The sequence below is a fragment of the Colletes latitarsis genome, chromosome 5, assembly GCF_051014445.1.
Source record: "Colletes latitarsis isolate SP2378_abdomen chromosome 5, iyColLati1, whole genome shotgun sequence".
Lineage (NCBI taxonomy): Eukaryota > Metazoa > Arthropoda > Insecta > Hymenoptera > Colletidae > Colletes > Colletes latitarsis.
This window is the reverse complement of record NC_135138.1, coordinates 30,404,988-31,275,932: the sequence shown is the minus strand read 5'-3', so window position 1 is coordinate 31,275,932 and position 870,945 is coordinate 30,404,988. Positions and strand designations below refer to the sequence as shown.

The following is an 870,945-nucleotide window of genomic DNA, read 5'->3' as shown; positions in this document are numbered from 1 at the left end:
TGCGCAATTATATCATCGATAGCTTCATGATGATCAGGACGTAGCAGTGAGTCGTATCACCTCTAATAAAGTTAGCTGCAGTGCCATCGAAATGCACTTTCGGGAGAACGTGGCACACATTCAGAAGCCTCGAACAATACCGACAGTAATTGATTAATAAGAAAATTGCATATCATTCGGATCGATGATTTTCCATCGAGACAGAATAGATGTTTCCCAGATATTCTGCTTGTTTTCCTTTTTACGCGTCACCTTTTCGTCGACAGTTCTGTGATTTAACGCATACTATATAACGCTATCAGACCGTGAACAATTGGTCGCCGGGATACGTATTTGTTTCCGTGAAATTCTCTGCTGATCGCGGACAAGCAGCGGCGACAAAGCGATTCTCGGGACTCGCTGGTAATAAATGGATGCCGTACGTTCTCGTAACGTAATATGAACGTCGGTGTGTAGCTCGTAAGTCCTCCTGGAACACAACGGGAGGGGTCCAAAAGAGGGGATAGAGAAGATCGCAGACGAGGGTTATCTCCCCCGAGTGCACGACAAAGTACAACACGCGATGTGCTTGTTCCGCTAAACGCGCACTTCTTTCGAAAATTTCTTAGAGCATATTCCCCACGGGAACCGCGCGAATCCTTGCTGAGACAAAGTGCTACATACGAAAGCTCCGTAGCGGATAAATGATAAACTGACAATGGGAAAGGGAGACTTTCCGCCAATTGATTTCGAATCTCAACGAGAGAACGACAATTTTTAAAGCGGGGATTAATAAGAAATATTTTTAATTACGTCAACAGGATCTGATCTATCGTCTAATTTGAAAAACGATGCTTTCGTCGTCCATTTTTTAACATTCCCGTTCGTTTGTTAAACTATAACTTACACTCGAGACTGTGCAAAACTCGTGTGCCCTACTGAGGCTTTCTAAACTAGCTTCAATCCTCTTCGATCATTCGAAGTAATTCGAAACGTGCCAATGACTAAATCGATAAGAAACGTGGGAGGGCGAGGGAACAGATTGAATATCCATCGTTAAACACATTGCCGGATAAACCGTGTACATACAGCGGCGTTTCGCTGGTAAATCTTTTAAGCACGCCTCGAGCAAAGGCAACGACATCGAACGGCGCACGGGTGGCGTGGGTGTGAGAGCAAGAAACAGGGACGTAAAAGGAAGAAACACACGTTCAGGCGACGAAGGAAAGAGGAAGAGGGAACGGAGGAACAAAGAGGAGGAGGACGAAGGAGGAGAATGAGCAGGCTCACCTTCTCTGCCTATCTCTCCTTTCAATAAGATTCCGCGTGAACGGTGGCTCATGCCAGACGCGAAGTCATGCTGGCATATTGAGAATTCGAACTGGCTTCTCTACTCCCCTTCTTCCTTCCCCCCCTGGCTCCTCCTATATACCCTTCACGAGAGGGATGGCATTCGGATCCCCCGCGATTTGCCAAAACGGCACATCTGGTCTACCATTTTCGTCCTCCGTGACGAAGGACTCGCGTATCAGCGTCTTGCTTGCGAACCGATCCCTTTTACAGTGATTTATCGCGTTGCCGCGAACATTTCTCGCGCCTCCGATGCGACCAGTTTGTGGATGCCGTATTTTTGTCGACGAGGAGCGGCAATATCCTCGCGCGATATCAAAACGCGAAGAACTACGACGACCGTCGGCTCTTTTCTATCCTTATTTCGACAGGAATAACCAGAGCCTGACACCGTGGAAATGAATATTTACAATTGTCTTATTTTTGTTCGAACGTCGATTTTAACGAATTCTGAGTCTAACTAAAGTTTCTGGAATTGTAGTAGAAATTCATTTTTCAAGTTGCCTTCTCATACAACCTTGCAAACTTTGAAATCAATTTTCCTAAAGTTCGGTTCCGCCCGACTTGGCACGTTCATCCACTTTTGACTAACGATACGTCTGAAGGTTTCCTTTCAATTCTATTATTAATTCTTCACGAATTATTTCATTCGAAACTCTGTATGGAGCAAATAACTACGCCATGTGTGATCGAAAAGACGGAGAAGCATAGATTTTTGAAAATTTATAAGATCATACTTAATAATATTCACTCACTAACTGTTTAAGATGTTTGGAGTGTAATGAATGGAGATTATATTTGCTTTCCGATTTGTAAGGAACTGCATGCACACAGCAAATAGTCACAACTTTAGCTCTCGTCAAAGTATTATTACTACAGAACTCTTATATACGCTGTACTGTTCTTTGTGAGACTAATGAATAAATTTCTATTAGCTATCAAGTCAATTGACGCTCGATGAAGCTAACTTTACCGTCATTAATACGCCCAGATCAACTTCGACCAACGCACCGTACAAACTCAACGCACAGTCCCAACAGTCATCTATCGGGGGCGAATTTTGGGCATCTAGCGCAGCACTACTGTGCTTGGAAGTGAATTACAACTCGCTACCAGAAACAACGCTCCCACATCCATCGTCTGACAAACAAAGTTGTCTCGAAGACGAGTGGCGCGAATCGCGTGCCCCGTTGAAACAAAAACAATATACGCGGCGCTTTTGCATGCCGATAACCCTCGTCGCGGTTAGAAGTTCGCCGCCGATGTAGCCAGAAATATTTCCCGTAGAAATAAGCAGACGACAGGCACGCGCGGTTTGCCATTTGATGGATTGAACGTGCTTGAAGATATTGAATTTTCGCGGCCCAGACAGCCGAAAGGACTGAGAAATGGCTGACGGTGACACGTGTTTACAGACGAATTTGCAACAGAATTTCATTCGTCGCGCTATTGTAAGCTGCCAATGTAACACAAGTGCGCGCACGCGTACTCGGTGATAGATGCGAGCTATTCAGCGGCGATCACACGCATGGAACGAGCCGATCGCATTCAAACCACCCACGTACGCATAATAGAACCCTTATCGTGCGCGGAATGCATTCACACGTAAGACAAGCACGTGGCTGTAGTTAGCGGAACAATTAAATCCCGTCTTTGGGATACTTCGATCGAGACGATTATTCTTCACGCTGAGAAGGATTAGACTTCGTAATATCGCAGCACGGCTTGATGATGTTTCGCATTGTTCTGTGAGCGCACGCACGAGCGCGGTCTCGTGCACTTGCTTTGTGCCTTCTGAAAGGAGATTATCGGCAAAGGATAAATAGCGTAGGTAGAACAATTAAACGGGAATCCCGGTTCACGGTGATTCCGATTCAATGCGGGACTCACTTTCTATAGGTGCTTTTAGAAATTTGTACATGATATGTATGGAAGAATGGCTTTTGTTTGATGTCTTTTTTTTCTCGCGTGAAACAAATTTTTCGGATGCATTCGCCGGGGACAGGTTCGACAAATCAACGCGACTCGATTTATCAGCGATACCGAGACTACCTTTTAGGGACACAAGATTGTTTATTTACAAAACTATTTTCTGTTAATGGCGAATCGTCTTAGCAATCGAACGGTAGACTACAGGTCCATTTTGAAACGGTGGAACTGGCCCACATATTTGTGGAGCACGTATTTCCAATTTATCCGGAAAATACAGGGTGTTCGGCCACCCCTGGGAAAAATTTTAATGGGAGATTCTAGAGGCCAAAATAAGACGAAAATCAAGAATACCAATTTGTTGATGGTGGCTTCGTTAAGAAGTTATTAACGTTTAAAGTTCCGTCAATACTGAATTTTTTTCTCGAAAGTGGGTAAGATTTCGGGAGTATGTCTGTTGACCAAAAATAATTGCAATTAACCCCCACAACCAAAAATAATTTTTTTAGTAGGATTTAAAATTTTTTAATTTTGTTGAAAAATTTCACACCTCGAATTTTTTTCTCGAAGGAGGGTAGGATTTCGAGGATATGTGTATTCATAAAAAATGATTGTAATTGACCCCCGCAACCGAACATAATTTTTCCAAAACGATTTGAAATTTTTTAATTTAATTGTTAATGACTTTTTAACGAAGCCTCCATCAACAAATTGGTATTCTTGATTTTCGTTTTATTTTGGCCTCTAGAATCTTCCATTAAAATTTTTCCCAGGGGTGGCCGAATACCCTGTATAAGAAGTATTCGGTACAAATGCAACTACACAGCAAATAAAAGTTATACATCAATTTTTATGAGTTCGTTGTAAAGAGAAAACTTCCCTCTATAGACGAGCTTTAAAACGAATGGGAATAAAAATTTATTAAGGTCCGTGGAATCGCTTAAACTTGTAAAACTTTTTCGAAAAAAGATTACCTTTAGTTTCCTACCCAGTTGTGTAATATAAAAAAAATCTTTGAGAAAACTCGGTTCAAGAGAATAAAAGCAGAGACTTCAAGCTTCAGATCAAACCCAAGTGGACTATTGCAAGATATTTTCCCGTATAATGTTACAGCAATTCATATATTGACAATTTTTTGATCGTATAATTTTACTCGTGTTTATATTATGAACACAGAAACTAAAGAAAATTTTGAACACTATTGTACGATGTCTTTTCACAAAGTTAGAGCAGTTTAAAGATTAACAATTTCTCGATTGAAAGGACAATGTTAAAAATCGTAAGAGTAAAAGTGAAAACGATTCAATTTAAGTAGTTCGTTCGAGTTTGAATTCTAATAGAATTGCTGTAGACATTGCGATGAATGAGAGTGTATTGTGGGTCAGCTTTTGCAAGCCACTAGACTCGCAATAGCTACAGTCGTCCGTGGTAAGCGTGCTGCGAAGAGATAATGTCAAGGAAATTAGCTATCGGTACACCTGACCGATCCTTTATGTCGCGCAGGATCACCGTAATTCAGCTAAATCCCTCTAGAACACGTCAACAGACAAGGCAACCGTGCCCTGAAAGTTAGATAAGAACGTGAGCGATTACCGAATACACACCCGTGGCCATAACTTTTACATTGTTCTCAAAATCTCGTCCTTGATAATAATTGACATATTGCGTTGTTGTACAGAGCGAGCTTGTTAGGTATCTATCGAACGGAGGCAATACATTCCGCGAACCAGCAAAGTAAAAAGGGAAACATCATGGACTCGAATAACATTGATGGAAAATTTGAGACAGCAAGCGAAAGAAAGATGTTTGAATATTTGAATACGATTCGAATACTGTGTTCGAACAGAAAAATGGAAAAATTGGTTCGGTCACATCGATCCACAGGTGGAAGTATTATGACTTCAAACGACAAACTATGTTTATATTGAGCTACGTAACATCCAACCAACGACGTACACGTTACAAATTTTTTCGAACCTTTACATTTTGATTCGTTAGTTTTATTATTAATATTTATTTTGTATAACTTATCATTTACTGTTTCATATTGTCATACTTCGCGTATCGTTATAACGATGCAGAGTATTATACATAATTGCAACACCAACATAACTATTATACAAGGTGTTCGGCCACCCCTGGATAAAATTTTAATGGGAAATTCTAGAGGCCAAAATAAGACGAAAATCAAGAATACTAATTTGTTGATTGAGGCTTCGTTAAAAAGTTATTAACGTTTAAAGTTCCACCTGTAGGTTTTCACATTACAAAATTTTATGGTGTTTTTCTAACTTGATGGGGTTAAGAAACAACTTTTTCAATATTGTTAAAATTTCTACATATTCTAGACCAAAATACGCGTTGTTTGCCTTTCGAAAAATTAAAATCGTCCAATCCGTTCAGAAGTTATGATATTTCAAACATATGCATGAAATTTCAGTGAAACATATCAATGGTATGGTCAGACATTATATTTTTGGTAAGGAATTTTTTTCTCGAAAGTGCGTAAGAATTCGTGAGTATGTCTATTGACCAAAACTGATAGTAATTGGCCCTCGCAACTAAAAATAATTTCTCCAAAATGATTTGAAATCTTTTAATAACTTTTTAACGAAGCCTCAATCAAGAAATCGATATTTTTGATTTTTGTCTTATTTTAGCCGCTAGAATTTCCTATTAAAATTTTTCCCAGGGGTGGCCGTACACGCTGTATATTGCATTTTGTTTTTTATATTCGTTTCAATGTACGATGCGTTATTAAAGTTTCTACGTTTCTCATAGTAACATTAGGTAATGTGCAAGCAATTTCTGCAGAGGAATGAAATAATTATAGAATTGCATTCTGTTCGTTATATAACTTTCGCATTGTACGTTACTACGTATCATGTTTCTCTCGTAGCAGCAAAAATACGTACACTCAAATACGCATACATCAAGCATTTCGCTGAAAGTTTACCTTGAATAATTAAAACAGCACAGTGTAATATTACAATATGTTCTTTTTTAATTAATTCGTATTGCAAAGTGTACTTCCTCGCGGTAATGGAGTATCCGATGCGTGGTATATTTATTTAAACTTCTCATGAATATTCTACAGGGGCGCGATGTTAAGTGCTTCGCAGGGAAACTGTTATTCAACTTAATCCTTTTGTTGCATAATTTGTAATTTCACGGCGAGTAAGCTGAAAAGTTCTCTGGGTTGCGGTAACGCTTACGTCAAAAGTAGAAAAAATTCACCAGCCACTGTTAATTCCCTGCTTTCGAAAGGAACGACAACTTCTTCGCAAAGTTATGAACCCTCTGCACTGTTGGATTGTCGGTCCAAACCAAATTTTAAGCGCGAACTTTAAATCGAATCTTCTCGTTATTCCTTGGAAGATAAATGTCCTGTTTCTCTTGGTTCGTATCCCATAATTCTACTCAACTTCTGTCGCTCATACTTCGTGATTGTAACGCGACAGCAAAGCAAAGTTCAAAGGTCAAAGTTGGTGTTCGCGTGATTTACAAATTTATCTCGAGATTCTATAATTGCATCCTTTGTAGGTATATGTTATTTCAGTTTCTCTCGTAGTCTACCATAGTCGAATAGAAATCCAGTGATTGGTTGAAGTTACTACGAGGTTATTTCCTCCTTCACATCCGAAGGATTGAATCGCACTTATACGAAAGACGTTCGACGACGAATTAGATCGACCACGTAAATGCTAGAGTAAGAACATAAAGGCGACAGCATTCGCTATACCAATGTCCAGCTTTGTTTTGTTCGGCTTAGAGGAACATAAAGGATTCACGAAATGCAGTTAACTGCTTGGAAACCGACGTTATACCGACTCGTTAAGCGGCTTTGCGCAACAAAGCAGCTTTCCATTTCGTGGCCGGGTTGGAAAATGTATTGTTTTTCCCGGATGAGATTTCCGTGCTTCTGGAAATCCGTCTAATAGGTTCCTGAACGATTCCTCTGCATGGAAGGAATCTGACGGGCCTATATCGTTATCAAGCTTTCGCAATCGTGAAATCCGATTGGACGAAGCACCTATTCTGCGCATCGATTTGCACTGTCTGCTTTCTCGCGAGGAAAATAGAATTCCTCGTTATACAGGCTGATCCACACAACTTGTGCACCTCTATAACATCCAAAGTATGCGTTACTCAAAAAAGTTGCATGGATTGAAAGGGTACACTATGTAGTGAGTTTCTTTTTTATCAAATTCTGAATAAAAAAAACGTTGATTTGTACTAACTCTAAAGTTTATAGTTAACGAGTAATTTCACTTTATTTCAAGTTGAATCTTCGATCTTACCACAAATCAGAGCAGCATAAATTTTCAAGAAATAAAATGAAATTACTCGTTCGCTGTGTACTAAGAAACTCGTAAAATTCGCGTAGCTCTGCCCTCGATACTGCGGCTTTGTCGACGAACCTGTAGGTTGGTGCACGATAAATTTAAATAATCCTCGAGCTCTACGATTTCATGGAGTCCGCTCGACGTGGAGAGCCCAGTGCCAGGATTCACGATGTGACACTTGCAAATGTATACTATGGTGCCAGTGTTTCGTTGTTTACCATTATCTAAACACGTGCAGCATCTATTGCTGCGGTCGTTCGCAAATAGCAAAGCAAATGACTGGTACCGAGTGTACAGCGCAATTCGCGGTAATTAAATCGGGACTGTTGTCTGAGTAATTCTTTCGATTCGTTGAAAGAAAAAAGAAAATGCAACCGGTGATCACGGTTATAAACAGCGAATCGCCAAAAAGAGTATACATATTTTGGATATAAAACAAATACGTTAGACACGAGGTCCTTTTTCATATATTTTCAAACTCGTTAATGTTTTCTTAAAGGCTGTTTCTCTTTAAAATATTTCATTCCTACTTTCAGTACACTCAACTTTTTGACTATGTGATATTGTTCGGTTCAGAAATCAAAATTATCTGCGTGCACTAGCCAAATAAACTGGATATTGATCGCGAAACCGCTAACCTGGGAAGGGACGTTTATCGGGTTGAACACTTGTTTAGCATATACCACGCGGTCCGTCATTATCATAATGTATTCGAGCTGCCCCCCCCCCTCACAATGATCCATCCGCTTCTGTATTGTACATGCATATAAATAGTCATCACGGATACCAAATGCACGGCCACGTTAATCGTTAATGTAACGAACAGCGTGCCGACAATCTCATAATTTTAGTTATTCGTCATCTCGTACGCTGTATTTACCTATCGCACATTCACAATCAGATGCCGACCGAACGTATCATGTACCGTCATAATCAAGTTTCTAGTCGCACTTGCTTCTACTCACGGACACTGTCGCGTACGCGTATTAGAAAATGATTTTTACTCCGATAATGTTTGAACGTGTACGTCACAACGTCGAACCTTACGTGACTAGTTGTAATTTTGGATAGAGTGAACAATTTTGGTTGCACGAGTTCGTATAAATAGTTTATTTTAAACAGAATAGTCAAACCAGCTTCTAACGGAATACAAAGTGAATATTGAATAGAAAACCTCTGTCAGACTCGCGTTTGACAACTTTAGGGTTTTTCCTAACTTGCGTTCGGTATCTGGGCTACTCGAATATTTATTAAAAATATGAATATCCAGGCTATCTGAAGAACGATATCCACCGGTAACGATGTGGGTGTGCCAATATTCCGGCACCAAAGCAGCTGTGTCGCAGCTCATCGAGGGGCTGCTTTTTATCGCTCGCGGTTTATTGCACTGTTTATTGTGTCGCTTGAAAAGCCTGTTTGCCGCACCAGCAATAATTGAAAACTCCTTTTTCTGTTGTTTTGACAGTGAGCAGAGTTTAAAACTTCTAACATGCCAGACTACGCTATTGATAAATCAGAACTCCGTGTCTCGATTATCTTGGAATGCGACGTGATATTTAATTAATGTTGCAGCTTCATGTTAGGGAAGTTTCCTGTATGAAATTTTGTTGGACACCACTTTTGTTTCGAGACGAGAACAAAGCAATACCATCATCTATGTTCGGTGCTGTTTGTTTCGAAGCTTGTGTTCGTGTATACTTCCGTCCATGTCAGCGGCAGTTTTCCAGTTTTAATAATGTTTCCTATGCCGCGATATTAAATTGCGAATCAACTCTTAGCTTGTTATAACGGCATGTCTCGATGTTACGTTCTGCGATATGCCATTCTATTCTGTATTATTTTGTAATTCGTTTTCATTTCTTTGAAATTGCCAGCCCTGTCTCAGACATATTGTGTTTCGTTGAATAGCGAATTTTTAACTCTGCTTACGATACAAACTCTTGACGATTGTATTTCTGCATCAAAACATTTTATTTTAATTTAAATTTATTCTACGATAGTTGAACGATCCCATAATTATTTTCAAGAGTTTGAAAATATACTTTACAAGATACAAGTTCAGAGACTCGCAAGAGGATAAAAAAAAAGGAATTTCAAACACGGTTCTGGAATAAAATGCATCTTTCGTCGCGACTATAGTTTGTAGCACTGTTTTGCTTTTAAAACGTTGCTCCCTATATGTTTTGAATTTTTGCTCATCGATAACAGCCGACAACTTCGTTCCCATCGATCATTTAAGACGAGAACAGCATGAGAATGACATTTCTGTGATAAATGATTCAGCAGCTTTCACATAGGAAGAGCGAAATAAAAGATTGCGTAAACCGCAGTGTTGGATTGTCTTTTTCTTACAAAGTATAGACAATTAATAACGAGAAGTAACATTTTTCATCCGTGAAAAATAAAATTATAAAGAATCAACGAAAAGAATTTCCTAAACAATAGCGAAACATTATTTTCGATGTATTATACACAGAAATTAAGTACGTTCCTTTGATATTATATTTTAATTTAATATCTACGTAATATTGTTTAGCCCTGTGTCTAAATAGTCTTGTTATTAACTATATTATTACAATGTCATTTATAATCTAATATTTCTAAATTATTAAATACTACATATTCAATGTTTACAATTTCTACGTACACATTTTGTTTGAAATTTTAATCGCTATTAAAATTCAACAATACAATAACTGAACAAAACAATATAAATTTGTAATGAACAATTGTTGCGGTGTTCGATGTGGTAGCGCATTTAAACCGTTAAATATTTGTTAATTTCGTCTATTTTTAAAATCGATCGTGTTGCCACTAGTATTAATTACAATTTAACCGTACTATTTCCAAAATGTTAATTCGTATTTCAGCTTATTGTAAGTGATACTGCAAATTTAATTCCAACGCGTTATGTACGTCATGCGTGTGCATCGGTTAACCCTGATATAATCGCGCAATAATACGCGCTAATTTGAATTTACTGTTAATTAACGTTGGGGTAACGGTTCGAGTTTACTATTGGTTCCAGATCAAACGTTTATCGATCATTAATTATGCGTTACCACGATCGCGGACAGTCTAGATATTTTGTAATTGTGCCAGGATTTCGAATACATCACACATTTGGCATTATATGTTATTTCTGTTATAAGATTCCAATCGCGCCACGTATTTCGTTCGTACATTCCAGCAATGACCTATTTGTACAGGTACAACTCTGTTTCAAACTTTAGTATAGGATCATTCGTCAAATTTATTTATTAAGAAATCTATCATTTGTATTTGTACTTTACATACTTTATTTACATTTGCATTGAATGGATCTTGTCGTTTCTCGACTGGGAATTTCAAATATCGATTAACGCGATTCGAACACGCGTTTCGCCGGCAACGTGCGAATTTAGAAGGCCATCGGAAGACAGCTCGTAACGACGAGTTTTCAGCGGAAATGTTCGATCCTCGTTACTAGCGGCCTCGTTCGAGAATAAGGGAGGCACAAATGGAAACGATCTCGGCTGAGAATCTCCGTTCCGAGGGCAAACTCACACTTTATCCCCGTTTTAGAAGTGTTCTTACACGAGCTCCGGCTACATCCGGGGAACGTAGGCTGCATTTCAATGCGCTGGTAATTCTAAATGCTCGCCGCTGGTTGATTACATATTCGCGCGTCCGAATTGCAGAAGTATTGCCCATTCCTAGGCTCCTCCCGCCTAATGGCGGCATTTATGGCCCGTTCGGCGTATGTATATTATCAATCGATGTCGCATTCCGTAAGCCCTACCGAATGCTTTATCGCTGTCCAGTTATTAGATCGTCGCATAATTTATGACCCAATAACGCCTGGATGTACCACATCAAAGCGACGATTATCTTTATAGATCGATCGATAATCGTTAAAGTTGACGACTTGCTGTATGGAGGAAGCGAATGAGCGAAATAACAATTGGAAAGAGAAGGGAATAAGAGAGCTTGCTAGTGGACTCATCAATCGAAGAATATATACAGAGTGTTCGGCCACCCCTGGAAAAAATTTTAATGGGAAATTCTAGAGGCCAAAATAAGTCGAAAATCAAGAATACTAATTTGTTGATCGAGGCTTCGTTAGAAAGTTATTAACGTTTAAAGTTTCACCTGTAGGTTCTCACATTACAAAATTTTATGGTGTTTTTCTAATTTGATGGGGTTAAGAAACAACTTTTTCAATATTGTTAAAATTTCTACATATTCTAGACTAAAATACGCGTTGTTTGCCGTTTGAAAAATTAAAATCGTCCAATCCGTTCAGAAGTTATGATATTTCAAACATACGCATGAAATTTCAGTAGAACATATTAACGATATGGTCAGACATGATATTTTCGGTAAGGAATTTTTTTCTCGAAAGTGCGTAGGAATTCGTGGGTATGTCTATTGACCAAAAATGATAGTAATTGACCCCTGCAACCGAAAATAATTTTTTCAGAACGATTTGAAAAAATTTTTTTTCGCCGAAAAAGTTAGGGACCTTAAAAAAATCTTACAACACAACAAATACTTTGTGAAATTGTGAAAATTGTAAGCATACCGGCTACTGAAAGACATAATCCATATTTTATGTGAACACAGGTATTCATAGAGTAAATATCAGATTTTCAATGTAAATTTCGCGCGTATTATTTAAAATTCAATTATTACCGAAATACACTTCATTAATTTTCCGTCAATCTTGAGCTCGAAGCGTCGGTTGAAGCCATCTTCGATCCATTCCGGTGACATGTGCACAAGCGTTGCGTTATTAAGGAATTTTCGCGCGGAATGGCTTCGGCAATTTCGTGGTTTCGTTGCTGCTTCAATCATTCTCACGTTATACGAAATTGCGTTAGGGTGACGTCGAATTCGCGAACGAAATTTCCGCGCTTACTCAGGCGCAATGCTCGAGGAAAATCGTCTGATAACAATTGTACGTCGACTGTTACGTGTTAAAGATGTAAAGGGTTTCCTAGGTTAGTTTAACTGAAATTACCATTTGCATTAATTATACGCGATATACAGAAATGGATAACAACAATGAAACAAAAGTATTTCTTTGCAGACAAATTTCTTTTATCAACGAAGAATTGTTGGGAATCTTGTTTTTCTGTCAATATAATTGTACTTTTGTGAACGTTTTCTAGAGTATTTGTTTTCAAATATTAAATGCAAGAATATTGTTGCGAACATGACTTTTAACCATTCTTCCGCGCAATAGACACAAGCTTTGCAGTCTGAACAAACAATGCTTGAATAATATGTTTGCATAATATTACAGGAATGTATTTTCACAGTAAATACTAAGGAAAAGCAATTCCAGCATGCGATTCGATACATCGGTTATTATTTTAGAAACTGTTTGTGACAAACGATCAAAGCGAGTGCTGTACGAGAAAATACGTTCGACGCGTTTGACATATTTTTTCTTTCTCTTTGCCAACGCGGAATTCTAGACACAAGCTTTTAATAAATTCGTTTAAACCGCCTGTTTACGTAAACTTCCCTATTCTGTTAATACGAACGACGTGTGCGTAAAACGTAGCTCGTTGAAATCCAAACAACCTGTAATAACGTGGACTGAAACTAATTTGTTGCGCGTCGAGTATTACTTTAGCCGATTCGTTGTATCGTTACGAACGATAAATCACTGAAAAGCGAAAGAGCGGAAAAAGGAATCGTCGATGAAAGGATTTGTTACGACGAGACACCCAGCCCTTTCAGGGCCGTAAAGTTGCTTATCTGCTGAAGCCACGCGGTCAGTAAATGACGTTTTAATTAGCGACCGATAATAATTGGGCCGCGATACGCGATAGCAGACCGGCAGAACTCGTCGCCACCCACGATTCTTTCGCCCGGTTATTAATAATATTTTCACTGATCGTAAAGCCTTTGCCCGCAGTTTTCAAATTGTGCGCGATCTCGTTCGACGAGGAATTTAGGATCTCTTAGCAGACATCAAAGTCACGGAAGGGACTGTGATTAGTCGTACTATGCTATTAGGCATTCAAGAAATGTGTGCAGGTTCGATTACACGATGCCTAGAATCCTCTCATGATTGTATCTATCACGGTATAGTCGTATCAAACAGCGATATTGAGGTTCAGTAGCCATTGTTTATTCGAGAACGTTATCGAGATGTGGATACAAAAGGATGTGGTTTCAAACAGGAAACTTTGTCTTGGAGTATAACATCGATGCTGCACCATTCGCGTACTTCGACGGTAATAGATACAAAAATGGATATTCGAAGGGTGCCCTTCAGTACGGAATGTCGTTGACCGATCCTCGTTTGGAGGAGAACGTTTAATGGCGATGGAAAAATTTTACATGTATTTGTTCCTTCGAGGCGGTCTGTAATCCCAGCGAATGTTATTTTAGTACTCCGGTTTGGCTCTAATACCGATAGAGTCAAGAGGTATTACTAAAAGAATCGTCAGATCCAATTTTGAAAGGAAATATAAAATGTCAGGAAGGAAAAGATGACCAGAGGCAAAGGAATTAGCATTCAGGATAAAAGTGCTATCGTTACTTTACACAAAGAAAGGTATTTAAAGCTATCGTGCAGTGTAAAGTAATTTGGAACGATACCGCGATACTGGCTCTTTAAAGACTAGAAAATGCTCTGGACGTTCAAAAGCGACCAGTGAAATAAAGGACAGAAGATTAACAGTCCCGGAAATTCCACGTGAATTGAATGAAACCAGGAATCTGTATCTGCAAAATCTGTAAAACAGCAGATGACAGAAGTGGGATTAAAGGGCAGAATAGCAGCTCGAATACCATTTTTGAAATCACGAAATGAAAAGAAAGGTTTAAAATGGACAAAGCAGTATGCAAAACAAAACACTCGATATATGAAAAAGTGTTCATATACACCGATTGGTCCACGGACACATGATACCAGAGTGTGTTGCGCCAACGATAAAGCATGGTGGAGGAACAGTGTTTGTTTGGGGATGTTTTTCATGCAAAGTATACGTGGTGATTAGTATTATTCACAGTCCGTAGCCAATAGCTTGAGTGTCTAGTTCCACAAAACGACTATATCTTTCTGCGATTCGTGAGTAACACAATGTCAGTCGCCAGACGAATTCGATGCAACGAACGAAATCGTTAAGGAAGACTGCTTAAGAGGCAGAATAGAATCGATTCGGCTCAATCAACGACGAACGAGCGCGTCGTTAATCGATTCCAGCTGCGTAGACGAGGTTTGTATGTAAATCCGTTTGTCAACACGAACGAATTTGAATATTGGTTTCGTCGTTTGACGATTGACTCGATCGACGCGAAACTAATGCGATTTGTACCCGAGGCGTTTTGTAGCATGCGCCGCCGCGTTATTTGCACAACAATGTCGCGCCAATTAGAGCCCACCTAGAATCGGCGATGCCTGGACTCCGACTCTGATCTCCGCAACGATTGTCAAGTTATTGTTTGCCAAAGAATATTTGGTTTGCTCGCTACGCCGCACGAGTCTTTCGAGTAACTTCGCGAACAAACAGTGTGCACTTATGCGAGTTCTCTACGAACGACGGTACGCGTATTTTGTACTCGAAAAGGGGAATGCAAAGGAAATGAAAGAAACAACTCGTCGGCGTACGTTCGTTTGTCTTTGTTCGCCAAAGTCAAAAGAATCTGTCAAGAATGTTCGCGAAATCGTGTCGCACCGGTAGAAACAGCTCGCGAAATTTAAACGTATTTTGAGCATTGTTTGTTAGTAACAGCGAAAACTGTGGCTCGCGTAATGATACACTCGTTCGAGAAATTTAATACTACATTGAAATCCGGTAAATTCATCAATTAAGCATGCTCCAGTTGGGAACAACCCATCGGGGATAAATTAATGAAAATTTGATGAACAGTCGGGTCTTTTAGGAATCGATTTGTTCGTTTCTTTTTGAAAATTGAATTCACGAATGATCATTACGAGTAACGATACCGTGTTTTAAAATTAAATATTTATTCGTCAAACGAGAAATTTTCTTTTCAGAATGCAACGCTCGAAACGTTATTTTTCTTCGTATTAGGGAGCGGCACAAAATTAATTTGCAATTTGTCATTTAATTTAATCTGCATCGTAATAGCAGTGGATTAATTTTCACTGCAATTCTACTGGAATTCTGGTGATCAGTCGAATAAAATCGCTACCGTTAATAATTATACCGATGTACAAAATATCGTAGCGTCGATTCATAAATACTTTGTATTCAAGTTTAAGCATTAAAATAATATTGGAAAAGCAAGCTTTCGACCACTTATCGGTTTACTTCAAATTTCCGATAAGGTTGATGAACAAAAAAGTAATATTTCACTATGCTCACCATTCTAAATTCCGCTGTACGTACTCCCGTAGAATTTATATCTTCTCATGCATTATGGATAATTCTGAGATAAGTGGCGAAAAAATTGAAGCAGTGCAAATTGTATTTTTACGCCTATTTATAATAACTTATGTCTGTCCATGTTCAATATATCCTGGACAAATCATCGCGGATTAATCCTGGTTTCCGGTTACCGACGTTGCGATGAAACCGGATAATCCGAACCCGGAATATAAATTGTCGGCTGCTCATGTGCCAGAAACGCAACAGCCAAAGTTGGACGTAAATCTCCGACATCGCACTTTAATGGACTGTTTAACAAAGTTGCTTTCACGCGGAAAGAGCAAACGCAGTCGAAAAGGTGGTTCGCCGTTTACCTATTTCACGTTGCGCGCATTCACACACGCGGCCACACACTTTCGACTTTAGCCGGAAATTTCGTCCGTCGTACGTATCGACGTACACGGAATCCATTCCCGAAAACTCTCGATGCGATATTTAAAGCGTACAAAGTTAACGAGCAGAAAGGACGGAAAAATGCCACGAACTGAAATACTTCTTCGGGAAAGTTAAATTCACGTAAAAGTGAAACTTATCTATATTAACAGCATCTATATTGTACTTTGTTATCGTTTTGATTCATTGTAATAGTTACCACTGAACAAAAATTATTTCAACAATATCGTTTGGTTATTTTTCTTAAATGGATGAACACAGTGGTGTATTTCACCTTCCAAATGACTGCATACTTGACGTCTGACCACAAACGATTTTAATCCACTTGCTCCGTCAGAGGTGGCAACGTAACGCACGATCGATTAATTAGAATTCCATCCAGGTTATCTTGCAAGCTACATTCTTTTTCCGCTGATTTGGCTAGAAACATTCATATTGGCTGATCCGAAGTCTTCGTGTTCTTTTCGATTGGTTAGGAGCATCTATGTTCCTCTTGCATGACCAGGGACATTCAGATTCCATTTGTTCGACCAGGAATGTTCATATTCTCCTTGTCGCGCCAGAAACGGTCGTACTCCACATGTCTAGACAGGAACATTCTCGTTCCACTAGTGTAGTCAGAAACGTTCATATTCTCCTTGCTTGGTTAAGAGTGGTCATGTTCTCGTTGCCTGGCCAGCAGCGATCGTATTCTACTCGCCAGACTTATTGTTAATATCTTATATATTACTGGTCGAAAGTACAAGTTCAGTGAATTTTTGAGTTATTTATTGCCATGCTTGGAACTACTGTCTTTTATTTTTATTTTTATTTTATACTGACTCACTTTCTTCAAAAAGAAGTCGATATAATATATCCAATTCTACAAAAAGAATTATAAAACATACAAAAAAATCTTAATGTAAGTAGTTCCTATTTCATTCATACTACCAGCATCGAATAATCTAATTGTATTCACTAATAACCCAACAGGTGGTTGTGACCTTAAACTTAAAAACAAAAGTTTTGTGAAAAGAAGTCGTAGAATAATTATCCTGAGGACACTTCAAAGGTTGAACTCTCTACTTTTACTTTAAATGGTTTTTCTTCAAAAGTTCATTTACACTAAAAAATGAATGAGAAAGTGAAGTTTCGCCGAAGTTAAAAAATTTGTTTACGCATCTAAACCATCAAGGAATTTTAAGATTAAAGCATCTTTTTACAGTGACCTTCTTAAAAATTCAGAAATGCATGTCTTCGGTATTAACACAGACTAACGCTTCGACCAAGCGTCTTAATACTTATGTGTGACATTGAAAGACGGTGGATTTTAGCGTCGAACGAACCAATACAAAACTCTCGATAATCGTAGCAGCGAAATAGTAATTCTAACACGTGTATCGACGCACTACTTGTTCGGGTCTACGTCCACACACGGTCGAAGTGTTCATCGATCTCGCGACGTTCGTTTGAAATTTCGTTAAGATCCATTCGTGGGCCAATGGTGAACCCCAGCTCGCGTTATTAGGTTAGGAAAACTTCCGGTAACTTCGTTCGGTCGGAACAGGTCACGTTCTAGCTGGGCCGAGACACGATTGAGCCAATCACGCTCCCTCCAGATCCACCTTGATTTTTCGCCTCGGCAGAGCCGCCGAAATGCTTCCGGTTGCAGATCTCCTCTCCCATGTTCAGTGACACGATTTCGCTCGAGGGGAATTCACCTTGCCGCTCGCAGAAAAATCCTCGAGTAGCTTGTACACGCTTTACTAACCGTAAAGCTCTGCGAGCACGCTTTATTCGAACGCTGAACGCTATTTATCAGCGCGTCATGATCATTCTTTCTCCGCCTTTCCATTGGTGATTCCCCGACGCTCATCGACGAAGGCGTTTTCCTTTAATTCGCGTTGAAAGAATCAAAACCATTCCTCCAATTCGATGACCAATAAATTTCTTGAAAGATCCACAGGATTCTCTAGATTTTCACCCGAACCTCTTTTCTCCTAATTACCGTGTAATTAAGACTGTTGCTGTGGCCTAGATTTATTCTTCTTAATAGTATACTGAATTATTTACTGTACTAAATACTAAAATGTCAGAATAATTTTGTGTCAGTGAGATTTGAACGTTGACATTTCTATATGTACATAGGTCCTCGCTTTTCCGGTCGCCTATTTTCGTAGCCAAACATCTGCTACTTAACCTTATCTTCCGTATTTACTTTCTCATAAAAAGAAACTGCCGAAAAGTTTCCATTCCCGAATAACAGTTTCTCTGAATTCCGGTGCAATCTTACTCTTTCCCCGGAGAGCGTATTATGAAAAAGTTCCTCGTGAAATAACTCGGTGCGAACGAACCACGGGAAGAAAAGCCCCGGCGAAATAATAAAGAAAGAATGCGCGGACGGTTCGAAGAGCGTTTGAGAAGAATATGGACCGGAAGCATGCTTAAATAGAAATAGACAGAACTGTTGGCGTTGAGATTGAAACGAGTGGGTCATTCCTTTTCTTGGTGCGCGATGTATACGAGCGTACAAAACAAAAATGTGCGAACGATAGATGCGAGGGAAGCTTTTATGATAGGAACGCGAGTACTCCAGATCCATTGCCAGTGTAACATATGTGAGTAGTGTCTATTTAAATTTTCACTACTCTATACATCCAATCACGCGAAGCCTTGCTTCTCTCCCGTGTCTAACTTTGCTCGTCATTTATTTTATTAAAAAATCTACTTGATTAATGAATTTCAATTTGCCGAATTGATATCACGGTATAATCTGGTTTTATCGAACCAGCCTAGACCCGATTATCCCTGGTACTCTCCCTTTATTCGACAGTTTCCCTTTGTTTTAATTAATGTGCCGCACTTGAATAGTCAAGAGCGACGTTGTAATTCCGGTTTTGAAAGGAACGTCGCGAAAGCTTGTTTCGCGTAATTTGTATTTGAAACGTTACTCGCGCCCCCTTTCTTTCGTTTTATCGCGAAAGTGGTTGATGCAGAATTGTGGGCGAATGGCGCCGGCGTGGTACGAACGGATTTTCGAAATATTTCTACGAGAATTTATCGGTTCGCGACGAAAGGCATTGTGTTCCCGCGTTGGTGCTTGACGTTCGTTTAAACGCTGCTTTTTACGTGCATTAATTAGTGTGGCTGACACAGCGTTTCAGAAGGCCCAAGTAATTGTAATTTGCGCAGGAAGAAAGGGTAATAAAAACCCGTAGAACGTAGTTTACGCCTCAATCAATGCCTACTTCTCTCAAATATAGCTGAAAAGATGGCTGAAAGCATAACGCTGTCAAGCTAAAAACCGCCTCTTTAATTACACAGCATGACGGGTCGATTGAAATAGAAATATGTATTGAAATATAATTTAATTATATTAATGTATTGATTTATTCTGAGATGAATATTGATGAAATTTCATTTATAATTTGTGTTAACTATACGATCGACCTATTATGCAAATGGTGTAATTTTCGTGATTCGTATTATAACATATTACGTTTTAGTATTATTTAGTATTTACTCAGGAAAGCCTCGTTTCTTTGAACAATCTGTGGCTTCGTCGGAAACACCGAAGAGCCTTTTGTCGCCCTAACTTTTCTAAGTAGTTTAATAATCTCATTAATAGCGAAGAGATAATCATTTCTTCCGCGACAACTCATTCTAACGAACCAAAGTTTCGTCTTTCATCGCGTATATTAGCAGTGTCGCGAATAACAGAGCGCCGGATGAAACAGTTTTGCATAAAGTAATGGCACGCTGGACCAAAATTTATCGGGAAACTTTTCGAATCCATGGGAAAACGATCACCTGCGAAAATTTCGTTCCCGAACAAATATGAACTGGTCGCAATGCACGTTATTCGGTAACAAATTGTTCAATGAGTTTCATGTGTGGAATTGTTGATAATTATTACAACTGTCGTCACTTTTGAACGCAAAAAAGTGTTTTTCAAACCTGTTCCACAAAAGATGAGTACACGTTTTAACAATTTGTATGTCATGAAAGCGTAAAATGCAAATAACTCTGGTACATGTTTCAAAAGCTTAATTATAATTTAAAATATAACGCAAATTCGTAACGATTACCTCTATAGCACCGAATCGCTTTCATAACTTCCTTTCAATGGAAGTTATTATTTTAAAAGAGTGAAAGAGAATATTTTAAATTCATTATTCGAAAATGTAGTTCAACGATAGTTGTTTTCAATGATGCAAATTTCATTCTATTTTTCTTCTAGTTTTCGTAATCTATAATATATGCAATGAATATTAGATATTAAATATTTTGCGTTTATGCTGTAGCGATAAATTGCAAGCTTCTAAATTATTACTATTTTCGCTAATATCTATCTAAATATTAAGTCACAGCATTAATTTCCCGTTCTACATCATTTAAAATTTATTATTTAAATATTTATAATAGACACTATGCAAATAAAACATTATGAAAATAACTATTCTATTTAATCAAGAGTTATTTTCATATACTTGTATTCATACATACTCGTACATGCAGGTAGTACTTAGTTGAAATATTTTTTTAATTTTCTGATTCAAATAATTGCTGTCCAGTGTGATAAATTATTCTATAATGTGCGACGACGTAATTGATTTTTAATGTAACGTTTTATACTTCTCAAAGTAGAGCGTACCTTTCAAAGTCGTTTGCGAACAGTAATCGATCTCACGAATGTTCGAAAATTCTCGTAAATATCAGAACTTTGTCGACTGATCCGTTGATCGACAAATCAGGACTAACTTCATTCAAGTTTGACTACAAGGAATTTCGAAGCGTAGACATACATTGCAGATAGCAGCGTCGTAATCGCGGCCAAGCTGATGAACTTAATGAGAGTGCTGTTTGTCTCCAGCATGAGTTGCAGCCTTTGTAACGTTAGTTCCCGGGAAATGTAATTACAGGACGACGAAAATAATTAAGTTACATGCAACTTATCCGATGAAATATTTTGGATAGTTCACAGATTAAACAGTAATGCAGCGCGATTGTGCAGTATGTGCATATTGTATAGGTTCCATGAGTTTCATTGTAATAATTTTTCCAATTATTAAACAATGCGTATTATTAATAAATTTCAAGCTTATACTGCGATATATTATGATATAGAAGATTCGTTTATATTATCTCTACAAATTTAATTAATGACAATCAATTATTGCAAAATGATGGTATGACGGTTCCGCATAGTGAAATGTAAAAATTTTACTCTCTTTTATTTGTCTGACTAAGGGTGATCCTCATTGTTGGGTGATTTAAATTAGCAATATTTAAATGTAATTGTAATTTCTGCAGAATGGTAAGTAAAAGTTAAATAAAATTACGACTGCCTTAAAAAATACATTCTTTGAGCGCAGCATTTCCATAATGTTAATAGCATTATAAAATACAATTTAGTCACCGTCGGTGAATATAATTCGCCGCCTCTTTTTCAGAATAAATTACCGCCCCACGTAAATTCCATTGCTTAACTAGGACCGGTCAAATTACGGTATCCGTGCAGCGAATTTTGTTTCTTAAACGAACTACATCGATCGGGATACATCACTGTTCATTCTCGAACGTTCCTGAGATAAATTTCCCTTTATATGAGGCAATTTCCAAGGAAGGTGGTTTTGCGTCGACCTCGAACCACCGCCACGGTATCTAGCACAATATTTTTCTTATCTTGAAAACGTACGGTTGAAACACATTACTATCTCATCTACCTCCAATAAAGATGTTTGTTTATTTACCTGTATCTTTGCTCTTCATGTTCTTTCTCGCCCGTTTTTCGACGTAAATCGTCTCTGTTCGTTTAACCCGCACGATTCACCTATTCCTCCGCGCAGTTCTATTGTCTCTCAAGAATTCAACAACTAAACATTGCCTGGATAATTATTGGCGAAGATTTTTCAAACAAAGTTGCATTATATGCAAAGGATAAGAAATGATTTCAATGTATTCGGTAATTTCAATTATATCTTATTTGAGTAAATCTCGAGTCGCTTTTCTTTCTTTTTGTTTCTCCGTTCGTATTGTCGTACCGAGTTCGAGGACTACTTTTCTCTTGCATTTTTATCGTTTGCGCAGGATTTACTGCCTGTGAAACTTTTTCCGCGAGACCATTACTATGAGACTTGTTCCTGGAGGGCAATTAGAGGAGGAAAGCAGCGTTCTCCGTGACTATTAAACGTTTCCACGACCAAATACGAATGAATTTAATTAAGCCCCGAAAATGTATGTTTCCCCTTTGAATTTCCGTACAAGTTCATTCGTCTTTCCTTTTTATTTGTTGGTGAGTCATATAATCAGCATTTATAGCACCATATTTTACTTTCCAAATAAGGAAATCTAAATTTCACGATGGTCATAAACATTGAAAGAATCGCGAATTACTTACAAAAACTTAGTTGAAGAATCACAGGAATATTTAATTTTATTTTCTGTTACGAAATGATTACAAAAGATGTCAGACACATTTTGTTACCGGATTCTATATGGTTCTCAAGTCATAAAATGGTCATTTCCTTGATGGTAGTAAACGAGTTGAAAAGAGGAGGATTATTGGTGGCGAAAGCCACTAGCGGAGAGAACCGTCTGGGAAGAAATTTCCGTGGAGGGCACGTCGTAAGGTAATGCTGAAGTTCCATCGCGGGTTTTATCACTGTTCTTATAGTAGTGTCATAAATAATGTCACCCACTAAAAAAAAAGTTTAAAACTCGAACGGTTTTTATCCGTAACAGATAAAACGCCCGTGAAACGGAGTGAAAAGAGAAAAAATAAATATTCCATATTAAATTATTTCTAATAAAATGCTTCTAGTTATTTCGTGGTTCACCCTACATAACTTTCTTCTACTGACTTTCTTTTCTGAATAATCCGCTGTTTGTTTTGGCACCTTCCTTTCCTTCTCATTTTTCACGTTCACCTTCTAGTGCATTGCTGTTTTTCTGCGTTCGCTTTTTCTCTCAAATTTTTGTCCTCTACCGCAGTTGGCATTATTTCGTCGTTTTATCGTTCCAACGTTGTGTCCTTAACATGCTGTGGACAGTTAGTGAAATGGAACGCGACAACAGACGCGGGAAGGAATTGCATTCTTCGGCGAGAAGGTTCGTCTTGGCGAAAGAAAAGTTGCACGTCCCGGGTCGCGGTTTTGTAAATTGCTTCGACGATAGCGCAGCGGGCCTCGGGTTCGTCGCACGGCTGAAATTCCAACCCTCGTTACAGTCCCGTGCAATTATAATTTATGCAAGGCCAGATGTTCGTCCGATCCGTATGGTATTTTAACGACGAGATTACACGCTGTACTGCGGTTAAGGGATTCGAAAACGTTTAACCTATTTTCATACTTCACTTTAAAAAATACTATTAACGAAGAATGAGATCGGTAAAACTCTCCTAAGCATACAAATACCAACTTCGTTTGTAAAATTTATTCGAGTAATATAGCGTGAAAGCGGTATGAGCAGCCGACCGTAGCAGCCCAGCGTGTTACTCGGTTACCTAAAACGGCCCACAATGCGGTTTTTAACACCTCATTATGATGTGAATAATCATACACCGGCTCTAGAAATAACCTCACTTTGTAAAGGGAGTTTCACGACACACGGTCAAATTTTCTTAGATCTCCCCAAACGAATGTTGACTTGAAATTTCAATAATAAAGCTTAGGTTATTTTAACTAAGATGGAATGTCAGAATGAATTTAAACTAAATGCACTTTTAAAAGGACTTCATAAACCACACAGAAATTGCAATTGCTCCTCGAATAAATTTGAAACCAGCAATATGATGACATAAATAACCCGTAATTTTGTATGTATACCTTATGATATTTTAATTTTAACGAAATTTGCGTCGACAGCGGAATGCGATCGATTTGCCGCTAAACTAACCGAGAACGGAATATCGTGGCGCGGAACGAAACGAAATTATTCGTTGTCCGAAGCGTGGCAGGTCTGTCACGGGCGCGCGACTTTTATCGTTGCCTGTCGAGTTGTCGTACACGCGCGATGAAAATTTATACACGCCGCGTTAAGTTCTCTAATGACCCGTCGGGAACCTAACGACGACGACGACGACGACGACGACGACGTTCTCGCCCAATGACTTTTTTCGTCCGTCTTGGCGTCCCACGACTCGCGACTTCTTGTAAATCTTAATTCGCGCCAGGTGGGAAACGATCTCGTCCTTAATTGCGTCGGTCGCACTTTCTTGCGGTTTCCGTAATTCCTGATAATTTCGCCGCGATCGCGCAATCGCGAGAACGAGTGGTGCGCGAGCCTCACGATAATTGCGATCGTTCCATTCGATCGTTACAACGGTTTCTTGAAATTCGTGGTAAGTTTCCGTTCTGCAATTTTTGTTACTAATTATAGTACTAATTAAACGATACAATATCGTACCCGTGAATCGATTAAAATGATAATAATTATAGTTATAATAACGAATGACCAATAAACCTACATGACATGTTTTCATTTGTAAAAAATAAGAGATCAAAGAAATTAAGTGTTCGAGTTATGGCAATAACTGGACAGGCAGCGCTACATATTTTTTATAAAGGTGATTGAAAAGTTATTTTCTACTCCCATTACTTCACCTTCTCTGGAGTAGATAAATTTAAATAAACGGTGGTACATTGCGATGAAAACTTTATTTGACTGCGCATCTATGTATCTTTAAAGATACTTTCAGCTCAATGAAAACGATGCAATCAAGGAATCTGAATTTCCATTGCACGAATCTGCGGTTTATCAAATTTTTATTTTCGATCCTAACCGAGAGACGAAAGCGGATTTAATGTCACCGTTCTCGTATATCGTCGGAGCTATTATTTCTCGCTCGTATTGCACATTCCCGGATAAGTTCATCGACGCGAAACATTTCGTTCGCGTAAAACTTCGAATACACTGCTTTTATTCTGAATTGCGATACAATCAGTAAGCGTTGTTGTACAATTTTTTGCGTTCTCTTAATGTTTAAAATTCAGTCAGAATTTAAGTACGAAAAATGGTAAAAATTGTACACCAGGCACACGCGAGATGGGATGTCGCTTGAGAATGTCTACGATTCGGCTGACAATAACCTATCGAAAGATTAAAATTGAAATGTCTAAAATATTTGAAATTATTTATCGATTTTTAATTTAACAAATTATACACGATTTCATTCAACAATAGTGCAACTGCACTCTCCACATGTACTGTTGCGCGTAATAAACAAGCATTTAGATAACTAGACAACAGAATGATATTTAATTCGATGCCAAATATATTTTTCATTTCTATTCGAGGTACAGACATTGAATCCTTAGAATATTTACAATGTTTAATATAAAGAATAAATCGCGCCACTGGACAAGAATATTATCCCATTTACTTTTTGTAAAAGTTTGTTAATAATTTATCATTAACAGAGCAGGGAACTAAAATCCCAATAGTCAATTTTGATCGATTAGCTTTCGTGTAATTTTCGTGTGAAATTTGAGTGTCTGCCTCCATTGTAAATTTAGAAGTTAATCCTGAAGTTGAGACGGATCAAACTAGAGTAATTAGAAGAGATGAAATGAGCCTTTGGAAGAAGCATCTCAACGAATGTAAGTTATACTAATTAAACTTGTGCTCTTTCGCGTTATTAATTGGTAGTGAAACCAAGAGCAACGTAGCCCCGTTGAGGAACTTCAAACGACTCGCGGAACTGCTCAAGAAGGTTTTCGTGAACGCAATGCAATCAAACTTTCGCATCATTTTACAAAAGTAAATACAGAGTATGTAATGAGAATCGGATAGCCGTACAAATATAATTTGTTCGTGCCTGATCGTGATGATGACGCATCAATAACAGTAATTTGGTTGAACTTCGCCTATTACGAATCAAAATTGCTTAGAGTACTTGTCCCTAAACGTACTTGTACACGTGTTACATAAATTTACTTTGATAAAAACCAACTAAATAATACAAGAATAACGCAACATTCCAATTAAAAATCGCTTTCTTTCTCCGAACGATTCCCCAATAAATTTCTTGCGCGTGTTCAGATCAGCCCTCCTGAACCATTTAATTAAAAGATAAATGAAATTGATATCTTTATTGGTTTCTGAGAAAAGAGCTCGTAACACTTTGTTTGGGCCACATATTATTTACGTGGAACCTAGGAAGCTTGTAACAAGCTTCCGGGTATTATACGAATCGTATAAATCAAGATGGTAATTTCGATTTCCAAGTTGCTACGACATTTTAGTCCACCGATATAATTCAAACATATCAAATCGTAATGGATCCTCGCAACAGCCTTTTTACTTGAAACACAGTTACTCTCGCTACCAAAATACAATTAAATATTTTGTTTACGTATTATTGGATTAAAAGAAAGCCAAGCTTGTTGGTATTATTGGAATCGACAATCTACTTAATTTTGAAATAAATAAAATCTATATAGACTATTTTTGTCTCCTCGTGAAGTCTGTTGATTAGTGATGTATTTTCCTAAGCAAGTTTTATTAAAAATATTTCCTTTGCAAGCCCTTTGCAAGACGAGGGATCGTCGAAACCTATTTTCCTCGTCCAACGTCGGATACCCGAGCCACATCGATATAGACAATTTGTCGTGTCTGGTTAGCACGAAGAATGACGACAATATGACGCGGTTATTATTAATTAGTCGTGGCCAGCGGCCGACAAACGTTTTGTGGATCGGCGGACGATTAATGGTGAAAGTTCCTGGTCCGAGGAAAGCGGATGCTCTTGCGCTGCGATTCCGCCACCGGTCTCATAATAATGTTAGTCAAACGGCATGGCCGCGAATATTTATGTCTTCCGCGCGCAGACGCGCTGTTTTCGCACGCTGTGCCACGGAATCGGCGAAGTTACGCGCGGAAGAGGAAATAGCGATTCCGCGCCGCGTCCGGAGTACGCTCGGAGTTTTCGTGAGGCCTGGAGGGACGTTCGAGAGCTTCGCGAAAGTTCAGAGCACGTGTTCGGAAACGAACGGGGAGCCAACAAGTTTGCGCACTTTGTTATGAAAATTACTCCCGGCAATCGGTCCACCTTTGGTGAATCTCAATCGCGTTCGGACCATTGTTCGTTACAGTTTGTGGATTTAGTCCTGACGCGCATCGAAGAGAAAGTAATGGGTACACGTAAAAAAGAAATATTCTACGACGTCGATACTTATTAGCAGCACTGTATATAGATACTTATAGTGAAGTATATTTGTCCACTTTTTGCAAAGTCCGAAAGATCAACCACGGATATCGAATCGATAATAAATACGAGTAGTCATCCATATTGTTCGCGATTGAATGTACATACATATTGTATGTGCACAGTTATTGATCGAAAACCATGCTTGCAAAGATATTAATACACAAATTTATATCTGTACGCGATTGGACAACTTTGATTGCCCGAAATTATAAATGATTGAAGTCTATCGATAATACATTTTCGAGTATATTCCGATGTATCAGCAAGCATGATGTAGTGTATGTATTTACATAATTTATGTTGTTAAGAGTGCTATTGTATTAAGAGCAAAATTTCTCAGTAAAAATACAAATTTCCGAGGGAAACAGATTTAGTTAGATTCGCAATAACGATAATTAACGTTACATATTCTTATATTTTGGTGTCCCCTTACTAAAAGCACTCCGATTGAACGAGCTGTTTCGTGATATGTGCATCCACATATTAAACGGTATAGCGACGTGCATGCAGTACGAATAAATTTCGATAACGCTGATATAACCATTCTGACTACCTCACGTGGACAAATTCGTTTGATAATCAACAAGGGTGTAGCGCGTAATCAGCGAGCGTATTTAACCCGTATCAGCGAAAACGTGCTCTCTCTTGATCCCACTTGCACCGAGCGTATGCCTTGAATAATCGTATACAGGAATATTTTATAATTTGAAATGAAACGTCGGCAAAGAGATCGTATTAAAACCCGAGAAACGGTAAATTGATGCAATTCGTACGATTAATTAATCAAACGGGCTCACCGACGACATGGGAAGAGTGAATCCTGGAACAGCAGAAACTGCTTGGTTATTTCGTCAAATTGAATATTTCTCTGATTCGTGTTATCCAATTATTTGTCAAGAGGACGGAAAATCATATTATCTGGTGAACAACGTTGTTTATACAAATTACAACTGTGTTGAATAACAGACGGTATATGGTTTTTTCGTTCGGTAAAAAATTTAAACAATCCACGATATAAAATAAATAACGCGTAAAATTTAGAACATATAATCCTAGTTTCTTCCCACGCATAGAGATAGTTTGAACAATCGTGAACGTAACTCGAACTAGCAATTCGCAGGTACTGATCTGATCGCAAATTACCTCGTCCTGTATTCGCGTGAACAATATCCCTTTAACAAGTTCCACTAACAATAGCGCTTAATCTCTCACCGACGATAGCGGATTAAACTCTTTTTAATCCCTTTAAACCCTTCCCGGCCCCGTCGTTCTAGCCAAATTTGCATGCGCACGGGTCGGTGCACGGTCTGAGAGTGTCTGAGAATTGTAATTCTCGTTTTATTTTCATTTGCTTACTTACGTCGATGAAACTCCTTTATCCGTTACCTTTCATCTATATTTCGACAGACTCATTCACACATCAGACTCTCTCTTCCTATTAGGGCGACACCTTTTCGAACTCAGTCAGGCCATTAAGCTCAATCAACCGTATGGGCAAAGGGAAATTTGAAGAGGATAAGGAGAAAGTTCAAAGTCCGTTTACTCGAACCTTCGCCATGGAAGCCGACTAGCAACGAGTATTTCGATTTTATTTACGAAGATACATACACGTATGAGAGTTCGAATGCAGCGACTATGTAAATTAGCACATATTCCAAATGAAAAGTAAACATCTACGTCTTCGATTTCTTTAAACCTTCAGATCCACTTTTCATAACGTCAGGTAGAAAACATTTACTAGCTTAGACGATGATAGACATAGCAAAACGTTAATATAACATTTTTTTTTTTAACTCGATATAAGTTAAAGTAATAAATATTGCACGACAATGAAGGTAAGATTTTATTTAACACGAACTGAAAAGATTTTGTGATATTATTTAATATCAGATATTCATATTCACTTTTTTTTATAATCTATCTGGTGGTGGTGTACTCCCTTAAAAAATTATCGATCAGAAAAAACCTACTAAAAATGCGTTGAAATGTCATGTCTAAAAATAGTGATGGAGGCACGGTTTTATAGGGATGCGAGGCAAATTCGCAGAAGGCTCGTCGTACATGAGTTGGGTTCATCGCTTGAATCGGTGCGGACGAATAACTTCTCATACATGAGCCGAGCTTGACCCCTCGGGAAGATTAAGAGGGACGATAGTCGTGAAAGCGCATTGGGAATGCTACCTGTACGACCTCCGTCGCCTCTGGCTCCCTCGGCGCCGATGCCGCGAGTGTTTTACACGACGGCGTGTAAACTTTCGACGGTTTGTCGCAATTAACTATCGCCCTTTTTGGCGACATAAAGGAAGGACTACGTCTGTCACGTTGGTCCACCTATCAAAACGATAATCGAGCTGTTACAATCATCTTGCTAGTCAGAAATCTTAACATCATGCATAAACTCAACAAGTTCTATGCTACACAATTTTCTGATAAACGTCACTCTTCCTGTCACATGTTCGAAAGAATAATTAAAACGAATAACGAGATAAATATACGTGCTGTATTAGCGTCAAATTCTCGTCAAATGAGCAAGCAGATAATTGTAACAAATTCTTTGCAAATTATCATTTATTCTAATGGGAAACAAACGAACAAATTTTCGTGCTGAATAATATTCAGTTTTCTGTAATACGAACAGTTTAACTTTGGGTAACTCGCACGGTATAAGGTGTCAAGGATTTTGAAATTCGTAATTAACAAGACAGAATTTCAAACTCACGCTCAACTACGAAGTTCTTGTATCCATGATTCGCCGCATATTCGCAAAGGCCGATCAGAATGAGCGTGTGTATCTATCTACATCGCGAACACGTCCGTCGCAAACACGTAAAAGCAATACTGTGGGATCTCGATTAACAGAGTTTGAGTTGCCAGGGTTCTCGATTATCCGCCCGTCTATTATCCGCGGCTTCAATTATCTTCTGCATTAAGAGAAAGGTATAATGTCATTCTGACAATACGCGACCCGCTTTTCGCGCTTCCATTGTCGCGCGCTCTAGAGCCGTTCTAGAAACTCGTCGTTTGAATCTCGAGCGGAGCAAAAGATTTGTCACGGATCCGAACCAGGTACTCGATTGTTCGAGAAATACGCGATGACAATAGAATAAGTAGAATATATCGGATGATGAACGTACGTACGCTATACGGATATATAATACGTTACCAGATCGGTAGAACGTGATTATTTATTGTCAAATATATAATATACAACGTGGCAATGCTTAATCAGGCAAACAGACTCTATTGCAAACAAGTAGATAGGGATCACGTATGGCCAGACAAGTAGAGCAGCGTTTTTCGCCTTCAAACGAATGGGTAGTGAATAAGTAGAATGGTGCCTGTTTCTGACAAGTCAGATGGAATACGATTGGGCGTGGTTGGACAAGTAGAATGAGATAGGACAAGTAGAATAGGATAGTGCGAACCACATAAACTTTGAAGAATAATTTCGTTCTTTAAATAGAAGTTTTATAATTCTGCAATATTTTTTTGAAAGCATCACCGTGTATTATATACTCTTTAACTATTAATACCGTCATCTCACGCTTTTCCTACCTTCATTGACATATTCAATTATCTGTTGAAATATAATTTTGCCGTAAATCCCGTATCCTATATTCACCATCAACGAAGTTTTCTGTCAATGTTCGTTTACGCGTTACCTAAGCCTCGGTTACCCAATGGATCTCAATTTAATCGGTTTAGTCCGATCCTGATTAGCCGGCTTAATCGAGGCTCTCTGCCGTATCATGAAGAGTTTCCCTAGGAAAACACTGCACCCATCGACTTCCAGGTGACAAACGACGATTCCTTTCCGTTGTCACCATTCAACGAATCGGAATTCTATCAGGATTTTTCTTCAACTTCCAGCTATTTGCTTAGTCACCGACTAAATCATTGTCTGTTCTTAGCGGCAGACGAAGTATTCTAAATTGCAATTTAAACTGTATTTCACAGGATTGTCACTTTACTTGATTCAATGGAAAAAAATAGTATTCTTTTTGTAAATTAAAAACGAAAAATAATTTCGTCAAATAAATTATTCGCTTTTACCGGTGAATTTTGAAACACGGATCGCACCTCTCAAAAGTTCGACAAAGTTGAAAGCTTAAAATATTCGCTAATACGTTGCAAGCGGAAAGGATAAACCTGGGATGCGTTATTGCACATTATAAACTCATCTTCGCCGCATGATCGACTAACCGAGTGTATCGACTATGGCGGAATAAATTCGTAAAAATTCGGGAATTACCGTGCGCGTTGTCGGGTTCAACGCGTACAGGAAGATTATTGATCCTTTTGGCGTTATCGAAGTTTTCTCAGCGAGTTTCTATCGGTAATGAAAGGCTAAAAATAGTCGTATCCTTTAAAAATATATCGAAAATGATATAGAACGAGAAGCGTGGTGAAATAGAGTACTGCGTTACTCTACGTGCAAAAATAAATTATTATTTTGTTATACCAAATCTCATTTTCGAGAATATCGATTTTGAATTTACGTAGCATACGCGCACGCATGCATCGACTCAAAATCGTTTTTACTGAGAACGAACATCCGTAGGAAGAAATTTTATGGCAATATTTTGATTCAGTGTTGCACATAAAAACAATTACTCCGTATAAAAATAACAGTTATTTATAAAAACGTATTATTAACGAAACGAAATCTTATTATTTTTCGATAGTCAACAACTAGTACAGACTTTTTTATTGTCCGTACAGTAGCGAGTACGAAAACAAGCATTCGCGCAACAACTGTTTGAATTTCTTATACGGTATCCTTTAAAGTGAAATCTCGTTGACAACGAGAGCACGAACTTGGAAACAAATTTTACCCGCATTTTTGTAGCACGCGGCGTGCACGCTCCTGTTTGTCGCCTGGCTCTTGAATTTTCGACGAAGTTTTCAGCATATTCTTGGCGCGTGCTCTCTTGGCAACCAGGGGGCCGGCGTATTTACGAAAGCTTGCGCGAAAGCTACCTGCTGAACGACACGCTCCCCGCGCGGCGTAGCTTTGTTGGAGAACAAGATTACGCTAGTGGTGTGGAATTTATGCGCGACTTGGAGGATGGATGAGGACGGGAAAGTAAACGTTGACGCGGACACCGATGCTTCTTACGACGGAGTGTTGGAAAGATCTTGTATTAGACACGAAGGCAAGCTAGAAAAGTCGTAAATATTGAGCGTTATCGATTTTCGCGAACCTTCGAATTAATGCGTGGATCGTCAGGAATTTTAAAGGCAAATTCTCCGAGATAAAGGGGAATAGCGTAGCTCCCGATATACTTTTCGTTGGAAGTTGATAGTTTTACTGGTTTTGGAGATATAAAAGCTGAGGTTCGAGGATAGTACATTGACCGACCAAGCTCATCGAAAAGATGTCCTCGACTCTTTACAGTATGGCGGCTTGTTATATGAAGGACATTTTTCTTCTCCCTCTTGTTTTCTTTTTAAAGTATGGAACGAACTTATTTTCTCAGTACCTGTTTGCAAGTTTAACAAATTATTTTCATTATATTCAGAGTAAATAATTTCTAATATGATTCGTTTAAAATAATTCATTTCAAAATCCAATTTCCGAACGCTTTTCAAATCATATTCTATTTGCTTTTGTTACGATGTTGTTTGATTACTGTTGATCAGCGACATTGCGCTGGCGTTCATTTAGTCTGATACCCAGTTTCGGATTAGTCTGGCGAATATAGTTTGATTTACAATTTTGACAACCAATTTGATACGTTATTTACAAACATAAAATTATTGAGTGTTTATTTTTAATATTAAACGCTCAAACGTAATTAACTTCTTTAACTGGTTCACAAGTAGTCCTTGAGCAAAATTTGCCAAAAAGAATTTACATTTTTGTACGAGACGGGTACATTTTACACAGGAAATTGCTATGTAGTTGTTTTGGTTTTTTGGGGAGAGTTCAATATTTTGATTTCTATTACTTGTGGAAGGATGGGTTTGCGATGAAGTCGATTTTTTTGAAATATATTTGCTAACGATGTAAATTGGTAACTCATTCTTCATCAACGTATTTATGCCTTTCTCATGGGTGCACTAACCGAGTCACACTCTCTATCAGAGTGTGTAGTATACCAATGCATTGTGTTAGCAGTTGATTGGAGCAAACACTCAGATTCGAGTTAGATCACGTTCGATTCGCATTACGTTTCAGTTAGGATTGGTTATCTCTAGTTAACGTGTTCATTGCTATGTTAACCAGCACCTACCACGCCACTCTAAGAAGAATCCTTCAATTTGGAAGAAATAGAAGTGTTCAATTTACGAATCGCGTCTGGGACTTTTTTTAAGAATCGTTACTCCAGATGACACAGGAATCACCGCGTTAATTCTGAGAAGTTAGAATTTTGATTCAACTGTAATTCACTTCTGCATTCATCGTGCTTCCCTCGATTGACTGCTAGATATTTATTACCGTTGGAAATTAATTGCCAGGATCGGTAAACAAGAACGTCAATATTCGAGCGTTAATGAACGTGCTGTCAGTCGATGGTCGACAAGCATAATCGTGATCGCGAGTAAACATTACTTGCATCGTTCGCCGGTGTGTTAGCGCGCATGAGCTGGCGCGCGAGTTAGGGCCGATAGCGTGAGTGAACGTCGCGACGTATCGCGTTCGCACGCGTGTAAACGCGACTTTTTCCCCCCATTTTCTCCGCTCGGCGGCGTTAATCTTCCCTGAGAAAAAGTTAACAATGATTTAACGGCGCGCGCCCGAGCCAAAGAAAAGAAAAAGAATGGCGGAACGGTGGGGGCCGCGATAAGGGAAGCTCAGGTGCGAATAGCTGGGGCAGAAAGGATATCGGACAGCTTTTTTTCCAGTCGTCGATTTTAGTATTACGGGGACGCCGCGGTCCGTTTATTGCCGTTTTTGCAACGCGCTTTGCCAATGAAAATTTTTTTAAACTATTATTACCGTGGCGAGGAGAAATCGAAGCACCGAGATTCTTGCGTAGCTGTGTCGCAAAGAAAGTGGTAAAGCGATAAAGTATCAGTGTTATTGTCCTTCTTGCACGTACGAATTTTGAACAATTGTAACGTATTAAATGCACGACTATTATATTATACTATATTACGTAAAGAGTCCGGGGGAAAAATGGGGAATGTCAATTTTAAATATTTTTTTGAGTTTTATGACAAAGTTTTACAGGAAAAGAATTCTAAGCTTTACCATAATGCGTAAGATATTTGGAAGAATAGACATATTTATCAAGAAAATACATGAGAAAATTGATACAATAAAATCGAACATTTCTTGTTACCATTTAATATTTTTCTTTTAGAGTGATCCGATTATACATGGCGATATATAATTTGGCGATTTCGTTCTTCTATTAAAGAATTATTAATATCATTATTAATATACTATAGTGTAGTGCCGATAATTAGCCCGACTCGTCGAGTAATTGGACTCTCAGCGGCTGATTTAAATATAACCGAATCAATCAAAGAGCCTAATTTAACAGACGCGATATTTAATCTTGCATTCGTACGGGTCCGTTTGCTGGCTTCAACAATTATCTTTTTGTGCAAGGATTTGAAACAGAATTCCCCTAAATTCACAATGACGTTCAAAGCTGGTACATGAGAAATAAAGACGAAATTCTCAATTAAAGAATGAACATGAAATCAAAGAGGACATCGTAGACGACGAAGAGAGGCGATCGAAAACACGATAGACACGTGTACACCAAGGCGGTGTAATTTTCAAACACTTGTAAGCAATTCAAGGAATTAATTTCGCAAGGTAGAAAAGGCTCTTTCAATCTCCCATTTCTTATTCTTCGTTTATCTTCTTCGCCATTTATCAAGGCGACGTCCTCTTTCATCTACCTCATTCTGCAATTTTCCTATTTCGCAGCGTCTGATATCCGCAAAAAGAAGTTGAAACGATCGAGTCGTTGGAATATACGACCCCCACCCAGGGATTCTTTGAATATTTAATACCACAAATCTTTTGATACGGCGTTCAATCCCAAGTTCGATCCGTTCTCCTATTTATCAATACAACGAGCAAACAGCCGCCAAAGACGCCGCAGCGCTCTGCAGATATCTTTTATCAGCTTCCTCCGGCAAAGGAAGTCCCCGGTCTATGAAAATCCACCGCCAGGATGCTTTTGTTCTAATCAGTCTGTCGCTAATTTCGCAAGATGAAATAATTAACTTTAAAACAGAAACTACGCAAGAATGGTTAACGGGGTGGAAATTGGAAACTCGTGACAGAGGGATATTTATATTCCTGAAAAACGTCAAATCTACAACTGGAGAATGAATGGTTTACACCAGGAAGATGGATGATACATACTCTTATAAGTTATGGGCCCATAAATGAAACACTGCAAAAACGCTATAGCATCACCGATGTGTCTCATATGATAAAATCAAAAATGAAAATCTTAATCACTTGTTCTTTCAGTGTGAATGGTTCATATAAGAAACGAACACTTAAAATTATAGATAGTTTGTAACGTACGATAACAAAAAGTACTCAAAACAGAAATAAACAGAAACTAATAGGAACTGAAAAGATAAACAATAGGGAGTAGAAAAGAAGAAATGTTATATAAAAAATGAGAAGAACGAATAGATAAAAGAGTAGTAAAGAAATAAAACAATGCACACTTATCTTAGAAAATATAAGAGTCCGCCTCTCTATGTATAGGGGTGAGTCAAGATCGGTTTATCTTGGCGGTTAAACGATCCTAAGGTAAATAAAAGAACAAAGAAGATAAGAGAGCAAAGGAAGAGTATAATCCTCCAAAGAAATAGAAAACTGATAACAAGCTAGCAGAAAGAAGTTCAAAGCAACAACGAGTGGATGCTCGAGCTTCAACAGAGATTGTAAACAAATGTTTTTCAATGTCATTAACTGCGCGTTCTCTGACACTGGAAAACCATTAGTTTGGCATCGATATCATCATATACGTAATTGACGATGAAGTTGAATACGAATACGGAATCAGAATTTTTCGACAATGGACGAAATGTAACAAAAACAGATCCAACGATTCCTGGCTTCGACACATTTTCTCGACGGTCCTTTATTTCCGTTCGAAACGCTCTGAGAATCTTCCTCTCGATTGAGTTTCAATATCCGCGAAATTAGGTTCGCGCGAGTCGTTCTGATGAAGTACGATGGCCGTCGCGAGATCTCGTCGTGCCCCCTATTAGACAGCGATTTTCATTGTGGATTCGCCACTATAAAATACTGTTTTATTTATTTCAAAAAAGATAAAGTAAGGTTATAGGATAATAATTATTTACTCAACTAAAATGCTTTTAGCTACGAATAATTGTTACAAGCGATACAAAATTATTTTCGTAAAATATATTTATAAAAGAATAGTTTATTTCTAAAATACAGTTACTTTAAAATCCTATGTGCTTCTTATAAGTTCAGTATATCGAAATAATTTAAAAAATTTACTTTTAACACGAGGGTTAAATTAAATTTGATGAAATAATTTTTAAAATGTTTTCAACGATTCGGATAAGTATATTTATTCCTAAAGCCGTATCGGATACACTTTCTCACTCTGTACATTGATTCTCACGATACTTCCGAGTTCCCTCCCACCAATACGAACAACTTCTAAGATACTGTTAAAGCTTTTCCCATATCCGAGTAGTAGCGTACTTCTTGGACAGAGATTACACAGTTCCAACACGCTGTGCCCATTACCTAAGACCCATTTTAATTTGAATTCCCGCCACGACTCTCCAGAAATTTCGATTCTTACGTCGAACGATAAAAGCTCGCTAGGATAGCGGTATGTTCGTGCGAGTGTTAAGAGATAACACTCGTTACTGCCGAACGTCTTTCCGGACGCTTCTTCGCGGTGAATTTGCTTGGATAGGCGTGGACCTTTGTCGAAACATTAACTTTACGTTATTCGAGATTCAAATGTATGATAATATAATATACTGCAAACGCTGGCGTACAGTCTATTTTAGTACAAAAAGGTTTGTAGCGGTAGTAAATTCTAAAGAATAGAAATATGTATTATACGAGAATTATTATATTACGGCAAGAAGAACTACACTCACGTACACATACACACACCGCGTATAAAACAAGATTTATAGAATAGTTTATCTGTTTGTGGAAAGCGTATTACGAGGACATCCAATCCATTGGGCAGACCACAACAAAATAAATTATTCTAAATACTGTAATGCATGCGAGCCAATTGTGCAAAATAGCGACTGTGGTAAATTCATTTACAGAGTATCTCAGTTAGAACCCATCTAAATATCTACTTTGTTTTCAATGACATGAAAAACGTTTATGGCACACGATTTGAATGGTAATAATCTCATAAATATAAATTCCATTTATATTGCTGTTGAGTTTGGGAATTAATAAGTCAACGTATTGTGAATTGAGAGAACAAAATTGAAGAACTCTGAGAAGAAAACATTCAATCGCAGATTCCACGACAAACGTTCATGGAATCTTAATGGGAATTATTAAAGCATTCCGATCGAAGAACGACCTTCATAAGAGTGGGTCGCTTTATCGGAGCTTGTTTTCATAAATTGGATGAATATCGACTTGCCAGTGACACGCAACCGACGATAACTATTTTCCGACGGAGAAAAGCGAATAAAGGATTTAGGACAAGAAGAACGGAATAATTAATATTGACAATTTCTTGTACAATCGTCATACAATTTCCAACAATTATAGACTTGACATTCATAACTGTATAAATGGGTAAAACGGGGTCGGAAAAATGTATTTATTATAATTAGTTCGTCATTATTACTATGATATAATGTAATCGATATTCCAAGTTAATAATTGTTTCTTTATAAATGTAGAGAATTAACTTCTTTTAAGTGAATTTTCTCACAACTGATTCGTTTTCAATATAAATAATTTGAAATATACAATCGTCGACGCAAAAAATAACGTAATTCGCTTATTTATTATTATCGTTTCCCGGTTTATGGATTCTTACGCGAAAACGGTGATTCTCTTTTAAATAAAATTTATCGAAGCGACGTTCCTGCGACCATTCCTCTTCCTTTAAATTCCTATCCCAAATTCGAGGACAGATTCCTCTTTGCAATACGACTGCGCCATTTTCCTCGCGTTATTTGTCCCCATTGCCGCGACAAATTTTCATTAAATTGTTCAAGATCGTGAAAATTGAGACGTGTACCTCGCAGCGAAATTATTTTCGGAATTCAAATAGTTTGCTCGCTTTGAATTTTGCAGTAATTTGGGTAATAGAAAATTACGTATAACGACAACCTGCGCATGCCATTTCTCTAACGACGTATTATTATTCATATTTTCAAGCGCAGAATACTTGCCCGTATACGAAATAAATCAAAAGCCTCTAGCTCGAATTCCGAAGTTTCCTTTCTTTCAACTAATGACGATAATTTAGTTTCAGCAATAATAAAGAAACTTTCAACTTAGAAGAATAATATGCAAATATATTCTACGTGAGTTATGAAGCTGTAGAAACTTTTTTGTATTGTTGATTTTCCTTTAAAGGGAGGATCCAAACTGTATCACTTCGATCTTAATATCATAAAGCCGTAAATACTTGATAATTTCAGTGACATAGCTAATCAAAGTTACGTAACTAGTGGTGTACTATGAATGTAGGTGTCTGATCGTTGAGCCGGTGACGACGACATGACACGTTGCTTGGCTTGTCGATCAGAAGTTCAACGATCGAACATCGGTTAAATATTGCTGAACTTCTAATTTACAAGCCCCGCAGCATGTCACTTCGTCGTCGTGGCTTTCATGATCAGACACTTACATATTCGTAGTACGTTACTAAATTTATAACATTAATTAACTAATTAACTTTAATTAACATATAGCTCTCTGGTGGCGAGTACAGAAGGTGTCACCACACATATAATATAATTCCTTGATATTTATATAACTGAATTATAAACACTCTTTTGTTTCTAAATCGTTCAGAAGCTCTAAATCTTACATGAAAGATGATGCGGTTCCCCAGATGATGCCAGGTCTGACGATACTTAAGCCCGAGAAGAAAGTTTCGAGGGCAAGGAGTGATGGAAGAAAGTTCGACTTTCACGAGAGAATTTTAAAGTTCACGCCCGCGAGAATATGAATGTTTAATGCCAACGGCGGCGCGCAGTGAAAGAAACGCGAGGAGAACTCCGCGGAAACGTGAGAGCAATTTGATTTTTCCTGTAACGGGGCTTATGAATGTAACTCGGCCGCTCGTCAGATTTGCATAATCTGAACTAGGAAATGTTCGAGTCTGTCCGCGGATTTCGACGCGCCGGAACATCTCGATCCTTTTTTTTCACTATCAATTTGAGACCTTGAAATACCATCATTTAAAACAGTATTTTGCAGATCCATTAAGTCGTTAGAATCCAAGCTCTGCTACATTCCACGTCCGTTGAAAATACTTAATCGGGACGCCTGAGCGAAACTTCGATCGGCTCGAAGAATTTACGGAAAAGGGATTAACGGGGAATGAATTTATTCGGCGTAAAATTAATTAGGGTCATGATAGAATTTTTTTAGTATTCATCTATTCTCTTCTGATACCCTTGACAAATTTAAAGGATGGAAATATTTTTTAAGAACCACAATCTCTCTCTCTCTCTCTCTCTATTAAATACACATTTTGAATGAGTGTTGTAAGAAGTACGGTTATTACGAATATTGATAAGAATGTTATTAAAAATGATACAGAGCAGCATAAGATTACCTATTGTTCAAATTTAAACACATTTCTTGCTACAACAAAGATTTCAAATTAATCTAAGTATTGTTGGCTTCAACACTTTTCATCAACGTGATGAAAAATACTTCAATATTGTGAGGAAACGAAGGATAATAATTTTTGCATCATAATAACTCGCGGGGAAATTCATAATTATATTTTCACAAAATATTTTCCATAATTAAAAATTTAATTAGGATTCTCGAACCAATTTCTTCGTCAGACATTAATTAGCGTACATGTTCATACGCACATTTACGTACTATTTCATTGTAAATATGCTAGTAATTTGTTCGTTTTCTAATTCGTAAATAATCATCTTATACAGGTTGTTCGGCCACCCCTCGGAAAAATTTTAATAGGAGATTGTAGAGGCCAAAATAAGACGAAAATCAAGAATACTAATTTGTTGATTGAGGCTTCGTTAAAAAGTTATAGAAACATTTCCGACCACACAGTATATCTTTGGTAAAGAATTTTTTCTCGAAAGTGCGTAGGATTTCGAGGGTATGTCTATTAACCAAAAATGATTGTAATTGACCTCCGCAAACAAAAATAATTTTTTCAGAACGGTTTTAAATTTTTTAATTTCGTAGAAAAATTTAGACACCTACCCTCTACCGATTTTCTTTAAAAATTCGTTGATTTTTAATAAATTTATTTGAAGCTGTACGAAAAAGTTGTTTAATACTTTTTTGTAGGTATCCTTAAGTTCTACTTCCAGACTAAATTTCAATGAAATCCATTGACTATTGTAGGAGTTATGGACGTTTGAAAATTGGACCGCTTTTATGGGGTTTTTCTAATGTTACGGTGTTAAGAAACAGCTTTTCGAATATTTTTGGAATTTCTACATATTCTTAATTAAAATATGCGTTGTCTGCATTTTGAAAAATTAAAATCCTCCAATCCGTTCAGAAGTTATGATGTTTTAAACATACGCCTGAAATTTCAGTGAAACATATCAATGGATAGTCAGACATTACATTTTCGGTAAGGAATTTTTTTCTCAAAAGTGCGTAGGAATTCGGGGGTATGTTTATTCACCAAAAACACTTGTAATTGAGCCCCGCAACTGAAAATAATTTTTTTTAAACGATTTAAAATTTTTTAATTTTGTTGACAAACAAACCTATTCGAATATTTTTCTCAAAAGTGGGTAGAATTTCGGGGGTATGTCTATTCACCAAAAATGATTTTAATTAACTCCCTCAACCGAAAATTATTTTTCCGTGAATGATTTGAAAATTTTAATTTAATTTTTTAATAACTTTTTAACGAAGCCTCAATCAACAAACTGATATTCTGGATTTACGTCTTATTTTGGTCTGTGGAATTTTCCATTAAAATTTTTCCCAGGGGTGGTCGAACACCCCGTATAGTGTCTTACGTCGTCAAACATGATCACGAAACTCAACTCTTTACGTTCGATTTCTGCAAACGTATCACAGTAATTTCTTAGAAAAACAAGAAATGTTAACAAGTATCGCTGATAGAAAGATCTAGCGAAGATCGAAACGGTTGAAAGATATCGACCAAGACTATGTTTTCTATGGAAAGAGTTTTCTATTGCGTTAAATTTTAAACAAGCAAAGAATTTAAAAGTGCTTTCTCTATGGAGGGAAGAAAATGTTTATCGAAACTCTGAAAGTCTTTGCTACCGTATACTTTAATTCCATCGTACCATCATCGATAATTTAGTCTCTATTTTACGAACTCCTGAAAAAGTCAACCAAGTTTCACCACCGGGCATAGAGAGACCTTGTTGACAAGACTAGCTGTTTTTCTTCGAAGTCAGTAGCAATCAGTAATTGCTAATGTTTAAAAAAATAAAAAAATTGCGTGATACATATTTATATATGCTCTACATATACCCGGAGTTTCAGATGTTTTGAATTTCCAAGTTGGAGATCATCTTTGTGAGATTGGATGAAGATTACATACTTTACTTGGAGAGATCACAAAAATTATACTATGAAAATTATGCTTCTGTAAAATCATCTTTTTTTCTGCGTAAGAGGATTTCTCTTGTTTCGCTTTGCATCCGCGAATTTTCCGCATTTAGGGAATTGCGTTAGAATGGAAATTGTAAGAAACGCGAAGATGGATTACAGTGGTTTCCTGCGGAAACGAATGTTGCGAGAATGGATTCGCTCGGGGGCATGCAAGCTTATTGTTAGGAAGACCGTGACCGTGTAATCGTCAGGATTTTTATACTCGAAACTGTCGTCACATTCCGTGTATTTGACAAATATTGACTATCCGCACCATCAGTGTCATTTTCGAACAAAAATATTGTACGCGTGTCGTCGAGAAATATTGACGACAAACCATCCAACGGATTCCAAACTTCTTCCAAAACGATACTTTTCACGATTTTAAAGTTATTCGATGTTCTTCTTCTTTATTAAAATTACCAAGTTTATTTTGATAATTAGGGGTTAATGAAACAGTACTTAAGTTTCGAGGATCGAACGTAATTTACATTGTCGTACTTCAAGGACTCGTTTATGCTAGATTTTAGGTGGTTCTATTTCGAACGTAACAGTATTTGTTCCGTATGTGTACTCTTTGCGAATATTTACCGAAGTTAACTCTCTGGAGGACGGTATCTAGCTCGAGTGCCCACCTCGCAAATGTCCATTCAAGGACCCTAGTTAACGTCAATTACCGCTTTTCCTACCACTTTGGAAAAACATCACGTTTTCGTGGTAGTTATCCTACCAAAGTTATTCTTGTTAACCACTATTTTTATTGAAAAATAATTTTTTTCATCTTTCCTACACGGAGTGAGGCAATTAAAAAAGGCCACCTGAATAATTTGCCTACTTTTGGCGAAAGAAAGAGAACGCATTAAACCAAGTTGCTTGATTCCAAGGAACAGATATTATGATACACAAAAACTTTACATTCTGTATACGAAAGGTCTAAAAATTACTTACGTTGTATATTACTTTCAACGCGTACCTACTATATACCTTGCTCAAACTAAACGTATATTTAATTCGTCGAGAAGGAATGGTCCTCAAAATTTGGCGGACTGTTAACCGCGTTAATTAACGCGATCTAACATAATTGGGGACTCGTGTCCAGTTCATTTTGGCCAGTCACCTTGAAAGCTTTTCCCTCTTCGAGTAAGTAGTTCCGCTGACATCCGTTATACAATGCCCCGGGTATCATAATCGAGATCGCGGGATATACATTCTCGCGGAGCTCTATTTCGACGCGTGGAATATACACACGTATTCGCGCCTGTTGGAGACAATGGAGGTTCGCGAAATGGCGACCGAGGTTAGCGAACGAGTGAAACGCATAGCCTCTCCTTTCAATTTCGACGAGCACACGTGGGTGAATCCGAAATATTCGTTCGTGTTTTCCTTCGCGTGAAAGCTTTGAAGCCTAAGAGTCTTCCAAAATTTCATTTTCGTCGCGGCAAAATAGTTTAGCGAATTTTATCTTCGCGAAATAATATTATTTCCACGATGTGCATCGATGCACTTGCATTGTGCAGCGTTACTTCGAAGCGCGACTCACCCTGTATATGAAGCCTAGAAATATGATAGCGACGACGAAGAAAAGCGAGGATGACAAAACACGACCGATGTAAAACATAGCAAAAGTGCGCAGGGGAAATGCATATTCTCCCTCTCGATATGTACCTTCTTTTCTGTCCGTTTACTTTTCCCTTTCTTTTATTCCTTTTTTCTTATCTTTTATCCGCGGCGTTTCTTTTCCCCCTTCTTCTTCCCCTGATTGAAGGACGCGTTGAAATTTTTAAAAAGACGAAACGTTGAATATCGACTTTACGGAGTCGAGAGTCTTTTTAACGAAATATTTCATATATGTATTAGCTTATAGCGGAATGGAGTTCAGTATGTACTCAGAAATTTCAGTCAATTCAATGGTTTAGGTCCTTATTTCGGTGCAGTGAAGTAATACAGGAATGAACGTATCGTTCGATATGTTCGCGAAGAACGATGTATCGAAATCTGGATTGTTTACATGTACCTTATTTTGTGATAAGAATAACTCAATCAAGAAGGAATAGTGTTTCCCTATTTTAACTCGTCTACTTTTACTATAATTTTCTTTTTTCTCTTTTTCTCTTCATCGGTATATACCGTAGAGTTCCTTTCGCTTTTATGTTGTTTTTTCGCGCTGGTTTCTGAAACTTCGTTCTTCAGAATCGCTGGTCTACTTTCCCTCAATGTTTTTTCAGTTTTATTTTTCCACTATTCTGTTTACGATCTCGCCGTATCTGTTCAAAACAGTTCCTTTCCCGCTAATATCTACTTTTTCTTGATTCTTATTTCCTGAATGCTACGTAAGTACTACATATCGGATTCTAATTTTAGATTATCATGCAATTGCGAGATACTACGTTCGAGTACATGCTACTGTTTTTTCTTGTTTATATCAAAAAGACCACCGATGCGATGGTTTTACCCTCAACACCAGTCTACATTTCCGTTGCAAAAGAAATTTTCTTCTTACTTTATGCTTATATTTTCCTGTTTCTCCCTGACAATATTAGCAAAATATTTTAATCATATAGGAAACTTTAATACTACTTTCGTAAAAATTTAGAATGTTTTCTAAGAAAAGAAAATTTTCTTCCTGAACACAGAATTTTTTCGTTAATCACTAATTATTTTTAAATTCGAGAAGAATATATTGAATAAATTTATTTGAAAAAATAACCTTCTCAGCACACTGATAGTACGTTTATTGCACAATGAGGTTTCTTTTTTATTTCGAACTCGAATTGTTCACACGAAAGTTATCTGACTATAGAGTAAATAAAAAATTCTTACTCTACTCTAGACTGTTATTTCAAAAATCTCGTTTATATTTCTTCGTGAAATTTTTTCTCACTCACCGGCGAAATAGAATCGAGATCAATAAAAAAAAATCAATTCTCATCGGAGTACCGAGTCGAAACTTTTCAATCTTTTTCAATCCAGAAACCGAAGAATTTTTCAGGGAGCCCGGATACGTACAATTTCCAGACCGCTATAAATACAGAAACTTCACATACAGTTGTCAGATTGATTCGCATTATGCGAATGTTAAACTACCAGCACGAGAAGTAATCGAATTTTCTCGTACCCTCGATAAATTGAAACCGACAGTCTTCGTAAATGGAATTAAATTATTTTGAAACAAATTCCACTCTTCTAGAGCTCCTCTAGATTGAATACGATTATATTGCGTGATTTTCTTCGTTCCTCCGCGATTTCAAGAATAGCTCTTCCAATAAATTTAGCCTTATTCGAGATAGTTTAATTTTCTACTTCAATAATCTTACACTTAAAAGGTGGCAAAGATTTACTCAGTGATTCGAATCTTTCCACGTTCACTCTGAATAATAAAAATGCATCACTCGGTTTTTAAAATTTGATCTACACGAAATTGTAAACTTTAAGTAATAAATTGGTAAAGAAAAAAACAATTTTTCTTCAACAGAAGAAGAAAAAGAAAAAGCTCTGATAAAACAATTTTAGTCGCAAAATGCTTCGAGCAGTACTTTAACTTTTCAAACATCTGTACAAGGTTTTCTGACATTCGAATGTATTCTGTTATGCTAATAGCAGATTTCATCGTATGAAACTTCGACCATGCGATAGAAATTCTAATGATATTCTGTTCCAACGGTTCGAAACCAAGAGATGGTTCTCGAAGCGAGACACGAACGAAGTTTCACGCCCCGATAGGAGCGAAAGGAAGCTAAGGAGCCTTCGTTTGCGAAACACAGATATATTCGAAATGATCGGAAGCCGTAATTTCTTTCCCGTTGCGTTCCAACAGTGGCATCCAGCGGATCGATGACTAAAGGGACAAAGGATAAAACGCGCAGCAAAGGGACAAGAAAGGAGTTGGAAAGAAACGAGAGGAATTCTCGAGCCTCGAGCTAAAGGTGCGCAGATATCTCGAAATCTCGACCCCGTTTACGTCGAACCGTAACGACAGACGCGACGGCGCACAGTGGGCCATTGATATCCAATACGCGAAAAAAACTATTTTCTGACGAATATCGTGTATCATGTACGTCTTATTTTATATTTAAAACATGCATTTCGGCTCTTACAGGTACATGGTTATCTATAGAATTCCTTTGGCTTAGTTTTATTCAGAGATAAATTATGCATAAACTGATTATCATTTTATTAAAACAAAAAAACAGCAATAATTTATTATATTATATCTACCTGTTTGAAAGATCCACGTTGCATTGTTCTCTCGAAAACGAATGGAAAAAAACCATGCTAGTTTATAGCTCGAATGTTCAAATAAATATTGGCGTACAATTTTTTCATGTTAGAGTTTCTTTCTCGTGAAGGACTTTTTCCGCACTTTGAGTATCAATGTCCCGCTGTGCGGCGTTCGTGACAGTCTCGAGGAATACTTTCGGACACGACTCGAACTTCTCGATGCCAAATTTAAGGGTCAAAGGGAATGCAAAACACGTTACCTCGACAACGCCGCGAACTGCTTCTCTCTCTGGCGTCTGGTGCGCCCAATATCGTCGCGTGTTTGGTCGTTTTCCAGGTTATGCATATTGATGATTTCTGACGTTTTGCATGCTCCGCGTCTACCCGAAGTTTCAGACGGACGTTTTGCGAGTACAAATGCATAGATTTAGGGGTTATCGTGCATCGGGGCCGTCAAGTGATTTCGTGTAATCCCAAATCACGCGCTGAACCTCGTTATCGGGGAAGAAGCGCCGTCCGATGGGTTAAAAGTACCGCCGGAAGTACTTGCGAAATGTGTGCAAACTGTTTACCGGGTATTCGCGCCAGTATGCAGTTCTCGATAAATTTGAAAAAAGGATACGGACAAATAGGAATTCTGTTTCTCTATACAGGGCATTCGGCCAACCCTGGGAAAAACTTTAACGGGAGATTCTAGGAATTCGGGGGTATGTCAAATGACAAAAAATGTTTGTAATTAACGTCTGCAACCAAAAATAATTTTTTTAGAACCATTTAAAATTTTTTAATTTCACCGAAAAATTTCTACGCATATTCAAATTTTTTTCTCGAAAGTGCGTAGGATTTCGAGAGTATGTGTATTCACCAAAAATGATTGTAATTGATCCCCGCAACCGAAAATAATTTTTTCAGAATCAATTAAAATTTTTTTTTTTCGCTGAAAAATTTAGTCACCTACCCCTGTCGATTTTTCTTAAAAATTCCTTTTTCATTTTTAGTAATTTTGTTTGACGCCCTACAGAAAAGTTGTCTAATACTTTCTTGTAGGTACCTATGGGCTCTACTTCAGAAAAAAGTTTCATTGAAATATATTCACAATTGTAGGAGTTATGGCTGTTCGAAGATTGGACCAATTTTATGGGGTTTTTCTCATTTTGCGGGGTCAAGGACCAACTTTTCGAATATTTTTGCAATTTGTACATATTCTACACTAAAATACGCGTAGTTTGCTTTTTTAAACATTAAAATCGTCCAATCCGTTCAGAAGTTATGACGTTTTAAAGATTCACATGAAAATTCGGGCAGACATTTCTGGCCAAAAATTATATTTTCGGTAAGGAATTTTTTTCTCGAAAATGCGTAAGATTTCGGGGGTATGTGTAATGACCAAAAATGATTGTAATCGAGCCCTGCAACCGAAAATAATTTTTCCGTAAAGGATTTGAAATTTTTTAATTTAATTTTTTAATAATTTTTTAACGAAGCCTCAATCAAGAAATTGGTATTCTCAATTTTCGCCTTATTTTTCCCTCTAGAATCTCCCATTAAAGTTTTTCCCAGGGATGGCCGAACACCCTGTATAAAATAAGATAATTGCAACAATATTTTATATTCGGGGATAGAGACTGCCGAAATAAATTCAACGACCTATAGTGAGACTCAACGAATAGAAAAGGCTAAAACGAAAAGAACATTTGAAAAGTTCTTAATGCTATGTATTTAAAATCTTATAAGTTCTTCTATCAAAGAAGTTTGCAGAATATGCTCGATACAATTTCTAAATCATTGCCAAGACGTGATTCGTAAGTTGAACATTTCTATCCCTTCCAACTGAGGGGACAGTTAACGACATTTGAAAAACAATACGAGCTGGAATGCAGGCGGCGATTTGTATAAAAGCCAATGCTTTTTTCTCATTTGCTTTCACCCGTTGTTCTTTTCTTCGGTTGTCAACTACAGCCGTCGGCAAAAGATAAAGGCGACTCTGAGACTCAACGATATCGCTGTGTACAAATATATGCTAGTGTCGAATTTCGCCTCCGTTTATCTAAAGAGTCATTATCGCGTAGACTGTGTTTACAATTTTACATTCTGTCATTATTATAAGTACTGGCGAGTAGCTCGTGAATTTAACGTAGAGTATAACATCGAAAAATGATACACCACGTACCGTTTCAAAACCAATACATACTATACGCGACTCGGAAACAGTTGAAACAAATACGCCAGTGCAAATGCTCATTATAACTCTAGAACAAACTTCAAAATGAAACGTCCACGAACTGCGTACGTACGTGAGACTGATTATCATGTTCGCGAATAACTCTGCCAGCACAGAGCTCTCTTACCAAAAAATTGAAGATCAATTTACACCCGGAACGAACCAAAAAGGAAGTTACGACAGATGATACCAAAAAACCTTGTCCAAATACCGTTGCCGTTTTTCATCTTCTATTTTCACAGTTAGATATCATCTGCCCCGACTACTGGATACGTAATCACGCCGGAATGAAATTATTGAGCAAACGATTTTAAAGTGGAACCGAGGAGCCAGATAAGAGAATCGCGTGATTAATGAGGAGTACCCTTGAGGAAAGTGTGGCTAAAATCCACGTAAGGGCGTCGATGTAATTACCGGTGGACTGTCATCCGTGGATAAATGTATTTCGGGATTATCGTCGGCTAAAAATGGCGCTATTTATGCGCTCCGATCGCGTGCTCGTTCGTTCTAGATTGTACAATTTCCGTCGGAGAAAACAGTTTCTCTTGCCTCGGGCAGAATATTGAATATCGATTCCTCTGTCCTTTTATTTATTTATGGACGCGGAAACCCTTTATATACTCGAGAGTAATTACATGTTGAATTTAAGTAAATGTGGAATGCGTGATCGGATTTGTACATAATAGCGTACTGTTTTATGTACATATGTGCAGCGACGCAGTCTTGGACCACTTTTTAAATACACAAATTTCGACAAATATTGTAATGTTGAATTTGGATATCGATTATCAATCTAAAAAGGACAAAGTAATATATAATTTTGGTGTTTACTGTATCAATAACATTATTATTATGAAATTACACATTGGAGAAATCACTGTCAACGTTTAGTAATGTAATTTTAGTTATTGAATTGAAATATAGTAATAACGAATATTATGGACATATAGGTTTATGATTGAGTGTAGGTGGAAAACAAAACAGAAACAAAATACAGGTTAATGATGCTTAATCGAGCATTAATATCAATAGTACACATCGTGAAAAGGATTAAATTAATAATGTCCTGAATGCAACGTGGAATTCTGAATATTGTTCCGAAATGTATCGTACGAAAGAAAAATAGATTTAAATGATACCAAAATAAAGGCTAGAATACTGTAATTTTTAATAAGTTCTTTGTAATATGTAATCCTAATCGTCATTTCTACTCTAATATATATCTGATATAAACGAATCACTGATCTCACATACTGTTTCATTTAAAAAAATTTTTGTAATATTCTTGATAAAAAAAAAACCTTTATATAGAAATAAAAAAAATTGATTGGAGGAACGTGACATGCCACCACACAAGTCATGTTACATTTTCCCAGCATACAGTCACGGTGTTAAATATGAATGCTTTAAAGTACCAATTTAATCGCGGCCGAAAGTGCAGAAATCGCGCGGCACATGGTTCACCCCCGAAGCAGACTGCTGGACGAGTTCAATGGTCCGCGATAGGAAAATGGTAAAGCGGACGAGTAACGATCTCTCGAATCCGTTCTCGTTACAGCGTGAAACGAGGCTGACATGTCGTCAGAGAGGAACGTTCTCGGTGGTCCGGGAAGATACGTTCCTCCGGGAGGGGCTATTTCGATTGAGCCAATCGCCCTGTCTTCCTTGCGTAAAGGTTGACGACCCATAACACAATCTTTCAAGCACGACTGGATGGCGTCCTAGGCTCCCATACTGGTCAAAAACGAACGACTCGAGAATACTGGTCCTTCGCATACCTGAGAGATCAAAAGACACCGTGGACATCGTGTCGTACCGAACGCGACGCGGTCTCGTCGTTGTTCCTGTTTGTCACCAGCCGACTACTATAGGAAGTTAAGATCATGGCAATCGGTAGGACGATCTAACACACTAATTCTCTTTATTGGAGAATTCCGCTAACTTAAGACATGTGAACAACGCGTGACAAAATGTCCTTCGGGTTTCACTGGCTCTAAAAGCGATCTCCTCAGTTGGAAGGAATAGAAATGTTCAACAAGCACTGATTTAGAGCATCAAACTACTATCAAACCAGTTTACGGTACTTTTAGCTTTTCATGATTATACAGATTAAGAAAAAAAACTAAAAAATAGAGAAAATAAGGGAAACGGATAGTTGATTCTCCTTGCTACTCGTGTCGTTTAAATTGGTGGTAGTGACTCGACATATCAACTCCCAATAGTAGATACCCGGGCATCAAAGTGCGTAACCTATTCCACGACTGTCGTTCCACTTTTACGACCTGTATAAATGCATTCTTATCGCGTTATTCCCCAACGTCGTCGTTCGCGTGTTTTACAAACCCCGGTCCCCATCGCCCATTCGATGGTTTACGGCTAAGCCACAGTCGCGATTTCGTCACCAGCTATGCGGAGTTAAATGTATGCAAGAAAGAAACATAAAAAGTTAGTGCTTGTACGATGTAACGACGGATAGTTTTAGTTCTGAGATCCTTAGAATCTAACGGTAACGAGTAACGAGATCTCGTTAACGTAGAAACAGAATTAAACTCCTTAACGTACACATTTTTGTCGATTATATCAGCGAACTTACGACCATTTATTTCTGCCGAGATATAAATACATTTGCATGTACGATAAGTAAATATTCGAATACTATCGGCCAAATACTGTTTTGTAACCACAATTTCACTTTGAATTAATCGCCAAACCTAGTCACAATTCGTCCCACTCGAGAGACATTCCGTGCTGGATAAAAATAATCAATAATTAGCTGATTGCAAAGCAACTGGAGGCAATTTGCATGCACCTTGTCGACAAATTTTGTGGAACGCGTCCAAACACGAAGACAACGCCCGCGACCAACATGTGCAATTATAAATTACGTCCGTAAATTATTCATACACGATGACAGGAGCTCGTGAGTGTTGATAACAGTTACTCATCGCCATAGACGAAACTGTAATTTGAGTAATTAATCGTACGAAGCCATGATTTGGGGCGAAGGGGATAGATATAGGATGAAAACAAGTCAGCTTGTTGGGAATGGGACACAAGGGAATCGACGTCGGATATCTGTTCGCAAAGGAAGCTAAGGAAGAAAACGAAGAAGAAATTTCGTCGGAGCGAGTTTACGGGCAACACAGGAGGAAGTTAAGTCGAAGTATCATTAACCCGGCAGATGTTTTGGTTGTTTCGGTTAATGAGATACACCTGCGCTCAATTGAACATCTAAGCTTTTTCTTATTGGTTTCAGAATCAGTGGAATTGTTTTCTTGTAACGTTGATAGATGCACGTCTTGCGCGAAATTGAATTCTTTTTACGTATTTTCGTTGGAGAAAATGTACGATAGATAGAAAAATCGAACGTGAGGCTCCAGAAAAAAGCTTGCGATACATTAAGGGATGAGAGACGACGAGAGTGACATTTTATCCTCTTAGATTGTATAACCAAATTATGAAGGATGACTCAAAATGTGTCGACCCTCCTCAACAATTAATTATCCGGTAATTATCAAGGAAATATCCTCGAAGAGAAATTTTTATTTTACTTTAATTCGCATAAATGTGTGAAGCGTTGAAAGAAATTAGACACGCATTTTTTTATATCTAATTACTGCTTTAATCTTAAAGCATTCATCGAATTTAAAAATGTGTTGTAGACAAATTAAGCAGTTTTAAATGTAAAACACGCTGAAGCAGAGCAATTTTGTTGTCAACAATTTTTTTAAACTCTGATGGAATGAAGTGGTATATTATGGTATATTAAATGATGTTGTGGCGACAGCGCCTGTACTCGCCACCAAATGATGCTACAGCTTATGCAGCTACTTCAACTACTTCGTGATTCCTGAATATTACCCTGAAAAGCAAACGCGAAAAAATAATCGCAACACTAAAAACAATCGCTACCAACTCATACTATTTACAACTTGCAACGCGACTACTATTAGAAATTCGCAACGCTACTGCAAACCGAAACTAATGTTTATGCGCAACTCTTACCTGAAAAAGCAACCGCGAAAAATTCTTATCGTTCGCAACTCTAAATGAAATGATACAATTAAAGCAAACTATTAGCAACTTTAACTAGAGAAAGAAACAAACCGCTACCAATTCCTATTCGTAACACTACTCTAAAAGAAAACGCGAAAAATATTCATCGTTCGCAACTCTAACTGTTATGATATCCAAGAAGCAAACGCGATTAATATTTATATTTCGAGATACTAACAAAATCGCGTATTAAATAATGCGCAACGCTAATTTTGCTAATATTTACAGCCGTTCTAAGCTATTCGTGATGCTGGAGAAGGAATTATCTGAAAAGCTACAAGTACTACAACTACAGGCGAATATAATGACACAATAGTAAAAAGGAATGACTCTCCATCCTCATCCGAAGATGAAGATGCAAAGCCATTTGTTGCAGCCCACTCTTGAGACAGTTTGTCAGGGCCTCTTCGGCACATGGCCTTTTCTTTCTTCGGACGGTCCTGCCCAAGCCTGAAACTTAATACTAGGCTCAAGGTTCCGCGCAATACTCAGTCCTCAAACAATGCTACGAATTGTTATCGGAACACGTGCGTAGAACCTCGAGCGGGACGAGCGTTTCGGGGAACCTACCGCGGGCGACCACGACCGCGAAGAGCGACTGTAAAGTCGCGCGATTCCACGAATCGAAACTAAAACCAAAACAAACGGTACAATCCGTTTGGATCGGCTAACGTTTCGACTCTTCAAATCGATCTACAGGTACAGGGCTTATAATAGGCCTCCCCTGACCCTACCTACTTATATCTAACACGCATACCAGAAAGTAAGTTACCTACCTACCTAACGCTATATTTAAAAAATTGCAAAACTCATTCTCGCAAACATACGCTCCACGATTCTCACACATAATGTCCGGGCGCAAAAGCCTACACTAGAGAGGATTCCCCGGGGTTCCTCCGACACCCGAACATTCCACACAACATTCACACTCTAATGTTTACGTACCAATGCCTGAAATCAACTGACAAGGGCAAGGGACCATTGCGTATCTTTATTTTATATATTATCTTATTTTAATGTAATAAAATCTTTGAGAAAATATATTATTCTATAAATTAAACAAATTATTGTATTATTGTCTAAATGATCGCAATCGAATTTCTTCAATTTGTTGTTCAAAATCAGACGTTAATTGTCGTTTACAGTTTATCAAATATTCCGTACTAGGATTTGCGTGTAAGCAAAAAAATATGTGCAAAATGAAATAGAATTGTATTTATAAATTATACCGAACTTTTAAAACGACCCAATTCCACAGCCTAACCACACACACACACACATGTGGAAATTGTGTCGCGCACGATACACTAGCGCAATGTCAGTTGCAGATAGATATTATTAGGAATTTATTAAACTAAATCATCGTGCTCATTGCCTTCGCTCACACAGGTAGCACCTGGGCACCTGGGCACCTGGGCGAGTTCACGCAAAGAACACGGAATGGTATCCTGCAAATCCTGAGCTAGAAAGGGTGGTTAATGAATAATAGAGACGGCATTTTTCAATTCATTTCCAATTAAAATAACTCAACTTTTTGTTTGAATGTATTAAAAGTAAAACACGTTAATATTAAAATATGGAAAATGTTATTATTAAAGAAAATTATTGTATTTAAAATTTAATTATGTAAAAGTTTTTTATTTATTTAGTATTTGTTTAAATAATTTTATTGAACTATCAATTCAAATATTCAATTAGTCTCGGTCGATTCTGTCGTCAAAGTAAATTAAAAGAAACACGAAAATAGTATACAATGCTTGTTACTTTGACTCAAAAATCTACCAATCGCGAATTGTCTTCTTGTACATGAAATACATCATATTTTGTAGTAATTAAGGAAACAGTTAATATCGAACAATATATATTCCATATATTTACAGTATTATTAGAATCGTCATTTTAAAATAAAAGTAAAAAATGAGTGAAGAAAATATTTAATATATTTTCATTTATAAATGTTCTTAACAAAAACCATTTATTATTCTGTAAAATATTTATTCATGAAATCTAAAAAACACAGAGTACAAGAAGACCCTAACCTGAACTACAAATTAAAATAATGTACATATATTTCTATTCACGGGTATAAAAAATACCCGCGGTCATTATATTCGCCAAACATACTACGTATACAACCGGTCACACGTGTTGATTCGGACCTTTCGTCCTACAACATGATTGGGGACCAGAGGAACAAAAACACATGCGACTCACCGACCGTTGACTATGATGTACCTCTATGTAGACCCCTGCGATGCTGCTTCCCAGTGTAGTCATCAACGAAATCGTCTGCATGGTCCTGCTGCTTGCCAGGATGTTGGAATAAAATCTAGAAACTGTAAAGAATAAAGAAACAATTATAATCTACTGTAAAAATTAAAAACAATTCGTAATTTAATATAATAGTATCTACATGCCCAGAACTGAGCAATACTTACATTTTTTATTCGTGGAGCATCGCCCAAAACTCCTCTTCAGTGATGCACTGATTCTAATACCGGTAACGAGTTACTCTGCTTTTCAAAGGAATAATGGAAACAAATATTAAAGAAAATGGTAAACTAACGCGACCGAAAATCAAAGTCGGCGAGCAAGAGACTCTACTGTCGCAATTTCGAAAGCTAAGAGCCACGATGCTCTGGAAAAAACATACAAATACGCAATATACACTGAGTCGACCTTCGCGTTTGACTAAAGAATGAACGAAACTCTACTCGAAGCAACTGTGCTTCGAAAAACAATCAACTAATCTACGCAACAAACACTGATACTACCGGCCGCATTGCGCGCGGTCATCAAAATTTCTGGAAAAAAAGCCTGAAATTAGAAATGAGAAATAATTAAGTAATCACTCAGATCTGTCTATTTATAGATTTAGTATTAAATTTAACCGATAAAATGACAAAAACACGTAAACATATATAGGTATATACTCACTCGTTATAATGAAGTTGATTTTCCCAATATTCCATTTTCAATTCCTTCCATTTGCCATTTCCAAACATGGCGTCGATTGCGTGCCGGTAGCGTCCCTTCCAGTCGAACTCGAACAATCAGAATCTGTAACAGCAATAAAACACATATTACGATCCAACGCGTTAAAATAAATGTACCTATAACTTAATTAAACATCGACTGAACCCGAAATATGGTCCATAAATTGTTAATTACATTTACAGACAACATAATTGACAACGATTATATATGGGAAATGCACGTACGACGCAGATCAAACATTTTTCGCGATTTCGATTGACTTGAACGTCAGAAACGTATCAATATTAAAGGAAAGCACTAATAGACAATAAAGGAAAGTACTACGAGCGATTTGGAACATTAGCATGACAATAATTAAAAATTACATACCTCATTAAACGCGAAGCCTGTCACTGCATCTCATCATACAAGTTTCCAGAGGACGAATGGCGAACAAGAACGAACGCGACTACCGCCAGGGGTAACGGGTGGGGAGCGGGCCGCGGTTGTCACGTAGTCCATCTCGATTCTCGATCCGTATTTCAGAAGAATAGGTTAAACCTTATATCTTGAATAACTGGAAATAAGTAAAGTAAATACATCAAATAAATACAAAAAGATATCAGACTAACAATTAATTAATGATTTATTATTTTTATATTCTTGTGACGTCACAATAAGTAACAGCCAATCACAGGCGATGTTTGAACATCGAATATCGATCTGGTATTCGATACATACGTAACTAGATCGATCGTGATAGGTACTTAATAATTTGTAAAAATATTAATTTCTAATTGAAATTTTAATCAATGCTTTTGATATAAATATAAGGAAACAAGTAAGAAATATGTATGGAATACATGATGACATTAATTTATATAAATAGAAATGTTAGAAATACTGTTCGTGTATTACACGTCAGTACCTATTTCTTATGGTTTCTGTAATATTTCTTAAAGTAATTTTATTCTTACCGTTGCTGGCATTCGTAAGCCAGGGTCAGTTATTTGATACGTTTGTTGTTTTAGCAACGCTCGGTTAGATTCTGTTTATATTCTCGGCCGCTGGCATCTCGACTTCACCTTGGAGCTGAGCTCGCAAATTCCTTGTCCGTGTAACACGAAAGACTGTTTTATACATCTCCAGTATGCATTGTCTGTGCCCTAAATCCGAGTGTTACGAAAAAATACTGTGGTGACATCTCTTTCACACATTGTCTATGCCTGGACTTCTTACCAACTCAAGCTCGATATTATCGACATTCAATCTAGGTAGATTATTATAGAAGTCTAGTGAGAATTAAAATAAAGTACTTTAGAAAATATACTATACAGAAAAGGAACATTTATTTGAGAAACTAATTGCAATTTAGATGTAAAATTAATATTTATACATTATGTATTTCTACATTTACAATTAATATATTTCAATCGATCTAGTTATTTATGCGTTGCACACTAGATCGATGTTCGATGTCCAAGCAGCGCCAACGATTGGAAAATTCGCATCGTAACCTCACAAAAGTATAAAGATAATAAATCATTAAGTAATTAATTGTTTGTTTGCTATCTTCTTATATTTATTTAATTTATTTTCTGTATATAATTATATAATATAATTCTGTATATAATTTTCGAAAATTTACTATACACAAGAGAAACTGATTGCAATTTAGATTAAAGTTAATATTTAGATATCATATGTTTCTATGGTTATAATTAATATATTTAATCGATCTAGTTACGTATGTATCGAATACCAGATCGATATTCGATGTTCAAACATCGCCTGTGATTGGCTGTTACTTATTGTGACGTCACAAGAATATAAAAATAATAAATCATTAATTAATTGTTAGTCTGATATCTTTTTGTATTTATTTGATGTATTTACTTTACTTATTTCCAGTTATTCAAGATATAAGGTTTAACCTATTCTTCTGAAATACGGATCGAGAATCGAGATGGACTACGTGACAACCGCGGCCCGCTCCCCACCCGTTACCCCTGGCGGTAGTCGCGTTCGTTCTTGTTCGCCATTCGTCCTCTGGAAACTTGTATGATGAGATGCAGTGACAGGCTTCGCGTTTAATGAGGTATGTAATTTTTAATTATTGTCATGCTAATGTTCCAAATCGCTCGTAGTACTTTCCTTTATTGTCTATTAGTGCTTTCCTTTAATATTGATACGTTTCTGACGTTCAAGTCAATCGAAATCGCGAAAAATGTTTGATCTGCGTCGTACGTGCATTTCCCATATATAATCGTTGTCAATTATGTTGTCTGTAAATGTAATTAACAATTTATGGACCATATTTCGGGTTCAGTCGATGTTTAATTAAGTTATAGGTACATTTATTTTAACGCGTTGGATCGTAATATGTGTTTTATTGCTGTTACAGATTCTGATTGTTCGAGTTCGACTGGAAGGGACGCTACCGGCACGCAATCGACGCCATGTTTGGAAATGGCAAATGGAAGGAATTGAAAATGGAATATTGGGAAAATCAACTTCATTATAATGAGTGAGTATGTACCTATATATGTTTACGTGTTTTTGTCATTTTATCGGTTAAATTTAATACTAAATCTATAAATAGACAGATCTGAGTGATTACTTAATTATTTCTCATTTCTAATTTCAGGCTTTTTTTTCCAGAAATTTTGATGACCGCGCGCAATGCGGCCGGTAGTATCAGTGTTTGTTGCGTAGATTAGTTGATTGTTTTTCGAAGCACAGTTGCTTCGAGTAGAGTTTCGTTCATTCTTTAGTCAAACGCGAAGGTCGACTCAGTGTATATTGCGTATTTGTATGTTTTTTCCAGAGCATCGTGGCTCTTAGCTTTCGAAATTGCGACAGTAGAGTCTCTTGCTCGCCGACTTTGATTTTCGGTCGCGTTAGTTTACCATTTTCTTTAATATTTGTTTCCATTATTCCTTTGAAAAGCAGAGTAACTCGTTACCGGTATTAGAATCAGTGCATCACTGAAGAGGAGTTTTGGGCGATGCTCCACGAATAAAAAATGTAAGTATTGCTCAGTTCTGGGCATGTAGATACTTTTATATTAAATTACGAATTGTTTTTAATTTTTACAGTAGATTATAATTGTTTCTTTATTCTTTACAGTTTCTAGATTTTATGCAGACGATTTCGTTGATGACTACACTGGGAAGCAGCATCGCAGAGGTCTACATAGAGGTACATCATAGTCAACGGTCGGTGAGTCGCATGTGTTTTTGTTCCTCTGGTCCCCAATCATGTTGTAGGACGAAAGGTCCGAATCAACACGTGTGACCGGTTGTATACTTAGTATGTTTGGCGAATATAATGACCGCGGGTATTTTTTATACCCGTGAATAGAAATATATGTACATTATTTTAATTTGTAGTTCAGGTTAGGGTCTTCTTGTACTCTGTGTTTTTTAGATCTCATGAATAAATATTTTACAGAATAATAAATGGTTTTTGTTAAGAACATTTATAAATGAAAATATATTAAATATTTTCTTCACTCATTTTTTACTTTTATTTTAAAATGACGATTCTAATAATACTGTAAATATATGGAATATATATTGTTCGATATTAACTGTTTCCTTAATTACTACAAAATATGATGTATTTCACGTACAAGAAGACAATTCGCGATTGGTAGATTTTTGAGTCAAAGTAACAAGCATTGTATACTATTTTCGTGTTTCTTTTAATTTACTTTGACGACAGAATCGACCGAGACTAATTGAATATTTGAATTGATAGTTCAATAAAATTATTTAAACAAATACTAAATAAATAAAAAACTTTTACATAATTAAATTTTAAATACAATAATTTTCTTTAATAATAACATTTTCCATATTTTAATATTAACGTGTTTTATTTTTAATACATTCAAACAAAAAGTTGAGTTATTTTAACTGGAAATGAATTGAAAAATGCCGTCTCTATTATTCATTAACCACCCTTTCTAGCTCAGGATTTGCAGGATACCATTCCGTGTTCTTTGCGTGAACTCGTCCAGGTGCCCAGGTGCTACCTGTGTGAGCGAAGGCAATGAGCACGATGATTTAGTTTAATAAATTCCTAATAATATCTATCTGCAACTGACATTGCGCTAGTGTATCGTGCGCGACACAATTTCCACATGTGTGTGTGTGTGGTTAGGCTGTGGAATTGGGTCGTTTTAAAAGTTCGGTATAATTTATAAATACAATTCTATTTCATTTTGCACATATTTTTTTGCTTACACGCAGATCCTAGTACGGAATATTTGATAAACTGTAAACGACAATTAACGTCTGATTTTGAACAACAAATTGAAGAAATTCGATTGCGATCATTTAGACAATAATACAATAGTTTGTTTAATTTATAGAATAATATATTTTCTCAAAGATTTTATTACATTAAAATAAGATAATATATAAAATAAAGATACGCAATGGTCCCTTGCCCTTATCAGTTGATTTCAGGCATTGGTACGTAAACATTAGAGTGTGAATGTTGTGTGGAATGTTCGGGTGTCGGAGGAACCCCGGGGAATCCTCTCTAGTGTAGGCTTTTGCGCCCGGACATTATGTGTGAGAATCGTGGAGCGTATGTTTGCGAGAATGAGTTTTGCAATTTTTTAAATATAGCGTTAGGTAGGTAGGTAACTTACTTTCTGGTATGCGTGTTAGATATAAGTAGGTAGGGTCAGGGGAGGGCTATTATAAGCCCTGTACCTGTAGATCGATTTGAAGAGTCGAAACGTTAGCCGATCCAAACGGATTGTACCGTTTGTTTTGGTTTTAGTTTCGATTCGTGGAATCGCGCGACTTTACAGTCGCTCTTCGCGGTCGTGGTCGCCCGCGGTAGGTTCCCCGAAACGCTCGTCCCGCTCGAGGTTCTACGCACGTGTTCCGATAACAATTCGTAGCATTGTTTGAGGACTGTGTATTGCGCGGAACCTTGAGCCTAGTATTAAGTTTCAGGCTTGGGCAGGACCGTCCGAAGAAAGAAAAGGCCATGTGCCGAAGAGGCCCTGACAAACTGTCTCAAGAGTGGGCTGCAACAAATGGCTTTGCATCTTCATCTTCGGATGAGGATGGAGAGTCATTCCTTTTTACTATTGTGTCATTATATTCGCCTGTAGTTGTAGTACTTGTAGCTTTTCAGATAATTCCTTCTCCAGCATCACGAATAGCCTAGAACGGCTGTAAATATTAGTAAAATTAGCGTTGCGCATTATTTAATACGCGATTTTATTAGTGTCTCGAAATATAAATATTAATCGCGTTTGCTTCTTGGATATCATAACAGTTAGAGTTGCGAACGATGAATATTTTTCGCGTTTTCTTTCAGAGTAGTGTTACGAATAAGAATTGGTAGCAGTTTGTTTTTAGCTTTACGAAGTACTAATTATTCGCGTTTCTTTCTCTAGTTAAAGTTGCTAATAATTTGCTTTAATTGTATAATGCCTTATAATTTAAATTACATGGGCGGAAATTGTTTCAGAGTAACATTGTGACGTCAACTAATTCAGCCTTTGACGGTACGTTTTCATTTTATGATCAAAACGTTGAGTATAATTATTCTTTCTTGACATTTACGAAAGACCATTATTTAATGATACTCGTAATAGATTCGAGACGAAGCATTGTAGCCAAAGTAGAATTGAACAATGGCTGTGCAAAAGCGAAAAAGCTTATTTATGATTGCGTGATCGCGAGTTTGTTTTGTGACACGAAAATTCATTTTTCACTGTGTCTTTTCGTTGTATTTCGTAAATGTATTACCAAACCCGTTTCCAGGCAATTTAACAGACTTTCAGGAAGTATAAGTGATTTAGGTGTTCTCTTTAGAATTAAGCGGATATTTTCTGGTTCGTGCACCCGGATCGGATTAGCAATTTTGTCGGATACTTCGTTTTACCGTAATCGGGTTGAGTTAACACGGTATAGAGTTATGCTCAGTTAATAATACTTCGTGTTTAACGACTACGCCGTGTACAGTGATTTATGGCACGATTCCGGCGCGTTAGAGACGAGATCCGAAACGCGAAGGAAATTTCTTGCAAAACCAAGACGATGTTTATCCAAACGAGGGAGTCTAGCTAGATGCTAATGATTGTATTTTGAATGTGTAAACAGCAGCTGCATTATCAGATTGAATATTAAAATGTTTGCATTTCAAACTGAATGTGAACAATTAATTATGCAACACAAATAAAGATGTCTAGAATTGTTTGGCAGAAGTAGCATTCAAAACGTTCCAGTTTTTTATCTTTATGTTTATCAAATTTGATAGTTTATTTTTCGAAACAATGTTTTTGCTTCTTTTTTTAATAATTTCATTACTGCACTCTTGAACTTGTAAACATATCTTTGCACAATATTTGCAAGTTAACAATTTTGCATTTTGGTATTCTTTTATAATTACTTCAAAACCGTTTGTAAAGAAATTGTCAGCCAACGAAACCCGTTTAGGAGATTCTAAATTCCAGGCCAAACAAGACAAATACGTATTTAATTTAATTGAAAAAATTACGATCACTGACGTACCTTTAGTTTTCATCGTGAAAATATTATATGAAACATAATAAAATCGACGTTTTCGTTATTTAACCCAAAATACGGAGCAGTGAGATAATCCAACAGAGTTTGAGTGGTAATTGGTAAATGCAATCGCTAATAAATCGCATGCACACTGGCATTACAAATACAAGCGAAAATGATATCGTTTCCATCTCGTTGCTGAATGTATATCATGTCATTTTTAACCGTTTTAATTATTAGAGTATCGAATTAACTGTTGAAACGGACCGTGGTTCTAGAAATGTTCGATTGTTAAAAAAATCCAGTGTAGAACCTTCCGTTAAAAATATTTTATGCAAAGATTTACAATAACGGAAATTGATCCTGCTGAGTCTCGTGTACAGAATATTAATATTCTTGAATGAAATATAATAAAAGGAAATTCTAATTTTATACTTTTTCTCGTGTGCACGGATCGACTAAAAAAAAACAATGTGCAGGTATAAACAGATGAAGCAGCGTTGTCGTTAACTCGCGTCAGACTCAAGTATTTCCACGTCATTCAGGTGTTTAGTTTTCAACGAGTTCGTGATGAATCAGTCGGGGCGTAGTGGAATAGAAATCTACGGAAAGCAATTAACGAAGTTTGGTAATGATTCGCTAGGGTTTCGTCTCTTTCTCGGAGCAACAAGTGCCTTTTTTAAGCCGTCTCGTAAAATTGTTGCGCGAGGTCGATCGTTATCTAGAAAATTAATCAACCGTCTAGCGTGGCGGAGGGGTTCGCCACTCGGTAACGTTAGAATGTAACGAGGCGAAACTTCATTAGCTTTAAAGTGCCAAGGTCGAGATTCGCGTTATCCAGTTTATGTTCTTCTTTTGCCCCGTAATAACGATACCGCCTCGTTAAATGCGCCGGTGAGTAGTTGCCGAAAGTGCCGAAATACTGTCGTTCAATCAGCAATCTGTGAGTTCAATGTGACAATGATGTCACAAATTTGAGAGGATCTTACGCTTAGAGAAAACAGTGCCATTTAACATGGAATGTATTAGGTAGTTGTTAAATTCTCGGTGTCTTTTGCGGACCATTCTACGTTAAATCGGTCGTTTTTGTACTTTGAAGTCAGATATTTTGACGATATTAAAATAGAATACAGCAATGATTCTTAAAATGAGCCCCAAACGTGATTCGTAGACTAAAAGTTTCTATCCCATGAACTATCGCAGACTGAAAATGATCATCGACTTGATGATAAATATACATATATGTTGTTGCTTCGTTATTCTTAAATTCGACGGGACGTTTTCAATTTATTTCCTACTCGGAAAAGGTTCACTTCCATTATTTGCTAGAAACGGATTTCACAGGCTTTGCTCGAATCCCTCTTGGAATTTAATCCTCAGTTGCTATTTTGTGGCCACAGCCGAGTAAATTCGTGCAAACAACGCGCTACAAGTTAATGGAAATACTTTGGAGTAATTACATCTTCATAATCGATTTCGTAGCGACGGGTTTAATCGATCGAAGGCATGCAACTCACGATTGCACAGCCTAATGAGCCGAAACTTCGTTAAACCTGCAGCACCGTGGCGCAGGACCAAACAACGCGGGCTCTTGGGTTTCCTCCAATTTCGCGAAACGTCTTAGCGATGACGAACCAACAACACAGAATTACCGTATCTGCGCGGACTCTAGGTATTTTTACAAATTAGGAAGTAAATGCCACGACAACAGGAACCTTCTGTACTTGTTCAGAAAATAACTGGTAGCTTTAATATCGATACAATTTGTCGCTTGACTAGTTTAATAATTACCATAATTCTTTCCATTCGTTTCCTTCCTGAAAGTGTAACTGAAACATCAAAGTTCAATGTTCGAAAAGAGACGCGAATAATTATGACAAAAATATTGCTTTAGCGTTGGCTGCATTTATATCGGGTTTTTCCAGAACGAAATTGATCGAGAATCACTCGTTCGTGCTTAAAGTGTCGGCAAGTGTAAGCACAGTGGCGATAACCGAAGTCTCGCGTTAACAAACGATGCAAATTGAAGACTCACTTCAAAGAAACGCCGCGTTTGACTTACTCTAGAACTCGGTGCTCCAGCTAAAGGGATTAATCACACACTTAAAGGTTAGTGTGTATCAGCAGCCTGTGCGGTATCAGTAATATGTGTACATACTACCATGCATATATGTCACTGTATATACAGGTCATGTATATGCAGGTGTCCCTTGCACGCAAATTATTAGACCCCACTTTGACGAGCCTCTAAAGTGGAAAGGGCTAAGGATACACGTTGTTACAAAAGGAATTTCATTAAAATACATAGTACAAGTATTGATAGGTATAAATTTCTACGCGAAATATTCACCAGCATCGTGTTCAAAAAGTTAATCGAACGCCCGTGACATAGAATGTGTTTGAAATCTGTGCGATGCACGATCTCCTATCGATCTTCGACAGTTTCAACGATGCTTACGCGGAGCTCGACACCTCGTATCGCGACCAATCCGTGTAGAAAGGCCATTAAACAAAATTCAGGCTATCAAATCCCCCGTAGTCCGTTGTAGGGACCTTAATTGCCGCCTTAATAAATTTAAGTGAAAGCGACGCGACGTAAATCCGCGTAATGGCCAGAAGTTCCAGCAATACGTTTTCCAGCTGGCAGGTATACATAAATACGTTCCGCGAGTGCGTACGTTACCACCGGGCCACCCGATAAAGGAAAAAACGCGGGTATTCAGATGTAAAACTATCCCATAGATGCAAATGCCGGTCATATATTTTACCTCAGAAGCGTTCGTCGTTGCGCCACACTTTCGCGCGTAACGTAGGTACAAATTGCACGCGCGCATCCCGTTGCACATATGTCCGCGTACTCGCATATTTTCTACATCTGTGGTACACCCGAATACGACCATACATAAAATTACTTCGCTAGCACAAACAGAAGTTCCATATTCATGCTCGATAGCGCTCGGTATTGCATGTACCGATATTGCAAATACGAATTACATACTACTCTTCGGGTTCCTGTAAATTTCGTATACTTCCAACGAACGTACGGATTAAAGCTTGAGAAATACAGTTTGCCACACGCTCGAACGCGAAGGTCTGCACGCTCGAGTCGCGTCGCTTTCATCCTCCAATCGAGCGAAAGCAAAATAGAGACAGAGATCTGCTACAGAAGACAAATTAGATACGTTCCGAACGATCGATACGCTCAAATTACAGAATACGACTGTACGGGTCCGTGGATATCAAAGGGTAGGTGAAAAATGCCCTTAAACCGAATCGAACTTGCAATACACCAATTAGTAGTAAACCCTCTATCTTTACTGTAGGATTAGTAACAGGGCGAAACGTGATTTTCAATTTATTTTTTATAACTTTGGTTCTAGGGTATGGAAAATTATGTAAAAAATCGGAGATATTTTAGGTGTTGGGATACATATTAGAGAATTATTATTTATTTTTTTGGATCGCCAAAGGTATGATTTTTCAAAGGAGTTTTTAGTTCTTCCGGTCTTTGGTGGCGAATGGACGTGTCATAAATCTAAGAGCTACCGAAGGGCAAGATAGAAATTAGTTTAACGGTTGTTGGGAACCGATGTGTCTGAACGAAGGATTTGGAGCCTGGAGGAAATTCCGTGTCGTTACCAAAGTTCCGTATAACCGCCAAGTATAGAACAGGTATCCGTGAAACTCTCTCTGTAGGAAAAGCGCGCTAAGGCCTTAATAGAGGAAGGTCGCGCGATGCCTTCGGATAAACTTGCTCGTCACTTAGTTACTTCGTTATCCATCAGCACAGGGGCTTCCGGCATTCAGTTCACAGTTAGTTTGGAAACAATCAGGCTTCTATCCGTCGGTACAGTCGGTTAACATCTCAAACACTCAGGCTTCAAAGCTTCAATCGGCATTCCGTTCCATCAGACCCGATTAACGAAGTTTCCGGACGTCCAACGACATTTATTTATTTGTTGGAGGGCAACGATACCTGAATGAGTGAATGTTTTGCCGTCACATAGTATGAAAACGTAAAAGGTTGTAAGAATAGAGAACCAGTAGATGTTAATTAGTTGCAACATTGACAAGAACAATTGCTAGTTTGTAAAATCAAACAAAACTTTTATTTCCTCAAGATATAGAGATCGCCTTGGCGTCTCTGATAAAATTCTGAAACTTTGTCCACTAATTCCTTTTCGTTGTTGACATCGGTTCTTTGCATTGTGACATTCTGTGACCATTACCGTTCTACGTCCTGGGATCAATATTCGCTTCTACCGCGGATGTCTCTTGCGAATCCCGATGAAGTTGTACGCAGCCAAACAGATGCACGTTACCATTCGATGAGGCAGGTTCTGCTTCCATTTATCAGATTGTCGCGTCTGACAGGGGTGGGGAATGCTTCGCGTATGATTTCGCGCGCATGCACGTGGTACAATTACTGCTTCCAAACGAACACGTTGAAACTGCAACTGTTGTAGACCCCGATAGGCTGTGCACGCAAAGGTATGGCTGTGCGCGATTTACACGCTCATAATCTAAGTTTGTGTGTACCGAGCACTTCAAAACGCATACGCTTATCGATCCGCAATTAGCGTACGGCTCTTGTAATTAGTTCGCCACTTCGGAGAATTGATAGCGATTACGATATTTTACTAATGGGCGCGTCGATTGTTTATCCCGACGGATTTCTACGGTCGCGTCGAACATACTCTGCCGAAGACATCAACGCGGATCGGATTTACAATAGGGGCTTTCCATTCCCGATGCCGAGTCCTCAATTTTATTTCTTCGTAGTTAGCATCACTGAACTCTAATTAAAATTTGAAGAACACGGAGTTCTTCACTGTCTCTCGAAGTTTCGCGATTGAAAAAACAAAATTATAATTAAAACTTGGAGAACACGAAGCTCCTTCCTACTCGTCATCATGGTACTAGAAATAATTTAAGGATTCTGTGCGTAAAATTGTATTAGCTATCGACTTTGATACACAGTATATATAACGATAGAAAAGATTTTTTTCTCGAGACCATTTATTAATGATATTTTTCGGTCTTCATTTTGAATGCACTCCACTTATTTCGTTCTCGATACTTGGTTCATTAGATATGTCACTTTATCAAATTTCGTTCAAATCGAAGAGAGAAATGTCTGACATCTCTCTTGTAAGTCGAAGGATTTCAGTGTGTTCTAAAGTCACTAGATTCGTTCCATCGTGTCAGAAGATTTCAAAATACATTACACGACTAAAACTCGTTCTTACGACAAGATAATAACTGCAGACAGTTTTTAGTTGTGCAATATATAATACTTTGAATACAAAATCCAATTAACTTTGACAACGATAATTTTTCTTTGTCAATCAAATAGGTCTGTGGTGAGCAAAGAATAAAATGCAGAAATAACGATGGAAAATTTGCTCTGTAGTCAAGTCCAACGATACTGTCAGCGAAAATATGTGAACGAGAAATACCTTCGAAATCAAATTCTTTTCATGAGAACGAGCAGGAATGTGGAATGCGATTCAGTAGCAAATATACGACGCGCAAAGTACGTACGTTCTTTGAAACAGCACAAGTTACTTTGTTACGTTCCTCAGTTGTAGAGTATTTTTTTTCCGTCTGTGTATGGAAGTCACTCAAAGGACCTTCGAAACCACAAAAATTCCGATTCTTTTTGTAAACTTTGGAGGTTTGTAGGGGACCTCGAAAGAAATATCGGGCAATCCTTTAATTTTTTTTTGGTTTTACAGAATGAACATGCCCCTTAAACGTAAATACGTTCTTTTCTATTTCTTTACAACGGTTTTTTATATTGTGTAAAATTATACAACGAAAATATTAAAAATTTATAATTCAAATATGAAACATATTCCTCGCCACTCCTTATTTTACAAAATTAAAATTTGCCAAGTAAAGAAATATATAGAATCTTGTAATATAATACGCAGATATCCATCAAATAATACAGTGGTTTAATAATTTGAAATAATGAATTATTTTGCACTCTTGCCTGCGGTAAAAAATAAGTACAATGGAAATAATGTTTAATGGTTAGGTGCGCCAGGCAATTCAATTCGTATTCAATCGTACACGTATGGGATTTTTCAAATTCAATTATCTCGAAAATGAAACCTTTAACGAAAATATGTTATTTCTTTTTCTCGATTTATTTTTAAACATGAAATCATCCCCTGCTCGGTTCTACCACCGGAATACGTTCTGTATATGACAGTGTGTTCTGTTTGGAAGGTAACGAAGTGATCGTTCTGTGGATTCGTCTAAAAATCTCGAAATACGGACAAATTCCCCCTTCCCTGACACCCTTAACACGATTTCTCTGGACAAGGGGAAATAAACGTATATTTGTTTTAGTGGCGACAAGTTCAGCGCCACAACGGCGTGTGAAATTTCTTCGAGGCTCCCGCATTGCAACCAATTGTGCTTTCATGTTTGAACTCTGTTCTAAATATTTAGCCATCGAAAACCGAACAAAATCAATTTGTTTAGGCCCGTCTAAGGACCCTCTTTGTCCTCAGCTGGCAACACCGATTCACACGTAATCTTTATTGTTTTTTTTTTTTTTAAATCGAATACGTATTTTTGAAAATTGTTTGCACAAGTACATTCTTTGTTGGATAAATGATTTACATTTTTTTTTGTACCCAATAGTTTCCGAGATATTAGTTTGTTAAATATCTTCTCCATTTCTAAGTTTACGGTTTTCAACTTTTTAAGATGGAAACAAGACGATGAAAAAAATATGTACAAAATATTTTTGGCCACTCTATAGACTTACAATGTTTTATCAAAATCAAAACATAAGTTACATCAGAAAATATAAATTCACGTTCTGTATATTGCTTCGTGTACATGGCATGATAGTTAAAGGGCGCTCAGAGAATTTAAGGGGAATATCTGTATCTATAGATTATGTTCTCTCAGGAGAACTCTGTCGCATCGCGACAACCGTAGTGAAATCACGTTCACACGGTGGAAAACGATAGCTGTCTCAGGGAATATATGCACAGTTCGTATATGACTAAGATTGCGAGTTCGCAACGGGATTCAAATTCACGACAAAAGACGCAAAACCGCATTTGTTGCAAAGACGTAAATATGTATATTACATATCGGTGGATTATAATACACGTATACACGTTTATTTTTAATGTTTCAGAGACAAATAGGTTTAGTTTATCCTTTTTTTAATATAACCATGACTTGAGATATTTAATTACGTAATTGAAATATTTAATTACGTAATACGGTAAAAATACGTTGAAAGCGAACGTACTGTATTGGATAACATGGTACAGAAAGTAGTAAAATAAAAAATTAACTAAAAATATTCTTAATTTAATTAATATTACGTAGCAGGCGTATGGAGATTCATATTTTAATATTCGGAAAGCATAGTACCCTCGTACATTATTACTTCGTATATAATTTTAATATAGACTTAGCAAATTAATGCATTTTCTTCTGCTGTTGAAATACGCCCTTAAATCAAAAAATGTCTCAGAAGATAATTTCGTTAGGACCCTACAAAGAATTCCAGGTCGCTTCAAATAGTGTATTGATAGCAATTGAGGTTACTTCGGAAACTAATTAAATAAAATCTGTTTAAATGTAAAATTAATCTCTACGCGTGACCGTGCGCACAAAAAAGGATCCTTTATTTTAATGAGCGAAAGCTGCCTAAAACTTTTGAGTAATAGTGTACGTATCGCTGCGTGAGGCCGCAGTTACGCAGCCGCGACGCGAATTCAAACGGCGCGTAGGGACTTAAAGCAGTACACGTAAAACATGAGTCGTAACGGGCGGAGTTCGCTGCTAGAAGACTCGCTGAGATTTAGAGGCGCGCGCGTGACACTATCGGGCGCGGATGAACGCGCTCATTTACATAGCGAACGTGTAGAATGACTTCATGAATTGCTATGAGATAATCTTCCTGTGGATCGACGAATTTTTTATACATTTAGAAAACTGAGTAATCTTTTCGCAGGAAACGTAATTTGCTTCCTAATGCCTTTTGAATCAGATTGCATTCAGTGTTCAAATACTTATGCACGGTAGTGTACATTCAGGAATCATTAAGAATCCATTATCGATAAAAGAGCATAGAAGCATTGGTCATTAACATTCTGTCAGTCAAGATCATCAGAAGTACCTAAGTTTTCAGTCAGCAATGGTCAGTGTAGGCTCTAGAGGTGTTTAAGCTTCGAATTTAAGCACATAATCAGATTAAGTTTTAGTTAAATAAATGATAAGTCTAGCCAATAATTTGACTCGAATTGAACAATCGATCGGATTAAATTTTAGTCATTACCATTGCAATAAATCGTTCTAAAATTAATTCAGAATTTTCATTTACGAGGGCTGGCTGAAAAGTGATGCACACTTAGATCAGTACGACCAAACGGTACATAGACGCGTAGTTTTATTCATTCTTAATTCTTTGGAAGCTCTTGTACGAAACGCATTAGCTATCGTAAAACGGAACGTTCAATAAAGACCAGACACCGTAACAAACTCGACTAAAAGTTTTTTAACGGAGTTCCTATACAGTTGGTTGTTACGATAAATCTTGAGTTACTAACTGCATCAACGTTTTCATTCTAAACATATCCTTGTCTCGACGGCGTGGTCTCGAAAGCAAAACAACTGTTAGAGTTTGTAACTTCTGGCCAAAATACGCACACGTGACTGTAATTAAACATTCGCTCGAAACTAGTGCAGTTCCCTATGAATTGTCGCTACTCTAAATTATTATGCGCATATATATCTACTACCGTTCAAGTTACTGCTTCGAAACGAATCTTACTACTAGTTTACATTCTTCGAGTCAGCTGTTTGTTATCTATCGTTCTCTGAACTTCATTTCACAGTCATAATTTTAGTTTTTCTATCTCGTACAATTGCAGATAAGTCATGGAATAGAAGTCGAGACCTCTAGTCTTCCAAGTTAGTTTAAACAGCAAGTACTGTGATGAGTTTGATGCCATACATGTGAGATATTATGATTGAAATAAGTCTTTTGGAATTGTTTCCAGGTTTTAATAGCGTTATAATTTCTGCACATTTCCATGCTTGGGGTGAAGTAACCTATTCGAAAGAGAATAAAAACAAATGTTGATACAATAAATAGTAACCTTGCGTATTGACTATTTTAGTATGAAATCTGATTTACGAATGCGTGTGGAATGCGTATTGAAAAAAAGAAAAAATCTAATACAGGACACTGGTATTTAAAATTCGTTTTACTGGTTTTGCAATTTCACCCACATCCCATGCAAATTCTAAACTTATTCCATATTTTTTCGACGGATTCCACATTTATTCCATACGTTCTTCGTGTAAATCTAATCGGGTACCATTAATATATACATAAATCAGATTTTATACCAAAAGAGATAATACATGGGATTTGCTTTAAATCCAGATAACTCTGAGAGAAAAATTGTAGCCTCGTTGAAAAAAAGGACAGGATTAAAACGTTAAGTCTAAAATTTAATATTCCACCGATAAAGGTTGAATTAAATATTTTTTTAATCATACATTTTAAGAATACACGATTAACCTGGATCAATGTAGTAGTCGAAAATTACAACGCTTTTAAATCTATCTATATATCTTGTACCTTCTAAAATAACTACAACAATAAATTTTAGATTATGATGTATTAATTCCTTTAATTTAACTTAAATATTCAAAATGTACAGTAAAAAAGAATCATAATATACATGTTTTTTTTGTCTTAAACGCATTTAAAAGAATAGTAAAAAGCTCAGACGATAGGCAGACGTGTGTTGAAGATTCTCATTAAATCTTTTACCAGTCGGTCCACTACAACTTGAGATATTGTGGCAATCATTTCGAAAAATATGGTTTCGAGAAAATTGTGTTTAATAAGGATTATGCATCAACTCATGTTTACTGTTTGGATTACTTATTATTTACAGGTAATAAATAACGATTAACATAAAATTTAAGCGCGTCGATTCGGTCGTGCTGCTTACTATAAATTCTACCATTACGCGCTCCTTAATTACGTTAGCAATTCCACGGGTTACAGCTGTTCGCCGCGATGCGCGATAATCACACAGGCAAAGTTTTACGCGGAGTCGTCTGGCCAAGTTTCTCCCAATGACTTTGCTGCGTGCTGGTAACGTAGTCCGTCGCTTCGTTACTCTTTGTGAATCAGCAACGCGTGTCCGTTCGCGCCCCACCCACACCGCCGGCGCGGTCGCAGCCCTTCCTTTGCCGGCAATGTACATTCCTCAGCCGTCAGTGTCTAGCGCGTGAGCCGCTGGCACACGGGATCCCGTGTGTACACGCGAGCATAACCCGTGGCGGCGAGTTTACGGACGGACGGACGTCGGATCGATCCGTGGTCGTGGAAGAGGGGTGGAGGCGAACGGGGGTTGAACGTAGAAGAGGGAGGGAAAGCCGTATTTCTGAAGAAGGACGGAGATCCTTGCGCCCGGTGCGCCGTCGCAACGCAGGACCGACGTCGGGATCAGCCGAACGCTCCTCGGTAGGGGGATGAATTTTCCGTCTCTTTCCTGCCTGACAAACCCCCTCTAACCGCTTCCCTTGTTCACCGTCCTTGCTCACCGTCGTGTCGTACTCTACTGTCAGTTCATTCTTTCCCGTGTTTTCCACCCCCCCTCCCTCCCCCGCCTCTTGCAGCTCACTCTTCTCGCTCATCGTCCTGGTCCCTCGCGTTTTCGCTCTCTCCATCGGACTCTCCTTTCTCGCTACCCCTCTACTCGCCATTTTCCCCACCTCCCTTTGACCCCTTCAACCCCTTTTCTCGTATCGCTCTCCATCTCGTCCGCCGGCGTCTAGGTTCGTCCCTGTTACTCCCTGCGCGCCGATCTCGGTTCGATTCGCGTGTCTCTTGCCTCTCTCGCTTCCACCCCGGGCCAACCCCTCTCGCTTGCCGTGGCTGCTCTCGCTCTTTCCTAGCGGCCCTGCAAAAACAAGCATACGCCGATCCCCAGTAGCACCCTGGTACACAGACCAGGCCAGAACGTCACATCGGGTGGCTCTGGTACCAGGTGTACCGTGGTTCTTCTCGTCGTCGCGACGTCACACACGGACGTCGTGTCACGTGCTACCTGCGCGTGACGCGCTACGTCACGATCTGACCTCCAATTTTGTCAGCTTCGAGCAGCCCGGAAATCGACTGTGTCCAATCGTTCGAGAATTTCGAGGTTAGGCCGACGATCGACACTGTTCGCGAGAACCGATCGGACCCAACGAGCAGCAAGATGTCTTCGAGGTCTAGGATTTTCTAGGACTTCCTCGTTCGATTAATCGGTGTTCAGTGCAATATACGGGTGATTAACCGTTCCGAGTAAACTGGACGTTTGATATGCCCAGTGATGATTCGTCGTTAAGGCGCTTCTAATGACCGAACGCGGTAGAATCAGGCGGACTGTGCTAAACTGGTGCGTCGAATTAAGGAAAGGGTGACGATAGCAGGTTTGCTTCGAGTGCAGTGCAAAGATGGGCGACAGTTCGAGCCCCAAAGTGTCCAGAAACAACGTAACAAATCAGCTGCACGACTGCACGAAGGCAATTAATTTTGAAATACTCGAACGATAGAGGAGTCTTGTCTTTCACTGATCGATTGTGCACCGATAACGAGAATATCGGACGTCTTGGCTCAGCTGATGGGAACAAAAAGTTCTTGAACTTTAGAGTTACTTCGAGTTCTTCTAATTGAACAATTTCTTCGGAAGCTCGAAACATCGCGAAGGAAAAATAACGAACGAACGAACGATAAGAAACCTCTTGACTTTATAAACGATTCTGTTCTTCAAATTCTCGGTTACCTTTTTACACGTGGCGACAAGGACGCGGACGTCGAATTTCACGGTTACTTATTATCACGATATAAACAGTGGACGTAAATAATTTTGAAACTTATCCTAGTTAATTGGTCGCGTCGAACGATTCGCCGGCAAAGGATCATTATATATTATAATACGATATAGACAGACGCGGTTTTCTGAGATAAGAAACGACCGCGTGACGTAGCTCGTTTAGTTGGTCTGTGGACATCGTCGCGTACGCATCTCGAGGAATCGCGTGACAGCGTGTCCTGTTGTTTGGTGTGTCTGTGCATATTGTAACGACTTGTTTACTCGGATTAGTGGTAACGAGAAGCACCGAAGCTTGTCGCGTTTTCGGAAATGAATCGGGCGCACCGTGTTTGGGGCTACAAATTATTTCGAGCACGAAGATAGGATACGATGAGCAAGATTCAGAGACGAAGTTAAGGAGTTGCGTTTCGCCGTTCGCCGGTAAGCGGATGCTTCATAAATATTTTTACGATGCTCGATGCAAAGAGACCTTCGGAATACTGTTCCATTAATAAAGTTATGTACTTTGTTACGAGTTATGGGACAGAAAATCGATCCACGATACGCTGTGCTCGGAATAATTGCAAAATAATCTGAAAATATTACCAAATATGTTTCGTTTATTTGTTTTATTCTTTGTTAAATATCTAGTTCTTGTTTTAATTATCCAGTAACGCGATGCTTCTAATTATTTCGTGCTGAAATATTATTATTCTGATGTTTGTATTTTTCGTTCGTACCGATATTTAAAATATTGATAAATATTGTATAAACTATAATATGATCCTTTTCAAGTTTTCGGTCAGCACCATCGAGAGGTAAACCCTTCTATGACTCTGTCGTTCACTCGACTTTTCGCTTCGAGTTTACTCCGTGGTCGTACAGCATTCGGTCCGCTTGTTGTTTGTTTTAAAGAGAGAGAGAGCACAAGCAAGCAGTGCACCGTCTCTATCTACCAAACGAAGTGTCTTTCAAAAAAACGTATCGATGACTGTAAATGCAGATAACTTTCATTGCGAGTGAAAAGCCAGTCAAAGGTTGATGTACACTTGTACTAGTCGAAACGTATTTCATCCACACAAAAACTCCGTGACCAACTGAGGTAGGAAAACCGTTAAATAAAATACTCTTTGTCGACGAAAAAGTATTGGTCTATATTCGTGAAAACAATTCGTCGTAAATATTTTTAAACGTGCACAAATTTGATTTCTTTTCGTTGCAGAACCAAATATTATTCTAACTACACGATTTAAATGTACATTTCAGGTCTAGAATTGTTTTAACAGTTTATTTGTCAATTTTGCAAATAAATTTAGGAAGAAACTGGTATAACTTCTATCGAAAACAACAAATTCAAAACGCGTGGATTAATAAAATTATCGATTTGTGAACAGCCTCAAGTCAGTGGTTTTCTCGTGTTCTCTTATTTTGTTGTGGTCTTCCTTTTGCCGCGTATTCGCGAGATAAGAAGCGTCGTTGTTTCTCGGATGAAAATGGAACGGCAATCTTGTTTACCAGTCGGGATGCATTCTGTCGTGTGCCTACGTCTTTTCCAATATCGGAAATACTTTTCGACTGTCTTCAATTTTCCCCTCCATTTCCATTGGCCTTCCCAAAGTTTCTTGGTCGCGCGACTCGTTTCGCGATTGATCGAGGGAAGTGCTTTTTACTTTCGCGACAATAAAGAAACTCATATTCTTCTATTATTCTTTCAACTTTCCGATGCGAGATGAGGATTCGAAGACATCTGAAACTGCGCTAACACGAATAGAACCCTCAGTTGTCATGACAAATACAACATGATTTGAAAGAATTGTGTTATCGAAAATTTGAAAATCAATACTATCTTAACGATATATTATGACTTGCTCTTGTAATTATTTCAAATTATTTTATTTCGTTGTCTTATTGTTCTGTCTTTTGGCTGTTGCAACGAGTCTTTGTTTATATCTCTGTCAGTTATCGTCTTACTACTTCTTCTGAGTAGCGATTGCCACATTGTAAACTTAAGGGTGATCAGGATCAGTAGTGCTAGTTGTGCAATCCTCTGGGCCTGAATTTTCCATTCCCCTTCACACCAAATTTTGGCACTTCCACACGCGAGTGAGTGGGCGTGCGCTGTGACCTTCGAGTCACTCTAATTCGCACACAAGGTCGCCACTTTCCGCGTGCAATCTTATATTTAAGTTAACACAGACGCGTGAAAACAGACTCTTAAAGGACCCACACAAACAAATCAGGCTCTCAAACTCGGACAAATTAAAAATCAAAGAGAAATTTTCACTTTTCCGTGCAATATATTAATAATCAATTCATAAATTTCAAGGTACAGCAACGCGATTATCGTGCATCAAAATTGTCAGTTTCTACTTTGAAAAAGAAAATTTTATTCTGTTTAGACTATTACTCTGCCATATACAAATTCGTAAATTCGTTGTTTGAAAAAAATTCCATATACAGGAGATACTTAATTGATTAATCGATTGGGAATAAGAAAAAGAAATACTATTCTTGAACTAATAATTCAAACGCAAATAGAGCTGTGTCGAACTTCAAATGTAAATTAAACTTTAGAAGTCAAACTTGGAATGTAACTTCAAGCTGTTGATATTCCTGCGCCATCTTTTACATACTCTAGTTTCGCTCGAGGTTGAGGTACGATGACGAGGAATAATATAAGAGAATTGTACTCGAAAGAATCTTCGGTTTTACTTTATTACAAATAAAACGATAGCAGCTGTAAAAACGATCAATCTTCTCAAATCCTTTACTTTTATTTTCATACGTAACGCAGAGCTCTTTCACAAAATTTTTAAAACAATGATGCTGCGGTCCGTGCTTTATCTACATACTTTCACGCGTTAGTTTTGAATTAATCGTCCTATCGCTGTTAATTCCAAGGCCCGGCGGCGTGTCGTTGAAAATATGGCGTAACAGCAGCGTGAAACGTTTCAGACAGTCTGGATATACACTCTGTTGCATCGCGCTTTGCATATCTAGACATTGTATATATCAAGTTACCCTTTGTACATCACGTCTGACGGGGAACTGGCTTAATTTAACTTGTTCCCCCTTTACATACGGAAGTGCACATGTGCACTCCGATCATCCTCTCTCTCTGTCCCTCTCTGTCCCTCTTGTATTCTCTTTCTCGTGATTTTTCAACCGGACGATCCTTCACCGTTGGCACTTTGATTACGTTTCTACGTTCCCTGAATACCAGCGGCGGTTATATGCATAACGGAGTACTCTCTCTCACTCAAACCGGAGAATTGCGAGCGTGAAATCGAGAATGTTGCCGCGAGATTTTTCGCCGCCTTTCTCCTGGCATTTTTCACGATCGATTTTCGACCGCGACGGCGAAAAATGTTCGACGGATCCTTTTGTGCTCGGCTGCGAACGGTGAAACGTACCCTTCGATCGCGGTCATGTGCTCTCCCACTCCCTTTCTTCGACTGGAATAGTTTCTTTCACGGGTTCCACGTAATTCTTATAACATACTTGAGGTATTAGCAACATGAAATTTTGATCGAACTGTTCGGTAATTAAAAAATATTTACGAAAAATGTGTAGGTTTAGGCATGTAGGATAGGTCACCTAGATAACTTGTTCAAGAATTTGCGTTATTATTTCCCATGCTGGGTTTGATATGGGTCTTATTGCATTTCGAATTTTTAAACAAACTTTCTTGTCCTTTTTTTCGGGCACGCGTTTCGACTCGATTGCTAATTTAGAACTTTCGAAAGCAAATTGTATTCGCTGGTTGCGACCGATTCTATTGATTCTATAGACACGCCGATGACTTGCGGAACCAACGGGGTCGAAAAACGTTGGCTCCGCAGGAACGGAGACTCGAAACAGCTATCGCTTAAAGCAAAGGAAACTGCTTTCCTTGACGGAAACTGGAATTTCCCAACAGTGCGAGAAAATTCCGGGCAAACAAGCCCGTCGCGCGCGGCCATGTGTGCGCTCACGGGTGACTTTGCCTCCAAATTGAACGTCGGATAATTCACACGGAAGTAATCGAACGACCGCGGAAAAAGGCGTGCTCGTCGTTACTCGAAAGCATACTCCGCGACCATGGGAAGCAACTCCGCCGCGATGTTTGCTCAAAGGAAATTTATTCTTCGGAATCCAAAAGGCTTCTTTCATACGATGACGCACCGCGACACTCATATTTACACCGCACACCAATCGTGTTCGACTCGCGCTACGCGGAAAACACGCGACGAAGCCTTTCATCCTCAAACACGTTGAATAGCGAATACGCTACCGCTCAGTGGTATTAGACTGGTTTAATTAGGGACACACTCGATTCCTTAATCGACTGGTTGACGCTGCGCCGCGTTAATGAAAAGCCAACTCCTTGCTCACGGTTATCGAAACTGTTTGAATCCCGGCTCCCTCGCAATGACAGATTCGCGAGAAAATTGTTTTCGAATGGTTCACGTTACTAGTAAATTCGGGTGTGTTCAATTTTTACTGTTTTAATTATAAGAAAGAAAAGTGTAATTGAAAAAAATAACAAAACAAATTCTTTTACGAAAGAGTTTTGAGATATAAATATTTTCGATAGTATGTTAAAACGTGGCTTTTAGAATTAGCTGTCAAGATTTTAAAAATTGTAAGGATCTTATTAGCATCGAATTTGAGACTCGGTGACTTATTTCGACTGCGTGTCTTGCCAAATCCAGCTCGCGACGTAACAGGTCTCTTTCGCGTCGAATCAATTTGAGTTCACGATTCACTACACTGTTTCTCCCTGCAGCTTCTTCGTTCGCGTCGATTTCTTGTGCAGCTTTGTTCGCTCCCTGCGGAATATCGTCATTGTTGCTTTCCCATACAGCGATGTATAAGTTATTCCAAACTTCTGAATCTGCTTCTTCGAGTCTCGCTACTAATTCTGCTTTTTCCCTCGACGTTGGTAGTCCGCGTGTATTAATTCCACGATTGTCTAAGTTGATACACGAAAGACCGAGCAACGTGTTTATAAAAATGCTTTTAACTCTGGTAGTCGATAATCGGTAGGATTTCTCACCTTCGGTATCACACTGTTGCGCGTCTCATTTGGACAAAGTGATAAAGCACTCAGCTCGATTCACTATTCCTATTGCACACGGTAACAGTATCGAGTTGATGAAACATACAATTGCTCATACGATCCGCGTTAATGCTTTGCACACAGCAAAACGATTCGTTAGACGCACAACTGACCACGCGATACCAATCTCGAATTCGACTCTCACTTCTGAAACTGCGAGAGATCGTACAATGGAACATACGATTAACCCTTTTGTAATTTATTTAAAAACTATACGTCCGAGTCAAAATTGCCAAAGAAAATTAACGATTACACAAAAGGTCACGCGTTTGGAAGGGTCAAACGCGGATGGTAACAAATATTCAAACGTCACGACCCTCGTTTTCGGGGAAATACATCTAAGCCATGCCAAATGGTATTCGGGTTGGGTTAGCTTCCCTTCGGAATCACTAGTTCATTACGTTCGCCAGCCATGAAACGTCTACGCGAAGAGAAATTCATTGGGTGTCGTCGAGGGAAAAAGCGAGCGTTGTATTCTTGGTGTTCCTTGACACGATCAAAATGGATTGAGACGCGCGATGGAAAAACGTCGCTGAGACACTTGGCCCATTCGTATCGGGAAACATCAGGTGGTCCTTGCGGGTTAGGATTCCTCGCGGAGTTTATGCGAGATAATTTCCAGCGGGCGGGCATTCGTCAGTGTCATCCGTCGGGGAAAGAAGCTCGGTAATACGCAGAAAAAGTCACCGGTCGCTTGGACAACCGACGACCCGTTGCTCCCGCTCGATTCGATGTTTTTTCTGACAAGTTTCTTCTTCCCTCTTCGCGGTTCGCTACCCTGAAGCGCGTGGAGACGGATTGTTAGCGACGACAGCGATTTAATTTTTCATTCCTGTCGCGATCTCGGTATTCGTCATGTTCCCCGGAACGGATCTTCTCAATATTCTCGGTTCCCCATTGACGTTAACTAGAAGAGTTGAGTCCAGGATGCTAATCGACCTTCTTGCTATTCTTTTAGAATCACGATTGAGCAAAGGAGGTACCCTATATTTGGATTACCAATAAAATTGCATTGTTATTTTTGCTTCTTTAGACAATCATCGTTTCTGTTATTGTTATCGTTGCTATGATATCACAAAAAATTTTTTTATACAATTTTCTGTATTCTGGCTAAAATACTTACATAAAAATACCTGAACTACTTGTACACCATTAATAGTGCATACAATATGTTACAATATCTACCGAATATGAATTTATGCAAAATTGTACATTTTACGCAGTAAATTTGAAAAGTATCTGAGCGTTAAGGGGTTAATCGATTTTGCATTTAAGGGCGTGGCAATAGAAAAATATATGTATACAGTTCAGTTAATCTCTTGCATGTGTTTATAATAAAATGTCTCTATAATATGCCACATTAATTGATTACTATATTGCCTAGTCTTCCTAACTCATCAAGTATAATAAATAACATACTACTCATGTTATGGGTCATTGCAATCATATTTATTAAAAATTCCTCTGAAAAATTGATTAAAACTTTTCATGAAATGAAATAAAAACAATATATTCTTGTTAGAGCGTAGAGAGTGGATGTTTTAGTACGACCATTGAATTCTGAATTTAAAATAAAATGCAAATCCACCATAAAAACTTTTAGAGCATGTCCATTAAATCTTAATATGTTTTTTAAAGTTATTCTAAATCATATCTGTAATAATTTTAATTTCCATACTACAGTCGATGTAAAAAGGAAAATTATCGCTTATTGAATTCTTGAATTGTATTTCTGTTTTATCGTTGATTGCGATCTCGTTAAATTGCATAAACTGCTAGAATTCTTGCCGCGTTGAAACACGTACTAAATATAAAAGACAATGATATTTTTATGCGACAGTAACTTGGTTGCTCTTGAACAAGATAGAAAAATGGGAATCACAAATTGCAGCGATCTCTGGCGATGGAGATTGGTCACGTTTTGAGAAATGGAAGGGAAATTGATTTTTTATCGTTGAGCGAATAGCCGCGTTTCAAAACTATAGTGGTGTTGTCGGTTTCGTGAAACACAGAATAGGCACTGTTGCTTTTTGTTTTTGGCAGCGCAGAGGAAATAGCTTTGGAGGATATTTTAGCGTTTCGGAATCTATTAAGTGGAAGCTGTTAAAACAAAATATTTATGGCCTCTAGCTTTGTTGGTTTAATGCACAACTACTGGCTGATTTTTAATTTTGTATGTAAGAAAAACTCGCTAAAAATTAATAAAGATTTCAATATGAAACAGACTTTGACGCGCTTTTTCTCTTGTCATGATAATTAAATTCCCAGACCTCTCAAATTATTCACGTGTCACGTCCTAGTGGGTAAAATAAAAGAGTTCATGGGAAGAAAGAACATATTCCCGGGTCCTATAATTGAAGGAAATAAATTGAAGCGTATTTAGACCGGGGAAAATCCCTTGGAAAAATTCTGCTTCGATAAATATCCCGCGGCGTTAGAGGGACTGGTCGAAATCGGCGTCTCGACAAGCGCAACTCTTGGTCGCTCATTAAATGAATTTTTTGTGTCTTTTCGTGGTTCCAATTAAGGTTTCAGTTCCACGCGATAGCTGTGCTTAATCTCCCCTTCGTTTCGCGTTTCTTCGATCGTTCCGAGATTAGCAAGGGAACCATGGGGAAACTCGGTGAGACTGAATCGAGGGGATACGTTCGACCGCAGGGGTTTGAAATTTTTCCAGAAAGGCGGTAGTTTAACAATGTGACCTGACCGGTTTTTATGGAAGTATTTTCTATACCCTGTTCAATGAGAATTGGCAGGAAATATAAACAGCTGCACCAGAGGCGAAACATAATAGCAAGATTCCTAAATAATAGGAAAGAAACTAATATGATATTATAAATATCATTAATATTATTACGTAATAATGTAAATAAGGAGAGAAATGAAAATGTAAATTATGGTATAGAAAACTATATTTCGACATTCAATTTATCTATTTATTACTATCAACAACTTATGTTGATTCTGTGGTTGAACTGTCAAACTATTATCGAGACAATATTTAGAAGTTAATTGTATATTAAAACTTTTATCAGAAATATTCAGCCTGTCTTTTAGAGAGAATATATTTAAAATTTAACCCAAGTTCATACTTTTTTAATTCGATTGTGTAAAGACGGCTACTTGTGGAGAAAATACTTGGAAAATTTATCCCGAGATCAAATTGTTAGAAAATAAATTCTTGTTAGTTTTAATTCGCTGGAGATTTATATAGCGAACGGTCTACGAAGTTCGAAACGGCGCGCAAGTATTTTATAATGACAACGTTAGGTTGCGTGTTGTAATATTCAAGCCGCAATTTCTGTAAGAGCACCACGCGATATCGCATTACTTTGAGAACGACAATCGCGTTGCCTGAAGATTTTACAACACCGCCTACGCCAAGATGGTGTTTCATTACCAAGCGTCGAATAAAGTGATATTTCAACGATATTATGATCATAAATTAGAACTTATTTCCTTCGTACTCTGAAATGTTCCCCGTACTTTCTTAAAGGATGTGTCGAGAGTAGTAGAAAGCAGGATTAAAAGTCGAAATATTGAACATTATTTTCCACTCACAGTACACGTAATTCGTATATTAGTTATTTTTTTTTTTTTTGGTAGAACGTGTAATAGGTGCGTCGGTTCGATGTTTAACATTCGTAACAATTCGCGAGCGAACAATATTCAACAACTTTATTTGGTAATCAGAAACATCGCGAAAATTCAGCAGTAGTTAGTTGCTTGTTACAGAAAAGGTAATAAACGGCTCGAGAGTTCATCTGAGTCAGTGACTCGAGAATCGTTAAAAACTGTCTTCCAGTCGAGAATTAATCCGTTGGGAACAGAGGCAACCCGGTCCATTCACGTTAGCTTCCCGCTATCAACAAATATGAAGTTAACCGTTGCAGGGGCGTAAGATGTCTCGTTGTACGGTGCGAAATCAGAACCCCCGGGGCGTTCTTCGTTCTCTTTCATTTCTGCCATCCTGTTCATCGACCTACTCTGCGCTCTGTCGTCGCGGCGAAAAAGGAAGGAAGCATCCCGACGGCGGCACAGAGACAACTTTGACTCTCGAGACCCTTCCTTCTCTATTTCTCTCGCTCTCTCTTTGAGATCTTATACTTGACGGCTATCCCGGCCTTATTAATAAATCATTATCGTCGTCGAGGTTGCACTCGCCTTTTTCGAGCGACATCGTTTTCGTCCCCCGTTCAAAGGGACGTCGGCGTCGGTGTCGGCGTCGGTTTCGTCATCCCTTTGCCGGCGCTGCGCGAGAAACCTTTTACGCGCCGTTCAATTATATTCTTCTCGTCGCCGATGCTATCTTTGTAACTCGGTAAGGATCTTGCACGCGCTTGGCTCGTTTCTATTCGAAGGTGTCCAGTAACGAGGCACCGCTCCGTGCACAGAATCCATTAAAATAATTTAATATTAAATAGCCTCGAATTTTTTGAGCTCCCTACGATTCAGTCTCACGGTATTTTCACGCGAATTCTTACGAATTTTTAATGTCAAATCTTCGTAGTGAATGACGCATTTTTCCTTCGTAGTTCGGTGGTTTGTTTTACAAGAAAACATAGGAATAAAATTAAAACATAAATGCTTTGTTAAAAATTATCGATCGACGATTCGCTGTTTGTCCGTGATGGACACACAAATTTCGTTATACTCGGTGTTCAAGATGATACCAACGGGAATATTGTACTTCAAGAGTTGAGATGGCTTCACGAGTTCGTTTTACTTCGCTTTCTACTCATCTTCCAACTTACACGTAGAGTCGATTTAGTTTCAAATCGAACAACTTCTTCGATCGATTCCACTTCGAACGAGTGTGGAGAATGGGAAGTGACGGTGACTCGAAGTAATTTTACGAAATTGTTAAACTTTTGAAAGATCGAATGTGCAAGAAAAAGTTTTGAGTTCTTTTTCTATAAACGCTGAATGAACATTGTACGATAGGTTGTTCATACAAATGATAAACTTTCGCTCATTTCATTTGGGGATAGCGTTAGTCGTACTTGGAGGAGAGACAATCACGAATTATATAGTTTTGCATATGTTTGAAACGTATCTGACTAAACACTTGCAAATACTTAGACGTGTGAAATAAAATATTGACTATAGTGTACAAAAATGCTACAAAACAATTAAATAAACAGAATCTTTGTATAAACATTGAATTTACATTGTTTTGCTTATTTGAAATATTTCTACGCTTTGAGAAAACCTCACCGAAGCCAAGGAAATCTTGAAAGGAGACTATGTATTAATTATAATTTTTCCACGCATTTAAACTAAACTAGACCGATTATAGTCGCAAAAGTTCGTACTCGCGTTTGGAAGTTTGTCTTTACGAGACGTACATGCTAGGAAGTAATAGAAAATTAACAAATTTGCCAGGGAAATTATGAACTTTCAACTTTTTTTCGAGTTAAATAAAAAATTTGTCTGTTTAATAATGAATGTTACCGTAATATGCGGCCGCAGAAATGTACGTGGAAGAAAATAAAAATGCAGGGTTGCTTGCAAAACCAGAAAGTAATTAACAAAAATACACCGTGAATATGCGCTACGGTCTGGAATATCAAATGAACGGTGCTGTGGGATGACAATAACATTGCTGCCCGGAACGCAATTAAATTATGCACATAGAAAATAAATTTAACGATTCATATTACGAATGGGACGCAATTAAATGTATCCGCAATGAAAAAAGTAATTAATGTTTCCTAACGTAACGTGATTTGCTATTTTCAACACAATTTAAAGTTTTTACATTGAAAATTTCGGTGCTTAAATTTTTCGGCGAAAAAAAAAATTTCAAATTGTTCTGGAAAAATCATTTTTGGTTGCAGGGGTCAAATATAATCATTTTTGGTCATTAAACATACCCCAGAAATCCTACTCACTTTCGAGAAAAAAATTCCTTACCGAAAATATAATGTCTGACCATACCATTGATATGTTTCACTGAAATTTCATGCGCATCTTTAAAACATCATAACTTCTGAACGGATTGGACGATTTTAATGTTTCAAAAAGCAAACGATGCGTATTTTGATGGAGAATATGTATAAATTCCAAAAATATTCGAAAAATTGTTTCTTAACCCCGTAAAATTAGAAAACCCGTATAAAACTGGTCCAATTTTCAAACGTCCATAACTTGTACAATAGTGAACGTATCGCAATGAAACTTAGTATGGCAGTAGAGCTCAGGGGTACCTACAAGAAAGTACTAGACAAAATTTCCGTAGGACGTCAGACAAATTTACTGAAATTCAAGAACGAATTTTTCAGCGAAAAAAAAATTTTTCAAATCATTCTAAAAAAATTATTTTCGGTTGCACGGGGCAATTACAATAATTTTTGGTGAATACACATATCTCCGAAATCCTACGTACTTTCGAGAAAAAAATTCTTTATCGAAAATATACTGTGTGGCCAGAAATATTTCTACAACTTTTTAACGAAGCCTCAATCAACAAATTGGTATTCTTGATGTTCATCTTACTTTGGCGTCTAGAATCTGCCATTAAAAATTTTCCCAAGGGTGGATCGAACATCATTAACATAGTTTAATCGTTTGGGCATTGTTGGCATGATTGTCTTTTCCAATCACAAAATCTATTACATGAAATATTCGTAAATTCATCGATAATTACTAGCATTAGTGGTAACAGGGGATAACGAAAATGAAAATTAGGTATTAATACGAACAATAACAAGGTATCAATTATAAAGGACCGAGGTTCGGTTCAAGAGAAAATATTGCTCGAATATGGCAGAGAGTGGATACTCGAATTAATAGGAGCATCATGGTAATAATTTCTCGCATGATGTATACCGGCATGCTTTTCACTGTTAATGCGCGTCGATGTTTCTGTTGCTCGGGATTCTCGACATAAATTAATTCCATTTATTTGATATCCTCGTGGCTTGTTAATCCTGCAGAACTAATATATTAATGGCTCAGAAAATATTATATATTTAAGTCATTTAGTTTTCTGTTTATTTTTGAATGGTCTATCGAATTGAAGCACACGCGTTAATACATCATTAACAAAAAATTTTTGTGCCGATTAACACAGTGGAAAATATTCTAAAGCCTCAAAGACGCTTATAGAATCCAGCTACGTTTACTCGACGACGACGAAACCGAAAAGCAGGCAACCTGAGCACGAAAACGAATCTCGCACCAGGTCGCGAGAAGCACGCGACCAGGGCCTGGCTCTTTCCAGGAGAGTACCACTCGGAAAATTAATTACCATAATAAATTAACCTGCGAATAAAAGCTGGCGTGCGCGTTCGGAGAAGCGTGGCCAACGATGTCACTCCCGTGATTAGGATAACAAAGGAGGATGGGACGAGAGGGTCACGAAAGGCTTATTCGAGCGTTCGGGGAGCGAAACATCAATTAGTGTTAAGTCGACGAAGGGGAGGTTGTGTTGGGCAGGTCGAGGAGTCAGAGACCTCGAAACCCGTGCCACGTCCCGCCTTTTTACGGCTGTTCGTTACCCGTTGCTGGAACAGCGACTTGTGTCGACTCGAGAGCTCGAGCATTTTCGAGGAAAACAGGTCGGAATTAGCTCAACTTCATTCTCCTCGTTCGCTTTGATGAACGGTGCTGGTTATGTTTATACTCGAAACTGGGTCGCCTAGATGCTGTTTAGAGAAGCGACCGTTCAGAGCGAACTTTTATACGGTCGCAAAGTTTCACGACACAGGAACTACGGTTCAGGGTCATGGTGTGACATTAAATCCTTTCGAAGGTTTTCTCCAGCAGCTGATAGGGAATCGATAGTTTTTGATCGGTCGTCTGCTTGAAATTTTCTGAGCAATCGAGTAGTCGATCAATTTGTGGAGACTTCTCTTAACAGGTGTCTTAATTTGTTATTAGTCGGCCGCGATTTCGAGGGCGCAGGTATCTGGGCCTAAAGTACCCCTGGAAACTAGTTAACGAGTTCATGTCGCGTAATGGCTTTATTATATGTCAATTTGTATTGTCGTGCAATTAAGTGATTCGGAGGGTCTTAAGCCCTCGTATTATTAACGGTCGAAAAATAAAGAACGCGTCTTAAAGGTGTCCTACAATAAACCATGTTGGGATTCCATATTATTTGTTATTAGCATTTCCACTGTATTTAATTCTAAATAAAATATTGAGAAATGGGAAAGGGTGAATGCACGGGGCAAGTATCCTCGTCTGAAACACGCGAAATAAAAAGAAACGAGCGATGGTCGTGGCGGCTGTCCTGTGTTTAAGTGAAAACTTCAAGATACGAAGCGTGGGAGGGGCGTGCGGTGGGGTAAAGTTGCAAGGTAGCACTTGGAACACGCGCACAATTTCCTGAAGAATGTAGCCGCGTCGTGATTTCGAGACAGCGAAACTGGTGCACGGTGAACAATACAAAAGACAGAAATTACGCTCGGAAGAAATTACGGAGATACATATATCACTTCGCCTTGGCACTTTCGATGAAATATCGCTAGAATTACGTTGATCGATACGTCTGAAACGCGTCAAAATTGCCTTCCATACTGCAGTTGCTTCATAATGTCATTTCACTTTTCAACCTGGGTTGTTGGCAAAGACCGAACGGAACTTTAAACTTTAATAAATAGAAATTATTCAGTAAACTTTTAACATTTGCTTCATTTTTTACCTGTTTAACTTTGTCGTAATTTGAAATAATTTTTACGTTCGTTATATTCATTACAGAATCACATTATATTAAAAAAACATGCGAAGAAGGTTCAGAAGTGGAGGCGTTAAATCTGCTGCCTTTTTTTCTGTCCATTTGCCGCATCAAATAGAATATAGAAGTTGCGTCTGAATCGTTACAGGTCGATCTCGTATTTCTTTTTTAGCAAGCGGGGTCAGTTCCGAAGCATTCTCGCGAGGGCATTTATCTTCAAGAAGGGTAGCCACCACCACCGCAGCGTTATTTCGTAATAAAATAATTTCAATTGCAAATACGACCGCGGCGTATGAAATTTAAATGGAACAATTAGCTGGCGTCGCGTCCCGCGTAATTCTTTTTCAGAACGAAACGCTTCTTCTCGCCCCGGGAACACATCCTCGAATCTAGCTGCTGTCCGTGGCGCCCGCTCTGCATTAATTATTCATATCAGTTGCATGCCCGAGAATGATGCATTTTTTCTACCTCTTGTTTCGTTCCCTTACGAAGCACCTGCATTCCATTGCTCCTACGTCAGTATTTGTTTAGAAGTTCCGTTTATTTTATCCTAAAGATGCAGCTTTAACGCGAATGAATTCTGGCCGCAACGTACCATTTATAATTACGAACGATTCAAGTGTATAATTGAACCAAACAAATTGTTCTTTAAACACTTTTGCGTTTTAGTGACAGAGTTACTGACACACCGTGTGCAGTATATTGAAAAAAAAACAATTTTGATCATGTTTCAATTCCGTACTTCGATACAAAGTGTATTAAAAGGTACAAATAGATTTTTTTACTAAAAAAACTATGTTGTAAAAAAACGAAAAAATAAAATATACGTTACAAAATACCGGTTTTATATTGAAAGTGTCGTGGAACTAGATTTATATTTTTATAGAAACTAGGGACACGATATTGTTGCTATTATGCACAGTTATTATTTTTAGATCTTTTGGTTTGGTAAGTAGTAGTTCAAGATATTAGAATTCCGATATTAAGTTTACGAAAGATCCATGCACGAACCCGAATAACCGCTTTAATGAAAAGTATAAAACGCGCTGTTGGGAACTTTGAAAAGAACGCGACCATTCATCAGCTTCTAATTGCGCTGTTCAAGGGCTCTCTTTCTAATTTCGAACTACTTACGTCTTAGGAACTCACCGTAGGGAGCCAATAAGGAGCTTATATGTCCAAGATCAACAGTTACAAAAGCCATATAGTAAAAAAGAATGAGTAAATTCAATCCATTATGATCGTGTAGTAATTTGAAAATTTCTTGAAAGCCTCTTATCTACTGGATTCGCGTGTAACTCGTGTAATTTATTATTTCATGTTTTTTAAATTTAATATAAAATTATTCTAGTATAAAAAATAGATTTAGAACATCCATGTATTAAAAACAATATGTTTTCGTTTGGAAAACGTTTACTTTTGCAACACCGTTTAGGGAGAAACAACCGATAATCATATTATATCATCCCCAAAACCATTCGACTGTTGTCCGGAAACGTGTTTCAATATCACTAGGAGTTTGGAGGACGTTTCCGTGAATCGATTTAGACAGGGCAGCCTGTATTCGTTCGGTTCTCGGTTCGGAGCAGGTGTCCCGATGAATTCGAAGCTAAAGTTGGCTCGCCTCGAAGGGTGTGAACGGTAGCTTTGATGGCGGAAAGTTGCTCCTGTTTTCTCGTTTCTTATCGCGTCCGCGTTCACCTCGGGCTGAACTCTTCCAGCTCGTTTGGAGGATCGTTTCTTAGCTCGTTCGACGGTTGGCGCCCGGTCCTTTAAACCGGCCAATGAGATGGGAGGCGCGCTCCGTTGCGAAAGAAAGGTATCCTGCCCTCTTTGGCCTCCTCTCCTCTGTTCCTTCGTTCCGCGCTTTTCTTCTCTCTGGCCGAAAGATATTTTTCTCCCTTGAAATAGGCTGGCCTAAAACCGGCCGTCGCCCTCGGCTGCTTTTCGCGGCCTCCCCTCTAATTGACCCAGTTCGCAAGATAAGTATCTGGCCGTACAGTCGACATGGGAAGTTATCTGTGAGATCTTCCGGCCTTTATCGCAGTCGCTTGCTAGGGAGATGAGTTTCCTCGATCGCGAGGATCGTTCGATATTCTTTCCATCCAGACGAGACCGATCCAACGACGCACCGTCGCTCGGTACAACATTTAGAATTTTGCCCAATTATTTCATAGTATTTCAGAAAACTGACTGAAAGCTCTTAACAAATTGCATTTATATGATTCCTACATAATAATTCGACACAATATTTGTTTCAAATTTTTATGAATCGTTGATGTTGGTGTGTTTAAAATTTCAGAAATCCCCTGAACTGATAAATTTTGTTCGTCTTCTTATTATTTTAATTTTTAAAATGTGTACTTTAAAGAAGCAAAGCGAAAAATTCTGCTTACTCCGAATTCTCAATAATTGAAGCCAGTTTGGATCTCGTTTACCTCGAATTATCGAGACTCCGCTGCATTAGGTTGAACGATAAGTTAATGTACATACGTTTTTGGATATTTGAAGACGTTGCTTATTTAAAAATTGAATTCTCGTTAATTTACCTGTCACTTTCGTCAAAGTGTTTCAGTACATTCGCGATTCGAAGTTTCGATTTCGTATAGTACCGTTTCTATATCAATTACAGCATTTTTATTACCAACTTCGTGCAAAGACTTAGTATCCCTGTCAAACTTTGAGAATGATTCATGGCTATGGGCGAGATCGTTTCATAATTTATTGCCGGGAATTTCTAACTACATTGGGAGCATCTCGATGATTAATTGTTGTTGAGCATTAGGATCGCAAGAACGGGAGGACCTACCCAAGTCTGGTGACTTGAGAATTGCTATTGATCATAAATTCATCTGTTGATGCGTGTCGCGAGTTACGGTTTCCGAGTCTATATCCGAATTCCAAAACTTATTCGAACGGTTGCAGCTTCACGTCAAGTTTATACCAGCCGTGATCTATGCACTGTGATACGGTCGTCGATGTCGTCGTTTTAAGCGTCTCAGACCAAGCTAAATTACAGCAGAGATAATTACATTATAATAAAGATAACATTCAGAAATAAATATCAAGCGTTGTACACTACAACTTTATTCGTTATTAACCAAATAAAAGTACAGAAAAGTAAAATATACGAAATTTATAAAGAAGAAATAATTTTTAACATCGTTGATAGTATTAATATTCGGTCAACGTAATTGTTTGCCCCTATTCATTTGTAGTTCCTTTCTCTCGCATGATCGCCTCGATCCTCGATCAGTTCTCGATCGTTCGTCCAATGAAATTGAAATTCCAGTTACACCTTGCTCACTTGACACGATTTGGTGAGTCGGTAACCAATCGATGCTCGAAGGTGAGTGCCATTCCGCGACGATCTGCAGATTACTCGACGGGGACACGCGACGGTTAATAAAGGGCCAATTTCGCGTTTCGAATCGTGGTACCCCCAATTAGAATTTCGTTGGCGTAGTGCAATGGATGGACCTAGCGCATTGTGTGTCGAGTAGAGCGACGAAACTGTAGAGAAAATGAAGACGAATAGGGAGATATACGTCTCCAGGCGTAAAACTGGAGACTCGAAGATAAACGATAAGTAATAAGTGCATTCTTATTACGAAAGAAAATACACGATTTATCCGTCCATCCCAGAATCACTCCTTTTCTTTCTTTAAGTTACGCGTCAAGCATACGTTAATGCTCGATAATTGATCTTTCGTCGTATCGCGTCGGTTTAAACTTAGAATAATCTCAACAAAAAGTGTTACGTTTGCAGAGATTAGTTTCTTTAGTTTGTCCTTTTACGAACGTCACGGATACTTCGACGCGAATGTTAACGTAAAAATTGTTCAGATCGAAGAGTCAGGCGCAGAAAATGGCGCGAAAGGGTAACGCGTAGAATAAGAGCGAGAGTGGAAATACACAGAAAATCGAGGCATTGGCGTGCGGTGGAATTGGAGAAAAAACGCGGCGGAAGAGTCGGGAGGCGTTGGAAAAAAGGAGAGAAAATCGCGGCAGTCCCTCGGTGAATGATTGATCGAATATTCCGGACTCGTCGCGCGAAATATCTGAATTAATGTTCGAACGTCCCTTCGTGCAGTCCTTCCGTTTCATAGCCAGTTTCCTGGCTCTCTCGTGTTGGGATGACAAAGGCTCGCACGTCGGTCGTCGTTCTTCTCTTGCAGCCCAGCTTTCAATTACCCGGCAATTCCCGACGTCGTCCGTTTAATTTCTCCTCTCGGCCGCGTCTACTTTCTCGCCGTTTCGTCGCTATTTCTCTGTCCTGCTATTCGCGGCGGCTGTGAGCCACCGGTTTGTCCTCCAACCCCACACGACATAATGTTGAACGATAAATTTTCAAACATCAGCCCCAAGCCTCTTGTTCCTCATTATTCGTTTCTCGCGGAATTTTTGCGTGTATTTTTTCGTTCTCGTTTCGGTGCTTCGATGGCTGTTCCGACAGCCTCCCGACAGCAATTACTGACGCAGAAGTTTTTAATTCGAAAATATTGGAGTGTAACTATTAATTCGTCCCATATGTTCGTGCCGAGTTTTTTTCTACAACTTAAAGCAATATTTTTATGGAATTTTATGAAAAACGGTAAACTTCTTCTCGTTCGACCCTCCCCTTCTTCTGGCAAAGTCATTGTATCGTCGCTACTTCCTTGATTTTGTATTAAAATTGCCCATAAATTGATCGTCAAGGTTTAATATCAATTTGAATGTTTGATTATTTCGTACGACATAATTTTCCCTTGAAGAGGTTGAAGAATATTGATATACGATGGTCATACCGTAAAGTCGCGAGGTCTTCTGCACAACTAATGCGTAGTGTGCAAGCAGTAGTAACGAAACGCGTATAACCAGACTGCAAAGTTTCAGAACGCGGGTCAAATTGATAATGCATGGAGCACACGCTGACCTTATGACGTCTGGCAGCGAAATATCAATCTAAAGTTTCCCAATAAATGTCAATTTACATGCCGCTGGCTGTTTGAAATTTGTTCGAAAATAAATTTATACGCGTACCTCGCGTTTATCTTGCGCGATATTGTACGCCCGCTCGGAGTAAAACACAAATAAATAGAAAATTGAATTTATCGTTGAAATTAAATTTAGCAAGTCACTTTGGACGATCAATTATTAAGGCATTAATCAAATATTATTCTCCTAATTCGAAACATAATGCAATAATGAAATCCTTAATATATTCTTTTCTCAAGATACACGATGTACGCAATTAATATTTCGATCGCGTTGTAAACGTTCCCATCGACGGCGCTTTGCAACGGTACGCGTCGCGATATTGCGCTTTATATTTTCTCGGGAAGAAAATACGAGTTCCAAGTCGATCAACCAGCCTCGAAAAACGACAGTATCATCGATGGATATCAAAGGTTGTCGGGTGAAACGATACGGGTGCAAATTCATGGAAGGAGTCGTTTTCGAGCCTCGCGGCGATTCGTCGCGGACGACTGCGGCCGCGAATCAAGGACGGGAGTTCAGAGCGGGGAAAAAACGGAGAATATCGACGCTAGTCAAAGAGCAAAACACAGGTCCGCTTTTGGCACAGTTTCAGTGATCTTCGCCGAAACAAATGGAACGGCAAAACGAGCGAAGACGCAAAGAACGAAGTCGACAGAACGGTTCGCGCAAAGGTTCGAACGGTTGCAAAAGTGAAGTCAGTTTTTAATCGACAAATTTTATCCTCGTCAATTTGAGAATGTCGAACAACGTAACATAAATCATTGATTCCGATCAGGGCATTCCGACGACGTACGGGCCCATGAAAAACGACAAAACGACTCTCTTGGAGCCTCTTAATGGGTATTTGCATCGCGCCTTACAGCATTAGAGACCTCTTTCGTGCCGAAAACAGGCTACGTTTCTTTGTACAACGTCTTAATGGGTTTTTGCGGCTGCACGTTGCAGCAGTGGGATGGCACTGGTTATCGGCAGAGACGAAAGAACTGGGTTCCAAGCAAACAAAACAGCGCAGACAAGAGGCTCTGAAGAAAATGGCGGCCGTGCTGAATACGGCCAACCAGAGATCCGAAACGAAAAAACTATCTCTACCTCCGACCATCCTCATCGTTTTCTCCTTCTTCGGCAGCGTAGACGCGCCGACATTTCCACCGACACTCCGGAGCATCATTGCACCACGACAAATTCAACTGGCTAACATTTATCTGGGCTCTATTACGCGTTGGCGGGAGTGTCGAGGTAACTGCCGTTTCCTGAATTTGGCCCCGAAAAAAGCGCACCGCAATTCGCTCGAGCAAGAACCGGTGCACGGCTGCACCGAGGGAAAATCGGTTGGTCGGCGGTCGTTACGGATTTCGGTATGCGCGCGCGGAAGGAAATATTTATGGGCACCGTTACTGCGGAGCCGCGTTAAACCTCTGCGCTTCCCTCTCGCGTATCGTCCTCCTATCTGTGAATTATTTCTGGTACACGCTCGGAGACGAGGCCATTTTATAGCGCGTCTCTGCAGACGTTGTTTTTGTTCGCGACGTTAAAACCGAAGCGTCGCTTTGCTACGCAGACGCGGCTGTTTAACTATTTTTGCCAATATTTCGGTCGAATTTCATAAGACGCGAGCTTGATACAAAAATCAAACTCAAACTCCGTGGGTCCTAAGAGCTAAGAATTTATTTGGAACTCGGATAAGAGTTGGTCGAACTTAGAAATCAGCTTAACTTCATCTGGTAAAAATAAATAAAATACTGTAAAATACGTAAGAAGCTTTGTGAATTTTAATACGACTTGGCAAACGCATCTGACCACTTCTCGTTCTTTCTACTTAAAACGGTGTTTGTGGCTGCTATAGAACATCGTTTATTAGGAGCCCGTCGACGAATGTGAATTAATTCTGTTTGTGTCATCAAACTTGCAAGTCAGCTTGTCAAGTACTATGTACACAAATCTTACAAATATGCAATAAATATTATAGTAGTGGTTATCACACGAAGGCATACATTTGGTCATTGGATCGGGATCAATGTTGTATGTGGCTGAAGGATTATTTGTTCTGAAGAGATTGATGATATACGTTTAAAAAGGTTCGCGAGTGTCCTTGAGAATGGGTTATTAATCTTGCAACATTGTTGCAAGTTATATAAGCGACTGTCGACTCTCTAGGACAACCTTTCGCTAGAGAGATTGCGATCTCCTTTGCATAGCGCTAATAGTTGTCAAGGAAGCTCTCTCGGGTCTTGAGGTGCCTATCTAAATACTCTAGTTCCCGAGAAAGTTCGCGCTCAGTCCCGGATCTCCAAGAACATTGTGCATAGAGATTAAAATTTATACGCTGAACTAGATCGGTTAAAAGAATCGGAGGTACTACGAGCCCCGAATTCTTTCGAGTTTCCAGCATCTCTGGACTCGGAAAATTCGATCTTCTTAACACAGAAGTTTGGTAACTCTGCTTCTACGAACTCCGAATCTCAACGAAACTCGTTCACGACTTCGTGGAACTTTTGAACGTTGATAACACCCTACGTCAACATTGCACAAATACTCAGATGCCACGCGGACGTCAAATTCGTCGCGTTCGATCGTTCTGGCAAGGGAAAGCCCAAGATGTGGAAATCGTTTTTGGAACGAGAGTAGTACATGCATGTTGTATAAATCTAGTGCTAGAAACCCTTAAAAGTATTTGTCAAAATGGGGCCTAGTTTTTGAGAAATTCGAGTTTAAAAATGCCAGTGAAGGCCACCTTTGTATTTCGATAAACGCTTTTAGGATTTTGCAACTTGCATCAAGTTTCGTTTTGAAAGCGATTTCCACGTTCTGGCTTTCTTGTGAGTCTCGTAGATGCCTTCTTGTCGGCGCGAAAGTGTCTGAAACTTGCCCGAGTTCAGCTTTCGTCGCACGAAATGAACGCATCCACGTAAACTATAATTCATGGGAGTTGCTACGGCGCGAAGAGCGTAACGAGTTTGTAATTAACGTTCTTTTGCATTGCCGGAGCCAGGGTTTCCTGCTGCCATGCATATGAAGGCTACTGTCAACAGCGCGGGTGAGAAATTTGATTATCTTGAAGAACGGTGACGCGTGGAATTTACAATCTCAGAAATTGTACACCATTTTCGAAATAATACATCCCTGGAAAATTTAATCGCCGCGAGCATTCAAACAGACCCGCCATTACATTTCTGACATTTTCTTGCATGGTTCTGCGCGACAGTTTCACTTTACCTCGCTACATTTACTTTGCCCAAGTTAACTCAAGTAATAATAATAATAATGTTACTCCAGAAGTCAGAATAGTAAGAAATTTTTTAAATTTGGTCTTTCACGCTTCGCTAGCTCCGAAGGGGATTCCTTAAGTTGGGAGGGATAAAAAAAATTCAATTTACGAATCACGTCTGGGGTTCATTTTAGGAATCAGTACCTTTGCAACGTAAGACTCGGTTCGGCGCATTCTAACGAAGATCAATCAGTGAATAGAACGCATACGTTGCAACGTTTATTCGAAGCATGGCTATCAAAATCGTTAACCGTATTTTCTGCGAGTGTGGCGAGCAGAGAAGTTCCGTTTTCAGTAGTCGCTCTTTGAATCACTTAAAGTACAATTACACGCCATCAAGATTCAATTGAGAGCAACTCTGCCGTGACCACGCCGGATCTCTCCAAAGCGGCGAAGAACTTGCCGGCGAAGGGACAATATCGTTAATGTGTTTGCGGTTTCAGCGTGTGTTACGCAACCGCGTGCATTTGTGTACGGTTTGTTTGAAGAATCTTTCTATGATCAAAGCACTGCCGGCTGTGGACGACTTTTTTTTTATTCCCTCGGTTCTTTGTTACCTTCCATCCATGCCTCGTGTCCCTCTGCTCCGTAAATTGGTCCGACGACGCTGAGAAATTCACTTTAGTTGGTCGCCGTTAACAAATTTTATTTAAGAACGAATTAAATTAATCCTCTGCCGTCCTATTCGAATCCTTATGTACCAGTAGCTTGAAATTACGAACGTTCAAAAGTGTTTTAATCGGGTAAACCTTGTTACGCGAATGAGAAATTGGATTTAATTGCATTTAGATTTTCAGAGTTTTTATTTGCTCATTAAACTCATGAAATTCAGCTTATTCTGTATTAGAAAATTTCTTTATATATGTATATTTGTAAATTTTGTGAGTATATGGAGAAATGTTTTCGACACATAAATCGTCTAAAATGAAAATAGATAAAGATTATTATTAATTGTTTAAGAATATAAGCAGAATTGCCTTTGAATATTAAAATAACATTAACCATGATTTCTCAATCGATTCCTACAATCTACCTAAAAGGCAAACGTATGATTCCATTAAAAAGGAAAAATTAAATTGCAATTTTCAAATGCATTCTTGCAGAAAAATAAGAGCAACCAAGACTTTTGCGTATTAAAGTTGTTTGCGTGGTTACAAACACAGTTAAGCATTTGCGAAGTAAAAGTTTTCACGTTGAAGGGGATTCCTATCGTATCAATCTCGCGGTGCGTAATTCAATTTATGAATTATGATGCCAAGCGGACGTAGAATATCAATCAACTTGTATGCATAAAAAGTTACTTTTTAAAATCAAATTTCGCAACGACCGCTCGCCGTTGATTTACGAGGTATTTTATATTCGATTGAATTTAATTTCCGACCGAATGTGGGGAGCGTCAACGGAAAACAAGAAATAATTCAATCAGTCGTCCCTCCGGCGTTGACAATTTTGATACGCGTCCGCGATATTTTATTATTAGCTTCGCGCGATGCATTACTCTGTTTCCAAATGCATGTAAACGATTTATAACGGCGTAGATGCGCCTTTTTATCAGAGAAGCGATCGAATCGTGGATTCATTGCAGGATGAACGAACGCTGTAAAACAAAGTCAGACCGTGTTCAACGGTCATTAGAAATACGTTGTTTAATCACAGCCGATAATACCGAAGGAAATCCAATTTTTCATGCTCGGCGTTAAAGCAATGCAAAACAAACGTCCCAATAACTTATCGGGAGGGGAAAGAGTAATGAGAAACGCATTTTTCTAAAGTCAACTCGCGAGCAATAAATAACCGAGTTTCGCTCTCTCGCAGTATTGCCGCGTTGCGAAATATGAGTCTCGATAATGCATTTAAAAACAACGCCGAAAGGATATATTTCGTCGAAGCGCATCGATAGAAAGAGGAAAATTGTCGAAACTGTTGAAAAACTGACGTACTATTACTATTGTTACTTATTAGTGAGTGCAAGATATTATCGTAAACTTTTATTTGGTTTGATACGATTGGATTGTGTATAGTATAGTAGCGGAAAATTAGTAAAGGAAAATTTAGTTCATACATTACACACACATACATACACATAAATTTCCATTCAAGTATTTAATAATTTCTTTTGTTGTGTTTGTTCACGTTTTGAGTAGTATTTTAGTAAAAATAATCGTTCGGAGTTTCTTGAAAGATGCTACGAGCGTTTCAAATGTTATTATGCTTAGCTGAATAGTATAAGATAAGCGTGCGTTTTACGCTTGATCTGAGATAAATGTTTATACGAACTCCTTTTGTGTTCCCATTCTGAATCCTGCTCTAAGGAAACGTCCACATCCTACGACACGTTCTGCATAAAACAGGAAGCCTGATTATGGCACACCACTTCAACTGCATTGCTTTTACTTATCTATGACAAGATCCACAACAGGCTGCAAGTAACAGCCTCAGAAGGATGGGGTGTATCGCTCTAGCTACTCACTGAGGAAGACTTTTACTAAAGTTCACGACATCCGTGGTACAAAAATCCGTTTTAAACAGTTTTTTTAATGATCTTTCTTATCTCCGGTTCGCATACCGGAATGGAATTTAAAGTTCAATTCATAAATACAATTACAATCGTTTTGCGTTTTTTTTATTTAGTTACTTGTATAGTAAAGATACTAGCTGTTTGCGGACTCTCGTGACCCATTGTACATCGTGATTAATATTCTTAGCTAGTAAAAAGTACCAAAACCTCATTAATGCTAAGCATACTTTTAATAGAACGGTAGTCAATACTGAAAGATAAAAGTTTTGTAGGTCTGTGGACGGAAGGGGACGATCAGCACCAAGGAAAGTTTCTCTTGATCGATGAGACTCATTTTCTATCGAAGTGGGTAAATTCCTTTCCTTCCCAATTACCGCGGCTGACGATGGCTCGGATCCCCTTACGGAGCTGTAACGCGAAGATAATCATTGTTCCCGACGTAGTGAATGGCCTTTTAGTTTCACTGCTGTAACAACGTTCATCGGAAAATCGATGTCTGCGATCCCGGGATCGATCGGCTCGCGTCGATAACCATGGCAACCGAAAAGAGAATATCTGTTTCCAATGTGGCGCACACGTAGGCAGAATCAGCGTAACTTCGAACGTAGAGGTGCAGTATTAAGTGACAGCTTAGAATTAGATCCTCTGACGGGAACTGTAACCGTAGGCCAAATTAGATTCGGCTTTTAATGGTTTTTGGTAACCCAAGTAACCAGGTTACTCTTACATGACGACACATTGTAACTCGGATAAGTATACTCCCAAAGCGACTTGCCGGATTCTGCTAGAATTTGAAATTCATTTGTTCCGTTTTATTTTCTCATATCTGCAACAATTCCTTGCAAATACAAGCTATTTGCCCATAAGGTGAAAAACTAAAAAACGATAGGAAGTAGTCATGATTTATTTATCGTTTTTTTTTCACAAAATCTAAATAAACTTTAAGAAACACAATCGTGATAAATAACGTACCCACATGGGTATATAGTGCGTCCGGCCACCCTTGAGAGAGGTTTTGGTGGGAGATTTATGGGTTTTTTTTCACTTTACGGGGTTAAGGAACAATTTTTCGAATATTTTTGGAATTTATACATATTCTCCATCAAAATACGCGTCGTTTGCTTTTTGAAACATTAAAATCGTCCAATCCGTTCAAAAGTTATGATGTTTTAAAAATACGCATGAAATTTCAGTGAAACATATCAATGGTATAGTCAGACATTATATTTTCGGTAAGGAATTTTTTTCTCGAAAGTGAGTAGGATTTCTAGGGTATGTCCAATGACCAAAAATGATTGTAATTGACCCCTGCAACCGAAAATAATTTTTCCAGAACGATTTGAAACTTTTCATTTTTGCTGAAAAATTTAGGCACCTACCCCCTGTCGATTTTTCTTAAAAATTAGTTTTTCATTTTTGATAATTTTATTTGACGCCCTACAGAAAAGTTGTCTAATACTTTTTTGTAGGTACCCATGAGCTCTACTTCAGAAAAAAGTTTCATTGAAATATATTCATTATTGTAGGAGTTATGGCTGTTTGAAAATTGGACCATTTTTATGGGGTTTTTCTCATTTTGCGGAGTCAAGGACCAACTTTTTGAATATTTTTGCAATTTGTACATATTCTCCACCAAAATACGCGTAGATTGCTTTTTTAAACATTAAAATCGTCCAATCCGTTCAGGAGTTATGACGTTTTAAAGATTTGCATGAAAATTCGGGCAGACATTTCTGGCCAGAAATTATATTTTCGGTAAAGAATTTTTTTCTCGAAACTGAGTAGGATTTCGGGGGTATGTCTATTGACCAAAAATGCTCGTAATTGACTCCCGAAATTGAAAATAATTTGTTTAGAAGGATTTGAAATTTTTTAATTTTGTCGAAAAATTTCACACCTACTCGAATTTTTTTCTCGAAAAGGGGTAGGATTTCGGGGGTATGTCTATTAACCAAAAATGATTGTAATTACCCCTCGCAACTAAACATAATTTTTCCAGAACGATTTGAAATTTTTTAATTTAATTTTTTACTAACTTTTTAATGAAGCCTGAATCAACAAATTGATACTCTTGATTTTCGTCATATTTTGGCCTCTAGAATCTCCCATTAAAATTTTTCCTGGAGGTAGCCGAATACCCTATATAGGTACGTAAACATATACAAGTCATGTTTTTGTTTTCTTAATTTTGTTTTGATTTCCCTAAAAATGTTAACCCGAAATTTGTCTCGATTTTAATATATCCTTTTATGGGGCGGAGAGCAGAAAAACTTCAAACGAAAATATTTGCAAACAGTAGGTAAACACCCTCTATAGTAGACGCTCTTGTTTTTTCAGTAAAAAATTTACAAAAACCGATTAATTGGCTGCATTGAATTAAATGTTAAGTATATTTCGACTCGACTAAAAAGGATTGAAATAACTACTCGAAGCTCTACGCATTTGTGGTTCATTTTAATACAAGCCTCGGGGTTTGTCGTTTTTTTTCAGCCTCTCTAAATTTATTTGTTACATACTGTGAAATTAAAACGTGAAACGATTCATATAATTATTCCTACGCGCATTTAATAATTTATAGCTTCAGCGATCGCGATGAAGGCTCGGAATCATTTATTTCAATATATGTTTTAATATTTACGGGTTATTCGCTACCTGTGCTTTAAATATTGATAAATCTGAATGTATGACCGATAATTAAAACGTTCATTGTTGAATATATTTAGGAATCAATATTTGTTACGATAATTTAATGACTTGTCTACTCCGTTCAATGGCGGAGCTAGATATTAACGCGCGTGATATACAACGTCAGATATCATTACACAAAGTATCCTATTTAAATTCAATCTGACGATTGAAATCCCCAGGGAGAAATTCTAAATGAAATTTAAAAAATGGTCTTTTGACCAATTGTGGTGGGTTTAGAATTAAATGTCGTCTTTCACACTTCACTGGCTCCAAGGAAAATCCCCACAGTTAAAGGGGACTAGAAATGTTCGACTTACGAATCACGTCTGGGGTCCATTTTAAGAATCATTATTGTATAACATAGCGTTGGAATAAAGTGAAATATCGAATGTTAACGAGAAAGACTGCAACCCAAATGTTTCGCGTAACATATCGAGTTACCTGATCGATAAGTAATTATCACAGCTAATTGAGCTTAAACTTCTGCTCGAGTAAATCTTCTTTCAGTAGATCAGACGAACCCAGAGATAACAGTGACGTGCAAAGAGATGGCCCCTCTCATCCCCACGGGAGTGTTTCCGTTTCGATTGAGTTTAACCGGGACTTCCACGTCACAGCGAGTGATCCTCACCCGATTCCTGTATCTATTTGCATTGTAAAACTTTCATGATTGGAACCATTAATTTATTTCAAGCGATTCGTCTAATTAGTTATACGGTTAATTCGTTCGGTTGCCTCGCGGCTGCTAAAACGTGGGAAAACGTGGAAAAACGTGGAAAAACGTGGAAAAACGTGCGTCATCAACCGATTCGACTCTGCTCCAATTGTTAAATTCTCCTAACGGCGTCAAATATTAGAGGGAAGAAAGAATGGCGGGAAGTTGGAAAGTGGGCAAAAAACGCGCGAAAGAAAATGCGCGAATAACAGGGGAGGAAAGGCGCGACGTGAACGGGAAATTGAAATCCAAAGAAACGTAGAAAAAACGGACAAGGTACACGCGGGTAGGCGACACGGTGAAATGAAAGAAAAACGAGGATAGGAAAAAAAAGGGGGAACGCAGATGAGTGAAAAAGAAGACATGTTTCAACGATTCCCGTCGCTTGACACGTTCGCGTTGAAAGAGCTAGTTCGCGGAAGCAAGGCGCTGCCACGGAGAAGCTTCGCCGATGGCAACGTAGCAAGAAATTACGTTTCCACAGCTGGCACCGCAGACATTCCTCCGAGTCGTTTCTCGCCTCGTCTTTTGCTATCGTTGGAACGGTGGCCACAAGAATCCGGAACCCAAACGCCCGTAGCGTTGTCCCATTTTCCAAATCTTTCGTCTCGCATTCTCGATTCGTAGCTGCGGTTCTATTCTGCGTGCGCTTCCTGCACGCCGTTCTACGGATTCGTTTCCTGGTTGTTATTCGTTTCGTTGGTAACGTACAGTCGCGTTAATTTCATGAAGCAAGACTTCCCACCTCCGTTCAGTCGTACTCGTTTTTTCGTGCAATCACCACCGTTTTCTACGCGATGGAAAAGAAACATTGAAATAGACACCAACGCTCGCGAAGGATCGTGTTAGATAATTGGATGTAGGTTCGTGGCGATTTCAACGAGTTCTGCTAACGGATCGACGTAAACTGACAGGCTTTTTTTCGATTTCTCTACTACAATTTCCCGACTTCGACTTTTGAACATCAGATAGCTATCCGGAATGTATCAATAGCAATTGACATTTTATGTAACGTGTTATTTACAAAGAAAAAGTACTCATTCTGTTTGAACAATTTATTGTTGACTTTCGTGTCTGAACGAAAAAGTAAAGTAACAAAAAATCTTCTATAGTAAATATTATAATTGGGGGGAAATTTTCACTTGATTTGAAAATATTAAAAAGGAAGTTATTAAATAAATGTCAACGACGTGACTTCTAGAACGCGAACGTTTCAGCGACGGTATGCAAAGTATTCGAAGAATTTAGACCCATGACTCGTGCAAATAGGAGGTCATCGTAAAGGAAATGTCAGCAGCTAGCACGTTTTCTTAAAATATGTATATGTAGTGAATAACGATCATACTGAGCATTTTTCTGCGTTCTGCAGAGCTATACTTTCTCCTGTTTTTTTCGTTCCAATTATTCGTTGCAATATATTAGGTGATTAGTTGCTTCGCCGTGAAAACCGTAGTCCGACGCAGAACGAAACGTAGAAAAATAAAGTGTTCGATTTTATATACGATATTAATGGCCCATCAAGATCGACAAAAATATAAACTAGAACGTGACTCGCATTTTAAAAAAGATACTACGGACGTGTCTCATGAAAATTCTACGGAACACTCAGTACTGAAATGGATAGAACTCAATTTTTATTGTACTTTATATATCATATTATTTTTATTATTACCAGCATATCACGTACACCAGCGTACCGTATATGGTTCAGGATAACGTAATTTTCTTCGTTATAAATAAACATAGACATTTATAAAAAATTGTTTTCACAAGTTTAAGAAATGATTTATACATTATAAACAGGTAACTTCGACTGAATGCACACGTTTAAAAATAGGTATACATAAATTATATATAGGTTCAGTGTTCAGCTTCCTTGAAACGTTGTGCTGTGGTAATTTTAAATGTGACATTAGCAGAGATAATGAAATATGAAGATGTAGAACTGCAATTTTTCTAAGGAACGCGAAGATGCTTTCTACCGCAGAAAATTCTTGTAGTTGTACTGATTAATCGTGTTTCACTGACAAACCGATATATCTGTTACCTCGCGCTCGCAACCACGACCACCGCCTAGCGTAGGTATCGATCAATCGCTCGAAAGCTTTCGTAAGCGCGAAATACATCAATGCTCTTCAAGCCACGGATCACGAATGTCCATTTCATCTCTAACGCGCGAGGTATTGCTCGTTGAATTTTTTGAAAATATCGTTCAGCTTCTACCTATAAAATACAAAACAAAGAAAGGCATAAACTTCTCTTACGTTTAATGAAAGTTTAGAATCCACCAATTGTCTTCTTTGTCTCTTTTCCTATATTCAGGTTAAAGTTGTATTGTTTGAGAAGGCATATGTAAGTATTACAATTAATATTTGTAATATTTGCATTCGTTGAAAGCCAAAAGTCACAACGATGTCATGAAAGAGGCGGTATTTGGCAAAGTGGCCTTAAACGGCCAAAACATTTGGCGCCAACCTCGGTGAGATTAATATCTCGATGCCCCGATAATAGGTTAATTGTAGACGCGTGAGGTATGGTCTGATTACGACGATAAGCTAAATTAGGATCAGAGATTATCACGAAACAACGTTGCATATACGAATTGACCCAAATTGTCTAAAAACTGAACTCGTTACACTATGTGTTGAGATATTTACAATATCGTGAATGAAATATGGTGAGAATATTTAGAAGTTAATTTCGTTAACTTAGCAAGAAACTAAGGCCTCAGAAGATAATTCATTCCCTTAAAAACACAATAGTTCTAACCACGGCACTAAACGAATCAAAAATAAATTGAACTTATAATTTTGACCAGCAGTTTATATTACTGTTGACCACGTCCACCCGTAGATGCTAATTACTTTGCCCTCAATAGCGATTAATGCTATCCTATCGTGAACCCATGCCCCGGTGATTACACTTGGTGATCTTGTCAGGTGTGTAACATGTTAAACCTAATTTTCCCATGCTCCAGTATATCTCGATCTGACATCCTCCAAGCAACAGAGTATATAGATATTAGAACATTATAAATAACTGCTTATTATACATGTAGTAGATATTTTTACAAGATTCGATGGTTAAGTTATTGGTGAGACATTATTTTTAACATTAGTTCTAGAGTCACTGTTTAATCTTTTTTGGACATTCTATCGTATACTCTGTTCGTGTTAAAAAATTGAACTCGATCGAACGGATAGCGTTATTATAAAAATTCGTAAATGTTCGTCTTGTCGTCGTCAAGGCGACGCAACCCCTTAATCAGTGTTCCTGGGAACGTGGTTCCCGCCGTGGGGCCACTTTATTCCTCTCGCCTCGGAAAAATTGCAACCGCCACAATTTGTCTCTCGACTCTCGCGTCTGCCCGGCGCGAGCTTCTAAATTGCTTCGAGATATTTCTTGGGGGAACGACCGCCGCCCGGATGAATTTGTCCCAACGAAGAGGCAGAACGTTATCAATTTACAGCGGTGCTACCGCTTTCTGCTGCGTTCACGATCTTGGCCACGACGCGTAGCAGGCCAAATAGCCATTCTGGCTGGTAAAATGTCGAAAATTGAAGGATCTCATCGACGAACTTCAGCTTTACGCGAATTTCAAACAGTATTCGGCGGGTTAAAGACACCGGAATTCATCTTAAATTTGAAAAATAAGGCCTTCCCTTTACAGTAATATCATGAAAGTTGACATACGAAGTTGCCTCTGTTGAATAGGATTTATGACAAGCTAGAATCGCTGTTTTGGCCCACAATGCGACGGAAGGAGCTATAAGGCTGCGGCATTCTCGGCGATTATGACGATCAAAAATCCCACCGCAGTCGTCCGGCATTTTAATTAAGTTTTAATTCGGCACACATCCTGACCGTGTTGCCGCGCCGCGATTCGTGAATTTACAGATGCGTGGCTAATTTCGTCGGCACCGCGATGCACCGATGCGTTTGCTCTGCAAACAATGTGGCCGTTGATCGATATAGCGGGTGCTCATAAATTTCGATAGGTTAATGGTTAAAATTATCAGCGGCCGCAGAAGAAAGACAAACTTTCTTCTATTATTGGCCGTTCGATTATTGATTTACTTGAAAGGAGCATCGGCAAACCGTTCCCCTACGATTTACACGAAACTTTGAGGCTCTCGGAGCGGTTAAAAACAGAAGATAAAAATCTTTTTCGCCGCGATAAGTCGAGGCGAAGAAGCTAAGGTATTCTTCGACGTTCCAACTTTTCGATGTTATCTTCGCAACTGTTGAATGCGGCGGAAAGTCGTTCAAGGGGACCATCGATTCCCGTGGCGATGTTTGAAATTAATTTATGGAAAAACTGTTATATATAGAAGTAACTTTCTGTATATAACTTTTTCTGGTGTCGTGAGGTGTATATCTTTTTCGTTGTTTATTATTTAGAAAGTTAACTATCGATTCTAGATTAAAAACATTCAAAAATCAAGGAAAATAGTTATTATTCCACGATCTGTTTCGATTTCTCGGTTCCAATCATGTTCGCCTAACGTTTCCAATTAAACTTGTTCAGAGACGTGTTTCTCGAAAGCTTTTGATGTATTTTGCATCGAAAAATCATTTCTTTACATGCTTTTGGACGCAATAAAGTATTTCTCTGTACTTTGCTGTTGCCATAGTCCATGAGAGTGCCTCGATACCTGTACAATCTCATGCGATTAACGGGAACGCTTCAAAAGAAAATCACCGGTTGGTTGACGGTTCGCCGTGCTTGACGTAAACCTCTCTCAACTACGTTCAACAAATTCCTCAATAAGCAGTTTCCTGCAAAGGTGATTTGACAAGCCGGCTAATGGCAATAATCACCCGGCTGCCACTGAAGCTGCGAGCGGGTCTGTAAAGCTTGAAGGGCTCGAAAGGGAGAAGGATATTATCGGGAAAGAGCTTCGCCGCTTTATTACGCGTTGTCGACGGAAGCACGGTAAACGTTTATGGCGTACGTTCAAATATTTTGCCATGGAACCGCTCTTCGAACCCCCTCCAGCGATCGGTTGTCTCTCTTTGCTCCCCTCCTCCTCTTTGTTGCTGTCTCTTACGCGACCTCGATTGTCTCTTTAACCCCGGAGTGCTGGTAACGGGCCTAGTTACCGCGCATAATGCGGCCACGTGTATTTTCAGCTACGATTCGAAACGAGTGGTCCTGATTGTTTCTGTAAGCCCGCGCGCACCCCCAGAAAAATTTGCATCGCGACACGGTCGAGCTGCTCGTTTACTTCCCCCCTGCGCGCCCTCCTGCAAAGCGAAATTGGGTCAGCTGATACCGCGATCCAGATTTTTCTATTTTCTCTTTTTGAACCGCGCACAAATTGATGTGAATAGGAACATCGAGGATTCAGGGGCAACATCGACTTCGAAGGAAACATAAACATTCGAAATATACGAGATAAAGTATCTAAAATTGTCGCCCCAAATATTTCTGTTGCCTTTCACGTCACCGATGAACGTGTGTTTACGAGAAGCATCCACATAGCTGAAAGTAATTTGAGGATTTGGGGCAACGACAATGAACTAAATATCGGATTTTACTTTCTCGGTTCGAAGCGTTCTTGACATTTCTAATTAGAAGCAACGAATGTGGCAGCGAAATTGTGCGTCGTACATTCTCTAAAGAAGCGATTCAAACAGTCGACTTTATGTGTAACCAGCGTCGAGTTAAAAAAATAACAAGAAAGAAATACGATCGAAAGTTTTGATAAACGGAAACCGAGCTGAAACACGCGTGAAAAGACCGCTGCCACTTCTGTAACGTTTCATATTTCGAAAGTGGAGCTCTCGCACAATAGAAACTCTCTTGGACAATAGAAACTTTTCTCCGAGCATTTCTCTCTCAGCGAGGTATCGAGACGAAACTGTGTCGAGTATGTCAACTCGCGAAACTAACAAAAATACTAAAAAATACCAAGTATTTTCCACTTTTACGGCCCGCCGCCGCACGTTTTAATAAAAAGCTTCGATCACAATAGAGCATTTACGTTCTTCGGCGAGTTTTTCTTAATTGTTCCGAAACTTTCAGTTCTTTTGCTGGGAACGGTACCGTCGCTATGTCGTACAACGGTTCAAAGACCCGGAAAAGCAGGCAAAATTCATTTTTCAGTCCGTATGTATTAAATATTGCGATTGCTGAACCCCTAGATAACTACGGTATTAGCCGTCGTTGAGGGATTAATTAGGATTTGTATCTGATGAACTTACGATTACAATCCTAATAGATCATTTAGTAAATTTGTTTCTACCACCCTTGGTATTCGTCAACAAGTGCATGTAAAGGCGCGTATCCTCGTATCGTATCGTCGTTGCGTATCACCCTTTCGTATCGTCGTTGCATATCACCCTATCGTATCGTCGTTGACTCGTCGTGTATCGTCGTTACGTATCATCGTTGCATGCGTACTTCTACCAAACGACCTATCGCGAGAAATAATTACAGTTACCAAAGGAAATCACCGCGTTGATGAGTGTCATAAACGTATAAAAATAAAAAAATATACAGCGGACTTCAAATAATTTAATAATTCAGATTCCGTAAAGAGAGTCCAGTTTATTTTTTACACCACCTCGTACGTGGTCCAAATCTCACTCGTAGCTCGTGTGTCCAAATTAAACAGTTGTTAGGTAAATAAACGAATGGGATAAATAGAAAACTAAATATTATGGTTGTTTCGCATGAAAAAGTGGTACGCGGCCCGGTTACGATGCATAATGTACCCACGCGCTCGCATACACGCGCAACGGAACTTGGAAAGAGTACTACGACCCTTGTAATCTCCGTCGGAAGGGGAGAAGGGAAATTTCCATCGCGAGACAATAGCACCGCTAGAAGTTCCCGGTGTACTTTGCGTTCCGTTTGCGTTCACGTTAGCTGGCCAAAAAGTAGGCCGGCCCGCAAAAATGAATAGTTCTTTTGTCATTTAAATGTAATCGTTTCCCAGTCCCCGCTTTTCGGGCTTGTCTGTAGCCGAAGGAAACTGCGCGGCGGCAAGAAATTCTGTGAAACGGTGAACAATCCCGCGAAGTAATTCCCGTCAAACGACGAGTTATCGAAATGTTTTAAAATTTCTAAAAAAAATATGCGTATTTTCAAACCTACGTAAATGTGAAGTAAACGTAAAATATCCAGGTCGCTGTACAATGTTGTAGAGTTTACAGAAATTTTGGACTTCCACGTAGTAATTTAAAAGGTTGGGCTCCCACTTCGTCGTAATTAAAATTATACTTTTTGTTTTACGCGGTCAGTTCTAGGAAACGGACTTTCTAATTAGTTTAAAATGTTTCGTATACGTTTTGTTCAGGGGGAAATGTTAGTCTTCCTACAGAATTTCAAAGAGCTACAAGCATACTTCGAAAACCAGTAAATTATCGTCATCAAACTCGCGAGACGATGCATAGAGACGATAATTTTAATATTTGACAAAGCGAAATATAAGAAAACGATGCTAGTCCCGCTCCAATCAGGGACGTGCTGGCCCAAGGGAACGCTCTGATTGTCTCGGGCCAAGTTAGGTTATATCAGTTACCGAAATGAGATTACATATTTTGGAGCCACTTCGTATATTGGTCAAATGCAATTAATCGTATGCAGTGAACTGTTTTGTTCGGAAGATTAGCCAATTTATCCCAACCAATTGTTCGCAAAATTTACGCAATTCCGCCTACTCGAGCACAAAGTCCACCATTACCGCTACCTTATTTTTCTGATATCAAATTGTGCCACTGTTTAGCTTTGCAAATGTACTTTGTAAATAAAAGACACTATAGTATTAATGACTGAACACAATACGTAATTGAATGAATATACAGAAACTGAAAGAAAGTATGTATAAATGAAGAAATTATTGGAGGCTACTGGAAAATACGTCACGATTATCTTCCGTGTCAGGTAGGTCACAGGTCACGGAACGTACGCGACGTATCCTCCGGGTAAATTTACGTTTATCACGGTTACGGGAAATTAAATGTCGATGGGAATACCGATTTAGTCGAAGGGAACGGTGCCGCGACTGCGCATCAGGAGATAACTAAAATTCAACGTTTATTCGGGCATCGTGCTTCGATTCGAAATCTTTCGACATGGATTTCGATTACTCATCCCTGAAGGAGCTCGCAAACGACGAGGAGGAACGGTTTCGCATACCCGAACACGCGTCAACATCAAAATATTTTCGTTCCAGTTCCGCGTAGAATTTAATAACGCGTTCGATTTTCACAATCGCGATCAAAAATTCAAGAAGGTGCACAACATTTGCGTTCAATGTTGTTTCCTTTCATTTTATTTAACAGACACATTGATGAATTACCTCGAGCATATAAAACACCGTGGAAGGTGCAACGAGCTTTGTTTGTTGCATCTAAATTTTATTGCACAGCGATAAATCACAATATCGATGGGGACACGCAACTCGATCGTAACCAATTCAATACGACATTCCGAAAGAGGCACAGCGTTTACATTTTTATCTTACATTGCCAATAGAGGATTAACCCGTGAAGCGTGCCACGGGTGCAGCCGTATCTCACAAACGAACGCATTGAAACGATTTTCGATACGTTGTTTTCCGGAGATACCACGGTTACGAGCGTCAGAGGCTCGCCCTCGCGTTTCTGAAGCGATTCGTTATCGCGCGATTAACAGGAGCATGCTAGCTTAATTTGAGCTAAGCTCGAGGAAAAGTTCGTTGGGCTAATGAAGACCGATTGCCCGGGACAGGAAGTAGGGCGCGAGCTTTTATCGTCCCTCTAATTGGATTAGAGAAAATAATTCCTGCTTCCGTACCATTGCTCGCGATAACGCGTCTCACAGAAGCGTATGCTAATTTTTGCTAATGGACTCGAGGTCGGTCCAGCCGCTAAATCAGCGCTTCTTTAATTCACTCGCCGTCGCCTTTGGGGTGCCATGAATGGCCAGATGACTCGCTACTCTTTGACTCTACGCTCAATTCTTTGCCCAGAATGCGTCTCGTTGTACGTCGTACACAATGACGAATCAAGCATCGTTCTAATGGAATAATTTCTAAATAATCCGAAAAATTACCAGAAATTATCGCTGCGATTTTAACGATCTTTCGTTGGATGATAGAATACATATTTCTAATAATATATTCGAGTCGAGTATCAGTCGTACTTGATAGATTTAAAGATATAATTAATTAAAGTTACAAACCAGGTAATGTACTGCCAACATAGGTATCTGGTCGTAAAAGCTACGAAAGCGAAGTGACATGCTGCGTGGCTTGTAAATTGGAATTCCAGTGCCATTTAAACGGGTCTCGATCGCTGAACTTACAAGCCACGCAACATGGCACTTCGGCGTGTCGTAGCTTCTAAATACAAACACCTATGTTCATGGAACATCGCTAGATATCTAACATTAGTTAATTATATCTCCAAAACTATGTACTCTCTAACATATGTTCGTGATCAGTTGAGTAGAGGAAACACTTTGGATCAGATGATTAGATTCCACGTTTGAGCAGGCCAGTAAAATAAAGATCGTAATTCGTTGGGCGAGTTGAATTAAGTCCAAGCCTGACGAAAGTAGTTGGATAATGATTATCTCAGACAAGTTAATTAAGAATCTCTTTTAGCCAGGACGGTCAAATAAGGAATTCACATTGGATAAGTGGAATAAGAATCTCAATGGTTAGACAAGACCTGTCTTGAGAAATATTGCATCTAGACAGCAAGACAGGGTGAAAATCTTCTCTGCTTTAACAAATAGAATAACCATCTGGTTAGATAAGATATTGCTCGAAGAATGAAGGCGAGGGCAGAACCACCTCAAGCTCTCTCTTCCGTTTTAAAGGAACAGATCGTTTAACGTGACGTTCTCGAAACCCCAGTCGCTCAACGTTTCAAACCCTTAATGAAAGGCTGATTCTATTCAGTTCTCGACACTGGGGATCCCTAATCGAGAACTATGAGCGAACCACAACCTCGGCTCTTTCTTTGATGAGACTGCAATTCGGCTGCAATGGATCGGGGCTATCAAAGGCAGCACGTGTTCGCTCGGTGCGCGTTCTCGTAAACGTAACGTTAGACTTGGTTCCTGTGTCCCAGCTTTTGAACAAGACTCAAAGTCGGACAATGATCAGTTCTCGTCTTCTCGAGGCAAAACGAAACCTATTACAATAATGATTCTTCACACATTAGTGTTTTTTACTACCAAATGACGCGAAAATATGTCATTGAGATTTTGACGTGTATATCTTAAAATTTAAAAAAACTATAAACGGGTTTTACTTTATTTTGTACCATCCGGATTCTCGCGAATCATAAAATTCTAAACTCATTTTGCGACACAGACAGACTTGTTTACCCGGCGCGTCGCGTCTCGTTTCCAAAGAGTCCAACGAGTTTACGCATTCCAAGCCGCGCGGCAGCGAATAAATTACTGGCGACGCGTCCATCCGCGACGATAAATCAGTTCCTAAACGGGCATGAAATCTCGGCAGGGCTCGCGACAAAATAACGAACGAGAGGGCAGAAGAATATCACGGGGACGGAAGAAGGGTCGGAAAAGGTCGCCGCTGGAAATGGCGAATCCTTTTCAACCGCACCATCGCGTTTAATGCGACTATTTATTCCCGTGGCCGCCGACGAATTTCTTTCTCTCGCTCGGCTACATTCTAAAAACCGTGGCGACTCTTGTCAGAAAGAGGTTGAAGGGGGAGGTATGGAGAGCAGTTGAAGCGGAGTCGAATAGGCGAATGGGGGTTTGGAAACGAAAGAGGGAATTCCAAGCACGACCAGAGTCGTCCTACGAAGGCAGGACCTTCCACCGCTCGGTCGGGATGCACGTAATTTCATAAAGTAGTTAGTCTCGACGGCTGTCGCGACTATTTTCTCGAAAGTGAGCGCATGCGCGCGGAAACTCAGTTTTTCGTTTCGTGCGACTTCCTACCGACGACCGATAAAACAAGACGACCAACGAACTCGTAAGTAAACCGCCGGAGCCCGTCTCGAAAATGCAAATGCAATTAAGTCGTGACAACACCCCTTTGCCACCCCTGTCCTCGGCAACAACCTCGTAAAAGTCGCGACGACTTTTTTTCGTTCCCTTTTAGTGATTCTCTTTCCTCGGTCTTCTTGCAGAGAGGCTCTCGTGGATTCAGGACACTAGTCTTGGACTTGTTGAATCGGCGAAGAAACGAAGCACGACTCGGACGTTGAATTCACGGGGTAATTCGTTTTGCAATCGAAGCGTCGGACAGGGCCACGAACGTTGGGTGAGTTTTAACAACATTAGTTTTGGGATGCAGATTTGAACGTCTTTTGGTGCAGGGTTCGACGATCGATTTAGGTTTTCTATATATTTTTTAACAAATTCTACTCGTTTGCTACGATTTGCCTTATATATGACTTTCTTCGTGCTGTACAACCATTAAATCTTGCGTTTCTTAATCTTCTGCGACATGTTTTCGCATGTACTTCCTTATCGAAGCACCTATAAATAACTGCTGCGAGTTGTAGACCGCTTATTCTTGGTTTTTTTTTAATTATTCGCCGTTAGTTTTCTTGAAACTCCAATTCGTCATTTGTTTATCACAGTGCCATTAGACTTTATCCGTGTAATGATGTCTCGAACTGTTGATTTGCTTTTATTCATTAAATTCGTGACATCAAATCAGCAGCGATTTGTTTAGATTTATTATTTCTATTCATTAGTTTTTCTGGAATTTCTTGGCACAGCATGCACGGTTCAGAATTTTTTGCATCGTTGAGAAATCGATTAGTTTAACGAGTCTGCACTACAATTTATTCGCCCAACTTGACAAAATCGATTCTTCGAACGTTGTAGACGTAATTTAGTCGCGACATCCTGCACTGTTTACTGCTTGGATAACTACTTGCTAACTGTTCGGATGTTTTTATTGTTTTCAATAAAAACTGCTTCGTCTAGAAGTTCGGGCGACGTTGGCCATTAATTTATAACAGCGTCATGAATTCTTACGGTACTTGCGATCCTCTCGTAAAATTCGTATTGTAGCCTTAAAAATTACGAAGCGTTTTAACGAGCTGAGCGAAAAAAGTCGTAAATGACACTTTACAAAAGCACTTTGTGTTTAAATTTAATTACTTGTATATTATGGCGAGATCGTGCGATTCCTGTTTGAAAAAGTTGTATCTAAAACAAAAAACGTAGAAAAATATGTAACTTTTTATGCGGAAGTGAGATTTATGATTTCCATCTGCCATGTATTCATCATTACGAAATAAATAACTAAACGATTCTCAACGTGACATCAGTTTCGTTGTTTCCCGAACGCTCAAATACAATTTCTATGAAAAGTCTAGAACGTCGAGTAACTTGACTCTTCGTCGCAAAACCAATCATCGATCGAATTGCCTGAGAATTCTAGTATCGCTTCGAACAGTTTCACAATTCGAAGAAGGTCTTTTGGAATTCTCCAGTGCATTGGGAAAAATTTCGTTACAAAGCGATGGACCGCAAGGGTGAGACGTCGACCATCCATCCTATTTTTCACGAAGGTCGCGGGACGTCGCGTTCTTTCAAGGAGGCGAGTCCATGTCTGCATTTTAAGCGTGGATTTCAATTACAATGCTTCTGCTTCGTGACATAATCTTGGCGGTCACGAGCGACAAGTCGGCCTCGATGCACTCCTCGTGGAAAAAAGCTCGCCATCGCTTACTGTCGTGCTCCCACGACGATTCCGCATCCTGAATACTTAAACGGAGTCGCGAACCTCCTTTGAATTGTAAAGCGAACCAAAGCGATACTACCGAACTGCTTTCCATCCCTCTGTCGCGGAGTTTCTTCCTTGGCCGAGCGTTCGCCCTGAAACGAAATCTCGGCTTGGATTTTAATGGTCCTCGAACGCTATCCGGCACCGGACGAAACCTTTCTCCCCACAAACTAGAGAATATCCCACGTATTAAGAAAACGGTGGTCGTACCGGACAATTTAGATAATGACAACAAATTTGTTTTGTCGTTAAGACATTCGAAACCATAGATCCCCATTTTACGTGTATCTAAAATATAGGCGTACGCATATAGTTAATATATTCGTGTTGAAATCCATGTATTGTTTAATAAGTGGGTATCGAAATATATAAAATCAATTTTTTCGTTATTTTTAATTTGTTCTTTGAATTACTCGTTATTCGTAAATATAGAGGGTAAGACTAACATCAAGAATATCAATTTGTTGATTGAAGCTTCGTTAAAAAGTTATTAAAAAATTGCAAATCGTTCTGGAAAAATTATTTTCGATTGTGGGAGTTAATTACAATCATTTTTGGTGAATACACATACCCCCGAAATCTTAGCTATTTTCGAGAAAAAAATTCCTTACCGAAAATGTAGTGTCTGACCATACACGACATGTTTCCCTGAAATTTTAGGGTGAAAAAAAAATTTTTCAAATCGTTCTGAAAAAATTATTTTCGTTTGCGGGGGTCAATTACAATCATTTTTGGTGAATACACATACCCCCGAAATCCTACGCACTTTCGAGAAAAAAATTCCTTACCGAAAATGTAGTGTCTGACCATACACGACATGTTTCCCTGAAATTTTAGGGTGAAAAAAAAATTTTTCAAATCGTTCTGAAAAAATTATTTTCGTTTACGGGGGTCAATTACAATCTTTTTTGGTGAATACACATACCCCCGAAATCCTACGCACTTTCGAGAAAAAAATTCTTTACCGAAGATATACTGTGTGGCCGGTATTGTTTCTATAACTTTTTAACGAAGCCTCAATCAACAAATTGGTATTCTTAATGTTCATCTTATTTTGACCTTTTTTTAGATTTTAGAATCTCTCATTAAAATTTTTCCCAGGGGTAGCCGAACACCCTGTATACGGTTATGTACTTCAAGCTTCATAAACTAACACAAACTGAATTAACGACTTTTTACCAATTTATCATTAACATTTCCAATTTTTAGAAATAGCACCGTAAAATTTCCTCGACGTTACCAGTTACTTATAATAAAGAAAATTCTTGAAGCGCAAAGGGTTAATTCTACGTTTTCGATAGACCGGAATAGAGATGGAAATATATCGGAGAAACGTCAGCGTGCATATCGATGTAAATTAGTCGCGGAGTGTGCCAATTCAAGACGTTGCTTTCCGTTTAAAAATACGCGTTCGGAAAAGGAAATCGATACCGCGACGAACGTGTTCTACGAACTCTTATCTTCTTTGTCACGCGTTGCCTACTGGTCTGAAGTTAGACCAGCTAATGGAAGGATTTGTTAGATCGACTGATCGACTGCCATCGTCTCATCTCCCTATAGTAGTCGTCGGTGTTTCGATATTACGATCGGGAACGACTGTTTCTCGTGCTTTTTATTATCCCAATAGCATCGAGGCGAAGCGACTGGGGACGTCGCGCACAATACGGTCCGTTTCGTTCGACCTAGAGAAAGATCGATCGAGCAAGAAACGCGGTCGACCGCCTGGTTTCCGCATGCGTCGATCGGCGAACTTCATAATCTATGAGAACTCTCTCGTCTCCCGTTTTGGCAACGCGGATAATTCTGGAAGTTCCAATCGACGGCTTATCGATCCTCCAGCAAGAAATATCGCGATAACCGCGCTGCGGTTGCAAAACAATGAAACGAAACCATTAACTCCGGTCGTCGACAGAGTTTTTAGCATGGTCGCGAGTTTTTCAGTCTCTTTCGGGACAGAAGTCGAGTTAAGAATATTTTAATAAAGCGAGGGGTGCTTAATATAAATTTTCAAAGATAACAATACCTAGGAAATACCTTATAATTTAACCACACTAAGAGAAAAGAATCCATCGTCAAGTCGTCGTTAATGGCGATTTGTTTCGTCGCAGTTTCTCAACTTTCGTTAGCCAAAGACGCAACAACTGCATAAATTCGCGGCGTGTAGTTTTCTATCTTGACACGCGCGCGCGACGAAACCGTGACAAAATGAGAAAGACCGGCATTAACGGAAATTTCAATTTAATACGTAGTACACGGACGGCGGCGGAAAGCGAGCTGGACGGATGGAAGGCCGGTTACCCTCGTAATTTCAATTTAACTTTTTAATTGTAAGTTGACACGGGAGATAGGACGTCCGTAGCTTATACGTTTCGTTGCCCCTCGGCGAATTTGAGAGCCGACTGGGCGCCCTGTAATTTACCGCAAACCAAATTTAATACTGGAAAGCCATCTGTTTGTGACTTCAGCGCCCTTCGAGTCGAGCATCCAACCGGTGCCGTTCTACCGTCATTATTCCCGCGAAATACTGCTCGCCGCTAGGAAATTTGAAAAATTTTAATCTTCTAGCCTTGGAAACCGACTCCCTTCTCCTTATTACGTCGGTTGCGCGAACGACAAATCCATCGGGTTAAACGTTTCGTTTCAATCGCCCCACGATTCATTTTGTAAATGCGTAGGATTTCACACTAAGGTACTTGCGATTCTATTGAAATTTTAAGATACGATCTCCGTCCATCCAATTTAGACGATCATATCTAAGCGGTTTTATCAATTATTTATTCGAACATACTCGAAGGTCTCGTTGCTAGAGGCAGAGCCGAGCAAATACAATTTGAAACGAAAATAGCAAACGACTGTTTGAAAAAACGTTTCAGCGTTTTATTCTCCGCAACGTAGTTTGGAAATATCCACAACATCGATCTATCGATATCAATACGTATTTTAATTAATGAAATTATTTTATTATTTTATATGACAAGTAATTAATATAAATTTTGTAGCAACGGTGTTATCGATCTATACTTGGTTGCAATAATTGCATTTTAATTAAATTGTTATCATTTCATTATTTTAACAATACAGACAAATTTATAATTTCAATCAGTTAAATATTTCGGAATACTCCATTTCCAAAACTTATCTGGAAATATTTTAATATTTTATTAAGCTAAATATCAAAGTTACATGATATAACAATGTAACGTAATTTTATTGCAGGTATGGAATTATCGTGAAATGAAGTAGTATGTATATTAGCTTGTTTCTGTAATTACTTTATTTTAATAATAACAGAATGTCATTACGTAACTTTAAGGGTGTCAAGAATATTATCTGATTATTATTACAGAAAATGCTCGTACAAACTGGTAAATAAAATTTAATTTCTACAAAATTGTAAGTACTTTATAAGTACTTGGTATTAAAATGGTTAAACTGAATAATTTCAACTTCCCATTTAGTTACTATTCAGAAGCAAACTTGTAACGTGAATAAAATCAAACGATAGCAGTTAACATTATAAAATTCTATGAATATTAAATTTTTACGGAGAAAAACTTGTCAGAAAATAATAAAATAAAAACAATTGTTGTTGCCAAGTCTTAATTTAAAATTTCAAAACTACAAAGTTCCACGCTGCAATATATTTCGACTGCAATGTTTATTTACTAAGGCTGTATCACGAAATTTTTATCAAACGATAACAGCCGATCGATTGTACTCTTCGGGGGAAAATATTTATTCGAATCTGAAGATTTCTTCAATTTTAATGAATGCAAAACTTTAAAAGAGGCTGTCGAACTTTCCCAATTATGAAGTTACCGTTCCACTGGAAAAATTCGCACGGAAATTACGATTAATGCAAATTCACGAGACGCGAAACGGAAGTCGGGCAAAATTTGTATTCTGTTATCGCTTTAGCAGGTCTTGCCGCGTATCAGCGAAGGTAACGCTACTCGAAAAAAAAATACACGCTAGAGAAAGAGCCGACGCGACGCAACGCGGTTGCGAAAAAGCAATATTTTTGCGAGGACAAGGAACACGAGTGTTACCGTGTAACATTATCTCGAGAGCATTGTTTCGTGCGTGTTTCGTCGACTCTAGGAAAGCGTCGCAATTATGAAATTGTAACCTCTTTGTGCAGGAAACATTTTTTATTCATAATGCTGGTTTCCTTTTCATCGCGCTGGTCGGAGCAAAGAACATGTTTCTTCTGGGAACGCGCGTGCTTTTAATTAATTTTTACGGACCCTCCGTCCCTTTGCACTTTGATTAATGAAAACAAATTGTTCGTAATATTGAAAACTGACCGAGTAAAATAATGCCACGAGCGGCCTCGAATAAATATACAACTAGAAATTGTTGCTTAGCATTCTCCATTCTCTTTTCCTATCTTTGAATCTTACCGACTACTCACAGAAGCTCAGCTTGCACTCAACGCACTTCCCACTGTAACGCAACTTCATACGCATTAACGTGCCACATCCCGAAGATTAACTCGCCAAGTTTGAAACTGCAATTCGCTTCCTTTATGTAAGACCTGGATAAGCTCAGAGTCAGGTTCCTATGTCTTGACGTGAATTTCTTATAACGTTTACCTTGAAACGTATCAAAAACTATAAACTACTTTAGAAGCTGCGTGAAATTAGTATCCAAATTACATCCCTCGGAAATCTAAAGGGCAGTATTCAACGTTGAACAAGATGAATGTTTATTTAACATGCATCTACACATAACACAATAATAAATTATTCTCGGTCCTCCAACATTGTGGGTTGCAATCGAAACAGTTGTAGTTCAAATACATTATACATTAGTATTTTAATTGCATCGTACTTCAATTAAACCTATATATATAAATTACGTAATTGGAGAGACATTTAATGTCGGTTTTAACAGCGAATAGAAATGTTTGTGTTTATAAAAGAATTATATACATCATTGTCCACTGTCATCACAGTTAAGGATCGAGTAATTGGTTTCTCCTATAGAATGATACGCTGATTAACGGAAAGGGGATACACAAATTCGTCGGTGCAATCCAATAAGAGAGAAACGTATTCTGCTCGAAATTTTCATGGAGACAGAAAACTCGTCCGAATTTGGACTGTAAAATTTAATATGGCGAACACGGTGTCGGATTATCACAAAAAATGCATTAGCTTTCACATTTTTCACAACGAATTTGAATTTTCTTGCCGAGTAATCGTGTTACGTTTGCATATTCGCGTGAGATTACACGTGCATCCTTCGGCGCGCATATGCATATCCGGAGATATGCATAACAAGCGCGTGTACCTACATCGTGCTTACGTCTGTGCACGAAAATCTAGAGATTACAATACGCTTGCCCATGTCCACATCGATGACGTCACCGGGTAAACGTGCTCAAGTATTCTTAAACATTATTCTGACTACCTTTGCGTGCAAAATTTTGATACTCTTTCAAGCTCCTCTTATCAAATTTACGAGCTACCGAGTATGATTAATTACAGCTTTTTGGGCCGCAATTTCTCATCGGGAAAGAATGGAACGCAACGCAAATGGCGTTTTAAAAAGAAAAGACCATAGTTATTCAACGAGTCGAGTCACCAGAAATAAACAAATACACGTGGCGTCGTTTTGACAAAACAGGGCCATGTTCCTCGAACATCGTAACATTTTCCGTGTGAGATCTTGAGTTTTGTTATATTTTTATATTTACTGCTACACAAGAAAAACATTACGTCCATCAGTTTCATCGTTGTTTGTAAAAATTATTAAGAAGAAAGGAACAAGAAAAGCCGAAAGAAAGATGATTTCGTGGAGAACGAAAACACGTAACGCAAATGGAATTTCGACTCGATTGTCCTGGGCGCTGATGGGTCAGATAAGTTAGAAGGTTCGCGATTTATTTTCCGTGCACCGCAAAAAGAACACGAATTAGGTATTCGGGGACGGTGACTCGCGAAACGAGCTTATTGTACATTCTTCTTTGAGGCACGAGAAACTTGACGAGCATCGTTCGCGCTCGTAAAGCATGTCGCCTAGGCAAGATTTATTGTGTAAGGAAAGTTTGTCTACGGGGGTTTTACTTCGTTGTTTTCTGCGCGACGCAGGGCGCTGTGGGTGCTTATCGTTGATGAACGGAGGGGGCAAAAAATTCCGAACGACTGCCGAGGAATGGGCTGCTTTTCTAGCCGTAGCAACGAACAAAGCGAGAAGTTGACTCTAAAAAAGAGCATTCATATTAATCGAGCAGAAAAACGCGAAGTTGACTATGAAAAAGAACGTTTGTGTTAATCAGCGCGTTGGGTGGGTGTATCGTGTTGCATCGTAGCGTGCTGCTGGCCACTTCTTGCATCCTGCGTGTTAGGGTAATAGGAAACACGAAGCGCCAACTGGAGTGGTTTTTAATCTAGAAGCAAATAAATTGGATAAACTTAGGTCTTATATCAGAAAATTGGTCCCTCTATTAACCATTGGATCGTGGACACTGGGTCACTCAAAATCCAGCATTTACGATTGTTAAAGTCGAGTCTATGATCTTCGAGTCACAATATATACTAGTCCCTCGATATTGTTCGCGAAGACGTCAAATATTTTGTCAAAAATTGTGATCTGCATAGATTTCATAAACTCCAACGCGTGATGCCGAAGGGACGTCACTCGTAAACAACTCCGCCCACGAAAAATGTTTCGCCTATGCTCGTCCAAACTTTCCGCGATTACATCGTCTTCGTTAATGTTCTACGCGACAGACTTCCCGCTCCAGATATCATTCCTGATGGTTCTTTTCGCGCTCCTTTTTTCTACTATAAGGAAATTTGAAGAATACCGTCGGATATACGCGAAAGTTTATAACCTTTATCTCGACTAGCGTCCCAATACTTCCGACTGTTTAAAAATCTTCTCGCGCGAACGACGAAAAGAATCCAAGAAACTTTGCGACAAGATTCCAGTTCTTGGAAGCCAATTACTTGGGTGTCCGGTTAAAACCGTGGAAGGTTTCTTTTTTTCCAAGAATTTGCAACCACGAGTCAAGTAACTTTTCCACCGGCGATCCCGCGCGAAGAAGTATGCACAGTTGCGTGAATTTGCTGTTTTTTTTTCTGTTTTCTTAAACTACTTCAGTTTTTAGCGAGTAGAAACGAATTCATCGTTGGGTGAAAGAAGATCACGGATGTCAGATTTACTCATTTATTAATCCCCGAATAATACATATAAACATCGTTCTTACACTTAAAATCTAAAAAGAAAGTTTTTTGAGAAAGATTAAATATAATATCAAAAGAATTACATTACCTTCCGAGTCATCTAAATCAATGAAAATTAAAATAAATTATAGTACTATACTAGTATTTTATACTAATTTGTATTGTTTTTTATACTGCAGAGTGTTATTTAATGATATCCTAACTCATCTGAACCATAGTGTATCTCATAAAGTTAGATTTTGGCTCACTGTGCGATATGTCGCGACGCAACGTCGAAAATTGTTTGTAGGAAAACAGAATAGTGCTTTCAATTGTTCCGGTGCCAATGCATCTGACGCAAAATGCAGTCGCACGCGTCTGACGCGTATAGAAAATCCCGCCTTAATACACTAGCCTGGTTTGACTCGCATTCTCGGATTTAAACACTGCCGAAACTTTTGCTTCGTCTGCGTGGTCCAGTGTTTGCCACTCACTGAAACTAAGCCGTAACCGAAGTTATAAATTGAAGACGAGAAAGCTGGGAAACAACAAACCGTGAGTGCTTCCAATTCAACCGCTGCTCGTAGTTTCTTGCACGCAAGCAAATAATTATTATTGGAATTCGCAGACAGAATCGTACGATGCGATCAAGTATTGAATGGAATATAATATACCGCATACAATTATTTCGCGAAAAATCCGGGTGTCTTTTTTGTCAGATTTGAAATTAAAACGTCGAAAAGAGAAGATTTTTTTGGTACGTTTTGTGCAAAAACCCATTAACTTTTTTCGTCCGTGGTTCTGCTCAAATTATTTAGTGATACGTTCCCTTTCCGTACTTCAACGAATCTAACTCGTGATGAGGATTTTGGCCCAAACATGAATATCACGAGCCAGGCTCGCGGACAGCAAATCACGATCGTGATGGAGTTTTAGTTCCTATCGGTACTCCACAAGAGTTGGTCACGATTCTTATAACCTCTGTAACAAAGCAATTTAGCATCAGTCTGGTCTGTTTACCACGCGATGCCTACGAATAGTATCGTGTATAGTATCGTATATCTAAAGAATAGTATCGTATGCATTATCATGCAATTAATCAATAAAATTGGCAATAGTTGGAGGAATCCGTATTCTAAGAACACTAGAAACTATACTATTTTATATCGTGAGTTACTGTATTTTGATTTTCGGTGTAGTTTAGCTGGCATAATATCGGTTTAAAAATCACGAGTACGAAAGTCATAATATTGGTATGAAAGTTTCTACTTAAGAGCAACCTCGACCGTTCAAGATGACTTTACGCGGTTCCATAAACCAACAAACTTTCGTGGAAGCTTAGAAAATTAATTCCTTTTCTCTGTTTTCTCATTATATACCACGAGCCGTGGACTATCGGGTACGTTCTCTCATATAAACAGCACGATTTGTGAACCAATGTTGGGATCTGGCGTCTGATACCCACGGGTAGACAAAGAAGCTCGGTTCGCAGACAACGGGACGGAAATGGAAATGAGGAATTCGATGGAGATCAGCTTTCGGGCTTATTGGGAATTGAATCGGTCGACACCTCCAGTTCGAAGAAGCGACGAACCCCGTACGAAGCATCTCGAAAATTCGCACTCTTTGTAGACACGCAGTGGAAACGTGGAAATTATTCACTCGCTCGGCGCAGCACCATCGCTTGCCCCTCCTCGCGTTTTTCTCTTTTTACTTCTCGCCTCTGGCCACTGTCGATATTGACATTTCATCGTGCCCGTCGCGTTTCTTTTTCATCCGCCGGTCACGGTGATCCGCACAATCGATCGGATACGAACGAGAAACTCCTGCAAATGCACTAATTTCACACGCCTTTTTGCGTTTCGAACGTTCAATTCCCGATCCGATCGGTCGGCGAAGCAGGAAACGACGATTCATCCCACGTCGGAACGCACTTTGAAACAAAGGACAGTAATATTTGAACTTTTCGAGCAACTTTTTCCCTACATCTGTTCATAGTTGCTTTGTAATGTTCTCTACATTGTTCAGACGATACAGTGATCTTTTGTTCCTCGTCAGAGCATTATTTAACTTCACTTCTTTTTTGTAACCCTTCCTATTAACTTCTTGTACCTCATTATGCAAATATTTCCTTCGAGCGTACGTAATTTGTACAAACGCATTCACTTTTTTATACATTCCTGTTTACATCGTACCACGTCGTTATTTTAGGTAAATCTTGTATACTGTCTGGCAAACTTAGGCAGAAACTTTGTTTACTTTATATTGATTTATGTACGTCGGATAAAGACGTTGGATAATGAAATAAAATTTCTGCGCAAAGAATACGCCAGAGGGTCGAATAAATGGAATTCAGGCGCAATATCTGAGTCTTGGTAAAACATTTTAATCCGCAGGACGTTTCCCTCGATTCAGCCGTATCGTTCGCCTAATGAAACTCTGTACAACGGCACGCCGCGATCACGACCGACTGATTTTCAAGGGTCCAGACTTCGTCTCGAATTTCCATATTCCATTTTAATGGCGCTCCTGCGAGCTCGACAGCTGTGGGCGTGTATACACGCACCCGGGTTCTGGATTTAAATCCGGCTCAATCTCGAAAATACATTTCTGCCGACTCTCGGGAGGATTGACCCATCCGTTCGGTAAGAATGGCCCAGGACGTGTCTACTGGGATTCTTAAAAACGATTGAACCCCATGAAACTGCCCTCTCGTCGCGCCAATCTCCGGTATAGATTGAAATGGAATTCGTCGTCCATGATCAACCCGAAGCATTGGATCCAAAACGATACATTCGAGTCACAGTGATCGTCGTCATGATCTTACTTTGAGGTAATTTAGAAAAGAATTTTCAGAGTGCTTTCTTTGGTCAGGAGAATAGAGAGAATTGTGCCAGTCAGAGCCAGCATGCAACTGATTACATTATTTTTTGAACTGCAAATCGTTTTTGCTTTTTAGTCGTTCGTTTATTTACGTTCGTATCTTTAGTATAAATAGGGCTTTGATTTCTTCTTTCGTACTTGATAAAAATGCATTATAAAAAATAATAATTCAGGCCCTTGAATTTTTCAAAAGCATACATAACCCCGGCGTGAGAATTTTTTCGATTAATTTTGCTGGACGCAAGGTATAACATTTAATGGCAATAAAACCTACGGTACGCAAAGTTATCGCGGACGATAATCGATATCAGAGATCGAGCTATTACCTTTTCGAAATGGATAAAGTTTCTAGTGCTATCGAAGGGTACGGTAATTGCAGTAGCGTAACTTTCGGATATGATCTAATTTGAATTGCTCCGCCCTCGAACATTAGCACGTGACTAAGAAATAAAGAAGCTATTATTACATGGTATCTTGAAATGCCAGCCTCCAGAAAGTTTTGCTCTTACATTTTTCAAATTTTTTTTTTTCTTTCCCCACCTTTTTTTTCTGCGGCGAGAATAGCGCAGCAGGAATATTTCACCGACGTAAAAGCGAATACTGGAAAACGAACTATTCACAGTTCGGTTTTCCGATTCAATCCATTTGCTTCTATTGTTCCACGCACAAAACATGAAATATTTAAAAAAGATTCGATCTCTTTATCGTCTGTTAATCTAATTTTCCCAACTGTGAAGCGCGACCGGTGGTGTAAATTAAATAATTCAAACGTACATCGAAAGATACGTGAATATTTAAACAATTTGTTCGTTAAAATCCACGCGTTACGTACTTCCTCGCAACCGACGCCCATTCAATCTTTTAGCATCAGTCATTCAATCTCGAAGATATACATACGCGTTCCGCTCGAATAGATTTTGAATTGCTTCTTTCGAGCCTACTACACTGCACGATGTGTGATTACTTTGCAATTGTAAAGCACTTTGGAACTACAATTACGATAGTTTATTCAACTATTAATCGCATGCTTGTAATTGTGTTTCGATAGGTTCTGAACATATTCGGTTATTTCACAAATAAGATCGTTGACCATCGTTAGGATCGTGGCGACGTCTCCTGTACTCGCCGCCAGAGGGCTAAGCTTTTATCTCTCTCACAAGCGCTCATCCTTCCATTCCTATATGTACATACCATTCTACGAAACAAGTAGAACAAGTTTAGTACACGGTCGAACAAGTGAAAACATTGGGCAATCGAAAAACTCGATGTTGCCAATGTTTTCGACTTAATCTCCTGTTCGCAGGCGTTCGAGAATCGGTGTGTTCGCGTCTCGGTGATCAGAGGTCGACTATCTCTTTGTAAGATAAGCCGGTGCCGGAGAGGGATGCAACTTCACACCTGGACCCCCGCAATCCTCCGTATACTTTGACCCTCGTTATACGTATTAGGTGAGCACGTAGCGGAGTTTGGCTTGCAAGGACACGTTCGTATGCGGCTCACGTGCCCGGATGGATTTTGCATGTTTGACCTACGCTTATACCGGGGCGAGGCAGAGCGTCCTTTGCTTCGAAGCTGCGCGGTGCAGGTGGTCGGATCCGTTCTCGGGCTTCTCCGAGTTTGACTTTCGCATTCCTCGGGGATCGCGCGATGACGCTTTGCAGACACGCCACGGAAGGGATTCGGCATTAGCGAGGGATTTTCTCGGTAATTTCGCTAATGTGTGTATGGAAAACGGTGGACAAGTAAGTTTCTGAGCACGGCTTCTAACTGGCGAACTGAATACTGAGCGGATAGAGGGTGTGTTCCGTGAAATCTAATACGCAGGACGGATGACGTTGAAACTATGTTGCTCTCAAGAACAGAATCAACGTAACATGTTACGGGGACATTTTACGTTTCGCGCTGCCGAAACATCGATACGTTTTCGTTGGATTTCTATATCAATTATAACGCTTTTGAATGTTCTCGGAAAATTGACGAAGTTACGAAAATTTTGCGCTCGAGAGTCACGATCGCATTGTGTGCTGATCTCATTTCAAACTTTAAAGCTGCTTTTCTCGAAACTACGTTTGTCAAATTTCTAGATACCGTGCATGTAATTAAATGAAGATACGTAGTATTTCTCTTGAGGAGAGCCTAAACGTCGAAATTATTAGATGAAACCATAGTACATATTTGGAATTTGACCCTGTACGATCGCGCAAATTCCATCCTAAACTTCTCGGATCAACCGTGCGCATTGTTCTTCCATTTCGAACGCGGAAACTGTTTAACCCAGTCAGTGCAGGATGTAGATAAAACACGAGTGCACTTAGGCACTCCGCTGAGCTGCTATTTACTCAGCAGCCAGTCGCGGTGGTCGGCGCGGTGTGTCAAATATTGAAACAGTGACCGCTTCAGCGTGTTGCGAACATGAGCCTCGAGAGTAGCGAGCGAACAACGGATTGTTTCGCATCTTATCACTATTCCCGATCCCTATCTCCGCCAACGATGCTGCGACGAGCCCACGCTCGCGACCCATAAAACGTTAACACGTTATTGGTCCCTTGTTACGACAAGATCCGTCGTCCGGAAACCCATAAAACCGTGAATCCGTTTGCTGGAAACATGTCCAAATTCTACTCTGTCGTTTTGCGTTGTTTCTCCTAAAGGGCCCTTCTGCCATTTAAAATGGTAAAAGAATCGGTGTTTTTATTTCTACAAATTCTTGATAGTAACAATTCACAAATTAAATGAAAGGATTTTACTACAGGTACTGTATTTTAGATGGTAAATTGAATGACGGGATTAATGTCAGCGAGATGCTTATCAATTTTCTGGATTGATAGATTTCTATCGTTCCAAATGTTATTGCTAAAAGCGATATATATATTAAAGTAAGTGCCAGTCGAGATATAAGTGGTTTCAGAGGGTGTGTGAATTTAAATTCGGTGTTTGAAAGTGTTGCCCATTTTTCATTTCTCGTTTGTTTTAAAGGGTCGAAACGATCGAATGAAACGTATTTCGAGACTCGTTTGATAATCTTGCATTCGCTTAATTTTTCCACATTCGAAAAGTCGTTGAATCGTTCATTTGGCGCATCGATTTTTGTACCCCTATGTCCTGCTATGTCTCGCGGAAAAATCACTAATTTTACCTTTCTATTATACAAACAGTCTGTTTATCAAACAAAAATGTTTTCGTTGAAACTGCATATTGAAGAACGTAACACACATATAGTATTGGATTAGCGTACTTTGACCGAATAGCTTTTTCATAACGCCCTTTATTGTTTTCTCTTTGCATACGTTGTACTGTGTGCTGTTCTGCTCAAAACATTTCCTACGCGAGTTCCAATAAAAATAAAATTTGTAAATTGTGATGTTAACGAATGACGCAGCATGTGCGAAATTTATTACAAAATATTTCTTTCGACTAAATCCACTTATCAGTTCGATTTCAGTTTTTTTAAAATTTCGTTATTATCATGTTTATATAAACCATTCATATTTTAAACTTGTATTTAAAATCGAGTAAAGTTCTTCCTGGAACATATGAATTTTTGAAACTGGAATTTCCAGGTTTTCCCTAATTTAAAAATTCTCTTCCAGAATTCGTTTGTCTCGGTAAAATTTATGTCCAAGCATGTTAACATTTTCACTAGCCCTCTGCTGGCAAATGGAAGGAAAATGGGAAAGTATCGACGACCCAAACATTACAAGTGCAGCGAAATACAACCGAACGGGAGAAAGAATTAAACATCGCGTCACCCGGTAATGCGTTTTCTACGTGAATTATACTTTGCGGGCATCGCTAGGGGAAGTTTTCCATTTTCGTGATCCCGTTAACGATATTACTTACGAAGTAATAACTCGTAATTAGTTGTCGCGCGTACGATACCCTACCGCGCATCGAGATAAATTATTTGTCCGTCTGTCTGACTATTAAAAAGTTTCGCGCCGGTCGGGCAAGTAAAGAAAAAAAGCTTTCCCGATCTATCTGGTGTTCGTACGAGTTACGTCCACCGACAGCTACATTTTATTCCGACGTAAATATTCATCGTGCACTGATGTGATTCAGGGTCCGTTATAACAACAACTTCGAATATACGACGTAAATTTAATATTGTACGGTATTTCGCGGCATGCAATCATCAATGCGCACTTGCACGTGATCATAATCAGAATTAAAAGCAAATTTCGCGTACGAGTACATTCTATTTTACACCTGCGACGTCAAATATTATTGAAATTTCTATGGGTATATTATCGAAGCGTGAATTTACTAGATCGAAGATCGTGGCTGCGACATATTCGAAAACAAGAGCTTGTCAGGGAGGACTATCAAATATGTAGCGTGTTAAATTCGTTCGGTAGCTAAGAAAAATTTCGCATATGGTTGAAATTTAACGCAGTTGCCTGGTGGCGAGAGAGACTCGAATGGCAGCGACAACGCGAACGTGTTAAGCATATGGCGTCGATCGATTGCAACGATTCGAACGCGTTCTACCATGATTGATTCTGCTATTAGTTTATAGTCACACGCGTTTCGTAATTATCTAAGCAAATCACAGCCTCGGGGCGAAGTAAAGCGGTTAGGGCCCTATCAAAGAACGTTGAAATGCGAAATATTGCTCCAATAGCGGAGTGGGTAATAGGAAATTTGCGCTATTATATCAACGGTATCCGGGGAATGTTAATGGCAGTGTAAATACCGGTGCTGCGCGGAGAGAGAAAACGAGTAGACAGCCTACTCTACTTGTGACACTATAATATAGTCGACTTTGCCATGTAAATCTCTTATTGCCGTACTAGTCACATTTTAATGTGTCGGGGCTTAATTCTGTTCGTCGCTCTTGACGCTTTAAATTACGCTTCCACGACGTGGCATCGCGCGCGCCAGATGCAAACGTGTGGGTGCGTGTGTGTGCAGGCATTCTGCCAGAATGCTGGTAGATTTTAACCTTTTAGAGCTCTTTGATCGCGTACGTCGAAGGCTTCCCCTTTTTTTTACTTTTTCTTTTATTTGGGTGGAAATAGACCTTCTTTGAACTAGCCTCGATATAATTATTGAAAGGGTTCGTGGAACTCAGGGAACTTTTATGGACTCTCCAATGTCCTGCGATTTCGAATGGCCTACGGATAGTTAAATGAAGCTGTGGGTCGCGGTTTGCTGTACGGAGGAAGTGAGTGAGCGACATAGCAGGAGGAAAGAAAAGAAAAGGGGAGAGGAGACGCCGGGACATTCAGTGGTCGGTCGAGGAGCGTGCACAGGGTGTTCGGTCACCCTCGGGAAAAATTTTAATGGGAGATTCTAGAGGCCAAAATAAGACGAAAATCAAGAATATCAATTTCTCGATTGAGGCTTTGTTAAAAAGTTATTAAAAAATTAAATTAAAAAATTTAATTTCAAATTCTTCGGGGGTCAATTACAATCAATTTTGGTGAATGGACATACACCCGAAATTCTACTCACTTTCGAGAAAAAAATTCGAGTAGGTTTTAGCCTCTAGAATCTCTCATTAAAACTTTTCCCAAGGTTGGCTGAACACCCTGTATATATTGGAATAGATGGTCGATCGAGTACTTGTGGGAGTGAAAGGTTCAGCGTGACCCTCTGCTGGCGAGCACGAGAGGTATCGCCACAAAGCAAACGTATGCAATAGTGCATTGAATCCTAAGTTTGGAGCGCGTAAGATTAAGTGCTGTCGGTTGTAGAAGGGAATTGAAGTTGTTGGAACACAAAATCTAAGGGATGTTCAAAGTCTGGCTTCTGTTGATTCGAAGTAGAACAATTGGTTATTAGTAATAACTTAGTAGTAGTATTCAGAGTCTTCTGTTTACTAACTACATATTAAATATTTCAAAAAGTATTATAATAACAAATGAATTTTCGAAAGGATTGCTGGGCCAAAACTAGAACATTATACACGATTATTTTGTTATTAGTGGTCAGATTTTTGTGCCTCGCGTTGTACAGACACGAGAGAATAATCAGTTTATAGGTTGTAATCATGTAGAACGTAATGGATGTTTAATTACATTTAGGAAACAGTTCGAAACGAATAACCTCACCAGCCAGCAGAATTAAATAACATTTAACACGCTATTGAAAACTACTGGAGGTCGTATAATAAACGGCCAACGAGTTTAATACAGATTTAATTGGAACTTGAAATAATGAATTGCAAGTATTCGATAGGACACTAATTAAGACATGGAATATTTTCTGTGTAACTTAATTAGTGCGGGCAATAAAATACCCATTTGGTCATCGTTGTATTCCTCTGTGGATCACGCGCAGATCGCGTCGCCGCGATAGTATTTCATATATTTAGTGTATTTAATTTGTTAGGAATTAATTAATCCTGATTTGATGAAGAGAATCTATGAAATACTCTATATTAATGAAAATTTAATTAATATTATTGCGGAACTGGTTCACCGTAAAATGAAAAAAAAATCATATTTTAAATTAATGAAATTTGTCGAACGTGTGTGTCTTATCTTGGAGTTTTATTCTTTTGAAAATGTCTTAAAAATATAAAGAAATAAAGTGAAGAAAATTTTCAGGTAAAAGTTGCGTAATCTTTAACTTAAAAATGCAATCAAAACTTTGTTAACAGGAGAGTGTACATAGCAGGAAAAAAAAATAGTAGAACAAAACTGGAAAGAAAAATTTCATTACCCTCAATTTTTAAGTAACTTGGCGGAATGGGAGATAATAAATTACTATTACCGTAAATACGGTACTTACAAGAACGTAATAGGTGTATTTTTAATATAAAACGTTATAGTTAGAAATTAGTTAAAAGTTAAAAAAGTATGCAGCATTATTAAATTATATTTCGTTGTATAACTGAGTTTAATTAGAAGTATGAAGTATGAACTCAAAATACATTGAACCTAACTATTTTCTATTATAGTTTTAGCCTACAGAAACGTATAAAAAGTCGTAATCGCGAACATTTTTATTTGTTTTCGACGTTTTTATTTTCTCTTATCATCAGAAATTAAAGGGTTGCATTTTCACAGAAAATTACAACGTTTCGCACAGCGATCGTGGCTCTGAAAACGGTCTGGGTTTCAGGTTACGCATCTGTTACAGCCGAGCGGAGGTATAACCATAATCTAGGACAATTTGTAATTCAAATTGACGCGATACGAGATAAATTACCGACATATCTGCTATCGTCCCGACCAGTGTGTCTCCTTCCACGCTCCTTACCGGAAGATCCACCCCCCCACTGGGCGCATAAACCTCTCTGGCAATCCCCCTGCGATCCTGTTGAGTTAATTTCTCAATTTCGTGGACGAAACTTTTGAAGGATCGTGACGGAACTCCCGCCGCCGCCGCGTATCGATTACCCGACGCTTCCTCGGATCGAACGAGACGGTGTGGTGATTAACCAATCTTCGGGGCGAGGGGCTCGAGGCGAGGAAAACATTTTGCGACACAGAAACAGAGATATGTAATTACCGGCGAGATACAACTTCCTCAGTTAATAGGCACAATAGAACGCACGGAAAGCAATTAATTATGCGAAAATTATATTATACTAATTAATTACATGCTGTACGATTCTGTTCCAGAATTGAGTACATTCGTCGCAGTCGGGAAGTTATTGACGTAAATATTGTCCACGCGAACGGATAGCGAACAACGTAAATTTGACAAACGAAGCAAACGTCAATTTAATAGAAATAATTGAAATTTTGAATAATGGCGCAGTGAATTTAGAATTTGGAAGGAACTTCGAATTTTAATTTTAAGGCGACAAGCGATCGATAAAATTTCACTTCGTGCCGGAAACTTGTAAAAATATATAACGCAAATTTTATTTTCTTATAAAATGTTTTATTTGATTGAAAATATTCCACGAGCTGGACTTCAGTTTAAAAATAGATGTCGTGTGAAATCAATAGTTTGTGCCGAGATAAGAAATTTCAAAATTAAGTCATTTTCGGAGTCTACTGTAAGTTCCAATAACAACTAATTTGCTTTCTTCGTTTTCGCGATTATTTTATGCAAATGCTCTTTTAACGGTTACGACGATGGACAATCGTCTTTTGATGGCATCGTTATCGCCATTATTGGCTACACTTCGGTCGTTAAGCCTTTCCAGTCGTAAAGCAGATTGAATCAGAGCCAGTATTTTGACGCTTTGACATTGTCTCGAAAAGGCAAGTATTATACATGCTGTAATTGCTATCCAGCGAAATTTCGATAGAAACGTTCATTTTCGTTAAACGTCGACCCTCTTGAATTTCACCGTACGTCAGATCCTCGTACGATCTAAGAACAGCCGATCATCTCCGACGAATTTCTTATTGTACCGGCGAAATCCTCGCTGTAATATATTAAGTCGAGTATTATACTGCAAAGCCGCATAAATCCCGCCGGAATACATTACGTTGAATGGTACGCGATGGAACAGAAATAACACGATTTGCATGGGATCATTCCCAGCAATGGCCACTGCTTGGAATTTATTTTTATTAGAGAGATCTCGCGGTCGGAAGACACCGTTCTTGATTCGCGAGCTAATTTTCTAAAAGCTCTGAAAGCAAATGCTTTGATACATTGTACTTGGAATGAAAATATAAAGTTTATGAACGATAGGCTGAAGAAGTTTCCTGGATCTTTTTCCACAGAATTGGGTTTAGTGTATTACAAATACAGACGTCGATGAGAATTTTCTAACTTCCATCGTACTGAATATTGTCTCGTTTTCGATTTAGTTTTTCGTGAAATATACGCTCGATTTTCGGAGCAATTATAATGTAATTATCGCGGCAACTACACAGCTGCACACAACAGTACAATAAATTTCGGTAATTCGTATTACTTTCGGTACATTAATCAGAGGTAATTGTCCAGCTGCTACGTAATTAATTTTTTAAATCAACGTCGTAATAATCGCACGCGCGTATCTATATCGAATAGAGTAACATTATCGAGACAGCGAAATATTAACTGTATTCCTAATGGATTCGCGTACGATTAATCCGTATTTTAAAATGTATTTACTTGATTAAACGAGTTTCAACGCCTGCCACAAACATATCCATTGCAAAGTCACTTTCCTGATTTTATAAATTACTTCAAAATTATGAAATGAAACCAAGAACCAAGAAACTTTACTTAAAAACAAACCGAGACGAATAATTAGTTTGCTGGCGTATGTACATTAAAATTTCTCGTGTCTTTTCGCGAGTTTCTTTCGCTGGTTGAATCCTGAAATGGTTTCGAAACTCTCTCTCTGTTGAATAACGGAATTTAAAAAGCAGAAAGACAACAATTGCAGTTCAAAAGGAAATGTAAAGAGGAATATAAACACGGTTGAGAAAGGACCGTCAGACGGCCTCAGCCAGTTGAAATCGTCGTGGCGTAAAGGACGTAAACGATTGTATTTGGCCCGGAAATCACTCGAAATCGGGGAATCCGTTCGAGCGAAAAGGAAATTCGATTTGAATTTGGCTGAGTTCAGATTTGCCCGGCCTAACCGGCGATAACGAGGTCGTCGAATCTGGAAGGTATACCGAACAGACTATAGTTTCGATGGAAAATCGATATGCTTGCGAAAGACCCGGCCGGAAGATTCTCGAGTTCCCAGCACAGCTCGTTTTGAAACCGAAGGTTCAAATGTAACAGGTCCTTCGTCAAAAAATGGTGACGTCTCTGTTTGCAATTACTATCTGTTATGCTCCTTGGGGAAAACAAATACAGAAAATGTGAAATTATTATTCCAACGGGAACACGATTGAATTCAAACTCGTCGAATTCCCAGTTCCCAGTTTCAATAAATAAACTCAAGATATTTACAAGCAAATGTAGCTGAAGTTTAAAAAAAGTAAATAAACTGTATGGAACGTATTCATATCGTGTTGTAAAATAAAATGACGAACATGGAGAATAGAAACTGCAACGGTATTATTAATACGCGACTAATTTCGCGAATGTAGTATATGGCCACAATTGAAGAGACAGTTTATCAAGAGAGAAGATGAGCAATGATACCGTTTGAAGCGAAGGTTTATTTTCATTGATAACATCATTGACAGCGTCTACAAACGTTTGGAAATTAGATTGGTTTCAGGATCCAGGACGGTCTTAATTCATTATTGGAAATACGCATAGTCGTATCGGATTAGCATATTACGCTGGATCAATTAAATCCTACTGAAGAGGAACCGATTTGCATGTAAGCCACGAGTTCTGTATAATGACACGCAGCTAAAACTGGAACGTATCTGTGTAGTGTACCGGCTGTCTCGGATTCACTTCAAATTTCGTGGCGCCGTTCGAATTAGGGGAAGGACTGTCACTGCACAAACTGATTTATTGAAAATTTGAACAACCAACGAAGCTAAGCGACGAGTTCCCCTCGATTTGTCTCGATAAACGTTCGAATAGATACCTACTAATTTCGGACGACATTTCTTTAATTACAAATAAATCGAATTACAGCAACACTCGAATAACTGCGAGTCATTTTCGATCGGATAAGTGAACGATAGTCATCCTTACTACTGTAAGAGTGGTCTCCTTATTTACGTATTTCGATGAAGGAAAATAAATTCTTTTAAAGTATGTGGAAAATAATCTAGACTGCGTTTGAAATAAAAATCGTAACAAATGGAAATACAATTAATTTATCAAAGACTTCGTAAAGGTTGCTCCAATAATTTATATCGCATCGTAATGCTAAAATTTCGTAATATAGTTGAATAAATAAACTCATGCATGTCAGTAAAAATGTATATATAAACTCTATCGATTCGTGCAGTACTTTTACGTATAAATAAATTTGCATTTCTACATATATTAATTTAACCATGCTTTTATGCACGAATGAACAATTCCTTTGATCATGAAACGCATTAATAACAATGGGGGCACCTGCTTCTTTGTACACCTAAAGATTGCATGAAAACGTGTACTGCGAAAGCAAATAATGGAGAAATATATATATTGGATATCGTCCTCTCGAATTGTACTGAATTACGTTTACGTATATTTTAATAAATTTACTATACGTAAATTTAATTAAATTTTCCATTCGCGTGAATTTTAGTAAATTTTATTTGTGCGAATTTTATTGAATTTTATTGAGTCTGGATCAGAGAGCACCTTTTAATAAAGCAATGAAGAACTGGAAATGTTATAAGTTGAAATATTACTAAAAATTATGGTTTCGAGAGCTTAGCGAAAAAAATAAAACATTCACGTATTTTTAAAAAATGACGCGATCAATAACCGATCCTTCGGTTTGTTATTTAGTTGATCGAAGAACGTCGCGAGATTTCATTACCGTTGGCAGTGGTTTAACGATGAAAGACGACACATTCAGGAACCAGGAGTCTTTTCCAACGAAAGACGCCGGTCCTGATTTAGTGTCGCGCATAATTTCGTCCTGACATTAAATTAATATTTCCAGGTCTTTGTTCGCCCGTTTCGTGCAACTAAAAAAGAAAAAAAACTTGATGAATGTAGTTCCTTTTACGAATTCAACTAAAATATACACCTTTGGGCATTCTTAGTCTGACCGTGAAGCAAGATTTGAGAATGTAAGCGGGTAATTTAAAAATACAGTTGCTTTGTACGATTCAAAGCTGAAAAAAATAATATTTAAATCGGAGTCGTAAATGCGATCTTACGAAGCAGTATGTAAATATATTTCGCTTGTAATATCGAAAATATCGTGACCAAATTTATTGCGGAGCACAAGCCCCTAAGAGAAACGTCGTAACCAGATCGAATCACCGTTCACTTCCGTAGAAAACTAAATTTCAACGGCATTACTCGGCCGGAGACGAACGTCTTTCCCTTGAAAATCTCTGTTACAGATTCCATCTTCAGAGCAAACACGGTAATTAAAATTGAATCTCGAGAATTTTGCTTCAGAATGCCGTTGGCACCCGACATCTTCAATTACGTTTTCAAGAAAATTCTTAGAGAAACAATCTGTAAATGTAAAGGGATCAACGAAATATTCAAGAACAGTCAGGAAACTTGTGGAATCCTTAAGCGACGAATTTCCAAGAAAATAACACGATAGTGGTAAACGCAAGTAGAATTTAAAAAAATCTATTTATTATTCTGCGGTAGACGTCCTTGTTGGTTTATCCTTATTACTTCGTAAAAACGAAGTTGTACCAGAAATTATTCGATGTCTCGGGACTTTAACAACGTACATACATACAGCAAGTCTTAAAATTATTGGCACCAGTACATAGTTACAAAAGAATACATCAATGTGCTTTGCAAAAATATTTTTAATACATGCTAATTGATTTAAACGTAATCAGACATACAATTATTTCGTGATGAATAACGAGTTAATTAATCATGTCTGATTATTACGTTCCACCTCATTACTCTTGCTACTCATTGGTCATAATTATTGATTATTCGAAAATCATAATCAATCACTACTGACTCAATTCCACGGTACTCGTAATGGCTAATCGTTAATCAAATTATATTGTGCACAATACTGATATACAAAATGTCTTTGAACAAATCGGACGATATAAAAAGGGATAAATTTATTATAAATGTAAAAATAAAGCGAAAATGTAAAACACAAAACGGGGATAGTAGTAGTTTCCAACAAATATGATAAATTTAATTGTTATGAATTCTCTATTAACAGATTTAATTTTATATTATTAAAGGTTTTAATTAGATCCTTAATTTGATGCATATATTTAAAGTATATTTCACAGATTAATATTTCATTTTGCATTAATGCATTCACTCTACAGACCCTTTGCATATGCTTATCATACTTGCGTATGTCATAAATACACAAAATTCACAATCTAATGATAACAAAGTAGAATCAGAACCTAATAGATGTGTACTTTAAAACAAAACAAAAACTTTTCGATCAACTTAACTTTAAACTAACGTACCGATATTTAGAATATTTCTGCAGAAATTGATAAACAGAGAAAACAAAGCTTTATCTAAAAATTTAGCTTTATTATAATATGACATCAATACTTACAATATTAAAAAAAATATTTCAAATCATTCTAAAAAAAATATTTTTGATTGCGGGAGTCAATTACAAACATGTTTGGTGAATACACATAGCCCCGAAATTCTACGCAGTTTCGAGAAAAAAATTCCTTACCGAAAATGTAATGTCTGACCATACTTTGATATGTTTCACTGAAATTTCATGCATATCTTTAAAACATCATAACTTCTGAACGGATTGGAGGATTTTAAAGTTTCAAAAGGCAAACAACGCATATTTTGGTCAAGAATATGTGGAAATACCAAAAATATTTGAAAAGTTGTTCCTTAACCTCGAAAAATGAGAAAAACTCCATAAAAATGGTTTTTTTCGGCGGAAAAAAATTTTTTCAAATCGTTCTGAAAAAATTATTTTCGGTTACGGGGGTCAATTACAATGATTTTTGGTGAATACACATACCCCCGAAATCCTACGCATTTTCGAGAAAAAAATTCCTTATGGAATATACATATGTTTTAAACATACCCATGGATTAACCAACTGATTAATTCAAGAATTATTAAATATTACGTCGAGTTGAATGTTTGAATAGTAGAAATTCAATTCTGGCCACCTGAGCGAAGGTCGATGCATGAAATGTCACGAACACGGTTGCACTCGAGCGTATTTCGTTCAGTTTTTAATTTATTTAGGAAAAGTACGCCAGCCGAATAATATTTGCTCTTCAGGCACAGCGAGACCTTTTCTCAGGGACGGAACCGGTCGCGTCTGGTCTCGTTATTTCCTCACAAAGAGTGCACATTCCGTTTCTCATTCACTTCCGAAGCATAATTTAAATCCCGTCGCAATAAAATGTAGCCAAACCCCTACAACTCGACATTCAGGCTCAGTCCTTGGCTGGAATGCGCTTTTCAATTCAACCAGGACAAAAGGACACTGTATTTATATATTTTCCGTGCGACATACGGCACGCGTCGCGAAACGGACTTTATGTTTCGAGATGGACACGTTCGAATGATTTCGTAATTGAATTTCGTCTACAATAGCAATCGCGTGTATTAAGTTGCATGAATTTCAATTATGTATTATTTATTATTATAATTTTCCAATAGATGAAATAGATGAATCATATCATAAAAACTGGCACGTTGAAATGTTGATTCTGCAAGACGAATCGCATCATGTATCCACCTCTATTATTTCTGTCCGTGGACCGAACAATATATTTATTCATTTTGGTTGGCATCGTTCAGAAAGTCTGAAGGCATTCGTAGTTCTACAGGTCACCATTTTACGCTTTAACGTTTAAATTAATGTTTTACTGAACGAATCGTCGACGAAGTCGTCGTCCTAAGCGTTCTCTTTCACGGCGTTGTCTCGACGAAAGGTCGCAAAGGAAATACGATCGCGAACGCGGCTGGAAAATGTTATCGAGTTCCGGCAAGAATGCCGGCCTTCTTTTCCGGGGAAAATAATGTCAGAGAATCAGACTAGCGATCGTTTCGGCCTATCTTCGGGCGTTTCTTATTGGCCCATTCAGCACGACTTTAACGATTTCTTTCGACAGTGAGCATCTGCTTAAAAAATTTAGAGTTGCAGATGAACAAATGTATCGTGTCATAGGAAAAGATAAACGTGTCGTATCGCGATTGTCAACCACATGAAAATTTGTGTAATTTGAGCTTAGCAAATATTTTCATTGTCTGTGAAATAAATTCGACGAAGATTATCAATTTATTTTCGCTAATATTGCTTGCGAAGCAAAGAACATACTTAATATGTATTAATTTTACAAGAATATAATTACGAAACGCAATCATCGTAGAAAGTTTTGTCTGTACATATGTTTATGTACCTCCAAAGCTTATACTGTGGATCGCTGGCACCTTCTAAGTTTAATTAGAGTATAGGTCTTGGCGCAACTGATGTCATTTTCTCTCAAAACTTATGCACTTCCACAACTCGATAATTACATAAGTTTCGACATTCATTATGCAACTTCTAGCGTGCAGGTTTGTGTTTCATCGTTGTATCAAACTTATCATCAGTGATTTAATTGTATGGTATCTACTACAGTAACAAAACTTTGATATAGTTCTAACGTTTAAACGATGTATAGATATAGAGAATTTATATAAGTAACGTAACTCGAATCGAATTAAATTTTATATTTTATTTTGTGTGTTATTTTTAATTGTATTGCAGACATTGTCATAAATTGCAATTAATGTAAAATTAATAGCGTTTAATATTCCATTTAAACTATGAAAGGTCACCATCGTATCTCGAAAAATATTGCAAACATAAGAAACAGATACATGTTACTATGTTGTGTATAAAGAACAGTAAAAATTTTCTCCTTTCAATTTTTTCGTACACTTATACGTTTATGAAAAGAACCACTGACTAGCGATTACGCGAACACTTTGTGATAGACACAGATAGGTATAATCAACGTAGCATTATCGAAGCAAATTGCGAGAAGGATTTGCGAGCAGTGTGCTCTCGAACGGAAATCTAACCACAGTACTCGACAATTATTACAGTATTCTAGCTCGTTGGGGGAGATCGTGTATTCTCGTGTCGCGAAAATACCGTATGACTGGCGAGAGTCGTATTTCCATAATGTGCACAGCGACAGGTCGGCCCAACGAACGAACGATTAATCATATCACGCAGCTGGAAAATGTCGGATAGCTTTGATCCCCTTTTGCGTGTGTCTGATTTACCGCATCGAAGATACGCACCGATACATTCCTCTCTGGTTTTATCAGTTTACCATCGTACATCATCCATAACCGGATACGGTAAACATTTCCACGGAACGCAATGTGATGTAACAATTTCGTTACGAATATTCTCGCTCGTATCCATGGTACGATTGCGCAATTTTCGAAGATATTATCCTGTATTGGAAACAAGTTGTATAACTGTATTAGGTTGGTTCATAAGTTCGTACGGTTTTCACTTTATATTGAATATATCTCGCAATATTTGCCTGTCGACTATTAGGTACAGTAAGGAGCAGAACTGAACAAATACATACGACATTTTAACAAAAATTATTTTTTATTCAATACTTAGTATTATCTACAATTTTTTTTCGCGTATTTTATTGAGCAACGCATACTGCGGAAGTATGCCATAATACTTAGAAATAGAGTCTTGTCGTTGATATGTTGTTGTTAAATTATATACTCGATCAGAAAGATGACCCAAGAGAAAGCGTCCTTACTTGCAATGGCACTCGAAGTCAAGATAGAGTCGTTCAAGTACCCTTCCTCAGTGGTATGAAAAAGCGTTAGGAGGGCTGATAATTATAGGTTATGGCCCCTGGTGTGGAACGACCAGAGGGTAGATTTCCTGCTTGTTGAGACATGATACTATAGACAAACCAGCCCCAGGTACACCGTAGCGTCGAAACGCGAAGCAACGCTAACCACCACTATTTCAAGACCAATTACGTCTTTTGCGATATGGCATGAAAGACACAGGAAAAGCGGAAAAAAGAAAATAAATATTTTTACATCGTGCATCGAGGTTATTTATGACATCCAAACGAGATTTAATTAATATTTATGACTTCGGCGAACCAGGGCAAAGAAACTTCATCGCGAATAACTGGATATCTTTCCTGTTGTACTATATTTGGCCAAGAAACGAACTCGCGGAACGAGTTATTAAACCGAAGAGAAATGGAAAGTTTACCAAGATTAAAAATTAAGTTTTGTATTCTTTTGTCATTTTTGTACCAGAGATCTTTGTTCGAAGATTGCAGAAAAATAGCGGGAACATTTTTTGTTAGTAGACATAATTCGAATCATATTTGCGTATTCAAGGAGCGACAATAAATAATAATAATAATAGGTACGTATCGTCCAAATTATATCGTGCTTAGTTTCATTTTAATCAGAAAAATTTCAGAAGCTCAGAGCTTTGTAGCGTATCAAAGATAACTACCGTTCATTTATCCAATAAAAACTGACTCTCAGTTATCCGAGCATTTCTGTAGCAGACACGCGTCACGATTGTTTCAAGCGATCTATCAAACATCGCCCGTCCAACGCGTATCTCCCAGACATGTTCATCGTAAAGTTTCCGTACAAGATCACCGCGTCAGTTCGCGTCGTTGCATTACGCTCCGCACGAAACCGATTTACCATGGGAAAAGAAACAAAACTGCGTGATTTACAATGCGAATATCACGTTTTGATTCGACGCCACGTAACCCTGCGAAACGTGCGCTTCGATCCACAGCTGTGGCCCATCTCCCCCGTTCAGCGCAGCGATGAAAACGTCGTCGAAACGATTCCTTCGCTGGGAATCCAGAAACAATGGTTTCGACGCCCTACGTACAACTCGATTATCGAGCGATAAAAGTGTCGGTCGACCGGTGGAAAAGGTTCGCGTTCGCTGCGACGTAGAAGCGCCATTAAGAAGCTGTCGTACTTAACAGCGGTAATCCGTTTTTAACCGCGGTCGTCTCGCAATCGTCTCGCGTAGACTTCTTTCTACGGGTTTCCGGCCTCCTTTCAATTCAACGCCGACGCCGTGTTGCTAACCAGCCAGCGGAACTGCTTCTCTCGAGAAGTCTGCCGCGCGCTCGCCTTTTTCACTCGCCGCGACTCAACTAACCCTGCGCAATCCGCGCTCGGGTCATTCCACACCAGATCGATCACTGTTTTCCTTCCCCGATGTCAGGGATTTCCTTCGAATCGAAACACGTTACAATCCACGTGACCAGGTGGAAATTATAACTTGTCGTTGTCGATGTTTTCGAAATTGTTCAGAAAATACAGGACTTGGCACTTTTCACCGTCCGAGCAAAGAAACTTTTCTCTCCTTCGATTTTTGTAATATATTTTTCAGTAAATTAATTTTTACTGTAAATTCAACCTCGGCAAAAGTATTTGTTTCGTTAATAGAAAACGATCACATAATTTAGATATCTTCGTTTCTCCCTATTATATCTTCAAACCTTTATCGCCGCGTTTGTACCAATCCTATATTCCAACTCATATTGACGACGATGAATGAGGGGACGGAGTATGGACTTAAGAATTTTCCCCTTGTGAATTGAATTTGCAGAGCAACCACAAAAGGAACAAACCTACATCAATTATATTGAAATTGGCATCTCTTGCTATTGATATTCCCCTTGCAAATTCAATTTGTTCATGAATTACCTACGAAGATCGTAGGTACAATATCACCCGAATAAATCCCTAAAACTCTTGAGAGAAGAGGGGTAAAAACTTGAGAAATTAGGTACATATTCCACGTCCACAGAAATTGCAGAAAAATTCTTGTTGTACGATATAGTATGAATTCCAAGCGACGATTCCAATTAATTCGGTCGATTCCAGATTACGGGAATTCTCAGACGCGATCTGTAATTGAACAGAGTCCAATGCATGTCATCTGGATACTGAAAATTTTCAGATGTCCAGCTAATTCAATTGCGAATCGATGTCTCGAGACGTATTCGATGCATTTCAGACACTCCTACATGCTTGCCAGTAACAGATTGACTGTGTTCTCCAAATAGTTGCGTTTAGTTTAGGATTATTTAGATTCAGGATCGAACGCCGATCGATTTAACCATATTAGTCCTACTGTTTCGTCCACAAATAAATATACAAATTAAGATGTCTTGTTTGGTTCTAAAAAATTATACAAGGTATTTTACTTCGATGTTAGGTTTATTCGATAAAAACACAATAATATACATAACTTTATCACCATGACAAATTAAAATTTCTACATGTTACCATTTAATTATAAAATTGAATTTCGACTTGCCAATTAACTAAATAAGGAACAAAATATATACAAATTCTCAAAAAGAGATACGTTCAAATTATTCAGCGCCGGAATTTACTCGGTAAAAAATTTATATTTCGCGGAATATGCTTGATTCAATTTTCAGACTTCAATTTATTATTTCCCTTCTCGATTCAGTAAAAAATTGAGTTAAAATTCATCGGATTAATACAAATGAGAATAACGAAGAAATGAATTCTCTGAAATAAACGCACGATCCTGGTACCATGAAAATAAATTATTACATCATTCGCGAACCAGAAAGATTTCACTCCATTTTGTGAACATTCTTGTGCAAAGTGTGTGCTCCAGAACGATAGAACAACGCCAAGAACATACGTACGAAACATAAAACCACCCGAACGCGACGTATAAAGTGCACTCTAAACTCTAAACACTGCGGGTCATCATTCCGCTTTTGTTTTTGAATATTCCCCAACATCGTACCGCTCGCGAAAAATACACAACTCGCAGGACGAAATTCGTACAGCGTGATAATGTTTAGCAGCGTTGACAATCTGTCATCTTTCATCCGCGAAGCTGTAAAGACGAAGGTAACGTAACTGTTCGCGGAATTAAACGCGGCTAAGATTATTCAAACGACCGGTGCCCCGTAAAATCGCTCGCATTTACGAAGTACATTTGACACATCACCACCAGGCCATTCTATAGGAGTATGCATATTTAACGTCAAGATTATCGTGACACATTCAGCCTGGTAGTAAGATTTCTCCAAAAGGGGTGCTCTGAAAGCGACGCGTTTCCACGTCGCGTACGTGCGCGCCTGAAAGCAGCGCTTTTCGTTGGCATGGAAAAGTTACAAAGAGCCCCTCGACTCGACGTTCGACTTTTGAATTCTTTTCTGGGCCGTTTTACAAGCGTCTCGCTGGCTAAGAAACGAGCTCGATCGATGTTTATTGCGCTCGCGATCCCGGAAAAAATTGGCTGAATTTATGCGAAACGTGTGCTTTCGATTTAACGCGTACATTTTCCCGTGCGCTTGAAATTTTCAATGCGAACGCGTTGCAACAATTCCGCGTGGCTCGCGCGTCGTAAAACTCCCAGCGTTCGTGAAAAATCGCGCTCGTTTTACGTACTCCGTTTCCGAACGAATTAACGGGCCTCTCGTTACGGGCTCGCTTCACGCTTCCGGCGAGATGGTTGCTTTATTCGACGCTCCGAGGAATTGCTTGCAAAATAGTAATCGAATGTTCGACGTACCTTTTTGCATTTTTATTCCCTCCAGAATCGATAAGACGAATCAAACCTGAATTTTGTTACGTTCTCCGCGTAATTATTTAACGCGTTCGCGGACGTGAATGCTATATAGTTTTTATTCTTTGAAATTATTATCCACTTTAATGGGATGACATCCTTCGTATTTTTCCGAAAGTGAAAAGTAATGGTGGATCTACAATTTTTCCTTGCGATTCTTCTACCTGAGGGTCATTAGGGTCGCGGCACAGCTGTCAAGGCGACCGTGCTTTTGTCAACCAGATTTATGATAATGATAATTTATGATCATGTATTTTCAAGTAACTAACAATGAGTAATTATTTCTGAGTTTTATTTTGAAGTTTTCAAATCTTTAAATCGTCAAATGCGTCGTAAAAGTAGACAATACGTGAAAGGCCTAATAACGAGCATCCGAATACAGTTTCTTGAAAACAATGAACAAACGACCTTTCTACGGTTCTTGTGCATTTGAAACATGGGGTCGCGTATTTCGATGCTATTGTGCCCGGCATCTATTATATCCAGTGTCACTAATAGACCGTGCCAAAGTATTCTGGCAGCATTGAAAGATCAACACAGTCGAATTATGGAGTCTTTACAGCCTACTCGTACGAGTCTATGCTATTGGCTGGCCCGGGCAACCTTAGCTTTCTATGACGCCAGTCACCTCTCCTCGTAACATGACTTTTGCAATTCCCAGATCGAACAATACAATGCACACGGAGGCATAAAGCTTTTCGTTGAATTCCACGGTTGCAAGTGAATTGGATTTCGAGGGAAATTGTGGCGTATCGTACTATTCACGATAGTCGGAGTAATTATTTGAACTGTATGGAAATTCGAGTAACGGGAACCGTGAAATTAATTTGTTGTTACACGCTGTGAATGAAATCAAAACCAAAACGTCAATTTGTTTCGATTGTTTTGTAGAGATTTTTGTTTCGTTTGTCTCTCGACGTTCGTAGCGTCGATCCGATAACAATTAAAAAACCTAAATTTTAAGCAAAATGCTGTATTTACTTACGATCGAAAAATCAAGGGTTTAAATTCCAAGCTTTTCTCTCTCTTTATGAGTTTATGTAAAATATGTCAAATTTCAAATATCTGTACAAGAACGTTTAAATGCTAATATAGTTGGAAAGTTCTGAAGCTCTACAATCTTCCGATTCAAGACATGTTCCAAGATATGCTGGGGACAGAAGAAGTACCACTCAATTTAGGGTGGTTTCCAAATTGTGCATGATACCATCGTCCTGCATAAAGGGTTCGCAAGAACGTTGCATAAGAGACCTTATCTGGAAGAAACTCGCCCGTATTTTATCACTCTTTTTCCGTTACGTCGGGGTTTACGATGCGTCAATGGCCATTGAAGGCGATACAGCTAATATTTTTTCACGTGAAAGTTAGCGGATTCTTTCGAGTCATATTTACATTCTTAAGAGAGTATACTAGTCTAGAATACCATTTTTTAAATCTTTTTAGGGATTTTTTTACACAAGAAAATATAAGTTTCTTAATTTCGACATTTTGTACGAGTTTTCAACGCATTTAAATATCCATTATTACATAGGAGAACAAAGAAATTCAAGTAGATTCTCGATCGCGGAGATTTAATCCTGTGTGTTGTTCCTGGATCAGCAAATCATTGCGGGGAAACGTAGGATAGAGCGCAAATACACGAAGCTTTACCGAGCCAGCCCATAGTTGGTCGGACGATTGGAAATCCCGGCCAGGTACGCGGTGCCGACTGTCTACGAACTATTAGGTGCTCACCTACCTGAATCGTGCACACGCGATTTAGCCGGACATTGCAGATAAATTCTCCGTCCGCTTCCGGAACCGGTAATCCTCCGATTACACGACGAAATCGGCGACGAAATAAAAAATTAAGAGAGTAATGACTCGTCGAAGCATTTGTACCAACAGCACAACTTTCGCCTAACTTGAAATTACTTTATAACATCTTGAACGAAGCGTCCACAAGAATACTTCTAGAGGAAACATGAACGAAAGTAGAACGATTTATATTTTTTTTTGAAAAAAAAAACCGGAAAAAAATTTAATATCAAATTCTGATTAGCTTCCGATGTAAACAGGAAATAAATAGCAAAAATGAAAGGAGAGAATCCTCAGTTTCCACTGCTTAGAACAGCCTAAGAACGCGTATTAAAAATAGTTAAACTTTAGAGGCGTGCAGTTTCGAACCTACTAGTGTTTTATTCATTATTGAGTCATTGTTAGAAGCGGCAAACCTTCCTTTTTAAAACGGTTTTTGGTTTTTGTCGATTGGACTTTCCGTTTTCGAGATATCGTAATTTATGTAAAGAGGTACTTTCTTAATTTCCACTATCTCTGTCTCCGTCTGACGCGTCGTGTCGGGCCTCTCTCTCGCGCGTGAGTCGAGACAGCGCGTGACCAGGAAGTCGTAGTATTTCCAAGAATTTACTACGCGGTCACAGACCTCGCATCAATGAAAGGTAAACAAAGCTTCGAACCCTTATACATATATCTTCGGAACTAGCCACCGCATCGACTTGAAACTAAAATCGCTATATCTCCGGAACTCTGACTATACGAACTGCTATAATTTATGCTATCTTCTGTTGAAATTAACTTTGACACTATGCACCAGTTAATTTGAAATTAACTTTGACACTATGCACTCAAAGAAGTTTCAGCAATTCCTACTCATTATACGACTGGTGTGCGATAAATCTGGGTTATAAATTATTTATTTAATTGAAAATGAATCTAAATTTGTAGACAGGATGTTTGCGTAATTGCTATGCCAGCATATTTTCGTAAATAATAGTTTTCCCTGGAATTAACCACGGCATCGACTTGAAACAAATTTCTATGTTCTAAAAATAATAATAAAGAGCAGAATGGAACTCGTGGTCGACGTTAGTGTTTATTACGGTGTATTCGCCGAGGAACCAGCGAATCGCGAAACGTCAACGCAGACTATCATGACGAAAAAAGACGGCTGGGAGTGCATGCGATTACCAAAAGCGCAAAAGTCACTTGCGTCCGGTTGCTCGACGACCGTTGCGATAAATCCGGCTTCCGGTGCGCGTAAACGTTACCGAATCGTCTCGAGCGGGATTAGACGAGGCACAATGTGTCGTAGGGAGCGTTTAATAAAATCCACGGCGCGACCGGGAAAACGCGATTACGGGAACGCTGGCCGAAGTAAATTGTCGGGGACGCTTGGTCGTAATCGCGTGTCATAAATAAAATTGCATCACGCGTAATATCTACTCATACAGATCACCAGCGTGACTAATGTGTTGCCTCGTTAGATATAAGCAGGGTCGTTTGCAGATTACTGCCGTCTTTTGTTGGCACCGGCGCGAGATACGAGGGGAAAAAGGAGAAGAAACGAGGGCTGCGGCAGAGAGAATAGAGAGCCGCGAAAGAAGAACCGTCGTGAAAAGAAGACCAAGGAAACTGTAGATTCCGCGGGCGGAAGGGAACACTCCGTTAAGCTAAGTCCACATCCTTCACGGGGACCATAAAGACGGCTGGGCGCGTTACGGCCCGCCCCACCGCTGTGAATGCTCCTTTACATACTAACAGACCGCAATCCACCGCTTGATTCCCAGTTGCAATGCCTCCTGAAAGCTGCTCGTTGCAGTCTACCGTGCCAGAACACGACCCGCCGGGCTTAGAGTACGTACAAACTGTCGGAATAACGGAACGGATCTCGATAGACCTCTTAATACGTGTATTTCTTGGCTCGCCTCTTACGTTACCAACGCTGTCTGTTGTCTCCGGGTCTTTGGAATATGAACCCAGCCGCTTTCAGCGAAAGAGGATTCGCTCCATGACGCTCAAGTGCGACACTGTGGCAACCTGCTTCCTTCTTAGGCAAAATAATTTCTACCCGTCTTATAGGGCCATACCCGCGCGTCTCAAACGTTACCGTCTTGTAGCACTGTTTATCAGACTTGGATATTACAAACATTACAGCGCGCGTCGAAACAGTTCACACAACAACGGTTAGAAAACAGGCTTTTCCAACGCAAACAGTCCCGCGGGCCACTTTCTACGACGAGAAATTTGTTAAAAGCTGGAAAAAAGAGTAATTAGTCAAATTCGAAGAGATCTTTTCAGAAGATTTATTAATATTAATGAGACTATATTTTATAAATAAAATATAGTTAAAATCAAAGACTACCGAGACTGTCGAGATTTTTCGATTTCCAATTATATTAGAAACGATTCGAATCTCTCCCCTCTTGCCCTATTCAAATTCGTAGCAATTCAAAGCGAGGTTGTTGCCATTAATATATATCTATTGACGCAAATCAGTTTCTGAAATCCAACGAAGCGGCTCGAACGTATTCGTCGTTAACGCGCTCACCCAGGGCTTACGCTACTAATTGCAGTACTCGTTTCACTGTCGACTTGTGTACAAATTTTAGCAGCGTCAATAGAAGATCGGTAACGGACATTATCGAACGATCTGGGCGTATTTCCCCGAGGGTGTCCTACGTTCCTGCGATAGAAGACACCCGAGTACCGGGGACCGTTGGTTAACAAAGCCACGTGGATTCAGTCGCGACTACGTGACTAAACGTGGAATACGGAGTTTCTCCCGAAGAGAGGCTCTCTGTCGGTCCAATTCCCCTTTGGTTTACGGCAGAAGTTCCGGACTCGTCATCGCTTCGGGCTGAATCTCGGGGTGAGAAACGGGATGGGACAAGCGGTAGGAAACGGATGCAGAAATAGAACCGGGCGGCGACCCTCGTAAACTGCTTCCCCGTAGGCGATATTACGCGAGAACCTCACCGACGAATTTATGCCCGCGTGCTCAATGGTGTTGTTACGTCATTGCTGCGCACATCGAAGACAAGATCGTTGACTGTACGTACAGCGACGAGCAAACACGCTTTTCACATTTTAAAACACATATGAATTATCGATAGAAAGATAATATATCGAGTTCGATTCCGAAAGTGAAATATGATACAAAGAAAATAATTAAAATATTTTTATTCGTAGAAAAAAAAATAAAGTCTACGTTTTGATTGGTTTTTGAACAAAAAACTGCGACGCTTTGTTCGAGAATGAAGCAAACGAACGAACTACATTTTGCTTTCAACGGTCCAACGTACCGTTTAATTTGCAAGTTTCTAATTTTCGGGTGCAGTTGAAAATTGATTAAAATTTCGGAGCAGTTTGTCTCCAATCTCGTCTTCTTTCGTGGAATTAATTCACGAATGGAGGGGTGTTGAACGCGCGCCCGAAGGAAGTTTCTTCCTGTAGTCTGGGTGGTGCGTAGACGATATTAGGGAGAAACTTCCTTGACGAATTTATCCCTGCGCGCTCCGCCAGTGACATTCCATGGCGACAGGGACGTTAGACAAGATTGTGAGAGGACTCTTGACAAATTGCATCTTGCCCGCGGCGGCGTACGGCTGAAAATGAAAATTGGACGTTCCCGTTCGTTTCCCAACGATCGGATATCTGAAAATGTCACGTAACACGTTTTTTACGTCGCGCTGCAGAATCCTCGGGGACAGGAAACTGCGTGGAGGGAAAATATTAGGACGCAAATAAGAATGTTCGAAACTCAGATCCATCAAAATAAGAATTATTTGGAAAATGAATGTTTTCCATCTCTATTCGCCAGACATAGGTATCAAGTATATTGGTGGATATCGTTATTTAATTTTATCATTTATTAGAACGCGTTAATTTAAATTTTATTGACCTCTTTATTCAATAAATATTCGAGGCATCTATACAAATGAAAATAGTTTTGCCGAAATTCCTGGTATGTTCGCTTTATGGAAAATCTAATATGGAATATTTGTTACATATACGTGGTTAAAATTCGAAATAATTTGAAGAATGTTACACGAGTTAGAAACAATAATAAATTAATTTTGTTCAAGGCTCCTTTATGATTTGTATATTTTTGTTTTAAATATATTAAAAAGTCCAGAGAAACGTTGATAGCATTATTTATGATAACAAACCGAAATGCGGTCTGACTTTAATATTTTTGATGGGACTGGTGATTGACAAGAAATGCCATTAGTAACGTTGGATTTTCTGGGATGCGTTTCAATCCGCCCGCCTTTTCCAGCTGTCTATTATTCCAGATTGAAGGAACCGTTCAGCGGTAAATTGACGGTACAAGACTCGATCGAAAGGGAATTTCACGGTGAAAAGTAGCTCCGCGTCTAAAAACCGACTTGTCTTAGACGATATCGAAAACAAGCTTTCAAGGATTTCTGTGCTCCGCGTCGAAATTATTTTGACGTTTTGCTGTTCTTTGAAATTTACTATATTGCCAATATGGAAGAAAGAATTACGTTTGAAAGTAGTCATTTTCTTAAATTTTCTTTTTCAACGATTATCAACAATAGCCGTTTTTGAACATTAGAGTTACAGAGTCTGAACGCCACAATTTGGCTACCATCGGCGTTTCCCAGCTCGGGTTACTAATTTCTTGATTGCCCGGGGGTTTCAATCGTTTAAACTTACACGCTTAGAAACGTATCGAGAAACTCTGGTAGAATATATCCATTTCACGGTACGTAATTATCAACGTTCCCCTGGCTCGAGAACACTTTCAATTTCGAGCGTTGTTCGTATTTTCCAAAGATCCGCGCTGCAACACAAATATTGAATATCAGGTCTGGTTAATAGCAAGCAGAAACTGGATGCTTCCGCATGAACTGCAACACTAAGGGCTGTATTAACTGCAAGCTTCCGATAACTTGATACTTGTGTGCATACTAACAACATTACATCGTGGATGAGCAACGAAGACTCGATCAAAAGAGATAACCGCCATAGACCTCGCGCCCGATCCCGAGCCTCGTCGAAGATTTTGTCGTTACGATAAACGGCTGATGCAGCCAACTCGTGTATATGTAACTAACACCGCGCACAGGTTGTCCCATTTTAGCCTAGAAATAGGTATAGTTCGCTGCTCGGAAGCGTACGATGAACATGCTGAGAAGAGACAAAACTTGTGCCTCGTAAATGCGAGCCAGCGTTTCTCCCGTTCGTTCATTGAATAGAAAATATGTGTCTGGCCAGAAACGGTTTTATTTTGCCCGTCCAAACCGGGGGATGCTTGTATTTCTGCTTGTCTAATCGTGAACGGTGTTTTCATTCTACTATTCTTCTGGTCAGAGGCGGATCCGTTCTACTAACAAAGAACATGAATTTTTTAGTTTACCTGTCAGACTTCCTCTTTTTATTTTAAACGTTGTAGAAAGGTTCTTCTAAAAATCCTTTTAATAGGATCAACTGACAGCGTTTTGTATAGAGTTATTTTTTAGTTTAAAAGCGGAACCGTCGAATTTTTAAATAACGAGACAACCTGGTAAGAATTTAAGAACGATCGCATAGAAATAGAAAGGTCGTACTGTGAACGACAAAATAAGGAAACATTTTTGCGCAACCATGGACGCTTCGTAACGGACAGGAATTTCGATCTGAATTATACTCTTCGCTACGTCGCGTCGCCGCAATCTCCGAAGCATCTGGTGAAATTAATCCCACGATTTTCATGGAAATCGTGAGCTCGGAAGGTAAACAATTTCCATTCATCGTATTCTTCCGGATCTGATAAACTCCGGAGAAATTGGTTCGATAAAGTTCAGATTCTGGATCCAATTTCATTGGTCCTTCATTTTTACCTTCCAACCTATAAGGAAAGTAAATTGTGTAATAGGGGAAAAATTCGAAAACCCCTTTTACGGAAAAACACGTTTTAAGCCCTTCTAATCACATTTTGGCGTAAATTGATAATCAAACATTTTCTCTATCTTTATAAAATTAAAGTTCCTTGCAGGTCGAGTTGTTGGGACAGAAACAGGGACAGAAAGATTGAACGCAATTGTGGGATTTAATTTACCATGCAATTTGTCGTTGTTCGTCAGAGTGGTAGCACGGTTCTTCCCGAGCGCTTAGTCCGATTATTATTGCTCGATGTAGAGCTTTCGATACCGAGTGAGAGTGCAGGAACGTAACAACGGAACTGGCAGAATACCGTATAAACGAGCGTGCTTTCGTAAATTGCTTCCTTTTATGGGGTATTAGACAAAAGCTTCCGGCGAATTTCGGGGAATCCCGTTGAACAGAATCTTGATTGCGTTCTCCGTTCGCTGCTTCGATCATTTCACCAACGCGGAACACTTTAGCAGCACTGGAGCTAGTTACTTTCGAATCAAAATAGCGAGACAACTTGAAATCATACTTTCGACTTTACAAACTATTGTCGTTCCGAGACAGAATATTCAAAGTTTGATCCATACAAAGTTTGTAAAACGCGCGATGGTTTTAACAATTAATCGAAACTTTTCATTGTGTAATTCAATAGTGAATTTTATGTTTAATTTACATAAAATACTGATAGAACAAAAATTATACATTTCATGAATTTAAATCTCATTTCCATAAATTCATTACACAAGAATGTCATCCTTTCATGATCAATGCAAAGCTTGAAAGGACATTATTCTAGTCTAGAGTTTCGTGTTATTGGTCTTTTTTTTATGAAAACTGTGAAAAGGATTAAAAACGTTTCCGTAAAAATAATCAGCGCCGTTTCTTTAAAGCGCGAACCGTAAAAATTTATAAGCGTCGTGTCGTTCGAACGATAAAGTCGACAGACAGTGGAAGCAGCAGCGACGCGACGTTCCGTGGAAAACAAAAATCACGCTCGTCACTCGTCGCGTTCAGGCTGTCGAGTGAATTTACGCGAGGGTTCCACTTAATACCACGCCCACGCGGAAGAAGTTCACGGAAGGCCGCTTTAAAGCCGCGTTTCCGCGTCGTCCCGACAGGGCGGAACGCGAATAAAAAGAGGGTGAGACGTTGCATTCTGGATTTTAGCTTTGCTCGTGCAATTGGCCGACCAGAGTGAAACTTTATCACACTTTCTCTTTTAACGCGTCGCCGAGGTCGGTACGAAGCGTGTACGCGTTTGAAGCTACGTCTAAAAGTGTACCTTTTGCTCGAATTCTGCGCAATTTACCAGGCAAAAGCATCGAAAGCTCGGCGTGAAAGCGTTAACGTCCGTACCGCGCCGTGACTTTATTCGAATCTGATTTTTATTTACTTCTCGTCTTAACTCCGTCATCCTGAAACTTTGATCGATCTTATTTACGTAACATGCAGCCGTTTTATTTCGTCGCGTCGAATCCTAAACGTGTTCCACGACGCTCTTCTGAAATTAAATTCACTGGAGAAAAATCGATTTATTTATTCAAATTATAATATATTGCCTAGAATGTTATGAAGTGAAAAGTACCCAGTTTCATTAAAAGATATAACAATGACTCTTATCTCAAAGATATTTTATAGAATTAGAAGGCTTGGTTATCGATCGATCCTCGTATATTCGTCCTCGAAAATATGATGACACGTAGAAAATTGTTTCACCGAGTAGTTGCACAATACCCTGAATTGGACAAGCATAAATTCACCGGAAACCTCCGCTTAATATCAGCCAGCGGTGCGAAATAGCTTATGAGAACGCGAAGCTGCCCTTTATCGTCCAGTATCGTCGTCATTGTGCGGTGATAAACGCGCGAAGAAGTTTTCCTCTGTAAAGATAAACGCGAACAGGGGAAAATCATTGACAAAGAGGGAAGACAATGGAGACCGGGCGAACCAAGGCAGGCACTATGGCAACTGAGGAGAAAAGTACGATGAATCACGCGTTACGGGGAGCCGAGAAGAGAGTTCGAGTAAACCAAGTGTTACGGGAATTGAGGCGGGAAGTAGTGCAGCTAGGAGTGCTCGGTAAATTAGTTTTTAATTAGAAGTTCGTAACGATAGTGGAAAGTGTTAAGTATCGTTAACTTCGTTCGTTAGGGAGCATGGTCGATTGTCACAGATTTCTATATATATGTATATCGGGTAGGATAAGTTTGGTGTGTTGGATATAAGAGCAATATTGTGTCGCAAAATCTGTCAAAATCGATTATTCGTTTTTAGACGAAACAATTTATCATTTGTCAATTACAAATTGTAGCGGGGAACTTATTATTAATTCATAAACGTGTTTCGTAAACAAGTCGATGGAACTTTAAAGTTAAAATAACGTAAAATGCTTCTGTATACTATTTTCAAAGAAATTGGAATGCATCGGTGTGTTAACATCGAACGATCGAGCGATCGATTTATTGATACCACCCTCTGACGTTCAGTTCGACGACGTAACTTTGTTAGTACGAGCGTGTCAATTTATCGGAACCAGCCGCTTAATAATGGTAACGGCGAAACGATTTACGGAAACGCACAGTTCCATCCATAAAGTTCCTTTTCGACGTTCAATTTGGCCCCGCATTGTTCGCTGCTGCTTTTGTATCAACCAAGTACAACGTTGCGTTAAACGCGCGTGCGCTTATACCAGTATTGAAGTTGCTACAGTGATATAAAAAGGCTCGATACAAAATTGTTATATTCAATATTTCGCGTTATTTTATTATGAATCACTGTTTAATTCATTAGCATTAATAAACTCTTTGCTCAAAGGTGATATTAAGCGGAAACTTTGCTCCTCAATTCACGCTGGCGTGTTTAATGCGCTAGTTACGTTGCGTTGCAATAATAGGGACGTGACTGCGACGGGACGTTAGGTGCAAACGATTACAATATTTCGTACGCAGAGCTCCGCGTTGTGTACACATAATTACCCGCAAGACAAAACGTCGACATTTACGCGTGTCGACTTCGTTGTCTCTTACTTGCGTCTAATCTCGCGCCTTTTGTCTTGTCGTGTTCCTTATATCAAGGACTAACGATTAAGAACTTCGTAGAAGTTAACGAGTAATGTGTCTGAAAATACGAAGAAAAGGTGCAATTTTCCTGACAAATTTTCAGTTCGTAATGACTCTGTAAAATTCAGTTTAACGCACTTACATGCAAAACAAGTTGGGTATTTTGTATTGTTCTAGTTTGTCTTACATAGTTACAGAGAAATTGTTGCATAAATTTGCGTAGAATGAATGAGAAAGGTACGAGATTTTAATATTATTACTCGTTCTAAAAGTTAAGAATTAACATTGTAAGTAACGGGCATATCGAGTAGAGATTAATTTCGGTCGAGGGCTCATAAAATTTTTCCAACCGCCTTTTAATTGGAGCCACTTTGAAAATCAAGGAACATCTAGTTATCCGTGACAAGTAGCGTAAAACTCGGTCCCATTTTAGAGAGACAGCGATCTTTGAACAATTTAATACGAAAGTTCGAGAGAGGCGATCGTTTCTCGAGCTCGACGAGTTTTCTAGAGCGCTTGCAAGATTTTCGATACCGTGGCGAGTGCACTTCAGTTTCCAAGGAAACGACGATTTTCCTCTCGATTCCCTCGCAAACCTATAATGTTGACCGCTCGCAGTTAAAGGCGGAAGCGCGATTGGAAATTGGAATCCGTGAAAAGGTGTACATTGCAAGATCGTCGGATCGAGAAAAATTCAGATACACAAGACGAACTTCGAGAAAACACTTTGAGAAAGTTTCCGACCATCGTCATTCGTCGAAATTTCTATTCGTTCAGTGAGTTATTTATTCGATTCATTCATTAAATTACAGATTATTTTTATTCGTCGTTTTATTAGTTTTTGAATGCGTAAAGGATATTGTATTTTGTTTTCTCTTAAGAAAACTCAACAATTATTCGACATGAATATTTTTGTACGGTACTCGAAAGCAACGCTATGTAACAACGGCCGCGGAACGAAAAGCCAGTTTTTTTTTCGAAAAGCCCCTCGTGGAGGACAGAATTATTAACTGGCGCGGAATATTGATGCGTCCATATGTTATTTTGCTCCGGGAAGTGCGATTTGCGTTTCGAAAAACTAATTTCGCGCTGAACGCAAACAGTGATGAACAGCAAGGACTTCATTCAAGGTAATAAATTCAGTGGAAACGAAACGCCGCGCCGTGCGTGACGTTATGGTTTTCCGTTTCTGGTCATCGTTCTCCTAGAAACTCTTACAAACTAAATGATCCAAACGAAATACCGATACCTCAACATTTTTCGAAACTCCGATATTTGTATAATTTATTATTATCATAACGTGAAATTAACAAAAATTATTTTCTCATTTACTAACACGTTCTCTATTTATATTTCTTTTCATTTGCAATTTTCCCTTAATTTCGAAGATGTTAATTTTAAACATTGAACATCATTTTCGTCTCTTTTTAAATAAACAAATCTGCTTCATTTTGTTCGTACTGTTGATAAATTCTACTTTCATAATAAACGTTAACACCGTGCTAATTACAAGTTTAATAATAAACTTTAACACGATGATAATTAATTTTTCAAAAATAAATGTTAGCAAACAGTTTTGGAAATATGCTTCACGTTCAATTAATTATTTCTGTTTCTTTATACTTTCCGTGTCCCGCGACGATGCATCGCGAAGATACAAATCACGATTAGTCGAAACAATAGGTGGAACACGAGAACATAATTAGCGCATAAATTATTACAACGTCGGGGTTCCTCGATGTTCCTGGGCAATCTGTTAACTAACGAGAGCTTAATTTAATGGATGCCAGTGCCATCATAGTTCGCACGCTTGATGTTTCCTAACGAGCTGACACTGAATACGTTCAGTGCTTCTGATACACGTGTGGTCAAAGTCTAGAACGATTTGAATAACGTTGGGAACTATTTTGTCCGAAGTATGCACGCTCGGGGCGAAATTTCACGACGCACCCGGCGTGAAACTGCTTTTAAAGTTTCGCGAGGACAATATTAACGGCTTTCCAACCTCCATTCGAACGCGAATTAACCGAAATTTTCACGAATTATAGGTGCAAACGTTTTTTTTTTTTTTGTGTTTACACAAAAGATAATTTATTTTTAATTTCTGCGAGGAAAACATTTTTATTCGCGGTATACGTATTCATCTGACATAGAATTAATTGTTCCTGTTCAGAGTAACAATATTACGTTCAATGTAAAATGACAAACTGAAGATGAACATAACAAAGAGGATAGGAAGTTTACAGAACTTCGTAAACCAGTCTCCGTTTACCAGATCTATCTTCCGGTAGTAGTTTGTTTCCCGAAATAGTTGGCGTTCAGTTGCTCTACTAAGCGTGGTAAAGTCCTGTTAGTTTTCCTGCATTTTGCTGTCAGTTTAAACGAGAATCATCCAAGGAACGCTGTTAACTATCTGGCTCATAATTTACCTACTGTTGTGTTTTGCGTTCCTTCGCAAACTTATGAATATACTTGGGTTAATTGTAAGAGAATTTATGATGCAACCAAATACTATACCTAAGGTAAAAATAAGCAAAGATATACGTAAACAAAAATATACATAAAAGGATTTTGATGAATTATTTAAAAATTAGATCTAGAGTTAAGTCTAAGTTAAAATTTGAGATTTTCCTCTTTTTAGTAGTGTAGTTAATTGTAACATTTGTGTTTTTTTAAAAATATTATATAAATTTTAACAAAAGACGAACACTCATATTAAAAATTTACCTAATATTACCAAATCTCAGTTAAATACAAGACACGATAATATTGAATGTATATCTGAATAAATCGCAGGAACTGACTACATAAAAGTGAGGATGAGCCGAGGGATTCGAATGGCTCAGGAGTGTTTTGATCGTTTCAAACAGCTTCAACATGTTCCAAGCTGTTTGAGATAGTCGAATAAATCGGACAGCGGTTTTCGTAAATGCGAACGATTTTTCAAAATCACTGCTGAACTTTCGATGGCAGTTTATACAGCGGCGACTTCTGAGCGATTCGTTCGGTTGCATTCGTGTTCACGATTGTGGAAACCATAGCTTCGAACAACTACCATTTCACAGGCCCATACGTTGAGAAACGCTGTTATAGCCGACATTGAAGTGAGTCGAGCAACTTATACGTCCTGACTTTTGGAAACACAGTGTCAAGGTAGACGCGTTCAAACTTGTTGAATAGTACGCTCCAGTATTATGACACTCTCAAAAATAATACATAACTCTGTCAGCCTTTGAGTTCCAAAATAAAACTGTGGGAATGCATTCTTAAATGGCTGAACTTTAGAAATCTGAAAAGGACTTTCAGTCATTTCCGTTAAGGGACAATGACCGGTTGAAACTCTTTTTTATGAAAACTGACTTTTAAGTGTACCGTTTCGAGTATTTTAAATTCGTCAATTCAATAATTATTATTTTATTAAGAACCTCGTTCAAATTCAGCGAAATTCATATTTCTCTATGTAACTTTATTGCAAATTAAATTATCTCGATAATAAAGCCTCGAATGAACAAATTCCATTCTTTATTTTCGATTTGTTTTTTCATAGAATCATCCCCTCGGAGATCCTCTATATTAAAATCAACACATTCCTCGTTCCTTGTACGAACAAACTTAAACGACATTAAATACTATACGTTCGAGAAGTTATTTGAAATGAAATCGTACGTCAAAGGGTTGATCGCAGAGCACACGTTCCCTGAATTGAAACGCGAGGTCTGTCCGACGACCGATGCGTATCGTCCGATTCACCGAAAACAGACAAACCGGTTCGAAGGAGCCCACGAACGGAGAATAAATAGAAGAAAAGGCCCGGAGGGTGGTTTCGAGAACTTCGTAAACCGCTTTCCGAGCGAGGGATATTAACGGAACGGCTGGCGGACGGGAGAATTTATGGCGCCAAAGCAGTTGGCCCTGCAGGCCTCTGTACCAAAACCCGTTTATACCAAAGACAAACTCGCGCAGAAGCTCACGTTCCAGGATGCTCAGAGAGTGCGGCCGGTTTCCACGATAGTTCGTCGTCCTGGGGTCAACTTGGCTCATATTTACACGACGCATCCAGCCAAGAACCGGGCCTACGAGAGTTGGATCGAATTGAAATTTATCGGGACGAGGTGGAGTGGAGGTCGGTTCAGTCGTTAAGGTGAAATTCCCGTTAACGACTGAAGAGCGACTGAAGTTCCTGAATGACCTCCCATCCGTTTATCGAAACCCGGTCATTGTGGTCGATCGATGCTACCAAGAGGTCGGGGGGGGGGGGGGGGGATTTTTCAGCGAGACCTCGATCCACAAAAGATTCACGAAACCCGCGTCGCGAGCTGCATTGAAAAGTTCGAGTATGCGCGGAAAATTGTGCAAACTGTCGCGAGCCAACGGCGCCGATTTTCTTTTCAGACCCTCTCGAGTTCGAGAGGCCATCGATTAATCTTCGCGACGCGCTACAAATTAACCCTTCTGACTATCCGTGGAGCGACAAAGTACGTAACGTAGCATTTTCTTCTTTCACAAAAAGTATACGTATCCTAGCCAACTTAAATATTGCACTTGTCTTTTATAATAGAAAAATATTCTTTATTTCGAAGGGACAATATTTCCTCAGAATCATATTGTTTTTAAACTTCGAGGTCGTGGGCATTAGTTTTAGTTGATAACTATAACATTGATCCATTGAGTGATCGCTAAAATCATATAAAAATCGTATAAATAAAGTACTATTCTATATTCCATAATGAAAACTCAGTAATTGTTGACGTCGAGATTAAAAAACGGAATATCAGGTAATAAGCGTCGTTGTAGGGGTTCGTCCGTTTCGCGAAAAATTCGAGTCTCTTTTAGCGTGCGTCAGTCTGGCTCGATGAACTGGAAGTTACGGTTTAATTTCGAGTGGGAGGTGTAAAACGCCGAACTTCCGGTTGCAGGAAGTTTAGGGGCTTCGCGGTAATCCCTGGTACTCGTGTTGGATTTAATGTCAGGAGTAGTTGAATTGCGATTCAGCCTCTCTGCAGAACCTTTTAATGAAATCACTGTAGCAAAATACGGGCATCGTCACTGTCGATTAAATTCGTAAGAATTGGGAAAACGAAGTTTTCAATATTATACGTCATCGACGTTGTATTTGGTTGGCAACCAAAGCTTAGCAAGAAATATTACGAAAAAAGTCGAATCGCAGATGCGACTATTTTCTAACGTGGTTTCAACGCTGCAACGGTGACAAGCAATTACGCGGAGGAGGGTCGTATGGTTTTTGTTTCAACGCGTTTGTTAATGCAAGAACATCGAACAAGAGGTAATTGGAACAGAGGGATGAAAGAAAACGAAACAAATTAACAAGTTTTCCTTTCGTCCGGTTTTTTAACGAAAGGTACTATTAAAATTAGTAAATTGATATTTAAAAAAGAATAAATCGATACGTACGTTTGACGTTATTATAATAATGTTACGTTATGTTCTCAAATTTCTCCAGTCACCGTAACGTGTATCGATCGAAAAGTGTCCTCTTGTAGCTTTACCATTTGCTTTATAATCCCATTAATTATAGAATATCCGGTTTCCAACGTTGCTCTTATAATTAAATTTCGCGCGTTATTAGCCCGAAGAGAGATTTGCTCGTTAATATCGCGAAAAAAATCAGCGGTGTTTGATTATTTATTTTAGCATGCAGCTCTGATAAATTAATCGTATCGAGGATCTGGCGAAAGCTACCCATAAAACTCGTATCTTTCCCGATCGGGGATTCCGTCCGCCGAAATTCGGTCGGCATTATTTTATTTGGACGAATTAATTATTCTAGTCGGCATTTATTATGCGCAATCCGCGGCTCGCCAGGAACGTTTATTTACACCGCTGTAAAAGTCGGGTTTGTTCGTTCGTTCTGACGACATTCGTCCATTATGCGGCAGCAATCAGGAATTGGAAATCTGCGCTCCAGATTCGCGGCTGTAACCGGTCCGATCTCGCGATCGGCATGATTTCGTTTTAACCGATTGAATATTTTAGAAGTAAACCCGGACCGGGTCGACAATCGCATTACGACTAATGGGCGAATCGCTAATTGATCGACGAACATCATTGAAAACCGAGCCGCGTTTGTTTTCGCTCGAACGCGAGAAGCTTCTGGGCGCGCGATCAATTGCGTCGAGACAGTCGAAACTAACAGCCATAAATTTCCCGTCTTCGGATTGTTTTGTCGTTATGTACTCCGCGTTATTTGCATCCGAGTACCTGCATGTATAAATTGTTGAATCAATACGGCAGAAGCGAATATCAAACGGAGACCTAACGACAAATAGAACGTCGCGTGTACCTCTGCAAATAAGTGAAACGTCTAGTGTTTGTGGTCTGACAGATGGAAATAGGATCTATCAAACCAGACGAGTTTCTATTAAACGTCGCAAACTCGTTGACGTTAACCAAAAGAATCTGAGACGAATCAGAACTAAAGAAGTAAAATCGAACACGAATCCAAACCAAAATTGAGATGGACAATCACTAGAGGATCGTAAGAAAAATAGAAGATTTATACTTGCGACCACTCAAAAGTAGTGACTAAAGTTAGCAATAGTTATTATTGTGATCCTGGTTTTAATTAAAATTTATCACATCGTGTTAACAAACGTACGTTTCACTCGCTGCGTCGATCGATTGTCTTTATGCAACGTTACAGTGTCGGCTATTTCAATGATAAATTTATCTCGCAGCAACCATCATCGAGCCACTGCGATTCCGTAATTAGTCGAGAGCTCGTACGGAAACAGCCGGACCGAAGTACAGTCAAATACGTTAAAACGCGGACACATCGACCGGCCGAGCTAATTAAAGGCGTCATGAAAAATGTACGGAACGATAAATCATCGATATCCCGGATCCTGACTAATGGAAATTAAAATATTCCGATTTCGACGCATTGCCCGGTCGTTTTTCCCATAAACGTCAATTTTGCAGTTAGAGCACGACGGCGGCATTAAATAAATACGCAATATCTATCGTGTGTTTAATTGAATGCAAACGACGGAACATATTAAAAGGGGAGACGATTCGGTTGGTAAACTGTTGTATTTCTTTTGTAAAATTTAAAAACAATCGAAAGTCTTAAAGGCTTGAAAAAATCTGAGGGGAAACGTATTAAATATTGAAAGGCAGACATATTTCTCCGGTTATTTGTCATTCGTCTGACGTTTTTCGAGGGGAACGGTAACCCATCTATAAACCAACGAATCATTAATAATTCCTTGGGCCATCAGCGACACTTTAAGCTGTTTAATCGTGCAGTACTTCTGCGCAGTCTTCTGAGATAAATTAATTAAGACAACGGCCAACTGCATAATAATTAAAATCTCCCTGCGAAAACTGCTAACAAGGGTGGTGATAAAGGACGGGATGTCGAGTCGAGGGGATAAGACAGCGCCAAAGGGGATGCTGGCAGGTCGAAGTGGAACGTCTGGGTACTATTCATCCTTCATTGCATAAAAATAATAGCACGCGTACAACTTTCATCGTTCCAAAGATAGACGTGTACAGGGAAACTTTTATACACCGTCTCGCTTTATGTACCAACAGTACGCCTTGAGAATTTGCTTTGAAACAAGATTATAAATAAAGAAAATTGTATTAAATTGTTACCACTACATCGTACAATAACAGAGAAATAAAATACTATGATCCCTCGCTAATGGCCACCGTTAAAATCATTTTCTGGATGTTAAGTTCCATCTAAATTCTCAAAAGAGAATTTCATTAACTATTATTGTACAAATTCTACAAGTACTTATTTTTACCTTGTGAATTTACGTTGTTATCTTTGTCGCTTGATTAAAATCCTCATTTCCATAAATCGAGCCGAAGAAATAGCAGCTCTTTGACCCTCGAAATGCCTTTGACTAATCATAGTTGTCGGTTTTCCACGGCCACGATTGTAATTGTTAATCAGAGCAGAAAGTTTGCGAGGCTTCTTTCCAGCCAACTTGCGTCGCTCCAATCGATTGGTGAAATCTAATTGCAATTAATTTGTCTGGGGCGTTTTGTGACGCCCGAGCCCGTTCGAGCGTGCATAGCCCAAATGACGTACTATTCGAAGAAATTTCTTGCTCCTCCATTCCATTAAATTGCTGTAATTATCTTTATTAAACTCCACTCGTGTTGCATCTTCAAAGGATATCTCGGTACACGCGCCGCGCGACGTATTAGTACGTAATTGTACGCGTTTCTATTTTACGAGCTATATTCGATAATGCTTCAAAACATATCCCGTCTTTGAAACTAATTTTCAGGATAAGGATGCCCCTTAAGCGTGCGCTCTTTAAATAAAATTCTTTTCGTTATTTAAATGAAGGGGTCATTTTTAAAGTTTCACTCTTCGTCTTATAAAAACCTATCAACGCGTACTAAAAATAGTTAAACTTTAAACACGTGCAGTTCCGAACCTACTAATATTTTATCAATAATTGTTCATCGTTAGAAGCGGTAAACCTTCCTTTTTGAAATGGTCTTTGGTTTTTGTCGATCCGACTTTCCGTTTTGGAGATATCGTAATTTAAATAAAGAGGTAATTCTTAAAGTTCCACTCTCCGTCTTATAAAAGCCTATTAACGCGTATTAAAAATACTAAAAGTTTAGACGCGTGCAATTCCGAAACTATTAGTGTTTTATTAATTATTAAGACATTGTTAGCGGCGGCAAAGCTTCTTCTTTGAAATGGTTTTTGGTTTTTGTCGATCCGACTTTCCGTTTTCGAGATATCGTAATTTATGTAAAAGGTAATTTTTTTTAATCCGACTCTCTCACTGTCCGGCTCGCGTATAATAGCCTATTCACGCGTATTAAAAATATTAAAACTTTAGACGCGTGCAGTTCCGAAACTATTACTGATTTATTAATTATTAAGGCATTGTTAGCGGCGGCAAAGCTTCCTCTTTGAAATGGTTTTTGGTTTTTGACGATCGGACTTTTCGTTTTCGAGATATCGTAATTTATGTAAAACGGTATTTTTCTTAATTTGACTATCTCTGTCTGCGTCTGACGCGTCGCGCCGGACCTCTCTTTCTCGTACGTGACTCGTGACCGAGTGACCTAGTTTCGGGGCGTAGTATTTCCAAGAATTTACTACGCACTGTTTACTATTGTCACGCGCGCGAGTTCATTCATCTCAATGAACGTGAGCAAACGCTTCGGACCTTTGTATCTCCGAAACTAGCCACCGCATCGACTTGAAACTAAAATCGCTATATCTCCGGAACTAATAAAGCTATCGACTCGTACAAACGCTCGTTTTAAAGGGCTTTTCATCCCCTATCTTATGAATGTAAAAACTATTATTATTTATACTATCTTCCATGTTTATTTTGACATTTACTTTGACGCTCGACTTGAAACAAAAATTGTCATATCTCCGGAACTAATTGTGCTATCAACTTGTTCGAACGCTCGTTTTAAAGGGCCTTTCATCCCCTATCCATTGACTATACCAACTACTATAATTTGTGCAGTCTTCTACGTTTATTTTGATATTTACTCTACTCTATACATCCAAAGAAGTTTCAGCAATTCCTACTGTTGCAATGAAAGCAAAACAATATTCTACTTTCGGTCATTTTGTTCTACAGTAAAAACAATGTTTTTGCAATATCAATTACGTAGACTTTTTATTAACGTTCTTAAATTACGCTTTTAAATTAGTTTGTTAAAACAGATAGGCGTACAATGATCGTTCATTCACCGATAGCATAAATCTCACCTATTTTTAAACAATCTCGTCTTACTCGCCCCACAGAGTAGCCTCCTCGTACCGACTCCATTTCAAAGCAAAAAGTTCATCGATCGGAGATCCATATCGGCGTAAACGTAATTGATATCGATAAACGGACGGTATTAATTAACCGTTCGACGGTATTAATAAAACTCTCATCTAAACATCCGACACACAGCTATGTTCCCTCGCTTACGTCCCTCTCCGCCATCCCTGAATAAATACAGATCCTGTTATAACGCATCGTCGCGTGGATAGCACGCAGATTACGTGAACAAGATTTTAATTGCATCCCCAATGCAATCGGCGCGGATCTAATTACGACAATTAACGCGTGTACAGAGGCCGGATTGCTTTGAGCCTCGTTCGCTCTCAAAAATACTGTGTTATTTAAATTATACTCGGTCATTGGCTAACTACGACCGATCAATAAGCGATTTCACTGCCCGATCTCGTCGCTCGTTTACACGACCATTTCATTGCAACGATGGTAAAAAACGTCGATCAAGATAGAGACCGCTGATCAACGACACCCATAGATCTTTTTTGGTCTTATCCGTTAAAGTGTTTCTCAAAGTGTGGGTCATATCATTTTAATTACATTTCTTTGAACAAACCTAACCTCGACTTTTTAATGTCGATTGATTCGAAAATGAAACTTCGTGCAAAAAGTACTGTTTTATTGTTGTCTTTGTTATATACCCACAAAAATGTCCATTTTATTGTCTATTATCGCAAACGTATGATGACCAAGTGCAAATATAGAACATCATTTCATAATTTTCGATTTATGTTTTGAAAGTTAATTTTTCTGAGTTTGAAACGCGTGTTTTGAACAAAACTGTATATCCGTATATAGGAGATAGGTTAGACGTAGTCTCCCTGTAATCGATTTTCATGCATATTTCTCATTTCGCCTTTCCACGGTATTTTCGTTTGGTCTGTTCGCTAATTGATGCGCATATTTTCGAAGATTTAGGTTGCCACGGACAAAAACCTCGAGATGGAAAAACTCGTTAGATTTCGTAACAATGTTGCCTCGAGTAGCGACGATGTCGGTGTACCAGTTTCGACGGTGCGACGATTACGCTCGACTCGTTGATTAAATTCTTCCGCGACTAAATAAAATATCAGGCTCCTTCTTGGTCGACTGGCTACGGGAAATGCAGACTGAGTGCGCCTGGTATTGGAAAATAAATAACCGATTCGTTTATCCGGTAAACTATAGCACGCTGAAAAAACCTCGTTGGTTGCTTGCATAAATTATATGACGAAGAATGACATGCGGGGGAACATCAATTATCGGAACGTTGATTAATTGGGGAAGAAAATCTATCGCGAAGTTTAAATTGCAAAGTTGCGCGTATATTATGATTATAACGTAAACAGTAATACTACCTTAAAAATAATAAATCAAACACATAATATTAATTTCACTGTTAGAATCGTTAATAAAATTAGATTGCAGCTAAAATGCAAACTTCAAAAAATTCTTATTGATTGTATCTTATAGACAAATCGATGAAGGTTTCTACAATTTTTTGAATCTGATACGAAATGGAGATGGTAGCTTGTTTTTATTTAGTGTACAGTTTTTGGAGTCTGTTAGTGAATATCTCTCGTCGGTGGTCAGAGGCGTGTAAAAGTGATGTCGTAGGAACGCGTTAATAAAATTAAATTGCAGCTAAAATGCAAACTTTAAAAAATTCTTATTGATTGTATCTCATAGATAAATCGATGAAGGTTTCTAGAATTCTTTGAGTCTGATACGAAACGGGGATGGTAGCTTGTTTTTATTTAGTGTACAGTTTTTGGAGTCTGTTAGTGAATACCTCTCGTCGGTGGTTAGAGGCGTGTAAAAGTGGTATCGTAGGAGCGATCGCAAAGACAAATGGGATTCGACGTGACGCTAAAATGAGCCACGACCCTGAAAATCGGTGGGGTTTTCGGTGTCGCTTCCGGTTGTATCACCGCAACTGAGCGCCACTCCCTCGGGATTACACGAACTGCCGGCAGTGGCAGATTGCTTGGCAAATAGGATTGTGCAGCCAAACAACTACTAGCAGTTACGAGAGATCGGTATCGCGAAACGATAGCGGCGCATGTCGTCCAGAGGGTGGCAAAGGGTGGCGAATCGACTCAAGTTTTTCCATATTTGCATCCCCCTCGAACTCCCGCCAAGTATATACCAGTGAAAGTGCCCGCGAGCTGTCGGAAGTGCGAATAACTTGCGACGGGTGAATATCCTTCGCGGTATTGTCTCTACTTCCGGCTAACCTTGCACGAAACGACACGGAAACGAATGCTGTTTCCCCGGTAGCTTAAAAATGCGAAACGATCTTCGTGCTTCTCGTTGAGCGTTTTAAAGCGATACGAAAGTAGACGATTTTTTCCCTACGTAGCTCGTATAATATCTAACGTTGAAACAAGTTTCTCTTGCACCGAAAGTTTTTAATCAACTTTTTATGGGTAAATCAGAGCGAACGTCGACGATATTTTATGTTTTCAACGAAATTGAATTCGACGTTTTTCACCCAAGCTTACGCTATGCTTCATCGTTCTATTGTTATTTCAGTAATTTCTATGGAATGAACCGTTCGTGTACAGATAACAAAATATTGCGGACCGAAATTACTTCCTACGATTTTAGCATGGAACGAAAAGATTAATTATTCCACGAATATTCCCCCGTTATCTAGAGAATTGTCACGGAGATAAAGCTGCGTGGCGTAATAATCAGCCAAGAAACAATGACATCTCATTCTTTGCGTCTGACATTCGATTTTTCGCCTGCAGGAACAAGGAATTGTAATTGTTCCAGCAGAAGTGCTCGTTAAAAGCATCGGGTGGTTGATATATTTTTAAAATTTTTCACAATTCCAATTTTTCTGGACGAATCACTTCCACGAATTCTCCTCTTATTTCATAGTATTTTCACTATATTCGCGAATTTATTACCGCAATTTATTTAATTTTATTATTCATAAAAACCGTCCATTGAAAGTATACGTATATTTCACAATACGTCTTCGTTCAATCTTTATTACTATTTCACCAAATATTTTATCGTCAAAATCTCCACTGTGACAGCTGTAGGGTCCCCTTGTCAGATCAAGAGCCGCAATAATTTAGTTGTACGGGCTGCATGCGACACGCGAGCCACAAGTTGCTTGCCATTGTACTATACGATCAGAAATTAAATTTCTACTTCTTAAACTGTGAATATAGAACAGTTCATAAATATAATCGCGCCTGTTATAAATCAGTACAATGTTAACAGTGTGAAATATTGTAGAACAAATTAAAATAATCGAGCACGATAAGTATTTACAGAACGTGTTGTTTAAACGTTTCGTGTGTCGATTACGGATAAACTGATGGTTTCAGAAAATCAGGTCCATTTAAATTGTTTATAATATTAATTTCCGTGTCTCGAGAGTAGAATAGAGGATCGGTTTGTCCAGAGGGAACTTGTGCATTTGCCTAAGCGACAGCGCGATTCCGGTTCCGTGAAATCCAAGTGTCCGACTTCGGCGGAGGCCGCATTTCACACGGTACATCCGCATCGGCCACGTTCGGAAGCATCGTCCGGGACACCGGAAGTAAGTGGGTACGGAATCGATCGATAGTTCCTTCCGGGCTTGGCACGGTCAGCCCGGTAACATTCGGGTACACGCGACTGCATCGTCGGACACTGACGTCTCTCTGTGCCGACAATCGCATGCATTATGGCCATCCGTGGATCACGAAGGCTTCGTTGGCGTCGCGACTTCGACTGACTGATCGAATTTACGACGCGAATGCGTTCGTAAATCTCTTACCGCGATGACGATAATCCCGCTGCTCAACAGGCTACGAGTTCAGACCGACCATGCGTGTCAAATAATCGCGTTTACCCCACCCTCGGATTTTTAGCTCCTCAAAATTCGGGAATTATACAATTTGACGGTTATTCGGAACCACGACCGCCTCATCGATTCGGGCGATATCGAAATATGTTGTTAGAGGCACGCAGTGAACAACTCGTGGAATGAAATTTGTACGAGGCTTCCTTTTTCGGATAATTGAATTTGTAAATTTGCGATCGAGTAAATATTATTTGCATGGCGCGTCTGTCCATTTCTTGCCATTTCCACTCGTGTTGATGTCCAATCGTATTCTATTGCATGCATACCCGATGAATTTTCAAAGTCAATTTTCTCGAAAACAAAACATCGTATGAACAAATTTCATTCTACGCTTTTGATCAATATTGTACTCTACATCACATGTTATATAACAATATATTATTGTTACTATCTGCATGAATTAACTCTTTACAAAATTATAATTGTAAATACTCGTTGCGGTAGTTAACCTTAATTTAGGTGATCGTATACTTCGTAATTTATTACTCTGATTTCACTGTGAATAAAAATCACATGGGTGTCGAAATACGAGAGAAAAAACCTTCTTCCCTGCATCTGTCCAGAAAGTGTCGAACTAATAATAGTAGCGTGAACATTGGTAGAAATCCTTTTGAAGTTGTAAATCCCAGAGTTAACAGCGCCAATACTCTTCGAAACTGGTTTAAATTTCCCACCACGTTCGTTTGTACGTATTACAGTCGGATCTAACTCAATTTACCGCTCAACATCACTTTCTGTTTCACAGTGCAGATTTATACGACAGAACAAAAGAGGAAATGGTGGAAATAGTGAAATTAGTACAGTCAAATAATTTTTATGCCACTCTAGTTACTTCGTCACAAATTTCCTAGGTCCTCGAACGTGTTTCACAATCTTCGCAATAAAGTAAATATAAAATTTGGGGGACACGTGTTACCAATGCGACTAACATCGAGTCAATAGATATTAAATGACGATCCGTTGGTTAACGAGCCTTTAGTGCGACTTTAGAGAATTTCGAAATTCGGTCGTGATCAGAAACGGTGGGAGTTCAGAAAGGAGATCCGTGTCAATGGCTTCCTCGTCTCTCTATTCACAGTTGGTATCTGATCACCGGTTCCGATGTTCAGTGACGCGAAGATCAACGTTTATAGACGCCATACGATGGCTTGTTACAAGACATGAATATACTCGTAATGAGAGCTAACATTCTTATTAGTCGACGTTTCGTGAGTAGACTGTTAATATCCCTGAGATGTAGCGTCGGAAGGGAATATTCTGATGCTGGAGATATACTGTAGGAAATAATTTATTTCTGATTTCCTCTCTCGGGACTTACAATTTTAAATACAACGCGAAAGTACCGTCTCATCGCTCGTTTCCTCTTTTCAAAGACGCTTTTCCTTCCATTTAAAGAAAATCAGCACTCGCTCGAACGAAAGCGTAAATAAGTACGGTAGTTACTTAACCACAGGGCGATATACTCGTAATAACGGCTGTCGTGAGCGCGAGTGTATTGCTTAGATAAATTGTATGGCTCGAGGAACCGCAGTCGTAATTCTGAAATGACCACGATAGACGTCAGTTATGTGTCCGGGTAACTGCAAATTGCGGAGAGTGCGTTTATTTTCGCGTTATTGGCCAAGAGAATCCAGAAGCGTACACAAGTACGATGCCGAGGATATCCGTTCTGGGTCATGGAAGCAATTTTGACATCGTTTTCCACGTCCGTTCTAATTCCCTTCAAGGCACTCGCAAAAACTTCTCAGGCCACATCCCTTTACGACGCCTCGTAACGGCAGAGTATTTCGTTGCCACTCTCCATCCTCGAGACAACCGTTTTCCCAAGTCTTCTATCAGCTATCGTCTGCCTTGTCTAAGAAGACGTACTTAAAGAACGTAGTATACTTCGATTAACAATTATTCGAACGTAATTCGGTTCACTCGGTAAGAATTTTCGCATGATTTCTTTTGCGTTTCGTCCTGAGCCTGCTAGTGGACTCATCAGTCGAGGAGTGTATATAGAAATAGGTCGAATACTTGCGAGACAGTATTATATTTAAAGCGTTGACGAGGACACAACGTATACCTGAATTTATCCCAAATATTCCGAACACGATATCCAGTATCGGAAATATTTTTCCATACAAAATTACGTCCCCTGTCAAAATATTCATTGGAACCAGAACTACGCCCCCTGTTCCAAATATTCATCATAATCCATTTACCCAAAAACGTCATCCAGTGCAACGATCGTTTTTCGCCTATCAATCTCCGTACGAAACGTTAAGCTTTTAAACATGTAGCGAGCAATCGAGCCGAAGATACACAGCTATCGAATTCGCGACAACTGTTATCGTCAAATCTGTTACGTCATTAAATATACAGCCCGCTCGCGGAAGTCTCCGTCGGTTTGACTGGAAAAGCCCCCGGAACGTGAAAGCCTCGAGGACCTCGACATCGATTTCCACTTTCCCATTTTTCTTCCGCCGTGAGGAACGAGGTTTTGTAGCCTGCTGTTGTGCCTTCCACTCGTAAAGTGAAAGAAAAGCTTTCCATGTAATTCGATAATTCGCAGCGACGTGGGAATTATGGCCGCAACCCAGCCGTGTACGCAATTTTAATGCCTTCGGTATGCATCGTTGCATGGCATAACAAACTATCCTCCCCCTATCCTCCCTCCCCCGTCATAGCTCCTTTACTCTTACCCGTCGTCGTGGCGATGCGACGAAAAGCTCCGCACGAAAGTTCGCTCTGGCGTCGACGACAAAGGAGCCGGCCACTCGCCAGAATCGGAACGCGCTTATAATGGGAATTCGGAAACAATGCCGCCCGCTATCGAACCGGCCCCATTCATGCACCGGGTGCTAGAAAGGTAACCGCAAGGTTTAGTATTCTGCACGAGCCTCCAGTCCATTCTTTCGCTCGAAATAGATTATCATTAATCTTAGAAAGACTAAGGAGGCGGGCACTTCGAACCCGGAATTTAGAAAATTTCTTAAACAAGCGTGAGATCGTAGATTCCCAAACTACTGAACAAAAATAATAAGTAACATATATGCATAACTGTTAGTCAGTAATCCAAAGGGGTCGTGAGTTCGAATCCCCCTACCTCCTCTTCTTCTTCTTTCTCAATTCCACATAAGTTCCTTATTCCACTTTAAGATTACAGTTACGAATTTGTCTTATAAAATATCACAATCTAGTCTTATCACCACAATTTAGTATTTTATTTCTGCATGGCTGAACTTGTCTTGATGTACCCTTTTACGCGAAAACACGTTCCTCGAATAATATTAAAAATATAGAAAATTGAGATACACCGTCACATTGCCAGTATAATATACAACTTTCTCCTCTTTCGATTTTCTTCTAATATTTACGAAAAAAACGTATCATTGCCTCGAACGTAATTCGACGAGGACGAAAGCCCTATGTATCGCGATCACTCGTTAGCCCCTTAATTCTATCCCTTCGAATACTCGTGCGAACTACGCTCGCTGAACTTCATCGTAACTCTTGCAGAACTTGGTGCATCAATAATTTGCCGGTTGCACGAGAAGTTGGTCACGCATATCTGTACGTTTCCACGGTCGGTCCGTTCGAGTTCTCGCGAGGACCATAAAGGCAGCTTACGCGGCACGAAACTTCCCGACGACGACCGATATCAATTTCGTTAACGATAGGGGTAGTTCGCGACTCGAAATAACGGAAGAGACCCGACAACCTTACGATGGACGAGAGAATTGCTGCGTATGCTCGTACATGCCAGTCAGCTCTACGTACAGCACGTATGGGTTGCGGTTCGTTCTTTCTGCTTCGCTCGATTTATTAACCGCAACGACTCTCTTACCGTAACGACGCTCTGCATCCCCGTGGTAAGCTACGCGTAAGGCAGCAACATTTGAATTAGCGGTAAAGTCTCTTTACGTTGGTACTTCTGCCAAATAAAAATATAGCACGAGCCTATTATCTTTAATTTCCACGTTATAATCGAGTCAATTTTTCCCGTCAATGTTTGGGATTTTATTTAAAATTAAATACGACGTAGAGTGGAAAATCGCATCGAAAAATTGATAAAATAATAGAGAGAAATTTTAATACTGTAGGAAATACTGTGCCTGGAGGACAGACGCGAACGAATGGATTTGTGCTCGCCTCGGTATTCGCGCTATCCGATATTTTATCATTTTTCGTTTTATTCGTGCGGCCGATTTCGAACTTACGCGCCTAGAAGCTAGGAATATCGGAGAGATATCTGATACACGACTGTCGCGTAAATGCGTGCTGAGCGATAAACTTTTATGGTACACGGAACTAGTCACGTAACTGCGACGAAGAATATTTTCCTCGTGATCGAAGGCGGAGAAGAGGAGCAAAGAAAAACGTTCTATGGTTTAATGGGTTCTAATTTCGCGCAGCGCGTTCCCTGAAGCGCGACGACGGCGCCGAGAAATTGCAATTTCATTCTCTTTTAAATGCAATTTTTTCCAAGAAGCTTGAGCACGCCAAGGCAAATAGAAAATATTGCCCGGCCAGGGAAGGTTTCAGACTACGACCCTTGCTTATGGTTCAGTTTTTGCACAGTGGTAGACAGTGAAACGAAAAATTAATAATTAATCAAAAATTATTTGTCACTGTTCACATTCTACCGTGGTATCACGCTCCCCTTGACCCAAGATTGATTTTATTTTCACTCGGTGATATTCGAGATATCCTAGAATAATAAAAATAGTATCGATTTAACGATAATCAAATTTAACGGCCCGTTACAGAACACCCAGTATACATACTCAATTGCACGGAAACACTGTATACACTTTCACGGATAGAGTTGTGTAACGACACGGACTCACACGCACAACCGCAAGCGTAATTCATGCATACACGCATTTGCATGGACATGCCGTAACCACATGATTTATCGTCTTAGGTGCCCGGACGAAACCTCGGTCCACTTGTATCATCGGTTTCTCTCGATCGCAACCACCCACCCTTTTTGGTTCCCTCCACGATAACGCGGCCGGAAGACACGACTGATTTCCAACTTCCTGAAATTTTTCTTGGCTCGCCACCGGAAGGACGCCGCGAAACATTCTTCTTGTAAAAATAGATCCTGCATTTTATCATCGATTAATTCATGTCGTGCTTTTAACATGTCGAGAGTATAGTTCGAAATGTGGAAAAGACAATCTCTCAAACGAAAGTAACTTTCTTACGAATTCTTCGATACTGTCTTTAGACGCGATGCGACATTTAAAAGAGGCTACAAATGCATGAAACTAATTGACTTAAGGATTGAAAACAAAAAAAATGAAACGCCGAACTAGAATATCCACTTAAGAGTACCTACTGATATACAGGGTGCTCGGCCACCTCTGGGAAAAATTTGAATGGGAGATTCTAGAGGCCAAAATAAGACGAAAATCAAGAATACCAATTTGTTGATTGAGGCTTCGTTAAAAAGTTATTATCGTTTAAAGTTCCTTACTGATCGGAAAATTTTTCGTCGAAAATAAAAAATTTCAAAACCTTCTAAAAAAATTATTTTTGGTTGCGGGGGTCAATTACAATCATTTTTGGTCAATACATATATCCCCGAAATCCTACGCGTTTTCGAGAAAAAAATTCATTACCGAAAATGTAATGTCTGACCATACCGTTGATATGTTTCACTGAAATTTCATGCGTATCTTTAAAACGTCATAACTCCTGAATGGATGGGACGATTTTAACGTTTAAAAGAGCAATCGACGCATATTTTAGTGTAGAATATGTAGAAATTCTAACAATATTCGAAAAGTTGTTCCTTGACCCCCTAAAATGAGAAAAACCCTATACAAATGGTCCAATTTTCAAACAGCCATAACTCCTACAATAATGAACATATTTCAATGAAACTGTTTTCTGAAGTAGAGCTCATGGGTACCTACAAAAAAGTATTAGACAACTTTTCTGTAGGGCGTCAAATAAAATTATCAAAAATGAAAAACGAATTCTTAAGAAAAATCGACAGGGGGTAGGTGCCTAATTTTCCGAGGAAAAAAAAAAATTTTTAATCGTTCTGAAAAAATTATTTTCGTTTGCAGGGGTCAATTTCAATCATTTTTGGTGAATACACATACCCCCGAAATTTTACACAGTTTCGAGAAAAAAATTCATGTCGGTAAACAAATTTTATTAATAATTTATGACAATAATTTTGTTAATAACTTTTTAACGAAACCTCAATCAACAAATTGGTATTCTTGATTTTCGTCTTATTTTGGCCTCCAAAATCTCTCATTAAAATTTTTCTCAGGGGGTGGCCGAACACCCTGTATAATAGTTTTGTTGTAGTTGGAAGTATATATTTCTACCTTCCCAATAGAACATTTTAAAACGCTTAAAGAGATATTGATCAGGTACAGAAATACCAAGCTAACCGACAGCAATTATATTTTTGAGATAATTATTTTCAGTTAGCTTTCTGTTCCTTTGTCCAACTAAAACCTTTTGACAGGGGATTGTAACTTTTTGAAAGAACAATCTGTAAATCGTCGTGTTAGCAATGATTAACGTCAATACAGGATAGGAACAGTTCCGTTCGTACAAAAACGTTGCAGAGAAACTCGTTCACACACGGGGCACATTCGCAGCGCGCAATAAAGAAAAGCAATACAAGAACAGTGAAATACATAGACGTGGCCGAGTTGGTAGTTTCAGTTGTTATCAATAGAAAAGTTCCTTGTCGAGAAAAGTACTATTTTCTGTATGCATTGCGTGTGGCGCAGTATAGAAGAAATATATAGGTGTTACCGCGAAGTTTCGAATTCGTGACGGGAAAGTCGGTCTCCCGGGATAATGGTTCACATGCAGGGTGATGAATAATAGAGAAAAAAGATTTCTCAACATCATTCATAGAAAATTCCAACTTCAGAGAATTTGTATACAACCTCTCCATGTTTAGATTCGCCAAGTTGCATCATAATTCTTCGTGCTTCTTTGTTTAAATAAATTTCATTTTTAAAACCTGTGCACGTATATGGAATATATCGTTAACGTCGCGGTGAAAATAGAAATTTTAAGAAATATAAGAAATACTTAAAGTAAGATAGGAATTATTATATTTAAAGGTTGAGACAACCCTTTACAAAGCTCCGATTTCATTAATTCTATTGAGAAAAATATGAGTCCAGTTACAAGCTTCTTTTGTACAATGATCGAATATCCACGATGCTGATATTGTAGAGCTGGTAACGATTGGGGGATTTGTACAGCGATCAGGTTTCAATTAGAGCCTTTTCGGAAAAAAGAGAGTAAAAGTAAAACATCGGGTGCCATTTACTTTTTTATTCAGTCACGTCAATCCATCGTGATTCACATCCGTATCGCTTTGTCTCGTGACGTTCCCATGGCAACCTATTTTTGAGCGAGCTTTTCTCAAAAATACACGTCTCTTCGGTAGCTTCATTCGCGCCGAACGTCGAATAAACCCGCAGATTCGGTGAAGTATTTCAGGAATATTTTTTCTCCCTTTAACCGTGGTGGCCGAGGAACCCGTGAATCAACCGAGGGATTCTGTCCACGTTTTACAGCTTCGCTTTTACACCGTCCCTTCTTTTCCATCTTTCTCCCGGTCCTTTTTTCCTTTCCTTTCCTCTTCGTCTTCGCGACCTGAAAGTCCAAAGTCCTGCTCGCGCTGCCTTTTCATTTAGAATTTAATGTTTCAGCTGTTCACTCGGAGCTCTCCTTGTTCACCGTCGCGTCGGTACGAGCTCTTCGAGGAAACGAGGTCGTAGTATAAAAGATATTGTAGAAGAACAAAGGGAGAGAGAAGACGTGAAGTAGAATGCAGGATGGAAAAGAGTCGTTGAGAAAGTTTTTATCGAGAGGAGAGGGGGCACGAAGACGAGGCTTGTGATCGATTTTCAAGATCGACAATGTGGTCCCGGAGCCCTTTCGTGGTCGTTGTTGCGTTTGGTGTAACCGCAGAGAATTCGTCGACTCAGGTTGCGTTATTAAAACTCACTGAGAAGCGATGTTCATCTTAAAAATCATTACTGGTAGCTGCGAAAGTAACTGACCAGCAAAAACGACGTCGCAAAAGACGCTGTTCTAATAGTTAGAATCTAACTGATATTTGGTCGAAGCTACTAAAACATCGATTGGTAATTTGTTCGTCTGGGAAAGGGGATAGGAGAAGTATATAATTATGTCGATTGCAGTCGATTCCCGGTGCGCTAGGGAAGAGGCATTCGAACACGATTAAATGCTGAATCGATACGACAATAATTGGCACTGCGCACCTGTAATAGAATTGCTGACGTACTTCAAAATATATAGAAATTTAAAACGTTGATCTATAATAAGTGATGCAAACATTTAATTTTTCTGTGAAACATTTTTCAGTATTGTCAACAGTTTTGAAGTTATTTGAATGCATCAACTCTTGAAAGATTGTGATTAAATTATTTACAAGAGTTTAATAGTATATAGCACTAGAAAAAACTACAGAAAAAATGTTTACGTTGAGTCTCTGAAAGAACCTTACGCATAATGTTATATAAGACGGTTTTTAATGTAATATTCTGTTGTTCGCGCGATTTATCGAGAAATCGCCAATCGCTGTTCGTTTTTCTACCTTCCGAGTGCACCTATAGTACTTTACGCCTTTACTGGCCGTCGTAAACTACGCTTAACCTGACACTTTCTCCAATATCCGATATAAGGCAAGGAGAATACGTCGGATGAATTGTAGCTTGATCCAACATCAATATTGATTAAGTACACAGGGAGGGAAAAATATAAGTTTGCTCTCGAGGTGACGCGTTACGATATCCGACACATCGTATTCGGATTTTTGAAGTGTCTTTGCTTTAACCGATGAAATTGGCACGAAGAGTCGCGCGAGTAATTATTTTTCGATTCGATCGAATTTCAGAAAAAAAGTGAAATACGTCCCATCGTCTAGATTTAAATAGAACAAAAGAATATTTTAACCGGTAATATTAACAGCTTTAATTATTCATTGTTAAAATCGTTCTGATTACAAATCACTATTACTTTCTCATTTTCTCGAATAACCAATTCATTTCTTTCATTTACAGGTGTAGAAACCTTCGAACCGAGGCTAAGCTGTTGTAGATCCTGAAAGGACACTTAATTCTCAACGGAGGGGAAAGTACCAAGAAGATCGAAGTAAAATCCACGGATTATTTCTCATGTCTGGCACGTCTAACGGCGCGTAATGGACATTTGGAAAGCTTTATGAATCGCGCATGACGCCGGTAAGCGAAGCGTTTATTTCTGTTTTAATCGCTCTGTTTGTCTCGGTGATAAACTACGAGAGCCACGTCTTTCCCCACAAGCTTACATCGTTCCCAAACAAGTGTCCATTTATTCCGTGGACCGAAATGAATCCAGCAGTAAATTTCGCCGTTCCCAAGTCTTCCGAGCAATTCACCGCTTCCTTCGTTGGGTTTGGCCGCCGGCAGGAATGTCGAACGACCATAGAAAATTACGTTCCTTGCTCAGATCTTTACGACAAACGTTCGAACGCATAGTTACATCGAATATTTCACAGAACGTTTTACACGATTTCAATCTCTGTAATCGTAAGGTGGAGACAGAACAGCCCGAACCACGAGTTTGCATGTCTTTCAAACATTCTTCTTGAAAAAAAAAAGTAAATGAAATTTTTCTTTGCACGCATGCTCTCTCGAACGACGCTTAACGATCTTTAGCGACGAGTAAACTTATTTGGAGTAACGGTCAGTTCTGTTCGCGTCCAACTTATGCAATACGTTTCTACTTGCAACGTTCTACAGTTATCTCTTGTCACTGGCATTGTGGAAACACATTTAAACCGCTGCATTATCTGTAGCTCGAAGTTTTCGTTATTTATGTCTTTCACTACGAGCGAAGTTTACAACCGATGCAGTTAACGGGTATAGTTTACACCCACGACTGACTTATTTGGTGCAATGCTACTACCGTGCTTGAAACTATCTGCTTCACTCTACAGAAATTCAGAAGCGACTAACAATAAGCTGAAGTCAAGGCTCGAATTTGGCTCACGACCATACAAATACTGTTATTTAATTTACTATGGAAAAATACTCTAGGTATTTCAGTTTTGGAATCTCGAAATTCTTCGAATAAATGCGAAACGAGAAAAATAATTCTATTACGAAATTTCGATGTATATTTTTGTCATTAAATTGTAATTATGTTCTATTAGTTGTCAAAGAGAATACGTTTGCATCGTTCGAGCAATAGATTTTCATAGAATCATCGAAGAATATTTAAAATGGTGGCTCAGAACCGCTAAAATCGCAATCCAAACGAATGCTATCAGAGCTCGGTGCGTCCTCTTTTGTTCCATTCAACTAAATCTGCATAAATTGAAAGTTCTTTTCAACTTTTCATATTTAATGTCCCTATCTATTACTATTCTATTCCGACTTTTCTGATAGCGGCGTAAGAAAGCACTCGGAATTACCGATAACGAATGCGAGATTCACAATTTCGCGAGGGAAAATGATAAGGAAAGTTTAAAGGAAAAGCTCTGCGTTACTTCATAAAGCTCCGACTGTTTCTCCACTTTTCACTCAATGGCATAAAGGCAACGGGAATGGGGGACTAGATTCTCCAGTAAACGAAAGATTATATTCTTCTTCCTTGATAAACCGCAAGCTTGCAATGGAACTCGTTGCGTTTATTGAAACGAAGTTAAATCCCGTAAGGGTAGCAGGCGGAATCGAAAACAACCGGATAATAAATTTACGTTATCTCCTCATCTTCCCGAAAATCCCCATCTCTGGCCCTGGTGAGGGGTGGAGTCTCCCAGAGTTTACGGAGGAAAACGTAGAGAGGAAATTACGTCTGTAATATTACAAGTTACAGACTATTGGCCCTTATTCCGGTCTGAATGATAACTTCGATCAATCGCCAATATTAATCGTCGTGAAAACGAGTTTCGTCTTTCATAGACAATTTTTGTTAATTGTTTCTGATCGTGTCTTTCAAGTTTTAAATACTTTTTTTCATACGAGGATAATGGAATCGTGTAACTGTCACCAAACACGTTTCGAAGACGGTCTTTTTTTAAGTATCGTGACAAGTCAATACTCTATATTACTATTGTAATATAAAATCCAGTAAAATGTCCATAATTAAAGAAATTAACATTCTCGATAAAGAATTGTCCTGCTCGATAATTTCACAAGCGCGATCAATTTTAGTAAGTCGCTGTCAACCTTCGAGCAAGAAAATGTTTAAAATCCAATATATTTTCATACTTTCGCGCTTCGTCCCGTGTCTCATTTTTTCAAGCAAAAAGCTGCTTTCAATTTATCATCGCGACGGAAGATTTTCCCGGCTTCCGAGAGAAAACCAACAGCGCGTTAATTTTCCGTTGATCCGACGTATCGTGGCCGTCTCGGTGATCCCAGCGAAGTAAATAATGAAAATTACCAAAGATGGAGCAACGAAAACGAAAACGAAAATGTCAGAAGTCTCCTCGGCGTAATCTAATTCGCTGATACGACAAAGAAAGGAGAGGGGGGATAAATTGTCGAGAACGGAGATCGATCTATGTCGGAAAATTGGGAATACGTTCGTCCAATTCGAAATGAAACCGCTTTGCGGCGAATCAAGATAAGGGTCACGGGCTTTTCATTCGTCTTATCTTTTTTCTCAGAAATAGAGATCGCGACGTCAATGGTTAGGATAGTCGAGAGGATCTCTTAACATTTTTCGAATTGTCGCGGTAAATCCATCCACTGCGCGTTGAAGGAGCTGAAGAATAGGTTTGTTCCTTTGTTCCTAATACTTCGAAACAGGTTCAATGGTCGAAATATATTTTTTAAATTGACCCATAAACTCAGAAGAAAAGTAATGCGAGAGTACTACTGTAACTTAAGGGAAACGTATTTCAAATGGTAATTTTAAAAGAAATTATGAAAATCGATGAATTTATATTTGTTTATTTCTCGACTTGTCGCGGAAAATAGCATGAACGTGCTAAAAAAAAATTACAAGATTGCGTTAGAGGATTTCCACACGGTTCGTATTTCTTCCACGTAGATTCATGTTTTCCATGGGACCATAAGGTGTATTAATATTTAACAATAGAAAAGAAGTAAAGCCTGGATAAGATACGCGTCTCGAGATGCATGCATATTGAACGTGTATATATGCGGAAAAGGAAAAGAAACATGCAAATAGAAGAACGTGACAGAGGAGCTGAAAATATGAACATTTTACCTGGGCGAACAGCATACGAGATCGAAATATATCTGCTTGAATTACTTACGCGTACTGTCTTCGAGAAGAACAGGGATTTCGAGGTTGCAGAAATTACGAGAAATTGGCTGAAGAAACAAGACTTGTAAATAATATTTGACAATTATTTTTAATACGGCATTTAATGCAGCAATTGGTCGACTTCGCAATATATCGATTAACATATCAATTCCTAACTAATCGGTATATTATTGTACCAATTAGTGTATCGAATGACGCTGCTTCGATCGACCAACGTGCGAACAGACGCGAATCGCTGCATCGAACGTTAAACGTTATCATAAATTCATGGTGGCTCTGAAAGCAACAAGGAGAAGCGAAGAAAGGGTCAGGGGGCAGCGAAAGTGAGAGAGGTACGCGGTCCGTGCCTCTCGCGGACTCACAATCAATCTCTTCCCACTTCTTTTCTTCTTTTTATCCCGGCTCTTCTGGACGAAAAGCACGAGAGCTCGGGAAAGTTCGCGAGTGGACAATACTCGTCGTTGCAGTGGAGAGAGAGGGAGGGGGAAAAAAGAAGAAAAATGAGAGAAGAAAGGGTTGGAAATAAAAGAAACTCGAAGGACTCGTCCTACGTCGCCGCCCTCCGCGCCCGTATCCTTTAGCTTGTGTCACGGCCGTTGATGAGCCTCGTGTCGCCCGCCAACTTTTCCTTCGGTCAAACAAGCCGGTGTTTACTAGGATCGACAAAGGAGATGGCCCTGGAACAGAGATGGGGATGTAAGTAGTTTCGAGACGACGGCCTACGTTTACACTGGGAACACGGTGTAACTTTAACTGCGATCGGCGCGTCGCGTCGCCCGGTATAATCGATGCTCTGTCTCTTTCTGCTTCCACGACGGAAGGGAAATTCGAAACTAAATGAGATTCCTCCCGATCCCAGTCTTGCTTGGGACACTTTCGCGGAGGCAAATAGGTTCTCGTTCTGGCAAGGATCGACTTGGAGGGCTGAGGAGAGATGCACGCGAGCAACGAGTTTGGTCGAAACGTATCGCGTGCACGGTCGCGTTAGATTCTTCGAGATACCGCACGAGGTACTTACAATTAAAGCTACCCTCTGGCTTCCGAGCAGAAAAACGTGTCCTTTTAGATAGGGATCCGGACGTTTTGTTAAGACTGTCGCTTAAGCTTTTTTAAAAGTATCGTGCACATATGTACTGTCGTTAGGTCTTCAGGAATCAATTCAGAATTCTTTGAGCTCGATAAGTGGAATATAAACAGCATCTTGTATGGGTACTATGTAAGAAAACAATAACAAAAATTCATATAAACATGCGACCTATTGCGTAGTATCTGTTCAAGTTGTTCTAATTATTAATTAGAAAATGAAATATACAACGTTGAGAGTTTTATGTCTTTGAAGAATAATATTAATAAACGAGGACATAACGATAATGTGAGGATTCCACTCGTTTTAAAAAGAGACGAACTAATTAACAGAAAACGCAATTAATTCTATCAAGTATTCTTTGTTCTCTCCCTCTTCTCTTTGTTGTACTCAATTATACTTTCATTGACACAGAAGACTCCGACAAAGCGTTCAGAAATGTTCCCCTGTTGGATTGTAATTAAAAGTAGTAAAAATATTGATATAGTCGGAGAGATTTTTCAAATTTTCGACGTGCACATTTCGAATTTGACGTTAAAACAGCGATCTTGTCCTCGACTATAAAATCAACCACGAAACATTCTGTATGAATCTGTATGACTCTGCTGGAGATTGCGAGAGTACGAACTTTTCCTCTTCCCGTGACGTACGGAGTTAATTAACGATACCTTCGTGTTCCTCGTTCTTTGTTCAACGCCCGGGAGCAAGAAAAAAAAACTCGTACTGAGATTTTAATAAGACTACTGAATTTTACCTGGCGTCGAAACTTAAATCCTTAACCCTTGTTTCGTGCTTCTAATAGTCGAGATAAATGAGTAAATTGGGGGTCGATTCTTCAAAGACACTCTCTTGATAACTATAGACGATATTAATAAACTCTGTTACACAATACTGAACTGCAATAGGAACAAGTAATAGATACAACGTTAGTTCAGATATTTCTGCAAACAAATAATAGGCAAAAAAAAATTTTTTTATTAATTATTGCATAAAAAACAGTTGTATTTTCGAAGAATACTCAAGTTATTTCGTGATATCGTGTGTTACTCCGTGATAGGTACGTTTAACCAATTAACTGCGTTCGACGTGTATTCGCGTCAATCCAAATCCCAATCGCTCTATTGACGATGCAATTGACGTGTATACTCGTTGTATAAAATAAAAAATTGCGATTTTTTTAGCCAAAAACACGAAATTTCAATAAGATGTAACAAAAATGTCATTTGATGGTATGTTTTCCTTATATTACTAATAAAACTGCTGTGTATTTTATACAAGAAAAATTGATTATTCTCTCTAGTATATTGAATATTGCCCGTACAGTGTATTGCTTTTTGCAAACTAAGTTGATTATTTTCTTTTGAGTAAAAAAATTATACAGCGATAAACGAAGTTCAGTTACGTTTACTGAAAATATTACTGTACAAATTTTTACTCATATTTTCGAATAGAATAATTTCCAGTTATCAGATACTTCGTAAAAAACATTTATGCTGCTGAAAAACCATATTGCATTCATTGGGAATGAAGGGAAAATATATATTAACGAGATATGACTCATTTTTAATTTTATATTTGACAATTATGAAATATGCTGTGCGAAAGTTCTAGACCCCTCCACCCTCACGCTCGAGGCAGTTATTTAGAAATCGAACGACAGATATTAGCGACGCGACATCTCGAACTCCTTTCTTTGGTCGAATGAAACGTTATTAATGTCGCGTTACATTCGAAGCCGCCTTGAAAGCTTTCACGGCACGGCTTGAAATGGAAAGTCTCTTCTCGAATACAACCGTGCGTCGTCCGATATTAAAAAGCATTATTTCCTTGAAATTATTGAAAACAGAGAGAGAGAGAGAGAGAACTAAAGGCATAGATTCACGATCAAAGAATCGAAATTACAATTCCCGATCGAGAATAAATTCGATTCTGTTGTACGCGATATTAAAATTACGAAAAACGATTGCTTTGTTGAAAATAATTTATAAAGTTTTTATTAAAACGTGAGTACGATTGCACATATGATCAAAATTATTTTCTTCGTAATAAACTACAAAAAGAGTCGATATCTGGTTTTTCGTATAGTATGTTAAAAGGTACACGTTGAGTTTTAATGAAAAATCTGAAAGGAAAGGTACGCATTTTGCCTAATTTTGGATATTTAATTTTGCCAAGAGCTTGGAAAATGCGGAACATTTTATCGAGATATTTATTATTTTATATTTTAAGCAGCTTCAGCACCGAAGAGGTTGATTCGAGTCAATGCACTAATAAGAGGTAGCTACTAAAATGTGTCCGCTGAAGGTGTACGGAATTAATAAAAGACAAACATGAATAGCGAATCATAACAATAACCGTTTTTGAACGCTGATTGCGGCTCCATTTAGAAAGGTACATTCGTTTTACTTAGAGAACAAACACAGTCGGAATACCAAAACATATTGCAGAATTGATTAATCGCATCACCGCTCTCGAACTGAAAAGAAAGTATGCTGAATGCCGATAACTTATTCCCTGAAAAAAGTTTTCCATGAAAATATTATTAAGACCGATGTGTAATATAACATTCATAATTGTCAATGTTGCATTTGCAGAATAAACACTGCAAATTACCAGAGTATTATTTTTTGAAAAATTAAAGAAACGTGAAACATTTGTAAGCGGTTACTGTCGAATATTAAAAAACTTGAACGCAAAATTATTTCAAATTTTCGATGCGTGGAATTCGATCCATTCTCATTATGTTGAACAAATTGATTCTACCGTTCGTACTCGAAAAACTTTTCGAGCATTTCTCGTATAATATTGGTAACGAGAACTGATTGGACCTCTATTATATAATGTGCCCGATTAAATATACAATGAAATCAATCCTCCGTATTAAGTTAATTCAGAAAATGTTGCAGAATTTGCGCGTGATATTTTCGTATGGATAACTAATGACTCTATAAAGTCTTTTCCCAAAATCAGACGGCATTTATAAATACTTATTTCACAGTTTTAGTTATTAAATAAACCTCGTTAAATTTGTTTTTGCTTAAAAATATCAAGCTACCTTTCCTATCTCTCGTTTCATAAAACTTTTCATAGAAAGCGAGATTTCATAAAAATGACCGTAGAACGAACATTTATCACGATGAAGTATGAAGTATTTATCAAGGAGCAGTTGATTTCACGCTTAATTTTTTTTTTTTACACGTGTGTTCTCGGCCTTATCAAAAGCTGCAAGATCTCTGCGGTTCGCCTAGGCGCGCGGCAATGATTCGTAACTAAATGCAAATGCGTGTGGGCACCGCAGTAAATGCAAATGCAAAGAGACGTCGCCGTCGTCGTCTCAACTTTAAGCTGAGCTAATGCATTCAAGTGCAACGAAAGCAACGCGGTTCGTCGACCTTACGCGCGCTGTAAGCTACAACCTTCGTGCAAAGTCCCGGCTACGTCACTCCATTTAATTACCGCCGTTTCCGAGTGCCTCTGATAGTGCGTTCACGGGGTGAATTTTCTCCTGGTACTTCGACGAAGATCACGGAAACCTGTTACGACGCGTTGATCGCACGAAACATCTTTGTCGTCTCTTTTCAGGACGAAATTGTTCTATCCAAAACGAGCACTTCGCTACATACATACGTAAATTAATTTAATACGGCTATCTAAAGTGACGTGTAACTTGAGGAATTTGTCTAGTTTAGAGATAAAAAGAGTTCATTCTATTCTTTTAACCCCCTGACATACAATTTAATTCCGAATAATTTTTTAAACTTATACTATTTAATTTTGATTGTTCGTGGATAGAATGGCCACGAAAAAGAAAAGATTTGTTTTACGAATACCTCGTGAATGTAAAAATGATTGTGTAGCTTGTTATGAAACGAGTCAGAGTCGTTATTGTATGGCAAGGGGTTAACGTTCTCCCAAACCTTTGAAAAAATCGAAAACTTCTCGTTTCTTTTATATTATTTTAATCGATGAAAATAATAAGAAATTTTAAACAGCTTTTTAGTATTGAAATCGAACTGTAACAAACGGTCCACAATTATATGCACGAATTCAAGGTTCAAAGAAAAACAGAATTTGTTTTCCATAAAGAAAAATATCGAGCGAACTGATAAATCGAAGTATCAATAGAATACTGATGGTTATTAGCAAATTTACTGCAAGCTAGATCCCACCACAATTCCCATGTTTAACGTGGATCTACACATTATTCGGGCGTAGGTAATTTGTCGGCGTTTACATACATGCAAATACACACGGTCGTACATGGCCAGCTGGAGCTGCATTTATCTAAAGTTCGATTATCTGGCAGCGTACCTGTAATAACTAACCTGGCCTGGATGGAATTTCCACTAATCGACCGTGACGGTAATGGAAATAAATGAATCCTTCCAACGTTGCAACCTTTATTAGATTCAACTTGGATGCTGTGATAAAAAATACCGCGTAAATATTTTGTTTCTCATCGTACATCCTACATTCTATTGTGAAACTCAGTGCAGGTGAGATCGGGGCAAATGATATGCTTTTCCGTTTTCAACTTTAAATATACTTTTTATCCTTTATCCGTAACCACCGTAGGAATTGAACGAAACTGAATTAAAATATAAAAATATTTTACTGACGAAGTCACAACGTATCAGTTTTATTTCAACAACATTTTCCTTCTATTCTTAATCTTCCAGGATTACGAATTGCCAGAAATACTGTCCCTGTATCCCTATAAATATTTTGTTTTTCCTTAACCGTCAGATTATTGATGAGATCTAAAGCTTGTACCAGTTTCTGAAATTACCCTGTACGCACACGAAATATTGAATTCTTCATACATAGGGTGGCCTCTGAGATCTGGTGTTCGATGACCTCGAACGCTGAGAAGTTTTTGGAAATGGCGTCGTTCGGAAGCGTCTATTCGTTACGACGCCGTCGGAAATGATTATCTGCTCGTATAATTTGCAATATTGCCATGCCCGATGGGCGTCGTTGCGTCGTATTTATCTGCATAACGCGCGTCGGAACGTCGACAATCAACGGATTGACATTACCGCGTTCCGCGTGTTGTGCGCTCGACCTCTTTGCTGCGTATTTGCATACGCGCGTACGCCAGCACCGCGATACTCGAATGCATTAACCCACCCGAGCTTAACGTCGAAGGGACATCGTCGTCTCCAAACTACCCTCTATTTGCATTTCCCAATGTCCGTGGTTCTGCTGCCTCGAGAAAGCGAGGCAAATGCCGCGAGTGCTGCGGATCGGTTTCGTCGTGTTTTGAAAAATCCAATTGCGACGTGAAATTCTGTACGGTTCTCGAGTCGAATTTATTCTGGTCGAAACGATTAAAGGGCACTTTTTTACGACACACAAGCTGTCACAGTATAATACAACCGAGGAAAAGGTGATTCTATGTGAAAAAATAATAGCAATTATATTTAAAAATATCAGAACTATTGAAAAGGAATGGCTATGGTATAATGGAGGTACATTTAATACCAACTTCATATAATATTCTGAAATAATTAAATATCTCTTAAAATATTGAGTTTCCGTTGACCTTTCCATTCCTTTTCCTACGTAGATTCATGAAACAAAATATCGGATAGTTCCATTTTTAAAACAATTTCTTCTCTTCCAATAATTACAATTTCTGCATATCCTGGTCTAGATACTAGAATCGCCTCGTACAACTCTCATTACTTGCATCTCTAAAACAATCGAGTCATTGCACCCACTACTTTGTACATAGCAACAAGAGCGTGTAATTTACCATTCTACAAAAGTAGATTAAAATCGACAGCGGAGAAGTTAAGTGCTTCTCTGGTTAGCACACATTGCTCGACGCTGTTTCGAATCCCCTTAACCGCGGATTGATCTTTCTTACCCCGTACAATGCCTGTTTGCACACTCTTGCTCGCCGCTGTATCTACAAAACCACTTATCGCCTAACGATGACACATGCCACGTGAAAATCGTCTTATCGGGGATCGGTTAAAAACAGTTTGGCTCGCTGGAAAATTTCCTACGATTCACAGAGGAAAATCTGCCCTAGCGCGTTCTGGTTGAGTTTGGTCCGACATGCCAGTCGAGAAATACATCGATTTGCAATTTAACTTTTCGATCCTGTCGTAGAAACGATATTATGGTGTGAAGCCCCATTTCAAAAATAGTTTTACACACAACGTCGTGGTATTTACGTTCCACGAAGGAAAAAGAACGCAGCGCAGTTGTACGAAGTTAGAACGATACCGGAAAGTTCAATTCTCTTCTTTTAATAAGGGGAGTCTTTACAGTATTCCTGACTTCTGTTCGAAGCCGCTTTCCTCTACGGTTTACCATTACTGCGGCTTATTGAAATGCTAACAGATACGATAACAAACGAAACAATATTTCCGTTCAAGCCCTTCATTTGAATCTCATGTTAGTTTAATAATGTTTTTTAAGGATCGTTCACGTGCAATTTTACTGGAGAAAATAACACATTTTCAGGTTTCAATCTTCGTATCGGTCCATTATTTTGTTCAAATTTAGATTAAACTTCACTTAATGCTTCTTAAATTAGAGTCCGCCAAGATACAACTCACCCTCGTTCGACCTAACACAAATTTAATCTACCACAAACCAAACACAAACTTAACAAATACCTAATTAGAATTTCATTTGTCTTAGATTGTACTAACAGGAATTTAATTAGAATTGAGATTATACTCATATTACTCAAGTGGACTAAGAGTTAAATTCAATTTATACATCTATTAATTCTAGCCAAACTTAACGCTATTATACTCATTATAGTAAACAGACTATTTATTTAGAATTAATTTCACAGAAAATTTTATGCATTTGGCCCAACAGTCAACGGTAAATACAGGGTGTTCGGCCACCCCTGGGAAAAATTTTAATGCAAGATTCTAGAGGTCAAAGTAAGACGAAAATCAAGAATACTAATTTGTTGATGGAGGCTTCGTTAAAAAGTTAATAACGTTTGAAGTTCCGCCCGTACTGAATTTTTTTCTCGAAAGTGAATAGGATTTCGAGGGTAGGTCTATTCACCAAAAATTATTGTAATTGACCCCAGAACCTAGAAATAATTTTTTTAGAACGATTTGAAAAATTTTTTTTTCGTCGAAAAATTTAGGCACCTACTCGAATTTGTTTCTCGAAAAGGGGTAGGATTTGGGGGGTATGTCTAATGACCAAAAATGATTGCAATTGACCCCCGCAACCGAAAATAATTTTTCCAGAACGATTTGAAATTTTTTACTTTTGTCGAAAAATTTCACACCTACTCGAATTTGTTTCTCGAAAAGGGGTAGGATTTGGGGGGTATGTCTAATGACCAAAAATGATTGCAATTGACCCCCGCAACCGAAAATAATTTTTCCAGAACGATTTGGAATTTTCGAATTTATTTGTTAATAACTTTTTAACGAAGCCTCCATCAACAAATTGATACACTTAATTTTCGTCTTATTTTAGCCTCTAGAATCTCCTATTAAAATTTTTCCCGGGGATGACCGAACACCCTGTATACGAATTGAAAAATTCACCCAACTTTGAAGACTTAATCTAGGTGGCGAGCAATTGCACGATAAAACTTTCCACGATCTTCCAAAATTTTCCAAACTCCCTGAATTAAGCACTTCGATCGTAAGAGGCGCGTTCGTGATTATTCTGTTCGACTGCGGTTCGCGGAGAAAAACGTATCGCTTCGGGAAGCATCGATCTCTTAAGAGGATAGCGGGACAACTAGTCTCGTAACGCCGCCTCGGAGGATGTAATTTGCAATCAGACGTCGAAGTCAGGGAACGAAAACAAGGAAGCCCGATTGGCCCGAAGCCAGTGACGGATCCCGCGGTCTTCCCGAAGAGGTGGCGTTTTGTCACTCTTGTCGCTCCTCGAAACCAGACACGCGACCCTCTATCGTGGAAGCTTAACACCCATCTCACGAATTCGGTTTTTCTTCGAAGATAAATCAAGGGACCGTGTCGACTGGTGGCCTCGCCTTTCCCTAAATGACTCTGGTAAACTCTACTTTCTCCCGGAATATCCCCTGATTTGGAATCTCGTTTGAAGGAAAAGCTCCACTCGCTCTTCTCGCATTTTTTTCGCGATCGAAACCGCAAGTTGAGTTATGATAATACACGAATCAAGAACTTTTTCCAGTGTTGGAGAAAGGACAGGGCCAAATAAATCTTTCTGTAATCCAGGAAATTAGGGAGTCCGTTTTCTTTCGGCGATATTTTTCCAAGCACTTCCAAGGCGATCTCGTTCCTCTGTAAGCCACCGCGACGAAAGGGCGGGTTTTTCGGGGTAACGGCTGTAATTCAGAATTCTCGCAGCAAGAGCAAAACTGCACGCGGCCCGCATTTTCTCCGATTTTACACGCCCAAGCACGCATACATAAATTCCTTTCATTCTGCGGCTGGTAACCGCGTTTCAGGTCGCTGTTTGAAACTTAAACGTATACGTTTATTTATCGTGGCCGCCGCAGCGCATTTAGCAAACGAAACGTGTTCCTCAAGAACACATCCCTGTAAAACGTACACGTCGCTTAATTCACGCCCTGTCTGACTCTTTGATATTCTCCGCTGTCCCAGTTTGTTTAATTTTCCTTTAAACCGAACTTGGCTGAAACGAATCAAAAGAATCCGTTAACCTTTGACATTTCCGATTCGCGATATTTTGAACTAAAAATTTTAATAGATTCGCGTTTCGATACATCGTGATGTTATTTGCAAACCAAATCCATATCCAGTAAATTTTATACAATGAGAAAGAAAACGAAACTATTATACATCCAGCGAATGTAGTAAATTTTTATTAAATTAATATTTTGTCGGTTCTCCTTTCGTGGCTAAAACTATTTTTAGTTTTTTAATACTTTAATTAATGCACTGTTCTAATAAAAGAGAAGGACAGGTTCCATTGTCTTCGCAGCGCGATGCAGTAATACAAAAACAAATAAACGGGCAGCAGCTGACAAAGTTTTGACAGTTTCAGATCTGTAAAACATGACCACGCGTCACGTACGATACGCAAACGTATGCACGGTGTACACTTCCGCCCAGAAGGGAATAACTTTCGAGATTCATAACGGAGTATTTCTACGATGTAACTTGACGCTAACACTTTGTACACAAGGAACATAAACTCGAGTTGAATTACGAACGGCAAACTCCGGAACATATTTCCGCAAGTATGTACACCAGGCAGTCCTGGAAGTTGTTTCGGGTTTTACGACTCATATTTCTGTAATTCAATGAAGCCCGGGAATTAGCTAGATCGTTTGACGCGGCTATGCGCGATTCACCCACGCCTAAGTAGAATTTAGACCGAAATTAATATGCTCCGGTTCATTTCACAACGTCGTCATATTTATTAATTTGAATTCCTGCAAAAGCCATTATTCAGTTAAAGGAACGTTACGGTGCCAAACCTTTGTGGGAATTGCCCCATTTAATTGCTTATTTGATTAAACGGCTAAATTGTTCGTATTCGAAGTTAAATTCCGGTTGGGTTTAGATTAAATTGCGAGTGCCTCGAAAATGACTCGAAGTTATCAAACCACTGTAGAAAATTATTCTCCAAGTTTGGAAATATAACAAATGAAATGAGTAGCGACCAACAAACAATATCAACTATTATCTACAATCAGAAACAGTATCACTCTTTTCATTTCTCTATTAAACAAGTTTCTCGGCCATATTGAGGAAAAAACATATAAATTCAAATACGTACGAACGAAACATAAGCAGCAGAGAAAGAAAATGGTAGAATTCAATGGATCACTATTGTATAATTAAATCAGCGTCCATCAGCACGAACGTCCTCGAACAATACAGGGTGTTCGGCCACCCCTGGGAAAAATTTTAATGGGGTATTCTAGAGGCCAAAATAAGACGAAAATCAAGAATACCAATTTGTTGATGGAGGCTTCGTTAAAAAGTTATTAACAATTAAATTCAAAAATTTCAAATCGTTTTAGAAACATTATTTTCGGTTGAAGAGCTGAATTTCAATCATTTTTGGTGAATACACATACCCCTGAAATCCTACCCACTTTCGAGAAAAAAATTCGAGAAGGTGTAAAATTTTTCGACAAAATTAAAAAATTTGAAACCGTTCTGAAAAAATTATTTTCGGTTCCGGGGTTCAATTACAATAATTTTTGGTGAATAGACCTACCCGCGAAATTCTATTCACTTTCGAGGAAAAAATTCAGTACGGGCGGAACTTTAAACGTTAATAACTTTTTAACGAAGCCTCCATTAACAAATTAGTATACTTGATTTTCGTCTTATTTTGACCTCTAGAATCTCTCATTAAAATTTTTCCCAGGGGTGGTCAAACACCCTGTATAAACCAATATCAGTAATCTGAACGATCTGAAATTTTTAAAAGCCCCAGGGCCGCGTGGAAGCCCAAAATGTCTATAAAATTTTTGACACGCTCGCAATTCGAGTACGACGACCACCAAATCCCCGCCTCGACGCGGGAGACGAAAAACTTTAGATACATTTCTCCCCGCGTATATACTTTAAGTCACATTTTTATTCGAGCCGCCCTCGCGTCCCTGGACGTACGTATCCAGTCGAGTTGACAGCCACTATATATTTCACGACAAAGTTTTAATATCCTGCGACAGAGACGGCGAGACGTCTCCCGTGGATTTCGCAACAGGATCTCGGCTGCAACTTTTTAAATCGACCTCTCGGCAAAATTTCACGAAATCTTACACGACACGACGCCCAATCGAAACTGGTGCCGCTCAGAACAAGAACCGCAAGGAATTGTCGAATTACTTGCATGCATCCCCATTACGTGCTCCTCGACCACCCTTTTCGAGTCAGATTTCCACCACGCAGCGATAAATTTGCTTTTTCTATCAGCAGAACACGACGAAAAGAAGGCAATTCTGCGAAATTAACTTGCGCGAGTAATCAAGGGGGAAATGTTAATTCCAGGGATCGCAAATTTAAACGAGTATTTGTTTTCGATTTTTAAGAAATCTACCATTATTGATAACAGCAAGTTAGTAAATATTAATGATATTAATAAGCTTTAGTCTAACACGAAGAATATAAAGTCCACTTAAACGACCTTAACGCGATTTCGTAATAAAAAAATCTATTTTAGACCAACAATTTGAAACCTTTAACGAATTTCGGATTAAGGTTTGCCTTAACACGCTGTTCAAAGCCACCGTACCAGCAACGTACAAAGGAAGCAATCACGTCTGATAACATTAATTTAAATACAGTCTCGTGCACGCTCCCCCGGTAAATTAGTTTTGATTTTGTTGATCACGACGGCTAAAGGAAAATATTGAACTATTTCTCTGGAAACCAGAAGCATCGCTACAAAGAAAGTATAGTGAAATTTATAGCGCGCATCCATCAATAGCTCCACGCCACGATAAAGGCTACCAACTATAAATTACCCTTCCCGGTAATAAAGAATCTTCTCCCTGTATATAAATATAGATTTTCAAGCATCTCCGTGCGATATCCGATAACCTGAAAATTGTTCTTGGGCGCAAGAAACTTTCAGAGGATACGTTGACCTTTTTTGATCAGATCTCAGCCCCGAAGGCTGCCAATGTACACGTATAAACGGAAATTTTGGATAAATGCATTATCGTAAATACCAGCCGACGTAGTAGCCGCAGCCGTGAATTGATACACATAAATTCCAGAAGCATCGCGAGAGAGAAAAGGAGAAAAAGGAAACAGTTGACGGTTTTAGAATATTTATTATATTTATCGAGAATTATGTTAGGGTGAACAGCCTGACGCCGGTGAATTTACTCAGATTTTGAAGACACATAGCGCCGTCGTAAATCATCGAACGCGAACGTATTTATCGAAAACGTAAATCGAACAAATTTTATTTTAAACGACATAGAACGTATTATATCGAATACTCTGCGCACCGATGGCCGCAAAGGCATCCGTTTACACTTACGTTTTGTTTATAAATTATTTTTTTTATGTGCAGTCATAAAAATCTGCCATGACTTTAATTACACTCTCTCGTGTGCACACCGTTCGCGAGTTTTCGAAATCGTTTTTCCTGCAAAACAATTTTTCCTACAAAAAATTGTATTTTACGTTACACTCCCAATTTACCATCGACTAATATACAGCAAATCCTGTTGCATATCGCAAATAAAAGCATGACTGATTTTCAATTCCCAGAAAGGCACAAGCCGTGCTACGGCTTACGAGGGATAAATAACAGAATGTGAAATTTATTTATTTTTTGTTAATGGGACCTTTACTAATATATACGACTCGCAGTTATCCAGACACTGCTGTTTCGTATTACGTTTATCGTTATTTTCGCAGGCTCGTGTTCGTTTAAAAACGTTAACGTTAAAAATGGCATAATTAATGAAACTGCCGTCCCCTAATTTGCACATGTAAGATCATAAAAGTACAATTCCCGCGAGCACGATAAACGAAGCGGGACTTGTAAAATTATTCCAAAGTGTTTTATCTGTAACTACCATACCAGCGACTGTTTCTTCCGACCATGTTTCGTTATCTGCCCTCAGCCGCGTATCTAATTTGTAATGCGCTAACACGTACGAAACTAGTTTCGCGTTGTGGCCACGGCGACCGAAATATAAATAGGGGGGGAAAAATACGGTGGAAAAAAAAACAGGACACCGGATAAATATAAAGAATCCGCCTCTTTTCCCGGTATGAATGAGAATAGGCTATTCTGGTCAGGGCGTCCGACGATCCCCCTTTCTCATCATTTTCCGATACGCTTGCACGTTCTTCGGTCGATGCGTTTCGCTCGGGGGTTCGAAATTCCTTGCAGGACCACAAATTTCCATAAAATTATTGCGGGCTGGTGTGGCGCCTCGAAAATTTGCATACCGTGACCGTGTCGCAGCCGCGCGTATAAAAAAACGTCGTAGCATTTCGATCTAAACAGGTTTTCCCGTTGCTCGGTCTATTTCTCGCGGTTCAACCTTCGCCTTCTAGAATATTTACCGTCTTTCCGGGACGAACGCCTCTCGACAAACCGGGGATGCAACGTCTACGATATCAATCTTCGCGAAAGTCGTCGAAGAATTTGCAATAATTCTCTTTCGCGCGTTCTTTCGAAGAGCTTTTTTTTGAACCTATGGTACGATCAAACTGAATTCGCCGTTGAAAGCCACTTCCTCGATCTAATTTCACGGTTAGCGTGACTTCTACTTTCATATCGTGCCAGCTTGTAATTGAAGAACCAGAGGGCATACGCCTACAAGTTTTAGTAAAACGCGGGTCAGCGAAGCTAATAATATTAAACTGTAACGACGAGGTGCGAGTGTACGTACGTAACATGTAAATAATGCTAAGTTTTTTATTGCATGCAAATAAAATGCATGGAACTCTGGTTCCGTTAAGTTTAATTTCTTCCTGACGGATTTGAATTAGGCGAGGTAACTGAAATTAAGCACCAGTTCGTTGAATCTCAGAGTTTGATTAATTCAGAATTAAGTAGAGTACGAGTAGTTCGATAAGTTCAATTACGAAATTCAAACAGTTCGAATAGAAGTTCCACTAGAGTCAAAGTTCATGAGTTTAATTGCCGTTATTCGAAGTTCATCTGCTTGAAGAAATAGACGTGCTATTCCGGAATTTTAATCTCTCCATCAAAATATTTTTGAATGCAATTTTGGGTTATTTTTATATTTGGAATTTTGATACGCATGGGATATGTATACATGGGATAAATAATGAAGAAGACATATTATTTCAGTTAAAAATTTAATACACCTGTTTCGAATCTTACTTTACTAATACATTGATATACAATAGTAATAGTATTATGTCTATTGTCATACTGATATACAATAAATCTGATGTAATACTATTAGAGCTTAAATTAATACAATCAACATCTATTAATTTGTTAACAATTCCATGAAAGTGTTGAGATATAATGGTTTTCAATATATTTACAACTTTTCATATCGAAATAATGTTTAGCGAACAATATAATAACCCCTGTATATAGAAAATACTAGTCATACTATAATAAGAGGAAAGTGGCATCAATGAAACATATTTAATGATTTAAGTACTCTGTATTTTCACACGATTTGTGATCATGTGAGAGAAAATAACAAAATTCTCTAAAAATATTATTTCGATTTATACATATGAAATATTGTAGAGTATTATAACTATGAAATATTGAAATTATTCGGTAAAACAAGCACCAATATCGAGAAATCATTACTCAATATTGGGAATACTAATTACTATTTTTTATACTCTATACATCTCGATCTTCATATTGATCACAATTAGTTGTTACAAAAGCTATAATGGTAGATTTAAAAATTCGGAAGCATACTAAGCATAGCAAACCGACTAGCTTCCACTTTTATATTATTTACGAAAACGTGAATCATTTAAAACGGACCTTTCTTTACCAAAAATTTACTCACATTTAGTTTGTCCTTAACTGATAGTCCCCATTCTGTGTAATATACCGTACCCACGGCAAAGCCTGATAGCCGCTCTTTTCAATGATTTTTAAGTAGCGGACTTGTATGCCCGACGTAGTAAAGTACGGGATTTCAAATTTGACTTGAATCGGTGGTTTACCTTCTAAATCTTCTCCAATAACGGATGGTAAACCAAAATGTGCCCTCATCAAATATTCTTTTCCTCCGGGAAATGACTTAATAAACCAAGTTATAGCGCTCTGTTCCGGAGAATATTTGACGCTACCAATAGTAGTTTTGAATTTAGGTGAATCTGCATCGTTTGGTACTGGAATTACTATTTCTACATTGTTGGCCGTAGAACGCCTCTTAAACTGCGATCGTGCTTTTATCATATATTCTACTCTACTGTGAGCGTGCCGTTCGATTACAGATTCTATCCATATCAATGGTTTTACGTGCGTGTTCAATCTGTAAGACATTAGCTCAAACTCGCCATCAGGAGGAATGAAAGAAATTGTTCTATCATTTTCAAATCGAGACAATCTGACGCACTGATGAAATTTAACATCTTCCAATTCTACCGATTTGGACTTTCCGCGTCCCGTGGACTCAAACAAAACTTTATCATTAAGCCCGAGCCTCAATTCTGGCATTCCTGACAAATAAACTCTCATTTTTATGGCACCCACGATTTCAGAACTCAAAACGTTTCCATTAGCATTTGCCAGAAGATTTACAGACTCTATTACATCAAGGAACACCTCATTCTTACGATACTTAATACCTTCAGACCTCCAAGATACAGCATTAGTCACAGCCATAGGAATGCGTGGTTGTATTTCAAGTTTATGCCCCTCTTGGGTGATATACTCTTGTAAAATCTTACTATCCGTAGTTTGCGGATAACCAAAATCTATTAATTCATCCAAGAGCTCGTAAATAACAACAAAATTGTCTCTTATACTCTCTTCTTCCAGTTCTTTAAAATATTCTTGCATAACTTGGACCAATTTATGCAAGAATACAAATACTAATGAAATGTTTGCATTCTTTTTCGTAGTGGAAACAATATAAAGATTATTATATTTTATGTACGCGTATGTACATTCAGGAGTTTGAATTATCGGAGTTAAATTGCCCTCCTCTTCGCGTTCCATTACAAGAGGCATGAATTTTTCTATTACCCCAGTTTCTATGTCTCCACGATAGTTTCGTGAGATCAATACCTTGCCCTTCACATCTAAAATATATATTGCAGATGTCGACATCTTGAGAATGTATCAAACTGCAACGAATATAAAACCCATTTTGTACCATTACTTAAAATGTAGGATCAAATTTGTCAAATTGTGATTTCATATAACAAAATTCGCGTACTAGAATTGGAACTGCAGTATCGTTCACCAGAATAATCTCTAAGAATCGATAACGTCTAATAGAGGTTAGGTTACTGAACAGAGAATATAAGCGTTAAAACTGAAGTGAACAAACGAAAATATAACTTGATATCGTAAAAACAGCTTAGAGAAACGTAAAACAAACGTGAGAAACAGAAAATTCGCAGAAGATACAATGTGACAGTCGAATGTATGTCAATTAAATTTCGAAAGAAAATGTGTTACGTATTTAAGTACTTACATGCCCTTCCAATTCCTCGAGGAACGATGTTTTTCAGTTATTTACATTGAAGAAAATTTCTTTTTGAGAAAAAATAGAGTAGAGATTTTATTGACAAAAAGGCCCTCCCCACCCAACTCTCCGACTGCCACCATGGACCGTACTGAAGTTGCATCGCAGCGAGCGCTATCGAAGCGCATGCGTTGCCAACTTCGCGCTGAATATCGACCGCTTTTCTTCGCGTCATTCGAACGGTTTATAGGTGACAATATTTAGTAGCAGACATTTTTTAAAATATTATAACCGGATATTATCCTGGCTTTGTTATTCCAATAAAAAATATAATTTAATAGTCAGATTCCGGAAGGAAATAACGTAGCTGTACACAGCTGAATTGGTGAATTGTAAAATTCATTATACTATACTCTAAGTGAAACGAATCCTGGAATTTATTGTTACTTTAAATTTACTGATTCATATTATTATTCATGTTTCATTGTTATTACGCAAAATGATTTTAATACAACGCTATAGAAACTTGGCCCTTTATAGAATTACCTACTAAAAAAATTATTTCTTCGTATTTCTGATACTGTACTTGCAAAATAACTTTGATACTAAATGCTTCCTCTTAAATCTAAAAGAATGACTCTACGTAATACATTTACGCGATATCTCTGAAAGTAAAGAAGTTATTTCAATTTTATAATTTAAAAATAAAAGAGTAAATTTAATTTCATACATACAACACTTATTATATTTAGAATCTATTACAATTAAATTACTCTATATTCGGTATAAGATTTAAAACCGAAATTCAGAAATAACGCGTCTGTAAATTATTGATTAATCATTTTTAAATTGAAATATGTAATATAATATTCGATCAAAGTCAAATAGAGAGTAGATTGCGCATTCGTACGTCATTAAACAAGAAAGATACTATATTTGATGTGACGAAACATCGGGAAAAAGAATCGTATACCGTTGAATTCCAAAAAATAGCGCAGATATTCCAATATTACGTAGCTGTACAATGGTCATTGATATTACGTAATAAAAGTGTAGTGCTTCGAAGTTGGTAATTGTTCCGCACAAAAGCGTATCCATAGGCGCATTTCGCGCAACGCACCACCTATAAAAGAACCCAGGGTTGATTAAACCTCGTTTGATTGCACGTTTCGGAAGGAGAACAGAAAGGAAAAGGTGGTGTGGAACAGATCGCTGCCAGCTGTCACGTTCTTCTTGCCGGAAGCTACGTACAGTCATTGAAGCGTTTCGATTTTAATTAAAGCGCAATTTACAATGTCGTTTTATGGTCATTTGGCTAAAGTATAAAATCGAGATTCGAAACGAGAAAAAAAAACTCGACCAGTCCCGGTGCTTTGGCTTTCAGTTACTATCAACGTTCCTGGAAATACATGTCGCGTTCGATCGTTAAAACATTACAGAATACCGGCATTCTTTATAATAACTCACGAAATTTATCATATGGTTATATAATAACAAGCGCGCTGAAACAACTTGTTTACTGAAATTGTTGTGAAACAACAATGGTGGAACCACGCAACCGTAATTAGAATTTATTTCAACGAGTTTCATTTATATGTAAAGTTATGAACTTATAATTTATAAACACCGTGCATACATCGAATTTCGAATTTCCCTCAAACGCCTGCGATTTAGTTTCCCCGTTGGCCGGTTTCGGGCTTCGTCTCTCTTCTTCCGTTGCCTCCATCCGTCATCCCCTTGCGTCGTTGTGTTTCTTTCGCTTTATTCCCCGGCGACCGATACTGACGCGCAGGCACAGAAGCAATCCTACCGGTTCTCGGTCTGTCGGTTTTTGCGGATGAAACGTCAATCTGAAGATAAAACGGTGGAATATAGGGGATGCAACATCGCGGCTGTATTACGCGTTTGGCGATCGTTGAGTCGAACCCTCTTCGGGGAACCGCGCGCCAAGGGCTGAAAGTTAGAGGCGCCTAGGGAATCTGACGCGACCGATAATTGAGAATCGAAATTGAATTAGCGGAACTTCGATTCCTCGACTAGGGACGGGAACATCCCTCGTGCGACTTAGTTATAAACGCGTTGACTTCCATCGATGTTTTCCTTCGACCTAATCGCCGGATGAAATGCATTCACTTTTCAAGGAAGCGTCGGACCCTCTGATGGGACGAAGAATTGAATTAAAAAGGTTCCATCATGGAAACTCGAGGATGGAATAATTTAGGAACGTCTAAGAAGACAAATTTATTACGCGTACTGATAGCTTTGAGAAAATTTCTTCTAAAATAAAACGTTTCTTTGTTTATCTATCGGTAATATTTTCAGTAAAGAATTTTTTTCTCAAAACTGGTTAGGAATTCGATGGTATGTCTACTCACCAAAAATGATTGAAATTGACCCCCCAAGCTAAAAATAATTTTTTTAAAACGATTTGAAATTATTTTTTTTCGTCGAAAAATGTAGGCACCTACCCCCTGTCGATTTTTCTTAAAAATTAGTTTTTCATTTTTGATAATTTTATTTGACGCCCTACAGAAAAGTTGTCTAATACTTTTTTGTAGATACCCTTGAGCTCTACTTCAGAAAAAAGTTCCATTGAAATATGTTCACTATTGTAGGAGTTATGGTCGTTTGAAAATTGAACCAGTTTTATGGGGTTTTTCTCATTTTGCGAGGTCAAGGATCAACTTTTCGAATATTTTTGCGATTTGTACATATTCTCCAGCAAAATACGCGTCGATTGCTTTTTTAAACATGAAAATCGTCCAATCCGTTCAGGAGTTACGACGTTTTAAAGATACGCATGAAAATTCAGTGAAACATATCAATGGTATGGTCAGACATGGAATTTTCGGTAATGAATTTTTTTCTCGAAAGTGCGTAGGATTTCGGGGGTATGTGTCTTCACCAAAAATGATTGTAATTGACCCCCCTATTCAAAAGTAATTTTTTTTAAATGATTTGAAATTTTTTAATTTTTTCTAAAAAGTTATTCGAACATTTCGGATAACCGAGTGCTAGATAATCCGAACTCTAGTGTAATTCTATATTAGGAAACCATCAGTTAGATTTGTTATAATTTTAAATTAGATTAATTCTGTGTTAGGCTACATAGAATAGTCAATCACGCGCGAAGCGTTAAAACTGGGTTAATCTGACAAGGGTCGGCTAAGGTGCTGCAATCGCTTTTAAAGTGACATTATATGAAAGTTATACTACGAACCGAGTATTAAAAAACCCTAATGGCTTTTGTCACGGTGGGCCTTCGTTTTTGAGAAATTTAAGTTTGAAGTTTTTCACGCGCCATTAGTTCCGTTTCGTAAAGTGCAACATTAGCCAATGGTTGCAGATGTGGCGGTGAAACGTCCGACTACGATGGTAAAGCTCCAGAGTTTATGATTTTCATATAATGCAATTCCACAGGCGATTGCAGCACTTTGGCCGGTCCTATGTGAGTTTTACACCAAAACTCGATTAGTATGAATTGTCTGAATTAAAAGTGATTCGATGCGAAGTGGTTATCGCTCTGATTACCTTACACTTTGATTGGATCTATATTCCAACTTACTTGGGTCTCGATTAAATGTAAGGTATATAATATTACGAAACGCTTTCCCTTCCCTTTCCTTTTCTTTCCTCCTGCTACCGCACTTATTCGCTTCCTCCGTGCAGCAAGAAGCCGCCACAGCGCCAATCCTCTTCGTCGTTCGACCACCGCTTCGTCTCTGTCTTGTTTAATCCATCGCCGCTTTTCCAGACTGGCGACTTTAAAGATTTATCCTGTCCGTGTGTGTTCGCGAGCGCACAACGCTCGAACGTTCCAACACGCCTGCACGGTACACCTTCCAAAAATGCTATCAAGCTAAGCGGCCACTATCTCACCGGAATACGTCCACATCGCGGGGAGCAGAGATTCCCGAGAATCAGAACGCGGAGCGCATTACCCTGGAATCCCAAATCGTTAGGGGCGTAAAAAAGTAAACGGGGAAAGGGAAAATGTGCTCGTCGTTGGTTTAGACGTTAGGGGTAGTGGTGTAGGTGGTCGAAACAGGAACGCGGCGCGAGGCCACTGATTACTCCGAGGAAACTTGCCTTCCCCGCGGGCTATCCCTCTGATCAACCTACCCCTCTCCGAGTCCTTCTTTTCACCCACAGCGTTATCGTCCCCTTGTATTCCTTCGTTCGCTACCAATACGCGACGCCGGTCTCACGCTCGGATTCTCATGGTTTCAGATGGAAGAAAGAACGGCTGCATCGGTTTCGCCAAGAACAGGCGACCGTCACGAATCGACGAAACTACGCTCGAAGCAGGACGGTATTCGACTTGGTTCGCATTCTCTCGTTCGCGAGTTGTTTTGAGCGCAATTCAACTTGCGCCACGAAGGAAAACGGAGGGCCGGATAAGAGTCGCGAGGACGCGCAGGGACATCGTTTTGCATAACGAGGTTACGAAGTGATTCGTCCGCGACGTCTTAGATTGCCTATGGAATAGCTTGGAAAGTCGTTCCTGTCCAACGATTGGAAATACTTTTCCATCCCTTCCGGTGACGAGAACGTCCAAGGTACATCCGGGCCCAATCTTCCGATGTTATGGGGCGTATGGAATCCATGATGCCCGAACGCATTGAATATTATAGCTGCAAGATGCTTGCACCTTAGCGACTTTGTAGAATTGTTCTAGGAATGTCTCGTTGATATTCAGTGTAAACTCATATTCATTTCCTCGTAAACTGTTTTAGTCTTGTTTTAATATTTTTATAAAATATATCTTTCCAATCTGAAGTTCAATTCATGTTTGAAATTTGTACGAATCGTTAATGTTAGTACGTTTAAAATTTCAGAGATCCCCTGAACTGAGAAATTTTATTTATTCTCTATTCAATTACAAATATTATCCTCGTCGATATCAGAATATTGCACTCCTCCTTGCAAATGATTTCATGAAGCTAAAGTTAGTTATATGGTAGATCCACCCCTATTATAGGAAGTAGATGACAGAAACGTTTGTGTTGGACAGAACTGATTTGTTGTATCGTTTTAAAATGCAGCGCTACTTGCGACGATCTACTCGGCGACCTCATAGCTGACCTTCGGCTGTGGCTAAAGTCACCTTCCACGGTTATGCTTCTGGCGTCGCTTCGGGTGGCCGCCAGCAAATGCTGTCATGCTCTTGCCATGCCAGCCGGCGGCCAGGAAGAGGCCGCTGGCCACGAGGTCCTTGAGCAGATCAACGATCCCCGCGTCGCTGACGGGCTGCCTCGTCCTAATAGCTGTTTTCGTTCAGATCGGTTGCGAGGGGTCGCGCGCGGGCTCGCAGATCCGCTACGCTTCGCGCATCGTCGAAACTAAGAGCGGACAGATACGGGGAATTCTTCAGGTACGTATCGATTTTCTTTTCTTCGTTGCAACGAATCCATTCTTTCGAACCCCGAACGTTCCGTGCACGATTACGAACTGTGATCAGACGTTTATTTATGACACTGTAATCCCCTACAGGATCATTAGCACAAGTTTACATAGAATAAACATATTAAGTATACATAAGGGGAAAACAAAAAGTTACATAAGTACACATGCACATCGTTTTTGCAACTTTAAAGTTTATTTAAACGAATGGTCTTTTAAACCAGCAACAACATAAAAAAATTGCATTTATGGCTGCCTTGGAAATGTAGGATATCTTTAGAAAAATGAAAAAGCAACAAGCATCCATCATACACTCAGCTTAGTTTGCATACTGAATGCATAATGCGTGCACGTACGGAATATCAAAGGCTTCATGGGCGTAGAGCAGATTGTGTCATGGAAACAGAATCAAGCAGCGAATAAAATTCGCACGCTTAAAGCGTTAAATCCTGCGAGCGAGCGATATGGAAACGTGTAACGTGCGACAGGGTGAAATTGACCGTGTTTTAACCATAAAACACGTGTCCGATGGAATAAATAATTTCTGATAAGTGCTCATACTTTGCACTCGAAAATCTTTTGCCAAGGTATTCATGGAATATTTTAGTATATCGATTTTTACTATTTTAGTACACGGCTGGAGGGTGGACATTATCGAACGAAACGGTTACTAGATAAAGTCTGAGTATCCGATACATTGGAAACATGAATACAAAAATTCGAGAGAACGGATACAGTGATCCCTCGTTAATGTTCGCTGGTTCGGGTCCGCGACACTAACGTTATCGAGGGAGGTATTGTTTCTAGAATTGCCGACTGTTATCTCTATCAAACGTTCGGGATTGAATAACATAAATAGAAAAAAAGCAAGGGAACAGGTTTTCAACGTCGAAATCATGAATCTTTGGAAAGTCGTAGAGCATCGCCACCATTGGTCAGACAAATCGCCTCGTTCGTTTAGAAACGAAATATCCGCGTCACATTTTCGCGATGTCGATCCGTTATTGAACACGAAGCCGATCTGACGTTTACTGCGACAAACGCTACGCCGGCCGGCAGACATCAATTGCGTTTAGTGGATATTCATGTCGACACGAGGAAGGATCGATGGACGTCGAATGATTTTATAAGAGGCCCGGTATCGCGACGAAAGGGGAACGGTCAATTTCCCACCATACCAAGGAAAAATCTTTTTTAAAAGTAAAAAGTTCGCTGCTTTTAAACGAAATTTAAAATAAAACAATACAATAATAACAATTTTGGATACGTACATTTACTTAAATAAAAATTAAAATTATAGATTTCAAAGAGCAACCTACAGTGGACAAAAGAAAAGAAACTTATTGAAACCAATGGTTGTAGTTAAAACTAATAGGTATATAATAAATATATTTTACTAATAGAATTGTTTGAGAAATAATTAATACGTTTTAATTAATAATTAAAGGAAGATACGCTCGACACCGAAATTGGGCATCTGTTCACGATTGACGTGCGCGCGCATCGATCATTGGCCTGCAGATCGATGCCTCGTGGTGGCCAAGTTCACGGCCATCTTGCCAGTCGCGTTCTAACCGCGAGTGTATCCACGCGTGTTAACGTTAGAAACGAGTGACCGTAGTAAATCGATTTTACTGTATTTCCACACTAATGATTTTCTCTCGACTCGTGTATTTACTCTTGTAAATCTGTTACGTATTTGAATTTAACGCGTAGCAACCGGTCACATCTCATTCTCGCTCTCGATCGTTTATAGTGATCAATAACATCATTATTGCTGTCTACAAAAAAAGTTATGTTGGGAATCGATGACAGACTTGTGGATATTGGAAGTTCTACTGTATTTCGGTTGCTCGTTGTACGAATATTTCGTGCAATAAAAAAAAAAGCGGGCATCAGGAGCGAGTGCAAAGGGACGAAAGGTCGAACGCATGGTCGTTTTCGGTGAACTGCGAATCAGTAATTCACCGAGCGTTTTTAGTCTCGTTGGTCCCCCAGGCGGATGGATGGATAACGAGAAAAGTTTTTCGCCTGGGACGTCCGGTGGTCTTTACATTACGTCGTAACGGGGCGCAGCTCGTACCGGTCGTTTCTCGTTCGCCCATTTCGGTCCATTTCACGCGATTGAGTGCTACGTACGGCTGGCGAGAGAACGTTGTTGTGTCAATCGTTTCGCTACATCGGTCGTCGCTTGCACCGATGCGCAAACAAAGATTCTATATTGAGTACAAACGAAGCTATCTGTCGCGACGTTCATGGCTTCCAGACAACTCGATCGGCTGAACCTGCTGTCAAAAAATTCGAGGTCAGTGTCTTTTTCTATTTCCACAGGAATTTTCAATAAAATCAATAGAACTTTGAATTGAAATAAAACGAAAACGACAAAAGACAATCTGCTGCCCCGATATACCGTGAAAAGAAAAAAATTTGTTAACTGTGCACATATTTGTCTATTGCAACTCCTGAGCTTCGATCGAAAGCAGTCGTTCGTTGACAGCGAATGCACCGCGAACAAACTCGTTAGGTTTTTTCTCTGAGTCTCCGCGGCCCTCGTTTAAATACTTTCTTCTCTCCAATTTATTGTATGACAGTGGGATGGGTCGAGCAATTTTTCCCGAAGCTTCCAGCCCCAGAATATTTCTCTCTAGCGAAGCTAAAAGTTATCCGTTGCCTGGTGATAATGAGAATTACGATCATGTCTGTCCGCGACTGATTTTGGGGCAGAATTCGCGCTCTGAAAGGGATTATAATGACTCGTGGGTTATGTAGTCCCTTCACGTATCATGTAGCTCGCGTTTCTTCTTTCGTGCTGACCAGGGAGTTGAAAAATAACCGACTAATTAGGGCTTTGGTTCGACGACGGAATGTGTGGAAAATAAGCTTTCGTAAATTTTCGATATACTTTTACGCGTTGAATGGCCTTTTGTCGTCAGAACCGGTAGAAGCTTGTATATAACCATATCGACGTTCTTTACAGTATTTTAGTTTCCCATCAGCTTTCGGGAAATAACAATTTCAGCATAATCGTTAGAAGCCCACGATCGCCGTTGGTTGAGAAAGCCATACCTCGCGGCGAATTTTTCCCTAACTCTGCCCTAACAGGACTCTTTCATCTTGCGATCAGATTACGTTAATCGCGCGACAATTATAGCTACGTTAGTTGGGCGTTCAAACAGCCTCCATATATGCACTCTCTATAGCAATCTGACAATAATAATAGCCGGTAGGCAATGCTGCCATAATTACGGCAGGATGATATTACGTTTGCCTTCCAACGATGAACATTGTACAACGACCAACAATGGTCGGTGTAATAAAATGTTTAGCAATTTACACGGCAATTGTCCGCGACACGAGAAATCGCACGGCAGCTGCCCGCCAGTCGAAGATTTTATTGCGACCAAACGCGTTGTAAATGAAAATGTCACTTCGAAACGTCACAATTATAAAATATTATAGATATTACGTAACTAACGTTGCTCGAAACGTTACGTGTCTTTTAGAATCTGATAGTTTCAGATTTCAGAATTCAAAAAATTTTGTTTATTCTTTCGAGAATCGAATTTACGAGGTATCGACGATGATAAGATATCTGAAACATTTTCGAGAAACAGTGTAATTTCATGGTATGGTGGTATGTACAATCCTTCTTTCACGGAAGCATTAGCGGAAAATTGCTTGCGTGAGCCGGAGCGGTAGAATGCAGCTCGTTTTCTCTATAAACGAAGCACCAGCATCTGGGATTTTCTAGTCGATGTATTTATTGCCGTGACCCAGATCTGCCCTTTAATTCTTAAGTGCGGCCAGTCGAGCGTTCATGCGTCGGTAAATGCATTATGCAGTCTGAGTTGCAGTACGCGCTCGCCTTTTTTCCTCCACAATAGCGTTAATGCTGGCTGCCAGCATATTTTCAGCCAGTGAAATATTTTGTCGCGGGTTCGCGCAAATATTTACGAAGCTTCGGTCTCGTAACTGGCAAGCTTGCAAAACCGTGCTGAAAAACGTATCCAAGCAAATTATTTTAACGCTTCTGTGGTCCGGACGGTTTTTCTCGCGTGAAATTTCAAAATTCAAATCGTTAACATGCGTCGCTCGATTACGTAACTGTTGTATTATTCTCTAGAACAGCAATTTTTACATATGCTCTCGACTCAAATGTAATTCCACACTTTTATTACCGTATAACGAACATCCTTCCTCACAGAATAATTAAAAATACATATTTCTGAAGAATTCAATAAAAATTTCAATAAATCTATATTATATTCTGAATAATTTCTCTCAAAATTAAAACGTTCAATATTTTTATTTTTAATCACGGGTCATGACACTGAGCCACAGTGTATACTTCGCAGTGAATCAGAAATTGTATGCAGTGGCGTTGAAAAATATGTGGAAATATATTAGAAATTCTTCGAGCAAATCGTTGCTACGGAATGAAAAAAATGTTTGAAACTGGGGCGGAAAATGTAAAAAAAAAAATACAATAACCGTACGAACCATCAAGAATTGTAGCAACGTATCAGAAATCAATCGTGGTGACACGTGGGAAATCGGTGGTCTCGCGAGGATAAATAACGCATCAACACCGTTGCTTTATAGGTATTTTTACGAACGTACGCTGACGACCGGGCGAGTTCGTTAATTTTTAACGCGCTCGAAAAATATACTCGTAAACGAGATCGAATGCACTAGGGAAAGGAATTTTTTAATATTTCCCCCATTTTTCTGTCCTTCTCTTACTCACCCTCCCTCCCCCTTTTGCTGTGATTTTTACCACGAACAATTTTTTTTAGGCACCTGTGATTTCAGTAGTAATGCAAAATCATTTGCAAGCGTTATTTTTAAGAGAAAATTTTTATCTCTATATTTCACGTTTGACGTTTCAAAAAGTTATTAGAGAATTTGCCTATCACGTTCCTCTGATAGCACTTCCGTTATTTTGTTTAATTAAAATGTGTAACATTCTGCATTGTTTGCCGACAGATACCATTTTTGAAAATTGGAATTTTTAGTTTAGTTTTTCAGTTAGTGTAAAAATGTTGGAATTCTCGACGTACAACACAACTATGATTTAAATGATCATGTATTTAAACGTTTTAAAAATGTTCTGTTATTGACATTCTCATTCTTCTTCTTCCAATATTATGTAATTTTCTTACAAGAACTCGTGTCACTAAACAATTTCTTAGCATTGCTTGTTTATGTATCCTTTTTATTGAAAAGGATTTAAGCTAGGATCGAAGCAATATTTGCATAAATATTTTTATAGAAATTACAAGTTTTTATCACCGAGTACCATTTAGTGATAGTATTTTAAGATATTATGGAACCTTGAAAAATGGGTTGGATGGAAAATTCTTTCAGCTTCCATAGTGGGAATGTCATAATTATAAAGTGCTCAGGTATAAGAATAAAGCCTCGGGGCAAAAATTTTGTCACGTCTTTCTAATTCACCCTTGCCCTCTTTATTATTCCCCCAGTCACATCACGGGTCCTCTCGTTAATGGGAATTCGTGATTTTGAAGTCGATGCGGCTCCATCGTCGTTCTCAATGGGAGGATGCAGGAAGAAAAGGAGGACGAGGAACGATCTTTTCCTCGCAGCACCCGAAGGTGCAATTAACGTCAACGCGTACCAAACGAGATTTATTAGCTCTCTGGCATAATTGCTTCCAAAGAAGCTAGCAAACGGCAATCTTTTTTTCTGTACAATTACATCTAACGAAAGCAATTATCTAATTTCGTTAGCACGGACGCTAGGTTCCTTAAACGTGTGTTCCGTACAGAAGATTGAACATTGAAGAGTATATTCATTAATAACAAGTTTAATATTTATATCGAAATCGTTATTTTCGAGTGAATTTATGCTATCGTTGCGTAAACGATGTTCGTAAACAAGCGTTTAAAAAAATATACGAATATTCCTGATAAAAGCAACTGAAGATTAATTAATTTCGCTCGATTTAAACTGTTTGGAGTACTGAATTAATTATTTAGAATTGAAACGTTGAAAATTAAAATTTTACGAATTACTGCGCGGTATATCGTCGGAACTTTTCGTTGTCACATTTTTTCGAAAATATTATTCAAAAATTGTGAAACATTTATTCGAAACGAGCGAGATCGAGAAATCCTCGTGTAAATTATTTAGATGCGCGACCGTACCGAAGCATCTGCGGATTATTGCGTTTCAGTGAAGCTCTCGTAAACCAGAGATAATCGAAACGCAGAAGGTAATTAGGTAATTAGTTACCCAGCAACGCAAGCGTCCCAACTACGTTTATGTACATAAATACGGGATTTTCATCTAACTCAATGTGGCTGTTAGAGATATTACTGACAGAGTTCGCCCTATCAGAACTCTGCGCGTCGATTCAAGCAACGAGGCACTTTTGTCGCCATTAACCACCTGAAATTCATCGAGGCAACTTCGAACGGCGCGAATTTATAAACGCGACGTTCCCTGGAGAATCGCCTTGCGAAATTAATTTCTGTAAAAGACTCTAAATTGTAAATTGTGCATTGAACCGAATATAATACAAAATTACGTAATATTATTGCACGAAATTGAGAAAAATCGTTGCGTAAGGTTCGATTTCGTGTTGTAGGAGTTGAACAACAGACACTTGGAACCGGTGGAAGTGTTTCGAGGCATACCATACGCGGCACCACCCCTGGGGGATTTACGATTTCGACCCCCGATCTCACCGATCCCTTGGAACGGTATCAAACTGGCGGATTCCTTCGGCGCGGTTTGCCCCCAACATTTTCCAGACGTCACCAATGACACGGCCGCGTTGTTGCAAATGCCCCTGGACAGGTATCACCAGCTGAAACGGTTACGCATGCTCCTGATGAATCAAAGCGAGGACTGCCTCTTTCTGAATCTATACATACCTGGGAGCGGTGAGAATAATCGAAATTAAAATATACATTACTGTTCAAACAGCAGTTTATAACAGAGACAACATTTTATCGGAATAAATAGATAACCACTAATGGAACAGTTAAATTTTGATACGTTCGGTGTGAAATTTATTTCGCTCTATAATTAAAACGTTTGTTTTTACTCGTTGCTCGAAATTCTTATACAGATAAAAATTTTATCTCTGATTTATAATCTACTGGTTGCATACAGCATAATTTATCTGAGTATTCTCGATCGAAAATGGTCACATAAATATCGCGGAATAATAAGTTAGATATCAGTATGATAAACAAAATTCTGTTAGTAGTAATAATAAAATAATAATTTTTAATATTCTATGATTATAAGGAAAAATAGACGCAGGTGGCAAGAGAACTCGTTTTAAGGGTTCTATTCTTCCCGGTTCGAACGCATTCGTAAAAATCGCATAAAAATTTTATCCATCTCTGATCTACTGTTGCATACAGCATAATTTATCTGAGTATTCTCGATCGAAAATGGTTGCATAAATATCACAGAATAATAAGTTAGATATCAGTATGATAAACAAAATTCTGTTAGTAGTAATAATAAAATAATAATTTTTAATATTCTATGATTATAAGGAAAAGTAGACGCAGGTGGCAAGAGAACTCGTTTTAAGGGTTCTATTCTTCCCGGTTCGAACGCATTCGTAAAAATCGCATAAAAATTTTATCCATCTCTGATCTACTGTTGCATACAGCATAATTTATCTGAGTATTCTCGATCGAAAATGGTCGCATAAATATCACAGAATAATAAGTTAGATATCAGTATGATAAACAAAATTCTGTTAGTAGTAATAATAAAATAATAACTTTTAATATTCTATGATTATAAGGAAAAATAGACGCAGGTGGCAAGAGAACTCGTTTTAAGGATTCTATTCTTCCCGATTCGAATGCATCCGTAACAATCGGTTAGCGAGTTTCGTGTTATTATTTGGCGGTTTCGTGAACGCGAACAGCTACGAATTAAATCGGCCGAACGGATTGCACGCGATAGAGAAATTCAATTTTCGACGAAATCAATAAAAGCGACGTTCTGTACTAATCGCCTCGTGCTCGTTTCCGCTTAGCCGCCGATTAAAGAGCGATATTTAGCCGCGATGGAAGCGCGATTAACGATACTTTGGAGAGATATTACGGTGACGACCAAACTGCATAACGCGGACGGCCAATTGACCGGTAAATCTCTTTCGTTATATGCGCGATTACGCTCATCTATAGTAAGATACAAAGTGATTGCGTTCCCACGCGACATTGATAACGTTACGACTCGTAACACGTTAAAGCTTTCGCGTAAAATTCAGTGATTTTTAATTTCGATGTTCGAGCAAAGACATCTTTTTATTCCTTCGCAAATCAACGTTCGAACTTTGAAGCAAACTGTATTGTTTACGACTATATTCCCGATTCAAATATCGCCCTGACAAAGGAAGAAAATGAAGGAACGAGGCCGGGTAATATTCTGTGAGAAATATACGATCTGCGAGCGCACCGGCGCGTTGCCAGGGGAAATTAATTCCTCTGATCCTACGACTTCTGGACCGAAATTTCTCGGTCCTGAATTATTTTAATTTAAACAATTGAACGTCCTCGCGAGCGTTCTTGTCCGTGACGTTTCTCTTGACAAGCCTCGCGTATGCTTCTCCGACACTGTCAAGTGTAATCGCAATTGTTATCGCACGGTTTCGTGCAAGAGCAACTAATTACAAGACAGACAGTCTGGCTGGTCTGCTCAAGCACTGCCCGGTTCTACTGTTTTGTCCGACCGTGTGCTTATCTCTTCTACTGTCGCGTACGAAATACGAATAGAATTTAACCAGACACTCAGACCACCAACAAAATTATTAATATCGATTCTATTTTTTGCTGATGATCGAGTAAAATTTAAACGACAATTAAATTTGAAATGTGTCGATCGACTGGAAAGTAAGTTATCGTTAAAAAAAACAACTAAAAAGTGGAATGTAATTTTTGTATCGATCGCCAGGATTTAATACGCACTTCTGACTCTTATTCAAATTTATGTTTGTCAAATTCGTGTCAGCAGAATTCCGTTTCTGCAGCTTTGGTACCTACGGGGTCAAATTTATTGTGGCAATAAAAATCATGAATTTTTATAGGGTCTCGTGGGGAAGCAGCTCCGTACGCGGTAATGGTGTACGTTCATGGCGAAAGTTTCGAATGGGGAACAGGAAACGTCTACGATGGCTCCGTCTTAGCCAGTGCTGGCCACGTTATAGTGATCACGCTGAACTATCGACTAGGAATCTTGGGTATGCACTATGCTTTTACAAGACAAGAATTGTACATCGAGTAGGATGTTCAATATTAAATAATAATATTATATTGATTAAATGCATGTCCTCTATAGGTATCTAGAAATGTTGAGACCAAATTTATACTACCTCTTACTGAAGTCAAATGGATGAAAGAAGTTTATTGAAAAGATATAAACTTTTGAAGATATTTATGATTGATTGTGGCAGTTGTAAGGAATATATTCAAAATGCATTTACTATTATTTACAATACAGGTAAAATATTCGAAAGAGTTCGACGAATGAAAGCCCGCATTCTTGCAAAGGAAGGAGTTTTAGAACATTTCTTACAACTGCTACGATAAATCATAAATATCTTTAGAAGCTTGTATCTTTTCATCTATTTGACTTCAGTAACATGTAGTTTAATTTTTGGGACAACCACTAACACGCACGAGTTTGCATGTTTCAGTAGATAGGGTTAAATAAATTCGATTAAAATAAAACGTTGACCAAATAAGAAGCCTGACGACGAATGAATAATCTCTGTCGTTCTAATACACTTGTAACTGTTATTTATTTCTTCCGTTAAATCCTGCCCCACTAATAGCGTGTACCAGAAACGAGCGCCGTTACTACGCAATAATTACTCCTGGCCGTCGCGCGCATAAATCTGTGCGGAGATTAATATTTCACGGGTCTCTAACTGCATTCAATTACGGTATCTGTAACGTAGAAATACTTGGTGCACCGGTGCCCTATAATCGAACCATCCACGAATACCCGATACGTAAACAACTGTATTGCGAAACGAACCTCGATAAAAACTAGATTTCATTTGCGATATAAGTACTAACGGACCTCGACGCTCGCTGTGTTTCCTCTTGGTGCAGCGTCGGTTTTGCGTTGTAGAATGGTAAACTGAAACAACGGGGTTAGGTAAAACGGGGATCGAGATCGTGGAATGATTCGATAGGATAATAGAAACGGCCAAAATATTTGTCAGGTTCCGTTTGTCGTGGGGATACGTCGGTTCAACGATGCCTTGGCGATGTTCCAGGTTTCCTGAGGACTCGTCCGTATCCGGACAAGACGCCAGAATCCGGCGGAAATTTGGCCTTAAAGGATATCGCGATAGCGCTGCGTTGGGTTAGGGAGAACATCGCTGCTTTCGGTGGTGATCCGACCAATATCACCTTACTGGGACACGACACTGGCGCGGCGTTGGTGAATTTTCTATTGCTCGCCCCCTATGGCAAAGGTGAGACGCTCTGCAAGTTCTGAGATATCGTAAAAGCACTGTCATCTATCCTAAAAATGATGGGGGAATATCGTGAATAGAGTAGACGAACTGGGCCACACACAGGGTGAGCTATTAAGAACCTCTGACTTGAAACGAACGTACAGTAAGAAGCAAAACTGTGAACTGAAAATTTTTTATGTAGAATACAAAATACTTAGTATTATCTGCAATCTTCTGGCTTTTCAAAACAAATTTAACGTTTGTGACATTTGCGACTAATTTTGAGTAGACTTAGTATTTCGTCTGCAAACATTTTCTTAGCAATTGCTTCCATAAGGGAATAAAATTGTTGGTTTATTACGATTGCCAATCCAAAATGCAAAGGTTAGATCCTTGGAATTAGATAAATTTGACGAATCGCGCGCCTAAGAGGGTCGATTAAACTTGAATCTGGTATTTGATTCAGCCGATGACGAAGGACCGTGCAATAACAAGCGGACCCGAATGAAAATCGATTTGGAATAGAGCAGAAATATCTCTGTCGGTTACGATTAGAGGATCCAGCACGCGCGACGCTCGATAGATTAATCGGCGAGAGATTAGCCCCGGGAAACCATCGAGAGCCGACAATCGAGATAGTGGAACATCACGTAAAAAAAAGAAGGGAACGAAAGAGGAAAAATTGCGTGTATCGATCTCGCGCGATGGTGACAAATTGCGTGGGTTCGTTTTGTTCCTGGAGAAACGAAAATGTATTTTTTTATTGGCATTAAAATCCACCCGTATGGGAACCAAGTTTCAAGCGAAACAGGCAACGTCAATACGGAGAAACCGGCATTATCGAGTAAAAATAAACGCGAAACGCCACGGTGGCTGCTATGTAAATATTCTGTGACGTTATAATATTATTACTCGGGCTCGTTGCAACATATAGGAGCATTATTCCGCTCCGAAGACGAGCAACGGCCCGTGAACCAAAGCAGAGTTAGCGGGTAATCAATGCATAATTGGGGCCAATTTAACGCATGCATATGTTACTCACCACTGCTCGATGTATCTTTGTTATCGCTCCGCTCTAACGAAGCGAAGACTGTCGAATTTCTGATTAATATTCTGCCACCATGATCATGTAAACATGCAAATTGACGTAAACAAAACTCTATAGGTCCATTCAGTCGTCTTTACGTAATAAATTTCAATACAAATGATGAAAATGGTACAGTTAAATATAACTCTGGACGTAATGAAGTTACACGATTCAAAAATTATAGGATGACTGTTGTCGTATTTCGCCAATATCAAGAGGGAGATTCGAGATATTCATATTAACCCCTTGCCATACAATGACGTGTCTGACTCGTCACAAGTTTTTGATGTCAAGTTTCACAATTATCAAGGCCACTCACTCATCGTCGAGTCTTATAAATTAAAATCAACATACTTTTAAATTCACGAGGTACTCGCACAACAAATCTATTTTTTTCGTGCCCATTAAATCGTACGTCAATGGGTTAAAAAGGTGGTCTCGGTCAGATTATTATCAAAGGTTCAAAGAATTCAGCAAATAATTTGCTACCGATAAAAAAGAAATGGCTGCATCAGACGTTTCGGAAAACCGTATATTTCCTACCGTGAGTATAGCAATCTTGAGAGGGGGTGAGTGGTAAATAAACGTAGGAGAAGAGAAAAAGGACAAAAGAACCGGAAGGCGAAACATAGTCTTTCGATATGAACCAACGAGGTAATTTAGCCAAAGTTCCGACGAATTCGCTGGTCCGTCGCTGGAATTCGTAGCTGAACAGACGTATGCCAGTCGTTGAGGTTGCAAAAAGAGGAGGGAACCGGAGTAAAAGTTGTCCGGTCGGGGCATCAACTTCCTCCGTGCTCTTCGACCCCACTCGAGTGCATTCTAGCGGCGCTTCCACGGACGGATCGAAAAGCCCTCGTTCTCTCTCTCGTTCGCCGGAAGTTAGTCGTCCGGCGTTCGTGGTATCAGGATTAAAAAGAGGCGAAGAGCGAGCGGATAAAAGCCGCAGCCTCGGACGATGAAGAGAAGCTGTTTCGCCCGTCGCTTCCTGCGCCCACTCTAGAAACGGAGACACCGCGTTTAGCCGCGGGGCGAACAGAACCTCTCAAGATGTAAACTGTTTGCTGCGTTTCCGGTCCGGCCGGAAGCTCAGGAAAATAGCCAAGCAGCAGAACAAATCCCAAGTAACTCTCTGCTTTCGATCTTCTTTATCGTAGCCCTGCTGCAACTAAAGAAACGACGTTTCTCCGTTACTAGAATATATCAAGATTGGAAATAAACAAATGACAAAAATTCTGGTGGGAACTTGTACAGGGTGTTTATACAATAATAGTATTGTATCAGAAGTCGTATTGATTTGAAGTCAAACTTACAAAATCAAAGTTTTTTATAATCGTCAGGTTCGATAAAAGGTTCAAAGAAACTTGTAAAAAATAATGTACAAAAAATATCTACGGTACAAGTATTTCGTAAATATTCATAAATATATTAGAAATTTACAATGGTTAAAACTGTGTGTAAATGAAAATAAGGTACAAGGACAATATTGCGTACAAAACTGAGAATTATTATTTTAAACAGTATACTGTGATAGCGCCCGGATACTTTGGAAAGCAAATAAAATTTCTTTAACGAGACGGTACGCTTAAAAAGTGGAATTAATTGGCCTGAAAACTGGAACCGTGCTTCTAACCGACGAGAAACATATTTTACGAATATTCTGACGGAAAGGTATTCCTTTTTTTCGAAACATGATGAATAATGACAGAATATGAAACCTGTCGACGTGGAAACGAATTTTTCACGAAAAGAAGTACGTATTCGAAATGTCATATTTTTATCCTGTACCGTAACTCTCTTCAAGTTCCTTTGAATTAATAAAAGGAACAATTTATCGGATAATCTGATTTTTTATCGAAAGGAACTAGGTCTATTTTGCTCATTATACATTTTGCTCAAAATGCCCGTAACGATAAATTTGCAATTTAACAAAGTCCTCGAGTCGTAACGCACAATATGATCGACCGTAGTTTAAAATCGACTCAAGAATCGTCGTGTCTCGAAGATTCATAGCGTCGCGAGACGTGATCGAGCCGAGACCGTAATTTATATTTCACGCGTGATGTTACCGCGACCGAAACTTGGCGAATCTACATTTCTAAGGCGTAATGACGACTCGACGTTCCACGCGCGACGTTCCCAATGGCCTGCTGTAAAATTTTCATGGGACGAATGAAGCAATTTGCATGCAGGATGCGACGTTTAATCGCGCTGACGAAACGATAAGAAGCTCCGGGAGCTCGTTGCAGCCGCCGAGAGATACGAGGCGATCTCAAACTGGTCTAGACAACGGTGTAATATTCGGAATAAAGGCAATAAATTGGATCCTAGCTCCGATATCGGGCTACCGTCCTTTCGAACTTTGATTTACTTTCGATCCACCGCGAGGGAAGCCACGAAGAACCTGCGAAATTAGAAAGCTTTCTCATAAACTTGATCCCCCATGGCCCGTTCTAAGGTAATTCTCGCCCAGAATGTGTTTGTTAGGACAACGTTTCTTGAACTTTACCTATCCACAAATCTTCTTCGACAAAGAAAATTCCATCCTTTTTTTTCCTTTGAATTTAACGCTAAACGAGTCTTTTACGAGGCAACGTACTTCTAATTTTTGCATTATACGTATAGAAAGTTGTGTTTTCAAGTTTATTAAATATCTTTCTTTTTTATGTCAATTTTTCTTAGAACGTGCATTTTAAAAATCTGTACAAATATATCCAATAACTTTACTCTAAATGTGCATACTTGGTTTTTAACAATCATCGATACATATGTCGTTTGCATTTCTTTCGGTGCATAAACGCTATCCGGACTCTAACTTTTTCATTTCATTTTGTTCGAACTAAATCGAAGCTTTTCAATTCCCGTTGTCATCCGCAAATATCATGAAAGCTTCCTTGTTATCGTTACATGCCACGGTTTTCTGTTTGCATTTAATCTTTCCCGATCCCGCTAACGAAAAGTATACAGTTCCTCCCGCGCGTCCTCGACTCCTTTCATTTTCTTTCGTAATCCTCGTTCCTTCGATTCCCCAGTTTTACAACGTTTTTCGTATTTTTGTTCCATTCGAACGAAACCGGCGATTCGCGATAATTTGTCCCTTCCTCTTCCCCCTTCTGTTCTGGGCCAATCGTAATCGAGAAACGAAGTCAACGGCCGTTTTATGATGAGAGAGACCGGAAATGGGATCCCGCCGATAGGTTATCGAGGGTTGCTAATTAATTAAGGCGCGCCAGATCGATCGTTGAAGTTCGTGTACTTTGGAATTAAATGTTGGTTCTGTTGTAACTCGCGAACCGCTCTCGAGACAGTATGTTTACAATGTAAATCCTCCATTACTAATAATTGATAACTTAATACGATCGACGAATTTCCTGATTTTCATACTCGTTTTGTTTAACTCGACCATCAATAATTTAACATTACTGACAGACTAGTGACAGACAAGGAAGCCATAGATAGATTTATGGGGATTAACTCAAAAATTCCAATTCTGATGCTACGTAAATATTTCACAGTTACAATTTGTAGTAACATTTACGCGAATATGTCTGCTTCAGCAAATAAACGCGTGTTCCAGGTCTATTTCATCGCGTAGTATTGTCAAGTGGTTCGGGGTTAAGTCCGTGGGCCACCGTTCACGATCCAAACGATCTTCGCACAAAAGTGGCGGATCAAATAGGATGCTCCACGGCAAACGACGAAGATATCGCTGACTGTCTGCGCGGTGTTTCTCTTCGCGAGCTCATGACAGTCAAACTACCGGAAATCAGGTAACATAACGACTTATGGCGAAAGCAACGATAACGTGGGATGTAAAACAGAATCAAATCATTCTTAATATACAGGATGTTCGGTCACCCCTGATAAAAATTGTAATGGGAGATTCTAGAGGCCGAAATAGGACGAAAATCAAGAATAACAATTTATTGATGGAGGCTTCATTAAAAAGTTATTAACATTTAAAGTTCCGTACTGAATTTTTTTCTAGAAAATGCGCAGGATTTCGGGGGTATGTCTATTGACCAAAAATGATTGTAATTGACCCCAACAGCTAAAAATAATTTTTCCAGAACGATTTGAAATTTTTTTTTTCGCCGAAAAATTTAGGCACCTACCCCCTGTCGATTTCCCTTAAAAATTCGTTTTTGATTTTTAATAATTTTGATTAACGCTCCACAGAAAAATTGTCTAATACTTTTTTGTAGTTACCCATAAGGTCTACTTCAGAAAAAAGTTTTATTAAAATATATTCACTATTGTAGAAGTTATGGCTGTTTGAAAATTGAACCAGTTTTATGGGGTTTTTCTCACTTTACAGGGTTAAGGAACAATTTTTCGAATATTTTTGGAATTTATACATATTCTCCAGCAAAATACGCGTAGTTTGCTTTTTTAAACGTTAAAATCATCCAATCCGTTCAGGAGTTATGATGTTTTAAACATATGCATGAAATTTCAGTGAAACATATCAATGCTATGGTCAGACACTATATTTTCGGTAATGAATTTTTTTCTCGAAAGTGCGTAGGAATTCGAGGGTATATGTATTGACCAAAAATGATTGTAATTGACCTCTGCAACCAAAAATAATTTTTCCAGAATGAATTGAAATTTTTTAATTTTATTTTTTAATAACTTTCTAACGAAGCCTCAGTCAAGAAATTGATATTCTTGATTTTCGTCTTATTTTGGCCTCTAGAATCTGCCATTAAAATTTTTCCCTGGGGTGGCCGAATATCCTGTATAACGAATACAGATAAGAGCTGTATTCAACATACTGATAGATGTACTGTAAAAAAATCGGCGGGAAATAAAAATCTCATCGCGAGAACGGGACAAAATTAAACTCATCAAAATAACTACCGGCGACGAGCGCTCGATTAAATCACCCTGGAATACAGTTCCCCGCCAAAACGAACTAAAACGAACCCCGAACGTTGATCAACTTGTTAATTCCTGTGATCACCAAGACGAATGAAATTTTATGTCCCAGGTTCGTGCCTCGTATAGGACCCGGTCTGCCAGTGGACCAAAATAATCCAGATCCGGGCGTGGACATGGAAAGGGCCAGTGACACGTTCATCAAAGTGCCGTTGATCCTGGGTGTCTCCACCACGGAGTCGAATCTCGATTTCAACGCGAACGACATCGAGTACGGTTTCGAAGAGGATCATAGAAATCGTGTTTTACGAACGTTCATCAGGAACGCGTACGTTTACCACTTGAACGAGATCTTTTCTGCCGTGAGGAACGAGTACACGGACTGGGATAAGCCTGTCCTTCATCCTATCATCATAAGGGACTCGACGATGGAGGCGCTTAGCGACGGCCACACGGTGGCTCCGCTCATGAGAATCGCTTTTTATCACGCCAGGAGGGGAGCCAAGACCTACTTCTACCATTTCAGCCATCAGACGAAGGACAGTGGCTATCCTCAGGTCAGTGAGAAAATTAACTCTCGACTTCTCGTCGTCAGAAACTGACAGAATTTTATTCGAATAGTCGACGACGAATAAAATCTGTGATTTCAAAACACGGTTTGATTATCTGGAATCGATGGAATTTATAAACAGAGCGATTTTAGACACTGGGATAAACCATAGATCCTTTCTAAGGGAAGATACGAAATATTCACAGAGGAAGAAAGTTGTATTTAGAAGTTAAATAAGAGTAAAAAGCACTACTTTAATTTTTCGTTTCCTCGCCATTGATTCCCTCCTTTGCTTCGAGTTTTCGTCATGACGCAACCGTATCCTTGTTTAACTGCTACCCATGATTCCACAATGAAGCTACTGATTTAATCAAACGCCTCCCCCGTGTCTCGTAGGCGACGCATTACCGCGAAGATCCCCGACGAAGAGGGTGTAAATTAAACGCGACGTTATCCACTAAACTTGGTTCGTCGTTAGATTCTCGAAATTTCCTGTTATATTAAGTCGTCTTTTTACCCTCCCTTCCTTTTTCCTGTCAGCTGAAACGACGCGAACGAGGTGGTTTTTGAATGGGAGATTGGCTTCCTGGTGATTTACCGCGAACTTTTGGCCAAGATTGGTCGATTTCGCGCGTTAATGGCCGTTTCAGGGATGGGAAGATAACTGGCCGATCGTTTCGTGAGTTTTGATGGCCGATAAAAACGAGTTCGAGGAAAGTAGCTGAGAATCATGCTTTGTAAACTGTTTCTCGGCACATTCGAATTACTTTATAATTGAAATACAGAAATTTGATTAGAATTAGTCGTCCAGAAACTTATAATAATAATATTACATAAATCGAATTCTGTCGTCGCATTCTTTCCATATTTATTTGGAAAATTGTGTCGACTGTTGTCTTCGAGAGAAAATTATAATAACGTGAATTTATAAACGAAAAACAGAGAAATAATCGGCAGCTATGGAGAGTAATTTGTCGTAGTAGAGTACTAAACGGAGGCTTAAATAATGTGAAGTATTTAATTTGCATTCAGCGACACTGTCGATTAACTTCAATTAACACGTGTAATTTTATTTCATGAGAACAACGTTGCCTATGAATTTTAATGGACAGCTCCGCTTAATTATCCATGTAATAAATTTAGACCTGTTTATTGCATGTGACAATAAATTTACATCTATTTAATGCAGCAATCTTTCCTCGCACAATAATCTCGCTAGGCGCGATTTATTATACATGAATATCAATCTCTTTCAATAATTGCCATCAATTGTACTTTCCCCCATTATCCCCCATTATGTTCTATAAAACAACGTTTACGATAGAAACGTAAAGCCGTTAAATTAAATGAACAAAACGACTGTATCTCTTAATGTGTGTCTTAATTTGATATTTGACGCGAACGATTTATAGTTTTCTGTAACAAACCAGACAAAATTTGGTATCAAACTCTAGTTAGCTGTAAGAGGAAATGTATAACAAAGATGAAAGGAGAGAATCTTCAGTTTCCACTTAGAACAGCCTAAGAACGCGTATTGAAAATAGTTAAACTTTAGATGCGTGTAATTTCAAATCTACTAGTGTTTTATCCATAATTGATATACTAATAGAAGCGGTAAACCTTCCCTTTTAAAATGCTTTTTGGTTTTTGTCGATCGGACTTTTCGTTTTCGAGATATCGTAATTTATGTAAAAGGTAATTTTTCTTAATTCGACTATCGCTGTCTTCGTCTGACGCGTCGCGCTGGACCTCTCTTTCTCGTACGTGACTCGTGACCATCTGGCCGACTGACCTACTTTCAATGTGCGCGCGCGGTCAATGGCCTTGACAAGGCCATAGTAAACAAACACTTCGGACCCTTATATTTCCGGAACTAGCCACCGCATCGACGCGAAACTAAAATCGCTATATCTCCGGAACTAATAAAGCTATCGACTCGTACAAACGCTCATTTTAAAGGGTATTTCATCCCCTATCCGATGACCATATCAACTATCATAATTTATGCTATCTTCCATGTTTATTTTGACATTTACTTTGACGCTCGACTTGAAACAAAAATTGTCATATCTCCGGAACTAATAAAGCTATCGACTCGTACAAACGCTCATTTTAAAGGGCATTTCATCCCCTATCCAACGAATATACCAACCACTACAATTTATGCTCCCTTCTATGTTTAATTTCACATTTACTTTGACACTATGCATTCAAGGAAATTTTAACAATTCCTATCGATCATACGACTAGTGAGCGATGAAACTGGATTATAAATTGTTTATTTAATTGAAAATGAATATCTCTGTTCTTCTCTCGCGTATTTCCAATTACCATCCGTAATCCTTTTCCCTCGTTGGAAGTTGCTGTTTCCAGCCTCCGCATTCTTTCTTCGGCTCTTTATCCCCCCCTCTATTTCCCAGTTCTTAACGCGACCCTAACTCACGGCCGATTCTGCACCCCATCGGGGTTCTAAATTCCCCGAGAACGCGTTGATTATGGCAATGCCTGAAGTTGCAAAGAAAACTTATTAAACAGGCCGCCTTTCGCGCGCGACATGCTCTCGGTTTAATTAAATTTCGCTTTGTGTGTACGCAACTGACCGCCATGGTGAATAGACGCAGTAAATTGCTGTTAACTGCAACCCCGGGCGAAACTTATTAACTTTCGATTGTGCCGTGATTCGCGTTAGTTCTGATGAATTTCCTAACCTTTCTTTCCTGTTTTGGCCATGGATTCTACAAACTCATGGTGTTTATTATACAAAGATAAGAATTCGTCCCTAGAATTTCTTCTTCGATTTCACACCGAACGAATCTCTAAAATATATCTTCACGCTTATAGTAAAGACTAAATATTCTACAGTTAAATATTGTTGTTCAATTTAATCATACAACCCATAGCCCCACAATTCCAATATCTTCGTACACCTGAGTGTTCACGACGCGTCTACAATAAACGTGAAACGAGGAACCCAAATATATTCAATATATTCAGTACGAATATACTATACGAAGTCTTGAACATTAACCAAATATTCTTCGACTGTCGCCCGGTGTGAAAGTCCGTGTGCACCTGTACACAAATCCGTAGCATATCCAGGAAGATGCCGCGCGTGTACAGATGAAAAGGCAACACGACCGTTAACTACATTCAGTTGCTTGCGCTGCGAATTATCGGGAATTGCATCGTGACCCCAGCGTACCGTGGAACACAAACAAAATTGGGCACGTCTCCACGATACGCGCCGCTTTGCAATTACAATTGCCAAGTTCCAGCAGCTGGCCCGTCGAATCGCTAACGTAGCTGTTCTCCTAGCTAAGCTTCCTTCGAAGGAAATTGTTATCAGACCAGGACGCGTTCATCCTGAATTCCTTATCTTTCGAAAAAATTATACAATTTCTCTAGTACTCTGGTAGTTACCTTAAAATCTTGTATGGAAAAAAATCATTGATAAAACGTTCCACTAACGGGCATAATGGTATATTGTTTCAGCGTTTGGGCAGCATCCGTGGCGAAGATATACCCTATATTTTCGGACTACCGTTGGTTGCTGGCGGACCTTTCTTCCCCCGGAATTACTCTCGTCAGGATCAAGGCGTCGCGGAGGCAGTACTCACCTATTTCACCAATTTCGCGAAAACCGGAAATCCGAACGAGCCGTACAAAATCGAGTCGATGGATTACGGCACACCGAAGGAAAAAACACGATACCAGGATCTCACGTGGGAACAATATGAAACTGGCACACAGCAGTACCTAACGTTTGGTGCGTTCAATGTCTTACGACTCAAACTATTACTCATTGTCAGTGACGGATCTACACTTATCGAAGCGTGAAGCGTACTAATTTAAGGGATCCTTTCCTTCTCTTGAACGTTTAATAAAGATGTGTATTACATGATCTGTCTATTTTTATCACCTTATTTTACACGAACCTAAAAATGTTTCTAAACAGTAGTTAAATTAAGAAATGAATATAAGGGACCAAACTTCATTAGTTTTAAGATAGAACCGCCCCTGCCCTCACATACGATTGCACAATGAACCATTTATAATTCATAATTTGGGTTTGACTTGCATATTTCCAATTGTTTTTAGCGATGAAGCCAAAAATGAAGAGCCACTATCGCGGTCACAAGATGGCAGTTTGGCTCAACTTGATACCGCAACTCCATCGGCCGGGGGACGACGACGTCTCGATGCGACATCATCACTTTCGCGAAAGGGGCGACCACTTTTATGCGGGTAAAATAATTTTCAATACCAAACAGAAATCAAAAATATACAGGGTGTTCGGCCACCCCTGGGAAAAATTTCACTGGAGAATTCTAGAGGCCAAAATAAGACGAAAATCAAGAATATCAATTTCTTGATTGAGGCTTCGTTAGAAAGTTATTAAAAAATAAAATTAAAAAATTTCAAATCGTTCTGAAAAAATTATTTTTGGTTGCAGGGGCCAATTACAATCATTTTTGGTCAATACACATACCCTCGAATTCCTACGCACTTTCGAGAAAAAAATTCATTACCGAAAATATGTCTGACCATACCATTGATATGTTTCCCTGAAATTTCATGCATATCTTTGAAACGTCATAACTCCTGAACGGATTGGACGATTTTAACGTTTAAAAAAGCAAACTACGCGTATTTTGCTGGAGAATATGTACAAATCGTAAAAATATTCGAAAAGTTGATCCTTGACCTCGCAAAATGAGAAAAACCCCATAAAACTGGTTCAATTTTCAAACGACCATAACTCCTACAATAGTGAATATATTTTAATGAAACTTTTTTCTGAAGTAGAGCTTATGGATACCTACAAAAAAGTATTAGACAACTTTTCTGTAGGGCGTCAAACAAAATTATTAAAAATCAAAAACGAATTTTTAAGAGAAATCGACATAGGGTAGGTGCCTAAATTTTTCAACGAAAAGAAAAAATTTTAAATCGTTTAAAAAAAATTATTTTCAGTTACCGGGACTAATTACAATCATTTTTGGTCATTAGACATACCCTAAAAATCCTACTCACTTTCGAGAAAAAAATTCGAGAAGGTGTAAAATTTTTCGACAAAATTAAAAAATTTCAAATCGTTCTAAAAAAATTATTTTTAGTTACGGGGGTCCATTACAATCGTTTTTGGTAAATACACATACCCCCGAAATCCTACATACTTTCGAGAAAAAAATTCTTTACCGAAAGTATACTTTGTGGCCGGAAATGTTTCTATAACTTCTTAACAGAGCCTCAATCACCAAATTAGTATTCTTGATTTTCGTCTTATTTTGGCCCTAGAACCTCCCATTAAAATTTTTCCCTACGCTGGGCGATCACCCTATGAGTTAAATTAAAATTAAAGCCTTTAATGTCTCCACGTGAAACATCGTTGGTCGACAGGATCTTGATTCATCGCTAAGGTAACAATCGTCGAATTTAGGAAACCATATTTGGTTCTAGGTCCGGTTCGTGACGAGTGGTATACACCATTGCCGCTGGTAGGGACGACAAAAACAAGCGCGTCGTCGACGACAGCGTGCAGCACGTCAACGGGTGAAGACGCCATTGCAGAGGACATCACTTCCGTTTTCGACGATTCGGAGGACGATGCCGAACTGCTACAAAGACTAGCCTCCCGACACTACTACAGCACAACCACCGCCCTGGCCATCACCGTGGGCGTCGGTTGCATCCTTCTGGTGCTCAACATGTTGATATTCGCCGGTATTTATTATCAAAGGGACCGCGACAAGAAGAGAGCAGCGATAGACTGTACGCCCAACGGACAAGAATCCCTCCCAATGACAACTAGATCTTCCATAAAAGCACCGGAGAACCCGAGGCCGTCGCAGGAACCGCCACCGTCTTACACGACCCTTGCAAGGAGTCCTTCCATTCAGGAACACCAACAGATGCATCAGTGTCAATCGTTGGACGAGAACGAGCAGACCAGAAACGATCCAAAATTTGGCCACGGGACTAGCAACGCCATCCACAAGGATCCGATACCTCCGAAGCCACCCACGAGAACGACCAGTTCGCTCAGCACCACAGGTGGCACAAACACCATCAAGAAACGCGTGCAGATACAGGAGATATCTGTATAGCATTAGGGGTTGCCCCAAGAGGGCAACGCAAAAGCTAAAAGAGTGACTTTCGTGGACTTTGAGGGCACTACCGAGTCCAAGTTCTAAGGGAGTAATTGGCAAGGATAGAGATCTTTGGTTAGATCATGATATTTAACGCTTTCAACTCGCGAACAAAGATGTTTGGATCGAAATTGAGACGCGAACAAGGATCGAATACTTGGATGGCTCTTTCGAACTGCAGTTACTTCCGAGTCACCGAATATAAAGAAATAGTTTGTTGATATACATACAGAGCAAGAAAGTGAGCTGCGATAATGAATCGTTTAACCGAATTGAGAGTGTGATTATTCTTCTAAGGGTTTTAATGTGACGTTTGTGTCGAAGTGAATCTGTAGAATAAATCAGAAGGTAATTAATCTAAATCATTTATATAGACTAAGTAACTAATTGATATAATGATAAATGAAAAAAGAAACTACGATGTGTAATACAACTGCCATCTCGCCGAACAATGAAAGTGTTCCTCCGTGGCTTGATAATGACTTTAAGAAAATCGATATGTTGCTTAATAATCGTCGATACCATGTCTTGCAGAATAATTATTGTCATGCAACCTCACGAAATACTTACGTATTTTGGTCACGAATATCAGTGTAACGGCATTGATGATGGAATTAAATTCTAATCGAGGCGAATGACTGACAGTAGGTAAGCAAAACACTATAAGGATTCACGAGCGAGTATTATAACTATTCCTCGTCGGGCCTATCGCCACAACACAATCAGTGTTCTATCAAGTGTTCTTCTCGTAGCTGACATCCAGGACTTAGGCATTGATGGTCATACAATTAGGGTAATTTCTGGTATAGCTGACGATTAGTCACATGGAATATTCCTAATTCTGTTTACACTCAAAACTTCGTGGTCGTTTGTGTCTTTTCTATTTTAACTACCAAAAGTCGTGCACGAATTTGCACAGATAATCAATTAGATAATATCTACGTTACGCGATTTGTAGCAGACAGTCGAGAATTATATCCGTGTTACTATGAAAACGTCTAAAATTATACGATAACAATTCTCGGGATCTACTTTATTAATGGTCTGATACGATGAGCAATTTGATCTCTCGTCTGATTTGCTCAAAACTGGTAAACAAAATTTACAGATTAACCAAAACCACCGTAGCAGTTGTATGTTTAAAGAATTCATTCAATTCATGGGGATTGCATGTACAGGGTGCTCGGCCACCCCTGGGAAAAATTGTAATGGGGGATTTTAGAGACCAAAATAAGACAAAAATCAAGGATATCAATTTCTTGACTGAGACTTCGTTAAAAGTTATTAAAAAATTTCAAATCATTCCGAAAAAATTATTTTTGGTTGCGGAGATCAATTACAATCATTTTTGGTAGATACACATACCCCCGAAATCCTACCCATTTTCGAGAAAAAAATTCGAGTAGGTGCCTAAATTTTTTGACGAAAAAAAATTTTTCGAATCGTTCTGGAAAAATTATTTTTAGCTGCAGGGGTCAATTCCAATCATTTTTGGTGAACAGACGTACACGCGAAATCCTACCCACTTTCGAAAAAAAAATTCGAGAAAATGTGAAATTTGTCGACAAAATTAAAAAATTTCAAATCGTGCTAAAAAAATTATTTTCGGTTCTGAGGATCAATTATAACCATTTTCGGTCAATAGATATATGTTCAAAATCCTACGCACTTTCGAGAATGTTTCGAGAAAAAACTTCAGTACGAGTGGAACTCTAAACGTTAATAACTTCTGGACGAAGCCTCCATCAACAAATTGGTGTGTTTGATTTTCATTTTATTTTGGTCTCTAGAATCTTCTATTAGAATTTTTCCCAGAGGTAGCTAAACACCCTGTATGAGAACTTTCTTTCGTTAAATGTTTCGTTCGCAAAAAAATCGATTAAACAAATTTTGTATCATAAGTGTACTAATGTACGCATTCTAGTTCACGCAACATCTGCGTAAACATTTATTCGCAAGAAAAATTTAAAGAAATGAACATAGTCAAGCGATGGTAACATGTAGAATACTTCCAATCACAAGAAACCTTACGACATTAAATGTAAATCTTTCGATCTTTTGAGGTTAGATTATTTGATTTCAGATACATTTAATAATAAAGTATATTATCTTACGTTTGGATCATTTATATATACCCGTGAAATTTGATACCTATTTCAAGTAACATTTTACTTCTTTACAAATAATCGTTAAATGTAAATCTTTCGATCTTTTGAGGTTAGCTTATTCAATTTCGGATATATTTAATAATAAAGTATATTATCTTATGTTTGGACCATTTATATATCCCGTGAAATTTGATACCCATTTCAAATAACATTTTATTTATTTATAAATAATCGTTAAAGTGAAGTATTTTACATGTTACAATAGTAATAACTCAACGTGTACAGTCATCTCAACAAATGCCATTAACCTCTTAAACCACCTATCATAGGATCAACTTGTCGGCTGAGAAAGAAAGAATATTAAAATACTCCATCGATTTTGCGTTGCTCGCCATCTCGATGTCATCGTTCGCCAATAAAGTTAAAAAAAGAAAAGACGTGTATTTACGCACTGATATCGATAAGAACCCAAAAGACCAGTTCGCGTTTGCATAAGGATTTACGCAAGTGCTTTGTGCAAGCTCAAGATTAAAATTAATGAAAATAATGTGCAAATATCGAATATTTAACTTTTGAACTTCACGATTCCGAACTACGAAACTCGCATAGCACTTGTGGGAAATGTCGATCGTCCTGGTCGCGATATGTGCTCAAAATATAATCATAAAACGGGAAATAACCTTCCTTAAATTAATACCTACATTTCCTCTTCGACCAAGTAATCTAAGGCGAGATTACACTCACGTTTACACGATTATAAATCATCTTTGTAAAATTTTTCAAGCTCGATCGGTTGTCATGCTTGGAGACGAGTGTTAAAAAAAAATCGAGCAGCAAAAACCGATATAGACATTTATTTTTCGTTTACTTTTTTCAATTAAATATATTCACCCAATATACGTACTTCTTTCTTTTTTCTATTAATTTGTAAAGCATAAATGGTGTGGTATATAATTTTATACTAACGACTTTTAATAAAATCACATCGATCCTTGCTCTTCTCCTTATTGCATTAATCAATATTTGCACGAAACATGTTATTTATACCATTAATTCAAGGAGATCAATTAGAAACCAAATTTTTCATAACCTAATAACGTCCTACTAAAAGATTTATGAAACTTTCCTTTGTAGAAAGAACGTTACGAACCTCAGCCAACACGTCACATCGTGTCGTTTCAATCGCCATATAAAAAAAGTAACGCCTATTTAATATATTTTAATATATTTAATCAATTATACGCATTCCCCGAGACACACGAAGTAATGGAAGCGTATCGGTACCATTAAGGACATAACGTTGTACTTAGGTAGCAGCATAATATGCATGGTGTTGCGTAATTGTACTGTCGATTTCGGACACTTTCAATACACCGTAACATAAATTCGTCGAATATTGTCCACAAACGGTTCGAATTGTCAACACATTGTGACTGTCAGTTAATTGTGTGAATGGGATATCAAGCACGTAACAGTGAAATTTAAGTAGCAGGTTAGATTACCCAACTTTGTAAATTTCACTGTAAAACAATAAAATGCTGATTTCTAAATATATTTCGATTTCAGATTTCTACGATCTTCGTTAGCATCGCATTAATTTTCTGTGTTCAGTGCCAGGTATTGCAAAATATTTTCAGGGTTTTATTACGATTTAATAAAATAATATACAGCTTGCAAATATGAACAGTATTGTACTTATTTATCTTATAAATAATACACTGCTCTCGAGTCAAGTATAACAAAAAATATGCACTTAAAATAGATACCTACTTTGAACAAATAGCAGTGTAACGTCTATTTTATATACTCTATACATGTGTGATCGCTTAATAAAAATATGATTAACATACATAAAAGAGTAAATATGGAATTTTTTTGGCTTTTAAAAATTAAATACACGTCTCGAATCATTCGTCGATGTGCGCCTTTTTATTAGGAAGCGCATCGTTATTCTCGCTGTTGCGTCTTTTTCGTTGAGCCCGTTGTCCATTACGGCCTAGAAAATAAATTTCACGAATCAAATATCTGTTATATCTTGACAGTAAGCAAATTTTTAATCAAACGATATTCAGAATATAGAAGAGATCAACTCAGCGAGATCCAGATAATCCCTCAGTATTAGCATGGCAGAACATCATTATAACGGTATTAAAAATACAGAAAAATTATATAAAATCGTTTCACTTTTATCAGCTTACCCTTTTTGTTTGCACGTTTTCCTTTAGTGAATTTTTGCCTCGAAATATCCATTTTTTCTTTCGCTTTCGCGAGGTACGTCTCTTCTTCTTCGCCTTCAAGCACACGGAAATTAACTTCGTTGTCGCAGATTGTTAACTGTTGACATAAAATAACATATGTATATGGTAAAATAATGTTTAAGCCTTAGAAACACACGTACACATATTTAAATTACTCACTTTGCCGTCCTTCATTTTATCAACTACGGACTTTGCAGAATTTTCCCCTTCAAGGCGAATCCACCCTTCCGAATCGCCGATCTTAAAATCAACAAATGCAATACTGGCTTCTAATCTACCTAGATGGTCTTTGATATCCTCCCTTGAACACTTCTGAGATGCATTGGAAAAATGAATTACACAACCTTTAGGTAGTGGAGTGTCCTTTTCATGGTCGTCTTCCCCACTCTCTTCATCCTCTTTTCCTTTCATCTAACGAAAATTCAATATTTTTATAGAGTACTGTACTACTGTAAATATGTCAAACTATTTTTTTTTATACTAACGGTTTCATTTTTCTTTGCTTTCATTTCGTATTTCTTTTGTCTACGAGTTTGTTTCTCCTTCATTTTTTCCATTCTATAATCGTTACTAAAAATTTAAACGAAATATTAAATAACTTTTAAATAATTTAAATAATTTTTTTCGAAGTAACACATAGCATTATCAACTTACGACCACTTTTTAATTAATTCAATATTTTCATACATTACAGTTCCTCTAGACATAAAAGCTTTCGCGTCTTCCAGAGTCTTAAACTGTATGAAAATGGATCCCTTGAAGTGCAATTTTTTTTCTTTATCATGATACTTTCTGAACTGTCAAACAAGGAAACTGTAAAAATCTAAATACTTTTCCACCAGTCTTCTTTAGGCTATACCAAAAATTTGTAGGCATAAAATAAAGATACTTACAATAATACTTTCGTAGGGTTCAAAATCATTAAAAAAAGTTTTGAGCTTATCGATAGTTGTATCGTGCAAAGGAAATCCTTTTACATATGCTGTTCTGGCTTCTTGCGCCTTCCTATATGTTTTACTGTACACTGGCAAAGGATGGTCCAAAGAACGACGAATCTTTTTTTTGTCTTCTGATATTTCTATAAGTTCACTTGATTCCAAGGCTTTTAATATGACGTCAGCATCCTTACTCAAAGAAGCCAACATTTTAAATTTTAACATAATGGACATCGGTACCCATCCTTTATCCAACTTTGTTTGTTCAATGAGGAACTTGTCTCTTTGCATATTTACATCTCCAAAATAAAACTACAAACAACAACATTCTCAGTAACGTAATTATTATATTAGTGTTTGTGCTATATATATAAATGTATAAGCTATTCACTCTTCTACTTGTACAAAACAATGGAAATATCTTCTTTTCCATTCATCCTTCCATCAATATTAATGTCTAAGATAAATAATAGCAATACTGTGTACACCCATTGGTTATCTGGTACAAACAATCAACTTTATAGCTAGAGTTACGGATTATATTATAAAGTAATACCTCGACTTGATTCTTTATTTTCTCTAAGAGCTGACTGGACGGCTCTTCTGGTGTTGTTTCTTTCGTAGAATTTTCTTCAACGTTAGAAACCGGCTTCTCGCTTTTAACCTCGTCGGTAGCGTCACTATTAGCATTTTCGGTTTTAACTTCATCCCCGTTTTCCATTTTTCTGTCTTTTTACTAGATGTGTGTGCTCACAAATTTGGTGTGTCTGAATTTCTGTAAAACGTAAATTGTAAACGTTTTGATAAAACAATTAAACTCAAAACACCAGACACACGTGTTTTGGCTCTCTGTGAAAGCGGATCACCGGATGTACATGGAAATGTATATCTATGGTTGGAACGAATTCTGTGACCCTACCATAGAAAATATAATTTTATTATTTATTACAATTGTATAATGGAAAAATTGTAAACCATTTATTGTTACTAGTTTCCATTTAATTAATAAATTAGATATGACAAAAAATGGGTCAGAACCGTGAATATATAAACTAGGAGAAACTATTGAAAATAATTTGCATTAAATTTTGAATTAGATTTTAAATAATTGATGGATTTTATCAACTAACTTACCAAATTATACAAATTTAGATAACCTTTAAGATTTTGTTTTGCGAAATAGAGATAGTTATAACTTACGTCTTCCACTTCCGGAGCGCGCTATTTAAATCATATAGAATTGTCTGGGTTAGTATATTCGACAAATTAGGAACACTCCCAATCAGATGCATAAGCTATGATTAAAAATTGTTTTCATCGATATCATCGTTTAAAATATACTTAAATATAAACATAAATAATTGACATAACTTATCTATCTTGTTCAAAATACTGAAATGAATAATAAGCATCTCCTGTAGGTAGATAAAAATCTCAACGTGATTAATAATCGTTTCTGTTGTTTCAATTGACTTGAATTCGTTTATTATTTATAAGAAGAAAAATCACGTAGCAGGAAATGCGGTTGTTCTTTCACCGATGTTATGGAAGTTTGCAAACTAAAAAAAAAAAATTTGGGAGACTGGTCAGAGAATGTGAGAAAACATATGATTCGTAAAGCCCGAAAGATGGTTTGTATTGACATACGTGGATCCTAAGCGATACGCTCAAACCTCGGTCGATTTGTAGATGGAACGAGATATATTATTTTAGTTTCGGGTTTACACAAAAGGCCCTTCGCGCTGTTTATTTAACTTGGCGTTCTTTATCCTTCTTTCCTTACCACGGTACTTCCTCTGTTTCCTTTCCGGAAGCCACACAAATTTTTTTCAACCATATTCCGGCTCTCTTTGCGTCGCTTCCGCGAAATTAATATTTTTGGAATTTGGTAGAATTCGTTCGTTTGATCTGACTTTTCCAGACTTCAAATTACATTACTCGTTAATTCCCTAATTCTTGATTATTTATAGAAATTCGCCATTGATAGACCATCGCTTTATGTACGTTTCTACATCTAGTCATTTTGTTAATAATTATCTTAGAAAAAGGAAAGAAAGATCAGTAACATAGAATTATAGAAATACTTTATTGGACTAGTTCTCATGCTTTGGTTACAGTAATGATTACAATAAAAAAACGATATCGTAGTAATATTTCTTAAAACGTTAATTGATAGATCAATAAATAGCGGAACAATAAGGCACTCCGAAATAAATATAGGATCCAATGGCTGTTAATTTGGCATCGTTGTTAGCGATAAGAGTCTTTCGTGAATAGAACGTTGTTCGTTCGTCGATAAGAAAAATTTCTAATCGCCTCAGTCGAGAGGTACTAGAAATAGGAAAGCTGTGGCTCGTGATTGTGTCGTATTGACATGTTCTGATGTCCAGGGTGATGGAAATTCTGGATCTCGTGGGTTCCCTGCTGACCGCGGTACTGATTAGAATTCGGCGACGTCGACGATGACACGTTGCAACTGTTGTTCATTAACATCGAAGCGTTGCTTCCTTGAAGAGCGAATGGCCACGACTGCAACAAATGTGATAAAACACAATTCTTTGAGAACTCTGAATTTAGATTCTACAACATTTTACGAATTATTTCACGTATTTTACAACTAATTTCTCTTTCTTTCTGTTTCATAGATCGCAGAGACTCGGAACAGAAACGAAAATCATCTTGCAACGCAAGAAGAATAATAAGACGTCGCTCTTCAAATAACGGATCTAACTTAGAATTAATGGTGGAAAGGGTGGGTGGAAGCTTTGAGTGTGATTTGGTCCACCTGGAGAGACATAAACAGAGAACGAAGCGGCGTCTGCGAAGACGACGCTCGCCGTTACGACGCCGACTGGATCCACCTGGATCCTTTGTTATTTTACCAACTCGTAATCGTGATACCAAAAATTGCGATAGCACAAAAAACTGGAGAGCATAGGACGAAAATATCTTACCCTAGTCACTTGGAAATCCTTTAACGTCGTTACTTTTTCATACAAGGATATTTCAGAACTGTAAGTACAAACTTACGATTTCGATATTTTAATATTTTTAGTATTTGTATAATGGACACGTGTGTGGTAAGCCATCGATATATTAAATCGTCCCATATGTTCGTGCTGAGGTTTCAGTAGTTCAAAACGTAGTTCAACACTCTCCCTTAAAACGTGGACTAATAAACCTGGAGATTGTTATATACGCTCCATTTCTCATCTCTAGTCATCAAGTGGTTCAGGGAAAGTTCGTTTTTATTGTTTGCATGCTAATAAAAATATTTATGCAACCAAATTCATTGTGGATCCCTGAACTGACGAATTTTGTTTATTTTCTACTAAATTGCAAATTTTATTCTCGTCAATTTGAGAATGTCGAACGGTATGAACATGTGGAACGACCTAATAGTATAAGCAATCAATTTTTACACCAAAGTCAAGAAAATTGTATTTCGATGACTGTCAAACGCTATTGTTATATCTTTTAAGGTAGTTTTTGAATGCAACTACGTTGAGTTTCGCGTAGTGAACTTTTAGAGCTTACCAAAGCCAGAGACAAGGACCTGGTCGTTTCCGAATGTGCGTCCCCATCGTCCCTGAGAACTGCTCGAAGATGAGCGATGTACGTGGCGGCAAGACGAAGGGTATCCAACTTGCTGAGCTTCGTGTCGGCTGGCACCCAGGGCAAAGTGGTCTTCAATCTGCAAAACGCTTTGCTGAGGACTCTCATTCGAGCTCGTTCCCTCGCATTAGCCGCGTTCCTCGGTGCACGATTGTCCAACTCGTCCTTGGTGTACCTTTCTTCCGAGGCGAACTCTTCCTCGTCGGCTTCCAATGTCGGTGTCGAGGCGCGTCGCTTGCGTGGCATGTTCTGCAATTGTTCAACCATGCCACGTTATTATCACCAAAGCCCCTAAAGAGTACCTTAACGCTTTAACGCTTGCTCTAGCAAACAATCCTGAGAATCGTTCTCCCAACGTCCATCAAACTTGTGAAAATAAAGAGCCATCAGGCTAGTTGTACATCATCCGTCGCTAAAGCGTTAAAAGAGATCACTCCGCACTTAAACACAGCATACGATGGATAGATAGAACTCGTGGTTGCAAAGGTCGAAGGTGGAGGACCTTACCTTGATACTTTTCTACGCCAAATCGATCGTTTCTTTGACTGGTATTGTTGGAATGTCACGATAGGTCGCGAGGCTCGCGCGGAACTAATTGTACGTCAAAATTCTCGAAGACGAAGAGGAAGAAAGCTGCAAGGAGAGACGGGACAGCAGAGGGAATTGGTAAAGAACATTGCCAGAGAAGAGGGAGTATTTGAGACGCCCTGAAAATCGGGCGGAGCTTTCCGATCGCCGTATCTTCGTTTTCGGTCCGGCCTCGTCCTCCTCTTTTGCTTTTCCTAAAGTTTCTCGTCCAATCGTTTTGGCTTTGCGTCATCTGCAGCCACCTGGTCCATCCTTCCCGCTTATGTTTTCCTACGAAACACGCAGTACACAATTAGCGCTTTTTTCGTACGGAGTTGACCTTTCCTAATGTTCCTTCTACGATTAACCCTTTGGATTTGGGCAGTGGATTTTAAAATACTATGACACAAGGTTATCTGTAATACCCATAATTTCACATAGTGTTGAACGTATTCGTTGAACAATTTTGTCATAGAAATTATTTTTTTGTTCCTTATACAGCGTGTTCGGCTACCCTTGGGAAAAATTTTAATGGGAGATTCTAGAGGCCAAAATAAGACAAAGATCAAGAATATCAATTTGTTGATTGAGGCTTCGTTAAAAAATTATTAAAAAATTAAATTAAAAAATTTCAATTCATTCTGAAAAAATTATTTTTGGTTGCAGAGGTCAATTACAATCATTTTTGGTCAATACACATACCCTCGAATTCCTACGCACTTTCGAGAAAAAAATTCGAGTAGGTGGTCAAAGTCAACAAAATTAAAATATTTCTAATTCTTCTGGAAAAATTAATTTTAGTTGCAGGAGTCAATTACAATAATTTTTGGTCATTAGACATACCGTCGAAATCCTACTCAGTTTCGAGAAAAAAATTCCTTACCGAAAATATAATTTCTGGCCAGAAATGTCTGCCCGAATTTTCATGCGAATCTTTAAAACGTCATAACTTCTGAACGGATTGGACGATTTTAATGTTTAAAAAAGCAAACTACGCGTATTTTGATGGAGAATATGTACAAATCGCAAAAATATTCGAAAAGTTGGTCCTTGACCCCGCAAAATGAGAAAAACCCCATAAAAATGGTCCAATTTTCAAACAGCCATAACTCCTACAATAATGAATATATTCCAATGAAACTTTTTTCTGAAGTAGTGCTCCTAGGTACCTACAAAAAAGTATTAGACAACTTTTCTGTAGGGCGTCAAATAAAATTACTAAATATCAAAAATGAAGTTTTAAGAAAAATCGACAGGGGGTAGGTAGGTGCCTAAATTTTCCGGCGAAAAAAAAAAATTTTTAAATCGTTCTGAAAAAATTATTTTCGTTTGTAGGGGTCAATTACAATAATTTTTGATGAACAGACACACCCCCGAAATCCTAGATACTTTCGAGAAAAAAATTCTTTACCGAAAATATACTGTATAGCAGGAAATTTTTTAATAACTTTTTAACGAAGCCTCAATCAACAAATTAGTATCCTTGATTTTCGTCTTATTTTGGCCTCTAGAATCTCCCATTAAAATTTTTCCCAGGTTTGTCTGAACATCCTGTATATTTTCTGTTTTTTTTCTCTTTCAATCGCTTCGAGTACTTCATTTATTACGAATAGCATTCGTACGAGCTTCAATTATTTTATTTTATACTGTTGGAAGAAATAATTTTTTTTAGATCATTTCTTCTGTTTCCCTCGCGCTTTTGCGTTCTTCATTCAGACGTTTACGTGGAAGGAAACGACCATTTGATCTATTAATCCGGTTAAAATCCTTGTGAACGGGCTGTCATCCATTTCGTTGAAAGGAGGATTCGAAATGGATCCTGTAATACGAGTTTTGCGGTGACCCCGCTGATCCTGCTTAACATCCTGGAGTAGGAGCTGACTTATTGCTCGACAAATTCGTGAAAGTATCTTTGCAATTCGACACCTTTCCATGTAATTGACCAAGCACCCTTCTCGAGGTAGCTGCTAATGAGAATTTGCATACAGTGGCATCTCTTCTTTCATTCATTTAAACTTAAAACGAAATTATGCACGTAGAAAATTTTACATAGTTGAGAGATTTTATCACAGTCAAGTCTAATCGATATCTTTTCTTAAATGATACTTAAAAAATTACAAAAAATGAAATTTATATCGTGGAAAAATTTTATTACGACACACTGTTAAACAAACAATTAAATTGTGTAATGAGCGATGTTTATTTTAATAGTATATACTAATAGAAACTATATAATAATATAGTTTAAACTATATATAATTAATTAATATAAATAATCGCTTACAGAAGCGACACTGAATATTTCCCATAAACGCCATATGCGAGGTAAACCTTATGGGCACAGACCACAGACGAGGTATACGAGTAGACCTTTTCCATTATCATTTTCGTGTCACTTGTAGCATTACCAACAGAGGATAGAAATGGACGCAGGAGAAAAGAAAATTACAGAAATTCTTTTGTTTTTTTTAACGGAATGAAAGCTTGTGCGATCCAGAGTTAGGCATCAATTAATTAATTTTGTTGGAGTAATTAAATTTATACTCTGTCGGTATTAAGCTTTCTTCGTAACTACTCAAAAGATACCGCCACTTGCTGCTCAGAACGATCTCTGACAAAGATTACGAACGTGGAACCATGTTCCATCTAAATAACAATTATAAATTATTACGAGTACCAAGTTTTACTTTCGTTCCTCTTTTTTAAATCGTACTTTTGCCAGAAACAATTAACATCGTGACACTTTTCAAAACTAAGAAGTTGCCACGATATTTTTCAGCGTCGATCGGAGCTAGTTCTTCGAACGCGTGATCGATTATCTCACTTTGGAGAAAAAAACTGAGAAACGAATGAAAAAAAGCACCACATCCTTCTATCGCGGCGCGGAAGCCACGGTTCAAATAATCAAGGTGAATCGTTAGCATTGCGACACGTTGCGTGTACGCGAATCCTGAGGCGAATTCCTATCGCTAACGATTGGAAAAAGATCGTATACACGCATCTTTCTTGATTGCGATCAAGGCCGAAATATCCTCGTCGATCGTTTCGCAGAAATAATATCGAAGTTTATAATTTCATTTTAGTTGCACTGGACGCATGAAACTATTTCTTAGCAGCATTATTCTGATTATATTTTGAACATGAATTTCTGCAGAACATATCAAAGTAAATGAAACCAGTTTTGAAAATGTATGGGGAGTTCTCACGCGAATTATATCAACAGGAAAGTGTTGAAATCGTTCGTTTAATTTTTATCGATATAAATGTAGATAAAAATTTAACTGCGAAATAAACACCAGAAATAAATTAGTTATCTATTATTCGATTAAAATTTAGCTCATGATTGCGTAAAATTAAATATGTGCTTCTCCGTGTTCAAACACAGCGTTCAAACGCGACCTCTCGCACCGCAATAATTATCGTACTAATGTCATCGTTCCTTCTCTCGTTAGAAATTCAAATTGTTTAACACGCATAAATATTTTCTTTTCTTTCGAACGGTCCTTACGTAAGCTATTTAGAAAATACTCGTTTCAATTCATTTGAATAACGTGTCCTGTGATAACCACAAGATATTCTTGACATCGTTCCGCGACTATAGTCATGCCATATTGCTACTTCGAAACGCTATTACCATAATGCTTTAAAATACCTTAAAAATCTCTGTACGTAGGTACCAAAAAAACTTAATATTCCGTTATAACGCTACGGCTCGACTCGTCCATCGATATCTCGAGAGCTGTGTAGACTGGTCGAGAAGCGACACGACGTAAAAGGAGAATGTTCAAAAATAGCCCTTTTTGCCTGAAAATGAAAAATTCATGCAGGTCCTTTAAAGGAACGAAAAAGAAAAAAACGCCGTCAAAGTTAACGCCTCGCCTCGTCGACGCGTTTTCCTTTTCTAGAACGGAAAAAGAATATTGTCCATAAATGTGAAAGGCTGTTTCCTTAAACCAAATACGCGAACTGTGAGATATTCATGGTATTTTACACCGTTGAAAACGCGCACGATTCTTATGCGGATAGGCAAAGGGAGGCGCGCGTGCAGGCGGAACGTTTAAATTCAAACCGCTCAATGGCCAATAAAAGTTTATTCCTACGTACGTGGCAATGAAAATTTATCGCGTGGCTGTGATATCAAGCGAAACGAAACGCAGGTGCGCCGTATCGTTGCTGCGAATTTACTTGTGGTTTCTGCAAAAACATAGTAACGTGTGCCCCGTTCGCGCGGTCGCCGTGTTACACGAGTTGTTACGACCTTTTTACGCGACACACGGCATTTTCGACGCTGTTACATTACGATTGCTCTATTCTTAAGCCCCGCGACGTTTCTTAAGACTGCACTCGCGAGACATCCGAAAAAATATCGATCGAAGAGGGTTTGCAATTCGAATCGCGCGCGTTTTTATCCCTAATTGCACCGCCATATTGAAACGACGATATAATCGTTATTGATGCAAGGAAACTTGTGATCCACGCTAGTTTCAAATTAATAATGTTAGAAACCGAGCAAGAAATTCAGACCATTTGTACATTAACAGTATAAATATTTGATGAATTTTGAACTGAATCTTATAGAATCAGAAAATGAATTATAAACAGTTTTTCGTCGTACTGCATGGAAACAATGTATAGCCTTGACTTCACTTATTGCACCTCCCTTCCCAAAAAGGGAAATTTTTTGCATTTTGCATTCGAGAGAATGGATATCGCGTTCAGGTAGGATGGAAAAACCTGGCCTAACGGTGAGGCCCTTTACGATGGGCTATTTTGACGCCTCGTCTAATCACAGCGTCTTAAAATAATTTTGCTAATGGCTTTAGCATAATAAAAGCGATAGCGAAAGCACAGGCAGAAACTTAACGATACTTGAAACGTCGCTAAAAATACTGTAGGCGTTGAAGTCACTCAGAAATATTTCTGCATATTTTAAACACGATCATTCTAAATACGTGTTCTCGATCCTACGACATATTTCTAAGCGTTTATTTTCTGCGCGTACAATACTATTCATAGTTTCTACCCTTATGTATTCCAAACACATTTCGTATCTTATTTATTGATACCTCGACTTAAATTCGCCTTATCGTAATGGTAGTAGTAAAGGAAATACTAAATTTAAAAAAAAAGCATGTGCGTCAAATAGCGTCTTATCTTTCGTTCAATTTAGCATTTCTATACATCGTAACTGACCACGAGATGTTTATTTATAGCTACCTATAGTTAAAAATTTTTATCTAAAATCGTTTGTCCCCATAATTGTATACTACATTAACACAGTCGAATAGTTTACAATACCTTACGACACATCGTTTTAATTTTATTTCGTTCGAATCACGTTTTAACAAATAACGAATACATATCAGACGTATCACAATGTATAAGAGATAACCATCATTATCCGTAAGTTGATTTTGCTAAAAATCTAATCAGATCTTGAAATTAGATTGCATACGCATATTCGATAACAAAAATTATTTTTACTAATTAAAACGTGATCAGGGTAGCCTTAAAACATGCTTTCTCGTAAATGGGATTTTATTAAAATGTTATTCATTTAAAGACGAGAAGTGAAAAAGAATCACGAGGCTTGGAAAACTTCGCAAGTGCATTAATTTGCAGTACGTGATAGTTTAAAATGATCTAAACTATCGTTTTATCAGCGTGAAAACGGAATCCATTTACGAATGGCGAAACTTCAGATCGCAAAGTTTCCTCGAAAAGCCACGAACGGAAATTACGCTTTGTGAGTATGCTGTTATCGTGTCATGAGAAAAAAATGACCACTGATAAGGGCACACGTGTTCGAAAGACGAAACGATCGCTCCCTCGACTCGTATTAACGCCACACAATCGAGGAATGTCGCCTCAGTGAGTACACGAGCACCTAAAATCGCAAATATATCAAAACTCGTTGAAAACAATCGCGCTACGGTCGTGCATTGTTGCATAAATTTGCATTACCAAACGAATGGGACGAAACATACTGCATTCTTCAGAATTTTTCCTCAGAGACAACACCGTACGTTACGATCAGAGATTGATACATTTCGTATCTCTTTATTGCTAAACTAATTTTACAAACATAACGAGTACTAGTTCAATCATTATTCTCTGTAACGTTGTTAACCATTTTTTACGACGTTTAATTTAACTATATGTAATATCGTAAGATCGTTCGAAGAGAAATATGGTTTCACGAGAATGAAATGCAAGTGATTTTTGTTGACACGATTATGAGTAGGTTCTTTAGAAAAGTTTCGAGTTACGCAAAATTAGCCAAGAAACATGTAATATCCGTGCAAAACATGCGTCATATAACCGGAGAACCTTGTCTGATCGAGCAAGTACATTAGTACTCAATTATCCAACCTTATCTGTCAAGCTTACACGCCATTATCGCGATCTGATCTTTTAATTTCTTCTTTGTTTAGTGCCAATATCGAATTGTCTGTATATAAATTCAAAAGTTCCTTTGGAAAGCTATTTATCGATCCCATTTAAATAGAAATTGATAAGGTTAATGTAATTATCAAGAAGTCGTGAACAGAGGCGAGTGTAATTCGATTTCTCGGAAAATGTAGGAAAGTTGAATTACATAAGATCACTGCTACACGGAACGTTATAAACTTAGAACAATTGTATGGGAACGACTGGGAATGTGGCAACGAGGAAACATTAACAATAAAGACGTACTAGAAATTTCAACGTAAACTTGTATTTTATATAATTTATATATGTAATGTAAATTTTTTGTTATATTCAATTTTTAATAATTGAGAAATATTCTGTATTGCGCAATAGAGCGATTGCATAACCTACGAACAATTTTGGAACATCTCTTTGCACTCAAAACACTCGAGAGCATCAGATAAATGAATACAAAATTATCGATACATACCTAATGCATGCTAAATGATTGGGCTAGCATTAATCATTCGGTATGTACATAATTCTAATCGCGAGATCGCGGGTTCTTTCATTTTTTTTATTATCACAATGATCGCTATCGACCGCACCTGTGCGATGACCGAAATCTATCGGTACCTAATCCATGTCAATAATAGACATGTGCTGATAAATCATATCGAAACTTGGTCGAGTGTACGTGCACTTAAATGTCCTCTCAATATCAATTTTCCATGCTACACATCGCGCGCAATTTCTTAACTTCTAATACAAGAAATATACCTTTTACAATTTTTATTCGCATTCCTCGCAATTTGCATCGATTAAATTTTATTAGTACCAGTATTTGTAACGTATTTGTATCAGTAATTTATTGTGATCGAATGAAAACAAACGACTTAATTAAAATAAATTGAGTCAAGAAACAACACATAATGGCACTCCGTGTACTACTTAACTTTAATTAGGAAATATTGAAAGGATTTGCACGATCCCTAGAAAGGATAAAAACGTTGGTAGCACACGTTTCACATAATGCCCCAGAGATAGGATCGATAGAGTCTCTCTTTATAATTGATATTTCAACGAGTTAGTGTTCGTTAATTACTAGATGGTCAAGATAGACCTTGTACGAACTCAGACTTTGAAACGGAAACGACGACAAACATCACTTTTGGAAAATAACCACTAAAACGATGTTATCGATCGAGCAAATTTCGTAATTCGTGCTATACGAATATGGTCGCCATATACGAGGTCACGCTTCACACTTTCCTCGAGACTTTTGTACAAGCTTATTGTAATACGCGATTGAGGTATCACGTCCACCCAGTATGCAAATTAAACTCATAGTCTAGAAAATTTTACAAGCGCGCTGTTATCGCGCTTGTTAAACACATGACGATTCCGTGCGTGCAATAAATTCTGTTGCTTAAGGAGTTGTACGAGCCTCGAAAAAGTAATGAAGCGTGGTATACAGGGTGGTCGACCACCCCTGAGAAAAATTTTAATGGGAGATTCTAGAGGCCAAAATAAGGCGAAAATCAAGAATATCAATTTCTTGACTGAGGCTTCACTAAAAAGTAATAAACAAATTAAATTAAAATTTTTCAAATCGTTCTAAAAAAATTATTTTCAATTGCAGGGGTCGATTACAATCATTTTTGGTCATTACACGTACCCCCGAAATCCTACCCATTTTCGAGAAAAAGATTCCTTACCGAAAATCTAATTTGAGGCCAGAAATGTTTGCCCGAATTTTCATGCGAATCTTTAAAACGTCATAACTTCTGAACGGATTGGACGATTTTCATGTTTAAAAAAGCAAACTACGCGTATTTTGGCGGAGAATATGTACAAATCGCAAAAATATTCGAAAAGTTGGTCCTTGATCCCGTAAAGTTAGAAAAACCCCATAAAAATGGGCCAATATTCAAACAGCCATAACTTCTACAATTGTGAATATATTTCAATGAAATTTTTTTCTGAAGTAGAGCTCATGGGTACCTACAAAAAAGTATTACACAACTTTTCTGTAGGGCGTCAAATGAAATTGCTAAAAATCAAAAACGAATTTTTAAGGGAAATCGACAGGGGGTAGGTGCCTAAATTTTTCGGCGAAAAAAGAATTTTTCAAATCGTCCTAAAAAAATTATTTTCAGTTGTGGGGGTCAATTACAATAATTTTTGGTGAATAGAACTACCCCCGAAATCCTACCCATTTTCTAGAAAAAAATTCAGTGTGGGCGGAACTTTAAACGTTAATAACTTTTTAACGAAATCTCCATCAACAAATTAGTATTTTTGATTTTCGTCTTATTTTGACCTCTAGAATCTCCCATTTAAATTTTTCCCAGGGGTGGCCGAACACCCTGTATAATACGTCAGAATGATTTTACGGATGTTTCGAAGGCGACCAGATGCTGTTTCGCTTCCGGAGATTTTTTGGCCGGTCCAAGAGCTGAATAGAGCCTTGACCATCAAGTAACATACATAGCAATCATATGAAAAAGTTAAATGAAACTAACAATTTTTCGATCTATTACATAGATACGTCCAATATTACTTCGGGCAACTTTGGGGAATCGAAAAAGAGGGCATGTGTCAGTTTTCCTTTGTCGACTCTCCGAAATTCTACGAGCTCACGTACGCGTGATCTGTCATAGTGTGAGAAAGTCGAATGAGGTGTCCCCGGTGCACCCGTGGCTCCGTCTGGCATCTTTGCCTTGACGTAGACCATACACACCCTCGTGGGTGGGTGCCAAGCTGTGACCGGATTTCGTGTCACGTGTAATCGGGTGTCGAATAACACTGTTTTAAAAAATAGCAGTATACGATAGGCAAGTGACTCGAATTCGTATCGCTGAAGAATGGGAACCTTATTCCTAAAGGAATTAGTCACGGTGCAAAGAAAACAAGGGTGAAAGCGATATCTTGGAAAATGCTCGCGAAGGGACCAGTACGAACATTTTAGGGAGTTGAGCGCCGTTTCAGGAATCGAGTGTCTTTATCTCTAGTCGTAAATAAAATGATTATGGGCATGCAAGTGATGCAATAATACATAGTATATGGAATTGTGTTTTATTTATTATAAGGAAATAGTTCGTGATATTCTTCCTCGATGACAGAAAGAAGTAGAAGCTATTAAGAATGAAATACGAATTTTAGAAATCCATGAAAACAATAAATATAAACAAAATCGTAGACAATTTCAAAACAACAGAATTAACGAGATTACGCCACTTAAAACTATCCCATAATCGTCTGATATTGAAAACAGATCTACTTGTGATCTATGAGAAACCCAAATCGTGCTCAAAAATATAGTAATTAAATTCCAGAAATATGAGAGATAGAAGATACACCCACGCATGAAGGAATTACTTAGGAGATGCTCTCCTTTCCTCTTCTCTAACCTCTTGCTATTTCGCTTTCTTCCACCAACAGCTCGCCACACTCGAAAGTAACTCGTTAAAGCGCACCAGTTCGACTACATACATTAATCTCAACGAGAAATTATCGCGAGTAGACGCGGATGATAATATACACGAATTGCGCCATTCTACACGTGCATTGCTTTTTTTGCGTTCAACATTAGACTTCCGTTTGGCATCGTTCCACTGCTGAGTCCTTTCCTATCGCAACTGGAAAGAAACATGACCACTTCCTTCCTATGCATCTGGAAACCTCGGCGCCAACGAAGCAAAAATACATATGTACAAATTGCTTAACGTGGCGATCATCAGAGATAAAATTTATTGAACGAACAGTCTGTAATTTTACCAGATTAAAAATTATTTTTCTTGGACGAGAAGAGAAATTACAAATTAAATTTGCATTACGCAAAGACACCACGGAATGAAAATTTTATTCAATTAACTAGTTCGAGTGTTATTATATTATATAAAAGTAAAACATATATTTTTACATCGTTACATATATTATTACAATAAAGATCTTTTACTTGAAGACTTGCACGTGTATGTTTATCGTGAATCTTTTCTTGTATATTTTCCACGCATGTTGCATAAATTCAGTCGCTTGTTTCTTCTACTTTTATTTTATCTTCCTCCCCAGAAATCGTTTCTTTTTCATACATACGTTTAACGTCGTATCAACCGCGACTAGGTGGTTATTAGCGACGATGGTTGAATACTTTAGGCAGAGGGGTGTAATCAGGGGCGGATCCAAGTTAGGAACACCGCGACGATCGCCTCCCTTTTGAAATTAAAAAAGGACGTATTTATTATTCGTTCTACCTTGATTATTTTATCCTTCGACGCAGATAAAATCGTACAGCGATGAAATAAGAATTACTAAGTATTCGAATGCTGATACCAGTGACTCTACTTCTGTGGATGGGGATTGCTTCTCGCGTAATGTCACGTTTCCAAATGTTACGATGTACAATGGATATAATAAATGCAAGGACGCGCGATTTGCATAACGACCTCATCCGAAGTCACGGTCATCGTGGCGCAAATCTTATAAATATCATCTGGTAAAGGTCAGACGTCGAGGGAATCGAACACAATCGTGAAGCATTGCTCAATAATGCCGCGGACAATGGGCGTGAAGGTAGAAAGTAGAGGCACTCGTTTGGTCACAATCCGCGCCCCGAATCATTATGCCGGGATAAAGTGCTTACATCATAATCAGGCCCCGCATTATGCCTCCCTATTACTCATTTCGCTTCTTGCTCTCGCGCGATGCATATTCATGAACGGCCTTTTATGGCTCGCACCCGAGCGTTTTGTTCTCTCTTTGATTTCAAGGTTCGAAAAGAAGACAATACCGTGACACGAAGCACTTGGCCTGGAAGATTTCGATTCACTATACCGAACGAAGATTTCCTCAGAATTGCTAATAACTCCATACTCGTCTACACGTATCGAAACTAACCTTTCTGGACTTATTCTACATTGTTTGTACGCTCCCGTTTATAAGTCACTGGAATAAAAATTAATTGACTAATAAAGGAAATATAACTCTAAAAATTTTCGATTTATGAGTGTGTATCAGCCTCGTTTGAAAACAATCGTTCAAATTAATGATAGATGTCTGTGGATAATTGTTTTTTAGTATTTCTCTGTTAAATAGTAAATTACAGTGAATAAATATAACAGAGGAAGATAATAAGGTCGCTTCAAAAAGAAGTCTGTGACTTATGGACGATGATGTGTATGAACTTTAAGATTACAAGGTGAAATCGTGGACTAAGGTGAAAGGAAATCCATCGATTTTCCGACACCATCGATCATGCAATCAACCCCCCGACCCTATTAGATTGCATAGTCCTTTGTTTATAAGAAGTAGAACGCTTTGCATTAAAATATAACGCTTCGAGGCGGTGAAACATCGTCGGGGAACACAGTTCCGTGATCGTAAGTCAGAAATCGATGCCGATATGCCGGGGAACAGTACGCCTTGGCTGAATCGTAATTACGGCAAATGCAAATTACCGTGAGCGCTCGCCGGCATGAACTGGTTCAACGTGTCATTATTGTTTATTAGCGCGAACACTTGCTGTTTTTATCGCGAGCGAGATGCAACGTCATATTAAGAATAACCACGAGGCCATATATGTGCGTGTACCCGAACAATAATCCCACGCTCTAGCCTAGTACGATTTCGCTTCAAGGCAATATAACGAGCAAAAATTGAACACACGTATATGGAGTGACGTCGCTTTCGTAGAGATTCCTTTGAGTGACTGGTAGCACCGATGCTCGGTTAATGTTGATTATGACAGAGGCGTCAGAATCTATCCAACTAGACACTAATGTTCATTAACAGGTACCATACTTCAGCCTCGTGTATGCGTGACTCGTTGATTTCGTGAGAAACTATGCTTATCGAAGCTTATAATGATGATACTTTGCCAAAGAAAAGGGGATTTTCATAAAATTCAGTTTTTGATGGTTGTAAAATATATTATAGCCTTAATTTCCGAGATATTCGCAAAATTCCTTCTGTGCTACCGCATTTGAAATCTGCCCATAGTACGAGGATCGTTCAATAAGTCCTTAGGAAAAGATAGAAAAATAAATTATTTTACATAGATTTTTTTTTATTTTTCAACATAATCTCATTTTAGCTCTATACACTTTTCCAAGCGTTTCTCTAACTTTTTTAAGCCATCTAAAAAGTAAAATTTTGGAAGGTCCTCAAAATAGGCATCTGTTTGGGTGGTGACCTCTTCGTTCGACGTGATTCATTATCTGGTCATTTCTTTAAGTTTGGAAATAAAAAGAGTCACTGGAGGCCAAATCTGGTGAATACAGTGGATGTTGTAATAATTCGAACTTTAATTCCACGATTTTGACCATCAAAACTGCACAGGTGTGCACCCGTGCATTGTTTTGATGCAAGAGGAAGTTTCTTGCTTCAATCGACAATAAAAATGGAACCATGTGGTGGGTCTCAATAACTGAGACTTTGGCAGCTGTCTAGTGAGTCATCATGCTTACTAAAAACAAACCATTGTCGATGCTACGAGCACCAGCATTTGGATTTTCTAAGAACTTATTGAACGACCCTCATAGCACTAGGCATTCGCAATTTTGCGAATATCTCGAGAACTAAGGCAGTGCAGTGGTTATGTGTAAAGGGATAATTTGTTCAGAATCTTATTTTCTATGGTATACTTCACAATCATCAAAATCGGAGTCCCCTAAAGTAAATAATTACCAATTCCATCATATGTTTAAGATATTACAATGGAACGTATGGGACCGTTATTCTGGGTGATAGTGGCGCTTGTGCGATCGGTGACGAAAGAAATGCAAGACCGAAAGTCAACGAGAGATTGCAATCGCGTGAATTAACGCGCGCGAGTACCGGCCAAACACGACACGCGAGCGTCTATTCTTAAGAATCCCCCATTGATATGCAAACTCATGTCAGCCACGGCGTGGCGCGCGCTAGATAAGCGTTATCAGTTCGGCCTACGTACGCGCGCGACCGCGAGCGCCAGCTCTCCGCGCGTTCGAGTTCATTTGAACGACTTCGTGAACCGCGGGGCCGACGATTACGTTAATTAAGCGTCGTAATTTACGATCGCTCTATTAACGTGCATCGCGTTGGATCGTTCCGTTGCTCCTTAGCGCCCTGGGTTCCATCGTTGTTCGATCGTTGCTCGTTTTATCGCGGGTGGAACAGTCCGCTCGCCGCGGACGTAATTTTCACGGAGCGATTCCGCGAACAAAGGGGAACGGAAATAGGAAACATAATCCGCGAGTAATTACTATAACGGCGCTTTCCCCGTCCGGTTGTGTCCTGTTGTTCCGCGGTGGCTAGCGCGGGACGAGCCGCGAAAACTCCCTTTTCCGTGGCTAGAAATTCGAGACGACCGAGGAAGAAATAAAATTGCCGGAGGAGAAAATCAGATGCGCGAGAACGAGGGCACGCACAAAATCAAACCGACAGAGATATTCTTACCGTCGTCGTTCCGGTTCGTAAAGTAGAGAAACGAACGGGGCATCTGTGTTTCAATGGTGCGTTACCCCATCGGCAAAAAAAAAGAAAACTCGCCCGTGATGGACACGAGAAAATAAATTTATTTCGCTGTCGCGAATCGATATAGTCCTGGTCGAAGGGAAATGAAAAATGTTTCGAGTTACACGAGTTTCCTCTTATCGAGGTTTCAGTTTATAGAGTAACGTGTACAGTTATCGACACTTTTCCTACGAAAATAAGGAATATCAAGAACCACGTAAACTACTTGTTTCTAGTATGTATTTTTACGAAGAGTGAAGAGGGCATTAAGTTATGTAATAAAAAGTTGGCGAAGATGGGTAAAGGTTGGTGTATGAAGGAAATCGAACGGGAAATGATAGAAGAATTGAAAAGTAAATGGAAAAATGAATAGGTAGGTTTGCCTAAAGGTTATGAGTCTGGAGAAATGCATTATAGCCAGAATAAGAGAAAGAATAAAAATGAAACTATAAGAGAGAGTACAGTAGAGTAATGGTGGAAGGTAGGCAAGAGAAAGAAAAAGGGCAGATGACAATCGACTATAAATTATAATCCGGAATAAAGTCCAACTCAACTAGTAATCCCACAAAGATCAAAGATATCGCAAAATGCACCATATATCATTCATATTAATCGCTCAAACAGCTACCCTGCTCTTTATTTTCATAAAACGAAGACTTTCAGTACTAATGTGCTCGAGACCAGATCGAATCGCTTCGAATTTATGACGTCAGATTCGAATCCAGATGGTCTTGAAAGCCTTGGATAATCGTAATAATCTTGATCGATCTTGGAATCTTGAATGGCATTGAAACTCTTGATCAATCTAGATCCCCTTATGGGTTTTAAAACTTTTGATAAGCCTTGAATACTTTCCAAAGATAAACGATCACACTTATAGATTCACAAAGCTTTTCATCGATTTTTATTTCCAAAAGTGCATTCATCGCATTCTAATAACTATTTAAATTTTTCATAAATATGCAATTACCATCATCGATTTACTGATTTATAAAAAATGCATACGCAATTTAGGCAAAGATTTTCAATTCAAGACCCATCAAGATTTCAATAATTGATCGAGACAGCCAAGGCCGTCTAGATTCGAATAACGTTCACGGTCTCGAAAGTTTCGAATCACTCGCGAGATCCTGATTCGAACGCTCTAGTCCACGTACCCAGACGGAAGAAGCTCGACAAAAATATAATTTTCCATTCGCTCGTAAGGATCGTTGCAGGTTGAACGGCATATTATGACCTAACGCACGAGCAAATCTGGCCGTCGCCCCTTGACCTCCGTCTTCGTTAACCGAACAATCTCGACGATCTCCGGACAAACGGAAATAGCTTGGTAAAAGAAAAAAAAAGAAAAAGGAAGAAAAGTGTTCCCGAGCCAGATGCATGACCTTTTCGGTACTGGCTCCGTGGGAGATAACGATACGAGGAATGCACTCGGTCGATTTGTGTCTCGGAGCCGTCGGCGGAAGGGGAGCTCGGTCTCGGTAGGTGCGGCCCTGATTATCGGCTCTACAGCTTCGGCTCTCTCAGCGAGCGAGTGCAGGTGCGCGGCCGCCAGTCTGTCGCCAGAGTCCCCTCCACCTCTCCGTGGACCCTTCTTCGCCCCCACGCCTCTCCTTGCCCCACGGAAGACCCAGAGATCGCGGACCCCTCTGACAGGCCCCCCCTGCCGTTGCTGCTCGCCAACGGAGGGAACCAGGGGCCCTCGCGCGGCACCTTCTCTCCCTCTCGCTTTTTTCTTCCTCGCTCGACGTTCTCTGACTCCTTTTCTCCCTCCGTCTCTCTTTCTCACGCTGTTTGCAACAGGTAGCGCGTACGAGGTCCGCCTGCGAAACAAAATGGCTAGCGCCTACCGCCAGGGACCAGATTTGCTTTTTTAACGCGCGACTAGCGGGCCCGTGGCACGTGAAGTCGCCGTTTTCGTAGGTCAAAATTTAAAACGTTTCCATCAGGGTGTCTCAAAAAATATCACGCGTTCAGAAATCTTCACCTTTTGCGGACTAATGTTGTGATACATCTTTACTTATTAAGTCGAATGCCGTGTGTTACTTTTTAATTTAAAGAAATTCCTTTAGCTTAATATTCCCGATGGGTACTTCGATCGTAATAAGTTACAGTGTGTTTTCAAATTTGGGTCTTTACTAAAATCTAATCAGATCCCTGTGAAAGATACCTGTAAAATTTCATGACCCCATGCTGGGTTGTTTTAAATTGATGTCTTATTATTGTTTTATATCGCGGTAAAAAGAAGCAACTATGTAACATACTGTTATCAACAGGTAGCAAAACTACAGTCTGTAAACTGGTAACCAACAGGCGGCAGAGCCCAGTAAAACTGCGAGTGCGCCGAATAGATTAATGACACGGTGGTTCGCGCTGACGACGATAAATCGAGAAGACTTCTAAAGGTAAGACGTTCGAAGATGTTGGGTGGCCATGTGGGAAGCTACGAGCCGGGACACGTCTGAACTGGTCATGACCCGTGCGTGAGCAGAAGAAAAGGAATGCAAAGAAAATACTGGATTCTCCTACGCCTGAAAGCGGCCCGAGTTTCGGCCATTTGAAATTCTTCGGTGGCTTAACTCGCTACCTAATATTACCTGGTACGCGTCGGAGACGAGATTTCCGAACGAAACAAAAAGACGGTGTCTCGATATTTCTGGAACATCAATTATTTACGCGCTTTATTATCGCCGTAAAACCCTCGTTTTAAAAAATACCGACACCTGGTAGAAATTTTTGTTAATGGAGGTATGAAGGCATTTTTAGCTCTGTGTTAAAGGGTCCGTCAAAAATATTTCTTCATAAAAAAATTCAACCTCGAAATAGTCAAACTTTATGTCTATCTTTACAGAAGGAAAATAAATACACAGTCCTCTGTGTGATAATTTTCTAATTGTTCGATATATTGTATCTCTGAATCATTTCGTGTCAACGATTCACGTCCCGTTCTTCGTGCACCGAATCGTTAATTTTCCTGTCGTTTTTTCTCGCTGGAATCCAGCCCCGCTTTAATAGATCTCGCTTCAGGACGCGAAACAGGATGTCCTTCGAGAGCAATGAGCCGCAATGAGAATCGGGCGTGCGAACTTTACTCTCTTTCCACGGTTTCTGGCAACGAAAGGCAGGTGTCAGTCGTCGACTGTTTTTATAGTCGGTCATTCGTCGAAGATCCACGGCTGCCCAGCCTGTTCTTTCTTTTGAAAAGCTTTCGAGGCGTCCCCGGTGAAACACGACGAATCGTCCCACCGTAGAATGTGACTCAACGCCACTTTTACAGTCGGTTGCTCATTTCGGTCGGTGAAACGGCTCGTCCTTCGAGGAGGTCAGCACCGACAAGAAAGAGATACTCTGCTTTATGCAGTACCAGAGACAATGCAAGTATCCGTGGCGCAGCAAAAGTCCATTGAGCGGACATAATTGCATTGTCATTCAAAAACAAACGAACCGAGGTAACTGTTCGACGAAAACAAGGAATTCCTGTTTATTACGGTCGACACAATGCCCTGGCGACTGCTTCAGGTGCACCGACATTTTCAATTTTCGACCGTGTCCTGCGTACCAGAGTTGCTAAATATTAGCTTGAACAATTCGTTAATAGATTCTATCTGTGTTTATAAAATTGTTAAAAAATATGTGCGATCAGTGTCTGTTTTAGAGTCGATATTTGTCTTGCAAAACGAGTCGATCCGTACTTAAGTGGCCAACGGACTGTACGGTTTATCCCTACAAAAAATTAAACGTAAGTTCTGAGTAAGAATGGCTGTCGACAAAACATCGACGCTCGTTGCATATGGTTTCCAGTGAATTCGTCTTTTCCAACGATCTCGTCGATCCGAAGGTTCGCCAGCGCTTTCTGGAACGCAGTTAAACTCGTATAATCTTTAACGAGCGATAAGTCCCGACCATCGATGGCGTGTAATCACCAAAACGGTCATCGTTGTCGCTTGTGACGGGGTTTCACCGCACCGGTGCCAGTTCCCGATTCAGAGTGCTGGCGTACCTGTGCCGCGCACCTGTACAAGCCCAGCTTTATCGCCGTATAACCAGCCTGCCACCTGTGCGGCAGAGATGGTCGCACAGGTGTCTTTTAAAGCATTTCATTAATTACAAATAGGAAACCCGCGGACCCCCGTGCAGCGTTGGCTCGACTCGGCAATTCGCGGGACACCTGGTCCGAACCTCCACGGATTTTCTGCTGACGACCTTCGGTCCCCGAAACCCGCTTGTTTCCTGGTAGACCGACCGAAAGGTCGCAATAAAACGACCGTTGCCTGCAACACGGAACACGTTTACCGTTGACGGTGCAGCGAAAACCCGTCGTCGGGAATCTACAAAGAAATTGGTACTATTTCCGTCGAATTAAACGTAAATACATCCATAAGAAGTACTACCTTTATACCTTCCTTTTTTTTATGTATATTTAGCAGATGTGTGAACAAACTGAACTCTCGAATTTGTACATGATTTTCTTGTTACCCTTTCCTCGAACTCTCCTAAAACCGCCACTACAAGAGTACTCCATTTCGATGCACCTGTATGAGAATCTTCGTGCACTCCATAAACTGCAACGTTTTCATGTCGTAATAAAATTCTAAGACATCCTATATGTACCTTATTAACACTGGTGTTGTCTCACTTATGTACTTTCTAATGATGATTGAACCGTGGCTAAGCTACTATTTCTTAATATACCTATTTCTTCATATGATTTACCCTTCGTGCACCACGTAATTGTCAATTTACACTCGCGAATAACAGTTCCAGCTTTATCTTCGTAAGACAAACTTTTCAATATTATTTTATACATTTCTCGTTTACCTCTAAAATAAGCTAAAATTTCAAAAAGATTCGAACGTTTATATTTGTAATATTTTTCAAGATCACTGCAGGATGTCTTCGAGGATTGGTTCATTCATAAATACTTGCAAGTATTATCGTCTCACGTTTTTCAAATGTAAAACGATTAGTGTCCCAGGATAATTAGCATCGATATAAATAATATATTTTTCGTCAGAACCAATATAGACTACTCCTGTAACGATTACGCGGACGCTTGTTCTGCAACATTATTTGCTAAAGAAACAAAGCTCTCCAGTTGTTTCACGCATTTCTGTTTCGCATATTATCGATCTGTCATCGCCGCGTGTTTCAGGTAGCAATTTGCGTCGCACAATAAACGGCGTCCATATAAATATAACGGTAAACTCGAGAATCTCCAGGTGTTGCGGGACCCAACACCTGGACGAGTACTCGAATTTTCTCAGGGACCCCTACTGTCGAAAGTTCAAGGTTTCGGGACCCCACTGCGAGCGCAGATGTAGATCAGAAACGTGCCCCTAGATTTGCGTAAGGATAACGATGTTGCATGAACATCTGCGACGACGTTTCTCGCCAGACTTGAAAATGGTTCTTACGCAACGGATGCAAACGACAGTGACGACACTTGGCCGTGCATTAATAGCGATCCTCGGTGCGTCAAAAACGCTATAAACATAAGCGTATGAATTGCGTTAGAAACGAACAAAAATCTCACCATCCATATCGTGTTACAAAATCATTCGAAACGGTCTCTCGAACCCATCGCTGGTCGCGAGACATGCCTCGAGGCAAGTCTCGTCGCGTAGGGCCTGCTTAAGACGTGTTCTCCAATCTTGGCAGAAATTCGAGCTCTCCCTCGCGGTCGTCCAACAATAAAACAACGGTGTGGGGTCCGTGGTCGCGATGGAACAAGGTAAGAACGGAAAACAGGCTCCCACGAATCCCACGACACTCGTTTTGAGCCGTGAAGGAAAGGCTGCGGGTCTCTTGGTGGCTCTCTCGGCTCGACTAACGATAGCTGCGAACGAACCTCGAGCACGATCAAGATTTCGAAAAGGCCTGAGATACGAAAACGTAGGACGATGTACCTTTTTACTCGTGACGAAACTTCTGTTCTCGGTCACGAACGAATATTGCAACGACGCGTTGTTATTTGGTTCTAAAAATTGACTGAAAAATTGATTCGCCACCGTCTGGAAGAAATTGACGACAGAAATTGACACAAACAACAATTCGAGTGTGCGTGTTGCGTTTCTATGGCTTCTAGATCGCACACACTCGCACACTGTCGTGTCACACACACCACAGCCGACTTATGAATGGTATCTGCACACGTTCCCACGTCACTGAATGAGTCTCAGGTCTCTCACGTCCGGCAAGATTATCGTAACCGCTCGCGTTCTTCGCGTAAACCGTGCGAGTCTCCTTTCACGTTTCCTCCCTATTCCCTGTGCTCTAGTTCTGCTTCACGAACGGAGGGTGGGGGAAAGAAAAAAAAAAAAGAGATTTCGTCGATGCAAGAATGCGCCGGAGAAAAAACTGCTCTCTCCGCTGTCTTCGGCGCGGAAGCAAAACAAATCGCGTAACCGCGTTCTCGCGGCGCAACGTTGATTCCGGGCAGTTGCCAACCCGGAGGAAAATCTATCAATGAATTCTTAATTTTTCAACAATTTTTAACGATATCTAAAGTTTTAGCTTCGAGTAATTAATAGTTCTTTAGGTAAAAAACACTGAATTCTCAGTTTCCGATCTTTGGATAAATTTTTCTATAAAGTATTCCACAGAAAATTGGTTTTTATATCAAATTTTAATTTTGTAACCTAAATATGCATGCACAAAAAATAGTAAAGCTTAATACGAGACTAAAATTTATATTTGGGGCCCGTACCTCTCCACCTCCCCCTCCGTCAAATTTCGGGTCAGTCGGCCACCCGGGCCCGTTCGAAACTGCTGCCCACACGCGATAAGATATGGGAAATTTCAGGAAGTTCGATGGAAGACACGGAAGGATGACGCAGGGTACGCATGAACGAGTGACGCAATAGAGAAGTCACGCATAGATTAGACGGGGGGGTGTATTGCAACATTTACAGTCGTAACAGGGAGAAACGCGACGAAAAGGAAATACCGATTCCCATCACGTTTCCGTGGGACGAAAAAAGAAGTTCGCGCGGTTCCGCAGGGCCGTAGCACAAAACAGGTGCTTCCAAGAAAAACAGGTGTCCGCTCGTAGTCGTCGCTACGGGGCCCGTTGGCGCGGCTTAGATTGCGGCACTGACAGACGTGCGGACCGCCGCGCCGGACGAACGACGGACACCTGCACGCCTCCGATTGTACGTAAGATCGGTCCTCCGAGTCTCTTTTTCTTTCCCCTCCCCCTCCGGCCTCTGTCGTTCGTTCACTCTCTCCACCGCGGCGCGGCGGTTCGTTCTTTCTCGGTCCCTTTTTCAGGGCCCCATCGGTCGTTCCGCGGACTATTCGAAGATGCAGAGGACGGCCAGGAGAGCGAGAAAGCGGCGCAGAAAACGTAGGAAAATCTATGCGGGGACGAAGAAGGACGGAGTTCGAGCTCGGAGGAGTCAACGAGACGTGCCCGGAGAGAAAAACGAGGTAGAAGCGAGAGTAAAGATCGTGCTCGGGAAAGAGACAAACTGTTGGCGCAGCAGCCCGTACCAAGAGAGATTTCTAGAAGAGAGACGAAGGCGTTAGGTTGGACAAGGATAGGTTGCGTCGGCGCGGTACAGACGGAGAAGGCCGCTTCGTCTGACGAAACAGAAGGAGCAGGAGGACGAGAGTCTCGGGAGGAACAAGGATCGTCGAATAGGTTGAACAAGGACGAAGGTATTGGGTTATGTCGGAGGCGCCGTGATTCAACCGAACGCGCAGGTGTGCCGTAGACTGGCCGGCGCCTCTCTGGAATGCGCGACCCCTCTCCGCGACCCCTCCCGCCGTGCTCCCCCCCACCTCTTACCTCCTGCCAACCCTCCCGACTCGGCCCCCTCTGGCCCCACAGCGCCGCCACCCTGCAACACACCGCCACACACCACTACCACTCGCGACACACGATCGAGACCGTGGACCGTAGCGATGGGACCGATACTCTCGCGCAAAGATGGGCAAAATCTCTAAATTACTGTACATTTGCAACGTATAAGCACAAACATTGCAAGTAAACGAGTCAAATCGTTAGCATCAAAGGCAATACCCATTGCATTGGAATGAAACTCTACCTCTGTGTTCTGCACAAGAGTTAGGAGGACTTCTATCTGTATGTTGTTTGCCAAAACAGTACCTCTTTTTCCTCGTTTGTATCATACGGTGATGACACAGTCCTTTCAAAAATAAAGAATATTTAAAAATCAGGACGCCAGTCCCAAAAATACATCTCAGGGACGTCGAACCAAATATAGGGACAAGTACCGAAAAATTGGGAGGTTTGGTCACCCTACGCAAGTATATACGATCGACTATAATACGGTTAACTGGTTTCGTGTTTTATCGAAACCATGATGAACAAAACATAAAAGAAAATTTCTTTCACATTAATCCATGAACGCACAATTTATTATCTCAAGTTATATGAGCACAGGTGTTAATTTCATCAAGCGATAGCACCGATCATTTGTTCCGTAAAGAACTTGTTTTTTAAAGCAATGTCAATGTACTGCATTATCAAATATTTGTCGACGTTGTGTAACGAGTATCTTGGTTCGCATAAAAAAAAGATAGCCGATTTCTTCCAGTTACTCGATTGCATTTCAGAGTAATATTGGAATGGTAATAATAATCTCATTAATTTGTTCGGTATTTTCAGACTTCCAGCTAGGCATTACGAACAAAGTAAAGGAATTTCGTCGCGTTAAAGAAGTCGGACTGTAAGCCTCGTGGCCATATTGCTTATTCTCGACGTTAAAAAAGTTACGGTCTTGCTGGTTCTACCGAGAAAACGGAGTAAATAGTATATTAAGTTATTGGTTTTCTTGTTATTTGTCTTTTTGCTCGACGATTAAACGTGAACATGTCAATTAAAACTCGTCTGAATTAATGTTATTAGGGGTATTGATCACTGGTTTGCGCAAGCCTAAATGTATACCTATGATCGATAGGTGAGTTGATTATTCGATCAACGATCGTTCGTAAATAGTATCATTTTCTCCAATTATACATTTGTTTAGAGTTCTTGGTGTGAACGATCAATAATTGATATGCATTTTTAAAATGGCCTTAAATTGCTAGACAAATTGGTTTTGTTACCGTTAGAAAATAGCTAGCGATAACTGATCTATTTGCGTATTGTTAATTGGGGCATTTACCAATTACTTTATTTTCCGAGTTTTTGATTGAGATTGTGAAACATTTAATTGGTTAGAAATGAATACACAAATAACAAAAATAAATTGCAGAAGGAAACGATGAAAGGTAATAGAAATTACTGCTGTTATTACACTCCCTGCAATAAAGAATGACAAGATGCAATTATTTACGATTGTTCAGGTAAAATAAAATACTATCCACGTTACTGCCACATTTAGTGGCATAGTACAAAGTTTGAAAAATTTTTAAATATATTCAAAGTTACCTATTTTATTTTATAATGTACATTTCATTTTATCTGGTGGTTCTAAAGAAAGCCCATGAAAATTAAATCGAGTAAACTTTATCCACGTGTGTGAATACTTTTGTGGACCACTGTTACAGCCGCATGAAAGCTCAGGGTGGGGAAACGATTGGTGAAGGATTTGTTGGTACTCAGGAACATTCCCCACTTCTTGAACGTATTTTAAAATTGTTTATAACCATTCTAAATATTTTTTTAAATTTAATTTATTGAAAAAGTAATTGTCGATACATGGCACTGTGGTTGCAACGTTTGCAAAGCGTCGGATCGGTCCCATCGCTAGAGCTGCGGGTACACAAGAGTAAAAGACACGTTCGTGTTGCATGCGCGGCTGTGTGGCTTCGACGACGACTACGTCACGTCCTCTCATGGCAATCAGTGCAGCTGGCCACCAACGCGTTCCCACGGGGCCAAACCGACCAGGCCGGCCAGCTTCGGTCGCCTTTGCGAACGCGCCTTTTACCTCTTTCTCCTCCTCCTTCGTCCAATGGCCGTCCCGTTTCCTCTCGTTTCGATATCGCGCTCGTCCAACGCTCTCCGTCGTTCTCTTTCTCCCTGGATCTCTCCCTTTTCACCTCTGGTTCGTACCTTTCCACGTTGTTTCGTGAAGATTACTCACGCTAGCGCAACAACGTTTTTACGCGCCGCACTTGCCGTGTAATTCCAACGGTTCTACCGGATAGGAGAACGAAGCTTCGCGCTTTGATGGCTTTTCTCCGTGACATGGAATTTCGTTTACGAAATGCACTTTCACCCCCCCCTCTGTATTCCCTCCCCGCCTAAACCCCTTCTGATGACGATGATTTATGAAAGGATCGTTAGGATTTTATTGCTACTTACTTAACTGGTTGGGGGTTCGCGCGTCGGAGAGCGCGCATTTAATGGATCGCTGAGCTCGACTGAAAGACTGTTCCTCTTGGAACGGATAGGCATTAATTGAATATCTATCGTAACCGATAGCCAGTGATTAGAATTCTATGACTAGCTCCGCGGCCCGTGTTACGTTACCTGACGTCTGGCGTCTCGTCCCCCTCAATCGCGACAATAATTAAACGATTAAGACGGTATTCTCTTTTTGAGGGGGGCCGGGTTCACGTAATTCTTGGCGAGTTTCTTTTTCTCAAGGAAAACCGTGAAACGTGCAAAGTTAAACTTTTGCAACGTTATTTATTTGTCCCTCCAGTAAACCGCATACGGGCGACCGCGAGCTCGCGGACCAGATGTGACCGCGACAACGATTTATGCGTCCCGCGGTATTTGCAAATAATTCACGTTAAAAATTGCACGGTATTGCTTGAAAAAATAATTTTATATTATCTATTACATAACCGTTACGTCAAATATTAGTTTTTTTCATTTTTCTCCGGACGATGAAATCGTATAATAACTAGACAGCTGTGTATTTGTGCGTTCTCTTTGTAATTATAACGTTTGTATGAAATATGAGCCCTTGCAGTTTTGTCGATAAATAAAAGAATCAGAAAAATACTGTTACGTTACACGCCATGACAGAATGGGGTCACTGGTGTTCGGCACTGTGAACTTACGTGTTGCAATATCGTTTACAATGAAAGATCCTCAATATTTGTAAGTAACGGTACTTTAATTAGGAATGCTGTAAAGTAATAAACGTAAAAAACATCTTTAGACATGAAAAACTGGCAGTATTAAATGCTGTGCGAATGATCTCTGGGTCTTTAAAGATTTTTGGAGCAGAGATAAGACTAATGCAAGTCGACGAAATTCGAAAGGCAGGAAAATATTTCAGTAGACGAGAAGGATTGTTATGCAAGACTGTAAAGTAAGCGTTCGAAGGGGCTGGGTTGGTCATTTCGATGCGACGCGTTGCATTTTAAATTTACCTCGGTAATGTCTCTAGCGGGCACGCGTATCATTAAAATGTTACCCATGCGCTAATCACCAGACACACGAACGATTGGCGTTTCATTAAAAATATCCGCACGCACGGGCTCCTCTTTGGTTCGTTGCAACTCTATTCCTGCGGCGCATGAAACGAAACGTACAGAAGAACGAACACGGGGGTCCTTCTTTGGTCTTTTTTCTTTCTTTCCTATCGCCTCCCCTTGCCTTCTTACCTTCCCCGGGGCTCATCCTTTTCCTCTTCTCTTTTACTTTTTATTTCCACCTTGTTTCCTTTATTTCTACCGACGTACCTGCCAGCTAACGCACAGATGCGACGCGCACGTATGCGTAAGCTGCTTTCGAGACCTTCTTGCAGAATTCGTCGCCACAGGCGTGCTCGTGGGAGGCTTTATACGGCGTTTGTGGTGGAGACGTTAAAATGAATTTATCGTCGTTGTTATGTTCCCCCGTGTGGTACCGCCCGGTATCGTGGAATTATCGTACAGGACAGTCATGGATAGTATGTATATTCGATGAGTATCGATGTCCACTGAAGTGTATGTCCCCGTTTTTATACCTCTCCCTTTGGGAAAATTCTTTAACCATCGACGGAGACGGTTCAATCATTAAAACGATTTCCAACGCTCGGTACCATACGATGCCTTGCAAAACATTATCAAATAAATAATATAAATGTCAAATAAAAGAGAATCGAAGGAATGAAATTTTATACAAGACGATCGCCAATTACTACGCATCCAAATAACAAATATATTCTACTTCAACAGTTATAATTTGCATGAATTAACAATAACGCCTTATATAGGAACTATGGGGAATAATTTAGTCTCCTTTTGGCTTCTTGGCTTTTATGCGTCATACATGAAAAATTCGATACACGGCTTATACAGACAAAAATATTCAGCAGCGAACAGAGGTGGTCCTTGTGGTATACACTGTTATCGATCCGAAGAGAAGCAACGTTGAGAGATGTTACGAGGGTGGCCGACGCACTTCCAAGCCCTTCATGACTCGTTCCCGAATTTTGATATGCGAGTCGTGGCTCGTTTTCGAGAAATACGATGACAGGAGTCACGAGGGTTACCCTGATCATTGAAATCTCTTTCCCCGTTCCATGTCCGTTCGCTTTATCAACGCGTTTCTGTGATTTCTTAACTGGAAATCACGAGATAATAATGTTACAAAAAAATAAGAAAATTCAGATTAACGTTTTGTATTAAAAGAAAGTAAAGTTGTTACGTACTTTATCGTTAGACATTTGCAGCTATGTGGAAACTAGCAGTTTTTATAATTATTTTCGATTATTTTCTGTTCGTCAAACACTCTTGTATACGCCTGTTGCACACCTGGGAGTCACACGGATTCCACGATCGCATCGGGATCCCGTGTATTTGGGTTAAAACCACAGGCATTGTGCATTGTGCAATGCAGACGAAAATCGGCGGCTGCATCGACGAATGCACCGGAACGAGTGTTTCTCGGGCAACAATGTTCGAAGGTAACAGAGTATTTTCGAACACCTGTGTTACCTGGCGCATTCGTTACCTGAGCGGCAGGGACGATGGGAACAGACCCAGAAATCCTGGAATTCCACTCGAGGGCCGTGTAGATTTCAGGTTTAAATGGCCCCGGTGAACGCGGATATATACGATTCGTTTAAAATTAATTTCACACCGAAACGACGATGTCGATGACCGTGAAAATGAGACTGCGCGTAAGCGCAGGTAGCGACGCGGCTGAAACGCTCGTCGGTCACGGAAAAAGAGAAAAAAAAAGAAGACGCAAGCACGGAGAAACGCCGTGGCGTGCAAAAGTTTCCGGCCAGTAACAGTTTTTGCCTCGTTTCGAAGGGGGAGAACCGAGATAAATTTTAAATTAACGCAAAATTAAAGTACTACGAGCAGGAGAGACGGAAACACGGTCGGGAAACATCTTTTTCCCTAGCGATAAAGATTATTACAAGTTTGAAGAAAAAAAGAAACTTTCCAGATGGTACTTTATCTTTGCAGCGAGCTGAAAATGACACCCTGCTTCCCAAGAAATATAATTTAAACAACGAACGATAGGCTGATTTGTTAATAACGTTACGATTTTCAACACGTTCATTTTTAATTGCTTCTCATCTTTTTAACGCGTTCGATATCCTTATTACTTTCTCACTTTTAAACTTGCTTTTTAACATTTTCGAAAAGGTCTAGTTAGTCTTACGTATTGCGACTCGGGATAAATAGAAATAGTGAACTGGTCCTTCGAGTTCAAAAAGTCAACTAAGAAAAAAGTAAACTTTTACGATATTCTTTCTCTAAAGAATGAGATGAGATTCGATCTGGAGTATCCTGAAAACTGTAATTCCATCCGGCTTAATGGGTCTGGACTGGTTAGCCGTACGAAGAGCGCAGCTGCTGGAAATATAAAATTCAATGTCTAGCCGCACAATAACTCGTCTGTTCTCGGAGTCATGCCCTTGGTAGGTAGAGCTATCGTCGTACCTAGTGCTCTAGATCTCCGCCGGGACCGAGAACAAACCGCCGCCGCACCACGAAAACGGGTCACGAAGTGTTTCTCGGGCGTGTTAATGACGGGTCCGGACGATGCGTATTGCCTGGCGGGATACATTGCACGGTCGCCGCTCGTGACTCCGGGTATTTTAAAAACGAATGACGAGGCAGTATTTTCGCGATACGGCCCGTTTGAACAGCTGCGCAAATAGTGGATTCACTCGCGGGGAAGACGCGCCGCGATTTTTGTCTCCGTCGCCTTCGGCTCGCGCGTATTTTTATTGCGGGGCCAATTGCTTCGCGACTCCTACGAAATAATCGTATAAATTAACTACCGGTTTATTTTCGTACCCGCGAATAAACGAAGAAAGAAATAAAATAGAGTCGGTCGTGTCCGATGGTATCGGATCGACGTTTTCTCGGCCGCGATCGTTGAAATACGTCGTGCGATTACATCGTTAGGGGTCGATTAAAGTTCATTAGCGTATTCAGGCAGACAGAATCCTCGCGCGATCGCCGCTCGTTGGACGATTATTAGAGAAAGGAGTGGTACTTAGCCAGACGCGTCTCCATAAATCGAATCTGAGACGCTCGTATCGGTGACTTACAATCCCGCATTTATCTGTTCTCCGATTGGCGAGCCAGCAGCCGCCGTACAAACGATTTGGAATCATCCCCGGTAAAATTGATGAGAGAAGGAGAAATGGTCCTGATTCCTTTTTGAAAAAATCAAATAAAAATTATAATCAAACAATCTAAACGTAAAGTCCAGGGTGAGAGCTTGTCAAGGCTGGGTCACTGGAAACCCATCATCGTTTACAATCGCAAAAATTCTATCTAAAATCTTTTCTAAAACATCGTATCGCGAAGGTCCTAAGTCGAATCTTACGGTTCGATCGCGAGGGAAGATAACACGCGATCGGTTCGTTCCCGATTCCACGACTTCCCTGCGTATTCCTGCAATCGTAACGGCTGAGAAGCTTTGCGCTTACAATTAGCGCCGTGTTAGAATAGAGGAGGACAGAGTCGAAAAGAGGAGCGAAGCGAAACGAGGGTGCGAGTGAGAGAGACGTCGTTGGAGAGAGATGAGAGAAAAAGAGACGAGGCACGAACGGAGCAAGTGTGGGTATATAGTTATAGTCTGCCGTGGCCCTGATACGATGTTACAGTCTGTAGGCAGTTAGGAATCGGGAGGGTCGCCCCACAGCTAACACGTGCAAGGCGCACGTGCACTCCGAGAGACCACTCTAGCCTCTGGCGCACAATCATCGGATGCCAAGATACACTCCACGGAATAATTTTCGAGGGGCACTCCCATCCATGCCTTCCTCCTTCGACTCGTGCGTACCGCGAAAAAAGAAATCAGCCACGAAGGAGAACGAGTTTCGTCGTTTTGAGCCAGCATCGCGCGGACCCGACAGAGAATCCTTGGACCAAACCCGACAAGTAGACCGTGTCCGTAACGCAAACAGGATCAGTTAATTGTTACATTTTTACCTAACGAACAACGAATACGAGCACTACAACTTTCGACGTTATCGAAGACCACGCCTTGGAAATACCATTTTAATAATATTAAACTTTAGTCTGTCCAAAACTCCTTTTTTTCAACTGCAATATAATTCGAATGCTTTAGATTCGCGTACAGCTCTGCCCCTGGACTCTCAACAAAGACGATTGTCTTTGGTAAGGCAATACAGGGAACCTTATCGTATATCGTACAGCTCAGAGATTATGCATTCATGGAGGAACATTTGTGCTTTATTTGACAAAACATCGTCCATCGTGGACGTTGACAACTGTCGTTACAATAGAGAAAAAACAAAGTAACAAAATGAAAATATAACAGGAGTAATTTGATTTGGTAGAAGAACCAAATCTGGCGTCCACATAATGGACCAAATGTTAGGGCAATACGGTACACGTAGACGAACTAACAGATGGCTACTAGCTTATTCTATAATACTGCCATCCTAAGCCGAAAAGACATATGTCGCTTTGCTGTCGAGTTTCGTATTCATGTACTCTAATAGAACTGGGACCATTTTATATGTTTCCATAATGAATTTAAACGTATGTACAAAATTAAAAAGAAATTTATTATCAAATACTTCTCCATTCGCGATGATAAACTTCTATCCTAAGAAACATTATATGCATATTCATTAAAATTAAGCAGATGGCCTGGCATCCATCGCACAAACGTTTTATTCATAAGTCAAGTATTCAGCTTCAGACTACAGCGAGATTTGTAATATTTTTCGAACTAAATTTCTACGTAATGACAAGTTTCCACGCTTGTTTTTTATAACTAAAATTCAAAATTAAAGTTATTCGATCGAATAATCTCAATTTCAAAAAAGAAACAAAATCCTCTTCATCCAATTTTCAAATATTTTTCTTTTATCGAATCTCCCGATGTTTAACTCTTAAGTGGACTCTCAATCTCAACAGAATTATTTTAATGTTGATTTTTATCAAATTGGTAAATGGAAATCACCTTTCCTTTAAAGCATTTAAAAAATAATTACCTAACGAAGGATTACATAAATTTTCAAATAATTACATTGATATATATTAAATAATTATTAGCTTGAACAGAGGGGCCCAATAATCCACTTAAGGGTTAATTTAATCAAATTTCTTTTCTAAAATATTACTTGAAACCGATCCACCGGACCCCCAAGCGTACTGAAAATTCGCGACATCCGCAATATACCAAATCCCCCGGAGCGTCTTCCGTTAACCGATAACAAGTCTCTGTCCTTTGCTAACAAATTTCTGTTCTCGCCGGACGGTTGACGATAATGTCGCGTAATAACACCGTGTTTCCTGCGTTTTTCTTGAAATATCAAGCGGGAGCCGACCGGTGGCGGCCTTGTACGCCCGTCGCGTCGGTGTTGAGCGCGTCGCGGCACAAATTTATTCGCGCGAGTGTACGAGCGTGTACGAGGTGAGGTACCTACGCAGGCTATCGCGACGGACGACGAACGTGATGCGGCAGGAAGCACACGATTACGGACCCGCTTTGGGGTCGTTCGTACCCGGTGCATGTGCGGCAGCTGCAAAGATGCGCGCAGTTTCACCGGTCGCAATCTCGCCGGCCCGATTTCGAAGGGGCGACCACGCAACCGCGCTAATTATAGGTGCATACTCTAGCCTTTCTTTGCGACAAATCGCAGTCCCCGCGGCGAGGGGGGGTGTACATATACATACGCGGCGGAATCGTCTCTCGAACCATCGTTGCTTCCACAATGGCTAATTGAACCGTGTTGCTGGGAAAGTGTCGCGACTCGTGGTCAAAAATAAAAACATTACATTTTTAAATTTGCATTTCGTTTCGTGGAATCGATAGTAAACTACTAATACGTGAATTCCTTCTCTAGCGATAAAATGCATATACAGTAACATGGAAGAAAATTCTTTAAAATCGATGTTTCCCTTTTCACCGTAAATTCTGCAATTCGTGTAAAAAATTTATGGAACAAATTGTTATTTTAGAAACGACAAACGAAGCATCCCAGGAGTCAATTTAACTTATTTTGCTTTCGAAAGCGTCTGTTGCATGGCGCTTACAAGCAAGTGCCCCTTCTGACCCTGCTTTGCCACGACCCTGCTTGTCAGCTGCGGCTATAATTAATAAACATCGGTATGCGGAAAATGGGCATCGTGTGCAAGCCCCTCCCCCCTTACCCCTACTCATCCCGACAATTTATGCATTATCTTTCGAACCAAGATAATGGTAAACGAAACTGCACGGTCATACTGAATTGCATAACTGACCTTTCAGCCATTCGTTTATCATAAAGCGTTACGAAATGTTATTGTGTGGACTCGACCTTCTTATCGAGGCGAACCGGGTAATCTGGTACGAGGATCGGGCATCTGCTTCTTTTCGTCGGCGTCGATTTCAACGTAGGAGTCGGCTCGTATCCAGCGCGATCGCCACGATTACCTTACGCGGTCATCCATAATCAGAATCGACCATTCATTTTGTATCTCGCTGGCAAATTCTCGGGGGGTCGTTACGTGAGTCACGCCTCGATTGTTCCGAATCACGAGCAATCGCGACGAACGAGACGCACAAAAGGTGAAAACAGGGACAATTTTTACACGTACACGTGGCCTCTTAATTCGATCGACGGATCTCGTTTCGAAGAACAGGTGGCTCGATAAAGATCTCTCGCGACACACCTGTTTATCGGGAACTGCAAATTGCGAATTAAAAAAAAAAAAATCTAACTTAGACGAATCCGTTCGATATTTATCGTTATCAGGTTCAACGTACGCTACGGGTTACGTAAACTTGACTTCCCGTTGAATTCATTCATTTATCGGATCAACGGTTAGTTTCGAGTATAATATACCATTCTTGAACGCTCTTTTGCTCCTTGACCCGATTTCAGATTACGATGAATGATATTTTTGTGTCTACGATTTTATAAGTAACTTCTTTCTGGCTTATTCTTTACGTCACTCGTCTATTTAGATAGGGACGATTGAGAAATCGTTCTCTGTAATGCTTAATTGGATCGTATCGTCGTAATAACACGACAAAACCCGAGAATTAAGTGAGATAGCGAGGCTGATAGAAAGCAAGTTACGGCACCGTTAATATTTACGAACGTAAACGTCGGCAGAAGCAACGAGTTGCAGAGGGATCGTAAAGATACAGTCGAGTGCAGGCTGGTTCCACGACTGTTCCAAATCGATTTTCAAAATTTCGATTATTGTACCTGAGTTAAACGATCGTGTCGTTTCAAAAGGAAAAGTGTTATCTCGTTAGAATCGTTAAGGTAAATTTGGTAATAAATTTTAATAATTTTAACGCGTTTAGCAACCGTTTATCTCTTCACCATGACTCGTAAAGCACTACGTCCAGAATTTTATTTTTATTCGACGAGTCACGATCGAACGCGAGTATCGTACGTCGACGAACCGAGAAAAATAGGAAAAAGGAAGCTACGCCGATACCTTATCGGAGATGATGTTCGAAACAGAACAGAGATACACGACGGTGTACGTTATCCGTGGGAAGTTCATAGAATTTCGGTTCACCTGTACCCAGGTATTGCGTAGGGAACCGAGATTCCTTATCGCGTTACCTCGACGGAACTCGTTCAAGTGCGCGATGAGTACAACCGAACGAAACACCTGGACGCGATCGTCGGCCAAATCATTTGGGTGAATCACTCGACTCGCGCGTCTGACTAAACAGCCCCCGACTCCGTGGTTTTTTTTTGCGAGTCACGTCGATTCCTTTCCGACGCGCTCGTTCGTTTTGCATTCTGGCACGTAGCTTGTTTTTGCGACGCGTAAATTTCAACGATTACGCTTCCCTCGACACGTGCACCTCGGCCACTCGTGATGCACTTTGGTGACGGCGCGTCGTTTCGAAAGCAGGCGCTATTTCGAGGATTCGTAACCGATCGCGTAAACGATCCAACCTGTGTTTTCGTCCATCGCAGGTGCCTTTTATAATGCTATTATTAACTCGACGACGACAATACTAGGCCAAATTCGTGGTACCAAATGGGGTCAGCGAGATAGGTTAACCCGGAAAGTTCCTATGTGAGGTTGATACTCCATATTTGTATTATCGTACAGACTTGGTTGAACGTGTTGCACAATGAGTCACAAAATTATTAGCAGGAAATGATAGGAATACGAAGGATAGAAGAACGATAAAAGAGTTTTTTACGCTTTTTGAACTATGAACTCACAATACTATGAATAAAAAGCGGTCGTTGTTACGTATACATGTCTGTAAAAATGATCAGTCACTGTAACGTATGTGTAATTTTGGTCCTCCAGCGGTTACGAGCCGATATCACGTATGCATGACTTCGCTCGCGCGTCTTTGTATGTCACGATCCAGCGCACTTATGTCATGCTTATTGTTGGATACTCGAAACATATTTAATTTATATTTTGGCGCCTGATAAACATATTAAACGATCGAAAGTTTCTGTTTTGTACGCATTGTACATCGATTCTATAACGAAACTTTCTTTCCTTTTAATCGATTTTTAAGTCGCAGTCTGGAAAAGTTTAGAGAAAGATAAAAAAATATGTTTGAATTTTGTATTCGTGCAAAGGGTGACACGTGACATAAACGAAACGCAAGATTTTACAGGTGAAACCTGGCACACGATCGTAGCGTTAATTTTTAATTCTCATCTGGCACGTCTTTATCGCGATATCACGAAGTTTTTATTCCCACAGCGTTTATCGGAGAGAATTTGTCTGATAAAGTACATCTTTGTTTACACGAACTCTATTCCACCGCGATGAGTAATAAAAATTACGTAACACTTTGGAACGATCTATATTGTTTTTCTAAAGGCCGTTTTATTTATTATAGTTGATCGATTCGAGTGATCGGTTCAGGTGTACTCGAATGGACGTATATAATTTCTCAAAAGCAGTATAGGTACGATTTTATTTACACACACCGAACAACGTTTGTATACACGTAACGTTATAGATAAATATTTCTAATATATCTTATATATACATGTAACTACTCGTAACACGTTAAATAAAAATTGAAAGATAAATTACAAAATTAGACGATGACAACATATTGTATTATATTTTTTTCAATCCTACTCATGTTTTCCATGATACGATGTAGTTAGAATTTAGGGCCAGTATAAGTAACTGTATAAGGGGTAAATAAAGCATTCTTCGCGAATTGCTACACGTTGGTTTTATCGATTATCTATTGTTCGATTTGAATTTCACTTATCTCCAGCGCGCGGTGTCTAAGCGTTTCGAAATTCTTCTCGTTGGCTTCGAGGGCGACGTGTCGAGAATATCGTTCTCGGAAACGGTACCGAAGAAAATCTATGATTTTTACAAAAGCAGGCCACGTAGCCAGCGCCGCGATTGTTCATGAATCATTCATACTGCATGAGATAATAGCGACGAGCACTGAAGTCAGCCGTTGACGAATGCGTCTGTAGCCGTCACGCGTTTTTCCTTACGCCCGGTTTCGACCGACAAAGAACGGAAACCTCGTTTCGTCCCATTGGAAAGGGATGCGATTGCCCGCCTAAAATTACGAAGAAAAGTTCCATTTTGTACAGTTAGTGCTGCTCGTTACATGCATCACTTTCTACAGGTTGCCTGCAGATTACATATTATCCTACATATTAATATGGTAGATATTAAATATCGAGCATATAATATTTTTGAAAAATCAACGGTTAGGAATTATTTGTAACAAATAAATGCGACTATTGGCAACGTTGATCGTTTCGATTCTACAATAAGAAGAGATGGCGATGAAAGCGTCCGTTTCTCGAGCGAAAAACACCGGAAAGATAGCTCGGCTCGGAACAGAATCGATAAAAGGTATACGTGCACGCTCGTGACTATAAATCAGATTATGCAAATCACCGGTGACGTTTCATTGACTGCGGCCCGGTACAATTTGCAATCGAATCGCTCTTATATATAACGAGGAACTGGATTGAAACTGGATCGAAAATAACTGCGACATTCCTCCGGGCAGCTATCGGCGCGATGTTTTTAACCGTGACCAGACACGATACAGCCGAGTTGCATGAGTTTAAATAAACCGTAATCGACCAGGCCGTTGCATAAATCTTTTTCGAGCGTCGACAAGTTAATCGACTATTTCGCCGCGAAGAAGTGCGCGTTACGAAGGTTGCCGCGTAAATTATGAAATAATTGCCCGTAGAACAGTTCGAAGCGTCGAACGAAAGCGCGCGTCGCTCGACGAGACTTTCTAACAAGAGAGAGCATTTCCGGTTTACGGACGCCGATCATCGCGAGTTTCCGTGAAACACGATCGCGTCGGGGAAATCGATCAAGGTACATATACAACGATCAAGGCATACATATAACGTCGAATGACTTTTCAATTCGCACGCACGAATACCATAACAACGTTTCATCCTTTTTCACTATAATTCTTGTTTGAATCGAACGAGAATTTTGATAACCAGTAATTACAACTGTCCATCTCTCCATCACGACACGTACGGCATTATTAAATACAAATGCCTCGTAACTGGAACAAACGAATAACAAAAATGACGTCCATGACAATTGAACGAATTTTTCAAATTTTACGGATATCGAAAATATTATTTATACTACTTAAATGAAATGGGGCTCGACCGATGCATGGAAATGTCGCCGGATCAGGGCGAGTTATCGTTCAATCGCGAATCGAATTGCGCGACGCTCGAATACGAGCCGACACGGATACTCCAAATGCAGTTTCGTTGTACGCTTTGGAACACCGTCGATCGTACCGTGAACCCTATCGATCGGTCGCGCCCATTTTATTTGTTTTACTATTCGTTCTCGATTAACTGAAAAAGAAGAAATCCGTCATTTCACGGGGACGACGGGATAAAAACAACTCCGCGGCCGCGCCGCGTCGTCGTTATGCCGGTGACGATTAAGTGCCACTTGCACGCTCTGGAAAATGGGACAGGGGAAAATACACGCGTACGCGTCGTAGTTTATCTGCTTGGTATAATTAACATAAATCACGGAACCAACGGAAGGCAAAGCTGCTATCAACCTCGCCCATTCTATATGTAGATGCGGCGACGGAAAAATATGGAATAAATGATTCAGGGATCTGAATCTACAGTCAGTCGCACAATTCTGCTTAGGTCCGTCTAATATAGCGTGAAGAGGCACGAATTAAAAGTGTTTGAAATAGAAACACATTCTTTTAAAAACGAATTTTACCGCCAAGAGTTTTCGTTTATTTATAAAATCTGTGGGCAGGTGAAGTTTAAGAAATACTGGTTTAACTATATCGTATTGTCTACGTTCCTTTTGCCCGAGTTCCAGCGTTTTTCGTATATTGTCCAATGGCATCGTTGAATAATCACTTCCTTCTCAACAGTACCGCTCGTTGAAGGACAACCTGCGTAACAAGCATTTCACCCTAACAGTCAAGGGTTGATTTCGAATTATACACAAGTCATCCGTAGTGAATGGAGATCCGGTGGTCGCAAGGCGGGCTACGTGTCCAGCATTCAAGTCACTTCCTCGTCGCGTTAGTATTCTCTAGAATTTCCATGTAACGCGTTGCCATTCCGGTTCCTAACGCCGGACATTGTCTTCTTTTTTTTCTCTCACGACGAAACGGTGCTCGGAGGTCGGCGTCTCGACGGCGATCCAAAGTCGCGAATGTGCACGGCTACCGAACCAAAGCGAGACTAAGAGCTGAAAATAGGAGCTCGAAAATAATTATGTCGCTGCGTTAGACAAAAAACGAACGTTTTCGATGGAAATTAACGTTGGAGCATCGATGGTGTCCGTCACCACGAATTAATGTACACGTATAATTTATGTTATCCGAAATGTCCGAATACCCGGCATATTTACCCTAACTATTCTTCGGTAAACTTTACGGATTACACTTTTAACAAACAAAGAAGTCAACCGTATGCATCCAACAGTGACGTCGATACTAAACAATATGGACGAATAAAGCGTAGGAATTTTATATATTTTATTTTTTATTAATAAATTGTGTTAGTACATTATCCATGGTTGAAAATTAAAAATGAATTTTTAAGAAAAATCGGCAGAAGGTAGGTGCTGAAATTTTTTGGTGCAAAAAAAATTTTCAAATTGTTCTAACAAAATTATTTTCGGTTGTAGGGGTCAATAACAATCATTTTTGGTCAATAGACACACCCCCGAAATCCTACTCAGTTTCGAGAAAAAATTCGTTACTGAAAATATAATGTCTGACCAGGAATATTCTACTTCGAAAAAAAAAGAAATTTTAAATCGGTCTCAAAAAAAATATTTTTGGTTGCGGGGGTCAATTACAATCATTTTTGGTCAATAGACATACCCCCGGAATCCTACCCAGTTTTGAGAAAAAAATTCCTTATCGTAAATATAATGTGTTACCAGAAATGTTTCTGTAATTTTATTTTCTATTTCACTTCCTCTTGCAGTCATTTCTGTAATCTGTTGTTAATATTGCAGAATTATACGAAAATAGTAATGGGTCTCTAGAGCCTCAGAAATTTGGCTGAAAGAATACATTGGATGTAATGTCTACTCGTAGTCTCAGAGTATATTCCTCATTTTGATCATTTCATATGTAAGTATAGTCCAATTATCCGACATATTTAATTTTCCGACATTGCCTCAGTCCCGATTATGTCGTATAATGGGAATTTTACTGTGCTAGGAAAAGAAATAACAAATAATATACCTCCAAGTATAATATTTACAGATGCGTAGAACGTCTTCTTTCTGTTATTGCTTCGAACAAAACAGAATAAGTAAAAGGTCGCTAATGGGGTCCGATCAGTAATGGGTACACTTACTTTATGGAAACGGTAAAAATACCATGCCGGGAATATCCTGGACTTCGACTTGAAGAGTTAAGGTTGTAACGCTGCTGAATAATGCCATATCCGTAGACGCTGATGTTCTCGTTCGTACACAACTAATAGGTAAAAAGTGCAGGAGGAACGGAGATGGGAGGATAATTTAACAATTAATTAACGGAATTGAGGAGGCTAATTCACGGTCGTTAGAAGTGGTCGGTATCCACCGCGACCCCGTAATAACAGATAAAGGTATAAGCGCGTATTAAGTTCCAATTACCGAGTAGCGCTTTAATACTTCGCTTAGGCTGTAATAGAGCAGTGATACCGGGCAAGATATAAATATAAGCATCGGCCAGTGATATTGCCGGGACAAGCAGTTTCGTCAGTATATTTATTCCCAGGTCAAGGGAACTCCATTTCTTAAATCTCGAAGGTCAAGAAGTCAATGAGATCCGGTTGCTCAGGTATGTAACCGCGTAAGTGCCCGAGTCTCACGGGCGTTTCGTTCGATTTTATTCCCTGTAATTTTCCATGGAATCCTCGCGTCTCCTGCTACGTCGACAGTTTATCGTCGTATCACGTCGTTCGTCACGCAAACGTAAATTTTTTATTCTCGTTACCGACGTGGAATTAATGCAATTGCGCAAGGAAAATCGTATTTCTCTCGACAAAATAATTTATTATCTCATAAGCATATATTATAGCAATCTAATTCGTACGTTGTACGCTCGTTCTTAGCCTCAATTAAATTTCTACGCAGCTAGGTATATGTATAATAGTCGCTTGTTAGCGTCGGATATGCATTTTTCGTATTTTTATCTTTGCGCCATAATTTTAATTGTCCTAAGTTCTGTCTTGTTCCAATGGCAATTTTTCAGATCATGGAAGTACTATTTTACATCCTTCTCGTCCAAAAACTTAATTATTATACGTAAAATGTGAAAATAGTCCCATAGAGACCATTGTTTGCCATGACATAGTAATAATTTATAACAGTTTACGTAAATAGCAAATTATCTCTTCGTTATTGATCGCAGAGAGTCAATTTAATTGACTCTGATTCTATAGCTAGAGTTTGTAATCTACTCAATAATATTTGTCACACTTATCGTTCCTTAACTGAATTCATCTATTATTCCGCGCGTTCTTATTTAACTACCCAATTAATTTAATCAAACTATATTTAAATAAATTGTTTTTTTGTTCTATTTATGACTTATTATGTCGAGACAGACATCTCGAAAGCTAATATTATCGCAGTTTATACATATATCATGTATCACACATTGAACTGATACGACTAACAAAATAAATCAGCCATAGTACTATGACAGAAACATGCGTGCACTCGGATAGAGTTGACGTTAGAACCTACATTTATATAACATTTTTTAAACTCTTGAATGCTTAAACACGTTATCCTTAACATACAAAGATTGTGTCGATATTGCCATTAGCACTCTCTGCTTAAGTACGCATTAAAAACATGGTAGCATTGAAGTTAACACGGTAGCTGACTTTACCAAGCGACTCGACACCCTTTTTAACCGAGCTGTACTAGAAGAAAACGAAAATGATATCGAATAAACAAAATACGAATGTCCTCGTTTTTGCTGTTTGAGGTTTAAAAGTTCAAAGCGATTATTGTTATAAAAATAGAATATTATTTGAATAAAATAATTTCGAGACAAGCGTCTCTTCAACGTTCCCCGTTAGGCTACTTCTTCCTTTCACGCCTTCGCCTTTAGTAACGAAAAAAAATTCGGTTTTCATCTCGACCAACTATTTCCCGTATCTAAAATCTTTATCACGACGGGATTTCGCGCGCAATGAGGCGCGCCCCGTTATGCTTTGCATTTTCGATTATCACACTCGCATCTCCACGTTCACCGCTTTATACGTTCACCACGTGCTTCACTCGACCATAAGAGTACCCGAGAAATTCTATAAAACATGACTTTATTATTTCATCCAATAGCTTCCTCTTCCGATTCGCTATTCTCTTCCGTTTAAAATGGTATTCTATTGTAAAACGCGCGTGTATTCTTTGTAATCTCATAGGGGTCTAATCATTAAGATTTAAACGTAAACATTTAGAATACGATTCGCTAAAAAATACTCGATCATTTGCTTCTCCGAGCAGCAGTCGCAATGAAAAGTCACCTTTATGGCACTCCCGCGGGAGATCTCACGATCTTTCCACGGTGTCAGATAACACGCTTACCTCGGAATCTGCTGTCCACATCTCGGATTCTAATTTTCTTCGCGTCGCGGAGTACGCGTCTTTGTGAAATGTTCCAACACCACTAGCATTAAGCCGCATTCCCATGTACTCCAAAACGCTCCGCGTTACGCGGTATTTTTAATGTAACCTAGATAATCTTTTAATATTTTTTTAGTAAAGTAAACCAAATGCAAACAGGACCTTTCTTTTAATTAGAATCGATCCATTCACTCCACAAACGCCTGGACTCGGGGTACCAATTTTCGGGCATACATCCGACTTTAACTGTACGTTTATATAACACCGGTTTCGTGTATATCGCCACCTATATTATAACCGTGGCTATTTCACGAAATCGAGGCAAATACAAAATTCGTAAAAAGGAATTGGAGCGAACATATCGTTAACGGAGCTAATAGAAATCGCTCGCCGCCTCGACTCCCATTCTCTCTCCTCCCGCGGCGTAATTTCGTCGGGATCTCGTCGGGGAACTCGTTCCGAAGCGTAGCATAATAAAGGACTCCCTCTGTTCTGTGTCCGTAGCGCCGGACATCGGGTGGATTCTTGTCCCGACCGGTAACGAGACTCCCAAGTAACCAGAGTCACGACCAGCGCGGTGCTAACAGAGAGAACGGAACGAGCGCTAGCGAGAGACGGAGAAAACGTCGGCGTGTATACGCGCGAGCACGCAAGTCAAGAAGGCAAGAGTCTCGACGAACGCTGCCGCCGCCGCGCACGTATACGTACACGTGCATAGAAAACCGTGGCCGGAATCATGGTGTACAGGTTGGCGGTGCACGGTGCTCGAGCCCGTGAACCATGGGCAATGCACGAGGACGGTGGTCGTCGGTGAAACGATGGTGGTAGTGCGACGGGCGTCTCTTGGTGGTGGTAGCCGTGATGGCTAGTGGCTGGCGCCGCCGGACGTTCAACAATGGTCGTGTCTCCCTTCTCTCCCCTCCACCCGCGCCTAGAACCCTTCACGCAAACCCCCTCCTACCCCTCCGAACCGCAGCGTTGCCCTTCTCTTCCACGCCCGGCTTGTCCCGCCGACGCCTCTGGTCCCATGGTCGTCAAACACCCCCGACTACGGTCGGCTTCGACCCGAACGATTTCGCTGGAACAAGTTACCCGAGCGGGGTGAGGTTGGGTCGACAGAGAAAAGAGGGGAGAGGGGAGGAGACACGAGATAGACCGTCTGGAATTCCTAGCGGCGTTCTGTCGCGCCTTCCTGCAAATTATTCCACGCCGCGCTTGTAATTCGCGCCACGGGTACCGTGTTCCTTCTAATGTTCGCGAAAGGAGGAAACGGCGCCTTTCGACGAATCGGCTCGACGCGTCCAACTGCCGCGCATCGCTCCGAACGCCACGAAAAGCTAACGAACGAGGGGCGAAGTTTTCAGATTTCCGAAGCGATGGGACTGAAGATTCCTGCAACGATCGATTCGATTAATAGTAGCCACGTATAACGTATCCCCACTATTTATGCATCTGTAGCGCCTCTGACCTTACTTAACGACCATCCTGTCCATTGTCAACACCGTGCAATGAATGAGACTCGCATGCGATAATCAAGGTTCAAGTAACAAGTCAAGTGACTAAGGGCCACCATTTAAAAATGTATTGCAAATAAAAAATTTGTTGAGAGAATGGTCTATGGTTTTTGAATATCGGTGAATGAGCTTTCGATGGGTGGCAGTATTGGTGTAACATGAGTAGAATTGGATGTGGTTAGTCAGGAATTGGTTATTTAGTGAGAAATTAAAGGATAGAAAGTATCCGAGGAAAAGCAGACAAGGTTTCAGGGTGGTCGAGCGGAGCTCTTAATTGATGGTCTTCTTGACTCATCGATTGGCGTAAGAACACCGTCGAATTTGAAGAGCCACGAGGAACATAGTCTTTTCGATCTTAAGCACATGGTCTCCAAGTGTTGCCCATCGTACTATGGACGTGAGACATAACATGTGTACATGGAACTTTTTTTAAAGTAGTACTGCGTTTTTATAAATCAAAATTTTCAGAGATGGTTCTCCTATTATTTAAAATTGCAAAAATTCGCTACTTAATTGCCATTGCAACAACAGTTCAATTGCATTAGTTCGTGCTCAAACGTTGATCGTCCAAATATCATAGAAACAATGCAATCTGCAATTCCACTTTCATCGATGGTAAACATCGTGCTGCTGGTACAATAAAAAGGTGCATGTGTATAAATATTTACCAAAGTTGCACGTATTAAATAGGTCAGATAACAATCCGTTTCGCGAGCGATTCGAGTCCAACGCTATTCTATTCAGGCAACGATTGCGCCGTACGAGTAGTGGAGGCGTCGCGGGGGTAGAAGGACGCAGGGTGGGGGAAGGTTATAAAAAGGTGCAGGTGAGGGGCGGAGGCCAGTTGACTTCGATCCGCCGAGCGAGACGCATACGCTACGGGGACCGTGTTGCACTCTCCTTCAGCACATTCGCGCCCGAAAACCCACTTTGCACTTCTCTGCGCAAATCAACGATTAAATTCGACGATGTTTCCCGCGAGTGAAACGAGGTCGCGATAATCGAACCACCGTAAACTGTGTATGTGTGTGACACGTTTATGACGGAGAATCCTACGTAATAGAACAACAAAAAACACTGTGGACAAAGTAGCAGCCGAAATAGAAAACGGTGGACGTCCGATCGGACGAAGCTCTCTGTCTGTCTCTCGTGCGCTCGCTTTAGTGGGTTTGGTTCGATCGATAAATACACGGGGTGCGTGTACGTGCACCGCCGTCCAGCAGTTAGATAACCGGGCGAGGTGTGCGTGATCGAATTAAGAGTCGACCCACATTTCTTCGCTGTTTTTACTCATCCGGCGGTTGACCGTCGCTTCGGTTCATCCGCGGTTCGAGCAAAGGGGAAGAATTTGTACGCGCACGACATGAAGGCGATGGTGGTGAGCCCCGTGGGCGGCAGAGTGCCGCCAAGCCGCGGTGTCCTGCACAGTAGTCTGGGCATCAACGGGACTCGTCGCGATCTCGAGGCAGAAGAAGTGGCTGCTTACTTGACGAAACTGAGGTCCTTGGTCCCCGACATGCCGAGGAAGCGAAAACTGTCGAAGCTCGAGGTGATCCAGAGGGTGATCGAGTACATCTGCGATCTTCAAACCACCCTCGAGGAGACGAACGTCCACCACGAATCCAGCATCGCGAAGACGACGCCGCGACAGCCCCTCCAGCCGCTGTTGAACGCCACGACGACCGTGTCGACGACATCGCCGACGACCACGACGACCACGATGACCGGACTGGTCACGGAACGGTGACCTGCGTCGGCGGACGAGCTCCAGTAAGGTCCAGGTCGCTCGAGCTTATCCTCGTGGGCTGACGAGCTGACCTACGGTTTCAACGTCGCTCGGGACCGTTCGAATCTTCTTCAGGGAGTCGATCGAGGGAACCTATTCTTCGCAGCGTTCCAGGACGGGTTGCATTCGGCATTTCTTCAGGATCCAAGACCCCAGGACAGGAGAGAAGCTTTTGTCGGATGCATTGTGAAACAAGGGAACGGAAAGGGAATAGATTCTCAGGTGTTCAGACCCAGTGAGTAGCCAGGGATGTGTTCGACACCGAGGCACCTGAAAAGAAAGCGGAATGAAGAAAAGGGGAAGACGAAGAAGAATTGTAAAGCAGGCCTTTCGCGGCCAAACGAGCTTCTTTCTTCGACGAAAGATGTAAATACTTGTACATAAACTCGCCGCATTCCTCGCACAACCTCTCATCGTAATCGACTCACTTCTACGCCCGTTGTTCCTTTGATCCCCCACCCCCTCTCGATCACCCTAAATCCTTGTAATCCTCTGCGATATCCGCGTCTCTGGGCTCCTCCTAACCCCTTCCGTTGCATTTCTTCTTTCGCGTTGATTTCTCCTCGGTACCACTGTGTTCTGTGCTGGAGTACATAATGCGAGAAGTTAGTTCGATCTCTCTTCCTCGCATTCTGTTCATTCACTTTGAAGTATCGGTCACTCACGACCGGTTAGGGGTGAATCGGTGCAATTCGCGGGAATATTTTCACCAGTTTTCTCTGCTACTCGACGCGCAGAGGAGCTCCGGGACGACTCAACGTATAACCTGGAATTAAATTAGCGGCGTTAGAGCACACACCCCGCCCAACCGGTCTTGAATGGATCTTCTCTTCTTTTCTTTCGTAGTTTTCGCGTGAAAGAGAAATGTTTATCGTGTCGCGTTGACCAGAGCCTGTATTATTTGGACTCCTGTTGTAGATAATAAAACAAATTATTTGTATTATGATTATTCATTACATTAATCGCAATGTCGATACTATATTATTATTATTATTATTATTATTATTATTATTATTATTATTATTATCACATGATTATTATCATTGTTATTGCTTTTCATATTATAATTTAGAGATCTCTCTCCGTAACTATTGTATATTCGCGAAGACTGAAAGGCTGTAAAGTGTAAGTATATTGTCGCGCGGGCGTGCCACATTCACGCACGCGAAATAAATGCAAACTGTGTCCATACAAATCACTCCTGCGTCCATAATTCTTTGTTCGAAAATCGAAACCAAATCCTCCCTCCCAGACTCCCTAGAAATTCGTTACCGAACATTATACAGTGTGTCATATTTTATGATACAACCCAAACGAATGATATCACGAAATTCCTTTACACGGCTTCAAATTTTGACTTTCGTAAAAGGCATACTGCGACTGCTTTTTCATTTTTTAAATGCGACTTATCATATATTTGCAATGAAAATAATGCGAAACAAATTCTTAAACGTTTTCATGAATCGATCATTTATCGATTAATATACGCAAAAATATAAATAAATATCGTTCTCGTTATTTTTAAATATTACGAAAAAGTAGGGATTAACATTAACGGTATGTCAGGAAGAGAACATTGTCATTTACCATCTGGGCCCAAGTATCATTTTTATCTTTTTTTATGTTTCTAAATAGATTTGCGAATAATTTGCGGAAACAGTAATAAAAAGAAGGTGAAAACAAAATTATTGAAAATTTTAACTTGCTCAAGAAAGAAAAGAAAAATTGGGTCCAATGGACCCTGATGGTATACAAAGAATTAAAGATTCCTGACTTATCTGATTGCATCCGACGTGCATTTTCCACTTGCTGACAGCTGTTGTGAATTTGCTAATCATATGTATCGTAAATTGTTTAAATGTCATTTCCAATAAAAAAGACCGATATTTCGATAAAGAGATCTTCGTGTTTGATTTTACTTTGTTTGAACAAAACTGACGGTTAAATTATTATAGTAGCTATCATCGTATAGTGATTCTAAAAAAAACATAACCTCATTTGTCAACGTTTCAACCTTCCTCATTAAGAAATGGAAAATCAAAAGGAAAATGATTCTTCGTCCAAAAGTAAGTTAAAAATGTCCTTTGCACCTGTCTGCGCGAATAGAACGTACTTACAAGGAAGTGCAACTTGCTAAGCTACATTTTTACTTTCACTTTCCGTCAAATCGTCAAGCGAGCTAGGTTTCCAACGCTTGTTTCTTAAAAATTACTTTCCATTTCGTTCGACTACTTTTTACTTGCAGAAAATAGATTATTTAACACGTTGGCTGCCTTGGTGGTCACCAGTGACCGGCACTTCAAACTTACGTATCGCAAAATCGTTCATTGAATTATTAAATATTTCTATTTTCCACACTACAGTCTTAACAAATGTCGAGGACATTTAGACATGTAAAACTAGCGTGACAGTATGACAAATAGGGTTGAAAACATTTTTTACGATTTGTTTCCAATATGAGTTTAGAGGTTAAAAACCATCGTACGATGATATAATCGTTTCACGTGTTTAAGAGCGTAAATGAACAACGAAAACTCCTCTCGTCTCTTTATATTCGCGAATTGTGTCCATGAAGCCGGGATATTCGCAAACTAGACTAGAATGGTGGATGCAAAAAGAGGGAGGGAAAGACGATTCCCTCGAAAGGGACTGCTGCTCTATGATCAAGCTCGTCCGTAACGATCCCCATCGGCAGTTTCTTGTTAGGTCGTTTCCCCGCTTCCTATATCGCTGAAAGCGATAAATCCGCGAGCGTCCCAAGCGAATACACCCCTACGAGACACGATCTCAGGGTGGGGTTAAATGGGCACACGTGTACGTAATAATCCACGCACACGTGCGAGGGAGGAGCCGCGCGGTGGTTCGTCTCCGTCGTAGGAGGGCCTAGGTACGGACAAACGACGCATCGTCGCAGCGTGTCGGAGTTCGCAAAGTTCGTATTGATCCGTGTTCCCTGTCCCGGGTCGCGTGCGCGTTCCTGGGAACCTTGGGTTCACGGGATACCCACGGGAACTGATTCCATCCGACTGACTGTGTCCCCGCGGCTTTCCGTCCTTTCGGCCACTCGAGCTCGCTTCGTATTCATAGCGAAGAGCAACGAAGAGAGAGAGAGAGAGGGAGAAAGAGAGAAAGCGAGGGAACGGGATAGAGGGTGGCGAACTACTCGACGCGAACGCTGAACGACCGCTGGTTGGTCGGTGGATGTACACTAATAACGAAAGTGGAGGCTGACTCACGGCGTGACAGCAGCACACCCTCCTACGCAAAAGCTAAAAGGGCTGATCGATCGGGGATAAGAACTGCTTTCGTACTCCGCAACCATCGCCTTATACCGCGTAACGATGGTTAACGCGATGGCTCGCCGATGAGGGCATTTTACTCGACTGTCCCGACTTCGTCGAGGCTCGTCTCCCCGTTTGGAACGTAGGTAAGATAATACCGCGATGTACGAGGTTTCTATAATCCATCATTGCGTGGATTTTGATCTCGACTATTACACCACGAAGGTACAAATATATGGTACCATTTTCAGGAATTTCGATGATCAGGAAATCGTGAAAAAGTATAACCTTAAAGAATTTGTTTATTTACTGTCGTAATATAAGCCCCTTCCAAACAAATACCGTTTTAACATTTTTTCCTATTGTAAAAATTGAGATATTTAAAATGGTCGAATTATATGTGGCACGCCCTCTATAATTGCTATTCAAGATGTCTCGCAACGAGTGATGAAATCGAAAAGACTATTTTGTTTATAAAATTCTTTTGTACCGAATCCTATTTTCGAAAAGATTTTTGTACGTTAATGCTTAAAATTTGGCAGTAATTATTCATAATCAGGAACTCAATGTTCCTGTAACTGACTCCAAATAGTTTACGTATAAGTGTGAAGAAATCCATTGGAATTATTAGTTAAGTATATAACCACATATCTTAAAAAGCAATTTTCCCAAAAATAAAGCTTCGTACTATAAAATTATATTACCCATTTTTACCCTGTATAAATAACAATATTGTAAAGTAGTGACAAGGAATTTTAAATACACGTTCATACACAAGCGTAAAAGTATTTATTTCAATCTTCTCGATTATGGTATATGATATAAATGTATACTGCAGCTACACGCTTGTTTCCCCCTTCTTTCAATTTACTCACGATATAAGAGTAACAAATACTAGTGCTCTCGAATCTGACCACATATTCGGGAAGAAAAATCACGTGCCTACTGGACACAAAAAAATATAAATGCCAAAATCTAATGCTGTGTTTTAATAATACCATCGGTAAAGGTAACCACAGACACCGTGAAACGGCATCTTTATCTATGCATTCCAAAGAATTGCCAACGGAAATAAACAACGAAATAACATGTATCAGGTATCTGTTAAAGCAACCATTGCGTGTAAACTCAAATCCTATGATGTCGTGTTTCACAAAAGAGAACCATTCTTCCCTCTTTTAAATTGACTCGAAGCTATTCATGTATACGCTCGTACAATGGCACGACGCCATCTCATCGATTTCCTGTTGTATCAGACGTTGTAATACGTTAGAGTTGAAAACTCGATGCATGAAACAATTTATAACTACTACTAGACCTGAGTAGTTAGATATTCCTTGATAGAGTCTTTATCCCTAGCGAGCCATGCAACGTTCAATCTGATAGATTCGACGCTCTGCTGAACGGTTCTTTCAGTTCCTGGCGTTGGATGATCTTTGAAGAATTCTTCAACGTCTTTGGCCTGTTCTTCGGTGACAAAGTTCTCGGTGATGATCTTAACCAATCTTGACATCAGGAAACCACCGCCGTAACGATCACGAAGCATATGCCAATTTCTCTTGAAGAAGTCCCACGCCATAATGCGACCTTTGTACGTCATTGATACCGACATGATTGCGTATACCGCGTCTTGAGCTCTTACTTCGTCGCTCATGGCAAACTCGAGAACCTCTCCTAACAGAGTTTCATCTTTAATCGCGCCGAAAGCTCTCAGTATTCTATCCTTTTCCTCGTGCAAATCAGCCTCACGATAAAGCTTCAACATCGTTTGGTAAGTATCAGCGTTTCCGTTAGAAAGCACAGCCCGATAAACAGGGCTACGTAAATCGGCAGCCAGAAGCGCAGCATGAGACACATGCAAGTCGAATCGTTTCTTTGCTTCTTCTATGGTGTTTGTGTCGTTTAAGGCTGCCATACGACCTAGTATCAGAGACCTTAGAAGCGTATCGCAATGGCTTTCGTCGGACTTGGGATCCCATCCTAATTTGTTAGTGATGTCTCCCATTAAGTTACGTCCAAACACTCTGAAGGAGTTTTGGAAATCTAAATGGGAAAGGAGAAATCCAATTTTCCTTATGGTATTATCTATACTAGACCATACAGTGAAATTATCTTCTTTTTGGAACGCTTGCATGAGCTGAAGTACTTCTACGGTAGACGCACGTCCAGCTTGTACCATGGCGAACAAATCGTCCAACAGACCCAGTCTGTCCAAAGGAGGTAACGCGCGATCTTTAACCGCGGGTAATAACAGAGACAGTGCCTCTGGACTGTAATAAGTCCTATAAAAACCGATAGTTCCAGGATTGATCTTCACCCAACTAGACTCAGGAACATCTTTGACGCGAAAATCTTTTGTTTTTTCGTCCAACAAGTCTGTAAGCACACATTCTTCTGGATTCTTCGACGTACTTACGCTAATCGGTATCATCCATAAGCTATTTCCGGTATCCGCGGAACCATCGGCCAAAAATCTTTCTTGGGACAGCGATAAAACTCGGTCATCGCCATCCTGACTGTGTCGGACTTTGACAACCGGAAAACCTTGTTGCTCGGTCCAAGTGGACATCACGGATCGTACATTTTTATTGCTGGCTATTTCCAAAGCGTTCCAAAGATCTCTCGTTTTTGCATTGCCATAACTGTGCCTTTTTAGATACAAATTCATACCTTTGCGAAAATCATCGTCGCCAATGTAAGCATGTAACATTCGAATGACGCATGCACCTTTATTGTAAGAAATTTCATCGAAAATTTCGTCAATTTCTGACGGATGGCCAACTGGTACTTCGATCGGATGACTATTCTTTAAAGCATCTAATTCTAACGCTCCGATGTACGTGTCCGTTACGAATTGTGTCCAAATATCGTATTCAGGAAACAGGTGAGCAACGCATAAAAATTCTACGAACGACGCGTAACCTTCGTTTAACCACAAGTGCGTCCACCATTCCATGGTTACAAGATTTCCAAACCACTGATGTGCCAATTCGTGCGCTACAACCAAAGCAATCCATTGCTTTCGAAGGGCAGAAGTGTTTTGTGGGTCCACTAAAAGGCAAGTCTCACGATACGTAACTAAACCCCAATTTTCCATAGCTCCCGATGAGAAATCGGCAATCGCAATGAGATCAATTTTCGGAAGCGGATAAGCAATTCCAAAATACGTTTTATAATATGGTAACACCTTTACTGCCGTTTCTAATGCGAATTGTCCCTGTTCTTTCTTTGACTTTGGCGTATAAACCCGTACTAGTACACCGTCGCTAGATTTGTCTTCTATGTAATCGAATTCACCAATCACTACAGCTACGAGATACGTCGACATAATTGGTGTCGTCTCAAACGTTAAAGTTTCAGTTACTTCGTTTGTTACCGTGCTTTTAATAGGCTGCAATAAATAATAATTTTTTTTAAATAGTCTATTTTACTAATTTCTATTTAACACGTTCGTCGCCCGTATTTGAGCTACCGCTCCACGAAAATATACTCGTTATCCAGATATGGGTGACGCGGCGACGAACGTGTTAAAAAGCAGAACAAATAAAATGTAATGTAAGTGCCAGGCGTTGCATACCATATTGGAAAGTGCTGTAAGACCCAATGGTACGTTTAGGGTAATATCAAACGTGGCTTTGTGTGCTGGTTCATCCCAACATGGGAAGCAACGTCTAGCATCTGTCGGCTCAAACTGAGTTACGGCTGCATATTCAACACTTCCATCAGGTCTGAAAACACATACAAAAAGACGTTATTTCAAAAATATTCATCGATGCTCACCATATTTGATAAGCCAATAAGTGGTGAGCCTCGAGGAAGTTCAATGTGTATTGTAAAAGTAGCTTTAAATAATGGTTCATCCCAACAAGGAAATAATCTACGTGCTGATGTAGGACATAAAAATGTTACAGCATCCCATTTATCTTGCCTACAAAATATTCAAACCTATAGCTGAATATATTATATTATACAGCGATATCATAAAATACTATCTTTTCATAATATGAACAGCTGTACTTCTTTCATTTATATGCAACCCTTAAACACACTATATGATATTGTATAAATTATTATACCCAACATATTTGCTCCTGTAGAAGCCCTTCATTTTATCATTAATTTCTCCTACAAATTCCAATTTCAGACATCCACTTTTGCCAGCTGGTAACTTTTCAGTGAATACCAAAGTAGCTGTTTCTTCGGGTGTAGAGATTTCAACATTTTTAGTTGGAATGACTTTATCATCCTTACAGTTAAAAGCTACACTTTTAATATCAATATCCAGTGAATTTAAAACAATAGTGTCCGTGGATTCTTTCACCTGAAAATATTAAAAAATTATTGTTAACAGTATGAAAATTATGAAGACGTAATATTTAAGAAAGTATTGCACTATGGAAAGAAAAATTAAATGAATATTTCTCATATAGTTTTTATTGCGTTTCAGTTTTTATCTGTTAATGATTAGTTCTTAACGAGTAATTTAGACTGATTGAGCTTACGTCAATATGCACATACTCCGTGCCATCGAAGACGAAAGTTTTCAGATTCGGTGACAAAACAATATCATAATGATAGGGCAGAACGTCCGTGGGCAGCCGGCGAAATGGTTGTTTTTCTGCGCTCGACATCGCTCGATGTTGGATCGCGATCCGGAAAAATCTTAAACACCGAAATACCTTGATAGTCGTTTTCAGCTTTCCCTTTTTGCCGACTCACAACGCGAAAGTATACACTAATACATGCATAGAACGCCTGGAAGCAGTGTTACCAAATCGCGTACCGGAGGCGCCAGAAATTTCCCGCTCCACTTTCGACACTATGCCCGCGATTGGCGTGTATGTGAGCTCGTAGAATTTCGGAGAGTCAAGGAAGATAGGCTGACACTCGCCCTCTTTCTCAACCCTTCGAAGCTGTACGAAGTGCGACCGTGCTTACTTCAAATAACTTCAGAAAATCGAGAAAGAGAGCGGGTCAACCTATCTTTCTCGACTCTACGAAATTCTACGAGCTCACGTACACGCCAATCGGGCATAGTGTGCGAAAGTGAAAAGGAAAATTCCTGGTACCCCCGACGCGCGATCTGGTAACACTGCTTGGAAGCATTCCAGCCACATGCGCAACGTGTATGTTCGTTATGAAGAGTTGCGAATGAATATGGAACTATTTTTACTAAAAACGGTTGAATCATGTGTTTCAATGCCACTATACACACGCAAACCCATAACGTTTGGCGTTGAAAAATATTTGCTGTTATATATTAACGTCACTCCTTTTCTTTAGTCACATCTATCTCTAATTTTATACAAATCGACATTTTTATAACCCACATAATCAATTTGTTGCTTAATTGTTTACTATTCAAATAAAACATTACTTTAAAATTACGAAAGAAGCATGCACGTGTGTGTACACGTGTAACAGACTGAAGTGAAGTTGGCGGAAGTATAAGGTGCACAACTTGGTTTTAATGGAAACCAGAGATGCTAGATTGAGCACCAGGTGCACTACTCACTCATGCCAGATCACGCGTACGTGACCTCGCAGAGTTTCGGAAAGTCGACAAAGGCAAACTCACATATGCTCTCCTTCTCGATTCTCCAAAGCTACCCGAAGAGATTTCGGACCGCCTCGTGAGAATCGAGAGAGCCGCCTGTTTCTCGTGGAATAGTTCGATATTTTCAACGATAGATGGCGCTCATTTTTTCAACCTCAAACCCCCTGGTGCTAAAACGCCCAAGTTTGTCGTGGAATAGTTCGTTACCTTCAACGTTAGATGGCGCTTATTTATCGACCTCAGGCCCTCTGGGATTTAAAAGCCCAAGTTTGTCGAGAAATCCATCTAGCGTGGATGATATGAACTATTTCACGACAAACTTGGGTGTTTTAGCACCAGAGGCTTTGAGATCGAAAAATAAGTGCCATCTATCGTTAAAAATAAGGAACTATTCCACCGCAAACTTGGGCGTTTTACCATCTGGATTTCCAAAGTGCCCGGAACATTTCCAAAATGCTGCCGACCTTGCGAAGAGGTGGCATGTATTTTATAGCTAAGGGAATAATGGGGAGAGAAGAAGGAAGGTAAAAATGATGAGAACACATAGAATTCTTTGAAATTATATCATTTATTGCCACAGATTTACATTATACAAAGTTTAAATACATGTAAATATATTATATTATATTATATCATGTCAAATGTTGTCAGCAACAGTCAGCAGTGGTCAGCAGTGGCACACAGAGGCTAGTAGAGACCAGCAGGGGCAAAAAATTGACAGGGACAAAGGCAAACTGATACATACTGCCTTTCTCGATTCTCCAAAGCTACCCGAAGAGATTTCGGACCGCCTCGTGGGAATCGAGAGAGCCGCCCGTTTGTCGTGGAATAGTTTTATATGTGCTACGATAGATGGCGCTTATTTTTCAACTTCAAACCCCCTGGTGCTAAAACGTCCAAGTTTGTCGTCGAATAGTTCGTTACCTTCAACGATAGATGGCGCTTATTTATCGACCTCAGGCCCTCTGGTTTTTAAAAGCCCAAGTTTGTCGAGAAATCCATCTAGCGTGGACGATACGAACTATTCCACGACAAACTTGGGCGTTTTAGCACCAGAGGGTTTGAGATTGAAAAATAAGCGCCATCTATCGTTGCAAATATTGAACTACTCCACGACAAACTTGGGCGGCTCTCTCGACTCCCACGAGGCGGTCCGGAATCATTTCGGGTAGCTTTGGATAATCGAGAAAGAGAGCATATGTGAGTTTGCCTTTGTCGACTTTCCGAAACTCTACGAGCTCACGTACGTGTGATGTGGCATAGTGTGAGTAGTGTACCCGGTGCTCAATCTGGCATCTGTGATGGAAACAGCTTGGAATAAATCTGTAACCATATAGTACATAGAAAGATTACTACGTTATAAATACATTTGATGATACATCTAAGAGCTGAATAAAATTTTAATTAACTATACTTCGTTCAGAGAAATGATAAATTCGGGGAAACAAAACTACATGATTATAACCGAATACCATTGGTTCGTTGTTTCAAATCAGAAGTGTATCGAAGGTTCGACGATTGTGGGGTTGATAAATGTATTTTTATTTATTGTCTTTAGGTATTTTCTCTTACTAATTTTGTCATTGTAGATCTATAATTATTGTATAGAAATTGCAACTTAATAGCGTTTATGGAATCTTTATGTATTTGGTACACAGCTCTCCAACGTTCGATCCTGTTGGGTGTTACGTGTTTGCTTACCCGAGTTCTAGTCCTAATAAACGAAATCTAATTGATTATGATATTAGTACAATTTATAAGTTCACATAAGAAACGCAGGTAAACAGTTTACAATCACTCTTTACTTATATATTCTATTTGTTGGAAATTTTTTAATTTTTAACGAAATTTATATGTTGTGTATATGAACAACGTTATTAAAACAAGAACAATTCAATTTGTAAAGAAAAAAAACAAATAATTTATTACATATAAATTCCAAACGTAAAAGTCATGAAATGTATTGATATTTGATAATCGTATAACGGTATTGCACAATCATAGCTTTATTTCTGTTGTAAAATGAAATATCAACAAAGATGTTGAGCAAACGGTATAAGCTGTAAATTAAATTACGCGACGAAATATAGAGTGAATTTAGTTTAGACGCTCTCGGTGCTTATAAGTATTGTTTACCCCGTTCGCATTGGTGTTCCGAGCGCTTACAAGAACAGTACTGACGTCACTTTGACGTCACGAACGGTTATTTCATCGAGGTAAGACAGCAAAAAACGTTTCTCCGTTTCAGTATAAATTCAAATGTACGATCAATTAGATTGTGAAGTTAGCAATACAAAACAAGCAAATAACATGATTTTATTTAAAAAATTGTAAAATATATAAAACTCTACTAAATAAAGTAAACGAAGTCAAAGAGCGGACACAGAATAAGTGTAACTCTACATGAAAAGCTTCTAGTTTATTTTTAACTGACAAAACTTTCATGCCAAATTTTTTTACAACAATGCAGACATCTATATACGCTACCGCTCAAAAATATGTAATCATGCGTCCGTTACGACGAAAAAGAACGTAGTCGCATCGTTAAACTTACATTCATTATTGACTCCTTAAAAATAATAAGTAAACCGTCATTCCTTTATCTAACGTATATACAAAATATTAAATAAAAATGATACAGTATATCTATTCAGAGTTGTATCTAAATTACGCCTTTGAAAGGTGTCTAGTACCTACGAGCCAATGGCTCGGAGTCATACTGAGCAAGAGCCAGTAAAGTTACGAGAGTCCGATTTTGCACTGGATAGACAAAGACACACTAATTCTGCGTACTCTTTCTATCAAGTGCAAAATCAGACTCTCACGGTTTTACTGTTTCTATATCAGCTATAACCTATTTGCAAAGCAAATTGCAAAGGGTGCTGTATTTTGTTATCGTTCCGAATGCCGAAATACGCAACCACGGCACTGATTATAACAAGTAAACGTGAACAAATCAAACGGCTTCAAATAGTACATGCTTATAGTCGCATACATAACACATGAAAACCGAACCGAACGCACCCGTAGTTGCTTTGCAGGAAACGAGATGGCAGTAATTGAAAGTGCATGAAAATGCATTCGAGTTACCAACCTTTATACAAAGTACATACACCCCGACCGATGTGGATCGGCCAGTTTCAGACTTTTGTCTGTGGCGCGAGGCAGTGGGACTTTGGGAATAGAAAACTTCTTGGGAGAAGTTTGTTCTCGCGGATGAGTTGTTCAAGGTAGTGGTGGTGTGCGCGAGCACCCGCCATACATCCAGGAAGTTGCAGTAGAAGAACCCTAGCCGCGAAGGTTACTCACGTTCCCTGGGGCAGAGTCTAGGCGTGTAAACGTTTTGCAAAGTTTAACCGGGGGAACAATCGGTAGCGCGTACCGTTGCCAGAGCACACGGCGCAAGGTCTTAAACGAAGAACAGGAGAAACGGTGGTGTGTTTTTCATGGCGATCGGTTCATCAGGAGAGTGTCGTACGCTACCACCGATATACGAGACACGACAAAGGTGAAGGTGGTACTTGCCGGACCTGACCTGCCCGAGAGAAACATCACGGAACGTAGCTTCTCGCACATACATACACACACACACAGTGCGTCACCGCCCATATGTGATGTGTTTCGTGCGTGTGAACGAATGAGTAATCATGTACTGTCAGGACAAGGGCTCGACCGCCTCGAAGAGCAAAGAGGGTAAGTTGACGCCCGCGCGAGGTCCGGCTACCAGAAGTAATTCTCTCGGCTCTTTTCCCCCCTCCCCCCTCCCCCCACCTTTTCCATTTTTCCGCAGCCTTAGATCGAGTCCTCTCTGTCGTATCGCGTTCCGTCTTTTTTTTTTTTTTTTTATCCCTCTCTACGTGTATTTATTCGTGGATTTTTGGTCCCCCACGTTGCACATGTGAACTGTGTAAAACACGGATCCAGTAAGTTGGACAGTGTCAAAAGTTCCCGTGATCGTGGGGGTGACGTTGGTCCGACGAAGAGAGACAAAGTGACAGGCCCAAGAGAGTGCGGCAAAGAGGGGGACGTGGAGAGTGTGTCGTTTACAAACGAAAAGGGCGGGGAGGGGGGGCGAACAGTATGTATTTCGAAGAGAGAAACGGATCGTGTACATTCTTGGTGAAACTTTTTTATTAATCTTCGGCCGCGTATGCGAGTTTATCAGCCGCGAGATTGCATTGAAGTTGTGCATCGTCACCTCGAGCGCGATTATTAGTGTTTCCCCCTTGTTGCCGCGAAAACGTCACTCGCAGGAACGCGACAGATGCGTGAATGGAGAAAAGTGCTTTTGTGTACGGGGAAGCATGCGGAACACCGTGAAACGAGATGTGGAGTCAGTAGCCACTCTAGAAATTATCAACGTAATTTATCTAACGTTATTTGACACGTATGACTAAACTTTGTCAGTTCATCGACCCGTGGTAACAACACGTGTATATATACGCGTATATGCATTTTTTATATTATACGCATGTATAAACATATACGGTAATATACGTATACTCGCGTTCCTGTCAAGCTCTTAATTGCTCGTTGCTTTTTAATAATGGAATTTATAATCATGCGGAAAACGAATACAGTTCCTGCTACTTAAATGCAGACTACAGGTTTCCAAAAGATTGTGCCAGACTAACGAATGCGCACATCGCGCGTATTTTAAAAGTGCATTCACATTATTTTCAATATTTGACTGCATGTAGCTTTGTATCCATGATGAAATAATTTTGCCAATGGAATGAACAAGTGTTTCTATTGTCTTCTTCAAATTAAGCATATGGGCTCTTATAATACATAAAGTAAGGGAGAATGTCATTTGCATTTGTGCAAGCAATTACATGTATTTTTTTTACATTATCGGTTCATTGTTTTAACAAATACATTGTCACTCAATATAATCTTCCTTTTATTTAACAGAAAGAAGAATATTATCTATAAGACAATCATGCCTTTTTTCTAGAAGTATTCACTGATAATGTTACATGCAACTTATTTTATCTAAGACAGATCAAAGACAATTCTTACATACTTTTTTTACTACCATTAATCATAAGATCATGGTACACTGGCATTGCCTATTGCATGATGTCACCATATATGTAATAGTCCATCATGTTTAAATTATTCTGAGTTTCTTGGCTACACATTATAGTATGCGAATGTTTGAATTTATGTATCTTTGTTTTGATTTACAGTTGCTAAAGATTGCGCTTATTATGCATAGGGTCTGTGACAATGCGGGAGAAGAAAGGAGGTGCTCTTAGCAGAGTACAAAAGCTGAAAAAACGACTTAGCCACAGTTTTGGGAGACTTTGTAAGTATGAATAAAAATGTTTAGAATTTTAAACAATTTTTAGATTTTCATAGTAACCTAAAGATTATATGAAACAACAATTATTCTCCTATATGTATAAATTATTTATAAAACGTGTATACTAATTTGTATTTCTACTTTATATTTTACAAGATACACATTTTATATTTCTTATTTCAGTTTCATACTTCAGAGTAATTCTATTCTATTCTATTCATTGCATAACATGCAGAGTATTCGGCCACCCGTGGGAAAAATTTTAATGGGAGATTCTAGAGACCAAAATAAGACGAAAATCAAGAATACTAATTTGTTGATTGAGGCTTCGTTAAAAAGTTATTAATGTTTAAAGTTCCGTCTGTAGAACGGCAATATGCGCGTCACGCGTACGCAGTTGTTCGCAGTTGCCGCTCTACAGGCGGAACTTTAAACGTTAATAATTTTTTAACGAAGCCTCAATCAACAAATTAGTATCCTTGATTTTCGTCTTATTTTGGTCTCTAGAATCTCCCATTAAAATTTTTTCCACGGATGGCCGAATACTAAAAATTTACATACTTATTTAACGACAGTATATCAACAGTACTATTTTATTTGCATTAGCAATATCAAAAGAAGAGGCTGACGATGTTGCAAACAGAAGTCAACTGCCGTATAATGGCTATTCTGAGGAGTTCCTAGACCGTTTGGAACCAAACGGCAATATACCTCCGGATAAGGATCGCCGTTATGGTAAGTGGAAAATTAATAAATCGTGAGAAACATATTAATAAAACAAGTATTCTCAAATATCTTAATAATGTACTTTCATATGTTCGAAAGATTCTATTAATTTCGTGCGCTGGAAATGATTGTTTATTTGTCTTTTTGTCTCCTTTGTTGTCTCACTTTGCACCTTCTTTCTTAAATTATTTTATTATTTGTACTGCAATATACATTACAGTAAATGCACGTATCTCTATGCAAGACTTGTAATATTTCACTTGTTAGTTACATGACGTATTACTTTTAAACAAGTCATTAGATGTGCCATGCGCGTCATTCCCACTTTTGAAAATAAATGATCATCGACGTGCATAGTACGTCATTCCAGCGCAAGAGGTTAAAGTTTACTTTAAGATAAGTATGGAAGATAATTTCATTTATCAAAGTAAATACCTTGTTGTAGTACACATAAACACTTATCAGAAAGCTAAGTATATTTTTTAGCTAGAGATAACAAATTGTATGAATGGCTGCCATAAAATATATTTCCATTAGTCTGTGATAATTATGCCAATCATTTTATTGCTTTAATAATTAGCAGCAGTCAGATATGCAATTTGGTCATTGTAACATAATACTGTGTTGTTCAATGAAGGTGCATTATATAAATTAAAATGTTATGTATCAATAAAATATTGAGAAATTATGATTCTACGTGGATTCCTATTGCTGTTATTTTAAAGAAAGTTTTAAGGACGAAATTGGATGTCATAGAATGGACAGGTGTGGGCGACCATGAGAGAGTGCATCGGCAGCTTTCCGTTTCTAGTGATTCCAAACTTCTTGACGAGGATATACGTGAAGAAGCAAGAGTTATCTTGCGACCTCGACGTCCACCACGACCCAAGTCAGAGGTCTTCCTTGGGCCAGATCCACCTCCTAGAAGAACTAAAAGATTTTCAGCATTTGGGGTAATGCTATATTTGCATGTACAGTAATGCTTTGGATATTAGCTGATGTTGAGGATTGAAATTGGCCAAAGTTGAAGGGGGGGATTAGATCTTCCAGAAAATCCCGTGTGTTTCTTTTTTTCACAGATCGATATCTCGCAGATTTAAATCCATGAACATATGTACTTGACCGCGGGAATAAACAACCGGCTAATTTCCAAGGCATCGCTGTATTTATTCTGTCTATGTTCGTTGAAAATTGAAATGTCTAAACATATTTGTACATCTATTTACAGGGAGATTCCCCTTTTGGTAAATCTGAAGCTTATGTAAAACTGGAACAATTAGGAGAAGGGTCATATGCCACAGTGTTCAAAGGCTATAGTCACCTTACAAATCAAGTGGTGGCACTTAAAGAAATTAGACTGCAAGAAGAAGAAGGTGTTCCATTTACTGCCATTCGCGAGGCAAGCCTTCTTAAAGAATTGAAGCATAGCAATATTGTAACCTTGCACGATATAATTCATACGCGCGAGACTCTTACTTTCGTTTTTGAATACGTTCATACTGATTTATCTCAATATATGGAGAGGTATGGAAGTGGCAATAGAGGTTTAGATACACAAACTGTTAAATTGTTTTTATTCCAACTGTTAAGAGGATTAGCATATTGTCATCGAAGGTAAAAACATATATATAAGTTTTTAAATTTTTATTTCAATATTGTGTGTAAATAATTTGACTATATTCTTATTTAGGAGGGTACTACACAGAGATGTGAAGCCCCAAAATTTATTAATCAGTGAAATAGGAGAACTGAAATTAGCAGATTTTGGTTTAGCAAGAGCTAAATCTGTGCCGTCGCATACGTACTCACACGAAGTTGTGACCCTATGGTATAGGCCACCTGATGTTCTTTTGGGTTCCACAGAGTATTCTACCTCGCTTGACATGTGGGGAGTAGGTTGCATATTTATGGAGATGTTGACTGGTGTACCAACATTCCCAGGTGTACGCTGTACGTACGACCAACTTGATAGAATATTCAAAGTATTGGGTACTCCTACTGAAGAAACTTGGCCTGGCGTTACACAACTGCCAGGATATAAACCACATAGACTGGGATTCTATCCTCCACGAAAATTGGGTTTTTCATTTGATAGACTCTACGATGTTACATTTGAGAGTATGGCGACGTCACTTCTGCAGCTAAATCCTGATCAACGGATAGGAGCTGAAGAAGCATTAAGGCATTCTCTTTTTGACACTCTTCCTAGAAAACTATATGAGTTGCCTGACGGTGAGATTGAATTGAGTGTACTTACTTAAACGAGATGTATATTTTATTAGAATTAGAATTTGGTATTTATTGATTTTTGTTTCTTTGCAGAAGTATCGATATTTAGTGTTGAAGGTTGTCATTTATATACAGATTCGAGGCAAGGGTGTGCAGATTCGCGTCATACAGCTCTTAAGACTTGAGGTTAAAAGTGAACATAAAAGAAGTAAATAATAAGTAATTCCCAAATTCACATGTTCAGTGAAATGTTCATTTTCATACAGTTCAGATTCACACAGGCGATATGCCTTGACTCACTTAAATATCATTTCCACGCGCGTCGGTCGCTCTTTCTCAGGGCTGTTCCACAAATTCCAATCATCGTTCACACAACACTCACAAACACACGCGTACACATAATTACGACCTTTCGTTCTTATTTTCGTGTTCCTTTCTTTTAAAGATTATTACACGTATCAAATGAATTAACGAAGATAAATTATTACTGGCAAAGAAAATACGAAAGTAAGCTATCTGTGGCTAAATGAAGTAAAACGATTTTATGAGATTCGCACGCTCTATTTAGAAAGCAAAAGCACGCACGACCCATCCTCGCACTTCGTCCAAATACTAGATTTAGATTGATACCAATCAAAAAAAAAAAAAAAGTACTATACCGCCTTGCGTCTCTCGATCCCAGCCTGAGTCAAATTTGGAGTTGGCGGTTGCTGGTTAGAGAAAATATAATGAAATAATTATAACTTAGAAAAATTCTGGAAGACCTGTAATACTTTATATAAATTTTATGCTGTTTTTGAGTCTACCGTTGGTTGCTGAGACAATTGAATATATTGGTATATAACGAAAAATCATTGTTCGAATTAAACTAGTTGTTAATTATATGAACGTGATGATAGGAAATAAATAGAAAACTAAGAAAATAGGATATCAGTATGGATCAAGTGTCGTAGCTACCAACATCGCGAAACACGGCAGGACTTACGAAAAACTTATCGCTGATAGTATCGACGGTAGTGATCTAGTTGTAAGAATTAATATTAACATACTAGCGTCGATTGAAGTTTATATCGACATTACAAAGTAGCATCTATCGATGATAGTAAGTCAAGAACGAAGTAATAATTTTAGATTTAATCGAATCCAATTTGTTCAATCGCTCGTATACTATAAAACAGCCAATGGTGCTTGAACGAATTGTAGAAGAAAAATGTTAATGATTTTGTATTAGTTATTTAGAAAAGATCGTTTGGCGAATTTTGTTTTCGTATGATTTTATGAAACCATGTATCTAAATGAACCAACTTTAATAATGTTGCAATAGTAATATAGGATAAGGTAAAATGGTGTTACAGTCCTTCCGAGTTTTGTCTAAGCTACGATTACTACGGTAATATTACTCCTTTAATAGTTACATTTATACCGATTTTTCAACACACTTATAAAAATATCAACGAGGCGAAAGCAAAAAAAAAAAAATGAAAAATATTTCGAAAAAATTTGACATGTTATTACTACTATTATTACTTATTACAATTATTATTTGACAAAAGACGCGCAGAAGGTAGATTGTACATAGAACAACAGGTTCGTATTATTGATGACGCTGATATAGTTGAGCTGAGACTAATAAATGTGACTTTATAATAAATTAAAGTGTAGTTCGGTACACTCTAGACCCTGATCTTCGTTAGGTTTTCCATGTGCAACAAGCTACAGAATTGTTTAGGTTTTTAAACGTAACATAATACAAAACCACTTGTATTTGTAATACTTACTCTGCTTAAGTATTGATTTTATACACGTTTATTTCCTTATAATTATATTTTATTTGTAATTTTTCTAAGAAATTATTGATATTCAAATTGCTTCAAACTTGTACTGAGAAAGATAAAGAACTATGTTTTTGAAGTACTTGTGTATGTTTAAAAACTCATACCTTATACACAGATAAGATTCTTTTAATACCCATACAATATTTTTAATATAAACATGTCAGAGGAAAGAAATTATTTTTGAGTTTTATGGTATAATAATGTATATGTAACACTGTTGGGCAAAATTTAATCAAACTAACGATTGACGGTTACGATTGTAATGGATCATCGTAAATCGCTATCGACGATTGTCAGTTAAATTACTTCTACTTTTGTTATAAGTATACAATTTATAAATTTAAACGTTTTTACAAATTTCTCCTACATTTGTTATAAACAATTAATGAATTTATTCATTTTTCCAACTCCTTCCTATACATGTTATAAACTTATAAAATTCACGAATTTATAAATCTTTACAACTTTTTTCTAAATTTATTACAAACATAAAATTGATAACTGTACAAATTTTTACATTTTCACAATTTTGTTATAAAAATGTGAAATTTATAAGTTTTAAATGTTTTATATGAATCAATAAATTTTTACAAGGCTGTTATAAACCTATACAAAGTTATAATTGCATAGAGAAATCAAAAGTACCTTTAAACCAAATTCGACTTTCAATCAAGGAATCGTGATCGAAATAGTAACAATAGCAATAACTTCTAACCGAAACAAAAGATGAGAGAATTTCTGACTGAAATTCTTGAACCGATACGGTTTTTGGTCAGGAATTTGTGACTGTAGTCTGAGATGCTGTAATCGTAACCCTGACTAAAATAATTAAAAACGTAAGAAGAACAGTCGGGGGTCGTAAGAGCTTATAACTTGTGACCCTCGAGTTTGACCCTTCCCAAAAGCTCCCTCACAATAGGAAATAAATTCATAAAAAGTTCGAAATAGTATATCGTTGACGCGAGGTCGTATTTCGACTGTTCGAAGGCGGAAAGAAATTGCTCACGTTTGCCTTCTTTCTCCGCTCCCCCGAAGTTGACCGAAATGCCACGCTCGCTTTGAACAATTTCGGAGAATCGAGAAAGAGAGCGAGTGTCAGGTTTGTCTTTCTCGAATTTCTGCTCTCGAGCTTACGTAGGTACACGTGATCTGGCATAGTGTGCGAAAGTGGAATGAGTTCTCGGTGCACCCAGTGCCCGATCTGGTAACATTGCCCGAATGCAGTTGAAAGGCGCTGCCCTACTGCTGACAACGGAGGATAACATGGCTTTGTTGTCATCGTAAATGATGTGCTGTGTCGTGTCGAGCCAAGTGATTTCTATTAATATACTTAATTAAATTAACGAAAGCATGGCATGCACTTGAACGGGTTACTATTTTATTCATCAACCTAAATAGACATGTCATTTTCGGTTAACGTTCGAGTAAAGTGAAAGCTATGGCTGGTGCTATACAGGAGGTTAGAGATCCTCTGTCAACAGACAGCAAAGGTAATAATCATTTCTTTTTTTTAACAATTACGTTCATCGAAGGAACGTAATGTATTTTGTTTACAATGCAAACTAGAATAATGGAAGCAAGATAATCGAGGAACTTCCAACGAATGCAAATTTTATCATTTGTAATCGTTCGCGTAATATATACACGTCATCGGTAGTTAGGACATGCAAATTTTCATTTTATAATTATTGATAATATGATATTTTTTACATAGAGATCTTATAATGTGGAACGTTTATGTATTTTTTTAGGACACATTGCCGCGAAAACATCTATATCGTACGAAGAGATTGCTACCAAGCTTTTAAATGAAAAGCTTTTATTAACGGCTTTGGAATTGCATGCGGAATTATGCGAAGTCGGAAAAGAATTACCTGTTTTAAAGGATTTTTTCTCAAATCCAAGTCATTTTGAAAGTCAAAACATTAAGCCAGAACCGTATACTTCTATGCGTACGTACATTATTTGTTAATAATAATTTGTTTTTTTATACAAATTTGTTAATTAAAAATAATTAAACAAGTAATAGTGATTCTAATTTATAATAGGATAATATTTTTATTTTAATATATTAGCTAGATCCTCCAGTCAGGCTACTTTAGATTCACTTGACATGACAAGATATTCAGAAGATGGTGCAGGCATAGATGAAAGAGTAGCAATTTTGGAATTTGAATTGAGAAAGGCCAGAGAAAATATTTCTGCTCTTCGTGCAAATCTTACAGTAGTAACAGGTTTTTCTTTTTCTGACTATTAAAATTTTACATTTAAGATTACAATATTTAAAATTGGCATATTTAATGTTTTAGAATTTGAAGGAATTAAACCTGATAAATGTTCGGACAAACATTTAGTTAATGATCTACCCATAAAGCCTCACGAACAAAGAGCATTAAACTTCCTTGTTAATGAATATTTATTAGCTCATTCTTACAAATTAACGTCGATTACGTTCAGCGATGAAAATGACAATCAAGATTTTGAAGATTGGCAAGATGTGGGATTGAATATTCCAAAACCTGCAGAGTTATTACAAATGTATAGAGAATACATGAGGGCTAATGGATATGATAAATCACCTTCTACGAGCGTTAGCGTGCAGACGGATTTCTGTATAGTAGAATCAGAAGCAGAAAAGGATGAAATCAAACAAATGGTTCGTTAAAATCATTTGTACTCTATTTAAGAATGTGTAAGTAGCCTGAAACTTGGGTTGAAGCTATCAAGAAATCGGCGAATTGGGGCAGAGGGCCCGATATATCTCGAATCGAATTGTGTTGAATGGTCTCGAAATAGATCGATTGTCCGCGATATATCAAGCTCTGCCTAAATCCATCGTTTTCCTGACAGTCTCAATCTGAATTTCGAGCTATTGCACACCCCTAAAAATATTGCATGAAACAGTAATGCCTTGGATAAGGTTGACAGAAGCTTCCGTCAGTTTATGGAAGTCAGTTCCAAGAACTGGTGGGGATAGCAAACAATCAATTTTCAAGGGAAAACCTTGATCAATTTCTAAGGCATCACTGTACTTGGTATATTGTACCAATACTTATTTAGAAAGTGTGTTATTTGTAGGTCAAAGAAATTGAAGATCTTAAACAACAAATTGTCTTGTTGGAGCAAGAAAAGGTGAATTTGCAACAAATTATTGCTGCAACAAATGAAAATCTATCGCAAAACCCAGCTAAGGTATAAATAGCATATACATATATTAGTATAGTGTGTACGTATATAGTAAGTGAAACATAATTCTTTTTATAGCAAGGTAGTAGTGGAACAATACAAACGATCAATTCGAGTTCTACCACTCCGGATAAGTTTGAACTCCTAGAAACGCCGCCTCGCGATACATCTACCGCGACACAAGAACCAGAGGAAGACGATAGTGTGTCCGTTGTTGTTAGTCTTGGTGAGACTGACCCCGGCGACAAAGAATGGACAAGAATTCATTTACCTAGAGTGGATGTTACCGAAGGATCGTCTACTCTTCCAAACGCACCATCTAGGTATTGCATATTCACGAATAACGTTGAACACGAATTTTATTTTGCAATATTCAGAAACCCTGCAAGTGCCGCTCAATGGATATTGTAAAATAAAAAAAAGATTGTTATTTGTTGGACAGTGTAATTGCACACATGTACTGTTTATAAAAGTAATTCTAAATATTTTACTTATAGACATTTACCGCTGAAGTTTAAGATGGAGGTGAACGCGCATTGTTTAGTCAATATCCCAAATTCTATGGTTTCCACGACAGAAGATATTTTTAAAAATGGAGTTACACGCGACACTCTCGTTCAGATTTTAGCACAAACCTTACCTCGTATCGTACCCAATGTCATACTAAATAAACGTGAAGAAGTAATACCATTAATATTAAGCGTGATTCGACTTCATACTGAATCTACAGAAAGGGAAAAATTACTACAACTTTTGTTCAATCTTAAAAAGAGACCACAGGAGGATGAAAGACAACTGATATTAACTGGTTAATGCATATTGTTATGAATGATACAGTAGTGCCTACTTAAGTGACCACGCTCGGGACCGGCCGCGGTCATTTATGTGGGTTACCTCTCAGAATTCAACGAAGATAGGGAAAGAGGATAAGTGCGAGTGAGATGCAATAGCTGGCACCCGAAACCATATATAATAATTAAACTTTATTAAATATTATAATAATATATAATATATAAAACTCAACACTCTCGATGTTCGAAGCCGCTTGGTTTCTAAGAATTGGTGGGGATAACCGCGGACACTTATGTGGGCAAAAATGCGGTCACTTACGTGGGCACTACTGTATATTGTTGTACACAATATACAACAATTATTCCACTTACATACATATTTTGCCATTAGGTTTAGCTGCAATGGCAAAACTTGAGGATGAGTTAATAGAAGATGAAGAAATATTGACTATATGTTGGGAACAAAGTCAGCATAAATATCCTGAAAAAAGGCTGTTAGCAGTCGAATGTTGTTCTGTATTAGCTCCGTATATGTCGGTTGGCATAAGAAACTCTTTAATGCTGTCTATGCTACAACAAATGTTACTCGAAGATAAAGATCCGACAGTCAGAGCTTGTGTAGTCAGAAGTCTTGCATTGCTTATAGCTTTAATGGATGATCCTGATAAATACTTTCAGGTATTATATGAGACAAAATCGTATGATACTTAATACAATTATTTAAGCATAACATATTAATAATAATTACTTTTATAGTGTGAAGAATTAGCATTAACGGCACTTCACGATACGTCGCCTATCGTTGTAGATGTCGCATCTTCTTTACTTTTACCAATATTAGCACAATGGGCATTATCGCTAAAGAGATTGCAAACGCATCTATTGCCGCGTATTATATCAAAAGTGAAGAATCATTTGAAGTCTGGACATTCACAGCATTCGCCCAATAAAGATCATATTGACGAAGGAAGAACAGTGTCGTCGATTGGAGTGTTGCAGTATTTGCTTCCACATATGGTTGTATGCGTGGCGGATACCGATACAGTCAGAGCGTATGTCGAACATGGAATATCATCCGATTTGCGTAAGTGTCATAAATGTCATAAATTTTGTAGCAAAATATTTTTATGTGATTATGAATTTATTTTAAACTATGCATATTTGATCATGCAGCAGATGTATTCCTGAATCTGTGTCATTCTAATATTGTTAATCCAAAAGTATTTTACGATGGGGATGTAGATGTAGGAGCTCTTCTAAACATATTTTTTGCAAACACATGGGAGAATGATGTATGGCCAGAATTAGAATGGTTCACAAATACATTGTATGTTTTTTTAAAAATCAATTTCTAATTTATATCATCGCATATGCTGATAGTTAATATGTTTCAGGATAACAGAAATTTTGGAAATGGTTAAGTCCATAGAAATTGCACAAGAAACCATTTTACACGCTTTTTTAACGTACATACATTATTTATGTTTAGGTTTCGGACGATACATCACGCAAACACGGGTAATTTTAATGTTTTTAGTAATGTTAAAATTATCACGTAGATTGCAAAGTTATATTCATTAATATTTTACGATTTAGATTCAACCGATATTTGCATCTGATGTGGCTGAACTTGAACAACAATTAACAATATTATCAGCAGATAAAAAAAATATGTGTTTGACGTTGATACCAACATATTTAATTCTTTTGTCCACATTAAATGGCACAGAGGTTTCTAAGTCTTTAAAAGAGTTCCTTGTTGCTTTATCTATGAGCGGAACCAGTATTACTAGTTTACAAATCGCAGTAATTATGTTATGTGCTGAAGAGCATATGCAAGAGTACGTCCTTAGTGGTTTATGGGATGGTTAGTCTTACCGATATTTTGAATAGTTTCGTCGTTTTTTATTTATTTTTTTTTTTTTTATTGAATGTTTAGTAGTTAAGTTACATCATTTTCCCTTTTTCTATAGGGGTAGTGCACCAAAGACCTATTGTAAGATGCGCAACTGCAACATTATTTGGTTGCGTAATAGCTCATGTTTCTGATCGGTTAGCAAGCACTAAGGTAGTTCCAGCAATTATAACACTCGTTAGTGACCCTGACGTGTAAGATATATTTGTAAATACTTTATTTATTTAAAATTACTGTGTTATGATCCTATAAGGTCTATAACTTCAACGACTAGTATTGAAGCAAGACGTATAGTCAGTGTAATTAACATAGTAATCAGTCAATATTTTTAGAACTGTTCGATCCGCTGCAATTCCTTCGCTTGGTCGTTTAATAACGGAATGTAAAGTAAGAGAGATGCGCGATAAAGCACGTTTAACTTTGGAAACTATTGCTAAAGAATCTCAGGGTGTACCTCCAACTTTAGCACTTCCGTTGGTTTCAACATTAGCATTTATTGCTCCGAATTGTCCTCAAAATTACATTGAAGATGGTGAGAGCTCGTTAAATTTGGTATTCCTAATTTTCGCTATACAAGTGTTTCAGAAATACATGTAAATATTTAAGGAGCTGAATCTACAGTAAAATATTTCTGAAACACTGTATAAAATTGAAGATGCTAATTTTTTATTTTACAGTTATAGCTACACAATTAACTGGAATCGTTTCATCTGCATTACAACAAGGTCGAAGAATCGATCTTGTCAGTGCATTGGTCGAAGCATATTCTGTTTTGGTTTATTGTCCACTTAGTAATCAGTGTGTTTCTAGTGTCTTATTGCCAGGCTTAAAACACCTCGAGCAATTAGTTAGCCAACAATTACCTCAACAAAAAGAAGCAGTACGGTCACTTTTAAGAGAAGCAGAATCTCGGCAGGATCTTTCAAAACCAATGGAGAGGTATGTACATAAATACTATTGTATGTTCTTTACTTTGTAAACAAATGTTATAAGAATCGTTTCTCGGCGTCTATTAGGTCATTATCGATGAGTTCAGGCCTTTCATTAACAATGGCCACCGTAAATGTAGGACAAGGTGTAGAAGATATGAGACAAAGAGTGAGCAAGATATTTCAACAGAAAACAAATTCACCAAGCATGTCAAGCATTTTTCGAAAAAAATAAAACAAATTACTCTGTTTTTTAATTCTATTTATAGATTATTGTTTCTCATTATATTTTATAAAAAAATCTTTTAGTTTTATCTTTTTAATACTCTGGCATGTAACAATTTTTGTACTTATGAATTTTACGGTACAAGGTAATGCACAAAACTTATATCGAATCGGAATATAATATTACGTAAGTATTCGTTACAATTAAGATATAAGTTTGAAAATAAAACTTAATTTAAGATTAGTAATGAACATCGCTATAAGATGATGTGCCTTTCAAGATACAATTTAAAATCAGAGGATTCAAAAAATTCAATTTTGTTGGGGATTAAAAATTAAAGGATATGGCGTAAGAATCAATAAATAAAATATTGATTTCGACTTTCACATGCACAAGTAAGTATAACACTAATACTGAAATAATTTTAATACGCTTTGTATAATTACTTATTTAAAAAAAAAAAAAATGATATTAAGTGAAATATTATAGCTTGTTATTTATATTATATAAAGTATAGTGAATTTATTAAAAGAAATCTCGAACTACTATTCTGTAGATATTTTATGTATTATATGACTTTGTTTTCTTACGAAAAGTTTGGAGTATATCCTGCCATAATGCGACAAGAGTTTAAATAATTAATATTTTATAGACAAATTAATTACTTAACGAATTGGTTGTGATTATCGAGTGTTAATGTCGAGACAATTTCAGTTTTGTACACTTTCCGTCGTTTAAATGAAAATAGTCTTTAGTTTTACCATACCTATGATTTTATGTGATACTATAGATCTGTTATATTCAGCATATGTATATTTGTACTTAAATCGATCTGAATGTATGTACGTGCATCGCTATTATTATTTTTGCTGTAAACAAATGAAAAAAAATAATCAAATTTATTCGGAATAGTTTGTATCTTGTAAGAATATTTTATTGTACCTATATATATATATACAATTATATATTTGCCGTATATACATATATATTGATATACAATACATGTATATAATGTATTTAATATATGCGTATATACAATGATTAATAGTTTATCATATTTCATGACCAATGTATCATTATATTACATACATATACATGTATATGTATTTATGTTTATTAAATATTAAATACTGTAGTATGTACTATTACTGTGCAAAGAATAAATTTTATAATATATTTATTCTAAATGCAGATCCAAGTTTTAAACATATTTGGTTTCCTCAGATATATTAGAAACTCGAATAAGTTTACAATCGGAATGGCCAATTGCCACTCAATTACAACGCACGAAATGTTCAATAGCTTTCAAATTCTTCTGAGCCCTGAGCAATCTAAAATAATTCTAAAACTAATTATTTTGCATGGACAATTCATCCGCCGTGACTTTTAAATTTTACACGGAGAAGTTTTGCATGCTTACGCCTAAGAAACCTTTCGTGTAGTACTATTTACATGATCTCAAATTTGGATGTGAAACTTTAGGGGTGAAAAATTTTACAAGCTCTGTTGCGAGTAATAATGCGAGGTAAGCCTATTCTAAATCAAACGTGTACTAATCAAAGGCAAAAGTATGATACTTTCCTTGCTATAGTTTTATCAAAATGAAAGGAAAGCTATATCACATTTATTGTGTGTATGAATTATGCAATAAACAACAAAAAGAAAAATCTTTTTTTCTAAGTTGTATACCTACAGTCATATGCTCGCGCAATCGAACGAATGAATGGTGTAATATAAAAGTTCACTTTTTCATAAATTAAAACAATTGTATGATAATAAATAAAAAAAATCATCGAATGATGTTTCCGAAGGAAATGGTAAATACATGTCTTACTTGTTTTTTCCTTCAAACTGTAACAGCTCCTTTGGGAATTGACTTCGCTCGTATGAAAAATGTTCTTCTAGAAATGAAGAAATATATCTGCGCTATACGAACACGGCAGACAACAACTCATTTATTTAATACAATCCTTAAATATACTATGCAGCGATCTTCTCGTTCCGTCTTTCTCTTAATTCTCACGAAGACGACTTCTTGCTTCGTCAACGATACAATACTAAAAAAATGGCTATCTATTCGTTGAAACAGTATTAATATCAGCAAGAATGAAACAAAGTTACGCAGGACTGACGCAGGTTTGGTTGAGAAGCGGCCTGCTACAAACGCGATGTCTCCTATATCTTCGATGAGCATGGAACGAGTCGATGAAATACTCTCAAATATTTTTTTTCCTTGTCTCAGAATTTACAGTAAATATATGAGCATACTCTGCTCGCGCTGCTATTGCGGCCAGTACAAATTCTGTGCAACACAATTATGGGAAAAATTAAATAATACTTACTTATATCATCGATCAGTAAAAAGATGTGTAAGTTAACTTAACGGTACAACTTACCAAAATTTACTGTTGTATCGGAAGGATCAATTTTCGCATGCTGAAAGATCTTATCAGATTCTTCCGCTGGTATGTTCAACGCCAATTTTAAAGCTTTCCTCAATTCCATTTTATCAATGCATAATAATGATTTTGTACCACAAACCTGTTAATTACAATATAAGTAGAACGCCCAGCAAATGATAACATTAATTCGATCGTTCGATTTCTACTCACTTCAAACGCTGTTTCGATTTTGTCTAGTTCAGTGTTTGCATTTGCTGTGGCTAATACTGTGAATATATATTCCTCGAAATCTATTTTACCCTGTCCATGCTAAAATAGTTAAAACTTTTGTGTCAGTAAACGAAGTGTTACATTTTACACAATAACTACCAGATAATTATTGTCACCTTACGTTTAAAATTTATTTTAATTTAAGGAATTGTTATGTGTTTCTAAAGAATTTTCAGATTTATGTCCGAAATGGTAAAAGTACGTTGTTTAACATACGCAGACACCGTACACAAAGGGCTAATACAGGGTGTTCGGTCATCCCTGGGAAAAATTTTACTGGAAGATTTTAGAGACCAAAATAAGACGAAAATCAAGAATACCAATTTGTTGATTGAGGCTTCGTTAAAAAGTTATTAACGTTTAAAGTTGCGCCTGTAGAGAGGCAATCTGCGAACAGCTGCGTACGTGTGACGCGTATGATTGTCGTTCTACAGACGGAACTTTAAACGTTAATAACTTTTTAACGAAGCCTCGATCAACAAATTGGTATTCTTGATTTTCGTCTTATTTTGGTCTTTAGAATCTCTCATTAAAATTTTTCCCAGGAGTGGCCGAACGCCCTGTATAAACAAATATTTAATTTATCCACATTTTTCTGTATTCAAAGTTTCCTTCCGCGGCTTCCACTTTGAAAAGTATAAATGTTTGTAAAGTGGCAATAGCTGGTGGACTATTCTGCATAAGTGGATGAAAAATTCAATTACGACTGATAATTGATATATCAAATGATACAGACTCTATCGTGTATTCGGAAGAGCTGTTGGGTAGCAGGTTCTTTTTCATCGATTCTAAGTATTTGCGCGAACTCATGCAAGTTAACGTCTTCGTTTAACCTTTGTGTCTTCTTTTGAACCAATTCTTCTTCTGTTTTCGCCGCTACCAACCTATTAGGAAGAACAATTTCATATTGTCTTATCTAATATACATAATATTCAATTTATATTTTGTCACAGATGAGGTATACGAGTACTTTACGGGATTAAGGAACAACTTTTTGGACATTCTTGGAATTTCTACATATTCTTCACCAAAATATGGCGTTGTTTGCATTTTTGAAACATTAAAATCCTCCAGTTCGTTCAGGAATTATGATGTTTTAAACATATGCACGAAATTTTGGGGACCCATTTCTGGCCACACATTATAGTATTCGATAAGGAATTTTTTTCTTGAAAGTGCGTAGGATTTCGGGGGTATGTGTATTCACCAAAAATGATTGTAATTGATCCCCGCAACCAAAAATAATTTTTCCAGAATGATTTGAAACACATGAAATTTCAAGGAAATCATTCATTCACGATCAGACATTATATTTTCGGTAACGAATTTTTTTCTCGAAACTGAGTAGGATTTCGGGGGTGTATCTATTGACCAAAAATAATTGTAATTGACCCCCGTAACCAAAAATAATTTTTCCAGAACGATTTGAAATTTTTTAATTTTGTCGACAAATTTGTCCAGCTACTCGAATTTTTTTCTCGAAAGTGCGTAAGACTTCGAGTGTATGTCTATTCACCAAAAATTATTGTAACTGACTCCCGCAACCGGAAATAATTTTTTCCAGAACGATTTGAAATTTTTTAATTTCGCAGTTTTTTGAATTTTTATTCCACTTCAGCACATAAGTTAGGATTCAGGGTAAAGGATTTTTGATATTACAGTGGTAAGCGAGTTACAGAAACCAAAGTATGCTTCAATATTTTGATCGACAATGTAGATTCTTATATTTTTATAACATACCCGAGTTTATTACGAAGTTTATGGGCTTCTACGATGATCGATGCGCGCGGTATGAGCAACTGATGCGCTTTAGTAATAATTCGACAATCGTCGTACGTATAATCCGATACTGGAATCTGCAAGGCCCTGAAAAGTACATAAATCTTTTTCCTCGATTGCTCCTAACTATCATTAAATTGTTTGTTGTACGTTATAGTTTAATTCAGTCAGTTTTGATTATTTTCACTTAAAAAAAATTCTGAACATTCGTAAAACATAAATAAATATGTACTGAACATGTCGAAATTAATAAACTTATACCCTTTCTGTAAGAAAAATTCTTAAAAAGACAAAAAAGAAATGAAACTCTAGACTAGAATACCCTCTTAAAGTAGTTTTAATTTTAATTAAGGTCCTTTTCACCAAACATAAAAGATAATTTATCGCTGATATAGTGAATATAACGAGGACATTTTGTTGATAATCCAGTGCTCGTTACAACCGAATTCGACTGTACTTAGGTTTAATAAAATAAACTCACTCTGCCATAAGGCGACGCACGTTATTTGCGTAAAGCTTAGGATCCGTTTTCTCAGCTTCGCTGGGCTTGTAAACAGGGAGGAACTCTATTTCGCAACTGCTATTCAGTTGAGTTAATGTCAGCCATAATAACTTTAACCTGCAATTATATATTTATCTAGTAATGATAATGATAATGCATTTGCTCAGTACATTCAACCCTGAGACGACCATTATTTATTATTTTTACTTCTACACCATACTAAGTTATGTCGAATCGACTAAGTTTAAATAACTTAAGCTTAAGGGTGCAGTTAAAGATCTACTTTAATTTTTATGTGGTTCTTTACATATTTAACGTGTCTATTTCTATTTATAATTTCTAGAAATCTCGAATTTTGTTATTAAATCCTCCTCTGTTTAATTATGTAATATTTTTTTTTCGATTGTTTTGGCAATGTATATTATAACACTTACGCTCCAGGACCTTCCCAAGTCCACGTTACCGTGTCCAATTTATTAGGATACCTGATGCATACAGGTTGAACAGGCACACCCGGATAAAATGCACCCGATTTAAAAGTAATGAGGCACGATCGATTTGTACAGGTACCTTCTGGGAAAATCATTATCTGCGGGAAAGAATTATCAGTTTATTAATAAATATTTTCTAATACATTGCTCGTTAGCAACGATAATAATAAAAATAACGAAGTTGCTATGTATGCAACCAGTGTGTAATGTTTTTCAATTTAAATAATTTTCTCATCGTATAACCGTTGTTGCAAATGAATAAAATTGTAACTAAATTTTCGATGGTTACGCCATTCTTTTATTGTATTTGTTTATTTCGTTTGCGTAAATTCCTTTTATTTCATATTGATTTAGGATAAAACGAAAAGCATTTTGAATCCGATTACTGTTAACAAAAATATTCCTTCGGTTTTATTGTTAACGATACCTGTGGCCAATCCTCTTTCGAAGTAGCCCTTTCGATAATTTCCTTGATCGTATTTTGTCGTGAATTCGGATCTTCCCTCCAAACGTAGACTGGTTGCGTATAGTTGATAAGTTCTGCGAGTATATCATAGAAACACGCATATAATATATCAAAGGAATAGAAACAATCCTCGTATGAAATTAATTTTTATTATATAATTTCTACGGCACGTCGACTCTGATGTACTCGCATGAATTTTATATAAATGCACCCAATATCAATCGTAAAACGTGAAACTGAATTTTTACGTCGTCGAAGAACATTCGTGTATAATATTCAACGATGTGTTATGGCTGTTCATGTTTATACGTCATATTGTTTTTCTATTTTTTTATATCATTAAAGTTATTTTGAAAATTCTTTTTCAAAATAAAAGTTTTCTTCGAAACGCGTATAAAATATACGTATATCGTGGTGAATGAGATAATCCTTAAATAACCAGGTCGTTATTCGGTAAATTTTCGTTTAACAGGGGATGCAATTCTCTTGAATCGATAAAGAACAGGTATGCGTATAGTACGATTTAAAACGACTAGCATACAGGATCGTTCTAGAAACTAGGACAACTTGTAGCTATTTTCTAAACGAACGTACGAAAAATTGATACAGGAAAAAAGTATCTCGAATAGAGATAGTAGATTGAATCACTTTCAACCATATCGTTGAAGAGAAAGTTGATTTGTTCGGTGTATTCGTGAATCGCAATAAAAATTGTCACGAATGTTGCAGAGATATATTGTACCGAACTATCTGTTTGGGTACAATCGCTAAAAACCAGATAATTTTATACGGGGTGGGCAAAATTCTTATCTAGGATACAGATTTTGAATACCGAATGAATTTAGTTACTCTTTAAATAAAAACAAGAATTTGGATTACAGAATCAAGCGCCAACGAATCAAAACTGCAAGATTTAACTTTTTTCTGCATTAATTCTTTGTATTTTTGTTTAGAAAATAGTTTACCTTACAAGGGATGTCTTAAATGTGACCCTTACCGATTTCAATAAAATTTGGCAGTGTGATAGATCTTTTCAAACTGGTATAAGTCACTGGTTATAAAACACTACTGATTACAAATGCCACCAAATTTTATTAAAGTCGATAACGATCACGTTCGAGACCTCCTTGGACAGTTTCTAAAATCACCTGTGTCGCGCGACATTAAGGTGGCAGGATTCTTTGACGCGTTTAAAAATAAGACATATACAGGGAGTTCGGCCACCCTGGGAAAAATTGTAATGGGAGATTCTAGAGGCCAAAATAGAACGAAAATCAGGAATACCAATTTGTTGATAGAGGCTTTGTTAAAAAGTTATTAATGTTTAAAGTTCCGCCCGTACTGAATTTTTTTCTAGAAAATGGGTAGGATTTCGGGAGTATGTCTATTGACCAAAAATGATTGTAATTGATCCTCGTAATCGAAAATAATTTTTTCAGAACGATTTGAAACACACGAAATTTCAGGGGAATCATTCATTCATGATCAGACATTATATTTTCGGTAACGAATTTTTTCCCCGAAACTGGGTAGAAATTCGGGGGTATATGTATTCACCAAAAATGATTGTAATTAACCCCTGCAACCAAAAATAATTTTTTCAGAATGATTTGAAATTTTTAATAACTTTAACGAAGCCTCAGTCAAGAAATTGATATTCTTGATTGAATTTCCCATTAAAATTTTTCCCAAGAGTGACCGAACACCCTGTATAAAGACATCTGCAAACTTTCAAAGTGATCGGTCAGCTGGATCTCGAGATATCTTGCACACCGTTCCTGAGAACATCGCTGGATGACGTCACAAACGCGAACAAGGATCATTTTTAACAAAATCAACGCTGCTTTCTATAGTTCGTACCATGGTAAATTAAACCACAAAATCTTATATCGATCGAATGTTTATTTTCGTTTCTGCAGTTATTTTTAATATGCCTTACTTCTGAACGCGTCAAAGTGTCTTAAGGCTCAAGGTTGCTGGTTCGTCTAGATTAATCGGAATTGTGAATTGGGAATTTTGTCAATAATTGGCACATACTTCCGATGAACGGGTTCAGTCCCGATTCTCGTCTTACGATGATCGAAGGGAACCCAGTTATGTAGACAATCCCTCCGTCCATGAAGGTTGAATGGGGCGCAACCACCAAGATCGGCGCCTCGGACCTGCTGGCCTGTCTTCCGCGAACAATGATTCTCATTCCTCCTGCTTGGTATGTCAGCCGGCCCATAAAGCACAGCCAGGGCACTATTTTGCTGCAGGTGTCAATCGAGCATGGTTAAACGCATCCCGATCACATTCAATCGCCTTTTGCGTTTCTTGGGTTCTGTTTTAGTTTCGTTCGGATAACTTCGAGCGCCCGTTCGAACGTCTGGTGTCCGCTTGAGAGTTTTAATCTTGAAACTCATCGTTAAAGATAAGAGAAGCTCTTTCACGCGAGGAAATGGAACAGTCTTCATGCTGGAATGTGCCACGCCACTCGTAAGGGTACCCACGCACGATCAATATCATCGAAGCAATAATATTCTCACGATAATTCGATTCTAACGTTATTTCGTACGATATTGTTACAATTAAAAGACGTCAAGGGCAAATAAATATTCCTTAGTACCTAACTAACGAGAGAGGGACTTCGACTGTCTAGATTTTGATTTTTTTATAAGGTGTAGATCTGCTTCAAATAACCCCGAGAACACACAAACGATTATGTAGTATTGTATTTACTAAGAACAATCTACATTGGTTGTATCACGACGCGACGCGTGCACCTTGCACGTGGTTCCGGCACAGAGTGAGCAGAAAGGACGCGTACAGGGAAAACAAGAAGAAAGACGTGATTGGTTCTGACCATTGAAGCGGGAACGTGACGCACCAATAGACACACGGCACCGAAACCGTGAATATTAAACTGCGTCTAACAGATTTTATCGAGTTTTTATAAAACGATAACCGGTTTTTAACGATACGTAGTTGTTTGATACTTTTAAAAATATAAACGATAAAAATTACGTACCTCTCGATGTAGTATAAGTGTAAGTACGGATTACGGAAGTAAGATGATCGCGCGGCTTGTAAATCACAGGTCCTGGGATCGATTCTTGTTTAAAAAAAATCTTTCTTTTGCAATTTTATCGTGGGAACGTCGTGCAAGATGCAAGGTGATAATTATCGTGCATAAAAAAAAAACACAAAACAATCTGGCGCCACGAATACACAATACAACCTTCTCTGTTACGCCATTTTTTAGTTTTCACTTTGTTTGAGAAAACTACTTGATCGACGTTGAGAGACATTTATCGCGTGGAAGTTGATTCGAATGCAAACCATGCATATTTAATTATTTTTCAATAAATCGGTGCTCGTGATTGTTGATGTATAAGTGCATGAATTTGAATAGAATCAGTTTTTTATTTCCTAGTGTTGCGATCGGTTGTGAAAAGTCTGTGGTGGTTTTGGAATCGTGCCCAGGATCTGCGATTTACAAGCCACGCAATCATTTCACTTCGCCACCCCGACTAATACGTATTTATAGTTTATCAAGAGTTACGTAATTACGTGTGAAAGAGCCCTTACTTTCAATTATGCGCGTATTAGAGAATTTTACTCTCGATAGCTAGTCTTCGGAGTAAAACTTTCAAGTGGATACCAACCATAACTTCGAGTCTCGGCTACGATTTCTAAAGGGTTACGCCACTTTGGAGCCGTATCAAAACGAAAGGGTATTTTCACAAATGTTTAATAGCAACACTATACGCCTGACTAAAATGAATCGTTACTCCATTAATTTCCATTAATGTTAAGAACTTTATTAAACGACCAGAGCTTTTCCTTAGATTCAATAGCAAAAAATTCTTTCATTTTGATGCGAAGAATTCCATCAGGTATCTTCTGACTGCATTAACATTTCTCAACTCCTTCTCAACGAAACGTTAACAGTGAATTATTGTTTGGTATCGTCGAATACCATTAACTTTCCCAAACAGGGGAAAGTTTGTTTTTCGTTTCATGAAATATTGAAAGAATAATACATTTCGAATCTCTAAAGTCTAATTGATCGATATAGAAATTTATTACCATCAACTCGAACGATTTCAGCCTTCAACAAAAAGTATTCATTTTTATATTTGAATGATTATTCATGTATAACTCCGTTTCCACAGTCGATGGACTTGTCTTCATTGGATTATTATTTATTCAGGAGTTTACAAAACCACTTGGAAAGGAGTTAAGAAATGACGCAATCAAAATATGTCTGACTGAATTCGTCTCATCAATATCGAAGAGCCTTTATAAAAGAGGAATTGAGAAATTAGTAAACAGCATTGGAGAAACTAGGGACCTATATAACTTATAAAGCAATGCATTTAAATTAAAGAAAATTGTCGCGTAAAATATTTCTATTAAGACAGTGATAGAATTTCCCCATATTGACTGTTCAGTATAGAATGTATATTTATAACACAACCGACAGTTACAAAAATAAATAAAAAATACACAATATATTCGTCCATATCCTTAATTACACTAATGCTAGATAAACTGAATATTTTTATAAAATACGAGACAAGATATATTGACGATTAATGATTGTAAATGAATTGTTTACTATTGTATTTCACTGTTCGTATTTTTTCAAGATCGCAAGCTCTTTGAATTGGAGTTCGTTCACGAGGTCGATGATACATCGATTATTTTCTTCGACGAGTCGTTGCACCGCGTTCCTCGTATGGTAGAAAATTCCTGTCTGTTCATTTGCACACGAGTGAAACTTGACTGCTTCAGAACCACGTGATATTGTATTTGAGAAAGTTTATGGCAGCCGTTATGTTCGTTGCCGATAGTGTCGAAATATACAAGGTGTTCGGCAATAGGTGTCAGAAACTTTAAGGGCTGATTCTATGCACCAAAATAAGACGAAAATAAAAAATGACAAAATCACTTTGTACTTTCCTGTTTTGTATTTATACGCTTTTAAAAGTTGTTGGATATCCAAAATCTGGTCAAATTTAAAACACAATCGGTCCATGGACAACGATGATTACAATTTTTTCAGTTTCACGATACATATTATAAGAAACATTTTAAACAAATCTTAAACAAAATTAAATTTTACAGAAAAAAACATAAAAGAAATTTCAGCCCTTTTGCATACTTTTAACAATTAATAACTCGGACGCAAAGCCTCAAACACAATTTCGTCGATCTTGATTTTTGATTTACTTTGGCACGCGACGTCACCGCTTAAATTTTCTGACCTGAACCTCTTTTCATTTTCAGAAAATCGATCGATAGACCGCCATTTCATCGACGGGAAATTTTTATCGTAACCACGTAAAAGCAAAAAAAGAGAGAGTGAAAAGAAATCCAGAGGAAAGTAACACAGAGAAATGAATAGACACGAAGCGCCTGCCACCATCGTTAAGCATTAAAGAAATTGTAACGGCGAACGTTTCCTTCGGACCTCGCGTTAAAAACAGTTGTGTTCCAACTGCATCCTGCGATATTAATAATGCCAGTTAGTTGCACAAAATTGTCCCATTATTCCCGTTTTTATTAGTAGTAGAGATATTCCCATTCACCACGTATATAAACGTTTAGTTAGTATGTTTTAATTGTGTTCTCGTATACTTTGTACGCGTGTATGTATAGTTTCATCGTATCTCAAGTTACATAGCCTTCTAATAAATTTTGAGATTCCTTTAAATACCAACATCATTAAAATCCTTTTTCTTAAGAAAATCTTAACTCTCGTTTGCTTCTTATTGAATTGCAACCAAAAAGGATTTTTATCTCCTCGCCATACTGGCTAAAAATATATATATTAATTTTAAATAATTTTTACGTGTTTCTTAAAACTGTTTACTATCGACGTATTGTTGATTTATCGGTGCAATTTAATTTCTTATTTTCTTATCAAACAATATTTGCCCGGATTACCGATAGATCGAATAATTCCGCGAAGTAGCGAAACGTGTTTACGTTTGCTGTGCACTTCGGTGATTGAAACAAAAATTTATGGCGAGATGGAACGACAACTCATCGCGAATGGTTTGACAGAGCAAAAGTGGAAGACCTACTTCCGAAAAAAGGAATGCGCCCGGTCTCCGCCTTGGCGACGATGCTCGGTCCGCCGAGGTAAATAACCGGAAGTGCGTCGAAGAAGCTTGAATGCGGGGCTAGGGCTAATATGGGGGCATCCTTTGTCTCCGCTTTACGACCTTTGACCTTCAGATGGTGAAATCCTCCGCAGATGAACAACGCCCGCATCATCCAGCAGATCACAATTCGCATGTTTCTGTTTTATTTTTTTTGCAATCGTTTTAAATTCAAACCTCTCGTACACTCTTCGCCAGAGAATTTTCTACTACTCTACGTCCTGAGATCATTACTTTCTTTCGCATGCAAGCCGTTAAGCGAAACGCCGTCAAAAATTCTAAAGCAAGCTATAGTTAAAATGATCAGATCTACCGATTTCAGTAGAATTACGATCGGTCGATCATGGTAAGTCCAAGTTAGTCATGAAAGATCCTGCTCTATGGAGGGACGGCATGTGCAATTATACAGGGTGCCCGGTAATCGTAGCAGACTTGATAACAGGGAGATTCTTTGGACAAGAACAAATTGGAAATGCAGAATGAAATTCTTTTACAACTTGTTATTATCGTGAAAAAACAATGTGGGAAACCTGTCACTTATGAGTCGCGAATAGGCACGGTATTGATTGACAAATTGTGCAATTTTTCAAGTAGGTAGGTTTCGTAGGTAAGTGTTTCTCTTTTAACGGCTTGCATACTGAAAAAAATCACGATTTTAGTAGAATCTCGTTTACATCAATATTTATCACATTATGATTGTGTTTTTTTATTGAATTTAATTTTTCGTTAGTCACCGAACAATCGTTAGAAGCATATTTATTTTAGCATTATTATTTATTTGAAGTTTATGTGTTTTGCATTATAAAGTACGAAAGTATATTTTTTTTAGTAGAAGCAAAAAAATTAAATAATGCTGATTTCGAATTTCTTTTTATCGACATTGGTAATCGAGGCTCTACCTTATTAGTGCAACAAAAATATAGGTACGAAAACTGTTTTTTGCCATGAATGAAAAAGCTGTTTGATAATAAGCAATTTGTGTATCATACGAACGAAGCATATTGTTGCGTTCAATACTTGTGTTTATACAACGCTCAATTCTAAAATACACTTTCTAACGCAGATTTCCCTTTTGATACCATATAAAAAGATCTGTAGTTTAGAAAGACAAAGTTATAAACTGTGTATTCTTCTTTAAATATTTGTTGCAATGTAATTCTTAGTGTGACTGAAAGGATCTTTCGTCGAGAAATAAATCGAAACTGTGGAATAAATTCCTTTGCGAGACTCTATGTGTATTTGAGACTCTATGAATATTATAGAGATGTATAATAATTGCTTCAATTCTTCGAAACATATGTTGTATTTAAATTATTTACTTTCTCTGTCGTACCACGAATCGTACGAGTTACAAAAAATTCAAAATGTACAAAACGTCGTGTTGATTTTACGAAATATGCGTGTAAACTTTCATCGTGATATCGTACTGAACATGTAAGAAACCAAGGAGCATCGAAAGATCCTATGGAGCATTGATTTAAAATCGAAGTCAAGACATTCGTGTTTTCATTCCTGAGTACGTAATGGTTCCCTAAAAAGAAAGGACGAACACTGTGAAAGCCGAGACACTAGCTTTTACAGAGCGTCGCTGGTAAGAACTACAAAGCATTTCTGTACACTGACCAAACATACAATTACTCTAGACATTATATGTACTTTATCGTTCTGACTCAGACATCGGCTTTGAAATGGCAAAGCAGTAGTATTTAAGAGTTACATTCGATCCTACAAACTTCTCACTATGTCGTTGAATTATTTATTAGAAACTAGGAAGAACCACGTGACGCTGCACATAAGAAACTCGTCTTATCGATTATCATATGAATAAATAAAGCTGTCATGTGAATTTTCTCCTATGCTTCTCGACCTTTACTGTTCGTTACTTTTTACTTCGTTGCAAGGTTACTATTTCTCCAATCAATCGCATTATAACTATGTCGCGAAAATTAACCACTCGCGAACGATAATGTACATACAATTACATATATTTTTTAATGAATTAAAGAGTATCTGTGATATCTAAACAAAATTATTCATAAAATTCTATTAAAAATACAACACGAAAGAATTGAGCAAAACTTTTCTAAAAACAATAACGAGAACTGATTGGTAATTAGAATTAGTTAATTTCCTTTCCATAAAACATTTGCACGACTCGAAATATTTACTGATACGTATATTTTTATATTTATAAAAATTCAAGGGACTAATTATCCGAACCGTATGTCGGGTCTAAAAATGTATAAACAATAAAATCAATATTCTACTTCTACATTGCACACAAACCTTTGCATTTACAGTTAATAATAAATGTTTAACGACTAGAACTACACGTGCGTAGAAAAAGCAGGGTTGAAAGCATGCAGATTCATTTCACTGAAGTTCCATTTATTCCTCTAATCTAATTCATGATAATTCCTTCTACTAATCAATGTGTTTGCACATGAAAATATTATGGATAATTTCATGTCGCCTTTCTTGATCTAAAGTGGCCCCATAAACCAATCGTTACGAATTTTATTGCACACGACTTAAACTTGGTTGACATGGAGATTTTAGTTCAGCAATTATAAGAGTCGATAAATTACGAATTTCTTTATCGATTATTTTCTTCTATCATCTAATAGATGTATTTATTCTTCAAACGAATCGTGAGCTCTGATTGAATTTAACGAGTGTAATGATTCATGACTGAAATTTTTACGTCATTTGTAACATCTCGTTATTTTGGTTATAAAAATTAGTTGATTGAAACGTTGATTTTGAGGTCAGTCTTTAATCGATAACTGTTTTTCCTCCGACGTAACGCGCCACTGATCGCTGAGGTGAAACGTATCCCTGGGAACATTGTTAAAGTTAAAAATAAGTGTTGCGTTTCTCGCAATTAAGAAGCTGTAAGGATCGAAATTATGGCACCTGTGATAGATCTGCAAGAAAACGCCTCGTGAATTCCATGGACTATGCGTCTAGAGAAAGACGGACGCAAACTACTTGTCTGACGCATACTTTCTCCCGTTACTTATTCTTTTTATCGTACCCTCGTTCGTTTCTTTTCCGCGGTCATTCACGCTCTCTCCCCACCGAGATCTTCAATCGTTTTAAGCATGCGTTCATAGAATAAAATATTTAAACGGATTTCCGCAATTTAGAGTCCCTCGCATTGATTCGACGTTGATAGATCTTCGCGAAGTATATTTTCGTACGACGCGTGGACAAACATAATAGGCACAAATCCCCGACAGACACTTCAACGCGTCCTCCATTTTAATTCCAATAAATTATCAAAGGACCTTTTAGTTTCGAACTCTAAACAAAGTTGGGCAAATTTCATTCACGAATAGCTACTGCAAGTTTTAGATCGATTTGTGAACTTCTATATGGATTTCCTTCGTTCTATTTCCAAATTAAAGTCTATACTTTAAAAGTAAAATTCTGAAAATTCTAAACATTCATATTTAATGTCACACATACTGTCGAATCATCTCAAAAGTGCGTAATTGCTTGCAAAGGCTTACACTACACGTAGTAATAACGAAAGAGGCCTAAGTAAACAATCTGAGAAAAATTAAAATCGCTTATCCTGCGTTACATCTGCATTATATCAATGTGGAATAAAAATGATTGACTATGGGCCTTTTTCATAATCACGGACACATACATTGGGAGGATTATAGTTTCAATTACGGAACTATAGCTATGCAAAAATTACGCAACTTGTACTGTCAACATTTCAAGCGTTTCCTACGTTTTAAACTCAACGGTACATGTGTCATGCTTAAATATAAATAAAATGTTGGAAAATTATGTTGGACGGAACACAATCAACGCGCCAAACGCACGGTCGATAGTCAGAAGTGAAAATGCAAATAATTAATGTAAATTAAAGGCGAATAATGCTTGGAATGCGAACGCAGATGCGAGAATAATTTCGAATTTTGTAATCGATGAAATGTGTTCTGTTTAAAATGAATGTGCTCGTGTGTTTAGATAGGAAACTGGTACCCAACGTATCAAACATCTAGACGGATCAGTCGGTTTGAGGCATGGTCGAGAAAATAAGAAAATTGTATGTACAAAAAGCGCAATGGAAGAAGACATAATGGTGGGGTTGATGTCTTACCGTCTCCACCCTTTCAGAGGGGCTCGACGGAGATCTTCCTCGGACAATCCAAGAAGACCTAGACAAGCTAGGAGCCAAGCCATGATCACCAGAGTCGTAATTGCAGCCAGTCTGAATGGTAGAAGAGCTACCGTCAGGAATGCAGTCTGAAACATGAAGCACTTCCGCTTCAGCAATCGTCAATGCGTTACTACGTGGCAGAAAAGGAGAAACATGAAAAGCAGAAAGTTCTGTAAAAATCGCTTGTTCGACCAGTTTACAGCCAACTTGACTTTACTTAACTAAGGATAATCAACTTTCTATTAAGGGTATCATTTGCTGTTTGTTCGCATCTCGGACTAGGAAATTTGTTAACAACGATATTATTCGTAAGAGATAGATGTACGAGTGAAATTCAAAAGTATACCGGGTGTATCTCACTCTCTAGTGGCTTATTCTTTTTAAGTCACACGTAGATTTCCGCTTCAAAGTCTTAGAACAGGTTCTGCATTTCACGCAAATGCTTGGGGGAATTTATACATATGTTGATAAACTTACAGGAAAAGAACCAAGGTGTGGAAGTCGCTTTACGATTTACAATTTACGATTGTCAGTAGATACAAATTGTAGCGCATATACAGGGTGTTCTAGAGGCCAAAATAAGACGAAAATCAAGAATATCAATTTGTTGATGAAGGCTTTGTTAAACAGTTATTAACGTTTAAAGTTCCGACCGTACTGAATTTTTTTCTCGAAAATGCGCAAAATTTCGAGGGTATGTATATTGACCAAAAATTATTGTTATTGACCCTCGCAACCGAAAATAATTTTTTTTAGAACGATTTGAAACTTTTCATTTCCCCCCTTGTCGATTTTTCTTAAAAATTCGTTTTTCATTTTTAGTAATTTTGTTTGACGTCCTACAGAAAAGTTGTCTAATACTTTTTTGTAGGTACCTATGAGCTCTACTTCAGAAAAAAGTTTCATTGAAATATATTCACTATCGTAGGAGTTATGCTTGTTTGAAAATTGGACCATTTTTATGGGGTTTTTCTCATTTTGCGGGGTCAAGGACCAACTTTTCGATTATTTTTGCGATTTGTACATAATCTCCACCAAAATACGCGTAGTTTGCTTTTTTAAACATTAAAATCGTCCAATCCGTTCAGAAGTTATGACGTTTTAAAGATTCGCATGAAAATTCGGGCAGACATTTCTGGCCAGAAATATTTTCGGTAAGGAATTTTTTTCTCGAAACTGAGTAGGATTTCGGGGGTATGTCTGATGACCAAAAATGATTGTAATCGACCCCTGTAATTGAAAATAATTTTTTTAGAACAATTTGAAAAATTTTAATTTCGCCGAAAAATTTGTCCACCTACTCGAATTTTTTTCTCGAAAGTGGGTAGGATTTCGGAAGTATGTCTATTCACCAAAAATGATTGTAATTGACCCCCGCAACCGAAAATAATTTTTCCAGAACGATTTGAAATTTTTGAATTTAATTGTTAATAACTTTTTAACGAAGCCTCCATCAACAAACTGGTATTTTTGATTTTCGTCTTATTTTGACCTCTAGAATCCTCTATTAAAATTTTTCCCAGGGGTGGCCGAACACCCTGTATAGCGTTCCGTGCAATTGGGAAAAAACTATAGCTCTAAAACGGTCAGAGTTGCAAAAGAGTATCTACTTGTTATATGAAAAGAAATGTTAACAGTAGTTGTTTACAAATTCTGATAATAAGATTCGAGTTGATTAGATTAATTAGGTACTAATCAAGACATAAGAGAACTCTATCGTCTTCATTATTAATAATCTTAAACAGGAAAATTATATCGATGAAGACTGATCGATCATAAATAATCAGCAGATTAAGATACTTCGAAATAAAGGTGTAATCATAACCGATACAATCTATGGTTACGCAATAAACCGCAGATGTCGAGCTATTTCAAGAACAGTAATGTATTTTACTCGATTAATCGGTATAAGACACACGTCGAACAATTCTTGACCTCTTGTGATGTTCGAAATTTCTCAATCGATAAAATTACAAACTATTTTGTGCCACTAAAATGTACACGTTATAATTCAAAAGATTATTTACACTTTCTACCTAAAATTCAGTTACACCGGTGACAGTGAATTTTTTTCTTCGAATGTAATAATAAAAAAAGAATATTTACACTGCAATGATAAATTGTTTAAATGCCTTCTGGAATATCATGATTCTTTAATATAAAACACGACATATCTCGTAAAGCATTACGTTTAAAAAACAAACAAATTATATTATCAAAAGACAGTCCTCGTTGCAGGATTCACGTTTCTCCACTGTCAATTTTTTGTAACTTCACTGAGAAAAAGAGTTATTACCCGTCTCAGCTTGTCCCAGTTTCTAGAATCGCCCTGTGTAAAAAAAAAACGTGCAAGTAGGACGGCGTGGAGAAACATTATCATATTAAAAATACAATGATTAAGCATCATACCGTCGTGTCAGGTTATATTTCATATAAAATTGCTCGTCACGTTCGATCGATCAAAATTAGAAATTTTTTGATACGTTTATTCTACGTTACGTTGCACTTTGTAGCAAAAATTTATAACGAAATTAATAGTTTTTTTTTTTTAAAGGTGATCGCGTATATTTAACACGTTTGTTTACAAATCCCATACACGTGGATCGAATGGAAAACAGCGTAGAGTTTTAGCGCGATACATTCAGACGAGTTCATTGAACGAACCACCTTTCTCTTGTTCGCAACAGGAACTGCTTTTTTCTTTAGTTGGCCAAGGTTACGGGGAATGGAGAGGATTTAGGATGCTGTCGGTCGATGGCTGCACAGAAGAGGAAAGGAAAGGAGTGGAAAGATATATGAGCGAGAAGAAGGAGAAGAAAAGGGAGAAATGGGTACCGTTCATTCGTTCCGTTAGGCTACATCACCTGTTAACTCCATTTTGCAGCGTACGCCAGGTACGAGCGTGCGTATTTACATAACTTTCAAGATCGAGGCCGCGACCGAGTAATCCTTTCAATAGTCGCGACAGTTTTTTCACGATTAAATTACCATTTCTGTACACACTTTTTTACAACGATACAACAATTCATATTAACGTTATTTGCGCGAGACACGATGTTTACACTTCGTTCTGAACGTCGCGTACGCGTTTTTGTTCCTCTTTCGTTCAAAAGAAGTCTATGCAGTTTCAAAACATACTATTAAAAACGGCACGTACACATGTCGCCTGCAGTGGGCGAAATTTCTATAAAAACGCTACTATTTTAAGTAAAATAATTGAGAAAATCAGTGTATAGAATTTAAAATTTTTATTTTTTACTATAAATAAAATATAGTATTGGAGTTTTGGAATTATAGCTGAACGTTGCCAAAGCCACTAAACTGGGAAAAATCTTAATAGGAGATTCTAGAGGCCAAAATAAGACGAAAATAAAGGATACTAATTTGTTGATTGAGGCTTCGTTAAAAAGTTATAGAAAGATTTTCGACCACACAGTATATTTCCAGTAAAGAATTTTTTTCTCGAAAGTGCGTAGGATTTCGGGGGTGTATCTATTCACCAAAAATGATTGTAATTAACCCCTGCAACTGAAAATAATTTTTTCAGAACGATTTGAAAAAATTTTTTTTCGATGAAAAGTGTCAGTAGAATGTTCCTGGTCAGACATTATATTTTCGGTAATGAATTTTTTTCTCGAAACTGCGTAGGATTTCGAGGGTGTGTCTATTCACCAAAAATGATCGTAATTGATCCTCGAAACCGAAAATAATTTTTCCAAAACGATTTGAAATTTTTTAATTAAATTTTTTAATAACTTTGTATCGAAGCCTTATTTTGGCCTCTAGAATCTCCCATTAAAATTTTTCCCAGGGGTGGTCGAACACCCTATGTAATTATACGAACAACTAGTTACGTTTAACTACCTTTGTAATAATTTATTTAAAATTATTACGATTCTCTGCTCGCGCGATATATATGAATAACCAAGTTTTACAAGATATAAAATGATTCCATGTAGGTCATTTGAAAGTAGCCTACCGTGGGGGTCTTTTCTACTCCGCTTTCATTTATTCGCGTTCTACGCGACAAACCGAAAACACAATGGCGAAATTCTTCCAACGATCGATGCTTCGGTTTATGTATTTGGTTTCTCGTTCGCTTTTTGGCGCGAAAACGACGAGGAACTCTTGTCCTCTTTACGAGACGACTCAACGTTCAGAGTACTTAGAAAGGTCGTTAAAAAGATACGAAACTGCGAAGTCGACTCATTTAAAGACACTGTTCTTAGAACCTATTCTACGTTCCTTTCTCTCGCTAGCAAAAGACGGTTTTATAGGAGAAAGTGAACTAACAATCGAGGATATTGTGTGCCTAGTTTAGAGGTGAAAAATATCGATTTTTATCTTTTACATTTTCTTCAAGATTCGACTCTTAACTTAAATGCTCATGTATCATATTGTTTGATAACATTAATGACAACTGACGATCGTCACGAGCTTCGCAAATGTCGCATGTTGGAAACGCTATTCACTTTCCGAACAACCTGTTATTAGCACATTAACGACCAATCAGGGAAATATCTGGCCTTTGTGACATACCGCGTTTTACACCTATACATATATGTAAACACTGTGTTTATTCTAACTATGTGCAACTTAAAATTGATACCATTAAGAAGACCTAGATAGGAGTTAATTGTTGAAGAATATAAACATCTAAGATAACTTTCGATGCTTAAATCTTATCCGTAATATAAACTCGTGGTTTCCAGAACCGTACGTTAAAAAGCAACACGTTTAAATCGAGGCCAAATGATTTTATGAGGTCCTTCACGGCAGCCAAAATATTGCGAAACGTTTCGATGGAACAGATAGCTATGACTGATCGCGTGCTGTACTCGTTAAGATTGCGATTAGTATTCCAAAACAGCGAGCAACTGCACGTAACTATTCGTTCGTAAACTTACAATGAACTCTTCAAGGTCGTGCGATATATCTATAAAAATCCACGGTCGTTCATTGAGCACCGTCAATGGTACGTGATACATACATGTTGCACGAGGTAAAACTCACGAATCAACGAATCACGAATTTCGTTTCGCTCGTATAACAATATCGCGCGAATTAACGAACATCGAGCTACTCGGGCTGACGGTCTGAAATTGTGTCAAGGCTCTTCAGGACCAGGAAGGAGAGCAAGGCGCACGTGACATAAACGTGAGAATTTTCGAATACTCGTGCATTAACCAGAAGTGCCTCGCACATCGTATATTAACGCTTACACGTAAAGATCATTAAAAAGTCGCAGGGAGAAATGTTTACGTAAATAAGTCGACGCTTTTAAAAGGTTCAAGGATTTTTTCCATATTATTAAAAAATTCAAACTCGTAAATTCGCTCGAAACGTTTCAAGTATGTCAGAGTTTTCCAAACTTATAGCCTGCTTACAGCGATACTTATCGCCGCAACGTACAAGTGTCTGATAATAAATTCTATTTCGCAGTAAAGTTTGTTAGTATACTCTAACATCGGTATTTGTGTTAACGCGATGTTCTTTAATAATTTTTAGTTTCTCTGCTAAAGCGGGCCAACGAACTATCGAAACATTGACAAATAAAATAGATACTAAAATTAAAATTTCATTTGCATGCATAGATTTAAACAAATAACCTACTAGATCGATCTCTCGATAACTAATACGAACGATAAAATATTTCTGAACATTGCCTAGTGTGGTTAAACTATTGTCTTTTGAACCACACAGAATATTTTTAAGTATAATTGATTCTCGGTGTAATTTCTGTCTACAAAAATCTTGAAATTGTTTTTTATTTCTATTTTAATCTTTGCAGAGTATACGGTTCCGCAAAGTAGGCTCTCTATGCATTTATGACCCACATTTCGTAGAGGCGACAGACTTGCTCTTCTCCCAGTGAAAATTGGTGAGAATTGTTTTTCTAGTCGTTTCACATAGCCCAAGGTGTATTTTCTTCGCGTCGAGATTAGAACACTTTTTTTAGCAGAACTCGTAAAAACTTACGAATATATGCCACTGTCGATACATCATAAGTTTGTATTTTTACTTTCTGTTTAAACGAAACTACAAATATCTTAATTATTTCAATAATTCGTCAACTTTTTAAAGGCTACCTCTAAATTCTAAGTAGTATTATTTGCTAATACTTTTGTACCTGAATATATTACGTTTAGTTTACATAAATTTGTTTTTCTTTCATGCAAACATTGAATTTTTACAGTAAAATTATTAAAACCCTGTATGCAATATTAACAAAACAAACTAGCTTGGTACATAATATTAAAATACTATCGAAACTTAAAGTGACATATGTTCATTTGCATATGAACAAATATTTAACTCGTTTCCGTATGCAAACGTATGTTAATTATTTTTTTCGACGAAACATGAATATTCTGTTTGTTATATCTTCAAAAATCGTACGACCTACCAATTCCTTATTTTAAAATTAATTAGAGTAAGTTTTTAAACGTAAATATCGTCCTTTTCTTCGCTATGCAGTAATTCATAGATTTGTTGATTCTAATTTGCACAAAATTAATTTTCTCTCTGCTACATAGTCTTACCGAGTGTTTCACTCAACCTAAGGTAAATACTAATTTGTTATACCTCATATTAGACACTAGTTATGTATCGACTTTTATAAAAAAAGAAGCTATTCTGTGAAAGTATGTAACTGTAAATACCCAGAGGTGTATCACAAATACGATTCAACATGCCATCGCGAGATACTTTCGTAATAGTTAAAGAGATTTCCTTTCTAACCGAAACGGTAACTAGAGGCTTCGAAATTCAATATGTATTGCTTAGATGCGTTGCCCTTTCGTTTTATATAACACATAAAAATCGCTATAAAAGATCGTCAAACCTTCGTTCAATTTTGCATTATTTATAACCGTTGCGTACATGATCTTTCATTCATTATTTACATTTACGATCTGACATTTATTCAAATCAACGACGAAAAGTTCATTAACGTCTCTTTTGGCTAACAAACATACGCTTTTCTTTCCTCGAACTAGCAATTATTTTTTATTAAATTTCGTAATAATATATTATTCTTTTCACAGTATTTCAAAATACTTACATGGTTTGTAAAGTACCATGTTTTGTGATCAAAAAAGTATGTCAACGTGAATGTAAAATGTTTGAAACTTGATTCATTTGTAATTTCATATACTTCGTTTCGTGCGAAGTTTTTAAATAATATTTTTCTAACGGAACATATTTCGTTACACAGTACATTGTCTTAATTTTTTTTATTATATTATACTTACGCGGTATGAATATAGAATGTGAGATAATATATGTCACCGGTAACTTAATAATAGAAAGTTTCAAACGTGTAATACTCTTGCATAATACAATAACATATATATACATATACATATATATTATATTATTATTATTATTATTATTTTGAAAACTAAACGATCGCAGTTTAGATAAAAATTTAAATATTTAAAACTCTTAAAACTTAAAAGTTGCATAAAACTAAATTTCATGTAAAATTTTAATGCAATATTTATATACATAATAGAATTATACACATAATAGTATATATATACCTATATAGATGGGTTTTAAATAATTAAATTTGTTATATATATATATACGTTTATATAAAAAATTTAATTAAATTTTTATCTAAACTATGATCGTTTAGTGCTCAAGATGAATCAAATTTCTTCGATTGAAACTTCTCTGTTACTAATAGAACTGTCTGCATAGAATATAAGGTATAAACAAGCTGATAAGCAAGAAACATGACTGGAAGAACAAAGCTAAAAGAGAATAATATCTTTTAACTTTACCATCTTGCGATCTCTATTGGTCGAGAATAGACGCGATATTGGTATTGTAAAACCAAGTGATGCGCGCGTGTATCGTGTGCTTTTGTGTTTGTGTTCAAGAGATGCATTTCGAACCGCGAGTTAAGTCATGCGATCGCACGAACGTCTACAGAGCGATACGCGTACGCATTGATCAATGCACGTGTCCGGAAAAAAAAATATTTTGACGCTACCCTCGTTCTATATACGCTCGACGAACACAAAGAACTATTAATGCTTTTGGCTGGGGAACGAGATCGATGAAATCGTTGATTCAATCACATATGAACCACGTGGTAGACAGTGTGTATTATTTGCGTATGAGTAATATAAACACGCCTCCTGTTGTTCACTGATTTCGTATATTCGTTTTACGTAATTATTCCATAACCTTCTGACGACGTTTCCGTGCATATCAAGCAGAGGAAATGCAACATATTTGGAGTATCAGTTTGTTTAAGATGAATAAAAAATTACAACGAAGGGTGTGAATCAAGCTACGCTTGTTTACGTTTTAAAAACCGCAAATGGTAGTGTGAACTTCTGGTAGTGAAACCATCGCTATCGAACGATAATTTACTTAAGCCATTTCAAATTGGTGTGCATTAGGTAAAATTATATCACATATCACATATAATTACGACGAGGTAGTCCGTTATAAAACAATAATACGTTTCTACTGAGAATAGAAATATTACGCAAAATGTTGTTCTCGTCCACTGCTCTATATTAGCGACATAGACTTAATAATTGTCAACGTGAAAGCGTCGGCCAATTATTTTGTGCAAAACAATGGCACAAAATTGTGCGATAACGCTTGCCCGAACATCGACTTTCATAGTAGCATGCGACCGTTTCGAATTGTTTATAAAATTCCTTGCTGCACTGCATCAGCCTGCGCTGAATGTGCATCCAGCTTAAAAGATTCTAGTGTTTTCCGGCTTAAATCGTCGCTCGAAACATATTTCGACAACGCAACTGCCACCTGTATTTTTCTACGCAAGAAAACGACACTAAAGAAAGTCTTACATCGCCAAAAACCGTTCTATATTTCTAAAACAGTACTCAAGTTCATTCGTACCGGCGTGTCTGCCCTTTTCCCAACGAGTCAGACCCCTGCCGCCCGTCCACACCGCCCTCTGACTACCCTTAAATACTCGGCCGCGTAAACATCGATCCCGAGGGAGATTTTCGTGTGCAAGAAGATTTCGAGAGCTACTGACCTTGAGCTTGTCATAGGTTGTGTCGAGTTCCAGACGGTGCACGAACGGATTCAGAATGTCCGCGCCAAGGGACGCAGTATCTACGTCCTCGTGCTTGCTCCGCATCTTTCCGTTCACCTCATCCATGTTTCTCGATCAGAGAAAGCAAAAGAAAGGGACAGAGGGAGAGGGGTAGACAAAACGAGAGACAGGGACGCGGCTTAAACGGTTCGACGTGTCACACACTGCTAGCCGCGAAACGTCGATACGTGTCGGCAGGTGCGAACGTTTCCGACGTTCTATCCGATATTTTTGGCACTGTTTTGATACTCGGATGAAACTAAGGCAGACAGGGGAAAAACGAAGAAACAGGGAAAGTCTCGGTTTCAACTAGCCGCGGCGAGACATTGCACACGAGAGGGTTGTCAGTCAGCGGTATACTGTGCTCTCGCGGTTCGACCGAACGAATCGGCCGAACGTTCTCCGACCGTTACCGAACCCTACCGAACGCGCAAGGGATACTGACGGTTGCGTGCGCATCTTACCGCCTCGTCGAAGAGTTCGTTCGGGTATCTTCGTCGAACTGCCCCCGTGGAGACGAAGTAGCACGACTGAACCGTGTCAGGGCTGTATGTACTCTTTCCAGTGCTCCTCCTTTTCTTTAATTTTTTCAGATTTCTAGGAATAAAGAACAATATTTTGTCTCATTTTTACATTTCACCTTTTGAGAAAAGAAAGCATGGAAAATGATGAAAAAAATTTGTTCAGCTTGCGTATCATTTGATGCTGTTTACTTTTACCTTATGACATGTATACATGAACATATATTAAAAAATAGTTTCCAAATACCATTAAAACGAGCTACTATTAAAAGAGTTCTACTACAAGGTTATTTCTTTAGAGTGTCATAATAGCACCTCTAATATTGAAACGGCAATAATGCAAAGAAAAATGATTTTCAATAAACAAACTTTTATAACTATGAATCATGCTGTTGTTTCATTGCAAACCGAAGAAACCAGACGTATTGTAAACTTATGTTTAAGATCGAAGGTTCCAAGGTATCTATGATTTAAAAATTAACGTTCTTTCCATAAGTCGTAGTCATACTCGCATAATCGAAGAAATTTCATTGCAGGTCAAGGTGGACCGATAAAACTGTAGGTATTAAATTAAATATTACCGTAAGCGATGTTCATAATTGTGATTAATGTGTTTAAAATACATTACGAATGTTCGATTATATTAAATACAAGAAAATATAGACTGCAATGAACATTGATATTATGTTAAACCAATAATTTTGAAATAAATATAAATAAATACTTCATATTTCTCTTCTATATTTATTTCGTATATGATATTCTTCCTGCTCATTTCCATTCTAATTTAAGTGCACTTAGATTAAATTCGTTGTCTCGCTTACACAGTCGTTCACATGAAGCATATTCATGAGCTTATGTGTAAACTCGCCCTAAGGCTGCGTGCGCAGAGCAGCACCGCGTTATCGCGTCCTTCCGCCTTCTTTACCACTAACCATACTTCCTTTGAAATACTCATCGATGCAAAATATGTAAGACCAAGGCAAATGTAATACTAAACCAAAGTGTAAGACGCATTGCGTCGCTTGGAAATATAGTATATTTGTTGTTTTCCTTGGTAATCGTGAGTCAGAATTATTTCTCCAACCTTCCAATAATCAAGTAGGCGTGGATCTTACTCAACATGCAATTCAATTTGTGGCGGGACCTCGCCACGTGATTTTCCGTACCGTAAAAACCCACATATTTATGTTAACTAGTGTACTCTAGTGTACGTATATTGAAAAACGTATTGCGCGAGTGTTGTTCAAGGATAACCTATAAACGATATAGCAATGGAACTACAGAAATGTTTAATTAATTATTTCTCACAATTGAAGAAAGTTGATTACAAATGGAAAGAATTATCTAAAGAAGCCAGGCGACCCTTATTTGCCACGAAGAATCAATCACAACAACTCCAACTAATTGTAAGGTAATGTTACATACTTTGTCACAGATACAGGTGTTTTCCAATTGTAGTCCGTAGATAATGATGGGTTTGCAACACTTCGAATCGAAGTGTGACTTCGCTGAATATTCATATGGAGATCAGTGATTTGTGGATTTGGCTGTCCACTGTTTATGAATGTGTTTAGTTATCTGCCACCAGGTGTCGTTATGTTACAGTGAAGATGTTCGTGATGGAGATCTCTGTAAGATAGACGAACTGCGTGAAAGATTGATTTATAAAATCCTTATGGGAATCGACGGAGAACTATTATTACTTTTGGATATTTTAAAGCGCTTCACTAATATCACTCAAGTAAATAAGACCATTTCTTGAAACCTTTGCATCCACTTTTTATTAATTTTATCGGTTGTAATTGGTTCTTCATCGATCAATTTCATCAAACTAAGACTTGAATTTCTTTTTTTTCCAACTTGATGTATTTTTTTGTTTAAATATATGAAAATTGAGTTGATTGAGAATTTTGAGATCGTGTTATCGGTTATAATATTATTTTAGGATCTAAAATCCCGTTTAAAAAATTTGGAAGATGCTCGAAGTAAGATGTCGTTAGATGATGTCGCGATAAAAGAACTGGTCAATGGTACTCCCGAAAGGCCAAAGTTGAACTTGTTATTGGAATGGGCTATTGAATCTTTTAATTTTTATCACGAACTGTAATACAATTATATCATTTCTTCAAATACAATTATATCATAGATATTAGAACTGTTCATTTCTTTAACAATTTTTATTATCTTGTACAATCTTTAGATATCTCCAAATAAATAAAGGTATAAGTCAATTTGATCATAAGTCCGAGGAAATGGTAGAAAGTTTAATTAAGTCTTTCACTGAGGACAAATTTAGGAGAGCACGGATCGATCGTACGTCCTTGTCTTTCATTGGCATTTTAATTAATTAACAAATTTATCATTAATTTGTATTATTTATTACAGAAATATTCGCCTTCACACAGTTCCTAATTAAAGACAGTATCTCCTGAGAAGTTTTATATATTAATTTAAATAATGTGAATTTTATACGAAATAAATTTTTTTAAAACAAACAAGAATTTGTTTATAAAAATACATCGAATAAAAATATTTGAATTTTTTAGTCCTTCGTTATTATTTCCCTGTAATTAAAAAATTCCTCTATATTTTGAACTCCATGTTTATCGATTATATTGGAACATTTAAATAAATATAAAATGAATATGATTTTATAATTAGCAGTGGTTCTTAACCTGTGGTTCATAAACCTCAAGATGGCTGTATATGGGGGAGGGGGGATCTATAAATTCTTTGTAAACTGATCCCTGTATTATAGAACGATCTGTGCAAGTTTTCATCCTGTTGTTAAATCTGAGCAAGTCCGGATTTTTAACATCGATTTAATTAATATTTAAGAACGTTATCTAAAAAAATATGGCATAAAAAGGGTCCATGGCTTCCATTAGACTACCAAATGGTTTCCGTTAAAAAAAAAAATGAAGAACCACTGTTTTAAAGTATTACATAAACTGACACGAATATTATTATACTTTATTCTACTTGTCTGATTAAAGGCTGATTTATTTACTGAAACAAGGACTTTTGCCTGCAATTGACGACAATACACTGCCGCAACCCTATCGCGAACAGATAATTAACAGTTTCTAATTAAGTATTATTAAATAGAAAAGTTAATTAAAACTTCAAAGCATTTTATTTGTACTATAGAATTGTCGATACAAAATTTGTCTTCGTCAAATAGAAGAGATATGAATATAGAGAGATGAAATTTAAATTAATAACATGTAATATTGCATACGAATTTTTTAAATTATTTACAGACAGATCAAAGCATCCTTGCGATCAATTTTATGCTTGGAAATACGAAAGCTTTGCATTGTTCGTCGTCACAAAAGCACGTTGCTTAATTGAGACGAGCGTTAGCACGAAATATTATTAACGATGATTGCATTACTGTCACCGATGTTTATCTTCTTCATATCAGATATCTACAATGTAAATATGTTCTTAATTGACGGAAGTAAGCATTTATTGAAGAATGTTCCCTTCCTACAACACGCATAACTCTAATATAAGAAAGAAATTGATTGTTATATAATTTTCAATTTTTTATTGTGTCACCCACGTACAAACACGTTCCTCTATATATAGAAAGTAAGAATATATGTTAGTTGCTATCGATTTAGTTTTCATAAAGGTCAAATGCTTCTGCTTGAACCTCTATATTGAACTTGCATGTAATTTCAAATTGTATCCACGGATAAAATTCTACCCACCTAAATCGTGTAATCGCGTTATATCAAATATGTGAAATTAACAATCATTATCTATGCAGGGTGTTCGGCCACACCTAGGGAAAATTTTAATGGGGGATTCTAGAGGCCAAAATAAGACGAAAATCAAGAATATCAATTTGTTGATGGAGGCTTCGTTAAAAAGTTATTAACAATTAAATTCAAAAATTTCAAATCGTTCTGGAAAAATTATTTTCGGTTGCGGGGGTCAATTACAATCATTTTTGGTGAATAGACATACTTCCGAAATCCTACCCACTTTCGAGAAAAAAATTCGAGTAGGTGGACAAATTTTTCGGCGAAATTAAAATTTTTCAAATCGTTCTAAAAAAATTATTTTCAATTACAAGGGTCGATTACAATCATTTTTGGTCATTAGACATACCCCCGAAATCCTACTCAGTTTCGAGAAAAAAATTCCTTACCGAAAATATAATTTCTGGCCAGAAATGTCTGCTCGAATTTTCATGCAAATCTTTAAAACGTCATAACTTCTGAACGGATTGGACGATTTTAATGTTTAAAAAAGCAAACTACGCGTATTTTGGTGGAGAATATGTACAAATCGCAAAAATGTTCGAAAAGTTGGTCCTTGACCTCCTAAAATGAGAAAAACCCCATAAAAATGGTCCAATTTTCAAACAGCCATAACTCCCACAATTGTGAATATATTTCAATGAAACTTTTTTCTGAAGTAGAGCTCATAGGTACCTACAAAAAAGTATTAGACAACTTTTCTGTAGGGCGTCAAACTAAATTACTAAAAATGAAAAACGAATTTTTAAGAAAAATCGACAGTCTAAATTTTTCGACGAAAAAAAAATTTTTCAAATCGTTCTCAAAAAATTATTTTCAGTTGCGGGGGTCAATAACAATAATTTTTGGTGAATGGACCTACCCCCGAAATCCTACTTCCTTTATAGAAAAAAATTCATTACGGGCGGAACTTTAAACGTTAATGACTTTTTAACGAAACCTCCATCAACAAATTAGTATACTTGATTTTCGTTTTATTTTGGCCTCTAGAATCTCCCATTAAAATTTTTCCCAGGGTTGGTTGAACACCCTGTATATACAGAGTATATTCCGCCTATACAAGGCTATCCAAATATCTCCCCCAATTGTGACGATATAACAAATATTTTGTATGTAGTTTGAATTCGAAAATTAAAATGAAACAAAGTATATTTGTCTTTCGAGATCGCAGATTTTTTAGACGAAGACGTTGCGCGGGAACCTGTAAGTGTAAATAGACATGTCAATCTCATCTTTCGTTTTTTGTTTTTAAAAGCTCAGTCTTACGTTCATTTATAATATTATTTCTGTGCTATCTATTCTAAACACCAACTAACCGAACCAAAGTATAATACAGATATCTTAATGTATTAAAATCCTTAAAAACCCCGGCAAACCTATTGATAAAGTCAAGAGTTCTAAAGGCTGAGTCAGTTACATGGATGATATGCTTTTCAAAAGAGAGGTTCGATGAGAAGTGAATTCCAAGGCCATAGCTACTATTCTTTGAGAAGCGAATTACGAAACATTTAGATACGTCTAAAAATAGTTCATTTTTAGTGCACCACCCACATAGACGTTTATGCATTTATGAAAAATCTCAATTCTCAAAGAACTACAGAACGCACTTAATATGCAAAGATATAAGAAATACTTCAAGCAAGACACGGATTATAGGGGTCGAGACAACCCTCTACAAAGCTACCATTTCATTAATTCTATTAACAAAAATATGAACTAATAACATATGATATCTCAAGTGATACTATGTTGGTAGCTCTACCCTATTGGGCACGGTTAGATCGTAAAATTACTGGACACTCTGTAGAAACGCCTGCGGATTTACGAAGAGCATTCAATTTTCAATGAAACGTATTTGAGATTCAATGACCGTAAGACACGCGATTGTATTATTATATTCGTGTTTCCCACCCCTGAATCGGGGGTATGGTATTATTGTAATAGTATGAGTTATTTACCATAGTTCCCTGCGCTCGATTCGCGGATCATCGACCAATCTCTTGACAAAAATGGTTCACGCATATTCCGGTCTGTAGGACACGGAGGCATTGGGGCGCCGGCGCCCGCTATTGATTCCGTCAGATATCGTGATTTCAAAAGTTTTCATCCTAGTAGAGGGTGCCACAGTAGATAACTGCTCCTCGTACCATAAGGAGGGCCCTCGCGTGTTTCTTCGTCTCATCCCAGCAGGTCAGTGGCGAATTCGCGACGATAATTCGTGACAAAAAGATAAATACACCGTCTTCTTCCTCGTCCAAGCTCGATTCTACGTTCGCGTAAATCGCTCGACATCGTTGTCCTTCGCGATCGTTTGGCGCGAACGATGTCACTTTGACTTCGTTGTTTGAATTCCCACGGAACCGTCGAACGCAACAACGTCGAATCTCCTTGAAAATAATTTAAAGAACGAAATTCCGTACGCGCTCGCGAAATAGTTTTTTCGTAGCGTTTCGTTTCCTCGCGTAGAGACAGGTAAAATGAAAACTAGTTTCGTTGGTGCACCTGTGACGTCAATGGGAAAACTAGTACAGTGCACGTCGCTCGTGTTAAATTGCCGCCCAACATGTTTTATCCGATATTGAATCGACGTTGACCGGTCGTTTAAATTTTAGCGCAGACGTTGCGTGCAGGTATAAATTCTCGTAACGTGTGTTCTGTTATCGAACAATTTTTCATTCATGAAATCGGTACAGAGCTCGAGAGAAAAATATTATAACGACTCGATTGTTGGATGACCAACGCGACCATACAAACACTACTCAGTCACATCACAAACATTACTTATCCAAACATCCTAATCACGATTTCTAATTCTTACTCATCCTGAACCTCGCCTAGACCATCGTCCCTACCTCTACCTATCTCCAGCAATAGTATATAAAAGCTTGCAATATTGAAGAATGTTCAGAAAGAGTCTAGTACTTGGTCGACCTAATACAAGTTGTATGAATTCTCTTAAGAAAATAAAGTGTTGTAAATTCTACTGGAATCCAACACGATGACACGATCACGTTTGCAGAATAGCGTACGATTCCGTGATTTGCTCTCGAGAAATCTCAAATACGAGGTCAGGGCCGTAGTAAAGCCGAAAGGCAAACATCTCACTCTCCTTCCTGTTCTATCGACGAAAAAAGCGTCGGTGTCACGTCCTTTGAGTAAAATTATGAAAACGTTTCTGTCCAGTGTTTAACAGTGCTTTGTTACCGATTGTTTATTATCACGTATTAAATTCCTCGAAACGTTTAAGTTATAGTAACGTCGTATTTATTTTGAATAATTTGTTACTTAAATGTTTGTACACATCTGTTGTAAAAAGGAAGAATTTTGTTACGATACTATGTATTAAATATTGTAAAGTTCCAATTACGGATCATAGTAAATCCGTTCTTCACTGTGCACGTGAAAGGGGTAGAAGTTACGAGTGTAATGTACCGATTGCATGCAACTAAGATTAGAGCTGTGACTATGATATCTTGAAGTGTTTTATCACAGTAAGAAAAGAGACTGAGAATAGAAATAAAGATTGTTTCTTCGGAAATTAATTTTTGGAAACGCATTTGTTTTTCTTTTCTTATACGTAACTTTTATGAAACGAATAAATAGACAACGGAAATGTTATAAAAGCGAAGTGCTGAAATTTAGTTTCCTGCCCACACGATCGAACTAATTTCAACTCTCATTATACGTAACTGTGATTTAATGCGATTTAAGTATGCAACGAAATGCGTACGTCAGTTTGAAACTTAATTACTCCATATATTAAAAGGTCGTTGATAGGGGGCTCGTATTATTTAATTACCTTCTCTGATCTCAAGTCGTTAAATGTTTTACAATTTACCGTGTGCCTGAGTTAAAAATTTAAACATAAAAAATGATAAATAGAATGTTGATCTTTTATTTTCATTAATTTTTTGTATTTATATATCATCGAACACGTTAAAACGTTTCGTAGGTTTTCGATGATATTGATGATTCTAGCGTTTGAATATTGTTTTAAATTCCATCTGAAAATGTCACATATTCGCCTAAATTTCGTAGCTAGTTTTACCAAAATCTATCAATTGCTACATTTCCGTATTAAAATCATACATCTTTCCACGATTACAACAACGATGGATAATCGCAACAAGAACGTTTCCCTGCAGGATGGAGTCCATAGGCGCGTGTGGTATTTCCGTTTGATCCTTGCAAAGAAAACAATAACCGTGGTAGTACGATAGAAACTAAGAATGGCGAATACAGCCCATCTCGTCCGCCGGCAAAGCTCTCGCGACTTAAAGCCCCAAAAAAGCGTCGACAAACTCGAAATGAAAGAAATGAGGGGCAGACTAGTGGTGGAGAGTAGGAAGAATGTCACCACTGTCAATTATGGTGCCACGAACGCAGCCTTTGAAGACTCCAGTCCTAACATGAAGGTAAATCTTCAAAAATTTATCGATCGAAAAAGTTTAATCCGGTATAATTTAATAACCCTTGAAGTTTAAATTCTACGAAATCGAATCAAGTTATAATTAAATCATGAATTTTGTCTTTGCGACGCGAAGTATTAATAAATTCGTATCTCTAAAATGTGAAAAATTTTAAAAAGTATTGTTAAGATAGCCCAGTCAATGTTTGGGCTATCCTAACTACATACTAATCTTTTTGAAGTAATTTTAAAAGCTGAAGCTTCTACTTATAATTCCATTAATGTATCCTTTATAATTTATCCCAGTTAAAAGACAGGAATTCATTGTTGCACAACGTAATTTACAAAGAAACTGTTTGGTACCGGATATTACCTTGTATTGCAGAAGAAAACGGGAAACGGGGGTGAGAGTAGTAAGCTCGGCAGTAACGAAGGGAAAACAATTTTCCGACCGGAAGCGGGGGAGGACGAACGGGAAAATTGGGACAGTAAGCTTACTTTTCTATTGGCAACCGTCGGATATGCTGTGGGCCTGGGAAATGTATGGAGATTTCCATATCTTGCTCAAAAGAATGGCGGAGGTAGGTTTGTACGTCCAACAAAAGGAATCTGAAACGGAAGTGAAATAAATGTTAACAATTTTATCTATGTATTGGGAAGTCTCAGAAAATATTGCGCAATTTTAGTAATTCTCGACATATTTATCGATATGTAGTATGCAGGGAAAAATTTTAATGGGAATTCTAGAGGCCAAAATAAGGCGAAAATCAAGAATACTAATTTGTGGATGGAGGCTTCGTTAAAAAGTTATTAACATTTAAAGTTTCGCCCGTACTGAATTTTTTTCTAGAAAGTGGATAGTTAACAAATTATTGGAAAATTCTTTCTGCACCAATTAATTGTGTACTTTGTTTATTGTTATTGGAACCGAAAGTATAATTCTATAATTTAAACTATCATTCAGCCAGCGTATAGTATAGATTTAGTGTAGTCAAACAAGAATAAGCAATGTTTTTTTTGTTCATCCAAGAAACCAGTATAATATTACAGAAGAATTCCTTTCAGAACAATGACCAAAGACAGATCGTCGTACTTAATATCGTCCATAAATAAACATTTTGAAATGCACAGTATTTTCTAGAACACCGTAATATTATATAATTTTACATACATTCGTAAATGCTTTCCAAAATATCACATATCAATATATTAATACAAAGTCAACATTGTGGAAAAAATAACTTGACTATATTTCAATTTTACATGATTTTGAGAACAGGTGCATTTTTAATTCCGTACTTCGTGATGCTGGCAATCGAGGGTATTCCCATATTTTATTTGGAACTGGCAATTGGCCAGAGATTACGAAAGGGTGCTATCGGTGTGTGGAATCAGGTAAATGTTGCACAACGTATACAATATTGTAGAATATCGTTAAACAATCGAAACAAACTTACGAACATTTTTACAAATAATATATCATTTTTGTCAAAGGTTTCTCCCTATATGGGTGGTATAGGACTAAGTAGTGCCGTAGTTTCCTTCAACGTAGCTCTATATTACAACACTATTATCGCTTGGTGCCTCTTTTACTTCGTTCAAGTGAGTAGTCAGATTATTTATCGTCATTTTGTATTCGCCGTACATCGAACGTACTAAATAATTTTCGTTTCTAGAGTTTTCAATCACAGCTACCGTGGGCAGAGTGCCCCAACGTATACTTTCAAAATGGATCGTATTCACCAGAGCCAGAGTGTGTGGTAAGATCGATCGAATAATTTCAACAAAATTGTCATCGTAATTTTTTCCTTATGAAGATTCTTTTTACTGTATAAAACTGATATTCCTCCTTTCTATAATAGTATAAAAATTAAACTCGTTCGCTTACGGAAAACAATATAAAATATTTCTTGTGCCGGGAAGGTACCTAAAAATTAACTCGATTAACTTTTGGTAACTCAAATTGCTTCGGACTGACTAACGTAACTAAGGGCTAATAAAAACGATTACGCTGCGAATGACGTTCGTTTTACAGGTCAGTAGTCCCACTCAATACTTCTGGTATCGAACAACATTGATGATTTCCAAAGACATCGATACTCCAGAAGCATTCAATTGGAAGATTGCCTTGGCACTGGTGATCGCGTGGATTCTCGTTTACATGTGCATGATCAAGGGAATCGCGTCTTCAGGGAAGGTATTCCTTTAACGCGTTCACTGTTCATTGCACGTTTTTACGATTGCATCAAGACTTAACCGGTCCGTTCTTCGAACAACTTTGTAAATTTAAATGTCGTTTATAGGTCGTGTACGTGACTGCCACATTTCCGTATATCGTTCTGATTATTTTCTTCTTTCGCGGCGTCACTTTGACGGGCATGTCTGACGGTCTACGTCATCTGTTCACTCCAAAGGTACAGCTTGCTTCATTAGCGTGAGCTTTCGTTCAGGATTTTCCAACGATATCGATAGAACTTTAAATTGAGATCAAATGAAAACTATAAAAGATGGTGTTTGTTTCATTTTGATATACATTCGGTGACATACACGAGATAATTTGATATTTTCATCTCAGTTAACAACGATGAATTGTGAGTTCTGTTGGTCGATTTGCTCTAATTGGAAAACCCTGTACAATAAGGTAAAATAACTTCCCATAATAAATAACACGATTCGTTCAGTGGTGGAAATTAACGGATCCAGTGGTGTGGTTGGAAGCGGGCACACAAATATTTTTTTCCCTCGGTCTGGCATTCGGTGGTCTAATAGCGTTCTCCTCTTACAATCCTGTAAACAACAACTGTTACAGAGACGCTATTATGGTCAGTTTCACAAACTGCTTTACTTCGATGTTCGCGGGGATAGTCGTATTCTCTATCATCGGTAATTATTCCTTTCTCTATCTCGAGTTTTAATAAACGATAAACGAATCGTCGTATAAATATTTGAACGTCGTTTGCAGGATTTAAAGCCACCATGGTCTACGAACAGTGCCTGTCGGACAGGAACGCCACGCTTATCAACATTTTCGGACAGTTGGATAAGATACCGATGGAAATACCGGTCAGTGGTACGCTTCTGAACGTTACGACAGGAAATGGAACGTTGGACAATTTAATCATGCCAGAGCTACCCGAGTGCGATCTCGAAAAGGAATTGGACAACGTGAGTAATTTGTTTTAAAAATACATCGTAGATTGTCCTACGTATTATGCTTGAACCTTATTTTTCACGATTGGATTGCAGTCAGCATCGGGCACAGGTTTGGCGTTCATTATATTCACGGAAGCAATCAATCAATTTCCTGGAGCTCAATTCTGGTCCATATTGTTCTTCCTTATGTTGTTCACGTTGGGCATCGATTCCCAATTTGGTACCCTCGAGGGCGTTGTTACGAGTATCGTGGACATGAAACTATTCCCGAACTTACGAAAAGAAATACTCACAGGTCAGTGGAGTTACAATACGCTCCATAAGTCACCGGACACTAAACGGAAGTAAAATAAATTATAAAATAAAATTATAAAGTATCGTATGTCATGGATTTTATCAAAATGTCCGGTGAATTATGAACGATAGCGTAAATCGCGATCTCTGCATGATTAAAGTGTAAATCGGTACTTTTTCCATTCGCAAATTAGGCGGAATTTGTTTGGTCTGTTGCGCTATATCAATGGCGTTCGCTCACGGTGCTGGAAGCTACGTCTTCGTGCTGTTCGACAATTTCAGCGGAAATTTTCCTCTGCTGATCATCGCCTTCTTCGAGTGCATCGCAGTATCGTACGTGTACGGTCTGAAGAGGTATGTTTTTAATATCGTAAAAAATCTGCCCTTCTCGACACAATTATTAATTCGATCCTCGTTATTATTTTGGTCCTTAGATTTGCCGATGATATTGAACTGATGACTGGCAACCGTCCAGGCCTTTATTGGCTAATTTGTTGGAAATATCTCAGCCCATTGGCTATGCTGAGTATTTTAATTGCCTCTATCGTGGAGATCATAGTCGACGGAAGTGGCTATCCAGCTTGGATCGCCAGCAAAGGCGTCACGGAGAGACAGGAATGGCCAATGTGGTCCTTGGTTCTCATCGGTGTTCTCATTCTTGCATCCGTTCTTTGGATTCCAACCGTTGCTATCTGCAGGTAAAACTTCTCTTCTTTTAGGTCGTCCCGTATGTGTACAACTTAAAACAATATTTTAAACGCGTGACAGAATTTTATGAAAAGCAGTAAACTCCTTTTTGTTTGGCAAAATCATTGTATCGCGGCTAACGAAACTTCTTAAATTTTTTATTAAAATGTTGCTCGACGCTTTTCATTAAAACGTTCACATTTTAACATTTTTTACGCATTAATTTAAACCTGACCCATTGTTTAGACTGTTTGGAATACTCATAATCGAGGATAACGAGAAAGCCTGGTTCCCAGCGGCCGATTTAAAAGAATTTCACGGTATCGTGCCCCACGAAGTTACACCCGCCGAGACTTTATTATTTTGTATAAGAAGCGATGGCTCGGAGGGACTCTGTTGTCCGACCGGTGGCCCCAGCGACGACGACGACGAGGATCTCACCTAGGAATGGTTATCGTCGATCACGTTGGAATAATATGTGTTTAAGTGGTTCACAGACCGAACGACAGCATTTTTTTCTTATTCGATGCCGGGCGTTTCACGAATTGGCGTTTAATTCGAACGCAACTAGACTTTTCATTGCGGTTTAAATCCGATACTCGACACTCTTTACTTTGCTTTTGTTGGATGCTGCAATGATACATCGTGTCAATTACTCTCGAGACGTTTATATAATTCGATATACAGTTTCATCGTAGCATTGCCAAATTCGTTCATAAACGATTATTTTGGAATAAAAAAAAATATAAAATACATTTTAAAGAAAGTGAAAGGTCACTTTTGATTATCGATGATTGTTTTTCATTTTTAAGAGTGACTTTCTGCTGTTTTACGAGTCTCTGAATCATTTGACGACGCGTACATATGTCAATATTAACTAAAGAAGATCGATCGTAAACGGAGACGCCCAATGAAACGTACAAGAACAAACGAGACGGATAGAAATAAATAAGAAATTGGAAGTTCTATCTATACGAAAATACATAATGTGTGTTTTCAAGTTAAACTTGCAGTTTCTTTGCTTGCGTGAATGTATACGATACATCTCGAGTTCATCGAATACCACGCTTTGATTTTCTTTTCGTTTCGACTGCATTGTAACAGTAACGTAAACAAATTTTATATATCTGCCTATATTAAAAATCGAAAACGATTTAAATGAGAAAAAGAAAGAGAAAAATATAAAATTATTTAAGTTTCACAAGATAGTCCAGCAAAGAATAGGTAACGAAGGAAAATTTGTTAAAACTGACAATGTTTTGTACATTGAACGCGAGATGTATCGTGTATGTATAAACCATTTAACGCGTAACGCGTCATCTTAGCATTTGCAATGCGTATTCGTAAAACCTTGCGACAGATCGCAAATCGTAAGAAAAAAAAATAAAATAGGATAATGTTAAAATTAGAAACGAGACACTTTTACCGCTTAGCGATCGCAAATAATGTGAGATACGTATAAGATTTAGCGTAGGAGCCGTCCAATGGGCGTGAAAAAAAAAGGACGTTCCCGAATCGTTATATTTATTTTCGATTTGGTAAGACACTGTGCTACTTCGTTGATTGATTCTCTGGATGCTTTCGATTCGTAGCTGTTTCAATTAGTAAAAATTCTGTAAAAAATTTTTAACAAGATCCCTTTTCAAGGATTGGTCACGTGTGATGCGTTTTAGTATTTAGCAGACTTCTAATGTTTCACCGATCACTTGTTTAACGATATCGATTGAAAAACTAGACAGACAAAACTTTGTTCTTTATAAATGATAGTGGAAAATTGGTTTGAATTCAACTTCGATGGAATACCGCGCGAACTATTTCCGGTATCGAGTAATCGTATTACGAAAAGCACTCGATGGACAGAGAGAATTGATCAGCACACGATCGGTAGCTTCATCGTGTCGAAAGTAATACCGCTAGCGATCGAAGGGAAAGATGAGACGAACGCATATCAAAAAACGATATATCAAACGTGTAAATTTATTTGAAAATTATAGCGTCGGCTCGTCAATTTCGGCGACGAGCGTTTCTAATCTATAAGGCGAATAAGAAATTTCTTAAGTACTCGAGGATCGAGTAAATAACGCGACAATAATAAAAAAAAAAATCATTGGAATTAATTAACGAGGAATTCGACAATAAGATCAACGTTTGCACTGCACTTCTTGCACATTCACCGAGGCCTATGGAAATCGAGAGCTGGCGCGTCGAATCGAAGGAATAGAGAGCATTTCGTTCTGATATTTTCGTACGTTAAGTGTATAATATATGTAATATAAATATATTTTATACGTTAAGTTGTAATTTACGTTTTTTAATACGATATTTGTATCGCGCGGGTAAGATAGGATATTTTTTAGATAAACTTTACACAATAAATCGTTCTAACAAAAAAAAAAAAAGAAAGAGTTGTTTAACGTACGTCTGTTTAAAAATCAATGCCGACAAATGGAAATTCATTGTAAGTGTAAAAGAAAAAAATTATTGATGCTTGTTAAAATTGGTGAGTCGCGTGAAGGGTAAACGTATCTATTCCTTCGATAAAAAGAAATGTTTAATAGCGGAAACTAGAGAAGTAGCGAGATGCGCTCGGATCACGTCTATTTGTACTTCCGGATCTCTCTATTTTGTATGCGCGCTTTTGGGTATGGTCTTACCACTTTCTAACAAATTGTTGATCACAAATCTGTCATATCTAAACAAAAGTCTAACTAAAACTTGGACGAGAAGGAACCGTAGAACTCACTCGTAATATCAATGATAGGTCCTATCGGTTATCGATAAGAACGAGAAATTTATAGTCATGCACATTCTGTTGGTAATAAGATACACCACTCACATAGACCCGTTTCTTTGTTTATCAAGAAGGTGCTAAACTATAATAACGTAAGGGTGATTTAATACGAAATAATAATACTATATACATATATACACAATCGTTAATAATAATACTTGTTAAGATCCCGTTATCGACTCAAACGATCGACCCGACAATAATTATGTTGCTCCTAATCGATTAGTAATTTACTTATACTCGCATATTATGATTATTCGTATATAGTAGATGAGCTGTAAATAATTGTTGAAGTGTCTTTTAATCTATAAACTGACAATAACTGGGAGATAAGAACCTGCCGCGTAAAACATGAAGAATCTCCTTTACGATGAATAGTACAAATGTTTCTTTCACAATAATATGTATGTTTCGTACGCGTTACGTCTAATACGAAATATACGAATATGTCAGACAATAATCCGCTGGGATGGATTTTCGTTTTTCGATATCGAGAGCTCGAGCATTGAGTGGCTGCGTTATTAGTGTCTTCCTCGATATCTCAATAAGTTATATGCAATGTTTACTGTCATCGATTGGCTCGAATTACACTGGTCAACAAATTTTAAACGATACTTTATATTCCTTATGATTTAGAAATACTGAAATAGAAAATAACGTGGAAAGAAATGATTTCTATGTTTTTGTTAACCCAGAATATTTACATAAGTTTACAAAATGTCTACTTTTAGTTTTAGAAAATCTAGAGCCAATATTACACATAGTCGTTGACCAGTGTAATCTAAAAGAATCAAGTACAATAAGTCCTCGACTTACGCAATTAATTCGATATGAAGATTACGTAAAGTCAGAGTCGTTAATAACACTTTGATTTTGGAATACAATTATGTAGAAGCTACTATATTTCCGAAAAAAATTATACGAACACGTTACTTACTTATTTGATATTATCGATTTAAGATTTTAAGGTTATACTTAAGATCATTTACGTTGCTAGTGGAGGACATATTGTAAATGATACGAACATTAATTAATGTTTATTTGTTCTTGATAATAATCAAGAATTGTTACTTTCGTACCTTTTTTTTCTCTTCATTTACAACTAAAAACTGAATAATTGTACATTTGCACTGTGACTCATGTAATTTAGAATTTGTTCACGTTTCCATGAGGGTTCAGCAGATAGTGTTACTTCTCGTCGGTATCAGTAAGGCGAATGTACGGTGTCAATGAAATATATCAATACCATTAAAGTACTATTAGGTGCACAGTCAACAATAAAATGATAAATGAAATATCGATCTTCATAGCGAAACTCTTCGATATTGGTTTTCGTTGCTTCTGTTCGTTGTTTTCTTTTCTATAACCTATCGAGTTCGATACATATGTACGGAATCGTGTGTCCATCCATACTTAAGATGCAATTAAATGTGAAATAAGAAGGTTGTGTATTCGAACAGATACGAGAGTGTAGGCTGTAACACTAGTTCCCAAAAATGATTCGCGTTATTAACGAAATTTTATTAACGATACATCGTACCAGGTAGCCAAACGTCGATGTAGCTTGCGCAATAAAATAAATAAGAAATTACAATGAGTATATACACCGATATTACGTATACGTAAAGCTGTACATATATATATTGTTGTCAGTTGAATGTTAAAATAAATACCGTGCGTGAATACGGATTTATTATTGCTTCTACTTTATTATCCTTCCGATAAACGAACACGATGACTAGAAAAGCGATTTAAGGCACAAAATAGAGAGAAACATTTGTTTCATCGTTTTGTACCTTAGACCAGTGGTTCTTAATCTGGGGTCCGCGGATTCCAAGAGACCCCGTAGATAAAAGAAAACATACCAATTTTCATGATTTTCTGATGAACCACTTTTGAGATATAAAACAAAACGGAAACTAACATAGATATTTACATTTTTGGATTCCAGTAATCTCAAAACATCAAGAAATGCAGAAAACGAAGATGGGGGAACAAATTTTGACCGACAACAATATTTCTATTTTTTTATATTTAGTAATAATCGGAAAAGTCAAAATGAAACAGAATTTTGTTTGTTAATGGGCTAATTATTCTACAAAAGCAACAGCATTCGAAATGATAAAAAAATTTAGTTATTAGACTGAATCAAATTCTGTAGAGCCCCCTCCCCCCCAGAATAGAGTGGCACGTTCCATCATTCGATATCAGGTCTATTTTATACTTTATCTGTGCTTATCTTTGGATATTTAACACATGCGCCCATGCGCCGCAAGCTGACGTGATAATTTGAGGTGTGTTCGTTAACTGTCAGTGTCATTGGGTTTCAATACATTGTTTTTTTTTTTACCTTTAAAACGTGACAATAAAAAATAATGTCGGAAAGAGATTATGCACCACTCAGTGCTGCTTGTGTACGTTCTCTTAATGATAAACTTTACGAAAAACGAAAAGCAGCTGCTTTAGAAATAGAAAAGTAAGGTTATATATTTTGTTTATTGATGCTTTTACTCACGTTTACCTGTAATAATTTTACCATTATTTGTTATTTACATTTTCTTTCAGAATGGTAAAAGAGTTTGCCGCACACAATAATACCGTTCAAATTAAACGACTTTTAAAAGTACTAGGTCAAGATCTAGCCACTTCACAAAATCCACATACAAGAAAGGGTGGTTTAATAGGCTTGGCAGCAATAGCACTTGGTCTGGGAAAAGATACTGGTCAATATATAGAAGATTTAATTCACCCTATTCTAGCATGTTTCAGTGATTCTGACTTACATGTAAGATATTATGCCTGTGAAAGTTTGTATAATGTGGTCAAAGTAGCAAGGGGTGCTGTATTGCCACAATTTACAGATATCTTTGCAGCACTTAGTAAATTAGCATGCGATTCAGAACAAAGTGTAAAAAATGCTACTGAATTACTTGACAGACTCATGAAGGTAATTAATCTTTATAGAGCACAAAGAGATGCATAATGAAGGTATTTCTCAGAAGTATAATTTCAGGATATTGTAACAGAGAGTGGCCTGTTTGATTTAGTTGGATTTATGCCATTATTACGAGATCGTATTTATACCAAAAATCCATTTGGTAGACAATTTGTAATTGCTTGGGTATCTGTCTTGGATGCTGTTCCTAACATGGATTTTATCATATTTTTACCTGAAATTCTTGATGGTTTATTTAGAATATTAGAAGATCCAACACCAGAAATTAAAAAAGTTACAGATACAGTTCTTGGTGAATTTTTACGTAGTATAAAGTCTAATCCTGGAAGGGTTGACTTTCCTGGAATGATAAATATCTTAATTGCACATGCACAAAGTACAGATGAATTATTACAATTAACAGCAATTACATGGATCAAGGAATTTGTGCAATTATCAGGGCCCCTTATGCTTCCTTATATGTCTGGTATTCTTATAGCAGTTTTACCTTGTTTAGCATATGATGGAGATACTAGGAAATCTATTAAAGAAACTGCAACACAAGTAAACATAAACTTAATGAAATTGGTTACTATGGAAAATACACAACTTGTAAATAATGCCTCTGAAAATAGTGTACAAGTCCGACAAGGTACATTATATTTGTTCAGAGTGTTTATAAATAGTGGTTGCTTATTTAAAAAATAATATTACATCGATTATTTTCAGATGCTAGTCATAATTGTTCCTTAGCAGAAAGTGTAGATTTATCTAGCGTTGTTGAAGTGCTTACTAAACATTTAATGTACATGTCAGTACAAACGAAAGTTGCTGTTCTAAAATGGATTCATCATCTATTCACAAACATACCGCACAAAATGTTTAACCATATCGAAAATTTATTTCCTATTCTAATGAAGTCTTTAAGCGATAATTCCGACGAAGTTGTTCAACAAACGTTAGTCGTAATGGCTGAAATAATTAGTTCGAAATCTCCTGAAGCAGCTACTACAGATTCAAATGCAAAGATGCAGAACAAGTACTTCACAAAATTTATTGTGAATTTATTAAGACTTTTTTCAACAGATAGACACTTGTTAGAGGAAAGAGGAGCTTTTATTATTAGAGAATTGTGTGTGTTATTAAGTGCCGAGGACATTTATAAAACGTTAGCAAAAATATTACTAGAGGAACCAAATTTAAGTTTTGCATGTACAATGATACAAACTTTAAATGTTATATTGTTAACAAGTTCAGAACTGTTTGATTTGCGAAATAAACTTAAAGACTTAGATTCTCTGGTAAGTATTCCTGTATTCTTTATACTTTTAATTTTTGTTTAATTTGTGCATAATTGCAGGAAAGTTGCGAATTATTTAAATGTTTATACATATCCTGGTGTCATAATCCTGTTGCAACTGTAGCATTATGCCTTTTGTCACAACATTATGGGCATGCTTGTAATATTATTAAATCATTGTATCCTTTTTAACAGTACCTGTTCAACCTGTACACTTTAGGCCCGTCTAGACTGACGAGCAATTGTCCGCAAATAGTCCGTGAACAAGCAACGGACAAAACAAGTCTGGAGACTATCAGCAAACAAATAGTGATTTGCAGTTTGTCCTAGGTCGAGAGACAATTGTTCACAGATCGTCTTCGATAACTCCTGACCGGACCGTTGCTAAACAATGCCCTAAATATGGACGCACACGGTCCGCGGACAATTGTTCATCAGTATAGCCGGGCTTTTATAGTGAAAAGACACACGGGATTTCCTGGATCTACCTCCTTTCAACTTTGGCCAGATCGGTCCCGAACGTTGACCAATATCCAATGCATTACAGTACATGCAATTTCCTATTTGATGTTTCTGAACACCAATTTGCTATATTTTTAATATTACTTAACTGAAAATAAATACAGTGAAAACATAGAAGTTACTGTAGAGTTTCTTACAGAAATAGATAAATTGGTACAATTGATTGAGTCTCCAATATTTACCTGTAAGTAGATTAAATTATTTCCTATTAACGTTCGTGTTCATACAAAAATATTTTTCAGATTTACGATTACAACTGCTCGAAAGAGAAGAAAATGATGCCTTAGTGTATGCCCTTTATGGTCTTCTCATGATTCTTCCTCAAAGTGAAGCATATGCAACTTTACAAAAACGTTTAGCAGCAATTCCTCCGACAACAAACTCGATATCAAAACCTGCATCAAGTCTGAAACCGTTCAAGGACGCATTTGATTTTCCCGAATTGTTAAAACATTTTCACATTATTCAAGAACAACATAAAGAGCAGAAACGTAAACAAAGATTAACAAATTTGATAGAGAAAAATACAAATCACACAGATATGTAAATACTCATTTTTATAAATAATAATTTATATAACGGTAAATTGGTGTTTGTATAGATCCATACTTTTTCACTGTATGAACATATTTATATGAACAGAAGTTTTATATTTACCATTTTTTCTACCATAATATTATTACGTACCACAAAATAAAATATAAAGTTATTTGTTACAATTTTTATAGTAAATAATTTATTTTTTCATTATATTAAATAAATTCTGGATATTAGTAAACGTTGAGTATCTTAACAGTTTTAACTAATATAAAATATGCTTTTATTGGTTTTGTATATACATTGCAAATACAACCAAACAAAATATGCGTTATCACTTTTTACAATTAATTAATACTTGTAATATGCCTGATAAAAAAAATGATTTATATTTTTTATATTATACGATTTGTTTCGGCAAATATTTTCAGTTGAAAACAATATCATGGGGAAAATATTAATTTACACGGAAATGTTAAAAGTGGTGGATAATGTTATGAGTGTAACAATTCACTTAAGTGCTCTCTACATTACTCGTGTTCTTATATTATCCACTCTCTAAACTTATTGTACATGATGTCAGTCTTGCTCTCATAAATGTAAAGAAAATGGTATTAATTAAAAGATGAATTGCTAAAGTGATGTATATACCGAATCGTCTGTATCCTCTAGACCGTCAAGTGTTGACAAACGATCAAGTTGATCTATAAGTTGTCCATTTCTATATAAAATCATTGCATTTCGTTCTTGCGCAACGCAAATATTTTTCCATACTTTTGTACTTTCTTGAGCAGGTAAATTAGTTTTTTCAATAGTTTTTAATTTTCCTGGAAATCTGTCTATTAAATGTAAAAAGTTCTCATATCGTTCTTTACTTTCGTGCGATAAACGATATGAATATGTTTCTAATATATGTTCGTAATTGCCTACATCCTTATCTAAAATTTGAGTTTGTAAGAAGACTGTTTGTGCCATTTTATACCAATCAGCAACACATTCGGATCGACTTATCATCGAGGGTGTACAAAACGTTTCAAGAAGATTCTTTATTCTTTGACCTGTTTCTGTAACCTAACAACAAATGGCAAAATTAACAAATATTTTTTGTATATTTTATTTTCATAGGTGCACATTACGTTACATATGCTTTGTTTAAAATACCTTTATTCGTTCTAGAACATGAAATTGCTCATCGTTATACGTGAGACTGCGTGTAGCTCTGTCTCTTAATAAATGTTGCCAACCATCTCGTAAACGATCGACCAAAGTAGCTGCTTTTTGTGTTGCTTTATTGGCCCATGGACACCATAATCCGCGAATAATATTATCCCATTCACCACGTAAACTACCTTCTTTTACATACCTGTATTTCAAATAACAAATACATTCTTATGTAAATTACTTGAAACACAACTCTTAACTATAGAAGAAGTTAAAAAAGTAAATGTTATGTAAGTATATGATGCAAATTTATTACCTCTGATGAAGCTGTACTACCGCGGGCGCTAATTCAGTTAGAAGTTCTTTACTCTTTAAATCTAGCTCCTTTTTCCAATTTTTTATTTCTAAACTATTTTGATTGCCTAACTTCCTGGAAATTTGCCGAGCGAGATTTTCGCTTCTTTCCACTGCTATTGCTGTATCTTCTACAGCTTTCGTGAATTCTTTGCAATGCTGGCATTTCTCTAACAATCTTGTAAGTTCCATTGAAACAAGTCCACTAAAAGCCTCTATTGCATCTTGCGACAACTTGCTACACAACACCAATTTATCAATTCTTCTTTTGCACACATACCCAACCGAACAAGCTACTTTTGCTTGACTTGCATCATTTTCTACTGATACCAAGTTTGCAAATACTGGGAATTTAGGTAATTCTGAATCCACTGGCAAAACGACATTATTATTTTCCTTGGAGAACACCATCAATGGTTTGTCTTCAGATGTGTTTGGGTAACCTTTCCCAGGAGTGGAATCTTCAACAATGTTTGTTAAAAATGCATCTCCAAAAAGGAATATCTGAGCATATGGAGCAATGTCAGTTTGGTTTTGAACATGTAATTGAAGTGCTGTCAATTTTTCTTCAGGATGTAAGAAAACTTTTATTAAGCTGCCTTTGTGTACATTAAATATATGTATACGTTTTCTGGAAAGAGTGTCTGTGACTTCAGTAAAAAATCTGTCAAAGCTCCATATTTTCTGAGGATCAACTTCTAGTAAGCCAGCTAATAATGGAGTTACAATTATTTTTAAACCAACACTTAATTGACAGTTTTGTGGCAATTCTCTACCCCAATTTATAGGTCCATTTTCTGAAGTCTGTACACCTGATATGACACCAGAGGCTTTATTTGTAGTAATATAAAACATTGTCTCTTTATTTCTACGCCCACCAAATGGTCTAAATGGTAAATTTCCTGTAGCAACGTGATACAATGTTACACCTATAGACCACAAATCTACAGTTGCTCCAAATGTCTTTCCAACTGGTTTACGTAAAACTGCACGTTCATATATATCTGGATGCAAGTATTCTTCAGTACCATAAAGAGATACAAATTGCTGATCTTCTTGTAATTCTCTAGCAGCTCCAAAGTCAGTAAGCTTATAAATTGTACTACCATCATCAGCAATAAATTTCATTATATTGCCTATGAAAGAAATTTTACTGTATCGTTATATGACAAAATATCTATTAAATAAATGATTTAAAAAAACATTACATTACTGAATTATTTATTCTCACACCTGGCTTTAAATCTCGATGTACTAAATTATTATCACGTAAATGTTTCATTCCAGCTGTTAAATGTTCTAAGACTAACAAAAATTCGTTTTCTGCTAGTCCGTAAGTGTTTTCTGGATCATCTAGAATGTTGAAAAGACTGCCTCCTGTGCAAAGTTCCATAACAATCACAGTACCACGACAATCTTGTTCCTCTTCGATTGCCAATAATTGAACAATATTTTCATGATTTACTTTTTTAAGAACTTCAAATTCTCGCATTTGTACATCGAGCGGGCGCATATGACTCAGCTGATTGAAAGTTTTAACTGCGACGGGTTCTCCATTACTTTTATTTACACCTTGAAAGACTGCACCAGTTGCACCCTTGCCAAGAACACTAGTCGTGCACCAGACGAAATTCGCAGATCCGCGTAGAAAAGACATTTTATACCTTTTCGCAGTCCATGCAAGATTCGTATTTTTGTAAGTTTGACAAATGGCTTAACCTTCTTTGTAACCAACAAATTTCAAAGATTCCGTGCTCGTAAGAGTTTGCATGTGTTGCGCATCTTTGAACTTTCTACTGTTCAGAATTATTTGAAATCATTTCATAATACATTACATAAAAATGTATACAAGCAATTAATGTACACTGTTCATAACATCACTAACGTACAACGTACGTTTACGTCGTACTTAGCCTTGTCGGCGTGGTTCACATTGTGTGGACTGGACGAACTTTCGAATAAACTATAGTTCATAATCCATTTTAATCAGGAACGTAACGATGTTTTGAAGTTTCCAAATTGTTTCTTATGTATCACTACATTGTTACAGGTTTCATCAGAAATACTTCATAGTCGATACTTGGAAAACTAAACACCATATTATACATTATAGGGTGATTCGTTCGTCAGTAAGCTTGAAAGATTGTCGCCGCCTAAACGCATCAATAAACTTGCGTTTGTATACAGGGTGTTCGGCCACCCCTAGGAAAAATTTTAATGGGAAATTTTAGGGGCTAAAATAAGACAAAAATCAAGAATACCAATTTGTTGATTAAGGCTTTGTTAAAAAGTTATTAACATTTAAAGTTGCGCCTACAGATAGGCAATCTGTGTACAGCTGCGTGCGCGGCGATAGTGGTTCTCACACACAAACTGTAAGACTGTCGATACGTCAGTAAGTAGAGTTTCTCATGCTGAGTGAGAACCAGTATCGCGCGCATGCAGCTGTACGCAGGTTGCCTCTCTACAGGCGCAACTTTAAACATTAATAACTTTTTAACGAAGCCGCGATCAAAAAATTGGTATTCTTGATTTTCGTCTTATTTTAGCCCCCAGAATCTCCCATTAAAATTTTTCCCAAGGGTGGCAACACTCCGTATAGTCTCTCTTGATGAAGACTATGTAATTCAATCACTGTTAATATCACCGGCTGGCAAGAACGTTCCACAACGATTTATTGTTTTTCTCGGTATTTGAATTAACGGATTTTCGCCTTTAGTTTACAGAGAACACCAACGATGCAACAGTGATAAGAGCTTCTTCATCGACAAATACTATGTATATACAAATATTGATGCGATTTTAGGCGACAGAGTCCATCGGTGAGCGAATCACCCTATATTATTAAGCACATACGAATCTATAAAAGTTCTAATTTTTTTTAGGATAATAAATTTCAATCCTTTTACGTATCTAAGCACTTCTGCCTTATGTTCGACGAGATACCGAAAAGTTCTCAAAACTTTTCTACGAACATACTAACGATAACCCGTAATAAGTTTCTTGATGACACAGGGTCACTGAAGAGAAGATACCAAACATTGAATCATCGCAGTATCATCGACGTTAACCCTAAGCGTCCAGCCTGTGACAATCACGGGCTGGCCTACGCACTCACGTTGCTCAGCTCGTAAATGACACGGGCTGACGCTGGTTGGTTTGTGTATTTATAGGCATATGATTCAGAAAGTTTTGCATCCTTTTTACCATACTTATTTTATTTTAACACGCAGAAAGAAATCTTGAATAAAGAAATCGAGGATCGATATGGTTTTGTTTATATTTGAAACCTCCGGAGTCAGAGGAATATGTGTCAGTATAAACATTTGATATATTAATTCGAAGAATCATTAATAACAAGTGTTACATAAAGTTCGGGGAAATTTTCTTGATGAGAGGCGCATAATTCGAAGATGTCGATGATTACAATTTAAATACCAGAAGTTTTACATTGTTTTTCTTTTTACCATTCGACGTCTAATCAATTCTTCGAATGTGAATGCTTCAAAGGTCAATCACGCAAAATAGGAGGGAAATCGTTTGGCGCGCATTACGTTCTAATCGGTATCAGTGGAAACGCGTTACCCTTCTCCTGACAGATTCAGAGGGTTAATAAGAGGGACCGAACGAATATCGTGGTTTCAGTCTGCGCGCAGCGTACAGCTACATTACGTGTATCGGCGTTCTTAAATGTTCTCGACGTTTTTATTACACAGGAAACGATATTCAACGTTTAATCAACAGTTTGACCAATTAACTCGAACTGTTCGCCAAGCATGTTCGCACGTAAAGTTTTTCTGAAATAAATACCGGGAACAGTGTGAACATTCCGGAACGATTTACGATGGATAAATTGGTGTTTTTGGTGCTGCTTGTTTGTTCAGTGGCACTTTTTCATTCCCATGGAAGCGATGCGACTGCTGTTAATCGGTAAAAACCGATAGTTGTAACGTACTTAAAGCATTGTTAGATATTAACGCGAGTACTTAATGATAGGAAAAGTGTTATTAGATCCTAGCCGTCAATTTTCATGAAAAGTGTGACTGGAAATATTTGATGTTCTGCTACAGCTACATAGAACGTTCTTTGCGATGAGAATTGACGACGAAGGAATCATTGTAACGGGGCATGTTAGTTTTCGGTAGAAACGTAGTTGTGTGCACGCTAAGAAAATAAAAAATGAAGTTAATCGTTCCGTGACCGGATTCACACGTAGAATATCTATCACTTCGATCTATGGCTCGTAAGATAAACTGTGGTACAAGAAAAATACTACGAAAGGAACTCTTAGATGTAACTAACGGGAATATAAAGTATATACTATGTTGATAACACCCAGTTTCAACTTACGAAAAGACTTGGCGCTTATTTCAATTTTTATACGACACAAGATGCTGTACCTATTAACACATTACCGACGGGAAACGAGAATTCTCGTTTTAACTAAATCGTAATAAAAACCCTCTGTTGGTAATGTGTTAAGTTTCAATAAATTGCTCGAGTGAAAAATTAATAATATAAATCTTTAGTTATCTTTAGTTTATCATGCTTTTATGAATGTATATGCAGTCAAAAACATAGTGTATTTTATTATTCCAAAGATATCCAGGAGCGTCTTGTACGATACTCCACTAGCTAATATTATTGGTAATTTTACATGTAAAATCATTAATATTATTAGCTTGTAAAATATCGTGCAAGAGGCCCCAGATTGTGATTGAAAACATTTACTATTTTTTTTATTCGATAACGATATTAAATTTCATAGTTTGAATGACCAGTGAGGATTTATGTTATTAAAAAATACTGTACCGTGTCAACATTAATGACGATCATTAAGGGATTTATGGTACTCTTGTAATAGATAATTGAGGTACTCTTGTAATAGATAATGTGGTTTTTGTGGTTACAACGAGAAACGATCGAAATTTTTAAAAGATATCGAGCGATCCGTTGTCGGTTATAAAAGTTTACAGTTAAACCGATCCGTTTCATTGCATCGGTCGGATGATAAAGTTCGGTACGCGTTATCGTGTACATATCTCTGTTGATTATAATTTGTTTTCAGGGGCTATGTGTTCACGATGCCAAAGTGGCTTTTAGCCGGCGAAACCGAAAGAGGATGTCTGTCTTTGCATAATTTAGAGCCACCAGCCCATGTTCTACTCATATTATTGTCTTTGAGAGCGGGACAAGAAGAGGAAGTATTGGCTAGTACCAGCGCTGTTATAAAAACAGGTAAACGAAGTGTTATTATACAGGGTGGTCGGCCACCCCTGGGGAAAATTTTAATGGGAGATTCTAGAGGCCAACATAAGACGAAAATCAAGAATACTAATTTGTTGATTGAGGCTTCGTTAAAAAGTTATAGAAACATTTCCGATCACACAGTATATTTTCGGTAAAGAATTTTTTTCTCGAAAGAGCGTAGGATTTCAAGGGTATGTGTATTGACCAAAAATAATTGCAATTGACCCCTACAATCAAAAATAATTTTTTTAGAACGATTTGAAATTTTTTAATTTCGTCCAAAGATTTGTCCAACTTCCGGAATTTTGTTCTCGAAAGTGCGTAGGATTTCGAGGGTATGTCTGTTCACCAAAAATGATTGTATTTGACCCCTGCAACTAAAAATAATTTTTTTAGAACGATTTGAAATTTTTTAATTTCGTCGAAAAATTTGTTCACCTTTACCTTTTTTAACGAAGCTTCAATCAACAAATTGATATTCTTGATTTTCTTGATTTTCGTCTTATTTTGGCCTTTAGAATCTCCCATTCAAATTTTTTATTACAGATAAGTTAGAACAGAATTTATAAAAAATAGAAGATAATTATTTTTTTCTGGATTAGTGTTGAAATTAGGTGCACTTATCACTGAAGTCAAAAGATACGTGTTGTTCTTAATACACTAGACGAAAGATGATCCATCGATAGTCTTAATTTCAAAAGCTTCGGTGCAACTAAGTAAAATTATTAACGTCCTTATTAACATTATAGTAATGATATTTAATTGTTACAACAACAGTTTCTCTATACTTCACGATTGTATCCAGACCTTTGACCTCTTGTTATGTACATAATGAACGCGTGTCCTTTCCGTCTTGTTTCATCGGTATCGCTCCGATAAGATGTTTCCACCAATAATATGCATATGGTATTTTATTCACGTGATATGTCTGAATTCCTGTTGCTTTAGATTTTGCTTCTATCGTACGAAATGCAATTTTGTGGCGCGAAAAGTGCGGCAAATGAGGTTCTTTTGTTTCGATCTCATATACGCGACAGGTAATTCTCCTTCGTCTTGAATTTTTTTTCTTTTGCACAAATAAATCACAGTTTGCGTATACATTTGCAATGTTTCTTAACAGATGTTACTATCACGGAAACGATTAAACAGTGATCAATCGTGGATAATGTAACATTTATTATTTTAAGAAATATGGCTTTGTTTTCGTTAAAAATCGGATTTGAAAATTCGTGGAGCACACATGTACTGTTTGGGTACTTCTACTTGTGTTACGTAAATGTTGTCAATAGTATAATTTCCTTTTCATCAAAGAGGAAAAGAACTATTCGAGGAATTAAAGTTGGGAAATCCATTTGAGAATTTCTTGACGTCTTTTTAATTCTCAGAGTTCTGAGTACTCAACATTTTTAACGAAGCGCATAATCGCGACACTAAAAGTTACTGCGATTAGTTATGATTAATGAATCGGTCAACTTCAAAAACGGTAATCCCAGATTACAACTCGCGAAGTATTCAATCTTAAATAATTTATTGTAATTGCAGTAACCAATAAATAATACGTAATTCACCACACAGAAACTCCAATAGTTGTAAACTTTTGAATGACTTCAACGTCATTAGGAATGCTATCAAGTAATAATTACAGTAATTGTACGTAATAATTTGGATAAATGTTTAAAGTAATGTTAAAACGCGTGTACGGTTCAATGAAAATGAATGGAAATAGATAAAAGAACTCATTCTGTACACAACGCACTAAAAAGATGCTTTAAAATGTAAATGTTAAAAATTGTTATCTGCGATGATAATTAATCCAAGCATACTCGACTACATATATATTGCATTTTCCTGCTAATACGAGCTAAACTGGATATTTAGAAACATAATTAACATAAAAATTATTAAAAACAAACGAATCAGCCTATAAAAATAACTAAAAACTAAATAGTATATCCTTATTGTATTGGTTAAAAATTAAGATTGCGTGTTGCACAGATTCGAGACCGACATAATTATTTCCAGACTATTCCTAATAGCAATCAAGACTTTTTCTGTCTTGTTCCGATCCACAAGCCGTGTCATCGGCTAATCGAGTGGAATATTGTATGACTCCATAGGCTGAGTCGTCGACCTCGAATGTACTAAAGGTTTTATGCAAAAGTGACCCACAGTTCATATTTTGGTATCCTTATTTACATTTTGAGAGGGCCACGATTCGATTAAACGAATCATTAAATTTCAGTAGCAAATTTTACTAAAACCTCGAGAGCCCTTAGAATTGCAATTACATTCTAAGTTTTTAAATATAATTAAACACTGCCTAAAAGGAAATATATTTATGTCTAAAAAATTTCTATTCAATTTAAGTAGTCGATAGTTCCCGTATTTTATCACTCAAATTGTTATACATTGTTTTTTTAAAACAACGAACAAGAATAGATGTGAATATTTTGAAATTTACTTGTACCAAAAATGCTTGTTACTTGACTCGCAGGTAAAACTAGGTTATTATTACAAATAACAAATCTAGACAACGATCATAAAGGGTAGTGCAGTAGTGGACGTTCTACTGTACAAATATCAAATTGCGATCCCTTTTTCCCCCGTTTTTGTTTTTCGTTTCTCCCGTCGCGTCGGTCTTTTCGTCTCGTGTCGGGCTCTTTAAACAAATCGTAAATTGAAATTGTCGTCGCTTCCTGTGGGGGAACTGAATTGGCCGACTCCCTCTCTGGAGGGGAAATAAGCAATCGCTGGAATACATGGGAAACCCATTTACATTGTTATGCGCGGGGTGAACAACGAACATTGGCCGTTTAACTCGATCAAGGTCCGACTTCGCCGAACAAATATATCTGATGTGTCACTAAATGTACATACGTACATCTTGGAGCGATGGAAGTGTTTGTAACATTGTAAACGTGATAGTATTTGGGGGCATGCACGGCTGTAAATTGCAAAATGATATCGTTTATTTCTAAATCGCATCTAAAAGAACATTCGACGAGATATTACAAAATTACGCTGCTATTGTCGCGCTCGCAACCCTTGCGCTACAGAGACGCGTACACGGTCAACGTCCTGCGATCCATAAAAATTATCCAATATTATAAAAAAACCAAATTTCCTTCGGGGGAAGTCCCACTTTTGACGCCATTACTACGACGCGTTCATGCACGACCTTGACGCGGCACATCGAAATACAGAGATACAATAATGAAAATATTTATTTATTCAAAGGCAAACTGTCACTTACGTAATTTTTGCTGCCCCGCGAGCGACTTTCTTTCCTTGTTTATTGGTTGTCCTGTCTCAAGAACCAACATCTGCCGATCTTTGTATCTGTAAATACCCAAATATACATTAATAACATTAAACATCATATACAACGATATCGATCTTTTTTCATAATTTACATTTACAGTTTCCCGGGAATATTTTTTTGATTTGTTCTTTTTTATTTGAGAACGGTACATCGATTACCAACAAACGTACAGCATAAATGCTATAATTTAAAATAGTATTAAAGTAGTGTGACGTAATTCGTATTTCTTAACTTTTTAATTATTTCTTAAAAGCGTCATTTATATAGAGCACTCTTAACGAGACCGTAATCTTCACAGTCGTTTAATTAGTACGCATTTGTAAGAATGACAATTAGCTAAATCGACACACGGTCGGACAGCCTTCTTGGTAGCAATTTGTCGATTAAGGGCATCCTTTTGCACGAATGCAGTTACGTCAATTTGACAAAAAGGGAAGATTATTAGTGTAAACGCTGATAGAAAGATATTTATGTCGTTAAAGTGGATTTCAGATTTGACAAATCTGCAATTAATTTCGAAACAACAATTCAAATAATACAATATGTTCTCTTACAGTTTCGTAAGATTAATTACAATGTCTTATATTACGAAATTACTTTGTAATTATTATTTGCAAACAAAGCAGTGACTAGAGATTAATTTTATTATTGTTATAATTGTTTCGCAACAGGCGTAGAAACATGTTTGGAATTGGACGTACCGTCGACGAAATATCCGAACGCGTTACTTCGACTGAAGATCAAATTGGACAAACGACCCGATTACGTGATCGAGTCGGAGAAAGAAGTCTACATCGAGCACGATTCTTTGATCACTTTCGTGGAAACTGACAAGCCAGTTTATAAACCAGGTCAGGATGTTAATATCAGAGTCCTGATGCTCAAGCATGACTTGAAACCGTGGAAGAAACAGGTGATTGGATCAATCATGAATCGTTATTAAATATAATCGTATAAAAATCATTAACGTTGACAGATTTGTCAGGACATTCTTTATTTATGCGATCGTTTGCTTATAGATCCCAAAAATATGGATTGAAAATCCGTCGAATGTGAGGATAGCACAATGGACGAACGTAAGCACGGAAACTGGCATGGTGCAGTTGCAGTTCCCTTTGTCAACGGAACCGAGCTTGGTAAAAGTTTCATCTAATCATAATAAGGAACAGAAATAAAAAAGATCGCATAAAATTAGATTTCGCGTGGAGTGATTCCAAAATGAGAAATTACTAGGTCCAAAGAGACTACTTTTATTGGTGATAAATGTCCTTGCGTAAACTTTGCTAGTCGAATTATAAAACGATATTCGTTTGTGTCCGACAGGGGACCTGGAATATAAAAGTAGAAAAGAAAAGATCGCATCCCCAAACGATTCACATGACCACGTTCGAAGTGAAGAAATACGTTTTACCGAGATTTCAGCTGACGATAAATTCGCCTGGTTATATTCTGGCCGACGCGGTGGACGTCACTTGGAACATTTGCGCCAAGTAATTGTTGCATTTTTATCACGCTATTTCGATACTCGTTACGATATACTACGGTTTCGGTTCTAAATCACCTGGTGAATAACATTGCAGATACAGTTACGGCAAGCCTGTTAAAGGTACTCTATTTCTGAAATCAACCCCGCAAACGCCAAGTTGGAGAAAAAAGCACAATCTGCCGGAAATACATTACGGGACCGAGGTAATAAATAATTTTATTCTTCGTGCTGCACACGTATCGACTATCAGACTATTCATGGACAAATAAATGTTTCAGTTAGACACGCGGAACGGATGCACCGAATACGTTCTTTCCGGAGCGGCTCTTGGCCTAGCTCGTTGGGAAGTGGCACCTAACAATATTGTTCTCATAGCGAATTTCACGGAAGCCGATACTGGCGTAGTAGAAACAGCGATTAGTCGGACAATGGTGATGCATCAGGCTTTGAAACTGGAATTCGCCTCTCACACGCATAAATACTTCAAACTGGGATTGCCCTATCACGGAAAGGTAAATTTCTTGTTGCGTCTAAACGTCTCGCTTCTCCTAACATTTATTTCTACTAAATTATACAGTACGAAAGTGCCGTTTTGAAAAATAAAATCTTATTCTATCATTATTTTTGCCCAACAGTTACGAGTTTTACGACACGACGACACTCCGGCCCCGAACGAAAAAATTCAGCTTTGTTTAAAAGTACGCGGAAAGGACCAGATGCTTCGCGTTGTGGTGGAATGTCGCAATTTCACGTCGTCTACAGACGGTTTTATCGATTTTATTGTACCGCCACCGAATAAAAATATTGTTCTATTGAGTTTTGTCGCCACCGGTGTCGATTACCCAACAAAATATTATTCACCGGACAAACGCTGGAGGGTAAGTACTACGTATACTGTGAATTGCCTAAGGCAGAAGTCTAAAAAATTCCTATCCTAATATTTACTTCAAAGGGGTAAATATGTCGGAACAAGTTATTTACTTTTCAATATTTTCGACCATCTATTCCATTTTCTAATTACGAACAAGTACAATGTGTTTCATTTTTCTAAACTCTGTTAGGTGTTTATGGATCAACCTTCAGCGCAGATCGACGTAAACCCTTGGTACTCTCCGTCTGATAGTTACTTAGCAGTAGCACGAGGTTATCAACCAATAGAATGCGGCGAGAAATATTCTTTCAACGTAATGTACACAGTTCCTTCGAACAGCATAGTCAACAAGTCCATTTCTTTCCATTACTCCATTAACTCGAAAAACGATCTCTTGATATATGGCCACGTGAAGCACAAACCTACCCAAGACACCATATTGAATTACTCGGAATTTCATAATCTTTTAGGCGCTGTCAACTCTCTAACCAATAATACTGACCAGGGCACCGACGTGCATAGGTACATTTTATAAATTCATTCGGTTATTGACTACTATTATTTATTTATTTCCTCCTACCACTTTTATCCTTTCTACTACCTCCTATGTTTCTATGTTATCCTCCCCCAATGCCTGCTTTGCAACTCGTTTCTTTGTACAAGATCTTTATTCTGATTATCGCTCTTCAGTCTACAGAAATGATTCTTAAAATGAGTACTGTACGAAAAATGAACATACCAATCTCGGATCGATGTTCATTTTAAGAATCATTACTGTATCGCCCTGTTCCTCGATGCCTTCCATAATACCTTTCTTTCCAGACTGCTCTTATGTTCAAATTTCGATACTATTTTCTGATACTATACTCCCAACTCGTATTAAAATACACGTTTGCTGTTTCTTCGTATTAGGTTTCCGTTAAGCGTTAAAGTTACACCAAGCATGGCTCCCATGTCGGAGCTACTACTTTATTACGTGCGACCCGACGGCGAGATCGTTGCTACCACTTACACGATCGAGGTTGGCCACTGTTTCGAAAACAAAGTGAAGACCGCGTGGCACTCGGATGTTCGAACACCAGGAGGCCGCACTCAGTACCACGTAGAGGCTGCCCCTTGGTCTCTTTGTGGCATTTCCGCCGTCGACAAGTCGACCCTCTTTTTGGCTGGATCGAAACCTAATCTTGTCGACGCTAGCCAAACGTTTGACGAATTAAAAAGGTTTCACCCGCCATCAGAAACCCTTCCAATCGAGTCATGGGCCAACTGCAAACGTACGTTTCCACGGTTGGGTCGAAGACAAGATCTAACTGTTTATTAAATAATCTATACTAAGCTTCGACGTAACTTAATAACATACTTGAACCACTGATCGTCATACAACAGAGTATGAATTTCTCATGCCTGCTAAACAGATTTCTTTTTCTCGATCCGACTATAATTATTCGCGACATCAGTATAAAAATATAATATAACTGATCGTCGAATCTGAATTTATAGCAACAGCAACAGCAACAGCAACAGCAACAGCGGACGAATCGATGAGAAAAATCGATCATTTGCCGTTTATGCCATTAAGAGATTGGATCGGGAGAAAACGAAGAAGCGTGGTCAAGTACAATAGCGGCGTTAACTATGTGGATGCTATACAAGCTTTTGATGTAAGATACCTTTCGCGGGGATTCATACTCTGTACCTAGAGCGACCAACACATTTTGTTCATACTAGCGTTACAACGGAATTAACACGGTACATTTACTACCCTTTTTATCCGCAGGATTTTGGTGTTGTTGTAATGAGCGACTTGGTATTAGAAACACGACCTTGCCCGCTGTTCTTCAAGGACCACTCAATGTTATTACCACGGCATCAAGTGCAGATGAATCGAGATGGTATAGACGTGTCGGGTAAGAACTCGTTAATTTGTTTAATTAAACAAATCCAAGCTCTTTTGGCTGCTTATAGAGTATCAAATAAAAATTGTACCGATTAAAAAAAAAGTTGCTTTTAATAATTGTAAATGCTAAGAACTCTAGACACAATTCATTATTCTTACAGACGTGATGAGAGCACTGCAGCCTACTGCTTTTCCGTTGATAAATTATGTGCTTGCGGCTTCGGACATGAATCCCGAATTAGGATACATCGACCAAATACCCGATCAGACGGCCACTCTGAGATCGTACTTTCCTGAAACGTGGTTATGGGAATTAATACCAACCGAGTGAGAATTATTCATTCTTTAAAAGTACAATTTTCATGTCTTCGCTGTACTTATCGAAAAAGAATAATAATATAATTATTTGAGGTTTTATAAGCTATGTGACATTCTACGTTCGTCTTTCTAGCGCGATAACTGCTTTGTCTTTAAAAGGGAATGCCACGCTAGTAACTTAAAAAGAATCGATGTTTTAGATTTTCTAAAAGATTGAAGTTTCAAAAATGTTCTCCTGAAATTGTATTTAAATCGAACAAGAATTGATAAAAGCTATAGGAATTTTCGTGGAGCATTTTTCATTGGTAAGTTTCCGACCAAAGTAGGATGGACACTTAATTCTCCGTGGGCAACTATACAGGGTGTTCAGCCACACCTGGGAAAAATTTTAATGGAGGATTCTAGAGGCTAAAATAAGACGAAAATCAAGAATACTAATTTGTTGATTGAGACTTCGTTAAAAAGTTATTAACGTTTAAAGTTTCACCCGTACTGAATTTTTTTCTCAAAAGTGGGTAGAATTTCGGGGGTATGTCTAATGACCAAAAATGATTGTAATTGACCCCCGCAACCGAAAATAATTTTTTCAGAATTAATTAAAAATTTTTTTTTTTCGTTGAAAAATTTAGGCACCTACCCCTTGTCGATTTTTCTTAAAAATTCGTTTTTCATTTTTAATAAATTTATTTGACGTCCTACAAAAAAGTTGTCTAATACTTTTCTGTAGGTACCCATGAGCTTTACTTCAGAAAAAAGTTTCATTGAAATATATTCACAATTGTGGGAGTTATGGCTGTTTGAAAATTGGACCATTTTTATGGGGTTTTTCTCATTTTGCGGGGTCAAGGACCAACTTTTCGAATATTTTTGCGATTTGTACATATTCTCCATCAAAATACGCGTAGTTTGCTTTTTTAAACGTTAAAATCGTCCAATCCGTTCAGGAGTTATGACGTTTTAAAGATTCGCATGAAAATTCGAGCAAACATTTCTGGCCTCAAATTAGATTTTCGGTATGGAATTTTTTTCTCGAAAATGCGCAAGATTTCGGGGGTATGTCTGTTGACCAAAAATGCTTGCAATTGACCCCTTCAACTAAAAATAATTTTTCCAAAACGATTTGAAATTTTTTTTTTCCGTCGAAAAATTTCACACCTTTTCGAATTTTTTTCTCGAAAGTGGGCAGGATTTCGAGGGTATGTCTAATGACCAAAAATGATTGTAATTGACTCCCGCAACCGAAAATTTTTCCAAAACGATTTGAAATTTTGGAATTTAATTGTTAATAACTTTTTAACGAAGCCTCCATCAACAAATTGGTATTCTTGATTTTCGTCTTATTTTGGCTTTTAGAATCTCTCGTTAAAATTTTTCCCAAGGGTGGCTGAACACTCTGTATTTTTTTTTCGAAAACAATAGCGATTTTTGTATCGTTTTTGGCTTCGAAAAAATCTGCGTATACATATTCTGAGATGCTTATTGGAAGCCTCTAATTTATTATAATTTACAAATATTCCGGGTCACTTAATAGATATGTAGGAGACATTCATTTCTTCAAACTATTCTAGGCATCTTAGGTCCAAATAGATAAAAATGTATGCTATACGGACGTCAAGTAATTGTAAATTGAACTGTCTCTTACAGGGAAGAAGGCAAAGTTACAATGGACCTCGTGCTACCACACACCATTACCGATTGGGTTGGCTACACAACGTGCATTTCACCGATACATGGTCTCGGAATAGCACCGCCAACCACCATAACAGCGTTTCAGTCATTCTTCCTTGACTACAGTTTACCGTACAGCGTGAAACGCGGGGAGCTGTTGCCTCTGAAAGTTTCACTTTTCAATTATATGCAACACAGATTACCTGTAAGATGACCAACTGTCAAACTATAATTCCAGAAATAGTTAAGATTCTGCTAACACGAAACCCATTGATGCACAGGTAACGATAAAATTAGAAGGCGCGCCAGGACTCGATTTGCTTTTCGCATATCCCAGGGCTTCGTTTTGCGTGAAACCACGGGCCAGCGTTGTTCACGAATTCGTCCTTAAGCCACGCGTTATCGGAGAAGTTAATATAACAGTTTCTGCTTCCTTAGATCCTGATTACGCTGATCCTTGTGGTCCAGACACTTTGATATTTACACGGTAATTAAGAATAAGTAAATTGTGTGCAGACACACGGTCGATGGAAGAGACATAGCATTTTATCGAGGGATTATTCGTTCTCAGAAATCGTAGACCCACTTTCAAATTCATATCAAATAAAATCACAAGTGATATATCATTTTAAATGATGAAATTGCCTAAAATCAGAAATACAGTACCTACAAAAACGACAGTTTCCTTTTTCAAAACTTTTTCACTTAAAATCATGGACACGTGCAATTAAATAAATTCAGCGCGAAGATAAAAGTACGTTTGGGTAGAGAAACATAATGAGCCAGAAATTCGAGAGACGTAAATAACATGGATAATATCATGTTAGTTTAAAGAGTTAATTGCTATTCTTCCAACGACTAGACCAGTGTTTTCCAAAGTAGTAGGCGTGAAAGAAAACCTTATTAAATATACCACTTGCCTCATTTAACAAATGCCCACATCCCTACATTTTAGTTCAAGAAAATGATACAAAATACGTTACTAGAATTTTCGTAATTTTTCATTTTGTATCGTATTATTTGCAACGTAAAATGTAGCAAATATTACTTATGCATTAGTGCGAAACTTTCATAAACATTTAATTTTGCCAGAGGCTTTCGGTAAATAATTTTTCATATTGGACGAGTAAAAGATTTCAATCGATCAAAATCACTAAAAACAATTCAATTTTGAATTATATTGCAAACACAGTCTAACAATCTATAATGATTTACAGTCTAAATATATAAATAAATAAGTGGACAGAACACAAATTTTTTTGTTTTTGAAACTTTTAAACGACGCGCCTTGCGTGACCATTAATTACTATGTGATATTAACTTTTGCTTTCAAGGGACGTTATCGTGAAGCCGATTCTCATCCTGCCAGAGGGTTTCCCCATGGAAGTGACGAAATCATCGTTCATTTGTCCAAAGGATTTCAACGACGATTCAATGATCGTGTGGGATCTAATGTTGCCTGAAAATGTGGTGCCGGACAGTGGAAGGGCTTACGTCAATTTAGTAGGAGACATTTTGGGACCGGCGCTTGAAAATTTGAACAAACTTGTACGATTACCAATGGGCTGCGGTGAACAAAACATGGTACTTCTTGTTCCAAATATTCACGTGATAAGATATTTAGACGGCGTTGAAATCAAGAACCCTTCGCTTCGAGCGACGGCTATTAAAAACATGGAGAAAGGTATGCCTGCGCATTTTATAATTAAACATTTTAGAAATACGTTTAAAATTAAAATACCATTCAAGTTGAAAGTAATCGTTCTTGTCTTTTGTTAAACGAAGGATACCAGAGAGAACTGAATTATAGACATCCGGATGGTTCCTATTCTGCGTTTGGACCGGACAGCCTAGGAGATGGAAGCTCTATATGGTTGACTGCATTTGTACTGAAATCATTCGCTCAGGCTCGAAGTTTGATTCATATCGACGAGCGTGAACTGAAATTATCAGTCAAGTGGATCGTGAAGCAGCAATTGGAGAACGGTTGCTTCCCCGTAATAGGCAGAGTTTTCCACAAAGAGATGAAGGTTTGTCAAACCGTCCTTCTATTACTCGTTATGTTTAGAACTATATTCTAGTCAGACGCTTTTGGAAAATTGAGCTTTTTACATTTACAAAATATACACCTAGAAGAAGTTTATTAAACTATTAATTAATCAGGCAACTGTTTGTATTACAGGGTGGCCTTCAAGAGTACGACAGTTCATCGTCAGCGCTAACGGCGTACATTCTGATCTCTCTGTTCGAATCTAGAGTTCCCTTGTCAGCATCTCTTATCAATAATGCCATGTATTGCTTGGAAAAGGGAATGGCTAATAGTAACAATCGCCCTTATACTTCTGTTCTCTCCACGTACGCGTTAGCCTTGCTGGAGCATCCGATTGCCAATTCCAGCATGAAGGCGCTTATGGATCGCGCCACGGAACACAATGTACGAATGGATAAATTATACGTTGAACAATTCAGCCGATTGATTTACTAAACCGGGATTTGAATCTTTATTCTTTTGAAATATTTTTTTAAAATAGTACGAAACCAATGTTTGTACCGTAGAATCTACTTTGGTGGGAGGACAAAACTAAACCTTCCTTGAGCCTGAGCATCGAGATGACAGCATACGCTATTCTTACGTTGGTAGAACTAGGTGGTGCAGAGAATATGGTTCATGCTTTAAAGGCTGTACGTTGGATGTCGAAGCAAAGAAACGCTAACGGTGGATTTACTTCTACGCAAGACACGGTCCTCGGTTTAGAGGCCCTAACAAAATACGCTATGGCTGTGAACAGCAATGCCACCGATTTGTCGGTCCTCGTGACCGCAGGGGAAGTAGATCACGTCTACAGGATGAATAACGACAACCGTATGGTCCTCACACAGATTCGTTTACCCGTTTTACCGACCATCGTCGAAATTTTCGCGGAGGGCGAGGGCTGTGTGCTTGTACAGGTGAGATAAATACATACTTGCGTTATATTAATAATGTTATTCGTTATTAAACGACAATTGTCGCGTTTCGAAATGTTTACTTCGAAATATAAATTTCATACTAGAGCAACATCAAATACAACGTCGCGCATGCTACTGGTTCCGATGCGTTCGAGCTTTTAGTGGCTGCTCGCTCCGTGGACGAATGCGCGGTGCAAGAGATCACGGTCTGCGGCCGATATAAATTGGTAGACGAAGAAAGTAACATGGCTCTAATCGAAATTGGAATGATAAGTGGTTACGTGCCGGACCGAGCTAGCCTGCACACGTTATTAGGAGTACCATCGACAAGTAAATACATTTGGATTTCTACTATGGTACAGTAGTTCCTCGTTTTAACCCATTCAGTCTAAACTACGAGCCTGACTCGTAATGCATGACTTAAACCAAAACGCGTTACTACGAGTCAAAGGTAATGTGGACAGTTACGATTAATTTTAGCTTATCGTTATACTTTAAACAATGTTTTTATTGCGATCATTAATCAATAAATTAAAATGAAATACGCAATATTTCCTGAATCGTCCCAATATAATACTTGAGAATTCAGTGCAGGCAAAAATTGAGCTTAAATATTAAAACATAAATTACAGAAGTGAAACGTTTTGAGGAAGACCACGACGTCGTTACCATTTATTTCGACAAGCTGACTGGGCAAAAAACCTGCATTTCATTCACGGTGATAAGGGAAACCGTTGTCGATTTGCTCGAGCCAGCGAACGTAAAATTGTACGATTACTATCAACAGGAATTAACAGTATCCAGCGTAAGTTTGAACAACTCTGCTAAATCGACATACAAAATAACAGACAAAGGATAAGCAACGATAGTTGTAACGAATATGACGTAACACCTTTCAGAACTACAATTTCTCTCCGACTTGTAGCAGCGCGGATCCTAACAAGGAACCACCGACACCGGAAGTGATTTTAACGATCGATAAGTCATTATCGCAGGAAGAACATTTAAAGAGCGACGCGCCGATGGAAAAGTCGGCGAAAAGTGAAACGGCAGAGAAAGACGGCGATAAAATAAACAATAGAATCGTCGAGGCGAATAGCAAATCTACATCCCCGAAAGAGCCAAACTTAGCCAACAAGCTGCAAGACGACGAGGCGAGCAGAAGAGAGAAGCTAAGGGACAAAATCAAAGAAGCATCGATCACTGGAGTACGTTCCAAAATTGACAATGTACCGTTTGTGGAAAATTCAAATCCGAAAGTTAACGAGGACGACATAGACTCCGTCGCACACGTCCGCACTACTAACGACAACAGCATCGTTGTTGATAATTCGAACAGTGAGTAGCAAAAAGAGAAAAGGGGACAGCTACCTTTCAAGTAAAAATAGAAATGTTTCTTCTCTGTGAGAAGTTTCTCTTGTATCTAAATATGACAACAAGTTCTGTTAGTTCCACAGGTAGAATCCGGAAGTGGTTTGATGATGCCTGATGAACCAGACACAAATCACAATCCCAATTTTGATACTAACATAGGAACACCGGATAACACAGAGAATCCATCTACGAAAGAAACAGAAGACACAGACACCCCAGGAAACCCATCTTTCGTCATTGTGAATCATGAACTAGAAACTCCAGAAGGAGTTGAAGGACCAGTACCAGTTTATGCAAAACCAGATACATTTGATTATAAAACAGAAACTACTGATGCGACGTTGATGCCAGAGATGGAAAATCAAAACATCTCGCAGGTATATCAATGATCAATTAGTATACTTATGATTGATGTTAAACGGTTCTTCGTTGCCTTGATTCTCACCATACTTATTTCTTTCTTCTTCTTCTTCTTTTTCTTCTCTTTGTAGAAATAAGGGGAATCCAAAGTCGTCCCAATTGCTTGAGGTTTTCTTGTCTTTTGTTACATTTTTTGTTGAAAATAACATCCTTAGATATTGCCACTTTATTTTTCATGGGATCGTAGTCTATAATTCTTGTAGTCTTGATTATAACCTAAAAAATACATCTTCTACAAGATTTTGAAACATCTACCGCTGTTTCATTGAATTGGACGAAAAACTGGCTAATATCTTTGCCATGATTGTGGTATCGGAAACATTTTCACCGATATCTCGTAACCTTTTAGATTAAATTTCAATTTTGCTTATGTGTTGAACAATTGTGTCGTCCTGTACCATTCGATGTTCATGAAGTTTGGTCATCAAGGTTAATTTGTTCAATTCAGTATTTTGTTTATGAATCGAACATAATTTATCCCACATACCTTCAGCAGAGCTGCATGCAATGAGCAATTCAAGCTGCTTCTCAGGCATCAACTCTGGCATCGTTTTTTATTCACGTTTTTAAAACGGTTTCGTTTCCTGCGGCTTCATTTGGTTTTGCTTCGATACCACTAACGATGGCAAGTAGTCCATCGGCTATGAGAACCATTTTAACTTGAAATTCGTTTGAAAATTCGTATCGTCGAATTTTATGATATTCCCCGCGTCTATTTGTTCCAATACAGAGTAGAGCACGCTTAAAAGAAAGTCCCATCTGTCGCATCACAAGAGCGCCCTGTACGGATAATAGTTTAAGCATTGAAAGCGCGGTAATTTCAAATAAAAGTTCATACATAAAAAAAATAAATAAAAGAAAACAATAATAGCTTATTAACGATTGACATTTGTATCTCCTATGCTTTGAATCAATTGAGATGATGCCTGTTTTACTTGTGTTAATAATTTCTTATAACGTTCTCCAAAACGAATTTTGTTCTGCAACATTTATTAAGAAGGGAAACTCTCGAACCCGGAAATTCTGATTTAAATGAATTTTTGTGCAAATATAGAGTATAATGAAATGCAAAGAATAATTTTTTTTTCCTGCCATCGTTCGCTTTGAAGCAATGAAATCAGCTCTTAACTTTATAACGTAAAAGTAAAAACAGTTCAATTTTGTATGCTCTATAACACTATTGAAAAAAAAATTATTTGCAACTCATTATTTATAAACAAATTGATTTTTTTGTTATTTTACGTATATAATGTTAATCCTAAGAGATAGAAGCAATTATACAAAAAATTTATCATTTTGGACGATCCATCGAAATATAAAAGAATATAATTTTAATTATAAGTTGAAAAATTGGATTTTGTCCATAAAATCTCGCTTTTCAGACCACTGTGCGTTGTAGGATTACTTATTATTAATAAAAGCAACAAAAATTGCGAAAGCAAAAAGCTAAAATGTCGAAATGTTCTATGAGTTATGATAATTTTTTTTTTTTTTGCAGGAGTCTGATAACCGAGTGAATAATATTACAAACAGCGAGGCGCACGATGCGTGTAAGTAAATGTATTTTACAATCTACACAACAGTTACACGTACAGATATTAGTAGTTTTCACATTACATTTTAATTTAGCGCCAACGAATGTGAAACAGTCTTGTCCTGTATGCATCGACAAATTACCGTCGGATTTCAGCAATGTTTATTGCTCGGCGAGTAGCGCTGTTAAAGTAGCAATCAGACGATTGAGTAGAGCGAGATTGTTGCTGGATTTACATGCGTCCCGGGAAGTTCGACGTCTTCGTGCCACTGTAGAGTTTACTTTAAATCCGAACTGCTCCTGTTCACCGTTAAATTCTCGTACGTATTCATTGTAAATATTTCACGACATATCGATGGCAAAACCACCATATCAATATACATGTAACACGTACACTGTTTTACAATATCTTTATAAAAAAATATTCCCTCGCAGCTGGAAGTCTGGCGTTAATAGTAAACAAGGACAACGACTTTCTCGCATCGGGGGATCACAAACAGACACTGAACAATTCGTTTTCAGTATACGGATTACCATCAGTAAGTGGAGTGCCCCATGAAGTAACAGAGGCACGATCTGCGTGTTCGAATCAAATGAAAAATCAGTCCATTTACGTGGATCCTCCTGTCGGTAGTTGAACGCGCCATTTTAATATTTAATATGCAAAGCATTGAGAACGGTAAAATACTCGTTGTGTTTTGTGAAACGCCAGTAAGCTGTTTTTAGAAACTGCTTTGGAAAATTGGCCTCGTTCGTAAACTTCGATCATAAAGATACGCTATTTGTAAACTTCGTGCAGGGTATATACATAATTCCTTTTTTTTTTATCTACAAATATGTCAATCAATTATATAATTAATGATAGGATAAGCTGTATAATCGCGTGGTACGCATGAAAATATAGAAAAAGAGTTATTACCCTTGTCGCAAATAAATTGTCACGAGGGAATGATCGTTCTAATCGAATCGACGAAATTGTAAATAAAGGCGAAACACGCTTTCGACGCGACGGTAATCGGCAAACTGACTTTTCTTTCTGTATCGGCGAGAAAACACGCAAGAAAGCGAATATCATGTTTTTTGTTGCACTTTTTATTTATTATCTTTGTATCTGATCGCTACTGAAATAATTATTACAAATTAACAATCACCTTTCGAACTGTACTACATTAAATATTATTTTATTACAATGGATTTACGATTATTTATTTATTATTACGGCTTTCTTTTTTTTTCTTGTCTTTATTTATTTATTATACTAAGTGTTTGTCATTTAATGCTGATCTGAACTCGATATAATCTTTCGTAAACTTCACAGCGTAGAATTGATAATGTTCGCGTTTAACTTTTTGATTACTCTTTGCTACCTACCGCGAACACTCGTGCTGCCTTTTCTTCAGCATTAAATATCAAATCGCATCATCTCTGGAAATATTACTATTTATCCACGTTGTACACAGTGAAATGCTTGCTTCAAATAAATAAAGATTACTACTGTTCGCTAGCAACTACTCGTCGCGACGCTTTACTAAAGTAACGCAAAATCTAACTACATCGTCAGGAATGAAAGGAACACGTTGAATGTTGATGAACTGGCAGTAGTAGCATTTTCATCGGTTCAGTCGGCGCTGTCCAAGATTTCAATATACTCGTTAAAACAGGTATCGTGAAGGTGCAATACACGTAATCCGCGCAAATAAATTATACATATGCATAGAGATATTGGAATTCCCATCGCGATCGATTAACTTAAAGAAACAGGACGAATACGCTTAATAATACTTTGTTACAATTAATATCGTCATTCGCATAGGCTTGTTAATATGCGTTGAAGGTATGTTGCCGGAGTTATCGTTTAACGAACTATCGATTTTTCATCAATCCGTTGGACACACACATACAATTTATTTTAACATTTACCGAATATTGGAACAGCGTCGCCCAGGTAGAACACAAAATACTGGGACATATTATTGGCCCAATATTGTCGGAACAATGATCACGCATTGGCAGTAAATGCACTTTCATTTCAAAGTATTATAACAGTACACTTAACATTGTAAGTACTAACATTATAAAACAGTATCGTAGATATTATACTAATATAAAAAAAACGCAGCGATACAAAAATTGTGATATGTAGTATCAATATGTTTGCAAGTTAAATCTTTGTTTGCAAAGTATTCTAAACGGTAATCCATAGTGTTTGTTAACATGGATATCTTCCTAGGTTCAGAAATAGGATTGGAATTATTATAATCTAGAAAAAACTAATTACTGGTCCAATACAAAACGTTTGATATGATAAAATCGATTTAAGCGCCGTTGTTGAAAAACGTGATACTAATAAAATAGTAATACTGTACTGCAATACAATATTACATCAATATTGGATGAATATTAAAGATATATACATATATCAATGGAATAATCGGACCAATATAAAAACTAATTCTAACATTACGTTCCACCTGGGCAGTAATACTCGTTAATTAAGCTCAATTTTGTCATATGATAGTATCATTGTCTGACAGTTGTCACACTACAGGAAGTCCTCGCAAGGAACATGCGAGATACCAAGTGAGAAACTAAAGCAATATGAAATAAAGACAATTGTGCTTGTGCGTTTCGTAAGAAAATGAAAGGCAAATAATAACTAAACGCAACATAACAATATGTTAAGACACGAGCTCTATATTAAATAATAGATAGATTTTTATATTTCTTTTTTTTTTTTACTAAAATATAAAGTATTAACTCGTTACTACGGTATTATTAAATCAGTCAGGTTTCCCTTAATACTGGCAAGCATCGGGCATTAGTATAATTAAACATCAACCTAAATTAAACAGAGTTGAAATAATATATATAATATATAATATATATATGTAGGAATTGAGGAAAAAATAGGGCACGGACGCTGGTTACGAACGCTGTGCATCGCTACTTTTCCTGTTGTTAATAATTCCTTTTTATCCTACGGATATGGAGGATCTCCAAATATATATATACACACACACATATATATATTATTACACTTTATAAATATATTACTTGAATTTTATTAATTAGCAAATATTACAATGTAATAAAATCAGAGTCTAATCGAACAATTAAGATAATTCGTTTTAATTTTGCTTCAGTTTAATTTATATATTATAATAAGCACTGAAGTATCGTGTGTCAAGGATGGATTTAATATAGAGCCTGCCTCTTCTACACAATTTTTAAAGAAATCAATGACAGTATTAACAAATTCATAGAAAACAATTCACTTTGCCCTTTTACTTTGACACTAGTGCACTGAAGTGCAAATAAGTCAATGTATAGTAATTTCAATTATCGAATATACGTTCATAAAGGTACATGTACGATCACCGCGTAACAAGTGCCGTTTTATTTTGCAATGTAAACACGTTCATCGAATTCGATGATGAACGTCGCAATTGTTGTAACAATCGTAAATGCAACTTAGATACATCAGAGATAATAGAGGAACTTACGTGAACATCAGTATTACGGTACTCAATAAATTTTAGGTGCTGAACGGTCATTAATGGGGCCACTGGTTTTTCTTAAAGAGGTTCCCCTTCGTATCTGATCCATGAGAGAATCCCTAACTTGCAAAGGATCCATAATAGGGACGCGATTGCCCATAATACGTCTCACGCTTGCCGATTTGCTCGTCGTATTATTCCCTTGCATGCTCTGTTGTTGTTGCGCCAGCTTAGCGTTTAAAGTTTCAAGAAAACCGGATGATGCTTTAGAATTTTTATTCATCTGCTGTTCAATAGAATGCTTTCTTGTAGATTTTGGACTACTGCTCGTATTGTGACCACTGTTGGCATTGCTACCTGTTGTACTGTTAATGAGTTTAGCACTGAGAACTGCCATAAAGCTCTGACCTACTCCTCCTGGGCCTTGCCCTTGAATATTTACACCTGAGTTGATTGTAGTCATTTGCATGGTAGTCGATCCACGTTCTTGGGAAGTTGAACGAATTACTGCGCATGAACGTTCGACGGAAGTTCGAGTAACTTGTAACATAGCATTATGTTGTAACGCGCCAGACGTATTATTATGCGATTGTGTCTGCCCAGTAGCCTTCCGTAAAAGAGAAGGGCTAGCAGGGGTATGGCGCAATTCTGTAAGGGTCCTAACTGTTTCTGACACCGAGACAGATCTGCAATATGAAATAATATTGCGTTAAATCAATATTCGACGTGCCAAGTGTTTTTTTTTTCCAGCAGAAGTTAAAAAGAATTGTCCCCTACCGTTGAGGAGTAGGACTGGCTGTGGGCGAAGAACCTTCTAATAAAAATGCTGGCGGCGGAGGAAGATTTTCAGCTTCGTCGCAAGTACTATCGGTACGTTCGTCATTAGAACCTGATGATGGATTATTGAATGTGGCAGTTATAACAGTAGACGTGCGTCTTGTTGGCGGAAGAGGTTTGCTTGCTTGTTGTATCGATCCTCTGCGAACCGTTAAAGTAGACGCAGCACCAGGTACGTTCCAAGCATTCTCATTTTGATTATGAAGGGAATGAGAATGTGGTATAGTAGTTTGACTTCCATATCCACTGCTGGATTCTACGCTAGACTCTGACGTTTGACTTCCACCATCTTTTTCCGTAACTTCAGTCTATAAACATTTATATACTGACGTAAATATTTATAATTATAAAAGAACCTCATTCAAAATCGACAAAATCCTCTCTCTCCTTATTAATTTGCAAACGGTTAATAGCATCACATCTAAGACAGAACCAGCAAGATAAACTCTACCAATGAGTTAAATTAATACAAAAGTGGTGAACTTCCTCTCCATCGAGAACCATAAAAGTTCCACTATCAGCCAACCGATTCTCCCACCACCAGGTTTTTCACTAATTAGGTGCCGAACGAGTTTTCGCCCCAACTCTGCAGAATAAGCATAGCGGGGGCAGTTTTTCTATGCTTGTGCGGAACAAAAAAATAAAGGAAAGAACCACAACTTGTTCGCGAACCGTCAGCTTCTTCACCCTTGACATAACAGATTCAAAATAAAATGCAATAATATTGTACTTTATACACAAAATTGTGATATTACTAAATCCATGAATTGAGTGCGAGAGCGTAGAAAGCTAAAAGTCATACTCTGTAACAGGCCCTAATATTACGTGAATTTTTATTCAACGGCATCTCCATCTAAATTTTCTGCAATAAGTTTTCCGTGGGTGAAATGAAAATTTTAAAGTTCCGCAAGTGTACAATACCCGAATCGAAAATACTAGATAAGAACTAATAGATAAGAACTCCCTGTGTTATGTATTGTGGTAAAAATAAAATTATGATATACTGAAATTTCATGTTTCATTTTATGAAACTTTCTGTACTAATAAAACATTCTTATTTTCCTGGAAATAAACGATCAACAATGTATGATTTTGCTAGTGACAATTGATAATTTTCTACAAAAAACTTCATGATATTTAAAAGTTGAAACAAATTTATGGGGAGAAGGAGATTTGATCGATTTTGAAAAAAGTCTTTTAACACTTTCGGTACAGAACGATCGAACCCTGTGGTCGATGTGTTTGTTACGGTCCTCGACGTAAATCGGCTATTACGAACAATGTACATCGAACAATATACGGATACTTGTACCGAAAGGGTTAATACAATGTTGTATACGTTTCAACACATACCTTCTCAGTCCCTGGCGCAGTTAGTGAAGCGGGTGGTGGAGGTAGCGGCAACTGCATCTCCTGAGCACGGGTTGCGGCTAAATTTGCTAATTCGTGCATGTTCACATACATTGGTTGCTGAAGTTGATGAGTTGCTAATTCTGTATTGTACCATACTATTACACATACTACGTTTTAAACTTTAGAATAATTGATAAAGAATAATATACGAACCTTTTGCTAAATGTGCTGGAAGCGGTAACTTCGGTTTGCCTCGAGGACTTCCAGGAGGTTCATTCTTCACTGGAACTGTTGGTCGTTCTAAACTGGAACATCTGTTTGGTATCGGAGGACGATTACTACCATTATTCCTACGCAATTGTACTCTAGCTTGTTGATTTGAGGAAGAACATGAAGAGGAAGAAGAAACTGGAGAAGCGGGTTGACTGTGGCAACAGCCACCATTGTCTGGAGCTTGGAATGTATAAACGCTGAGAGCAGGTCTCTGATGGCCTTTCTCGTAAGCTATAACAATCAATAATAATATATTAAAGGAAACGAATGCAACTGTATTTCATAGAAATAATAGAAATAGCATTAATGTACATACCAGAAGATATCGTATGGGGCCGTTCGTTGATTGTGTTCTGATTTTGCCTGTCGAACTGAACTGATGTTTCCTGTAAGTCAGGCCAAGTAGCAGTAGTTACGGGTCTTGTTGTACAACCAGTATTTTGATTAATTTGAGAAGACACATTTGATACCTATGACAACACAATTTAACTTCAGGGACATAACAAAAGCATACATATCGTGAAGTAAACAATTTCATTTAGCGTTGAAAGTGAAGAGAAAGACGTGAAACACTAGCAGGCAACTAATTTCTAGCAACCTTACCTGATGTTCGGAAATTGGTTGTGTATACAATGTATCCTGAGAAGTGAAGCCAGAGTCACGGGAACTACCGTTTGCCAAGTGGCGCAGCGTCATCATACCACTGATGCTGGAGGGCCTGACACCGACAGACTACAACAAGTACAACATCGACTACCACATACACTAAGCTAATGCCAAGTAGCATTCATGCTGTAATCTACGAGCAACTACTTGCATGGTTTACAGCTAGTGCATAAACAGCGAAATTAAATATGCCATGCATTGTAAAGGCTATTATTCTTAGTACAATGACTAAGCATAAAGAAGGAACACTTAATATTATTTGTATACAGCTGTGGAATTTTTACCTGAGAAAGTGATCTATGCCAAGGATGTCCAGAAGAACTTGGATGGCTTTTGCAAGAACCACTACTGCTACTGGTCAATGAACTGATCGAACACATTGAGCTTTTCCTTGATCCAAGAGATAAAGAAGGACTCGAAGGAGGCGTAGCATGTGACCATTGTGTAACGTCACAGCCTTTTATATCTGTTATCACTTGTTCTGATGCAGGTGGTAAATGATGCGGAGATGCGGTGTGTCGTTGTAATTGATCAGAAACTTCTTGAAGGTGTGTCAGTTCCATTAACATTGCAATTTCTTCATCCTGTATGTTTTTGTACATATTATTGAAAGTATTATTGAGAAATTAAATTGTTAATTATCTAATAATCAGTCAATTTTACTAACAAGCACGGGTTTCAAAAACCTAGCAAGGAGACAAAATCTGCCTCTTTCTTCTAGCAAGGCTGCACGAACAGCTCTTCTCTCTGTTTCTTCTAAACTTAGGCGTTTTTCTTGAATAACAGTAGCAGAAGATTCTAACATTCTATTTAATTCGATATCTCCAATTCCATGACCTTGTAATTGTCCTTGTCCATGTAAGTGTTGACCCTTACGTGCCTTTTTCTTTTGCAATCGTAACGTATCTGTAGATCGTTTTTTCAATTCTGCTCTTACCTTTTTATATTCTAAAATTAATATTTGGAGTATATATATATATATATATATATATATAGAATATATTTGGAATTAATAAATGTATTGAAAAATGTACGCTGAAATGTTATTAAAACTCGAACAGCGACGCCTAGATTTGTTCAAATCTACTCTAAACGCGAAAAATAACAAAACAAGTAACCACAATAAGCCGAAGACGGAAACGATGTTTCTTATCTAGTGAAAATAGTAATAAGTATACAGTGAAATATAATATTTATATTTAATATATAAACATTAAAAAACATAAATCTGTATAGATTGTATAGATTCAATACAGCCATTTGCGTAGTCGTTCAATCGTCAGCTGTCCGAATGTTAATAAATTTTATAGTAACAAAATATTTTACTCACCTTTGGCATGTTCCTTATCTAAATTTATTAAAGACTTTTTCCAATCTTCTAATTTTTCTTGAAGAGGCAACACCAAACAATGCATAATAGCACTAATAGACAGAAGGGTAAGTAAAAAATTTAAGTAGAAAATAATTAATGAAAATAAATAACAATAATATAATTAAAAAACAGTTACCTGGTAAAAGATTTCATACGGGTTTCTACTGCTTTATGTCTAAGACATATCCGAGTCAAAGCAGTTCCAATTTCTTTTGTTGCACCTTAATTGTAAGCATTTCTTAATTTTACATTTATTTCTATAGAATAATAGAATTGGAAAATATGAATGACTTATTTATTGTTTACTTTAAGAAATAAGAACCAACATGTGAAAGAACTTTATATACTTTATACATTTGTTTGAACAATTTTCAATAATGAAAGGAATAACATATTATACAAATTTTTTACCCAATTATTTGTACCAAAACAGTATCAGAAATATTAGAACATGGGTACTAATTTACCTCTTGCACTAGTTGCAGCATCAGCAATTTTTTGAAAGGTTTCAAGGTATGCAGAAATAGCCAAAATAGCAGCCCTAGAAAAACAAAAATACAAATATAATTCAAACTGTTATATTATTATAAAATTGTTAATTACAGCAATTATTACCTTAAGCATGAGTGTAATTTTGTTGCTTTTGAAATTAAATCCTCCCATAATGGTGCTCCATTCTAATAACAAAAATTATTGAATTCATTCCTATTTATAAAACTACTCACCATGTATTTTTAATGCTTTCTATTATATAAGTACCATTAACAGATTTAATTATGTTTTATTCTCATTTTTAACTATAACTTATACATATATCATAAAAATAAAACAGTGTATATCAAATACAGATAATATAATCATATATACGCCTTCCTATTGTTTATGATTAGATATTTTATGACTTTACTATGAAATTAGATAATATTATAAATATAATACTATGTCATAGTCATATTGATAATTACATTATTTTAAAAAATATTATATAAAAAGTCTTCATCTATAATTTATTGAAACAGACATTTTAAAGTTTCTTTTCATATTGTGCAGAGTACATTTTAGTATAATTTTATTTTTGTTAAAATAAAATGTGTATAACTTTTGTTGTCATTAGAATTAAATAAAATGTGCCTTTAAAACATAAACTAATTAATTTTATTTCTAAATTTTCAATTTCTGGGATAATATTTAAAAATATTATTTGCACAGTCATAGAAACAAAAGTATATTGTTAATTTATACTTATAAAGTAAAAAATAATATTTTATTCTTCTATTGCAAAGTTTTTAAAACATTTGAGTTATCTTGTGATAGTAAAAATGTATATTTAAAATATAAAATATATAATTTCATAGACTATTAACTAAATAAATTTATTTTGTATTTCATATTGGGGTATCAAGGTCCTGAACCAGACTGAGTTTATTGCTCTACATACCAATAGAACATTTTTATATAAATGTCATAGCACAATATTTTGTATGCTATATTTGAAATATTATTTTATTTGTATTCGTTTCAATAGCTACTGTTTAAAATAGTATTTCAAATACTTCTATTTCAGTATATATACAGCACTGGACGTCCCGTAAAAATTTAAAAATATTTCGACGCTCTAAGAGCAAGTGTAAATTGGCTCGTCCTCGTTTTAAGTATCTCAATGGTTTCAGAGAATAGTTTTCGGAATCAGGGCATTGCTAACAACGCTTACAAGAACCTCAGAAAGAAGAACTTTAAAAATGAACATACTACATTTTCGATCGTATGCAATGGTTTCATAGTATTTACGAAATATGGGTGTTTGAGAGCACTGCATCGACAACGCGCTTTCGCCTGCATCGTAAATTGTGCAACGGTACAACATCATACAAGAAACAATGAACAGGAAAAAACACGGACGAATTCCAGAGTAAATATCGAATAACAACAACGTCAGCATTACTTACCTTCATATCAGTTATAATCTGTTGAAAGAGACCACCCAAAGCACTGCACTCTCTCTCGATTGTTGCATCCATCTTTGACGATCCTAAATTGTTTTGTTATTTGGCCTAATAAAGTTTTTCTACATCAGAATTGTTGAAATGTTCACTTTTTGTCATCTGTATGAAGATGTACTGAATTTTCGTACGAATACTGGCGATCCGTGTAATTCGCCATTTTCGTAAGAAGGGGACAGTTTGGAGTAACGCAAGAAAGACACAATACAAAGTATATTTACATGAACCGAATTCTCGTGTACGACACAATAATCTTGAATGAATCGATTAGAAAACTCGAACAATTATTATTAAGATTTCATAGATATTCGTGGCAACTTGATATCATAACACTGATTAGATTTCTGAAGAAAATTGTAAACACTATGGACGGGTTTCTCGAAACAACGCACTCATCGCGACGATCAAGTATGGCCAGCGTCTGCGTCGATTCTGTTTTCGTTGCAATATCTGAATATCCGTAGGTGCCCCCTCTACGGCGACCCCGTTCCAGAACTTCAAATTGAGGATTCGAAATTTCGAAGTGTATCTAATCGTTACACAGAGTAAGGGACTCTTGCTCTCTCTCTCTGTCTCTATTTCTTTGACAATCACTTCCGGAGAGTTGACTATTGAAAGAGGACATCCTGCATCATTACTTGCTTCTTCTGATTGGTCATTCAGCGCGACTATAGGGAAATATTTGTCACATACACATTCCTATCTAGTATTACTGTGTTGCGACCCCGTGGTCGGTGGGTTAAGGAAATAAGATCGTGGGACGGTGCCCGTGGAGCGCTGAACCGCTCTGCTCGGCGAGACGCGCGGAAATCAAACTGCTCGATACGTTAAAAATACTTCAACAACTTTATTCAGTACTGTTCCTTAGATATTTCTAAATAGCGATTAGAAAACGTTCTCTAGTGTAGGACGATAGCTCGTATAGACTGAGAGAGAGCCCGGCCAAGCGGGCTCGATCTTATATATCCAGCGTCCCGATCGTCGTTTGTTCCTTCCTTTTGCCGGTTGCCAACCGATCGATTCTTACACATAACATATGCGCGATACAAGCATACAGCCTACCTCTAACGGTCAAAACTACATTGTATACACAAAGTAACTGTAACGGTCTACAAATGCTCGGTTTTCGCCTAGATTTCCTCGCGTTGAATTTCCTACAATAATAATACGCATTACAATACGCGAGTTCGTTTGAATCTCGCTCGCTCGAATCGCAGCCTCGGTGGTAATAAAACCAGTTCCAGTAAATTCCCGTCGCGCCGCTGTATGTACATCAACCTACGTCACGCGAATGCGTAACAACTGTTTCCAGATCAACAGATTTTTTTTTAAAAGGAATTGTACGAAAAGAAAGATATTTCTACGTATCGAGCGAAGAAAGTAAAAACAATGAGTCTTGAAATAAGACATAACGTATCATTTTGTGATATATTACTACAATATTTTGTAAAGTTAACTGAAGTAATTCCGAACATTTTTAAACTCATTGCTGCTACTGGATTCATAGTAGTTATATCTTATATGTATTATGTTCATGGTAGATACATTTTAAAATTTCAAATTTCTTTTAATAATTGATTACTTTAAATTACATTATTAACATTAATTTGAAATTATGATTTATATTTATACTGTACTATAGAATGCACGAGAGTATCTTACTATGTTCTAAATTTTACATTCCTTTAAATGAATTACAGCACACCGATGTAAAATATTAGCACGTGAATCGAAACAAAATTTAATAGGATTACAGGAAATTAGAAATTATAATCGCTCGTTTATTAGAGATCGAAGTATAATTAGCCACAAAGAAATGTTGAATAACTTAGAATATGCAGCTGACGTAAATTAACTTTTTAATTATAATATAATATTTTTATATTACTTGTAAAATTTCTATAACTATTCTTACTTTATCAAAAAACGTATTGAAAAATTAGTTATATACTATTTTCAGAAATGCTGGGATAAATTCTATGCATTACAATGCATTGATATAGTCGTTTATTGTCCACAATTATTGAACATAAAATCTCCATTCACTGGTTTGACACCCTTTCACCGTATTTGTTTTCAAGGTCATACATGTCTAATAGCATTCATGTTAGCTAAGGGTATACATATGATAAAATAATAAAAACTTAATTGTATTATAATATAATTAAATATAGTACTAGCACTTATATCGATCTATGTATGTTCATTAAATAAATGTAGGTGCAGATCCTTTTATTACCACAGTAAAAGGAGAAAATGCTCTGTGTATGGCTATCTACTATTTTCTTAATAATCCAATGCAAGATGATTTTTCATGTCTTAAAATACTTAAAAGTACAGGTCAGTTATTTCAATCACACAAGTTTGACAAAGTTTTTCAATTCAAATACAAAAATGTTTGTTCCTTTACAGGATGTAATTTTGGTTTTAAAGACCAATGGTATAATATTTTGCTACAAAAAGCATTTACTAATAATCATATAAAGTTAATACAGTGGTTGATTTTACATCATGAAGATCCATTACATAAAACCTCTAGAAGTACTTCTATACCACCGATATTGAAAGATTATTAACATAATACATACATTAAATATATACTTACATTATATATGGAATATTTAATATTAATTTGGTACTTATGTAGTCCATAAAATGTGAATTCAATAATAATTTGTAATTAACAAAAATAATAAAAATATAAATGTACACATGTACAATTGTAAAATTGTACATTTTACTATGTAATATGTATTACTATTATCAACTAGAATGATAAATATATGTATATAATTCTTCGCAAAAACACATGTTTTATTTAGTAAAAACATAATTGTATCACTACAAATCAAATATTAAATCATATTTTACATTTTAATAAAAAGAAACAAAACATACCTATTTGATTCACACAAGTTTATTATATATTAAAAGGAAAATACTGAACAATGTCTGCATCTCTTATAGTGTAACGAGCGCCATACACAAAAAGAATAGAACAAAATAATTGGATGTATATACACATGATTTAAAAATATACTTCATATCCAACTCTAAAAAATGTAGCATCAAATGTCGAACGAAAACAATGAAAGCTAAGGAAGTCGTCTGTGGTAATAGAAGAAATATTTGTTCTCCGAGTATAAAATATTACGTAATACGGCATGTAATCGATTTGCAAAAATACTGATACATGAAGTGTAATGCATATCATCATCATTACTTGAATGTATTGTTAACAAAACAGGTTAAAGGTTAATAATTTCGTTATATCATGGCAAACACAGGTTTATTAGTTTTAACAAATCCAACGAAAGTGACAAAATTATTACCGATTATTAAGAAACATGTATTAAAAACTTTGTATATTCAATACTTTCCGGAAAAGAACATGTTTATATCAGGAAATTACACGGCTACAAATTCCCAATGGAAAATAACACGTTACGCTCGAACCATTTCCAATATTTACAATGTCACGTCTACGATATCTACTCGTCTCGATATCCGAGTTTTGCTTACAAATATGAAAAATCCTAATTTATGTATAATAAATACGAAAAAGCCTGTAGAAGTAGTGATTTTTGATAGGATCTGTAGTAAAAGAGAGGCTGATACATTCATACAGGATTGTCTAGCTAATACTTCTATGGGTTGTAATTTCCTTAGTTTTAACGATGATGAAGAATTAGAGGAAGCAAGTATAATGCCTTGCATCGAAGAATCAAAAAGATATAAGAGTGTAGTACTTGGTGGTACATTTGATCGGATACATAATGGTCATAAAATGTTTCTAAGCGAAGCTGTATTGCATTGCACAGAGAAGCTTACAGTTGGTGTGACTGATACAAATATGTTATATCGTAAGAGTTTTATATGCAACAATACTACAAAACATGTATTTTTTAAAATATTAATTTTTTACTTAAATTAATTAAATTTGCAGGTAAATTGTTATGGGAATTGATAGAACCTTGTTCTAAAAGAATATTAAATGTTAAAGAGTTTTTAGAAGATATAGATTCAACATTGTTATATGATATTGTTCCGATAAAAGATATGTATGGTCCAACCAAAAGTGATCCAACTATTGAAATGATAGTAGTTAGTGAGGAAACAGAACGTAGTGGGCATAAAGTGAATGATATGCGTATACAGCAAAATCTAAATAAATTAGATATTCATGTTATAAAATTAATGAAGGATAAAAATCATAGAGAACATGAAGAAAATAAAATCAGTTCCAGTAATGATAGAATACGATTATTGGGAACAAGACTACGACCTCCTGTAAGTATTGAAGATAGAATCATAAAAATGTTTATATATTGTTATATTTTTAGAGAATAGGCGATAAACCTCTGAAACCTTATATTATTGGTTTAACTGGTGGTATTGCAAGTGGAAAGTCATCGGTAGCTGATAAATTAGAAAAATTAGGTGCAGGTCTCGTAAATTGTGATAAAATAGCACACGATTTGTATCTACCTGGCAAAAGTTGTTTTGAGACAATACTTAAAACATTTGGTCCTGCTATTTTGAAACCAGATGGATTTATTGATAGGAAAGCACTTGGGAATATAGTATTCAATGATAAAGTAAATTTATTATATAATTTAATATTCTTGGCATTTATACTTTACTACTAATTCTTTATTTTATAATTGACAATATAAATTTATTTTTAGGCACAATTAGATAAATTAAATAAACTCGTTTGGCCTATAATTTTGGATGAAACAAAGAAACAAATAAATAACTTTTATGCAGAAGGATTTGATATAATTGTGATGGAAGCGGCTGTTTTAATTCAAGCTAAATGGCAGTGTGTGTGTCATGAAATTTGGACCTGTATTATTCCACCGGAAGAGGTCAGTTTTTACTTTCATAATTTAAACAATCATAGTGTATGTGAAACTCCTTTTTTTCAATGAAGTGTAAAATTTGTTTTAAGTACATATATTATGCAATTGTCACTTTAATTTCTAGGCTATAAAGCGAGTGGTAAATAGAAATGGATTAACTGAAGTTGATGCAAAAGTAAGAATTCAAGTTCAACCAAGTAATACAGAACAAGTTAATGAAGCAAATGTTGTTATATGTAGTTTATGGAGTCATGATATTACTCAAGAACAAGTACAAAGAGCATGGGATGAATTAATGGTATTTTTGTCTGATCAAGTAAAAAATTAATATATGTGTTTATATTAATTAAAATTATGATTTTTATACAAAATTGATGAAAATTTTATAATGAATATTGGTTCTCTTTAATAAATCAAGTATTAAATGTAGATTATATTTTAATAAGTTCAAAATGTATTTTTACTAATAACATTAAAATTTATAATTATATTTAATACTTTTCAAAAAAGATAAAACAATTTTAATTACATTTTCTAAATAACATTATAGGCTATTATATTAACTTGAATATGTATATGTACATATAATACATGTTAATTTTCTTACAATATTCCCAATATTCTGTGATTATTAAAATAATGTTAGAACATGTATAAATAAGAATATAAACAAAAGTATAATTATTATAATATTATATGTTAGAAATATGTAGTTTTATACAAGATATCTAATATAAATTTGTAGATATAAATTGATTACATATATATAAGTGAATGTATTACCAGAATATATACTTTGTGCAAATATATAAAAATACTAATCTTACAAAATTTAAATATGTATTACCTTATTAAGAAATAAGAATTACTAAAATCTTTTATACTATATATCATTATTTTACAAACAATATATTATCACTTAAAATATTTTTTTCTTGTGGATCTGTGTAGTTATGCATTTTAGTAACTATTGTATTTATGAAGGAAGAAAAATCAGATTTAAGTTTATTTCCACCACTTTCTACATTGCACTTCACATGAGACACTTTTGCAAATGTTGAAGCTACATTTATAATCAAATAAAAACTATTATTGTAACTACAAATATTAAAAATTATTAAGAATTTTAATATTATATTTACAATACTTACAAATAATTTTTGATATTTCAGGATTTTTTTTTTCAGGATCATAACAAAATATTACACATCGGTCTGGGCCTACTTGTGTTTGATTAATAAAATAATCATACAATTGTTGAAGTTCTTTCAAACATTCGTTTGATTTTTCACTGTACACAAATATAACACCATGTAAATTTTTCCTTATAGCTGGCCAACAATTTTCAAATCTAAAATATTCTCATATTATATATTTGATATTTTGTACTATTTTTAACAAAATAAAATATTTATATATACTTGTGATCTCCACTACAGTCCCACAATTCAATATCTTGTGTGACACATTTATTATTTATGTTTATATTTTCTATTTCAAATTCTAATATTCTAACACCCTGTGTTGGGTGGTAATCATAAGGTATTTCTGTAGCATCAGCAAGAAAATTCGATATTGACGTTTTACCGCTCTAAAAAATATTTTCTTAGTGTTATGTTTGCATATTTTAACATAATATTTAAATTTGGAACATTACCCTAACAGGTCCTACAACTATTACTTTTAATGGTTGCATGTCTTAATTGTACTCCAGTTTGATGAAAGTAGTTTACTGTAAATTTACGCGTTTGGAATATGGTTACCATAACAACCAGTCACTTCTACAAGCTTACATCGTAAAGTAAATTTCGATGAAATTTATTCAGCCGTTTAGACGCAATCATGTTAATAGTATATGTACGTGCGAACGTAAATGGGCAGAGAAATAAAAATTTCTATTTTTTTAATAGTCACACTATAACCCGGAGGTCTTAAAACGTATATCTCTACTAAAAGAAATTTTCGAAAGTTTTTTTTCATTATGGAACTCTTATACCTACACACGTTGCAAAGAAAAAATACTGGGGCACTCGAGACATGAAAGAAAACAATATTTCATTATATTCATGTAATGTTACAACTATCAACGCAATTAAGTGATTAAAAACATAATGCTGAAATAGAAAAAAAAGTTAAACATAAAGTTTAATGAAAACCTAGAAATGAAACAAAATAGATATGTAAATTCAATACATATATTAATAATTTGATATGTATAATATTATTGCTACTTGTCGACAAGTAGCTACCAGTGGGCAGCACCGATCGGCAGCGCTCAGCTGTTCTCTGAAACAGAAAATCAATACTCCTGGCAGAATAATACAATACTTTGGAAATAAATCGTTTGAATATAGTTTATCAAGTAAGACTTTAAAAATTATATTCAAAACATTTATTTTCCAAGTATTCTATTATTTCAAATAATAATTCTTTAATTTTATAACAAAGAATGTTTATTTGATATTTGATTTAATTTGTTTCAATTATATTTTTTGCTTATATAGGCTAATATAGGATGTTCGGTCTTATTCCAGAGTTATTCCGAAACAGAAGTAGTCTCTGAGTCGTACAATATGAGTTGTTCAGTTTAGTTGTTCAGTTTTTAGGTGTTGTTCCCAAAGATGGGATTTTCTTCGTCTTCAAAGAAACCCGGGTTGTCCCTTGGCCGCTGTTCGTGAAACATCTTCTTGACCATCTTCGGAAATCTTAAATTAAATTCTTTATCTCGCTTCACGGTCCGTCTTGCTTGGTGGTTGAGGGATAACTCCCGCGAGCTCCCCAGGGGGCTCTTGTAGTAGCCAAGCAGGACGGACCATGACGAGGGACTCAGATATCATTTGTGCAACTTTGATAGACGAATTGTCCATCAAAATGAATTTAAAGAATCGTTATTTGAAATAATGGAATACTTATAGATATATAATATCTGTGATTGGCCGTTTAGATGGTTCGAAAGGTCAGTTGCCGTCCTCTAGTGAGACGATTCAAGGGAAAGAGTATTTCGGCCGTAGCGGAGTTCAGGAACTATTCCTGTCTGCGATAGCTCCGTCTCAGGATCCCTCTCTTTGTTAGACATCCCGAGTTGGGTCCTGCGGGCTCCCAGCAGGATGCTTAGGAGAAATGGGGAACCCGTATCGGGTGCGTCGATACCACCAGATCCTTCAGCATGAAGGAAAGGCTTCCATTCACGTTCTTTATTGATTTCCCGAAGTTGCGTGAAGTGCTGACCTAGCGTAACATGTAGCTCGTGCGGTAGGATATGTCGGCTTTCCCCACCACTCCGTTAAACGTTAAGAAAGTTCGTCGTTACTAGTGTCGCCGTCGACGCATTCAATTATTCCAAATCTGGCCATACTGATCTTGCCTATGTGTTTATGACAGCACAGTTTGAAAAATATTTTGAATTTGATGTGAAACAAAAATAACAAAATGGAATAAAAGAATCTTTCCATGTTATGAAATGGCTGACACTAAGAAGAAGAGAAATTTACGTAAACAGAAACAGCAGGAAAACAATACAAGTGTAGTAGAAAGTAGCAATGAATCCAAGGTACATGCAACATGGAGTAACAATGATAAAAGAATACTGTTAGAAGCTCTCAAGAAATATGGGTCTGAAAATATATCAGCTATATCAACTATGTTGCCGCACATACTACCAAAGGCTATTGAATTAAAAATTACTGAATATTCAATGATGGCAAAAGACTTGCAGGAACATGAATTCTTGGATAAATGGTTGAATTGTGGTTCATATGAATCTGGAGATAGTATTATACCCGAAGCACTGTTATTTATACAATTATTGGAAAATCACCCATCACCATCTGAAGTAGGAGGCTATGACTTTAGGTATGATTTTATTTAATTCAATTATTTGATGCTACTTTTTAATTAAAATAAATTAGTTATAATGTAACTGTATTTTTCTATTTTAGAGCAATCTACAAGTTTCTTTATCGCTCATGTCTTGAACGATCATCATTTTTTGATCTGTCACAAAAAGATAGGGACATGCTTTGTTCTTCTATGTCAAAAGTTGAAAACATATCATGGCCAAAATGTCAGAAGGATCTTTGGGACTATGTTGGAAGAGCTTACAATAGAATGAACATGAAGAAAGTATATCCAGGGAAAAATTCTCATTCTTTCTAGTATTATAATTTTTCTTAATTTATATATTTATGTACAATAATACTGTTTAATAAGCTTTTAATCTAATAAACGTACATATTTGTGGTATTGGATGTTTATAAAATGCTTAGCTAAACTTTATTAATATATACTAATAATTATTCTGATTTGAAAATATATCCTACTAAAGGATACAAAATTTAATTTCAGTGCAAAATATTCCTAGGAATCTATTTCAAACAATTTCTCTTAGCAACTTTAAAAAGTTACATCTAGAAAATTGAGAATTACTTTTTTATAAATACAACTAGTAGAATTTGCATGTAAAATTTAACTAAACATTTCGGGAACAACTTATGTATAAATTTGTTAATTAATGTAGAGAAAAACTGATAACATACAATATGAATAATTATAAATTTTTGATAATAATGTAAACTGAAATTATTCTACAAGGCACAAATCTGTTTTTTTTAAAAATATTTTATATTAAAGATTGATTTTAACGAATATATACAGGGTATATCAGAGAAACGTATGCCTGCATCAAACATTTATATTAACGCCTTCATACGCTCATATACAAGGGTAATTTACATTGTCTTTCCAATTCTATTAATTCACTTTTTTCAATCAGAACACAAATATTTGATAGAACTTGATTACAATATGAAACTGAACATAATTATTTTTACTAATGCTTATTAGTACATTTGATATTTTGTGTATTATTTAATTATCAATTATAATCATAGTCTTACAGATATACAAGTGGTAATGCAAGATAAATGAGTTGCTTGATGCTAGTGATGTCGATGTAACAGCGAATGTATTAAGAATCCAGCCGGTGCTAGCACGATGCTGGTCCATAATGTACTAATACATTATATTAAAATATTTTCTAATATAAACAATTGTTATAAGTAAAAGTAATAATTACACAAAATTCATTTGTACAATACGTATTATAAAGTAAACTACTTTTATATTTTTCTATTAAAAATTTATCATTTTATACATTGTACCTGCCATTTGTTTTAATATACTAATTATCTACATTGTATAAAAGCAAATAATAACGTTTGATAACAGTTCAAACTTATAATAAATGCAAAGGTAAATAAAATTAAGCAGACACAGTGTATAAGTAAATAGTGTTAATGAACCTTTACAGTTTAGTGCACATTGACTATAGAGCATTTAAAGTTTTTGAGCACATTCGTTTGAAATGCTTCACAATACTTTTTTTACGTTTTCTTAAGTATATAAAATACGTGCGCATGTTACCATTCCCATGCATCATCCTCTACTTTTTTATCCAAATTAGTTGCATGATTGTCAGTATGAAAGTTGATTAAAGCTTCCTCTTTAACCTTATCTCTTGATTTTCTCGTAGTTGCTTTAAAGTCAGTTATCTTTTCATTGTTTTTCATTTGTTTTGTATCATTATCCCAATCCCACTCGCAGTTCGAAGAATTTGTAGGTGATATATTAGTTCTAAAACATAATGATCTTTTATGCTTTATATTAATACATTGTAACATGAGAAATATATCTACCTACTTTGACTGTGATGTCTTCATCAAAGATGTTTTTTCAGTAGAATGAGATTGGACTTCACTATTTTGATAAGTAGTAGAAGAACTTTGATAATTTTGTTTCGAACTACACTGATTTTGTTCGATCGAATTCGTTCCTCCAATATCACCCCATCCTTTTCTTCCCAAATCTCCAACCTATATATTGAACATTTTATTCAAATATAAACAAAAATTGATCGATTGTACTGCAAAACGCAATATTATTTAAATGCCAAAGCATCTAATTAATGTACGTAATTAATGATAAAAATGTTCAATGTTCAACGAACTACCTTTGCAGCTAAATTATTAACCTGAGCTCCAACGTCTTCCAATAAAGTACCATCACGAACCTAACAAAAACAAAATAGAACGAAACAAAAAATGAAAATATAACTAAAAAAATACCATTTTGCAATAAATCATTGTAAAAACATAATTAAATAAAATATAATGAACATACAACATACAGTACACTAATACTATATATGGCATTATTGTCAAAACTAAAATGCTTATATGTCATCATAAATTTTTTTTGTGTACCTTCTGTGTTGCTAATTCTCCAATTCTAATAGCATTTTCTGTAGCCTTATTTGCAATTTTTGATGCAGACGAAGAAAATATTGACCATCCCTAAAATGTTAATCACAAGTTGTGTTTATGTGTTAATCATATATGAGGTCGGTTTTTTTAAATGGAAACACATAATTATCTCCATAAACAAATGAAAGTTAACAAGAAATATCTTTTCTCTCTCATTTAAATGGATACAGTCTATACATTCATAAAATAATATAACACAAAATTATTTATCTTACACTTGCTAGTGAAGAGACTGCAGTATCAAAAAATTCTTGTGATGAACTTCTATGTGGTGCATCCATTTGATAACCAAATCCTCCATACTTACCACCCAGACTAGGTGGAACATTACTGTATAAATATTTATGAACGTATATGTTATTATTTTGAAAAACTATATTGTAAATAAATATTGTATTTATGATTTATATAAATATTATCAAGATATTTAACATGTGAAATAAAATTTATATTTACTTACTTTTACATGAAAATCTGTACTTACTCAGGACGATTGGCATTTTCATTCTGTTTTCTAGCAAAGAAAGCTTCTGTTTGGGACTTACAGCTGTTTGAATTAAAATTTTGATAAGAACTTGACATATCACTTTGATATGATGTATAGTCTTGTTGATTTCCTGAATATGATGACGGTTGGAAATCCTTAGCTGTAGAAGTAGTAGGACTCCAATTTTCTCCACGAGCTAATGCTGCAATCTAATGAGTATATTTTTAATTACTTATACAAAATGAAACCTCTGTTTTTTTATATTACTTCATTTAATTGAATATATTTCATTAGTTATACTATATATATTTTATTAATATTTCTACTTATATTTTGCACAGATCAAGTGTCAAGCTATATGAGACACATAATTACAAACTAGATCTTAAAATTTAAGATACAAAAAATGGCTATAAATAATATTCAAATATGTTTACCCTATCCCTATATAATGCTGCTGCTTTAGTATTATACTTTTGAGATATAGACATACTATCATCCCAATCTGGCTGTGATTCAAAAAATTCACGAGCATTTTTATTTCCACCAACTTTCATTTTTTCCAATTCTAAATCTTTCCATTTATCCATAGAAATGGATCGAACAAACGACAAGTGAACACCTAATCCCCTGTGCTTGCCAGAACATTCAAGACAAATCCAAATACCATATGTAACAGAAACCCATTGAGGATTATGTATACCACATTCGAAACATCTCTGTAAAATTATGAGATGCAATTAGATTAACATATGGTATAATGTTAACAGAACTAGATGAATACATTACATTATTCTCATCTTTTGGTTTAAGTTCACTTAAAATTCTCCGAGTTCGCGGACTGGCCATAATTCGTATTACAAAATGTCAAATTAGGCCAAGTGCAATAAGTATTATTCGAATTAAAAGTTCACCATATCACACTTGCTGTACCCAGTCTCAAAGTGACAGTCTCATTATTTCCAATTTTTATTATACACAACAACGAATAACAAAAACAATTTGTTCCAACAAATAACAATTAGTTGATATCTATTTTAAATTTAATTTTATCTAAAGTAATGAATGTATCGCTCATATTCCACAGAATTAAAAATCGTATCATCAACTGTAGTGAAACGATCATTTCATTGGATATTTCATTTCACACGATGTAGGAAGACTATCACAGTGACTAAAAATTAATGCGTATAAATTTCTAAAATCTACCGCTATGGTGCGCTGCATGTTAACCGCATTTTTGCTTTGTTTACAAGTATATAGTAAGTATATTCCATGGAAACGATGACGTGATCCAAACAAAGTCACGTGACTAAAATTCACAATTTTATCATTCATGAAACTTACTATAAATATAAAATAGAAAGTATGAATACATGTTTATTTTACTAAATTATAAGCAAGTAACAATTTAATATTTTTATTTTGCACGATAAGTACATTTATTGATTATTTTTAATAAAAAAAACTATTTTTTTTACGCTTGATCGAATTATGTTTGTCGTATTCATATGTGTTTACGTAAATTCACGTGAACATACATGAAGACTGAAGCGAACTAAGTATTTCAAAATTTTGTATTATTTCGTTTTAAGAATATATAGAATGTATAAAAAATTATAAAACTTACGTGCAAGAAATTACGTGGAAATTATTAAAGAACGTTTTCATTCTTACCAATCAAATAATGAGACACTTATTTCATGTAAATGAAGCTTATTTAATTGAAAGTACGCATGCGCAACCCCACCCACTGTTCATGACAAATGCAACTTTTACTTCCGGTTGAGTTTGACCTCTGTACAAGGTTTTTTGGATTTAGCAGTATTCTTGCTTGGTGCTTCTGTTATCCTACGTCATCCGTACTTTATCTCAGCTGCACTTGCACTTTGCAATTCTATATCTCCCGGGGATATATTTCGTTTGTCGTATGTCCATCCAGAATCTCAACACATTCGGTAAGTATTATATTTTCTATTTTGTAGCTGATCATATTCTAGAAGATAGTTTGTCAAAATGGCGATGGCGTCTTCTCCTTGCATCATAGTACGCAATCAATTATCGTCATACATAATTTTCGTGTTTGCTTTTTAAAAGTGATGTACTTTTGGAAGAAATTTATCATTTAAACCCAAAATTGAATCAATTTTAATATAATACGAATTGTTTGCGTTGGCCAGACCCCTTTGCAGATGCAATCAAGGGTTCAGATGATGATGTCCAAGACGGTCTCGTGCATATAAGGATCCAGCAACGAAATGGTCGTAAGACCTTAACAACGGTGCAAGGTCTCTCATCTGAATATGACTTGAAGAAAATAGTGAGAGCATGTAAAAAGGTAATCAAAATCGTAAGAATTGTGATTTGCATTCTAACGAGTAAATCTTTTGTCAGTGTCAGACACTGTGCTAAAAATAGAACCAATGCAAACAACTGTTCAGTGTAGAAATATAATTGCACACGATTTTGCAGAAGTTCTTTTCTTCTTATGCACAGTATATAAAGTTTTGAATATAAATTTTTTATTAATTTAATTTTTTTATTCTTAACACAATAGAAAATATTTACGTATTTGATATATTGCAGTTGAAGAGAAACATGATTTTATAATCCCTTTATATGCATACTATATGAAACTGTCAATAAAAATTTAATTATATCTTATTTTTATATAAATAGATTACAACTATGGACAAACATAACTTTATTTCTTAAATGTATTTATTATACATTATTGTGTGTGTATAATTGTTACTAAAATTTTAAAGTTTTTGTTATTAATTAACTAAAATGGTAAATAGTTCCAAATATTTTTATATATTTAATTTTCATAAATTTTGAATGGTACATTAATCTTAAAATTATTATAAATTATTATAAATATTGATCTGCTATGAAACACAATATAAATTTTGTGTATATGTTTGTGTGGGTGCATGCATGTGTTGAACAGTAGTTTTGAGCCCAACACTATTGTGTTTAATATATTTTTAAACACCCAGATTTCAAAGAGGTGATTTAATTTAAACACTCCATGCATGAATTTCTACTTTGGGTATTCTGCCTCAGTAATTTACAATCAAATATTCTACCACACATTGATGCGCTTTTTGGTTAAAGCATATTGCAATTAATTTTAATATTTACTTTCATTACATTTTCTATTTTCATCCAAATAATCATTAAGTACAACAAGGTAATGAAAAGTCTAGAATAAATTGTTAGAGGTAAAATATGAAATTTGTCTTTATAGGAGTTTGCCTGCAATGGGACAGTAATCGAGCACCCGGAGTACGGGGAGGTGTTGCAGCTGCAGGGGGACCAGCGAGAAAATATATGCCAGTGGCTAACAAAGTCAGGTCTGGCTAAACCTGACCAACTCAAAGTCCATGGTTTTTAACCAACAAACACCCATGCCACTATCTAAGAACACACCACCTTCATCACCTTATCATCTTAAATTATCTGTATCAGTCACTAATACTTGTTGATATTTCGTGAGATATCCTATTATATACACATATATATTTCAATAAAAAATATATAACAGTAAAGATATAGGCACAATATTCTAATCAGACATTTGTAAGATTGTAGGAAGCAATATTTTACAGCCTTATGTTAGATAATCCACTAAACTCATCACATTTAAAGTAGTAGCAATAATTACCTATTAATTTGAGAAAATACATATACAAGGGATAGATACAAATAGCAACGGATGGCTTTTCTTTTTGGAATTAGGTAGTATGTATCTCGGCGCTATAGACGTATTCAGAGAGAGATGAAAAAGAATTGTTTTAGGCTGCAGATTGGCTTATTGTGTGTAATGCTGAATGCTTTGTTTTCTTTATACACTAAGGTAACAGACCTGATTTTATATTGTCATCTCCAAGTTTTGTGCCTTTGATTCCGCATTGATTGTATTATTTATTGAAAGGATGATCTTTTATTGTAATGAATTTTTTTAGGGAGAATTGCCAATTTTTTCCTTTATAAAGCAGTATTGACAACATTAGATCAATTGTTTTCAATAAAAATGTGGCTGTTCTAAATAAATAAATGGTAATTCACCAGTTTTTTGTCTTCTAGTATTATTTTCTACCTTTTAGTCATTTAATATTTGTAACTAAATATAACATTATTGTAAGTTTATTACTATAGAAGAAATGGTGTACATTAAAACAATATTTTTTAATCACATTTAGAATAGTACAATAGTACTACTTTGGTAAAGTATGCAAACGTATTAATAGAATATTTTAGTGTAAAAATTATTTCTTATGACTTCTAATTCATTTTCTATCGATATTTTTATCCATTGAAAAATGACGGATACTTTACTAAATATTCATACAACATAATATATATTTAATAATTAAAAAGTTCTGGCATTGCAATTTTTATAAATTTATGTGTATTAACAGTTTTAATCCAAATGCCTATATCAATAAAATGATTAAAACTTCCGAACGATATAAATATATAGATCTGATTGTCGTATCCGTATATGTATGCATACATGTGTAAAATCCATTATCTTTTTTATTTTATATGTATGTGAACACACATACAGGTTAAGTTCAATGTAATATTTTCATATTTGCTTAGAGATTGATAACAAAAAAATTATCAGTATTGTTTAACAAAATAAAACTGTAATATAATATATTGAACTTCTTCTTAGTATATTAATTTGATTAAATGAATAACAATTTTTAGATGTTTCGAGGTGTTTAAATTTAGTGGACACGAATCGTGAAAATCTAACCACCAGATTTCACTACCGTCGGGCTACATACCTACGACCCACAATGCACTGAGCTACGGCATGTGCCTTTCTGTGTCGGCCATTTTGTAGTTTCCTTGAGAAATTGTGTTGAGTTGATTCATCTTCTCGGTAAGAATTTTATAAAATTCTAAAACGGTGCGAATCACATTGATCCAAATGATGTAGAGGATTGAGGGCAGATGCTTATGGCTAACTATTCATAGCTTGAGAACGAGGAATAAGGTTGCGTTTTTTGCGCACAACCGTGTGCGCTCACGGTACTTACACCCGAAGAACGAGCCAGTAAACGAAGCTGCCGAGAACACCTATTGATAAAGGCACATGGAATCCGGGATTGTTTCGGGATGAATGGTGATTTCGGTAACGATATACGATACGCATAAGTGTACTGTCCAAGTGGTTGTCACCATATCTGCGTGCGTGAACGTGTTGGCCCGGCCAACGTCTCGCTCTATATTTGGCTAATCGCATCCAACATATTGCATATCTTGCCTTTTCAAAATTTTTACTTTTCATGCCGTAACCTTTCCCAAAGAACTATATCAGAAGGATACAATGTGACGTTTAAGTGTGAATGCTTGACGATTGCACATTGATTCTGAACGAGAGCAAATCTTAGCATGTGGCACGGTTTGTACGATCAACATTCAGTTTTGACTTTAATCAGAGTCAAGGGAACATTTCATTTTTTATTACGAATTTGGTGCTTTTCTCTTGAATTACATGTTCTACATTTTGATTTTGAAAGTAATTAGTGAAAAACTAACGTTCTACGAGGACATTTAAAATTTAGATCCTTTCTATTTTTACATTTATTATTTCTTCGTAGTTTATAAAGATATAATCTAAGTAAATTCGTATAATTTGAATACGCGTACATATATGCATTTGAGCACGCACACACACGCCCGCTTGTCCGCGCGCGCGCACACACACGTACGCTACTTATACACATTGTGCATACGACTATGTGCTATTGAACATGAGCGCGCGCGCGCATCGTACGTGCGACACACTCACATGTCAATTACGTACACGTACGTAAGCGCTAATGTATGTGTATACTAGTTATATAGGTACTGCACTGTATTACATCAGACTGGTATGTTGTATTACATACTGTTAATCATAATTCCAAAAATTACTGTAAGATTTGAATTTTTAATCTTCTACACTTCATAATTGAATAGGTCATGAAAAAAAGGCTTAAATTGTACTTGAAAATTATAAATTTAAGGAAAACCATACTTTATTCATGATGCACATATATATTTAATGATGTAAATGTATGTTTTCTCAATTAATTTATAGATGAGAAAGGGCAAGAAGTCAATTTACAAAATTATTAGTCTGTTTAATTATGCATTAATTTTGTTTATGATCAGTTAGAAAGTAAAGATTACATCAGGAACTGCAATGAAATATTTTTCTAATTTCAGAATAATTGTTCAATAGAAATTCATTTAATACAGCTTAATGCCATTTAATTGTTAATATTAAGGTGTACACATAATTGTGGAGATAGTTTTATTTTATACGCATTACATTAAGAATTGTTTAGAACTAAATATATTAATGTCAATAATTATACATATAATAACATTGATAATTTATAAACTCACGTATATTACATGTTGTAATATGTAAGTACAACAATATATATTAGACACTAGATGTCTTTATAAGGTATAACAGTATTGTAAATAGTCATATTATTCAATGCATTTTGTATTTTTCATAGGGTACGTGTACATGAATGGGGACATTGGGAAACTCCCACCAGGGGCGGTTTATCCAGCCACCCCTGAACCTTTGGGTTCAGTTGGGGGTGCAATTGGGAATACTGCATCCAATTTGGAATATGACGTCATGAACGGTGCTCCAAGTGGAAACGAGTTAATATTGGAGGCAGGTGTTGGTAACCTAGAGCCCTCGCCGCAGCATGCTATAGGTATTGGAGGTGCTGTGGGTTATGGTCCAGTGGATGTTGCTGCTTTAGGTGATGTGCCAAATCCACCTGCCCCAATGGCTGATTTATCTACGCCTGGTATACCTTTGGAACAACTGAAACAGATGCTCTCTTCGCAACTTGAATATTATTTCTCCAGGTACTTTTAATTGTATATCAATATTAATATTATGTAATCAGAGTGTTACTTATTAACATGCGAATAATACATACAATAATTCGTGTTTTTATGATGTATATTATTATTTACAATTATCCACTATTTTTATTTGAGTACAGAGTATCACAATATTTTATTTTATTTTTTGTAGAGAAAATTTAGCTAATGATACATATTTATTATCACAAATGGATAATGATCAATATGTACCAATATGGACAGTAGCAAATTTTAACCAAGTGAAGAAATTAACAAAGGATATAAAACTTATAACAGAAGTTTTGAGGGAATCTCCCAATGTGCAAGTTGATGAAGAGGGGCAAAAAGTAAGACCTAACCATAAACGATGCATTGTAATTCTTCGTGAAATACCAGATAGCACTCCATTGGAAGATGTGAAGGTGAAAAAAAGTATTAATCTATTTGAATAGTAACGAGCTACCTTTATTCCATTTTTAATGATGTACTTTTGTGCATATGTCATGATTTCTTCTTTTTTCTTTTTGTTTATTAAGTTTTAACAGAATTTTATTTCTAATTATAGAACTTATTCTCTGGAGAAGGATGTCCAAGGTTTATTTCATGTGAATTTGCCCATAATAGTTCTTGGTATGTAACATTTGAATCCGATGAAGATGCTCAGAAGGCCTATAGGTTTTTACGTGAAGAAGTTCGGGAATTTCAGGTACAATGATATTATCAATAAATAACATCGTTTTATTTCCTGCGCCAGTTTTCAATTTTTGGTAATTTATGCCATGAATAAAATATGTTCAAAAATTGTGTCATATAAATTTATAATTCTGCGTAATTTCTTTAATATGAAACATTTAATGTATATAGTTATACAAATTATAAACTGTTTATAAATTTAAGAAAGCATTGCAATATACAGAAAAATCCGAATAATGTTTTTAATTAAATGTGCTTGTTAAATTAATAATCACAATTACTGCTTGATTATATTAAATAATAGTTAAACTAAAATAATTGTCTTAAACAGCATAAACAAAATATATTGTAAATATAGTAAGTTAAATTTAAAGTTTTTTCTTTTACGATAATTGGTATTGATATATTATTATATGCAATTTAGGGAAAGCCAATAATGGCAAGAATTAAAGCTAAACCAATGAATAGGCTACCAATACCAGCAGTTGCTGGAGTGGGTGGTATTAAAAATGGTTATAGAACTCCACCACCACCACAGGTTTATGATCCAAACAGCTATACAGCTGGTCAACAACGCTTCCTCTTTACAAATGGTACTACAATGCCACAAACCACTATACCGCCATATGCCAATCAAGTTCATCTATACGTAAGTACACAAAATTATTCTCTATCAAAGGATATAATTATTATAATTACTTGATACGCAATTACGTTCGTTAGTTTAAGATAAATCTATTGTTTGTGAGGAGAATTATTCTTTTACATGTTTAATGTATTTTGAATTTTTTAAATATTACTATTTTTTTTAATATTAGTATTGGTTTTATTAAATTCTTATAGAAGTGATTTATGATATAGTTATTTGAAACATTGAAGTATATCAGATTCTTGTGGTTATTAACCGTTTGAATGCTAAAAGCGATGACAAGAATTCGTACGACCGGAACCAAGTAACGCGATTGCGCTTCTTCTATTATATATTGAAAAATGTCAACAAATAGGCATCATATTTCATTCTTTTGTCTCACTATTATCGCCATTTCATGTAACATTTGGGGATAGAACGTGTAAAGATAGGTTTATTTATTTGAAACCGTTAAGCATTAATTGAAAGTACAGTAAAATATTGATTATCTGAATGTCAATTATCTATGTAACCAATTGTCGGGTCACAAACCGAGATATATGTTTATAGCGGGGTCGGCAGTCTTTGTGTCCTATATCACGTTTATTATATGTTCATTTATACAATGAATATTGATCTTTTAAAATTATTGTATTTCCTGTTGATTCATTAAATAGTTGCAGTTTTACTTTTCCTAGACTGATTATTTGAAAAATTTATTATGGCAATGAATTTGTCTTGCTATTAGTTCGGATAATCGACGTTTCACTACTATATTATGCATCAGCAACGGGCACTCAACGATAGAAGCGAGATTGTGTTACTTAGTACTCAAACGGTTAAAACTGACAAGGGTAAGTCGTGATTTTGTTATGCGTCATTTGAATGAGACCAGGGTCAAATTCTAGAGGCTTATGAGTATAAACAAATTGTAAAACATTAAGCCTCTCTGATCAGATATTATTACAAACAGTTGCTTTAAACTTTCATTCAAACATAATTTTTTAATGTCACTAAAGTTATTTTTAATCGCCGCGTTATTTAAGATATAAATCTTAAATTACAACTTGAAGTGGTTCAAAAAACGTTTGTTCAGTTTGCAAATGACCTTTGTAAAACAGAAACACGTATACAATTACAATTATTAACTCCTTGCCTGATTATCTTGATACTTTTTCGGGCCGATTTGATTCGCTGATATTGAAGTTTTATCTAACGTTAATTGATAATCGTAACATGTATAGACAAATGGTTATATAATAAAAGTCAAGTGTAGTTTATAAATTTTCATAAAAGCTTCATTTAAGAGATAATACATTAATTTTATTATTTATTTTCAAAATCGTTATGTAAAGAGTAAATCTTTAAGAATATTGTCTGTGTATTATGTAAATCCAGTTCAGATTTTAACTTTTTTCGAGCAAAATTGTTTTAATGTACACGAAATCAATTATTCTGAACATCATATGCAGCTATAAATGTTTAGATTTACAATTTCAACAATCAAGGATGCACATAGCTGTTGTTGTATTTTTTGTTTATATTGTTTAATTTTTATTTAATGAATGATTATTTGTTTCTAATAACTGCTTTTATTGACTGTATACAAACTGCCAAAAACAGTACAGTAAACATTTTATAAACATTTTTTAATATTTTATTGAACTGGCAAGGAGTACAAATCAATAGATTTATAAAGAATGTGTTTTTAATTAACTATTGAAATCATCTTTAACAACATATTTTTCAAGATATAAGATACAATTTTGCTATGTATAATAAACAAAATGTTATATACTTTTTATAGCATCAACCATTTTATCATGCTGGAATTATGCCATGGGGACCAGCAAGTCCTGCTTATTTCGATATGTCTGGTGTTTTTACAATGAATGGTATGACACCACATAGTACGTTTAAGCCACACAATACAAGATACAATCCCCGACACAGGTATATAAGTAATAACAATAATAATTATCCTCAGTAATGTGCAAATATGTACTTCTTTTTTAATATAGAAACTATGTATTAAATTCTTTAGTATTATGTTCTTTAAAAAGGATTGTTACATTTCTTTACATAGGAAATAAAATTGTTTTTAATATATTTAGTGTAAAATATTATAATATTTCTTCCAGATCGCGTTTTATAAAGATTATTTAATTTTTGAGTAACATAGCCAATAGGTTTTTCATATACAACAATACCTTCCATAGTATGGTTAATGTGTCTAGAAAAAGAAAAAATTTTTCTCTACCATTTTTTTTTTATTTTTTTTTTCTTTTTTCTTTTGTAACTTCACTTGGAATAAAGTTATAGCTCAACCCATTTATTAGATATACTCTGTACAGTAGTAGCAGTCTAATTTTGATATGTAATACAATTCAAAAAAATTATATATTTATATTTATAAATCATACAAAAAAAAGTCCTATTATTAAAAACTGTACTATGTAAGGTATTACTGTAATAATTTAACATTATATTTTTCATTTTATAAAAGTGAAATACTTTTTGTTAGTATATTACATTGTTGACTGATTGATTAATTGGTAAAATTATATAGTGAAGAGCATAATTGAATTAATAATCCCACGTTTCCTAAAAAGTATTATTTATATTTGTAAACTATAGACAATTGTAACAATAAACGTAAATATCATACTGCTAATGGTCACAGGGTTCTTAAACACCTTTTTAATACTTTACATGTTTGTTGATTGACTTAGTTTTTTACACTGCTGAAAAAAGTTTATGAACTGTGGATATAATGGTAAAATATTTACATAGGAAGGTCATGCACTCTAATATTCAGTTTACTGTTTTATATCAAGTTGAGAAGAACAAAAGTAATAAGAAATTTAAAATGAATACAATTTCTCGTATTTCTACTATAAAAATCATTTTGCTTTTACAAAACGAATTATCCGTTAGATTTCTCTGGAATGTTATAATAAATCAATTAACTGTTCGATGTTTGTGAAAAAATTATTGTAAGGACAATGCTACTGATAAAATACGATTAATATGTCAAGACGAAAAAAAAATTGTGCGATACATCACAATCAATGAAACCTTTATAACCATAGATACTGAATTTGTACCAAATCGTAGAAAATATCTTATGCATTAAAGAAGATACTACTTTACAAATTGAGACTCCAAATATACTGCCAATTTTTGTCGTGGTTCATTATGTACAACAATAAATAATAGTTTTTATGAAACACATAGTTATTGGTTCAATTATGCTTCTCAATATATATCATATTTGTGTGTATATATTTATGTGTTTGCATGTGTGTATGATATAGAAATAAACAAAGAAACGGGCCTGAAAGACCAGCCTTAATGGATGGTGGAGGAAACATGGTGCCAGTGGGACGGACCTCGCATCCACCTATTAGTGGCGCACCACTATCTATAGGAGCATCAGTTTCAACCTTTACTTCGAGCTTGCCTACAGTGAAGCCGACTTCTTCTTCCTACCAGACCGGCACAAAGTTCCATTCCTCGCATACAACTATGGTAACAGGAGAGACTCAATATAATAGCAGCCACTCCAAGGGGTCGCAGGAGAACGATGCTCAAACTCTGGACTCTGGAGTTCAATTTCCGCGTCATCGTATGCATCGTAGGACCAAAGACCAAGAATCATTGTCCAAGGCTAACAGTAGCCCTTTACCATCGATCAGAGAATCTACCCCGGCCAGTAATAATAACACACAATGTAACCGAGGGGCACAATTCGATTTGGAAGCTTCTGCTTTTCCTCCTCTTCCTGGCCTAGATGCTGATCTTGCAAAATCCCATAATGCTTCGGTAGAAACTATTGGTACTGATTGTACGCAATCGCAGAATAGGCTTTCAGATGTAGTCAAAGGTACTGCAAAATTAAAAAGCGTTAAAGAAAAAGAACCTGCAGGAATTTCGCAACAATATCATCAACAACCGACAAGTAACAGCAGTAGGTCTGCGAGCCCAGGGTCAAGTGCTGGTGGTCATATTGGTTCGCTAGAGGCTCCGACTGGTTCTGGCAGTGCATCGACCACTCCCGCTACATCTACAAATACCAGCTCTAATGCTTCTGCTAGCAACAATGACTCCACAGACATCGCTCTCAGCACCATCACTCTCACTCCCCCGTCATCTCCTGATAAGTGAGTGTGCTTTCTTCTTATACGCGCGCGCCCGCGCCACACATACACACATACATACACATACACACCGAATACAGGGTGTTTCAGTTTAACCTTTTCACGTCGTTATCTCTAAATCTAGTGATTGTTTACAAAAATGTATAAAATCAAACTTTATTTGTTTCGAGGGAATCATGTTTTAGTCAACTTCACTTTATTCAATATAGTCATTATCAAGATATAAAAGCGACTTCCATTTTTTAAATGAAACTAACACTCTACAATATTAAGATCACCCAAGGTCGAATCTTATATTTCACGTACTGGTATTTGATACGCTCATTTATCTGTGTCTGTATTTGTTATCATTTGTCTCTGAATGCTTTAGTTATGTTCTAGTATTTTTAGGATGTGTGTTCAGTTTTTGTACACATTTGTGTCAGGCGTTCATTCGTGTTTACAATTTACGGAGGTATCTTTGAATTTTAACGTTAAGTAAGTTTTGGAAGATATTTATTAAATTGTAATTTCGATTGAATGGCTTTAATTGTATAGCCACTAGATTCGTATATGCAGAAGTTAAAAAGTTAGATAACGGAAAATGTTACCTTCAAGACTCCATGTGGAATAAAATTAAGTTGACCATAACATATCCCTCATGAAATAAACTCAGTTTTATTTGAAACATTTTCTTAAACGACCAGATTCAGAAATAACTGTGTAGAAAGGTTAAAATGGGATATTCTGTATGTGCATTTACACACACATGTATGTACATATATTTGTATATATACATATATGTTCTGTGTATGTGCATTATGTAATAGATCATATATTCTATTCTTATTGTAAAAGAAAATAGTTGTTTAATTACATTTATAAAGTATTGCTTACTATAAATTATTGTTAAAACTCTTAATTGCTTTTAATGACATATTGCATATATTATGTATATATGTATAGATATACACATAGGATATATTACATGGTTATAAACACACGCACACACACACAAATATCCGAATAACATATGTACAGGAAGTCGTATAGAGCCTGAAAAAGAATGCTAAGCTATGTTTGATAGTGTTGGCTGCATTATATGCTGCTATGCTCTGTATGGTGGATGTGTATTAGAGAAAGTTATATAGTCCACCTGTATTTTCATATCATCTATAAGAAGGAAAGGGAAAGATACTCATGGTAGTGTATTAGTTTCAGTACATATTGCATTCTTTTAGTATGGTATTACAATAATCTTATTAAAATTTATGCTTATTTACTAATTTATAAATAAAACAAATGAAAGTAGTAAATTAATTATTCTGATGAAATAACGAAGAATAACGAACATCGAAATACACATTTTGCTTTTGAAAGAACTTTATTTTACACTATGTCCATAATAGTAGATAATGTATTATTTTTTAATTCGTTAATAATCTAACATATATGTGTGTTTATTACAAGCAATTAAATTCTAAATTGTTTTAAAAATATTAGTTCAAATTACATCGAAACTTTGAGGTGTCCTATTATTGTTAAACTTTCCCTTTCTTAATTACATTATACTCATATTTAGTTCAGTAAGAAATAGGTGTAACTTTTCTAAATCTACCATTATTTTATTATCCATGGTGGTTAATTTTTAGGCGTGCTCAGTTGTTCCAATTTGCCATTTATATCTATTCATTGATATATCTTCTTTCCCATCGCGTGACAAGTTGTCTAACGTTGTTTGGAATGCCTCGCTAATACGGTTCTTTAATAAAAGAACATATCTTTCAAATAAGAGCTGGTGCTCCACTCGATGAAAGAGCAAATTTTAACTTTAAAGCGTGAAATGCTCAAAATCGAGGTATTCATTTGATACTAGGTAGTCAGAAGCTTTACCATTCTTTTATGGTGATTAATCTTAAATATCACAAAGTGTTGCAATGCGTATGTATGCAAGAATGTATGCAGTACTCTGTGGTAGCACAATTTATAATACTTCTTGCCTGTATTATTGCGGCAAATGAACAATACATATGGACTAATCTATTATTCAGGGTTCTTTAATATATGAGTTTATTATTATTATTTTATTATTATTTTGTCATTGTCATCGTCGTCATCATTATCATCATCGTTACCATCTTCATCATAGTAATTAATACTATTATTGCTACTAATATTACTAATATAATCAATATCATCATCATCATCACCATTTGTTACACTATGATTATTACTAAAACTATAATTATTATTAATATTGGTTTTACAAAGACCATCTTGATTGTTAGTACTATTATCATTGGTCTCATCAGTCTTGTCCTTACCATCAACCTTGCAGTTATTATGACTATCACTCATTGTTAAATACTACAGTTTTACTGTTACCATAACATCATCATTACTATTATTCCTGCTACTGCTGTTATTACTGCTATTAATGATGTAACTATTGCTATTTCTGCTATTATTACTAATTACACTGTTATTAATGCTATTGCTACCATCACCACCCATCATTACCATCATTATCATTACTGTTACTATTGATGCTACTAACATTACTATTGTTGTTATTACAAATTCTGTTGTTGCTGCTGCTGCTACTACTACTACTACTGTGCTTTTACTACTATTGCTATACTGTTACTGATATTGATACTATTTCTTTATTTATTATTATTATTACCATTATCATTCTTGTGGTTTTTGCCATCATTGTAGTCATAAAATCATCTGCATTATTATTACTGTCATCACTATAAGTATCATCATTGTCACTATCATAATTACTATTGCTATTACTATTATTATTATTACTACTACTATAATTATTACTTATTATTATAATATTACGTTATGTTATGTTATATTATATTACAATTATTAATTGTTCATTTTCAAGTTATTCTTAAAGGCATTTCAATTGAATTCTTAATTTTTAATATAAAATTAAGCTGTAATTTTTGGCACACGAGTATAATAAAAAGCATGGTTCATTATTAATGAATGACTATAGATTCATTGTCAGTGGAAGTAAATAAATGATGTGTATACTGGTTTGTTAAATAAGTGTTGCAATCTTGCAAGACCCATTCCCTTATGTAGTTTTTTTGAATGGAATTGTACACAATAGTGACTGTCTTATATTTGTGCATGATATTTTAAGGTGCACAGTCGAAATTACTTAAGATGCATTGAATATATATCTATTATACTTATGCACGTTCAGGTTTAGTCCTTTATTATTGAAATGCACCGCTGACAGATCTGTAAAGACTGACGATACGAACATGGTGAATGGAGTGGATGAGGCTGTTTCAAATGCACACGCAGTGGAAGATTCTGAACAAGTGATTAGGTGCGAATGTAATGTCCCTACTGCCTCGCAAAATTCCCAGTTACAAGCGGGAGTGACTTCTACCTTCCCTCTAGTAAGTATATCATTTTTTTTAGATAATAATTTATATTTTTATCCTTCCTAGAAAAAGTTTAATGCAGTAAAATACTCTATTTCTAGCTGTCGTTTGTATTTAAATTCATCTTTTCATTATATATATATTTATCATAATATGAAAGACGATAAATGGAATAGTATGAATATAAAAAAAACACCAATTACGAAAATCTTTTAATAAAGTTTATTAGAAAAGTATTGTATCGTCCTTTCTGAATATTTGATATATTCTCTAATATTATACATATTTTTGATAATAATATTGGCATAAATCAATTTTTATTTCATTTTGAGAATAATAATTACAGCATGGTATTCAATATGAGTAATAAAAATATAAATGTAATTTGGTGTTCCAGATTTTTAATTAACATTATTTTCTGGATTCATATACTCTCTTTAAGAATTACATGTTGTTTAGTATCTTTTCTAAATAAAACAGAATTTTAATAAATAATATTTGATATTCCATAAACTTTCGTTTTCACTAATATAAAATAATATTAATTTAATTAAATGTTGTCTTATATTAGGATCTTACGAGGCCGAGCTATGCCCAAGTAGCACAACACTGTCGTGAACTACCTTGTACAAAACATAAGACGGATGAAAGGGATGGAAATGTGTAAATCAATATGTGAGTAATCATCTTTGGTAGTTGCTTGTATTATTTCTAAGGAAAAGTAATTTATCTAATATATGGAATTAAAAATTAGTGAAATAAGCGCCTTTACAGATACTACCGCAATGAATTTCAATATTTAGCTGTTATTCTTCATCTGGATTGTATGGATTACGTACCACTGTTTTTATCCTACACTGGATATAGTGGGTATGAAGAAAACTTTTTACATTGTACAGTGACTTCGCCTACAATGAATGTGGTATCGATTAACTATGAATCATAAAAAATTATTTGAAGAAACTCTAATTCGCCGCATATTTTAAAAATTCGTTTGCTGGCAGGATAATACATTATGTAGAAGAGTATTGTTATTGCTTTGGTTCTGTGATTTTGGAGGTACATATTTGTTAGCTTGTAAAAATGTTAAACTAAGGTATTAATCTTTTAATTCCTTTCTCCTCTCCCCTTTCATAGCACAGGGCCGTAACTGGGAAATGTTTATCTTTGTGCCAAACCTTGCTATGTGCGTACAGCTTAATAAATGTTCAGAGTGCAACGAAACTTATTCTCAAACAGAATTCTAAGTAAAATAAAAATGAAAAAAAAAAGAATGTAATTTCCAAAGCAGATAAATGATAAGAATACTTAATTTGAAAAAAAAAAAAAGAATTTCTTGTTTTCTAATAATTTTCTATGTTTCATTTAAACTATTTATAGGCAAGTTTTGTATACTTTCCAGAATATTGATGACAATTATAATGAGTAATATAAAAATACCAGTTAATTTTTGTACAAAGAAGATATTACCTTATTTGTGTTGTTTAACTTTTTATGTGTCTTGGCTTTTGTTAAATATTAACGATGAGAAAATTATAAGAAATATAAAATCATATTGTAGACGTTAATTCTACTTAAAAGATAACGCTAACATATTATCTTGTCACCATTTGTTAGTAACAAAAGCAATTAAAACATTTTATTTTACAGTTAAATTATAAGAACACTGATTATATAAGATTGAAATACAGGATTTTCACACTTCTAAGTTTATTGGTATGTCAGTTTTAACATGAATTAAAAGTTAATAGATGTTGGTTTGTTATATTTTCTGTATTAAATTTATACACATGAAACAATTAATATTTTTAATAGTAAAGATTATTGTTAGTAAATACATTCTCAATCAAATTTATGGAAAACATTAAAAAAATATGTATTTAAAAAATATTAATTGTATTACAATCATACTATAATCATTATATTGTAAGACAAACATATAAATTCGATATATTTGTTCATAAAACTATTGATAACTATTAAGACACAATATGTACACAATACAGAAATCAATGTAACAGAGAAAATTTATATTAGGACATTATAGTATACTCTGAAAATATAACATTCCATGTTGCCTCAAGTACATTCTAGTCTTTACTAGAAGCTTTAAAATTTGTATTCCAAGTGAATCAGAAATAGTAATAAACTACGCGTTGTTATTAATATTCTGGAAATCATACTTCTATAGATTTTAGTTTTGTGTTCAACTTAAAAGAAAAAAAAAAGTATACATTGTTATGATGTTTAGGCACCTATTTACGGCACTGACTTTTCTTTTTAATATTACTGTTACATGAGATAACATACGATTTAGAATTATGCTTTGGCAAGTAATATAAGAGTTATCAGAAGTGTATGGTCTTTGAGCACACATTTAAGTGCCTCAAAATGTTGTGTATATTACAGGAGCTTGGCTTTAGATGTTATACAATTACATGTACCTATACATTATAGCAAAAAAACGCATATGATATATTTGTTACTGATATGCGTACAGAAATTGAAATAATGGATATTTAAAAAACCAATCTCCTGAACTATAAAACAATTACCAACATGTATAATTATACTTTACATTTATGATACTGCCTTTTAATTTTTTTTATATCTAAAACGATTAGTCACAATGTTGGATATACAGAAAAATTTATTATCAGCTGTAAATGCATTAAGATATTATTTGAGTTTAAATCGTGGTGCTGTAAACACTTTGCTTTAGTCTCAGTCTTGTAGCACAACTTACATTAATTGTATCTCGATGATACCTTTAAAATTTGATGTAACACGGTTGATTACATCAAGAAACAAGTATGATATATTTAATATACACACATAAATATCTTTTCATTGGTAAATTCACTCGTTCGAAACATTAAACATAATATCTTTTAATTTGTATTTAACATAGAGTTGCCACATTCTTGTTTCTTTTTTTATTTTTTCCTTCCGAATATAGCTTTGTATTTTTTAAAAGGCTATGCACATGTACGATAATTTAAACGCATGTTAAGAATACAGTTTAAAAATATAGATCGTGTCGAACATAATAAGTGAATGAAAAAAATTTTTCAGCAAGACACGATCACAAAGATATTATTCACTCTATTGGATAAACATTAAATTCAGTCAAACTTTATAATTAATCTTCCTATTATTAAGTTAATATCTATGTCTTAAAATTTGCGTAATTTTTTTTTCAAATTATATATTTTCCATTATTTCATTAAATATGGCAATAATACCTAAATGTCAATTTTCAATTACCTTAATTAATAATAAAGTCTGCTTTTTGCACTTACATGAAAAAATTAAATTGTTTTAAAACGTGCACGGTATTTTCGTCCAAATAAGGTTGCGTCTTTAATTCTACGTGTATTCTTAATACGATGACAGTAGTCAAATATAGAAATACTTTTTAATCAAACGGCACAGTAATTTATCGATTAATTTTTTAGTTTATATATAATGCCAATTCACGAGAATTTACCGATAAAAAGATTTCTATAAATACGAAAAATACATATGTATTAAAAAAAATTGGATAAGCATTAATATTTCTCGATTATAGAATTTTAGAAAACGTAAACGATGTTAAAGTGATTTGTCTTACTTTATGCGTTATCCCATAAATTATGTATAGCTAATTATGTGTATGCTTTGAATATTTGTTTTAATTACTGCTACGAATTATATGTAAAAAATTTGAAAGTTGATTCCTCTCTATACATTGTCTTTACTAAATGTATGGAACTTAATGTAAGAAACGTTAAACTGTTGGTATATACCATATACCTGTACGATACAAAGTAAGAAACAGACACACCAATACCTTGGATCTTAATGATCATTTGTCTTGTCAAAAATAATAATTAATGATAACTAGTAGAAATATTTGAAACATTTATTTTGTAAAGTATAATGAACAAAACGGAACTCTTTAAGTGCATACGAAGAGTTGGGACAGTAGAACTTACACTGGCAATGTAATTAACTTACAGTATATAATGATTTCGTGTAAAAGTAGTTCCAATGGTCCAGGGTAAGGGTGGCATACTGGGATAAAATTGTGATTGGAATGTGTGGAAAAGGTATATTAGAACTCCGTTCTTTTTTAATAATCCCGTCACAAAATCGTGGCTGATAAACTTACGTTAACTCATTCATCAGAATAAACTGTGATTAGATTGAAGTCCAACAGAAATACAATGTATAATGTACTCCGTTTCATAGGCTACAGGCCTAGAAAGTCTGATTTTTTAACTACTATGAGAACTTGTGTATTATAATATGATCTACGACGTTTGTTTATTACTATGTAAAGTGACAAATTTCAAAATTAAACATTAATTACTGTTATTGGTTTTGCTTTTACTTTACAACTTTTAATCTCACATTAATGTTAATATAATTACATTTTCGTTTGTTAGAAACTCTATAGATACGATTTAGATGGAACATGGCCTAGCATTTTGAATAAAATAGAGAAAACTGATGTATTCTGGAAAATATAATGGCAATTGATGAATCCATATAGATGTGGGGCAAAAGCTATTTCTGCGTGTAATTTTATTCAGGACATAAAGAAACTGCCAATATCTTCAATACAAGAGACTGACAGTATCTGTACACAAGATGCAAATTCAATTAAAATTATAACATCTCTTAAAAATTATTTAAATATATGAAGCTGGAAACAAAGACTTTGTGTGTTACAAAGAATCAAATTAAATTATATATATTTAATATCGTTTATCAATCAAATGATTCGCAAATGTCAAACATTACCTTGCTACAACATTACTTTAAAATCGAACAAGTAGTAGTTACATACTTTCTAGTCAATCTTATGAACTTCGAAGATTGGTAAATACGTTATTTAGAGTACAATTCAATGTAAACAAGTTATAAGGAATGAGTATTGCACATTGTTAACATTAATTATAGAACAAAGTTATACGATTAATATTATTTTACGAAATATGACATCGATGATATACAATCATGCTTTTTTGTCTTCCTTCATTGTCTTGCATTATAATATCTTTATTTAGTTAAAAGATATACTTTGTATATAAAATAATAACGAATCGTTAATAGGGGTTAACATCAATTACCAAACATTTTGTTCTTATTTTGTCAACAAAAAAAAAAACGTATTTGTAGTAAACCAGAAAGTATATTTGTTATTTTAATTTACATGTTTTATACTGTACACTCCACTGCAATTAATAATTTTGTTTTATTTAAACAAATTTCTGTAGACTTGAATTTTTTTTCATAATTCTAATAGAAGTTGTTCATAGTGCTTTATAGAAAATAAATAAATAAAAAACTTAAATTATTTACGAATAAAAATTTTTAAATATTTACAAGTATTTAACTTACAATTTTGTTGAGACTATAAGTTTGGTGTTATTCCTCAAATCATCACGTATTTCAAGCATCAATTATATATTATTTCTATTTAAGCATTAGAAACTTTTGAAAATTTCATCTTTTATTACTTGTATACAATGGTGATAGCTCATTTTGTTAATGACTTTCCCAACGGATTCGTACAAACTTTCAAATGCACTACTATAGTTGTAACTACTACACTGACCATTATTACAGATGAACATATAATAAATTATAACTAAACATTAATGAAGTAACGTAATTAAAAATTTATTATTTGGGATATTTGTGCAGAAGAATAAGCCACTATTCAACGACGATAAATATAATTATGTATACTTATAAATTAATTTAGAAATCGAACATTCCTAATTAAAACATTATTTATAATTGTTCTGCGGTTTTCGTATGCAACATATGCGACGCACTAACGTCATGTCATGTACGTTCGATGGAAAATTATAATTTGTAAATATTTGTTTATCATAGTGGGCACTGGACTACAATGTCTTACCTAAATATTTCCGAAAATAAACAAAAACTTTATGCTAATATGTTTTACGACGCACGTCGTAAACATTTACTTCGTCTTCTACATGGTAGAATTTTTGCGTCACAAAAATATTTATATAAAACAATGTTACAATTGTCATAGACTGTGTCATGTGTACTGGCATATTAACTCCTAATTTAAAATTTATTTATTTTGTTTAAAGAAAAAGTACCGCAACAAATGTAATATATTGCGTTCAAATGAAGAGATTAATTATTTAAAACAAGTCATGTCACGCATGATGTTAAATGGAAAATTATATGCAAAAGAACGTCCTTGATTGAAATGATTGAGATGAAATCTTGCAAATGTAAAAATACAGTACTGTTAAATGCAAGCGGTAATAATTATCTTTTGAATATTTAAATCTAATACACCAATTGCTATCTGTCAGTTAACATTCAGTAACAGTTAGATGAGTTTAAAGCTGCCAGTCATGATGGTCATAAAGTCTGATATGTTCTGTACAATTCCAAGTAACAAATATACGCATGCAATACTTTTAAGTAATAAAATGCATAACTTATAATGTATATATAAAAAGCTCAGAATTCAAACGTAGGAACTACGTTGCATAAAAGATTGTGTCAAATGTGACATGAATTACCAACAAGAACGTTACATGCACGCTATATATTCCATCGTTATAAAACCAATATCTATATTTGGGTCCAAGGAAAACCACTTACAACGTTCCTGCCGTTGCTTATAAAAATATGATCACTTTATATAATTTAACCGGTTTCACTTAAATATTGACAATTTCGTGATCTTTCGTTACATTAACAAATTTTTATTTTGAAATTTTTTTCTTAATAAAAAAAAAAATCAACGATTTAATATAATAATTATAAACGAACATTCATTTAAATATTTGATCAACAATATTATCACCTATATCTCTAAGAGAGTATAAAGAATTGAAATTATTTAGTGACAATATCAAAAGCTACAACAAATTTTTTAATTAGTTAAGATACTAATATCCGTTACGTTAGAAACAAAGTTAAGACATGAAAAATGGTCTTGTTGATTACAATGTTGCTCTTGTAATACCTGTAACGTGTCATATATCAGTTACATTGCGGACGAACTCGTTGTATGTTCAGTGCCTTTTGACATATGTATTTCTATGTATGTAAAAATCAATGAATGCTTTTGTATCTATCGATATGTCCCAATTTTCGCTGAAAGAAGTACGCACGATTTAAAATAATCTGTCAAAAAGCTCTTGTATTCCCTACAGATTAAAACAGAGAATGTTAAACAATAAACTTGATCAAATGTTGGCTTATTGTTTGTAATTATAAATACATAGAGTAAACCAATATTGAATCAAGGGTATTTACATATACATACATGCATACATACATGCATACATACATACATACATACATACATACATACATACATACATGCATACATACATACATACATACATATATATATATATATATATATATATATAGCATTAGTGTGCTCGTTTTAAAGTGCATAACTTTTAAAGGTACACGCATATTTTTATAAATGTCGGTATTGATACGATGGTTTACTGTATGCAGGTTGAGTCCTATAAGACTGAAATTGCAAAAATTTCTATTATTTTCAATAATATGAAGAAAGTTTTAGAAAGAGGCGTCTTGTTATAAGTAACACGTAATACGATAAAAATCACTTTTTCGTAAGATTACAGTTTCTCAGAATTTAGTCACTGAAATGTTTAAATGGAACATATATTTTTGTTATATCAATAGAAACGATATAATAAAATGAATTTAATTCGGAATTCAGTAACAGAAAGAGCAAACATATTTTTCTCCCGTACAAAGTCATAGGCAAGCTAAACATTGCAACAAAGTCACATGTTTTACAAAACAAAATGTTTTCTTGTTGCAATTCTTGGATTGCACACGACCCTGATAGAGAGGGAAAGTATATAACACGAAAATGGGTGCTCTACTCTCTCTCTTCGTCTATTCAACGTAATTTTAAATGTGTTTTGTTTATAAAGTTTTTATTAATATGATATCACACATTGTTACCATTGAGCTAATCTTATTATTGCACTTTTTAAACTTTGGAAAAGTGTGAGTTCCATTAACAAAAGATTAAGTGATTATGTCTTGAAAATTGTTAACTAGAAAATGTAATTTTTATCTTCGAATAAAATATCTTTTTAAACTTTTTTTCATATCACGACAAACAATAAAACTATTTACAATTTCAGTCATAAATGGCTCATTATGTATGTACATGTATATATGCGTGTATATGTATATATATATATATTTATATACATATACACACATATACAACATGTATAAAAAATGCGTAAGAACGATATGCGATTTGAGACAAATGATATATACATACATAGCTGTATCCTATAAAAATATGGAAAGAAAAAAGACACAAAGCTATATGTATTAGCTATACATATTAATTTGTGGTACAGTGATAAGTCGTAATTCAATTACACGCATACTTTTACGTCTGATGTGTGAACATTTTCGATGTATCTGTAATCATATATTTGTATATACAGGTTCGTTTGTTGCGTCCATTATGTGGTTAGAGACTACTTTGTACATAATATAAATACACAATGAATGAATGAATAAATAAATATATATATATAAGTGTATCACCGCTTACAATTCAGTATCTATCATTCCTTTATCATTTGATAATATAATAATTTAACAATTAATACATAAAGAATATAAATTTATCAATAGCATAAATATATACTATAATTAGTGTCATTTCGGATTTTCATTCGTTATTAAAATCGAATAGAGTAGAATAAAATATAAAACATAAAATACAAAATAACTAACAGAATTAAAAAGACAGTAACATATTGTACAATAATTTAGATTTTTTATTTTATGCAATACTTTCAATTTAGTTACAAAGTACATTAAAATCGGTAATAAAAAAAAATATGGATGTTTATTAGTGACAGAATAAAATGAAGCGGAATATGCTATTGAATCAGAATCAGATTGACTGGAATGAAGCCAATAGCCTTCATAGTTTAAATAATTTTGATCTTAAAAGTACAGGGTGATATTTTATACACACGTGTTTCATTGTCACCTACGTAAAAAATTATTTATCATTAACGCAGTCATCGATCAACGAAATTTATTGTAGACCGTATTCTACATGGTCCAATGATCAAAAAGTACATAAACATAACCTATAATAATGAACGATACGTTAGATTGATAGCATTACAAGTTGTCTATAATTGAAGAAAAAATAAGTAAATACTACCAATAGTCGTGATAAAAACACGATATACAATTATAATACTTTAGAAACAAAACTGATCGTCGTAGAATGTATTTAAAATAGATTTGTGCTTATCACTGTAAATGTCTGTTTTCCTTTTGACAGTACTTGCAGTTTACAAAAACTGATTATTCTTTTTAAAACAGATTCTAGAATGAAATATTCCACGTCGCCACGGGTAAGTAGGCGTAACTCTAGTGGTTCATCTGAATTAAGTTCAAATTTACCGATGCCAGTAACTTACAGGTAAGAAATTATGCATTGGTTTATAACATTATTATAACTACTTCTAACAAAATTAATGTATTTTAGACAAGATTGTATGGGGGCTGCAACAAAGTGTTACAAATACTTGAGGAAATTATTAAAATTTGAACAAATGGATTTTGAATTTGCCTTGTGGCAGATGATTTTTTTGTTCATTTCACCACAGAAAGTATACAGAAATTTTCAAAGTAGAAAACGTATGTTATTCTATCTATAATGATAAAATTTTCTAATATTCTATTAACATAAAAAATCAGCAGTTAATGTTTTATTTTTAGAAACAAAATCACAATTTGCAAGAGACGATCCTGCATTTTTGGTATTATTAATGTGTTGTCTGTGTATATCTTCTATTGGTTTTACTATTGTCCTGGGATTAGGATTTTTCCAATTTATAAAACTACTATTTTATATGATATTTATTGATTACCTTGCAGCTGGTCTGATAGTAGCTACAATATTTTGGTAAAATTTATAAGATATTACTATAAATAACATGTATCATATAATAAATACTTTATAACTGTAATCTGAAAAATTTCACTACATTATATATAAAATGTAATAATAATATAATAAAATTTCTTTTATTTGCAGGTTTTTAACAAATCGTTATTTAAGATTCGATAAAACTCAAAATGTAGAATGGGGTTATGCATTTGACATTCATTTGAATGCATTCTTTCCACCTTTAATTATACTTCATATTGTTCAACTTTTTTTGTATGGTGAGTCACTATTTTTTTGTTACTATTAATGTATATTAAAAAAATGTATTATTTGCTCATTTTGAAAACTAATTGTTTCCAGGTTTTATAAATTATGATACATTTTCATCACGATTAATTGGAAACACAATATGGTTAATAGCTGTTGCTTATTATATTAATATTACATTTTTGGGTTACACAAGTGAGTGCAAAGATAATTTCTTATTGTATAGAACAAGAATTACTAAACCATTCATATTTGTTTTAGGTATTGAAATACTTCATAAGACAGATGTAATATTATCAGCATTACCAATAATATTACTAATATATATTATGACATTATGCGCAGGTATTAATATTAGTCATTTAGTTATAGAATTCTATCATTATCGAGTTGTCTAAATAAAGATTGTTATTTTACCATGAAAGTTTAAATAATTAAATGGGTTCTAATTTACATTTTCATATACATTTTTATGTATTAAATTTTAGTAAATTATAGCCATTACTGTATATATAAACATTCAGTATAAGTGTACTCGCATATTATTTTATCAAAAGTAAAAAGCACTTCAGTCATTAAAAAACAAAACTTATAAGAGGAGTTCTTGTAGAAACATTTCTTATTGATTACAAATTTCTGGTAACAAAGTTTTATAACTACATTTTATTAGAATTATTTAAATACACACATTTTTAAATCTTTTTTGTATATTGTCTTCAACTAATTTTATAGGAACACAATATTTTATATTAGTTACAAATAATATCATTCTTCCGAGTTATGGACTTTCCGAGTATAAAATAATAATGTACACTATTGTATAAATTATTTGTATGAACATTGTATATAACACTTTTTCATTATTAATTATTTTTTTAAATACTCCACTTTAAGAATGATTTCTATTCAGTATATATAATATAAATATAATAAAGTACATTGTGGAAATATCTTAAGTAATATAAATATGTTCTTAAGCCGTTGAATATTTATAAAGACAGATGGATGATTCTGTGTAGTGTATGTGATGAACACCTATAAAAGATTGGTAAACATAATAATTAGTAAGTAAAATAACAGATTTTTGCAGTATAAAAATCATTATATAAACTTTAGTGTCGAAAGAATTAAGAGTTTCTAAAATTATAAAATTTTTAAATTTCTATTTCATATATTAATATTACCGATTGTTATAGCAGTTTAGGTTGTTGCTTTAAAGTTGAAATATCTAGAATCTTACTAGGACAAGTCGTTCTAGGTGTTTGACTAAATGGATAACGTTGTGTTACAGGACTACTTTTTGAATTAGCAAATTTTAAATCAACCTTCGGAGGCACTTCAACGTGAACTTTGCTATTATCTGTAAAACGAAAAATGTAGCTCCTCCATATCTCTATGATATTTTACAAACATTTATTAGTTTAAAAATATGTTGCATATATACTTTAATTTATTCTTTTACCTTCTGTTTGAACAGTATTCTTTCCTGGAAGTAACTGATATCTTTCTAAATAACGCATTGTAGCAAAAGACATGTTTGTGCCTTGTACATTGCTGACCATAAGATGTTTTACAGATGCTGAACCCTGCCTTTGTACTGCTAATTCAGCAAGTTGTTCGTCGGATAAATACTTTAAAGCTAATGCCTTCATATGCATACTTGTATTTGTTTCATTTACAGTACTTGTGTGTGCCACATTTGCTTGATAATCCAAACGTGGGTAGAATGATAAGTCAAATGCCATCCTTTCAAACAAATTAACAAACTTATTTGATAAATACAATATAAACTCAATATAGATAATATAATATATTTATGAATGCAAAACATACTTATTGCTATTATTTACTTCTTTGTGTTCTGGATTTTCGCTTAAACTAATTCCAAGTTTCTTAAGTTGTTCTAATGTAGCAACTTTCACAGTATCTAATGCTCTATTTTCACTCTCATCTTTTTCATTCTGATTTACTTTCTTTTGATCTTGTTGCTGATCATCTATAACACTAGAATTTTGTAATAATTGATTTACTTGTCCAAGGACGTTATTATAAAAAGTCCAACCCACTTTGGAACTGCGTTTAACTTTTTCACTATCATCATCACTAGAATACTCCTGCATTTCAACATGAATACTAGGTTCTGGAGTAGGGGGTGGCCTTTCATTTATTCTTAAATCACCACCATTTAAAATCATACTGTCTTCAATGCAACTTGCTCGTTTAGCAACAGTAGCCTGCCCTTTTTTTCGATAATCTTTATAATAATCAGTTGAGCTATTTACAGAATTACTAGTTTTCACAGAATCATTAATTTTTTGCATATTTAACTTTGTACATTGATCTACACTAGTAGGAATATTTGTTTTTCCAAGAATATGATTGTTATTTCCAAAATCGCTGTATTCTGGAGAGTTTTTTTGTATCAATGGTGTTTTAACAATTTCGTAACTTGTTCCTTTTGTATTAATTTTTTCTAAATACTTTTGCACAGCCTCAGTCTGATTTGATTTTGTAATTGTGTCTTTGCACAATTTAGGAGATCCAGATCTACGAATATCCGCTTCTTTTCGAATATCTATATGAGGTTGTTTTTCTAAATCTTTCAACGAAACGCTTGCATTTAAATTACTACTTTGTTGTTGACTAGATGACATATAACTCTCAGAGTCCTCAACTATATTTTCCAATTGTGCACTAGGCATTCGAGTAAAGGAATTTTTATATCTTCTCAAAGATTCACTAGCATCATGGAGACCACCATTGTTGCACATTTTTAAATTAGCTTTCTCTTGTTGACTATCTTTTCTTTCATAATCATCAATGTCTACTGTAAAAGGACTATTTTGCACAGTGAATTCAAAGCTTGTCATTACTCCAATAGAAACTTTTTGTTCCATAAAAGTCTTTCTTGATTGTGCTTCTGTTAATATTAATTCAGCCTGGTTTACACTTTCACTCTCATTACAATTTTCTTTTTCTTTATCTTTACATTTTTTTACATTTTGTGGTGCTTCAATGTAATTGGAAGCACTTACAGAATTATCATTAGAATGTACAAATAACTGATCACTCTGTTGCTGTAATTGAGATGAACAAAAATAATTTTTTCTTTCCTTAAAATTCTCTTCTTGCATTTTCAATAATCTATCAACTTGTGTTTGTAAAGATTTAATTTGCTCATTTTGACTATTTATAATTTGTAATAAATTCTTGACCGTTTCTTGATTATCTGTGTTGTGAGTAGAACATGGATGAAGTTGTGGAAAAGTGTATGCATTTCTATTAAAGCAAGGATATTGATGCCCTAAGTAATGTGGTAACTGAATTTCATTTCTTTTCAAAGTATTTGGATTAATAGTTAAATTTTGTACAGTTGGTCCATCAATTGAATCATTAAATTGTACTTTTTGTTGTTCAGAATTATGAGTTACTAATTTTCTTTCATATAATAATGGAGAATATTCCTTTTCATTGGCATCATAATTATCAATATTTATGCATGCTTTAACAGCATGTGGCACAGTAGAAACAGGGTCAATTTGTTTCATTGTGTTATTAGATTGAATTTTCATATTCTGATTTTCTTCAGTATATGGTGCATTATCTTTGCACATTTCATAGGAATGCATGCAAGATTTATCATCATTTCTCCTATGTGTTTGTACTTTATACTTTGGACTAATATAACAATCTTTCTTCAAAGTATAATTTCTCTCTTTAGATTCTTTTGAAACATTTTGTGAAAGATAAGGTTCTGAAGTATAACTTTGATTACAATGCATTTTCTGAGGAGTAGCATGATCATTAATTTTAGAAATTGGTGGTCTCCATGAATAATTCTGTTCCTTCCATGCTGCATATGATCCATTGCTATTTAAAGGTGATGAAACATTCTTATGCATTAAATTTTTTGGTTCTACAGGTGGTGAATGAAAACCCTTGTAATCTATAGTCTTACGATTTAAGGGTTTATCAAATACTAAAGAAACCTCAGGAACTGATGGTACTGTAAAGCACTAAAATTATCAACAATAAAACATATTATTTTTGTAATGTAACTACTCTCTTTACCAAAATACAATTTTTTTGCAGACAATTCAATATTGAACATGAAATATTGAAATATGCAAACAAAAAATTAATATTTTTATTTTTATTTAAGTATAATACTGTAAAAGGTCAGAATTTTATAACTATTTTAAAAATCATCTAAAACCGCAACAAAGTAAAAACTTTAATATTCTGTAATTAAGTATGTTATTAATATACGTTTTGTTTAAAAAAAAACTTACATCCAACTTGGTAGCAGGCTTTGGGGTAGTTCTTGGTTCGAATTCATCTTCATCATTACAAGTTCGATACATATTTTAAATTAAATTAAATTTTGAAGTATAGAATTGTTTTATATGTTTAATAATAATACATATTATTCAATTTCGCGCATATATTGGAATACTTGTAAGTACAAAAATTCTATACACATAGAAGTTTTCTAAATTCATAATACTTTACTACATGTTCTTCAACATCTATTATTTTTAACGATAATTTTCACTTCTTGTATTTTCGTTTCACTAAAAACTAATTTCAAACAAATTTATATAGTTGACAATGTTGACATATACCTTATTCGAAATAAAGGTATAGCCAACTTAACGAAACAAATTCTAGTAAATTTAGATCATCATGTGTTATTCTAAATAGGTATTTTGAATTTGGAATAAATCTAAAAGAATTATTATTTGTCAGAATTTACTAAGTAAAATAGTAAGCATATTACAATGTATTCAAACAAAGTAGTCTAATAGTATTACAAGTATTATTACTGAGTTTGACTGTCTTGAATTTATTCTAATTACAGATTTTATCATATCCCATCATTGTTTACTGCATTATTTAGAATATATGTTACTACATAGTCATATTATATAACATATGTATAATCTTCTATTTACATGTTATAAATATGTATTGTATTATAAATGTTTGTTAAAGTGTTTATTAAGCGAATATATACTTCATTTTGTATAACTAAATTTGTTAACTAATAAACGCAAATAAAAGCAAAGCTTGCATTGAGACCATGGTTGGGGCATTAATTCTAAATTCATTTAAAATATAAATGAAGGTCAGCCGCTGTAATTGTTATCACTTTTTGAGAAAGCTATTCTCCTCTTTCAATACTCCCTCTCGTGTCTGTTTTACCAGGTGAGAATTAATTGGATATGCATGTATCAGTATGTATAGAATGATATATTGCACAGTGCACCACATTGGCGGATAACTGAAATTTTACTACATACATATTAGGCAAGGTATTAGCAAGCCCTTGATAAAGCATTGCACCTTATTAGCATTGTTTTTTTTAGAGATAGTCTAGTTTAACGGATATTATATGGATATATATTGAGTTCATTTGTGTTTGTGGTATGGTATTTTAAATCTATGTCAGAGTTGTTTGACCTGTAATATCTTAGAATTCAGATATCGTCGATTCTTAAATTTATATCCAATATGCACTGTAGTTAGATGAAATTTTATTTGTCGTAGGTAATGTTCACACTGCTCAATGCCAAATTATACAACAGTACTCTAATGTAGAAAATTAATATTGGGACATATGTCTTATACGCGATATGTAATTGTGATGTTTTAATAAATCGTGAAGTTCATTGATTAATATTCAATTTCATAACATAAAAGTATGAATTTATAAAATATTCGTGTATATTAGAGGTGCACAAGTTTCTCACTACTTGTGTTCGTCAGATATTTCGAGACATAGCTATTTCGATTCATTAAAGTCTGATTAATGTATGAAGATATTTTATCATTTTAAGTTTCTATTATTAATTATCAATATTGAATGAATAACCAGTAAATATTTATATTAATGTCAATATTTTATGTTTTTTTTAGGTTATGATGATCATGATACTATACTACACTATGCCTTAGATAAACCTTTTATTATTAATCTCCATTAATTAAAGTATTCTACAAAAAGGCAGAAGGAAGATTTTATAATGTTTGTATTTTATACAAAGTGTATGATATTGGTAAAGAAAACCTTGCATCTTAAAGAAGTATAGCTATTAACAAGGTATGTGTTAAGAATTAGTAAAGAAATGTAGAAGCTAATTGATTATAATTTTTTATATTTAATTGCATAATTTTAATAAATTTTAGATTTAGCTTATCCTTTGTTATGGTGGCTGTGCAATTGTTTATTCATTGGAATTTAATTAATTGATACCAAAATTTGTGTCTCTTTTCCATGAAAGTATTACTAATGAAGTATTTGTAAGAGTACACAATAAAGGATGGCAATAATTAACTTCTCTGCTTTTATCCTTTCTATTTGATGGTTATTATGATGGTAAATATACATTGTTTGGCTATATATTTATGAAAAATAATAAAATTAGAATGATTTAATGTATAGTTAAATATATGGAGGATGATTCTAATAATTGGGCCAGGCTATATATTTGTTCTAAGCAAAAATAGAAGAAAATCAAAAGAGAGTATAGGTTTCAATTATCTGTAATATTCTATAATACAACTTTTTTTATATTATACTCAGGACAAAGCTACAATCTGATTCATTTATTAGAACCACCCTATATACATTTATTGTGCATATTTGTACACGCTATTAGTATTATTTAAACAAATTACTTTATTAAGAAATAAATACAGTTAATATTTTAGATAAAATAAAACATTTATAATATGATTAATTTTTACAATATTATGTTTAGGATGTATCATGACATCATTCTTCAGGAATTGTAAATAATAAAATTATAAATATATTGGAAGCAAAATACAAAGTAGAAAGATGGATAGTTCAGAATATGAGACTGTACGAAATATGACACTTTTATTCTTTTTTGAACTTCTTGTGGAGAAAGGTGGGCCACGTACACTCCACGATTTAAGTTGCCAATTTGGAGCTAAAGGTTTTACAAAAGAAATGCGACAAATAGCTGGTGGTTCTCAAAGTGGCCTTAAAAAATTTTTAGCTCAATATCCAATGCTTTTTGTTATTAATGGTGATTATGTATCTGTGAATACATTTCAACAAGTTGTAGAAGAAGAAAATGGATGTAAATTAAGTGGTAAACGTGATTATGCACGAGAGGCTGTAGAATATTTTACAAATAAGTTACTGCAATATGGTGTAGGTACAGAAGTACCAATTAAAAGCCTTTTGGGACATCGATCTCAGGCCTCTCCAGAAGTTAGACACATTTCTGGCCAACACTACAAAGAATTTAGAGATTTTCTTTTAAAGTATCCTGATGCTTTTGTAGTTACTGAAGACAATGTAATATTAAAGCAATATGAAGGCATGAAACCAGAGCCCATGTTAAAATTAGAACCTGATATACCTATAGATCCAGATGTTACAGCAAAATTATTAGATTTTCTTTGCGATTGTATTGAACAAAAGGGTCCAATTCTTATAGATCAACTATTCAACATAGTTAATGATAAATTTTTTTATGAAAACTGGACCTCCATATTTAAGACACCCCAGGATTTATGTACATTTGTCAAAATATTCCCCGACGCATTTCATGTTCAAAGCAATTTGGTAACACTAATTGGAAGACCAAAATCTTCTACAGTAGAAGGGAAGACAAAAACAAAACTTGCAAATTCTGTAAGAAATCAAAATAGTACTGCAAGTCAAACCATTGCAAGTCTACCTGTTCAGTCGAATAAATGTGAATCAAGTAATACTCAAACACCACAGCCAACAACTAATTCAGAATGTATTAGTACTAATGTAATTAATCAAGTTAATTCTGTACAGAGTTCTTATTCTCAAGTGAATGAAAGCAACAACAACTCTCCTCCAGTAAGCTTACAGCAGCAAACTTTAAAGCAAAGAATAAATACACTTGTAATGAAGACTTTGGCAGATAATACGGAGAAAGATCGTAGTTTACAAATTGTGCAAATGGGAGATGCATGGAAATTAAAAGTACTACAACAAACTAGAGTAATCGTAAATCCGAGGGAAAGTCTTCAAATTATTGAGGATATAATAAATCCTCGTAAGCCTCCTCCTGATGGCAAAATTGCTGTTTCATTTGATTGTGAAGGCATAAATTTAGGGGTTAAAGGGCAACTAACACTCATACAAATAGGTACTATGTTTGGACAAGCATATGTATTTGACCTATTTACGTGTCCTAATCTTGTTCAAGCTGGAGGACTTCAAAAACTTATAGAACATAAAAATGTTATTAAAGTAAGGAATGATAATGCTGAATATTTATTATATTCGCATCTTTCGTACTTCGTTTAGCTTTTATGATTTAATGTTTAGAATTCATATTTTGAGTGTTACATATATTATTTCAGGTAATTCATGATTGTAGAAACGACAGTGTCAATTTGTATAGACAGTTCAAGATTACGTTAAACAATGTTTTTGATACACAGGTATTTGATTTGGAATTATTAAATATTTTTCAAATATACTTTAGACTATAAAATAACAAAAATATGTATTATTAGAAGAACAAACTATGTTTACATTTATAGGCAGCTCATGCTGTACTTCAGTTTCAAGAAACTGGTAAACCTGTATATAAAGTTAAGAATGTTAATCTGAATACATTATGTGATCAATATGGTGCTCCATATAATCCATTAAAGGAACAATTAAAAAATATCTATCGTAATAATCAAAGGTACTGGTGTCGGCGTCCATTAACACGAGACATGCTCATTTATGCTTGCAGTGATGTTCTGTGCCTCGTTCCACAAATATATGTTTCTATGGCTAAGTATGATTTACTTATATACTATTTACTAAATAAGTTTATTGTCGTATTTATTCTATTATGTGACAATCGTTTTCTGGGTGTAAGCCGTGTTTTTGCAAGAAATTATTTCGAAACATCGCCAACAGTTGAAGGACACGGCTTATATCCGAAAACTAGTATCAAATTTTAGAACTCGGGTCGTGAGAGCCTAAAGTCATCTTATAATTATTTTTTGTTTGCTTTTAATGCCATTAGACTTATAAAACCAGAAGTACAAGCTCTATTTGCTGAGTTGTGCGAAGAGCAAATTCAAATGCACATTAAACCTGCAGAAGTAAAAACACGTAAGAAGCAACGAAAAGTGGAAACGGAGGTTGCAGATTTGAAGAAGAGAATGGAAGAGACAACTACTAAAAATATTGTGCTAAGTAATCGTGAAATACGTCTTTTGCGTTACTTAGATCTTACTGAAGATGAAAAGGAAAAATTGAAAGGCAGTTACAAAGTTGCAAGGAAATTGGAAAAACTGGAGAATATGGGTCAAGATAAAGGAGATAGCAGCGACGATGATGATGACGATAAAGTTGACGATACAGAATACCATAGCATGGAAAGTTACACTTCGGAAAATTCACATTCTGGTACATCCTTTTACAATCAATAATCTCATAATCCTCTCTCCGAAAAATGCTTCCTGTAATATTTTATTTCTATTTGGGGGGGGGGGGGGGAGGTCTTTTTACTTAGATGAATTACTAAGATGAATTTTTTGCTCAAACGCAAATGATGATAGATTTTTCAAAAGTTGCATACCAGCATTGCGATAGGTGAAGTTTGAGAAACATTGACTTCAAAGTATTTAATGTTTGTGATTCTAGGTGGTATACTGTCACCAAGAAACTCCGATACCCCTAGCCTCACAGAATCGATGCAAATGGTCGATGAGATACTTTCTGATGAACGGATGGACCGATTTGAAAAAATTGAAAAATTGGAAGCAATTCTTTCAGCTGTTACTGGCACTGCAACCGATCAATTTTCTTCAAGTAGTGTAGACGCATCTCCAACAAAATGTGCGTGTTCGTGTCGAGATATAAAGAGTCCACGAACGGTTCGTAAAATCGGAAATAGCGTGGCTTGCCAAACGTATAGTACTGGTGATATAGTAATTACCAAAATATTTCTCACGGAGGAAGAAAAAGAACATATAGATTTAATGAATTCGCCAAAAAAGTAGATGTCATACCTGCTGTGCAAGTGGTAGAAACGAAGTTGCCATTACTACATTTTTTTATGAAAAGACGAGTGGGTGACGAAAAAAAAAGAAGTAGTTAAAAATTGATCTATTTTATGTAATTTGACAAAATTGTAATATTTAATTACAACAATCAACTAAACTTTAACTCTAGATACGTATATTTTTCCAAATCTGATGCTATAGTAATCAGAATTTAGGAAGAATCTGCTTCTTATAAAAAAAATGCAGTATTGTAAAATGTTTACTTTTTAATAGAAGATTACCTTTCTTTACAAGGGTATAAGAAAGAATTAATCAATTACATAGTAATATGCAGTTACAAAACAATATTTCATTACTAACAAGAATAATTGATGAATTAAATTTCTTCGAGTAATCTATGTTACTACTCAGGATTAAAACACTAATATTGTTCTGTAAGACAGTATAAATGATGAAATATTCTGATCCTAGTGTTAAAAAAGTTTTATTACTTTTTAGTGCAATTTCTATCAAGGTAAAATGATATAATTGCGTTATACGCAAGAAAATTTTTGTTCTTTACATAAAGTGCTGCATTAAAATCACTGTTTTATATAATGTACACTTATGTAAATTTATACAAAAACACATTTTGTTTAATTAAAAAATATTTTTGATAAGGTTTCTTATAGTCATATTTGTGCCAATTTCTAATATGATGTATCATGTGCAATTACTGAAGTACTCAAAAATTTTGGAATATTTTTTTATTTGCTTTGACAATAAATAACGTTTGCAAACTGCTTGTTATTGGTGAAATCCATTTTAAAGATGACTATATATGTATGTATTATAGCGTATTTCACAAAAAATAATTACAAAATAAGCACAGGTAAATGTGTTCATATTACAATACAGCTGTTTTTAATGCAATACTTTTCAAGGCTATAATGTAATGCATCTGTTTAAATTTGTATTTAATCATTGTATAGTTTTCAATTTCAAATATTATTTTGAAATATTACTATATTTTCCTTTCTGTTGAATGGAAAAATATATGAAAATTGTTATTTATAAAAATGCTTGATCAAGAAAGTTACAGAATACACATCAATGAAGTTTTTATCTTTGAAATACTTAGGTGATAATTATTTTAATAATCCTTTTACATCGTTTTCTGTTTTTATAAATAATTCTTCATAAATAGAAAACTATATAAATTTTTCAATGCAGTTTATGACTATAGTACACCTTAAACTGTATTGTTATTGCAAAATAATTGTATACAATACATTTTTGTTTTGTAACCTACAGTACGTTTTTTAAACAGAAATAGTCTGTTGATATTATTTAATATTCATTACCAACACATACAGGTATATTTTCTCTTAGTTTCTTTTAAAAATAACACTGGTCAATACTATGTTAAAGTATAAATTAGAGTCAAGTGCCTTGTTTGTACTAATGCATTTAAGTCGTTTTAATTTAAAGCATGCATTAATTTAACAAAAAATGACAAAACTATTTTATCAACAATAGTAGAGAATGTTGTTATTAACAATAATTAATTTATTGCATAAAAAAGAACATTGAAAGATGTGCATAATAAATATTTTGTGAAATTAGTTACTTTCATTACATGAGATCTGTACATAAACTTTGTCAACAAATATTCCTGTATCCTGTCCTTTATATCCTAAACAAATAAAAGGTTTTACCTGTTCTAGTCAATAGCTTTCCACTGAATTACATCGTTTTTTATCAAAATCGTAATTGCGAAATTAGGGTAGTACGCAACGTTGTTTATAACATGTTTTTGTACTGTTTACCGTGAAACATCTTATATAATTTCAACGAGATAACATTTGACTTGCAAGACCCCCGCAAGTTGCGAGATAATTTTAATTTTCTGTACATATATTCGCGAAACACATGAATAGTGCGTTCCGTAAGTAATAAATGGTACTATAGCTATTCACACACATATTTACAAGCTCAGCATGGGGCAGTGTATGAACTATAATTGGAATGGAGATTAGTTTAGAGTCGAACACTTGTTGAGTCCGGTTTTTGCAAGTCGCGTGTAAATCTTGGTATTGGTTAATAAAACACTGATTTCGTACAAAGTTATTTCGATTCCCAGAACAGTATCATTTTTGGAAGAACAGCACAATGTCTGCAGGAAATTTAGGTAAATTATATTTATATTTATTAGATAAAATCTATATAGAATCGATATAGAAATCGATATAGAATTGCCCAATATTGTAATGGTATTTTATTCATAATTGTTTTCTTCCTATAATTTATAAGTTTTACAGACGATTTACATTAAAACTTTACATTATTTCAGCACTTTTGAGCGTTTCTGATAAGACAAACCTGTTGCCATTTGCTAAAAAATTACATGAGTTAGGCTTGATCTTAGTTGCATCTGGTGGAACTGCAAAATCTTTAAGAAATGCTGGGCTTCCAGTAAAAGATGTTTCCAATATTACTGGTGCACCTGAGATGCTTAATGGACGTGTCAAAACTCTTCATCCTGCTGTACATGCTGGTAAACAATTAATGTATTTAAATATATTACTGGTGTTTGTTTATGTTATAAATATTATACAATACATTCCTTTATATTGCAGGTATATTAGCCAGACTTACAAAGTCTGATCTAGAAGATCTTTCTAAGCAAGGTTATGAACTCATTCGGCTTGTAGTGTGCAATTTATATCCATTTGTAAATACAATTTCAAAATCAAATGTATTAGTGGAGGATGCTGTTGAAAATATTGATATTGGTGGAGTAACTTTATTAAGAGCTGCAGCTAAGAATCATAGTAGGGTAACTGTTGTTTGTGATCCTAGTGATTATGATAAAGTTGGAAAAGAGATGGAATTATCTGTTGATAAAGATACTTCTTTGGAAACTAGGTATATCGTTTATTGAAATCAAATTTGAAAAATAAATGTTTCAAGTTCTATCAATTGGCTTTAACATTATTCTTTTTATTTTTTAGACAAGTATTAGCACTCAAAGCATTTACTCATACAGCAGAATATGATAATGCTATCTCAGACTATTTTCGTAAACAATATAGTGCTGGTGTTTCTCAGCTGACATTGCGATATGGAATGAATCCACATCAAAAACCAGCCCAAATTTTTACTACTTTGGAAAAGTTACCTCTAACTGTATTGAATGGCTCTCCAGGTTTCATTAATCTTTGTGATGCATTAAATGGGTATCAATTGGTGAAGGAATTACAAGCAGCTTTAAATTTGCCGGCTGCAACATCCTTTAAACATGTCAGCCCAGCTGGTGCAGCAGTTGGTGTACCATTAGATACCATACAAGCAAAATTATGTCAAGTAGATGACTTACTGAATCAACTTACACCATTAGCAACTGCTTATGCACGCGCGAGAGGAGCAGACAGAATGTCAAGTTTCGGGGATTTTATAGCATTATCTGATCCATGTGATGCAGTTACAGCTAAGATCATATCTAGGTAATAAAAAATTGGTACAATTTCTTAGATATCAAAAAATGAATTATATTTATTATAGTAATCTAAATATACACATAATTTTAGAGAGGTCTCTGATGGTATTATTGCACCAGGTTACTCAGAAATTGCACTTCAAATTTTGAAAAAAAAGAAGAATGGTGCATATTGTATTCTTCAGATTGATCCCACTTATGTACCATCTTCAATGGAACGTAAAGTTTTATTTGGTTTAACTATGGAGCAAAAGCGTAATGATGCAGTTATTAATAAGGATACATTCGCCAATATTGTTACAAAACATTCGACAGTTATCTCTGACTCTGCTATGAGAGATTTGATTGTAGCTACTATAGCAGTAAAATACACGCAAAGCAATTCAGTATGCTATGCAAAAGATGGGCAAGTGATTGGAATCGGTGCGGGACAACAATCAAGGATTCATTGTACAAGACTTGCTGGTGATAAAGCTGACAATTGGTACATTATGTTTCATAATTTACATACAGAGGTAAATGTTGTAACTTGTTCTTGAAATTTAATATTGAACATGTTTTAGGTGGCTCCGTCAGCATCCTAAAGTTACTAGTATGAAGTTTAAAAAGGGTGTAAAGAGAGCAGAAATATCAAATGCAATCGATAATTATGTAAACGGATCCGTAGGAAAAGACATGGATGAGTCTGCGTGGACTGCTATGTACGAAGAAGTTCCACAAAAACTCTCAGAAAACGATAGATTAGAATGGATCAAAAAGGCAGATAACGTTGTTGTAAGCAGTGATGCTTTCTTTCCATTCAGAGATAATGTGGATAGAGCTAGACTGGTATGTAGTTACTTTTATATTACTTTACTTCTTTTTTATAGGACATCATGTAAAAATATTATTTAATTACAGAGTGGTGTTAAATATATTACTAGTCCTTCGGGTTCTACAAATGATGAGGCAGTGATACAAGCCTGTGATGAGCATGAAGTTGTGTTAGTTCACACTAATCTACGATTGTTCCATCATTGAATGAGGAAAGAGTATGATTTGTCAAACAACATTAATTGGATTCTTGTTTTATGATCTTGCAATTACAGTACCTTCATTTTATTGCGAAATTGTTTCGTCGCAAAAATTTATGAAGTTACCAACACCTATTAAAATATAAACTACAAAACATAAAATACATTTTTATGTAAAATATTAAGAATTTATTTTTTAAATATAGATTTATACATTTAAATGCATGTTAATTCATTTGCATCAGGAACTGGAATATATTTATTTAGCAATATCATCGAATGCGGAATAATCCGTATATATCCGGAATAATTCGAGATATCAAATATACTTAGATAATGAAATAACGTATCACAACTTGGGAAGGATCTAAAGTTCTTTTATTATTTGCATGTTAAGTTCAATTTCATCGTTTTAGAATGAAATAAGGTTATACCGCTATTAACAATAACAATTAAATCTAACAGCTTCGGAAAAGCAATGATAATATAGTACGAATAAAATTACACGTCTAACAAGTAATTTGTTGACATACGATTAGCGGCAGATGAAGTGGCGTTAGGTGATAGATCCATAACCATCTGTTTTTACTTTTGATTATGACTCTGTCGCTGAAATTTTGTTGCTAATACTTATCGACAACTCAGTAACATGAATTTGGCGGTGAACCGTTACTAGGACGCCATGACGGAAAACAGATTTTTACCGCCATCGGGCACCTATCGCCAATTGGCATGCACATTTACAATTATTTTACAATTCATTAAGTAAAAATTCATTTTAAGAAAGGCACAATTAATTTTAACTAATTTTATTTTAAAGAAATGAAGAATATAAATTTCATTTGCAAATTAAATTAAGTCATAGCATATGCTGTATTCTATCATAATATGCACCGATGTAAGTCGGGTCTCGTTCGTGTTTTTCTCCGACGAGTAGTGTGTTTAAATTTCGAATAGTAAACAAAAGCGAATAAATTGCAAAAATGAGTAATTCAACTATTTCGGATCAATCGCTCATGGATAAGTCCATGCGAAGTGTTTTCGGTAAGAAAACATTGATGATTAATTATTTTTCATTAATAACTGTGTCGTATAACCTTCAAATGCATCTAATCTTTTTTAACAGTCGGGAATATCCCGTATGAAGCTACAGAAGAGAATTTAAAGGATATTTTCAGCGAAGTTGGACCAGTACTTTCTTTCAAGTTGGTTTATTTTAAATATATACATTTCTATTTACCAAAATTATTTTTTGTTTAATTTTTGTAGTCTGCGGTTGTACATGCGTCATGAAATACTTATTATAAGTTAAATATGTTCTGAATCTATTAAAATTAAGATATAATTAATAGATTTTAAATTGTTTTAAAAAGATTAGTGTTTGACCGAGAAACGGGCAAGCCCAAGGGCTATGGCTTTTGTGAATACAAAGATCAAGAAACGGCTCTTAGTGCTATGAGAAATTTGAATGGTTATGAAATTGGTGGAAGAACATTACGTGTTGACAATGCTTGTACAGAAAAAAGTCGGATGGAAATGCAAAGCCTTTTGCAAGGACAAAATACTGAAAATCCTTATGGCGAGGCAGTACAAGCTGATAAAGCACCAGAGGCTATAAGTAAAGCTGTTGCATCGCTGCCACCTGAGCAAATGTTCGAACTAATGAAGCAAATGAAACTCTGTGTACAAAATAATCCAAACGAGGCACGTCAAATGCTGCTCCAAAATCCTCAGCTGGCATATGCCTTGCTGCAAGCACAGGTAGTGATGCGAATAGTAGATCCACACACAGCAGTTAATATGTTACATAAAGCAAATCCAATCCCAAGTGTATTGACACCTACCGATAAACCACCTGTACATCCAATTGTACCACGAATTGAAGAACCATGGGCTCCTGCACGACCAGCACCAGTTACCAATCCTCCAGCACCCATCTTTGCTGGTAAGATTAAAACTGTATGCACATTTTTATATTTTTTCTATACTTAAAATGTTAAATTGTAACAAAATACAAACAAAAAATCCATTTTTAAAGGCATTGTTTCTTTTTGATAGAATTTTTTGGAATAAAATTTAATGTTTAATATTATATCCTAATATAATTAATATTAAGATATTTTTACGAGCCGCGAAGTGAAGTGAAAGTGTAAAATAAAATTTGTTTACTTAAGGCTTCATTTTTGAAAAAAGTTAATTTTGAACTTTTGTCAAATATACGTACATTCAAGTAAGTAATTGTACTACTTCTGTTTATTTTTATATTTGTAAACATTGACAAAGTTATGTTATAACCATAAAATGAATGTAAAAGAAACTACATTCATAGCTTTGAAGTAACATAATTTTATAACAGGACAAGATGTTGATCTACGTACATTAGATAGACAAATGGATCCGCGTTTAGCTAGAATGGATCAAGATCTAAGAGGACCACAACAAGTACAACCAACACCTGTTAGCGCGCCTCCAGTCGTATCTACTAACACTGATCCCAGGGGATTGAGCACGTTTAGTATTGCAGATAAGTTAGTATTATCCTCATATTATACTAACTCTTTGAATTAATATCATAATTAAAAAGTACACCGTTTTTTACAGCGCTCTTCCTGTTGAAGGAGTTGAGAGGTTCCATAATTACTTTAGATAACCTAATGAATAGCTATATTTAAGGTTTCTTTTAAAAATATATCTTTTCCAGCTTTTGTCGTGATCCAAGAACAGATAGATTTGGCAGAGATCCAAGAGATCCTAGAGATCCAAGGATGCCTATTGATCCGAGAATTACAAAAGCTAATCGTAAGATTTCAAAATAACGGAATTACTATATAAGTTGTTATAAGTCACCTTATTTTTCTACAGTAGTGTAATTTTAATATATTCGTAATTTTTAATTTTTTAGCACCAGTGCCAGTTGCACCACCAGTGGTGCCGAGACCCGTTGCTGCGCCTATTGTTCAACCTACAAACGTTGTCGCTGCTAGTGTTACAGTTCCCGTTACTACACTTCCAGTATCTACAACATCTGCAACTTCGAGACTGATGGCAGGTATGTCATCAGCAGGAAATATACCCAGTGGGGCATCGGATCAGGAGAAGGTATATTATATATATCACATGAATTTATATAAAAATATATTAAATATTACATAGATATGTGAGTACAATATAAAAAAGAATATGAAAGTAATTACTAATGTTGTTACAGGCTGCATTGATAATGCAAGTATTACAATTGTCAGATGAACAAATTGCTATGTTACCGCCCGAACAAAGACAAAGTATTTTAGTACTTAAAGAACAAATCGCGAAAAGTACACAACGTTAACGTATAATGATCTTTTTTATATCTTTAAACTTACATAAAAGTTATATAATTATAATGTATAAGCTTATTCTGGTATGATAAATAAATGTATGAAACTTTTTTTGTGTCAATGATATGAAATAAACTAAATACAATAGTATCACGGTGATAAATATAGAAACTTAGGCTGCTATTTGGAATTGAGTAATTTTATACTTTTAGTACGAGTGTCCCTTTCAAAAATCTCATAAAAATAAATGTTTACTACTTAATTTAGAGACAATGTAGTTAGTTAATTATTTTTTAATTTAATTTGAAACAAACCTTTGTCGATAAGTGTTTGGTACAGAAGTGTGTCGCAATTTTTGTTTTCGTACAGTTCAATACATATTAAATCTTCGTCATATTCCTAAAATATCCAGTTTAAATAGTTACAACTTATTAATAAATACGCACTATTGAAGATTGAGGTAGTAGAATACATATTTACTTACTTTTACTGTAGCTATAACACGTTTACTATACATTTTCTCTAATTCAGATGCAAGTATATCAAGTGAATTAGGAGGGGCAATGACTTTTACATTCCATAATTTACACTTAATCGACATAGCTGGCAGATCTGTCCACTCCTTCTTCATGGTATATAATTCGCACCTATATATAAACAAAAGAAAAAAAATATGCAATGAAGTAACGTTGTTGTTTAACAATGCAACGTAAGATTCCATTTATTTGTAAATTATTTTTGTTTTAAATTAAAGATTTTTAAATAAGATTAGTGTTAATTATTGGAATGGAATTAAGGAACGAGTTTTAGTATCAGTAGATCTTTCGGAAAATTATATGAAAGTAAACACTTACTTTTGAGAATTTACCGTTTTATATTCATCGTTACCGAAGTCAATATATAATAATTTAATTTCAATATTATCTGTATCTTTATTAGGTTCAGTTTCTACTATCAGACATCTATACCATAGATTGTCATTGAATTTCGCACAACATGGCGTGTCTGTGAAATAGAGTTAATTTTACTTCATTTTTTCTTTCTTTAAAATTACTTTATGGACTTTTTCTTTTATTTAAAATAATACAATTTAGCTTTGAATAATTAATGAAAGTTATTTTTTATTAGAAATAGTTTAATGTATTTGTTAACGAGTAATACTCACTGGGAACAATATTCGTAATCATTGGCTGTTTGGATGCATTTTCTTGCAAATCGTTCATTAAAAGCAGATATTGCGTATAATAAGTACTTAAAACCTAAAACGAAGAAAATATTAAACATAAAGTATGTAAAGGTGAAGTATAATCTATTAAAATTTATCGTATACCGTTGATTGTGTGTTTTCCTTTAATTGGGCATGGAATTCAATTTCATTAATACTACAACACAGTTCTATTTCAAAGAATTCTTCATTTTGTAGATCTTTGATCAATTTATTATTGATCGAGAGATTCTCATCAGATACGACGCGAGGTGTTGAAGAAACTATGTCTTTTTCTTCGCACCATAAGTTCTCAATATCGGTTGTAGTACAACTTTCATCCATGTTTATTATATTCGTGTTTGGAAGTAATAAAGAACATCCACTGAGAACTGTGTCTTTTATTAGTTCAGTTTCCGAACAAGATGAAATTGAGTTTTCTATAATTATGACGTCATCCTCTTCAAATATACTATTTTTATCATTGGGATTAATACCGATTTTCCACTCATCAATTAGAAATGTAATTAAATTGCATTTTCTTTTGCAATATTCGTTTGGTAATAACGTTACGCGAATCTAAAAGTATTTTGTTATGTATGCTTAAGAAATCGCTGATTTAGTACAAATTAAATAAAACAAAGTGTAATGTATTTTATCAAAGGATTTACAGTAGCATAAATTCATTGAACAAACATAATGATTATTAATAATAAAATTGCTTGTATGTATTATGATAAAATGTGATTGTGTGTGTACGTGTGCATCTGTGTATATAATATTTTATTTGTACTTTGTTGTTTATGTTGTTGACGAGTAAACTTCGTATTTTAAGTGATTACTTACAATTAGATGTGTGTCGGTTGTGTTTAGAACAGTTACTTCGCATTCTTGGTCAATTAGAAGAGCATGTACTTTATCTAAAACTTCTGTTCCCCACTTTTCAGCTTTATTTATCTACCAGAAAAAAAAGATTTAAATTAAAATTTGACATCAACAGCATAATCAAATGATACATTGAAATTATTTTAAATGTTTACCGGATGAAATCCATCGATTTGACATTTCGTACATTGGATGGGAATGTTTTGTAAAACAATTTTCTTCTTCAGAGTACCGATCGAACATTCCTCGACGTTACCGTAATCTACAAACTGCACCTATAATAGATAAACTTTGCATTGTTATAAAGTATTACACAAAGGTTGCCATATAACTAAATAGACAATCCATTTTTTACATCGATCGAGTAATCCTCCAAAATTTTCATCACTTTTCCACGATACCATTTTTTGTTTGCATGATATTGCGCAATGCATAAGTCTCCTGCAGACCACAAAGTATCGCATGACTCTAGTGTACAATTTTTATACAGTTTTTCTAACGTTGTTTCTATTGTCTGTAATGTTTCTTGACCTGGGAAAATAGAGTATAAAAGAATTAAGATATCGTGTAAATAAATTAGTAACGTTACTATACAAATAACAATTGTGAAACTGTATAAACGAGTAAGCTTTTATGTCTATTTACGTTCCGAAATAGGTGCACATCTCTGTATACATTTGCAATTTAATATTTTTTTTTAAATTATAAAAATTTTAAGTATAACATTGAAAGAATTTTTTATCTTCATTATAAATTTTATAAAAATATGAATACTTTTTATTTCAGCTATTTAAATTATTCAAATTTATTAAATTATTAATTATTATTTATTATTTATTAATATACATATATATTGGATAACTGAATTATATCGAGAGTACATACTTTGTTCTACAGAATGTAAATATAGGAATCCATTGTGATCCAAGTATGTAGGTTTGGCAATAAATGATTTTTCTAATATAGGTTCTACGGGTAACCAAGTAGAAAATACAGGTAGCGATGGAATGTTGTCGAATATTTCTTTCAAATTGCAATTTGGATTATCTGAGTCTGAGTCTGAGCTTGAGTTTGAGAATCGTAATACTTTTTGGGCTGTATTTGTACTAAAGTTCATTTCGATAGAATTATCCGGTTCGTTGTTGATTTTAAACCATTTTGCGTTTGATTTGCATTGCGTCAACCTTTCCATTCTTTTCATTAAATGCCGTCTTAACTCGATCGCTAGAATCTTATCCCGCTTCTTTGCATACCTGTTAAGTTTCAGATGCGATAAAATTGATTAAAAACAAACACGAACAAATAACAGTGTATTAAGTTTTAAATATTTTGCAAAATGTTACATACTCTTTTATAGGCAAGGCAACGCCCTTTTCAACCAACATTCTATTCACAGAATTAATCTCTACTTTCGTGGGCGCCAATGGTCCAATTATCTTTGTTTGTTTTATCCACAATTCAACGGGGATCGCAGAATTTTCTATATCTTCGTTTTCCTGCGTATCGTAGAAAATTGTTATATTCTTTAAGTAGGAACAAAATAAACGAATTTATGAAAATTAATCGTCATAGAATATAAAATGTTTACGAGTTTCGATATGTAGAACTTGCAGTTAGGGATGTTTAAAATCGCGCGCAATTCTTCGCAGGATAATGATGGCCAGTTGTCAGACCCTCCGCAAGGTAATATACCGGTCAACTTAATTTTAAATACATTTGCTCGTATTTTCTGGAATACCGGGCACAGTGCTTGTATGTCTTTTATCGTGACAGTTTTCTCGATACCCACGTCGAATAAAAACACGACGACTTTATCCTTAGACTCTATTTTAACAATTTGAGCGCGATAATACCCGGTTTTTGATAAATACACTGCGCAAACTGCATCCTCGCTCCAAATTTCTGCCGTGGAGTAATACTCTCTATAAAAGTTTTGCATTTCTTTCATCATTTTTTCTATATCAGCTTGATACGTTGGGTCGGATACGTAAATACAGTCCGGGGAGTGAACTTGCTGTATCAGAACGTTTATTTTAAAAGGATCCTCTTCCCTTGACTCAGTTTTATTCGCTACATTTGTATTCGGTGCACCGTATGGTTGCGCAGGTATTTCTGCGTTAAAGTTTTGTTTTCTGGCATTAGATTTTTTCTTTTGTCTTTTTGTAGTCGCGATCGGACCGAAAGGGCTATTATAAAATAGAGAAATTGCTTTTAATATACTGATTCGAAAGTAGAAACTGAGGAATGGTAGACGACAGTCGTAGATATCGGAATATTTACCTTGTTTTTGTACTCATCGCGAGATTATTCTTTACTAATAAATGAGTGACGCTCTCTCTGTTATTCGTGTACATAAGCACGCTGTACGTATCATTGATTTGTTCAAAAGCAAAAAGGTTGAAAGGTTTCGAGTTCATCAACAGTTTCTTCAGATACTCATTCGTCTCTGGTTCCCACTCATTGTTACTGCCACGGAATGGTTTCACGTTTTTTAAAGAAACTTTTATAGCCTAATGGGTAGGAAAAAGTTATTTTTAATTTGTTCATTGTATGCAAGGTGTTACCGAGAATGTGGGGTCTGTTTTCAGGATCGATTCATCGTATCGGTATAAATCGAAATTTTTAATACAGTCAATGTAAGATACACAAAAAAAGTAGACCTTTTGAGATAGTACGAATATTCTTTTAAAGTAGGGACGCGTGAGTATATTTCGAACAGTCGCACAGTGTGTCCAAGCAATGGACAAAAGTAAAAAAACTAAAGTCTATGTTTTATAAATCCTTATATCCCAAAATGTTAATGAAGGAACGTAGATTTTAACACTATCCATAACTTTTACTGAATTCACGAATTTGTTGTTGAAAATCATGCTAGAAATTCATTGCAATTTCCGGTGCATTTTCTCAAACATGTGCCATTTACCGAAAGTTTGTGTTTTTAATTTGATTTTTGCAAGTTATGTACAGTATTATAGTACCTTCCAAACTGCTAAACAATCTTTTTACAACATTAACAATTGGTCCCAATTTTTTATGTTAAATGTTTATCAAGTTTGATGCATTTTTGTATTCTTTTTAAAAAAGTGTAAGAGATCTTAAGTCGAAAATTTACTTAGAAGCTATGATTTCTATTCCGAATTCCCATTTACGCGACACACTGTGAGTCGTACTGTTTCGTGGATCATTCGACGTAATTCGGGTCGAGACGTATCAGGCCCTATCCTAATTCGTCGATTCCGAATTTCAGGCTACCTGCACATCCCCACTCTAAAGTAAAACGGAACTTCCGGCAGTCAGTAATATCTCGGCAGTGGACACGCGCAGAACTCTCTGATTCCCACAATAAGTGAATAAAAATGTAGCGGTAAATTTTAAGCCCTCATAATTCAACAACGTAGGTAAGGATTTTTTATTTATATCAGCACGCGGAATACCGGAAATAAGTTCCACATTATCTGTAACACCTTGCGCATTCCACCCTTTTCACGTGGATCCTTCGAACGTTGATCTTTAATATTTCTATTTCTATTTATAATCGTTAGAGGTTTCTTGTGATTTTTTGTTAGCATATCCCTTTCTCTGCCACGATTAAATTCTCAAGGGGACTCACCTGAGTCTTGCAACTCATATATTTTCTCGGAAGGGGTTTTATAGCATCGTAGCTTAACGTTAATGTGTACCCTAAATCGACGTAGAAAACTCTGACAGTATTTTCTGTAACGCCGCATACCAAACCCCTGTGCCAAAGTCCATCGGATCCGCGTGCCGCGCACGGTAATTCTTTGGGGGAAAATTAACATAATTGTAATACATTTACCTTCGAAAATGAAACGGAAGTTAGGAAATGTATGCGTTGGATAAATTACCTTTACATGGTACTGGTATAAAATCAGTATCGTGCGTGTTCTGCTCGTAATTTTCCGTCATTTCGCGGATCAACTTGTGAAAATACGTCCTATTCGCGTATAACTGCGTAACATAAATATACGTTTATATGTATTTGTATATATCCACGTTAGATACAATTACATATGCATGTTATGTGTATACAGATATACGAATAGACATTTCAGAAAACATTCAAACGTTATTTTATTTAAAAAATGGCATTCATCGTGTCGGTGTCGAGCTGATCCAAATATGTAGTTTACCCCTGTACACAACACAACATTGCAACAAATGAGAATGAGTTGACGTATCTTACTTTTTGGACGTATATAGAACTAGGAGATTCAACAAATAGAACCTGAACCCCCGTCTCCTTTTCAAGTTCCAAATGCTCTTTAAAATACGTTTGCGCACACATTGGATTCGTCCTCTGCGAATAAACAATCGATGGTAAAGCTTGCAATCGAAACGAAAACAATTATAAAAAGCATACAATTACCACTAATTTGTGCTGCGAAACGCAAGTGGCGTATTTCATATACGTCAACGAGTCTTTTACCGATATTAGACCCGAGTCTTTCGACGAAATGCCACAGATATCGACATAGTAAGTGTCACCAGTTATCATCAGGATGAACATCGAAATCATGGAATTACTGTGAGAACGATCCATTCGTTAGAATTTTTAGAATGATATACAGGGTATTCGGCCACCCATGGAAAAATTTTAATGGGAGATTCCAGAGGTCAAAATAAGACGATAATCAAGAATATCAATTTCTTGATTGAGGCTTCGTTAAAAAGTCATTAAAAAATTGAAGTAAAAAATTTAAAATCATTTTGGAAAAATTATTTCCGGTTGCGGGGGTTAATTACAATCATTTTTGGTCAACAGACATACTCCCGAAATCCTACTCAGTTTCGAGAAAAAAATTCATTACCGAAAATATAATGTCTGACCAGGAACATTCTACTGACACTTTTCGTCGAAAAAAAATTTTTTCAAATTGTTTTAAAAAAATTATTTTCGGATGCGGGGGTCAATCATAATCATTTTTGGTGAATAGACATACCACCGAATTCCTACGCATTTTCGAGAAAAAAATTCCTTACAGAAAATATAATTTCTGGCCAGAAATCTCTGCTCGAATTTTCATGCGAATCTTTAAAACGTCATAACTTCTGAACGGATTGGACGATTTTAATGTTTAAAAAAGTAAACTACGCGTATTTTGATGGAGAATATGTACAAATCGCAAAAATATTCGAAAAGTTGGTCCTTGACCCCGTAAAATGAGAAAAACCCCACAAAAATGGTCCAATTTTCAAACAGCCATAACTCCTACAATTGTGAATATATTTCAATGAAACTTTTTTCTGAAGTAGAGCTCATGGGCACCTACAAATTAGACAACTTTTCTGTAGGGCATTAAACAAAATTACTAAAAATGAAAAACGAATTTTCAAGAAAAATCGACAGGGGGTAGCTGCCTTATTTTTTCGACGAAAAAAAAATTTTTCAGATCGTTCTAAAAAAATTATTTCTAGGTTTTGGGATCAATTACAATCATTTTTGGTCATTAGACATACCCTCGAAATCCTACCCACTTTCGAGAAAAAAATTCAAGTAGGTGTGAAATTTTTTGACGAAAAAAAAAATTTCAAATTGTTCTAAAAAAATTATTTTCTGTTGTAAGGGTCAATTACAATCATTTTTTGTTATTACACATATCTCCGAAATCCTACGTGCTTTCGAGAAAAAAATTCCTAATCGAAAGTATACCGTGTGACCGGAAACGTTTCTATAACTTTTTAACGAAGCCTCAATCAAAAAATTAGTATCCTTGATTTTCGTCTTATTTTGGCCTCTTGAATCTCGCATATAATTTTTCCCGAACCCCAATATCTTGTTAAGTTTTTAGAGAAACTTACGTGCATACAAGTTTTTTAAAAGCCTGAGTGGCGTCGGCGTTCCATTGGCCATTATTAGGAACGATATCGAATAATGCGCACCTAAGAGCTTGCGGCGGCATTATTGCGAATTGCGGTATAATATTTCTTATTCTCGTCAATGGCACGTTGTCTTCTTTCATTCCGTAATCGATGAACATAACACTGTACGTTTCATCGTTGTTGGCATTTATTTTCCTGCTCGTAACGCGTCCGCGATACCAACTTCTATCTCTGCTACATTGCACGATGTACAATGCGTCTACAAAACGAGCGAAACATAGCAAATCTCGCAAATAAGATGGACCATCCAACGCGTTCGTCTCAAAAAATCGTTTTCTTGAGAATAGTACATACTTAACGTGATCTGCGTGGGTATAACTCCGGTAGTGTTAACTAGCGTTGCTAGCCCTTTGGTAAGTTTCGCTATTTTACTTTGGTTCTGTACCAAATGAACGTAAAACAGCGAGGGATCCACGATGTGCGTGATACGGATCATTTCTGAAGACCCTTTAAATTGAACGAAAATTGCCCATTATTCGAAACTGGGATAATCTTAACGATTTTTAGCGATAACCACAACTAAGATACATTTTATAGAGATTGTTCGTGAATTATAAAATGCGAAAACGTACCGATGGCAAGGTGGTTATCAATCTTTCGAGGCACTATGTCCACGACCGACGTAACGGGCGGAGGTTGCAATTGCAAAAACGGCTTGCCTTTAACAACTGTGAAAACGAAATTCGGCACGAATTAAGATTTTCGTCGTCTCCATAAATTAAATTTACCACTTTTTTTTTCCAACGTAAACGCAAAACAAATAAATTCACTCGGTTCGTAACGGGCGGGAAGAAAATTATTTTTACTTGGAAAGCTGTTTTCCTCGGTCAGCGATTCTATTTCATAACCGTCCGGTAGCAATTCCGTTCGAAGCAAACTGAAACTTGTCACTGGAGGTATGTCCAATGTGCAATGGTTTTTGATAGCATCGGTGATGCTTTCGTCGACGTGAAACCTGCGAAACAAACGTTTCCCCTCTCAATAATTAATAAATTATACTTTAATTGAAAGCAACGCAGGTATGAAATATTTGCGTTGTTTGGAATTTCTTTCGTAAACATTTCCAGCGTCCGTTTAATTTTTAAAAACGTTTGTAAGAAACAGAAGCAATTATAGTGAGTTTTCGCGGTCAGAATCATAATGGTACTTGTAACATTGCAGAGTGACTGGTACGTCGAGTGTACGAGAGGTGCAAAAGCTGACTATCCTCGTTGCACCCTCCGCGCAACGCTGCTTCAGACTCTGCATATTACAATGGTCGTTCGAACAATAAAATACTAGATGAAACGACGAGGTCGCACTCGAACGCAAACTCGCGTCGTAAGCGGGAACTTTCGAAGTCAAACTCGAAACGTAAATGGAACGTAAATGGAACTTTAACCGAACTAGAGTGGCACGGACATGGAACTCTCAGAAATGAAACTGCAATTCAACGGGATGGAAATGTAAATGGAACACGCTGATGATTTTGCGATACTCATCGCCACGCACGATGACGATAGACGGATTCGTGCGACAGAAAAGCACCAAAGTGGCCAAGCGACAAACAAGAGTTTCTCGATCGCGAAAAGAAACTAGTTGAGTTGCTCTTGCAAAACTTTCCCAGCACTGATTCGTCAAGAGAATAATTTTCCTCTATTTTAATCATAATTGGACCCTTGTAATTTGTTTCAGTATGGATACTCCGTAAGCTAAGCTGCTACAATCGCTGATCATTTCGCAAGAAGGAACACGGAGAAAGAAAACTGCACTATATAGGGTGCGTCACGCAATTGGAACGTGTCGTTCTTCCTGTTTTGGTCGAAGATAGAAGAAAGTGGCGAAGGGAAAAGCTAAACGGTACGACAAGTTTTATTTTTCTATGGCGTCGGTTGCTTCATAAATATAACGCTAGTAGAGTGCACTATGTTTAATGATGAATTATATTTTGTGTGAGTATATCAAATCGTTTGCAAAATGAGAAGAAACTGCAAGCTTCTTTAAAAATTGTCGTTGATCAAGGAGGATTCTGTTTGCTCTGGTTTGAAACAAAGGCGGAACGACACTTGTTTTCGCGGTTGGGGGAAAAAAATTTTTGAAGCGGCTTTATAACGCAACCATAGGTGCATTTCACTTTAATTAATTACTCTTATACCTTTCTCTCTCGCGCTTATTCACTTTTCGTTTGGACATCTGTAAGCTGCTTACGGATATAAACGACAGAGGATTTGTCCGACTCTGCACCATCGTCGGTAGCGAGGAAAATAAATTGTTCAATACGTACTGGAGATTTTGATTTATCAAAAGCTTTAGTTTTTACTGCGTCGGGAAACACTGTTCCGTATGTTTCAAGACTAGTTAAGGGATTTGATTTTTCTCTTTTTTTTTTTTAAATCGCGACGAATAGAACAACACACTGGTAATAATGTTCGAAAACGATATTCGAACTAATAAATTTAACTGGAAATAAACTACAAAAATATAGAAAAACGAAGTAAACGAAACTGTATCTCGTTGTTTGTAAGACCCGGATCAAGGAGTTTTAATATTTTGAACGAGTAGAGAAAGAAATACAATTTGAAATAAGCGAAGAAAGTGAAATTAATGTCAATTTTCTGTATCTTGTACAGTGAACAGTGTTTCTAGATTTCCCTGCTTATAAAAGTACTTTCCTACTGTAGTAATTATTTTGGAAAGTATTACTTTTAATTAACAATCCGAGAAGCCACTCTTATTCTCTTAAAATTTTTAACGAAGCAAATGAATATTATACAAAGCAGGTTTATTTATAAATAATATAAATAATATTATTTGGTATAGGAGTAAAATATTACTTACTCGATTTCCTGATTTTCTGGCACGGAATTTATTATCAAATGGCACGGAGTATTGGTTAATTTTTCCAATTTTTGTATCAACTTCTTCATGTCTATTTTGTCCAGATTTTCGGTGATCGAAGCGCTTATCTACGCAACAAAAAAAATATATATATATATATTTTTATTATAACAAAAAAAAAACGTATTAAAATTAATCGTCAACAGAAGACAATACTTTCTCGCCGTGACAGCTCATTTCGATGACTGTTGGCCGTCCATAATAATTTCATTATGAAAATTTGTATTTCTCCTGTCATGTACACACCCCTGTAGCTCACAGGGGAAGATTTAAAATTTTAAACATTTTATGACACATGGAAAATTGGCAATGTCATCTAATTTTAGCTGGAGTATTTTCAGCAGTAGTATGTTCGAACTTTAATGAAAAATTTATACGTGTTTACTCACGATCGAAACAATGGCTTATACTTTAATGAAAAATTGTAGAAATTCATTTTAATAATTGAATCTATGGTAATAATGAAAATAATTATAAATATTATTACAGAATTCACGCGTTCAAATATTTCATTGTAACTGTATTCTGCGACAGATATATTATTAATTACTAATAGTCATTTGTTTGTGCATTCTATGTGCTCTGACGCAAAGATTTGGACTATTCGACTAACGTATAGAGCAGATTAAGACCAGTAGAGTAGATGAGGAAAAATTATAAATATTCTTACAACGTGTGCAGATTGCAGTCGTTCTTCGTGTTCCTTCAGTTGCAGTGCAATCTCGTCGATATCTTTATTCTTTGAGTCACGTCGCTGATGCAGCGAGTCGATTAGCTTTGTTTCCATATTTTGAAGTACACCGTGCAAGTAAGCAAAATGTTGCGTGATAGTTGCTTCTATGCTGTCAGTGTTCAGTACTTCTGTCGGCTGCATAACTGCTTGTTTCAATTTCTGAAACGTAAACAAAAAGAAGCAACTTTAATATTTCGAATTAAAAACGTTTGAAATTTTCATCGTTATTCGTAAAATAATAACAAAGTATACGAATTATATTTAACGTAGCAATGAAACGAACAATACAAGTTAAGGTTTCTTATTGTAAGAACGATATAATCACGCAACTATGATGTTGGATCATCATAACGTCTAACATGAGGCAGAGCTACGAAATCCTTGTTATCTTTCATAAAGTTATTCCCGAAATTATTAAACGGGCACTTCTCGATTCAGGATTAAATCAACAACTCGATTCCTTCGCGAGTTCCGCGGCTAGAACGTCGAAAACGCAAGGAAAGGTCAACAAGTGACAGACACGAAATTCAAGGAAAACCCAAGAGACGTATTTAAAGTAGTTTTAACATTTAACGCGCCCGCCGTGTAAAATTTCACGTTGCTTCGCTAACCGAATGCTCTAACGAACTTTTTATTTTCACAAAAGTCGGTACAGTTATTCGAACGTCCTGAGATCGTCGAAAATTAAACAGTTCCAATCACTTTCGTGTAAGAATTTTTTAGTTATTCCAAGTCCTACGTTATCAAAGTTCTCTGCCAAAATACGTCGTCGATATTTCTCAGAAGTCAGATCACGATATATCATCGCTTTGATTTCTTAACGAGTACTTCGAACGACTGGTCGAATATCAATTGAAATATTCTATGACGCAAGTATTAGGTCATACTGTGTGTCTCATAACTCTTATACAAGGTGCTTTATCAGGGGTGGGGAATTTTTTAAGAGACGATACTACGTGTTTAGGAGGGTGCAATCATTTTTTAACGAATGAAGTTTGAAGTATTATTTAAATTAAACATTCAACTTTAAAGATCACTCGAGTAATTCTAGATTCACCCTCTTTACAAACTGCCCTTAACATATATATTTGTGTATTTAAAAAAAAAAGAATGAACTTGTCCATTTTCGTATAACTGTCAACAGATTCGCAGCGTGCTTATCGGGTCTTCTCTGACGCCGCGATGGAGTCCAGGAACATGACGTTTTATTGAATTCTTTGCCCCGTTTATGGTCCAGTGACAGTGGTTTAGCTGAATCGGGGGTACGTCGAATTCCGTGTATCGACATATCTGAGATGCCTGCTACTCGGCCAGAACTTGTCAACATACCAACCACCAGGTACAATGTAAAGATTTCAAATACAATCAGGTTTACCAATCCACTGACAATCGATCCACGAATGTTTGCAAAACAAAGATTCGTGGAGCCCGGAGATTCTGCAAAAATTTCGCGAACGCATTTCCCAGTCTCCGTAGTTCAAAATACTTTTAGTAATTTCACAGAAAAGATCAATTTAAAGTTTTACCAATTTACAAAGAGATCGTTTCGCCCGTGGGTTATTATATCGGTGCAAGTGGCCCGAACGTTGGGCTCGTCGATGCATAAACGGGACCTTTGGGCGTTTATTGGTTGATCTCAAGGATCGAGCGATCACGCGTTATCCTTCGGCGTCGAAACGCCTTGGCGCGCGAGTCCAGAATATCAACAACGCGATACGATCGACGCGGTCTCGCCGTGAACCAGAAGGTCGGTCTCGTAACAGCTTTCCATCGGAAAGAGGATTCTCCGCGAAGGGAGAAGTGTTTATTCCGCCGAAGGGAGAGTGGCAAAGATTGGAATGGTCGGGAGCAAGGGAACAAGAGGTGGGTAGATGCTCAACATCGGCGAGCGGACCAACGACCGAACAAACGCGCCTTTCCTCAGTCTTTCACGTCCCGAGGACCGGTTACCATCGCCGCTGTCGTACGTTCTGTTCCGCGTTAAACACCGTTCGACGTTCGTCAACCGTTCTCCAACACCGTAAAACCAACGAGCATCGAGGATGACGTTGGTTCGCCAAACCTCGCGATCCTAGCTTCAGCTCTCAGCTGGCGCAAACAATCGTTTTACCAAGGAACGCGAGGATAAAGGGGCAGGAAGAGGAGGACCATGCGATTGCACGACAGCTTCTGCGTACTCGGCTGCGTCGCGTTTCTCTTGTCGCTCGCTGGTGAGTGCATCCGTCGTTTTTAATCCTTACGAACGGTCCTGGAGAACCGTTTGTCGAGACAGCGTTCTGCGATCCGCGTTCCGTTTTCACTTTTACGACGAAAGGTTGCGATGACAGGGAGCGTGGGAGGCTTCCTGGACATCCCTGGCGGATCACGAGCGCGAACGGACTCGAAATTCGTGTCCACGAGTGGGGAACACGGAACACGTCACGATGTTGTCGCGGAGGGCACGTGCGTGTTTGGTCAAAATTGTTTGGGGCCTTTTGGAACACTCGATCTCAATTCGAACAATTTTTTATTAGTTATTGATATAGGTAGTCAGTTACAGTGAAGATTATAATCGACGTAGGAGGTCACAGTGCTCGAGGATAATTAATAGTCTACGGTGATGTTTCTCCATTAAAAGACGTTTATTACGCTGTTATTAACTGTATTTCAATGAAGAAACCGCAGACCGAGTCATCCTAAACGCGACAGTTAAACGGCGAAAACGATGAGGCAATGGTAAAAATAATTGGTTTAGACAGGGTGCACCCAACGATTTAGATACCCTAGAATCGACGAAGCGCGTTGCAAAAATGGACAATGATAAATTTGATTTATGAAGTAGCTCGATACAATCGACAGGCTCACGGAGCATATTAAGATTGAGAGGTACGAAAAATTGATGGTCGAGGATTGGGATTCGTTGGGATAAGTTTTATTCGCTTCGACGGTGGATGGCCTGAAATTGCGCGTCCCGGAGTTGCGCTTCGAGAAAGGAAAGTACCGCGAAATATTAGTGATGCAAGCCATTGTCTCTCCGGCCCGGCATTCTGATTACCTTTTCCTTCGCGAGTCAAGAGTACATAGACCTATTTTCTGAACGAACGATATATAACAAATTCTCACGAACGCCATAGAGACCTAATACGGATACCTAATACAACGCTTTCTCCGTCGAAGTCCCGGTACTCGGCCGGCAGCGAGCCCTCAATTAATTCCACGATAACAATTATTACGATCGCGTTACCGTTTCCCAGACACGTAAACCGCGAGAAATCAATTATAGACTCTCTCCCTCTCCTTAACGAGGGACGACGCGTAGACGATCAACGTTTTCAAAGCAGTCGACCAGACGTTGGGCAAGGCGAGCACACCTAATTCCGACAATTATCTGTCTGTGTTTCTTTTATTTGGTCGCTTCGTCTCTTATTTGTTGTATATCTCGATCTTTTAATGAAGAAAGGCTTTGACATTCGACGTTGACAGAAGCATTTATATTTCATTAACACCATGTGCCTGTAATATTCTTCCCTTTTCAGTTCAATTTTCACACGTATTCGTTGAGTTAGTTTCTTGCCTTTGCAAAGAAGCTACTATCGTGACCATCTTACAAAACTAGGCCAAAGAAAGTCTTCTAAAGAGAAAAAGAACTGGTTACGCGGTTTAATGGATTAGTAATCTCTCGTTTACTGAATAACTACTGTGAGCAATTGCTCAGATAGATGCCTTTCGTCCGAGCAAAAGATATAAATACTGCAACACTTATGGCTGGATCAGTCTGTATACATTATATTATATTATATTTTCGGTAATGAATTTTTTTTTCGAAACCGAGTAGGATTTCGGGGGTATGTCTATCGACCAAAAATGATTGTAATTAACCCCCGCAACCGAAAATAATTTTTCCAGAACGATCTAAAATTTTTTGATTTCGTCGAAAAGTTTTTCATGTATCATAAATACTGTTCTTGTACGAATTTTGTTCTCACCTCGATCAGCATTTTAAAGTTTCTGTTTCGAAAGTGAGAATACACTAATTTGCATGCATCGCTTCTCAATAACGATAGCTCAGTGTTTATAAGTTTTTCGCACGCTACTAGCATGTATTTATAAAATAGCTGAATTTTTGGTAGTAAATCGTGACGTTGTTCGTCCATCGTGCATATAGAGATTGCATAAAAAATAATGGTCGCGTGCAGAGACCCAACAGGAATCTCTCGCCACGCGTTATCATCGTCTTCGTCCAGCCGGAACGTCTTTCGCAAGTGCAATCTTGTTTACCCTGTTAAATCAGCCGCAGTGAATCCACTTTAACGTCTTCGCGGTGCACAGCGTTAATTATACTGCGTAAACAGTCAAAGGGAGGCCCCGAAGGAAGCGAAACGAGTGGAAGTCGCTGAAAGACCTTGCCGCGGCTGCGAAATTAAGTTCATCCGCGGATGGGAGTCGAAGCACGGAGTGGCTGGGAACAAGTCTCACGGGATCGGGATCGATAACGTGGATTACCTTGCCAGCGATCGCTGTGAAACCCGGGGTCGTCGGGATTTAATTAGTGGGATCGATCGAGAATTCGCGGACAAGCTCCCTCGGATTAACCGTGAATTCTGAATTTATTCCTCGCGCTTATCGCGCGCGCTCGATCGCGGAGAACCGATCGTAATCGACGCCCCTGAACGGTTTGTTCCGTTTACACTGATTTGCCTGGCCAACGCGCGGTTCCTGTCTCATTAATTCCGCCTGTGTAAACGCCGGGCTCGGTCGTGGAAACGCGTATCGCTCGCTTCGCGAAACGTGCACGGTATTATTGCGAGTTCATTCGCTCGCCGCTCGGTGAATAGCGATGAGACGAGTCGATCGACAGGAATATGATGACGTAACCGAAACGTTTTACGAACGGCCTTTCGAAACGCGGAGTCGCAGACAGGAAGGCACGAACGAATTTAATTTTCCCGCGAGGAACCCGGGAGAACGCGAGGCGCGACGCGAAGAAACGGATTCTCGGATATTAGCCGTTTACGATCCAACGATTTTATTAACTTTGCTCCAAATTGCAAGGGTTTGAGTCGACAGGGTAGAATAAGTCGAATAGTTTCACCCTTCAAAAATTTAATTTAGAAACTTTATACTGGAATGTAAAATAAGAAGATCCTGAATCGGGTCGGAATGGACCCCAGGCGTTCAAGACAGCCCATTCGAAGGTTGATACGATTAATGGAGGTTTTAGATTGTATTACCGGTTAATTTGAATCCTCGTAACGAGGCTCGCGATGGTTTTTGCGATAAAACGATGGCCGCGGATGGTTTGCGGAGGTTCAAACGTCCAGCGTAAAGAGAGCGAGGCTGAGAGAGCGATCCTTGAATGAAAATTATTTCTCGATCTAGACCGAGCAACCGGCTGGAAGTGGAACGCCTTTCGAATCGTCGATCGACAGAGGGTAAGTGGGAGAAAGGGTGGGTGGGGGGGGACAGAAAATATCTCGTTTGTTCTCAGCTTCTGTTCGCGGGGGGGCAAAGCGTGACTCTGAAAACCCGATAAAGCCTAAGACGAGCGGCACTTTCGCAGAGCCGTCACTCAAGCAACGCCTTGTCTAATTTGCATTTCGAATGTGGCCCGGTCGGTAGATAAATACTTAGCGCTATCCGCCGTTTGCTCGCGGGAGGAGCGTTTCCTCGAGATCGTTTTATGCCCGGTTACTTGCTCGTCCGCGATTTCCATGGCCAGCCTTTCCTTCGAGCTCGTTTGAAATGTGCTCCACGTTTGTCGAGGTTTCCCCGCTCGAGCATGAACGAGCATTCGGGGTTTAAGGGGGCTCTTGTCTTTGGAATGATCGTAAAAAAATTTCTTTTCTTTGTTTCTTGCGGATCAAGTCTCGAGAATGTGCCCTGAAAATATTATATTCGTACATGCTGTATCGTATGTTCGATTAAACAGTTAAATTTGTATTTCTTCCTCGTGGAATATTTATCTCCAGGGTCGAAGTTTTAATTTTCATCTAGATGAGAATTTTACTGTGGCAAGTGCGTAGTCGAATCGTGTCGTGGAGGGGCTTAGATTGGGCCCAGGGTTGCAGATTTGGCAACGATTACGAGTGTCCTCGCGTATCTATGTTACCTCAATCGCTATTGAGGGCGAGGAAGCAAGACTGTAGAAACGCACGTGTTAGCTAGAAATGTGAAAGGTTACTGATAATGGTGCATCTCCTAGGGCCTTAATTCTTCGTAGCTAATCGAATTCATGGATATTGATTGCAGCTGTCCTTCGAAAATAGCTTACCAGTCGACTGCATCATAAATCAAGGTTGAAAGTCCTTAATAAGTGTTTAAGATGATTGATTAAACAGCTACGAGCCAAACTTTGTCTTTCGTTCACAACTTTCAAGGCAGTTTTCAACCCCTAACCGCGAGTATCCAATGTTCCTTAATGCTCTATTTGTGCGATAAGTTTCATAACAATCATATATCAAATATCAAGCAAAGTGAACGATCTCATTAATGGACGTGTAATCGTTAGGTGACAGCTGTTTTTTTTTATCAAGGCATATGATTGGGTTAATAGCAGCTTATAGTTGTACTTGGCCTTTGTACCGTAACATATACTTAATTTTCTCTTTTTACTTTTCTTTTTTGTACATAATCTTGATACAATAAAGACTCGTAATTATTATTACAGGAGAAATTCAAAGTATGAATTTTTAGTGAAAAATAAGTTTAATATCTCTGTTAATAAAATTCGACATCTTTATTTTCAATTAATTGTTAATCCATACGTGATAGATCTCCAACGTCGAATGCAATTAAATATTGTCTGTTTTTTTACGAACGCACAATACCGCAACTTTCTACTCGTACACGAAATAACGAATTAATAAATAATATATTTTTAACCTTCAATTGATAATTGCTTCTTTGGATGCAATTTATTCATTTGCGATGTTTATTGGAAAAATGAAAACAAATGGTTGACAAAGGGGATGAGGATCGTTAACGAGGAAATTTATCTCGATTCAAATTACGAAAATATGCCGTGTTATTTTATTTCCAATAGCAATTTATTACTGAAACAATAATGACAGAGGCATCTTCTTTTAAAGACGAACGAAATTGTAATTATTTTTCTCAGAACAGCGATCAATTTGGAATAATGTCTCGAGTGAAATTATTTCGAAAGTGTCCAATTTTAAGTAACATAAATAAAAAAGTACGTATCGCGAAAGGATTTTAAAACTTTCTCGCTATTAAAATGTAAATGATACAGTCGCGTAGATAGCACGATAAATTGCATTGTTATTTATTGTATCTTAAAATATCATCTTAAAATTTTGATTTTAATCTCATTAAAACCTATCCCCCAATTTTTATACCATCGCAATTGTTTTCATTTAAACTTTCATAAAAGAGTCTTTATTTTCCCCATTCACAGAGGCTATTTGTTTATTTTGTTCTGCGCCGATGAAGACTTGCATTGCGTTCGAAACGCACCCGTTATGGAATAAATTACGACTGTTACTTTCAACCGGTTCGGGCGTCAAAATGTTTCTTCATCGTCGTCGTTAATTACGCGCCCAAAAGGCTCCGAATACGATGGAGGTATTAATTTTAACTTATCGTTCGTGCACTAAATTTCTTTTCGGGTTCAAGCGATATTTCGCGAATCGGTGTCGATCGTTTACAGGTATTCAAAGACACCGTGCGTGTAACGATTTCTTCATTAAAATTAATGATGTCGCAAAATTGAGACACACGCGCGCGGCTAGGGTTCAAGTAAATCCAACACGCGTTAAAATCATGCTCGTTTAATACGCCTCATTATGAATTATATAAATGTCGTCGAGTGCGCGCGCGTGTTCGAGATATAATTAGAAGTTATTATACGCGTGTGCAAAGCCGTGGATATGTAATACTGGAAGACAAGTCTACTTGCTAATGACGTCGGCTGGGAAATTAAGGCAACTGTATTTTGAATCGTGAACGGTTTTTCTATACAAGCTTTCCCCGTAATTTTTCTTTTTTTTTTTTCTCTTTACAACGGCGGAACCACGGTTAAGAAGACTTCTGTTTTTCTGAATTTCATGCGCTCTCGTACTGGAGCGAGGCAATTAGGAGACGCAGTCCATCGTGTTTCGTTTTTAGAACGTCGGATTCGAAAGTTGAAACATTCGTACCTAATATTTACGAGCAATTACTGTCGGCGGCGCATCAAATTTGTAAAACTGCGTTTCTCGTGGGGACGTGCACCATTGTACAGGTACAGGTTGTCTCGTAGAAATAAATTATTCAATATATTAATTCAATCCAAATTTTTTTGAAGGTGTTCCTCTTAAAGAAAAAGAAAAATCCTGTGACTCAAACAAGTGGTTGTTAAATTTTGACGATCGTCCATCTTCTTATTCATCAATTTTTCAGATTATCGTATTAGATTTTATTTGGAAGCAAACTATGAAATGATATTTAGAAATGAAGGCTCGAACGTGTCGTATCTCGCATAAACAAAAATCCAACGGCGAATATTTTTTCACGCGAATATAAAACGCGCATAAATATTCTGTTCAGAATATAGTGCATCTTTTATTAGTTAAATTGCAGATAGTGTTGGAGACATTAAGTTGGCAACAGTTAGGGAACCAGCCTGTATTACTTATTGTTAGGGAGCATTCGATAAGGTGCATTATCAGCACGCTATACCCCAAGCACGATTTCATCGATTTTCTGAAACAACTGCGATAACAACCGACACTAACAATTAGAACGATAATACTGCTTTTGCTTGGTTCATGTTTGATAGGTGGCTCTTTGTCTGGGTTATTCCTAAATTATTTAGCGGGGGAAACGTAGTTCAAAACAGATAAAACGAAAATAATATGTAGAATAGTTCCATACAGTAAAATATCTTCATATTCTGAGTTTTCTTCGCCATCATCTTGGTTTTTATTCCCTGTCTTTTCAAATAAATTAGCCATTTCGGAACGTATAAATTTTTCCTGAAGATGTAATTAAGTTTGCAATATTAATTGCAGTTAGATGAATTAATGGCTAAAGAATAAAGAATTCTCTCGTGAGAATGATAAATATTTCTCGAATCTTTGCCCGACTCTTCCGACAGCGTGCGACAAAGCGAAAGAAACGCCTGTTCTCCATTCCATTTTTCCGTTTAGTTATTGTTTTCTCGACGTCGAAATGTTTTCGTCGTGATGCGTCGTCGAAGGAAAGAAAGAAGCACCAAAGGGAGGGAAAATAGAGAAAACCGTGTCCGCGTACGTTTCTGTCGAAGCAAAAACGATCGATCGAAGATTGGGGGGGGGGGGGGGGAGGGGCTTCTTTTGTGCAAAATACTGAGCGACAGCGTGCACGGGCGTAATATTTTTGTCGTGCGTGAACCGCAATTTCTTCTGGGAGAAATCGATGGTTCTAACCTTTTCATTGGAATCAAAGACATTATACGCTCGCTGGATCAAATGTTGACCGCGAAACGGACAATCTGACAGACCGGAAACAGACTTTCCGCGACGTATATTTCGCGTGAACATCCGTTTCAATGCTTTATAATCCCTCCTCGTCGTCATTCCCGATCTCTTTGATCGAAGATGCGATTTCAAGAAAATTTCTACGTGCATTTCTTCAGCGCTTCGTTTGGATGTGAAAAATTTCTTCGTACGATCGATAGTTTTTAAGAGCAGCGTTTGAAACTTTGGAGTCTCGATTATTGAAATTGTATTCTTCGTCCTAATTTTCGATACTCAAAATACCGGTGAGTTAATTACATTGTTAGACATTTACTGTTCTCAGACCGGGAGAACGAAATTAAACGAGAAATGGACCGCCGGGGATAGCGCGGAACGTCGGTTTATTTTTATATTGCGGAATTTATTTTCGATGTTACCCGTTGCTCAGTTCGTGCAAATAAATCTGCTGGAGAGAGTGACGCGTGACTCGTCGTCGTTCGAAGCTTGCCACGATAAATTCCATTTCGACGTCACGCGGGTAAACCAACGGTGACAATAATGCATAGGTGCATAATCCGCGACTCCTACGCGCCGCGTGAATGCACCGATCCCGCCGATACTTTTGTACATACATCGTGCGAACGAACCGATGCTACCACGCAACTGCACGTTGCATCCTATACAGGGTGTCCCCGTTAACAGTATCCATCGAATTTCTTCCGAAATCAACGACCCAGTCAAGTTTCGAAATTAATATTATTTAATATACTCCTTCAATCGACTCACATTTTGGGTCTCGATTTTTAAATAACTCTCTAAATAATAATAACATTAAAGCTAGAGCTATTAGAAACTATTATTCCATTATGAAAGAAAAGTGAGAGTAAAGGAGAGTTGGATATTTTTTTTCTCCATTTAAAAGTTACTGGTACGTAACTTTTATATATTGCGAAAACGAGGAATTATCGGGCAGTTTGCATGGGTAACGAGATGGTTCGAATGTAAATTCTTTAATACGTTCTAATAATCATGTCCATAACGCGCTTTTGAGGCGATTTATTTTACTCCTCTTTCGAATGTAAATTTATTAGTAAACCAATATGTTGCGCGTGAATAATTAATCTTTGTGAAAACAATACGATTCAGAGTGACCGGAAACAACGATATTAATTAACCAACTTTAACGGTCTGCGCGTTGCAGTTTCAAAGTAAAATTATAAATTCAGCGTTTCGATGTTATATAGAAGGTTTAAACGGGATCATCGCGCCTACTACAAACGTTAATATTTGAAGAATTTCATACGTTTTCGGGAACTTGGCATCGAAGATATTAAAATATTTGTCAAATTATAGGATAATTCATGGTATTTCGGTCGAGCGTACAAAGTGCTCGCGTAATTTTCCAACGCGTTATGCCAAAAGTCTGTTATTATTCATTCGGGTACTAGTCTTTGCAATAAACATGTTTTAGGCGAGTCGTCTGTTTCGGAGCGAGTTGCGAATCGATCGGGAGCAGAGAATATTCACGACAATTATTACCGATAATTAATCTTTAATTATAATTGGCAATGCTCCTTTTAATTATTACCGCCAATAATTCATTCAGAATTCATAATTATCGTTTTTTAATCTATAAACGAATTCATTGTCCCCCGTTATTGCCCGTCGAACAGGCAAATCGAAAGTAGTCCTCATATTGTTCACTATATTTTATTAGTACGTAAACTCTTCGGGGAAACAAGTAAAAATATAATAAATGGACATGCAAGATCGAAACGGTGAATTTTAACAAATTTTCTGACAAAGACTGTCCATGCAACAATAAAACATACAACTTATTCTTCGTAATTCTTTGCTAAAAATTTTGCAAAAAGGACAATTTTAAATTCGTATCCGAACGCTCTCATTAATGTAATAAAGTGTTCACATTTAATGATTTTTTGCCGGAGGGGGATCGGTGTGGAGAAAAAAGTGAAATAGCAGAGAAAGAGTGAAAGCAAAATCGTTAAAAATATGAGAAAAGGTATCGCGTTACAGATGTTTTTATACGCGCGATGAGGATCCAGCAAATCTCTATAAACGATGGAAAGTATCTCGACGAGACTCGAAACTGGATCGCGCGGATGGCGGGAATTACCTTCGAAACGGTATTAATCGGCCGCGATAGAAGACAAATTCGTACGGAGACGGGGGGTATTAAATCTTCTCTGTTGCCCCCTCCCCCTCGGTACGGGCGCATAAATTATTTTAATAAATCGCGCGTTATAACGCGAAACGTAGGATCCCCGTCGAATCCAATTAATCGTATCGCGTATCCAGTGTTCCAATTAAAATTTCGCAAAAAAAATACGTTGCAACGTTAATGCTCGTGCGAAGACCGCGTGACTCATTGCTTGTGCAACTCTAGCACAGAGAATATGCGTTCTCCGTTTTCCTTCTTCCATTTTTCTCCTCTAAACAGTCGACTGGGATAATCCTTGCGGCACGATAGGATTCACTTTCGAGCAAATATCATTAGGAATATCGAAAGCGAAAGAGTAACGGTTCATTTAAAAAAAGCATATACCCTTACACTATTATATCTCGCATTGGTGAGATTCCAATTTCCCAATTTTCCAATTCTTGAAGACAGTATAAAATAATGATAAAATAAAAAAATTTATAGATAGGTTTATCGAGACGTCTGGTGAACTTTATGTGCAGCCAATTTGTTAATCGAAGTACAGAATAGGTAACTGGTTATTCCATCGCGTGCTCCCGAGATTCTTTGGCGAGTAATTAGTCGAAAGATCCATCACGAGCTCCAAGAATCCCGATATACAGCCTCAGTTACGATGAAGTTATTTCGTTTCTCGCATTCTTGCGCGTTGCTGCAACCGTTCATTGTCCTTCGCCATCTTTGTTCGCGCTGGTGGAAGAGCCGATCCAATTTGTCAATGCTATTCATACGAAAGCTATATTACTCTGAACATTGTAACGGTCTGGCATCGTCTCGTTCACGCGGTCGGAAATACGCGTCATCCAGCGTATTTTTCCTTTCACCGTGCGTGTAAACGTCCATTCTGAATGGAGGTGGGAATTCCAACGACGCGAAAATGCGTTCATCCGTGGCGAGTAGGTGAGATCTGGATAAACGAGGCGCGCAGAAGGTTGCGCTTCTCGTTTCTGTTATCTGGGACTAGTTACGCACGATGCTAATTTCGCGATTACGCGACAACGCTGTTCGATCTCGTCGAATCGATGGCGATCCTCCTCGTCGCATCGACACGCTGAAACGCTTTGATGGTCAATCTTCCCGCAAAGATCACTCGTTGCGATAGTTTCGGTATGCGCTTCTTATATGGTTGCAAGGTAGTCAGCTCCAGTTACTGGAATTCCGCTGCTAGTCGTTTGTAAAAGCTTGAAACCTCGCGTGTTTACGCTAGGACGCTAGGACCTGTAGGTGCAACTCCCTTTTTATCCTTTCTCTGACTAGGTACTTTGACATTCTTACGATCTCGTGACTTTTACGTCATTTTTAGACGTGACCTAGTCTGATAATCTCAGGTATATCTAAAGGAATCAGTCAGGGCTGAATCTGAGAGGCAATTTCAATCGAGTCTTTGTTTCTTTAAAGACTGGAAGTTGAAAGAGAATTTAGAAGCGATTGCCTTATCGCGTCTGATGGGTTCAACATCGGTACTTTTAGCCAGAGGAGATCACAATCTCGGGACCGTCTTGTATCCTCTCTCTGGTCACGTCAAAGTTTAACTTCCAGTTCTCGAGAAGCTTTCCAAATCCAGAAGGATCCAACGTTGCGCTAGGAAAACGAGATCCAGGAAATAAAGAGAGTCGAAAGTTTCTATCCCGTGACCGCTACCGCTTTCAGAAACTGGAAATCCCTGTTGGGTATCCATCGATCCGGACTTATGATCGCATAACCTTGACTCGATCGAGGAAACGGTTTCGCCAATGGCCTTGCCAAACGGCTTTCCGCGACGGAAATTTGCATCGAAAGACACTTAGCTTCCCGTCCGTCAACGAAAATCTGGTTCGCGCGCGTTTACGATGCAAATGGACTTCGTATTGTCGAACAGGAAGAATGAGCAAAAGATAGTACAATTGAATTATTAAAAATACAGAGGTTTATATCGTTTGTACAATTAATTTAGAAACCTAGCATAGCTTGACAATTGAATCGAGTATTTTAACCTATTTTAAACTGTCGTGGAACAGCTAACAGATCATTGTTACTTGAAAGTGATCGGTCGCGCATAGGTCAGCTTCTAGGTTAGGGATTTCGGAAGGTTAAAGTCGCTCCGTTCTGTGATAATGACTCTCGCGCATCTACGTCGCGCAGTTGTCAAATGCCTCAGTGCGCATGATCGAGAAGCGTGACGAGAAGGAGAAGGGGTACCGTGAACTGAGCCACTTGCCCCTACGCGTGGAACGAATCCGTGTCAGTGGGTATCGAGCACTGTTTCTCAAATTGTCGCAGCACCGGGTCAAGGACAATCGAAAGACAAGTTGGTGAGTGCGTTGACATACAGTTGACTATCGTGTCAGTCGAATCTGAGTATCATATTTAGTCAGTACATATTTTTGGAATGTCATGATATCTAATATGATGATACTCGTGGAGATAATCATAAAAATTACAAGCATGATTCGTTGACAATATTTTGATACACTGACAGAGTCACGTCATCTATTCCTGTGAGATAGTTTCACGTACGTAATATCTATTAGAATATTGAATAGAAGAAATAGTATTAGTCGAGGTTCAGTAGAGATAGGAACTTCTAGAAATGGAGTCACAACAGTACTCCTTCGCCCATCTTTTCCACCATGTTCCTGCACTGGTAGTCGCGTCATACCTTCGCTTGACGAATGGAACAATGTCACAGGGGACTTGTAATGAACGTAATTTAAAGTCGATCTCGTGGATGTGTTTCACGGGCCAGGCACGGGTCGTTCGTCGTCTTAGAAACTTCGTTACGTTGGGATGAATATCTTAGTTTGCCGCGTAGATGGCAAGTTTCCGCGCCACGACGAAAACTTCCGAAAGTTTTGACATAATACACAATGTGCGTAATGTGATTTTGGACGAAATTATTGTTTGCACGGAGACATCCGCCCTCCTCTGTCTGGTTAACGATGTCTCCGTCTCGTCATCGAGCGCGATTCCTTTGAAAATACTCACCGATGAACTGTCGAGGGAATGTTATTTTACGCGTCCAAACGTGACGACAAAGAGTACGTCGACTGGAGGAATGTTCCTCGAACGAACTCGCTCAAGACGATCCACGGTAACAATATCGCGACAAGTTTTTTGTCAAGAATCCGAAGGATTCATTAGCGAATCCCCGCGTCCGACGAAGGAGGAATGCGTGCTCAAAGATCGCGTTTTAATCGTACCTTCGGCATCAAAGACACGAAGAATGCTGTTAAAAGCATCGACGTTTCAGCCTTTAGATATTTAATCAAAACAACCTGGTCCTGACGCAATTTAATAACGGCGGTAATTAACTGCAACTGGAGTCCGGACATCAAAAAGTCTGGCGTTAAATATGTAATTCAGAGTTAGGATGGATTAAGGTAAAATTTTACGAGTATTCGAATAATTTCTTTAATATAGAATTCCTCATAAATTGTCTAAGTGACAAGTGACGTTTAACGACAGACTCGATAAAGATGAATAATCTTAGAAGGAACGAATAAGTTTATTACTGCAATATAGTCGTAGTCGAAATAAGAAATACTATTATGCAATTTATATGATGTAAATCTTAGAAATTCATGTTGGACTCTCTCCAACGTTACTTCATACTCGGAATCTACAGGGTGTTGATCGAATCAGTTTGAAAGATATATTTCCATAATGACAAATTTACATACGTTTCGATCTATTGACACAAAAGTTAATCTAAAAATAATTGCTCCAGCATAACTGAAACTGTAATTTACGTTTAAAAAGGAGTTTGTATACTCGTTCTGTATATTACAAAATTATACCTTCTCATCAAAGGAGCTTTAGAAATGTTCGTTTCTCGAGCATCAGGTACACGACGACACTCTGGATCAGCCCTTTGGGACAAGCGAAGTAATTTAAAACGTGACCCTTTGACAACGAAGTCTAATATATTTTTCAACGATTCAAACATTTTCCACCGTCCTCCGGATCCCCTCGTTTTCGAAATCGCGCACGAATTTCGAGATTGAAACGGCTTTCTTCGCGCGATAATGCATCGAACATTATGGAGAGACGAGCAGCCGTCTGTACGTCGATCAATTAATCGATAGTACGTTATTTCGAACGCGACCGATGCTCAATGGAAGTGCTAAATGAACCGAGAGACGCACAGATCAATGGCATCTTCGGTGATCGAATTACGGAGACACCCTGTAGAACGAGGTTGCGGCCAGGCGTTTTCCCTCATTGAAAGTTTATCTCAGACTAGTGGTCTAACAGGCGAAAGGCAGATTGCGAATTACTAGGTGCTGAACTAAATGAATCTACGAGATTGTATTTCAATCTTCGTTCGTGGCTGTTCTGGCTAACTGAATTTCTTTGAGGCGATCGCTTCTTAATTTATCTTTTTCCCCCGAGCACGCAGAAACGGAACTGAAGGAGGAACGTTACCTAACATTCGAATAATGAGCAATATTTCGCGAACTGGTGCCTTTGAGATAGCCTTATTACCTTTTTGTTCGCAATTCTTACGACATAGTTGCCAGATATTACGAGTAAAATTTATTTAACCCCCTTATAATATCGAGCCACATCAATATTCAGTGTCTCTTGAGAATTCGTCCAAGTATCGTTAATTCTTCACTGTAATCAACATAAAGCATAATCATACATTATTTCACGTATCATCGTACTTTATTTGTCTATACTTATACCGGGGATTTTATGCATTTATGACGTATGCAAATATGGAAAACATATACAATACGTATGCAGAATGTATTTCATAAATTAATATAATAATATTAATATTTCAGTTTACATAGGCGAATATTTCCCTGTACATTTAGCATATGTTTTTCGTATTTGCATACGCTATAAACGCATAAAATCCACAGTCTACTTATGACAAATAATTTCACCAGTTACCTGTGTGCTGCAGGTACACTTAATTCCCCTGTACCATTACTTTTTTCTGCATATATTTGTTTTAAAAGTGTTTCGGTAATAAAATGTGCTTCGAAGCTCGAAATAGAATTTTTTCGACTGCCTATCGCGGTGTTGGCGTGCTTTTGCAATAAAAAGAAACGCGTAGCACGCAAAACACAATCGTTGGACGTTCGGAGACGTCAGCAACGCAACAAGTTCGCCGTTTAATATACGCGAACACCTTTCGGCGTCTGCAATGGCAGCAGTCGACAAGGTAAAAATAGTTGAAAGGGAAGTTGCGTAGATTATCGCAACGTGTACGTACATCGTCGAACAATGAACAATGACTACTGAGAGCGAGTCATTAGTTGACTCGTGGGTCGCTTGGAAAAAGAATGTAACGCTGTCTTTTCGCGCGCGTGTTTCCGGCTAGAGAAAACGTCAGAAACGAGACATGCATGCACGCAGGTTATTTCCTCTTACCCATTCTCGTTCAAATAATCATTCTTTCTCCTCCTGAAATCGTTCTAAATAAAAGACGTTAGGAAAATTTGACGTATTTTTCTAATTTTAATAGAGATCGAAGGAAACGAGTCTTTGACCAACGGTCCTTGTATAAGTTTCTTTTTTATAGAAAATACGGATGTCGTATAATACTCGCAAACAATGCAGCTTAGAGGAGCTGTAAACGCTTAATTTGTTTCTTAGTCTGAACCGTTGCGTCGTTGCATGCAAATTTTTACTCATCGAATCAAAGGTACACGGACTCTCGCCAGCATAGACTAAGTTACCAGCTCCTCAAAGGCTACGATTTTTTCCTTAATTGGAAAAGTTTTTAGTAGTTTCCGCTCACAATTTACTACAAGCCTCTACATACTGTTGCTAGATCGATTCACGGTCGTTTTCTTTGGAAATGAAGCTACACACGAACAGATTTATTTCATCCCTTAAACTTGTATCGACTGGACATCCTTCCTCACACGTTACAAAGAGCACAGTCGTGTCTTTTAATTGAAATCTATTTCTATCACAAACATTTCGTGAAAATAGTAAAATTATTAATTTCAGACTCGAACGTGAAGAAATAAAATTCATTTCATAATTTAATTTCGATAACAAACGAACAGTAGGATGTGAAATGTTCTATGCACGGATACAAGGCGATTTATTCAAATTGTGTTTCGTTTCTTCGATGATAGTGCTAGTATACAGGGTGTTCGGCCAATCCTGGAAAAAATTTTAATGTGAGATTCTAGAGGTCAAAATAAGACGAAAAGCAAGAATATCAATTTGATGATTGAGGCTTCGTTAAAAAGTTATTAAAAAATTAAATTAAAAAATTTCAAATCAATTTGAAAAAATTATTTTCGGTTGCGGGGGTCAATTACAATCATTTTTGGTGAGTAGACATACCCCCGAAATCCTATGCATTTTCGAGAAAAAAATTCGAGTAGGTGTTGAAATTTTTCGGTGAAAAAAAATTTTTTTAAATCGTTATAGAAAAATTATTTTTAGTTGCGGGGATCAATTACAATTATTTTTTGTCAATACACATACCCCCGAAATCCTACGCATTTTCGAAAAAAAAATTCCTTACCGAAAATCTAATTTGAAGCTAGAAATGTTTGCCCGAATTTTCATGCGAATCTTTAAAACGTCATAACTTCTGAACGGATTGGACGATTTTAATGTTTAAAAAAGCAATCGACGCGTATTTTAGTGTAGAATATGTAGAAATTTTAAAAATATTCGAAAAGTTATTCCTTGACCCCCTAAAATGAGAAAAACCCCATAAAAATGGTCCAATTTTCAAACAGCCATAACTCCTACAATAGTGAATATATTTCAATGAAACTTTTTTCTGAAGTAGACCTCATGGGTACCTATAAAAAAGTATTAGACAACTTTTCTGTAGGGCGTCAAACAAATTTATTAAAAATGAAAAACGAATTTTTAAGGAAAATCGACAGGGGGTAGGTGCCTAATTTTTTCGACGAAAAAAAAATTTTTCAGATCGTTCTAAAAAAATTATTTCTAGGTTCTGGGGTCAATTACAGTCATTTTTGGTAAATACACACACCCCCGAAATCCTACGCATTTTCGAGAAAAAAAATTCGAGAAGCTGTGAAATTTTTTGACGAAATTAAAAAATTTCAAATCGTTCCAAAAAAATTATTTTCGATTGCGGGGGATAATTACAAGAATTTTTGGTGAATAGACCCACCCCCGAAATCCTACGCAGTTTTGAGAAAAAAATTCATTTCCGAAAATTTCATGTCTGACCATAGCATTGATATGTTTCACTGAAATTTCAGGCGTATGTTTAAAACATCATAACTTCTGAACGGATTGACGGATTTTACTGTTTCACGCGGCAAACAACGCGTATTTTAATAAAGAATATGTAGAAATTCCAAAAATATTCGAAAAGTTGTTCCTTAACCCCGTAAAATGAGAAAAACCCCATAGAAGTGGTCCAATTTTCAAACAGCAATAACTTTTACAATAGTGAATATATTTCAATGAAATTTTTTTCTGAAGCAGAGCCCATGGGTACCTACAAAAAAGTATTAGACAACTTTTCTGTAGGGCGTCAAACAAAATTACTAAAAATGAAAAACGAATTCTTAAGAAAAAATCGGTAGGGGATAGCTGCTGAAATTTTTCAGCGAAAAAAAAATTTTCAAATCGTTCTGGAAAAATTATTTTCGGTTGCGGGGGTCAAATACAATAATTTTTGGTGAAGACACATACCCTCGAAATCCTACGTACTTTCGAGAAAAAAATTCTTTGCCGAAAATATACTGTGTGGCTGGAGATGTTTCTATAATTTTTTAACGAAGCCTCAATTAACAAATTAGTATCCTTGATTTTCGTCTTATTTTGGCCTCTAGAATCTTCCATAACTATTTCTTGATTTTCGGTGAAGTATTGGCTAGCATTGTTCACGTGAAAAAGGCGTCTGTCGCGGAAAGTGATCGAATTTAGGCAATCGCGAGCACAATGGTTTCCCAAAGACGTACGATTCTGACGGACGCGTGGATTTCGCGAAACGTGCATGTCCGTCGTACGATTTTTCCCCGTGCACGTTCTAGACGGTAGATAATCTCGTTGATCCTCGCCCCTTCAGAAATTCGTCAGTCGCCGCGGCGCCGATTAAATTGTCGACGAGAAGGAGTCGGAGAAAGAAACGCCCGCGCGGAACACGGGACGGAAAATGGTGTTCAATGTGGACTGCAAAGACTGCCAGGGAGGAACATGCTCGGTACCAAAGCGTGTGTTTATCTGCTAATTTTTTAATTTAATTACTTCCTCGATGAAATGTATTCAGGCTCTCGCGAAGTGGAGGTTAGGTTTGAAAACAGCGCCTCTCGCCTTCTGCGCCACGCTTCACTATTCATGTTTTCGCCTTTCATGTTCGCTTTATATATGTGTTATTAGAAAAGGGTGCGCGATATGGGCTTTTAATAAATAAGCACGCCCGTACAATTAATTTTATGGAGCGATTTAGCATTCATGGGCATTCTTACTCGAAACGAAAAGATAGAATTAATAAATATTTTATTTCAGCGACATCAATAAATTCTAAATTAAACGTTTGCAAATCGCGACCGATTTCGGAGTAATTCGTCCGGTTAGACACGTATTTGCTCGAACGCGATCCGTGCAAGGCCAGAATCCATTTTCCGAATCCGCACGACCGCCATAATCGAGCTCGAGTTTAAATACGAAGGTACGACCCGGAATCGTGGGATGTTGGCGAGCTTGCACCGTCAGAAAAGAAAGACGAAAATTGTTTGAAGGCGAGGGAAGGTGTTTGCACGATTCCGTCGTGTCGCGAAGCGAGAGAAACGTCGAATTTTAAAGGTTTCCATGGCCTACGTGACTGGTAGACGGTGTCGGAGTTAACGTTATTTTGCGGAACGCATGGTCCGCTCTGCTTGGACCGACTATTTGTTTTTATCGTCCCGAAGCATCGTCCTTTATATTGTGCCTCCCGCGGAGTGCAGATCTTGCTTAGGAACAAAGTCACGCGCCGGCGATACAGACAAGTGTGTATCGCACGTGGAACAACCGAAATTGATGATCGACGAATGGACGTTCCTATCCGCGCAGGATCTCTAACTTCGTTTCGAATATCCTGACGAACACAGACTCCGAAGTCTACATTTTCCTTGTGAAATTTTTATCAACTAATCACCCGACGATAATACTTCAAGCGTAAAATAAGCCACGTCCGTTTTCTAGTTTTATTTAATCTCTTAGACCATATCAAAAACTCGTAATTTGGTACATTTCTTCGTTAATAATCTATATTTCGCGAAACAGTTTGCACTTTCGAAAACACGACAAGAGTGAATAATAAATCTATTATCGATGCTGGCAATTTTTTCACATTTTCGAGTAACGAGTGTTTAGTACTCGTACACTGTTTTTTACAACGCTCTGGAAATACTGAAATTTTCGTTCACACATTCTGTCAAAATATCAAATCCGTACGGAGGATGTTAATGCTGTTTGATAACTTTTGTCGAGCGCGGGTATTATCATAAACTGCATTTAACAACGTTTGAAAATTATTTTCGTATGGATTTCGTAGTAAATTGCAGTAAATGAAATGTGCGCGGCATGAAAGGTGCTTTCAGGGAATCTCGGTGAACTATTTAACTCGTTTTATTCAAATTGATAGTTAATGACATTTGACAGCGCTGGGACAAATTCGAGCCGGTAAATACTCGCAAACGAACGGAGTTATCGTTGTGTAAAAAGGTTGTATAAAATTTCTAGCTCCGCTCGGACCTCTGACAGAGAATTTAATCTCTCTGTACGTGTTACATAATTGTTTATTTCCAGTGAAAAAGAAAATATTAGGAAGCATCGTATATTATTTCACATTACAGAATTTAGAAATAAATAAAAGACTTCGAACGTAATTCTAAGTGATGGAACGTTTCAATTTGAACGAAATGAAACAGCTATCGATTATATAAAGTGTATTAATTAGTCGCCTCTAATTGATCTATTAAGTAACATATGTCGGTGCGAATCGTTTAAAGGAAGTTCTCACAATTATCAATTGTAAACCAATATATTCGTGTTATGCATTAACAGCGATTCGACTCAATTTACCCGTCAGTTTTCCTAATTAATCTGCAAAATTTAACAGAACTATAAAATGGAACATTCAGGGAAAATTTTCTATTACATCATTTGTCCGTGCAGATAAGAATAAAACATACACGATGTTCATGTTTCCTGATTTTTAATACCGAGCAGCCGTGATGAAATTTTATTGAAAACAGCACGGATGAATTTTCAAGCTCGAAATTATATATGTATTCGCATAAAAAGACTTTAATGATTTTGAAACTTGGGGGGAAAAATTTTTTTATTATTTACTCTTTGAAGTCATTCAAATTACGTCTGAAATATTTGCTACTATCGCCGGAAATAAAACAGTTAGTACTTTGATTTTTATTTAAAAGCAATCGTAAATATCTCTCGTGAAAATTTCATTAGAAAATTGAACTTTCGAAAAATTAAACGATAGCCTCGTTCCGTGAACGCGAGTTTCCATAAACGTAATGGAACATTAGGAAATTGGGGAACGTTCGTTCGTCGGAGTCGACCTTTAGTTACCGGAGGAATTGTAATTTTGTAGCTCCAACTTCGACAGTAGCTACTTACAAGTTAGTGTGCGTTATAGGTGCACAATACTCCCCTGTGCTCGGAGTTCGCGATACGAAGGGTATTATCGTACGACACCCGAACTCGATAATTGGCTACTAACAACGCAATGTATTAGTTTCTGTCTTTAGGCGCTTATACGTACAAATTCTGATAACGAACGTTAATTCAATTCCCAGTTATAGTTTGTGTACTGAGCCGGCCAACAGCGAAGATACGGAGAGATGAAAAGTCGAAACTACGAAATAAGGACGGGAGGAAACGGCCACACGACGAGCAAATAGATCCACAATTAAACAAACAATCTGATTCAGTTTTCCTTCCCGATGATAAAACGTACTTCTATTCTCTTATTTATTTCCTAGAACGTTTCGTCTTACTTGACCGGAGTAAAATAGTTTAAAAAAATGAAGGATGATAGTCATCGTGCTGACCTTTTTAATCGAGACCCTCGGGTGTTGTTGCAACATCGCGATGATCAAAATGTGACGAAAACGAGGGCCTTGAGAATTACTAACTCATTTTCGAACGTATTGCAATTATCTTGAACACGATATCTTATAATAGAAGACCTATGGGAGATGTTAACCCTTCTTTTCACGATCAAGATTGATCATTGCGAAATCTTGCTCAAAGCAAAATTCGTCGAAGTTTTGATCGAGCGATTACGTAATTGTTTGGGACAATGATGTGTACAAGTTGACAGCAACATTTTTTATTTATTTACGGGTAGAAAGATGTCATTGAAACGTCACTAAAAATAATAATTTCGAAACAGGCTTAAAATTGAATTGGCAGAAAAAAATAATTTCGTTTGAAAAATCGTGGAATTAAATAGCTAGAAAAAGAGATAAGTTTGTAACGAGATCGAGGGGTGGTCTCCAGTTTCTGGGAAACAATTTTTCGGCTTTCGAATCGCCGATTTCACGAGATGTACGCGGAACATTGGCTCTCGATTCAACTGCTTTCACATGTTTACATTCCCTTGAGGAGGTAAGTGACGGTAAGCATCCCCGGGCTACGTTTATTCGTACGCTCGAATTTGAAGCTACGGATTGTATGGTGGTTGTGGAAAGCCGTGTTATCTCGAACAATACGATTATACGGTATAATCGCGACCACCAGACGGGAGACACGCGTTCACGATGCTTCGACGTTATTCGAGCCAATTTCGTTACATTCGTTTTCGTAAAACCTTTCCACGATAAAATGTCAAAGGACTCGAGGTCCTTGGCACACGCGATTGGGAATCGACGATATTTTTCTCCAAGAATAGAAATCGCAAGGCTCAAACAGAATCTAAGTAAATAAAATCACATTTTTAGACGATTTAGACTTACACGAACAATTTATAGGATAGTTGAATTAAATTAATACAATTTTAGAATTTTTGTCCGTTTCGAAAATTCAGTTTTCAACAGTCTTCGACAAGTTTTTCTTTTACAAGCTGCTTTACTGTGAAAGCTGTTCTTAGCGCAGATAATTATTGTGAGTGAGATGATACGGCTCGAATATTAATTTCGAGGAATTCGATTCGTCGTTGAAACGACAGGCAAAACCGGGAGTAGAATCAAGAGTGCATGGTGTCGTGCAACTTTTAATTTAAAGTTCGCGCTCGACGTTTATTTGAGTTCTGTCGTAAAAGTTGATTTATCGCGGCCCGTCGTCAGTAATATTAATTCCGCGTAGTTCGCGCGAACGCTCGTTACACGTACTTCACTTTTATAGGATTAATAAGAACATCATCCGCGGCAACTAGCTGCGAGAACTTAATTGGATCACCGACAAACAAAATCAGAGTCGAGGGTGCTGGCGATAAACGGTCCGGGCTGGAAACAATTTAAGCGAGAAACTCGTAAATGATCGAGGAGAAAAAAAATTCTGCAAAACGTTAATTTTATTACAAGCGTCGTTTGATTACGATTCTTTCCTTCGATAAAAAGGAGAAATTATCAGTTTCGAAGGGCACCGTGAAGTTGAAGAAATTCTGTAATGCTCGACGATTTAAAATTCAGCGAGAACGAAATGAAATCACGCGTTCAAAGGGAAACTTATTTAAAAGAGCGGAATTAAAAATGAATCACATTACGAACAAAGAAAGATTTATCGCCGCTCCTTCGATTCATCGATGTACGCAAGCACGTATAAGAAATGAACGCATTATGGAATGCAAATTATAAAATCCTTTCATCCGCGAGTTACAATACCATTCGATGCCGCAGCCTCGATGAAAAAGAGGCGAGCTCGACGAGAGAAGAGTAGAATTTTAAATACAATCGGCCTCTCCTGATACAATATTAGAGGCGTTGGCCAGCGTGCGGGTTGAATGTCGCGCATCCCAGCGCGGAAAAATCGCGTTCCAGTAAATAAAACCGTCGCATTTTGACTAGTAAACGCAAAATGTCATTGTGCGACGCGTCGATACAGGATCAGACCGTAAAAAGAACAATAATGAACGCGCCGGGAATGCTGAATTACTTTTCCACCGGTGCAACTAGACGGTTTTTATTCGTTGTTTATAGGAATGGTATCAACACGATCGAGTTTCGCGATATCGATACTAGTTTCATCCTCGTCTTACCTTGCTTTTCAATTTTTCGTTCATTCTCGATTGAAAATTATAATTGTATCACATTTTGACGTCGCTACAGGGCACTTTCCTGGTTGTCGAAAACGATTTTTCCGTTTCTGACAGGAGAAAACTGACGAACTTGGTAAACAAAATAACAGTGCCCTTATTTTTACTTTTTTAAAAGAAAATATTTTTCTTGGTAATCGAGATCACTAAATTTTAGGAAACACGTTCTTCAGAAGTGGACGCTATAAACGGGGAAATATAGATAATAAAAATTATATTAAGAAGTTCCTGAATTTTATTCGAGACACGTTCGATAGGAAATATTGGTAACTAGATTGGTCGAGAAATTTCTATTAAAAAAGAATGCTACTACAAACTGGCACAAATAAGTATTACTGTGCTAAACGTCCAACTATCGTCCACAGTAATCGTTACAAATAATCGTGGCGGAGTATTCGAATCGAGCGTTAAAAATATAACGGTGACATTTCAGACTACGAGTATCAGCGAATAAAAGCGTATGTGCATCTCTGTATTCTATTTGCAGGTGCATAGCAATGCATACTGAGAATGGGACGTATAGGTACAAAGTCATATTCATTCGTGTGTCTTTTTCCATTTATCTCTTATTTTTCCTGCGGTTTTCCTCCTTTCATGCGCCTCGAAACCTTTCTCCTCTCCGATTCCCCCTATTATTCCTCTATTTTGCCCTCGGTATAGTTTACAGAAAATCACCAAATCTACCAGAAAAATCCCACGATGTACAGTCGTGTCTTATTTTGTAATTGCACTTAGACTGCACAACACGTAGGAACATAGTACGTGTTGGATTAAATGCAGAATAGAAAATAGCAATTACTACGAGCAATGCAAATATGCTAACATTATCGTACGAATGCTGAAGATAGAAAAATAAAAAATCCCTTTACAGTTACATTACTTTTCCTATATTTAATTCAATGGAAAGTATTATTATTGCTCTGGTCAATTTAATGTTCATTTTGACAAGATATTTTAACTTTTTCTTACACTGTGCAGATTTGAAGTCTCAGTCTGATTATTTATAATCTCCTTCCCTGGGTTTGTAAATCAGACAAATCTATTTAACTACTCATCTCTGCATCTATTTCAAGATCGTTACACTATTACAATCTTCAAGATTAAATGTATTTATTGAATTACTTAGCATGGAACATTTATTTATTTATTCCACATTAGTTCAGTAAAGACTCTGAGTCCAGATGTATTTGCTGAATTGCTTCGCATCGAACGTATGTTTTCGAGGTTGAATTAAACATTAAACTCCGAGACTACCCTTTTAGCTATTTATTTTTTCGTATGCCAGAAATTTTTAACGGTTGGATAGAAATGGGTGCACGTTAAACATTGGCAGTTTTAGCGTTAACAGTAGCGGCGTCGCGTCACTATGAACGGAAGGCTATAAAGTGAAGCTTTCCATCGACAAGTTCGGAATGAGTCCAGGGGTGTGGAGGTCGGGCAAGTACGAAGCTGTGCACCTAACTCCCCTGCTCACAGACGATGGTAGCGTCGTACGTGTGCCGAAGGTTTTATAGTATTAACTGAAATTGCAAGAGTCCCCGTAAACTACAGAGCTTTAGTAGGTACACCCACGATGTACCTACAGGGTGGCGCGGCTGAAAACCACCTTCTTCCGTACTTTTCCGTCGAGGCCGGTTAACTTTATGGCTTTATCTCGACTCGCCGACGTCTGTAACCGTCTTAGGATAATATTCCTGAATCTGACTTGGTCGTTTGCTCTCTACGACTTTTTCGGATTAACGACCAGCTTCGGGATTTCGCCCTGACCGTATTTTTTAGTCGATCGTGCAATTAAAAACTCGTGCGTTCCCCGATCGGAAACGAGGATGGAAGAATTCTCAAACGCGTTTATTGCCGGAGAAATTTCGTTCGTCTCGACGGTTCTCTGATTTTTCTTTTCAATTTCACCATCGGAAGATACAGCGACCGTTCGAGACAGTAAACATCAGAAAGCTGATAAAATTCATTGGAAGACGATTAATCTCGAGGGGAACAGATTACATTTTCGCGACAATTTATAATGTACCGTTTATTACGTTAATGTACGTTTTTATTTTACCGGGTCGTAGGAAACGATAACGCTCAGAACGAAATTGCGACTTTTGGTAGTAAAAATTGCGACTGAATGGAAGCGGAGGGACGTAAAAAATATATTCGAAGATAGCGAATCTCGATTAAGGGGAAAAGGTGAACCGCGGTACGCGGCGCTACGAAGCCATAAATCGCAGTAGAATGTGTCCTTCGTTCACAGATTTTTCCGAAAATACAATTTCGAGAAATTATTTTTTTAAAGCACCCTTATTCCCGGAGTACAACGAGACAGGGTCTAATCGCCGTCGAAACAGAGCCCCATCGATCGTTCTATCCGTACGTCGGGGGAGGGAAACGTTCCCCAACGGATCGTGCCAGTTTCTAGAATCACCCTGTACATTTAGTTGTATCTGGGCGAGCGATTGAATGCGAATGGGCCAGCCGGAACGTGAGTATCCCTGACGTCGGCGAGCAGCCGGGCTTTTTCCAGTGACGAGAGGGATCAGGGGGACGCGCGACAGTAAAATCGAAATTGTCAGAGCTGCCGCTTTAGTTTTAGAGCCCTGGGTTACTGCCGTCGGCCCGTCCCGCTCACCCGCCGTCCGTTCCCCAGGATCCCGTGTCGCCTTCGTCGACCGGTTTCCCAGTCGTAGAGAGACCCCGTACCGTTCCCAGTTTCACCCTTGCGCGGCCGCCCTTTTCTTCCGCTTCGCGAGTAATAAGTACCACCACCCAGCGCGGACTTATAGAATTCAATCAGGGAGTTTCGATGAAAGGAGACCTCGGAGGATCGATCGATCGGGCGGCGCGTTCGTTTAATTTTTACAACTTTTGATGACGCTGTAGCCGCGCCGTTCCGCTTTATAACCGGGGATTTATCGTCGAGAAATTTCAATGCTACTGCCCCGGAATCTTAAAACGATCTCGCGGGGGTTAATAAAGAGTAACAAGAACTGGCCAAGGTGGATGGTCGAACGAAGAATGAGCGCAGTAGATTACTCATGGAAGAAACGAAAATGCGAGATTTAAAGGATTTTTTGGAGCGTTTATATTTTTGTTTCATTTCTTAAATAGGGTCCCTGTGAAACTCTTAAAAATTATGAGAAGTGTAGAATTATGTATCGTTCCTACTTGCGCATGTATTTTGGACATTGACATGGTGTGTCGCGGAAGGAAAGTTTCCAAGAAGGAACAGCTCTGATATTGTTTTTCGTTGATTTTGCTATTTTCCAGATAGTCAAAATTACTGATGGGACCGTTTTCAATTAAATAAACGATTTATAATTCAATTTTATCGCACACCAGTCGTATGATCAATAGCAATTGCTTAAACTTCTTTGGGTGCGTAGAGTCAAAGTAAATTTCAAAATAAACGTGGAAGATAGCATAAATAATAATAGTTTTTACATTCGTCAGATAGGGGATGAAATACCCTTTAAAATGAGCGTTTGTATGAGTCGATAGCTTAATTAGTTCCCGAGATATGATATTTTTTGTTTCAAGTGGAGCGTCAAAGTAAATGTCAAAATAAACATGGAAGATAGCATAAATAATAATAGTTTTTACATTCGTCAGATAGGGGATGAAATACCCTTTAAAACGAGCGTTTGTACGAGTCGATAGCTTAATTAGTTCCGGAGATATGATATTTTTTGTTTCAAGTGGAGCGTCAAAGTAAATGTCAAAATAGACATGGAAGATAGCATAAATAATAATAGTTTTTATATTCATCAGATAGGGGATGAAAAGCCCTTTAAAATGAGCGTTTGTACGAGTCGATAGCTTAATTAGTTCCGGAGATACGATATTTTTTGTTTCAAGTGGAGCGTCAAAGTAAATGTCAAAATAAACGTGGAAGATAGCATAAATAATAATAGTTTTTACATTCGTCAGATAGGGGATGAAATACCCTTTAAAACGAGCGTTTGTACGAGTCGATAGCATAATTAGTTCCGGAGATATGATATTTTTTGTTTCAAGTGGAGCGTCAAAGTAAATGTCAAAATAAACATGGAAGACAGCATAAATAATGATAGTTTTTACATTCGTCAGATAGGGGATGAAATACCCTTTAAAACGAGCGTTTGTACGAGTCGATAGCATAATTAGTTCCGGAGATATGATATTTTTTGTTTCAAGTGGAGCGTCAAAGTAAATGTCAAAATAAACATGGAAGACAGCATAAATAATAATAGTTTTTACATTCGTCAGATAGGGGATGAAAAGCCCTTTAAAATGAGCGTTTGTACGAGTCGATAGCTTTATTAGTTCCGGAGATATAGCGATTTTAGTTTCAAGTCGATGCGGTGGCTAGTTACGGAGATATAAGGGTCCGAAGTTTGTTTACGTTTTTGATGCGCTCGCGCGAGTTCATTCATCCCCCGCGCGCGTAGATAGTAAGCAGTGCGTAGTAAATTCTTGGAAATACTACGCCCGAGACAAGGTCGCTCGGCCTCGAGTCACGTACGAAAAAGAGAGGTCCGGCGCGACGCGTCAGACGGAGACAGAGATAGTCAAATTAAGAAAAATGCCCCTTTACATAAATTACGATATCTCGAAAACGGAAAGTCCGATCGTCAAAAACCAAAAACCATTTCAAAGAGGAAGCTTTGCCGCCGCTAACAATGCCTTAATAATTAATAAAACACTAGTAGTTTCGGAACTGCACGCGTCTAAAGTTTTAGTATTTTTAATACGCGTGAATAGGCTATTATACGCGAGCCGGACAGCGAGGCAGTCGAATTAAAAAAAATTACCTTTTACATAAATTACGATATCTCGAAAACGGAAAGTCCGATCGTCAAAAACCAAAAACCATTTCAAAGAGGAAGCTTTGCCGCCGCTAACAATGCCTTAATAATTAATAAAATACTAATAGTTTCGGAACTGCACGCATCTAAAGTTTTTGTACTTTTAATACGCATTGGTAGACTGTTCAAAGACAGTGGAAACTTTAGATTTTCTCCTTTCATCTCTTCATATATTTTTTATTAAAAAATATAAATCGTCCAACCGGTCATTTGACCTGTCGTGATAGATTTAGCGTTAGAATTGATTTTCTCGAGAACGAAGCCTCGAGCGAAAAATTCTATTCTACGCGTTCGGTTAATTTTTCCACAAGAAACTACTCTTAATGTCTAACAGTTTCTCCGATCGTTTATCGCGGATGTTATCGCTCGTACGGGATAGGGAAACTCGTGTAACACTGGTCGGGGCACCCTGGAAATGTGGAAATTGAATTGAAACAGGAACGTCGAAGAACTTCCGGGACAAACCGCGACTAATTGCACCGAAAACCCCAGTAAAATTAGAACGTTTTACGTAACACGCTATCGACAGGTTTTGGAGTTTTAAAGGTTGTTATCAGGACACTTCTGCTGCTGTTTTCGCTATCGTTAGTGTAACGCTGAACTTCGTAACGTTGAGTCCAATATTCCTCGGGATATTCCCGAAACATACTCGTGCGTTAAACTATTATCGACCTACGCAATGTCCATCTACGAGAAACGATATTTAATTACGCGAGTAATTAAGTTGCTCGGTGTTTACGTACTGTTGAGCCCAGCCAACCTTTGTAGGCGATTAATAAGGATATTATTTAACTTTCCCACGATCGTTAGCAAACACACGGAATTCTTGTTTAGACAGATTGCTAGGTGAAGGGGTAGAATGATGAATCGAAACGAGCAAATGTCATGCGTTACGATAGCGTGGCGATCTCGATTACGAAGTATTCGGCAACGAGGTCAATGTCGTGCGAGTGTTTTCTCGTTCTTTCAGCCGACACGGGGGCCATTATGCAACTACGGTGCTCAGCCGTATAATGCGCCCGTATAATAGAAGCCAGCTGGCCAGAGACAAACTCGAACTCGAGCCAGTGACCCATACTCGTCGGCTTCGAGTACGTGGAGCTCGATAAATCCGCGTTTTTCACGCTTTTCCGCGTGCCGTCCGGCTCTTTGTACGCTAAATTCTATTGTATTTAACGGCTCGATGATCTTACGTGGTCGATTAAAGCAGGAACCGACGGACACGAAACAACGGATACGTTCGGAGTGATTGTAACGGTGGCTGAGCATGTAAAACTAAAATCTCCTCTAATTGGATTAACCCTTATAACCAGACTGCGGATGTTCATGCAAATGCACATTTTTATAGAAAAGTCCCCGTTAGCCTGAACCTCTCCCATCATTAGAGGGGCTCTACAATCTATTTTTCATTTTCTACAAACCATATACTCGATACGCTTCATTTAAATGCACGAATTTGTCGACATCTAGCATGTTTGTTTCGATTACGTGTTACTCTTTAGTCAGGGAAATTAATTTAATATAGAATACTCCTCTTGTTCCCCATTTTTCTCAGCGAAGCCACGAGTCCTCGTTAGGAGATCATGCAAATGAGAAAACGTAACCAACCACACGATCGATCAATTAAACAGATATCTAGTCGTGGGTGTATCCGCGCAGAAAACACTCGACTCGACATTCTGGCTCGTTCGACGCTCTCTTCGATATTATGGGAACGATAGAATGTATATCGTACATCAGCCTCGAACTTTCACTTTCGCATGTGCGACTGACAACGCGACACGTGCACACACGTGCAAACCTCTCTCGAATCGTGGGTCAAACTCGCCGTTAGGTTCGGTTTTTGGTAAATTCTTGCACACAAACTTGGATTCCGGTTCCAAATTTAATCCTGGGATTAGGATTCTAATAGAACAATCACCGATAAAATTAAGTTTCTACAGTAGAAGGTGTTATGTTTTCATTTGTGGACGTGATGAATTTTTAAACGACTCAATTCTCCAATTTTAAAATTCGTCACGTTACGATCTAACATCTACCCAGTGTTTCTGAATATTTTTAACGAATCGAAGCTCAAAAAATACCCAGAAAAATTGAAGCTGAAAAATCGTAAAAACGGCTCTACGAAGAGCTCGAGACTATCCCCTGAAATTAATATAATCTGGGTGACAGAGGAGCCAACGCCACGTTGTCGGGACCCCGGGACAAGGATCAAGATGAAGCACGGAAGCCCAAGGAGCGGAAAAATTAATACCTTTCAGCGAGAGACAGAGCACTTATCCCAGAACGTGAAAAACAGAAAGAAACTCGCGCCGCGAATATTAAATTCCTAACATCGAAGTTCAGGAGTCTTAACGGGAGGATTGAGTCTTCGGGAGAAAACCTTACAAACAAAATAAATCTCTAATGGCGGCGAGGACGAGGACGGGGTCGCAAAAAGCGTGAACGGAACGGAAGAAGAACGAAGACGGGGGTGCAATAGTGTCGCTTAATCGGATTTCACCCGGTCCGTGATTTCCAAATTCGCGGGCATGAATTAGTAATAAACTTATACGTCGGGGCTGGGCCGACGGGGACGGTAAAGAGGCTTAACCTAGACAAATTCAAGAATGGAGCAACAGGTTACACAGCCGCTTCTGCGGAGAGAAACGCCCATCCTACATGTACTCTTACTCCTACTAGCAGTCATAGTTGTTTTCGTCGACGTCGACGTCGACATCGTCCCACCATATTTGTTTTCTGTACTGCGCTATAGCCCGACCTTCGTTCCTGGGAGGCCGACATAATGGAAACAGAGAGAAAGGATTGCGACGTCGCCTGCTTTCTCATTCATGCACCGAGAAATATATGAACGATTCAGAAACGACGTCATTCGACCCTTCTGTCGAGCGAATTCTCGAGACTCGCATTGTTGCACGCTGAAAATTCAGTTTATCGGTTCGATCAGAAACGTACGAAAATTTTTAACGTTTCTAAGGATAGTCAATCAAGTACAGAAAAAGAATTTTAGTCCATCGAGTCGAGATCAACTCGGTCATTTCTAATTTGTTTTGCATCAAGAAATATATAAACGATTCAGAAACGACGTCATTCGACCCTTCTATCGCGCGAATTCTCGAGACTCGCATTGTTGCACGCTGAAAATTCAGTTTATCGGTTCGACCAGAGACGTACGAAAATTTTTAACGTTTCTAAGGATAGTCAATCAAGTACAGAAAAAGAATTTTAGTCCATCGAGTCGAGATCAACTCGGTCATTTCTAATTTGTTTTGCATCAAGAAATATATAAACGATTCAGAAACGACGTCATTCGACCCTTCTATCGCGCGAATTCTCGAGACTCGCATTGTTGCACGCTGAAAATTCAGTTAATCGGTTCGACCAGAAACGTACGAAAATTTTTAACGTTTCTAAGGATAGTCGATTAAGTACAGAAAAAGAATTTTAGTCCATCGAGTCGAGATCAACTCGGTCATTTTTAATTTGCTAGTCTCGAGTAGCTTCTTTCGGTGGTTTAAATGCAGAGATATTCGACGATATTACAGTGCATGATTTGTGCCCTGAGTCCAACTGGACGAACCGTTCGATTATTTTTGATTTTTTGTCCACGAGTTTGCAGCAGATTTTTCGCCTATTTTATTGAATCTGTGGGTAGTAAATTTCGTTCGAGTCATTAATATAACGTTTTGTTCAGGCATTAACTCTTTTCACGTCGAAGAATTAAACGCACAAAATAAATCCATCGGTTGCAAACGGTCTGTAAGTTTGGAAATATTTGGAAATATCGTTGACAAATTATCCTCCGTTCGATTCGACACCAAAAGTCGTCGTGTAAAATTAAATTTAGGGTCACGATTTGAAATAATAGAGGCGAAACGAAGCTAGTGTTCGATTTTTCAAATCGTATAAATCTTGAATTAGGCAACCCTTTTATTCGTACGAAGCGAAGAAATTAGTTGGGGTTTCAGAAGGCAACAATAACGTATTTTGGAGAACAAACGAGATTAAACAGATCTTGGAGTTCTTCTTCCGTCAAAAGCGATATTATTTCATAATGTCGGGATATTTACAGGTATACAAAACAGTTCCGTTTAACAATGAGGCATTGCGCATTATTTATGAAAATCCATAGACCATCGTTTAATCGGAAACGAATTCGAGCGCGTGCAAAATTTATGTAATTCAATACCATCATTTATAAACGACTCGATACACAGCCATCACTTATAAACGATTCGATACAGGTATCCTTCATTATTTCCAACGTTTGTTCTACATATTATTTCAGATAATTATTGCATTAAAACTCGTTCAAATAATTATTCGGCGCAAATGCAAATTCCAGCTATTTTCAACCGGTTCGCGTTCAAGTGGACGAAGTGCAATACCATTGCATTCTTTTTAACCCCCCCCCCCCCCCCCCCCCCAAAAGAGCATTAAATGAATTTAATACCTGCGCTGTATTCATAATTGTTCCAAGAATTCTAAAAATTCTGTTCATTTGTCTCGGTCGTGGAATAAAAAATACGCACGGTTAAACTAACTTCCATTTGTTCCCGAAATTGGGCAACCAGAGATTCTGTGTATTTCAGTTCTCCCAGGCCTTCGAATTATATTTATTAATAGGATATTATAAAAGTTCGAAACGTGTACGTCAAAAATTTTTACGATACTACTCGTATTACCAAACGAATTTGTTTAAATTCTCGATTGCTTTTGGTATAAGCAGTATACAATAGCCTTTTCATCGAAAAATCGAAAGGATAATCTTTTGTGTTCGACTATCATTATTTTCTTCTAAAACAGAGCATTCACTATCACTTTCACGACAACTTTCAAATAATCTTTGTACTCGATACAAGTTAATGAACTTCGGAAACATACATTTTCCCAAACCTTCCACGCGGTTTTAAAGATTACAAAATACCCCAAGTCGCCAGCTAAGAAACATTTTCTCGTCTATTATCACTGAATTATTTTTGACGGGTGCAGCCCGTCAATTGAATAATTTCAATCGATCGGTATCGATACTCCGCGAAATTTCCAGCGACGCGCGAGCATTCCTCTGGAAACATCCTATTGTTTCGCAAATACGACTGTCTTCGGGATTGTTCGACGGCGCGAAACGCCGCAATCTCCTCTGGAAACGTTTTCTCCGCGGCGTCACGCGATTAATCATCGGGAATTAAGTCGGTCGGATTTGCTGGGAATCGCAGGAAACGGTCGAAAGCAATGCCTGATGCGCTCTGTAAAATTGCTCGCGTCGAAAGCGTTTCCTCCGTTGTTTCGAAATTTCGACATTAAATTGCGAACGCACCTAATTTGCGGACACCGCTAACTTTAATAACCCGGTCGATTCGCGAGCACGAAAACGCCGAATCCCCCGCTGCTGGCTGTGGCACCCGGGGTTAGGCGTTTTCTTTCTTTTTCTGCAGTCGATCGCGAGAGATTGCGAAACAATTGCGCGGCTGTAAAGAAATTTCATTAAGCTACGGGAATAACGCCCGTAGTCTTGCCAACAAAGGCGACACACGCCCGTCTTGGAATTTCGCAACAGTAAAACGACAGTTCTGTTATACGACTCTGTTCCCGTCCCTGTCTCTCTTTTACACTCCGTTTCTGCACATCGCAAGGCGTTTCAGACACTGTCGTGTCCTCGTCTCTCTCTCTGTTGCCCTTTCTTGCCCGAAGAAAGGCGCAGAGGAGTCGAAGAATTATGACCGAGTGACACTCGACACTGTAGGAGATTCCTCAGACAATTGTAATGTTGCTCAGCATCGTTTGACGAAACCTTGCGAGTCCCATTCGGTGGCTCCTATCTTCCTCGTTTCGTTAGAATGCATTAAACGTACAGCTTCTGCGCGCCAAATTTAACCCCTTTGGGTTATATTTTATCGCGACCATTCAAGGGCGATTCAAGGGAAATTATTCTTTCCTAAATTAAATTGCAACGAACTCCAATTTGAATCTAAAGTACTCGTTATTAATTAAAGTAGATTTACCGTTGTTTCTTTTTAAAATTGTAAACACGCGCGAGACAAATATTTTGTTTCGCGATTTGCTGACGCTCGGATAGCTAAAAAGTCCAGTATCGAGACTAACGACACGACGTGCGCGGAACCTTAAAATCTCGGACGTATCTTAACGGAGAACGGAAGACACAACAGCGACGAAGGTGTATAAAATGTATAGAAAACACGTCAGAACAATTTTCGTTCGGAAACGACTTCTGCAGAGATGCTTCGGAGCGCTATAATAACTCACGTCGAGCAAAATCGATAAAGACAAATAAGCTCTCGGTTTGCTGGCGTTCGTATTACCAATAAAATTCTTTACTGTCCACGTTTGACACTCCTTAATGGACCGGGGAAGTTACGGGGCTGGTTAATAATTGGCAAAGTAATCGATTACGCTCGACGAGGCCAACGTTACATTTTCAGTGCATAGGAGTAATTCGATTACTTCCGACGGAAACCATTCGAAAGATTCGAATGAAACATTTCTGAACGTACCGTAGAAATTGGTGTAATTTAATATTACACTAACGAGCACGTAACATCTGTAAAATATTCTGAAAATTTTATTTGGTTTGTGATTTACGACGAAGCATTAAAATAATTTATAATGAGTATAAATTCAGGTTTATTAGGAATTAAAAGGTTCGAAGTTTTTCCTGGGATTCATAATGATGTTAGAAGCGATCGATTGCGCAAGGGGTGCCCCAAAAGTACGCAAAACTCTACGAAGAGGGAGTTCAAGAACGTTTCAGTTCCGGCACTTGTATCGTCAGATAGACACTTCAGATAAGAGTGGAATTTAATTGAGAGCCATTGTTTCAGCGTTCGCTCTTCCTCGTTTTACTGGAAGACCTCCTATTAACAATCGGTCGGAATTAACTACTATTACGTCACCGCTGAGGTTCAAAGGCTTCGATGGAAGAACACGTAGTGTTTGAATTAAAGGACCCTGTCGATGAAATTAAGCAGAAAACAAACAATTCGCGCGTCGAAAAATATAAAACCGACCGTGCTTGGTACGTTTTTGCGGAATGTTATATAATTGCTGCAATACGTCCAGCCAGAACGGTCTCGATCGGTTTAATTTAGACCTTAATGCCCATAAATGGGAAACGTCTTGAAACGCAACGCGGCCAAGGGGGGGGGGGGAAAAAAAGTTCTCTATTGCTTCCTCGAGACGCGGAACGAAGGGTTAATCGCGGCCGTTAGCTTTAATTGTCTCGCAAACGGGGGGAAAAACAATCGCTGACAGACGTAAACCATCCCACGAAAGACGTCTCGAGGCTGAAAACACGCGTAGAATCGAGAAACCGAGAGAAACTCCATCGCTTATCGCGGATAAAGCCTTCGTCGTGTGTTCCACCTTCGGCCCGTGCCAGTGTTGCTTCCTATGAGGAATCTTTTCCCCGCTTGGGAAAGTATAAATATGGCTTTAACGCGAGAAACCAGTCGAAGCCCAGCCTGGCCAAAGCCACAACGTTTGCACGCGATGCGTGTTATGCCACCGTTCGAAGCGCAATCGACTGTTCTACGATGCTTCTACGTCCTGTTGAATCATTTACCCCAATTGTTTATCGCTTCCAATGGGGAGTTACGATTTTACCAGCTTCTTTTCTCCCCGGGCTTTACGTTCCAGCGACGTCGAACAGTGCAAATCCATATTGAAATCCGGAATTTGAACTATTCTCGTCTCGCACCTCCTAACGTAACCTCAGATCTTTATTATCCGTTGTCTCTAAATATCTCGATTCATATTAACTTGTAACCAACGCGTTAGAGATATAAATAATAGCTATGAAGTAGAATACGTAAAAAACATTGCCAAGAGCCGTGGAGCTGGCACCAAATCAGGCACGGAAAGTATGAAATTAAATAATGAAATATTCAAGCGGATATTAATGGAACGAAGAAGACTTTGCATACAGATGCTTCCGTTACAAGTTCTTCCTCGCTATACCCTTGAATCTTTCACGTTCAACGGGCAAATGAATAAATCATTAAACATTAAACGCGTGCTATCCGAGCCCAGAAAACGGCCAGAACATCCCAAAGTGATCCGAAATGCGATAAAACATGTATCGGGGCCAGCGGTTGGCCGAGCACGTCGTCGTCTGTGCAGCAAAAACCCTTGTATGCGTTGAAATTGCAAGGAAACGCTAACAAATCCTGAGTAAACAAGTCCGCGGGATGCGTTTCCCAAGTAATACGAAACGTTATTAAACGTCTACGCGATTCAACGCGACCCCAGGTGGTTGGTTTTAGGGGAATGAATGCCAATAATGACCGCGATGGTCTCGAGTATTTGTGTAGCTTGCCCTTCTTTCAGAAATTAATTATTACTTACGAATCCACCCGTTATCTTTCGACCCTCCCCTTTTGCTTGATCTTTGCATATATTATACGGATAGAAACGTTGCACAGTGAGTCACAAAATTATAAGGCTACGGTATTTTTTAAATTAAGAAATAGGTTGTGGATTCTCAACTCGAGAGAAACGAAAAATTTGCATGTTAAATTAAATTTCTTCCCGTATCGAAGAAGGAAACGTACAAGTAAGACCTGAAAAGTCTAAGTACCTCGTAAACTACTAAGTTTTTCAATCTGCAGCCAAATTTTGCTAGAGTGTAGTTAAGAAGCTTGCGATCATCGGTTACGTACTATCTTTATCCCTCGTGAAAGAAGATATGTAATTTATTTCTCGTTAAAACGATCCCAGTTTTGCACGAAATTAACATACTTAAAAACACTTTGGAGTTGCACGAGTGTGTTTTGAATGTAATTCGAGACGCTCCGAGGGTTTGGTTCACGGGATAATTTATCCTTCTTAGCGTTTCATTCGCAAAATATTACGGTAATTATCTTAATATCGTTTTGCAACGAGATTCTAACGCTGAAAGATTGCCTGGAACGTAACGATAGGTAACGAGCTTGGAAAAAGAGAGGATAAATTTCTATTACAAAGAGCGAGTTCAGCAACGTATTATAACATTAAAAAGGGGACGGAGACTATTAACGTATAAACGTTTAGAAAAGTAACAGCGTTTCCGTCGAATTTTTGGGAAATTAATCAACCCAGGCGTCTGAACAGTTTAATCTACAGTAGACCAAAACGTCGCTGGTCGAACGCCTATTAGCGAATGATAGCGGCGATAATTATGCGGCCGGCGTTAATCAATCGCGCGATTGTTGCTGCTGATGATCTTTTTGTCCGTCGTGGCATTTTAATTGACTCGATACATCGATTATCCCAGCTCTGTAAGTGCGTGTCTGTTCAGACGTGTCGCTGAAGGCTGTCCCAGACGACTGACGCGCGTAAATTGTTAAATGGAAAAATGCTCGTGACATTATCGAAATTCCAACGAGCCCCAGCATCGATTTTAACAATTATAAAAATACATAAATATGGAAACGTTACTTCGAGATTACTATAATGTCTCCGACCAGGAAGAAACAAATTTTGTACAATGATATAAATATGAATCGAACGCTTCGTGATCTTCCAAAAATCGACAAAAAACGACGTGGCTAATAAATTTGTTAAACAAGCGGAAAATACGCAGGGTCATAGTTCGAGAGTTCGAAACAGATCTCATCGATCGGTCTCGGGGCAAACGAGAGACAGGAAGACGAATCATCGGGTTCTCCGCGTGCAGTCGTATAATCGCGTTTCCGTCGGCTGTAATTTCACGGCGTTCAGCGAGTGTAACTTCGCTATTTATATTCCATGGCGGTACGTAAAAATCCCGGGGCACATAATCGCGCCATGGCTTTGATCCCGGGAATAAAATTCCTTTCTGTCTGAGACTGTTCGAGTTCACCCGGGAAAAAGAGTCGCGAGAGTGCCCATGAGTATGCAACGTACGTGAAACAGTCATGTCGAAGAAGCACACGTGCCCAGTCGCGTGTACGGAAACACACCGGGAGGGGAAAAACTTCACCTACGTGGCATGACAATTGCTACGAGAAGAAAAGGGCCATCCCCTCCATCTCAGGTGACTTCGTTTACTCGTAAAAACTTCTTTTTTCACGAGCATGTAACTTTGCTCTTAGAATAAATGCAATATTAAACGGAACACATAATTTTTTAAAACGTTTCCACTGGGTGGAAAATGGTAAAAATGGCACCGGTATAGAAAGCACCATAAATAATGTTTAGAACTGAAAATCGGAATATTAAATGATTTACGCTGAAGTGTTGACATATTTTAACCACAACTGCTCTTTTAATCAGTTTTTAGATTCGTTGTGGCCACGATAGACGTCATCGCGTGGGTTATTCGTTTCGTTTAAATTTCAGTTGTTCCGTTCGTATCGTCGCGATCGTATTATCCACGCGTGTTCCGTGTTCTTTGTGCTCGGTCGACGATACAAAATACCGCGTCTACGGGGGAGGAAACGTCAACGTATCTCGCAGGGAAATTTTGATACGAGAACGGGGCGCGCGGCCTTTTCCACGGGACACGTTCGCGATAGAGCGTCGACCGTATTACCTTTTCCTAACATCCGTTATGCCGTCTCCACGCGTAAAAAGGAAAGCAACCAACTGGTTAAATGGGATTCTGTTACGATGCGCGTTTGTCTTTAAACCGCGTTATACGGTGCTTTTTACGACGGGGAAAGAAAAGCGACGACGGTGGTCGACGGTGCAAAAATTTCACGACGCCCGCCCGCGTTTATTCCGATGGAAGGCCCCGTGTGTTCCCATCGTTGCATTTTCCATCCCCCTCCAGGGAATAGAATTCGTTTCGAGTAGCTCTTATCGTTAGCGTGATCCCCATCTGCGGCCCTAATTACAGATTTTTATATCTAAAATTACAACGACTTCCATAACCGCCACGTTCGTTCGCGGCCCACTAACAGGGAGCCATTATACGGAGAATTCTGGCTCGAAATATGACAAAAAACTAAATAAATTGTCTAGTAATTCATTCTAAGTAAACGAACTGCTTTTCGAGGACTTTAATAATTGTAATACAATACGCAAGCAAATCGTAAAACAATTTTTGCTAGAAGATCATTTTCCTTTCGATCGTACCACGATCGCCGGCGTACTCTATATAATGAAAAAAGAAATCACATGTGTGACGGATTTCCGTGTTTAACGACATATTTCAAGTAGAACAGAATCGATTCCAGTTGGGTAACGCCCTTTGTAAGTGCACTCGTCTCGATGAGTTACAACGAAGTTTCTATCGATCTCGTACATCCCCGCGGCAAATGGAAGACATCCACATCGCGGCGCGCGCAGAATTAAGCGTCGTGTGCAATTAACCGTACGAGTCCCGGGTGTATTTGAAAAATCGTGTCGAAAGGTGCCCGACATAGCGATATAAACCCTATCTTATTTATTTCCAGAACGCCGTCGTCAAACTATCGCAAACCGATTGGACACGTTACTGGATAAATACTGTTTCGTGATTTTAATTCGAACGATTTTAAAAGAATAACAAAGTTTTACATTTTTCTTTATTCGCTCGATTTGGGAATGTGGGAACGGACAAGACAGTTGCACATCGCGGTCAAATGTACAGGCTCTTTGCGACATGAAATCTGAACAGCGTGGTCATGCTGCGTGGGACTCGAACGGTTAAACTCGTTTCGCGTCGAAAGTCGCGAGTGAAACTCGTCATTTATCGTAGGTGATCCCCCACGAATCTCCTGGTTAAGTAATTGCAAAGACTGGGTTCACAACAAAGATGCACAAATATTCCTATACGATACCTTGTGATTTTGGACTCAGTGTCTAGATTTTGTGTTCCTCAATAAATTCGTGATAGAGAATTATTAGTTTCCCGGGGAAGAATAGACCACCAAAGAACGAATATCCCCAAAAGAAGAAATTCGATCTCGAACAGTTAGCAGCCACCTTTTACAGCGATTTCCAATACGATACCTTGTGATTTTGGACTCAGTGTCTAGGTTTTGTGTTCCCCAATAAATTCGTGATAGAGAATTATTAGTTCCCCGGGGAAGAGTGGACCACGAAGCAGGTATTTACTTGGCACATCAAGTGCAAATATCCACCAAAGAAAGAATATCCCCAAAAGAAGAAATTCGACCTCGAACAGTTAGCAGCCACCTTTTACAGCGATTTCCAATACGATACCTTGTGATTTTGGATTCAGTATCTAGGTTTTGTGTTCCCCAATAAATTCGTAACATAGAATTATTAGTTCCCCGGGGAAGAATGGACCACGAAGCAGGTATTTATTTGGCACATCACGTGCAAATATCCACCAAAGAAAGAATATCCCCAAAAGAAGAAATTCGACCTCGAACAGTTAGCAGCCACCTTTTACAGCGATTTCCAATACGATACCTTGTGATTTTGGACTCAGTATCTAGGTTTTGTGTTCCCCAATAAATTCGTAACATAGAATTATTAGTTCCCCGGGGAAGAATGGACCACGAAGCAGGTATTTACCTGGCACATCACGTGCAAATATCCACCGATCCCCGAAAGAAGAAATTCGACCTCGAGCAGTTAGTAGCCACCTTTTACAGCGATTTCTTCGGCCCCTATTATCCCGATAGGACCGAAACGTTTCTCGAAAATTGAACTGGTCTAGTCGGTGGCACCCGCGATATCCTTTGTCCAGAGCCACGTTCTCGTTTAGCGTATACGCGGGCCGGGTCGTTTCGAATCCTGGTGCACCGTGCGTTTCACGTAGCCCAACCGTCGACAGAAGAAATTCGCCGGTTTCGATTTCGCGGTAACGGCGAGCTCGATTACTCTCGAGAGCTATAATACGGGAGCGGGAAGGGGCTGAAAGGGGAGGGCGCGCGTTGCGCCAAGAGACTCCACAGCCATCGTGTACGGAAGGAGCTGCATAATTCGGTAGACGATATTAGATCTCATTGTTAGCGGATTCGATAGACACGTATACGAGGCGCGATGTTGCTTGCTTCGGCACACAACCGAACGAGAACGAGAACGGAGATATATACAGGGTAGCTTGCACAGGTGTTTCTGCGAAGCTCCCAACCATCCTCTTCCCGTCGCTGGGAAATTGTTTCGCGGAAGAACTTTCCTGTTTCAGCCTTTTCCAAACGAATCGAAAATGTTTCCTTTGGGATATCGCTTGCATTTTAATCCGTTCGAAAATATTCATGACTGCTACGACACTTACTTTCTAAATTAGTTGCTTATAATCATTCGCTAGACACTGTTTCACACCACATTTTCACATTAGTTTTTGCGTTACACGTTCGGTGTTAAAATGAATAAAGTGACGACAACTGGAGACGCAGTATTTTTGATCGTAGATTAAAAACAAGATGGCCAATTAATTCGCATTTACGAAACACCATCACAGCGAAAGATCATACTTGGTTCGGCTGTTTTTATCAAAGTAAATAAATTCGAATTCCTGCTAATGAAGTTACCGAAACACGGTGTATACGCGTGGACCAGGTGAGAAACGTAGTGGTTGATGGAAGAGAGGAAGGAAGGAAGGAAGGAAGGAAGGAAGGAAGGAGAAGGGTGAGAAAAGGAAGAGAGTCCTCGAGAGGTGGAAATGACATTTGTATGCATTGCGGCCCGTATTACAGTATAGCCAACTCGATTCAACACCTTCTCTCGAGTCCTCCGCGCTTCCTGCGAGTTACTCCGTGATTACTGTTTTCCTATGCTCCGGCGTGTTGCCTCGGTTACTCCCAAAGGGAGACACGACGTCGTCGTCATCCTCGAAAGACTCCGGGAACACGGGACTGACCTAACGCAAATGAGAATCGACTGTGTCACTGCTTTTCCTTCGAATTATAGAGAACTTCGCGGTCGCTTGTCATGTTTGCATCGTGATCCTGCTCGTTGCAAGTCGTGGGAACGCTTTCCCTCTACGTGAACTTGTGATTTTAATAGAAAATGTCTGTACACACTAGTTGGCCCTCCACAATAAAAGTTTAAAGCATTCTTAAACGCTCACCGGACCTAAATAGCGTTAAAAAATGACGCTGCAATAGCCATAGTATTAATCACCCATGAATGACGTGGAACTAGACGCGTTAAATTCTTTCTCAAAACTAGTTTTGCATACTATACGCACGGTCAAGTCGAGTATTGTTACGAAACGTGACTTTTAGTTTGCTTTCGAGAGAATTGGCTTGCGACCAATCATAACCCATAACGAGAGTTTCGTAATCGTACTGGAAGAGCGTCGAGTCACTATCCTCCGCTTCTTACTTAACACAATCTCTTAAAGATGAGCAGTCGGAGAATAAATTCACAAGACCAACGTGAAACAAGCCTTTGAGTCGTGTCTGCTTCTCTCTATAGAATATAAATAATGCCTCAGAACTTTATTTTTTATTTAAAAAACATCCCGTCGTCCTACGTAAGCAATTAACAGATATAAATCGCGTTATTGAAATAGAAAATCGCTGTTTACTCGGAAAGGATTCACTTCGCAATTCCCTCCAGGACAGATCTTTTAAGCTTCCATTAGTATACGTCGCATGGCAGCTTAATTTTGTATCGCTAGCATGTTTTATTCATTTCATACTCCGCGAGGTGAGCCGAGGCTCACGACCGTAAAATGTGTTAGCATAATTCTTATTATCGTTACTAAATACCTTTATCACGCGTATGTGACTATCTATACTCCACCACAAAAGTGTTGGAGCACGGGTCTTTCGCGACCCATTTTATTCAGAATTTTGTAAATCATACGCAGGTACAATTACTTGTAAATAGAATAAATTCCACGTTTTCGAATCATTTTTTAACAAATACTTATTCGATACGAATAAGTATCGCGAAAGGAAGAATTATCTAACGTAAATCTCTAAAAATATTTCGATTCGCAGAACGGTTTCAATGACAGGTCTCGAGGGAACGAGAGTCGAGCCATCCAAAAGCGTAGTCGGAATGTTTCGCGACACTCTGTCGGGTTACAAAGCGACGAAGTGATCTCTCGCCGTATGTGCGCTCCTCTAACTCCATCGTGGATACGGATTACGTAACGCAGCCGTTTACGTAAGCTTCAACCGCGGCACGATTCTGTCTATAAACCGGCTCATCCATCTTTCGCGCGTGTACCGACCTGTAAATCGGCCGAGAGAGCGGACTTAACAGTCGACTAAGCCAGGACGCGATGCTTTTCCCGGAGGTTTTCGGAGAAATTGCGATGATAGTTAGGAGAGCCAGGGGTGGCGAGGTGGGAATTGCTCGAAAGTCGACTCGTGTCGATCAGGCGGCAAGAATTTCTGCCCTCGACGGGGCAAAATATTGTTGGGATACATTGAAAATATCGTACTCGACGAAATAAGCTCTCCAACTTTTAAATTGTTCAACGAACTCGAGCCACGATTAGCAAAAATATTTCCCAGCGTCGATGACTTTACATTCAAAAACTTTTAGGGGTTGCAAGGCTTGAAATTTTCACTTTCATCAAAGAGATTTTTCTAAGTATCCTAAGCTGATCAAATATATACCGTTTCATCAAAAAGAATAATATCAATGTTCTTGAAATATCTTGTAAAATACGAAAATATATTCCAAATAAATCTTGTTGGACACTCTGTGTACAAAGGGGAGTCTACAAAGTTAAATTACATTTACACGAGGCTGGCAGCGTTATTTATGTGCACGCGAAAAGCTTTGTCGGATATGAAACAGAAAATCCCCGGCTCTGCCTCCGACGAGAAATTGACGGATCCTTTCGCAAAGGAATAATTTTATTGATAACGCGGATTGGGGGCACGATTTATACATACGCATGACAGACGAGACGTGTTTAAAAAACCTGTCAAAAAAAAAACAAAAAAAAAATACGTCCGCGCGTCCACTTGTGTTTTGTTTACAGTTTTTATTTTTATCGATGTTTCGTTTCGAAACTCTCCTCCGATTTCTATATATCACGCGGGCGACATTGTTTAACACTATTGTTTGTTTCGATATCGTATTTCGTGACGCGGCCATAAAAGCGAACGCCGCTGCGCGAAACGTAATTCGTGAAAAAACATTACAAAATACCCGTGCAAATATCGTCGCAAAGCTCTTTTACGCGCGACCCGTGTCGACGCGAGAGAAAAATATGATTAGCCGAAACGAATGGATGCGACGTGTGCGGCAAAGACACAATAATAATTCGCAGATCAAATAAAATCCTCCTAAAAAGGCCGCAAGTTCGATATATATTTTTTTTTTTTTTCAATTAAATTGTTTTATAAAACTCTAGTCGCGCGAACATCTTTATTTTGGGATCCTAATAACTCCACGCTGCCCAAAATTATATTTAGATCGATCAATTTCGTGTTTATCAGCAGCCTATTGCATTAAGATCGTTCATAATTTGGATTCCTAGTAGGAAAAATAGCGAAAATATAAATTAGCATAGCAATATTTTCATAAACTTTCCCACTTACCAAGATCTACTCTAATTATGATTTCATTTTTATAATCCGAAAATTTGTTCCACGCGAGAGCTATCGTGTCGTTCGTTTATTCTTCAATTGCGCGCGTCGTGGAAAAAAAAAAACGGGTAGAAAAATAATGAACATCGCCGATACATTTATAATCGTAGTTTGGGAAAAAGTTAAAATAAAAAAAAATAAAATAACACACACAGGAGGAAAATGTCAGGCATGTGATGGTGAGCGCGGCTCGTCAGAAAAAAATTCAATTTTCAATTTATCGGTATCGATGCGCGTACACGTTTTTCATTTAACGTCCGCCAGTTTTTATGCAACGATTAACTAAAGTGTACGACTTTCATAAAACGGAAAATTTTTAGCTTTCGTTTAAACGCGGCCCAATAGCGTGAATACCCGTCGCCGCGACCTGTTCTGTAACTTTTCGAACAGCAAAAAATGCCCGTTCGTTTTTCGCCTTTGTTATCGGCACAATTTGGGCAAGCATTTTTTTTCACGGTTAATACATATCTGCGTAAATTTAAAACCCCGGTATTCTATGAGCTTTTGTCAGGGGGATTCAATGAAACCGAACACACTCGTGGATCCTCAACAATGTCGAAATAAATTTGCATCTGCGAATGGCGAGCTGGTCCTACTTACCGGGGGGACTCGTGTCAAGTTAATGCAACTCCACGGGAGCAAAATTTCATATTATTTCCTTTGTTTCGACGCAGCATTGGGGGGGGGGGGGGGGGCTTTTACTGGCACTCGTCGGCCGACTTTTATGCCTTTCGTTTAAATCGAGTATTAATTTCGCGACATATAAAATACCCCTTATAACGTTATAATATCTGCGTTGCTACGACAATTTTACGCGATACACAGGGTGTTTCGAGTTTTAACGTGCAAACTTCGAGGGGCGCACAGAGGCGACCAAAAAGGTCGCGGGAGAAAAAGTTTCCATATGTGCAGCTTGGATATTTTCCATGTACAGTAGGATTTTTACAGCAGACTGTTCTTCGGTAAATGTTAGGAATTATACACCACATAAACAAAGAAGCCACAATCGCATTCATCCAGCAGTGACGTCGATACTACACAGTTGAAGAATAAAAAGTAGGAATTTTATATATTTTAGTTTTTATTAATCAATTGTATTATTATATTACTCATCGTTGTGTTTAATAAAAATCAAAAACAAATTTTTAAGAAAAATCCACAGGATAGGTGGACAAATTCTTCGACGAAAAAAAATTTTTTCAAATCGTTCTGGAAAAATTATTTTCGGTTGCGGGGGTCAATTACAATCATTTTTGGTGAATAGACATACCCCCGAATTCCTACGCGTATTCGAGAAAAAAATTCCTTACCGAAAGTCTAATTTGAGGCCAGAAATGTTTGCCCGAATTTTCACGCGAATCTTTAAAACGTCATAACTTCTGAACGGATTGGAGGATTTTAATGTTTAAAAAAGCAAACTACGCGTATTTTAATGAAGAATATGTAGAAATTCCAAAAATATTAAAAAGTTATTACTTAACCCCGTAAAGTTAGAAAAACCCCATAAAAATGGTCCAATTTTCAAACAGCCATAACTCCGACAATTGTGTATATATTTCAATGAAACTTTTTTCTGAAGTAGAGCTCATGGGTACCTACAAAAAAGTATTAGACAACTTTTCTGTAGGCCGTCAAACAAATTTATTAAAAATGAAAAACGAATTTTTAAGAAAAATCCACTGGATAGGTGCCTACATTTTTCGACGAAAATGAAAAATTTCTAATCGTTCTGGAAAAATTATTTTCAGTTACAGGGGTCGATTACAATCATTTTTGGTCATTACACGTACCCCCGAAATCCTACGCATTTTCGAGAAAAAAATTCCTTACCGAAAATATAATGTCTGACTATATCATTGATATGTATCCCTGAAATTTCATGCGTATCTTTAAAATATCATAACTTCTGAACGGATTGGAGGATTTTAATGTTTAAAAAAGCAAACTACGCGTATTTTAATGAAGAATATGTAGAAATTCAAAAAATATTCAAAAAGTTATTCCTTAACCCCGTAAAGTTAGAAAAACCCCATAAAAGTGATTCAATTTTCATAATGTAATGGTGCGAGTGACACGAAAATGTTAATGGGTTTCTAAAGTCCCATAAAAATGGGCCGAAAAAATACATTGTATGTAAGTTCTACTCGTATATCACGTCTGTGACGATATTCCTCGTTTTTATCACTTCAGATGTAGGTATAGTCCAATTATCCAGCATATTTGGTTTTCAGGTATTACCCTAGTCCCGAGTATGCCGGATAATCAGAATTAACTGCACATCGACGTTACGATAGAAGGAAAAGTAAAGCAATAAGAAAAAGAAAGGTAGTCGAACGTAGGAAGTCGTAAATTTCTCGGTTCGATTATTGGCGTGGATTCCATAAATTCTGCGCGACGTCTCTATTCCGCTAATAAAGCGACCAACAAGTACCGGGGTGGCCCCGGTTATAAAGGACACCGCGAAATTAGACTCCCCCGGCCAGGTTCAATGGAATCCTTTGCATGCATTAATGCACTTCTGTGCAAGCAGAATGTGGGAATACGCTGGAAATGAGAATACACATCGCAATCATTGCGGTTACATTTGATTCCATGCTGTGTACACACGCCCCGTGTTCCCTCTCTATGGGTCGAGGAAGACTGGCCGTTTCGGTGGATGGGGAAGGTGCACGTGCATGCACTTTGTGGCCTCCCACACGCACACTCCCGATCCTGCGACTCCATGTCGAACCGACGAGTCAATAATCCAGCGTTTACCTGTTGCGTAAACCCTGTCCTAATGGCACTCGACCTTCTCCTTCAGGACCCGCCGGAGACCCCGACGCGCATTTATCTGCTCCGAACGACGCCTATGCTATCCCATCCTTTCCTCGTTTCGCCATCGATCCAAGAGCTTAGCCAAAGATGAATTTACTTCACCACCACCCCTCGCTGCGAGGGTCAATTTTACCTCAAACAACTCCTTCACTCTGGATATTTTTATCAAAACCTGTCGTGCGTTGACAGTTGATATGAAATTTTTCTTTTAATTGGAGCATGTACTCGTATCGCTAGAATATTTAAATTCAACATTTGGGAGTTCTATAACATAAAAATACAAAGATTGTGGAGGATCGAAAAATCAAGAGAATCCATAGAAATAATTGGGGAAACAATAAGTGAATTTTAAAAGACTCATATCAGAATCCTCACGATTCGAGTTAAACTTTAATTTTAGCAAATTTTCGAATCACCAGATTAGTTAATGTCTAAGTTTTCCAATGAACTAGTGCAACAGCGTGTTTCTGTTTCCTATTGGCGTAACTCGGTTCGCACGCGTCTGCGTTACATTAATGTGCAACAGTGGTAATCGCGTCATTTCGCGCTGCAGTGCTGGAGAAATGCACGTTTACCTAAACGTCACATTCAACAGGTGTTGTTAACAATTGGGCAAAGTAAACATTGCGCTTATGAATAAAAGGCTAGCTCTTCGTCGTGTAAATCGTATTTAGAAATCAGATTAACCCCCGATAAATCGACGATCATTTTTAATCCGTTTCAAAGGCGTAATTTCAGCGACTGTTTTAAATGAAAAAGGTGTCCAGAAGGGACTAATCGCGAGACTTTTACAACGCTGACAGAACGCGTTTGGGATTTCGCGATCGCGCGACGAGCTTTCTTGCCGGAGGAATGAAATTTTGCGCAAAACGAGCAAGAAAAGCTTTTCACGTGAACTCTCATTCTATTTGCGAGCAAATACGAGACTCCGTATCCGTTTGACTGTGCAGCCTTTCGTCGATTCGCGGACCTTTTAATCTCAGGCCACCACCCACCGACTTTCATCCGCCCTCTTCTTTCTCTTCGCGAAACGCGACGAGAGTTTCGTCTGCCCCTCTGGGGAACGCGTGTTCTTTTGATTCTTTGTCAATTTCCAACGACGCTAATAAAGATACCGAGACGGCTGGTGTCTCTATCCGCGCTCGAGAAACGGATTAAAACGAGGTATTTAGGACGACGCCGCGGGAAAACAATCTCTATTCGTTCTGAAATTATTAACGAGTCGCGGAACTAAATAAAAAAAAATTTCGAACGTCGAATACAGGAAACAAACAACTGTTTTATTAAATAAAAATTTCAATTTTAAAATGGAATATTTCGCGACGGAACGGATGAAAACTTGTTCGATCGCATAAACGTCACGAATGAATTGCTATACATTGGTTATACAGTTGGTCCGACTATTTTTATTTCCTATTTCTTTTTTTTTTTTATTTATCGTAGACGCTTAACCCTACCACGCGCAGGAACTTTAATTCGAAAATAGCCCGGCCAACGAGCGTACGATTCGTTAAATATGCAATTTTCGTCGCGCCAAAAATATTATTATCGACACTGCGCAGACATTTTTCCTATTTTCGTGCGTACGCTGTCGTAAATTGCAGCAAATGAGATGAGCAGGGGGCAAAAAGCGTTCGCTCGGTATTTCGGTGAATTATTCCGTATAATAAATATATAATTACATTTGGCCATTTTTACCGAAATTGGTTGTTAATGAATTTTGCGCAACAACGACGCGAGCCCGTTTAAAAAATGAATTTCGAGAGCGATGTTTCGGAACAGTTCGAGCTGACAGGTAATTTGACTTTCTATGAAATTTTTTTCCGCGTGTAATACCGACGCGTTAAATAAACAAATATTTTTCTCGCGATACATTTTAAATATTCGTGAGAAAGCGGTAGAATTTTTTAAGAAGAAGAATAGTTTTCCGAACTTTTATTTTGTGCTATACAATTTCCCCGACCACGAATTTATGGCTTCTATAAAGCATTGCTTCTAGAGTTTTATGCACGAGCATGTAAGCACAGAGTTTTACTCTTACCCTATAAATACAGGGTGTTCGGTCACCCTTGGGAAAAATTTTAATGGGATATTCTAGAGGCCAAAATAAGACGAAAATCAAGAATACCAAATTGTTGATGGTGGCTTCGTTGAGAAGTTATTAACGTTTAAAGTTCCGCCAATACTGAATTTTTTTCTCGAAAGTGGGTAAGATTTCGGGGGTATGTCCATTCACCGAAAATGATTATAATTGACCCCCGCAACCGAAAATAATTTTTTCAGAACGATTTGAAACTTTTCAATTTCGCCAAAAAATTTAGGCACCTACCCCCTGTCGATTTTACTTAAAAATTCGTTTTTGATTTTTAATAATTTCGCTTGATGTCCTACAGAAAAGTTGTTTAATACTTTTTTGTAGGTACCTATGGGCTTTACTTCAGAAAAAAGTTTCATTGAAATATATTCATTATTATAGAAGTTATAGCTGTTTGAAAATTGGACCATTTTTATGGGGTTTTTCTAACATTACGGGGCCAAGGAACAACCTTTCCAATATTTTTAGAATTTCTATACATTCTACACTAAAATACGCGGTGTTTGGCTTTTTGAACATTAAAATCGTCCAATCTGTTCAGAAGTTATGGTATTTTAAAGATTCGCATGAAATTTCAGGGAAGCATTTCTGGCCTCACATTAGATTTTCGGTAAGGAATTTTTTTCTCGAAAATAGTTAGGAATTCGAGGGTGTGTCTATTGACCAAAAATTATTATAATTGGTCCTTGCAATCAAAAATAATTTTTTTAGAACGATTTAAAATTTTTTAATTTTGTTGAAAAATTTCACACCTTCTCGAATTTTTTTCTCCAAATTGGGTAGGATTTCCGGGATATATCTATTCATCAAAAATGATTATAATCGACCCTTGCAATCGAAAATAATTTTTCCAAAACGATTTGAAATTTTTTAATTTAATTGTTAATAACTCCATCAACAAATTGGTATTCTTGATTTTCGTCTTATTTTGGCCTCTAGAATGTCCCATTAAAATTTTTCCCATGGCTGAACACCCTGTATACCGAGAAATAACAGTCTTTAGGCTCCATCGTGATTTTTAACAATTCATTAAATTCCACTGGTTATTTTGCTGTGTGTTTCCTGAGAGTTGAACGTAAATTTCAAAGAGAGATTTGACAAAGATGAACGAATCGCAGAAGAAAGTGTTTGAAATCAATCGGATCCGGAGTAAAAACAGCGCCAGAAGAAAATCTAAAGAGGATTTCCTTGGCACCGCGCGGTTAACTCGATCGATTATCGGTTGAATCGGGCTATAAGAGTCGTTAAGGTCTTAGCAACTCTCAGAACGGTCGGATGGCACACCTGCCGTGCATTCTAAAGCCACCCTACACTTGTACATCACCTTTCTAAAGCGTGGCTCGCATGCTAAGACGCCCCGAGGTGCATCGAGAGTGAAAACGAGCGAACCTTGAAGCTGCTCGACGAAAATCGACGGACGAACCCATCGGGAGCGCGATTGCCATGATTAACACGTTCCTGTCATAGTTGTCAGACTGTGTGAGGCAACGAATGCGATGCACTTTCACGATGATTCGTTGTTTCGAGCGATCCCGTGCGTCGAAAGACAGCTCTTTTCATGCTTCATCGATCAAATCTTCGACCGAGACTAGGTTCTTTGAATTCTTTGTCATCGTGTCGTTGTACGGTTAATTAATTGTAATTTATGGTAATACAATCTATACGTGACTTCTCATCTACTAACCTAGAAGAGTTCACGAAATTTTCTAAACTTTTAGATTGGAAATTGAATTATTTCAATATTTGATGCATTTCTTGTTTGCTTTTATGGGGAATTTGGGAGTTCTTGGCTTATTAAAAACATATTTGCAATGTTTTTAGAGCATTTTTATATTTTGAGGGATCGCTGTTCGAGCTTTGAAATATTACGGTTTCTTTCACAGATTATCGATATCGTAAAATTCGATTCGAAAATTTGAAACTCTAAATTAAATCGTATAACGGGAAACGCGAGCGGACCGGAAGAATCAAGTAGTTTCGAAAGAATTTCACGACACCCTGGAAAAAAGAAATTCATCGTAATACGTTCGGTCGTATTTTATATTACTTTTATACTGCTAACCCGTGTTTGAATTTCCCCCGTCAAACTTTTCGTCGAATAATAGCGTAATCCCGGAATGGTCGCCGGCTTTAATCAACATTACTTAACCTGTCACGAATTTAGCCGAGTTGGCTCTCCGCTCTGAATCAAGTTGACGCTACCGCGAACGAACTGCTGTCCGCTGGCAAGAATTGCAAAAAAATGGGGACACCTGTGTCAATATTCATGAAACACATTCTTCGTGACGGATGTGTGCCTGTGATTCGGTGTAAATTCATATTTCGAACGACAAACGGCTCGTTGTGCTACATCTGTACGAATCGTCGACCCTTAAAAAGGATTTTCGCGTTACACTTAATTTTCAGACAGAATCAGATAAAAGCTATTTCACGAAACGTCAAAAGTATAATAAATTCTTACAAAATTTCCGGACGAATATTTTATTAATTCGAAGTTGTAGAAGCTCCGTAACTTAAAAGTAAAACGAATAGATTTGTATTCAAACTAAGTCTAGTAAAAGACATCTTCGTGCACCTTTCAGCGTTTATCATCGCTTTGGAAAGTTGTAAACAAAAAACTGCACGGTCCGGGTCAAAACGACGCGGATTCAGGGTTATGATAAAAACGAGAAAAAGGAGAAGAACCGTTGGGAGAAGAAGATCCAAACGCAGGAGGCGAGGAAAAGCTTTGTAGCGACCGTTGGCGATACGAGTCGTCACTGTCAATGTAAATCAGCCCCTCCTCCCCCACGGACTCTGGGACACTTCGTTTCGTTTATTTTCACCCCGGTGTTTTCGCCAGACACGAATCGCGATGCTGCTTTTTTTCCAAACTCTGCCTTATTGATTTCTACGTCAAATGGCTTATTCTCCCGTTCTCGTCCCGCGTTCCCAGCCACGCGTTTCTCTTTCCTACTTTTCAGCGCGTAGACTCGGTCCATTTCCATGGAAACCACAAATGAAGTGCTCGCAGTATAACTGCGCGCACGGGTTATATTCTCATTTTCATCAAAATTCGCTACGGTTGCACGTCTTCCAGACGTCACCGACGCCCTTACCCCGTCCACGTTTGTCGTTCAATTTATCTTTACACGCACGATAATACCCTTGCTTTGGAAAATCCTTTCTCGTCACGATAAAGATTTCATTACGAAGACTCCAAATTTATAACCCTATCTGGTAGCTTCTAAACACGAATTAAATAGATATTATGGAGACACTGGTTTATGTCAAAAGAGGTCCTCGTAAGTACTAAGAGATTCTGAGGATTCTGTTAGAAAAATGTGTCCCACTAAAAATATAATATTCTTGGAATATTGTAAAATATGACTCTGGGAAATTAATTCCAAATAAATAATGTTTTTCTCTGATATATTTTTCTGGCAGAAGGTGGTCGAAATGTTGACAAATTAGATTATATGGAGTAGCTTTTGGAAAGTCGAATCACGCTCGAGACGACCTCGACAGCTGTTCTTACCCATAAATTAAGATCGCTTACTAAAAAACTTTCAGTTTCGACATTTTTCGTCGCTTTTAATTCTAGGAAGGTCCGTGTTCGATTCAAGCTTGATCGTGAAATTTTTACAAGCGAACAGGTACAATGGCCGAAACGAACGCGTTTGATTAAAAACCGGTAGTCGCTAGCACTGTTTTTTTTACTCTGTAAGATAATGAAACCGTTTCCCTGCACTGGAAAATCAGCAAGGTTATTAAACACGTTCCCCGACGAGTTTAAACGAGCGTTGGGAATTTAAAGAAAAATTATATTTAAAAAAGATTGCACTGAAAATTATTACACCGTAAGTTTTTTCAAGAGTTTACGTTTGAAATGTTTGAAAAATTGACAGTGTCTGGCGCAGCAGTGGAATATTTTCGATAGTTGGTCTTTTATTATAAACGAAAAATTGATTTCGACCACCGCAGCAGTCTCTATTTACAACGGGCTCGCGACTCCGACGAAAGTTTATCCAAACATAATTTGTTTCTGAGGAAGTCACGACTGAATCGCGGTTGCGTGCAATAAACTTGCGACAACGGAACCGCGCAAAAAGAGACAGGGCTTGGAAACTGGAAAAGAATCTAACTTCAGGCGTGCTTGGTCAAAATTCAGAACAGTTTGTTAGAAGTTTCGTAAACCCCAAGGAAGTATTTAAAGTGTCAACGTCCGAGTTTCCACTGATTTTTAAACTGGAGCTCTAGGCGACGTTTGAAAATGTTTAAAAAATTTCTTTCACGATTGAAATTCATCTTGGAGTTGATACGAATTAAAATTGAAAATTGGGAAGTGGTTTCTCAAATTTCTATAGCTAGTTTGGATCATGTTCCTTGCAATATTTGCTGATTGGTAGACTGAGAAGTTCGTAATTTGTGTTAGACACAGAGATCTTAGAATTCCATCTGGTTTCTCAATAGCGATGTTATGTTTGGCAATGTTTAAAAAATTTCTTTCGCGATTGATATTCATCTTGGAGTTGATACGAATTAAAATTGAAAATTGGGAAGTGGTTTCTCAAATTTCTATAGCTAGTTTGGATCATGTTCCTTGCAATATTGGCTGATTGGTAGACTGAGAAGTTCGTAATTTGTGTTAAACATAGAGATCTTAGAATTCCATCTGGTTTTTCAATAGCGATGTTATGTTTGGCAATATTTAAAAAATTTCTTTCACGATTGAAATTCATCTTGGAGTTGATACGCATTAAAATTGAAAATTTGGAATTGGTTTCTCAAATTTCTATAGCTAGTTTGGACCATGTTTTTTACAATATTTATTTGCTGATTCGTAGACTGAGAAGTTCGTAATCTGTGTTAAACATAGAGATCTTAGAATTCCATCTGGTTTCTCAATAGCGATGTTATGTTTGGCAATGTTTAAAAAATTTCTTTCGCGATTGATATTCATCTTGAAGTTGATACGAAGTAAAATTGAAAATTTGGAAGTGGTTTCTCAAATTTCTATAGCTAGTTTGGATCATGTTCCTTGCAATATTGGCTGATTGGTAGACTGAGAAGTTCGTAATTTGTGTTAGACACAGAGGTCTTGGAATTCCATCTGGTTTCTCAATAGCAATTGACGTACTGGCTATAGAATGCTATTGGACAAGACCGAAGGGACTGCTGGTCTGTTTCCTAAATTGAAAACTTGTGCAAAAATACTAATTGCCGTTCTCACGCTCCAAGAACACCTTCGAGGTGAAAGTTGGAATTTAGATGTCGCATTATATCAATCGTAACAACTCTAAACTGTACAAATGCTTGTAACTTGGATCTGCAGAAACAGTGATCTTGGAATTTTGTAATCTATCGAGTTTAACTTTGCAGAAATTTTAACACTATAATAATTTGTATCGAACTTACTCATGATTTTTGGGACAGCTTTTCAGGAAAAGTTAATCATCGTAATTTCTTACCTGCAACAAACAAAATTCATTATTAAAATTTCATTCCATAGTTTATAAACTATTTCAGAAAATGTAGAATGATTTCTCGAATATTAAAATATTTTTATGAGCCAATATATAGTAACAGCTGTTAATTTTATATTTATTCATTATACATAGATATTTACATATGCATGAACTTTTTGTGCATTAAATTCTTCGGCTGCATATTTTACACGAGGTTAGTAATATAATAAAAAAAACAATTTATTACTTGATACTTCGAATATTTCAGTAATTTTAATACTCGATCGTGTTATTGTCGCTGATCTTGTTAATCGCTATTAAACAAAAAAATGGACGAATTTAATTAAAATTAATCCAAGTTTAGCTATTTTCGAAGATCCGTCCTCCGCGTAAGTTGCTCGAAAAAAAGTGCACTAAGGTTAAAGAAGGCGGGTAACTGACAATGAGTTCCCTGTCTAACGCAGAATACTGTTGGAAGTTCCGTTAATTATTTAACGACGGAGAGATTGACGCCTTGTGGCGATGGCTTCTTTTTCCCTTCCCTCCTGGAAAGAGGAACGAAAAACGCGAAGAACAAGTAACGTTAGCGATTGCGTTCAACCCTTTTTAAATAGTAAATTACTTAGAGGCAGCGTTCAGCGAAATGCGATTACATTCTTGGCGAAATCTGATTAAATTCGAACTAAATTATCAGCTGCATGTTATCTGTGATATAAAACAGATTGTTATTATCTAATTAAAATAGAATCGTAACACTTTATAGACGAAGACTTTGGCCATAATTCAGACTTTTATCGAGGTAGAAGCTTCAACTTTTAACGAGTACTCCCAGAATCGAACAAGAAAAATTAAGTAAAAATAAAAATTTCACTCAGGGAACGAAAAGTATCCCAATCGGTTTTCTATTATTCGAGTAAAATATTGTCCAACTGATACATTTTACTGTTTTCTCTGAATTGTCCATTTCTTCTCCAAAAATTGTTCATACCATATACGACGTTATTTAAATTGCTCGATTAGAGTCGCTGATTTTCCCCTCTCCGCGATACGAATTTTTCAAAAGAACAATGACGACGTTACTTTGTCTCGCTGGAAGAAACGCCATCCCCTGCTCATCGTTAATCTGCATACACGACGTGCAACACGATGTGCGTGCATAATCGGCGTATAAATACGAATTAGCAAAATCGTATTTACGTATCCACGTTTCGGTTCAAGCTTTCGCGATCGAAACGGTGGCGAGTTTCCCACGGAACGCGCACGTCGCGCGCCGACTTTCTCATTTTTTATTAAAACTTAACAAGTTGCACGATAAATATTTCTCGCCGTTATCGCCTCACGGAAAGTCGACATCGTCGAAAAAGACAGAGATAATATGGTGCACGCGAAATTCGTTCGCTCGGAACATTAAATAGTAATCTATGAACGAAAATCAGTATTTAGGGGATTTTGGGGTCGCTGATCGCGAGCCCAGAGTCGAAAATATTAAATTCGAAATGACGTGTACGATATAACAGACGGAATATTCGAAATAAATCCGATTCGCTCGAAGCTTACTACTCGAGGATTTTTTGGGGTTAAAATTTCATTCGAATGAAATTAACGCGATTTATACGCGAAATCTGAGGGCTTGCAGGACGATAAAATGTTCGTTAAACAGCCTGTTTACGGGAGAAACGCAACGGGGTATCGATATCAAAGGAAGGAAGCGATTTTTCTTTCCCCGTTTTTACTTCTCTCTTTTGGCACACCTGGTACGAGGTATACGTACGTCTCCATCGACGGTCCTTTCTCCTCCGATCGACCCGCGCGACTCACCCGGCTTCTCGTATGGCGAATTTTCATGCGGTGCCGCGATATTAAAGTGCCGTTTCCCTGGGATATTTGCGCGTCGCGAAACGCAGGAAATAGCTACGCGACTCTTTTTCCTTGGTGCACCTTTTTGCTCGTTCCGCGATCCCATCGAGCGGGCAAGAAGAACGACACCGCTGACGGGGAAAGCGAGAGAAGAGGGGGCGGACAGACCCACAGGGCAGAGAGAAGCGGGCGTGCTTTTATGATGTTTTCCAAAATATGCGCGATTCGCGCGTCGCGTAACCGGCGAATGTCGTTTAATGTCGCGGTCGGGACCCGCTTGACTTAATTTCGCGGGAATAATGAAGACGCGCGTGTAAATAGGCGCGGCAAAGAAGCATCATTTCGCGAGGCAATTGAGACTCCGGAGTACACGACCCGTAAAAAAATGGCAGACCCGCCGCAGGGAGCGTGTTTCCACCTGTATTTATGCGCAGCCGGACGCTGCAACGATCTATGCTACTCGTTTTGTCGCGACGGTTGGTCATATCGGTGCCCCCTCCACGAACAGTAGATTAAAACTAGCTTTATTAAATTCTTAGTAACGGTTTTCGAATTTATATACAGGGTGTTTCGTCATTTTTCGTATACACTACGACAGTGTGTCCTAAAAGTAAAACCAAGACTAAAATGTTATACAGCGTTCGGACGGATTTGAAAAAAATTTCAAAACGTATTAAAAAAATTATATTTAGTTGCACAGGTTAATTACAAGCATTTTTGGTGAATAGACATACCCCCAAAATCTTACGCATTTTCGAGAAAAAAATTCTTTACTGAAAATGTAATGTGAGGCCAGAAATGCTTCCCTGAAATTTCATGCGAATCTTTAAAATGTCATAACTCTTGAACGGATTGGATGATTTTAATGTTTAAAAAAGCAAACTACGCGTATTTTGCTTTTTTAAAACCCCATAAAAATGGTCAAATTTTCAAACAGCCATAACTCCTACAATTGTGAATATATTTCAATGAAACTTTTTTCTGAAGTAGAGCTCATTGGTACCTACAAAAAAGTATTAGATAACTTTTCTGTAGGGCGTCGAACAAATTTATTAAAAATGAAAAACGAATTTTTAAGGAAAATCGACAGGGGGTAGGTGCTTAAATTTCTCAGCGAAAAAAAAAAATTTCGAATCGTTCTAAAAAAATTATTTCTAGATTCTGGGGTCAAATACAACCATTTTTAGTCATTAGACATACCCTCGAAATCCTACCCACTTTTGAAAGAAAAATTCGAGAAGGTGTGAAATTATTTGACGAAATTAAAAAATTTCAAATTGTTATAAAAAAATTATTTTCGGTTGCGGGGGTCAATTACAATCATTTTTGGTGAATAGACATACTCCCGAAATCTTACGCAGTTTCGAGAAAAAAATTCATTACTGAAAATTTCATGTCTGACCATACCACTGATATGTTTCACTGAAATTTCAGGCGTATGTTTAAAACATCATAACTCCTGAACGGATTGGACGATTTTAATGTTTAAAAAAGCAAACTACGCGTATTTTGGTGGAGAATATGTACAAATCGCAAAAATATTCGAAAAGTTGATTCTTGACCCCGCAAAATTAGAAAAACCCCATAAAAATGCTCCAATTTTCAAAATACCATAACTCCTACAATAGTGAATATATTTCAATGAAACTTTTTTCTGAAGTAGAGCTGATGGGTACCTACAAAAAAGTATTAGACAACTTTTCTATAGGGCGTCAAACAAATTTATTAAAAATGATAAACGAATTTTTAAGAAAAATCCACTGGATAGGTGCCTACATTTTTCGACGAAAATGAAAAATATCAAATCGTTCTGGAAAAATTATTTTCAGTTGCAGGGGTCGATTACAATCATTTTTGGTCATTACACGTACCCCCGAAATCCTACGCATTTTCGAGAAAAAAATTCGAGTAGGTATGTAAATTTTTCGATGAAAGTGAAAAGTTTCAAATCGTTTTGGAAAAATTATGTTCGGTAACAGGGGTCAATTACAATCATTTTTGGTGAATAGACATACCCCCGAAATCCTACGCATTTTCGAGAAAAAAAATCCAGTATTGGTGGAACTTTAAACGTTAATAACTTTTTAACGAAGTCTCAGTCAAGAAATTGATATTTTTGATTTTTGTCTTATTTTTGCCTCTAGAATCTCCCATTAAAATCTTTCCCATTTTTTTAAACTTGAAGAATAGTGCAAAATTTTGTGACATCAAAAATTTATCATCGAAGAAAGAATACTTCAGCATCTAAGATAATAAAAGAAATTAAACTCTGATAAAGAGATGTTTAAGTTATCCACATAATTCTGCGTTAAAAATATTTTTTCGTCCCTCAACTAGTAGTTGCTCTCTTTAAACGAAATTTTAGTTTGTTTGGTTAGTAAATAAGAAAACATTACATATTTTTGTCATAATTTCTTAACAAAGTATGTATAAATTTTTTGTTTCATAACACTTTAGTCTTATCTTTACTTGTAGAACACACTGCCGAAGTGTGCACGGAAAAATGCGGAATACCTTGTATATTCAAGGAGGCGAGAGAATATTAATAACGAAGATTATAATCCTCTTTTAAATTCCTTACGTAAAACATCATTTTCTATTTAATTTCTATCGTCTTATTATAACTAATTTTCCGCACGTGTATCTTTTTTATGTAGTACCGCAAATTGAAAATAACCGGTGAGTTAAAAAAAAAAAAAAGAATCTTTTCAGGGAACAAAGCCGAAGAAAACCCGTAGACCGCGAGAATGTAAAGTACACGCTCGAGAGTAGGCGACGCTCCGGGAAGTCGATTTTTAAACAGTATGATTAATCTCTGGCTCTCTCGCGAAGCGTAATACATCGCGGCCGCGAAGAATGAAAATATTGTAATAGCCCGGCCGCATATAATGAACGGAAACCGCGGAACGTGACTACTGAGTTATTCACGATACGTTCGGGAGGGTTTAAACATCGTCCGTGCGCCGCGTGTATTTTGTCGGAATTAATGGCTCGAAATTTGGAATTCATTAACGTCAGATTCCCGAATCTGTCGTTATGACGAATCGTAAATTAAGTGGTACAAGCTTAATCGAAGGTTACGCGCCGGGGAATGACCAGAATTCGCGCTCATTTCCGGCCGTTCCCGCGCACCGCGGAATCGCCTTTGTTGAAACAGCTACGCGCCTTCCCTCCCCCTCCTCTTGCTCCCGCGATCTTTCTGTCTGGTACAGACGGGAACCGAACCAGGAGAATAATTTTACCCCTGGAATTTCCTGGCCCGCTCGATTTTAATTATGATTTTCTTACCACGGCGAAATTTCATCGTGGAAATAGAAAGAGCGTGGCCGAAACGAGATTGCCCCGTCACGGAATACGCTCGCCGACCATTCGTCGTTATCGCTCATCGTTTCCCTCGACGCTTCGCTTATTTTTCTCGGGAATTTCGTCACGTTTTATTTATACTCGACTGGAACTACCTACGCTCGAGGAATCCGCGAATCCTTTATTATAACCCCCTTTCGCGCCCAGTCGCGCCCGTTCGCCACCTGGGGATCGCGTGCGAATGGCCACGCGTAAAATTTGGGAATCTCTCGAAAGGAACGGCCATTCGTCGTTATCGCTCATCCGGAAGCATCGCGTATTCTTTCTCGTCGATAGTTTCGAGAAAGAAATCTAAAACCCGGGGGAAGGAAAGTCACCGTCGTTTAACTTTGGACGCGATTCTTTGGAAAATTGGAAAACAGATCCGAGCGGATCGCAACAACGCCAGCAGCGTCCCGTGTATTCGTTAACCCTTAGAATCCTCCATAGTTGACGAGTCTTCTTTAAATTTTTTGTTTAGTAACTTACTTTATCGCTTGAACTAAAACCTGGCAGAGAGGTTTCTAACATAACATAGCTTTTCATTACTGTGGTTTAAAAATAAAAGTTTACGATTTATTTAACATAATATGTAAAAAACGAGCAACATTTTCAGTATCAAACGTTACATGAGAATTAGAATTTGAATAGAGGTACGTTAAAAATTAAATAAAATCAATTGGAAATTATTTAATAAATAAATTTGAAAATAAACGTAGAAGACAGCAGAAATTATAGTAGTGGGTATATTCGTTGGATAGGGGATGAAATGCCCTTTAAAATGAGCGTTCGAACGAGTCGATAGCTTTATTAGTTCCGGAGATATAGCGATTTTAGTTTCAAGTCGATGCGGTGGCTAGTTCCGGATAGGGTCCGAAGTCTTTGTTTACTACGGCCTTGTCAAGGTCGTTGACCGCACGTGACCGTAGTAATTAGTAAACGTGACGTCACTCGGTCACTCGGTCAGTGGGTCAACGTGCGACAAGGAGGTCCGATGCGACGCGTCAGACGGAGACAGAGATAGTCAAATTAAGAAAAATTACCTTTTACATAAATTGCGATATCTCGAAAACGGAAAGTCCGATCGACAAAAACCAAAAACCATTTTAAAGAGGAAGCTTTGCCGCCGCTAACAATGCCTTAATAATTAATAAAATACTAATAGTTTCGGAACTGCACGCATCTAAAGTTTTAGTATTTTTAATACGCGTTAATCGGCTCTCGTAAGACGGTGAGTGGAATTTTAAAGATTACACTTTCATATAAATTACGATATCTCGAAAACGGAAAGTCGGATCGACAAAAACCAAAAGCCATTTTAAAGGGGAGGCTTTGCCGCTTCTAACAGTGGTTCAATTATTGACAAAGTACTAATAGTTTCGGAACTGCACGCATCTAAAGTTTTCGTACTTTTGTATTAAAAGCGTATTGCTTTGGTAGACTGTTTAAGAAATCGGTCTGGGAAATATACACTCTGCGATAGATCGTCAATTCTCTCGGTGTTTAAGGAAGGGTTGTCTTACTGGTGGAGTCCACTATAGCAGTCCCCACGTTTTTGTAATATAAAAAAATCTTTATATATCAACAATCCAGACACCGTCAGTTTCTCAACGTCGATCGAAAAATGCCGTGCAACGGAGCAATTTGCTAAACAGCATGTCCTTTCCGATAGGAGGGTGCCAGAGTCTAAAGAGGAGAAGTCCAACCATTCTTAACCGTTTCATCGGGCACGTTCAACTGCTTTGCCACGGCAAAGAACCAGCTAACGTCGGTCGTCTAACGCTCCCTTGCCCGAGGATCGTCGTTCCTCCTCCCCGGGACTCTCCCTGTTCCGCGATTTCACCTTTGAACCGGTTGTTCATCCCATCCAGCGGGGGCGCTACTACGAGAAACCTCAGAAAACGCAACGTTTGTGCGAACAGCGAGAGAATAGAAAGGAATCCTCGACAGTCGAGCGGTGTGCGGATCGATTAATTATTTAACGAAGCTCTCGGCACCCCGTTGCCACCCCCTGTGCCCGCCGTCCGCCGCCCTTGCCTCCCCCACACCCTTCCCCCAACCACGCCGCCGCGCACTGTTTAGCCCCGAAGCAACGTCCGTTCGTTTCGTCTGTATTTCCATCCATTGCACATCCTTCCACCTCCAACAGCTTCTCCGTTAACCAGCCCAACCCCACCCCTCTCTGCCCTCGTGCCCCATCCCCTCTCGCAGGCTGCCTGAAATTTCATCGTGAACGGGAGATTCGTAACTGCGATCGCGGCCCGCGGAGAGGGGCGTCGCTACAGCACAGGATACCTGCGTAATTAGTTCGCCTTTGATGAGAAAACTCGCGATCTACGCGCACGTACGCGTGCTACGCGGCGATTGCACTGGCTACGGGGGTGGGATGGCCAACGATGACCTGTCGATTCTCGCTGCTGCGTGTTTGGGGTTGCGGCCAGGCCGCGTGCTGGCTCGAAACGTTACCCTGGAGCCGAAGAATGCTTCGAAAGTGGGTCTTGGAAGCGAACAGAAATCCTGGTTTTCGGACGAATTACGGTATTACGACCCTCAAAATTATGGGTTTGACCTCTGTGCACTGTTCGATATTAAGTAACTCTTCGACGAATCGTCGAATCGAAAATACAGGGAGAAATTGCATTCGTAGACTATCCAACCCCAAACTTAATAGAGTTTTTAAATCTGATCTGAACGTCTCAACGCAGAGCGGAGAAATCTAACTGTGAGGCATAAAACAACGATCCCAATCTTCCGTTTTATAAGAAGCTTTCTCTTCGAAACAGGGTGCTCGTTTCTTTTTCGAATTTTTTCGCCCAGCTTATCGCCCCCGTCGGTTCTCCTTCATTTCGCCACCTCGCGATTATTTCTCCGAATTTCTCGCGTTTCCCTCTGCAGGCCTCGCTCTCTTTTCCGTCCTTTCTCGGAGGGAATGAACTCGCGCTCGTACGCTCGAAGAATTTCCTCGCGAACGAGTCGCCCCCGATCTTTTCGAGTCCCGTTTCCGAGGAGACGTCTTTTCGCGGAGTCAGCTGCGAAGTTTAGCCCGGACGGCTCGCGCGGATGCGTACCGGTTCCCGGTCGCAGCTCGATCTTGCGTTATACAATCAACGCTTTAACCCGGGAGGCACGAGAGAACGAAAGAGAGAAAACGAAATTGGGGAAAGAGCGCTTTTTTCCCCCCGGAGCGCCGGACGAGCATCGTAAAACCCGACCGCTCTACCGCGCGAGAAAGAAATTTGCAATATTTCTGATCAACGATTTTGGAAAGGAAGCGTATAGCTCGTGGTTTCTACTACTTTTGGCTGGATCGATCGAATCTGGAAAACGGGGAAATTGAACGCAAAGAGTGCTGGAAAAATCGGGAGAAACTTGGGAGAAGTCGATCTTAAATAGATAACTCCGCAAGTAACTAATAATTATTTAATATATCTCACTGTAATTATTCGGAAATTTATGTAATCCTCCATCAGTCTATTATTTCTTCGATGCATTCAAGAACAGTTGACTTTCATTTACCAATTTGGTAAAAATTAACATTGAGTAAAATAATTTAATTGAGAGCTCGCTTAAGGGTTAACGCGTATGTTATGAATGATGCATTATTACAAGCCAATTAGACTGTTTAAATCTGTAATTCTGTAACATTTGCTCGTTCGAATATTTGGATCCGTAGGCCCACTCGAATCGAAGTGTTCGGATATTTGGCAAGAAGTCACCCTGTTCTCGACCACGGTATTTGTGAGTTCGATTTATCCGGCAACATCCTCCACCAGACTGGGCAATATCGTCGCGCTTGGCCACCCAAATTTCATAAAACACGCGCGAGTAAGTAGGGACGCGAAATCAAATAACACTTGCTGTATTAAATGCCACGAACAAACAGGTGTAATTATTCGGCAGCCAAGCGAATACCAAATAATTATCAATGATTCGGTGCGTTTCCACGGCGAAAGTATCGGCGCTGGCCCCCCTCTGTCCGGAACTAAATTAACGCGGTTGCGTGTAATAACAAACGAATTCCGCGAATCGATCACTAGTCACCCTCAGGACTAAAAAATTTGAAAAAAAAGAGAGAATCGCTTGTTTTCAGGGAGGGAGAGGGGGGGGGGGCGAACACGCGTACTCGTACGCGTCGATCTCGAGACTAGCTACGTTCCCCGCTTAATTAACTATCGACGATTTACGAATTCGTGAGCCGCAGTATTTTCATCGCGCCCTAATTATCATGATATTCGACGGAGAAACGTTGCGTGGAACGGTGTGTGCTTCGAAAAATTGGGCAATTTACGAATCATCGTTCTCCGCCCCTCCTCTCCCCTCTCCCGTGGTCAACCCAATTTCAGCCAGGTAATTAAACGGTCGTTAATTAACAAAAGAACGAGCAACGGGTTCAAAGCTTACCCAATTTCGAAACTGGGCACTTTTAAATGCCTTGATGAATTTATTTTTGTTAAGACATTTATGGAAACAATTGCTTGGTTTCATTGCGACTGTGCTTTTCATAATTTTGAAATTATTTTGAAAAAAATTCAGGCTCGTGGGATTCTTTATGCGTTAAAATAATCGGTCAAACTTGAGGAATATATTTTATTTAGCGATAAAAAAAATGTCCAGAGATGTTTTCCTTCCAAGTTGTAAATTTTTAAAAACCAAAGGGGGCTATGTTTAAATTTGTCTAAGGGATAATAATAGTTGTGCATTAAAATTATATTTTTTTATCACTATAACGAGTGGAATATATTTCTCAAATGTAGCCAATTATTTTAGAAATAACCTGGACATCAAGAATCAATTAAACGGGCGCCGTTTTGCAAACGAAGACCAGATGATTGCAGCGTGGGACGATGCATATGCTGCAGCGACCAAGAAAAACGATGGGAAAATGTTGCGTTATTACTTTCGACGTACAACGAAGCGTATAAAGTACGATAGAAAATACTTTGACAATTAATAATATACGTAGCTGGGCGTAAAAATTTTCTCAGCGGCGTGCAATGCTTCGTTGAAACGTATAAAATGGTTTCGAAGTAGAAATTAGATAATACAAGGGTTCAACAATTATTTAAGTAAAATCTTTGCTCTTGGAGAAAAATTCATATCTATCAGAGTATTTATAGCCAGATAAAAATATTTAGTCGTTTATTAGTCCTTCGATTTTGGAAAAGTTTTTTGGAAAAATTTTCGACTACTATGGATAGAAACTGTTATCATAAAAAATTAACGGAAGACTCTGATTGGTCCATGGGGCCGCACTTAGCGCATTCATGATTTATGGGAATATAAATATGCTTGGAGGATCCTTTTATGGACTCCAGAAGCACGGCGTACGTCCCGAAAACCCTTTCGTCGTTCCAGCCAAGGTCTTCTGTTAGTTTCTCGAATATTTTAGACCTTAATGGCAGGTAACTCGATGTATACGCTTGTCTGGTTCGCGAGAAATTCCGGCTCAAGTGTATTGTTTGCGCGCATTGTCGTGTACGTGTTACTTCGGTAGGAAAGGTGGATACGATCCCGCGTTCATCCCATTTGATACCGGTCCGTCCGTGACGCGGAAGTTAATTAACGGCTCATCGACTAGCCGAACTTTATGCGTCTAAACGCAGTGGATTAATGTGCGAATTAATGTAAATTAAGTGGCGAGACTTACACGTTATGAGGATCAGTCGATAACTGCTCGCGATATACACGTACAATTCGTTACAATCGCTGGAGAAATCATTTTTGGGGGCTAAAAACACACATATGTATGCTGATAATTCAATCTTGATCGAAGCTTTTCAGCTGAAAGGGTTTGGAAAAGGGAATTTTATTGGGCGGAACGTTTCGTGCAATTGTTTTTATTTTACACGTCGAACACGAAAGGGTAGAAATAATTTTTGTCGAGGGCCAGCGAACGATCAGCAACAAAAAAAAAACAGAGGGATACTTTGACAACAAATTGGCGGACGTTAACCGAAGTGGTCATCGCAGCGGAGCGTGCTTAATTTGCGCGGTAACGCGACTCGATTCCTCCGACGCGATCAATCGATCGCGCGTGCCCCTTTCTCCTACGCGATTATAGGTTTGCAATGTACACGGTACAAACCCTAACGATTTCGGAATTTTGAATATTTCAGCGGGGTAACGCAATCACGGCCCTGTCCGACAGAGGAAATGTTTAACGACAACGGTATACAAAGCTGAAATTAATTAGCTGCAGACTTCCGAACCTGTTAGCTTCGATAAAGTGCCGGGCCAGACCCCGAATCGGCGGCCGTGTGTACGAATCTGCCGTGAATAACGCAATAGCTACGACCCTGCGGTCTGCGTAATCGCAAACGACGCCACCGCAAAACTTTGACCTCCCCGTTGTTCCCTCTTTCTCTTGTCTGAAGCGTGTACGAAAACTTTGACCCTCCAACGAAATCGGGTGCTAAACTTTTGTGGTCCGCGTGGTCGAGTCTGTGAGGACTACTTCCACTGAAAAGATGCAGAACTTTCGGTGGTACTTCGTTCTGGGACACCTGGTGTGTTTCCAAATTTCTGCAGGGATCAAAGAGTGGTCCCTGCAGAGCTTTGCATAGAGGTGATGATGATTAGTCTTCTGGAAGTGGTTGTAATTTGTGAAAAAGATGGGGGATGCTTGGTACTTTATTTTGGAGTACATGTTAGGTTGTTAAATTTCTGCAGGGAACAAACAGAGGTTCCAGCAGAGAGCTTTGCAAAGTGACGGTAGAAAATCTTTAAGGGATGATGATGATTAGTCTTCTGGAAGTGGTAATTCGTGAAAACGATGGGGGGATGCTTGGTATTTTGTCCTAGAACACGTGTTGAATTGATAAATTTCTGCACAGAACAAAAAAAACATCGTTTAAACAGATGATAATGATTATCACACCCTGGAAGTAGTTGTAATTCATGAAATAATCACTACAGGCACTCTGGGGCCTCTTGTAAATATTTTTAGATATATAATTGCAACCCTCAAGAATTTATAAAGATCAAGTTTGAAATATTCGTTTGGTTAGACAGATTATAATAAAGATTAGTAATAGCGATTAATAATGGTGTATTTATTTGTGCCAAAGAAGTTAAAACGATACATGAAAAAATACATTAGACATATGGTATAACATTTATTATTTCATCCAAGTTGACAAAACGTAACGAAAAAAAAATATCTGTATCTTGAAATGTTAAAGAATATATGAGGAAAATGGCGAATGCTGTAAAAAAATTGTCAAATATCGCTTCACCCCCTTAATTATCTTTATAAAATTAATCGATTTGGCCCAAAATGGCCAAGAAATTGCTCGAAGCTCTACATCTAATCAAGCAGTTATCTTTATAAAAATGGTCAATTCGAGTTCGAGCAGTTCGAGAACAATGCCTGGCCCAAAATGGCCACCGTGGCCAGTAAACGGCGATCGATTCACGTTTTTAATAGCCGTGGTTCGTGTTTCAGAGAGCGTGCGAGACACCGGAGGCGGCGTGGGTGACCAGGGGGGCGGCAAGGTGTCGAAAAGAGCGAAGCCCCTGAACCCGGACGAGGAGGACCACGACAACGACGACTACTACTACGAGGACGTGGATGAAAGAAACAATCCGACCAACGAGGCACCGGCCGTGCCGCCTGGATTCCTCAGTCCCTCTGTGCGGGAGTACCTCGATCTCGGTAAATCGATACCCGGTACGTAAACAAGATCATCTCGCGGAAAGTTGCCCCTTTGCGAGCTGTTGCTTCCCTCCTGTGCCTGTCTCCCATCCCCGCGCGGTTCCAGGAATTTCCTCTTTTCCCTCGGTCTCTTTCCAGTTGTCCCCCACCCCCATCTCCCGCCTCTTTCGCGCTTTTATCCTCCATCTGCTCTTAGTCGTTCAGGCGTTTTCGTAGTTCTTTTCGGGGCGTCGTTCTTTTGAAATCGCGACTGAAAGCGAACCGATCGGACACGGGGCGACGAAAATATCAGCAGAGACACCTTTTGTGACGAAGCGGCTGGACAGAGTTACAGGTGGATCGCGGGGGTGTATTTTGCAGACTGTATCGGAGAGCTTTGTAAGCACTCGGCTTGGTTATATTTGATTCTCCCGGGGCTGGATATCCCAACGTAGTTGCCTTTTCGCGATGGCTCCAAGTGGCTGCACGTGTATCTTGCGATTAGTATCTTTCGAGATGGTTGGTATTGCTGGATGAAAAGTATCTGCTCTTTTGTTATTGCTCGCGGGTTAAAACATTGTGGAATAATAAAGTTTATACGTACGGATCTCTTTGTACCGTACATTGTTACTTGAGGATTTCTCGACACCACATTCGATGTCAAGTTGTTATCTTTATACAAAATTTTTTTCTTAGAGATTAGAACGTATTTTAAAGTATACATCATGGTATTCACAAGCATAGATTTTGAAACTATCATTTTTTTTACTTACGATCACTTTTAATTACAGTGATATTTCATCATAGTCAATGTCTACGCGTAGTTATAATTATAATTATGATCGATGATGTGTCTTCCCTTTCACTCCGCGTCCTACGTTGTCAGAAGTTGACTTCGCGTATAATTATGGCTACAACGTGTATTTGGCTAACAAGCGACCTTCTGTGGCCGAATTTTTCTAGCTGGACTTCGTAATAACTAACTGTAGCCACCTGTGACCACTAACGAGGGTCTGAAGCGACAATTTTCACGTAATATTACAGGACATTAACGTACAGATCGTTGTGTAACATATAAAGTTTAAACGATAATTTTATTGCATATAACCAGTCATTGATTTTAAATGTTTGCATTATGAAAAAGTAAACATAAGAGTTCCCGCAACAATTTTACTGTTTTAAATCGTGAAAGAATTAGTTATTTCACTTTGGGGAATATTAATTGTTGCCAGGATCGAGTTTTCGTTTTGCACCTAATTTTGCAGTCGAAGCAAGGAACATTTTAACGACCCGCACAGTGTCGTACCAATAAATAGCACTGCAGAAACGAACAAAGAGGAAATTGCAAGGATTGTCAATCAGTTCCAAAGGGGTTAATGAAATTGGAAGGCAGATCAGCTCGCAGCGACGCTAATGAACGCCCTTAAACGCAATTTCCAGCCGCTGGAGATCGTAATAAAAACAATTTCAGCCGAAGCGGAACGAGAAGAATCGCGGCATACCTCGGCGAGCAATAATTGTCTATGTATCTACATCTTGTCTTTCGTTCCGCGTTTCCACAATTACATAAAGCGCTCGTTTAAACCGAGGAACTTGTCGAAAGGATCCAGCTCGCTAGTATTTCGTCGCGGAAAAAGGAGACAGGAAGAGACGAATTTATATACAGTGAGGTACAAAAGTATTCGCGCTGCGGTAACCGCGGACTTTGGAACGTCGATGCATATTTTTGTAAGATAAATATTATGCACCATGCACAAATATTGCGTTTTAATTAAGGTTTCGATTCGCGTGTACACTTTTTTAAATAACGACTCAATAAAAATACGGTACAATAACAATAATTGTAGATTGAAAAGTGTAGTTAAATCTGGAGGTAGAATATTGATTATTGCAATGCACAGATCGTTCAGTGACAATTGCATGGAAATATTTTTGTGCTCGTGGAGTTTCTTTGTAGTTTAAAAAGAGGTTCTTTTTCGAAGCATAAGCAAGTATTTACCAGAGAAGGAAATAATAGAGTTTAGACCAATCTCATTGCGGGGTTTATTTTATAAAAATATCGATCACTGTTCGTTGTCGAGACACAGCGAATAGTTCTGCGACACACTGTACATCGTTTCTCTCGTGAACGGCCAATTTCTTCAGCTTCCCTTTACGCTTCTTCAAAATTGTTCACGATGTTGCAAGATCTCGACAGCTCAAGGACCGTGTAAATATCGACGCTTCGTCGTCGATTTCTATTATTCCTTTAGTCAGACGCTATTCAATCGGCCGTTCAGAGTTAATTTTCTTTCTGTGAATTGCGTCAGACTTCTATTTCTAAACAATTTAATAATCGAGTGCATCGGCAGGAGCCGTATGCTGCGTACAAACTTGGAATATTCTTCCGTTCCAATGTTATTATATTCCGCTCGTACGTGCAATATACGCGCATGCAAATAACGCTCAACTTTTCGTACTTATTATCGTCGTGCATACTTCCCGTAAAATTACTAAAAAATATTATTCCCCGCAGAAATGCAGGAACTAGAACGTGCAATTTTCGTGGTTGTCTCGATCGACGAAGCGTAGATTGACCTTTGTCCACAATAAAAAATAAAAAGATATATGTAAAAAAAAAAAAAAAAAATAATAATAAGAAGCGTCGATCGATCGCGTTATTAATATTTAACCGTGTCCTGTTAAGTAGAAGTCACGCTAGTCTGCCTTCCATTAGCTTCTTTGAAGGTTTTTCCCTGACCTGACGTAACGCAGGGCCCGGACTTTTCTTCTCGCCCTTTGTGCAGGCGCACGCTCTTCACTTCGTCCCTCGATAATCGATCGATCGTGAAATATTCCCAGCCAGCACCGTTCCTGGCGGAAAATTCCTATAATGTAGTCTACGAAGGGTTGCTTCGAACCCCCTAACCCCCTCCATTTCTTCTCACCCTCCGTAAGCAGCCTTTAAACGAACGGCGGAAAAGAGAACGCTGCTGGAACGGATTTATGCGAATACGCGTGTAACGGCCGATTATAAAATTTACGCGGTAAATTAAATGTTATTAAGTGGAAGAGGCTCGCCTTTCTTCTGGCGCGACGCTGATACCGGCGACTTTAAAGTATGGCTACGGAGATAACGGGAAACGAGGTTAACACGTCCGCCGCTAAAGGCATTTTGCATGGCCGTTCCAACGCGTTCGAGGGTGAGATCGGCGCGACTCCACCGTAAAAATAAATCGGGAAAACTGTAAATAAAATTGCCTTTTACACCAGATTTTCCCTCAGCCGCGTCCGACCATCGCTCGCCGTTTCTACTTACGTCGACGTTCGGAGTCATAATTCCACAGGTGATTAATATTCAAAGTCGATTGTCTGTTTCACCTTTGTCGATTCATTAACCCTTTGCACTCGGAGACTTTTATTCGACTACCTACTATTAATTCAAACAAACTTTCTTACGAAATAGATAGTAAATACCCAAGTAAACGTATCTTTTTTTTACATTACCAAATTCTTTCTCCCTTCAGAGGGTACAGCAAAGTGCAAAGATTCTCAACGCCATAATTGATACGAATAATCAAGTCGTTGAGAATTTTCCTGTTCTTATTTTCTTTCCTCCGCTCCCGACGAACAATAATTTAATATTATAATATCCGATTGCGCTCCGTCGAGCGACAAAGGCTCTTAATAATCCTTCGAAACTATTTTTCTCGTCGCTCGATCCGATTAAACGACGTCCTAAGACGGATTTAAACGTTTCGATGATTCGGACGACCGCGCAGCGAGCACCGCGTTATGTCGATTATCGATCACGAATTCTGGGACAATGAAGGTGTTTGCAGCGGCGGTAGTCCACCGCAAATCGGTGCCACCGTCCCTCGAGCGTGTAACAGCCATTGCGACTAGGGGGTGTTACTGCAGGGGGGAGTGTACTTTCGTAATTCCTGTACCGGAGATACTGGGGATCGGCGAATTCGAGAAATTTTTGGCTACGCTCTAGTTTCGCCTCGGTAATTCGACTTTAAACAAAGAGGGGTACAACGTGGCCACGAAATATGCACGTTTTGAACGAGGGGAATGCCTGCTTTTATATCTAAAAATGCACAATGGCTGACTAGACTTCTAATAAAATAAGGAAAATTATTTTTATGGACTTTGATTATACGTTCTTATAAAAGTGTTTCTATTTCTGTTTTTTGCCTGCAAAAAATTTCTCGAACGTTTACAAATGTATATGCATGATATAATCATGGAATTTCGTCTAGGAAATAATTTAATTTTTTAATTTTTCGGATACGTGTGCGATTGAATAGAATTTGTCTGGAGCGTCTGACTATTACTTGATATTTCTACTTGTTTTTGAGTCTCACCCTCCTGCACGCGTTCTCTATGAATTTCGAAGACAATGATCCGTACGAAAAGTATTTATTTTATATTTTTTAGTGATTTTGATGTAGAATCACCTTTCCGTAAGAAATAAAAATACTTGATTTAAGTACGAGTGAATGATCTGATAAGTATTCTTACGGATGAAGGGTCGAAAACGTAACTGCATGTTTCGTTAGCTAATAATCGGGGTTTTCTGTTTCGCGAACCTACTAACCCATACAATGGAATATTAGTTGCGCTGTTAATCTTTCGTTTTAAGCTTGTAAACGATCGTATCGATTTCAACCCCATTCTGAGTGCTGTTTGCTTAAGCTCCTAAGACGCTTAAGCACAACAGTCAGTCGTAGGATAGCTCTGGCAAAGAAGTACCTTTCTACGATATCATCTATAAATCTTGGAATATTATTATAAAACTGATGGAAACTCTTTTCATCCTGAATTTTGATTAATCCCTTGGCTACGGTCAATTTCAACGCAAGCACAAATTGCGTGAGGAAAACTTTTTCACGCCTTGAGCAACACACACGTTTGAACGATTTTAGTAGTGAAAGGTTTAATTAATCCGAAGCAAAATTAAACTCTACTATTAATCTGTGCATGTGTAGGGATCATGATAGGTTTCGAGTCTACATTCTCCAAAAATCGCGAAACTATTTAAAACACCACTCCATTTATTTTCCACGTAGTTAAAAATACTGACCTATGACCACAGCAAAATGCAACTACGAACACAGCCAACCCGTAGACGTAAGTAGCAACAGTTTCCAACTAAAAGAGCAATCTACGTTCGACTGGAGTCGCCAGCTCTTCGAGGGAAGGTCAGAGGGGGTAGTCTAAAACGAGCCACCTTAAAAATGAACCCCGTGCAGCGAAACAGAGGGTAAAAAAGGGGTTGTGTTGAATCAATATGGTAGACTTCCTCTCATTGACTTAACGGGTTCTCTCAATTCCTCAAAGGGTAACGACGGAACCGACCTACCTCGACGTTTTCGTCCCCCACCTTCTGGCTACGGTTGCACCCCTCCCCGGGCACTCACAGATAAGATAATGAAATACTCGAGCCCGGGACGCGACCTCTGCACCACCAACGGCGGCGGTATTCAGCAGAAGCATTCCGGTTAGCTGCAGGACCTCGGAGGAAACAGGAACGGGGGCGGAAGAACAAGCTTCACTCTCCTTTTCCAGCGACTTCCTTCCTCCGATCGCGTTTCTCCTTCCTGGTCGAATCTAACCGTGGATTTCGTTCCGTGGGTTTTCGCGATGCACGACCGCCCCAGAGGGAGCATTCGTGCTCCAACCAGCCAGACAGAGGACGAAAACGCGCGAGAGAGTCCGCAGACCATCGGAAGAGGAGGTAACGCGAACGGGAGAGAAAGAGGGGAAGAGACGGGGAACCTCGTCCCATTCGCCTGACTGACTTTATGACGATGGCTGCCACGGGGAGACATAAAAGAGAGAAAGAGAGACAGTTCTGGCTGATGTATATCCCGGGCGTTCGTCCTTCATTTGCCAAACAGCAGGATAGCTTTTCTCCGTCGAAACGAAACGATCGCAAATCGGCTGGCGAACTTCCATCTTTCCGGGTATTTCTCCTCCCCGGTTTCGTCGGTCCTTGGAAGTTTGCACTTTGTTCTGGTGATATTCTGGGGAGATTTCCGGGAAAGAAGACGTCCTGTGTTTGGAGCAAACACTGCGTTTCCGGAACGGTACCGATCGTTAACGCGTTCTGGAATATTGTTGCACCCCTTTTCGACGAACGAGCTCGCGCTAACGAAAATTCTTTGGTAAATGTTTAATTCGATATCGATCCATAGTTCGGGGTCTTCGATAAATTCTTTGTAGGATTATCTTGATTCGATTAAGCAGAATCTCTTTCAATTTTGGAGTCGCCGTAAACCTGACTGCCAAATTGGGGCTGCAGGAATTAACTGTTGGCACGCATCCAAGCGTTTACGAAGTAATATAGGGAACATGTTCAGAAAACCTAAGTTTCGAAACGTAACAACCCAGGTTCTACCGTGTATCTATCGTATAGGAACTCCCGCTTCCAACAATGCTACATTTCGAAGAGTTATCAGAAACCTGATGAAAGTTTCAAGGCTCTCGCTAGCGTTGTGTTCGAAGCTTTCAAGTACAAGTGTTATTTTAGAAGCTCCATGATGCCTCGCGATGTATTGTAGTTAACTTTATCAACTAAGGACGCATCGATATAGTACTAGCAGCGAAATGTCGGAACTGTTTCCCAAAGAGGCACGTTTTTCATCCTGGAGACATCATCCATTCCCTTAAAACTAAGCAACAAATAAGAGCAACATACGAACTGGAAGATTTTAATTAATTTAGGTTTTCGAACACGTGTTATACGTCTCACTCTATCCGAGGTCGAGTGTGAACTCCAGTAATGGTGTCTTTAATTCGAAAAATGAAAACAACCCCTAAGACAAAATATTTGCGTGCATTTTAAACGGACACCGTATCTTGCTACTTCGAGTTACAAAGTGTACCTCCATTATGCGGAATTTGCTATTCAAATGGCGGTATCACGTTAAAGATAGCTGTTTCTTACCTCTTGCGAACGTCGACTGGATGCATGCAGGAAACTTTTACCTTTCTCAGCGAACATCGGAAAATTATTTCTTTCTTCGATTAGAACTTGACATTAAAATAAATAATTCAAAATGATCGTCTGTATAGTCCCTACCAGAATCATTGGGGGAAAAATTAGACACAACAAATATCGATTTTTTAAGACAATTTTCAACATTAAATCAGCATAGAATTTATACAGTGGACGAACAAAGTTTTTTAGATATACGGAACTTTTTTGCGTGCCTCTAATGTGTTCCAAAATGTCCGTTCGCAAGGGGGTAGCAAGTACGACGTCCTTTATGGCAGTTTTCAAAAGGATCCGATCTTCCTTCCTTTGTTACAATGGCTTCAGCCGATTTTTTACTTCAGGATATTTGGCGTCGAACCAAAAATCTTTGGCAACGCGACAACAGTTACATGTTCCATTTCTTTACTTTGGCTTCGATTTTACCCGGACCATTCTCCGAACTAGTCTTCTTGTCGACAACCTTGGAACCGCCATATTCCATGGAGACAGAGAAGCTTTCAGAGCAGAGGCATTACTTGCGAAATTATTTTCAAATTTATTGCGTTTACAATTTGCTTTACGATTTATTTTCGAGTAACTTGTTAATCTATTTCCAAAACGTGGTGTCTAAATATTCCGAAGACAACGTAAAGTATAGGAAACGGGAAATAAAAGATCGATCCGCGCGGGGCGTAAAAATTAGAAAGAGCACCGGAATCGTCTGAAACGCGCGGTCGGTTACGTATAAAAACGAACGACCGTCTCGAGGTAACGAGTCCAGAGATTGTGGGAAACACCGTGTTCTTAAGGCGAGGGAAAGCTCGTCGTTAAAAGCTTCCGGTATAAGCCTGGTTTCGCGCGACCTAAAAGAACGAAATAATTAGAACGATCGTCGACGCGTCGTGGCTCACGAATGGATGAAAAGAGGACGCGGGGATACGTTTCGCGGTGTCGACGCGGAACCCACCGAAGTTATAATTACCTGGACGACACCGTGCGAACATGGAACAAGAGAGACAGAGAGATAGAGGGAGAGGAGGAGGTAGAACAAAGGCAGAGGAAGCGATTGAAAAGGGAGAAGCAGGCGCGAGGAAGAGGAGAGCATAGAGGACGTTTATTCCGTGCGGGTACACGGAATCTCTTCCTGTGACAAAACAGGTCGGACAAGCGGGTGGAAGGTGCGAATTTCGTATGGATGTCACTGCGATACGGACAAGTTTGCGACCACGGTGGAAAGTGCACGTTCCGTCTCTATAGACTCGCGTTTCGTCTCTCTCTCTGGCTGTATTCTCGCACGTTCGTTGGCTCTGTTTCACGGGCGACAACAAGCGTATACCTGGTGCTCGGGTGAGATCCACGAGATGTGCCACGTGAAACTATGCTGCTCGTCGAATGAGATTCGAATAGCTATGGGGCAGAAACACCCGAGTACAGGGGGAGAAGATTGGGGTGGAAATCGAGGAAGGCTAGGGCCCCCATACTGATGCAAAGTTGTTTAGACGGACGACAGAGAGGGAGAAAAGTTTGCACGGTTGGTTATAATTCGCTAAGAAGCTTTGCCATCGGAGAAACGAGATCGCGAGCGACCCGCCAATAGTGTCGCTTTTAAGTAATCCTTCGCCAAAGCGTTTATTTTTCGGTGCTCGCGACGACCAGAATCGGGCACGTTAACCGGGGAACCAGAAACATTGAGGTTCTGCAATTTTTTTAATTATTAGCATCGAATCGAAGTTCGAAGTAAATTTAAACAATTTGTGAATCTTCAGTCTCCCTTACAAAACGTTCCTTTCAAAATTGATCCAAGACCTGGATACTAAATGATTCTTTGGTCCTCTAAGGTCGAGGTAAATTCAAACAATTTTTGAATCTTCAGTCTCCCTTACAAAACGTTTCTTTTAAAATTGATCCAAGACTTGGATACCAAATGGTCTCTTGGCCCCCTAAGTTCGACGTAAATTTAAACAATTTTTAAATCTCCAGACTCTCTTAGTAACGTTAATGAGTACAAAATTTTTTAAAATTGAACTTGGTATCCAAGACTCGGAGTGTCATATGGTGGACGAGACCAAATTGGATAAATCTCTTTGGACTAGTTTCGAAATAAAAAATTGTGTCTCACAGCGGACAACGAGCGCCTAAGTATTCCAATTAAGCAGGTTTCCCGGGAAAGTCTCAAAGTCTCGCTGTCGAAATGATTGATGTCCCCCCATTGTACGCGTCGCGAGTCGATGAAATCCCTTGAAATATTCGTTAATGGATGGGTCTGGTAACGAGAAACATTATTGGTAGGCGCATTACAGACGGAACGCGTCGCAGACTATAATCGCGAAAAAGGAGACACAACAAGGAGCTTTCCCTTCAAACGTATCGGGGCAACAGGAGGGGGAAAAGAGGAACACGAAAAAAACGAACGTATTTCCATGCGAGATCGTAATTGTCCGCGATGATAATAATGAGAAGGATCGACCAAAGAGGCAAAAGTATCGTCACGACTCGTTAGGTGGAATTTGTTCGTGGGAGAGAGAGAGGAAGAAAGAACGAAGAATACTGCACAAAGGAGACGCGAGGAGGCGGAGAAATTTGTAGGAAAATGCGCTTTAATTCGAGTGCGCGAATTTTGTTTATTCCGGCCCAACAACTCGAGACTGTTTCTTTAGGTGAGCTTCTTCCTTGTAGATACTTGGATATTTGCTTCTGCTTTCCATTCGTACGACTTTGAATTCCTGTGATCAAGGATCGACAGAAGTCGTTTCAAAATTAAAAGTTTGATGACAGACACAAGTATTATATCTTTGAAGATAATTTTAAATTAATTTTTCAGACCTCCAATGCACGATTTAGTAGTGGATGAGGACTCGACTCAAAGAAAATTCCATTTTAGACTACCGTGACCCATCGAGTTATCCGAATTGTGCTGTTCGTTCGCGTTCTTTATCGGTCCAATAATTAACCCACTGGGTTAAAGGTAGTAAGGTTCGAAAAAATGACGAAGAAGTCACGGTTCGAAGCGGAACGTTGCCTCGAGACGAGCCGTAGCGAAGCCGCTATAAAAGTGCAAGGAGGAATGTCTTCGTCAGGAATACCGGCGTTCCTCTAATTTCGTTGCACGGTCGGACGGTTCGAAATGAAATTTCGCACGCAACCGAAGCGGATGACGAGCATCCTTGCAAAATACGGGGAACATTTTTACGACGGAACAAAGTTTTCCCCCGGGCGAGCAGGGAGAAGTCTTTACGCTCTGTATTTACGGGCCAGGCCGTCGTAAATCCGCGGCGCCAACGCGCTGGCACCCCGAGCATCCGGCCTGATTAACCCTTTGGAAAGTGAGAGACATGTAATTACCCCGAGTCTTATCCCAGATAACACGATCGTTAATTCGAACCTGCGCCCCTGGGACCCGGGGGAGGAAACTTTTAACCTTTCGTCATACGTGATCCTTCTCTTTCGCGCTAGGATCTATTCCTTCGATTCGAACGCGTTAGGATTATGTACTGTGCGTTCACGAGAAGTTGGTTAGGGGAGTACACTTCGCTTGCTCCACCCACAGAGTGGGGAACCAATCAGACTCACGTTCCTTTCACTAGCCAACTTCTCGTGGAGGCACAATACATCGTTCGTAAGCACAGTCCTGTGACCGTAGTTTCACACAATATTAACTCTTCGAATTTATACAGTGGATCTAGGAATCTTGTAGCGTATTTTTATATTTGTGAAAAAAATTAGTTATCGTATTGTGTATCATCTTTCTATGACGTAACATCTGTAACAAGTAGTAGAAAGTTGTAGTTTATCGTTTGAGATTAAACGTTCCGTGACCGTAGTTTCATACAATATTAACTCTTCGAATTCATTCGAACTCTTTCGGATCTAGAAATCTTGTAGCGTATTTTTATATTTGTGGAAAAATTATCCTATCGTGTACCATCTTTTCTATGATGTAACACCAGTAAAAATTAGTAGAAAGCTGTAGTTTATCGTGTGAGATTAAAAGTAACCCTTCGAATTTATACAGTGATAGAAATCTTGTAGAATATTTTCATATTTGTGAAAAAATTATCGTATTGTGTACCATCTATTCTATGACGTAACACCTGTAAGAGTTAGTAGAAAGCTGTAGTCTGTCGTTTGAGATTAAAAGTGGTAAAATTTCCCATAGGATCGACGATTTTAGTTATGTGGAGTAATTTTAATAAACGGTCGAATCGCCATCATCGTCCACGATCGCCCAGTATCCACGAGGCGTACTTTTTCCTAAGGCTGCGTAATCCCGAGATAAAGATCGCCAAATTAAGCTAATATGGCGACATAATTGCCCGGCGGTACACGGTTCCCTTTCACGAAGTTTCTCCTTCATGACAGCCGAAACGTTTCCAATGGGATTGGCGTCGGGGGATCGTGAAGGCCAATGGAGTCGCTCGACGCAATTTTCCTCTTTCCATCGCGTGAATAATTGATTACGATCACGTGTCCGGTTCAGAAAAGAAATTTGGTTTACCGAAAGAATATTTGTAGCCACAACAAAATTACACCAATTCTTTCAAGATGAAAATTAAACTTGGAATTAAAAAAAATCAAAAGATAGATACAAAAATGTTTCCAAGTTCGAAGTCACGGATTTTCCAGTGATACGCTTGTTTAATTCCTTGACGTACGATTTAATTCTAAATAATTTTTTAAACGTGTACTATTTAAGTTAAATTTGTTCGTACAAGGAATGGCCACGAAAAAGAATAGATTTAAATTAAAAATGTGTTGATTTTAATATGTAAGATCTGATGACGGGCGAGTGGCCCCATGATTGTGAAAATTGACATCAAGAACTTGTACAGTAAGAGGTTAATTCTATGAATATAGAATAATACAAGAGCCACGAGGAGTCTTTAATTTCTTTTGGCTAGTAACGTTCAGGATAAAGTAATCGGTATAAGTTTGGATCCAGCAGGGACCGCCAAACAGTGGCAGTCAAACGCGTCGAGCAATCATTTTCAAATCACGCGACGTCAATTTGCGATGATCGGTGCATGGCTAAACACCTCGTTACCGGTCTGTACTTGCATTGTTTAAGTAGGAGACGTGGTTATACAGTTGGCAGCCGGCGACGAACGTCGATACCTAGCAGGGGGCCTGCTTTGTACAGGTAATACAGGCGTCAGGTGAGTCGAACACGTACGGTGCATCTCGCCCCTTGGCATTTCCAGCGATTAATCGAGGATACATCTAACCGTAGTAGTCTGAGGAAGGGGCTTTGCTCACGATCCAGTCTATCCGCTCACGGAAATCATGCAGCTGGAAGCGGATCGGTTTTGGGAAAGGGACGATCACGAGGCTTCTCCTTGTCTTCGCCAACTATCGCCGCAATCGTCCTGTATCCTGTTATATCGGTTAATGAGATTTCCGCGTGAAACTACGGTTCTGGCCGTCTCCCTTCACCTGAATAACCATTCCTATTGGAAATCGACGATCCGATCCGGACGGGGGGATGAAACAACTTTTCTAACGATTCAACACCTTCTTTTTTTAACGTTACAAAAATTCTCGTTCGCATAAGAGGAGAGGAATTATTTTAAAACAGCTAAGGGAACGTGTAACCGGAATAAATTCTATCGCTCGTCTCGTTACTGGCGCACGGAGAAAATATCTGGTGGCTCGTTCGGAAGGAAATACGAACTATAAACCGAACACGACCACGATCGAGGACGTTAACTTATTTTTGTTCGCTGCGCTGGATTGCCTTCGCGAAATTCTTTCGACAACGGAGGCCAGGGAACCTTGGAAGTCGAGTGGATAGAAAAGTCTTAAATTCGTTTAAGGAGGAAAAATCGTTTGCCATGCGATTTCTACGTCGATTGCCTTGCACAGAATAAGCAGAACATTGGTCCGAGAAAAAAGGAAAATTTTAGCAGAGGGAATATACTGATTTTCGAATGCGCGAGGAAAAGGAAGGGAAACAAGCGTATATATTTTAGATTGAAGAATGGGTACCCCCGTCAATGCTGTTTTGAAAAATTGCCTCCTGCGTCTTGGCGACAATGATCTGCGGTTAATGGGGTTGTGCTCCAGATGCTTGTTCACGCGGACGGGAAATTTAATCGAACAATTTTTCATACTCATGTCAGTTGACTAGTTCCTATGACCTTGAATCATTGCTGGCAAACTGATATAAGAAGTAAATTCTTTAAAACGGTTTATAAAATAAACTATGCTTATACTATTGCGAGTTATATTGTTCTCAGTTTATTTCACGAGCGATATTTACTGTAAATCTTACATTAATTATTACCGGTTTAATGATCTTGGCTATTAAAGCCTGCAGAAATATTAAGATATATTAAGCAGCGTATGAAAGGTTACGTAAGAACAATAAGTCTGCAGTCTTCCGGTTTTATAAAAAATGTTCGAATGTCCGTCGGCGTGAATACAATGTAAACGGGCGAATATTCCCAGGAAGGCAACTCTTCCTTAATGTGTGAGAGCCTCAAAATGTAATAACGGAGACCCTGCGTTTATTAATGAATTCCGTATTCAAATAACGTTTCAGTTCAGTTCCTGGTGATGTATAATATTTGCATGCTAAAAGGGGGCAAATTATAGAATTGTAAATAAAGGAATATATTAAATATATACAGATAACGATGAAAGTGAGTCGAAGAATGGAGGAAGTGAATTGTATTATAGAATTGCAGGTCTTAAATATGATGACATTCTAGCTATTGTTCCTAATAATATATTAAACACGATACATCGAACTTTAAATTTGATACACTTCATTTCGAAACGAGATTTCTCAAAAGTTCTAAGAGTCAGTTATATTTCACACATAAAATTCTAAAAAATGTACTTAGGCGGACATCACTGTATTCTATTAACCCTTAAATGGATTATTGGGACTCCACAAGTTTAAATTAATAATTATTTAATGTATGTCAATGTAATTATTTGAAAACTTATGCAATCCTCCATTAGTTCATTATTCTTTAAATGCTTTGAGGGAAAGTTGATTTCCAGTTACCAATTTGGCAAAGATCAACATGAAGTAAAATAATTTAATTGAGATTGAGAATCCACTTAACCCTCAAATTTTTAATTTTTACCGAAAAAAAAATATTCATTAAGAATATAATATCACTATACCCACTCTGCATACTGTATCATTTTTTAAACAGATAAATCGAGTAAAAAACCAGTGCAATACCAGTTACTCATCTATAAGAATATCTTGTTAGCAAGAATAAATCTCCGAAAGAATTTAATTTAATTTTATATACTTCGTTTGAATGGACCAAGGTAATGTGGCATACAGCCAAAAATAAAACTTTCACTACGGTTAACACTTTGATTAGTAGTTAAAGACAGACATGAGACTACATTTAAGGGTTGAGGGTTAAATTTTTAAAAAATCCTATAAAGTTTCTCTGACAATTTTCTCTGTAATTTTCAGGTCGACCAGGAACGGACTACCCGGTGCTGGGCAAGGTGCCTTACACGAACTTTTACTGCGACGACCAGCCCTACCCGGGTTTCTTCGCGGACGTGGAGACGAGATGCCAGGCCTGGCACTATTGCGACATAGACGGTCGACAGGCGACGTTTCTGTGCCCGAACGGGACGCAGTTCAGTCAAGCCGTGTTCGTTTGCGACTGGTGGTTCAACGTGAGGTGCGAGCTCAGTCCTAAGCTGTACGCCATTAATAGCAGGCTTTACGGACGACCCACCGAGAGCCCGACGAGACCGCACCGTCTGATCACCAAGGAGCTGTTGGAGAATATTTTCGTGAGACGAAAATGAGCGGACACGCCGCGAGATACTCTTCCTAAGCATCGAGCGGTCAGCTCGATCTCGTAGAAACTAGATCACGACGCAGGCTGGACAGCGTTTCCTGTCGACGGAGTCGGTGTCCCAGGTAGCTGGGACACGGAACGACCGAAGTGGGGGAGGCAAACATTCGCCCGGAGAAAGAAATTTATCCGGTTAATAAAAGGAGAGCAGAGACCCGTATCCGAACGACTGCGGATAGATGGGTGATCGATACGATAGCGACGTTCCGCAGGAAATATTAGCGTCCCCGGGAAATTAATCACGCGAGACTGGTCGAAGGGTCGTTCGAGCACCGATGAGTACTCGAACCGGAGGAGGAATAAATGTTCGTCGTTAAAGAATCGAAGAGAAAGAGAGAGAAGCACCTCCCGCGCTGGTAAAAGGTGGACATCCGTCCAGAATCTTCGAACCCTTGGGGGGTGGTTTGACGTGTAAAGCGTGGCTACACGTTTGGGAACCCTCGGCGTGGTCCTCGATCGTCGATGGGATCGCGTTCGGGACCGTGGAGACGTCAGAGTCTTCTCCACCCTTCTCTGGTCGTCTCTCCGGCTCGTGAAAACGAAGAGTCGATCTTTACGGGGACCGGAAGTGGTCGAGCACCTGTGCTGGAGAAGCAACTCCGGGTCCGTCATCGATCGTGAACGCGAATGTCATTATAAATACGCGGGTGCTTCGATAGAGACTTCGGTGGAACGCGTTCAATGCCGATGGACGTTTACTTAATTTAGAATTACGGTTCACAGTCGCTGGAGCACTGACTTTTACCACGAATAGACGAGACTAGGAACGAAATTTTAGCGAAATCTCAGTGGAGTGTGTTTTCTACGACGTTGGTCTCGTGTAATAATCCTATCTGTATTCCATTTAACATTGGTAACTAGGAGAAAGTATGTATATAGAATAAATTCTGTTCTCGTCTTATCAAACATATTTTAATATCTATACCGAGTATACTCCGTGGAACAAAAAGGAAGAGATTCTCCTATTTTAATTGTAAAAGGCGAAGTAAATAAATTAACGTTTCGTGTCGAAAGGCGGTAATAAAAATGGCTTGTTCGATGCAGGTGGAAATTCTATAAGCGGTGCGTTATTTTGTATATTGTTATCCATTACTGGCAGATCAAAATGACTTCGTTTGGGTGTTATTTGCTTAAACAACGAGCATCGTTTGCGATGCATCGTGCATGCAGCCATTTGATCAGCTTATGTCTTACAATCGCGCGGGTATTGCGTAATTGCTTCGCGCTAGCCCGAAGGCCTGACGCTTCAGTTGGCAACGAACCAATTGACGATCGGTCATACGTGCAACAATTGCGATTACACGTGGAACGATCGCGATTATACGCGCAATAATGGAACCGGGGAAATTGTTGTGCCGTGGCAAACAACTCGACGCACCCGCGCACTCTCGCGAAAAGTGTATTATAAACGGGGAATAAGGGAAAATCGGCCGAACGGTCGACAAATATGTTTCAATGCCTGTTATTCGAATCACCGATAATCGCCACGAACGCGTTACTTAATTTTAAAGACGCTGCTACGGTGAATAACATTCATTACGGAAGACAGAAAATCGTAACGTGATTATTTTTGAAAAATAACCTTCTAACTGTATCGATCCTGATGAAAGAAATCGTAACTAACAGTTGTCATGAAGAGATCGTTAGCCACAGTACTGCTTCAAAGTCACAGTGACACGTATTGATTAAAAGATTGTATCAGACTGAAAACGTATGATCTCAGAGTCACGCGGGATCAAAAAGATAGGAAATTATTAGGCTACGGTAGAACGTTTAATGGCGTCATGGATGTTCCTCGTATCGCCACAAAGTACAGTAATATTGTAGTTTTTATTCAAAATTGAAATCTCTCTTCAAGTGTGATATTTGATATGTATTACGTTTCTAATTTCAAAGAGGAAAATTTTGACAACAGTTTCTGGTCCCATAAAGTATATACAGTAAAATAACAGAAAAAAAAAACAAAAAGGTCAAAGACATGATTGGTGTGTCGTAAAAAAAAATAAAAATATGTTGAAATTTATTTTTTCTTCTTTTCTAGGTTATTTTCTTTTATCGTACCTTTTTCTCTTGGACTATGGGAGTCTCTGTCCACCAAATAAAAATCAATATACGATACAGTAATGTATTAAAATGGAAAAAACGTGTGGCAAACGAATAGCTTTAGAAAAATATTCTTTCTAAAATACGAACCGTTTCGATGGGGGGGGGGGGGGGGCTAACAAACGAACTGTCAATAATTGTTCCACGATAGGAACTCATTCTAAACGCACAAAAATTATACCCGGAGAGAGAGTAAAACTCGAACAACGTGTTCGCGTCAGCACGGCCAAAAGTCAATGCTTTCAAGAATCGATATCCGCTAATACAATTGTGCACGCACGGCGAACCGAACGAAATACGACAACGACAGGTTTGTCGGCAATTAGTAATGGCGTGTCGTTCGATCGCGATATATTGTGTGCTCGGGCTGTCGCTTGAAAGCGATCGTCGCGTGACCAATTTCTCTTTTCATCGATACTTCCGTCAGAATGCTGTTACTTGTTATGCCTCGTGGTTCACTATAGTATTTACAGTCTAAGAATAACCGTGCAACAACATTTGACGTCCAAAATTTACTCGAACGCTATAGAAACACGCTACGAAGTCTAATTTCCAAATAAGAATCTTCACAGTATTCTTTTCAATAAATTTGATTAAAAGCAGCAATCTATCTTATTAGAAATAATCTTACGTTTCTACCTCATTTCTAGCTTTCCTCCAAGTAATTTATCTTCACATTTATCCATATGGTGGAAGATTTTCTTGGCAATATCTTAATATTATTAATTTTATTGATTCGCGCGACGTTTAATCCGTGACAATGTCTCTTAATTTCTCTTGACACGTATTAATTAATCTCGGGTAATTTTGTATGTCGATCATCTGTCGAAATAATTATTTTATCTTACATTGTAACTAAGGTATCGAGAAGGAACTCTGAACTCTGAACTCTTTTTTCCTGGAGAAAATTTGGAATCGAGATCGAGACGTAGGGTTATTTCTAATAAAGTAGATATTCGATAAACGTTCGAGAAGATGGTGGAGACAGTTTCTCGAAAATTGCAAGGACGAGTCTGCAAATTGAAGTTGAAATTCGAATTTAATAGAACGGACAGTAGACCCTACGCGAAATCAAAGTAAATTAGTTTCAAAAGTTTCCGATGGAATGTATCATTAATGAGAGACGCCGCCCTTTAGTAGCCATTCGCTAATGAGGAACGGTTAACGAAGAAAATTGCTGAATAATTAAAAGTTGCTTTGGTTGAAAATTATGCGATTCTCAGTTGGCACGCGCTAGCCCGAAAAACTGGCGTTCCGTTAAGTTCGTGAAATCTTTCGCCTTCGCGAAAACGATGAAATTTATTTCTCGTCTCGTCTTTCGGTCGCAAAGAAACGAGACTGACAGGTGAATCGGTCCAGAGAACGATGGAGGAGGGGGAGAAAAAAATAGAAATAAAAAAACGAAGATGGTAACGAACGAATAAATAAAGTTCTAGCTTACGCTTTAATTGTCCTTAATTCAAAGGACGCGCTAACTAGAGGCCGCAAAATTAATAATAAAATATTCCGCCGGTATATAATTCAGTCATGCGCGTGATGCAATTAGTTCTAAAACTCTTTCGGCCTGAGTGCTGTAATTATCCGTCGGCGTTCATAAAATTCTGATTAACTTCGCGACCGGTTGTATCAAAAAATAGTATCGAAGTAACTTTCCTGGTATAAAGTGTCGTTAACCGTGGAATAAAAAATCCAATACACAGCGTGTTTCGTTTAAATGTAATTGACGTAGGAAAGAGTTCTGCGCTCTCCGTTTAACGCGGCTCGAAGTGAAATGAAATATGTTCCTGGCCCGTACCGTGGCCCGAGAAAAACTTGAATTCGCTGAATTTCTATGAACCGTAAAATTGTTTCCAATCGTTAGGGTGTCTGTACAAAATAAATATAGATCTTTGACACGTAAGTTCATTTTGCATTTAATATACGTTCGAGAGTAATTATATTCTCGGTTTTATTATTAGTTATGATAGTGTAAAACGGGCGTGGTAGGTACTATTTACGATTAGACTTTCCATGCATTTAAATCGGGCATATAGTATAAACGAGAACCAAATTATTCCACGAGATGCAATTTCCAGCTCATTTGACAATTCGAATGGCGGAAAATCCAGTGGAACCCGTACAATCGCGAGCATAGTTCCGTCGGTTTTTAACAATTTTCCTATTATTTTGACGGCGTTTATCGGCCGACAGCTTTTTGTTGCTAATTAAATGAACCGACGCGCTCCGCTCGTGGAAACAATGCTCATTTGAATCGCGAAAATTCAAACGAGTAGATATTAATCACCCATTAGGACGAAACTCTGGCTGGGTATAAGTGGAGGAATAAATTTGATTCTTCGATTTTTATAATGATTATTATTGATCAAATTCTGGGTAGCTTCTGAACCTAAAAAATATTAACACTTAAAGGAGGGGTCACGCAGATTTACGTCTCTTATTTTTATTTTTATTACGCTGCGTTAGTTTTTCATTTTGATTTATTTATAACGCAGCGCGATAAAAATTCAAATAAAAACGTAAATTTACATGACCCGTTCGTTAAGTGTTAACAAGGCATTATTTTACAGGTCTCAACAAATTGGAGATGGGAAAGTTATAGAAGAATAAGAAAATGTCACAACTTGATGCAGTCAAGGTTATCTAAAATTTGTTACCTACTTCCTATTATAAATTTATCTAGAATTTCAGGATTACCATCGTCCATTATGGAATTACTCTACCATTGTCCCTGGCAGGTTTACACCGGGATTACGATCGTATCTCACAGGATTGCTATCAGGATTACAATACTATACCACGTACTCAAGTGATGAGGGAAGTTCGAAAGAATTCAAAACACTTCGAGTATAATATTTATTTCTCCAAATTTTAATCTCGATGCAATACTAAATATTTTTCTCTGAATTGAAACTAAGCCAAGGACGAATCACAGCTATCAGGATTACAACGCTATACCACGTATTTAAATGGTGGGGGAAGTTCGAAAGAGTTCAAGACATTTCGAGTATAATTGTTTGTTTCTCCAAATTTTAGTTTCGATGCAACGTTGTACTAAATATTTTTCTTCGAATTAAAACTAAGGAAAGGACGAATCACAGCTACAGCCATTAGGATTACAACGCTATACCACGTATTTAAATGGTAGGGGAAGTTCGAAAGAGTTCAAGACACTTCGAGTATAATTTTTGTTTCTTAGGAAGCTGAGGAAAGGACGAATCACAGCTACAGTCATCAGGATTACAATACTATACCACATATTTAAGTGATGGGGGAAGTTCGAAGGAGTTCAAGACACTTCGAGTATAATTTTTGTTTCTCCAAATTTTAGTTTCGATGCAACGTTGTGCTAAATATTTTTCTTCGAATTGAAAGTAAATAAAGGACGAAATACTGCTACTATTTGTACCGTGATCCATCGTTTCTCGATAGGAGGTTAGGCCAGGTAAGGGATCGTCGAGGAAGATTAGATCGGATCGGACGGATTCGCGAGCAACCCCAGGTGCAGCTCGATCGGTTCGCGAGGGCGCACTCGTTCCCCTAACGCTTTGGTATTATACATACGGATACAGAAAATCGTTTATCCAAAACGGCCATAAAGTCGGGCAGGAGTAAGGAGCGCGCCAGGAACGATTGTCACAGCCGGATTGGCGAAACAGTCGGACGAAGAAAGCGAAAAAGGAACGGGTAGCGCGAGAGGGTTGGTCTAAGAATCCATCAACGAAACTGGTAATCAGCCGGGGCTCGCACGAACCACTTTCAGGGATCCAATCTCGTCTGGCATTTTTACCCTCGCCCCTTATGCTCCTCTTATTCCGTTTCTTTCCTTCGCTTCGCGGCCCCGCGAGCTTCCGTTTCCTCTTTCCGGTGCGCGTATGCCCCTCTCTACCCCCGGCACGATCGCGATTCCTCTTTGTTGTCTTCCTCGCGGAGGTTACGGGGATGTATATCCTTCTGATACCTCGCCAGAGATGGATAAGTACCTTTTGCCACCGACTTTGAGGGGATGAGAGTTCGCCGGAAAGTTTAACTGGCTGATTAAAAGTTCGCGCAAGGAGGACTGTATCCCCTTAGACTTTCGGTTGTTGCGAATGGAGAGATGATTCTTTAGAGTACTCGTAAAATTGGCAATGTACACCCTGTGTGCACGTGTGTGTGGGACTATTTAGAATTCGCATCGTCGGCGACGGGGTGCAGGTTTTAGAAATTACTAATCGATAGCTTCTTAATTCTTTTCATTGGATCCTATACGCTTCTTAGTGCTAGATTTTTAACGAATCGCAATACCATGAAGCAAAAGACAACTCGTTGTCTGATTGAACGAGGAGACAAGAGACCAGGGGAGTAAATTTTATTTTAAAAACAACCCCTGTGAGCTACGTGTGTTTCTCAAAAAAGAGGATCGCTCAATTTATCAACCATTCAATCCACCTAAATATAATATAAAGATCTCGTAAGAGAACGGAATGCTCGGATAACCAGTCGCGAAGGAAGCAGTAAACCGGGTGGCCCCGGAGGAGCAGAATTAAAAGACCGATCTCCGATTCTCCGTCGTCGGTCGTTTCAACGGTCGTTTTTTCGACGTACAGGGGGGGGAGCGGTTAAAGTCTGAAATTGTGGAAAGTGGGACCGTCAAAAAACGGGGAGGGTCGTCGCGGGGGGAGGGGATCACCCGGGCAGGATGCAGTGGGCGCCTTTAATTGCAGGACTCGCGGCACTTTTAAAGCCGGATGCAAATGGCCCATAAAACTCGCTGGCTGTGCTCATTTACGAGCGCGGAAAGTTTTTAGGTCCGTCGGAGCTCCGCGCGGCGAACGAGAGGGCCTGCTTTATCGGTCTACGAGTTCGAAAGTAATTCTCTTAGTTGGCGGTGAGACCGACAGGCTGCGACGCCAGGTCAACTTTCGCGAAGAGAAACGCGCCTTGGCTTTCTTACCGATCGTACTTCTACCCGCGAATTCGTCTCTCGTCGCGTGAACCTCGAATCGTCGTCGAGGCACAGACTTTCGGTTCGATCTTCCGCCTTCTCGAGCGATCGTTCTGGGGGAAACGACAGGGAAATGGTGGGGAAAAAGAAGTTTGCCTCTGTGGAGGACTCAGGGAATCTTAAGGGGGAAGACTCACGTAAAATGGTAAAACGAGAAGCGATATTTGACAATTTTTTTGCGCGGTGGTATCTCATAATATCTGGGTAAATAAAATTGCAACTCAGCAGGTCTGTAGTTTGTAGGGTATCAAAACTAATTTGTTTCGTATACAGGGTGTTCGGTTATCACTGGGAAAAATTTTAATTGAAGATTCTAGAGGCTAAACATATGATGAAAATCAAGAATAACAATTTGTTGATTGAGGTTTCGTTAAAAAGTTATTATTGTTTAAAGTTCCGAATGTAGAACGGCAATCTGCGAACAGCTGCTAGTGGTTTTCACTCAGAAAACTGTAAGGTTGTCGATATGAAGTGATAAAAACGAGGAAAATAATCCCAGATCTCTGGCCACACATTAGACATTCGGTAAGGAATTTTTTTCTCGAAAGTGCGTAGGAATTTGGGGGTCTGTGTATTCACCAAAAATGATTGTAATCGACCCCCGCAACCGAAAATAATTTTTCCAGAACGATTTGAAATTTTTTTTTTTGCCGAAAAATGTAGGCATCTATTCGAATTTTTTTCTCAAAACTGAATAGAATTTCGGATGTATGTCTATTCACCAAAAATGATTGTAATTGATCCCTTCGACCGAAAATAATTTTTCCAGAATGATTTGAAATTTTTTGAAATTTCAGTGAAACACATCAATGGTATGGTCAGACATGAAATTTTCGGTAATAAATTTTTTTCTCGAAACTGCGTAGGATTTCGGGGGTATGTCTATTCACCGAAAATGATTGTAGTAGACCGCCGCAACCAAAAATAATTTTTTTGGCACGATTTGAAACTTTTCAATTTCGCCGAAAAATTTAGGCACCTACCCCCTGTCGATTTCTCTTAAAAATTCCTTTTTCATTTTTAGTAATTTTGCATGACGTCCTACAGAAAAGTTGTCTAATACTTTTTTGTAGGTACCCACAAGCTCTACTTCAGAAAAAAGTTTCATTGAAATGTATTCACTATTGTAGTAGTTATGGTAGTTTGAAAATTGGACCATTTTTATGGGGTTTTTCTCATTTTTCGGGATCAGGGATCAACTTTTCGAATATTTTTGCGATTTGTACATATTCTCCATCAAAATACGCGTAGTTTGCTTTTTTAAACATTAAAATCGTCCAATCCGTTCAGAAGTTATGACATTTTAAAGATTCGCATGAAATTTCAGGGAAGCATTTCTGGCCTCACATTACATTTTCGGTAAGGAATTTTTTTCTCGAAACTGCGTAGGATTTCGGGGGTACGTGTAATGACCAAAAATGATTGTAATTGACCCCCGCAACAGAAAATAATTTTTCTAGGATGATTCGAAATTTTTTAATTTCGCCGAAAAATTTGTCCACCTTCTATTATAATTATTCGGATAACCGGGTGCCGGATAATCCGAACACTAGTGTATCAGTTTTCTTGCACATCAAGGAGTAGGGTCCGAAGATTTATCATGGGTACTCCAACTCAACGGGGTCGAGTATAAAATATTTTCACTACCAATAAACGCATTTACAGCAGTCAAATTTGCCATACGACTATCCACGTAGAATTAGGGTTAATATCAAAATTATTGCGCTTATTTACTGCTACATGAAACCCTCATTGCGCAGTCATTGGACGCCTGGTCCACTTGCTCGTACGGTTGCGCTCGCACGTTCGTCTGAATAATTTAAAATAAAAGTATATTAACGCGAAACGTTGAATTATAATGTAGAATGTGAATTTTAATGAATCGTTGAGTATCGATCGACTTTTAGAAATGTAATTTTAAAATTCCAGTAAGGCTTAGAGCGAGTATATTTTGTTAGAGAAGATAAAGTCTTCATTAGATGCATCGAGAGTACACGGAAACGAAGGTTCACGCTACGTCAGTGGCGATATCGGTAAATAGGAGGACCCCTACGGACGTACCACACACAGAAGTCACCACTGACGGGTTAATTATTGCAATCGGTTCGTCGCGACTCGTTTCAGCTGCGATTCGATCGTCCGTGACACGACGAAAAACGCGACGCTCGTCTTTCAGGCCGAAGCAAGCAGACACAGACGCATCAAACAGCCGGGGTCCAGCGTTATAGCGGGGACTGACGTTTCATTAATAATACCAGACGATCAAGCACACAGAAAAGGTTGGATTTTAGACAAGAAACCGTGTACCACTCTCCGGTTGACGTTCCTTATCGCCACGATTCGAGACAACCGTCTTGGGGCGACTGAAAATACGTATTTGAATCTATTTTGCAAACGAGGCAGCAGGAACATTTGGTATTTAATAACTGATATTTCGGTCCCTCTCGAGTTTCCTAATTTCACGATTTTCGATCGAAAACGTAGCGAACAAATTAGTCGAACGCGACGGAAACGATTTATTATAAAGTTGCCCGGCGAAAGAATAAATTCCCGAGGGATGGGGGCGGACAGATTATTTCGAGGTCTTTGTTCCAAAGACGGAAGCTCGCAGAATGTGGTTTGAATTCGACGGAAGGAGTCTCGGTTGAAAAGCAACGAGAGAGAAAGAGAGATATTGAAATAATCCACCGACGCGTTATTTTATTCGCGGCCGCGGTGCAGTCGATGCACAAAGTTTACATAAACGTTGCTCGTGGCCACCGTGGTTCTCTTTTCCCCCTCCTCTTTTGGCTCTATTGCACGCGCTCGCTACGGCCCCTCTTCCTCTCTGTCACTCACTCTGGGGTACTCGCAACATACAGCAGACAACGGTTAATCAATGGGCTTCAAGCGCAGGCTCGCATCCCGGGATCTTTCCTGATGGACAGCGGCAACAGCACCAGTAACAACGCAGGATGCTGGTCCAAGCTGGAGCAACGAGGACGAACTGTTGCTCCGGAGGAGGACAGATTGATAAGAGAGGGGTTGGAACAGAGGGAGAGAGAGAAACGAACGACGGAGGAGAGGGGGCAGAGAGAGCCGCGGGCACGTAAAACTAGCGAACAATTTAAACTCCCCTTTCAAGTCGTGACTTTGTTTATGCGAACGAAAATAATTCGCTGGCAAGCATCCGCCTCTCTGTCTCTCCTCCATCTGGCCTGGTCAACGCGGGAGAATAAATGGGCGCTCCGAGGGTACGACGCGGAGTTTCTAGACTTCCGCCGGGGCTTTCTAGCACGCAGACTAAGAGGGTAAGAGGCCCAATTACCCAACATATAGCGGGGACTTGGTTCTTCCATTTTTCTCGGCTATTTCCTAATTTATTTCGCAATACTCAGAGTTGCAGAACCGATAATCTATCATTTTTATATACTATTTGGGTTTGCAAGTTTTTGGGGGTGTATTATAATTTATTTTGCAGCACTCGGGGTTGCAGACTTAACTATCTATCGTCTTTATATACGTATATATTTTTTTGGCAGTATTGATTATTTCGTAATTTATTTTGTAATAATCAGGGATGCAGAATTGATGATCTGTCATTTTCATATATTATTTGAGTTTAGAATTTTTTGGGGGTGTATACTAATTTATTTTGAGATACTCGGGGTTGCAGACTTAACTATCTATTGTCTTTATATACGTATATATTTTTTTGGCAGTATTGATTAGGCTATTTCGTAATTTATTTTGCAATACTCAGGGATGCAGAATTGATGATCTGTCATTTTCATATATTATTTGAGTTTAGAATTTTTTGGGGGTGTATACTAATTTATTTTGAGATACTCGGGGTTGGAGAATTAACTATCTATCGTTTTTATATAAGTATATATTTTTTTAATGGTATTGAGAATTTTTTAAAAATATGAAACGAAGTACGAAGAGGAGAGAAGAGTGCAGCATTGTTGGAAAATATACCGGGTTATATTTTCTGACGCTATTAGAGATAAAAACGATTCTTTACCGTATCCTAACTTTGGCTTAACTGCTCCGCGAACGCAGAGTTACTGGGAAACAGTTAAGCGTTCGCGAGATTCTTCAAGGAACAAACTTAATCTGTTTAGATCGACGTTATTAAACGAAGATCCTATAATGTCGACTGTTTTTAATAGCAGTTCAGTTTATCTTGTTTTAAAAGTGTCGCCTCGTCCGCTTAAAATTGAGGAGGGTACGGATGGTTTAATGGATACTCGCGAGGTCGAGATACCTTAATGATGATCGTCTTGTCTAAACTGGTCGCGGAGCGGAGAAAAATAAGGATAATTGGGATACAAAGAGTCTGCTATGAATCATTTTGCGCGTATAGAACCGGAATTTTAAATAGAAATTTACCACAAATCATCAAAATTGTTTTTACATCTGAGAACAGATTTTACTTTCTAAATTGTCTAATCCAACGTTTTCCAATCACGAATGATCAATCAAAAATAATGTTAAAAATGGTGATGGTATAAACACAACTTACACGAGTATAGGAAATTTATTTATTTTATCTTCGGAACTATTAATTACGTATTTACACGGAACACGGTTTGGGAAACGCCGATTTAGTTTCACATACTAAAGACACTAACGCCTGTTGCATTACGTCGGGGGTGGTTTCTCCCCAAAACAAGATAAAGGAGCAAAGCTATTTCAATTCCAAATACGACCTACCCCTGAACTCCCCCGAAATCCCTTTCAGAGTTCCACGAAAACCAGTTGCTCGCGTGGATCACGAAGGGCGGGATCGACGGAATGTAACGCAGACCGAGGGTGAAAATCCTGGATAAAAATAACTCTTTGGTCGTTTGGTGGTATGCAAATTGTTTAGAAGGGGTCCCTAAAAAATTACGTTCATTTTAATCGATAGAAAACCAGTTGCTTCTATTATCTGAATTTCTTTTTTTAAACATTTTCTCGTATTTCTTGCGTATACAAGCACTATACATTTGTTTAATGAATTCTAGACTAAACATTTCGCTCGTGGACTAAATCAGGGGACGGGGAACCTGCCTTATCGCATATTTCGTCAATTATGTATCTCCTTCGTTTATAAATTATGCATTCTCAAACGGCGGGTAATTTAATTAATTAAACCATGGGCGTTTCCTTTTAAAGGAGCATTACTTTACATTGCGCCTGAGCAAAAACACAATAATCAGTTTAATTTTAACAAAATTTATCGTACGGTTTGATACATTTCTCCTTGTCAATTCCAGAGGTAGTTAACAAGTTCATAGAATAAATTAATTGGATGTGTTTAATATCTGAAAGCCTTGTTCGCGGAAAAAGATAAAACATGAGTCACGGAATAAATACCCATTAGTTTCAATATTCTACAATATTCGAATAAAGTATTGTGTCAGCTCATTAGGCGATAACTCGTGGTCGTAATGAGCTGCACAATGGAACTATTAACGCAAACCCTCGGCCTATACGACCCTCCCCTTCTAAGAGCTTCGCGATCCACCCTCGATGCCTAACGGCGGAAAGGGATAAGCAGCTGCACGAGCGGGGGTGGGCGAGAAAAACACGAGACGAACAGCGGGAAATAGGGACAGGAGAGAACCGCCCCGAGCCCCTCTGATATTTATTTTTTCCCCCCCTTTTCGTGTGTTTTATTTTTTTTGCGTCGAACCCAGCGCGCGCGCGCGCGTCGTCGTCGTCCTCCCTTCTTTTTTTTCACCCATTTCGTTCGGTTTTTTAATTCGTCCGATATTTCCTGGTCGTTCGGATGTTAATTTTCGGCGACCAATGACGCGGCAGGCCCGCGGGCCACAGACGTCGATGATATTTCGCGGCCACCGACACCGGCGAGCGCCCCGGTAAAATTCTCGATCGGCCGAATACGCGTTTCCCCTCCGATCGTTGCCCATTTCGTTTCTCCTACCTCTCCCTCCCCCCTCCCGCGACCGTTGCTTGCCCCTCGGCACGCTGTTTACCACCCCATTTCGAACCAGCGTTATAATTTATCAACGAAATGTTATTGAATCGCGCTCCGGAGCGACGGGAACGATTTTGGCCGGCAAAAGCTTTCCGAAAAAGAATCGCTCGATCGTTCCACGTTCATTGGACACGCAGTGTAACGTCACGTCTCGATTGTTACTTCACCTTGGAACGCTGATTCGATTGGACGATCTGTTTTATTCCTAAGCTCAAAAATAAAAAAATTGCGAATATTGTATCAATTATTAATAAAATTGTGGAGAAATGTAACGAAATTTTGACTCGTTGCAAAATCTCAATGTCAAGTTTCAAAATCATGAGGCTACTCGCTCGTAAAATCAACACATTTTTATCGTGGTCATTTCTTGTACGAACAAATTTAAACAGAATTGAATAGTATACGTTTGACGAATTGTTTGAAATTGAATCGCACGTCAAGGGGTTACTAGCAGGTGAACAGAGGCAATGGAGGAATTTACTCTGCTATTACGTGGGTGTTACAGTAAAAGTGAATGTACACGTTCGATTGTTACTTTCGTTGCAATACTGGTTGAAATGGGTGATGCGTTTCGTTACTGAGTATTATTACACACTGGCAATGGGTTGCATGCGTTGTCAGCGTCGCAATGGTGGCCATTTCAAGCTGGTAGAATTTGCATAATGGGAAAAGACTCTCGCTATTTCTTGGTCGAGGTTTGTTTAATAAAACTGAACTAGTATTTAGTATATTTTAGTCGCGTATTCGAGGAATGCAGTCTTGATAGATGGACGGTACAAAAAGGCTGTGGACATAATCGAGGCTCTCAGCTTTCGACCATGTAACAGTTGCAACATTTGAGCGAGACCAAGGTGAACTCGTTCTGTAACCCAACTCGAGGACCCTCTTCCTCCGAATCGACCTCTGAATTCGTCTTTCGCGATCTACGTGAAAGTTGCAACGGAATCAATGGGTGGGAGAAGCGTCGGAGAGAAAATAAAAATGACCCCCATTCCTGCGACCAGTTTACGTGGTTTCTCGAGCATTCGGGACAATCTCGAGAGAAACCTCAGCTTCTGGTGTACCTGTCTTTCGTTCAGATTCGTTCATTTTACTCGTTTAAACATTGTTTTACAATAGATAAATGAGAAAGAAGTTTGCAGATACAGTGGATACTATTTTCTTACAAGTAATTTTAACAGGAAATTTTGCCCGGAAAGTGGGAATTAAATAGCAAACGAACGCCCTGAATACGGAGACTTCGATGCCTGCATATACGTCTGGAAGTGGATCTCCGTTACCAGGCGTTGTAATCCCCTTTGATTCTGTGACTGACATACACAGCTTGAAACATATCACGTCGAAAGATTCATTGAAAGATTAACAGCGTTTTACAGAATCGGAGAATCAGAAAACATTTTCAATTCCTCGTTATTTTTAAAATAAATTTGCCAAATTAACTCTCTGCTCTGATTTCACTTTTCCTTTTTCAGCGAAGTAGTAACCAGTTGGTGATATCAAATATTTTATGTATGAATTTCTGCATTATGGAGGAGTTTCTTTTCAACAATTTCTCTTCGTCTCGCCAGTGGTTTGTAAATTTATATCCAGTGGATTATACCATCGACTTTATAGGTTACTACAATTTGGAATATTTGAATATATTATGTTAGTAAATAACACTTTATTTCCTTAATACAGTTCATTCAAGAATATACGTTATATAATACAAGTGTGTAACAGTGAAATAAACCGATATATAATTATGGACTCTATAATTAAACGGATTTAATCCTTAAATGCATGATCTTTTAATTTTGACCAAAAAAATCTATTATATGTAGATTATTATATAGGTTTATGCAAAAATACAAAAAGAAATATTCATTCAGAATATAATACGATTACTATACCCATCCTGCATATTGTATCATTTTTTAAATAGATGAATCGAGTATTTTAGTACAAAAATGCTTATCAGTCTAAAATACAGTTACTCGTCTATAAAATATCTAAAAAATTTAATTTAATTATCACTCCTAACTTTCACGAATAAATATCATATTGAACAGCGCGCGGATTTACTTTTTTCTTTTTTTTCATACTTCGTTTTAATGAATCAAGGCAATATAGCATACAGCCAAAAGTAAAACTTTCACCACAGTTAATACTTTAATTAGGTGTTAAAGACAGTCTTCCATTTTTGAGATACTATGCATTTAAGGATTAAAACTGTGATGAAAGAGGGAAGAGCCCACCAAAGTGTTCCCAGATGTCGTTGATACCAACATATTATAATTTAATCGTGTTTCTTGGGTTCTCCGGATTCTGATACGTCCTGTAGATCAGCATTGTCAAGTTCGAGAGAAGATTCATCGGTGAAACGGAGAGGGAACGGCCTTGATGGAAGAGGAGAAAGCCTGTTGCTTGAGCTTGACATTGGCCGACATAGGCGCTGAGCCTGTTCTTTCCTGGCACAAATTCGACGCCCGTGGCCCCGAATGTCGCAGGAAGAATCGATACGGTCCCCCGGCCTTTATACACGGGCGAAAGTACCGTAAAAGTTTGATACCGGGTGAGGCCATTCTTTTAATTTATGCAAACGCACGTCGTACGCGCGAAGACGAGAAGCAATTATGGTAATTCGCGTAACCGTTTGATCTCTCGAGGAACCAGCTACCAGAAAGTCACCGACAGAAGATCCCCGCACGGTGGATTATATTTATCGAGGCGTGTACAGAGAATGGGAATAAAAGATTAATATTTTGACTCACCCTCCACCTTCTTTCACGATCGAAATTTCACAATTCTAATTTGTCGCCCGGTAATTTAATTTCTGAAGCACGGGACGAGATTAAATTTATCCCAAGTAATTTAATTTTTCCAGCGCCAGTCGGAATTAATTTTATTCCAATCGTCGAACAAACGTTACGCCCGGCATTTTCTTCTTAGAAAAAAAGAAAAACTATATATATTTCTTCGAGTTCGCCGGCGACACTTTTAATTAATCGAGACTTCTTTCAAGAATCTGCTTCCGAAACATCGCGGCCGTTTTAAACGGTTTTATCGGCGCGAGAAATTAAAACGTTTAAATAGTTGTAATGGAAAATCGCTGGTGTCTCGACAAATTTAATTATTAAAATTTCTATCATTCGTATGTGTGCGTTTCAAGGTGGTATTAAGGAGTCTCGTCTCTTATGACTCATCCTATACAGGGTTACGATATCGCAGAATCATCTCCGCCATTACTTGCAAGGATACTCCCGTCACGATGACAGTTATATGCAAAAAGGTAAATACATTCTAGTTCTTCGTCCACTCGATCAATCGCAATTTACGTCTATTATGTCTTCTGAACTTCTCTTTCTGCAAAAAAGAAACTCTTTGTGCGTTTCCAGTTATTCTAACAGACTCCAACAAACGTCAGTGAATTTAAAAAAAAAAAAAAATACAAAATACACGTGAATTGTAATCATTACAATACTTATTCACAATGAAATGGTCGTTTCGTAGAATATGCAGGACCCTCGGAAATTGAATTTTAAAATGTATTCGGGGCAACAATTCTTTAAGAAAAATTACCTCGTGTTGCGAATTGCATCACTTTCCGCCCCAACGACTTCAATATCGCGAGAGGAATCGACGGAAGGAATCGGGATTGTCGTTCGTGTAATTTAGGAAATACGCGTGCGTCGGACGAGAGACAAGCGACTGACGATGGGGCGCAATTTTTCAACGAGAACGTAATTTTGCGCGGCTGGCTGTAATGTCACGCAGTTCTGCGGGACAATACGGATAACAAGCTCGAAATGTAATTTTCTCCGCGCGTTTCGACGCGAGCGTCCACCGGAGCGACGAGTCGAACCTTTCTCGGTCTGGAATCATGTAAAAAGATGACGTTAACATAACCGCGTCGAGTCAGATCATTAACCCACAAAAGTGTTTCTTTTAAAAAATTTCAGTGGACTCTAGAGTACTAGAATCTGTGCCTGGGCTCTGAACAAGCAGCTTCTGACGAGACTTCGTAAATGTTGAATCTTTTTCACGTTTGTTGGGCGAAATTAACTTGCAAACTTTCGTTTCTTCTATTTTAAGTTTTGGTGCATGATTTTTTTTTTATGAGACATTTACTGGACCACTAGAGGACCCAAGATGGAACCTAGTTTCTCAGTGGTCCAAATAAAATAAAATTCATTTACAAAATTGTAAATTACCAGTTTGACAGTGGAAGGTTTGCACAATTTTTATTCAAGCGTGAGTCTTGGGTTAAAATATCTTGAGGGGGGTTTCCATCCGGCTGGAGGAGCACAATGTCCTCTATTAAATCGAACAGCTTCTGCGTGGAACGTTCTTTTGTATGTTTAAAAATAAAACGAGTTATCCGGATGACCTGTCTTAAATACCCAACCCTTTACGATTAACACGTTCGAAAACTTTCATTTTCTGGGAGAATTGGCGCCGCCTGTGGCTTTGACAGCCGCGTTTTCCTCGGAAAAACTCCTGGTAATTCCCGCGTTTTTCTCTAATCGGCAAAACCGCTGCGGATATCGCGCGTACGTGTGAGAGCGTGTGCGTTTCTTTTTTTTTTCCTTTTTTTTTTTATTTTTTTTTCTCTCGTTGGCCGTTCGTTTTCCCCTTACCTTTTCGGTTGCTGTTTTTTTGCTCGTTGTTTCATGTGCACACGCGGACAATCGAAACGCACGGGGAATTAATATTTCGCGTCGCAGCCGGAGGTATCTGTATCGTTTTCAGGCTGGCCCACTGGCGCGGAAAATCGCGATGAAACGGACCTTTTGGCCAGCTCTGTGCATTGCACACCCAATGTAACGAAATAATGGTCGCCTGGTCAACTTGCTCAACTACTGCTCGACCCTGGCGTGCCGCGTTCGGCCACGTCTGTGTTCATTTCGCGTTTACACTCACTTTCCTCGAATCGTTATGGAATGTAAACTAATGGTTACCAAATTCTTTTAAACGTGCTTCGAAAAAAAAGAAAATTCCCATGAATGGTAGCTTAGAGGTACTATTTTGAGAAGACATTCTTTTCTATATTGAGTCGCATTCCCCAACTTTCATTCGAGATGAATTTTTCTTGATCGTTTTATGGTACAGTTCTCCAGAAAATAAAATTGTTGCATCTGTTTCAGAAAGATAATAAATGCGAATAACATGGGGACCACGATCGACAATGGAGAGAATTCCAAGATGAATTCTTCTTGATCGTTTCATAACACACAGAAGTCCTCCAGAAAATAAAATTGTATCTGTTTCAGGCGTTTTGCTTTGCGAGATAACCCATTGCAGTTTTCTTTATTCAGAAAGATAATAAACACGAATGACATGGGAAGCACGAACGACAATGGAGAGTAATTAATGAATGAAAGAAAAGAAGTGTGATATTCTAGGGTTAACGCGCGCTTGCCTCGAGCGTGGCGTGTTCTGGAAATCGTGACGCAACCGCGATTCCCAGGCCGTTTCTTTCGAGAAAGGTAGATAAGGATTGTGGAGTAAAGTTTTTCCCACACGAACGACTTGGAAGATCGGCTGGGTACACGAGTGGGTTCGTGCTCCTTCATTATTCGAGAATACGTTTCAAAATCTTGGAAACTTACACCTTACACGAGATCCGAGATACATTATCTTAGGTAATTTCTGAGGCATCAAACAACAAAATCTCATATTCTCGGGGGTCCGTATACGTCGCTAAGATTTCTAAGCGGGCAAAATAACGTGTCGAAAGGGGGTGGGAAGCGGTCGCGGGAAGGAGAAGAAAAAGTAAAGTCGACAAAGGTGTGGGCAAAAGAAAAGGGACGCCGGGAATAAAAGGTAAAAGAGGGTGGAAAGTGGAAATTAAAGGATGGAACGAGAACAGAGGAGAAAGAACCAGTAATCGTCTGTTGGTGGTTACCGGGTGCTGCTCCACTGGCTTAATCGCATTCAAACGGCTGCGAACACATCGAGCTTCTACCCGGGAACACGTGTTCCTCTGATTTCATCCGATGTTACCGTCCCACCCTCGGTTCGACGCCGCTCGTCGCCCCGGTGTTCTCGCGTGCGCGCACACCGGCCACACAGAGCGTCGGGGCGCCGCGTTTAGTAACTCCGCGCGTTCAAACACTCGCTTCGTGGAAACGGATCGGATGCAGCATGATGCACCGGCGTTTGTATTCTGTGCGCGGGCCGAATGCAGACAGAGGCAGCCTGTTCTGGATCGCTGCATCCCTGCTCGTCCTGCTCGCCAAAGGATACTCAATCGCATCCCTGTCTCCTCGTCCAACCCCCCCGCGTTTTGCTCTACGTCGCTGCTCTCTGTCACCTTTCTTGAACAACCGTGTACGTCAAAGTAAGCTCAGTTCGTCGAACAATGCACCATCCGACACGACCATCCTTTAAATTTCTTCTTCGCTCAAAACGACGCCTCCATTTTCTATTTCGTCGGTCTGTATTTTTCGATTTTTGTAACGTGGTATGGTTAATTTATTTTTCAAGAAATTACTATCAATGTTATTGTGGTACACCATTTTATCTTCTGTTTGTTTGATTATAGAATCGAATTTTGGAGTAAGCGATCTTTTCAGAGAAAATCGTGCAATAAAATTGTTCGATCGACATAGAATTTATTTTGAGGAACGTCTGACTATTAATATGACTATTTAGTAATTGACTAATCGGAACGCCATTTTATCTTTGCTTTAATAGAATTGAATTTTGGAGTAATCATGCAATGAAATTGTTCGATCGATATAGAATTTATTTTGAGGAACGTCTGACTATTAAGTTAGTTAGGAATCGAAGAGTGGAGGTTCTTTGATCCGCACAGGTGATAGTATCAATTAGATCGCGTCTATATCGAATCGAAAAATTCGATTCAAGGGTTGTAGTCTCGCGAGAATAATTCGAACCTCGAAAGATTCTGGAAACTCGTACTAACAAGTATCTGACGGCGGATTGATTATTCCCTTGGAATCATCTTTCAAAAATAACGAAAGCATGTCAACAACGAGGGTTCGAACGATATTTAAACGGAGCCTCTGAAAGGAGGTATCATTAAAAGTACGAAACAATCCCCCTTGTGTTTCTTTTCTTTTTTTTCGGGGCTCTTTTTGCCTCCTACGTTAGACCGTATTGCAAACGGTTCGATTTCCTCAAAACACAGATAGCCAAGCACAACGTGATTAAAATCAAAAAACGCCCGAAGTAAATGGAGAAGAGAGCCTTGCGTGGGCGGAGGGAGCAAAATGATATATCCGTCGGTGTCGCGGATACATGGACGAGAGGCGCGTGTAATTTGGCTGAAAATGGATTTGCTTTTCATCGACATGCCGCGGACGTCGGCTGCGTATCGAGTGTCATATAGAGTGTAGAAAAAATCGTCGGAATTACAATGGTATTTGTTTTCTAGCGTTTCGCGTGGGTGCCACCGTTCCGTCGATAATACGAAGCTCGTGTTTCCCGACAAAGGCAGATCGCGTCAAAACTTTTCTGCCGACTTTTTCCCTCCATCGAGAGACAAATGGACGTGGCTCGCCACATTTTCACCGATCCCGTGGCGATATGGACTTACGTCGCGTGAAATCGTCGCTGGGATTCAAAATTTCAATGGTAACAGTCAAGAATAAGGGAAAGCAGTAAAGCCTCTGTAAATGCAAATGATTTTTGATATTTTTGATATTTGCAAAAGAAAATGCTGGTCAATGAAGCAACTAAGAACGAAAGTTGCAGCGTTTACGATACGAATTGATACGTTTTTGGGAAAACGAAACGTTTCGAAAACGCGCGTATCGCGACGCAACATTTATCCGGCTTGTTTCCATATCGTAAATAGCCGATGAAAATCGCAATTAATAACGTCGCCATGTTATCGGGATTTTGTTTGAAGAGACGACAAACGCAAGGGGTGAAATTTCAAGCAATACGAACGTATCGCAGACAGAACGGCGTTATAAAACGCGGATGACGAGAAATTCCATCGAATTACGATGAATTGCGAGATAACATCAACAACGCGTACCAACGAATCGACCGAACCATTATCCCGCTGCTAGAATTTTATTTCTGCGCCGTGGATGACCGCCATTTCGATGAAAAGACCAAGGTGACAGATAACTTATTATCGATCCTTCTTTTGGCTTTGTTCCTGGATCTATTAGTATTTATACCTTACTAAATTACGTGAACTCTCTACGAAGCATAAAAGAAACTGTGATAAAGTCGCTAACACTTTCCAGTTTGTTGGTAGTGTTTAGAAAAGCGAAAGACATCGATCGACTCGTGTTTGCAGTACGTACAAACGAATAAAACGCTAGTTTGAATAGTTGATTCATCGTCAGCCTCGGCCCGCGGAGTCTCCTAGCCTGACTATCTCTTCACCGTCGCTTAAAATGCTTCTCCTCGGTGCTCAACGGTTTTTACACCGTCGAGCGAGGCGTTTCACCGCGCTACAACATTGTTTATTGGCCCGACGAGCGTTGCACCGTGCATAGGGAAGCAGCTACGATTGCACAGTTTGACGTAGCACGCCGTTCCCACCATATTTTCTCTTTAATCTTTTTTGCTCCGGCGTCGCTTCATTCGGCACGCGATTCGTGCAATTGAAAACCGGCTACGTATAGCCTCTATCGGCTGCAACACCGAGGGAAATGGAACGCGCGCGTGCACATATGAAAAAAAAAAGGTTTCGTGATGTTCCCGCCCCGGCGCACTATAATTTTCAATCCTATATTTCGTAGTAATTTATAGGCTTGCGTCGAACCCGGGTGGCTACATTGGACGTGTCAACACTATTCGCGAGTATCTATCGGCTCCGAACGCACCAATCTTCCCGTAGTTTCGGCAAAAAAAGATTCATGGAAGTCGTAAAAATTGTTCAAGGATGTTACGTTGACAGCTGAGAACGCTTGGAAGATGCCTCACGGCGAAAGTGACGCGTATTTTTATTAATGGAGCACTGGTGAAACGTCCTACGAAGCCACAACTTTGACTTTTAGACAGTCAAGATTCGTGGAAGTTATGAACTTCTGAAACACAAGTTTCTTAAAGGGTTACATTTATTTTATTTGAAAAATGAATAGGATACTTTTACAGGGGACTGTTGGAGGCGGGACTTGGAAGGAGATTGTATTTGTCACGACGCGTTTACGGATAATCGCACGATAATTGCCGCCTGATTGCCAGGGGTGTAATCGCGCTCGTTAATCTTTAAAGCGTGTAATAACTGTCCAATTATCGTGCGATTACATATAATCGTATCGTGACGAATGTAATCGTGCTACATTTTGCCCAACTCCGTTTCGAAAACGACGAGATAGAAGACGGAGGCGAAGGTCTCACGAACAAAAAAATATATAAACCTCATAATTTAAAAATTCGTAGTGCCCCAAGACGTAATGTTCCTTCCTCTGAGCGATTCTTATCGATCCCTAATTTTATTTGGAGCTCGAGGTAAGGCGAGTGGCTCCGTAGATTCTCGAATAAACGACGTTTTCCCCGGGGAATGGAAATGAAAATTATTTACAAGTCGTTTAAGTTTCCTTGTCACGGGGCCCCGTGTACAGCGTGTTTTCGCAATCTCGATCGTCCAGGATTTACGAAACTACCTGAGGAAAGTGTAAGCCGATGGACGGCGAACAGCAGCACGTACCACGGGAAAGATTCCTAGCACAATACACGGTGATCTTTCGTGTCGGATCGTCTACACGTTTCGCCCGTGTACACGCCTGTACGTGCTCAACCGAGAGCCCAATGAAATCCTATTATAATGAAAGAGACACGAGACCTCTTTGCCACCGACGATTAAAACAGTATTAAGCTAACAACGAGAATAATAACATTTACCGCGAGGTTTCTTTTTTTATCCTTTTATTTCTTTTTTTTTTGACGTTTATAATTAGAACAGTCGGCCGCTTTTCCTGTTCCCAAAGCTATTACGGGCGTTAATGACCGCGATAAGCTTCTTTGAGTCTGCCCCCGAACCTCGATTATTCGAATTAATTGGTCGAAGGTGTTGGATTCAGGAGCTTTTCTTTCGCTTCTTGGTTTTGTTAACGAGCCACTTTGAAACCCGTTTCGAGGCTATTATTTGAAACCGCTCGGGCGATCGGACGCGAAAACTTTCTGTCGCGGTTCACCTTTGTTCTCTTGTCCGTTCGAATTGTTTGTCGATTTACGAGAAATCGGTTGATTCAATATTAGCGAGAAATATGACACCCATTGGACGGAGGCTAGATCGATACGTAACGGCGGCCGAGTGTAAACTGTGAAATAAAAACAACCGCGAAAAACCGCACGCTCGCGATAAGCTGACAGTGTTTAAACTTTAGAGTTTATCATACGCGGGGGCAACATTGACAAAATAATAACTCAAAATAACCGGTACCAGGAATTTAATAACCGGAACAGACACGCGCGGCCACTTTACGGCCAATTGCGCGGCTGCGATTAATAAAACGCTTTTATAATATATTATTGTCAAGTTGCTCCCTTTCAACGAGTTTGTCAATTCCCATCGATCCTTCGATTTTAACCATATAAACTCGTGGCGAGCAATTTACGCACGGATGCACCACTTTAACATTTCTTTCTCACGCTTGTGAAAATAATTTTTAACCGTACTATCGTACGTAAACATAGAAATTAACTATCGAGAGGCTTTGCAGCAGAATACAGGGAAGCGTGTTAAGATTGACGTTTAAGTTCGAGTTCCCAAGACTTCGATTAATATTAATAATGGTCCTCCTTCGATGTCCTCGATGTTATTAAGGATTCAAGACACAAGTTCCTTTGCCTGTTATTTTTTCATGAACGCTCGACTGCGACATCTTTCAGGATCCTTTGACGCGAATTGTGGAACAATCGCGAGCAGGTGTGTGCGTGTGTTTGCGCGAGCGTCTCTACGCGTGTGAGTTTAAGCCGAGTCTGAAGTTTAAGCCTTCCCGATAAAATATCTAGACGGAATTATCGCGGTCGGAGCTTCCAGTTTATCGAAGCCGCTAGACGGCTGAAGAATATTAATACACAGAACGGTGCAAAAACAGGATCGTTTCTCGGTGCAAAAGCGACTCGAAAATGTGGAATAATTCGTTTAGGGTGCCTCCCATTTTCGAAGACGCTGGATCCTCCCAATCTTCTCATTTGGAGTCGTTGAATAATATTTTGGACTTAATTTTAGACGATGAATCGCCGAAGAATATTAATACACAGAACACGGTGCAAAAACGTGGAATAATTTGTTTAGGGTGCTTCCCATTTGCAAAAAAAATAATTTCGAAGACGTTGGATACTCCCAATCTTTTCATTTAGTGTCTTTGAATAATATTTTGGACTTAATTTTAGACGATGAATCGCCAAAGAATATTAATACACAGAACACGGTGCAAAAACGTGGAGTAATTTGTTTAGGGTGCTTTCCATTTGCAAAAAAAATAATTTCGAAGACGCTGGATACTCCCAATCTTCTCACTTAGTGTCGTTAAATAATATTTTAAACTTTGAACTTAATTTTAGACGATGAAATCGCCAGCTTTTCGGCCGCGACGCAGGGAACAGAAATTCGCGTCGAGAGGAACGAAGTTTCACGCGAGACAGCTTTTCAAGGAACGTTTCACGAGCTGTCACAAGCTGCCCGATAACTGTGTAAACACGTTGTAAGCAGTGTAAACATGTAGTTACCGTCGACGGGAGACCGACGATTTACAAGTTTATCGTTGGCCAGAGGCTGTTGCAGCCGAGGTTCGAGAAATTGAATATCTGGCTGAGTTTGTAAGGTAGCTCTGTTGTCTCCGAAGGGTGACAGACGGTTAATTAGAGACAACTTGGCGTAACAGAAATTCTAAAGGGATTTTGAACGAGGCGCAGACGTATCTCTGCTGCACGAGATGCCAACGCGACTTCCTTTGTAATCTTTCCGGTGTATGAATTCTTCGCGACTATACGTCGTCGAAGTTCAAACGAGTCGTTTAATTATTTCGACTAGACGCTCGTCGTTCGTATCTCGACCCGTTCAGAGACAGTTTTGGTTACACGAATGAAGGGTACGGGCGATAGTATCGACATAAATTCTACTCGTTTATCAATATTTCTTTGAAGACGATGTCTGCAATTTCTGCAAGCGTGAAAAACTAACGCGAATTTGTAGGTTTATTCTAATAATAAGTGCAATATGAAATCAATTTTAAAAAAGAAGAAATACGGGCTCCTCGAGATTTTCCTGTTTCGAGAAATGATTTTAGCATTCATTTATATCAATTTCCTAAAAAAATGTCACGTCAAGATATTTGTAACGAATATTTCCGAGCACGGTAATGGTATAGATGACAAATTGATTTATAACAAGGACGTTTTATCAGGGAAATGATGTTCCAAATAGATTAAAATGCTGTACGGGGAGTAATTTATTTTCAGTTAAATCGAATTTCAAAATTCATCAGACCTTTAATTTGAAAAATTTTCGACGATGCAACTCTCTCTATAACTCTTCATTTCCATTTCTGTTTGTTGACATTTGCGACGTCATTTAATTCCCATCAGTTCCATTATCTTAATTTTCTATTTTTAACGGATTACCACAGTGGGACGATAGAATTGTATATCTGAGAAGAGAACGATCGCATAGGAATCAGAATATTTTCATTTTACGATTCGAAAATGAAATTTCAGAAATTTCCTTCGAGCAAAGAAATTAGGGAATTTTTTATTTAAACTCGAAAACAGATTTCCTTTCGTTTCACGTGGGGAACCAACTTCGCGTCAAAATGTACGAAAATGGAAAACTGTCAATAATTCGCCACAATTCGCGTACGCGTGGCCTTTAAAACTGACGATAGTTCAGGAAGCTGCGGAGTTTCGAGGTATAAGTTGAGACGTCCCTTCATCGCGAGAATGAAGTGATGGACAGTTAATTAGAGACTTTACCATCGAGTCAGGGTTGGAATTCCTATGGGACTTCACCGCCGGAAGCAACCAACATACCATTATCGTTGAATGAACCGCGAGGAAGTCGCAAACTTTTTAAACATCCCGCGTTTTTTTTACGAGAACGAAGTTTGACGTCGGTTCTGATAGTCTGCTGTGCCCCCCAACACACTTAACTTGAAAAGAAGCGCAGGAACTCTCGTCGAAAATTACTCTTTTCTTCCAGAACTCAGTCTTCGTGCGATGCTCCCTTATGAAAGACTGAGGATCGGCAGTAAATACATTTAAAACTAATATTCGTAGTTGTAGATAGTTCAGTTTTGAATGTATTAACTATTTTTCCAACTCGTATTTCTTTCTCAGGCTAAAGATTACTCGAATAAGCACCGAAACGTCTATATTTTGAATTTAATTTTATATTAATTTGATCAAAATGACATATACTTTCAAAATCAGCAAATCCCAATACCAAGATCATTTTGCCATCTCTTTCCAATTTAAAAATTACTTTCGGCACAGGATAAATGAGTTTAATGGAAGTTTAAAATTCGAGATTCGATTCGACGAAAAAATGGCGAAGTTTAGCCTCCAATTTCAATTAAATGGTCGATTTCATAGACGTTTACGAAACAGTCGTCCGTCTTTAAGTAGCTCCGGTAATTCTTAGGGGAAGATTATGCCCGAATCTGTTGGTAACCAGATAACGTAGCTACCTGGAACAGGAGTACCTGAAGTTTACGGGAGAACGGCTTTGCTCACGAACCAATCAACTAAGAGAGCATTCGTGTCGAAATCTGCATAACTAGGGTCCACCGAGAATACTCTCTGTGTCCAGACTCTGCAATCTCCACGGATTAAATGCAAGTTCTTAGCACGGTCCATCACTCGAATGCTCGCCTACTGGCGATACGAAGGGAACTGGAAAACTACCGAGGCGTCGGCAAAGTTAGAACCGAACTGCTTGTCAGACCTAAACGCAACACCAAACGCAACAAGTACACGTTCCGTTTGTGACAACTTCTCTCCAAGGAGGCTACGCGACTCTAATTTAGATATTTAACCACCTTCGAGAACGCTGGAAATTTTTATAACAAACTACCAGAGATTTTAATTCGTTCGGTGGTTCGAAAAGTATTTCCTATCGTGGTCAATTTCCGAGCATCCTTTTAGAAATTTTTTACGTAACGTAAATATGAAAAATAACGTTTCGAAGTTTGCAGGAAAAATCGTGAAGATAAGTAAAACGATTCTAGATGAGAAACGATAGGATAGTGCATGGGATTATTTTATTTTTGCAAAATAAAAAATAGCACAGTGTGTTTTCTGGGTATTGTTAATTTATTATATGAAATGAACAGATCATAGACAAATTGCTGATAGACTACCAACGATGGTAGGTAATTTTTCTCAGGTAAATTGAATTTATTTTTTCCAGAAATATTCAAAAAATTTCGAGCACCATTTAAGACACGACTGGTGGACGAATGTTATACTCCAGAGTGTTTCTCAAGTTAAGAGGCGATGGACGAAACGTTTCTCTTGACATTCTGATTGGTCGAACAAGGAATTTCGTTTCAAGGGACAACTACTCGTGGATTGCTAGAAATGTAGGTGGTAAATTCCATGGCTCGGCCATGACTATTGTTAGCACGCCGACCACCATCTAACGTATACTTCCCATACATCCTACCGTTAGCCACGTAGTAATTACACGTAGGCTCTCGTGAACAGAATGTTTACCTACAAGTGGGCAATTCTTTGCAAGACAATTCTGCGTGACAAACTATTAAAACGGTCAAAAATATCTAAATTAATTACTAAAATTAAGACTTGGGAGTCTCGAAGGCACAGAAGAGTTTACAGAATATTCTTGCAGCTCCAGTTTGGGGGCAGTAAACACCCCCGAAGAGAATCGCGTTTCACTAGCAATTTTTTTTCCCGCCCCCAACCACCCCGGTGACGAAATGATACGCACACCGTTCCGGCGAACGTGTTTTTCGAAGTTGACTCGCGATACGCTCGTTTTCGCGTCGCGAATATAAAATAAAACGTTAAAACGCCCGCGTCGCCCAGCGCGAGAGAGGCGAAAAAATTTAGGAGAAACACCGATGAAATAGAGTATCGAATGGGGAGGGTGTGGCGGTGTCTCCGGCACTCTCCAACAGAGGGCTTTCAATTTGATTCTGTTTTCGCAAGTTCACCCTTAACTATAGACTTTGACGCGCGAGTCCGACGTCGGTGGACGGTCGTTTCTACTGAAAATCAACGTCAGACACTCTGTGCAACAGTGTTTTCAGAAGTGGTGCCTGTTTGTTTGCCCCCAGGTCGTATTTCACTCTATCATTGCACGTAGTTTTTAATTTTTAAGATCCAGGGGATGAAACGTTGCATCAGACAAAAATAGATAGTCGTACCAAGTGTAAAAATTCTCTTATCAGAAGTGTAAAAGTAGAATCGGGGAAGAGATTTCTGTGAAAAATGGATCGAAAATGTAACATGCCTGCAACAGAATCAATTTGTTCGGTTAAATAAGAAATTCGTTCGAAAGGAAAAAAAAATCACAGTGTCATATTTTTCGCCGGAATTGCGAGAAGATTGATTTTCTGCCCTTGTTTTGGTCGGCTTTTTCATCAAATAATATAGATATAGGAAGCAGCGAGTTTTCGAAAGCGGGCTGCGGAGGTAGCAAGCGTTTTCGCCACCGCAAAAACGAGAAACGTTTGAACCAGAGAGAGAGGGCGGATAAAGGCCCAGAGGGTAAACCGGGCGAACGGTTCGATGGATTTACTAATTAAAAATGGAAATTAAAAGGACTCGGGGATTAGTTCGATTAAAATAAAACGAGCTCAGTTTACGAAAATCGTGAACGGCGAGCGCTATACCGAAGACAAAACGTATCGCCTTTTGTTTTCTTTTTATCTGCATACGATATTCCGGAACGTTTCGTATTTTTTTACTGCGGGGTATTTTTACAAATTACCAGTGAAACCCCTAATGTCGATAGATGCATTATAGAAAATAATATTTCTGACTTCTGTGACTCCAAGTACGGAGTCTGAAATTGGTAGAATCGACTTTCAGCCATAAGATTTTATTGATTTTCCTAAATTTTTAATACTTTCCACAGTTCGTGCCAGATCCCAAACCACGAATCAAAGACACAGAACGTATCTTATTGCAGAAAGTGCAACGCTCGCGTCGAACCGTCAACTTACCGATAACGAGCTCGTTACGCCGATCCAAAGGAAATCCAATTACCCCGCAATTGATTATTTTTCCACGTGTATTAGGCCGGGGCACGGTGAATTACTATACGTTAAACGTAGACCACAGGCAAGGGCTCTATTTTCGTAACATAAAACGTGCGAATCGATGAGTCGTGCCCACAGTAAGGCCGCCATTATTGGTCGTGCCGGTGCAGATCCATTGTTTATCGTGCATTTAGCGGATAAACAGCGAATTGAAGCAAATACGAGGGTTCGTGGAGGGAGGGAGAGGGGAAGGGAGGATGGAGGAGGACGGAACGAGAAAGAGAGAGGAAGGATGAAGAGGGTGGTAGCAGAAGCATCAGGCGGGACCCTGGTATTGCCACGTCACGAAATCGTGGCGTATAGTAAATGCCATGCATGTTTAATCAGTCAGAATTATGGCTCGTCATGTACCAATTTTAACGGATCATCCGTTGCTATGCGATCGTTCCACCCCTGAAAGTTTTTTTCGACGCCGAGCGCGGGGGGTGCTCTCACTGGCCAGCGAAAAACCGTGAAGTTACGGGGATACGCGCGTTGCTCGGCACAACGGACGATAAAATACGGCGTTGATAAACAAAAATATTCGTGGCGCGTGTTTTACGGCCGATTGATCCCGAACCGGATCGTTTCCGACGTAATTAGACTTCAAACGTCGCGAACGGAACCGAAACACCACGATAAATAATAAATCCAGGACGTTGGATATCTTTGGATTTGTCGTAAATTTCGTATCTCCGAAGTTCTTGTTTACTCATCTGTCTGTGAGATTCGCCATACCTCGAAAATGGCTCGATACATTTCGATGGAATTTCGTACGCGAATACCTGTCCAATTTAGGGAATAGACTGTTTCATATCGAACTACATTGCGCTTTGTACGCAACCGTGTGGGGGAAGAATTTTATATTCTTCAATTTTACTGAACATTTATGTATCATTAGCCGAAGACGAATTTATTTGGGAGGAACCGTTCAATTAAATAACAGAGAGAAAGCGAAGATGGTGCGGTTTAATAGTGCAAAGGGCAACATCGGACTTGGCGCGTGCACGTTGGTAGAACAATTTTGCAATTAGCACAGTAATAATAATAATTGTTGTATCAACATGCAGCGTAGCCGCGGGGAACGCCAAGACAAACGGAGAAGAACGCGTTTCGACGTCGAAATAATGCGCGTAGTTGTTAAATCACTTTCTTCCCGACGCAGGAACGCGGTGTTTGTTTTTCAAGTCTTTAATTAGCGGCCGGATTAATTATTAATGGGGCGAAGATTAAAAGCCCAGGCAAACTGCGGCCGAATTCGCGAATTAATAAGTCCGAGGGAAAACATGGCTGGTGAAATATCGACTTTGAACCGATTCGAAACTGCACCGGCTCGAACCCACCTTTGAACTGCTCGAATCTACCTTTGAACACCTTCCACATACTCTCGAACATCTTTTCGCCGACCCGCGGAGTCGAGAATGTTTGCTAGCGATTATGAGCAAGATTTAAAGACGTTTTAAGGGTAGCCATATATTATTCATTTATTATTTTCTTTTTAATTCAACCGTCTTCGAAAGAAAATTTACCTAATTGATGGTCTGATATTCGTATATCATGGTCCATGTAGCCCCTGACTTGGGCAACGGAGAAATTGTAATGAAAAGAAAATAAAGGCCCAGAGAAGGTTTATTATTAGGAGCAGCTCTAGTTCGAAATAATTTTCAAAATAATATACAGATTAATAATTCGAAGAGCATACAAGAATCGTGATTAATCGTAGAATTGCAGTGAAAGTCGTAAAGAAAGAAACTGAGCGCGCAAGTGGAACAGCCTCGTCTATGGTCAGACGGGATGGGGAAAGATTCGAATAAAGAACTGAAGACAAACAATTTTTCACTCATTATTCTCACACTATTCTGAGTGGTAAAATGGAATGATACTTCGTGTTAAGAAAATATGAATAGACGTCGATATTCGTAATTATAAATAAAATTTAACGACTTCGAGGGGGACAGATACGATGCTAAATCTTGTACAGGATTTGTGTTTCTCGAAACTTAGGGGAGATACTCTCCACGCTTCTGCTCGAGCGAACTTCGCTGGTAAGTTTCGTGCACGATACTTGGACTAATTAGCGGTTAGACATTCACGATCCACACAGTTGATTCTTGACACGAGCGAAGAAGAAGGTGTAATGAAAAGAAAATAAGGGTCCAAAGTTTGAACTCTGAACCTATGCAAGGGAAACAATATTTCTTTAAATACGACTTGCCGTATACAAGAAAAAATGCAAAGTTTTTTAGAGAAGACTGATCACTTTTTAAATTAATTTATAATTTAACGTTCAATGGCGATCGAATGAAACAAATGAAATTATATATTGCAAGTTTCTGAATAAATTCACCGACATTAGGAATACTACAAAATAATAAATATTGAAATTATTGAATATTTCTGTTTGTTGTGGCAGAATTTGGATAACTGTCGATATCCCTGGACAGGGAGAACTGGCGTTTAACGCGTTAAATATCTCGTAAACCGCTATATATCTATGCAAACGGTCAAACATGAATTCAATAATCTTCGATTCTCTATTTACTTTCGAAGTTTCATTAAAATTGACGCGCATCGCGCGGGCGTCCTCTGTGTCGAAAGTTGGATCGCGTATATGTTGAATAGTTGGGAACCAAACAGAATACGCTTTTCCCGTATTACGTGGGGGGGCGTGGGGATCCCCACCGATGTACTTCAATACGCGCGAACACGCTCGGCGATTTTTCCTCCCCGCAGCTCGATAGGATAACACCTAATGGAGAACATTAATAATTGCCGCGAGTTTCTAAAGCGGATCTGCTTGGCTGGTAATTTGACACAGCCGCGAACGATCGAACGCACGAAATATTCGCGTCGAATTCGCCAATCTCCTCTTGATTCCAACCCCGAAATCTGTCTCGCGAAAATCCAAAAACATCCCGAAATAATTCCGAGCCTGTTCGCCGGGCAGACTTTCGAATTTTAAATAATTTATCCGGACCGTTGATGCGATGCTGGCACGCTTAAAAAATGTTTTAAAACATTGGAAAAGAGTAATTGTTATCTACATTCTCTATTTTGGTAGTAATTCGAAAGAAGCGGTAAGAAAAAAAAAACTTTAATAACTATTTCTGATCCTGGACACGCACGATTTTATTCTGGCAGTTAAACCGTTAATAACTAATTGAATTTGCAAAAATGAGTCGAAAATGTACCGTAGAATATTTTCCTAGGAGGTTCTGTTTAAGAGAAAATTGATGTTGAATATCCTTGGGGTACTTCACTAGCATGTCTGACCAATATCGATCATTTCTACTTGCGCTAGCGTTTGCGACCATCGACGAAGGTATCATCCGCTCACTATCGAATTACCATCTTGTAACAGCTTGAAACAGTTAATTTAAATAGCTTCATACCATCCCTAATGTTCACAGATGTAATCACAAGTAGAAATAAATGGTCAGATGCGCCAAATACTCCGCGACATTTCGAAATCAATCTTTTTGAAAACAAAGCCTAGTACGAAAAAATTGTACTCCACATTCTCCATTTATTTTTACACGTGGAATCGCCACCTGTTTGATCCTCCTGTCAACAAATACTTTAGTCATTATTCCGTATGAAAATCAACCCATTTGTTGGAAACGTTGGCGTTGTCCGTTCTAAAACAAACCACGGAGTTTGAATTCCAAGTAAAAATGTAGTTCTTAGTAAACATTATCGAAAATGCACGCTCGAAATTCAAGGCGGCGGAAAATCTTTGTACTTTGCCAAAGGCGTCGAGTACCACGGTTAAAGAGCTCTATTCCGCAAACAACGTTCAATATCGGCGAACAGGGAGAATATGTTTTACGAATACGAGTAGAACTTCCGAGAAGAAACTTGGAAATATCGGAATCGAAGAGGAGAAGAATCGCAATCTTCTTTCGGGGCGTTTAAGCGTCGACACGTCTAGCGAGAGAAAGCAGTTCGAGCGAAGAAACGGAGGGGAGGAAAAGCGAAGAAAAAGGCTCGAAACTTTTCCGAAGCTCGACGAATTTTACAAGCGACTTCGTTAATCCGGCCCCAGCTGTTCGACCATAGACGATTTACTGAAACAAATACCTTCCTCGACTGGGGAAGACTGAGAACCCTTTACTGAAATCTATAAATGAAACATTTGTGACAAACTCGACCGTACAAAATCGATTCATGGCTGTTTTTTTCGTAGACTTACCTTGCATTTCTAGAAATACATTAATTTATAAATTGGAATCATTTTAAGAATAACGAATATCTGTTTTTTAAGGCATGCTAATTACTGTATTCGTTCTTACCACTGGCCTTTGAATAGTCGATTGAAGAGCTCTTCTTAAAGTGGTACGTACCTGAAAAACAAAGAGAATCCATGTTAGAAAAATGAAGGTAGATTTGTTTGAGCGTTACTGTGGGTAAGAAACGAATCATCCAGACAGATTGAAAAGTGGAATATTTTTGAGGCGTGTTAATATCGTCGTTATTGCTAGTATTAAATGATTTCGAAGGTATTCGCAGTTGGCGTCGCGCCAGGAGTATTCCTTCTACGGGAATGGCTTAACAATGAGATCCTCTGCAGGACAGTAGCATTGGAAATTCGCGCAGATTTTCCCCTGTCGCCTTAGACACTCGTATAGAATGCTGAAACGTAAAATATTTCACGCTGTCTAAATGACTTCAGCTCGCGCAAATTCCTTCGCGAGACCCGGTAGCCGGAGAATGCTCCATTGAACTGCAGAGAGAACTTGCTCGACTGTAAGAGCGCAAAAAGGAAGCGGGAGAACTGCCACTATCGCATGCGCAATTGCCCCTAGCAATTACGCAAACTTATCCTAAAAAGGCACGCATTTGGAATGTTACGAAAACAGTTCGATGCGTTTCGAAATCTTCGACCATTTCCAACGTCCATCCGATGCTCGACGCTTTTAAATTATTTTAATATTGTTGATAAACACGTCGCAGAGAACGAGAATTGGAATGAGTCCACATTCTCGAAAGGTATTTTAATAATTTAATTAGTGGAAGTGTTTTGTAAATGTAAAATATTTAATGTAATATAATTTTTGAGAGAATCCTAGCAACGAATGGGTCAAAAAATTAATGTTCCAGAAATAATAAATAATCCTTGCCCTCTCTTAATTAGTGTATATGTTCTCAAAAGGCAGGATGTAATCGATACGCACGGTACGTATCGGTCTCATTACGCTATTCAAAATTTTCCTGTAGAAGATGATATTGTTGGACACTACGTGACACGAAATCCATCTCTTTACGTTATCGTGATATTCGTCTTTTGTCGCTCTATGTTCGATCGACACGTACGTACAGTGACGTAATATTCTCAGGAAAGATCTCGATTCTGGCAACGAAGACTTTGCGAAGATAAAGGCATTATTTTTTACAAATGTTCTCTCACATTATTTTTTGAAATAATATACAAATTAACAATTATAGAGACATGTAACAGTGTAATTAATAGTAGAACACAGTGGAAAGTAACAGAAGAGGGGATAATGAGCGCGTAAGTGATGCAGGATCGTCTATAGTCAGACACGTTTGAACCCAGAGTTGAGCGAGTTTCTTACCTGGATAAAAATTAGGAATAACGAACGAAAGGAAACAAATTTCTACTATTATATAAATACGCAGTATAAAATTGTATTACCACATCACTGTAGCATAATTTAATGCTTTAATTTATATCATTCTTGCTCAGTATCTACTGAGTGTCCCTTAGCAACCTGAATAACTTTTAATTTTTACTGTTCCTCAGTATCTAGTAGCCTTTCGTTTATGCATTATTATGGAAAAGACGAGATTGTATAATGAGAAACCTTCGACAGTGAAAATACGTTTCACTGCGTTGCACTGGGTTACGCAATTGCGAAGAATTGAAATGGGAATACCGTGCCGTTCACTCTTCGATTTGCGATGTGAAATAAGTGCCTTGAAAATAGCGACGTTGCCTATACAAATATTTAATACTAACAATCATCGACCGTTTACTGCCTAGAAAATTAAACGCGAATGTTTCGAAAGACAGAAAGAATCTTTTACTCATTTTATATCCTACGTTTTCCAAATGTAAACACTTTTATTTGTCACATTTTTCAGTCCCATCTTTCCAGTAGAGACATTCTGTTCCATTAAAATGAGAAATATGTTCACCCACAGATTCTCGAGAAATTTAAATGTTCAGTGTTAAAACAGCATGAATAATGCAAAGGTAACACTATAGCTTTGGTTCCTTGTAAGAAACGACTTTAATTAAATGTTTGAAACTTGGTAGACCTTTTAATACGATGAATCTTCTCGTTCGAACCTTCTAATGTAGAATAATCCTAAGGCCATCGAATACTTGGGATATCGTTACTCCATCAAGCTCGTTCAATATTATACTAAGCGATTATAAAGGAACTGAAGTGTGTTACACATAATTATTTCGCAATTTTTAATTCTTACTCAAAGGAGGGGGATGACGAATATCGGATTTCATTCTGTTACGTGTAATTCCGTCGATTTCCCAATTTTACGGACCAAGTGTCAGGAAAAAAAATTGCTCGATACGTGATCACGTTTTATTACAAGATTGCTATATAATTACGTTCGCTCGAACGCATGTTCAATTGCTCAACATTCGATACAGCTAATTACTATGGATTTGGAACGTGGTAGAAGTTTTGGAATAACGAAACAAAAGGATTGCAACGATATTTTTGGCTCAAATTGCAACTTAAATTGTATGTTATAAAATGTTTACAGAAGATTACACCTTTTACTTGCTTTTGGTCTATAAATCTACTTGTAACGTTATTGTATACGTGATACTGGTTTCGAACTCGTCCGAATTTAACCACAGAACGTTATCAAGACGATTCTTAAACCGATACACGCGACTTCTAACGCGAACTTTCGAAAAATCGGTTCTCGGTGCTCCCAGATAGTTCCATCTCGACTTCGAGGACCAGTCAGGCGCCAGGATCACCTCTCGTCGACACGAACGCGTCGTAGAGTTACAAATCGACGAATTTTTGCACGAAGTTGCGTGGTTCCGCGACTGGTCTCGATTCGAAAGTCGAACTAGCGCGAAAGCGAAGGTGCATGGTGTCCGTATCCTGGCCACGTAACGTCACGTTGGCTCGATCGAAGATTCCTCGAGCGTGGTAGTTCCCAGAAACGCGGCTAATGCCAGGGTATCTTACAAAATATTTTACTTATTTTACTTCCTGATTACTTTTCAATCGTCCATCGACACGATTAAAACGCTCTAAAATTAATTGTCCCACGATTTTCTTTGTATGACGTGGTCCTCCTGTATCACAATTTATACTCATTTTTTCATGGGTTCTATCCAGATTCATTTTCCTTCACATTAGACTACAAGAATTAATTTGTTTATTCTCCTCGATTTTTTTGTAAATTATGGTGTAACAAATGGAGTACTATTGTCGATGATTTAGTCCAGGTTTCACTTTGAGAATTAATTTTGTTAGTTGCTTGATTCATTTCCCTTGACATTAGACTACAAGAATTAATTTCTTTGTTCTCCTCGATATTTTTTAAAATTATGGTGTAACAGAGTACTATTGTCGATGACTTAGTCAACGTCTCACTTTGACAATTAATTCTGTTGGTTCCTCCTGTCATTCGTACAGTCGACGCGTTGAATATGAAAGTCTGCGATAAAAAGCAACCGCGGCGAATACATCAAGGCTTTAAAATTGGGGGAGGGGGCAATAATTCCCCGGGATGGTCTAATATTTAGTCAGCCGTAAGGAATGTGTTCGCAGCTGGATTCCAGGATGCGCGTAAAATCGCGCGACGCTCGTTATGCACGCATCGTCTGTCTTCTAGTAGCACGCGAACCAATTAAAAGTTCCGTCTTCGCGTCGATCGTGGCCCGTTTCGCCTTCAACTCTAACTGTTCGCGACGGAATGATCCGATGACAAGGCGAAAGTTTTTCCTTGTCACCGGAGAATAGAATTCGGTGCTCGTAGCGTGAAATGAAGAGGGCCACGGGACAAGAAACCCGGGTAACCGAACGCCCCTCTTCGAATCGTTAAAGAACGTTAACGTTTTCGAACGTCCAAGGCGCGAACAACTTGGAAAAGAAAGTCATTTTTTTATTCGAGAATATAATTTAGCTTTCAAAACCCTTGCAACGAAATTTGTTTAGATATTCGTTCGAATCTAATTTCTCGAAAACGAGAGCGCAAGGAGTATCGTGTGATAATATCGAAATGGATCCTGCGACTCGGGGAACGATTTTTTAACGGAGAAACCCTAGCAGGGAAAAATATATCGCTCACCGAGGTGTAAACTACCGCAAGGAATAATTCCGGCGCAAATATTCGTAATTATGCAACGCGAACGATCGAAACGGCACGGCGATCGGCGAAACAAAAAGTCGAAGAATTTCTACTTCCAGATTATCCGGGCAGATATCCGGTTCCAATTAAGTTGGCGAGCGCGTGTAACGCGAAATTGAAGCTTTTACATTCCCGACGCGTTTCGGTTTTACTGCCAGCAATAAATGTTTCAACTTTTACGTAATTGCTTGATCTCTCGTAGCCGGGAGGCGTACTGATAAAGTTACCATGTCAGTTACATTTCAAATTCAGCGCAACGACGATGATAATTATAACGGCGGCGATACAAGAAACGTGAACAACGAACGAAGATTATTTATGCATCGAAATAAAAGTTGCTCGACCGGTAGGTTCGCGCTCGAAGAAAGTCAATTTGCAAAACTCGCGAGTACCTTGATCAAAGACGAACAGAAAATATTCGACTCCGCAGTTTCGAAACAGAATCGTTCCACGGTCGACGATACTGCAGAAATATTAGTTAGTTAGATCCGGGAAGTCGAAACTTGATTAAGCGCGCGCATGCAAATAAATGTCACAATCGATTGACCTGAAAGCGACGCTCGGTGAAAAAGAATTTTTTTTTATCTCCTTTTTTTCCCCCCGAAAGCGTTGCATCAATCGCGCCTAGATGACGATTAATGACAATAGATTAAATTTATTTCGTTAATACCGACGGTAACAATTTATTCGATCGACGCCCGACAGTTTTCCATATACAGGGTCGTTTCTGCTCGTATTTCCCATCGAATTTCGCCATCTTGTGCGGGTCGTTCCACCTTTTACATGTCATCCGGTATGATAATACGATCAACGTCGTGCAACACTCGATAGCATAGAGAAAGTAAACCGGTAATGGACAAGCCTCGGCCAGAACGGCTGTTATAAAACACCCGAAACGCTCTCGCTGCACCGTCGAAATGTATGTAAACTAATTTCGGCCGAGCAGGAAATTCGGGAAGCGTTTAACCGGGCCTCAAACAGTGTAAATCAGAAACGACCGTCTGGAGTTAGATCTGGAAATCGGGTTTGTTCGAGAGGTGGTTTTTACGCTGGGAGGGGGAGGGATCCAAAGAACACCAACAACCTCGGTGTTACTGACAGCCCGCCGGCAATTTAGTCGATCCAACTGCCCACCGCAGGGCCATCAAAAGCAGAAAAGGTAAGGCTGCTTAGTTCGAATCAGCTCCCACCCAACTTACCTGCGTATCCGAACGGGGCTGAGTTCCTTTCCCACGAGTTTTCTGCGCGAGTTTCCGCGTCATCGTGTTCTCGGTACACTGGAGGCACTCCAGCGACAGGTTAATTAATCCTCCCGCTACGGAAACCGAGCTGTTTTTCTTTACCCTCGGTATAACACGTCGATTGTCACCCCTTCTTTATATACGTTACAATTAACGGATAAAAATATTCTGCGAGACTAAAATCTATTTCGACGATTCATAGATCCTATCCCAATTTATTTCCCCTCGACATCTCAACGTGAGAATTAATTTTTCCAGTTCAACAGTAGTAAATCTTGTCAACCGTATATGGGTGACGTGGCTGTCAAAGTGTTTAAGAGGTGGACTCCATTTTATTTCTTGGCTAGAATAGCTTTGATATCTTCAATTTTTATAATATAACGAAATTCAAAAAATGGTATCTCAAAGATTTCGAAGCTCAGATATCTGAAAGATCCTCGACGCGATTTCTATCGTCCAACCGCCGACATCGATGCAATTTTCAAACTGTTTTTTGCTACCTTCCCACCCCCGAAGAATAATGAACGATTATTTGTTTCGACCACACAGGAAAGAAATACGTACGTCTGAGGGGGTAGTGGCGGATACCAATACATTGTGCCACTGCAAATTTACTTATACGTTATACGATACGGCGGACGCGTCTAATCAACGGTACTTCATCCCTGCGGTGAACGAAGTTTATCCCCGGAGCAAGATGCCAGACAACAGCCTTAAGGAACACGCCTTCGCGGCAGCGAGTCGGGACCTAATTTAATCGCCGCGGTGCGGACTGGACCGATCTACGCGAACCGCGCTCCGCCAGCCTGGTTAGATGTGTAACCGAAGGAAACTGCATCGATCCTCTTACTCCTTTTACTTCAACGCGATTATATTTGCCAATTGGAGTGGCACGTACCGTCCAAGAAATATTTCGCTCGAGGGATCGATCGTCCGACGGACGATGCCCAGCAACGAAACACGTCGAAATATTCTCGTTTATATGATTCCGACGAAATCAGCAGCTTTCCTACTGGGGAAATTAATCGAACAAATTCTATCAGAATTTGTAAAATTAAAAGAAATTATGGGAGACGCGCGATGACGAAACGATTTATTATTTTTTATTTTTATTAGTGTAAAGAATCGACAATAGATTAGTAAATAGAACGAGGAAAGAACGCTAGGAAATATAAATTGTTTTGATCCGAGTTTTCCAAGATGGACGAACAAGTGGTCCTATGACTTATGAATGCCAGTGTACCTAGGTCTTTTTACCTATTATTAGTCGTCGACTGATTTCCAAGGATCTGAGAACAATAGGTCGAGGGAAAGGTAGAGAGCTTCCCTTTCTTGTAAAAATAACGCTCAGTACGACATACTCTACACATAGAGCTGCGAATCATGCTCAATAGACCTACTTCCACATCATGGGCCCAGACCAATAGGCGGAAATCTTTACAATTCCAAAGAGCCCATTCTGAAATACAGAATGTCAGAAAATCAGACACGTACAAAAGCAACGTTACTTCGACCATGTTCGATTCTTTTTTAACCGTAAATATTTTATTGACTCGTTACGAGTATTCTTCAGAAAATAGAAATCTTTTTGTACTTTTCTGACGTTGAACTCTGAGGATCCTCTGTATTCTTCGTGAATTTCTCGCTTTAAATGTCTAATGAATGCCAAGTACGACACGCTACGTTGGCTCAGATCTTAACGTCGTTATGACTAATGAAAGATCATAAATCGCTCGCGTATGACGTAACAGTTTGATCGGGTTCCTGTTTCATTCGGGCATGGATCTCGCATGGCGGGCGAGATTACGTAGCTTTTACATTCACCGTGAAGCGTGCATGTAACTGCCAAGACGCGGGTTCGATCAGTGGATGCAAAAGCAATCGTGGAGAGCAGCGGTGCTCCATTTGCAAGACGATTAACATCTAAAACCAAACGTTCTTCGATCAAATTATTTGCCCAGTAAACGTATCGTATCGAGTAAAAGTATCTTTCCGGACAATTTCTCCGAAAGAAAGCGAGCGAACGAAAGTAAACTCTGCCTCGTAGCTAACACTGGCATGTAATTTATTTAAAAAAATATTTAAAGAAATTGTATATTTCTGCTCTGCTAAAAAAAAAGAAACAGAATTATCACTCGCGATCCCTTACGTTGCACAGCGGAAACTATACGCACCACTGTTTGAAACGTCGCTAATTTTTACGAAATTAAATATTTTGTAGCGGGGAAATAATTTAAAAGTCTACGTAGGTTGGAACGTGCGACAGGTTCGAAGAGGTTAAATTGGTTTGGCGAGACAAATGGACGAAGGCCGAGCGTGGAAACCGGAGAAAGGCTTCGAGCGAGTCGGAAAAGGGATATCGTATCTTGATCAACAGTAACGAAATAACCGATCCTTTTGTTACAGGAATGAAAGGAACCCACGGGCGAGGACTTGATCGAAGGGCCTGGGAAAGGAATCGTTTCGCGAACAACTTTCAACGAATATGGCGGAGAAACAGACGCGACGAGCAGAGGACTCTTTACGAAACATTTCGAATTGTTGCGACGAAAGCACGGTCCTTAGTCATCCGAAGAACAATGTTGTCGCATTTGCGAGGCGCTTAATTGTCTTCTAAAATTACGAGGCCCTAGTTTCCGCGAAGACTCGTAGCATAATTTTACTCGATCGTTTTTTCACCTTGAAATCGCAAATTCAAAGAAAATTTATTCGACGTCAATCGCTTCGTATGAAAATGTTCTTTCCGGAAGGGTACCAAAAATTGCCATTATTCGACGGTGCAATTTACCCAGCTTCCGCTCGACGAACGTGCGCTGGACAAACCGCGAATGAAACAGCGTAGAAGTAATTTCTACCAGGGAAAAGGTACTCGTGGGCGCGGGCGTTTTGAAAACAATTAGCAAAAAAATTAATTAACAGCCGTTTTAAAACCGCGGACTAATTATAGCGGCCGTTGGATACCGCGGAACCTCGGCGCGTTTTAAACTAGCGCTGGCAGATTATATTCCTATATTTCTTCATAATTCATCCTCGTGGCACGCGAAAATAAACACACGAGGGATTTTTCTATCGCCAGCCGGGGCCCGCCATTACCGCGGGATATTTCGCGTTCGCGAATTTTCGAAATTCGAGGTCCACGCAGTCCGGTTCAAAAGTTCTCGTCATCTATACAGAGTGTTCGGCCATCCCTGGGGAAAATTGTAATGGGAGATTCTAGAGGCCAAAATACGATGAAAATCAAGAACATCAATTTGTTGATTCAAGCTTCGTTAAAAAGTTATTAAAAAATTTTAAATCGTTCTAAAAGAATTATTTTTATTTGAGGGGGTCAATTACAATCATTTTTGGTCAATAGACATACTCCCGAAATACTACTCAATTTCGAGAAAAAAATTCCCTACCATGCCCTCTTTCTCGATTCTCCGAAGTTGCCCGAAGTAATTTCGGACCGCCTCGTGAGAGTCGAAAGAGAAAGGCTCACACTTCCCTTCTCGCTCTTCAACAACTAATATCCGACCTCCCGTCAACAGGTCTCCACTGGCCTCTGCTGACCGCTGCTGACCACTCCTGGAATTTCTGACAACGTATAACGATTACGACTGGCTACTGTTAGTCTCTCCCAGCCCCTGCTAGCCACTGCTGACCACTTCTGATATATCTGACAACGTATTACGATTACGACTGGCTACTGCCAGCTTCTCTCAGCCTCTGCTGCCTTCTGCTGGCCTATGCTGACCACCGCTTATATTTCTGACAACGTACAACGATTACTACTAACTTCTGCAAGTCTCCGCTGGCCTCTGCTGACCACTGCTGGTCTCTACATGCCTCTACTGATGGCTAACTTGAATTAACAGGTAATGTCTCATAAAACTCTTTTACTAAGATACACCCCCTTTTACGAAGGTACAAGATACGACTACATGTACTTTTGAATTTTTCTACAGATCTCCGCTGGCCTTTGCTGACCGCTGCTGGCCACCGCTTATACTTCTGACAACGTATAACGATTACTACTTGCCACTGCCAGCCTTTCCCAGCTTCTGCTGGCCTCTGCTGACCACCGTTTATATTTCTGGCAACCTACAACGATTACTACTGACTTCTGCCACCCTCTGCTGGCATCTGCTGGCCTCTGCTGACCGCTGCTGACCACTCCTGATACTTCTGACAACGTAGAACGATTACTACTTGCTACTGCCAGCCTCTGCTGACCTCTGCCAGCATCTCCCGATCTAAGCTGGCCTCTGCCAACATCTCTCGACGTCAGCTGACCATCGCTGACCACTGCTGACCGTTGCTGACAACTTGTGACATGATGTAATATAATATAATATGTTTGTATGTATTAAAGTTTTGTATAATGTAAATCTATGCCAATAAATGATATAATTTCAAAGAATTCTATGTATTCTCATCATTTTTTACCCCTCTTTCCCTCTCCAAATTTCCCGCCGCCAGGAATTTCTGCAAATTCCTGAAAATGACGTCATTTCTAAGAATTCTCGAAAATTCTCGAATCCCTGAAACTTACCGGCGTGCCTGAAACTTCTCGGAATCCCTGAAATTTCCAAGAAGTTTCAGGCAGCGGCTAAAATTCTGGCCTGAATTTTTCGGCAAAAATCTAAGGAGTTATTACGTAATATTACGTAACATTACGTAATATTACGTAACATTACGTAATATTACGTAATAACTCCTTACGTAATAACTTCTTGGAAATTTCAGGAATTACAGTAACATTACGTAATATTACGTAATAGCTCTTCAAAATTTCTCGCGGCCGGAATTTTTCGGCAAAATGTTACGTAACATTACGTAACATTACATAATATTACGTAATATTACGTAATAGCTCTTTAAAATTTTTGCCGAAAAGTTCAGGCCGGAATTTTAGCCGCTGCCTGAAACTTCTTGGAAATTTCAGGGATTCCGAGAAGTTTCAGGGACGTCGGTAAGTTCCAGGGAATCCGAGAAATTTGAAATCTTTCCGGGGAACTTAGAAAATTTTAAAAGAATCGGAGTGTCTTATAACTAAGGGAATGATTTCGATAGGAAAAGAAGGGTAAAAATGATGAGAACAGATAGTATTCTTTGAAATTATATCATTTATTGCCATAGATTTACATTATACAACACTTTAATACATATAAACATATTATATTATTTTACATTGCGTCACAATTTGTCAGCAACGGTTAGCAGTGGTCAGCGATGGTCTGCGATGGTCAGCTGATGTCGGGAGATGTTGGCAGAGGTTAGCAGAGGGTGGCAGTAGCCAGAAGTAATCGTTGTACGTTGCCAGAAATATAAACGGTGAACAACAGCGGTCAGCAGAGGCCAGCTTAGGCCAGGGGACGCTGTTAGAGGTTAACAGAGAAAGGCAGGAGTCGTAGTAATCGTTGTACGTTGCCAGAAATATAAGCGGTGGTCAGCAGAGTCCAGCAGTGGCAAGCAGAGATCACCAGGGGCGAATAGTAGCAAGTAGTAAGCGTTATATGTTGTCAGAAGCATCAGAGGTGGTCAGCAGCGGTCAGCAGAGACAAGCAGAGGCATGCAGTGGCAAGCAGAAATCAGCAGGGGCGAACAGTAGCATGTAGTAATTGTTATACGATGTCAGAAGCATCAGGGGTGGTCAGCAGTGTTCAGCAGAGGCCAGCAAAGGCATGCAGAGGCAAGCAGAAACCTGCAGAGGCAAGCAGAGACTTGTAGGGGCATGCAGTAGTAAGTGTTAATCGTTATACATTATCAGAAATGCCCGCAGTGGTCAGCAGCGTTTGGCAGAGGCCAGGAAAGTTCAGCAGAGACAAGCACACGCTGTCAGAAATCTGCAAAGACCAACAGAGGTTAGCAGAAGTCAGTAGTAATCGTTATAGGTTGTCAGAAATATAAGCGATGGTCAGCAGAGTCCAGCAGAGGCAAGCAGTAATCAGGAGCTGTCAGTAACAGTCGCTGTATGGTGTGAAAAGTTGTCGGGAGTTCTGTACTTTTGTCAGCACTGGTCATCAGAGGTTATAGAAACCAGGAGTAATTTGTAGAGTTCAGTAATGAAAAATTATTTTCGGGTGCGGGGGTCAATTACAATAATTTTTGGTCAATAGACATACCCTAGAAATCCTAACCATTTCCGAGAAAAAGATTCTTTACCGAAAATATACTGTGTGCCTGGAAATGTTTCTGTAAGTTTTTAACGGAGCCTCAATCAACAAATTAGTATCCTTGATTTTCGTCTTATTTTGACCTCTAGAATCTCCCATTAAAATTTTTCCCAGGGTTGGCTGAACACCCTGTATAATAGTTTTTTAGCAGTTCTAAATACCTCTTTCTCACTGTAATCTAAAACGAAAAAATCGGAAAGAACTATCCACATTACTCGCGATGATTTAGACAGATCTTATTCTTCCAAAATTGAATTGCTCGACAAATAAAATTTGTTTCAATTTGGTGAACGATATAACTATTAAAGAAATCGATTTTTAAACAGTAGAAGAAAACTGGCGAAAGTCTGTATCTAAAAAATGTTGAAACTCAGAGCAGACGCGTTTAGATGCAATAGTTTAGGACGTTTCTGCGCGTGCGCGATTTGGTTCGAGTTTCGTCGTGGCGCGTAATATGCCATTCGAATTTTAATACACTTTCCGTCGCTAAAATGACTCCATCGCTTCAATTACGCGGTACTCAAGGGAGGAATCGTGTCATTTTCGTGAGCCGCGTAATATTTCGCGGCGGACGCGAAGGCATCGAGGGTGCAGTAATATTTGCATAAATCGCGGCTTTCGTCGTCCCGGCTCACGGCGATTAATCGGTAGGGGGGAAAAAAGAACGAAATCCAGTCGAGCTTACCGATGGGGGGGCTCTCCAGTCGCGCATTTACCAGCCGTGATTATGAGTGGTGATTTAATAAGCGAATTCATCTACCGGTGGCGCGGAACATTAACGTAATTGCGCGAATAATGACGAGGCCGACCGAGCTTCCGGTTAAAAAATTCGTCGCGGGACAAGCGCCCGGAAACGGAACGCGTGTAACCGGAAAAAAGAAACAGCAGAGCGATCGAGGGGACGGAAAACAACCGGTCGGAGTAATTATCCGATGATTGGTCGTTGGTGGAACTATGCGACCCAATTTTCTAGGCCGCAAGTCAATTATAAAAACCAGCTAACGTGGCGGGGAATCGAAGGGCGCGTGCAAATCGGGGGAAAAGCGGATGGAAAAGGTGACGGGAGGAAAATAAACATGTGAAACTATCTATGGGTACGTCTACCATCGATGGAGTATTATTTACGGAACTACGAATGGTGATAAAATTAAAGTAAGCAGAAATCGTGAAAAATATTTTTAAGAGTAGAATCTCTTTACAACTAAAGTTGGAATAAAAGTTACTGAAAATGTGTCGTTTCATTGTTCCTGCTGAAATTGCAGCAGTAACGCGAGAGAATGAAGAACAGGAATATGAAACAAGGGAGCAAGCGCACGACAAAGGTATAAAGAACGAAGAAAAGTCTACGGGAAATAATGAAACCCGGGAAAGGAAACGGAAAAATGGCGGTCTTGCGAGCCGTTTGCTCTTACGCGTTCGCCCAGCCTATGGTGCACGCACGATGTTAACCGTAGACGAAACGTATACATGTTTTATACGCGAATAAAACTCTGCGGAATTAGAACGTGGAACGACGTTGTAAAAACTATGCGTTCGGTTATTTTTATCATTGTTTGCTCGCGTTACAGGTTTGCGTAAACACGGGAGGAGGGGGAGGCGTGCAGCGATGATCGCGAACGAAACGAGACACGGTCCCGGTCAAAAGCGAAATCAAATAGAACGGTGCGCCATTAAAAGTCGAATGAAACGCCGAGAGGGGTTATGATCGCGCGTTTTAATCGGCGCACAAATGACGCAGGTATGCGCATCCCGACCCCAAATTCTACATACGCTTCTGTAAACTTATCGACCATGCAGCGTTGCGTTTGCCAGGAGACAGCTGCACTTTTCCGCGCCCGGAAACTGTCATCGTTGAAATACCGTTGCGCAGAAAATCGCGGATAAACCTTCGCATGCCGCTGGATCCTCGCGATTTTATAGGGAGAACATAAAGCTGCGTGTATTTTTCCACTCGCCCTGGCACGGATTAATAATTTCTTCGACTTTTATGGCATTGTCTACCGTGGAACATGTATTTTTACGTGGAAAAAATAACGGTGCGACGGTTTCGTACTGCTTGAATCCTCGTGTTGTAAATTATAAAAAAATCTTCCGGTCTGTAGATTCGGACGCTGATCCTGAAGATCGAAAGAACGGCCTCTTCGAACCTTAAATTCTCCGCGCGAATCGCGTCGAAAGAGAACCGGGATTCTTGTTGTGGACCAAGATCGTCGAATTCCACGGATACTCGATAATATTTTTAACTCGCTGTGCAGACGATGGCTTATTATTGATCGAGTCGATCGAGGTAACGTCCTTAACTCGACGTGCACGACAGGTAACGCATATCGAACAGTAATGTCATCGACAGTCGTGTCTCGCGCAAAAATAACGTGACTGATGAAGAAGTCGATGATTAAGGGACTCTTCTAGCCTATTAATTGGCTCACGTTGCGCGGGACAACGTTGCGCGTTACAAATACGCTTGGGGATCCGAAGAGATTGCCTCCGGATGGAATTTAAACTGGTTATTTCCACTATTGGTCGGTATTTCAATCGCATAAATTAACCGCTAATAGCATTAGAATCGTGGAAACGTATTTTATCAGCGGATAGACTTCCCTCGTATCGCGAACATCGCTTAAAGGCTATTCTTATAGCTTCCTCCAGTTATGACAGAAACGGTGGTCACTGGTGGCGCTTCAAACTTAATATTTGTAAATTTTTAAATAGCTATACTGGCGTTAAGAGTACGAAAAAATAACAAGTAAAGTATCGGCTCTGAAATATAGAAATTTCATCGAAATCTAAGCGGGCGTTCCTTGCGTCGAAACAATTCGTCGTGCAATTTACATGGACAGTGTTCGATAATCGATTGCTTTGGACAAAAGAGGAAAAAATATGGCCGGTGGAAATTGACGGATGAACACAGGATGTAATACACTTTTCGCGGGAGCGGAAGATGTCTCTGTCGAGGGAAAAAGGGAAACAAGAGACGGGGATGAAACTTTTTTGATAAAGTTATCGGTAAATGTTTAAATTGAATTCGATTGACGGCGATTCGAACCGGCGAAAGATTTCAATTGGTATGTAACGCGTGTAGGATGAAATCCACTCGACTGGGAGTCCTTTTCGTGGAACCACGGACCACGGGACGCAGATGTCCTCTGGCTTACAAAATAGGTTTGCCTCGTTTCAGACATCCTGATTGCAAGATTTAAAAAAAAAGGATCCTTTCGGTTAACCCGAGAATTTGCACATCACCTTTTCGAAAAGAACAAAATACAGTTGGTGCAAATTACATTTTTATTAATAATATTCGAGGAGATTTAGGTAACTTTTATTTGGCGCAAAAAAGGCTTGTCAGTCTCCGCGTAAATTGTTCAAAAATTCTCTTGTAGCATCGAGTTTCTGACTCGCCAAAATTCGCACTGACATTCGGAATATCAAACAGAAGTCTACGGTTTTGAACGCTGCGGTTTGCTTATATACACGTCGCGTTCTATTATCCAACTTAAGCCACTAGGTAAACTCATTTATTTGTTCATACGGGTTCCTAAGTAATCATCGTTCCGAGTTTGTTCTGCACGTTCAAAGTATCGAGTCCCGGTGCGCGCATTACCGTCAGCCCGATGTTCCGCGCCAAAGGGACTGTGGCTTTGTTACTAGCGACCGTCTACTTACTATTTCTCTAGTGATTTGTCATTTTTTTCCACCCCCAGCTTCGTCCCGTCGTACTCGCAGAGTCGCATTTCGAGAACGATGCTTTATTGTACCGTTCGTTTTCGTCTGAAATTAAAAGAAAGAACAGAAGGTTGCTTTTCGAGGAACCTAAACGCGTCCATGTCCTCCCCAAAATCTTGTTAACCAGGCGTTCGTTGCATACTCGTTGGAAGGCCGAGATTCCTCTGAAATTTTTCTGAACTGTACCCCGGGAAACAGCAACCAGACGATTAGATTAACAACCCCGCGAAGCCATAGAAGCAAGTATTCGCGCGTGCAGGATATTGGATAGCGTAATACGAGCAGAACACGACCTATCTCACAAAGTTAACCGCAATAATCGCGCCGCATTATATCTAACCTAATATGCGACAACCACGAACACACTGTTCAACGCACTGTTACGCGAACATTCATCGTGGAGACGAGCATCGAATTCTCGCTTATCCCTTGAATCGACCTAGCAAACGTGCAACAACACGATCGATCGAAGCTTGCACGGAAGTTTTAGAACACCCTGAGAACACCGTACTTCTTAATTTAGGTATCATGTATTCAGTTAAACGATAATCTCCCAATGTAACCTCCAATCGCTGTCCACAGCAGGATCGAGCGTTTAAAACGAGAATAAAATCGAAATTTAAACGATACAATTATTTTTATAGAATCTGTATAGGTTCTTAATGAAACGACGATATATACTAAGTTGTTTTTTTTATTGGAAATGAGGTAAACGACTGTGCTTGCAAAAATGAAACGCAGAAAGTCTTTACGAGAGCCACATCGTTCTGGAGAATTTAGAAACGGTGTAAGGAAGAAGATTCCGTCGAAAAATAGATACCAAGCGGAAAAGGCGGAAATGAGTAAGAGTACAGCTGCGAAGAAATTGAATCTCTGCTCGAAGAAGAAACTACCGGTTATATTTTACCGTCATATTCAGAAATATTCATACTCGAGTAAAATGTAAAACGTAGATATATTAATTTTCGGTATCTACTAGTTTTATAATCCGTTTTAAAAAATGCTAGCCAGTTTATTCGACTGTAAAGAAGATGACATATTCCAATGTTTTTAGAAATTTCGGTACGAGCGATAATAAGGGAAGGGGAATCTCTTTCCGACGTAACGAGTTTCGCAACGCGACAGACCGCGTTCGTCACTTTTTAATCAACCCTTCGCCGCACTTCACAGAAATATAAACCCGCATAAAATATGCAAAATGCAGCGTGACGATGTATTTCCCGGCAATCTCGCGTCCCCTAATTATACAGCTCATTTACAGACAACACAGTGTTCAATATTCAGGCAGGTGTAGTCGGGAATTGTGTCATCAAATCGCTGAATACTAATTCCGCGTGTGACTAACTGGTCAATAAATAATATCTTTACCTTTACACTGTTTCAAATACTGCGCGTTATTCAAGCCAAGTCGGTTTGACATTATTAAAATGTCGAGGCCCACGACCGTACGGGGATCACACACGATTCTTACGCAACGACGTTTTACTAGCTCCGTCTACCATTTATGCAAAGGTTGTATTCACATATCAGTGCCATGTGGCTACAAATCATCAAAAGGGAACGTTTAATACTAAACCTACCACGACGTAATTTACACATACGTAGTTCCGAAACTACCAGCAATTTATGCATAATTAAACCACTGTTAGAAGTGGTAAACCTTCCTCTTTGAAATGGCTTTTGGTTTCTGACGATACGACTTTCTGTTTTCGAGATATCGTAATTTATGTAAAAGGTAATTTCTTTTAATCTGACTCTCTCACTGTCCGGCTCGCGTATAATAGCCTATTCACGCGTATTAAAAATACTAAAAGTTTAGACGCGTGCAGTTCCGAGACTATTAGTGTTTTATTAATTATTAAGGTATTGTTAGCGGCGGCAAAGCTTCCTCTTTGAAATGGTTTTTCGTTTTTGTCGATCCGACTTTCCGTTTTCGAGATATCGTAATTTATGTAAAAGGGTATTTTTCTTAATTCGACTGTCTCACTGCCCGGCACGCGTATAATAGCCTATTCACGCGTATTAAAAATACTAAAACTTTAGACGCGTGCAGTTCCGAAACTATTAGTGTTTTATTAATTATTAAGGTATTGTTAGCGGCGGCAAAGCTTCTACTTTGAAATGGTTTTTGGTTTTTGTCGATCCGACTTTCCGTTTTCGAGATATCGTAATTTATGTAAAAGGGTATTTTTCTTAATTCGACTATCGCTGTCTCCGTCTGACGCGTCGCGTTGTACCTCCTTGTCGCGCGTGAGTCGAGACAGTCACGTGACCAGGAAGTCGTAGTATTTCCAAGAATTTACTACGCACTGTCTACTATCTACGCGCGCGGGGGATGAATGAACTCGCGCGACCGCAACAAAACGTAAACAAACTTCGAACCCTTATATCTCCGTAACTAGCCACCGTATCGACTTGAAATTAAAATCGCTATATCTCCGGAACTAATAAAGCTATCGACTTGTTCGAACGCTCATTTTAAAGGGCATTTCATCCCCTATCCAACGAATGTAAAAACTATTATTATTTATGCTATCTTCCATGTTTATTTTGACATTTACTTTGACGCTCGACTTGAAACAAAAAATATCATATCTCCGGAACTAATAAAGCTATCGACTCGTTCGAACGCTCATTTTAAAGGGCATTTCATCCCCTATCCAACGAATATACCCACTACTATAATTTCTGCTGTCTTCTATGTTTATTTTGGAATTTACTTTAACTCTACGCGCCCAAAAAAGTTTCAACAATTCCTATCGATTATAAATTGTTTATTTAATTGAAAATGAATTTAAATTTGTATTCAATATGTTTTTGTAGTTACTAGCAACTAGTTACTCATATTACTTTTGGGTTCTAGATAAAATTATATTATAAAACATTGCAAAATATTAGTCAAGGAGTATACATTGGAATTTTAATAGATCAACAAGTTCCTGGAGCTTACGAGTTTGACAAAATACGTCAGATCCCATTTCAAACGCATTTACCAAATATTCATGACAGTTTCTGGAAAAATGGCGTTTCGGTCGTCCGTGCCATAAACCCAGTCTTTGCTATGCATCTCGACAAATGCAAAGAACCGTGTCGTGGAGGGGTGGAGACGCTGGCGGGTAACCGAGCGGCAAGTTTTAACGCAGTCGTCCCTTTTTCTTGACGCGAACAGCAGTAAAGTTGACTGTACCAGAACGAGCTAAATTATACCGATCTTTTATTGCGGCACGTTTATACGTCGGGCGCGGCAAAGCTGTAGCGGGCGTATCGTTACCAGAAAACTCCTGGGGCGGAGCCGAGGCCATATTCCAGCTCGTTCGAAGTACAGATACGCCGAGGATTGTAAACAAAAATACGACCCTGCTCACCTGTATTGCGTTCCCTCCTGTATACGGAACTACCCGCGTAATCTCGACCATTCTCGATGTTAATGGACCGATTCGAATTTCTTCCAGAGTAATTTACTTCGTAGGGACCCACAAACTTATTAACTGATTACCCTGTGTGGGGGTAATTGGATCTATCAGACTCTTATAACTTTGCCTCGAATCAAAACACTTGCTGACTGTTTGTTAAAATAATTCAAGTCTAATTTTTGGTCCAAACTACAACCACCACCTAAATATCAGTTTCCTAGTCTCTTTTTGATCAAGTTATAATTCCCATGCCTTAAAAATGTATACAAAATTTGACTTAGGTGACCGTTCTGGTATACCTAGGGTGAAACAAAGAACAGAGTCTCAAGAATTCTGCTCGAAAGATGACAAAGGGACATCGCAAAATGCCTTGGAAGCGTTCCAACGCCACGATTTATTGGCATGTTTACAGAAGCTTTCCTCGCTGTTTTGAACTGGCGAAACCATCTTTACAGTACCTGGAGCATATTAAAACCACCCTGTGTGCGTTAGCGGGCGTCGTGGGCCGATGGTGTTTCACGGGTGGTATGGAGAGGTGGGACAAACGTAGAACAGGGGATGCGTTTTAGACAGAACTGCAGGGAGCGCCTCCGCCATTAACTTTGATGCGCTTATAAAACGCAGTAGGTTTGAGGCAACGGCGTCAACGCGGGTATGCATGCACGTATGCAGCGGGGAGTATAGAGTTTCCAAATTTAATAGCCCTGTGTGTCGAGCAGGACGCAGGAATGAGGAATGGGTACACACGCCAAGTATAGGAGGGGGTGGCTCTCGACCATAAATACGGCAGCTGGTTGATTATATGGAGCCCCATGTCAAATCGACCACCCACCCCGCACATTTCCACCACCTTCTGCTCCTCCCCGACCAACGTTTCACCCTCGAACGTGGCTACGTTTTATCCTCGTTTCCATCTCGTCCACGTTGCCTGGCTAGGTCCTCTTCCCGGTTATGTTTCCAACGCGTTCCCTCTCTTTCCCACCTACTCTGTCCCCTTGTTTCGCCGTTTATTCGCCTTCTTCCTGCATTCGGAACCGCTCTTTGACGACAGTGACAGGGCCCCGGTTCGATCACAGCCCTGAATACGCTCGACGAAGCCAACGAACGTGACACTGACGCGACCGGAATTTATTAATTTCTTGCAAGAATTTGCAATTCAAATTACCTTGGATACTCTCGACAATTTTTAATCGAACACCTCGGGTATGCATTAGACCAAAATCTGGGATGATGACTACCTTGTAAAAGTAGAAGGTAGAATTTTTTTATAAAGATCGATTGATCGGCAAGTTTAAGAATTATTCATTCCTTGAAAGAACATCGAATTTCAATTATTTGGTGAATTATTAATATCGAAGAAGATGGCCCGAGTAGAACGCAGGTCAGAATCTGTAGAATGACTACCTGGGAAGGAGGATACTTTACAAAAATGACTGACGAATTTAATTCTGATTTGATCTCGGTTATTTATGAGATTTGCCACTGTGATGGATCTGTATTTAGAATAAGCACAACTAAAATTCTGGAAAAACTATTCCTTGAAATACAGGAGGATATATGTCAAGAACAATGATTTAAACGTTTCCATTGCAGTCAATCAAAATAATGACGATAGGCGTCTCGCTGCATCGGACGCCTCGTCCATAATCGAGTCAGACGGCCGGTTTTTGGAACCCGTTTGTATGCTCGAGAGCACTGATAATCGATTATGTGCAATTATTTACAATAACCAGCAAATTCAATATTAATCAAAAGGCTAACGACTACCATTTCGTATTCCCGTTAATCGTAAATTCAGCGATCCCCCGTAGCCCTACATTACCATCCACTGAAAATTTCATACCTCTGCCGATGATAGGATTACTTTGAGCGTTTCCCCTGATAATGCACTGTATAAATGAACAAGAGCAACAACAGTCTGAACATAAATAATATCGATGCTCGAATAAAAATCTCCGCCGACGCGACTTTTATCGGAAACTTTCGTTTAAACAAGGAAATGCTAGCCATTATGCGCCCGTATAACCGGCGAAGGATTAAAATTCAAAAATCAGCTTTCCGCGCGGCTGTTGTTGATTCAGTATTGTTAATACAAATTTCGCCCTGGACGAAAGTAAACAACAAAGCTCAATTGGAATATCTGTAAATATCCAGCAGCCATGGTCCATCGTTCGATTCAGGCTTGTCGCGTAGTAGAAATTCTGACTGACACAGCAATATCTATATTTGCTAGAAATTTGTAGCCAATGTTCGGCGAAAGTCCGTTGATTTCTCTCCATCTCGATAAGCTCGATCTAATCCTGTATCAACGTTCAATAAATTCTTGACAAAAGGTGACATTAAAACGCTTCGTTAGATCGATTCACTATTCGTAGAAAACAGTGAAACGACAGAAGTCGTTTTTCTAAACGTATCCAGTAATTGGTAATTTACGATTAGGATACGTCCACGACTTTGATTCGAGTTCGAATATGTTCCTTCTGCTCGACCGTAAATTCGACACGCTTATGAATATTACATTTCGAATGAACTTGGATCGCGTAGAATCGAGAACCCGTTTTCTAAAATGAAGTATGTGTTCCACGTAGCCGGATTGCACACCTCCATGCACCAAGTATTAGGTTTGTACGACGCGCATACAAAATTCACGAACGCGAGGAACTCTTCGGCTTGGAAGGAACTTGCCAGATCTTGCGGTGAAAAATTAAGAACTGCTTTTACAAACGTAATGAAATTGTTGTTATTGCGATTCAAAGTGTCGAGAACTATAAAACCAGGGAAACAAGATTTAGAAAGCAGTGGTGGGAAATGTCGCTCTTGCTTCCTTGTAAGTGCCGCAGCAATTTCAGTATCGCGTCCATAATAATACGCAATTAAGAAATATCACGACGTTGATTCGTTTCACTCTTTGCCGTTCGCGGGGAAATTACTTTTGCATAAAATTAATACCGCGCGCGAAGCCGTTCTTTCCCGTAATTCGGTTAACGGCCGCCTTAATTTACGCGTTTGAATCGCGCATATCGCGGCCATACTTTATCCATCGCCGCGATAAATTGTCTTCTGTTGCACGCAGTCCCGCTTTTCGCGCTCGAAAAGGAAAAAATTCATCGTCGAGAGGTGCGTGAATGGAAACGACTAGCCCAGAGATAGACACAGACCGGGACAGAAGAGAGGGAGAAAACACACTGTTGCTTGGCAAGCCAGCACGCTTTCGGTCTCTACATAGCCATGATTCGTGTAATCGCGCTCTTCACCCCATTTCTAACTATAGAATGCAACACACGACTCCTGCATCCGCACACGTGCCCGTTTTGTGCGCCACAAGTGGCCGCGAGCACATCGTTTACCAGCCATGTACTCTGTCACTTCTGGTTTCAATCCGTTGTAACCACTGTACCGACCCGCGTTTCCTATTGTTTCGGCCATTTAAATAATCATATCCGCTCCCGCGTTTCCGGGAACGCGTCTATCGGCTGTCATTCGTGCATACGAAAGCGATTCACAGAGTGACAACAAAATTTGCATACTCGTAGGATACTATTCGTTTCTGAACGAGCAATTATGGTGAATACCTGCGATGACTTTCTGGGAAAATTAACCCCTTCCCGTACTTTAACAAGCCAGACTCGCGAACAGCAAATCACGTGATTGAGTTTTAGTTCCTATCAGTGTGCCACAAGAGATGGTCACGATTCTTATAACCTCCGTTACAAAGCAGTTTAGCATTAGTCTGGTCTGGTTACCGCGTGTTGACGCCTACCGTTTGGGCCCGGATTTCGTCGAGCTAAATAACACGGGGTTAGGGGTTAACTATTGAACTGTGTCAAGCTTTCGTGGTTTACCGATAAAAAATTCTGGTATACTTGATTTTGTTGAAATTATAAGAAACGATAGTGCTCGACTTTTGTTGCGTTCCTTGGCGCCTTCGTTCTACACTCTTCTAATTAAAGTTCCATCGACTTGGAGAAACTATTCGCGAGGGGTGGATTATTTTGAAAGTATCAAGCCTCGCGTATCGATAGCTAGAGCTCCATCAGACGGTAACGTGACACTTATTGCATCGCGGAGAACGTCGTTTACACGCCTTCGCGAGACGCCCGAGACGCCGTAGACGACGAACAAGAGGATGAAAGCTACTTGAGCCGCTGAAGGAGTCGCGTGAAACAACGCGACTACGAGGCGAAGTTGATTTATCTTCGACGATTACCGTCTTTGCTAAGTTTAGAATGTCAGCGGAAGTTCTTGGCTCGCGTTAGAGCACATCGTGTCTCAAATTTTGGAAAAAGGAAAGGTCACTCGACGTTAAGAAATTCTGGAAAATAATTGATGATAATAATTATCTGGGAGTCTGGGGTTCGTAAGCAACGTATTGTTTAGAAGCAGCTGCGATAGAAAGTTCGAGCAACCTTAAACGGAAATCGAGTTTCTGCTCGTCGTGACGAACGAAAACAAGGATAAAACGTAAATTCAGTTTTTAAGCAAGTGTTAACGATGCAACTAGAGACGTAGAAAATCAATAGAAAATAACCACGCGATGCAACCAGGAACGTGCAAAACGGGAATTGTAATCTGTTAAATTCGTTAGGTTAATTGGTACGCGTCCGCCCTGAGCTGCGCGTCGTCGTTTGCTGTACAGACACGTAAGTACTTAGTCTTCTTTGGGCGATTAGGATTCGATCTAATCCCACGTAAGTCCCTTTTGCCGCGGGATTGTTCGTGAGAAAGGAGTAGTTCGTAGTGCTCGGAGAAGGTCGCCAGTTAATATGTCACGGCTATAAATTCAAGAAAAACCAGCAGACAAGCGGGCGGGCGAGGAGATTGTACGCGAGAGCAACTTTCAGCGGCACGGGAGACATCGAGATTATCAGATACAGAGACAACGTCGGGAGGTAAGAAGATTTAGAAAGTACGAATACGCGGACAATGCATAATTATTTCGATGAAAGTTCGCGGACGTCGCTCCAGAAATGGACCTCTGTGCGTTGACAATTGCGGCGAATATTTTTGCAGCCGATTCGAGGCGCTCAACTTTCATCTCTGCCGACATTGTCTTCCGAAGTTTGGTTGGAAAGTTCGGGAAAAATTAACGATCGCAAAATATCCTCAGGAAGACTTTTGTTAATTGGTTTGAATAATTTTGTTAAATTCATAATATTTTAATAGAACACTATTTCATATTACAAGGTTGAATATTTCATTAGAAAAACCTTGGTGATCTTATCTCAATAAAAATTCCAGAAACCAGAGAACTAATGGCAGCATTGCATGCTCCACCAAATATACACGTAATTTTCGTTTGAAATATTTTAACGTGGAACGTAAGAATGCAACTTGTTAACAATTCCGATTAATGTGTAAATATTACACGTTTCTTGAGAAGTCGTAAGATAGCTACCGTTTCCAATGTATATGAAACGTGTTATTAGTCTCAACGAATCGCGTAGCGTGTTATTAGCCAAGTATTCTGCAAATTGCGAGACAAGTGTGTAAGTCGAAACTTGAATTAAGCAATACGTGCAACGTCTGGATCATACGAAACTATAATTTCATTCCACGGAACCTATTACACAGTAATGAACGTTCCTACAATTTATAATACAAAGATTCGTTTGTTTTTGCAAATATTCTATATAAAAACTGTTTTTCAGGTAAATGAAAAGTCGATGACTTTTATTTGAAAAATGGAAATATATAGGTTTTGAAATAAAGGTAGCTACATCGTCGACTTACCATTCATCTAGATTACGAATTTCGGCCAGGACAATGAATCTACTACATTCACTGTACGGATTAGACAACTCTGTGACCGGTGTCCAGTTTTCGCGGATCATTTTTCATTCCTGAATTTCGATATCGATTTATTTGTTACGTAAAACCATGTATTTTTGTGTAATTTTTATTTTTAACACTGCTTGCAAGCCTATATACTATAGAGTTACTCGCGAAATAAACAAATGAATCAATTTTTCTTGATTCTCAGATTATTAAAATTAATGATCTTCTGCTAAAGACACTGAAGCTGCTCGTGGAGATTTGTGCTGTTCGCGGAGAAGATGCAGTGCCTGAAAGAACGACTGGAAATTGGTTTACACGATTCGAAAATGCCAATTTTGACCTCAAGGACTCGTTTTGGACGCCAGGTGAAGTTCGACGAAGAGCGATTGAATCAGCTTATTCGTGAAAACACGCGTCAATCAACCGGAGAATTGACTCAGGAGATGGAATGTGACCAATCAACGGTTAGTTCGGCATCTGCAATCCATGGGGAAAGTTGAAAAACTCGTCGCTTGGGTTCCACACGTATTCAATGAAAATAACAAAAATCAACGTGCCACAATTGCGGCCGCTTTGCTCGCCCGTCATCGCTCGACACACGGTCACAAGCAACCATTTCTTTGCCGCATTGTCACTGGCGATGAAAAATGGTGCCTTTACGTCAATATGAAGCAGCGAGAAGAATGGCTCGGTCCAGACAAATCTCACGAATATCTTCAGAAGCTTTAGCGCCTCTGTTAAAAGCGCTAAAGAAGATGGTGTCGAAAATACTCGTTTCTGTCAACTCGATAATTCATTTTAATAATCTAGAGATCAACGAAAATAGAGCAATAATTGTTCTTTAGAAGGACATGCACCAATAGAGTAATTTTCCAAACTTTGTTTACAGCGTGTGCAAGAAGCCAAACAGTGTAAAGTTGTTGAACGAAAAGTTTGTAATCCAACGATAACTGTCTAGAATAGAGCAGAGTTAATTGCACAGCAGCAAGGTACACGAATTAGCTTTAAGAAACTAATTATTATAAGAGCATAAGAAGCTCGAAAACAGCGAAAGAATTGATTTACGTACTTTCTGTTTCCTAAGCTGCTTTGGAGCATAATTCCACGATCCGCACGCGAGATGTGGTCTCTTTGAATATATCGAACAGAGGAATCTACTTTTAACGTCACGCGAATCCGTTATTTCTGTACTTATCGTCGGATCAAATTGAAACTAACTTTTTTTATAATCTTTTTTAAAGGACAACCACGTAGATGGAGTTTGATAAAAAGAACAGAAGAATCGTAAGGCGTGATATAACTATATTTCTCTATAAAAAATATTTATCGTTCTCTAAATTGGTTTAATCTGTTTCCATGGATCTAGGTCTCTCTAAAATTGCATTCTGTAACAGATGCATGTTTCAACGGCGAGAATCGGCTACTAAATTTCATTTATCGCCGTGGTACGAATAATACAATTTCGCCTCGCGTTAAGACTAAAATTTCGTTTCGAAAAATTCAGTGAATTTCGCTGATGGCTGGAATCGCGAATCAATCGTACGCCGGGGGAATACTATCTTCCGTCTCGATAAGGAGCATTAATTAAAAATGTTAATTTGTTATAATTGAAAACGACGAAAGCAGCGGGCGGATCGCGTCGAAAGCGGCGCATATTATCGGAATATTTTTCGCTGGACGGTGAAATCGTCCGGTGCAACGGACATAATATCGCGAGAAAGAACGCCACAATCAAATATAATATAAAATCACTCGAATAATTGATCCCGATTTAATACGTTGCATTAACGGAATTGTAAATTTCAGCTTTGTGAGAGAGAGAAAGAGAGGGGGCGGCAAGCGACTGCGAGCCACAGGGTTAAATCGTAATTAGCGGATGGCAAAACCGGCCAGATATACGAATAGAATTCTAACGACGCACAATCCCATAAAAGCTGCCCTCTCGCGAACGCGTTTTCAACCCCCCCCCCCTCCGTTCTAGCTGTAAAAGAGCACGCTTTTTATTTATATTATTGCTCCGAGTCAAAGAAGCCAGGCAGTTTTTAATATCGGACACCTCGAAATGGTACGCGCGTTACTTTTATCTCGCAGAAATAACGCGAACGAATCGAACACGACGCCGGGGCGCTGATAAACGGCATGTTAATAATGAATTTGAGCGCTCACCGTGATCGAGAGAAGCGGAAAAGATTTTCTCCGGCGTTTCGAGCGGACGTAGTAAACCGTGACACGGAATTATCAATAATTAATAGAAAGAAACCGTTGGGACGATGAGGTGGAACAGGAATATTTCTCGCGAATAGATAATCTTACGGCAACTTGGGAAAAATATACTAATAATAAGTTTGGGCCAGAATATCGGAAATATTTGAATTTATATTACACAAATAAATTGTCGCAAGCATTTTGAGTCACGAGGGTAGGACCAGTGGATACTTAGGGAGCAAATAAACAAATCTGAACATACTATACTATCTTCAGTCACACATTGATAAGTACGTTGAGTCCCAAAATACTCCTCCTCCTCGAAATTACTCAGCACGTACGAAAAACCGCGACAAGCGCAGAAAGAGGAGAGAAGGTTTCAAGATGACACGGTTGTTAACGAGGGAACGATCAGGGTTAACTCTGGGGTGTTGGAGAAATGCGAAGTAAGTCGCGACGGGTGAAAAGAGACCAGAGGAACCAGGAGCGCCGATAGGTGGGAGCGAGAGATCCAATCAAACCGTCATTTGTAATCAATTAAAAGCCAATAAACCCGGCACTGATTGGACTGCCAGGCACGAGAGTACGCCGCGAAAACCGGGACAATAATAGCAGGTCATTAACAGCGGCATAGGGTTTATTTCTATGGGAACACGTCGCCTGGCGGTGGCTACGCTCTGTTGTTGACGCTGGGACTCTCCTACGTGGATCGTTCGCCAAGTTTGAGTCTGACCCTCGCTGGAAAGGATCACCCAACGTTTTCCCCGTTTCAGCGCCCGCTAGACGTGTAATGGCGCTTTGTACAGTTTCGAGAGCTCGTTGACCTCGTCTCGACTACTCGAGGAATCGCGAGCACCCTTCGGGTCGATTGAAAATTACGCTGCGCGTAAATCGAGGGTAGAGCGAAACTGTGTGTATGCGCGCGAGGGTGTGTGTAAGCGCGCGGACCAGCAAGTAAGATAAGGGGAGAAAAAACAAGCAAGGGTGTTTGGATTTCAATTACGTAGGCCGGAAAACTGGCGCGATTCTCGTTAAAGCAACGAGCTCCTCTCGATGGGATTTCTTCTATTTCTTCGCGCCCTCGCGGTTTCGAGATCTCCGGCCGAAAATACGCAACGCGCGGTAATTGCGCGGAAAACCGAGTCGATCGAGAATATTTTTTCGCTCGTCGTCCCCCTGTTTCGGGGCGCGATTATTTCACGTGCCCGCGATTAGGATCGAACGATACGACGCCGGGTCGAGACACTTCAGGATCCTCTAGCCAAGGTATCGAGAGCCACTCCCGAGCGCTGGATTTATTGGAAAAAATTCGAACCACCCCTACGACCGTTTTAAATTTTTCACCCTTGCTCTCCGGAACGCTCGTCCCTTTCCGCGGTGGAGAAACTGAGAAACGTACAGAAGATTATAGAAAATTAGTATGAAATCGTATTATCGCTTCTAATCAGACGTTATAACGCGGTGAAAAATACTATATCGTGAGAAAGGTTTCGTTAAAATTATAAACATTGTTTCCGAAAGCCTGTAAAGTTGTGATACCGCATAAACGAGACTAAATTATGAATGATTAAATATTAATGAAAGGTAAACGTGACAGACCTGGGCGTATAAATTACGGGAAAAAGCAACGCACAAAACTGCATAAATAGATAAGCTAAAAACAGTTCAATTTGTTACAGGCGCGAGAAATTTCAACGACGCATAAATCAAAAAATCATAATCATAGATTATTCCGAGATACCATAAATCATCGGCTTATCTCGATAGTACGGTACCGTAGAAGTATAAATTTTTAGAAAAATGTTTTAAAAACGCCCGCCGTTCAAAATATGCTCGCACGATAGCGCGACGGATGTATTATTGACCGTTCGTCAACAAAAGTTTGCATAAAATAACGGTAATTTATGCGCTCCGAGTCCGCAATCATCTGAAAAAATATGGCGCGTCGAAGCAACACCGTACAAAGCAAACTCGATTTTTTGGCACGCTCGTCTTCGAACGAAATCTCCAAATTCCAACCCTCGGTGTAAACCGAACTCGCCCGGATCGCGCTTTGAAATTCGAGAAATCGTTCGCGTTCTGTCTTAAACGCAGGTTGCATCGATAAACACTGGAGGCGTCATTGGTTATCGATCCCGAAATATCAATAACGCACACCTTCGACTCATTCTCAGTTACTACCCCTTTTCGCCCTGTCATTTCCCGACCCTCCGACCGCAGATTCTCGTCCTTCGTGTTTCTCTGTTTGCCCGCGCCGGTACAGAGAGCTATCTCTCCCGCGGGCGAGAATGAACAGCCGCCATTTCGCGGCACCGTCGAGGGGGGTTGAAACGTGTGCGCGCGGGTCTCGAACGAGTGCAACGGAGTCGCGGACGAGGGGGTTGAAGCCGGCTCGGGGAGGAGAGAGGATGAGATACCGGGGATTTAAACGCCAAATTCAGAACTCCGCCACCCTTCTCTGCTTCCTTCCTGCTCCCTTCTTCATCGCCGCCTTTATCTGTTCCGCTGCCTCCGTCGTTTCATCCCCCCTACCGGTCCCTTGCACCCTCTTTCTCTAACAGCAGGGAAGTTTTACGTCACTCGATATATGCACGCGAGTTTATGCCAGAGAGCCGGTAATTCCGGCAGTTTCACGTGAACCAGGCAACACCGAAGGGTGAAAGGGTGACGGGCAGGGGGTTGAAGGTGAGAGATGGAGAGAAAAGACGAGGCGGCGGATGAAAGAGACGGACCGCCGTGGAGAGAGATGTCTGCCTTAGGAATTTCAGAAGCGTTACCTAGCGAGAACGGTAACTCCGTGGCCGTTTCGAAGGAAATTTAAGTTTCATGGGATCGAGGCAGCGACTGTGCAACCGTCTATGTAAACGGTCGTTCGTATGCATCCGAAACGAGCAGACGAATGCGCGATGTGTGCAGGTGCACGCGCTCGTCAACCGCGCGACAGGTAGACCCCCGTTGCCCTCGGTTATTAAAAATGACTATCGTCTGGGCCCGGAACCGCAAAAATTGCGTCTGCTTCTATTTGAATAACGTCTCCGCGAGCGATGTTCGCTGCGCGCGAAGTCAAGAAAATAAACCGGCGAAAAAACGGACACGGACGAGAACGAAAAACCGCCGGCGGAGAAACTGAAGTCGCCATTTTTTAAAATTTATTTATTTATTTTTTCCCAACCGGAGCGAACGACGTGTTTGCGTCGACCCTGGCGGAGGGACAAAACTCGGGAACATATTTTCTCGCGAATGATGTTTCAGTAACCGTAATGGTGATCCTGAATTAGATCCGGTATTCCGTCGCGCCGGAAGGTCAGAATTCATTTGCAACGCGACAAATAGTGGAGAACCGCGCTAAAGGAAATTCAGTAAGCAACTATTTTAACACGATATAGAAATATTTCGTTCAAAGGTTTTCTTCTTCTTTTGAAAAAAAAAAAAAAAAAAATATCAAACAACTCATCGAACGATCGAACGTATTCGTTGCAAATGTATAAAAAAAGTCAAACAAATTGTATAAAACCTCTCACCGTTAATTACAAAATATTAAATGGATCCTCGAACGATCAAACAATATTTCCTACATGAAAATTTATCGAGAACTTGGGCGATACCAATTACGAAGGAACAAAGTGGATTCTCCAACGATCAAAGTACGCCTTTAACGCGGGAATTCATCGAGAGTTACAGGAACGTTTATTTCCGTTATTCGATGAATAAATATATATTTTGTTCAATTTTTGTACGCGGCGAATCAACGAACGAACCTAGTTTTTGCGAAGGGAGAACTTTTAACGCAAAATGGCGTGTATACCGTTGCAAGCAGTTACCTCTGGAGTGATTACATGCACGGGGTGGTACGGGGTATGCGCATCGACGCGAACGAAAAGGAGAAACAAAACGAAACACACCGGGGGCACGTACGGTTGTACAAACCGCTCGCTAATAAAACTTTCAATTGCATTTCTCCCCCCCGCGAAACACGATAATGTCCATATAAGCTCGCGTTACCCTCGAGCGACTGGATGCTTGTTACACGCAAACGAGATGAAAGGAACCGTGGCAAGAAAGAAGTCGTCGGGCGAAAAGAATGAGCAACAGAACGAGCAAGCTGAAAGGTCCGTCGCCGTACGACGATTCGTAACGGAACTTTTAATTTCATTTACCTGAGGGAAGAGAGGACGCGGTTTTTGTTACTCGCGCGGATCCGCCCTGTCTGCCGTCTCTCGAGTACTCGATCCTCAATTACACGCGCACACGTGCTATTTGCTTTCTCTCAGACGAGCATCTGAACGAACAAGGGTGCAACCGAGAACCTAAGTGCTTCTGCGTCAATGAAATTGCCTTCGTTCCCTTGTTTCGTCGCCGTCTTTCTCCGCCACCCGGAGTTTTGAAAGGGAAGTTTACGATTCTTTCCCGCGTGCCGCCATGATCACTTATTCACGGCGTCCTACGTACAAGTAGTGACAAACTGACGCCTGTGGCGACCCTTAACCGAGAGAGGTTAATTACTCTTACGCGGAAATTGACGCGTCGACGTTTCTTCGATGCTAGACGTCACAGAATCCTACCGCTTAACAATATTATACAAATTTCAAAATTTTTAAAAAGACAGACTTATCTCTCGACGAGCATTTTACCCAACGTTTATTCGACTCCGTGGGAGTAGACACAAGGTTCTCATTAGTCTTACTAATAGGCTCCGTTCTAATCATTTTCAACTGGCTGCTTCTCTTCGTAAAATTAATTTGGCACCTGACACTAAATGTCAGCGTGATTATCCGGAACAGGATCTCAACTATATTATATGACAATATCCCCTCTACGGCTCCGATAGAATATGATAAATGGATCCTGCAAGCTGAAACTCTTTCCTCCTTATTCTACGGATGGCTTTCTTTGCAACCTTTTACAAAGTTCTGTAACAAGTTTGATCGATCCACTTTTAGTTTCTCGATCGTTACATGCAACTGGTTCAATTTCCATACGTAATTTATATCGTTTACGTGTAGACGAGCGTGCTGTTGACAATCTTGTAAAAGGTTCATAGCGCGATAAATTAAATTAAACAAGAAAAAAGAATCTCAAAAGGAGTAGCATCGTGTAATTCAGAAATATGCAACTACACGTTTGAGAAGCGCCCGCGGCGAAGAAAATGCAACGCAGCCCTGAACCGTTCCGGTTTCCCCGGCGGACTTTCGAAAACCTTCGAGCGGTATTTTCCATGTATTAATTATGCATCGTTCCGCGGACTAATTCAAGACTAGAAGATACCGTCGTCTCTAAAAGCGAGCCGTTTTTCCGGAGCAAGGTCGTATGGAGATTACAACGACGGGGGTGGGGGTGAAATAACGGGCTCGTCGGATGCAAAATAGCCGGGCTTCCGTGCTATGCACCTGTAATTTAGACTTTACGACCGCCATAACCGGGACTGTCTCTGCTTTTGGTAATGCGTCCCGACACCGAGCGCCCCTCTGTCGCTTTAGTTATCGTCGTCAGTGTACGTTTCTATTTGCGCGCAGCTGATTTTATTGTTCAACGGAGAGGGTTGTGCGCGCGCGGACGCCAGAACACAACGGGGATCGAGTTTCGCCGAGCGAGATCCGCTCGAAAGCACGCGAAAAAGCAACAGAACCATTGCCAACCTCGAGAATGTTCCGATGAAAATACCGAGAGGATCCGTGTGTCAGCGAAAGGACCACCGTCCGTCCAGCTACGCGTTCGTCCAACGCTTGTCTGCAAACGTGAAACGCATCGCGCGAAAAATAAATTCGGAATTCTATTCTATCGGATCGACCAAAACGTTCGTACGATTCTTAAAACGTAAATACAATGCGATTTCTTAAAAATATTTACGTTCAGCGTATGCAGTAGTCCCTCGTTAATGTCCTCCAGATTTCCCCTCGATATTGCTCGCAGAGCCATCCCCGTTTTTGACATTGCTTTTATTTTGCACAATATTGAACACGAGAAATACACGATACCAGTTAAGGATTTTAACTCGACGAAACGCAGAAACTGATATTAATTAAATACAGCGACAATTACGCTGGTTATCACAATTTTCTATGGGTTAATAACCAAACAACTTTGTGCCTCCGGACTAGTATACGAAATTCGTAAATAAACGCGCAAGGAAGACGACGGCTACTAAAATTTTGATCGAACTGGCCGCGCCTGCCTCTGTCGAAGCAAAGCCCAAGAGGATTTCGCTAATCCTAAGATGCGTCATAAACGGATTTACGTTGCGCGAAGCGGAATCGGAAAATGAAGTTTCTTTAGCCTTCGAACAGCCACGGAAACGCTCGGCCACGATGAACGGGTCTCCGAAGGTACTTTCTCACTCTTTGTGGTTTAACAACAAAGGTTGATTTTCGTGGCTCGATGGACATTTGCTACGGGATCTGCCAACCCTTTATATTTTTTCGAATATACTGTAAACGCGTCTCGTAAAGTTCTGTGTGAATTAGATACCGAGTTCGATGCTCAAAGTAGAAACACTTTCACAGATACTTTTAAGGGACGTATTCGAAATTTTCAATTCGTAGTTTAGTTTTCAATAGAAGCGAACATTTTAAATAGAAAGAGGGTAGGCGAAGCAAATTACGCTTGAGTAGTAGAGAGAAAAATTCTGTTTGCGTGGAAACAGGAAATTTCAATCGCGCGTGAAAACAATAAAAACTCCGGCGCGCGAACAGACAAGCCAGTGAGAAATGTTACAACGAGTAGAACGCGCACCTGTAATTGGATCGCTGTTTGTAACCTGTAATTAGCATTGATCGTTCCCCGCTATTGTTACCTAATTGCGCATTCTTATGACAGGATTATTGCGTACAAATACCGGTAACCTGTAATTAGAACCGATCGTTCGCCGCTCTTGTCATTGAATCACGTAACTTTTGACGGGATCGTTGTACAGCGAGCACCAATGAGTCTTAACCTTTAAACGGGTTAACTCCACTTTTCTCTTCGTTTTTTAAATGTTAGAAAAATCGTCACAAGATGCAATAATTTATGCAATATTCCATATTTTACAAACGATCTAGAATCATCCCTTGTTTCCCATATTTGAACAGAGATATTTAATAGTTCAACGATGTACTTGCCACTTTACGTTTTTTAGTATGGATTTAGACCTCCACCCAGATTCGATAGTTTTTTGCAACGTGTCCCACGATCGAAAAAGGTTGTCGACGGTTGTTTTAAAGGGTGAAATCATTGTATTAGACTAATCGGCAAGAAAAGTCTCCGGACGAAGCCCAGTCGCTGTCGGCGTAGGTTTTTTCCGTCTCTTTAAGGGGAATGACCGGTTATTTACCAAGTTGGCCGCCTCTTTCGGTCAGCCAGCCTTCCAGAAGCGGCCCGATATGATCGCTTTCTCGTCGAGCACGCCAATATTCAGGAACACCGAATTAAATTCGCGTTGCACGTGCACCGCTTCGGTTGGATGGCCATTAGCCATCAGCGAATTATCCAGCAGCGACGAGCGGATTTTCTCGCGTTAGCAGCGCGTCCTGCGCTCCGCACGAAATATTCGGCTTGGAAATCGCGCTGAAATTTACATGAATCGCGCTGAAAGCGCATCATTCGCCCTGCTATCGTAATCGGCTGTGCTTCGAATCTCATTCATTTTCGCCTCGAATGCAAGATCCACTCTTCTCCGACGACTTTCTTGGCGTTCGAGGGGCAAATAAATGCTAACAAGAACAGGACGGTAATAGAAACGTGTGCCTTTCGAAACGGAATCGAACTCGAGCCTCAAAATCTAAAACTGTAGGAAATTATCAATTCCTTATTGCTCGTGAATTTTTATAAAACGAAAAAGAATCTAAATAGTTTCTAATTTGCAGACTACCTCTTGTCGAAACACGGTAATAAAAAAGGAATTTGCGGAACTGTAATCGTACGAGTATCCGCATAAAATGTTCAACGCGTAAAATGACCAAGTGCGATTAAATGGCATTTAAATAACTTAACCGATCGTTCGTTACAATCAACCGAATTAACTTAACTCCGAGTCGAGCATTTTTGCAAACGACCGAGGGAAATTCGCGAAATAATATCCAAGTGTGGAAAAGGGTAATGGAAACGATATTTAGAGAAATGCAGTGTTTTTAACGAGTAAAATGCACGATCGATGGCGCAGACGGATAATCAGATTATACTGACATCAATGTGTAATATTCGAACGTATGGGAGTAATGAACGCTAAACGAGAGGTGAAGGGAGAAAGATATGTGAACAGGTGGGAAACGAATTCTCGATCAACTCTGAGCGTTCCATTAAACGGTATCTACCGACGTTATTAACCATCAATATTTGCGAATAGTTGACGTAAAATTCGAGCGCCTCGTACCCGAACGCTACCGGCGAGATTGATTTCCTTCGTTTGCCGTTAATTTCGATGTTATCGAATCAACTGTTTCGACGCGATACTTGCAAAAATAACGTCGATTTATTCCGCCGTCTAAGCGTTTCATCAGTGCCCTTAATCATTAGAAATTACGAGTCATTCCTAAGTTTAATTAAATACATGCACTATGGTCATAAACGCGAAGTACTTGTTTTACTTAGAAACAAGTATTCCATGGTCTTATACGAAAGAATAATAAATGGAATTTCTGATTTATTGGTCATTTTGATACCCTCGTTATACGGTTTACACGAGTAAACTGTAGATTGTATTTATTTTTTGATTAGCCACATCGATCGAATTTCATGAAACCAGTTACGTAACAAATACTTGATTCTATCACTTAACTTCAACACAAGTAGCGTAAAAATAATTCGACAAAACTATCCGAGTTGAAGATGTATCTGGAACAGAAGACTGGTGATTTCCAAAATTCTCTTGATTTGAACGCGTGAAACTAGAATTTGACAAAATTTTATTCGGAACAGTCGAGCATAAATAACGAGTAATGGACGAAACAGTCGTTTCATTTATCGGTTATTCGAAATTCTTATCTAGATTTCGCCCATTTCCGTACGAGACACGCGATAAATCGAGCAATCTAAGACCCGTTAAACGCACGCGACTTTGGAATTTTACTTCGCCTGGATGTTTCTGTGACTTGCTTTCACGAAGAGATACACCGAATCGAGGCTCGACACCCTTTCACTTTCTTGAAAGAAGAAACGACCGATCGGATACAGGAACACAAGCTCGTATCCGCGTACTTAACGAATACCGATGGTATCTGAATTATAGACGAGGTGTACGATTAGACCTTACATCCAATGTATTTTTTTGCCCCATTTATCTGGGGTCCAAGAGACCCATTACCATTTTCGTGTCACTCGTAACATTACAGAAAGGTTACAGAAAGCTGTACGGTCCACAATTGAACATTAATCCATTAATTTCATTGGAAATCTAAAATCATTAAATATGGCCTTACTCGAGGAATTTTTTTCTCGAAACTGCGTAAGATTTCGGTGGTATGTCTATTCACCAAAAATGATTGTGATTGACCCCCACAACCAAAAATAATTTTTTCAGAACAATTTGAAATTGTTCAATTTCGTCGAAAAATTTCACACTTTCTCAAATTTTTTTCTCGGAAGTGGGTAGGATTTCAGAGATATGTCTATTGACCAAACATGATTGTAATTGACCCCTGAGACCAGAAATAATTTTTTTGGCACGATTTAAAACTTTTCATTTTCGTCGAAAAATTTAGGCACCTACCCCCTGTCGATTTTTCTTAAAAATTCCTTTTTCATTTTTAGTAATTTTGTATGACGTCCTACAGAAAAGTTGTCTAATACTTTTTTGTAGGTACATACGGGCTCTACTTCAGGAAAAAGTTTCATTGAAATATATTCACAATTGTCGGAGTTATGGCTGTTTGAAAATTGGACCATTTTTATGGGGTTTTCCTCATATTGCAGGGTCAAGGACCAACTTGTCGGATATTTTTGCGATTTGTACATATTCTCCATCAAAATACGCGTAGTTTGCTTTTTTAAACATCAAAATCGTCCAATCCGTTCAGAAGTTATGATGTTTTAAAGATTCACATGAAAATTCAGTAGATCATTTCTGGTCAGATATTATATGGGGTAGTATGGTATGGTATGGTGTGGTGTGGGGCACGGTAAGACAAGACAAAATAAATTAAAATTTAAACAATAAGATTTTAAGTTTAAACTCCGAGATTTAAAATATCAAGTTAAAAGTGGACCACAATTCGCCTACAGAGCAATAGAAAACTCATCTTGAAAGACAACCTGATAAATGACAGCACAACCAAGAACCTCCTACAGCATCTAAAACGGACAAGACTATACAACACGCTATGAACAACCTGAGTAGAAAAATTTCGCCGAAAAATTAATATCTGTATTTCTCAGACTTACATTGTTTTCTACCACGAAAAGATTACCAGTCACATTGGATACACAACGAGATCATTACTCTCGATGGTCTATTTGCGTATCGGTTTACAAATCGCGGTAAGGAGATATCCACGGAAGCCACGTAGCGCGGATGATATTACTTTCCATCGAATCGGGACAATGGAGCTAATTTATTCGCGCGTAGACTCGCAGTCAGGTATCTGGGCGACGGTGCACGTGCATCCCCGGCATAAAGCATATTCAAACAAGGAAGACATAATTCGCATAGTCGCGCCGGGGGCGTCGAACGAGACATTCACCTAACGAATGCAACAACCGCTTCTATCAGTACTTTCTTTCTGCGTTCGGAACACCCGAGACTCGAATAACGACGCGAGGTAAGTGCATAAACACGCAAAATAAACACGACGGAGGTAACTGAACCAGATTGTCCATGCAAAATGCATTCGAGGAAATATCGAGTGCTGCAACGAGAAAGAAAGTTGAATAGTTAACGCGTTGACCGACAGCACGAACTCGTGAAATTTTCTACAGGACCAAATTTTTATTTCCCGACGATTGGAACAACTGTTTATCTTTTTTTTTATCCGATCTAAATTCACCAGTTCTATCGAAATTTATTTTCCTTCGCATGTTCAGAATTTGTTTAACTTCTCAATGACGTACCAGAAAAATCTGCAAGCATTGCAGAAATCAATAATCACGTAATATATAGAAAGAACAATTTACATAGCACCGGAGCAAATGGCTGCTAAATAATTGTAATTTGCTTCGAAGTACTGTTTCACAGGCCAGTTATTCGAGAATTCTCGAATTCCAACCAGTGACACTGGTATCATCGACTCGGCTCGAATTCTGAACTTTAATTTCCGATCTCTGAGCTCGATGAATTCATTTCCACTTTTTTTCTTCTTTTTTTTGCGAAAATTCTGAACGTTTTAAAATTTTGACGACAAAATCCAAGCACTCTATCGCAAATTTTAATCGACACGTTCTTATTTCAGAATTTATTAAATCTAAGTTGCCAAACACATTTGTGACACTGATTCTCTGCGTGCAGATTTCTCAGTTTGAAGAACCATTTAATATTCATGTGTTTTCAGCGAACAGGCCGACAAATTGGCGAACGGATATCCCCGGTAATATTTCACGTTTTAAACCACACAGCGGCAAAAATAAGGAAATATATTTTATTTTTGTTTGCTTTTCCTGCGGAGGTTCGCAATGTTTTAGTTTGCAAATTTCCTGTTCGTCGAATGGATGGGAGATCAATAAAAAATACATGCCAAGTCATCCGTTTTAAAGATCAGAAACTTTCATCATCCGTGCGTCAACATTTCTCCATCATTCGCCTCATGAATATTCACCATCGACGTCTGGCTATAAAACTCTACTCTATTTTTCGACCACGAAAAAAAGAAATCATCTTTACTACATTACGACGTACTTTATCAACGTCATAGATAATCAATAATTGAGATGGTTGGGGGTTTTAAGATTCGAAACAGCAAAGGTTCATTTTTCGAATGTCATAGTCTCCAATGAAAAATGGCCACTGTACGAGGATAGAAAATGATCTTGAGAAATGGCTCGAATGTTGGCGAAACGAACGTGCGTCAAAAGTATCGACATAGCCGAAAAAAATTTTCGTGACTGCACAGCGACCTTTCAAAGGTATTATTCACCTTTTAAAACCCGAATCAACCAATAACAACAGTATCGTACTGTCACCAAATTGAAGGTATTCATCGGAAATTGATCCAAAACCAGTCCGTATCGAATCCTCTACTTCATAATCCGATTGGAAATTCAATGAAGACAAATACTATGAAGCTCACTGTTGTAAAAATTAGTAAACATAATATAAGAAAGTGTTTAATAACAACAATTTGGATAGCATAATTCTATTTTGGGGTATGCAGAAGCGAGTATATTAAATCGAAGGTTTATATTTTTAATTGGTGCCCAAAAAAATTAATATGCATGTACAACGGGCAAATTAATTTGCAATTTAATTAATTCCAGACGAAAGATATGTTTGCTACCAAACACACGATTAAGAAAGAACGGTGACAACTCTTGACATTTAACATAATTTACTAAAAATACAGAATAAGACGAACTTTATTGAATTTTACTAGCACAGAAACGCTCAAGTTTATACGATATGAGTTCGAGAAATTTTCTTGAAGGTATCGTGACGTAGAAAAGTGGCAGTTTCGTGTGATGATAATCTTCTCTCCAGAAAAGGGAGCGGATTTCTCTTCTCTGGGGGCAAAAAACCAAAATTCCCTGAAATTCTGGAACTCTGGGAACGCGCGAAAGTGTGAAAATCATTCGACTTGTTTCGACGTCGAAGAAATTCCGCGATGAATAGGAAATACCGATGTTTCCGGCTTCGTGGTGCGCCAATGGAAACGTTCCGATACGATTTCTCGGTTAACGGTACACGCCAGTGGTATTCTATAACTCAAGAGGTTTCCTACGAGGAAAGAAACCTTAATAGGCTGCGTGTGCTGGAAAAATTGGGAAAATCACTGCACTTTCGTGAACGTGGGGCCACGCACAGTTCTGCGGGGCTTCGACGACGTTGTTCCGACTGGAAATCACTTGGCCGTTTTCTTATGTAAACATCCAGTACGTCGTTCTGGAACGAGAGATCGCGATACAGGGCGTTACAAAATAGTAGATTTAGGGATTTAATCTGTTCGTCACGATAGCTTTTGAGGAATATTAATAGAGTTATGGAACTTTGAATTTGTATTATTGTCACGTTGCAGTATTGAACCTGTTCGAAATATATATTAATATAATACAGACTCCGTTTCTATATTAAAATTATTACTACGTTCCAACATAAAGTGAGTCGCATCAGAAATAACGTTATTTGAAACTCCGTTTAAAATAACATTTCATTTCCCAATTACTATGAATGAAGCTTGTATTAATAATTCAAATTAATATCCAATCGAAACCGTTGCTCTTCAAAAAGTTATCTATAAAATTTGTGATTAAATTTATGTCGAACGAACTAGGAGCAAATTGGCGATCGGAGAAACTTAGAACCTGCGTTTACGTACGATTATTTTGTTTTTGATATACCATCGATATCGAATTATAATACAATTATGCACGACAATATAAATCAAAGTGTGATGAAACAAGGTGGCAGCAATTACCAGCGAAGTACCTTCGTTCGAAGAAATCAAGGTGCAATAAACATGCTCACGCAGCACATTTTTTCACGATAAACGCTTCCGGTTTGCGTAATTTCTAGCACACTTCACGGTCTAGCGACTTTTCTTTCACAAAATTGCACCACGCACTTTCTTCGCGTCGCAATCGTCGAGAATACATATTTTTATTAACGTTCTATCGACTCGATGCCATAATACTGCACCGACATATTTTAAATTTATATTTAAATAAGAATTTTGCCTGTCTCTGGGCCACGTACACCTGTTGGAGATCCCATAATGGGCACGTATCTTTCAACAAGTCCGAAGCTGGGCCACTTTCACCGTTCCTTAAATTCCAATTATGTCGTTTTCAAGGCCAGAATGGCGTCTGCGACCGTCACACGAATCGACGACCGAATTCCATGGCTTTCTATCTGCCGCAATAAGCTTCATGCGATTCGACCGAGTCTCTCACAATATCCGGATACACCCGGGGTCTTCGTATGCACCATCAGGACGTTCTCGTCGAACCGAACAATGGACAACGCTTTCAAATGGAAAACATTTTCGCACGCCCAATTCAATAGGGCCATAAGTGCAACAATGAAACTGCTCGGGACAAAACAAAACTTGTTACGTTCGTCGCGTCGCCCGTATCGAGGCTTTATTAAATTTCTTACGTAAAATTTTTTATGACGCGCGAAACACGAAAGCACTTCGACGTATTTTGCAACTGGCCACCCGACTGTACTGCCTGTTACACATTCTAAGCGAATTCGAAAGCTGATCGTTATAAAATAAAATAAATGGGCTTGAAGATGTCCGCTAATTTACCGACAAATCATCAATTTTGCAAAGAAAGAAAGGTGTTGGACCTATTCAAAGCGCTCGACTCGCTGGTCAAGCAATAATTTATTCTACACCGATTCTTTTGGCGCGTACGAAAATTCATTATGCTGTTAGTCGGTAATCGGCTTTCGAAATTCCCGCGCTTTGATCCGATTATGTAGCGATTATACAGTTTTTCGAGCGGTGCCCATAGCGGGCAAGATAAAAATTTATTCGCGCGAGCGAAAAAATATCCAGAAATCGGCCATTTCCTTCGCGTTATCAATATTATAACAGTATTTTCACGTGTTACCCCCGCGAGTCAACGAATATTCCACGCTGGAGGGTAGTGGTCTCGACAACGCTTATTGTACGAGGTGTTCCATAAAGAGCGATTTTACTTGAAAGAGAGAGGGGGAGGGGGGAATTTTCGCGAAAATATAAATCGAAAATGTAAAATGACACTCTTGCGCCCCGGGGCTCCATGTTTGAGAAAATCGATTTTGAATATTCATGGAGCACGGCGGATGTTTAATGGGTCTCGTTCCAGAACTTTGTATTTATACACGGCGCACATACGTCGTGCCTGATGGATAGAAATATTATTTTCTAAGCTAAAATACAGCAAGAAACATATTTTTATTCGACTCTCGTCTGCAACACGTCACCTATTTTACAGGAATATAGTTTAAGCGCGTGTCTAGTCGTCGTAAAAGTTACTTATCCGACCGGAAAGGTATGCACCTGCGGATTAATGTCTGAATAAAATTATTTTCTCGCGAGCACGCCATTCTTCTCTCATCGTTACGGTTCGTTTCATTAACGTGTGCAACGCTATGGCCAAATACAGGGACCCTAGCATGCATTCGCAATTTCTTACGTCAAGCAGGGCTTTGTTGGACCCGAGACTTCCCACGTGTAATCCAAACCTCCGCGGAGATTACGCAAAAACTTAATCTCTGTCGTTGCATTACATTTTTTCCTCGGATTTTCCGCGATCCTCGAAGACAGTCGACCCAAAGAATACCTAATAAGCGCATTATTATATTATTTCTCTATCTGGATGACTAAAAATAAAGTTCTCCAAGTTCATACCTATTTTTTTTTACTCTAGAAAAGGAACAACGATATTCGAAGTTCACTCGTAGAATTTGGATACGCAAAATCAGTTTCGATCGATACGTTCGATTCTCGTAAATAGAATATTACTCCCGTCTCTTGGATTCCGTGCTAACTAATCTCCCAACTCATCATCGAAAAGTTAATAACTAACGGTCGTTTGAAAACATTAATGCTCTTCGAAATTCTGTCGAGAAATCCCTCGTTTTCCAGTTAGACGTCTCGCGAACGAACTTGTTTCATGAGAAAAGTTTCAAATTCCGCGCGGCAGTCTTCGGTAATTTGTCTCCACTCGCTGAATACCTAATAATATATCCACGCCTGCAATTCGAGAGACTTTGATTTCGGGAGTGTACAGAAACTCTCGTGGAAAGAGTTCCGAGACAGAGAGAGTACCATCTCAACTTGTTCCTACGAATGGATCAACGATCTACGAGCAACCTTCCCGAGTGGAACATCGCGGGAAATGAAGGGTGTGCTCAAACAATATAAAAAAAGTACAATTTATTTCGAAATCGTTTCTTCTTTTCCGAAATCAATTTTCGTTCGATTCCTGTTTCTAAAAGTTTTCGAGCACTTGTCCGATCAGAAGTAATAGAGAAAACATTTTCGCGAAACTTCTCCCATTTCTTGAGACCATTTTTAAATGAGAAATCGCATCCCGTGGCAGCGTATCGCGGAACGCACCGTAGATGACGATGCTCCAGAACGAGAAATGAAAGTTCACCGTCAATGTAAGAACCCGTGACACAATGTGCATTCGTGGAGAGAGCCCTTCAGCGGGACTAGGTCGACCACGATATTCACTCTTTAGCTCCATCTCATTTCGAAACGGAATAGACAAAAAGCTCGAACTCGAACAATAAGACCTAATATCGCTCGATTCAACCGTGCTCCCCCGCTTTTCCTCGCATGTTTTTATGCAAACGACGTCGCACTGCTGCTCATTCCGGCCGCGCGTGTGCTTTGCACGTCCTAATGCTCTCGTAGCTTTCTGGAAGACCAGTTGATTATTGTGTAAACGACTCAAACTTCGCTTTTTCGTGGTCTTCCATCGACGAATACTTTTGACACAAAACTAAACTCTAGCAACTTAAAACTGTTTCTCAACCCTTTCTTAATAAAATTATGAAATACGATTTGGAAGAACCATTGGTTACAGTATACAACAGGTACTGTGATACGTCAAATATATTTATTACCAGTTACGGATTAAATCTCTATAACTCAGAGTCAAATATTCATTATATATGTTTTTAAATTCTGGTATAATCCCACTGTCAATGGATATAAATTTTAAAGCAATGGCTTGCAAACAAATTCGTGATTCAAACATTTTTTTGGTTAACCAGACGCTGGTCAAAAGCAGCAATTATACCGTTCCGTGCGGCGTCGTTTCTCTTCTTTCTAGTCGGCAGTGACAAGGCGAGAAATCACTCGACGGTCGTTTCGCGAATGACCCGCAATTTCATGGCTCTCCCGAGGTGTCGTGCGGGAAAACACGTTACAGTAATCGCGGGAAAAAGCAGACTTGCGGCGATTCGGTATCGACTTGCAACGTAGAACGGAAATTAGTCGGCAAATAGGAACGACCGAACGCGAAAAAAGCTTTTCCCAGACGACAATTACCGTCCCAGGTCGCTGATGTGTTCGTTATCGTCGCTATTTTTTCAGCAGGGATATCCCAGATTAAACTCGAACGAGAATTTCCATTCGTAATGAAAGCACAAAAAACTACGCGAATGACCATCCGCTCGGCAACTATTTATGTTACGCTACAGAGATTGTTTGCAGGACGTCAATGTTGTGAATTATAAAAATGTCACGGCTCGATATTTTCTGTACGCTTTCGAAATGTCGTTCTGTTCGATTGCTGACGCACATTTCGACATTCGATACGAACGAATTATCGATTAATTTAAGTTCGATCGTAACGCGAGTTAGACACCGAAACGCTCGATCTATCGTCGGTGTATTTCATTTACTTTACTCGCGTATCAACATTTAATACGTAATTAATCGGTTTCTCAATTATTTAAAGAAATTTATATATTTTTATATCGCTTTATATTTGCAATTATTGTCTGCCCAAAGGCGTTTTTAAACGCGCTGTAAAACACTGATTATCAATATTCATCGGTATCAAAGAGTACCGAACAAGTGTATCTGATTAATTATTTCTTATGATCGCGGTGCAAATTTATCGATTCGCGTACAATTATTGTGCCGTATAGACAAGTAGACTAATAATTTATACATTCCCGTTTATTGAATTTGTCGAGCACGTTAAATTAGCTCCGCTAATTAATTGGAACGGCAAAGGAATAAAATTTGCAACAATACTGAACACGATTGTTCGATTTCGGGTCGAAAAACAATACGCGAAATATGAAGTGTTACATTCGCTGTTCCCCGAAACTGTTTACAGATACGAAATTAAGTCAAAGATGGCCTCGTTACGGTTATTATATAATATTGGAATATCTATAACGATAAATAATCATTTACGAGCGTTAAATGCGGCCAATCGCGAACTCGCGTCATTCTCCCTTTGTAATACCCATTCGATTCATTATACATTCTCGTTTCATCGCCCGGGATTATCTACAAGTCATTTTGAATCAGCAGACAAATGATTACTAAACTTCGTTTCGCGCGTGTCGCTTGAAATACGTTAACGTGGAATTTGTTTTTAAATTATGGAAAAATGGTTATAATCGGGAAAGCGTTAAGGATTTCCGTCGCGCAAGTTAAAATTAAAAAATGATACGAAATAAGAAAAATAAGTTCGCGGGAAATAAGTTCGTAATTGGATACGGAACTCTCGTCTATGAAACAAAGTAATTTCAGTTGTGTACGGAGCCTGATACGTATCCAAATAATGAGAGCAAATAATTCGAAGTAACTACGTAACATTCGTACGTGACAACATTAGCATACAAAAATTTCTAATTAGCATTCCCGCGTTATTCCCATTATAAAATTTCTATCTGAACGTAGCTGAAATGGTCCAAACCAAATGTCTCCTTTCCGCGTGATAATCTCAGCGAACTTAATTGCAAATATTTCAGATTAAAAATATATTTGCTGACCACTACATTTCAAAGTAAAAGACTGGACATCGTTCCATATAAAAGTCTTGCTTAAATTTTAGTTTTGGAAATATAATATTCAGTTTAAAATAGCAATAGCGAAAAAAAGGTGAAATTACAAGCAGGATGTAAGAGAGACGGTCGTTTTCGCGAAACCTCGTAGAAGCGTTCGCTCGGTGGCTCTTTGAGACACGCTAATGCGCGGATAAGTAAATAAATGAACAAGAAACGAAAGAAAGAAAGAAAGAAAAAAATGGTGGAAATGGTTGAAGGGTACAACCGGTTTAATTAAAAGCGTGTAATTAATCGTAATTATGCCAGTAGTTCTCTTTTCGACCGGCGTGACGTTTCGCAAGACACGGCTCAATGGGTAAACGAATTAACGCCAACGACGAGAATAAAGATGATGAGCTGCCGCTGGGAACTGCAGCTATACAAGGCACTCCAGCCTGTTTGTTTCTATATTAAACGTTAACTTAATATTACGTGTTAAATTAACGAAGTCAAACGGTCCGCGTTCTAAATTTTTTTCTCCGCTTCTCCTCGCGACACGAAACGAACGGCATAATTTCTTACTACTCCGCGACAGAGCTGCCCCGGAGTAACAGGATTTGTTTTTGTAGAAACGATAACTCGTTTCTACAAAGCGTGCCAACTACCATTCGAGCGAAAAACGGTTCTATGCAAATCGTGGAAAGTAGTCGGATCACTTTCCAATACTATCGACCACCATAAATTTCGCTTCGCCTTGTAATCACGGTCGCCTCTATTTAAAGCGCGCAAGCCACACATGTAACAATTTATATCAGAATACGTAATACGTTGATCGATGCGTGGAACACAGCTACGTTAGAGGGAAATTAGTACTATTGGATCGTAGAATAAATATTTGGAATTACTCACGATCGCTGGCACGCACGCCTGGTTTTCGGGAAACGGTACGTACCTGGAGAAGAGAAAACCATGTTACGATAATGTAATATAATTAGGAGAATTTCGTTCTAATATGGTTAAATAATCGAGGAATTCCCGGTATGATACGTGATTTTTTTCTCTTGTTTTTTTTTGTGAAAATGATGCATGAGAAATTTTTATTCCAATCTATCGGAATCGTGAATCCGAGAGAAGTGTACATATTGTTCGTGTCCGCTAAAATTTTTGCGAAGTGTTTGCATTTTTATTGTTTCGTATATACATGTTAATCCTCGTAAATTGATCGTGGAATCCGTGGGAATAATTTGAAAGTAATTTTATGCGTTTACAATATTTCAAGAAGGGAAATTCTGCTGTTTGATAATAGTTTTACAACTTCTAGGTTGATAATATTTAACCGCGACCCACGCTTTGGGAATCTGTGGTTTACATGGAAACATGCAATTTCATGATTTTTGGTCAAGGGAACAGTAATTGGGTCTTTTGTTTGGACAGTGTTTGGTCAGCCGATTAGTAATTATAGTATCCGTAATTCGGTCAAACACATTTTACGGGGCGACAGCAATGATTTTCAAAACGTGCTTTAAATTATTGAATGCATACATAGAAGTAGAGATTCTGAAAGTTGCAAGAGAAAAAAGAATGCAATATTGCCAGAGTTGATCGTTCAGGTGGTCAATCCAGCATTTCACTCTATATATTTAATTAAAGTTTTTCAATCTTGTTAAAAAAATTTGTGTTGATGAAGGGGAACACAGGTGTATGTACTATAATTCAGAAAAACAGCAGATTTAATACTGGAGATCCGGTCCATAAATCTACCGTTAGTTTCGTGACACCGATTATTTTGATCACGTGTGAGGTAAGAATGAGTTTCAACATTATTTCGTAACAGAAAAGCGTCGTTTGCCAGTATTTGTGGGGGAGTGGCTAGCAGGGGTGAATCCCCAAGCCATAAAAGAAACGGTGCAGGTGGCGTGGGTCCAAAATTCGGTTGCCAGGGCAGGGGAACGCGTCGAAGGGAGCTTGAGGAGCAGAAGCGATCCGTTCGAAGGCGGTTGGAGGTCTGAGACGACGGATGTAAGCGCGCCTCCTTTCGTTCTTTTCCCACCACGGGCGAAGGTAGCCCACGACGGCGGACCACGGGGTCTCGAATGGTGGCAAAAACAAAAGTCGACGAACGTACGATACGTTCTGCTCCAAGTGTCGGGGAATACTAGCGGCGTCGTGGCTTCGGAAACCGCCAGTTTCCGCGTGGACTTCGGCACGACGAGTACGCCGATACGCGCGCGTGTGTGTCCTCTTTCGTTCCCGCGACTCTCGACCGTCTCGTCGACGGTTCGCATAAGCGTGAATACAGTCCCGAGGATTCCCGGGGAAAAATGCGTCCGTCGAGTGTCGTTTACGTGCTGCTGAGTGTTCTGGGTGAGTAAGCGAACCGTCCAGAGGCGTCGTCTTCGGGAAGAACTCCGGAACGAGTTCTCTGTGGGACTCCGTTTCGAGAGTCCTCGTCGATAAGTTACACGCGGTGGTCGATACCGTATCCGTCGCAACGCGTGCGCATCCTCGAGTCCTGATTATCTTAATGGAGACATCGCGTCGTTAACGCGCTGCTCGACCGGTCTTTGACGAGACCTGTGAACCTCGATGGGGAGAAAAAAGAATCCGGGATGCTGTGCAGGTGCAAACCGATCGGGTGCACGCGGCTCGAATGCGAAACGCGCGCTGCAAACGGCGCTAAGCGCGATCCCAGGACGGTGTAAACACGTATTCCCCGACACGTGCCGCCTACGGTCCCGCGGGAATCGACGCGGACCGGTTAAGTGCGACCGCTATTTCCGTACGAAAGTACCGGAGTGCGGCGAAAATTGTGGTGCAACAGGATGGTTCCGCGTTTCGATACGACCGAGCAAACCCGGGGAAGAATTTACATACGCGGTGCGAGCCGAAATATCCCCGGGACCGGCACACCGCAGGGGAAGACGAAACGAATGGTTCTTTATTTATCGTCTGGCTGATATGTTTACGCAAGGACCACTTTGTCGCGAATTAGAGATGTTCAGGGTTTATTTTTTAACGGTAGATTTTACAGTTGCAGAAGTCGGAAATATTATTTGACACCAACTTACATTGAATATCCTAAGTAGAAGGAAAACCACATTTTAATGTAATCGACAACGACGAATACTTTGCGTAAACGTACGTTTAATCGAACGCAGGGCTAGAAATTTAGTAGCAAATTCGAGTTTCGATGAATTCAAATTCTGGACGATTCGAATAACGCTCGGATAACGCTATCGGCCACGTTTTGTTTGTGATTCTGGGTTATGCATCGATACATATTCAGTGTATGGAAAATACAAAGCTTTAAACTCAATTTTCTGGCGCAGTTTCATGTAGTGTTTTCTGCGAATTTTGATCATTATTATTTATGGCCAGAACTATGCACAAAAATTTGTTCTCGAATTCGTAACTAGAGCGCTCTTTTTCCGTAAAAGAAACATTACTAATTTTCGTAAATTCGAATTGTATTATCGATGAAACGAAGTGTATCTAAAATTGTAAGAAAGTAAGGAAGTGGAACGCGAACCTTAAAATATGTACATAACGGTCATCAAACTTTATGACGAGCAGTGTGTGCCACGGGAGCATGAAGACATTCTAAACTGTAATTATAAAAGACAATAATTCATTTCTATTTATATCTTATACACGATACGGTTAATAACTAAATTTCTATTTTGTGAACCAACTAAAAATTTCATTATTTCCAAACACCGCTCGCAGGAAATAGACGCCCCGTTATTCGGAATAGTTGTTTTTTGTTTTCGTTTCGAACAAAATTTGCCCACGTCGAGCGCACATGCTCTTAGCAGGAAAAAGGGTTAACAAAGAGAATCACACCTGAACGTGCTGCTGTCCGTGGCACTTTCGACGTTATATTTCCCCCAAAAAGCGAGACCCGCGCGAAAAAAGTTTGTTTCGCAATTTTTCAAGCATTTTTTGTCACCGCGAGTTTCGTGTATCTCTTCCCATTAAGCGGATAATCCGAATGGCAGTCGAACACGTTCGTGTTTCCGGTCAGCATCTGGTGTGCACCGACGACGGCGGACGCGACGTCGTCGTCGTCAGGCTGAACACCAAGGGAAATCAAGCGTTCTCCGCTTTTATTTGCATAAAATGATGGGACTCGCCACGTCACGTTCGAAACGTCGGCCTCTCGACTCCGGGTTCGCGCGCGGCCCGTTCACGCTGATTTTCCTCTCGAATTTCATTACGCGTCGGCCCCATAGGTACTACACGACTCCGCGGAAAACAACGCGCGTCTCCGATCATTAAGTCCGCAAGTAGATGCAAATTAAAGGACTCGCGCGGACCGGCTAGAAAATTTTCCCGCGGAATTTTCCAGCGGTCTGCAAATTTCGAAACCGCGGGATCCGATATTCCTGGGGCTGCCTCGACGCTGATCCGCCACCGTCGGTCTGCGATATCGGGAGGGAATACGATGAGACTACTGTGTTAACAAAGTAAAATTTCTGGTTTCGAGTCAAAAGGAAGAAACTCATTTGAAATAATTCCCTGCTTCATTATTCGAAACGAATAAAAAGATACAGGGGTCATAAAGGTTTCTGTTCTTCTTGATATTTGATTTGATCATACCTTTAACTTGTTAATATTCCTTACTAACGAACCGTCAAATTTTATTTTCGTTTGAAAGAAAATATTTACGGACCTCTGTTCGTTGGACACTTTTATTCTTACAATGTGTAAACCACGATCCCGAAATTTATCGTGTCATTACCACTTCGTACGTTGAAGATTCCAACGTCTTGCATAACAATTTCAGCAGCGAATCTTTTACGAAACGCCTTCCGCATCGAAACATTTCGTACACAGAAATATTTTCTCCCTCCAACGATACGATGCAGATGTGGGTTCCCAGAATTCTATACAAGAATTCTGGACGCATAACCCTGTCATCGATAAAAATCTTCAAACCCGATTTATTCCTTAATCCAAATTCTACCTGTATACAACTAGGTTTGAATAATTTTAGGGCAGGTTATAGTACTTGAACAAGAATACAACTTTTAATAAAAAAAATCGAATGGAAAACAATCCTACATAATTATTTCAAATTCTGTATTCGAAAATATACAGATTTTTTTCCTGGAAAAGTTATGTCAGATTTCGATTCCCATGTCGACTCGTACGAAAAGTTCCAATTATTCCTATAACAAGTTAAATTTTGGAGGGTGGACTTCACCCCTCTAAATCGAATATTCGCATACTTCTGCTGGTACCACAAATTTGAAAACTTTCACCTGTCGCAATGAGGGTGTATTTGGAATATTTTATTGTGAAATTCAATGAAATGGAGAGTGACGATAGTGCTTCCTGATTTTCGATTCGAAGAAAATATTCGTGGGTTACAGTTCACCCGACACGGAGATGTGAATCACGTATCTCGAGTTTGACGCGTCATTACCAGTTCGGCGGAGCATGCATTCAAAATTTCAACATCCTTCATAACAATTCCAGCGGCGAATCTTTTACGGAGCGGCTTCCACATCGAAACATTTCGTACACAGAAGTGTCCCGTGCCTCGTAAGGTGTACGAGGCACGGAATTAACGTCGTTACGTTTTACGGCCGCCTCGTCTGCAGAAACTGATTCGTTGTAAGGAGAAAAACGAGCGAGGACAGCACGTAACACGGCGAAACACCGTCGCGCGGCGTTTCACGATCGCCAGGGAAGGAGGAAATCGTTTCTACAGGAAATAGGGGCGCAAAACGTGGCCGGGGACGGGGGTCTGGCGCAGGAGGGAGGCAAGTAGAGCTTTTCGAAGACCTTTGTCAGCGTTTAGTACTCAGACGACCGTAAGAATTTTGCGCTCGCCTCGCGTTGCGCCGTACGGTTTAATGGCTATGCACATGTTTTTCGCGTAAATTCCCTGCGCCGTGAACGTTCGTCGACGTCAACTCGTCTGGGTCGTTCCTCCTGCACTCCAAAATTGTTGTATGCTGTTCGAATAAAATTTTGACGGACTCGAACGGTTCGTTATAAATTTTTACCGCGAAACTGACGCTTGATTTACTCGTCGATTTCACGGATTCTAAACTCCATGCTTTTTAACGGAATTCGTAAATGTTATTTTTTAGCAATTTATATCGAATTCTGTATTCTAATTAAAATAAATCGGAGTTAAGAGACTGGAGCGAGGGATCGTAACAAAGCGGAGGCGTATGTAAGGCAGGTCGAAGAAAGGGAAATGCAAGTGAGAAATCACGCAAAGGATTAGAAAGTACCTGAAGGAAAGCAGGCTAAGGTTGCAGGGTCAAGCGGAGCCTCCTAATTTATGGTCGCCGTGACTCGTCGACTGACGTAAGAAAACCGTCAAATTTAAACGATGGGTTATTAGAATGCAGTCATCAGAAACGTTCTACTTAAGTATTACAAATGTGACTAACGATGCAACGCGAAGCAGGTAAAGATGTAATCTGAAAGCTGAGAGTCAGTCAACCCGTGCAACAAACTGCACTTCATCGTAGTGAATGATAATCAGATATAGATTAACGCGAATCTACCTGACATACATAATAAGACAACCTGTGATTCGGTGTTACAGATTGACTCGTATAAATTAAATAATATTTGCTATTATAATATGTCGTAAACTCTGTTTAATCTCGAATGAAACTCGATGTCGAAGCACACACGCTCTCTTTTATTCGATAAACGTTTACTCTACGAAGTAACATGCAAAGAAAACTTTAGTCGTACAAGACTCGATGGATACAGAGGTTACGGAATTGGTCCTCCTCGTCCATCCATCTTTGTATCGGTCAAACCAACCACGTGAATATCGATAACTTGGTCTTATCATCATCTATCACAAGTTTCTACCGAAGCTTTTTTCTCCTAGTTCTTATAAAATGCTATTTCCTCCCTATCGGTCGTTGAACGTTTTCATTTGGGAAACTTTTGGAACGCCGACGATATAAAAGTTATTTTTCCAAGACGTTTGTTTTTATTATTAGTCCGTAGCCAGTAGCTTTGATTGGAGGAACGAATAAACTCTGAACAATTTAGTTGATTTCCAGTGTTTAGAAATCTGATCCATAATTCTCATAATGCGGATCGCGTAATGTTGATTCGCTACGCTTTTAAAAGTCATTAACGGATTGATCCATCACGGGTAAAGGATGCTCGCGATCGAAGATAAAATTATAAAATCTAGCAAAACGCAACCGTAATACGATGTGCGTCTGTGGAACCATCGGAAACCTCTTAGTTCGAGCTTGTTACATTTCTCAGACCTCGTGCACGTACTGAGAAGGCTCAATTAGGTTTTCCGAGCAATCTCTCATTATACCAGTAGCATTCACGCCGTACAAGCACTATTTTTATGCTATTAACCCATTAACTGAATCATTTCTTAACCAGAAACTCTCGCTGCTCGCATAATTACGAATGGCTAAAGACGAGTTAATTTGTATCGCTCGAAAGAAATGCGTATCTGACGTAATTTATTCCCAACGTGTAGTGCTTTCACTGTAGGGGAATAAAAAACAGACACATCGGTAAAGACTCATTTGTCTTGTCGATAGGAAATGCGAGTTTAGCGTGATTTATTCCTGAGATATCGCGGTTTCACTGCGGAAACAGAAAATGGGAAATACGTTCACTCTGTACCGAGGGTAATTATTACATTTTTGGGGTTTAGTTAACAGAGAAAATAAACCAATAAAGCGCGTCTATGAATTATTTTCTGTCGCGCTACACCGTTTCGCATAAATTTCACATTGCGTCATAACTCATAAACAGATTTTCAATCTGCACTAATTAAGGCTTGTTTGCTTCATGAATTTAAGCTCTGTTCGAAAGCTGCGGAAGCTTTTCATAAAATATGCGTGGCACTTGGAAAAGACGAAATAAACGAACGTGTAGAAACGATTTAAAAAATTTCAACCGTTTCGACGCTGTACGATCGTACACGAACAAACAAGTTTGAAAATTCTAGCCAAGTTTCTCGAATACCCGATGGTAATTTTTTCACATTCTGTAATCTTAAAATTCTTTAATTATTACCTGCAGTGTCGAATTTATTCTAGCTCGAAACTGATTCGACGCTTGATTACATCCGTTGCAGACTATAAAACGCGTGTGTTTTATCAAATTCGATGAAGAGCTGTGAAACGTATCCCGTGTGTCGCGGGACTGCAATCGATAAAGAAAAATCTCCCGAGCCTTAATTCGAATTCAAATCTCTCGCGGAACAGACAGTAACAAAGTAAACAGCGTGTCCAAACCTGGTCGATCTGAAAATCATCCAAGTGGTCGCACTCGTCGGGCGACGTATCAGTCGTCGACGATTGGACGAATAATTGCGTCCGAAGTGGCGCGTGCAGCGTAAAAATCTCGATGTAGAGAGCTCGCGCAGCCCAGAGAGAATACATTTCGCTGGAGTACGAATCGATTGATCGGCCGCCCGTGGATACTCGTAGACACCGAGCCGGGGACTCGGAGGAAACAGAAACGACGATATAAAAAGTGGCGCGCGAAGGGAAGAACGCGACGACGTTTGCGTCTGAGGCTCTTCAAAAGGTCTCGAAGCACGGTTAACCTCTGCTTCTGCGCCAGAGTCGAGCAAAGTTCATTTCGAATTTATTCTTTATTCAAATAAAGCGTTGTACTATTCAGAAATAATTCTCAAATTATTCGAACTCGATGGTAGCAGTTGTCGATCGCCAGAAACTTGTTACTTGAATTTTGATTTTTGAGAAAATGTCTAGGTCTGTCTGTCGTTGTTGCATCGTCTGAACACGCGTCCCGGGGAACGAGATTCGCGATCGAGCGTCCAGGAGTTTCCGTGCAAGTAAACCTTTTTCTCTCCTGTTCGCGTTCCTGCCCCGGCGCGGTCGAAAAAAACACCCAGACAGATGGGAGCATCTATTTTAGATTGAACGAGCGAGTGGCGGGATTGTTATCGCTGCAAATATAATTCGCGGGAATCAATACCGTTCCATCATCCGCCTGTGTCTTTCCTATTACGCGTCAGCGTCTGTTTTGTCGTGTCCTGGCAGCCGTGACGGACAATGAAGATGATTCGTTTTCACAGCGTTTCGGCGCCGCGTCGACAATGATCGCGTCGATAATAACGAAATTCAAGTAACGCCAGGGCTGGTCCGTCATTTATTCGGAAATATTTATTAGACACGAACGGAACCGGTCCCGTTTTGTTTCTATCCCGGCGCGTCGTTCCAACGGAACGCTATTGATCGTTACTCTTTATTGCCGATTCAATTCACTCGCCGCCGTTTGTAATCCTGTTCATAAAGCTCCAGGTTTTCTCCAACGTTCCTGCAGAGCCGCGCTGTCCGCAGACAACGTTTTACGCGGTTACCTTTCCACGCCGCATTGTCTGCGCGCACAGCGTTTCCATCGAATGCGTTTAGGTAAGAAGACATCAACCACAGTTTGGCTTTTACCGACAAGAGAAGTCTCAGATTATGACCGTTATATACCCATTTTAGTACATTTGGTAGCGTTATAGATCCGCATCTACGCGTGTAAAATATTTATTTTGGCCTCGACAGGGGTACGTCTAATATTGCACAATATTGTGGAAGAGTTTTTGAACCTAAAAGTCAATCACAACGTTCGGAGCATCCCCCAGATCGGCCGATATGTCGTCTCGCGTTCTTTATTTCCTCGAAGTAGAAGGAATCATGTAAGGAACACGTTTTCCATCAATTCCTGAAATTCCAAGCAATGAAACGCGGATATTAAACCAGAAAGCGAACTCCAGAAATGTTATGATCGATGGATCCTATGCTGGGAATTGCTCTGTGCAGAGTCTAGGGAAGATTACTTAGAGGAAGTATACAAGATGTTCAGAGGCCAAAATAAGACGAAAATCAAGGATATTAATTTGTTGATTAAGGCTTTGTTAAAAAGTTATAGAAACATTTCCAGCCACACAGTATATTTTCGGTTAAGAATTTTTTTCTCGAAACTGAGTAGGATTTCAGGGGTATGTCTATTCACCAAAAATGCTTGTAATTGAACCCCGGAACCGAAAATAATTTTTCCAGAACGATTTGAAACTTTTTATTTTCGCCGAAAAATTTAGGCACCTACCCCTTGTCGATTTTTCTTGAAAATTCATTTTTCATTTTTAGTAATTTTGTTTAACGCCCTACAGAAAAGTTGTGTAATACTTTTTTGTAGGTACCCATGAGCTCTACTTCAGAAAAAAGTTTCATTGAAATATATTCACTATTCTGGGAGTTATGGTAGTTTGAAAATTGGACCAATTTTATGGGGTTTTTCTCATTTTGCGGGGTCAAGGATCAACTTTTCCGATATTTTTGCGATTTGTACATATTCTCCATCAAAATACGCGTAGTTTGCTTTTTTAAACATTAAAATCGTCCAATCCGTTCAGAAGTTATGACGTTTTAAAGATTCACATGAAAATTCGGGCAGACATTTCTGGCCAGAAATTATATTTTCGGTAAAGAATTTTTTTCTCGAAAGGACGTATATTTTCGGGGGTATGTGTATTCACCAAAAATGATTATAATTTACCCCTGCAACCGAAAATAATTTTTTCAGAACGATGTGAAATTTTTTTTTTTCGTCGAAAAATTTCAGTAGAATATTCCTAATCAGACATCATATTTTCAGTAATGAATGTTTTCCTCGAAAGTGCGTAGAATTTTGGAAGTGTGCCTATTCACCAAAAATGATCATAATTGACCACCACAACCAAAAATAATTTTTCCGTAAATGATTTGAAATTTTTTAATTTAATTTTTTAATAACTCTTTAACGAAGTCTCAATCATCAAATTGATATTCTTGATGTTTGTCTTAGTTTGGCCTCTAAAATCTCCTATTAAAATTTTTCCCAGGGGTGGCTGATTACCCTGTATATCCGTCTACACGACGTTCCCGAAACTTTCACGCGAGCTTTATTTAAAACAGTAGTAAAAAACACAGATACTAAATCTGTTACAGGAAAAGAGGAACATCTTGGAAAGAATCGCGAATCGTAATCCTTGTAAGGCCCGCAATTAAGCAAAAACTAAACATACTGTTCGCATTACTTCTACTCGTAATACCACATTCTTTTTAACCTGAAAGCGATCGTTCCTTCTTCCTACAAAACATCGTAATTATAGGCTTCCAGAGATCACACTGTTTAAAAAAAAACACCAGCATTGCTACTGCTCCAGTCGCGGCGATTTCAAATTTTCCTTGAAATTAAATCAGAAAAAAGGGGGAAAAATTCCATCGGGGAACGGTGGTTATTTTAGAAATTTTTGTCGTTCGTCTGCAACGTTTTAACGTCTCTTTGTCCGCTGGCGAGCGTCTGGAACCCGCGGACAGCGGCGTACCGGGTTTACAGAGACACGAACAAGGATTGTTTGTTCGATTGAAGCGACGAACGGCGTCGTCATTGAGCAGCTATCCCGGTGTTTCGAGCCACCCTCGAGTGTACAGTAACCACCCCCGTAATCGTGCCCGCTCACAATTCACGATGCATACGACGCGCGGTACCGTGGACGTCGGCTATGGGTATATCAACCGGTGTACTACCTGATCACCATAAAAATTTATACGCCATCGTTCGCGACCGTAAATTGTATTATCGAATGCATACCTTCGGCTCATCGTTCCTCCGTCCCTCTCGTCACCTGCCACCCCGTTCTCTGTTTTCTCCTGCCACCCCCCGCGCTCCAGTGTCCATCCCTTCCGCGTAGTTGCGGAGAAGAGTACCTCTGGGCTCTTGAATTTTCCCAGGTTTACGGGGGGGGCTCTCGTAAAAGGTTCGCCGCGGGATGCACGAGATGCACGGAGGGAAAAATGTCGGCAATAAACCGTCCGTTTTCGTATTGTGCGCGGCCTGGCGATAAATTACTGCTAAATCGACAGAACCGTGACCCCCGCCAGGAAGAGCGTCGTTACGCTTCCGTGTAATGAACCTTGCTTTACGTACAGAGGACTCTTATTGCGATGGCTGGCTCGTTGTTTTCCAGCCACCATCGATTCCTTTGCGAATCGATCTCGTTGCGTCTCTGTGCTCCGGATGGATGACAGAATCAGAATTTTCTCACAAAAGACATCATTAAATCGCATTTTATACCGGTAGAAGAAGTATTTAAGTTTCGTGTGTTATTTAATAGTGGCTTGTAACAAAGAAAGGGAGTCGAGAAATGTAAATTAGTAAATTCGAACGAATTAACTGTAGAAAGCATTGCGCATTTCTTTCAGTGGTACTTAAGTAAAAGCGTGTTCGCAAGACAATTATTGTACGTAATGTATTTCAGACTTTCTACGTACTTCTTATAATCATCTTTGATTGCCAGTAATTATAAAATTTGATGCAGAACGATAAAGTTTAAATAAGTAAAATTTTCTTTATGTTGTAAATCACAAAATGTGAAAGTGACCAGGCGTGATTCTGTAAACAGTCAGTAAGATTCTACGTTGCATCGAGGCATTTTCAAAAACATTTTACAGTCACTGCTAGTAAGAAGTATGATTGTTTCTTCCGTGTGAGGTGGTCAGCTTTTGCGAAACCTCCTCCACTTATTCTCGTGGCTCGGAAAACGTACGATCAGAATTTTTCACAGCGTCTCATTTGCATGAGAATCCAATACTACGATTCCGTTTGGAGAAAACCGAGATGGGAACAACGATTATCCTAATGCAGACGAATTCACTTTCTCGAGCGAGTAATCTCGATAAAGTATCAAGACGTCCGACTAAACGGCCCGCAAACGTTACTTGAAATTGACGACGTGTACGAGAGGTCGGCGGCCGCAATAGTAAGTGAAAGCTTTTAAAAAACGGTGAATGGGAAGCGTATTAATTTGCATTTAACACGTACGCGTGACGAGACTTCTCGAAAAAGAAAATCTGGAATAATAAACACGTTGAGGAGATCTTATTCTCCGGGCGTTTAAAGAACCGAATTTTTTCCTATGCGTTTGCTTGAAATTTTAAGGACCCAAAGCCACGTTTCCGTATCATTAGATTGAAATTATTTGGTCGGGAATGATTAACGCGAAACAGGAAAATTCGTTGCGATTAGAAAATTTAGATTGCACGAGACACGGCCGTAACGCAGTCCTGTATCACTTTTTCGACGGCGAGTAACATTTATAACGTCGTACCCCGGCGAAAAAGGCACTTTTAAAACGTCCAAATAAATTAAACCCGAAATTTATAGTATTATTTGCATTTATATTTTTTCCCCCGCTCGCGAGACTGTAGATATTTAAACGCGAAATCAACATGCGTCGCGTCGCATCGTCGCTTTTTTACGCGCGCGGATAAAAAGTGACAGGCAACGGTAAAACACGAGCACAAATTTTCGTTCCTCTCTCTTTTTATTTATTTTTTTTTTTTTTTTTTTTGAACGACCACAGTGTGGTAATTGTAACAAATGTTATGAGCAGCGTGCTATCATCTCTGGCGTGCCGTTGCGTTGAATATAGATCAATATTCAAGTAGGAGGGTAGCCGAAAGAAGTAAAAACTCTGATTCGTCGACTCCAATGACCTTTTGTCAAATTATATTACGAGTAATCTTGTACTATCTAAAAATGTTCATTTGTTTTCTCTAAAACAAATGCTTCGTTTTATTCGTTTCTGTGGAAATTATTGTTTTTTTTTTATTCGAAATACACGTATTTGCTTGTGACATAACGGTGTGAATGATCGGTGTGGGTACCGCTGACAAATGGCCTTTAAAATATTTTTGAATGCGGTAAAATAATTGTAAATCCGCGAAACGGTAACAAAGTGCAAATTGACCCTCGAGCAAAAATGAATTTGATATGCGAGCTCGTTCTGTAAAAAATGTTTTCGAAGGCCAAAAATTAGACAGACAAAGAAAGCCATCGTTTATGGTCAGGATTAATCTGGTTGTTGGTCATTAACCATCGAGGGATCGAACTGGTTCATTACATGAACAGCCGCGTTAATCAAGCTGACCTTGCAGAAACATGCAACTAATTAGGAATTACGTGTGCGTTCGACTGAGGAATGTTTACACCCTGCGGGAGGAGCTTCGTAATTGGGAAAAAAGAAACCACGAATAATTTAAAATAACAAACACAACAAAATTTTCAATTACATAGAATTGAATTCCTATTTTTGGGTCATGCTATAAAAGGGCTGAGAAACACTGTTCTACAAGCACCGTACTCTGCTTGGGACTATAAAATACTCGAACAGTAGAGCATTCGGATAGCTGAACATTCGGATAACGGAGGTTTGTTCAAAGGAGGTTCTATTGTACAACCTAACCTCGGTGGAAAGTTCTATTACCTAAACACTCTGGTACTCGAACGTTCTATTACTCCAATAGGAGCATTTTAGGTTAACAATATGGCCGCCATCAGAGTCCGACTTCTATTAATGGCGCAACAATGAAATTTCGCTCCGTCTTAGGTCCGCCAGTAGTCAGGCAATGCATATCTAGCATACATTTAAATAATACATTTCTATAAGTCGGACAAGAATATCAAAGTTATGCTGCGAATGAGAAAGTTGGATAAATTCAAAACGTTGGTAAGTTATCGTATGAGAAGAACTCAGGACATTAGAATTACCCAATCAAAATTCAGGCTATCTAGGACACGAATATATAGAATATTTCCATATTTACAAGTATCTCTAAATGTGATAAAATATGTTTACGAGATAATTCAGTACACTATTTCAGTATTACACTTTTACTACAATATTTCTTGCGTACTTTTTCTCTCCCTTTCTTAACGCTCTAATAATAACAAATGAGCTGAACCTTGGTTCCACCCTATCCTTTACATGGTTATAATCTTTATATGGGACAATGAAGATATAAAAGAAGCAATTATTATAAGTCTCTTGGAAAAGTTTCTGTACTAATACGTGTAAAAATAAATAATTTTTTCTTTGCATCTCATTCCAACGAAACTCTTCCTGATTGCTTTGTTGAAGCACTTGCCTAATTTATTATTCCGAGGCTTACACGTCGAAGTTACTACTATATTATGTAACTGTCTATAACCTCGCGTAATTCCGAACTTACATACTCATTATCCAAATTTCAGAAATTTGATTTATTACTGTTATCAACAGGTACCAACTATAGTATTCAAGAAATACGTTTACAATTATTTAAAAATTGTTTGTACCAAGGTACAACTCTGGGGTATATTCACGAATAACGAATGAGAAATTTAAATTCATTTCTAATTTCAATTTACGTTTCATTACTATATAATAATTAAATCTAACTTGTTTTTAATACAATTTGATTTTTGAAAGACCAACGTTTGTGTCGTCGATCATAGTTTCGTTTGTAACTTGGACGACGACCGAGAACCGTAAGTGGGACAAAGAAAAACCGATGATCTCGAACGATTTCGGGAAAAATTCCAGCAGAACACGCGAACGACAGATCTGAGTACGATTTGAACGCGCAGGATTACACAGTCGACCGATAATTAATCGGCGTATGGATGAACGACAGAGCGATTAGCATGAACGTGCGCAGTAGCGATATTCGAATCTGGCTGTCGTATGCGCAACAATGCTTTGGAATTCCGACTATATTTGCTAGGATTAAGTACTGCTCGATTGGGATAGCAGCCAGATGATAGTGCCGCCTCGATTTCGAGCCGTCGGGGGCCCGATAATATTTGTATAGACGAGCCGTGTGTTTGCCGTCGCATTTTCGACTCTTCCTTTCCATATTCATCAAAATGATTATTTTTTTACTCTCGCCGAAACGTTTACCCGTGCCTTTAAATAAGTGGAGAGCTTGAATGCTGCCCAACGTTTTCAGTTGCTCCACGAATTTTATCCCCTGGAATTTTCTACCGCCCAGCGGCGGAAAAAATCGTGAACTTCAGGATATTTCAAAAATATTTCGCCGGTAACTTGGTTCTCCTTTTGCGGCGAACTCGATAAAAACGGAAATTTACAAACGCAAGGACGTCGAAAAAGTTACACGGCAATCGGATGATTTTTCATGGAAAAACAAACCATGAGCATACAGTAGAAGTTTGTTTCATAACTTTCCGTTATCGATAGTTTTCCAAACTTGTTTTCCTCGAAAACGAATGGTTGTAGAAAAAAAAAAATTGTACTGGATATTTTCTGCTTGTTTTCGAACAAAAAAATCGTCTACCTCCCGATTATGATACGACGACTCTGTATTAAGTGAACAGGCAACGAGTAAAAACACGATGTTCATTTTGAAAAGCGTAAGAATATGTAATTGAACGAAACGTTGCGTAAACTGAGATTTAAATCCGAACGATCAGGATGGAAAAGTCCCCCAACGATCGAATAATAGAAGCAACGCTCGGAATTCTAAAAACCGACGTCGGTCGCAATAAAACGTAACCGACCTTCCCATAAAGTTCTCTTTGAGCGACATATTGCAACGCACGGGGTATTTGGCAAAGCATAAAGCGTAAAAACAGCGGTATAGCTCAGGGTCGCGCGTTTCTTTCTTCCGTAGGACGTTGCGCCAGAGAAATCGATTAACTACTTACTTTAGCCCGAAGGTCGGCGATGATCGATCGATCGAGCGGTGATCGAAACGTCGGTTCAAAGTGGTGTCGTTTATACCGTCGTTAATTTCGTCCGGGCTGGAAGAGATATCGATAGCAAAAAGGAAACAGCTCGCGGCAACGTTTGGCGATAAAATACTAAACGCGGGGTAAAAATAGAGGCGAAAGGTGAACACGGGGCTGGGGCTCTGTAGTGAAAAAGCACAGACCGTATCGTACAAATATCCACGGAAAATATCTGTATCTATCCGTTCCGCGGAGAATTTTTACCTTTCAGCGATACCGGACCCGCTATTAGTATGACGTTCGGTTCAAAAGCCCCGGCAAAGTGATTTCCAGAAATAACTTTTGTCGAATGGCCGTTCCTCTGGAAGTCTGCGGTGAAACAGCTTGCTCGTGAAAAACGGATCGGGTCGGCGAGGTATCTTTTCTGCTTAACTTATCACAGACCCCCGGAGTCATGCAAGGCAGCACCGCACAAACAAACGCCCGAAGACTATCGCCAGAATACACTCATAACGGTAGTTTGTTCCGGAGAAAACAATTATCTACGAAAAACTGACGGCTAGTAATTACGAAAACGTACTGCTATACAAATTTATTATCCAGTTTTATCGCATACCAGTCGTACAATCAATAGGAATTGCTGAAACTTCATTAGGTGCATAACGTCAAGGTAAATTTCAAAATAAACATAGAAGACAGCATAAAATATAGTAGTTGGTATAGTCATCGGATAGAGGATGAAATGCCCTTTAAAATGAGCGTTCGTGCAAGCCGATAGCTTAATTAGTTCCGGAGATATGATATTTTTTGTTTCAAGTCGAGCGTCAAAGTAAATGTCAAAATAAACATGGAAGATAGCATAAATAATAATAGTTTCTACATTCGTCAAATAGGGGATGAAAAGCCCTTTAAAACGAGCGTTTGTACGAGTCGATAGCTTTATTAGTTCCGGAGATACAGCAATTTTAGTTTCAAGTCGATGCGGTGGCTAGTTACGGAGATATAAGGGTTCGAGGTTTGTTTACGTTTTTGATGCGCTCGCGCGAGTTCATTCATCCCCCGCGCGCGTAGATAGTAAGCAGTGCGTAGTAAATTCTTGGAAATACTACGCCCGAGACAAGGTCGCTCGGCCTCGAGTCACGTACGAAAAAGAGAGGTCCGGCGCGACGCGTCAGACGGAGACAGAGATAGTCAAATTAAGAAAAATACCCTTTTACATAACTTACGATATCTCGAAAACGGAAAGTCCGATCGTCAAAAACCAAAAACCATTTCAAAGAGGAAGCTTTGCCGCCGCTAACAAGGTCTTAATAATTAATAAAAAACTAATAGTTTCGGAATTGCACGCGTCTAAAGTTTTAGTATTTTTATTACGCGTGAATAGGCTATTGTACGTAAGCCGGACAGTGCGATAGTCGAATCAAAAAAAATTATCTTCTACATAAATTACGATATCTCGAAAACGGTAAGTCGGATTGACAAAAACCAAAAACCATTTTAAAGAGGAAGCTTTGCCGCCACTAACAATGTCTTAATAATTAATAAAACAGTAGTAGTTTCGGAACTGCACGCGTCTAAAGTTTTAGTACTTTTAATACGCGTTAATACACTCTCGTAAGATAGAGAGTGGAATTTTTAAAATTAAAATTCTCTCCTTTCATCTTTGTTATATGTATATTTCCTATTTATATCGGAAATTAACCAGAATTTGATACCAAATTTTGTCCAGTTTTTTAGAAATATCTATCTATAAGTTTTCAATTACGTCTAAATAATGAGGAGAATAAATCACCGCAAAATTTTGGAATTCAAACTTTAATATTTAATAAAAAAATCTGGTTTCTTGTGTGTCCTACCTTTCACTTTCTCACGCTCGTCTCGACGGTAAATAATCATACTCTCCGACTGGAGCAATCAATGAACAAGCCATAAATAAACAAAGTTTGCTTTGTAAATATGTACACGGCGCGTAACATCGAAATGTTTCTTTTCAACGCCTTTCTAAATGACTTTACGAGAAGAAACTTTTCCTAGAAATTTCTCTCGACCGGATTCCAAATTGAGAATCGTCAACGCATCGAAACTTATGCGTATTCATAATGAACGAAATTTAATACTGAGCAAGCATACGACAGATTGAGCGTACAATTAAATTTTCACAAACCGGTTTCTACCGTTACGCGATTGTAAATGACACTGACGTTTATCTTACACGATGTTTTTCTTCACTTCCTGTGACAGGTTTCTCGGTATCCTACATAATTTTTACCGCGTAACAGACACTCCAAATCATTCAAGCGCAACTATTTACTGTGGCAAGAAACGAAAGAACTTAAACGGATCCGTCATTGCCATCACTCTTTTTTTTATAGCAGTTCCAGATAAAGGATACTTGTTCGTGTGGTCGTTGCATCCCAGAGAAAGCGAGCGGTTGAAAATAGTTCGGTTACGCGAATTAGCAGAGACTCGTTGGGAGAACAAATTGTCTTTCCGAGTTCGAGACGACGATCATTGTACCGTTGGAATTTCTTCGCGAAAGGAACAAAAATCATTACTATGTCGCTTAATGAAGATACATCGAAGACCACGAATGGTTGTATCTTTGAAAATTTATATTCTTACAGACAAATAACACAAGTATCATTACCGAGCTTCTTGACAAGACTTCATCAGACTACGAAAGATGACAAATTGTCTACTCGAGCCGAAAGCAAAAATTAATAATTGTACACGTAAGAAATAAAAATCAATATTGAGCATCTTGAAGAAGATTTATGAAAGACTACGGAAGGCGACAAATTGTGTTTCCAAGCTCGATCAGTCATTATACGAACATTCTATTAGAAATAGAAATCGCTACCGAGCTTCTTGACGAAGATTTATCGAAGACAATGAGAGGCGACAGCTGTCTTTCCAAAGTGAACGCAACAGTCAAGAGTTAGAAAACTGATAATACCACGCAAAAGACGTGGCAGCTATTAGTGCACTTCATCGCGTAAATATATCAGAGATACGAACATTGTCAAATTGACTTTTCAATCTGAATGCTAGTGAAGATTAACGCTTCTATAGAAAATCGTTCTCTTCGATAGGCAGTACCCCATATTTTCTCTAACGATCCTTGTGAATCAATAGTTGAACGTCAAACCCAAATCCTATGAGACGTTGACTTGGAATAAACCATGGTTCTGGTCCAAGTTCTCAGGCCTCGACGCGAACCTCGAAATTGATTTCGACTCGGTGGCACGCAGATCGATGCTCATAGACACAGACGGCCAACGATACTACATCGAACGTTCGAGTCTTGTTAAAACTTTGTTATAATTGGGGTTTATGGTACGGATGCCTGGAACTTGCTATATTTAAAGTAATCAAGCGAAACGGGGCTTCCGAAGTTGATTTGTTTTCAACGAACTTTCGTGCCCCTGTATTGCATCACTCGGAAGCTTTTGTGACAATTCTTACAATTTAGAGATGGAACAGATAGGAATCCCAAAATCCGTCAACGTTCTAATTTAACTGTAAATTACGCTCTCGAAACGAGTACCAGATTCTCGTTCGACGGAGATTCAATATGGAGGATTTGAACGCCCGTCATAATACACCTTTCGCAGAATACTTAATAAACTGACGCGTTTCGGGTGTTTGATAGCCGGGTCGCGCGCAGAACGGCGCTACAGTTCTTCATCAGAGCGGTGTATCGTCCTTTGACATGCACACTCTTTGTACGTAGCAAACCGTTTCTGCTTCTTAGATTCCCCTCGGGCCGGGGGTGGACGAAATTAAAGTTTACTACGGTTTCAATATAATCTCTCGGCATGCACGTACGTACCGCGCCATATATATGCACGTATATATATATATATATATATATACATATATATATGTACATGCTCAAATACATATATATCCGTTTGCAGACCAGCTATGCAGGATTCTCCGGCCACTCTGTGCGCGAATCGGGCGAGGAGGCGAGGGCCGGCGAGGTTCAGCAAGGCATAATATTTCGGATGAAAGATATCGCGTGTCATAAAGCGTGGTGTAGTCGTCAAACGAGGAGGACGACGTCGGGCCCGGCGAGCTGTTCGTGAAACGGACGAGAAACAAAGGGTGGGTACGACGGCGACCGTCGGGGGTTGGAAGACGACGCAACCCGACCGAGGGACGGGGGAAGGGAATTCGGGGTTAAAAAGAATAAGGAGACAGAAGATGAAGAGGCCAGGAGATCAGAGCAGAAAGGGAGGGATTCCGGGACGGAACGAATTCATAACTTTGTAGCGTAGAAAATTTTACCGTCGCTCGTAAAACCGCGGTGCTATACGCCACGGCCAATCGACGCCCGTGCAAATACGCGAGGAAGACGCGCCGCGGCGTCGTTCCGATGCAAGTGCATATATTCTCGCGCCGCTTATGGAAAAGGCGGACGATGGGTCTCAAAACCGACGATGATCGAGAGAGATCGACGTCGTTCTTCCGTTCCGCGTTACGACCCAATCGTTCGGCCACGCTGCGATGATAAACTGTGGCGAAACAATTTTCGAACCCCCCTCTCCAACCCACTCTCGGCGAGGCGTTTCATCGGCGAATGAACGAATATGGTTCCCTGGGACCCGATCATCGTGACGAGTGCCTTTTTAAATACGCGCAATTCTTCCTCGTTACTATTCAGAATTCGATCAACGTGCTTCTCTATAGGCTACTATTTTCCTATTAACTTCGTCTGTTTTACCTATAAACGCAACATGGCGCAAATAGTCGTACGATGTCGCAATCGTCCGAGAAACGACTGTTGACAAATGGACATAACAGTTCTGATCGTCTCTCGGATGATGATAATAAGCCCAGTGACTTTGTAGTACCTGGAACCACGTGACAATTTACTTAAATTACCATAGTCGACAAGTGTGCAATTCCATGACGTTGCAACGAATGATCGAGAACTATTAGGACCATAAGTTCTCGCAAGAGAAGGTGCCTTCCAGATATTAACTGCTGGTCGTAGTTCGTTCAGAGACTTTCCTAACTGACTTGGAGGGAACTTCAACGAACTTGTAGGAGAAACTTTTCATGATCTCCACTGAAAGTATAAGGGTTGGCGATCAAGTACGACAGCTAAGAGATATTGTTCGGCGTCTACAATTTTGATAATTTCTAAGGAATCAGAATCATTGCGTTTTTAATTTTCAACGTGACTCGATAATTGAATGACGTAAGGTCGAAATCGATAAAGTGCAATGCCACATTGAATATAAATGACTGCCTCGTGTTAGAGCTCGTTACAGAAACTCCTCGTATATCACGGAATTAGTATAATTTCCTACACTGAGACGGGGACTTTTATGGCTGTTTGTCGGTCGAACGCGGCATACGGTACCCCTTTATGGGCCTGGCAAATATGTTTACCGAGCGTGAAACGATTTCCTCTATCTGGTAGGATTTTAATGGTAGGCAAAGTGAAAAACCAACGCCTACCTTGACGCGTTCCATAAAGCGTCGAAGGAAGCTGAATATTTTTAAGTTGAACTTTTCGATCGCCTCGACGTAAATCCATTAGACTTCCTCTTCCAATCAAAAATATTCTTTCGTCGTAGGATTCGCTTCTAATCGAAGGTATTAGCTGCAATTCATCCCGCGGCCGCACCGCGAAACGATCCGCGCGGTATTCGACCGCGAGCTGGCCAAAATGGTGGGCGAACGGCTAAACGAAAATAATCAGAAACCGATCGAAATTACTTTACATCGGGAGGGCGCGATCGGAGCCATCGAAACGCGTTCCGCGAGCCCTGACCCGCGTTGGTCCAGGGGCGAGGAACGAATTTCTTGGACGATTCGGAGACTTCAAATGGAATATCGAACGAAATAACGGCGCAAAGGATGCAATCTGATGGCGCGTAGGTATGTGCAGCGTGTGCGGCGCGGCAGTGCGTAAGTGGACGCGGATAAACGGAAACCAAACGTTGAGTTCGGTTAATGTCCTGCGGACAGCCGGGCAGATGAGGTTGCCCTGACGTTGATAGGTTCCAGGGTGGGAGCAGAAGAGAGGATAGCCAGACGGAGGGACGAAGAGAGGGTGTCGAACGAGGGAAAGAGAGGGTTGGTCAACGCACACAGGCAACGGGGCAAGGATGGCTTTACAGGCGAGGGACTGTAAAGTGGTAACCACAGAGCACGGTGAGGGAGCCATCGGGAACAGATTGCAACTCCCTCTTCGCCGCCCCTATCCGCGTCCTGGTAACGCGTCTCACTCTATTGTTTCTCTTTCTTCGCCTAACAGTCTGTTATCTCGCTTCAACGCACGCCTCGCCCAATCGGCGGACGTGTATGTACCCTGACACCACCGCCTGTCGCATCCTCGTTCACCATACGCGTCCCTGCTTACCTCGCGGGCACAAAATACCTGACAGCCCTATTGCCAGTCCCATTAACAGGTGTTAGAGCGCGCAATTAACTCGAAATCCCAAAGCCGCCTCTCGTCCCGGGATTGATCGCTGTCAGTGACTCGTCTTTCTTCCAAATAACCCACCGTTTTTGTTTCCGACCTCCAGACACTTTTTCAAGGTGTCTACACCCCTATTCCAATCGTCTCGTCACGATTCGACAATGGTCAATAATATTAGGGGTCGTTGCACGCGAAACGACGGATTAAATATTTGAATTGTTACGATTTTGTTGAAATGAAACTTTATTAAATAGTCTCTATTCAATGTCTTGCTTGCTAAAAAATCAATTATCACCCGATTTGTATAGGGTGCAAATTCTAGTCAATTGCGAAAAGTAAGATCAATTATTGCCATGAAGTATAGGAATTGGTCTGACTTGGAATTCTATTATCACCCAATGTAATTCTATTCCAAGGGGTGCGGTAAAAATTTTTCTTTATTGCGAAGATTCCTGAGAGGGTGAAATTTGAGATACCCTGATACATGTGGACTGTTATTAAATCTAACCCCCAACGAAAGAAAGTTTGCTTTTCTTCAATTTTTCCTTTCATCAGAGAGAACATGTGGATCTGCTTACTTTCAATTAACTTTTGTAACGAAGATTGCATACCAAATGTATTGTAGAGAAGATCAATCCTGGCAAGAATTGTTAAATGAAACGTTTTAAAAACTGGGAAGAAGGTTTGTACAAATGGATATCTTATTATATCCTTAATTGAAACATTTTCGAACAGACCCCAATTCTACTAGAAAGTAGAAACGTTATTTTTTGTTTGTTTACATATCCGTCGTTGGATTGGAACGTATCAGATTTTCATACTACTTGCGATATGCTAATACCATCTTGCTTTAGTGATCCCATCGCTAGTCGTTACTTACTTTACGAGGCTCTCGACGCTGTGAAATTTTATATTTTGCTTTCCTTCTCCTTCAGTCTGCGCAATCCAACCCGCCATACTAAACTAAATACGAGGTGTTTAAAAAATATGTGTTTGAGAATTTTAAAGCATCGCGTAAACACGGATCGGTAAATTAGCCTCCGAGTTTCAGCGTTGCAAATAAAACTTGTATATAAATTACATAATCTCTTACGCAAATAAATGTTTTCCAGTACCAAGTAAAAATCATTTCGATTTGAACCGTTACGTAGACGTATCGAACGTAGATTGTATCCTTTGAACTTCTGTATCTAGCAAACGTACAGAGTAAAAGGGGACGCGTGGTGCTACAAAATGGTATAGAAATATATAAAGCACGAGTCTTCGAAGCTTCAAGGGCTCAACCTTAAAGGCTGATTCCTCAAAGCTCGCGTACAAGGCTCGAATCTTCGGAGCTTTAAGGCTCAATCTTAAAGGCTGAATCTTCAAAGCATGCGTCGTAATCGCGTCATAAATTACATGCTTGTTAAATGAATTCGAAACCAGCAAAACGATGATACAACTCCCACTCTAATTTCTCGTGAATTACAACGCGTTTAAATTTAATCAAAATCCTTGACATCGAGTGCAAAGTGTGATCGATTCGCTGTGGAATGACCCGGTGACATTCTGTGGCACTGTTAGCAATAATTACTCCGGGCATGGTACATCGAATTTATGACAGACAGACTATCCTGCATAAATTACGATATTCATATTTACATGCACATAAATTCGTTATGAGTGCAATTTGTTTTGTACGCTTAATATACAGACATTATTATATTATTTACACGGTTATGCAAATTTGTAAAATAATGTTTGATTACGTCGTTATAAACAGAATAGAATTATTAAGGCATAGAAATAAGCTCTTGGGCCGTGCCTCGATCGTTCGATCGCAGAAACGAGGGAAAAACAGGTTCGCTGCAACAATCTGACCGACTCTATGAAGTTCCGAACGCTGGTCAGCCGATTATAAAACTCTGGGCGAAAGTTTCGTCCGTCTTTGAGAATCAATATCGGATACCGCGTATCCTGAGAACAATTTATTAATTTCCCGGCCATTCCCGCGGCAGATAAGCAGGATACGTTTCCTCCTCGGACGGCGGACGGGCGCGGAGGAAATTCGTTATGCATAGTTGCACGTTATTAGTAGAAATTCTCAGCATAGAGTGCTAGTATCCCGACGTACGCGGATACGGACGCACACGGGACCCGTACGATATAAAACGCACCGAAACTTTGCCATCCGCGGCGGATTCCGCGAATTCTGAAAGTAGTTTCTTTTCCCACGCGATAAATGGCAACCGCAGAGGCCGGGAGGCAACCCCCGCTAATGCAGTTTCGCGCAGGGTAAAGAGGGCGGAATTAGTGGGACGAGGACTGCGGAAAGCACGATTAATCAGGATAGCTGCAACTACGTTTGACTGAGTCGCTATCGACGACGGAACAGTACGCACACAGCACCCTCGACTGGTTCCGTTTAATCAAATTCACGGATTCGGGGCGGAAACAACGATCGAGGAGTCCGGGGAGAATCACGGGACCGGCGATGCTAGTTGAAATGGCCGCGTTTACCTCGTAACGTCTCGTCGTTGTTGCGACGAGAGAGCCTGGATGACTGGAGAACACGCTCGCATCGCGCGCGAAATTGGAAGGAAACAGAGAGAGAGAGACGAAATCCTATTTTGCAGCGGCTCGACTATGCTTTTTAAACGACGGTCCGAGCTGTGTGTTTGTTACCCGTGGTACCAGCCCCCCAACACCCTCGTCCATCCTTCGATTCTTCGATCAGACGCTCCGGAGTGGATCCACGATCGCATTGCTAACCGATGCACGTACGCGGATCCCGCTTCCGCTCGCAATTTGCGCGCTCTGCGAAACGAGTGTTGGAAAATCAAAGAGAGCCCGGGCATGTCAGAAGGGGCTGCACGCGAACGGGGAAAGACAAATATTCGAGACCACCCACGACCTCGGTAATTGGGCATCGAGACGCAACTGCTTAGAAAAAAGGAACCACTAACAAAGTTGCTGAAACAAATAGGTTATCTCATAGGTACAGAAAATGTTTTTTGTTCTCAATACTTCAGTGAAAATGCAAAATAATAAAAAGGATGAAGGGATCGAGCAGCGTGTTTAACACGTCTGATTTAACGAGAAGGTTCAGTAAACGAACCTTGAGCATATTTCAAAAACAAAAAGGAACTTAGTATCGCAAAATTATACGAGTTTCCTCTACAAGTACATCGAAATATTGGATCGTGAAACGTCTGCCCGCAAATATTTGGTCCGCGGGAAAATTCTGTCGCTTTTACGAATGCAATGTTTGAGCTGCTCGTAATAAACGAAAAAACCTATAATCGATACGAGGTTTTCCAGTGGTTTATTGCGCACTGTTTGAACAACACGATTTCTTAAAAATGGAATACTTCTTCATGGACGGCGTTGTAAGACCTTTCTTTTTATCGCCCGATAAACTCGGCGATACGGTGTGCGAATAATTTGTCTAAATACAATTATAGAAAACAATTGAATCCGCTTAGTTCCCGTTCTCGTGCATCCATGTACTGCCTTCGTCGTTGTTAATTAATCCCCCGAGATGTAACCGAGTTACGTGCAAGGCTACCAGTTACACCGATGAAAATTCGAAGCGCCGTAACGCCAAAGCAGGCAAGAAACATTATATGGTGGAGTCTGAGCGTCAGAGAGGCAAGACACGAGCGCGTATGATGAATACACGCACCCACCTCGATGGATCGTTGTACTGGGTACATAAAGGCAGCAGTACATAGGACTAAAACACATATACATACGTATGTACGGATTGCAATGGCAATTAAGTTTTACGGCCCTGCATCCAGGGAGAGACGCCTGTTTCGAACGCGTTGAGTGCCGCTCGTAAAACCAGCTAGGGATAACTGCAGCGCACCCTGTTTATCCCTTTCCAGTGCGCTGCAGGTAGACGAGAAATGCGCCCGAGTATCGAGCACAAACGACCGTGTACGCGGGAAATCGCTGATAGGAGATCGATTAAAATCACGACGATCGCGAAACATCGTGCGACGAATTCGTTAGCGATTGACTTTATGAATCGAATTACTCGCCTTTTTTTAAACTCGATAACCAACCCTTAACGTGCCAACGCAGTAGTGTCTCGATATATGACAAGGAACTTGTCTGCTTATACGGCCACGATCCACCCCCGTCAACTCGATCCAATGAAAAGTGGCGAATAGTCGACAGACACTTATGTAAAGTTGGCCAGGATTTATGGAAACGTTATAACTCCGAAGTGAAAAGACAAAGTCAATAATGGAAGGGACTTTCCACGTCGAGATTCGATTCTTTCTGTAACGAAAAGGAACTAATGAAACTGTCGAAACTGTGAAAGGTTGAAACGATCTCAAACAGGTTCGATCTAAAATTGCTTCGTCGTGGATTTTCTACCATGACAATGTTTCCACCCGTTCAGCCACTCTGGTGAAAAAGTTTTTAACTTCAAAATCGATCACAACGTTGGAACACTCCCCTTTGAAATAAGTGCACCGCCAAACTATCTTCCAGAAGAGTGCCACTTAGGTATTAAATTAAAATCAATTTTAATTTTGCAGTAGGAACAAGATTGCATGTAAGTTTGCACGGCAGTGACTTGGAAGGAAGAAACGCATTGTTAACTTTCACAACGAGAGCCGAACAGTTTTTAAGAGAATAAATTACCGCGAGGAAATGAAGATAGATAATGGCGAGCAGATTAAATTGGATAATAGCGGGCGGAAATAGTTCGAAGAAGGGCATAAATCATTTTCGTTTGCAGAATTGAGTGGATTATCTAGAAAAGTACTTAACTGTACAAGCCCCTTGGTAACTTTAGAATTAATAAACACGAAGATCCAGAATTTTTTACGAACTGTAATAAATATCTTTACATTTATTCCATCCAGGGAGTTTGTATACGTCGCAACTTCTAAAGGGGTTACAATTCATTATTAATATTTATGTATATTCGCGTTCCATCAAAAATTTGTACGTCGAAATAATTACTTTCGCGTTCCCCGAATGCCCAATTTGCGTCCGGAACGGAAGTATTCCAACTTCCCATTCGCGACAAAGAAGCACAATAGTCAGTGACGGTTGTTTCTTCCGGCCAGTAATGCTATCATTAATTCTTCGCGATCGAATAGAATGCGCGCACGGTTGTTCGACGGAAGTATACGTCATTTCACATCGGCGCTGCCATCGTGACACAGAGGATGGATCGACGGACGCATTATTATATTTCAAACGCACTAGAACCCATCGACGGCATTTGATTGACGACGGGACATATTGAAGTACGCGTTATGCCATCGAATTCCTCTCGACGGCTTCGAAAAGCAAGGTAATAGGGAACGCGCGATGTGACGAAGAAAAACCCGCTTCGCAATCAAGGCAGACAATTAAACTTCGCCCCCGTGGTCGGCGAACGCGAGCAATCGGAACGGAAACAAATTCCAAACAGTTCGAAATCTATATCGGACGCGTGAAATTTCATTAAACGAAATTACTGAATTTACAGGCCTTCGTTGCACTGATTATGTGTATCAATATTTTCAAAGATATTAGCCTGTATAAATTACTTCCTACAACAGGGTGGTCACGGTTGGACAATTTTCTTCAGAATCTAAAAATTCGTTTGTAGAACTGACCGTAGTCGATCGTGGTTTACTCCTGACATTTTACAAACGAAGCACGAAGATGAGTTTACCTCAAATCCGAGGATATGTCGCAGCGCGAAAGAGCTTCTAAATGGAAAGAGGGTTGAACGGCGGGAACGAGGAAGCTTGGAAGGAGAAAGAAGAGACAGGCGGGTAAAAAATGTAAAACAAAGTGTGAGGGAACGCGTGTTCGATTGCCGTAAGAGAGTCTTCCACTGCTCCTCGCTCCCCCTCGAGCAATTATGCATAATGGGGGTAGCAGCTGGCCCGTAGCCACGTCTACCTGTTGCACGAGACCCGAATCGCTCGTCGGCGCGAAACTACGGTGCCGTTCAAGAGGCAGTTCCCGAGGGTGGAGGTAGGTCATTGTGAAAGAAAGAGACCACGCGTCGGTTTAGGGTTGGATTTTCGGCGTCCCGCTCAGGGAAACGGGAGAACCGTGTCAGAGGGTCAGCCTCCGACTGCTTCGTTTCCGCACTCGACAGTACTATTGGATATCGATAGCTTATTCGCGATTTATCTGCATATTCGAGGCCTCGATAAGACGCTGGTGTCGATGTACGATAGACTAAGATCGAAATTAACTTAAATAATTTTGAACGTTGCAGGTGGTTACACGATGAAAAGTTACACTCAAAACCACCCCCCGAAATGACTCTTCAACGCTATAGTTTCGTTTTCTGAGTACTTTAAAATTTTAATAAAATATGTCCTGTGCTTTTTTTAAATGTTTAATGTAGTTTGGTCCCAACAGGATGCAAGTGAAAGGGATTGTCACTTGGCAACGAACGAAATTAGAGGGGGAAGTAACTGACTAGCGACTATAGACAAGGGAAATATACTGGGGGTACTTCTGATTGGATTGGTTATTGTTATTATTGAACCTCGATCATTTTAGGAATTTTCTGCCCTGTGCTGTAAATGCATCCGCGACAATATGCGAACAAATGGGAATTACTACGTCGCATAAAAATAACTTGTGGATATTGCAACAGAAATTTCGCTATCCTCTCGTGATGTTTATTAAAAAATCATTATTATCCCACGGATTGGAACAAATGTGTTACTGTTAAAAAATATATTATTAAACTCGTATCATATAGACTTATGATAGTAATCTAATTTTAATCTCCAATAGTTTTCAAGATTTTTAAGAATAGTTTCACATTTAGAACGATCACTGGCTCAGAAGCATGATCGATATCGTCGTGATGGCTGAACCCCGGCTGGGCGTCTGCAACGAGCCGGCTATATTACGGCCAGAACTGGCATTAATAATTACGTATGGAACAAAACTCATAAAAAGCTTGGCTGTTAGGTCGTGACGTCAGTTAACTGCGTGGCCAGAGTGTACCGTAGACCGAGCAAACTTTCGCAATTAGCAGTGCCATTGGCTACCTTGTACAATTATATTAAAACGGTACACGGTAACAATTAATTATACCGGGCGGCTTTGTATTAGGAAATTCCTATACACTAACTCCAGCCCCGACAACACTAACTCCCGCGTGTCTACGGATGCCGCGTACAAAAGGCTGGCCCCCCACCGTTACCCAGGTTCGCTCAAAATTTCTCTTTTCCTGTGAATGACACCCGGACCGCGTAACAATATAACATAGTTAGCGATTCAATTTCTAACCGCAATAATAGCGAAGCAAATCATTTTTGGATTAAACTTTAACGACTGCTAACCGAAACTCGAATGTAAATTATACGAGGTGCACCGCGGGAATCAGATGGCCCTGATTAGGGGATCGACACAATTTTCTTTCTGTCTTCTTTTTAGAGATTGTAAAAAATACAGGGTAGGTTGTAAAATTAATAATAAACGTTACATACAATCGGAGAATGTCCGCAAGTATTTTCTTCGTGGGAAATATCCGCGGCTCGAATTATTTCTCGCCGATGATATTTCCAATTTCCTTTGACTGTCGCGAAAATACCGCCGGGAAATAAACGGGAACGTAAAGGAACAGCAAACGAAAGACAGAGGGTTGCAAAACGAGGGGTATAAAAATTAGCGAAACTTCAGCGAGTCGCACGCCCCTTGTAAACGAGCGGAAATGTGTTTCAGTCGCGGATACACCTGCCAGGGACAAATAGACTGGTATGAAAGGAGTACGGGGGCAAAAAGAAAAGAAGACGTTGAAGAACGTAGGCAGAGCGGAGAAAGGAACGGAAGAAGGAGGCGAGGAAAGTAGTCGACGGAAAAGGAAAAGAAAGAAGGCACAGAGTCGGAGATCAGACGATGCGAATAATTGAAATTTTCCAGAACGAGAACTTAACTTCTCGTTCGATGGGACGCGCGACTACGGCGCGGAACGTGTACGTATCTACCATCGACCTCCGGTGCCGTCTATGCAAACAGTCGTCTCACCTCGTTGTACCGCGTCGACGACGGTCGACGAGCTTTTCAATAGGCTCGACGCGCGAGAGGGAAAATCTCGAGAAGCTGGAGCCGTCGTAGCCGACGCTACCACCACGTGGAAAGAGGAAAAGCTGTTTAGAGCGCCCGATGGAGAACCGCGAAAAATTCACGGCTTCCACACCGTGATTCGTACTCTAGAAATCGAGGATTACGAGAAATATCGCGTGTCCTCGATGAAAGAGGGCAATCGATTAGGTCAAATTGGTCCCTCAAACTTTGGAAGACCAACGCAGGGGCTTGTTAAACTCATCAATCTAAAACATGCTACTTATCCATTGCAAAATTGGTTTAGATACAAAGAGATTTAACTAAAATATTTAAAAAGATGCAAAATGGGGATATTTAAATGAAACTGGCCATCATAGTAATTAAACGATGAATTAATCTTTCAGTTAAATAGCATTTAAAGATTCTCGTTACTTTCAGGAATAAACGTCCTTTGCAAGGGACAAGTTCAACCTATATTTTCCATCTCTTATTACTCTTGACAGAAATAGAATGCAAGGGGATGAATATAAGTACAACACAATGTTAATAAGACCGGAAAAAATTGAACAAGCTCAAATTTAATGAGATTACTGACGCTGCCTCGCAGAAATAAAATGGAGGATCTCAAGTATTTGTACTACCGACGACGGAAAACATTTTAACGAGTGTTTTCGACAAAAATAAAGTACGAGAAGCATTTTGTATTCCACTACATAATAAGCTTCTTTTCTTTCTTCCGAGAACTCGCAGGTTACAGTTTAAGAAACACTGTCTGAATCTCTTCAGTGATATTCGATGTATACGAGTGCCTTTAATTTTTAAATTAGCTTAATTCAAACAAGTTTTCCAGCGAGCACTAAAACATTAATTTAAAGAAGCTCGGTGGTTTTGTTTCAAACGTTACAACTAGACAGCAATTAAAAAAGAAAACGAAGGCTGATGAAAAAGACGTTTTGTAATAGATGCCACGCAACCTGCGACGCCTTTGTGATAAGAAAGCACATGAATTTCTGTTTCAGTTAGATACATATATACCTAAACTTTTAAACAGTAATGTATACATGTACTCTCGAGAGCTTGCACGCAGTATGGAAGCATCGTTTCAACGGGAGTACGTGACTTTCGTGTCTTCGGAGTACACGCAGCAGTTCGATTCATCTCAAAGTGAATAGGCACACCCCGACACTCTCACCCTCTAGCATTTTATAACAACTTTTCGTTATTCCGCGCGAGTTAACGGAAATATAACGAAACGGAACGCAGTTTTTCTGTCGCGAACGCTTCTCATTCGCCCTGAAATTACGCTGCTTGCTAAAACCTAGCAGACCATACGCGAGAGTCAACCTTTAAGAAAACACTGTTTGAAGAACAATTTCAATTTTAATACCCCCCGAAAAGAGTAGACGAAAAGTGTCTAGGAAATGTAAGTCACTCGTCTACGAAGCAACGATAGAAGGCGACAATTTTCACGCCACCTTGAACGGACCACGGTCTCGCTATAAACGTCCAGCGAAGCCAGCGATAATTATCTTCGTCCCCGTTCCTTTCGAACGTTTGTCAGCTGGCCCGGACGTTACCGTGTTCTTGCGCATAAAAATCTCCATCGCGACGAGTGCAAACAGCAGATCTCTCGCTAAAGGAGACTCCCGGATTCCTCGTTTCGCACCGAGTAACATAATTACGGGAGAGCGAGCCATCGAAATGGAAATTTCGCGATGAATTGCCACGAAGCTGAACCAGAAACGTTCAGACGACAAAGAGGTCTAGCCTCGCGACTCCTGTCCCCCGCGAGGCGTCGCGAAAATAATAACGATACTATCCCGGCGACGAGACAATGGCTGAAAGCGAAAGAGCGACGACACTCGACGCGGGAGGAAGCAGGAAGGAACGGTTTAGTGGAAGGCGTTAATTAGCGGCTCCTCGCAGGAATGTGGATGCCATTAATTGGCAAGCAGAACGAAGTTGGACATTTAGAAACCACAGCCAGATGGTACGCGTAACGCTGCTCATCCCGTTAGCCGAAGTCGTGATGGAAAATCGACGACGACGGCTCCGAGAATTCGCATTTCCTGCGTTAACGTATTTGCATAATGCACCACGGTCGTACGCGTGTACGTAGGAGCGCATAAAGTCACCGGTTACCCGAAACTCTCCAAGTACAACCAGGTTCCACGGACTTTCTCTGTCGCGCCTTATCCGCCTGCATCTCGATGTACGTTCCACCCATCCTCAGCCATCGCACGAACGGACATTACGTCTCGGTGCAGCTTCCGTGAAACTCGACATTTTCTACGCTCTAGAACTCTTTTCGGGGATCGCCCACTCGAGGTCGTAAGTGATACTAGCAGTTTGTGGTCAGACTGTGGCTCGATACTCTCGGTTACGCTTAAGACCGAAATTCAAACTCTTGCATCAATGTTCTATAAACTACATCGCGTTTGATGCACTTATGATATACGCGAGCAGAAAAACCATATGCCAAACGTATCCAGAATATGTGCATTTGCACCGAATGAAATATTAATTTATTGTGTGCGTATGTTTGTAGAATTATTAGCATATATGATAAGTGTACAGAATCGATTAATATTATTCGAAGCTCATGAAAAATGAAGAGCGCCAATATTCGTGATAATCGATCTCAGCGTTAAATGCAATTAGGTCTTTTTACGATTAGAATCCGATGAATTTCATATGTCAAATTTAATTTAATATCACGTGTTATTATTTAACAATTTTTCGTATGGGAAAGTCGCGTCATTTATAGTGGAAACGAGCCTCGTACAGGCTACCGAGCAAAATTTAACGGGGGATACGTATCGATTCGCCTGCAACGCTCAGGTTACGAGGAAGACGTGCGGATTCGATACAAGATGAAAAGAAAATCGCGAGATTATGTAACGAAACGTGTTCGTAATATGATTTAGACGCGAAACATCGATCGGTGAACGGCTCGAAAATCTAACTCGCTCGAAAGTGCAACGACATCGTTGGACACCGTAAAATCAACGGACCAAGACCGAACTAACTAGCCGTTCGCTTTCTCCGGCTCGTGTGTTACGTCTATAAATAATAAACTGCGACATTTCGACTTTCTCGATCCAAAAAAAAAATTCTGTTAGCAACTAAGACGTTAAAAGCGCACCGCCGCGCCTCGCTGGCTTGTTTAATGAATAGGAACGGCACCGTAAACGGTGTAAGCGAACAGGGGCCGTAATTACATCGCTAATTGGACGAATGTACAAAAATCTTAATTCAACGTAAAATTCGTTTCAAACGAAACACCAGAACGTCGCTCGAGAACCCATTGCAGCCGTCGGAAATTTTATTCGTCGCATCAAGTCAAAATTCACTTTGTTCCCGTCGTTTAAATTCTATTTGAGATCTCATCTTATTGTTAGTAAGATTCGTGCTGCTTGCCAGCGTACTAGAACTCCGACGAATCTCATTCATGGCATTGTCCCGCCCGGGGAACAATTATGCATTACGACTGCACGCTAATAAGCTCCCATGATCGCGCACCAATCTTCCAAATTCTTCCCGAATTACCTACTTTGGTAATAATAACGCCGCGGTAAAGGGTGTTCGTTGGCTACAGCGGTCCGCGCGAAAAAGAAAATAATCTAATTAACGTGTATTTCGCGAAAGAAGATACAAAGTGTGCACTTTACTATGAATCACTTTAAACGGAGAGTTTTAAATATACGTTACGGAATCGGATGAAAGCTAAACATGAACCATTTGAAATAAAATGCTCTTACCACGATGTACAGAGTAATATTTAGGTCATAATTTATATACTTGGATGGGCAGAAATTACGATGTATGCAATTTAGACGACACTGAAAAATAACGAGTAATTTTAGAGATTACCTTAATCGTTGGGTTATACCAAACGATTTATTATTAATTTAATCGCCGATCGATACGAACGACTATCGTATTAATTAATAATAAACACGATTTCGTTTAGAAACTTGATTACAATCGATGTCTGCTTTAAAAATTTCACTTTGATGATGCTTAAATTTTGTACAGTGCATTGGCAATCAAGTTCGCCGGGAAAACAGACAATTATAACAACCTGATTAATGGATCGTAGACCAATACTCGCTCGTTTCAGTTCCTTAACTATTACCATTTATGGCCACCGTAGGCGCAACCAGAGTATGGAACTATAAATAGTGATTTGAAAGGCAGATCTCTTATTTCTTGACGTGCGTTACCTAATATCCTCTTCGGGTATTAACGAGCCACTATTTGAAATTTTATATTCCAACTCGTTTAGGAAAAAGAACAAAAGATTTCTTAGCCGTCGAAAAAATATCCGGAGTATCCCCGGATAGAAATAAAATCGATAAGAATATCGCGAATGATTCGTACAAGGTTCAATTAACCCCGGGGGCGTTTCGTTTTTGCTCGACTGGCTGCGCCTCTTATTAGGCATTTTCCTCCTCTTTCAGTTCCCCTGATCTACGCTTGGTACCCTTTTGCGCCGAGTCGAACCGCCGACGTAGAAACGAGCTGCACAAATATAAGTGAGGTTTTCGATTTCGAAGAGTGCACGCGGCCGATGCAATCATTAGCACAAAGCGCACCGTACGGTGGCAGACATGCAAATTGCACGAACGGAAGCCAATTATGATGCCCGGGCCTTTGACAGTTTATAATGCAATTAGAAAACGCTTCCTCCCTTGACGACAATGTCTTCGTTGCCTTCGTCGTGGTTGCCTTTTCTTCCACTCCGTACAGGCGTTTTATAGCGAAAAACAAACGTCCGCTTTCACGGATCCACCGAGTCCTCCTTGGCGAGCTGCGCAAAGCTCGACCCTCCATTCTTGCGAACCGTTTATTGTTTCCGTTGCCCCTGTCTTCCGAACGAATAATGCTTTATTCTTTCGCGACTGTCTACTCGGTCGTGAACGCGACCCGAAGCACCAACGGTTGCAATCTTAATAATCTACACGTTGAATACGATATTGGAGAACCAATCGTCGTGTAATAATTTACTCGGAAAAATTCTACAAAATTCGAAACCTACGACCGTGATTTCCTATTATTTTTGTCGAATATAGATAACAATTTTGCACCTTGCGAAGCTTCATAAAAAATATCCTTCAACCCCAAGCGTTGGAGAAGCCACGAGACGTGTTCAGAGATAGTGACCATAGGGAATCGACTAACTTAGTTCGGGGGATAAGCGCGTGCACACAGAATCTACGAGTGTACGTTAAACCCCTTCGATCCCGAATGTTCGCGGCTGGCACACAGTGTGCGGGTGCAGCCGCATGCACACATTGATTATTAATTCGAAGTTGTGAGTGGATTGTGCCAGCGGTCGTTTCTCTCCATCGGTCGGTCGGATCTCCCTTACGCGCTCTTTCGACGCATCTTGCGACGCCTCCGCTCCGCTTTCCACGCTCGAAATCCCCGACAGGAGTATTACGCTAAGCACATTAGTCGTCGCCTCTCTGTTGTGATTACGCGAACTTCGACGTAATAATGGGATCGAGCACCATAAACGAATAGCTAAGCGCAAACAGGGTATATCTCGACTCTTCGACTCATTTATTTAATACGAAACAATTTTTAAGCACCCATCAAGTTGGTTCGTATCCTAAGAATCGTAGATCGAATAAATAACGAACGAAGTCGAGCGTGAAAATTTGAATTAGATCGCGGAGGCAGTAATTTAAAAAAAATCCAGCGATTCTTCAGCTCGTTATTTATCGAGGATACCGACTGGCGTGATTAAACGCATCCTTGACAATGTTCCGCGCCTCGAGTGCAATTACTGCCGCGCACTTGCTCTCGTTACGATGAATCGCGGCAAAGCCACAACGATTCGCACTCGAGCCTCCGGGAGCCTGTCGTTTCGAATTTTCCGCCCTGAACGCAGACACCTTCCGACCTTCTATCCAGCGTTGCTTTGCTGAATCGTTGCAACCTTTTTGCGCCACGTATTCAGCGTATCGCGAGTTTCCGTGGTACACGAACCGTTCGTTATAAAAGTCACGCGAGTCCATTTACTTTTTCCCTACCCCGAGATATAAAAGGTTTTGCGTTTTAACGGACTCTAAAATCTCGATAACGCTAATTATTTCGTCGTAAGTTTTCGATTATCGTCGTCGGGTAAAATTAACTAATAAAACAGCTTAAAAAAATACATTTCGAAGTTGGTACGCGTTCAGAAAGAACAGAAACTCGGAGAACCGTTCGCGTTCCGTTGATTAAACATTGTGTAAACGTAACGCGTCGCGATGCTGTGGAGGGTAGAAAAAAAAGAGACGAAACTTGTTACTATTCAACGCAAGACTTTTTAGCAAAACAAATCAGCGTCTCCCTTTACGCCTCTTTACGGGCGCCGGGACGCGCCGCGTCGCTCCGTGCTCGTTCGTCCTACTTGAACGCATTACCATGTAAAACTTTCGTAACAGCCAAGGAACTCGACGAGAGGAGAATACTTTCGTTATTTGTAACGCGAGAACCCGCGTCGCGAAGTTCAAATTCTGTCGCGTCTAGGCGGACGGGAACTGGTCGCGAAGATCGTAACGAGAAGGGACAAGTCGTCGCCGCGTTTGTAATTTCAACGCCCCGAAGGCGGTATACGCTGTCCTCGAGCAGATGGCGGAAACTGCTCGTTCGAGTGTAAGAAGTTTCGCGCGAAACGTTGATACACGACTCGCCTGTATCCGTAAACGTGCACGCGACGCGACACCTCTTTGCCCCGTTCGTTTCAACGCGAGAAGACGTGGCGTTAACGTACCGTGTCGAGTAAACGCAACTTGATTATCAAAGACATCGAATTCCAGATAAAACTTCGGACAACGAGATACGAAAAATCGGACGTTACGATCGACGATCGATCGCATTCCTGGATTTTAATAAATTCTTGCAAAAATAATTCACTGCGCTGTAACCATGTCGTTTGTGTACAAGATAATTTTTCGATAATGTCTTCGAGATCCGTTGCAGCTATTAGTAACCCTGTGTAAGGCACAAATTCTTCGACGAACGCAATATGGAAATAGCTCTCAAAGCATCGGAGGAAGAGTTTCACGGTCAAAGGATAATCGAACTTGCAGAAGCTTTCACAATGGTACGATCAGAAAGGGTTCAAGGGGCGGCACGATACAAATTGGAAATAATCGACGGAATGGAAAATGACGAGGCTTAATGCGATTTATACGAGCTTGATCGTAAATTTAATTTGCTTTTCGCCAACCTGCACGGTCTGACAAGGCTAATTAAATGAGTATTACTTATTTTAAGCACTTATACGCAAAAACTGGACTTTTATTGTTCCTGATATTAACGGAGTCAACGTGTGAACTTCGCGTGCTTAGTATTGTTGCAAAGGATGCACCTCGGTATCTTGAAAGGGTTCAGAACTTATCGAAAATGTAATATTTATCCAAGGTTAGATTAATAACAGCATATAGATGTATACTTCGTTTCGTATTGCATAAAATATTAAAATGTGGACCGAAAGAAGAACGTTCTCAGAGCTGGAAGCAATTTTTGGTTTCGACAAATTATTTCTCTCTCTCTGTTCGCGGTTGTTCGACAAAATTTTGAAATAACATCGTCGTTGCGACGAACTCGCGCAACGATAAACATTATCAAAAGGAAGGATACGCAATGGCAATGGGACGCACAAAGTGCAGTTATCGCAAGATTTTAATACCCAATTATCAAAGCGTTTCATCGCTAATTTTATATTACCAATGTTCCCAGCGAGCCAATAAGATTGGGCACATAGGATCGATTTAAATTTACGGAATACCTGGACCGAATAGTTGAAATTATTCGACCAAATGAACGAATCGGCTGAAAATTCGAATAATAGCGGACGCATTTGTGCCGCGATTATGTTTCACTAGATGCGACCGATCCTACGAATCGCTGACTTTTCTAACGAACGAAAATACGGGAACAAATTGCCGAATTTCGCGTTAAACGACTGCTATGTAATTAACCATAAAATACTAAATTTTCGTCTCGACTGTCTACTTAAACGAAACAAACCCTCCGCCACCATCAGTTTCATTTCATCTTTCGAAACAAAAATCATATCTTTGTTATGAAAAAAATCAATAACGTAAAGAATGAATAATATATTTTGAAAATAACCGACAGCATTATGATTTACAATCGAAGTCGCGATAGAGAGTGTATTGCCAACGAACAGAACAGAAAGCAATGTTACTGACGACTACTATTAACAGCAGTATGCAAGTATGAAATATGCAGCCCAATACGATCAACTACAATCCAAACTGATCGATCATTTGTTGACATTCGAACGTGTGCACATTTTCCACCGAAACTATTCGAGCGCGAGCGTTTATTGACCACGATCTCGATAGAATGCTCTATTGGTGCCTCTATTTAACCGGTATCCACATTATCTGATTTAGCCTGGCTAATTGACCAACAGCCGATGCACGAAACAGCACGGATACGAGGAAAGAATTTTTAAATCACGATTGTCTTCCGAATAAATGATCGAGTTAATCATTTACTCCGGAAATTTACATGGGAGGGCCTTATGGCCCGAATAAAACACGCTAAATTTCTTTGAAGAGTATCATAAAATTATTTTATCTATCTCTATCGTTTTTTCAAGACATTAACCACGAGGGTATTTTTCACCGTCTCCCCAAAGCGTTGATATCAACCGATAGAGGAAGATGTGTAATATTTTTCGATGCTCCAGATGCGCGGGAAATTCCATGAAAATAGAAGATCGTCAATCGTGCGACGTTGTTAGTCCTCAGCGTGATGACGCGTGGTTCGGAATTTTCAGAGTTAATCATTCCGCAATTGTGCTCGCAAAAAACAGTCGGAGGTCGATCAAGACATGGCGGGATTTTAAAATATTCTTCTGTCCCGTGTCCCGTGCGCGCAATGTTCAGATTAACGCGAGCAACAGAGGCACGCATAATGCTGGCCACGCCGAAGGAGGAGAGAGGGTGCAAACACAGATACGTACACAAACGCACAACCATTCAACCACACGCGTCCGCTATGTTGTATTAATTTTCGTTCGCTTGGCTTTTCGTTGCTTAATCGAGACTGTATTGTCTAGCGGTACAATCGAGTGGAATCAATCGATCGAGCGAAAGTCCGTATTCCCCTCGAGGATCGAGTGCGTTCAAAGAATGGCCGCCAGTCACGCGGTTACAAGTGCAGCGAATCTACGGCACCGAAATTCGTACGGGCCTACGGTGTTAACGAACCCCGTCTCGAGTTGTTACGTCGTGAATTCTCGGAACGCCGCGCATATTTCCACCCCCGGTTTTCCAACGTTCGCGAAGTTACCGACGAGGGATCGGTTAACTGAAAGGGGAGAGACCAGAGAATCGTCTTCCTTCGATACATTTATTTATCAGTGGATCGTACGTCCCGGTTGCTACGCCCCAAAATATTTTAAACCCTTTTTCTTATAAGAATTGTTCCCGTCTCTAGAATATCCAATTAATCAGCGTACGCGGATGTAAAAAGCAACGCGAGAACCAGAGGCAGAGAATCGACTTTCGTCGGTCCGTCAGGAGAATTAACTGGTCCTGGAGGTTGCAGCCAATGACCATCACCGAATTCGACTAAATCCCATGAACATCTCCGCCGACTGAGTATTCCAATAGGAGGCGGTAATACACAGAACTTCCATAGAAACTTACACGCGAACCGTTCTTGTTCCGTCTAATTTCACAGCTTTGTATCCCCTTAAGGTCCAGTTTCAGTTACAAGCTGCGCAACACAGTACACGCGGGCTGGATGCGAGCTGTATTCGTCGTCGTTGCATCCTCCAACCGAATCACCCAGCTTCCCACACGCTCGTCGACCCCACGAGACCCAAATACGACGATACCTCGCCACTCGCCGATGAAACGAGTGTCGTTATGCGGCTCGTTTTCCGGCTTTAATTAAATGACGCGCAAAACTCGCGATGCACGGTCGCTCCTCCAGGTTACCAGCGCCCTGTGCCGACAAGGAACATCCACCAAGGGTCTTAAACCTCCTCAACCCCTCAATTTTGATAAAACGACGCGTTTAGAGTGGTCAAAACAAAGGAGATACCTCTACACTTTCCTCTTAAATCTTAACCAGAATTGGAATTATTTTATACAACTTTTGCAATAGTCACGATTGTTCGTGCACGACGCGTTATTATTAATTCAGCACGAATAAAATGTTCCCGTGTTTTCTTTCGAGAGAAGTCCGTTTTCAAAGACGCGAAACATGAAATGAAATTGTTAAGTATAAATTGATTCTCGTTTGATATAAATTGCAAATTTGTTTTGCACACCTGTGGAACACATCAAGCCGAATATAATGAGAAAGAACAAAAGCGCAATTTATATAAACTGAATGAAATTTTTATTACGGACTTGCTTTCGTTTCATAAAACGCACTTCCTGACGGAGAGATGCACAAAGGGTTGAAACTTTAATTATTGGTTTTTAATTTTCTCGTAATAACTGCACTTCTTTTATTTTTTAAAAATATATCAAAACAACGAAGTACAAAGCGTTGATTGTAAATAGCTACGTGGAAACAATTACATGCCCATATTTACGCGTACACCCTTTTTTATTTTGATATACTGAATTCACCCCTTAAGTTACCTCTATTAATAGCAAAATGGTTTCCATAGAAGCCCTTGTGCATTTGTTGGATTTTATATGAACCATACTTGGTCATACCTGATCAAAAATCAATTTGACAAAAATTTCAGAAAGTTAACGCCGAGTTTTTAACATAAATAAAACATGAATCCACGTAATGTTTTCTTTTCTAAAACGCTGATTGCTATCAGTATCAAATACGCGGAAATAGTATTACGACGCTTAATACAGTTTTAATTAGAAGTAAATGGAATAAATGTGCGTGCAACCTCGATAATTAACTGCACTAAAATCCTAATTATCTGAAAATATTACATAATTTTATATAAAAATTATCACGCAATAAATTACAGCGGGCAAAATAAATTAATTTACCTCTTCATACGTATTTTACGTCGGGCCCGGTTTACCGAACTTGTTAACATCGAAATTAATTGTAAGTTTAATACCGATTCATAGCAATTAACGTCTCCCAAAAATGACAAGTCCATCGATAAAAATGGAAAAACAGCGATTAAGTATCGACGACCCCCCAACACGAACATTTCAAAAACGATCATCATTAAAATCTCATTTACCTGGCTAATCGCATTACCCCGCGCTCATTCCACCCGCCTTTTTCGATACCGAATCGGAAATTTTAAATGGGGGCTTTTATAACGCGTAATTATAACGCGCATTCTCTCATCTTGATGCTGATGCGTACCAGCGAAGCGAAGGAAAAGCGAAAATACGCTGTTTCATGCGGGCGTGTGCACACGTAACGAACCTAATTACATACACGCAATACGAAAGCGAAAGGGTCGGTTACACGTCCACGCGACGCGGAAAGGTGCAGTTTACAATCCGACGCATTTCAGTTTTTATGCAACTATGCACGCGGAGAATTTGCATCGCTAAACGTACAACTAGTAATTCTCTTTTAAATTAAAAGCTACTTCCCTATGAGCTAGAGTTCGACTTTGTTCCCATAGTTTTTCACCACCCTATGCGTTTCACAAAGATAAAAAATATTTAACTTTTTTGTTGTTATTATACTAGATTGTGTTTACAGAATCCATTCTTTCACAACATTATCATCACTGCGACAGCGTGCAATATATGACTGTTTACATATTCCAAATGAATTTTTCAAACCTTCTCTTATCTGCAAACGCCAGGTCATCGTCTGAGATCGCGATGAATCATCTATAAAGGACAGTCTCATCCTGTCAGCCTACAAACCTACTCATTTTAGCTGATATATACAGTGTTTCATAACAATCGAGGCCCACTTTTGCAACCAGTTCACATAAACAGTGACTCAGGTCACGTAAGCATGTGCCCTATTTGAACTTGTTTTCGAGATACAACTATTTTTGGACTCCAAGAGTTCATAATTACAAACTGAACTAACCATATCTGAATTCACTCGGTATCTTTCGACCTTTGCTCTCTATTCTCATCTACAAATCACTCTAATTTGTTTCCCCCGATAGGACTCGATATTTTTCTAATTCATCGCGTGTTAAAAAATATTTAATCAAACGATTTGATACAGTGGATACGACTTTCACTGTACCGTTATCTTCGCGAAGCGCGAATTAATGTCCCAGCTGATTGGCCATTTCGATGAAAGTAATAATTGCCGACTTTTAATGGTACCTTTGATTCACTGTAGATTGATTACCATCTGTTTCTCTTTCGTTTCTATTACGATATACGTACGAGCCGGCAAATTGCAACTGGATTTCTGCGTTGCGCAACATATTGTAGCGGCGCGACACGAAAACTCGACGTGTCCGGCAGAATGTCGTGCCGATTCATCGGTATCTCGATACGGAATATTAATTGGCGGCTATTGGTCTCCCGGATTACGTTATTTCGAACGCACGTGACTTGGAAGCATGACGGATGCAGAGTTTCATTGCGAGACAACTACGAAGTAGACGCAAACAGAATTCAGAAGCTCTCTTGCCTTGGTATCACCCATTTCACCCTTCCGCTACAGGAAGACTAATCAAACTTGTCGCGAATAAGCCATCCATTCTCGTTATAAAATGTTCTCTCTTTACACTGTACTACATACAAAAAATTGCGCGGAGACTACGGCTATCGAATACTAGAATTTTTAATAACGTACACTTTCTCCTCGTATTTTTTCCACTTGAAAAGAAACTTTTAACGACGTTCGATAGTCACGGGTCAATAACAAGAATAATATTCAACGGGAAGTATATATCGCAAAATATAAACTGTCGTCCATAAATCATCGGATACTTGCCCGTCGAGCTTGAAAAATGCAAATGAAGATGCAAATATCATTTTCTGTAGCTGAGTTATTTTGGTACATTTACTCATTTGATGTTATTAAATATGCAGTAAGTCAGATTGTATAGACAAACGTGTTTGAAAACAAACGACGCGTAGAAAGTATTAAAGAACGATTTGAACGAAATTAATCGAGAGATTGTTTCCCAAGCGAGGTGGATGCATGGATAAAAAGGAAATTTAAGACTGTCGATTTCACTCTGCAGTTTAAATACATAATTTTACGTCGTTTATTTGCTGTTATTCCGAGTTTATTAAGTGCTGAATGACTTATGGCATGGGGCGTTCAAACTGAAATGGTTCGAGAACAAAACCTTGCAGGTCCATTCGGTCTTGTCCGCAATTTGACGAAACAAAAATACATGAAACACGACCACGTAATATATAAAGTTGTCTTTACAGTCGTTATTCAAAACATTCGTCACAAAAGAGAGCTGCCACGGACGATTGATAACGGCGCTGGAGCAGGTAACGTCGATATTCACAATCGCGCGAGGGCAAAATTACTGCAACCGCCGGTTTATTTATTGTATGGGGTCGGCAGACGAAGGGCCGCGCGAAAAAGCAATACGCATTCCTCGAAATAAAGCCATTTCTCATTTCTCGCCGCGGAAACGAAAGTTCTTAACGAGTGAAGGATTACCGTCTGCCTTTGCATGGAATATTACCATCGGACGTACACCTCGGTATAGAATTCTGCGCAAAATAGGATGCGGACAAAAACGATGGTAGGAAGCGGGACAAAACTACGACAAGTAAGGTAATCAAATAAGAGAAGACTGAACGAAACGAATGAAAATGAATAGGAAGTAATTTGACAACGCGTGCACGATAAATCTCTCGATACGAATTTTTTAATCCGCCAATTGCTACATCGAACGCTTTCGAAAATTTAATTGATACACTGTCGATTCTAAACACTTTGTTTTCTGGAACACCCCTGGGAAAAATTTTAATGAGAAATTCTAGAGGCCAAAATAAGACGAAAACCAAAAATACCAGTTTGTTGATTGAGGCTTCGCTAAAAAGTTATTAACGTTTAAAGTTCTACCTGCATCCTCCATTAATCTCTATTAATACGCATTGTTTGAATGTTGAATTATTAAAATCCGTCAATCCGTTCAGAAGTTATGATGTTTTAAAGATATGCATGAAATTTCAGGGAACCATTTCAGGCCTCAAATTATATTTTCGGTAATGAAATTTTTTCTCGAAAGTGGGTAGGATTTCGGGGGTATGGCTATTCACCAAAAATGATTGTAATTGACCTTACTAGCTAAAAATAATTTTTTCATAACGATTCGAAATTTTTTTTTTTGTCGAAAAATTTAGGCACCTACCCCCTGTCGATTTTTCTTAAAAATTCGTTTTTCATTTTTAGTAATTTTGTATGACGTCCTACAGAAAAGTTGTCTAATACTTTTTTGTAGGTACATACGGGCTCTACTTCAGAAAAAAGTTTCATTTAAATATATTCACTATTATAGGAGTTATGGATGTTTGAAAATTGGACCATTTTTATGGGGTTTTCCTCATTTTGCGGGGTCAAAGATCAACTTTTCCGATACTTTTGCGATTTGTACATATTCTCCATCAAAATACGCGTAGTTTGCTTTTTTAAACATTAAAATCGTCCAATCCGTTCAGAAGTTATGACGTTTTAAAGATACGCATGAAATTTCAGTGAAACATATCAACGGTATGGTCAGACATTATATTTTCGGTAATGAATTTTTTTCTCGGAAATGGTTAGGATTTCGAGGATATGTCTATTCACCAAAAATGATTGTAATTGACCCCTGTAACCGAAAATAATTTTTTTAGAACGATTTGAAATTTTTTTTTTTAAATAGAATATTCCTGGTCAGACATTATATTTTCAGTAATGAATTTTTTTCTCGTAAGTGCGTAGGATTTTGGGGGTATGTCTATTCACCAAAAATGATTGTAACTGACTCCTGCAATCAAAAATAATTTTTTCAGAATGATTTGAAATTTATAATTTAATTTTTTAATAACTTTTTAACGAAGCCACAATCAAGAAATTTATATTCTTGATTTTCGTCTTATTTTGGCCTCTAGAATCTCTTCAAAATTTTTCTCAAGGGTAGCGGAACACCCTATATAAGTAAAATTTAATTTCAGCGCTCTGTTAGGCTCTTGAATTCTAATAATGGTGGTGGTTAAACGTTTTGTAAGAACTGAACGAAGAGATGTTTGGCGGGCGAATGTATCGTTTCGATGCTTGATGTGGCGAGCCGGGTCTAAATGCCGCCTTAACTCGTCCCGTCCGGAATTGAATTTCCACGAAAGGGAAGAGAGCAAAGCGAGAGAGGTCTGGTCCAGTTAGCCCCGAAGGATCGTGCACATCTTTATGCAGATACAGACATTCCCTTGGCGCTTTGTAAATTTCCAGGGCGGGAACCTCTTAGAGGTCGCGGCACACGCGCTTTGCGGATTTTTCAATCACGTTCCGTACTGACAGAATTAATAAAGCGGCGCGCGCTACACGAAAAGTTTCCAGACTCATTTCATGCAGAATCGAATTGGATTTCCAGGTCGGGGACGGTGTATATCTGTGTGCAAGAGAGATACGGCCGGCGCGCTCGTCCCTTTGATGTGCCACGCTCGGATACCGTCGAGCTTTCTCTCGAGCGATGCCGCACCGCACTTTGTTACATCGCCACTAAATAATCGGTTTATAAAAATTCATGGCGGGTCTAGCGAGGCGGCGGGTTTATATCCACTCACACGTTTCCCTCGTGTCGCCGCGTAACGAACTCTTGACGAATCGAAACGGACCAAGACTGCATTCTGCGAATGGTTTCGATAATTATGCGGTACAGGAAAGTACGTACAGTGTAGCAATTCACCATTTTCCAAATGAAATAATAAACATGTGTAATCTTGTCTAAAATCGACTTTGAAAATTCAGTAGAGTACGACTCGTACACCCTGTATAGTATACCGATCTAGTCCAAGTTTAAACAGAGAGAATCGAGAACACATGAAATCAGAGATTTTCAGGTTTGGCCTATTAAACCGAGTAAAACATGCTTACTCGATACTGACTCGTAAATCAACCCTTCCGGATTAAACATCGATTTTCTATTTTGATAGTGTTAATTACCCGACCGCGCTCGTTCATTGCTTGCTGTATGAAAGCAAAGGATTATTAGAGATTACACGGAATTATTGTAATCTCCTATACAATGTGTTTCACGTGTCATTCCACTTCGGTACGATCCTGACATCTTTCTACCATCGAATTCCATACTCTTTAAAGACGTAATGCTAAGTTTACTATTTATCAAATTTCGCGGCTGACTAATGTACAATGTTTTTATTCGTTTATATTCATATATTCACGATAGATTCGCATCGCTCCTATTGTGCTAAGGAGCTTGCATTTTCTCTTGAATAAATGGTGAAACTGTTCCGTTTGAATAGCACTCTGACATATGTTGCATTCAAGCATCTAGAATGAGAGGGTTTTTCATACTTCAGGCGCTACAATAAAGGGAAAGCCCGCAGTTGGCAAGTGATACTGGCAACAAAATTAAAAGAATATTACAATATTTGATGCTCGAATTTCACGACGCTCAACAGCTATTCAAATAATATACCGTAACAAAAAAGTTAAATCCTCTAGCTGAAGCACTCTAAGGCAACAGCGCTCACAATTTGAAGAAAAAACGAAGTAAATCTAACGATTACGACAAATTGTACCATTTAAAGTCATTCTTCGAGGAAATAGCTGGCCAGAAACCCCTAATATCCTAGAGGTTAAACTTTACAAGTCCGATACCACTTAAATAGCTTTCTTCTTCGTCGCAACCTCCCCTCGTGAGAGTTAAAATTAATTCAGGATAAATTAAGAATATCTACAGAAATCGTTGCAAGATTATATTCAACCCTGTATTGCACGAGTTAATCTGTCCTTTGTCCACTGATTTATAAAAGTAACTACGAATGTTTAATTATGCATCTAATATTTCATTGCAGAATAAAAATTTTGATGTAACGAGTAACGGATATCGTTTATCTTTCATTCGTTATACGAGATTATAAGAGTTATAAGAGTTTCGCCCGTCTCTGCGTTCGTACTCCGATCAGTAAAAAAACGGAACAAATAATCGCGCGATCGAAACGGGGCACTGGTAAAAGAATTCTGACGAAGAGAAAACATCGTTCGCTAAATACGCTATAATTAGCGACGAGAGCCGATCGAAGTAAATTCGATAGAGCCGGGTTTCGTCTAGCAGCGTCGGGAAGATCGAGCCAATCCTGCACGATCGAGGAAGACGAGAATAACGGAAAAAGGTAGTCGCCGAGCGTACGCGTAGGGTTGAAGGGGGTTGAAGCTGGAGGGTAGAGTCGGAGGATTGGTACGTTTTTAGTGGTTGCAGCACTCGAACGTGCCAGAGCGAATATATCCTGCACGAGTGCATGCACACACGCCCGTACGGTGACAAGTGTGCGTACACACACATCCCCGGGTCCTTTATTCTTGCTATCTCGGCGCACGTGCAAAAGCGCTGGACGACTCTCCGAATATTTTCCTTCTAATTTAATTTCACCGAACCAGGAGTGCAGCGCACGCATTACTTCGCACGTATCCGGGCAAGAGGGAACAGATTGAGATCGAGAGGGGGGAAGGAAGAGCTCAGCCACGGGGGATAACGATGCACGCCGGTGATTTTTTAAAAGGCCGATTAGGAAACGTATCTCATGCGGTATAAGGAAACGTCAGCGCGTCCAACTGATTTTCAAACCTCTCCCTCGCGCGACCGTACCCGAGACGTAATATCTAGATCCCGTTGATTGCTGCGACTCCTCTATCTCTCTTCTCCGTTACGCAACACTCGAAAACACTTGAATTTAGAGGAACTCGCGGTACGTTTATCAAATGCCGGATCTCGTGCGCTGCGACTGCCATCGACCGTCTCTGCCACGTTAAACCATTCGACCGTATTTTATACAGACCGTATCCGAAGGTATCACCGTCACCCTGAATCGAGGGGTGATCTAAATCGAGATTAATCGATTCGTAATCCGTTCGGTTCATGGAAAATTCTTTTGCACGATTATTTATTCAGAAAACATGTTCCAATAGCAATTCCACCCTTGGCCGTGTATGTAAAGGGACAAATATTTTTGAAACCATACGTTAAATCAGACTTTGAGAGACAGCGTAGATCACTGGTATGAAACTTTAGTCACGCGGGGTTGTAGGGTGAAATAGTGGATCGCCACTGACGCAAGACGAGTACGACCCTCTGTAATATATTCTTGAAGTTACAAAGTTAGAGCTAAACCATAAGAACTTTAAAGTGTAAAGTCACTATTAGCGTTAATAACATTCAGCGTTAACTATTCGCTGATATAGTCTACTAACCATATGTCAACATGTTCAAGATCGATGTTAGAGCCTATGAGTCATGTAACGTATCATTAATTTAACCGATAACGCAGAATGTAGGTCAAAACGAAACTGTAACAACTGTAATATTAGATACCTAATACGAATTTATTTTTGTTACAGTGTTGTCCATGAGGAACCGTGCAGCATCGTCGGATACGAATTCGACAAAGGTTGCAGTGGAAAAGGAGGATGACAAATCGTCAGAAAATATAACTCTGGACGAGTTCAAAGAAAGGTACAGGAGACTGATACCCTACCTAACGTTCTACGTTGCTAACAATCACGTTAGCGGGCAAATTCCGGCGCCACAAAGTGCTGCAAAGGGGGTTCAAAACAACCCACAGGCGAGGCAAAACTTACAATCTTATGCCAGGTACCTCAACGTGCCAAGGAAAGGGAACATTCATCGCACCTATGCGCAAAGCCAGGAGAAAAAATTTATTCCCTCCGTGCAATACGATCCTCACAGTCTGGGAAGCGACAACGACTACTTCATGCCTGTGAGACACGGTTCGAAAGTCACCTACGACGATTATTCCATGCCGTACCAAACGTACCCAGATAGGAAAGCAATGTATCCTGAAATATCGACAGCATCCAGTCAGATCGCACTCAAGGAGAACAGGTACCACGCAAACGTGAGACCATTACGACCTTACACGACGAACAGCAGGGATCACCTGCCTAGAAAACAATTGGCTAAGCCAGTTCACACCAACGTTCGAGATGACTACGTGTTGGATTATAATGTTAGACCTACTGACAACGCCAGAGTTAATTATCCAATTAAAGATTTTCCAGGGCATCGACACATCCCACCATCAGGATATTCGAACGTACAAACGCTAGAATCTGTTACTGGACAACCATCTATGATCCCACAACTGCCACGAAATCCGAATGTACACCTAAACCAGATAATCGAGAGCTTTCATCTGAGCGAACGTTTGCCTGAGATGCTGAACAAGGATAACATCGACGTCAGCTTGAAAACGCTCCTAGAAATACTCAACATCCTTCATAACACGAAAAACGAGTTGCTAGAGATGCAACCACCACCTCTGGTGCCATTAGTAGCTGCACCACCTAGACAACCACAGAAAGTACCAAATTTTAAGGTACGGCCGCAAACGCGTCCAAAAGTAATTACGGAATCACGATTTCAAGCAACACCGAACCCACTGTACCTAACCGACGATCCCGAACGTTACAAAATATCGTCATACGAGGATGGGATAAAACATAAACCACCAACTCGACCCAACTATGTTGCTGACGGTCTAAATAACAACAAGGTGGTAGAATACTACCTCCCCATCGTTCAGGATGTTCCAGCTACGGAAAAAGAGATATTCCTACCAACTATCAGACCTCAAGTGGACGAGAGCTCCACAGGCCATTCTTACGAAATCATGGAAGATCTGAGCGACGACGTACTGCAACAGCAACACTATACTTTGCCATCTACTACTACGGAAAGTTCGATCTCCAGTTACACGAAACCTAAGAAACTTACAACCCCACAACATACTGATACGCAGACCTCGGTCAAGCATGGTGCCACACGAGGAGAGGCCAACGTTGATTATCCGGCCTATTCCAATATACCATTCACGAACTTCAGTTGCAAAGAGCAACGTTATAAGGGATTCTTTGGTGATCCAGACACAGGGTGTCAGGTAAAATTTGTAACATTGTTTTAACAGGTAATCCTAGACTTACGACAAAGTTTCGTAAATGTGACTAGCAAATAAAGATTAATTTACGTAACTTCGAGATACGATCAGTTATCGAACGAAACTCCGTTGTAGGACTACCATAAGAATTCTGTATTTATTTTTGAGATTCCATAGTGATAATAATATTATTGTGCAGGTATGGCATTATTGCGATCTCAACGGTGGCAAATCATCATTTTTATGTCCAAATGGCACCATATTCAGCCAAGTGGCGTTAACGTGCGATTGGTGGTTCAACGTTAATTGCGAAACGACGACGCAATTATATGTATTGAACGAACGACTATACAAATACATTTTGCCAGTAATGCCGAAATTTCCCGAGGATTTTACTGGCCCGGAAGTAGACCGGTATTTAGAGATCAAATTTAAAGAAATGGAAGAAAAACTGAAGGAGGAACTGAAGAAAGAGGAAACAGAGAAGCTCAAAAATAAACCAGAAACACAAAAGGAAGATGAATAATCGATGTATAGCTTGTAGTTAAATTATTATAATTTGGCCAATTTAAGCCTTGCTCATGTTAGACATGCCTTGTTGCCATTATTTATTACGAATAGCAACAAACAATCATAGGTTGTGTTTAGCATATCGTTGGACGTGAATGAATTTTGTGAAACTTAAAAATGTGCAATATATATATCATAGGTTTGTGTGATTTATATTTAGCGTACTATAAGAAAAATTTAATACGAGATCTCTATGTTAATGAAAATCAAATTATCCTGTTTCATTAAAATGTTCAGCTATGACGTTTAATCTAATTATTTGGGCACATATAAAGCAGTTAGGAATGCCAGAAACCAACAAGTATGAAATAACTGATAATGTCAATAAGTATTTTCTTTTCCTCTAGTCATATTTGTACCGTATAATTATTTATAACAGGATATACTCTACTATTTCTACGTTTATTGTAACCGATCGACATGGCCGCCGATACGATGATATCAACTGCACAAGCGCAGGTGTCCCCCCCCACTGTGGGCGAGGATTCCAAGCAAGGTGCGTGCCGATTCAAGTACCGATAACTTGTTGTCGAGGCCTCGTCAAAATAAAACGTGGGTAAAATCGTGATGGCATTCGCAAGCAAACAAACTCGGAATTATGGGTATTCATGTTTCGGAATTGCTTTCCGAGGCTGTCCATCCTCTCCTGCGACAATCTGGAGGTCTTTAATTTCTTATATCTGCCGGACTCCTTGAATAACCGCGAGATAGAAGAAATTGCGCTGAAGCGAGTCGAGGAGAGGAGGGCATGCGAATGCGTTACAAACACGGCATAGAATTTTCTTTTCATATTAAAGGACTCAACAACAGGTCTCCGCGTGAATCTCCACAGAGTACGAAACTCTGTGTAACTGCGTAAGAGCGAGCGTCTCGGGTTAGCAGATAGATTTATATTTTGATAACGAATTCTCGAGCAGCGGCCAAGAATGTTATTGTAGCCGACGTCTATGTACGCCTTCTTATTATCGCGTGTTGGATACCCGTGTATGTTGACATACAAAAACAGAGTCCCCTTTCTCTCCGTACAAATATAGAATTTCATTTTAGAAGACAAAATAAAAGAATTTTGTTGGTGCGTTGTCGCATTACCCGTTTTATTTACATTATTTCCTTTCGGCTATTATCCACTTAAATTGATCCCGCCCCATGCACGCGGGGAACGGTTTCATTACACATGCATTACACAGGCCACATATACAGCCTAAAGTGCTCAATGACAAACACTTTCCTGCTTTTAAGGAAATTCATAATTGTTAAGACTATATGTTGCGATACATAAATCTTCAATTTTTAACTTGTACGCAATATTGTTACAAGTATTAAATAAATTTATTTATTTATCGTTTTGTAGTATATCTTATTACTGTATATGCGACGTAATAAAACCTCTTTTATAACAAAGATATAAATTCAAAATAAAACTCACCTTTTGTGCGTGACGAATCCTTAGCAGGCTGTGGTTGAGACGTTCAGATATCTCGCAAAATTGTGACATCAGTTCTTGATTCTGTAACACGATAAAAATAAAAATGCATTATTTTTTTATGTAATACTACAACACTTTATTGTGTAGCATTACATGATACACATTAATATACATACCTTGATTATTAATGGTGTGTAATTGTGCTTCTTGTGTAAGCGCAACATACAATGAGGGCATACAGCTATTTCACAATCTTCGCAATAATACCCCAATTGTTCTAAACATCGGTCTGAACATGTGTTTTGTAAAGCAAAGGCATGTTCAACATTCTCCTTTGCTAAAATAATTTTTGTATGGTTCTGAAGCGCTCTCCCATGGATCTGGTAAAATGTATACATACACTTTTACTTACCATAACATCCTAGTTTTTCATACTATATATAGATAGCTAGATCATAATAAAAAAACATACCTTGAAATAGCAACTTTGGCAATAGAGAGCACTGCACTGTGGACACTTTAATGTTGCTTGAATTCCACATTCATGACACAGACCTAAAAGGAAAGAATTATTTTTTAAATTTCATTTTAAAAAATAATTCAAACTACTCTATCCTTTCCCGATAAATACAGACCTTGCATACATTGTTTCTTCATCTTGGAATTTATTGATTGAGAAAAACAAATATCTGAATCATCTGTATTAACTGGCCGATTATGAGACACAACCATTAATCCCAATGCATACATATTTAAAGGCAATGAAACTTTCTGACTATTTTCATATTGTGGAATTGTATTGCATATAGGGCAAGGTTTATTATGATCTTTACTAGCACATTTATCACATATAATGTGCCCACATTGTAATAATAAAGGCACAACCCCACGTAAAGGAACAAATTCTGAAACAAACGTATTAAGAAATTTTCTTAAACGTCTCTCTCAGAAAACATAATATTCCAAAAATTTATATAAAGACCATGTGCAACATAAAAAAAGATACAAACGACTCATCATAACTATAAATAAGATGCTGTCCTAACCTCCACGATAGTTAAAATCAGATAACATTTTTACTGCATATATTTATAAGTTTGCAATAATAATACAATGTATACAAATAGAAAAGCATAAGTTTCATAAAATGATTTCTTAAATTAATTCAATGTTACATACGAGTAATTATCTCATTATTAACATAAATACATAATCAAATAAAAAACAACCGGCTAAAAAACGTGGTTGGAAATATTTGACGATTAAGTACCTCGAAAGAAAAATTGGTGTTTACATTCTATGCAATATACATTTCCTAATTTTGTTCTAGGAAAACTGTAGTTATCATCACATTTTTTATTGAACATTTTCTTCGATTTAAGGTAACAAACTATACGATTACTAATTTCGAACACTCAATGTAATTCACTGTACTAAGTCAATGCACTGTTTGATGTTACACGATACGACCAAGCACGCGGAAGCTTAAGTATTCGGCAATACGGTTTGAATTATTTTCAGTGCAACACACAGTGTGTCAACATCTGTACACTTTAATCCCGAATTAATATGTTTGTTACATTACAACCAATTATTACATATATTAAAATACTTATTAATTGTTTCCAATACAAAAAGTAAATGAAACATTCGCTTTGTCTAACTGAATATGTAACTGTACTTTTTCAAGTTAAAGATAGAGTGCAGGTAAACAGAATCATGTGCCCGGAACATGCACGTGTTCGTTGAATAATTTTTTATACAAGTTATTATGCAAATACTAATGTATTTACTAATATTTGTAATATTTGTTGGTAGAAGCTCTAGTATCGATTTTTAGATTGTTTGTTACATTTTTTCATGCTTTGATTCACTATTCTTTGAACCCACAATGATACACCCCTGGTCAGCATGGCTGTATCGATGCAATGGACCAATAGGATTTTGAGGACATGCAGTTCAAGCTGATAATATTGTTTACACATACTTTAAGTTAAACGACAGGTTCATAAATACTAATTAATTTATAAAAGTATAAACTACAAAACCGTAGAGCTTTGAAAGAATAGTAAGAGTCATTTTTATCACTTTTGTGTCGAATGAAAATTAGAAGACCATTTCGTGTAAAAGTACTAACACTTCGTATAAAGTAAGTCAAGTGAAACAAAAATTCGTAACATATCAACAAGTTATACAGTTTGATGTTAGCATTCTTTCAATTATTTATCGTACTTCATAGTTCAGTATAATAAATTTATAGTAAGTTTGACATTAGTTATAAATTAACGAACAATTTTGCGTATTATATGCCTAATTTAAACAGCAAGTTACGTTATTTTATGCCATATATATTTCAATAATAAACTACGGATGCAAAAGGACTCGTTTCCTTTTGTAGTAAAATATGTAGTTAATTCACTAACAAGATCAAAAGGTTATAATAACACGTACCTGATTCTTAGAAGTGAAACAAATTGTATTTGATGTCTTGCGATTATTATAGTATAGTTTTTTATGTTAAAATTGCGAAATATTCAACGTTTTGACCATTAACAATATACATACACCGGTGAGTCATGTGACCGGTAGTCCTAGAACAAAATCGGTACGATTGTAGTCACGTGATTAGGAATGTTTCGCGATTCTTAAGATAGATGCCGCTGCGATCTCGAAAGCTGTACAATTTGGCAAAAACATAAAAAGACAGGTGGATAAGCAGCGAAGTTATGTTGGATCCATTGGATTCTAGGCGCGGTCGTAGCAAAGGTCCGTTATGATCCCACCCAGCACGATCGCTCCAGCGAGCAAGAAGATCGTGAACCTCGTTCGCCATATTCTGTTTAGATACCAATCTTACGATATTGCAAGTATGAATCTATCTAACTTAAAGTAGACAATAGAACACTATGCATTCGATCGAAGAATGTTTTCGTTTTCTAACCATGTTTTCTCTTAGGATGCAAACGAAAGGTCGAAATGTCGTTAAAATGTAAATACGTTGCGTACCTATGAATATGCGTAGGTAGTTAAAAAATTCTTTCTGTGTATTTAGTTTCGCGACCTGACGATAGCATCTCCGAATATATACATTCAAAACAAAGCTGACGAAACAGCTATTTCTGATAGAAGCCCTTAAGATCTCGTCACCTTTATGAAAGTATATGTAAAATGTATACAATCTACAGTCCACAATCTGCTGGTCTGAATGTTTGCACAGGAAAGATGTCGTATCTTTTAAGACAGTGGTTCTCAAACATTTTGATCTTTGAAATTCTCTATACTCTTAAACTTACTTGTTACACGTGTAACTTTTCGAAGGAAAATCATTGTATTTTTTTTTAAACGAAAACATTAATACTTCTAGTGCAGTGTCTATCGTCGTTCTTATCGAATATCGATTATTATTATTATTATTCGAATTACATTTTGTTCAATCCTGTTCAAGAACGAGATCCGTGAGAAACTCGCCTAATCTACATTCCTGTTCGCTCTTACAAAAAGCAACGTGTTGTGTCCTAAACGTGAAGGACTTCTCGCATCCGCTTACACTGAATCCAATTGAATACAAATTATAATTCTGCTGGCACCCAAGCGGACATCATGCAGCAAGTATGTTGCAGCAAAAGGTGTCGTGTGTCTTAACACGAGAAGCATTGTACTTGTTTCATCCGTACGTATATTATCTTTTTATTTATTTTTGTCGTTTAGTTACTAGTTTTTCCCTAGATCGCTATATAGTCGAACTAACTTTACATACTAACCGCGAGACAATCAAGTAAGCGAACATAAGCTAAACTAGTGGTTTCACTCTTTCTTAGTGGTTGTTTTTCGTTTAGTGAGCTCTATACGAAATGAAAATATGTACATATATATCTACCTATTACAGTAGAACCGTTATTCCAATGTGCAACTACTCGGATGCTTTACTATTCGACCAGAGATATTTCTACGTGACAATTAGTTATACAGTTGCACTGCCAGGGTAGATCTTTCCGAAAAATGGGAATTATAATTAGTAGAATCCATTCGTGCAGAAAATTATAAATAATTAATTGTTTTAGGTATTCTAGGTGTCTTCCTATTAATTTGCACAAGGTGGTCTCTACCGTAGTTTGGTTTCAAATTTCTAGCGCGTGTAAAAGTTTCAGTAATGCAGCTTCAAGCTAAAATTGTTGAAACCGGAAATTCCTATCGTGGATTCGTTAAAACAACGTTCCGTGGAACGTCATCGCGTATATTCCCGCGAATAATAACAGGGACTGGCCAGAGAGAAGCCACTAAACAAAATTACCCGAGATTCAGACAGCGATAATTCGAGTTCTCATCTTTTACGTAATCGGCACGCTCGCGCGGCTCGCAGGTTGTCGGATAGGTGAGGCAAGAAGAAGGAGGAAGCGAGATATCGGATTTAGGCCGACGCTCGAAACAACAGTATCTACAGCGAGGCGGTCTCTGGACTAAGCAAACCGAGCGAAAGAGCCGTGGCAAGGTCTAGGCTGGCTGGTATTCAAGGTCGCGTGCACAGCGCAAAAGCCCCCGGATCTATCCCCGCCCCAGATTTCTAGCGCCCTTTGCCTCGCTGCATAGGTTCCCCTCTCTCACACCCACTACACACTGTCTCTGTCCCTCTCGCGTTCGCACATTTCACCGACTCGTCCGTCTCATTTGCTCCTTGGGCGTCCTTCTCGAACGCTCGAGTCGTTTCTCGTTCCTTTGCTCAGCTCGATTCTCTCCGTCTCTCTTTTTGTTCCCACCTCGCGTCGTCTTTCTCCGTCTATCACAAGCGCCGGTCGTCTCACGAGCTCTTTCTCTCCTTCTCCTTTGCCCTTTCCGCATGCAACATCGATTTACCCATAAAAATTCCCCGCACTCAACTCTATCACTCGACTATTACTTCCTGCCCGGGCTTCGGTATCTCTCGCTCCCGGATTCACCGTTGTAACACGCAACAAAAGTATGATCGATCCGGCGGATAATTCAGCATGCCTGGCGTTGCTTCAAATTGTTTATTTACATGATCGCGCACGTGTACGTGCACCATTGCTCGCGGTCGCTCGCGCGCGCCCGTACTTGGAAGTCGAAACAAACGGAGGATGCGAACTCGACGAGCAGTCGAGAAACCGGGGAATATAAGAGTTTAACATTATATATCAAACAGAACCGAATCACGAATTTTTGGGACTTCGAGGAAATTAGAAAACACTTTACGGGAAAAGATATCTTTCGATAGAGTTTGAATTGTGGTTGATTCCAAACCGCTGTACAGCGAGAATATTCTGACTCGGTTTTAAATTCAATTCCGTTGACCTAGATTAGGTACTACGTGACACGATAGAGATTCGCAGACTGTTCTGTGTATTCCACACCCGCCTGTCCGTTTATACCGAATGATAAAGATATATAGTCGTGTTCCACAGTCGGGAAACGCGTCCTGTAACACGGCAAACGCGCGTTAGCGCGGCGAAAATGCGAGCCGAAACGAGGTTTCCTACGAAGCTAATATCGAAGCCGCGGTGGAAGAGAAATTCTTTGTTGCAGAAATCGTCGTCACTTCTACAAAGAGAACGCGTCAGAGAAAGATAGCCGGCGGAATAGTACAGGGCGAGAGAAAGAGATCGTTGAATAATTTTGAAGCAGTGAACGGACGAAAAGCCATTGATTGAAATTTTCATCAGGCTTTCGCACGCGCATGTTCCCTCAATTATTTATTCACGGAATAACGAACGGACAAGCAGACGTCTGGCTGGCGAGCAAACGAGCCAGCATCGTGCGGTTCGACGAGAAAAAAGCAACATCTGAAGCGGTTTTAGTTATTATGGAACGCTTTGCGCGCCTCGCCACTGAAACTTTCAGCTAATCCCCATGGCCCGTTTCCCTCGATTCTCGGCTGGAAAATCGGCCGAGGTACACGGCTAGGCGCATACTATCGACTTTTTCTTCCGCGTCTTGTTCAATCGTATGAGAAAAATTCGTAAGAGTAAATGTTTTTTAATCGAAATTAGAATCTGAATTGCGGAGTGGAATATATCGACGATTTAGTCAATGCGGTGAAAGACATGGGTCTGTACGAGGATCTGTGCGTGTTCCCAATAATCCCACGCCTTTCACCACATTTCTGTGCAATTAACTTTGCATCGACTATTTTGATTTTTTAGCTTCTGTTTTCCAGATACTCCCGTTCGCTTGTTTATAGTGTTAGAGGCAACTTCGACTTTCCTTTATCAACTATTATTTCTAAAACGCGTACAGTACGATTCGTAGATTATAAAAATGGGCGTATCTCGGAGGCAGCAGGTAATCCAAAGAGCTCCTCAAATGACGAAATATGAGAAAAGGCCGCTGGTTTCCCATCCCGGGGTTTAACTTAACTGCTTCCGTATCAACTGGTCGCGAGACAAATTTAAACGAACACGTCGTCGCGTCACATTATTATTAGGTTCCCGTATCCGTATAAACGTAGCGGCGGTTTATAGCGAATTTCAGGTGACATCCAGTCCCGGTTTGTGTTTTAATATTACGGTATTCACATTTCGCGTTCGCGTATACACGGCGTCCCGCTTTAAATTCATTTCACGAAGTAGAGCGTCGGGGCTTGAAAAAGGGCGACATATCGTTCCCAACGTTTCCAACATCAGGTCGCGTTACACAAGCGCGTGGAATTACAATATCAGATTTCATTTTCCGTCATAGGACGAGATTTCTCCGGCGAAAGAGGCCCAGGAGAAGCCTTCGAGTGAAATCCGCGAAGCGGTGAACGGTTTACGCGCGATCACCGCTTCTCCTGTCCTCCTTTTCAGCGAGCCAAGAACCTTTGTCCTAGACCGAGACACCGAGAACGAAAGAGTAACTATAGTTACGGGTTCAAAAACATTAGACGGTCAGGATCATCAACCTACTCTGCCTCCGTCTCTGTTTTCGTCGCCTCCGCGTTTCTTACTCGGCTGTTGGGCGGACGGTCCGCCTAATTAGTTGGCTTAATCCCTTAAATAGGTCGGAATTGGGCGAAATGTAATCTGCTTACATTCTCCACTGTAATTACATTGTAATTGTACGATAATTATCCTCTAATTGGAATGTAATCATAACCCTATATCGTTAAACCGCATAATTAACGTGTAATTTAACCAAAACGGGATTTTATAACGTTCGAAGAAATTTCTATACAATTTTGTAAGGAATAATTATGCATTATTTCCCTGCTTGGTCCTTAATGGTATGATTTGTCGTTTACGAGACTGTCGCGTATTTAGAGAGTCTAAGTCGGTCCGTTATTTGGGTCGCGAGGAACCGATGCACTCGTAAATATGTGCATTTCCGTGCACACGACCCCGCGAATCTGCATTCAACGGAACGAAAAGCGACAATAAAAAGCAGGTGGGCAACTGCTGTCGGAGTCGGCTGAATTCCACAGGAATTTTCGAGCCTTCCCCAACGGGTAATAACGAGGATTCGGCTTCGTTTATCACCACTTGTAGCTCTCTGCCAACCCTGACCATCCGAATCTCTTTCTCTTTCTCGCTCGTACAAAAGGAAGAAAGCGTTATTTCGCTTTCAAGCCAGCCGTTCGCTCGGCTTGCGACGCGTGGCCCCTTTCAGCCCCTTATTTTCAGACCGTTTTCAGTATCATCGTCACTACCACCTTCGTAGACACCTCTTTAACCCGCCCACGATCCCTCAACACTGACAAACCTGTGCTTACAGTCTGACATCTTCTCTACAGGTGCATGTAACTTCTACTAGCGATGGGTCTGGGACGTGTTCGCGTGCTGTCGAAACTTACCAAGGACTGAAGCAACATCGAGCCAAACGAGTGAGTACTCATCTTGATAATACCGATGCTAACTTATTTCAACATCTATTTAATATCGCGATACAGTATTCTGGGAAATGATACGTATTTTTGTTGATAAGTATGTTATTGGATTAGTCCCATCGCTAGCCTCTCTGTTTTGGTACGTGGAGCAGATTTTCATCTCGCACGCGACTCGAGGCGTTTTCACACCATTCCATTCTACTTCTGCCCCATCGACACACTTGACATACCTAATTATGTAATAGTGCAAAGTGCTTTTCTCTCGAGGTAAAAGCTGAGGTATCTTCGGAACACGTAGTTGAGCAAGTTTTATTTGCAAATAAATAAAAATTGCAGGTTCGTTTGTGAACTATCTTTTGAGAATGATGGTTTACAAATGAAATTTTCCCAACTCAGCTGGAAGATCAATAGCAGTTCGATATCATCCACGCTGCAGTTCACAATGAACCAACGATAGACTGATTATAACGCAGATTTACTTTCTATATACTGGGCACAATTTTATTACTACAGTGGGATTTCGTTAATCGGCTTCATCGAGACCACAAAAGGCCAGATAAATCGAGACTCGGGGAGAAATTTATCATAGGTATACTTATTTACAAAATACCTTTGCAAATAAGGCTGACTTTCTGTTCGTAATTGCGTAGAATCATTTTTTATCGTCTCTTTCATTTATTTTTTATGGGAAATTAGTTCCAATATAGAGATCTTGGCTATAAAATAAGAAAATATGAAGTTTGCATTGATTTGGTTTCATTAACTCGTGTACGTTGGCTCTCTTCGACTCTTCTGGTTTTACATAATGTCTATTGTTACCTAGAACTGCCTATCATGTTGTTCATCCTTTCCATCTGCATAGAGATTCGCTTTTCTTAACTGAAAATACGTTTTACCTTTCGAAACTTGATTTTATTTCTAAATAAAAACTCACTACATAATACGTAGATCATCTATTATTATTTTTATTAACATTAGTATTATATTTAAGCGTTTTTATTGCAAATATTGCTTAAAGTGTGCGTGCGATATAATACATAGAATAATCTCACGCGATGGCAAGAGTTAGAGATTGCCTTTAAACCTAACTTCGAATTAATAACGAAGATCTCGAATGATAGATGCTCGGGGTAACCGTGGTGACGGTTAACCGAGATTTCACTGTATCACGAACAGTTTGGACGTCCGCTGATAAAGATCAAGCCGCTGCCAAGCAAACGTCAGCTTCCCTCGGTTGGGTTCGCGTCAGTCTTTGTCACTATAAACAGTGGTGCATTATACTACAAACAAAAAAGACATTCGTCTAGAATCCTCGATCAAAGGTGATTCCAAAATCAATATTTAAAAGATTGCCGAGTCGTACTGTTATTCGTACATAATAGATTATCTTTGTCCCTATGTATCAACGATCTCATCCCTGCTGGAGTTGATCAATAGCTTCTCTAAGTAACAAAGACTTAGAAGAAAACATTCTTACAAACATTACACTTAGGTTAAGAGGATCTTTTGAATACCCGTTCCTTTTATGACTCCTATAAAGAAAAGAAGGCTAGTTGCACCGAGTTCAATAACTCCTTGGCAGTGGTGAAGCCAGAGAGTAGAAACAATGCCCGTGATCTACGGATCAGGAGGCTATGCGCTAAAAGCCTCGGAGCTCCAAGCATCGTAGAACTACACTCAACGTTATTCGTGTATACATAAGACTCGAAGAAAAGTTTCTTTACTCGAAAGACTCGGTGCAAATAAGTATTAACATCGCTGAATTAAATATACGCGCCTTCTTCTTTCGTTTGCTCATTCTTCTCTCAATTATCTTATATTCGAAAACGAAGTCTTTTTCTCGATAGATCTAGAGTATTCAAAAAGTTTGTAATGGACGTTTATAAAGATCCTCCGCTTATCGAAACCCTTAGTCTGAGCCCGCTTATGCGCCACTGAGTTTGCGGAGATTTCTAACGTATTAATTAACTGCTGTGCATCGATCCTCGCGGAGCAATCGGACCGTGGAAGGAACGTCATCGTCGCAAAGGCACGTAGCATTAAACTTTTAATATTCCCGAGATCCCTTTTTAAAACGGAGTCGTAGGTAAGTCGGGTACACGGACGAAACGGTGATAGATTAGCAGCGAGATCGAAGGCGTAGTAACGGGAAGAGGAAATTAACAACTTCTCTTTTCTCCGATTGTCAATTTTATTGCGACTTCTTGCCCTCCCTTCGTGGGACAGACTCGAGCCAAGCCCGTTGATTGCCAGGAATCCAAAGACCAAGATCCAGAGATGCTCGAAACGACGTAGATGACGAAGTGAGAGTGGTCGATTCGCTGGCGCCGCTCCTCCCCACCGCGTTCGCGTATTCCGTTTCTCATCCCCCTTACAGTTTCAGCCCTCTTTTCACCTCGCTGGGAAGTCACTTCAATTTTCATGCGAACGACGACGGGCCGCGCGTTTCCTTTTTCTTCTCAGTTTAACGCGGGCATCTATACGAATTCCCAGCGATACCTGTTTCTCAATGCAACCCTATAGCTACGTAGCTGACGGCAACAATGACGACAACTTGTTTTCTTCCGTATGCATTCCCTTTCTTATTCCGTTCGGTTTCTTCCCGTCGCGACGGAACGTGGCGCGTCCTTTGAGCAAGGGAGCGTCGGGGCAAGAAAATCGTCCAATTACGGGTGAACCAGTTACGAGCCAGCTGGCGTCGCGTCGGTGTAATGCTTGGAGTTAGTATATCAGTAGTTCACCATTCGAGAGAACATCGTTACAAAAATAACCAGCAGACGTCCCCCGCCGGCTCAAATTGCAAGAATTTTTCACTTTAATGCATCGCCATGGAATTTAATATCCGGGAAATTGAACGTTCCTTCTCTATTAAATATTAAATTTACTATTGTTTACAGGCAATTTTAAAGTAAACGTGTTTTCGATAATCGCGCACCTTTCCCTGTAAACCTAGTTCGATCATGTCGCGACGTGGCCGTAATTGCGCGCGTCATGCCATTACAGTACTGTCAATCGATAAGTTGACACAATGCGTGCTTTATTTGGGCATTAAAACAACACACATCGAAACGTTACTTATAATGACGTTTCAATCACGAAGGGTGTGGTCTCCTTCGGTGCAAAACAACGAATTTGAATCGTCCATGGAGCGTGTATCTCGCTGAAAATCATTTACGATGCAATTTGTCGAAACTTGGATTTAAAAACTTTTTTGTTCTATATAAATTTTCGACGCACAGACACAACTAAAAAAAAATCTGTCCGCAGAAACGACTTCAACGCCAACGAAGCCGCGGGTAACGGCTAGTTTCTAATATAACTTTTAACTCTTTTAAGCAAAGAGACCGTCCTGCTGATGCAAACGTTGATATTAGTCCTCCTTGGATCGCTTCGTGCATTAAAAAATGTATGAAACGCGTTAATTCTTTTTTATAAACGTCGATACTACACGATTAGGTATTTATCAAGCTGATAATACAATTCGTGTGTTTCCTGGTGGCGGTTCGCTTAAATTCCTATTCATAAATACAGCGGAATATTTAATTCAGCGACGTTAATATTTATTTATATTAATTAAGGTTCTCGATAACAGCACCGAGCTCTTGAAATATCGATTTTGTGAGACCCTAGGCAGATGTCCTTTCGCAGACAGGATAACGCGTCGCTGATTTCATCCCTAATAATTTTCATACGTAAGTGGTACGAAGTAGCACGAGTATATTTGTTGTTTGCTCTTCTGCTAGTTCACGGAGACACCCTTAAATACTTCACCGGTTTCTTTTGGCTGTGTAGTCCCGTGAACCCCTTCGCGATTTAATCCTTTGTTAATTCAGCCCGCTTCCACAAGGGAAGCGTTATCAAACGCTACAGGACGACCGAGGACGTTTCTCATCCTTAACGGCGGTGTATCCAGCCTTAAATCTTTGAAACTATTTCCTCGCGATTCTTTGTCTGCGCTTTTCCAATGTCTCCTCGTTGATCGTAGCATTATCGTCGTTCAGCGGAGGAAAAAAAATGTAAAACGCCACAGTTGCACTCGTCTAGGTGATTTCTATTCGTGATAATTACATTTTAAACCGTTCGATATATTTGATTAACTAAAGTAACATCGGGGAGAACGCCTAAACGTTTATGAGACGAAGATACGCACGGATTTATCGACCAACCCCACAGAATAATTGTGCCCTGCTGGCGGTCGAAAAAAGACGCGGGAAGAAACATTTATCCAGCAAATGTTTGTAAAATATTCGGCACGAGCGTTTCGACGGCCAACGACGAGAAATAATATTTACTCGGGAAGAAACGAAACGTGTTTTTTTTTTTTTACAAACGCGTTATTTGCTGATAAATATTTCCTGAAGCCCCCGCAGAGGTCGATCGAAATGTGTCTCACGGAATAGACCAACGCAGTGTCGCGTGGGTGGTGCACAGTACAAATGCAGTCGAATACTTTGTGCCGGTGGTGGGACCAATCCAATGACACACTCATTAATACTGATACGTATCGATTCCCATGCATCGTACCCGTAGTATCAAACGGGTATCGAAATGAATTGTCATTGATATGTATTGAGCAGATGTGTTTGTTGACATTTCTCGTAATATCGATACAATTCAAAGAGCAGGTATCATAGAGACCCCAAGAACACAATGGGGCAGGTTGTCTACTATGAGAGCTGGCCAGTATTGAAGCGAGATATTTGTATTAATATTGCAGGGACACCGAAATTGCGAGCTGTAGTTTAATTATACCGGGCAACGCCGTGTAATTTATATAATAAGAATACAATACCTCTAGTTTCACTCTGTTAAGTATCGCTCGACGTGCGTTGGAAATATAATACAATTGAATTCGGTTATAACGAGCACCGGAGCATTCTCTTATCTACTCTATCGATTACACGGGGGCGATTAAAAATTTCGTCAGAATCAATCGCAGTTAACTAAAACTAATCGCTCGAATTCTTGGGTTTTTCTGATAACTATTTACAATATCGAATTTTTATCTTACATTCAGTAGAGGTCTCTGGCCGAATGCAAATAGCCTCGCAGGCCACTATCAATATAAACTAGAAAATAAACTAAAAAATAAAAAATCGCGGCAACGAATCAATTCGTGGAATTTTTCTGCCCAGGGCCACTTCATCGACCTTTTCGTCGAGAGCCACAGAAAATGATTCAGCGAACCACACGTGGTCAACTGGCCGCAGTTTGGCCGAATTTTCTCTAGTATGTGCGTCGTGTATAATATTTATGTGCGGTGTGTGACGCGTCTGCAAATACGATTATCGTGGCACAATTTTTTGACAGGTGTCTACACATACGATAGAATATTGATTACCTATTTTTTGGATAAATTAAGGCATAAGTGAATCGATAGAAGCAAAATGGTACTTCTGGTTCCTACTTAGAGTTGCTTGCCAGGGACTGCAGTTCTTTCTAATGTTTTTCAAGAGCAAACTTTTGTGTAATGAGCGGTACCTTTCTCTCTCTAAAAAAAAAAAAAAAGAAAGGGTATAGAGGTTTCAGACTGCACGAAACAGAATGGTTTCGCACTGCTGTATTTCTGGTGCGCCGCGAGAGCAATGTTTGTCTGTGCGGATACGAGTCGAGCAATCAGTGAATGTTTGCAAGCCCTTCCCAAATTCATTAGCGCGCGCTTTTCGTGCCGAACCGAGTGAAAACATTTCGCGTTTCGATAGCTGCGGCAACGAACACTCGCGGCTTAGCGTTCCTGTCGATACCGTTGCGCCCAGCTAGTAAAGAAGCTCTGTTCCAGGCACGAGAAACGCGTCGCTGCCAATTGATTCGCGGCTCTGAGACTACGTAACGCTGGACAGGGTCGGGCAATGTAACGCACAACGAGACCTGAACCTTCGCGAACGCGACACGAGCTCTATAAACGTGACAGAGGCTCTACGAAGGTGGCACAAACTCTAGTCGCGATACAGACTCCGTGTAACGTGAAGTCCGCGAATGTGACATGAACTCTACAACCGTGATATCAACTCTATTAACGTGACACCGACTTCGCAGGCGTAGCACGATCTCTATGTACGTGATACGAATTTGACGAATGTAACATGAAGTGTACGGGTATGATACGAACCCTGGACGTGACAGGAACTATATCGATGCGATACGAATGCTATCGATGTGACATGAACTGCACGAACGTGACAGAAACTCTATGAATACAGCGTGGAATCTATAGACGCGATTGAAGCTGTACGAGATTAGACGGATTTCGCGTGTCGTTGTCAATTTGACAGTTGTTGTAGGTCCTTAACAGGAAGAAAGCAAAAGGACTTCTTTAAAAGGGATTAATTATTCGTAGTTCTTGGTTGACCGTATAATTCCTGAAATGGAATTCCGGGCAGGGAGACCGCCTCTATATATCGCGACCGTGTCGATTTATCGTGGGATCGCAATTTAGTGTTGTACGAGCTGTTAGCAAACCGACGGCTGCAAATTGATGCCCTCTGGGCCCAGTGTCGGTATATTAATAGAGTCGGTGTTAGGTTCAATCGATGATACGCAATAAATTGATGAAATCGTTATTCCACGGGTCCTGGTATTATTTAATCAGCGATGCACACTTCATTTGAGTACGATTTTCTGAATACCTGTGTGTATAACTAGATGCTCGAATAACACGGCGTAGGCCGTCGGTCTATTGTTCATCGGTGTCGATGATACAGTGCAGGGCGCTTCATGCCAACGCGCCTCATTAATGACACCGACAACGACGGGCGCCGCGACGACCGGAGAACCACCGGCCGTTTCGCGTCTTCTTGATTTTCTCCATTTTTTTTCGCCTCCGAGCACCCCTTTTCCTCCCCCCGTTCCTTGGTCGACGCCGGGACTTTGTGCCCGCTGGAATCCCCAGCGAACCGTGAACTTGCTGGCAGGTTGCATCGACGGAGTCACGCGACGATCGGCAAAACGAACAAACACGCGGCAGACGGTGCAAAAAACTGCAAAACATGTATGGGTATCTCAAAAAAGTATTCCAATGACGAATTACTTTATCCTTTCCTCCCAGTCGAATGCATAGAACGAGTAGCCCTTTTGTTTTTCGATACCGTTGCTCGTCGAGAAGCTCATAACGTAAATAAGTAAAAAAGAAAGAGTAAACTTTGTTCGTACTTCGTCCTCGAGAAAATTGAGTTTGAAAACACGTCGAATACGCGCGCAACAGAGATTGGACATCGATATAAGTAGAAAGGGCGCGTCATGGTAAGACGCGCCTAACTCAGCCAAATCGTGGTTGCATTTACCGTGTCTCGCACAGTTTACTGCAATTATTTAATATGCTCGTAAAAACAAACGAATGAAAGTATCGTGGATCTGTCTCAATTAAAAAATTACTCGAGCCAGTCTCTGGCGGGCCGCGAACGTAGGGGTGTTCACGTTTGAAAAGTTCCAAGTTCTCTTTTTTGTTGGCCCGTGCCCCGACGCTCGTTTTCGACTTCTGTCATTCTTGGCCCGTTGTTTTCGCGCACCTCGAGCCTCGTTCCGCGTTACACGTGCTCACGGCTTGTTAAACTCAAAAGCTCCGCGCTTGACGGCTAATAGCTAGCAATTATTTGAACTCGACGCGGAAATGCCCGTGTAAGTTCATTAAAGCACACCGAGTATCAAACGAAAAATTCCATTTGTGTGCGCGAGCCGCGTTTCTTTCACCCTTTCTTGTTCCGTCGTTCTTTATGGTTTTTCTTCTGCGAACTGCCGGTTGACGTTGTAATATAGCCAGATAGCGAATGCACCTCGAATAAAACATCTTAGAAGAGGCACAGTCCTCGCGGAAACGGAGTAAATACTTCATTTCCAGTCTTTAGAAGAGAATTCACAATACGATTCTATTCAATCGGACGAAGAACAGTGTCTTCGCATGCATTGAAAACGTTGGGACCGAAATCCTCGTGGATCGTGAATGCCAGTTGTTTAATCTGCTGTTGACGCGGTTAACCGTCGGATGGTTTAGAACTTGCGAGTATATTTGGTCGCAGGCGTAACCTGAAATTAATATGAACGCGAAACGAAAGAGGTTACGTTCTCCGAAATGGCGGGAAATGATACAGAGGTTCACGTTACAAGTTTTAATGGGTACTGTGACCAGGCCGTCTTATCGGAGCCCAGCACGTAAGATCGAGCACGATACACGCCCTAGTCGACACGATACAAAATCGATACTCACGAGCTGCATTGTTTTATGAAAAGGAAAACGTAGCAGCCGCGCGTTTAACGGCGAATCGAACGCTAACGAGGCTTCAACGCCTTCGTCGCCCCACGTTAATATTAAAGTAACGGCAGACAAGCTGTCGGCTACTAGTAGTTAGTTACCCTTCGTGTGCCGCCATTCGATGCCGAGGACCTTGATCTAGGACTCGCTGGTTCTTGCCACGACATAGCTAAACTGTGCAAAGAAGAAAGTTATATCTTCTCTACAGAGTAAACCTAATTTTACAACCCCAAACAGTTCTCGAATCACCCACAGCACGTAAAATGTTACCATTCAGAAGTGGCATCTTTAATTTTTTATATGAAACGACCAACTCCTTATTTTATCACTCGAAAGAGAATAAGGAAATAAATTTGTTCCTGACGTTGATTATACCCTAACTCGAGCTATCGTTCCTTCAAGCGTGGAACAGTAAAACTTTGTTCGTTAATATTGTAGTAACCTGTAAGTCGTTCGTACTGTAATATAGTTTTTACTTAGAACTCCCATATTTTTCTGATGGTGAGATGAAAAGTAAGGCATGACATTTAAGAAATCGAAAATTACCTTTGCAACCTGTGGGAACGCAAGGTGTAAGGGAGTCATTCGTACGTCGCGTTTGATGCGATGCAACTTCTGTGTGAAAACATTTTGCATACAATAGCTGATCTGGTAGCTATTTATAGTAGTAAAGTTAGGTGGTTCACCTTGTATAAATATTATATCAATCCGTACTTACGGCACTTACTATTATACTTTATGTTCCAATATTACGACACGTTGTTAACGAGAAATCAACCGACTATTATTATACGATTATGCAAAACTATTTTCATCTTACATCGAGAGCTTCAATTTTTTAAATTCTGTGCTTTATAAATATTCAACTATTAACCCTACATAGTTTTATTATTAATTTCGCGAATATCAATTTTATTAATTCGCATACCACGTCGATATCGCCGTAAATATCGGAGCGAATATTTGTATATACTGTTTCGTTAACCTGAGAAACTTTCGTTACAAACTATTTCTGAATTGTGAATTTAAATCGATGAACTAATAACCGATTGAAGACGATCCGTCGATCGATTCGAAATGGACAGTTTGAAACGGCTTTCTCTACTGACTGACGTTTGTAGACCGAAGCAAGGCATTCGAGGATGCTAGGAATATTATTATAAGAAACTGTAAATGTAGAGATATCATACCTAACGTACGACATAAGACTTGAACCTGAACACGCTCAATAAGTTGAATAAATGATGACATCGTAACCGAAACAGTGATATCACGCAAGTACACGTGACAGTGACAGATGACGGCTGGCTGGTGAAGTCACGTGTACGTGACAGTGGCATTCATCGTTGCTAATATTAGAATAATCGAGTGCTTATCAATGAAGCATTTTATTTTTAATTTTTTGCAAAACGGTTCTCAAGACATCGTTCTTAATAATAAAAACATTATAAATGATTGTCGTAACAAGACTTAAATATCATTTTATTTTACACGAATGATCGAAATAAAGAGGGGTCAGGAACGAATTATTATTCCTTGCTAAAGATTCGGTGCAATTTGGGTCAAATGAATTGTTTATTCGACGTTTCAGTTACAGCTGTATTTTTACATGGTCTTTCCCATAAGAAAATTTCTGGTGCCACGATACGTTACCTTGCTAGTATCAATATTGCAAATAGTTCATTTATATGTTCTAATTCAAAATAAGAACGAATCTTTCTTCTCTAATTCCTCATTTTTCATAAGTAGACACACGTTCGTAGTACCTTCTTTCGTCTCTGCTAATATTCTAGAATAACTGCATAACTGCAAAAATCGACGTACCAATTTGATATGTCCAAAATAGCTATGGATCGCTGAAAACATGTCCGATAACTAGGTCAATGGGTGCCCGAGGATGGATATGCAATTGACAAACGTAAATACCTATGCCATTTGTAGTATGTCGTGTCCAAAATGTTGTTCTTTTGATGGAATTTTGTACCGGAACTGTGAGAAGTAGCGGGATTCGGGGTTACTTCTGTATCATATAAAGGGATGATAAATACTTAGCGTGGCATAAAGAACTTCGCACTGCGTTATGTTTTCACGAAAATACGGTGTCTCCGTCAACTGAGAGTAATCGAGCCCGAAAGGTGTATACAACCATGGAATGCGCATGGAAGAACCCCGAATTTAGTGGACGTCGCCACACGTTTGTAACCCTCGAACTCACAAAACATTTTCAGAGGTACTACTATTACACTTGTACTTTATTCAACCATAATCGAAATAATTGAACTCCTCGTTAGTCGTCAGAATGAAGAACACTTTGGTTAGAGTTCAGTTTTACTGCGAAGACCAACAAATTTTCAAATTTTTTAAACTGGCAACACACTTGATTCGACATTAATAACATTTTCACTATAAATTTAAAGTCTAACACGAATCATTTAGTTCACCACCCTTTTGACAAGACATTGGCATAGTCTTCAAGAAATTATTTAATTTTAAAAATACACCGAGAAAAATCGAACCACGTGTAATCTGAGGATGTACCATGATATTGTAAAATTTTGCGTGTCAAATCGAGGTTTTATAACATTCATAATTTGTCCACCAAGACGATTAGTCGTGCCAGTTGCTTCGCGACGGTTGCTTATTAGTTGCTCGAGAATCGTGGAATGTTTCCAGCAATGTATGGTAAAAACCAGCGATATCATAGTTGAATAGGTGAATTATTATACACGGTGGAACCCGTAAACATAGTTCTTGATATAAATAAAACACGAAATACGTAACGCGTCGACTGCCATATTGGTCACCGATGACCGGCGCTTCGATCTTACGACTCTATGAAACGTTTATTATAAATAAATTCAGGTACTTGCAAACTTCTGAATAAGGTTATTATCATCAGTGATGCTACGAGTAACAAATACACCGATGAACTATTGAATATTTTTATTATTCACGCTACATTTGAGCAGATATCATGAACATCCCCTAAGCAGTTGACGCGTTAGAATATGAAATTTTCCTCAGTATTATTCGTAATCTTCAACACCCACATTCTTTCTATATCTGGTATCTTATTTGTCAATATTATCATGTCAATAAGATTCTTTCACTAACTTCTTGGCAGCAACAAACACTATTTACATCACGCTGTACATTCTTGTCTTTAGTCTGACAAAGACGTTACTATTTTCGTTATTATTATCGTAATAAGCACAGCACTATCCTCTTCCGTTGGCATCTACTTAGCATCTGATTCGAAAATTGCGGCCGTTCTTGCAAGGAAATCGACAATCGGTCCTACACCAAACCGCAGCATTTCTCGACACGATACCGATACAATCCCTCGTAATTTTTATTCCTTAAAACAAACGTAAACATTCGACGATCGTCGAGAGATTGGATACATCGTGCTCGAAATACGCTCACCACTCTAGGACGCGAAGAACCCCGACTAGAGCGGATGCCCAGCAGATTTTTTACACCGGCAGATTTAAGACCGGAGGATATCGCAAAAGGGGGTGCAGTAATCGCGCTCGACCGCAGACCCGGTTCCCGTGTTACAAAGTTGCAACATTCACGCTGATAATATAACCCAGCCCGGACCCGGGGTGTATTTAAACGTGGATCGAGGCCCCGCTAGAAGTACATGGATCCTCGGCCGTGCCATCCGCAATCGTCGCCTCTCCTGGAGCACAGGAGTACGAAGGAAGGGGTCGGGGACGAGGATCGAACGATAATATCGGCCACGAGCGTGCGAGGAACTCGAGAACGAAAACCGCAGCCGAACCTCGGCGACGTTCTCGGTGGTCAACTTCGAACACAGATAGGACAGTGGGGGCCTGGGGGAGGGCAGCGAGGGCCTGTGGACGAAGATGAACGGAATACGCGCAGGCGGAATGGGGATAAATAGACGGACTTGGTGCACGACGGAGAGGGTGGATAGTCGCGACGGGTGGAAGCGAGAGAGAGAGAGAGATAGAGAGAGAAAGGTATTATCGAAAAGAGAGAGAGAGAGAGAGATGATGAGAGAGAGAATAGAGAGGGAGAGCAGACGGCAGGTGCAGGAGAGGATTCGCGTACGGGCGGGTGAGTTGTGCGTACCAATCGCTGTTTCAGGGTACGACCGCAGGCACGCAGGAGGTGGCGAAAACCGGGCACAGCCCCAGGAGCGGAGGGTTCCGGCAAACGGGACAAAACCGCCCACGCTGCTTCCCGGGGAGCGGCGCGCGTCTGCTCGCGCTGCAGCGAGTGCAACACACCGAGTGCCGCGCGCGAAAACGGGCTTCAACGCGACTCGGTTGGGTGGTGGCTCGCTGTTCACTCGTCGGAAGGAAAAAGCGAGACAAGAAGCCCCGGTGAAGCGAGACGGGGCAGGAGAAAGATCGAAAGAGGGACGGAGAGAGAGAGATACCGAGGGGGATGCGTGAAGGAGGAAGGGTGAAACGGATGAGGAAGAGGAAGAGGAAGAGGAGGAGAAGGAAGAAGGGTGGCAGGTAGGTTCGGCGGGGAGGGGTGAGAGGTGGCGGAGGTTGGGCGACGGGGGTGGCGGCCGATTCTCGGTTGGTGGCTGCGGAGGCGAAGGCCGAAGGGGTGAGCGAGGTGGCGGCGGTGGCGGCGAACATAAAATCCGTCGCACATGCCTGGTGCATTCATTAGGGGGGATGTGCCCGTGCAGCGTACACGTCGACCTGCATCCACGCCACCCTCTCTCTCTCTCGGTGCCACCCCTAGCTTCAGTCGCGCTCCGCGGCCAACTTGGTACACACGCCACTTTGTTGTTTCTCCCTCGCGGAGAGCTACTGTTCGCGTCGCCGTACGCTATCGAGCGTCGCGTCGCGGTTATAAATCGTGCCGCGTTATTCACCCTCGATCCGTCATTGATCGATTGAATGGAACGGATCGTCGACGGTTGAATCGCGTTAACGTCTGTGTCGCGCGTTCGATCGCGGTTCTCGTCTCCGCGTTCGATCTACGACGCGAAAGTTGAACCTCTACGTCGGGTGAACGCAACGAGTGCCGTCCCACCTGTCGTGTGCGCGAACGTACTGTCCATGAAGGTGACAAAGCCCAGCTGTTCCGCTGTGAACGGAAGCCCGAAGGATCCGTGAGGAGGAGAAAAAGATCGCTCAACCCCTCGAGAGGAAGATCGTCTCACGAAGATCATCACGGAAGATCTCCCGCGGGAGGATCAACGGGATCCTCCTCCGATCTGCGTCGCCGGCTACGGGAGGCCGTCAGGGATTTCATGTTCACGAATTTCAGTAAACCAGGTAACGATGCGCCCAAGGCGCGTCGATTTTCAGACATTTCTCGCGACGATGCGTTCGTTTTATTTTCACCTTTGTCGTCATCGTCGTCGGTGCACGTCTGTTTTTGATCGCGCGGCTCCTCCTGGCGACACGTGGCCCGCCGAGAGGGGAGATACGCGCCTATTCCCGCAAACGGCCTACCAGAACGGGACTCGTCTATCCAGAGATCTAAAAGATACGCGTCGCGTGTTCCTCCCTCCGTCGATTACACGCGAGAGGAAAAAGATGCGAGTAGATCACCTTCAGAGACGATTCTACCTTTTTCCCACTAGCCTCTTTGCGGTCAGCCCTCGTCGATATGACCCTGTTACTCGATTGCTTTTGTTATCTGGTTTTAACGTAAACCGATAATCTGTTGGGGAAAATAAGGGAAGTTATTTGCGATCGATCGTAGAAAATATGTAGAATTCAGGGTAGAGGAATACGCTGTTAAATTCTGTAACCGATCGCGGTACCGGATAGTTTAACGGATTTCAATAATGCGCTCTGTAAACTAGACTGCGTTTATCGGGTTTGCGTTCGATTGAAACATAAACTGCGATACGGACAAAAACACGCGGTAACGCGACTGTCAATTTTCGAGACTGTGCTCCAAGTAACTAATGCGTTTTGCGATCACTGTAATTTCTCACCCAACGCGATTTACGTTCAGTGTCGCGGCTGATCGCGAAGGGAAATCAGATTTTTTATCCGTTTTCACTGCGAAAAGCGACGAAGATCGAACGGAAGTAGTTCGTAATGGTTGTAAATGGAAAAGCGCCAAGACTGACGTTTGCTCAAATAAACGTTAACCTTTTATCGAGTATTGCGACCGTTTCTAAATGCAATAAAAATTGTCCCTGTAAAGTTTATTGAAAAAATTTCACAGAATCTTTAGATATAAGATAGATTTGCAAGTTTAATTATTATACAATTTCAGTATTAGATGATTCGTGAACGTATAAATAATCATAGAACATAGAGTAATCTAAATTTTTGAGCTGCGCGGACCAAAACGTAATATCGAGAAAAATTATTTTTATAATCTACTCTTCTAGACTATTATATAAATTATAATTCTTTTCGATGTTGTGTATCTGCACGTATGTATGTTTATACACGATAAACTCGAGAACCACAGGACCGATTTAGATAAAACTTCTACTGCTAGATAGCTTATTCTTCCAGTTTGAACGTTTGTAGCATTACTGTACCATAACCAGGGCCGAAGTAATAAACGAAAATGCAAACCAAGTCTGTATTTGTTCTTCTTATTGCGTCATATCAGTCGAAACGCTGACCAAATTATAGAAGGTACACTAAAATAATATATGAGGAGTAAAAAGAACTTATAATTTCCTGTAAAAGATCAGCAGCAGAAAATAAATTTGTATATTAAATTCAGTATAATTTTAAAACGATTGAACAAGTTATATAAAAAAGATCTTCAAAATACTTTTACTGAAATTTTCATAAAAATTTGTACTATAATTTTTAAGATAAAAAAAGAAAGGATAAGCTGAACGTTATAAAAAATTAATGTATTCCTTGCAATAATAGTGGATTAACTATAAAACTACAACGTAGATTACATACATACATACAGGGTGTTCGGCCACCCCCGGGAAAAATTTTAATGGGAGATTCTAGAGGCCAAAATAAGACGGAAGTCAAGAATACCAATTTGTTGATGGTAGCTTCGTTAAGAAGTTATTAACGTTTAAAGTTCCGTCAATATTGAATTTTTTTCTCGAAAGTGGGTAAGATTTCGGGAGTATCTCTATTCACCAATAATGATTGTAATTGACCCCCGCAACCGAAAATAATTTTTCCAGAACGATTTGAAACTTTTCAATTTCGCCGAAAAATTTAGGCACCTACCCCCTGTCGATTTTTCTTGAAAATTCGTTTTTGATTTTTAATAATTTCGCTTGACGTCCTACAGAAAAGTTGTTTAATACTTTTTTGTAGGTACCTATGGGCTCTATTTCAGAAAAAAGTTTCATTGAAATATATTCATAATTGTAGGAGTTGTGGCTGTTTGAAAATTGGACCATTTTTATGGGGTTTTTCTCATTTTGCGGGGTTAAGGACCAACTTTTCGAATATTTTTACGATTTGTACATATTCTCCATCAAAATACGCGTAGTTTGCTTTTTTAAACATTAAAATCCTTCAATCCGTTCAGAAGTTATGACGTTTTAAAGATTCGTATGAAAATTCGGGCAGACATTTCTGGCCTGAAATTATATTTTCGGTAAGGAATTTTTTTCTTGAAACTGAGTAGGATTTCGGGGGTATGTCTGTTGACCAAAAATGCTTGTAATTGACCCCTACAACTAAAAATAATTTTTACAAGACGATTCGAAAGTCTTTTTTTTCACCCAAAACTTTCAGCACTTACTCGAATTTTTTTCTCGAAACTGCGTAGGATTTCGGGGGTATGTGTATTCACCAAAAACGATTGTAATTGACCCCTGCAACCGAAAATAATTTTTCCAGAACGATTTGAAATTTTTGAATTTAATTGTTAATAACTTTTTAACGAAGCCTCCATCAACAAATTGGTATTCTTGATTTTCGTCTTATTTTGGCCTCTAGAATCCTCTATTAAAATTTTTCCCGGGGTTGGCCGAACACCCTGTATACATGTTTTTCTATAGATCTAAAAAATTGCATATAAATAAATTTTTTAGAACACTAGCGAGGTCTGTAGCAAAGTTTTTCATCTGATAATACTTAATTGATGGTAGATGCTTGAACGTGACTGGCTTTTAGATTAGTGAAAATACACAAAATAAAAATTACCATATCTAACATTAAAGTATTGCATGTCCTTAGTATAACGATCGCTCAACCAAAGAATATGTGAAATTAGGAAATAAATTCTATTTAAAAAATAAGTACAAAGCCCAATTTGTGTTTGAAAGTATCTACATAGGGCTAGATATTTAAACTATCTTCTATTAAATAAGCTCAAACTTCGTATTAAAATACTAACCAAATATTTTATAGTTTTTATAATACGCATTTTTAGAAAGATTTAGAACCTCTAAAGTGTAAAGTACTTTCCTGGAGACATAATTACTCTACGACAGAGTTCAAAGTTATCGTTCCCCATCGTTATTATCGATTGAAAGTGCTTATCGAATAAGATTGATTTGCAACGAGAGTATGCATATTTTTCTACATTTTTTCGACCATAACGCGAAAATATTTTCTAAAAAGAGAATACGTACGCTTAACGATAGAGACGCTAATGGAGATTAAAAACTTTTTTGGTTTTTTATTTCAGATAATTTGATCGTTAAATATCTTTCTCGCTAATCTAGACAAAGTGGCTCCACTTGATTGGCCATAACTTTTACACGATTCCAAATTTTTTAATAAAATGTATAAGATTTGTAGTGCAGTGGATATACTTTTATTCGTAAGCTAATAAATTGAGCAAAACTAATTATTTTAGCCAATATACAGGTTGTTGCCATCCCTAGGAAAAATTGTAATGGAGGATTCTAGAGGCCAAAATAGGATGAAAATCAAGAATACCAATTTGTTGATGGAGGCTTCGTTAAAAAGTTATTAACGTTCAAAGTTCCGCCCGTAGAATAGCAATTTATCCACCTACTCGAATTTTTTTCTCGAAAGTGCGTAGGATTTCGGGGGTATACCTATTCACCAAAAATGATTGTAATTGACCCCTGCAACTAAAAATAATTTTTCCAGAATGATTTGAAATTTTTTAATAACTTTTTAATGAAGTGTCAGTCGAGAAATTGATACTCTTGATTTTCGTCTTATTTTGGCCTTTAGAATCTCCCATTAGAATTTTTCCTAGGGATGGCTGAACACCCTGTATAGATTCGTATTGATAATACCAATAAATTTGAAAATGCAACAAAATGGAAATACAAACCAGAAAATACATATTTTAAAGTTATATTTTATATTGCAATTGCTATTCGTATATGCAACGAATAGACGTCATATTTCGTTACGTACTCCAATTTCAGTCTTGTTATTAGCAAGATTGCATCATTAACAAGTACGCGGTGGAGCACGATTCATTATTTGATTTTCACACTAATTTGTATTTTTCACAGAGAACGAGACGAAAACTTGTTTTCTCCGAATGAGAATTTGAAACGCGCAAAATACTATTTTTCAATCAGAACTTGTTTACCCAGATTCAAATGTAGTATCAAACACAAGTCGGAGAAGAAACTTTTGCAAACTGCAACATGTAACTTTCGAGTTGTAAATAAAAACCAGTTACGCGAGACGAGAATTCTTGAGATGAAAAATAAGCATAATAAAAATACCAGTCGCGCGCATAGTTCCATTTATTGAACATAAACGTCTTCCTTGCGCTTAAGTCCTCTTCAGTATGATTTATACGTAAAACATTTTTCAGTTAACCCAAGAGTTGAGAAAACAGGATATATTATGGATAAAAATTGATAAAATTCAACACGTACGATACGTTCGACTTAAAAATAATTCATTTTTATGTCGAACGAAAAATTATAACGAAGAGGACTTGAAACGTTCATGTTTAATGAACTAAATTATGCTATTTTTTAGTGTCATCGTATATCGTATATCTAGAGATAAAAATTCAAACGAAGCGGAGCATTTTTTTTTAGAATATCCGTTGGATTATTTGCTCGATATTTCGCAAGATAACTTCGTATGCAAATACAAAACCATCGTAATTTCTTACATGCCGCCACAACGGTGGACAAATATTGCAATAACCTTATATCAAGATTAATTTTTAATCTAGCGCGATGCAGGGAATAGGGGGTTCGAGCGATTTATAATTTATCGCGAGCACATAGTCGGTGCCGTATTTTGAGTCGCGCATACATTAAAGTAAAAAATGATCACAGGCTCGAAAATACTTTGCCTCCGGAACCAAGAACCATTAACGTTCGTTCATTGTTGCTTTAACCGATCGGGCGTCGCTTTTACTAAATGGATACGATAAAAAGAAAATCGAAATCACGTCGTCTCTGTCTTGGTCTTTGCCTCTCGAGCGTGTCGCCCCTTCGAACGTATCGATTGAATCCTTCGATCGCAGGAACCAGCCGCGTGACGGGGTTCAACGAGAGGGAGGAAAATTCGTTGCGGCGTAAGCATCCGTTCGCGATTTTCATCCGTAGCGTAACTCGTACCTGTGAAACGGCTGTAAGTACGTCAATAAGAGAGCCCCGTTCTCCCGCGAGAAACTTCCCGGTGCGTTTGAAGATCAAACGCTGAAAACGTGCTCTTTCTACCCCGTAAACTGAGCGAGGCTGCATTGTCGCTGGGAAAATGCACGGTCGAGCGCACAGGCGCGCGTCTCTTATCGAGACAGTATTTCATGCGGACTTTCTTACCTCTGCATTAAATTTCTCTGCGACCAAACGAACCTGCTACTTTCCGGTTCGACCGTACGCATATATTTTCGCGAGAATTTCAGCCCGTGAGGCCGGGCGGTATGGTGAAATCGAGGATACATCGCGCATGCATATATTCCGATACGTCGAGACGCGTCGTTTTTACGAAACGGATTCCGCGCGTCGCTCGCGAAACCGTGTCGGTGCGCGCGCACCAGCGCGCGGGCATGCGCGTGACGATTAGCGCGGCGGCATCGCTGCACTTCCGGCGTGCATCGCGCGAAGATCGTCCCTGAAGATCTCCCAGCCGCACGGAAGACGGAGAAAAACGATTTTTCGTCGCGCTACGTCGCCTCGTAGCGCGACTTCTCTCACCGCGCTAGCGCTAGCGAACGTATCGGGCCACGATACGTCGCGATGCCAGCAACGACGTGTTTTCCTCGTGGAACAGTCAAGGCCACCGCGAGATAATTATGCAGATAACGGTGATGCTCGCCGGTAACCCAGCTGCGTGGAGGATCTACAGGTCCGTTCCTTGTCAAAGATAAGCTTGTTCTTTCCTCTATGTGTTGTCCTTAGCGTTGATCTTTGATCTATCGTGCTTGAATAGTCGCACATTCGACGAAATCGTCGAACGTGTGCGCGCTCGCACGTGAGACACCGCTGATCGCGAGATCAGGTAATGCTAGGACTGGAACTTTTTGAAGAATTTTTCTTATATTCGAATATTCATTCGTCCCAAACGATCCTAAATAATATTGTATTACTAATGTAAAACACAAAGGAGCTATTGTGCACGCATACATTTACAATGCAACTGTATTTACGTACGGTTACATAGATGCAGATTATCGCTCATCTTCTAAGAATCATTGATTTCACTCACAGCAATAGTTCATCCGTATGCTTGACCCAAATCAGCTAATAACAAGATGTAATGCTTAAGTACATCATCGGTATCTCTATTACATAAAGAGTGCAATTATATAAGTATTCGCTTATTAATATTTGAGTAATGCTGTTCGAAGTTCATTCGTAGTATTCGAATACCTATAAAATATTCGAATAGTCCCGGCCCTAGCGCAATCGTCTCGGTCAGCGGAGAGAACTTGTTCAAGGAACCGGTTCGGATAATTGATTGCGCAACCATTTATTTTATCGTAAAATGGTGTTGCTAATGTCAGCCGGACGACGAGGCTTTTTTTTGCCTTTTTTATGAACGACAAGTCTATCTTCGATGCGACCAAATCGAGATACATAATAAATTGAGGTACAGGATTAGGGGACCTCGCATAAACGTATTCGTAGCCTAACATCAAATCGAGATACACGATAAAACGAGGTACAAGATTACAAGACCTCGTGTAAACGTACTCGTAGCTATCACGTGCATTATTTTGATAATTACTCGTCTTTGGAACGAGCAAATCCGATCTTATATCACAGATACGACTATTCTTTTCCCGTGTGTTGCTCTCCGCTAATTCCACCGCGAACGCGTGGATAGGGAAAAGAAAACGTGGCGACATATTTTCCGAGAATAGAGTACGCGCGTCGGAACGCGGGCAGATTTGACCTGAGGATCTAAATTTCTCATGGAGAGTATTTCGAGTTCATTGTAACTCCTAATGTACGGTGACTCGTATCAATACACGAACACCATACTATTTCGTATGTTATTGCTTTATATGCGTGTAAACATAATGTGGGATTAATTATTTTTGTTATTGAGGATAAAATTTACTCTTTGAAATATAGTTTTAATATAATTTTAGCGTGGTCTAAAATTTGTGTCCGTTATTTGCAAATGAAATTTACTTAATTCTGTTGGGTATTAATACAAGTCGCTGGAATGTATTCTCCTTTTTGGGCAAATTGTGACATCGTTTGGTAATAGCGTCCGTCATAACTCATGACTCCGCCAGACGCTAAATGCGAGGAAAAGGTTTTTTTTAACGAAAGTATCGTTTCGAACGTTTCCACTTACTTTGGCATTAAAACTGTTCCGTCGTCATCGCGTCTCGTGCTTGCATTTTAAATCTTCAGAAACGCGCCCGAGATAAATTCAATTATGCTCTTTGCGCGATCCGCTTAATATACCGAATTTCTATTTACAAACAACCGTCCCCCCTTCTATTTCCCGGCATCTTCGCCGTGGACACGCACGCGAATTGTAATTTTGCATAGTGCCAATCAAAGCGCGGATTAAATCTGTTAATGGTCGGGCAAAGCTTGTAAATCCATATTCGAAAACCGATTAAGGAGATTTTCCAATTTTCCCGCTACCTATTGATTTCGTATGGTTAACACGATTATCGTCCGGCTCGCGGACGGTCGAAATTAATATCAGAAGGCTCGCGATTTGCGTGAATTACCGTTTATTGCAGTCAAATGAAGCCGAACGACCCCTTTGCACTCGATGATTTTCAGCGAAATGTAATCCCTATCTCGTATAATCGTAGTGCGCACGTGTATGTACGTTTTACCGAAAGAAATTGAAACGAGAGTATTCGCGAATCATTAAAGCCAACGCGATAAAAGCGTACGAGCGACCTTTCGGTTTTGCAAAGTATAAGGTGCAACGGATTTCAAAGTTACGAACAGTTTGTTAAAGTATCCATGAATTTTACGCGCGTTACCGTACGTTACGATAATGAAACAGACGGTGAATAAATTTTGAATTCTCTACGGTTACGTCTAATAAACTATAATTTACATATGGTTAAGAAATTCGCGTAAGATATTTTAAGAGCGTTACGCACCGCCTCGTGACTCGTTTATAAAATATTTTCTAGATAAGAATTAGGTTTGCCTTTGTTTGGCAATTCCAGGAAGTATGATATTTCTTCGAATACGTTCGAAGTTCCAAGTTGAACTTTAGCATCGAATACAAAGGCTGTATTTATTTACACTTCCGGCAGCATGCCAAAAAGATTCTATCAGAAGTATTTACATTCACCGAGCAAAGCATAATTTGTATAAAATTATCACAGTTTGGACAGTTAATAAGATAGGCACAATTTATCTTGACGTTTGTGTAGAAGGTAATTAAATTTAATGTCTATTTATCTATTTCAATATTCAATACATAATCTATATAGCTTTTACGTAGTAATAGATATTTTAATCGTAATCCTAATAGATAATGTAATTTTATCACATTTTACAGTCGAAATTGCTTTATAATGTTTTAATAATTAATCGTATTTTTATATACGACACGTTGTACTTTCTATTAAAAAATTCTATTCGAAACAAAAGAGGCAACTACATGAAACAGATTATGTTTTCTCTCTTTTGAGAGACAAATAAACGTCGAAAACGACAGTTTCTTTGAATTAATTATTACAAGTATATCTATGATATCATTGACACCGAATTACATAAATTTACAAAGAAGAAATTGCTTAGTTAAGTTGTAATTGTCGAAAGAAACTCTACCGCGTGGCTAGTCACGTTTGAATTCGAGCGCCCTTCGCGCCATTCCCCACGGCAGATGCACGAAGGTCAAAAGTATTTTAAAAATAAGGCCGTAGGCATTGGCAGATTGGTATGGCAGTGGACGTTAAGGGTCGGGTGGCGTTGTAATGGCAAAAAGTTTGCGAAAGGTGAGTAATCGTCGAAACGATAAACAAAGCCCGGTCGTTAGTGTATACGGTGCGTTAGTTAGCTGGCGCTGGGTTTAGGTAAATAAAGCCGCGTGTGGAGCGTGTTTGAATGGTTAGAAATCGAGCATCAACAAATCGAGTTTTCGCGAGAAGGCTCGTGGCTAGACGAGCACGACCGACAATGGCGCCCAAGCCTCGCGAATATTGACATTGCTGAAAACATTATCTTCGAATATTGGGTATTATCATATCCGTGGGTGACACGTACTGCGTCGCAATTAATATTCTAACCTTCTTTTAATTTTCGCGACACTTGTCGACGTTAAATTACAAACGGAGTAATTTGTTGGTTGCCGAGGTTATGCGAAAAAAATGTTTTCGGTACGCATAGTAGCGACGCGTGAACCCTGAAGGGTTTTACAGTTATACTGCAATGTGGCACATTTGCAGAAGCACGGAGGAAGTTGTGTGGGTCTAGAGTTGCGATATAATCTCCGAGGAGATATCGTCAAGTCGATATAGGAGAGTGTGCGTGGAGAAGGCGTGTGAGTTAACGTTTTAAGGGTTAGGGAGTCATTCTGTAGTCAGGGTGATCAAAGCCTCTAGTGTGGACAGTTCAGGGCAGCTAGTTTGGTTGTAGGGTCGGGATTGGAGATAGACAAGATGGACCAACAGTATTGTCTACGGTGGAACAATCATCCAGCCAACCTCACAGACGTTCTCAGCTCCTTACTTGCCAGAGAAGCACTCTGCGACGTTACCCTGGCGTGTGTTGGAGAGACATTCAAGGCACACCAGACGATACTCTCTGCATGCAGTCCGTATTTTGAGAGCATTTTCCTCCAGAATACCCATCCCCATCCAATTATATTCCTGAAGGATGTCAATGACACGGAAATGAAGGCATTGCTGCACTTTATGTATAAAGGAGAAGTTAACGTTAGTCAGCATCTACTACCGATGTTCCTTAAAACAGCCGAGGCATTACAGATTAGAGGCCTCACAGATAATAGTGTAAATAACAAGGCAGAAGAGAAAAGTCCATCGCCAGAACCAGAAACGCAAACTGGTGTTAGGCATACCGACTCGCCTAACCTTCAGCCTCTTCCTGAAAAGAGGAAAAGAAAGGCTTCGGGCAGCTACGATGTTTCCCTTAGTGGTCCACCCAGTGAACGGTTCATGTCTGATTCTCAGGTACGTTACATTAAATATTATAGATTGGTATTCCAACATCCTACTCATAAATATGTATAAATCTATACTTCTCTTCTAAGTAAGTTGCATGTTACGTATTGTTGTTTTATTATAACTTTTTTTGCTGCTTTCTAACACTTTCACAATACCAGTTAATATATAAATGCTTGTAAATATTTTTTGTCGATGAAGTTTATTAGCAGTCTTATAATTTTCTGTATCTCCAAATACATTTTATTCGTAAGCCTTATAGCAAATTTATAAATATATTTATGAAATAATACAGTAAACGTTATTCTAATCGCTGGTAGTGGTTTGCAAATTTTTATAAACTTTGTTTTTGAGTATAATGAATTTATAAAACATGGTTTTATTTTTATTTATTGAGCTTTTTATTGGAAATAATTCGCGTAGAACGTGTTGAAAATGATGTACATGTTGTATTGCGTGCAAATGTAGAGACTACAATATTAAATTGACACAATTTTATTGTTTTCTAACAAATATTTTCAAAGCATATGCTCCCGCGTGCTTGCGCGCGCGCGCGTTCGTGCATGCGTGCGTGCGACACGTCACATGCATACTTGTGAACTTTTGTTATTTACTCGTAACGCTTAAAATTCGGAGATAATGATCGCACTTTGTTATCAATAAGCTACATATGTATATGATTGCACAGCTTTCCAAATAGCTCTACGTGTAACCTTGAAGTACAAAGCAAAAGTTAATCTGCGTACTATAATACGCGAATCAAGTATTACAATATCGGAGCTTTTATCGCATATTTATAAGTAAAAATTGCGATATTTTATTGCTGGTGAGAATTCTTGCTAATCGAATGCACTTGAACGTTAATAAACATTTCATTAATACTGTACAGAATGATAAATGACTTACGATTTCATTCTTTTAACATCACATTTTCGATCCTACACTTTGAAAACAAACTTACATAAACAAAATTCGAATCTGCTATTACACATTTTATTTTAAATGTTTGTACAGGCTATAAACATAAAATTGTTTTAATACTTTTTAAATGCATGTCCTTGTGATTTATTGGTTACAGGCATCTTCGCAATGTAGTTACAAATCAAGCCCTCCTGTGATTCCAAAGTTAAATAATGCCTTGGGAGGTGAAATGGAAGATGGTGGTCGACCTATGTCCCCTGCATCACAGCCGCAACCTTCTATCAAGCAAGAGTTAGATCATCATTTACCAGACTTCCATGACAACATCTCCCTCCCAGTAAGTGATTTTTCCAAAAGATATTCCTTATTGTAGCAAAAATATAGTTACATTGTGCATGTCGATAGTATAAGTTAGAGCATGTAAATAGTTTACTCTAAAAAGTAATATATAGTTGTGCATTTGTCTCACGAATATGCTTGTTTGTTATTAAAACCTTCATATTTTACTTTAAATTTTGGACCTGTTGACATCATCTTTTTTATAATGAATAATTCAGAATATTAACTTATTTTTTGATTTATTTAGAATTTAATCATTTTCTATATTTTTAAATATTCATATAGTTTAACATTCTAAAACTTTTAGTGCAATTTTTATAGATCTTACTGTACAATTATTTTTAGTTCCAATCTGGTATATATCTATTTCTTATATTATATACTATTTTTATTTCAGCATGTTATTTTGCTTTTTTTTTGCTGTAAATTTTTATATCCTCTCTGTATCTCAGCGAAGAAAACTTTCTTCGTGTTTAGCTTCTACGCTATTCATGAAATCATGTTACGTATTAAGCATAACATACCAAAAATATAGTTTCGTTACTGCTCCCACAATTAATGTTCTTTCTTAACTACTTTCCTACAACTACTCAGTCCAAACAAACATGGGAAGGAAGGGATGATTAAATAGAGAAATAAAATTGTCTTCTTATATGCAAAAAGGCAAAATCAAAGATGTGTTGATTAAACACATATCCTTTCCTTCTCTGTTGACAGACTAGTGTGGAGTGGGAGGTTCAGAGAGATGGGAAGAGTGACGAAACTATGGATATACAGTGTATGACCCAAAGTCAACCAGATTCTGCTGTGATACAAGCTTCTCGAAAAAGCGCTATTTTGTCTGGAGGTTCTGTGTCTATCAATATATCGGAGACTACGTCTGATTATTACGAGAATTCTTACAAATATTTGCTAAATCGATCCATGCCTTTTAATTCATATTCGTACAATAACAATAACACAATATCGAAACCACAACTTAAATTAGTACCAGATAATCAAATACAATCAAATCTATGCAATATTTCGCCGCGTTCTAATCCTCAAGTTAGAAAGGCTGGTAGATTCAAAGTCAGCTGGTTAGACATGTATTCTTGGCTTCAGTACGACGAAAGATCGAATCTTATGTTTTGTAAATATTGTCGGAAGTGGAGTGATTCGATTCCTGAAATACGTACTTCGTTTGCTGCAGGGAATGGTAATTTTAGACTTGAAATTGTGAATCATCATAATAAATGTAAGGCACACAATTTGTGTGCTGCTAAAGAAAGGGAAGCAAAAGATGCTTATACTTACATTATGGAAACTTGCTAATTTTGTATTATAATTGCAGCTTCGATATTTTTTTCTGAAAATTTTGATGCAATTTTGATTATTATAAAATCAAAAATCTCGGAGAATAAGTCGTATTTGCTACATAAAAATACATAAACATTTTTTACACTCAGTTATTGTAAGGTCATATCTGCATGTACATGTTTGTAATTATAAAAGACTGTGTAAGTAATTTGCCAGTCATTCACATTTTTGTGAAGTATGAATGTTTATTGTTGTATCTCGATAAGAGTATGTTTGTGCCGCGATAGTTTGGCATCTCTGTTTGGTGTTGTCTTCCTTCCTATATCATACTCGATTTTATTTTTATATCGAAATAATACATAAATATGGAGTTTAGAGGAGCATAAAGAACATATGCATTCTGTCAATCGAATTTGAAAAGTTTGTTTAATCAGTATTTTTTTTTTAGAGTGTTTGTACTTTTCTTATCACATTCTTTCATACGTATCTCACGTACGCAGAAATTACAAATATATTAATGCTCGTATTAATTGTATTTTTGTTATATAATGTTTACAAACTTTTGGTTTAATTTTCCTATAATATTTTGCAATATTTCATTGGCAATAAATATATTATATAGGTCCGTGTATTTAGTTTTATTATATTATTTCAAGCAGTCGACTATCATATGTTTCTTTATGCGAATTACGACGTATAAAAATATGTCGAAATTATTATTTTTTCTTAAATATTAGATATTTTGGAGAAAGTTACGACGAAATATTATAATACGTCAACAAAGATATTTAAAGATGTTTATTTTCAGTGTTGCATCAAAATGCAAGGATTATTTATAAAATTAATGTGCGTGGACACACAAAAACACACATTTTATTAAGAAAAACTAAATTCATACAGTCAATAGGTTTTAATATAAAAGAATAGTTGTGCCTTCTGGCGGTAATTGAACACCTTCAAATTTATATCTATATCTCCTTAAACAATACATTTTTATGTAATAATAATTATAAAAGTACTGTAAATTGGCAGTGTATATTATTAATTTCGAAGTATTGTTCGAAAGACAAGGAATGTCAAAGCATGTGCATTTTTGAGGTGATGTGCTTCTTTGATGGATATTATCGCGTTGAATTTAAATAAAAAGTTGAATATTTTTATTATGAAGTATTCTGCCTTATGTATAATATACCTACCTGAAAATTCAATGAATTATTTCAAATGCGTGTTTTAAATTTGGTTTTATTATCATACTTGGTTCAATATTTTAAACTTTGAAAAATAATAAAACGAAATGCAATAACGTTCGGGATCAATGAAGTAATTTTTATTTAGAATTTCGCGAATTATGTTCTAATACAGTTCGATTAATTTCTTCATCATCGTCCCTTTCAGTACATTACGTTATTTAATCCTTAGACGAACGCGTCTTGTTCAGGGTCCTCAGCATCATTATTTCGTTAACAATTCATGTTTTTTTTATTCGAATAGTAGACGACAAATAAAATCAACGAATAGCGATTCATTTATGACGTTCATTCCATGGAACAGTTAAATTTTTATTTGTTCGTTGTGCAATACTTCATTCTACAATTCGATCTCCAATTTTCATTCGACGAGAAAGAAATTGAAGGTTCTTTTATCTTTTTGTCGTTATTCGTAATTGTTGTCCGGATAAGAATTTTTCCCGTGTCTGACAGAAATTATTAGGAGGTAGTAATTCTTTTCACAGTGGTATTTATAGTGGTTTTTCGTGTCGTGTGCAGGGACATCCAGTTGGACTGCTAGGAGATGAAGGGGGTGCCACGGCGGGTGCGCTTAGCGATGGCGTGTCAGGGATTGAATCGTCCGAACACCATAATCCCCCAGAAATGCTCGACGGACTCGATGGTAAGACCTACAAACATCTATCATTACAATCAAAATTCCATTTAGATTTCACGTAATTCCCGTTCGCCCGTCGAAACTCGGCTAGAGTTTCACGCACGTTGGCGCAACAAGTAACCCACGCTTTCGTTCGCCATCTGTTTCGCGACTGTGCCCGTTGCCACGTTGCATTTGTTTAGGAAAAAATTCGCGGAGCGTGGGAACTACGTGACGTCTAAGAAATCGAGGGAGATGTGCATGCACGTTTGCAAGAATTTTTGCGCGTCGAGTCGTACATAGGCGTACGAAGCGAGCATCCCTCTATTTCCGAGTCTGGCAAGCGTAGTGAGTGGTAACTCTTTAGAACACGAACAACTTTCTTGTTGATGGATGCATCCTGTATATGTGTACGTATATATGTGCATACACGGGCAGTGTGTGCATGTATATATATACGTGTATATAACGTGATCATATATATATATTATATGGTATATATTATATATATATTCTTGGTGTTGTGGTGATGGTATCGTGCATTTGCTATGTCACTGTGGTAGTTACGAATCCGTAAGTGTGTTAATAGGAGTATCTAACATTTGAAAGAAAAAAAAGAATAGAAAAACGTTGGTTTTGGGCCAAGTGGTATCGGAAAAATTCACAGTACTTTTCGTTTGGTATCAGCAAATGGACAGTACTTCTGTTTGTCTGTGAATTTTTGAGATGGTGTGTGGTCGTTGATTGCGTACGTGGTCCCGTGTGTGTTGCGTTTTTAATTTTGTTTTGCTACCTTATATACATATACATACATATCGGTGGTTCCGGTCGTATGCGTGACAGGATTAACGGAATAAATTCACAGTGCGACGTGTCGGTGTGTGGGTGCGTGGGTGAATGCCGTTGTCTGCGTGCGAACATGTGTACATACGTGTGCCGGCATATAACTATAAATATAATTTGTAAACGAACGTATATACGTGTGTATATACAGTGGCGGTCAGCTACTTATGGTCGTTACACAGTTCGAGGAACGAACGAGAGTTGCGTTTCGTAACTTTGATTTTTCGCATTTTACGCTCATAAGTTACACATGCTGAATATCGTGTAATACAATAGTAACGTAACTTTACTCTCAGCTTATAAGTTTCAACTATTTTCAACGCTTGTATCTTGTCATCGTAACGTCTGACAATTACATAAAAATTAAATTAATATTGCAGTTTGATACAAAAATTTCTTTTATGGGACCAAATAAATCAGTGTTGATCAGAGACAAATAATTCGATATAAAACAAATAATTGGATTAGAATATTCTTAAATGGTAGCACAGAGTTCGTTGCAATTTTTGGGCTTTCTATGTTTATTATATTTATTTGCGCGAGTCTTTAACGTCAATCGAGGTCTTAATAGGTCGTCCGCCATTGGAACGACACGATGTAACAAAAAATGCTTACAAGTTGAAAATAAAGTATTGTTAGTATCAGGTTACATAATTCTTAATGTATACACCGGGCGAGTTAAACAGGCGAGAGAATGTAAATTTATGAAATGTCAGTCACGTTTGTTCCATAAAGCATGAATCGGTCTTGAGCAGCTGACCGCCATCGTACGTACATGTATGTATATATATATATATATATATATAGATATATATATACATCACTACGGCGTGATTCTCTATGCATGCCTTTAAACACTGTTTTCTCTGTCCTCTTACAAATACCTATTGCCACGTTTCACATCACCGTACCTAGCGATCTTAATCTTACATTCTCACGTGTCTCTCATGCGTTGTTTATTTTAACCCGCAATCGTACGAGTAAACGGGGATATTAGCAACAAAATGCAACGTACCCGCGTGTCGTTACGTAAAACGATCGACGGAATCTGCTAGAACGTCGCCAATTCGGTAGGAAAAAACAGTCGTTGCGTAACGAGATCGTTTCTGACTTTGGTCGAAAGCGTCACGAACGGACGTCGCGGTGCCGGAGGAACAAGGATTTTGTTGCTAACGCGTGCGACGGGTCCGTTTACCTTCTCGAATCTGTTTGGCGCTTGATCTCGCAGAAAAATCGTCGTCGTCATCGTTTACGATCCGTTGTACCGTCGCTCGTCAGCGACGGATGACCCCCAGAGTCTGACCCCAGCAATACTGTTGCAGACTTCGACGTTTCTTCGCGCGTAATTCGCGAAGCGAGTCGAAACGAAGCTCTACAGTGGCAGAATTTTTTGGTAACTCCGAACATATCGTTTGTTCTCCCCGAACACGAGTGTTTCCCGTCGAGAAATTTATTACAACGTCAGCAGACGTTCTCTTCGTCAGGGTTTCTCTTCCGTTTCCGTTGATCTTTTAACGAACTCTAAAATTTTTTTTGTCGTGTTTTTATTTCTTCCACCCCCCCACCCCTCCCACCTTTTTCTCTTATTTTATTTATTTACTTTTTTCATTTGTTCTATTTCAGTTGTGTGACGACGTGTTGTGCTAGCTTTGCGTTTATTGTAACTCTTGACAATGATAAAGATCAGTAGGTGTGCGCTTTTATTTTTTTCCTTTACGTGATATGATATGATTATCTTTGCTACGAGTAGGCATCTATAGACATATACTGTATACATACATAGATATATATATTACGAGTGTGGTGTTTCTCAATCTATGCCTTCGTAACTTTTGATTGGTCGACGTAATTTAATCGACGAGGGGAACGTCGTAGGTGTACCCCTAGTTTTACGATCAAATTGTTTTTAGATGTTTGGGAAACGATCCTCGATAGAGTCACAAAGTAGCCCGGTACGATTCCTCCCTATTGTTGAATAAAAAGTTGTAGTTTTGCTGTCGTCGTCGATGCAACATCTATCGCGAACGGTGGTTCTTAATTTAGGAGCGCTTTGATGGAATGGATTAGGTTGTAGAAACGGTTTTAACAATTTTTAAGTAATTCACAATCTACAGAAGTGTATTTCCGATTGGGGATAAAAAGGACGTTTAATAAATAATTTTTTTTTGGATGATCCTATAATGAACAATCTAGCGTAATTAGGTCTGGAGAACGAGCAGGCCAGAAATTAGGTTTTACGCGATCTATCCATTTGTTCGTGAACTGTTCGACTACTCTGCTAAAATGTGGAAATGCAACGTCATGTATAAACCATATACGACGAATAGCTGAGCAAGTTTAATAAGATTCGCGAGGTAGTAGCGTGAGCGTGACGAACCGAGTGATAGAGATGGGATCAGATGATGCGGATCAAAGTCCTAGCTAGCAGATGTCATCCGATATTGTTTGCAAGAAATAGGATTATGTCAAGTAGGATTTTTTCTATAGGGTATCCAAGCGATTACTCAAGAAATTTACGTATGATCGTTGCAGTTAATCTCCCGCCAGGAACAATAAGTTCGATTAGATTGTATTGTTATTCGCACTTTAATCGAAGAATCTCGCGTATTTTGAAAATTCATTCGATTCAAAGGCAGCCATTTCGAATACTTCGTAGCAGAGACGGTAATAGTTTGAAAATAAAGCTAACTATCGTGCATTACGATACGTCTTGTTTAAAACTCGCTGCTACTTTTTCCTTCGGGTCGGAACAATAAACTGATTATTGCAAAAATACCAAGCTCGAGGTATACTGCAGTAATAAAATGACGGGAAATTCCAGGCGTGTCAATAACCCAAGAAAGATAAGTGCGGTATGAAAGGAACTTGGCTATAACTAGAGACGAGACATGTAAATATTTGAAATCATTCCTATCGTGGTAAATATCATATTTCAACAGTAGTATTAAAAGATAGATTTGAGTTGTAAAAGGGATAAACTGGAACGAAGTCCGGAAAAACATATTCTTGGGACTGGGAAAAGAGTTTTTCCATATTCAGGGTGTTCGGCCACCCGTGGGAAAAATTCCTGAAGTCAAAATAAGACGAAAATCAAGAATATTAATTTCTTGATTGAGGCTTCGTTGAAAAGTTATTAAAACATTAAATTAAAAAATTTCAAATCATTCTGAAAAAATTATTTTTGGTAGCGGGGGTCAATTACAATCATTTTTGGTGAATAGGCATACCCCCGAAATCCTACGCAGTTTCGAGAAAAAAATTCATTACCGAAAATTTCATGTCTGACCATACCATTGATATGTTTCACTGAAATTTCATGCGTATGTTTAAAACACCATAACTTCTGAACGGATTGGAGGATTTTAATTTTTCAAAATGCAAACAACGCGTATTTTGGCAAAGAATATGTAGAAATTCTAAGAATATTGGAAAAGTTGATTCTTAACTCCATAAATTTAAAAAACCCCATAAAAATCGTCCAATTTTCAAACTTCCATAACTCCTACAATAATGAATATATTTCAGTGAAACTTTTTTCTGAAGTAGAGCTCATGGATACCTACAAAAAAGTATTAAACAACATTTCTGTACAGCGTCAAACAAATTTATTAAAAATGAAAAACGAAGTTTTAAGAAAAATCGACAGGGTGCCTTAATTTTTTTGGCGAAAAATAAAATTTTGAATCGTTCTGAAAAAATTATTTTCGTTTGCAGAGGTCAATTACAATCATTTTTGGTGAATACACATACCCCCGAAATCCTACGCACTTTCATGAAAAAAATTCGAGTAGGTGGATAAATTGCCGTTCTACAGGCGGAACTTTGCCCATTAATAACTTTGTAACGAAGCCTCTATCAACAAATTGTTATTCTTGATTTTCGTCTTATTTTGTCCTCTAGAATCTCCCATTACAATTTTTTTCCCAGGGATGGCGGAACGCCCTGTATAAATTATATGTTTAATATATTTTATATACTAATATATCTTCTGTAAACGTGGTTAGTGCATCGAATCCGTAATCTACTAACGAGTCAATGTTTATGGTAGATTTTGTTGGCGAACCCCAGAAGTTTAGGATTTTTTAAATGGAAAGAATGGAGATGAGTGGTGACGAGCTACTTTGTAACTAGATCGAGGATCGCCTTCCAGACAACTGAAAGAATTTGATTGAAAACCTAAGGATACGCTTAGGAAGTTCCTCTTGCGAGAGGATACCCTCTTTTCTGCAACTCTTTGACTTGACGTAGAGTGTGACTTTATGAGAGGTGTTCTATACACGTTTCTTATTATATCTTATCGTGAATCTAGTAGAGATTGTCGGTATATCGCAGTGACCTAACCAACTTATTGAAACGGGATCTTGTATTCCAGGAACAGCAGGAACTTGCAAAAAAGAGAAGGATTTAAGTAAAGACGGTCAAAATAAGTTAGAACAGTCGAACCCTGTCGGTGCAAAGTGTTGTAAGCTCTGCGGGAAGAGCGTAGCCAACATTAAAAAGCACATGAAATCGCATTGCCCCGATAAGTATCAGTGCCAAATCTGCATGATATCGTTAACGAGGTCCGACAATCTGAAAAGGCATATTAAATTGAAGCACGGAATACGAGAGGGATCATTGATATCGCCGTTCATGCGCTTAGAGCATAAGCACTTTTTAGCAAAATCGGAACCGACTTACCTCACCTAGAATTTTCCGTACGCACGCGAACGCCAGCGAGCGGTACGCGCGCAAATCGTTCGTCTATTCGTACGTAGAATACGGAGAGGGAAACGAACGCATAAGTGGACGTCGAAAACGAGGAAGCTGAGCCGTGATTATCGGCTCAGGATTCGTTGATTTTACATTCCGTTAACGCCGGGGCGTGCGATTAGTGTTAATCAACTCTTCGTCGAGGCTGTTTGTAACTCGGCATTTCATTACTTTTAACCGAGCGTGAAACGCGCGCTCGACTACTTTTAATCGTGTTTTTTTCCCCGTTTAAAAATTATTCCCATACGAAAATCTATACTTATTTATTGTCGTCTAGTTTCTAGTTAACTTAAGGGTTTTACTTAAATAAGAATCGTTTGCTTAGAGATCTCACGGTCGGAGTAATTCTCGAGTACAAATAATGAGAGTCCTACGATGTGTTCACGTGGACTACCTCCTCGCAGATGTCGCGTTGTCTACGCGCAATGTTACCATTTTTTCCCCCCTATTTTTTTGTCTCCGTCGAGCAAGCAAAATTATTACGGGTTTCCGTGTGTTTGCGCGTCCAAACGGAAACGGCCTCACCGAAAATCATCCCCGTCACTCTTCCGTAAGCGGCGCATGGGACTGAGTTTTATCAGCGCATCCCTCTAGCACAGGCGTTCATTTCTGCCCCGGAATTTCGTCGGCAAGGAACCTCGAGATATTGCCTTTGATTAGATTTGCATAAGAGAGATACTTCGAACGACTGAACGCGCGTGGCGTGCCACGCTTTTCACGGAGCGAGGATGATTTCCAACCGCGAGGAAATTCTTGAAAATTACTCGCCGTTAGCATTAAGTTCTAACGCGCGGAACTGTTCCTTCGGGATGAAATAAATACGCTTCAACTTTTTAACGAATACGATTTCGCCAAACGCCGTTTGAGTCGAGACGTTCTTGCTTACGCGTTTAGAGAAGTTTTCAATTGCCTTTTTACAGGCATTTTTTAAATATTTATTTTAATCTTCAGTGTCGCGGCGTCGCGGAAAAAGAGCACCTATATGAGAAGTACTAATAACATTATATTAATATTAAATAGTAAATTATTCTAAATCCACCAATCAGCGCCTGTAATGGAACCCAAGTACAAAGTAGAATAGAAAAGATTTTATAAGAAGTCTTCTAAAAATCATAATCGATAGTAGTAAGGAGTTCGGGAGACCTCTGAAATAAATTTTGTGTGTTTTAAATTAAATTTAAATGAAACGAACGCACTATTCGCGCGATAAAGATGCAGAAAAAGATTTATTTATAATTAAAAGGAAAACAAAACTGGGGAATTTGGCAGACCGCCCGCATCGGCTTATGTTATAAATATGACTGCCCCTTCTTAGAGGTCAAACGCGTGACGTGTGATTTAAAGTTATCGTAAAAAGATTAGGATTCTTTCTGTCGACTCTTGGTAGAACGGTTTTAGACGTCGACAGTGAGATTCGGGTCGTTTTGTAGAAGTACAATAGATAATTTAATAGATTCCACCGGATCTAGGACACCTGAATCGTATGAAAATTAATATTTTTACCGGTGAAATTATTTCGCGAAGAAGTTGAAGCGTTTTTAATGTTGTTCCGAAGGGAGTGTTAGATACCAATATAACAAAAGGACGCGGTGCTAGGGTATTTCGTTCAGTTCCATGCCCGACGCGTACCAACTGCCTGTATTTCGTAATGCCAGTCTTGTTCCGCAGGTGGAGGAGATCAGTATTAAGTAACTATTTATACGCATATTTATAGATATCCTATATTATATTATATTAATATTTATATCGTAGGTTGTGAAAGACGTCGAAGACTGAGTATAAACTGATTCTCGTGGGCCGGCGTGGCTCGAAAATAGTCATGATGAACTAGTCTCTGAGGCCCGAAGGCTGTTGCAAAGAACAGACTTTTCATAGAGGGGTTTTGTTTAATGGTGCCTTTCCTTTTTAAGTACAATACTCGACTATTCAATAATCGATAACGATATATATAATATAATAAATAACTAACGAAGCCGTCGTGTAAAACGTCTGACCCCGTGCGACGGTCTCTTCCATGGACAGTGCATGGATATCATCCGTAATCGAGCATCGATCTTTTTGGCTATCGAGCCGCAAGGCGCGCTCGCGCGCGTTTTTATACACACGCACATTGTGTCAGGCCTTTCCTATGTGTGTAACCCCTTATCCACAGTGAATCCGATCAAAGCGTAAAAAGAAAAGCGGCGTTCGGGAGAAACGGAGAGCCGAACCGCCCGATCGAATCACCCTCGACGACCGTTTTTCACACACGACTTTTCTCTATTTGCAGATACGACACTTTTAACTCCTCAGGGCACTGAGTGCGCGCCGATTACGTACATTGAGAAAGTTAATCTGTCGGACTTTTTCGAAAAGCTGCCGTACACGTACGCTAGCAAATGCAAAATATGCGGCCGGGTCGTGTCGAATCTAAAGAATCATTACTTGACTCACAATCCAGGGAATTACGTCTGCCCTATGTGCGGGTGCCGCAGGACCCGGCTGGATAACTTGAAGGGTCATATAAAACAGAAACACCCCGAGATACAGATACTGCAGAAGTCCAATGGCACCGTGCAAAATTGAACGTCTTTCTGCGCGTTCTTTACTGGGTTTTTTTTTTTTTTTTATTTTATTTATTCGTTTATCGGAAGCTTTTAAAAATTTGTGGCGTTCGCTGAAACGAATAGAGCGTGTCCGTGCAACCTCCCACCGACTCGTTTGCTTCTGTTCCGTCGTGCATTCTATTAGTATTTTTTATTTTCGTTGTCGTAAAACCGAGAATATTGCGGTTCGTTTCGAGCCAAGATTTCTTCGTTCATTCGAATTTGTACTTTTGATTTTTTGTAACGATTTAATATAGAGTAATGAAATCACTTAGCGTTTCATTGAATATCCCTCGATAATTCGTAAGTTATATTTATTTAAATTTACCAGTGTTAGGTGATAGTAATTCTAGTTTAGAATTTTTTATATAAATTCTTCTATACCTAACAGTTTTCGAAATGTGGGATGAAACGGACGAAAAGTTTCGCTCGAAATAGGTGAACAGTTGGTAAACATGGGTCCAAAGATCACTTATTTTGAACGCACCAAACATTTTCATCCCGAAGCCAGTGACAAAAATATCCCATTTGGCGTATCTATCTGAAACATGTATAATAGTAATGACTAATGACTTTCTTCCCAATCAAAACAATACTGTTTAATTAGGGGTTGGCAAACTTTTGAAACGTACTAAATAAAAAAATTTTGTCAGTGTATTTTTCACACTGATTCTAATTCACAACGAAGGAGAATCTCGTACATTATATGTGTCCGTAACTTTACTGAAATATATTTTTTTTGTTACCAGAACAGCACTGGTATATTTTAACTAAGTACAAAAATGCAAGACAAGTGATTTTTGAGCACACGTTTATCCAGAAATTTTAGATCGTAAGATTCACTCCCCTTCAGGAGAAATATAAATTCTAAAGAAAGAGACACGGTGAAATTACAGAACAACCCAAAATACTTTTGTGTACGTTATCAGGACTACGGTGATAATTCTATTCCGCGAATAGAAGCAAGCAAGTTGCAACATCGAGGCGGAAAATAGCATTCTATTCTTCATTCGTTCCAGCGAGTATTATTAAGCGCCCCTAAATTCTTGGATGCTCTTTTAACCCCTGGTATAAATACAAATGGTCGTTTTCTTCTATCCATTTCCTTCGCGTATCGTCGGTCAATGTCAACAACCGTTTCGTAGGATCCTTTTCGTTCGACAGACATATTCACGGTCAGGTGACGTTATCGCGAAAAATAGGCGCGTAAAGCGTTCGGGAACGAAATTTCTCGAACGGGGCGATGCTAGTCAGGCAAGATGGTCGCGAATACGAAGCTTTACGCGTCCACCGGTATCGGTTCCGTAACTCTGTACTTATCAAACCGGACGAAGCGCGAAATTTGCGAGCTTTGCGTCCGATCTTCGGCGTCGCTCGCAACAATGTGCACCGTTCGTATCGATTTCTCCTGGCCCTGCTGATGGATAAGCGGATTTCGCGATTGATGTACGCGCGGGCGACGTCGCAAATTCTGTGCTTGGACTGGTCCAAGTTCGATCCAAAAATCACGAACGGATCCGTAACCATTAGGAGTTATAAAGAACGCCCCTGAACGGTGCCCGTGTTCCGTGAATTACGTTTGAACGATAAAGTGTTGTCAAAATTATTTGCAAAAATAAATTTGACGTATCGTTAGTCGATACGAGTCTTTGGTCCTTCCCAACGGACGCTAATAATAAAGTCTGATAAATGTAAAGATATATGCGGAGGGAAGTGACACCTTTTATATTTTTATATTTAGAGGACTGTTACTAGCAGTTAATCGTTATCTTGCGCGACACGAAATCCTGATTACTGAGTCTGAATGGCGTCCAAGGGGCGTTCTCTTCAGTATGGATGAGGAGCCTCGGAGGAAAAGTCGTTCACGGTACCTAGGAAACGGAAGTTGCTAGTCAAGCGGTGCGTGTCTATTTCTACTTGGCTTTAATTATTGATCGTTTGCTCGGGGAATCTTGATTAATTTCATGAATTTCTCGCGATACTTGAGAGAGAGAGGATCTCCCTGCGTCTCGGGCGTCATCAGACGGGACACGTTGTCACATCTTGGTTGGAAGTAGCTACTTCGTGCCGTCAGCTCCCGTCGACCTTTAACGGAACGGAGAATCGGTGGTGGGTTCGTGCATTAGTAGACCCGTAATGCCACGGAGACTGCAAATGGAAATTAGTATTACGCGACTTTCTCCGCTCTCGGTCAAAGGGCGTTTCACGGTTAACGATAAAAAGCATTTCATCGTTTAACGTCTGTCCGTGTGACGACACGGGCCATCGGTTCGGCCGCCGTTGCATTTAATTACGTCACGGTCCCTTCATTAGCGTAATTATTCTTTTTGCGCGAGTCTTGCGCCCCTCGATCCCCTTTACTGGTCGATCGATCTCCTTCGGGAGTCGTCGTTGCTCCTTTTTATTTTTCTCACGCCGCTGATTGGCTGGTTAGGTATGCTAGGCGAACCACTCCAAGTTATCACCTTAAACGACATCTTTATTTTTCGTATTGCGGGGAAATCCCACCAAGAATCGCGTCCTCTTTCTCCAGTGGGTTACGATTTTTTAAAACGTGACCGTGTTTTGATTTTTGTTTCGTTTTTTCTTTCAACGATAACTGCTATTTCCTTCCGTGCAGTTTTATGGTCGACGCAGTAGGGAATTTGACGACACGGTCCGGAGATCATCTTTATACCGAAACGATATGAAACCAGGAAGGCTACCGAGATATTTCCTCGCGAGGTACGCTGATTAAAAGACGGTATTCGTCGAGATAAATGAAAAAGTATTATCATCCCTCGCGATGCAATTAAGCGTGATAAATTCCCAGCAGGCGTACGTATTCCTTCGCTCATTGTGTTAAAAGTTGAGCGAATAAGCGTCACCTTAGGTCGTCAAAGACTTTCTCAACGGGCCGTAAAATTATATGAAAGAACGTACAAAGTTTCATTAAAATTATTTAAATCTAAACGTCCAGATAAAGTTTATTTCTGGCATTCGACGCGTTCCATCGATCGCGAAATTAAAAAATTATACGTTATTCAGTTATTAATTGCTCCAATTCTGTCGCAGAAACGAACGGATTCCACCTCCATGTATTTCGAGAATATCAAAGTGTGTGGTTCTAGCATTATACTTTACGACCGTAACTCGATATTGTGCAATTTGGCAGAAGCAACTTACGCCAAGTCAGTCTCTTATACGACATATATTTAACCACTCGCTTCCTGGGACACGGTTCCGAAGTTTGGCCAAATATTTTACGAACACTTTGCATTTGTCGCCTGTATATTACATTATTCCGTGAGCTACGAGGCGAAGCAGTTAAACAAAGTGTTAGCTCATAGTGTCATCCGTTATATCTGAAACATCGTAGTACGCTCAAACAGTCATCGAAATAGGATTCCAATAACGTCAAGCATTTCTATCCCATTTATAGGTACTCCGTTTAGAGGCTGCTGTTACGACAATACATTCTATTTTCCTGAAAACGATGGGTTGTTGCGATCGATCTTCCATAATGATAATTGATTTCGCCCAGACTTCGTGGAACAACGTTTCGAATTCAGCGACAACCGGATTGCGAATGCGTCATTTAAACGCGAAGAGCTCTCCAATTTCAATGTCCATCCCGTTTATGCAGCGTATCAACGGACTAACTAATATAATCCTCTTGCACTGTAATTCGCGCTTTCAGGCGTCGATTTTTACACCCGACTCGAATAACCGGTATCATTTTCTCCACCGTTCATATTTTTATCAACGCGAACGATCCGTCGAGAAATAAAAAACTCGTATATCTGTCATGGGGACATTCACAAACTTATTCAGACTATTTTCTACTTTAATTAATCAAAATTTTTGTTTCTTATAAATTTAAATCGTCGATGACGCTCTCACAAAAATATAAGGCAAAATTAAAAGTCGTTACTTTACACCAGTAATCGGATACATCGATATTCGCGCAGCAGTGTCGCTTTAAAGTTCTCCTTCAGCGAGAGCACGTAACGCGAGCCTCGCTTGTTGCAACTCCGCCTCTCTGGCTCTCGTTCGCACGTTGTTGGATTTCAGTTTTCGGACAAAACCCTCTAGCCCGCTTTCAAGTGAATCGGATGTCCCGATTCTGTCACTCGAAAGTGGCAGTTCCTCTGCCAGGTGGCCCTGTGGGCGACCGATCGATTTGCGTGTGAAATTACGCGAACCATTCGTTCCCGCGTTGTTCGACTTTCTCTTTCGATCGACGTCTACGTTCGCGTCGTCCGGAACACTTTTCCATCCATCTTTCCGCCGATACCATTACTTCCGCCTGGAAGATTACTTGTTCGGTTTTCTCGCGCAACCAGCGTTCGCGCGGGGCGTCCATCGATCTCGAACAAAGCAGCTTCGAGGACGAAACAGCGTATTATGGCTCTCCATGCTTCGCGAGGCTATCGGTTGTTTAATATTCTCCGGTTGGAACGAGGGCGGGGGTGGGTAGGTGGTTGATGACGGCCGGAGAGATCCGTCTGAAGAGCGAAAGGGGTAGTAGACCAAGAAACTCGGCTGCAGAGACGCGAGGGGGGAGGTCCTTTTCGCGATAAGCTTCTTAAAGGCATATCTTCTCGCCCTTATTACAGGGCCGCGCTTCACGGATGAATGGTCCCAGCAAGAGTCGACTGGGGTGCTCAATAAGAGGATCACCGAGCGGAGGTGTACCTACTGCAAAGAGTTTCTTTTTCTCGAGCACGCGACAAGAGGCTTTCGTTTTTCCGTTCGCAATCGTTCGGTACTCCTCCTTGGCTTAGCCAATGGAGGAGGAGCTCGCGGATTGTTCCTCGAAGTTGGCCGCTAAACTAAATGGGTACCCCGGGAGACAGGTAGCTCGTCAGAACTTGCTGGAACTCAATTCCGCGAAGTACCCGTTCCGGGTGTGATTCATCGAAAATACTTCGCGTAGGAAGCCAGTCAGATACTCGGAAACAATTGAGCCGTTCTTTATCAAAGTGGTCTTAGTCCCTCTCTTCTTTTTTTATTTTATTTTTACCAACGAAGTTCCCATAGGCAATGCTTGAAAGTCGTACAGATTTTTCCTACGAAGAAGTTTTCAGTGTCAACGAGTTTAAGTCTCCTTCTGATCGCGTCTACTCGAAACTTGGGTTCTAAACAGTTCTTTGCAAATTCATGTTTTTCGAAATTCGATCATCACGATAGTTCGTTTGCAGCATCGATCTGTATTCTGTAAGCGCCCAATAAATTCATTTACCTGCGTGCAACCAGTCAGTTAGCGGCTACCAATATTTTCGAGACGATTGAAATGCAAAACCTTTTAAATGTCGAAACAAAGCTAAACGGAGTTACATCGCTTTCATAATAAACGGCTTAATTTTCGCCTTGCTGAGTTTCGCCCTGAATAGGCGCATTTTCCAACAGTCTGCTTTTCAGCTGTAACAGGACCTGCGTGTAACGTTTCGTGTACGCGACAGTCGGTCTCGTTCGAGTGTTTGTTTTTTCTACTATTTTTTTGTTTTTTTTTTAGTATTAACAACACTCGGAATAACTCGGCGACCGAGTTCTCTGTGCGCAAGTCCTCGAGGTCCTCTTGTGAAAATTATTCGCCACGGCTGCGTCGCGTACATCGCGAGAATTTTTCTGCCGCGTGGAAAACTTCTCTGAACTTCTGCACGTATATTATTCGTGCTCGAAGCCACAGTCTTTTCGAAATTCGCGGTTAAGATCGTTCGAATTATGTTATCTTCGATTGTACTTTGTCTAGCAAAATCTTCATTTCCGCGTCGTATAGAAAATAATTGCGTCTCGAGACCGCATCGAAAGAGTCGTTCGCAAAATGCAAATTAAATTGCCGCATCTGCACGAAGAAGACACTTTACCGCGTTCAGCGATTTAACGCGCGTACCTGTTTCATTTTAGTTTCTGGCTACGTTTCCTTGGTCTCGATAATAATTTAACCAGACTTAATACAGCATTTAATGACTGCTAATCTCTTTAGAATTCCCGCGTCATTTGAATCTCGAATTATTCAGACGGCGGGCATTACCTGTTCGCCCAGGACGTTTGGACTGTACGGTTTGTGCAAACTGGATGTTTGCACACTAAAACGGTCAGATAATATGAAATTCAGATTTAAACGCACAATTTAAATCCTCTGAGAAACGCTTGTCTTCTTCGGTTCTGTCGTTGCAGGTGTGCTTGTGTTAAGCGTGGGCGTCCCATGAAATAGATGGTTCACCCTCAGAGGGGATGATTCTTCGTAAAAAATAATAGTAGAAAATGTACAGTAAAATTTTACAACGGAGTATCCGTTATGGAAGATGCTGATCATAATATTTAAATTTTTCTGTATCGTTTCGTGCCTCTTCTGTTTACATTCGTGCCAGAGAGCCGTTCTTCTCGTTCAGGGGTGGCTACGCGATCAATCAGCGTTAGTTATTGGCTCCAGCCAGCACGATGTTCCTTTGACTTGGGTAAAATGATACGTTACTCGAGACCAGCATTCGAAAGTACCATGGAAATTTATAGACTCCTGGCATGAGAAGGTGGAATTATATTTAGCATATCACCATTTATTCTGATAGTAAGTTCAGAACGGAACTGCTGCGAGGTATTTTGGGGTCATTAAAAAGTAATAGACTAGTAGAAAGCACTCGAGCGAATAGGGACTTTCCAATTTACTGCGGATCCTCGAACCATTTTTATTTTTCAAGATGCTTAATCTTTCAACGATTCCCTAGTTTGTAACTTCTCGATGAAAAACATTTTACTTCGTACGTTTGACTGGCTTTTAGGCGTAAGATCGACTTCTTTCATTTGTATCTCGAATTTTTTATTTGGATGACTCTGAAGCACTCTGCATATCCTTTTAATTAGTATTCGCAAGTACAAACGTGGCTAAAGTAATACGATCACAAAAAAGATAGTTCATTTTATCAATATACGTTTCAAAATTTCGATAAGTATTTTGTATGCTTGCTCTGAACTAATTAAACATTCTGTGTAATTAGGCATACTTCTTATCGGTCTTTGGGCATGCATTTTTAATATTCCTATTTTTGTACCATAATTTTTATTAACTTTTCGACAAGTTCCATTGATAGTAATTTATGTCAGTTTAACCTTAACGATCGCATACAAATTTTCTGTGGTGGTTCGTGACAGAACTGTTTTCAGGTCATGGGTGTACATTTACATCCTTTTAGCCAAAAACTTTATTCCGTATAACCACATTGCGGATTTTATGCATATATGGCGTATGCTAATATGGGAGAACTTATAGAGAATGTATGTAGAATATATTTCATAAGTTAGTATAATAATATCTATATTTCATTTTGCGTAAATGCATATATTCTGCATACATTTGCTATATGCTTTTCATATTTACGTACACTATAGTTGCATAAAACCTGTTAATAAATATCTACTGGTAACTTCGTACACAGATTGTAAACGTAAAAAGGTTCGATTACAACCATACCGTTCTGTTTGCATTTACAATCTGTATTTAAAAGTACGGATTGAATTCGTGCAATGATTAACAAAGTATCCAATCACGGTATTCGGTAATCGTATCAGGAGTGTTCCAGAAAATATACGAATCTCGCAAAGTTGTTCTGCGATCTTTCTCTCAACATATGCGGGAAAGATCTTTTGAAGAAATTACGTGTCTCGAAACGCGCGATATTTGCTGGAACACGCTAATATTTAGCCACGTCTGTTCCGTCGAATCCTTCGCCGCGCGTCAATGCAGCCGTATCACCTGGCCGTAAACGAGGGGAAAACATCCGGAGGGTCGGGAGCCTGTCGTCAGAGAATCGTCGAGAGGGAAAACTAGCGCCCCCGAAACAGTTTCTATGTATGACAGTTGCACGGTTGTTCCGTTGAATACACATCCATACGGCTCGGTTCTCCCCAACGCGCATCGGGAAGCCAAACCGAGCCAGAGACACAAGAGAGAGAGAGAGAGAAGTAGAGAAACATAGCGCTTGAGAGGGTTGGAGCGATGCAGCGGGTAGCCTCCGACCTTCTTTATCCCAGTTTCCAGCAACCCCCTTGTCGTTTCGTATTCCCTCCGCTCGTTCTCTCTCTTGTTCTCTACTCCCGATTCTGGCGCACAGTCGACGGAGGAACATGTAACGCGATGATCGATGTCTCTCGGTGTATGCAAATGTTGGGCAAGATCGTTGTTAAGCTCCGAATGGGATTCCTCCCCGTTCTTTTCGTTTTCCCTCGCACGCTAATCATCCACCTTTCCGTTTTCCTCTTCATTATCTTTCTCTCTCTCTCTCTCTGTCGCTCTCTCGCTCTCTCTCTGTTACAGTGTTGGCCAGTGGTGTCTCACTGAAGAGAGAGGGGGTTGTCCCGCAAGGTCAGAGCAGAGATCCAGCTGCTCTGCTGGATGCCTCCGCCCTTGCAACCTTCCGAGCCGAGGAATGCTCGTGCAGGGGAGACGGGCGGCGGTGTGCCGGCGGTGGTGTGCAGGCCATCGGCGCGATACGTTTGTCCGGATACCCGGGGACGGTTGTCGTTCCCCACTGCACACAGCTGCCTCTCATTGTGGCGAGTCGGTCGGTCGCGGTGGCCACCGGGTGCAAGATCCGTCGGCGTTTCCTACCCTCGACGACCGCGTGCTCTTGCGCGCAACTCTTTGACTTGCAGCCGCGCATCGGGAACGAACGCTCGACCCGGGGTCAGTCGTTATCCGGCCACGCGACCACCGCGTCCTCGAACCCTTCTTTGGTCCTCCACTTCCTTCCGTTGCGAAACCATCCGCGACGTGTCCCTACCCTCTCACTTTCCATGAAACTTCACAGGTTTCCTCAAATAGGGCACACGTATTCTTGCTTGACCTCGAAACTACCCTTCAGAGTCTCAGGATCCTACTGTCCAAGTTGCACGCACCTACATTACATCCATTGATTGACTTCTTCACTGAAAACAATGAGTCGTCTCACTTGTAATCATTGCCCAATTAACGGATTGTTCTTCATAACAAATATTCCGTTTATATCGGATAGAAAAACTTCATGCTCCTGTATCTGGTCGAAACATCTTAGACAGCTTAATAATAAGCATTTGGAAATCCTGTTCTAACAGATGGTGAACGACGATCTTAGAATCTTTTGATAAGTGTGAGAGCTCTAACGAAAGTCAGAACTCGACCGTAGGAAGACATAGTTCTCGCGAAGATGCTTTGGAATTCAATGGAAGCTGTTTCGGTCAATTTTCTTGATGAATGATTTACGGTGCTGTTTATTACTGCGAACTTTTAATAAGGATCAAGGCGACGCGTTGCTCGAAATGATGCGATGCTCCAATCTGCAATGCTTTGCTGTTGTATGATAACTCGAACAATTTTTGAAAATACTGCATTGGGGAAACTTTAACTTGATTGGACCAATCAAAGAATAATAGATCGAAGAATTCGAAGACTGAGTGTAAAAATTAAGGAACGCTATGCGGGACAATAAGCCTTTGTTAGTTTCCTAAAATATTCCTCGAATAAATTTATTAAAAGAAAGTCTCGTTTATGAAACACTCTCGTGAACCACCCTCGTAACTCAGTGGTTCTTAACCTTTATAAGCTCACGGCACAGTTTAGAACAGTGATGGCGAAAACGAATGGCACGCGATAAGATTTTACTGGGACGTTAAAAATTTTATAGTAAACTTTTATTATAATTCATTTTATCTTCGTTTGTTTTAATCCGAATGATCTCGTGTTCTACAGATATTTAAACATTTTCACGGAAATTATCGAACGATAGGAAATGCAATAATAACTAACATTTACGAAGCTGTTCATTAGCGAGATTTGTTATACAATCTGTTCAAATTAATTGTGTACTAATGAAATATTAATTGAAGACTACTCGAAGGATTAATAACATCGCGTTTAATAGAAGCCATGGATATTGTAATTTGTTGTGCGTTAGACGTTCGTTTAATGCTCTTGCATTGTATAACGGGTTGTAATTAGCGTTCCTGTAATCGCTCTAACGAAAAAGGGGAGAGTGTTTGAAGGGGTGAACCTTTGAAAGATTAAGCGGTCCTCGATAACTCGTAACTCTTAAGCTCGAGTTATCGTGGCTAAAAAAAACTACGGTGTCACTTATTTTCGACCTGAAAACCTGCAGTTTCACGAAAATTCGAGGAGCGACGTTGTACGTGTTCCTTGTCGGTTCCAAAGGCTTTCGAGGGAGCCTGGTCACGCGCTTCTGTCTCGATTCCAACAGCGTCGCTCTCTATTTTCGTGTATGACTGAAACCGCCGACGCTCCGGGCGTATAAATACGTTCGAAAGCGTCGCGGAAAAGCATGTCGATCGCAACAACCCGAGCTTCCTCGAGAAGTATAATTATAACGCTTGGGAAGTAATCGGATTCGCGCGGCGTCGCTAGAAAGATACGACGTCTTCGTTCTCGGCGCTGCTCTCGTCGCGATCGCAAAGAGCACACGCTTCGTCGAGTCCCCCAGGGGGCGGGAGGGATGTCCCGTCGAGGGATTGGAGGGGAAGTTCCGCGGAATAAAGGACCAGACGGGGGCGGAGTTGGAGCGATTTTCGCCGTTGAAGATCTCCGGCGGAGAATTCGCACGCCTAGGTGCGTCATCCGGCAGAAACGAAACGCTTCGAGTTCGCCGGCAGGGACTAAAGTCGCGCGATAACCACTCCGATAGTTGGAAAGTTTGCTCGCGTTTGAGAGGCTGGCTCGGTTGGTCACTCCGTGGGCGGTGGCTTTGAGCTTCGGGCTCGTTTTGGCGCTCGTGGTTCTTTTCCAAAGTGGGTTCCCGATCGATTCAACAGCGCGAGCCTCCGCAAGGGATATCGTGCATGCGTCGATAGTTTAGGGCGAAACGGACTTTGGGGCTCGATTTAGGTGGTGCTTTTCCTTCGAATCTTCCACGCGATTAAATGCTCGTATCGCGTGGCTTGATCTCTTTCACATACTGAAGAGCGATGCATGGTTTCCGCGGATGCAGGTCCGATTCGAAATATTCGGTGTAAGGTCTGGCTAAGGTATTCGGGGTGGAATCGTTGTCTGTGGATTCGTTAGGCAAACCGGTACAGAAGAGAGGTCTCGAAAAATTCGTGAAAGGTGCCAGCCGATTTTACCAGCCACGGACTAATGCTTTGGTCGGAACCGACGTTACCGCATTGACTTTAACGCGCGTTCGAAGCGAGACATTGATTTATGCTCTTGGTACTCGTTGCCAGAAGCGTTGGCGTCGAAAAGACACAAAGCGATTTTCGGATTTTCGCGTCTAGATCGCACCCCGTGAACGACTTTTCCCTCCGCGATCGCCCTCGTCGAGTATCGGCGGACCAGTCGCAATATGCGCTTATTTGTACGACGGCTGCTCTCTATCTTTTCTAACTTGGCTGGAGAAATTTGGGATAAAAGGAGAAACTGAACGTGCCATATACGCCTGTCTGTCTGCACCAGCATAGATTAATACACGCCAGTACCATAAGTATTTAATTAACTGCTTCTGGAGATCTAACATTTTCTCTCTTATACACACAGACACACACGCACACACGTACACATCCACACTTTATGTACCTAGCAATTAGAATTCCTATATAGTATATACTAGGTATTAAGCGACGAAGAACCGGAAATATATATTTATATATATTTATATATATTGTAATATTTTTGTACTGGACAGATTTGTGAAATAAACAATGATGATGCAATCCAATCCACCGTGGATGCACGGGTGTGTATATATTTTATCGTTGGCGTGTTATCGCGCTCGATGTTCGCGTTGCGACGCCTCGAGTTTCGGGGGCTATTTTTGGGAAGGGGTGGTCGAAGAGACGTGAAAAAAAGAGGGGGATGCGTGCTTCGTGGTCGATGCGCTTCGACGCGCCGGCTGATGCACGCCGAGAGTTCGTTCTTTCGGACAATTGCCAGCGAATCGGTTTCGCAGAGCTATGCTTTCTTATGGAAAAAGAGGAGATTCTCGTTTTTTATCCAAGTACGGTACTGACCGCATCGTCTATTCTCGAAAAGTTGCTTCTCCCTTCCATTTTCAGTGTCTACTAATCCCCGCGTATCTCTATCTCTGTCTCTCTTTATCTTATTTCCAGCGCTCTCTTCACCCTTTTCTCTCTTACTTTCTTTCTTCCTACTTGTGTACTTGAGAACAACCGTGTATCTGTCTTTGTCGTTCACGTGAGAGAGGAACACGCAGCGTAACCGTTAACAGCAACTCACGCTAACTTAACGCATCTCCATCAGAGAATTTAACAAACCTAACCGCAGAACCTACACTAACAAACGGTACTCTCGTGTAGTTATCAATTTTGTATACGTAGCGTGTCTGATAATAGGTAGCAGACCCGGAGAGTAGCCGATTCTCCGCGAGAAAATCGAAACTCTAGAATAAATCGTCGTGCGGAGGTTCGTTTTCGAGAAAATTAAGTTTATCATTCCCGGACACTGCGAATCGATTCGCTTAACCCTAGATTTCCGCCCTTATTTCTTCGTTCGTTAACCTAGATACTACTAAGAGAGCAATTTTTACATTAATTCCCTGCTAAATTTTTAAAGGGAACATTTTTCTCGAAAACGAGACTACGTACGGAGAAATTTAATTCCACGGTTCCGATTAATTTCCTCACGAAGAATCGACAGTCCCTTTACCGGTTGCACGATCTGTTACTACACGTCTTGTACTTGTATTTATATACATAAATGTGGAAAAGAAGGTTGTACAAAGTTCTCTTGCAGCGAAACGCGTCGTCGTCGATAGCTCGATGCTAAAACTGTATTCCGCTGCAGACTGCTCCCGGTACCTTTGAAGATTCTTCGAAATAAAAATGTACGGAACTCGCCGGAAATCAGACTTTATTGAAAATCGAACCAGCTGCGAATCGTCAAAAGTTTTAACGTCTTTGAGCCGCCCCGACCCTTTTCCCTAACGTTTTTCACCCCTCTCCATTCTCTCTCTGTTTCTCTCTCTGTCGCTCTCGTTGCTCAGTTTCTTCCGCCCTTCCCTATATAAATGACCTTTCGCCTTTCCCTACGAAATATATACACGGCGTATCACGCGAATATTTTGTAAATTGTACGATAACCGGGAACAGAAAGTTGCACGAGAATACAGTTGATCGATACGTCGACTTGTTTTATTAAAATTACTTAGCACGCCCGCGCGCGTGCATGTATAAAGTGTTAATATCCACTGTGGGGATGGATTTAGTGATTAATAAAATAAATTCGTTCAAACGTATGTCATATTTGATCTTACTGGATAGTTACAGCGAGTTTTGCAAATGTCTTATTCGATAGTCTTAATAAGACGTCGGATATACTGAGATAGACGCCGATTATTTTGGCCGTTCAAGGCCAAATCTCCCCATTTATCTCTATACTTTATATTCCATAGATAGAAGTTTACATAAAAGGATAGATACAAGGGCCACAGACGTAACTATTTTCCGTACAATAATTTGTACAACTATCGTCGATACGACTATCGTGGAATCGGAAAATAAATCAGTAGAATATCCAGACGGTGTAGTGGGGGGTTCCCCGTCGATGGCCTTGACTGGTCAAAACATTTGGCGGTAGCTACGGTTCGTCGAAAGAGTTACTGCAGCACGAAACTTGCTACAACTCGGAAAGAAGATCAATTGGGACGCGCGTCTCGCACGAACTTCGAACGTTTTCCATTGATAAATCCATCTCCGAAGGGTCTCATATTGCGGAACATTCTGTATAGACACACCTGTGCACACAAACTTGGCACTCGCGCGCACACATACTGACACGCGCTTTGGGTACTATTAAAATGGAGAGACTACACGCTTATTAAGCGCGAAACGAAGAAGCTTGATCCCCCCGTCAGAGTGGCGAGAATAAAAAGATCCTCGGTCCCGTTATCGACACCGGTACACACGCACCTTGAACTACATGCAATCCATCCAACGCGAACCGTTTAAGTCTTCGGGAGAACATCGATCTGTCTCTCGGATGATTCTTCCTTCTCTCTCTTTTTCTCTCTCTCTAATATCTCTCTCGCTGTTCGACGGGACTCCATTCTTACAGATCATAGAACACCTCGAACGAAGTTTCCGCCTTTCTCGCGGCTAGCGATGGGAACAAGTTCAATATGTACTCGCGAGTAGTAATTAATTCACTAGCTTAGGGCCGTTTCGCTGGAACGACACTCGTGGAAACAAATATTTATGCACCTCAATATTTGAGGTATTGATTGCACGAGTATCTCGGTACATTTTACACAGATAGCGTCAGAAAGTACGTCCATCGCTTCAAAACATGGTTTGTCTCACGCTCGGTTGTACAATTAATTATTAACAGAGAACTCGTTACCGTTATGGGAACTTTAAAGCTAGACTTTTTCAAATATTTTACATCTCGACCCTTTGATTAACTGATATTAATCGCGCTCGTGCAATTTATTTACTAGCGTACTTTTGAATATTGAAAATCAACGTTCGTGTATCGAAGAGGTTCGAAATTATTTTGTACATCTCCCAATATTTGTTTCGAACTTAAAAGCACCGGGAAAAATCTCTGTTGTCGACTTCGGGCCACTTTTTTGTGTCTTAGGCTACAGTGTACGAACATATTTCATCAGGTTTCGATACTCTTCGCGATATACTTGATTCCATCACCACTCACGTCGACGGTAGACCCAATCGATGAATAATAATTCCCTTTGCCGTCGACGCGCGCCCAACGAGTAAGAGCTACTTGTTCGTTCGAGGGTGTTTTCAGGCAAATATTTTTCCGAGAAATTCCCTCGATGCTTCGCGTTGGCAGAGAAAAATGGCTAAATGGAAACGAATGAGCCTTACACTCGGAGGTGTTCTGTGTATTCGGATTTGGAGAGTCGACGGTTATATTAACCAGTTCGTACATACGGCCCTTCACGTGCTATAGTATAACGCTTAGAGAGTACTCCGTTACGCGTTAGGCTAATCCAGTTCCTTGCTCCATGCTGCAAGACACGCCGCGTACTTGTACATATTCGAGAAAACCTTAAATCGCACCGACGCTGTTATCAACGATCGATGACATTGTCTCTTTACTTTGGTCCTCCTTGGATGAAGTGTTTCTCTTTTATTTGTCATTAATTACTTAACACGACCGTAGCAAGTCCGAATTAATCACTGGAGAGCTCGCTTTGCCTACGCACAGAACATGTAACAAATACTTTTTTTGTACACGTCACTCGTCATGCATTACCTTTGTTGATCGCACTGGTTTTGAGTTTGTACGACCTTTAACGGAAAGCATTACGTAAAAGTAAATGTGTGTTGCACTTAATCCCGATGTACAGAGTGTCCTTTTGCTCGTAATAACATGTTGTCGTTTTCTTTATCGTTTACGTTTGTGAGCGAGATCGTTAACGCTTGTAAATAACTTCATTGAAATCACGTCGACGGGCGGATTCGACGCGAGACTCGTCGAATATGGCTTTCTCGCGATAACTCGGGAAATACAAATCGGATTCTTGTCGAAGCAGATTGCCATCACAGTTTATTAGCTGTAACGGAGTGTTTTCTAAGGTGTGCGATCGAATCGAACGAAATTTCGAAATTGAATCGCGATCGATTGAAAGGGAATAGCGTTTCGCTGACCAAGAAAAGGCTTCTCTTTTTCGAACTTAGGAAAACTTTCGGTTCGACAAATGCGAGAGAAATTGCGAGCTCGACGAAAACTTTCGGTCGCGAGGTAACATTTTCCTTGAACAATTTACTAAACGTACGTTCGCAGCGATAATTGCAATAATGACTTGAAAGGAAAATTACCTGTGGCAATTAGTTACTCACGGTTGTACGGTTGTAATTAACGATGGGATCAAGTTATATCACAAGTACTACCGAAATGTGGTAGGATATTTCTGACTTTTATAAGTACTTCACAAAGTCATGATTCAAATTTTGCATACAATAACTATTGAACAGAAATATCTTCATTAAGGTATGAAGCATCGAACAAAAATAGATAAATCTGTAGAAGAGCAAGGCAATTTCAAATAACTCGTGTCGTAGAATGTTTATAACTTTAATGTAATTTTAACACTTATGGCTGTTTTGTTTTTACTTAATAGTTTGCTGTACGCTTAATCGAATACACAGCTTTCAATATTACTTCTAAGATGTACGATTTAGTCTAATATTTCACAGGTTTTTATTGTAAAAATCTTGATACTATTGAAAATTAGAACAAAATTTTTTCTTCGAGTGTTTAAGTAATCTCGTTAACAGTAAGTGTCATTATACAGGGTGTTCGGCCAACCCCGGGAAAAATTTTAATAGAGGATTCTAGAGGTCAAAATAAGACGAAAATCAAGAATACCAATTTGTTGATGGAGGCTTCGTTAAAAAGTTATTAACAATTAAATTCAAAAATTTCAAATCGTTCTGGAAAAATTATTTTCGGCTGCGGAGGTCAATTATAATCATTTTTGGTGAATAGACATACCCCCAAAATTCTACGCACTTTCGAGAAAAAAATTCATTACCGAAAATTTCATGTCTGACCATACCATTGATATGTTTCACTGAAATTTCATGTGTATGTTTAAAACGCCATAACTCCTGAACGGATTGGACGATTTCAATGTTTAAAAAAGCAAACTACGCGTATTTTGATGGAGAATATGTACAAATCGCAAAAATATTCGAAAAGTTGTTCCTTTACCCCGTAAAGTTAGAAAAACCCCATAAAAATAGTCCAATTTTCAAACGTCCATAACTCCTACAATAGTCAATGGATCTCATTGAAATTTACTCTGGAAGTAGAGCTCATGAATACCTACAAAAAAGTATTAGACAACATTTTCGTACAGCGTTAAACAAATTTATTAAAAATCAAAAACGAATTTTTAAGAAAAATCGACAGGGGGAAGGTGCTTAAATTTTTCGGCGAAAAAAAAGGATTTCGAATCATTGTGAAAAAATTATTTTCGGTTGCGGGGATCAATTACAATCATTTTTGGTGAATGTACATACCTCCGAAATCCTATTCACTTTCGAGAAAAAAATTCAGGAAGGTGGACAAATTTTGTTAATCATTTTTAACAGTAATTTTGTTAATAACTTTTAAACGAAGCCTCAATGAACAAATTGGTATTCTTGATTTTCGTCTTATTTTGGTCGCTAGAATTTCCTATTAATATTTTTCCCACGGCTGGCCGAACACTCTGTATATCTGTAGATATATTTTTGTCCGTGGTAAATTATGTAATACGTTATCATTAACTTGCTGTGGAATCTCGTCTTATGCAATAGATTCAATTTATATCATATAGGATGGTTTATAAATTGTGGACACAACTTTAAGAGTGAGATTAGTGTATATTTAATTTAAAGTCTTATAAATAGCTGTCTTATCCAACCTTGATTTCCGAGTTATCACTGTTCTTGTTGTCGCGAAATTAGCTCATTATTTGTGAATCATTGGTGTGTATTATTTCTAAATCAGAGTTTTCAATACACTAATTATGTATCAAGATTTTCACAGTTAACCCCTACATTCAAGGGAACACTTTTCTCATTTACGAATATACAGTCCAGAGAATAAGTCAAATAAATTAAAATATTTAAATTATTTAACATGTTAGAGCTTTCAATCCCTTCGTGTCAACGCCACCCAGATGCTGTAAATATTATACACTTTTTTAAAATGCTGTTGTATATTCCCAAAAGAAATGACCAAAATTCTTATTTAGATAATAGTTTCAAATAACGAATAACAGATAAAACATTTGATTTACTATTTGTTCGATGGAAATTACACTCTGAATTGTAAAACGAAATAATATTTCACGCTGATCGAATAAAAGCTTATCCGAATAACTGTTCGATCCAATAACTGTTGCATATATATCGTTATACGGTGTTTTAATCATTACACGCCTCTGGGTATTGAAAACGATGTGGCGAGCACGAAGGGACGGTAACTATTAAATATTTTTGTTTGAAACGATGACTCGAATAGCTTATCCTCTAATTTGATAGTGCAAACCGCGAGGTAGATCGTTCGTTTGTTATTTGAGTTGTAAAAAAAAAGAAGCATTAATAGGATTTTTATCTGGTTGGTCGCGAGATTAGATCAGACTCGATCCCATCGCTGGTTTAAATTACAAGCTGAAACAGTTTGCGTATCAGGGGACATTAGACACGTCGTAGGAAGGAAATTCATTTCCGGTGTTGGCCCTCCTCTTGGTCAGCGCGCGCTTCTGAATCGCAGTCCCACGTCGGTCGTCAGGACTGGGTCAACGTGTTCCCGTTTTCTCTTCTTTCTTCGTGGCCGTTCCTCCCCGTTAATCTCGTTACACGCACCCGCGATTTTGATCGATCCGCTAGTCGCTCGACCTTCTCTCTCTCGCACGCGATAGATCGAAGGTGAACGCGTGAACGACCTCGCTCTTGCGAGGAAGGAGGCGGTGGAAAGGGGATCGAAGGTTTGACGGAGAGAAACGGTTTCGTGCTAGAGGAGAACGGCGAGAGAACACGTGTAGATACGTGCCCGATAACGATCGTACGATCCACGGCCGTCGTTCGTAAGTAGGAAGGTAAACGACGGGGAAAGGATAATGATCGAAAATGTCCAGTTTCGGTACACGTTGGGAAAGAAAGATTTTTACGTGCGTCCATGCATCCTAGGAAATCATGAAATATGGTTATTCAATCGATACGCGATGGAGACGTAATAAATGCGGCTTAAAGGTCGGAATGCCACGGATCGGGTAATGTTAAAGATCAGACCCGGGACTGAACCTATATGGGTACCGTGAGTAAGTAGAATGTGGACAGTGTCGAGTAATTCTAGCTTAGCGGCAGACTTTACGGACGCTGACTAACGTATTTGATCTAACGCGACTCGCGGTCACAACTAAACCTGATTAAATGTTGGTGTTCGGTCAGAAAATTATTTAAAAAATCTGTGGAGGTCTAAGAAAACGGACAAGTTATAGATATATTAATATAAAGATGCAGGGGGAAAAGAAAGACTAGTTTTGAGTTAGGAGTAGAGTTAAGTAGTAGATTCTACGAATGTCTGACCTACAGTATGGCTCGAAATTTCTTTAAACTTAAGTAATTAATGTTTTATTCTCGTCATAATAGGATGATGATCTGTTTCTTATATGTGTGTGGTACCATAAGTAAGTAATGTGGCATTAGAAAGGTCGAGTAAGACGTCCGATTTATCTTCCAGGTTTAATCTTTCTTTCTTCCTACAATACATTCTTCTTACTTCACATTTGTACTGGTTACAAGTCTCCTGTAACGTGGTTTGCTATGTCACAGATCATTATTTCCGTATTATGCGATGGCCTATTATACATATGTGTATTTTGTATCAATTTTGTGAAACAGTATTTAAAACAATCATTTTCTTCACCATCGTACAAGGACAGTGTACTAGTTATTCTTTCCTCTATATCAAAATTTCTGAACAATTACTTTGCAAACAGATCGTCATCCGAAGAAGACAAGGATGAAACATATTAATTAGGTGAGTTGTACCTGTGGGGCATTTCGACCTTTACGCGTGTTTATTACAATTCTCCCATTACGCGTCGATTAAATAATTGTCTCGCGACTCATTAGGATGTAAAGACGGATGTTATGTAACATTGTCGGTAATTATTTACCGTATTAACGACCTCGACGATTTTAATGAGATGGATGTATATTGGAGGGGAAGGCCACTGAATATTCTCCAACTATAGCCTTGGATAGTATCAACCCAGAAATTCGTGTTGAAATTGATAAATTTTTATTAAAAAATTTGAATCTTCTTGCTTGTGTACTATATTCTTCATTTTTCACAAACACGACGACCTTACTTTGAATTTAGAATTGTTTGTTCGTTGTTATTGTCCAGGTCCAACTCGGTTCTGGATTTGACCCAGATCGTTACCATTCATTCTGAAACTCCCACGGATCGCTCTCGTTGACATACGTAATTTAGGTGTGTTGAAATAGGCAAGGTTACTAACGTACTAATGTAAATAATCGTTGTTAAGTAAACGTAGTAGTTCCATGTGGGTTAGTTTGATGCGTACGCTCTAGCATACAAGTTGTACAATTGTAAATAATTAGAAGCAAGTTCGCTTTTCCAACGAGTACCGAAAAATCGTAATTTTCGAACGTTGTCGTTTAGCGGTCGAGTATTAAAGAAGAGGCTCTCTTCGTAGTGGCGGGGAGGAGGAGAGGCTATATGAGAGGGCAAGCAAAGAGATAGAGAAACTGAGACTGAGAGAACGAGAGGGAGAGAGTACATGAGGAAAGAAAAAAGAGAGCGAGAAAGAAGCGATCGAGCCGCCGTCGACACAGACCGGGCCGCGGGCGGCTCGTCGCCGTAGGTCGCGTCGGGAGGCCAACAGTTGAAAGTGACTTGTCTTGTGTTGATGTTGCAGGTTCAAAAGCCTGGCACATGCGGCTGACCTTTGACCGGGTGCCAGGCGGCTGCAACCTTCACAGGTGCAAGCTGTGCGGCAAGGTCGTGACGCACATCAGGAACCACTACCACGTCCACTTCCCCGGCAGGTTTGAGTGTCCTCTCTGTCGTGCCACGTATACACGTAGCGACAACCTGCGCACGCACTTTAAATTCAAACACCCCGAGGCAAGAAAGATCGATCTAAACGATTTCATGACGGGCACCTTGGCGCTCTCCACGATGACTAACGATACCATGAACACGCTGTCCTAAAACGCGGAACGAACTGCACGCGTCTGTATATATCTTATACATATACATATATAAATATATATTTACACCTACGTACGCGCCTCGAAAGCAAAGAAAACCAGAAAAAAAGTAACAATGAATAATATATACAATATATATATTATACATACAAGACAACAAAAAAAGGAAAAAAAAACATTTACTGAGAGCGCGGGTGGCTGCGTCGACAGGGGGGTATTGTCGCAAATTTCGGTCACACGATACGGCCCTGGTGTCACGGCCACGCTAAAAGGCCGGTCTCTTTCGGCTTTTTTCTTTCTCGAACACCAAATCTTTTATAGGTTCTACGCTTTAAGGGATCGACAAACGATTCTCTTACCGCGGGGGGATGGGCTGGGGTGGGGGTTGTAACACTGGTGTGTACAATTTTTTAGCGTGCAACGTATTGAAGTGGGCTTGTAATTAAAAGAGGAAAAAAAAGAGTGAAAAGAGCACATGATACGTTCTAGGGGGAAGGGTTGTAAGCGAGTGGAACCGAGCGCCGTGTCGGTGCGCGCGCGTGCGCTCCTCCAGGGGGCAGCAGGCGAGTTCTCGTGGCGCGCATGCGCGATAGATCGGCCACGAACGGGAACTGATTTCGATTTCTCACGGAGGCCGATTGCGTTCGATTTGTCTCAGTGACCGCAGCTCGAACCGATCTTTTTTTCACCGATCGACGCGACACGACAAAAAGTTCCTTATCTCTGATTGTTGTTTGTTGGTTGTTTTCCCTCTCACTGACGATCGGGCGCATACGAGAACGAGCGCGGAGCCAAGACGAATCGAAGATTGGGCGCGGGTCGCTTTTTCTCGGCTTTACGCTCGTGGAGAAACGAACTCGCGGGACCAATCGGCATTGGACCGCGGCATCCGCCCCCTTAATAAAAAAAAAAGATATAGTAGCGCGCTCGCGCGCGCGTCGACGCGTGCCACGCCGCGTGAAACGTTGTTTCGAACATTGTCCAAAGACCGGGCAGCTTTATTTTTTTCGTGGGTGAACGAGCGCTGCGCCGATCGACGATATATACTAAAGAGAGTTTTAGCTCGGAAGAGTTCACTAGTACGCGCATTATTAATTATGGGAGATTTAATGCAATTACATATTACGCTCGCGTGTGCACGCGTACGCCTTGTATACGCTTGATCGTATACGCGGGCGCGTGCACAAACGAGCGTACATAAAGTGGGAGCAAACGTGGTGCCAATTCCTCCCGTAGTTGCTGCCGTCGCTCGGCGGCCGGAAAGAAATATAATTAATCGATTAGTTAATTAACTATTAATTAAATCGGATTTACTGGAAGTAATTCATTCGATACGCAGGGTGAGTCGTATAGTTGTTGAAAGAGTTTATAGTTGGACTTCATATTAGAGTGTAATCGTGTGTTCATTCGGCGTACGGGAATATCGCTGGCAAATATTACGGTCGCGCACGTGCAGGCCCAGTTTCGCGGGCTTTTCTGCTCGACGGGTGAGGGGAGTTCAGGAGTTTAGGGAAACATCGGACACACGGACATGCATACAGTGAACAGGACGAGAGGGACAGGAGTTCGATTCAACACCGCACACTTCTATGCATGCACATCGACACGCATACACACACACACAAACACACGTGTAGTACACGAAAACATGCATCGACGCGACACCCTCGTGTACTTCCGGAACCGGAGGTACGGCCAACACGCAATATTAATCGACTAACAACGAAATCTTTTTAGTCCTATGCATCGTTTCTAAAGGTTTAATTCATTTCCTTTCGATAGATAGTACGAAGCGGCGGCTTTGCAGTTCTAATATGAGCTCTGAACTATAAAACGCGTTATTTGTTACTCGAACACCTAAAGTCTATGATATTTACCGTTTAAAAACTATACACAACCGCGGATACCGCAATATGCAGCAGATGATTAGTGGAAATCATGAGAGACATTCCACGATTCGGGACTTAAGTGCATAGGCGGACACACGATAAGGATTTAACTGTATCGGTTTGATTTGTAGTACTATACATATTATTATTATTATTATTAATATTATTATTATTATTATTATATATACATTATACTTTATTATAATCTATCGTTGTAGTAATCGTCATTGGTTGGAGATATAGTTTATCTTTAAAGTACGGTCAATTCTTATTCAAGTGGGCTGGTTACGATATTTTCATCGCATCGTTACACGTTGATATTTAATTGGTTGGGGTGCAAACTGTTTGTTCTTCTTTCTTCTTTGTTTAATTTACGCGAAGAAATTTATATATATATATATATATTTACTACTTTACACGTATGTTAATGATAAAGGTTTACAAGTGGACACAGATACATGCATACGCGCGTATATGTATCGCGTGCATGCATATACACGACCGACGGACGAACACAGATGTACGTGTGCTTCGAGCTAGAAAAGCGTGGATCGACATACGAGTACCGTCTCGGTACTCGCGTGTACTCGGCCCGGGTACACGTCGACACAGAAATAACGTCGAGTCCGTTAGCTATTCAAAGAGCCAAACCGCTATATTGTGATCAAATGATATTACCCGTCGATCTTCTCTCTTTTGCAAAAAGGGGCACTTTGCATAGTTAAGGCTATTTACCGAACACGCATATACCGATAATTTAATAATATATATACATAATATATATATACATAACCAGAATATTAATATATTACGCAGATGATTAAGTATATTAATTAATATATTGGATAATTTATTTTATTTTGTTTTATCGTTTTAATGATTTTATATATGTGTTATTCACTGTTTATGTATTACCACGCAACACACACAAAAAACACATATTATATTACAGTAACGTAGTATACGCAGAATTTATTATTTATTAATCAACGGGGCGGGAAGAATTGCGTCTGTTAAAGGCCTACCTTCGACAATCTTTTCTTGTTGTCTCCTCGTTTTGCTTTTTCACAACGGCTTTCGCAACGAGAGCCGATCTCTACTCGTGGTCGCATTTTTTCCCCTTATTTTTTTTTTTTTTTATTTTTTTTTTTTTTTTGTTTATTTCACACCAAATATACGCTAGCCGAGTGTTCCGAGCGCTGGTCGGAGCGAACGTTTCTCGATACTCGGTGTAAAGCAGGAGTGGGGAACCTTCTAAAAGTCAATTCTATCGGAATCACGAGAAAGATACTTATCTAAATAAAAATTCCTGTCCTTTTAGGAATTTGTAAACGGGCGAATAATTTTTTTGTTCGTGCTTCGTCCACGAACAAAACAAGAGACGCCAACCGTAGACCCAGCAGGTCGATAAGAGCTGTTAACTTTTTTACATTCTGCTTTGAAAGAAACGATCTTTAAATTTTAATTGGTTGAAATAAAGACCGTTTGGGATCGTATAGTTTCCAAACGAGAACGATAAGGCCACAGGGTCCCCATCCCTGGTACAGAGGGAGAAGAATGACGCGAAATTTTCCGACGCTTCCGTCCTCCGTCCTCGATTATTCGCCGTGAATCAAACGGAACGTTAACGTTGTTCGTTATAAACACGGTTCTAGGGTGCTCCCGTTGCGTCAGGCGCGGTTATCTTCGTCCCAGCGAGTTGTTATCTTCGTCTGCCTAACTTACGCTTTAAAGGACCGAATTTCGAATCTTTTTTATTCTTCAATGAACGCAGCCGTGAGATAAAAACACTCGAAACGCCGGGGGTTACTTGGAATTTTTAAAAACTTAATAGGGAGAACGAGACAAAGCGCTCCAAACGCAAAGTACCCTTTTATACCTCAGAAAAGTTTCGAACGGTTAAGTTCGATTCAAAATTCGTTAACTTCTTCGATAAACGAGACGATCGGTTCAAAATTTAATGAGTTGTACTAGGGAAATTTCTCGGTACCTTCAGCAATCCGAAGGCTTTGTTTTTACCAATATTCACGGACGTATCGCAAAGCCATCCGTAGGAAAATATTAGACTGTTGCAGAAACGATAAGTTCAATAATCTGGAATTTTGTAACTTTCTTAGCAAATGAGACGATCTGATAAAAGTTCACCAAAGTACCTTGTACTAAAAAACTTTCTCGCTAAGAATCTAACTTCTACTCTCTAAAGCCTGAAATTTCTTTTTCTACCAAGATACGAGGAAATTAAGGTCCGTCGAGAAAAATATATTAAATTGTTAAAGACGAAATGGCTTAATCCCTAATTAGACGATTTTCCCTTTCTCTGAATTGTAAATATTTAATTTAAATTTAATCAAATAATGGATAGTTTAAAAAGTAATATTTATTGGTCAAAGTAGTTAAAGAAATTTATATTATATCCTAGTGTTGCTCACGCGTTTTACTAAGATTCGTATCTTCCAATTAAAATTCTTGTAAAAGTTATATCGGTAGAATATCCGAACGCTATCGGAGTGTTTTATAATTCAAGTACAATTTAAATTTGCAAAAAAGTGCAAAGTTTAAAAAATTCCATCTGCAACAGCATAATACTATTCTTGGATCGAGTTTTCAGCTTCCAGCGTTATTGAATGGGCTCCTCGGGGTCTCGTGTTATAAAGTAGCATTAGATCGGTGTTAATTGTAAAATTGCAAGGAAGTTCGCTCGTTTACGAAGCTGGTTATGTCCCGTGCAACAGCTTAATACTATTCTTAGATCGAGTTTTAAAGCTAGCAGCTCTCGGAGCCCTCGCAAGATCAAGGAGAATTAGATCGGTCATGGTCGCTTGGAAGTGGATGCGTCCCGTACGTGGTCGTGCATTCGTTCCGCGTGTCTGACCCGTTACGACCATCTCTCCTGCTGTGTTCAAAGTCGATACGCTTGCAGCTCCGTTACTTCGTCGGTCGTCGGCTAACTTTTCGCGGCAGCTTCGATGCACTGCACGAAATTACGCTGGCTCGCGGTTAGGATGTTGTTCCCGCGTAATTGTCGCTCCTAGTTTTACACGAAACGATTTTTACTTGTCGTTACGAGGTCCTTAGAGTTACATTTTAAAGACCTTCGGAAAATCTGAAGACTCAACCGGATGGAATTGAATAGCAACACCTTCTCTAGCCACATTAATTCTCGATTTGATTTTTTTCGACGATGAACCGCGAAATTACAGTTCGGCCGTTCGTTGTGGCTTCCGTACGCCTTTCGTCGTTATTTCACGGATTTCAAGAACCGTCAGATTAATCGTGACAGCCACGTCATTCATGATTTTCTGCTTGTCAGCGTTATTTCGAACCGAACGTCATTAGAAGTAAATATCGGGCGACGTAAAAAGTGATTTATCCGCAGTTACTGTCGACCAGGCTCCGCGTATATTTGTACTTAATTACAGATTAATTCTCTTTCACGGGTGAAATTTGATTTCTATCCTTTATCTCGGTAATATAGGATTCGATTAACTCAGTCTGACCGTATCGAAGTTAGAAGAAAATTATGTTCGACGGAGACAGTGGCGGTCGGCTCGCGTCAGAGTTCGTCAAAACAGAGTTTCCGTGTTTGTGCGTCGCTGTTCGATTTTTATCGTCCGCGACCGGTGTCGCGTGGTTTGATTCATTTTTACGGTCGCGTTTACGTAGAATCTCGCGGTTATCGTTCAACGGTGCACGCGTACTGACAGTACAACGACGAAAGAAGCGATCCTCCGCGATAAAAATACATTAGAAACGCGATTACGAATTTCAATGCTTGCACATTTTTCAAGTATAATTCTTCTGACATTTACGCTGTAGAAATAGTATATTAAAGAAGTTGGGAGCCTTTTAGCTGTACAAATATAATTTATCAACGAGACAGTTTATAAAAAGGGATACGGCATGCACTTGTACAAATGAAACCTACATTGAGGCACAAATAAATTAGTGAGATGAAATGGAATGTCCGATAGACATTTGAATATTACACGGCGAGCTAAAAAAAATCGATATAGTCCCACGAAATGTTAGATAAATTACATTTTCTGCCAACGGGATCGAAAACCCATAAATTTGTTTTATGTACGTTCAATATGAAATGCCGTATCGAATAAAAAAAAAAATAATATATTGGCTATGTAGCAAACTTTTACCGATAACGAGTATCCCAAATTTCATGAGAAAATCCAGTGTCAATATTCACACATTTCCGATTTGTTTATTTTGTTCAAAGAGAATCTGCTTCTTTCGCCTTGTTTAACATTGTCTCTGCGATAATTCCTCAACCGCGTATGGGTTACAGGATTTTCCTCGAAGAAGCTAAAATTCTCAAGGTGAGACGTTAAAGAAAGAACAATAAATATTGTAACGAAGATGTCGCGTAGTTTTAAATTGCCTAAAAACAAAATGTCGGTCTGACGGATGTATTAAGCGAGTATTCGAGTATTCTTCGGACGTATTTGCAAATTTCAACTAGAAATCCTCTCTGTGAGGTCGGGATACAGCTGTCTTTCTAAATTTCACGGCGTCGTACGGCGGTTGCGAAACAGTTCCTGAGCGACAACGTTTTACAGAATTAATCGCGTGCGGATCGGCCGTGGCGAGAATAACCGTTTATCCGTCGGGCAGGACAGCGTAGTCGGAGGGTCTGGGTTAGATGCGTGACAACGCGTTTGTCGCGACTCGGTGATGTTTTATTACAAGAATCGCATCGACACGATATATAATTAGCCGCGGTTGTTCCGCAGCCCGTATCGATCCCGACGCTCTCGACGCTCGTCGTTCCCTTTTTGAGCCCTTGCTAATATGTCTGGACGCGTCTGTCGGGTTTTCGAGCACTGCCAATTTCCAGAATTGTCCCACGCACAAGTCGTCAAACGTTCGATCGCGAATCGCCGGACGTGGCGTCGATCGGATCCGGGGACGCACAATCGCGACGCGAGCGGGCGCCTCGTATTCCCTGACAGACGTCAATTCGTCGCGACGCGCGTCTTACTATCGAACGGCCCTATCGATCGATCGTCCAATGACGCCACGCGACGTACGAACTCGAGAATGGTCGCTTTTCTCGTCAGCTGCGCGCGCAACAGCCGGTACGCGAAACTTTCGAGATCTCTAGATCAGTGTTTACAAAGTAGGGGACGCGTACGGTTCGTCGTTGAAAAATTTCATTCTTTGTACTTTTAATTCTCTTTCCATAATGTACACATCGTTACTATGAAGCTATTAAATTTGAATACGCGTACTTTAGATCAGTCTTTCGTCGTTAAGAATTTGATTTTGAATTGGGTCGCCTTCGAAAATATTAGGAAGCCAGTGGTCTAGGTCGATGCGTTCGTTAGAATGCGCGTGTTACACGACACTTGAGCCGACTTCCGCGGCAGACTCGGGGAAACGGGATTATTACCAGCCATCTAGACAAGCACCGTCAGCCCGGCCTTTGTGCTTTACACGACCGAGGCAATCGTTCTACGCCAACCCGTTGTTACGTGCCCGTGATTATGCCTCTTCCGCGTGCTCTCCTAGAGCGACGAAGAACTCGCGGAAAAAAGGCGCACATGGTTGACTTGGGAACGTAAATGCCGCCGCGAACAGACGCGACTCCGCTGCTCAGTGGCGCGAAAACGACTCGCCGAAACGGAGCCAGCGAGATATCGATGCCGCGACTAATCGAGCTCTCGACCTTATTTACGCGCCAGTTCGAAATTCGCGGGAAAACGTTCGATACACTCGATCGCGCTGAAGAGAATGCTCCTGGGATGTAATCGAGATTTAACGATCGCAACTTTGTGTTTCTTGTAAATTAACAGCCAGAGGTGGGCAAAATTCTTATCCGTATACGAATAAAATTGAATAAAAATGTGAAATTAGCGTTGCTGGTGGTAATAGCGTTGCAGTCGTAACGTTTTACGACCAAAAGGGAAAATCATAATAACGTGATAATTAATTTTATTAACCCAAATCTGGAAGTATTCCAGGGTAGAAAGATCCAGCGAATTTTTACTAGCAGTTAAAAGTGTTTCTTCGAATATCCTTTAAACAGGATATTCGGCACTTAGCGACCCAAAATAATATTTCATCCCACGGCTTTTAAAGTCAAAATTCGGTGGTGCGTCGTAAATATTCAGAATTCTCTGGGAAAATAGGACCCGGAGCAAAAAACTTTCTTTCACGTTTTACGAGCGAAAGGCGGATTTCTCTCGCATCGCGACCATTACTCAGGGGCATTCTTTACAGCTCCATGCAGTATCTTGTCTTAGAATAGATTTGTGAGTGGTTAAAAAATTTCAGTAGTCGAACGAGTCGTTCTGTTCTTTGTTGTAACCGTGCTTCTTAACTAGGACGGTGCGAGTATTGGATCGATCGTATTACATTTTCTCGTGTTACTTCGATCTACGATCCTTTCCCATTCTGTTGCGGTACAATCAGATATGACTCAGCGAATCGTCCTTGGTTCTGCGAGTAAAGTGTGTTCTCCACTGATAAAATCAAAGGTTCTTTCCAGGTTCTTCGTGTAAATTTCAAAGTTTGTTTCCGCAAATTAGGACGATTTTATTAGATTTTGACCGTGGTCTTTCTTGCTCCGGACACAGTCCCAGAAGAATGTCAGAACGGATATTTTTCCATCCGTTTCGCGACTGCTTTTACTCCAGGTTTATTCCCTCTTGTCCTTTCGTCCCTGCCCACCGTTTACCTTTTGCTTCGTGCACTCCGTTCCCTGTGCATTTATCTTGCCCCCGAACCCTGTTTCCCTCTCCGCCAGCCGTGAGAAGAGCGATCGCGAACCGGTTGAAAATGGTCCGCAACTCGTGACAAACTTCCAGACCGCCAACGTATACTGTACTTGATTTCCATGGACGTGCGGGTAACTTTATACGCGAGGGGTGTCTCAAAAACAACGACGAGAGCAAGTTCAGTCCGCGTGAATTATGATTGAGCCTCTCGGCGCTAACGAGACGGCCGAGCTCCTGCACCGAAACGCAGAGATCGATGAATATGAAAGAGTCCAGAAAATCGAGGATCGCTCGTTTGTGAAAAGTGGTTTCGAGCGTCGAAATACAAGCGTTAGCTTACACTTTGATTTCAGCTGAGAATATTCCAATATTCTCTTTTTTTTCGCGCTAGTACGTATAATTAAATTAACGTTAATATAGCGAAGCTTCGACGGTTCATTTTTTAAATTAAAAATAGAGAAAACGATGGGTCTACTTCTCTTAATATTCTATAACTTATCGTGACGCTCAGATTTGAATGTTTTCATAGATTTTCGCGATTCGAAATCTTCTTGCAGGGCTCGGACGACGTCTCTTTAATTGTATTCGCCCGGCGCCAAGCGCAAACTGTGATAAATCCAAGCGAAAATCAGTCAATACTTATAGTCTATTAATTAACGCGTTAATTCGGAATTGGTAGGTGAAAGAAGCGCGGCTTGCTTTGGAGACATCCCTCACGCGCGTGCCTCGCAGCATACTCTCACGGCTACGTAAATATTTCCGGTTGGCATTCGCGAGAATCGACGTGCAGGGGTTCTCGTTACGCCTTCAGTATTCGATCGGTATGCGAATCATTCGCGGCGCGTCGCGTATTTCGAGCCGACGGGACGAAAAACGAGGCTGGGAGGGCGAACGACGCGAGGAGTACCCTGTGATCCGGTAAGAGGATCGTGATACTGATCTACGCGAGACGGAGTATCGATCCATCGGGCTAGGTCAGTTCTGTCTGCATATCGAAGTCGGTCGAACGAACTTTCCACCCACACCTAGCGCGAAAGAGTCCTTTTTCTAATTTATTAACACCTTGATTGCCATTCTGATCACTGTCAGCGCTTCGAGTTTACAAAGTTTCTGCAAAACTTTCGCAACGAACCAACTACCGAGTCGAACTTGCTTACTAATATTTAGAAGTCGTGCCCAAAGTTACTTCACCTGATCTATAAATCTAATTTAATTTCACGTTTAATCCTCTATCACACAGTGACTCTAAGCATACTATAACTGTTCATCTTTTTACAACTGCGTTCCCATGGTCATCGAGTATCCGTTTTTATAAGAATTTACCTGAATTTATACCACATTGTTGACGTCTATCGGTTGTCCTTTCTAGAAGTGAAAAATAATTGGAGTTTTAGAGGGTTAATTCAGATCGATCAACCACCCACAGTGCTTAAATTCAATCCCGGATCTTTTAAATCCCGACGGGGTATAAGAAGCAATTTTATCGCTTTTTGTCTTTTTCCGAAACTCGGTCTCTTCCGAGCTTATTCCACGTTCCTAGCGTCGTTATAATTGTTTGTTTGTCTCGGAGGTTTAATTCTGCAATGGGCTTTCGCGATATTATATAGAATATCGCGGAGGAGATTTCGTTTTAAACGACGTCTGACGCGTGAAACGTTTTTCGCGTCGGCAAGGACGGGAAGCGGTCTACGATGAAACGCGTCGCGTTACAACCGCGTCTCCGGCATTCTCTTTTCGAGTCGAGGAAAGAAGCACTAATAACGTCTCAAAGAGAGTACGACGAGCCCCGGGGTGGAAAGTTCATTCGTTCTTGCGCGACGGAAGCGGAGGAACGGAAATTCTGTGACGGTTCACGTCGCAAAAATCGGCCATTCTTATCCGCGAATCAGATTTCTTTTCTTGCCGTGGTTCTTGGCGTTCGTCGTCCGAAGTGGCCGAAAGGATGACATCTCCGAGAGAAAAAAAAAAATGGCGTGAGCACAAAGACGCGTACAAACATACATACATATCTGTACACGTGCAATCTGGGAACGCGTGGGCAGGCACACGGGTAAAACATCACGTATGTACGCGTATCGACTAGTCGAAAGAGAGAGATACCGGCAAAGAGGGGCGAAAGAGAGAAATACTCGGCACACAAAACACCAGGAACACTCATACACAGGGACACAGACATACAGAGTTCACGAGATATTGAAGTGACCTGCGACAGCGTGTTTTGCACGTTGCCGGACGGTCGCCTGGCTGTTATATCGAAACCTTTATTAATTAAACGGAAATCTCTACTATGTACTACTATTACTATGATTACACTACTACTATTATTGCTACCGCTACTACTATTACTACTACTACTATTACTATTACTACCACCACTACTATCGCTACTATTACTACTACTACGATATAGGTATTTATATATTTACAGTTGCGTGGTGTGGAGTGGAACATTGTGATATAATAGATTGGTGCTAACACCTTATTGAAATTGAAGATGAATTTAATGAAATGATGATGAAGAAAAAAAAAAAATAATCGTGCAATATTGCGATAGTAAAAATGCGAACCGCGCCGCTGTCACTCGTCGAATAAGTTAAGTTTCTCCGTGGTGTACAACCGGCGGGAATTGGGGCGAGGCACAAAACGAGTGAAAATCACGTTTCCGTTCACTTTTCAAAGTCGTCGCGTCACACAACATTCGGCCAACGATTTCACGCGATGTCCAGCTATTTCTAAGATAAAAAAAAAAACGCGGACAATGATCGTTCTGTTCGTCGTTGAAATCGAGAAGTCTCTTTGCCTCCCAGCTTCCCCGTCTCTTTATCTTTGCATCCTGTTCATCGTCCGATCGTTAGATAGCATTTGGTTCTTACATTATTCCAATTTCTGCGTTTTTAGGAATCTTGGAAGATTCGATGGAAGTCTCGAGTAGTTTTGAGCTTAAAATCTACGCGTGGAATTTTTTGGCACAGTTTGTAACAAAGTGTTATTAGTTTAGATAATATTTTAATTCTTTGGTTTCAAGCGTTCCTCGAGACGTTCGAGTCTTTCAAAATTTTATACGAGTTCAGGGAATTTTTTCGATTCGATGAGGTTTATAGAGTAGGAAATACGGAACAAAAATGTGAAAATTAATCGCTTCACAAGTCATTCGAGCATTCACGACCTCCTCTTTATTAGCATTTTGAATTTCATTTCCCGAAAAGGTTAGAAATCAAATCTAAAGATCGAAGCGCCATACGCAAAATTTAAATCCACAATTGCATTTTAATTTTTCATACAGGACGAATTTATCATCGTCTTCTGCACAATTGTACCCCGCCGTTGCGTGACATTTTCCATCGTAGGATTCTCGAAACTTACATGTTTTCGAGGTACTAACTTCACTTTGCGCGATTATTTGATCGGATCTGGGACCAATACTAACTTTCCCCGGTTATCTTGAAAATTCCGAGAGTTTTGTTAGCTCTGTCGCGCTTTCGAAGGGACTCCAAACGTTGCTATAGTCGGACGCGTGTCGTTTGGTCGCTCGAGGCCACTTTCCCCACTCTTTTTTGCCGCTCTCTGCTCGTTGGTCTACGCGAAAGGGGCGTGGTAAGCGAACGGCACGGTGGGGGTAGACTCACGTTGATCTCGAGCGAGCAAGGAATTTAATTCGACGCAACGACGAGAAGCAAGATCGTTCGTCTCGAAGTTAGCACGTCGATATCGGTCGCTCGATCGCTTTTACTTTGCCAAAGTAGCAAACAGGACACGATGGATTCGATGGAAGCGAGATATAGAAAAAAAAGGGGTGTGGGCGGTACAGGGGAGGCGGAGAGAAAAGTCGAGTACGAGGAAAAGCGACGAGAAGAAAAGAAACTATGGCTGTGCAAGTGAACATTATGAGTGTAGTTACATAGGTGTAGGTGTTACCTAGGGACTAGGTTTAGCTGATCATAGGATAAGGAGCACGTATAGGCGTTTTGTTTTCACCTCGGCGAGTGACAGCGTCCCGTTCGCCAATGTACATTACCGAACTAAATAAAAAAAAAAAAGTACTATTATTAATATCTCTTTATATATTAATATATACAAAGTACGGATTAATTATGGATATATATGTATATACACACACATGGTATATGTATATATCTATCTTCGTATGAATATAAATATGAATATAAATATAAATATAAATATATAAATAAATATATATATACATTTTGTTATTTTTCTCGGGGGATGATATAAAACTGTAATAATTGTAAATCGTGCACAGGGGGCTCGGCGTTCCCCGGTGCGACTACTGAGCGTGTTCTACTCATCATTTAGAGAGGGAGAGAGAGAGAGAGAAAGAGAGAACAAGTGTGTAAGAGAGAGAAAGAGAGAGAGAGAAGAAAAGAGTAAAAAAAAAAAATCGGCGCGCGACTGTTAGACTGAAAGTTGTGATTTTGCACGGCACGTGTAAATAGGAAGAAAAAATGAGCCTCTATAGAAATTCAACGTGTAGGTGAGAAAGACGAGAGAAAAGAGTAAATCGTTAACCGTTGCATTTTCGCGCGTGCTAGAACAGTGAGAATGAGAGGGAATGCGTGTCAGAGAAGAAGGAAATCATAACCGACACGGAATGTCCTTCTTTCCACCCACCCCCACCCCAAAACTCCAACACCCCCAACAATCTCCAAAAAAGAAAAAAGAAAAAAAATGAAGAAGAAGAAGAAGAAGAGAAAAAAGAAAAATCACATCTCCTTTTTCGTTCTGTTCCGAGTTTTGTTACCGTCCATGATGCTCCCTGCACCGTCTCGCTTCTATCTCTCCCTTTTCTTCCATTCCTTCGTTTGACTCGTTGCGACACTATGCACACAGTAATCGGGCGGAGTTCAGGCTTCGCTATAGTTGAAAAGGGTATGGCATCTCGCGAGACGTGAAAGCTTTTGCCACGGCCGAGCCTTCGGTCGTTGTCGTCGGTCAACGTGGACGAGGACGTCGATGACGCGGTCGGGCTGTCCATCAGTCTCGATCGGGTTGTCGTCTCCTCGTCCACGTGCCCCTGGACGGTCGTTGTCGACCAGCACCGCGACGCCCAGGGCCCAGACGACGTCGACGTCGGAACGACTCGCGACGGGCGCGCGAGTTTTCATCGTTCTCCTATCGGACGAATCATTGTATCACTTTGGCTCCGATAAAAAACGTACAATAGGGCGCACTTACCGACGAGAAAGAAACGAGAAGCGTAAAAGTAAAAAAAAAAAAAAAACATAATAATAACCGTTGACCATGCAGGTACAAGGACTAACGATCATAGGGCGTAATCGATTTTATTACGAGAAATTATTCTTACTACTTCTTATTGTTACTACGATTATATTCTTATTCTTATGGTTATTCTAACATGCAAGTGTTATGTTACGATTGCAATTATTATATACACCTTTAATTATAGTGTAGATAATATATGGATGATGAGGATAATGAAACAAAGAAACAAAAAAAAAAAAATATGGAGAATTAATCACATGTGCATTTAATGTATTTCATACTAATTTTTTGATTAAACATAATTGTGTGTTAACCGAGCCGTCTATCTTTCTTTTTCTTCCAGATCATTGATTCTCCCTGCCGTTGGCGTCCGTACGGTGCTCGATCTGTCGACTCTGTTCTCGTTGAAAAAAATTTCTTGCTTAAGTGGGGACGATTCGCGGTTTACGCGAACGAAAGAAACACAGATCGCCCGAGCACCGTGCGGAAGTCAATGCATCGCTGAGGGGCGTCTAAGTGTTCAAACACGACGATGCACGTGAGTGAATACGAAATCATTGTAATTCCTACGTTAATTTCGTATTTGTTTAGGACACGTCGGAGCTTCGACAGCGAGTTTCATTTCACCGAAGCATCCCCGTTTCAGATCCTCGGGTCGATTGTCAATTTCAGACCGTGCGTTGCCGATACCTCACTTTACCTACCGATACTTCCGGCTCCTGTCGCCGGATCCGGCGGGCAGACGTATCGCTGTCGAGAAAACTAAAATCACCGAGCGCTCGAACGTTCGATAATTCGTTCGCCTAGAACTCATCCTCCATTTCTGCCGTGTAATTCACCGTTTTTCGTACCGTGATCAGTTTTTCTTTATGGACCGTAGAAACGATCATTCACCCCTTGTCGACGTGGAAGGTTGGCAACATTTAGAACACTGATTTTATCTTCGGGGGCATATTTAATTAACTCGTTAACAAGGAACTTGGTAGATTTGTGAGAAAGCTACAAGTTTGTAACGCGTAGTATTTTTTATCTATCAAGATTCATGTTGAAAGGGTGAAAACTCTCAAAAAATGTAATTACATTGTAATTCATTAACTACGATATAATTACAATGCAACTACTTAAATTTTGGGACGAGGAACGTAGTCGGTTTAATATCTTGGAAACTATTCGTTTCAGACAGGAGTTTGGACCTTCAGAGTTTTTAAATTACGAATTTAACCGTGTAAAATATTCATTTGTAGTAGGGATTATAGGATCACAAAACGCGAGGTGTGAATATTTTGAAATTTTAATTGTTTGCATTATATAGGGTATAATTGCTTTCATAGTTTACTCGTGTTTTATGCAATAGAATACCGGCGTTAATTCCACAGAATTATGATGTTTTCATCGTTTTACTGTGCTACGTGTTGTTATTTGTGCCTTGAATGGTCAAAATTAATACCACGGTTGGAAAGAGCACGCTGCGCAACCGCCCGCTGCGAGTGATATGGAATGTTTAAAGCGCAAGTTCCCACTCGACTCAATTTACGGTCATAAAATCTGTACTGGCCTCAATTATATGAAAAGGACAAATGAACGAGGACTGTCCAAAAATTTATTATAGGGTCAAACTTAAAATTTCCTGCGTCCGTAAAGTATACGATTTTGTAGATAATCGGAGCAAACAGCGAAAGCAATTATTTATTGTGTAGTGTTCAAAATAAAAACTTCAAAATGTTCGTACTTTATATTGACTCTATAAAAATTGTTCACACAGTCAAATTCGTATCTTAAAAACAATATTGTGATTAAAACTTTTGGTCGAAGTTAATAGTTCCTGAGGTACTGGACCGAATGACTTATCTTTAAATATGACCTTTAATGGATAAAAAAATAGTTGTGAGTGTGAAAGCATCGATCTTCTTCTTTTCTCTTTTCCTCAAAACATATTTCTCTAGTTTTTCCTCAGTAGCTTACACAATATCAAATTAGATTTCGCAGTTTTCCTTCTATATTGTCAGAATGTAATGAAAAATACTTTTCATGGCCTCCATAGATGGATACATGCGTCTCGATCGGTGTGAACTTGTCAAAAATCCCACATTTTATTATTCACATTCGTATTTCAATAATCCTTTACAGAAGCTAAACATAATTTGGGTTAACGAATTTCCACCGATCGGTACCCATAGATCCATCTACGAGCGCCGTGTAAAATATTTTTTACGCCTTATTTATTCAGGAAATCGATTTACAAATATCGCAAAATGACAACATATAGAGTACTGGTTGGATCACGTATTCTCGCGTTTAACCAGTTTGTAACAATTTTGAAAAGATCTTTCTATCTTTCTTGTACCGTGTATGTGTCTTTTGGTGAAGTAAAAATTACCACTTCGATCGTTTTACCATTATAAAACGAGGCTCGCGATCGACGTAACAGACTTCGAGGGACAGTCCTCGCGCTTCCTCCAGGAAATCGAAAAGGGCCGTCAGAGATTGCTTCTTTCGTCTCGTCGAGCACCAGCGACACAGCAACAAGTTCCCAACGATCTAATCCTGGAACTGCTAGTAAGTTGTCGCGACTCGGGTCGCCAAAGGAGCTCCACGATTACGAAGACTCCGCGCGCTCGGCTCCAACTTTAACGTCTCCTCGACCTGTTCCCGACTGTAAAAAGATGTTTATGTAAGAGACGGGACCAGCTAACTCTCCGTTCATAAATGTATCACGGTCGTGCACGGGTGTTCCGATTAGACGTGCTCGGAGAAACAGCTTCGCCTTCGCGCGTAATTTGCGAGCAGGCGTCGAACGATTGCTTGATTCGTGTTTGTAAGGCGAGGGAATCCAACGAATCTGTTTCCTCCGAGGTGTGGCACACGGCAGCCTTACACGCACACGCGCCCGCCGATTAGCAAACCGCGAGTTTGAAAGATGAGAGAATCGAGACAAATAAAAATGAATGAAATAATAAAAAAAAAAAAAAAAAAAAAACAAAACAAAACGAGAAAGAGCCAGAAATAGAGAGATGACGCCAGTCGACGCGACGCGCCGCTATGTTTCGGAGCTTGCTGACCCTGTGGTTTCTGTTGTTGCAGAGCTGAAAAATTGGCGGATATCGCAAATATTTGAGAGACACAGTAACGGCGACGAGAGGAGGCGGTGCTCGTTGTGCGGTAAGGTCGTGACGAACGTGCGCAATCACTATTACGTTCATTTTCCGGGAAAGTACGCCTGCCGGCTCTGCCCTGCGGTTTACACGCGCAGCGATACTCTGCTCACGCACACGCGTACCAAACACGCGCAATAGCGCACGTACGCCTGCCCGTAGCTGTGGATCTAGCGCGACGATCCAATCGAATCGATCACGGAGTCCTACTTCACGCGGTCCCCGTTGGACGCGAGGACGATGCTTTTGCGATAACCACTGTTTTCGACACCATCTTCGAAACACTTTAGTACGCATTTCCGGGAGAATTCTCGGATCTACCGAAGTCGAGCTCTTTCGTTCGGAAAACATCGACCAAGTTTCACCACCGAACATTACAGACAAGGTTTCTAGGCCAGAGAATCTATAATATCTGGATAAGGTGTTTGTCATAGTTTTCCAGAAAAATTCTCGGATCTACCGAACCGAACGTCCCTCGGACTAATTCCACTTTCATTCCAGAAGTATTCCTGTCATTTGTAGTTTGAGATTACGGATAAGAAATCAGTTTAAAGCGTGCAATAGCACTCAGATTATCTGTAGTACCTGAATGATAAATTTATATCTATTAAAGCTTATCTCTTATGAAACGCAATCTTAATGTAATTAAAAAATTTCAATTTCTTTTGTCAATTTCTGACATTAGCGATCAATGGAATATCGGTCATTAAAAGTTACAGGAAAGGGGGACGTGCGTATCAGTAACGAAAGGATGCCAACGCGCGATCAAAACTAGGAATATCCTAGCTAATCCGATTAGGATTTTTTTTTTAACACAAAAGAGATTTTATAACATTTGTCTTCCCCAGTTCGTTTCGTTTTCATAGATAGACGGAATTTGCTTTTTCAACATCGCGTTTCAGGTTTTACATTCGTGAAAATGCTGTTGTTCCTTTGTACACGCGTATTTCTGCGCGTTTTCGAAGTTTCTGCCATTCGTATTTATACTGTTAACACTTTCATCTTTCTCTCTAGTCTAATCTGCTGACTCTGGAAAGTTCGTAGCAAAAAGTTTTAGGTTAACACTTCTGTAGGAATATTTGCGTCTGTTGAGAAAGCTTTTCTACAGCTTCAGGGTGTTGAGATTCACGCGATTTACAGTGGCAAATCCTCTTAAACCAGTCTTGTGCTTTTGAGGGTAGTTCGTCCGAAAGATAAGCTTTGCCTTGCTAGATCACAAAGGTGTCGATTCCTATCTCAAAAAGCACTAATATTTTGTGGCAATAAACATCGAGCAACGCTTTAGAGCTTCTAGGTCAGTTCTATTAATAATTGGAAAGTTTCTCGCGGTCTCAAATAATAAATCTATTAATCTCAAACGTTTCAGAATCATCTGAACATGTTATGTATCGCTCGTATCCGCGACGGATGGTATAACGTTAGACGAAGGATGATATGAAAAGGAATGATAGGGTTATTTAGCACACCGAGTGTCAGACACGCGAACTCTGGTGCTGCAAGCGATTTATTTGATCAGATTGATGGTGTTAAGAGTGGACCGTGATGAATCTTGGTGATTTAGAGATGAAAGACCGCTGGTGGCGAGCGCGCATCGTTACAACGCATATTTCATTGATTTTTCATCTCGCAAACCTAAGTGTTCCTATTTACTTCTATTTTCAATTTAACCCTATCGATTGAATATTTAAAAGACTTTTCCTCCGAGATCAAAGTTCGAAATTCTATTTCTTACGTATTTTTCCAATTTCGTGTAACGAAACGACGTGTGCCAAAAATGGAGGCTGTTCCACTTTTCTCGTCGCAGTCGACGCGTAGCTAACTCGCGTCGATTCTTAGATATTTTAAGCTCTGTCGCGCGAAATACTTTTTCCTATCCATTCAGACCTCGAGGTCGACTCCAGTCGTCGCAACCTTCACGGGATATTAATCCCAGGGAGCAGCGTTCGATTCGAGTTCGCTTCTGACCGACTCGACGGCTCTCTAATACCGTAAACGCGCTGGCAGAAAATTTGATGGCGACACTTAAACGTTTTATGCGGCCCTAAACTCGGGAAATTCTGCTGCTGCACGGATTTCTTGCGCTTACGCATATCGCAAACCTCTAAGAGTTCGAATGGTCTTGCGCTGAGAACAGTTCTACTCGTTGGCTTCGACCAACATTTCTTCGTGAATTTCGAATCAATTAATTTGGAAATATATTTAACGCCAAAGACTGAATTAATTAAAAATGCATCTAGATTTATTGTTGTAATCGTAGGCCACGCGAGCATAAATAGAACGATTTAAGAGGGATGTAGAGGACTATCAACGTCGAATCTAAATTTTCGACGACATCTCGGCGGCTGACATAGATTCCTCTGCTTGGTTCGTTAATCGTAACGGCCGTGTGATTCGCCTAAGCAAATATTGGATCCTCCGTTTTCCACGTTTCACCTTCTTACGGCCGTTTTGCGAACAAGTCGTTTCAATCTGGCGCGGGCTGTTGAATCTGTACAGGGTGTTCCAGAAATGTTGAAGTATAGGCTTTGTGTTGGAAGGTTAAAGAGACGGTACAAACTTTAAATCGTTATTTAAAGATTTATTTGAATGGTACTCGTTATCCATCGCAATAGTTTTGATCTCCATCGTGGTCCAGAGTTAGACTCTCAGGCATCGATATGTACCTTCGTAATGGCCTGGATTAAAACCTCTAACCTCTGTTCTGTATTTGAACGGTAAACACCGAATAAGCGCGAAGGACCAATGTAAATACGTCGTGGTTGGTCGACCTGCGTTCAAACGCTTCTGTATTGAAGAAGTTGCACGAAACAGAACATCAATCGCAAAAAGTCGGTAGATTCGATGGACGATGTAAACCACGAATTTCCATTGTTTTGTCGCAAAAGCTCGTCTCGCTGTAAATTATCTGATTAATACTGCGAACGAACTTGGTCTGGACTAAATTTTCATGCGAAATTTAGTTCCAGAATAATCAATTTTCTGTTCAATTGTCCTGTAGATTTCAAACCATTTGTCATTGAACAGCCATAAAGGAAACGTCTAATATAGGTGACGTAAAGTTTCTAATTGGTATGAATTGCAATGAAAATTTGAGTTCACGGCTAACTACTATCGTAATAGTTAATGCAATATTTTTAATTCCAAGACTGTTACGCAGGGAATTCATACTTTTGGCTAAATTTGCACTATGCTCTAGCCTTCCACAGCTCGACGCTTCAGCGAGGTTCAGCTTTAATATTTCCCAATTCGTGATGTCATATTCTCTGCAATTCTGCTCGTAAATCTTCGCTTATTAGCGACGTTTCCATTACGGTCGTTTAAAAGTAGTGTCGCTCGTTTTGAAATCTGAAATCTCGAGAACGACGGACTGGTGCGTTGTCACGCGAATGTTAATAACATAATCGCGGTCGTAACAAATGCGAAATATTTTAATTCTACCCAAGATCACCAAAAAAAAGACTCGACAAAAGTTCTGTCGAAAGTTGCGAGCTAGATAGTCCAAAGCAATCGAACACTTACGTGTGTCGTGCATCGAGGTATCAAAGAGTAGCCTAACTTCTCTAAAGGTTTACTTCAAGAGTTTTCTATATGCAATATTAGATTTAAACGTCTCCGAGAGACATAGAGACATTACTGTAAATTTTGTACACACGTGCGTGTAAATATATGGAAATATGGTTGCGTAATAAATAATCTCTACCAAGAAACGAGTCGAAACTTTCGTTTCCAGAGTTAGAAACTATGACGATGCGTTGTTAATGGGACAGACGAGTAATAATTGAAGATCCGCGCGCAGAGTACGAAGGCTTTGGGTATTTACCAAGGTTCTAAACTCGTTCAGTGACCGAATGTAAATATTTATCTGTCAAACCCGAAAATTTTGGAGAGCAGACTTGTTCGAAATTCGAGTTACCATCGAACGAAGGAAGATTTGTAAAAATGGGATAACCGGTTCTCGCGGCAGAACTTTCTAAGCCGAAAGTTGCTCGAAGGAGGGAGTCTTCCAGCGGGAAAGTAATTTTACTGGCGTGTATCATGAGCTAGGCAAGCCTCGCTCTCAGCGATCAGACTCAAATAGGATTACTCGCGGCGCACTGCTCGATAGATGGTGTGTAAACTTCTCTGTACACGATGTCGATAACCAGCCGGCATAACCGTGACGGTGTAGTTGTGTTCTCCTCGCGTGGATTATCAGAAGCAGCGAGCTTTGGCTCTGGCTAACCCCCGCTGGAGTGAAATAGTCGGCGGCGCGATACTGTGTATACCGTAGCCCGAAGTCCTCGTTAAGAGGCGTTCGCGGTTTACTCGAGGCAAACTTGTGTTTTTGCATGATCCACCTTCGCTCGTTCGAAATTGGTTCGAGTCCGGGACTAGTGAAACTTAAAACGAGCATAACCGCGGTGCACGAGAAAAGATTGGATATTGTGATTTACCTTACCTCCTTGAGTAACCCAACTAATTGTGTCAACTCGTACATTGTCAAATCTATTACCAGATTGCGAGAAAAGAGAAAATTTATTATAGAATGCAGTGGATTAGGGGGCTAGCAATCGAAAGATTCCTTTTTCCTAATTTAATATCTACTTGGTTAATCTAGCAAATCCTTAGTTATGCATTAAATTCTGACCTATTTGAAGGTAAGGTAATGAAAATAGAATCTTATAAGAAACGGGAGAACGGGTTTAGGCCAATCGATACAGTTATCCAAGATATTTCAACCTTTCACCTATCAGTCCCGGAAATCAACAGGTTCTCCACTTCCCTATATTTAATGTAGCAATCGATCACTTAGCCAATCTAGCAGGTTGAGTTATCTTTGGTACGAATAATTGGAACTTTGAGGAGGAAAAGAATCTGGATGGTTCATCGCCCGAAGAATTGGTCTGATAACGATTGCAAATGGCAGCCAACTATGGAAGAATCGGACGCACGGATACCGATAAAATACAGGTATTGGTATCTTTGAGGATTTTGGCGCGTCGGAGGTATCGGGTTCGATTAAACCGATGCAGCCCCATCGGACGACCGATATGTAAGCGTCTTTCGGTATCGATCGTCGTCTAACGCAATCATAACTTCGCCACGTTCTCGCTACAAGGATTAGAGGCAGCGGGGCGAGGTTCGTTCGCAAGTAATCCCTCGATAATATCGGCAAACGTTCGAGTATTTTTCTCGCCGAGTGCGTCCACGGCGTCACCATGAAACGTGAGTATCCTGGAACGATTTGTGAGGTTTCTGTATTGTGAGTGGTGTGAGAGGGATGACGCTCGTGCGCGTGAATGAAGTCTGAGAGCCTCTTTATTTGTTGCTTCCACGCACACCTGTTCGTTTTCACACACAACCACATATTGCTTTGCCCCGCGCGTCGCGATCGGTGAGAACGGATCGATGGCCCTATTCTTCGGCCTCCGTCTCGTTTTCGCGGTCAAAATTTCTTGAATGTCAAAGAGAACGAAAAAAAATTAAAAGAAATAGAAAAACGTTCCAAACGAGTCGAAAGCCTCCCGAGAAAAAAATCGAACACCGACCGGGAAGAGCGAACTATCGATAACCGATTGGCTTAACTTAATCGAAACAATAGAAGATCGCTGCAGGGGAGAGGCAAACGATCTCATCAGTCTTCCTTAAAGGGAACACTGGCGAGGCGCGTCCGCTGCATCGATTGTTTCGCCGTCTCACTCCCAGGAACAGACCCACACGCACACAGAGCAAATCACCACGCACACACGCAAAAAAAAAAAAACCAACCGGGCAAAACGGGGGAAATAAAAAGACGAGAAAGATGACATAAAAAAAAAAAGTAAAAAAAATATAGTGAGCGCGCAAGGAGTGAGGAGAGACAGACGATATCCGCATGAAGGCGTGTTGGGTTTGCAGGTACGATGCCCAGCGTGCCGGTCGGTCTGTCTTATCACGAGATGTTCGCCGTGTCGCTTGGCTCCCCGGCCCTGTGGAGATGCCGGGCCTGCGGCAAACAGGTGACCAATCGTTGGCACCACTTCCACATACACACCGCCCAAAGGTCCCTGTGCCCCTATTGCCCGGCCACCTACAGCAGGATCGACACCCTGCGCTCGCACATACGCACCAAGCACCGGGAGATTATGTTCGCCAAAGGCTCCTTGTAGAGGACGCTGATTGCCCCGCGAAGGAAGCGGCCCCCGCCACTTCCACCGCCCCGTCTCTTCGATGACAGGCACATTGCGCCTTTCTTCGGATTCGGACTGCCCTGACCGAGCCTAGACGCTCGCCACCGACCGTCCGCCCGCTGACGCCCACGCGTCGCGATCACGGACGCCTTCAACGAACCTTCTCCGCCTTTTACAACCACTTTCTTTTCTCTTTATTTCGATTTCACGCGAACTTTCCTCCCTTTCCCATTCGAGACGCGGCTCCGGCTGCTCTCGACCACCCACTTTCCTTTCGGTAAGAAATTATTGCAAATTCGGTACGCTTCGAGGGTCTTGGAACATCGATATCTCTCTGAGATTCGTTAATTGCTCTTTCCTGTGTTTACATTTTAAAAAATTGAAAGAGATCGCTTTACCTGTTGTTTTCGCGTTCCAAGACCGTCGAAACAACCCGAAAAGTGTTGAATTGGATCCTCGATCCAAGAAACCATCGTTGCAAAAGTCTAGTTTCGCGGAGAAGCGGTTCGCTCGGGACATATCGGTTCGGGATGGGACAGTTATCGATAACCAATCGCTATAAAACAGGGTTCGCGGGGCGAAGGCACGCAACGAACGGCCTCTTCTAGGTGTCTTGCGAGATTTTAGTTCAGCTGAACGTCCACGGTCGCGAGAAACGAGGACCGTAGAGGAGACGAGAAGCAGAAGAACGAGAAGAAGAACTTGGAAGCACGAGTGCCGGGGCAACGGAGCTGGCACGGAGTCAGAATATTTGCGAGGACAATCGATCGGTAGTAACGTTTCGAATGGTCTCCTCGGGCACGGTGCGGTGTAACTTCCGTTTCTCGGCTGGTATCGATTGTACCTCTTCGCGTGTAAACGATCGTACAAATCGGTGGACACCGAACACTCCGCCAGGAGTTCGTGTAAATAGTATCGAAGTTTCGCAGATTGGCTCGCGCTGGACGCGTAACTCGCTCGCGTCCCGATCGTCTGTTCTTCCATTACCATCGTACGCGGGGGGCCCGCCTACGTAACGATTTTTCCTACGATCGTTCGCGCCGTTATCGTCGACGCGACTGTTCGAACGATCGCGTTAAACTGTTCGTGATTAATGTACAATTTGTCGACACGCGTTCGTCGTAATGATTTCTCGTGCAAATCGTTTTGCATGGTTACCGAGTCGATATTGTTCGAACTATCGCGGCGAACAACCAGACGATTCATCGTGGAACGGACGCAACGATCTCTCGTGCACGAACGATAATCGTGAAACGTACGATATCAGTGTTGGAAGGCGACAAGCAACGACAAATCGGTATAATTGTCGATCGTAGATCGTTGCGTTCGTAGGTTCCTACTTGGCCCCGACAACTCCTTGTTCGTCCCCCGATGGAGAAGGAGCCGCGATGGAATAGACGTTCGGCGAGCCTCTGATTAACGGTCTAATTCTTACGCAATGGAAGGCTGAAACGCGCGCTGTGATCATCGAACACCGAAAACTCAAAGAGTACTACGAATTATAATCGCGGTCGTAATCGCTGTCACGTGTATCTTAATGTTGTTCGTTTCGTTAGACCACTAAGCACGGTTCTACGATCGATCGGGAGAAAGATAAAAGCGAGACAACGTTCTCGCGGGTGTTGATTGGCGACAGTATTTCGTACATGTACGATGTCCAATAGCTAAACAGAGTTGTACATAACGGAGAGGATTCGGGAATCCTCGAGCGACGTGGTTCATCGTCTCCGGGCGACGAGCATCGTGGACTTTGTCTGGTCGTTTTCGGGGCAACGACGCTTAGGATGCTCGAGGTCACGATCTCCTTTTCCAAGATACGTGTAATTACATTTCTCTTTGGACCAATACTCTTCGTCTACTAAACGGTAATAATCATTGTCGAGGCTCGTAAAGTACCTAATAAACCTCTTGTCAGTATAAGAATCATCGAGCGTGTGGTTCCTAAGTTGTCTCGTAGCGGGTCGAGCGAGGCTCGAGTCAAGTCAGCGTGGAACTTATGTGATACCGTAGGGCCGATAAATTAAGCTTAATTTACGCGTTGCGTGTGATGATGTGGGAGCGAAAACTGTTACCGCGGCGCTGGAACGGGACGTTGTTGACGACGTTTGCGACGTTCGAGGGTGACGTCGCGCGCCTCTTCTGCAGATCAATCATTTTGGTTTTAACCTCTGCGTCCTCGTCTTCCTATGATTCTTAACGCGTTGACCGTATTTTAACGTTGCAGCAATATAGTTTATTCATACAGCTGATAGTCGTTGAAATTTTTTTGGCGTGTTTATATTTATGATACTCAATTTTTTTTATCATAAATTTTCTGTTTGTTTAGTCCATACACTGCAATAATTTTCCACAGAACGTTGTTTCAAATTCTCCTCAGTTACGCGAGGATATATGAGAAGCAAAAGGAGAATTTATAACATTCTATTTCAGTAGTATTTTGAATAAAATTCTTCAACCGTATCGATAAACCATAGAAAATTAATTCAGAGTTTTCGATACGGACACAGTTCAACAAACGCGAAACGTATGTATATTAAAATTGACACGCTCGACGTTCACGCAGTCGCGTATCTCCAAGTGTATGCCAGAGTCGGGCAAGATTTTATTCGGATAATAGTTAATTCGTTCGATTTATGCGAATACATAAACTTCCATGCGTTATAAAATTTTTATTCAACGATGCACGATTCTACATAAAAATTTCAAAATTCATACGCGAATTTCGCTCGTTTCTGGTGCATACATGTACGACGGTCAACGCGTTAAATTATTTTCCATGGAGACGTCGACATCCAGAGCGAATCTGTCTGGAAGACGCGGACGACATCTTCGAATTCCACGGATTCGCGCTCGACTCAAAGAGTTCCCTGTCCGATTACGTAACCGGGGTAACAGCTGATCGAGATCGTCCTGGTCCTGGCTACGGAAGCACTTTGTAAATAGAAGGCCCGCGGGTGGGGGTGGTGTCGTCCCGGCGACGACAACGGGACACCGACGTCTTCTCGATCAGCTGGAACGCGCGGGATTCAATCGTCGGACGCCTGCACACGACCAAAATGGAACTAGATATACATATATATGGTACACGCATTACCTATACGCATAAATATAAATATGGATTTATATATAGATATATATATATAGATATATATATACATATAAATATATGTACACATCCACGTGTCAGTGGCCTGGTGCGGCGGGAATCAGAACTTCGTGCAAGACTGTTTGACTTCCTGGCTGTATCGACTGCTTCTCAATCGATACTGCGGGCCGACGAGGTGTCGGGAAGCAAATATGGTACTCGTTGAGCGCGGCTGTTTCGTCCGGAGACGGGGTAAAGAGGGCCTTTCGAGAGGCCACGAGTTTCCGTTTGTTCTTCCGCGTAAACTGACGAAAGTCGGAGCAGTTTGCGTACCGTTTATGGAGAGGGCTCGTTCAAAGGGGTGTTGCAACGTTTAGAGGCGTACCCCGCGTTTCGAAACGGATAAAATTCGTATTAAACGCGGGTCCTCGAACCCTATTGTTTCTCGCGTACCTATTTTTCTTCTTTTTTTAACCTACGGTAACTCGATTTTAAGGGGCGAAACCACCCTCCGGTGTTTCAGTTCTCAGACGTTATCTTAAACGAAAACTGTTCGATATACGAGGGAGCCTTTTAACCCTTTCGGAAATGGATCGTTTTGTATTATACACAACGTGATTATTCTACGTGGAAAAAAGAATATTTTTTTATAGGGATATTTAATGATTCAGTCGATTCTTGTTTAGCTCGAACATTAATTAATTTATGAATTTTTCGAAAAATCAATTCATTCGGTAGAGGAACTTTCAAAGTGATTTTTTATCAGGAGTCGTTTAGGTTCCACAGTTTTTAGAATTTTTGCCAAGGATGAAATTAATTTTTGTTTACTTAGACATCTCTTAATTTATTTAGTAAATTGGTTCTCTTTTTTGTCTCTCACAGAATATTGAACATAGAACTTGAGCTTTATTGCATCACGAGTATTTAACCACATTTTCAGGGACGACGAGGGTTGTGAATCGGCTTAAAATAACATAGAAAAAATTGAAGACTTTAGTCTGCAGAAAAACGCGCATAAAGTAATTTTTCTCTCTGTCTCTCAACGAGTGGTTCCCTCCATGTCTCCTCGAATGAATAGGATTATCCTTCCTTCGACGCCTTTTCTTCGTATTTGTTTTTAACAGACTTCCACCTAGGATCAAAGGTACGAGAATTTCTTTTATCCTCGCAATACTCGTTTATCTCTTTAACCATGGTAGAATACTCTTCTATTTCCATTTCCTATCGAGTTACGTTGTTATTCGTTACTTTGTTAGGTATCTTTATACGTAGATTTTTAATCCAGCTTATACCCTTCCGATAATAGAGCTTAATTTTATCATAAATATTCGTTTTACCTTGGTTGAGTCACTCGTCTTTTGACGAGGGCACAACTTTCCTACGATTTTTACGCGGTGCTAAGAAACTTCAGTTTTACTTAAAAGGTAGTTTAAATATTGCAATCGTCAGTTTCATTTAATTTTATCCACTTCGCTATTTACATTATTGTGTTTTTAAAAAACGAATAATTCTTTCTCTAATTTTTCATATTCCCGGTGGTGCTACATCTGTGATACTTGTTGCAATGAAAAAAAGCTCTCGAGTACGATACTTTGGATTCAGTTTTTTTTATTACGAAAAACGATATATTATTCTGCGATGGACAGAAGCGTCTTCGTACAAAGGGATCCCGTAAAATTTTGTTCTAAAACATTGGCTTTCGATATCTTCTTGAGTATAAGAATATCGTCTTTTCTGTTTGCCCAATGGGGGCAGAGAAAAAGGATTTTCAGTACTTTCGTTTCAGCAACGTAAAAGCGCTCCCGCTACATCGATAGATTCTCGAACGACTTTTCTCTTTTCGTCGTCGCGCCAGAACTTCTCGAATGATTTTCTTATCTCGGGTATAGCAGTTTCGTGTAAATTCATCATTCCTGCGATTGTTTCCACGGTATCGAGTTTTCTTTTAAATTTCCATCGAAGAGCTCGAAGTGCACAGTGCTTTTTCGTTAACGGGTTCCAAAGAATTCTGGCAGAGGCGAGGCGAGCTTCCAAGTTTTACGTAAACGAACAATTTCTTATTATTAATAACCAACGTTTCTTCGCTCCGTATCGAATTTCGAAATCGTACAGAGCGTGTGTAGCCTGTGATACACATTGTAAATTAAATCGTGGAATTATTCGATCTAGTTAAACGGAGCGGAAAGTAATTAAAAATTGCGTAGAACGTTCCCTCAAGAATTTATAGAACCAGTGACACGATTCTTTTTGTGTATATACGTCTATTGTATTCCTGGAATATTTCACTTTACTGGTTTTGCTACGGGACACGTAACTTAGCCATCAATTGTCGAAGTGAACGTGCCTTGGACCCAGCTATTTCGAAGAAAAAGTGATTTATTACATCGGTGCAGTACTAATTTGCTTGAAAGTAGCAGTTTGGAATTTATTAGTTGTATCGGGAAACGTGGACATTTACAGGTGAATTTAGTACGTAAAAATGTGCGACGTTTGCCCTATTAAAAATTTCCATTTCAATCACAGTGTGTTATTTTCTTGCTATATTTACTCTGGTAAATTGTACAGGCTTTCGTACAACAAACCTAAATGGAATTGGATTCGTTTGCACATTCGCGCACGTTTGTTGTAATCATCTGTTCGCCAGACAGAAAATTTCTCCAATTTCGAAACGAGCTTAGACAAACGTGCTTATAAACTTAATACCTTGTTTTTCCGTGCTGAGTTCACCTTTATTCCATTTATGATACACCCCCTATATAACGCAAAGCTAGCTTTGAGGTATAATCGAGGATCAAAGGCTGTCGAAAACTTTTAGTCGCAAACGAATTCTGTTTTTTGTAAAAAAAACCTACACTTCGAGACTCCGTATATACGTCTATAATTCACGCATCGTTTGTTCGATACAACTAAATAATATTCAATTCTTCTACTAAATTGAGTAACGATATTCGATTACTCAAATGTTCAAAGTTTCCTGGTAGCGTTCGAATGCCCATATAAAATATTCAAATATTAAATTATTCGAATAGTTCCGGCCTTGGTACGAAGGCGTGTTTCAAGACTACGATTCAAATATCGCGAAAGGGGGGCAAAAGTTTTCAAAAAGCTCTTAAATCTATCAAAATGTTAAGTGGTTAGAAGTTTCGCGTCGGAACAGTGCGTGTGATGCATGGCCTCTATTGTTCCGTGGAATTTTATTAACTTACAATTTACCGGCTCCCCGGATGCTTTACATCAAAGGCGTTCTTACGTTCCAAACTAAAGGCGCGGAATTAAATGAAGTTCTTCTGCTGCGCCAAATGAGCGAATTTATTGCGTTAGCATCCCCGCGTTGGCTATTGCTTCAGTTGATTTTATGGAAACGCGCAACGAGCCAGTGGTTCTCAGCCGTAGATTTCAGCGGGAAACCGTCTGCGAGTCTCTTTTATCTCGATCATCGTAAATATCTCCGCTGATAGCAGAGAAAAAGTATTCCGTGGAAGAAACTGCTCTAAATGGATTTAATCCATTCGAGGACGAATTATTTAAATTGATCGTTGAACGAAAAGATCTACCAAGCAAACTTTATTTACAATATGAACGTTTTCGAACTGTTGGTCGTTAAAAAGAAATAAATTAATTAGTTATTATTATTGTAGATTATTTATATTCGTAATACGTCTGAAAATAATCAGCAAACTGGTCGAAAACATTTATACTGGATTTATAATTTATTTGCCTGCGAGACCTTATTGTTACGGGATTAATTTTAAACTGTGAGCAAGCAAGCGTTTTCGCATTTTCGGATTATTTTATAGAATTGTATCTCTCGACGTCTAGGCAGATTTTTTACGCTTTATCGAGGAATTGTTTCATAGATTTGTTACAGTCTAACACCAATGAATACTCACTCAATGAATCAATAACTTTTATAAATGCTTGATAGTTCAATTTTTTACAAACATAATGTTAACAGAAATTTACAGATCTATTTAAATCGGCGCTTTAGTAATTTAAAAAAATTGACATTTTGTATTGTTAGAATGGCGCTAAGAACTTGCAGTTTTAATTTCACGTATATATTTCCATTTTTCTGAATATATAGTGAACAATAAAATCAACGCCACAACGAAAAATAACGTCCATTTTTAACAGAGGTATTTGATACAAGCACAATTTCTTTTGCATTATAATTCAAAATTGCGTTGCAGTAAATGTATTTTTGTGTCTGGAACAAACGGGAGAACGATCCTAACAAAAATGATAGTTTTTCAGAGAAATTCAGTTTCTAGTGGAGAGGTTTATCAGTATCAGCATCCCCGAAATTTCGTTTTTTGACTCGCGTTAGATTTCCATCAACGCGCACACGCCTTGCACATGACGGATGCTTTCAGGGATTCGTCGAGCCAGTATTTGTAACACATTATAAACGTTTTCATCGATGTCGATGGCTCTCCCGTTTTGCCATTCGTGAAATATTTTTACGCGTAAAAAGTCTGTTGCATAGACTTTTGTTCGCAAAAGTAGAGAAATACCTGCAAGTTTGTCAGGATTTTTTACAATATACAGGACTCGAATTATTAAAAACAAACTTGCAATCTTAAATTCAACAACGTTGAAAGCAATCGTGACAAATCATTTATTATTCGTGAGTATTTTCGACTAGCAGTTTCTAGTCACATTCGAAATAACAGAATTACTTTTCTTTTGAAACGAACAAGAGTCAATTATTTACACTACTGGAGTCATCATTTTTTAATCTACGGTTATATAATGTTTGTTTTACAATTTTTACGTATTTTGGTGACTGCTATATCTTCCCCAAGTTTTAAAATACTTCCTATCGTCCAGCGTCGAAAGTGTTTATTATTTTCGTCGACGTTGGTGCTCCGTGTAACCAGAAATCGTTGTCGTCTCGATCAGCCGCGATGAATTAAAGTAGTTAAGCAGAGGCAGCCTCCGCCGATAGAAAAAAAAAATGAAAAACGTTCCTAAACGGTCAAACTTGGCGAGAGATTTGATTTCTCGCACCAGCCCATCGTCGCCCGACCGAATTATTGCCCTCGATACCAAATGTTCCTTAAGTTGTTTCGCAAAAGTCGTTTCTATACATAGTAATCGTGAATGGCGAGTGCGAACGATTCTCCTGGAGCATTTTGCGTCAAAGAATGAGAGCGATAGAAAGAAAGAGATAGAGTGAATGAGTTTGAAATAAAAATTGTGATAACGTGGTCGGAGAACGCGAGTCGGCTCTGTCTGTTTCGCAGATAAGATTTCGTGGCTCGTCGTTGTCGTCCATGATAACGCGAAGCTTCTTAATTGATTGGGCTGAGAACTGCAGTCGTCGCGAAACGAGTTGGCCGCTCGAGGTCATCCAACCAACCACCCCCACCACGCAGCCTGGACACTCCCCCCACTCTCGTTTCTCGTAGGCGGGACGATTCACGGTGGAGGGGAACGATCTCGAGCAGTCGATTCCTTTCGATTCGACTATCGTTTGAATCCCTGCGGTCGCAGAACCGATGCGTTTTCGTCGCGATAGCCAAGGGCTCGATTCATTGCACACAATCTATATAATTGTATAAACGTCGGTATCAAAAGTGTCAATATCTCGTGTTTCTCGATGGTACTTAAGATTAATCCGCAGCCCACTCGGGCCGCCAGCTGTTTGTTAATAGTACTTCCGTAAGAACCAGGGGTCGAACGCTGAAATAATTACAATTCTGCTCCTCGAAACAGTTTCGAAGAACCGATTGCATCGACTAATCAAAAGACACGTTGAAACTGATAAGGATACCATCAACGATTCTCTATTCGTTGCAAAATACGAGTAAAGTTTGTCTACGCTTTGCATCGTTTATGGGGATATTTAGTTTTACAGAGTACTTAACGTTAAAGGGTAAATCAGCTCAAAACAGCGTGACTAATTATCATTTTCTTAATTAACAGATTCTGGTTAAAAATACCCTGACTTCTGATAACGTATCTTGGATTTATAATTCTTTAAACAAGAACAATTTCTATCTTCGATCGAAACACATTTTCGACGTTTCCAGAGAAAGTGTATTCGTAATGTTGTAAATTGTGATTTGTATATATTATAGATTAATTTATTTAAATCGAATTTTCATCCATAGCAAGTAATCGACTGACTTTAAAATAGTCTTTATCGAATTTCATTACTATATTATTGAAACGGTAGAAGCAAGAAAGTAGGAGTGAATTTATTTCCACCCCAGTCGATGTTTCTTTCGTCCCGGCTATAGTTAAACGAGTCTTCGGGATCGATTTTTACTTTATTCCGCGTTTTTCTTTAACGTCCGTGTGCACCGAGTGGTAACGTTACTTCGGTTCCTCGTAATTGTTTCGAAAGGAACGTTTATAAAACAGTTTTTAACAGTGATTCCCGCAACGGTTTCGATCCCTGGCAAGAATCATACTTTTTTCTCGTGGCACGTTCCTTCCTCTTTTGGCCCGACCTGCGACTCGAGCCGAAATCTTTTTGTACATAAGCCTGCGTTCCGAGACCACGTGGTCCCGGAAAAGAAGAGAGAATTAGAGACGCTCTGTCAGGTCGCAAGTCCTGGGCCGACCTTGCGTATAAACTGATTGCTCGTTTATATGCGATGTATTTTTGTGAACAGTATTGAAAGTGCTGCTAAGCTGTACAGTCGTCATATGGTGAATGTATTATGATGTACCTATAATGTACATAGATATATTTAATTAAAGTGAATATGAATTTGTGTAGACGATTTGTTTTCAACCCCCATCACTGCGATCGCTGGTAACATTAAAAATAATTTATCTTTTCGTAAACAGTAGAATTAATTCGTAATAGCAGTTTAAAATCACGGTTTACAATTTATTTACCTTGTTTTCTCGTTCATAACAATTCTCGAATACGTTTGAGTTAAGTGATGTAACGCATACTCTCCTTTTTTAGTAGTTTGAATTAGTAGTTCGTTTATAGCTACGTTTCTTAGTATCTTATCAGGAATTTCATTGTGGTCCAAAGTTCAGAAAACACGCCTGTAACGAACTTCAGAAGGCCATTGGAAATTATTTTCGCGAATGTATACGAACAAATTGCAACTCACGATCGAAATAAACGAGTTTATCAACTTTCATTTAATCAGAGTTGCTTGAGAGATAAATCTGCACGTAATATAGAAATTAATATAATATACGTAACTCGAGATAGTGATACATCAATCAAGGTAACAATACACGAATCAAGATACATAAATTAAGATAATAATACATCGATCAAGATAGCATTAAATAATATTGTTCATTGGGTGGGTTATTCCAAACAAATCATTAAAATAACCCGTTTACTTTTGACGATGGAAAGAAATGTTTGAGATAGAAGCTGTTTGATTTTATGGTGAATATTTTTTCTCCCGAAGGAATAATATAATTTTTTATTTGCCTCCCAATAGAAGCTTGTAAAACGAAGAACAATATTTTGCCTCGAGAGATAAATGTAACAATTTAGGAATTTGCGTCCTTACATCCCAAATTCTAATTTGAGTTTGAAGTAATAACCTTGATCAGTGGTGCATGCTCTAAAACAGTTTGATATGTATGTTATTGCATTCAGAGTTTTATTTTTGTTTATCACAGCAGAAGCTTTTCTTGTACAGTATTTCATATCTTCTTTAATTGTTGGTATCTTGTTATGCACTTGTTGCTATGATTAAGTTACTATTATTAAATATCTATTACGTATATGTCGAGGTAGATACAATATACAAATATAAATTTAAATTATCAAGTTCGTGAGAGGCGAAGTTCAGTAAAAAATGCTGTACAAACATATTTTTCTATCATTAAAAATAAAAGAATTATCCAGGCGTTAGCTGCATATATATTTTTGTAAAATATGAAAGGAATCTAACCCAACGTATTCTTAGCTCGATAAAATGGTGTTATCTACTATAGCATTATATACAGTGTTATTTTCCTAATTTTATATTTGCATACAATTTATTTAACCACGATAATTTACGTCACGTTCGGGCGAAGGTAAGTCTAAAAATTCTGTGGAAGCACGAATATCTGCTGGAAGTATCTAATTAACCCTCGAAAGGTTAACACCCTGTCGAACGAGATATTTCGCTACCACAATATCCCTTCTACGACACTACGGACGAGATATCTTGCGTCATAACTTCCGTTATTCTGTACTGTGTACGAAATATCTCGCGTATCCTATATTAAGGGACGATAGTTTCCACTTGAAAATTTGGGGTAAAAAATGTATTTATACGTTTTATCGTCGGTGGAAGGAGAAACAAAGACGGTAAATAAAGAATACTCTTTTTATCTTCATTTTCTAACACTGTCTATAATTTTTGCAAACGTGTCTCGGTATTTTCGTTGCTCATTTTCACAGAACGAACCGACGAAGTTTGCACGGAAACAGTCGCTCGCAAGGATATTCCATGAAATTTTAATGCCGTTCGCGACGCGTTTGTTCCTTTCGCGATCGAATAGTTACGCGTTAGCATTCGCGAGGAACGAAAGACGAAAAGCACGCGAAAAACGGGTCGAAATTACGGTTTCCGTATGAAGGGGAACGCCGTTCCTCCGGTTGAACAGGCGAGGCCATCTGAAAAGTGCAGTCTATTTTGAAATGCAAAGGTTTTTTTTTAAAAAATGCGGCAAGTAAATGGAATAGTTTGCACTCGGAATACGCTGGAAAGTATTCGGCCACAGGCGAATACGCGGACGTAGGTACCCGCGAATCATATAAAGGATCAAAGCGACGAATTGCATCGGAAATAAGAGCGATTCCTTTGCGGGGAACCGTGGCTGATTCGTGTTCGCGCCATCCTGCGCACCTACCGCGACTTATAACGCGACCACCGATACCGAGGAAGTTTATTCGTGACGTACGCGATGCACCGTAACCGTGACAAACTGCTTATCAAACGGATAATATGTATTGCCTGTCGAATTGAGACAAACAAACAATCTCAGTTTATTAATACACGTTTCGACCGAAGATTTAGGTCATCTACGGTACGAGGGGTCACATACGTTTGACCCGAGGTAGAACCAGCTTTGTAATTACCAAGACAAATTTTTCTTTCGCATCTCTTCGTCACAAGATGTTAATTTTTATGTAATTTGTTCTAACGATCTTTTGAGAATTGCTCTGAAACAGTGGTTATTGATCTGGAATCCATAGATAGATTTGTGGGGGTTTATTTTATAAAAAGTATTTTCATTAAAACTTTGTTTAAGACTGTTCTGTAATATTTAATTCCCATATTCCATTACAGTGTTCGTTATTTATCTTGGTCGAAGTGAATTGGAAGCTTCCCATGTGCACTGGAAATTCTCCAATCACACTGCTTCTCGTAAAAGTTTCTTTCCTATTTTTTGTATGTCATAGCAATAGAAATTGAAACCATCTGGCTCGTGTAAATTGAACCGTCTTCCCGTTGCTCCAAATAATTTAAAAAGTCATGCATTCGAATTGAAATTTAACAAAGGATTCCAAAGATTGTTATACGCTTCTGTTAATGGTAGAGATTGGAATTAATTCATACATTAATAGAAATGTTATAAATTAAGTAGGAAAATGAATTTACGAGTTAAATGCCTAATAAGAAATTTTAAGTAATATATGTAGTCTAATATCTTGAGGTCGTAACTAGAGGTATTATCAGTATTTTTCATTCTTTATCGTAAGCTTTTCTGTAGATTTAGTTATCGTTTGTCAGAGCAGAGATTTGTTCGTGCTTTCAATGCTTTTGAGACGTGATAATAAACAATAATTGCTGCGGTTCTAATTCAAACATTATTAAAACATTTGAAACCATATAAAATATTATTTTAACAAGTACTAAATTATACAGAACAGGACATATAGATTTCACGAATAAAATTTATCTTTGATCACCTCTATTTTAAGAAATAACAACTAACATTTCCCTCTCATCATAAAACACATCAAACACAGATTATAATATTTACACAGCGCAGTGACAATCACGTCCTCGCGCTCATGATAACAGAAGACACTTCGTTATTATATTTCCCTACGCCAAAGGAATAACTCATCAAACCAACATCTTTAGAAATAAGTAAACTCTTTATAAACAACTTTTCAAACATTTATGGTCTTTTTATAAGCGAAGAAATAAATAAATTTATCTCTGCACATTAAGTTTAACGCAAAAAAACATCGAATAAACTAATAAGGAGCTATAGAGGGTCAAAACGTAGTTTCAACCTACAAGACTAAAAGATCGCCGATAAAACAAATAACGCCTCTAAATTCCATTTATACCGAAACTGTAGCAGGGTTATTCCAGGATTTCGTTGTCGCGTTATCCGACATTCTACGAATTCCGTGGAAATTCCAAGCTCGGCTAGAATTTTTCGCAGCGGCGCGCGTCGCGAAATAATTTGAACAATTCGCGCAAAGGGATTTCCGTCGCGAAGAAACCGGAAGTTCGCGGGACCGCCGACAGATGGCTCCAACGGTGGCTAATTCATACATGCACGCAGCTACGTTGTGTCACGTGATATCAGTGCGATACGGCGTTACGATAGGTTTCGAGTCACGGCCGTCCGAAGTGCACGTGAGCTTCAAATGAACGGGCTCTCGTTTCATTCAGTAACTACCAAGCGGCGGTTCTATTAGCCGCGTCTCGAATCCGTGTGTATATCTCCACCGAGTGCCATATACGACACGCGTCTGCATTTGACGGATCGAGATGACGCTGCAGGCGATCAAATGGAAAAACGGCAAGTTGGAAATCCTCGATCAGATACTGTTACCGGCGATTTCCCGATACATCCCCGTCAAAGGCGTGGAGGATGGCTGGAAGGTCATCAATAAGATGCAGGTGCGTCTAACGTTGAAAGTACTGTTTGAAGCTCTCTTTGCTCGTGTTCGATCGTATCTGCCTAGCATCTAGAAACGAATGTTCAAAGATTATTTAATAGCATTCGATCGTAACTCCGTCCATGAGACTGAAAGATTTGCATCGCGACGCGTCGGCGAACGATCAGTAAGGAACGCAACGTTGAACCAGTTAAATCGTAATAACGGAAATTGTGGCGATTTAAAGCGATTTGTACGAACGGAATTTTAATTGAGACAGTTAATTGATTTAAATTGCTTGTTAACTACCGAAGAATAGCTGAATGTTTATTGCGTAAATGCACGTTACAGGAATACTCCTTGTAATTCAATCCTCTGTAAATTTCTAGGTTCGTGGTGCACCGGCTATAGCTATTGTTGGATGCCTTAGTTTAGCAACGGAACTTAAGAAGGAAGAGTACACGGATAAGAAGAGCCTTCGACAGGATGTCGAAGGTAAATTGAATTACTTGGTGTCGGCACGTCCAACCGCTGTTAACATGAAAATAGCTGCCGACGAATTGATTCAGTTAGCCAATAAACTTAGTAAGGATCAGACTGTTAATGTAGCAGAAATGAAGGAGAGGTATAAAAACCTAACTCGAAGAGAGCAAGTAGATTCATTTTCAATATTAATATTGAAAATGATGTTGTTCGTAGATTTCTCGATGCTATAGAATATATGCTGGAGAAGGATATAGCTGATAACAAAGCCATCGGGGACTTTGGAGCAGAAGAGATCTTGAAGAATGTGTCCGGTGACAATTCTGTTAGGATTCTGACGCACTGTAACACTGGCAGCCTTGCGACAGCAGGTTATGGCACAGCTTTAGGTGTTATTAGATCTCTTCATAAGAAAGATAGTCTTGGTAACGTTTGCATGTCATTAGTTCTTAAACATTTCGGGAGTTTTGATACGATTATACAGTATTAGTTACTATTACAGAACACGCATACTGCTCCGAAACGAGGCCGTACAATCAAGGAGCGCGACTGACCGCTTACGAATTAGTGTATGAAAAAATCCCGGCTACCCTAATTTGCGACGACATGGTAGCAGCACTGATGAAGTCACGAAATATTTCTGCGGTCGTCGTCGGTGCGGATAGAGTCGCCGCGAATGGCGACACGGCCAATAAAATTGGAACCTATCAGGTATTATCGCCTAACGATTGTGTTTTTTTAATTACTCGTAAAGTATCGATCGCGATTCTAATGCTCTTCGTGATTTTTCCAGATCGCCATAGTCGCTAAATATCACAACGTCCCTTTTTACGTGGCGGCCCCACGAACCTCCATAGACTTTAGCATTCCTAGCGGTGATCATATCATCATCGAAGAAAGGCCAGAAAGAGAGATGACCCATATAAATAACCAACGAATCGCGGCAGCTGGGATACAGTGTTGGAATCCAGCGTTCGACGTAACTCCGGCTAGTCTTATCAAGGGTATTATCACGGAAGTTGGTGTCTTTAGACCCGAAGATTTGATACAGTTGAAAAACTACGAGAACTCATAAAGTGCCGATCGACTCGAACAACGAACAAAGCTTCTTGATGCATTTATACAGGACAATTAATTGGTGATCCCAACGTTAAAGAAAAAATTGTTGCCAGGTATTGTTTATTTAAAACTTCGTGTTAAAATAAAATTGTTGGCAGGTTACGTTTATTTGAAACGTTAAGTCTAAGGGGTGCAGCAAAAATGTATTGTACCACGGGCGTGCGTGTTTGCATTTAAAAATGCCTTATTAACTTCGCTGTGATTTTTAAAAATATATTTATACTGATAAAATATCTCGTACGAATAATTATATTAAAGAGAACTTCCGTCGGTCCAACGGATCGCAATTACGGAAATACAAGACAATCGAAATATATCGAACTGTCCATTTTCTCGATTGTAGTTGAACCCGCCTGCGATCAGATGGCGGCGCATACCCGAAAATTTGGTGCACCCGGCGTCGACTGTGAAATGTTCCCGACGCGTAAACAATTTAATTTTATCGCAAAATGGATACTTTATCGTACGAACAAGATATTTGTGCTCAAATATGCGTGACGACGTTGCTTTCGTACGAAAGAATATAGTACGGAGTCCCGGAGGTCTGGTATCGTTGCGATTTCGGCGGACTCGAGAGAACGTAAATAAAATGTTCTTTTCAAACGTTTAATATCATCGCGAGGGCCAATATGTCTTATTACCGATGTCCACTACAGGTTGAAGGCGATCGATGGAGTCGTCGCAATGGTCAGTTGTACGGCTTCGTCGCGCCATTTTTTGCGGTTATGTTCGGAACCCGAGGGAGCGAGTAACTCGATTTCAAACGATAACGAGCAGGCGTCGAGACGAGCACGGTCTTCGCGGCGAATTTATCGCGTTGTCGAACGACGAAATCGACACTGGGTGAGCACGAGCGCGTGGAGTTCCATCGGTAAAACTTGAGAATCTATTTTCGCCGTTGAAAGGCGCGCGGGAACACAGTTCGCGGCGGGTTTCTCGAACCGCGGTGCTTTAGTACGGCCAGTCTCTCCGCTACGCGCAGAACTTCGCCAATCCCGGAATAGTTTTCGGGTAGTTGCTCGTCGGGAGTTTTTTTGCCGTCGTAGGGGGCCAGATTACGGTCGCTTCGGGGCGTGTTTGCCCACGGATTCCACGTCGTTCGGCGCCCAGAACGTCGCGACTCGCGAGCCTCGGTTCGAGATCGGGTATTAAAGGTTAAGTCCGAACGTCGTAATTCACACGAACGGTGTTCGTACGGTGTTCGATCGTTCGCGCTGGAGGTTGACACGGAAAACGCGACGATGGATGCCGCGGACGTCCTCGGCACCGACGCCACATCGGCCGACGAAGGGATTGTAAACAACAACAACAACGAGGACGATGAGGCGCCCACCGTCGAGGAAACTTACGAGGTCACAACCACGAAACGCAAGACCGTTAGGACCAGCTATAAGATCCAAGAAGTAAGTGACGACACTTATAAGTGACACGTGCGATTACGGTTACTGGTAGGGTTCTCGTCTTTAGCGCCCCCGCGTGGGCGTTTATTGCAAACGGTCGTGTTCGCGAGCGTCTTAAATCTCGAACCGTGGAAACGACGCGTCGAGAATCGTCTCTTGCTCGTTTTTCGTGTTACGAGATAATCGAAGCGTAGATTTAACCCGTTCGTCTCTGAAACGTAGATTTATTAGGCGTTTTTCCGGGACAGACCGAACGCAGATTTAACGCGTTTATCGAGAGTTCCGGTACGCGATTCGTGCACGCCAAAAATAAACGCAGAATTTGTTCTGTGTGGCAGCGCGAGAATCTCTCGGTTCATTCTGATATTCGTCAAGGATAAACGGGGATTATTTCGATCGCGGATTTTACCGGGGTTTACCAACTTTATTTGGCGCGTCGGCGGGTTCGGGCGTTATGCCCGACTTCGTTAACAATCACTAACCTTACGCGTAAACAAAATCGCGGAAACTTTCGTCTAGCACCTGTTCCGACCGTCGCATTTTACGAATCGTGTTCGCGGATGTTTCTTTATCGCGAGCAAATATTTTATTTTTCAATCGAGATTAATTTTAGCCCCGCGTGCAATTCTATACGGCGATTAACGAACTTCGACGTGTACTTCTTTCCAAGTTACATAATGATTTGCGTCCGAAAATATTATCGAACGTGGGCGCGTCGAGGTGTCGGTGGAAAAGCTTGAAACGAGAAACTTCTTTTCAAATCCTACCGATTATGCGTTACGCGCGATCTATCGCGAAACCTTTTGCATGCACGTAGAAATCTGGTGGTTTCGAGCGGTAGAACCAGTCGAATTTTTCCTGTAACCCGATAATAAGTGAACACGAGCGACGTCAGTCGTGCAAATGGCTGCGATAAAGTGCACGTGCCAGTCGTCGTACAAGTAAACCGGATGCCGCTATCTAGGGTCTGAATTTTTACTAGAATTTCGTTTCAACGAATCGAGGAAATGCTAACCCAGACTGATAACAAGACGCATTTAAATGTGATCGACATTAAATAAATTATAGTCTGAAGAAGCATAGTTCGTTCGATATATAGTGAGTCACAGCCAAAATCGTAAATCACATATATGAAAATGTTTCATTCTAAAAAAAAAGTTTAGGAATGATTGGAGAAAAAATAAGGCAGACATATTATTGTAAATATGTCTGAATTAATTGTGTAATAATGACAAAAGGAATGAATCTTACTTAACATAAAAAAAAATAAAGTTACTATAATAAAGTGCTGAAAACATCTCAGCTAAAACCGTACATATTAAGAATATTGTTTTATATTTAAATTAAATTAAAAATTAGTACTTTTTACTAGGTTTTGTGTAAAATCGGATTTAATTTTTCTCCATTCTCCTTGCAATGCCTTTTTTAAATCGTTTTTATTAGAAATTGTTTGTTTTCTAATCCTTACTTCTAATTCATGCCAAATATTCTCAATTACGTTTAGGTCAGATGATTGGGAAGGTGTATTGATAACTTTCGGGCAGTTATATAATTGCCACATTTTGACAATATGCGACGTATGTTTTGGGTCATTGTCACTCTAAAATTTAAAACAATTCAAAATTCCTAATTTTTCGGCACTACTTTTTAAATTCTTTTTTAAAATATCCAAATAATCAAATTTGTCTATGTTCCCTTCAATAAATTCCAAATTTCCTGTTTCAGTAGGTGATATACACCCCCAAACCATCACTGACCCACCTTCATGTTTAATACTAGGATTCATGTTTTTTATTTTAAATTCTTCATTAGGTTTACGCCATACAGAAACTTTGCCATCTAAATGAACAAGATTTTTAAATCTGCTTCCATCGGCAAAAATAACTTCTTCCCAAAAACTAAAATCCTTAGTTAGATACTGTCTCGCAAACTCCAGTCTCCTTTTTTATTTTTATCGCTGACAAATAGTTTATTTCTTGCTGTACGCCCATGAAAATCATTCTTTCTTAGTACTCTTCTCACAGTTTCTGAATTATCAGATATTTGCAAATATATTTCCACCTCGTTCGATAATTTAGGTGCACTCAGCTTTGGATTTTATTTAGTACGCATTAAAGTTTTTGTTCGGTGCTGTTTTTAATTTATTTGTAATTCTATTTTCTTCTCTATAGCGTTTAATAATGTACCGAGCAGTGCTAGTACTTCTACCAATAATTTTTGCCATTTTTCGATAGCTTTTACCATTTTGAATGTTCTTTACATCAATTTCTCGGACCTCTGGTGTCGTCTGCTTCATTTTTACTATTATTACGATTTATTTATTCTTTTGTTTAACGTTCTTTGTTTCTTTTCGGGGATTCCTGGAGGTGAATACCAGATAGGGGAATAGCGTTCGATTTTAGCTGTGAGATGTTTTCTGCACCATATTGTAGTAACTTTATTTTTTTTATGTTAAGCAATATTCATTTCTTCTGTCATTATTACACAATAAATACAGATATATTTACAATACATGTCTGCCTTATTTTTTTCTAAATCATTCCCAAACTTCTTTTTTCAAATGAAACATATTTTCATACGTAGCGTACGATTTTGACTGTGACTGTAAACGTTTCGACCTCCAATCTGGACACTCGTCTTGTTCATAAATTGAACAATTATTAAAACAATTAATTTTAAAAGCAATCAGTTTATTATAAAATATACTATGCACGATAAAATGATTGTTTAAATTGATTGTACACCGAAGAGGTTCCGAACTAGGGAACGTTTATATAATGTAAACAATGCTTGGTCGAACAGATATTTGTCGAAATATTTGTTTGGAGTATATCGAGCGACACATAAGGGTTTGCCTATGGATACGTAAATGAATTTTGATTTACAATTAATAAATAATAGAATTCGCGCGCGAAGCTTGTTTTTAAAATAATGAACACGGTCACATCGGTTCCTTTCGGTACCATTTAAACGGTAGAAATAGAAACAGATCGTTTCTTTCTTTCCATCGCGCATAAAATATTTCAGGCGATTCATCAAACTAACCCAGTTTCGTATTTTCTCTTTTCGCTTGGGGCGAGTTCATCGCGGATCATTTGAAGGCCCATGTTAAGGAGAAGCGAGACGAGTGTTGGGCAAATTTTAATTAAAGTAACGCTTTACAAATACGATTAAACGCTCACGGCGATCGACGACTAAATGAATCGTATCAAAGGAGCCTTTAATTGCTTGCGTTACCATTGTTAATCAAATTAATCGTCGCTGGATAGATTCGAGTTCAAACTCTTTTCGAAAAATACAAACATACTATCCCATACGAGTGCAGATTTGATAAAATTGACAAAATTACGTCGCTACAAGATTCAATAACTTCATTTTTATATTATACAGAAAAGTTTCCGACTCTCGATTTCTCGTAAAAATGTCCCAATATCCGGCGACCTTAGAAACTCGCGGAAGCGAAGATATCGACGTAAATCAAGGACGATAGTCAGGCACGTTTCCTTTACGCGTTTGCAGAAGTTCGAAGCAATTGGCCCAGAAGTTCCCGAGAAATCAGTGTCGCCAAAGACGCATAGTTTAAAGAAAAACGCGTTCAAAGTTTTGCGTGCGGTCAGCTACCGTCCGGATGACGCTGCGTTCTTCAAATCCACATAACTCTAGCAAACTTTGAACTTTCATCTCGATTCTGCTCGTTCCTCATCCTTTACACTGTCAGAATATGTGTAAAAAATCCCATTTCTCATCCTGAAAACCGAACATCTCCCAGTTGGGCAAAATGTTATTCGAAATTAATTCGAATAACGCGAAACAACGCGTCCAATCTATATTGTAATATTTATTAGACGAAGAACGGATCGTTTGATTATCTTCCGTTCGTTGTTCGACGTGGGAAGTTTGCTCATCTTTGTTCGGAAACAAATTGCAGCTTCGAATACGAAACGAAGCCGGAGACGCGCTGCAAGGCGAAACATAATCTGACTGTATAATTCAGTAATTTTTATTCGACGAACAACGGGATCGGGATTTGTTCAACTTTTATTAGTTGCTTGAGATTTGTTGCCCGGACGAGAATTTCGTACCGTTCCTGATTGAAGACAAAGGGAACTTTGGATACGAAATTAAGTCGACGCGACAAAGCGACGCGCTGCTACGCGGAATAAGAAAGATTAGTCGAGCGGCGTTAATGCAAAATGAGGGACAACGGGCGCGATTTACTCAGATTCTACGTCATTGTCGGTACGACGGTTTTAGATCTGGCAACGAACTCGCTTTGAACGGAGAAACGAGTGGAACGTAAATTCGACTGATGAATGCCCGACGAACGCCGTTCGTGATTCGAACTTCCGATTAACAATAATCGCGTTATGTTCTCGCGGTGATCGGTACTCCCACCAGCCACTCCAAACTCAAACGTCGAACTGAAACGTCTTTGAATATCCCAAAAAATTGCTCGAACAATGAATCAAAATAAACAACAGAGACTAACAAGAGACGCAAGTCCTCCTCAGAAGTTGCAATCCGAAATGATAAAGCAAGGAGATTCAGCGCGTAAAAATACAAAAGAAACGTCGAGTTTCAAGGTTAGATTTTATTTCGATTTTCCGCAAGACGAGCTTTTTTTAGCGGATGCGACAAAATGCTTTTTTTACATTGGCAGCGGGGAGGAACTTTTCCATTCAGGTTGATCGAAAATAACACGTGGTCCCTGGGACCAGCGTTTCAGGAACCTCCACTGAATAAATATTTATTCGATCGAAGACGGTTCATGGCGGCTGACCACCAGAATCGTCGGGAGATCTCAATAATAACTCTGTAGTCGGCAGCAGTGATCCTTAACTGGGACTCGGATCGAGTAATCCAATACTCGAGCGTGTCACGGGTTGAACGTTTCAAAATTTTAGTATTTCGGTGTTCCAGGTAGCAAAATGTTCAGCGCGAAACGTTGCGCCAAGATATTGGTGCGCGTGCCAATGATTTTCCATCGCAGTTCGAAACTGTGCCGTGGGCTCAAAAAGGTTAAGAATCGCTGGCAAGGTGGATAATTTCGGCTCGTCGACCGAACCCGTGTAGACGTGTCGAAGATAGACATCGTTTTGGCCGTCTCGGAGCATTAATTCTGAAACACGTGCGCGATCCGAAGCTACGGATAATCCCGACTAAATCATTCCCATCGTTATTATCATTGTCGTGCGGCGAGGGGAGACGTTGAGTTATCACGTGCATAAATTTCTGCCTTTGCTCGACGATCCATCCGTTCTCCGCGAACCCCCATAATTAACGGCGAAACAAAGAAATGGACCAAGTTTCACTCTTTGTTGACAAAATCGTATTCGAGCAATCGACAATCAATAACGAGCCCTTCCATCGACTAGTCAAATTTTTATCTGTTCGTCGTTGTAATTTTTATATTTTATGATAGCGGAGGCCCAGGAGTTTGGATTCTTTGTGCTTTGAAAATATATTATCGCCCAATGCAAAGAGTTACATCCGCTATTGCCCTATCTCGTCGATAAGCCGGTAGAAACTGCTAAAGTAGAACCCCGATGATTACGCGAAAACATCGTTCGTTGCACTGTGCTTTCGCGAGTTGAAAGAATAGCCAATTTACAGTGACTGTAGTTGGATGTGAAATCAATCCTAATTTTTTGTAAAGACTAAAAATTGACACTAAAATAGCAATAGAATTCCAGGCACATTTATTAACATTTTTCTATTAACTTCTAATGTTTGTACCATGCTTACACCTTGTATGTTTGTCTTATCTATAGTTTATTCGTCTAATCGTGCCTGGAAATCCACATCTTAAAATATATTTCATTGTCCGTGAACTCTAGTTTCTGCGTTTCCTTGGTCCTTTTCTTTCCCCGTCGACCATCTTCTCGCGTCTGTATTTTTTCTGTCATTTTCGGTCTCGAATAATCTCTATATAACCCGTGACTCTGTTTTAACAGATGCTCTAAAGTCCACATCTGTTCTACTTTTTTCCCCATTCCGTTTAGACATCGACATTGCGATTAAACTTACGGTGTCTTCCCTTTGCATTCTTGTCCTAATATTTTTCCGCAGACTATCGAGTCTTTGGATACTTCGTCGTGGAAAATTTTAACCAGTATATTTACACCTTCGTCGATAGATTTTATATTTTTTCGTTCGCCGGTTCTCGAAAACTAATCGAAACAAAATAATCAGATCGAGAGACTCGACCGAAACTCGCGCCTAAAATTTGTTTTCGTATTTACGAAGAGGATACCAAATTCGTCGGTTTCCAGAAACAATTATGGATAACGTGGGTGAATTCTAAGAATCGCCACCCCCATAGTCTTCGACTCTGTCTTTCCGTGATAAAGTATAGTTCGACTCGATTATAGGGCATGTCTGTTAAGTGGTTAGTTAACACTTGCTTTATTATAGCCATACTTTATGGGACAAACATAAGTGCCTATAAAATTTGCTGCTCCTGTACCAGTCAGCCTAAAATAGCAAACAGCAAAGTACACTTCAATGTGCTCGGTTCAGTTATAGTGCACGCGAGTCGAGTTTCTAATCTAACTATGAAACTATTTGTAATATTAATTTCAAACTTTGCATAGTCGTTGATACTTGGATCTTTTATTCGATATTATGTTCCACGACTGGCTGCAAAGCAAAACAATCGATTTTTCGAATATGTTAGACTGAAATACCACTTTAAAGGTGAAAACAATTATGCAGAACAAACGTGAGACCGTCTGAGCAGGGACGGGCGCAATTTGCGAATTGAATCGACGAACGGGGGGCAGATAATCGCGCCTTTGTCACGCGGATGAAACGGCTTAAGTCGAGTAAACGCGCGTTCGTCGTCTAAACGACGAATTGCTTCGTATTCCGTCGATGAGCAACGGGATTCTTACTCGAGGCACAAGCTTCTCTCCATCGTCTCTATCCACGATTTAAAAGTAACAAGTCGACTCGAATCGAAACGTTCCTTTGACAAATCATTGCTCGTTCCTACGAGATCCCTGGATTCGTGAGATCGAAAGTCTTGTAATAACGTTCTTTTAAAATAGCTCCGAGGTCGGGACGCGGGGCTTCGATTAGCGTTCGTTTCGTGAATTTCTATCGTCCACCGTCTTCTCGAAAACTATGCTCTTTTGTTGTGCTCGAGTTCTTCGAAATCATTAAAATTTCCCTTCGTACGTGCCTTTACACGACACGTTACTTTTTTTATATTTTACGAGAAGAGCATTAGTCTTGAATGTTCTCCTTCGAACGAGAGAAATATTCGTGTGTGTCAAAGTATTCTATAAAAGTAATACCAATGCAAAGTACGTTTTAAACTGTTAATGTTCCACGCAAAGGGCAAATATGATTTGTTACACGAAATACGACACGTTTTGCAATAAAAATATTATTATAATTTGTCTCAGCTGCAACATCCCCTTTATGATCCTTTCCGTTGCATTAATGCCAAACTATTTACGATGTTTTTTGGCGGGTATCGCTAAATGTCACGATAAGTGTTTAAACAGTTGTGGGTACGTGACGTTTATTACTTTGTACGCAAAAATAATATGGTTTGCAGGAAATGTTGTTTGAGAAAGAAAATTTATTACTTTTACCTCGACGTGGGCATTTTAATTCCATTAAGAGTCGTTCGACGTTGATAAATAAAACAGTGAAATTCGAGATTTGATACCGGAAGCGAGATATTCAGAAATCCTCGAACTCGAGCGTAGACTATTCGATGAAATTTATACGGGCACGCGTTGCACGAGACAAAATACTCTGCAATTTAGTTGATGCGCATTAGGTCTGCGTTTAAATGCAAATACGATGCTGGGTGGGTATTAATCTCGCCTTAAGGTAAAACACGGCTGGATTTACGAGGTGTTGCTAGCTTGGAGGAGAGCTCGGTTTCCGCGGACAACCAACAGCGGTATAATTTTTCCCTTGCTCTCCATTCGTCTTCTAAATCAGCGGTTTGCAAATTTTAGCGGTCATTTTGCCCACGGCAAAAATACTTCGCAACGTTCGTTTTCGTGTTCGTGAATTTTCGACGCGACAGCTCGCAAATGAGAACACGGGAAACTGAGATTACCACGGAAGTTAGAACTCGATTCGCAGCGAGCTCGTAGCCTACCCATATCACTGTTGTTCTATCGTTTAAAGACACGCGTATTTTTCTAACAAAAACAATCATCGCGATAAAGACGAGTTTACTACTGTTAGAATATATACTCGCGCGTTAATACGATTTTGTCTAAATGGATTTCAACGTTACACTTAATTCGATTAGATCTCAAACAGATTCGTGGATAGTAATGGTCACCTTTTGCAGTTTCTAATTTCCCTAGGATGTATTGATTGCTTGTAGAAATTTTAAAAATTGTTTTAAACGAGTTTCGAAGATGTAAGTAGCTAATGTAAAACGAATCGTTGGAGATTGCTCGTTGTCGCGCTGCAGAATAATTTAATCGACCGACCGAGTAATTGAAAATTACGATGATTAATTGGACGTCAGTAGCAGGGGTAGTAATTTGCAGAGACGAATTTTGCAAACTACGAACGTCGACGTTCCTGTCTCGGTCCTTATCGTCCTGTCTCACTTTCTTCGATTAATTGCACCGAGGACCACTTTTAAACTTCCGTCGACCGATTCGTTCATCGCTTAATGCGATTTCGAACTTTTTTCGTCTACCGATTAAGTGGAGTAAATGAAGCGCGCTCTCGATGTACAGGATGTCTACAAATTATTGGTACGAAACTTTAGCGAGCTGATAAAACTCGGAAGGAACAAAGGAGTTTTAATAAATACCATAATTAACGCTCCTTTCACTGGAATATTTTTTAAATAAAGATACTTTAATAAATATCATAAAATTCTTCAGATATTCTTTTCTTGCAACATTGTAGACGATAGATTATGTTTTTCTCAAACAATCGTACGATTCTACTGCCATTTAATTATTAATTCCTGCACTCGTTGCTGTTATCTTTAGACACACTACTGAAAACAATTTTGCTTCATTGATAATGCACACAGTGTCGATCAATGGAAGAACGTACCGTGTGTCGATCGTGTCAGTGTTTACATTTTACCGTGTTACGTAAAACAATGCTTATATTGAAAATTTTACGTTCGAATACTTCTGCGATGTTTGTGCAGTCAGTGTTTTCCCAGATATGCTTCGCGAAGATAGTTTACGTCGAACGTTCTTCGCGTTTAACACGCATAATAATGATATCTGTATGTTAGTTTTGCAGTAAAAATATTTTCAAAATTCGAAGAAATCGATATCTTTGAAGTTGTAAATTAGGAGACGCTCTCGATCGCGATCGAACCGTCCTGCATTCTTCGAATGCGTAGAAGTCACGCAGAAAACATGCGTGTGTGGCTCTTACGCAGAAAGAACGGTGTGCAACTAGAATACGTATACCGTGGATCGCGAAATTCTTGGCACGAGCAACGAGTCTTGACAAAAATCTCGACCTGCGTTTAGGCCAGCCGACCTTGCGCCTCTGAGACCGTAAGGTGACGACACCGCAGCCTCTGCAATTCACACCTTCGATAAAATTCTAAGCATTCGTACTATGTCCTGGCACCGGACTAAACAGCAGGATTACCCGATCGATAAACCCAAAAACCTCCCAACCGTTAATAAAAAATATTTTAACTTAAATAGAATGACATTTACGAATTACCTGAAATTTTATTTTCGTAGTTTTTATAGAAATTTATAGTATAGCTATTATCCTTGGTCTTTTATGCACGCCCCAAAAGAGTGCGTTGCAAAATATATTAGATCGTCCCATAAGTTTGTGTCGACTTTCGTGCCAGAACTTATAGCATTTGAATTTTACGAAGAAACATAATACTTTCCCTGTTTTACAGTCTCTTTCCATTTTTTTTACGAAGCTATTACACTGTCCCTAGAAAACTCAATTTTCCATTAAATTTTACACGCACGCGTGTCGGGTTGCCTGTTCGGAGGCGCCTCGAAGAGAAATAAATAAGACAATACTTTTTTATTTAAGTAAACGAGACTACTACGCTCCCATTTTTCCTCTTATCTTTTTTTTCGTACTTTCCTTCTTGGAATTTACAAGCGTGACTCTAATCCTGCGGTCCAATTTATCCCATAGTTTTTTAAAAAAATATTGCTTTGGTTATACGTTGGATATTTGTCGTGGACATTAGACTGTGATAATTTCATTTGAAAATGTTTATCGAGTCTTTCAGCGTTCAGAAGCGAGGCGTCATCTGACAATATTTTGTTTCTGCTTTTTATTAGTCGGTCGTTTCGTGTATTTATCGCTAGATGGTGCCCGCGTTCAGTAATAACAAAGAAGTCGAAGAGATCGGATTTAGGTGACGCATTAGGTAACTCCCCTAACCGTTTGCACACGGAGTAGCCTCCTCTCGAATTATTCGTGACAGCATCACCGATGCTGTCATGACCTTGCGTGGTTACTATCCGCCATGACGTCATCGGGCGATTAATGTTTCCGCCAAAATCGTCGACCCAGACTTCATTGGCCTCGCTGCGCACGTAAGCGGCCATCGATCTCTTAATTATCGCGATTTCGCACACCGTGCTCTCAAACTACGTCTAAATCACAAATTATGAACCCTAACGACCATTTGTAATTATTAGATTGTAGATGTTTACGCATTTACGAGCAATTTTAATTCTCAAAAAACTATAGAGACACTATAAGATACGAATTATTATATTTAGGAGTTGAGACAACCCTTTGCAAAGTTCTCATTTCATTAACCCCTTGCCCTACAATGACGAGTCTGACTCGTTACAAGTTCTTGATGTCAAGTTCTCTAATCATAAGGCTAGTCACTCGCCATTAAGTCTTATGGTGCTCGGCCAACCCTGGGAAAAATTTTAATGAGAGATTCTAGAGGCCAAAATATGACGAAAATCAAGAATAACAATTTGTAGATTGAGGCTTCGTTAAAAACTTATTATCAAAGTTATCGTTAAAAATTATTAATAAAATTTGTCCACCTCACGAATTTTTTTCTCGAAAATACGCAGGATTTCTAGGGTACCTCTATTCACCAAAAATGATTGTTATAGACCCCTGCAACTGAAAATAATTTTCTCAAAACGATTTGAAACACATGAAATTTCAGGGGAATCATTCATTCATGATCAGACATTATATTTTCGATAAGGAATTTTTTTCTCGAAAGTGGGTAGGATTTCGAGGGCATGTCTAATGACCAAAAATGATTGTAATTGACCCCAGAACCTAGAAATAATTTTTTTAGAACGATTTGAAAAATTTTTTTTTCGTCGAAAAAATAGGCACCTGTCGATTTTTCTTGAAAATTCATTTTTCATTTTTAGTATTTTTGTTTGACGCCCTACAGAAAAGTTGTCTAATACTTTTTTGTAGGTACCTATGAGCTCTACTTCAGAAAAAAGTTTCATTGAAATATATTCACAATTGTAGGAGTTATGGCTGTTTGAAAATTGGACCATTTTTATGGGGTTTTTCTCATTTCGCGGGGTCAAGGACCAACTTTACGAATATTTTTGCGATTGGTACATATTCTCCACCAAAATACGCGTAGTTTGCTTTTTTAAACATTAAAATCGTCCAATCCGTTCAGAAGTTATGACGTTTTAAAGATTCGCATGAAAATTCGGGCAGACATTTCTGGCCAGAAATTAGATTTTCGGCAAGGAATTTTTTTCTCGAAAGTGGGTAGGATTTCGAGGGCATGTCTAATGACCAAAAATGATTGTAATTGACCTCAGAACCTAGAAATAATTTTTTTAGAACAATTAGAAAAATTTTTTTTTCGTCGAAAAAATTAGGCACTTACTCGAATTTTTTTCTCGAAAGTGGGTAGGATTTCGGAAGTATGTGTATTCACCAAAAATGATTATAATTGACCCCCGCAACCGAAAATAATTTTTCCAGAACGATTTGAAATTTTTGAATTTAATTGTTAATAACTTTTTAATGAAGCCTCCATCAACAAATCGGTATTCTTGATTCTCGTCTTATTTTGGCCTCTAGAATTTCCTATTAAAATTTTCCCCAGAGGTGGCTGAACATCCTGTATATTAAAATCGCCAAATTTATTCTTTTTTCGTAGCCATTCCTTGTAACAAAATTAAATAGTATACGTGTGAAAAATTATTTGAAATTAAATCGTACGTCACAGGTTTAATTCTATTGGTAAAAATATGAATTTGCATAAAGATCCGCAGTCTAGTAATTATCAAACAGAGTAGTAATTCGTACTTAATACATTTTTATTTTTAATTCGCACTACATAAATATAGAATATATTAAGAAAAATACCTGCTTTCATAAATACATATTTATAAATACTGTCAGATTCTATATTGTACATTTAAAAAATATTGACTTTCGTCAGTTTTAATATCGAGTCTCGAGCGGTTAATTCATCGAATATTAATATCAAAATTCTCATTCGCTATCTATAACCGCGGTCCGAAGTGTCGGAAGGAGGTTTGCCATAGAAGTTGCGATCGAAATCAAGTTACAGCGAGTTAGGTTTCAACGAAAGAACTCTCCGGCAGTCAATGAAAGAACAATTCAGAACTCGCGAATGTTCCGCGAAAGAAAAATATGGAACTCGTTAGCGCTTGATAAAAGAACAATTTAAAAGTTTCGGCCGGTGAAAGAACGATATACAACTCGGTACTCGGCAAAAGAACGATTTCAAATTCGTCGGCTGTTCCATTCCACCGATTTGATTTCGTTGTCGGAAATGAGACCGAGAAAAAAACAATTTATTATCGTTCGCGTGGACGTAAATTCGATCGCAAAATAATAAAAATTTGAATCCTAATTTGTACGAAATGGAGGCAGGATGATGGGTGGAACAACCGATCGGGGGTTGATTCTGCGTACGAAAATGAGTCGAAAGAATAATATTTTTTCGTTCGAGGCTTCGTTCCGAAGGCAATTGGATTTGAAAATTTGTCGGGCAAGCGTGCGATTGAATACGATTTGTCTGTCGCGTCTGTCCATGAATTACTAATTCTACTTGCACCGAAGTCGCGCTCGCACGCAAACCCTATGAATTTTAAAGCCGATTTTATCGAAAACAAGACTTTCCTTTCCACTCATTTTTGCACGCAGAACCACCCCCTACCACTCTGTATATTCAACGCGTGTTGCAAATCGCAAGAAAAAGAATTTCAGTTTTCTCTTACGAGGGGGCTGAGTAAAAATATAAAACAGACTCGCTATAATTCAAACCGTAAAATGATGATAATACGTACAGCTGAAATTTCAATTGCAATTAATTAACCCTTTGACTACGGTCAACAAGTCAACTGACTGATAGATATCAGTACACACAAGTGGACACACTTAAGTGGACTCACAATCTCGACGGAATTATTTTGCTAAATTGGTAAATGGAAATCAACTTTCCTTTAAGGTATATAAAAAATAATGAACTAATGGAGGATTACACAAATTTCCAAATAATTACATCGACATATATTATACAATATTAGTTTAAATTTGCAGAGAGCCCCAATAATCCACCTAAGGGTTAAAATAAACTTGCTATCGTCGAAATACAGAAGTTTCGTAAATGGGAATTCTGATCTTACGTCACGCGCCGGTAAGAAAGCGAATTCGAGGCTCTTCTGGAGCGATCGGGGGTTGCGTAGGAACCGGAAACGTGGTCGCGATAAAAGTTCGTTCGTCTATTGTACAAAATTCGTAAACGTGGCCGGGTTTTGCAGTCGTAAACGGTGTCGTAACCCTTTAATATCCTTATCTTATTCCAGCTGGCTTGACGCGGCGCAAGCTAATCGCGTTTCCACGAATCACGAATTCGGTGTCGCGTAGTCGTCGCATACGTTATCGACAGAAATTTCGTTTCGGGGGCGATCGCGTTCGGTAGAGTCTCGACAGTTCGGGCCGGGGCGATTCCGAAAGATATTTCGAGCCAACGTTTATAGACCCATACATACATGATCCGTGCGTCGCGAGTCTGACGTCGATAGCAGCGTCTGCACCGCCGTAATCCCCACGTCATTACTAGCAGCCCGGACTTATTTATATTCGCCAACGGAGTTACGCGCTGGCCACTACTATTTAGACCTGTTGCAGCCGGAATTGGAATTCCCGTTGCGGAGGCAACGGTTTCCCGAATCGTTGCTCCCGCTGCCAAACCGACGTTTCCGTTGTGAATTGCAATATCTATACAGAAACGTTCTCGTGGTTCCTCTCGCGGCGCCCCTGCTATCGCACCTCACACGGAGGAAACAATCTTTTAATGTCCTACGCAACGACGCTCCGAGACGCCGTCGTTCCATCCGGTTGGAAAAGTGCGGTTAGTTATGTTATTGATCGCGGCGACGAAAACGCTAGATCAGTGTCGGCTGGGTTTGCCTATTGCACGCACAAAGACCTCGTGAATATATTCATGATGTCAACGCGTATCGCGTTATGTCACGAATCCTGCGAAAGAGAATTGTAAACGTTGTGTAAGAGGATGATCGAAACCGTAATGGCGGAGGAACCGAGCCTGTTGTGCTGATAAGATCGATGATGTTGTTAGTCAGATATATACACAAATTTTAGAAAAATTCTACAAATTAATCCGCGGTCTATTAAATCACGAAATACCCAAGGAATATAATTTTAAAAAGCAGTAGCCAATTAAAGAAATTATTTAGTACACATTGTACCCTACGCCACATATTAAGACTACCAAAGATTTTGGGGCTCCGAAAGGAATTAAGCCTGACCCGTAGATCGCCAAGATATAAATACGGATTTGATTGACAAATATTTATCGCCAGTGGTTCTTCTAAGCCCCTGGAGCTACAATATGAACTAAATGCTAGTTTACACGCGGAAGTAGCGGTAATTTCAAATATTGATGTTGGCCGCGACAGCCTGGAATTTTCTAACCACGTTCCCGTTCCTCAGCTTCGCTTTACTAATAATCAGAGCGAAACATTTTTAGAATACTCGGTCTATGGCCGCTCGAGGTCAAATGCGTGTGCACAGAGGCTGATAAATAATTGATAAAAACATATTCCCATCGACTATGTTCTCGATATCGTACGATACCGCGAACAACCGCGGAGAGATTAGATCGAGTCGAAGAATATTTGATGTTCTATCGTTTTGCGTGTTCCCATCGGTTGCTAGAGCAAACTGCGAGTCAGGGAATTCTGGTTGCCGTAATGGAACTGAAAACGAGGGAAGATCGAGCAAACGGGGTGGCCTTTATTCGGAAAGCGAACAATCGTGAATGAAATGTTCCGCCTGGCAAGCCGTGGAACGACTCGTTTACGTGTATCGTAGACGGTTGAAGTCGAAGGAAGATCAAACGCTCGGATGCAACAGCGTTAAAGAAAAGTACACGTGGACAGTGAATCAGATTTTTTAATTATATCGATGGCTGTGGTAGCGGTCGAAAATGTCAGAGTATTTATTATTGCTAGACGAGAGCGTGCAGAGCAATAGTTTTTTTCCAGCGCCTTTTTGTCTTCGGTTAACTCGATCTTTCGATGCTTTGGTTAGCTAACCAAAACTCAAAACTCTAAAATAACACGCAAGTGTGTTCAAATTCTAAAATAGTCGGTCAGTGATCCCCCGGGGGAAAAAATGTGTTTTATCGAAAAGTTTTAGACCATTGACCGACTATTTTAAAATTTTGACACACTTACGCGTTATTTTAAACGTTTCACTTAGCCACGAGTACGAAGGGGCTAAGTTAACCGAAGACGCGAGGTGGATTGTTAGTAATAAATATATTTGAAACAAAAATAGTACCATAAGTTTTTAACAAATGATTCCAATCGATCCATCGTTGAATTGACAAACATTTGTATGTCGACTTTGTGATTTATAATTTCTTGAGGGGGACGTTTAAGTACAATGGTGCTTGACAAGACCGTGTCTACAGTGTAGTATAGTTTACTTCTATTTCAAATAGATATTATCCAGGTCCGACATATGTTACCGTCAGGTCGGAACAACTTGCGTGTAACGCATCATTATGACATACCAACGTATCCCGTTACAAGTATCTCTCTCGACGATAATTTATCATAATGTCTTCTTCGCATTGATAGTGGCACGACTAAAAAAATTTTCTCAGGATAAACATTCGCAAATTTACATTATTAAACAACGATACACCGGTAAGAGGTAGAAATATGCCGTTTTGAACGATGAAAGATCCCTGCGGAGCATATATTTACGCAATAAAAATAAAATTAATATTTCGGAGTCGCGACAGAGATTGTTCAGCATCTGCCAGGCAGTTTCTACCCTAATCGTTCCCAAAGTTTCTTAGCCTATAGGACTGTACATTGCGATACCCTTTAGTATCTAAAATTTACAATAGCCTACAATTTAAATAACCTGATAAATTATTATATCGTTGCATCTGTGTATCAAACTTTCCAATGGGGAACCAAGACAAAGAGGTATTCCATATTTTAATATAATCGTCAATATGACAGATTTCCAATAAAAAAAACCAATCGATTAAATCTAGAGTTAAAATTTACAATCTTTCATGTCGACTGTTATGGCAGCCACCAGGGTCTCAATACTCGTATACTTTTAATTAACGTCACTGCGATCAGAAACGTTTCTATTTTTCAGTGAATAATATCGATAAATGTTAAGGCGTTTTTAGACGCGGAAAAACTTCTTAGCTCTGAACGTGTTAAGGAAAAAGAAAAATGGTGGTTGACGATAGAAACAAGGGAGGCACAGTGTGAGGCGTGCGTACACGACAAATTCGGCGACTCGCATCGTTGATCGAGAACCGAGATCTCGCGAAATTGGGATCCAAGGGGCAATTTGGTCGAGCCGGGCGACGACGGAACCAGCGGGCGCCGCGCGGCTTCCGTTTTGGTTTCTGGTCGATGCCTCTGGCGTCTCAATTAGCGAACTCTCTCTCGTTGGGTGCTCGGTCATGCTCGACGCACCGAGGCCGATCCGCGGCCGATTCTCGAAATAGATTCCTCTTCGTTGTCCGTCCTCGCTTTCCCGCTGATCCTTTCCTCGATTTCGCGTCCCCGCGTCTTCCTTCGTCAATGAATCCCGCCGCGTCGGTTGCTTTTCTCGAACGATCAATTTCATGCTGCGACGGTCGCTCGATTTGCGTTCAGACTCGTCAGAACACCGATCGTCCGACACCTGTTCTAGAAATTGCTGCACTTGTTGACCCATCGCTGTCGATGGACGCTATTTATTCCACGGAACAAACGAAAATAGCATTTTAATGGAAGAGCGTTTCTCGTAAATGTCTCGTGACTAAATAGCAATAAAACGAACGTTGAATAATGCTATTTCTTCTTTTTTTTAACACGTCGACTGCCTGTCTAAAATCCTACAATTGTTTACAAGACCAAAACTTTGATTTTAGTCAATTGTAAACTACACAACTTAAAAGTAGTAGATACTTTCGTAACCTCATTAAAATTTACGAAGCCTAATAAAATTTATTTTCTTTAACGTTTCAACTTGAGAATTATTTGTTTTAGTTCCACTGTTAGACGTTCTGTCACCTATATATGACAATCAAAGTGTAACTTTTACATTCGTAGATGGTTTGTCGTTATAATTTTGTTGCATAGTTTGCAGGTTGGTGGTTCGTTTTTTTTTCATTAGATACTCGTGTGTGAGTTTTGCAGTGTACTGTTCGTAATGGGTAATGGTTGATAAAAATCTTTTATAATTAAATTATTTCAGACGTCGATATTCTCCAGAAAATAATATTTATAAAGACACTAGATGGCTGGGAACTAATTCGAGCCTGGATCATGCTGGGTTTCGCGGAACCCTAAATAATATTATTTTTTCGCGCTTCGAAGTTTTTCTGATTTTCTCCTCTTCTGCTTAGCGTTGTAACAGGGTGGTCTGGCAGAAACAGAACACCCAATTATCCATCTTGGAATCACGGATGGAAACAAAACGCTACGGGCGAGCGTTGAACGATTTAACAGCGCCCGGAGATAATTTGTTTCCCTTTTCCTTGGTTCGAATCGTAGATTTGGCATTGAAAAATCATTAAGCTGTACTTCGTCTGCTAACACCAGCGAAACTGGTAAAATATAAATTAATTCATGAGTCCTGTAATATTTACTCTGAAATCTAGAAAATGCTTTAATGAATCTTTTTAATTGCCTCGCTAGATATCAGAAGCAACGGTTTGTTTAAAAAGGTTTTGCGTGAATTACACGGTCGGTTGTTAGGATTACTTGTTTACACGTGTTTTCATTTATCTGGATTAGTTGCGGTCTCATGAAATTCAAATGTTACGATTGTCCTTAGCTGCTTCCGCCATTTACTACTGTAGCCATCGTTCTCTTGTTGGCCGGAAGTGTGCTTAGAAAAATGCTAATATCTTCGAATAAATCATTTCGTCGGGAATAATAAAAAATACAGACTGACCAGTTTACTCGTGCCAGCTATCAATTTTATTTTTATATTATCTAATTAAAAAATTGTAAATTTATTTATACACCCATAAAAAGGTGGTTGGAAAGCATTTCGTACCAATAATTGCACGACGAAGTTCCCCAACCATTCCGAGCCCGTGAGCCCAGAATAATCCGTAGAATGCTAAGCTAATTAGAGACTAGAATTAATTACTCGCAGAATAAACGACAACGAGATTGCAACCGGGGACATGCATGCGTTTTCTTTATTCAGTTAATTACGGGCTGCGTTCGTCAACGTTCGTTCGTTTAATAGAATACTCGCGATACTCTACCACCGGTTCGGTAATTATGAATATTTTTGTCTTATTCAGCCGGGGGACAATAAGGATTTCTTTAACGAGCACTCGTTGGCGCCATTCGTTTCGTTGTACGTGCCGTAAATATTTTCATATTTTCGTATTTCATCGTGCTGCCAAAACTCGTTTCTTTGCGGTTTGGCAGATCCGATCTACCGTGGTTCAAAGACTCTTCTCGCGAGCAGGTATTTTCACTATTTATTATTGTCAGTTCGAAATGCTGTATCCGCTACTCTTTTTGACGCGTAATGTTAAAGTTCGTTCCCAAAGTTCAGAGCCTTTTCTACGAACGATTAATCGGTTTTACTTCGCGGAAGTCTCGTCTTAGTTTCAATTCGAAATCGAGCACTTGTCCAACGCACAAGGATGATTTATTCTAAATGAACGATCGATATAGGTTTTAAATTATATAAATTTTGCACTCAAGAGCTAACTATAAAGTTTACGGACCTCCTAAAGTGCAATCTTTTGCATTATTATTAATGAGAAGAAATTTAGATTAAACGTAGATCAGTTTCTGGTCGATCGTTTTTTCTGGGAAGCTCGTTCGAGTCGAGCTTTTTTGGCGGAGCGTAAAACGACTGGTAAAACGGAAGACACCGTCTTTTTCGCGATGCAAGCTCGTCTCCATCTGGCGGTTTTCCTCGACAAGCTTTCGACTACCAAGAGCTTTCGAGTTCGCGCGAAAGCTTTCAACCGGTGTTGCCATCTGGCTGAGCCGCGACAGAACGATGTTACGTTTATAAATAATCCATTTCGCGGGTGGTTACTGCCCGTTACCGTCGTTTTACATCGAAGATCCATCGACGCGATAAATTCGAACATTCAAACTTGACCGGGCTGTATTTGGATCTTTGATCTATCGTCTCATTCTGACTTGGAGTCTAAACTATGGACCAGACCCCTCGAAACATTTATTTATATTAATTTTTTAATTTTGTAGTTATTCTTAGTCAAAGTTTTCAAAATTAAGTAGCACTATAGTCGACAGTACTCTGAGTTTTATTTATTTAATTCCTAATCGTAAATATTTATTGCCTCTAGATTTCTGAGGAGGTTTAAAAATATTGTGTGAAACGTCCAATAATTATATCCAATCCAATTCCTCGGACGATATATCAACGATACATAACGAGGAAATAATTTATTACCGTTCTCAACAATTTATTCTTTCGAATCGTAGAAATTACTGTTCCTTTCGACAATTTATTGTCTCGAACCAAGGATATCGTGGTTCCAAGGATCCACGTATTCTTATGCCGGCTGTTACGCAAATACCCATAACACAAATTACTCCAGAGCTCACGTTTTACGAACTGTTCGGATATCCAAAATTAGATTCGTATAACCTCAAGTCAAAACATACATCGTGATTTGGCAAAGTTCGCACGTGCGGGCCACGAATACAATTAACAGCCTATTTAAACACAATATAACATTTCTGCATCGATTCGTGTTTGCCAAAGTCGCGGTGACAGCTTCCAACGTGTAAATTTCGAATGGAAATATCTAACGAATTGCTTCGCGGAACCGTAGCTCGTCCAGAAATTTAATAACGGGGGTGTAATAGAAAACTAGCTCCTCCGTATAAAATAAAAACAGTTTACAGTCGAAATCCAGATGTATTCCCAGCAACTGGGGGGTGTAATTTACCCCTTCCAACCCTCCTTGGATGCGTGGATGTCACTAAACGCGTAATCAAGTCGTTGGTGATGTTCGTTTTGGTCGTTCGCGAACCTCCGTTATAAATAGCGATTCGGTCGACAAAAGCATTAACTAATGCGCCGGCCGAGATGCTTCATCGCGTGCAGGGAATGCCATTCTTCTCTCACCTGTCTCACCAGCTGTCCTTTCGCGTTTAAATTGTTAGATCCACTGTAGAGATCCGCGCGACTATACACGGACGGTCACTTGCCAAAGAAATTTCGAATGTTTCGCGATGGCTATCTGCCCTCCTAACTCGAGATTCTCCCCCGTTCCTTTGGAAACTGTCGTTTCCGGAATGTCGGTTCGCATCGCCGTACAGCGCCAAAAGATATTCTAGAGCAACCTGTTTTGTGCTACGATGGAAATTAATAATTTAGACATTGAGAATTTCTATTTCCTTGTTTACAGCTTTCTGGCTCACCTGAGGAAATTTAAATGTCTCTGATTGCTCTTTTAATCCCTTATTTTTATTAATCACTGTCCTGTAATCGAAGTTATTTTATTGTACCAAAGTTATAACCACTAAGAAATTGGAAGTGTGAAAAGAAGGTATAAAGACACAAACACAAACTTTACTACAGTCTTAAAACGCTTGTTCCAAGAAAGTATCAATTGTTACAAGACTATGAAACGAAGAAGTGTGTAGAGAATGGTACAGGGGATGCTAGGATGTGTTAATTTGTAGGAGGAACGAAGAAAATCACGGATACGAGGGAACTATGCATTAAATGAAAAGAACAGTAACTCTACTAACGGTAAGAAACAAGTCGAAAAGAACTGAGAGGAAATAGAAACGGACAGGGCGAGAATTCAACGAAGCGAGAGAGGTTGGAAGCGCCAAGACAGGAAATAGATGAAAGACGAAACAGAATTTTCTGTGAAAACGTCGGGACAGGGGGGGAAAAAGTGCTGGAAACAGACGGGAGCCTCATAGAAGAATGAGATTTCGCGTTTCGAAATAAGACACGGTTCTACGTTCCATACTTCCAGTCGAGAAATTTTCTAATAAACTTTCAGTTTGTTCAGTTTGTGTGCGAAAGAAAATCTTTTCAGCCCTTAAACTGTTAATATTTCAAAATGTTAATTGTAGAGATCCAAAAGGGAAAGGTTGAAATCTGCAAAATAATTATCTTAAATTAGAGATATAATTTCTATTTTAACTCTTCTACGAAGCTGGAAGTTTTGTATTATCTTCCAAGCTTTGGATGCTCGACGAAACGATTGTGTAGCATGATTTTCTGGAGTTGGGGAGAATAATGACGCGACATGCATCGAGTTGCAACGGGAAATAATCCGCTGTGGTAGTAGCTTATCACGACGGTTTCGAATAATTCTCTCAATACAACGGTTCAGGGGGAACGAATAATTTATCCCCTAAAATAGTGCCAAATTGAATTCCAAGGAAGATGAACGCGTGTGAAGAGAGTTAAACGAGGTTGGCTCGCGGTACGAGACTCGGTATCACGATGACATCGGTGCATTAATACCTTATTAATCGCCAGTTTGTTAACCGGCTAACGGCATCGATTTCAAATTCGAGAACCTGTCTTGTAACCGGAGATTCATATCGAAACGGCGCTATATCCATATTTTCCGGTTACGTCAGGGAAATCCTTATACAAATAGAAACATAGATATATCGATATGACATCATTCACAGAAATACATTATCATCGATATTATTACTGGTAAACATTCTTCTACAGCCCACTTTTTTTTATTTAATTATAATCTTTGTATAGAGTCTAACAATATTCTTAATTTTGTTGCAAGCTTAACACACAGTCCAAATCATATTTTTATTTAATCAGAAGCCGCTGCATTTGGTTCGTAAATCACTTCGATCCAGCACTTGGAGTACTACATTGCCTGCAATATTAATTCTTTGAGTGCTGCCTCATAATTTCTATAAATTGCTATCGAACTGTTTCAAACGCGAGCAGCTCATCGAATCGCGAACGATTTTCATAATTTTGGATTATGCGTAATTTTATACCAACCTTTCATCCTTCGCCGGAAGTGGATGGTCTATTACGAGATCCTGCACGAAAGTTGCCAAGTATTGGTCCATTAATTACCAAACGAACTTCGAGTCTGACGGAGATTTAATTTTCTCTTTTCGTCGCGATAAACTGTATCCAACGAGTGTGTACCTACACTGTATCTATCAGAGAATATAAATAGAATGCTAAAAATGGTACCCAAAAGTACAGATTCGAATTAATTTTATGATTGAAAATATAGAATCCAGTCTATTTACGTTCTCAGCTTTTGGAATAATATTTGCAACAAACAATTTAAAAATAATAATGCAGGTTCTAAGTGACTAGTCGTTCCACGCGAACAAAGCAAATTATACGAAGCCTGTCGCGTTAATAAAGTGTCAGACGTTAACTGGGTTAAGCTACTTAGAACTCTACGAATGCACTAAATGCACGTGTCAGAAGTCAAACACGAAACTCGCGGAAGAGAAATAATAATTTGCCTCGAGTTACCGTGTATGAAATTACAAAATTGATACGCGGGAATAGCTTGGAGGAACGTCAAGTCCAACGAGTATCAGATTCGACGGAAATAAACGCGACTGACAATCGAATTGATCGAAGTTTCTGTAAAATCGCGTATAATTTCCCGCCGGAGCCAAAAACTTATTTACAGCAAATTTGGAATGCGATTAATATGCGTTTGTACGCGATTAAATTCTATACATCCGGAGGATTGATGAACTTAAATTTCTGACGCGGTTTCTCGGCCAGGAATCGAAAGTTAGTTCACGTTAAACGATTGCACAAGAGAAGCAGCATGTTTGTAATTAGTAACGTGTCACTATTTTCAGGCGTCAGTAATCAGCGTGGAATTTCATTTATTCCAAACAAATATTTTCGATTATAAAATCGTCGTCCAGACTCTTATATATTCGCGTTTTCGCAAATGTAATTTTTCGTTATTAAGATACGAGTAGAAATAGAATTTGCAGCTGGAGTGCGAATGTCAGGATCGAGATCCTAGCTATTTCGGTCGATTTTCTGTTTCTCTTCGCGACAACGGTTCCTACCGGTATTTTTTTTCTTTTTATTTTAAAAATCACCGAACAATCTTTTCTTACGGGAATCGACGATATTTCATGGTGGAAACACGGAACGTTCCGTTTATTTAAAACTCTCGTGTAGTTTTATTTTTCACCCGTTCACCTGGATCATTCGATCCGAAATACTATTTATCGTTCCCCCGAACGAACTCTCGTGACGCGTATTAAAATTTACAACCTTCGCGAATTCGATATATTTACACGTAATAGGATCTACGAATATATACAGAATTATTTTTATTTTTACAGTAAAAAATAATTACTCCTAAAATTTTTGAAGGGACACTAAATAAATTCAACGTTTGTTTTCACTCTTCGCTCGATATTTAAATATACTAGTCACCGTTCGAGCTGAAATTTTGCCAAACTTGCTCCGGATCTAATTTTGCGAAAATATAAAAAAAAAATGAAGGGGGAAAAATTGTTAGGAATTGAGAAACATCTAGTAACGATCCTGTTTCGCTCGTATGGTTGTCACGCGCGTTCCCGGGCGTTCGATCGTCGTTTCTGCCCATAAAGGGTACTTTTATTTTTCCATCGCGAGCGCATAAAATCGAGATAAATTCGTCGGGCCTAGGGACGACCGTAAAAGCAGGGATGTCTTACGAGTTCATTCATGCTGTCGCCGCTGTCAACGAGCCAGTTCCACAGGAATTCGATTTACGGACGCATACCGTCGATATTTGATTTATTTTTCGGGGCGTGTGGCCGAAATGGAGACCGCGCTTTCCATTATTCGTCGCTCGATGCGCGTCACGCTTTCCTTCGTCGCCGGTTGTTTCGTTTTTCCCGATTTTGTTCGATCCTCCCCTCGTAATCAAGGCCCTTTGTTTCCCTTAAGCTCGCGCGGCGTTGAAAATTTGACGAGTTACGCTCCGGGGAGAACCATCGACGCTTCCACAACGATAAATTTCGATCGAAATTTATCTCGAGAACAGAAAATAGAATTCTGGTCGGACACAACGAAAATTTAAACTCGCCTGCCGTTCCCCCGATCAATTTTCCGTGACAACATTTCGAAAGCAGAAACGTTTTTTGACTGCGTGCCGTTCCTTCGATAATTCGATCCACGTTTACCTTTTAATTCATCGACCCTTCGACGGCGAACTGGGTTGTTCGTGACCCGAAGTCAATTCCAAAATTCTTCAACGAATTTTGCAAACACCTGAAGTCGCTATAAACCTCTTTCAACGATTATTTTTATCTAATACAAATCATCATCAAGGATGCAAACGTAGGCAAGGATGAACTCGTTGTGGTCTTAGAACAGAAAATTTGTCAGAATCAAAACAAAAAAAGTCTTCTTGTGAAACAACCAGTGCTAGTTTATATCCTGTCTGTTGCACTATATTTGATCAAATCAGGATTTCAACATTGCATAGAGTTGGTTCATTACAAAGAGGGTTAGAGAACTCTGAACTTGTACTTTGGGGGCTCAGGATAATTGATCGAGTAATTGAAAAAGAAATAGGAAGAATGTTGATCCAGGGTGGTGGATGGGTTGAAAATATAATTATACCGTATCTGCTGCAGTATATTTGATCAAATCAGGATTTTAACATTGTATAGAGTTGGTTAATTACAAGGAGGGTTAGAGAACTCTGAACTTGTACTTTGGGGGCTCAGGATAATTGATCGAGTAATTGAAAAAGAAATAGGAAGAATGTTGATCGAGGGTGGTGGATGCAGTTGTCTTGGATGGATGGAGTTGGAAATATAATTATACCGTATCTGCTGCAGTATATTTGATCAAATCAGGATTTTAACATTGTATAGAGTTGGTTAATTACAAGGAGGGTTAGAGAACTCTGAACTTGTACTTTGAGGGCTCAGGATAATTGATCGAGTAATTGAAAAAGAAATAGGAAGAATGTTGATCGAGGGTGGTGGATGCAGTTGTCTTAGATGGATGGAGTTGGAAATATAATTATACCGTATCTGCTGCAGTATATTTGATCAAATCAGGATTTTAACATTGTATAGAGTTGGTTAATTACAAGGAGGGTTAGAGAACTCTGAACTTGTACTTTGAGGGCTCAGGATAATTGATCGAGTAATCGAAAAAGAAATAGGAAGAATGTTGATCGAGGGTGGTGGATGCAGTTGCCTTAGATGGATGGAGTTGGAAATATAATTATATCCTATCTACTCCACTATATTCGATGAAATCAGGATTTTAACATTGTATAGAGTTGGTTAATTACAAAGAGGGTTAGAGAACTCTGAACTTGTACTTTGGGGGCTCAGGATAATTGATCGAGTAATTGAAAAAGAAATAGGAAGAATGTTGATCGAGGGTGGTGGATGCAGTTGCCTTAGATGGATGGAGTTGGAAATATTTCGAGGGGATAAAGCAGTCGCCAAGACCGGATAATCCCTTGACATTGCCCGTTCCATAGATCCATCCGCGGCGGCTACGTAGTCTCGTGTGACGGGTGGCGGTTCTTTTCGTGCAGCGTCGCCGCGACGTCGTGGTGGCCGTCGTCGTCCTAATTATACGTGTTTCTCCGTATTTCTGGAATTAGACTGCGGATGGGGCGCGGAGCGGTTGACTCGCGGTGAAGCAGATGCGTGCTTCCGAAGCTCAGTCGCGCGTGATCCACCTCGAATCGCGCATTCGATCCTCCACGAAGCCAAATCGCGAAATCGTTACGCTGCGTCGCGTCTTCGTGGACAACCGGAGCGTCGCCCGATGGGGCGAGCACGTAGGTATCGGTCGCGGTCGAAGCATTAATCGATCCAGGAACTCCTCCATCGAGAAACGCTACCAAAGAACGTCCTATCTAATTGTTTTTATTTTCTCTCTAACGCTCGACAATCAACATCGTACTTCGAACGTAGATCAGACGTGTAAGGAGAAAGAAAGATCAGTGGGCAGTGGAATTTTTAACATTCTAACGGAAGATCTGAGAACGACCATCTCTGATCGCCATTGCAGAGAATCGATCGAGAGGTTGCAAGCTCGTTAAAAAATCTGATCCGTGGATACATTGAAAATTACAATTTCCATGAGAATTTTAATCGTCTGTGCGATGCACGATTGCTCTTGAGCCCGATCTATCTGTCTTCCCGTACTTCCGGCATCCTCGAGAGCGTTCCTCGGTCCTTAATGCTTCCGCTGTTCGACGTACGGAACGATCGCGTTCAAGGATTATCGTTCAAGGAGCAACACCGTTCGAGCGTGTATCGTAACTCAGAGAAGGGATTACGATTCCATCGGGAGCGATCCAGTGAAATTTTGATAGTGCGTCGAATCTGAGGGACCGTGCCAGTCGTCATGGCGACCACGGAGGTTTTCCAGGACTGGGACTCGCCCCATGAGACTATCAGCTCCATGACCAGGACTAGTACCACCCGTAAAACCACCACCACCACCAGACGGGAGGTAAGATCGTTTAGGATGATGGAATCGAGGCTAACAGGGTAGAGGAATCGATCTTCGAAGAACTTGGTCCTCTTCTTCGTCTGGTAGCCGAGGATGGATCGCGCCATCTGGTTTATTTGCGATGTGGAATAAGTCGGAGCTGATTATTGTTGTAGCAGTCATTTTTAGTCAGCTGGGGTATCGTAGATTGTTGTTACTCATGTATTTTGCAAATAATGAAACACGGGCGTCTTTAGAATCAGCCTGAGTCACGACTATATTTTTGTTTACGCGGTAGTAGGAGAGCTTTTGCCATTTGGATTCGATAATAGCTGCTTAGATAGTCGATGAATGTATCTGAAATCTTGACCTCTGATAGCATCACCCAGTCGAGCAGTTTGAATCAACGGTTTGACCCAAGCTGAAGACTTTTTTATTACAATAATTCGATATTATAATATAGAAAAAGGAAAGATATATGTAGAAAGACGAGGCACCGAGGGAATGAAAGTAATTGCAATAATAATAAGCGGTACGACGAGGAAGAAAAACAAATGAGTGTTAAATATAAGATCATGAAAGTTATGGGTGTCGAAAATACGCGGTCAGATTTGTGTAAAGTTGGGTTAAAATAACGAGAAATAATTCAGGATGAAGATTTCATCCCGTTGCGTGGGCGGATATTAACTAATCTATTATGAATTCATAAAGCAGCCAAAATTGAACTAGAGAAACACATTCGATTTTTTTTGATGTATTTGACAGATAAAGTCTACAGTTATTATTTTTAAAAATTAATACCTCTCAACTACTTTCATAATTGTATTAATTTCCAACATTTTCCTAACATCCAATTATGAATACAGATACCAACACTGTATGCATCTTTCTAAGATTAGAAATTCCCGAGACTAAACATAAATTATTCCGTCAAATCATGAAATTCCATTTTATATTGCGAACCTTTCATTCCTTTAGCGTGAATAATGCCAAGTAGGAGTTGGAATTATATAACGTTGTATACACGTTAGTACAATAAATAATAGACCAGAAATATTGCCTAATCAAAATATCACGCAGCCCTATCTTTATACAAACGATGATAAATTATTAAAATATTCCGTAAAACGTTTTTTCAATTTTAGCGGGCCATTGTATTTTATGTCCTCTATTTTCAGATACTTTGTTTTAATATTCGGTTATCCGTAATTTTATTTCGCCATATTTTACACGCATGAACCTAGTCATAAACGTCCGATCTTTCTAAAATCAGAAATTCCTAACACCAAAACATAAATTCTTCCTCCGTACGATCGTTTAGCGGTATAAATGCACCACCGTTTTCTCGCGAATAATGTCGAATAAAAGCGACAATTATGTAGAGTAACGTAAATGTAATAAATCATACGCGAAGAACCAACTACCTATAAAACTGGAATATCGCCTAATCAAAGCATACAGCCCTATATCTCTGTACGAATTACGTTTGAAATATCATGCGTCGCAAACAGAATTGTTTGCTCTCTATTAAAGCAATAGAGGAGCACATGCAATTTTATTATTTTTTGACGCTTCGAATCGCTGCAAGCATTAATTTATTTTCTACATTCCTAAGTGCTTTAACAGCGCCCAAAAATTCGTACAAATCTACTTATAAACATGCATTCTGCGTGTCCAATCTTCCTGAAATCAGACATTCCCGACAAGCATAAATTCCTCCGTTAAGTGTCGAAATTTCGGTACAAGCTCTCCTTCCGCGCGGAGAACGTCAAACAAGAGTCGTAATTATATAACGTAACATAAATCCCAACACCGTGCGATAAATCACAGCAGAACACCAAGTATAAAACAGGAAGATTGCCTAATCGAAATAGCACTCGACCCTATCTCCGTCTCGGTAACGCGAATAATCGAGCGCATGCTGCACGAACACTTTGGAAAGGATTCGAAGTCGCTATAGTCGTTCTTCATAGATCGTCCAACGTCCACATTCCGTCGCAATCTTCGATCGAAGCTGGTCGAAGCTCAAAATCGCCGCTAAACGGAGTCGAAACGACAGACGTCCGGATTCTGGTAAAATCGCGAATAATTTGCGTAACGTAGAAACGCATTTGGAAGCAGCGTTCTCCGAGAGGTTCCTGCGTTTATAGGAGCGTTGCCAGGACCCAAGGCCGATATGCCTCTCCAACTAAAACCGTGATAAACACCCGTGAAAATCGCGAACGTTCGCGATGAGTAACACCGGCTGCTGGCTGCTCGTTTCTTTGTGTACTTTTCGCCGACTATCGCCCGCGCTTTTGCTCGCAAGAGCAACAATGATGTTCTCCGCGATGAGACTCGAGCTATCCTAAACACCATCGAAACGTCGTAGATCCCGAAGGCTGGACGAAAAATCACGAAAAATGAGAATTCGAGGACCCAAAAATCTGAAATAATAAATAGAAATGGGGATATAAAAGATTTAGCGATTGGTCGAGGAAAGGGGTTGCAACCTTTGTAGATGTCCTTTGTAATATTTGTGAGATTCAGAACAGAAGTCTTTCTTTAGAAAATGTAAATAGATAATTTTTAACTAGTATAAAGTAATCTTAATAATTGAGAAACATGAGAGAGTGATGCAAAGCTTCGATCGCTATCGTGGAAGATTTCTGTTAGGTTAAAAGGAGAAAAGTATGGTAAAGTCTGCTCCTCAACGCATCGTCTTTTCGCTTTCTTCTCAAGGGTCACCTGGACCGCGTAATTTAGTAGTGACAATGAACAGAAGAACAAATACGCAAGGCGAAATTCTGACCTTACACCCTCATAAATCTTCCGCTCGAGCGACTGAAACTTGGCATCGAGAATGGTATCGCGTTTCTTAATTATTTACCCTACTTTTTCCATATCTAATTCGAACTTCGAGGAGCTGGTATTAATATCTCTTGAAAGTTGAACGTATTTAGCTTCGAACGCTCATTGTCAGTGTTATTTCGACAGCGAAAGCGTGGAGTATCTCGAAAAATGTCTCCTGCAACTGGCGACTGCTGCATTTATTTTATAAAAATTGGAACAAACAATCTCCCATTCGAAATAATGTATTATCTCGCGTTTTCCTTTAATATTTTATCCTCTTTGCATCGTTGCAATCGCCACCTTCGCGCACCAGAAATATTTTGCTTTGGAGCATTCGTTTCCCACTATTTTTAGCCCACTTCAAGGGTTCGTTGACCCTTCGCGTACTAATCCTTGACTCGAAGACATTGACCTCTTAAACCATGAAATTCCCCACTTTGTTTCGTCGAATTAAAAATAAACGAGATACTGGCACCTATATATTACAAATCCGTATTTTAATTTTACTTTCAACGTCGAATATAGAATTTATCATTGAATCATTTGAAGTTTTTATTTACGATAATATTATTACTTGAAACTTACAATGATACACACTGATAAATAAATGAATTTAGATTTTTAAAATATAGGGGAACGATCCATGTTCCTGCATTTTCTTTTAAGAATTTCTTGCAAGTATTATCGCGAAAGTGTCGATGTATGGGCTCGAGGAAACTGAGTTTAAATTGAAGCATCCTCGGTTCGGTTTCAAAGCAAAGGAAGTGATTCCAGCGATCAATTTTAGACAAAATGGTGTCGATTGCGTGGAGTAAGGTACGAAACATAAACGCCTATCTCGGGGGGAACGAATCTCGACGAAAGACGCCCGATGGCTCTGGAAATAGAAGAGTGACACAAGAGTGAAGGCCTGCAGCGCCTAGCCGCGTATGCACCGTAAAGTTACTTGTTTTAAATAGGAGCATCGTCGACGAAGCCTGCTCGAAGGCTCTGCCGATGGAAATAGCAGAGGCCATGCACCAACTAATGCACTGTATCCGTTTCAACATCGTAAACCATCCATGGAGGCCTTCGATAACCTTCCGCAATTTCGTGGGAACCACGGTGCGCTCATGGATCAACCGATTCGCGTGTTGCACGCGTTTGAACCTTGAAAACAGTAAATTCTATCGTATTCCTCGTGAAGTCCAAGGTTCAAGCTTCGATACGTTGCCGATTAAAAGTCTAAAAAAAGAATTTTTCATTCATGATTCCACGCGATAGAAAGCTTAGATTTTAACAAATTTCTTTTCTCTGAACTTTCGTTTCGAGGTGGCTAACCTTTGATGATTTGTGTCGTTAATTACACTAACATTTTTGTGTTCACTTGGAGACTAGATATGCCCAAAGATGTGTAAGGCTTTGTTCTCCAAAAAGGTCGTAGGTTCTAAGTCTTTCGTTGCTCTGGCGCTCAACCAAGACCGGTCACCCCCAAGTGTCATCGAACAGAAATAAACAAGAATATTGATTTAGTTCCGCCCACGACTACCGAAAGTCAACCGAGAGTCCGTCAACCCCTGTCAATCCATAAAGTCGGCTTCAGGATGTCAATCTCAGTCAATCACTGCGCGATTCTTGGTATTTTGAATATGCTGAACACATGTCTCCAATTAGACAGGTGTGACTGAAGGATGGCATTGAAAGGAACAGGTAGAATCTTTACAGCTTTTAGAAAAGATCAGTGTGTCATGGATCATCGTAGATTGCCAAGATACAGTAGTATTTCTTTTTTGAGTCCTCTATTGTTGGATGTTGATTTGCAAATACCAGTTTACTGTAATAGTTCAGTTTAGAAACTTCGATAATAAAATGACCACGGTATTTACAAATTCGAGTCATATTAAAAATCTCAGGTCAGAAACGAGTCAGCTTAAACTCGATATTAATTACGGGATTCCGCGAAGATCTAGGTGATATCCAGCACCAATTAGCGATATCAAAGCACGAAATACTGATTCCCCAACGTGTTATGACCAGCGCCAGCAAAAGACTCGGCATCGCCATAAAAGCTCGTCGTACGCCATTTAACTTTCCTCGGAAGGACCGGTCTCTAAGATTCATAGTTATGGGAATAATTAAGGCGCGTTATGATGCATCGTTGAACAGTAACGATGCATCATCCGCGCAGATGATAAACGGACACCAGGCGTACCGAGAAAGGAGACTGGGACCTACCGGCGCGGATCTCTTCTCTCGTTTCTGAGCGAACTTGGCGTTACTAGCTTGAGAAATCTGGAAATAGAAGGGACGGGCATAGGCGTTCAAAGGATTTACGGTCGCGCAACGGATCAAGGACGGTATATTCGATGAAACTCGCGTAGCGTATTCTGGTTTTGTGGTCGGTTTTGAATTTATAATTTCTGGCAGTGTCCGACGCATGAAAAATGAAGACGTCCCCGCGACGTGATAGAAGCTCGACTTAATAGACACGACCGACCGTGAGTCTGGGCGGCTGAACGAAATAAATTGCTCGCGGTGTACTCTCTAGCATTCACCTTCTGCGTTGGAATGGCATCTCGTGGACCCCAAATTTGTGTAGTCATCGGACGCTTATTATTAGGCTGGCGCATATTGTTAGCCGCCACCGAAACTAGCGGTACCAGTTATTTAGCGAATCGAAACGTTGTTTGTAATTCATTTGTTTACCAGATAACGCTGAGATGATTCATCTAGCGTAAATAAGTCGTGCAACATGGACACCGAAGACTCTCTGTTCACAAATTAATCACAGTTGAGTCGAGCAAATGGTCAAACGTTTACAGTCGCTTTGGTAACAAAAATTGGCCGTACTAACTAAAGTAAAATTCCGACTAGCTGGTATGTTCGGGGCTGGGGCAATGCCGGGAAATCAAATGTGCCGCATAATTGGATTGTACCTACATATGGAGTCATAAAAATGAGTACATTTCCTCTAAAGAATTTTTTTCTTAACCCTTTACGGGGTTAAGGAACAACTTTTCCAATATTGATAGAATTTCTAAATATTCTCCATTAAAATACGCGTTGTCTGTATTTTGAAACATTAAAATCCTTCAATCCGTTCAGAAGTTGTGATGTTTTAAAGATACGAATGAAATTTCAGTAGAATAGTCCTGGTCAGACATTATATTTTCGGTAAAGAATTTTTTTTCGCGAAAGCGCGTAGGAATTCAAAAGTATGTGTGTTGACCAAAAATGATTGTAATTGACCCCTGCAACCAAAAGTAATTTTTTTAGATCGTTTTCAAACTTTTAATTTCGACGAAAAACTTGTCCACCTACTCGAATTTTTTTCTCGAAAGTGGGTAGGATTTCAGGGGTAGGTTTATTCACCAAAAATGATTGTAATTAATCCCCGCAAACGAAAATAATTTTTTTAGAACGATTTAAAAAAATTTATTTTCACCGAGAAATTTAGGCACCTACACCCTGTCGATTTTTCTTAAAAATTCGTTTTTCATTTTTAGTAATTTTGTTTGACGCCCTACAGAAAAGTTGTCTAATACTTTTTTGTAGGTACCCATGAGCCCTACTTCAGAAAAAAGTTTCATTGAAATATATTCACAATTGTAGGAGTTATGGCTGTTTGAAAATTGGACCATTTTTATGGGGTTTTTCTCATTTTACGGGGTCAAGGACCAACTTTTCGAATATTTTTGTGATTTCTACTTATTCTCCACCAAAATACGCGTAGTTTGCTTTTTTAAACATTAAAATCGTCCAATCCGTTCAGAAGTTATGACGTTTTAAAGATTCGCATGAAAATTCGGGCAGACATTTCTAACCAGAAATTATATTTTCGGTAAGGAATTTTTTTCTCGAAAATGCGTAGGATTTCGGGGGTATGTGTAATGATCAAAAATGATTGTAATCGACTCCTGCAACCGAAAATAATTTTTTTAGAACGATTTGAAAAAATTTTTTTTCGCTGAAATATTTCAGCACCTACTGTTGATTTTTCTCAAAAATTCGTTGTTTATTTTTAATAAACACAACCATGGGTAACGTAGTAATACAATTCATTAATAAAAAATAAAATATATAACATTTCTACACTTTATTCAACTGTTAATATCGACGTCACTGCTGGATGCATGCGAGCTGTGACTTCTTTGTTGTGGAAAATATAATCTCTAAGTAAATATGCTAATTGTTCGGACGTTCCGGATAACCGGGTGCCGGATAATCGGAACTCTACTGTATATTTCACCCCACAAAAGATTTCCACACCAAACAATTTTCGATCTGCAAAATGCAAGAAAAATAAGACGAAGAAGCACGTGGGCATACTTTCGTTCGATGTTGTTCAAGCGTGTCAAAATATGCGACGTCTGGCACGGAACTCGACCGAAAATATCGCCAGAGAAATGAAGGAAAAAAAGAGGAGCGTTATGCAACGAAACTTTTACGAACTGCGCAGTCGTTTGCGCGAACTGTACTTGTTGAGAGACAACAGGAAGCGAGTGTTTACTTACGTATACGCGTGTTTGATCGCGGATAAAAAGCCGTTGGCTTTTCATTCCGTGATAAATCATCGCTAGGAACTCGTCCATTCGACACCAGTACAAAGTTTAGACCTTTTGGCTTGATCGTGACACCTGGCACGAGATTCCTTTGGCTTCCATCGAGCGTTCACTTTTCCTTCCCCCCCGACGATTAAAACGATTTTCATATAATTTGCGATCAAAATTTACTCACCCCCTTCCCTCTGTTATTCCGCTATTTCCCCTGTATCGTAGTTTGTCGCGTTTCATTTTGACAAGTAGAATCTTTGTTATTCAAAGTCACAAATGAAAATTAGAAATTCGCACCGTTCCGAAAGGCTCATGGGATTTTAATAAAATCCTATTAGCATCGAGTTTCCCGGCGTTCTTCTCGTTCCATGAGATTTCAGACTTTCCAATTTCAAATAAACTCCTCTGACCGAGTTTTTCTTGAATTTCGTCGAGTTATTCTTCGCGCGGCTGCATTCCACTGGCATAGTGCACTTGTTTCGCTGACCTTCCAGTTCGATGTATTTTCGGGGGCGAGTTTACATTTTTTTAAATTTCTCGACCGCGTTTTAACGCTTTCGAAAGTACGAATACGGATAAAAATAGATACCAGAATTTTACGAAGAAATTCATAAGATTCGTAGATTTAAATAAGGTTTGTAATTCCTATTTCTTTTAAAGTCTGTAACATTTCGAAACAGTTTACGAGTTTGTTGAAAGTGAGTCGAGCCAAAAAATTGACGAATCGTATCATCGCGCGAGGTAATTGACTCGTAGTACGCGCGTTGCAGGCCGTCGATAATTTCGGTTTAACGGTTGTCGATTTTAGAAGCTCCATTGGCACCGGAAGAAAACGGGTATCGAAAGTCTGATGGAGAATCGCGGCGCCGGCTGCGAAGAGGATTAATAGACGCTCGCGTCTCGTAAATAATTCAAGCGGGCGGATCTCGCGCTTCGCCAAAATCCACTCCGTTTAAATTATACCCCGATCTCAACTTAAATTCGCGCGATAAACAACGACACATGGTCGTGCCAATGGGCGGTGTTTCGCGAGCATGATCTCCGCTGATGCGTGAGAAATCTGGACGCTCTAGGGAGGAGCGAGGCACGATCAAATTATATTCTTCTTCGTTTAATTTCATCGGGCTGTTGTAACTTCGAGACGCAAAACTGCGATACAGGAATAGAGCGACGGGACGTTGTTGACAACGGTTATTCATTTTCATCAAAGATATTTTTATGTCTTCTAGCTCTGGGATTAGAAGAAAGATTCGCTACTTCGAGGAAGGTACAAGTTGTTTATTTTTATTTTCTTTGGTCACACGATGATGTTATCTCTTCATCAGTAATTAATTTCTCGCACAACTTGTAGTGGAAGAATACGGAAATGGCTCGAAGCTTTCTATTTTATTCTAGGCAGTGGTCGATGTCGATGCTTGAAAAAATTCCTACTCGTTGTCAAAGCAGTAATAAATATGCATACAAAATTTTAAATTGATACGCCCAATAGTTCACTTTGAAAAAAATCTCGAACATCGTCTAATTTTCATCAAAGTTTAATATCAGAGGAAGATATTTATATTACATTTATTTTTTATATTAAGCAGTTTAAACACACCGTCCTCCTGCAGGAAAGAACTCGCGAAACTTAATTTTAAGCCTGTATCCCACTCGACGGGACGTTGAGGATCGCGGAGCAGGACTTTCAGGCAATTCTCTATTCTCTTCCAGATAATCGTCGAAGAGTGGGGAGCTGTACAACTGCATCTCGTTTAAAGGGGGGAGCAGAGGGCGGTGGAGAGGTCAGGGGTCTCGAGCGGGCAGATAAAAGAATTATAACCGTGAAATCGCCTTTAGTATCGCGGAGTTCGCGCTGCGAGCGTGTAATCCTCTCAGGAGGCTCTCGTCGTGAAAGAAAATGTAAGAGTTAAGAGGCGAGGGCAGTTAGAACCCCGTAGCGGAGGATCCTTTCGAATAAAATCGCCCGGGCGGGAAAGCTTGCGAGCTGGGAATTTTTTCTCGCGCGGAAACCGTCCGAGATACATAATGGCCGCCGTATTTTTAACGCGCGAACCGTCGAAAACCGTGGCTCCTTACGTTCAACGAGCCAGCCGGCAGCTCGTTTTATTTTTTCATCGTTGCTGGCGTCAATATTATTATTGGCTCGAAAGAACTCGCGGATCCGCGGCAAGGAACTGGGTCGAAACGTTCGCGTCCGTCGATGGAAGTTGCCTCCCGTTCGTTCTGGGGCTGGGACGGGGAATTTCTTTTTCCGCCCGGAGAACGCCAGCCGTCACAGTTAATACGAAAATAATCCGTTTCCCAACTTTCTTGCCTTTCTTTTTTCGTCTACTCGTCGAAACAATAACGAACAAGTAGAGTAGAAGGCGAGGAGGAAACGGTTCTGCGTCGGAGAAATTAGGGGGATGAGCCACTTCCTGGTTTGGGAGCCTTCAGAGTCGAAGGAAGGGCGATTTGGAAGGGTAGATTATGAAACAGAATGCTTGAAAGAGTATTTCGTGTCACATGGACTACACATTTGTTATTTTTATGATAAACATTGATTCTGTTTTATATTCTGACTACGAACGTCCAATCTTGGCTGCACAGGCTTTGAAGCACAAAATATTTTTATATTGGTACGTACATAAACCTGGACTGTTCAGGTTTATTTACGAGGCGCGTTTCAAAAGTTTGCGAATCTGCGTACTACGTTTATTTTAGTATTTCGTCTGGTGTAAAATAACTTTACGCGTTGTCGAAGACAATTACAAAGTCACGTTAAGGGAGAATATCAAGAAACAGGACGAAAGTGTGGCAGAATCAGGTGGTAAATTTCGTCCGTTTCCATTGGCGAAACAAGTGACATTCGTTCGAGTAGGGAAGTACAGAGTATTCTCATCGACCAAGGTCGCGCAAGATCTGAAAATACGCCCGTGAATCGATCGGACGAGTCGAAATAGCGGCGCTGTTCGTGGATGTATTTTTATAAACGCTCCGATGTGTCGGGGATGGCGATGTGCTCTTCCAGCGCCTCTTTTCGCGGAGCAAAGATCAAAGACCCCGTCTTCCACGAGGACTTTCGCCCCCGACGAACTTGAAAAGCCGCACGCGTTGCTTTACACGCGAATCGATTGTTTCGGACGCGCGTCTCGACAAGTAGTTCATCCCCTAACGCGTCAGACACCATCCTGGTCCCCGAGAACCAACTTAAAAAATAATATTTTGCAATTACAATATAATAGAATTAATATAAATATAATTCTTTATACAATACAGTCCTTGGTACGTTGTTTAATCTATAGCGAATCTTAATAATTGCAATGGGAATGGGTCTACAATTTAAATAGTGATATTAATCGACTTAACTAGTGGGCCATCCCCTAACGTATTAGACACCATCTTGGTCTCCGAGAACCAACTTAAAAAATAATACTTTGCAATTACAATATAATAGAATTAATATAAATATAATTCTTTTTACAATACAGCCCTTGGTACGTTGCTTAATCCATAGCGAATCTTAATAATTGCAATGGGAATAAGTCTACAATTTAAATAGTGATATTAAACGACTTAACTAGTGGGCCATCCCCTAACGCGTCAGACACCATCCTGGTCCCCGAGAACCAACTTAAAAAATAATACTTTGCAATTACAATATAATAGAATTAATATAAATATAATTCTTTATACAATACAGCCCTTGGTACGTTGTTTAATCCATAGCGAATCTTAACAATTGCAATGGGAATGGGTCCACAATTTAAATAGTGATATTAAACGACTTAACTAGTGGGCCATCCCCTAACGTATTAGACACCATCTTGGTCCCCGAGAACCAACTTAAAAAATAATACTTTGCAATTACAATATAATAGAATTAATATAAATATAATTCTTTATACAATACAGTCCTTGGTACGTTGTTTAATCTATAGCGAATCTTAATAATTGCAATGGGAATGGGTCCACAATTTAAATAGTGATATTAAACGACTTAACTAGTGGACCATCCCCTAACGTATTAGACACCATCCTGGTCCCCGAGAACCAACTTAAAAAATAATACTTTGCAATTACAATATAATGGAATTAATATAAATATAATTCTTTTTACAATACAGCCCTTGGTACGTTGTTTAATCCATAGCGAATCTTAATAATTGCAATGGGAATGGGTCTACAATTTAAATAGTGATATTAAACGACTTAACTAGTGGGCCATCCCCTAACGTATTAGACACCATCCTGGTCCCCGAGAACCAACTTAAAAAATAATACTTTGCAATTACAATATAATAGAATTAATATAAATATAATTCTTTATACAATACAGTCCTTGGTACGATGTTTAATCCATAGGGAATTTTAATAATTGCAATGGGAATAAGTCTACAATTTAAATAGTGATATTAAACGACTTAACTAGTGGGCCATCCCCTAACGTATTAGACACCATCTTGGTCCCCGAGAACCAACTTAAAAAATAATACTTTGCAATTACAATATAATAGAATTCATATAAATATAATTCTTTATACAATACAGCCCTTGGTACGTTGTTTAATCCATAGCGAATCTTAATGATTGCAATGGGAATAAGTCTACAATTTAAATAGTGATATTAAACGACTTAACTAGTGGGCCATCCCCTAACGTATTAGACACCATCTTGGTCTCCGAGAACCAACTTAAAAAATAATACTTTGCAATTACAATATAATGGAATTAATATAAATATAATTCTTTATACAATACAGCCCTTGGTACGTTGTTTAATCCATAGCGAATCTTAATAATTGCAATGGGAATGGGTCTACAATTTAAATAGTGATATTAAACGATTTAACTCCGATCTGCTAGAGTGCAGTTTGAAAATAATTAAGGAATCTTCAATTACTGTTTGAAGCAATATTTTATCACCGCTAAAGAATTTTACGCGTAATAAAAATTAGTGTAGCGCCAAAAACTGTATTAGCCTCGTGCCTTACATTTATGGCAAAGTAGAGCAAAACGAAGGAAACGCTTCATCTTGGTTAACGACGATACTTCGGTATGGAATTAGAATAGAACAGCTCAGCGACATGGCGAACTAAATGCACTGGGTGCGCTCGATCGTCGATCTGGGTTGAGTGGCACGTAAATAATCCCTGGTGTCGATTCAATTTAAATTTAACGCTGTTAAATCTTGCTAGGAAGTCTGTGCTACGCACGAATCGATCGCGGAAGCGTCTTTCGAAAGTGTTTCGTGGCGGTCGATGGGTCTGGCGATCGTTTAAAAATATTTCTTGCCTCTCGGGAACTTCACGGTACCGTAACCGCGGACCGCGTAAACAAAAATATGGAACGAAATTTGCGATTTCCGCGCGATTCCCGATCGTAGAACGGACATCCTGTCCCGACGGAAACGGTGCATACGAGACTAAACAAAATCCTGCGCGAGAACTTCGCCATCGGGTTCCACTCAGCACGCAGTAAATTATTGGAATGGCTTTTAGGAAAGTCTGCAACCGAATTGTTTGCAATTTTTATTTCGTGTTACGTGCTTCGTCTGCGTTTAACCGTCAAGTGTTTTATTTTCAGGAAAATTTACAGGGTCGTCGTTAAAAACTTTACGAAGAAAATACCTTCCTTGAATTTTAAAAAATATTTAATGATAAATATACTGAATGTAATTGAGATAGAACGAAGAACCCACAGTTTATATTCTATTAAAGAAATTGGAAAGTGTTGAAAATATTACGGTTGAAAAATAACGTGCTTTTGTACGGACGAGTGTTAAAAGTTTGCAGTAAATTCAGCTTTAATTGAATATTTTTGCACAGCCTTATTTCCAAGATCGTTAATTCGTCGACTAATTGGTTGTTTGTAACTTGAATTTACAACGTTTGTAAATTAAAATTCTTACGCGTTGCTCGTTCGAGGAACGTGATAAGCAATGGAATCGTGTCGCGAGCAATGTTATGTAGTACAGTGGGTTACATTTGTAGCAATGACATTCAATTGCTCAATCATTTGCATAAATTTCTCGTACCTCCTATACGTCACGTGCGTATTTATCTTGATCTCGTTTATGGTAACAACGGGCACTCGATGTTTACTAAAACTTCGTCTCCCAACGTTTTTCCAAGCATAAATCGAATAAAAACCAAAGTATTTAATATTTTTCAATCCTCTATCAAGTTCATCAAGTTTGACGAAATTTGACCCAGAAAATTTACTCCAAAATCTTTATTAAAAAGTCAAATTAAAGTTGAACGGTTCCACGGGTGATTCCCTATTAAAAACAGGTCGAAGAATATCAAACTAAGGTTATTATCGTAAATTAAGTCGATGCTAATGTGGACGATTGTCCACTCTGGGATTAAAACAGAAACTCTATCGGATCACTCGACATCCGGATTGACCGTGTCCGGATCAGCGACGACTTATAGCAGTTCCCGGGCTTGCAACGTCATTGCGACGCCGTGAACGACGAAACAAGATATAAATCTCGAGGGAAGAGGAGCAATTCGAGCTCCAAAGCCCAGGGCCAAAGCTCGACAAAAGAGTCACGCGAGACGTGTTCTCGCGTAGCCACTTATAAACCGCATCGTGACGCGCGTAGAATTTTATTTTCCGTCCCTTTGTCGAGTCGAATTCACAGCGGTGTGCAACGATACCTGGAAGCAATACGTCGTGGTTTCTGATAATGGACGCGAACTTCCGGCTATGAATAACCGATCGGAGAAAGGACCAGACCATTGTCAGCGCGCGCGACAGCTAAACGACCGACGGAAACTTTTTCAATCGAAGAAACGCAGAGAATCGTGAGGATTTTTACGAGCGAAGAGTCGTATAAATCGACGTGTATCGATCGATCGCGAAAGCACCGGGAGAAGAACGATGAAACTGATCGATCATCCGTTTCTTAATTGCTGTGATCGTTAAACAGTCATTGATAAATATAATTGACGTGCACATCGGGGTCATTAGATATGCAACTGCTTTTTAGTCCTTCGTTTTATTTATTTACAGTCTATTTCCCTCAAATTAGCCACACTGAAAGTTGAATGACGGGATATTTGTAGGATAGTTCGTAGATAATTTTAAATATATTCGTTTAGATTTTAATGTAGACATGTGAATATAATCGTTGTTTTTTGCATTTCTTTTTACGGAGGGACAGGCATCCTAAGTATTCGAGGGCCCGGCGTAGTGCTAAAAATCGATCGAATCGGCCGACGGAATTTTCGCGTGCCTGCGTAAATAATAATTATACAGAGGAATTGAAATGCCAAAGAATCGTTCGTGTAAATATCTGACGGAAGTTGTAGAACCAAAAATCTGTGGAATCCGCGCGATTCGGACCGCTGATACCGCACGAATGGAATTCCGCAAGCGTTCCCCGTTCAATTTCGCTCATTATTCCGCTACTGCCACTGTTTCACGATATTTCATTAACTATTAAAAGCAATATCATTATATACTGTTAAATACCCCCCTCGAGGAATGTCAATTATTATAATACAGTATTATTAAGACGAGCTTGTCTACTTTCGTCGGTACGTAATTTGATTATCAATCTAATCGAATTTCATTAAATAATTTTAATTAAAGGTAACAAGAATACAATGCATTTTGTCTCCGTGTACAGTGATCAAAATTAGAAACATTTTCATCCTTCAACCCTTTGAAATCTTCTAGGAACTCGTCGTCATAAATTCAGAAAATTTCTTTAATACATTAAAATAAATTTACAAACCGAAACAGAATAATTCTAAGATAAAGAAACTACTAACGTGGGAGAATGTTATACGCGATAGATTAGGTTTGCTTAGTTGGATCGATCGGATGGGGGATACTTAGCGAATCAAAAATAATTCGTCCCTGAAGTTAGTCGAACGAAGGAAAATGAGATGTTCGATCGGAGCGATGCAATTGGGCTGTACTCACGGTCGAAACAGTAACCGAATGTGATTTTGGGTTAACGGCGTGTTACTGTCAGGGTATTTTCACATTCCACTCAACTTAACATTGAACGCTCGCACACGGACGCGTCGCATATCGGATGTGAAAAGCCTTGCTCCGCATTCTGTCGCCGAATCTATCTCAGAACGCATTTCGGATGCATTCGATACGGTTCTACGCAGACCTCTCTCCTTGCAGACAAAATTAATGGACCCTGAGGACGCATTGGCCGACGTATCTAATACCGTCCACGGACCAAATGACAGGCATGTTCTAGTCACGCGAATCATTCGATCATCCGTCAACCGTCGATACCAGTGGCTCGATCGAAACTTACTTAGTGCTTCCTGATCGTTCGTTCGTTGCCAAAGTGACAATCTTCCTTTAATCTTGGGTGAGTCGGACGAAATAATTTCTGGAATCGTTACTCGAAAGAAACTCTCTGACCGGCGTACGTTTTGGTATCGAATAGGTAAATAAGTTGTTAATAAATAAGAAAATAATGTTGTGACCCAGAAATGAATTTTTAACGAATTTAGATCCGTCTCTGCGCGAAATGAATTTATATTCACCGTCACTATTTTGCTGTTGAACTTGCTTCTGGTAGATCTGATCGCGATCGAGCGACCTGTTCGCCACCCACGCGTGGGAAACTTGCGAAAAGGTCGCTGTTGTGTACCTTTCCCTCCAGTTTCGTTACGACGTATTGTTGTTTGCGTCGAAACGAGGCGCGTGCAATTAATTAACCGGCTAGCTGGTGCTAGTTCGTCATCCGAAGGAAGCGAAAAACTAATAGAAACTAAATAAAAGTTATAATGAGAACGGCGCGAATTGCAAATGAACGTTAAAAAAATGTAACCTCGGAAAACGAAATGTAAATTCGAAGAATCGTAGACCGAATAATAAATTGACTTTGTCTGAGCTGGAGTTTTCGATTGTGGGTTATGTAATAAATAAGTCGTGTTTAAATTGTTCTCACGACCCACAAGTTATTTTAGATTCCATCACTTGTTTAATTACTTTTCACCAGAATGTGAAAGGCAACTCGCGATTATCCCGAGAGATACCAATTGGCTGTACCACGATATTACCATAAATCTTTTTGCTGATCAACTTTGCTCGTCCGCGTCTGCTTACGACAGGAATATTATTAGTTATCGAAGAAATGACGTAAATGGGCGCCTAATAACAACGCGATGGCATTTAAAGTGACATTTCAACCGATGCATCATTTACTCGGAGTAATCCACCGCGTGTAGGGAAAACATCAATAGGGTCTAAAAATATACGTAAAAATAACGTTGGTTATTTCGTGAAAGTTACTGGATATTATCGCGTTCGAACAAATTTTTACGATCGTTGAAAATAAAACACGTGACTCACAAATTCACCCGAAAACGTATTTTTGTTAACACTGTTTGTTCAGTGTGGTCGCTCCTCTTCCGTTTATTTAAATCTAGACTGCAGGTGCCTGATTCTCACGGTTTAAGCGAATTGTTTATCGGACGCATCAACTTTCTATCGCTAGGGAATGTTTACGAAGACAGGAAGTCGCTCATTAACGACGAGCAAAAAACACTTCCTTCGCGAATATCTCTTCCCTCGAAATATTTTAGTAAACATTTGCATTTAACTTTGTTGGCAAAAACTGATGTGCAATTCGTCAAATGCAGTAGAGATTACAATTGTATTATTCTCTCGAGAAAATAAACGTGACTTTTCAAACGATACACTCTGTGGGACGGAAAAAGATGACTTCGATGAAGTATGGTAATGCGACCTTGGCGGAATTATGTGGATTAGAGCGTCGTTCGAGGAAAGTCTCGACGAAAAGAGAGCAACGTGATGCAAGTGACACGAAGTTGCGAAAACAAAATCCTCTCTTCTTTAGTCGTTCGACTCGAAAACAATAACCTTCTAAGAAATTGTTACATGCCAGTAAACAAATCGTTGCTCCACGAGATTCGAGTGATATCATCTCGCAGACTCGAGGAGTGACCTCATCGCACCTACATACTGGCGGTTAGGTAGAAATGCCGCGGAAATCTCAAGATCATTTGCAAAACGCATCTCTCTGTATCCCTCGATGACACGTTTTCTGCTCTCACAATCGAGCCACGGCATTCTTTTCAGCGATCATCGAGCTCCACTAGGTGTCTTTCCCACGTCATACGTACAATTTAATCTTTTCCAAGTAGATTTAATACTTTCGTTATCGATAGATATAAATTGTTGCACGTATATTAGTCTTTTCTTTTTCCTAGGGAGATTCTTGAGAAATTGGGATTATAGATCCAGGAAGTCCGTTTCATCAGAAAGATATATTATTTATTGTACTATAAATTTTCACGTGTTTCTCGGTTAGGACAAAATTAGTTGAAGTATAATTCAAAGGAGGAACTTAATTTGTCTAAATTCGTAGGGGGACAATTCATATAATTGGATCATTTGTATAATGGGAGTTTACTAATTCTCCACACTATTGATTTTTCGGTTCGAACAACCGAAGTTCACTTTTGGATAAGTGGATCCAATCATATGAGAGATCAGTTGATCGGGCACAGAGTAAAATTTGGGGTCTGATAATATCGATAGATTTTAAAAATGTAAAACTGTAGATACTTTCTTCGGGAAAAGATATAAAAATAAAAATACTGTAACTCACAATGAAAAATTAAAGAACCTCGTTCTATTTTCGAAGGATATTAATACGCACGAGGAAAGATATTAACGCGTGCTTGAATAAAGGAAGAAAAAATATATGAAAAATGAGCGACTCGCGTCACATTCGTAATCACCGTCCCGTATTCCGAAGACTATGCTCTAGCCTTTCAACGCGTGCGTCTAAAAATTATTCTGAAACCCTCGTGGTCGCTGCAAACACGCTAATGGCGGCTATTCACGCGGGATGAACGCAAATCGAGTTAAGCCGCTGAAAAGCGGACGTCCTTAATTGCCGCGGACCGGGTAACGATTACGGTTGCGTTTTTTTTTTTAACGCGAAAAACCAGCCGCTCCGTCTATGGCAAACGCTCGAGGCGAACAGTGAAAGTCGTTGAACGCAATCCTTTGGTTGTTCGTAGACTTTGCTAGCTAGCGTGTCGCACAATACCACTACTGCTCGTGTTGGCGTCCTCTCGTCGAGCTTCCAGCATAAAAGTCAGTTGTTTAGTAGCGCTCCAGCTCCAGAGGCCTCGTCTTGGTTCGCGTGCCACTCCTGGTGTGTCTTCCTCGAGCCCCTAATATCTAGCCATTCAGGTTCTTCGTGGTCGAAAGTCGAGAAGAGCCCAGCTTCTTTCGAGTAAGTAATTTTCGAGAAAAGAAGCTCGTGCATTTTGGATAGAAATAGACGGGAAAACAGTGTTTGACGCAGACCCTTGAAGATGAACAGAGGCTCGGGCGTTCCTTGTTTCGTAAAGGTTCGTTTATACTCGATATTTAAGTGATAGGCGAGAATTTGAGTGTCTTTTTAAAACGAACGAAACTGGAAGCCATAAGCAGCGATAGAAAGTTGATCTCGATTTCGTTTAAATGTATATCGTTGCACGAAAGCTCGATCTACCGTGAATTACAAATAGTATCGTTGCCCGGTGCTTATTATTTACACCTCTTGCAATATATCATCCTCGAAACGAACCAAACGAGAAGCCGTACGAATAAGGATAGAAAGTTGATCTCGATCTCCGCACATTTTGATATTGAATTTCACCTAAATATATATCGTTACATCGGATCGATCGTTCTGTCATTAATCGATATCATCGTATCAGAAATTGCATCGATATCGGTGTTTGTTATTTACGCTTCTGAGAATATCAACCTCGGAACGGAAAACAAGTGATAGATCACGATTTCAAAACATCTCCCTGATTAATTCTTACGTTGTATTCTTCTGTTTGTGAATAAATTTAACTGATATCGTAAAATCGAAGTTACTACGATACTCAAGCAATTTGAGAAAAAGTTATTTAAGTTGAAATTATCAATGCTGTAAGGGCACAACGTAGATCGCGTGGGAATAAGAATTTGTCCATCGTAGCGCGTGAATCGGGATCCAACTTTTACCAGTGATTCTTCTCAATTACATCTTGCCCGGGATCATTCATCGCGCGGGAAATAATGCAACATCGTTCAATCTGTCGCGATAATTGATCAACGTGTTCGCATTCACTGGCTGGCGGTCATTAAAGAAAACTGCCGTTAATTAACGACGTCCCAATATTTGGTCTGCACACGGTGGCTCGTTTCGCATGCCATTATTGTTGCGGCCGACGTGACATAATACAGCGGCTAGCAGCCAAACGGCAGCATCAATTAATTGTACAAATGCCTCGATCGATCAAACAACGCGCCTTTCCTTTCCTCCCCCGACGCTGATTTTCGTTGATTTAATTTCATCGATGACGCTACAGAGTGCTTCAAAACAAAATTAACCGTTCGCGTTAACCCGTCAGAAACTCATAAATTGATTTCGTAGGTAAAAGAAAATAAAGAAATATGCATGGCGTATACAATATTATTTCCTTTAGCATTTATGTTGCAAATGATCCATGTGATATTTTTTTATTTAATGTATTTGATAATATATCGCATTACAACTTTGTTTTATCTGAAAGGAGTTGGTTTTATGTGGGTGTTAATATTTTTTTTAAGCACCTTGTAACATCGAAACGGTCAGGAACGTTTTCCGCGTTCTGCGGCGCGCCTCGATACGCACGACGTCGCTCTGCGTTCGTCGATCGTTGATGGAACGCGCCGTCGATGTATTTATAAGTCACGTAGAAAGACCGGAAGATCGTATCAAGAATTGCTGACCTACGACAACCGGCGTGATCGCGAACAGGAAACTGCAGCATCGAGAAGCATTAATCGCGACTTGATCGATTTGTACGAGAATGGGCTCGAAACCGCCGCGCGAACGTAACGATGCCCATAAATCACGCCAGGTTTAGTCTAAACTATGCGATTAAATTTTTTCTTGCTGTAAAGTACTGCTTCTACGATACCGCGTTTCCTCAACATTAAAATAACACACTATTCGGCGTTCTAAATAGCCTGTGCAAGTTTTTCGAGCATCAAAGATGCCTTCCATTTTGGTCCACTTCGTCATAAAAATATAACGTAGCAAAGTGTGAGATATATATAGTGCATCCAACAAATGAAACTTGACAATATGACTGTACAAAATAATAACAGAGAAATATACTGTAAGGAGAACGGCCCAAATTAAGTAGAATGTGGACCGTCCTGTTCAGACACGTCTGACCCAATACGACTCAGATTTCTTTCTGTTTGCAATAAATCGGCACATCTTGCGTTTTAGTCTCGTATATTTGTTCTTTAAAGAAACAATTTTAAGAAGCATTAGTCTGAAGTTTGAAAATTAATGCCAATAAATTCTAAATCAGAAATTAACGACCGTGATCGAATTACTGTTCCATCTCGACTTTTATTGCTTTGGTAACTCTCCCTGTTACATTGTTGCCATACCAAACAACTTTCTTCTCGTTTTTCTGAATTCCTCGATTTCACTCATTCAAGTACCAATCCACATTTCGCTCGGAGTAAATTGTTTTATCGTGCTGGTGTAAATTAGCAGTTAGATATTTTCCCGTTAAATGGTCTCTCGTTCAGCGGCTGGCTCGCGTTCCTTTATGGAATTCATCGTTAACTGTTGATTGGATCATTCAAACGTTTCCTAGATATCGATACGAGTGGATGTAATTTATCTGTCAATTGATTCGAACTATCATCTATCCTCGTTCTGTATCTTATCACATGATTTCTTCGTAAATAGTCTTACATTATCTAAAGAAGAGTTTTATTATTGCACTTAAAACCTGTAAAAAAATGAACGCTTCAAACAATTGTTAATCAGTGCATCGTTAATCTGTTTTGAAATGATGGAAATAACTACGACTTTTACTCAACTTTTACTATAATGAGTCTTCGTCGACTAAGTGGATACTTAGGACTTTCTTTAATTTTTCTAAAAATGACAATCTGAACTTAACCATCGATCCTGTTGCAATTTGAACACTCCGCTGAAGCGTATCGGAACGAAAGTAAAATTAATCCGTCGAATGGAAAGCGCTGAAAGGAAACTTACTCCCAGAATGAAATTACTTGGAAATTGTCTAATATCCAGCAAATTTAGGTTAAATTTCATCTTGGAAATATGCTTTCTTCTGCCTATCGCGAAAGGAAACTTGTTTGTAATTGATACGTTTCTCCTCATGAAATTTTCTTTAATCACGCTTAAACGAGTGTTAGATTCAAATTATATTAATCGATTATCGAATATCTAAGCGTGTGGTCAGCGCAAAGAGTCGAGTTTTCCTACTTTTGTCGAGGATCTGTTTTCCAGACAGCTGATCGTCGGCTGAAAAGTTGACACGATGACCCAGATCACGGAACTGTGATCGATACACTTTCACGATTACGGGACCTTTGGGGGCCAAATCGATTCAATAGCTGGGCGACTGAGCAGCTGGCGTGTCGCCAATAAGGATCTGTTTATACACAAATCGACGGTACGGATGCATCGATCGGGAGGCTGTTCGAGCGAAGGATGTATTTGTTTTAAAATCGCGAAAGCCAAATAAACGTCGCGGCGTTCGCGCGATTCGGCTCGATACAAGTTTGCCTAACGGGTTTTTGGCGAAAATAGCTATCGTTCTGCATAAATCTCGTTCCGTGATTCACGATAACTATCTATGCCTCCGTTTCCGTAGTCTTCATCGAAGGGGTTTACGCGAAAATCGAGGCAGGCTAAAGTAGTCACTGTCGCTCGTGATTATTCGAACTGTGGCGGGTTCTAAGTTTAGTTCGATCTTATAGCTACAGTCGAGAACGAAATTGTACACACACTCGTGCGTTGTGACCAAAACTATTGCAATTTATTAGTCATTTACGATCGATTTTTTATTCTTCTTCGTTTACTATTACTGTTTCCATATTTATGGATCAATTTTTAAAACAGGAATGAAGTGTTTGCTCGATTTTGTCGGAGACTGTGTTTGTTCAGCTCGGATCTTTGCTCTAGAAATATGACTGTCTTCGACGCGAACTCACGAAACGATACAAAATCTATTCGTGAAGTGCTCGGAATAGATTTTCAATTCTCAAGTAGAGAAAAAAACTGGTCGGAAAACTGGCTTTGCGAGTCTCCAGATTTTCCACCCGGAAATGTAACTGTGCTTAAATGTCACATCGCTGGCAACGAGCTATAAATTAGATAATAAAATGTGGAAAATCTAAAAGTGCTACTTTCACGTTTCACCCTCGTCTTTAACGCTATCTTGTAGTTAATTACATACATTATAACGCGCAGCCCGCGACGAAAACGTTGTAACGAGATAATTAGTTCCCTAACTTAGTCTAATTAATAAGGTAGGCCCGTTCGGTGTTCTCGATAAATCTGATGGTCAAGATTCCAACGTTGCATCCTGAATCATTAAATTCTTCCGATCGAAGGTACTTCCGGAACACGTTTGGCTATCTTCGAGCATCGTTTGCGACGTAACGGTCGTTAAAATCCACGCAGCGTGTCGGCTGCAACAACGGTTCCTGTTGCAGAATTAGCAATTTACAAGGGGCCAACAATTTAAGTGCAATCGCTGTTACGATAAGCAACAGGTAGTCGTTGATTGCAGTTACTTTACAATTATCTATTGTAGATCTAATCTCAAGTGTATATTCATTTTTTTTTTGAAAGAATCACGTGGCGTTATGAAAGGTTAAAAAATTCAATTCAATTGCATTTTTATGCTTGTACGTTCAATCTGACGAGATTCTTGGAAAAATAGTTGATAGAGCGACGTCTAACGAAGATAAGTTCTGCTTGTCACGCTGTAATTAGGATGTAGCCGTGTCGTAAGGAGTAATAATGTCATTAGCACGTTGCAATTTCAATTGCATCACGTCGCCAAGTTTTTCCTCATTTTTTGTTGCTCTAATAAACGCAATTTTATAGCTCGAGATTAACAGCGTATTTTTTATTCTGGTCTTTATTCTCATTTTTATCGCAACGTCTCCGATAACGTCGATCGATAACGAAAGACGTGCACTTAATTGACGCGTAATGTTTTAGCTTCTGAGTACAATAAGCTATGACAGACTTTGAAGTGTTTGATCGATCATGGAAAGAATCGGTGCTGCGTTGATCGTGATATTCCTCGAAGAAAAGTATCTATCTGTACGATGAAAGGGAAATTAAATGTTTACGACGATTCTAACCCACGGATTATGTGATATAATTCGTTAGTAAAATATGGCCGGGCTGCTAAACGGGTGACTTTCTACTTTTGAATATTCATATCTTACTCCGCAAGTGAAATCACTTGCATAACTTAATCGTGAAAGAAAAAATTATTTACGACATTCGAGGGTTCCTGTATAAACATATAATATTAGTACTTCTATAGTACTCGTAATTAAATTCTGGAAACATCTTTGAAACTGTAAAATTTTTTCAAGTACCTGATTTTATCTTTATTATTTTTCTTCGTTTGGATAAATAGGCTATTCTGCCTGAATACTGCAAATTGACTCGCAGATACTGTTACGCGTGGGTGGCGAATAATCGCAACTAATGATCTCCCCCAAGGATATCGTCGATCCCCGGTAACGCTTACGAATAACATACGAGGGGATCGCGATGAAATGGCAAGTAGAAAACCGCTCTTACCTCATCTATGTTTACCTGAAAGTGCAAGAATGCTGCTCCTTCTCGATTAGCCGCAGTAATCCTCTGGAGTTCACGTTTCGTAATTCCTCGTCTGGCCATAGAAGGCCTTTGGCTCGACGCCGTTTATCGGAACTTGTCGATAAGTTCTGTTAATTAAGCGTTACGCTCGTGACGCGTCCCTTGAGTCTTGCACAACCGCGAACGAAGCGCTTCTGAGTCATCGAGATGTTACAGTTTTTGCTGGAAACTTCGGTTCGAAACTTCGACAAGCAAAGTGCCTCGCGTCTTTGAAATTTATACTTCGTATAACTTTATACGGGTTGTTAGGAAATTCATGCTGCAAACTTTGCACAGACGCAGTGCTCGTCGCTGACAGACGGAAAAGAACCAGCAGATGTAGCTTGTGAACCGACGTGACTTCTGTGAGTGCTCTGTCGCCATTTTTAATATTTCTTCGTCGTTTCGTTAACCCCTTGATGTGAAGTTTACACAATCATGAGGCTACTCCGCTGGTCATCAAGTTTTATATATTAAAATCAACACATTTTTACATTCACGAGGTATTCCTATAACAAATTGAAATTTAAATAGTATACGGTTGAAAAATTATTTGAAATTAAATCAAGGGGTTAAACAACGAAATAATCGCGAGTATTTATTTTCGAGCGATCGTTTCGCATTGATCGACGGTCTCCCGCGAACGACAGCATTGATCCACCCGTATCGAAGAGACGTCCAAACATTCTTTGTCGGGAAAGCCTCGGCTTTGTCAGAGGCAAAGTTCCGCCGGCGATATTTCATTCGCGATCAGCCCCGTCGAAATAAATAGTCGCGTCGCTGCGGCTTAGAAGCGAACGAGCACCAAAAATAGGAAGCGTTTCCTCTTTTTTCTCGCGTCCGGCGAACCAAGCCTGTCTGCTCGACTGTCATCGAAAGCATCGCCGCGAACGCGAATTTAATATACGGTGCAGAAATTGTAGCAACACGTGTTAACTTATAAAACAGTCCCCAAATAAAGCACTACGATCAATGTAGATTGATTAAATTTTACCGATGAATCTGATCTTTGTTCTGTTCTGCCCTGAGAAGACCGCCAAAGAGTTATTCCTAAATTAGGAGACAATGAACAAGTAGACGTTTCGTACATTATGGTTCGATAGAATGTTCGTCTCGTGAAGGAACCACGTTAATTGGCATAGTTAGAGCAAACTGTGTTAAACAGATTGCCCGGCAACTGACTCCCCGGTTCTTTTCGACTTCCTTTATGCACGATGTCGCGAATCCCCGGTTCGTCTGACTGAAACGCCGGCTTTGTGGGGTCCTTAGACACGCTTTTGAGGAAACACGCGTCCCTAATTGCGTGCACGGCCCATTAGCGCGCTTCCACCGCAGGATAGATCGCCCCGATTGAGCTGCTTCTACTTCACAGATTTAATTACCGATACTTAAACCGGCCCAATTTCAAGCCATACTCCTTTCAGGAACTTTTAATCAAGGAATTCCCAAAATTTTCCCTGGGTTTTCTGTCCTTTCCATTTGGTTTTCGTATAAATAGCTTCCAACGTGACCTCTGTACCCCGAGAAAATGGCACGGATTTCTGTACGAAGAAGACAAGGATATTCTGCCATATTTTCCGAGGTTTTATCTTACACTGTCAGAAGTTGAGTCAGTTACAACTGACGCGAACGTAAGCTCCCATCTGCCTCGGTAACTCCATAAGATATAAACACGTGTCTTCAGGATAAAATATTCTCTTCTTTCTCGGTGGTCCAAGCTGGCACGAGTTATGGAATTAAAAGAATATTTTATCGAGCCTTTTAGATTTCTATCTGACTCAGTATCTGCATTAAGTCTAGACAATTGTTCCCAAAGCGATACTTTCTTCTGTCCCCGCAGTCCAACGTAACGATACGAGTTTCTGGAGCAAAGAGACAGGATGTTTCTGTCATATCGAGCAAAACGCACGCGAAGATCGCTGTAATACAGCTTTCTGGGCGAGCATCAAGCTCGCTGGCTTTGTTTCCGTTATTATTAGAAGCAGTGACAGCCGTAGCATTCAAATCCCGTGCAGAACAGATAAATTTTTCCACCGTGGTCTTTGTTCACCGAAAGGAATCCGACAAGCTTGTTAAGCGTCGCGAAATTAATATCGCGAGGATGCGTCTGGACGGCAAACGACTCGCCTTTTTTCGTGGCCGTGAAAGTAAGCCGCGAGCGGTTTTCATTCAGTTACGCAGAAATAAACCTTCCAGGAAGCCGTACAAATTAATTAGCGAGCTGATTTCTCGCGAGCAGCGAGAACGCGCGCGATATTTGGAGCACTGAAAGTTTCAATGTAAATTCGAATTCCGATCTCGAAATGTTTTACATCTCTGATCGATTTTCTTTCCTATCTTTCGGTTCGAGTATAATAAACAATATTTACATTCGAGCGGGATAAGTGTCTGGTGGGAAACTGTATTGCATCACATTGGAGGAAAGAATGTATTATATTTAGATTGTTGCAATTCACTGTTTTCAGAAATTATGTAACTTTATAGATATCGATCTTTGTAATCTAAGTAATTTGTACTCTCAGACGATAATGAAATCTCCTGTACTATCTCTAATTTTCATTCGGCTAAATCAGGTGGGAAAGTACTCATTTTTGACAAAGCATGGCAAACAATAGGTCCTTCAAACTTATATAGAAATATCTGGTACCATTATTGATCAAGTTAATGAAACAAATGAACTACATTTCTCATTTATATTATTCTTAAAAATGCAAGTACAGTGTCATAAAACGTAGTATACAATACTCTTACAATAATATACATTTCATACAACAGAGAATCGACGTACGTTAGTATACAAATCGTAAGAACATAAATTGATAACGCAAAGAAACGTCGCAAATGATTTTCGATTTTCATCGTTTCATCAAAGGCGACACGTTGCGTGCGCTTGATGTCCTCGCAGGATTGAGCGTTCTTGCCTGATCTTGAATGTTGAACAGAAACGAGCATCTGTCCACTTAAGTATAACAGAACTCGCACGTATTTCAGGTGTACGCGAACCATTCATAAGCTGCGCGATCAAACAAAAAGGCATGCATTCGTTGGTGCAGCGGTGAGAGATTAAGCTGCCGTATTCCTGAGCGCAGGGGTGTAATCGTTATTAATGCGGGCCTAGGTCACGGGCGACGGATCGTCTTTGGTGGCTGCTAGTTAGTTCACGAGAAGGCCAGTGGCCGCGCTCGCGCTCACTATAAATAATCATGGCGCGGGGATGTCCAAGTATAGACCGTTGGGAGTGTGCCAGCCTGCGAGGAGGCCTCAGCTATTTTTGAGCCTGTCGCCGCTACGAGCGCTACAACGCGCGATAGACGCTCTCTAATCAAAACTGCACGACCGAGGAACGACAGAGATGGCCGCTGTCTTTTCCGACGATGATCACCAGGCCTGCGCAATGCTCCCACCTCGCGTGCAAATTTTACCCCCACTGTTTCGTGCACGCCGATTGCCGGTCTTGCACGTGACCTTGGGTGGAATTGATTTATCGAGTTAATTATCATACGAAGGTCCGCGCGCGATTCGTTTCTTTCGGGAAATGGTTTCTTTCGATCGCTGGATCTCCTTCGATTGACAAAGCCACACTTACGATGTTGCTCGATTAACTCTTTTGGAATTCATTACGCATCGCGCGGATGATCTTCATTTTGTCGTTTGGCGTCTAAATGAGCTTCGTTTTTGAACTCTCGGAGCTTGTGCCGCGGTTCAAGCCGTGAACGCTAGCGCCTTTCGGGGCTCAAAGTTTATTTATGAGCTTTGAGAACTTGGACTTTGAGGTTAAGATTCTCTAGAGTCTCAAGCCCTCTGTGAGGCTTTAAAGCTTCGGAGTCCCATTTTATACGTCACTAAATAACAAAGTTGGTAGTTATGAAAGACTTTTAGGCGAGTAATTTATGGGTATATTGGTTCTTTGTTATTTGCAGTGTTCGTCGGTAACGAACGAAGTTTTATCTGGATAAATTAGTTCATCCATGACTCATGAAGGCGTTATTCATTATGTAAATAATATACACACTCAACTTACGCGTGTGTTAAATACTGTTTGCGATATTTGAACGTTGCGTTGTACATTTATAAATGCGACAAATATTATAGAAAAAACACTTTGAATTTTAATTTTGTAGGCTCAAATCTGGAGCTCTATATGTAATCTTTAACTGTGTCTATAAAGTTGAGTTTTAAAGTGCCAGAAATTCGAACTTTTTGTCACTAGAACTATTTTTCATTTTAGACGATATTTATACACAGCTAATATTATTCAACATTAAAGAATAGGATTCTTCGCTAGATCGAAAAGCAGAGCTGCGATAAGTAAAAACAAAATGGTAGCGCGTACGTTCTAGTTTTGTTTTTTCTTATTCAAGTTTTCGCAGTTGGTAAACGTTCTACGTATATGGCCGTGTTTTGAAACAACCGCCATGGGTGTTACATCAACGTCAATACCTGCGCGACGCTAGACGCGCAGAAACTTTCTCCATGAGCTAGCTTCACCTATACTTCATTCAAGTTAACACCTTACAAGGTTGTGTCAAATTATTTAAATAATAAATGAATGAACAACATTTTCTCCTGGCTTCAAATAATTTTTTAATTGAACTATAAATTTTTGGTACGTTGAAGCTGCCCCGTATCGAACATATATGAAGAAATTCATTTGAAAAACGATAAAGGCTAGTCTAAGTTTGCAGCCTATTAGATTAATTCTTTGCACGAATATGGTATAAGCGTCAAAGGGCGCTGCCGCAATCAGCCGCAATCGGTGAACTGGTCAGTAAAGTGTGCGTCCGTCGTGAGAAGTGGGTGAGGTATTTGATTACGAACGATTCACCTAATTTCGTATTGGAGTACTATCGCCGGTATAGGTTTCTGTTGTGTACAATTTGTAAAGAGTAAGTTTCGTTTTTGTTTAGACGCTAATATTTCGGAATCGGGCGCGAATCTCTGCGTTTAGCGTGGGTTGTCGATTTGGCAGATGAGTTGTCAATGAAAATCGATCCGGAACTATCTGGGGCAAAGGGCATCAGCCGTATTGGACAGTTGCCGAATTTAAATGCAAGTTGTCGATTTGCTGATCGTTCGATCAGGAACACTCGCTTGCGTGTACTCTTGGGCTCAGTGATGAGCATTTACCGTGACGAAATATCTCGTCATTGATATCGTTGCACTCGAAAACACAATATATATTTCGTTCTTCCTGGTCGCGTTTGTTTGCTGTTGTCATCGACCACTGTTGTCGTTATACCCGTTCGTTTCAACTAGTTTCAGTGAACTTCACGCACATCATTCATGTGAATTCGAGGAGAGTGAAATAAACCGTTAATAAAATAGTATAGAAATTATTCCGACAGTACTAGAGTTCTTCGTCCATTCAAAGAAATAAAACGCAGATAAAAATATATTGTATATTCTTTTATAATTCAGATGTGTTAGAAAATTAACATAGTTTAGTATTAGTGGATGACAATCAACTGCTGTTAGTTTTGCAAAATTAATAAATTACGTTAATATTACAATTAACAAAATGTCACGAAGATACTCTGTAGTTGACCAAGAACCATGGGAAAATTTCCAGACTTCTGCATCAACCAAAACAACCACAATGACAACCGCAGCAAAGTTGTATGGCAAAGACTTGAGTGAATATGACGATGTTGATGTGGATGAACTGTTGTCACAACTTACCCCGGAAGAAATTAATATGCTGGCCAAGGAAGTGGATCCTGATGTAAGAAAATTTTTATTGTTGTATTCTTTGCAAAATTGCAATGTAAAAGCTTTTATATGGACATTTTCATTTAATTATTTTAATTTGTAACAGTGGTTTATAATAAATTTATAGGATAGCTTTATGCCTCCCTCGGAACGTTGTAGCTATGAATGTGACAAGAGTCCAACAGGTCCCTTAAATCGTAAGAAACTTATTGAACATATCAACAAACAGGCTTTAGAGACACCAGATAAACCAGAATTGAAACCTTTTGTACCTGGTGTTATTAGAGGCAAAAAGGTGTGTATTAATAATAGCCAGTTTTGTGGAAGCCAGATAAATGGCCCAATCCTGTAATATCTGTATATATTTCTGTTACACTTTATAGTGGATTCCACCTCCTCAAGAATCCGTAAAAGAGAAAGAAGCAGAAGAACAAATTGCTATTGATCTTGGAGAAGAGTACGAGCAAGCATTATCTAATGCCACTCAAGAAGAAATTATTGATCTTGCCGGTGAGTTACATTTTTTTTTATTGGAATTATAGAAGTAATTATAATTTTTATTATATTTTCTTGTTCTTGTATATAGCTATTCTCGGATTCCATTCCATGATGAATCAGGACCAATATCATGCCTCGCTATTAAATTCTGGTCAGCCTATTGGTATGGGTTGGGATGGAGTTACAAAAGCTAGTCAACCAAAACCTTACCCAATGGAACCACCCAATGATACAGACATCGATGCCACTATCAAACAAGTTCGAGAAGACGATGCTTCGTTAACCGATTTAAATTGGAACAATATTAAAGTGAGGTTATAAAATTCGTTGACAGTTTCAATTAACAAGTTCAGCTTTTACTTAATGTAAATTTATTATTCCGTAGAATATATCCGACGAAAAGTTTATTCAATTATTTGAAGGACTGGAGATGAATACTCATCTTGAATCCTTAAGTTTAACAAATGTGGGACTTACTGATAAGACTGCGCAAAGGTTGGCAGAAGCCTTAGAGAAAAATTCTACGCTCAGAGTACTCAAGTAAGTAGAATATTATATATAGCAATTTCATTGTCTATTTTCAATACAATTTAAAATATTTTTCACATTGAAACTATCTTTTAGTGTGGAAACAAACTTTATAAGTCCATCTGTGATAGTGAGGCTCATCAGGGCACTTCTTAAAACGAAATCAATAGAAGAATTTCGATGTTCCAATCAGGTAATATATAAAAATTACGTTATTGTTTATTTTATTTGGGGCTATAGTTTCGAAAAGCCCTAGTAGCCAGTCGACATAAAATTTGGAGGGGGGGGGATACAGATTTCGAATTTAATATCTCGAGATATTAGGTTAGGTTCGGCGGCCATTGTTCATTTCGCCGCCGGTCGGAGAGCTGCTCGTAGCTCAGAGCAAGTGCGGTATTATACATATTTAGATTAAATTAGAATAGTATATTGTACATTAGTCATTTTTGGCCGCCGAAATTAAAGTGTCGTGCAGCTTGGAAAGAATAGTTAGATTTTAAGTGAAACACCATAGAAATTGAGTGTTAAAACGGTCGCGTTAGTAAGATTTGTGCTCACGCATGCGCCATTAAAGACGTATCCGCGTAAACAGAATTCCGTCGTGTAGAGCGAAAGCTTTTTGTGAAAATCTCTTCGAAAATTATTTCAAAGTTAATATTTCATAATTAAGATCTACGACTACCTATACTTTCCCTAACGTAAGGGTATTGTTGTTTTGAACGCGCAGAGGTCACAAGTGTTGGGAAACAAAATTGAAATGGAAATCACACAGTTGGTAGAACAAAATCCAACGTTGCTTCGACTTGGTCTTCACTTGGAATTCAATGACGCCAGACATCGTGTAGCTGCACACTTGCAACGCAACATTGATAGGAGTGAGTCAAAATATTATATTTATACACGAATAACTTTTGCCGCGAAAGTTTCGATCTTAACCTATTTTTGGTATACATCATTCAACATTGATTCAGCTATCTATTCAAGTGTGTGACATTCGTATTACCAGGAAATGTTATAAAAGAAATGTTATAAAAGAAATGTTTTACCTTCCTTAGGTGGATATGTACATATTCAGGTTCAAGATATATTTGTTATTTACCATTTCAGTGGTGTTCATCGATCTTGAGCCTTGTCTGTTTGTCTCTACAGTTATGTCAGAGATATCTGTTTATTAAACTAGTTGATTAATCTTTCTTTTTCAGGTATATTGCTCCTGAATTATTTTTAATAGATACATTATAAACGTTCATACTATACATCTACAACAAAAATAACCTACCTTTCAAGATTATTTATTCAGAGATTCGCGTACCTCGTTGCAGACATAGTTTCTTTAGTCGAAGCATTTATTTCTACATTCTAAAAAGACACATTACTGTCTTCATTCAGACTATAGCGGTATTTAAACTCTTAATTTTTCGTTTAGATGGAAGCAATTGTATGGGGGACCATGGAGATCATGTGACGAAATGCTTCTAACTCTTCTGAATCTGCTTCGTAGTCATACATAGAGCTTTACTAGCACATCATCACTCATCCATTCATCCTGCTAAATTCATTTATTATTTTTCTAGCTAGTGGCATAGAGGTAATTATGAGACCCCAGAGTGCACCCATTGAAAATCTACAGTCCCTGCATCATATTTCTAACGTTTTTCAAAATGTTCTGAACCATTATACCCCAATGCACCCCTTTTACTCATTTTATTCACCCATTTCGTATAATTCCGCGTACTGAAGATGTTGTACCTAGAAAATTCCAAATGTTGAATATGATCGGTCTGTTTTCAATTTTCAGCCAAGTACAGAACCAAAGGTTCAACTTACTTACGCATTTAATTCGGTACGAATCTGTTTAAATCGCGTTCCCGTTCCACTGTTACTTGTAGCTTACTTTAACACTGATAATCAGAAAAGCAGATGTAAGTTGTTTCGTGCTTTCGTGTATCGTTGCTTCATTAATCAGATAAAAAATGTGCCTCGTGGCTGGATTATTTCACGAGACAGGCGTTTTACGACGCGACACTTGTACAAAGATATTGCTTCATTTCCGTTAAACGTAAACCAAACATAGTATTCGAGATTATTCTAGGTCATAATCTTGTTTTTCACCTTATGGCATGTTTCAACACGTTTCCATCTTATCCAACGCAAGCTTTTTAATATATTCTTTTCACTTCATTTTATTATTACTCATCTTATGACCGTTCGAGCAGGCCAAACGCGAAATGCCTGCGTTGAGCGGTCCAAATTTTATCTAAACATTCGGTCACTTTGGAGGTAAATTTTTAATCAAGAAAATTTTAATGAATTATTTGTGTTTGCTAGTCTGTCGTGTGGAACGCGCTAAGCTAGAGAGCGGTGCACCTTCACAAAATTTCATTATCCCCGTAGGTGGCTTAAGAGACAGAACGTAGCGCTGATTAGTGCAGTGAGTAGATTTACCGTTCAACGAATTTCTACCCCGAATATAGTCTTGGAAAAAATTATGCCTGATTTTAGTCCTCGTAATGTGTCCCGAATGTTTGTAAATGTCGAGTCGAAATTGTACACGTTGAACATCTAATCGAGTCCGTCAGAAAGAATTTCTTTGTCTGTTTGCGACCTTTTTATATGTATTTTGTAACGATCAATATGTTTCTGTGAATAGACCCGAGTCTGATAATCGTTCTTGAAATTGTCTTGGTCAATGAAAGAATGTTTCATTATGTTTCATTAGTAAGAATGCTACTAGTAGAATCAGTGATTGGAGCTTGTTATTAGCTATGTTATCAGTAAATAGTAAAACTGGTATCACTAGTTTAGCAATATTGGTACTAGTAGCATCTAGTTATTCACGCATCCTTTGCACGATTTTATCTTGAGTTGCTCGCATCATCCTCCTTCGTTCACGCTCTTCTACTCCTTTTAACGTCACGCAAGATATTAGCTTAAGCCATTATGCGCGCATAAGGGGAAAGCCATCGTATCTTATTTTGCAATTTGTCGTCTCATTGTTGCGTAGGTGGTACACACAGTTCAGGTTATTCGGTGACTGTAGGGATCACGATAAACTGATAGGATTATAATGGGCGTGCCACGTTTACCTTGGCTGTGCAAGAAGATCTCGAAACGACGAGTAAAAAATAACGTTTCGTGTACAGTAAATCGTTAGTCGATTCGACAGCAGTTCGTTTCGACGTCTCTTTTGTCAGTGAAGGTAGACTATTCTCTAGTGTACACGATTTTACCACCCATCGACAAGAGACTCCACGAGTCTGAGCTGCGACTTATACTTACGACACCTCTATTCTTTCCCAACAGTACGGAAAGACCTAACGCTGCGGCTACAGTTCCGATTCTTTAACATGAACCACAGGAAACCTGCCTTGATTCAATGAAAGGTAGCTACACGTTGAGTGGTGGTCGATCAGCAGAGTGAACTGCGCGTTTCTTTCTTTGAACGAGCCATCTAATTGTTGTTTTTGCAGCTTCGCTAATTTCGCTTCACAGTATGCTGCAAACTCCTTGAGCGTTCAACAAATACAATAAATTGCATTTTCAGGCGATGGAAGAGTCAAAATGTGTTTGAGAGCTCGTTGATTTCGGACGTTTATCGATCTTCGGAATCTCAAAGTAACTAGAATCGCAATGAACGTCGAATTTTATAACAGAATTGTATTTAAAAAATCCTGCAATTTTGAACCGTTCCACCGTACAATAAACACTAATATTGAGTGTTTATTTAGTTCGAGCCAAAATAATAGATCAATCTTTGAAATTCCGAAGATCAGTCACGACTTCGTCGTAAAACGAAAAAGTATCGAGGATACAAGCGTTTTTCATCGATTTACGTTTAACGGACTGGATCGTAGCTACCTGCACAGCCTGTAATGGAAGCCGAAAACAGAGTTCACGCTTGATCTGACACGTCGTTAACTACGAATAGTGTTCGCAGACGAGCTTTAACTCCGGTCGACGGGTTCGCTGGAAGGTTTAGGTACATCCTATCAAACCCGATGAAGTCGTGACGCGTTAATTTCCACGCAAAGCTCCAGAAGCTCTGTTCGCTTTGCGTGACGTCCTCTCGACGTTAAATGTCGAGCAGCGAGCAGTTTAACACGTGACGACGTGGGTAGTGATGGGATCAAGCGTATCGCGAGCTGTATCTGGCACGTGGTGAAATACAGGGTGATACCAACACCTCGAACACGCTGTAGCTCTTTTCCAGATTAATCTTGGATGCCATTTTATTCCTCTAACGAGACAAATTTTATTCATCTTGCAATCGTTATTCGAAACTCTGCGCATTATAATGTCTATACTCTTTTTATAATGTTAATACTGAACTTGATTCCATCACTGGACATATCAGATAAAAAGTGTGAGATTACTCTTTTGAATGCCATCCGATAATTTTCTTTTTGTAGCAGGTAGATTATTCAGGTATAAATGAAAATCGTGTCTCAGGTGTCGTTAGTCCAGTAAATTTATAATTCGTACCTTGTACGTTATTATTCATGAAGAATGCAATACTTTTTCCATCGATATCCAAGCGTTTGGTAGTCCCCAGGTAAAAATAAGTGGTGCAATTATTTTTTTTGTCCTTAGCCTTATTAAATTTTCATGGATGTACTTTTGACCAAGATATGATCTCATACTTTTTGCTGGTACTGTAATGCAACCTGCTCAACTCGCCGACACCCCCGTACAGGTTAAATCACGTTGAAACTGTTCCGTTGGATCAACCGCGTGCTGCTCCCAATAAAGTTTTTCCCTCGTGCATGAGGGGGGTACAACTCAATTAGCCGGTCGTTTGGAGGAAAGTTGCTAGGCAGATTGCCGCTTTACAGTTCAGATTAGCTGTTTATGGAGGAGAATGAAAGTAATTTCTTTTTGTCACGCGAACTTGAAATATAAATAACGGTACGGGGCGTTGTTGTTCGTTTGGAGGTTCTTGTCCTCCGGTAACATTCGTTTAGTGGAAATAAAATTATTGAAATTCAAGCAGCTCGTTGAACCAATGAAACATCAGAATGCTTAACCCATTAAGTACCAGTGTTAAAAAACAAATTATTTGATATTAAAATTCATTTGAATATCATATAATTGTTCAGACACGAAATTGAGACCTGAATGAAGCTGTATTTTGTTTTCGCAACATTTTTTATAATTTATAGCGAATAAAAAAATATATTCAGCCGTATACTTGATTTTTCTACTCTGGAATATTTATAGAAATTTATAGTACTCTTTGTTACTAAAATGCAGAAGTGAATTTTTAGGGAACAATGATTCGTTACTTAATGGGTTAAATTGGTCCGAAATCGTGGAAATCTATCCGCCGATTGTTTTCGAATAACTCGATTTACATGTATGGACCTCTCGATTGGCATCGGTCGTGAAAATCGTCACGCGAGCGTAATTTCCCTTTCTGATAATTGTTTGCGGAACGGGGCTCCCATCGTGGCGCAATGAAAACCCGAAAGAATGATTTTCACGATGGGCCGAGTTTAACGCTTTAAACGTCGCGCGATCGTCGAGTGCAGAGCATTCGAAAATCGCTCGACGTTCGCGCCGACGAAAATTTCCCATCCAGCGTCGGGATCGATAGATCGCCGTGACGCGCGAGCTTCAACGTAACTCTCTTTCAGTGTTCCCCAATGTGACGTGCATCGATCTGTCCAACGACTAATCAATCTCTTCAGCGAATGATTCTTGCCATGATAACAGGCGTGATGTGTTCACCTAACGCGTGACGTTTACTCTAATTAACCCTCGTGTATACCTTCTTTATTCGTACTAACAGAGTGACAGTGAATTTGTTCGTTTAACGGAGCTTCTTTACTCTTGCATGAAACGTGTGACGAAACGCATGCGAAGTGGAAAGGAGCTCCCCAACGATCCACGTTGGATTTTGCGTTTTCTCGATCACTGAAAAGAAAAAGGGAAACGCAAAAATGTTCGGTTGTGAGTCTACGATCGCTCGATCGAAATGTTGCTCGGAGAAGAATTATGTTGAAATCGTACAGGTTTATTTAATCTCCTAGCACTGATTAGTTTTTACTTTTATTTTAAATTTGTTTAATTCGCGTAGTGGTACGGGGTAAAAAGCAGAGCAATTTTCGCGATTGGTAGTCCGATTTCGGGGCGAATGAAAGACAATTAAAAAGCAACGATCGCGCTCTCGTGGCCGGGTTATATTTTATATCGCCACGCGGTTATTCCTGGTCAACGGGGAAATTGCAATTTTCCCGGGCCAGATTACGTTTCGAACCGGAGCTGCTTTGAAAATTTCCCCTTTTAATCGAGTAACCGTTGCTCTTTGTCCACCGGAAATGACGGTAATTGATTCGAGAGCTTCGTTCTCACTGGAAATAAAGTAGATATCCCAGTAATTGGATCTTTCAACTGTTCAAAGGTTTATGCAAATTTTATCGCGATAAGTGGACTCGCGTTTCGAGTTTTAAAGTAGGTAATTGGAGATTACGTATTACACGCTTGGAAATCGTACAGAGGGAAAAATGGGATACGTTAAATGGCCTTATTACGCGACAATTAAAACGCAGAAATTTCTCGCTTTGCATTGTACACACGGTCTAGACGTTTTTGTAATTGCTTGGTGCAAATAAATCATTAAACGAGACCCAATATTTCTCGAGTGGACAATTGTTTTTTGAGTGCTTAATAGAGTTCATTGGCTGTATAAATGAAGGAAAAGTATTACGAAAGATTTAATTTGAAAGTCCTATATTTTCACCGGGATGATTCAATTATGCAAAGTGTGGAATTGATGCAAATATTTAGAAACAAATATTCCGTATAAAAAGGAATTTTACGTACAGCGTGTGATCGCACACTAACCGATACTATTAAAATGAACGCGATAAACGTGGAGAATAAACGAATGATCAATTTTATTACCGAAAATGAACAATACAAACGTTTAAGGGCGTGAATCCATGTAATCGCGAATAAAATAATTTCCTCCGCTAGAATTCGTTGTAGAAATGCCCACCTGTTGCGACGTTTTGCAACACCTGTGAGAAATCTTCTTTTAACCGAACGAAATTCTTCACTGTTTTTAAATAACAGAATTCGAATATCTTGATTTTAGATTAAAGTGAAAATTTGGAAATACAAATAATTGTAAATTAACTTTACATACAAAGTTACACGATTATACTTTATATAATACAATAGAAGTAAGGATTGTCTTATTAAAGAATTCAGAATCCACATTCAAGATTCTTTTTTACAAAATAAAATAAAATTCATGCAATAGGAGATTAAACAAAGCATCGATGCAAAAATACAATATAGAGATAGCCCGTGTTTTCACTGATTTATTAGAGAAATAGAGGAAAACGAAGGTTTATATTTTTTGAGCGAATAAAATATTTATTATAACTGTTCGGTAGCGAAGGTATTCAAGCAACATTTTTGAAAACAAGTTATCTCTCGCGTTGGAAGTTTTTTTTATCAAATTGAATATTCTCTTTGCAACATCCGCGGCCGAGCGTTTGGAGAACGTACGTAAAGCAGGGGTTGAAAGCTGAAATAATAAAAATATCGATTCAATTTTAACGGAGTTTTGAAAGAATCTCTATCTTGCATAACAGTCATGGAAACACAGAATCGGGGTATACACGTAGCGATTCGATTATCGTTCTTATACCGGAATCGATTCTCTATGATAAAAGATTGAATCGAAAATATGGAACAAAAGTTTTCCACGCGAGGTACCGTTTACCTGAAAATCGATTCCGATGATTCGTTCGCTAGTATTCTTCAAAAAATATTCCAAATTAATTCAGAAATAGTTCCTTTAAAGATTTAAAAATTCTATACGTGCAGTTCAGAGTTTGTGACGATCGAATCAGGACTTTATAACAAAAATCTCGTTCTTTAGGAGGAAATTTATCGTAAATTCGTTCTCTTAATTGTTTTGGAAGATGAATATTAGATTCAGTGGGTCAGAAGTTTGTTTAGTATTAATTTCAAACGAGTGCATAGAAACTTTGGAACGAATTATTAGTATTAGGGTGATCGATCTCGCGCGAATAGATTTTATTTAAAATTTGTTTTCCATCGCGACGACGGTTCTTCTAAACAGTTTCAATCCCTGAGGTGTGTGCTGTGTTGATTGGCTACTGCATTATAATTTTTTCCGACTAAGCTGAACGCATATGATGACAGTGTTTCGGGTGTCTGTTGCAGTACGGCAGTCCCGGCTCGGGGTGGCGACATCTTAACGCGAAGTGGCGTTCGCCTAGGTATTATTTGTACATATATTATATATTTATTTACCATATGTTATACGTATCTCTCTATATATACATATTATATATAAGATATAAAACACCCACTTATTTTCATGCATCGCTCGCGGCGTTCTCGCTAATGATTTTACACGAGTAACTTAATTCAGGATCGACGAAAACGGACTTATCAAAGGAAGATTTTTTCCATTTTATGTATAATTATATGCCTATTTGTCAAATATGTGTCAGAATAAACATTGTCGTTCTCCGGCGTCTTGTTTCAATTCCAAAACTGTGTAACTGTAGCTCGTAAACGCGATTCACGTGTTCGAATTGTATCATTCCGTCGGGAGCTCGGAAAATTTAAGATTTTTAATTTCTAACCGCTTTTGTTTGCGTCGATTCTCTCTCCGCCTCGTTCGTGGTACGAAACACGTCCACGCCTGTACATACTGTTCGTTCTTTTTTTTTGCATGAGTATCTGTACTTTAGCGCAAATTGAACCGCAAATAAACCGCTCTGGCACTGTATCACCCTCGTTTTACCTCGATCATGTACATAAATTTTTCAGACTGTGAGCAGCGATCCGAATTTAACCCTTAAACCAATTATCCTGCTTTTTCTGTCCATCGTCGACATGTCGTCGATCTCATTGTCCCAGGACTGTAGCCTCGTTCCTCCTTTCGAACTTCGACTTCTCCAGGGGCGTAGTCTTAAAAGGAAATATTTAAATACAGCAGCGACTATATGCGAGAATTCATTCCAGGATCATTCTTATCTCGAGCAAGGTTTTTGGTTGCAAACTTTCAGGGCATACAGTGGACGTCTTCCTTTTTTGAGCTGCAAAAGTAATTGTCCGCCGTTGCCAATGGCGACGGAGAATTATTTTGGCGCCAAAACTGGTCACAGGATATCCCGTAAAGTTGTGTTATGTTTAAGTTAGACCGTAAGTTAGGATTAAGTTGGGTCAGGTTGTAAAACAGCTTTATTCGCTGAACCTCGTTCCTTCAGGCTTGTTTTCACTCGACGAAGTCGTTGGATAAAAATAAAAAATAAATCGTCCATCTTCGACTTCGGTTCGTGCATACATCATAAATCGTTCTAGGTTTATTCTATGACTAGTCTGTGTTAGATCTTTAAGTTTCTCAGGTGAAAGGTATCGGTAAAAATATTTTCCAGAAACAATAATAAAGTTCAAATTTAACATGTGACTGGAAAAGTAAGGTCCGTTGCTTCCAAATATTTAATAAAAGTTACTTCAAGCGTGCCAAACTATTTAAAACGTGCAATAAAACGGAACGATGTACCGTGTACTGGAATTGCATTCCTGCCACAGAAAATATTTTCACGACGCGTTGGAGTATTTTTGTCACTCGATAATTGCACGTCTTTCATTGTACAGGAAATATGTCGAAAAAAAAAAAATTGTTCGCGATGTTTGAAGTAACTTTAAAGTTAATTTAACGAAATAGTGATTCGAGTAGTTCTGCAAGAAATCTGGACACGCCGTGCAATAAAGCGACACGGTGTGCACGTATTTCCGGTTACGGTTTAAGGGTTGAATGTGATCTGCTGGCTCAGAATCATAATTGTTAGTGTTCGCTGAAACTTCCAACGGCGATAACGACGAAAATATTTTCCGGGTGTAACGACGCGTATATCACGTCGACCGGAAGCCCCTTTTTATCGGCGTGCGTGCTCCCAAGTTGCCCGGTTGATATCGAGATTGCACCGTGCAACGAGTAGCTAACTACATGCAGCTTGTATCGCGTCGGTGCCACGTGTTACTTCATATAATAGCATGTTTAAACCTATCCACCGTGACTTTTTTAAAGCCCGCTTGATGCACGATCTTGGTGTAATCGACGAACTTAGGCCACTCTAGCTCACCTAGTAATGGGTATTCCAAGTTTTAATTTACGAGAGACTGAAATTTTATTTTTACAGACAGTCGAAAACTACGTGAAATTTGTTTAATACATGGTTGGCAGTTTTAGTAGCTTCGAAAGTTTCCACTCTGTTAATTTGACAATCCACGTCAATTCCATTTTAAAAGCTTTAATATTCAAGCTACAAAAGTTCTGAAAGTGCTGGAGTGGGCAATTAGTACCCTTGCAAGATTTCTGGGCAACATAGTTAAATAAAAACTCGAAACGCTTTAAATAGCAAGTTAATTCTAAAATCTTTGAATTCCGTTGTAAAAGTTTCGAAAATGTTACGGAAATCTCGCAGCTCGCGAATGTTGTCTTGAGGAATCTTGAGAAATTTCTTGGAAGTTTCTGAAAACATTCATAATTTCGAAAGCCTTTGAATCGGTGGAACTTCCGTCGATTTCGAGGCTCTTGAAATTTATATAATTCTGGTAAAATCATAAAAGGCTTTAAAAGCCTTCAAAGTCTTACAAGATTCGAGAGTTTGAAAAACTCTCCGGGAGCATCGAGAGTTCGAAAAAGCTTCGAATCGTCGAAAACCTTGAAAGTTAGCCTTGCCACGCGATTCAGCGAATCCATATCGGAGTTATTTGCTATTTCAACCGATGACGCGTCTTCCACCGCTTGCTCCAAGGGTTTAATCTCTCGACGCTCCTGAGATTTATCGAAACAATCATCTCATCCAGACTTTACGAAACTTTTAAAGAACCCTAATTTCGACTAACGCGGCAAGTTTGTCGGCTCAGAAACTTTCAGAACTTTCCACCTAAGGTTGAACCGACTCGAAGTGTCTTGAGCCCATCGCTAGCTATACCGGGTACGATTTATGGCTACGAAATTCCACTGTTGCTCGAGTGCAGGAAATTCAACGAGCTTTCGAATTTATAGAGATTCGTGCACGTGTTAATCTTTCCTGGCCCGTAATTCGGGAGCACGGTTTTTCCGCGCATGCAAATTGTATCCTTCGAGAAGATTTGTATTTCGTTGCACATCCGTTATTTTTCGTTTTTTCCCCCCCATGGTACTGACATTTTTTAACCGTACTTTGACGTAGTTAGAACTCGATTTTTCTGTTGTTTTTACGTGTATAAATTCCCCCTTAACGAGCACGCATTTATTGCACCTGAAAGTGTTCCAATGCACCAGCACAATTTTATCATTAATTTTGTAGATGTTAATCTGGTATTGTTTACTAGTCACGATTCACGAGATGTAGCAAGTGTTTATCTTAATTTTATAGTTTTTACGTAAGTAGCATTAACGAGTAAGCCATGCTGCACCCTTGCAAGGAAAGTGACGGAAATAAATAAATCCAACGAAAAAATTGTTACGCATTCGTCCTCCTTCAAAGACTAATTGGAATTCTACAGGCTGGCACGATTTATTACGCGTAATAAATTACTATAAATTTCGATTAAAATATATGTATTGAATCAGTTGCAAATAGGGGAAAATTTATTATTAATTTCAAATTTATAGATTGTAATAAATTGATACGAATTTGGATGAAAGTGCCATGAATTAATTATAATGAGAGTATCGTTGATTTATAGGATATTTATTGTTAACTTCAAAATTTGTAGACCCTGTACTATAAATTTGGAGCGGATGCTTCGTTTTTATACGTTATACTGTCACTTTGTTGCGAAGGTGCGATATACTGATATAAATGTTGACTAATCTCTAGTAATTAATGCGAGTAATACTTGGAGCGCCGAACGAACGATCCGATGATACAGTGTGAAGTTAAAAGGAGCTACGGATATGCTTCCCTTTTGGTAGAGAAGAAACGACACGTGGGTCACGGGTTAATTGAATTTATGTTGATTTCATGCGAGCTTCCCTTTCAGCCGTTTGTCAGCCAGGTCGACTCGATTGCACGAAGATTTTGATTCCGAAAACGGAGAGGTGAAAGACGCGGAGGGTGGAAGAATAATAATGAGTTTGGTCAACTGTTTGTCTGTTGGTCGGACTCTCTGTTCACTCCTTTGCAAATGAACCCATTTGTATTCAGCCTTACGACCAATTCGTCCTTCCTCCGATATCCCTGCCCTGGGTTCTCATTAAATTTTAGAATGCGAAACGACGCGCCGTACTCGTAGGTAAATTATTTTCAATATGGCGAGGTGATTACGCACCCCCTCGGTTGTTTGCGGGGCTAGCAGTAATTGAAAATCTATACTATAGAGGCGTTAACGCTCGTACACGGACGGTAGATTATTTGGCAAATAAATAATCTTATTTAGAAACGCAAGAATTTCTATTAATTCACCGTCGCGTTTATGAATCGTATTTAAATTTTAATAGGGGGAACGTTTTAAAGGGATCACGAGTATTCGTTTATGAAATTTATTTATTATTGTTGGGGGGAATGTAGTATCATTTTTATTCGAATCGCATATATTAGTTAAACGTTCGTTTGCAAGTCTCATAATTTTTATTTAGTCTTTATTACATTTTCCCTGTCCACAGTGTTTTCTTCGGACGTCAAACTATCTCCAGGTTGCCTGATTAATTAATTAACTGCATGCATTTTGATAGGATCGAAATCAAATGTACAGTCGAGGGAACAATACAGGGTGTTCAGCCACCCCTGGGAAATATTTTAATAGGGGATTGTAGAGGCCAAAATAACACGAAAATCAAGAATACCAATTTGATGATGGAAGCTTCGTTAAAAAGTTATTAATAATTAAATTCAAAAATTTTAAATCGTTCTGGAAAAATTATTTTCGGTTGCGGGGATTAATTACAGTCATTTTTTGTGAATACACATACCCACGAAATCCTACCCACTTTCGAGAAAAAAATTCGAGTAGGTGGACAAATGTTTCGGTGAAATTAAAATTTTTCAAATCGTTCTAAAAAAATTATTTTCAGTTGCAGGGGTCGACTAGAATCATTTTTGGTTATTACATGTACCCCCGAAATCCTACGCATTTTCGAGCAAAAAATTCCTTACCGAAAATCTAATTTGAGGCCAGAAATGTCTGCCCGAATTTTCATGCGAATCTTTAAAACGTCATAACTTCTGAACGGATTGGACGATTTTAATGTTTAAAAAAGCAAACTACGCGTATTTTGACGGAGAATATGGATAAATCGCAAAAATATTCGAAAAGTTGGTCCTTGACCCCGTAAAATGAGAAAAACCCCATAAAAATGGTCCAATTTTCAAACAGCCATAACTCCTATAATAGTGAAAATATTTCAATGAAATTTCTCTCTGAACCAGAGCTCATGGGTACCTACAAAAAAGTATTAGACAACTTTTCTGTAGGGCGTCAAATAAAATTATCAAAAATGAAAAACCGATTCTTAAGAAAAATCGACAGGAGGTAGGTGCCTAAATTTTTCGGTGAAAATAAATTTTTCAAATCGTTCTAAAAAAATTATTTTCGGTTACGGGGGTCAATTACAATAATTTTTGGTGAACAGACATACCCCCGAAATCCTACCCACTTTCTAGAAAAAAATTCGAGGTGTGAAATTTTTCGACGAAAAAAAAAAATTTCAAATCGGTTTGGAAAAATTATTTTCGGTTGTGGGGGTCAATTACAATCACTTTTGGTGAATAGACATACCCTCGAAATCTTGCGCGTTTTCGAGAAAAAAATTCAGTACGTGTGTAACTTTAAACGTTAATAACTTTTTAACGAAGCCTCCATGAACAAATTGGTATTCTCGATTTTCGTCTTATTTTGGCCTCTAAAATCTCATATTAAAATTTTTCCAGGGGTAGCCGAACACCCGGTATATCCAATTAAATTTGTTTAATGTAATGCAATGTCCCAGCTCTGATAGTTCTTATTATATTTTTGATACGACGGTACAATATTCTTAAAATTGATTCATACCGATAGCAATGATTACGTTTCGATCGGTTTCATCGCAAATTCCAAGCGTTAGTGCACTTTTTGCTGGGAGTTGTAGCGATCGCGGATGGAAATCCGTAGGTTTATTCGCGTTTGATGCACAGGGCGCTACTTTGTTCCGTAAAATTGCTGGATAAACGCGAGACCGGAACGTAAAGCGATAAAAATTCGAGCCAATTTATTCGGCAATTGAAGCTTCAATTACTTTTCCGCCCGGTCCGCGTACAGCCGAGTTTTTTCTTTCGATTCTCCTCACTGTTTTTTCGTTGCCCCCGTCAGACATTGGCTCGACCATTTTTCCTTATCTGTTTTGGATTTCATATCATCGTCGATACCCCGTTTCCCGTTCTTTTGCGAACGAATTTTTCGCTCGATATTAAAGTCTCTTGCCTGTATCGCGTTTCGAGCGTTTACCTCGGGAAATTTCGTAGTTTTAGGGAATCTCTTATTTCTCTGTACATTCGAACGTCATTTTTAATATTCCCTCGGTTCGAGCGGGGTTTACACGGATGAACTGTAATTTACTCGAGGACGTCAAATATCGCCGGGACCTTTGTGTGTATTTTGCTATATGGAATACCCAGTGAAACGTACAGTATTATTTGTTCGATCCGTTGGAATTGTTGGTTGTTATTTTTTAATTCCCCATCGTACTTTATTGGAATGTTTTTATTGTATTATTTAGTTCCAGTCCTGTAAAGTGTAAATTCATTTCGAGGTTTCGACCTCGTTTCATTGACAGGTTGTTTAAAACGCAGTATATAGTCGTGCAAGAAAATAGTTCCGCGAGTAATTCATAGAAAAATTCAATAAGTATTGTTCGTGCGCTCATATTGTTTAATATTCCCAGAGAGAAGAATTTAATATATTTCAATCGAGGTCTGGCATGGAAGGTTGGTCGAAGCACATTAATGGTCAATTTTCGTAGCTTAAAAATGTATATGTAAGAATTTCTGCTACGTTCATTTTCGTTAAGACAACATTCAAGTGCTTCTATTGATTTTAATTGATTAAATTTTTTGCTCAGTGGGTAAAAATATTTTTGAAAGCTTTCTATTGAAATTGTACGTATCTGTAATTTTTCAAGCAATATTGACAACTGGTGGAATTAATTAGACGGTAGAATTCATGATGAGTATTTTGAGAAGAAACTAGGAAAATAATTACGCTGCAAAGGGTTAATATCGTTTCGAGATCCACTGCTCGTGCACGGTCTAAAAGAATACTATGTTTTACGGTCTGGCATACTTGCTACCCCCATGAGGTAAACCTTGATATACAGAATCTGCATAAGAATCCCAGAATCCGTTGATTTCGTCGTGTATGCATATGCAACCAAAGAAACACACGCTACAGCGTAATTCCCCGTGGAACGAGGGAAATTATTCAGCGCGGGGAGACAATCATAGTGAATCGCGAATTCTATTACACTTCCGGTGCAGCTTCATCCCGTGTGCCATGTAACAGCATCTTCTCCGTTTCGCGACAGAAGCTCGCGTTAATAATTAATTTCCCATGAAACAGTGCACGCGACATCGCGCAGACGAAAACCATATTGCGTTTACGAGTAACTGGATATTTATGAATTTTTTTTTTCACAAAACTATTGTTAATTTGGGTGGAACTCTTTTGGGGGGTGTAACGGGATACTTATAACTTGTAGAAAACAATTTTTTCATGTCGTCAAACATTCGAATCGACCCTTGTATGACAATGCAAAGTTTCGGATTAATATTTGCTCAGATATTTTTTTAGATATGTTTCATTTTAGAAAATTTCTAAAATGCCCCAGTTCTCCCGTGATCAGGCTAGCCCTTAACGATCTTGTCGTCGCGGACCTCGCCATTCGTTCGTCACGTGTCATGTGTTACGTAACGACGCAGCAATGCCTCGATCCGATAACATGACTGCACTGGCATGACGTCGATGCGTTTACGTAAACCAGAGGATCGATCGACATTTTTTGGCACACTGGCTAGGCTTGGACTCTGTTACGCGACAGTTGCGCAATAATGCGCGTAATACGCGACCTTTCGCGTGCTTTGAATTTCATTCAATTCACATATTGTCTATGTTCTGGAAGGCACGAGTCGATTTCATCACTCTTTATCAGAGAGAAGTTTCAGGACAGATGCCAACTCAATTTTAAATTATCTGGCATTAAATTTTTCTGTAGAGAAATAGAAAGTAGGATTATTGCTAAATAAAAAAATTTCTAAACGTATATAGATACACAAAATTAAAATTCAGGCATATTCTCAGATTTGAAAATCTAAATGAGAGTAGCATTTTATTTGATAATATTGAATATACAGGGTGTTCGTCCACCCTTGAAAATTAAGAATATCAATTTCTTGATTGAGGCTTCGTTATAAAGTTATTAACAAAATTATTAATAAAATTTGTCTACCTACACGAATTTTTTTCTAGAAAGTGGGTAGGATTTTGGGGGTATATCTAGTCACCAAAAATGATTGTAATTGACCCCCACAACCGAAAATAATTTTTCCAGAACGATTTGAAAAAATTTATTTTCACTGTGAAATTTAGGTACCTACACCCTGTCGATTTTTCTTAAAAATTCGTTTTTTATTTTTAGTAATTTTGTTTGAAGCCCTACAGAAAAGTTGTCTAATACTTTTTTGTAGGTACCCATGGGCTCTACTTCAGAAAAAAGTTTCATTGAAATGTATTCGCTATTGTAGGAGTTATGGGCGTTTGAAAATTTGACCATTTTTTTGGGGTTTTTCTCATTTTGCGGGGTCAAGGATCAACTTTTCGAATATTTTTATGATTTATACTTATTCTCCATCAAAATACGCGTAGTTTGCTTTTTTAAACATTAAAATCCTCCAATCGGTTCAGAAGTTATGATGTTTTAAACATACGCATGAAATTTCAGTGAAACATATCAATGGTATGGTCAGACATATTATATTTTCGGTAAGGAATTTTTTTCTCGAAACTGAGTAGGATTTCGGGGGTATGTGTATTCACCAAAAATGATTGTAATTGACCCCTCCAGCCAAAAATAATTTTTTGGAAACGATTTGAAATTTTTCAATTTCGACGAAAAATTTCACGCCTTCTCGAATTTTTTTCTCGGAAGTGGGTGGAATTTCGTAGGTACGTCTATTGACTAAAAATGATTGTAACTGACCCCTGCAACTAAAAATAATTTTTTAATTTCGCCAACAAATTTTCAGGTCCATATAGAACTTTAAACGTTAATAACTTTTTAACGAAGCCTCGATCAAGAAATTGCTATTCTTGATTTTCGTCTTATTTTGGTCTCTAGAATCTCCCATTAAAATTTTTCCCAGGTCGAATACCCTGTATATACGAGTGTGTTAATAATGTACAATTCTAATAGTAACGTGGAAGGTCGTAGCATAGAATGGAGTCGGAGTCCACGACTAATAATTTGTTTCGTATCTGCGATCGGAACTCCCATTCCAATTCCTCTGGACACTCTGTGAAAAATTGAGCGTCGACGATGGTTATCCGCTTCAGATGATTTACTTCTATGGGGGGAAAAATCGGGTTGTTGGCCGGCGATTCGAACACGGATCTTTTGTTTTGCCGGACGACTGCTTTACCAACTGTTCTACCACGGACCAGGTCGATCGATTCCTCCTACCCGAACGTAATATTCAAAAATCGCTGTCGCTTACATAGTGCTATTTATCTTCTACGAGAATCTTGCCGTGACGGTCTCTGTAGAGCCTATCAGCTCGGGGAAAAATGGGAAACGATCATGGAGGATCTCGAAGGATCGATTCGAATGCAGACCCTAGGCTGGAGCATTCGTTTATTCGCCATGGGTCGACGTAGTCTTCCAAAAGCCTTTGGTATTCATTTTTATATTGCCTCCAGCTCTCGTTTGGTATCGTTTTACCGTTCGTCCGTGGGGACGAATTGTTTTCTTCGAGACAGACTGAAATTCAGACTGATCTATATTTCGTTTGGAAATTTAATCAGAAGAAACGATGTTAAATTTTTGTAATTGACAATCAATAAGTTTTACTAGAACGCAGTCTTATACTCGTGTTTCGAGCGGAACGATGACAGAGTTAATTTAAAAAGCAAATCAAGCGACGTTTATTGACTCTGTTCGCCACAGTTTGGCACCGAGTCAGGACCCAGAGTATCTTATCCACGGGAATCGATGTACCTCGAAAGGTACCCTTGTACAAAGTGGAGCAAAATTCCTTCCCCTGGAATTATGTACACTTATGTGTACCTATCGCGTGCAGGCTCCGTCAGATTGATGACTTCCACGATGCACTTTCGTTGCGATCACTGCATCGAGGATTTCGTTTCCGTGCGAACCTCGCTTCCGTTCCGGATGTTAATGGGAGATCGATCGAGCCCCTTTTTCGTTTCCAGGCTGGGTTAAGTTTGATCATCGACACACTGACCCCAATTTACTCTGTTCAGCAAGTTGCTCGTCCTTTGGGGTGGTCTGTCCTCGGGACGAAAGCCAACAGAACACGTAAATCGATGGTCTCGTTAGACCCAGTAATTAGTCACTATTATATAACTCTTTCTCAAATTTTATTTTATTCAGAGAAACATCTTCGATTCTCCCAAAAATTGGACAACGTAAAAAAATATAAATACAATGCTTTTGTATTTATATTTAACCCCTTGTCATATAATAACGAGTCTGACTCGTTGCAAGTTCTCGATGACACATTTCACAATCATGAGGCTACTTACTCGTCATTGAAATCAACATATTTTTACATTCTCGAGGTATTCGTAAAACATATCTATTCTTTCTGGCCATTTCTCGCACGAACAAATTTAAACGAAATTATATAATACACGTTTGGAATATTACTTGAAATTAAATCGTACGTCAAGAGGTTAAAATACAATTCAGATTCAATTTTCCTAGAGAACTATTTCCACCAAAATTTATTGAAACGTTCGATGGTCGAAAAAATGGGACGGAGGACGCGATAGAAACCGGAAAACGGAAGCTTCGAAATCACGGGAGTCGGGTATTTTACGCTCGACTGGCGCGTCACTGAGTTTCATCGTCATCCGCGAGAAGCTTCCAGCAGTTTTCCCTCCGTTGTTTTCTCTTCGTCCGTTTACCTCGATGCGATACAACCTTTTAAGAATATTCCCTCCCTCCGCGGGGGAGGCGAGACGTCCCGTCAGAATTTAATGTTCCGCGAAACGAGACTCTTCTCTTGTCTTCCGAACTCGCAACCGCGTCTCCTTTATGATTACCAGCCGTAACACTGCTCCCGTAAAGCGACACCGAGGATTTGGTGACAAACGCTCGCTAATAGAATGTCCTTTCGTCGAGCGAATTGTGGCTTTCCCAGCATTGCATCGCGTTTAACTGTCGCGCGAACAGTGGACCAAGGCTATCCCGACGATGCACTCTGGCAACTGTAATTACGCGGGGGTTTTACGTGGATCAGCAAGGTCGAGACCTTCGTGAAACGTACGATAAAGATTCTCAGGTTGCCAGATTTCATTCCTTCTAAGTCACGTTTCCTGCAGACTCGTTGTTAACCATTTTGGAAACCAACCAAATTGTTTTAAGCTCAAGTACATTTTATATTTTATTGTAAAGGAGTTTCGAGTCATCGAGCTTGTTCGACTTTTAATACTTTGACACGTTACCCATATACAGGGTGTTCGGCCACCCCTGGGAAAACGTTAATGGGAGATTCTAGAGGCCAAAATAAGACGAAAATCAAGAATATCAATTTCTTGACTAAGGCTTTGTTAAAAAATTATTAACGTTTAAAGTTCCATACGGATCGGAAAATTTCTCGGCGAAATTAAAAAATTTCAAATCATTCAAAGAAAATTATTTTTAGTTGCGGGGCTTAATTACAATCATTTTTGGTGAATAGACCTACCCCTGAAATCCTACCCACTTTCGAGAAAAAAATTCGAGTAGGTACTGAAAGTTTTAGGCGAAATTAAAAAATTTCAAATCATACTAAAAAAATTATATTTAGTTACAGGGGTCAATTACAAGCATTGTTGGTCATTAGACATACCTCCGAAATCCTACGCATTTTCGAGAAAAAAATTCCTTACCGAAAATCTAATTTGAGGCCAGAAATGTTTGCCCGAATTTTCATGCGAATCTTTAAAACGTCATAACTCCTGAACGGATTGGACGATTTTAATGTTTAAAAAAGCAAACTACGCGTATTTTGATGGACAATATGTACAAATTGCAAAAATATTCGAGAAGTCGGTCCTTGACCCCGTACAGTTAGAAAAACCCCATAAAAATGGTCCAATTTTCAAGCAGCCATAACTCCTATAATAGTGAAAATATTTCAATGAAATTTTTCTCTGAAGTAGAGCTCGTGGGTACCTACAGAAAAGTATTAGACAACTTTTTTGTAGGGCGTCAAACAAAATTACTAAAAATGAAAAATGAATTTTTAAGAAGAATCGACAGGGGGTAGGTGCCTAAATTTTTCGGCGAAAAAAAAAAATTTCAAATCGTTCTGAAAAAATTATTTTTAGTTGCGGGGCTCAATTACAGTCATTTTTGGTGAATAGACCTACCCCTGAAATCCTACCCACTTTCGAGAAAAAAATTCGAGTAGGTACTGAAATTTTTAGGCAAAATTAAAAAATTTCAAATCATACTAAAAAAATTATATTTATTTACAGGGGTCAATTACAAGCATATTTGGTCATTAGACATACCCTCGAAATCCTGCCTTCTTTCTAGAAAAAAATTCAGTACGGGCGGAACTTTAAACGTTAATAACTTTTGAAGGATGCCTCAGTCAAGAAATTGATATTCTTGATTTTCGTCTTATTTTAGCCTCTAGAATCTCCCATTAAAATTTTTCCCAGGGGTGGTCGAACACCCTATATAGGTGAGAGGATTTATGTATCACTGTGATACTAGAAAAACCAGTTCTCAAGTTAAGATGTCGAGGGAAATAAATTTGGATAGAATTTGTAAATTATAACAAGGTTGCAAAAATAAACACTGAAAAAAATTCTAGGTTATGTAGCTTACAATGGTCTAAAATAAAAATTTTACTTTTGCAGAATATTGTACGGTTTTGATTTGGCAGTGAACGTGTTAAAAGGACACCAGATCGGTGTAAACTAATTTATTCGAATAAATCGCGATAAATTTGGCGAACGAAATCGAGTCGCGATCGTGTTTCCTCCAATCTCCGATCGATACTCGAAATACTTTTGGACCAGCATCGCCCCCGTGGCCGTTCCAATCGCGAAACTTTTCGTGGTCGCGTTTCATTTATCTCCTGCTGGCAGATGCAGCCGCTTCCATTCTGCAAAAAAATTACGGCGCGCCGATAAATCTGATTTCCGGCGAAAGTTTTCTATGCGGTGGTCGTTCGCAATTTCCCGTGATTTGTGGAGAAAAAATAACCCCTCTTTTTGTCGGCTCATAATCACTGTCTCTCATCGAGTTCCCGTAGAAACTAACGGAATAGAATTCATCCGGACGGACGTTGATCCTTTACAATCCCGCGTAACTCCTATAACTGTCTTCTTTATTTCACTTAACAGGGGCTTAGTGAATTTTTATTTTCATCATTTTACAGTATTTCAAATGATATTAATGTTAAAGACCCTTAAAGTGAGACCTTTCGAGCAACTGTTACGTAAGATATAAGATATATCGATTCTATACCGGTCCTATAACCGTTATTTTTCGGTTATACTGGGTGTCCCGCGATAAGTGCCGTTTGATGTAGCTCCTAAACGGTAGGCGATAGAACAAAGATGAAGACCGACTTTGTCATCATTTTCTATATGAACCGTGACGAAAAGAAATTTCTTTTCCTCGAGATTATTCCAAAGCCTTTTCGTGTTTCTTTAAATGGGATATTAGTTTCGCTATAAATGACTGGATAAAAACAGAAAAATTCGTGTATTTCGACGCGAAGGCGACCCGTTCGTTAACTTTTGTTCGTAAGTGTGCATCGACGAGCAAATTACGCGGTTCAAATGTTACAAATTCGCGATTCCGTGTGCACCGGTGTCACGAAACAGCTGAAACAGCGAGGGAGTATAATTTCGTCCGTTTCGTTCTAGAATTTCTCATGACTCGCGAACGTTAATGAGTACGCGCAGCTTCCAATATATAAAAGCGTGTGCTCATCGTGTTTGCGTTTTAAACAATATTCAACGGTAATAACGTCGCGCTTTGCGACAGAATCGATTTGCTGCGGGCGCGGAAACCTCTTCGCTTATCAGGATTGGCGAAAACGATGATGACACGTTAAAAATGCTAGCGCCCAGCCTCTGCGCTCTAGATAGTAATTTCCGGGGAAGTCGTAACTTGTTTGCCCGCTACCGTGCGCCGAGCAACCGATTTTCAAGCTGCTGGAAAAAATTATACGAAACTTCGCGCGCTTGCAAGGAAATTTCCTAAAAAAAAAAAAAAAAAAATTTCATTTAATTTACGTTACGAGTAAATTCGTTTCACCGGATCTGGGTGGTAAAATAAATAATACAAACGAAGAGTAATTTACTTTACGAACTCGTGATTTTGTTAAAAACTTATCTACTTTTGGTGTCTGATGAAATTTTATTTAGTCACTGGATTATTCAAGCTATTTGAATTGATCGAATTTCACTCTTCTTTCGTCTAAGTAATCTACCTAAAGTTAGAATAAAGTTTTAGTCGTTCGATGCTCCGCGTCCACGCACTTATTCTTACGAAGCGAAACACTTTGGACACTTTCTTCCGAACGCCATGGTTGAAGTCATAAAATGAGCGTTTCGTCGCGTCCCTTCGACGCCACGTTAATTACTCGAGCTTTACGAGTCGCGTTGAGACGGTGTAAAAGGGGATAGTACAAACCATCCCTTAGGAAGCTGCTCGCGATGCAAACCGTCGGTCGATATTTTTCCTGCTTTTCTTTTTGTTTTTTATTTCTTCTTTTTTTCGTTCCGCTTTAACGCCGCAGTGCCGCTTTGATCTCGCCTTCTAGACGGATCCATTTATATCGCCGCGATCCACGATCGAGGGTGAACGGTGTCGACTGTATCTGCTCGAATATAAATAATTCATTACGCGCCCGGCATCCATTTCTATTTGTAATTCGGATCCCGTGTAATGAGGATTTCGCGAGGCGGCCGCGATTTTTGATACGCTGCTCGGAGCAATGCTACTCGTTTAGAGGCGATTCGAATTTTCCTGGCTCGTTTGAAATGCGCGAAAGCAATTTTATCGAATTCTATAAAATGTTAAACACTACCGGATCGATGGGACAAATAATGGCGCAGACAAGCATCATTTAAATTTTGATTTAAACGTTCCCATCGGCGTCGTTTTTGGCCGTTTATCCCGCGCGTATAAATAATGGCCAAATAAGCGAGGTTTCAATTTTAATTTAAACGTTTCTATCGACTTTATTCCTGACAGTCTGCGAATACAGATCGATGGAAAAAGTTTCGGTATATTTAACAAATTGACGGTTCAACTATGAACTCCGTTTTCCTTTCGCGCGGGAAAAGTATCGTATTTTCGTGTAAGATTTTGCACAAGCACGGTACACGAGAAAAACGCATGTATCTTAATTCAAAACTCCAACAAAGCGGAACTACAAGAGAAACGTTTCTGGTGCAGAAACTGTAGGAGGTAAATTTACGCTGTATATGGCTCACCCATTCCGTCTAGTATGCTCGTAGCCATAAACTAACCGAGCAACAAGTTCCCCGCGTCAATCGTTAGCCTCCGACGAACAGTAATTTAAAATATTTCCTGAATAAATCTGCGTTAAAATGTTTAAATGGTTATCGAGTTCGGTGGGTCGAGATTCTCGACTGGTTTCTATTGGAAATTCCCCTTTCGCGACTCCAGGCGACAGAAACAAAGAAGCCCTCGTGGCCGTGTCATCCGATCGTTCGATTCGGTGCGATAATCGCTGATATTTCCACGTGTTCTCACGCGGAGCCGTCGACGGGCGACTTTTTTCCACAGATCGGCTGCACCGCATGGGAAGGTCTTCCCGCAACTATACCATCGGCTGGGCCCTTCATCGATGATCAACCGTGCCCACGAAACCGACAGCAACGACTACGACCACGACTTCGACAGCGACAACGACGATCCGGTAATCGTAATCGACGACGCAAGAAATGGGAGATTAAACGACGATTTTCGATTCGAAAACCCTCCGGTTCCATCCTGGCCGGTTGCCACGAAGGAACGACGAGGGGATCGGAACGCTTCGAATCGTTTAAAACGGTTCGAGAAGTATAGAAAATTAATAGAAAGAAACATGCGTCAGAGAATGAATTTTTAGATGTTTTTGTAAGCTCGTGTAATTTTAACGGGCAAACATTCGCGGTTGGATCGAGTAGGAGACGATTCTACGTCTAAAAGTACGTCGAAAATGTGCTGTGAAATTTGTTCGTACGAGGCTTCGTTTTTGAGAAAATTTATGCTGAAGTTTCGGGGAGAACGCGTCTGACCATATCTCGATATTACTACTTGCAATGTTAGTAAACGTCGGTGGCATCATTTTTATGGCAATTTTTATATCTTTTGATTTGTTTTTATTATTTTAGCGATCCTCTCGTTCGATACGGATTCAATTTTATTTCCGAACAAAGTTCTTCGGGGACTATTTTCGTCAATTTGCTGATAATCGAACGCCATCGATTACTTTTTCCCGCGGTCGAGTCACGCGGTTTCGGTTTCGAAAACAGCCTAGCCGTTCCGTTGGCGCTTCCGGTTTCCCTTCCCAGCGCATTCAGCCCGCCCGGAAGTGTCTCGTTTTCCCAACCGGATGCCGCGAAACCCGCTGAATCGCACCTGACCGCTTCCTGCCGCGCGACCAGTACCCTCGCGTCGTCTCTCTTCGCAGGTCACCGCGCTTAAACGTCCCCGGGGTTCCGATACTTTTGTTATTTTTATTTCCATCCGTCTCATCTTGGGTGTTGCCAGCTTCAAAGAGCATAAATCGAGCAGAAAGCCTTTCTTTACCCCTTTTATTTTATTGCCGTTGACGCTTCAACGCGGTTTTCGGTGGGCTTTGTTTCGTTTTTGAAAATAATCTCGTTTTTATAAAGTGATTCTAGAAATAGGAAAGGTCACCGAAATTTTTTTAAATATATTCGAATATATTTACCGATTATCCGAACCGCGGTAAAAATATTTTAGTCGTGTTTTATATTTGATTTAGAGATTTGGTCCGCCATGAGACGCGTTTTCGATCGTAATTTCCCCGGCGTTTATTTTATGCTAAACGCGGAATTAACTCCTCGATACGTTCGTGAAATCAGTTTCCGGAGATAGCTTCCTCCTGGGCGATGGAACGTCGACGTTCACGATTGATTTGCGTCATTCAGGGGGGCAAACGAATCGTGCTCGTTCACGAGATGCGATTATTTTCCCCGTTAATCGCGTTTCCCCTCAGTTTTGCTCGACGCTGAAAAACGCCCGACGCTCCGGAGCCTCGGAAGATTCGAGCTACTTCCGGTTTGGGGAATCCACATTCGCGAGAAATCGACGAGTTCGCGTTGTTACAACACATCTAATTCGATGAGTTCGATATCCCCACCGACGTATCGTGACGAGCAATCACGCAATGTCCGAAATTGACTTAAAAGAAGTTCGAAGTAGCTGTCGAAGTACAGAATAGTGCGAATCGGGTCGAAATAATATTTCGATGACTGGCGAAAAGTGTTGGAAATCATTTTTGGAGACTTTCGGGACATTTTTAATTAATATTAAGCGATCCTGTTAAACGCTACATTTTTCGATAGATCGTTGAACTTATTTCGTACTTGGAAATTTCAAGGGATCTTCCGGATAGTTTGAAAGCCACTGGGTCAGAGAATTAAATTCTTCTTTGGTCGGTAATAGTCTCTCGGGATAATCCGTTTTCTCCCCACGGCGTTAAAAATCACAAATTACCGGAAAATCATTTTCGAAAGAGTGTTCGCCCTCGACGTTTTCCAACATCGAGCCCACGTGACACGGTATTACGGTGTCACGCGAAAGCTACTTCAAACGAATCTTTCAGCGACAATAAGTGCTCGTGAGGTCGTTCAGATTTTTCTCTGAAATATTATTTTTATCCGACATCGCCCAGGGCGGCCATTCGAGGAACGGCTGACCAGGACTCTTTCGTGCAGTCGCGTCGAATATTGTCTGTAACCGAGAGAACGTTCTGAGAGGATGGGATTGGACGAAAGGGTGGGAGAGAATGCGGGGGAGAACGTGATATAGACGGAATCATTTCTGTCGCCTTTGTCGTTTTAAAACGCGCCTCGCCGCGAAAGCCCCAAAGGAGATTCGCAGCATCGCGAGATCTAAGGAATTTACGAGTAATATTAATATATATCGCGGCGTCCTGATCTTAAGCGATCGTTACACGCTCGGAGGAAAGTTCACGAACTCGAAAACATTTATTTTCTGTGCCTAATTCTATTCCAAACGTGCCCTAAAACTATTAATCAACAGCTATCCTATTTACAATTCAAGTCCAACTTGAATATAAGCGTCTCTCACAGCCAAGCAAGAGTTATCGTATTTCTAATCTACGTTTAATCGCGAAGTAGACCTCTATTATAGTCGATCAAGAACTAATGTATTTATAATTTTTACCCAACTAGAATCTAGCTCTTTCCATAATGCGGTTCTAATTCTATTCCGGCTAAATTTCGGGTTTAGTTTCCCATGTAACTCTTGCATATACATAACCAAGAGAAGACCTAACTGAGGCCTATTTAATCACTGTCGTACGAGGCCTGTGCTCTTTACACTTTTCTCTGTTCCATTAATAGTTGTATTCCTTCTATTTATCTTGACTGTTCAAGGTTCGACTATCGACTAAATGTTTTTACGGTAGTTGATGTAAATATAGTCGAATGTCGTGTGAAAATGTCGTGATTCCCTCGAACATGCTATCGCTGCTATCAGAGAATCTTCGTCGAGATCGTTGAACGATGTCTCGACACGAAAGGTCGCTTTTCCGTTTCGATTCGATTCAACTTTCGTCCGAGTCCCAGTCGAGCGATCGGGAACGATACTTCCTCGAAGAAGGAAATTTTCGCGTCGTATTTTCGTTTCGAGTTCAACGAATCGTCCCCGGTCGCCTCGCTGTAATATTCGCTAAGATGCTAACGAGACGTTCTTTTAATTAATTATTATCCTCGATCGGAGCTGGGCAAAATTCTATTCGAATGATACGCGATCGACCAACGCGAAGTATTTCGTTCCACGATCGGAACTTTTATTTTTATTTTAAAATACGAATTTTGCTCATCTCTGGCCTCGATATCCGTCTGTAAATATTGTCTTCGCTGTCGTCTTTGATAGTCCGCGACTCGCATAACAAACAGAGATCGGTAGAATTTTATTCGAACGACGAATGAACTTAAACAACATACAGGGATTTATTCGATCGATTTTTTGTCGATTAATATATATAATATTTTAAGAGTTTCTGACCATCGTTAATATTCAAATGGGAATGTAATGTCTGTTATATAATATAATTTTTTAAAAATACGGATTAGAGACGGTTTGGAAGGTCTTGAATTCGAATCGGAATTTTAAACGAAGGGTTGTTTATCTTTTGTCCGTTGTTCGAGAATTTTTATTTAGGTATGAATTTTGCCTATCTCTGGTAGCAGAGAACGAATGGACGCGCGCGTGGTCGAGATTCGCGAATAGCGGATTCGTTGCAGCGAATAGAGAACGAGTGAAAACGAGCGACGCGTGTTTCGCGTGTGTCCTGATCACAGGTACGATATCGTTGGAGCGAAAAAGAAGAATGGGTGGCGCAGACTAATTAGAAAAATGGCATTGTAATCATTCGTCTCGCTCGCGACCTTTTGAATACGCGTTCCTCTTGTAATCACGTGCTCGCATATGCACTCTGCCGCACGACGCGTATCGCGTATCTACCTATCGAAACTAAAATGCACGCGCACGATCGAAACTTTGCTGCTAGACTTACATTGTAACGCGAAGTTTAAATAAACTATGGAAAACGCAACATTCCCACGGTACTCTGTCACTAGCTCCTCGGATTCTCTCATTTTTCCATTCTTCGATCCTTATTACTTTCTCGATTTATATCTCCTAAAGGTGAGGCTATTTCAATTCGATTCTATTCAAATTTGGTTAATCCTGCACCAAGAAAATTGAATTTATTTTTATCACAATTTTTGAGAGTTTGATGTGTCCTAGTGTGATTGTTTGCAAGTTGTGTCCTATTACACTTACCTATTACGAAGTTTAAATAAATTATGGAAAACGCAACATTTTTCTATTTTCGATCCTTATTATTTTGTCAATTTCCATCTTCTAAAAATGAAGCTATTTAGATTTGATTCTTTTCAAATTTGGTAAATCCTACTCTAAGAAAATCGAGTTTATTTTTATTACTATTTTTGAGAGTTTGATGTATGTGTATTAACCCATTACCGATAGGAAACAAGTATTCTCGGTTTACAAGTGTGTGTTTTTTTAGAAATTTCTCCGATAACACAAGAAAAAAATTCTAATATCCACATACATATAATTCCTGAAAATTTCAATAAGATATATTAACTACAAAAATATTTATCACATTTTTAGTATACACATGTTGAAGGAATTCTATATCATTAACATTAAACCTATCGTGACTGGTCAAATGATCCTTTTTAAAATTTCGTTTAGAATTTCTAACACACAATATTATTTTAATATCATTTAACTTCACGATTTTTCTTATAATATACGTACAATGAATTTTACAATATTCACTTCTATTCTTGTTTGTTTTCTGAGAAAAATATGTAGTCTGCCTTGCCTACCACGACCGGTCATCTGACCGGTTGAATGATTTATATTATTTGGAAAAAACTGGTCGTTAGTTTCTGATGTAAATAGAAAATATACGTATAGCAAAGATGAAAGGAAAGAATCATCAGTTTCCACTGTTTTAGAACAGTCTAACAACGCGTATTAAAAATACTAAAAGTTTAGACGCGTGCAGTTGTTAAATTATTGGTGTTTTATTAATTATTAAGGCATTGTTAGCGACGGTAAACCTTCCTCTTTAAAATGGTTTTTGTTTTTTGACGATCGGACTTTCCGTTTTCGAGATATCGTAATTTATGTGAAAGGGTAATTTTTCAATTTCGACCATCTCACTGTCCGGCTTATGTACAATAGCCTATTCACGCGTATTAAAAATACTAAAAGTTTAGACGCGTGCAGTTGTTAAATTATTGGTGTTTTATTAATTATTAAGGCATTGTTAGCGGCGGTAAACCTTCCTCTTTGAAGTGGTTTTTGGTTTTTGACGATCGGACTTTCCGTTTTCGAGATATCGTAATTTATGTAAAAGGGTATTTTTCTTAATTTGACTATCTCTGTCTCCGTCTGACGCGTCGCGCCGGACCTCTCTTTCTCGTACGTGTCTCGTGACCGAGTGGCCGAGTGACCTAGTTACTACGAGTCACGTGCGGTCAACGACCTTGGCAAGGCCGTATTAAACAAACACTTCGGACCCTTATATCTCCGAAACTAGCCACCGCATCGACTTGAAACTAAAATCGTCATATCTCCGGAACTAATTAAGCTATCGACTCGTTCGAACGCTCATTTTAAAGGGTATTTCATCCTCTATCTAATGACCATATCACCTACTACAATTTATGCTGTCTTCCATGTTTATTTTGAGGTTTACTTTGATGCTACATACCCAAAGTAGTTTCAACAATTCCTACTGATCGTACGACTAGTATACGATAAAACTCGACCATAAATTGTTTATTTAATTGAAAATTAATTTAAATTTAAATACAGGATGTTTGCATAATTACTAGCCAACACTTTTTTAAATAGTCGTTTTCTCTAGAACTAACTATGATATCGACTTGGAACAAACTTCGTTTTCAAGGGTGTTTTATCTTCTATCCGATGAAAATTAGAGAATTATTAACGTAAAAGTGAAGGATATCTTCCGAATGAACATCAAAACATAACTTTCTATACATATAATGGAAAAATTAGAAGCACGTTGCCTCGTAAAAGAGAAAAGACTGGTGATTTGATCGGTCATGGTAGGGATGTTTATACATGAGTGCTAAAATCATCCGTATGGGAAAGTTTTAATAAAAATGCCCCGTCTCTGGAAGTTTTGTCTCGTTGGACGAAGTATGGCGGCGTTTGGAGACGCGTTGGGGTCGATTGGTCGATCGAATATTCTTTGTTCCGCGGTGTTACGACGCCCTCGAAACTTTTGGTTAGCGAAAAGAAACGTACACGCTCGTCACGGCGCGAAGTTCGACAAGTTTGCGAAATTTAGTTGCGAACGGATGCATGGACGTTTCGGTGAATGCAGTCGTTTGCAGACGCGCATTCACCACGACGTAGCCATTCATCGACGGTACCAGGAAACGGGGCCGAGCCGAGAAGGACGTCTTATCGCGCGACAAAGCGTCTAATCCGCATACCGATTTCCGGGCCGGTAGTTCCGACCCCTAAATCCGTCCTCCGCCGAATATATCCGACTTAACGATCGCAGATTATTGAATGCAAATTGATTCCAGAGTCGCTACCGGATTCGGGCGTCTCCCGAATTCCCTGTCCCGGCTGCGATCCACAGCTGTGCCTGCGATTGCACAGGTGGTTCTCTCGTAAGTATCGCCCCCTCGTCTTTGGAATTTACGCGGAAACGTTCCGCCGTAGATTTTCTCCTACGTGCACGACACGCGAGGATTCGTTGTTCCGTCGCGTTGAGATAACTACGCGTTTCGTGGGAAACGTTAGATTGCTGTTCCTTCTGTCTCGCCGTACGTCCCATTAAATATACAGGGTCTTCGGCGACTAATGGTGATTGTATAGAATAAAACGAAATTGTGTCTCAAATCGAGAGTATTACAATTAAGAAATGTTGCAACGCTTTGTTTCGAGATACCTTAGAATAATTTTTTCGTCGCGAGTACGTATGTACTATGCATAGATCGAAAGTTGTCGACGAGTGAAATTACCCCGTATATCCCATTAAATATACAGAGTCTTTAGCGACTAATGATGATTGTACAGGATCAGATAGAACGAAATTGCATTCCAAATCAAGAGTTTTACAATTAAGAAATGTTACAAAACTTTATTTCGTGATATCTTCACTTGGAATAACTTTTTCGTCGCGAGTACGTATGTACTATGCATGGATCGAAAGTTGTCGACGAGTCAAATTATCTCGTACATTCCATTAAATATACAGAGTCTTTAGTGACTAATGATGATTGTACAGGATCAGATAAAACGAAATTGCATTCCAAATCAAGAGTATTACAATTAAGAAATGTTACAACAATTTATTTCGTAATATCTTTACTTGGAATAACTTTTTCGTCGCGAGTACGTATGTACTATGCATAGATCGAAAGTTGTCGACGAGTGAAATTACCCCGTACATTCCATTAAATATACAGAGTCTTTAGTGACTAATGATGATTGTACAGGATCAGATAAAACGAAATTGCATTGCAAATCAAGAGTATTACAATTAAGAAATGTTACAACAATTTATTTCGTGATATCTTTACTTGGAATAACTTTTTCGTCGCGAGTACGTATGTACTATGCATAGATCGAAAGTTGTCGACGAGTCAAATTACCCCGTACATCCCATTAAATATACAGAGTCTTCAGTGTCTAATTTGTATAGCATAAAATAAGATGAAAATTAAGAGTACTGAAATTGCATTGGAAATTAAGAGATCCTTCTATACTTGTGTATCCTTGGGAGTTCAGTGAACTCTAAACCCGAGTCGTAGGACCTTTTTTCTGTAGTATAGTCTTCTATATAACTAATTAACTGGGTTTTATATGAGTGGTTGTGTACAGAGGGTACACAAAGGATACGTAAACACGGGAAGCGAGGGAAGGACGGCGCAGGTAAGGAAAGCAATAAAATTCGCGTGCTGGGATCTGTGTTTCTGATTGGTCGGGCCTGGCTCTCTCTGTCTATTTCTTACAGTTCCGTTTTGACCCAACAGGCAGTCAAGCGGCACCAAGTATACCGAATACATCGCGTAAAACGACTTGGTATCGTTTGGACAATAAATCTTCTCCTGTTTCTTTTAATATTCATTTAAATAAGCTACTAAAACGAGCTAGTCTTTCAAAGGAACGAGATAATAGTATTTCAGTAATAAATACAATGCTTGATATGCAAAGGTAGAACAAAAATATATTTATTAAATTCTTCTGGACTTGATAACTAGCATATAATACTTCCCTTTGGAACCATATAAATATTGATTATGTTCTCCAGTACTAATTTGAATTTCTTAAAAGAAGGAACTAGAAAATTTGTTATCTAACCACATAAACGGACTCGAAATAGTAGCCCAGCCTTTAGTGACGATCGTATGTGTATGTTTTCTAGTATGTGTGCGTGTGATCGTGTGTCAGGGATTTACACAGCGTCCAAAGGCCACATCTGTGAAGTCCAACTGTTCCACGCCTCGGAAGCCAAGCCTCTTCGAAGTAGTAAGTGACTTTTGTTTATTTCTCTATTCCAACATACACGTGGTGAACCAATCCTTTAAATATGCAATTCGTTCCAGAAGAGATTTAGTTCCTCAATTTCCAAAATCATACCGGTTAATCGCGCGTCGTTACACACGATTCAAAGTTGCCCCAGAGTGTTATTCGCGTGATTAATTTCATTGATCATCGTCTCGTGCACCTTCGGGTGCAGTCTCCCAGCGAATCAGGCCATTTTCTCAACAATCCTCCCGAAGCACATCTTCGTAATTTCCCGTGGATCTCGAAGTTAGCGATTTACTTAATTACCGTACGCGCGAGGATATTTTCTTAGCGAAAGTTCGTTTTCGTAAACGAAGTACGTTCGCCGGGTCGATGACGAATCTCGTGATTCCGCGACCCTCGTCGAGACTTGGCCGTCTGGTTGCTGAAAATTCCTCCCCGATTGAAACTTCTTAACGAGACGAACGCGAAATAAGTAATCGCGGGGAGGGACTAGCCTCCTGGGAAATTCTACAACGAGATATGCAAATTCAGAGTGTTCCTAGGGAGCGCCCAGGGGACTCGAAACCCGTACTCCGCCACTGTTGCGGTTGATGTTGAGCATTATTGAGGCAATTAGTCGATCGAATGATTCTTGGCACTTTGGGGCAACTCCAGATTACGCAGATATTTCTAACGTGCTACTTGTATTCTCCAGAGTTGACCAGGAATTTGTTGCAATATTATTTGAACATGGTTTAAAAATAAAACAGAAGATCGATAGGATCGTGACAGATTTAAATTTTCAATATTTAATTTTACGTTTCTACTCGTGGAGAACATTGTTGTAACATAAAAGTAGGTAATATTTAGTACGTGGAGTCCGTACTTGTACACAGTGACGGTAACGCGATAAGAATTTAATCTTATTCAATGATGGTAGTGGGGTCCGTGGACGAACAGTGAAATTCCAGAGTAAAGCGTGAATTATTACGACTGGTGCGAGTTGAATTTAATAAAAATAAAAAACGGATACTGTTGCCGTATTTTCTGCGCCGTTGGACGTGGTTTATACTCGCCTTGATATCCTTATAGACATGGAAATTTCCTCTGTGAAATGCAAATTAGGCAACGCGCCGTGGACCCTGAATATTCAGCTAATTCGATTTTTTAGAGCATTAAGCTTGCACGAAACTTCTACTTGCTTTACAAAAGTGGATTAACATCTCTCCCAGATGCCACGAACTGCAAACATTCCGCGAGCACGTGAATTTTTACCCGGTATATCTGATCTTCGAAACAAATGGGGGCGTAGGAATACGTTCGTTAAATCAAGGAACCACAAAGCCAACACCATTATTTATCGATACTAATTTAACAATTCTCAGCTAAAAAAAATGCAGGCCATTTTTTCATTTCGTACGATCGTAGAAAACGGATATTAGAAAAAATATTAAATTAAAAATTCACTAAAATATCTGCTCTTTCCCGTGTTTTCTGTATTTTTAAACGTCCAAAACTTTAATAATTTTCCAAACGATCCTGCCTCTAATAGGAAAAATCCTTTTAGTTTTCGCGAAGAGTATATTCCCCATTGTCATGTGTCTGTTTGTTCGTTTCGGTGCGTCGGTGGCTGCAGAAAAAGGGGAAAGCACCGCCATATTCCATTAATATTCCTCGCGGTGGCCGTAGCCTCTCGTTGGCTCCGATGCGGATAAGAATCTTGAAAAAAAATTTCATCAGATACCGGTGGCCGGTATTGCTCGGGTACTCTAGCGTCGTTCTGTCGTCCGTTTTACCACGCTGTGCGTTCTCCAGATCGTGTACATGCTCCGGGAGCTATACTTCAGATATACAGGAAGCCATTGCGTCCTTTTACACCGCGCTAAGCGGTTATTTTCCAATCTGTTCGCCGATACGGTATTGGCTTTATTGCGTTTCTACGGTTCCGCTGGTCGTTGCTCCCTTCGACTCTGTTTTTCTACCAGCGTTCTTGCCCCGTTTCACACGTGTCTTCGTTCCTGTTGTGCCCTTATTGTCGCGGAAAAAAAACTCCATCTTGGCCGCGAAAACCATTCAACGACCTTTCTTGAAACAGCAAATTAAGAGTAGCGATCGTGCTCGAGTATCCTGCCTCGAGGTTTCTCTATGTTTTCCAGAAAATTATTTTTAAACAAACGAGCTTGATAATCTTAACATAGTGCACGTATCGAGGTATTTTAAATTCAGAGAAAATATAGAAACCTCCTTGGTGTACATTCTGTCTTTTAACCTGAATTTTTACTTAATTTCGAAACAATATTATAAGATGGTAATGTATCGCATATCCAAAGTTTTGGTTCACCAATGTGCCCAGTGTCCAGCGAGCCTGTCCCTCTGGCCAGCTTCATTTCCTCCGGGGGTCTCCAATTACGCGGCTATTACTTGGATAATTAATAACCGATATCCAACAGCGGCACGCACCCGCCGGATAACCGGGATTTCCGTAGGCCAACGAATTATAACCGAAGTTCAATGTGCGACGATGCATTATTGCGGCTGATTTAAGTATGCAACGGCTGTTCGACGTCCAAGCTCGTACTTGGGCATCAGGTGTACCGAATATTCGATTCGATAAACTGCTCGCCGAACGCGTGGATCTATCTTGCTCTGTTTCCAATCTTACGTACCAGTTGCGACCGTAGCGACGTTTTAAACGCGGAGACACGACGATCAGATTTACTTACTTAAACTGAGAGAGCACGTTGTTTATCACGGGAACGAATGGACGTATTTTTCTTTCCGTTGTCTCGTACGTGAGACCATTGTACGTGCCAATACACGGAAGCTGCACGCGTGGATGCGCCTGACAGCCGTCGTCCCTCGACTCCCTAACTCTTTCTTTTCGCGAGATTGTTTCCGTCGGGGGTGCAAAGTTGCCTTGACAATTTTTCCTAGTTCCCAAAGCCTCGACCCCGGCGTAAACTCGCCGTGAAATACATTTTTCCGTAGCCGTGTCTCGCTGAGGGGCACACAGTGCACGTGGCAGTGACTTAAGATACGCTGTCAGGACGTTTTGATGGATCCCACTTCGACCGAAAGTTTACTGCAACCGCGAAACGATTAACGGTAAATATCTGGCGAAAGTTAGTAGCATCCAAGTATAGATAGAATGCAGAAAAAAATGCGACGAAAACGTAGAAGGACGATTTTAGATAGCAGGCTTCGGTTTTCGAGAAAATGGATTTTAAATATTCATGGAGCACACGCGAATCAGAGTACGAATCGTCTACTCGTTCTTTGTTTATTGTAGAATACTCGGCAGCGAATCGAGAAACGAGTCACCGTAGTCTTGACAATTTCGTGGCACCGTGACTAAAAAATATTATGCAATCCGCGGTTCGCGGCATCATTCATCGAAATTGCACTATTTGCCCGAACAACCATCGAACTAACAAACTTCATTTAAATTTTTATCTCCGCTGGCTCTACTCCAGTAAGTTTCGAACGATTTGAAACGAGAAAAATCGTAGCACATAAACGGAACGAGATACGGGAACCGTTTCTGAAAACAATATTTTTACATTTTACGAGACAACTTTCTTGCTCGACGCGCGCGTGTAACGAGCATGATTTTGATTTCATCTCCTCGCGAAAGAATCGCGTTTAATTGTATGGGAATGTAAAAATATTTTTACTTTCGATATTTATTCTTTTACAATGAAAGACGTTTAACGTTAAACCAATGCGAGTGGACCGTTTTGTTTGGCGTGGCGTCGAAAAATCACGGCTACCTGTGGCTTTTTTTTCACGTGTACGTGCTCTCTTTGACGGAAGCTAACAAAATAGTACGTTGGATCGCAGATGGGAGAAAATTCCACTTGCGAACCGATGCGAACGGGGGCTTAAAAAATTTTTCGTATCAAATATGACATTTCATCGATACTTGTCTCGTAAAATTACACGACGATCTGCTTCCCTTTTGGCACGTAATCTCGCTTCTCACATACTTCTTATTATCGTTTCGTTTAATCGCGAATCGACGCGACGGAGAATTGGGAAAAAAAACATTTTCGCACAGAGCGTGACATTTTATCGATTTGACTTTTTCCGCATGCATGAGCTCTCGTTGACAAAATCCAACAAATGTTACCGTGACTACTCGACCGACTTCGATGTGCAAACCGACACGATCGAAGTATTTTTCAATTTTTCTGCCAAAATTCCAAAATTTTCTGTCGCTTCTGGTCAATGTACACGTTCCTTTTGACAAAATGCAAAACAGTTCGATTTTTACATTTTTTTTCGATCTACTCTGCCAATAATATACAATTTTTTCTGCACGAACCAGTTCCTCGTGACGAAATTTAACAATGCATGGCGTTAGTACGTCAACGCGAACGACTTCGTATCGTAAATCGAGTATTTCCCATCGAATGTGACATTTTGTCAATTTTTTTCTCCCGAATAATTTCAAAGAAACGTTCGAAAAGATGTCCACGCGCGAAAATATCAACAAGGTCTCCGGTGCGAAAATTCTTTACAAATTACACGACTGGATCCTTCGAGCGAGTAGCGTACGCTGATAAATAATTTCTTTTTCGGTGGAATGAAGACGAGGTTGCTCGAAAATCAACCGTGCGACGGTAATACGGTCTGTCAAGAGCCGTACAGAGCGTTAAACAAAACCCTGTGTAATAATTCAGACAGGTGGCCCAGCGACGAAGCGCTTTTTCAAACCCTGCGCCCTCGAAAATTGTGCACCGGCGCACGCGCCATTGCACGTGCGTGCAATATCCATTCCCCACGCTCGTGAAACATTAAATGCACCGTGAAAGCCCGCCGGATTATATTTGCATGTATTATACCGTTGAGAGAGAAGCTCTCAAGCATTTCCTGATGCGGCCATCGCGCCCCTTTACCCGCGACTTCAAAGGCGCGTCAGCGCAAGAAAAATCAACGAATTTCGGTTTTCGTCGGCCAAGTTCCTTTCCACAGACGCCTACGCCAATGCTACACCCGATGGACACGCGATTTTTTATCGATCAAAAGTAGAAACAGCAGTGATTCTTAAAATGTCTCTATTTTTTGTCACTTTTGAGGCTTGGAATAAGCAGAACACAAATTCTTAGAAATGGCGACATATTGAACTGTGACTTACAGGTGGACAGAAGCTCACACACGTGTGGTATAGTGAATCGTGGCAGTATAACACGACTATGCTGTATGTAAAATTCTATGGAGTCCTTTGTAAACAAAAGGTTGCGTATCGGTGATCCAAAGCGTATTAGCCTCAAGATAATTAACGGTTTAATAATCAATCGGTATCGAGTATCGGGGAGGACAGAGATCGATCGTGCACTCCTGCCGTCAAAATCTGCTTGATAATGGAATAAACGCGGATCGTGCCAGCGCCTTGCTGCGATTTAATTTATAATATTACACGCAATTCGCGCGGTGTCGTTAATTTTCGATGAAACGAGCCGCGCGAATTGAAAGGATTTCCTTCCCGATGATAAGTTGCTAATGCCAGAGTTAATCTGATTTTATGAATTTGGTAAATCGAACCAGGAGATTTATTTACGTTGGAATCGTTTAGCGCAGCGACTTTCAACGAAAATATTTTTCCGATGGCCGTGCGGGGCAGAAAATGCACAATTTTCTTTTTGGATTCGCGATTCATTGTTGTAATTTCCAAATACGAAAGTCCCATTCCAAATGCCAGCGAATTATTGGAAATATTTTGCAGTTGCAATACGCGATCGCCTCCGTTTATTGGGACGAACGATCGACAGGAAATGGGACAAAGGTTCCGTTCGTTAAAAATTTCAATAAACGAAATTCCGATCAGCCGGCACGCCGGTTGGCGATGCAAAATTTTGTAAATGCGCAATTTTCGAGAGGTGGCGTTTCGGCGGCTGGATTTTTCGGGGCCTTTAACCTCCCGTAATGGCCGGGGTGATTTAACCCGGGGCATAAATAAACGCGAATCCGCGTTGGGGGCGCTCCCCGTGATGTTTTATGTCGTAAGTTCTCGTTGTGAAAACTTTACGCTTTGCTAATTCGAACATGCAAAGGGTCAGGGTGCAAATGTAGCCCACGATTTTGCTATTAAAGCCTTGTTTTGATAATGAAATGCATGGCTCGTTCGTCTTCGAGTTCTTTGAAACGCTGTATCGAATTAAGGTTGCCCCTAAATTGTACATTATTCGACTTTTTTCAAGTTACTAACACTTCTTTTAGTAACGTTTATTCCAAATTCCCAGAACCGTTATTTTTGGTCGTAGAAACAATATCTTTAAAAAATTCGAGAGTCGTCCAGAGGTATTTATCGGATTATAAAACACGGTGTTCGCTGTCGGAGGTCTCGATTTGGAATAAAATTGACGCGTAGCGATGCGAAATTTTCGTTTTGCGGTATCGAACGGTCCCAAAGTAAAATTTTAATTAATCTTGGCGCAAGCCCCGGCGATCTATACTAACAGTTCCATGCTTTGCACAGACAGCGACACGGCGGCCCTGTAGCTCAAACAGGGAAATCACAATGGGAAATGGAATTCAAGAGATGAAGCGTTGATTGCGCACAAACTGCATTTCAATTAACAGAGATCGCATTGTCTCCCCGGGAAGGGAAGCCGCTTCCATGATCTTCAGCCCGGCGCTTGTTCAATTTGTCGGCGAACGTATTACACGTACCAAGCAGACGTGTTTCGTCCTTTCTTTTTCCCGGTGGGCGAAAAATTTTCCAGTTTCGTCATTTCTCACGCGAACAGGACGAACGCGCGAAGGTGTTGGAATCGTTGTCGAGTTATCGAGAAATCGACGAGACGAACCGCCAAACTATGCTTCGAGTTTTTTTTTAATTAATTTTTATCGAATATTCCTACCTGTTAAAATGCTCTTGTATTTTTCGACCTTTTATACTGCTACAAAGTGATCTATAATTGTCTACTTTTCTGTAACTTGAATTTTTCTTGAATTGGTATCGTGCATCATAGTTCACTCGTATAAATTGCAAGCAAATAAGTATTAGAATACAGTGTATAAAAGGTCCAATTAAACTAATTACCGTATTTCAGTAGCGAGCTTGATTACAGCAAACACAATTGCTCGCGTAAGTGGGATCCTCGTGTGTCGCAGTGTCCCACTTTTTCCTCCCCACTAATGAGCCAATCTGCTCGAAATTTGGCACACGTGTAAAGTAAACGTGTCTTCGTCGTCAAAGTCTACAATCAACACGACATCTGCAATCGATTATTTACCATAAAAAAAACACGTTTCGTTCCTAAAATTTGTCATCAAAGAATTTCCTATTTAAAATAACCAGTATTTTCACCGCTAGATTTAATGGCTCCCAATATTTAATTCTCTGATTCTGTAAATTAGTCGGGAAACATAGTTTTCTTTACCATAGACTAAACGCCCCCTCCGCAGCGTCAAAGAGCTTCCACTGATTTATTCGCGGTCGACTTTTGTTGGAGCCATTCCACGTTTTCAGTAGTGCAGCCCGCGTGCTTGTCGGACGGGACTAAACAATATTGTTTCCGGATTCCTCGGAGCGTACGAATGCGCAATACGTAAAATTTATTCTTTTACGAGTACCAAAAATGGTCACTTCGGAGGAATATTGTCCTTTTACGT

The 870,945-nt window shown here is 38.8% G+C and overlaps 33 protein-coding genes, 1 long non-coding RNA gene and 1 other non-coding gene across 105 annotated transcripts; 23 read left to right on the top strand and 12 right to left on the bottom strand.

The window, feature by feature from the left end:
- The first annotated feature begins 73,351 nt into the window (after nucleotides 1-73,351).
- Nlg-5 (neuroligin 5) lies at nucleotides 73,352-231,138 on the top strand. Of its 5 annotated transcripts, XR_013079735.1 has the most exons (14): nucleotides 73,352-74,645; nucleotides 113,258-113,391; nucleotides 178,424-178,603; nucleotides 203,033-203,361; nucleotides 203,848-204,176; nucleotides 210,816-211,113; nucleotides 213,285-213,437; nucleotides 214,482-214,682; nucleotides 219,329-219,521; nucleotides 220,745-221,189; nucleotides 224,675-224,948; nucleotides 225,281-225,427; nucleotides 226,643-230,931; nucleotides 231,006-231,138. XR_013079735.1 is itself a non-coding variant. In XM_076765749.1 (13 exons), exons 5-13 carry the CDS (start codon nucleotides 203,964-203,966, stop codon nucleotides 227,287-227,289), a joined length of 2,571 nt encoding a protein of 856 aa, XP_076621864.1. In that variant the 5' UTR covers nucleotides 73,352-74,645; nucleotides 113,258-113,391; nucleotides 178,424-178,603; nucleotides 203,033-203,361; nucleotides 203,848-203,963; the 3' UTR covers nucleotides 227,290-230,980. The 5 variants fall into 5 exon arrangements, 4 of the variants coding, with proteins under 4 accessions (XP_076621864.1, XP_076621865.1, XP_076621866.1 ...); XM_076765749.1 differs by lacking the exon at nucleotides 231,006-231,138 and having other exon boundaries at nucleotides 226,643-230,980; XM_076765750.1 differs by lacking the exons at nucleotides 113,258-113,391; nucleotides 231,006-231,138 and having other exon boundaries at nucleotides 226,643-230,980.
- Ap-1mu (adaptor protein complex 1, mu subunit) lies at nucleotides 196,475-198,949 on the bottom strand. The gene is made up of 2 exons (XM_076764642.1): nucleotides 198,812-198,949; nucleotides 196,475-198,458 (listed from the first exon to the last, which is right to left on the bottom strand). Exon 2 carries the CDS (start codon nucleotides 198,439-198,441, stop codon nucleotides 197,173-197,175), a length of 1,269 nt encoding a protein of 422 aa, XP_076620757.1. The 5' UTR covers nucleotides 198,442-198,458; nucleotides 198,812-198,949; the 3' UTR covers nucleotides 196,475-197,172.
- Nucleotides 231,118-233,809, bottom strand: La (La autoantigen-like). 2 transcript variants are annotated; one of them, XM_076765754.1, is made up of 8 exons: nucleotides 233,767-233,809; nucleotides 233,189-233,407; nucleotides 232,591-232,944; nucleotides 232,352-232,494; nucleotides 232,183-232,267; nucleotides 231,857-232,108; nucleotides 231,638-231,773; nucleotides 231,118-231,435 (listed from the first exon to the last, which is right to left on the bottom strand). In XM_076765754.1, exons 2-8 carry the CDS (start codon nucleotides 233,351-233,353, stop codon nucleotides 231,347-231,349), a joined length of 1,224 nt encoding a protein of 407 aa, XP_076621869.1. In that variant the 5' UTR covers nucleotides 233,354-233,407; nucleotides 233,767-233,809; the 3' UTR covers nucleotides 231,118-231,346. The 2 variants fall into 2 exon arrangements, with proteins under 2 accessions (XP_076621869.1, XP_076621868.1); XM_076765753.1 differs by lacking the exon at nucleotides 233,767-233,809 and having other exon boundaries at nucleotides 233,189-233,531.
- On the bottom strand, nucleotides 231,503-231,582 carry LOC143342277 (small nucleolar RNA U6-53/MBII-28). The gene has a single exon (XR_013079774.1). It is a non-coding gene; the product is annotated as a small nucleolar RNA U6-53/MBII-28 (small nucleolar RNA).
- Nucleotides 233,810-234,869: 1,060 nt separating the features above from the next.
- On the bottom strand, nucleotides 234,870-236,493 carry Hlh54f (basic helix-loop-helix domain-containing transcription factor HLH54F). The gene is made up of 2 exons (XM_076765120.1): nucleotides 236,170-236,493; nucleotides 234,870-235,161 (listed from the first exon to the last, which is right to left on the bottom strand). Exons 1-2 carry the CDS (start codon nucleotides 236,491-236,493, stop codon nucleotides 234,964-234,966), a joined length of 522 nt encoding a protein of 173 aa, XP_076621235.1. The 3' UTR covers nucleotides 234,870-234,963.
- Nucleotides 236,494-279,493: 43,000 nt separating this feature from the next.
- On the top strand, nucleotides 279,494-282,338 carry Emc (Basic helix-loop-helix domain-containing extra-macrochaetae). The gene has a single exon (XM_076765280.1). The coding sequence runs from the start codon at nucleotides 280,027-280,029 to the stop codon at nucleotides 280,408-280,410; it is 384 nt and encodes a 127-aa protein (XP_076621395.1). The 5' UTR covers nucleotides 279,494-280,026; the 3' UTR covers nucleotides 280,411-282,338.
- Nucleotides 282,339-284,500: 2,162 nt separating this feature from the next.
- Psa (puromycin-sensitive aminopeptidase) lies at nucleotides 284,501-291,449 on the bottom strand. 7 transcript variants are annotated; one of them, XM_076765943.1, is made up of 5 exons: nucleotides 291,424-291,449; nucleotides 288,233-288,392; nucleotides 287,807-288,051; nucleotides 287,308-287,458; nucleotides 284,501-287,121 (listed from the first exon to the last, which is right to left on the bottom strand). In XM_076765943.1, the coding sequence occupies exons 1-5, from the start codon at nucleotides 291,432-291,434 to the stop codon at nucleotides 285,043-285,045; spliced, it is 2,646 nt and encodes an 881-aa protein (XP_076622058.1). In that variant the 5' UTR covers nucleotides 291,435-291,449; the 3' UTR covers nucleotides 284,501-285,042. The 7 variants fall into 7 exon arrangements, with proteins under 7 accessions (XP_076622058.1, XP_076622057.1, XP_076622056.1 ...); XM_076765942.1 differs by lacking the exons at nucleotides 287,308-287,458; nucleotides 291,424-291,449 and adding exons at nucleotides 287,511-287,658; nucleotides 289,061-289,153; XM_076765941.1 differs by lacking the exon at nucleotides 291,424-291,449 and adding an exon at nucleotides 289,061-289,147.
- Nucleotides 291,450-292,403: 954 nt separating this feature from the next.
- Eip63e (cyclin dependent kinase Eip63E) lies at nucleotides 292,404-299,461 on the top strand. 7 transcript variants are annotated; one of them, XM_076765949.1, is made up of 7 exons: nucleotides 292,404-292,980; nucleotides 294,509-294,598; nucleotides 295,202-295,330; nucleotides 296,078-296,274; nucleotides 296,550-296,935; nucleotides 297,012-297,553; nucleotides 297,644-299,461. In XM_076765949.1, exons 1-7 carry the CDS (start codon nucleotides 292,935-292,937, stop codon nucleotides 297,733-297,735), a joined length of 1,482 nt encoding a protein of 493 aa, XP_076622064.1. In that variant the 5' UTR covers nucleotides 292,404-292,934; the 3' UTR covers nucleotides 297,736-299,461. The 7 variants fall into 7 exon arrangements, with proteins under 7 accessions (XP_076622064.1, XP_076622067.1, XP_076622066.1 ...); XM_076765952.1 differs by having other exon boundaries at nucleotides 294,480-294,598; XM_076765951.1 differs by lacking the exon at nucleotides 292,404-292,980 and adding an exon at nucleotides 292,992-293,620.
- Nucleotides 299,462-300,566: 1,105 nt separating this feature from the next.
- On the top strand, nucleotides 300,567-307,508 carry LOC143341655 (RAB11-binding protein RELCH homolog). Its single transcript, XM_076764638.1, has 16 exons — nucleotides 300,567-300,875; nucleotides 301,137-301,337; nucleotides 301,461-301,619; nucleotides 301,695-302,041; nucleotides 302,464-302,577; nucleotides 302,650-302,894; nucleotides 303,069-303,379; nucleotides 303,754-304,040; nucleotides 304,119-304,446; nucleotides 304,536-304,689; nucleotides 304,757-304,880; nucleotides 304,959-305,229; nucleotides 305,336-305,471; nucleotides 305,610-305,809; nucleotides 305,955-306,216; nucleotides 306,294-307,508. The coding sequence occupies exons 1-16, from the start codon at nucleotides 300,824-300,826 to the stop codon at nucleotides 306,439-306,441; spliced, it is 3,339 nt and encodes a 1,112-aa protein (XP_076620753.1). The 5' UTR covers nucleotides 300,567-300,823; the 3' UTR covers nucleotides 306,442-307,508.
- An 84-nt stretch (nucleotides 307,509-307,592) lies between these two features.
- Nucleotides 307,593-332,362, bottom strand: Lpcat (lysophosphatidylcholine acyltransferase). Of its 2 annotated transcripts, none has more exons than XM_076764639.1 (11): nucleotides 331,706-332,362; nucleotides 322,615-322,760; nucleotides 318,417-318,634; nucleotides 312,304-312,416; nucleotides 311,820-311,974; nucleotides 311,365-311,502; nucleotides 310,845-310,970; nucleotides 309,841-309,988; nucleotides 309,045-309,143; nucleotides 308,829-308,973; nucleotides 307,593-308,734 (listed from the first exon to the last, which is right to left on the bottom strand). In XM_076764639.1, exons 1-11 carry the CDS (start codon nucleotides 331,829-331,831, stop codon nucleotides 308,649-308,651), a joined length of 1,500 nt encoding a protein of 499 aa, XP_076620754.1. In that variant the 5' UTR covers nucleotides 331,832-332,362; the 3' UTR covers nucleotides 307,593-308,648. The 2 variants fall into 2 exon arrangements, with proteins under 2 accessions (XP_076620754.1, XP_076620755.1); XM_076764640.1 differs by lacking the exon at nucleotides 318,417-318,634 and adding an exon at nucleotides 314,380-314,594.
- Nucleotides 332,363-333,462: 1,100 nt separating this feature from the next.
- LOC143341657 (uncharacterized) lies at nucleotides 333,463-334,858 on the top strand. Its single transcript, XM_076764641.1, has 5 exons — nucleotides 333,463-333,700; nucleotides 333,895-334,030; nucleotides 334,235-334,392; nucleotides 334,490-334,602; nucleotides 334,675-334,858. The coding sequence occupies exons 1-5, from the start codon at nucleotides 333,561-333,563 to the stop codon at nucleotides 334,719-334,721; spliced, it is 594 nt and encodes a 197-aa protein (XP_076620756.1). The 5' UTR covers nucleotides 333,463-333,560; the 3' UTR covers nucleotides 334,722-334,858.
- A 3,200-nt stretch (nucleotides 334,859-338,058) lies between these two features.
- On the top strand, nucleotides 338,059-349,084 carry LOC143341954 (sodium-dependent neutral amino acid transporter B(0)AT3). Its single transcript, XM_076765393.1, has 14 exons — nucleotides 338,059-338,252; nucleotides 340,208-340,477; nucleotides 340,856-341,051; nucleotides 341,750-341,865; nucleotides 341,965-342,072; nucleotides 342,147-342,230; nucleotides 342,506-342,667; nucleotides 342,774-342,884; nucleotides 343,152-343,353; nucleotides 343,433-343,635; nucleotides 343,717-343,918; nucleotides 344,112-344,271; nucleotides 344,352-344,615; nucleotides 344,851-349,084. The coding sequence occupies exons 2-14, from the start codon at nucleotides 340,292-340,294 to the stop codon at nucleotides 345,047-345,049; spliced, it is 2,193 nt and encodes a 730-aa protein (XP_076621508.1). The 5' UTR covers nucleotides 338,059-338,252; nucleotides 340,208-340,291; the 3' UTR covers nucleotides 345,050-349,084.
- Nucleotides 349,085-349,731: 647 nt separating this feature from the next.
- On the top strand, nucleotides 349,732-352,738 carry LOC143341955 (protein VAC14 homolog). Its single transcript, XM_076765394.1, has 7 exons — nucleotides 349,732-349,871; nucleotides 349,961-350,342; nucleotides 350,409-350,982; nucleotides 351,060-351,631; nucleotides 351,691-351,809; nucleotides 352,257-352,336; nucleotides 352,395-352,738. The coding sequence occupies exons 1-7, from the start codon at nucleotides 349,771-349,773 to the stop codon at nucleotides 352,697-352,699; spliced, it is 2,133 nt and encodes a 710-aa protein (XP_076621509.1). The 5' UTR covers nucleotides 349,732-349,770; the 3' UTR covers nucleotides 352,700-352,738.
- On the bottom strand, nucleotides 352,265-374,757 carry Ikkepsilon (I-kappaB kinase epsilon). Of its 4 annotated transcripts, XM_076765392.1 has the most exons (8): nucleotides 374,247-374,757; nucleotides 373,785-373,975; nucleotides 362,708-362,793; nucleotides 355,438-356,292; nucleotides 354,167-355,340; nucleotides 353,851-354,052; nucleotides 353,341-353,760; nucleotides 352,265-352,558 (listed from the first exon to the last, which is right to left on the bottom strand). In XM_076765392.1, exons 4-8 carry the CDS (start codon nucleotides 355,859-355,861, stop codon nucleotides 352,553-352,555), a joined length of 2,226 nt encoding a protein of 741 aa, XP_076621507.1. In that variant the 5' UTR covers nucleotides 355,862-356,292; nucleotides 362,708-362,793; nucleotides 373,785-373,975; nucleotides 374,247-374,757; the 3' UTR covers nucleotides 352,265-352,552. The 4 variants fall into 4 exon arrangements, with proteins under 4 accessions (XP_076621507.1, XP_076621503.1, XP_076621505.1 ...); XM_076765388.1 differs by lacking the exon at nucleotides 352,265-352,558 and having other exon boundaries at nucleotides 352,949-353,760; nucleotides 374,247-374,756; XM_076765390.1 differs by lacking the exon at nucleotides 352,265-352,558 and having other exon boundaries at nucleotides 352,949-353,760; nucleotides 373,785-374,756.
- LOC143341951 (alpha-2-macroglobulin-P) lies at nucleotides 357,789-376,487 on the top strand. Of its 4 annotated transcripts, none has more exons than XM_076765382.1 (26): nucleotides 357,793-358,134; nucleotides 359,273-359,442; nucleotides 363,448-363,689; nucleotides 363,796-363,912; nucleotides 364,100-364,266; nucleotides 364,357-364,465; nucleotides 364,541-364,774; nucleotides 364,898-365,140; nucleotides 365,324-365,655; nucleotides 366,046-366,407; nucleotides 366,646-366,794; nucleotides 366,911-367,058; nucleotides 367,204-367,357; nucleotides 368,993-369,221; nucleotides 369,298-369,503; nucleotides 370,351-370,700; nucleotides 370,802-371,046; nucleotides 371,199-371,450; nucleotides 371,573-371,965; nucleotides 372,070-372,295; nucleotides 372,598-372,770; nucleotides 372,865-373,303; nucleotides 373,415-373,716; nucleotides 375,258-375,309; nucleotides 375,389-375,613; nucleotides 375,729-376,487. In XM_076765382.1, the coding sequence occupies exons 1-26, from the start codon at nucleotides 358,049-358,051 to the stop codon at nucleotides 375,929-375,931; spliced, it is 5,808 nt and encodes a 1,935-aa protein (XP_076621497.1). In that variant the 5' UTR covers nucleotides 357,793-358,048; the 3' UTR covers nucleotides 375,932-376,487. The 4 variants fall into 4 exon arrangements, with proteins under 4 accessions (XP_076621498.1, XP_076621497.1, XP_076621496.1 ...); XM_076765381.1 differs by having other exon boundaries at nucleotides 366,634-366,794; nucleotides 366,911-367,040; nucleotides 367,192-367,357; XM_076765380.1 differs by having other exon boundaries at nucleotides 366,634-366,794.
- Nucleotides 376,488-376,494: 7 nt separating this feature from the next.
- Nucleotides 376,495-385,852, bottom strand: LOC143341952 (uncharacterized). Of its 4 annotated transcripts, none has more exons than XM_076765384.1 (13): nucleotides 385,238-385,852; nucleotides 383,907-383,968; nucleotides 383,759-383,832; nucleotides 383,428-383,512; nucleotides 383,250-383,341; nucleotides 382,587-382,867; nucleotides 382,204-382,503; nucleotides 381,857-381,985; nucleotides 381,570-381,723; nucleotides 381,194-381,484; nucleotides 380,981-381,120; nucleotides 379,568-379,935; nucleotides 376,495-379,476 (listed from the first exon to the last, which is right to left on the bottom strand). In XM_076765384.1, the coding sequence occupies exons 1-13, from the start codon at nucleotides 385,307-385,309 to the stop codon at nucleotides 378,819-378,821; spliced, it is 2,706 nt and encodes a 901-aa protein (XP_076621499.1). In that variant the 5' UTR covers nucleotides 385,310-385,852; the 3' UTR covers nucleotides 376,495-378,818. The 4 variants fall into 4 exon arrangements, with proteins under 4 accessions (XP_076621499.1, XP_076621500.1, XP_076621501.1 ...); XM_076765385.1 differs by having other exon boundaries at nucleotides 381,570-381,639; XM_076765386.1 differs by lacking the exon at nucleotides 381,857-381,985.
- A 794-nt stretch (nucleotides 385,853-386,646) lies between these two features.
- LOC143342043 (uncharacterized) lies at nucleotides 386,647-387,867 on the top strand. The gene is made up of 5 exons (XM_076765524.1): nucleotides 386,647-386,828; nucleotides 386,992-387,137; nucleotides 387,252-387,408; nucleotides 387,512-387,631; nucleotides 387,704-387,867. Exons 1-5 carry the CDS (start codon nucleotides 386,681-386,683, stop codon nucleotides 387,865-387,867), a joined length of 735 nt encoding a protein of 244 aa, XP_076621639.1. The 5' UTR covers nucleotides 386,647-386,680.
- A 378-nt stretch (nucleotides 387,868-388,245) lies between these two features.
- Nucleotides 388,246-390,707, top strand: Ppat-dpck (Bifunctional Phosphopantetheine adenylyltransferase - Dephospho-CoA kinase). Its single transcript, XM_076764914.1, has 5 exons — nucleotides 388,246-389,154; nucleotides 389,238-389,581; nucleotides 389,635-389,889; nucleotides 389,980-390,162; nucleotides 390,281-390,707. The coding sequence occupies exons 1-5, from the start codon at nucleotides 388,566-388,568 to the stop codon at nucleotides 390,482-390,484; spliced, it is 1,575 nt and encodes a 524-aa protein (XP_076621029.1). The 5' UTR covers nucleotides 388,246-388,565; the 3' UTR covers nucleotides 390,485-390,707.
- A 113-nt stretch (nucleotides 390,708-390,820) lies between these two features.
- Nucleotides 390,821-392,155, bottom strand: LOC143341763 (intraflagellar transport protein 22 homolog). Its single transcript, XM_076764921.1, has 4 exons — nucleotides 391,814-392,155; nucleotides 391,578-391,747; nucleotides 391,308-391,507; nucleotides 390,821-391,219 (listed from the first exon to the last, which is right to left on the bottom strand). Exons 1-4 carry the CDS (start codon nucleotides 391,850-391,852, stop codon nucleotides 391,050-391,052), a joined length of 579 nt encoding a protein of 192 aa, XP_076621036.1. The 5' UTR covers nucleotides 391,853-392,155; the 3' UTR covers nucleotides 390,821-391,049.
- An 806-nt stretch (nucleotides 392,156-392,961) lies between these two features.
- On the top strand, nucleotides 392,962-394,398 carry LOC143341762 (uncharacterized). The gene is made up of 2 exons (XM_076764920.1): nucleotides 392,962-394,008; nucleotides 394,095-394,398. Exons 1-2 carry the CDS (start codon nucleotides 393,617-393,619, stop codon nucleotides 394,309-394,311), a joined length of 609 nt encoding a protein of 202 aa, XP_076621035.1. The 5' UTR covers nucleotides 392,962-393,616; the 3' UTR covers nucleotides 394,312-394,398.
- Nucleotides 394,399-394,828: 430 nt separating this feature from the next.
- On the bottom strand, nucleotides 394,829-398,138 carry Arfgap1 (ADP-ribosylation factor GTPase-activating protein 1). 3 transcript variants are annotated; one of them, XM_076764915.1, is made up of 8 exons: nucleotides 397,753-398,138; nucleotides 397,401-397,682; nucleotides 396,961-397,172; nucleotides 396,692-396,806; nucleotides 396,417-396,506; nucleotides 396,164-396,223; nucleotides 395,854-396,026; nucleotides 394,829-395,802 (listed from the first exon to the last, which is right to left on the bottom strand). In XM_076764915.1, the coding sequence occupies exons 1-8, from the start codon at nucleotides 397,810-397,812 to the stop codon at nucleotides 395,574-395,576; spliced, it is 1,221 nt and encodes a 406-aa protein (XP_076621030.1). In that variant the 5' UTR covers nucleotides 397,813-398,138; the 3' UTR covers nucleotides 394,829-395,573. The 3 variants fall into 3 exon arrangements, with proteins under 3 accessions (XP_076621030.1, XP_076621031.1, XP_076621032.1); XM_076764916.1 differs by having other exon boundaries at nucleotides 394,829-395,787; XM_076764917.1 differs by lacking the exon at nucleotides 396,164-396,223.
- A 601-nt stretch (nucleotides 398,139-398,739) lies between these two features.
- Nucleotides 398,740-401,042, top strand: Eif1 (eukaryotic translation initiation factor eIF1). Its single transcript, XM_076765312.1, has 3 exons — nucleotides 398,740-398,921; nucleotides 399,144-399,301; nucleotides 400,217-401,042. The coding sequence occupies exons 1-3, from the start codon at nucleotides 398,894-398,896 to the stop codon at nucleotides 400,361-400,363; spliced, it is 333 nt and encodes a 110-aa protein (XP_076621427.1). The 5' UTR covers nucleotides 398,740-398,893; the 3' UTR covers nucleotides 400,364-401,042.
- A 723-nt stretch (nucleotides 401,043-401,765) lies between these two features.
- Larp4b (La-related protein 4B) lies at nucleotides 401,766-419,491 on the top strand. 11 transcript variants are annotated; one of them, XM_076764675.1, is made up of 11 exons: nucleotides 401,766-401,863; nucleotides 401,959-402,115; nucleotides 403,497-403,863; nucleotides 404,036-404,285; nucleotides 404,429-404,569; nucleotides 404,981-405,205; nucleotides 406,992-407,137; nucleotides 408,502-409,347; nucleotides 412,553-412,754; nucleotides 413,311-413,414; nucleotides 413,514-419,491. In XM_076764675.1, the coding sequence occupies exons 2-10, from the start codon at nucleotides 402,100-402,102 to the stop codon at nucleotides 413,404-413,406; spliced, it is 2,289 nt and encodes a 762-aa protein (XP_076620790.1). In that variant the 5' UTR covers nucleotides 401,766-401,863; nucleotides 401,959-402,099; the 3' UTR covers nucleotides 413,407-413,414; nucleotides 413,514-419,491. The 11 variants fall into 11 exon arrangements, 9 of the variants coding, with proteins under 9 accessions (XP_076620790.1, XP_076620796.1, XP_076620795.1 ...); XR_013079664.1 differs by having other exon boundaries at nucleotides 401,801-402,115; nucleotides 413,514-413,798; nucleotides 413,877-419,491; XR_013079663.1 differs by having other exon boundaries at nucleotides 401,801-402,115; nucleotides 413,514-418,114; nucleotides 418,148-419,491.
- Nucleotides 419,492-421,533: 2,042 nt separating this feature from the next.
- On the top strand, nucleotides 421,534-424,775 carry Unc50 (Unc50 RNA binding protein). Of its 2 annotated transcripts, none has more exons than XM_076764698.1 (7): nucleotides 421,534-422,071; nucleotides 422,139-422,238; nucleotides 422,305-422,456; nucleotides 422,538-422,724; nucleotides 422,857-422,987; nucleotides 423,070-423,171; nucleotides 423,238-424,775. In XM_076764698.1, the coding sequence occupies exons 2-7, from the start codon at nucleotides 422,147-422,149 to the stop codon at nucleotides 423,372-423,374; spliced, it is 801 nt and encodes a 266-aa protein (XP_076620813.1). In that variant the 5' UTR covers nucleotides 421,534-422,071; nucleotides 422,139-422,146; the 3' UTR covers nucleotides 423,375-424,775. The 2 variants fall into 2 exon arrangements, with proteins under 2 accessions (XP_076620813.1, XP_076620814.1); XM_076764699.1 differs by having other exon boundaries at nucleotides 421,935-421,963.
- Nucleotides 423,765-427,525, bottom strand: LOC143341672 (uncharacterized). The gene is made up of 5 exons (XM_076764673.1): nucleotides 427,269-427,525; nucleotides 424,810-426,992; nucleotides 424,439-424,722; nucleotides 424,161-424,336; nucleotides 423,765-424,011 (listed from the first exon to the last, which is right to left on the bottom strand). Exons 1-4 carry the CDS (start codon nucleotides 427,338-427,340, stop codon nucleotides 424,167-424,169), a joined length of 2,709 nt encoding a protein of 902 aa, XP_076620788.1. The 5' UTR covers nucleotides 427,341-427,525; the 3' UTR covers nucleotides 423,765-424,011; nucleotides 424,161-424,166.
- Nucleotides 427,526-427,943: 418 nt separating this feature from the next.
- Nucleotides 427,944-434,606, top strand: Egl (Egl_like_exo domain-containing protein). Of its 4 annotated transcripts, none has more exons than XM_076765181.1 (8): nucleotides 427,944-428,184; nucleotides 428,896-429,079; nucleotides 429,166-429,355; nucleotides 429,741-431,242; nucleotides 431,356-431,436; nucleotides 431,539-431,783; nucleotides 432,018-432,403; nucleotides 432,641-434,606. In XM_076765181.1, exons 4-8 carry the CDS (start codon nucleotides 429,821-429,823, stop codon nucleotides 432,997-432,999), a joined length of 2,493 nt encoding a protein of 830 aa, XP_076621296.1. In that variant the 5' UTR covers nucleotides 427,944-428,184; nucleotides 428,896-429,079; nucleotides 429,166-429,355; nucleotides 429,741-429,820; the 3' UTR covers nucleotides 433,000-434,606. The 4 variants fall into 4 exon arrangements, with proteins under 4 accessions (XP_076621296.1, XP_076621293.1, XP_076621294.1 ...); XM_076765178.1 differs by having other exon boundaries at nucleotides 428,171-428,291; XM_076765179.1 differs by lacking the exon at nucleotides 427,944-428,184 and adding an exon at nucleotides 428,388-428,526.
- Nucleotides 434,607-434,858: 252 nt separating this feature from the next.
- LOC143341668 (bifunctional purine biosynthesis protein ATIC) lies at nucleotides 434,859-437,634 on the top strand. Its single transcript, XM_076764665.1, has 7 exons — nucleotides 434,859-435,172; nucleotides 435,335-435,538; nucleotides 435,621-435,909; nucleotides 435,996-436,487; nucleotides 436,572-436,964; nucleotides 437,044-437,308; nucleotides 437,381-437,634. Exons 1-7 carry the CDS (start codon nucleotides 435,154-435,156, stop codon nucleotides 437,498-437,500), a joined length of 1,782 nt encoding a protein of 593 aa, XP_076620780.1. The 5' UTR covers nucleotides 434,859-435,153; the 3' UTR covers nucleotides 437,501-437,634.
- Nucleotides 437,635-438,226: 592 nt separating this feature from the next.
- On the top strand, nucleotides 438,227-440,839 carry Cstf64 (cleavage stimulation factor subunit 2 CstF64). 3 transcript variants are annotated; one of them, XM_076764667.1, is made up of 8 exons: nucleotides 438,229-438,537; nucleotides 438,620-438,698; nucleotides 438,867-439,438; nucleotides 439,850-440,021; nucleotides 440,095-440,121; nucleotides 440,195-440,292; nucleotides 440,396-440,592; nucleotides 440,702-440,839. In XM_076764667.1, the coding sequence occupies exons 1-8, from the start codon at nucleotides 438,477-438,479 to the stop codon at nucleotides 440,819-440,821; spliced, it is 1,326 nt and encodes a 441-aa protein (XP_076620782.1). In that variant the 5' UTR covers nucleotides 438,229-438,476; the 3' UTR covers nucleotides 440,822-440,839. The 3 variants fall into 3 exon arrangements, with proteins under 3 accessions (XP_076620783.1, XP_076620782.1, XP_076620784.1); XM_076764669.1 differs by having other exon boundaries at nucleotides 438,494-438,537; nucleotides 438,872-439,438; XM_076764668.1 differs by lacking the exon at nucleotides 440,095-440,121 and having other exon boundaries at nucleotides 438,227-438,537.
- Nucleotides 440,840-441,071: 232 nt separating this feature from the next.
- On the bottom strand, nucleotides 441,072-669,782 carry Qin (tudor domain-containing protein qin). Of its 3 annotated transcripts, none has more exons than XM_076764661.1 (27): nucleotides 669,492-669,782; nucleotides 668,857-669,126; nucleotides 668,694-668,776; nucleotides 668,398-668,601; nucleotides 668,222-668,302; nucleotides 452,348-452,569; nucleotides 451,618-451,745; nucleotides 449,607-449,755; nucleotides 449,373-449,468; nucleotides 449,095-449,247; nucleotides 448,720-448,999; nucleotides 447,287-447,443; nucleotides 447,104-447,217; nucleotides 446,766-446,868; nucleotides 446,510-446,679; nucleotides 445,180-445,409; nucleotides 444,488-445,085; nucleotides 444,247-444,395; nucleotides 443,785-444,152; nucleotides 443,255-443,430; nucleotides 443,055-443,174; nucleotides 442,861-442,971; nucleotides 442,141-442,593; nucleotides 441,976-442,069; nucleotides 441,665-441,815; nucleotides 441,295-441,457; nucleotides 441,072-441,209 (listed from the first exon to the last, which is right to left on the bottom strand). In XM_076764661.1, the coding sequence occupies exons 1-27, from the start codon at nucleotides 669,586-669,588 to the stop codon at nucleotides 441,093-441,095; spliced, it is 5,037 nt and encodes a 1,678-aa protein (XP_076620776.1). In that variant the 5' UTR covers nucleotides 669,589-669,782; the 3' UTR covers nucleotides 441,072-441,092. The 3 variants fall into 3 exon arrangements, with proteins under 3 accessions (XP_076620776.1, XP_076620777.1, XP_076620778.1); XM_076764662.1 differs by lacking the exon at nucleotides 669,492-669,782 and adding an exon at nucleotides 669,268-669,341; XM_076764663.1 differs by lacking the exon at nucleotides 669,492-669,782 and having other exon boundaries at nucleotides 668,398-668,558; nucleotides 668,857-668,984.
- LOC143342010 (uncharacterized) lies at nucleotides 521,446-537,992 on the top strand. The gene is made up of 2 exons (XM_076765491.1): nucleotides 521,446-521,749; nucleotides 536,116-537,992. The coding sequence occupies exons 1-2, from the start codon at nucleotides 521,446-521,448 to the stop codon at nucleotides 536,460-536,462; spliced, it is 651 nt and encodes a 216-aa protein (XP_076621606.1). The 3' UTR covers nucleotides 536,463-537,992.
- LOC143341667 (uncharacterized) lies at nucleotides 617,503-667,236 on the top strand. Its single transcript, XM_076764664.1, has 3 exons — nucleotides 617,503-617,550; nucleotides 664,670-666,228; nucleotides 666,425-667,236. Exons 1-3 carry the CDS (start codon nucleotides 617,508-617,510, stop codon nucleotides 666,749-666,751), a joined length of 1,929 nt encoding a protein of 642 aa, XP_076620779.1. The 5' UTR covers nucleotides 617,503-617,507; the 3' UTR covers nucleotides 666,752-667,236.
- A 6,229-nt stretch (nucleotides 669,783-676,011) lies between the features above and the next one.
- LOC143341675 (zinc finger and BTB domain-containing protein 8A-like) lies at nucleotides 676,012-762,048 on the top strand. Of its 12 annotated transcripts, none has more exons than XM_076764692.1 (6): nucleotides 698,541-698,556; nucleotides 699,007-699,101; nucleotides 699,197-699,750; nucleotides 700,820-700,999; nucleotides 704,067-704,190; nucleotides 732,731-733,384. In XM_076764692.1, the coding sequence occupies exons 3-6, from the start codon at nucleotides 699,220-699,222 to the stop codon at nucleotides 733,024-733,026; spliced, it is 1,131 nt and encodes a 376-aa protein (XP_076620807.1). In that variant the 5' UTR covers nucleotides 698,541-698,556; nucleotides 699,007-699,101; nucleotides 699,197-699,219; the 3' UTR covers nucleotides 733,027-733,384. The 12 variants fall into 12 exon arrangements, with proteins under 12 accessions (XP_076620810.1, XP_076620804.1, XP_076620803.1 ...); XM_076764693.1 differs by lacking the exon at nucleotides 698,541-698,556 and adding an exon at nucleotides 698,598-698,937; XM_076764695.1 differs by lacking the exons at nucleotides 698,541-698,556; nucleotides 699,007-699,101 and adding an exon at nucleotides 676,012-676,031.
- On the top strand, nucleotides 741,289-747,203 carry LOC143341678 (uncharacterized). The gene is made up of 2 exons (XR_013079665.1): nucleotides 741,289-744,958; nucleotides 744,993-747,203. It is a non-coding gene; the product is annotated as an uncharacterized LOC143341678 (long non-coding RNA).
- A 7,767-nt stretch (nucleotides 762,049-769,815) lies between the features above and the next one.
- Nucleotides 769,816-772,273, top strand: LOC143341907 (methylthioribose-1-phosphate isomerase). 4 transcript variants are annotated; one of them, XR_013079693.1, is made up of 6 exons: nucleotides 770,183-770,350; nucleotides 770,487-770,722; nucleotides 770,797-771,005; nucleotides 771,083-771,291; nucleotides 771,374-771,752; nucleotides 772,043-772,273. XR_013079693.1 is itself a non-coding variant. In XM_076765303.1 (5 exons), the coding sequence occupies exons 1-5, from the start codon at nucleotides 769,988-769,990 to the stop codon at nucleotides 771,653-771,655; spliced, it is 1,068 nt and encodes a 355-aa protein (XP_076621418.1). In that variant the 5' UTR covers nucleotides 769,816-769,987; the 3' UTR covers nucleotides 771,656-771,801. The 4 variants fall into 4 exon arrangements, 3 of the variants coding, with proteins under 3 accessions (XP_076621418.1, XP_076621419.1, XP_076621417.1); XM_076765303.1 differs by lacking the exons at nucleotides 770,183-770,350; nucleotides 772,043-772,273 and adding an exon at nucleotides 769,816-770,119 and having other exon boundaries at nucleotides 771,374-771,801; XM_076765304.1 differs by lacking the exon at nucleotides 772,043-772,273 and having other exon boundaries at nucleotides 770,797-770,951; nucleotides 771,374-771,801.
- A 192-nt stretch (nucleotides 772,274-772,465) lies between these two features.
- Tmod (tropomodulin) lies at nucleotides 772,466-858,847 on the top strand. Of its 10 annotated transcripts, XR_013079692.1 has the most exons (11): nucleotides 772,470-773,102; nucleotides 829,639-829,791; nucleotides 829,906-830,073; nucleotides 830,162-830,288; nucleotides 830,365-830,585; nucleotides 830,662-830,816; nucleotides 830,901-830,997; nucleotides 831,532-831,679; nucleotides 834,108-834,187; nucleotides 839,004-839,059; nucleotides 854,818-854,897. XR_013079692.1 is itself a non-coding variant. In XM_076765298.1 (10 exons), exons 1-9 carry the CDS (start codon nucleotides 772,941-772,943, stop codon nucleotides 839,036-839,038), a joined length of 1,266 nt encoding a protein of 421 aa, XP_076621413.1. In that variant the 5' UTR covers nucleotides 772,469-772,940; the 3' UTR covers nucleotides 839,039-839,059; nucleotides 854,818-858,847. The 10 variants fall into 10 exon arrangements, 9 of the variants coding, with proteins under 9 accessions (XP_076621407.1, XP_076621409.1, XP_076621413.1 ...); XM_076765298.1 differs by lacking the exon at nucleotides 834,108-834,187 and having other exon boundaries at nucleotides 772,469-773,102; nucleotides 854,818-858,847; XM_076765293.1 differs by lacking the exon at nucleotides 854,818-854,897 and having other exon boundaries at nucleotides 839,004-839,318.
- The last annotated feature ends 12,098 nt before the right edge of the window (nucleotides 858,848-870,945 follow it).

Coding starts and splice junctions, on each gene's coding strand:
- Nlg-5 (XM_076765750.1), top strand. CDS start 203,964: ATGCTCTTGCCATGCCAGCCGGCGGCCAGGAAGAGGCCGCTGGCCACG. Junction 204,177..210,815: donor AGATACGGGGAATTCTTCAG/GTACGTATCGAT, acceptor TTCGTGTTGTAG/GAGTTGAACAACAGACACTT. Junction 219,522..220,744: donor GTCAAACTACCGGAAATCAG/GTAACATAACGA, acceptor TTTATGTCCCAG/GTTCGTGCCTCGTATAGGAC.
- Psa (XM_076765941.1), bottom strand. CDS start 289,104: ATGTTTTATTTGAATAGTAAACAATTAAGCAACAAATTGATTAT. Junction 288,393..289,060: donor TTAAGCAACAAATTGATTAT/GTGGGTTATAAA, acceptor TCGGTGTTTAAG/ATTTTTCCGGATCGCGATCC. Junction 288,052..288,232: donor CGGAGTATGTGCATATTGAC/GTAAGCTCAATC, acceptor TAATATTTTCAG/GTGAAAGAATCCACGGACAC.
- Ap-1mu (XM_076764642.1), bottom strand. CDS start 198,441: ATGTCGACATCTGCAATATATATTTTAGATGTGAAGGGCAAGGTATTG.
- LOC143341952 (XM_076765384.1), bottom strand. CDS start 385,309: ATGGATGCAACAATCGAGAGAGAGTGCAGTGCTTTGGGTGGTCTCTTT. Junction 383,513..383,758: donor TGCTGCAACTAGTGCAAGAG/GTAAATTAGTAC, acceptor CTTACAATTAAG/GTGCAACAAAAGAAATTGGA. Junction 381,986..382,203: donor GGCATAGATCACTTTCTCAG/GTAAAAATTCCA, acceptor TACTTGTTGTAG/TCTGTCGGTGTCAGGCCCTC.
- Egl (XM_076765181.1), top strand. CDS start 429,821: ATGGATAGTTCAGAATATGAGACTGTACGAAATATGACACTTTTATTC. Junction 431,784..432,017: donor ATATATGTTTCTATGGCTAA/GTATGATTTACT, acceptor TAATGCCATTAG/ACTTATAAAACCAGAAGTAC. Junction 432,404..432,640: donor TTCGGAAAATTCACATTCTG/GTACATCCTTTT, acceptor TTGTGATTCTAG/GTGGTATACTGTCACCAAGA.
- LOC143341672 (XM_076764673.1), bottom strand. CDS start 427,340: ATGTATCGAACTTGTAATGATGAAGATGAATTCGAACCAAGAACTACC. Junction 426,993..427,268: donor AGCCTGCTACCAAGTTGGAT/GTAAGTTTTTTT, acceptor TGATAATTTTAG/TGCTTTACAGTACCATCAGT. Junction 424,337..424,438: donor GAATACTGTTCAAACAGAAG/GTAAAAGAATAA, acceptor TTCGTTTTACAG/ATAATAGCAAAGTTCACGTT.
- LOC143342043 (XM_076765524.1), top strand. CDS start 386,681: ATGAGTCTTGAAATAAGACATAACGTATCATTTTGTGATATATTACTA. Junction 386,829..386,991: donor TTATATGTATTATGTTCATG/GTAGATACATTT, acceptor AATGAATTACAG/CACACCGATGTAAAATATTA. Junction 387,632..387,703: donor TAAAATACTTAAAAGTACAG/GTCAGTTATTTC, acceptor GTTCCTTTACAG/GATGTAATTTTGGTTTTAAA.
- Ppat-dpck (XM_076764914.1), top strand. CDS start 388,566: ATGGCAAACACAGGTTTATTAGTTTTAACAAATCCAACGAAAGTGACA. Junction 389,582..389,634: donor GAACAAGACTACGACCTCCT/GTAAGTATTGAA, acceptor TTATATTTTTAG/AGAATAGGCGATAAACCTCT. Junction 390,163..390,280: donor GTATTATTCCACCGGAAGAG/GTCAGTTTTTAC, acceptor TTTAATTTCTAG/GCTATAAAGCGAGTGGTAAA.
- LOC143341954 (XM_076765393.1), top strand. CDS start 340,292: ATGGCGAATACAGCCCATCTCGTCCGCCGGCAAAGCTCTCGCGACTTA. Junction 342,668..342,773: donor GAATCGCGTCTTCAGGGAAG/GTATTCCTTTAA, acceptor TGTCGTTTATAG/GTCGTGTACGTGACTGCCAC. Junction 344,616..344,850: donor CCAACCGTTGCTATCTGCAG/GTAAAACTTCTC, acceptor CCCATTGTTTAG/ACTGTTTGGAATACTCATAA.
- LOC143341675 (XM_076764697.1), top strand. CDS start 698,445: ATGCACGAAGGTCAAAAGTATTTTAAAAATAAGGCCGTAGGCATTGGC. Junction 698,557..699,196: donor TGGCAAAAAGTTTGCGAAAG/GTGAGTAATCGT, acceptor GTTTGGTTGTAG/GGTCGGGATTGGAGATAGAC. Junction 699,751..700,819: donor GGTTCATGTCTGATTCTCAG/GTACGTTACATT, acceptor TATTGGTTACAG/GCATCTTCGCAATGTAGTTA.
- Hlh54f (XM_076765120.1), bottom strand. CDS start 236,493: ATGCCACGCAAGCGACGCGCCTCGACACCGACATTGGAAGCCGACGAG. Junction 235,162..236,169: donor GGTCCTTGTCTCTGGCTTTG/GTAAGCTCTAAA, acceptor CATTTGTTGCAG/TCGTGGCCATTCGCTCTTCA.
- LOC143341763 (XM_076764921.1), bottom strand. CDS start 391,852: ATGCAACCATTAAAAGTAATAGTTGTAGGACCTGTTAGG. Junction 391,748..391,813: donor TAGTTGTAGGACCTGTTAGG/GTAATGTTCCAA, acceptor AATATTTTTTAG/AGCGGTAAAACGTCAATATC. Junction 391,508..391,577: donor GACTGTAGTGGAGATCACAA/GTATATATAAAT, acceptor AGAATATTTTAG/ATTTGAAAATTGTTGGCCAG.
- Tmod (XM_076765292.1), top strand. CDS start 772,941: ATGGATGCCGCGGACGTCCTCGGCACCGACGCCACATCGGCCGACGAA. Junction 829,792..829,905: donor CCAAGGAAGTGGATCCTGAT/GTAAGAAAATTT, acceptor ATAAATTTATAG/GATAGCTTTATGCCTCCCTC. Junction 830,998..831,531: donor AATTTCGATGTTCCAATCAG/GTAATATATAAA, acceptor TTGAACGCGCAG/AGGTCACAAGTGTTGGGAAA.
- LOC143341955 (XM_076765394.1), top strand. CDS start 349,771: ATGTCGGAAAGAGATTATGCACCACTCAGTGCTGCTTGTGTACGTTCT. Junction 349,872..349,960: donor GCTGCTTTAGAAATAGAAAA/GTAAGGTTATAT, acceptor ATTTTCTTTCAG/AATGGTAAAAGAGTTTGCCG. Junction 351,810..352,256: donor TGTAATATTATTAAATCATT/GTATCCTTTTTA, acceptor AAATAAATACAG/TGAAAACATAGAAGTTACTG.
- LOC143341667 (XM_076764664.1), top strand. CDS start 617,508: ATGCGTCCGTCGAGTGTCGTTTACGTGCTGCTGAGTGTTCTGG. Junction 617,551..664,669: donor CGTGCTGCTGAGTGTTCTGG/GTGAGTAAGCGA, acceptor TTTTTGTTACAG/TGTTGTCCATGAGGAACCGT. Junction 666,229..666,424: donor ATCCAGACACAGGGTGTCAG/GTAAAATTTGTA, acceptor ATTATTGTGCAG/GTATGGCATTATTGCGATCT.
- LOC143341951 (XM_076765380.1), top strand. CDS start 358,049: ATGGATAAATTGGTGTTTTTGGTGCTGCTTGTTTGTTCAGTGGCACTT. Junction 364,267..364,356: donor ACTTGGAACATTTGCGCCAA/GTAATTGTTGCA, acceptor ATAACATTGCAG/ATACAGTTACGGCAAGCCTG. Junction 367,059..367,203: donor GGGTAAGAACTCGTTAATTT/GTTTAATTAAAC, acceptor ACGTGATGAGAG/CACTGCAGCCTACTGCTTTT.
- Eif1 (XM_076765312.1), top strand. CDS start 398,894: ATGTCCATCCAGAATCTCAACACATTCG. Junction 398,922..399,143: donor CCAGAATCTCAACACATTCG/GTAAGTATTATA, acceptor TGCGTTGGCCAG/ACCCCTTTGCAGATGCAATC. Junction 399,302..400,216: donor TAGTGAGAGCATGTAAAAAG/GTAATCAAAATC, acceptor TTGTCTTTATAG/GAGTTTGCCTGCAATGGGAC.
- LOC143342010 (XM_076765491.1), top strand. CDS start 521,446: ATGCCTGGCCCAAAATGGCCACCGTGGCCAGTAAACGGCGATCGATTC. Junction 521,750..536,115: donor TCTCGGTAAATCGATACCCG/GTACGTAAACAA, acceptor TGTAATTTTCAG/GTCGACCAGGAACGGACTAC.
- LOC143341657 (XM_076764641.1), top strand. CDS start 333,561: ATGGAACTACAGAAATGTTTAATTAATTATTTCTCACAATTGAAGAAA. Junction 333,701..333,894: donor CAACTCCAACTAATTGTAAG/GTAATGTTACAT, acceptor GTTATGTTACAG/TGAAGATGTTCGTGATGGAG. Junction 334,603..334,674: donor TAGGAGAGCACGGATCGATC/GTACGTCCTTGT, acceptor TATTTATTACAG/AAATATTCGCCTTCACACAG.
- Unc50 (XM_076764698.1), top strand. CDS start 422,147: ATGAAATATTCCACGTCGCCACGGGTAAGTAGGCGTAACTCTAGTGGT. Junction 422,239..422,304: donor CCGATGCCAGTAACTTACAG/GTAAGAAATTAT, acceptor AATGTATTTTAG/ACAAGATTGTATGGGGGCTG. Junction 423,172..423,237: donor TACATTTTTGGGTTACACAA/GTGAGTGCAAAG, acceptor TATTTGTTTTAG/GTATTGAAATACTTCATAAG.
- Eip63e (XM_076765948.1), top strand. CDS start 293,552: ATGCGTGAATGGAGAAAAGTGCTTTTGTGTACGGGGAAGCATGCGGAA. Junction 296,936..297,011: donor TTAGCATATTGTCATCGAAG/GTAAAAACATAT, acceptor ATTCTTATTTAG/GAGGGTACTACACAGAGATG. Junction 297,554..297,643: donor ACTATATGAGTTGCCTGACG/GTGAGATTGAAT, acceptor GTTTCTTTGCAG/AAGTATCGATATTTAGTGTT.
- LOC143341655 (XM_076764638.1), top strand. CDS start 300,824: ATGGCTGGTGCTATACAGGAGGTTAGAGATCCTCTGTCAACAGACAGC. Junction 301,620..301,694: donor AAATCTTACAGTAGTAACAG/GTTTTTCTTTTT, acceptor TTAATGTTTTAG/AATTTGAAGGAATTAAACCT. Junction 302,578..302,649: donor TATCGCAAAACCCAGCTAAG/GTATAAATAGCA, acceptor TTCTTTTTATAG/CAAGGTAGTAGTGGAACAAT.
- LOC143341762 (XM_076764920.1), top strand. CDS start 393,617: ATGGCTGACACTAAGAAGAAGAGAAATTTACGTAAACAGAAACAGCAG. Junction 394,009..394,094: donor GTAGGAGGCTATGACTTTAG/GTATGATTTTAT, acceptor TTTCTATTTTAG/AGCAATCTACAAGTTTCTTT.
- Larp4b (XM_076764675.1), top strand. Junction 404,286..404,428: donor CTCCATTGGAAGATGTGAAG/GTGAAAAAAAGT, acceptor TTCTAATTATAG/AACTTATTCTCTGGAGAAGG. Junction 405,206..406,991: donor CCAATCAAGTTCATCTATAC/GTAAGTACACAA, acceptor TACTTTTTATAG/CATCAACCATTTTATCATGC.
- Ikkepsilon (XM_076765390.1), bottom strand. CDS start 355,861: ATGTCTTTTCTACGCGGATCTGCGAATTTCGTCTGGTGCACGACTAGT. Junction 355,341..355,437: donor ACATCGAGATTTAAAGCCAG/GTGTGAGAATAA, acceptor TTTCTTTCATAG/GCAATATAATGAAATTTATT. Junction 354,053..354,166: donor GTAGTACAGCTTCATCAGAG/GTAATAAATTTG, acceptor TTTGAAATACAG/GTATGTAAAAGAAGGTAGTT.
- Lpcat (XM_076764639.1), bottom strand. CDS start 331,831: ATGGATGAGGTGAACGGAAAGATGCGGAGCAAGCACGAGGACGTAGAT. Junction 318,635..322,614: donor CCTCTGAAAGGGTGGAGACG/GTAAGACATCAA, acceptor AAAATAAAACAG/AAACATGCGAATTGTGATCT. Junction 311,975..312,303: donor CGAAAGAGGATTGGCCACAG/GTATCGTTAACA, acceptor TCTTTCCCGCAG/ATAATGATTTTCCCAGAAGG.
- LOC143341668 (XM_076764665.1), top strand. Junction 435,539..435,620: donor TCATCCTGCTGTACATGCTG/GTAAACAATTAA, acceptor TTTATATTGCAG/GTATATTAGCCAGACTTACA. Junction 436,488..436,571: donor ACAGCTAAGATCATATCTAG/GTAATAAAAAAT, acceptor ACATAATTTTAG/AGAGGTCTCTGATGGTATTA.
- Qin (XM_076764661.1), bottom strand. CDS start 669,588: ATGTTCAATAAAAAATGTGATGATAACTACAGTTTTCCTAGAACAAAA. Junction 446,869..447,103: donor GTTCTATATACGTCCAAAAA/GTAAGATACGTC, acceptor TATGTTACGCAG/TTATACGCGAATAGGACGTA. Junction 442,972..443,054: donor AAATCGATGGATTTCATCCG/GTAAACATTTAA, acceptor TTTTTCTGGTAG/ATAAATAAAGCTGAAAAGTG.
- Arfgap1 (XM_076764915.1), bottom strand. CDS start 397,812: ATGGCCAGTCCGCGAACTCGGAGAATTTTAAGTGAACTTAAACCAAAA. Junction 397,173..397,400: donor CAGCATTATATAGGGATAGG/GTAAACATATTT, acceptor TATACTCATTAG/ATTGCAGCATTAGCTCGTGG. Junction 396,507..396,691: donor CAGTCTCTTCACTAGCAAGT/GTAAGATAAATA, acceptor TTAACATTTTAG/GGATGGTCAATATTTTCTTC.
- Cstf64 (XM_076764667.1), top strand. CDS start 438,477: ATGAGTAATTCAACTATTTCGGATCAATCGCTCATGGATAAGTCCATG. Junction 440,122..440,194: donor CCTGTTGAAGGAGTTGAGAG/GTTCCATAATTA, acceptor TATCTTTTCCAG/CTTTTGTCGTGATCCAAGAA. Junction 440,293..440,395: donor GAGAATTACAAAAGCTAATC/GTAAGATTTCAA, acceptor TTAATTTTTTAG/CACCAGTGCCAGTTGCACCA.
- LOC143341907 (XM_076765302.1), top strand. CDS start 770,198: ATGTTCAAAGATTATTTAATAGCATTCGATCGTAACTCCGTCCATGAG. Junction 770,351..770,486: donor GTGGCGATTTAAAGCGATTT/GTACGAACGGAA, acceptor GTAAATTTCTAG/GTTCGTGGTGCACCGGCTAT. Junction 771,006..771,082: donor TCATAAGAAAGATAGTCTTG/GTAACGTTTGCA, acceptor TTACTATTACAG/AACACGCATACTGCTCCGAA.
- La (XM_076765754.1), bottom strand. CDS start 233,353: ATGGAAAACGGGGATGAAGTTAAAACCGAAAATGCTAATAGTGACGCT. Junction 232,945..233,188: donor AAATAAAGAATCAAGTCGAG/GTATTACTTTAT, acceptor TGTTGTTTGTAG/TTTTATTTTGGAGATGTAAA. Junction 231,436..231,637: donor AAAACGTGCAAACAAAAAGG/GTAAGCTGATAA, acceptor TTTATTTTCTAG/GCCGTAATGGACAACGGGCT.
- Emc (XM_076765280.1), top strand. CDS start 280,027: ATGAAGGCGATGGTGGTGAGCCCCGTGGGCGGCAGAGTGCCGCCAAGC.